Source organism: Scyliorhinus canicula, chromosome 21 (genome assembly GCF_902713615.1).
Source record: "Scyliorhinus canicula chromosome 21, sScyCan1.1, whole genome shotgun sequence".
NCBI classification, from domain to species: Eukaryota; Metazoa; Chordata; class Chondrichthyes; order Carcharhiniformes; family Scyliorhinidae; genus Scyliorhinus; species Scyliorhinus canicula.
Genome location: NC_052166.1, coordinates 63,758,748 through 64,912,180, shown reverse-complemented (window position 1 = coordinate 64,912,180; position 1,153,433 = coordinate 63,758,748). Strand labels below are relative to the sequence as shown.

At 49.6% G+C, this 1,153,433-nt stretch overlaps 6 protein-coding genes, 1 long non-coding RNA gene and 1 other non-coding gene across 18 annotated transcripts; 3 read left to right on the top strand and 5 right to left on the bottom strand.

Moving 5' to 3' along the window:
• The first annotated feature begins 3,855 nt into the window (after positions 1–3,855).
• Positions 3,856–3,929, top strand: trnat-ugu. Its single transcript has one exon. It is a non-coding gene; the product is annotated as a tRNA-Thr (tRNA).
• A 15,594-nt stretch (positions 3,930–19,523) lies between these two features.
• On the bottom strand, positions 19,524–43,207 carry dpm2 (dolichyl-phosphate mannosyltransferase subunit 2, regulatory). 2 transcript variants are annotated; one of them, XM_038782239.1, is made up of 4 exons: positions 43,116–43,207; positions 24,110–24,199; positions 22,400–22,502; positions 19,524–20,774 (listed from the first exon to the last, which is right to left on the bottom strand). In XM_038782239.1, the coding sequence occupies exons 1-4, from the start codon at positions 43,116–43,118 to the stop codon at positions 20,716–20,718; spliced, it is 255 nt and encodes an 84-aa protein (XP_038638167.1). In that variant the 5' UTR covers positions 43,119–43,207; the 3' UTR covers positions 19,524–20,715. The 2 variants fall into 2 exon arrangements, with proteins under 2 accessions (XP_038638167.1, XP_038638166.1); XM_038782238.1 differs by lacking the exon at positions 43,116–43,207 and adding an exon at positions 25,217–25,364.
• Positions 43,208–45,520: 2,313 nt separating this feature from the next.
• Positions 45,521–57,290, top strand: LOC119955395. 3 transcript variants are annotated; one of them, XM_038781458.1, is made up of 4 exons: positions 45,521–45,883; positions 46,318–46,484; positions 51,582–51,797; positions 56,569–57,290. In XM_038781458.1, the coding sequence occupies exons 1-4, from the start codon at positions 45,813–45,815 to the stop codon at positions 56,703–56,705; spliced, it is 591 nt and encodes a 196-aa protein (XP_038637386.1). In that variant the 5' UTR covers positions 45,521–45,812; the 3' UTR covers positions 56,706–57,290. The 3 variants fall into 3 exon arrangements, with proteins under 3 accessions (XP_038637386.1, XP_038637385.1, XP_038637387.1); XM_038781457.1 differs by lacking the exon at positions 45,521–45,883 and having other exon boundaries at positions 45,899–46,484; XM_038781459.1 differs by lacking the exons at positions 45,521–45,883; positions 51,582–51,797 and having other exon boundaries at positions 45,899–46,484.
• Positions 57,291–68,282: 10,992 nt separating this feature from the next.
• Positions 68,283–187,712, bottom strand: LOC119955416 (protein FAM102A-like). 3 transcript variants are annotated; one of them, XM_038781519.1, is made up of 11 exons: positions 187,048–187,712; positions 113,972–114,092; positions 110,098–110,127; positions 95,274–95,390; positions 93,944–93,990; positions 84,785–84,939; positions 81,125–81,229; positions 76,575–76,842; positions 74,517–74,638; positions 71,497–71,566; positions 68,283–70,419 (listed from the first exon to the last, which is right to left on the bottom strand). In XM_038781519.1, the coding sequence occupies exons 1-11, from the start codon at positions 187,191–187,193 to the stop codon at positions 70,374–70,376; spliced, it is 1,227 nt and encodes a 408-aa protein (XP_038637447.1). In that variant the 5' UTR covers positions 187,194–187,712; the 3' UTR covers positions 68,283–70,373. The 3 variants fall into 3 exon arrangements, with proteins under 3 accessions (XP_038637447.1, XP_038637449.1, XP_038637448.1); XM_038781521.1 differs by having other exon boundaries at positions 76,653–76,842; positions 187,048–187,711; XM_038781520.1 differs by lacking the exon at positions 187,048–187,712 and adding an exon at positions 168,962–169,070.
• Positions 187,713–253,771: 66,059 nt separating this feature from the next.
• slc25a25b (solute carrier family 25 member 25b) lies at positions 253,772–319,986 on the top strand. 5 transcript variants are annotated; one of them, XM_038781591.1, is made up of 11 exons: positions 253,772–254,124; positions 305,826–305,952; positions 306,666–306,753; positions 307,774–307,809; positions 308,166–308,277; positions 310,437–310,595; positions 313,833–313,985; positions 314,279–314,386; positions 314,498–314,665; positions 314,815–314,965; positions 316,272–319,986. In XM_038781591.1, the coding sequence occupies exons 1-11, from the start codon at positions 253,894–253,896 to the stop codon at positions 316,454–316,456; spliced, it is 1,518 nt and encodes a 505-aa protein (XP_038637519.1). In that variant the 5' UTR covers positions 253,772–253,893; the 3' UTR covers positions 316,457–319,986. The 5 variants fall into 5 exon arrangements, with proteins under 5 accessions (XP_038637519.1, XP_038637522.1, XP_038637521.1 ...); XM_038781593.1 differs by lacking the exon at positions 253,772–254,124 and adding an exon at positions 267,684–268,015; XM_038781595.1 differs by lacking the exon at positions 253,772–254,124 and adding an exon at positions 302,456–302,930.
• Positions 268,125–273,559, bottom strand: LOC119955437. The gene is made up of 2 exons (XR_005458470.1): positions 273,323–273,559; positions 268,125–268,728 (listed from the first exon to the last, which is right to left on the bottom strand). It is a non-coding gene; the product is annotated as an uncharacterized LOC119955437 (long non-coding RNA).
• Positions 319,987–360,602: 40,616 nt separating the features above from the next.
• On the bottom strand, positions 360,603–394,156 carry LOC119955677. Its single transcript, XM_038782117.1, has 6 exons — positions 393,693–394,156; positions 383,500–383,642; positions 372,527–372,597; positions 370,739–370,849; positions 368,191–368,294; positions 360,603–360,798 (listed from the first exon to the last, which is right to left on the bottom strand). Exons 1-6 carry the CDS (start codon positions 393,816–393,818, stop codon positions 360,751–360,753), a joined length of 603 nt encoding a protein of 200 aa, XP_038638045.1. The 5' UTR covers positions 393,819–394,156; the 3' UTR covers positions 360,603–360,750.
• An 8,050-nt stretch (positions 394,157–402,206) lies between these two features.
• Positions 402,207–1,008,045, bottom strand: LOC119955649 (collagen alpha-1(XXVII) chain B-like). 2 transcript variants are annotated; one of them, XM_038782071.1, is made up of 61 exons: positions 1,007,718–1,008,045; positions 972,029–972,099; positions 929,794–931,217; positions 899,569–899,622; positions 864,396–864,449; positions 846,076–846,129; positions 844,351–844,404; positions 829,715–829,759; positions 817,956–818,009; positions 808,726–808,770; positions 802,173–802,226; positions 792,086–792,130; positions 766,849–766,902; positions 741,485–741,529; positions 734,538–734,591; positions 728,473–728,517; positions 723,436–723,489; positions 709,244–709,297; positions 707,579–707,632; positions 682,404–682,457; positions 679,606–679,659; positions 674,768–674,812; positions 669,923–669,976; positions 661,888–661,932; positions 654,328–654,381; positions 649,893–649,946; positions 630,860–630,913; positions 622,942–622,995; positions 573,058–573,111; positions 572,307–572,351; positions 572,126–572,170; positions 560,615–560,668; positions 550,471–550,524; positions 548,194–548,247; positions 536,372–536,425; positions 531,703–531,756; positions 514,532–514,639; positions 494,038–494,091; positions 492,579–492,686; positions 491,199–491,252; positions 481,385–481,438; positions 473,633–473,689; positions 468,574–468,627; positions 463,883–463,936; positions 463,550–463,603; positions 459,420–459,473; positions 459,002–459,109; positions 455,609–455,716; positions 448,406–448,513; positions 447,522–447,575; positions 436,682–436,744; positions 435,256–435,309; positions 435,095–435,130; positions 433,909–433,926; positions 431,745–431,780; positions 431,553–431,579; positions 428,934–428,999; positions 428,624–428,792; positions 420,168–420,277; positions 406,136–406,354; positions 402,207–403,132 (listed from the first exon to the last, which is right to left on the bottom strand). In XM_038782071.1, exons 1-61 carry the CDS (start codon positions 1,007,768–1,007,770, stop codon positions 402,986–402,988), a joined length of 5,223 nt encoding a protein of 1,740 aa, XP_038637999.1. In that variant the 5' UTR covers positions 1,007,771–1,008,045; the 3' UTR covers positions 402,207–402,985. The 2 variants fall into 2 exon arrangements, with proteins under 2 accessions (XP_038637999.1, XP_038637998.1); XM_038782070.1 differs by lacking the exon at positions 1,007,718–1,008,045 and adding an exon at positions 1,004,579–1,004,681.
• Positions 1,008,046–1,153,433: the final 145,388 nt, after the last annotated feature.

Here is a 1,153,433-nt window from a genome sequence, read left to right as displayed (position 1 = left end):
CGTCAGACTCATCTGACTCAACTGCCGATCGGCTGCTACTCGCCTCCGTTACGCTCGGCCAGTCGCGTCCTCGCAAGCTGGCACCCTCTTCCACATCGGTGCTGGTCAACGGCCACGTGACCTCCTGCCTCATCGACTCCGGGAGCACCGAGAGCTTCGTCCACCCGGAAACGGATGTCTACATCCGGGGTGTCGCTCCCGACGTGGCTCACGACTCCGGGCCCAGTCCTTCTCCATAGGCATGTCCGGCACCACAAGGCGGAACCCCAGGTGGACAAAGTATGCCTTCTCCACGCCAACTCTCAGTATGCCTACGTGGAGTTCCCCGACGGCTGCCAGGACACAGTCTCGCTCTGGGACCTGGCTCCCTCAGGTGCCGATCCCATGCCCACGCCCCTTTTTCCCCCCTGCGCCACCCTCCTTTTCCCCGGCGCCCCCCTACTCATCCCCACCAGGTCCATCCCTCGCCCCCCTGCCCACACTGGAGGACACGGAAGATTTCGGCTCGCTCTCGGAGTCTTCCCGCCAGCAGCCAGCACCAACACCACCAGCACCTGCACCGACGTCGCCACCACAGCTACGCCGATCACAGCGGAACGTTCGACTGCCGGTTCGGCTCAACCTGTAACCTGCTAACCGGATGGACTCTTGGTTTTCTTTGTTTGAACCCTTTTGTAAATATATCATCCTTTGTATCATAATTACACGTCACCCCGCCGGACTCATTTTTACAGGGGGTGAATGTGGTGATAACCACTGTAGATATGCAGACTTGCAGTAGGGGGATGTATGCCTGTACCTGTAATACAGGTTCCTCCGGTAAGCCCCTGCTGGCTAGCTCCGCCCACAGGGAGCTTGTGTATAAATATGCGTGTGAGTCACTCAGACTTTACTCCACAGTTGCAGATGGAGGAATAGCATCGCACAGCAATAAAGCCTCTATTGTACTTGTCTCTCGTCTTTGAGTATAATTGTTAGCTCCACAATAATCATAAAGATCACTCTTCAGTCTTCTCCTCTACGAGCACATTTTTAATTCATTTACGGAATATGGGTGTTGGTTGCTCGGCCAGTATTTATTGCCCTTCAGAAGGTGGTGGTGAGCTGCCTTCCTGAGCTGCTGCAGTCAGTGTGGTGTAGGTGCACCCACTGTGCTGTTAGGGAGGGAGTTCCAGGATTTTGACCCAGCAACAGTGAAGGAACGGGGATATATTTCCAAGTCAGGATGGTGAGTGACTCAGAGGGGAACCTCCAGGTGGTGGGGTTCCCAGATATCTGCTGCCCTGGTCCTTCTAGATGGCAGTGGTCGTGGGTTTGGAAGGTGGAACTGAAGGAACCTTGGTGAGTTGCTGCAGTGCATTTTGTAGATGGTACACACAGCTGATATTGGTCGGTGGTGGAGGGTTTGAATGTTTGTGGAAGGGGTAGCAATCAAGTGGGCTGCTTTGTCCTGGATGGTGTCACACTTCTTGAGTGTAATTGGAGCTGCACTCTTCCAGGCTGTTTAGTCTTTCCTGATACATAGATCTTACTGCGCCTTCTCCAGAACCTCTATATTATTTTTATAATGTGGAGACCAAAACTGTGCACAGTACTTCCAGTGTGGTATAACAAAAGTTTGATACATATATACTAATGTATACTAATGCCTGGAATGGATGGGTTGTCTTATGGGGAAAGGGTGGATAGGCTAGGCTGGTATCGGTTGGCACAATGAGCTGATGGTTTTATTCATTCCGGAGATGCGGGTGTGCATGTACTGCCCATCCCTAACTGCCCTCAGCACAACTAGATCTCTTGCAGGAAAATTGCAAAGGACAGCACGGTGGCACAGTGGTTAGCACTGCTACCTCACAGCGTCAGGGACCCCGGTTCAATTCCAGCCTTGGGTGACTGTCTGTGCGGAGTCTGTACGTTCTCCCCGTGTCTGCATGGGTTTCCTCCGGGTGCTCTGGTTTCCTCCCACAGTCCAAAGATGTGCAGGTTAGGTGGATTGACCATGCTAAATTGCCCTTAGTGTCCAAAAGGTTAGATTGAGTTCCGGGGATAGGGTAAGGGCATGGGCCTAGGTAGGGTGCTCTTTCAGAGGGTGGGTGCAGACCCGATGGGCTGAAAGCCTGCTTCTGCACTGCAGGGATTCTATGATCTGCTGGAGTTTAGATTAAGAATCGACTTGATTGAAACATATCCACATTGAAACATATTGTGGGCAGCACGGTGGCACAGTAGCTTCACAGCTCCAGGGTCCCAGGTTTGATTCCCCGCTGGGTCACTGGCTGTGTGGAGTCTGCACATTCTCCCCGTGTGTGCGTGGGTTTCCTCCGGGTGCTCCGGTTTCCTCCCACAGTCCAAAGACGTGCAGGTTAGGTGGATTGACCATGCTAAATTGCCCTTAGTGTCCAAAAAAAGGTTAGGAGGGGTTATTGAGTTACGGAGATAGGGTGGAAGTGAGGGCTTAAGTGGGTCGGTGCAGACTCGATGGGCCAAATGGCCTCCTTCTGCACTGTATGTTCTATATAAGATCCTGAGGGGCATTGACCGGGTCGATGTGGAGAGGATGTTTCCTCTAGCGGCAGAACCTTAATTAGGTGTCACTGTTCCATTTAAAACAGAGCTGAGGCAAAATGTATCTCTCAGAACGTTGTGTGTCTTTGGAAGTCTCTTCCTGAAATGGTGGTAGAAATAAAGTCTCTGAATATTTTTAAGGCAGAGGCGGATAGATTCTTGGTAAGCAAGGGGGTGATAGGTTTTTGTGGGTATGAGGTTCTTGGGGGTATGCGGAGCAGATATGAGATTACTGTCAGATCACTCGTGATCTTATTGAATGGTGGAACAGGCTCGAGGGGCCAATTGGCCGACTCCTGCTCCTTGTTTGTATATTTTATACTATACAAAATCTACTTGAAGCAGTGTGGTACAGCTTTGTCAGTAGTCACAGACTCTGACCATAGACCCAGGAGCAGAAGTGGGCCATTCAGCCCATCCAGTCTGCTCCGCCATTCAGTGAGATCGCGACTGATCTGATGTGATAATCCTCAACTCCACTTTCCCCACTGATCCCCGTAACCCTCGATTCCCTGACTGATCAGAAATCTGTCTACCCCATCCTTGAACATACTTAATGACCCCCCCAGCCTTTCCAGCCCTCTGCGGTGTGGCGCTAACAATTGCACACAAAGACTCAATTCGATACAAGAGAGGCTTTATTACAGTGAGATGCTATTCCTTCGGCTGCAGCTGTAGAATGGCATCTCAGGGAAACTTATGAATATTTATACTGCTCCCTGTGGGCGGAGCTAGCCAGCAGGGTCTTACCGGAAAACCTGTAATACAAGTACTGTCATACATCCCCTAATGCAAGCACACCCATATATATACAGTGGTAGATCACCACGTGCGGTAAGAAATTCACTGCGCTCAGAGAAGAAATTCCTCCTCAGCTCTGTCTGATTCCTCCTCACCTCTGTCACTTAGCACATCATCCACAGAACCTGACAACAAACAATCATTCAGATGGAACAATAGAACCCTGGCTATAATTAACTAATGTTTCTAATTATAAATTTCCACAACATTCTATGCCAGACCACCTGTAGCATGCTTATAACTGAAGTAAATAAAACAGCTTCAACCACAACAGGTAGTAACACTTTCCACAATTACAGTAAACATGTAACACTCTTGCAATTCTTGCACATTCAGTTTCCAGAGAGAAAATACATTTTGGCTTCAAAATAAACAAATATTTTAAAATCTCACACCGGGAGCAGCTGAGATGCATAAACCAAGGTGTTCCCCAAATTCAATTCCCAGCCTGCCCTGGCTAAACTTAACTCCGCCAGGTTGGCAAAGATTGGCGCAGTGGCTTAGATGGTTAAAGCGCCTGTCGTGTAAACAGGAGATCCTGAGTTCAAACCTCAGCGGTGCCTTTGTACCTCGCGGTCAAAAGCAACTAGCTTGAGAAGAAATGCTCCCATTTCATGGTAGCACAGGGGTTAGCACTGTTGCTTCACAGCTCCAGGGTCCCGGGTTCAATTCCCGGCTTGGGTCACTGTCTGTGCGGAGTCTGCACGTTCTCCCCGTGTCTGCGTGGGTTTCCTTCCGGGTGCTCCGGTTTCCTCCCGCAAGCCCCCGAAAGATGTGCTGTTAGGTAATCTGGACATTCTGAATTTTCCCTTTGTGCACGACTAGGGGCTTTTCACAGTAACGTCATTGCAGTGTTAATGTAAGCCTGCTTGTGACACTAATAAAGATTATTATTGTATTGACGGTAAAGTAAAATGAGCCGCGTTTGCAGCCCAGACTGTATCCGACTGGGAATGGTCTTGCAGGTGGCAGGAATCATGGAGTTTCATTCCGGTGCACCCCCATGATTGTAAAATCAGAAATAGGAGAAGGCCATTCGGCCCATCAAGCCTGCTCTACCCTTGAACTGGACCTGACCGTGTCCTTGACTTCACTTTCCTGCCTGCCCCCATCATAAACCTCGACTCGCTTGTCCATCGAAAATCTGTCCCGACTCTGCCGAGAATGCATCCAGTGACCCAGCCTCCACTGCTCTCTGGGGTCGCAAGTTCCAAACACTAGCGACCCTCGGAAAGAAGAAATTCCTCATCTCCGTCTTCGGGTGGCTAACGTCACCCCTGTTTAAAAAGAGAGGCAGAGAGAAAACAGGGAATTATAGACCAGGAAGCTCGACGTCAGGGGTGGGGAAAATTCTAGAATCTATTATCAAAGATTTCATAGCAGAGCACTTAGAAAACAGTGGCAGGATCAGACGGAGCCAGCACGGATTTATAAAGGGGAAATCATGCTTGGAAAATCTACTGGAATTCTTCGAGGATCCAACTCGTAGAGTTGATGAGGGGGAGCCAGTGGACGTGGTTTATCTGGATCTTCAGAAGGCTTTCGACAAAAGTCCCTCATCAGAGATTAACATATAAAATTAAAGCACATGGGATTAGGGATAGTGTATGGAGATGGATAGAAAACTGGTTGGAAGACAGGAAACAAGAGTAGGAATAAACGGGTCTTTTTCCAAATGCAGGCAGTGACTAGTGGGGTACCGAAAGGGTGGTTGCTGGGACCCCCGCCATTCACAATATATATTAATGATTTAGATTGACAAATTAAGTTCTTTACCTGTTAGTCTGGTCTCAATAAAACTCGAGAGGGATCTGTAGGTATGGTATTATTTATTTTTAAACAACTTGCAAGGCTGACCCGCTCTATAGAGATTCAGAACATATACAGTCTCCTGAAGCTCCCAGAGCCAAGTGAGACCGAGGACAAAGCGATCTCTGTACATATCATTCAAATGGCATCAAGTTTCACATACAAGATTCCCATAGGTTATCCTATACACCTCCTGACCTGGCCATATATCCTGATTGGCTCACTTCGCATTCCTCAACCCTGGACCTTTTGTTACCCAGCATTCTTTTCACCATCCTCTGCACGAGGCTCTCCTCCCCCCCTTTCTGGCCATGCTTCGCTCAATTCCTTTGTTCATTGCCTGCTAACTCACTACCATCAGACCGGCTCTATCCTCTACATTATTCTAACTAATTATCCTATTTTATATCACATCCATTTGTTCAATTCCTCAAGGTGAGGGAGCTAAATGCAATACCTCCAGATTTGCAGATGACACAAAGCTGGGTGGATGAGCTGTGAGGAGGATGCAGAGATCCTTCAGTGTGATTTGGACAGGTTGAGTACGCAAATGAATGGCAGATGCAGAATAATTTGGATAAATCAGGTGTTGCCAGGTTTACCTGGTTATAAATATGGCGGTCAATATGGTTGCCTTCCTTAATCCTAATTATGTTTGCTCTAGAGTCGCCAGGTATCTTTCGATACCGCCACAAGGTTCAAACCCGAATACTGATCAAAGAGCCAATACACTAGTTAGTTAGTTCAAAGTCAATGCTATGTATTTACACTCACAGTAATATCTACTCATGCACAAATATCATAAACTAACGCTAATGCCTATACTTAAGTTCGGGTGCCACTCAGTCAGAGGAACAATGGTCGTTGTTTGGATCTGAGGTTGTTGGGTTCGAAGAGCTGTTCAGGAGAACAGCTAAGGTCGTCCATCTGATAGCGAGCGTTGACCTTGGACTTACTGCTTCTGGTGCGGCTGGTGGACGGGTCTCTCTGCTACGAGAGCCGAGTCCAAGAGAGCGATTCTCTCTCGGGGCCTTCTTTTTCTACCCAAAGGGGGCTTCGCACGCTTTTGGGCGGGCCTTGAACTTGGCCCCACTTAATTGGGCCGCATCTTGATCACGGGTATCGATCTTGACCAATAAAGGAGTGGGTGCCCTGATGGCTGGGCGTGTCCTAGGTGGCCATTGGCCTTGCTTTGTTTACGCTTTTGGTTTGGGGAACTGGTGCCGGGGTGTCTGGAGCTAGATCGGTTGCTTGAGTGTCTTTCCTTTGTTCCCGGAGATGGGCCATCAATATGTTAATTGACCGACAGTTTCAGTCTCGTCTGGGAGCTGCCTTCTCTTTTTTTTTATTTTTAATAATTTTTATTGAAATTTTTTGAAAAATGTATAGCAACAGAACAATAATAATAATAAACACCCCCCGGCACCCGTAACAACGCATATAACGAACCCCCCCCCCCCCCCCCCACTTTCCCCCCAAACCCAATAAACAACAAAATAAATTAACAATAATCAAATTAACTTAAACAATATCCCCCTGAAACCCCCCCCCCCCCTCCCCGGAGTTGCCTTCTCAATCCGCATACAGACTCTGTGCCTGCTTGCTTTCTTAACATTGTCCATATTTCCCTACAGTCATTGCGATCATCCATTTTGTATTCTGGAAGTGGCCATTCCAGATGCGAAGCGTGAAGGATCAAATTACTGCACCTTCTCCGTTATCCTCCTAAGTCGGGCACCCATAAGTAAGGACAGGCCCTACACTACTCTGTCCTATGAATTGGAACTTTTACCTAAATTACTTTATGTACATACATCATTATAAAATTCTACGGGGCGCTATGACATTCAGGCATGCATTACAAAATTTAAAAACCTGGAACCTCTAACTGTCCTTAACTAAACTATCCTTACTCAATCAAAATGAATTTACAACATTTTAAACTGTACAATAGCAGTAACACAGGTCTCTCTGGCTTGGCAGTCAAGCACAGAGTTTTACATTTCTTTTATTAGAACGAACAAACACACAAAAAAAACGGATGCACTTTAATTCACTTAAAGGGGTTGGGGGGTTTGTTGAAGTCCGAAAATAGGGGATCTGAATGTGTATATTGGAGTGCGGGAGGCTTTCCTACGCCATTTCCTGAGTCTTAGGGTCTGAACGACACTGCAGAGTATCGCAAGTACTAACAGTGCTTCCACAACGTTATGAACTTGTCACACCAGGTCGGTGTATCGGTTACTATCTCGGGATACACTGTATGGCAGGGTGGGAAACATTCACGGCCTGCTTGGTAGGTGTACGGGGGGTAGCGTCCGCACGCAACTGGAGGGATCCCACTAAGATCCAACTGTAGAGCACGATCATAGTTAATCATAGAATTTACAGTGCAGAAGGCCCATCGAGCCTGCACCGGCTCTTGGAAAGAGCACCCTACCCAAGGTCAACACCTCCACCCTATGAAATGAAATGAAATGAAAATGAAATGAAAATCGCTTATTGTCACGAGTATCCTTCAATGAAGTTACTGTGAAAAGCCCCTAGTCACCACATTCCGGCGCCTGTCCGGGGAGGCTGGTACAGGAATCGAACCGTGCTGCTGGCCTGCTTGGTCTGCTTTATAAGCCAGCGATTTAGCCTTGTGAGCTAAACCAGCCCCTAACCCAGTAACCCCACCCAACACTAAGGGCAATTTTGGACACTAAGGGCAATTTATCACGGCCAATCCACCTAACCTGCACATCTTTGGACTGTGGGAGGAAACCGGAGCACCCGGAGGAAACCCACGCACACACGGGGAGGATGTTCAGACTCTGCACAGACAGTGATCCAAGCCGGAATCGAACCTGGGACCCTGGAGCTGTGAAGCAATTGTGCTATCCACAATGCTACTGTGCTGCCCTCATGGTTGTCTTCATCTTTTCTTCTTTCTTTCTTCCTCTTGGGGCTTCTGTGATTCCGGAGTTCTATGGACACAAGCATAATTTCTGTTATTATCTTGTTTAAGATCTCGTATGTCACTCTGTCTGTCCTTTTATTGCCAATTACCCGTTATAATTGGTCACCATCTGTGACTCCCTCATTTTTGAAAAGAAAACAAATATTTGAGACAAGAGATCCGAGAAAAAACTGACACAGTGCGAGCCATCTCTCAGCCTGTGTGATCTACCATCCCAGTGTTTGAGGGTGTAAATAGCATTTGGAAGCAACCTAAGGGTCGCCATAAACAAACAGAAGAGTTTTGAACTAAAAGTGCCAAAATGGGGTGCGTATGGGCCGCGGCGGGTAAGAATGGTTGGAATCCCCGGGTAGGGCGGTGACCAGTGCCGTATGTGCTCTACCCAAGCATAGCTGACCAGGGGATCCTCAGGCAGGGCGGGGACCAGTGCCGTTACTCCACTGCCTGAGTGACCGGACAAGAACGGGTAAGAGTGTGTCATCGTGGGGGTTGCATTTATGCTATCTCCTGCCTTCGAAGCAGAAGAGCAGTTATGAACGGCTGTCTACAGACAAAATTGTTCCTTTAACTGCCAGTGGGCGTTAAAGGAGTGGTGGCGTGGGGCCATGAAAACATTAAGTGAACAAATAACATTCAACATTGACAGTAACAAACATTTAAAAATAACCAACTAACATAACAAGATCGTGCAGGTTCCATCAGAAAGGACACCGTAAATCTAATCGGTTCCTTTTTACCATCATCTGGACACCTCAGTGCTCTAAAGCGAACAGAGTCGCAAAGGGATTTGTTTTGGAGTCAGGCTGTAAGTCATCATCTTCTCCCGGTTGCCATACTCTTGACTGGAGTAGTCGTGCTAAAGCGGCTTGGGGCTAATTGGGGTCCATCTCATCATTCTGGATGAGCCTGAACGAATTGTCTCGGTGCCAGTATTTTGTATCGAGGTTGGAGGTGCTAGTTGGCAATCCGCAATCGTCGGGCGGTGGATCTGGATCAGGGGCTTCAAAGGGGTCGCTGGAATCATGTTCGGAGTCGCTGGGAGTGGGGCCTGGTGCAGGGGTGTAATCGTAGCGTGGTGTGCTGGGGCTGTCGATTGGGGGAAGGGAGAGGCGGAGTCGTGCCTCTGCGGGCGGAGTCTAAGTCGTGTGTGAGGATGGGCTGGCCAGGTTGGGGGGAGGGTAGGAAAAGGTTGTTAGTGGGCGGGGCGTGCTCATCTGCTGCTGCAAGCGATGTGGTGTGAATGGTTGTTCTGCGAGCCATAAGCCTTAAGCTGGTTTATGTGGAACCACGCAGACTTGCCATTGGGATAGGTGATTTTATATACGGACGGGCTGACTTTATCAGAAATGAAGTACGGTCCTGCAAATTTGGGGGAGAGGAATGAACTGGGGTTGCATCGGGCTAGCTAGCCTGACCTGCTGCCCTACTACAAATTCTGTGGCGTGTACTGTCTTATCAAAGTAAACTTTGCTTTGCTTCTTGCGTGTCCCAAGTCTAACAGCTGCGGCGAGCTGGGCTGCTTTTACATTTTCTATAATCTGCTGAACTGCTTTCTCATGGGTGAGGGGGGTGACTGCGGGGCCGGCCAAATCCAGTCCTAATAAATATTCTGTCCCTTTCATGGGGCGTCCGGTCATGAGGGTGTGGGGGGTGTATCCTGTGGACGAGGATACCGTGTTTTGTATGAACATTAAAGCAAATGGGAGAACTGTATCCCAGGTGCTGTTATGTTGTTGCACCATTTTTCTGAGGGTGGCTTTTAAAGTTCTGTTCATTCTTTCTACTATGCCGCTTGATTAGGGGTGGTATGCAATATGGAATTTTTGTTTTGTGCCAAAAATTGTAAGGACATTTTTCATCACTCGTCCTGTAAAATGGGAGCCTTGATCGGACTCTATGCTGCGGGGAAGTCCCCATCTTGTAAAGATGTGCTGAGTGAGGATTTTAGCTGTCGTTTTGGCTGTGTTTGTTCTGGATGGAAAAGCTTCCACCTGTTTTGTGAAGGTGTCGATGACCACCAACACATACTTGAAACCATTCCTGCAGGGGGGTAGGGGTCCTATATAATCGGTTTCCAAATTCGTCCAGGGGCCATTAATGGGGCGGGTGTGACTAAGCTGACCTTTCCTTGCCTATCTGTCCGGATTGATCTGGGCACAGATCAAGCAATTCTCAATATAATGTGTACATTAGTCTTTAAATCAGGCCACCAGCAGAGAGGTCTGAGGTGGGCTAGGGTTGCCTCTGTGCCTTGATGTCCATGGTTGTCATGGAACGGACAAATAATCTGATTCCTGTCCTGGCTGGGGACTACATAAATTCCGTCTTTTAAAATAACACCGTCGTGTGTTGTCAACGCGTTTTTATACTTATCATAAGGGGCTGGGAAGTTGCCTTTTAAAACATCCCTGAGCTTCTCATCTTCCTTTTGGGCCTGTGCTAGATCCTGAATGTTGGTCTGTGAGACCTGAACCGCGTGTACTGGGGCGCTCTCGGGGGGTTCCCAAAACTGACCGTATCCGGAACCTGCCTTTGCTAGGGCGTCTGCCTTAACATTACCGTGCCGGGGAGACAGTGGCGTAATGGTGTTGTCACTGGACTAGTTAACCAGAGACTGTGAGTAATACTCTGGGGACCCAGGTTCAAATCCCACCACGGCAGATGGTGAAACTGAATTCAATAAAAACCTGGAATTAAAAGTCTAATGATGACCATGGTACCATTGTCATAGAAACCCATCTGGTTCACTCATGTTCTTTAGGGAAGGAAATCTGCTGTCCTTACTTGGTCTGGCCTTCATGTGACTCCAGACCCACACCAATGTGTGGTTGACTTTTAGCTAATGGTAAGATTCTTGGTAGTGTGGATGAGCAGAGAGATCTCAGTGTCCATGTCCATAGATCCCTGAAAGTTGCCACCCAAGTTGAGAGGGTTGTTAAGAAGGCGTACGGTGTGTTACCTTTTATTGGTAGAGGAATTGAGTTTCGGAGCCATGAGGTCATGTTGCAGTTGTACAAAACTCTGGTGCGGCCGCATTTGGAGTATTGCATGCAGTTCTGGTCGCCACATTATAGGAAGGATGTGGAAGCATTGGAAAGTGTGCAGAGGAGATTTACCAGGATGTTGCCTGGCATGGAGGGAAGATCTTATGAGGAAAGGTTGAGGGACTTGAGGCTGTTTTCGTTAGAGAGAAGAAGGTTAAGAGGTGACTTAATTGAGGCATACAAGATGATCAGAGGATTAGATAGGGTGGACAGTGAGAGCCTTTTTCCTCGGATGGTGATGTCCAGCACGAGGGGACATAGCTTTAAATTGAGGGGAGATAGATATAGGACAGATGTCAGAGGTAGGTTCTTTACTCAGAGAGTAGTAAGGGCGTGGAATGCCCTGCCTGCAGCAGTAGTGGACTCGCTAACACTAAACGCATTCAAATGGTCATTGGATAGGCATATGGACGATAAGGGAATAGTGTAGATGGGCTTTAGAGGGGTTTCACAGGTCGGCGCTACATCGAGGGTTGAAGGGCCTGTACTGCGCTGTAATGTTCTATGTTACCGGGGGGGAAGAACGATGATGGCTACGGACTTTAATAATTCCATATTTTCTATCTTTGGCCGTTTTCAGAATATACCTGAGTAATGGGGCTGAGGACAGGGGCTTTCCGTCTGCGGAAACAAATCCTCTAGATTCCCACAGGGGTAGGAATTCTGTTAAACTGTTGCAGACGTATAAACTGTCAGAATATATGTCGGCTGGGGTCGGGATCGAGTCGGGGTGTACAATGTACGCTATGGCTGCCAGTTCTGCTGCCTGCGAGCCTAAATGTCCTGGCAATTTTAACGAAATCTTTTCTAACGCGCATCCCTGCACGTCCTCTGCATGAATACCGCAACCAGTAATCCTTTTTCCGTTCAAAACTGTGGAGGAGCCATCCACATAGATTCTAAGGGGTGCGCCTGTGTCTGTGGGCTGGGGTCTCTGGGCTGGGGCACCTGGTTTTGAGGGAGCTGAGTTTGGTACGAAGGGTCCTGTATTATGTTTTGTGGTTATTATTTCACACTCATATGGGGTACCTGCATAGTGTAAACTATCAGCGATGAAAGTGTGGGTCTTTGTCCTCTTAACTGTTATGTCCCATCCCTGTAAGAGAAGGGTCCAATGGGCTGCGTGGATTTGGCTGACTGTGCCATCCTTAAGTCTCCCATCAAGTAGGAGTTGTGTTGGGGTGCGTTCAGTTAAATGGTGATAGGGTTGAGTCCTGTAATGTAGGCGAAGTATTGTACTGCCCAAAAAACTGTGAGCAGGTGCCTTTCGCAGGCAGAAAATCCTTGTTCGACTGGATCTAATACGCGTGAGGCATATGTCATGGGGCCTAATCGATCATGTCGTTCTTGGAGGAGCACGGCCGAAAGGGTTCGGTCGGTGCTTGCAACTTCAATTGCATACGGGGAGGGTGGATCTGGGACCTGTAATGCGGGGGCTGTGCTGAGGGCTCTTTTTAATGCATCCACGGCATCCGTGTGCAGTGGAAGCCATTCCCAAGGTGCTTGCTTCTTGAGAAGGTCGGATAGGGCGCTGTCTTTGTGGCGAAACCATCGATGTGGTTCCTACAGTAGTCAACCAGTCCTAGAAATGACCGGAGGGCTGTGACGTTATGGGGTAGGGGTAATTTGACGATCGAGATGGTTCTTTTCTGCTCGATCTCACGTTTGCCATATGTGATTACTGTTCCTAAGTAAATCACCTTTTCCTGTAAAATCTGGACCTTCTTCGGGTTCACTTTACAGCCAATTTGTTGTAGGAGTCCTAATAGTTCTTTGAGAAGCAAAATGTGCTCTCCCTTTGTGTCTGTCTGTAAAAGTAAATCATCTACATATTGGACCAGACAATCGGGTCTGGAAGATTTTGCTAAACCATTTGCCAGCTGTCATTGGAAAATGGAGGCGGAGTTGTGGAAGCCTTGTGGAAGGCATGTCCACGTATATTGCTATCCCTGGAATGTGAATGCAAATTTGTATTGGCATGCTTTATCCAATGGAATGGAACAGAAGCCGTTGCTAATGTCCAAAACCGAATTTTATTTTGACTGTAGCCCCTGTTTGAGCATGGTCTCAGGACTCGTGGTTATGGTGGGGGCTGCTAGGATCCACCGGGTTTTCTGACAGGCCAAATTGGTGCATTATTCATGGAGGGTACTGATCGGAGTACGCCTTGATCAAGCAGACTCTGTATCACTTTTGAGATTTCTCCCTCTGCTTCTTGGGGAAAACCGTACTGCTTTTGGGGTCTGGGGTCGAGACCTTTAATTCACCAAGCCAGCGATCTTGCCACAGTCGTGTTTGTGCTGTGCAAATGCTGCTTTGTGTCGCTGCAGGACTTCCCTAACTTGTTTGTCCTGACTAATGGCTCGAGGGTTGAACCAGAAGTCTCCTACTGCGCTAATCCTATTTTCATAGTCTCCAACTGTGAGCGTGGCGGGGGCTCATGTGGTCTGTGCCATTCTCCACACACATTTATTTACCGGATCGAATGATAGATTGTGGGAGCTCATAAAATCAATGCCTAAAATGTGTTTGGCTGTCTGGGGTAGGTCGACCAGAACTACGGGGTGTTTAGTTTTAATGTTCCCTATCTGAATCGCTACAGGGGATGTGATGTGTCCCTGCTGTAAGTGCCCTGTAAAACCGCTGAGAGTAATGGTGTCCGTGGTGGGCCATGTGTCTCGCTGAAACATTGTGGAGGAATTTATCGTGGTACGGGATCCTCCTGTGTCCCAAAGAAATTCCACAGGGTGTCCCCAGACTGTGCCTGCCAGGGTGTCGCAGACCCAAGTTGGGGAGTCCGAACACCGTCAATCGGTGCCATTCATATCTGGAGTATCGGAACGGGCGCTAACACTGTGAATTGGCTTTGCCCTATTCCTATTTAGGGTGCCTGTCTGCTGGTTTCTCTGCTGCTTCTGGGGCGCTTGACATTCTTGTGCGAAGTGTCCTAATTGGCCGCAATTATAACACTCCTGGGATTTGGTCTGCTGTGGGCCGTTCCTTCCCTCATTTACCCATGTGGGGTTCTGGTGCGTCCTAACTGGATGCATGTCTGCCTGATCTTTCTCTGCTTTACCATACGCTGTTTTACCTTGGATGGACTGCTCCCAAGCGCGGGACAATCTTTTCAAAACCCATTTCTCGTTGTGGGCCTCGTCTGAGGGGTCGTAATTTGCGCAAGCTCTCTGTCCTGCCTCTGTCGCATGAGAGACTAGGATGCGGGTGCATTTGGCCATATTATCTGGGGACAAATGGGCGTGTGCTATATCTCCGAACACCGCAGTAAAATGTATCCACAAGCGTCCAGCAAACACTGTGGGGTGCTCCGTCTTCTTTTGCCTACACTTGTTTAGGCCTTCTACAGGGTTTACTTTGTTATAACCGATCACATTTAGGATCGCTGTGTGCATTTCTTTGAGTGTGCCTCCTACGTTTTGTGAGTCAGGAAGAGCTGCCACGATTGAGGGGTCGAGGCTTAAAACTGTGAGCTTCACTTGCTCCTTTTAATCCAGGCTGTACATGGTCGCTTGCTGTTTTACTCTTGCAAAGCAGGACACGATTGCCATCGGCTTGCAAGCTTTCCCTAAGCACTTCTTATGGATCTGTCAGGTTCTCCCACCAAGTATGCCCTATACTTCAGGGACCTGTTTCATCATTCGCGCAGAATTCACTCCAAAGGGGCCATCCTTTCCCTTTGAGGTACTTTCTGATTTCCTCTTCCCTTACGGGACACTGTCCTGCTCTACTGGTCGCTGCAACCTCGAATTCCTGGGGGTTCACAAGGCGTTCCATTGCCTTCATTGCCATTTTTCTCGCTATCTCTGCGTCTACTGAATTTGGAACAAGGGGTGATAAAATGGTGATGTAAACACGGGTACGGCTTATGCTATTTTCCGGCCTACAAAACTCCCGACAGTTTTACACAACAAAATCTCTCAGGTTTACCTTATATCCCTGTTAGTACGCATGCAAATAACACACTTCCGAATCTTGGAGGTTTGATCAGTATTTTTCTTACACTTGTGGTTTTTCTGTTTCCAATTGGAATCTAATTCAAATTTGGGTTCTTTTGGAGTGATTAGGCCACTTCTAGGTCAAGTCCCGGTGGAGTCGCCAGTAAATGTTGCTATATATATCTGGTTATAAATATGGCAGTCAATATGGTCGCCTTCCTTAATCCTAATTACGTTTGCTCTAAAGTCGCCAGGTATCTTTCGATACTGGCACAAGGTTCAAACCCGAATACTGATCAAAGAGCCAATACACCAGTTAGTTAGTTCAAAGTCAATACTATTTATTTCCACACGCAGTAATATCTACTCATGCACAAAATGCTACAAACTAAACTCTCTCTAACGCTAACGCCTATACTTAAATTCGGGTGCCCACTCAGTCAGAGGAATAATGGCCGTTGTTCGGATCTGAGATTGTTGGGTTCGAAGAGCTGTTCAGGAGAACAGCTAAGGTCGTCCGTCTGATAGCGAACATTGACCTTGGGCTTCTGGTGCAGCTGGTGGACGGGTCTCTCCACTTTGAGAGCCGAGTCCAAGACAGCTATTCTCTCTCAGGGCCGCCTTCTTATACCATCAGTATTTTGGGCGGGCCTTGAACTTGGCCCCACTTAATTGGGCCGCTGTGCCTGCTTGCTTTAACATTGTCCATATTTCCCTACAGTCATTGCGATCATCCATTTTGTATTCTGGAAGTGGCCATTCCAGATGGCTAGACAGGTTATCCACTTTGGTAGCAAAAACTGGAAGGCAGATTAATTGAATGGCCATAAATAAGGTGGGGGGGGGGGGGCACTGTGGCGCAATGGTTAGCACTACTGCATCACGGCACTGATGACCCAGGTTCGATCCCGGCTCTGGGTCACTGTCCGTGTGGAGATTGCACACAGCGTGGGTCTCACATCCACCACCCAAAAATGTGGAAGGTAGATGGATTGGCCACGCTAAATTGCGACTTAATTAGAAATTTAAACAAAAAAATAATAAATTAGGATAGGGGACTGTGCAGAGACCTGGGTGCCTCGTACACCAGTCACTGATGGCAAACATGCAGGTACAGCAAGCGGTAAAGAAGGCAAATGGCATGTTGGCCTTCACACTGAGAGGATTCGAGTAGAGAAGCAGGGATGTCTTGCTGCAATTATGCAGGCCCTCAGTGAGGCCTGGAATATCGTGTGCAGTTTTGGTCAGATCTGAAGGAGGATAGTCTTGCTCTAGGGAGAGTGCAGAGAAGGTTTACCAGACTGATTCCTGGGGTGGCAGGACTGACGTATGAGGAGATTGAGCGAGTTAGGATAGTATTCACTGGAGTTCAGAAGAATGAGGGGGGGGGGAATATCATAGAAACCTATAAAATTCTAACAGGGCGAGTCAGGGTAGATGCAAGAAGAATGTTCCCGATGGTGGGGGGTGTCCAGAACCAGGGGTCACAGTCTAACGATACAGGATAGATCATTTAGGACTGGGGTGAGGAGAAATCTCTTCACCCAGAGAGTGGCCAGCTTGCTGAATTCGTTACCACAGAAAGCAGTTGAGGCTAAAACACTATATGCCTTCAAGAAGCAGTTGGATATGGCACTTGGGGGAAAGAGGTTCAAAGAAGGTGGGGGGGGGGGGGGGGAAGAGGCAAGATCAGGCTATTGAGTTGGATGATCAGCCATGATTATAATGAATGGCAGAACAGGCTCGAAGGGCCGAATGGCCTCCTCCTGCTCCTATTTTCTGTGTAAATGGGAAATTCCTTTTGAAACTTTGCCCCCAGTTCTACATTCCCTCACAAGGGGAAACATCCTCTCCCTGCCGAGCCCTCAGAATCTCACCTTGCAATAAGAGTGCCAGATTCCTCTCAACTCCAACGAGCATCGGCCCAACCTACTCAACCTTTTCTCAGAAGACAACCGCTTAATCCCAGGAATCTAGGCCTAGTGAACCTTCTCAGAACTGTCTCCAAGGCAGATTAACTTTCTGACACTCAGTTAATGTCGGGAAATCAATGAACATTAGCTTTGGCAAAGAATCTCCAGGAAGAGAATCCTCATTTCAGAAGAAAACTTGGAGAAGGTGGGATGGGAAAAAAATGTTGAATTTTTAAAAAAATATTATATTTTGGGTTATTGGAGCTATTTAATTGACATCGGCTCATTGATACTGAGTGGGTATTATGGCATGCAGATGCCAAAAAGAATTCCTGTAACTCCATATGTTCCATTTTGAACCAAATAAATCAATATTCTAGGCATCAAACTCATAACAAAACCAAATCACAGTTTCTGAACAGAACATTTTCTTTTTTTTTTCCCCCTTATAAATTTAGAGTACCCAATTAATTTTTTCCAATTAAGGGGCAATTTAGCGTGGCCAATCCCGGCACATCTTTCGGGTTGTGGGGTGAGACCCACGCAGACACGGGGAGAATGTGCAAACTCCACACGGACAGTGACCCAGAGCCGGGATTCGAACCCGGGACCTCGGCGCCGTGAGGCAGCAATGCTAACCACTGCGCCACCGTGACGCCCTAACATTTTCTTGGTTAGTCCTGTTTCAGCGAGTCTTGATCATGTGAATGACGCTCAGGAAATTCTCATCTCTGACAGACAGCACATCCACTCCCCTCACTCTGGATAGATTTTATTGCTCGTTGCAAACAGACTTGTCAATCACATAGATCTATTTACAAGCCACGTCATCCTGTTTTACAATAAAACGTAACTGCAGGAATCCTCCGTCACACTGAACAGAAATTTATATATTGGAAATCACGGCGTAAATGGTGACCTGGTGTATAAGATGACTCCATTTTTCAGCCCTGAAAATCAGGTTTTGCATGTACTCTGTGCACAAGTTGACCCCCCCCCCCCTCCCAGTTTTGAGCCAGGATTTATTGTACTCGCATCGATAGTCAGCCTCAATTTCACACCCCACAATTGCACGCTTTACTTACCTTGGAACTGGGTGCAAGTAGACAATACGGGCGGTGTTGTGAAGATGAGAGGAGTTTAAGACGCGGCCATTTTTTTGCACCGGATACCGATAACATTTCAAAATGGCGACCATCTTACCCAAACCGTTGGTCTACTCCGTGCATAAATCAACCTCGTTTCTGGAGGGATTTTGCAAGTTTCCAAAGGTTGACTTATACACCAACTTCTACGGCTGCAACAGGGCTCCTTTGTGTCTGTTCACATCAGGTCAATTTATGATACAAAATGCGTTTTGCAATAAAAAAAAATGTACATACCAATTTGCAACTTCTTTCTCCCACAACTGAAGTTGTTTTTAAAAACATTGTACTGAGGAGCCAGTTATACTCCCACACACAAAGCAATTTCCACTTTCCAGTGATGCATGGATGATTTGCGTAACTGCAGAGTAAGGTCCCGATTGGACTGAGGAACACAGCAGGGAGTCACACAACCCAGGACAAAGCACTCTGCTTGATCAGCAGCCCTTCCAAATATCTACGCCCTCCACCACTATCCACAGGGCCCAATCGCTGCCTTTCCAGCAGCTCCCAAATTGTGACCTTTGCGGTCTAGATTCCAGGACAAGGTCAGCAGGCACATGGGAACGCCACCGTGGTAATGCCCCGACCAACACACCACCCCAACCTGAAAATATAATCACCACTGCTTCCTCATTGCTGATTCGAAACCCCTGGAACCAACTTAACAGCACAAGAATACCTTCACTGCATGGATTGCAGTAGCTCAAGCAGTTTCACTAGCGCCTTCTAAAGGCCAGCAACAATGGATGACAAATACTAGCCTTGCTAGTGACACTTTGCCCCCATACCGCCTCAGAATGAATCATTGAAAAAAAACAGCTCATTGCTGCACGAAATAAAACACTAGGTTTCAAGCAGAGCGCGAGTGACCATCCTGCCCCCCCCCCCCCCCCCCCCCCCCACAGATTCTTTATAAACAGTCTTTACAGGGGCCGGTTTAGCTCACTGAGCTAAATCGCTGGCTTTTAAAGCAGACCAAGCAGGCCAGCAGCAGGGTTCGATTCCCGTACCAGCCACCCCGGACAGGCGCCGGAATGTGGCGACTAGGGGCTTTTCACAGTAACTTCATTGAAGCCTACTCGTGACAATAAGCAATTTTTTTTTAATAATGCGGAGAGAACTGGACACTGCCAAAAACATTAAAACCTGGTCAGGCAGCCAAGCAGCTCTGCACTCCCGGAGCAGCTGAACACACCTTCTCACACTGAGGTTCGGGATATAAATTTCAGTCTGCACCTGCTGGACATACACCACTCATCTCCTGGCTGCCTCAACACCTACAGTACGTGACAACGGTGACATCATTCTTCGATACACTCGCCTACACATACAGGAAGTGGTGTTTATTGTACTGCAGACTAAATCGTGGTAAAGTTTCAACTTAGTTTCACAGAACATTCTTTTTATAAATTAGAAATTCTGACAAACGGCCTTTGGAATTGGTGAACACAGCACTCACTCGTGTTAAATTCTTTCCCCAATGCTTTCTCGAGCTCCACAATGGTTTCTAAAAACAAAATCATTCACGGAATAGGAGCATCGCTGCCTTGGCCAGCTTTTCTTGCTCATTGAGAAGGTGGTGGTGAGTTGCCTTTTGAACTGCTGTAGTCTATGTGGTGTAGGTACACCCACTGTGCTGTCAGAGAGGGAGTTCCAGGATTTTGTCCCAGCGACAGAGAAGGAACGGCCAATATATTTCCAAGTCAGGGTGGTGAGTGACTCGGAGGGGAACCTCCAGGCGGTGGGGTTCCCAGGTATCTGCTGCTCTTGTCCTTCTAGATGGTAGAGGTCACAGGTTTGGAAGGTGTTGTCCAAGGAGCCTTGGTGAGCTACTACAGTGCATCTTGAAGATGGTTCACACGGCTGCCACTGTGCGTCTGTGGTGGGTGGAGGAAGCGAATGCTTGTGGAAGAGATACCAGTCAAGCAAGGGCTGTTGGTCCTGGATGGTGTCAAGCCACAAGGTTCCTAGCCAGCGAGCTGCTCTTGGAGCCACTGTATTCCTATGAGTAGTCCAGTTCAGCTTCTGTTCAATGGTAACCCCAAGGTTGTTGGCAGTGGGGGGATTCAGCGATGGCAATGCCACCAAATGTCAAGACAGCTTAACCCTTTCCGATAAGAACCATATGTGTCAGCCTCTCCAATGTATAACAATTAAGTAATTCAGCCTCTCCTTTAAACAGGCATATCGCACTTTTACACAAGCATTTCAAGACGAGACTGATTTTTGTCATATATAGTGTTTCTCTGAGACGAAGCACAATGTTCAACTTGCACATTGGAATTACAGTACTGATAGGTTAACACAAGGTGGCACTGCGTCCAAACCTGACGCTCGTGGAATTCCACTACAGACTGGTGTACACTACATCAGACGGTCAAAAAACAACAATGTACAATAGCATCTCAAAGCAGGAAAGTTGGTTAATTCGCCGTCTGTAATTAAATCCTCGGTTTCCGCTGTTTTCTGACCGGGACGAGTTGACATTGGGGTAATCTGTAGTTCTCATTTGAAGCCTGCTTAATCTATTTTCTTCGCAGGTTTTCTGTTTCTCCACATAACTATAGCAATAAACGTTCCTGGGAGAAAAGAGAAGAGAATAGAACAGTGTCAGTCCAATTCTGCTCTTAAGCCACAGAATTTACAGCACGCAAACAGGCCAATGAGGCCCAAGTGGTTTAGAATCAGCACAGGCCTCCTCCCACCCTCACCATCAACATGCTCTTCAATTCCTTACACCCCACTGCGTTCCCCTTAAATGCATTGATGCTGTTCACCCCAACCACTCCTTCCGATTCCACATTGTCACCACTCCCTGGGTAAGGGTTGTCCCAAATTCTTTACTGCAAATAAAAGGCAACTATCTTAGAATGATGGTTCCTGTTCTGGCCTTCCCTACAGGTGGGGACAGTGAACATACAGTGCAGAAGGAGGCCATTTGGCCCATCGACTCTGCACCAACCCACTTAAGCCCTCACTGCCACCCTATCTCCATAACCCCTCCTAACCTTTTTGATCATTAAGGGCAATTTATCACGGCCAATCCACCTAACCCTGCACATTCAGTGCTTCATTTACCCAATTAGATCCCCATAGAATTTGAAAGAGCTCTATCATGGCACCCTCCACCTCTCAGCTTCCTCTTTTCTACAATAAAGAACCCCAACCTTTCCTGCTCAATCTTTCCTGATGAATTCAAACCTCTCATTTCTCGCTCAGCTGTCAAATGTATTTCATTTCCTCCTACAGCTTGTGTTCTTCTGCTGGTTACACATATCCAACGGGAAGCGGTTGCAAGCTCTACTCTCACTAGCTCCCAAGAGGCATTGAAATAAAAGGACTTGAATTTATAATCACATCTTCAGGATGTGCCGAAGTACTTTAGCTTCCATGAAGTTTCTGCGAAGCCTCGTCACCGCAGTTCATGTGGGAAACGCTGAATTGCACTCAGCAAGGCCTGACCATCACAGGATCCTGACAGTGCAGGAGGCCATTCGGCCGATCGGGTCTGCACCGATCCTTTGTAAGAGCACCCTACCTAGGCCCACACCGGCCCCATCCCCGTAACCCTCCCCACCCAGCACATCGTTTGGACAATGTGATTCATGACTGGGTAAACTGTTTTCCCAATGTTGGTTCAGGCGTAAATATTGCCAGGGAATCAGAGATAGCTCCTCTGCTTTGATATGAATAATGTCTCGAGATCTTTTACGCCAGTTGAAAAGCCAGACGGTTCGACATGCCATTCGAAAGACGCGACCCCCTCAAAGCAGGGCTGATTTGTCATGATTGCCTTTAACAACACAGGACCAATATAATAGTTTCTTTTAGACAGTGATGTTGGGAAAGATCACAAGCTCTTAAAATAAACAGAATTCCAGCACACCTCATAGCTCCGAGTTCAGGAACACCCCCCAGAATCCAGAGACATTGTGACTGGGAATTGAGAGAACAGATGGATTGAGATTAAACATCTTCCCTTTTTGCTGATCAGCATTAATCTGCCTTAAAGTAACGTTACGTAATGGCCAACTGGGACTCTGTGTGAAATAAGAACCTCCCTACCAGTTTCCTCCCCTACCACAGGGACCAATTTCCACCATTAATCATCCAACTTAAGGCAGTGGTATCTGGCCGGCTGAGAGCAGTTCGAGTGTTTTGAGGAAGCAGTTACTGGCCAACAAAGAGAAGTCAGTGCACTCACCAACTAATAAAACCAGGAGCAGACCTGCGACGGCGGGTAGGATCACTGCATACTCACGGGCCAGGAAATAGCTGTGAAGAACGTGGCTACTGTCCACAAATGGCTGCAACACAAGAATGGCTTTGGTCAGCACATTTATTCACAATTTTTCAGGTTGGATTCGGTGAAAAACCACTTTACTCCTGCAGGAGGCTGGAAGGTATCAGTGTCTGATATCGGGACTGTTTAGTGGTGATTATTGTGCACGGGAATGGGGGATTTTGACCACAACCCAGGCTGAAAAGGAGACAAATAATGGCACCTCAATACAGCCAAGGGATTGTTTGAGACATAAAGTATGACTGTATCGTGCTTTTTAAAATAATAATAATAATTTTTTTAAAAAAGATTTACTGAGGACCCGGGTTCGAATCCCGGCCCTGGGTCACTGTCCGTGTGGGGTTTGCACATTCTCCCCGTGTCTGCGTGGGTTTCGCCCCACAACCCAAAAGATGTGCAGGGTAGGTGGATTGGCCACGCTAAATTGCCCCTTAATTGAAAAAAATAATTGGGTACTCTAAATTTATTTTAAAAATGTAATTTTTTTTTTTTAAAAAGAGTACCCAATTATTTTTTTTCAAATGAAAGGGTTGTGGGTGTTAAACCTACACAGACGTGGAGAGAATGTAATAATAATAATCTTTATTATTGTCACAAGTAGGTTTACATTAACACTGCAATGCGTTACTATGAAAACCCCGAGTCGCCACATTCCGGTGCCTGTTCGGGTACACTGAGGGAGAATTCAGAATGTCCAATCCTCCAAACAAGCACGTCTTTGGGGATTTGTGGGAGGAAACCGGAGCACCTGGAGGAAACGCATGCAGACATGGGGAGAACGCGCAGACTCCGCACAGACAAGTGTCCCAAGCCGGGAATCGAACCTGGGACCCTGGCGCTGTGAAGCAACAGTGCTAACCACTGTGCTACCGGTGTGGCAATATGGTCAAACAGACACACGCACGGCAGTTTTTTCCCTACCGTGTATCAGAAATAAGCAGCACAGAGTGACCATTCGGCCCATTGCGCCTGTGACAGACCTTTTTGAAAGGACAATGCAGCTACCCTTTCCTCGTAGCTATATACCCAATGTCCATTTGAAGGAAGTCAATACTGAAGAGCTTTCCTCACCGTTTCAGGCAATGCCTTCCAGATCACGACAATTCACTCGCAGTCTCACCTCCCCCTGGTTTTCCTACCAACTATCGTAAATCTGTGACCTCTGGAACTGACCCTCCCCGGCCAGTGGAAATAGTTTAACATTTAAATATTATTTTAATGCAAACTTCTTTTCTTTTCAAATTTTTTTAATGCTCCTCCTTTGTCACATTTTCTTAATGCAAACTTCTGAACATTACATTACCTAGAATACATTGAAGACCCAGAGGGCTGTGAGTGCTCAGTGGACGAGTGTATTCAGGACTGAGATTGATGAGTTTTGGGTACAAAGGGAATTAATGGACCTGGGGAGCAGGCAGGCAAGTGGAAGGGAGGAGTGTAGATTAGCAGTGAGCATATTGATTGGTGGAACTGGATTGAGGGGCCAGAAAAGAGGGAGATCTAAAACAATGCTGGAAGTGAGTTCAAGGACTAAGCGTTTTCCTGACTGATGCAAGTATTTAAACTATTATCCGAATCTAGTATCACATCATTTATAAAAATCATGCTCACCAAGACGATCACCCAGATGGTGTAGTAGGTGAAAACGACCAGGCTGAAGCCCACCAGGCCCATTCCAACCACTTGGTCTGCTCCAGTAGCCTGGGAGAGAAAACAACGAGAGGAAGTTAAGCAATGAACATTGTAAAGCATGTTCTGCCTTCAGGACCTAGTGACACTCGTGTTACACAAGTACCAGGCAAGGACCACATCCAACAAGAATCAAGCCAACTCCCCATGATGTTCAATGACATTACCATCGCTGAATCCCTCCAACATCAACACTCTGGAGCTTATCATTGACTGAATCAGCTGTATCAATAATGTGGTTACAAGGACAGGAATGGTTGGGAATCCTGTGGTGAGTAACTCACCGCCTGACACCCTAAAGTATGTCCGCCATCTACAAGGAACAAGTCAGGGGTGTGATGGAATTCTTCCCCACTTGCCTGGATGAATGCAGCTCCAACAGCACTAGAACTTCAACGCGATCCAGGACAAAGCTTGGCATCTCAATCGCCATCTTAAACACTCTCTTCACCACCACTATGGCAGCCATGTGTACCATCTACGAGATGCACAGCAGCAACTCACCAAGGTTCCTTCAACAACACCGTCCAAATCCACCACCTCTACCACCTAGAAGACAAGGGCAGCGGAAACATGGGAACACCAGCACCTGCAAGTTCCCCTCCAAGCCACACATCATCCTGACTTGGAAATATATCGCCGTTCCTTCAAATATCACTGGGTCAGCATACTGGAACTGCCTTCCCTAACTACAATGTGGGTGTGCCTACACCAGATAGATTCAGAGGTTCAGGAACATGGCTCACCACCACCTTCTCAAGGGCAAAAGAAATAGACAACAATAGCTGTATTGCCAGTGACATTCACATTCCAAGAATGAACGAATTTTAAAAACGCAGAAAAATACTTTTCGCTGTACCTTGGTACACGTGACAATAAACAAAATCCAAATTCTGGTGGACTGGGTAACAGCCAAACCTCACATCGGCACATACCTATCAAAACCTCAACTCCTTACGGGTTCCACACAGCCCCTGAACAAACTAATCACAAACAAGAATGTGAATGGAGTGCGCGAGGAGAATCTACCTCCACCAAAGTCAGGTCCCTGGCAATCACAACCGGCTGTTTCATTGCTGAACGGAGCATTGATCAGATCTCAACTGGAGAGGAACCGCATTCAATTCTGGATCCAACCCTCAGGACGGATATGCTGGCCCTGGAGGAAGTTTACCAGAACATAACCGAGGCTGAAAGACGAGGACATAGAGATTAGCTGTGTGTAAACTTGGCTTGCATACCCTCGAGGTCTAAAATTAAGCGGGTGATCCAATCACGGTGGGTTAGATACCTCTGATGGGGAAAATCAAAAAGCGGACATAATCTTAGAATCAAGTCATTCAGGAGAAAAATCAGGAGGCAGAATGATCAGCAGGGTAGCATGGTGGGGCAGCAGGGTAGCATGGTGGGGCAGCAGGGTAGCATGGTGGTTAGCATAAATGCTTCACAGCTCCAGGGTCCCAGGTTCGATTCCCAGCTGGGTCACTGTCTGTGTGGAGTCTGCACATCCTCCCCCTGTGTCCGTGGGTTTCCTCCGGGTGCTCCGGTTTCCTCCCACAGTCCAAAGATGTGCGGGTTAGGTGGATTGGCCATGCTAAATTGCCCGTAGTGTCCTAATAAATGTAAGGTTAAGGGGGGGGGTTGTTGGGTTACGGGTATAGGGTGGATACGTGGGTTTGAGTAGGGTGATCATGGCTCGGCACAACATTGAGGGCCGAAGGGCCTGTTCTGTGCTGTACTGTTCTATGTTCTATGTTCTATTGCTACCTTTATTTATTCAGAGTGACACAAACGAGGGTTCTTCAGGAAATCAATATGAAGGAGCAGCGGAAAGCTACTTTACACCGAAAATAGTTTCCAGCAAGTCGATCGACCGAGAGCAATAGCCACCTTCAGGGTGGTAGTTTTCATGTACTACACAATCTGGGTCAGTGTCTTGGTGAGGCTAGGTTTTATAAATGATGTTATACTATATAGATTTGGAGTACTTCCATTAAACAGAAAGAAGCAAAGTATTTGGACTCATTTCCAGGATTGTCTTAAATTTCTCCACGTTCAGAAAATCATGGGAAATGCCTAAAAGCTGAAACATTGGAACTTGAGAAATGCTGATGCTACAAGGCTAAAATATAAAACGTCATGGGTTTTGTTCAAGTAAATTGGGAGGATATTGGATGGATAGTTTCAGATGGAAGGTTTTATTCGAGTAAATTGGGAGGATATTGGATGGATAGTTTCAGATGGAAGGTTTTATTCGAGTAAATTGGGAGGATATTGGATGGATAGTTTCAGATGGAAGGTATCAGCTCTGGAGAATATAGAAATGGGATGTAGAAAACTGTAAGCAAAGAGGCGGTCAAGATTTCAACGGTTATTGAAGTTGCTCTCATGCGATAACTTTACGAAATTGGAAACCGCATCATTCAACATCAACACTTGAACAGGAGGAGGCCATTCACCCTTCTGAACCTGCCCTACCATTCATTTAGATCATGCCTGATCTCTACCTGAACTGCAACCATTCGCCTTGGTTCCACCTTCCTGTCTGGCAAAAATCTACCAATCTCGGTTTTAAGACTGTTCAACAAAAACACCAACAGTGGTTTGTAGAGTCTGGGGATTTTCCGCAGCATAAGATCCTGGGTTCCTAAGGGTAGAAAGACATGAAACTACGATTCAATCAAAGGGAGAAGCAAAGAACAAGCCAGACAAAGCGTTCTATCGAAAGCACAGTTCAGTCGTAAAAGTGAAAGAAACATGATCATGAGTAGGCCATCAGGCCCCCCCTGATTGGTTCCATCACGGCTAATCTTCTACCTCAACTTCTCTTTCCTGTCTTATCCTCATATCCCTTTATTCCGTTAACATCCAACCATTTATCAATTGCAATCTACTCAACAACTGACAATCCACAGCCTCCCCGGATTGAGAATTCCAAAGATTTACAACACTGAGCGAAGGAATTTCTCATCTCTGTCCGAAATGGCTGGCCCCTTATCCTGGGACTGTGCCCACTAGTTCTAGACACTCCAGCCGGGGAAACAGCCGCACCACCGGCCGTGTCAAGCTAAAGCATTTTGTACGTTTCAATGAGATCACCTCTCGTTCTTCAAAATTCCAAAGAATCCTTGCCCCATTCTACCTGCACTCTGCACAGTGGCTAGCATTGTTGCTTCACAGCGCCAGGGACCCGGGTTCGACTCTCGGCTTGGGTCACTGTCTGTGCGGAGTCTGCACGTTCTCCCCGTGTCTGCGTGGGTTTCCTCCGGGCGCTCCAGTTTCCTCCCACGAGTCCCGAAAGACGTGCTTGTGAGGTGAATTGGACATTCTGAATTCTCCCTCCGTGTACCCGAACAGGCGTCGGAATGTGGTGACTAGGGGCTTTTCACAGTAATTTCATTGCAGTGTTAATGTAAGCCTACTTGTGACAATAACAAAGATTATTATAATAGGAAAGCCCTCTCACCTGGGAACCTATCCGGTTGAGAGAAATCTTTGGTGTAATTGTACACTCAGGTTGGTAAATACACAGAAAGGAGTGAATGACAATGAGAAATAAATGAAAACAATTCAGAGGGACAGACGCCAAAGATGTGCGGGTTGGGTGGATTGGTCATGCTAAATTGCCCTGTAGTGGGGTTGCTGGGTTACGGGGTAGGGTGGAGGTATGGGCTTTGGTAGGGTGCTCTTTCAGGGGCTGGTGTAGACTCGATGGGCTGAATGGCCTCCTTCTGCACTGTAAATTCTCTGATTCGATGATCACACTAACTCAGCTTTGCAGGAACATAAAGAGCAAACGAACGGAGACTGCAACTCAGCAAATGTAGAGAACAATCAAGAAATCAAAACAGAAAGTGTTGTAAAAACAGGTCTATGGAGAGAGAAAGAGTTGACGTTTCCAGTCCATAATGATTCTTCATTAGAACTGGTCTAGATCACGCCATATTCCAAAAGGCTAGAGTGAAAAGCAAGTTACTATGGAATACAGACAGAGAATAAAAGATATCTTTGAGGAATGTCGGCACAGCTTTAAAACAATTCCGGTTTCGGAAACTTGGTCGCAAAAAGGGAAAGAGGAAGCAGCACAAGGAATTCTCAGTGCAAGTGAAACGATCGAAAATGTAAAGGGTTAGATGATATTAAAATAACAAAGAAAAGTGTTGTGGGTGGTAGCGAACGCAGAAATACTGAAACTGAGTAGACAGCTCCATGGAAAAATCAAAGAACCTATCAGTAACAGGAGGAAAAATACAACAAGCGTTCGCACAGTAAACAGGAAAGTATTTTCCATAATAAAAACAGGAAATGCCGGATAATCTCAGCAGGTCCGGCAGCATCTGTGGAGAGAGAAACAGAGTTAATGTTTCGAGTCCGTTTGCCTCTTTCTTCAGAGCTGAAGATGGGTAGAAGTGTGATGGATTATAAAGTAGGAGATGGGTTGGAGGACGGGGAGCAGAATAGGTTGGAGCAAAGGAGAGATTGACGAAAGCGTTACGGACACATGAGAAAGGGATTGTTAATGGTGGCTTTAAGGACTAAAGATGGTGCTTATACTGTAGTGGCATAAAGGTAAGATAGCAGAATGTGTTAACAAAGGTCAGTGAAAGTAAAACTAATGAACGAGTGACAGATGGCCATTGGCAGGGGTTGGAGGGGCGCTGCTTTGGGATAAACAAAACAAAAAGTGGGGTAATGATGGAGGAGAAAGTTCACAGTCTAAAGTTCAATGTCGAGTCCAGAAGGCTGTAATGATGGACGTGAGAGCAAGATGGGGAGTTAACATGGCAAGCGAGAGAGAGGAAGGCTGGGGTCGTTCTTACAGATTGAGCAAAGGTGTTCCACAAAACGGTCACCCAGTCTGTGTTTAGTCTCGCCGGTGTAAAGGAGACCACGTTGGGAGTAGCAAACACAACAAACCAAATTGAAGGAGCTGTGAGTGAAATGCTGCTAAACCGAAAAGGAATGTTTGGTGCCTTGGATGCTGAGGAGGGAGGAGGTGAATGGGGCAGGTTTTGCACCTTCTGCAATTGCAGGGGAAGGCGGTGTGGGAAGGGGATGGGGAGTTGGGTGCAATGGAGAAGTGGACCAGGGTGTAACTGAGGGAACAGTCCCTGCAAAGTGCTGACTGGGGTGGGGGAGGGGGAAGAGCGAGAATGAGCGCGAGAGCGATGCGCTTCGTTGTGGTATCACGCTGGAGTTGCCAGAAAGCGTGGAGGACAATCCTTTGAATGCAGAGGTTGGTGGGGCAAGAGGGACCCTGTCATGGTTCTGTGTGGGATGCGATGGGGTGAGGACAGAGGTGCGGGAGATGGGTCGGACACAGGTGAAGCCCTGTCACCCACAGTGGGGTTTGAGGAAAAAGGCAGACAGGTCAGAAGTGCTGTTTTTGAAGGTGGCATCTTTGGAACAGATGCGTTGGAGGTGGAGAAACTGGGATGGAGGCCTTTTAGGAAGTGGGGTGTGAGGGGCTGTAGTCGAGGTAGCTGTGGGAGTCGGTGGGTTTATAATGAATATTGGTGATCATCAGAAATAGAGACAGAGAGCTCAAGAAAGGGAAGGGAAATGTCGGAGGTGGAGCGTGTGAAGGTGAGGGGAGGAAATTGAAAGAAAATATGGATACATTTTTTCCAGATCCATGCATACAACAGCACCTATATTGTCTTCGATGTAACAGAATAAGAGTTGTGGGAGAGGACCAGAGTAAGACTGGAGCAAGGAGTTTTCTAATTACCCCAGAAAAAGACAGGCATAACTGGGGCCCACGTGGGTACCTGGAGCCACACTTCGTATCTGCAGGAAGTGAGACTTTAAAAGAGAAACTGTTGAGTGAGAGAATGAGTTCAGTCAGGCGGAGGAGAATGGTGGTGGAAGGGGATTGTTCAGGCCTCTGCTCGAGGAGGAAGCAGAGAACACAAGGACCTCCTGGCGAAGAATGGAGGTGCAGAGGGATTGGATGTCCATAGTGAACAGGGCCAGGGAACTGGAAATTGTTGCTGTGACATGGGGCATCAGCGGAATCGCAAATGCAAGTGGGAAGGGGAGACACAACAGTCAAGATGGGAAGAAATGAGTTCAATGGCGCACAAACAGGCTGATAAAATATTTTCCAGGATGGATATCACTGAAGGATGAACAAAATATACTGAAAAACCTTCTTCTGACACAAGCCAAAGGCCTGTAATATAGCTGAGCTGGGACTCTGGAGGCAATTCCACAACTACATCAGGAGCTAAACATGCTATAAAACAGAGAGAGAGAGAGAGAGATCAGGTAGGCAGCAACCCAACAGATGCTGCAGGGTATGGGAGGAATGGTGCACAGGAAATAACCCAACTCTCAATCTACATCTCAGCTATTCTACCCATGGACTTCGACGGACATCTGTCTCCTACAAAAATAAACCTTCTACAACATGGGACAGTCTTTTGACTGTTGTCTGCATGTAACTTCTATGAAGGATTCTATGATAATAACATTCACAGAATTACACAGGACACACAAACTATTCAGTTCCACTGGTCCATCTCGGGGTTTATGCCTCAATTCTACTCCATAACATAAACAGGACTGGCAATTAAATGAAGACAGTTTGGTATTAAGATTAAAATAAAATTCCAAAGATGATTTTTAAGATGATCAGGGAGCACCTAGTCAACATTAACACCTCAACCAACACTCTGCAAAAACGTAATCCTGCCGTTATCACATTGCTATTTAGAGGCCGCTTCCGTGAACAATTTGGTTGTTGTGTTTCCTACATTACAACAGAGATTACACTTCAGAAAGTACTTCACTGGCTGCGAGGTATTATGGGATGCCCTGAAGGTGCGCAAAGCACCATAGAAATGTAAGTCTTCATTGTGTAGTCAGCGTAACCTGGAAACATTTGTTTGATTAAGATTCCTGCAGGTGTTTAGCTTCAATAAAGTGCAGAATAAATGCAGAGTGATGTCATTAATGCAGGAAGACAGCAGCAATTATCCACACAGCAAGACCCCACAAACAGATACTGAATGAGAATTTGAAATGTTTTCACAAAAGATGGCTCCTCTGGCAGTGCGGCACTCCCTCAGTACTGCCCCTCTGACAGTGCGGCACTCCCTCAGTACTGACCCTCTGACAGTGCGGCACTCCCTCAGTACTGACCCTCTGACAGTGCGGCACTCCCTCAGTACTGACCCTCTGACAGTGCGGCACTCCCTCAGTACTGACCCTCTCACAGTGCGGCACTCCCTCAGTACTGACCCTCTGACAGTGCAGCACTCCCTCAGTACTGACCCTCTGACAGTGCGGCGCTCCCTCAGTACTGACCCTCTGACAGTGCAGCACTCCCTCAGTACTGACCCTCTGACAGTGCGGCACTCCCTCAGTACTGACCCTCTGACAGTGTGGCACTCCCTCAGTACTGACCCTCTGACAGTGTGGCACTCCCTCAGTACTGACCCTCTGACAGTGCGGCACTCCCTCAGTACTGACCCTCTGACAGTGCAGCACTCCCTCAGTACTGACCCTCTGACAGTGCAGCACTCCCTCAGTACTGACCCTCTGACAGTGTGGCACTCCCTCAGTACTGACCCTCTGACAGTGTGGCACTCCCTCAGTACTGACCGTCTGACAGTGCGGCACTCCCTCAGCACTGACCTTCTGACAGTGCGGCACTCCCTCAGTACTGACCCTCTGACAGTGCAGCACTCCCTCAGTACTGACCCTCTGACAGTGCAGCACTCCCTCAGTACAGACCCTCTGACAGTGCAGCACTCCCTCAGTACAGACCCTCTGACAGTGCAGCACTCCCTCAGTACTGACCCTCTGACAGAGCAGCACTCCCTCAGTACAGACCCTCTGACAGTGCAGCACTCCCTCAGTACAGACCCTCTGACAGTGCAGCACTCCCTCAGTACTGACCCTCCGACAGTGCAGCACTCCCTCAGTACTGACCCTCTGACAGTGGGGCACTCCCTTAGCACTGACCCTCTGACAGTGCAGCACTCCCTCAGCACTGACCTTCTGACAGTGCAGCACTCCCTCAGTACTGACCGTCTGACAGTGCGGCACTCCCTCAGCACTGACCTTCTGACAGTGCAGCACTCCCTCAGTACTGACCCTCTGACAGTGCGGCACTCCCTCAGCACTGACCTTCTGACAGTGCGGCACTCCCTCAGTACTGACCCTCTGACAGTGCAGCAGTCACTCAGTACAGACACTGTGACTAGGAAGCACTCTTCTCACCCACTCACCCTCAGTACTGACCCTCACAGTGGTCACTCTCTCTCTCAGTACTGACCCTCAGTGGTCACTCTCTCTCCCAGTACTGACCCTCACAGTGGTCACTCTCTCTCTCAGTACTGACCCACACAGTGGTCACTCTCTCTCTCAGTGCTGACCCTCACAGTGGTCACACTCGCTCAGTACTGACCCTCAGTGGTCACTCTCTCTCCCAATACTGACCCACACAGTGGTCACTCTCTCTCAGTACTGGCCCTCACAGTGGTCACTCTCTCTCTCAGTACTGACCCTCACAGTGGTCACTCTCTCTCAGTACTGGCCCTCACAGTGGTCACTCTCTCTCAGTACTGACCCTCACTGTGGTCTCGCTCTCTCTCAGTACTGACCCACACAGTGGTCACTCTCTCTCAGTACTGGCCCTCACAGTGGTCACTCTCTCTCAGTACTGACCCTCACAGTGGTCACTCTCTCTCAGTACTGGCCCTCACAGTGGTCACTCTCTCTCAGTACTGACCCTCACAGTGGTCACTCTCTCTCAGTACTGACCCTCACAGTGGTCACTCTCTCTCTCTCTCAGTACTGACCCTCACAGTGGTCACTCTCTCTCAGTACTGGCCCTCACAGTGGTCACTCTCTCTCAGTACTGACCCTCACAGTGGTCACTCTCTCTCAGTACTGGCCCTCACAGTGGTCACTCTCTCTCTCAGTACTGACCCACACTGTGGTCACTCTCTCTCTCTCTCTCTCTCAGTGCTGACCCATACTGTGGTTACTCTCTCTCAGTACTGACCCTCACAGTGGTCACTCTCTCTCAGTACTGGCCCTCACAGTGGTCACTCTCTCTCAGTACTGACCCTCACAGTGGTCACTCTCTCTCAGTACTGACCCACACAGTGGTCACTCTCTCTCAGTGCTGACCCACACAGTGGTCACTCTCTCTCAGTACTGACCCCCAGTGGTCACTCTCTCTCAGTACTGACCCACACTGTGGTCACTCTCTCTCTCTCTCAGTACTGACCCACACTGTGGTCACTCTCTCTCTCTCTCAGTACTGACCCACACTGTGGTCACTCTCTCTCTCTCTCTCAGTACTGACCCTCACAGTGGTCACTCTCTCTCCCCCAGTACTGACCCTCACAGCACTAACTCTATCTCACCCAGTACTGACCCTCACAGTGGTCACTCTCTCTCTCAGTACTGACCCTCACAGTGGTCACTCTCTCCCCCAGTACTGACCCTCACAGTACTAACTCTATCTCACCCAGTACTGACCCTCACAGTGGTCACTCTCTCTCTCAGTACTGACCCTCACAGTGGTCACTCTCTCCCCCAGTACTGACCCTCACAGTGGTCACACTCTCGCTCAGTACTGACCCTCACAGTGGTCACTCTCTCAGTATTGACCCTCACAGCGGTCACACTCGCTCAGTACTGACCCACAGTGGTCACTCTCTCTCTCTCTCTCAGTACTGGCCCTCACAGTGGTCACTCTCTCTCCCAGTACTGACCCACACAGTGGTCACTCTCTCTCTCAGTACTGACCCTCACAGTGGTCACTCTCTCCCTCAGTACTGACCCACACAGTGGTCACTCTCTCTCTCTCAGTACTGACCCTCACTGTGGTCATTCTCTCTCTCTCTCAGTACTGACCCTCACTGTGGTCACTCTCTCAGTACTGACCCTCACAGTGGTCACTCTCTCTCTCTCAGTACTGACCCTCACTGTGGTCATTCTCTCTCTCTCTCAGTACTGACCCTCACTGTGGTCACTCTCTCAGTACTGACCCTCACAGTGGTCTATCTCTCTCTCTCACTCAGTACTGACCCTCACAGTGGTCACTCTCTCTCAGTGCTGACCCTCACAGTGGTCACTCTCTCTCCCAGTACTGACCCACACAGTGGTCACTCTCTCTCAGTGCTGACCCTCACAGTGGTCACTCTCTCTCTCAGTACTGACCCTCAGTGGTCACTCTCTCTCTCAGTGCTGACCCACACAGTGGTCACTCTCTCTCTCAGTACTGACCCTCAGTGGTCACTCTCTCTCTCTCAGTGCTGACCCTCACAGTGGTCACTCTCTCTCTCAGTACTGACCCTCAGTGGTCACTCTATCTCCCAGTACTGACCCACACAGTGGTCACTCTCTCTCCCAGTACTGACCCACACAGTGGTCACTCTCTCTTAGTACTGACCCTCACAGTGGTCACTCTCTCTCCCAGTACTGACCCTCAGTGGTCACTCTCTCTCCCAGTACTGACCCTCACAGTGGTCACTCTCTCTCAGTACTGACCCATACAGTGGTCTCTCTCTCTCAGTGCTGACCCACACAGTGGTCACTCTCTCTCCCAGTACTGACCCACACAGTGGTCACTCTCTCTTAGTACTGACCCTCACAGTGGTCACTCTCTCTCCCAGTACTGACCCTCACAGTGGTCACTCTCTCTCCCAGTACTGACCCTCACAGTGGTCACTCTCTCTCAGTACTGACCCACAGTGGTCACACTCTCTCTCAGTACTGACCCACACAGTGGTCATTCTGTCTCAGTACTGACCCACACAGTGGTCACTCTCTCTCTCTCAGTACTGACCCTCACACTGGTCACTCTCTCCCATTACTGACCCACACAGTGGTCACTCTCTCTCTCTCAGTACTGACCCTCACTGTGGTCATTCTCTCTCTCTCTCAGTACTGACCCTCACAGTGGTCACTCTCTCTCAGTACTGACCCACTGTGGTCACTCTCTCAGTACTGACCCACACTGTGGTCACTCTCTCTCTCTCTCTCAGTACTGACCCACACTGTGGTCACTCTCTCTCTCTCTCAGTACTGACCCTCACAGTGGTCACTCTCTCTCCCCCAGTACTGACCCTCACAGCACTAACTCTATCTCACCCAGTACTGACCCTCACAGTGGTCACTCTCTCTCAGTACTGACCCTCACAGTGGTCTATCTCTCTCAGTACTGACCCTCACTGTGGTCACTCTCTCAGTACTGACCCTCACAGTGGTCTATCTCTCTCTCTCTCTCTCTCTCTCTCAGTGCTGACCCTCACAGTGGTCACTCTCTCTCAGTGCTGACCCTCACAGTGGTCACTCTCTCTCTCAGTACTGACCCTCAGTGGTCATACTCTCTCTCAGTGCTGACCCTCACAGTGGTCACTCTCTCTCAGTGCTGACCCTCACAGTGGTCACTCTCTCTCTCTCTCTCAGTACTGACCCTCAGTGGTCACTCTATCTCCCAGTACTGACCCACACAGTGGTCACTCTCTCTCCCAGTACTGACCCACACAGTGGTCACTCTCTCTTAGTACTGACCCTCACAGTGGTCACTCTCTCTCCCAGTACTGACCCTCACAGTGGTCACTCTCTCTCTCAGTACTGACCCTCACAGTGGTCACTCTCTCAGTACTGACCCATACAGTGGTCTCTCTCTCTCTCAGTGCTGACCCTCACAGTGGTCACTCTCTCTCAGTGCTGACCCTCACAGTGGTCACTCTCTCTCTCGCAGTGCTGACCCACACAGTGGTCACTCTCTCTCCCAGTACTGACCCACACAGTGGTCACTCTCTCTTAGTACTGACCCTCACAGTGGTCACTCTCTCTCTCAGTACTGACCCTCAGTGGTCACTCTCTCTCTCTCAGTACTGACCCTCACAGTGGTCACTCTCTCCCAGTACTGACCCTCACAGTGGTCACTCTCTCTCAGTGCTGACCCTCACAGTGGTCACTCTCTCTCTCAGTACTGACCCTCACAGTGGTCACTCTATCTCCCAGTACTGACCCACACAGTGGTCACTCTCTCTCCCAGTACTGACCCACACAGTGGTCACTCTCTCTCAATACTGACCCACACAGTGGTCACTCTCTCTTAGTACTGACCCTCACAGTGGTCACTCTCTCTCCCAGTACTGACCCTCACAGTGGTCACTCTCTCTCCCAGTACTGACCCTCACAGTGGTCACTCTCTCTCTCAGTACTGACCCTCACAGTGGTCACTCTCTCAGTACTGACCCACACAGTGGTCACTCTCTCTCTCAGTACTGACCCTCAGTGGTCACTCTATCTCCCAGTACTGACCCACACAGTGGTCACTCTCTCTCCCAGTACTGACCCACACAGTGGTCACTCTCTCTTAGTACTGACCCTCACAGTGGTCACTCTCTCTCCCAGTACTGACCCTCACTGTGGTCACTCTCTCTCCCAGTACTGACCCTCACAGTGGTCACTCTCTCTCTCAGTACTGACCCTCACAGTGGTCACTCTCTCAGTACTGACCCATACAGTGGTCTCTCTCTCTCAGTGCTGACCCTCACTGTGGTCACTCTCTCTCTCTCTCTCTCTCAGTACTGACCCTCAGTGGTCACTCTCTCAGTACTGACCCACAGTGGTCACACTCTCTCTCAGTACTGACCCACACAGTGGTCACTCTCTCCCAGTACTGACCCACACAGTGGTCACTCTCTCTCTCTCAGTACTGACCCTCACTGTGGTCATTCTCTCTCTCTCAGTACTGACCCTCACTGTGGTCACTCTCTCTCTCAGTGCTGACACTCACAGTGGTCACTCTCTCTCAGTACTGACCCTCAGTGGTCACTCTCTCGCTCAGTACTGACCCACACAGTGGTCACTCTCTCCCAGTACTGACCCACACAGTGGTCACTCTCTCTCTCTCAGTACTGACCCTCACAGTGGTCACTCTCTCTCAGTACTGACCCTCACAGTGATCACTCTCTCTCCCAGTACTGACCCACACAGTGGTCACTCTCTCTCAGTACTGACCCTCACAGTGGTCACTCTCTCAGTACTGACCCTCAGTGGTCACTCTCTCTCCCAGTACTGACCCACACAGTGGTCACTCTCTCTCCCAGTACTGACCCTCAGTGGTCACTCTCTCAGTACTGACCCACACAGTGGTCACTCTCTCTCTCTCTCTCTCTCAGTACTGACCCTCACTGTGGTCATTCTCTCTCAGTACTGACCCTCACAGTGGTCACTCTCTCTCAGTGCTGACCCTCACAGTGGTCACTCTCTCTCAGTACTGACCCTCAGTGGTCACTCTCTCGCTCAGTACTGACCCACACAGTGGTCACTCTCCCAGTACTGACCCACACAGTGGTCACTCTCTCTCTCTCAGTACTGACCCTCACAGTGGTCACTCTCTCTCAGTAATGACCCTCACAGTGATCACTCTCTCTCCCAGTACTGACCCACACAGTGGTCACTCTCTCAGTACTGACCCTCACAGTGGTCACTCTCTCAGTACTGACCCTCAGTGGTCACTCTCTCTCCCAGTACTGACCCACACAGTGGTCACTCTCTCTCCCAGTACTGACCCTCACAGTGGCCACTCTCTCTCAGTACTGACCCTCACAGTGGTCACTCTCTCTCAGTACTGACCCTCACAGTGGTCACTCTCTCTCAGTACTGACCCACACAGTGGTCACTCTCTCTCTCAGTACTGACCCTCAGTGGTCACTCTCTCTCTCAGTACTGACCCTCACAGTGGTCACTCTCTCTCAGTACTGACCCTCAGTGGTCACTCTCTCTCCCAGTACTGACCCACACAGTGATCACTCTCTCTCCCAGTACTGACCCACACAGTGGTCACTCTCTCTCAGTGCTGACCCTCACAGTGGTCACTCTCTCAGTACTGACCCACACAGTGGTCACTCTCTCTCAGTACTGACCCTCACAGTGGTCACTCTCTCTCCCAGTACTGACCCACACAGTGGTCACTCTCTCTCCCCCAGTACTGACCCTCACAGCACTAACTCTATCTCACCCAGTACTGACCCTCAGTGGTCACTCTCTCTCAGTACTGACCCTCACAGTGGTCACTCTCTCTCTCAGTGCTGACCCTCACAGTGGTCACTCTCTCTCTCTCTCTCTCTCAGTACTGACCCTCACAGTGGTCACTCTCTCTCTCTCTCTCTCAGTGCTGACCCTCACAGTGGTCACTCTCTCTCTCAGTACTGACCCTCAGTGGTCACTCTCTCTCTCAGTACTGATCCTCACAGTGGCCACTCTCTCAGTACTGACCCTCACAGTGGCCACTCTCTCTCAGTACTGACCCTCACAGTGGTCACTCTCTCTCTCTCAGTACTGACCCTCACTGTGGTCATTCTCTCTCTCTCTCAGTACTGACCCTCAGTGGTCACTCTCTCTCCCAGTACTGACCCACACAGTGGTCACTCTCTCTCAGTGCTGACCCTCACAGTGGTCACTCTCTCTCTCAGTACTGACCCTCAGTGGTCACTCTCTCTCTCAGTGCTGACCCACACAGTGGTCACTCTCTCTCTCAGTACTGACCCTCAGTGGTCACTCTCTCTCTCTCAGTGCTGACCCTCACAGTGGTCACTCTCTCTCTCAGTACTGACCCTCAGTGGTCACTCTATCTCCCAGTACTGACCCACACAGTGGTCACTCTCTCTCCCAGTACTGACCCACACAGTGGTCACTCTCTCTCCCAGTACTGACCCACACAGTGGTCACTCTCTCTTAGTACTGACCCTCACAGTGGTCACTCTCTCTCCCAGTACTGACCCTCAGTGGTCACTCTCTCTCCCAGTACTGACCCTCACAGTGGTCACTCTCTCTCAGTACTGACCCATACAGTGGTCTCTCTCTCTCAGTGCTGACCCACACAGTGGTCACTCTCTCTCCCAGTACTGACCCACACAGTGGTCACTCTCTCTTAGTACTGACCCTCACAGTGGTCACTCTCTCTCCCAGTACTGACCCTCACAGTGGTCACTCTCTCTCCCAGTACTGACCCTCACAGTGGTCACTCTCTCTCAGTACTGACCCACAGTGGTCACACTCTCTCTCAGTACTGACCCACACAGTGGTCATTCTGTCTCAGTACTGACCCACACAGTGGTCACTCTCTCTCTCTCAGTACTGACCCTCACACTGGTCACTCTCTCCCATTACTGACCCACACAGTGGTCACTCTCTCTCTCTCAGTACTGACCCTCACTGTGGTCATTCTCTCTCTCTCTCAGTACTGACCCTCACAGTGGTCACTCTCTCTCAGTACTGACCCACTGTGGTCACTCTCTCAGTACTGACCCACACTGTGGTCACTCTCTCTCTCTCTCTCAGTACTGACCCACACTGTGGTCACTCTCTCTCTCTCTCAGTACTGACCCTCACAGTGGTCACTCTCTCTCCCCCAGTACTGACCCTCACAGCACTAACTCTATCTCACCCAGTACTGACCCTCACAGTGGTCACTCTCTCTCAGTACTGACCCTCACAGTGGTCTATCTCTCTCAGTACTGACCCTCACTGTGGTCACTCTCTCAGTACTGACCCTCACAGTGGTCTATCTCTCTCTCTCTCTCTCTCTCTCAGTGCTGACCCTCACAGTGGTCACTCTCTCTCAGTGCTGACCCTCACAGTGGTCACTCTCTCTCTCAGTACTGACCCTCAGTGGTCATACTCTCTCTCAGTGCTGACCCTCACAGTGGTCACTCTCTCTCAGTGCTGACCCTCACAGTGGTCACTCTCTCTCTCTCTCAGTACTGACCCTCAGTGGTCACTCTATCTCCCAGTACTGACCCACACAGTGGTCACTCTCTCTCCCAGTACTGACCCACACAGTGGTCACTCTCTCTTAGTACTGACCCTCACAGTGGTCACTCTCTCTCCCAGTACTGACCCTCACAGTGGTCACTCTCTCTCTCAGTACTGACCCTCACAGTGGTCACTCTCTCAGTACTGACCCATACAGTGGTCTCTCTCTCTCTCAGTGCTGACCCTCACAGTGGTCACTCTCTCTCAGTGCTGACCCTCTCAGTGGTCACTCTCTCTCTCGCAGTGCTGACCCACACAGTGGTCACTCTCTCTCCCAGTACTGACCCACACAGTGGTCACTCTCTCTTAGTACTGACCCTCACAGTGGTCACTCTCTCTCTCAGTACTGACCCTCAGTGGTCACTCTCTCTCTCTCAGTACTGACCCTCACAGTGGTCACTCTCTCCCAGTACTGACCCTCACAGTGGTCACTCTCTCTCAGTGCTGACCCTCACAGTGGTCACTCTCTCTCTCAGTACTGACCCTCACAGTGGTCACTCTATCTCCCAGTACTGACCCACACAGTGGTCACTCTCTCTCCCAGTACTGACCCACACAGTGGTCACTCTCTCTCAATACTGACCCACACAGTGGTCACTCTCTCTTAGTACTGACCCTCACAGTGGTCACTCTCTCTCCCAGTACTGACCCTCACAGTGGTCACTCTCTCTCCCAGTACTGACCCTCACAGTGGTCACTCTCTCTCTCAGTACTGACCCTCACAGTGGTCACTCTCTCAGTACTGACCCACACAGTGGTCACTCTCTCTCTCAGTACTGACCCTCAGTGGTCACTCTATCTCCCAGTACTGACCCACACAGTGGTCACTCTCTCTCCCAGTACTGACCCACACAGTGGTCACTCTCTCTTAGTACTGACCCTCACAGTGGTCACTCTCTCTCCCAGTACTGACCCTCACTGTGGTCACTCTCTCTCCCAGTACTGACCCTCACAGTGGTCACTCTCTCTCTCAGTACTGACCCTCACAGTGGTCACTCTCTCAGTACTGACCCATACAGTGGTCTCTCTCTCTCAGTGCTGACCCTCACAGTGGTCACTCTCTCTCTCAGTACTGACCCACACAGTGGTCACTCTCTCTCTCAGTACTGACCCTCACTGTGGTCACTCTCTCTCTCTCTCTCTCTCAGTACTGACCCTCAGTGGTCACTCTCTCAGTACTGACCCACAGTGGTCACACTCTCTCTCAGTACTGACCCACACAGTGGTCACTCTCTCCCAGTACTGACCCACACAGTGGTCACTCTCTCTCTCTCAGTACTGACCCTCACTGTGGTCATTCTCTCTCTCTCAGTACTGACCCTCACTGTGGTCACTCTCTCTCTCAGTGCTGACACTCACAGTGGTCACTCTCTCTCAGTACTGACCCTCAGTGGTCACTCTCTCGCTCAGTACTGACCCACACAGTGGTCACTCTCTCCCAGTACTGACCCACACAGTGGTCACTCTCTCTCTCTCAGTACTGACCCTCACAGTGGTCACTCTCTCTCAGTACTGACCCTCACAGTGATCACTCTCTCTCCCAGTACTGACCCACACAGTGGTCACTCTCTCTCAGTACTGACCCTCACAGTGGTCACTCTCTCAGTACTGACCCTCAGTGGTCACTCTCTCTCCCAGTACTGACCCACACAGTGGTCACTCTCTCTCCCAGTACTGACCCTCAGTGGTCACTCTCTCAGTACTGACCCACACAGTGGTCACTCTCTCTCTCTCTCTCTCTCTCAGTACTGACCCTCACTGTGGTCATTCTCTCTCAGTACTGACCCTCACAGTGGTCACTCTCTCTCAGTGCTGACCCTCACAGTGGTCACTCTCTCTCAGTACTGACCCTCAGTGGTCACTCTCTCGCTCAGTACTGACCCACACAGTGGTCACTCTCCCAGTACTGACCCACACAGTGGTCACTCTCTCTCTCTCAGTACTGACCCTCACAGTGGTCACTCTCTCTCAGTAATGACCCTCACAGTGATCACTCTCTCTCCCAGTACTGACCCACACAGTGGTCACTCTCTCAGTACTGACCCTCACAGTGGTCACTCTCTCAGTACTGACCCTCAGTGGTCACTCTCTCTCCCAGTACTGACCCACAGTGGTCACTCTCTCTCCCAGTACTGACCCTCACAGTGGCCACTCTCTCTCAGTACTGACCCTCACAGTGGTCACTCTCTCTCAGTACTGACCCTCACAGTGGTCACTCTCTCTCAGTACTGACCCACACAGTGGTCACTCTCTCTCTCAGTACTGACCCTCAGTGGTCACTCTCTCTCTCAGTACTGACCCTCACAGTGGTCACTCTCTCTCAGTACTGACCCTCAGTGGTCACTCTCTCTCCCAGTACTGACCCACACAGTGATCACTCTCTCTCCCAGTACTGACCCACACAGTGGTCACTCTCTCTCAGTGCTGACCCTCACAGTGGTCACTCTCTCAGTACTGACCCACACAGTGGTCACTCTCTCTCAGTACTGACCCTCACAGTGGTCACTCTCTCTCCCAGTACTGACCCACACAGTGGTCACTCTCTCTCCCCCAGTACTGACCCTCACAGCACTAACTCTATCTCACCCAGTACTGACCCTCAGTGGTCACTCTCTCTCAGTACTGACCCTCACAGTGGTCACTCTCTCTCTCTCAGTGCTGACCCTCACAGTGGTCACTCTCTCTCTCTCTCTCTCTCTCTCAGTACTGACCCTCAGTGGTCACTCTCTCTCTCAGTACTGATCCTCACAGTGGCCACTCTCTCTCAGTACTGACCCTCACAGTGGCCACTCTCTCTCAGTACTGACCCTCACAGTGGTCACTCTCTCTCAGTACTGGCCCTCACAGTGGTCACTCTCTCTCTCAGTACTGACCCTCACAGTGGTCACTCTCTCTCAGTACTGACCCTCACAGTGGTCACTCTCTCAGTACTGACCCTCACAGTGGTCACTCTCCCAGTACTGACCCTCACAGTGGTCACTCTCTCAGTACTGACCCTCACAGTGGTCACTCTCTCAGTACTGACCCACACAGTGGTCACTCTCTCTCTCTCTCTCTCTCTCTCAGTACTGACCCTCACAGTGGTCAGTGGTCACTCTCTCTCTCTCTCTCTCTTTGTATTTCTTACCATTTCCAGTCTGTGGAGCTTCCCGTCTACCACTTCCGGGGTTACGCGTGAAGGTCAGAGGGCTGTCCTATAGGCGCTTCCGTTTCCGGTCCCGTCCCCGCTGCCCCGCCCTCCCGTCCCCGCTGCCCCGCCCACTGGCTCCCCCCGGCTGCCACCCCCTCCCCTAACGGTGCTCCCGCCTCCCGGCCGCTCCGGGGTTTCCCTCTCTGGTTGCCGGGGTTTCTGTTTGATTTCCGCAGTGGGTTAGTTTTCCTATTCTCCTATTGGTCCGTCTCGCTGTCAGTCATCGCGCCCCGCCCCTTCTGACCTTGCGCGTGCGCTACAACTTACCGCGCCACAGCGCCACCTGGCTATGGGAGGCGGCAACTACCCAGCCCAGCTCAGCCCAGCTCAACCTAACCCAACCCAGCCTAGCCCAGCTCAACCTAACCCAACCCAGCCTAGCCCAGCCCAGCCCAGCTCAACCTAACCCAACCCAGCCTAGCCCAGCTCAACTTAACCCAACCCAGCCTAGCCTAGCCCAGCCGAGCTCAACCTAACCCAACCTAGCCCAGCTCAACCTAACCAAGCTGAACCCAGCCTAGCCCAGCTCAGCCCAGCCCAGCTCAACCTAACCCAGCCTAGCCCAGCCAAGCCCAGCTCAGCCCAGCTCAACCTAACCCAACCCAGCCTAGCCCAGCTCAACCCAACCCAGCCTAGCCCAGCTCAGCTCAACCTAACCCAACCCAACCTAACCCAGCCTAGCCCAGCCAAGCCCAGCTCAGCCCAGCTCAACCTAACCCAACCCAGCCTAGCCCAGCTCAACCCAACCCAGCCTAGCCCAGCTCAGCTCAACCTAACCCAACCCAACCTAACCCAGCCCAGCCCAGCTCAACCTAACCCAACCCAACCTAACCCAGCCTAGCCCAGCTCAACCCAACCCAGCCTAGCCCAGCTCAGCCCAGCCCAGCTCAATCTAACCCAACCCAGCCTAGCCCAGCTCAACCTAACCAAGCTGAACCCAGCCTAGCCCAGCTCAGCCCAGCCCAGCTCAACCTAACCCAGCCTAGTCCAGCTCAACCTAACCAAGCTGAACCCAGCCTAGCCCAGCTCAGCCCAGCCCAGCTCAACCTAACCCAGCCCAGCCAAGCCCAGCTCAGCCCAGCTCAATCTAACCCAACTCAGCCTAGCCCAGCTCAACCTAACCAAGCTGAACCCAGCCTAGCCCAGCTCAGCCCAGCCCAACTCAACCTAACCCAACCCAACCCAGCCCAGCTCAGCCCAGCTCAATCTAACCCAACCCAAGCCAGCCTAGCCCAGCTCAACCCAACCCAACTCAGCCAAGATCAACCTAACCTAACCCAACCCAAGCCAGCCTAGCCCAGCTCAACCCAACCTAGCCTAGCCCAGCTCAGCTCAGCCCAGCTCAACCTAACCCAACCCAGCCTAGCCCAGCTCAACCCAACCAAGCTGAACCCAGCCCATTCCAGCTAAACCCTGCCCATCTCAACTCAGCTCAGCACAGCTCAACTCAGCCCTGCTCAAGCAGCCAAATGCACCCCAGTTCAACTAAGCCCAGCCTGGGCAGCACGGTGGACAGTGATTAGCACTGCTGCCTCACAGCACTGAGAACCCGGGTTTGATCGCAGCCCTGGGTCACTGTCCATGCGGAGTTTGCACATTCTCCCCGTGTCTTCGTGTGCCTCACCCCACAACCCAAACAATGAGCAGAGTAGGTGGATTGGTCAAGCTAAATTGCCCCTTAAATGGAAAAATAATTGGGTACTCTTAGTTTATTGTAAAAAATTCAACCCAGCCCAACCCAGCTCAGCACAGATCAGCCCAGCCCAGCTAACCCAGCACATTCCAGCTCAACCCAGCCCAACTCAACCCAGCCCAGCTCAGCCTAGCCCAGCTCAGCCTAGCCCAACACAGCCCAGCTCAACCCAGCGCAGCTCAACCCAGCCTGCCCAACCCAGCTCAGCTCAGATCAGCCCAGCCCAGCTCAACCCAGCCAACACAACCCAACCCAACTCAACCCAGCCCAGCTCAGCCCAGCCCAACACAGTCCAGCTCAGCCTAGCCCAACCCAGCCCAGCACAACCTCAGCTCAACCCAGCCCAGCTAACCCAGCACATTCCAACTCAATCCAGCCGAGCTCAAACTCGCCCAGTTCAATTCAGCCCAGCCCAGTCCAACCCAGTTGAACAGAACCCAGCTCACCTCAGCCGAATCCTATCTAGTCCAGCCCAGCTCAACTCAACCCAGCCTAACCCAGCTCATCCCAGCCCAGTCCAGCTCAACCCAGCCTCAGCCACCAATGATGGAGTGATTAAAATCAGAGATGCTAAGAGGCCAGAATTGGAGGAAATCAGAGATCTCTGAAGATTGTAAGAACTTAAAAGATAGGAGCAGGAGTAGGTCATTCGGCCCTTCGAGTCTGCTCCACCATTCAAGCTGATCTTTAACTTCAACACTATTTTCCTGCGTGTCACTTGTCATTTTTAAAATGTAGAAATGTAATGATCTCTGTATTGAACATAATCAATGATTGAGCTTCCACAGCCTCTGGGGTAGAGAATTCCAAAGATTCAGCACCCTCTGAATGAAGAGATCCCTCCTCATCTCAGTCCTGAATGACTTGCCCCTGTGACTCCTGGTTCTAGAAACCCTCACAACCAGGGGGAAATGGTTTAAGAGACAGGGAGGGATTTGAAAATGAGGATGAGAACATTGAAAACGGACGCATTACCCAACCAGGAGTTATCGCACAAGAGAGAGAAGGGACAGTAACAGGATCTGTACCAATCAAACAAGGGAGCCTGTGCCCCCCTTCCCCAACTTAGCTGCTGGGACCCGAGTACCAATAGAAACCTGCAAACAGTTACTCCTCATTTGCAACCTTCAAGTACACCTCTCACCCTGATGGTACTTCAGCACCGAGTCAGTGTGAGGAATTCCTCTCCGAGATGCCGAATGTTGGGACTCACAGCTGGATGTGCCTGTTGATGATATTATGGCCTCCTGCCTCTGCCTCTCAGAAAACCGAGTGCATTAAACTGAACCCCTGCAAATGCATAATGGAGGATGGATCGGGGGTGATTAACCTGGCAGCAATGGGGGGCGCTGATGGGTTTCTGGAGAGGGATAAACCAGTAATCGCTTCAGGCAGGGAATCCGATCCTGATATCCTGTATTCATTTAGTCCTTGTCTCCCATTCAGTGAGCCTGTCGAGTTTGCCTCTGAGTGTTTGAACGTGGCAGTCTGTCTTGTTATCAGACACCAGACCCAGGGTGGCGAGGTTGTGGATTTTCTCAACTTCGGAATGCATGAGGACAACGAGTTCAGCTATGACAACAACTCGCAAACACTCACCGTCATCTACCCTGGTAAGAGCTCTTCTTTGTTTGAAACTTTTAAGTTGCTGGTCGGAGATGAAAGGGCTTGGAGAGGTGAAAAGCTGGAGGGGCTGAATGGTCTCTTCTTCCTAAATGACCATGTTCGAGTCACCTTTTAAAGAGCTACATGGTGAATTGGGGGAACTGAAGACACTTGGACGTTGAGAAAGGAAGATTTATTATGGGGAAGGTAAAGTCACCATAGTCCCAGATGACCATAGGCTAATTTCCCCTTTGAAAGGGGAGAGCTGACTGCTGGTGATTTAATCTGAGGGTCAACGCTAAGAAGCAAGTCAATGAGTAAAGATGTGGCAAGAGAGAAATGATTCGGAGGAATCAGAGAGAAAAGTGCCAGGAACTAGTGCCCAGAATATTATCTCTAAAGTACGACAAGGAAGATAGAAGAATGAGGATTAATCTCTGGACTCCCTGGTAGAAACCTAGGTTTAAAGGAAAAAATGGTTTAGAAGTAAAATGGTGTATTAAAGTCACACATTTTAAACATGACAATGAGAACTGCTGAACAGCTTGGCAATGATCAGATTAGAACAGGCCAGACAGAAGCAAGGACACATTTTGTTAGAATGAAAATCTGGGCAACGTTCCTGCTCCAGTTTTCATGGCAACTGATAAGGCTTGGGGGGGGGAAATCAATCACACCATATCAAAATTTGATGGACAGACATTCCAATCAAATTAAATGAACTCTGAACGTCTTTGGGTTGTGGGGGCAAAACCCACGCAGACACGGACAGTGACCCAGAGCTGGGATCGAACCTGGGACCTCGGCGCCGTGAGGCAGCAGTGCTAAACACTGCGCCACCGTGCTGCCCCAAATTTATTCATTGACTTTAAATTCCACCATCTTCCGTGTTGGGATTTGAACCCATTCCGTCAGGGCAATAGCCGGAGCCTCTGGATTACTAGTCCAGTGGCATTACCACCCTCTCCCCCACGTCAGGAAGACGGAAGACCCGTCTTCTCAGGGCAACCCGGGATTATCATAGAATTTACAGTGCAGAAGGAGGCCATTCGGCCCATCAAGTCTGCACCGGCTCTTGGAAAGAGCACCCTACCCAAGCCCACACCTCCACCCTATCCCCATAATCCAGTAACCCCACCCAACACGAGGGGCAATTTTGGACACTCTCTGGCCTTCCCACTGACCGTCACAACCACAAAATAAGTATTTTTTAATAAAGTTCTGTTTTGCAAATTTGAAAAATATATTGTGATCAAATTGGAACAGTTTGAAAGGCTTCATCTGTTGTCACGATCCCCTGGGCTACTGTGTGGTCAATTCCAGCCCCCCGGACTCGCAACAAGGGTGAAATTAGATTTTATTTAAATATCCGAGGTCCTTTGCTAAACCCAATTAACTACAGTCACCAGGTTTGTGACTTTAAAACACAACTAACCTTTTATTATGTACTGTATTATAATTAAATTGACATAAAATGTAACTGACAGGACGGCGCAGTGGGTTAGCACTGCAGTCTCACGGCGCCGAGGTCCCAGGTTCGATCCCAGCTCTGGGTCACTGCCCGTGTGGTGTTTGCACATTCTCCCCGTGTCTGCGTGGGTTTCACCCCCACAACCCAAAGATGTGCAGGGTGGGTGGATTGTCCACGCTAAAATTTCCCCTTAATTGGAAAAAATTAATTGGGTACTCTAAATTTATATATAAAAAAAATAAAAAATAAAAAAATAAAATAAAATGTAACTGACTATCTAATACCCCTTTCCCAACCCCCTCCTCCCCTTTCTAACTGCCTCCACAGACAATTAACACAGAGGGGAAGGGGTGGTTGAGAGGAAAAGAAAATATTAATAAAATAGATAAAGGTGTTTGATCACAAAATCATAGAATTTACAGTGCAGAAGGAGGCCATTCAGCCCTTCGAGTCCGCACCGGCCCTTGGAAAGAGTACCCCACTTAAGCCCACCTCATCCCCGTAACCCAGTAACCCCACTGAACCTTTTTGGACACTCAGGGCAATTTTTTTTTTTTTTTAAATAAATTTAAAGTATCCAATTAATTTTTTCCAATTAAGGGGCAATTTAGCGTGGCCAATCCACCTACCCAGCCCATCTTTTGGGTTGTTGGGGCGAAGCCCACGCAAACAAGGGGGGGAATGTGCAAGCTCCACACGGACAATGACTCAGAGCCAGGATCGAGCCTGGGACCTCGGCGCCGTGAGGCAACAGTGCTAACCACTGCGCCACCGTGCTGCCCTCACTAAGGGGCAACTTAGCATGGCCAATTCACCTAACCTGCTCATCTTTGGACTGTGGGGGGAAACCGGAGCACCCGGAGGAAACCCACTCAGAGAAGGGGAGAACGTACAGACTCCGCACGACGGTGACCCAAGCCGGGAATCGAACCTGGGACCCTGGGGCTGTGAATCATCTGTGCTAACCACTGTGCTACCGTGCTGCCCCCCCCTCCCCCAATGTGCTCTGATGACTTCCAGTTAATGTCTTTCTGAAATTCAGCCTTTCATTTGGTACGTCTAGGCTTGAGATGGTTTTCTCTGGAAAGGTTGTCTACTTTCTCTGTAGACTCAGTATCATATCTGTTTCAATAAAGGATGTGCCAGGCACTCGCTGGCTTCAGGACAAGAAAGCAAGCAGGAGAGAAAGAGAGAGTCCCTTTCACTTCCAAGGTCAAAACACTTCTGCCCAGCCCTCTCAGAAAGCGTGTTGCAGGATCCAATCGCTGACTGTTGTCAGGCAGAACACTGCCCCTGGCAAATCCATGTGTTGCCAGTTAACTAATCGAACTGAGTCCCTCCAAAGCTGGTTCCTAATATCCACTCTCTGCCGAAGAGTCTGGCTTCTCCGCTCCAAACTGCAAAACCTGGGAACACGTTGTCCTGAAAATCCGGCTGTTTCAGATTGAGTCCTCTGCTGACAGGCACATCCTGAGTATGGGCCCACGGATCAAAACAATAAAATAAAACAAATGGGAACAAAGGAAATACACAGGAAGGACTCTTACACGGTCCCTGCTGATTGTCGGAACTGATGGCCGTGGAGCCCTGAATCCTGCAGCCAGTTTGGAAGGGCAAGTGTGGACATAACTAATCTGGGTGCAGAGGGGGCAGGGGAGGGGTGTGAAGTGTTGGCGAGTGTAGACTTGAGAGATGAACAGACACTTCCAACACTGATGAAGATTCAACTCAATTTTATAAACTACTTCTAACTAACTAACACACGACGACTGTGGGTCTAAGTGATGCTAACTTAGACTAGAGACCTAAGCCTTGTCCGAACCAGTTGATTCTCTCAGCACGTGGTGTGAGTCTGTGCTGGGCTGAATAAGTTCCTGTTACACTGAGAGGCAGCACCCAGAATGAGCGGGAACCGTGGTGCCCTCTGCCTTTATAGTGTGTGTATTCTAACTAGTGATTGGCTGCGGTGTTTGTGCATGTTGATTGGTCCCTGTGTGTGTCCATCACTGCACCATGATATACTGGTGTATATTATGACAGGGTGGTGGTCAAGGGTGAATGCAGTCACTCTGGGTTAGGAGGGGAGAGGGGGAGGATTGAGGGTCAAGGATAAATGCAGCCACTCTGGGTGTGTGTGTGTGTGGGGGGGGGGGGGGGGGGGGGGGGGGGGGGGGTCAGGTTTAACGGGTACTTTGCCTGTTAATTCTGGGGCCTGGTTGAAAACTTTCAAACACATCATAGTCACAGGCAACAAACCAAGTAGGCGCGACACTTACTGAACATCTCCTGCTGCCTCCCAGCGTCAGTAGCACCGCACTCCCTCAATTGGGCAGCAAAGAAAATGTTCAGGTCTGCAGGTAGTGTTCATGTTTTAAAGTTCGATGACAGCACAGTGGTTAGCACTGCTGCCTCACGGCACCGAGGTCCCAGATTCAATCCCGGCTGTGGGATTTTGTGTGGAGTTTGTACATTCTCTCCATGTCTGCGTGGGTTTCACCCTCACAACCCAAAGGTGTGCAGGTTAGGTGGATTGGCCACGCTAAATCCACGGCAGCACAAGTGATTAGCACTGTGATTTCACAGCTCCAGGGTCCCAGGTTCGATTCCCGGCTCGGGTCACTGTCTGTGCGGAGTCTGCACGTCCTCCCCGTGTCTGCGTGGGTTTCCTCCGGGTGCTCCAGTTTCCTCCCACAGTCCAAAGATTTCATAGAAGTTACAGTGCAGAAGGAGGCCATTCGGCCCATCGAGTCTGCACCGGCTCTTACAAAGAGCACCCTACCCAAAGTCCACACTTCCACCCTATCCCCACAACCCAGTAACCCCACCCAACACTAAGGGAAATTTTGGAACTAAGGGTAACTTAGCATGGCCAATCCACCCAACCTGCACATCTTTGGACTGTGGGAGGAAACCGGAGCACCCGGAGGAAACCCACGCACACACGGGGAGAACGTGCAGACTCCGCACAATCAGTGACCCAAACCGGGAATCGAACCTGGGACCCTGGAGCTATGAAGCAATTGTGCTAACCACTGTGCTACCGGGCTGAAGATGTGCGGGTTCGGTGGATTGGCCATGATAAATTGCCCTTAGTGTCCAAAAAGGTTAGATGGGGTTGTTGGTTTATGGGGATAGGGTGGAAGTGAGGGCTTGGGTGGGTCAGTGCAGACTCAATGGGCTGAATGGCCTCCTTCTGCACTGCATGTTCCATGTTCTAAATTGCCCCTTAATTGGGAAAAATGAATTGGGTACACTAAATTTATTTTTAAAAACGTCAATCTCCTGCTTATCAGGCTATTCGATAATACAGTTGGCGCCGTTTTCTGTCACCTACCCTATTAACCCAGTGAAATGAAATGAATGAAAATCGCTTATTGTCACGAGTAGGCTTCAATGAAGTTACTGTGAAAAGCCCCTCGTCGCCACATTCCGGCGCCTGTCCGGGGAGGCTGGTATGGGAATCGAACCGTGCTGCTGGCCTGCCTTGGTCTGCTTTCAAAGCCAGCGATTTAGCCCAGTGAGCTAAACCAGGGATTCAGTGTTAAATGCAGGACTGTCTAAACACAAGCTGTCATTGTCGCTCCCTCCCCGGCCGTATACATTTTCATCCTTTTCTCTCTCTGCTATGTTGCAGCTTCACCCAGCAGCCCACTACGCACCGCCGTTCGTTTTAACTGCAGCTCCAGTTACTCGGTGGTCGTCTCCCGCGATGCAGCAAATCCCAGCCTGTTCCAGATATCCGTTGACAGCCCGTGTGCCTGTCCCAGTGGCTGCAAACCCCAGGATGTGGGTCCAGGAACCATCATCTCAATAGTGTTCAGCGTGACCGCCACAGCCTACTTTCTGATCGGTGGGTGAAACAACACTTGAACTTGCAGAGCTCAGAGTTCCTTGGCACGTCCATAGAGACTGTCAAAGCCATGAATGCTGATGGACACATCAGCCGGGGGGGTGTCCAGAAAGTCATAATATCCACTCATGTATATAATGAGGTGTAGACAGGCAGTGATTGACACACAGGATGACCAGTCAGCACACAACACAGTGCAGCCAATCACCAGACAGGACACGACCACTATAAAGCCAGAGGGTTTCCCGCTCCCTCGGGACCCAGCCACTGAGACAGTCAGAGTCCACGAGCCAGCAAGTGCAAACACCATGCGGTAGTAAGTCTGGTCAGGCTAGTACTAGGTCTCCAGTCAGTTCAGTATAGTGTCGACCCACAGCTGAATATGTACAGCAGTTCTATCGTTGAATAAAACAGTGTTGGATCTTCTCCAGTGTTAGACGTCAGTTTCTAGCTTCCCTGCATCGAGTGCAGTCCGCATCCAACCAACCTGCCTAACACATCACAGAAGGTTGGTCAAAATGGGTTCTAAGGATGTTCTTGCAGTGAGAAGAAGGAGAGGCTCAGGGAGGGGTTTGCAGAGAATGGGGCCCAGCTGGCTGAAGGTACGGCCGCCGATGGTGGGGTGAAGGAAGACAACTTGCCCAGCATTGAGGCGCTAGTCACTCAAAACCAGCTCCCCTCGGTGGAATGTGAGGTTCGTTTGTCTGACACCAGACTTCCAAAGCAGCAGCTCTAATTGGAACCCGGTAGCGGTAGGGGGCTTTCGGGAGGAAAACAGAAACACTTTAGGGGCGCCCTCAAATCACCATATCCCCAAAGGGATTAAACATCCCTGCTGAGTCGAGGGAGATCCTGGCTTGAGACTGACCAAAATGGAGAAGGCTCATTCGGGGAGGCACTGGACAACTCGAGAGGAAGGTCTGAGGTTCAGCACAGTAGCACAGTGGGTAGCACTGTTGCCTCACAGCTTCAGGGTCCCAGGTTCGATTCCCGGCTTGGGTCACTGTCTGTGCGGAGTCTGCACGTTCTCCCTGTGTCTGCGTGGGTTTCCTCCGGGTGCTCCGGTTTCATCCCACAATTCCCGAAAGACGTGCTTGTTAGGTGAATTGGACATTCTGAATTCTCCCTCTGTGTACCCAAACAGGCGCCGGAATGTGGCGACTAGGGGCTTTTCACGTGGAGTGTTAATGTAAGCCTACTTGTGGCAATAAAGATTATTATTAAATTAAGGCGAAGTTGAGACATTGTGGGGTGCGCAAACAACCCTCCTACCCAACCCGTCCAGCATGTGGCAGAGTCTGCAGATCACCCATTTGGCTTATCAGCCATTGAGCCAGAGTGGAAGCAAGTCATCCTCAATCCTGAGGGGCTGCCCAGAACAAAGGAGAAGGAAGGGCCGGGGGATTGTCAAGAGACCAGAGTTAGATGAATGGACAGTTTGGTGGGGTTTCTGGGGCTGGAGGGAGTTGGAGAGATAGGGAGGGGCAAGGCCCTGATGGGATTTGGGTGCCAGGGTGAGAATTCTAAATGAAATGTTCCAAAAATTAATGCAGGAAAGGAAGGGAAATGTGAAAAAGGTAAATGCAAAATACTGCGGATGCTGGAAGTTGGAAAAACTCAGCAAGTCTGGGAAGAGAAATGGAGTTAAGATTGAGTCCAATACATCTTTTCTTCGGAAAGGTGCAACAATGAAGTGTTAACTCGGATGATCGATCTGCCTTTGCCTCAGGGTCTGAGTTGCAAACCTTTGCTCCAGAGACTTGCACACATAACCCAGACTATCATTTCCATGCAGTGCTGAGCGAGTGCCACACTGGCAAGTGATGATATCTTTCAGTTGAGGGATTTGACAGAGGTACAGGTGGCACAGTGGTTAGCACTGCTGCCTCTCAGTGCCCGGGACCTGGGTTCAATTCTGACCTTGTATCTGTGTGGAGTTTGCACATTCTCCCTGTGTCTGCGTGAGTTTCCGCCCACAGTCATTCATAGAATCATAGAATTTACAGTGCAGAAGGAGGCTATTCGGCCCATCGAGTCTGCACCGGCCCTCGGAAAGAGCACCCTACTCAGGCCCACATCTCTACCCTACTCCCGTGACCCAGTAACCCCCATTTAACCTTTCTTTGGACACTAAGGGCAATTTATCATGGCCAATCCACCTAACCTGCACATCTTTGGACTGTGGGAGGAAACCGGAGCACCCGGAGGAAACCCACGCAGACACAGGGAGAAAGTGCAAACTCCACACAGACAGTGACCAAGCTGGGAATCGAACCTGGGACCCTGGAGCTGTGAAGCAACTGTGCTAACCACTATGCTACTGTGCTGCCATCATTAAAATGTGCAGGTTAGGTGGATTGGCAATTCCAAATTGGACCATAAGACATAGGAGCAGAATTAGGCCACTCGGCCCATTGAGTCTGCTCCACCATTCAATCATGGCTGATATTTTTCTCATCCCCATTCTCGTGCCTTCTCCCCATAACCCTTGATTCCCTTATTGATCAAAAAACGATCTATCTCTGTCTTAAAGACACTCAGAGATTTGGCCTCCACGGCCTTCTGCGGCAAAGAGTTCCACAGATTTCACAATTGCCCTTCGTGTCCAAAGATGGGCAGGTTAGGTTGGGAATAGACCTAGGTAGGGTGCTCTTTAGGAGGGCCTATGCAAACACGATGGGCCAAATGGCCTCCTTCTGCACCTTAGGTATTCTATAGATTGAAGATACTCCCTCAGCTGGGTGTATAAAGATCCCATGCCACTTTTTGAAGAAATGCAGGGGAGTTAACTCGGTGCCCTAGCCAATTCGTGTCCTTCAAACATCCCTTTATCAGGTAACATGCACTTGGAGTATAGTGTTCAATTCTGGTCGCCACACTACCAGAAGGATGTGGAGGCTTTAGAGAGGGTGCAGAAGAGGTTTACCAGGATGTTGCCTGGTATGGGAGGCATAAGCTATGAGGAGAGGCTGGATAAACTCGGTTTGTTCTCACTGGACGATGGAGGTTGAGGGATGACCTGATAGAAGTCTACAAGATTATAAGGGGCATGGACAGAGTGGATAGTCAGAAGTTTTTTCCCAGGGTGGAAGAGTCAATTACGAGAGGACATTGATTTAAAGTGGGAGGGGCAAAGTTTAGAGATGTGTGTGGAAAGTTTTTCACACAGAGGGTAGTGGGTGTCTGGAACTCGCTGCCAGAGGAGGTGGTGGAAGCAGGCACGATAGTGACGCATCAGGGGTGTCTTGACAAATACCTGAATAGGTTGGGAATAGAGGGATACGGACCCTGGAAGTGTGGCAGGTTTTAGGTTAGACGGGCAGCATGGTCGGCACAGGCTTGGAGGGCCGAAGGGCCTGATCCTGTGCTGCACTTTTCTTTGACTTCTATTTTTGATTTATGTTGCTTGGCCGGGTACTGAAGACGTTTGCTGTTGCCTTCTGTAGTATAGCTAACCAAGGAATTCTCCCACTCTTATCGCCTGTCATTAGGCACTTTGGAAGGATTTACAGGATTGATAATCAATCTGTTGGGCTTCAGACCCAGAGGCAGCAGAGATGATATCCGCTTCGTCACAAGGCCTTCCTCAGACAACACTTAAACCAAAACAGATTATCTGTTCATTATTGCAGGAGATCTTTCTGTGCAGAAATCTCTTGTCGCATTTCCCACAGGACAACAGGGACAGTATTTCAGTGGCTGTAAAATACCTCCCGTGCTTCTGAAAGACACAGGATAAATGCAAATCAGTATCTCTCTCCACATCAGAGTCAGTGAATTCTCAACATCAGGGCCAACATTCCTCCCTTAAAATCACAAACCAATGAGCTGGTCATTCGTCATTAACCTAGGACAAAAGTTCGGCACAACATCGTGGGCCGAAGGGCCTGCTCTGTGCTGTATTTCTCCATGTCTATGTCACATTGCTGTTTGTGGGACCCGGCTACGCTGAAATTGACTGCAGCCTTTTCTATATTGTAGCAGTGACTACACTTCAGAAGCACTTCATTGGTTAAGAACTCTGGTCAGTGACTCTCACGGTGGCACAGTGGCTAGCACTGTTGCTTCACAGCACCAGGGTCCCATTGGGTCACTATCTGTGCGGAGTCTGCATGGGGTTCCTCTGGGTGCTGCAGTTTCCACCCACAGTCCAAAGACGTGCAGGTTAGGTGGATTGGCTATTGATAAATTGCCCTTAGTGATCAAAAAGGTCAGGAGGGGTTATTGGGTTACGGCGATAGGGTGGAAGTGAGGGCTTAAGTGGGTCGGTGCAGACTTGATGGGCCGAATGGCCTCCTTCTACACTGTCTGTTCTATGTTCTAGCCTGCGTGGGTTCCCTCCTGGTGCTCCTGTTCCCTCCCACAAGTCCCGAAAGATATGCTTGTTAGGTGAATTGGACATTCTGAATTCTCCCTCTGCGTACCCAAACAGGCGCCGGAATGTGGCGACTAGGGGGCTTTTCACGGTAACTTCATTTCAGTGTTAATCTAAGCCTGCTTGTGACAATAAAGATTATTACAAGGAGAATGTGAACCCAGTTGGTCTATTTAAGATTAAATCCTGGTGAACAGGGTCGTTGGTACACCCCCACCAGCATCCCTGTGCACTGCCACGGTTTGCAATTTCCAGCACCCGCAGTATTTTGCTTTTGACATTTTTTGTTTCTTAAGAAGTTGCAAACGGAATCTGAAGCCCTCCCTCATTGAGCAAGTGTTTGTTAATGTGAACATTGGAGTGTGGAATCTGAAAACCCTCTGATTATTTTCTCAGGTTTATGCGCACTCGATCCAGTCAGGACGCCCAACGGCATTGAAATCATTCCCAAGGAAAATATATGGTGTAGTATGTGCTACGCCTGTGCAGAAAGGAAAAGAAGAAAGCAGAGGAAGTATCTGCAATACAAATGAACTGCAGTTCTACAGTGTGGATTTGCTGTAAAATGGTCAGATTTCATTTTTCCCACACTGTATTGAGGGACATTTGTCTACAAAACACAGTTTGTGTCCAAGTTTTATTCTGAGGTGGGGATATTTTCCAAATCTGCTTTTCAATTTCTGTCCTCAAAATATGAACCAAAGACAGTTCTCCATGGATTGAATGAAAGGAAAAGAACAGGAAATTCAGACATAGTACTTGGCAGCACAGGAGGCCGCCATTTGGCCCATCGAGGCTTTGCCAGCTCCCCTGCATAGCAATCCAGTTAGTCCACACCTCTCCGGCGACCAATGCCCACAACCGTTGAAATCATTGATCGTTTTTCTTCTGCAAGTCTCGTGAGCAGACAGGTCCAGGTCCGTGTTCAAAAGAAAGCCATTCCTCTCCATTTCCCCCTGCAGAAAATTCCACACTTTTGCCGCCGGCTAATGTGAAGTGTTTTTTCTTTGTCGACCTTATCTAAGCCTGCCCTATTCTGAACACCCCTTTTTTATTTTAAATTTAGCAGACCCAATTCATTTATTTTTCCCAATTAAGGGGCAATTTAGCGTGGTCAATCCACAAGTTGTGGGGGCGAAACCCTCGCAAACGCAGGGAGAATGTACAATCTCCACACGGACAGTGACACAGAACCGGGATCGAACCTGGGACCGTGAGGTAGCAGTGTTAACCACAGTGCTGCCTATTCTGAACACCTCTAATCAAATCTCCCCCTAATCACCTTTGCATGAACGAGCCTTTGCAGATTAACCTTGTAACTAAGATGCCTGTACCCGGCGACCATTAGATTAGTGCTTTGCAAACCTTTTTGATTGGAGAATCAAGGAAATAATGACACACTTTCCAGAGATTCCCAGTCTTGTCGCTGGAGATCGGGGTGGTCGACAGTAGTTATGGTGCTGAACTGAAAAGTTGGAGCGAGTTATGCTGGGTAGTACAGGATTTCAATACTGCTAAATAAAGAACATGTTGCCGAAACCTTTCACCTCGTGCTCATCAAATTTCAAACAATCACAATTTATACCAGTGGAGAAAAGGGTTGTGGTATTGATTAGTTGGCATGTTGGCTCTGATTGCCATGGAGACTTCATAGAATCTACAGGGCAAAGGAGGCCATTCGGCCCATCGAGTCTGCACCGGCCCTTGGAATGAGCACACACCTCCACCCAACCTTTTTGGACATGAAGGGAAATTTAGCATGGCCAATCCACTTAACCTGCACACTTATGGACTGTGGGAGGAAACCGGAGCACCTGGAAGAAACGCACACTCCGCACAGACAGTGAGTGACCCAAGCTGGGAATTGAACCTAGGACCCTGGAGCTGTGAAGCAACTGTGCTAACCACTGTGCTACCGTGCCCTCCCCCCACAATCAATATAAATCTTCCTTTGTAGCACGAATTACGATAGTTTGAAATTTGGCATTTTGGTGTTTGTGCTGTTGAGTGTGAGACAGAAAGCTTCAGCAATATCAAAGAGAATTCAAATCCCACTCTGGCACTTTAAGAATTTAAATTCAACTTTTTGTTTAGAGTATGATGTGACCAGTAATCCAAAGACTTGGATGCATATCCTTTAGAATTAGTTCAACAATGAGCGAATGCCTTCCTGTGCTGTCTCATTCTGCAAGACAGGATTATAAGACCATAAGACATAGGAGCAGAATTAGGCCACTCTGCCCAGCGTGTCTGCTCCGCCGTTCAATCATGGCTGATATTTTTCTCATCCCCATAACCCTGATAAAGGTGGATTGGCTATGCTAAATTGCGTGTAGTGTCCTAATAAAAGTAAGGTTAAGGGGGGGGGGGGGGTTGTTGGGTTACGGGTATAGGGTGGATACGTGGGTTTGAGTAGGGTGATCATGGCTCGGCACAACATTGAGGGCCGAAGGGCCTGTTCTGTGCTGTACTGTTCTATGTTCTATAAACCAAGAACCTATCTACCGGGCAGCATGGTGGCACAGTGGTTAGCCCTGCTGCCTCACGGCGCCGAGGGTCCAGGTTCGATCTCGGCTCTGGGTCACTGTCCGTGTGGAGTTTGCACATTCTCCCAGTGTCTGCGTGTGTTTCTCCTCCATAACCCAAAGATGTGCCTGGTAGGTGGACTGGCCACGCCAAATTGCCCCTTAATTGGAAAAAATGAATTGGGTACTCTAAATTTATTTTAAAAAAGAATCTATCTACCTGTCTTAAAGACAGTGATCTGGCTTCCACAGCCTTCTGCGGCAAAGAGTTGCACAGATTCACCACCCTCTGGCTGAAGAAATTCCTCATCTCTGTTTTGAAGGATCGCTGTTTAGTCTGAGATGGTGTCCTCTGGTTCTACTTTTTCCTACAAGTGGAAACATTCTCTCCACGTCCACTCTATCCAAGCCTTGCAGTGTCCTGTATGTTTCAGTAAGGATTGGAGGTTTGCTATGAAGATTCACAGGTAGCATAACCTGCTAACACGGATCAGGAGCTGCTAATTCCGCTGGGCCTGAAATGAGGCAATCTGCCGGGGCTCCCATGACAGGATACTAGCCAGAGAACCCAGCTCATAATCTAACCCTGAAAACTGGGAGATTATAGAATTTACAGTGCAGAAGGAGGCCATTCGGCCCATCGAATCTGCACGAGCTCTTGGAAAGAGCACCCTACCCAAAGTACACCTCCACCCTATCACCATAACCCCACCCAACACTAAGGGCAATTTTGGACACTAAGGGTAATTTATCATGGCCAATCCACCTAACCTGCACATCTTTGGACTGTGGGAGGAAACCCATGCAGACACGGGGAGGATGTGCAGACTCCACACAGACAGTGACCAAGCCGGAATCGAACCTGCAACCCTGGAGCTGTGAAGCAATTGCGCTATCCACAATGCTACCGTGCTGCCTAGTTAGAGATGATGCCTAGTTTGCCCTCCCAAAATGTAAGGGTTTAAAAATATGTATTTATTCAAAGTTTTTCAAAACGTTTTACAGAACACTCCAAAAAGAAAAATAATGCAAAGAGAAAAGGGCAACATGCCAACCAAACAGAACTTAACCCTCTAAACGATAAACAGTTTAACAAATTAACACCCAACTCAAAACAAAATAGGGCAAGCGCCCCTTTCAAAAAAAAGGAAATGAAATCAGCCCCCCCACCCGGGTTGCTGCTGCTGTTGACCTGCGCCTAACGTTCCGCAAGTCAAGGAACGGTTGCCACCGCCTGGAGAACCCCTGCAAGACCCTCACAAGGCAAACTTTATCTTCTCCAACCTAAGAAACCCCGCCATGTCATTGATCCAAGCCTCCACACTTGGGGGCTTTGCGTCCCTCCACAATAACAAGAGCCTTCTCCGGGCTACAAATGCCAGAACTCCGGCCTCTTTCGACTCCTGCACTCCCGGATCCTCCGATACCCCAAATAACGCTATCCCCCAACTCGGTTTTACCCGAGTGTCCAAGACCTTGGACATGACCTTTGCAAAGCCCTTCCAGAACTCCGCAAGCGCCGGGCACGCCCAGAACATATGGGCGTGGTTTGCTGGGCTCCTCGAACACCTCACAAATCTGTCCTCCACCCCAAAAACTTACTCATCCTCGCCCCTGTCATATGCGCGCCTGTGTAACACTTTAAACTGGATCAGGCTGAGCCTGGCGCAAGATGAGGAGGAATTGACCCTACCCAGGGCATCAAATGTAAGGGTTGTTATATTGCAGAGATAGAATATTACTCATTTGCCTTGCCAGGTTTTATTTAACTTGATGATAAGCAGTCAAAGTCTTCCAGTTGATGACAAATTATCTGAGTAACAAAATAATATACTCGAGTTCTTTTACTTTCATACTTTTGACTAGTAATAGAATTAACTAACATTAGATTAAAATTAACAATTAATAATACTACACTCTGAGCTGGTCACGTCTAACATCTAGCTGCAATTCCACACACACTAAGAGCAGGAAAGCCATCCAGTGATCATCTGACTGCACATTAACTAATCCTGTCTTAACATAGAGATCACTACAAGGGTATGCACAATAAACAGCAGGGGGGTAGATAAGCTGCTCAAGGCGACACTTACTTTCACAAAGTTATCCAGACTCAATACGTCAGCTCTCTTCTCTCTCTCCACAAATGCAGTCAGGCCTGCTGTCCGGTATTTTGTTTCAGATTCCAGCATCCGCAGTAATTTGCTTTTACACATATACTATGGGGCAGTACAGTGGCTTCACAGCTCCAAGGTCCCAGGTTCGATTCCCGGCTTGGGTCACTGTCTGTGCGGAGTCTGCACATTCTCCCTGTGGCGCCATGGGTTTCCTCCCACAAGTCCCGAAAGACGTGCTATTAGGTAATTTGGACATTCTGAATTCTCCCTCTGTGTACCCGAACAGGTGTCAGAATGTAGCGACTAGGGACTTTTCACAGTAACTTCATTGCGGTGTTAATGTAAGCCTACTTGTGACAATAAAGATTATATTATAAGGACAGTTGCCTTTATTAGCTGAGGCATAGAATATGAGGAGGGAGGTTATGACGGAGCTGTTTAATACACAGGTTAGGCCACAGCTAGAGTACTGGGTGCAGTTCTGGTCACCACAAGGATGTGATTGCACTAGGGTTCAGTGGAGAGTTATCAGGACGATTTCCTTCGAGCAGAGAAGGCCGAGGGGGGGACCTGACTGAGGAACATAGATGGGAAGAAACCTTTCCCTTTAATTGTCAATAACCAGACAGAGTTACAGGCCGGGGCAGGAGATTGAGAAAGGATTCCTTCCCCCTCCAAGCAAACAGAGGAGGGTGTGAATCCAGAAATCTTTGCCTGAAGGGGTAGCAGGAGCCTTAACCCTCAATATTTAAGAAGCATTTAGATAAATACTTGAAACACCATAGCATACAATGCTTTGGGCTGAGTGCAGGAAATTGGGATTAGAGTAGATAGGTGCTTGATAGCTGGCACAAACAAGATGGCCCAAAGGCTACTGTAAAGCTTTATTTTATTTTAATAAATTTAGTGTACCCAATTAATTAGCAATTTAGCATGGCCAATCCACCTACCCGGCACATCTTTGGGTTGTGGGGGGCGAAACCCACGCAGACACGGGGAGAATGTGCAAACTCCACCTGGACAGTGACCCAGATCGAACCTGGGACCTCGGCGCTGTGAGGCTGCAGGGCTAACCCACTGCTCTGCAGCTTGATGATGAGAATGCCAATGTTACACTGGCGACAGATTATCTATAGTGTCAATTTAAATCAATGATGTCAGATCACCCCCCCCCCCCCCCTCCCCCCCCACCCACACACACCATGTAAGGAATGAAAAATTTACAGGTGTGTCAGAAAGGTGCAAAAGTCTGAACCTCTCCCCGTGTCTGCGTGGGTTTCTCCCCCACAGCCCAAGGGTTGTGCAGGGCAGGTGGATTGGCCATGCTAAATTGCCCCTTAGTTGAAAAAACAAAATTGGGTACTCTAAATTTATAAGAAAAAAAGAGTAAAAGTCTAAACAATATTGAATGGGAAACGATCCTCAAAACCATTCATCTCCTGAGGGAGGTGAAAAACAGAAAAATCTAAAGTTTGTTTGAAATAAGACTCTTCACACTAAACACAAAATAACTGTTTTATTGTTAATAGAGGTACCCAATATCATTTATTTCCCAGAAAACAGTATTACATGATACTGCTCCTATAGTTACACTTGAAAATATGAAACAAATAACCTTAATACAAATATCTTTTTACCAATTACAGTACATTGTGCATTCTAAACATATCTAAATGTTATACAATATTCCAGCTGATAAACATTTCTATAAATTCCACATCCTCTGGGCATTTATTTTTAAGAAACCTGTACACCCACCTCCGTAGGATCACAAAAATAAGTGTCTAAATATATCATTCGGAATACATTCTGTAACACCTTTACTTTTAACAAAATCATAAAAATCTCTCGTCATCATTTAGCTTTAGTTCAGAGTTTGGTCACTTCATAAAATGTAGAATCCATTAAAAGGAGTGCCTAATCTCCCAATGCATAGCTTCAAATCCCTTTCAGAAATATACAGATTTACTTAAGGCAAATAGAGTGCCAGGGAGCCACACGTCATTTGCCCGAATACAGTTGGTTAAAGGAGTTGACTAAGATCATTAGTAATTGTTGTAATGAATGTGCTACCTGGTCAGGTTAACAGGTACGTTGCCACCTTCAGAGGTCCTATGTGGGTTTATGCTGCTGGCATTTAACAAGCTGCTGATTAAGGAAAAATACTAAAGAGTCAACATCAAATACCATCAAAATCAATCCAGATGAGGCGATGCTGCTCGTTAGTTGGAACATTGAGAGAATCTACAAGGTTCCTATAAGCTCCCATATAAAAAAAGTAGGGAAATCTCAAAAAATATTTCAAAAGGGAAATGCAACAATAATTCATCCAAGAGGCAATTCGATATTTAGTAATAAAAGCATCTCATTGGTAACAAGGTGCTGGGATAAACAAGGTGCTGTAGAGTTCACCCCTGTGTGAACCTATGTTACTCTTGTCAATGGGCCATGATCTGCAGCAAGTACTTTATGGAACGCACGGCGAATTTCAATTTTCCTCATTTCCTGCTTGTCAAAGTCGAGTGTCCAGCACCGTCACTGACATGGCTTTAGCAATATGCTTTTCCACAGGAAATGGGCTGTCTGACGGGGTTTAACTCAGCTCTTTTTGAATGATTTCCCCCCAACCCCTCCTCTCCTCCCATTTAAGGTTACTTCAATTTTTTCCATTCTAGTGAAGATCCAGAATCTCAACACAAAAATATCTGCTTCAGTTAAACCAGGACACCCAGAGGGGAGACACACGCTCACACGGACAGCGCCACACCCACACACGCTCGCAGACAGCGCCACACCCACACACGCTCGCAGACAGCGCCACACCCACACACGCTCGCAGACAGCGCCACACCCACACAGCTCCACACCCCCCCCACACACAGCGCGCCACACCCCCCCCCACACAGCGCGCCACACCCCCCCCACACACAGCTCGCCACACCCCCCCCACAGCGCGCCACACCCCCCCACACACAGCGCGCCACACCCCCCCACACACAGCGCGCCACACCCCCCCCACACACAGCGCGCCACACCCCCCCCCACACCCCCCCACACAGCGCGCCACACCCCCCCCCCACCCCCCCCCACACACCGCGCGCCACACCCCAGCGCGCCACACACACACACACCCACACAGGCAGGCACAACAGCGCCCCCCCCACGCACACAGCGCCCCCCCCACACACACAGCGCCCCCCCCCACACACAGCGCCCCCCCCACACACACAGCGCCCCTCCCACACACACAGCGCCCCCCCCACACACACAGCGCCCCCCCCACACACACAGCGCCCCCCCCCACACACACAGCGCCCCCCCCACACACACAGCGCCCCCCCCCACACACACACAGCGCCCCCCCCCACACACACACAGCGCCCCCCCCCACACACACACAGCGCCCCCCCCCACACACACACAGCGCCCCCCCCCCACACACAGCGCCCCCCCCACACACACAGCGCCCCCCCCACACACACAGCGCCCCCCCCACACACACAGCGCCCCCCCCCACACACACAGCGCCCCCCCCCACACACACAGCGCCCCCCCACACACACAGCGCCCCCCCCACACACACAGCGCCCCCCCCACACACACAGCGCCCCCCCCACACACACAGCGCCCCCCCCACACACACAGCGCCCCCCCCCACACACACAGCGCCCCCCCCACACACACAGCGCCCCCCCCCACACACACAGCGCCCCCCCCACACACACAGCGCCCCCCCCCCACACACACAGCGCCCCCCCCACACACACAGCGCCCCCCCCACACACAGCGCCACACACACACAGCGCCACACACACACAGCGCCACACACACACAGCGCCACACACACACAGCGCCACACACACACAGCGCCACACAGAGACACACACAGACAACATTCAGTTACTCCAGTTGTATGGATTAGTTTGAAACAGATGACAATCATAATAGATTTTTGGAATGTGTTGTCTTTGTGTCCGATTCCATGGCTGATTTTAGTTGTATTTAAAGGATACAAGCAAGGAATTCTGCAAATTCAGGACTTCCCATCAGACAGCGAGTAATCGCACCGGTCTGTTGTGCGATGGAAATGTATACTGAGCAGGCTCATTATAGCTGCCAATCATGGAAGTGGGAACAGGGAGAGATCTTACAAAAATTAAAGGAGCAAAGGGGTTACAGGCTTTAGGTTTGATTTGGTTTAAATATCATTTAAAGTTTATATTGTTTGACCTTCCCATCCATTCCCAGTCCAAACAGGGATATCTAACTAATGCAGCTTTGATCGATTCACGCATTATAGAATGAGCACACTGTGCTCTTCATATAACCGGTACAATTAGCTACAGGCACCACTCATTTATTTATTTTTTTAATATAAATTGAGAGTACCCAATTAATTTTTTCCAATTCAGGGGCAATTTAGTGTGGCCAATCCACCTAGCCTGCACATCTTTGGGTTGTGGGGGTGAAAGCCACGCAAACACGGGGAGAATGTGCAAACTCCACACAGTGAGCAGAGCCAGGATCGAATCTGGGACCTCGGCGCCGTGAGGCAGCAGGGCTAACCACTGCGCCACCATGCTGCCCTGGCACCACTCATTTTAACATTCCGGAGTGACTGCATTCAATTGCTGCTGTAAAACCCCAAATTCATGATCCAGAAAAACCTTGTTTTGCATCGGTTGTGGATATACCTTGCTAACTAAAGCAGGGGGGGGGGGGGGGGGGGGGTGCCTCGACATTTCACATTTCAACTAATGACCTTTAACCTAACTGGGCAGCGAGACTGCCTTCGTCAGTGTGGCCAGACGGCATTCCATCATGCAAATGTCTTTAATCAGAGGTTACAACAGTCCGATATAAACTCTCTTGCGCTAATACCAAAAAGAAAAAGCAGTCTCTTTAAAAAAAAAAAGAAAATTTAAACACGATCGACACCAACGTGTAATATTCTAAACACATTTTCTAACGTCACACCGGGGAAGATGCCCGTGCTTATGGGCCATCCTCCCACTGTCAAGAGCACAGCAAACAACCAGCCTGCTGGTTGTGAGCACAGCGATGCATGGCAAAAAATAATCAAGACAATTCAGAAACAGCTTTAAAAAAAAACACACACACACACAGCTCCTGCAACAGTGGTCAATTTTGGACAGCTTTACAAATAAAAGCAATCACCAAATATTATTCTCTTTTAAAAGCTGTGATCAATATTTGATTGGCAGAAAAAGGAATTGAATATGACTTGAGGGAATGGGGGGGGGGGGCGGCGGAAGAGGACGAAGCAGTGTACCTGAGCTCTTTTAATGGTTACTAAAGTATTTTTCTCATGTACTGAGTAAAGCAACCTTACAAACAATGTCCAAAGAGAGTGAGGTTCTTTCACCGTATTAGCGGTATTTCAGGAACTCCAGGTTCCTGGCGTGATGCAATCTCATTTCACAAGAAGGCTAACGTGTTGTTTTCTCATATTTAGAAAGCCCCGCCTTCCTTTCAAAGTTACTTGTTTCACAAGGCCGCGTGAGAAAGTGCAACCGTGAGGGTGCAGACCGCTTTGCAAGCCCGCTCTTGTCCCAATTCCCAGGCGGCAAGACCACTTAGAAAGGGACCTTATTAGTGACATGGTGGGTTGGCACTTGAATATTGCTACGCTATGGAGTGGCAGCAAGTGGGGGGAGGGGAGACCGGGGGGGACCAAAGGCAAGGGTACAAGCCTGGTGGTAGATCACCGACTATCTTTGCAAATAGGGAATGACATGAAAGTAGAAAATTAAGAGGGAAGAGTCATGGGGAATGGGGGGGATAAAAAGAAATGAAAAGACTACTGCTTCAAGTCTCAGTTACCAAGACTTTCTGCTTTGGTTGGGTAAAATTGGCTCTTTCAATGGCAACAGCAAGCCACAGGTAAGTGGAGCTGCAAGTTGGTGGCAATTTAGTTTGGAATCCCTGCATTTAAAGTTATGTACAAAGTGAAGCTTGGTCAGCAAGATCTGCAGTAACATGTGATCCTAACTCCTAAAACAGCAAGTAAAAACAGGAAAAACTGCTAGAAAAGTATCTCATTAGAAAACTGTTCATAGTGAATTCACTCTGAACTATGATTAACTGAACAACTTGATCATCAATCATCAAATGTTATTAAAACACAATAAAACTCATTCAATTTTAACACTTGATCTGCTGGTTTTGTGGGTGCTTAAAAACGTTGGCTTTTCAACAGTTCCTGAACATTAACTTCTTTTGATGAAAGAACCAATACAAGAAAGGGCTGTGGTACTGCGCACACACGCACATTAGAATGATACGTGCACAATCCTAGAATTTACTGTGCAAAAGGGAGTTATTCGGCCCATTGAGTCTGCACCGACCCTTGAAAAGAGCACCCTACTTAAGCCCACACCTCCACCCTATCCCCGTACTCAGTAACCCCACCTATCCTTTTGGACACTGAGGGGCAATTTATCATGGCCAATCCGTCTAACCTGCACGTCTTTGGACTGTGGGAGGAAGCAGGAGCACCCGGAGGAAACCCACGAGGACACGGGGAGAAAGTGCAAACTCCAGTCACCCGAGACCGGAATCGAACCCAGGTCCCTGGTGCTGTGAGGCAGCAGTGCTAACCGCAGTGCTAACCACTGTGCCACCCCTGATCTCTGATGTGCATGGAGCTCAGTCTGAGTAACGTTTTTCTATGGAAATTCCTGCAGACATACGGAGCTGCCTGTCTGCAATAAACGTGCCCCAATTCAATATTCAAAAGGCTGTCTATGTTGTCGAAAACAGACAGGGTGAGAAATCTCTCAGATCTATAGTCAGGTGCCAAATTAAACAGAACGGTGGTGAGATCAAATCAGAGCGTTGGGGTTCAGGAAGCTGTTTGTAATTTAGTCAACAGGCATTGAGCAGGAGGATTGAAGTTCAATGAGGTTGGTGCTTAGATTAAGCAGCTCTTGCCTCGTGCTCCACACATGTAACAATGTTATTACTTCAAAACAACGGAGAGCATGCAAACATCCCACTTCATTGTCCTGGGACTTTATTGAGCGCACTGTGGACAGGCACCCACTTTGGCAGACCAGCATGAAACAGAGATTGTGCCCTTACAGTAAAACATGAGTGTGGCGCCTTACACAGCATCCCAGTGCTGGTGTGGAGGAGTACAAAATCATTAACAGGGAAGACCTATAGAACTTGAATAAATGGGATTTAGTTCATTTCTTCAAGCAAGTTGCTCATCAAGTTGCTGAACAAATGCCCAGAAAGATTAAAAAAAAAACAAATATGCTGACTGTAAGAGCTTGAAGGAGGTGTGTTTAGTCCTTTGCGAACCAGTCTCTGTAACTGAACTCATACCCCAGCAGGTGAAGTGTTAATTTTGGCTCTGCATTCAAAAAAATAAGTTAAGCAAGAGTTTTCCTTACGCTAGCCGTCACAGAACAGTTATTAAAACAGTACAAAAGTCAGGAGATAAGATTCACCACAGCCTTTGTATTTTAGGCCTTAATATACCACAGATACAGATAGTGGACAAGTTAACCGTTCACATTACGTCAAACTGAGCCACAATATTCACGGGTGGCATGCAATAAGCAAGACGACAAGAATAGTGTAGGAAATGTACAAGTCTTCAAAGTGCATAGCTTACCAATGCCAGGATGTCTGACATGAACAGGAAATGACGTTAAAGAGCTACAGCTTCTAGGCTCCTTGGAGTCACTCGTTCCATCAGAGGTGACAGATGCTGCTCACAACATACAGGCTCAGGACTGAAAAGTCCCAAGATTTGGATATGCCCTCACAGCCCTACAGGCCAGCAACAAGCATGTAGAATGCTGCATTACTGAAACGTTCAATTCTCATCGCTGAGATAAGAATTGAGCGTTGGCACAGCACAATATCATTCAGAAAAAGAGTTGGCTGTTAATGCTGTGCAGCAGAAATCTGTGGCCACTTCCTTAACACATCACTCAAGAGAAATGGGACAGCAAATTCCGCTCCACTGTCCCAGAACCAATTCTGGAAAAATAACTCATTTTCAACGCTGACGGTTTACAGGAACCTTGTTTCAAAGCAGGAAGAGGCCTGTACTAAAGGCCACTTACCAATGGGTTTTGAGAAAAGTTCCAGTTTTAGAACCAGCTGCCTGCATTTGGAATATAATTCAGCTATAAGGAAAACATCAGAAATTTTGCAAAGGCAGGACTTGCCCACCCACGCTCTGAGCAGCTGGGTAACAATTTAATAGTCAAATAGTCATCCATTGCTTGGTTTAAGTGGTGCATCACTAGTCTCTGCAATTAGCCGATACAGCACTCAGAATGGATGTTTCTTCAGAGCAATTTCTGACGAGGTTTCTGTTATTACAACAGTACGCCACTCGGCTTGAAGGTTTTTCTCTGAGCATTTAAAGCCAGCCTTTTAGCAAGTGTTTGGATGGTACAGGGTAAAACACGTTAGATTTTTCTTCTTAAAGCACAGATTTTAAAGTGATTTATTTTTTTTAAATAAAGATGAGTGAATCTGCTCCCTGCCTATAAAGAAAAGTGCTCCGTAACATGCATTATTAAAGGAACATTTATGTGCATCAAACTGTCGAGTCCCTGACTTGTAGAGAAAGCATCAGAAAACATGAACAATGTCACAAGACTAAAAAGAAGAAAAATCATCCTATTACTTCATTTCAGGAGAAATCCAACACCCACAGGTACACCAATACTCTGTGCAAGACATCACTGTATCTGATGTGTCTACCTATGGCGTCATAGCTGATTCATTGATTTGGAATTGGGTTGATCACCATTTAAATTGGAATTTGATCTTGTTTTATTGTTAAAACATAATGACCCAACCTTTTCTTGAGGGCAATTATGCGATTGAAATGTTTTAAAATTAAATGAAAACCTAGTGCGCTTTTCTAATGACCAAAGCGGCGAATCAATTTTGGTTGCGTAAAACAAACTGATCTCGGCCCACACAGGGCAGCTCAAGCACTTGGGGCTAAACACAATAAAATCTTTAAAAGCATTTAAAAGTTATTTCTTTTGGTGCAATAGCCAAAAGATTCACAGGGTGACGTACAGTCTTTAGCCCTGGTTGGTAAATGGCTGAGGAACGGGGAGAAAAGTTTAGCAACACTGCCAAACAACACCTCGAGGAAAAACGGTCACCTTTTTTAAAAACGGACTAATTGCCAAATATTTTTGGTATTTAATTGCTGTGTTTTGAAAGGGTTCGGGAAACAACATTTCGAAGTCACAACAAAACTATTTCTCAAATTAAATCCCACTATCTGTACTGGTTCAGCATATTTTGTGACAGATAGGAATGGAGATCATTTTTTGTTTAGGGACTTGCGTCCCACTCAATTACTCCAACGTGGTCAGAATCAACGTCGGCCACTTCTTGGGATTGTTGGATAGGAATGGCCACCCTCCTCCTTCAGTCCAGCTGACGGGCTGGTGGGCAGCATGACCTGATGGATAAGACGAGATGTGCAGAAGGCAAGGAGCTCAAATGGAAAGTGGTTAAGTAGGTGCAGCAGAGTGGCTCAAAAGGCTCCTCAACGGCTCTCGATAACAACAGGCTCAAAGACACCTGCCGACACCCTGTGGAGAAAGGAAGAGGAGTGTTTGTTACTCACGTAACACCGTGCAAAGACCATGGCATTCCATTGCTTCAGCACTGACACGTTAATCACAAGAATCACAAACAACCCCACGATGCATGGAAAATTTCAGATTGATTTGCTTTTGCAGGGCTGGGGTGAAAATGGCAAACAACCTTGGTCCAGTGATTCTCAATTTTTATCTCAATATCTTCTGGACGCTGTGCAATATAAAGTATATGCCGTCACCGCACAGCTGTTTTAGGTGGGGGGGGGGGGGGTGTGTGTGTGTGTGTGTGTGTGTGTGTGTGTGTGTTATAAAATGCCATATTCTCCAAATAGATAGTTTTTTGAAGAATAAAGGGATTAAGGGTTATGGTGTTCTGGCCGGAAAGTGGAGCTGAGTCCACAAAAGATCAGCCATGATCTCATTGAATGGTGGAGCAGGCTCGAGGGGCCAGATGGCCTACTCCTGCTCCTAGTTCTTATGTTCTTAAACTGGACAGGAAAAGAGACAAACCCATTAAATGCGAATTAAAACTTGGTATCGCTGTAGGAGATTAGTTAGTTGAATCAACAATGACTTTGTAAAAAAAAAAAATAGTATTCATTTAGCACCTTTCAAACAGGAAAACATCCCAAGGCATTTTACAGGAGTATTATCTGGCAACTCATTGGATCTTGGAGTGGGGGAAGAATATCTACTATGTAAGGTCTTCAATGTTTTTATAAAGAGTGTATTTACAATTTTAGTACAGCTGGCACAGGGGCAATGCCTCCCTCAGGTGATGCTGTTCACGGAGATCCTGCTAAGCAGAAACCCCTCGATCAGAGGATTGCCTGGGTACAGACGTCACTACATTGTGTTAACACACATGGATTTAAAGGGTCAAAAATATTACTCTGGAGCATTCCTCTGTGCAGAGAGAGGAAAGACGAGCGGAAAGCACCCAACCGTAACAGGATAAACCTCAAAAAAGGTTTTAAAAACAAAATATTAGCACCGTAGCTTCATTTGGAAGAAAATCCCACATAAAAATACTCTGGGAGTCTAGGATAAACTATGCAATAAACCCACCTGTTTCCCAGCTGAATGCCACTGAGCGCCGTTGTTCCATCTCTGCTCACAAACAGCCGTAAGTTACTGTCTGGAAAGGAAGAGTACACATCACTGGAGTACACTGCAGCAAAGAAAGCAGCCACATTCCTGGCTCAAGAATCTACACCCTTGGTGACAGCTCATATTTTGAGAACATCGATTCAAAGACATGCATTCATATAATCACCTCAACGTGGTCTCTTGAGGAATGCCAAAGTACATTGAATTGCATTGCGCATCAGCTGCTGTTAGCCAGGTAACGGTGGCAGTATTTTGCAGTTCTCACAAGCAGCAAGAGGATAACAATGATAATCTTTATTAGTGTCACACGTAGGCTTGCATTAACACTGCAATTAAGTTACTGTGAAAATCCCCTAGTCGCCACACTCCGGCGCCTGTTTGGGTACACAGAGGGAGAATTCAGAATGTCCAATTCACCTAACAAGCACGTCTTTCGGGACTTGTGGGAGGAAACCGGAGCACCCGGAGGAAACCCACGCAGACACGGGGAGAATGTTAAGATTCCACACAGACAGTGACCCAAGCCAGGAATCGAACCTGGGACCCTGGCACTGTGAATTAACAGTGCTGACCACTGTGCTATCATGCTGCCCATAAATGGTCGGTTGATTAGTCTTTGATCGAACTTGCTGTGTTTTTCAGAACAGTGGGAGAATTCCTTGCTCTCCTTGAGGGATAATGGCCTGGGATCTTTGACATCCAGCTGAACCATGGGAATAAGCAGACAGAGCTTATTTACAGACTCATTGAAAAGTTGAGAATTCTGATAATTGTAATACTGCTGCACTTGCATCAACTATAGCTCCGAACTGAGAAACTGATCGAAATGCATAATTTCTCTGGCCATAGTTTGTCAGCGACTGTCCTTCCATAAAGGTCCAGATCAAGGAGTTTGAGACATAAATGTGCATCTCCTTGTGGTTGGTGCTGGGTGTGAAAGGAGAGAAACGAGAGGGGTGTTGTGTTATGTACTTGGGGATAACACAGGCTGCAACTGGATGCAGCTTTAACCAAAAGATACTCCAGACCTTGAAGTTAGTTCAATCTGATTTATTGAACCAGTAGCACAATTAGCACAGTTCTCTATGAGTTTGACTCCTTGCTAACCCAAGTGTGATTACTCTGTCTGACTGAACCAGACTAGCTCTTAGCCACGTGCTGGAGGTGTGATACTGTACATACACCCTGACTCACTCTGTAGATGTTAATCAGTGGAAAGAGGCGGAGTGTGAGTGCCTCGTGCCTTTTATAGTGAGATACCACCCCTGAGTGTCCTGCCTGCTCATTGGTCATGTCCTGTTCTCTGTGTTCATTAGCTGCCTGTCTGTATATCATTATCTGCATGTCTGCAAATGATAAGGGGAACCTAAAGAAAGACAAAATTTAGGAGTAGATGACCATGTGGCCTGTGGCGCCTGCTCCACATTCAATATGATTATGGCTGATCCTCGGTTTCAACTTCACTTTCCTGCCTGCTTCCCTTATCGTTTAATCCCCGTGACACCAAAAATCTGTCTGTCTCAGCTTTAAATACAGCAAACGATGGAGCATCCACAATCCTCTGGGGTGGCGATTTCCAGATTCATGAACCTCCGAGTGAAGAAATTTCTCCTCATCTCAATCGTAAACGATCAGCCGCTGGTCCTGAGACAGTGCAAACCACTCCCCGCCAGGGGACCAATCTAGTGAGCCTTCGCTGTACTGCCTCTAAACCATGTTATTTTAAACTATTAAGAGGAAAGGGCATTTTGGAGTTGAACAAATTCTTTCAGATAGACATTGTAAAATTTTCCAAAAGCTACTCTGCTCAATATAAATAAGGGGTTAAGTCTGTCCAATATTGCAAAAGGACATCTCTAAAAGGAACTTTGTTCAAAATAAGCTATGGGATAACCCATCTTAACTCTATCAGCAACACTCATTCCTATTTACATGATAACTGGGCAGTATGACTAACAAGTGTTTAGGTTTTAAAACCAATAAAAAGAGTGGAATCACTCACAATCGCTTGCATCATATAAGAGACTCTCCATCAATTTGGACTCCACATGCAAACCACCGGCTCAAAATGGCTTGAACCCCAGAATACTGAAGGGAGTGTGTGTGTGGGTGAGGGGAGTGTGGGGAGCAGAAACACCTAACCAGAATTTCCACCCCCCAAAATTTGGGAGTTGTGTCAAAGGAGTGGCAAATATTACACTCCTTTTTAAGAAGCCAGGAGTGGGCAAGGGAGCCTCCTGCTGATTACTACCTCCCTCATTATGCCATGTTGAGCCACTTGGGAGGAAGCATCGAAGTTAACAAGGGTGCTGTTGAGGAACTTCTCCCGTAAAATAATTCTCATCCTGCCTCTGGTTCTTTAGCCAATTACATTAAAGTCTGTGTGTTTGTTATGCAAACACTAAAAGGCTTTATTTCAGCTTTGCCCCATGTTGAGGCCAAGGCTGTAATGTGATTTAAAAGTGACTGGATAAATATTCAAAGAGCATAAAGGAACAGGGGGAAGGCAGGGAAGGTGATCAAATTAAATTGGAAGAGCTGAGTGACCTCTGTCCGTGCAATAATTTCCATAATACGTGTGCGCCCCAAGTGACAATAATGAATAAGATTTGACAACATATTTCCACAGTTGCTGCATCGCAGACCACACACCATTGTGGCTTCCCCTCCATGAGTAACAGAGGCTCGTGGCAAGTATTGACCCACAGCCAAATTCTCTACAGCAACATGAGTCACACTGGACATAGGTGGAGATCCCCATACAAATTTAGTCAACATTTTCCTTTTCTTATGAACTTTGAAGTCATACTAAACTCAATACATCAGCAAAATAAGCAGTATTTTGGAAAGCAGCAGTTCCCAATTTGGGTGCCAAGACCTTGGATAGCCCTGTTGGCCACTAAAGAGCAGGCACTTGAATAAGGCAACCGATGGCTGATGTGGGCCTGAGAATCACCCCCTGAATTAGGAGGGCTTACCTTCGGCATTACTGACATCTGTGAAATCTTGACTCTGTACGATTTTTTCCACAATGTCATCTGCATCGATTCTGGTGTCATCGACCCAAGTGGGTTGATTCTCCACAGTTTCCTTCTTCCGCCTAAGGGATGGAGAATCTGTTACAAACAACCAAACTACACGCTTAAAAACAGGAGAACAGCAGTCAAGTGCACAAGGACTTGGAAATCCATGAGTTGGCATTTACCTGACCATCCAATTCCCTCGTGGAATGCCAACCTTGACCAGCCTTTCCAAAGGAGTAATTCATATCATGTTGGTAGCTATAGTACGTTCCATCTTGTGAAGCAGCATGGTCAATCCACTCACTGCCCCCCCCCCCCCCCCCCCCCCCCCCCCTCCCAAAGGAGCATTTTCAGGAACATGAATTATGGCTAAATTGCCTCTTCTTAGCAAAGGGCCACAACTGTAGCACCCCACACAAAAGGATGAATGAAATAAGCACGGTACTGGGATAAACCCAGCACTTTCCTGATCTATGCAACAGAGAACCACACCATCCATTAGGGCAGTTGAACCTGTTGCCAATGATCCTGTATCAAACAGGAATTTGCAGTGTACTCTCTTTTGGGCAAATTGGTCATGTAACACGTTTGTGACTCAGACACAATGCACCTAGGTCACAGATCACTTAATGAACTAACAAAGTTGCTTTCTTTCAACTTCTACATTATCAACAGTATGCTGTTGACGTACTCCAGGTTTGATGTTTAGTTCTAAATTCCGTGCCCACTTTTTACATAGTTAGATACACTACAGGCAAGATAAAGATGTGTATTCTTCCCACATTACAACACCAATTCTTGGGTCTTTCTGAAGTGGGGGGGGGGGGGGGGGGGGGGGGCTGCACATTCAATACTAATCAGTAATGGATTAGTTAAGTCTCAAGGCACAGATGACCACCCAGTGAGTAAGATTTCCCATACTCATTCTTTACAGAACCGTGGATGCCAGAAGTGAGTTTGATGAAAGCAAACAACTGGGTCTGCTGGAAATCTAAAATACAGACAGAAAACGCTGGTAAAACAAAGCTAACGTTTCATGTCCGATATGGCTCCTCTTCCGTTCGAAGAGGAAGTGATATCGGACTCGAAACGTCAACTGCGTTCGTCTTTCCACAGAGGCTGAGTTTTTGCAGCGTGTTCTGTGAATTTCATCAAACCAGTCTGGGTTGAAACTGGGGCATGTACAGGTGGCCTCATCATCCTGCATTGGCTAATTTGGGCATGAGGCAATTGCAGACTGATACCTGGGATGGCAGGATCATTGTAGGAGGAGAGTTTGGGTTTACAGGCCTGTATTCACAGAAATTTTGACGGTCAAATCACTAATTCAAGAAGGAAATAGATGAGATTTCTAGATTCCAAAGGCATCAGAAAAATGTGGGGAGAGCGCTGGAGTATGGCGTTGAGATAGAGGACCAGCCATGTTGATTGGCAGAGCAGGCTCAAAGGGCCCATTTTCTAAGTGCACATTGCCTAGTAGCACCTTAACTCGGTGATCAGGCAGACATACAGTCAGAAGGCGTTTAGATATACGAATTCTGTTAGTGCAAATTGTTTTTCTTGCTCGAAAAAAGTGACATTATACACCGACACATAACTAAATTAAACAGCACAATTTCAATTTGAACAAACAGATGAATCAAATGAAGCAGAAATGAACAGAGCGGAATATTTTGAAAACCTAAAACATCTGGAGCTATAAAATATCCACCCCATTTTGTCTACCAGAAACGTTTATTTTAAATATTTCTAGTCCGAGACTGCGGGGTGCGAAGATGCACAGGCCATTTGCTGGCAGATTAGAAATTCTCGAATGGTACAAAGAATGCATTATCTATAGTTTTACTGGTTTTAAAACATTTGGGGCTACAGACAAACATTTTCTGATCTGGAACAGACAGATCTGAGGACAGTGTGGAGTTTGAAAGATGTAAAGACACAGAAAATGTCACAAACTGGCAACAGTAACACCCTTCAAAATCAAACTGTACGTACAATGTTCCGTGGTCTCACCTTCTATTGGTCCTGCTATCAGGATGTGCACTATCCAGAGATAGGGAACTACCTCTTTTAAACAGAACAGCTGTGTACCTGGATGGTCTGTCAGGCGGCATTGCTGGCCTTGGGGGCCGGGGTGGCTTCTCCACTTTGTGCTCCTTCTCCCCTTCTGCGCTCTCCACGGTTACACTGAGCCCTCCAGAGGCACTGCTGCTACTGGATGTGTTACGCCGGTGAGTGAGGTCCGAAAGACTAGAGGACCGGGAGTGCTCAGTGCTGTAACCTGAATTTTTTAAACAATATTGAATTTGCAATAAATAACGTTGCTTAACAAGTGTAGAATTTTCCCTGCAGATATAAACTAATTGCTCTTTTTGAGCTCAATTTTATTTGACAGCCATTTGCTAAAATTTGCTACCCAATTTGGACTAAGCCTACCTATGGCTATGTACAACATGACTAATCTAATGCGACAATTCAACTTAAACCCAGGCTTTCCACCTTGAGGGATGTGGGCATCCGACACTAGACTGCTCCCTCCTGTAAATCGTGCAACTCTATTCTTCTGCATTCCCATCACAATAGACTTTAATCCTGGCAGTAATTTTACTTCATCAGCATGATTTTCACATGAGATTACAGAGAACATTAAAAAAAACAGCAGGGAATGAGCAGAATTTGGCATCTAATCTGCCATGACATCATCCTAAGCACAAACAACAGCTGTAATATTCATACCAGATGTTTTAATATCCCATTGCCCATCATTACACATGAAATAATCAACGAGAGAGCTTTCTTTGCTTTAAAAAAGATTCCAAGTATTTCATTATTGTAGCCAGGTCTTCAAATTTCTCTTAAACTTCTTCCTGTAGTCTCGTGCTAATATCCCCAGCCGTGTAACCATTTCCTGTTTCTCGTGAGCATGCATACATTCTCTCCTGTGTGCACCTTTCCTTTTCCTTCCGTTACCCTTTGTCCGTCTCCCATTTAAATCCTGAGCATTTTCCCAGCTCTGACAGAGTTGCACCAGAAAGTTTAACTCGTCTGTTCCCTGCAAAGATGTCGATTTACTTGCTGAGTGCTCCCAAAGTTCTGTTTCTGTTCCACTCTTTAATGCAGGATTCAGCTCAAAGCCCCGCCCAAGAGATTATTAGCAAAATAATGGAATCAGGGGTAAATTTGTGGTATGGCCGTGTTAATTGACTGGGAGATAGCAGAGCAGGGGTAATGGGTTCGTTCTTGAATTTAAAAAAAATGAATAATTTAGAGTACCCAATTATTTTTTCCCCAATTAAGGGACAATTTAGCGTGGCCAATCCACCTAACCTGCACTTCTTTGGGGTGTGGGGGCAAAACCCACGCAGACACGGGGAGAATGTGCAAAGTCCACACAAACAGTGGCCCGGGGCCGGGATCGGACCCGGGTCCACAGCGCCGTGAGGCAGCAGTGCTAACCACTGTGCTGCCCTGGTTTGTTCTTGAATTATCAGGATATAACAAGCAGGAGTCTCTGCCAGGAGCTCAGCTTTGATGAAGGAAGAGAAAGTTATATATCCACTTTTGCAGACAATGCCAAGGTAAGTCATGTGGATAGGAACAGGAATTAGAAAAGGAACAGACAAGAGTGAGTGAGCTGACAAAACTGTGGCTGACTGAATTCCTGGTCAGTCCAATCTGGAGCAGTGTCCAGTTTTGAGTAGCGAACCTCAGACAAGATATAAATGACCTTGAACCAGGAGAGGAATAGAAAATGTTTCAGGTCAATGACCCTTCACCCGAATTGGAAAGGTTCTAACATTTTTTTCAGCAAGTACAATGACAGGGGACAGAGTGCAGGAAACAAAAGGGAAGGTCGGTGTTAGGAGGTCCATGCATGGCTGGTATTTGTTGTCCAAAGGCCAATTATGAAGACAGGTTGCATGAGCATCAACTTAGTCCACAATTCCTGGAGCTTGGAAGGTTCAGGGTGACCAACAGAGGCATCAATATGATAGCTTCAATAGGGTAAAGAGAGAGAAATGCTCTCCTCTGACAAGGGACTTCAGAACACGACACAAAAAACGCTGGCTTTGATCCGACAGCAATACAGAACTGGGCTGGCAAGCCCTCAACCCACTGCACACGTGCATTGAAGTAGAATAAATGTATTCTACAAGCACTGAGGCTACGAGGTTAACCTGGTGCCCCACTTATTATTGATCGATATGTAGAGGATATCTTAAGTATAGAATTTCCTTTCATTCCACTTAGTTTTTTGGCCTTTGTATTGCTGCATTAATGATACTCAAACACAACCCGACAGATTTTGATCCTGAGGGGGATCTTTGAACTGTTCTCATTCCACTGCACTCCTTCTAATGGGTATGCAGATTAAAAAAGATCAGCCGGATACGGTTAGGTGTTTCATGACCTTAATCCTAAACCGCTTTACTTCTTCATCGAGCTGAAGCTCCCTCAGGTCAAGCTGCTGCTTTCTCTTGCAATTTGCTTTGATTACAGTTAAAGGCTGTGATACTTCTGAAGGGTAGTTTAGAGATCCCAGAGCCAGCACTTAAAAGAATGTATATTATATTCCCCTCAAAAAGTATAAATTTGAATTAATTGCTGAATGATTAAGCCTCGAAAACTAAAATCAGATGGTTTAGGGATGAAAATAATCATTTTGGGATTGAAACAAAATTGAAATAAAAGCAAAATGCTGCAAATGCTGGAAATCTGAAATTAATCAAAGTGCTGGAAATACTCAACAGGTTGGGCAACATTAGCAGAGAAAAAAAACCGGATAATGTCACAAGTTGAATACGTCTCTTCTTCAGAATGGTTAAACGTTAACCCTGCCCCTCTCATGCTGCCAGATCGAATATTTTCAGCACTTTGTCATTGATTTGAGTGTTTTGCTGTGCGCAAGCAGACTTTCGTCTGTGGGGCAGCTTTTTAATTTTTCCACACGGGCCCACGCGTGTGCAGCTTAGCGGGAACACGGAAAGCGATCGATGTAAACAGGCGCCAACTTACTGGGCGCTGGACGACACAGCAACTAATCAACATATTGCCCCTTTCAAATGCTGGCACCCAAGCTGGAACCCAACCCAGACGGCAGCAAAGGAAGTCACGTCTCTCTGCCGAGTCCAATGGGAAAGAATGGTGGCCAGTCTCAACTCGAGATCCTACTGGGCGCACAGCAGAAAGCTCTAATCTGGGAACTAAAAATCTCAAACAGTGAACGACTGCTGTGAGAACGAGGAGAAAATAAAGACACAGCAACGCAGCAGGGAGTTAATTTTGGTGTTGGGAGTTGTGTAGATGAAAGGAGCTTTTGATCTGCAGTTGACAGTGTGAAAAATGCTTGACAAAAACAAAGTACTGAAATAAAGTGTTTCATTCTTCGGGGCTGACCTCTTTCTTACCTTACTGCCTTGCTGAGAGCAAAAAAAAAATTCTGTTTAAAGAAATAAATACAATAAATACAAAATATGGCAATCCAGGCCACCATATAGGACTTGGGGAGGTTACACAGGTACCTTGAAAATAAATTTTAAAGAAAAACAGCTGGATTTCACGCACCCCCCGCCCCTCCCAAATGAAAAATAGGGTTGAATTACACAAATGGGAAGAACAAAAGACTAGCGCAGTGAAATCTTTGGAAAGGTCACTGCAACAGAGAAAGCCATCAGGAATTTTCAAATGTCGTCAGTTCTATTCATTTGCTTCACCACAGACTGAACTATAGTCATTTCTTACATCCTGCTGTAGTTGCTAATGGTTTTATTTCAACCCTCTACCCACACCACGTTATTTTCTTTCATTACCAGAGCAGTACGTCATTTTTCTGAGTGAAGGACGCCGCTACCGGTGAGGACCCAGTCAACAAAAAAACATAGACTGTAAATTACAGGATTCTTTAAAAAAAGTGACTTGGAAACTGAAACTTCCAGTGGATAAAACAACACAAGGGTAACCAACACCGTTTGTACTGCCGTACATGGAGAGCTGAATTCATCTCATTCTGAACACAAAGCAACAAACTAGAACACTGATCAAAGGGGATGTGATTTGAAGTCTCCAATACCACTGTCCCTAAATTCCAGCATTAAGCATTCAGCTTCTGGTCACACCCAGGTTTATTTATTCTAAAAACTAGCCTCACTTCCCCCCCCCCCCAAACCAGAAATTTTGATTTGATTTATTGTCACATGTATTAGTATACAGTGAAAAGCATTGTTTCTTGCATGCTGTACAAACAATGCATACCGTACATAGGGAAGGAAGGAGAGACTGCAGAATATAATGTTACAGTCACAGCAAGGTGTAGAGAAAAGATCAACTTAATACGAGGTAGGTCCATTCAGAAGTCTGATGGCAGTAGGGAAGAAGCTGTTTTTGAGTTGGTTGGTATGTGACCTCAAACTTTGGTATCTGATGTCAGGACAGTAAACCCGACTGTCCTGGCATCAGATCCAGCACATTACACAATACTCTACAGTTTGGACTCTTCGGAATGCTTAGCTCCCCACCCTACAATATGCCTCCACAAGAGGAGACAGAAACACAGGAATATTTACCTGACACTTTAGAATGCTGACTGGCGTAGCTGGAATTCCGAGAATGGCCAGTTTGAAACACTTCATCTGGGCTGGACGGGGTCTGATCTGCATCTTCAGTCAGGCCTAGCAGAAACGGTACAAACACAGGCAGGATTGGGAAAAGATCCATTTTCTTTACAAAATCAGTTTAATGCACTCAGGACAACGGTAAACTGTAACACAGTTGGTATGGGAGTTTGGGTGTGGGAAGATGGGAGAGGTTGCGGCAGGGTAGAGGAACAAAATGTCCCACTGTGCAACCTAAAAATGGCCATCTCAGCTCAGCTAATGAAGCACAGATAGGGCGCTGGGTTACGCTCCTCCTTCTAGAGGAAAGATTTTTCATTGCGGTATGACAATGGAAGGGGGGGGGGAAACTGTGCTTCAACTTTACTTCAAAACAAAAACAATGACAGTGAGAATGAGAATCCCCAGCACCATCCAAAACACTTCTTGATGCTGGGCCTCAAGATACCAATCTCAACATTTAAAGTCCTTGAAAATAGTGTTGTTTGTGCCGGCATTTTAAAACAATATACACATTCTGTATATCTGTCAGGGAGGGCATGGCAGATGGCAAACTGGACAATTTAAGGTAATTGGCAAAAGTGCCAGAGGTGGGACGAGGAGAAATGTCTTTATACAACAAGTTATGATTTGGAATGCACTGCCTGAAAGGAAAGTGGGGTCTGACTCAACTGGCACTTTCCAAAGGGAATGGGACAAGTTGCTGAAGGCAGGAACTTTGCAGAGTTGTGGGGAAGGAGCAGTGGAGCGGAACTAACTGAACGGCTCTTTCCAAGAGTCGCGAATGGCTGAATAGCTTCATGTTCTAGGAGTCTCAATGTTCTAAAGGCAGTGGGTAATACAATCATGTGCACTCATGTATAACATGGAATTTACAGTGCAGGTGGTCATTCGGCCCTTCAAGTCTGCACCAGCCCTTGGAAAGAGCACCCTATTCAACCCCACGCCGTAACCCAGTAACCCCACTGAACCTTTTTTTTTTAACATTAAGGGCAGTTTAGCATGGCCAATCCACCGAACCTGCACGTCTTTGGACTATGGGAGGAAACCGGAGCACCTGGGAGGAAACCCACGCACACACAGGGAGAACGTGCTGACTCCACACAGACAGTGATCCAAGCCGGAATCAAACCTGAGACCCTGGAGCTGTGAAGCAACAGTGCTAACCACTATGCTACCGTGCTGCCCACATAACCAGCTGGCCCCTCAGAGGCACAAATCTCAAGCGCTGTAAATAGCTACATCCCAGCGTCAAATGTTGCTGATGGGGTAATACTTTCTCATTTAAATTGTAAAGTTTACATCCAGACTCTAATGTTAAATGGGGAACACAAGTACCTGGGCCTAAAGTGGTGTATGGCAGATGACCTTGCCACAACGCAAGGCCTGCAGGACCTTTAAAGAAGTAAAATGTCCCAAGCCGTTTCAAATGCCTCAATAAATCAGCAGTTCGCCGTTGCATGTTAACAGAAAATTGAACTTTCCAAACTACATCCGATTGTTCCTCAAGGTACGAATCAACTAATTGATATTCCCGCTGACCGGGTAATAGCAAGCCATTAGAAACACCAAAGAGATGCTATAAAGAGTTTGGCAAACAGTTTTAAAGTATTATCACTTAAACTGAAAGTCTGATTTGTAGGCCCAGAAAGCTGAGCGCAGCGATTGTGATGAACTCAATCAACAGCAGCACAGTGGGCAGGACCTGCTCAGATGACAGGACAGCCGTAAAGTCAACTGAAAGAATTAAAAAGTTACTTACACAGAAGGCAAGGCTTGCGGACTGCCTCAGATCAGCGGGATTACACAATGATAACTTCTAAACGCAAGGAACTTGAGAAATACAAGGAACTTGAGAGATGTAAACAGCCGAATCCACAGGGTAGGATTATGAAAGAGACTGAACAGTATAACTGCTGCCACCCTCATTGGGGAAGGAGGCCAGTTCTCCATCTAACAGCCAGAAAGGCCATGTTCTGAGCCATGGGGGCCTGTTCCATCGAGTATTTAGTCACATCAGATTACAGATATTCTCCTCTGAAAGACGCAGTTTGGTGTCTTTCCTGAACCAGGAAGAGGCGTTCCCCAGACTTGGTCACCCAAGCGGTGTTGTGTGGTAACTATTAGCTGGATTTGACCTATAAATTGGATGTTGCTTGGGAAAAGAGGCATCTCAAGTATGTTCAAGGAACATGGGTATATGAAATGAAATGAAAAATGAAAATCGCTTATTGTCACAAGTAGGCTTCAATGAAGTTACTGTGAAAAGCCCCTAGTCGCCACATTCCGGCACCTGTTCGGGGAGGCTGGTACGGGAATTGAACCGTGCTGCTGGCCTGCCTTGGTCTGCTTTAAAAGCTAGTGATTTAGCCCAGTGTGGTAAACCAGCCCCAGTATATTTTGGAAACAATAGGTAACTTCAGATAAAACCGTGTTCAGGTATTGATATACTTCAGTGTCACAGTGTATTTTAGTCTTTTGCTGTGATTTATTTTTTCTTTCACTTTAATAAATATTCTTTATTAATTGTTTACACAAATGACTGGACTGGTTGGACATTGTTCCTCACATTATTTCAAACAAAATGACACCAAGAACCAGTGGTTCCAGCTATCCTTTGGGGTTTTGAGACACTCGCAGGTAACATCAGCGGGGTTCTTAACAGAAAAGAACTCTCATCTCCCAAGGACTTCCAGTGCGAAAATCTTGTGTCGGATGTCGAACGGGGCAGCAAACTAAATCAAGACTATCCAGTACAGATGACGACATTTCAGAAATCCCCCAGATGAATGAGAGAGAAACAGTAATGTCTGCCCCGGCTAAATAAAGGAGATTTATGGCTCTGCTGCATGAGATCATCTTTAACCTTTTTAGTTAATGTAATGACTATGGGTAAGACTATATTTTCATTTGTATCAGATAGATGGACATGGCTACATTAGTAGCTTCATTTAACAATGTCCCCAAGGAACTTCACAGGAACATCATCAAACAAAGTGTGACACCGAGCCAAAAAAAAATATTCAGTCAAATGACCAAAGGTTTAGATAAAGAGGCAGCTTAAAAGGAGTGTCTTAAAGGAGGAAGAGAAAGAGGCAGGGGTGTATGGAAGGACTGCCAGAGCTTGGGGCTTATGCAGCTGAAGGAATGACCATCAATGGTGAAACAATGAAAAATTGATGACCCATGCCAGATCACATTTCAAGGGCAGATTAGCACAGAGGGTTGTGGCGTTGGATGAGATTAGAGAGGTAGGGAAGGGGAAGACCATGGTTGTGGGCAGGTGGAGAAAAGTGATTTGAAAACAGAGATGAGAATATTAAAATCAAGGCTCTGCTTGGCCGGGGCCACTGTAGGGCAGTGAGCACAGGAATGGGAAAATGGGACTTGGTGCGAGTTAAGGCACCGGCGGAAGTGTTTTGGATGACCTTAAGTTGATGGGAGGGTACAATTTGGGAGAGCAGCTGGAAGTGCTTTAGAATAGAAGGCAAAGAGGGTTAAAGTTAATTTAGTCAAAACACGTCATTTATTGTGTTAAGAAGCTGACGCTACCTAGGCCACATACACACACACAAAGAGATGACTCTTTCATACAACTGAAACCTCCATTACCTGAACTGAGTGGAGGCCGAGGTTTTGGCTGCCTCACTGAATGCAGGCCACCACCGGAGGCAACGTTATTGTCTGTGGTCCCATCTCCCTTACAGTCCAGCTGCAGGGAGCTATCTTGTCCTGGGATTGCGATAGACTTGGCAGTACACGCAGGCCTGTGGAAATCAACACAAGGAATCAGCTGCATAACTTTCGAAACTCGGCACTTTTGGCTGGAATATTTTGACAAGACGACACCATTTCTACAACCGGGCAAAGGACATGGTGTATCTAACATGATCTCTGGAACCCCAAGTTTCAATTCAGTTCAGATAGGGTCCAGGTCCCCTCATCTGAAACTCAAAGCAAATCTAGAAAGGTTCAATAAAGTCACTGTCTCTTTGATGAGCTGCAACATATTCCAACTGCACAGCTGAGTGTAAACTGGAGATAAGCCGGTCATTTGAGTTAGTTGTTGGCAGCACAGAATGACAGCTAGTGCTGCCCACATAATAGCTGTTGCAAATAAGTTCAGTGTGAAAAGTTCCCATAGTGAGATAATAAAAAAAAAACGCAAATATTTATTTCAAACAAATAAAATGTAGGAAAAAAAATCAAACAGGTCTGGCAGCATCTGTAGGGAGAGAAATCAGAGTTAATGTTTCAAGTCTGTTCGAATCATCAGAAGGGAGGGGAAAACTCCGAGATACGGTATTGTAGCTGGGAGAGATTTCAGTATACTACAATATAGTATTTAACAGATTTTCTATCTCGGAAAATGCTAATGTTTTCTCTCGCTTCCGATGCTGCCAGATCTGCTGAGCTTTTACAGTGGTGTTTGTTTCAGATTCTGGCATCTGCAGTATTTTGTTTACTTTAGCAAACATTTATTTTATTTCTTCACCCAGATTTGTGCAAAAGCAGGAGGAAGAGGAAGAAACAGAACAAATTCTCATAATTCCGCAGTTAAAGAAACGTTTGCATCTCAAACCAGCTATAAAATTCAGCCCCAAATTCTTTACTTCATCACTACGAATACAGGCATGCAATGCAGAAAGAAGCACGCAGTAAGTTTGGGTGCCAGAAGCACGCTGAAATCACATACAATAATACTGAGGATGGGTTGGTGAGGGGCTTCAATCAGAGCTCTAATCTGTTCCCGAGTCTGGGAATGCTCCATGCTCCCTTTGGATGCCAAGCAGTCAGTAAAGCATTGCACTTTTGGCAGCTACTTATCTTCAGTAAATGTTTTTTTTAAATAAACATTTTATTGAGGTATTTTTGGTATAGTAACATAGTAACAACAAAATAAACAATATACATGAACCACAAACATAGTGCAAAAGCCATTTACCTCTCGTACAGGTCCCACCCTCATTGACCCCCTACTCTAACCACCACCCCCCCCCCCCGGGTCGGCTGACGATTAATTTCACGCAAAGAAATCGGCAAACGGAAACTTGATTTTCTCCAAACAGAGAAAGCTAGCCATGTCTCCGACTTTGGGGGGCTTCGAGTCCCTCCAAGCTAATAGTATCCGTCTCCGGGCTACCAGGGAAGCAAAGGCCAGAACGTCGGCCTCTTTTTCTCCTCCTGGATCTTCTGATACCCCGAAAATTGCCACCTCTGGACTCAGCGCCACCCTTGTTTTTAACACCTTGGACATGGCCATCCTCTATCTCACCTCCCAGCTCCTCATAGAACAGTACAGCACAGAACAGGCCCTTCGGCCCTCGATGTTGTGCCGAGCAATGATCACCCTACTCAAACCCACGTATCCACCCTATACCCGTAACCCAACAACCCCCCCTTAACCTTACTTTTGAGGACAATTTACGGGCAATTTAGCACGGCCAATCCACCTAACCCGCACATCTTTGGACTGTGGGAGGAAACCGGAGCACCCGGAGGAAACCCACGCACACACGGGGAGGACGTGCAGACTCCACACAGACAGTGACCCAGCCGGGAATCGAACCTGGGACCCTGGAGCTGTGAAGCATTTATGCTAACCACCATGCTACCGTGCTGCCCTCCTCCCACTTGCGCTTCAGCTCCTCGGGCTGCGTCTCCTCCGACCCCATAAGCTCCTTATAAATGTCCGAGACACTCTCCTCCCCTACCCAATCCCCCTTAGCGGTAGGAGCAGGAAGGTTGACACCTGTTTACGTAGGAAGTCCCGCACCTGCAGATACCGGAATTTGTTTCCCCTCGCCAACCCAAACTTCTCCTCCAACACCCTCATACCCGGAAAGCTCCCCTCTATGAACATATCCCCCATCCTCTCAATCCCCGCTCTCCGCCATAACCGGAACCCCCTGTCCATGCTCCCTGGGGCAAACCGGCTTTTCTTTCTCCAAAATCCTTGGTTCTAAATTTCAAATTTTCCGTCCTCAATTTAATCATGAAAGATCCTGGAAGCTGGGGGCTGAAACGGGAGGGAAATTCACATTAACTGGAATGATGAGCCAAAGAGCTTTGTTTCATTCATTCATGAGATACGGGTGCCCACGTATTGCCCATCTCTAATTGCCACCAGCACAACTAAATTGCTTGCTGGACAATTTCAAAGGACAGCACGCTGGCACAGTGGTTAGCATTGTTCCCTCAGCACCAGGGACCCGTGTTCAATTCCAGCCTCGAGTGGCTGTGTGTGAAGTTTGCACATTCTCCCCGTGTCTGCGTGGGCTTCCTCCAGTTTCCTCCCAAAGATGTGCAGGTTAGGTGGATTGACCAATCTAAATTGCCCCTTAGTGTCCAAAAGGTTAGGTTGGATCACAGGGATAGGGTGGGGGCCTGACCCTAGGTAGGGTGCTCTTTCAGTGGGTTGGTGCATACTTAATGGGCCTAATGGCTTCCTTCTGCATTGTCGGAATTCTATGACAATGGAGTCGACCACACTGCTTTGGGCCTGGAATCACATGTAGGCCAGACAAAGTTAAGGACATCAGATTTCCTTCCTTAAAAGTGGATATTAGTGAACCACATGAGATTTTACAACAATCCAGTTGTTTCATGGTCACTGTGATGGATGGGTGAGTTTTTTAAAAAATCCCTAACTTACTTATTCATTGAAATTTAAGTTCCCTCTGCTGCCTTTGAACTCATACTCCCCAGGTCACTCGTTCATGCTTCTGGATTACTGGTCTGGTTGGTACTACAATCACCAAGCTACTGTAACTCTCCCGAACTTGGCTACCCTCATCTGTATCAATCAAATTACGAAGATGACGATATTCATAGAATCATGGAGTTGTTACAGCACAAGAGACGAGCATCCGGTCCATTGTATTGGTGCCAGCTCTGTGAAAGATTCTCTCAAATAGACCCACTCCTCTGCCTCTTCTCCAATACCTTGCAATTTTCTCTCTCTTCGGGCAATTAGCCAGTTCTCTTTTGAACGGCTTGACTGTATCAGTCTTCGCTACACACACTGACAGAGCATTCCCGATCCTAATCCTCTGTGTAAAAAGGGTATTTCCTCAGGTCGCCATTGCTTCCTTTGATTCGCGACTCTTCTGCCGCTGGGAATGGTTTCTCCTCATCTTCTCTGATCAGGTCACCCGTGATCTTGAGCACCTTGGTCAAATCTTGATGTTGAAAATAGCCCAGATAGCTACAGGCACCAGAGGGCAGCACACACACACTGTATTCTCACACACAATGCTGACACAGTGAAACAAAATGGAGATTTTCTAACTGCAAAAGTAATATTGCCCAGTGAGTGCAATGGAAACGTTTATAGCAAATTAACCTCAACAGCAGTCATGACTGAAAATGAAATGAAAATCGCTTGTCACAAGTAGGCTTCAAATGAAGTTACTGTGAAAAGCCCCTAGTCGCCACATTCCGCCCCCTGTTCGGGGAGGCTGGTACGGGAATTGAACCCGCACTGCTGGCCTTGTTCGGCTTTACAAGCCAGCTGTTTAGCCCACTGTGCTAAACCAGCCCCTGTGCTAAACCAGACTGCGCTGTGAAGCTAATAACATTTCACAGGAATGAAATGGGTAACATTTTTCAGAGGATCGTGAGCACAAAGCGGCAAGAAGCTGCTTGTTGTAAAGGTTGCCTTCGACACAGGTTGGCTGTCTGTTAGTATTTTGCCACGGCTGCGTACAAACACAGCCAATTTGGTCCAATTGGCAGTGTGGTCCGAACTGCTGCCAGCGTTGGTCTCAGTGGCAGCACTGAGCCCTTCAAACCAGATTATGGTTGAGAGTTCCCAGCCCCACTTCCAAGGGCACGAGCACACGATCATCCCAATGGCTCAGTCACTTTAAATCCAAACCAGCCGAGCCACACTCGCGAGGAACCCCACACCCACAGGTTCAAAGTGGACTAAAAAGATCCTGAAAAGTAGAGGCTTAATTGATGAGACAGAAAAAAAAAAAATAGTACAGCGAGAATGAGATTAATGACAATTGCAGGAGCTGAGCGTGGATTTCAGGTAAATCCAGGTGTGGTGGATTCAAAACAGTCTGCAGTCAATTGCTCTTAAAGGCTAGAAGTAGCAAGAGTCACATAGACAGGCTGTCATGCCCAAATAAGGTGTCAATACATCCAGGAAAAGAATAGCAAGATCTGTTACAGAACGTAATTGAGCCACTCTCTCCGCAATTTCAGTTTTCACCTCTTCTGAAATTATTAATGGGCCACAAAGTTCCACGGAGATGGCAATCCTCACCGCCACCCCAATTAGTTGCCCAAGAAGTTTTTAAAAAAAACATTGAAGCCTGCATTGGCCACCCATCACCCAGTCCTTATCCACATCCACACACATTCAGCATCAGAGCCAGGATTTTCTTGCTCTATATAGTTCGGCACCATACACAGCTAGTCAACAGGAACCCTAAACATTTTGATTGTGTACAAAATTCCAATGTTCGATGGGACAAGAAAATAAGGTTGAGCGAGATGCCAGAGGGCACTCTCACCATCTGCCGCTAGTACAGAGGTTTGAAATTTTCAACGTTGCTTTTTTTTTTTATAAAGCATTGCTCTCCATTTTGAAGCCTCCTTTAGGGTCAGGCATGAGCACAATCTCCAAACGGCTGGCCTTTCAAGAAAGGCCATTCTTTCTGCGGTTACAAAGTATTGTGAAGTTGGTGGCTTCTTCAATCTTTTTGCGATATTACACTGACTTTTCAGGTGGTTGCACAATAGATTTTCTTCAGTTTGTTACATACACAGATTGGAAAGAATAGTCTTCAGTCACCCTTCAGCAATGCAGTCTTGGCAATGCTTTGCATAACGTTTGGTGCTGTAAAACTTCTGACTGTTGCCACAGTTACGACCTCAACAAAGAACAATTGTTTTAGTTTAGTTTTGACTGCTGACGTTCAAAGCTCACCATAATTGGTGAATCATACATATTGGGCACTCATCTTCACGTCAACTCCCAACCTCAAAAACTTTGATCAACTGGGGCGTTGCAGGCACAAATGAATAGGGGGGTAGAGAGGGGGAGGGGGGTGAAGAGAAGAGAGGATAAATAAGGATGTTTCAACCTATTAGAAGCTCCTTACAACCAGCTCTGATGTTCACACATCAAAGTATAATGTCTCCTTTCTATCAGTCAAAGAATGGCGAGTGACTGAGTTCCAATAAGCAAGAGCAGAAATAGGGTGGTGATGGTACACGATGGGCCGAATGGTCTACTTATTCTCCTACATCTTATGAGAGAGAAAAACGGGTGGACAATCCCCAGTGATTCAGGAGGGAAATTAAGCTGTTCAATGTCTCACTGAACCAAACACAATGCCGCCTGGGGCAAAGTGGGATGGTCACCAAACCCACTGACTGCCCAGGCCGACAGGAAGAGTGGCCATTTAGACAAAGGCTTGTCCACCAATGGAACTGTATGCCAGCAAAATGCAGGAATTTTATGAGACCCAGCAAACTGAGACACTAATATTTTAAGCGGCGCCACGGTGTAAATTATGACGTTCCCTTTGCTACTTTACAACCTAACTTGAGCGTCGCACACTAAAATAATCAGTAAGGAATGGTCCAAGGAAACATGGCATATAACCTACCAAATGGAAGAAAATATGCAAATTATGACACGAGGGATATTTCCCTGACAGGTGTATAGCTTATTTAAAAAAAAAAGCGTATCCAATTCTTTTTTCCCAATTAAGGGAAAATTTAGCATGGCCAATCCACCTACCCTGCACATATTTGGTATTTGCAGGCATGGGGAGAATGTGCAAACTCCACACAGACAATGACCCAGGGCCAGGTTCGAACCCGGGTCCTTGGTGCCGTGAGGCAGCAGTGCTAACCACTGCGCCGCCCAAGCTCTCTTTTTTTTTAAAAATACAAGTGCCTCATAAATATTAACGGATGGAGAGGGTGAAATTCTTAAACCTCAAGATGCTAATCACATTAGGAACCAGCTTCCTTCGCAGTCCTCGTTCAATTACTTGCAGTTTACTGGCAGAAGTGAGGGTTTCGAATAATATATTTATTTGTGAGGCAAAAATAATCACAGAATTGAATCCGCTCTTCACAATCTCCATTAACTGAAGGAGCGCCAATAAGTCAAAAGTAACTTTTCCAAATGCTCCAGCGAGCAGACCAACCAGTATGTGCATAGTGCAACACGAAGCACATTTGATCCAGTTCAGCTGGTCCAACTCCATTGCATTTCACCGATATCACTATGCCAACAAGACAAATACTGAAGTGCATTTCTAGTATTTAGTTCATCATTTGAACAACTGATGTCCATACATATCCGAAAAATGTCACCCAACACCACTGGCTGGATGTCAACCAGCTATTGTCAAATTTATTGAGTGTGCATTTAAGGAGAGAGTGGTGTCAGAGGTTAATCTATCACGCAGCAGTAACAGATTCTTTGACTCTTGACAAACTTTGCTGGCAAAACCCCCACCAAGAAATGTTTGCCATCACGTTTGATTGCCTCGTTTCTCGGAAATCTATGTGCGGAACCATCCACTGTGCACCATCTCGTCAATATTCTCAGAAAAGATTTATGCAAGAAAAGCACAATTACTTGAAGGAGTTACTTAGCAAAGAATAGGAATCAATACAAAACAGATATGAAACCTTTGAAATGTCATCCAGGAGGTCAATGCTACTCTACAAAGACAGAGCAACCTGCTTTGCTCGTGGGATGTTGGCATCATTGTCAAGGCTGGTATTTATTGCCCATCCCCAAGTGTCCTCAAAAAGGTGGTGGGAGGGGCAGCACGGTGGCGCAGTGGTTAGCATTGTTGCCTACGGCGCTGAGGACCTGGGTTCCAATCCCGCCCCTGGGTCACTGTACGTGTGGAGTTTGCACATTCTCCCCGTGTTTGCGTGGGTTTCACCCCCACAACCCAAAAATGTGCAGGGTAGATGGATTGGCCACTCTAAATTGCCCCGTAATTGGAAAAAAAAATAATTGGGTATTCTAAATTAATTTTAAAAAAAGGCGGTGGGCTGCCTTTATGGCAATGGAGTCGCTTGTTGGGCCACTTCAGAGAGCAGTTGGGAATCGCCCACCTTGCTGAAACACAACAGTTACCTCCGATCTGCAATCAGCTCAATGCTTCAATAATATTCCGTCGAGAGGTTTGCCAAAGCTCAGGAGAAGCGGAGTTTAAGACTTCTCTTTAAAAAAGACAAGCTAAACTAGTTATGACATTGTAGGATGTCCACACTTGGTACGGAGAGTAACAATGTGCAGCTTCACTGACTTCATTGGTTATTTTTGGAAAGCAACTAACCCACACAGGAAGTTACCAAGTCGTAGGATTGTTTAAAACGTAGTCCTGTAGTTTGCAGAGCATGTTGCATTCCGAAAGCACCACCATTTCGGAATCTCTCGGCCCACACAAGGCAACGCCTTGGGTTACCCATAGAGTTCATCTACCGTGGACACACAAAAATCCTTGAAGAGTCAGATTTTACATCATCCTAATCCACCATTTCAAACGGCAACAAATCGGAGAATCTGATTCACAACCCATGATCCAGCCAGTCAAATCCACACGGGTTGGGAACTCTTATGAGCATTTCACTTGTACAGATTTTACGAAAAAAAAAATCTCCCCTTCGCCTTCTCCGCTGGAAAAAGCAACTGCTCCTGGCAAAAAGTTTTAAAACTGATAAACTGTTGCCGTTTAACGTATGCAGAGTCAAAATTCAACCTGGCATGAAATAAAGTTTTAATATGGATCCCAGAGGAAAAGGGCAGGCCATTTTTTAGAAACTCCCAACATGGAAATATTTCACACCAAATAAAATAATTACTTCACAGTTTCAATTGCTCAGCAACTAATACAAATTGAACCCATCCATAACACATTTGACTAGACTTGGGACGAATCACCACCAGGTACTGTTTCATTGCTTTGCCCTGACAAGTCTTCAGCAGTTTTAAGCGCTTATGTAAAATCATTTAAAAACTTTTAGTGCCATTTTACTGCCTCCTCACAGTTAACAGTTTACACAACATCACCCGATGCCGACATATTTTAGCAATTTTATCCCTTCAGATGTTTTATTTGGAGGGGAGTGGGCAGGGAATGAGATACACCGGCGAAGTCAAACTTTATTCATTCAGAATTCTTCACTGGACACATGTTGGGTATTTGTTTGAGTTCCTGTGAGAAGTCAAGAAAATACTCCTTTGAAGAGCCCTACCACCGTTAAACTGCATTATTAAGACTTTAAAAATTGTACAGTATAGGACTGATGCTCAAAGTTCCTATCTTCAAACTGTCAATGCTGTACTGGGGTGGAAAGGAGTAAATGTTTCTCTGCCATGTTCCCCTTCTGGGTTTTCCTGCATCCAGACAGGGACAAGAGACACAAGGCAGCTTCCTACAGACCTCCCAGCATGTCCTGTTTCATCTGACTGAATCAGGCTGACGACAAATCTCGTGTCAGTACCCGACGCCCGAGACAGTGGTAAACGCGAATCGAGGAAACGGACGCTCGGAATTGGATCGGCATGGAGCATTTACTCTGCTGGCAATCCAGCATCAATTTCCAAAGTACACCTAAACCCAAAACCTCAAAATAAAAGTTTGAGACAGAGCAATTAGTTGAATCACATCAACATCTCGAAAAATACAAGTCGTGCTGTTTTTATTATCTGTGTGTATCCAGCTGTAACCGTATTGAATTCATACGCAAAGCTAGGGTAATCATTGCTGAAACACTTACGTTTTGAAACAAGGATCTCCTGACAACAGTTGCATGCCTATGGTGACCTGCGAAGAGAAAAAGTTTCGTAAGAAACTGGACAAAACTTCTATTTAAAAAGGCTATTGTTACTTTTAAAGTAGCTTTCAGAATGCAAGGGTAATAGCATTTCAACAAAATTAAATAATGGCTAGTCAAATCATTAAAAGGCAGCAATATCATCCAGATTCAGGAGAAACTCAGACCAAAATATTAGAAGTCATCCGAGTCCCAAAGATATCTCAACTCTGTGCAATTACTCATGCTCCCCGTTATTTCGATAATATCTTTGCACGTTTGTCAGCACGTTGCTTGTATTTTGCTGGTGGCATGGAGCTGATCACAGTGCAGCATCCTTTCAGTGGGTCAGCAGTACACAGTCCGTACAGCAAGCCATCTGCAGCAAGTCATTAAAAAAAATAGCTCCAAAAATAGGTGGTGTTTCAGGAAAGTGTTGGTGCTTTCAAACAAAATGAAGCAACTTGTTGAGATATACTAGCGAATACTAGGTTTTGGCTAATTACCTGGAAAAGAAAGATCTGTATTTTTAAACCTAAAAAAAAAAGTTAGACCTGTCTTTCATAGCCAAAAAGGATATTTCATTTTTGAAGAGCAGTCACTCTTGTCGTGTTGCCAAATACACAGCAAGCAATCACCGGATCCCACTAACAACACGAGGACTGCTGTTTATCAACGCCACAGGTGGCACGGTGGTTAGCACTGTTGCCTCACAGCGCCAGGGTTTGATTTCAACCTTGGTTGACTGTGTGGAGTTTGCACATTCCTCCCCCGTCTGCGTGGGTTTCCTCCGGGTGCTCCAATCTCCTCCCACAGTCCAAAGATGTGCAGGTTTGGTGGATTGGCCGTGTTAAATTGCCCCTTGGTGTCCAATGGTTAATTGGGGTTGCAGAGTTATGGGAATAGAGTGGGGGAGTGGGCCTGGGTGGGGTGCTCTTTCAGGTCAGTGCAGACCTGATGGGCCGAATGGCCTCCTTTTGTACCGTAGGTATTCTGGGAGGTGGCCTTAACAGCTGTGGTTACCCTTTATTTCACTGAAGTTTAACCTGTGAGGAGGTGCCTCAAAACGGAGGAGGTCTCGTTCCCGTCCCCCAGCATTCTGTTTTATTAGTGAAATAAGGGACCTGTTTTTGCTGATGGGAGGAATATTAGCTAGACAAAAGAATTCTTCTACCCCCTGTTCGAATAATCCACAGGATTATAAGAACGTTTTAAACATCCACCCAAAGGTCTAGATATTTTGAATCCGATTTCAAAAAATTAACCTCAATTTTCCCTGCCTCCCCAACAGTACCTTAAGGATAGAGTTGTCCTGTCGAGTATTCTTTGTATCATACCCCTCCAGTAAACAGCAGCGTGCAGTGGAACCTGAACCTGCAAACTCCGCTAGGTTGAGGTCAGCGAACCCGAGCTGGTAGTGGGGAAAAACAAAATCAAATTTTTTAAAAAACTACCAGAGAAATTTAGGCCAGAGCCTGTGAAAACAGCACAACAGCTTTGATTGTCTTTCAATCTCACGTGCCCTCTTATTGATTCACTCGAGATCATCTTAAATCTTTCTAAATATGGGACTGGATATCACTCTTCCCCCCCCCCCCCCTCCCGAAATGGGCAACATAAGAAAACTGCATCAGCAGAGAAATCATGCTGGACAGATATCTACACATCACACAACATTCCCAGAAAGTACAGTGAGAGAGTGCTTATGTGGCAGTGGCTAAAAAAACAATGGAATAAACTGAACATACACGACTGGCGAAGCATGGCAACAGAGAAAGAGGACCTATAATCATTTCCAGCAGTTAAAATGTATGAACTAAACAACACAGTTGCACTTTGCCAAACATTTGGAACTGTAAATTTAAAGCTGCACCTGAAGTTTTCTACCATCAACCAAGCTGCCAGTACTCTGTACTGAACCACAAATGACCTGTCAGCTGTTAAAGTGAAACATTTGACTTCCAAAAACTGTCAGCTCAAGCAGGTTCCACATGAACGTTTCAGCCTGCCAGCTCTCTCTCACCACCACCTCTCTCACCCTAGATTGTCAGCTCTTGGCTGACATTGTCGAGTTTGTTGTAACAAACTAAAATCATGCCCATCTTTCCTGGAACTCCCATGTTTGAATCTGTCAAAATCAGGTTTCAGCCTTGGCCACAGATCCAAATAGGCTCTTATCAAAGTTATGCTGCTGCTATAGAAAAACCTCTGGTTAGACCCCACTTTGGAGTCACTGTGAGCAGGTTGGGGTACCATTGGGGGTATTTTGGCCCTGGAGTGAGAGCAACGTAACTTTACAAGAAAATCATACACACAATCCATACAGTGCAGTAGGCCATTTGGCCATTTGGCCCATCGCGTCTGCAACGACCCTCTGAAAAGGCCCCCAATCTATCCCCGTAACCCAGTACCACCACTTAATCGCTGGACACTTGAGGGGCAATTTTAGCATGGCCGATTCACCTAACTTGTAGATCTTTGGACTGTGGGAGGAAACCCACACAGACACGGGGAGAACATGCAGACTCCACACCGACAGTCATCCAAGACTGGAATTGAACCCAGGTCCTTGATGCTGTGAATCAACAGTGCTAACCACTGGGAACGTGCCACCCTAAACTACAGGGGTTAAGTTAGGAGGAGAGTTTACACCAAATTAGGCCTGTTTTTGCAAGAATTTGAACGGTTAAGGGTGTTCTGATCAAAGTCTGGGTAGCATGGTAGCATTGTGGATAGCACAATCGCTTCACAGCTCCAGGGTCCCAGGTTCGATTCCGACTTGGGTCCCTGTCTGTGCGGAGTCTGCACATCCTCCCCGTGTGTGCGTGGGTTTCCGCCGGGTGCTCCGGTTTCCTCCCACAGTCCAAAGATGTGCAAGTTAGGTGGATTGGACATGATAAATTGCCCTTAGTGTCCAAAATTGCCCTTAGTGTTGGGTGGGGTTACTGGGATAGGGTGGAGGTGTTAACCGTGGGTAGGGTGCTCTTTCCAGGAGCCGGTGCAGACTCGATGGGTCGAATGGCCTCCTTCTGCACTGCAAATTCTATGATCCAAGTATATTAATAGGGAAAGAAAGGGGAGATAAGGGGAGATAAAAGTAAACTACCTAAAAATAGAAGGCATAGTCTACAAATTAGGGCCAGACTAGGAAGCGCTTGTTCACTCAAAGGATGGTAGAGGTTCAAAACTGCCACAAATTGAGCCATCGAAGCTAGAACAGTTGTTAATTTTAAATCTGAGATAGATTTTTGTTTAGCAAAGATATTAAGGGATATGGGTCAATGGCAGGTATATGGAGTTAGGTCACAGATCAGCCATGATCTCATTGAATGGTTCCAGAGGTTGAATGGCCTCTTCCTGTTCCTACGTTCCCAAAGTCACAAAGGACATCCTGCATGACTGTGACAGAGGTGAACTACCCCCTCCTAGTCCTTTTCAACCTCACTCCAGCCTTTCTCACAGTTGACTAGACTATCCTCCTCCTAGCTGGGATTGTTCTCATGTGGTCCCACGGGCGGCATGGTAGCACAGTGGCTAGCACTGTTGCTTCACTGCGCCAGGATCCCAGGTTCGATACCCAGCTTGGGTCACTGTCAGTGCGTTCTCCCCGTGTCTGCGTAGGTTTCCCCCCCGAATAAAAGACCTGCCCCATCGACCCCTTGCGTAGCCTAGACCCGTAAATGGGTCTCTTGCAAAATCACAAGAATTCACTTTTATGAATTCAACCCAACAAGAAGTCATGTCTTGATAGAGCCTGATGGAGTGGCCTTCTCACTTAAAGTCATTGTGTTCCCTCACCCATCTCAAACCTCTCTCCTTTCCCCTAAAGCTGTGGAATCTCACTGTCACAACCCGGGGTGGATCTTCAGGATGAGGCCTCGGCCAGAGTACACTCAGGTGGGAATGTGAATCCAACCTAACCCACCATCTTCCTGAGCATGCCTGAGAAGTATTCCATGGGCATGGGACCTTCCATCCCCTCCGGCAGCCCCACAATTCGAATGTTTTGCTTCCTGGACCTATTTTCTTTTTTTGAAATAATTTTTATTGAAAAATTTTGATTTTATACAACATTGACACACCTTAGTAAAATACCGAAAATAACAATAATATTAACAATCATATACATTTGCCCCACCTCCATGAACAACACAGCATTTTAACAACGCAAATTAACACACTACAAAATTACAGAATAGACAGTACAACAGTGCACCCCCCCCCCCCCCCGGGGGTTGCTGCTGCTATTGACCAAGGTACCTATCTTTGAGCCAGGAAGTCCAGAAAAGGCTGCCATCGTTTATAGAACCCTTGTACTGATCCTCTCAGGGCAAATTTGACCTTTTCCAATTTTATAAATCCCGCCATGTCACTGATCCAGGTCTCCTCGCTTGGGGGCCTTGCATCCTTCCACTGTAACAGAATCCTTCGGCGGGCTACTAGGGACGCAAAGGCCAGGACACCGGCCTCTTTTGCCTCCTGCACTCCCGGCTCTACCGCAACTCCAAAGATCGCAAGTCCCCACCCTGGTTTGGCCCTGGATCCAACCACGCTCGACACCGTCTCCGCCACCCCCCTCCAGAATTCTTCCAGTGCTGGGAATGCCCAGAACATATGGGCGTGGTTCGCTGGACTCCCCAAACATCTGGTGCACCTATCCTCACCCCCAAAGAACTTACTCATCCTGGTCCCGGACATGTGGGCCCGGTGCAGCACCTTAAATTGGATGAGACTAAGCCTCGCACACGAGGAGGAAGAGTTGACTCTCTCCAAGGCATCCGCCCAAGTCCCGTCCTCTATCTGCTCCCCGAGTTCCTCCTCCCATTTAGCCTTCAGCTCCTCCACTGACGACTCCCCCACCTCCTGCATTACCTTATAGATGTCAGACACCTTCCCCTCTCCGACCCACACCCCCGAAAGCACTCTGTCCATCGTCCCCTGCGAAGGCAGCAAAGGAAATCCCTCTACCTGTCGCCTAGCAAACACCTTTACCTGCAGGTATCTGAACATGTTCCCTTGGGGAAGGCCAAATTTATCTTCCAGTTCCCCCAGGCCCGCAAACCTCCCGCCAATAAACAGGTCCCTCAATTTGCTGATGCCCGCCCTTTGCCACCCCCTAAATCCCCCATCCGTGTTCCCCGGGATGAACCGACGGTTACCACCCAGTGGAACCTCCATCGAGCCCCGTTTCCCCCCGATGCCGTCTCCACTGTCCCCAGATTCTTAGGGTCGCCGCCACCACCGGGCTCGTGGTAAACCTCTTAGGGGAGAGCGGCAACGGTGCCGTTGCCATGGCACCCAGGCTCGTACCTCTACATGACGCCATCTCCATTCTTTTCCACGCCGCCCCTCCCCCCTCCATCACCCATTTACGCACCATTGACACATTGGCTGCCCAATAGTACCCCAGAAGGTTGGGCAGCGCCAGCCCGCCTCTATCCCTTCCTCGCTCCAAGAACACCCTCTTCACTCTCGGAGTCCCATGTGCCCACACAAAGCTCAAAATACTGCTAGTCACTCTCCTAACGAAGGCCCTGGGGATAAATATGGGCAGGCACTGACAGAGGAACAAGAACCTCGGAAGCACCGTCATTTTGACGGATTGTACCCTCCCCGCCAACGACAATGGCAGCATGTCCCACCTCTTGAACTCCTCCTCCATCTGATCTACAAGTCTGGTGAAGTTATGCTTGTGAAGAATCCCCCAGTCCCTGGCACTGCACCCCCAGGTACCTAAAGCTCCCCCCTGCCCGCCTAAGTGGGAGCCTACCAATTCCTTCCTCCTGGTCTCCAGGGTGCACCACAAACACCTCGCTCTTGCCTAAATTTAGTTTATAGCCTGAAAAGGTCCCAAACTCAGCTAGCAACTCCATCACTCCCGGCATCCCTCCCACCGGGTCCGCCACATACAGTAACAGGTCGTCGGCATACAACGACACCCTATGTTCCTCTCCACCTCGCACCAAGCCTCTCCACCTCTCTGAATCTCTCAACACCATCGCCAGCGGCTCGATTGCCAGTGCAAACAACAAGGGGGACAGGGGGAAACCCTGCCTGGTCCCTCGGTAAAGCCGGAAGTACTCCGACCTCCTCCTATTCGTGGCCACGCACGCCATCAGGACCTCATATAGCAGCCTTACCCATCTAATGAACCCTTCACCAAATCCAAACCTCCCCAACACCTCCCATAGGTACCCCCACTCCACTCTATCGAAGGCCTTCTCCGCATCCAGCGCCACCACTATCTCTGCCTCCCCTTCAATCGCCGGCATCATGACGACATTCAGCAATCTCCGCACATTCGTGTTCAGCTGCCTTCCCTTCACAAAACCTGTCTGGTCCTCGTGCACAACCCCTGGCACACAGTCCTCTATCCTGGTGGCCAGGATTTTTGCCAGCACCTTAGCATCCACGTTGAGGAGAGATATGGGCCTGTATGAACCACACTGCTGGGGGTCCTTGTCCTTCTTTAAAATTAACGAGATCAGCGCCCGCGACATCGTCGGGGGCAAAGTCCCCCCTTCCCCCCGATGCCGTCTCCACTGTCCCCAGATTCTTAGGGTCGCCGCCACCACCGGGCTCGTGGTAAACCTCTTAGGGGAGAGCGGCAACGGTGCCGTTGCCATGGCACCCAGGCTCGTACCTCTACATGACGCCATCTCCATTCTTTTCCACGCCGCCCCTCCCCCCTCCATCACCCATTTACGCACCATTGACACATTGGCTGCCCAATAGTACCCCAGAAGGTTGGGCAGCGCCAGCCCGCCTCTATCCCTTCCTCGCTCCAAGAACACCCTCTTCACTCTCGGAGTCCCATGTGCCCACACAAAGCTCAAAATACTGCTAGTCACTCTCCTAACGAAGGCCCTGGGGATAAATATGGGCAGGCACTGACAGAGGAACAAGAACCTCGGAAGCACCGTCATTTTGACGGATTGTACCCTCCCCGCCAACGACAATGGCAGCATGTCCCACCTCTTGAACTCCTCCTCCATCTGATCTACAAGTCTGGTGAAGTTATGCTTGTGAAGAATCCCCCAGTCCCTGGCACTGCACCCCCAGGTACCTAAAGCTCCCCCCTGCCCGCCTAAGTGGGAGCCTACCAATTCCTTCCTCCTGGTCTCCAGGGTGCACCACAAACACCTCGCAGGGCAGATGGAAAGACCCGGCCCCCACTAGCGAGTTCAGCATTACAGCCACGTAGGCTGTCAGGTCCGACCCCTCTAGCCCCTCCGCAAGGCCCAGGATCCGCAGGTTTTTCCGCCTCATGCGGTGATCAAGCTCCTCGAAGCGTTCCTGCCACTTCTTGTGGAGTGCTTCGTGCCCCTCCACCTTACTCACGAGGACCACGGCCTCCTCCTCTCGTTCAGCGGCCTGCATCTGCAACTCCTTGATGGCAGCGCCCTGGGTGGACTGAATCTCTGACAGCCTTCTGTTCGTTTCCTGCAGAGAGCTCAGCACCTCATCCTTGAATTCTTTAAAGCAGCGCAGGAGATCAGTTTGTTGCTCCTGGGCCCACAGCCTCCAATCCTCTGGGGCTCCTCCGGCGGCCATCTTGGTTTCCTTCCCCCGTTTTTTCTGAGGAGCTGGTGCCGTTTTTTCCCCCTTTCCACTCCGAGTTCGAGGCATGGACTGCGGGGAAAGTTGTTCAGCATACCTTCCCCCACCGGGAGAAGTCGAAAAATTTCCGTTTTGGGCTCTCAAAAGAGCCGAAAAGTACTTTAAAACGGGAGCTCCCAAATGTGTGGCTTCCTACTCCATCACAGCCGCCGGAAGTCCCTGGACCTATTTTCTAGGTCTTACATCTTGGCCCTCAAGGATTTCTCCCCATGGTAGGCTGTTGGAGAAAGTGACATCTCATGGGGTCCAGAGTGTACTCGCTCGATGGATAAAGAACTGGCTGGGCAACAGGAGACAGTAGTAGTGGAAGGGAGTTTCTCAAAATGGAGAACTGTGACCAGTGGTGTTCCACAGGGATCTGTGCTGGGACCACTGTTGGTTGTGATATACATAAATGATCTGGAGGAAGGTATAGGTGGTCTGATTAGCAAGTTTGCAGATTAAAAATGGAACGAAATGAAATTGCTTATTGTCACGAGTAGGCTTCAATGAAGTTACTGTAAAAAGCCCCTAGTCGCCACATTCTGGCGCCTGTTCGGGTAGGCAGGTACAGGAATTGAACTGTGCTGCTGGCCTGCCTTGGACTTCTTTAAAAGCCAGCGATTTAGCCCAGCGTGCTAAACCAGCCCACTAAACCAGATGACACTAAGATTGGTGGAGTAGGGCAGCACGGTGGCACAGTGGTTAGCATTGCTGCCTACGGTGCCGAGGACCTGGGTTCGAATCCCGGCCCTGGGTCACTGTCTGTGTGGAGTTTGCACATTCTCCCCGTGTCTGCGTGGGTTTCACCCCCACAACCCAAAGATGTGTAGGATAGGTGAATTGGCCACTCTAAGTTGCCCCTTAATTGGAAAAAATAATTGGGTACTCTAAATTTTTTTGTTTTAAAGATTGGTGGAGTAGCAGATAGTGAAGGGGACTGTCAGAGAATACAGCAGAAGATACGTAGATTGGCGAGTTGGGCAGAGAGATGGCAGATGGAGTTCAATCCGGGCAAATGCGAGGTGATGCATTTTGGAAGATCCAATTCAAGACGAACTATACGGTAAATGAAAAAGCCCTGGGGAAAATTGATGTAGAGAGAGATCTGGGTGTTCCGGTCCATTGTACCCTGAAGGTCGCTGCACAGGTTGATAGAGTGGTCAAGGCGGCATACGGCATGCTTTCCTTCATTGGAAGGGGTATCGAGTACATGAGTTGGCAGGTTAAGTTACAGTTGTATAAGACTTTGGTTCAGCCACATTTGGAATACAGTTCTGGTCGCCACATTACCATTTCCACAGTCCAATTAGTTTTCCCCATGGTGGCTGGAATGGGGGCCAAGGGCTCGTTGATTGATTTCCTGAGATGTCTTCCGACACATGTCAGAGCTTTCTGAATTCCTTTGCCACGGTTCTAGAAAGAACCTTGGTCGTTAGTGGGGTGAATGGAGCACCACGAAACCATTTTACTTGATGAGTTCTGAGAGGCATCAGACTCCGTTGATGAGCTTCTGCTCTCAATCTTCCTTTCCTTGACTTTGTTGGGCATTTTAGTAGCACCTGATCTTCGTTACTTATTGTATACACTCCGCGGTGCTAAGAAAAGGGGCAAAATGTGCAGTGTTCTACCTCATGCACGTCTTTCCCCCAACACATTACGCCACCGGAGGTCCCTTTGATAGAACCTATTGTCCATCAGACATGTACTGCGTCAGCACATGTCCTGCACAGCTAGGTTTGAATCAAAATTAAAAGATTTGTTCTATTGTTTGCGCATGTGCAAAATCGTGAAACGTCGACTTTTATGGCTATGGAAGTGATCAAACAGTTACTAAAGTATCCACATCCAATTCCCCCTCCGCCCTCCCACCCCAAAAAGACAGGGATACACTAAATTCATTCGCACATATATTAGAAGATGTTGGTGAAAAGGCATCAACATCTAAAAGATAAAAATAAATGTGGTTTCACAAAATATTTTGAAAATCTGAATAAATAAGTGTTAAAAGAAAGGGGGCGAGTGAAGGTGACCATCCCATGGATGTAGCTGGTTAAAGTGGCGAGTGGCTCAGGCTGGCTGGTGTCTTGCTGTAAAGTATCTCAGCTAGACTTTAAGACAGAAGACCAGTTGTTGCCCTTTTAAAAAAAGAAACAAGGCTGCAGATTATGTACAGAGTCAGGAGGTGTCAACATTTTTGGGATGGAGGGGACTTTTCATGCAGTTTATCGATAAACACTGCTATTAAATTCATCTGCAGAGTGTTGAATAACACAAGCAGGCACGTCGTTTGGAGCAATCAATTCTTTTCTAGCTGCTAACTATCTACTGTTCGATCATTCTTCACCTCCCCCTCATTCCTCCCACACCCCATAACCCCACAACCACTAACTAAAATAGTATTGCAGAAAACTGCAGCGTGCATTATGGTGCTGCCAAGGAAACTGGATTATAAGGTCGGAAAATGAATAGTTTACTCAACCATTATGTCACCCAGATTGTTGGAGTCTCAGTAAGAGCCCTTCCCCCACACCCGCAAGGCCCCAATGAGCAGCTAAACTTCAGTGATCGTAATGGGAAATATTTTAAAAAATATAAATTTAGAGTACTCAATTATTTTTTCCCCCCAATTTAGCGTGACCAATTTACCTAACCTACACATCTTTGGGTTGTGGGGGTGAAAGCCATGCAGACACAGGGAGAATATGCAAACTCCCAGGGCCGGGATTCGAACCCGGGTCCTCAGCGCCGTAGTCCCAGTGCTAACCACTGCACCACGTGCCGCCCGGTTATGGGAAATATTAACAGCAAAGCTTCCAAAACTAATACACTTAGAAAGGAATGGTGGCATTTGCAAAGCTACGAGACCAACTTTGGATTCAGAGGTCTAGATGTTCAAGCCATCCAAAGTCAAGTGATTTTTCCTCAAGTGCACAGGTACAAATCCCACCATGCAGGTGGTGGAATTTAAATTCAATTAATAAATCTGGAATTAAAAATCTAGTCTCAGTAATGGCGATCATGAAACAAGTTAATTGCATAAAAACCCATCTTGGTTAAAATGTCCGACAGAGAAGGAAATCTGCCAGACTCAACTGGTCTGACCCTATGTGATCGCAGGCTCAGTGTGGCTGACTCTTAATGCTCCATTGAGCTGCTGAGTTCAAGGGCATGTTGGAGTGTGCAACAAGTGCTGGCCTTGCTAGTGGCACGTCCTTGCTAGTGGCACGTCCTTCCCAAGAAAGAATAAAGAGAAAAAAATATACCTGAACATTAATACAGCAAGGCAAAAGAATTCTGATTATCGAGAGTAATACACTTTAAAAAAATTATTCACACAGGAGATTCTGTTCTCATTATTTTTAAAAGACTCACCAAGTGCATAATGTCCTGAGGCTGCACATAAGAGTTATGGGTTATCCCAGTTCTATAAAAGCAGGGTATTTGCCATCAAACAGGTTTAATTGCATACCCTTGTTAACATTGCTGATTAAACGGACAAATTTAGACAATGCAACACTGTTTCGGAGGTTATTCCAGTCTGAAACAAGAGACTCATTGTCCCAGTCTCTTTTGAACACATTACGAGAGGGCACTAAACACTGCTTTAGAAAATCAAACTTCCTCTGAACTCACAACGTAAAGAACAATTCAAGCTTTCACAGATTTTCTCAAAGTAGTACAAGATGTTCGCATTTTCCTTGCCACTCGCGAAAGCATTGATTCATCAACTACAGAAAGGATAACACAAGTTTCATACTCCCGCTAATAGGTGCATGTTTAGTAATTAGAGTGGGACAGAAGCTGCTCAATACTGCAACGTCCAGACATTGGCCCAGGCCTCAGAAAGTCAAGTGACTTCTTGACATTTAAGTTTGTAAGGAGAGGGATGTATTAACCACAGGCTGCACTATTGTGTCCATCTTGGGTTAGAGACAGCTGGCGGTCACCAGTCATTGAAAAGAAACGAGCACAATCCAATGGAGAAAGATTCAACAACTGTTTGAACTTGGCATGCAAGTGTTGGGAGGAAACCTTGCAACATTTTGTCAGATTAGAGGTTGAAAGCAAAAATATGCCTAAGAACGTGGAATGTAACTATACAGTGGGTTCTATCTGTTCGTAATGAAGGTGTTGGGTGATCTTGTTCCTAACGTTGAATTGCAAAGACATAGAAACAACCTCCAACAGTGCTTCCCGTTAGCTAATCCAGGGAGCAGTATTGACAAGTGTGTAACTGCTCAACAAAATTAACACGAGGTAAGCAATTAGAATGTCGGAGTGAGGAACAATTTAAGATATTTGAGGGGAGAAAAGAAGGCGGTATGTTTTTAAATGATTTTGGTTTGGAGGAAAGAGATCTGGCTTTCTGCTTTTCGGTACATTCGATCTGGTACAATGCAGAATTACACCAAAGTCCTCTTTCATAGATTGACGGCGGCTTGAAAAACGGCCCATCAAGATTATCTTCACTGGAAAAATCCACACTTATAATAACTTTATTATTGTCACAAGTAGGTTTACATTAACACTGCAATGAAGTTACTGTGAAAGGCCCCTAGTCGCCACATTCCGGCACCTGTTTGGGTACACGGAGGGAGAATTCAGAATGTCCAATTCACCTAACAAGCACGTCTTTCGGGACTTGTGGGAGGAAACCGGAGCATCTGGAGGGAACCCCGCAGACACGGGGAGAACGTGCAGACTCCACACAGACAGTGACCCAAGCCGGGAATCGAACTTGGGACCCTGGTGCTACGCAGCAACAGTGGTAACCACTGTGCTACCACGCCGCAAATACACTTGTATTTCAGGCACCTGTGAAGCCTAACACCTCTTTCATTGACCAACATTTTGATCAGAGCTCAAATTGGTGTTCAACCACAGAAAAGTTACTGTGCAGAAAGTGGCCATTCGGCCCATCATATCTGCCCTGGCCAAAAAGAAAAGAAGAAAGTAGCCACTCATTTTAATCCAATTTTCCAGCACTTGGTCCAGGTCAAAATGTTGCTCTGGCATCATTCAATATCTTGTTCCAGATCCAAACCTTCAATGTTAATGAAAATAAAGCTGGCAAGAGCGTTGCACTGGCACAAAGAACTCAGGTACATAGCTTTACCACACAGATATATTTAATGGATATCTTAATCCTGATTTTGCCAACTTTTGAGTCAAAGTATCAGATCCAACACATTTCCTAATGCCCAGTGTCTGGGAGAAGTGAAGCTCATTCGGTCATTGCGTGAGTTGCAGCAGTCAATGTTCCAGACCAGCTGACCCTGAAAGTCAACACAGGAAGAACGGCGAGAGAGGATTTTGCATGTTTTTAAAAAGTTACAAGTGAGCGAAGGGAACATCGGAGAAGAAAAAAAACAAGATATCATAAAGATCTCAGATTAATAAAGACGCAGTCCAGAGTGGCACTTTAACCGTAGAACCTCTTAAAATATCAAAATTAAAATGATTGCTCAGGAGAGTGGATGCATTTTCGTGAATTCTGGCGCTACTAATCTTTTATTCCTTTTTTACAATCCTGATGCACATCCTATAAATTATTTGTTTCTGGTGTAGAAGTCTTACGCTATGTCTCTGGAAGACCCTAGCTATATTTTGGCGATGAGGAGCCAAGAAATCCTTGTTTGATTGAGATGGTCGGACGTGGCTCGGGTGGGGCCCAGCTTGAAGTGATGGTTTTGCTGGTGAGCGGGCTGACTCTCAACATCGGGATGATGCGGCCATGGCAAATGTTATGGGAGATGGTCTCGGTTCCTTGGTGCAGGTTGTGAGTGCTCACTTTGATGAAGTGCAAAATATCCTCGAGAGAACAGTTGGAGAAGAGAATCCTGTTGCCCGACAGGGCGGTGGTTGTCTCCTAAGTGGGGGCTCGCCTTCAGTCCGTGGAAATCTTGTTGCATGGTATGTTGATTATCCAGGTTGAGTCGGGGACATGGGACTGGACTGGGATGTTCGAGCACCTGGCCTCCTGAGGGGAGTGGGGGACGAATTCCTGTCTGAATTTGAGGGTTAGCTGACATGCTTTCACATTGACGATTTGAAGACTGGGTGTTCCGTGGTCGACGGAGCACATTGGCACATGATCTTAGGGGTCAGTTGGAGACCCTGACCACTGGTCTTACTTTGTCTTGTCCTCTATGTTCATCGAGAGGGGTTGGAGCTGGCTGGACACATCGGGTCACCGCCTCCCGCTGAGGCCTAGGTTTCTTTTTGCTTGGGGCAATGGCGTGGTAGAGGTGAAGGTACTTCAATGGAACTCTAGAGGGACGATCCCACTGTGACTGTACCGCTAATTCTATGTTATTGTCTTATTTCCTGACAAGGATGTACAATATACGAGCACAGAGGCAGTGGCTAATTGTTATCCTGGCATGGCAAAAACCATACTGAGTCAGTAGTATGACATCAGGTTTCTGTAGTATCTTAGTTTAGCCTTTTTTGTGTGCTGTAAACCTTGCACTTACAAAGCACGAGTACATTTTAGATACTCCTCACTGTTTATAGAGAGGCTGAGCAGCACCATGCAGGTGGTGGGTGGCATGGCTATTTAAATTCTCACTATGGGGAAGGAAAGCCCCCTGTTAGAACTACTGCTGTTGTATTTTACTTTTGCATTTTTGTTATTATGGATTCTGGGATTATGGAGTGAGTGCTCATCTTCCATGAAGGTCCAGGTCCTGACAGATCACGTATCCTCGAGCGGACTGGGTTCTTTGTGATTGATTCTGCTTTATGATTGGCATCTCTGGGGTTCTTAGAGTTGGAGAAATGTGTACGGGTGCACGCCTGGGTTAATCCTGGTTTGACTTGTCCTCTTCAATATTCTCTTGGCTGTGTGGGTAGTAGCCGTGGTTACCTGATTGGGTATGTTAGGGCAAGAGTAACAGTGTTTTCCTCGGTCAGGCAAAGGATCTATTGGGTGATGGGTTTCCCTTCCCAGAGTTGTCCCCTATCGGGTGGGGGGGGGCTCCTGATTTGCCTTCACTCTTTGAGTTGGGTTCCCCTGTGGAGGTAGTAGTCTGTGGGCTGCAGGGTTTGAGTGAGAGCCCGAGTGTTGTAGATTGGCGTTGTTTCGATTGAGCAGCTTTTTCCTTTTCTGCCTTGTGGTGAGGGGAGTGCGCCAGGAGATCACGTTCTCATGACTCCATCCTGGTACCCTGTTACCCTGAGATCCTCTGCTCTTGGTGGTATATTTTCATCCTGTCATTGTGTGGGAGACTTTGCGTGCAATAGGAACCCTTAACTCCTTTAAGCACAGTACAAAATGCTGCAATCAACGCGGCCCTTTATTTTAAAAGTTTAACTGACCTGTTAACACACTACAGCCTTTTAAAAATTATTTTTCCAAACATTTACAGACATGTCTGAAACTACTGCGTTGGAAGGGTCTCACCTAATGGTGAGTATTCACTATTTACAGCAATATGACCCTTAATTTGGTACATCTCCAATAACCAATTGAGGTCATACTGGAAGCAAAATACGTATTCAGATTGACTGCCACCTTGCAGCTTCACTATGGCAACAGCAACTGGCAACATATTGTTGACTCTTTAGGAAAAACTACGTCACTGTTGAAGACTAGATTGATCAGGGAACCATTCAATTTATTCCTTTCAAGGAGAATATTCAAACATCAATACTACTTTATTAGATCACCAATACACCCCATTATAAATACATTCAGATATCTCATATGTTGCAGTTGGCAAGAGGAGCAAAGTGCAAGGTGCCCCAATTCTGGGCATGAAGGCAGCATGTTCAATGTTCCTAATCCACTGCGTTTCTTAATTACACCCTGTCACGATGGTGAGGAAACAAAGAAGTATTTATAATGAAGCTTATTATTATTCTGAAAATACATCTCAAAAGCAATCCGCGCATGATTACTGTGAACGCAGATAAACTCGCAGAGTTATATCCCACAAACAGGAAGGGTATGAATGACCTAATCTGTTTGCTTTTTAACCAGTGGAGGAATTGAGCAATTGAGGAACTTTGGCCTGGAGAGCCAAAGAACTTTGGCCTGGAAAGATTATTGCCACAAATCTTTCATGTCCACCAGAACCAGTGGGGCATGCCGAGTTTTAACATTGTTCAAAGGACAGCGTCTGCGGGTACAGTGTTCACATATTAATCTCAACGGATATTACAATGTAGTGTGTTGGAGAGGGAAGACAGGAACTCATTAACATCTAACCAGAGGCAAGATTCTACCACCTGAATATGTTTGCTGAGAGTCGAGGGAGAGTTGCATTCTCCAATGAGGCAGTTGAGTTGGTAAAGGTGAATATCTGGACCGAAAAGACAGTTGACGGAAAGGGTGGAGTGTTGGCCCGGAGGATCGATCACAAAGTGCTGCCTGGCAGATGCTCATCGTGTTGCTCACGGATTTGAGTCACCTTTAACGCAAACATCCTGACTACAGGAAGCCTGTAACCCGACATCTCACATTCAGCCCATGTCATACTTGTCAGTGTCTATACGTAGATATGTGATCTTACCTTGGAGAACGTCTTTCCGCCTTTCAGTTCCTACAAAACAGGAAGGAGCAACAATTATAATTACAAACTCTATTCTTAGCATTTCGTGTGACTCTCAGATGGACATGTGAAAGTTTACTCTGGTGCACTGCCATCATGTGTGCGAAGGAGCTGCGCTTCTTACTGAAACGTAATTGTATGTGAAATACTTCAAACAGGGAAAGTATATATTTCATAACAATTTCAGTAATTCTCCTATCTGAAAACCTTTGACATGAAGAATAGGATTGCAGCAACTATAATATTGTTATATAGATTACAGAATGATCAATTAAGATACATCAGGGTTGAGAGTGGTTAAAGACATAAAATGTCTGCAATTCTTGAGTGACTAGGAATTATGTAATTATAGTACTTACGATCTGCAGTGAAATGCAAATGTTTCTAGGTCACTTCAAACATTTCAAGTGGGTAGAAACATCATGATATTTTTATTTACCTTCTATACAGTCAAGACTGTGGGCCAATGCATTTGCACCAAATCACCAAGGTGACCTCTGTAATTCAGCATTCGGTGCAGTTAGTATGGACTACTTGTATTACATGCACCACCAACAGAACATGACCTTGCATAGAGAAGCAAGGTCTATGGCAGCGTTTTGCAGACTATTTTCCCATTTTAATTCACTACCACATTCTAAAGGACAATTAGGGATGGGCTATAAATGCTTGCCTTGCCAGCAACACCCGCATCCCATTAACGAATATATTTTTAAAAACTCTTGAAAATTAACGAGAGTCCAGACACTAGCAACAAAACAACAATATCATGCCCCGCGCCCTCAGACTCCCCTAGGCCAGCCAAACCCTGTGGCTCCATTTATACAGCCAGCAGAGAGCACCCTTATGCTGCAACGAGTGACAGCAGCTGGATCCGAGCTGTCCTAAGGCTAAATGGCAGCTGCCTGGTTCCTAGTCCGAGTATAGTTACTGACGAGGGATTTTCCAGGCCGAGATCCTTTCCTCAGGTCTTTCGCCGCGTTGGATGCAGCAGTTGAGGGGAGGCGGAGGTTGTAAACAAAATAAATTATCCAAAAGTCTAAATTCTGCTCAACAGCAGAAATTTCTTCTCCCTGCATTTACGAACTGTCAGGAACAGAAGGACAACTTTCTTATTTTTTCTTATATAAATTTAGAGTGCCCAATTATTATTATTTTTTCAATTAAGGGGCCATTAACATAGCCAATCTACCAAACCTGCTCATCTTTGGGTGTGGGGGTGAAACTCGCGCAGACACAGGGAGAATGTGTAAACTCCACATAGACAGTGACCCGGGGTCAGGATCGAACCCGGGTGCTCAGCGCCATAGGCAGCAGTGCTAATCACTGCGCCACCTGAAGGACAAGTTTCTGAGCAGGGGGTTTTGAAAGGGCTAGAAGAATATGGTCAGAAACCTGAATGAGACATGAAAATCCCATGAATTCACATTCAACATTTGCCTCTGACCTCAACAATCCAAAATGCCCAACTCAGGTTTACCTATTTGTCCATTGACTAGGACATTTCTTTTGAACAAGGAATCAAATAAATTGAGAGAATTCAGCAGAAGTTCCCAATAGGAAATATATCTGGGGAAGCAGAGGAGGAGCAAGTTGTGTATTATATGTTAACTAACTGAAACAAAACAGGGCAAAACAGCAGTTAGAATATAATCCTTGGAGCTTGGAGGTTCTAAATCCATCCCGCACACTTAGAGAACACGGGATGACCCAAATTTTACTCTCAGCGACGAAGGAACAACTTTCTCCATTCATCTCATATACACTTGTCCAGAGACATTTCACCAGCTTGTCAGCAGAGATTTCTACCAACCTGCATCTGATCCAGTACGGCATTCTCTGCAGAGGATGTGTGATGTTAACAGGAAAGTCACCAGGAGGATCTACAATAACTAAGATTAAAGAATATCCCTTGGTTCCCAAGGCAAAACAGGAAGTGAAAAATAGGAAATACAAATTACTCTTTGTCGCGCAGGAGGGCAGCACGGTGGCGCAGTGGTTAGCGTTGCTGCCTCAGTGTCAAGGGCCCCCGGTTCGATCCTGGGTCGCTATCCGTGGGGAGTTTACACATTCTCCCTGTCTACATGGGTCTCACCCCCACAACACGGGGGCAGCACGGTAGCATTGTGGATAGCACAATTGCTTCACAGCTCCAGGGTCCCAGGTTTGATTCCGGCTTGGGTCACTGTCTGTGCGGAGTCTGTACATCCTCCCCGTGTGTGTGTGGGTTTCCTCCGGGTGCTCCGGTTTCCTCCCACAGTCCAAAGATATGCAGGTTAGGGGGATTGGCCATGATAAATTGCCCTTAGTGTCCAAAATCGCCCTTAGTGTTGGGAGGGGTTGACCTTGGATAGGGTGCTCTTTCCAAGAGACAGTGCAGACTCGAAGAGCCGAATGGCCTCCTTCTGCACTGTAAATTCTATGGTAACTCAAAAATGTGCATGGGAGGCAATTAGTCACAAAATTGCCCCTTAATTCATTTTTATTGCACAGGAGGCAAAATAAAGACTGGGGACCTAAAGGCTGGATTACGAGAGTGAGAGAAAGAGAAAAGAACTAAACGATTCCAAAAATACCCCCAACATTAATGAAGGAATGTGACTCCACGCTTGGAAAGTTTTAAAAAATGATTGGGGGGGGGGTTGTTGTTCAGCAGTAATCACGTATTACGCTGTTAAAGTAACATTCCACATCAACGTCCTTGCCCTAATTTTAGCCTCACTGTTGTTATTACAGCAAATTCTCGGCCCTTGCAAAATCAAGCTCCTCACCATAAGAACTAGGAGCAGGAGGCGGCCATCTGGCCCCTCGAGCCTGCTCCGCCATTCAATGAGATCATGGCTGATCTTTTGTGGACTCAGCTCCACTTTCCGGCCCGAACACCATAACCCTTAATCCCTTTATTCTTCAAAAAACTGTCTATCTTTACCTTAAAAACATTTAATGAAGGAGCCGCAACTGCTTCACTGGGCAAGGAATTCCATAAATTCACAACCCTTTGGGTGAAGACGTTCCTCCTAAGCTCGGTCCTAAATCTACTTCCCCTTATTTTGAGGCTATGCCCCCTAGTTCTGCTTTCACCCGCCTGTGGAAACAACCTGCCCTCATCTATCCTATCTATTCCCTTCATAATTTTATATGTTTCTATAAGATCCCCCCTCATCCTTCTAAATTCCAATGAGTACAGTCCCAGCCTACTCAACCTCTCCTCGTAATCCAACCCCTTCAGCTCTGGGAATAACCTAGTGAATCTCCTCTGCACATCCTCCAGCGCCAGTACGTCCGTTCTCAGTTAAGGAGACCAAAACTGAACACAATACTCCAGGTGTGGCCTCACTAATACCTTATACAATTGCAGCATAACCTCCCTAGTCTTAAACTCCATCACTCTAGCAATGAAGGACAAAACTCCATTTGCCTTCTTAATCACCTGTTGCACCTGTAAACCAACTTTTTGCGACTCATGCACTAGCACACCCAGATCTCTCTGCACAACATAAAACAGCATCAACAGAGGGCACAGCATAAAACTGTCCGTATTTCAATATCTCCTGAATAATCTTTCACCACGAGCACAGGTGCTCCAATAAGGTTTAGGATAAAATTGCATCTGGACAGAAATTTTCCCCCAAGAAAGCAATAAAATAAAAGTCTGTTCACGTAACAAATGTTTTCCTACATAGTCCATAATCACTGTCTGAAATTCATTTGTGTTGAACACTGTGCAATACATGAGGGTTGCACCATTTCACAAACCAGACATTCATAAAATTCAGAGTAAAACATGGTCTCCAAATAATTTTTAAAACGCAAGTCTGGAGATCCAAACACTCACCTTACGTACAGATACTCTGCAGATACAAGGATCCAGTACACCAGTTGCTGGATTTGCACTCATCTTGCAGATGAAACTAAATTTCTTCTTCCAACGAACACAATTCTCCTGAACTTCCTCTCTGCAAAAAGACGAGAAATTTGTTACTTGGTGCTTGCATTGCATTTTCATAAAAGTTACGGTGTTCAAAATTTCTTGCAAAAGCACCGAGCTATTTTTCTATTTGAAAATGGTTGGAATATTTGACAGACTCGTGTTGATGATCTATAGGAGTATCAGCGTTTAGGAGTTAAATTTCATTAATTCAACTCCTATTCTTTTGCCACTAGAGAGAGTGCTGCTATTTTTGTAGTTTACTATGGATCTCTAATGGCTAACACTATGGTTTTGCTCAGGGGCTGAAAAACGTTCTGGATCAGGAGATGTACAAAATAATTCTCTCTACCTGTTGCAAACAAGATAAATGTCTAATTTTTCCAAGGCAAATTACAGAAGTATGGATAACTTTCACAACGCTAAGCTCTCACCAGTTCTACAAAGGGCAATGGTCATATATCCCAGTGTGTACGTGTACACGTACACACACACAGGTTAAATGCTCCCAGATGAGTCCATCACTGGTATAAAAACAGAAAATGCTTGGGGGGGGTGGAGGGGCAGCGGCAGCAATGGTGGAGAAACAGCTAACATGTCCCGTCCGTATGACTGTCTACTTGCAGATTTATACATGATGCCAGAATGAATTCAACGAACAAAACAGCAGACTGTTGGGTTTTGTCCAATTGCAAAGTAATTATGGCTATGACCAAGCAGGTTACAGCCCGTAACAGCCTCCCCGAACATGGCAACTAGGGGCTTTTCACAGTAACTTCATTTGAAGCCTACTCGTGACAATAAGCGATTTTCATTTTCATTTCATTTTAAATTGCTTAGATTTGCTATAGCTAAAAGGAAGTCTTTGAAAAGCTAGGAGGTTTTCTCCGGGCTAAGTCAACCAACAGTCTGATTGGTGGGATCTGATCATCTCGGCTCTCTGCAAGCCTCTGCCATTGCTGGTTGTAAATGCTTTACAACTAGTGATTCATTTCCAATTTGAGCCTGCTAGAGTGGTATGGTGCACAGTGGTTAGCACTTGTGCTGCAGAGTGTCAGGGACCCGCGTTCAATTCCAGCCTTTGATGACGGTCTTTGTGGAGTTTGCACATTTTCCCAGTATCTGCGTGGGTTTTCTCTGGGTGCTCTGGTTTCCTCCCACAGTCCAAAGATGTGCAGGTTAGATGGGGCAGTGGGTTGGGGTGGCACAGTGGCTAACACTGCTGCTTCACAGCGCTGAGGACCCGGATGTGATCCTAGTCCCCTGTCCGTGTGGAGTTTGCATATTCTCCCCAGTTCTGCGCTTTGGTCTCACCCCCCCACAACCCAAAAAAGACGAACAGGGTAAGTAAATTGGCCATTCTAAAATGCCCCTCACTTGGAAAATAAATGGTGTATTCTAAATTTTTTTTTTTTAAAGATGGAGCTGTGCGGATAGGGCGGGGAGTGGGCCTAGGTAGAGTGCTCTTTCAGAGGGTCATTCAGGCTTGATGGGCCAAATGGCCTCCTTCTGGACTGTAGGAATTCTAGGGTTAATATTTCAGACCCCTAAGGGCTTATTCCAGAGGAACCGTCACCCATGTCAAAGGAAGCCTGCTAGAAATGACAACGGGACTTGGCCTCTGCAGCTCACCTCTCTTTAGTGGTCAGGTTGGACACTCAAGGGGCGGCACGTGGCACTGGGACTACAGCGCTGAGGACCCAGGTTCGAATCCCGGCCCTGGGTCACTGTCTGTGTGGGGTTTGCACATTCTCCCCATGTCTGCATGGGTCTTACCCCCCATAACCCAAAGATGTGCAGGTTAGGTGGATTGGCCACGCTAAATTGCCCATTAATTGGAAAAGAAAAATAATTGGCTACTCTAAATTTATTTTTAAATGGTTGGACACCGAATAATAATATTATTATTAAACAGAAAACTACTGGAACAATTTACATAACAAATTATGCTCATAAAAGGACACTTCAAAAGTGGGGCTTACACAATTGGAATGAAAAAAGTCATCCAATCCTCATGAATTTTGAAAACATTTGAAAGACACAACAGTGTATGTTTGTTTAGAGCAGCCATGGTACTGGGCTACACCAGCACAACAAGGCAGCTGTGGCTCAGGATGTTAACAGTGATGGTTATAGCACAGGATAGGTTGTGATCTTGGAGTATTTCCATGCAATAAATTACAGTCAAGAGTTAGCCAAAAACCATCAAGCATTGGAGCAGTCACAAAGGGCAGGGTGGCACAGTGCAAGGCTGGTCTTTCAGCTATAGCACCCTAGTTTTCAATTCAACTTAGCCTGGGTGAAATTAAATTACTCATCACCCAAGAGTAATAAGAGCAGGAGAGGATTGTAGCTATATCTCTGTTGGGAAGGTTGCAAAGTTAACACAAATGGAAAAACATACAAAACATCCTGCTTCACAGCATCAACACCTTTCTCCTCAAACAGCACAAAATCCACCTTCTGTTCTGAAAGAATTAAAGCATCCTGATGCACTGACTCATGGGCAACAACCTTAACAGAGCATAGTAACTGTGTACATTCTGTGCAGCAGGATTGAGGGAGGTGTTCACAGTCACTGATGTGATCCGGTTGAAACAAAGGAGTCTGAATTGCTCAGCGTCACAAACCTGATGTAATTCTGGTGTTGTACTAGAGCCGCGAGGCCCAAAGGACCAAAGTAAATTCAACCTCGAATAAATCAGCCAAGTTGCAGAGAGCAATATCCGGACCCAAGTATGGAGGGGAAGGAGAACTGGAGGGGTGCCGAGGGCTGACGAGTACCGACTCACAGCTAACTTGTCCCTTTAAATTGCACAAATATTAAAAACTTTGAATTTGGACCATTGAAATAACCGGCACGTGGGCGCAATAATATTATATTTCAACATTGGTTTTTGGCAGGAGTGAGCAAAATAGATGATTTTCAGCTCTTTATAAAAAATAAATTTAGAGTACCCAATTTTCCCCCCCCCAAATTAAGGAGCAATTCAGTGTGGCCAATTCAGCTACATTGCACATCTTTGGGTTCTGGGTGCGAGACCCACACAGACATGGGGAAAATGTGCAAACTCCACACGGACAGGGGGCTGGGATTGAACCTGGGTTCTCAGCACCATGAGGCAGCAGTGCTAACCACTGTCCCACTGTGCTACCCCTGATTTTCACCTCTTTGTACGAAATTACCCAGAAAATTAGTCTACAATTCTTTAACCAGTGGCCCCTGACAGAACACTTGTGACTTTACAATTTGAGATAGGACTGGTCTGTGCAAGAAAAAAAGTGGGTCTGCACCAGAATATGTCCTCCGACTGTTACATAGATGACTCAATCATCTTATTAGGCGGCATGAAGACTTAGAACTGTAGTACTGGTCTGCTTCACACCGAGACCACACAGCTGCAGAGGAAATGCAGCCTCAAATCCTCTGCATGAATGTTGCATTTGGTAATCAAAAACTTCATTAAATGTATTTTGTTTTCAAATTAACAAATCTGCGCCATGTCCCCAGCAGCCTCACGAATAGTTTGGGCACTGAAATCAGCTCTGAAGTTTGATTTATGAAAGGTTTGAAGGAATATAGGGATATTTGATATCGCGCACCCCCCCCCCCCCCTCCAAATCCCCGATTACGCATGTATGCAGCAAAGCCACTGGGAATCTAGAGGAATCAAGATATGCTTGGCTTCAACATTTTGCTCAGTAAAAGCAGTGTAAACATTTGTATCACATGTGTGCTCTACATTTGCCACGTCCACAGAGTTGTGGGAAAGAGTCTTGCAGCATTTGAACTGTATAGGTTTATGCTTGTTGGATAGAAATTCAGAGCAGATCTATTCAAGAACAGCATCCCTAAATTACAAAAGACATGTTGAAAACTAAGAATAGTTAGTGACCCATTAATGCCATTTATTTGGTGAGGGGGTGGGGGGAATGAAGTCTCCTGTATTTGGCTAAACGGACAGTCCTGATATTATAAACTGCATCTGCATCAAAAAATAATTTTGCTTCATATCCCCCAGTCTATCGAAGGCCAGGAACGGACGCTCTCTCTTACGTAATCAAAAAATAGGTGGAGCCTTTTGTCAAGGATACATCTGTGCGCAGTAGGTGTACAAGAGCAAGGACACTGAAAATTTTAGAGAAATTTTTTAAAGAATTGCTCTCTTCCGCCCCACCTCCAAAACAGAGAGCCGTGCCAAAAACCTTGGGGAAATGAAAGCATGCGTAACACTTTTGGTTCAGGGTCCCAAAAGCCACACTGGAAAGAAATAAACAAACCTATATATATCCCTTATATCACTTCTCGGCAACTTCTCTCCTTATAAATTCCCGTGCCTACATTTACAATGGAAACTGCCTATGTAAACTGGTCACGTTGTAATTACACCTCCCACAATGTGTCTCTGTAATCACACCCTTGTGCCTCCAACCTGCCAAATTTACATAGGTAATTTCAATTACACTCATGGAGGACTCCGGCATTTAGAGTGGAAATATATTTTTTTGAAACACAAACGTGGTTAAATTATTCCCAGACCTCTAATCCCACTTTATCCAAAGACAATACCTGATCTTGATTCATGTGTAACAATGTTAGAAGCTGATTGGTATATACCCAGTTCCCCTTTCTCTCTGGAGGAAAGCACCAAGACCAGTTATACCAAGTGTTCCCATTCCAGCCTCATACACTTGGCTCAACTCCAGATTGGTCCTTTACCAAACGCTATGCGCTAATACGAAAGTATTTTTCCTTTGTTTTAAAATATGTATTTCGATCTTCCCCCAAACATAGAACATAGAATATACAGTGCAGAAGGAGGCCATTCGACCCATTGAGTCTGCACTGACCCATTTAAGCCCTCACTTCCACCCTATCCCCGTAACCCAATAACCCCTCCTAACCTTTTTTGGACACTAAGGGCAATTTAGCATGGCCAATCCTCCTAACCTGCACGTCTTTGGACTGTGGGAGGAAACTGGAGCACCCGGAGTAAACCCACGCAGACACGGGAAGAACGTGCAGACTCCACACAGACAGTGACCCAGTGGGGAATCGAACCTGGGACCCTGGCGCTGTGAAGCCACACAGTGCTATCCACTTATGCTACCATGCTGCCCTAAACATAATTTTAAACATTTTCTATGTGCAAATAATGAAATGTTTTTCTTTGATTTTAAAATATGTATTTCAATCTTGCAAAATAAACTAGACGGCTTCATGACAGGCCGTTATTCACATATTTTATACAACTACCTCAAGGCCATAAACAGCCTGGTGCTTACAAGTCGCGACGATTCTATCTACTGAGACAGAACTGACCTAGCCCAACACTTTGGGGAAGGGGGGGGGGGCGGAAGAGATGGACAGATTTCACGTACTGTGGAATCACTGTGGTATCTAAATTTGTTATTCGCTTCAGACAGGAATAATTCAAAACGCATGCACTGCAAGAGAAATTGAGGAAATTCTGTTCAAACTTATTTGACACAAGCATTCTTTATACATAAGCCATTTCACTCAAGGTTATATAGCCCCTGAGCTAAGCAGTACTCTGGCAGAGGTTAAAAACTAGGAATGGAAAGCAGCCAAAAACGCAATCAGTAGACAAATATGCCGATGACTTTGCACATTAAAACGGTCAAATTTTCAAACATTCTACAGAAGCAATATAGGTTGTGCTATTTTTACTAGGGGCTTGATCACCTTGGAAGTTGAAAACTCCACAGGGTTAGATTGTGTTGATAGGTCAGTTAGGCCAAGTGTATCACACTGGTCCATACAACCCGAGAAAGACTACTCAGGTCTCTTATCTCTAGTCTGTTCCAAATTACAAGGGGTGCAGTCGTCAAGTTGACCTTGGGGTATGGAGAAAGAAAACAAAAACAACCCAACTTTTCATTTTCAACTGCTGAATAACCCAAAAGATCAATTGATACCAGGGTTGTGCTGGTTGGTGGCAAAGGCTACCTTAAACAGCCTGCCCATTCCTGCCAGTTGACAAATGAATAATGAGCACTGGGACACAGCTCGAAGATGCCACTACAGTCCCATGTGGAACCATCTTGCAAAGAAGTGGTAAAATCAGAGCAGAAAAAGTTGAAAGATCACAGTAGAGATCACAAATCGTTAGATTTGGAAGGTTAAACCTAATAATCACAAAATATTTAGTACACTGATAGATTTGCAAGGCTACACATAATCCAATGCTCCATTTATTTTTCAACTATGCTGTCAATTATGCTCCCAGCAGAAAGGTAGGAAACAAGGCAATGGACGCCACCAACTCTGGTGTACTACCAATGGCAATATTAACATTTGGCAGGAAGAAAGCATTGGTTTGTCTAAAGAATGATTCCTCCTTCCTTCTTACATCCTTCATTAGACCACATAAATGAAAAATCGATAGAACTCAAAAGCCAAAGATCTTCAACTCCAACATGAAGTCTGTTCTCCTTTATGGCTCTGTAACATGGAGGACTATCAAAACAATGTTGATCAAAATTCAATCCTTCATCAACAGATGCCTCAGAAATTATCCTTAGGATACACTGGTCAAAAACCAATATTATTAGGCTACGGAAAGAGACAAAACGTCCAAATGGTCCTCCAAATGAAATGGCGAAAGTGGAATTGGATCAGCCATAATTTGAGGAAGCCACAGAAAGTTACATGGTATGCTCTTGCATGGAACCAACAAGAAAAGGGATAGCAAGACAGATCAAGAAACAGAGGTGGGATTGCAGAAAAGGAGATGAGAGCCAAGGACTACACATGGCAACAACTGGAGAGTTTGGCCAAGACAGGATTAGATGGAGAGAATTTGTCTGTGGCCTACCCCCCGTCAAGGAGTGAAAAAGCCAAGAAGAAAGATGATATTGGTCATGGGGAGGTGGAAAAATGGTTCTTAGTTTAGGTTAAGTGTAGAGCAGTAGTTCCAAAACTGTGGGGCCCCTAAAACAGCGAATGGGGCTGCAAGCCTTCCTCCAAATCTTCACCCAACGCCACCAAGGTCCAGCTGGCATCCATCAGCACTGCCTTTGGTCGCTTCATTCAGTCTTCAGTCACTGGGGATTATGATGAGCGTGGCTGAAACCTCAGTGGCCAGTAACGGTCACAGCTTGCGCACTGTGCCTCTCCAAAAGCAGCCTTTTTCCTCAAAGCCTGGCCCCCAAACATGAACCTGGCAGAGATGCCTTCACTGCTGAGCAGGGTCCACCTGAGCCTAACCCTGTCACTGGGGAACAACCGGGGCCCCAACATCAGCTACCTCAAAACCCTCAGCTGCCCCCTGGACGGCTCAGGTAAATCAAGAGACAGCAGAGTACATAAAATAACATTCTTATAAAGTACTTTAAAAATAGAGTTTCATATTTATATGATGTTTTATGTGGATTTATAACACGCAAAGGGGTTGTCTGGGGCTGCATTGATTTTCAATGGGGTTGGATTGGAGAATTGTTTGGAAAGCGCCGTTGTAAAGGCTACAGAAAGGAGTCTAAAAATGTGGCAGGAATAACTTACAAAATTGGAGGGGGGAAGTAGGTAGGTAACTTTTTTCAGAACTGAATTTACAGCATAGAGTACATTGAAAGTTTGAGAGATTTATTTAGTTCACGAGTGGGGATATGACTTGTGCTCATCTGCTGCTGTGCTATTTGCAAGCAGGTTGCATAAAGAACACATTTAAGCCATGTCTTTCACATCCTCAGGATGTGTTAAAGTACTTTACTAACAGTTTCTGAAGTGCAGTCACTCATGTCATGTGGGCAAAATGTGAAAGCCAGATTGCTCACAGCTAAGCTAGAGTAATGAACAGACCTTCAACCCTGTGAGCTGTTGTTTATTAGTATCGTTCAACATAAAACTGTTATTGGTTATTTGAGTATGGCAGCTGCGTTCCCCCCACCCCCCACCCACCCACCCCCCCACTTCTGGGCCAATCCAAATAATTAACCGGAAGCACAATGGCATATATATATATATTTTTAAAGCACGGAAACCGTAGCCTGGAAGTACTGTGAATAAAACGATTTAATTAGCAAACAAAAATGTGACAGCAGTCCCTCAGGGAATATTTACGCAAGAAAATAATGGGAACTAAGAAAATAAAGGTTGAAGTGGTTTTAAACAAAATGCAGAAAGTACAAAAATTGAACTTAAGATTATAAAATGCAACATATGGAACTCGCAATCATTTCCTTCCTGCAAGCAGACATTGTATTACAACGACAAACACCCACCATTGGTTAAATTATTCAGTACTTAAGTTTGAGATCCGCTATACAGCTAATATTGGAATTGGTCATGGGTGGTGAGACCGTTACCCAATGTCATATGGTTTTGTTACAGCAACATCTTTTTTATCCTAATCACCTGCATTCACGTACATTTTTCAGAGAGTTTAAATGAAGGGGGTGGGGTGGGGTGGTGGGAGAAAGGGGATTTTAAGTAGCAAAACTCAAGTCTTGCGACATCACAGAGCAACATGGAGAATCTATAGCAAATAAACAGGCTATTCAGCCCAACTGATTCAGTGTTTCTACTCCACACAAATTGCCTTCCGCATTAATTACCTCTTCCCATATCCCTCTATTCCCTTACCCCTTGTGCCCATATCTGCTACAACCACTCCATGTGATGTCTAGTCATAACCCCACCACTATCTGTGTTAATCAGGTCCAAGCCAGTTGGTGAAGCTGGAACCAAGAGACAGAGCTTTTTTTTTAAATGGGAGTTTATTGACTGGTTCGGTATCAACTCCTCCAATAATACCCCAGTGTCCTAGCTACCTAGTTCATTCTCTTTAGAAAAACCAATGATCAATAAAATAAGTTAACAAATTGGAAGGATGACAGCCTCTGATGGAGTACTGACTTCAAAAGGAAACTTAATTAATTAAAGCAGTGCTCCCGGGGCTTACGATGTACTCAAACGTCCATGGTGCCCACCACTCACGGAATCTACTGTTTATGCTCTTTTGAACAGAACAAATAAGCAATAAAAACAAAATAAAGAGGTGACAGCACGTAACAAAAAAAAAAAATCAAAATCTCAGAAGCAAATTAACCAACTAAACCAAAATGACGTTTCAGGAGGGTGCTGCAACCCTACCGCCACACTTTCTCCACCCCCCCCCCCCCCCCTCCCTTCAGCTGTGGTTTGTCCGAGATTTCTATATAAATCTAATGCTTTTGTATTTGTGCTCTATGGAAAATGAACCCCGAGTGCTTTGTTTCCATTCAATGGCATTATAACTTGTTTCGGGTTATCCAAATGCCCTTTCGTGAACTCAATTGCTGACACCGGTAAGGGACAACTGAAATACAAGAGGCAACTAAACAGTCACAATGGAAGAAAGGATCCAATAGCACCGAGGTTATAAGATCTGGACACATGACCCAGGGACTGGGTGTTTTCATTTTGAATTCCCAGTTCTCGCTCCCTCATCATTTTTTCTCCCGATACCCATGACTTGCATCGTACATTTTTACCAGTGCTAGCTGCGTCCAGCATCTTGGCCCCAGATTGTCATGGTCATTCAGCTCACTGACACAGCCATTGGAACGGAGCCCAAGCCTATCCTCAACCAATATATTGTCACTATCAAGTCAGTTGATAGCCACCAGTAACGTGAACCAATGGTGAAGGCACCCTCACGTCAAGGTCTTTTTGACATGTATATCTCAGTGCTGCCCTGTGCAATGAAACTAACCACTCATTTTCTGTCCATTGATTGCAAATGGGTGAATTAGGGCCTTTTTATTGGGGGTGGGGGGGCATGAAAAACATGGAACCACGGCCATTAACAGGACGGAAGCTTTCTAGATTAGCAGGTAGCTTCAGCCAAATATTCTTGTGGGTCAATTAATTAGCAGACATGATTGAATTGAAACATGGCAGATAAAATTCACTTCTCCAATGAGAAGTATATTAATCAAGGACTTTGCCCTGCATGGATTAAAGCAAAGCCTAGAAAAATAGTTTCTAAAATCAATATGAAGCAAACTAATAGCTTTGCACCATTATTAATGGATGCTTTATCTGCACAGTATCACAACGTGACAAGCGCAATGTCAGCCTTAGAATCAGAGTGGTTACACCATCGAAGGTCATTCAGCCCATTTCGTCAATTTTGGCTCTCTGAAAGCACAATTCACCTATGCGACTCACCTAAAGAACCACAGAATGGATCAGGATACATTGTCAGGAGCAATTCAGCCACAGCAGCAAACTGCATTGGAAGATTTCTTTCAATGTCAGATAGAAGTTGAAATTGTAGAAACATAGTTTTGTTTATAAAACATGGATTATAATCTTTTACATAGGACACGAGACGGAAAGCAATCATACATTAGGGGATTTTGAAGCACATCTCAGTGCTTGAAGGTTACGAGGACAATCAGTTTGCTTTTAATTTGAAACCTGGCTGGGAGGGAACAGTTATCTAAGTGCAAGTAGCGTCGAGTGAACATTCGATCCTTGGGAACAGGTAAATCTCATTCCACTTCATATGGAGACGGGCACTATTTTCAGAATGTGACCTCATGTAAAACCGAGATGCCTACCCAAGTACACGGATGTTATTTCAGAAGATAACTACACAAAACAGTGTCAGCCTGGTTCATGCACACAGCTCCTGGTTTTATGGTCGAAACAAGACATTTTTGGAATAATGATCCATGTAGGTTTCTGAATCACGGAGCTGGAAGGATATTGAATCAGGAACGAGCAGAAACAAAGCTCAACAATTGCACATCATTTTCAAGAGTAATTCAAAATACATCACGACTACACCTAATCAAGGCAATTGTTACTAGCAGTAGTTGGACTGACAAAATCACCTTATTTTCACAGCATTCTGAGGCACAACATACAAATGAACACAGTGCTTTTTGGTACCTGCGATGAAAATTGAAGCAAACATACAACCTCAAACTTAACCGGCCAAGGTTTATTCCCTCACCTGAAATCCAGATAAATTTTCGAGAGTCCCCCCCCCCCCCCCCGCCCTGTTGCACGTTTTACTATGGGCGTAAAACGCGTTTATTGGAGTGTATTAACACGCCTCCGAGTTCGACGTGTGCTTAACACTGCTAGGCTCTGTTCTATGTAATTATTTAAGCTCTGGAGTCGCCAGCTGCCGTATAGGCAACGTCACAAGTATTCCAAGGTCAAATTCAAAGTAATAAAGACGATACACCGATTAGTCAAGTTCAAACGATCAATATTTATTATACAGTTAATAATAAATACTCATGCACACACACTAAGAGACTAAGCTACAACTAAACATAAGCAAACAGAATACTTATCTAACAGGAACAGGCAAGGTCAGAGAACGAGGCCTTCGTCCTGGTTTTGTCTGCAGCCTTCAGCAAGCGTTCTGGTACTTGGGAGTCTAGCGGGCTTGGATCGCGTAGCGGGCGTTGAACTTACGGTTTCGGCGGCTGGTGCTCAACGGCTGGAGTCAGGATACCAGGTGTCAGTCGGGGCCGGAGCACAGGTTTAACAGACCGGACAACACGAGGTCCCTATCTTTTATAGGGGTTCCGTTGTCCTTCCCTCTTCTCGGGCGGGCTCTACCTATTGGATCAATTTCTTATCGATACTGGATTAATTCCCCAATGCGAGGGGGTCTCCGTGATGGAGGGGGCGTTTCTTATGTCCTTTTGTTCGGAGGTTTCTGGTGCCTCGATGTCTGGGTCTTGATTGGAATGTGTCCATTCAGAACCAAATGTATCTATTGTGTGGGTGTTCAAGTCTGATGGCCTCATTAGCATGCAAAGCGTTTTGCCATTTGCACCTAGCTAAGGTCTTTCCACCTGAGCCCAAACTGGTTTCTGCTGCTGCAGAATGCAAACTGCTCTTTGCAGACTGCTGTTCTGGCTGAACTGTCTGTTTCTCAGCAGCCTTCCATTTTAGTTTGGCTCAGTGTCCATTTTGCGTGGCCAGCATGGCTACATTCCCTCCTTGTGATCCTCACAATCATACTATTGTGAAGGATCACCTATGTACTTTGCCTCCTTGTGTTCTGACCTCTTGCCAGTTCCTGTTCTACTCTGTTCTAAACTATGGGAAGAAGAGAAAAAAAAATTTAACTAACATTTCTACTTGGCCCTATGTCAAAGGGACATGCATTACTACAATTGGGAACCTCTACCTATCACTATTAACCTTAACCTTAAACATTTAATCACTCTAAACCTTAACCATTCACACCACAACATCACACTTCCCAACTCGGCAGTCGAGTATGGAACAATATAATACATGGCTGAATTTTATTTACAGAGTGTTGTAATCAGTGAGGGGTTGAGGGGTTTGGTGGAATCCGAAGATGGGGGATTGCACTCTATAGATGGGTGAGGTGCTGGAACGAGAGGTTCTCCTCTTCCATTTCCTCAACCTGAGGGTCTGCACTAGGATGGTGAGGATCGCAATCACCAACAGTGATTCGATTATGTAGGACATGGAGTACCACGTCATGAATTTAGTACACCAGGTCTGAACCTCGCTGATCAGAGCTGAGCACTGGGGGTTTGCTGTACTAACATTTACGGTGGGGGTTGTGGGGGAAACGTGTCTTGTTTCCACACACATACATATGACATTAAATAGTAATAAGTGGGCTTCCATCATTTTGCTGTTCTTCTTCTTTCTCTTCCTTCTTCCTCCGGTATTGACAATCCTGGCTTCGACCTCTGTCTCGTCCTTTGAAACCTTTGGGATCAAGCACAGTATCTGTCAATACACAGTTTAAGATCTTTACTTGTTAGTGCATCTGTCTTTCAAAACCCAATTGACCCTTTAAAATGACTGGCTAAGTCACACCCTGTGACTCCCCTCATTTTTTTTTCAAAAAGCGAATTTAAAGACCAGCATACACCTAACAATCCTTCCTTCTGCGAGCCGTCTCGCAGGCTTTGCTGATTTACCATCCGAATGTTTCCGGATGTAAATAGCATGTGGGATGGCGGCCGAAGGGCTACCTAACGTAAAATGAAAACAAAATTTGGAAAGAAACGTCCGAATGTTGCGTATGGGCCGCTACGGGTACGAGTTGGATGGGATCCCCGGGTAGGGCGTGCTGTGCCATACCCGAGCTTGGCTGACCAAGGGTTGGTTCTCAGACAGGGCGGGTCCTCAGTGCCGTTTGTCCACTGCCTGAGTAACCTGGAAAAACGGGTACGAATGTGTTTACCATGACTTGCAGCCTCTATTTCGCCGAATAGAGGGGCACCTAAAAAACCAAGGGAGCCAAGATGCTCCAACTGAGGACATCACTGAAGTTCTCAGAGATATCTGCAGATAAACTATTTGGCGTGTGGCCTTACAACTTTGGAAAAGATCTCCAATCAAACCGAAGTTCTCAGAAGTATCTGCGGACAAACTAACGTGCATGTGAGGTGGTCACAATCTTTTCAGCTGAAAAGAAGATGTCCATCCTCCAACTGAAACATTGTACAATCCTGAGACAAACAAACATAAAACGAAGACAAACATACGTGCAGGTTCCATCAGAAAGGACATCGTTTCCCTCAAACGATTCCTATCTTACATCATCTGGACACCTCACTTTGATTCTACCTCTGTGAACAGGGTCACAAAGGGGTTGCCGTGTCGGGAGTCAGACACCGTGTCGTCCTGCTCTCCCGGATCCCACACCCTTGTGTGGATCAGGCATGCTATTTTGGAGTTGTGTGACCGGGGGTCACTCTCGTCATTGCGGACAAGTCTGTAGGAATTGTCCCTGTGCCATTGTGTAGCGTCGAGTGTGTTGTCGGGGTAGTCGGGGTCGGGTGGTGGTTCGGGGTTTTTGAGGTAGGTGACTTCCATGGGGTCACTGGAGTCGGGGTCGTAGTTGGTGCAGTGTGGGCTGTATGGCTGTGTGGTGTCGCTGTCTTCAGAGTCAGTGTCTGTCCTACTGTCTCTGCTGTGGCAGCTTGTGGGCGTGTCGGGGCGTGGTCTGTAGTGGTCTGTGGGCGGAGTCGTGGGCGAGTCCGTGGATGAACTGGTCTGTGAGGGGGATGGTGGAAAAGTGTCTCTGGTGGGCGGGGTGGAGTGTTCTGCTGCATCCAGCAGGACATGGTGAGCATGGTTGGCCTGTGTTCCATATGCCTTCAACTGGTTTATATGGAACCACGCGGTCTTCCCATTAGGATACTTTATCCTGTAAACGGAGGGGCTAATTTTGTCCGAAATTGAGTAGGGACCGGAATATTTTGGAGCCAAAAAACTGCTGGGGTTATAAACAGATAACATTACCTGTTGCCCAACCTGGAATTCTGTGGTGTGTACGGTCTTATTGAAACAGGCAGTCCGTTGCTGTCGGCGTTCCCCTAGCTGGACTGCGGCTGCGAGCTGTGCAGACCTCACAGTCTCAACTAGTTCTTTAACTGCCTTTTCACGTGTGAGGGCCGTCACTTCGGGGCTTGTCATGTCCAGTCCTAAAAGGAATTCTGTACCTTTCATAGGGCGTCCGGTCATGAGTGTGTGTGGTGTGTATCCTGTCGATGTGGAGACAGTGTTCCTTATGAACATAAGTGCAAAGGGGAGCACTGAATCCCATGTGGAATTGTTCTGTTGAACCATTTTCCTAAGGGTAGTTTTTAGGGTCCGATTCATGCGCTCCACAATCCCGCTGGACTGTGGATGATACGCAATATGGAAGTTCTGTTTGATTCCGAATATTGTCAGGACGTTCCTCATGACCCGTCCTGTAAAGTGAGATCCCTGGTCCGAATCGATACTTCGGGGTAAACCCCATCTCGTGAAGATGTGGTGGGTCAGGATCTTTGCAGCTGTCTTAGCTGTGTTTGTTCGTGAGGGAAATGCCTCTACCCACTTGGTAAAGGTATCTATCACCACCAGAACGTATTTATAGCCATTCCGACAAGGGGGCAATGGACCTATAAAGTCGATCTGGAGGTTTGTCCAAGGGCCGTTAACTGGGCGAGTATGCCGAAGTTGTGCCTTCTTAGAATACCGCTCCGGGTTATTCTGAGCACAAATCAGGCAATTCTCTATGTAGTGCGTTACATCATTCCTGAGATTAGGCCACCAACAGAGTTGCCTGAGGTGCCTCGTTGTTGCATCAATTCCCTGATGCCCGTGTCCGTCATGGAACAAGGCAATCATCTGATTCCTGTCCTGCTGTGGGACCACATAAAGTCGGTCCTTAATGATCACACCCTCATGTGTGGTCAGTGCGTGTTTAAAGTGCTCGTAAGCAGGCACAAAGTTTCCCTTGAAAACCTCCCTGAGGTCTCCGTCCTGTTTTTGTGCTGCCACGAGATCTTTAATATCAGTCTGTGAGACTTGGACTGCGCTCACAGGGGCGCTAGCTGGTGCGCTAGCTGGGGGGGTCCATAAGTGTCCTCTCCTGGAACCTGCCTTAGCCAATGCGTCGGCCTTTACATTCCCAGGGGGTGATGACCTATGGTGGCTTCGAACTTTTATAATGCCGAAGGTCCTGTCCTTCGCTTTCTCTAGGATATGCTGGAGTAAAGGGGCTGATGGAAGGGGTTTTCCGTCTGCGGAGACAAAACCTCGTGTCCTCCACAGGGGTAGAAAATCGGTTAAACTGTTACAGACATATAAGCTGTCTGAATATATGTCTGCTGGGCTGGGGAAAGAATCGGGGTGGTCCACTATGTACGCTATGGCTGCTAGCTCTGCTGCCTGCGCGCCTAAGTGACCTGGTAACTTAAGAGCTATCTCTTCGAGAGCGCGCCCCTGCGCGTCCTCTACATAGATGCCGCATCCTGTGATACGCTCACCATTTAAAACTGTGGAGGAACCGTCTACATAAATCCTCAAGGGTCCACACGTGTCTGTGGGCTGGGGGCTTTGTTTCGGGTTCCCTATCTTCCTGGGGGGTGTTTTGGCTAAAAAGGGTCCTGTGTTATGCAGGGGAGCTACAATTTCACAGTCATGGGGCTGTCCGGGGTATTGGAGGTTGTCGGCTAAGTATGTGTGTGTGCGTGTCCGTTTCACTGTAATGTCCCGTCCTTGTAAAAGTAGGGTCCACCTAGCTGCCCTAATCTGGCTAACTGAACCGTCCTTCAGTCGACCGTCTAGTAGTAGCTGTGTGGGTGTATGTTCGGTTAGAATGGTGATGGGGTTGAGTCCGGTGATGTATGAGAAATACTGCACTGCCCAGAAGACAGCAAGGAGGTGCCTCTCACAGGCCGAAAATCCTTGTTCTACCGGGTCTAACAGTCGGGAGGCATAAGCCACTGGTCTTAGCTGCTCGTGCCGTTCCTGAAGCAACACGGCCGAGAGGGTCAGATCGGTGCTCGCTACCTCTATTGCGTACGGTGAAAGTTGGTCGGGGACTAGCAGCGCGGGTGCTGCACTAAGGGCTCGTTTCAACTCTTCCACAGCGCCTGTATGCTGCGGAAGCCATTCCCAGGGGGCTCCTTTCTTAAGGAGGTCTGAAAGTGGGGCGGCTTTTGTCGCGAATCCGTCGATGTGGTTCCGACAATAGCCAACCAGTCCTAAAAACGACCGGAGGGCTGAAACATTCTGGGGAAGGGGCAATTTGACAATCGAATCAATTCTTTTGAATTCGATCTCGCGTTTGCCGTGCGTGATGACTGATCCCAAATACATCACTTTACTTTCCAATATTTGGGCCTTTTTCGGGTTAACTTTACAGCCAATTTCAGTCAAGAGTTCCAGGAGTTCGGCCAGAAGCGAAATGTGCTCTGCCTTCGTGTCTGTCTGCAGTAGTAGGTCGTCTACATACTGTACCAGACATTCGGGTCGGGAAAATTTCTCTAATCCACTTGCCAGCTGTCGGTGGAAAATGGAGGGGGAATTGTGGAATCCTTGTGGGAGGCATGTCCACGTGTACTGCTGAGTTTTGAAAGTGAATGCGAATTTGTATTGGCACGCTTTTGCCAATGGTATTGACCAGAATCCATTACTGATGTCCAATACCGTGAAGTACTTGGCGTTGAGACCCTGCTTGAGCATGGTCTCGGGACTAGTAGCTACCGTTGGGGCTACTGCGGGGGTTACTTTGTTGAGTTCCCGATAATCGATGGTCAGACGCCATGATCCATCGGGCTTCCTCACTGGCCAAATAGGGGCATTGTTGGTGGAGGCTACCGTTCTCAGTACACCTTGTTCCAACAAGCTGCCTATAACTTTTTCTATTTCCACCTCTGCCTCGAGGGGAAATCTATACTGCTTTTGCGGTCGGGGGTCCTGTCCGGTAACATGAACTTGTCCAGTCATTCTGCCACAGTCATGACGGTGACTTGCAAATGCTGTCCTGTGTTTGTTTAGTAGGGCCTTAATTTGTCGGTCGGTGTGGAGTGTAGTCAGGTCGAATGAGTACTCTCCCACTGCGCTAATCCGATTAGCGTAGTCTCCTACTGTGAGGGTGGCTGGGGCTCTGTCTGATCTCGCCATTCGCCAGACACACTGGTTCACTGGGTCGAACGACAAGCTGTGGGCGTTCATGAAATCTATCCCCAGGATGTGCTCTGCTGTCCGGGGAAGATTTACTAAAACTACGGGGTGTCTTGTGCTAATGTTCCCTAGCTGGATCGCTACGGGTGCTGTGATATGTCCCTGCTGCGAGTGTCCGGTGAACCCGCTAAGTGTGATGGTGGAGGTGGTCGGCCACGTGTCTGCGTGTGCCGTGGTTGTGGAGTTAATGGTGGTGCGGGATCCTCCTGTGTCCCACAATAACTCTATGGGCTTCCCTTTTACTTTCGCCGTGACTACGGGCCTCCCTGATGAGTCCCATAGTGTGTCACAGACCCAAGTGGGGGAGCCCGAACACCGTCAGTTCGTCTCGTCCACATTGGTGGGTCCTGACTGTACTGCTACATTGTGGATGGGTTTTGCCTTGTTGCGGTTCAGAGTGCCTGTCTGCTGGCCTCTCTGAGATCGCTGGGGTGCATTACACTCTTTTGCCCAATGCCCTAACTGTCCACAGTTATAGCATTCCTGGCCTTTCTGTTGAGGGCTGCTCTTGCCTTCATTTACCCATGCGGGCTTCTGGTGCTCTCTGACTGCTTGGATATCTGCAGCAGCCTGAGCCTCTTCTGGGGATCTAACCTTTGCTTTTGCCTGAAGCGATTGCTCCCAAGCGCGGGACAATCTTTTGAGGACCCATTTTTCGTTATGGGCCTCTTCTGAGGGGTCGTAATTATTGCAAGCGCTCTGTCCTGCTTCTGTTGCGTGTGAGATAATTGTGCGCGTCCATTTAACCATGTTTTCGCGGGTTAAATGTGCTCTATCTAGCTGTCCGAAAACTGCGCTGAAGTGAATCCACAGCCTTCCGGCGAATGCTGTGGGGTGTTCAGATCTCTTCTGCCTGCACTTATTCAAGCCTTCTACGGGGTCACCTCTATTGTACCCGATGGCATCTAAAATGGCAGTGTGCATCTCCTCTAGGCTGCCTCCTGCCACGTTTTGTGGGTCGGGGAGGGCTGCCACTACACTCTGGTCTAAGCTCAACACGGTGAGCTTAACCTGCTCTCTCTCATCCAGGCCGTACATGGTAGCCTGCTGTTTTACTTTAGCGAAAAACTGGTGGGGGTCTGCGGTGGGGAGGAACGGAGTGATCTTTTCACAAGCGTCCCTTAGCTGGGTTACTGTTAAAGGGGTGGTGTAAGTTATGTCTGGGGCGCCTTCTGATTCGGCTTTCCTCTGTGTGGTTACGGGATTCATGGGTGCGGTTATGATCTGAGCTGTGGGGGGTTGGGGTGCCTGTCGTTTCTGCTGAGCTGCGGGCGCACATGTTCCCTGAACATAACGCTGCGCTGTCTCGCTTAATTCCTGCCAATCTGGGGCATTTTCCCCATCTAACTGAGCTCCAAAGGTGCTTTGGAAGCCATTCTGCACCGAAAGCAGAGATTGCAGTTCCGCAATCTGTTTTCTGCATTTCGCGTGGTCAACTGTGCTTTGTCTTTGTTCGGTCGTTGCAGCGTGGAGTGCTCTCAAAGCTGCTTTGAGATCCGAACATTGCCTCTGCAATGCCTCCACCTGCTTCTCCGATTCCTGTCTTATCAGAACGGCACGTTGCACGTCCTGATAGGCTTTCTCATACTGGGTCTGGGAACTGTTCAGATGAGCTAGACAAGACTGGTGAGCCCTCTTGGCATCATCCACCTCTCTACCCTTCTCTGCCAACTTCCCTTTAAGATCCAGGTTTTCTTTCTCGATGTCCCTGACATCGACCTTACTCATTCGGTTCCTTTCCTCTAAATCTGCCCGGAGCGTCCTGATGACCTCCTCTGCGCCTCGCAACTGTGCCAAGCAGGACACAATCGCCATCGGCTTGCGTGCTTTACTTAAACTCTTTTTGTGTATCTGAGAGAGGTTCTCCCACCAAGTATGACCTATACTTCCGGGACCTGTCTCCTCATTTGCACAAAACTCTTTCCAAAGGGGCCATCCCTTTCCTTGTAAATATTTGCGGAGTTCCAGCTCCCACGTGGGACACTGGCCTACTCTGCTACTGCTGCTGGTCGCTGCGACCACAAACTTTGCTGGATCCATCAGACGTTCCATTGCCTGCATGGCCATTTCCTCTGACTCTCTTTTTATAATTTGGAACAGGGGGTTGCTGGGGTGGTGTTTCGAAAAAGGGTACGGCTTACGCTATTTTCCGATTACAAAACTACCGAAAGTTTGTCGCAACAAAAAGCTTCCAGTTTTACCTTACAGCCCTGTTAGTACGCATGCACTAAAACACACTTCCGAATTTCGCTTATTATTTTGAACACCTTGAATACTTGTGATCTCTTTCTTTCTCTGCAATTTGGAGTTCTAATTCAAATTTCAGGGTCCTGGACACTGTGGTGTTTCCACTTGCAACAGGGTCCCACCAGAGTCGCCACTAAATGTTGCACGTTTTACTATGGGCGTAAAACGCGTTTATTGGAGTGTATTAACACGCCTCCGAGTTCGACGTGTGCTTAACACTGCTAGGCTCTGTTCTATGTAATTATTTAAGCTCTGGAGTCGCCAGCTGCCGTATAGGCAACGTCACAAGTATTCCAAGGTCAAATTCAAAGTAATAAAGACGATACACCGATTAGTCAAGTTCAAACGATCAATATTTATTATACAGTTAATAATAAATACTCATGCACACACACTAAGAGACTAAGCTACAACTAAACATAAGCAAACAGAATACTTATCTAACAGGAACAGGCAAGGTCAGAGAACGAGGCCTTCGTCCTGGTTTTGTCTGCAGCCTTCAGCAAGCGTTCTGGTACTTGGGAGTCTAGCGGGCTTGGATCGCGTAGCGGGCGTTGAACTTACGGTTTCGGCGGCTGGTGCTCAACGGCTGGAGTCAGGATACCAGGTGTCAGTCGGGGCCGGAGCACAGGTTTAACAGACCGGACAACACGAGGTCCCTATCTTTTATAGGGGTTCCGTTGTCCTTCCCTCTTCTCGGGCGGGCTCTACCTATTGGATCAATTTCTTATCGATACTGGATTAATTCCCCAATGCGAGGGGGTCTCCGTGATGGAGGGGGCGTTTCTTATGTCCTTTTGTTCGGAGGTTTCTGGTGCCTCGATGTCTGGGTCTTGATTGGAATGTGTCCATTCAGAACCAAATGTATCTATTGTGTGGGTGTTCAAGTCTGATGGCCTCATTAGCATGCAAAGCGTTTTGCCATTTGCACCTAGCTAAGGTCTTTCCACCTGAGCCCAAACTGGTTTCTGCTGCTGCAGAATGCAAACTGCTCTTTGCAGACTGCTGTTCTGGCTGAACTGTCTGTTTCTCAGCAGCCTTCCATTTTAGTTTGGCTCAGTGTCCATTTTGCGTGGCCAGCATGGCTACAGCCCCCACACACACAAACCATGTCTTCCTGGGCTACTATTCGGAAACTAATGAAGCTGTGGTGGAAAGCAAATTTTATTTGTCCCCCACTCCCTCTGCATTGGTTTTCCACACTGACTCTAAATTGATCTCGGTTCCAAATGAGGTAATAAAACATGGCTGAAGAAGTTTGAGATTGTATGTTTTTTTTTAAAATTTAGATGAATCAATTATTTTTCCAATTAAGGGGCAATTTAGCGTGGCCAATCCACCTAACCTGCACATTTTTGGGTTGTGAGGGCGAAACCCACGCAGACACGGGGAGAATGTGCAAACTCCACACAGACAGTGACCCAGAGCCGGGATCGAACCTGGGACCTCAGCGCCGTGAGGCTGCAGCGCTAACCACTAGGCCACCGCGCTGCCCTTTGAGATTGTATGTTTAGATGCTCCAATTGAGTTAGAAGTGATAATCAGCACCCCCACAACTCAAAGATGTGCAGGTTAGGCGAATTGGCCACTTGCCCCTTAATTGGAAAAAAATAATTGGGTACTCTAAAATTTGAAACAAAAAGAAGTGATATTCAGCCCAGGCAGGCAGCATTTGAAGGACTTTGATTGACACCAGCATCTTCTGGATTTACAACAGTCAGCCAGGGCTCCCACTTCTGATCACCAGATGAAAGTGCATGCAATGTTAATGCTGGACTTGGCGGTTCTCGCAGTGGAGACGCACTTCCTAGCTTCACACCTGTAATAGTGACCGCTCTGGAAGGCACTCCAGTGAGGAATACATGTCCTCAGGTGAGACAAGGATGAGACAATGTCGACAAGAAATCCACTAAAGGGAAGGAGAAGAAAAGTTTTGGATTCACAAGTCACCATATAAAACCAAACTAACTTTCACAATGCCTTAATGCCACCTTGTAGTGGTCAAAGAATACAAGAGGAGCAGCATTATGTTGAAGGGAGATCTGGGTAGGGGGAATAGAAATGGGTTATGTAAACAGGAGTTGGAGGACACAAGAAAGGAATGAGAAACATCCATGGAGGTTTTTGTGGGATGGGTCAAGAGGATTTTGGAGAAGCCAATTGAAAATTCAAATGTCCCCATTACTACACACTGGATTTTATAGTATATTTCCTTTGCCATAATTGCCTGGAACAACTCACTTCTTTTCTCTTCTAATAGCAGCAACACATTTGCTCATCAAGGTCCAGCTATGACTGAAAACCCAAGAATGGTACCAGCAACCCCAACACCCTGACAGTGCAGTGTCCACATGTAACAAGGCAAAGAGAAGATTTTGCGCAAGTTGAATTAAAGGAAAGAAAGACTTTCAAAGCTGCACAGGCAAATTGGCACTCTCATCTCAAACACGTATCTAAAATCATATTTCATGGAACATAAAAATGTCAAACATACCATTGCCAGTGCAGGAAAGTGAAAGATACAGTAACCCAAAATTAAGTCGCCAACAATCTATACACTATCGCCAACTATTCTAATCAACAGCCCTTTGTGTTAGCTTGAATAGGGCCATTTCAAAGCTCCAAAAACTGAAATTAAACCTGAAGGAGACACAATGGATATCTTACTGAGTCTGGAAAATGATAGACCAGGGCAGTACGGTGGTACAGTGGGTTAGGCCTGTTTCCTCACGACGCCGAGGTCCCAGGTTCGATCCTGGCTCTGGGTCACTGTCGGTGTGGAGTTTGCACATTCTCGCCATGTTTGTGTGGGTTTTTGCCCCCACAACCCAAAGATGTGCAGGGTAGGTGGATTGAACACACTAAATCGCCCCTCAATTGGAAAAAATGAACTGGGTACTCTAAATTTTAAAAATAGAGGCAGTAAGTGAAACCAGCACTGAAAATATAACCCTGGGATCGGGAATTTGGGAAAATGTCACAAGGCAAGCATGACACCAAAGAGAGGGAACATAAGAGAAGGCCAGTCAGCCCTCCGAGCCTAGTCCACCATTTAATATATCATGGCTGGTCTGAATTCACGGCTTCACAGATTCACTGCTATAACTTGACCACCTTTCTGACTGTATGACTTACTCCAGAGTCCAACATTCCAGCATTATGGTGACGCTTTTAGAGGCAGCACGGTAGCATTGTGGATAGCACAACTACTTCACAGCTCCAGGGTCCCAGGTTCGATTCCAGCTTGGGTCACTGTCTGTGCGGAGTTTGCACATCCTCCCCGTGTGTGCGTGGGTTTCCTCCGGGTGCTCCGGTTTCCTCCCACAGTCCAAAGATGTGCAGGTTAGGTGGATTGGCCATGATAAATTGCCCTTAGTGTCCAAAATTGCCCTTAGTGTTGGGTGGGGTTACTGGGTTATGGGGATATGTTGGAGGTGTTGACTTTGTAGGGTGCTCTTTCCAAGAGCCGGTGCAGACTCGATAGGCCGAATGGCCTCCTTCTGCACTGTAAATTCTATGAATTCTTCAATGTTAACTTCCTTGCTACACTATTGAAAACCAACTCTGCAACAAACCTTAGAAATAAAAAAAGCAAGGATTGAGCAGATTTTAAAATTTCAGTGCTAACACTGTTTATGTATTATATTAGTGGTTTTGTCACTCGAAGAAATAAAGGAGCTTCAAAGTAGCACAGCATAAGTAAGGTTTCTGATGTCAAATGCATTTGAACGCACATCTCCGATTAAGTGTGAATTAGATTAGGCACACCACAAAGTCCTTTCATCTGGTAAAAGGATCATGACTGATGACACAGAATGTGGTCCCAGAATACATCAAAAGCTTCTGTTCAGACGCAGGCAGATGGAGAAAGGACCCCACTAATGGCATATGATCCAATAAGAGCTCAATCCACATCAGCTGCCTGAGGTCCAAACAAGTTATCGAGGGTCAAATCACCCATCATCTTGTGCCAGCTGCAACTTTACTGCTATCTGGTTCCTATCCAAATGTATACAAAAACACAATATAGTATGCAGCAAACTACTTTACACAACGCAGGCTAGATCCAGAGGCTGGACTTGATGGCAAAACAGAAAAACTTTTATTTATACAGCTCCTTTCACAATCTCGCAATGTCCCAAATCAGTTTACATCTGTTTAGACGTAGAAAACAGAAATTTGAGTATAGCATCATTGATAAATAGCAATGTGATAGTGACCAGATAAACTGTTTTGATGATGTTGGTAGGGGGGGAATAAATATTATCCAAGATCTGGTGAAGCGCTGGTGCTATTCTTTAAGATATTGGCACATGGCCTTCTACGCCCACCCAGGAGGGCAGATGGGAGCTCCTTTTAGCATCTGATCTGCAAGTATAGACATTAGTTTCTGATAACTTTTTTTAGTGGTTCAAATTGATACCAGTTTATGTTTAACCATCATAAACAAACTGGCCCTGTTCAAATGGAAGTTGACTCGGCCAAGTCTGAATGACCATTTATTAGATCTATTAATTGCTGATGGTTTCTCTGAATATTCCCACGGCAGGGATGGGGGAGGGTCCGTAAACAGAGGACAGTGGTTTTTTTAAAAGTTACTTGTATAAAGAAGATCAGGAGATGTTCTTATACAGCGGGTTTCAATTAATGTGCTACCTGAAAAGATGATGCAAGCAGTTTAAAGAGCTCCCAAGAAAGGGAGCTAGATACATATGTATAGGGAAAGAACAGATGAGTAGGATGAACTGGATAGCTCTTTCAAAGATCTGGCACAAGTGTGACAGCTGAATGGCCTGCTTTTGTGCTGTTCATTCTATATGACAAGGACATTTTGATTAAAATCTGAACTTCAAGAGTTTTAAGGAGCTGCTCAAGACATTGAAAAGGAAAACCGAATACTCCAACAACAGGAATGAACGTTGGATGAATGGAACTGCCCAACACCTATTCTATCATTTTTAATATTTCCAGTCTGAAGAGCCAGCATTAACTAAATTAAATCAAAGTTCACCAGTGTTCAACATAAAATCTATCATACAATGAATGGACTGACAATGAACGGACTGACATCTTGCCAGCAACTCCAGGAATCCTCACCATCATAAATCTGCATTCTGTTGTAGTTGAGCATTGACACATTGGCACTGGCTTCATCATCAAAGATCTAGCCACTGGTCAGCAACGGGCACTTTCTACCTTTGACCATGGCCATGAAATCCTGGCCAATTCCATTTTCAAAAATCAGTCAAAGCTGAGCGATGCATCGCACTGGTTAAAATCAACATGTACCACGTCCCAAGGTCAACTTTGTGTTGGATCAGTAAGCAAAATAAGCATATGTTCAAATAGCTAACCATTACATGGAATGTGATTCTGCTGTACAAGGCATTGAAAATGCAAGCAAATTGTTTGGGGGAGGGGGGAGGGTGAGAGAGAGAGAGAGAGAGAGAGAGAGAGAGAGAGAGAGAGAAGAAGAGGATAAACAAAAGGAGCTTTGATAACACCCCGCATCAGGAACACAATGTGCAGGAGATTTAAAAATGTAATTTATATCACATCACTTTGCAGGAAAGGTCGACAGCAATGACATTTTTGCACAGTTTGCAATCAATCTGTGCTACATAAAAGATCACATTTCTCAAATAAAACCAGGGAATTTGGGAGGATTCCCATGCCCTGGACTGATGCATCTAAAGGACGTCTTTTTGGTCACCCTATATGCGGTATGCTAACAGGTTAAACGGCAACAGAGTATAGAGGAACTGAAAAGCTGACAGATGTTCAGCAGTTTTAGCGCTTAGATACATGGCAGTTGCACCTATGAAGTATCTTGCTCATAAAATAAGGCCTTTTATTTCAGACGAAGAAAAATTGCCATAAAGCTACTTGGAATGTGGTAAACAGGAAAATCAGAAAGGAGTGACACTTGTGGAAGGAAGCTCACTAACACTTTTGTCGGTTATTAAATAAGTACGTCAAGCTTTCAGCAAGCAAACAGGATGAGGCAAGAGCAACACGATATTTGTTTCCAAGCCAACTCCACGTCTAATCGCGTGCACAAGACTCCGGAGTCGGGTTTTGGCTGGGGGGGGGGGGGGGGGGGGGGGGAGAAGAGAGGAGGAAGGAAAATGCCTTCCCTTCATTCTGAAGAGTGGTGAGTCAAGTTATCAACCTGAAACATTCCAGTAGAAAAGGGTCAATTAAGTCAGCTCCAAACAAGTTCCTCCTCCTCATTTCTATTCAGATTACTGGACCAACCGTCAAAGCATCAAACTAACATTTATGAAGCAACTTTTGCAACCTCAGGGTGTCCCGGTGCATTTTGCAGCTAGTTAAGGACATTTTACAGTATATGCATTGTTATAATACAGCTAATGTGCACATGGTGCTGAAACAGCAACGTAACAATGACCAGGCCATCTGATATTTTTTAAAAGTCATCCTGGAGGACTAAACATTAGCCAGGACACCAGTTTGAAACAGCTGAATGCACTGGTTGGCGCAGAAACAACGGGCCCCAAAAACATTCCTCAATGTTACAGAATCCCTCCAAACGTCCACACTTATGCTGGAATAGCAGCAGTCAATTTGAGCATATTATCATGAATTCAACAGATGCAGATTGGTATTTCCCAATCTAAGTCGAAGAATACCATGGTAGCCCTATTTTGCCCCATCTGAAATCAGGCAACACCACACGGACTGGAATCTGGAGCTAAAGCCTCCTGTTCTGCGTGCCTAAGTAATGCGCGCAATGTGCAACTACCTCAACTGATGTGGCCTACTTTCGTGACTGGTGACAGACCACAGCGATTCTATCAGCGGTAGCTGTCTCGACTATTATCTTGATTTAGGAAATCAACATCTTTGCACAATGCTAAACAAACACGTTTGCTAATAAACACACATGCTAAACACGCATGTAAAAAAAAAAGAGAAAATCTTTGTCAACTGAAATTTCCGACCATTAGCAATCGCCAAAATGCAAGTCCACAAAATGGCAGAGTCTGGTTCACAGTTGGGTTGGTGGCAGACAAGTTAAACCTCACACTCGAGAGCCAGCTGAGGAAACAACTTGGCACCTTGAAAGCAAACCCCAAACCACAATCTAGACCATTGGGAAGATAGGCGACATTTGAAATAGACTAGTCCTAGTGGTGGGGATTTTGGAGTAAGGAAGCGATCAAAGAGTTTCCGGGTTGACCTAGATTCTAGAAAATTTAACTTGAACAATTGAGTCAAACAGCTAGTCAGCCCAACCTTACTCTTAAAATACAGTCCTTTTGACCACTGGAAATGCTTCATAAACTTTCACAAAGTACATGCCATTTATTTCTTTGAGGTTTTACTTTTAGAAATTGAACTGAAAATAGACTGTGACACAGCATATATTAAAGACTTGGACAAGCATACATATGCAAGTTTGCAGACAGCATTAAACTAAGAGGCACAGTTGGCTGTGTAGATGAGTGTAGAAAATTACTTAAAGATTAAGTGAGTGGGCAAAACTGATGTAGATGGGAATTCAACGAGGCAAGTGCGATGTCACCGTTTTGGACCCTATAAAGAAAAGTTGAATATTTTCTTAATGGCGAGATGCGAGGAGATGTTGAGTAAAGGGAATTTAGTTCAGTTACACAAAAGATGGCGTGCAACTATAGAAAGTAATTTAAAAAGCCAATGGAATGCTGGTTAGGCCTTAGCTGGAGTACAATCATGGGCAGAGCACTTTCGCACAGCTGTAAGGGTGGTGGTAATCTTTTGCACCCTCTCCAAGATGATCCGAGGGATGAGTGAATTGCCATGTGGAGAAAGAAACGAGAAGTGAAGTTTGGATTAATTCGCATGATGGGGAATATCCTGCGAGTGGGTCTAAACTGCACAACCCCTTGCAAGAGTAATCATAAGCATGATGGGCCAATCCACCGCTGCTCCTGTGCTGTAAGTGTCAATGTAACTCTGAATGATACCAGGTTTTAAAGGGTTAACTTGAAGCTACCTTGCTTCAAATTGGTTTTTATTGCTTTAATTTACATGGTTGAACTGTCTACACCGTTGCACATTTAGCAACAGCAAAACAACCGCTCTTGCGCAAGTGTTCAACAGTCATGTTTGTCTGTCGAATTGTGTCTTTGGAACCCCTGATGTCAGAGGAAGGTCAGGTAGACTAATATGCAAACTATGTTGCCATCCTGAGAGTAGAGTTCTCCAGCAACTAGAATAAAAGTATTTATCTCTGCCTCTGGCAATGTCTTCCTCCACAGGGCAGCACGGTGGCATAGTGGTTAGCACTGCTGCCTCGCAGCGCCAGGGATCCGGGTTCGATTTGTGTGGAGATTGCATGTTCTCACCGCGTCTGCGTGGGTTTCCTCCCACAGTTCAAAGATGCTCAGGTTATGTGGATTGGCCATGCTAAATTCCCCCTTACTGCTCAAAGGGTTAGGTGGGATTACAGGAGGGGGCGTGGGCCCAGGTGGGGTGCTGTTTCGGAGGGTCGGTGCAGAGGCAAAGAATGAACCACTTTGTGATATTCTCCACCATCATATTAATGAGGTACCAATGACCAATTTAACTGAACCACTGGTCCCAGCATTTGGGAGAAGGGATCAAGAGCAATATTTTGTCATAAAAGGCTCAGGGTGAAATCGAACATGACCAATTTATTTCAAGAAAAACACTGATAAAACAGCATTTCTTAAACAATTGCCCGATACTTTTCTTCTTTAATACAGAGGTTGAAACGATAGGTCAACAATGGAACCACTCAATTCAATGATCGGTGCTTTTTTAAAAATGAATTACTCATTTTAATGGATGCACCTTGTTAAATTGTTTGTGGCCCATCCATAATTGTAGCTACTGCAAAAATCTCTAACGGCTGACACTAAACAAGTGATATTAAGATTTAAACATTTTTGTTCTTGGAGAAACTATTTATTCCCATCACCCCAAGATGATAATGATAGCTCGTGCTCTTAGAAGCACTACAGACTATGTAAGACTGGTGTCTCCACAGAACTGTTAGATTGAGAATTCCAGGAGCTTGAGGAAATGGTGATTACAACTCCAGTTCAGGGTGGTTTATGAATTGGATGTAAAGGTGCTTCAAATGACGATGCTGCTCCTATATTTTTCCAGAGGTTAAGTTCTCGGAGCTGGCTGTTTTTGAAGTAGGTTCAGTGGATATACTGCAGTTGCAGTGCCCCTGAAGTGAAAAGGATTATAAGGAGACAAAAATACAAAATGCATCACATGCTTTGCAGGTAATCAAATAAAATCATGGTTTATTCAAACAATTGCTCTATGATGACTACAAGCTCAATATCTACTGCATTAAAGAAGAGTTTTTTTAACATCTCCAGAGTCATATTGTTGAAATACTGATTGAGGGAGAAGTGTGGCAGGCACAGGCTGTTGAAATTCCGAGCCAAAACACTGCACAGAATATTGCATCAACCAGTGCGCAGCATGTGAAAATGGCACAGGCAGGTAGCCTGTTAACTGGAGGGGTTAGAACATCTTCAAATACGTGTATAAAGGTCTGTGTGCAGACTTGCCAGTGAAAGTTCGAGATCGGATTATATATAAACTTGCCGTCTTGTCGATAGCGAGTTCATCAGGACAACATCGTTCACTGTTGGCCTATGTCCCAAGACAAAATGGGACGGGGGAAGCAGCGGACCACTTAATTATTGGCCCTTCGAGAAACGGCACAGGTATGGGTGCCAAGTAAGAGGAGGTTGAACCCGGCTGTGCCTTCCCTCACCCCCAATCCCTAAACAGCGTGTTCCACGCAGAGGCAGGAAAGCAGAGGAGAGCAGAGGACAACCTAAATATGTTCGGCTCTTTCAAAATTCAAACAGAACGGGCACAATTTATTACCCACACGGGACATTGATCGGAAGAGCGAGAGGCGTTGCCGGAAATCACTGCCAAATCGGTGCAGTTATGCAGTGAAGCTTTCAAATCACCTCAACATGAGGCTTCTGTTCTAAGTAAGGATATACATTCAAGTAACTGACTGGACAAAGCTGCAGAACCCGCTTGCACTTAATGGAAAACATTTTTAAAAATGAAGTTTTCTGGGAAGCACGGAGATATAGTGGCTAGCACTACTGCCTCACGGCACCAAGGTCCCAGATTTGATCCTGGCTCTGGGTCACTGTCCGTGTGGAGTTTACACATTCTCCCTGTGTTTGCGTGGGTTTCGTTCCCCACAACCCAAAGATGTGCAGGCTAGGTGGATTGGCCACGCTAAATTGCCCCTTAATTGGAAAAATAAATTGGGTACTCTAAAAAATGAAAGAAATAAAGTTTTCTTCGAAGAATTATTCACTGCTTGCTTCAGTTCAACTGAAAGCTAGATTAATTTCATCCTTTCCACATTTTAAATGAAGTCTTGAAACTCAAATCTCCACCAATTGCACAACTGTCTGGCATTAGCCACGTCAAATTCAACTGAGAGTCCAAGAGTTGTTGAAATCAACTCAGGAAGCAGGGCGATTCAACAACATACTATACAGATGGCATAGTTGCAAATTCCTCTCCATATAAACTTCCTTTTTCAACCAACTTTTAACTCTATTGACCCAGGTTAACTTGCTACGAAAAAAAAATCTTTTACACACAATCTTGAACTTGTATTTATTTTAGAAGTAGAATTTCTAAACACATTCTAACAAGCCACAGCTGGACCAGTAGAATGCAATAGGCCATTCCAAATTTGTTCATTGCTCTCAACCCAAAACTAGTCAGCTCTTAAACTATCAGATAGTAAGTATTTCATGCAGTCAACCATGCCACAGATAAGGTCAGAAATACTGACTTGCTACAACTTGTTTCCAGTATTTAAACGGTTAAATATATCCATATCAGGAGCCAGTCTTTCCATGTCTTCAACATTCCACTGAAGTGGCATGGATCCAAACTGGAAGTATTCAGGAAGACTCCTGGCTAATGTAAATTATTCCCAGAGCTTTCCAGTTACTTCTCTCTAGCCTACCTTCAGAATGCAGACAGTAGTTTTTTTGGAAATTTAGAAAGTATTCACAGGATGCGGGCCTTGCTGGCAAGGCCAACATTTATTGTCCATCCCCAATTGCCTTTCAGAAAGCTGCTTGCTTGAACCATTGCAGTCCATGTGCTGAAGATGCTCCTAAAGTTCTGGTATGAAGGAATTCCAGAATTCTGACCGAGCAACAACGAACGGTCAGCTTGTGACTTGGAAGTGATGGCGTTCCTATCCACCAGCTACCCTCGCCTTGCTAGGCGGCAGAGATCACATTTTGGACAATACTCCTAAACAATGCTTCGACAAGGATCTGCAGTGCATCTCGTATATGGTGCACAATGTTTAAGGTGACGGATGGTTGATTCAAGCATGTTGTTTTGTCCTGGGTGGCGATGAGCTTCTAGAGCGGTGTTCTTCAAACTTTTTTTCCAGGGACCCATTTTTACCAACCGGCCAACCTTCAGGAGCCGACCCGGCCGCCCTGCGCGACCCAACCCGGCCGCCCTGCGCGACCCAACCCGGCCGCCCTGCGCGACCCAACCCGGCCGTCCTGCGCGACCCAACCCGGCCGGCCCGCCCTTCGGGACCCAACCCGGCCGGCCCGCTCTTCGGGACCCAACCCGGCCCGCCCTTCGGGACCCAGGCCGGCCCGCCCTTCGGGACCCAGGCCGGCCCGCCCTTCGGGACCCAGGCCGGCCCGCCCTTCGGGACCCAGGCCGGCCCGCCCTTCGGGACCCAGGCCGGCCCGCCCTTCGGGACCCAGGCCGGCCCGCCCTTCGGGACCCAGGCCGGCCCGCCCTTCGGGACCCAGGCCGGCCCGCCCTTCGGGACCCAGGCCGGCCCGCCCTTCGGGACCCAGGCCGGCCCGCCCTTCGGGACCCAGGCCGGCCCGCCCTTCGGGACCCAGGCCGGCCCGCCCTTCGGGACCCAGGCCGGCCCGCCCTTCGGGACCCAGGCCGGCCCGCCCTTCGGGACCCAGGCCGGCCCGCCCTTCGGGACCCAGGCCGGCCCGCCCTTCGGGACCCAACCCGGCCCGCCCTTCGGGACCCAACCCGGTCCGCCCTTCGGGACCCAACCCGGCCCGCCCTTCGGGACCCAACCCGGCCGTCCTTCGGGACCCACCATTTTCTCTTGCCTTGTTTGCTGCTGATAAAAATGGAGGAAATGGTTTTGGGTCCCTTTGGCCCTCATACATGCTCCTCCAATGGAACCTGTTGGATGAAGGTGAAGCTTTCCGGTGTCGGAAAGTATGGAGTCTCCATCTGTCCAAAGTTCGGCATTTCTTCCGTAAAATTTTATTAAATAAACCTTCCCCCCCGCCCGAACTTGTAAAAAATAAAATAAAATGAATCAAATAAATGAATAAAAAACAGTTAGAGGAACAGTACACAGATGAGCATGGAAATACCAATGGTAATGCAAGAATGAGTATGGCTAATCATGATTTGCATTCCTTTTATTCTCATATAGATGGAGACAGGAACATTACACACAAACTACTTACTTCATTGCACCTTTTAAAATTACTCGAGGCAATCAAGGAACAATGAAGTGAAATGATAAATTGTGCATGCAGAAGTGAGCAATTAAGCTGCAACCGTTTAAAAAAATAGCGGCCGCACTGCGCATGCGCGCCGATTATCATGCACGCATGCACAATGCGGCCAAATTTTTAAAAATATGTCCGTGGCCATTTTAATGGTCGCTTGCAGCCGGTGTTATTAAAAGCCGGCTGTTGCGCGGGGATTTGCGCGATTGGGAGCGCCGTGAAAGACGGCTCCGCGACCCTCCCGCGACCCATCGCGGGTCACACACCCGAGTTTGAAGAACACTGTTCTACAGTGTTGTTGTAGCTGCACTCACCCAGGCAAGAAATGAAATGAAAATCGCTTATTGTCACGAGTAGGCTTCAATGAAGTTACTGTGAAAAGCCCCTAGTCGCCACATTCCGGCACCTGTTCGGGGAGGCTGTTACGGGAATCGAACTGTGCTGCTGGCCTGCTTGGTCTGCTTTCAAAGCCAGCGATTTAGCCCTGTGCTAAACAGAGTATCCCATCACAATCCTGTTGATGGTGGACAGGCAGAGGGAGTCAGGAGGAAATTCACATGTTGCAGAATATGTAGTCTTTGATGTGCCCTTGTAGCCACAGTATTTATGTTGCTGGTAAAGTTAGGTTTCTGGTGAACGGTGACCTTCAGGATGCTGAAGGCAAGATTTGACAATGGTTTGATAATGCTATTGAATGTCTAGGAGACAGGTTAGAGTCTCACATGTTGGAGCTGGTTACTGGCACAATGTCACCAGCCACTTCCCACCCCAAGCCCAAATGTTGCCCAGGTGTTGCTGTATGCAATTGCTTCATTATCTGAGAAATTACAAGACACGTCACTAATGTAATCAGTAAACATCCCCAATTTGCTTAATGCATTCAAGATATCCAACAGTTCAGAGAATGTACAAATGCAACATTTTCCTTCTTTCGATTAATCAAGCCATCTCCAATTAACCTTTCTATATTGCTTGTTCTTTCTGGACTACTTGTAATTATTGCATATTATTCTTATTCAATTAAATGATTAAGCGCATTAGCCTGTAACAAAACTATGAAGTCAATGCTTAGAAAGGTGGTCTTTGTTTTCACAAGCTCCAGGTCAAAATACAAACTATATTCATCCTTTTTAAAACTCACTAATCACAAGACACCACATTTGCCAGAGCTCTATTGCTCTGAAGCTATTGCTTAGATCTTTTTAGTCGACAACAAAATCAGCTCTGCAGCAAATCTCGACAAGAAACAATATTTTCCACAATGGTTTCATACATTCGATTTTATAATAGGGAGCAAAAAAATTGGTACACCAACTGTGATGCATGTTCTAGAACAGACGATCGAATGAAAATCAACTTGCACTGCAAAATGGTCAGACACGACAGCGCAGGACAAACTCCCCAACATTCGCATTCTTGTGACCGCCGAATGTTTCAACTATGTGCACCTACCACATGATTAAAATGATGATTAGGTAACTGGAGACATCAGCACTAGAGGAGTTAATTAGACAAGTTCTTGTGTACAAAGAAGTTTTTGTATTGAGAGTGTGAGTGGAATAAGAATAAGACTAATACTGGCTTTGCAGTGTTGGGGGATGCCTGGTGCCACATTAAGATAGGCACTTTTTTTATATTCACTCTCGTACTGTTTAAAAGCTGCTGTTGACTAGACAAGAGCAAGATTCTAAATTTTGGCTGAAACAATCGCCCTCATTGAAAACTGGACTGGCTCGTACAGCTGAATTTGGAGAAAAGTGCAGAACAAGCTTGCCAGGAAATTTTCTGCTTGGATCAGCATTTGTGCAGTCTGTTCCTTAACAGCAAATGTGTAATCATTGTACTGCAGTCCACTTAATCATGTGTGCTGCAATCAAACAACAATTCAAACAGTTACATAGCCCATATTTCATAGGGATGTGTGTGAACGACGCAGCATGTAGTGAAGTGATGGACTGAAGAGTCATTAAAAAAATAATTACATATCAGTTTGTGCCAGAATCAGGAATACGCATTTAAATCATTATGTCGGGACAGGGATTCTTTATAACAAGAGTGAATGCAACATTATTTTGTAGGGAAATTTACCACTTGAATTGGAAAAAGTGTCCCAAATCAGCTGCCTATTTATTCAAGAAAGACAAAAATTTGGTCTGCTGATTATGAAACTATCCTCCAAAGTTAAAACATTCTATTATTTTCACTGCACCCTGATGTACATCATTAGCTCAATAAAATGAGGTCAGTTAAAGATTTTATATTTCACCTAAAATTCAATAGGACTTCAATAACGGCAGCAGGACTGGGTATTATGATACCGGGACAGAACTCCCCATGATTGGTTTGGTGCATTTATCACAATGCAGTTCAATGTGCTGCACTCGTCAAATGTAGTTACATTATAAAATTGTTACATTATAATACAAGAGTATCAAACAATCAGAGAAGCTGTGAGCAAATGGCGCATTCACCTCCAAAAACCATCCTGCGACAAAAGGTAACCTTCAACTTCCTCCTTATATTAAAAAAAAACTTTACCCAGGTCCTCAAATGAGAACTGAATCAAAGGGTGTTCAAAATGCCATTACATCAGTGTTGAGTTAGAAACTCTCCGTATCTGGAAGCAAATCATCCAGTGAGAATCAATTCAGAAATAGGATACAATAATCTCGTTGTGTCAGCAGAGTTTGTAAATTAATCTAACTATGATTGTACAGAGCTTCGGCATGAAAGAATAAATCCTGCAAAGTCACTGGTAATGTTATCTCAAATGTACTGCAATGCACAGTAGTTAAAAGTATGGGCAACGCAATCTCTTCTGTCCAGTCAGCACAGTGCATGAGCAATTCACAGATCATCCATCACTGATGCCGAAGTTAAAATCATGCCTTGCTTCCACCTACTACAACATACAGATATTTGCATATAAACATCCCCTGCTGTAAATTCAGTGCACTCACTTCTCAATATTTTCAATAAGCATAAGTAGATAGCCATGATTGAGAGCAGTGATGGGCAACCTCAGCTAGCGAGCGGGCTGCATGAGTGGCTCTCCATCTCAGTGGGCCACAAAATTGAAATCAGGCTTCTTCTCTCACCATGACCCCATGAATAAGATTAAGTACATTAAACACACCAAAAATGTCATTGTGATTTATAGAAAGTGCTATTAATATAAAAGTAATTTAGCATTTTCAACTTAAATGGTAAAAGCAAAATTATGTACACTCTGGACACAGTGAGCGGTAGGTTCTCACAGTCAATGCTGTGAGTAATCAGCACGCACCTAACTTCACATATCCTTGCTTTACGTGTGGAAGACTTCAGTCAGTGGTATGAAAAATTTATGCGGACTAAAATCAGCAGAATGTGGCAACCGTGTGGGGGCAACGGTCAACAAAACATCTCGTGGGCTACATTCAGAACCCAGATGAGCCACATGTGATCTCCCCCCCCCCCCCCCAAAACCAGGTTGCCCACCACTATTTAAGAGCCATCGATAGAGTATGCAAAGTTAAAAGTAGTACTCCTCCAGAGAACAAAGATAAAAATCTTGCCAAGTGCATTGTAGTTTTCAAAGAAGCTTTTTAAAAACTCGGATGCCAGCTGCAAAAGCAACACAAATAGCAATTATCTAAATCAGTGCGTGGGAACCAATAATACAAGGTTCGCACTGGGAGTCTCATGCAAGCAACCCAAATCTGAAGTAGGTGCTTCTCTCATGTCAGTGTTCAAATCAGTTCATAGGCTAAAAGAGATGAATGATTATACATGAGAAGTTCAATGATCTGGTCAATGGATCTAAGACAAAAATAAATGAAAACCAATGAACAGCTCCTCGATTGAGGGCAGCATAGTGCCACAGTGGTTAGCACTGCTGCCTCACAGCACCGAGGTCCATGGTTCGATCCCGGTTCTGGGTCACTGTCCTTGTGGAGTTTGCACATTCTCCCAATGTTTGCATGGGTTTCGCCCTCACAACTCAAGATGTGCAGGGTTGGTGGATTGGCCACACTAAATTGCCCCTCAATTGGAAAAATGAATTGGACACTCCAATTTATTTTTAAAGAACAGCTCCTTGATTAAATGAGGATACTGACCAAGAGCGACCATTGAACTTTATCTTTCTGAAATATGTATAGAGTGTATACCTACTTAAATACTGTACAATAATGTAATGCGCTCTCAAATCACATGGTTAAAAAAACAACAGCTGATCCTGGAGCAAGCAATTCTGTCAATGGTTAGTGCACAGTGATGCCAGTTTCGCACCCAGAGTTGGAGGTGACTAAAACAGAAGCAAGTGGCTCCAATACAAGCTAACATAAACACTGACTACCCCCAGGTTTGGTTACAGCAACACTATTTAATACACATATTAACTCAAATAGAAAAAATTTACATATATTCGTCGCAATCTAGGTAAATGTACTTCACTTCCGAATGTAGCAGCCAAAGAGGGAACACACTCAAGGATTTAAAAAAACCTCATTTGGTTTCAAGTCTTACCACTATCAATAAACCCACAAATGTTAAAATACCCATGTATATGCCATGCCAATAGAGATCATATGATCAGGTGTCTATTAGTCAATTATTTCCTTATCAGAAATCTGGATTCTCAATTTGTTGCACGTGGCACATGCCCACGCAGTGAAGATAGAAGGGCATCTCAAAAATTACCAGGTTTGTTTTTATTCGTTCATGAGATGTGGGCACCGCTGGCATTTATTGCCCATCCCAGAGGGCATTTGACAGTCAACCACATTGTTGAGAGTCACGTGTAGGTAAAACCAGGTAAGGGCTGCAGATTTCCTTCCCTAAAGCACATTAGTCAACCGATGGGTTTCTGAATCGGGTTATTTTGACAACTGACAACGATTTCATGGTCATCGGCAGACTTTTAAATCCAGAATTTTACTGTATTCAAATGTCATCTGCCATGATTGGATTGGAACCCGGGACCCCAGAGCATTACCCCGAGTCTCTGAATTACTAGTCCAGTGACAATACTGCAATGCCACGGCCTCCCCTGGCAGGAGGAGCTGGATTAGCATAAAATTGTTTGGCCCTGGTTATAGATAAGTGGATGTTGCTCTCTGGAATGTCAATCTATCACTTGTATGATTTGAGATTTGTCTAACACATGATAGCATCCAGACCAGCATAGGGCCTAACCATGAAATAAGCCCCTGGAGCTCAGGGTCGACAAATGCATTTTATGTAATTTGCTCAGCACGGCTCCCCTGTTGTGAACACCACAAAGACGGTAAACAAAATTCTACTTATTTAAATTCTTGCTTGAACAGTTTTGTAATCCCGTGGAGTAAAAATGCAAATGAACTGCTGAAGAAAGGAAAACCATAGTTCATTCAACTAGGAAGGAGCAAGAGGCTGAGCTGATACATCACACAACCATATGTTCAGTGAGCCACAAATCTTGCAGCTCAAATGAAAATGGTGAAAAATATAAAGCAAATAGAGTACAACAGAATTTTTCAGAAGAGAGGGGAGCAGAGGAGATTTACTAGACTGGTTCTTGGAATTTGGGGGCGGGAGGGTTAATTACAAGATTAGGTTGAGACGGCTACTATCATTCTCCCTGGAGCAAAGGAGATTGAGGGGTGATTAGGTAGAGGTGTACAAGAGCATAACAGGGGAGAGAAGAAAATAGTCTCTGCCCATCAGCTGATGGTACAAGGGCTGGGGACGCAGATGTAGGACCTTTTTAATTTTATAACAGTGAGTGGTAATGACCTGGAACTTCTCATTATAATGACATTGTGTCATTTGAGGCAGGAGCACTCTTAGTGCACCAGGTAGTAATGCTGAAGGTGAGCTCATCACCGCCAAAAGAATTCCAAGAGCCAGCATTTTCCTGGATTTCAATTGTGCCCGAGGGCATGGGAATCTACCCCTCCTTTCTCGGTGACCTTCAAATAAAAAAAAGTGCAATCACCAGCACAATTTTGAGGAGGATACTGATGCCTGCCAGGTATTGGGTGTCTTTTTCAAAACCACATCTTGCAACTACAGTACTGTATATGAAAATTGGGCAGCATGGTAGCACAGTGGTTAGCACTGTTGCTTCACAGCTCGTCTTCGTTCTCCGGTTTCCTCCCACAAGTCCCAGGTTCGATTCCGGCTTGAGTCATTGTCTGTGCGGAGTCTGCACGTCCTCCCAGTGTCTGCGTGTGTTTGCTCCGGGTTCTCCGGTTTCCTCCCACAAGTCCCGAAAGACGTGCGGTTAGGTGAATTTGTCATTCTGAATTCTCCCTCTGTGTACCCGAACAGGTGCCGGGGGTGTGGCGACTCAGGGCTTTTCACAGTAACTTCGTGGCAGCATTAATGTAAGCCTGCTTTTGACAATAAAGATTATTATGACTTTAGATTCAGTTTCCAGTGCCATTTATTTTCACCTGATTTAGCCACTGGTAAATTAACCCCCTCGCCCCAAATTCCTGGAACCGGTCTAGTAAAAGTACCTTTGTACTTTCTTTGGAATTTCTGTACCTCAAAGGGAACAGATCAAAAGGATTCTTCTGCTGCAGCAAACGGCAGCAAAAGCAGGCTGGTTTTAAATTCAGAAAGTCTTTCTTCTTTTCCCCCTTAGGCAGGTACTTGCTTTGAAAATTCATCTTGCGGCATTTCCTGCAAGAAACACTTCAAATCACCTCTTAACCTTCTGTGTTTAAAGGAGAACCGCATCCAGTTTATACTGTAATCCTCCATCCCAGGAAACAGCATTTTGATTTGAGCATCTCATCAGCAATAAATTAGGTACATAAAATACCAGTTACTCGCAGACTCAACCATAGATCCAAAGAGGGATGTGGGGGCAGCACGGTGGCCTAGTAGTTAGCACAGCTGCCTCACGGCGCTGAGGTCCCAGGTTCGATCCCAGCTCTGGGTTACTGTCCGTGTGGAGTTTGCACAGTCTCCCCGTGTTTGCGTGGGTTTCGCCCCCATAACCCAAAAATGTGCAGAGTAGGTGGATTGGCCACGCTAAATTGACCCTTAATTGGAAAAAAAATTGGGTAATCAAAAAAAATTTTTAAAAAGAGGGATGTGGACTGCATTTTGCAGATGTAATGTATGCATGAGTTCAAAGATTTTACTGGACAAAATGAAAAATAACAGATTTAAAAGCAAATTAAATAAATTGTATTCGACAATCTCAATCTGCATGTTCTAAGGCAACAATTTAATATATAATAAACCATTAATCGAACAATGACCAACACCAGTGGTCCAGGATTTTCACTAGTGGATGAGTTTGACTTTGTACAGATATATTTTATATTTTTAAATAATTAAACTAAAAGCAGATACGATATCGTCTACATGTAGACAGAACACTGCTTTAGTAGATCATTCAAAGCTTCTATGCAGGGTTAATTATATTTGACACCTCATTACTCACTCCCATGCAGATCATCAAGAAACAGGTGAAAATGGAGTAAAAAATAAACTACCGCCCATCATCATCACCAGCTCGTACACTTTTCAGAGGTACTTGATTATCGTTCGGAATAGTACAGCACCGAAGGAAGTCAGTCAGCTCATCCAGTTTGGACTTTTGAAGAACAAACCTTTCGACTTCAAACAAAAGACGACAACTGGAAATTCACTTTGCCGAAGATGTGTGCGCATGCACAGGCGCGTGAATGGTGCAGTGTGACAGAAACTGGCCTTTCACTTCTGCAATCTGGATTCTACCTATCCCAAACTAATAATGGGACGTGAATTTCCTCAGTCACCTTGCTGTAAATGTTTATGAAACGTGCAAAATCAGTTTCGATCTAGTTCCTGGTGGACGTCTGTTTTAAGAAAAAACGGTCCCCAATTCTGCAGCAATTGGCAATCATCTACCAAACCACAACATCCTTCAACAGAACAAAATCTACAAATCAAATTGCTAAATTAGTGAAATATTGCTAACTCAACTGATAGCAAACTCAATGGTTTAATGAGCTGTGAATAGGACCACATTATGTCACATGCTATGGTACAAATTGCCACTAATACCTGTGTAAATCCCAAATTCTCCCAAAAGGTGGAATCCAATGCCACCCTGAATTCGGTCAGTTTAGGAATCCAACCTGCACTTCCAGCTTTGAAATCCTAGATACAAGGACTCGCCCAAACACAATATTGAAGGGTTCAACAAAAGTATTCAAAACATCATCTCCAAATGATTAAGAGTAAATGTAGTCACAGCGAACTTCAAAGCCAACAGTGTTCGAAGCTTTATTCTCAGGCTGCATCGTTCAGATAGCCGTGGGACAATGGTATGGATCTCCAAATTCTAATGCCAAAATCCATGGGCTTATTTCTGATCACTTATTGAGACCCCTAGTGAAAATAGGCATAAATGAAAACCAGCTGATGATTACCTAAAAAGCATCTGACGGAAGCTAGCAACCAGCCTCAATAGTGCACTAACTGCAAATTGAACTCTACAAACTGACAGCGCTCTGGCTTGTAATTGACAACAGATTTCACAATGCTATTCCGTTATATTAGTTGCTGGAGGCTCATAAAATGGCCTTTACAATGTGCCCGGGGGGGGGGGGGGGTATAATGAACATCACAGATGATAACCAGGCATGAAAGTTGCAGATTTAAAAAAATAAATTTTACTAAGGAACAAATTTATGTGCCATTGCTTGGATATAGAATGTCAGGAGAAATGTAGCTGTAGAGGTCAAATCATTATCGGTTATTTGCCGGTGGAGTTTACAATTATTTTAGTGAATTATATTAGTCTCATGTATGCATCTGTTGTGTGTGTGTTTTTTTAAAACTCTCAAAAGAGCCAAATACATCACAATAAGACTTACTGTAATCAGATAAAAAAAAAGCTCACATGCCTCGACAAGCAAATACTCAGGAGCATGTGAAGATTAATAATGTTACCTGCTCTCAAGACAAGCACTTCAGGTTAGGTTGCTTGTGATCAACCCAGAAACAGTATAAATCAGTCTAAATGCTGTAGAGATAGGTTTGACTCTAACTTGAGAAAACAATAATTCAACAAGTTGACAAATGTTTTTTTCCCTCTTTATTTGTTCATGGGACGTGGGCGTCAAAGGCTGTACCAGCATTTATTGCCTATCCCTAATTGCCCTTAAGGGGGCAGTTATGGTAGCTCAATGGTTGTTTCACAGCTCCAGGGTCCCAGGTTCGATTCCCGGCTTGGGTTACTGCCTGTGCGGAATTTGCTGCTCCGTGTGCCTGTGTGGGTTTCCTCCAGGTGTTCCGGCTTCCTCCCACAAGTCCCAAAAGACGTGCTTATTAGGTGAATTGGACATTCTGAATTCTCCCTCTGTGTACCGGAATGTGGCGACTGGGGGCACAGTAACTTCATTGAAGTGTTAATTTAAGCCTACTTGTGACAATAAAGATTATTCTTTTAAAAATCAAAGGGTCAACCACTTGGCTTGTGCTCTTGTGCATCTGACATAATTTCATCAACTTCTGCGACATTTACTGGAATGAGAAACAGCTCTCAGCAAATGCCATGGCTTTAACCATTCACACTCCCACTAGTGCATGTTGTAACTGATGAACATGTGGATTCTGAACTGCAACACAGTATTGTGAATGGCAGCAGGTGGTGTCATACTCAGGGGGTATATACAATAGGGTGAGATATTCAGCAATACAGACCAGGTAAGATCACAGCCTATGCAGAGCCCCTTTGTGGAGTTAGATGTTCTCAGCCTGGGGATGTGTTGTGGTTGCTGGTGGACCTCACGGTTCTGATTAAATGCCGAGAGGGTAAAATATACAGGGTACAGCAGAACTCGCGGCTAAATTCCTACTTGCAATTGTAGTCCAGTCTCTTCATGGATCTTTGCTTCTATAAATTTAAAAGTACCCAATCATTTTCTTTTCTCCAATTAAGGGGCAATTTAGCGTGGCCAATCCACCTAACCGGCACATCTTTGGGTTGTAGGGGGAGAGACCCACGCAGTCACGGGGAGAATGTGCAAACTCCACACGGACAGTGACCCAGGGCCAGGATCGAATCCGTGAGGCAGCAGTGCTAACCACTGCGCCGTCCCTCCATGGATCTTACCCAAGTCAGAAGGTTACAGCACACATCTGTACTTCAGTGTGGAAGTAACTCTGCATTTTTGAAAGATGCCAACTTTCTGATGTGACGTTAAGTCAAGGTCATGCCTACCTATTCAAGTGGGTACAAAAAAAATCCCAAAGAAAATGAGAACCCTCATTTATCAACAATCACCTAAAACAAATTAATTGGTCATTCATCTGTGTGCCGTTTTGTAAGCCAATTCGGAGTGCAAATCGCAAGGACTTGGCAGCAATGCCCACAGTCAAAAAGCCTGGATACCAACTGCCTTGTTTCATGTGCAAAGAGTGGCCACTCGGGGACTATGCAAGGGAACTGCCAACATATGTTGAACTGTGAGTCACTGCCTTCAGGGGAGGAGATCAGGAGACGAAGGAAAAGAATAAAAAAGGGGAGAGATTTTGGTACGCAGCAGCAAAACATACATAAAACAGATCCCACACTTGGGCTTTGATCTCTGGAGTTTAAAGCATTCTTTACTTCTACCAAAGCTTCCCCAACCTATTCAGCCACACAGTCAGCTGCAATCCATTATTTTTGTACCACAGCAACCACTGAACCAAACCACAAAAAAGTCAATGGTCCAGTTAGTGTCAGTGTTATGCATTGTGCTTTCCCCATAAAAGTCCTCTTTAGTGTAACCCTATCCAAGCAACCCATCCCCCATTCTAGACTGCACTTTAGTCTGACCCCCCAACTGGAGCACATTTTCTCCTTTTCCCATACATTCCAGTGTCAAACCCAAAACCACTTCCGTGCAGCTTTCATTACTTTTTGTTTTACACAGAATCAAAAACACAAGTGCTTTTTGCCTGTGGTTCCAAATAGAAAAAAAATCCAAAACTGCACGTCCAACATCTGGTATCGGAAGAGCATGCATCTTTGATGCAATTTTAACCTGGAACTTTATTGCAAAGTTTGCACAATCACTTCCGCACCATTTATCAGTCTTGCCTACAGTAACATCCTGAAGGCTACTTTACTGACTGACCATCAGATCCAACCACAAATTAATGCTTCAGGCTTAAGCTTTCATTAGGAAACCTCATGCCCCCAAACCCAAAAGGAGATTACAACAGGGACTGTTCAGGCTTGTTAACATTCGAGACAAACCACAATCTACAGATGGCTATATCAATACTGGAACCTTAAATGCTCACAAATGCATTCCACACAAAAATGGACCACAGCGCTTTTGTGACTTGGGGTATTGTAACAACGTCAAAATATATTAACAGTTAAATGTGACAACTGATGAGAAAATAAATCGCTTTTAATCCCAGCAGAGATTCAATTTTAATCTCACCATACTTCTGTTATGTAACTGCAGCATGCTAACTGGAAGGTAGAGATGACCTTGAAGGGGTTTTTAAACCAATCACTATGCATGATTGCCCTACCTTAAACCTAGATTAGATCATTTTCACTTCTTAAAAAATATGAGAATGGAAGAAAAATGCGATTCATAACACCAAAGTTATCTTAAAATATAGAATACTGCAAGCTTCTATTTAAAGAAACATCAAACCAAAGAAAATCAACCAAAGTGAGAAGTTAAAAAATAAACAAACTTTGATACCAAGTATCAGTGAGCAATAGTCAGAAAGTCACGAGTTCAAGATTTAACATAGAACATACATAGAACAGTACAGCACAGAACAGGCCCTTTGGCCGTCGATGTTGTGCCGAGCCTTGTCCGAAACCAAGATCAAGCTATCCCACTCCCTGTCATTCTGGTGTGCTCCATGTGCCTATCCAATAACCGCTTGAAAGTGTCTGACTCCACAATCACAGCCGGCAGTCCATTCCACACCCTAACCACTCTGAGTAAAGAACCTACCTCGGACATCCCTCCTATATCTCCCACCTTGAACCTTATAGTTATGCCCCCTTGTAACAGCTACATCCACCCGAGGAAATAGTCTCAGAATGTCCACTCTATCTATCCCCCTCATCATCTTATAAACCTCTACTAAGTCGCCTCTCATCCTCCTCCACTCCAAAGAGAAAAGCTCCCTCAACCTTTCCTCAAAAGATCAATCCTCCAAACCAGGCAGCATCCTGGTAAATGATCAATTGGGCACAGAATCTCAGCTGACACCACCTCCGTACTTTCAGACGAATCATTAAACCAAGGCCTTATCTGCCTGTATGAGGAGGGTGTAAAATATCCCATGACATCATTTAAAAGAGCAGAGGAGTGATCCCCGATGTCCTGGTCGATACTTGTGCTTCAAATCAACATCACAAGAAGCATCATCACATCACTGATGGTGGGAGCTTGCTGTGCATTAACTTGGCTGCCAACATTACAAATGGTAACTACAGTTCAAAGGTATTTCATGTGCTCCGAGGAGCTTTGAGTCATGCAGTGGCCATCGACGTGTGACATAAATTCAAGTCTTTCTTTCTAGTGAAACCTCTGAATCAAAACAAAATAAAGCTTTCTAAATCCATAGATAGACACCAATCTCCGGATCAAATACTGTATGGGTTAATCAGAGCTTCTCAGGCAAGATCTCCCAACAAGCATGTTCATAGAATTTACAGTGCAGAAGGAGGTCATTCAGCCCATCGAGTCTGCACCGGCTCTTGGAAAGAGCACCCTACCCAATGTTAACACCTCCACCCTATCCCCATAACCCAGTAACCCAACACTAAGGGCAATTTTGGACACTAAGGGCAATTTATCATGTCCAATCCACCTAACTTGCACATCTTTGGACTGTGGGAGGAAACCGGAGCACCCGGAGGAAACCCACGCACACACGGGGAGGATGTGCAGACTCCGCACAGACAGTGAGTCAAGCCGGAATCGAACCTGTGACCCTGGAGCTGTGAAGCGATTGTGCTATCCACAATGCTACCGTGCTGCCCTTTTGCAGAGGATTTGGATTTGTTTATTGTCACATGTACAGAGGTACAGCGAAAAATATTTTTCTGCGAGTAGCTCAAACAGATCATTTAGTACATGGTCAGAAAAGAAAATAAGAACGTTTTGCCTACACCAGTCATCTCCAGCTTTTTAGACACTCAGTTAAAACCACCTGTTTGGTTAAAAGAAAAACTGCCAGCAAAGGCAGTGTTTCCAATCAGTGTAATCTTAAACTGTTTACTCAATTATCCCATGGTCTGCAGCTCAGACCAACATTCAAAATTCACTGCATCACTGGCAACAGAAAAGACATTCTTTTCAAGACAGAAACACATGGGAGCCTTGTAAAAACAAAGAGGAACTGTATGCAATGTGATTGTGCATCATTTCTCCACCCTCCATTCAACAATAGACCAGTCTCAGCAGTCACACTGTACAAAGCACTGCAGAGCACCAACTTTCAGTCTAATTCCAGGGCAGGCAGGGTGATGTATCTGCGCTTTGTCTGGACTTTCAAAAGAGATTTTCCAGAGAAGGGCTCTACCATCAGCTGCCTGGTACATCTGAATTCTGAAAGATTTCCCTGCATCAGGATTGAATGCTGCTGAAGGGAACAGGACTGGGAATCAAGCGCATGCATGTACCCACGCGTTATTCCAAAACATCTTGCTGAACTGCAAGCATCTAACAGCGCCCGTAAGAACTCCAGCATCTGCTGGCACTTGCCACCTTTGAACTATGACCTGAAGCAACACCTGCTCACGATTAACAAAACAGCAGCAAAGACACAATGAAACATGCACAAAGCTCGGTTACAATGAATCTTGCTCGAGGCACTAACCAAGAAAGTCTCATCTGGGAAATCAGATTTTTTTGTTGGAGCACACCTATTAATAGTTGAATTTAAATCATTATGTTTGGAGATCTAGGACAACTTTCATTAGCAAAAGATCCTGCACAACTAATATCTCGCATTTTAAAAAGATTGTGCAGGAAACTGTACGCCAACACTCTAGGCTACAACTAAACTACATATTTATCCATTTGCAAAACAAATTTAAAATGTAGCTCAAGCGCAGAATATTTATGCGTGCTGCATCAGCTCACAGGACATTCACGCAATGTCCCCTCCCCAAGCACAGTGTGGGAGGACAATCTGAAAACAATGCTGAGTTTGAGATGCCAGAGCCTAGTGCTGCCTTTCAGCCATCCCATCTGGTTTTGGTCAGCGTGCAGACAGACATCGCTGAACAGAATGAGGCCGAGCTCGGAAACATCTGCCACTGTTGGTTTACAAATATAGGGCAGCAGCAAGGTCACATCACTGCCATTCTACGGAGTTCGTCAGCTCTGAAAAAAAGGCTGCCCCTCCCCAAAAACCCATGAGCAGGGATCCTAGGCGTTCAAGTTGCTCAAAGCAAATCACACTATTCAAGAGGTTTCAAATTAGCATGAATAGCTTTTTAGCTTGCAAGTCAAAGTGACCAAATTCCCAACTGAAGAGTTAACAGCAGAGTTGAGATGCCGCACATGTTTCACCCATGGGCACACCTGGCTTCTTTTGAATTTTGTTAAAGGAAAAGTGAAAAAACACATTGAATGAAGGTATAACAGCTTAAACACAATGCAATTTCCTCTAAATCACGTGCAGTTCTCGGCAACTGAACTTTTCCTGGTCAGTCACCAACATATTAAACAAAAACAGACTTTTAGAAACACATGACTGATCAGTCAGCATTGGTGGAGTAGACAGACACGAACATTTTGGGTGCAACCTCTCACCAGAATCGTTCTAACGAAGGCTCCCTACCAGAGCATCAACTTGTGCATTCTCTTCACAAATACTGACTGGCTAGCTGTGTGCTTCCAGCACTTTGTTTTAGGCTTCCAGCAATTGCAGCTTTTTATTCACTTAGATTTATTCCTGCTTTAAGAGGGAGTGAGACCATGCTGTACGAGGCCCCGATGGAGAGTGTAGCGACAAATGGGAGGAGGTCCGAGTACTTCAGGCTCCACTGTGGGACGAGGCAGGGGTGCCCCCTGTCCCCCTTGCTTTTTGCGTTGGCAATTGAGTCTCTTGCCATGGCTATCAGGGAGTCGGGGAGATGGAGGGGTCTGGTGCGGGGTGGGGAGGAGCACAGAGTGTCGCTGTACGCAGATGACTTGCTGCTGTATGTAGCAGACCCGGTGGGTGGAATGCCGGAGGTGATGGAGATTCTTGCTGAGTTTGGGAGTTTCTTGGGTTATAAATTGAACCTGGGCAAGAGTGAGCTGTTTGTCGTACACCCGGGAGATCAGGAGGGGGGGGGATTGGTAGGCTCCCGCTAAAGAGGGCAGGGAGGAGTTTTAGGTACCTGGGGGTTCAGGTGGCTAGGAGTTGGGGGACTCTACACAAGCTTAATTTTACTAGGTTGGTGGAGCAGATGGAGAAAGAGTTTAAACGGTGGGACATGCTGCCGTTGTCATTGGCGGGTAGAGTACAGTCCGTTAAAATGACGGTGTCCCGAGGTTTTGTTTTTGTTTCAGTGCCTCCCCATTTTCATTCCGAGGGCCTTTTTTAGGAGGGTGAACGGCAGCATTCTGGGATTTGTTTGGGCACACAGGACTCCGAGAGTAAGGAGGGTCTTTTTGGAGCGGGGCAGGGATAGAGGGGGGCTGGCGCTGCCCAACCTCTCTGGGTACTATTGGGCGGCTAACGTCTCGATGGTACGTAAGTGGGTAATGGATGGGGAGGGTGCAGCATGGAAACAGATGGAGATGGCGTCCTGAGGAGGCACGAGCTTGAAGGCACTGGTAACGGCGCCGTTGCCACTCCCTCCAACAAGGTACACTACGAGCCCGGTGGTGGCGGCTACCCTCAAAATTTGGGGGCAGTGGAGGCGATACAGAGGGGAAGTGGGGGGCTCGGTGGAGGCCCCGCTGCGGGGGAACCACCGGTTTGTCCCAGGGAACATGGATGGCGGGTTCATGGGGTGGCACAGGGCGGGCATTAGGACGTTGGGAGACCTGTTTATCGACGGGAGGTTCGCGAGCCTTGGTGAACTGGAGGAGAATTTTGAGCTCCCCCCGGGGAATATGTTCAGGTACCTTCAGGTCAAGGCGTTTGCTAGGCGACAGGTGGAGGGGTTCCCTTTGTTGCCCCCGCGGGGGGTAAGGGATAGGGTGCTTTCGGGGGTGTGGGTCGGGGATGGGAAGGTGTCTGACATCTAACAGGTGATGCAGGAGGTGGAGGAGGCGTCGGTAGAGGAGCTGAAGGCTATGTGGGAGGTGGAGCTGGGGGAGCGGATTGAGGAGGGGACATGGGCGGACGCCCTGGAGAGGGTGAACTCCTCCTCTTCATGTGCGAGGCTTAGCCTCATCCAGTTCAAGGTACTGCACAGGGCTCATATGTCCGGGACGAGGATGAGCAAGTTTTTTGGGGGCGAGGACAAGTGCATTAGGTGTTCGGGGAGCCCAGCGGACCATGCCATATGTTTTGGGCATGCCCGGCACTGGGGGAATTCTGGCAGGGGGTGGCGAGGACGGTGTCGAGGGTGGTAGGGTCCAGGGTCAAGCCAGGCTGGGGACTCGCGATATTTGGGGTTGGGGTGGAGCCGGAAGTGCAGGAGGCGAAAGAGGCCGATGTTTTGGCCTTTGCGTCCCTAGTAGCCCGGCGGAGGATCTTGCTGCAGTGGAAAGATGTGAGACCTCCGAGCGTGGAGACCTGGATCAATGACATGGCGGGATTCATTAAGCTGGAGGGTCAAATTCGCTCCGAGGGGGTCGGTACAAGGGTTCTTTAGGAGGTGGCAGCCTTTCCTCGACTTTCTGGCTCAACGGTACGGAACTAGGCCAGCAGCAGCAGGGGGGGGGGGGGGGGGTCTCAGGGGGTTATTGTTTAAGTTAATTTGCTTATTGTTAATTTATTATTTTGTTGTTTATTGGGTTTGGGGGGGGGGGGGGGGTTGTTACAGGTGCCGGGGGTTGTTTATTAGTATTATTATTATTGTTCTGTTGATATATATTTTTCAAAAAATTCCAATAAAAATTATTTTGCAAAAAAAGAGGGAGTGAGACCTCATTTTCCCCGACCAGCTCAGGAAATATGTATATTGAAATAAGCAAAAATAATTCGAACAATCACAATACTGCACTATTTTTTCAGAGAAATGGTAGAAGATGAAATAACTGTACGGAACATGCATCAAAATTGTTTCTCACTGTAAACTTTACATTTGCCAACTTTCATCCGATACTAGAAAAGGATTGCTTTCAAATTCTTTCAGATGTCTTTGGATGGAACAAAAGGGCTGTGGGAAAATAAAGTTTTACCCTCCTAAATTTGTGTGGCTCACTGCGTCAATGGAGCGAAATGGAAACATCTGTGCCTCAAACTCCCCATATTTATCTAAATGAAGGCCACGTTTCAAGCTACTTTTCACCCTCAAGTGTTCAGGATAGCTAATTACAACCAGAGTTTCAGCAGATTATATTGTCACATGACAAGAGGCCCCCAAGTAGCCAGGAGGTGGTTAGCTAATAGAATATTGTTCTGACAATAGCAAATAATATGCACATGATATTCAGTTTATAGCACCATTAAACTGGAGAATTAGAATCTGGAGTCAGGCTGACTTCATTGCAAAGTGGAGCTAGACTCTGCTTCAAGGAATTCCACTGCACTTCACTTTCAACTTTGAACTGTATGCATAAATATATAACTGGTACAAATTAAAATCTCAAACAGCATTTCCACCTCTCAGCCATTTAGCTACAGTATTTAAAAAGGCATTGCTCCACTTCAGCTTAAATATAATTCTTCAGTGTATTGCAACCCAGCCCACTGGCCTACATTGGCTCCTAGTCAAGCATGGTCTGGATTCTAAAATTCTCACCCTTGTTTTCACCCCCCTCCCATGGCCTCACCGCTCCCTAGCTCTAACCTCATCCAGTCCCACAAACCTCTAATGCTGGCCTCTCATGAATTTGAATTGTTCCACCATTGGCGGCCATGCCTTCAGTTGCCACAAGCTCTGGAAACCTCTTTCTAAACCTCGCCAACTCACTTTCCTCCTTTTAAGATACTCCCTAAAACCCACCTCCGACTAAACTTTTGATCTGATGTAATGTCTCATGTGACTCAATGTCATACTTTGTTTTATAATGCTCCTGTGAAGTGCCTTGGGACAGTTCATTACATTAAAGACGCTATATAAACGCACATTATAAATACATCTCCATTCTCTCTCTCTCACTCTTTTGAAATGAGCCCATGTTTTATTGACTTTTTAAAAAAGTGGCCCTATTAACCAGGTCACTACTTTGAGTAATATGCACACGAGTTAGAACTGTTCAAACTACAGGCATTTTGATTGTGTGAAGCAGCTTCACTGCTGCTAATTGGGAAGGAATTGCCTGCGTCTAAAGTGGTATCAATGGATGTGAGGGTGCGAGAAACCAATACCACGTTCTGGCCCAACTAGGAATGACTTTATGTAAATCTCAGACATCATGTGGAGACACCGACCAATGAAACAAAAATGGAAACAAAATCTGAAGAGGCAACTAGTAAACGGCTAAATAAGTAGCTTTGAATCTAAGGTGGGGATGAAGAGAGAGGGGGGGGGAAAAATCCAAGAATCTGGCAAACAAGTACATTTTCACAATGAAATTGTACGTCAAGGGCTCAGTGTTTCTAATGACCTTGAATTAGATTCATAACCCCAACACAAATTAGTCAAATTTAAAGATTATGCCAAACAAGGCAACAAATATTTGTCTTTTATAAAGTGTTTTAAATGTAATAAAACACCCAACGTGCTCAAGGCTCCACACGAACATTATACGGCAAAACATGACACTGATCACATGTAGTTCGGTCAGATGACTAAAACCTTGCTCAGAGGCAGGTTTTAAATTCTGATGGAAGGTCAGTAACCTGAAATGTTAACTCTGTTCTTCCTTGCTGCCTGACCTGATGTATCTCCAGCATCTTTTTGCTTTTCTTTCAGCTTACCAGCATCCTCAATACTATACTTGTGATGAGGATTGAAGGGGTATTAAAAAGGAGAACAGAGACAGAGAGCTGCAGGGAGGGTACAGGGCATAGGCGGCTGAAGAAACACAAGGAATTAAGATGAAATATGCAAATGCATAGAATAATGAGACACAATGCAAAGTACTGCACGCAGGCAGGAAAAATGACCGACTGTACTACATAAATGACCATAGAACATAGAACATAGAACGATACAGCGCAGTACAGGCCCTTCGGCCCTCGATGTTGCACCGACATGGAAAAAATCTAAAGGCCATCTAACCTACACTATGCCCTTATCATCCATATGCTTATCCAATAAACTTTTAAATGCCCTCAATGTTGGCGTGTTCACTACTGTTGCAGGTAGGGCATTCCACGGCCTCACCACTCTTTGCGTAAAAAACCCACCTCTGACCTCTGTCCTATATCTATTACCCCTCAATTTAAGGCTATGTCCCCTCGTGCTAGCCACCTCCATCCGCGGGAGAAGGCTCTTTCTGTCCACCCTATCTAACCCTCTGATCATTTTATATGCCTCTATTAAGTCACCTCTTAACCTTCTTCTCTCTAACGAAAACAACCTCAAGTCCATCAGCCTTTCCTCATAAGATTTTCCCTCCATACCAAGCAACATCCTGGTAAATCTCCTCTGCACCCGTTCCAAAGCTTCCACGTCCTTCCTATAATGAGGCGACCAGAACTGTACGCAATACTCCAAATGCGGCCGTACTAGAGTTTTGTACAACTGCAACATGACCTCATGGCTCCGGAACTCAATCCCTCTACCAATAAAGGCCAACACACCATAGGCCTTCTTCACAACCCTATCAACCTGGGTGGCAACTTTCAGGGATCTATGTACATGGACACCGAGATCCCTCTGCTCATCCACACTACCAAGAATTTTACCATTAGCCAAATATTCCGCATTTCTGTTATTCTTTCCAAAGTGAATCACCTCACACTTCTCCACATTAAACTCCATTTGCCACCTCTCAGCCCAGCTCTGCAGCTTATCTATGTCCCTCTGTAACCTGCAACATCCTTCCGCACTGTCTACAACTCCACCGACTTTAGTGTCGTCTGCAAATTTACTCGCCCATCCTTCTGCGCCCTCCTCTAGGTCATTTATAAAAATGACAAACAGCAACGGCCCCAGAACAGATCCTTGTGGTACGCCACTCGTAACTGAACTCCATTCTGAACATTTCCCATCAACTACCACTCTCTGTCTTCTTTCAACTAGCCAATTTCTGATCCACATCTCTAAATCACCCTCAATCCCCAGCCTCCGTATTTTCTGCAATAGCCGACCGTGGGGAACCTTATCAAACCATGAAACAGTAAAGCAGCAATTGGAACGAGACCTCGGAGTTTAGGTAGAATGATGGACTCTGATGTCTAACCAGTATCAAACAACAGCCAAGGAGACGAGATTTAAATTGTGAGGCCAATTTCAGTCAGTGGTACCAGGAGTAATAGCAAGCAGGATTAGGTTGGGCACAGAGTTTCGGATGAGCTGATGCTAATGGAGGGTAGCTAGGAATGCAAAGTCAAGCCTGGACGTAACTGGAGCATGAGTGAGAGTTTCAGTGACAGATGGTCTGCAGGTTGGGATAGAAATGGAAGACAGACTGGGAAAATTTGGATTCTTGAATTTTGAAAGGGAGGCGTGAGGTCGTTTTGGAGAAGTGTTTGTTAGCCTGGGCTACCTCCAAGGCAGAAGGTTCAAGCCCCACTCCAGGACTTGAGCACTTTCAGTGTCAAACTTAGTGACGGCTGTACTACTGACTAAACTATTAAACAGAGTCCCCATTTGCCCCCTCACGTGGTGGAACCCATTCCATACTATATTTCAAGGCGATGGGGAGGACTTCCCTTGATGATGATACTAACATTTGTCCTTCAATCAATATCACTAAAACAGATTATATGGTCTCTTATCTCATTTCTGATTGTAGGAGCTTGCTGTGAACTAATTAGCTGCTGTATTTTCCAGGACTATAAATGATAGAAATACTTCACTGGGTTTGAGAATTTCAGAACCTCCCAAGGATGTGGAAGAAATTCTTCCTTTCATTCTTGTATGGAGAAGTTAAAATCTGAAAGATTACTTTCAGCTGAATTGTCAGACATGGGAATAAGAGTTTAAACTAGTAAAGACAAAAAAAGTGATAAATATAATTGGGTTCCACTGGTACAAAAAAGTAAAAGTTTGTCAAACCCAACATGAAACTGAAAGATGAAAGCTGCCTCATTACAGGATTTTCAGTTCCAGCTATTAATCATAAGGCAAAGAAAGTAAATCTTCAAGACAAGCTCAAACAAATCTTGAACGTATTTAGATAACTGATCTGAAAGTGCTGCCCTACATTTAGTTGGTATGTCTGATCAGTGCAACTGATGGATGGAGTACATAAAACATTTATTCTGTGGGCAGCAAGGTGGCACAGTGGTTAGCACTGCTGCCTCACAGCGCCAGGCCTTGGGTGACTGTGTGGAGTTTGTACATTCTCCTCGTGTCTGCGTGGGTTTCCTCCGGGTGCTCCGGTTTCCTCCCACAGTCCAAAGATGTGCAGGTTAAGTGGATTGGTCATGCTAAATTGTTCTTTAAGGTTAGGTGGGGTTATGGGGACAGGGTGGGGAAGTGGGCCTGGGCGGGGTGCTCGATCAGAGGGTCGGTGCAGAGTTGATGGGCCGAATGGCCTCCTTCTGCGCTATAGGGATTCTATGACATACAGCGACAGGCGCAGCAATAGTATGTATACTTCCAGTTATGTTTTGGAAAAATATTAAACATTAAAGCTAGTTTGAGAGAGAAGACAGCATCCAATCTAACTTTAAAATTCCTACTTTCTAACTTTTAAGCAGGGTTAACCACCTTTAATTTCTCCTTTGGGTTTTTCCATGTTACATGGAGTCACAACAACACTGGTTCATCAGTCCTTCATTGGATTATAATTTTTGGATTTGGCAGGTAGTTTTACAACCAAATACCTTTCCTCACCAGCACGCTTAACCACTTGGACAGTAACTTAAACATATCAACAACTTTAGTTGCAAAACTTAAAGAATGGCTCAAGTTCAGATAAGGCAATCCATCAACACAATGCAGGTTGCAATGGTTACAGCATTCTTTAAACCCAGCTCTTAGCTGGGACAATAGGTTTTTGTGATATTATACTTCCAAGGATAAAACTAGATTTCCACCAAGACCCCATTGTCTATTCCTCATTAAAATAATAATCTTTATTGTCTCAAGTAGGCTTACAGTAACACTGCAATGAAGTTACTGTGAAAAGCCCCTAGTTGCCACATTGCGGCGTCTGTTCGGGTACACAGAGAATTCAGAATGTCCAATTCACCTCACAAGCACGTCTTTCAGGACTTGTGGGAGGAAGCCGGAGCACCCGGAGGAAACCCACGCAGACACAGGGAGAACGTGCAGACTGCGCACAGATCGTGACCCAAGCCAGGAATCAAACCTGGGACCCTGGTGCTGTGAAGCAACAGTGCTACCCACTGTGCTACCGTGAGAGTGGAGATGACACATAAAAAGTTGGAAAACAACCAAGTTTTAGAAACTCAAGAGTTAAAAAAAAGAATGACCTGAAATTCAATGCGTTGGTAAGTATAGTTGGTTGAAAACAAAACCAATTTCGAAAAACCTTTAAAAGAAAGCTGAGCAGTTCTGTCACCATTTCCCTCTGACACCTTATCTTTATTATGCACCTAACGTTTTGCAAGATTAGATAATCAATTCCGTGCACTGCGCAGCTTAAATATCAGTCTTTCTCTAATCCACTCATGGCCTATTAATAAGCACTCCTACAAAACTGAACTGAAAGACCAGTGAGCACTCTGCACTTTTCCAAACCATTTAAAAAGGATTTGACTTTCTTCAAAAGTCCAAACAAATCTGCTCATATGGAGTGATGCTACCAAACAGATAATTTAAATAAATATCTTGCATGCCATTGAAGCTACAGAAAATAAAACACCAAGTAACTAAATCTAACTAAAAGGTAAATAATAATGGCTATTTTTTGTCACGCTTTCTGATAACACAATGCTTTTGAGGGAGGCAAGAAAGAAACTACTGATAGCTTTTGTGCTAAAAGGGTGGCAAATCAGCGTGTAAAGTAGCAGAGTCCCAAGCATATAACGTAATTGCATAAGTCCTACTGTATAAGCATTCATAACACAAACATCCTTCAGCCTAAATCTCAATCCATTTGACCCAGTTGCAATCTAAAACCAACATTTCTGGCGAAAAATATGCACTCACCATAACAATGCTTAAATTCACCCCCCCCCCCCCCCCCCCCCACTCTTTGGCACATCTCCAATTCCAGCCATTCCAAAGGAAGGAAAGAGCAGCCTAAATGGAGACCAGAAGCCTCTCCTCCCCTCCCACCCACCCCCACCTCACATTCTCCTCGTCCTCTGCCCCTCCCCCTCATTTTCCCCGCTCCAGAAATAAGGAGAGAATCTCAGATTTCATAATAAGGCACAGGCACCCAGACCATTTCTAAAAATCTCCAATTAAGCAGCAGAAATATAGAAGAGGTATGGCACGCATAGAAAAAGACAACACAGAAAACCAGGAAGTAACAAAATATCTCACCTGGAATAAGACAGTCTCAGAATCAAGACATCTCAAACTTCACACCCCCCCACTCAAAAATCCCATGTGCATTGTTACTCGCATAGAACATACAGTGCAGAAGGAGTCTGCACCGACCCACTTAAGCCCTCACTTCCACCCTAAACCCGTAACCCAGTAACCCCTCCTAACTTTTTTTTTGGGACGCAAAGGGCAATTTATCGTGGCCAATCCACCTAACCTGCATGTCTTTGGACTGTGGGAGGAAACCGGAGCACCCGGAGGAAACCCACGCAGACACGGGGAGAACGTAGCGACTCCGCACAGACAATGACCCAGCAGGGAATCGAACCTGGGGCTCTGGTGCTGTGAAGCAACAGTGCTATCCACTTGTGCTGCCCATAAAAGCTGATTGATGGAAATGTCGAGGATTGAATATGGTCCAACCCACCCACCCAGGTATGCAATATCCTCATCACAGGCAGCTTAGACAGAGCACATTGAACTCTGCTACATTCTACCCAATCCCATTCCGTTTCTGGCACCTACCTTCAGATTAAGACTGCCAATTGGATACCAATTATTATTAAAGTTAAGTAAAGTTTTTTTTGTGAGGGCTCGCATTCATTGGGAGGTGAATTACAACTGCGAGCAAATTTCACCTAATACACAAGACACCTATCGGTCAGGAGATTTCTGTCCCATCATTTTGGGCAAAATTCTACGGTAAAGTTCAAGGTGAAAAGCAAATGTCTACCTCGCTGCACGACTTCCCTCCTCACCAGCATGAATACCAGGTAGGTTTAGGAGTTACACAATTGAAGCATATTTACAAAATGTGCACAGATTTTAGTGCTTAAAATTGATTACATTAAGCAGCTATTCCATGATTTAATCTTTTAAATCTGCATCTTTTGAGGCATTGGGGAAAGATTATACGCGCAATATTATTTCCACATTGGACAGGCGAGCTGCGTCACAACATTGCTCATGCTCCTGTTAGTAAAACACAGTTCCAGATCATAAATATAAAACAAAGAACATGAGATCTAATCTGATTTGAGCAGTTTTCGATGCATGGTCACACAGCACAACATTCAGATTGTAAACCTGGTTCCAGTTCAATTGAAAAAAAACCACTTCCCTTTTTTCGATTCAAACTCTCATCATAACCTGCACGTGCACCCCATTTAAATGATTTATGTTATTCAATTAAAAAGGCGATGAGCTTGTGTGACAGTCAAGTGAACACAATTTCAATAGTCCTTTTGACAAAATGGAATAACTTTTTTTTTAGGAATAGTGGATAATGTTTAGATTAAATTACAATATTCCTGAACTCAATCCAATAGAAATTTCAGAAAATTATATCGCCATTTTACTCACTGTTTCCCATTTCTGGACTTAACCTCAATTACTAAAATAAACATCCCGCTCCCGAGCACAGAAACTACACTGGTAGCCAGTTTGTCTCGGGGCCGGGGGTGTGAGGCGAAGCTGGGGTACTTTTTAAACACAGAAAAGTGCTTTTGATACAAGTTGCTAACCATGCAATCATCTGGGACTGACATTAAAGACAGCATAAATGTTGGATTCTGTCCAGAATCATTTTCCTGTTAACAGCATAAATTATTCCACTCCCATTGCAAACCTCTGAAAAACATCTCTGCTGGTTGGGTTCAATTATTCCACTGCTGACCAAGAGCTTTTTTTTTTGACAAACTACATATGGACATATTAAAATATCCAAACAGGCAGTAATCCCCAAAGAACCTTCAAGCACATAAGGTTTTTCCACGATTCTCTGAGCAATTAGACTAGGACAATCTAACAATTGTTGAGCACTGACTCGATTTCATTTAATTCCTTCAGCTACAAAAATACAAGTTAGACCTCGATTTGAAAATTTACTGTTACACCAGTGTTTACCAACATTACCAATTTCATTGTAACTGAACTGGCTAATGGTGGAGCAACACTGATGAAAGTTGAGGTGGTGTAAGTTACCCACATCATTTAACCATGATGTGGAGATGCCGGCGTTGGACTGGGGTGAGCACAGTAATAAGTCTTACAACACCGGGTTAAGGTCCAACAGGTTTGTTTCAAACACGAGCTTTCAGAGTACTGCTCCTTCCTCAGGTGAACCTGGTGTTGTTAAGACATCATTTAACAGAAGAGTGCAAAGAGATGACAACAGACACACACAGACAAGCGAACTTGATGAAATATAATAGACCCTAACCCCACCTGGCCTACTACCCCACGATTGAATCAAGGCAATAATAATCATAGCAAAGATCAAAATTAGATGATCTTCAAATGATGATTCTTCAGTATCGTTTCGGCCATAGCTGAGGTTATTGATGAGGAAGCCAACCCCGGAGTGAAGTCTGTCTTGCTGATCATATGCCTTCCATAAAATGGTGAAAACAAAGAGAAAAGATCTACTGACCTCAGAAGCACAGGACTCCAGTAACACCTTTAGAATTTTTAAAAATTAAAAAGATTTAAAAAAAATTAAGCACGCAAGGTACAAGTTACAATTAAAACAATCTCACAGGACAACCCTAAAAAAAACATGCTGAGTCAAAGTGCTCAACTAAACTACCTTTTGGTAACAAAATCTTGTAGATTTTAACCGTTAAAATCCAGTAAATGTTCCCCCAATTCAAGGAACCATTGTCGCTTCCATTCTGCTGTGGAATTTCAAAAGGAGGTTCAGAAACCAGCTGTTTCCGAAAACGAGGACTCTCCTGGCTTAATATTGAGTGGCTGTCTCAAATTCAAAACTTTCACACTTTATCAGCATCTTACACAAAGGAGCTGGTCTTCAAGGCCGCCCACCCCAGAGCAACTCAACTCAGTTTAACATCCTTTTCCTCAAATATCTTTCTCCCTTTCATCTCGGGTTCCTTTGTCCTCAAACACCTCTTTGAATTCGACTTCTCTGCATACAGAAATCCTCAACACTTCTGAACTCACTTTTGAAATTCAACAGTTATAAACAATCTCCCCACTTATCTCATAATGCAAATTTTAGATCCAAACTATTTACTTGAAACTCAAACCCACCATAACTTCTCACTACAAATGCACAAATCTAACACCTTTACACGTTCATCTCCCACCTCTAGTATCCTTCCCCATGTTTAATTAACCCCGTTTTCAGTTTTCTTTAACTGCAAAGAAAACCATCACAAAAATATACATCTCTCATTACAGTATTGAGTATTAATGTTCTATTTAAAAGGAAGCAGCCAGCATTCAGATACCCCACAATAAAATGCAAGCGGAGTATTATACTATCTAGCCTTTTCTATGGTACCACAATTAGATGTTAAGATACCATCTAAGGGCAGCACGGCGCAATGGTTAGCACTGCAGCCTCATGGCACCGAGGACCCAGGTTCGATCCCAGCCTCGGGTCACTGACTGTGTGGGGTTTGCACATTCTTCCTGTATCTGCATGAGTCTCACCCCCATACGCCGAAGATGAGCAGGGCAGATTTTGATGGATGAAATAATGGTGCATATTAAGATTATTTGGGTCCTTCATTATAATTCATTTGTGACCATGTAGAAAATACACAAATTCTAAGATTGAATCATGTACTGCATTTTTATGCAAAGTTGTGCAAGTAGGTCATCCAAATTAACACTGGTCAACATTTCAACAGATTGGAATGTTTGTGTGACAATCCACGAAAAGCCCAGAACCTAACACCATCTTTCCCATCATGGCTCATGGGCTCTGTGGTACAAAAATAACCTCAGTTTCTGCAGAACCAAGGGACATGTAATGATTGAGCACGTACATCCGATAACCAAATATTGTCAGACAATTATACATGAAAGTAAACCTCTCTGCGACAAAATAAACACCTTTATGCACCTCACTGGGTGCAAAGCACGGAAGTGATGAATGGTGCTATATAAATGCAAGTTCTTTCTCATGGTTTAGATGGGCGCGATTCAGCAGCCTCAAGTTAAAATTCACAGGATGGTGTGTTTAGCAGCATATTTCTCAGCGGCCGCAGTGCTATCCAATGGCACTTTTGCCAGTTTCCTTTCGACCTCGGGGAGATTCTCTCGGTCGAGACGGCACTGGGACTTGCCAGCAGGAAAAGCTCCTCACAAATTGGAGTGGCATTTTGTCTGGCAGCCCCAATCTTCCCCCAGCCCTGGGTGGTATTGCTAGGGTGCCAGAATTCTACCCTGTCCTGTCCCCGACCACATTGGCATCTCCTATGGCCCAGGTGCCGTTACTACTGGTCCACGTTTGCGTGATCAGTATTAAACAGCGCCCCGGTAACCTGTCGCAGATGCGGCCATTGAGTTCCAGGTGCCAGGTGAATCCAGCGTCAGGGTATTTAAAGGAATCTACAGCTCATTTAAATATACATACCTGGATATCGCCCAGTGAGGGCAAGCTCCAGATCGTGTTGGGCGACTTGCGATGGTCCCGATGTGAACCCGATTTAGGGTGAAACAGGGGCACTGAATCACACCAGAGAACTACTCCAAGAAATTGTTTGTACCTGTCTTGCAGAACTTATCTTTATCACAACACTGTGAAGATACTTCCAACTGTTTTCCACATCTTTGGGCTAGGGGCAAGAAACTAAATAGGTCTTGCCATGGTTTCAATACTGATGGCTATTCATTGCTTCCAACCTGAATGTGTCTATGTACACACGCACACTCCAACTAAGGATGGGCTCAGCTACTGCTCCCTCCTCCATCTTTCCTCCAGCCCAATTAAGTAGCCTGCCAGTGATCATACTCTAGTCTCATGTATGAAGGATAACAATTTGAACAAGGCGGTTTTTGGCTCCATTCACATGGGGACAACATCCTTGCAAGAGTTGTCACAGGGGAGAGAAAACAGAAAATAAAAATTGCAAGTTTCATAGCTTTGTTCTGCACGAATGGTTCAACAAGAGCATCTTGCTGTTGTGGACCAAACATGTTTGCCTGATTGGTATGCAGAGTCTAATGAAAAGCAAATTCATGTTTTTAATCCATATACCTTAGGGTAAATGCAAGGAACAGGAGATAGAAAACACAAAGATGGGGTATGATTTTGGAATGGGCTCCATTAGGATAAGTAAATTCTCCTTCCATTGAAACGGTGTCAGGCTTTGTCAGTCGGAGAGAGAGAAAGGACACCAGTAATAATCTTCCAACTCAAATGAAGCCTTGCTTCGGCGGAGCAGTGGTTAGCACTGCTGCATCAGAGTGCCGAAGACCAGAGTACGATCCCGGCTCCGGGTCACAATCCATGTGGAGTTTGCACATTCTCCACATGTCTACGTGGGTCTCACCCCCACAACCCAATGATGTGCAGGGTAGGTGGATTTGCTGCACTAAATTGCCCCTTAATTGGGAATTATTTTTTTTTTATATAAATGAAGCCTTGCTGCACAAACACGACTAGAAAACAAAGGATCTTCCTAACTGATATTTTAAACAGGCAATTTTTAGAAAATATGGGGGAAAATGAAAACATGTAACATGCAAACCCACAAGTCACTGCAGATCAGTAAATATCAAGAAACAGTATGTAACATTCACAAGGTCTGCGATCAACACAAAGCTGCTATTGAAAAAGGAATAAAATCAATAATAGATCAAGGGCATTTGATTACACGTCCAAACAAATTATACCAACTTTCCAAAGACCGCTGGTAAAGCCAGATCGCAGGCAGTGTGTGAAATTGGGCAACTCAAGAAAAGGTTTTTTTTTTTTTTAAATTGTCCTCGCTGACACTGACAAGGCCGCATTTATTGCCTCGTCCTAGTTGCCCTGGGATTGTAGTGGCGTTCCATCATGATTGTAAAACTAAGTGGTTCACTAGGTCATTTCTTAGGTAGAAAGGCTTTGAGCAAGGGTGGACTGAACTGAAGCCTGAACGGGCAGCAGGGTAGCATGGTGGTTAGCATAAATGCTTCACAGCTCCAGGGTCCCAGGTTCGATTCCCGGCTGGGTCACTGTCTGTGTGGAGTCTGCACGTCCTCCCCCTGTGTGCGTGGGTTTCCTCCGGGTGCTCCGGTTTCCTCCCACAGTCCAAAGATGTGCGGGTTAGGTGGATTGGCCATGCTAAATTGCCCGTAGTGTCCTTATAAAAGTAAGGTTAAGGGGGGGGTTGTTGGGTTACGGGTATAGGGTGGATACGTGGGTTTGAGTGGGGTGATCATGGCTCGGCACAACATTGAGGGCCGAAGGGCCTGTTCTGTGCTGTACTGTTCTATGTTCTATGGTTGTGGCTGACAGCGAACCTTCCTTGAAGGAAGCCGGCAAACACAGTCGGTGACAATGTGATAGTTCCCGTGGTAAGTTTCTTCTGACGCCATGGATTTGGACTCTGGATTTTCAGGTTTGAAAGTCCAGTACTGTGACAGCTACTGAGTGTCAAACAGGGTTCAAAATACAAACAAAATGAAGGGCATTGTAGCAGAATATTAAAAATCACAAAATTGTGCAAGTTAAACAGGCTGGGTACAGGACATGGGGTCAAATAACTCTGGGGATTACATAAAATATACTTGTGCTTATATAGTGTCTTTCACAACATCAAAATACTCTACAACTAAATAAGTACTAAAATGCAGTCACTGTTGTAACGTAGAGAACATTTAGAACAAATATTAACTCTGCTCATTGCAGAGAAATCAATTTATGGAACAGAATCCGAGCAAAGGCAAATTCTAAGAATAGGTAAACCAAGGGCAACTCCTCCACAAAGCCCAATAGTTCCTATACTGCTGGAGGCAAAGGGATGAGGAACTGGCCGTGTTTCTCTCTGGGAAAGGCGACAGTCGTCTAAAGTTAAACAGTAGAGTTGAAGGTAGATAGGTTTCCCAGAGTTTTGACCAATTGCCTTTGAGAATCAAGAAATATTTAAACAGACCATTTCCACAGGAGACTAAATATGTGTCAGAAGTGTCAGCGATAAGGAAATATATATCTTGGACAAACGGGTTTGGTAATCTGAATTTGTTTCTCACTATTGCATCTTAATGGTACATCTACGCATTGAAACACACAAATCACCACTATATATTGCTAGAATAAGTCAAAAATCAACACTGCTGGATGGCATGGTGGCACAATGGTTAGCACTGCTGCCTCAACGCTGAGGAACCGGGTTCGATCCCAGCCCCTGGTTATGGTCCGTGTGGAGTCTGCACATTCTCCCCATGTCTGCATGGGTTTCACCCCACAACCCAATGGTGTGCAAAGTAGTTGGATTGGCCACGCTAAATTTCCTCTTAAATTGGGAAAAAAATTGGGTACTCTTAAATATTTTTTTTAAATCAATACTGCTAGAACATATAGTCCTAGTCCAAAAACTAAGCACAATGTTATTTCATTGTAACTTATTTCAGATGATTTAATAGTGAATTTAGTGGGGCAAGGCTCATCACAAAATAACCAGATACAACGTATAGATCAGTTCTTCAACAGTTTCACAAAATCTGATGAGTATCAGAGTCTAACCAGTATTAAAATGCTCGATAGGATATCTTAAAAATATAAAAGCCCAAGATTGCCAAATCTCTCGCTTCCCTAATCTGTCCATTGATAAACTTTGCACATGCACTATACATACCAATAAAGTTCACACACTCGAACAGTGGTTCCCAATTTTGGGTCCATGACTCCCGGGCTCTGGAGAGACATTCCAACCAGTTTGCAAAATAATGTGCAAGGTAGGAGGAGAGCGTGCATGGGTAAGGAAAGATTGACACAAAAATAAAGACGTGTTTTTGTAAAACCACTATTAATAACGCATGCTTCTTGCATACACTCCAATTTAGATCAGTGGGCCAATGGTTATTAATCCATTTGAAGGGCCCTTAAATCAAAAATGTTTGAGAACCACCACTCTGAAGAACTGCCTCAGAGGCTGACAAATGTGAAGTCCAGCAGAATGAAGCAATGGGCAGTATTGCAGACAGCAACTATAACACCATGTGATTTATCCTGATAAACGCCATTTTATTACTGAGCAACCGTTACAAAAGCTGCCTTACGCGCCGAGGACCTGTGTTCGGATCCTGGCCTCGGGTCACAGCCCGTGTGCACATTCTCCCCGCGTCCGAGTGGGTCTCACCCAAAGACGTGCAGGGTAGGCGGACTGGCCACGTTAAATTGCCCCTTAATTGGAAAAACTAAAACAAAAAGGGGATGAAACTAACTGCAATTAAACTCAACCCATGACCCACAAAGAAGAAAAAAATTAAATCCACTTGGTGTTTGAAAAATGTTAAAGGGGCAATGTGTTCTACTAGCATGCTGTGGTAAGAGATGGATTACACGTTAACACAACTAATCCTGCTCTACCCAATCCCCAAGCAGCAAGTCCAGAGCCATTGGGTGAAAAGAAAAGAATTAAACTCTCAATGCCATCCACCCTCCTGCTCCCATCTGCCTCCAGTTGATTCACGAGCAAACTTCAGCAGAGGAAGCACCTACCCAGCAAGTCAAGCAAGAGAACATTTGAGAGATAATTGAATAGATTTACAAGTGATGGCGAGGGAGAAATAAAAAAAATGACAGCTCGAGTAAAAATAAATCTAAGGGACATAAATCCAGCAGAGTGCCCCTCAAGTCTCCTTTTATAGAACCATTTATCTGAAGTAAATGCAGGAGATCAGTGGGGAGAGTGATCTCACAAATAACCTGGCCCCCCACTCCACGTACGAAGGAAAGTAGACGTTTCATAAGACTGAAATTCTGTCTAAATCTGGCAAATGCAAGAGATTTGAATTCTGAATTTCTTGGTTCCACTGAATTTAGTCAAAGGAGAAATTGAATCACTTTAATGTAGCTGAGTGCAATGCTGCAAAAGCACTGCCCCAAGATATTAAACAGCCTCTCGATTCTCTTCGATGGGCAAAGATCCCATGGCACTATTTCAAAGAAGAGCACTGGAGATCTTCAAGGTGTGTTGGCCAATACTAATTCCTCAACCAAAATCACAAAAATAGATCATCTGGTCATGCTCACATTGCTGTTTGTGGGAGCTTGCTATGTATAACTTGCCTGCCACATTTTCTGCGTTATAACGGTGGCTACATTTCAAAAGCACTCCGCTGCCTCAGTTTATGCTGCCTTTTATAAACTCAAGTCGGGTCTTTACTTTTTAACCTTACAGAGCTCCAACTATTCCACAATGGTGTCCTCGCAAACTTACTTGATCTGATTGATGCAAAGGGCAAGAAATCCCTCAGGAAACCTTTCTGCAGGACTGAACATGTAATCCCACCGCTTCAATGCTTTAACTTGTTTGATTAATTTAAGGGTAATTGTTTTGTTTGTAATGGGTTTGGTCTACAAGTTGAAATTATACTGAGCAGCACCACTTCTCTGTTGCTATCTGTCAATGAAAACCACTTCATGTTCTATTTTTCCCATTTTGAAAACTTGCTTTGAAACTGCTCAAATTGGACCCAAAATCCATCCTGGGGCAGTCTGGGGGACTCCAATTTGGTCTGACATAAAAAACAAGCTAAATCTCACAGAGCTGCATCAAAACTGTCCATACAATTACATGTGCAATGCAACATCCGGAACAATTTTACATTGCATACTTTAGTGTTGAAAACAGTGAGACCCAAGTCTACAACCACAGCAAGAATGGAGAGCATGCAATGTTCTTAATATGTATGGTTGTATCTGTTCTGCAGCGGTTCACCGCTGTTGGTATCTTGCTGACATGTTGAATAGGAAGCAACACGTTTCTGATTCCTGCACCACATCCTTCATTACTGTTCTAACAGCATTCAATGAAAACCGATAATGCCAATACCGTTGACATGCAACTTTTTCCATTTGCTAGTTCATGGGGAAAAAGTACCACTCCATTTGCTGTAACCTATTTTATTCAGTTATCAAAAAGGACTACTTCTGGCCTGCAAAACATTCTTGTCAGATGGCACAGTGGCTAGTACAGCTGCCCCAACAGTGCCAGGGACCCACGCTCAATTTCAGCCTCAGGTCCTGTCTGTGTGGAGTTTGCATGTTCTCCCCGTGTCTGCAGGTTAGGTGGATTGGCTATATTGTCCCTCAGTGGGGCTAGGGTGGGGGACTGGGCCCAGGTAGTGTGCTCTTTCGGAAGCTCGGTGCAGGCTCGATGGGCCAAATGGCCTTCTTCGGCACCATAGGGATGCTATGAAACTGCAATGCAGCACACATTGCCATTTCAGCTGGCAAGGCATGTAAAGATGTAATTGAACCTTGGGCCCTTCTGGTTTGAGCGGCTCTGTGCCACAATAACATTTACCCTTTAGTCGGGGAAGCTCTGGGGGTGAAGCTGGACCAAGTACATTCTTATATCTTACTGCAAGCATTTTAGCACTTTCTATACAGATTGGACTAAGTGACGATTTCACCATTTGCAAACATTGTGCAGTTTTTAATGGAAGTTTTCAAATCCATGCTTATCGCCCCCATCTGTTTTATACACACTTCGTCCTTGAACCTGTTAATACTGGTTAAAGTCTGATCTTGTGTATTAGAGTTTGTCCTTAAATCCTTTTGAAATATGGTACATTGCTTTGAATATTTAAGAATTCAGAAATGGCCCGACTGAGTTATAGCTAATTTTTGTAGTTTGCAGTACAAGTCAGATTATGAGAGAGTATTATGTTCTGTTACTGTTCTAACAAAATCAGGTCTATATTGCATTCCCCTTGCGGTTGCCTGTGAAAGCTTTTTTTTTTATAAATGCTGTGCTCCAGAAAATGGAAGATTTTGACTAACTTGCTGAAATGTATTGGAAAGGAACTCGCCTTGCCAATGTTTTCTATCCAGATTAATGTCCAGGAATGAAGACCATAGAATTCCTGCATTGCAGAAAGTTGCAATTTTCCTCTCAACCCCACTCAACCGGCACACCGCTGGACACCAAGGGGCAATTTAGCATGGCCAATCCATCTAACCTGCATATCTTTGGGCGGTGGGAGGAAACTGGAGCACCCGGAGGAAACGCACGCAGACACGGGGAGAATTTGGGCAGCACGGTAGCACAAGCGGTTAGCACTGCGGCTTCACAGCGCCAGGGTCCCAGGTTCGATTCCCTGCTGGGTCATTGTCTGTGCGGAGTTGCACATTCTCCCAGTGTCTGCGTGGGTTTTCTCCGGGTGCTCTGGTTTCCTCCCACAGTCCAAAAACGTGCAGGTTAGGTGGATTGGCCATGATAAATTGCCCCTAGTGACCAAAAAGGTTAGATGGGGTTATTGGGTTATGGGGATAGGGTGGAATTGAGGGCTTAAGTGGGTGAGTGCAGACTCAATGGACCGAATGGCCTCCTGCACTATGTCCTAATTGGAAAAAAATGTGCAGACTCCGCACAGTCACCCGAGGTTGGAGTCGAATCCAGGTCTCTGGTGCTGTGAGGCAGCAGTGCTAACCATTGTGCTACCACGCCAACCCCTGGGGTGCACTGGGGATGCCCAAAAAATTGGACAGGGAAGTAAATCAGTTAGGATCACAGTGCACCGACCTGAGGGAGAGGACTGAGCTCTGCTGTGATGTGTTCATGGCCAAATATTGTCTAGACTGATGGATAAAGAATAGTCACTGAAAAGCTTCCTAGCAAATTGCGCATTGCCCGTTAATAAACTACCGTCCTCAAGGAACAAAGAGGGTGGAGGAGGGGTTATATCTATTCATGTCAAAAATAAATACAAAGGTGAGTTTTGGAAGCAGACCTCATGCCAGTTCACACCAATTACAGAATTGCAGTTGGACAAATGCGGGAAAAAAATATCTTGCATGTTTCCGACATCGCAACTTAGAGAACAGAAGCACCGCAAGAGGCAACTTGGCTCCTCTGGTCCATGCTGGTGTTTATGGTCCACCAAGCCTCCTTCCATCCTCTTCATTTAACCCGATTGGCATCACTTCCTATTATTCCTTTCTCCCATGTCCCTCAAGCGTACCTTTTAAAAAAAATAAATTTAAAGTACCCAATTATTTTTTCCAATTAAGGGGCAATTTAGAATGGCCAATCCACCTACCCTGCACATCTTTGGGTTGTGGGGGTCAGACCCACGCAGACACAGGGAGAATGTGGAAACTCCACACAGGCAGTGACCCAGGGCCGGGATTTGAACCTGGGACCTCGGCTCCATCGGCAGCAATGCTAACCACTGTGCCACCGTGCTGTCCCCCCCCCCCCCCACAGCTTACCCTTAAATGCACCTAAACCATTTACCTCAACTGCACCTTGTACTAAGAGAGTTGTTCCACATTCTAACCACACTCTGGATGAAGGTGGTTCTCCTGAATTCTCTATTGGATTTGTTAGTGGCCTCTTCTCAGAAGCAGAAACATCATCTCTGCGTCTACCGTATCAAACACTTTCCTAATCTCAAATCACCCCTCAACCTTCTCAACGGAAAGGTGACATTCTAACCACAAGGCGACATTCTAACCACACGTACTACAGATCACATGCCAAGGAAACTAAGGGTACAAAAGAATAATTCTGAAAATGAAAGTGATAATTAGACAAAGTCCTCTTCAGAGTACATAGAACATAAGTGTGCAGAAGGTCACCTAAGCTGGATCCACTGTCCGTGTGGAGTTTGCATGTCCTCCCCGTGTCTGCGTGGGGGTCTCACCCCCACAACCCAAAGATGTGCAAGGTAGGTGGATTGGCCACGCTAAATTGCCCCTTAATTGGAAAAAATAATTGGGTACTCTAAAAAAAATTTTTTATTTTTTTAAAGGGTACGCTTGAGAGACATGGGAGAGAGAAAGGAATAGGAAGTGATGCCAATTGGGTTAAATGAAGAGGATGGAAGGAGGCTTGTGTGGACCATAAACACCAGCACGGACCAGAGGAGCCAAGTTGCCTCTTGCTGTGGGAGGAAACCGGAGCACCCGGAGGAAACCCACGTAGACACGGGGAGAACGTGCAAACTCCGCACAGACAGTGACCCAGCGGGGAGTTTAGTATGTAGATAATAGAGGAAGGATGCACGAGTGACCGGGATAACCTTGTTGAATGTTCACTGCTTTGCCCTGGGGTATTAACCCATCAGTATTGCGACCCTCTCTGCCTATCCTGCTTAAATGTCTCCAATAGTGAGCAGTACCAAGCAGACCCAAAATAATCTGCCCAAAGCACAGCCAGTGTTAGCATTGCATTCTCCAGACTCGTGCAGTTTAGTGCAGAATTCAGTGTGCATTGCTGATTGCTGCCACACACTGAACCAACAGTATAGCTTCAAGGCCACAAATAAAATTACATTTTGAGAGAGAAAAAAACAACTCAACACTCTCCTCCGTGGCTACATCTTGTGATGAACCAACAGCCCCTTGCACATAATTTATCAAAACAAAATAATCCATTGCAAGAGAAACTGACTTTCTGGACTTGCACTAGTGTGTGGAGAGAGAGAGAGACACACACACAGAGTGACAGAGAGAGAGAGAGACAGAGAGAGAGACAGAGTGACAGATAATAGAAGAAGGATGCACGGGAGTGACCGGGATAATCTTGTTGAATGTTCAGATAATCCTCCCCGTGTGTGCGTGGGTTTCCTCCGGGTGCTCCGGTTTCCTCCCACAGTCCAAAGATGTGTAGGTTCGGTGGATTGGCCGTGATAAATTGCCCTTAGTGTCCAAAATTGCCCTTAGTGTTGGGTGGGGTTACTGGGTTATGGGGATAGGGTGGAGGTGTTGACCTTGGGTAGGGTGCTCTTTCCAAGAGCCGGTGCAGACTCGATGGGCCGAATGGCCTCCTTCTGCACTGTAAATTCTGTGATATAATACCAGTCATATGAACCACCAATCACAAACAGATTATCACAGTGTTGGATCTTGCCGTTCACAAAAATAACCAGTCCAACCATGATTATTCTTCAACACAGGCAGCGTTACATGGTAACAGTACAGCTTGCCGGGGTTGCAGAGCTTCCTCCCCCTGCGGATGCAGCCAGGGGGTGAGGGTGGGTGCTGAGGGTGGGGGGGGGGGGGGGGGGGGGGGGGGGAGGTGCTGGAGGGTGGGGGGGGGGGTCGAGGGGGTGGGGGGGGGGGGGCGTTGAGTGGTGGGGGGGGGGGGGGGGATGAGGGTGGGGGGGGGTTCGAGAGAGGGTGGGGGGGGCGATGAGGGTGGGGGGGGGGCGATGAGGGTGGGGGGGGGGCGAGGGAGGGTGGGGGGGGCGTTGAGGGTGGGGGGGGGGCGATGAGGGTGGGAGGGGGCGATGAGGTGGGGAGGGGGCGATGAGGGTGGGGATGGGGCGATGAGGGTGGGGAGGGGGCGATGAGGGTGGGGAGGGGGCGATGAGGGTGGGGAGGGGGCGATGAGGGTGGGGAGGGGGGCGATGAGGGTGGGGAGGGGGGCGATGAGGGTGGGGAGGGGGCGATGAGGGGGGGGAGGGGGCGGTGAGGGTGGGGAGGGGGGCGATGAGGGTGGGGAGGGGGGCGATGAGGGTGGGGAGGGGGCGATGAGGGTGGGGAGGGGGCGATGAGGGTGGGGAGGGGGCGATGAGGTGGGGAGGGGGGCGATGAGGGTGGGGAGGGGGGCGATGAGGGTGGGGAGGGGGCGATGAGGGTGGGGAGGGGGGCGAATGAGGGTGGGGAGGGGGCGATGAGGGTGGGGAGGGGGGCGATGAGGGTGGGGAGGGGGCGATGAGGGTGGGGAGGGGGCGATGAGGGTGGGGAGGGGGCGATGAGGGTGGGGAGGGGCGCGATGAGGGTGGGGGGGGCGATGAGGGTCGAGGGAGGGGCGATGAGGGTGGGGAGGGGGGCGATGAGGGTGGGGAGGGGGGCAGATGAGGGTGGGGAGGGGGCGGATGGAGGGTGGGGAGGGGGGCGATGAGGGTGGGGAGGGGGGCGATGAGGGTGGGGAGGGGGCGATGAGGGTGGGGAGGGGGGCGATGAGGGTGGGGAGGGGGCGATGAGGGTGGGGAGGGGGCGATGAGGGTGGGGAGGGGGCGATGAGGGTGGGGAGGGGGGCGATGAGGGTGGGGAGGGGGCGATGAGGGTGGGGAGGGGGCGATGAGGGTGGGGAGGGGGCGATGAGGGTGGGGAGGGGGCGATGAGGGTGGGGAGGGGGCGATGAGGGTGGGGAGGGGGCGATGAGGGTGGGGAGGGGGCGATGAGGGTGGGGAGGGGGGGCGATGAGGGTGGGGAGGGGCGATGAGGGTGGGGAGGGGGGCGATGAGGGTGGGGAGGGGGCGATGAGGGTGGGGAGGGGGCGATGAGGGTGGGGAGGGGGCGAGGAGGGTGGGGAGGGGGCGAGGAGGGTGGGGAGGGGGCGATGAGGGTGGGGAGGGGGCGATGAGGGTGGGGATGGGGGCGATGAGGGTGGGGAGGGGGCGATGAGGGTGGGGAGGGGGCGATGAGGGTGGGATGGGGGCGATGAGGGTGGGGTAGGGGGCGATGAGGGTGGGGAGGGGGCGATGAGGGTGGGGAGGGGGCGATGAGGGTGGGGAGGGGGCGATGAGGGTGGGGAGGGGGCGCATGAGGGTGGGGAGGGGGCGATGAGGGTGGGGAGGGGGGATGAGGGTGGGGATGGGGGGCGATCGGGTGGGGAGGGGGCGATGAGGGTGGGGACGGGGGGCGATGAGGGTGGGGAAGGGGGCGATGAGGGTGGGGAGGGGCGGCGATTGAGGGTGGGGAGGGGGCGATGAGGGTGGGGAGGGGCGAATGAGGGATGGGGACGGGGGCGATGAGGGTGGGGAGGGGGCGATGAGGGTGGGGAGGGGGCGATGAGGGTGGGGAGGGGGCGAATGAGGGTGGGGAGGGGGCGATGAGGGTGGGGAGGGGGCGATGAGGGTGGGGAGGGGGCGATGAGGGTGGGGAGGGGGCGATGAGGGTGGGGAGGGGGGCGATGAGGGTGGGGAGGGGGCGATGAGGGTGGGGAGGGGGCGATGAGGGGGGGGGAGGGGGCGATGAGGGTGGGGAGGGGGCGATGAGGGTGGGGAGGGGGCGATGAGGGCGGGAGGGGGGGCGATGAGGGTGGGGAGGGGGGCGATGAGGTGTGGGGAGGGGGGCGATGAGGGTGGGGAGGGGGGCGATGAGGGTGGGGAGGGGGGCGATGAGGGGTGGGGAGGGGGGCGATGAGGGTCGGGGAGGGGGGCGATGAGGGTGGGGAGGGGGGCGATGAGGGTGGGGAGGGGGGCGATGAGGGTGGGGAGGGGGGCGATGAGGGTGGGGAGGGGGGCGATGAGGGTGGGGAGGGGGGCGATGAGGGTGGGGAGGGGGGCGATGAGGGTGGGGAGGGGGGCGACTGAGGGTGGGGAGGGGGGCGATGAGGGTGGGAGGGGGGAGATGAGGGTGGGGAGGGGGCGATGAGGGTGGGGAGGGGGCGATGAGGGTGGGGAGGGGGCGATGAGGGTGGGGAGGGGGCGACGAGGGTGGGGAGGGGGCGACGAGGGTGGGGAGGGGGGCGACGAGGGTGGGGAGGGGGGCGACGAGGGTGGGGAGGGGGGCGACGAGGGTGGGGAGGGGGGCGACGAGGGGGGGGAGGGGGGGCGACGAGGGTGGGGAGGGGGGCGACGAGGGTGGGGAGGGGGGCGACGAGGGTGGGGAGGGGGGGCGACGAGGGTGGGGAGGGGGGCGACGAGGGTGGGGAGGGGGCGACGAGGGTGGGGAGGGGGGCGATGAGGGTGGGGAGGGGGCGATGAGGGTGGGGAGGGGGGCGATGAGGGTGGGAGGGGGCGATGAGGGTGGGGGAGGGGGGCGATGAGGGTGGGAGGGGGCGATGAGGGTGGGGAGGGGGCGATGAGGGTGGGAGGGGGCGATGAGGGTGGGGAGGGGGCGATGAGGGTGGGGAGGGGCGATGAGGGTGGGGAGGGGGCGATGAGGGTGGGGAGGGGGCGATGAGGGTGGGGAGGGGGCGATGAGGGTGGGGAGGGGGCGATGAGGTGGGGAGGGGGCGATGAGGGTGGGGAGGGGGCGATGAGGGTGGGGAGGGGGCGATGAGGGTGGGGAGGGGGCGATGAGGGTGGGGAGGGGGCGATGAGGGTGGGGAGGGGGCGATGAGGTGGGGAGGGGGCGATGAGGGTGGGGAGGGGGCGATGAGGGTGGGGAGGGGGCGCTGAGGGTGGGGAGGGCTGTGTTTACCTGGTTGAGAGTTGGGTGAAATCCCCGCCGTCCAGGAGGCGGATTTTACAGAAGAGCACCCCGTTGACGAAGGGGACGGCGGCCAGCTCCTCCAGGCTGAACAGCGTCTGGAACTTGAACTTCTTCTTCTTCATGATGAAAGCCATGGGCCGGCAGGGGGCCGGAGGTCCGGAGCGGGCTGAGGGCCGGAGCTGGGGGGCCGGAACTGAGGGGCCGGAGGTCCGGAGCTGGGAGGCCAGAGCCGAGGGGCCGGAGTTGCGGGTCCGGAGCTGAGGGCCGGGGGGGCCGGAGCTGGGGACGGGGGGCCGCCTCTATCCAACAGACAGCGGGCGGACGGGGTACCGAGAGAGGCGGGGAGTCAGCGGCCGGACGGGGCAAGCCCAGGGCGGCTGCAGGCCGGCGCCGAGCCGGGTGGGGAGTCAGGCCCGGGGACACAGGGCTCGGCGCTCGGGCCGCTTCCGTCGCGCTGGGGGCTGAGCATGGGCTCCGGGCCGGGCTGCCCCCTTCCTCATGGGCCGCGGTCGGCGACTCGGACACTTTCCCTCACCGAGGCCTCGCGCCGCCAAACCGCCCGCGGAGCCGATTGAAATGCTTGCCGTCCCGCTGGCTCCTCCCGGCGGACTCGCTGCTCCTGGCGGCTCAGTGCCAGGGCCGCGGCTCTGGCTCCTCCTCCGGGCGGGCGGGCTGGACGGACTCCCGCCCACTGGGGCTCCTGTCAGCGGCCACGCCTCTGATTGGCCGAGCCGCAATCAACAAAGCACGATGATGATTGGTCAGCGGCGCCGACGCCGGATGAAACAGGCCGTCTAATTGGACCATCTGCCTCGCGCAGATAAAACACCAGCGCCCATTGGCTACCTGAACCGCAAGCTCCGGATGTCTGATTGGTTAAATTTATTCTCGAATTTGATTGGTTAATGTATGTTCGAATCAGATTGGTTAGTTTGATTGCGTCGGAACCTGATTGGTTAGCTTGTGCTGGGATCTGATTGGCTACCTGAACCCGGTAGCTGATTGGCTGATTCTCGGTCCCCTGTCAGGTGGGTGTATCAATGCTGGTTGGCCAATGATTGAGCAGCCAGGATGTCCTTTGACCCTCCCAGCCAGGTGTATTTACCCATTCCAGATGTTTTGGTGCAGCTGATAGGCCAGTGGACCAAATTCACTGGCCTGAAATGCACATGTTGGTTTGCCATCAGCACCTCCTGTGAGGAGGAGAGTTCTCCAACAGGAGATTCAGCAGGTTGGCCGGTGAAAACCACCATTAAGATTCGGCGGGGTTAAAGGTGGAGGCATGGGCTTAAGTAAGGTGTTCTTTCCCAGGACTGGTGCAGACTCAATGGGCCGAATGGCCTCCTTCTACAGTGTAAATTCTATGATTCGACACGTGAGAACACCACCCGCCAGGTACATACTCGTGCGATTCGGCCATCGTTGTCTACCTCATACACTGCAGGAAAGGATGTCCCGTAGCGTGGTACATTGGCGAGACCATGCAGACGCCACAACAACGGATGAACGGACATCGCGCGGCAATCGCCAGGCAGGAATGTTCCCTTCCAGTCGGGGAACACTTCATCAGTCATGGGCATTCAGCCTCTGACCTTCAGGTAAGCGTTCTCCAAGGAAGCCTTCAGGACACTCGACAATGCAGAATCGCCGGCCAGAAACCTATAGCCAAGTTCTGGGACCTGAGATTCATGTCGCATTACATTCACCCCCCACCATCTGGCCTGGGCTTGCAAAATCCTACCAACTGCCTGGCTTGAGACAATTCACAACCCTTTAACCTGTTATTTTCCCTCTCTCCAGTTGCTCTGTCGGGACCTGTAAAGACGTAATTACCTGCAAAGACTCGCATTCAAAGTATCATCTTGATCTTCGACTTTGTCTAAATATATGTTTCTGGAACCTACCTCTTCATTCACCTGAGGAAGGAGAAGTGCTCCGAAAGCTAGTGATTCGAAACAAACCTGTTGGACTTTAACCTGGTGTTGTAAGACTTATTACTGTGCTTACCCCAGTCCAACGCCGGCATATCCACATCATGGTCATTCTGGTAGAGTTGGAAACAAGTAAGAATTAAACAGGCCTGAGGCTGTTCCTTTGAGTGAAGACCTCAAGCCTCTTTAAAGTTAAAGTGCCCCTCCAGAGGAAATCCTCGTGTCTTGGAGTATTGACTGAATGCTCCTGCCAGAAGATCATCAGTAACTATACACCGGTGGCTTCTATCCCGAAGCATCCTGGGAAGACAGTCTGCTGCAACAACTTCAACATCAGAAGCAAGGACACACATCTTTCATTTCATATTACCCCTTATTCTCTTCCCCCATGTGTGTGTCTGTCTTGTGTGTGTTTGGGCAGATGGTGGGACAGTAAAAGTGGGAAGTAGTGGATTAGCTGGCCGGTATTCCTTTGGAATTATTTCATATTTCAACTTTGTTTCTGTTATCAATAAACAATTATTGTGTTCAACTTACAGACCTGGTGGCTGTAACATATTAGCAGTCAAGGGGCGAAAGACTCTGGAAATGTAAAAATATGAATCTAGTGTACCCAATTTTTTTTCCCAATTAAGGGGCAATTTAGCATGGCCAATCCACCTAGCCTGCACATCTTTGGGATGTGGGGGTGAGACCCACGCAGACACGGGGAGAATGTGCAAACTGCACACGGAAAGTGACCCAGGGCTAGGATCCAACCCGGGTCCTTGGCGCCGTGAGGCAGCAGAGCTAACCACTGCGTCACCGTGCCGCCCATGTTTTAAACTAAAATAAATAATTGTAATTTGTGCTGAGTGCCAGTCAGAGGATCTGATTGTGTGCCGCGTCAATGGACTGGATTCTCAGTTTGGGACACTAAGTGTTCCCGCCGGAACTGAATACCATGTGATTGATGTTTCCGTTGGGGGCGCAATTTGTTCCGTAATTCAGGACATGCAAACAGGCCAGCACATTGCAGGCAAGAAGCAATTCCCAGCCCAGTGGGCAGTGTAACCAATGAGGCTGGAATTAGCACTGTTTTAAAGCCATTTTAAAGCTCTTTTTAAACACTCCACTCATCACATATTCATTGCAGCCACGAAGATGGCTCAGAGAAGACCTGCACCTCCCCTCCCCGATTTTGGAAGTCTGAGGTGGACCCACTGCTCAACAGCCTCTGTGTATCTGAAACACAGGTAACCAGACCTGATCGAAATCCCCGCTCATTTGCATTTTAATGGCCCATTTTCCCAGGACAATAGAACTCCAATCAAGCAACCGATACAGCCACAGACTGATCGGCGCCACTCCCTTTACTCAGAAAGCCCAACTGCCAAGGTCAATGACCGCTAAGGACCCGCCCAGCTACCAAGGCACCTGCCCCTTTATTGGCCAAAATCGAAGATAGTGATCAGAGCCCTGCCGAACTATGGGGTCCAAGGTTAAGGACCGCCCCAAAGGACCGCCCCAAAGAGGACACAGCCATGTGTTCTGTCTCTTTTGGATCCGGCCTGTGCAAACCCAATCGTAGCAGGAACAGCCAGCCAAGTTCAAGACCAATGATCGCTACCTGACGGAAGAGCCCAGCAGAGACAGAACCACTTTCTTCGAACCAGCCAAGTGAAATCCAGATAAAGGCCTAATCCATTTGCACAGTGCCGGTCGCCCTGAAGTTAAGTATAGGTTATTGTAGCTGATAGGTGTAGTTTAACTGGTAGTAGATATTGTGTTTGCATGTTGAGATAACTCTTGTGTATGTAAATAAACCATCTTTTGAACTAACTAACTGGTTGTGTGGTCATTTGATCGCTATAAGGGAAGGCTTGTGTTTCACCAACATTAGTTTTTTTTTCCATGTCGGTGCAACATCGAGGGCCGAAGGGCCTGTACTGCGCTGTATCGTTCTATGTTCTATGTTCTATTATTAATGGCAACAGAGGGACACCCTCTTCTCCAGGGTGGGGTGCAGACTCAAGCCCACACACCTGAACAGCACCTGGGAGCTATTGGCAGAGGCAGTTGATGCTGTCAGCCTTTCCAGGAGAAGATAGCTGGTGATCCTAAGGCAGTGGTGGGCAAACTTTTCCGTGCAAGGGCCACATTCAGAAATTCACAATTTTAAAGGGCCGCATAGTATATTAAGTAAAATAATTAATATTTTAAATAGCCAAAATAAAAGGTCTTTAAAGAAAAAAAAGCACATTTATTTGAAAAACAAAGTAACTTAGTAAGTAACAGAACAATGTCAATGAGAATGATGCATCTGACTGCAGTCATTTACCAGTTTGTTGAAATCAGGTGTCAAGTTGCTTGTGCTGATCCTTAACACTGACAGAAGCACAGCCAGGCCGAGTCAACGATAAAAACGCGCGTAGTGGGGTGGATGAGTGGGGCTGCCTTATTGGTCGGTTTAGTTGGGTGTGCGACCAATAGGAGTCCAGGTTACAAACAATAATAAGGCTTATCCTGAATAATATTAATTATTGAATAAGCGCATTTACTTCAGCGGCTTTTCCCCGGCGGCTTTTCAGAAATGCCGGTTATGATTCCGGGCACCTCATTGGCGGGCTGCATAAAAACCTTTGTCGGGCCGCATGCGGCCCACGGGCCTTAGTTTGCCCACCCCTGTCCTAAGGGGTGGGCGGGTCACTGCTGAGGGGGCAGAGAACCAGGCAGGTTTCCAAAGGCCAAGGTGCAGGTGTCCACTGGTCAGGGTGAGGTCTGCTATTCCCCTGCTTCCTCCACAGTGGGGCAAGCTTCTGAGGAGTACCAACAGCTGGGCCCCTGATTGAGCTTGGCCACTACCATCCCCTTGCTAATACCGGTGGGTTTTGAGGGTGTCCAGAGGGGAGGGGCAGGGTGGGGGCTCCCAGATGATCAGAGGCTCTCTGAACATTCACAGAACACAGTGAGCAGTCAGCAGTGTGAGCAGCCAGGAACCTGTAAGTAGCACCAAAGGGGTGCATGTAAATCCACACACTGCAGCAAAAGTGGTCTGATCCAGGCCACTCTGATCCCGAAGCGGGGACATCCCGAATCCACGAACTTGGCACCAAGACTCTCCCCGCTACTCCCCCGGCCTGTGCAGCCCCCCCCCCCCCCCCCCCCCCCCCCCCCCCCCACCCCACCCCCAGCAAGCCCGACAATGTTTGAAAGTTTTTGATAGTTTTTTTTAGCACCACTTTGTGCTCACGAGACCACCCCTGCTAATGATATTTAAATCCATGCAAATGGTGGTTTTGCATGGACCCAATGGTGCAGGGCGCAAACTTCGATAACGCAATGGACTGGAGCATGGCGACAGAATCGGTGCCGGGCGCAAATCATAATTTTCCATCTTCGCCCAATCTCAATTCTAGCTGCTGGCGGCAGGAAGCGGAGAATTCAGCCCAATCCAACAATATCGGGAGGTGTAGGAAACAGTGATCTGGAATTATGTGAACGCTCAATGTCAGCACAGTAAAGTCAGGAGCTCAAACAGTGAGTCAGTTCTGCATGTCAGATTCTGTGACATGTTCTCTCCACCCTCCAGAATTCTCCCCGTCTCATTTAACAGTAATGACTCACCCCTTGCTACTTTCCCAAGCAACTGCTCCAGACTGCTCTGCTCTGTGAAGACCGATAATAGATTTTTAATGGGTGTCCATGGATTGGAGCATGTCTGTGAGGTCGTCAGAATTTCAGTGTTCTACAACCTGCCTGTATTTTTTGGAGTGCTTGGATTGGATTAGGTTTGTTTATTGTCACCTGTACCGAGGTACAGTGAACTGTATTGTTCTGCTTCAGCCCAGACAGATCATTCTGTACATGAAAAAAAATATAGGGCGTACATAAATACACAATGTAAATCCACAGACACAGTCATCGGGTGAAGCATACAGGGATGTATCACTACTCAGTAGACAAGATATGTGAAGAGGTTAGTTCAGTCCATAAGAGGATTATTTAGGAATCTGGTAACAGTGGGGAAGAAGCTGTTTTTGAATCTGTTAGTGCATGCTCTCAGACTTTTGTACCTCCTGCCCGATGGAAGAAGTTGGAAGAGTGAGTAAGCCGGGTGGGTGGGGTCTTCGATTATGCTGCCCGCTTTCCCCAGGCAGCGGGAGGTGTAAACAGAGTCAATGGATGGGAGGCGGGTTCGTGTGATGGACTAGGCTGCGTTCAGGACTCTGTTGTTTCTTACGATCTTGGGCTGAGCAGTTGCCATACCAGGCTGTGATGCAGCCCGATAGGATGCTTTCTATGGTGCATCTGTAAAAATTGGTAAGAGTGAATGTGGACATGCCGAATTTCCTTAGTTTTCTGAGGAAGTATAGGCGCTGTTCTGCTTTCTTGGTCGTAGCGTCAACGTGGGTGGACCAGGACAGATTTTTGGAGATGTGCACACCTTGGAATTTGAAGCTGTCAAAAATCTCCACCTCGGCACCATTGATGCAGACAGGGGGATGGACGATACTTTGCTTCTTGAAGTCAATGACCAGCTCTTTAGTTTTGCTCAGTAAGAAGTCTTACAACACCTGGTTAAAATCCAACAGGTTTGTTTCAAACACTAGCTATCAGAGCACTGCTCCTTCCTCACCTGAGGGGGCTAAGTACGCAGCCTTGCAGGGCCCCGGTATTGAGGACTATTGTGGAGGAGGTACTGTTGTTTATTCTTACTGATTGTGGTCTGTGGGTCAGAAAGTAGAGGATCCAGTTGCAGAGGGAGGAGCCAAGGCCGAGGTTTTGGAGCTTTGATATGAGCTTGGCTGGGATTATGGTGTTGAAGATGGAGCTGTTGTCAATGAATAGGAGTCTGATGTAGGAGTCCTTGTTGTCGAGATGCTCCAGGGATGAGTGTAGAAGTGCAGCACCTTCCATGGACCGGTTGTGGCGGGATGCCGTTAATGTGTCTCATGACTAACCTCTTGAAGCACTTCATAATGATCGATGTCAAGGCCGCCGGACGGTAGGCGTTGAGTCGCTTTGGAGTTTCTGTGACATTGGCGCTCTTTCATTTTGGGTGGAAGCCATTGTGTTTCGGAAATTGGGGCACAAAGTGCTCGGTGTACGTTAATATTGTCAAGAGTTCAGCCACTGGAGAAGTTGGACATTCACTGGCGTCGATGAGGAAAAATCACTTTGATCTTCAATGCATCTGAAACAGGTATCACCAGATGGTGATCAGGAGCAGGGACCTGAGTTTATGCTGCCTCTTTGGGTCCAGGCACATTTGGAACACCGCATAGTCCAGCAAAAGGAACCTGAGAATGTCCTGTTTCACCCTGAATGAGAACAGCGAGAACTTACTTTCCTGCCCATAAATGGTCAAGATTCAGCGTGTGTGAGCGTGACTCAGTGGCTGGTACTCTCACTTCTGAGTCAGAAGGTTGTGGCTTCTGGACAGAGACTTGAATGCAAAACCCAGGCTGGCACAACCGGTTCCAGTTCTGAAGACATACTACACTGGGCAGCACGGTAGCATGGTGGTTAGCATAAATGCTTCACAGCTCCAGGGTCCCAGGTTCGGTTCCCGGCTGGGTCACTGTCTGTGCGGAGTCTGCACGTCCTCCCCGTGTGTGCGTGGGTTTCCTCCGGGTGCTCCGGTTTCCTCCCACAGTCCAAAGATGTGCTGGTTAGGTAGATTGGCCATGCTAAATTGCCCGTAGTGTCCTAAAAAGTAAGGTTTAAGAGGGGGGGGGGGGTTGTTGGGTTACGGGTATAGGGTGGATACGTGGGTTTGAGTAGGGCGATCATTGCTCGGCACAACATCGAGGGCCAGAGGGCCTGTTCTGTGCTGTACTGTTCTATGTTCTATGTTCTATGTACACTGTTTGAGGTGGTGTTTGGTGGATGAGAGGCAAAATTAATGTTCCATCTGCTAAACGTTAAATATAACAGGGCACCATTTTTAAGAAAAGCAATATAGCTGTCTCTGGTGCCCTGGGGCCAATAATCATCTCTCAATCAGCATCAGTATTGTTACAAAAATAAAGGTAGTTTTTAGGGATTTATATTTGCATTAGCTGGTTTAGCTCAGTTGGCTAGACAGCTGGTTTGTGATGCAAGACCAACAGCGTGGGTTCAATCCCTGTACCGGCTGAGGTAATTCATGAAGGCCCCGCCTTCTCAACCTTGCCCCTCCCCCTGAGATGTGGTGACCCTCAGGTTAAATCACCACCAGTCAGCTGTCACAGGGCAAAGCAGCCTGTGGTCATCTGGGAGTATGGCTACTTTACTTACTATTTGTATTTGTGAACATTAGAAATAAGCGTTTTATTTAATGTTTCTGTGCCTGGAAGAGTAAAATATAGTTAGATACAATGGTGTTTGTATGTTTGGAGGTTGGTTAAGTTCCAACTGTGTTTTTAATGTGCTCAGAGAGGGCTATGGGTGCGAAGAATTTTTTTAAAAAGGCATATCTATATGTGGGTGTTACTTAGCATCTAGGGCCTTGTAAGGTAAGAAAGCTTTTAAGTTTTAGTTCAGCTAATTTGATTGCAGTTGGAGACAGGACCTTGGGAATTGAACATCTCTGAACTCTGTAAGAAGAAAGACTGACCAGTACGGCAGCTTCGAAAAGGTGGGCTTCCTGAAGTACAAGTTACAGTCCAGATAACCAGGGAATTGGGATAGAGAGAAGATGACTGGAATTTAGTGAGCAGAGAACTAGGTATTATTCAGTAGAATTAAAGGAAGAGTAAACTTGTGTTTCAAGTTATAGTGACAATTACAGTAGCTGGATAGAAAAAATAGGACATCAGCCTTCAAAGGCAAATCAAAAGTCTGATTGCATTCAATTTTTTAAAAAAAATTATTTATTTATTTTTTCAATATAAATTTAGCGTACCCAATTCATTTTTTTCCAATTAAGGGGCAATTTATCGTGGCCAGTCCACCGAACCTGTACATCTTTGGGTTGTGGCGAGAATGTGCAAACTCCACACGGACAGTGACCCAGGTCTGCGATTGGAACCCGGGTCCTCAGTGCCATAGTCCCAGTGCCAACCATTGTGCCACATGTCGGCCTCTGATTGCATTTTAATACAGTCTTGGAATCGAGAGTTAAAGCAATTGTGAGCAGTTTGCACAGCAGTCAAGGGAAATAAATCCTAACTGGTTTGGTCTAAAATCTTGGACCAAATTTGCTGTTAAAACTGGAGCGGAAGGTTTGTTTAAAAGTGAGACTTGCAAAATGTGATCTGAATTACAGAATACAAACCACTAAATGAAAGGGGCCTCACGGTAGCATGGTGGTTAGCATCAATGCTTCACAGCTCCAGGGTCCCAGGTTCGATTCCCGGCTGGGTCACTGTCTGTGTGGAGTCTGCACGTCCTCCCCGTGTGTGCGTGGGTTTCCTCCGGGTGCTCCGGTTTCCTCCCACAGTCCAAAGATGTGCGGGTTAGGTGGATTGGCCATGCTAAATTGCCCGTAGTGTAAGGTTAATGGGGGGATTGTTGGGTTACGTGGGTTTAAGTAGGGTGATCATTGCTCGGCACAACATCGAGGGCCGAAGGGCCTGTTCTGTGCTGTACTGTTCTATGTTCTATGAAAGTATACTCAAGAGAGAAGGTTTTAAAGTGGATTTTTGGGACTGGAGTTTTGAAACAGTCATCTGGAGGGCTTATGAGGAGATAGCCACAAACATTCACTTGGGGTTCAAAGTGGAGAGTGTGTTTGACCACATTCATCTTGTATGCTTCAAGGGATTTTGTGTGTTAAATTGCAGATTTTTGGGAGGCATGGTGGCTCAGTGGTTAGCACTTCTGCCTCACGATGCCAAGGACCCGGTTCAACCCCAGCCCCGGGTCACTGTCTGTGTAGAGTTTGTAATTTCTCCCCGTGTTTACATGGGTCTCACCCTCACAACCCAAAAATGTGCAGGGTAGGTGGATTGGCCGCGCTAAATTGCCCCTCAATTGGGAAAAAAGGAATTGAGCACTTTTAAATTTAAAAATTGTAGATTGTAGATGAAGATGTACTTTGTACCAGATGGGGCTGGTTAGCACAGTGGGCTAAACAGCTGGCTTGTAATCCAGAACAAGACCAGTAGCGCGGGTTCAATTCCTCGAACAGGTGCCGGAATGTGGCAACTATGGGCTTTTTCACAGGAACTTCATTGAAGCCTACTTGTGACAATAAGCAATTATTATAATCCATGTTAATCCTTAAATTTGTGCGTAATTGATAAACTATAGGGGGAGTAAAGGAGTATTGCATCATAATCCAATTTTTTCATGTTTAATAAATGTTTTTTTCTTGTTGTTAAAACAAATTATAGGCCCTGTGACTCAGTTCATCCAAGTTTATACAAAAAATGCAAATGTTACAGTCTTTTGTAGCCAGAATTTCATTCCGGGGTCTTCCCTTCCGGTTGTAACATCGACTGGGGTTATGACAGTGTAAATAGATGATATAGTCATTATCATGTTTGCTTTGTGGGGGGTTTTGTGAGCAAATTGGTTACCAAGTTTTCTACATTACAACTGGCTACTTCTCGAAGGTACTTCATTGGCTGACAAGTACTTTAGGAGGCCCTGACTTTATAAAATTCACTTACGGGACGTGGACGTCGCTGGCTGGACCAGCATTTGTTACCCATCCCTAACTGCCCTCCACTTTAAAGGGCATTGCTGTGAGCCTGGAGACACATGTTGGCCAGATCGGGTAAGGACGGTGGTGGTGAGTTCCACACTTTCTGGGTAGCCAGGTTCATCCTGAATTCCCCATTTATGCTACCCAGTTCTGGTCTCCCCCACATTTTCTCTCTACCCTATCAAACCCTGCACCTTCCATAATTTAAAAAAAAATTAGATACCTAATTTATTTTTTTCCGATGAAGGGGCAATTTAGCATGGCCAATCCATCTACCCTGCACATCTTTGGGTTGTGGGGGTGAGACCCACGCAGACACGGGGAGAATGTGCAAACTCCACACGGACAGTGACCCGGGGCTGGGATCGAAATCGGGTCCTCGGCACCTTGAGGCAGCAGTGCTAACCACTGAGCTACCATGCCGCCCCGCACCTGTAATAATTTTAAAGATTTCTGTCAGGCCCGCCCCCCCCCCGGCAACCTTCAACTTTCACGGGAAAAGAGATCCAACTCCTCAATTCTGGGACTACCCTTGTGGGAAATAGAACAGTTGCCCCTTCTCCAGCGCCTCTATATTCTTCTCAGAAACCTGCATGGTGCTCGAAGCGTTAAACGATGTTTACTGTCACGATTGAGGCGAGGGAAGGAAGGTTGCGGTGAGTAAATGCAGCTGATGACATAGTGCTTTTGGGTTCAATCACTGGGCGGGTGCTGTGCTAGCTGACATGGTGCTGTAACATCCACAGGTGCTTCAGGCCAGGGAGGGGTTGAAGTACTCGGATCCCCAGCTGCTGATGCCAGCTAGAAAATGTATACATCTGGACGGTGGGCGAGGTGAGGATCAGGCTCCACTCTGATGGCACTCATGGCTGCTCAAGCTTGAGGGTGAAGAATGGCGGACTGGGAGCTGGTGAGGATTAGGGTCATCAAACATATTCAAGGCTGGATCGTTGAATGTATTCAAGGCTGTGCTCAAGATATTTGCTCAACAAGAGAGTGTCGGGTCGTGGGGGACAGGCAGCAAAGTGATGTTTTTTTAAAAATGTTTTTATTAAGGCATTTCTATACATATATATCAAACACGACCAAAACCAGAAACAGAACAAACAGGTAATTTTATAACAAATAAATAGCAACCCCGCCCCCACCCTCCCTCCCTGCAGTTTCCCTCCACCCACTTTGACTCCTTTTTTTTTTTTTAATATACAATTTTATTGAGGTAGTTTTTGGCTTTATAAACAGTTACAGACATCATCAGAAAGGAAGCAAAAAAGGCAAAAATGTGCAAACATCCACATTCTTTCAATACTTCCACCGTAACATATTGCACAAGCCCGCTCCCCTCCCATCGGTACTACCCGCCATATTTTCCCTCCTACTCTACTCTAACCCCCCCCCCCCCCCCCCCCCCCCCCCCCCCCCCCCCCTGCTGACGCTCCCTCTCCCGCAAAGAAGTCAATAAATGGTTGCCACCTCCGGGTGAACCCCTGCACAGAACCCCTCAAGGCGAACTTGATTTTTTCCATCCCCAGGAAACTCGACATGTCCGCTAGCCACCACTCCGTCTTCGGGGGCTTTGAGTCCCTCCACGCCAATAGTATTCGTCGCCGGGCTATCAGGGAAGCAAAGGCCAGCACATCGGCCTCTTTCTCCCCCTGGACGCCCGGGTCTTCCGAAACCCCAAAAATTGCCACCCCTGGGCTCATCACCACCCTTGTTTTTAGCACCTGGGACATGACCCCCGCAAATCCCTCCCAGTACCCCCTCAGCTCAGGGCATGCCCAAAACATGTGAACATGGTTCGCTGGTCCTCCCGCACACCTAGCGCATTTGTCCTCTATCCCGAAAAATTTGCTCATCCGAGCCACCGTCATGACTCCTTTTTTTTTAACCCCAAAGTCTCCCCCCAACTCCCTGCTGACTTTTTAAAAAATGAAATTTTAAAATAAATTTAGAGTACCCAATACATTTTTTCCAATTAGGGGGCAATTTAGCGTGGCCAATCCACCTACCCTACACATCTTTGGGTTGTGGGGGTCAGACCCACACAGACACGGGGAGAATGTGCAAACTCCAGACGGACAGTGACCCAGAGCCGGGATCGAACCTGGGACCTGGGCGCCGTGAGGCAGCAATGCTAACCACTGCGCCACCATGCTGCCCTAATTATCCTGGAGGAAATTGATAAACGGTTTCCATCTCCGGGCAAACCCCTCCAAGACCTTCTCAAGGTGAACTTGTTTTTTCCCTCTCTTGAGGAATTTTGCGGGGTCGCTCACTCACACCCTTGGATTCGGCGGCCCCCCAGTCCCTCCATCCCAACAAGATCCGTCTCCGGGCTACCAGAGAGGCAAAGGTCAAAAACGTCGGCCTCTCTCTCGCCCCCTGGGCTCCTGGATCTTCCGACACTCCAAAAATTGCCACTCGGCACCAACCTCACCCGCAGCACCTCAGACATCAGGTCAGCGATCCCCCTGCCAGAATCCGCACCTCCCCCCCCCCCCCCCCCTCCCCCCAGGGCGCACCACCCACACCTATCCTCCACCCCCTGAAAAAACCTGCTCATTCTGGCCACCGTCTCAAGTGCCCTGTAAACTATTTTAAGTTGAATGAGGCTAAACCTAGTGCACAAAGAGGATGCATTCACCCTTCACAGAGCCTCCTCCAGCCTCTCCAGCGCCCTCCTCAGCTCTTCCTGAGTGAATGGCCTACTCCTGTTCCTGATTCTTGAGCCTTTGTTACACATGGAATGAGTAGCCCAGCGTGAGTAATAGAGTCACCGAGGAGGCCATTCAGTCCACCAAGACCATGCTGGCTCTCTATAGCGCAATCAAATCAACTACATACCCTCGCTCTATGTTTCCCTGCAAGCTCATTTCCCTCAAGACCCCATCCAATCTCCCTTTGAAATCCTTGATCGCAACTGCTTCCAGCACCTCGTGGGCATTGAGTTCCAGGTCATCACTGCGGTGATCTTTCTGAGGGGTTTCCAGGTCGGAAGGTGCAGTGATCACAAAGACCCCTGAAGCTCCTGTTAAGAACTAAACTAATTTTATTTACACTACTAAATGGGAGTGCGACACTTATTACAAATTACAAATCGTAAACATATGTGTAAGAATTAAACTACACTCACTAACACTATCTTTATCTACTAACTATGACTATAATATCTTAACTAGCTCTGCAATACACATCTAACCTTGTCTTCTTCAGCTCTAAGCCACTCCCCCAGAAGACCAAGAGTCAGGGAATATATAGCCCTGTCCCTTAGCTCCCTCTAGTGGCTAAGCTTAACATAACATGAACTCTTCACATGCTGTAATAATAACAATAATCTTTATTGTCACAAGTAGGCTTACATTAACACTGCAATTAAGTTACTGTGAAAAGCCCCTAGTCATCACATTCCGGCTCCTGCTCTGGTACACGGAGGGAGAATTCAGAATGTCCAAATTACCTAACAGCACGTCTTTCGGGACTTGTGGTTGGAAACCGGAGCACCCGGAGGAAACCCACGCAGGCACGGGGAGAACGTGCAGACTCCACACAGACAGTGACCCAAGCCGGGAATCGAACCTGGGACCCTGGTGCTGTGAAGCACCAGTGCTAACCGCTGTGCTACCGTGTCGCCCGTGTACATTTGTATATGAAAATGAAAAATGAAAATCGCTTATTGTCACGAGTAGGCTTCAATGAAGTTACTGTGAAAAGCCCCTAGTCGCCACATTCCGGCGCCTGTTCGGGGAGGCCGGTACGGGAATTGAACCGTGCTGCTGGCCTGCCTTGGTCTGCTTTAAAAGCCAGCGATTTAGCCCAGTGTGCTAAACCAACCCCATATACTGTCACAATCGCCACTCACACTATAACAAGTTCTTCCTCACATTCCCCACAACTCCCCCCCCCCCCCCACCCCACGCCCAAAATATTAAATTTGTGACCCCTAGTTCTTGAACCATCAGCTAATGGGAACAGTTTGTCTTTGTCTTTGTCCACCTTGTCTAAACCTGGCCTAATCTTGTGCACTTCTGTCAAATCTCCCCTCAAGCTCCTGTTATACACTGCCTTTCGGATCGGAAAGGAGTCAATTGGGAATCAAAAATACCACTCGTCTCCACTTTCCCTCCCGGCCCCCACCCAAAATGAAGTGTTGGAAGCCCAAAAAGGGGCCTGTCACCCTTTAACGGGGACCCTTGGCGAGTGCCTATTCTGACAACGATTACACATTGATGTAAAACATCAAAGTGAGCAAGGTCGCCACCATCTGGTTGGCTTGAGTCGCGCGCATGACATCAGGAGAAAATAAATCCGGAAAATAAATGATTGATGTTAATTTTGCAACGGAGCCGTTGGAGTTCATTCCCAGAGGAATTAGGCAGAATGCAAAGTGCACCACGGTCCACGATCCCACTGTACCTCTGGAATGGGCATAGATAGGTCAAGTCAAGGCTGGCTCTGGCCTTCCTGATTTATTGCATCAGTTCCAGTGGGATGAATTTACTGAAACGTGTATTAATTCAATAACTGTGCAATCATCATGACCTCATTTGTTTAAAATAGATTCAGCAGAGGGGGAAATGATTTGATCAACATCTCACCAGCGCTCTCTGTAGGAAATCGGATGATATCAGAATATTTTACAGATTTGATAAATGCACTGATTGTAAAAAAAATTAGCAAATTTGCACATTCAATTTAAATGTTTAAAAAAAAACGAGCCTTTTTTAAAAATAAATTTAGAGTACCCAATTTTTTTTTCCAATTAAGGGGCAATTTAGTGTGGCCAATTCACCTACCCTGCACATCTTTTTGGGTTGTGGGGGGGGCGAAACCCACGCAGACACGGGGAGAATGTGCAAACTCCACACGGACAGTGACCCGGGGTCAGGATTCCAAAAAAAACAGAGCCATCTTTGGTGACAAATAGCTGTAAGTTTTCATCTTAAGATGAACCGTTCTTATTCAGAGAATCCCTCCAACACAGAAGCAGGCACATTGAAGTCTGCAAACTCCACGCAGACAGTCACCTGAGGCCGGGATGGAACCCGGCTGCCCGGCGCAGTGAGACAGCAGTGCTAACCACTGTGCCATGGTTGCCAATTGTTCAAGTAATTTGGAATGTTCTGTAACCTAAGAGAGGGAGAAGGACAGACAAACTCTCTGGGTCCCTCCTGTGGGACGTCCCTTGACTCACCCTCCATGGCCACTTGTGAGATATTTGTCCAAATGTCTCCGGATCTGAGAGAAAGCTGCAAAAAAACCAGCAGCCCCGAAGGGAGAAATAACTGAGTTAACCTTTCAAGTCCGCGTGACCCTTCATCAGGACTAAAGGGAGGGAAGAATGTGATTATATATAAGAAGGGGCGGAACATGGGCAGCACGGTGGCTCAGTGGTTAGCGCTGCTGCCTCACGGCAGGTTCGAATCCCGGCCCCGGGTCACTGTCCGTGTGGAGTTTGCACATTCTCCCTGTGTCTGCGTGGGTTTCACCCCCACAACCCAAAGATGTGCAGGGTAGGTGGATTGGCCAGGCTGAAATTGCCCCTTAATTGGAAAAAACCAATTGGGTACTCTAAATCTATATATAAAAAAAGAATAAGTGGAACAGCTGGAACAGTGATTCATGGGAGCTGGGAGATATTGCAACAAAGATGAAGCAAAACTTAAGAACCAGTGACAGTGGGGGCAGCACGGTGGCGCAGTGGGTTAGCACTGCTGCTTCCTGACGCCGAGGGACCCGGGTTTGAATCCCGGCTCTGGGTCACTGTCCGTGTGGAGTTTGCACATTCTCCCCGTTTGTGCGTGGGTCTCACCCCCACAACCCAAAAGATGCGCAGGCTAGGTGGGTTGGCCACACTAAATTGCCCCTTAATTGGGAAAAAAATAATTGGGTACTCTAAAATTTATTTTAATAAAGAACAAGTGGCAGATGGCCCGGTGGGGGAGGGAGGAAGTTTTGAATCATCTGACTCCGGCTGGAATTTTCCGGTCCTTTTGGCGGTGACTGGAAGATCCGGACAGTGGCCACAGGAAAGCGGCTGTGGGTGTTTGGAAAATCCCGGCCTTCGTGTCTGGAGCTCCTGCGAAACACCTTCAGACATTTCACAAGGTCAGAATGTGTGAAAGTGGCTGTTGACTTTCACGACCACAGGATATCCCAACGCACTTTACAACCAATGAAATATCTCTCAAGCGTAGACTTTTCTTATTATTCTTTCAGGACATGTTGCTGGCAAAACCTTCCAAAGGGCAATTAGAGATGGGCAGTAAGTGCTGGCCTAACCAGTGACTCCCACATCTCGTAAATGTATTTCTAAAAAATGTGCTGCAGCGATTAGACCTGAGAGCATTGCTCATCACTTACAGCCCCAGCAAATTGCTAATTCATTATTTGATTAAAAATACAGAATAAAGTTGCTGATCCATAATTGTCCTTAAGAAGGTGGTGGTGAGCCGCCTTAGAATCATTAGAATTTACAGTGCAGAAGGAGACCATTCTGCCCATCGAGTCTGCACCGGCCCTTGGAAAGAGCTCCCTACTTCGGCTCATGTCTCAATCCCTTTCCCCTGTAACCCAGTTACCCCACCTAACCTTTTGGATAGTAAGGGGCAATTTAGCATGGCCAATCCACCTAATCTGCACATCTTTGGACTGTGGGAGGAAACTGGAGCACCCGGAGGAAACCCACGCACACACGGGGTACAAACAGGAGTGCAAACTCCACACAGACTGTCACCCGAGGCCGGAATTGAAGCCGGGTCCCTGGATCTGTGAGGTAGTAGTGCTAACCACTGTGTCACCCCCTTCTTGAACCTCTGCAGTCCATATTGTGTCGGTACACCCACTGTGCTATTATGGAGGAGCTCCAGGTCTTTGACCCAGTGGCAGTGAAGGAATGGCTGATCTAGAACATAGAACATAGAACAGTACAGCACAGAACAGGCCCTTCGGCCCTCGATGTTGTGCCGAGCAATGACCACCCTACTCAAACCCACGTATCCACCCTATACCCGTAACCCAACAACCCCCCCCCCCCCCCCCCTTAACCTTACTTTTTAGGACACTACGGGCAATTTAGCATGGCCAATCCACCTAACCCGCACATCTTTGGACTGTGGGAGGAAACCGGAGCACCCGGAGGAAACCCACGCACACATGGGGAGGACGTGCAGACTCCGCACAGACAGTGACCCAGCCGGGAACCGAACCTGGGACCCTGGAGCTGTGAAGCATTTATGCTAACCACCATACTACCGTGCTTCCCTTTTTCCAAATCTATTTCCATTCTATTTCCAAATCAGAATGGGGAGGGTCTTGGAGGGGATTTTGCAGGTCTTGGTGTCCCTGTGTGTCTGCCGATCTTCTAACGCTCCTACATGACAGCCAAACAAATTCCCGGAGACAATGACCAGGCCTCTGTTTCTATTTTTAATGATGTCGGCTGAGGAATGACCATCGGCCACGGCTTTGGGGTGTCTCTTTTTCAGACAGCGCCCTGGGATCTCTTGCATCAACCTGAGAGGGCTGTCGAGGCCTCGGCTTAACACCTCATCCATTTTTCACAACCTCCTGACGTCCTGGCAGCACGTACCAGCCAATTAAGTACTTCTGCGGTGTAGGAATGGGTAGCTGGCTCGGCGCTGTGTGTCGTCGGCCGTTGCTGCTGTATCCTGAATGTCGGCTGGGATTCTGTACCCAAGCCTCTGCAATCAGGACACAAACTCACGACCTTCTGACTCACCAGCACCAGGGCCACCCATAGAGCCACGGTTGACAGTGTGGAGCGTAATGAATGTAATTACAGTACCTTGTGAAAACAGCAGCTGGTTGTCAGAGGGCAGAATCACAGCACGGTTTGAATTTGGAGTTGGAGAAAGGTGGCAGGTGCAGAGGCAAGCGAAAGAAAGTCGGAGCAGAAAACAACAGCAACCTGCATTTGCATAGCGCCTTCGACATAATTAAATATCAGAACGCGCTTCGGAGGAGCTTTATAAAACGAAGTATGTCATCGAGCCACACGAGGAGATATTAGATCTGATGAGCAAAAGCTGGGTAGGTTTTAAGATGTGTCTTAAAGGCAAACGATGAGCGAGTTGGGCAGGTTCAAGGAGAGAATTCCTCGGGCCCAGGCAACTGGAGGCACGGCCACCGATGGTGGGAACTGGGAATGCTCAAAAGGCCAGAGTTATTATTATTCTAAATTTAAAATGCCCAATTATTTTTTTCCAATTAAGAGGCAATTTAGCGTGGCCCATTCGCCCAGCCTGCACATTTTTTGGGGTTGTGGGGGTGAGACCCACGCAGACACGGGGTGATTGTGCAAACTCCACACGGAGAGTGATCCCGGGGCCGGGATCGAACCCGGGTCCCCGGCGGCGTGGGGCAGCAGCGCTAACCACTGTGTCGCCCTTAAAAGTTCAGTTAGAGAAACGCAGATACCTTGTTAGGTTGTGGGCCGGGGAGATTACAGAGGCGGGGAGGGGTATGGCCGCATGGAGGGATTTAAAAACAAGATGAGAATTTTGAAATCAGACGTTGCTTGACAGGGTAACGATGTAGGTCAGCGGCCTCCGATACAAGGGTAATAGGGGAATGGGACTTGGTGCAAATTAAAACACAGGCAACAGCGGTTGGATGCTGACAACAACTTTATGGAGGGTATAATGTGAGATCCAGACGGGAGGATTTACAGGTTGATAATCGACCTGCTGGATCATGTTATGAATTCCTTGACCACCAAGTCCTGAAGTGGGATTCGAACCCAGAGATTCTGGATTTGAATCCCGTGTGAAGTTTGCTCATTAATTCACTTGGGTGAGATACCGATGAGCTAATGTCACCAATGGGAATTGCACACAATAACAATCCCCCACCCTCCCCAGAAAGGAGCAGGGGAGCTGGACAGCACGGTAGCACAGTGGTTAGCACAGTTGCTTCACAGCTCCAGAGTCCTAGGTTCGATTCCCGGCTGGGTCACTGTCTGTGCGGAGTCTGCACGTCCTCCCTGTGTCTGCTGGGTTTCCTCCGGGCGCTCCGGTTTCCTCCCACAGTCCAAAGATGTGCGGGTTAGGTGGATTGGCCATGGTAAAATTGCCCTTAGTGTCCAAAAATGTTAAGTGGGGGTTACGGGGATAGGGTAGATATGTGGGCTTCAGTAGGGTGCTCTTTGTAAGGGCCGGTGCAGACTCAATGGGCCAGATGGCCTCTTTCTGCGCTGTAAATTCTATGATAATTCTATGATTCTATGAAAAATAACCCAGGTACCAATGACATTTATGCCCTCGAACAATGAGCATGCTACCATCTAGTGGTGGCAGGGAAAACCTTAGAACGAAAAAAAACATTACGGTACTGTACTGCGGGAGAAATCAAAAGAAAATGCTGGAAATACTCAGCAGATCTAGCAGCATCCATGTTACGGGAAACAGGATTAATGATTCACGTGACCATCAATTCACAAGACACATGATTGGAAGTGAACAGTGGTTTTAATAATCTTACAACGAGCCTGCCTGCAACGAGATGAACTGGCAGCAGGCTCACGACTGCAGAACTTTATACTTCTGGTTAGTGGGAGGCGCCAAGGGTGGAGCCCAGTACAAACTCCTCATCTCCCCCTATGGGCAGAGCCGCGCAACGGCTCGTATACAGAGCCCACAAGGACACAATACATATAATACAACACAGTGTGAATTACTAAGTTTATAATTCACCACATTCACCCCCTGTAAAAAAATCAAGTCCGGCGGGGGTGATGGGTCTACAAATTGAGCCGGTCCTGCGGCCGAGTCGTCCTTTGGGATTGGCGAAGCACCGGGGTTGCAGCCTCCTCGGGTGGCTGGGTGGTGACGGTCAGTGAGGGTACGATAATGGACTCCGGGCTGATTCGGTCCGAGCTTCGTACCCGACTGGTTTGACGGGCGACGGGGAGCGCAGGAAACCTATAGGCTCATCCATGACATTTCACCAGAACGGCTGTTTGCTCACAGGATTTGCCTGTTTTTTTAAAAAACTTTTCTTTGACGGACATTTTTTTTGCTGCCTGGGGCTGAGAGTCAGGAACAGGTCAAATACTGTTCACGTACAATCCATAGAATCCCTACAGTGCAGAAGGAGGCCATTCAGCCCATTGAGTCAGGGCAGCATGGTAGCATTGTGGATAGCATAATTGCTTCACAGCTCCAGGGTCCCAGGTTCGATTCCGGCTTGGGTCACTGTCTGTGCGGAGTCTGCACATCCTCCCCGTGTGTGCGTGGGTTTCCTCCGGGTGCTCCGGTTTCCTCCCACAGTCCAAAGATGTGCGGGTTAGGTGGATTGGCCAGGATAAATTGCCCTTAGTGTCCAAAATTGCCGTCAGTGTTGGGTGGGGTTACTGGGTTATGGGGATAGGGTGGAGGTGTTGACCTTGGGTAGGGTGCTCTTTCCAAGAGCCGGTGCAGACTCGATGGGCCGAGTGGCCTCCTTCTGTACTGTAAATTCTATGATGAGTCTGCACCGGCACTCCAAAAGTGCATCCCACCTCGGCCCACTCCCCCGCTCTATCCCCGGAACCCCACGCCTAACCTTTTGGACACTAAGGGGCAATTTAGCACGGCCAATCCACCGAACCTGCCCATGATACTCCAGGTGTGATCCGACCAGCGTATTGTAAAGCTGAAGTGTAACTTTCACCCCCTTCATGCACTCACTCAGTAGGTACTGATTGCCACCCAGTGACCCGGATTGAAAGGGCAGGTGTGGCATTAGCTCAGAGTAGCTGCAACATGGACGGAATTCTCCCCCAAGTGTGCTCTCCGCCGGGGAATGAGGTGTGATTCCCGTCGGGTGGCTGGGCCTGATCCATATCACAATCCACCCACACTTAGAAATTCTTATTTTTTTTGGTGGTGGGGGGGGGGGGGGGGGGGGGGGGGGCGCAGGGGGTGGGGGGGGCGTTGTACTGGCACTGAGGAGCGGGGCTTAAAATCGCTGGCAAAGAGGGTGCTCTGAATCTAAGTGACAGTCAAGGCCGTCCATCCCCACCAACTTGCTTCAGTGCCCCCCCCCCCCCCCCTCCCCCCCACCCTAATGATCGCTGGCATCAACCCACGGGACCCGCCAATGATTCTCCCATAATCTTCACCGGCATCAATCAACCCCCCCCCCCCCCCCCCCAAGGCAATGTCCTGATATCCAGGGGTTCCAATGTCCTCCAAGCACCCCCCCCCCCCCCCCCCCCCCCCCACTCCGGTTTGGCCATCACATCTGGTCTGCGGTGGTGGGGATCAGCAGTGGTTCCCGCCGGCCTCACACTGTGTCGGCGGGGTGGGGGTGGGGGGGGGAGCAATACCTGGAGTCGGGGGGGAATTTTGGAAGAAGAGTGGTGGAGTTCTCCCTGTGTTCAGACCAATATTGATGATTCAATCAGAATCACTTGAGAAACAGATGATCTCGTCGTGTTTGTTAGTGGGAGCTTTCTACGTGCAAATTGACTGCTCTGTATTCCTACATTGCAACAGTGACTGCGTTTCCAAGTTCTTAGTTTTCTGCAACACGTTTTAGTCACGGGAGGCGCTACGGAAATGCAAGTCTTTCACCCTTCCATTGCTGAGGTTTCCCGTCCCCTCCCCCAGTCGCACTTTGATGTTATGTCGCCTCCGACAGTCCTCTGATTGTGCCTGATCGAGAGTTTTGGTTCAGTAAATAGTCACCGCTGGAGTTGGTCAGGATTTGGAGAGGAATGGCGACCCGGTAGCACAGCGGTTAGCACTGTTGTTTCACAGCGCCAGTGTCCCAGGTTCGATTCCCGGCTTGGGTCACTGCCTGTGTGGAGTTTGCAAGTTCTCCCCGTGTCTGCGTGGGTTTCCTCCGGGTGCTCCGGTTTCCTCCCACAGCCCAATGATGTGCAGGTTAGGTGGGGTTATGGGGATAAAGTGGCGAAGTTGGCCTCGGTAGGGCGCTCTTTCAGAGGGTCAGTGCAGACTCAATGGGCTGAATGGCCTCCTTCTGCGCTGTAGGATACCATCTATGAGACCATCCTCCACACTGAGCACCTGCTGCTTCATGAGGTGGGGTTGCAGCCCCTCTGGCTGGCTTCCTTGCAACCTGCCGTGGGGAGGGGGTGGCATAGTGGTATAATCGCTGGACTAGTAATCCAGAGACCCAGGATAATCATCTGGTGACCCGAGTTCTAATCCCACCACCATAGCTGATGGAATTTAAAGTCAATAAAATATCTCAATTAAAAAGTTTAATGGTGAACATGAAACTGTTGTCGATTGTCGGAAAAACCCATCTGGTTCACTAATGTCCTTTAGGGAAGGAAATCTGCCGTCCTTACCTGGTCTGGCCTACATGTGACTCCAGACCCACAGCAACATGGTTGACTCTTAACTGCCCCCCCCCCCCCAAGGGCAATTAGGGATGGGCAATAAATGCTGGCACAGCCAGCGATACCCAAGTTCCATGAACGAAAAAAATAAAATAGATTGGGTTCCGGCCCTTGTCGCACTATCAGCGGCAGCTGGACGGTTTATTGTCTGTGGGTGACTAGGGTCATGGTGGTACCGATGATGTTCAATGGCTCCCCGGTATCCATTGCCAGCCGGGTCTTGGTATCTCACCAGCCCAATGCAGAGCCGACAGAAGGTTTGTTGATCGATGATGGAGGTGCCAGCCCCTGTGTCAGTTTCCATGACAAGGGGTGGACCTTAAACTTAACCTGATCTGAATCGGGCTGTGGTGCAATTCAGCTGCATCGGGTCGTCCTCGTCAGGTTGGGCAACATGCAAGGCCCTGGTTCGCAGTGACCCTGTCTTCTGGCCAGGGCGGTGGGCTCTCTGTTGATTCTGCCGGCCTTGGCGACCGCACGTTCTGCGGCCGCAAGTGTCACGCTGCCGGGGGTGCTCTGCATCATTCTCGGGGGGAGCGTCCCCTTGGTCTGCGATGGCCCTTGAGTCCAGTCCTGATGCCGTTGCTTTGGTGACGATCGGGTCACGGGAGTACTGTCCTTAGAGGATGGCGCACTTCTGTGTGGTGGCTGACCAACATTATGGACACTGTAATCAATGGAACCTCGATGTTCTGGGATCCCCTTCTCAGCATTCTCACGTTTTGGGGCCATTTCTTCTTTTTTTAAATTTAGAGTACCCAATCTTTTTTTTCCCAATTAAGGGGCAATTTAGCGTGACCAATTCACCTACCCCGCACATTTTTTTGGGTTGTGGGGGTGAAACCCATGCAAACACGGGGAGAATGTGCAAACTCCACACACGGACAGTGACCCAGGGCCGGGATTCAAACCTGGGTCCTCAGCGACGCAGTCCCTGTGCTAACCACTGCACCACATAACGCCCTGTGAGGCCATTTCAATGTGGAGTTGGTGGTGAATCGCTGCCCGAAACCGTCAGTGATAATGCAAAGGTATCAGTTTAACACATCTGCAGAGACTCCTGGCTCGTTTCAGGTCCAAAGCGGGCTCTGCTAATAGCTTCCTCAGGGTAGCCACTTTGTAGATCCTGCACACCAAACGGTCCCTAAGCATCATGGAGACGGATGGCCAAAACTCAGTGTTCTGCTGGCTTCCGGAGTCGCGTCAGGAATTCTGATACCCATTTGCCTGGAGTCTCTGCAGTTGTGTTAAACTGATACGTTTGCATTAACACTGACGGTTTTGGGCAGTGATTCACCACCAACTCCACAAGTTCATTGAAGGATTTCGAGTCCGGGGCTGTTAGGTGAATTAGACATTCTGAATTCTCCCTCTGTGTACCCACAGGCAGTCGGGAGCATTACCTTCCGCCAGTCCTCTCCACTGATACCCTTTGCCTGAAGGAAATGCTACATATGCACAGCACATTGGCCCAATTCTCTAGGCCTGCATCAATGGCATATCATTTCCCAAAAAGCGCCATTTTTGAAATTCCTCCAACCTCGTTCCTGTAAGGGAGTATTCTGGTGCAGCCAGGACATCCAGAGCCGCAGTCGCTTTCACCTTGTCGCCTGTATAAAGATCCAGGAGGCCGAGAAGGTGCGTTCACTTGGAGTTTGATTTTGGCTGAAGGAAACGGCTGCTAGGGCGGCAAACAACACGAGAGTAACGGTCCCAGTCTGGGCCGGCTTTTACAGTGTAAGGTAACGGGCCCCCGCTGGGCAGGCCTCCGTCCACTAGCGGGGAAGCTTGAATTCTATGAGTCCCATGGGCAGATCGATCAGTGTATCTCCGCGGGCCTCACAGGGGTTATTACAGAAGCGCACTTTAGGATAGAGGTGAGGAGGGGTTGAGGATTTTGGAACTGGGCCGAATGGCCTACTTCTGCTCCTAGTTCGTGTGCCCGTATTAAAATGTCTGTTGACTTCAAGCGGGACTGGAAGATCTCGCCAGTGGAGGGGCTGGAAAATTCCAGCCACATTCTTTTTTGTTAGTTTCTATTTCGGCACGGTAGCACAGTGGTTAGCACTGTTGCTTCACAGCGCCAGGGTCCCGGGTTCGATTCCCGGCTTGGAGGACCCGGAGGAAACCCACGCAGACACAGGAAGAACGTGCAGACTCCGCACAGACAGTGACCCAGCGGGGAATCGAGCCTGGGACCCTGGCGCTGTGAAGCCACAGTGCTATCCACTTGTGCTACCGTGCTGCCCACCCAGATGCTGGTGACTTCCAGCGTCTGCAGTACTTTGCCCTTTACTTTGCTGCTCTGTTAGCTGTTGGCTCACTCTCCTACGCCAGATGGTGCTGTTGCCTCCCTTGCTGAGTCTCATGCTGAGGGGTGACAGGGTGCTTTGGTGCAAAAGGAAAGTTTAGCCAGCTCGACGAAACACCGTCAGGCACAAAACAGGCTCGGTCTGTGACGAGCTGTGCTCATCCGTGCCAGGGTTAGTGCCCAATAAAATTGGATGCCTACTTTATGTGCAGCCCGGAGGAGCTTCCTCCAATGTTACTATGCTCCCCAGGCCCACCCAGCCTTCCAATCTCCATTCTCAAACTCCCCAAGGGAATGACGATCAAATTAAATGTTGACACTGAGCTTCATAAGGAGCTGTTAGGACAAGTGACCTCAGGATTGATCAATGATGTCGGCTATAAGGAGCGTCTTAATGTAGGCGAGAGTTAAATGGATGGAAATGTCACGGGAATTGTAGGGCTTAGAGCTGCGGCTATTGAAGTCATGGCCAACATTGGTAGACAATTGAAATTGGGGATATGCAAGAGGCCAGAATTGAAGGAGCTCAGACATCTCAGAGGTGTCTCTATGACTTATCATAGAATTTACAGAATTCTATGGCAGAAGGAGGCCATTCAGCCCATCGAGTCTGCACCAGTCCTTGGAAAGAGCACCCTACTTAACCCCACACTTCCACCCCATCCCGGTAGCCCGAGGTTTCAGAAATACTGTTATGGGCCAGGGTTTAGAGAACCCCAAAGTGTATCATGGAGTTCACCTGACCTACAACTTTGAATAGATTGTGGTATGGGGAGCACACGGCCCACTCTACAGGTATGACACAGCAGAAATGGAAAAGTATTTTTTAAAGCAAAACAATGTTTATTCTATGAACTCAAGTTAACCTTTTTAAAATATACAGTGAACATCTTAGCAACCATCAATTCAAATACAACCCCAAAGAATACAACACTAAGTAATGCTTAATAACTTCCCACCCAAACAATGCCCAGAAGACATTTAGGGCAGCACGGTAGCATTGTGGATAGCACAATCGCTTCACAGCTCCAGGGTCCCAGGTTCGATTCCGGCTTGGGTCACTGTCTGTGCGGAGTCTGCACATCCTCCTCGTGTGTGCGTGGGTTTCCTCCGGGTGCTCCGGTTTCCTCCTACAGTCACAAAGATGTGCAGGTTAGGTGGATTGGCCATGATAAATTGCCCTTAGTGTCCAAAATTGCCCTTAGTGTTGGGTGGGGTTACTGGGTTATGGGGATAGGGTGGAGGGGTTGACCTTGGGTAGGGTGCTCTTTCCAAGAGCCGGTGCAGACTCGATGGGCCGAATGGCCTCCTTCTGCACTGTAAAATTCTATGACTAAGACAAACGAAACACCTTTTAACAGAAGCACGTTAGGTTTACATTCACTACTGAGAACATTTATAATTCTGAATTCACCAAATGATCAAGAGATAGTCTTTTGATGGCAGAGAGAACAGCAGTGCACCTGCTTGGTCTGGCTTCAGCTCCAACACTGAAAACGAAACGAAAACACACCCTGCAGCCTAAAACGGAAGTAAAAAGCTGTCAGACAGCCCACCTCCATCCACACACTAACATCACTGGTAAACACCTATTTCTTAAAGGTACATTTCTTAAGCACCCATTTCTTAAAGGTACTCTCACATGACAGTAGGGAAGGCAGTATTTCTTTTTAAAAAAGCAAGCTAGAGGATTGCTCAACTGACGTGATGGTTTTCAGGATTCTGTACATTATGGCACAGGCTGTTGACTGTCAAGATGTCAGCCTCTCTGAAACTTTCATTCCACAACGGTGAAGCTGACGACAGCTGATAGAGCACACATGATTTGACATTTTCTATCCTTTTAAACTCACTTCTACCCTGAGGTATGTCACCAATTTGCCATACGGACTGCTTTTTGGTGCCTTAAAACATTCACAGGTTGTTCTGAAGTCAGGCGGCACGGTAGCACAGTGGTTAGCATTGTTGCTTCACAGCTCCAGTGTCCCAGGTTCGATTCCCGGCTTGGGTCACTGTCTGTGCGGAGTCTGCACGTCCTCCCCGTGTGTGCGTGGGTTTCCTTCGGGTGCTCCGGTTTCCTCCCAAAGTCCAAAGATGTGCAGATTAGGTGGATTGGCCATGATAAATTGCCCTTGGTGTCCAAAAAGGTTAGGTAGGGTTACGGGGATAGGGTGGAAGTGCAGGGTTAAGTAGGGTGCTCTTACCAAGGGCCGGTGCAGACTCGATGGGCCGAATGGCCTCCTTCTGCACTGTAAATTCTATGATTCTGTGATAAGTCAGCCTTCTATAATGGATTATTTATCAGCTGCCCCTTCATCTTCCCACCGCAATTGACTCACAAACCATCTCCCTGCTCCCAACCCCATCCTGCGCAGCCCCCACCCCACACCCTCCCAACCCCATCCTGCGCAGCCCCCACCCCACACCCTCCCAACCCCATCCTGCGCAGCCCCCACCCCACACCCTCCCAACACCACCACCGACACAAGAGTTTGAAATCCTGCAAACACTTCCCACAGTTACCAACGCCACCTTGAGTTTAATTAGTTGCTTTAATCGCTGAAAGGAAATCGTAGTCAAAAATAAGTTTAATATGCAAACTATTGCAGGACCCCAAGGCAGCTGCAGGCTCAAAAGACCAGTTATCCTCCCTTAGCTCATTGAGTCAGTAATGATCCAATCGCTGCACTCAAGTGATTCCAGGAATTTGCTCGAAATCCATTCAATGCAATCATCACTGCACGACAAACTAAATGTTCTAAATTCCCTAATCACCAATTACCACCCATGCTGCCTTATTCCATTCTCCTGGTTTAATTTGAAGTAATGTCTCAGAGCAGTGCTTCTGTACTTGAAGAAGAGCCATAGATTCATAGAATTTACAGTGCAGACGGAGGCCATTTGGCCCATCGGATTTCGCACCGGCCCTTGCAAAGAGCACCCTACTTAAGCCCACACCTCCACCTCATTCTTGTAACCCAGTAACCCCACCTAACCTTTTGCACACTAAGGGGCAATTTATCATGGCCAATCCACCTAGCCTACACATCTTTGGATTGTGGGAGGAAACTGGAGCACCCGGAGGAAACTCACGCAGACGCGGGGAGAAAGTCCAAACTCCACACAGACAGTCACCTGAGGCCGGAATTGAACCTGGGTCCCTGGCGCTGTGAGGCAGCGGTGCCAACCACTGTGCCACCGTGCTGCCCATATGGACATGAAACGCTAACTCAGTTTCTCCCTCTACAGATGCTGTCAGCACAGCATTTTCCGGTTTTATTTGTTCCTGTACTCTAACTATTTCACATTCCTCTGTAATGTTAGCTCTCTGTTAATCTAAATTTGGCTATGAAGGTAACCTACATCCCGAAAACCAGAACAAACATACATGGGTGCAATGGCCAGCGTTATGTTCCCATCTTGATGCCATTGACTTAGGTCCCTACTCCAAACTCCCTACCACCATCAATTCCGCGCTCCCTCTTGGTAAATGTCTGTAACTTACCAGACTGTTTTTTAAAACTTCATTTATGGGATGCGGGCACCACTGGTTAGGCCAGCATCTGTTGCCCATCCCTAGTTGCCCTTCAGAAGGTGGTGAGCTGCCTTCTTGAACCGCCGCAGTCCATGTGGTGTAGGTACACCCACTGTGCTGTTAGGGAGGAAGTTCCAGGATTTTGACACAGCCACAGTGAAGGAATGGCAATCTACTTCCAACTCAGGGTAGTGAGTGACTTGGAGGGGAGCCTCCAGGTGGTGGGGTTCCCAGGTATCTGCTGCTCTTGTCCTTCTAGATGGCAGTGGTCATGAGTTTGGAAGGTGTTGTCTGAGAAACCTTGGTGAGTTACTGCAGTGCATCTTGTAGATGGTACACACGGCTGTCACTGTGTGTCGGTGGTGGAGGGTTTGAATGTTTGTGAAAAGGGGGAGCAATCAAGCAAGGAGCTTTGTCCTGGGTAGTGTTGAGCTTCTTGAGTGTTGTTGGAGCTGCGCTCATCCAGGCAAGAAGAGAGTATTCCATCACACTCCTGACTTGTGCCTTGTAGATGGTGGACAGGCTTTGGGAGTCAGGAGGTGAGTTACTCAGGTGATTCCTAGCCTTTGAGCTGCCCCCTGGTAGCCACAGTATTATGGCTAGTTCAGTTCAATTTCTAATCAATGGTAACCCCCCAGGATTTTGTTTGTGGGGGATTCAGCGACGGTATTGTCATGATATGCAGACATGCACATAATGAGATACAGACAGGCAGCTAATGAACACAGAGAACAAGACATAACCAATCAGCAGGCAGAACACTTGGGGGTGTTTCCCACTATAAAAGGCACGAGGCACTCACACTCTGCCTCTTTCCACTGGGGACATCTACAGAGTGAGCCAGGGTGTATATATCACATAACACCTCCAGCACATGGCTAAGACCTAGTCTGGTTCAGTCAGACAGAGTAATCACACTTAGGTTAGCAGATAGTCGAACTCACAGAGAACTGTGCTAACTGTGTGACAGGTTCAATAAATCAGATTGAACTAACTTCAAGGTCTGGAGTATCTTTCAGTTAAAGCTGCATCCAGTTGCAGCCCGTGTTATCTCAGTGTGCTTAACATGACAGTAATGCCATTGAATGTCAAGGGGCGATGGTTAGATCCTCTCTTGTAGGGGATGGCCATTGCCTGGCACTTGTGTGGTGTGAATGTAACTTGCCACTTGTTAGCCCAGCCTGGATATTGTCCAGATCTTGCTGCATTTGGACATGAACTGTTTCAGTATCTGATGAGTCACGAACGGTGCTGAACATTGTGCACTCATCCACAAACATCCCCACTTCTGACCTTAACCAGATTGTTTGCAACCTTGGTGACATATTTGACTCAAGTTGAGTTTCCAAACATATATCTGTTGTGTTATGTACTCTGGGATAACACAGGCTGCAGCTTGATGCAGCTTTGACCAAAAGATACTCCAGACGTTGAAGTAAGTTCAGTGTGATTTATTGAACTATTAGCACAGTTCTCTGAGTTCGACTCTCCTGCTAATCTTGCTATAGTAACTCAGTCTAACTAACCAGTCTGCTCTAAGCCACGTGGTGGGTGTGATGCTTCCGATCTGCCCCTGTCCTACTCTCTAAGTGTCGCCTGTGGAAAGAGACAGCCTGTCCTTGTATATGGGTTCTGTAATGCCCCCTTGTGGTGTCTATGGGTGTCTTGACTGCCCATTGGTCGTGTCCTATTCTATGTGTTCATTAGCTGTATGTCTGTGTGTCATGACGTCTCTGGTGCTCCCTCTAGTGTTTACTTAGTTGTGGTGTATTTACATTAACCCCTTGTGTATTTACAGTGATGCATATCACCGCAATATCCATGGCATCACTAAAATTGCTGACTTTTCTGTAACATCATCTGTCTCCGCCTCTACCTCAGCTCACCTGCTACTGAAACCCTTGTCTGTGCCTTTGTTACTTCTAGACTTGTCTATCCCAACACACCCTGGTCATCCTCCCATCGTCCACTCTCCATAAAGTTGAACTCATGTAAAGCTCTGCTGCCGATATCCTAACTCCCACCAATACCCCTTCCCCTATCACCCCTCTGCTCGCACATCCAAATTGGATCCCTGTCCGATAACACTTTGATTTTCAAATTCTCATCCCTCCATGACCTCACTCCTCCCTATCTCTGTAACCTCCTCCAGCCCCTCAACCCTGCAAGATCTCCGAGCTACTCCGATTCTGACCTCTTGAGCATCTCTGAGGGGTCTTCACTCCACCATTGGCTGCACCTACAATTGCCTGGGTAAAAGCTCTGGCGTTTCAACCTTTAACCTCTAACTTTCCTTCCTCCTCCAAGATGTTCCTTAAAATCCTACCTCTTTGACCAAGCTTTCTGTCCTGATATTGCATGAAATATGTGACTTGATCATAGATTATCATAGAATTTACAGTGCAGAAGGAGGACATTCGGCCCATCGAGTCTGCACCGGCTCTTGGAAAGAGCACCCTACCCAAGGTCAACACCTCCACCCTATCCCCATAACCCAGTAACCCCACCCAACACTAAGGGCAATTTTGGACACTAAGGGCAATTTATTATGGCCAATCCACCTAACCTGCACATCTTTGGACTGTGGGAGGAAACCAGAGCACCCGGAGGAAACCCACGCACACACGGGGAGGACGTGCAGACTCCGCACAGACTGTGACCCAAGACAGAATCGAACCTGGGACCTGGAGCTGTGAAGCAATTGTGCTAACCACCATGCTACCGTGCTGCCCCAAACTTTGACGATGTCAAATTCTATTTAGTTACACTCCTGTGAAGTGACTTATGACAGTTTACAACACTAAATGTGCTATATAAATGGAATTTGTTGTTGATGAAAAAGAGCTCTTCTCTTTTCCAATGTCCTAACTTCATCCAATTTCAGAACCCATGTTCCTGTGGCTTGACATCAGCTGCCTCAGAGCTGAATCTGGGTCCAACTGGGTTGATTGACTGGGTACTACATGAAGCAACACATCTACTTTCTGGCCACTAGGGGAGCAATTAGACAAGCCCTCGAGTTTATGGTTTGCAATATCCTTTTCTGGAAGGAATATTCGACTAAGGTATAATACTGTGGTAATACCACTGTATATATATGTGTGTGTGCCTCTATTAGGGGATGTACAATAGTACCGGCTATTACAGGTTTGTCGGTAAGCCCCTGCATAGTTTGTCGGTAAGCCCCTGCCGGCTAGCTCCGCCCACAGGAGCAGTATAAATATCCATGAGGTCTCCTGAGCTGCCATTTTACAGCTCCACTTGAGGTACTAACATCTCACGGTAATAAAGCCTCTTTTGTACCGTTTCGTGTTTCTGTGTGCAATTGTTAGCGCAGCAATTAATTACCGTGAGATTTCCCAAATCATGGACATCAGAATCAAGCCTGATCGCCTGCAGCTGGATCCGCAATCACCGAACGCCAGGAAAGACTTTAACCACTGGCTGGCTGTCTTCGAAGCCTACATCTCCTCAGCGGACCCTGCACCATCGGAGGCTCAGAAGGTACAACTCCTTTACTCCAGACTGAGCTCCAGCGTGTTCCCGCTGATACAGGGCGCGCCGACCTACGCCCGGGCTATGGAACTGCTCAAAGAGAATTATGTCCAGTCGACGAACACTCTGTTTGCGAGGCATGTACTCGCCACTCGCATCCAGAAACCGGGTGAGTCGATTGAGGACTTCTGGCGGGCCCTTATCCCTCTAGTACGGGACTGCGAGTGCCAGGCCGTCTCGGCTATGGAACATTCCAATCTCCTCATGCGCGATGCATTTGTAACGGGTATTGCATCGGACCCCATCCGGCAATGACTGCTGGAAGGGGCCGCGCTCGATCTAGCAGCGACAAAGACTTTAGCGCTCTCTATGACGGCTGCTTCCCGTAATGTGCAATCCTACCCCGCCCACTCATCCTACCGCACGGCCCACCTATTCTACCCCTCGTGGACCCCGCTACTGACCCCCCCGACTGGGGCCGCTCCCGCGCAGTATGCCTGCGCTGCTCGCCATACCGTGCATCCTGGGGGTCCCCGCTGCTACTTCTGCGGCCAGCAGAAGCACCCCCGCCAGCGCTGCCCGGCCCGTGCCGCGACCTGCAAATCTTGTGGCAAGAAAGGCCACTTTGCAGCGGTGTGTCAGGCCCGCGCTGTTGCCTCTATCGCGCCCGACCTCTCCCCCTCTCCCCAGCCGATCGCTCAATGATCGCTGCATGGGCACCGCCATTTTCTTCCCCGCAGGTACTCCGGATGCCGCCATTTTGTCCTCCTCTTGGGACTGGATCACGGGACCCGGGTCGCTGCCGCTATGCATCGGAATCTTCGGACTCTTCAGACGATCGCCCGCTACTTGCCTCCATGATGCTCGACCAATCCCGTTCTCGCAACCTGGCCACCGCTTCAACGATGGTGCTCATCAACGGCCACGCGACCTACTGCCTACTTGACTCCGGGAGCACCGATAGCTTCATCCCTCCAGACACGGTAAGGCGCTGCTCCCTCGTGGTCCATCCCGCCAACCAGCGGATCTCCCTGGCCTCCGGATCCCACTCTGTCCCGATCCGGGGTTTCTGTCTGGTCAGACTCACCGTACAAGGCGTGGAATTCAGCCGTTTCCGCCTGTATGTTCTCCCCAACCTCTGTGCGACACTTTTACTGGGCCTGGATTTCCAATGTAACCTCCAGAGCCTCACCCTCAAATTCGACGGACCCCTACCCCCACTCACCATTTGCGGCCTCACGACCCTCAAGGTTGACCCTCCCTCCCTCTTTGCCAATCTGGCTGCAGATTGCAAACCTGTTGCCACCCGGAGCAAAAGGTACAGCACCCAGGACAAGACCTTCATCAGGTCCGAAGTCCAGCGGCTGCGTAGGGAGGGTATTATCGAGGTCAGCAATAGCCCCTGGAGAGCTCAAGTGGTAGTGGTTAAAACTGGGGCGAAACACAGGCTGGTCGTGGACTACAGCCAGACCATCAACCGGTACACGCAGCTCGACGCGTACCCCCTCCCTCGCATATCTGATATGGTCAGTCAGATTGCACAGTACCGGGTCGTCTCAACAATTGACCTGAAATCCGCCTACCACCAGCTCCCCATCCGTAAATCGGACCGTCCCTACACTGCCTTCGAGGCGGACGGTCGCCTCTATCAATTCCTAGGGTTCCCTTCGGCGTCACTAATGGGGTCTCGGTCTTTCAACGAGAAATGGACCGAATGGTTGATCGGTACGGACTGCGGGCCACGTTTCCGTACTTAGATAATGTCACCATCTGCGGCCACGACCAGCTGGACCATGACACCAACCTTGCCAAATTTCTCCACACCGCATCTTTCCTCAATCTAACTTATAACAAGGGGAAGTGCGTATTCAGCACAGACCGCTTAGCCATCCTCGGCTACGTAGTCCAAAACGGACTCCTGGGGACCGATCCCGACCGCATGCGCCCCCTCATGGAGCTTCCTCTTCCCCACTGCCCCAAGGCTCTCAAACGATGCCTGGGGTTCTTTTCTTACTACGCCCAGTGGGTCCCACAAGGCCCGCCCACTTATCCAGTCCACGCAATTTCCCCTCGCGGCCGAGGCACAACAGGCCTTCGCCCGTATTCGCTCAGACATAGCCAAGGCCGGGATGCACGCAGTAGACGAGACACTGCCCTTCCAAGTAGAGAGCGACGCTTCAGACGTCGCCCTTGCCGCCACTCTAAACCAGGCGGGCAGACCCGTGGCATTCTTTTCCCGCACCCTCCATGCCTCCGAAATTCGACATTCCTCAGTTGAAAAGGAGGCCCAGGCAATCGTTGAGGTGGTGCGGCACTGGAGGCATTACCTGGCCGGCAGGAGGTTCACCGTACTCACTGACCAACGGTCGGTTGCCTTCATGTTCAACAACACGCAACGGGGCAAGATCAAAAACGATAAAATCTTGCGGTGGAGAATCGAGCTCTCCACCTTTAACTACGAGATCTTGTATCGCCCCGGCAAGCTCAACGAGCCCCCAGATGCCCTCTCCCGAGGTACATGTGCCAGCGCACAAGTGAACCAGCTCCGTGCCTTGCACGAGAGCCTTTGCCATCCGGGGGTCACTCGGTTGTACCACCTTATCAAAGCCCGCAATCTGCCCTATTCCGTCGAGGAAGTACGGACAGTCACCAGAGACTGCCAGGTCTGTGCGGAGTGCAAGCCGCACTTCTGCCGGCCAGACCGCGTGCGCCTGGTGAAAGCCTCCCGCCCCTTTGAACGCCTCAGTGTGGATTTCAACGGGCCCCTCCCCTCCACCGACTGCAACACCTACATCCTTAGTGTGGTCGATGAATTCTCTAGGTTCCCCTTCGCCGTCCCATGCCCGGATATGACATCTGCCACCGTCATCAAGGCGCTCGATTCCATATTCGCCCTGTTCGGTTTCCTTGACTACATACACAGTGACAGGGGATCCTCTTTCATGAGCGATGAGCTGCGTCAGTTCCTGCTCAGCAGGGGTATCGCCTCCAGCAGGACGACCAGCTACAACCCCCAGGGAAACGGGCAGGTAGAAAGGGAGAACGGGACACTATGGAGGGCCGTCTAGCTGGCCCTACGGTCCAGGAACCTCCCAGCCTCTCGCTGGCAGCAGGTCCTCCCTGACGCGCTCCATTCCATTCGGTCACTGCTGAGCACCGCTACTAACAACACACCCCATGAACGTGTTTTTACCTTCCCTAGGAAGTCTACATCCGGGGTGTCGCTCCCGACGTGGCTCACAGCTCCAGGGCCGGTCCTACTGCGTAGGCATGTCAGGCACCACAAGGCGGACCCTCTGGTGGACAGGGTACGCCTGCTCCACGTAAATCCCCAGTATGCCTACGTGGAGTTCCCCGACGGCCGTCAGGATACAGTCTCGCTCAGGGACCTGGCTCCCTCGGGTGCCAATCCCACGCCCACACACCTCCCCACCCACGCACCACCCTCCTTTTCCCCGGCGCCCCCAACATCAGCCCCACCAGGTCCATCTCTCGTTCCCCTGCCAACACTAGAGGACATGGAAGATTTCGGCACGCTCCCGGAGTCGTCCAGCCACTGGCCAGCACCAACACTGCCACCACCGATGCCGTCGACGCCGACACCACCTGTGCAGACGTCGCCACCGCTGCTGCGTCGCTCTCAATGAACCGCCAGACCGCCGGTCAGACTCAACCTATTACGGGCACCGGGTTGCAAGATGGACACCTGATTTTTTTTCTCCCCCCCCCCCTCTGTAAATAAATCACTGCTTCTGTATTATAGTTTCACGTCACCCCGCCGGACTCATTCTTAACAGGGGGTGAATGTGGTAATACCACTGTATATATATGTGTGTGCCTCTATTAGGGGATGTACAATAGTACCGGCTATTACAGGTTTGTCGGTAAGCCCCTGCATAGTTTGTCGGTAAGCCCCTGCCGGCTAGCTCCGCTCACAGGAGCAGTATAAATATCCATGAGGTCTCCTGAGCTGCCATTTTACAGCTCCACTTGAGGTACTAACATCTCACGGTAATAAAGCCTCTTTTGTACCGTTTCGTGTTTCTGTGTGCAATTGTTAGCGCAACAAATACAATGAACGGTAAGAAGTACAGAGGACCAGAGGGGCATTGGGCTGCATGCCCATAGATCCCTGAAGGCAGCAGGTCAGGTGTTTAAGGTGGTTAAGAAGGCATATGGGATACTTGCTTTATTAGCCGAGGCACAGACTATAAGAGCAGGAAGGTTATGATGGAGCTGTGTAAAACGCTGATTAGACCACAGCTAGAGAACTGTGTGCCGTTCTGGTCACCACACTAGAACATAGAACATAGAACATAGAACGATACAGCGCAGTACAGGCCCTTCGGCCCACGATGTTGCACCGACATGGGAAGTCAAAATCTAAAGGCCATCTAACCTACACTATGCCATTATCATCCATATGCTTATCCAATAAACTTTTAAATGCCCTCAATGTTGGCGAGGTCACTACTGTTGCAGGTAGGGCATTCCACAGCCTCACCACTCTTTGCATAAAAACCTACCTCTGACGTCTGTCCTATATCGATTACCCCTCAATTTAAGGCTATGTCCCCTCGTGCTAGCCACCCCCATCCACGGGAGAAGGCTCTCACTGTCCACCCTATCTAACCCTCTGATCATTTTGTATGCCTCTATTAAGTCACCTCTTAACCTTCTTCTCTCTAACGAGAACAACCTCAGGTCCATCAGCCTTTCCTCATAAGATTTTCCCTCCATACCAGGCAACATCCTGGTAAATCTCCTCTGCACCCGTTCCAAAGCTTCCACGTCCTTCCTATAATGAGGCGACCAGAACTGTACGCAATACTCCAAATGCGGCCGTACCAGAGTTTTGTACAGCTGCAACATGACCTCATGGCTCCGGAACTCAATCCCTCTACCAATAAAGGCCAACACACCATAGGCCTTCTTCACAACCCTATCAACCTGGGTGGCAACTTTCAGGGATCTATGTACATGGACCCCGAGATCCCTCTGCTCATCCACACTGCCAAGAATTTTACCATTAGCCAAATATTCCGCATTCCTGTTTTTCTTTCCAAAGTGAATCACCTCACACTTCTCTACATTAAACTCCATTTGCCACCTCTCAGCCCAGCTCTGCAGCTTATCTATGTCCCTCTGTAACCTGCAACATCCTTCCACACTGTCTACAACTCCACCGACTTTAGTGTCGTCTGCAAATTTACTCACCCAACCTTCTGCGCCCTCCTCTAGGTCATTTATAAAAATGACAAACAGCAACGGCCCCAGAACAGATCCTTGTGGTACGCCACTCGTAACTGAACTCCATTCTGAACATTTCCCATCAACTACCACTCTCTGTCTTCTTTCAACTAGCCAATTTCTGATTCACATCTCTAAATCACCCTCAATCCCCAGCCTCTGTATTTTCTGCAATAGCCGACCGTGGGGAACCTTATCAAACGCTTTACTGAAATCCATATACACCACATCAACTGCTCTACCCTCGTCTACCTGTTCAGTCACCTTCTCAAAGAACTCGATAAGGTTTGTGAGGCATGACCTACCCTTCACAAAACCATGCTGACTATCCCTAATCATATTATTCCTATCTAGATGATTATAAATTGTATCTTTTATAATCCTCTCCAAGACTTTACCCACAACAGACGTGAGGCTCACCGGCCTATAGTTACCGGGGTTATCTCTACTCCCCTTCTTGAACAAAGAGACCACATTTGCTACCCTCCAATCCTCTGGCACTATTCCTGTAGCCAATGATGACATAAAAATCAAAGCCAAAGGCTCAGCAATCTCTTCCCTGGCTTCCCAGAGAATCCTAGGATAAATCCCATCAGGCCCCGGGGACTTATCTATTTTCACCTTGTCCAGAATTGCCAACACTTCTTCCCTACGCACCTCAATGCCGTCTATTCTAATAGCCTGGGTCTCAGCATTCTCCTCCACAACATTATCTTTTTCCTGAGTGAATACTGACGAAAAATATTCATTTAGTATCTCGCTTATCTCCTCAGCCTCCACACACAACTTCCCAGCACTGTCCTTGACTGGCCCGACTCTTACCCTAGTCATTCTTTTATTCCTGACATACCTATAGAAAGCTTTTGGGTTTTCCTTGATCCTACCTGCCAAAGACTTCTCATGTCCCCTCCTTGCTCGTCTTAGCTCTCTCTTTAGATCCTTCCTCGCTTCCTTGTAACTATCAAGCGCCCCAACTGAAACTTCACGCCTCATCTTCACATAGGCCTCCTTCTTCCTCTTATCAAGAGATTCCACTTCTTCGGTAAACCACGGTTCCCTCGCTCGGCCCCTTCCTCCCTGCCTGACTGGTACGTACTTATCAAGAACACGCAATAGCTGCTCCTTGAACAAGCTCCACATATCCAGTGTGCCCAACCCTTGCAGCCTACTTCTCCAACCTACACATCCTAAGTCATGTCTAATGGCATCATAATTGCCCTTCCCCCAGCTATAACTCTTGCCCTGCGGGGTATACTTATCCCTTTCCATCACTAATGTAAATGTCACCGAATTATGGTCACTGTTTCCAAAGTGCTCACCTACCTCCAGATCTAACACCTGGCCTGGTTCATTACCCAAAACCAAATCCAATGTGGCCTCGCCTCTTGTTGGCCTGTCAACATATTGTGTCAGGAAACCCTCCTGCACACATTGTACAAAGAACGACCCATCTAATGTACTCGAACTATATCTTTTCCAGTCAATATTTGGAAAGTTAAAGTCTCCCATAACAACTACCCTGTTACTTTCGCTCTTTTCCAGAATCATCTTCGCCATCCTTTCCTCTACATCCCTAGAACTATTAGAACTATTAGGCCTATAGAAAACTCCCAACAGGGTGACCTCTCCTTTCCTGTTTCTAACCTCAGCCCATACTACCTCGGAAGAAGAGTCTCCATCTAGCATCCTTTCCGCCACCGTAATACTGTCCTTGACTAGCAGCGCCACACCTCCCCCTCTTTTGCCCCCTTTTCTGAGCTTATTAAAACACCTAAACCCCGGAACCTGCAACAACCATTCCTGTCCCTGCTCTATCCATGTCTCTGAAATGGCCACAACATCGAAGTCCCAGGTACCAACCCATGCTGCCAGTTCCCCTACCTTATTTCGTATACTCCTGGCATTGAAGTAGACACACTTCAAACCACCTACCTGAACACTGGCTCCCTCCTGCAAAGTCAAATCTGTGCTCCTGACCTCTATACTCTCAATCTCCCGTACCCCAAAACTACAATCCAGGTTCCCATGCCCCTGCTGAATTAGTTTAAACCCCCCCAAAGAGCACTAACAAATCTCCCCCCCAGGATATTGGTGCCCCTCAGGTTCAGATGTAGACCATCCTGTCTATAGAGGTCCCACCTTCCCCAGAAAGAGCCCCAGTTATCCAGAAATCTGAATCCCTCCCGCCTGCACCATCCCTGTAGCCACGTGTTTAATTGCTCTCTCTCCCTATTCCTCGTCTCACTATCACGTGGCACGGGCAACAACCCAGAGATAACAACTCTTGTTTGTTCTCGCTCTGAGCTTCCATCCTAGCTCCCTAAAGGCCTGCCTGACATCCTTGTCCCCTTTCCTACCTATGTCGTTAGTGCCAATGTGGACTACGACTTGGGGCTGCTCCCCCTCAAGGACCCGTAAAACACGATCCGAGACACACGTACCCTTGCACCTGGGAGGCAACATACCAAACGTGAGTCTCTCTCGCTCCCACAAAATCTCCTATCTGTGCCCCTGACTATTGAGTCCCCAATTACTAATGTTCTACTCCTTTCCCCCCTTCCCTTCTGAGCAACAGGGACAGACTCCGTGCCAGAGGCCCGTACCCCATGGCTTACCCCTGGTAAGTCCCCCCCCCCACAAGTATCCAAAACGATATACTTGTTACTCAGGGGAACGACCGCAGGGGGTCCCTGCACTGACTGCTTCTTCCCAGTCCCTCTTACAGTTACTCATCTATCTCCAGTCTTTGGTGTAACTACTTCCCTGAAGCTCCTATCTATGACCACCTCTGCCTCCTGAATGATCCGAAGTTCATCCAGCTCAAGCTCCAGGTCCCTAACACGGTTTTTGAGGAGCTGGAGTTGGGTGCACTTCCCACAGATGAAATCAGCAGGGACACTGATGGTGTCCCTCACCTCAAACATTCTGCAGGAGGAGCATTGTACTGCCTTCCCTGACATCACCTCTAGATTTAAAAAAAAACAAGAAAAATAAAAGAAAAAGAAAGGAAGAGCTTACCTGATATTCCCTCAAACCCTGCTCCCGCTGAAAGGTAAGTAAATTTAAAGGCACTCACTCACCTTCACGACAGGCCCCTGCTCCCGCTTCCCAACAACCGTGGGTTTTTTTTTGGTTAGAGGAGGAGGTAGGGTGGGAAATTGTCACTAAACAACATCCCCTCCACAAACCACCTTCAAATTAGGCTGACCGCACTGCACGTCTGCAAATTTCCCCAGAACAGCTGATCAGTAGCTCTGCTCTGCTGCCCTCTGCTGGATGCTTGCCTTCACTCAAACTCCTCGGGTCTTCTTCGCAGGTACACCTTCAAATTAGGCTGACCGCACTGCACGTATGCAAATTTCCCCAGAACAGCTGATCAGTAGCTCTGCTCTGCTGCCCTCTGCTGGATGCTTGCCTTCACTCAAACTCCTCGGGTCTTCTTCGCAGGTACACCTTCAAATTAGGCTGACCGCACTGCACGTATGCAAATTTCCCCAGAACAGCTGATCAGTAGCTCTGCTCTGCTGCCCTCTGCTGGATCTTCTGCACTATAGGAAGGATGCCATTATATTAGAGATGGTGCAGAGGAGATTCACCAGGATGTGGCCCAGGCTGGAGCGTTTCAGCTATGAAGACAGGCTGGAGTTGTTTTCCTTAGAGCAGAGATGGGCGAGGGGGCCCTGATTGAGATGTACAAAATTATGAGGGAAATAGATAGGGTGGATAGGAAGGCATGAGAGGCGGTGGCGTAGTGGTATTGTCACGGGAGTAGTGATTCCGAGTAACCCTCTGGGGACCCAGGTTCAAATCCCACCACCACAGATGGTGAATTTTGAATTCAATAAAAATCATGAAAATATTGCTGATTGTCATAAAACTCCAGCTGATTCACTAATGTCATTTAGGGAAGGAAATTGGCAATCCTTACATGTGACTCCAGACCCACAGCAATGTGGTTGACTCTTAACTGCCCCCTCAAGGGCAATTCGGGATGGGCAATAAATGCTGGCACTGCCGGCGACACCCCATCAATGAATAGAAGAAAAGTTTTGTCTGAGTAGAGGGGTCAATAACAAGGGGGCATAGATTTACGGTGAGGGGCAGGAGATTTGAGGGAAATCCTGATCACCCAGAGGGAGCCGGGAACCCTCACAATATTTAAGAAGCATTTACATGAGCAGGTGAAATGGCTCAGCGCACAAGGCTGCGGGCAGACCACGTGCTGGAAAATGGGATTAGAGTAGCTAGGCGCTTGATGGCTGGCGCAGACACGATGGGCCAAAGGGCCAAGATGTGCAGGTTAGGTGGATTGGCCATGATAAATTGCTCTTAGTGTCCAAAATTGCCCTTAGTGTTGGGTGGGGTTACTGGGTTATGGGGATAGGGTGGAGGTGTTGACCTTGGGTAGGGGGCTCTTTCCAAGAGCCGGTGCAGACTCGATGGGCCGAATGGCCTCCTTCTGCACTGTAAATTCTATGTAAATTCTCTGCTGTAAATCTCTAGGTGTGACGTGGAATTACAGAGGGGCGATAGCACAGAAACAAGCCACGTGGCTCAACCCGGTCCGTGCCAGCATTTCTGCTTCAGGCAAGCCTCCTCCATCACATCCTTTCGATGTGCCCGTCTATTCCTATCTCCCTCATGTGTTTATCTACCTTCTCCTTAAATGCAGCCATGCTGTTCACCTCAACCACTGTATTGCCTGTCGTAATGCGCTCCACATTTCCACTGCTCTGCGGTAAAGAGATTTCGTCTGAATTCCCTATTGTGACCACCTTATATTTATGGCTCTTCAGTTTTGTTCTGACCTGTGAGTGGCAACATCTTTTTTTACACATCCAACCTCTTAAACCCTGTCAAAATCTTAAACCCCCCCCCCCCCCCCCCCCCCCCCCCTCCCCGATCAGGTCATTCGTCGGCTCTCCCGAGCTTGTTCAACCTTTTCTGGTGGGCACAGCGATGGTGTCATTCTGGTAGATCTGTGTACGTGGTCCTGGTGAGGCAGCTTAAAATTAATGAAGTGGCTGGTCCCAGCTCACCAGGCAAGGATAGTAAAAGCAACCGTGTTTCATGAGAATTGCACAGAGGCAAACACACACAGGAAAATTCCATGGCACCAAAACTTTTGACAGTGTTTGCATATTGCACACAGGGACATGATTTGCAAAACCTTGTTAGCAAAGACCAAAATATTTATAAACAAGCTGATTAGGACCAAGCCTGATAGTGCTGGAATGTAGCAAGACTTGGTGAATTGTTACATTCTGGAGGCAAAGGTCACAAAGTCACGCACAAAAAAACCCCCCCCACCAGGTCTAAATACTTGAACGGACGATGTTTTCTGCAGAGTCAGGTTGTTGAGAAGCCACAGGGATCAGCAGGGTTAGTTGTGGGGACAGGGAAGACTGGAAGGTGCACCTCTTTACGGAGGGACCCTTCAACCCCAATTAGTGTGCTTTCGAGGGCACAGTTCAAAGACAAACAGAGGCAGGTTTGCGCCCCCTTTAAAAGAATCTCAAGTCATGTGGAAGAAAGGGGCGGCAGGATGACGCAGTGGTTAGCACTGCTGCCTCACGGTGCCGAGGACCTCGGGTTCGATCCCGGCCCCGGCTCACTGTCTACGTGGAGTTTGCACATTCTCCCCGTGTCTGCGTGGGTTTCGCCCCCACAACCCAAAAGTTGTGCAGGGTAGGTGGATTGGCCAGGCTAAATTGCCCCTTAATTGGAAATTATTTTTTAAAATCACGCGAAAGAAAAAAACTCTGCATTGATCTGGCACCTTTCATGACCTCAGAATGAACCGGAGGACTTAACAGCCAATGAAGTATGGCCACTGTTGAAATGTAGGGAAAGTGGAAGCCAATTTACTCACAGGCAGCTCCTGTGACCAGCAGTATAATAACCAGATAACCCGCTTCAGTGATGTTGCTTCAAGGATAATTATTGGCCGGAACACCAGCGATTTCCCTCTGGCTCTTCTTAGTGTCACGGGATCTTCTACATCGTGAGGGCTGAGAGGACCTTGGTTTATCATAGAATTTAAAGTGCAGAAGGAGGCCATTTGGCCCATCGAGTCTGTACCGGCTCTTGGAAAGAGCACCCTACCCAAGGTCAACACCTCCACCTATCCCCATAACCCAGTAACCCCACCCAACACTAAGGGCAATTTTGGACACTAACGGCAATTTATCATGGCCAATCCACCTAACCTGCACATCTTTGGACTGTGGGAGGAAACCGGAGCACCCGGAGGAAACCCATGCACACACAGGGAGGATGTGCAGACTCCGCACAGACAGTGACCCAAGCTGGAATCGAACCTGGGACCCTGGAGCTGTGAAGCCATTGTGCTATCCACTATGCTACCGTGCTGCCCAAATACTTTGAACAATTCAGGTCTCCGTGTAATAAAGACACGAGGGCACGCGAGAGGGTGCAAAAAATGATTTACAAGTGTTGTATCGGAAGTCAGGGTTAGTAACTATCAGGAATAGAATGAAGAGGCTGAGATTCCCATCTCGAAAGACGAGAAGGCAGGGGGCTGACCGAATCAAATTATGCTGGGTTCAGCAGGGTAAATGTAGAGACGGTGTTTCCACTTGCAGAACGAGGGGCCATCACCTTTGAGACAGTCGCTAATCAATCCAATGGGGCTTTCAGGAGAAACCTCTTTACCCAGAGAGTGGTGAGAATCGTGCCCCTCTGCTCCTCTCTCCACAGACGCTGTCACACCTGCTGAGCATTTCCAACACTTTCCGTTCCTATTTCAGCATCCGCAGCATTTTGCTTTTATCTTGCGTTTAAGGAGAAGTTCGATAGACACACAAAGGAGAAAGAAATAGGCCGGACGATGGGATTAGATGAAGTAGGGTGGAGGATTAACGTTAGCATCACCTGGCTAAAGCTCTTTGGGGGGTTTGTGAAAGGTGCTGTAGGAATGGAAAGTCTTTCTTTCTTTTAGCTGAAACTTTTTTCCATCTGCATCCCAGGACATGATGGGTTTCGGTACATTTGTTTCCATATCTTCCGACTCTGGGCAATCTGTAAGAGTTTAGTTCCTGTTAGCCGCCTCTATCTTTGTTTCCCTATCAATGGTGAACTTGTATTTCTTCAAGGCAACTTATTTTCTCATTTGTGGTGTTATTGTTCATTGGGGGCAGAAGGGAGGGGAGGGGCGGAGGAGAAAGGCATCTGAGCAGCTTTTGGTCACCACTGTGCACTGGCTAATGAACTATTGACTAATTCAGTCCTGATGAAAGGCCATTGATCTGAAGCGTTAAAACTCTGTGCCTCTCTCCAAGGATGCTGCCAGACATGCGGAGTATTTTCTGTCTGCATTTTGACAGCGTAGGCAGCCTGAGACACAACTTCAGCAGCCAGCAAAGTGAAATAGGACACGCAGTGTCGACAAGAGGATTAACTATTTATGCCCATCTATTTTTGAACTAGTCCCAACCAAAGATATGTCACCAGGAATTTACTTCATCCTCGTGCAGATTAAGGGCACCAAATATGCAGCATTAGAGGGTATAATTGCAACATACAATTCAACCTGAAGAAGCTGCACATCGTTCCAGCCTGGCTAGCTTTATTGTGTCATTGGGAGCACGGGTTTGAAAGGTTATACTTCAAAGAAACCCCCATGCCAGTAAAATGGAGTACATAATGTTCCACTCGGGTCAGTTTGCAATAAGATGATTTATTGTTTATTTAAAATAATCTTATTAAGCTTTTGTCATTTTGTACAAAAAATACAAACATGTCAATTAAAAAATAATCCAGTCTACACAATCCCCACCTTCCGGAACAATCCCTCACACCTCCCCCCCCCACCTCCCCTTCTGTGCTCTCCCCCCCCCCCAACAGTGACCAATTCCTTAAAATACAATATGAACGGTTGCCATCCCCGGTAGAACCCTTCAATTGACCCCCTCATGGTTTCATTTGACCTTCTCGAGGTATAAAAGGTCCATTAAGACACTTAAGCCACATGGTGATGTCGCCAGCCTCCAACTCAACAGGACTCACCTCTGAATAACCAGCGAGGCAAAGGCAAGGACCTCGGCCCCCCCGCATCCGTCCGCATCTTCGGCAAGTCCGAAACCCTAAATATAGCCACTAAAGGTCAGGCGCCAGCTCAATGTTCAGGATCGCCAACAGGGTGCTGGAAAAAGGAGAGCCAAAACCCCACAATCTTGGGGCAGGACCAGAACATATGTGTGTGATTAACGGGCTTCCTCTAACAGCGCCCGTACCCATCTGCAACCCCTGCAAAGAAACAGCTCATTCTGGCTTTAGTAAGGCCTCCGAAACACTATCTTGAGCTGGATCAGGCTGAGCCTTGATGGAACCATCAATTCACCAGACACGTGCTTTCCGATATGAACAGTGGTTTTATTCTACTTACTACAGAGCCAGCCTGGTACCCGTTGATGAACTCTCGGTGAACAGCAGGCTGACTCTGGACAAGAGTATTTATACAGCAGCACAAGGGGGAGGAGTCATGGGCGGAGCCAAGGGTGGAGCCCTGTACAAACTCCTGAGCATTCCCAGAGCTGCTCCCCCTAGTGGTCGGATAACGCTACTGCGCTTATAAAGATACAGTGTGAATTACCAAGTTACATTCACCACATTCACCCCCTGCAAAAAAATCAAGTCCGGCGGGGGTGGTGGTCTACAAAGTCAGTCTGTCCGGTGGTCGAACTGCCCGCTGTGATTTGCGGAGCACCGGGGTTGCAGCCTCTTGCGGTGGCTGGATGGGTGTTGTGTGCTGGGGTACGATGGCGGACTCCGGGGAGGGTTGTATCCGAGCTTAATACTCTCCTGGTTCGACCGGGGACTGGGGGCTGGCCTGCGCGGGTGCGCGGAACTGGTGGAGCGAGCTCGTGGGCTCGGGAGCGCGAGGGGGCAGCAGCATGGGGTGTAGGGTGAGGGGTCCTTCTGTGGGGCTAGAGGGGGAGCTGGATCCAGCAGGTGCCAGATCCCGGAGGGATACAGTGTCCTGACGGCCGTCAGGGAACTCGACGAATGCGTACTGGGAGTTGGCATGGAGCAGGCGCACCTTCTCAACAAGGGGGCCGGTTTTGTGTGCTCTGACGTGTTTCCTCAGAAGTACGGGGCCCGGTGTCCTCAGCCATGCCGGAAGTGAGACCCCCGTGGTAGTGCCCCTGGTAAAAATGAAGAGCTTCTCGTGAGGGGTCTGATTGGTCGCTGTGCACAAAAGGGACCTAATAGCGTGAAGCGTGTCTGGGAGGACTTCCTGCCACTGGGAGACTGGGAGCTTTCTAGACCGGAGGGTCAGCAGGACGGTCTTCCAGACCGTCGCGTTCTCCCTCTCCACCTGCCCATCCCCCCTGGGGTTGTAGCTGGTAGTCCTGCTCGAGGCAATGCCCTTGTCGAGCAGGTACTGACACAGCTCGTCGCTCATGAAGGACGAACCCCGGTCGCTGTGTACGTAGCTGGGGAAACCAAACAGGGTGAAGATGCTATGCAGGGCCCTAATGACTGTGTGGGAGGTCATGTCGGGGCACGGGATAGCAAATGGGAAATGGGAGAACTCATCTACGATGTTTAGAAAGTAAACGTTCTTGTTAGTTGAGAGGAGTGGCCCTTTGAAATCAATCTCGAGGCTTTCAAAGGGCCTAGAAGCCTTGACCAGGTGGGCCCTGTCTGGTCTATAGAAGTGCGGTTTGCACTCCGCACAGATCGGGCAGTCCCTGGTGACCGCTTTTACCTCCTCGTTGGAGAAAGGCAGGTTTCGGGCCCTGATGTAGTGGGCGAGCCGGGTGACCCCCGGGTGGCAGAGGTCATTGTGGATGACTTTCAATCGGTCAATCTGCGCGCTGGCGCATGTCCCGCGGGATAGGGCATCCGGAGGTTTGTTGAGCTTCCCGGGTCGATACTTAATATCGTAATTGTAGGTGGAGAGTTCGATCCTCCACCTCAGAATTTTGTCGTTTTTAATTTTGCCCCTTTGCGAGTTGTCGAACATGAAGGCAGCCGATCTTTGGTCGGTGATGACGGTGAACCTCCTACCTGCGAGGTAGTGCCTCCGGTAACGAAAAGCCTCCACAATGGCTTGTGCTTCTTTCTCGACTGAGGAGTGTCGGAGTTCTGAAGCGGAGAGGGTACGGGAGAAAAATGCAACGGGTCTCCCTGCCTGATTTAAAGTGGCTGCTAGAGCTACCTCTGAGGCGTCGCTCTCTACCTGAAATGGAGTGGATTCATCCACCGCCCGCATGACCGCTTTGGCGATGTCCTCCTTGATGCAGTCGAAGGCCTGGCGTGCCTCGGCTGACAGGGGAAATCGTGTGGCCTTAAAGAGTGGGCGGGCTTTGTCTGCATATTGAGGGACCCACTGGGCGTAGTAGGAGAAGAAGCCCAAGCACGTTTGAGGGCCTTGGGGCAATGGGGGAGGGGGAGGTCTATGGTCCGGGTCTGGGCCCAGGACTCCGTTTCCCACGACATAGCCGAGGATGGCTAGTCTGGTTGTGCGGAAAACGCATTTCTCCTTGTTATACGTGAGATTCAGTTTCTGTGCCGTCTGGAGAAAACGGTGGAGGTTGGCGTCGTGGTCCTGCTGGTCATAGCCACAGATGGTGACATTGTCCAAGTACGGAAACGTGGCCCGCAGCCCGTACTGGTCCACCATTCGGTCCATTGCTCGTTGGAACACCGAGACCCCATTAGTGACGCCGAAAGGGACCCGGAGGAAATGGAAGAGGTGGCCATCAGCCTCGAATGCCGTGTAGTGGCGGTCCTCCGGGCAGATTGGGAGCTGGTGGTATGCAGAATTCAGATCCACCGTGGAAAAGAGCCGGTACTGGGGGATCTGGTTTACCATGTCTGCAATCCTGGGGAGGGGGATACGCGTCAAGGAGCGTAAATCTATTTATGGTCTGACTATAGTCGACCACCATGCGGAATTTTCCCCCGGTCTTAACGACCACCACCTGAGCTCTCCAGGGACTATTGCTGGCCTCTATAATCCCCTCACTGAGAAGCCTTCGGACCTCTGCTCTGACAAATACCCTATCCTACAGGCTATACCGCCTACTACGAGTGGCTACGGGTTTACAGTCCTTTGTGAGATTGACGAAGAGAGGAGAGGGGGGGGGATTCGCAGCGTAGCGAGGCTGCAGATAGTGAGTGGGGAGAGGGGCCCGCCAAAGCTGAGGGTGAGGCTCTTGAGGTTACATTGGAAGTCTAGGCCTAATAAGAGTGGCGCGCAGAGGTCGGGCAAAACATAGAGTTGGAATTTTGAGTAGCTAGCGCCTCGGATTGTGAGTGTCGCGGCGGTGCGCCCCTGGATCTGGACCGAATGGGAGCCTGAAGCGAGCGAGATAGTTTGCCGCACGGGGAAAACGGGGAGCGAACAGCGTCTTACCAGGTCTGGGTGTATAAAGCTTCAGTGCTCCCGGAGTCGAAGAGGCATGGCGATTTGTACCCGTTGATTTGGACCTCTGCCATCGAATTTCGTAGATGCTTCGGGGGTGATTGGTCCAGGGTGACTGCGCTGAGTTGCGGGTAGTCGGCGGCTTGATCAGCTGTGCTGGAGTGGCCCCGTGATGACTGCCCTCTGAGTTCGTAGTCGTACTCTTCCGATGAGTTGTCCGAGCGTGGAAATGCAGGTCGGGCCCGTGGATCGCACGTGGCGGGCGGCGAGGAAGATGGCGTCCAAGATGGCGGCCCCCATGAGTCGCATGTGGCCGGCCGCGTGGTGGAGGTTTGCCAAGATGCAGGCCCCCATGGATCGCACGTGGCGGGAGGGGGCGGAGTCGGGGCATAGGCCGCAGCGTTTCGGGCCCCGCGGGCCTGCGGGTGTGGGGAGCGATTACTTTGTGCCGCTGGGGAGTTGGAAGCTGGGGCCCTTTTTGCGAGGCACACTCTCGCGTAGTGGCCTTTCCGCCCGCAGCTGCTGCAGGTCACGTTGCGGGCCGGGCAGTGCTGCTGCGTGTGCTGGTTCTGGCCACAGAAATGGCAGGTTGGAGCAGCATAGTGGCTGGCTGGGGCAGCATGGTGGCTGGCTGGGGCAGCATGGTGGCTGGGCGGCCACGTAGCACAGGCCTGGGGGAGTCGCTGGTCGGGGGCCCATGATTGGGTCGCGGGGTCCGCGGGGAACGAGTTAAGGCTGCGGAAGGAGACCTCCATCGTGGTAGCAGCTTCCACAGTTGTTTCTAAGTCTTGGGCCCCCTTTTTCAGCAGTCGGTGCACATAATTAGACCTGAGGCCCGCTACAAAAACATCGCGTACAGCAAGTTCTCTGTGTTCAGCCACGGTAACCGCTTGATAGTTACAGTCATTGGACAAATTATTGAGTTCCCTTAAAAATTCGGCGAGTGATTCTGTAGGCCACTGGCGGCGAGTCATGAACACCTGGCGTGCGTAAACTTCGTTAATGGGCCTTACATATATCTTATCGAGTACTGCTAGCGCTGCAGTATATGAACCGGCCGAGTTTAGTTGTGTAGAGATTCTGTGGTGCACCCTCGCGTGCAGTAGACTTAACTTCTGTTCCTCTGTCGTTTTGGCTGTGCTCACTTCTGCCTTAAAGCACCGCCGCCAGTGGGAGAAGATTTCTTTTGCCTCTGCATCCTGCGGGTCGAGTTCCAGGCGTCCAGGCTTGAGGGCCGATTCCATGATCGATCTTGACTGTTCTTAAGTAGAATAAATTGATGGAACCATCAATTCACCAGACACGTGCTCTCTGATATGAACAGTGGTTTTATTCTACTTACTACAGAGCCAGCCTGTTGATGAACTCTCGGTGAACTGCAGGCTGACTCTGGACAAGGGTATTTATACAGCAGCACAAGGGGGAGGAGTCGTGGGCGGAGCCAAGGGTGGAGCCCTGTACAAGCTCCTGAGCATGCCCAGAGCTAGTGGTCGGATAACGCTACTGTGCTTACAAAGATTTTTAAAAAAAATAAATTTAGATTACCCAATTATTTTTTCCAATTAAGGGGCAATTTAGCGTGGCCAATCCACCTACCCTGCACATCTTTGGGTTGTGGGGGCGAAACCCACGCAGACACGGGGAGAATGTGCAAACTCCACACAGACAGTGACCCAGAGCCGGGATCGAACCTGGGACCTCAGTGCCGTGAGGCGGTTGTGCTAACCACTTGGCCACCGTGCTGCCCTTCGCTTACAAAGATACAGTGTGAATTACCAAGTTACATTCACCACAAGCCTCACACACGATGGCGTGGCATTCGCCCTGCAAAGGGGCTCACTCCACACCTCCTCCTCCTATTTGGCCTTCACCCCTTCCACCAAATCCGCCAGATCCTCCCCCAAAATCCGTCATAAATGCCAGGCGTACTCCGTCTTCTGACCGTCTTCTGAACAGGAAAGGATCCTCTCCAGCAAGGATGATGCCGGCGCCACTGGGAATGTCGGAGAATTCTGTCGAACAGAATTCCGTACCTAGAGGTACCTAAACGAGCCCAAGAGCCCGATTTTCTCTTTCAATGACTCCAGGCTGGCAAACTGCCCCTCCAGGGACAAATCACTCACTCTCTCCAGCCCCTTCCCCTGCCATCCATCCCCCCCCCCCCGCCAAAATGTGGCATCCAACTTTTCCGGCTCGAACAAGTGGTTCACACAAATGGGGGCCAGCCTTGACGCTGACCGCAGCTTGAAACCCTGCCGGTGTTGAAGTGGAGACAACAAGCTTTCAGGGGCAGCACGGTAGCATTGTGGATAGCAAAATTGCTTCACAGCCCCAGGGTCCCAGGTTCGATTCCGGCTTGGGTCACTGTCTGTGCGGAGTCTGCACATTCTCCCCGTGTGTGCTTGGGTTTCCTCTGGGTGCTCCGGTTTCCTCCCACAGTCCAAAGATGTGTAGGTTCGGTGGATTGGCCATGATCAATTGCCCTTCGTGTCCAAAATTGCCCTTAGTGTTGGGTGGGGATACTGGGTTATGGGGATTGGGTGGAGGTGTTGACCTTGGGTAGGGTGCTCTTTCCAAGAGCCGGTGCAGATTCGATGGGCTGAATGGCCTCCTTCTGCACTGTAAATTCTACGATAATCTATGATTAACAACCAGGTTTGACGAGTACATTGTGGGAGCAAATGGCAGAGACACCATCAGCAGTCCCCCAAAACTGGATCCTCTACACCACCCAGACTCCATCCGCACCCAGGTAGACCCCGGGGTCTTTACGCCACCCCAACACCTTCTCCACCTTGGCAGTTCAGTGATGAAATATCAGATTTGGCAGCGCAAGACCCCGCCCCACCCCGACTGTCTATCCCTTTGTAGAACACCGTTTAAATCCTGGAGAAGCCCGAGATAAGCCGCTCAACCCCCCGGAAAAATGACTTGGATTGAAATACTGGAAGACACTGAAATAGGAAACGGAATCTCGGCAAGATGTTCATCTTTATGGATTGAACCGGCCCACCAAGGACAATGGGAGGCTGTCCCACCTTTGCAGGTCAACTTTGACCCTACCTACTAGGCGGGTATAACGCAATTTATGAAGCTGCGCCCAACCCCGAGCCACCTGGACCCCCAAATACCGAAAGCTAGTCCCGGCCAGGTGGAAGGTCCCCAAGACCGGCTCCCCTTTCAGAAGTGTTGACCAACAATGACTTACTCTTCACATAACTGGCCCGATACCCTCATGTACAGCTGAAGATCATCCGCATACAAAACCATCCTGTATTCCACTCCTAACTATCCCTCTCCACTTGTTTGAGGCCCTCAGCCCAATTGCCAGTGGCTCAATCGCCAACACTAATAAAAGGGGTGACACAGGACACCCCTGCCTCGACCTCCTATCCAGCCGAAAAGACCTCGAGCTCCTGGTGTTGGTACAAACGCTGGCTGCAGGAACCTCGTGCAACAAATGCAGCCACGACACAAACCCAGGGCCGAACCCAAACATGTCCAAAACCACAAAGAGGTACCTCCACTCGACCCTATCGAACCCCTTTCCGGCATCCCAACGACTCATTTATCTCAAGTTCCAGACCAGCCGCTGGGATGAGAACCACATTTCCCTGTCGCCTCACATTAGATGACAAACTTTCAGCCCTTTACACATCCCGTCTGGTCCTCCTCAACTACCTCCGGAAGGCATGGCTCCAACCTCAATGCTGCAACTTTGGCCAATAGTTTTGCGTCTACATTAAGCAATTAAATCGGGTGATTGACCCCCATTCTGTGGGATCCTTATCCTTTTTCAGGAGGGCTGGTTGCCTGTCCAAGCATTTCAGGAAGGGAGCTTCATGCCAGAGATTCATTCAACATCCACATCAATAATGGAACCACCTGATCTGCAAACGTCTTGTAGAATTCCACCGGGAACCCATCCGGCCCCGGTGCCTTCACTGCCTGTGTCTGTCCCAACGCTGTTTGTACCTCCTCCAAACTCAGTGTTGCCTCCAGTTCTTTCCACAATTCCTTCCCCACCTTGGGGATCGCCAACCCTCTAAATCTCCTGCCATTCCCAGCTTGTCCACCAGCAGCTTCGACCTGTAAAGCCTCATAAAAGACTCAAAATGCCCCATTCACATTGTCCGGGGCAGAAACCATCCTCCCCTCCTCATCCCTAACTGGAATCCAAAGAGAAAATGCGGGAAAAGCAGGTCTGGCAGCATCTGTAGGGAGGGAAAAGAGCTAACGTTTCGAGTCCAGATGACCCTTTGTCAAAGCTATAAGACTTGGAAAGTGGGAAATATTTATACTGTAGAGTGAGAATAAAAGATGGCTTAGCCACGGAAATCCAGGGAAACGGGGCAGCACGGTAGCATTGTGGATAGCACAATCGCTTCACAGCTCCAGGGTCCCAGGTCCGATTCCAGCTTGGGTCACTGTCTGTGCGGAGTCTGCACATCCTCCCCGTGTGTGCGTGGGTTTCCTCCGGGTGCTCCGGTTTCCTCCCACGGTCCAAAGATGTGCAGGCTAGGTGGATTGGCCATGATAAATTGCCCTTAGTGTCCAAAACTGCCCTTAGTGTTGGGTGGGGTTACTGGGTTATGGGGATAGGGTGGAGGTGTTGACCTTGGGTAGGGTGCTCTTTCCAAGAGCTGGTGCAGGCTCGATGGGCCGAATGGCCTCCTTCTGCCTGTAAATTCTATGTAATCTGTGTAATCTATAATAGCCACAGACACCATGTGGAAAGAGTGTTAATGGCAGTCCCCAGAGAGAACAAAAGGTGTGGAAGGCCAAACAGCAGAGAAACTAACTGTGACAGATGTAGATGTGGGGGGTGGGGAAGGGGGAAGCAAAGGGGAGAAAAGGTAACAAAAGGTGGATAAGATGGAGGGGTGGTTAATTATATATAAAAGAAAGACAAGAAAGAAACAAACGGTAAAAGACAGTTAAAATGAAATGGGATGAAAACAAAGGGGTCGGAGTGGGGTAGAGCTGATCATCTGAAGTTGTTGAATTTGATGTTGAGACCGGAAGGCTGTAGCGAGCCTAACCGGAAGATGAGGTGTTGTTCCTCCAGTTTGCGTTGACAAACCTGAATGATCTCCTTAGCAGCCTCCTGCCGTCTTAGCAAGTGAGCCAAGAGAGGCTGGCCTTTTCCCCATTCGCCCCCCACCCCCCTCAACGTCTTAGGTGGTGTACTGTCCTATCCGTAGACAGCAGGCCAAACTACATTTGCAGTTTTTCCCTGCGTACCAATAGTTCCGGAGTTGGGTCAACTCGGATCCCTACGGTCCACTCCCAGGATCTCATCCACCAACTTCTGTCTCTCCTTCCTAGCCTCTACATCCATGTGTGCCTTATACGATATGATCTCCCCTCTAATCACTGCCTTCAATGCCTCCCACAGTGTAGTCATGATGTGGAGATGCCGGCGTTGGACTGGGGTGAGCACAGTAAGAAGTCTTACAACACCAGGTTAAAGTCCAACAGGTTTGTTTCAAACACTAGCTTTCGGAGCACTGCTCCTTTCACAGGTTCCTCACCTGAGGAAGGAGCAGTTCTCCGAAAGCTAGTGTTTGAAACAAACATGTTGGACTTTAACCTGGTGTTGTAAGACTTCTTTCTGGTCCCACAGTGTAGAGCAGAGACCATCTCATTCTCGTTGAACTCCACATATTCCCTTGTGGCTCTCGAAACCCTCACACAGAACCCAATGTCCGACAAAAGCCCTACATCCAACCTCCATCCCGTGCGTTGCATCTGGCCTGCCTCCACCACTAGATCTACCGAATGCGGAGCATGGTCAGAAATAACCACCACCGAATATTCCGCCTTCTTCACCCAGGGGAGAAAAGTCATACCCATGACACAGTAATCTATCCTCGAGGACACCTTGTGCAGGAACTCCTTACCCCCAGGGTGCATAAGCCGCCATGTGTCTGCACCTCCTGTCTCCTCCATGAATGCAGAAAGCATCTTTGCTATCCCCAGATACAGTCGATGAGTGTCTAGATCCGGTACTGAGGCCAACAGCCGCCTTATAAATATTACATCATCCCAATTCGGGGGGGGGGGGGCGTTCACGTTTACTAATACCACCGCTTTTCCCTCCAGTGTACCTGCGACCATCACGTACCGAACCCCCTGATCAGCCAGGACCTTCCCTGCCTGGAATCGATCCCTTTTACTAAACAAAACCGCCCCCCTCGGGCCCTGCTATCAAAGCCTGAGTGAAAAACCTGGCTCACCCAGGCCTTCCCCAGCTTAGTCTGGTCCCTCACCCGCAAGTGAATGTCCTGTAAAAACACCACATTGGCTCCCAAACTCTTTAAATGAGAAAAAAAACCCTTGCCTTTTTCATAGCAGCCCCCCCCCCCCCCCCCCCCCCCCCCAGGCCCCGCACATTCCAGGTGACTAGCCTTGTCAGGGTTCTCTCACCGCCTCTCTCCCCATCTTCGAGTCAGCCATCACCAATCATCCCTTCATTGCAAATTCCCAGGTCCCAGGCCCACCTAGGATGGCCGCTGGCCCCCTTCCCCAAGGATGAGACAATGAGAATCCCCTGGTCACTGTTAGCTCCCCCTCCCCCACCCCCACACCCAGTATCTCCTCTTTCCCCCACCCTGAGCTTGCAGACTACCTACCGCCTCGGTTAACCCCTTCCCCCCTACCAAACAAACAAATTAGACTCAAGTGTGCCTCGCCAAAACTGGCCCAATAAGTCGCAGCCCCTCCCACACCCACTCCCGTACATGAGCTATTCCTTTTTACTAGTGAGGTAGCCCCCACCCAGGGCACCCACACAAAAAGCCAACAAAAAACAGGAGCATAACGCCCCTGGCTTGTCCTCCCTACCCAAGTGCCCAAACCTCAGCGTCCTTAGTGTTCAACTCTTCCCCTCCAAATACCATATCAATCACTCCTCTTACAACCAAGAAAAAAGAAGAGACTTAACACAGAATACTACAACATCCTCAAAACCCAAGAGACAGCACGGTGGCACAGTGGTTAGCACTGCTGTCTCAAGGTGCCGAGGACCTGGACTCGATCCTGGCGCTGGATCACTGTCCATGTGGAGTTTGCACATTCTCTCCGTGTCTGCGTGGGTCTCACCCCCACAACCCAAAGGTGTGCAGGTTAGGTGAATTGGCCACGCTAAATTGCCCCTTCATTGCAAAAAAAAAAGAACTGGGTACTCCAATTTTAAAAACCTTCAACAAACCCATCCCGTCTCATGCATAAAAAGTCCCTATCAGCCCTCCTCAGACCAGTCCCAGTCCTTTCTCTTTAATGGAGACGTCTGTGTCTCATCATGACTCTCAGTTTCGCCACATACACAACTCCAAACCGCACACGTTTGTTGTATAACACCGCCTTCGTCTTATTAAAGGTCGCCCGCCTCTTTGCCAGCTCAGTCCAAATATCCTGGTAAATCCGCACTGTGCGCCCCTCCCAGTCAATATTGTGTTTTTCCTTGGCCCACTCCAGGATCCGCTCCTTCCTCTGGAAGCGAATAATCTCTGCCCGTGGCGGCCCATTCGGCTGTGGCTTCTGCCAGAGTGACCGATGGGCTCCATCCAACTCCCCTCTCACCAGCCGAGAGAACATCTCCAACAAGTACACGATTGGCCAAGAGTCCTCCACTCCCTCTGGCAACCCGGCCATCCTGTGATTCAATCGCCGCGACCTCTTCTCCAAGTCCTCAACTTTAGCCTCCAGGCCAATGTTGCTCTCCTGCCACGAGCAGTATCACTGCTTCCAGTGAGGCGAGCTGCCTCTCATGCCGTTCGCGAAAAGGCCCCCTCCACGCCCTTCAACGTCTTGCTTTGCTCCTTCGCAGCTTTTGAACTCTGGCCCAGCTGCTCTTGGAACGGGCCCGATGACCCCTCAATAGTAGCTTTGAAAGACTCCCTCATCTCTTTTCCTTGCCGATCTGTCCATCTGCTTCCTGAACTTCTCTAGCTCCTGCGCCCTTACCATAGATAGTGTGTCCACTGTGATGGGCGCGGCGACCTCCAGCATCTTCTCTCCTTCAGATTCCCTCTCCGGGCTACCAGTCGAGGGCTTTTTCGAAGAGACTTTCGACATAGCTGCGTCAACTAATCATTGCCTATTTTTGCCAGCTGGGTTGAAGCACAACCCCCCCCTCTCCTGCCCGAGAAAAAAGGGATCAAGAAACAAGGACCCTGGCGGGAGCCACCTTTCGTGCAACTTGCTCTTACATGACGTCACCGGAAGTCAATAAAATCATTTATAGCTCAACACTTTGTCAGCTTTGAATTTCACATCATCACCACTTCAGTGAGCTGAAGTTTACAATATAATACTAAACTAACAGTGTGTCCAAAAAGCTTGTGAGCAGCAAACACAGCCTCTAATGCAGAACAAACATCCTTGTTTTTTCTGAAATACTTTACTGACGGTACTGAGCGGGTTGCCAAAGGGAAAGGGGAAGAAATATCAACAGTGATAACAATTGCTGAGCTTTGGGGTTTTGGAGCTGATTTGCCTTTAGCTTAGCTTGCATTACAAAGTGCACAAAACAAAGATAATGTGCACTGGACGCCTAGGTGATCGTGAGGCAGAACCCCGATCGCTTTGTCAACCACTTTTTTGTTGCCTATTTCAAACGCAACTTTCCACGACTGTGCATGTATGGACTTGACACTAGGTTAGTGCTATTCAGTCTCGTGGTCTGGAAAACGTAGTGACCCCCTGCAAGGCGGGTCAGCACTCTTGCCTCCACACGTTCCCTTCCATCCATGGCCCAAGTAGCTAAAATACAGAAAGTCAAACAAAGATCAAACAAATCCCCAGCCAGTAAACACAGGGACTCTGGAGAAGGCCCTTCAAGCCTTCTCCGCCATCTGATCATGCCTGATCTGATTGGTCTCAACTCCATTTTCCAGTCTGCCCCCCATAACCTGTTGACTCGCTTGTTTCTCTGTCTCACTTGTCTTTGAATAAATTCCATGGCCCAGACGTCACTGCTCTCTGGGGAAGAGAACTTGGGGCAGCACGGTAGCATAGTGGTTAGCACAATTGCTTCACAGCTCCAGGGTCCCAGGTTTGATTCCGGCTTGGGTCACTGTCTGTGCGGAGTCTGCACATCCTCCCCGTGTGTGCGTGGGTTTCCTCCGGGTGCTCCGGTTTCCTCCCACAGTCCAAAGATGTGCAGGTTAGGTGGATTGGCCATGATAAATTGCCCGTAGTGTTGGGTGGGGTTACTGGGTTATGGGGATAAGGTGGAGGTGTTGACCTTGGGTAGGGTGCTCTTTCCAGGAGCCGGTGCAGACTCGATGGGCCAAATGGCCTTCTTCTGCACTGTAAATTCTATGATAAAAAACTCTCTGAGAGAAAAGGATTCTCCTGAGTATAAAGGGATACGGGACAAGGAAGTACTGAGGGTTTTGGCCAAGGTTAGTATCATGACCGGTACAGGCTTGGAGGGCTGAAGGGCCTGTTCCTGTGCTGTATTGCTCTTTGTTCTTATCTCCATCTTAACACCGGATGGCAGCTAGGTTCTCAAGGGAACTACGTTTAATTCATTTAACAGACCACCCGACATCGAACCAGGCACCGGAAACGACAACAGCAAACCCAACCCTGTCGACCGTGCAACGTCCTCCTTACTAACACCTGGAGCTTGTGCTGTCTCACAGACCGGTCAAGCAACAGCCTGACGTAGTCATACTCACGGAATCATACATTACGGATAATGTCCCAGACACCGCCATCACCTTTCCTGGATATGTCTTGTCCACCGGCAGGCCATAATCAGCAGAGGTGGCAGCACAGTGGTATACAGTCGGGAGGGAGTTGCCCTGGGAGTCCTCAACATTGACTCTGGACCCCACGATGTCTCAGGTCAAACATGGGCAAGGAAACCTGTTGATGACCACGTCTCGTTCCCCCATCAACTGATGAATCAGTTTTCCTCTGTGTTGAACCCTACTTGGGGGATGCACTGAAGGTGGCAAGGGCACAGAATGTACTCTGGGTGGGGGACTTCAATGTCTATCACCAAGAGCGGCTTGATAGGACCACTACTGACCGATTTGGCCAGGTGTGAAAGGACATAAGTGCTAGACTGGCACTGTGACAGGTGGTGAGGGAGCCAACAAGGATAAAATGTTCACTAACCTGCCTGCCATAGATGCATCTGCTCATAAATGTTCTGGTAGGAGTGACCACCGCACAGTCCTTGTGGAGACAAAGTCCCGTCATCGCGTTGAGGATACCCTCCATTGTGTTCTATGGCATTAGCACCGTGCTAAATGTGATAGACTTCAAACAGATCGAGCAATTCAAGACCAGATGTCAGTGAGGCACTGTGAACTAGAACATAGAACAGTACAGCACAGAACAGGCCCTTCGGCCCTCAATGTTGTGCCGAGCCATGATCACCCCTACTCAAACCCACGTTTCCACCCTATACCCGTAACCCAACAACCCACCCCCCCAACCTTACTTTTTAGGACACTACGGGCAATTTAGCATGGCCAATCCGCCTAACCCGCACATCTTTAGACTGTGGGAGGAAACCGGAGCACCCGGAGGAAACCCACGCACACACGGGGAGGGCGTGCAGACTCCGCACAGACAGTGACCCAGCCGGGAACCGAACCTGGGACCCTGAAGCTGTGAAGCATTTATGCTAACCACCATGCTACCGTGCTGCCCCAAACTGTACTCAACCACAATCTGGAACCTCATGGCCCAGCATATCCCCCACTCTACCATCACCACCAAGCCAGGGGATCAACCCTGGTTCAATGAAGGGTGTGGGAGGGCATGTCAGGAGGAAGACAAGGCATACCAAAAAATGAGGTGTCAACCTGGTGAAGCGACAACACAGGACTTCTTCTTTGGCGATCACTCGCTAACGAGTATCGTTGTCCACCAAGGAACTCCATGTTACTGGTCATGGACCCCTGTGGGTTCTTGTGTGGCTGAGGAGCACAATCCTAGAGCTGCATCTTCGACCACATACTTGCCAGTTGTTTCTGGGAGTTGGGACTGGTCCTTGGACTCTAGATCGCTGGTATTCCTTTCTCAGGCTCCTTTTCCTGGCCTCCTTATTCCATCGGGTGTCCTCGAAAAATTGTGTCCCCGCAAACAGGAGGTTCTGAGCAAGGGTCTTTCAGGGGTTGATGTCTATGTTGCATTTCTTGAGGTAACATTCAGCGCTTCCTTTGCCCTTGTCATGTTCGGGAACCTTCCTTGAGCTGGGTGAAGAAGATTTGATATGTCAGTCGGGACTCTGACATCCTAAGCATGTGGTAGGTGCAGCGGAATTGGTTTCAGATGATCATGACCTTGATGCTGGTCCTCTTGCCTTCTTCAATGACGACGATGTTAGTACGCCTGTCCTCCCAGCTGATGTGGAGAATATGTCTCAGACAGCGTTGAGGGTGCCTCTCCAGGGCCTTGAGGTGGTGCCTGTACGTAGTCCACGTTCCCGAGCCATATAGAGGAATTGGGAGGCTGACCGCATTGTAAACAACGATCTTGGTGTTTGCACCAATGTCGCGGTCATCAAAGACTCTTAGGCATCCGAAGGAGGTATTCAAGGATTGGATAGGATGTTGGATCTCCGCATCAATGTCAGCCTTAGAGGAGAGGTGGCTCCCCACGTATGGGAACTGTTTCACATTTGGAAGGGGCTCTCAGTTGATCTTGATGGGGGGAGAGACTGGGGGCGCAATTTAAAGCAAACATTTTGAAGTGTGATTGGTCAATTCCTCATGAGCAATAGCCTTCAGCTGTGAAGCTAGAGGCTGCTCACAGTCAAAGGGAGTTAAAATGACCGTCAGCATATAACCAAGAACAGGGCTCTATCCTGGACGTTTTTGGTCGGGCAGACAGGCAGAAGATGTAGTTGTCCCTGTTTTTGGTATCCACAATATCTAAAGATGGCTTGAAAGCCTCATGGCCCAGATGCTACCCCTGACCAGGAACACTTCACCATCCCCCCTCCCTCCCCCAGCCGACCAAGCCCAACCTCCTCTGAGGGGGTGATTCCACCCCCCTCACCCCCCCCCCCCCCCCCCAAACCACCTGGCAATGAGGCAGCAGCTCCTGTGCCCTTGAGCTGCATACTAACAAATGGAAATGGCTAATCACATCTTCAATTCGTCCGAGCAGCCATTGCGGCACCTTGACGTTTTTTGAAAGGAGTACTAAACGGCGCCCAGTTAATTCGGGGAGGCCGCTGCATTCGACTTCAATCTTGCTAATGCGATGGAACTTATTGCAAATTAGGGTTAATGGTTTGCTCGCCGTATTTGGGCGAGATCTTGAACTCGCCATCGGGAGTGGGCCGGTTAGATGGCAAACTGATTTGCGCCCGGCGATTTTGGGCTTTTCTCGTTCTTTAACCGGCTCGTCTGGATTCATACCGGGCGCAACGTGGTGGTTAAATCGCACCCCGGATCTTGCCCTGGTGGGTTAGTAAAGGACTTGGTCTTCTAGAGATTGAGGCTGAGACCGATTCTTTGGTATGCTTCCGCGAAGGTGTCAAGCATTGCTTGAAGATTCTCTTTCAAGAGAGTGTAGATGGCGTGCTGAAGTTCCACGCTCGATGTCAGTGTTTTCTTCTTGGATTTCAACTGGTTGAGTATTGAAAGGTTTTCTGTTCATCCTGTTGACGATGGAAACACAGATTCTACTTGTGTGCCAAACAGCACAAGAAGCAAGTAATAGACGGAGCCAAGCGATCCTAACATATCAGACCTAAGCACTGTAATCCTGCCACAACAGCTGTGAAAGGTGGAGGACAATTAAACAACTCACTGGAGGAGGAGTCTCCACAAATATCCCCATCCTCAATGATGGAGGAGGCCAGCACATCAGTGCACCAGGGAAGGCTGAAGCATTTGCAATGCAACAATCTTTAGCCAGAAGGGCCAAGTAGATGAGCCATCTCTGCCTCCTCCAGAGGTCCCCTCATCACCAATGTGTCTTTTTTTGAATAAATTTAGAGTACCCAATGAGAGCACAGTGGGCTAAACAGCTGGCTTGTAATGCAGAACAAGGCCAGCAGTGCGGGTTCAATTCCTGTACTGGGATCCCTTAACAGGCACCAGAATGTGGCAACTAGGGGTTTTCACAGTAAGTTCATTGAAGCCTACTTGTGACAACAAGTGATTATTATTACTACTTTTCCAATTAAGGGGCAATTTAGAGTGGCCAATCCACTTAGCCTGCACATCTTGGGGTTGTGGGGATGAAACCGATGCAGACATGGGGAGAATGTGCAAACTCTACACGGGACCGAGCCCGGGTCTTCAGCGCCGTAGGCAGCAGTGCTAACCAATGCACCACCAATGTCAGTATGAGCCAAATTGATATCAAGAAATACTGCAAATAATATAGGCCCTGACATTATTCCAGCAATAAAACTTACCTCGCCCTAAACAAGTTGTTCCAGTACAACTAAAACACTATAAGAAGTCTTACAACACCAGGTTAAAGTCCAACAGGTTTGTTTCAAACACGAGCTTTCGGAGCACGGCTCCTTCTTCAGGTGAATGGAAAGGCTTGTTCCAGAAATGTTTATATAGACACAGTCAGAGATGCCCCGGAATGCGAGCACCTGCAGGCAATCAAATCATCAAAGATGCAGAGAGAGAGGTAACTCCAGGTTAAAGAGGTGTGAATTGTCCCAAGCCAGTTCAGTCGGTAGGCCTCTGCAAGTCCAGGCTTGTTGGTGGGGGCCGAATGTAATGCGACATGAATCCCAGATCCCGGTTGAGTCCGCATTCATGCGTGCGGAACTTAGCTATAAGTTTTTGCTCAGCAATTTTGCGTTGTCGCGTCTCCTGAAGGCCTCCTTGTAGAATGCTGACCCGGAGATCAGAGGCTGAATGTCCTTGACTGCTGAAGTGTTCCCCAACTGGAAGGGAACAGTCCTGCCTGTTGATAGTCGCACGATGCCCGTTTATTCATTGTCGCAGTGTCTGCATGGTCTCGCCAATGTACCACGCTTCGGGACATCCTTTCCTGCAGCGTATGAGGTAGACTACATTGGTCGAGTCGCACGAGTATGCGCCGCGTACCTGGTGGGTGGTGTTTCCACGTGTAATGGTGGTGTCCATGTCGATGATCTGGCATGTCTTGCAGAGATTACCCTGGCAGGGTTTTGTGGTGTTGTGGTTGCTGTTCTGAAGGCTGGGTAATTTGCTGCAAACAATGGTTTGTTTGAGGTTGCGCGGTTGTTTGAAGGCCAGTAGTGGGGGTGTGGGGATGACCTTGGCAAGATGTCCATCCTCGCTGATGATGTGTTGGAGGCTGCGAAGAAGATGTCGTAGTTTCTCCGCCCCAGGAAAGTACTGGACGACGAAGGGTACTCTGTCAGTGGTGTCCCGTGTTTGTCTTCTGAGGAGGTCGGTGCGGTTTTTTGCTGTGGCGCGGTGGAACTGTCGATCATCGCCATCCGCACTCTCAAGACCAACCGCAACATCGTCATCAAACCAGCAGACAAAGGAGGGGCCACCGTCATACTGAACAGAACAGACTACTGCAAAGAAGTATACCGACAACTCGACAACCAGGAACACTACAGGCAGTTACCCGCAGATCCAACCAAGGAACACATCCGCCAACTCTGCAGACTGATCAAGACCTTAGATCCAGACCTTCAGAACACCCTACGTGCTCTCATCCCACGTAATCCCCGCATTGGAGATCTCTACTGCCTCCCGAAAATACACAAGGCCAACACACCAGGCCGTCCTATCGTTTCAGGCAATGGGACCCTGTGTGAGAACCTCTCTGGCCACATCGAGGGCATCTTGAAACCCATCGTACAAGGTACACCCAGCTTCTGTCGCGACACGACGGACTTCCTACAGAAACTCAGCACCCATGGACCAGTTGAACCAGGAACATTCCTCGTCACAATGGATGTCTCGGCACTCTACACCAGCATCCCCCATGACGACGGCATTGCTGCAACAGCCTCAGTCCTCAACACCGACAACTGCCAATCTCCAGACGCAATTCTGCAACTCATCCGTTTCATTCTAGACCACAACGTCTTCACCTTCGACAACAAATTCTTCATCCAGACGCACGGAACAGCCATGGGGACCAAATTTGCACCTCAATATGCCAACATCTTCATGCACAAGTTTGAACAGGACTTCCTCACCACACAGGACTTTCAACCGATGCTATACACCAGATACATCGATGACATTTTTTTCCTTTGGACCCACGGCGAGACATCACTGAAACGACTACACGATGACATCAATAAGTTCCATCCCACCATCAAACTCACCATGGACTATTCTCCAAATTCAGTTCCATTCTTGGACACAGTCGTCTCCATCAAGGACGGTCACCTCAGCACCTCGCTTTACCGCAAGCCCACAGATAATCTCACGATGCTCCACTTCTCCAGCTTTCACCCGAAACACATTAAAGAAGCCATCCCCTATGGACAAGCCCTCCGTATACACAGGATCTGCTCAGACAAGGAGGAGCGCAACAGACACCTACAGATGCTGAAAGATGCCCTCGTACGAACGGGATATGGCGTTCGACTCATTGATCGACAGTTCCACCGCGCCACAGCAAAAAACCGCACCGACCTCCTCAGAAGACAAACACGGGACACCACTGACAGAGTACCCTTCGTCGTCCAGTACTTTCCTGGGGCGGAGAAACTACGACATCTTCTTCGCAGCCTCCAACACATCATCAGCGAGGATGGACATCTTGCCAAGGTCATCCCCACACCCCCACTACTGGCCTTCAAACAACCGCGCAACCTCAAACAAACCATTGTTTGCAGCAAATTACCCAGCCTTCAGAACAGCAACCACAACACCACAAAACCCTGCCAGGGTAATCTCTGCAAGACATGCCAGATCATCGACATGGACACCACCATTACACGTGGAAACACCACCCACCAGGTACGCGGCGCATACTCGTGCGACTCGACCAATGTAGTCTACCTCATACGCTGCAGGAAAGGATGTCCCGAAGCGTGGTACATTGGCGAGACCATGCAGACACTGTGACAACGAATAAACGGGCATCGTGCGACTATCAACAGGCAGGACTGTTCCCTTCCAGTTGGGGAACACTTCAGCAGTCAAGGACATTCAGCCTCTGATCTCCGGGTCAGCATTCTACAAGGAGGCCTTCAGGAGACGCGACAACGCAAAATTGCTGAGCAAAAACTTATAGCTAAGTTCCGCACGCATGAATGCGGACTCAACCGGGATCTGGGATTCATGTCGCATTACATTCGGCCCCCACCAACAAGCCTGGACTTGCAGAGGCCTACCGACTGAACTGGCTTGGGACAATTCACACCTCTTTAACCTGGAGTTACCTCTCTCTCTGCATCTTTGATGATTTGATTGCCTGCAGGTGCTCGCATTCCGGGGCATCTCTGACTGTGTCTATATAAACATTTCTGGAACAAGCCTTTCCATTCACCTGAAGAAGGAGCCGTGCTCCGAAAGCTCGTGTTTGAAACAAACCTGTTGGACTTTAACCTGGTGTTGTAAGACTTCTTACTGTGTCTATATAAACATTTCTGGAACAAGCCTTTCCATTCACCTGAAGAAGGAGCCGTGCTCCGAAAGCTCGTGTTTGAAACAAACCTGTTGGACTTTAACCTGGTGTTGTAAGACTTCTTACTGTGCTCACCCCAGTCCAACGCCGGCATCTCCACATCATAACTAAAACACTGGCATCTACCTGTTTTTTTCCTCAGGGTGGTGTCTTCGGCCCAGCCATCTGGGTGGCTCATTACCACCTTCACAAGGGCAATGAGAGGTGGCCAATAGATTCTGGTCGAACCAGAATGCCCATAGAACTAGTGTTTCTACAGTGCAGAAGGAGGCCATTCGGCCCATTGTCTTCACCGACTCTCTGAAAGAGCACTCTACCTAGGCCCACTCCCCCGCTGTATTAGCACAGTGGACTAAATAGCTGGCTTGTAATGCAGGCCAAGACCAGCAGTGCGGGTTCAATTCCCGTACCAGCCTCCCCGAACAGGTGCCGGAGATGTGGCGACTAGGGGCTTTTCACAGTAACTTCATTGAAGTCTACTCGTGACAATAAGTTATTATTATTAAAGCCCCCTATCTGATCCCAGGATCAACCTGAAACTTGAATGGAAGAACCCAAGCTTCTCACTCACAGCCACTGGCCAAAGTTGATTGGATGACAGACATGTCAATCATTCTGAAAGACTTCCCTTCTCTATGCTTCGATTGGCTGATTTCTCTGACCAACCCCCTCCGGTACCTAACTTCAATTGGTGGATGCTGCTGTCAATCCCGTGTCCTCCTGCCGCGCTCCCACCCGATTGGCTGATCGCTTGCAGCCGCCCTCTCAGCCTCCCAATCCGATTGGCGCTCGGCGCTGTCACACTGAACCTCGCCCACTTTCCGGCCCGACCAGCCCACCCAGCGGGAGATACGATTGGTTGAGCTTGCGCGGCCCGCCCACCCAACCAGTTTGACGATCCTTGAGGTGACGTCGGCGGCAATGGCTGTCAATCTACATTAAACCCGCCCTCACCTGTCCACGGCCGAGATCGTATTGGCTGACACGGCGTATGGGGCGGTGTCCCCGCCGGGTTCTGCTGACTGATTGGTGACGCACTCTGTCAATCCTGGCGGCGTGGGACACGCCCTCTCCGGGGACCGCCCACTGCCGCTGCAAATGGCACAGCTGACGTCACGATCCCCGCCCAGCCCGCCGGGGTCTGGGATATTATTGGCCGACGTGGCGCGCGAGCCCCACAGTAATTCGCGGCCCGATTGGTGGATGGGGCTGTCAATCTGAGCTCCGTCCCGACCCCCCCCCAACGCTACCTCGCGTTGCCATCACCTCAGGATCGGACAGCCCGGCTCGAGCGCGCTTCCCGCCGGAACGACCCGGCTCCAGTTCGGTCTCCACCCTCCCCGGGCATGAAAGACCGGTCCGCCACCGCATCCCGCCGGTGCGAGTGCCAGCCGGTCGAGCCGCAGGACCAGCAGCCGCAGCAGCAGCAGCAGCAGGCGGCCCGGCTGGAGCAGGAGCAGCGGCATCACCTCCTCTTCCAGCAGCTGGACGTCAACCAGGACGGCGGGCTCTGCGTCGACGACCTGGCGGCCGGCCTGCAGCGGCTCGGCGTCTACCGGACCAGGTCCGAGCTGAGGGTGAGTGTCCCCCGGGGGCAGGCTTGGAAACGCCGGTATGGCTAGGCCGCTGCCCGGCAGGGCGGGGTGGAGCGGAGGGGCGGCCCGAGGGAAATCAACACCAGGCTGGAGGATGCAGAGGGGGAGGATTGAGGCTGGAGGATGCAGAGGGAGAGGATTGAGGCTGGAGGATGCAGAGGGGGAGGATTGAGGATGGAGGATGCAGAGGGGGAGGATTGAGGCTGGAGGATGCAGAGGGGGAGGATTGAGGCTGGAGGATGCAGAGGGAGGATTGAGGCTGGAGGATGCAGAGGGGGAGGATTGAGGCTGGAGGATGCAGAGGGGGAGGATTGAGGCTGGAGGATGCAGAGGGAGAGGATTGAGGCTGGAGGATGCAGAGGGGGAGGATTGAGGCTGGAGGATGCAGAGGGGGAGGATTGAGGCTGGAGGATGCAGAGGGGGAGGATTGAGGATGCAGAGGGTGGGATTGAGGCTGCAGGATGCAGAGGGGGAGGATTGAGGCTGGAGGATTGAGGCTGGAGGATGCAGAGGGGGAGGATTGAGGCTGGAGGACGCAGAGGGAGAGGATTGAGGATGGGGGGGGGGAGGATTGAGGCTGGAGGATGCAGAGGGGGAGGATTGAGGCTGGAGGATGCAGGGGGAGGATTGAGACTGGAGGATGCAGAGGGGGAGGATTGAGGCTGGAGAATGCAGAGGGGGAGGATTGAGGCTGGAGGATGCAGAGGGAGGATTGAGGCTGGAGAATGCAGAGGGGGAGGATTGAGGCTGGAGGATGCAGAGGGAGGATTGAGGCTGGAGGATGCAGAGGGGGGATTGAGGCTGGAGGATGCAGAGGGGGGATTGAGGCTGGAGGATGCAGAGGGGGAGGATTGACGATGCGGGGGGGGGGGGGTTGAGGCTGGAGGATGCAGAAGGAGAGGATTGAGGCTGGAGGCTGCAGGGGGGTTGAGGCTGGAGGATGCAGAGGGGGAGGATTGAGGATGGGGGTGGTTGAGACTTGAGGATGCAGAGGGAGAGGATTGAGGCTGGAGGATGCAGGGGGGGATTGAGGCTGGAGGATGCAGGGGGGGGATTGAGGCTGGAGGATGCAGGGGGGGGGATTGAGGCTAGAGGATGTAGGGTAGGAGGATGTAGGTAGGAGGATGCGGAGGGGGAGGATTGAGGCTGGAGGCTGCAGGGGGGGTTGTGGCTGGAGGATGCAGAAGGGGAGGATTGAGGCTGGAGGATGCAGAGGGGGAGGATTGAGGCTGGAGGATGCAGAGGGGAGGATGCAGAGGGGAGGATTGAGGCTGGAGGATGCAGAGGGGAGGATTGAGGCTGGAGGATGCAGAGGGGGAGGATTGAGGCTGGAGGATGCAGAGGGGGAGGATTGAGGCTGGAGGATGCAGAGGGGGAGGATTGAGGCTGGAGGATGCAGAGGGGGAGGATTGAGGCTGGAGGATGCAGAGGGGGAGGATTGAGGCTGGAGGATGCAGAGGGGGAGGATTGAGGCTGGAGGATGCAGAGGGGGAGGATTGAGGCTGGAGGATGCAGAGGGGGAGGATTGAGGCTGGAGGATGCAGAGGGGGAGGATTGAGGCTGGAGGATGCAGAGGGGGAGGATTGAGGCTGGAGGATGCAGAGGGGGAGGATTGAGGCTGGAGGATGCAGAGGGGGAGGATTGAGGCTGGAGGATGCAGAGGGGGAGGATTGAGGCTGGAGGATGCAGAGGGGGAGGATTGAGGCTGGAGGATGCAGAGGGGGAGGATTGAGGCTGGAGGATGCAGAGGGGGAGGATTGAGGCTGGAGGATGCAGAGGGGGAGGATTGAGGCTGGAGGATGCAGAGGGGGAGGATTGAGGCTGGAGGATGCAGAGGGGGAGGATTGAGGCTGGAGGATGCAGAGGGGGAGGATTGAGGCTGGAGGATGCAGAGGGGGAGGATTGAGGCTGGAGGATGCAGAGGGAGAGGATTGAGGCTGGAGGATGCAGAGGGGGAGGATTGAGGCTGGAGGATGCAGAGGGGGAGGATTGAGGCTGGAGGATGCAGAGGGGGAGGATTGAGGCTGGAGGATGCAGAGGGGGAGGATTGAGGCTGGAGGATGCAGAGGGGGAGGATTGAGGCTGGAGGATGCAGAGGGGGGATTGAGGCTGGAGGATGCAGAAGGGGAGGAGTGAGGATGCGGGGGGGGGGGGGGGGGGTTGAGGCTGGAGGATGCAGGGGGGGGGTTGAGGCTGGAGGATGTAGGGGGGGATTGAGGATGCAGGGGGGATTGAGGATGCAGGGGGGATTGAGGATGCAGGGGGGATTGAGGATGCAGGGGGGATTGAGGCTGGAGGATGTAGGGTAGGAGGATGTAGGGTAGGAGGATGTAGGGTAGGAGGATGTAGGGTAGGAGGATGTAGGGTAGGGGGATGTAGGGAAGGGGGATGTAGGGTAGGGGGATGTAGGGTAGGGGGAGGATTGAGGCTGGAAGATGCAGAGGGGGAGGATTGAGGCTGGAGGATGCAGAGGGGGAGGATTGAGGCTGGAGGATGCAGAGGGGGAGGATTGAGGCTGGAGGATGCAGAGGGGGAGGATTGAGGCTGGAGGATGCAGAGGGGGAGGATTGAGGATACAGGGGGGAGGATTGAGGGTGGAGGATGCAGAGGGGGAGGATTGAGGCTGGAGGATGCAGAGGGGGAGGATTGAGGCTGGAGGATGCAGAGGGGGAGGATTGAGGATACAGGGGGGAGGATTGAGGCTGGAGGATGCAGAGGGGGAGGATTGAGGCTGGAGGATGCAGAGGGGGAGGATTGAGGCTGGAGGATGCAGAGGGGGAGGATTGAGGATGCAGGGGGGAGGATTGAGGCTGGAGGATGCAGAGGGGGAGGATTGAGGCTGGAGGATGCAGAGGGGGAGGCTGGAGGATGCAGAGGGGGGGTTTGAAGCTGGAGGATGCAGAGGGGGAGGAATGAGGATGTAGAGGCTGGAGGATGCAGAGGGGTGAGGCTGGAGGATGAAGGGTGTAGCAATGTGGCTGGATGGTATTGGGGGGTGAATGAGGATGTGGAGTGGGTGATGATGGATTGGAGAAGTAGGGGCTGCTCTTCCTGGATAAGGTTGAAGGCAATTTTCTAGAGCTCTGGTCTGGACGGAGTAGATCAGGAGAAACCATTCCCATTGACGGGACGGCAAGAACCAGATTGAGAGGAAATTTGATGGAGGTTCCTGTATTCGTGCGATGTTTGACCTCGGTAGATGAAGCAAAACTATTCCCTATTTTAAAAATAAATTTAGCGTGCCCAATTATTTTTTCCAATTAAGGGGCAATTTAGTGTGGGCAATCCACCTATCCTGCACATCTTTTGTTTGTGGGGTTGAAACCCACGTGGACACGGTGAGAATTGTGCAAACCCCACACAGACAGTGACCCGGGGCTGAACCCGGGTCTTGAGTGCTGTAGGCAGCAGTGCTAACCACTGTACCACCTAAGAGACTCTATTCCCAATCGGTGGAACGGTGAAGTGCGAGAGGGCGTGGATTTTAAGTGACAATTGCAAGAAGTGGTGGTGAGATGAGGAAAAGATGTTTCCAAACAGTGAGTGGCCGGAACACGCTGCCTGATTTCGTGGTGGAGGCAGGTTCAATCGAGGCTTTCAAACAGGATCATTATCTGAAAAGGCAAGCTTTGATGAGCTATAGGGCAAAAGGCAGGGGAGTGGCACCAGGTGCGTTGCTCCATCCAGGGCACCAGCATGTATATGACATACTAAATGTCGTGCTCCTGTGTGCTGTAACCATTCTGTGATTCCTCCAATTATGACTGAGCCGCATAAGATGATAAGCCTGGTGACCAGAAACACTTCGCAAGTCAAATAGCATCTGTGGCAAGCGGGAGTTAACATAAATATGCTGAAGGGTTACGGACCTGAAATGTTAACCCTGTTTATCTCTCCACAGGTGTTGCCTGACCTGCTGACTCATTTCTGTGCTTTCTGTCTTTATTTCTGATTTCCAACATTGGCAATGTTTTGCTTTGTGTCAATATACCATTTTCTAAGATGTGGTGCCCTGAGCTCGAAAGTATTCCATGGTGTGCTGCATTGTCACTTTGACATCCTTTGAGCAAGATGTGATCACCCTGTCACGCTGCCCTGTTGGGCAGATACAAAAGGTCCTGATGCTCCACTACAGAAGAGCTGGGATGTTAGTGAGAATAGATTGCATTTATATGCCAGCACTTTTATTATGGGGAGAAGGCAGGAGAATGCGCATGAGAAAATATCCATGATTGAATGGCGGAGCAGACTCGATGGGCCGAGTGGCCTAATTCTGCTGAAGTCTTGTGGTCTTATTGTAGGGTGACGGGTAGCAACACTTTTTGCAGGAGAATTGTGAAAGAAAATTAGATACCGAGCCCCACACTGATATTGGATGGGTGAGCCAAAGTATGGCTAAAAGAGGGAGATTTAAAGGAGCATCTTAAAAAGAAAGGGAAAGATTGAGAGGAAATTCGGAACTGGAATTTCCTCCTAAATCACTTTTTATCTTTAAAGTGCTCCTTAAAATAAATCCTTTTGCCCACATTTTGTTGAATTTAAAATTAATTTGAAATGTTCTGAACATATTGTCCTAGATGATGGTGCTGATTTTTAAGCAGTTGTGGTGTTAATATTGTTTGCAGCGACATTGCCATGTAGCATTTTTAATGGATACTCAATGTACTGTTTATTTGAGATCAGCAGATAATCACTTGCATCTATTTTGTCTGCACTGGTCGAGTGGCATTGGGTACTCAATGCCGCAAAACAAACTACTAATTCCGAACAAGTACCCCTCCATTTTCCAGGGGGCCAGGTAAGCAAGTGACCATTCAGCATCTCAAGCCTGTTCCAATATTCAGGTAGATTGTGCCTCAACCTCGTTTACTTGCCTTTAATCAATACTAACAGAATTGTCACAGCAAAGTCGGAGGCCATTTAGCTCAGCGTAATTGTACCAGAATCCAAATGAGCAATTCGTTGGTGCTGTTGCCTGGCTTCTCCCTGTAACCATGACCATTGTTCCTTTTCAGATATGTCCTGCCAATGCAAGACGACCATTACGTGTGTCCGGGCATGCACAGAAAACCAATGGTGCCATTTGAACATTCACCCACTTTCTGAGCCCCGCAGTGGGTGGGCAGGCTCCCCCATTTTCCAGGGACGGAGGGAGGTCATCTGATTAAAACTTCCATGTCCCACATTTGCAGCTCTGGGGCTGCTTCCTGGTTACATGGCAAGGTTAAGGAGACTGGACTCCGGAACAACTGGGTGAGCGGAGGATCCAAATTAGATCCAGTAAGAGAAGCCTTGGAGCTGCAGATGCCAGATAGGAAAAAATGCCCAGTTGATGACTAATTTGCAATTGTAATGATTCGTACTCCCTACAGGCCGGCTTATTTGAACCACCCTCTAACTTGAAGTTTGCATCCAATAAGTACCTTTAAACAAAATACTTTTGCAAATTGTAAAATGTTATTAAAAAGAAACACAATTAAGCCATTTGAAATTTCCTCTGTCTGTAGACAAATATGCAAACACTTGAATTAGATCAGTAGTGAGCCTGGGTTAATGCACATGGGAGAAAATACTTGGGACAAGGGAATGAACACAGCAAATACAAATGGACACCAGAAATAAGATAGCAGATAGAAACTCCAGGCTGGTCTGAACATTGAAGCCATTTAAAATCTGCTGCATTGATTCTGGAGAGATGCCTTTTCTCCAAAGGAAAACAGTTCCAACTTCTCCAATCTATCTTCATAACTGAAGTTCCTCATTCCTGGAACCAATCTTCTGCCTTGATATCTTTATGTAAATAAATCTGTCACTCCTAGTCTTGGACTTTTTCGGTTGACCAAGGGAGAGAGTTCCAGATTGTACGTTGCGTGGAAAAGGTGCTCAATTTCACTCCGAATAGTTACTTTTAATTCCAAGACGTACCCCCTTGTTCTGGAATAGTTGTCTACACCCTATGTCACTCTGTGGGCCTGGCCTGGACAGAAATGGGGCTTGTTGTCGTGAAATACAAACGAATGACTGCGGATACTGGAATCTGAAACAAAAACGGAAAATGCTGCACCATCTCAGCAGGTCTGACCATCTGTGGAGAGAGAGGGTGCTAACGTTGAGTCTTTGCAGTAAATTTATTTTAGCTCAGACTTGTCATTTTTGCCTTTTCTTCGCTCTGAGTTGACATCAGCCCTACTTTATACTCGTACAAATAATATTTGTGCAGCACTTTGAAAGCACATCAAGATGTTTAATCTTCTCACTTAAAAGTCCCATATAGGCACATTTCAGTTGGGTGATGGGGCTCCATATTTAAATGAGTAACGACTGTTCGTTAGAATCAAAAGCAAAGCCTACATACCATGGGATCGATGGTATAATTTACAGTAAAGTGACTTAAAATGATTGTAAACGTGAAGCCTTGTAATGTTACCGTTATTCTTTTTCTTTTGAAACGGGTGTTGAGGCTACTGTAACCGTTTTTGTTTTCTACAGGTTATTAGATAGGAAATAGGAGCAGGCAATATAGTTCATACTCCCAAGTGTTTCATAGTTAATGCCATGATTTTATCCCAGATTTTGTTTCGCAAGCAGGTCTAATATGATTTTCTATTGTGATTGTGTTTTTTAAAGTTTTGACACTTTAGTTTTGGCAAGCAAGTTCCTAAAATGAAATACAACCCTCTTGGAATGAGACTGTTGGATATAATTTCAAGTATGTAATTTAATTCTAGGGTTCAAATGATGATTATGAAATGCTTCAGGTTTGTCCTGAACAATTGGATAAGATTACAGCCTTGAAGTCACTTGTAGCTGTCTGATTTCGGTAGTGACTTAGCTGGCATACCGATGGAGTTTTGTGTTGTTGTTGGTATATCAAAAGGCATTCAACTTTCTCAATCTGCGTACTGGAAAGAGGAGTCCTGTTGTCTGCAGGGATGAACAATGAGCAGAATTTTAATGGTTTGACTTGCAATCCACAAAGTCACGAGGCTTATTTAATTGTATGGTGTGAAAGGTTGCATGTAACCTTGTGTGCAACTCAGCTTATCACAGTATTGCTGCTAGCAGCATTACTACCAATACCCCACCCTGATATTCTGTCCAAATATAACTGAGGGTTTGTCCTTCCAAAATTATCATGGTATTGTTGGATTGAGTTGTTCAAGTAGGCGTAGAATGAAACTTCTGCATGGCCACATGGTACTCCTTGGAGAAATCTGAATTGTCCATGAACAGCAGTTGTGATAATAGATAGTTTTTACAGAATATTGGGAATATATGATTAAAAGTTTAAATGAATAAAGCTGCTCTCAAAATGAGTATTGAAGAAAAAAATAGTTGTGTGGCAGGACATAGTGGCTGGCTGGATTTCTTGTTGCTTCAGTCAGGTTGTTATATTACTTAATGATGAAAGGAGGCAATCGCTTAGCATAAATCTTAACAACACTGTCTTCCAGTGTTTTTAAGGCTTTATTTCCCCCTGGACCCACTTTTGCCAACCACCTGACCTACAGGATCCACTCCGGCTGACCTTGGCGACACAAGTCCCTTTTGCTCACCTTTAATCCGACAGGTGAGCCTACTTGTTCCTAATTAGGTTCGCAGGAAGAGGGGGAAAATGCAGATCAGGTGCAGACTTCATCCGGTTCTTGGTTCCGTATTCGCCTTTGTGACAATGGAAAATCCAACCTTGCACATGTAGGTAACAAAATGCTTGTTTAACTCTACACTGGATACTCCTTGGAGATGCTGCTCCAGAATGCTGACAACCTCGTGGACTTGTGATATGAAAGTTCAGTCTCCTCATTTGGAGTCAGCTGTAAGTTAATAATTGATGTCCGGGGGGGGGGGGGGGGTCTCAAACTCACCCACCTCTTTTCTTTCTCTTTCAAAATCTGAAACCTCTTCTCTGGAAAGTGGTGTCAGAAACTGTTGATCAGCACAGCCAGGTGCCACTGAATGAGGCTCGTCAGTCTATTGACAGTTTTCTTACAAACACTCTTAGAACATAGAACGATACAGCGCAGTACAGGCCCTTCGGCCCTCGATGTTGCACCGACATGGAAAAAACTAAAGGCCATCTAACCTACACTATGCCCTTATCATCCATATGCTTATCCAATAAACTTTTAAATGCCCTCAATGTTGGCGAGTTCACTACTGTTGCAGGTAGGGCATTCCACGGCCTCACCACTCTTTGCGTAAAAAACCCACCTCTGACCTCTGTCCTATATCTATTACCCCTCAATTTAAGGCTATGTCCCCTCGTGCTAGCCACCTCCATCCGCGGGAGAAGGCTCTCGCTGTCCACCCTATCTAACCCTCTGATCATTTTGTATGCCTCTATTAGGTCACCTCTTAACCTTCTTCTCTCTAATGAAAACAACCTCAAGTCCATCAGCCTTTCCTCATAAGATTTTCCCTCCATACCAGGCAACATCCTGGTAAATCTCCTCTGTTCCAAAGCTTCCACGTCCTTCCTATAATGAGGCGACCAGAACTGTACGCAATACTCCAAATGCGGCCGTACTAGAGTTTTGTACAACTGCAACATGACCTCATGGCTCCGGAACTCAATCCCACCACCAATAAAGGCCATTACACCATAGGCCTTCTTCACAACCCTATCAACCTGGGTGGCAACTTTCAGGGATCTATGTACATGGACACCGAGATCCCTCTGCTCATCCACACTACCAAGAATTTTACCATTAGCCAAATATTCCTCCTTCCTGTTATTCTTTCCAAAGTGAATCACCTCACACTTCTCCACATTAAACTCCGTTTGCCACCTCTCAGCCCAGCTCTGCAGCTTATCTATGTCCCTCTGTAACCTGCAACATCCTTCCGCACTGTCTACAACTCCACCGACTTTAGTGTCGTCTGCAAATTTACTCACCCATCCTTCTGCGCCCTCTAGGTCATTTATAAAAATGACAAACAGCAACGGCCCCAGAACAGATCCTTGCGGTATGCCACTCGTAACTGAACTCCATTCTGAACATTTCCCATCAACCACCACTCTCTGTCTTCTTTCAACTAGCCAATTTCTGATCCACATCTCTAAATCACCCTCAATTCCCAGCCTCCGTATTTTCTGCAATAGCCGACCGTGGGGAACCTTATCAAACGCTTTACTGAAATCCATATACACCACATCAACTGCTCTACCCTCATCTACCTGTTCAGTCACCTTCTCAAAGAACTCGATAAGGTTTGTGAGGCATGACCTACCCTTCACAAAACCATGCTGACTATCCCATATCATATTATTCCTATCTAGATGATTATAAATCGTATCTTTTATAATCCTCTCCAAGACTTTACCCACCACAGACGTTAGGCTCACCGGCCTATAGTTACCGGGGTTATCTCTACTCCCCTTCTTGAACAAAGGGACCACATTTGCTATCCTCCAGTCCTCTGGCACTATTCCTGTAGACAATGATGACCTAAAAATCAAAGCCAAAGGCTCAGCAATCTCTTCCCTGGCTTCCCAGAGAATCCTAGGATAAATCCCATCAGGCCCCGGGGACTTATCTATTTTCACCTTGTCCAGAATTGCCAACACTTCTTCCCTACGCACCTCAATGCCATCTATTCTAATAGCCTGGGTCTCAGCATTCTCCTCCATAATATTATCTTTTTCCTGAGTGAATATTGACGAAAAGTATTCATTTAGTATCTCGCTTATCTCCTCAGCCTCCACACACAACTTCCCACCACTGTCCTTGACTGGCCCTACTCTTACCCTAGTCATTCTTTTATTCCTGACATACCTATAGAAAGCTTTTGGGTTTTCCTTGATCCTACCTGCCAAAGACTTCTCATGTCCCCTCCTTGCTCGTCTTAGCTCTCTCTTTAGATCCTTCCTCGCTTCCTTGTAACTATCAAGCGCCCCAACTGAAACTTTCCTGTTTCTTCTTTGATGTGTCCTAGCTATATGGGGAACATTAGTAGTTTTGGCTTTGTACCTACACTTGCCAAACTTTCACCGACTTTTTGGAAGATTCTGTTTCTTCATAGCGTCGAAAGCAATCATCACTGTTTGCTTGCAATTTGAGGTTCAGTCCGTTTAGAATTGAAAAGATGTCTACAAGGTAAGACATGCCTAGCATTCAAGTTTTATCACCAAACAAAATCAGCCAGAAGGGGTGGTTTTTCAAGGAGGCAAATGTGGATTTCATACCTCAGTTCGTAAACCCTGCCAAGCACCCGGCCTCTTGACGGCCAGTATCTCTGTGTGGAACAATAAATGTGTGTTCTCGGCCCCCTCCCTATCGAAACACAGCCTCAAAAAGCCTGGTATTTGACTACATTACGTTTAATGACATTCTTTTCAACACCACTTCCAAGATCAGATGGAATTCCTTTCGATGCCAATGCCTCATGATGAATAAACCAATGATTGCAAACAATGTCCTGACCAGCTGCCTCCTTAATCCTTATTTGAACCGCGCTGTTTTTCCCACTCGTGTTGGCTGCTCATCGCTTGTGATTCCTCATGTAATGGACCCAGTTGAACCTGTACTTTCCAACCACATAACAAGTTAACACTTCAAAAATCATGTGCCAGTCATGCTGGTTGGTAATGTCAGGCAGCACAGGAAATCCTTAAACAAATTCATTGTGCCTAACTTAAACTAGCAAGGTTGCATAATCTGAAACGTCTGGACTTTCATTCTGTTCTGTGCTGACTTTAAACAAGAAATGAACATTGTCCAAATTTTGAGCAGTATCACAAACACGGCGAGCCACTGTGTTATCACTAAGTGGGATGCATTTCAGCTGACTTTTCATCTTGGACCGTGTTAGCTGATACTAGCATGGCTCTGTCCTGCCATGGACTCCTGAGCAGCTCTCGCCAGCAGATTCAATGTGAGGTACTGGCCAGTGCACTTCTATTTGTGTCTTTAGCTGTCCCTCCCTTGTAACAAAATGATACATCTTCAGAGTTCTTTTGCCTTGTTGGCTAGTGACTAGAAATGGAAGACGCTTGCCTCTGATTTTGTGCCAGAAGAGTGTCCGTATAGGGTGCTTGATGTCCGGTGTCTGCGGATGGTCCGTGACGTCTCACCGCTGCCTTTTGGGGCCGGAAGACCGCCAACAGTCTCATTTTAAAGCCAGGAGTGGTTGTTGGTCACTTTGCCTGTGATCGGGAATGCTACGCCCTACTGCTCCGCCACTCCTGAAACCCATCTGTGGGCCACAACCTGCACTTTGGGAAAAACCCTGTCCTAAATAACTTTCTGCAGGGGGCGACTTGATTTCTTCACTGAACTTGATGTGGTAAAACCTGAATGTGACTAGTTTTAAAGCAACTTGTGACTTGGCACTCGCAACCTACTGTCTCATGTGCTTCTTAGTATTAACTGCTGTACTTTTGTACGGTTAGCTGTTTTGGCGAAGGTGTAATTTCATTAATTAATATGGCTGTTTATCACTTTCACTTTGATTTGAACCAACAATGTTGATTTGTGCTATTTGTCCTTGGAGCTTCTTCTAGTCCCAAGGCTACTCTTATTTATACTTTCTGTGTATGTGAAATTGTTCTTATAAAAAAAGCTGAAGGGCAACTTCAAGAAATCAACCATAGGAGTTTTTGTTAATTCCTGTATGTAGACTTGCAAAAGTTATAAATCATTGTCTTACCTTGCAAATGCTTGCAGGTGACCGTAATATTTATAGATCGGTAAGATTGGTCCTAATGTAGACTAACATCCAGATTTTTGTCCTCTGTCACTAACTTTGGTGAGCACAATTTGTGCATGCCATGAATTCCTGCTGTACCTTCTTGCACCAGGACCAGCAGTTTCCATCCCCGTCCACTATACCAATTCTGACTACCCTCCAACATGTTTATCAAGGCAAGTCCTAGCTGGTGTTAGGATCCCGGATGAGAGCCCAGTTTGCCTTTCAAAACTTGAACAAATCAATCGTGTTGATGGCAGGGTTTTTTTTCTTAATCGGAAGTAAATTTTTGTAACACAGCTTGGGCAGGTGATCCTGTTCCTTGCATAGTTGTGCTTGCTTTGCAGTAATATTGTCAAAATGTAAAATTATACATTCCATGCTGAATTTTCCATTTCCCTGTGATGGAAAAAGATGAGTCTTAGTACAGGTTAGAAATGACAGTTTACTGGACATACGGTGCTGTAACATATTGTCCCACAGCAGTTTTTATTGGTTGAGTTTAGGATAGGTACTAATTCATTTAAATGAATCCAATAGTTATTCAAATAATAATGACAAAGGCCGCGTGTGCATGGCAACATCACCACCTCTAGTCATGCACTACTGTACCTTGGATTTAATTGCATATCATGTTTCACCATCAATACTAAGTCCTGGAACTCCCTACCTAACAGCATTATAGTCATGCCTTCCAATGTGGATTGCAAGTGTTCAAAAGGGTACCTCACCACTGGCACCTCGACATCAAAGAGATGTGTCGTAAAGTCTGGCTCTGTCAGTGATGCCCACATGACAATGATTTGACACTTCAACCATAATTAATCTCACCTAAAAGGTGTGTTTCAGTTTGTCATTTCTTTATTGAAATTTGTTCAGCCTTCTGGACAAATCCCAAAATACTTGGATTGGGAATCCGAATTTGACTTGCATTGCTCATTTTTCATTCATTCCATGCAAAAAAAAAAGTGCATTTTAATGCTGCTTTTACTAAGGTGAACTCTAGTCACCGATATAATATACCGATTATCTTGGATTTGATTTCAAAAATAAGTCTTAATCTGTCACAGTTTAAAGTAGTGAGTCAAAATTATTCAGAAGGAGACTTTTGTGATCATGTTTGTTTTATGTTGGGTCTTTGCAGACTGGTTGTCTAAATATTCAAAAGCAGCGGCGAATATATTTCTCTTGTAGTAAATCTAGGGCAAGGGGTGATACTAAGTTATGTGAAGTGCCTCTTCCCAGTTATCACCTTGGGACAGTCAATTCAATGGGTGGTACAGCGTTAGCGCTGCTGCCTCACAGTGGCAGGGACCCGGGTTCAATTCTGGCCTTGGGTGACTGTGGAGTGTGTCTGTTCTCCCTGTGTCTGCGTGGGTTTCCTCTTATAGTCCAAAGATGTGCCTGTTAGGTGGATTGCTCATGATAAATTGTCCCTTGGTGTCTAGGGATATGCAGTTTAGGTTGCTGGGATAGGAGGAGGTGGGCAAGGGTAGAGTGCTCATTAGAAGCGTCGGTGCAGACTTGATGGCCAAATTACCTTCTGCACTGTAGGGATGCTATGATTCTATGAATGAGCTTGGTCTATGTTTTAATGGATCTCATTAAAACAAATGGTTCACAATATCTTCAGTGTGTATGCAAAGCATAATGTTCTGGTGTGACATGAGAAATTGATGGATCGATATGAACTGCTCAGCAGCTTTTCATCAACAGTGACCTCAAAGGTGCCTCGGCATCAGGTTCTATAATGTGATTGGCTATAGAGTAGTACACGGATAAAGCATGTTAGTATCTTGTTCTGTGAGTGGTTAGGAAAATACTGCATTGAGTCTGCAGGCTTTGCGACACTGCAGGAAGAATGAGACTCCTCTGCATTACTTTCACATCGCTTTTTGACCTGTGGTTCAGTATGTGTAGCAGTGTGTAGGGTGCTGCTGCATCTCCCCAATAGCAGTCATACAAATTTCTAGTTTTGGACAGGATGCTGGAAGCTTTATATGAGTATCTATATAAAATATTCCTGAGAGCAGTGTGTCAGGATGCAGGTATGGGGAGGAAACAAACCAATTGCTTGGACAATGCAACTGAATCACAGGGGAAACCCAGTGACACAGAGGATGGGAGTGATGCTGACAGAAAGCGAGATGGGCAGAAAGAGAAATCTGTGCAAGAACCTGTGAAGGTAGTGTTATACATGCAGCATGACCAATGTTGTTTTAAAGTTTTGTTGAGATCAGTTTTAGTTCCTTTAGAAAATAGCGTTTTTATTGTGAAACAAAAGACAAAACTAATGTATTTTAAACATTTTAATGCAGGAGTTAAAATGAGGTTAAGAGTTTGTTCGACAGAATGATGTTCTTGTTATTAATCCATTACTGTATTCAAGCAGCAGTTTGTAAAATGAATGCCACCACTTTTCTATGGAAAATGTTTAATTGAGCATTTTTATTCGTAAATATCAAAAGATAATCTATGGAGCGAGTGGTTTACATAATGCGATTTGCCTTATTCCTTTCGGCATTATAATATTGTCTAATCAAATACATAAAGCCGGTTCATTTTTTTTGCTGTTCTTCAGTCGAGGTGAACAATGAATCTTATTCATTTGATTGGTCAGGTAATGCGATATGCTTGCTGGAGAACATTTTCCCTGGAACAGTGGACATAATGTACCTGAGCTTGTTCCAGTGCAGTGCTCATCTGTTAATGTCGCTATTCCCCACTGACTCGCAGTTTAAAACCTGCGTCATTTTGGAACAATTTTTGCATTGTAAGGTGTGATTTTCATTGTGTCAACTGTGCTCTTTGTTCAGGATGTACGGTTTGATGAGTTTTGCAGAGTAGATAATCAGATGACCAGTTTTCCAAGTTGAATGGAGGGTGCTCACATTGTTGCTGCAGTTAAAACAGCATCAAAAGATTCGTCACAGAACTAGAAAATACTTGGTTATCATCAATTCTAGCCTCCATGAAGTCCCATGGCACCAGGTCAAATCTTGCTGATTACCACATACCGTCCACCATCAGCTGATGAATCAGTACTCCTAGGTTGAGCACCACTTGGAGGAAGGACTGAGGGTGGCAAGGGCGCAGAATGTACTCTGGGTTTGGACCTTATTGTCCATCGCCAAGAATGTCTCAGTAGTACCACCACAGACCGAACTGGCCGTGTCCTAAAGGACAAAGCTGCTTGTCTGCAGGTGGTAAGTAACCAATAACAGGGAAAAACATACTTGACCTCATCCTCAACAGCCTGCCTGCCACAGATGTATCTGTCATGATTGTATTGGTAGGAGCGACCACAACGCAGTCCTTGTGTGGACAGTGTCCCATCTTCACATTGAGGATACCCCGCCGTGTTGTGTGGTACTACCACTGTAATAAATGGGATAGACTCGAACAAATCTAGCAACTCTAGACTGGGCATTCATGAGGTGCTGTGGGCTGTCAGCAGCAGCAGAATTGTATTCGACTATCTGTAACCCCATAGCCCAGTACATTCCCCATTCTATCATTACCATCAAGCTGGTTCAATGAAGAATGCAGGAGAGCATGCCAAGAACAACACCAGTCATACCTAAAAAGTGAGGTGTCAACCTTGTGGTGCTACAACAGAGGGCTACTTGTGTGCCTAACAACAAACAAAAAACAGAACTAAGCGATTTCACAACCATCAGATCGAAACTCGTCCAGCTGGAAACGGTGGTGGACAATTCAAGAACTCAATGGAGGAGGTCTTCACAAACCTCATCCTCAATGATGGGGGGAGTCCAGTACATCAGTGCAAAAGGCAAGGATATTAAGCATTGCAGATGGTGGATGATGCGTCTCTTGCTGCCTCCTGAGGTCCCCAGCATGACAGATGTCAGTCTTCAACCCGTTTGATTCACTCCATGTGATGTCAAGAAATGACTGAAGGCACTGGATACTGCAAAGGCATGGTCCCTGACAATACCCTAGCAATAGTACTGAAGACCTGTCTCCAGACCTCGCCGTGCCCCTGGCCAAGCTGTTCCAGTGCAGCTACCAGGCAATGTGGGAAATTGCCAGGGTATGTCTTGTACACAGGAAACAAGACCAATCCAACCTGGCCACTTACTATCAGTCTACTCTCAGTCATCAGCAAAATGATAGAAGGGGTCATCAACAGTGCTATCAAACGGCACTTACTCAGCAATAATTTTCTCATGGACACTCAGTTTGGGTTCCACCAGGGTCACTTGGCTCCTGACCTCATTACAGCCTTGGACAAAAGAGCTGAATGCCAGAAGTGAGGCGAGAGTGACTGCTTGAATTAATGCAACATTTGACCAAACATGGCATCAAGGAGGGCCAGCAAAACTGGAGTCAATGGGAATCGGAAGGAAAAACCTTCGCTGATTGAAGTCATACCTGGCACAAAGGAAGATGGTTGTGGTGGTTGGGGGTCAATCATCTCCGCTCCAGGACATAACTGTCTCCAACCACCTTCAGCTGCTTCATCATAAGATCAGAAGTTGGATGTTTACGGATGACTGCACAATGTTCACCATTCTCGACTCCTCAGACACTGAAGCAGTCCACATCCATATGCAGCAAGACTGGACAATATACAGGCTTGGGCTGAAGAGTAATATTCGTGCCACACAAGTGCCAGGCAATGGCCATTTCCAACAAGAGAGGATCTAACCATCACCCCTTGACATGCATTATCATTACTGAAGCCCTCACTATGAATGTCCTGGTGGTCACCATTGACCAGAAACTAAACTGGACCCCCCCCAAAACCACCAGCCAAAAGCCTGTCCACCATCTACCAAGGCACATGTCAGGAGTGTGATGCAATGCACTCCACTTGCCTAGATGAGTGCAGCTCCAACAACACAAACTCCACACCATCCAGGACGAAAACAGCTTGCTTGATTTCTACCTCTTCCATAAACTTTCAATCCCTACAGCACGACGAACAGTGGCAGCCATGTGTACCATTTACAAGATGCACTGCAGGAATTCGGCACGTGAATGCCATCTAGAAGAACAAGGGCAGCAGATAACTGGGAACACCACTACCTGGAGGTTCCCCTCCAAGCCCCACACCATCCTGACTTGGAAATATGTCACAGTTCCTTTCACTGTGACTGGGTCAAACTCCCTCCCTAACAGCACTGTACTTGCACCTCGGGCACTGTAGGGGCTCAAGAAGGTAGCTCACCAACATCTTCTGAAGGGCAACTAGGGCAATAAATTCTGGCTTAGGGACAAAAAAGTATAATTTGCTTAGCCTTTTCAGCAAAATCGGAAGCTACTGTGTTTAATGGAAAGTGAACGTCTTTCTCCATCCAGCTCTGGTTTTGCTCTGGAGGATTTTTGGAAGATGTGGAAATTGAGGTAACCAATCACACTGCTTCAGGGCAATTGGTTGCCTCAACTGCTGAATGGCTAATGAAACTGTATCTAAACGTCTTGATTGGTCTATTCTGTTTATGTTTAAGAGGAATGTGATGGCAATATTGAAAACTGGTTTGAAAGAACTGGTTTGAACACAGCAGTATATAGAGATATTTAACCAACTGGTTTAATCAAAGAAAATCAAACATTCTGAAAATGCAGCTGTTTCCACTGGTTTGACTAAAGTGTATGGGATTCCTGAAATTACCTTTTTAACCTTAATATTGCACTTTATAACGGTTCCATAATGTAAATGTAATTCACTTGTGCAGCGTTGTTATTGTCATTTGTGGCTGTTGCTGTTTACCTGCAGAATTCTCAAAGCTAGTGTTACAGAATGTTTTATATTTTCTTATCTAAATTTTAATGGGAATGGGTCTTTGTATCGTGTGCAATTAAAAACCCAAAGATGTGCAGGGTAGGTGGATTGGCCACGTTAATTTGCCCCTTAATTGGATAAAATGAATTGGGTACTCTAAATTTATAAAATAAAATGGACCACCCGGTCCTGCTCACTCTGAACCAATCCTGACGACATCCTCCAAGAGTCGCAGGCGGGCTCCACGCAGATAGAATACAATACAGTTGGCCGGACAAGGGACAGCCGGACACTCTCACTCTCACTCTCTCTCTCTCTCTCCCTCTCCCCCTCCCTCCCTCTCTCCCTCTCTCCCTCGCTCTCTCGCTCGCGCGCTCTCTCTCTCTCTCTCTCTCTCTCTTTCCCCCCCCCCAAGCGAAGGGGTGTTGTCAGGGCCTAACCTTAACAAGATAAACTGCGGCTGCGTACAGAAGTATGATCTGGGTGACAATACGTCCTGAACCAGAATGCTCACAGTTAGTGATCCACCCTGTCGAATGCCTTCTGGTATCGGTATGGGACAATTGGGCACGGCCGTTTGGACGCAGCCGTTTGGGCGCCATGGGACAATTTGGCGCGGCCGTTTGGGCGTAGACGACAGAATTTTTTTACAGTTTTTGTGGCTAGTAAATTGTTGCAAGTAAATTGTTGTAAGATTCAGTATCATTCGAAGGAAGGACTTAAAAGCAAGCTTAAAACTGTAAATTAAAAGATGAGCTTTAAAAAGTTTTTAAACTAACTTTATTGTAAATTAAAAACCTTAAATTAGTTCATTTAGTTAAAAACCTTAAATTAGTTCATTTAGTTTAGTTCATTTGGTAATTATGAGCAAGGCTCCTCAAGTACTCGATAGCATCCATGTTTTCAAATTTAAGAACCGTTTGATGTATTCTTTTATCTGCATCTCTATACTTTTTTAGTTTTTGTGGCGATTCATGGCCGGCTAGTAACCTTTCATAATATGCATCTCTACCTTTCTGTACTTTACGCTAATTTACAAATAAAGAAATGTTATTATGGCCAAAACGGCCGCGCCACAACGGCCGTGCCCAAATGGCTGCGCCAAAACGTATCTAACCCTTCTGGTATAACCACAGCCTTCCCATGCATTTTTGAGGCAGGAACAGTGACCAGGCGACCGACTACCTCAGCCATTGCCTGGACACTGCCTCAACCGACATGGTGGGTTGGCGTGTATCACTTCACCCTGAGTTTTTGTATCACCTATTTACAGGGTGACGGGCTTGTGGGAGCAGCGGAGGCCGAGGAAACTACCATTCTCATGTAGGTGGCCCTGGAGGCCCTGCCACTGGCTAAGATGTGTTGCTGCCGTTCAGGTGGTGCTACATCCATCCAAGTGATTGATGTTGAATTTAAGCCGAGTTGGCAGAGGCACTCTTTTTCCCCCACGTTGTGGAATCATCTTTTTGTTCAACAACAAAGAAATTAGTGTGGAGGGGGAGAGCGAGACGGAGGGAGGCACACAAGGGAGGCTGGAGTGTGGGGCATCAAAAAAGGTTGAACCGGTGCCCCAGGTTCGGTGGAGAGGCGGCAGGGTTGGCCTTTGCGGTCATCTTAGTCAGTGGGTGGAAGGACAGTGTCTTCAGCCCAGGGGGAGCCCAGCAAAAGTCCACGATGGCCGTTTGTTTCACCCCCCCACCTCTGTCCTGACACAGTTGATGACTAAGTAAATAAAGCACCAACCTTCCTCTCCTTGCAGTTGCTGTTGTTCTCCTCCTGCTCCTCCCTCTCCTGAGGGCTGAGGCACCTTCAGGCCTTGGGCCACTTCATTGTTGCTTAAATACACAGTCACAGCCTCTTACTCCTCCCTCTGATGAAGACTGCAGGTGTTATTTTGGAGGCAGCCTTCAACCCAGTTCCAGGGCCTCCCCTGTAGTCGGTGTATTCCCTCATCAGCAGTAACATGCTGATCCTGCCCAGACACCAGATCCCTTCACCTAGCAAAGGAGAGTCCAGACGCAGCTCCAGGAAGCAGTCACTCCCTTCGGTAGCTGCACTTCAACTATTTTGTTTGACACCAAGTTCAAGTAAACAAATTAAAGAAACAGTTCCTTAAAGGGAAACTGCCTTAAACAAAAAGTGGATCACAAATGAAAATTAAAACATTAAACTAAATTGTAATTAACGGGTTCAGTAAGGTGCCCCAGCCAGGAGCAGAAACAGCTGCTTTCATTGGCACTGATGTTTAGGACTTCAAATTTCAATGGCACAAGTGACTAGTCAATGAAGGGCGAGATAGCACATCAGGAAAATGACTGCCTCTTGGGACAGGGAAGCACAGCTGAGCTTGCAATTGGCATGACGAGCGCATACTGTTATGATCCCAGACCAGACCCCAACAGTGGCTAGAATACGGGACTTTTTAAGTCTGGGGAATGGATACGTTTCTCCAGGAGTGATTATGCAAAGAAATAGGGATATGGTATATTATTGAAACTTTTTTTTACTAACACAGTATTAAAATCATCTTCACACCTAGAAATAGCTTCCAATTACCTTTAAACAATACTACTCCGAGAATACTCCCTTGCTATATTTATTCCCACTTAAACAACAAAAAAATAGACTATTTCAGCTCTCAACTCCACCCTAAATGGCACAGAAGAATACTTTATGGAGTTATTCTTTGAGAAAGCTCTTAACACTGCTTTACAGAACAGATCTGATCCTGGTCCAAACCCTTGCAGAAACTCTGCCTGGATGTCTTCAAAAGCTGTTTTCAACTGATTTTTGTTTCGGCTCAGAGCAAAACTGTTTCACTGTGCACACCTTCAGCGAGATCAGATGAACTGAGAATGTTTACTCAAAGCCTCAACTCCACCCAGCAATGACATCATCTTACCAAGCTGGAAAGTAATTAACTCCACTGGGAATCCTCTTAATTAAAACAAAATTGCATTAGTCCAAGATTTTTACAATGCCTAATTGCACCTATGGCTCCCAACAGATTTGCTGTCTTTCAAACCCTGATTATTTTAAAAACATGACCGCAGCAGTCAAACACACCATAACCCAGGTTTTTAACCTTTACTTCACCAAATATTTATAATACAAGCTGTACAGTTGGACTTCCGCTGACAGCGGGCGTGAGGCAGCCGCGCTTTGGAGGGCTCCCGTTCAGGAATGGCATTTTCGGAGATTGACTCCCGGTCCTAGGGGCAGCGAAGGCGGTGGGACTTCCGGTGACGGCTGCATTGTTTACGGCTGAAGAAATAACTAAGGTGATGGCTGCGGAATTCGAAAGGCAGTTTACAAAATACATGGAGACAATGAGGGAGGAGATGAGGGAGGTTTTTAGTGTGCTGGTGGAGGAGGTGATTTTCCCCGGTGACGACGGTGGTGGCGAGCACAGTGGCAGAGGTGCAGAAGCAAGGGGAGGCACTGAAGGAAGTGGAGGAGACATTATTGCAGCACGGTGATCAACTTACCTCGATGGGGAAGGAGATGCAGAAGGTGATGGAGATTAACAAGGATCTGCAAGGAAAATTGGAAAACGGATCCAGGCGACAGAATTTGAGGTTTGTGGGGCTACCTGAAGGAGTTGAAGGGCCGAGGCCGACTGAGTATTTTGCTGCTATGCTGGTGAAACTATTGGGGGAGGGGGAGGATCCCTCCCAATATGAAGTGGATCAGGCTCATCGGTCGTGGAGGCCTGTACCAAAGGCGAGTGAGCCGCCAAGGGTAGTGACTCTGTGCTTCTGTAAGTACAGTGTGAAGGAGAAGGTCCTGTGCTGGGCCAAGTAGAAGCAGGTGGTGAGTGGGCTGGAGCTGGTATACGTGTATGCCTGGACTTTACGGTGGAGCTGGCGAGGAGGTGGGCTGCTTTCAACCGAGTGAAGAGGGCACTGTACATTAGCAAGGTGCAGTGCGGCATTGTGTATCCAGCGAAGCTCAGGCTGACTTACAAGCTCAAGGACTTTTATTTTGGAACTGAGGAGGCAGTGGAGGAGTTTGCAAAGGCAGAAGGACTGTGGCAGAGCTGAGAAATTGAGAAATGGCCATGTGCCAGTGTAACCATGTGACTGTATTTTCTTTCTTTTGTTTCACTGCGTGCGGGTATGTTTCACTGCATGCGGGTGTATGGGCTAAAGGAGCCAATGTTGCGTATATATTTGGACAAGGGAAGTGATGGGACTTTCACTTGAAGTGAGGGCTCTTTGGGGTGTAGGTGGATATGCGGGGTTTGTGTGCTAAAAGGGGGTTTCTGGGCTTTCGTAGGGCCGGGAAAGGGATCTGGGCGGGGGCCTCCACTCTGGCCAGTTTAAGCCGGCTGGTGATGGGAGTGAGGTGGGGGGGGGGGGGGGGGGGGGGCTGAGGCCATCGGAGCCTGGTAGAACAGGGTCCGAGTGGTCTAGCCGGGGTGGAAAGATGGGGGGAAGGAGCAGAGGTTGGGGGGAGGAGTTTTACAAGAGGCAGTGGACTGGAGGAGAGGGGGGGGGGGGGGGGGTGTTTACAACTCTTGGTATCATGTACGGTACTCTTTCAGAGGTTGGACAGTGTTGAGAGTGGGTGGGGGGGGGGGAACTCTATGGTAACCATGGGCGGTCCCGGACTCCTTTTTTCTTTTTCTTTTTTGTTTCCACCGTGGGAGGGTTTGTTTTATTGGATGCATATATTGACAGGTGGGCCGTTGTTTGGGGTGGTGGGAGGATGGGATCGTTGTTATTGTTAAGGGGATTGATTTTGTATTTGTTACCGTTTACTGTCTGTGGGTGGGGTGTAAATTTTGAAGGAAAATGTGAAAAACATTTATATAAAAAAAATACAAGCTGTACAAGTTACACTAGTAACTGCACAGGTTAACAATCTTTTAATATTTAAATGTTTTGTTCTTTGTTCTATATCTAAAATTTCTGCATTCATCACAATACCTAAAAGGCATCCTGTGAGTGCGTGCGTGTGCGCACGGACGAGGGTTAAAGTGGATAGCTGTCGATGCTGCTGAAGCCACCTCCCTGGATTTTCGTTGGATACAGGTTGGAAGTGTTTTTTCCCCTGTTACACCATGCATCTGATTGGACGTTTGGATGTTTATGATGCTGCACTGGAAAGTTGGAACCATTACGCACAAAGGATGCGTTACTATTTCTGGGCAAGCAACATCACCAAAAATGAGCGGCAGGTGGTCATTTTGCTCAACCGCCTATGGCCCGCATACGTTTGGGGTGATTAGGCGCCTTGCGTACCCAGCTGCGCCGGACACTAAGGCGTTTGATGAACTTGTGAACTTAGTGGGGCAACAATTTAACCCAACCCCGTCCACGATAGTCCAGCATTACCAGTTTAATACTGCTGAGAGTACCCAGGAGAATCCCTTGCAGAGTTTCTATCCAGGCTGCGCAGGATTACAGAGTACTGTGACCATGGTGAGACCTTGTCAGAAATGTTACGTGACCATTTGCTTTGCAGTATTAACAATGCGGCCACCCAGAGAAAGTTAGCTGAGCCAGCATTGACTTTTCAACAGGCCATTCAAATCGTGTTGTCCCGAGAGAGCGCAGAACGGGGAGTGCAGGAGCTACAAGGAATGGAATTGCACGCCTTCGGGTGCAACCCCTTCCATCCAAAAGTGTCTCCCTGCGGTACCTTGGGCGAGACGAAGTCCGGATCGACGCCAGTGGCCGTCGGATGCTCCTCCCCGATGGGAGTCTTTTCTAGAACCAATGGATGAGGAGCCATGTCCGTGTCGGACTTGTGGGCACTGACTCCTGTTGCGGACGCTGGTCCTGGGGCCGCCAGAAGTGCCGTCGTTCCGACAGAAACTGGGGCCAGACCAGGGGCTCTATCTTACATTTGGATGAACCTGCGGCGACTACTCCCAAGGACATGGAGACGGAGGACGACTGCTTGCAGCTGCATTGTGTGGTAGCTCCCTGTGTGACCCCCATTAAGGTGACAGTATGGGTCAATGGTCACCCGCTTGAGATTGAGTTGGACACTGGCGCAGCGGTATCCGTGATCGCCCAGAGGACATTCGACCGCATCAAGCAGGGTACACCGACCCTTGCATTAACCGACACACAGGTCAGGTTGGCCATCTACACAGGGGAACCATTGGACATTGCAGGAACTACGATCACCCCTGTTGCTTATGGATGCCAGGAGGGGCGTTTCCCACTTAGTGTGGTGCGCGGGCCCAGCCTGTTGAGTCGGGACTGGTTGTGCCATTTGTGGCTGCAGTAGCAGCACATCCTCCAAACAAGTTCTGGAGGGTTGACTGGGATGCTGCGACGGTACCCAGATGTATTCCAGCCCGGTTTGGAGAAAATAAAAGGGGCCGTAGCCCGTATCCAAGTTGAACCAGGAGCCACGCCGCGCTATTTCAGGGCCCGCCTGGTGCCTTACGCCTTGCTTGAAGGTAGAAGGAGAACTCACACGTTTGGAGACCTTGTGTATTATCAGGCCCATCCGTTTCGCTGACTGGGCAGCACCAATTATACCTGTAATGAAGCCAGATGCCACATTTTGCTTTTGCGGTGACTATAAACGTGCGGTGAATACGGCTTCCCGGCTCAACTGATATCCAATGCCTCGCATAGAGGATCTCTACGTGAAGCTTGCAGGCAGACTCTCGTTCACAAAATTAGATATGAGCCACGCCTACCTACAGTTGAACTCTGCCTCCTGGCCATATGTAACTATGAATACACACTGGGACCTGCATGAATAAACACAGTTGCCCTTTGAGGTATCCTCTGCCTGCGCTATTTTTCAACGCATCATGGATGGCATCTTGAGAGGTTTAACGTGTGTCGCTGTCTACTTAGACGACATTTTGATTACAGGGACGTCGGAGCAGGAACATTTGGAAAATTTGGAGGCTGTCCTGAGACGCTTTTCAGAGGCTGGAGTCCGTTTTTTTCACGCAAAGGAAGTAGTCTACCTGGGTTATCTGGTGTACCGCGAAGGTTTGCACGCCGTCGCAGAGAAGGTGCGCGCAATTCAATGGGCCCCCGCCCCGACTGACACTTCGCATCTTAGTCCTTTTCTCAGCCTCGTCAACTATTACGGGAAGTTCCTCCTCAATCTGACAACTACGCTGGCTCCGTTGCACCTTCTGCTAAAGAAGAATCGCACCTAGGTTTGGGGTCAGCCGCAAGAAACCGCTATCCCGCAGATAAAACAACAATTGACGTCGTCTGGGTTACTAACCCACTATGATCCTGGAAAGCCTTTGCTCATCACGTGTGATGCATCCCCGTATGGTATTGGGACCGTCCTGTCCTACAAGATGGAGAATGGGGCCGAGCGGCCGATAGCTTTTGCCTCCCGTTCATTGACTGCAGCGGAAAAGAAGTACCCGCAGATCGGTAAGGAAGGCCTGGCGGTGGTGTTAGCAGTGAAATGCTTCCACCAGTATGTGTCTGGCCGCCACTTCACTATCGTGACTGATCAAAAGCCTCTGCTGGGATTTTTCTGAGAGGATAAGCCAATACTGGCCATTGCTTCCGCATGGATCCAGCGCTGGCCTTTGTTGCTCACTGCATACGAGTATTCTCTGGAGCACAAACCAGGAACCCAGATAGGGAAGGCCGACGCACTGAGCCAATTGTCTTTATCGACCGGCCCTATGTCAACCCCCACGACTGGTGAGGTGGTTGCAACCCTAAATTTCATGGACTCTTTGCCTGTCACGGCATCACAGATCAATGAGTGGACCCAGATGGAGCCAATCCTGTTAAAGGTTTGGCACATAGTCTTGTATGGGGGCAGCATAGACAGCTCCCAGGCGAGTTGCGGGCATTTTCCTCCAAGCTGTCAGAATTTAGCGTGGAAGACGGTATCCTCTTGTAGAGGACGTGTGTGATGGTCCTGGAAAAAGGACAGGAGCTGATATTAAGGGACTTGCACAATGGGCATCCAGGTGTGAGCAAAATGAAAATGTTGGCCCGGAGTTATGTCTGGTGGCCAGGCCTTGACACCGATATTGAGTAGGTGGTCCAAACCTGCTCCATTTGCCAGGAGCATCAGAAGCTGCCGCCGGCCGCGCCCTACATCACTGGGAATGGCCAGGGCGGCCTTGGACGCGCTTGCACGTGGATTTTGCCGGCCCTTTTCAAGGTTCCATGTTCCTTCTATTAATTGATGCCCAGTCTAAATGGCTAGAGGTGCACAAGACGGTAGGCACAACGTCCTGCGCAACAATCGAAAAGATGCGTTTGTCTTTCAGTACGCATGGCCGCCCCGAGGTGCTGGTCACTGACAACTGCACTCTGTTCACAAGTGAGGAGTTTGTGAGGTTCATGAAGATGAACGGCATATCTGCACCGTTCCATACCACCCGGCTTCCAATGGGTTGGCGGAGCACGCAGTGCAGACATTCAAACGGGGCCGAAAGAAGCAGTCTTCCGGGTCTATGGACACGAGACTGCCTCGTTTTCTGTTTTCGTATAGGATCACTCATAGATTATCATAGAATTTACAGTGCAGATGCTCCACATGCGGTGACTGGGGTAGCTCCTGCGGAACTCCCAATGGGCCGGAGTCTTCGCACCCGCATTAGCATGGTTTTCCCGGACATTGGCGCAAAAGTACGGCGCATTCTAGAACGGCAGGGATATGGTTTTTCTTGATATCAGCCGATTCGGCAGTTTGCGCCCAGTGACCCAGTGTTTGTTTGAAAGTTTGCTGGTGGTGCCCAGTGGGTTCCTGGCGTTATCGTTCGCCGAACGGGCCCTATCTCTTACCAGGTGCAAGCCCAGGGTAATCTCCAGCGCAAGCACGTAGACCACGTTCGGTCCAGAAGACTATCCCTTCCAAAGATTCCCCGCCCCCGGAGCTCATTTCTACAGCCGCAGAGACCAGACACAGTGGAGAGTATTCCTCACAATCTTCCTCTGGTACTGCACTCAAATCCTGCGCAGGTCGTTGCAGAACCGCGTGGGGATAGAGACGCCAAGATGACGGAGGCAGCGGACTCTGACTCTGAGATTGAGACACAGGACGCCTCAGACGTGGAGTCCTCAGGCCCACGGGCCGTTAATGTTTAACCATTACGGCGTTCATCACTGAAGCGTCGTTCTCCGACTCGTTATCCGCTGCTCGATCCAGCGCCTCATGCAAATGGTGTCCGGCCTGCGGGCGAAATGAGTCCGATGCCCTCCATCAGAGTCTTCAGTGGATTCTTTGGACTTTGGGGGGGTGGGGGTGGGTGGAGGGGAGGAGGAGAGAAGGAGAGAGATGTTATAACCTGCCTGCTTACCATTAGCTGGGGACTGATGGCAATCCCACAATCCTTTTGGGAGTATGAGCTTTCCGAATGAGGGGGCGGAGAAATCATTAGCAGATTCCCTGCATAAATAAATATGGCCAGTTTGAAACCAGCTAGAGATTCGTGGCCCTCACTAAAGCACTCCACCCAAGAACCTCAGTCGCCCCCAGAACTGAACCTCTGTATTCACCTCCTCCCACAAAGGACGGGGACTCCCTCAGTGGCCCAGCAAGAAGGATACATGAAATGATCCCGCACGCCAGCTTCCAGACCCCCTTCAAGCCAGGATGCCTTGAAATGACCCTCCCCTTAGATCGAGAGACTGAAGCCCAGTCACGACCCCAATTTGAACTTATCTGTATCCCCTTGGCCTCTCCGGTACACCCTGACCATTGACGATCCTGGAGATTCATGGCTGTCTGAGCATTCGCCTCCGAATTCCCCCTCGGAGGTAAGTCCACGTGAACCTTTTCTAAACACTCCAGCGCTCGATGAATCTTCATTGAGAGGTGAAGGTACAGAGTAAGTACTCGCTAATGACATACAAATCTGCTAAAAGGAGGTTTCTGGGCTGATTCGCACTACTCCACAGCGATGAGGATGAAAATCACAAATCCTAATCATGCCGGAGAGAATCGCAGTTTATGATTCCCTCCAGATTTTGAGCCCATGCCATGTTTTTCACTGGTGGCAAGTGTGGGCTCAAAATCGCCCCCATAGTGATGAATCAGGGTGGTGTGGCTTGGCAGGGAGCTTGCAGGTGGTGGCATTCCTATGCATCTGCTGCCCTTCTCGGTGCTGGAGGTTGCTGGTTTGGCAGGTGCTGTCAGAGGAACTGTTGAGTTGCTCCAGTGCATTTTGTCAGTCTGAAGATTACTGTAACTGGCAATTCTTAGAATGGGGAAGTGTTCATTTTCTAACTTGTTGGACAACAACATTTTTGGGTTAGCACAGAGGTTTCATGGCGCCAGGACCTGGGTTCGATTCCTGGCTTGAGTCTGTACATGCTGTGTGGGTTTCCTCCCACAAGTCCTGAAAGACGTACTTGTTAGGTGAATTGGGCATCTGAATTCTCCCTCTGTACCTGAACTGGCGCTAGAGTGTGGAAAGGGGCTTTTCACAGTGACTTGTGACACTAATAATGTGTGTGTGTGTGTGCCTGCACTGATCATGGCCTGTCCACCTAACCTGCACACCTTTGGACTGTGGGAGGAAACCGGAGCACCCAGAGACATTGTGAGAACGTGCAAACTCCACATAGGCAGTCACCCAAGGCTGGAGTTGAATCCAGTCCCTGGTGCTGTGAAGCAGCAGTGCTGACCAATGTGCCAAACAAGTCATTCATATCTTTCAAGGAATAGTACATGACAACCTACTGGATCAGGTCTATATGTGATTTTGGTCCCATGGTGTGGTTGACTTTTAATGCCTTCCCAAGTAACCTACTAAAACGCTTCTAATCATCTTTTCAAGGCATTGAGAGTGGGCAATCCATGGTGCCTTGCCAGTTTTACACACATCTCATGACTAATTTATAAACTAAACCCCTATCGAAGAAGGAAGGATGCGGAACACAGACTTGGGGCAGCCGAGCGTGTCGAAATCCAGTAACTCAAATGATGCAACTGAAGTAAAATGTTTGTTTGCAGTATTTGCATCTTTCACAACTGCAGGATGTCTCAAAAGTGCTTTGCATTTCATTAAGTACTTCATGATGAGATGACTTTCCTGATTTCTGTTTTTGATGGTGGTTCACAGCTGACACCCAGTAGGTTTTCTGAAGGTTGCATGATTTGGTTGGTGGGAGTCTATTCAGGATTTGGTTGAAATGATCTTTCCATCTCCTGAGCTGATCCTTTGTATAAAAGTGAGTTTTTCATCAAGGTCCCGAATTTGTGTGTTTGTCTGTTTGAGTTTTCCTGATAGCTGTTTCAAATAGCCTTTTGAAATTATGTTGACCTCTCATCTGCTCTGATACTAGCTTTAACTTCTCTGTTAGCCTCTGCATATTCCCTTTGTGCACTTGCAGGCAAATAACATCAGACAGAAGAAATGGCATACAATGGGCCCTCACAGAACAGCTGGAAGATTTAGACTTTGCAGTTGACTTGGCTTTATTATCACACAACCACATACAGATGCAAAATAAAACCTACCATTTGCTGGAAATACCAGCCAGAATTGGCCTTAAGATCAGCATAGAGAAAACAGAGGGCATGCGAATTAAACCTGGGAAGAATAACTCCATTTAGATGAGGAACACCGAACTGGATGAAGTAACATCTTTTACCTATCTGGGTAGTATCGTAAGTACAAATGGTGGGACAGACGAGGATGTAAAGATCAGAATTGGGAAGCTAGAATGTCATTCACCACTCCAACATCTTGAAATTAAGAGAGATCTCCAAGGCCACAAAGCTAAAGATTTTAATCTCCAGTGTAAAGTCTGTTCTCCTTTATGGCTCTGAAACATGGAGGCCCATCAAAACCATGTTGACGAAAATCCAATCCCTCTTCAACAGAGGTGGGGTACAGAAAAGGAGATAAGAGCCAAGGTTATACATGGCAACAACTGGAGAGATTGGCCCAAGACGGGATTAGATGGAGAGAATTTGTGCGTGGCCTATGCCTTGCCAAGGAGTGAAAAGGCTAAGAAGAAGTACTCTTTGAACTGCAGTCGGTATGTTGTAACATGGGAAGTCCCACAAAGAACAATTGAATGAAAGACCAGTTAATCTGTTTATCGATGCTACATTGGCCAAAATTACCATTCAAAGAGCTCTCCCCTGCTGCTCTTGAAATGGGATCTTTTATGCCCATTGGAGAAGGGCTTTAGTCTACTTCTCAGTATGAAAAATGCTACCCCTGATCATGTAGCAATCTTTAGTAGGGCACTAGATTTTGTGCTGAAGTCTCTTGTTAGTCATTTGAATCAAGGGTGCTGGCCTGTGGATTTGGTCATAGTTTGAGATGCCTGAGTAAATTAAATATAATTTTCTTCCTTCGTCTACTTTCTTTGTGACACTCCTTAAAACCTGCCTCTTTGACCAAATCTTTGGTCATCCTCCTTTAGCCCAATGCCCTATTTTGATTTATCAAGCTCTTATGAACTGTCGTGGGACTTTATTTTATTTTTAAGGCATTATATAAATAAATTTTATTGCAGCGTTTCAATGAAATTGAAAATAACTTGGGAAAAGATTAATCTCTATAATGCCTTTTTGGTCAGGGAGATAGTGATTGCTCGATGAGTTATAGTCTGGTAGCTTCAGCAGTCCTTCAGGATAGAGAGAGGATAACTTGCCATCTCAGGACCAACTGAACTAGAGCTCGGTACGCGATCTGTAGGCTTGTGGGGCAGGTAGTGGTTTGTAGGTGTGTACACTCTTTCCAAGACATGGACTTCGCCTCTGCGTGTTCCTGGCAAAGTCCCTAGATGTGTTTGGTGTGTTGGTGAATGAAACAGCTCCAATTTGGTCCGTCACAAACCAGGGACGCCAGTGAGTTGGTGGGGATGTTTGACCTACTCTGATGCTTTGAGGATATCCCTAAAGAGCTTCTGCTGTCTTCCTGGGAGTCTCTTGTTGCAACCAAGTTCTCAGTAGAGCAGTTATTTTGAGACTGGAAGGTGTCAGGTTTACAAACGACGTCCTGTTGAGCAGAGCTTGTATTGAGCGGTTAACGCCTCAATGCTGGGCACGTTGGCTTGTGAGAGGACGCATTGCGAAACTGAGGAACGTAACAGAATAGATGAGTTCGGGGGGAGAGACCGAGGTGGTGTGGAACACAATTCTCTGGAAATGGAAATGCTTTGAAGTAGCTTCCCTTTCAGCCAACATGCCAAACATAAGATCCTTTTTGTAATTTGTTTCAGATGATTTTCACAAGAACTAAAGGGAACACAAATAATTAAAATGTCCTCATTAATTTTATAAGTTGTTGATTCATCGATTTTTAGCTGTTTAAAAAAAATAAAAAATTGGTGCTGTACAAGTGCCATTTCACAATCTCAGGATGTCCCAAAGCTCTTTACAACCATTGAAGTCTTTTTGATGAGTGGTCACTGTTGTAATGGTGGGAAGTGTTGCTCATTAGTAGTCATGATGGTGCGTCTCAGCAATTTACCAGTACAGACTGACAAAGGGAAAGTCGTGAATTCTACATCTTTAATCCATGTAAGTAGTACAGCAGAATATCTGGGTCACAGCTGAGTTATTTTAAACTGCTTGGGTCAACTCATTGCTTTCTTCCTGATTTATGTCTTCCATTGAAACCAAGGTAGAAAACGGCCTTTGTACAAAATTGGAATGCCTGCAGCTTATTTTGGAGTGAAAAAGAATTCTGTTCCTGGGATAGAATGCGTAATAGAATAGATGAGTTCGGGGGGGGGGGAGGAGAATCAGCAAAGTGAGTGATTTGTTAGCTGGTGCAGTCCTCTTCCCTTGGTGCATGACAAATTACAGAAGCATTTATGTCATTAATTGATCCTGTGTCCCAAAAGACTTCCCTGTGCTGCTCACTTCTCTTCCCCATCTTTTTGTAAACGTTCTCCCTGTGGAGCTTTGTGTTGATCGAGAACAAATATAATTTAGGCTTGAACTCCTTTTTCTTGCCTCCTTTAAGGCTTCTGCACCTTCTGTGCAGCAACGTATTGCACATTTGCCCAAAGTTGTACTTTAATACAAATATTCAGCTTGCTATGTGTAGATCGTTCCCAGCATAAAGTGAAGGATTCCATAATATTTCTATTGTAGCTCAGGAATAAACAGTTTATTTATTAAGTAATCTTTTATTCAATGTGAAGTTTGGGGTATTTGTTTTTCTTTGTCTTTTTAAAAAAGTTTTATTCTCCTTTTTCACATTTTCTCCCAAATTTACACCAACCAACAATAAACAATAAGCAGTAACAGATGTAATGTCAATTCCAATTTCAACAACAACAATCCCATCCTCCAACCAACCCCCAAACAACAGCCTGCATGTTAACATAAACAAATGACAAAAAGGAATAAGGAATCACCCATAGTCACCAATAACACCCCCCCCCCCATGTTTGATGTTATCCAATTCTTGGAAGTGCATAATGAATAACGCCCATGAATTGTAGAACCCCTCCATCCTTCCCCTCAGTTCAAATTTGACCTTCTCAAGAGTGAAGAATTCCAACAGGTCCTCTGCCAGGGCACAGGGTAGAGAGGTTTCCATCCCAACAGGCTCCACCTTCGGGCGATCAGCAAGGGTACAGATCTGCCTCCGCACTCCGTTTCCAACCCTAGCTGGTCCGACACCCTGAATATGGCTTCCCGAGAACCGGGCTTGTGGTTTCATATGCACCGCTTTAGAAATTACCCTAAAAACTTCCTTCCAGTAATCCTCCAGCTTTGGACAGGACCAAAACATAGGAATGTGATGTGTGGCACCTGTTGCGAGGAATGATGGCGGTGTCATTGGTAGCCAATCTTCATGGTCCCCGAACATCACTGTAACATTCCTCAGGGCATTGTCCTGGCACCAACTATCTTCAGTTGTTTAATTTTTATTTTTTTTTATTTTTTTAAAATAAATTTAGAGTACCCAATTATTTTTCCAATTAAGGGGCAATTTAGCGTGGCCAATCCACCTACGCTGCACATCTTTGGGGTTGTGGGGGTGAAACCCACGCAGACACGGGGAGAATGTGCAAACTCCTCACAGACAGTGACCCAGGGCCGGGATTCGAACCCGGGTTCTCAGCGCCGTGAGGCAGCAATGCTAACCACTGTGCCACCGTACTGCCCTTCAGTTGTTTAATTAATAGCCTTCCCTTCATCATAAGGCCTGAAAGTTGTGGATGATTGCAGTGCTAAGCTCAATTTGCAGTTCCTCAGATGGAGGGATCAGTTCATGCCTGCTTGAATAACATCAGGCTGATAAATGCCAGATAACATTCGCACCACACAAGTGCCAGATGATGACCATCTTCAGCAAAAGCATAACTATCTTCCCACGACATTAAATGGGGCTGTGCAATATCTTGGAAGTCAAAACTGAGCAGAAACTGAACTGCACCAGCCATCCAAATACTATAACTTGGTATTTTTTAATGAGTGGCTCATCTCCTCATTTCCCAAAGCTTCTCCACCACCTACAGTAAACATCAGAAGTATGATATAATGCATTCTGCTTGTCAGATGGGTGAACATCCAACAGTGCTCAAGAAAGCTCAACACCAGCAAGGGCAAAGTTGTTCACTCAATCAAAACCTCTGCTGCCTTGCACATCGTTCGCTCAACCAGCACCAAACCTATTTTTATACAATCATAAGATCTATCCAGCACGACCCAAGCCCATGACCGTCGCAGCCCAGAAGGATACGGTCAGCAGGTGCATGGAAATGCTCTCGAGTGCGTCAAAGATCCTGTGTTATATCACCATTCATTCATTCATTGTTATTGGGTCAGAATCCTGGAACTGCAGTGTTGGAGCATCTCCACCACATGAACTGCTGAAATTCATTAAAGACCCATCACCCCATCTAGGGGGCAACTAGGAATGGATAAAAACCGCCAACCTTGTCAGCATCCCATGAATCAGTTGGTTTTTAGAACTACAGTCTTCTTACCCATGACGGGAAACCATTTTGGGTTCTCATAATCACATTTTGCAATTTGTTCTGAAAAGTAAACTATAATGGTTAACTTTAACCTTTAAGCACGGTGGCGTAGTGGTTCGCTCTGCTGCCTCACGTCCCAGGTTCGATCCCGGCTCTGGGTCATTGTCCATGCGGTGTACGCACATTCTCCCCGTGTTTGCGTGGGTTTCGCCCCACAACCCAAAGACGTGCAGGGTAGGTGGATTGGCCATGCTAAATTGCCCCTTAATTGGACAAAAATAATTGGGTACTCTAAATTTAAAAAAAGAAAAAATACTTAACTTTTCATAACTTTTGACCGTACTTGACTTTTATAACCATGTTGAGGGTTTTCATGTTAGATAAAGGAGTTCTGTATTTATTTCATGTTTTGGTTTGTGTTACTCATTGTTGCAGTTGAACCGTTTGCACATGAGCGTAAAACTGAGATATTCAGTTACACCACGGAATTCTGGCTGGCTCATTTTGGGAACCACTTAATTACAGTGAGCAGTTGAGTAAAACAGCTGCTGCTGTCACTTTGGTGTATTGGAAAGCTTTCTGTTAGGTTAAAATGTTAACATCTATTAATGCAGCAAGACCTGGACAATATCCAGGCTTGGGCTGACAGTGGCAAGTTACTTAAGTGCCAGGCAATGACCATCTCCTACAAGAGAGGGTTTAATCATCACCTCTTGACATTCAATGGCTTTACCATCGCTGAATCTCACACAATCGACATCCTGGGGGTTACCATTGATCAGAAACTGAACTGGACTAGCCATATTAATACTGCGGCTACCAGGGTAGGTCAAAGGCTAGGAATCCTACAGCGTGAAACTCACTTCCTGCCTGAAAGCCTGTCCGCAAGTCAGGAATGTAAAGAAATACTCTCCGGTTCCGACTTCCTGCTCCTCCACCACGGGGTATACAGGGCAGGGTAGTTTCCAGAACATGGGTGGGAGAGAGAAATGGGTGGGAGAGGGAAATGTATCTATCGAGAACTTATGGAGTTGGAGGAAACTCCGATAGAGGATCTAAAGATCAAGTGGGAAGATGAGCTGGGGGAGAGGTGGCGGCAGGTCTGTGGGGCGGATGCTTTAAGCAGGGTTAACACCTCCTTATCATGTGCCAGGCTTAGCCTGATACAATTTACGTTAGCCCACCACGCACACATGACGATGGCCCGGATGAGCAAGTTCTTTGGGGTGGAGGACAGGTGTGCAGTGCGCGGGAGTTCGAGCAAATCATGTCCACATGTTTTGGGCATGCCCAAAGCTTTGATGGTTTTGGCAGGGTTTTGCTAAGACGATGCCCACGGTACTTAACACGGGTGGTGCCGAGTCCAGAGGTTTGGAGTGTCAGAAGAGCCGGGAGTTCAGGGGGCGAGAGGCGCTGACGTTTTGGCCTTTGCCTCCCTGGTAGCCTGGAGACGGATTCTGTTAATGTGGAGAGACTCTAAGCCCCCAAAATTAGAGACCTGGGTAAGTGACATGGCTGGGTTTCTCAGTCTCGAAAATAAAGTTTTAAGAGGGTCAATATTGGGATTAGTCCGGAGGTGGCAGCCGTTCGTCAACTTTCTCGGAGAAAATTAAAATGTCAGCAGAGGCATAAATCTAGAAGGGGGGGGTTAGGCTATTGTTTCATTGATTGGTGGTGCGAAGATCGTGATAGGGATGGAAATATTTTATGTTGCTGTTATTGTTATTATAAAAACTACAAATACCTAATATGTTTTTTAAAAGAAAAAAATAGATGATTTGGGGTGTCCTTGAATTTAAGCTGCGAGAAACATTGGACTTTGAACAAGTTGGACTTGGTGAGAAGAGATCTAACTGAACTAATTGTGTTCAAGGTTTTGGAGTTGCTCCTGTAGTAAAGTGCTTAAATTCAAGGGTCACAGATTCAGAGTGGTAGTCAAATGGATTTTCTTTCAGTTAGAATGGTCAGAGCTACTATGGAATAAGGTACTAGGGAAGACCATTTAAATTATAAAGTTCAAGAGTTTGGATGCATTTCTAAGTTGAAATTTGAGGATTGTAATGAGAAATTTATCACTTAAAATTGGCATGTCGGGCCTCTGCTCTTCCTTTCTCAAATTATTTCCCCTTCTTTGTGACTAGTTTGGTGTGGTATTACTAGTCAATGGGGATAGTGCTTAGAGACTCTATTCCACAGAGATCCTGACAGTTTCACTTGGATTGTGTTCTCCAAAACTGATCCCTACTGGAGTTTGCAGAGTTAGGAGGGAAGATACCTCATTTGTAACATTGTTACATAAGCTGCATCTTTTTGTGTCTGCCTTGTCCCATGACAACTGAAGTTCATTTATCTATGTACCATGCCCATCACTTGTTTTGCAAGGGCCAGACAGAAAATTCTGTCTGCTAAAGTCGCCAAGAAACTTATAGAAATGGCATAGGCTTGATGCAACTGCCTCTCCTCGATTTCTGGTAGTCTATTAAATCAGTGTTTTTCAAGCTTTTTTCCGGCGACCCAGTTTTACCAAATGGCGACTCTCGGGACCCACACCACGTTCACAATAGATTCTCTATTTTAAAAATGTCACACTCATTGTTGGCACTTCTGTTATTAAATGTAAAAATTATGAATTCAGGCTACTGTTTCGCCTGAAAGGACAGTTCTAACTTGACACCTTTCTAAAGGGTGTAACGCAAGATTATTTAATTATTTTATATCTTCACACCCATGATAAGCATTTGGAGAATTGCATTCAAGCGCTGGAAAGATTTAACATGCTCAATATAATATTACGCAGTTTGAACAACGTCATGTTCACTCGTTCAAAACCCAACATGACCTCGGATAGGAAATTAAACTTAAAATTTCCACTTCAGAAATGAGCCCTAACTGCTGAAGTAAAAACAGTCAGACAGAATGTCACTGGACATCCGTCAGTCCTGTTTCCCAGGTAAATGTGTAACAGACCGTAATCATGCTTTAACAAAAAACAATGCTGGGAACAACTCGGGTAACTAATATGTAAAATGTGCAGGCACATTCCATTCCATACACCTGTAACATTTTACTGGCTCATGTATACACGAGTGTTGCTTAGTCACCAGTTAATGTCACCCTTGGTGAACAATTGAAGTCCCAATAAATCTAGAATCAAAAGTCCTTGTGGCACAGAAATTAATTCAGCTGGTGGAGTCCATATAGCCACATGACCGATGGATGCTTGGGGACGAGTGCCTGGGAAGAGGGGGTGGATAGCAGCGAGGGAAGTGATTGGGGGAAAAAAAGGCACGTTCTTGAAGGACAACAGACCTGGTATGGAGAGAGAATTTGGAAGTGGAAGGAATGGACATAGAGGGGCAGAGGAGGCTGTATTGTCCGGTTTAACTGAGAGAATGATAAAGGATGCACGGAGTTCGTTAGTGACACACTGAACTCGAGAAATAATACAGATCCTGACACTGAATGCAGTAGCAGGAAATGCCACCCAAAGAGAATTTTTACAGGTCACTGGCTGCGAACTGCCCCAACTACACTGTGGCCTAGAGGCAAAGAAGGCAGCAGCTTCTACATCAGCCTCATGTGGTCATACAATGTGTACTGCAGCAAGAATTTACTTGGAGAGAAAACTGAAAAAATGGTCAGGCAATCTTTGGGATCATTTTTGGTGACCTTTTGGCCACTCATTCGTTACCATCCCGTGACCCATCCCCGTGTCGCGACCCCCACTTGAAAATCACTATTAAGTTATAACTTAAGACCAATAAGACCACCTTCAGGGCTATCATTTTGTTTTCCTTTTTTGATTTCCTCTGAAAGATGCCATCTGAAAGTTAGTGGATTGATCCAGGGTGCTGTCTTATGGGCATTGTTATCCCTCTGGTATTTCACTGTGGCAACCATTATTCTTGCGAGCTTAAGGTGACAGCTCAAAGCTGCTTTTAGATTGGATTCTGAGACTGAAGTTTATGAGTTAGCTCCTTGAATTCAGAATTTTGATTGCACTAGCAGCAGAATCATAGGTTATGTGTTTCAACTTTGGTTTTACTGTCAGGATGAAGGAACTGCATTAAACTCATTAAAACAATCAAGTCGAGGGAATATAGCTTATTAAGTTTTAAGGGAGTACGGCATGGCTGGTTGGCCTCTACCTTAATGCCAGGATTATTACAGGTAAAAGAGATGCATTAAGGGCATGGATGGACATGTGGAATTGTGATAAAGTAGCCATCATGGAGACGTGGTTGAGAGAGGGGCAAGGTCGGCAGCTCAGCATCCCGGGGTATAGAAACTTCAGGGGGTGGGTGTTGAAAGAGAAGGAGGCATTACATTATTAGTTAAGGAGTCAGTTACTGCAGTAAAGAGAGATGATATCCTAGAGGAGCATAAAGTTAAGTTTTGTGGATAGAACGTGGGTATAAAAAAGGGACAGTCACATTGCTAGGTGTTTATTATAGACGACCCCCCCCCCCCCCCCCCCCCCCAGATAGTCAGTGGGAAATTGAAGAGCAAATATGTGCGCAATTCGCAGACGTCTGTAAAAATAATACAGTACGGTAATTTTATTAGGTGATTTCAACTTTCCAACATTTAATTGGTATAGTCATAATGTTTCAGGGCTTAGATGGGGAGTTCAGGAGAACTTTTTAGCTTTCTGTAGAGAGTCCAACAAAGGACAGTACAGTGCTGAACCTAATTCTGGGGAATGAAGCCAGGCAGGTGGTTGAGATGTTGGTGGGGAGCGTTTTAGTGATAGAGATCGCAACTGGTACAATTTAAACTTTTTATAGATAAAGAAATAGACAAGTTGCAAAAAAAAAAAAAAAAAAATGGTTTGGATTGGGGGAGAGCGGATTTTAGTAAAATAAGGCAGGATCTGGCCAAGGTAGACTGGGATGAGTTACTTATGGGGAAATCTACAGAAGAGCAGTAGGAGGGCATTCAAAACAAAAATGCAGAGATTACAGGTTACAGAACTTACCTGTTCCTTCTCGGGTGATACGAAGGAGTAACAAGCCCAGAGAACCATGGATGGTCAGAAGTATTCGGGATAACGATGAGAAGGAAAAGAGTCTTTTAGCACGTACAAATCCGCAGAGGCATTAATGGAGTATAGAAAATGCAGCTTGGAGCTTAAGAAATAAATTAGAAGAGCAAAGAAGGGATATGAGAACTCTCTGGCTAGTAAAAGAAGGGAACATCCCAAGATATTCTTTATCACTGGCAAGAGGATAACCAGGGAAGAGTAGGGATCAGAGGAGCAATCCGTGGGTGCAGCCAGAGGACATTAGTTGAGTTTTGAACGAATACTTCACACTGTCTTCACCCAAGACAATGAGGAGGTAGGTATGAAACTTGGAGAGAGATTGAGAGGTCCTTGAACAAATTAACATGACGAATGACGAGGTGTTGGCAGGCATAAAAGTGGGCAAATCTCCAGGTCCAGATGAATTGTGTCCCAGGCATCCGTGGGAAGTGAGGGAGGAGATTGCAGTGGCTCTGACCCAAATTTTTTATTCTTCTCTGGCTGCGGGGAAGGTGCCAGAGGACTGGAGAACAGCTAATGTGGTTCCACTATTAATGAAGGGTTCTAGCGATAAGCCAGGGAATGAAAGGTTGTAGCGATAAGCCAGGGAACCTACAGAGCAGTGAGTTTCCCATCAGTGGTAGGGAAAATATTAGAGAAAATTCTGAGGAAGAGAATCTATCTCCACTTGGAGAGCCAAGGTTTAATCGGAGATCGTCAGCAGGGCTCTGTCAGAGGGAGGTCATGCCTAACAAATTTAATTGAACGTTTTGAAGAGGTGACCAGTGTGTAGATGAGGATAGTGCAGTTGATATGGATATGTAGCTTACATGGATTTCAGCAAAACCGTTTTACAAGGTCCCACATCAGACTGATAAAGAAGGGAAATGCACATGGGATACAGGGTAATTTGATAAGGTGAATTCAGAATTGACTTGGGAGACAGAGGATGATGACAATGGCTGCTTTAGTAACTAGAGGCCAGTGACCAGTGGCGCACCACGGGGATCTTTGCTGGGTACCTTTTGTGAGGGCCACGAAGAATCCAGCACAAGTTTTCAGGATACAAAGAAATAACATTTATTTACAATAACATATATACTCAACAGCAGCAGCAACTTCCTTTGCTGTTCACTCCTCTCTCTGCTGGTTACAAACTGGCCAGCTCTATTTATGCAGGGAGTCTGCTAATGATCCCCCCCCCCCCCCCCCCCCCCCCCCCCCCCCCAATTGGGGAAGCTCATACTCCCATAGGATAGTGGGATTGTCATTAGTCCCCAGCCAGTGGTAAGCAGGCAGGTTATAACATCCCTCCCCCAAGGAATCCACTGAAGACCCTGGCAAAGGAGGGCGGCGGACTCGTTTTGCCGCAGGCCGGACACCATTTGCACGAGGTGCTGGATCGGGCGGTGTGTAACGAGACGGAGACCGGCGCTTCCGTGATGAATGGCGTAACGGTTGTACATCCACGGCCCGTGGGCCCGAGGATTCCCCCTCTGAGGTGTCTTGTGTCTCCATCTCGGAGTCAGAGTCTGCTGCCTCCATCATCTCGGCGTCTTTCTCTCCACGCGGTTCTGTCACGACCTGCGCAGGTTTTGAGTGAGGCACCAGAGGAAGATTGTGTGGAATACTTTCCATTGTGTCTGGTCTCTATGGCTGTAAAAATGAGCTCCTGGGGCGGGGAATCTTTGGAAGGGATAGTCTTCTGGACCGAACATGGTCTACATGTTTGTGCTGGCGACGACCCTGGGCTTGCACCTGGTAAGAGATAGGGCCCGTTTGGCTCAAACTTATGCCAGGGACCCACTGGGCACCACCAGCAAAATTCCGAACGAACACTGGGTCACCGGGTGTAAACTGTCGAATCGGTCGATGCCGAGAAAAACCATGTCCCTGCCGTTCTTGTGTGTGGCGTACTTTTGCGCCAATGTCTGGGAAAACCATGCTAAGGCGGGTGCGAAGTCTCCGGCCCATTAAGAGTTCTGCGGGAGCTACCCCAGTCACCGCATGGGAGGTGGTCCTATATGAAAACAAGAAACAAGCCAATCTCGTGTCCATCGACCCGGAATACTGCTTCTTTAGACCTCGTTTGAATGTCTGCACTGCGCGCTCCGCCAACCCATTTGAAGCCGGGTGGTAAGGGGCAGTGCGGATATGGCATATGCCATTCATCTTCATGAACCTCGCAAACTCCTCACTTGTAAACGGAGTGCTGCTGGTTGTGACCAGCATCTCGGGGAGCCCATGCGTACTAAAAGACAAACGCATCTTTTCGATTGTTGCGCAGGACATTGTGCCTACCATCTTGTGCACCTCTAGCCATTTAGACTGGGCGTCGATTAATAGATGGAACATGGATCCTTGAAAAGTGCCGGTGAAATCCGCATGCAAGACCGCCCAGGCCATTCCCAGTGATGTCGGGGTGTGGCTGGCGGAAGCTTCTGATGCTCCTGGTAAATGGAGCAGTTTTGGGCCACCTTCTCAATGTCGGTGTCGAGGCCTGGCCACCAGACATAACTCCGGGCCAACATTTTCATTTTGCTCACACCTGGATGCCCATTGTGCAAGTCTCTCCGTATCAGCTCCTGTCCTTTTTCCGGGACAATCGCACGCGTCCCCCACAAAAGGATGCCGTCTTCTACGCTGAATTCGGACAGCTTGGAGGAAAATGCCTGCAACTTGCCTGGGAGCTGTCTATGCTGCCCACCATACAGGACTATGTGCCGAACCTTTGACAGGACTGGCTCCGTCCGAGTCCACTCACGGATCTGTGATGCCGTGACAGGCAAGGTGACCATAAAATTTAAGGTTGCAACCACCTCACTGGTCGTGGGGGTCGACATGGGGCTGGTCGATTAAGGCAATCGGCTCAATGCGTCGGCATTCCCTATCTGGGTTCCTGGTTTGTGCTCCAGAGAATACTCGTATGCAGTGAGCAACAAAGGCCAGCGCTGGATCCGTGCGGAAGCAATGGCCGGTATTGGCTTACAAGAACTAGGAGCAGGAGTTGGCCATCTGGCCCCTCGAGCCTGCTCCGCCATTCAGTGAGATCATGGCTGATCTTTTGTGGACTCCACTTTCCGGCCCGAACACCATAACCCTTAATCCCTTTATTCTTCAAAAAACTATCTATCTTTACCTTAAAAACATGTAATGAAGGAGCCTCAACTGCTTCACTGGGCAAGGAATTCCATAGATTCACAACCTTTTGGGTGAAGAAGTTCCTCTTAAACTCAGTCCTAAATCTACTTCCCCTTATTATGAGGCTATGTCCCCTAGTTCTGTTTTCACCCGCCAGTGGAAACAACCTGCCTGCATCTATCCTATCTATTCCCTTCATAATTTTAAATGTTTCTATAAGATCCCCCCCTCATCCTTCTAAATTCCAACGAGTACAGTCCCAGTCTACTCAACCTCTCCTCATAATCCAACCCCTTCAGCTCTGGGATTAACCTCGTGAATTTCCTCTGCACACCCTCCAGTGCCAGTACGTCCTTTCTCAAGTAAGAAGACCAAAACTGAACACACTACTCCAGGTGTGGTCTCACTAACACCGTATACAATTGCAACATAACCTCCCTAGTCTTAAACTCCATCCCTCTAGCAATGAAGGACAAAATTCCATTTGCCTTCTTAATCACCTGTTGCACCTGTAAACCAACCTTCTGTGACTCATGCACTAGCACACCCAGGTCTCTCTGCACAGCAGCATGCTTTAATATTTTATCGTTTAAATAATCCTGTTTGCTGTTATTCCTACCAAAATGGATAACCTCACATTTGTCAACATTATATTCCATCTGCCAGACCCTAGCCCATTCACTTAACCTATCCAAATCCCTCTGCAGACTTCCAGTATCCTCTGCACTTTTCGCTTTACCACTCATCTTAGTGTCATCTGCAAACTTGGACACATTGCCCTTGGTCCCCAACTCCAAATCATCTATGTAAATTGTGAACAATTGTGGGCCCAACACGGATCCCTGAGGGACACCACTACCTACTGATTGCCAACCAGAGAAACACCCATTAATCCCCACTCTTTGCTTTCTATTAATTAACCAATCCTCTATCCATGCTACTACTTTACCCTTAATGCCATACATCTTTATCTTATGCAGCAACCTTTTGTGTGGCACCTTGTCAAAGGTTTTCTGGAAATCCAGATACACCACATCCATTGGCTCCCCGTTATCTACTGCACTGGTAATGTCCTCAAAAAATTCCACTAAATTAGTTAGGCATGACCTGCCCTTTATGAACCCATGCTGCGTCTGCCCAATGGGACAATTTCTATCCAGATGCCTCGCTATTTCTTCCTTGATGATAGATTCCAGCATCTTCCCTACTACCGAAGTTAAGCTCACTGGCCTATAATTTCCTGCTTTCTGCCTACCTCCTTTTTTAAACAGTGGTGTCACGTTTGCTAATTTCCAATCCACCGGGACCACCCCAAAGTCTAGTGAATTTCGGTAAATTATCACTAGTGCATCTGCAATTTCCCTAGCCATCTCTTTTAGCACTCTGGGATGCATTCCATCAGGGCCAGGAGACTTGTCTACCTTTAGCCCCATTAGCTTGCCCATCACTACCTCCTTAGTGATAACAATCCTCTCAAGGTCCTCACCTGTCATAGCCTAATTTCTATCAGTCGCTGTCATGTTATTTGTGTCTTCCACTGTGAAGACCGACCCAAAAAACCTGTTCAGTTCCTCAGCCATTTCCTCATTTCCCATTATTAAAACTCCCTTCTCATCCTCTAAAGGACCAATATTTACCTTAGCCACTCTTTTTTGTTTTATATATTTGTAAAAAAATTTTACTGTCTGTTTTTATTTTCTGAGCAAGTTTACTCATACTCTTATCTTACTCTTCTTTATAGCTTTTTTAGTAGCTTTCTGTTGCCCCCTAAAGATTTCCCAGTCCTCTAATCTCCCACCAATCTTTGCCACTTTATATGCTTTTTCCTTCAATTTGATACTCTCCCTTATTTCCTTAGATATCCACGGTCGATTTTCCCTCTTTCTACCGTCCTTCCTTTTTGTTGGTATAAACCTTTGCTGAGCACTGTGAAAAATCGCTTGGAAGGCTCTCCACTGTTCCTCAACTGTTCCACCATAAAGTCTTTGCTCCCAGTCTACCTTAGCTAGTTCTTCTCTCATCCCCTTGTAATCTCCTTTGTTTAAACACAAAACACTAGTATTTGATTTTACTTTCTCACCCTCCATCTGTATTTTAAATTCCACCATATTGTGATCGCTCCTTCCGAGAGGATCCCTAACTATGAGATCATGAATCAATCCTGTCTCATTACACAGGACAAGATCTAGGACCTCTTGTTCCCTCGTTGGTTCCATTACATACTGTTCTAGGAAGCTATCGTGGATACATTCTATAAACTCCTCCTCAAGGTTGCCTTGACCGACCTGGTTAAACCAATCGACATGTAGATTAAAATCCCCCATGATAACTGCTGTACCATTTCTACATGCATCAGTTATTTCTTTGTTTATTGCCTGCCCCACCATAACGTTACTATTTGGTGGCCGATAGACTACTCCTATCAGTGACTTTTTCGCCTTACTATTCCTGATTTCCACCCAAATGGATTCAACCTTATCCTCCATAGCACCGATGTCATCCCTTACTATTGCCCGGATGTCATCCTTAAATAACAGAGCAACACCACCTCCCTTACCATCCACTCTGTCCTTCCGAATAGTTTGATACCCTCGGATATTTAACTCCCAGTCGTGACCATCCTTTAACCATGTTTCAGTAATGGCCACTAAATCATAGTCATTTACGATGATTTGTGCCATCAACTCATTAACTTTATTCCGAATACTACGAGCTTTCAGGTAAAGTACACTTATGTTGTTTTTTTTACCTCTGTTTTGAATCTTAACATATCCAGTTTTATTCCTTTTGTTATTACTGGGCCTAGTCACTGAGCTCCCCTCAGTCACTGTACCTTGTACTGTCGCCCTTTTAGATTTTTGACTATGTCTTCTCTGCCTTGCACTTTTCCCCTTACTTCCTTTTGCTTCTGTCCCTGTTTTACTACCTTCCAACTTCCTGCATCGGTTCCCATCCCCCTGCCACATTAGTTTAAACCCTCCCCAACAGCTCTAGAAAACACCTGCCCCAGGACATCAGTTCCAGTCCTGCCCAGGTGCAGACCGTCCGGTTTGTACTGGTCCCACCTCCCCCAGAACCGGTCCCAATGCCCCAGGAATTTGAATCCCTCCCTCTTGCACCATCTCTTAAGCCACGCATTCCTCCTATCTATCCTGACATTCCTACTCTGACTAGCTCGTGGCACTGGTAGCAATCCTGAGATTACTACCTTTGAGGTCCTACTTTTTAGTTTAACTCCTAACTACCTGAATTCCACTTGTAGGACCTCATCCCGTTTTTTACCTATATCGTTGGTGCCTATGTGCACCATGACAGCTGGCTGTTCACCCCCCCAAAAGAATGTCCTGCAGCCGCTCCGAGACATCTTGACCCTTGCACCAGGGAGGCAACATACCATCCTGGAGTCTCGATTGCGTCCACAGAACCGCCTGTCTATTCCCCTTACGATCGAGGCCCCTATCACTATAGCCCTGCCATTTTTCTTCCTGCCCTGCCGTGCAGCAGAGCCAGCCACGGTGCCATGAACCTGGCCTCTGCTGCCTTCCCCTGGTGAGCCATCTCCCTCAACAGTATCCAAAGTGGTATATCTGTTTTGCAGGGAGATGACCGCAGGGGACACCTGCACTGCCTTCCGACTCTTGCTCTTTCTTTTGGTCACCCATTTTCAATCTCCCTCATTAATTTTCACCTGCGGTGTGACCAACTCGCTAAACGTGCTATCCACGACCACCTCAGCATCGCGGATGCTCCAAAGCGAGTCCATCCACAGCTCCAGAGCCGTCAAGCGGTCTAACAGGAGCTGCAACTGAACACATTTCTTGCACGTGAAAGAGCCAGGGACAGTGGACGTGTCCCTGAGCTCCCACATCGCACACGATAAAGTCCCAGCAGAGGCTAATGATCAGTCACGATAGTGAAGTGGCGGTCATACACGTACTGGTGGAAACGTTTCGCCACACAGACCACTGCCAGGCCCCCCTCCTCGATCTGCGCGTACTTTTTTCCCGCTGCAGTCAATGTGCGGGAGGTGAAAGCTATCGGCCGCTCGGCCCCGTTCTCCATCTTGTGGGACAGGACAACCCCAATACCGTACGTGGATGCATCACGTGACGAGCAAAGGCTTTCCAGGATCATAGTGGGTTAGTAACTCAGACGACGACAATTGTTGTTTTACCTGCCGGAAAGCGGTTTCTTGCGGCTGACCCCAAACCCAGGTGCGATTCTTCTTTAGCAGAAAGTGCAACGGGGCCAGCGTAGTTGCCAGATTGGGGAGGAACTTTCCGTAATAGTTTACGAGGCCGAGAAACGAACGAAGATGCAAAGTATCAGTCGGGGCGGGAGCCTGTTGAATCGCGCGCACCTTCTCTGCGACGGGGTGCAAACCTTCGCGGTCCACCCGATAACCCAGGTAGACTACTTCCTTCGCCTGAAAGACGCACTTTGTGTGACGTAAATGGATTCCAGCCTCCGAAAAGCGTCTAAGGACAGCCTCCAAATTTTCCAAATGTTTCTGCTCCGACATCCCTGTGATCAAAACATCATCTAAGTAGACAGCAACACGCAGTAAACCTCTCAATTCCTTCCATAACGTGTTGAAAAATAGCGCAGCCAGAGGATACCCCAAAGGACAAACGTGTATATTCATACAGGCCCCGGTGTGTATTAATCGTTACATATGGCCGGGAGGCAGGGTCCAGCTTCAACTGTAGGTAGGCTTGACTCGTATCTAATTTTGTGAACGAGATTGCGTCTGCAAGCTTCACGTAGAGATCCTCTATGCGAGGCATTGGGTATCGGTCGAGTCAGGAAGCCGTATTCACTGTAAGTTTATAGTCTCCGCACAAGCGAACTGTGGCATCTGGTAGCTTATGATTGAAATTAAATCAGCACCCATGTAAAACCAGCTCAAAAGTTTTACGTGAGGGATCCCCGGATATACATTTAAGAGCAGGCATTTTGAATAGTTGATGAAAGTGAGCCCTGTCATTGTTTTACTTTTTCCTCCAGTGGTGATGAGCAACCTGGGCTCGTAAGTGGGTTGCATGTGTAGTCCTCCTTCAAGATAGAAATAAGGAATTTTCACGAAATGTGACCGCATAAATAAGATGAAATACATTTAACGCACACTGAATATTTTATAACGAATATAGAAAATGCTGTATCATTCATATATTAATAGAACTGTTATCAACTTCAAATGGTAAAAGCAAAATAAATATTTATGCTTTCTTTTTTATAAATTTAGAGTACCCAATTCATTTTCTCCAATTAAGGGGCAATTTATCATATTCAATTCACCTACCTTGCACATCTTTGGGTTGTGGGGGCTAAATCCACGCAAACATGGGGAGAATGTGCAAACTCCACACGGACAGTGACCCAGAGCTGGGATCGAACCTGGGACCTCAGCACCGTGAGACTGCAGTGCTACCACTGTGCCACCATGCTGCCCAATATTTATGCTTTTGGCACAGAGGGAGCACATGTCCTCAGTCATGTTATGTGTAATTAGCATGTACCTGGGAGGGGAGAGACGACGTGGATAGATACCAGCGGAATGTGGCAACCCTGCAAGTGGGCGACGGTCAACAAAATGTCTCGTGAACCCAGATGGGCCACATGTGGCCCCCGGCCGCAGGTTGCCCACCACTGCTCTACAGCTAAACACCCCTTATTTCACTAAAGCAAGGATTCAGATCCTGGTCTGTATGGCTGTTACAAATTTACTTCCAGTCACTGGGATTCTTCAGTTTTTGCTAACTTTTACAGTGATTGTTATTGTTACCATAGCCTTAATGGGCCCATTGGCCTTTTCTTGACTCTTCTCTGGCTTTCTTTAAGCCTCCCTCTTCCTTCAGTCCACATCTCCATGTTATCCACCCATCTGATTTTTCTTCCTCTCTGTTTTCAACTCTCAATTTATCTTTCCGTTGTTACCAGACAAGGTTGGCTGGTCTGCATTTCAAATGTTTTGTGATATAAATAGAAAATACATTTTCTGCCTTTCTAAAAGTGATGATGTTCTCGGAAGCTTTGCTACTGTGGAAGAATATGTGCAACTTTATCGAATGTTGAGATTTTAGACCCCTCATCTAACTGTTGTTTGTTAGTGGGAAGGAGTGAAATGAACATGCCTTCATTCGGCCCTCTCATCTGGTCGTAAATGTGTTTGCAACCTTGGGACAGTGTTGATCCATTTGGTTCCATAGCACAACAGTCACTGCTGCTGTGGGGATTATTCATCGAGGCTCCGTCTTCTCCGCCTGCGTTGTACCTCGTCCGCTTGGACGTCGCAAATTGGTTGCACCCTATTTCTAATTGAACCTGCCGGGAGGGAAGCCACGTACCCCCTGTCAGACAGCTCTGCCTTCTCAACCTTGCCCCTCGCCTGAGGTGTGCTGATCCTCAGGTTAAACTATCACCAGTCATCTCTTCCCCTCTTCAGGGTCCCATCTGGGACTATGATGCCTTTGCCTTTGCCTGGAGTGGCCTATTCTGTGCTACAACACACTGGTGTACACGGTGCAGAGTGCTATTACACAAACTAAAAGTTTGACCATGGAAATTAACTGGAGTTCAAGTGTACATTTTGAAATAGTGCACACATGCTTGGTTATAAGTTCATGGCAGCTTTATGTAGTATCTTGAACTATTTGTACTTTTAACAGCCCTTATTTGATGAACTTTATTCTTTTGCGTATGTATGAACGTCAATGTGCTCTGGAGAATTGCCAGACAATTAATGATCAATGTGCAATCAATACTTTATTAACCAGTGTATTTCACTGAATTAGGTATGTTCAATGCAATATAAAACACAGTACAAGTATTACAGTTTGCATTGACCAGCATGTTTTCAATATTTTTCTGAAAGTGAGTTGAGAATCCTAGGTTATTAATCTTCAGCAGAACTTGACTTAAGTATGTCAATCTATGCTTGCAACTGGCGAGAATGCAGGGTGTCATGAGACTGCGCCGACAGGAAGGGGCGAGGAAACTGATCTCTGCTATAAGAATGACGTAGATGCCTTCCAGTAATGTGATACTGAAGTCAGCCGGCATTTCAGCAGTGCCTCTGTAGTGGCTGCCTAAGAGAATTAATTTAACTTATTTAAGTTATTTATTTTATATATCTGAATCATACTTTTGACAAAAAAAAGTCAGAATGCTGTGCCTATGTTTAACCGTACCAGTACTGGATAGTTTAGAAAGGGAATTTGAATACTTTGAATCAGGGAGGCTGCCTGCTAAGCTGAAATCTTTGTTCAAGCTCAGCCTTTTCATCCCTTCTCAGGAGTTATCAACCTATCGTCAGTGGAGACAGGTAAGTCATGGTCATAATGCGGTCTGAAGTATTTCAGGTCTTCCGGTATCTTATAATTTCAGGATGATTTTCAACTTTGTGTCCTGTACCCTTTGATGCCTGCTCAGAAAATGCTTCCCAGTTTTTCTCCACATTCAACTTTTTGGCAATACTCATCCGGCTGCCTTCTGAATGACTCACCATGCACTAGCCCGTGGGAGTGGGATAGTCTCCCATTTACAAATTCCTGTTAATCTCACCAGTTCTATGCTGGTTACCGGTAAACTGACTGACGATATCTGAACAAAGACACTTCATTCTGGGTCACTTCCCCAAGTAACGACACTCCCAAAAAGAGAATTCTTGATTAGTTGTGTTTTTTTAAAATTTAGAGTACCCAAATTAGGGTTAGGGTAAGGGTTTTTTCCAATTAAGGGGCAATTTAGCGTGGCCAATCCACCTACCCTGCACATCTTTGGGTTGTGGGGGCGAAACCCACACAAACATGGGAAAATGTGCAAACTCCACACGGACAGTGACCCAGAGCCGGGATTGAACCTGGGACCTCGGCGCCATGTGGCTGCAGGGTTAACCGTGCTGCCCTTTGATTAGTTGGTTAACCTTGCCGCTTACAACGCACAGTATAGTGCATTATTCTGTCCTTGTCTTGTTTTTTCTTATGTGGCTGTAAGAGGGGCTGTTACTGTTAAAATGTTAACGTTGTAATATTACAAACTTGTTATTTTTTAAATTAAGGATTGCTTTTTGGCCAAGGTGGTGCTGAAAATTTGAAAAATATAAATTATTGAGAAGGCACAGCCAGTCTCCTACAGCAAGTTAACTTTGCGGCCGGACACTTGCCCCTGCAATAATGTCCGAGATGAAACTTTCAAAACTTAATTCATAACCAAGGATTTCTGTGTGGCCAAAACACGAGTATTAGGATTGGTCTTGCATTAAAGGGGTTCCTATTAGATTATTATTTTTAACCAGATTTCTTAATAGATTATTGGTATTTTAAATTTTTGCTTTGCTAAAGGAAGATGGATGCTTTCCAATGTGTTGTACCCCGGGCTTCTTACAACTTCACACATTGCTTCTTCAGAAGTCTAGCAGCAAAATAGCTTATTGAATCTTTGAGAATAAACCTGCTTTTACCATGTCAGTGGTACAGGTTGCAGGGCTCTATCTAGCACTGCTACGCGATATTGATGGCTGTTAATGCAAAACATGTTAGCGACACTGTCCTCTTTTTCTACAATGTCCCACGTGCTATCTCATGTGGTCCAATGTAATTCTTGGGAGGATTGTGCTCAGCACATTGCCTGAGTGGTTGAAATTTCAGTTTGCCGTTCAGAATGAAATGGAGAATTACTTCCATGAGGGTCGTCAATATACAATTTTGGAGTCCGGGTGACTTTGTACCTATACATTTGTTTTGAAACAAGGACTACAAAACCTTTAATTATAGTATATCTCCCATTAGCCATGCCTCAAGTTTGTGGAGCAAATGGATAGCTGCCTGGATTCCTGAGTGCTGCAGAGACAGTTCTGCTTACTATCGGCTGACATTGCTTTCAGCTTATTGAGGAACCTGATTCCTACATAGAAAATTTTTGTTGGAGCTTGACCTTTGGTATCAGGTGCAGTGTAATCACAATCCTAACTCTATTTAAAAGTCATGCTCCAAAGTACATCTTGATAAAATACATATTCAAGGGTGGGAGGAAATAAAGGGCAGGGTTCTAAGTTCCCAAGTCCTGAGTGTTGCCCATGGAGAATCGGGACTGGTCTCCGCTGGAAATGGTGCCCCGGTCTGATTCACAGGCCTTAGCCATGCAAGTTTGTGCATTGGCGGAGAACATGTCGGATTCCATTCAAATCCTGGTATTGGGCTGTCATTTTAAGTGGGCGCCCCGATCCCAGCATCCAGTGGCAGGTTCCCCCAACCCCTCATAAAGGAGGATCGTCATCTTTCTATACCCCCCCCCCCCCCCCCCCCCCCAAACCACCACCACAGGAATAGTGGGTTTCTTCATACACGCACACGTGACCCGACCCCTTCAACCACCCCATTATTAGTCCCCCAAGCCCTGGCATTACCAAAAGCGCACTGGCACCTGCACCCTAGCAGTGACACCCTAGCCTGGTGTACCGTGATACAGGAAGTGACTGTTACCTTGTGTTGTGTCAGCTGTGGGTGAACCATTTAAGTTAATCATGCTTTTTGTGACAAATATTGAGACAAAACCTCAAACTATCAATCCTACCCATTGCATTTCAGTGCCTTCTTTTTAATATATATTGCACTAGGTGCATGCATGAACGGTATGAGTATGAGGTGACCAAATTTCATTAATGGCGATCTTGGCTATGTTGGAAAAAGTCGGCTTGGTGTACTTTTTAACGAAAAAAAACTGTTGAGACAGGCTGCCAACTGGAAGTGTCTGCCACTCCTTCAATGCAGGCAGTTGTTCAGGAATGGAGACACAGAATATCTTAACGTCAATCTGTGCTTTATAGTCCGTATGATATACCAGTAGCTTAAATTTGGCTAAGCTGAAAAGGCAGTAATATCTGGTATTTGTGGATTAGCATTTTATTAATCTGCTCATACGAAAGGCAAATAGTTTGTTCTGCAGGACCTTGAAGCAAATCTGTAAAGTAGACATTGAACAAAATTTATCATCATAATAAAAATGATCGTACATATAAACCCTCGGTATCTGACTTTTTTTTAGTTACGAAATGCTCTAAAATGGCAGATGTACAGACTTTGATTTCCCCCCCTTTCAAGATTGCAATCCCCACACAAAATGCCTACACATGAAATGGGATTTTCTGGGGGGGAAAATGGTTTCGCGTCATCCCATTTTTCTATTGCCTAAAATGTTTCTTTTGTCTTTTTTAAAACAGAAAATTGTAAAAGCTGGTGACAAAGACTGTGATGGCCAGCTAGATTTTGAAGAATTTGTTCATTATTTAAAAGATCATGAGAAGAAACTCCGACTGGTTTTCAAAAGCCTGGATAAAAAAAATGATGGTAGGAGCTAAATTGCTGACTCTGCAACTTCATTGTAATTTTAAAAATGCACACGTTAAAGTAAATTGCAAATTCTACATTGCCATTTAAAGCATGGGGTATGACATAGATGTCTTTGTGGTCCTGTAAGAAATGAAGGGCGCGATCCAATGGCCACTTTGCGCCCGAAAAGCAGCTCGCCACGTCGCAACGTGGCTGATAAAAGTAGGGGAGACCCGTTCCCTGGATCTACCCGGCTCGCAAAACCTTGCGCAATCTAAAGTGATCTTGTGAGACCTAAATCTCTCCTATTGTGGGCAGGGTCACCGGGGCACTGCATGTTGGTACGTTGGCGGTGCCAAGCTGGCATTTTGTGTGCCGGTGATCTGGTCAGGGGGGTCGATTGGGGGGGGGGGGGGGGGGTTGAGATCAGGGGTTGCATTGGGAAGCTTCAGAGATCTGGATGCCATTTCAAAACGGTGTCCCGATCTCCTAAACTGAGGAGCTCCTTGGTGTAGAAAACGGGGCTATGTGCGGACTCAGCTGCAAGTTCCCTGCTGAGGTCCCCGATTTAATGTGGGTGGCGTTGTAGAGCTTTGTTGCGAGCGACGGGAAACACGCGGATAAATATGATTGATATGTGACTTTGTTCCCATTTAGCTGAATCGTGCCCATAATTGCCGATTTCATCCATGTTTAGCAGAGAGTGCAATAATTTTTTCTTCTTCTTCTAGGTAAGATTGATGTACAAGAAATCATGCAGTCTCTGTGTGACCTTGGAGTGCACATTTCGGAGCAACAGGCAGAAAAGATCCTGAAACGGTGAGTCATGTTACTTTGAAGAAAAAGTCACTTTTTTAAGTCACTCATTATAAATGTCCTGCACTATTATTACCAATTCACAAAGCTTTCCTTTGAAACTTCCTGTTACGGAATTTATATGCAATTATAGACTTTATTTCTTTCCTTTTCCTTTTCCACACTCTGGCTATACGCCTGCTCTTGCTTGGTTGGAGGTAGATGAAAATAGTCCCACAATAATATAGCCTCACTTTTTTTTTTACTCGTTTGGCATGTGGCCTTTGTCTCTCCATGCATTGAGACTAAAAATTGAACTTTATAGGATTAGAATCAACCTTGAATCCATCCACTCAGTCGCTGGTACTTGATGAAAAGTGCTACTGCGCAGCCTCCTACTGAATGTGTGTTCTAATATCTCCCACCTCTTACTGCTGGAAGCCTTTGGCAGTGTAATTATTCTGTGGCATACTAACATAAAGATGCTTATGTAGTATCTGGAAGTCATATGCTATGTGTATTTTAAAAGTAACAATAGAATTTCAAACCAAAACACATTCGTATTCTTGAATCCCATGATTGCCTCTTTTTTTAAAACACTTTTGACAGGATTGACCAACACGTCCGGTTGAATACTCTGAGCTCAATTTGGCATTCCCTTAATGTTGCTGAGCTGTAATTATGTCGTCTGGAATACTAATTCTTTTCCCCAAAGCAGAGAAAGCCACATTCACTTTTTCTGAGACTGTATCCTCTACAGGGTACTTATCTCTACAGTGACTTGTGAGAAGATGATCTAGTAACTCTGCAAATTACAAGTCGCTATTAATGGATGTGATATTGGGGGAGGTGGCAAAAATAACCTTTAAAACTAAACTTGTTTGTGTTTTAAAAAAAAAAAAATTAGGATAATAGCTTTGCCTCGGGTTTTGTAGTGACGAGGTTGAGGTGGTGCAGCAAAGTGTGTTTGTTCTTTGTCCTCTGTTAAATGTACAAAATGCTTTATCTGTGCTGTTTTCTGCATCTTTTGCTTTCTGTCTTCAGAATTTGGAGAGGGCACCTCTGGGGCCCTATTGTATAGTAAGTACCAGTGTATACCTGTCTACTTTTCCTATCTGCTCCCCTTCATAGAAATTAATAAATGCACATTTTATTTCCATCTTATGCAGCTTCACCCTTCCCTGATTTGTAAGATGGGCTTGAATAACTGTCCTTGCACAAACTCATGAGCCTATAATGCTAGTCAGTTTCATGCTGATAAACCTACCACTCCTATTCCCTCAACAATAGCTTATAACATTTTATTGTTTAAAATACTGGATTCTACCATACGTATGTGCAGATCATAACTGTTACATTAAACAGTAGAGTTCAAACATGTAGCAACCACAATTTAACTTTATGCTTTTGTTTCGCTCTGCTTTTTAAAAAAATAGCATGGACAAAAATGGAACAATGACAATTGACTGGAATGAGTGGCGAGATTATCACCTTCTACATCCAGCGGACAACATTCCTGAAATAATCCTGTACTGGAAGCACTCCACAGTAAGTCCAGCACATAAAGTGTTGAGAGTGACTACCAATGGTTAACAAGCTGTAGTTTAATGTTTTGCCAGCTCAAACACTACTGATCCAATGTCTTGATCTTAACCTCTGTGCGTGTGCTCAAAGTGAGCATGGCACAAGTCTGCAATAAAATCAGTATTGGTAGATGTGTCCATTAATGGTTTAGAACTAACACATTCTCCTTTATCAGTTGTCCTCTCGTATTAATTTGTGCCTTGTGAACTTCATATTTAAACTTGTAAGAATAATATTCCAGATTATATTTGGAATTAAACCTACATCAATCATTGATTAGGCCAAAGTGAGAACAGTTCACCTTTATTTTAGGAAGAATGTTGATGTGGAAAGGATGCAGAAGAGATTCACTGAGATGATCCTAAGGAAGAGACTGGGCTTTAGATATGAAGTGGGGTTAAAGAGAAACTGGGCTGAGCTCTCTTCATTGTCCGGGGGGGGGGGGGGGGAAGAGAGAGAAAGAAGAGAGAGAGAAATAGTTGAGATTTGATGGAGGGATTCAAAATTGAAATTATGAGCTGAATTGGAGGGAAATTATTTCCAGTGATCGGTAATTTGATAATTAGAAGGCGTAAATTGAAAAGCATCACCCAAGGAATGAAGGGAGAATTTAGGAGGTTATTTTTTATATACAGAAGATTGCTAGGAAAAGGAATGCTCCAGCAAATATGTTGGCGGAAACAAAATATTTAATAGTTTACAATGTGGGAATGGGTGATATTTGATTGAAAAAAGTTTAATATGTGGGCTATCGACAAGGGAATGAAACTAAGGGAAATGCTTTCAGATAGCCAGCACAGGTGCAATGGACAAAATGCCTGCTTGTGTGCTGTAACATTCTGTGATGGGTTTCATTTGCTTTTCCTATTCTGATTTTGTGCTCTTGCACAGCTTAATCTAGCCCAGTTGAGCTTTTTCCTCTTTCATTCCAACTTAAACAGCATAGGCAGACTGTTCTGGTTTTTCACTGGAATGAGCTGGTGACTCAATTGATTCGCATTCTTGGCATTGCCTTTTACATCACTTACATACATAGAATTTACAGTGCAGAAGGAGGCCATTCGGCCCATTGGGTCTGCACCGGCTCTTGGAAAGAGCACCCTACCCAAGGTCAACACCTCCACCCTATCCCCATAACCCAGTAACTTCACCCAACACTAAGGGCAATTTATCACCTAACCTGCACATCTTTGGACTGTGGAAGGAAACCGGAGCACCCGGAGGAAACCCACGCACACACGGGGAGGATGTGCAGACTCCGCACAGACAGTGACCCAAGCCGGGAATCGAACCTGGGACCCTGGAGCTGTGAAGCAATTGTGCTATCCACAATGCTACCGTGCTGCTCTCACTTGCTCCTTGGTGACATGTCAGTGTCAGATGTTACAATTTGGCATGTATATTTATTTGCAATAAGTTTGCTTAAAGTAACCCCATTATTGCCAGATAGAAGTCAAAAGGAAGGTAACTATTGGCACGTACAAATTGGCACCATAATTTCTCAATGTTTAAGGTTACATTGGAAAAATCTTTTCACATTTTTTCAATGAATGGGTCATGGGACCCAGTGCCTCATGCAGATTTAACATTGGGCGGTATCAAGCTTGCGTTTGATGGGATACGATAGGTACCCTTTTGTGAAAGATTCTAATTCTCTTTCCCCCAGCCTTTTGTGAAAGATACGTTTGGGGCTCGGTTTAATGCAAAAAAAACAGTCCAATTTTGGGGGCATAAAGAGGGGTGTTTCTTGGGCCTGCAGCGCTGGGAACGACCCCGCAACAGGATTCTGCTGTTTTTTCTGACCTTGGTCAGGAATGCCCCGCCGGGGCTGCATGAGCTCAGCTTGTCAGTACAGGAAGATGACTCACTGATTGGGGCCCCATTTTTAAATGCCTTGGATTGAGCAGCAGATCTCAGTTTAACGGATTTATAGTTTGCATTCAAATCTTTTTGAGAGTAGGAAACAATCTAAAAATCAGTGAAGTTTATTAGTTTGGGTGCTGCCGTCCTTCATTTCATTAACTGGAAAAGATTACTACGTCGATTGCTGTTGCATTTCTGCATTTTCTTTTTAAAGTGGCTAGCTGCAGGAAGTAAAAAGAAAACCTCAACTTGTGTTTCAGATCTTTGACGTAGGTGAGAGTTTGACGATTCCAGATGAGTTCACAGAGGAGGAAAAGAAAACCGGGATGTGGTGGCGACAATTGGTTGCGGGAGGAGGTGCGGGCGCTGTGTCCAGAACATGCACTGCTCCACTTGACAGGCTCAAGGTACTCATGCAGGTGAGTTTCCCCACTTGTTTCACTTTGTTGTAAATATCAGCTGCTTGATTCAACAACCCAGTGTTACAATGCCAGTAGGTGTTATAACTGGATGGGAAGATCCCAGACTGGACCCTGGCTCAAAAGACCACAACTTTTACTTTAAAAAAAAACTTATGAGGAACAGAGTCACAGAACGTTAATTAGTTTTAACAAGAAGAAAAAAACATTTATTAAACATGAAATATTGGATTTTAACACAATATTCCTATATTCTCCTTTAATTGAGCAGTTGCATGCAGGTTTTAAGATTGACACCGATTACAAGTACATCTTGAGCTAAGATTATTTCATTAACACACACACAGTCCCTTTTAAGTACACAAGATGACTGTGGAAAAAGACACTCCTCTCTGAACCCAAGGAAATGTCTGGATTTCTTCTCAAAATCCCAATCTTTTTCAACAATGATTTCCTCCCGCTGCTCCCATAAAGGTTTCACTTTCAGGTTATATACCTCTCCCATCATATTTATTTTGTTTTAAAGGCTTTTACACTAGCTTCGAAGTCCAGCCACAGATTTCCACAAGAATTTCAACCAACGCCTTCCAAATAGCACTGCTGTAGTTATCTTTCTGGCCTCTCCCAATTCAATACCTTTTTAACTCTGACTTTACTGAACCGCAATCTGTTCTGGTTCACCGTTTCCTCTGTTGGGTTAACTCCAAACATCTTGGAAACGTCTCTTCATTTATCTAACTTACTCAACTAGCTGGACTTTAGATTTCCAGCATCTGTTTTCTTTTTTAAAAATAAATTTAGAGTACCCCATTATTATTTTTTTATTTTCAATTAAGGGGCAATTTAGTGTGGCCAATCCACCCACCCTACACATCTTTGGGTTGTGGGGGTGAAACCCACGCAGACGCTGGGAGAATGTGCAAACTCCACACGGACAATGACCCAGAGCCAGGATTCGAACCCGGGTCCTCAGCGTCGTAGTCCCAGTTCTAACCACTGCGACACGTGCCACCCGGCATCTGTTTTCTTAATCATTGCTCCATAATATGGCTTTTCTTCTAGCAAGGCTGAAAGATGCGTCCTCTTTCGCCCTCTAAACCCAGCACAATTGAATCACAGTTGTGATTGAAACCAACCCCGAGACACACACATACCGTTGTCCAGCATGAATCTAACGATAGGTTTTACCCGTCTGGGCACAGAAACATTAATCCACTTAAAACTATCCTTTATTTCTAATGTTTACTAATACAAATGTAAATCCCTTAAAGCTACCTTTATTTTTCTAACACCAGGTCCACAGTGCATTGATAACTCACCAAATACTGGCTTGTTTTTTATTTTTGAGTTAATTAGTGTGTAATATTGACTGATTCAATTACCGACTGTGCAGTTGAGTTTACTCCAAAATTGGATAGTCAAAAGTTTCTAGTCTTCCATTACTTTTTTCTCTCTCCCTTCTTAGTGTATTTGATCCTATAGGGTTCCTGCCACCCAGGTGATTTTCACTTGTGAATCTTAACAGCAATTGTCAACAGGCTGTTCGATCACACGTTGGGGGGGGGGGGGGTTTTGCCTCCCCATGTCGCATGTACTTCCAGCAAAGGTCCCTAAATAGCAATCAGGAGAAGGAACCAGAGCTGAAGGTTTTTTTGCTCTCTTTCTCACTCATCGCCATCTGTGAAACAATGAAGTTATTTGCCACACCTGTGCCAAGCTACATGACATCCGCCAACTTAGCAAAAAACAAGCTGTTTGGAAGAGAAATTCGTAGTAACCGATTACCTGGGTTACCCTCTGTCCTATCAGTCAGATGTTGGAACAAACAATTTCGCAATGAGAAATATGGCTAAGCATGTAGGAAATTTATCATGTGAATATGTATAACTCTTTCGTGAGTTTGTAACTTACACATTTCGTACAGTGGATTCAATTAAAAGTTGATGGTTAATGGTATTCATCTATCACTTTTCTATCTTCAAACTAGTAGAGAACAATCAATGTAATGCAGAGCACTTTTATGCAGTTTAGACCATCTTAAGTAGCATGCTGAAGGTGTCCTTTTAAATGAATTGTTGGAATTTGTAAAGCAGAAATGCCATTTCAGATTGGTTTATTTGTGAATATGAGCAATTCGTCAGTCAAGTAGAAATCAATAGGTGAAATTGCTTTGCTTTTAGCTCAGTAGTGGTTTTTCTGGTTTAAGTGTTAAGAGGATGGAAGACTCTATAAACTGTACAAATGGCTTTCTTTAAATTCTGTGATGGAACAAAGACCGGAGTAACATGGTCTCATGTTTCATTTTTTAAAGTTGCTGTTGACTTGGTCATTCTTCTATCAGCTGTGGTTGACTTGGCATTCTTCCATCAACATTAAAGTAAATTTGACTTTATTGCCTAACCTGAAGAAGGGTTCTTGGAAGAAAGGATTGCCCAACTGATACATATGTTAATGAGTAGTCAGTTTTTTTGCAACAGTCCAAATCAGTTATGTGGCTTCTCCTTCAAAATCTGTTAGCAAATGATAGAAAGGATTGAACATTGGTATAAAATTAACTTTGTTCTTTTTTTAAAAATGCTTTTGAGGACAGGGCCTTATCCATAATAATCTTGTATTCCAAGCATTGATTTCTCTTGTAGGAAAAAGCAAATATAAAATACTCTTGACAAAGCACAGATTCTTTACAGAATCACTTAATTTCATTAAAATAGAAAGGAGCCGCAGAAGTGTGTTTTGCCAATAACTGATGCTTGGTGCATCTGTAAGATTCATCCAAGGGGTTTGAATTATTGGAGACTGAACATTCTTGATTCATGTCAGGAGGCCATTTGATTACTCTTGGCCTTATCTTGCTCATTACATATCCTTCCGACTGGGCATGTGATGGATACCAATTGGGACTCCAGGTTCTTTTGCCTGAAACCTGGGTGTCTAGGTTGAATTTAGCCCCGTCAAGTACCACATGTGGAAAACATTTAATTTGGCACGGGCTGGGGAGCAATCTTCACACCCTTTTGGTCTATGTGTCTCAGGTGACCACACTAGATAAAATTCCCTAGTGGAGGAGCAGTGTTGGAATGGAGTTGAAATTTAGATATTCCAAGATTAGCAATGTTAATTTGGTTATGGGGGTGAATTCAAATCTCTTATCCGTGTTTCCAATAACTGTACACACTGCTCATGTAGGGCATGATGGCTGGTAAATAAAGACGATGTTCATGTGTTCTTACTAAACAGGTTCATGCTTCCAAATCGAACAATATGTGCATTGCGGGAGGATTTAGCCACATGATTAAAGAAGGAGGATTCCGGTCTCTCTGGAGAGGAAATGGAATCAATGCAATCAAAATTGCACCGGAGTCGGCACTCAAATTCATGGCATACGAGCAGGTGAGAAAATGGAGTAGGTGGGAGCGATTAAGGTCATACATTGGAGTTTAGTCAAAAATGATATCAGTAGTTTTACTGACTCCAGGTTTTTGACTCTGCTGTATTAAATATAATCTTGCTAAAGGTTAATGATGAATCTCAGTCAGACTAAGAGAATTTTTAAAAAAAACGTTGAGGAGGACCCAACACTGCGGCTCTACTCCCCCACTATTTGTATTCCCTGTTGCTTTATTTGTCTCATATTCAAACGGTTCAATGTGGCTGTTACTTTAATTGTAAAAATTCTCTTGCAGATAAAGAGATTAATTGGTAGCGACCAGCAGCCTTTGGGAATTCAGGAGCGATTGATTGCAGGATCACTAGCTGGACTAATTGCACAGAGTACTATCTACCCAATGGAGGTAATGAGACTTAATTCGGAGTTATAATCTCCATAAAAATTTACACTTCCATACTTTAAAAGATTTTCTATTTGTGCTTCTGGCTATAATTCTGGGTATTGTTCGCCTTAGGTGTTGAAGACCAGATTGGCGTTACGGAAAACTGGACAGTATTCAGGAATGCTTGACTGCGCGAAGCACATATTTAAGAAGGAGGGTGTTACAGCGTTTTACAAAGGCTATGTTCCTAATATGCTGGGCATCATCCCTTATGCTGGAATAGACTTGGCTATTTATGAGGTGAGTTCCCCAACTTGCATTTTTTTTAACATTAAAAAAGAAAGCTGATTGCAGGACTTCATTTTGTCACTGCGTTTCCACTTGTTGCATTGCAGTTGAGGCTAATATATATGTTAAGTTGATCAGAAACGTTTTTTGTTTTTCTTTAGACTTTGAAGAATTCATGGTTGCAGCGCTACGCCACCGACAGCGTGGATCCCGGGGTCTTTGTTCTTTTGGCTTGTGGCACCGTTTCAAGCACGTGCGGGCAGTTAGCTAGTTACCCATTGGCACTTGTCAGGACCCGAATGCAGGCACAAGGTAACTGTCTGCAATGGCAAAATCCACTTTGATTTTCTTTTGGGGGGAGGGAGGGAGAGTGGAGAAGTAGAGGAGGAGCAGGAGAGAAGTTGGTAACGTACTTGTGAACTAATGGATTCGTCGGCGGAGGGGGAAAGTGACAGATTGGATAGAGTTCAATCCATGAAGTCAATAATAAAAGCAGAAAATACTGGAAAATCGCAGTATATCTGGCAGCATCTGCGGCGAGACCAAACCGAATTAATATCGAGTCCGTGTGACTCTTCAGAGCCTGTAACTGGTTTGTTGTTTGCAGCAAGTATTGGCAGAGCGTTTGTCCGATCTGTCCCCAAAGAGACTTCCACTGTGTATTCTGCATCAACTCCGATTGGCTGAATACTATTAGCATAGTGGTTAGCACTGTAACTTCACAACATCAGGGTCCCATGTTCGATTCCCTGCTGGGTCGCTGTCTGTGTGGATTCTGCATGTCCCCCCCCCCCATGTCTGTGCAGGTTTCCTCCGGGTGCTCTGGTTTCCTCCCACAAGTCCCAAAAGACATGCTGTTGGGTGAATTGGACATTCTGAATTCTCCCTTCGTGTACCCAAACAGGCGCGGAATGTGGCGACTAGGGGATTTTAACTGTAGCTTCATTGCAGTGTTAATGTAAGCCTACTTGTGGCAATAAAGATTATTATATTTATTATAAGTCACTGCAAATTTAACCAAACTCGGCACTCTTTTTGAAAAAACATTTCCCCCTTGACTTTCCTTGTGAAGATTTGTGCTGGGTTGTATTTTTTGATGATTGCGGCGGGCCTGTTACGCTCTCTCAAGTGGCAATTCACGTGGGAGCCTATAGAATGATTTTTTTAAAACCATAGGGTGATTCATTGCCAAGCCCGTCATATGCCTGTACACATTGTTACAGAGAAATAGCCAGCATTCACAGCTCTGATTGTTCGCATGTGATCTCTGAGCCAAAGGCTGATTGTAGCAATCTTAAACTATTGTCCCAGCTGACGTCAGCCAGTTCTGCTCAGAGCAGGATCTACACCTGGGACTCTACTGCCCTGTTGTTTAGTAGCTCATACTGCAGCATGTTTACCTAATCAGCAATTGGGGAAGATCTTGGGCAAATCTTTAATTAGTATTTCCAGTCACATGGCATTAATGGTAAGATATGTTTCACAGTATTAGATTTGAAATCCATCTTTTGGTCTGAAGCTACTTTCTGACCTATTGGGTTTGTGCTGCTTGAATTAATCTATAATTCAATATATATTTGCCTCAAATAAATAATATCCATTTATTTTCCCCTTTAAGCTACCACTGTCGGAGCACCTCAGCATACAATGCTTGGACTCTTCAGACACATTCTGAGCACGGAAGGAGCAATTGGACTGTACCGGGGTTTAGCACCAAATTTCATGAAGGTTATTCCTGCTGTGAGCATTAGCTACGTGGTGTATGAAAACCTGAAGATGACCCTCGGTGTCACATCACGATGAGACTTGGAAAAGTGACTCTAAGCTTTTTAATCTTGGGTGATCATCCTGGGGTTTTAACCACCTCATTCTGTGAATGTCATAAAACACTAGCTAAGTAAGGACGCAGTGGGGAAGAGGGTTAAAGGGACCATTCCCCCAACACGCCAGCAGATTTAATTTCTGATTAGCCTTTCATAATTTTTGTCAAAAGCTGTTGAGATGAAGTCCTGAGTCCTTGATTGGGCCATTTTGTGCAGAGTTGTCACCGTTTCACCTTATCAGTTGTATCATCAATCAGTCAATGGCCACTTTGGAGCTTCTTAATTGTTACATGACGTGATTGCAAATATCCATGTAGAAATTGCTGTTGGCAATAATTAGAGTGAATGCTTACAATGCAATATGGCGGTCTGTCTGCTGATTTAACAGTGGCACTGCCCTAATTTTCAAATAAGTGGGTTAATGCTCCTGTTAAAATCGCAAATAGAGGAATATTATGGGAGTGCTTTTAAGCATTCACTAGTATTGCAAACCGCCATTGGTGTCTTGGAATCGAGAAATCATTTTTGTTTTAATGAACAAGTTTGCATCTGAAGAATTCTAATTTCACAGTTATCAAATGTTAGTGTGCCCCTGTGTTTCCCTTTGATTTGTAACTGACATGCACAGCTGGAAAGCTCCAGAAAATATTCTGATCTTGTTAATTTTGGAGACAAAAGCAAACTCATTCTTTTGTCCCACTTGCACATTTCCTGATGTTAATTTTATTACAGAGTTTGGTTTTATCATGTGGTTCAGATGTAAACTGGGTATTTATGTTATTTATTGTTCACAAGTTTTCAAAAGGCTTATAATCTGTGATAGCGGAGGCTTAATCTCCTGGTGAAGGAACCAAATATTAGGTACATATAAGATTCTGTTAGACCATCATGAGTGAAGTCAAACCCAGTGATGGCCATTGAAGTTTGTAAGACATCTCCTTCACAATTTGTGGTTGGGGATGGTCAACTATTGTCTTAATAGAAACCTGAAATGATCATCTTACATTTAGAAAGGGATAAAATTATTTATTTTTATACACCTTGCAGTGCTAACCAGATATTTATTAATGAATGTGACCTAAATGAGGGCAGTGTGTGTGTGTGTGTGTTGCTGTCATTTGCACGTCCTATAAATTAACTCTTTGTTTTGTATGGGTTTCAAAGCTTTTCAAAGCCCTTTCTAATGTGTGGAGACAATGGTTAACTTTAGTCATTAGCCTTTTTATTTTAAATTCCAGACTTTTTTCTTTGGCTCAGATGGGGATTGAAAGGAATAAAAAGTACATGTACGGCACAGGCCAGCTTACTGCTTTGAGACATGGCATATCCCAATGTAGCAGACTTTTGGGTAAAGTAGTTGAAAGGTTGCAAGACACAAGGCCCTAACTTCAGTTCGATAATCACAAAGTTGAGCCACTTTATTAATATTGTTATTTATTTAAAATGAAAGCATTTAATATTCTGACTTTAAGGGCGGCACGGTGGCACAGTGGTTAACACTGCTGCCCACGGCGCTGAGTACCTGGGTTAAATCCCAGCCCCGGGCCTCTGTCAGTGTGGAGTTTGCACATTCTCCCCGTGTCTGCGTGGGTTTCACCCCCACAACCCAAAGATGGGCAGGGTAGGTGAATTGGCCACGTTAAATTGCCCCTTAACTGGGAAAAAATATATAATTGGGTACTCTAAATTCATGAAAAAAAACAGATCTTGTGAAGCGGAATTGCAAATGTACTCCTGCCTATCTGAAGATTTGTGAATCTTTAAAGGCAAGCATGAAAATTCCATGCTATGTTGTTAGGCCTGATCTGATCCAGTCTGCTTTGATGGAAAAGCATATTTTTTTAAAGGGGGAGGGGTTGAGAGAGTGTGTTGAGAGGAGGATGTTGGGACGGGTGGGATAGTGGCAGTGGGGGTGTGGGGGTGCCTGGGGAGTGGTAGAAGGCAAGGTGATTTGAAAGTGTTGAAGGATGTTGTGAACCTCGGGGGAGGGTATTGGGCTGGGTCTAGGCCTGTGGCTCCTGGTGAGTGGAGAGGTTTATGATGTTTCATGGTGAGGTGGACCTGCATGAATTGAGGTTGCATCTCTGTCCGGTGAAATGCAGATTACAGCAGTTGTCTTGAGCTTCTTTAGCAGGACTGGTCCTTGCTCATTTGTGCGTGCTGAGAACTGGGAAGTTGGGGAGTGTATGGCTTGTGCTGTACTTGAGCAAAAGTTCTGTACAGTTCAAACTGTTAAGTATTGTTTCGGCAGCAATGTAGTCTTTTCAACAGGTTGAAATCCTTGTGGTGATCCTGTTTTTAAAAAGGGGCAGTAACTTGCTCTTCACTTACTGAACAGAGTTATCATTTTAGAACTACAGACTGAAAATCTTCAAGTGTTTAGCGTTGGCTACTGTGTGCTGCAGGCTGAATTTTAAGGCGTCTTTCTCCCACCCCCTCCCCCACCCCTAATTTATGTATTTATTTTGGAAGTTTGTAAAAACTACGTTGTGTGTAACTTTAGTTGTAAATGTTTTTGTAATGACTAAACTAAAAAAAAAAAGAAAAAAATCTGACCTAGAGCATGGCCTGGTCTCTGCCTTGTGTAGTGTGTTTCCGTTCTGGCTGTTTATGCACCGAGGTTGATTGGGTGTGAAGCTGCTGCCCTAAAACGTTCTGGAGGGATGTGCAGGGCATTCGCCCCATTTATTTTTGTAAAAGAAAACCGCTTCCTACTGCACTCTGGAAGTGGGCTATGGATTGTCTGCATAAAACCTGCGGACAGTCTACCTAATCTGACACGCAACCCTGGAAGCTGCACTATTTACACTTTCTTGGAGGAAGGGAGCAAGTGAATTGACTGGCTTTCTGTTTTACACAATGGGTGATTTCCTCACAACCATGTAGTCAGATCGAATGAAATGTTATTTTACTGGGACCAGAAGGTGTCATTCTGTTGGAGGATTATTTTCATGTTGTCAATCAGTTGATCATGTGAATGCAGTTTATTTTAACGTGTGAATGCTTTGTTAAAAAAAAACAAAACTGTTTATTAAAAGCAAGACTTGGTGATTGATGGAGGTGGATTGAAAATACTCGCCCTGTGCCCCAGGGTCTGTGAACCGATTGTTGGTTTGTTTTCAAAGCCTTATAGCGTAAAGTGCCTCTGCAGATCCTGATGTATATGTTTTCCCTGTTTGGGGACTGTGCTGTGAGCCCTCTTCTGTTGGTGCGGTATCTCCAGAGGACAGGTCCAAATGTTCTGTAATGCTGCCGTTTAGCTCGAGCCTTTACTTCATAACTTAAATAAGGTTCCTGTTTATTTAGGGAATTTGCAGTGGAACCTGATTTGCCAAAGGCAGCCTGTAATTAGTTTATTAAATAATGAAATACAAGTTGTGCAGAATCAATGCAAGCAATGTTCTGTGTGTTCTTGTTTGTGTTGTAGAGCAAGACTGATGATCAACCCTTTATGTACTTGCGTTCGAATAGGGAACAGTCTTCTAATAAAGTTATTTCTATGCGAATAAACTTTGCTGGTGTCATTCATGCTGTGTTTGTATAAAGTGTCTACCAGAGCATGCTATAATGTGAAAAATGCACTGAGTTTATAGACTAGAGTGTCCCAGTCTTGGTGCCCAATCTGATGAGTTAGCTAAATTGCCTTTGATGCTTCTGCACCAGAATAGGGAGGAGTTAATAGTTGACCAGGATTTCTGCTTTTGGGGCAGTGGCGAAGGAGACCATTCAGCCCATCTACGAATGAGCAACTCTCATTGTGCCCTTTCTCCTCATCACTTTGCTTCTTTGACTAATTTCTTTAATTTCTGTGCCCTCTCATTCTTGATCCTTTCACAAGTGGGAGCAGCTTCTTCATATACTCTGTCCAGGCTCCTTATGATTTTGATTGCCTCTGTCAAATTTCCTCTCTGCCTCCTTTAATCTGAGGGAAACAATTCTAAGTTCTACGTTCTATCAATCTCCGTTCATAATGCTTTGGGGTTTTGGATCGTCTTCAAACTTTGAAATTGTGCCCTGTGTACTGAAGTCTAGGTCATTAATATATAAACCAGGCAAAGCAAGAGTCCCAAAACTGACCCTTGAGGAACTCCTCTAATAAAAAGAACAATGTTAAATAATGAAAGAAATATAATGTAAAAACATTGCAAAAGCTTTTAAAAGTACATTAAAAGGAAGAGCAGTTAAAGTCAATGATGGCCTATTGGAGGATGAGACGAGGGAGTTAATGGGGAACACACGAAAGCAGAGACGCTAAATCAATATTTTACATATAAAATAGGAGCAGGAGGAGGCCATTTGGCCTTTGAGCCTGCTCTCAAGCCATTCGCTATGATCACGGCTGATCACCCAACTCAATAGCCTAATCCTGCCCCACCCCACCCCCAATATCCTTTGATCCCCTTCGACCTAAGTGCTATATCTAACCACTTGAAAACATACAATGTTTTGGCCCAAACCACTTCCTGTGATAACAAATTCCATAGACCGACCATTCTGGGTGACAAAACTTATCCTGATCTTTGTCCTAAATGGTCAACCCTGTACCCTCCGACTGTGACCCCTGGTTCTGGACACACCCACCTTTGGGAGCATCCTTCCTGCATCTACCCTCTACCCTGTCTAGTCCTGTTAGAATTTTATAGGTTTCTATGAGATTCCCCTCTTTCCCCCCCCCCCCCCCCCCATCTGAACTCCAGTCCTAACCAAATCAATCTCTCCTCGTACGTCAGTCCCGCCATTGCTGAAATCAGTCTGGTAAACCTTCGCTGCACTCCCTGGAGAGCAACAGCATCCTCAGATAAGGAAATCAAAACTTATCGATCTCCTCTTCAAATTTGTTTACTGTTCCGGCGTCCATTACTCTTGGGGATAGGGAATGCCACAGATTCACGACCCTTTAAAGTAATTCCGCCTCTTTCTGTTTTTAAATTTCCCCCCCCCCCCCAGTCTAAAACTATGGCCTCTCGTCTTAATGTCCAAAAAGGGTAAACATCTGCTCTACATCCACCCCGTCAATCCCTTTTAGCATCTTGTATACCTCAATTAGATCTCCCCTCACTCTTCTGAACTCCAGCGAGTATAGGCCTAAACTGCTCAATATCTCTTAAGACAAGTCAGTCATCCCTGGAATCAATCTAGTGAACCTTCTCTGCACCACCTCCAACGCATTTACATCCTTTCTCAAAGTAAGGGGACCAAAACTGCACAGTACTCCAGATGCCTCCCTGCCTCTGCAATGGTGCTCTGCAGTTGACAGGATCAGGTTCAACTAAGTGGTTTGTAGAAACTGACTGAAGACTCTGTTGTGAAGAATGACTTGTGGGCAGCTACTGGAGGGTGGTCAACATCTGAAGACTTCACAGTGTCAGCTGTGGCTCAAGGGTTATCATGGACACCACTACTGAGGCTAGCTTTCAATTCCAGATTTCGCTAATAGCGTTTCAGCTCTACCAGTTCCCTTGGGGTTTGAAACCGTGGCCAGTGACATCATCGATCATAGCATTTACAGTGCAGAATGAGGCCATTTGGCCCATCGAGTCTGCACTGGCTCTTGGAAAGAGCACCCTACCCAAGCTCACACCTCCACCCTATCCCCGTAACCCAGTCACCCCACCTTTTTGCAATTTAGCATAGCCAATCCATATCCTGCACATCTTTGGAAGAGCCCTGGGGTTTCCCTGTGCTCCATGCTAACATTTATCCCGCTGCAGAGGTGGTGGTGGGGGTGGTGTGATCAGGTTTGGGGGGGGGGGGGGGGGGGGGGGGGGGTCCAAAGGTCTTAAAAGTTTTGGAAACAATAGGGTCAAATCCCAGAGCAGAGAGGCAGGTCTTTTGACCAGCCCCCTTCGGCACTCAGCAGCCCATGTGTCTGCGTCGAGCTGCGTTTTGGGGGGGAGGTGGCGGGATCTGCTCCATCCTGTATCCACCCCTGCCCACCCCAGAACAAAGGCTGGGCCTGGTGGTCACTTCCTCCCATGACTGATGTGTTGAGTTGAGAACCTTCCTACCTCAAGAGCAACACTCCTGCCACATGTATCAAGCTGCTTATGTGCCCCCTCCTCAAACGTTACGTTCTGAAATAAATTTCACCAGATCTGCTTTTGAAAGAATCACTGCTAATTGCTTTCCACCAAGTTCCTCAGGAGCTTCTTCCATAGATTATCCCCTGCCTCACTGCAACGATGGTCCTGCAAATTGATTTTAAAGATAACTTTCCCAACGTGGGGGCTGCGGCCCCAGCTTCTAAGTAAATATTCCAAATAAACATTTCTCGAGATTGGTAAACGGGTGAGAAGAGAATAGTGGTTCACATAACCATGGTGAGATTGCCAATCAGTGGAATAGGGACGTCATCTGAACCTTGCAGCCTGGGGAATTGGGATTTAGACAAAACACACGGGACTGTTTTCAAAAACAGAGCCCGTCGCAGCTATGTGCTGAGCCTGTCCGTGTGTGGGGAAAATAGGTTAATGCTTTGAAACCTTTTCCTTTGGAGGGAGGGGGTAAGCAATTCTGCCAGGTGTTTTCCTTCTGCTTTTCCTTCCCAGTACTACTTGTTTTGCATTTCGGCTCGAATCAAATTTCATCTGCGCAAAGAGAATTAAACTTGTGATCTTGAGCTCATTGGGAGTCTTTGGTATTTACTGCCAAGATAAGTCCAGCCGATGTTTTTCCACTTGGACGTTTTGTGAGATTGTCTTTTCTCCCAGTGAAAATTCGAGAGCTTGTCCATGTGATCATTCCATTAATCAGCCCAGGGTTTAGCTCCTTCTAGTCTGATGGACAGGGAGTGGGCAGATTTTGCCTACTCAATTATTTTTACATTGACCCAATTTTCAAATAAAGCTAAAGAATACATTTAAAAAAAATAATGCTCCAGAAATATTTGGGCAAAATGTGAGCATCGCAATACAGAAAGGAAGGCCACCCGGCCCATTGGGGTTCCTATCAGCTTTGTAAAAGATCTAGTTGATTATTTCCACTGCCCTCTTCCCATTAGCCCTGCAAATTTGCCCGTCAAGCATTTATCCGGCTCCCCTTTTAGAGAATCTGCTCCTGCCACCTATTCAGGTAGAGCATTCCAGATCATTGTAACTCGTGTTTAAAAAAAAAACAGGGCAGCAGGAGGGTTAGCACTGCTGCCTCACAGCGGCAGGGACCTGGGTTCAATTCCAACCTCGGGTGACTGTCCTTGTTGTCATGATATGCAAACATGAAACCAGTGAACACTCTGCCCATTGGTTGTGTCCTATTTAATCAGGACACTCGAGGTGGCACCACCACAAGGGGGCATGACATAAACACTATAAAAGGGATGAGGCACTCACACCCTGCCTCTTTCCACAGACAGACATCTCGAGAGTTAGACAGGGTTGATCAGCAGCATCACACCCCAGCATGTGGCTTAGAGCAGGCTGGTACAGATAGACTGAGTTACTACAGTTAGATTAGCAGAGAGTCGAACTCATTTGAGAACTGTGTTAATAGTTCAATAAATGCGTTGACCTCATTTCAGAGTCTGGAGCATCCTTTCGTTAAGACTGCATCAAGTAGCAGCCTGTGTTATCTGAAGCAGCAGAATACAACATGATGCCAGGAGTGACTGTTCAATCTATTTAGTTCAACTCAGCAAGATCTGTGACAACCAGCTACTGAATACAGGCACAATGGACAAGATTCAGGCTCCTCATCAGCTCAGGACCACCGGCAATCTTAGTGCCAATTGGCGATCATTCAAGCAGAAATTTCAACCATACATGGAAGTATCCGACCTCAATGGTGCGACCGATGCGCGGAAGATAGCTCTTCTACTCACTGCTGCAGGTGACCATGCGATAGAGATCTTCAACTCCTTTCACCTTTCCGAACGGCAGAACAAAGCGACATACCAAACCATCCTGGACAAATTAGACAGCCACTGCGAAGAGGACACAAACAAAATCTTTGAGCGCTAAATCTTCAAGCAGAGAATGCAAAGTAAAGACGAATCCTTCACCTCCTATCTCACTAACCTTAGACTGCTAGCCCGATCCTGCAACTTCGGTTATGTCACTGACGCCATGATCAGAGACCAAATCGTTTTTGGAGTCCACTCTAATCCTCTGCGAGACCATTTGTTGAAAATCAAGCACATGACCCTGCCAGTCGCGATTGAAATGTGTACTGTGCATGAGCACTAAATCGTTATTCACAGTACAATATGGCAGAAAGTGAAAAACAAGCCTCCCACGAGGTAGAGAGTGTTCAGGCCATCTCCTGGATGCAGCGCCTCCACGTTGACAAAAGCAGCCATTTTGTGCGCTCTTCCCGGGGCCCGACGCATGCGCAATGCCATTGGGAACACGAAGCGGCCAAAAACCGCACTGCGCAGGTGAAGACGCCCGAGAACCGCGCATGCGCAACGAAGCACTGAGCGTCATGACGCAGACGTCATGACGTGTGCGAACTGCGGCACCGCCCATTTTTAAAAACCTACCCTGCAAGAGGCAAACGCTGTTTAAACTGTGGGAAACCAAACCACTATGCAGCCCTGTGCAGATCTGCATCACCAGTCAGGAGCCAGAGCTCCCAATTCCGACAGCGGCGCCTCAGAAGTGTGCAGCACCGAATGCATGACTCTGATCCAGGCAGTGCGACGGATCCAGATGATGAATACCTGGACAACACTTACCGAGTGGGCATTATTACGAAGTACAAATACGCCACACCGGATTCATTGCAAGTCCAATCAATCCTGGCCGTGGATTCCGAGGACGAATGGCATGCAGTGATGAAGGTCAATCACTGCCCCATCCAGTTCAAACTGGACACGGGTGCCTCCGCCAACCTGATTTCGCAGGTGGACTTCAAGAGAATCAAGAAGCCCCCCACAATTCTTCCAGCTGCATGCAAACTCCTGGACTACAATAGAAATGCAATCAAGGCACTGGGGTCCTGCCATCTGCAGGTGTCCATCTGTCACACACAAGCAAGCTTACACTTCGAGATTGTTAAACCAGACAGGGCGTCCCTGCTGGATGTGCATGCCTGCAAACAACTGAACCTCATTTAAAGGGTCTACACCATGACGCCGTCCCATTCGGATCTTCAGGCCAGCATCGACGACATCCTAACCCAGTACCCAGATGTATTTATCGGGATGGGCACGCTGCCGTACAAGTAAAGATTCTACTGCGGCCTGATGCCAAGCCAGTGGCCCACGCACCACGACGAGTCCCTGCTCCACTGAGAGAGCGCCTGAAGGCAGAGCTCACGAGTCTACAACAAAAAGGCATCATCTCCAAGGTCACTGAACCAACCGACTGGGTCAGCTTGATGGTAGCATAAAGAAGCCTTCGGGGGACCTACGCATCTGCATTGACCCCAAGGATCTAAACAAAAACATTATGCGGGAACATTACCCCATCCCGAAGAGGGAAGAAATCACGAATGAGATGGCACACACGCGCTTCTTCACAAAATTGGACGCAGCCCAAGGATTTTGGCAAATCCAACTTGAAGAATCCAGCAGAAGGCTCTGCACCTTCAACACGCCTTTTGGCAGGTTCTGCTACAACCGAATGCCATTTGGCATCATCTCGGCATCAGAGAGTTTCCATCGCATCATGGAACAGATGATGGAGGGAATAGTAGGGGTTCGTGTCTACGTTGCGATATCATATTCTGGTCCACAACCCCAGAGGAACATGTGTCGCGACTCAAGAAATTATTCCGACGCATACATGAACATGGCCTCAAGCTAAACAGATCCAAGTGCTGTTTTGGGACATCCACGCTGAAATTCCTGGACGATCAGATTTTGCGGTGCGCGGACACAAACAAAATTAAAACCATCGAGGCAATGGAAGTCCCTGAGTACAAGAAGGCAGTACTGCGCTTCCTGGGAATGGTCAATTTCCTTGGCAAGTTCATCCCTAATTTGGCCACACACACCACAGCCCTACGCAACCTGGTGAAAAAAATCAACCGCCTTTGAGCGGAAGGCGGAGCACTGAACAGAGTGGCTGGAGCTGAAAGCCAAGCTCACCACTGCACCCATCCTTGCATTCTTTGACCCAGACCGAGAGACCAAGATATCCACAGATGCGAGTCAGGATGGCATTGGGGCGGTGTTGCTTCAAAGAGACGACATGTCATCCTGGGTACCAGTAGCCTACGTGTCGCGGGCAATGACACCCACTGAGATCAGATATGCGCAGATTGAGAAGGAGTGTTTTGATCTTCTCACCGGCATCCTCAAATTTCATGGTTATGTCTACGGCTTGCCAACATTTACTGTTGAGAGGGATCACAGGCCTCTGGTCCACATCATCCAAAAGGACCTGAACGACATGACGCCTTGTTTGCAGAGAATTCTGCTCAAACTCCGGAGGTATGATTTCAACTTGGTGTACACACCTGGCAAGGAGCTCATCATCGCCGATGCAGTGTCCCGCTCCGTCACCTCACCCAGTGAGCCGCTGGAGATCATCCAGCACATTGAATTGCAGGTACAAATGTGTGCAAGCACTCTCCCGGCAACAGATGAGAAGATCGTTCTCATCCGAGAAGAGCCAGCCAAAGACCCCCTGTTGCAGCGAGTCATCCACAACCTCAGCAATGGCTGGCAGAAAGGGCAATGCCCTCAATTCTACAATGCCAAGGATGACCTGACACTGATCGATGGCATCCTGCTCAAGCTGGACAGGATAGTCATCCCGCTACGTCTCCAGAGCATGGTGCTGCGGCAGATTCATGAGGGACACCTGGGCGTAGAAAAGTGCAGGCGCAGGGCCCGGCAAGCTGTCTACTGGTCCGGCATCAACCAGGACATCATGGTCATGGTCCTGAACTGCGAAACCTGTCAGAGGTTTCAACCAGCGCAGAGCAAGGAGACGCTCCAAGCACGTGACCTAGAGACCTCTCCGTGGTCCAAGGTTGGCATTGACGAATGGTCGCGCCTATATCTTAATCATCGATTATTTTTCGAACTATTCTGAGGTGCTGAAGCTGCCAGACCTCACCTCACAGACCGTCATCAAAGCGTGTAAAGAGACATTCTCACGGCATGGCATCCTGAACACCATCATGAGCGACAGTGACCCCGCGCTTCCACAGTCGGGAATGTCCACGTTTGCCAAGAGCTACAATTTCAGGCATGTCACCTCCAGTCCGCACTATCCGCAGTCCAATGGCAAAGTCGAAAAAGGGGTGCACATCGTTAAGCAACTTATTCGCAAGGCCTCGGACTCCGCTTCTGACATACACCTTGCATACACTACTTTTTTTTATTTTTTATTTTATTTTATTTTTTTTTAAAATCATTTTTATTGAGAAATTTTGATTTTATACAACATTGACGCACCTTAGTAAAATACCGAAAATAACAATAATATTAACAATCATATACATTCGCCCCATCCCCATGAACAACCCAGCATTTTAACAACAACGCATATTAACACACTATAAAGTTACAGAATAAACACTACAATAATGCACCCCCCCCCCGGGTTGCTGCTGCTATTGACCCAGTTACCTATCTCTGAGCCACGAAGTCCAAAAAAGGCTGCCATCGTTTATAGAACCCTTGTATTGATCCTCTCAGGGCAAATTTGACCTTTTCCAATTTTATAAATCCCGCCATGTCACTGATCCAGGTCTCCACACTTGGGGGCCTTGCATCCTTCCATTGTAACAGAATCCTTCGACAGGCTACTAGGGACGCAAAGGCCAGGACACCGGCCTCTTTCGCCTCCTGCACTCCTGGCTCTACCGCAACTCCAAAAATCGCGAGTCCCCACCCTGGTTTGACCCTGGATCCAACCACCCTCGACACCGTCCCTGCCACCCCCTTCCAGAATTCTTCCAGTGCTGGGCATGCCCAGAACATATGGGCGTGGTTCGCAGGACTCCCCGAATATCTGGTGCACCTGTCCTCACCCCCGAAGAACCTACTCATCCTAGTCCCGGACATGTGGGCCCGGTGCAGCACCTTAAATTGGATGAGACTAAGCCTCGCACATGAGGAGGAAGAGTTGACTCTGTCCAAGGCATCCGCCCAAGTCCCGTCCTCTATCTGCTCCCCGAGTTCCTCCTCCCATTTAGCCTTCAGCTCCTCCACTGACGACTCCTCCACCTCCTGCATTACCTTATAGATGTCAGACACCTTCCCCTCTCCTACCCACACCCCCGAAAGCACTCTGTCCATCGCCCCCTGCGAGGGCAGCAAAGGGAATCCCTCTACCTGTCGCCTAGCAAACGCTTTTACCTGCAGGTATCTGAACATGTTCCCCTGGGGAAGGCCAAATTTATCTTCCAGTTCCCCCAGGCCCGCAAACCTCCCGCCAATAAACAGGTCCCTCAATTTGCTGATGCCCGCCCTTTGCCACCCCCTGAATCCCCCATCCGTGTTCCCCGGGATGAACCGATGGTTGCCACCCAGTGGAGCCTCCATCGAGGCCCCTGTTTCCCCCCGATGCCGTCTCCATTGTTCCCAGATTCTTAGGGTCGCCGCCACCACCGGGCTGCCTTGCATACACTACTTGCGTACCGGGCGACTCCCCTGTCCACTGGCATGTCGCCAGCTCAACTCCTGATGAACAGGGATCTGTGGGCGACGCTTCCAGCCATACGCCTGCCCAATCCCTTGATCACCCCCCGGTGCTGCAGAAGATGCAGCAGCTTCGTGACAGCCAGAAGCAGGGCTATGACACACATGCCACCGACTGGACATGCTATCCCCGGCAGACACGGTCAGGATCAAGATACCGGATGGTGGGTGGTCTGCTCCGGCTGTCGTTGTTAGACAAGCCGTGCCCAGATCCTACGTCATACGTATGGCTGATGGCTCCATTGTGCGAAGGAATCGAAGGGCACTGCGAAAAGTTGCTTGCTCGCAACCACTTTCCCCTCCATTTCCACGTGTTGAATTGCCACCTCCAGACACCTCGAACCACAAGGCCACCAGTCGGGCCTCCCACTCACCTGTCAAGACACCGTCATCCCTGGGCGGCACGGTGGTTAGCATTGTTGCCTACGGCGCTGAGGACCCGGGTTTGAATCCCGGCCCTGGGTCACTGTCCGTGTGGAGTTTGCACATTCTCCCCGTGTCTGCATGGGTTTCGCCCCCACAACCCAAAAGATGTGCAGGATAGGTGGATTGGCCAGGCTAAATTGCCCCTAAAAAAAAAGACACCGTCATCCCCTCCACCACCTCTCTGGCGGTTGAGGATCAGCCGCAAGTCTCAGAGACTGGACTTATGAGCATTTGATTTGTTTGTTCTGTTCTGTATTCCTCAGTCCGTCACATTAGACGGACACATTCACATGTATATACATCTAAAAAAAAAGGGAGATGTCATGATATGCAAACATGCAACCAATGAACACTCAGAATAGGACACAACCAATGGACAGTCAGGACACTCAGAGGTGGCATCACCACAAGGGGGCATGACATAAACACTATAAAAGGGATGAGGCACTCACACCCGGCCTCTTTCCACAGACAGGCATCTCGAGAGTTAGACAGGGTTGATCAGCAACATCACACCCCAGCACGTGGCTTAAAGCAAGCTGGTACAGTTCGATTAAGTTACTACAGTTAGATTAGCAGAGAGTCGAACTCATTTGAGAACTGTGTTAACAGTTCAATAAACACGTTGAACTCATTTCAGAGTCTGGAGCATCCATTAGTGAAGACTGCATCAAGTAGCAGCCTGTGTTATCTGAAACGGCGTAACACAACACTTGTGGAGTTTGCACGTTCTCCCCGTGTGTGCGTGGGTTCCCTCCGGGTGCTCCGGTTTCCTCCCACAGTCCAAGGATGTGCAGGTTAGGTTGCTTGGCCATGCCAAACTGTCCCTTGGTGTCCAAAAGGTTTTGTAGGGTTGGGGGGGGGGGGGTCGGAGGGTGCAGACTCGATGGGTCAAATGGCTCCTTCAGCACTTATGGGATTCTTTGATTCTAACAATCTTCTAATTTCAATCAGTCCTCCAGACTGGAAACGTGAGCTCCCATCTCTCTCCACAGATGCTGTCAGACCCGCTGAGATTGTCCAGCAGTTCCTGGTTTTGTTTCAGGTTCCAGCATCCGCAGTAATTCACTATTATCTGTTCATTTCAACTTGGGTCCTTTGGATAATTAATTCGGTTTCTTCCAGTCACTGATCCTTCAGTGACCACAAACAGTTAATATCCCGTGATCTACGCTATCAGGACTCTTAATGATTTTGAATACTCACGGGGCTGTGACGCACATGCCACCCACCTGGACGTGCGATCCCCGGCAGACACGGCCAGGATCAAGATACCGGATGGTGGGTGGTCTGCTCCGGCTGTCGTTGTTCGACGGGCCGTACCCAGATCCTATGTCATACGTATGGCTGATGGCTCCATTGTGTGAAGGAATCGAAAGGCACTGCGAAAAGTTGCTTGCTCGCAACCACTTTCCCCTCCATTTCCCCATGTCCAATTGCCACCTCCAGACACCTTGAGCCACAATTTCTTTTTTTCCCTCTCAAGAGGGAGTCTCTGGAACTGCTCCTCAATAGTCACAAGTAGGCTCACATTAACACTGCAATGAAGTTACTGTGAAAATCCCCTAGTCACCACATTCCGGCACCTGTTCGGGTACACAGAGGGAGAATTCAGAATGTCCCAATTCACCTAACAAGCGCGTCTTTCGGGACTTTATGGGAGGAAACCGGAGCACCCGGAGGAAACCCACGCAGACACGGGGAGAACGTGCAGACCCCGCACAGACAGTGACCCAGCGGGGAATCGAACCTGGGACTCTGGTGCTGCAAAGTGACAGTGCTAACCACGGTGCTACATCGATAGATATTTGGTAAATAAGGGGGTTATCGGTGGAGGGAGGGGCGGGGGGCAGGATGTTACAATCGCATCAGCCATGTTCTTATTGAATGGCGGGGCAGGCTCGAAGGGCTGAGTGGCCTCCTCCTGCTCCTAATTCGTACACACGTATGTTTGTGTGCTCTATAAAGGACCCTAACTTTCCAATCTCTTCACAAAACCAAAGTCATGCATCCATGTTACTACTCTGAGCAATCTCTCCACCACCTCTAAGGCTGTTAGTATGAAATACATCTGAATAAAATGGAGAACAGCACGTTGTCTTATAAAGCACAGCCACGGTCAGCCTGTACCTGAAATTCATTCTGATCCTCCAGCTGAGTTGGGAGAAAAAAGAAGTCAGCCTCAAAATTGAACTTTAAAATAATGATAACGATGGAAATGTATCGAAGGTCACTTTAAATGTTTTGAGTTGTTGCTGTTTTCTGGAGCGTGGACTGACCCCAATTAGTGTAGCTGGGAGCTGCCGATCTGCCAGAGTAACACAATCTGTCTTCTGGATTTGCCGAGTTTAGATTTAAAAAAACAGTTTGCTGAAACGTGTCTTAAGAAGGTTGGGTTCTCAACCCCTGACCCCATGAACCCCCAAAAACAGATAAAATCCTTCAACCTTGGAACCCACACTAACTCTCCGACATAGCTCAACACTGCTGGAGTGTGGCTGACTCACAGAATCCATGATGTGGAGATGCCGGCGTTGGACTGGGGTGAGCACAGTAAGAAGTCTTGCAACACCAGGTTAAAGTCCAACAGGTTTGTTTCAAATCACTAACTTTCGGAGCACTGCTCCTTCCTCAGGTGAATGGAGAGGTAGGATCCGGACACATTTATATAGACAAATCAAAGATGCAGGAATCCTGCAAATGCTCGCATTCAAAGCATTGTCTGGCATCTTTGACTTTGTTTATTGAGATTTTACATTTTTAAACAAATTAGCGCAACAAAGTTACAAAATAAAACAACGCCCAAAGCAAGGAAGGGAAAAATCTGAACTGGCTTAACCCACATGAGCATAGCATGGGAAAGGGGAACAACATCACAACCGGCTTAATGCCATCATTAGACAAAACTAGAAACTCACATTGTCCCACCAGAGATTGAGGGAGAAACCGGATAAGGGCATGAGATTATGGCATAATTACAAAATGGTACACACCAACTCATCACGGGAGATCTGGGTAAACTCTCCCTTTGCCATGACTGTGGGGGGGGGGGGGCACGCAAACATACATCCCAATTCCAACAATGCCAACGGTATCAATGCCTCAACACAGCCCACTCTCTCTGGATTCCAGACCACCTGCACCCATGGAGGAGCCAGGAACGGATTTGTCATACCCAACCTTGGGACAACACGGCGGCGCAGTGGTTAGCACTGCTCCCTCATGCTGCCAGGGACCCGGGTTCGATTCCGACCTCGGGTGGCTGTCTGTGTGGGGTTTGCACTTACAACCATACGGACAGTCGAGACCAATAGAGTAGAGAGGAATTTAAGGGGAATTTGGATGAACACACGAGGGGAGAGGGTGACAAGGCTCAGTGGGGGCAGGTTCGGAAGCAAATAGAGCAGCCAGTTGGACTGAATAATGTGTTCTTATTGGTGGCCTCGACCACAGATGCATGGGCCTTAAACTCTGGGATTCCCTCCCTAAACCTCTCCGCCTCCCTTCCCTCCCTTTGGGATTCCCACCCTAAACCTCTCCGCCTCCCTTCCCTCCGTCTGGGATTCCCACCCTAAACCACCCCGTCTGCCTTCCCTCCCTCTGGGATTCCCTCCCTAAACCTCTCCGTCTGCCTTCCCTCCCTCTGGGATTCCCTCCCTAAACCACCCCGTCTGCCTTCCCTCCCTCTGGGATTCCCTCCCTAAACCACCCCGTCTGCCTTCCCTCCCTCTGGAATACCCTCCCTAAACCTCTCCGCCTCCCTTCCCTCCCTCTGGAATACCTCCCTAAACCACCCCGTCTGCCTTCTCTCCCTCTGGGATTCCCTCCCTAAACCACCCCGTCTCCATTCCCTACCTCTGGGATTCCCTCCCTAAACCTCTCCGCCTCCCTTCCCTACCTCTGGGATTCCCTCCCTAAACCTCTCCGTCTGCCTTCCCTCCCTCTGGAATACCTTCCCTAAACCACCCCGCCTGCCTTCCCTCCCTCTGGGATTCCCGCCCTAAACCTCTCCGCCTCCCTTTGGGATTCCCTCCCTAAACCTCTCCGCCTCCCTTCCCTCCCTCTGGGATTCCCTCCCTAAACCTCTCCGCCTCCCTTCCCTCCCTCTGGGATTCCCTCCCTGAACCTCTCCGCCTCCCTTCCCTCCCTCTGGGATTCCCTCCCTAAACCTCTCCGCCTCCCTTCCCTCCCTCTGGGATTCCCTCCCTAAACCACCCCGTCTGCCTTCCCTCCCTCTGGGATTCCCTCCCTAAACCTCTCCGTCTCCCTTCCCTCCCTCTGGGTTTAGAACATAGAACATAGAACATTACAGCGCAGTACGGGCCCTTCGGCCCTCGATGTTGCGCCGACCTGTGAAACCATCTGAAGCCTATCTGACCTACACTATTCCATTTTCATCCATATGTCTATACAGTGACCACTTAAATGCCCTTAAAGTTGGCGAGTCTACTACTGTTGCAGGCAGGGCGTTCCACACCCCTACTACTCTCTGAGTAAAGAAACTGCCTCTGACATCTGTCCTATATCTACCACCCCTCAATTTAAAGCTATGCCCCCTCGTGTTGGTCATCACCATCCAAGGAAAAAGACTCTCACTGTCCACCCTATCTAACCCTCTGACTATCTTATATGTCTCTATTAAGTCACCTCTCTGCCTTCTCCTCTCTAACGAAAACAACCTCAAGTCCCTGAGCCTTTCCTCGTAAGACCTTCCCTCCATACCAGGCAACATCCTAGTAAATCTCCTCTGAACCCTTTCCAAAGCTTCCACATCCTTCCTATAATGTGGTGACCAGAACTGCACGCAGTACTCCAGGTGCGGCCGCACCAGAGTTATATACAGCTGCAGCATGACCTTGTGGCTCCGAAACTCAATCCCCTTGCTTATAAAGGCTAGCACACCATAAGCCTTCTTAACAGCCCTATTAACCTGGGTGGCAACTTTCAGGGATTTATGTATCTGGATGCCAAGATCTCTCTGTTCATCTACACTACCAAGAATCTTGCCATTAGCCCAGTACTCTGCATTCCTGTTACTCCTTCCAAAGTGAACCACCTCACACTTTTCCGCATTAAACTCCATCTGCCACCTCTCAGCCCAGCTCTGCAGCTTATTGATGTCCCTCTGTAACCTATAACATCCTTCAGCACTATCCACAACTCCACCGACCTTCGTGTCATCTGCAAATTTACTAACCCATCCTTCTACACCCTCTTCCAGGTCATTTATAAAAATGACAAACAGAAGTGGCCCCAAAACAGATCCTTGCAGTACACCACTAGTAACTGAACTCAAGGATGAACATTTGCCATCAACCACCACCCTCTGTCTTCTTTCAGCTAGCCAATTACTGATCCAAACCGCTAAATCACCTTCAATTCCATACTTCCATATTTTCTGCAATAGCCTACCGTGGGGAACCTTATCAAACGCCTTACTGAAATCCATATAGACCACATCAACCGCTTTACCCTCATCCACCTGTTTGGTCACCTTCTCAAAAAACTCAATAAGGTTTGTGAGGCATGACCTACCCTTCACAAAACCGTGTTGACTATCGCTAATCAACTTGTTATTTTCAAGATGATTATAAACCCTATCTCTTATAACCTTTTCCAACATTTTACCCACAACCAAAGTAAGACTCACAGGTCTATAATTACCAGGGTTGTCTCTACTCCCCTTCTTGAACAAGGGGACAACATTTGCTATCCTCCAGTCTTCCAGCACTATTCCTGTCGACAAAGACGACATAAAGATCAAGGACAAAGGCTCTGCAATCTCCTCCCTGGCTTCCCAGAGAATCCTAGGATAAATTCCATCTGGCCCAGGGGACTTATCTATTTTTACACTTTCCAAAATTGCTAACACCTCCTCCTTGTTAACCTCAATCCCATCTAGCCTGGTCGACTGTACCTGAGTATTCTCCTCGACAACATTGTCTTTCTCCAGTGTAAACACTGACGAAAAATATCCATTTAACGCTTCCCCTATCTCCTCTGATTCCACACACAACTTTCCACTACTATCCTTGATTGGCCCTAATTTTACTCTAGTCATTCTTTTGATTCCTGATATACATATAGAAAGCCTTAGCGTTTTCCTTGATCCTATCCGCCAACGACTTTTCGTGTCCTCTCCTCGCTCTTCTTAACTCTCCCTTTAGGTCCTTCCTGGCTAACTTGTAACTCTCAAGTGCCCTAACTGAGCCTTCATGTCTCATGTCTCCCTACCTAAACCTCTCTGCCTCCCTTCCCTCCCTCTAGGATTCCCACCCTAAACCTCTCCGCCCCGCTCCCCGCTTTGAGATGCTCCTTGAACCTCGCCTCTTGAACAAACGTGACCACCTGCCCATATTTGTCCTGAAGTGTTTTTTTTGGGTAAATCAATTTTGTAACTCTCCCTTGGCCTTTGTTACACGGTGTTAAGGCGCCGTATCGATATGCTATTTCCGTTGTCTCTCTGGTGTCATTTACGTGCAATTTTATGTGTATTTGGACGATGAGAACATTAGGGGAAAAGGACCTACTTGGCCTGGGTTTATATGTGACTCCAGTCCCATATCAATGTGTACAGCTTTTAACTGCCTTCGAAGTGTCCCGTTGAGCCACTCGGTTGTACCAAACACAAAAGTGAAGAGGGGCCCTCGAGCACCACCTTTAAAAGGGCAGTTAGCGATGGGCAATAAATGCTGGTCTTGCTAACGAGAATAAGTTAAAGAAAATGAACATGTTGATCAAAACCTGGATCCTTGAAGGACGAAACAAGCACCTCAGTTCCCTCACTTGGTACATGGAGCACACCAGAATGACAGGGCGTGGGATAGCTTGTTCTTGGTTTCGGACAAGGCTCGGCACCACATCGAGGGCCGAAGGGCCTGTTCTGTGCTGTACTGTTCTATGTACTGTTCTGTGTGTTGGTTTTAAGCTCGAACGACAGCAGAATGACGTAATTGCCACTGGGCTGGTAATCCAGGGGTCCAGCCGAATGCTCTGGAGTCATGGGTTCAAATCCCAGCAAGGCAGCTGGTGGAAAGTTAAATCAATTGAAATAAGCTGGAATTCAACGCTAGTCTCAGTAATGGTGACTATGAAACTGCCATCGAGTGTTGTAAAAACCCATCTGGTTCACTAATGTCCTTTAGGGAAGGAAATCTGCCGTCCTTACCCGGTCTGGCCTACATGTGACTCCAGACCCACAGCAATGTGGTTGACTCTGAAATGGCCGAGCGAGACACTTATCAAGGATAATTAGGGATAGGCAATACATGCTGGACCCAGTCAGCGGTGCCCACATCCCGTGAAAGAATGAAAGAAAAATAAACAGAGCAGTGCGTCATTGCAGCGTCAAATCGACATACCACAGCACAAGTCAAGCACAATCTCGCCTTCAGATCTTAAAAACTTGTCCCCTCTTGCCCATTTGCGATATTGACTTGTCTGGATCAGGCTGATGTCAGTTTGCATTTCACAATAAAATGCTTAAAATGTCCATTCTTGGAATTGTGGAATGATGCAGTCAATTCGGCCCCTCGTGCTTGGTGCTAGCTCTTTGACTGAGCTAAAGGAAGCTAGTCCCATTCCACATGGCCCTCACTCTGTGAATAAGTGGGCTCCGCAATATGGGACCTGTATTTAAACCTTCACCTAGTATACACCGAGAGTTCTTCAATCATATTTTGAATGTTTCACCGAGTTATTGGATAATATTCTTTAACGTGATTTTTAATAACAAGTGTAGTGATTGGTGATGGGAGGCCAAACATGTAGCCAAGGGCGGCGTGGCGGTACGGTGGTTAGCACTGCTGCCTTACAGCGCCAGGACCTTGGTTCGATTCTGACTTCGGGTCACTGCCTGTGTGGAGTTTGCACTTTCTCCCCGTGTGTGCGTGGGTTTCCTCCGGGTGCTCCGGTTTCCTCCCACAGTCCAAAGATGCGCAGGTTAGGTGTTATTATGTTTCTGCCTTGTTCAATTACCTTTATCATTTATAATCACCTCATATTAAATGTTATGTTCTGCTGTTTCAGTCAGATACTTACAGAAGCTTGTAAAGTTTAATAAAACATTTATTAACAAAAAATATTTTATATATTTCAAAACTTTGAAAACAGTGAACATTTAATTTAGTGTTTAACTTTATAAGCTGAACAATGACAGGGTAGCAGGGTAGCATGGTGGTTAGCATAAATGCTTCACAGCTCCAGGGTCCCAGGTTCGATTCCCGGCTGGGTCACTGTCTGTGTGGAGTCTGCACGTCCTCCCCCTGTGTGCGTGGGTTTCCTCCCACAGTCCAAAGATGTGCGGGTTAGGTGGATTGGCCATGCTAAATTGCCCATAGTGTCCTAATAAAGGTAAGGTTAAGGGGGGGGGTTGTTGGGTTACGGGTATAGGGTGGATATGTGGGTTTGAGTAGGGTGATCATGGCTCGGCACAACATTGAGGGCCGAAGGGCCTGTTCTGTGCTGTACTGTTCTATGTTCTATGTTCTATGTTCTAATGACATTAAACTACCTCAACCTTTTTCTTGCAATAAAATATATTTTCTCACTTAAACGTTTTTTTTGTAAAGCGGAGGGGGGGGGGAGGGAGAGTGGAAAGAGAGAAGAGAGTGAAGGGTGAGTGGGAGGGGAAGCTGAGAGAGGGAAGAGGGAAGGGAAGGGGGAGGGAAGGCAGGAAGAGAGAGGGGAAGGGGACGGATGGAGGAAGGGGAGGGTTTTGACATTTCAATTGTTGATGTTACAAGCTGAACGTCTAAAAGCAACAGCTGCTGAAGAGCAGTGTCCTGGCACACATTTCCTCTGACATTATTCTGGAATGCCTGTACACACTTAGGGGATGGGCAATTGATTCACTTCCTCGGCCAGGCAGAGATGTAACCTGACTACAGGTTTTGAATCTGCACAGGATTCTGCAATACCTGTCAGGCAGATAGTTCACATTAGCTTACAGGAGGCGTGCATACATCAACTAAGGCATTAAACGTTGAAGTAAGGGCCGGTTTAGCTCTGTGGGCTAGACAGCTGGTTTGTAATGCAGAACAAGGCCAGCAGCACGGGTTGGTTCAATTCCCAGACCGGCTTACCCGAGCAGGGGCTGGAATGTGGCGACGAGGGGCTTTTCACAGTAACTTCATACTTGTGACAATAAAAGATTATTATTATTATTGTTATTAAGTAATCATTGGGGCTTGGAAAGATCAACATTACGTCAGGGAGGCTCTTAAACCACACAGCTTAAAATATATTGCAAAATCCAAATGTACTTTAGTTTTGAATCACCTGGGAGGACATGTGTGCTTAGCGTCCTTGATTAGTGTCCTTGAAGGTGTCAATTGCACCAGTGTCAAGGCCATGATCATCCAAAATCATATGCTCAGGACGTCAGAGTCTCGACTGCCAAAACAAATGTTCAGCTCAGGGAAGGATCCCAAACAAGAGGAGGACAAAGGAAGCTCTTCAAAGACATCATGAAGGCTTACCTCAAGAAATGGAACATGGAGGTCAATGCCTGGGAGATCTTTGCTCAGAAGAGACCTACTTGAAGGAACCTCCTGATTGAAGGGACATAATTTTCCGAGAACCCCTGATGGCAGGAGGAGGCCGGGAAAAGGAGCCTGAGAAAGGAATATCAGCGATCCACAGCCCAATCCCACCTTTTGGAAACACCTTCCAAGTGAGCCATGCAAGGTCCCACAGAACTCGGGACCAGTAACGTGGGGTATCTTTGATGGACAGTCATACTCGTCAGTGAGTGATCACCGTGTTCTATCCATTATAGTTCCTTTAACATCCTCGTGACAAACAAAATTTAAAAAGAAATCTTTCCTTCACTTTCTGTGACTCCAAATTCACTTTATATCGTAAAGTAGCCTTTTACTGGAATTAATATCCTCGTGACAAACAAAAGTTGAAAAAAATCTTCCTTTCACTTTATTTGCATTTTGAACACATTTATAAATGCTAAACACTAATAATGTAAAATATTAGCTGGTCAGGCAGAAGTCTCCCCATGTCGCCTGCCTCTGCTCCACCATCCTAGACCGAGCAACTAAAAAGGCGTAAAAAGGGTTCCGAACATGGGGGCAAGTCGGCCAAGTTGTCTCCGTGCCTGGATTTTACATTCAGCAGGAGTTCCAGCTGTCAAATAAAGCTGTCCGGGAGTTTGAATGCCACGTGCTTCCAGCGAGCGCCCGCACTTCCGGGTCATGGCGCCAGACACGTGCGGCGGTCCAGCGACTTAAGTCGGGAATCCTGCAGGAGGTTACCGGCCAATGTGTCTGCAGCTGTCATTCTTTTTCTGTATTCAATTAGCGTATCCAATTATTTTTGTTCCAATTAAGGGCCAATTTAGCATGGCCAATCCACCTGCACGTCTTTTTGGGTTGTGGGGGCGAAACCCACGCAGACACGCGGAGACTGTGCAAACTCCACACAGACAGTGACCCAGAGCCGGGATCGAACCCGGGGCCTCGGCGCCGTGAGGCAGCAGTGCTAATCACCACGCCACCGTGCTGCCCTAGCAACTGTAATTACCGACACAAGTTTCAGTTACAACCCAGGAAACGCCATTCACCAATGTCAACACATCGGATTAAATTCCGCGAATATTTGTGTCCTGATTTTGTAGAATCCCTGCAGTGCAGAAGGAGGCCATTCAGCCCATCGAGTCTGCACCGACCCTCTGAAAGAACACTGTACCTCGGCCCACTCACCCGTCCTATCCCTGTAACCCCCATCTAACCTGCACATCTTTGGGCAATAAGGGGCAATTTAGCACGGCCAATCCACCTAACTTTCACATCTTTGGACTGTGGGAGGAAACTGGAGCATCCGGAGGAAACCCACGCAGACACGGGGAGAACGTGCAGACTCCGCACAGACAGTCACCCAAGGCCGGAATTGAACTCGGGGCCCTGGCGTTGTGACGTAGCAGCGCCAACTACTGTATCACCGTGCCACCCAGTGCTAACCACTGTGCCACTGTGCTGCCCAGTGCTAACCACTGTGCCACCCAGTGCTAACCACTGTGCCACCGTGCCACCCAGTGCTAACCACTGTGCCACTGTGCCGCCCAGTGCTAGCCACTGTGCCACCCAGTGCCAACTACTGTATCACCGTGCCACCCAGTGCTAACCACTGTGTCACCGTGCCATCCAGTGCTAACCACTGTGCCACCCAGTGCTAACCACTGTGCCACCGTGCCACCCAGTGCTAACCACTGTGTCACCCAGTGCTAACCACTGTGTCACCCTGCCACCCAGTGCTAACCACTGTGCCACCATTTGACCCGTTGGAAACCTTGAGCACAAATTGTTTAATAAAAAAACCCCTCTGGCCTGATAGATTATTGTCAGCGAAAGATGGTGGCAAGTTGATAAGTGTCTGCAAACAAAGTGCTGGAGGCTCACCTTCCAGAGAACTTGAATATAAAAGCAGGGAGGTCACGTTAAATTTATATGGAAATCTCGACCAGACCGCACCTGGGAGTATTGTTTGGAATTGTGATCGCTGCAAGATAAGATCTTGAAAGAGCACGAAATATTTACAAGTAACTTCTCAGAAGTGAGAGGGTGTAACTATCGGTGAGGATTGTGGAAGCTGGAGGCTGCATTGTAGCTGTGGGGGTGGGACAAGACTGAGGGTGATCTGATGGAGTGCTAACCACTGCGCCACTGTGCTGCCCCATGTGAGATGGTTTTACTGGACAATTATGTCGATGCATTTAAGCTTGGTGCAGATATAAGATAAGAGAATAGCGGGGTGGTGGGGCGGGAAGAGGTAATGAGAGTAGGAGGAGATTTGTGTGAGATACATCCGAGTCAATGAGATTGGGCGAGCTGTTTCTGCGCTACAGAATCCAGAGGTTTGCAACGCTGCTTTACTGATCTTTGGGCACCCCCTGGTGGCAGCATTGTGGTATTGCAAACAGTTTGAAATCCAGTTCATTTTTGCGAAAAGAATTACTTGGATTTGTACAAACCTCTTTTCACGACCACCCACCTTTCAGCCAATGGAGTGACTGTGGTGATGTAGTAATTGGAAAAGCTAGTATGTGCACAGCAAGCTCCCACAAACAGCCATTTGACAATGATTGGATAACCTGTTTTTCTGGTTTAATGCGCCCCTCACCGCAAGAAACTCGCTGGTGGAGCTGGATGGTCCCACTAGGATGAACGGATGGCTGGAAAGTTCCGACCGGTTAATGCCACTGTTAATTTCATAGATTATCATAGAATTTACAGTGCAGAAGGAGGCCATTCGGCCCATCGAGTCTGCACCGGCTCTTGGAAAGAGCACCCTACCCAAGGTCAACACCTCCACCCTATCCCCATAACCCAGTAACCCCACCCAACGCTAAGGGCAATTTTGGACACTAATGGAAATTTAGCATGGCCAATCCACCTAACCCGCACATCTTTGTGACTGTGGGAGGAAACCGGAGCACCCGGAGGAAACCCACGCACACACGGGGAGGATGTGCAGACTCCGCACAGACAGTGACCCAAGCCGGAATCGAACCTGGGACCCTGGAGCTGTGAAGCGATTGTGCTATCCACAATGCTACCGTGCTGCCCCCCAAATGTCCCATCCTCCCATCCCTCTTCATCGCAGCTCATTGTCATAACCTTCTATTCCTTTATATCATGTGTGTTCACCTAACCTCGTCGATAGAGGTTGAATAAACTTGGTTTGTTCTCACTGGAAAGGCGGAGGTTGAGGGGCGACCTGATAGAGGTCTACAAAATCATGCGGGGCATAGAGAGAGTGGATAGTCAGAGACTTTTTCCCAGGCCGGAGGGGTCAATTACTAGGGGGCATAGGTTTAAGATGTGAGGGGTAAGGTTCAGAGGAGATGTACGAGGCAAGTTTTTTACACAGAGGGTAGTGGGTGCCTGGAACTTGTTGCCGAAGGAGGTGGTGGAAGCAGGGACAATAGTGATGATTAAGGGGCATCTTGACAAATATATGAATAGGATGGGAGGGATACGGACCCAGGAAGTGGAGAAGATTTTAGTTTAGATGGGCAGCATGGTCGGCGCAGGCTTGGAGGGCCGAAGGGCCTGTTTCTGTGCTGTACTTTTCTTTGTTCTTTGTTCTTTGATACTGCTGCAATCCATCCGTGTGGTAATGGGCTCCGTATTATAACCTCGATCGGAATGATTGCATTATCTTATATTACGGCCTCTAAGTGCGAATATCTCTGCATCTTTTCCGATCAAACCCTTCCATAATCCTGGAGACTTCCATCAGGTCACCGCCCGTTGGCCACTTCTTCTTCGAGAAACAGCCTATTCAATTTTTCCTGTGAGGTCTAACTTTTATATAAAATGGAGAGCGAAATTATTTGCACTCATTCCAGATGTGTCTTAAACTAGGCCCAAGGTTGTGACTTCTCTGCTTTTCAATTCAACCCCTCTCTCATGGATCCCAGTGCCTCCTTACAATTTTTTTGATGAGTCAGATATTGGAGTTTGACTCTGAAGAAGTGCTGGGCGCCAAGTGCTCAGTAGCCCTGTGGCTATTGTAACATTAGTAGCTAGAGAGCCCATGGTCAGGCTGCTCCCGAAGAACAGGAATATTATACAATGCATTCGCCAACTAAGTTGTAGATTTGCGTCTCCTTAAATCCGCAAAGCTAAGGTGAAAGGTAAGTTCTGGATGAATTCTGTCAAGTTTCTGTGGTCACTGAGGTTGAGGGTCAGAACCCAGTCTCTTGCTGTGGGGCAGCTGATGAAGAGACTGCAGACATTGTGGCTCTGGCACCTCCAGTTCCTGGGGTAATATCCTGTGTTGCACCTGGTCATCCATAGACCTTGACTTAAGTTTGATACAGCGATTGGTTGTCAGAATGCGGCATCAGTCATACCGCTGCCTCACGGCTCTGAGGACCCGGGTTCGATCCCAGCCCCGGGTCACTGCCCGTGTGGAGTTTGCACATTCTCCCCGTGTCTGCGTGGGTCTCACCCCCACAACCCAAAAAGATATGCAGGGCAGAAGAATTGGCCACGTTAAATTGCCCCTTAATTGGAAAAAGAAGAATTGTGTATTCTAAATTTATAAAGAAAAGAAATGGCAGTGACAGATCTGATTACCGCATTTGTAAAATACTGTGGCTGCTGGAATAGTCTGGAGGCCTAGCAGCATCTTTGGAGAGAAAGAGAGTTAACGTTTCGAGTCTAAAGAGTAATCCTGGAGGCAAGACTTTAACTCTGCTTCTCTCTCCACAGACGGTGCCAGGGCTGCGGAGTCTGTGTTAATAATAATAATCTTTATTGGTGTCACAAGTAGGCTTACATTAACACGGCGATGAAGTTACTGTGAAAAGCCCCTAGTCGCCACATTCCGGCGCCTGTTCGGGTACACAGAGGGAGAATTCAGAATGTCCAATTCACCTAACAAGCACGTCTTTCGGGACTTGTGGGAGGAAACCGGAGCACCCGGAGGAAACCCGCGCACACACGGGGAGAACGTGCAGACTCCACACAGACAGTGACCCGAGTCGGGAATCGAACCCGGGTCCCCGGCGCAGTGAAGCAACAGTGCTAGCCACTGTGCTACCTTCGCTGATGTCAGCAGCAGGAACAGAAAGAAACATCGATTGGTCCTCAGGAACTGATAATTGACAAAGATTGACCAATGAGAGAGTGTTGCTGTCAATGCACGTCCCGCGTTCACGGGAGTGATTTTTTTGAAAGGCTGAGACACTGGCCGAAGAAAATCTCCCCCCCCCCCCCCACCCCCCCATCACGCGGTGTAAATTGCTGTGCGTGAGATGGAACGTTTGATGGACCACCGACAGATGGGGGTTGGGGGAGGTTGGGGGGGGGGGGGGCACGTGGGGGTGGGGGGGGGGGGGAGATTTCCAGGGCCGCAGGTGGACAGGAAGAGTGGACCTCCACATGGAGAGTGGAACATGAGCAGGAGTTGATAAGGCAGCGCCTGTCGATAGATGATACCCATAACAGAAATGGCACTTGGGGTAGAATTTGGGGTTTTTGGGTTGGGGTCCCAACCTCGGGGTCCAAAGTGGGTCCCACCCAGCGCCGGGTCAGGAGCAGTCACCTGACTGAGATGTTGTCTGGGTTAGACAATGGATAGCCAGAGGGTGCATTTATTGGCCAATGACGGCTCACCAACTACGGCGAGCCGTTCAGGTAAGAGAGGGCGGGACGGCTCCACCTTGAGATGCTCTTTCAGCGCTTCTAACGCTTTTGAAGTAATAGCCACAGACACTGGCCCGCCATTGTGGAAGGAATAAAGCATTCCCTAGGCCGGCCTGTGGCAGGAGCTGTGTCCCAGGTCAGCCATGGTTTGGGGGGTTGGGGGGGATGGGGGCGGAAGGGGGGATTGGGCCAGGGGGAGGGCGTGGGGGGGGGGGGGGGGGGTGGTGTGTGGAAGAGGGGGCTGCGGCAGGGGGAGGGCAGGGGAATGCGGTCCTCAAAGTCCCCCTGGAGCGCTGACCACTCCCCCCCCCCCTCCCCGATGGGACACTCCCTCCATGCAATTGGTCGGTTCTCGAAGATTCTAGCTGACCTCTTTCCAATCAATGGGACGAATCGGCCTTTTATTAGCATAACCAGCAGCCAATCACTGTCTGCGCGGAAGTCGCCATTTTGCCCCGAACTGGCTTCCAGGTTAATGGTTCAGGGATGGGTTGGTGCCAACCAGGAAAACGCCCAGCGAAATGTTAGCCCTGTTTCTCTCTCCTCAGAGCCGGCTGTGTTCCCCCGGCACCTGTCCATTCCGGCCCCTGGAAGTCCTACCGTTGGCGATTAATGCGAAATATCGCGGAGTTTAACCCTTGCCTTTCCCCATCATGCTAGGGGGTCAAAGGTGGTGAGGTGGCCCTATCATTAGAATAGCAACCCAGAGGCCCAGGTTAATAATCCGGAGATGGGGGTTCAAATCCCAGCACAGCAGCTGGAGGGGTTTTTCTTCCTTAATATAAATTTAGAGTACCCAATTTTCTTTTCCCCAATTCAGGGGCAATTTCGCGTGGCCAATCCACCCAGCCTGCACGGTTTTTTTTGAGTTGTGGGGGGGGGGGAGACCCACGCAGACACGGGGAGAATGTGCAAGCTGGTGGAATTAAAATTCAATTAATTAAATCTGGAATTGAAGACTAGCCTCAGTAACAGTGACCATGGCAACAGTCTTTGACTGTCGCACAATCCCCCGAGGGGAGGAAATCTGCCGTCCTTACCCCGTCTGGCCTACACGTGACTCCAGGCCCACGGCAACGCGGTTGACTCTGAGCTGCCCCTCTGAAATGGCCGAGCGCGCCGGCCAGTGCGAGGGCAATTCGGGAAGGGCGACCAACAGCTGGTCTGGCCCCAGCGGCGTCCGCGTCCCGCGGAGGAATTTTAAAAAGAAAATCATTTTTCGGACGACGCCATTTTGCCTCCACGTTTAATATGTCGGGGCTTGGGCGAGGGCAGCTCAATGGGCCCCTCTGCCACCTGCCTGACCTCAGGCAGTCGAACAACAACTCAGAGGGAAAAATATTGTCTGCGATTACAAGGTTCTTACTCTGCGCCCAGCCAGATAAACACTGAATGTTTAAACAGCAGAGTATTTGTGACTGGGCTGTTGACGGGTGTGTGTGGCAGCAGATTGAGGTGACAGGTTGAGGTCATGTTGTGTTTTCTTTGTTTCTGGGGGAATATATTGCCGGGCCGTGTTCTCAGTAATCCCAATGTTTTCCTATTTGATTGTTGTCCTTTCTCTGTTCTGGGACGAGGTCAGTTCAGTTAATATTTGGACGTGTTGAGAGTGGGACTTCAGCCCAGGGGCCAGTTTCATCTTGTTTTGTTTTGTTTTTGAGTTGGAAAGAAAGTGGACTAAACCCGCCCCCAACCCCCCCCAAGGTCAGCCTTCCGACACCGAACCCTTTTATTTGCAGAATGTAGAAGGCCACCGGCTCGGTGGACAGCACACAGGGTCAAACCGGGGCTATACAGGATGGGGCCGAGGTTGAAGCAGCCATTGGGAAATTCAATAGGGGGAGTTCAAACTCCATGGAGCTCCATGGGGGGGGGGTTCCATTGATGATTCCCTTGCGTCCTTCCTGGCCGCCATAACATCCCCCCCCCCCCCCCCCCCCCGCCCCCTCGCTATAGTAACCTCGCTATGAGAAAGTCCCTTCCGTTGCTTGCCGATCGACCTGAAGACAGTCGAGGGTTGGGCTGGTGTGAACCGAATCAGGGACCTTCGCTTCCGGAGGGAGCGCCGAAGAGCTACTGATGAGGGTTCCTCTTCGGGTTCTGCTTCCATCTCAGAGTCCGTGTCCCCGTTATCCAGAGGGAGCGGGCGCTGGGCCAGCTTCCAGCTGTGTCCCGGTACTGGTGGCGGTCTCCATGGCTGCGAACGAAGTTTGCTCAGGACCGGACTCCCTGCTCTTGAGGTGTTCCAGATGTTTCTTTACGACCTTATCCTGGACTTCACTCTCTATGACACTGGCCCCATTTTCTCCATGATGATCCCAGGGACCCAGCTGGGACCATCGCCAGAGTTCCTCACGTAAAGCTGGCCGCCTGTTTCGAAGGCTCTTTCTGTTCTTGCAGAGTCGTCATTTATCTTCACGTTCTCCTGCTGGGACTCCATCCCCCCCGGGCCAGGTTTGCGACCAGCCGGCTGAGTCTCGTACTCGGCCACGGCCGATTAACGGTTGCGCTGGGATGATTCCTGTTGTTGTGTGAGGAGTGGTCCTATAGTCGAGCATAAATCATGCCAATCTGCTCTCCGTGGATTACGCAGATTGTTCTAGAAGTCTGCACCACCCATTCCGCCAGCCCATCTGACCACAGATGATAAGGTTCTGTTCTGATGTGTCTGATACCATTCGACAGCATGAAGATTTGGAACAAGCACCCTCAACCTTTCCTCGTAAGACCCACTCTCCATTCCAGGCAACATCCTGGTAAATCCCCTTTGCACCTTTTCAAAAGCTTCCACATCCTTCCTAAAATGAGGGGACCAGAACTGTACACAGTACTCCAAATGTGGCCTGACCAAGGTTTTGTACAGCTGCATCATCACCTCACGGCTCTTAAGTTCAATCCCTCTGCTAATGAACGCTAGCACACCATAGGCCTTCTTCACAGCTCTATCCACTTGAGTGGCAACTTTCAAAGATCTATGAACATAGACCCCAAGATCTCTCTGCTCCGCCACATTGCCAAGAACCCTACCGTTAACCCTGTATTCCGCATTCATATTTGTCCTTCCAAAATGGACAACCTCACACTTGTCCGGGTTAAACTCCATCTGCCACTTCTCAGCCCAGCTCTGCATCCTATCTATGTCTCTTTGCAGCCGACAACAGCCCTCCTCACTATCCACAACTCCACCAATCTTTGTATCGTCTGCAAATTTACTGACTCACCCTTCAACTCCCTCATCCAAGTCATTAATGAAAATCACAAACAGCAGAGGATCCAGAACTGATCCCTGCGGTACGCCACTGATAACTGGGCTCCAGGCTGAATATTTGCCATCCACCATCACTCTCTGACTTCTATCGGGTAGCCAGTTCGTTATCCAACTGGCCAAATTTCCCATAACCCCATGCCTCCTTACTTTCTGCATAAGCCTACCATGGGGAACCTTATCAAATGCCTTACTAAAATCCATGTATACTACATCCACTGCTTTACCTTCATCTACATGCTTGGTCACCTCCTCAAAGAAGTCAATAAGACTTGTAAGGCAAGACCTACCCCTCACAAATCCATGCTGACTATCCCTAATCAAGCAGTGTATTTCCAGATGCTCAGAAATCCTATTCCTCAGTACCCTTTCCATTACTTTGCCTACCACCGAAGTAAGACTAACTGGCCTGTAATTTCCAGGGTTATCCCTATTCCCTTTTTTGAACAGGGGCATGACATTCGCCACTCTCCAATCCCCTGGTACCACCCCTGTTGACAGTGAGGACAAAAAGATCATTGCCAACGGCTCTGCAATTTCATCTCTTGCTTCCCATGGAATCCTTGGATATATCCCGTCAGGCCTGGGGGACTTGTCTATCCTGAAGATTTTCAAAACGCTCAACACATCTTCCTTCCTAACAAGTATCTCCTCGAGCTTACCAGTTTGTTTCACACTGTCCTCTCCAATAATATGGCCCCTCTCGTTTGTAAATACTGAAGAAAAGTACTCGTTCAAGACCTCTCCTATATTTTCAGACTCAATACACAATCTCCCGCTACTGTCCTTAATCGGACCTACCCTCGCTCTAGTCATTCTCATATTTCTCACATATGTGTAAAAGGCCTTGGGGCTTTCCTTGATCCTACCCGCCAAAGATTTTTCATGCCCTCTCTTAGCTCTCCTAATCCCTTTGTTCAGTTCCCTCCTGGCTATCTTGTATCCCTCAAGCGCCCTGTCTGAACCTTGTTTCCTCTGCCTTACACAAGTCTCCTTCTTCCTCTTAACAAGACATTCAACCTCTCTTGTCAACTCACTCGACTATCTCTTCCCTGCCTGGCAGGGACATACATATCAAAGACACGCAGTACCTGTTCCTTGAACAAGTTCCATATTTCACTTTAGTCCTTCCCTGACAGCCTATGTTCCCAACTTATGCACTTCAGTTCTTGTCTGACAGCATTGTATTTACCCTTCCCCCAATTGTAAACCTTGCCCTGTTGCACGCTCCCATCCCTCTCCATTACTAAAGTGAAAGTCACAGAATTGTGGTCACTATCTCCAAAATGCTCCCCCACTAACAAATCAATCACTTACCCTGGTTCATTACCAAGTACTAAATCCAATATGGCCTCCCCTCTGGTCAGACAATCTACATACTGTGTTAGAAAAGCTTCCTGGACACACTGCACAAACACTACCCCATCCAAACTATTTGATCTAAAGAGTTTCCACTCAATGTTTGGGAAGTCTTGACGGCAAGTTCAGCTCCCCACTGCTGGGAAACGTTCAAAACCCGGGAGGAACTCTCCAAGGCCCTAAAAACAAGATGGTGTGAGAGTGAATACCGGTCTGGATCTCACCCAAAAGATTGACGGGAAACACCCGCCAAACCTGCCCAAAATGACAGTCATTTGTTGGTTGAATCGCACCCATCGGGAATAATATTGGCCTCAGGACCCTGGGGAGAACTCCCTTGTTCCTCCTCAAAATAATGCCGTGGGATCTTTAACACCCACCCGAGCAAGGAGGTGGGACCTCTGTTAAACGCCACAATGTTACACGTACATGTTGTGGTGACTCCAGGCAATATCAGGGTAGGCGGGAGTGTTTGATGGCAAATAACAAGGGTTGCTATGTATAGGCACAGAGTCTCTGTACAGGTGTTAATACTCTGGCTCCTGGTGTCACTCTGACCAGAATTGTCTGAATACCAGAATAATTCTGAGCCCAGAATTATGGGGCGGGCCCTGCACTTTTTCCTCATTGGTCGGGGTTCATGTGCTCCCACACGATAGACCACGAGCCAGTCACATGGTCCGTGATGACATGCCCCATAAAGGGGTTGCTTTACCACATCCCTCCCCCCCCTTAACGTCCCTCAATAACATATGTACAAACAAGCTTTAGAAATGAACTATCCACAATATAAGAGTGAGGAAACCAAAGGGAAGAGAATCCAAAACAATCTATCGCAACTTTGTTTTTATAGATTTCGAGTACTGTCACGTGAGAGTACCCTTTAAGAAATGGGTGTTTAAGAAATGTACCTTTAAGAAATGGAGCTGCTCCTGTTACTGGAGTGAAAGTCAGAGTGTGGGTGGAGCTGACCTCTACTTCCGTTTTTAGTTTCAGTTTGCGGAAAAGCTTGGGTGTGTCTGTGTTTTTCAGTGAGCTGCACCTGAAGTCTGCCATCCAAAGAGTTTCTATGGATCATTTGGTGAACCCAGAATTGTAAATGTTCTCAGTATTGAATGTAAACCCTGATGTGCTTCTGTTTAGAGGTTTGTTAAGTCTTTTGGATGTTAAAAGAACAGCATACAGATTACTTTGTGTTGTATTCTTTGGGAGGGTGTATTTGAATGAATGGTTGCTAAGATATTCACTGTTTGTTTTGGAAAGGTTAACTTGAGTTCATAGAATAAACATTGTTCTGTTTTAAAAACCACTGGTCCATTTTCTGCTGTACCACACCTGTAGAATGAGCCGTGTGCCCCCCATACCACAATCTATTAAAAGTTGTGGGTCAGGTGAACTCCATGATACACTTTGAGATTCTATAAACCCTGACCCATATCAGTACCCAATTGTTTTTTTTTCCAATTAAGGAGCAATTTAGCGTGGCCAATCCACCTACTCTGCACTCTTTGGGTTGTGGTGGCGAAATCCACGCAAACACGGGGAGAATGTGCAAACTCCACACGGACAGTGACCCAGAGCCGGGATCGAACCTGAGACCTCGGTGCCAGGAGGCAATAGTGCTAACCACTGCGCTACCGTGCTGTCCATCCATCACAGCTTTAACCTACTGGGAGAATCCCTGGGTCCTGAGGACCACCTTAATCCCCCAATGGCTGCACCAACTCGGAGGTGACGAAGCCGGCACCCTCAGTCGAGCCACCCCCAGCAGGGTTATTCCCTTCTGCTGCAAGTTTCTGAATCATCGATGGGACCTTCTCAAGACTCCTGGGCCCCCTATTTTCTGGCTCCGCCACCCGGGGGCAGTATTGCTTCATGCCGGCCCCAACTGATCCGAGATTGGGGGTGGGATTCCCCGGGTTCTCACCTGGTCAGTGTGTTTCGGTGCTGCCCAGCCGTTCAGATCCACAGCGTACGGGGCTGGGCTGGCTTGGACACGATTCGGCCCGGCGGCCACAGTGGGCCTGAGGCAAGGTTTCTGACCAGGACGAGGCCGCCACTCGGAACGAGCTGTCCCCGTTTTGCCAAATGTGCTGTTTCCTCCGGGAAGCCTGCCAAGGTGTCACCCCCCCCCCCCCCCTCCCCCGAGTCCGGAGATGTCAGCCCATCAGTAATTCTGCCAGAGTGACACCCCCGAGTGTCAAACAAGCAAACACCGGCCGCAAAGCCTCTGCTGTGGCCACCTTGGCCATCGGCCCCGACTCAAGGACCTCCAACCACTCTGAATGGGCGTCGTTCGAGACGGTGGAAATTCTGCCCAGGAAGGGACCAGCCAGGTCCACATGTACCTTTGTCCATGGGAGTCCAGGCCATTCCCAAGCTGTAGGGGATCAGTGCCGGCTGCGTCTGGCAAGACCACACCGGCGCACCATATTTCCGATGTCCTTGCCAATTCCAAGCTACCCGATGAGGGAACGGTTTTGTACGACCCGAATGGGCACTGTGTAATTTTTGCAACAAAGGCTCTCGGGATTGGGGTGGCAACGCCACCTGGGACCCCCAGACAACGACTCCGCCCTCAAATCTCAGTTCGTCCTTATGAGTGAGGTATGGTCTTAACCAATCAGATTTGTGATGGTGCCACCCCGTTAACATCACCTTGGGCAGGCCATGTCGGCGTGTGAACAAAGAGCAAGGAAAAATTACAGCACAGGAACAGGCCCTTCAGCCCTCCAAGCCTGCGCCGATCCAGATCCTCTATCTAAAACTGTCGCCTATTTTCTAAGGATCTGTATCCCTCTGCTCCCCGCCCATTCATGTATCTGTCTAGATACATCTTAAATGACGCTATCGTGCCCGCCTCTACCACCTCCGCCGGCAATGCGTTCCAGGCACCCACCACCCTCTGCGTAAAGAACTTTCCGCGCATATCTCCGTTAAACTTTTCCCCTCTCACCTTGAACTCGTGGCCCTTAGTAATTGAGTCCCCCGCTCTGGGAAAAAGCTTCTTGCTGTCCACTCTATCTATACCTCTCATGATTTTGTGGACCTCAATGAGGTTTCCCCCCTCAACCTCCGTCTTTCTAATGAAAATAATCCTAATCTGCTCAACCTCTCTTCACAGCTAGCGCCCTCCATGGCGGCCGGTTGGGTGGTATGGCGGAGGGTGGGGTACGAGGGTGGTGGCACCCACACAGCCGGTGTCACTCTGCAGGCCAAGGTGGGTGGTCAGTGGGGTGCACGGGCTGCTTTGCAGTACCGTCAATACCGACGGTCTCGCCTCTCCGTGTCCTCCCTCCTCTCCCCCCCCCCCCCCCCCCCCCCCCATCAGCCACAGCGCCTGTTTCTCGATTATTAAAAGGACAAGAGAGCTGCCCCGTTGGGATTTCACCCCGGTGAAGGCACAGAATCGCAGTGGCCCCAAAGAATACCGGGTCAGGCCCGCTAACGGTTTTTACTGTACGTGCGGAGTGCAACCCATTGACGCTGCTGTCAAGGCAACAGAGAATTGCGATTTGCCGTGAAACCAGCCCACCACGATTTCACCATAAAAACCCATTCTCCACCCAATCGCGTTTCCTGATTCTGGGATCGGTTGATGGAGAATCCTGCCCTGTGTGTTTCACTTTGGAAAAGACTGGAGCCCAATTATTTATGTGGCTGGATGAAACTGGCAGGGTGTCTGAAGAGTTCAATGCCAAGACGGTTACTGAAGGTACCGGCTGTCTTGTTATGCTCTTGGCGTAGCGTAAGCTGCTTCCTTGATGTGCATTCTGACAAAGGAAGGTTCAGATGTGGAGATAACTTCAACACGTTTATTAAACTATTTACAATTCTCCTACTCGGATTCGCCACTACTGTTAATCCTTCTGTAGCTACTCAGACTGACGAACCAGTCTGCTACAATCCACGTGGTGGGTGTGATGTTGAATCAACCCCGTGTCTGTACTCACTGAGTGTCTCCACTGGAAAGAGGCAGATCATGTGTGCTGTGTCCTTATATATGGGTTGGCGTAATGTCCCCCTGTGGTAGTGTCACCTCTGTGTGTATCGTGAATGCCCATTGGTCGTGTCCTATCTTACTGACCTATTGGTTGAGTGTCTGTGTGTCATGTCTCTGGTGCTCCGTCTAGCGTCTAGCTAGCCTACGTGTACTTACATTAACCCCTTGTATATCTACAATGATGCATATCACCACACCGGGCGGGTGACAGCTTCTTTGGAAGTGGCAGATAACTCTTTGCACCAGCATTCGAAACCCGTGTTCCTGGTCTACGCTGGAAAATGTAGTCATGGGCCACCAGCAACAAGGTCCAGCGTTGTACCCTGGCAGAGGCCGATGGCGGTATCGGCTTATCTTCGTGAAGGAGTCCCAGCAAGTGGTTGTGGTCTGTGATGAAACGTTGCCTGTAAACATACTGGTGACATTTCTTGACGCTGTAAATGACAAGCAAGGCCTTCCTTCTCAATCTGTGCATAGTTAAGCTCAGCGTTTTAGTGGCGAATGCAATCGGCCTCTCTGAGGCACCCCCCCCCCCATTGTTTGGGATGAGTTTCCCTAACCCGTAAGGTGAAGCAGCGAAGGTCAGAATGATGGTTCTTTGGCGTCTAAATGAACCAACAAGCTGAATAGAAGGCTGACTCCTGCGTTTCCTTCCACTGTCCACACTGGTGTTTTCTCAAGAGCAAGTGTCGTGGTGCCAATGATGTTGCTAAGTTGGGAATAAAAGAGCCGTAATCATTTACCATCCCTAAGAAGGGCATTCATTCTGCCACGTTCTCAGCTGCCGGGACATTGTCTATTGGCCGGGGTTCATGTGATCCCACACAATAGGCCCTGAGCCAGTCATGAGGATCGTGGGGTCACACCCCTGAAAGAGGCCACCTACCAGACATTTGTAACAACTTTGCATGTACATATGTCACAATGTTATATGTACATATGTCACGATGTTACAGGATGTGGAGATGCCGGCGTTGGACTGGGGTGAGCACAGTAAGAAGTCTTACAACACCAGGTTAAAGTCCAACAGGTTTGTTTCAAACACGAGCTTTCGGAGCAGTGCTCCGAAAGCTCGTGTTTGAAACAAACCTGTTGGACTTTAACCTGGTGTTGTAAGACTTCTTACAATGTACATTGTCACGATGTTACATGTACCTGTGTAACAATGGGAGAATCATAGAATTTACAGTGCAGCCCAGCGAGTCTTGGAAAGAGCACCCTACTCAAGCCCATGCCTCCACTATATCCCCATAACCCAGAAACCACCTTTGGACACTAAGGGGCAATTTAGCACGGCCAATCCACCGAACCTGCACATCTTTGGACTGTGGGAGGAAACTGGAGCACCCGGAGGAAACCCACGCACACACGGGGAGAACGTGCAGACTCCACACAGTCACCCGAGCCCGGAATTGAACCCGGGTCTCTGGAGCTGTGAGGCAGCAGTGCTGACCACTGTTCCACCGTGCCGCCCGATGTTACACATGTCTGTGGAACATGGGTGGCGTAGTGATATTGTTGCTCGACTTGGTAATCCAGTGACTCAGAGTCATGGACTGGGAACCCGGGTTCAAATGGACGGCACGGTGGCATAGAGGCTAGCACTGTTGCTTTGCAGCGCCAGGGTTCCAGGTTTAATTTGCGGCTTGGATCAGTGTCTGTATATTCTCCCCGTGTCCTCCGGGGGCTCTGGTTTCCTCCCACAAGTCCCAAAAGACGTGCTTGTTAGGTGAATTGGACATTCTGAATTCTCCCTCAGTGTACCTGAACAAGCACCGGAATGTGGCGACTAGGGGCTTTTCACAGTAACTTCATCGCAGTGTTAATGTAAGCCTACTTGTGACACTAATAAAGATTATTATTATCCCACCATGGTAGATATTGAAATTGGAATTCAATAAATATCTGGAATTAAAAAAGTCTAATGATAACCATAAACCATTGTCGAGTGTCGTAACAACCCATCAGGTTCATTGATGTCCTTTACGGAAGGAAATCTGCCGTCCTTACCCAGTCTGGCCGACATGTGACTCCGGACCCACAGCAATGTGGTTGACTCTTAACTGCCCCGTCAAGGTGCAATTCGGGATGGGTCATAAACGCTGGCACAGCCAGCAATGCCCAAGTTTCAGAAACGAATAAAATGTGTCACAATGTAGCACGCACATATGTCTTAATAGTACATACACATGTGTAACAATGTTCCATGTGCCAGTGTCATAATGTTACATGCACATGTGTCTGAATGTTATAAAAACACGTGTCACAATGTTACATGCACATGTGTAACCATGTTACAGGCACATGTATCTTTTGTAGACCACAAATGAGTCTGAACCAAGTTGGTAAAAAGGAATCTTGGTTCATTGCAAAGTAATTATATTTACAATATACATCAGATCCCAGCCAGATCTGCTGTGTCAGTTTCACATCTCGCCGACTTTATACCGAGCGTAACCATGGATGATTTAGGGGCCTCCTCGCTCCCTTGACGGGGCAGCTCGTATCTGGCGAGGCTCACGGGGAGACTGATCGCTCCAACCCCATAGGTCTCATGCGGGTTATAACAGTATCACAGTGTTACATGTACATTTGTCACAATGTTACATGTGTGACAATGTTACATGTGAATTTTGTACAATATTAAATGTATACGTGTAACAATGTTAAATGTACATGTGTCCAATGTTACGTGCCATATGTCTCAATGTTTCAAAAGCACGTGTCACAATGTTACATGTACCTGTGTATCAATGTTACAGGCCATATTTCTCAATTTTACCTACACATATGTAACAATGTTACATGTGCATTTGTCACAATGTTACCTGTACATGTGTGAGAATGTTACATGTACATGTGTCACAATGTCACATGCACATGTGTCGCAATGTAAAATGCACGTGTATAAAAGTTACAGGCATATGTGTCACATTGTTCCATATATATGTGTAACAATGTTACAGGCACATGTGTTACAATGCCACATATATATGTGTCACTATGTTACATGTAGATATGTCACAATGTTATATGCATGTCTCAATGTTACATACACATGTGTAACAAATGTTACATGTACACCTGTAACATTTCAAAAACATGTGTCACAATGTTAGATATACATGTGTAAAAATCTTAAACACGTTACAATGTCACTTGTACACGTGTCACAATGTTGTATGTACATGTGTCTCAATGGTACATACACATGTGTAACAATGTTACATGTACATGTGTAACAAGGTAACCTGCACATATCTCAGTAGTGCATACACATGTGCAAAAATGTTACATGCTAATTTTTACCAATGTTACATGTACATAGAACATACAGTGCAGAAGGAGGCCATTCGGCTCATCGAGTCTGCACCGACACACTTAAGCCCTCACTTCAACCCTATCCCCTTTAACCCAATAACCTTTTTGGATACTAAGGGCAATTTAGCATGGCCAATCCACCTAACCTGCACGTCTTTGGACTGTGGGAGGAAACCGGAGCACCTGGAGGAAACCCACGCAGGGACGGGGAGAGCGTGCAGATTCCGCATAGAAAGTGACCCAAGCCGCGAATCGAACCTGGGACCCTGGCGCTGTGAAGCAACTCTGCTAACCACTGTGCTACCGTGCAACTATATTACTGGTATGTGTAACTATATTACAGGTATGTGTCTCTGTTACAAAAGCACATGTCCCAATTTTACATATGCATGTGTAATCAATGTTACATGCACATGTAAAACAATGATACAGTACATGCATCACAATATTACATTTACAAGTGTAATTCTCACAACGATCAGGACTGGGTATCTCAGCCAAGTGTCACCATCACCCACCCTCCTCTCCTCCTTCTCATTCCCTCCCCTCAACAGAAATCCCCCTCCAGACCTTTAATTGCCAAGTGGGGCGGCATCTACCTTAACACTGGAATTGGGTTGGGACCGAGGAATCGTTCCTAGATCACGGTCCCGACCACCAATCCCTCCCCCCCTCTGGTGTATCAGTCGGTCATCTCGACATTATCCAATCCCTTTCAAACCCTTGATGCAGCAACCAAATCACCTCACAACTGCCTCTTCCCGTACCAGCCTCCCCGGACAGGCGCTGGAATGTGGCTACTAGGGGCTTTTCACAGTAACTTCACTGAAGCCTACTCGTGACAATAAGCGATTTACATTTTCTTGCCCATTGAGAACTTGTCCAATTTGCCGAATCGCCCTCAGAATTCAGTCCCCTCAATCGTTCTGTTTGCCCTGTTGTGTATCCTTTTCAATAACTGTGATATCCTCTCTACCGTGAGTCGACCAGAACCATTCTCAGTACGGCAGCTGTGGTCACAGCAGTGATTATAAAGTGGTGGGGTTACTGCACTGTGTTCACTCAATATTCACCTTTTGAATAGATCCGAGCACCTGATATCTATATATATATAAGAACTGGCAATGCAATGCTAACGGGGATGAAAGCTTTATTACAATGGCAAGATATTGACAGGCGTGAAATGGGATGGTGGATGTCATTGTGCTACATTGTAATCTGAAGGAGGTACAGAATTCAAAATAGAAAAGTCACCATGTGCAGAATTATATCGCCATGTGTCTCCTAAATTTTGTTAAGATTCGATCAGTGACTGTCAACAAATTGGATCAGTAGAAGAACATATAGCTTCAGATGGTTTCACGGGTCGGCGCAACATCGAGGGCCGAAGGGCCCGTACCGCGCTGTAATATTCTATGTTCTATATTTGCATCTGAATATCAGTTTCCCAACCGTACGCCGATTGCCTTGTGCGCTCAATGGCAGAAATGTTTCGGCATCGGTCATATCACTGGGTGTTACACTCTTTATTCAAATCTTACCCCCTCAAAATCTGTCGCTGGGTCAAAATCCTGGCTGTCCCTCCCTAACAGCACAGTGGGTGTACCTACAGCTCAGGGACTGCAGCGGTTCAAGAAGGCAGCTCACCACCACCTTCTCCAGGGTAGCAATGTTGACCCAGCCGACGACACCCACATACCATAAATGAACGAAAAAAAACCACCCAGCAGTGATCAGCTTCGTTACTGAGACAGGTGGAACGATCTTTCAAGGAATTCCTGGAGTTATTAGTTAAAGCTCTCTCTGGGCCCGTTCTTTACTTGTTCCCTCACCTCCTCCTCCGTTCGCTATCGCCTGCTCTCGTTATCCTATCTTTCTCTGCCCTCTTGCTTGCCACCACTAAGGGACAATTCACGCATTGAGTTGCTCAAACCCAGAGCCATAATCATAGAATCATCGCACAACACAGTAGGTAGCCACAGGGCCCACCGTTCCTGTGCTGACCCTCTGAAAGAGTCACCCATTTCGACCCAATCCTTCCTTTCCCCACTGCCCAGTCAATGTCCCTGTAATAATCCACGGGAGGCAGGAGTCCCGTCACCACACCACTATTTATTTCCAATCACTAGATACAAGAGCAGCTCCAAAACAGTGCTGCTAGCAGTCCAGTCAACTTAAGACTGGGGCACAAAGCCTACACAGGCTTATATGGGTCCCCTCAATGAGCTATCATTGAGGGAGCTCATACTCCAATTGGCCAACCAATAATGCTAATTGGAGGTCATTACAGTCCCCTTCTCAAATATTGATCCTGTTTCTTTTGAAAGTTCCTATTGAAACTGCTCCCATTGCTCTTTCACACAGCGCCTTCCAGGTCACAGCTTGCTGTGTCTTACAGCCCGCACCGGTCTTACGGGCAGGGTTGATTAAGTGGAGCTGGCCAGTAAGGTGGTGACTAGTGAAGACCCAGGAGGAAACTAAATGGTGATTGTAAAATAAAATAAATTTTTGTTTTGACCAACTTGGGGCGGAATCTTCGTTGCCCGTACAAAATTGTGTTAAAACATTCTCACCACCCCGTCCTGTACTCCCTTCAACCAAATATCTCTCACCGCACAGAAACCATCCCTGTCAGTAAAACTCTGTACACTTTGAACAGAATCACAGACTGGTGTCTGACATTCAGAACTATCACACATGCTCTCTTTACAAAACATTTCAAACAATGACGGTTAATTAAATATCTGTTGGGGTGGGAGGATAATTCTAACCTCGCTCTCTGTCCGGGAATGCTATAGGGTTAGGTGGAATGCTTCTTAACATTCCCACCCAGCATCTGTTGACGACGTGGTGTAAAATCAGACAGGCTGAAAATCAATGCTGCACCCAATACCATCGGTTCCATGACACATCAGCGATTATAGTGTTGGAATCATAGAATTCACAGTGCAGAAGGAGGCCTTTCGGCCCATCGAGTCTGCACCTGCCCTTGGAAAGAGCACCCTACTTAAGCCCACTCCATCCACGTAACCCCACCCAACCTTTTTGGACACTAAGGGCAATTTATCACGGCCAATCCACCTAGCCTGCACATCTTTGGACTGTGGGAGGAAACCGGAGCACCCGGAGGAAACCCACGCAGACACGGGGAGGACGTGCAGACTCCGCACAGTGACCCAAGCCAGAAATCGAACCTGGACCTTGGTGCTAACCGCTGTGCTACCGTGCTGCCCATTTGTAAATCAGTTGTGAGCCAGGATGGACCGATCCCATGTGTGTTCTGTTACAACACTTTTCACAGTATTCCGAGCTGTAACGTGTGTCGGTGACCCCGGGCCCCTCTGCCAGCTACTGACTCACAGCAGACTCAATGCTTTATCAACAAGGTTATCACGGGGTCAGGTCTGTTCAATTCCCACTGCTCCCGCTCTCAGACTGACCCTTCAGTCCACAGTCAACCGTCTACTTTATGCAGACACTACGTCGATCAAACTCCATTTTAATCTTCCTTTGAATTATTTCAGCACCACCGGCTAGATCGGCATTTGTTGCCCATCCCTAATTGCCCTTGGGAAGGTGGTGGTGAGCGGCATTCGTGAGTCACCACAATCCACGCGATGTAGGCACACCCACTCTGCTGTTAGGGAGGGAGTTCCAGGTATAGAGTGGATACGTTGGCTTGAGTAGGGTGATCATTGCTCGGCACAACATCGAGGGCCGAAGGGCTTGTTCTGTGCTGTACTGTTCTATGTTTCTAAGTCAGGGTGGTGAGTGACTTGGAGGGGAACCTCCAGGTGGTGGGGCTCCCAGGTATCTGCTGCCCTGGTCCTTCTAGATTGTAGAGGGTTTGGAAGGTGCTGTCGAAGGAGCCTTGGCGAGTTGCTGCAGTGAATACTGTCACAGACGGCTGACACTGTGAACAGATAGTGGAGGGAGTGTTCTATGGAACGCTGAAGTCAGTTATCCAGTCGGATTCTCAATGGGACATTCTGTGGATTGACTGTGAGAAAAGTTTTATTTTCTGCAAAGTGAAATGAGAATAAACATTGAAAATTGCCCCCAGCTCTTTGCTAAACTTGCTTCTGGAAATGCGTTGCTCGACACGGGTTTTGCAAAGCTCTTGCTGACGGGGGACTTGGTGCTTTTATTTCTGACTGGCGGTTTCCTCTGCATTTTGAAGGTCGCACTCCTCCTGCACAGAAGAAAAATAAATAATCAAACACTGGCAAAAATCCTGGGCGTGTTTTTCTACCCCGTCCGCGCGCGTGTGCGGCAACGGAGGGTGGTTCACCAGGGACCCCGCCGTCAGCCGTGGGGTATCCCGTTGAACGCACCCCTCGCCGGCAGGAAATCCATGGCGGGGTGTGTGCACCGTCAGCGGGACAGTAAGATCCCACCAGTGTTCACGGCTCGAAAGGCCCACCCCAAGTTTATTTCTGACTGGCGGTTTCCTCTGCATTTTGACGGTCGCACTCCTCCTGGGGCTGGTTTAGCTCACTGAGCTGAATCGCTGGCTTTTAAAGCAGACCAAGCAGGCCAGCAGCACGGTTCGATTCCCGTACCAGCCTCCCCGGACAGGCGCCGGAATGTGGCGACTAGGGGCTTTTCACAGTAACTTAATTGAAGCCTACTCGTGACAATAAGCCATTTTCATTTCATTCATTTCAAGTTTAATGACGATACAAACTTCTTTCATCCTGTGGTGATATGCATCACTGTAAATACACAAGGGGTTAATGTAAATACACATAGACTAGTTAAACACTAGAGGGAGCACCAGAGACATGACACACAGACATTCAACCGAAAGGTCAGTAAGATAGGACACGACCAATAGGCATTCACGATACACACACAGGTGACACTATTACAGGGGGGAATTACACCAACCCATATGTAAAGGACACAGCACACATGATCTTCCTCTTTCCGGTGGAGACACTCAGTGAGTACACAGGGTTGATTTGAAACACATCACACCCACCACGTGGATTGTAGCAGACTGGTTTGTCAGTCTGAGTAGCTATAGCAGGATTAACAGAGGTATTTTCCATGTTTCCCTGCAGTCTCTTGATATAAGTGGCATCAGGAGTGGCATGGGGGAACAGTGGGCAGCCTGGTGGCACAGTGGTTAGCACTGCTGCCTCACAGCGCCAGGGACCCCGGTTCGATTCCAGCCTCAGGTATCACCGCCTGTGTGGAGTTTGCACGTTCTCCCCGTCTCTGCGTGGGTTTCTTCCGGGCGCTCCGGTTTCCTCCCACAAGTCCCGAAAGATGTGCGGGTGAGGTGGGGCTAGGGGGCTGCAAGGATAGATTGGGAAACCGGAGGCAACTCACACAGACATGGGGAGAACGCGCACACTCCACACGGACAGTGACCCGAAGTTGGAGACAGCAGTGCTAACCACTACGCCACCGTGCTGCCTCCGACAGTACATGTCAGCCATTTTGGATCTTTCTTCCATTGGAATGCAAACATTTTTCAAAAGGAGAGAGGTGAGCCATAAATGTGTGAAGGGGGGGGGGGGGGGGGGGGGGGGGGGCGAGATATCTCTGAAATGCTGAGGGGGCTTCACCTGCCTAAAGGGAAGCTTCCAGCGAAGAGTGCGGGGGTGGTGGGGTGGGGTGAATACGGGGAGTTGGGCGGGGCGGTATCATCCGAAGATAGGAATTTTCCTGGACCCACAAATGGTGTGGGAGGAAATGCAAGCCCCTGAGCCGCCATTACTTGGTCAGAAGGAGCAGCAAGTAGCGCAGCCCACGACTGGATGGGCCGCATCAAAATGCAGTGGGTAACGGGAGCAGGAGAGCGACCAGAGATAGTCTGAGCCACGTACTGTAGATGTCGGAGTGACAGGGAAGACTGCGCCTCTCAAGGGAATCCGTCACGGAACTCTCCACGATGCTCCAGGCTGACCCGTGACCAATGGGTCTGGGTGGACATCTGATGCCAGTGCCATTGTAAATCACCACAATACTGAATTCCCCCCCCCAGCTCTTTCCAAGGAACCACGGGGATGCAGTGCAGGATACCCTGGAAAGGAACGCACCCACTGTGTTGGAGAAGTCACCATTGTTCTGTTCAAGTGAGCTGGATAGTTTGTGCAGTTCCACACTGACACTGACGACTAGGTCGGGAGGTCTGTTTGCTCCCGGGTGCAGGATGTAATCGACTGCATCCGTGTGGCCATCAAAGCTCCCAAGACTATCCTGCAGACTATCCTCCATCCCCAGGATGAGCTTCATGTGACCAATCTGCAGGTGTGTGCCTGTTCCCCAGGGTGGGGGGGGACCTCCTAATGCAATATATCCTCCAGCACTCCCAGCTGCCACCTTTGTTCGAGCCCCTCGCACGCTGTCACGGGTGGATCCTTGATGAGAGGGAAGACCCTGGCTACTGTCGCCAGTGGCAAACCCTCGTACTAAAGCTGAGCAGCAGGGCAATGCCTGGCACAGACCGGCCCAGGTCACGATCGCAGACAATAAACCTGCTCAAGATGCTGTTCTCACCCCGGGACAGTTTCAGGGCAGCTCTGCAACATGACCTAGTGAGGGTCTCCGGAATCTATCGCGCACTTCATAACCTTGTGCAGCAGAGGATTGAGGCATTACAACGAGAGGTCATGGAGGAGGAGGAGTCTCAATCCACATTTAACAAGGAGGGTATGGGGAGGATGCCGAGGAGACAGGACAACAATATCAACTGCCTGCACCAGAAGCCAGGCTCTTGGAGATAGTCCACTAGGAACATAAGAACATAAGAACTAGGAGCAGGAGTAGGCCACCTGGCCCCTCGAGCCTGCTCCGCCATTCAATGAGATCATGGCTGATCTTTTGTGGAGTCAGCTCCACTTTCCAGCCTGAACACCATAACCCTTAATCCCTTTATTCTTCAAAAAACTATCTATCTTTATCTTAAAAACATTTAATGAAGGAGCCTCAACTGCTTCACTGGATAAGGAATTCCATAGATTCACAACCCTTTGGGTGAAGAAGTTCCTCCTAAACTCAGTCCTAAATCTACTTCCCTTTATTTTGAGGCTATGCCCCCTAGTTCTGCTTTCACCCGCCAGTGGAAACAACCTGCCCGCATCTATCCTATCTATTCCCTTCATAATTTTAAATGTTTCTATAAGATCCCCCCTCATCCTTCTAAATTCCAACAGTCCCAGTCTACTCAATCTCTCCTCGGAGGGGAGGTGACAACCTCATTCACACCATTTCCAGCAAATCTCAGGTCCCTAACTGGCTGTAGACACCAACAGATCTCGTCTCCCCCACATCCCATCAGGCATATTACTCACCACTGTCCAATATCCAACCATCTCCAAATCCAACGCTCCATTCACAAAGATGGCCACAATCTGCTTTCACCCAAAACTAACAGGTCCAAGAGTTCGTATTGCCATTCCATAAACTCAATCCCCAAATACAGGATGTAGGAATGAATTCACAAACACCATTCAATGAAATATTAATCAATGGTTGACATCAAGGGTTTAAACACCAGTGCTCTTTCCAAAGCATTTCTTCTTGGGTGAGGTTTGACTCTGGCATCTGCAGGTGAGTTGGAGGTAGGATATCGGACATGATTCCCATGACCTGCGATGACCTTGGCGGGCGTCCTCTTGCTGCCTGAGCCGTGGAGGACCCCAGGATGTTGAGGGGCTCTTACACCAGTGCAGCTGCCTCCTCTGTGGCCACTTCCACTGGAGGCAGTGAGGTCACTGGAGGTAGTCGGGCTGAGGAGCGTTTACCCCCTCGGTACGTGTTGAGTATTCTCTATTTTGCTTCACCCGGATCGCTTGGATGCGTAGTGTTGAATAAAAAACACAAAGCTTAGTTAATAAATAAAACTATAAATATATTACACTACTAAGATTCGTTCACATTCCTAAAGTAGAAGGTTTTTATATTAAACTATGCTGTCTCTAATTGCAGAACTCTCAAGTACACAACTGCACTCTCTCTCAAGCCTCATCTATCTTTCTGTTTGAATGTTCTTCTATCTTCTCCTCTTCACCATCTTCTGACCCACGAGGCTTAGCCCCATCCCTTATATACTTATGGGATTAGCTCCCTCTAGTGGCTGCCTGTATACATTTCATTAACTCTTGCATTGCCTTCATTTATAATAATCCCACACCTCCAGATGTATCAGACCACAGCTGGGCCCCCTTCCCAGAGTGCAATAGGACCTCACTTCCTACCAGAGATGGAGGAGCGGCTGGAGGAGGCGGCAAGTGCCCAGTTCCTCTCTTTCCTGGCCACTCAAACTGATGGTATACGGGTCCGAGCGCATGTTCGGCAGCCCTGCCTGGTCTGCAGGAAGTGGCTCCCCATTATCTCGCCAAGGAGGAAGCCATTCTCTCGCACAGCTGAGACGTGACAGAATTTCATCGTTCACGCATGGCTCGACATAGCCTCTGGCTGCCTCTGCTTGACGCTGCCTTGTTCTGCGCTGAAACTCCAGCAGATTGAGAGTGGCTGATAATAGATGCGCGTCATCAGCCGGCGACTCAACATGGGCACCATCTCTAATGGTCCTCCGACCATCATGGTTCTTGGCTGCTCCTCAGTGAGGTTCTCACCAGCGTGTGACCCTAAACTGATTGACAGCCACATACCCACTGAGTGGAACCTCTCTGCCCTGGTGAAGGTTGTGGGGGAAGATGCACCATCACAGGTTTGGATACCCTCTCTCTCAGAGGTCTCTGTCGAGGCAGGAAACTGCCCCTTTCGAGTGTCGACTCCTGCGAATTCAGTTTGCCCCTTCCCATCAATGCCTGCCGCAGACTTCCTTTCTGCGCTGGCACGCTTGAGCTTTCAGGCCATTCACCCTCAGCGTCCGTCACTCAGATCTTTCCAGCAGGGCCGGGTTCCCCTTCTCCCTGGGCCGCATTGCGAACCTCCACTCCAGTGGCTCCCAGCTTCTCAGCTCTGCCACCCCTCCACCTGTTTCCATGGCGCCCTGGCGGGAGGGGAGAGTGAGCCTCGAGACGTTGATCAAAGATCCGTCTCCTCGCCCGGCATCCCTCAGGTCCACGAGGAGTCCTCCCGGGTGTCTCTCTTACACCTTCCTCGGACGCTGGCACCGAGAGACACTTCTCCGTCACCTCTATACCGCCACTCCTCCTGAGCTGGAGGGTATTGTTCATTTGGCCACTTGGGCAGTCCCTCTCCAGGTTGAGAGCCATTGCCTGTGACCCACCTGACAGCTACACCTCAATCATCATTCACTCACACTTCCCTTTGAGATGCTTCCAGCATTGAGTTCAGCTGTGTTGCTGGGTCCCACAGTTGTTGGAGGGTCTCCCCCCCCCCCCCCCCTCTCCATCCCCCCCCCCCCCCCCCCCCCACCTCCCTCTCAGTTGGGAACAAGACCCCCACCCACTGTTCTTGGCCCACCTTGAGGAAAGCCCACATGTCAGGGTTGCTGGGCCATCCCCTGTGGGCCCTGCCCCATTCCCCTGCTGTCAGCAGGTTGCAGACACTGAAGAGGTGATTATAGCCAATGATGGCTTGAGATCTTCTGCTCGATTCTTCCAGGCTCGCAGCTGAAGGCTGGTGGACTAACGATAACGTCCCAAAGCTGCAGAGACACAAGAAACTGAGCTCAGCTCAGCGACCTTCGAGTCGCTACAGACTGCTCTGGGTGTCGTTGCCAAATGGACATTTGTCTGTCACTGGAAGAGATTTCACACCCTCACAAACACAACGTGGAAACTGTGCGTCTGTGTGGAGTCTGCATGTTCGCCCCGTGTCTGTGTGGGTTTCCTCCGGTTTCCTCCCACTGAGTGGACCCCATCTGCTCTGGTGAAGGGCGCGGGGGAAGATGTCAAGCTGCACCCTTCTGAGGATTGGATAGCAAAGATGTGCCGATTCGGTGGATTGGCCAGGCTGATCTGTTCCCTGTCGGAACGCTATTCACAACGCCCTATGCTGCTCTTGCTCATGTATTTGCTTTGTTTGGCCCCTTGTTCCGCACTGTAACCAATCTCTGTTTGTCAATGTTCTCTGTTGATTATTCTTTTTGTCTACTATGTACATACTGTGTACGTTGCCTTGGTCACAGAAAAATACTTTTCACTGTACTTCGGTACCTGTGACAATAAATCAAATCAAATCAAATCTAATCAAGGATAAATTAGGGTGGCATGTGGCGTAGTGGTTAGCACTGGGACTGCGGCGCTGAGGGCCCGGGTTCGAATCCCGGCCATGGGTCACTGTCCGTGTGGAGTTTGCACATTCTCCCCGTGTCTGCGTGGGTCTCGCCCCCACAACCCAAAGGTCTGGCTGCAGGGTAGGTGGATTGGCCTGTGGACTGTGCCCCTTCATTGGAAAAAAAATAATGGGCGGAATTCTCCGACCCCCCCCCCCCCCCCCGCCGGGTTGGAGAATTGACGCGGCGCCACGTGAATCGCGCCACGCCGCCCGGGCACCACGCGTATTGCGCCACGCCATCCCGGGATGCAATTCTCCGCAATGTGTGGTCAGCGCTGCGCCAGCCGGGGTATGCGCCGATTCTCTGGCCCCGGCCGGCACACCGATTCTCCAGGCTGGATGGGCTGAGCGGGGTGAGGTCTTGGGGGGGGGGGGGGGGGGTTTGCGGGGGGAAGGGGTCCAACCCTGGGGGGGACCTCCGTAGTGGCCTGGCCAGCGATCGGGACCCACCAATCGGAGGGCCGGGCTCTCTGGCCTCCTTTTCTCCGCGCCGGCTCCTGCAGCCCTGCGCCATTTGGCGTCGGGGCTGCCGCAGGGAAGAAGGCCACCGCGCAGGCGCTAGTTGGCACGGATCCCGTTGCACCGGGTTCAGGCCGGGATCGGCAGCTGGGGCGGCTTGTGCCCGACATGTTTGGGAGTCTCAATTCTTGACACCAAGCCCACGTTCAAGTGGCATAAAGGGAGGCGAACAAAAGGTTGGGCAAAGAGCAAGGTCTGAGGAACATCTGAAAAGAGGAAACTGGGACAGCACGGTGGAGGGTTTGAGGAGGGACTCCAGATGTTTGGGTCTCGTCAGGTGACAGCACAGCCGCCAAGGATGGAGTGATTGAAGTTGAGGATGTGTGAGAGCGGGTTTTAGAGGAGTGCTGAGATCTCGGAGCACCGTAAGAAGTCTGACAACACCAGGTTAAAGTCCAACAGGTTTGTTTCAAACACGAGCTTTCGGAGCACGGCTCCTTCCTCGGGTGAGTTGTAAGACTTCTTACTGTGCCCACCCCAGTCCAACGCCGGCATCTCCACAACAGCGATCTCGGAGGGTTATGGGGACGGCGGAGATTATGGCGATAGGGAGGGACGAGGTCATGGAGGGGTTTGAAAGTAAGGATGAGAAATGGAGGTGTTGGATTTTGGTGCCAGTTTGGGATACTGAGTTCAGGGCTGGGGGGTGATGGGTAAACAGGATTTGGTATGAGTTTGGCGACAGGGAACCGAGTGCTGGATGAGCTCAAAATGGTGGAAGATACGAAGATAAGTATCGAGGTAACAAAGGGAGGAGATGAGGAGACTTTAAACCTTTGCGTTTGGACTTTTGGCAGCCAAAACTATGTTATGTGCATCGCTGAGAGAAACCAAAACTGACCTTCTTCCGAGGCAGGACCACGACTTTATCTTTCTTCATTCCTGCGCAGTGAAGCTGCTCTTCAAATATCTTCACCATCTTCTCCACCCGAGTTGCATTTCGACCTGTTTTCATTCAGAAATGAAACATTGGGACTGATTCCTGCTCCTGATCACTTTCTACGGCCTTTCTGTCAAATGTGCCGGGTCACGGGGAGAAGGGCGATCGGTGGATTGCTCATCCACTGAGCCAGTGCAAGCAGGATGGGCAGAATGGCCTCCCTTCTGCGAGGTTCCAATTCTACGATTCTTTCCTCGTCTAAACATCACGAGGGTTGAGCTGTGGCTACACGGTTTACCTCATCTGAAAGGCAGAGGATCTGAAAGGGCAGCACAAGCCTCGGCGTTACACGTGGAGTGTTGGCCTGGACTGGAGTCTCTGACATGAGACATCTTCTGAAAGATTTGCCAGTTGTGGCAAATCGAAACTCTCTCAACCTGGATCAGAGGATGCGCCCTTAACCGTGTTAAAGATTCTGCAGGAGTGCAGACTGCTGTTGTTCTTGTGGCCTTACAGAGCGGGAAAAAGGACCCCCCCCCCCCCCCCCAGAGCGGGAAAAAGGACCCCCCCCCAGAGACCCTCTCCCCCCCCCCTCCAGAGACCCTCTCCCCCCCCCCCCCCCAGAGACCCTCTTCCCCCCCCCCCCCCCCCCCCCCCCCCCCCCCCCCCCCAGAGACCCTCTCTCTCCAATAATGATCCCGACTGCTAACTTGGGCAAGGTCAGAAAATCTCTGAGGGAGCGGGAGCGAGGTAGAGGCTGGAGGAGGGAGTGATGGAAGCTGGGAAAGGGAGGGGGGGGGGGCAGGGAGAGTAGGGGGGAAGGTGGGGGAATGGTGTAGGGGGCAGGGAGAGAGAGGAGAGATGGGGAGGGGGGGGTATGTGGGGGAGTGATGTGGGGACAGGGAGAGAGTGAAGGGAGTGGGGGGTGGGGGTGGGGGAATGATGTAGGGGGCAGGGAGAGTGAAAGGAGTGGAGAGTAGGGGTGGGGGTGGGGGAATGATGTAGGGGGCAGGGAGAGTGAAGGGAGTGGAGAGTAGGGGTGGGGGTGGGGGAATGATGTAGGGGGCAGGGAGAGTGAAGGGAGTGGAGAGTAGGGGTGGGGGAATGATGTAGGGGGCAGGGAGAGAGAGGAGAGATGGGGAGAGGAGGGGGGAGGGGGGGAATGATGTAGGGGCAGGGAGAGAGGAGAGATGGGGAGAGGGGGAAAGTGGGAGAGTGAGGTAGGGGGCAGGGAGAGAGTGAAGGGAGTGGAGAGATGGGAAGAGTAGGGGGGAAGGTGGGGGAATGATATGGGGGCAGGGAGAGAGAGGAGAGATGGGGAGAGTCGGGGGAAGGTGGGGGAGTGATGTCGGGGGCAGGGAGAGAGAGGAGAGATAGGTGGAGGAGGGGGAGGTGGAAAGTGGGTAAACAGCGTGGAGACAGAAAAGGGGGAGGGGAAGAAGGTTGGGGGGGGGAGAGAGATGGGGAGACAACGGGGGGGAGGTGCAGGGTGCCCAATCAGAGTGAAGAGAAAGAGCAAGGAGGGGGAAGAAGGTTGGGCGGGGAGGGGAAAGAGAGATGGGGGGAGGAATGGAGGAGCCAGCAGAATAGGGAGGATAGGTTGGGCTGGTTTCACTGGCGTTTGGAAGAGTGAGGGCTGACTTGATTGACGTATAAAACTGGCCTTGACAAGGTGGACGTGGAAAGTCCTGAACCAGGGGGCACGGTTTTGGAACTAGGGGTCGCCATTTTAGGACAGAGGTGAGGAGAAAGTATTTTCTCTCAGAGGATCATGTGACTTTGGAACTGCCTTCCTCAGGAGGTGGTGGAGGGAGGAGTCACTGAACATCTTTAAGGCGGCGGTACATACATTCTTCAAGGGAATCAGTGATTATTGGAGGTAGGTGGGAATGGCGGAGCAGGCCGAATGGCCTTCTTCTGCTCCTATTTGGGATGTATATATGGTGAGGAGGAGGGATGGTATGGAGGGGGGTGGATAATGAGTAAGGAGGGTGAAGGGCGAAGAGAGAGGGTGGCTGGTGTGGTGAATGTATAATATAAATTCACACTGTGTATCACTGTGTCCCTGTGGGCTCCATCTGTGAGCCGTTGGGCGGCTCTGCCCACAGGGGGAGATGAGGAGCATGTACAGGGCTCCACCCATGTCTCCGCCCATGGCTCTGCCTATGGCTCCACCCACAACCGGAAGTATACAGTGCTGCAGTCTTGCGAGCCTGCCTTCAGTTCAGCTAGTCGCAGGCAGGCTCAGTTGTAAGTCGATTAAAGCCACAGTTTACTTGTACTCGTGTCCTTGAGTGAATTGATGGTTGCACCAGCTGGGAAGCAGCAGAGAGAGGGGGGGAGGGACTGGGGGCAAGCGGTAGGTTGAGGGGAATAGGAAAGGGGGGTGGTTGCGGGGGAAAAGCATGGGGTGGGTTAAAGTGGGTGAGGGGTGATGGGGTGGGAACAGAGAGCCCTGGGCCTACAAACTGTATCCAAAAGCTTGATTAGAAGGATTGACAGCACTCACTGTAGAGGGAGATGGTGTTGTACAGTTTCCCGTCCTTCTTCTCCTGGATGTGATACAGCAAGCAGCAATGGCTTTTTGAGTTGAGAATTCTTGTCACTGTGAAAGGCCTTGCTGTAAGTAAAAAAGAATGACTTCATCAAACGGCGAACCATACACAGGGAGAGGATTGACGTGCCCTTATTCAGGCCCCCTCCCACATGCCCTTACTCAGACCCCCTCACACATGCCCTTACTCAGACCCCCTCCCACATGCCCTTACTCAGACCCCCTCCCACATGCCCTTACTCAGACCCCCTCCCACATGCCCTTACTCAGACCCCCTCCCACATGCCCTTACTCAGACCCCCTCCCACATGCCCTTACTCAGACCCCCTCCCACATGCCCTTACTCAGACCCCCTCCCACATGCCCTTACTCAGACCCCCTCCCACACCTCTTCCTTCCGATCATTGCTGATTGTATCAGTGCTGCTCCCGGCTTTCCAAAGAAACCGGCAAAATTCATCAACTTTCCTTCCAATTTCCAAGTTCCAGTTGGTCTGGAAATGCGAACCCTGTTTCACTCAGTGACACCAGATGTTTCCAGATTTACTGAGATTTTCCTCACCTCTACTTGGCACCTTCTCCCTTCAGACACACCCCTCGGCCTCCCATCGCTCACCTCACGATTGTCCTATTCTCCATTTTGCATGAGACGCTCTCCTTTTCCTGCTCCCAGTCTGCCTCCCCCACCCCCACAAGCCTTCACAGTTCCCCAATCAAAGTGCTCGTTTCCATGTACACACTCGCTCATCTACCCCCAGTGGCTCCCCAGTGCAGTCTTCTCCAGCGCAGTGTTCATCCATGCCACCTCCTCCAGTGCAGCTTTCTCTAGTGCAGCCTCCTCCAGTGCGGCCTCCTCCAGTGCGGCCTCCTCCAGTGCTGCCTTCTCCAGTGCAGCCTCCTCCAGTGCAACTTTCTCCAGTGCAGCCTCCTCTAGTGAAGCCTCCTCCAGTGCTGCCTTCTCCAGTGCAGCTTTCTCCAGTGCTGCCTTCTCCAGTGCAGCTTTCTCCAGTGCAGCCTCCTCCAGTGCAGTCTCCTCCAGTGCAGCTTTCCCCAGTGCAGTCTCCTCCAGTGCTGCCTTCACCAGTGCAGCCTCCACCAGTGCAGCTTTCCACAGTGCCACCTCCTCCAGTGCAGCTTTCTCCAGTACAGCGTCCTCCAGTGCAGCCTCCTCCAGTGCAGGCTCCTCCAGCACAGCCTCCTCCAGTGCAGCTTTCTCCAGTGCAGCCTCCTCCAGTGCAGCCTCCTCCAGTGCTGCCTTCTCCAGTGCAGCTTTCTCCAGTGCAGCCTCCTCCAGTGCTGCTTTCTCCAGTGCAGCTTTCTCCAGTGCAGCCTCCTCCAGTGCAGTCTTCTCCAATGCAGCCTCCTCCAGTGCAGCTTTCTTCAGTGCAGCTTTCTCCAGTGCAGCCTCCTCCAGTGCAGTCTTCTCCAATGCAACCTCCTCCAGTGCTGCTTTCTCCAGTGCAGGCTCCTCCAGCACAGCCTCCTCCAGTGCAGTTTTCCCCAGTGCAGTCTCCTCCAGTGCAGTCTTCTCCAATGCAACCTCCTCCAGTGCAGCTTTCTCCAGTGCAGTCCCCTCCCGCACAGTCCCCTCAGTTTGAGAACTCTGACTTTATTCACATCCTCCCGTCCTCGCCACCACCTCCCTCCACTGCACAATCGTCAGAAAGCCGACCTGAGTAAGGGTTGTAAGTGCAGAAACATACATCAAGTTCCTTTTTGTTTAATCCTTGAATCCGGTACTTACTTTCACAGGTAAGTTCCAGTCCATTTTTTGATAAACGGTATGCCTCCATCTCCGAGATGCAGTTGTTCCCTCTGGGAGATGTGAAAGAAGAATTATTATCTCTGCAAATCTGGTGGTCCACTATCTCAACAGTGCTGATGGGCCGTTCATCATTAATGTCTTACACTCTGTCTCGGAGAATGGTTGCGTCATTTGACCCATTGGTGTCCATGTCAATTCTCTGCAAGAGCAATTGAGCTCGCCCAACTCCTCCACCCGTTCCCTGAATCCAAACAAATCCATCTCTTCAGACACCAACATGCCAAGGGGCTGGTTTAGCACAGGGCCAAATTGCTGGCTTTGAAAGCAGACCAAGGCAGGCCTGCGGCGTGGGTTCAATTCCCGAACAGGCGCCGGAATGTGGCGACCAGGGGCTTTTCACAGTAACTTCATTTGAAGCCGACTTGTGACAATAAGTGATTTTCATTAATTTCAATTATCCACTTTCCTTTTGAAAGCCTCGATTGAATCTGCTTCCGCCACACTGTCAGGAAGAGCACTTCAGATCCTAACTACTCATTCACCCCAAATTCTTCCTCATGAGGCCTTTGGATCAAGGGCGGCAGGGCGGCGCAGTGGTTAGCACTGCTGCCTCACGGCGCTGAGGACACGGCCACTGTCCGTGTGGAGTTTGCACATTCTCCCCGTGTCTGCGTGGGTTTCACCCCCACAACACAAAGATGTGCAGGGTGGGTGGATTGGCCATACTAAATTACCCCTTAAATGAAAAAAAATAATCGGGTACTCTAAATTTGTATTTTAAAACAATGGTGACTTTAGTTCAATTCACAATCACCTTAAATTGGTGACAAATAGCAGCACTTTCTCTCAATCCAGGGGCTGGTTTAGCACACTGGGCTAAATCGCTGGCTACCAAAGCAGGCCAGCAGCACGGTTCAATTCCCGTACCAGCCTCCCCGAACAGGCGCCGGAATGTGGCGACTAGGGGCTTTTCACAGTGACTTCATTTGAAGCCTATTTGTGACAATAAGCGATTTTCATTTCATTTCATTTTTCAGTCGATTGTGTCCAGACCCCTCCTGATTCAGAACACTTCTATCGAATCCCCTCTCTACCTACTCTTCTCTAATAATATAAAAATATAATAGCTTATTGTCACAAGTAGGCTTCAATGAAGTTACTGTGAAAAGTCCCTAGTCGCCACATTCCGGCGCCTGTTCGGGGAGGCCGGTACGGGAATTGAACCTGCGCTGCTGGAATTGTTCTGCATTACAAGCCAGCTGCTTAGCCCAACTAAACGGGACCGGCATCATAAATACTGTGGCTACAAGAGCAGATCAGAGACGGGGAATCCTGCAGCGAGTAACTACCCTCCTGACTTCCCAAAGTCTGTCCACCATCTACAAGGCACAAGTTAGGAGTGTGAGGGAATACTCTCCACTTGCCTGGATGAGCGCAGCTCCAACAACATTTAAGAAGCTCGACACCATCCAGGACAAAACAGCCCCGTTTGATTGGTACCCCATCCATCACCTTCAAGATTCACTCCCTCCACCACTAGCAAACAGTGACAGCCGTGTGTAACATCTAGAAGGTGCACTGCCGCAACTCACCCAGGCTTCTGCAACGGCAGCATGGATTGGAGATCTTGGAGTCAGTGTGGGGATCTCTGAGTCAGTGTGGGATCTCTGAGTCAGTGTGGGGATCTCTGAGTCAGTGTGGGGATCTCTGAGTCAGTGTGGGGATCTCTGAGTCAGTGTGGGGATCGGAGTCAGTGTGGGGATCTCTGAGTCAGTGTGGGGATCGGAGTCAGTGTGGGGATCTCTGAGTCAGTGTGGGGATCTCTGAGTCAGTGTGGGGATCTCTGAGTCAGTGTGGGGATCTCTGAGTCAGTGTGGGGATCTCTGAGTCAGTGTGGGGATCTCTGAGTCAGTGTGGGGATCTCTGAGTCAGTGTGGGGATCTCTGAGTCAGTGTGGGGATCTCTGAGTCAGTGTGGGGATCGGAGTCAGTGTGGGGATCTCTGAGTCAGTGTGGGGATCGGAGTCAGTGTGGGGATCGGAGTCAGTGTGGGGATCTCTGAGTCAGTGTGGGGATCGGAGTCAGTGTGGGGATCGGAGTCAGTGTGGGGATCTCTGAGTCAGTGTGGGGATCGGAGTCAGTGTGGGGATCTCTGAGTCAGTGTGGGGATCTCTGAGTCAGTGTGGGGATCGGAGTCAGTGTGGGGATCTCTGAGTCAGTGTGGGGATCTCTGAGTCAGTGTGGGGATCTCTGAGTCAGTGTGGGGATCTCTGAGTCAGTGTGGGGATCTCTGAGTCAGTGTGGGGATCGGAGTCAGTGTGGGGATCGGAGTCAGTGTGGGGATCGGAGTCAGTGTGGGGATCGGAGTCAGTGTGGGGATCTCTGAGTCAGTGTGGGGATCGGTGTCAGTGTGGGGATCTCTGAGTCAGTGTGGGGATCTCTGAGTCAGTGTGGGGATCGGAGTCAGTGTGGGGATCTCTGAGTCAGTGTGGGGATCGGAGTCAGTGTGGGGATCGGAGTCAGTGTGGGGATCGGAGTCAGTGTGGGGATCGGAGTCAGTGTGGGGATCGGAGTCAGTGTGGGGATCGGAGTCAGTGTGGGGATCTCTGAGTCAGTGTGGGGATCGGAGTCAGTGTGGGGATCTCTGAGTCAGTGTGGGGATCTCTGAGTCAGTGTGGGGATCTCTGAGTCAGTGTGGGGATCTCTGAGTCAGTGTGGGGATCGGAGTCAGTGTGGGGATCCCTGAGTCAGTGTGGGGATCTCTGAGTCAGTGTGGGGATCGGAGTCAGTGTGGGGATCGGAGTCAGTGTGGGGATCTCTGAGTCAGTGTGGGGATCGGAGTCAGTGTGGGGATCTCTGAGTCAGTGTGGGGATCTCTGAGTCAGTGTGGGGATCTCTGAGTCAGTGTGGGGATCTCTGAGTCAGTGTGGGGATCTCTGAGTCAGTGTGGGGATCGGAGTCAGTGTGGGGATCTCTGAGTCAGTGTGGGGATCGGAGTCAGTGTGGGGATCGGAGTCAGTGTGGGGATCTCTGAGTCAGTGTGGGGATCTCTGAGTCAGTGTGGGGATCTCTGAGTCAGTGTGGGGATCGGAGTCAGTGTGGGGATCTCTGAGTCAGTGTGGGGATCGGAGTCAGTGTGGGGATCGGAGTCAGTGTGGGGATCTCTGAGTCAGTGTGGGGATCTCTGAGTCAGTGTGGGGATCGGAGTCAGTGTGGGGATCGGAGTCAGTGTGGGGATCACTGAGTCAGTGTGGGGATCTCTGAGTCAGTGTGGGGATCTCTGAGTCAGTGTGGGGATCTCTGAGTCAGTGTGGGGATCGGAGTCAGTGTGGGGATCGGAGTCAGTGTGGGGATCGGAGTCAGTGTGGGGATCGGAGTCAGTGTGGGGATCGGAGTCAGTGTGGGGATCGGAGTCAGTGTGGGGATCTCTGAGTCAGTGTGGGGATCGGAGTCAGTGTGGGGATCGGAGTCAGTGTGGGGATCGGAGTCAGAGTGGGGATCGGAGTCAGTGTGGGGATCGGAGTCAGAGTGGGGATCTCTGAGTCAGTGTGGGGATCAGAGTCAGTGTGGGGATCTCTGAGTCAGTGTGGGGATCGGAGTCAGTGTGGGGATCGGAGTCAGTGTGGGGATCTCTGAGTCAGTGTGGGGATCGGAGTCAGTGTGGGGATCTCTGAGTCAGTGTGGGGATCGGAGTCAGTGTGGGGATCGGAGTCAGTGTGGGGATCGGAGTCAGTGTGGGGATCGGAGTCAGTGTGGGGATCGGAGTCAGTGTGGGGATCGGAGTCAGTGTGGGGATCGGAGTCAGTGTGGGGATCTCTGAGTCAGTGTGGGGATCTCTGAGTCAGTGTGGGGATCTCTGAGTCAGTGTGGGGATCTCTGAGTCAGTGTGGGGATCTCTGAGTCAGTGTGGGAATCGGAGTCAGTGTGGGGATCGGAGTCAGTGTGGGGATCGGAGTCAGTGTGGGGATCGGAGTCAGTGTGGGGATCGGAGTCAGTGTGGGGATCTCTGAGTCAGTGTGGGGATCGGAGTCAGTGTGGGGATCGGAGTCAGTGTGGGGATCGGAGTCAGTGTGGGGATCTCTGAGTCAGTGTGGGGATCGGAGTCAGTGTGGGGATCGGAGTCAGTGTGGGGATCTCTGAGTCAGTGTGGGGATCTCTGAGTCAGTGTGGGGATCCCTGAGTCAGTGTGGGGATCTCTGAGTCAGTGTGGGGATCTCTGAGTCAGTGTGGGGATCTCTGAGTCAGTGTGGGGATCTCTGAGTCAGTGTGGGGATCGGAGTCAGTGTGGGGATCTCTGAGTCAGTGTGGGGATCGGAGTCAGTGTGGGGATCGGAGTTCAGTGTGGGGATCTCTGAGTCAGTGTGGGGATCGGAGGTCAGTGTGGGTATCGGAGTCAGTGTGGGGATCGGAGTCAGTGTGGGGATCGGAGTCAGTGTGGGGATCGGAGTCAGTGTGGGGATCTCTGAGTCAGTGTGGGGATCTCTGAGTCAGTGTGGGGATCTCTGAGTCAGTGTGGGGATCTCTGAGTCAGTGTGGGGATCTCTGAGTCAGTGTGGGGATCTCTGAGTCAGTGTGGGGATCGGAGTCAGTGTGGGGATCGGAGTCAGTGTGGGGATCTCTGAGTCAGTGTGGGGATCTCTGAGTCAGTGTGGGGATCGGAGTCAGTGTGGGGATCTCTGAGTCAGTGTGGGGATCGGAGTCAGTGTGGGGATCTCTGAGTCAGTGTGGGGATCTCTGAGTCAGTGTGGGGATCTCTGAGTCAGTGTGGGATCTCTGAGTCAGTGTGGGGATCGGAGTTCAGTGTGGGGATCGGAGTCAGTGTGGGGATCGGAGTCAGTGTGGGGATCTCTGAGTCCAGTGTGGGGATCTCTGAGTCAGTGTGGGGATCTCTGAGTCAGTGTGGGATCTCTGAGTCAGTGTGGGGATCTCTGAGTCAGTGTGGGGACTCTGAGTCAGTGTGGGGGATCTGAGTCAGTGTGGGGATCGGAGTCAGTGTGGGGATCGGAGTCAGTGTGGGGATCGGAGTCAGTGTGGGGACTCGGAGTCAGTGTGGGACTCTCGAAGTCAGTGTGGGGATCGCGGAGTCAGTGTGGGGGAGCTCTGAGTCCAGTGTGGGGGATCGCGAGTCATGTGGGGATTCGGAGTCAGTGTGGGGATCGAGTCAGTTGTGGGGATATCGGAGTCCAGTGTGGGGATATCGGAGTCAGTGATGGGGATCTCGGAGTCAGTGTGGGTGATCGGAGTCAGTGTGGGATCCGGAGTCAGGGTGGGGAATCTCTGAGGTCAGTGTGGGGATCGGGGAGTCAGTGTGGGGATTCGGAGTCGAGTGTGGGGGATCTCTGAGTCAGTGTGGGGAGCGGAGTCAGTGTGGGAATCTCGGAGTCAGTGGGGGGATCTCTGTAAGTCAGTGTGGGGAGCTCTGAGTCCAGTGTGGGGATCTCTGAGTCAGTGTGGGGATCGGAGTCAGTGTGGGGATCGGTAGTCAGTGTGGGGATCGGAGTCAGTGTGGGGATCTCTGAGTCAGTGTGGGGATCTCTGAGTCAGTGTGGGGATCTCTGAGTCAGTGTGGGATCTCTGAGTCAGTGTGGGGATCGGAGTCAGTGTGGGGATCTCTGAGTCAGTGTGGGGATCGGAGTCAGTGTGGGGATCTGAGTCAGTGTGGGGATCGGAGTCAGTGTGGGGATCGGAGTCAGTGTGGGGATCGGAGTCAGTGTGGGGATCGGAGTCAGTGTGGGGATCTCTGAGTCAGTGTGGGGGATCGGAGTCAGTGTGGGGATCGGAAGTCAGTGTGGGGATCTCTGAGTCAGTGTGGGGCTCGGAGTCAGTGTGGGGATCGGAGTCAGTGTGGGGATCTATGAGTCAGTGTGGGGATCTCTGAGTCAGTGTGGGGATCTCTGAGTCAGTGTGGGGATCTCTGAGTCAGTGTGGGGATCGGAGTCAGTGTGGGGATCTCTGAGTCAGTGTGGGGATCTCTGAGTCAGTGTGGGGATCTCTGAGTCAGTGTGGGGATCTCTGAGTCAGTGTGGGGATCGGAGTCAGTGTGGGGATCTCTGAGTCAGTGTGGGGATCGGAGTCCGTGTGGGGATCTCTGAGTCAGTGTGGGGATCTCTGAGTCAGTGTGGGGATCTCTGAGTCAGTGTGGGGATCTCTGAGTCAGAGTGGGGATCGGAGTCAGTGTGGGGATCGGAGTCAGTGTGGGGATCTGAGTCAGTGTGGGGATCTCTGAGTCAGTGTGGGGATCTCTGAGTCAGTGTGGGGATCTCTGAGTCAGTGTGGTGATCGGAGTCAGTGTGGGATCGGAGTCAGTGTGGGGATCGGAGTCAGTGTGGGGATCTCTGAGTCAGTGTGGGGATCGGAGTCAGTGTGGGGATCTCTGAGTCAGTGTGGGGATCTCTGAGTCAGTGTGGGGATCGGAGTCAGTGTGGGGATCGGAGTCAGTGTGGGGATCGGAGTCAGTGTGGGGATCTCTGAGTCAGTGTGGGGATCGGAGTCAGTGTGGGGATCTCTGAGTCAGTGTGGGGATCGGAGTCAGTGTGGGGATCTCTGAGTCAGTGTGGGGATCGGAGTCAGTGTGGGGATCGGAGTCAGTGTGGGGATCTCTGAGTCAGTGTGGGGATCTCTGAGTCAGTGTGGGGTCTCTGAGTCAGTGTGGGGATCTCTGAGTCAGTGTGGGGATCTCTGAGTCAGTGTGGGTCTCTGAGTCAGTGTGGGGATCTCTGAGTCAGTGTGGGGATCGGAGTCAGTGTGGGGATCTCTGAGTCAGTGTGGGGATCTCTGAGTCAGTGTGGGGATCGGAGTCAGTGTGGGGATCTCTGAGTCAGTGTGGGGATCGGAGTCAGTGTGGGGATCGGAGTCAGTGTGGGGATCGGAGTCAGTGTGGGGATCTCTGAGTCAGTGTGGGGATCGGAGTCAGTGTGGGGATCTCTGAGTCAGTGTGGGGATCTCTGAGTCAGTGTGGGGATCGGAGTCAGTGTGGGGATCGGAGTCAGTGTGGGGATCTCTGAGTCAGTGTGGGGATCTCTGAGTCAGTGTGGGGATCGGAGTCAGTGTGGGGATCTCTGAGTCAGTGTGGGGATCGGAGTCAGTGTGGGGATCTCTGAGTCAGTGTGGGGATCTCTGAGTCAGTGTGGGGATCTCTGAGTCAGTGTGGGGATCGGAGTCAGTGTGGGGATCGGAGTCAGTGTGGGGATCGGAGTCAGTGTGGGGATCGGAGTCAGTGTGGGGATCTCTGAGTCAGTGTGGGGATCTCTGAGTCAGTGTGGGGATCGGAGTCAGTGTGGGGATCTCTGAGTCAGTGTGGGGATCGGAGTCAGTGTGGGGATCTCTGAGTCAGTGTGGGGATCGGAGTCAGTGTGGGGATCTCTGAGTCAGTGTGGGGGATCTCTGAGTCAGTGTGGGGATCTCTGAGTCAGTGTGGGGATCTCTGAGTCAGTGTGGGGATCTCTGAGTCAGTGTGGGGATCTCTGAGTCAGTGTGGGGATCTCTGAGTCAGTGTGGGGATCGGAGTCAGTGTGGGGATCGGAGTCAGTGTGGGGATCGGAGTCAGTGTGGGGATCTCTGAGTCAGTGTGGGGATCTCTGAGTCAGTGTGGGGATCGGAGTCAGTGTGGGGATCGGAGTCAGTGTGGGGATCTCTGAGTCAGTGTGGGGATCGGAGTCAGTGTGGGGATCGGAGTCAGTGTGGGGATCGGAGTCAGTGTGGGGATCTCTGAGTCAGTGTGGGGATCTCTGAGTCAGTGTGGGGATCTCTGAGTCAGTGTGGGGATCGGAGTCAGTGTGGGGATCGGAGTCAGTGTGGGGATCGGAGTCAGTGTGGGGATCGGAGTCAGTGTGGGGATCGGAGTCAGTGTGGGGATCTCTGAGTCAGTGTGGGGATCTCTGAGTCAGTGTGGGGATCTCTGAGTCAGTGTGGGGATCTCTGAGTCAGTGTGGGGATCTCTGAGTCAGTGTGGGGATCTCTGAGTCAGTGTGGGGATCTCTGAGTCAGTGTGGGGATCGGAGTCAGTGTGGGGATCTCTGAGTCAGTGTGGGGATCTCTGAGTCAGTGTGGGGATCGGAGTCAGTGTGGGGATCGGAGTCAGTGTGGGGATCGGAGTCAGTGTGGGGATCGGAGTCAGTGTGGGGATCTCTGAGTCAGTGTGGGGATCGGAGTCAGTGTGGGGATCGGAGTCAGTGTGGGGATCTCTGAGTCAGTGTGGGGATCTCTGAGTCAGTGTGGGGATCGGAGTCAGTGTGGGGATCGGAGTCAGTGTGGGGATCTCTGAGTCAGTGTGGGGATCTCTGAGTCAGTGTGGGGATCTCTGAGTCAGTGTGGGGATCGGAGTCAGTGTGGGGATCGGAGTCAGTGTGGGGATCTCTGAGTCAGTGTGGGGATCGGAGTCAGTGTGGGGATCGGAGTCAGTGTGGGGATCTCTGAGTCAGTGTGGGGATCTCTGAGTCAGTGTGGGGATCTCTGAGTCAGTGTGGGGATCGGAGTCAGTGTGGGGATCGGAGTCAGTGTGGGGATCGGAGTCAGTGTGGGGATCTCTGAGTCAGTGTGGGGATCTCTGAGTCAGTGTGGGGATCTCTGAGTCAGTGTGGGGATCGGAGTCAGTGTGGGGATCGGAGTCAGTGTGGGGATCTCTGAGTCAGTGTGGGGATCTCTGAGTCAGTGTGGGGATCTCTGAGTCAGTGTGGGGATCACTGAGTCAGTGTGGGGATCGGAGTCAGTGTGGGGATCTCTGAGTCAGTGTGGGGATCGGAGTCAGTGTGGGGATCTCTGAGTCAGTGTGGGGATCGGAGTCAGTGTGGGGATCGGAGTCAGTGTGGGGATCTCTGAGTCAGTGTGGGGATCGGAGTCAGTGTGGGGATCTCTGAGTCAGTGTGGGGATCGGAGTCAGTGTGGGGATCGGAGTCAGTGTGGGGATCGGAGTCAGTGTGGGAATCTCTGAGTCAGTGTGGGGATCTCTGAGTCAGTGTGGGGATCTCTGAGTCAGTGTGGGGATCTCTGAGTCAGTGTGGGGATCGGAGTCAGTGTGGGGATCTCTGAGTCAGTGTGGGGATCGGAGTCAGTGTGGGGATCTCTGAGTCAGTGTGGGGATCGGAGTCAGTGTGGGTATCGGAGTCAGTGTGGGGATCGGAGTCAGTGTGGGGATCGGAGTCAGTGTGGGGATCGGAGTCAGTGTGGGGATCGGAGTCAGTGTGGGGATCTCTGAGTCAGTGTGGGGATCGGAGTCAGTGTGGGGATCGGAGTCAGTGTGGGGATCTCTGAGTCAGTGTGGGGATCGGAGTCAGTGTGGGGATCGGAGTCAGTGTGGGGATCTCTGAGTCAGTGTGGGGATCTCTGAGTCAGTGTGGGGATCAGAGTCAGTGTGGGGATCGGAGTCAGTGTGGGGATCTCTGAGTCAGTGTGGGGATCTCTGAGTCAGTGTGGGGATCTCTGAGTCAGTGTGGGGATCTCTGAGTCAGTGTGGGGATCTCTGAGTCAGTGTGGGGATCTCTGAGTCAGTGTGGGGATCGGAGTCAGTGTGGGGATCGGAGTCAGTGTGGGGATCGGAGTCAGTGTGGGGATCTCTGAGTCAGTGTGGGGATCGGAGTCAGTGTGGGGATCTCTGAGTCAGTGTGGGGATCGGAGTCAGTGTGGGGATCTCTGAGTCAGTGTGGGGATCTCTGAGTCAGTGTGGGGATCGGAGTCAGTGTGGGGATCTCTGAGTCAGTGTGGGGATCTCTGAGTCAGTGTGGGGATCTCTGAGTCAGTGTGGGGATCTCTGAGTCAGTGTGGGGATCGGAGTCAGTGTGGGGATCGGAGTCAGTGTGGGGATCGGAGTCAGTGTGGGGATCGGAGTCAGTGTGGGGATCTCTGAGTCAGTGTGGGGATCGGAGTCAGTGTGGGGATCTCTGAGTCAGTGTGGGGACCGGAGTCAGTGCGGTTTGGAGATGTTTAGTACGTTTTTTTTTACACTCCCAGTGCACAATAGTTTACCAGAAGCCCCCACCCCACACACCACCGCCTTCTCCATGACACACCCGGCACTGCCTCTAACCCTGCCCCCTGACAATTGCCCCTGGCACTGTCCGTACATAATGCTCGGGTAAGGCCCAGTCCCTCCTGTGTGATTCACCGTCCCGAGCTCACACGGGCTGATACTTTGGTAGCCACGTTCGGGAGACCAATAGAATGGATTTTCTTACCCGGGGGTGGGGTGGGGGTCAAGGTGGGGGTATCCTTCTGGTGTAGTGGCCTGATAATGATCCGCTAATGTATGGGGCATGATATCCCTGACATTGGATATTGAGAACTGTTCACCATGTCTGGGTTTGGGAGGGAGGGGACACATTGCATCCCGCGTTTATGTGGGGGTGTGAAACGCGACTTGGACATCTCGGAGGATTTTGTGCCCCCAACTCCAAACCCTCCCGAGAAAAACGAGTGCGGCAAATCCTGGCCAGGGTAATTTGAAATGTCTCACTCCTGGTTTAGCAACATGAGCAGTAAAGTGTTGAAGGAGGCCTGTGAAATGGTGAACTGTCTCATTGAGCAGGAGGACCAGCATTGCTGAGGACCAACATTGCTGTCGGCTATCTCTCTGTCTGATGGCTCTAACTCTCTCACTGCTGTAGTCCAGGTTCAGTACTCAGTCTGGTAAATACCTTTAACCTCACACAAAGGGTTGCGGAAATCTGGAACCTTCTCCCGCAAAAGGTCAGTTAAAAACACCAAAATCTGAGATTGACAGATTTTTCTTTGACAGAGGGGGTTAAGGATTACAGAACAATGGCGGATAAATGGGGCTAAACTGCAGATTGGCCATGGCGACGTGGGCTTGGCGGAACAGGTTCGAGGGGCTGAATGGCCTCCTCCTGCTTCCTCTGTAGTTTGAGGTCTTGTTTGCCTCCGCCGGCCTGACAACACCAAAACAGCATAACAGTAAACAAAGTGTAATACACGATGGCCCACTGACAGAGTTGGACTTACGCGCGCATGTAGGCCTTTATCAATGTCGTGTTCGTTTGGAGAACGGGAATGTGGACAATGAATGCATTGTCCAACTGGCTGAACTGCCTTCGGTACGGCTCATACTGTGTTGTCCAACGCAGCAAGTACCACTTACCAATGAACTGTGAGGGACAAAGAAGATGAGAAACAGTCATTACAAATGGATTGTTGAGGGTCATAGAGTCATACAGTACAGAAGAGGCCCTTCGGCCCCTCGAGTCTGCGCAGACAAAGCACCACTAAATCTGCACCAATCCCACTTCCCAGCACTTGGCCTACAGCCTTGAATGTTCTGATATTTCAAGGGCTCATTCAGGTACTTTTTAACGGTTGTGAGGTTTCCTGTCTCGACTACCCTCCCGGGCAAAGTGTGTTCCAGATTCCCACCACCCTCTGGCTGAAAAACATCTTTCCTCACAGCCCCTCTAAATCTCCTGTCCGTCACCTTAAACTTATGCCCCCCCCAGTATTTGACCCTTCAACTCAGGGGAACAGGTGCTTCCTATCCACCCTGTTCATACCCCTCATAATCTTATCCACCTCAATCAGGTCCCCTCTCAGCCTTCTCTGCTCAGAAGAAAACGACCCAAGCTTATCCAGCCTGTCTTCATAGCTCAAATGAAGGGATAGGTTAAGTGGATAGGTTAAGTGAATGGGCTAGGGTCTGGCAGATGGAATACAATGTTGACAAATGTGAGGTTATCCATTTTGGTAGGAATAACAGCAAACGGGATTATTATTTAAACAATAAAATATTAAAGCATGCCGCTGTGCAGAGAGACCTGGGTGTGCTCGTGCATGAGTCGCAAAAAGTTGTTTTACAGGTGCAACAGGTGATTAAGAAGGCAAATGGAATTTTGTCCTTCATTGCTGGAGGGATGGAGTTTAAGACTAGGGAGGTTATGCTGCAATTGTATAAGGTGTTAGTGAGGCCACACCTGGAGTATTGTCTTCAGTTTTAGTCTCCTTACCTGAGAAAGGACATACTGGTGCTGGAGGATGTGTAGAGGAGATTCACTAGGTTAATCCCGGAGCTGAAGGGGTTGGATTACGAGGAGAGGTTGAGTAGACTGGGACTGTACTTGTTGGAATTTAGAAGGATGAGGGGAGGATCTTATAGAAACATAGAAAATTATGAAGGGAATAGATAGGATAGATGCGGGCAGGTTGTTTCCACTGGCGGGTGAAAGCAGAACTAGGGGGCATAGCCCCAAAATAAGGGGAAGTAGATTTAGGACTGAGTTTAGGAGGAACTTCTTCACCCAAAGGGTTGTGAATCTATGGAATTCCTTGCCCAGTGAAGCAGTTGAGGCTCCTTCATTAAATGTTTTAAAATAAAGATAGATAGTTTTTTGAAGAATAAAGGAATTAAGGGTTATGGTGTTCAGGCCGGAAAGTGGAGCTGAGTCCACAAAAGATCAGCCATGATCTCATTGAATGGCGGAGCAGGCTCGAGGGGCCAGATGGCCGACTCCTGCTCCTAGTTCTTATGTTCTTATGAATGTTCCATCCCAGGCAACATCCTGGTAAATCTCCTCTGCACCTTCTCCAGTGCAATCACATCCTTCGTATAGTGCGGTAACCAGAACTGTGGCCGCACCAAAGTCCTTGACAGTTCCAACATGACCTCACTGCTCGTATAATCTGTGCCACAACTGATAAAGGCGAATGTCCCATTTGCCTTCTTAGCTACCCTAATTCACATTCTTCAGTGATCCATGGACGAGCACCCCACAATCCCTCTGCTCCTCTGAGTTTCCTAGTGTCCTGCATTCATTGAGTGCTCTCTTGTCTTGTTAATCCTTCCAGAGTGCATCACCTTGGATTGGATTGGAGGCACAGTGAAAAGCATTTTTCTGCGAGCAGCTCAACAGATCATTAAGTACATGGGAAGAAAAGGGAATAAAAGAAAATACATAATAGGGCAACACAAGATATACAATGTAACTTCATAAGCACCGGCATCGGATGAAGCATACAGGGTGTAGTGTTAATGAGGTCAGTCCATAAGAGGGTAATTTAGGAGTCTGGTAACAGCGGGGAAGAAGCTGTTTTTGACTCTGTGCGTGTTCTCAGACTTCTGTATCTCCTGCCCGATGGAAGAAGTTGGAAGAGTGAGTAAGCCGGGTGGGAGGGGTCTTTGATTATGCTGCCCGCTTTCCCCCGGCAGGGGGAGGTGTAGATGGAATCAATGGATGGGAGGCGGGTTCGTGTGATGGACTGGGTATTCACGACTCTCTGAAGTTTCTTGCGGTCCTGGGCCGAGCAGTTGCCATACCAGGCTGTGCTGCAGCCCGATAGGGTGCTTTCTATGGTGCATCTGTAAAAGTTGGTCAGGGTTAATGTGGACATGCCGAATTTCCTTAGTTTCCTGAGGAAGTATAGGCGCTGTTGTGCACTTTTCAGGGTTAAATTCCACCTGACACTGACCAATCTGCTGATATGACCTGTCACCTAAGACTTTCTTCCTCACTTGTACTCACCTGGCCAATCTTCATGTCATCCACCAACTTGCATATCATCCCCTCATCAATACATCACAAATGACAAGGGACCCCTGGTGATCCCTGTGGAACGCCACTGGACACCAGCCCCCAGTCACACAAACAACCTTCCACCACCACCACCCTCTACCCCCTATCACTGAGCCAGTTTTCAGAGAATTTACAATGCAGAAGGAGGCAATTCGTCGAGTCTGCACCGGCCTTGGAAAGAGCAGCCGACTCAAGCCCACGCCTCCACCCTATCCCCATGACCCAGTAACCCCACCTCATCTGTTGCACTCTAAAGGCCAATTTATTATGGCCAATCCACCTAACCTGTACATCTTTGGACTGTGGGAGGAAACCGGAGCACCCGGAGGAAACCCACGCACACACGGGGAGGATGTGCAGACTCCGCACAGACAGTGACCCAGCCGGGAATCGAACCTGGGATCCGGGCGCTGTGAAGCAGCAGTGCCGAGTTACAGTGCCACACAGACTTCCGAATTACTTGCTGTACCTGCATGCGGACACTTGCAACACAAGGGCAGCAGGGTGGCACAGTGGTTAGCACTGTTGCTTCACAGCGCCCGGATCCCAGGTTTGATTCCCGGCTGGGTCACTGTCTGTGCGGAGTCGGCACGTTCTCCCCATGTCTGCGTGGGTTTCCTCCGGGTGCTCCGGTTTCCTCCCACAGTCCAAAGATGTGCACGTTGGATGGGTTGGCCATGATAAATTGCCCTTCGTGACCAAAGGTTAGGTGGGATTATGGGTTACAGGATTAGGATGGGGGACTGGGGCTAGCCAGGGTGGTCTTTCGGAGGGTAGCTGTAGCTTGCGCTGAATTCTCCGGTCCCCAGCCGGGTGCTTTCAGCAACACTCCGTTCCTTATTGGCGGCATTCTCTGCTCCCGCTGCTTAGCGATGGGATTTCCCATTGAAAACGCCCCACACCCCCGAGAAACCCTCAGGTAGGGGCACTGCCGGAAGGAAAAGAGGATCAGTACTGAGGGAGCCCCGCACTGTCAGAGGGTTAGTACTGAGGGAGTGCTGCACTGTCAGAGGGTCAGTACTGAGGGAGTGCCGCACTGTCAGAGGGTCAGTACTGAGGGAGTGCCGCACTGTCAGAGGGTCAGTACTGAGGGAGTGCTGCACTGTCAGAGGGTCAGTACAGGGGGAGTGCTGCACTGTCGGAGGGTCAGTAATGAGGGAGTGCCGCACTGTCAGAGGGTCAGTACTGAGGGAGTGCTGCACTGTCAGAGGGTTAGTACTGAGGGAGTGCTGCACTGTCAGAGGGTCAGTACTGAGGGAGCCCCGCACTGTCAGAGGGTTAGTACTGAGGGAGTGCCGCACTGTCAGAGGGTCAGTACTGAGGGAGCCCCGCACTGTCAGAGGGTCAGTACTGAGGGAGTGCTGCACTGTCAGAGGGTCAGTACTGAGGGAGCCCCGCACTGTCAGAGGGTCAGTACTGAGGGAGTGCTGCACTGTCAGAGGGTCAGTACTGAGGGAGCCCCGCACTGTCAGAGGGTCAGTACTGAGGGAGTGCCGCACTGTCAGAGGGTCAGTACTGAGGGAGTGCCGCACTGTCAGAGGGTCAGTACTGAGGGAGCCCCGCACTGTCAGAGGGTCAGTGCTGAGGGAGTGCTGCACTGTCAGAGGGTCAGTACTGAGGGAGCCCCGCACTGTCAGAGGGTCAGTACTGAGGGAGTGCTGCACTGTCAGAGGGTCAGTACTGAGGGAGTGCTGCACTGTCAGAGGGTCAGTACTGAGGGAGTGCCGCACTGTCAGGGGGTCAGTACTGAGGGAGTGCCGCACTGTCAGAGGGTCAGTACTGAGGAAGTGCTGCACTGTCAGAGGGTCAGTACTGAGGGAGTGCTGCACTGTCAGAGGGTCAGTACTGAGGGAGCGCCGCACTGTCAGAGGGTCAGTACTGAGGGAGTGCTGCACTGTCAGAGGGTCAGTGCTGAGGGAGTGCAACACTGTCAGAGGGTCAGTACTGAGGGGGTGCTGCACTGTCAGAGGGTCAGTGCTGAAGGAGTGCAACACTGTCAGAGGGTCAGTACTGAGGGGGTGCTGCACTGTCAGAGGGTCAGTGCTGAGGGAGTGCAACACTGTCAGAGGGTCAATACTGAGGGAGTGCTGCACTGTCAGAGGGTCAGTACTGAGGGAGTGCTGCACTGTCAGAGGGTCAGTACTGAGGGAGTGCCGCACTGTCAGAGGGTCAGTACTGAGGGAGTGCTGCACTGTCAGAGGGTCAGTACGGAGCGAATGCCGCACTGTCAGAGGGTCAGTACTGAGGGGGCCCCGCACTGTCAGAGGGTCAGTACTGAGGGAGCCCCGCACTGTCAGAGGGTCAGTACTGAGGGAGTGCCGCACTGTCAGAGGGTCAGTACTGAGGGAGTGCCGCACTGTCAGAGGGTCAGTACTGAGGGAGTGCTGCACTGTCAGAGGGTCAGTACTGAGGGAGTGCTGCACTGTCAGAGGATCAGTACTGAGGGAGTGCCGCACTGTCAGAGGATCAGTACTGAGGGAGTGCCGCACTGTCAGAGGGTCAGTACTGAGGGAGCCCCGCACTGTCAGAGGGTCAGTACTGAGGGAGAGCTGTACTGTCAGAGGGTCAGTACTGAGGGAGCCCCGCACTGTCAGAGAGTCAGTACTGAGGGAGTGCCGCACCGTCAGAGACTCAGTATTGAGGGAGTTCCGCACTGTCAGAGGGTCAGTACTGAGGGAGTGCAGCACTGTCAGAGGGTCAGTACTGAGAGAGTGCTGCACTGTCAGAGGGTCAGTACTGAGGGAGTGCCGCACTGTCAGAGGGTCAGTACTGAGGGAGTGCTGCGCTGTCAGAGGGTCAGTACTGAGGGAGTGCTGCACTGTCAGAGGGTCAGTACTGAGGGAGTGCCGCACTGTCAGAGGGTCAGTACTGAGGGAGTGCTGCACTGTCAGAGGGTCAGTACTGTGGGAGCGCCGCACTATCAGAGGGTCAGTACTGAGGGAGTGCCGCACTGTCAGAGGGTCAGTACTGAGGGAGCCCTGCACTGTCAGAGGGTCAGTACTGAGGGAGTGTTGCACTGTCAGAGGGTCAGTACTGAGGGAGCCCTGCACTGTCAGAGGGTCAGTACTGAGGGAGTGCTGCACTGTCAGAGGGTCAGTACTGAGGGAGTGCTGCACTGTCAGAGGGTCAGTACTGAGGGAGCCCCGCACTGTCAGAGAGTCAGTACTGAGGGTGTGCTGCACAGTCAGAGACTCAGTATTGAGGGAGTGCAGCACTGTCAGAGGGTCAGTACTGAGGGAGTGCTGCACTGTCAGAGGGTCAGTACTGAGGGGGTGCTGCACTGTCAGAGGGTCAGTACTGTGGGAGCGCCGCACTGTCAGAGGGTCAGTACTGAGGGAGTGCCGCACTGTCAGAGGGTCAGTACTGAGGGAGTGCTGCACTGTCAGATGGTCAGTACTGAGGGAGTGCCGCACCGTCAGAGGGTCAGTACTGAGGGAGTGCTGCACTGTCAGAGGGTCAGTACTGAGGGGGTGCTGCACTGTCAGAGGGTCAGTACTGTGGGAGCGCCGCACTGTCAGAGGGTCAGTACTGAGGGATTGCTGCACTGTCAGAGGGTCAGTACTGAGGGAGTGCTGCACTGTCAGAGGGTCAGTACTGAGGGAGTGCTGCACTGTCAGAGGGTCAGTACTGAGGGGGTGCTGCACTGTCAGACGGTCAGTACTGAGGGAGTGCCGCACCGTCAGAGGGTCAGTACTGAGGGAGTGCTGCACTGTCAGAGGGTCAGTACTGAGGGGGTGCTGCACTGTCAGAGGGTCAGTACTGTGGGAGCGCCGCACTGTCAGAGGGTCAGTACTGAGGGATTGCTGCACTGTCAGAGGGTCAGTACTGAGGGAGTGCTGCACTGTCAGAGGGTCAGTACTGAGGGAGTGCTGCACTGTCAGAGGGTCAGTACTGAGGGAGTGCCGCACTGTCAGAGGGTCAGTACTGAGTCAGTGCCGCACTGTCAGAGGGTCAGTACTGAAGGAGTGTTGCAGTGTCAGACGGTCAGTACTGAGGGAGTGCTGCACTGTCATAGGGTCAGTACTGAGGGAGTGCTGCACTGTCAGAGGGTCAGTACTGAGTCAGTGCCGCACTGTCAGAGGGTCAGTACTGAGGGAGCCCCACACTGTCAGAGAGTCAGTACTGAGGGAGTGCCGCACCGTCAGAGACTCAGTATTGAGGGAGTTCCGCACTGTCAGAGGGTCAGTACTGAGGGAGTGCAGCACTGTCAGAGGGTCAGTACTGAGAGAGTGCTGCACTGTCAGAGGGTCAGTACTGAGGGAGTGCCGCACTGTCAGAGGGTCAGTACTGAGGGAGTGCTGCGCTGTCAGAGGGTCAGTACTGAGGGAGTGCTGCACTGTCAGAGGGTCAGTACTGAGGGAGTGCCGCACTGTCAGAGGGTCAGTACTGAGGGAGTGCTGCACTGTCAGAGGGTCAGTACTGAGGGGGTGCTGCACTGTCAGAGGGTCAGTACTGTGGGAGCGCCGCACTGTCAGAGGGTCATACTGAGGGAGTGCCGCACTGTCAGAGGGTCAGTACTGAGGGAGCCCTGCACTGTCAGAGGGTCAGTACTGAGGGAGTGCTGCACTGTCAGAGGGTCAGTACTGAGGGAGCCCCGCACTGTCAGAGAGTCAGTACTGAGGGAGTGCCGCACTGTCAGAGACTCAGTATTGAGGGAGTGCAGCACTGTCAGAGGGTCAGTACTGTGGGAGTGCTGCACTGTCAGAGGGTCAGTACTGAGGGGGTGCTGCACTGTCAGAGGGTCAGTACTGAGGGAGTGCCGCACTGTCAGAGGGTCAGTACTGAGGGACTGCTGCACTGTCAGAGGGTCAGTACTGAGGGAGTGCTGCACTGTCAGAGGGTCAGTACTGAGGGAGTGCCGCACTGTCAGAGGGTCAGTACTGAGGGAGTGCCGCACTGTCAGAGGGTCAGTACTGAGGGACTGCTGCACTGTCAGAGGGTCAGTACTGAGGGAGTGCTGCACTGTCAGAGGGTCAGTACTGAGGGAGTGCCGCACTATCAGAGGGTCAGTACTGAGGGAGTGCCGCACTGTCAGAGGGTCAGTACTGAGGGGCTGCTGCACTGTCAGAGAGTCAGTACTGTGGGAGCGCCGCACTGTCAGAGGGTCAGTACTGAGGGAGTGCCGCACTGTCAGAGGGTCAGTACTGAGGGAGTGCTGCACTGTCAGAGGGTCAGTACTGAGGGAGTGCCGCACTGTCAGAGGGTCAGTACTGAGTCAGTGCCGCACTGTCAGAGGGTCAGTACTGAGGGAGTGTTGCACTGTCAGAGGGTCAGTACTGATGGAGACCCGCACTGTCAGAGAGTCAGTACTGAGGGAGTGCCGCACTGTCAGAGACTCAGTATTGAGGGAGCGCCGCACTGTCAGGGGGTCAGTACTGAGGGAGTGCTGCGCTGTCAGAGGGTCAGTACTGAGGGAGTGCAGCACTGTCAGAGGGTCAGTACTGAGGGAGTGCTGCACTGTCAGAGGGTCAGTGCTGAGGGAGTGCTGCACTGTCAGAGGGTCAGTACTGAGGGAGTGCCGCACTGTCAGAGGGTCAGTACTGAGGGAGAGCTGCACTGTCAGAGGGTCAGTACTGAGGGAGTGCTGCACTGTCAGTGGGTCAGTACTGAGGGAGTGCTGCACTGTCAGATGGTCAGTGCTGAGGGAGTGCTGCACTGTCAGAGGGTCAGAACTGAGGGAGTGCTGCACTGTCAGAGGGTCAGTACTGAGGGAGTGCTGCACTTTCAGAGGGTCAGGACTGAGGGAATGCTGCACTGTCAGAGGGTCGGTACTGAGGGAGTGCTGCACTGTCAGAGGGTCAGTACTGAGGGAGTGCCGCACTGTCAGAGGGTCAGTACTGAGGGAGTGCTGCACTGTCAGAGGGTCAGTACTGAGGGAGTGCTGCACTGTCAGAGGGTCAGTACTGAGGGAGTGCTGCACTGTTAGAGGGTCAGTACTGAGGGAGTGCTGCACTGTCAGAGGGTCAGTACTGAGGCAGTGCTGCACTGTCAGAGGGTCAGTGCTGAGGGTGTGCTGCACTGTCAGAGGGTGAGTACTGAGGGAGTGCTGCACTGTCAGAGGGTCAGTACTGAGGGAGAGCTGCACTGTCAGAGGGCCAGTACTGAGAGAGTGCTGCACTGTCAGTGGGTCAGTACTGAGGGAGTGCTGCACTGTCAGATGGTGAGTGCTGAGGGAGTGCTGCACTGTCAGAGGGTCAGTACTGAGGGAGTGCTGCTCTGTCAGAGGGTCAGTACTGAGGGAGTGCTGCACTGTCAGAGGGTCAGTACTGAGGGAATGCTGCACTGTCAGAGGGTCAGTACAGAGGGAGTGCTGCACTGTCAGAGGGTCAGTACTGAGGGAGTGCCGCACTGTCAGAGGGTCAGTGCTGAGGGAGTGCTGCACTGTCAGAGGGTCAGTACTGAGGGAGTGCTGCACTGTCAGAGGGTCAGTACTGAGGGAGTGCTGCACTGTCAGAGGGTCAGTACTGAGGGAGTGTCGCACTGTCAGAGGGTCAGTACTGAGGGAGTGCTGCACTGTCAGAGGGTCAGTACTGAGGGAGTGCTGCACTGTCAGAGGGTCAGTACTGAGGGAGTGCGGCACTGTCAGAGGGTCAGTACTGAGGGAGTGCCGCACTGTCAGAGGGTCAGTACTGAGGGAGTGCCGCACTGTCAGAGGGTCAGTACTGAGGGAGTGCCGCACTGTCAGAGGGTCAGTACTGAGGAAGTGCAGCACTGTCAGAGGGTCAGTACTGAGGGAGTGCCGCACTGTCAGAGGGTCAGTACTGAGGGAGTGCTGCACTGTCAGAGGGTCAGTACTGAGGGAGTGCTGCACTGTCAGAGGGTCAGTACTGAGGGAGTGCCGCACTGTCAGAGGGTCAGTGCTGAGGGAGTGCCGCACTGTCAGAGGGTCAGTACTGAGGGAGTGCTGCACTGTCAGAGGGTCAGTACTGAGGGAGTGCTGCACTGTCAGAGGGTCAGTACTGAGGGAGTGCTGCACTGTCAGAAGGTCAGTACTGAGGGAGTGCCGCACTGTCAGAGGGTCAGTACTGAGGGAGCGCCGCACTGTCAGAGGGTCAGTCCTGAGGGAGTGCCGCACTGTCAGAGGGTCAGTCCTGAGGGAGTGCCGCACTGTCAGAGGGTCAGTACTGAGGGAGTGCTGCACTGTCAGAGGGTCAGTACTGAGGGAATGCCGCACTGTCAGAGGGTCAGTACTGAGGGAGTGCTGCACTGTCAGAGGGTCAGTACTGAGGGAATGCTGCACTGTCAGAGGGTCAGTACTGAGGGAATGCTGCACTGTCAGAGGGTCAGTACTGAGGGAGTGCCGCACTGTCAGAGGGTCAGTACTGAGGGAGTGCTGCACTGTCAGAGGGTCAGTACTGAGGGAGCCGCACTGTCAGAGGGTCAGTACTGAGGGAATGCCGCACTGTCAGAGGGTCAGTACTGAGGGAGTGCCGCACTGTCAGTGGGTCAGTACTGAGGGAGTGCCGCACTGTCAGAGGGTCAGTACTGAGGGAGTGCTGCACTGTCAGAGGGTCAGTACTGAGGGTGTGCTACCTGTTGGCAGCCGTGTTTCCTACATCTCAACAGTGACTACCCTCCAAAAAAGGCTTCAAACACGTCGGCATGTCCCGAAGCCCATCAGTTTTGCCCTGGCGTTACCTCGGGACTCGTGGTGTTAATCTTTCTCGGTCCGAGCATCTTGCAGGCCCGTGGTGGGATGCTGAGTGATCCAATCAGATTCGCTGTGATGAAGATGAGGACAGTCAGGACGGCCATTGCTCCCATTGCTGTGCCGGGTGCTGCTGCAGTGAACGGTGCTGGGCCAGTGGGAGGGATATTTATAGCTGCTCCTGGTCTGTTCCAGCTGAAGTACTGACTGTTCCTTCGCCCAATGACACAGCAAGTCTTTCCTGTCAAATCATGTTGAAATGTCTTCTTGAAATTGCGCCATGAGCAATTTCTTCATTCGGGAAAAAACACACAGCAATAGCAGAGTGTCCAAAAAGACCAGCCTTGCCCTGAGCACTGACATAGAACAGCACAGCACAGTACAGGCCCTTCGGCCCACTATGTTGTGCCGACCAGTTATCCTAATCAAAGGTAGTGTCTGAGGGTCGGATGCTCCAGCCCTTTCTGGCAGCGGGGTCTCTGCATTGAAATGTTAAAAGTGGAGGGAGGGGGCAGTCGCCCTCTCCGGGGGGAGGGGTTAAAACCACCCTGGGGGCAACTATTTCAAAGAAGGCAGGAGGGGAGCTATCCTCAAGAGGCGGGTCCAGTATTCATCCCTTAACCCATATCACAGAAACAGAGGATGCGGGCATCCGGCCTTGTTGCTCCCTGTGGGAGTTCGCTGTGCACAGATTGGCTGGTGGGTTTGCTACATTGCGAACGGTGACCATGCTTCAAGGTTCTTTCATTGGCTGTGAGACACTCTGAGGGTGTGGAAGGCACTATTGAAGTAACAGGTCACAATGCCGGGGGTTGTGGAGGGTGAGTGGTGTGATGGGGGGGGGGGACATGATGACGAACGGGGTGGAGAATGAGATGGTGTAAATGGGGCAGGCGGGAGAATGTTTAGGAAGCCCAGCGAGATCCCACAGACAGCAAAGTGATAATGACCGGCTCACCTCTTTTGTTAGCGACATTGGTTGAGGGATCAATATTGTCCCAAGACAATCGCTTCTCGGCCTTTTGGCTAAGATGAGCGTGAGGTCAGGTTTAATGCCTGGATCTGGTATATCTCTCTCTTGTGGGGACCAAGAATTGGATTCAATTTGAATTGTTTTTTGGAGCAGGCGAGGAACTGGATAAGGGGTTTGCCCCTGTCCGCACTCTGAGCTCTGTTGTCCCAGGGCACTGGGGAGAACAGCCCAGCTCCCTCCTGGGATATTTTACCTCCACCTGTGAGAGCAGGAAGGGCCTCGATGCAGCACCTCACCCTAAAAGTGGCATGTCCGGCAGCCATGCACTCCTTCAAAAGGAAATGCCTCCCAAGACTTGAAGTTCAGAGATCTGCCGTGGGCCATGAACCCACAGGTTGTTACTCACTGAAGCAACTCCATGTCGGAGGCATTAATGTGGCAATCTCAGATTTCCCAAACGTCCTGCCAATTGTGTCATGACTCTGATTTCCGTGAAGTCTCTGTGTTTTATGTGAACAGCCTGTGATGATGTTTCAGGCAGGTCGTTCAAATGCTTACGGCTAAAGAATTCCCTAACTGGAACATGTTGGCAAACTAATTGTTATGACATGGGACTGGTGGTGAGGTTGGAAGTTTAAATCCCTCCCCCCGTATGATAAATAGTGACACTGAATTCAAGGGCAGCATGGTAGCACAGTGGTTAGAACCGTCGCTTCACAGCTCCAGGGTCCCGGGTTCGATTCCTCGCTGTGTCACTGTCTGTGCGGAGTCTGCACGTTCTCCCCGTGTCTGCGTGGGTTTCCTCCGGGTGTTCCGGTTTCCTCCCACCAGTCCTGAAAGCGTCTCCCTCTCTACTCTATCCAGACCCCCCTCACCTAAACACCTCTTTCAAATCTCTTCTCAACCTTCTCCGTTCTAATCCCCGGATTCTCCAGTCTCTCCACGTCGATGGAGTCCCCTCGTCCCTGGAACCATTCCTGTAAACGGCCCTGAGCCCCTCGAGGACCCCATCGGCCTTTTCATCCACGGTCCAAATTCTCCGGCCACCTGCTGGTGGCGGGAGTCTCTGGTTCCGCTGGCAGCGTAACCCCCCCCCTCCCCCCTGCCCGTGGGTTTCCCGGTGGGGTGGTGTCAGTGGCGGGAGACGGGAATCCCGCCGCCGGCAAACACCGTGCGGCCTCTCTCTGGTGAGAAACAACGCTGCTGGGAGGCTGGGGGAACCGCGCCCCGCACTTTCATTTTGAAGTGTTTAGCCTTAGAATCATAGAATTTACAGTGCAGAAGGAGGCCATTCGGCCCATCGAGTCTGCAGCGGCTCTTGGAAAGAGCACCCTACCCAAGCCCACACCCCCCAACCCTATCCCCATAACCCAGTAAGCCCACCCAACACTAAGGGCGATTTTGGACACTAAGGACCAATCCACCTAACCTGCACATCTTTGGACTGTGGGAGGAAACCGGAGCACCCGGAGGAAACCCACGCAGACACGGGGAGAACATGCAGACTCCGCACAGACAGTGACCCAGCGCGGAATCGAACCTGGGACCCTGGAGCCGTGAAGCAATTGTGCTAACCACTATGCTACCGTGCTGCCCGAAGTTATTGATGCGCTGTCTGAAGATACCTGTACGCTTAACCAATTTGAGAGTTGAGATAAAAAAGTGGATGTGAGATGGCGGCTGCAGACACTTAAAGCTGAGAAATGCACGAGCAATGGTTAATCAATGTTATCAGTGTGATTCTAAGTATCGTTATGTAATATGTTACCCACAGAAATAAACAAGATTTTGAAATAACGCATGAAACATAATTCTGAGGCTAAAAATGATTGCAACAACCATGAAGGAATTGTGTTGGTCATTGAGAGTTTAATCCAGTATTTTGATGGCATTCATTTAACTGTGCAGTTTTGGTTAGCGGTTACACTTCTACAGTGTGCGGAGTGGACTGGCTTAACTGCTACCTGGAGTTTCTTAACAAGGTGGATCGACAGAAGGTCCAGGCGTATGAAAGCTCTATGCGCTTCACCTTTCATAGAATTTACAGTGCAGAAGGAGGCCATTCGGCCCATCAAGTCTGCACCGGCTCTTGGAAAGAGCACCCTACCCAAGGTCAACTCCTCCACCTTATCCCCATAACCCAGTAACCCCACCCAACACTAAGGGTAATTTTGAACACTAAGGACAATTTAGCATGGCCAATCCACCTAACCTGCACATCTTTGGACTGTGGGAGGAAACCGGAGCACCCGGAGGAAACCCACGCACACACGGGGAGGACGTGCAGACTCCACACAGACAGTGACCCCTGAACTGTCCTTTGCTGAGGAGAACACGCATGACCTTTCAACTAATTCACACAGTCTGGGTGACGTTGGCAAAGTTGTATTTCGTACCGGCCCAGAGAAACCATTAGACCCCTGGCATAACAACTGTTTGTGCCACTGGGTGTCTCTCTGTGTCAAGGTAGCTTGAGGTGGTGTGAAGGGGGTGACCATGTATCTGAGGGTCTGCCCACCTTCACCATAATGTCCGAGAGGGTGACGCATGGAACATAAAGAAACCTACCTGGGCTCAATTCACGTGTGCGCTCTGTCAACTAATCCCAGTTGGAGCAGGTTCTCTGCACCCGCAGAACCCGCCAAGTCCACGATATTCTTTATAACACCACACGGACAGTGACCCGGGGTCTGGATTGAACCCAGCTCCTCGGCGCCGCAGTCCCAGTGCTAACCACTGTGCCACCTCGCCGCCCTTTCCATCAATCTTATCATCCTTAATTTGAAATGTGACTCCTAAAACATCAGAAATATGTTCAGCTCTCTCAAAGTTTAACGTGCGCTAAAGAGCGATGTGGATGTCTGTTCGTCATGTTAGCTGTTGGAGAGGTAACTGTGTCACACTTTGGGCTCAATCTGGCACAGTTGTGTAATGGGACAATTGACTGGATGAATGTGGGAGTGAACCGTGAGAGGGGATCAAATTGTTCCTTCCTTACACTTTGTGTCTTCACTCTCCACGACTTTATCCGTATTTTGAGACAAATGCTTGAACTGACACGGAGCCAGCCCTGCCTGGCATCCCCGCGTGCTCGCCGACCTACACCCCCCCCCCCCCCCCCCCCCCCCCCCCCCCAAGCAAGGCGAGGGAGGAGCGGGTGGGCCTGAGGATCTGGTGCGTTGACCTCAGGACCGATATCTGAAGACTTCCTGCCTCTGCTTGAAGTAAGTTCAGGAAGGCCCCGCCCCCGCTCGAGTCCCTCGAGCGGCCAACGAACAATCACTTAAGGGCCTCTTCCCACTTCCGCTGCGATATTCCCAGCTCCCTCCAGATGGGCCTGCCGACATGCAGCCTGCACACCTGGTAAAATCCCGCTGGTGCATTATTGAGGGGATCATAGATCATAGAATTTACAGTGCAGAAGGAGGCCATTCAGCCCATCGAGTCTGCACCGGCTCTTGGAAAGAGCACCCTACCTAACGTCAACACCTCCACCCTATCCCCATAACCCCCAGCAGGGTCGGAGAATCGCCTGGGGCCGCCGAAAATCCCGCCCCCGCCGTGGCAGAGATTCTCCGCCACCCGGGAAGTGGCGGCGGCAGGAATCTCGCCACTCCGATCGGCGAGGCCCCTGCGGCGATTCGCCGGCCCGCGATGGGCCGATGTCCCGCCGCTGGGAGGCCTCTCCCGCCGCCGATGTTTGAACCACCTCTGGTGGCGGCGGAATCAGCGCCGCGACCAGGCCCCCGGGGTTCTGGGGGGGGGGGGCGCGGGGGGGGCGATCGGACCCTGGGGGGTGCCCCCACGGTGGCCAGGCCCGCGATCGGGGCCCCCCGCTCAGACTCCGGGCCAGTGCCCTGGGTGCACTATTTCTCCTCCGCGGCCACCATGGCGGAAGCGGAAGAGAAACCCACATCGCGCATGCGCCGACCGGCGAAAGCCTTTCGGCCAGCCCCGCTGCCGGGGGCGCCGGTTTTTTGCGCCAGTCTTCTGGTGCCAACCGCTCCGGCGCGGGGCTGGCCCCCAAAGGTGCGGAGAATTCCCCACCTTTGGGGAGGCCCGACCCCGGAGTGGTTGGCGCCACTCTCCTACGCCGGGACCCCCCGTCACGCCGGGTAGGGGAGAATCCCGCCCTATATTCCTGGAAAAACATGTTCCCTTCAAATATTTACCTGATTCCATTTCAAAAGCTAACTCTGTTTAATGTTCCCTTCCAGGCAGCGCATTACAAATCCAAACCACTCGTTGAGTAAAAAAGGTTTCCCCCATGTCGCCTCGAACTCTTGTGCGAAATGACTGTCTTTATTCTTTTATAATAATTACTTAGAATCATAGAATTTACAGTGCAGGAGGCCATTCGTCCCATCGAGTTTGCACCAGCTCTTGGAAAGAGCACCCTACCCAGGTCCACACCTCCACCCTATCCCCGTAACCCAGTATCCCCACCTAACCTTTTTGGACACTAAGGGGCAATTTTAGCCTGACCAATCCACCTAACGGCAGATTTCATTCCCAAAAGGACATCAGTTAACCAGATGGGTTTTTACGACAATCGGCTATAGTTGCCACAGTCCCCAATTACTTAGGCTAGTTTTTACGTTCCAGATTTTATTAATTGGACTTACAACCCTGGCGGGATTTGAACCTGTGCCCCCCAGAGCATTAGTCTGAGCCTCTGGATTACTCTCCGGGAAGGTGGCCTGCTGGCTGGAGGTTCAAAGTTGCAGGACCTGTCCGCCAATGTGCTTAGACCATAAGACATAGAATCAGAATTAGGTCACTTGGCCCATCAAGTCTGCTCCTTCATTCAACCATGGTCGCTATTTTTCTCATCCCCATTCTCCTGCCTTCTCCCCATAACCCCTGATCCCCTTATTAATCAAGAACCTATCTATCTCTGTCTGAAAGACACTCAGTGATTTGGCCTCCACAGCCTTCTGCAGCAAAGAGGTCCACAGATTCACCACCCTCTGGCTGAAGAAATCACTCCTGATCTCTGTTTTAAAGGATCGGCCCTTTAGTCTGAGATTGTGTCCTCTGCTTCTAGTTTTATGCCCAATTGGGGCATAAACATTCAGCTCCAAGTATGAGAAAAACATGGATGTCATGTGGGGCAGATAGGAAATAGAAATGCCTCACCTCATGAACTGTTTCAGAAGCCTCTTGGTGATATGAATGTGGCTAAGAATATTGCTGTTGTGTAATGCAGAAGTTGCTTTAATTTGGAATGCAACAACCTCGTGATGAGGTTAAAATGGATAGATTTGACCTGCTCCATTTCTCCATTCTCCTATCTTCCATTTCTCCAACAGACTTACAACCTGGGGATGACTAGCTTGTTCCCAAGGGAGGTGCGAGAGAGAATTAGAATTTCTCCCAAAGGAGGTGCGGGAAGAGAATTGGAATATCTGTGACCCCTCGTTCTAGATTGCCCCACAAGGGGGAACATTTGCTCTGGGTTTACTTTCTCAACTCTTTTTAGTATTTTATGCATCTCCTCTCATCCTTCTAAACTCCAGCGAGTATGTGCCCAAACTATTTTCATCTTTCCCCCTACGTCAACTCCTTCATCCCCGGAATCAATCTGGTGAAGAATTGGAATTTCTCCCAGAGGAGATGCGGGGGAGAGAAATGGAGAATGGGAATTTCTCCCGGAGGAGATGCGGGGCAGAGAAATGGAGAATGGGAATTTCTCCCGGAGGAGATGCGGGGGAGAGAAATGGAGAATGGGAATTTCTCCCGGAGGAGATGCGGGGGAGAGAAATGGAGAATGGGAATTTCTCCCGGAGGAGATGCGGGGGAGAGAAATGGAGAATGGGAATTTCTCCCGGAGGAGATGCGGGGGAGAGAAATGGAGAATGGGAATTTCTCCCGGAGGAGATGCGGGGGAGAGAAATGGAGAATGGGAATTTCTCCCGGAGGAGATGCGGGGCAGAGAAATGGAATGGGAATTTCTCCCGGAGGAGATGCGGGGGAGAGAAATGGAGAATGGGAATTTCTCCCGGAAGGAGATGCGGGGGAGAGAAATGGAATGGGAATTTCTCCCGGAGGAGATGCGGGGGAGAGAAATGGAATGGGAATTTCTCCTGGAGGAGATGCGGGGGAGAGAAATGGAGAATGGGAATTTCTCCCGGAAAAGGTGCACAAAACAGCCCAGCCAGGTTTCCTTGCTTCAGTTTGAAATATTTATTTCATTAAAGTTTCAGAAACTTTTAACTTCAAACAATGGAAGGGTCTAAGCGCCATCGAGACTAGCAAAGGCTGAATAAGGTAATATACAGCTAAATAGCAAACTCTCGCACAGGACGTTCAAACACCTGCGACAAAGACAATAACGATACTGACATCTGCGGATGACCATTTTATGGTGACTCTGTTTCTATAGCAACAGACACACACAGAAAAGCGAATGGAATAGGCGGAAAAAAAACAACCCCAAAAAACGAAGTAAAAAAAAAACCCAAGAAATTAAAAAGAGAAAAATAAAAATAAACAAAGCTGGAGTGTGCTCAGAATGGTACCGAAATGTATCTGAGGTATTCTGATGGCTGCCTTTACAACTGTATTATCAGATTCTTGTTTTACAAAAAAGATGCAATAAATTTAAAATAATGTATTAGAATTCTGGATTCTTCACATATTTCCTTGAAAGTAAAAAAAAAACTTCAGGAATTAAAAAGCGCTTAAAGCATTTTCCTATACAGTACATTTAAACTCTGCATAATATCTTATAGATTTGAAACACTGAAATATTCTTTTCTTCAAAGCACCAAATTTACACATTAGACAGGAAAAACAAGAAGTACTCTACACAATACTCCAAGACCAGTTGGGCGCTGAAGCAACATCTTTACAACTACTCCTACTACAAAAAAAAAAGACAGTCTAATTCAAAACATAGACATCTGTGACAGGGACAAGGCATTTGGTATTTACTTTCAACCATAGTTTTAAAACATTTAAATAACATTAAATAGCAGATCTTTAAAAATATTTGATCCAATGCGTACAACATGGCTCGGAGAGACACTGTACACAATCTGATGGGAAGATGGAAAATCGATCATTGTTTCAGGAAAGATCCGGATTCCTTTATTTGTTTTGTTTTCAATTAATAAAGCTTCTCTAAATATTAATTACAGCTTTCGGGGCACCTTTGTACAAACAGAAGCAATGTTCACGATGAAGAACTTCAGTACGGGTTTCAAAAAAAAAAAACAACTATCAGCAACTTCCCCAACTCCCTTTCAAACAAAAAAACACATTGGTCACACAACCAGGAACAGTAGGGAGCTCAAAACTCTGCAAAGCACAATTAAAATAATCCCTTCAAATATTAAAGGCACTTTAGAAATCATTAAGTTAACAATTATTGTTGCGATTTGCTTTTTTTTTTTGGCTATTGGTGGGAGGGGGGGTGGGGCCTGGGGTGTGGGGGTCACGTCACCCCCACTCTCTCTCCAAGTGTAGCCTCCACCCCCCCCCCCCTCAACTCTACCCAACTCTGCCCCCACCTCCCCGACACCCCCTGTGGTAACTACATAGCACCGTTGGTTCAAAAAAAAAATTACATATGAATGAAAACAAAACATTGAGCACGTGAGCACCTATACCAGAGGTAGATGTATCACCCCGCTAAGCTGGTTCTGTTAGCACCCTCATAATCGCGAGGAACCTGGGCGCTGCAAACGCACCTCCTCGTTCCTTGATTTCCCCCTCGCCCGAACCCAATCAATCAGCTCCGGTGTTTGGCGGCTGGAACTGTTCACACGTTTAACAAAGTGTCACGGATTTAGAGAATCTCAACAACTCTTACCGTTCCCCCTTTACTATTGCACATTGGAGATGCTGGGCAGGCCAGTGCAGCCACCAGCGCTATCTACTACATATAGTCGCTCCTCTGAGTATTCTAACCAGGGACTGCTGAAAATAATGCTGGTTAAAGTTTCACAGCCACTAGAAATCAATTTGTTTTCTCCTTTCTTTAAAATGGATCTTCTGCAACCCGGCTTGAGCCATTCCCGTTCCTCGCACCGCAACGGTTAACAGAATCTTTGGCTACAGGTGGAGATCTTCAATTCTAGTCGTTTTAGCTAAACATTCTCCCACACACAAGTCCTCTTAACAATTCCTCACAGTTTTTTTTGATTTTTTTTGTTTTTGCTTTGAGAAGGCCCGGTGACTGCCCTCTCTGGCGGCGTCGTGCGAATGTTCTCGCGCATCACGTCAGCGATTCCTCGAGTCTTATTGAACGCACAGTACAGAATAACTACACTCTTGACGTGGGTTGAGGATGATTCATTCAGGAGCTCAGAGGAAGCAGACAGGCCCAACCTCGAGGTGGTAATGGAGTCCAGGCTTTGGTTGTGGCAAATTATAAATACCAACGATGGGCAGTTGATTGGGATCCTGTGTGTGGAACAAGAAGTGGGTCTGGTGCCACCGGCCGTCCTTTATCTGAAAGGCAACAACATGGAATTCAAAATGGTCATCGCATTTTGATTACACCTGTGCCGACAGCAGCTGAAGCTGTGGGCTTGTGCAAAACACAAAGCTCTTCCCCCGTCTCCGCCTTTTAAGACAGGCCTTAGAACCTCATTGACCGAGCTTTTGGCCACCTGATCTCACACCTCACTATGTGGCTCAGCGTCAAATCCTGTTTGATAGTCACTCCCTGTGAGGCACCTTGGGGCATTTAACTACACGTAAAGGCGCTATATAAATGTACCTTATTGCTGTGTTTTTCTGTCAAACTTGCTGTCAAATTGCTGTCAAACTTTCTGACAGTTATCGTAGTTATTATAAAATTTACAGTGCAGAAGGAGGCCATTCGGCCCATCAAGTCTACACCGGCCCTTGAAAGATACTTAAGCCCACGCCTCCACCCTGTCTTCGTAACCCGGTAACCCCCAACTAACCTTTGGACACTATGGGGTAATTTACCGTGGCCAATCCGCCTAACCTGCACATCTTTGGATTTGTGGAAGGAAACTGGAGCACCCGGAGGGAAACCCACGCAGACACGGGGAGAACGTGCAGATTCTGCACAGATAGTGACCCAAGCCAGGAATCGAACCCGGGTCCCTGGCGCCTTGAAGGAACTGTGCTACCCACCGTGCCTCTCCATGTTGAAGTGGGTTCGCACATTGGACTTCCACCCCTAGTCCCTGGGTTTGAATCCCCCTCTCTGGCGAAGGGGTCGAAATGAAATCCATTGGCAGCCTGGGCCTCAACCTCTGGAATTCAGTTCTTAAACCTCCCCCCCTCACTCTCCTCCTTTAAGATTCTCTTTAAAGCCTATTTCCTTGACTAAACCTTCGACCTCCTACTCCCAACACCTCTCGACGTGATGCGGTGCCACATTTTGTTTGATTGATGCTCTTATGAAGCATCTGGGGACGTTTTGGTGTTTCAAGGGTGCTATCTAAATGCAAGGGCAGGGTTTTTCTGACGAGGGCGGGGTTTCCTGTCCTGCCACCAGACGACTCAGTGGGGAATGCAGCCAATCACAGCAGCCCCGCAGCCATTTGAGGCACTCCGAGGAATGCAAATTGGTTGGAGGCAGGAATTCCGTACCTCGCTTGGGCGCAAGTCCCGCCTCAAGAGAGCTGTCGGCCGTATAGTCCCAGCGATGCCAACGGCGGCAATGGCCAGGGCTGGGACTACAAGAGGTTCTCAGATTCTAAGTCCTGGAGTCCAGGACCAGGTAGGTGGAGGTGGACTCACACTGGGGAGGAGAGGTGGGGAGAGAAGGGTAGGTGACTTGATGGGGAGGCCACGGGAAGAAGGGAGTAGCTGCAGAGGGAGCTGACTTGGTGGGGGGGGGGGGGGTAGGTGCCTGATGTGTAAAACGTGCCCTGAGGGGAGGCACCCCCACTCCGCCACCCACTCACCAGCCTCCGTACTCAACAGAGCATCCTCCCTCATTTCCACAACCTCCAGCGTGATGTCACCACCGTACACATCTTCCCCGTCCAGCATTCCGGAGAGACCGTTACTACCGTGACGGTCTAGCCCACTCCTCCATTACTTCATAACCCTTTGCTGGGGTATCTTTCTATCCAAGTGCAGGAGATGCAACATCTGCTCTTTCACCTCCTCCCTTCCCTCCATCCAGGACGTCTTATGGATGAAACTTGTGCACGTCAGTATTTGCCTTTAACAAATGCAGTCTCCTCTGTGACAGTGTAGAAATTTTCAGTGTACAAAGAGTTAATGTCACGTTACAGTTAACCAGTAGATGGAGCTAGATGCAGGACTATATAAAGCACTGACTCTCAGGCTTCTGGGAGAGAGAGAGAAGGCTGGAGTAGAGTGCATAAGAGAGATCTAGAGAGGATAGAGTACAGTTAGTGTGTAGGGACTAGTGTTAGTAGAGTGTAGATTACGATAATTATTGTTTACTATGGGAATAAGGGGTTGAGCTTAATTTAAGTAGTGTAATAAAAGTTAGCTTCGTTAATTAACTTAGCTTCTGTGGTCTTCGTGAACACTACGACATCCATCCTGAAAACAGCGTGACAAAGAAAACCACATCCTCTCTGTTGCAGAGAAAAACTCAGTCTCGGCGACTGCCTTGTGGAACACCTCTGCTCAATCTGCCACCGCGACCCCAAACTGCTGAACTCCAGCTTGCCTTTTGAATTCCCATCTTGCTCTCAGTCTGACCTGCTGCCGGGTTTCAATGAAGCTCAAAGCAATCTCGAAGAACCAGCACCTCATCTTTCCATGAGTCACTTCACACCCTTCAGGACTCAACACTGAGTTCAACAACTTCAATTCCTAATCACTGCTCCCATTTATCAGATAGAAACTACTGACGATTCGGCTTTTCCCGTTTTTACACCTGCTAAACACATCTTTTGTTTCTTTATTTGTCACATTGGCGTCTCCTTTTGCCATTGGGCTTCATCATTATCGTAGACCTTCCCCTTCATTCCCGTAACAGCCTCCCCGAACAGGCGCCGGAATGTGGTGACTAGGGGCTTTTCACAGTAACTTCATTGAAGCCTACTCGTGACAATAAGCGATTTTCATTTCATTCATTTTATTCCTTCTCCCTGCCTATCTTTCTCTGCCTCCGTACTTGCTTAAAGCCTGTTGCATCTCCTGACTTCCTCCAGTCCTGACAAAGGGTCATTGACCGGAAACATTAACACTGATACTCTCTCCACAGATGCTGCTAGAACTGCTGAGAATTTCCTGTGTGGAAGATGAACAAAATATGCTTCGATATCTTTCGGTGATTCGCACCGAGAAACGTTGAGGCATTTGCGGCACAGAAGGGCGCCATTTGGCCCACAGGGACCGTGCAGGCGCTCCGTGAAGCAATTCAGTCAGTCCCAATCCTCAAAGCCCTGAACGTTCATTCCCTCCAATGGCCCATCTAATTTCCTTTCGAAAGCAGTGATTGTCTCCGCAGCCAACACCCTGGTAGTTAGCGGGGTTCCAGATCAGTACCTGACAGTCGTCCAACACCACCTTGGGCACCAACTGCCCCCCTGCCTCCATCATCAGGCCATTCCAGGACTTGAACTTCACGGCTTGCTTGAAGGGTTTGTCCGCACTTCCATCTGCCCACACCGGCACGTTCAGGCAATGAATGGTGATGTGCTGAACCGCCTCCGAGCTGAGCAAGTGTAAGAAGTTCATCTGGACCCGTCCCACAGAAAACTCCAACTGAAATCGAAGCAAAGAATTATTAAGGCTGGTCACATCGGGACTAGAAAAGTAAAGCAAAACAACCAGACGCACAGAGGGGAAATACTGCCATTAGGAGAAATTTTGGGGAAGAAAAACATGAAAAACTCTGCTTCATTTTGGCTCTTTGTCCTTGCCTCCTTTGCTCTCTATTTCTTTTGCTCTTTGTCTGTTCTCCTCTTTATCTGTTTGGATCTTTATTGTCCCCCCCCCCCCCCCCACTGGCGTCGGACTCAAAGTTTGTTATCCAGCGCCAGCGGGAGGACGTGAATGGGTCATTAACACCCATTGGCACCATCTCACTGGGCCATATTTTCTAGGCCGGGAATCATGTATGCAAGAATTACTGCGGGTCCTGACAAACGCGGCCCTGACGCGGTGGGCCTCAGGTTGGGCCAAGGGGGGTAATCCTTTAAGGGAGTTACCCCGAAACCCATTGGAGGGGCCCCCCTTTCTCCCCCCCCCCCCCCGCCAACACAATGCTGGACCTGCAAATGGTCCCTGTGGGGTCTCCTTATTTAGTGAGTCTCTGTTGGGGGGCATGGGTCAGGCGTCACCCCTGTACTGGGGGGGGGAAACCAGAAAATCCAGGTGGAGGGGGGGGGGGGGGCTTGCATTTTGATGCGGGTTGGGGGGTACGTAGTTTGTCCAGCCGCAGGACATCGGTATCAGGCCACCTGCCCAAAATGGCAGCTCAATAACGGGACTCCCTTGGGAATCCCTCGCAATACCCGGCATGCAAACATTTGCACGTCCAAGGTTTGGGAATCGCTTCCTGATTTACACTCCCTCAGTTCTAGAACATAGAACAGTACAGCACAGAACAGGCCCTTCGGCCCTCAATGTTGTGCCGAGCCATGATCACCCTACTCAAACCCACGTATCCACCCTATACCCGTAACCCAACAACCCCCCCCTTAACCTTACTTTAATTAGGACACTACGGGCAATTTATCACGGCCAATCCACCTAACCCGCACATCTTTGGACTGTGGGAGGAAACCGGAGCACCCGGAGGAAACCCACGCACACACGGGGAGGATGTGCAGACTCCGCACAGACAGTGACCCAGCCGGGAATCGAACCTGGGACCCTGGAGCTGTGAAGCATTTATGCTAACCACCATGCTACCCTGCTGCCCCCATGCTACCCTGCTGCCCCTATGCTACCCTGGTGCCCCCATGCTACCCTGGTGCCCCCATGCTACCCTGGTGCCCCCATGCTACCCTGGTGCCCCCATGCTACCCTGGTGCCCCCATGCTACCGTGCTGCCCCCATGCTACCGTGCTGCCCTGCTGCCGTTGTTCTGGCAGGAGAACATACAGCAGAATTCTCCATTCCTGAGACTAAGGGCGGGATTCTCCACTTGCCGACGGCGGAATTGCATTTGCCGATCGGGCAGAGGATCCATTTTTATGATGGAATCGGAGGTGGTGACTGTTTTACAGGCTCCGCCCCCTCCGAAACGGCACCATCGCAGCGCTCGCCGCACGCCGTTGGGATGGCCTCAGGATGTCACCTTTCCCCGATGCTCCGCCCCCCCCCCCCCCGATGGGCCGGGTTCACCACGGCGCGGTGGACGTGTGGTTCCTGCCCTGAGGGAACCCCGCGTGGCGGTTGCGGACTGTGTCCAGCGCGGCCACAGTCAGGCCGAGCCGTGTTGCTGGCCTGAGGGGGGGGGGGGGGGGGGGGGGGGCTTCCGCCAGGGCTGGTGGGACTGGTGGGGGGAGTCCAGGGGGGGTGATTATCTAGCAGGTCGGGTCCACGCACGACTGGCGCCATGTTTTACGGCGAGACTGCTGCCGGTCGTTGCCGTGCGCATACGCGGCTACGGACCCGGCAATTCTCCGGCCGTTTATTTAGTGGAGGCCGAGCGGCACCGGTTTATTCCACGCAAAGCGACCCGGTTCCTCCACACCTAGCCTCAGAATCGGAGAATCTGGCCCCGAGTGTCGACACCGGCGCAAGATTCGTGGAGTTCCACGACAGTAAAAGTGGCGCCACATCTGGGCCGATTCAGCGAGTGTTAAGGGGCTAGCACCATGTGGAACACACTCGATTCCAATCAGATACGGTGTCTGATTCGCCAGGTCTGAGATTGACACTCTGGAGGATGACAAGCTGCAGCCGCACATACATATGGCACCCCCCCCCCCCAACCCCCCACACACCATCCCAGCCCCCCCCCCCACACACACACCATCCCAGCCCCCCCCCCACACACACCATCCCAGCCCCCCCCCCACACACACACCATCCCAGCCCCCCCCCCCCCTCCCCCCCCCCACACACACCATCCCAGCCAACAAGATGGCAGTGAGGACAGCGGCCCCCGTTTCATGGACGGCGAGCTGGAGACCCTCTGGACCGGCCAGCAGTGCTGGAAGAAACTGCACGACCTCCTCAGGTAGGCCAGGGTGGGAGGGCAACACTGTGCCCCCGGCACTGACCCCACATCCCACAGGCCCATGGTGAAGGCTGCTCAGAACCGCCGGGAGTGGGAGAAAGCTGGAGGGAGGCGGCTGGACCTGCAGCCCCCCACCGTGGTTGAATAGAGGGCCCTGGATGTGGTCGGTGACCCGGAGGAAAGGGAGCTCCCCCGGGGTGACGGTCGGCCACAGGAGACAAAGTCAGACCCAACTGAGTTGTGGTTCTCCGTGATACGCAACACACCCCAACACACCCCCCCCAACACCTTCCTGACATTCACCCCCAGACCACCCTCAGCAGGGATCCCTTTGTGGAGTTCCCCTACTGCAGGGGTCTCTGGGGAGGTTTCCTTTTTACAGGGGTCCCCTGGGGAGGTCTCTCTTTTTCAGGAGTCCATGGGGGAGGTCTCCCTATTACAGGGGTCTCTGGGGAGGCCTCCCTATTACAGGGGTCCCTGGGGAGGCCTCCCTATTACAGGGGTCCCTGGGGGAAGTCTCCTTTTTACAAGGGTCCCTGGGGGAGGTCTCTCTTTTTCAGGGGTCCATGGGGGAGGCCTCCCTATTACAGGGGTCCCTGGGGGGTGACATGGTTGCGGGGTCTGCTAGAGGAGGTGTGGACATTGTTTGGTGGGGGGGGGGGGGGGGGCGGGTGGACCTTGGATAGTCTGGATGGTTTTTATTGACGTGGCTCTTGCATGGGTGACCTTGCAGTGGGCCACAAAGTCAACCATTGCCCGCTTGGCCCACCGGGAGATCCACCACATCAGGTTCCCGATTGTTGAGACGACAAGTGATCTGCGCTCGCGCGATCCCTGGCCGCGGGGACCGGAGAAGCATGGGAGGCCGGAGGCGTAGGGCAGCGGGCTGGCAAATATGTCATTCAAACGCATTTGCATTTAATTACCCCCCCCACTACCCTTGCTGGCGTGCATTGTGGATCTCATTCACGTCGCCAGCGAGGGGGGGGGGGAGGGGGTTGGAGCATCATGTTCGGGCGCTGATCCCAACTTTCCCCCGATGTCCGATTCTCCGTCCCATTGGGAAACGCATCCCGGGATTCCTGGATTTTGAATCCTACCCCCAATGTCTCCCACCTTCCACCAGAAGCATCAGTTGAGGGAACTTTCCAGCACTGGTCATACCCTGTGTGGGTCAAACAGCTCCGATAGTTAACACGTGGCGTTAGTGACATTGGCGTTTTGGGGTTTACTCTTTGCAATGGCCAGCTCCTCTGCCCCAAAAGCAGTCAATACATTTCCTGCCGATGATTCCTTTTTGCATTGTGGGACGTACGTGGGTGTCGCTGGAAAGGCCAACATGTGTTACCCATCCTTAATTGCCCGTGGACTGAGTGGCTAGCTGGGGGGGGGGAAGGTCAGAGGGTAGTTAAGAGTCACTCGCATTGCTGTGATTCAGGGTCACAGGTAGGCCAGACCAGGTAAGGGTGGCAGATTTCCATCCCAAATGACAGTATGTGAACCAGATAGATATTTTCTAGTTAGATAATTTGGCCATTTTTTTTTTCTTTTATAAATTTAGAGTATCTAATTCATTTTTTCCAATTATGGGGCAATTTAGCATGGCCAATCTACCTAGCCTGCACATCTTTGTGTTGTGGGGGCGAAACCCACGCAGACACGGGGAGAACGTGCAAACTCCACACGGACAGTGACCCAGAGCCGGGATCGAACCTGGGACCTCAGCGCCGTGAGGCAGCAGTGCTAACCACTACGCCACCGTGCTGCCTATAATTTGGCCATTCTGAATTTTCCCGCTGTGCACCTGAACAGGCGCCGGAATGTGGCGACTAGGGGCTTTTCACAGTAACCTGATTGCAGTGTCACTGTAAGCCTACTTGTGACAATAATAAGGATTATCATTATTAATAGCTTCAATTCCTGATTTAAGGAATTGAGTTTAAACTCCGACAGTCACAATGGTGGGGATTTAAACTCATGGCCCCCCCCAGAGCATTAACCCAGGTCTCTGGATTACTGTGCCAGTGACATCACCACTATGCTATGTTTCTGAGCTAGCAACCCCAAACTACTGGAGACGTGAGTTCAAATCCCGGCATGTCAGCCGAGATTCAATTACTTGAATAAATCTGTAATCAAAAGCTAGTGTACGTAAGGACTAAACTACTGTTTTGTCAGAATCCACTAACGTTCTTTAGGGAAGGAAATCTGCCATCCTTACCCGGCCTGGCCTACATGTGACTCCAGACCCACAGCAATGTGGTTGACCGTAACTGTCCTCTGAAATGGCCCAGCAAACCACTCGGCTGTATTCAAGAAGGTAACTTGCCCCGTTCTAAGGTTTATGTATAAATGTTTCACAACGAATACAACAAGTGTTGCTTTAACTGTAGCCTTGTTTATTCATTATGGGAGACTCTGAAAAGCACGTAGGTTCATGGTTACGCACTAGTTCCAGAGTTTTCTCTTTCACCCTTCAACCAAGGCTACAAGATGTTGTAGCATTTGGTACAACTGTAACTATATGGGACACCGAAACATCAGCAAGGCCAAAGTGACACATCGCATTTCATCACAGAAATAATGTAACACAGACGGAGGCCATTCGGCCCACCGTTCTGTGCTGGCTCTTTGAAAGAGCTCTCCTGCTTTCCAGACATTCCCCCATAACCCAGCAAATTCCAATGCCAACAACAACTTGTACTCTTTGTTGTCTCGGTAACCCAGTAAAACACCCCTCGGGCCCGTCACATGACATGTGCCAACAGGATTTGACACTGAGGTACCTCTCTGACCAAGCTTCTGGTCGCCTGTCCGAGGCGGATGGTCAAAATCCTGGTCAGAGAGTTAGCTTCTTAAGGGCTGTCAAAAAAGGAGGGAAGAGAATAAGAGAGGTAGGGTGAGTAGAAGGATGGGTGAGTAAATTTTGGATGACACTAAAGTCGGTGGAGTTGTGGACAGTGCAGAAGGATATTGCAGGTTACAGAGGGACATAGGTAAGCTGCAGAGCTGGGCTGAGAAGTGGCAAATGGAGTTTAATGCAGAAAAGTGTGAGGTGATTCATTTTGGAAGGAGTAACAGGAAGACAGAGTACTGGGCTAATGGTAAGATTCTTGGTAGTGTGGATGAGCAGAGAGATCTCAGTGTCCATGTAGGTAGATCCCTGAAAGTTGCCACCCAGGTTGATAGGGTTGTTAAGAAGGCGTACGGTGTGTTAGCTTTTATTGGTAGAGGTATTGAGTTTCGGAGCCATGAGGTCATGTTGCAGCTGTACAAAACTCTGGTGCGGCCGCATTTGGAGTATTGCGTGCAGTTCTGGTCGTCGCATTATAGGAAGGATGTGGAAGCATTGGAAAGGGTGCAGAGGAGATTTACCAGGATGTTGCCTGGTATGGAGGGAAGATCTTATGAGGAAAGGATGAGGGACTTAAGCTGTTTTCATCAGAGAGAAGAAGGTTAAGAGGTGACTTAATAGAGGCAGAGAATTAGATAGGGTGGACAGTGAGAGCCTTGTTCCTCGGATGGTGATGTCCAGCACGAGGGGACACAGCATTAAATTGAGGGGGGATAGATATAGGACAGATGTCAGAGGTAGGCTCTTTACTCAGAGAGTAGTAAGGGTGTGGAATGCCCTGCCTGCAACAGTAGTGGACTCACCAACATTAAAGGAATTTAAATGGTCATTGGATAAACATATGGGTGATGATGGAATAGTGTAGATGGGCTTTAGAGGGGTTGCACAGGTCGGCGCAACATCGAGGGCTGAAGGGCCTGTACTGCGCTGTAATGTTCTATGTTCTAGGTGTCGAGGTTTAGTGAGGAAATTCCTGAGTTTAGAGTCTTGGTATCTGATGGTTCAGCCAACTGGACTGGAATCAATAAAATGAGGGATGCTCAACAGGCCAGGATTGGAGGGACGCAGAGATCGTGGAGGGTTGTGGGTTGGGAGGATGCAGAGGGGGAGGCGATGGTGAGATCTGGGAACAAGAATGAGGAGTTTAAAATCAAGGAGTTGCTTTACCGGGAGCTGATAGGTCAGCGAGCACAGCGGGGGTCAGCGAGCACAGCGGAGGTCAGCGAGCACAGCGGGGGTCAGCGAGCACAGCGGAGGTCAGCGAGCACAGCGGGGGGGGGGGGGGGGGGGGGGGGGCGGTCAGGGAACAAGGGTTGCTGCGAGTTCGTGTACAACCAGCACGGTTTAGGGTGACCCCCAGCTTTACAGGAGGTAGAATGTGAGAGACCAGCCAGGAGGGGTGGAGTCGGTAGCTAGGGATCGAAGCTCGTGACAATATTCTGTTGGAGGACATTTCCTCCCATCCGGCCAGACTGGAAGTTGAGACAATTGAACAACAGCGTTGGCTGGTTGAGAGAGGTGGCGACGAGGTCGGGCTGCGTGCCGTCAGTCTACACGGGAAAACTAACGCCGTTCCTTTGGCTGCTTTGATCGAAGGTCAGCATATAGTTTGAGAAATGGGGGCGGGGGAAGGGGGGGCAAGGATAGATCCTTCAGGGGTCAGAGAGGTAATGATGCAGGATCAGGAAGAGAAGCCACTGCAGCAATACTCCTGGGGTTTAGCTCAGGGGCTAGACAACTGGATTGTGATGCAGAACAAGGTCAGCAGCGCGGGTTCAATTCCCATATCCGAACAGGCGGTGGAATGTGGCGACTCGGGGCTTTTCACAGTAACTTCGTACTATTGTCAATAAAAGACTATTATTATTATTAATGCGCATTGGGCAGCACGGTAGCACAGTGGTTAGCACTGTTGCTTCACAGCGCCAGGGTCCCAGGTTCGATTCCCAGCTTGGGTCACTGTCTGTGGGGAGTCTGCACGTTCTCCCCGTGTCTGCGTGGGTTTCCTCCGGGTGCTCCGGTTTCCTCCCACAAATCCGAAAGACGTGCTGTTAGGTGAATTAGACATTCTGAATTCTCCCTCCGTGTACCCGAACAGGTGCCGAAATGTGGCGACTGGGGGCTTTTCACAGTAACTTCATTGCAGTGTCAATGTAAGCCTACTTGTGACAATAAAGATTATTATTATTATTATTGTACGTTGAGGCCATACACTTTAATTTAATAATCTTTATTTCGGGACTTGTGGGGGGAAAGTGGAGCACCCGGAGGAAACCCACACAGACATGGGGAGAACGTGCAGACTCCGCACAGACAGTGACCCAATCCAGAAATCAAACCCGGGTCCCTGGCGGTGTGAAGCAACAGTGCTAACCACTGTGCTAACACGCCGCCCAATAGCTTACGCAGCTCTGCACTGACGCCAACGCTAAAGTGACAGCTCTAATATTTGTTGTGTAAATGTGAGTGGTACAGAATGAACTCATATTTAAGGTGATAGCTACAGTGTTTATTTTTACAACTTTATATAGTTACAGGTTGAGATCCAGGTTAAAGTAACAAAGTATTTGTTGTGCAACTCCTAACTATATGAAGTGATATATTTGTTGCAGAATTACACAGGGCTGTTTACCATTCTGGATAAGGTTAAAGTGATTGTCACAGGATTTGTACTGTAACTATATGCAGTCACTATTTATTCGGCAGCGTGAATAGCAACAGTCTTTTACTGTTTGGTACATTGGAACAAGAGCTGCTTATTCAGTCCGTTAAACCTGCTCTGCCATTCAATAACTCAGGGCTGACCTGTATGCCAACTGCACTCACTCGCGCCTTGACTCTCTTCCCATTCCCTCCTTCCCGAGCAAGAATTTATCCATCTCAGTCTTTCCTGAGGTGTGGGTCGGAATTCTCCGTCAGTCCGCTGACGGCGGGCGTCCCGGGTCCCCGTCGGCAGCGCACGCACGCCCGCGGGTTTCCCGGAGGTGTGGGGTGGCTTCAACGGTTCAATAGGGTGGCACAATGGTCAGCACTGCTGCCCCACGGCGCCAGGGACCCGGGTCTGATTCCGGCCTCGGGTCACTGTCTGTGCGGAGTCTGCACGTTCTCCCCGTGTCTGCGTGGGTTTCCTACGGGTGCTCCGGTTTCCTCTCACAGGCCAAAGATGTGCGGGTTAGGTGGGTTGGCCGTACTAAATTGCACGTTAGTGTCCAAAGGTTAGGTGGGATCTATGGGATTACAGGGCTGGAGGTGGGCGTGGACCTTGGAGGGTCGGTGCAGACTCGATGGGCCAAATGGCCTGCTTCTGCACTGTAGGGATTCCATAGTAAATCCCGCTGACAAGCGGGGGAATTGGGAATCCCCACTGAACAGTGCGGGCTCGCAACGGAGAATCCCAGCCGTGGAGTTCAGAACAGAACAGTTTCTCCAGATAGGGTCTGACTAGGGTTCTGCATAATGGAAGCATCACTTGCTCATTTCTCGAGGTAAAGACCAACATCAGTTTTGTGACGACTTCTGTAACCAGACACTGGCTTTTAATGATTAGACAAATGCAAGACCTGTTGATATTATCAACAGGAAACTGCTGTACCTAAAGCTGATAGCTTACTACAGGCCCAGAGTGTCCAGTCTAGGCGTGGAGTCACATATACACTTTAAAATGCTGGGAACAAGTGCAGAAAATAATCAGAAAGGCTAATGGAATTCTGGCCTTGGTATGTAGAGAGCTGGAGCATAAGGACATCAAAGTTATGCTGCAGCTTTACAAAACCCTGGTTAGACTCCCACTTGGAGTCACTGTGACAGTTCTGGGCAACACATCTTAGGAAGGATATTTTGGCCTGGGAGGGAGTGCAATGAAGGTTTACAAAAATGACACCTGGACCACAGGGGTCAAGCTATGAGGAGAGATTACACAACTTAGGTCTGTGTTCGCTAGAGTTTTTCGCGAGAGTTTAGAAAGTGATCTGATTGAAGAATTCAAGATGTTGCACTCTCTCCCCGTGTCTGCGTGGGTTTCCTCCGGGTTACTGGGTTATGGTAGGGTGCTCTTTCCAAGGGATAGTGCAGACGCCATGGGCCGAACGGCCTCCTTCTGCACTGTAAATTCTATGATTCTATGCTTAACAGGGAAAGACAGGGTCGATAAAGACAAACTATTCCCACTGGTTGGAAATTCTAAAACTAGGGGGCATTGTCTAAAAATTAGGGCCAGACCGTTCAAGGGGAGATGTTGGGAAGAACTTCTTCGCTTACAGGGTAGTCGAGATTTGGAAGAAACAGCAGTCGAAGCTGGAACAGTTGTTAATTTTAAATCTGAGATAGATTTTTGTTAAGCAATGTATTAAGCGATAACTGCTCCTACAAATTAATAGGTACTTTATGGATGCGAGTGAGGATCTTGTAATGGGAACCTAATCAGCCCACAAGCGCAGAGAGCAGCCCTTCTGTTTTTAAAAATAAGCTTTGTGGTCTTTTCAAGTTAACATTAATACCGGCAAACATTATACTTCAGCAACGTATCTTGGAGACGTTTGCAAACAGCTGCAGTAACAGCATGCACCTGGCGGTGGCGCTGCTGTTATTCTCAGCACTGCCACCTGGTGTTGCTGACTGGTACTGAATTCTAAATGGTAATCGCTGGATTCCTTAATTTGTTCGGCCGCATTTTGAAAGTGTGAAATACGGTAAGTTCTGGACACTGCTGCCTGTGGTGGCCACAGAATCTTCTGGTGAGCCAGCGCCCGTACGAGAATATTGCTGAAAGGGGAGGCATGCTGCCGAAGCACTTTGTCTCACACCCTTCAGGAAAAATGCGAGAATGCCAAATTTCAAACAATCACAACAATCTATACTCCAGGAGAAAAGGGAAGCTGATTGGGAAGCTGATTGGCCAATCAGAGTCATCTTGCCAACCAATCAGTACCCTTTTCCCCTGTAGGAAAAATTGTTGCGATTCTTTGAAATTTGGCGTTCAAGGGTTTGACCAGGGGCGGCATTCTCCCCTACCCGGCTTGACGGAGGGTCCTGGTGTAGGGGAGTGGCGCCAACCTATCAGGGGTCGCGCCTCCCCAAAGGTGGGAAATTCTCCCCACCTTTGGGGGCCAGCCCGCGCCGGAGCAGTTTGCACCAGAATACCGGCAGCGGGGCTGGCCGAAAGGCTTTCGCCGGTCCGCGCATGCGCCGGCAGTGACGTCAGCGGCAGCTGGCAGATGGGGAGATGGGGATGGGGAGAAACCAGATGGGGAGAAACCAGCTGTCCTCTAGCTCACCAGTTGAGGCGGCAGGCGGCTTCCCGAGAGGTTATATGAGTTAGAAACTCGGGCAGCAGTTTGATTTCCACTCTGAATGAAGTCAATGCGTCTGAGGCCATTACAGACACCTCGGCAGGTCAGCGCCCCCAGAGAATAATGACATGAAATGAAATGAAAAATGAAATGAAAATCGCTTATTGTCACGAGTAGGCTTCAATGAAGTTACTGTGAAAAGCCCCTAGTTGCCACATTCCGGCGCCTGTCCGTGGAGGCTGGTACGGGAATCGAACCGTGCTGCTGGCCTGCTTGGTCTGCTTTCAAAGCCAGCGATTTAGCCCACTGTGCTAAACAGAATAAATCGATCAAGTGGGCATTTTTAGAAACTGATCCTTTCTGATGGTGGCGACAGAAAGACGGGAGGAGCCGAGGCCCCGTAGGGCCCAGAGGACGTACTGACGGGCAATGGATTGATGCAGTCGGGTCAGACCCCTGGCCTTCACGGGTTTCCCGTTGAATTTTACAAGATGTTTACGCGCCAATAAACACCATTGATCGTCGGCATGGATAAATGATTCCTTGTCACGGGGTCCTTGCCCCCTACACTCTCCCAGGCCTTTATATCCCTCATTATAAAGAAAGATAAAAACCCCACAGAGTGTGGTCCGCACAGACCCATTTCTCTCCTCGGGTCCAACACCAAATTGACAGCTAACGCGTTGGCGCTGCGTTTGGAGTCACGTGTTTCAGAGGAGATAGCGGACGACCAGCCAGGTTTCATGACAGGTTGCCAATTGTCGGCTAATGTGCGGCGATTGTTGAATGTCGTCCTTCACCCCCCCCCCCTCTCCAGTCTCTGAACCAGAAGCGATTGTGTCTCTGGACACGGAGCAGGCGCTTGTCAGGGTCGAGCGGGAGAACCTTCTCGAGGCACTGGGGAGGTTTGGCCTTGGGCAGAAGTTCATTTTCTGGGTCCGGCTGCCGTATTGGGCCTCTACGGCCGGTATACGCACCAACGCTTTCAGCCCAGGGCCGTCCCCGTTGAGTGGGGAGGGGTGTCCTTTGTCACCACTCCTGTTTGCGCTGGCGATTGAGCTGTTAGCGATGGCGCTGAGATCCATGGAGGGGGGGATAGAGCGGGGTGGGTGGGGGACAGCAACCTCGGGTGTCCCTATATGCCAATGACCTGCTTCTATATATTAGAAACCCAGTCTCCTCTATGGATGGAATAATGAAGCTACTCAGGAGTTTTGCCTCCTTTTCGGGATCCAAACAGAACCTGGAGAAGAGGGAATGTTTCCCCGTGGACCCCATGGAGAGCGGAGGAGATCTGCCAGTATGACTGTTTTGTCTTGCCAGAGGTAGTTTCTGATATCTGGGCATTAGGTGGCACGTGACTGCCCATTGCTAACACTTGTCTGGAGCCCAGAGTGAGGTCGGCTTGGGTTAACTTAATAATTAAAAAAAAATATAGTCTTTATTGTCACAAGTAGGCTTACATTAACACCGCAATGCAGTTACTGTGAAAATCCCCTCGTCGCCACATTCCGGCGCCTGTTCGGGTACACGGAGGGAGAATTCAGAATGTCCAAATTACCCAACAGCACGTCTTTCGGGACTTGTGGGAGGAAACCGGAGCACCCGTAGGAAACCCACGCAGGCACGGGGAGAACGTGCAGACTCCACACAGACAGTGACCTAAGTCGGGAATCGAATCTAGGAGAGTAGCAGGGGCGTGGAATGCCCTGCCTGCAACAGTAGTGGACTCGCCAACACTAAACGCATTCAAATGGTCATTGGATAGGCATATGGATGATAAGGGAATCGTGTAGATGGGCTTTAGAGGGGTTTCACAGGTCGGCACAACATCGAGGGCCGAAGGGCCTGTATAACGCTGTAATGTTCTATGTACTGGAGCTGTGAAGCAACAGTGCTAACTAACGTGCTACCGCGCCGCCCTTGGATGGAAGGATCCAGATTATAAAACTGTATATTATCTTGGTGTTTTTATTTCTTTTTCTCCTAATTGTTCTCCCAAATCCTTTTTTGCGAAGATTAATAAATTTGTGGCCCGTTTTATCTGGGCGGCTCAGACCCTGAGTCTGTCTTCAGAAGGGCCGGCAATCAGGGGGTCTGGCGTTACCCAACTTGCTCGTTTATCATTGGGCGGCCAACAGTGAGAAGGTATTGGGATGGTGTTGGATGCCGGGTCCCATGTGGGACAGATGGATACAAGCTACTGTCGGGGCTCTAGTCAAAGGGCTTTGGCAACAGCGTGGCTTCCCTTCTGTCCGCCGAGGTGCTCCTCGAGCCCGGTGGTGGTGTCCTCTCTTACAATATGGCGGCAATTTAGACAGCATTACCGATTGGGATCCATGTTGTTGCTGGCCCCACTCTGCGGCAGCCACCTATTTGCCCTGTTGGGTTCAGCAGCGATATTTAAGCCATGGGAGGGGAAGGGCCTTGAGGTTTTTTAGGGATCTATTTGTTGTGGGACAGTTTGCTAGTTTGGAGGTATTGTCGACAAGGTATCAATTCCCGGGGAAGAACTTGTTCCATTACCTCAGGTACGGGATTTTGTTCGAAAGATTTTTTTTCCCCACGTTACCCTCGGCTCGGCAATCGTCCTTGCTGGAGTCGGATCCTGTCACTGGGAGGGTCTGGTGGGGGGAAGCATTTACAACATCTACGGGCAAATCTTGTCAATGGGGGTGGCCCCGCTAGACGAGGTACGGGCAAAATGGGAAGGGAGAAATGGGACCTATTTTAGGTGAAGACGTGTGGCGTGAGGCGGTTGGACGGACGGACGGACGGACGGGGGGGGGGAGGTGAAGGCAGATGTTCTCGCCTTTGCCTCGTTGATAGCCCGGAGGCGAGTTCTGATGGGATGAAGATCGGCAGCCCCGCCCAGTGTCCTTGTCCGGTTGGTTGACTGTATGGAATTCGCACATCTAGAGATGGTCAACAACACCATCGGGGGCGGGGTGGGAGGGGGGAGGGGGAGTCAGTCGAGGGCTTCCAGCTAAGGTGGGCCATTAATTTGTTCCTCTCAAGAAGAAATCGCCCTCAGTGGCTGGGGCGGGGGGGGTGGGGGGGGGGGGGGAGGGGGGGGTGAGGGTGGGGGGGGGGGGGGTGAGGGTGGGGGGAGGGGGTGGCGGTTGGTTCTTAGTTCTCATTGTCGGGGGAAGGTTGCTTCTTTCATAATAAATGGTCTTTGGGTTCTGGGAGGAAGCGAGGCAGGTGGTTGGAATATTAGAAAACCCAACATTGCAGTTTTACCTTGGAGACAGTAATGGGTTTAAGGCAGGTGTATCCACCATTAGTGAAGTTACAGATCACTTCAACAGTGTCAGAGGTGCAGCCCAGGTTAGGATCGATCCAATAGGTGCCTGAAAAACAAAGCAAAGGAAAATATCAGCTCCGGTCACCAAACAACTGGAGGGAGTTGAGGGGAACAACAGCTTCCACAACAGTGATATAGCACGGTCAGAGCTGGGGTCTAACTACAGCCTGCCGAACAAAACCAGTCTGGGAATGATTATGATCAAAAGGGTGCACCATGTAAACTGCCCGCTGTATATCAGTCTGAGCGACCCGATACTGCGGACCGGTCTGAGAGACCGGACACTATGGACCGGTCTGAGAGACTGGACACTATGGACCGGTCTGAGAGACTGGATACTGCGGACCGGTCAGAGAGACTGGACACTATGGACCGGTCAGAGAGACCGGACACTATGGACCGGTCAGAGAGACCGGACACTATGGACCGGTCTGAGGGACTGGACACTATGGACCGGTCAGAGAGACCGGACACTATGGACCGGTCAGAGAGACTGGATACTGCGGACCGGTCAGAGAGACCGGACACTATGGACCGGTCAGAGAGACCGGACACTATGGACCGGTCAGAGAGACTGGACACTATGGACCGGTCAGAGAGACCGGACACTGCGGACCGGTCTGAGAGACCCGACACTGTGGACCGGTCTGAGAGACTGGACACTGGGGACCGGTCAGAGAGACCGGACACTATGGACCGGTCTGAGGGACTGGACACTGCGGACCGGTCTGAGAGACTGGTCACTGGGGACCGGTCAGAGAGACTGGACACTGGGGACAGGTCTGAGGGACTGGACACTATGGACCAGTCTGAGAGACCGGACACTATGGACCGGTCTGAGAGACCAGACACTATGGACCGGCCTGAGAGACTGGATACTGCGGACCGGTCAGAGAGACCGGACACTATGGACCGGTCAGAGAGACTGGACACTATGGACCGGTCTGAGTGACTGGACACTATGGACAGGTCTGAGCGACCCGACACTGCGGACCAGTCAGAGAGACTGGACACTATGGACCGGTCAGAGAGACTGGACACTATGGACCGGTCTGAGAGACTGGACACTATGGACCGGTCTGAGAGACTGGACACTGCGGACCGGTCTGAGAGACTGGACACTATGGACCGGTCTGAGGACTGGACACTATGGACCGGTCAGAGAGACTGGACACTATGGACCGGTCTGAGAGACCGGACACTATGGACCGGTCTGAGGGACTGGACACTATGGACCGGTCTGAGAGACCAGACACTATGGACCGGTCTGAGAGACTGGACACTGGGGACCGGTCTGAGAGACTGGACACTATGGACCGGTCTGAGAGACTGGACACTATGGACCGGTCTGAGGGACTGGACACTATGGACCGGTCAGAGAGACCGGACACTGCGGACCGGTCTGAGAGACCCGACACTGTGGACCGGTCTGAGAGACTGGACACTGGGGACCGGTCAGAGAGACCGGACACTATGGACCGGTCTGAGGGACTGGACACTGCGGACCAGTCTGAGAGACTGGTCACTGGGGACCGGTCAGAGAGACTGGACACTGGGGACAGGTCTGAGGGACTGGACACTATGGACCAGTCTGAGAGACCGGACACTATGGACCGGTCTGAGAGACCAGACACTATGGACCGGCCTGAGAGACTGGATACTGCGGACCGGTCAGAGAGACCGGACACTATGGACCGGTCAGAGAGACTGGACACTATGGACCGGTCTGAGTGACTGGACACTATGGACAGGTCTGAGCGACCCGACACTGCGGACCAGTCAGAGAGACTGGACACTATGGACCGGTCAGAGAGACTGGACACTATGGACCGGTCTGAGAGACTGGACACTATGGACCGGTCTGAGAGACTGGACACTGCGGACCGGTCTGAGAGACTGGACACTATGGACCGGTCTGAGGGACTGGACACTATGGACCGGTCAGAGAGACTGGACACTATGGACCGGTCTGAGAGACCGGACACTATGGACCGGTCTGAGGGACTGGACACTATGGACCGGTCTGAGAGACCAGACACTATGGACCGGTCTGAGAGACTGGACACTGGGGACCGGTCTGAGAGACTGGACACTATGGACCGGTCTGAGAGACTGGACACTATGGACCGGTCTGAGGGACTGGACACTGCGGACCGGTCTGAGCGACCCGACACTATGGACCGGTCAGAGGGACTGGACACTGGGGACCGGTCTGAGGGACTGGACACTATGGACCGGTCAGAGAGACTGGACACTATGGACCGGTCTGAGAGACTGGACACTATGGACCGGTCTGAGGGACTGGACACTATGGACCGGTCAGAGAGACTGGACACTATGGACCGGTCTGAGAGACTGGACACTATGGACCAGTCAGAGAGACTGGACACTATGGACCGGTCTGAGAGACCGGACACTATGGACCGGTCTGAGAGACTGGACACTATGGACCGGTCTGAGAGACTGGACACTATGGACCGGTCTGAGAGACCGGACCCTATGGACCGGTCTGAGAGACTGGACACTATGGACCGGTCTGAGAGACTGGACACTGCGGACCGGTCTGAGAGACCGGACACTATGGACCGGTCAGAGGGACTGGACACTGGGGACCGGTCTGAGGGACTGGACACTGGGGACCGGTCTGAGAGACTGGACACTATGGACCGGTCTGAGAGACTGGACACTATGGACCGGTCTGAGGGACTGGACACTATGGACCGGTCTGAGAGACCGGACACTATGGACCGGTCTGAGAGACTGGACACTATGGACCGGTCTGAGGGACTGGACACTATGGACCGGTCTGAGAGGCTGGACACTGGGGACCGGTCTGAGGGACTGGACACTATGGACCGGTCTGAGAGGCTGGACACTGGGGACCGGTCTGAGAGACTGGACACTATGGACCGGTCTGAGGGACTGGACACTATGGACCGGTCTGAGGGACTGGACACTATGGACCGGTCTGAGAGACTGGACACTATGGACCGGTCTGAGGGACTGGACACTATGGACCGGTCTGAGGGACTGGACACTATAGACCGGTCTGAGAGACTGGACACTGGGGACCGGTCTGAGGGACTGGACACTATGGACCGGTCAGAGAGGCTGGACACTATGGACCGGTCAGAGAGGCTGGACACTATGGACCGGTCTGAGAGACTGGACACTATGGACCGGTCTGAGAGACCGGACACTATGGGCCAGTCTGAGGGACTGGACACTATGGACCAGTCAGAGAGACTGGACACTGGGGACCGGTCTGAGGGACTGGACACTATGGGCCGGTCTGAGAGACTGGACACTATGGACCGGTCAGAGAGACTGGACACTATGGGCCGGTCTGAGAGATTCGACACTATGGGCCGGTCTGAGAGACTGGACACTATGGACCGGTCAGAGAGACTGGACACTATGGGCCGGTCTGAGGGACTGGACACTATGGACCGGTCTGAGAGACCGGACACTATGGGCCAGTCTGAGGTACTGGACACTATGGGCCAGTCTAAGGGACTGGACACTGGGGACCGGTCTGAGAGACTGGACACTGGGGACCGGTCTGAGAGACTGGACACTATGGGCCAGTCTGAGGGACTGGACACTATGGACCGGTCTGAGGGACTGGACACTATGGGCCGGTCTGAGGGACTGGACACTATGGACCGGTCTGAGAGACCGGACACTATGGGCCAGTCTGAGGTACTGGACACTATGGGCCAGTCTAAGGGACTGGACACTGGGGACCGGTCTGAGAGACTGGACACTATGGGCCAGTCTGAGAGACCGGACACTGGGGACCGGTCTGAGAGACTGGACACTGTGGACCAGACTGAGGAACCGGACATTATGGACAAGTTGGACACTGGGCTAATCTGGTAATGGAGAAGGAATTGAAGAATAACCTGTTGCTAAGTAACAGGATGTTGTACTGTCCCGATGTTGGGATCCAAACTCCGTATTATTGGTAGATGTACCTGACGGTTGGTACAGACACTGTGATAGGAAATCTCAGGGAGAAATAGACTGTTTCAGTCTTGTAATATTACTGGGTGGTTTAACCAATTATAGAAAGTGAATACAATTGTGTCGTTGGCAACTTGATGCGTTTTGTTACTGGATTCCAGCCTGTTTGTACAGAGTGAGATTGGGAGCTCCCCTGATTTGTGCTGACAGTAACGAAGAAAGATTTAGGGAGGAAGGTCGGGAGACACTGGAACACAAATAAGAACCTTGGCAGAATCTTCATTTTGACCGTCGGTACTCACCTCGCTAAGGAAAGCCCCTGGGAAGGGTATCCTACCTCTTCAAATTCCCCTTCACCCCCTCCAGCAGACTGACCATTTTCAGTTTATGCAGCAAGGCCCAGTCAGTAGACACCTGAATCCCTAAATCGCTAAACCGCACCCTGGCCAGCCTAAACGGCAGGCTCCGGAAATCCGTCTCCCTCCCCAAGGAATTCACCGCAAAGATCTCGCTCACATTCAATTTGTGCCGTGGGAAGGACCCAAATCTCCTCAACAGCTCCACTATCCTCCCCACACTAGAGAGAGGATCGGAAACATATAACAGCAGGTTGTCCGCGAAAGGGGGCACCCTATGCTCCTTACCCACACCCCCCTCTATCCCCCTCCACCCACCTGATGATCTCAGCGCGATGGCCAATGGCTCAATCGCCAACGCAAACAACGACAGGTACATGGACATCCCTGCCTTGTGCCCCTATACAACCAGAAGTCCCCTGAACTCACCACCTTGGTCCAGACACTCGCTGTGGGGGCACTATACAACATCTCACCCAGGAGATCGATGTAGGTCCAAACACAAATCGCCCCAAAGTCTCGAAGGGATACCTCCACTCCACCCGATCAAAGGCCTTCTCCCTACCCTTGGAGCTGATTACCTCTGGAACCTTGGGCAAGAAGGGCGAGAGGACCACATTTAAAAGTCTCCTGATGTTGGTCAACAACTTTTTGTTTTGGAAAATATTTTATTGAAGCACTTGTAATTTTCACAGTTTAACACATTAATATTTCTTAAACAACACCGCGGACCGACACACGCAAAGCACCTAAACGAACAAAAAACAGAAAACAACATCCCCTACTACCCCCGCTCTATTCCCTAATTACCCTGATACTAATTTCCCTGTCCTTATTTAACATTGCCATGCCTCCTGTTTTCCTCCCCACCTTTCCCCCCCCCCACTCCCCCCCCCCCCCCCCCTTACTGCTGACGTTCAATTTTCCTTGAAGAAGTCGATGAATGGCTGCCATCTCTGGGCGAACCCCTGAGTTGATCCTCTCAAGGCAAACTTGATTTTCTCCAGACTGAGAAACCCCGCCATATCGCTGACCCACACTCCCGACTTCGGGGGCTTTGAGTCCCTCCATCCCAGCAAAATCCGTCTCCGGGCCACCAGGGAGGAGAAGGCCAGGACATCGGCTCCCCCCCCCCCCCCCCCCCCCCCCCCCCTCCCACACCGGCCCCCGGATCTTCCGACATCCCAAATATTGCCAATTCTGGACTCGGAGTTATCCTACCTTCTGACATAACGTCCGCAAATCCCTGCCAGACTCCCCTCAACTTCAGACATGCCCAAAACATATGCACATGGTTCGCCGGGCTACCCCACACCGCCCTCATCTATCCTCCACCTCCTCAAAGAACCTGCTCATCCGGGCAACCCGTCACGTGGGCCCTGTGGACCACCTTGAACTGGATCAGGCAAAGTCTGGCACACAATGAGGATGCATTAACTCTCTTCAAAGCTTCTTCCCACAGTTCAATTTCCAACTCTCCTCCCAGCTCCTCTTCCCACTTCCTCTTCACCTCTCTGATAGGGGCCCCTTCCCATTCCATCAACTTTTGTATATCTCCGAAACCCTCCCACCTCCAACCCCTGTTTTTGACATCACCTTGTCCTGTAGGCCCTCAGGGGGAGGTGAGGAAAACTTGGAACCTGCCTCCGTACAAAGTCCCGCACCTGAAGGTCCTGGAACCCATTCCCACCCGGCAACTCAAACCCCTCCTCTCGTGCCTCCAAGGTCGGAAAGCCCTCCTGGATGAATAGGTCCCCAAATCTCTCAATCCCTGCCCGCCGCCATCTCGTCAAGCGATGTTGGTCAACAACTGTCGGACCGTGACAACCTGTCGAGTCCTCCGAGATCTCCTCTGTAAGCCCCCGTCCAGATCCGTCGCCAGCACCTTAGCTCATATCTTTGAGCCAGCATTCGACAGTGAGATAGGCCTGTAACACCCACACTCCACATCATCCTTGGCCTTCTTCCGGTACAAAGGGATCGATGTTTGCGCCAACGTGGCCAGCAGCACCCCCGAGACAGAGAGTCAGTAAACATCCCCAATGTGTCAACAAGGCCGCAAACTGTAGAATTCCACCGGGAAGCCATCCGGCCCCTTCCCCAACAGCATCGAACCAAAACAGTCCATAATCTTCTCCAACCCCAGTGGTACCTCCACCCCTCCTCTCCAAGGAGGTCCACCCCATCCTGCTCCATCCCCAAGTCAACCTCCGGAGGCTCAGATTTGTACAGCCCCCGGGAAAAAGCCTCAAATGCCCCATTAATCTTACCTGGAGCCATAACCAATGCTCCCGCCTCATCCTTAACCTGTGCTCTCTCCTGCGCAGCCGCTTGCCGTCTCAACTGGTGAGCCAATAATTGGCTGACCTTCTCACCGGACATCGTAAAGTGTCCCTCGGGAGCGGCAAAGTTGGCCTCACCTCCTTCCCGATCGATTCCAGCTGGAACACCACCTGCAGCCTCTTTTTCTTCGCTAACAACCCCCGCCGTCGTGGCTGTTACGTATTGCCGATCCACCTCCGGAATGGAGTCAACCAACCTTTGCTTTTCCGCCCTTCCAACCTTATCCCCATGGGCCTTATACAAAATGATCTCCCCCCTGACCAACGTCTTCCAGAAGGTGGAGGGTGAAAACTCCCCATTCTTGTTAAAACCTACATCGTCCCCAATGGCCGAGGCTACCTGTCTACAAAACCCCTTATCTGCGAGGCGCACTGTGTCTAACCTTCACGGGGGGGGGCACTGGGCTGCAAATCCACATGGTGTGGGGCACGGTCTGATATTACAATCGCCGTGTCCCCCGGCTCCTTCCACACCCAGGAGGAACAATTTCCCCACCACAAATAAAATCTATTCGGGGGTAGACACGGAGCACGTGCGAGAAGATGGAAAACTCCCTCTCCCTCGGGAATCTAAACCTCCATGGATCCGACTCCCCAATCCCATCTGCTTCAAGAACGCTGCCAACTCCTTCGCCGTCCCCAAAGTTAAAAACGACTTGAGGCTCGACCTTTCCATCCTTGGGTCTAATACACAATTGAAATCTCTCCCCCCCCCCCGATCAATTGATGTGAATCTAGCTCGGGGATGGCCGTCAACACCGTCTTAATAAAGTCCGCGTCGTCCCGATTCGGTGCATATATATGTTCACTAAAACCACTGGTGCGCCCACCAACACCCCATTCACCATAACCTACCAGTCCCCTCCAGGGTCTGACACAATACTGGCTGCTGAAAAGGCCATTCGCCTGTTAATCAACACCGTCGCACCTCCCTTATCCTCACATCAAAATTCGGATGGAAGACCTGCCCCACCCATCGCTTCCTCAGCTTCATCTGAACCCTAACCCTCAAATGTGTCTCCTGCAGAAAGACTGCCTTCAAACTCTTCAAATGGTCAAACACCCGGGACCTTTTAACTGGACCGTTTAACCCCTTCACGTTCCACGTAACCATCCTAACTGAGGGGGGTTGTCTCTGGACAAATATCTATATTTTTTAGGTGGAGAGTTGCGTGATCTGGAAGATGCTGCCTGAAAGGGCAGTGGAAACAGATTCAACTTTCCAAAGAGAATTAGACAAATACTTGATGGAAACAGAACCGCAGGGGAATGGGGAATGGAGCAGTGGGGCGAGAAAGAGCCAGCACAGACGCAAAGGGGCTGAACGGCCTCCTCCCGTGCTGGTACCATTTTTTTAATGACTTGTGACGAACAAATGGTCAAAACGGGGAGGGGTTGCGAAGGCACGGCGAGCGGCTGTGTCACGGGGAAGGATTGGCCGCAGGCGATGCGAAGGCACGGCGGGCGGCTGTGCCACGGGGAAGGATTGGCCGCAGGCGTTGCGAAGGCACGGCGGGCGGCTGTGTCACGGGGAAGGATTGGCCGCAGGCGTTGCGAAGGCGCGGCGAGCGGCTGTGTCACGGGGAAGGATTGGCCGCAGGCGTTGCGAAGGCACGGCGGGCGGCTGTGTCACGGGGAAGGATTGGCCGCAGGCGATGCGAAGGCGCGGCGGGCGGCTGTGTCACGGGGAAGGATTGGCCGCAGAACACTTCACGCGTTTGGACTCACCGTCATTCATTCGCTGCTCACAGTTCATAAGGTCACGGCAGACACGAGCTGGATTGTCGCGGGTACCCAGGGGGTTCTTAATGCTGTGGATAAGATTACTGAGGTAGTGTAGCGTCTTAAAGATCTCCGCTCCCTGGTCTATCAAAGGTAGGTCTGAATTCTGATAATTCTGCATGAGGGAAAGAAAGATCGGTCCTGATGATTGTAGTTGAACGTTGATTCGGTGAATCATTTTACAATGAGATATAATCCGGGGCTTATCGAAAATAAGGGTTTAAATGATCAGAGCATCAACAGAGTATTTTGTTACCTCGGTCCTGAGTGTAGTTTTCGATTCGATATAAGCTTGTAAAGCAGCACCTAGCTCCTCATGTTTCTGAAAGTATAAATGGCACAAAATAAGAACAGAGATTGTTTCCATCTCAAACCAAAGGGGATGGGGCCGCGTGGAGAGCTCTTTCGGAGGGCCAGCCCAGAAGCAACGGGCCGAACAGCCACCCCCACGCTGTAAATTGTCACGGCTCTTTTTGCTTGCTGTGGCCTTTACCTGCTGGAGCTATTTCCCCCCCCTGGCTGGAGAGTCTAGAACGATGGGGGGGGGGGGGGGAGCAGAAATTGACAAGCGGCGGGAAGAGAGAATCACGTCGCCAGCGAATGGCGCACCTCCAGGAAACACGCGGCCGGGGTACACAGGGCAGCACGGTAGCATTGTGGATCGCACAATTGCTTCTCAGCTCCAGGGTCCCAGGTTCGATTCCCGGCTTGGGTCACTGTCTGTGCGGAGTCTGCACGTTCTCCCCGTCTCTGCGTGGGTTTCCTCCGGGTGCTCCGGTTTCCTCCCACAGTCCAAAGATGTGCAGGTTAGGTGGATTGGCCATGATAAATTGCCCTTAGTGTCCAAAATTGCCCTTAGTGTTGGGTGGGGTTACTGGGTTATGGGGATAGGGCGGGGGTGTGGGTTTGGGTAGGGTGCTCTTTCCAAGGGTCGGTGCAGACTCGATGGGCTGAATGGCCATCTTTCTGCACTGTAAATTCTGTGAAACCAGTTCGATATATTTAACCCATTTTAACGTTATTGTGCGAAATGTAGGAAGGTCACTGCTTAACACTGGCTGTTAAATCAGCCAATTTATTTAGTTCCAAAGTTGCGAGTCGATTATTAATTAATCTGACAGAGTATGCACCCAAAGTTCAGAGTCTGTGTTCCCAGCAAACTGCCAACAGTTCAATACGTTGATGCCTTTGACTTCAACAGTTAGAGATTCCATCCAAGTTGGACGATCAATGATGTTGGGATTTTGTTTAAAGAAGGAAGCTGTTTGGTTGGTGAGGTGGTGGGGTTCGAACTCATAACTCCAGATGGGGATTGAGGCTTACTATCCCAATGGCACATGCACTACTCTACTGCACTTCATATGTTTTCCAATTCCTATCAGTAGAAGAGGTAATAACACCTTTTGTTGACAAACAGTGCTAATGAACAAAGGGCTCTTGACAGAGGGTGGAATTGGAGAGGGTGTTTCCTCTTGTCGGAGAATCTGGAACTACTGTTCGACAGAGATGAGGTGGACTTTGTCTAACCCAGAGGATGGGGAGTCTCTGCAGCTTTCTTCCTCAAAAGATTGAAGAGGGAGTAGAATTATTATCTGAAATGTGATGGCTGGGATGTTAATGTCATTGTTCATGCATTGAGTAAAGGATAAATCTGGAGCTTAAAGCCACAGGCACCAGCTCCCCTCCACCACCTTAACATTGGTGTAAACCAGTTCTTATATATACTTGAGAAGAATTCCCTCATCTTTCCCCAATTAGTAACACCTGCTCTCACTTACAAACTGAAGCATACTCTTCACAGGACAGCACGGTAGCACAGTGGTTAGTGTCATAATATCCATTCATGTATATAATGAGATGCAGACAGGCAGTGATTTACACATAGGATGACCAATGAACACACAACACAGAACAACCAATCACCAGACAGGATACCACTACTATAAAGCTCACGGGGCATTAAGACTCCCGCTCTTTTCGGGACCCAGACACTGAGACAGTCAGAGTGCACAAGTCAGTGGACATTATCACCATGTGGTAGCTAGTAAGTCTGGTCGAGCCAGTAAGAGGTCGTCAGTCGGATTAGTAGAGTGTCAACTGACAGCTGAACATGTACAGCCGTTCATAGTTTAAATAAAACTGTATTGGATCATCTCCGGTGTTCGATGTTTGTTTCTAGCTTCCCTGCATCCAGTTGCAGTCAACGTCAAACCAACCCGCCTAACACATCAGTTAGCACAGTTCCAGGGTCCCAGGTTCGATTCCCGGCTTGGGTCACTGTCTGTGCGGAGTCTGCACCTTCTCCCCGTGTCTGCGTGGGTTTCCTCCGGGTGCTCCGGTTTCCTCCCACAGTCAATAGGTTAGGTCAGTAAGAAGTCTGACAACACCAGGTTAAAGTCCAACAGGTTTGATTCAAACACGAGCTTTCGGAGCGCAGCTCCTTCCTCAGGTGAACTGGCCTGGTTCCTAGGTTAGGTGGACTGGCCATGCTAAATTGCCCTTAGTGTCCAAAACGTTGGGGTGGGGTTACTGGGTTAGGGGATAGGGTGAGGGTGGAGGTGTGGGCTTGGGTAGGGCGCCCTTTCCAAGGGCCGGGCAGACTCGATGGGCCCAATGGCCTCCTTCTGCACTGTAAATTCTACGGTTCACTGTAACAGAATTCCACCCTTAAGGTTAATAGCGTCTAGGCAGTGGCCACGCAGACATGATGGGGCCAATGGCCTCTGTCGTTCTGTGATTGTGTGACGGGTGGGCACACAAAGGAACTTTGTCATAATTTAACTTTCCATGAAAGGTGGAGCTGGAAAGCTGCCCACCTTAATCAATAATTGGCTGAAAAACAGACGCAGAGATTATATAAAAAAAAACAACTTACAAATGCGACTTGAATTCCAGGAGGACCCTGTTCAAAAGATCAGAGGTTAACTCACCAACAGGCAGATGCTGAGGTTTGTGCAGATCAATGTGACTTTCTCTACCGCGTCCATTGATCGCAAAGTTACAAAACATTAAATCGTGCCGCTGCAATGAAAATAATTTTACAAAAAACGCAATGGAAGGAACTTACCGGTGGGCCGGGGAGGCCTCGAGGGCCAGCTGGTCCCTAAAAAAAATAAAAATAAAGTATCTCATCACTTTCGGTTAAAAAAGAGAAGTTGTATGTGGGCAAGTTCCTATCTACTGATCAATACTTTGGTGTCTTCAACCTCAACACTATTCCTGTTGGTAGCTCAATGATGCTTTCCTTTTTTAGAAAAAAGTAGTCTGGTAATGAGATGGGGATGTGGTGGGATTTGAACTTGTGACAAGATCCGGACGAGCACAGCGATATACTCACTACAGTATGGTCCCCTACAGCGTTCCATTAAAAATTCCTAGATAATGGAAGAGGCGTTAACAGTTTGTTGTCAAGCTGTTCCAATGAAACAACGCCTCGATCTAAAAGTTCTCAACCTCGTTTTCAAATCCACTCCAAGGCCTCGCCTCTGCCTATCTCTGCAACCTCCTCCAGCCCCACAACTCTCCAGGTTCTCTCGCTGCTCCTTGACATCAATGTTCCCAACACCGGAGGAGATTTGTGTGCACACAGTGCTGGATGATTGATGCTGCAACAGTGGGGGGGGGGGGGGGGAAATCGAGAGAGGTGGTGGTGAGGTGGAGCCGGGCGTCGCCTTCCTTCGTGTGAAATTGACACACTTGGCGTGATTTTCCGCGGCCTTCCCAGAGGCGCGTCCACGGCCGACGGCGGGATTCTCCAGATCCACCGCTGTCAACGGGTTTTCCCATTGTCCGCATACTCCGCCGCCGTTGGGACTGGAAGATCCCGCTAGGCGGGAACAGCTGGAAAATTCCGGCCTGTGGCTTTGAATGATGTTATTGAGGGACATCACATGGATGAGAAATAGGAGGGGGGGGGGGGGGGCAACGGCAGGTGCTTGGAGGAGGGGGGGTAATGATCCAGGAGCAGAAAGAGAAGCTGTTGCAAGTGGGACTCTGGCCACGGTTAGATAGATAAGAGTGGACCCAGGTGAGAGCTGTCCCACCCAGCTGGCCCACAATGGAGAGGGGTTGCAGGAGGCTGCTGCGGCCAAACCCTGTCAAAGGCTGGAGGCAGGTTGAGAAGTCCGAGGAGAGGGAGGGCATGGTGGCGCAGTGGTTAGCACTGCCGTCTCACGGCGCCGAGGACCCGGGTTCGATCCCGGCCCCGAGTCACTGTCCGTGCGGAGTTTGCACATTCTCCCGGTGTCTGTGTGGGTCTCACCCCCACAACCCAAAGATGTGCAGGGTAGGTGGATTGGCCGCGCTAAGTTGCCCCTTAATTGGGAAAATTAAAGAAGAGAGAATACCGAGGAGGGAAAGTTTAACCTTCGACACAGTCACACCACAGGATGCCATTTGTGACTTCGGTGAACCATTTTAGGCCCAAAAGCCTGACTGAAGGGATTCAAACATGGAGCTTCAGGAAAGATAGACACACATTTGGGGACTGAGGGCATGTTCGAGGTGTTTGCAGAGGAATGGAGAGTTGGAGGTGGGGCAGCCGTTTGCGAGGGTGAAAGGGTCAGGACTTGATTTTTTTTGAGGAGTGAGTGATGAGGCCGAATAGAAGGACAGGGGGATAGTAACTGAGGAAAGGGAACCTTTAACAGCACCAGTGACGTGGGAGCCAGGAGGAGACTCCCGGGGCGGCACGGCAGCATAGTGATTAGCACAATTGCTTCACAGCTCCAGGGTCCCAGGTTCGATTCCCGGCTTGGGTCACTGTGCGGAGTCTGCACGTTCTCCCCGTGTCTGCGTGGGTTTCCTCCGGGTGCTCCGGTTTCCTCCCACAGTCCAAAGATGCGCAGGTTGGGTGGATCGGCCATGCTAAATTGCCCTTAGTGTCCACAATTGCCCTTAGTGTTGGGTGGGGTTGCTGGGTTATGGGGATAGGGTGGAGGTGTGCGGCTGGGGAGGGTCCTCTTTCCAAGAGCCGGTGCAGACTCGATGGGCCGAATGGCCTCCTCTGCACTGTAAATTCTATGAATTCAATGAGACGCTGGGTGTTGAACAATTTAGTGTGGCTCGGGTCAAAGGAGCTGGAAATGGGATGCACAGAAACACATGAACATTAAATAATTGCCTCCTACTCTCTGTCCCCAGCTAGGACCACATTTGCCGTACCTCGCAAAATAGTGACCCGAGTCAATGTTTACTTTAGTTTGAAGAATGAAGTAAAAGGGAAGCCTCACCGTTGGTCCTTGTGGCCCCTGACATCCAATCATAGGAAAAGGAAGGAAACAAAATGGATAATTATTAGAAAAGACAGTTCCATTCAGATTTTCAGAAATGTTTAATTAGTAACTGTAATATTCCGCAGGCGAGTTACGGGGTGGGAACGATTATCTTTCCCGTGGCCCTCGCGGAGTACGGACTCTCCCCCCCCCCCCGCTGAGGGGTGATGGAACGCTATCAACCGTCGTATAGAAGGTCGGGCAGTAAGGCACCAAGCAGAGAAGGAACCCGGGAGGGATCTACCGGGTGGTGTAGAATCCCCACAGTGCAGAAGGAGGCCATTCTGCCCATCGAGTCTGCACCGGCCCTTCGAAAGAACGCACTTCCCATGTCCACTCCCCCGTTCAACCCTTCCATATCCCCGTTACCTCATCTAACCTGCACATCCCTGGACACGAAAGGACAATTGATCATGGCCAATCCACCTAACCTGTACATCTTTGGACTGTGGGAGGAAACCGGGGCACCCGGAGGAAACCCACACAGACATGGGGAGAAAATGTGCCGGACCTTCAAGCTCACTTTGAGATCGGGTTATCCTTTTGTGGTAGTATGACTAGGGGTATTACGGTACCTGGGAGAGTGATCTGCCATTGGTGCAGAGGGCTCGCTGCCCATTGGCCCAAGTATCGTGTCCTCTGTATTCTCATTGGTCGAGAGGAAAGTAGCTCCGCCTACGAGGCGGGGTATAAGAACCCGTGTTCCCCAGCAGCCAGGCCATTTCTGTACTCCTGCTGCTGGGCACACTTCTTGCTGATTAAAGCCTTTCGTTTCGGGCTACACCTACGTTTCGTGTCCATTGATTATGCATCACCTTTCAAAACTGATATCTGAGGAGCTGGTCTGGCCGGTCAGTTTAGTTCCCCACTGTAGGAAAAAATGTGGGGTTGAATTCTTCAGCCCCGCCCGCCACAGGTTCGCCACACGGACAGGGCGGAATGGGGACCATGTAAAGGTCCGTTGACCACGGGCAGGAAATTCCGGTCTGCGGGCGGACGCGGCCAAATAATCCCGCCCTTTGTTTACTGGTAAGAAACTCCCCAAGGCCCAAAAGCGAAAGCGAATACAGGTCTGGTAGATAAACTAATTCATTCACAAAGCGGAGAGTTGGACATGTAATTCTTTCACATCAGTCGATCTTACCGTGTCACCTTGACTTCCTTTGTACCCTTTTGGACCCTACAGAAAACAAAGAATCATGGGATTTGTGCTTAAATTAGGATATTCCGAAATTGTAAACAACAGCAATTACTTTTGACATTTGTCTATTTCAACTTGACAACGGCAAAATGTAGATTACTCACAGGATGCCCAGTGGGACCCGTCATGCCAAATGGACCCATAATGCCTTCTTTGCCCTGAATCAGAAATAATGTTTATTCTCAGAGACCGCACAGCTTTCGAACACATTGCCGAGTTACGGGTAAAGCTGTTTTTACACTGGGTTTGGTGAGACCCCAGCTTGCCAGGTTTGCAAAGGCCGAAAGCTGGACGGGCGAAACCAAAAGGCCGTTCGCAGCAGCCACTGAACCCAACGTCACAAAGAATCACTCAATTTGCCAAATCGCATCCCTGCTTTTACACTCAAACTCCGAATGCAAGCATGCAGTGATTGTACATTATCTTCCAATAGTTCACAATGAAGCACAGTGGTTAGCACTGCTGCCTCATAGCGCCAGTTCAATTCCAGCCTCGGACGACTGGTTGCGTGGAGTCTGCAAGTCTTTCCCGTGTTTGCGTGGGTTTCCTCCGGGTGCTCCGGTTTCCTCCCACAGTCCAAAGATGTGTAGGTTACGTGGGGTTATGGGGTTACGGGAAAAGGGCGGGGGATCGAGGCGAGGTGGGGAACTCTTTCAGAGGATCGGCACAGACTCGATGGGCTGAATGGCCTCCTTCGGCACTGCAGGGATTCTATGGGAGGAGGGACGCTGGGCAGTAGTCCGTGATAGCTGCACAGGTATATTAGTGCCTTCGAGTGACTCACAGCTTTACACTGACTCCATTTGACAAAGTGACAGTTGTCGGAAATTTGCTTGCAGAATTTTAGATTTCTTATAATTTCAGTAAATAGTTTGACGCATTGTTTATTAAACAATGCTGCATTGCTCATGTAAATGACCAAGTGTTGCTCAATTATAGACATACGCTTTGCGCAGAAATACTTTTTTATTGTTCGTTTAAAGGATCCGGTTTTGCTTATTTGTTAAGTGGAGTCGGCTGGGGAAAATTGCAGGCACAGGTTCAAAGTGTTTTGGACTTAATTGCATTGCAATTAGTGACGAGATCCAAAGTGGTCCATCACCTCCTTTATACAAATGTGCGCCGTTACATATTATGTAAAGCAATTGAAATAAGAAATCAATTATGTTTTGTAAATTCCCCGCTGCACAGTAGCACAAGTGGATAGCACTGTGTGGCTTCACAGCGCCAGGGTCCCAGGTTCGATTCCCCGCTGGGTCACTGTCTGTGCGGAGTCTGCACGTCCTCCCCGTGTCTGTGTGGGTTTCCTCCGGGTGCTCCGGTTTCCTCCCACAGTCCGAAGATGTGCAGGTTAGGTGGATTGGCCATGATAAATTGCCCTTAGTGACCAAAAAAGGTTAGGAGGGGTTATTGGGTTATGGGGATAGGGTGGAAGTGAGGGCTTAAGTGGGTCGGAGCAGACTCGATGGGCCGAATGGCCTCCTTCTGCACTTTATTTTCTATGTATGTTGTTCTTAAATGATTGCTCACCATTAATCCTGGTGGTCCTTTGGGACCCTGGATCCCAGTAAAGCCAACATCACCGGGGTGACCCTAAAAGAAAAGGAGGAGAAAACAGAAGATGTTCAGCAATCTGATTGGATCCACATCAATAAAGATCGATCGCGTGACCAACGCTGGCAAGATACACACAATCTCAATGGAGAAAATAATTAACAGTCATTGTGCCTTTGACAGGGCCTTTCCATTCCTACAGTCCTCTTGGTCAGGGTTTCCAGCCGCTAATTCGAATCGGCAAAAGGTAACGAGCTGGCAAGCATCAAGTCTCAGATGTTACTAATTGGTGTCCTCTCAAAAGGCTCTGGAGAGTCCAGAACGGAGCTCTGAGGAATCATCACAAGGAACTGTAACTGCTCACAGGATTGTTGCTACTCAGAAGATTGAGCGTTGAAGTACAAGAGTTGCTGACTGTTGGAATGTGTGCGGTAGTTTATACAATTGCAATAACAATAACTTGCATTTATGTAGCACCTTTAACATAGTAACATATCCCAAGGTGCTTCACAGCACGGTCGCACAGTGGTTAGCACTGTTGCTTCACAGCGCCAGGGTCCCAGGTTCGATGCCCTGCTGGGTCACTATCTGTGTGGAGTCTGCACGTTCTCCCCGTGTCTGCGTGGGTTTCCTCCGGGTGCTCCAGTTTTCTCCCACCGTCCAAAGATGTGCATCGACTCTCACATACTTCTACAGATGTGCGATAGAGAGCATCCTATCCGGCTGCATCACAGCCTGGTATGGCAACTGCTCGGCCCAAGATCGCAAGAAACTGCAGAGTGGGGTGAACGCAGCCCAACGCATCACACAAGCTTGCCACCCCCACATTGATTCTGTCTACACCTCCCGCTGACTCAGGAAGGCAGACAGCATTATCAGTGACCCCTCCCACCCAGGCATTGCCTTCTTCCAGACCCTTCCATCAGGCAGAAGGTACAGAAGTCTGAAGATCCGCACATCCAGACATAGGAACAGCTTCTTCCCCAGAGCTGCAGGACTCCTCAACGACTCCCCCTCGGACTGATCTGTTCCCTGTAAGAAGACTATTCACGACGCCCTATGCTGCTCTTGTTCATGTATTTGCTTTGTTTGGCCCCTTGTTCCGCACTGTAACCAATCTCTGTTTGTCGATGTACCATTTGTCAATGTTCCCTGTTGATTATTCTTGTGTCTACTATGTACATACTGTGTACGTTCCTCGGCCGCAGAAAAATACTTTGCACTGTACTTCGGTACATGTGACGATAAATAAATCAAATCAGGTTAGGTGGATTGGCCGTATTAAAATGCCCCTTAGCATCCAAAGATGTGTAGGTTAGATGGGTTTACAGTGATGGGGCGGGGGGTGGGTCCAGGTAGGGCGCTCTCTCAGAGGGTTGGCGTGGACTCGATCGGCCGAATGGCCTCCTTCTGCACTGTAGGGATTCAATCATTCACTGTTAGGGGAAATAGGTTCCTAGAACAGAACCCACATTAATTACCTCCTCGCTGCAAACTAAATAAATGACTTTAGTTCGCTGTGTGTTCAGTTATATTTTTTATTGAGTGTCGATGGCGACATTGGTTTATGAGTAATGGATAATGTTAGTTTTGGATACAGCCTAATCGCCGCAATAGTGAGACAAATAACTCCAATCTACCCAAGGGCAACACACAAAGTATTTAAATATTTGCTTAAAAATTAATACATGAAAATTAAACATTTCAATGTGGCTCCGTGGACATGAACATGCGGACATAATGAGGCTGTTTACAGGAAGATGTCAATGTTGATTACACCGCCAACCAGTTTAAATCAGATTTAATCTGCTTATACGGGTCTCAACAAATGTCCATTTGTCGATACATATCAACGAGTTTACGAGCAATGAATCAAAATTATCCCTGTACATCTAACGTTGGCCATGGGCAAAATCAGAGGGTTTTCCAGATGACGAATGCACCATTGTCAAGGAATCATTTCTTTCGACAAATTCACCAGGATTGATGGTGAAATGTTGAATTAAATCCGCACCGTCTTACTTAATCATTCATTAAAATCAAAGGCGTTAAAATCAAACAAGCTTGTCAGCAACGAGCTGCCAGTGGCTTACAGCAAACGCGCTTGAGTTCACCGAATCCTGTGAGATTCGAAACAGCTCATGGAAAATACACCTGGAGACATCACATTATCCTGTTCAAGTCTTTTGAGTGCATGGCTAAGCTTGGAATGCTGCGCTTTGGAGAGGTCAGTAACACAATTAGTTTAAATAATCAGTGCCGCACGCTTGAGGTTGCGTATTTACACACGCCCTTTTTCTTTTGGAAAGTCATAAGAATCGCAGACTGATTGTCAACCTGCTCCACCGCCATACGTGTGCTCCTCCCATGACCCCCCTGTCCTGGAGGGGGCTCGAAACCTGCGTTTTCTGGGTCAGTGGGGGGTGCGCTACCCAATGACTCCTCCAACATGACGGTGAAACCCTCGATTGCACAAATGCTGTTGAATTTTACAACACAAGTGACTTGACCTGCCCCAGATCGATCTGATCATTTGCTGTCTGCAAATGCCCTTTTCTTGTCCAGGTGAAATCTCCAATGTGGAGTTCCAGATCACTTTTATTTTTATTCGTTCATGAGCCAGCGTTTATTGCCCATCCCTAATTGCCCCTTGAGGGGACAGTTAAGAGCCAACCACATTTCTATGGCTCTAGAGTCACATGTAGGCCAGACCGGGTAAGGACGGCAGATTTCCTCAGTGAACCAGATGGGTTTTTATGACCATCAGCAATGGCTTCATGGTCTTCATGAAATGAAATGAAAATCGCTTATTGTCACGAGTAGGCTTCAATGAAGTTACTGTGAAAAGCCCCTAGTCGCCACATTCCGGCGCCTGTCCGGTAGATTAATAATTCAAATTTCACCATTTGCAGTGGCGAGATTTGTACCTGGGCTCCCAGAGCATTACCCTGGGTTTCTGGTTCACTGTTCTAGCGACAATACCGCTTTGCCCCCGCCTCCCCTTCACGGCATTCTCAAATCTGATGCATCGCAGATAGCTGAGAAGGATACAACTGGAGCCTAATCTTTACACAGTGACACAATGACAAACTTTTCTTTCCAGAGCCACAATCACAAACCCAGCCAACACATGGAGGTCAGACAGGGTCAGGAAGGGCAGATCCCTTCCCATCAGTGAACCGGCATGGTTCTTGCGACAATCGCATCCTGACTTTATTTGTTTGAATTTAAAATTCCACCAGTTGCCGTGGCGGGATTTGTCCCCAGAACACTTACGCGTTCAGGAGAACTTTTAAGGAGTTGAAAGCAATTGGGAGGTTTCAAAGATATGGAGTAATAGGCGTTGAGAAGTAGCCGGGCAAGGACAGAGTGGGAGAGGGGGGCGTGCCAGAGCCACGCACGAGAGGGTCTCGAAGCCATGGAGAAGATGCTGCAATTTGGAAGACAAGAAACTGAGGAGTCTTGGAGCCATGGGTAAGTTGACGATCACAAAGGGTAGGATCTTGGAGATATGAAGAAGGTGGAGGATCGTGGAGAGGGCAAGGAGGGTTCTTGTGCTTGATACGACACATCAAACTGATTCGGCTCCACCGCTCTTCAAACATGCCTGTTTTCCTAAACTCACCATTATCCTTTGTGAGAGGGCAATAGAGCTCATTTCCATTTTCACTGCTTTCGATAAATTATTCAAGCTTTGATACAAAAGCAATTTAAACAAAACTTTGAGTGACCTCTTCAGGAACGGTTTTCCCAACTGTGCGGTAGCTTTATGGAGTGCATTGAATTTTAAAGAGAGATCCTTTCAAATGAAAGAAGCTTTTGTGTACGCCCAGGAATCAGTGTCTTCATTCAGGGAATGTAATTAAAAGCATCTGGTCACCTCTGGACAGCTACTGGCTATAAATGGCTATAGCAGAGGGAGACGTGAGACTGCAACACTGTCTCATTGAGCTACTGACTGTAAATGTTTGCATGACTTATAAAACGTAACTTTGTGCAGTTCATAAAGTGAGTGCGCTCTCCAATAAATCACATTGCTTCCCAAATTTGAAAGGCAGTGTCCGACAGCTGCATCAGTCTACAGTTTTCCCAAGTTAATTATTTTTGCCCAATATTCTCTGGCTTATGAACTGTCCACACGAGCGCTGGTGGACTATGCGACTGTGGAGCGGGGGCAGTGTTACCTTGATGCTGCCTGCGTGCGGGGTCATGCAGCTAACTTTAACTTTAATAATCTTTATTGTCACAAGTAGGCTTACATTAACACTGCAATGAAGTTACTGTGAAAAGCCCCTAGTCGCCACATTCCGGCACCTGTTCGGGTACACGGAGGGAGAATTCAGAATGTCCAATTCACCTAACAAGCACGTCTTTCGGGACTTGTGGGAGGAAACCGGAGCACCCGGAGGAAACCCACGCAGACACGGGGAGAACGTGCAGACTCCGCACAGACAGTGACCCAAGCCGGGAATTGAACCTGGGACCCTGGCGCTGTGAAGCAACAGTGCTAACTGCTGTGCTACCGTGCCGCCCTGGAACTGGAAAATAGCGTGAAGTGTAGGAAGCCGCAAGCAGTATGTGTGGGCCGGCTGTGGCTCCCTCAGTAGTAACTGTGTCTCTCAGTCACGAGGTTCTGGGTTCAGTCCCTCTTCAAAACCTGAGCACTCAAGTTATGGCTGATACACACAGTGCAGTACTGAGGGAGCGCTAGCCGAGGGGATCGACAGTGTATACAGGAGGTGGAGGGAAGTGGGGCTGGTCAAGGTTAGGGATCTATATTTGGAGGAAGGTTTCGCTAAACTGGAGGAGCTAAGGGAGAGGGTAGAGCTGCCGAGGGGGAGTGAGTTCAGGTATCTGCAGGTTAGGGACTTTGCGTGAAAGGACTGGAAGGGGTTCCCTAGGTTGCCGGGATACACCAAGCTGGAGCGACTGCTGCCTCCGGATGTGGAAGGGGAGGGAAGAATTGGGGATATATACACAAGTTGCTGGGGGGGGGGGGGGGGGCAGGGAGGCGAGCAGGTGGTGAAGATCAAGGAGAAATGGGAAGTGGAGTTGGGAGGGAAGATCAATTGGGGTGCATCGAGTGAGGCACTGCATCGGGTAAATGGGACCTGCTCCTGTGCAAGGATTAGCCTGAGACAGTTTAAGGTGGTGCACAGGGTGCACATTACATAGAATTTACAGTGCAGAAGGAGGCCATTCAGCCCATCGAGTCTGCACCGGCTCTTGGAAAGAGCACCCTAACCAAGCCCATACCTCCACCCTACCCAATAACCCCGCGTAACCCCAGTGACTCGGGCGAGAATGAGTGGGTTCTTTCAGGGGTTAGCAGATGAGTGCGAGAGGTGTGGGCGGGGCCAGCGAATCATGTGCACATGTTTTGGGGTTGGGAAAAATTGGGAAGATTCTGGGCGAGAGTGCTCTCGGTCTTAGCCAGGGTAGTGGAGGAGGAGGAGGACCCGGACCCTTTGGTGGCGATATTTGGGGTGTCAGAGAAGCCGGAGCTCACGGAGAGGAGGAAGGCCGATGTCATGGCCGTCGCCTCTCTGATTGCACGGCGGCGAATTTGACTGGAGTGGCGGTCGGCATCGCCACCGGGGCTAGCGGCTTGGTTGGGTGAGCTGTACAACTTCCTGCGGTTGAAGAAGATAAAGTATGAGTTAAGGGGCTTCTCAAGGGGTTTGAGGAAAGCTGGGTGATGTTTGTGACCGTGTTTGAGGGGCTGTTCATCGCAGGGGAGGGGTGGTGATGAGAAAGAGGAAAACCCTGTACAGACTGTATAGTTGATTGTTGAGAAGCATGTTTCCCGGGCTGTTTGTTCGCTGTAACCTGTTTTGATACATGTTTGTAATAAAATACATTTTAAAAACAAGTACTGAGGGAGCGCTGCACAGTTGGAGGCCCTGCCTTTTGGATAAGGTGCCCTGTCTGCCCTCTTCGTTGGATGGGATTTTCCGTCCCTCTCTGCTGGCAGGATCTCCGGTCCTGGAGGCGGCCCCCGGTGGCAGGTTACCGAACGGCGGGGTGGGTGAGCCAGGCAAATGCAGTGGACATCAGTGGCTAATGACGAGCTGGAAAACCCCACCCCCTATGACATTACTTCAAAGAAGAGCAGATTTATTGCCCTACTGGGCAGTATTTATCCCTCAATCTGCTCCACAAAGACAGATTCCCTGGCAATTATCACACCGTTGTGTGTGAGATCTTGCTGTACGCAAATTGGCTGCCCTGCTTCATACACTGCGACAGCGACTAGACTTCGAAAGCACTTCATTGGCTGCAAGCAGCTATGGGACGCCACGCGCCTGTGACAAGCACTTTCTATCCGCGCATCTCTCTTCGAAAGAAAAAGTTGGCAAATGTTATTGCATCGAGTGTAGAAAAGGAGGTGAAGTATCTTAGCGGTAAGTAAGTAGGACTTTACTCCAAGTGAAACAGGGCGTGACAGCTACACAGACATTTAGAGGTGGGGCCACGAGGCGGAAAGGGCATTTATGTAAAAGGCTTCTCGATGTGGGAGGCAGGAGGACGGAAGTGAAGGTACACCTGTCTGAGGCCGGGGTTTCCGTGCCCCGTTACGACAGGCCCCAGCGTGGGATATTCAGCAGGACCAAGGCTTTAGTTAGGTTGCAGCTGTAGTTGGGTTTATCGTCGCAGTGAGCTATCACAGCGCTGTGGGGTAGAGTCACTCGGTTACCAGCAGGGATGATTAAGAATGGAAAAGGACTCTAAACGGCCAGAAACTGGAGCTGGAAAAGAATGGGTGACCTGCAGGAAAGCTGACGGGTAATGGGCACAGTGTTATTTATGACAGAACACAAATGTAGGAAAACACCGGATGAATCAAAGAGGGGAGAGGACAAAATTATTAACACGGAGATTGGGCAGAATTTGCAATCTTTGGCGGCAGGAATTGATTTTTGCTTTTAAAAGTGAATGGTTAAGAGAGGAATATTAGACGCGTTGGAGATTGAGTGGGAAATGGGAGCACAACACGGTAGCACAGTGGTTAGCACTGTTGCTTCACAGCGCCAGGTTCAATTCCCGGCTTGGGTCACTGTCTGTGCGGAGTCTGCACGTTCTCCCTGTGTCTGCGTGGGTTTCCTCCGGGTGCTCCGGTTTCCTCCCACAAGTCCCGAAAGACGTGCTTGTTAGGTGAATTGGACATTCTGAATTCTCCCTCTGTTTACCCGAACAGGCGCCCGGAATGTGGCGACGAGGGGAGTTTCAGAGTAACTTCATTGCAGTGTTAATGTAAGCCTACTTCTGACAATAAAGATTATCATCATTAATTATTATTAACCGTGTGTGTCCAGTGGCTGATTGTATATTATGTTAGCAGAGCCATGTACTCACATTCACCCATTTGAATGGGTGCCCAGATCCAGGGTGGAGATAATGAGCGGGATTCTCCCGCAATCGGCGGGATGGACCGACGCCGGCGCCATGACTGGCTTCGGGCCACCCGGAAGTTGCGGAACCCTCCGCCCTTCCGTTGGCAAGGCCGGCGCCGGAGGGGTTGGCGCCGTCACAACCAGTGGCGAAGGGCCGCCGTATTCCTGCGCATGCGCAGTGCGTTTCTTCTCCGCGCCGGCCATGGCGGAGCCCTACAGAGGCCGGCGCGGAAGGAAGGAGTGCCCCCACGGCACAGGCCCGCCCGCAGATCAGTGGGCCCCCGATCGCAGGCCAGGGTACCGTGGGAGCCCCACCCGGGGCCGGATCCTCCCCCTCCCCCCCCCACCCGAGGACTCCAGCAGACGGCCTACCAGACAGGTCCCGCCGTGTGGGACCATGCCCATTTCACACCGGTGGGACAGGCTGGAAACGGGTGGCCGCTCGGCCCATCGGGGCCCGGAGGATTGCCTGGGGGGGGCCACTGGCAACAGCCTCCAGCCGGCGCTGCGCGATCTCTGAAAATCGGCGGCGGAGAATTCGACAGCCGGCGTCGGGGCAGCGGGGCTGGATTCACGCCGCCCCCCGCCGATTCTCCGATCCGGCGGATTGGGGGGGGTTCGGAGGATCCCACCCTATGTGTTTTCCAAAATGAAATAAACCCTTCTGTGTACAAATTCCCTAATCATGAATACAGAAAATCCTCGTCTTCTACTCAAATGACAGGTGGCAAACGGAAGCGTCCCCTGATTTATATAACCGCACTGAGAACAACAGGCTTCAAACAACTTTGAAACTTGCTGTGAGGAAAATGCATTTGTATTTCCCGAGAAACATGGGGAGATGGTGTGGGGTAATGCCACTGGATTAGCAACCCAGGGGCCCCAGGCTAACGCTCTGGGGGACAGGGGCTCAAATTCCATCACGGCAGCTGGTGGAGTTTAAATAAAATCCAGAATATAAAGCTAGTCGTTAGGGTTGGACTTGATAGCGACACCTATTCAGTCAGGTGGAGAGCGGTATTCTACAAAGGACCACGGTTATTCAGAAGTAAAATTAATGATTTCATAGAATCGTAGAATCCCTACAGTGCAGAAGGCGGCCATTCGGCCCAATGGGCCGAATGGCCACCTTCTGCACTGTAGGGATTCTACGATTTCAGGTGCCCTCTGAAACAGCACCCTACCTGGGCCCACCCCCTCGCCCCGTAACCCAACCCACACATCTTTTGGAGGCCGAGAGGCACTTTTTATCATGGCCAATCCACCTAATCGGCACGTCTTTGGACTTGTGGGAGGAAACCGGAGCACCCGGAGGAAACCCATGCCGACACGGGGGGAACGTGCAAACGTCAGTCAGTCACCCATGAGCGGAATCGAACACGGGTCCCTGCCGCTGTGAGGCAGCAGTGCTAACCACCGTGCCGCCTCTAGAACATAGAACAGTACAGCACAGAACAGGCCCTTCGGCCCTCGATGTTGTGCCGAGCCATGATCACCCTACTCAAACCCACGTAACCACCCTATACCCGTAACCCAATAACCCCCCCTTAACCTTACTTTTTAGAACACTACGGGCAATTTAGCATGGCCAATTCACCTAACCCACACATCTTTGGACTGTGGGAGGAAACCGGAGCACCCGGAGGAAACCCACGCACACACAGGGAGGACGTGCAGACTCCGCACAGACAGTGACCCAGCCGGGAATCGAACCTGGGACCCTGGAGCTGTGAAGCATTTATGCTAACCACCATGCTACCGTGCTGCCCTGTCTGTTTGACTCTATATCAATATCAAAATTTGTAGACGGTTAAGGATAACAACCACAGGTGAAACATGTTTGGTGCGTGTTGCGTTTTCGTGACTCTGTGCAGCTCGACATTATTGAATAGACAGGTGAAATCGAGAAGATTTGAGACCTTTTCAAGATTGCACCTGCCCAGGTGTTGGACTTGCACATTGGGGACTGATTGTTTGATAATGTTTATAAAATGGATTTAGAAAAAGGTTTCATTGAGATTGGGAACATTATAATTTCAACTCTCCGAGAAACTCATAACACAGGAGACCATTCAGCCCATCACGTATGTGTTGGCCCATTGAAAGAGCTTTCCAATTAGACCCACTCTCCTGCTCTTTCCGTATAGCTTGCAAATCTTTCCTTTCCAAGTATTTATCCAATTCCCTTTTGAAAGTTATTGAATCTGCTACCATAAAACAAAGAACAAAGAAAAGTACAGGACAGGAACAGGCCCTTCGGCCCTCCAAGCCCGTGCCGACCATGCTGCCCGATGAAACTACAATCTTCTACACTTCCGGGGTTCGTATCCCTCTATTCCCATCCTATTCATGTATTTGTCCAGATGCCCCTTAAACGTCACTATCGTCCCTGCTTCCACCACCTCCTCCGGCAGCGAGTTCCAGGCACCCACAGGGCCGGCTCAAGGCACTGGCAACTCGGGCAGTCGCCCGGGGCGCCATGTGCTCGGGGGCGCCAGAGACTCGGGTCCCGCGCATGCGCAGTTGGGCCGGTGCCAACCAGCGCATGCGCGGTGGCCGCCCGCCCCCAGGGTGGCCCCCCGGCTCGGTCCGCCCCCCCGCTCAGCCCCCCCCCCGCCCCCCCCCTTCCGTCGTTCCAGTGAGAACAAACCAAGTTTATTCAACCGCTCCTCATAGCTAATGCCCTCCATACCAGGCAACATCCTGGTAAATCTCTTCTGCACCCTCTCTAAAGCCTCTACATCCTTCTGGTAGTGTGGCGAGCAGAATTGAACACTATACTCCAAGTGTGGCCTAACTAAGGTTCTATACAGCTACAACATGACTTGCCAATTTTTATACTCAATGCCCCGGCCAATGAAGGCAAGCATGCCGTATGCCTTCTTGACTACCTTCTCCACCTGTGTTGCCCCTTTCAGTGACCTGTGGACCTGTACACCTAGATCTCTCTGACTTTCAATACTCTTTAGAGTTCTACCATTCACTGTATATTCCCTACCTGCATTAGACCTTCATCTGCCATCTCTCCGCCCAAGTCTCCAAACGATCTAAATCTTGCTGTATCCTCTGACAGTCCTCATCGCTATCCGCAATTCCACCAACCTTTGTGTCGTCTGCAAACTTACTAATCAGACCAGTTACATTTTCCACCCTCAAGCTATCCGCTGTAAATTGAGAATGGGCTTCCTCATTAGTCAACCTCCTGTCATTAAAACGCCCAATTCATTGCACACACAGTGGCCGCAAAAGACAGCTGCAAAATTAGTTGGAGAATATCAGTAAACTACTGAGTCCTTGCTGTCCTGGCCCTGAATGCTCAGCCTCCCTGGTTGCAGTGGAATCGGAGGCAAGGAGGTGCCCCAAAAAGCGACAGCAAATAGAGAACGATTGTAATGCCCACAAAACGTTCTGAGATACATTACCTTTGGTCCAAATACTCCCATCAGCCCAGGGAATCCAGATTCTCCAGGATCCCCCTAAAAACAAGAAGAAAACTTTGGTCAGTGATGAAGGGAAGTATTATGTAACACCCAGCCTAATCACAGCTCGGGGATTTAGCCGTGATTTGAGCTCGGTGCTCAGTTTGCTTCTCTGCCAACTTGGGCCACTGCGACGCAACTGTAAGCAGCAGAGTAGAGACATTTCATAGAATTTCATAGAATTTTACAGTGCAGAAGGAGGCCATTCGGCCCATCGAGTCTGCACCGGCTCTTGGAAAGAGCACCCTACCCAAGGTCAACACCTCGTCGATGACCGATCATCGGGCCGGTGTCTCAAAGGGACGCACTCTTTCCCCTCCGCCGCCCCGCAAGATCAAGCCGCCACGTCTTGCGGGGCAGCGGAGGGGAAGACGGCAACCGCGCATGCGCGGCTGACATCATTAGGCGCCGCCGCCGCGTCATTCTCAGCGCGCCGGGCCTTGACGCCAGCGACAAGGCCCGGCGGCCGAGGATAACGGAGCGCCGCTCCTAGCCCCCCCGAGTGGGGGTGAATAAGGTGAGAGGAGCGGCCTCCTCCAATTTATCGCGGGAGCGGAGAATTCCGCCTAGAATTTTGGTATCTCAGGGGAGCATGGGGGAAAATGCCAAAGATCGTATTGAATGGTAGAGCAGGCTCAACACATTATAGGCCCACCTAGGATAATCCAGCTCCTGTTTCTCATGGTCTGATCCGTTCCCACGCTGATCACAAATCCACTGTCAACTCGGTGATGACATTTCCCATAATACTCAGCTGAACATGGCTGACTGAAACAGCTGACATCACCTCACTGGAACACAGCTGAGGGAAATATAGCCTCACTCACCGGCTGGCCTTTGGATCCTGGGTCCCCTCTCTTCCCGGGCAAGCCTGTCCCGCCTTCCATTCCTTTGATTCCTGGAGGTCCTGCCTGGCCTCGCAAACCTCTCTCCCCCTGCGGCAATGACAATGGGGGGAAGAAACACAGATTTTACTGAAGCTGGTGACAGACTCCACAGGATCGACTCCTTTACAATGAAGCATCATGATTCGTCACAGGGTCGGACACTTGCCCTGCACCTCCGGCCGGGGGTCCGCGCATGCGCGCCGCGGATCGGCAGCAAAAAGATAGGCACCCCGAGATTGCGTGCGCCCGCGGATCAGCGACCCCCGATCGATGGCCTGGCTGCCTGTGAATCATCCCTGGTGAAGGATCCCCCCCCCCCCCCACCCGCCCCCGCCCAGGGTGGCCGCGGACTCAGTCCGCTGCCGCCACGCCGAGCTCCCGATGGGAGAACCACGGCGTCGGGAACTCGGCCAGTTACACTTGGAGAATTGCCGCGGGGGCCTCTGTCGCTGGCCCCCTACCCGCGCCGCATAGACCGCGCGTGCGCGATTCTCCTCGGCACTATTCTTTGACAAAGAGCAGGGGAGTCATCCCTGGTCCTGGTCAATATTTGTTCCTTAATAAACATCACAAAAAACAGATGAATGCAAAAGCAAAATGCTGCAGGTGCTGGAAATCTGAAATTAAAACAGAAAATTCTGGATAAACTCGGCAGGTCTGGCAGCGTCTGTGGAGAGAAACGGAAGTTAACGTTTCGAGTCCTTGTGACACTTCTTCAGAGATTTTTATCCCCAACAATAGATTATCATTGTCAGGTTAGCAATTGTGGAAACTTGCTGTGGGCAATTTGGTTGCTGCGTTTCCCACATTGCACAGTGATTACACTTCAAAAGTACTTGATTGTCTGGAAGGAGCTTGGAGATGTCTGGTGGTGAGGAAAAGCACTATATACATGTATGATTTTCTGATTTATGGCTCGCGACACTCCATGGGCGGAATTCTCCTCCCCCCCCACGCCAGGTGGGAGAATCGTCGGGCGCCGAGCGAGTTCCACCACGCTGCCCCGGCAACCGCACGCGATTCTCCCACCCCCCCCCCCCCAAACCGGCGCTGCGAGATTCACGACTGGCCTCTGGGAGAATCGCCGCTCGCCATTTGTAACGGGAGAGCGGTGATTCTCCGGCCCGGATGAGCCGAGCAGCCTGCCCAACACGACAGGTTCCCGCCGGCGCCGTCTACACCTGGTCGCTGCCGGCGGGAACAGCGTGGGAACGATGGGGAGGGTGGCCTGTGGTGGGGGGGTTCTTGCACCGGGGGGGGGGGGCCTCAAAAGGTGTCTGGCCCACCATCGGTGCCTACCGATCAGCGGGCCGGCCTCTCTGAAGGAGGACCTCCTTTCCTCCGCCGCCCCGCAAGATCCATCCAACATCTTCTTGCGGGGCGGCCACGGGGAGGACGGCAACCGCGTATGCGGTTTAACGTTTTAAACTTTTAAAATTAAAAAAAAAATTTATAACGGTTTAAAATTTAACGTTGACGGTGAAAACATCGTCGATTGTCGTAAAAACCCACCTGTTTCACAAATATCCTTTTGGGGAGGAAATCTGCCGCCCTTACCCGGTCTGGCCTACATGCCCAGACCCACAGCAATGCGGTTGACTCTGAACTGCCCCTTTGAATGTGGAAGGGCAATTAGGGATTTACATAGAATTTACAGTGCAGAGGGAGGCCATTCGGCCCATCGAGTCTGCACCGGCTCCTGGAAAGAGCGCCCTACCCAAGGTCAACACCTCCACCCTATCCCCATAACCCAGTAACCCCACCCAACACTAAGGGCGATTTTGGACACCAAGGGCAATTTTGCATGACCAATCCACCTAACCTGCACATCTTTGTGACTGTGGGAGGAAACCGGAGCACCCGGAGGAAACCCACGCAGACACGGGGAGGATGTGCAGACTCCGCACAGACAGTGACCCAAACCGGGAATCGAACCTGGGACCCTGGAGCTGTGAAGCCATTGTGCTATCCACTATGCTACCGTGCTGGATGGGCAATAAATGCTGGCCCAGCCAGCGACGCCCACGTCCCGTGAATATTTTTTTGTCAAAAATCACTTACGAGGCTGAGCTCACCAAAGAAGCAAAAGAGATATTTGATATCGTCGGCCTGTTTTAACTTTTGATCATCTTTTTTCCTTAGCTCCCAGCCAAAGGGTCATGCAGGCTTCAGGATTAGAACATTTGCTGTCCTTAAGGCAGCTCAGTGAGCAATTGCTCGCAACTCTCGTTAAAACAAAAACATCACTTGACCACAGGGTACGTGGCATAAAGATAAAATAAAATGTGAATCATGGAGACTCTGGGAATTTGTTTGTTATCAGTCTGTGGTGCTTAACAGATGGAGAGAAATGAGTGGTTTTTATTTCATTTGTTGCGAAATGACCACATCAGACGGACTGTGGAGTTTGTGGCAAACAGAATAATATTGGGGTCGTTTCCATTGAAATACACAGCAGGAAGTGATTAGAATTCTACTTAGTATATATTATTCCTCTTCTTAGACCGTCCCTCAGGATCAAGGATGACTCTCTTCCAGTTTGGGGAGAAGGCCTGAGAATGGGGATGAGAAAATATCAGCCATGATTGAATGGCGGAGCGGACTCGATGGGCCGAGTGGCCTAATTCTGCTCCTATGTCTTTTGGTCTCATGGGTTTGTTGGGTTCTGAGGTGGCTGCTGACCCCAATGTACGACCTGAGGACTCTGCCACATGCAGGGCAGGTGGTCCTTGAAGGGTCGATTGGATGGGTTGTTTGGAGGTTTGTGTGCTCTCTCCAACGTCTCGGCTTCACCTCCGCACTCTTGACAAAGTCTTGCCATGTGTTCGCCGCCTTGCTCCATTTCACAAGCCAGAATCTCCCGTGAATCGGCGGGGATGTTTACCCTCGTCAGGGACACCCTCCAACCTGTTCTCCTGGGTGTCTTCCTGCCACGACCACTTTCCTGGGCAGTGCGGTTGTTTTGGGAGTCTGGTGTCAGGCGGCAAAAGACATGTCCTGCCCAGGAGAGCTGGTTTTGAGTGACAACATAGAAACACAGAAAATAGAAGCAGGAGGAGGCCATTCGGCCCTTCGAGTCCGCTCCGCCATTCATGGCTGACCGTCTAACTCAATACCCTAATTCCGCCTCCCCTCCATATCCTTTGACCCCCTTCGCCCCAAGTGCTATATCTAACTGCTTCTTTAAAAACATACTTGTTTCAGCCGCTCCTACTTTCTGTGGTAACGAGTTCCACAGACCGACCACTCTCTGGGTGAAGAAATCTCTCCTCATCCCTGTCCTAAATTAGCGCCTTGATTCTGGGCAAGTTGGCTTGGGAGAGCTGCTGTTGGGATTCTTCACTCGTTAAATTGTTCTCCTCAGGGTATTGGCCTCCTTTGTGTTAAAATGACTCGAATTCACAAAGGTGTTTTAACAATTCTTTCGCAGTTTGAGATGTCAGGATAATTATCGTCTGCTCCTTCAGATTTTATTTGACAGGTTTGCGTGAGGATAAAGAATTTCATGAAACGATTGAAAACTGGTGGAGGAAGTCTTGTATAAATACATAAAGGGGCAGCTCGGTGGCGCAGTGGGTTAGCACTGCAGTCTCACGGGGCGAGGACCCGGGTTCGATCCCGGCTCTGGGTCACTGTCCGTGTGGAGTTTGCACATTCTCCCCGTGTCTGCCTGGGTTTTGCCCCCACAATCCAAAGATGTGCAGGGTAGGTGGCCACGCTAAATTGCCCCTTAATTGGAAAAAATGAATTGAGCACTCTAAATTTATTTTTAAAATACATAAATTTTTTTCACTACAACACATTAATTAAGATAAAATGTCTGTCATTTCTTTGTACAGATTAGTTGAGAACGTGTCTGACTTTTTAGGTAACATTTCTGATCGGGGGATATCGTGATAGGGTTACTGAATTATGCAGTAAATTGATTCCAAATTTTGAAGTTGTTTTTTAAGTTAAATTTTGTCTGCGAGACAGTGTGAATTAGATATGGTCGGGCGATTTACAGGTGCGAATTGAAGATGATCAGATACATTAACAGGAGGAACGCTAACTATTAACACGCAAAGGGTTCCAATTATCTTTGCTCGAAAACCTCCACTAACCTCATTAAACCATCCATTTTATTAATCTGACTGTAATGGGACCTGAAGGAGTGGTTAAGCAATGAGCCAGTTAATACAATGTGAAGTATGAATGCTGACAGGAGACTAAAACGGCTCAGCCCAAAGAAACTTGTCAATATTAAAGAGACTAAACCAATCTCATAACTTTCTAATGGGAGAGTTGTATTGACCCTGCCAACAACAGCGACCTGCATTTATATAACACCGTTAAAGTAAAATGGTTTTAACGTCTCAATTTTAAAATTTTCATCTTTGTGTTTTCAAATCCCTCCATAGCCTTCCTATCTCGAGCTTCACAATCCTCCAAATCTTGGTGTTCCTCTAATCCTGGTCTCTCTGATGCTTTATTTCCAAGTCAGGATGGTGAGTGGCTTGGAGGGGAACTTCCAAGTGGTGGTGTTCCCATGTCTCTGCTGCCCTTGTCCATTTGGATGGGTCGGGGTTCTGGGTTTTGAAGGCCCTGTCTAAGGAACCTTTGTGAGATCTGGCAATGCACCTTGTAGATGGCACACACAGCGCTGATAGAGGGTGTGAAAGTTGAAGGTGGTGATGGAGTGCCAATTAAGCGGGGCTGCTTTGTCCAGGATGGTGTCGAGCTTCTTGAGTGTTGTTGGAGCTGCACTCATCCGGGAAAGTGGAGAGTATTCCATCACACTCCTGACTTGTGCCTTGTAGATGGTGGACCGGCTTTGGGGAGTTAGGAGGTGAGTTACTTGCCACAGGAAGCCGAGTTTTGGACCTGCTCTTGTAGCCACAGCATTTATATGGCTACCTTGAAGAATGAAGAAATTCCTCCTTATTGGCAGTGGAGCCGGGAGTGCAGGAGGCGATAGAGGCCGGGGTCCTGGCCTTTGCGTCCCTAGTAGCCCGGCGGAGGATCTTGCTCCAATGGAAGGATGCGAGGCCGCCAAGCGTGGAGGCCTGGATCTCGGATATGGCAGCGTTCATTAAATTGGAGAGGGTGAAATTTGCCCTGAGGGGATCAGTACAAGGGTTTTTCAGGCGGTGGCAGCCCTTTCTGGACTTCCTGGCGGAACGGTAGGGAAATAGGCCGACAGCAGCAGCAACCGGGGGGTGGGGGGAGGGGGGGGGGAAGGATGGGGGGGGAGGGAGAACTGTGCACATGGGTTTGTGGAGGGTGCTATCTCCATCTTGTTTGTTTTTTTTCTTCTTTTTTTTTCTTTGTTGTTGTTTTTTCTTTTTGTTTGAAGTTGCTATTGAAGCTGGGGGGGGTATTGTTCATGGGGTGTTACCGCGGTTGTATGTTAATAGAGCTAAGATGTTAATATTTTGTATTTTATTTTGTAAAAATTTCAATAAAAATTATTTAAAAAAAAAAGAAATTCCTCCTCATCTCTGTCTGCAATGATCCAGTCAGGGGAAGTAACTTCTCAGAATCATTCTACCCTGTCAAGCCCCCGAAGAATCTGTTATTCAATTTGTTGTAAAATCTTTACTACCTCTTGCTAAGTGAAAGAGACTGATATTTACATAGAACTTTGTGACATCCAAAGACATTTCACAGCTACAGGTTGAGTATCCCTCATCCGGAATGCTTGGGCTGAGCATGTATCGGATTTGGGAATCCTTGGATTTCGGAATATAATGTGCATCTGCGGCGTGTTGGGAACTGTGCACGTGTGGCACGCCTTGGGACTGCGCATGTGCGGCACGTTGGGGACTGTGCATGTATAGCACATTGGGACCTGCGCATGTGCGGCACGTTGGGGACTGTGCATGTGTAGTGCATTGGGACCTGCGCATGTGCGGCACGTTGGGGACTGTGCATGTGTAGTGCATTGGGACCTGTGTATGTGCGGCGCATTTGGACCTGTGGATGTGCTGTGCATTGGGACCCACGCATGTGTAGCGCATTGCGACCTGTGGATGTGCGGTGCGTTGGGACCTGCGCATGTGCGGTGCGTTGGGACCTGCGCATGTGCAGCGTGTTGTGAACTGTGCATGTGTGGCACGTTGGGACCTGTGTATCGCACGGGATCTCGGGATGTCACGTCGGTGCTCGAAAGAAAATGCGGATTTTGGAACTTTTTGGTTTTCGGAATTTCGGATAAGGGATCCTAAACCTGGACTGGGGTGTGTTTGTAACGCCTGTTGTGATCCAAGCAAATGTTGCAATTATTATGTGCACAGCAAGGTCCAATCACCAACCCTGTTTAAACATTTCATCAATGCAGCATGTTCTGCGCTGTGGAATCAGCCGAGTTATTTCACACAGTCAGACTTGAACCAATAATCTTTCTCTTCAGAGACAGCACGGCCACTGTGCCCAGATGAGACATAAAACGGTATAAAATGTCAACGGCTTTCAAAGAAAACATCACTGATAATGTGCAGCAAATGGTTACATTCTCCCAATAGAGTGAGAATCCCCTCCCGAGTTTTTCCACTTGAATCGCGGGCCAGTTTATCGGTTCGCAATGCCGTTCTTCACCTCATTGAAGACCCCCTTCTCTTCTCTTCCCAGGTGGTCCCTCAGGGTCGAGGATGACTTGCTACCCTTCCAGTTCGATGAGTTCTGAGACGGCTGATAAATCCAACCTGTAATCTGCAGATGTTGCCACATGCTGGGCAGGCGGTCCTTCGTGTGTTGGGTAAGTGGGGGGGGGGGTTTGGAGGCTTTTTGGCGCTCTCCATCTCGACTCTGCTCATTCCCGACAAAGTTTCCCGATGTGTTTGGTGCCTTCCCAACTGAGCCTCCCCCCTATTTAGCTCAGTGGGGTAGACAGATGGTTTGCGATGCAGAACAAGGCCAGCAGCGCGGGTTCAATCCCCGTACCAGCTTACCCGAACAGGCGCTGGAATGTGGCGACGAGGGGCTTTTCACAGTAACTTCATACTTGTGACAATAAAAGGTTATTATAGGTCAGTCGCGAACCAGGGTTCCCCAGCAGTCGAGGGGCATGCTTTGACCACACCTCGAATGTGTTTCTGCTGTCAGGATGATCTAACACGTGTTAGGGTACTGAGCTGAGAGCCAGGGGGTCCTCGCACCTCTTACCTTAAAGCCAGGAGGTCCCTGAGATCCAGGTAATCCCGGGACACCAAAACGTCCACGCCCACCGGGTTTACCAAACAATCCGACACTCGCGTCGTCTCCCTGTTCTCCCTAAGGGGTGAGGGAAAGAGGCATCTTAGCAAACCTCAGGAGGTACAAACTATCGCCAGTTAATTGCAGGAACAGCTGCAGTCATTCTAGTGACAATAAAATGAGGCCAACAAATGTCATTCACAGGGAGAGAGGGTGCAGTTATTTGTGATTCATAATTCAGGGGAGGCAATGGCATCGTGTCACTGGATTGGGAATCGAGAGACCCAGAGTTGCGGTCAAAGGAACTGGGTTCGAATCTCACCACGGTAGACGGTGCAACTTGAATTCAATAAAAAATTCAATGAAAACTCTAAAGATGTTGGGCGGAATTCTCCGCTCCCGGGAAAAATCGGGAAGGACGTCGTGAACTCGGCCGAGTTTCACGACGGCCTCGGAGGCCGCTCGACGCCCCCTATTCTCCCCTCCCGGCGGGGTGAGGAGCGGCGCTCTGTAACTCTCGGCCGCGGGGGCGTCGCGCCGAGAGTGACGCGACGGCGGCGCCTATGTCATGTCAGCCGCGCATGCGCAAGTTGGCCGGCTCCAACCCGCGCATGCGCGGCTGACGTCACGACTGCTGACACCTCGAACCCGCGCATGCGCGGTGGCCGTCTTTCCCCTCAGCCGCCCCGCAAGACGTGGCGGCTTGATCTTGCGGGGCGGCGGAGGGGAAATAGTGCGTCCGATTGAGACGCCGGCCCGATGATCGGTGGGCACCGTTCACGGGCCTGTCCCCTCCCGAGCACAGTCGTGGTGCTCATTCCCCACCAGGCCCCCTACAAGCCCCAAAATGGGCAACTCACGGCGATTTCACGACGGCAGCGACTAGGTGTGGTTGCCGCCGTCGTGAAACGGTCGCGAACGGCAGGCCGCTCGGCCCATCCGGGTCGGAGAATCGCCGGTCGCCGTGAAAAACGGCAAGTGGCGATTCTTCCAAGCAGGGTGTGGGAGAATCGCGGGGGGCGCCAGGTGGTTGTGAAATTAGTCGGGGGGCCCTCTCGCGATTCTCCCACCCGGCGTGGGGAGCGGAGAATCGCGCCCGTTGATTGTCGTAAAAACCCATCTGGTTCACCAATGTCCTTTAGGGAAGGAAATCTGCCGTCCTTACCCGGTCTGGCCTACATGTGACTCCAGACCCACAGCGATGTGGTCGACTCTTAACTGACCGCAGTGAAATGGTCTAGCAAGCCGCTAAGTTCAAGGGCAATGAGGGATGGGCAGGATATGACGGTCCAGCCAGCGATGGCCACACCCCGTGAACAAACAAAAAAAATGAAGCCCTCTAAGAGGTCCCCTTTTCTCTAGATTATCATTACCAAATCCAGTCTTCACAAATCTCTTCTGCACCCACTCCTGGGCCTGGAGATCTTTTCCATAGCATGATTAAAACCTCAGCAACCAATCTGCTTCTTATTTGGACAGCTTTTTAATGATATACCCTTTCATATAGCCAGGAGAACAGGTAGCCATGTTTTCGGAAAGGGAGTACTGCAGGTTGAAAATCCCTTATCCAAAACCTTTGGGACCGAGTGTGCATTGGATTTCGGAATTCATCGGATATCGGAATATACTGTGCAGGTGCGGCGTGCATTGGGAACTGCGCATGTGCGGAACATTGGGAACTGCGCATGTGCACTGCACCTTGAGAGTTGCTCATGGAACATAGAACATAGTGCAAAAGGAGGCCATTCGGCCCATCGAGTCTGCACCGACCCACTTAAGCCCTCACTTCCACCCTATCCCCGTAACCCAATAACCCCTCCTAACCTTTTTGGTCACTAAGGGCAATTTAGCATGGCCAATCCACCTAAACCTGCACGTCTTTGGACTGTGGGAGGAAACTGGAGCACCCGGAGGAAACCCACGCAGACAGGGGGAGAGCATGCAGACTCCACACAGACAGTGACTCAGCGGGGAATTGAACCTGGGACCCTGGCGTTGTGAAGCCACAGTGCAAACCACTGTGCCACAATGCTGCCCACATTCATGTATGGAATGTTGGGACCTACGCATGTCCAGCATGCATTGGGGACTGCGCATGTGTGGAATGTTGGGAACTGTATATGTGCGCCGTGCCTTGGGAACTGCGCATGTGTGGAATGTTGGGACCTGCGCATGTCCGGCATGCATTGGGGACTGCGCATGTGTGGAATGTTGGGAACTGCGCATGTGTGGAATATTGGGAACTACGTTTGTGCACCGTGCCTGGAGAACTGCGCATGTGCGGAATGTTGGGAACTGCACATGTGCAGCATGTTGGGAACAGCGCATGTGCGGAATCTTGGGAACTGCGCATGTGCAGCATGTTGGGAACTGCGCATGTGCAGCATGTTGGGAACTGCGCATGTGCAGCATGTTGGGAACTGCGCATGTGCGGAATCTTGGGAACTGCGCATGTGCGGACGCTAAAAAAAGTGGGATTTTGGAATCTTTTGTTTTTCGGAATTTCGGATTCGGGATGCTCAACCTGTGGTTATGGTGAAGATGCCTTAATACTGGGATCGCATGTTGTATTTTTCAGTTCATGCCACTTTGACACAAAGATGTATCATGTGTGAGAAGAGTCTCCACATGCTGTTTAGCATTCTGTCTTTGTGTATTATTTTATTTGTAAACAAATCCAGCGGCTGTTTACATCCTGCACATGTCCCAGTCATCAGTTAACCACAAAGAAGGACAAGGGCAGCAGACACATGGGAACAGCACTGCCTGCAACATCCCCTCCAAGCCACACACCGCCCTGACTTGGAAATACATCGGCCGTTCCTTCACTGTCACTGGGTCAAAGTCCTGGAACTCCCTCTCCGACAGCACGGTGGGTGTACCTACACCGGACGGAGCGGTTCACGTGGGTGGCCCACCACCACCTTCCCAAGGGAAATTAGGGATGGGCAATAAATGTTGGCCCGGCCGGCGATGGCCACAACTCATGAACAAATGTTAAAAAAAATTAGGGTTAACCGTTTGATCCACATTAAATCAACCGAAATACAGAGAAGACTACGGTTCCTGGACCACTGTTTACGGACAGTGACATTGGCAGGGTTATAATTACTGGATTATTGGGAACTGCACTTTAAATTGGGGAAAGAAATTAATTAATGAACAGCAATGCATCAAATTGCAATGATTTGAGGCAAGACTGTGTATTTGGCTGTTTAGTATGGAAAGGACACCATACGTGTGGTATTTTTATTTCTACTCTTGTGCAACATTACTGCGGGGCACTTCGATTCAGTTAGCGAGGATTACTTAGATGAGGCCCACACAGTTGTCTTTCTCCCATTACCAGGAGCAAAATCTGACCTGGATTCCTGGTTTGCCATTGATTCCGGGAAGTCCGTCCAACCCCGGAGCCCCCTCTTGACCTTGTCGACCGACAACACCTCTGGGACCCGGGGGCCCGATGGGACCCTGTGCAGCAAGCACAAAAAAATGGCATCAGTTAAACTTTACAATGTTCTGAATTGCAACAGTGTTGGAATGCATTGTGCGTAATATTCATCTTTGTTCCGGTCGACCATACAATATGGTCCAGCGGGATATTATGGTCCTGCCAAAATAAAAGGCAATTTAAATGACCCACCACGTCCGACTGGGGGATGGGGTGAAGAGGGGGGGGGGGGCATTCCGCGTCGGGGACCGAAAGACTCGGCCGTGCTGCAGTTGCTGTATTGATGAATGAATGTATTGATGCAGATTTACATTTACAGTCAACACTTACCGGTGGACCTGGGCTGCCTTGCATCCCGTGGGAACCGGTTTTGCCTTGTCGCCCCTAAACCAAAAAAAGGAAGGGGTTAAAGGAAGGAGAGGCTTGCGTTTGTATAGCACCTTTTCTAATTCTGTCCTGATGAGTGCGAGACTAAAAACTTTGACAGCATGGCTCTTTTTTCAGCAACACTCAAGCTTGGTACTACCGAAGGACTAATCGGAATACTCCAGACATAGGCATCAAATGGAAAATGTGAACTTGGAAATTGTGGCCAACTGATTTAAACTCCAGAGTGAGAACGCATTCAAGATCTACATTTTCTAATAGACAGAAGTTCAGGGGAGTCGTGCTGAACCTTTATAAAATCTCTGGTACGGTCACAACTAGAGTACTGCGTTCAATTGTGGTCACCATAGTTTAAGAAGGATTTGGGGGTCCTTGAGAAGGTGCAGAGGAAATTTACCCGAATGGTCCCCGGGGTGAGGGGTTTTAGCAACAAGGTGCGGTTGAGAATCCGGGGATGTTGTCTTTGGAGCGAAGGAGATTGAGGTTTAGATAAAGGAGACAAAGAAAAGCTGTTCCCATTAGCTGATGGTACAAGAATTTGGGGAACAAAGAACAAAGAAAAGTACAGCACAGGAACAGGCCCTTCGGCCCTCCAAGCCCGTGCCGACCATGCTGCCCGTCTAAACTAAAATCTTCTACACTTCCGGGGTCCGTATCCCTCTATTTCCATCCTATGCATGTATTTGTCAAGATGCCCCTTAAATGTCACTATCGTCCCTGCTTCCACCACCTCCTCCGGCAGCGAGTTCCAGGCACCCACTACCCTCTGTGTAAAAAAACTTGCCTCGTACATCTCCTCTAAACCTTGCCCCTCGCACCTTAAACCTATGCCCCCTGGTAATTGACCCCTCCACCCTTGGGAAAAAGTCTCTGACCATCTGGGTACACAGATTGAAATCTTTGGGCAGGAGATGCAGGTGGGAATAGGGGGAAGAATGTCTTTAAGCAGCGAGCAGCGATGACCTGGAACTCGCTGCCCACGAGGACGGGGAGTGGAAGCAGAGAGAAAGAAAGATTTCAAAAGCAAATTGGGTGGAGGGCCGTATTCCTGCAGGACTATTGGTATGGAGCGGGAGAATGGGACTGACTGGATTGAACTGTTGAGAGCTGGCATGGAGTTGGTGGGCCAAATGGCCACATCCTGTGCTGTAATTGATGTGTTGTGTCGGGTGGGTCTGGATGGGCTGCGCTTGATGCAGTGTAGCGAGAGACAGGCTTCCAACACTCGATGAGATGCAATACGATTTTATTAAACAGCTAACTATTTACATATCTGACTGTGGGTTGACACTATACTGACTTTTTTTTCTTTAAAAATTTTTTTTTTAGATTACCCAATTATTTTTTCCAATTAAGGGCCAATTTAGCGTGGTCAATCCACCTACTCTGCACATTTTTGGGTTGTGGGGGTGAAACCCACGCAGACACGGGGAGAATGTGCAAACTCCACACGGACAGTGACCCAGAGCCGGGATCGAACCTGGGACCTCAGCGCAGTGAGGCAGCTGTGCTAACCACTAGGCCACCATGCTGCCCTCCACTATGCTGACTTGACTGGAGACCTGAGGCTAGCCTGACCAGACTACCACATGGTGTGTGCCTTGACTAATGTTCACGAGCTCTGACTATCCCAGGGGCTGGATCCCGAGAGAGCGGGAAAGCTGGTGCCCTCTGGCTTTATAGTGGCCGTGTCCTGGCTGGTGATTGGCTGCTGTGTTCTGTGTGTTTACTGGTCATCCTGTGTGTCAATCACTGGCTGTCTCCACTCCATCATATACAGGGATGTAGATTACGACAGTAATAACTCTGTAAATGCTGCAGGATGCTGCAGTAGGAGATTGCACACACAGCGTGGTAAGGCACTTTGCCCACCTGGGGCGACATTCCCTGGTCTCCGACATCGTGTTCGGCCATCGGCCGGAAAATCCCCGTTTGCTACAAAATCGGGGGTGTCGCCGCTTTCGCGATGCTCCGCCCCTTTCAAAGCGCCGTACTCTAGGAGTACGCCGCACGTCATATTGACGGTCTGAGGACGGTACCTGAGGTCCATTCCCCGCCCGATTCTCCGCCCCTTCCCGGCCGCGTTCCCGACGGCCTGGATCTCTCACGCTATTTTCTTTCGTGAACTGGGCATTGGGGCTGCGGACGCAGCTCAGCGCCACCACAGTCGGGGGAGAGCCGATCCCGCGGGCAGGGGGGGGTGCTTTGGCAGGGGGCACTGGTGGGGGATGGTCCGGGGGGTGGCAAGCCTGACCAAAGGAGGGGCAGTATTTGGCAGGCCGGGTCCACGAGCGGCCGGCGCCATGTTGCACGGTGCGGCCGCTGCAGGCCGCCGCTATGCGCATGCGCGGCCACGGACCCGGCAATTCTCCAGGGTCAGATCGGCAGCTGGAGCCAAATCGGAGAACCTTCCTCCAACCTCTCTGCCTCCCAAATGTCTCAGATCAAGGAGAGAATCACTTCAAAATAATAAACAAAAGAGGGAAGGATAACCTCAAGCCTTGATTCAGTGGAGTTTGGATGCCACACAAACTAAAATTTAATGTGCAACAGGATTATTGTTCCCCCCCCCAGACAGGAATTCTTTCCACTGATAAACTGGGAATGTTTCTGCCAAGCCGACATGATGCGTTTTGCTTTGGCTCTGCCCCATGTCTTATCCATGACTTATCGTTCAATAAACTGCTGACTGTTGTTGCAATGACCTTACACAATATTACTCCAATGCCAATCGCCGTCTGACCTGCCAAACATACCCCCTTTGGTCATGTCTATTGGAATGCCATTCGCAGTATTCTGTAGCAAAGGAAAAGCTGATTGCTTCTTCTGTAAAAGCTTCGCTCTTGTCAGCTGACCCCTTCTCTCATGTCAGCTGACCCCTTCTATCATGTCAGCTGACCCCTTCTATCATGTCAGCTGACCCCTTCTCTCATGTCAGCTGACCCCTTCTCTCATGTCAGCTGACCCCTTCTCTCATGTCAGCTGACCCCTTCTATCATGTCAGCTGACCCCTTCTCTCATGTCGGTATCACGTCATGTGACATGGGGCTGGATTTTGCGGAAGCAACACCGCCCACGCCAAATTGCCGCCTTCGGGACCTGCGCCGTGCGCAGCTGTAACGCCATTGGCTCATCATCAGCGATGATCACCCGCGATGCTCCCCTTTCGATGGGCGGAGTTCCCGATGGTGCGGGCCACGTGTGGTCCCAGCGGTCTGCGGACAGTGCCCAGCGCCGCTTACACTCGGACGGGATCCGTGCCGCTGACCAGGGGGCTTCTGCTAGGGCTGGAGGGAGGGGGGGGGGGGGGGAGTGGTGGGGGGGGCGGCCAGGAGGTGGGCTGTGGGGTTGGGGGGTGGGCGAGTATTCGGTCCAGCATGGCCGGCGCCATGTTTTCCGGCACGACCGGTGGGGGCGTAGCCGTGCGCAGCTGCAGCTTGTCAGCCCTGCGCACGTGCGGCCCGGGACCTGCAGATTCCCCAGCCGTTTTCCACGGGTGTTCCACACGGTGCCGGCGCTCGCTCCTCCCCGTTACCGGAATCGGTGAGGGTTTCGCGTCGATTTTCCCGTCGTGGAACACCGCGGATTCTCCGTTGGTCCTGGCACTTTGCCTCAGAAACGGAGGACCCTGCCCTATATCTCGGACGGTGCAGCACTCCTTCAATACTGCACTGAAGTGTCAACCTGGATCCCTGGGGCGTTGGGTGTGTGGGCGGGCCCTACTCAATGCCTAATCTCTGAAAAACTTTGAAAGAAAAATGGGTGAAAACTTGCCAGTCATATCAGCCAAGGAGGTGGAGCGGCGTTACCAGAATTGTTACCAGAAGGGCAAACGTGGGAATTAATTAAAGCTATTAGAGAATGGAATGCTTTGTCACAAGTGGTTATTGAGGCCGCACGTAAGAAACCACTTGAATGTTGACATGAAAAGGCTGAGCATGAATCTATATTGGGCCGAAGCAGAGAAACAAGAACAAGTGCAATATTCCAAATCTCTCCCTTTTGGAAGTTCATTTTCAGGATTAGGAGATGTACGAAACAACAGGGCAGAAGGTTGGTCGGCCGTCACCTACCTCTTGACCCTTGGAACCCTTGGCACCGGGTTTACCTGGGCGTCCAGGGTTACCCTAGAAGTTCAAAACAAACAATTAAAGGAAATATCCGTAAGGCTGCATCCAGCGCGAGTCAGCATTTTTACGACATGAAATGTGGAGTCAATTACCGTAACGCTTCCCATCCAGACAGATTCTCCTCCCACTGCACAATCGCAGGAGTAATTCAAAACTTGTGGTTTGCACAGCAGGATGAAGAAATGCCAATTTTCTAATAAAATGGGTTTTTCTTTAAGATCAGGGAACGTTTACGTCACGCTCGTGGACTTTTATGAAGTTTTAATCTGCACTTACTGGTAAACCTTGCTGGCCATGTTTTCCTCTCCCGCCGTCCAGTCCTTGCTGACCCTGTAATTGAACATATGCCTGTGAATGCTAACGTGCCAAATCTTACTGAGTTTGCAATACATTGGGCGTTTTAAATTCTAACCCCCAAATAGCACCATGCCTGTTTATCGTGCACTGCCTACTGTGCTCGTTATAGCACCGTGCCTATTTATCGTGCACTGCCTACTGTGCTCGTTATAGCGCCATGCCTGTTTATCGTGCACTGCCTACTGTGCCGTTATAGCACCGTGCCTATTTATCGTGCACTGCCTACTGTGCTCGTTATAGCGCCATGCCTGTTTATCGTGCACTGCCTACTGTGCCGTTATAGCACCGTGCCTATTTATCGTGCACTGCCTACTGTGCTCGTTATAGCGCCATGCCTGTTTATCGTGCACTGCCTACTGTGCTCGTTATAGCGCCATGCCTGTTTATCGTGCACTGCCTACTGTGCTCATTATAGCGCCATGCCTGTTTATCGTGCACTGCCTACTGTGCTCGTTATAGCGCCATGCCTGTTTATCGTGCACTGCCTACTGTGCTCGTTATAGCGCCATGCCTGTTTATCGTGCACTGCCTACTGTGCTCGTTATAGCGCCATGCCTGTTTATCGTGCACTGCTTACTGTGCTCGTTAAACTCAGGCATAAATTTAAAAAAAAATTGAGATGGTACAGCGTAGTTTCTCTAATTGCGTGGCCTCTTGCAATAATCCTTCGGTTCTCAGTGACTGCTAACTAAATCAGGGGCATTGATGCATCTATTGCTTTGAGGCAGTAAGCTGCGATTGGCCCGTAGTGCTTGCCCCAGGTTTGCTCTCTCTCATAACCCCGATAAGTGGCCAACTCTTGCACATGCCGACCCAACATCGACAAATTGTGTTCGGAGGAGATCACAGGTTTAGGGGAGGGCCAGGTGGCAGAGGGCTTTGAAAACAGGGATGAGGAATTTTAAAATGGAGGGGTTGCCTCTCCAGGACCAAGTGCAGGTCACCTGACACGGAGGTGGGAGGGTGAGCGGGGCCTGGGGCGAGTCAGGGTGCGGGCTGTTGAGCTTTGGACTAGCTTATGTTTTCAGAGAGAGAGGGGTTGGGGGGGGGGGGGGGGGGGGGGGGAGGCGGGACCTCAGCCAAAGGGAGCATTGGAATAGCCCGGACACAACAAAGGAAAACGGGTGAGGGTTTCAGCAGTGGATGAGCTGAGGTACGGGAAGAGTGGTCTGAAAGCTGCAGCTGGAGATATCGAGAATGAATTGAAACTGGACATTTGGAGGAGAGCAGGAGGGGGAATGTTTAAACAGTTGCACACATGAAGGTTGCAGATGCATCTGTGGACATCCCGCACAGAGAACATAATTGCCACTTCAACTATCTAAAAGGTTATCTGTGACACACAGGGGAGATTCTCTGCCGTCTGCTGCCGGTAGCTGTGTTCCCAATGTGGTAGGGAATCTCGTGTCGGGCAGCAAACGGGATCTGTGTCCGGCAATGCTCCGGTCTCCTGAGAGCATCGTCATCGAGGTTCATACCCTGCGCTAATGGGGGGGGGGATGAGGATCATTTCAACCCATTTGCATCCTATTATCGAGCTGGACACTGGAATTTCTATGTTCCCGTGATTCCATGACCCTCTTGGCCAGGATTCACTTGAGCGTGCATCGCACAAGTACTTGCCAACACGGCCCTGACATTGTGCACCTATCGGTGGGCCAACGGGGTAATTACTTAACGTAGGTGCCCTCAAAATCCATTGGAGGACCCCCTCCCCACACAACACAAAAAACAACTAGCTATGATTGAGAGATCTTAACCACATTAAAAGTAGTTAAGTGCTTTCTGCTGGGAAAAAGAGATAGAAAGATACTTGACATGCTTTCAAGTATGAAAGGAAATAAAAATAAACAATCCAGACACCTGGCTGCCTGGAAGCTATTACCCTGTCAATTACAGCCTACTAAAAGTTATTTCTCTTTGAAAAGGTACAGAAGCTTTGCATATCAAAGGATTTGAGGGAGTTTAAAGCCTTTTGATGTGGCTTTATATGAAATAACAGCTGCTGCTTTCTACACCTCTGTCTGAGGCAGCAAGTTTAAGAGACAGATGAGTGAAAAAGCAGTGATTTTTCAATGCCTCTGCCTGGACGACTCTTTAGATTCCAGGCAGGGGTGACTGATGGGGGTGAGGGGGGGTTCTGACACGGGGATGTCTCTGATAAGGGGGAGTCTGATGGGGAGGGTCTGATGAAGGTCTCTGGTGGGTGTCTCTGGTGGGGGGGGGGGTCAGTGGGGGGGGATGCTGGTCACTTTCATGGGTGCATGCTGCGGGGGTGGGGAGGGTGGTGTTCCATCAATTATTGTGGGGGGAGGGAGGATGCCCCTACTTGTTAGCAGAATGGGTGGAGGGGGGCGCAGAGCAGCAGAATTTGAATTGTGGGAGGGGGGGGGGGGGGGGCAGGTGCCGGATCTCAGTATCGGGCTGCCTGCTCAAAATGCCGGCCTGATAGCGGGATTCGGAACGGAATTTCTCGCGTCCCTCCCCATGCACAAAGTTTCATGGCAAGAGAGCGGGCATTGCACCTGGGCGCAAAGATATTCAGTGTGGTGGGAGTACACACCCTCCCAGATGGAGAATCCGGCCCATACACTCATTTCGAGATTGCTATTTTATCGATTCACTATGTGCCTTGTGGTCGAGTCCCTATTCACTGCCAGTTTCCCCAATCATCAAACCCCGAGGTTCCGTCCATGTGACTGCATTAGCTCATTTATCCATTTATCAGAGCACGGTGGCACAGCGGTTAGCACAGTTGCTTCACAGCGCCAGGGTCCTGGGGGTCGATTCCCGGCTTGGGTCACTGTCTGTGCGGAGTCTGCACGTTCTCCCCGTGTCTGCGTGGGTTTCCTCCGGGTGCTCCGGTTTCCTCCCACAAGTCCCGGAAGACGTGCTTGTTAGGTGAATTGGACATACTGAATTCTCCCTCTGTGTACCCGAACAGGCGGCGGAATGTGGCGACTAGGGGCTTTTCACAGTAACTTTATTGCAGTGTTAATGTAAGCCTACTTGTGACAATAATAAAGATTATTATTATAAAGGATTTGTCTCTAAAATTGTGTCAACCAGCAGAATGTAGCCAGGCGGCTAAGTTCAAACACCCGAATAGTGTTACGTCTGTTTATTATGCACTGCCTACTGCTCTCATTAAATGCACAGGTAACTTTAAAATAAAACTGAGATAGGAAATCAATTTAATGCAGGTGTCTCCTGACAGACTGCGAGGAGTCAGCACGACTGACTCAAGCACAGATCCCCGGGTTAATTCAGCAGTCGGCTTACCTATTCTTCCACACGGCCTTCAATGTATTGCTAGCTTTCTCTCTCCCATTTTAATCATTTCAGCATGAACAGCCAGGCCTGCAGCTGCCAAGACCTAAAGCTCTGCAACTCCCTCCTTCAACATCTCCCTCCCCCACCTCCATTAAGGCCCTTCTTGAAGCTTACCTCTTTGACCAAGTCTATGGCCAGCTATCCAAATATCTCCTTCTGTGGTTGGGTAACAAATTCTGTTTGATAACCCCATTGTTCCACATTAAATACAAGTTGTTGCTGTCTGCCCCTGACTTTGCCATCAGCATTTTCACAGCCAAATGCAAAGCTCTTATCAACCCACCGTGGCCCTTATAAGCGAAAGTAACCTCTGTGATCAACATCCTTTGCTCTATCGCCCGTGAATTGATGAGTGTAGAATTTTGCAACTCAGTAATTAGGGAGCTCAGGGACAAATTCTGCCCCTGTAAAAGCTTCACTGGCTATTTAACTGTAAAAGCTTCACTGGCTATTTAACTGTACAAGCTTCACTGGCTATTTAACTGTAAAAGCTTCACTGGCTATTTAACTGTAAAAGCTTCACTGGCTATTTAACTGTAAAAGCTTCACTGGCTATTTAACTGTAAAAGCTTCACTGGCTATTTAACTGTAAAAGCTTCACTGGCTATTTAACTGTAAAAGCTTCACTGGCTATTTAACTGTAAAAGCTTCGCTGGCTATTTAACTGTAGAAGCTTCACTGGCTATTTAACTGTAAAAGCTTCGCTGGCTATTTAACTGTAAAAGCTTCGCTGGCTATTTAACTGTAGAAGCTTCACTGGCTATTTAACTGTAAAAGCTTCGCTGGCTATTTAACTGTAAAAGCTTCGCTGGCTATTTAACTGTAAAAGCTTCACTGGCTATTTAACTGTAAAAGCTTCACTGGCTATTTAACTGTAAAAGCTTCACTGGCTATTTAACTGTAAAAGTTTCACTGGCTATTTAACTGTAAAAGCTTCACTGGCTATTTAACTGTAAAAGTTTCACTGGCTATTTAACTGTAAAAGCTTCACTGGCTATTTAACTGTAAAAGCTTCACTGGCTATTTAACTGTAAAAGCTTCACTGGCTATTTAACTGTAAAAGCTTCATTGGCTATTTCACTGTAAAAGCTTTACTGGCTATTTAACTGTAAAAGCTTCACTGGCTATTTAACTGTAAAAGCTTCACTGGCTATTTAAGTCATGGAAAACTGTGCCTTGAGTGACAGCCGTTTGCTGGCGCAAGATGCAGGTAGGAGTGGCCACTTGAACAGGAGGGTGGGACAGGACGATACTGAGAGGAATGGTTGATAACGTACAATATAACCAGGGTCTCCAGGCTCGCCTCTGTCTCCTCGATCCCCAACAGGGCCCTGCAAAAATAAGACAAGCGGACTTTTGGTTAGTTGAGTTTTCGTTCTCCTCTTTCACAACTAGCAATATGCTCAGGAACCGAGAAGAATGTGAGGTGATGCATTTTGAAACACAGGAGCTTGACAGGGTAGATGCTGAGGAATTGTTCCCCCTGGCTGGTGAATCTAAAACACGGATCACAGTCCCAGAACACAGATTTCCTGTTTAGAACTGAGAATAGGGGAAATTTCTTCATTCCGAGGGATGGAACTATTTGAAATTGCTACCCGGGGATGTTCAGTTTTTTAGATTCCAGGCAGATGTTAATAGATTTTTGGGTACTGAGGGATTAAGGATACGGGAATAGTGTTGGAGAGGAACGTTGAGGCAGATGGCCCACCTTGAATGATGGAGCAGGCTCGAAGGGTCAAATGGCCTATCCCAGCTCTTGTTCCTTGAGTCTGAAAATCCGTATTGATGCGCGGAGTTTGGAATTTCATGTTGTTTTTTAAAATAAATTTAGGAGTATCCAATTCTAATTTTTCTAATTAAGGGCCAATTTAGCCTGACCAATCCACCTACCATACATATTTTGGGGGTGGGGGTGAGGCCCACGCAGACATGGGGAGGATGTGCAAACTCTACACGGACAGTGACCCAGAGCCGGGATCGAACCCGGGTCCTCAGCGCCGTGAGGCAGCAGGGCTAACCACTGCGTCACTGTGCCGCCCAAGATTTTTTTGTTTTAACTTTACTTCTGTCGGGGTGTCAGTTCTGGATTGGTTGGTGGCACTCATGTCTCTGAGCCAGAAGATTCTGAGTTCAATTCCACTCCAGGACTTGAGCACAAAGGGCTAGGCCGGGGCTCCGGGGCAGTGCTGAGGGAGTGCTGCCCTGCCTTTCCAGTGGGCGTGGAGAGGATGTTTCCACTTGTAGGAATAACTAGAACCAGAGGACACAATCTCAGACTAAAGGGACGATCCTTTAAAACAGAGATGAGGAGGGATTTCTTCAGCCAGAGGGGGGGTGAATCTGTGGAACTCTTTGCCGCAGAAGGCTGTGGAGGCCAATTCACTGTCTCTAAGACATAGATAGGTTCTGGATTAATAAGGGGATCAGGGGTTATGGGGAGAAGGCAGGAGAATGGGGATGAGAAAAATATCAGCCATGATTGAATAGCAGAGCAGACTCGATGGGCCGAGTGGCCTAATTCTGCTCCTATGTCTTATGGTCTGAAGGTCAATATTTATCCCTCAATGAACATCCTAAAAACAGATTATCTGATCATTTTCAAATTTGCTGTTTGGTGGATGTTGCTGTGCCCAAATTGGCTGCCACGTTTCCAACATAACAACAGCGGCACACTTCAAAGGTACTTCAGTAACCATTTATTGCTTTGAGACATCAAAGTATAAATGCGAGTCTTTTTCCCCCCGCTGCGTGTGGAATCTTACTGTGCGCAAATGGGCTGCTGTGTTTTCCGCCTCCCAACAGTGATTGCTCCCCATTGGCTGGAAAGCACGTTGAGCCCAGTGGATTGTGAAAGGTGCTACCTAAATGCAAGTCTTTATATGTCCTGCTTCTTGCTATGTTTTCCGACGGTCAGTTTGCAGACATTGCAGTGAATGTCTATTCCGCTAACGGCTGGGGTCCTGATCCAGAGTGGCTGAGTACATAGATAACTGTCAAGTCCAGCACAAGATGGCAAGAGTTAAGTACATTATTCATAGTTTGCGATTAATGAGAACCTTGGCTAGAAGTCATCTAAAGCGCATCTGTTGAGAGTTGGACGTGCGCTGGCCCCGGGCGTTCTGGTAACAATTTCACAATTGGAAAGTGAGCTGCCTCTGTGATTCACCGCTGATGTTACCCAACAGGCTGAATGCAGCTCGGATTAGTTTGCATCAATTCACTGAATGAAGATCAGATTTAGGGCATGACTTTGGGGATATGACCGGCGATATACAGAAGCTAGCAGAAGGGTCTAGATTCCTCTCAATCCTCGTGGAGATGATGCCCAATCTAGTCTCGGTCAACTTTGCCACTTCAGTTATTAAAGGTTTGATCATATAACTGTACATGTGCCAATCAAGTGCTGCACCACGGGGGGCCGGGGGGGGGGGGGGGGGGGGGGGGGGGGGGGGGGGGGAGATAAGGCCCTCCTGCATTTGGTACGCTCCCGGCTGAGATAGACATTGTAACCCACGTTCCTTCAGTGCACTTCCACTATACCCCCTGCAGGAGTACCGAGGAAGACTTGTGCATATTCCGGCTGTCATCTGCACCTCCCAAGCAACAGCCCAGTCAGCGTGGGTTTCCTCTGGGTGCTCCGGTTTTCTCCCACTGTCCAAAGATGGGCAGGTTAGGTGGATTGGCCATGATAAATTGCCCAAAAAGGGTTAGGTGGGGTTACTGCTTTAGTGTAGTGTAGGCTTAAGTAGGATGCTCTTTCCAGGGGCCGGTGCAGACTCGATGGGCCGAATGGAATGTAAGGGCGTGGAATGCCCTGCCTGCAACAGTAGTGGACTCGCCAACATTAAGGGCATTTAAATGGTCATTGGATAAACACATGGATAAGGGAATAGTGTAGATGGGCTTAGATTGGTTTCACAGGTCAGCGCAACATCGAGGGCCGAAGGGCCTGTACTGCGCTGTAATGTTCTATGTTCTGCATTGTAAATTCTGTGAAAATCGTTTCAGATTTGTTTGGCTGTTTAAATTGGCTTTAGATCTGTTCTGAATCTCAGAAGTTTCACTGACACAGAAACAAAGGCAATCCTACTTTAATATTTGATGGATATCATTCTTTAACCTCTTTTTGAAAACACTGGATTGGCAGCACCTGAAGGTTAATATCGGCAATTTTTTTATTAATCGGGGTGTTTTTGGTCAGGAATTTATGCCAAATTGTATGCTTTCTTCTTACAATAAATTTGTGTTTACTTCAAACTTTAAATTTGTCTCGTTTAGACTTCCGCATCAAAGACTGACCGACCTGAGTCCTGTTCCTTTATGGTGTGGGAGTATTCATTGTGGAACTTCAGTGGACTCATATAATCGTCAGGAAAATTACAAACTAGATAACACCCGTTGTAAGTAATTGTGCCAGGAATAATTGTGCCAGAAATAATTGTGCCAGGCCAATTCTTTGTCACTCAAGTGGATAGAGCCGTGAATAAGGCCTATAGTGTGTTTGCGTTTATTAACAGTGGGCTTGAGTTTAAGAGCCGCGGGGTTATGCTGCAACTATACATGACCCTGGTGAGACCACATTTGGAGTATTGTGTGCAGTTCTGGTCACCTCACTACAGGAGGGATGTGGAAGCATTGGAAAGGGTGCAAAGGAGATTTACCAGGATGCTGCCTGGATTGGAGGGTAGGTCTTATGAGGAAAGGTTGAGAGAGTTAAGGCTTTTCTCTTTGGAGCGGAGGAGGGTGAGAGGCGACTTATTAGAGGTGTATAAGATGATGAGGGGGATAGATAGAGTGGACGTTCAGAGACTATTTCCTCGGGTGGATGTAGCTGTTACAAGGGGGCATAACTATAAGGTTCAAGGTGGGAGATATAGGAGGGATGTCCGAGGTAGGTTCTTTACTCAGAGAGTGGTTAGGGTGTGGAATGGACTGCCTGCTGTGATAGTGGAGTCGGACACTTTAGGAACTTTCAAGCGGTTATTGGATAGGCACGTGGAGCACACCAGAATGACGGGGCGTGGGATAGCTTGATCTCGGTTTCGGACAAGTCTCGGCAGAACATCGAGGGCCGAAGGGCCTGTTCTGTGCTGTACTGTTCTATATTCTATGAATAAGGCTGGTTTCATTCTCTTAGCTGAGGTTTGAGTGGGACTCAGCAAGCAAAGGATGTGACTGTATTGCAGAGGGGGCAGAAGAGATTCGCCAGGATGCTGTCAGTGGGCTGGAGTGTTTCTGCTATCAAGAGAGGCTGGTTAGGCTGGGGGCTGTTTTCCTTCGGACAGACCAGGCTGCGGTGGGGGGGGGGGGGAATGATTCGAAGTGTATGAGATTATGAAGGGGAGGGTATGATCGGTGTATGAGATTATGAGGGGCGTAAGGTATGGTCGATAGGAAGGAACTTTCCCCCTTAGCAGAGGGGTCAATAACCAGGAAGCTTAGATTTAAAGTAAGGAGCAGGAAGTTTAGAGGGGATTTGAGGAAAGGGCGGTGGAGGCGGGAACCCTCACAACATTGAGGAAGCATTTAGATGAGCGATTGAAATGTCACAGCGTGCAAGGATATGGACAAAGTGGCTGGAAAATGGGATTAGACTAGAAAGGTGCCTGATAGCCAGAGCAGACACCAAGGGCCTCTTTCCAGTCTGTAAAATCTCTATGGCTTTATGACTCGAAAATCCATTTACGTGTCTTTGAGTCTGACTCCCTCTAGCTGGAGTTGAAGGGAATTAATCAGAAGGTAATTAATTGGGGGGGGGGGGGGGGGGGGGGTTCCTGCCCCAGGATTGCTGATCCCAGGACTCAATTGCCCCATTCTTCGCCACTGAATTCCATGGGCATTTCCAAAAAGATGTCCATGGGCCCTCACCGGCAGCTCAGCCAGCAGCCGACACTCCTATCACCTCCAATAAACACTGGCCATGAGCCCAGTTTCTCTCCCCACAGATGCTGCCCGAGCGGCTGAGTATTTCCAGCATTTTCTGTTTTTAATCGCAGATTTCCAGTGTTTTGCTTACGTAGGAAAAATTGCAGGAAGACAGAGATAGGGTAGCAGGGTGGGGAGATAAGGGGCAGATGCAATTCAATGCAAAGGAACGGAAAGTAACATACTTTGGAAATAATACAAATGTTAAATGCAACGATGGATCAGATGGGTCTGGTGTGTAGATACATAAGTTATTAAAGAAGATAGCAATGTAGATAAGGCCATGAAAAAGGATGATCACCGCCTTGTTTTGAGAGTCATTGAATGTAAAATTAAAGGGAGAATATTGAACGCGTTTAATTAATTATATTTAACAAAGATTTTTTTTTTTTTCAAAATGACACTTACCCTGTCTCCGGTTGGACCAGCAGGACCTTCGACCTTCCCATCATCCCCTTGTTCACCCTGGGACAGAAGACTAATTTGATTAGTAACATACCCAATATTCTGTGGAAAAAGAATGGCACTACTCCTGGTCGTGGTAATTTCCACAAAAATTTATTTATGGCGGCACATTTCACAGAAATGATCTTTAAATGGAAGCAGAAAGCTAAAATGTTTCTGTCCCCAGCCAGGTCACTGTATAGCGTCTACAAAAACTGAGAGAGATCAGGATAAGAGGTAACATTACTGAGTGCGGAGATAGGTGTGAGCTACTTAAAGATGGTCAACGTGAACTTGTTAAAGGTATGTTCTGCTTGATTCAGTTGGGTGAAGAGATCATTGGGTGGACAGGCTAAGGGAATATAGTTGAAGATTATTTGGGCATTCAATAAGCATTTGAAAGAGTGCCAGATTAGAGAGCTGTGAAGATTGAAGCCAATGGTTTTAAAATAAAGGGCCCGATTTAACGCACAAAAAACAGAGTGCCGTTTTGAGCTGGGTTTTTTTCAGGCCTTGGTCAGGAATGCCGCCCCAGTCCTTTGACTCCCCCTCAGGGATTCCATCGTCTCCGGACCCCCCCCCCCCCCCCCCCCCCAACCTACATCTTAGGGGGTCCTTAAGCCTCACCTCTTAGGCGCAATGCGCCCCGAGCCCGATCGCTAACACCGGCACCCTTGACACTGCCGGCCTGGCACTCTGGCAGTGCCCCGGCACCCTGGCAGTACCACCCAGGCACCGGGTGGCACTGCCAAGGTGCCCGGGTGACATCAGGAGTGCCAGGGTCCCACCCTGCCCAGTGGCAGGAGAATCAGGTGCTAACATATTCAAATGAGCATCATGGCTCACTGAAATATTTTACACTGGCTCTCACCCTCGCTGGGCGAGATCCAGATTGCAACGGCTCGCGAGACCGCGTTAGAGATGAGGCCACTCGATCGTGCCCAAGGTGATGCCGTGGATAGAGGGTGTCGGGGCCTGAGATATTTGACTTGAGGACTCCAGACGCAGCAGCGCAGTACTGAAGGAGTGCTGTAGACACTGACTCTGCATCATCACAACTTAGAGAAGACATTGCCCCGAATCCTCAAAGCCTGTCATAGAACATTACAGCGCAGTACAGGCCCTCCGACCCTCGATGTTGCGCTGACCTGTGAAACCCCTCTAAAGTCGCTCTACACTATTCCCTTATCGTCCATATGTCTATCCAATGACCATTTGAATGCGTTTAGTGTTGGCGAGTCCACTACTGTTGCAGGCAGGGCATTCCACGCCCTTACTACTCTCTGAGTAAAGAACCTACCTCTGACATCTGTCCTATATCTATCTCCCCTCAATTTAAAGCTATGTCCCCTCGTGCTCGACATCACCATCCGAGGAAAAAGGCTCTCAATGTCCACCCTATCTAATCCTCTGATCATCTTGTATGCCTCAATTAAGCCACCTCTTAACCTTCTTCTCTCTAATGAAAACAGCCTCAAGTCTTTCAGCCTTTCCTCATAAGATCTTCCCTCCATACCAGGCAACATCCTGGTAAATCTCCTCTGCACCCTTTCCAAAGCTTCCACATCCTCCCTATAATGCGGCGACCAGAACTGCACGAAATACTCCAAATGCGGCCGCACCAGAGTTTTGTACAACTGCAACGTGACCTCATGGCTCCGAAACCCAATTCCTCGACCAATAAAAGCTAACACACCGTACACCTTCTTAACAACCCTCTCAACCTGTGTGGCAACTTTCAGGGATCTATGGACATGGACACCAAGATCTCTCTGCTCGTCCACACTACCAAGAATCTTACCATTAGCCCAGTACTCCTGTTATTCCTTCCAAAATGAATCACCTCACACGTTTCTGCATTACACTCCATTTGCCACCTGTCAGCCCAGCTCTGCAGCTTATCTATGTCCCTCTGTAACTTGTAACATCCTTCTGCACTGTCCACAACTCCACCGACTTTAGTGTCATCTGCAAATTTACTCACCCATCCTTCTACGCCCTCCTCCAGGTCATTTATAAAAATGACAAACAGCAGCGGCCCCAAAACAGATCCTTGTGGTACACCACTAGTAACTGGACACCAGTCAGAACATTTCCTATCAACCACCACCCTTTGTCTTCTTTCAGCTAGCCAATTTCTGATCCAAACTGCTAAATCACCCTGAATCCCATGCCTCTGTATTTCTGCAATAGCCTACCATGGGGAACCTTATCAAATGCTTTACTGAAATCCAAATACACCACATCAACTGCTTTACCCTCATCCACCTGTTTGGTCACCTTCTTGAAGAACTCAATGAGGTTTGTGAGGCACGACCTACCCTTCACAAAACCATGTTGACTATCTCTAATCAAATTATTCCTTTCCAGATGATTATACATCCTATCTCTTATAAACCTTTCCAAGACTTTTCCCACAACAGAAGTAAGGCTCACTGGTCTATAGTTACCGGGGTTATCTCTACTCCCCTTCTTGAACAAGGGGACAACATTTGCTATCCTCCAGTCTTCTGGCACTATTCCTGTAGACAAAGATGACTTAAAGATAACCACCATCTATAAGGCGTAAATCAAGAGTGTGATGGACGACAATCCCATTCCCCTGGATGAGTGCAGCTCCGACAAAACTCGAGGTGCTCGACACCATCCAGGACAAAGGAGCCCCGCTTGATTGGCATCCCCTCCACCACCTTCAACATTCACTCCCCCCACCACTGACGTACAGTGGCAGCCGTGTGTACCGTCTACAAGATGCACTGCAGCAAATCACCAATGTTTCTTAACCGGCTCCTTCCAAACTTCCATCACCTCGAAGGACAAGGGCAGCAGGCACAGGGGAACACTGCTATCTGCAGGTTCCCCTGAAGCCACTCACCATCCTACTTGGAAATATATCGGCCATTCCTTAACTGTGGCTGGGCCTCCCGCCCTAACAGCACTGTGGGTGTACATACATCTCCGAGACTGCAGCAGTTCAAGAAGATAAGTCGCCGCCACCTTCAGAAGGGCAGCTGGGGCTGGGCAATAAGTGCTGGCCAAGCCAGCGTTGCCCGCACCCCATGAATGAATAAAAATCAAAATCAACTTGCGGGGCTAAGGGGAAAGGACTGGGGAATGCCGCTAATTGGGTGGCCCTTTCAAAGAGCTAGCACAGGCCCCGTGGGCCGAATGGCCTCCTTCTGTGGTGCATCATTCTGCGATCCTACTAGTCTTTTCAAAAAGAAACACGTGGTGGCAAACGAGCCTCCGGGTTTTACTGAAAAGACGGCGCTGGTCCTCGTGAGTCAGAACTCCAGACAGTTCTGAAGCAATTTTCTTTCCTAATCTCCCCGGTGAAATGGGATCTCTCTCTCCGGCTCGTGTGCAGACAGCAATTTAATTCTGACTGTCAGGATTTGGCAGTTGCTCCCACCTTCAGGATTGTTAGAGAATCATGGGGACTTTGTTTCCCCTGGGTTGAATCCAGCTGGATCGGAGTCTGTTTTTAATCGTAGATAATGTAGAGGTGAGTCAGCAATGAACCGCAGGACTGAGTTCCTTTCCGCCAAGTCTGGAGAACTCATTCAGTTTTAAAACAAGGAAACTCCAAACAGCAGAACAATTGGAAAACGGCAGTAATTATACCCAAAGCTAGTTTGTTTAAGGGATAGATTTTTTCCATTTCCTTTCCTTCTGATGAACCCAATAACTTCTTTAAAGAAGGACAATTGCTATATTTGGTAACTCCCAGCTGGCTGCTCCTGTCTCCCATTTCATTGTTGAATTTGATCAAAAACTGCCGACAAAATGAATGTTACTTGAAGCCAAAAGCAAATCATTGGCTTTCCAAATGTGATAACGGCCTTCGTCATCCACTTCTGTAATATGATTCTATTTTCTGGAAGGGGAATGAACAGGCTCATATCAAGGGGCAGCACGGTAGCATTGTGGATAGCACAATCGCTTCACAGCTCCAGGGTCCCAGGTTCGATTCCCGGCTTGGGTCACTGTCTGTGCGGAGTCTGCACGTCCTCCCCGTGTCTGCGTGGGTTTCCTCCGGGTGCTCCGGTTTCCTCCCACAGTCCAAAGATGTGCAGGTTAGGTGGATTGGCCGTGCTAAATTGCCCTTAGTGTCCAAAATTGCCCTTAGTGTTGGGTGGGGTTACTGGGTTATGGGGACAGGGTGGAGGTGTTGACCTTGGGTAGGGTGCTCTTTCCAGACTCGATGGGCCGAATGGCCTCCTTGTGCACTGTAAATTCTATGATAATCTATGATATCATGGCTCCTGACAGGACTGCAGGTGTGTCTCAGTGCATTTTCATGTTTTCATGGTGATATCGGTCTGTTTAAATTAAACGCTTCTGCAAATTGATTGTAGCCCAGGACAAAAGCCATGGTGGTTGCAGCTGTACTCTGTGGTGTTCTTTGTGTTGCTTAATTCAGGACGGTTGGCGCACAAAGACCATAAAATAGCTCGAACTTAAACAAAGCTATAAATTTATTAACACTACTAACTTGGATTCGGCACTTACTCCGAGATAATATACAGTTCATAATAAGCATATAATCTACACTCGTCTACTACTAATCTCTACACTATACATTAACTATGATCTGCTCTCACTCACACTATCTTTCCTTCAGTCTGTTCTCCAGCAATCTCCTTCCCTTCTCTCCCCCAGAAGGCTTCGCATCAATGGCTCACATACTTGTACATCTACCTCCCTCTAGTGGATGAGTTAGATATTTCATTAACCCTTGCAGTTCTTACATTTATGATAATGTCACATACTCCACAGAGCAGAAAAGGGCGAGAGGAGATTTAGCGGAGGTGTTAAACCTGTTGCTCGGAGCTGATAGAACAAGGAGTGGGGAACACAGAGTTAGGGTTCTAGGCGAGAAATGGGGGTGGGGGTGGGATGTGAGGCAGAACATTTTTACTCAGCGAGTGCTAATGACCTGGAACCTGTTGCTCGCATGGGTAGTGGGGGTGGAGACGGTGGGCGGGATTCTCCCAGCCCCGCGCCAGGCCGGAGAATCCCCCCAACCGTGCCAGGCCGGAGAATCCCCGTAACCGTGCCAGGCCGGAGAATCCCCCCAACCGTGCCAGGCCGGAGAATCCCAGCCCCGCGCCAGGCCGGAGAATCCCCCCAACCACACCAGGCCGGAGAATCCCCCCAACCGTGCCAGGCCGGAGAATCCCCCCAACCGTGCCAGGCCGGAGAATCCCAGCCCCGCGCCAGGCCGGAGAATCCCCCCAACCGCGCCAGGCCGGTGCGCGATTCTCCACAGGGGGGAGAATCGCCGCCATTGGCGCCGGTCGCGAGCCGCTCTATGCGGCCGGGCCACCGATTCTCCGGCCCGTGGCTGCTCTAAAAAGGCGCCGTCCACACCTGGTCGCAGCCGACGGAAACTCTGCGGAGGCGGGTTGGGGGGGGGGGGTGAAGGATCCCTGGCACCATTTAAAAAAAATAATAATCCCTGGTGTCCTGGGTCAATGTTAATCCCTCAGTCAACATCACAGAGCCAGATTATCTGGTCATTATCACATTGTTGTTGTGGGATCTTGCTGTGCATTTCCTACGGAAATACGAGCTACGGATTATCGAGGCACAATGGGCAGAATTCTCCGGCTGTTCTTTCTGGTGGGATTTTCCGGAGCAGCCGGTGGCTGCGGGTTTCCCAGCGGCGGGGGGTGGGGGTGGGAAGTACTGTAGACACGCGGTGTGACCAGAGGATCCTGCCTCTGGCCAATGGCGGGCTGCCTTTGCCACCTTGAAACACGCGGTGGGTTACATGGAGGAAGGAAGCATTAGAGAGGGAAGGTGAAGCATTGCTTGGGGTGGGGGTGGAGGGGGTGAGGGGTGGGGTGGGGGCCAAGGGGGGCTGGAATCTGTCCATTCAGTTGTTGGATTCGCTGCCGGAAATCTGACCCAACCTCTCAACCAGCAGGGCCCCGCGGCTTAGGGAGGCCATGTATGCAAAGTGGAGATTGTGGGGAGAAAGATTTGCCCAGGAGGATCGAGGGTGAAGACTCAATAATCCAACTCATCGACTTTCAAGGTTCCTGAACAATCACAGAGAGCTACGACAGACCCAAGAGGCTGTGAGGTCTCCTTCTGTGCTGTAGCCATTCAACCATTCGAATAATATAATAATTACTTATTGTCACGAGTAGGCTTCAATGAAGTTACTGTGAAAAGCCCCTAGTCGCCACATTCCGGCACCTGTCCGGGGAGGCTGGTACGGGAATCGAACCAGTGCTGCTGGTCTTAATTATTTTGACAAATCGGGGCGAAATACTCCGACCCCCATGCAGGGTCAGAGAATCGCCCGGGGCCGGCGAAAATCCCACCCCCGCCGTGGCAGAAATTCTCCGCCACCCGGGAATTGGCGGGGGCGGGAATCACGGCCCACCAATTGGCGGGCCCCCCGCAGCGATTCTCCAGCCCGCGATGGGCCGAAGTCCTGCCGCTGAGAGGCCTCTCCCGCCGCCGTGGTTTCAACCACCTCTGGTGGCGGCGCGAGCGGGCCGCCGGGATCCTGGGAGGGGGCGCCATGCGATCGGACCCCGGGGGGGGGGGAGTGCACCCGCGGTGGCCAGGCCCGCGATCAGGGCCCACTGATCGGCGGGTGGGCCAGTTTCCGTGGGGGCACTCTTTTTCTTCCGCCGCCGCCACGGCCTCCACCATGGCGGAGTCGGAAGAGAATCCCTCAGCGCGCATGCGCCGGTGGTGACGTCAGCGGTAGCTGACGCACCGGCGCATTTGCGAACCGGCGAAGGCCTTTCGGCCGTGCAGGGCGGCGGGCATCAAAGGCCGCTGGCGCCGGTTTTGCCGCCAGTCGGCGTGGCGCCAACCACTCCGACGCGTGCCTAGCCCCTAAAGGTGCGGAGAATTCTTCACCTTTGGGGAGGCCCGACGCCGGAGTGGTTGGCGCCACTCCGCTACGCCAGGACCCCCCGCACCGCTGGGTAGGGGAGTATCCCGGCCCAGATCTGGCCAGACCAACCATTTTCCGAATGGCCGCTTCTTGGAGGCCACAATTCAGAGCACAAATAATAAAGAAAATGTAAATTCCCAGTGAACGTGGACAGATGTTGGACATGGCCACATCTGAGCATATTTCAGGAACACAGTATCACAGGTGCAAAAACATCTCGCTCCACAGGCAACTACACATTTACATGAATGAAATTCAAGTGAAAATAAATTAAAATGTTTGCCTTCGCCCCCCCCCCCCCCCTCGAGGGAGGTGGAAGGGAATCGCTGAGCACTGGAGATTTGGAGGCCTTTACAGGCCTGTAGAAAATATAAAACAACGATCGACCATCCTCTGGACAGAAAGACTGTTTCATCTTTCATTCGGCTCTGCCTTCACTGCTCGAACTCATTTCCAGATGTGTGCGGCTGCAGGCAGTCCCGTCGGTGCGTACAGAATGAGACGCTGGCGGAGTTAGCAAAGGGTTTTGTTTAATGATTTAATTGGCTGGCTGAAAGAGATGGGGGGGGGGGGGGGGCCCAGGCATGTGTCATTGAGATGACCGATACACACAGGTCATTGAATGCAATCGAGTTGTATAAACTGAATCGGCTCGGGCGACAGCTGAGGGTTGCCGAGCCTGGTGTACAATTCACTCCCCAGTCTTTCCCTTGCTGCCAATAGCACAATTTAACTCGATGGAGACTTCGCCGCAGCGTCATTAAGAGCTGGCTTTAATAATGAGGCGATTTTACCTTTTCACCTTTGGGGCCAGGTGGTCCTTTCGGTCCTGGGGGTCCTTTATGTCCCTGTAAAAGATGCAAAATTACTTTTAGATGTTCTGCCAGCGACCAGGTTAAAGTGAAGGAACACAGGCAGTTAGACCAGCACTTTAACAGCATCATATTATTCGGCGCAAAAGGGAAGACGGCAAGGTGCTTTTTATCAATTTGTAACAAGGCGGGTGCAATCTCAGTAGAATAATGGAATGTTTCTATTGTAAATGTGTCACTGTAATAAACCCAGCTGACTACCAACTTCATCACTGGAACATCTCATAGATGTAGCAAATCTATATTTAACCTTCATGGAAGACACTAGTAAAAAAGTAAAGTCGCTATTGTGAGGGCCAAGTAGAATCAAACACAAGTTTGTGGAGTCAAACAGAAAGTAACTTTATTTACAATAATATGTGCACAGTACCAGCAGCTCACTACTGATTCAGTCTCTAGCCGGTAGCACACTGGCCTGTTCTATTTATACAGCTGCACTGTTAATGATTGCCCCACCACCCGTCCCTCATTGGGGGAGCTCGCATTCCTCGAGGATCTTGGGGTAACCAATTGTCCCCAGCCAATAGGATCCAGGCAGGTTCTAACAGTCGCCATAGTCCCAGATGACCACAGGCTGCTTTTCCCTTTCAGAGGGGGAGCTGACTGGTGGTGGTTTAACCTGAGGGTCACCACACCTCAGGCGAGGGGCAAGCTTGAGAAGGCGGGGCCTTCATGAATAACCTCAGCCGCAATTGAACCCACGCTGTTGGACTCGTACTGCATCACCAACCAACCATCTAGCCAACTGATCTAAACCGGCCCTGAGACACACTAGCCTGTTAAACAGTCACGTTCCATTATGTTACAATCCCAGCTGCTGTTACTACTGGACAGCTATATCACAGGGTGTATCCCTGGCTCAATAGGTCGTAACTGTTATTTTTTTGTTCAGAGACGTGGATGAACTGAGTCACAGAACTGCTGATTAACTTTGAACAAAATAATAAAACATTTACTGAATGAGAAAAGATTAACAACTCCACGGCACTCCTTTACTCCCACTACACCTACACACAGATCTATAAGGATTGCACAAGTTACAAAATATCTTATACTTTAATATTCTCTGTGAGGGGGCAGCATGGTGGCAACGGGTTAGCCCTGCTGCCTCACGGCGCCGAGGTCCCAGGTTCGATCCCGGCTCTAGGTCACTGTCCGTGAGGAGTTTGCACATTCTCCCCGTGTCTGTGTGGGTTTCGCCCCCACAGCTCCCCCTCTGAAAGGGAAAAGCAGTCTGTGGCCAAGCACGGTAGCATGGTGGTTAGCATCAATGCTTCACAGCTCCAGGGTCCCAGGTTCGATTCCCGGCTGGATCACTGTCTGTGCGGAGTCTGCACGTCCTCCCCCTGTGTGCGTGGGTTTCCTCCGGGTGCTCCGGTTTCCTCCCACAGTCCAAAGATGTGCGGGTTAGGTGGATTGGCCAGTCTAAATTGCCCTTAGTGTCCTAAGAAAAAAATAATGTTAATGGGGGTTGTTGGGTTACTGGTATAGGGTGGATACGTGGGCTTGAGTAGGGTGATCATTGCTCGGCACAACATTGAGGGCCGAAGGGCCTGTTCTGTGCTGTACTGTTCTAATTCTAATTCTAACCCTAAAATGTGCAGGTTAGGTGGATTGGCCATGCTAAATTGCCCCTTGATTGGAAAACATGAATTGGGTACTCTAAATTTATATTAAAAAAATATTCTCAGTGAGCACACAGTCCATGTAAACCACTAGACGAGATGTGGTCAGACACACCACACTCTTCAACCAAGTCACCAATGCCACCCAATTCAACTTCAATAGATTTCCCATCAAATTTCGAGAGATATTTGTCACACTGTAAACCAACTGGTCTCCCTGGAACCCTGACCTCCACACAAGTGTTTCCAAACTCCACCCTCAAAAGAACACGCCGTGCAATTTTCTCCCATTCAAATCTTTTCTCTCAGCTGCCTTCACCAAGGACCCACATCCAGGATTATGACCTCTCCTTTCAGTATTCCTCTGTCTTGGGTCACCACGTGCATTCAAGCTACCGCACAATCTCTCAGGTACCCAGCCATGCCAACAGAACACCATTGCTTCACAGGCTCTATTAAGGTGTCACCGTAGGATTACTTCAGATACCTGGCTTCTCACGAGCCAACTTCTCCAGGTCTGCACCTTTCAGCTCCTTCTTTAACTGGGATCCTCTTTCTCTGCCGCATTCTCCAATTTCAGTGAACAGTACCTTCTTCATACTCCAGTTTTTTGTTCCTTTGACCTCAATCTTCCTGGGACTTTTCTTTTCATCCCCCTGGTTTCTCGAGCTGTTTGTTCTTTAGCTTCTGGAATTTGCTTTCTGCCACTTACTCCATTGACCTGCTTTCTTCTCAACTGAATCCAAATGCTTCTCTTCAGTGTGGGTCCTGGTTGCTAAGCAACAGCTTAGTTTTTAACCTCTATAATTGCTTTTATGGCGCAAACATTCAATTACAATGCAGGCACAGTTTAAAGTGAAACCAAAATCCACAGACATTCAAGCACTTTTGTTTACCATCAGCTAACTAGACATTTAACCCCTTATTAGCACACAGGTGCAGAAACACAAATTAAACATAAACTTATACTTTACTTTGAATATCCACAATATAAATACAAATTGTTTAAACCAGCTCTTTTCCTTATTTTCTTATGATAAGAGACTGGAAAGTAACACCAGGTTGGCTGTAAAATAGCAGCAGATCCCATCCCATGAGGCATTTGGTTTCAATTTTAAATGACTCCCTATTGAATGTCGGATGCCAATTTGATTTTCAATGACCTTGGGACCAGACTTAATAGATAACGCAATGGATCAGCACAATGCGATAATAAACATTCCATCAGAATTACAGAATTGTTACATCGCAGAAGGAGGCCATTCAGTCCATCGTATCTGTACCGGCTCTCCAAGTGAGCAAGTAACTTAGTCCCATTCCTTTGCCTTCTCCCCATAACCCTGCACATTCTTCCTTATTCCTTTTCACATAACAATCCAATTCTCTCTTGAATGTCTCGATCGAACCTCTCGATTGAACCCACCCCCACCACACTCTCAGGCAGCACCTTCCAGTTCTCAACCACTCGCTGCGTGCAAAGGTTTCTCCTCCTGTCTCCATTGCCCCATTTGCCAATTACCCTCCCATTCTCCAACCTTTCACCAATGGGAACAGTTTCTCCCAATCGACCCTGCCCAGACCCCTTATGATTTCGAAAACCTCGATCAAAACTCCTCCCAACCTTCTCGTCTCCAAAGAGAACATTTCAACATTTCCGATTTATCAACGTGACTGAATCAGACTGTAACCAATGTTACAATATGACAAATATCACCCCGATATAATGAGTTGGTGCTTAATCGCTTTAATCCAGCATCCGATACAGTATTTGTCTTGTCCTGGGGGTTCGCTTTTCTCTTTCTTTGGACATGCATCGAATGTTGCGCAGCAAATCTTTGCACGTGACTGAATATGAGCGAAAGGTGTGTATTCCGCTGGTGCTATGTCTTTTCGTCCGACGTCATTTCGTCCAACGACACTTCGTCCACGTCTTTTGGTCCAACGTCTTTTTGTCCGCCCGTCTTTTGGTCCAACGTCACTTCGTCCAATTATCCAATTACAAATAGTTTAATTTAGTTTTTCAATGTTACTGCTCAAGGATCCTCTCCACCTATTTCGCCTCTTGAGGTTGAGTTCTGCATTTGTGCTGCTTGATCTCCAGACATTATTAAGATAAGCTGCAGGATATTCACCCATGTATTCTCCAGCGTGATGAGAGCCATTGTATCTGATGGAATATTTGATCATTTCAGACCTGTAATGTCAGAACCCACTGCCAACCAGAGGTTTTAATCACTCGACGAAAATCGAGTTTAAATCTGCTTCTTTCAGAACTGCACTCATTGTCTAAATCCAATTAGACTCCCACTTATATCTGTGTCTGTCGGAATTGTAGAATATCAAATCATCTTGTCCTCTCCCCATTATTCTCTCTCGGGTACAGTTCTGGAAATCTAACTTTTAGGGAATTTTGGGAATTTACAATTTACATCAATTTTAAGTAATTTCGGGATATTCTACAATATATCCGAAGAGCTTTAAACCTGAAAAAGACTAGGCATCAGATAAACAAAGAATGGAGACATTTCGAGAATGTGGGGCATACATTGCAGGTATTATTAACTTTTAGGGAATTTCGGGAATTTACAATTTACATCAATTTTAAGTAATTTCGGGAATTTTAAGTAATTAGTAAACTTTTAGATTTTTTAACTGCATTTTTAGATTTTTTAACTTTTTAACTGCATTTTTCAACTTGCATTTTACTTGCATTTTATCAATTACTTGCATTTTAGCAATTAAATTCACTTGCTGTATTGTACTTGCATTTTATCAATTAAATGGTTTTATACGGAGTTAATTTGTAATTGGATAATTGGACGAAGTGACGTTGGACCAAAAGACGGGCGGACAAAAAGACGTTGGACCAAAAGACGTGGACGAAGTGTCGTTGGACGAAGTGACGTCGGACGAAAAGACGTGACACGTATTCCGCTCTCTCTTGGCCATTTAACCTGAAGCAATTGACCGGTCACCTCCATCAAGCCAGATTCCACCCCATCCCTGCCTACTCAGTGGATGAAAGGTAACGGACGGAATAAATTCCAGTGTCCTCAGTAAGCGCCATAGCCGTGGGTCGAAGCACTTCATCAATCTGAGGCTGCCATGGACTGTGTCAATTGGGAAATCCCCATTCAGGTTGCGATGAGGCTGAGGGAACCCGGGTTTCCATGGGCCTTGCTTCATTACCCCAGGGCCTCAGGGGGAAATTTTCAAGTTGTTCTCCCCCCCACATTTGCCAAATGACCTTTCCTTAGTCTTCCCCTGCCTCTTGGAAGATGCTGCCTCTTTCAGGGAGAGTCGCCTGGTCTGTGATTGGAGTCGGAAGTTGACTGGATTGGACCCAGTGCTGAGGGACCCAATCACTTTATTTGGTCAAATTTCTCACTCTATAACTATTTAAACGTTTGGATTAAAAATCCTCTTTTTCTGTGCATTGGTTGAAAATGGAAGTGGTTTGCGTAAAGGGTTGCTCTTTCAAATTGATGTGGAGATGCCGGCGTTGGACTGGGGTGAGCACAGTAAGAAGTCCTACACCACCAGGTTAAAGTCCAACAGGTTTGTTTCAAACACGAGCTTTCGGAGCGCAGCTCCTTCCTCAGGTGAGGTGCTTTCAAATTGAGGCATTAGATATTATCCACTGGAGGCTCTTCAGCTCTTCAAATCATTTGAAGATTTAAAATAAGTCAAAGTTCATGGCTTTAGAGTCAAAGCCATAAGAGTCATTCCCGCACAGAAGGAGGCCAATCGGCCCACTGAGTCCATGCAGTCTTTCTTCGGGACAATCCAGTCAGTCCCACTCCCCACCCACTTTGCCCCTGCAGGTTTGCTTTCCTCTAGTGCCCATCCATCCAATTTCCGTTTGAAATCATTCACCGTCTCCGCTTTCACCAATCGTATCGCCAGTGAGTTTCAGATCTTTACCATTCGCTACATGAAGAAGCTCTTCCTCATATCCTCCTACATCTCTGGCCTAAAACCTTAAACCTCTGTCCCTTAGCCTTTGTACCATCAGCTCCTGGGAACAGCTTTGCTTTGTCCACCTTATCTGCACCATTGGCAGTCTTGTACTCCTCTTTCAAATCTCTCAAATGTTCTCGTCCCGCCGACGTCAGCGGCTCTTTTCGTGGCTCACGCCCCCAAGTTCCGATGAATCCGCGGCTGGAGGCCACTATCAGCGGAATCAGAAGATCCCACAGCGGGAGGGGCCGGAACATTTTCTGTAAATGTATCAGCGGCTATGTAACACTGCAGTGAACGTCACAACAGTCAGATAACTGATCCACCTAGAGCAGGGGTGGGCAAACTTTTCCGTGCAAGGGCCACATTCAGAAATTCACAATTCACAAAGGGCCGCATAGTATATTAAGTAAAATAATTACTTCACCCGGTTATGATTCTGGGCGCCTCATATAGAACATAGAACAGTACAGCACAGAACAGGCCCTTCGGCCCTCGACGTTGTGCCGAGCAATGATCACCCTACTCAAGTCAACGTATCCACCCTATACCAGTAAGTAACCCAACAGCCCCCCCCCCCATTAACCTTAAAAAAAAAAATAAATAAATAAAAAAATAAATAATTTTTTTTTTAATGACTTGGTGGGCCGCAGAAATACCTTTGGCGGGCCGTAGTTTTCCCACCCCTGACCTAGAGGCAGATCACTTGTAAAAAAGAGTCCCAATGATGCCAACAGAGAGAAAACCGGCGGACAAGGTTTAACTTTTTAAAGCTGTGACTGGAACAACCCAACTAAAACCACCAAAACTCAAACCTTAATTAACAGGCAAAGGATACTTGAAATCAAGAGGTAAATTTCACTTTAAATAGTTGATACAAGTCTCATGCAGTTACTCCCTACACACACACGCGACCCTGTGGCAAAATTCAGCTCCAACTCCATCTGCATGTTTGCTGATTACACGACCGTAGCGGGTCGGATCTCAAACAACGTCAAGTCAGAGTACAGGAGGGGGAATAGAGAACCCAGTGGCGTGGTGTAACGACAACAATCTCCCCCTCAATGCCAGCAAAACTAAAGAGCTGGTCATTGACTTCAGGAATCAAAGTATCGCACACACCCCTGTCTGCATCAACGGGGCCGAGGTGGAGATGGTTGACAGCTTCAAATTCCTGGGTATGCACATCATCAACAATCTGTCCTGGTCCACCCACATCAATGCTACGACCAGGAAAGTACAACAGCGCCTGTACTTCCTTAAGAAACGAAGGAAATTCGGCATGTCCACATTGACTCTTACCGATTTTTTTACAGACGCACCATGGAAAGCATCCTATCTGGCTGCATCACAGCCTGGTATGGCAGCTGCTCGGCCCAAGACTGTAGGAAACTACAGAGAGTCGTGAACACAGCCCAATCCATCACACGATCCTCCCTCCAATCCACTGACTCTGTCTATACCTCCTGCTGCCTTGGGAAAGTGGGCAGCATGATCAAAGACCCCTCCCACCCGGGTTATTCTTTCTTCCAACTTCTTCCATCAGGCAGGAGATACAAAAGTCTGGGAAATCGCACTAACAGATTCAAAAACAGCTTCTTCCCCACTGTTGCCAGATTCCTGAATGGCCCTCTGATGGACTGAACTGATCTCCTCCTCTCCTGAGTAGTGCTACATTCCGTAATGCCATGCCCATGTATTTACATTGTGCATTTATGTATGTCCATGTTTTTCATGTATGGAATGCTCTGTCTGGACTGTTCTTTTCACTGTACCTCGGTACACGTGACAATAAACTCAAACCCAAATCCAGGGAGCTCAATGAGCCGGCCACTGGGGAACCTGAGTGTAGGCCCGAACCAGTGGAGGTGACAGCTTCCCATCCGTGAAGGAAAGTTGTTATTTCTGGTGTCGAGCCTGAGTGTAGGCCCGAACCAGTGGAGGTGACAGCTTCCCTTCATAGAATTTTTCATAGAATTTACAGTGCAGAAGGAGGCCATTCGGTCCATCGAGTCTGCACTGACTCTTGAAAAGAGCACCCTATCCAAGGTCAACACGTCCACCCCATCCCCATAACCCAGTAACCCCACCCAACACTAAGGGCAATTTTGGGCACTAAGGGCAATTTATCATGGCCAATCCACCTAACCTGCACATCTTTGGACTGTGGGAGGAAACCGGAGCACCCGGAGGAAACCCAGGCACACACGGGGAGGATGTGCAGACTCCGCACAGACAGTGACCCAAGCCGGAATCGAACCTGGGACCCTGGAGCTGTGAAGCAATTGTGCTATCCACAGTGCTACCGTGCTGCCTGAAAGAAAGTTTTTATTTCTGGTGTCGAGCCAGAAATGATCAGATTTATTATAGTTATAGAATGGCTGTCGCACAGAAAGAGGCCATTCAGCCCTTCGTTTCCATGCCATGTCTTCCTGCGCTGTAAGAGCAACTCAGCCAGTCCTGCTCCCCTGCCCTTTCCCGGTAGCTCTGCGATTTACTTCTTGTTCAGGTAGCTATCTAGTTCCCTTTGAAAAGCCACAATTGGATCTGCCTGCACCACACCCTCAGGCCGAGCACCCAGTGCACGCTGGGTAAAGAAGTCTCTCATTATGGCGTCGCTGGGTCTTTTGCCGATCACATTAATTAAACCCCCGGCCCTCTCTGATTCTCGACACTTCTACCAACAGTTTCTGCCTGAACTGTTCTTGTTTAATCCCTGCCTCTCCAAATGCAGATTCATTCTGTCTCTCAGAATTGCTTCCAATAATTTCCCCACCACTGAGGTTAGACTGACTGGCCTGTAGATTTCTGATTTACCCCTTCCTCCCTTCTTGAATAATGGAACCACATTGACTATCCTCCAATCCTCCGCCACCCCTCCTGTGGCCAGAGAGGAGATAAAAATTATTGCCAGTGCCCCTGATATTTTCTCCCTTGCCTCACTCAGCAGCCTGGGACACATTTCACCTGACCCTGGAACTTGTCTACTTTTCAGCTTGCCAGACCACTCAGAACCTCCTCTCTGTTGATTTGATCACAATCCTTCTCCTTGATTTCCACACCCCCACTGTCAACTTGACAAGGACGTACAAGAATTAGAGACAGGAGGAGGCCACTCAGCCCCTCGAGCCTGTCCCGCCCTTCGATTAATCCATGGATGATCCGCCTGTGGCCTCGACTCCACTGTTCTGTTCCCCGGATGAGACCCTGCACTCCCCTGTCAATCAAAAATCCAACTTAGCCTTCAATTTATTCAAAGACCCAGCGACCACTGCTCCCGGTGTGCGGTGGTATGACTAGGAGCGCTGCCATTGGTGCAGAGCACCGGTTTCCCATTGGCTCTGGCTGGTCATGTGCCTCTCGGCTGATTGGCTGAGACTAGCCATGTGACTGCTCGCCAATTGGTGCAGAGCACCGGTTTCCCATTGGCTCTGGCTGGTCATGTGCCTCTCGGCTGATTGGCTGAGACTAGTCATGTGACTGCTCGCCAATTGGTCGAGAGGCACGTAGACCCCGCCTCCAAGGCGGGATATAAGTACCCAGAGGTCCCGGCGGTCGGCCTTTCACTGTAGTCGACCACCGGGCTAACATCTAGCTAATTAAAGCCTAAGTTTGGACCTTCACCGTGCCTCGCGTCCAATTGATGGTACATCACGGTGGAAGTGAATTCAACAGATCAGGAGTGTCAGAAAGAACAAAAAACATTGCCTCATTTCAGACAAACTGGGCGGTTTGCTCGTCCATTCAAGAGTGACAGTTAAGAGTCAACCACATTACTGTGGGTCTGCTGTAGGCCAGATCGGGTAAAGATAGCAGATTTCCTTCCCTTAAAGAACGTTAGTGAACCGGATGGGATTTTACAGCAGTTCTGTGATTAATAATGGGAGTAGCAGTCCATTCCAACATGGTGAGATTTTAACTCGTACCGTCTGCAGGATTAATCCAGGCCTCTGGGTAACTAGTCTATTACATTTCCATCGTGCTACCTTCTGAAGGGCAGTCAGGGCTGGGCAATAAATGCCAGCGACATCCAGATCCCAAGAACGAACAGCAAACAAAATCCGTGCGAAGCAATGTTTCATTTTCAGACTTGTGTTGTTACCTGGCGCACTGTGGAGTAAAGCAGAATCTGTCGAGTAAATCGCCCTTACCTCATACCCTGCGATTCCGGGTTCACCTTGAACACCCATGCGGCCAGGAGCACCCTACCAAAGAGGGACAGATAGATCCATCAGCCAGCAAAATCAGAGCAAGCCACCCAGAGATAACAATGTGTTTGTAAATTTGAAATCATATTACTCTATGCATTCATTAGAAAATAAGTTAAAGACATTTCTAAGCTTCTGTTTTTGCAGTGCCCACTCGGTCTAATGTATTTGAATGTGCAAAGTTGAAAGTGGAACTTCTAACCACAGATCCTGCAGGCTGAGAAAGACAAAACAAACACTCGTATCTTTCTGCACAAATTAGCTTTCTCCAAAAATAGCACCTCTATACAGTGCAATTTTAACCCATCAGTTTGGAGAAATATAAATGAGCATATTAACTAGGTTATTTTTTTTGAAAATGTACTGGGCAATAAACAGATGTTTCTATACCGATTCCAGTGTCTCGTGCTGTGATGCTGCAGTTTATCTTCTTTATCTGCTGTGCTGTATCGAATTCACAATGTGGATCATTTACATGCAGTGTCAGTGTACATAACCTGCGTGCAACGCTCTGCCCATTGCCCAGTTTCCACATGCAATTCTGTTTGGTGTACAAAGCCTCTGCGTGGTAATTCATATACAAAATGCTCAACGTACAATGTCAATAAAATTGTCCGTTTACAGACCCTTACTTTCATTTCATACCCCATCACTGAAAAAAAAAAGAACCTCTTTGTCAAAGCTTTTCGTCTGGCACTCAGCACGTCAATTCGCTAGAGTGCCAATGTTAGGGGAAGCAGCAGGTTTACACTGTGCTGATTGGACTGGCAAGTGGAGTCTGATTGGTCAACTGTTAGTCACCAGCGGCTTGTGCATTCTCCACGGCAACGTCACGACCAATCAGAGTCCACTTGTCAACCAATCGGCATGCTCTTCTCATCCAGTATAAATGCGTTGTTTCCCCCTCACATTTTGTATTCTTGTCAATCATCCTGTTGAGTGGAAGGCAAAAAGCTTCGACAAAATGCCTCTGTTTAAGTCGCACTCAGGTTCTGCATTACCAAATGACTATTAATATCCCAGCCTTAGGTGTCTGTATTATATTATCGACGAGCTAAGGTTGCTTTCCCCTTTGAGGGGGAGAATTGACCTGTGATGATTTAACCTGAGGGTCACCACCACCTCAGGCGAGGGGGTAAGAAGAGAAAGCGGGGCCTTCATGAATAACCTCAGCCGGTACGGGAATTGTTGACCTTGCTCTGCATCACAAAGCAGATGAACAGCCTGCCAGTACTTTTATGGGTTGAGAAATAACTTTCGGCTCTTTCCGGCGATAACAGATTGACGGTGGGTTGAACGGTGCTGCAATTACAAAGTGAGTACCATGGCTCCTCGTGTTCCTCGAGATCCCTTGGGCCCCTGGGTTCCCTCGGGTCCTTGTTCTCCTGGGGGTCCAGTCTCTCCCAGATGTCCCAAGTGACCTTTGCTACCCTGCAACGCACAAGGCCCGAAGGCGTTAAAAAGGGTTTCGTCCCCGGCAATAGCTCGTTGCGATTCCAGCACCTCGGGCGAAGGGGAAAGGTAGGTGCTGCGGGATTAAATCGCAAAACAACATGCACAATGCAACAAACAGGTGCCTTGAACTCATCAAAGAATCTGACTTCAGATGGGGCAGGGGCAGGAAGGGAAGCAGCCGGCTTTCCTGACCCCGAGGAGCAGTCATTGTACAAATGGATGATGGGTCTTGGGTGTGCAAGTGACTTGAGAAAGGACGTGGCCTCCTTTAGACGGATACAAGCTGTCTTTCAGCGAGAGAGGCCTCCCCTCCGTACAGCATTGCTATTGGCTGTGGCAGACTACTTTCATTCATACGAAAATGAAGCAAAATCCCAAAGAATTCTCCCCGCAGCTGATTTGATCCATCTCTCGAATCTTCAGCTTTCAGTTTAATGATGTGTGAATAAATAATTTGAGCAGAAAATCCATCTACCAAAGAAATATGATGGAGGGGGGGGGGGATGGAAGAGGGAAGAATGCGTCTAGGGACTGAATAGTTTGACAGTTTGCCAATGGATCTTGTCCAAGGTCACAGAGAAAATTACATATCCTTGTAAGTTTCGCATTGTTTTGATACGAGATCTGGACGTGTCACGGACATTCAAAGATACTCCGGAGATATATCTTTGTGACGCTTTTATGTCAGCAGGTCTGCGTGGTACTTGACTGGATATAACTCATGGATGTCAGGGCATCCAATGTAGAAGGCCGGACGAGGCAGTGTACCGAATTCAGAGAGAATGGTGGAGAAAGACCAGAGTACGGAGCGGTCAATAGCCACGGTCTGCTTTTGAAAACAGATAGATAGATCGGGGGGGTTAGCATTTGACAAATACTGTACATACTCATGTAAAAGTCCATCTCATGTGGAAGCTGACCCCACGATTTTAGGCCTTAAACCCCTCCCCCCTCCCCCCCCTTGTCATTTTCCATACGCCCCACGTAGAAGCCGCCCCCCCCCCCCCATTTTTTGGGGATCGAAGCCCCAGCCTTTCACAACCAATGTGTAATGCTGAAGACGTTAATGACTCCATATTCAGAACTGCCAATGAAAATTAATATCGGTCAGCAATAACCATGACATAATTATGATGAATTCTTGAGTGTCGTCGGTTTTTATTTTCTTTTGGATTTGACTTGGGCCCAAAGCAGGCATGTTGACCCTCCAAAAACATTACTGTGTAAAAGAGTAATGCGGTCTTAAAAATGTGACTTTTACAGGAGTATACACGGTAGATGTATCCTTTTTTCATTCAACTTTACAAAAAATGCAGGCACAACTAACCTTTCTGCCAGGTTTTCCCCTCTCCCCAGCTTTTCCTGGTTTTCCTTCAGGTCCCTGGGTGGGAAATAACAACATTGATGAAGGAGATTTTGCACAGCTTGTATAGTAATCACTGGTTAATCCTGGAGGTATGCTGGTCTGGGTCTCTGGGTTTTCTGTAACGCTGCTCGTTGACTGGGTTACTGGAGGAATAATTCACACAGGCCCCCTCCCTCTCACCCATTCCTTGGCTATAAGGTACCTCAGTATTGTACAATTATAGAATGGCTACAGTGCAAAAGGAGACCATTCGGCCCATCGAGTCAGCACCGACCCTCCGAAAGAGCGCCCTACCGAGGCCTGCTCCCCTGCCCGTAACCTCACCTAACCGTTGGACACCAAGGGGCAATTTAGCACGGCCTATCCACCCAACCTGCACATAATAATAATCGCTTATTGTCACACGTAGGCTTCAATGAAGTTACTGTGAAAAGCCCCTAGTCGCCACATTCCGGCGTTTGTTCGGGGATGCCAGTACGGGAGTTGAACCCGCGCTGCTGGCCTTGTTCTGCATTACAAGCCAGCTGTTTAGCCCACTGTGCTAAACCAGCCCAAGACATCTTTGGAATGTCCATGTTCTGTCCATTAACGTTGTGCAGAACAGGAGGGCGAATGAAATGGTGCCTGCATCACTTTTACTTATATCGGTGGGGAAATTCAGGCGGGGATTCTCCGTCTGTTCACAGCAGCCAGTCCTGCTGCAGTGAATGGGTATTTGGCTGGGCGCCAAGGGGGCAGACTCGTAACGGAGAATCCCGGCCAAGAAAATCACAACGGAGCCACATGTCAGAGTTACTCCACGCGACTTGCTGAGCTCTCAATGGGGTAATCTCGCCTTATTATGTTGCCAGTTTAAGTCAAACAGTACAAACCCTGCTCAGCAGGTCTGGCAGCATCTGTGGAGAGAGAAAGAAACCTTACGTCTCGAGTTGAACACGACTCTTAATCGGAGTTTCAAATAATCAGTGGGCTAGACAGCTGGTTTGTGATGCAGAACAAGGCCAGCAGCGTGGGTTCAATTCCCGTACCAGCTGAGAATTCTGAATTCTGGGCTCAGAACTACCCAGCGAGACTCCCCCCCACCCCCTCACCCCCCCCAGGCGTCATCACGGCTGGTTCACAACTTGGGCAGCACAGTAGTACAGTGGTTAGCAGTGCCACTTCACAGCGCCAGGGTCCCAGGTTCGATTCCCGGCTTGGGTCACTGTCTGTACGGAGTCTGTACGTTCTCCCCGTGTCTGCGTGGGTTTCCTCCGGGTGCTCCGGTTTCCTCCCACAAGTCCCGAAAGACATGCTGTTCGGTAATTTGGACATTCTGAATTCTCCCTCAGTGTACCCGAACAGGCGCCGGAATGTGGCAACTAGGGGCCTGTCACAGTAACTTCTTTATAATGTTAACGAAAGCCTACTTGTGACAATAAAAAGATTATTATTATAAATATTTACGGACAATATTCCATCTATTGGAACAGGAGTTTAGCCATTCAAGAGTATAAACAGAAAATGTTGGATTAACTCAACAAATCTGGCAGCATCTGTGGAGAGAGAAACAGAGGTTTCATTTTAAGGGATAATTTAGCAAGGCCACTCCACCTGCCCTGCACATGTTTTTTGGGTTTTGGGGTGAGACCCACACAGACACGGGGAGAATGTACAAACTCCACGCGACCAGTGACCCGGGGCCAGGATCAGACCCAGGTCCTTGGCGTCACGAGGCAGCAGTGCTAACCATTGCGCCACCATGCTGCCAGAGAATCAGAGTTCACGTTTCAAGTCTATATGACTTGTACGGAACTGTTTAGATACTTGAAATGAAATGAAAATCGCTTATTGTCACGAGTAGGCTTCAAATGAAGTTACTGTGAAAAGCCCCTAGTCGCCACATTCCGGCGTCTGTTCGGGGGGGGGCTGTTCCGGGAATCGAACCGTGCTGCTGGCGTGCTTTCAAAGCCAACGATTTAGCCCTGTGCTAAACAGCCTCTTCAACGGGATTACAGCTGCTCTGCAACTTGCCATGTGACGTACCTCTGACATTTTGTTTGTTGTGATTTTCTTCTGTCCAATAAAGGCAAAGCTCCCCCAACTCCGAATGAACACAAGTAAAAGTTATGCAGACACCATTTCATCCCCCCCCCCCCCCCTCCTGCACTTCACAAACGTAATTAAGAAAGGATTTTTCCATTTCTTCAGGAATGAACGGGGCAGTCTATTTTCATAAATCATTGAGGAAATTAGGGAACCACTTCGTGGTCTTCATGTGAAGTTTTTCACTCGTCTGATTTTTGTTTCTTCAGGGATTTGTCGTGCTTTCCTTTCAGAGTGGTTATCTTATATTTATACCTCCTTTCCCCCCCTATTTCTCTTCATTCATCCATTGGAATTCTTCCAAATTGGAACGGTCTCTATGAAGCAACCTTGGAGTCTCCTCTATTCCAGAGAGAGGAGAGGAACTCCAATCCTGCTCAATTTTTCCTCTCGATCCCGGTGAGATGGCTATAAATCTTTCCCGCACTTTCTCCATATCCTTTTTATATTATGGGGAAATACTATGTAGTCACTGAGCTCTTCATTTTACACCTCGTAGAGTTTGAGCAATGGAGATCGTTTTGGTGCCAATTCTCAGTCACTGCTAACTCACAAGAAATTTTCAAACCTGTGCAGAGGAATAGTACAGCCATGGAAACAAGAGAAAGCCGTTGTGCTGATGCTTGTAATGGGTGGGACAGATAATTCAGCAGAGACCTGGGGACTCGAGGTAGAAATTAGTTGCCCCTGACTGTCGTGGAAAAGTGGATTTCAGCAGGAAGTTTTCATTGAATCCCTGCACATCTTTGGACACTAAGGGACAATTGACCATGGCCAATCCACCTAACCTGCACATCGTTGGACACTAAGGGGCAATTGATCATGGCCAATCCACCTAACCTGCATATCTTTGGACACTAAGGGGCAATTGATCATGGCCAATCCACCTAGCCTGCATATCTTTGGACACTAAGGGGCAATTGATCATGATCAATCCACCTAACCTGTATATCTTTGGGAGGATACCGGAGGACCTGGAGGAAACCCACGCAGACACGGGGAGAAAGTGCAAACGCCACACAGACAGTCAACCCGAGGCCAGTATTGAATCCGGGCCCTTGGCGGTGTGAGGCAGCAGTGCTAACCACTGTGCCACTGTGTCGTAGAGTTATCGGAGAAGGAAATTTATCCTCAGAGTATGGAGACAAAGACGGAGGTAGAATATGAAGGGGATGGAAACGTAGGGAATTTACAGCACAGAAGGAGGCCCTTTGGCCCATCGTGTCTGTGTTGCTGAAAAAGAACTGTCCAGCCTCGCCCCACTTTCCAGCTCTTGGCCCATGGTCATGTAGGTTACATCTTCAACAGCATATCCAGGTGTTTTACAAAATGCAGTCAATTTACACACATCAAGCTCCCATAGACAGCAATATGATAGAGGCCAGAATCTTCCAGAGCTGAAGAGGAGTTTCTTCAGCCAGAGGATGGTGGAACTCTTTGCCGCAGAAGGCTGCGGAGGCCAAATCACTGAGTGGCTTTAAGACAGAGATAGATAGGTTCTTGATTAATAAGGGGATCAGGGGTTATGGGGAAAAGGCAGGAAAACGGGGATGAGAAAAATATCAGTCATGATTGAATGGCGGAGCAGACTCGATGGGCTGAGTGGCCTAATTCTGCTCCCATATCTTATGGAGATCTCCCGGTTCCGCCAACGGTGAGACCCCACTCCAGGTTTCCTGGTGGGGGGGGGAGTACAAACAATAGGAAACCCTGTTCAACAGTGGTGGGGCGAGAAGATCCCACCGCTGGCCATGGCAGGCCACCTCTGTCACCACGAAACAGGCCGTAGAAAATCCGGCCCGGTGCCTCACCAATACTCCAATCACAGCATCTCCTGAGCCTCTCACCTCCACCGCCAGGAAAGACAAGGGTAAGCGGGCACATGGGAGCGCCAACATCTCCACAGAATCACGGGATGGTTAAACACAAAAGGAGGCCACTCGGCCTGTCGGGTCCATGCATGCCCTCTGCAAGAACAACTTAGCGAGTTCCACTTTCCCTGCCCTTTCCCCGTAGCCCTGAAAATATTTTCCTGTTCACATTTATCCAATGTACCAGCTTTCGTCCGGTACAATTTTTCCCCCTAATTCAACAACGCTGAAACTTAGCATTCTATACAACCTATAGTAAGCTTTGATCTGATCCAGAATTTGTATTTGACTGCATCCAGCATGATGCATCCAAATGAGAAACAATGAACAGTAAAATGGTTGAACCCCCCTACACCACACTCTTATTCACACGCCTACATCTGTCATGTGAGAGTACCTTTAAGAAATGGATGTTTAAGCAATGTACCTTTAAGAAATGAAGCAGCTCATATTACTGAAGTGATGTCAGAGGGTGGGGGGGAGCTGAGCTCACTTCTGCTTTTAGTTTCAGTTTGAGAGAGAGCAGCTGAAAAGTGCCTGGCTGGTTTGCTGTGAGCTGTTTGAAAGGAAAAGCCAGTTTTGAGGAAAAGAGCTTGGGTATGTTTTTGTTATGCAGGGAGCTGGATCTGCTGTGATCTCTGCCATGAAAGACTATCACTGAATCATTTGGGTGATTTAAACTCATAATAGTAATGTCTTTAACCTGATGTGTTTCTGTTGTTAAAGGTGAAGTATTTTGGAGGTTTGAAGGAACATTTTGAAGGATTATTTAGTGTTGTATTATTTTCGGGGTTATCTTTGAAGTAAGGGGTGTTGAGTGATCCAATGTTTATTTAAAAGGTTAAGTTGAATTCATGGAATAAACATTGTTTTGTGTTTAAAACCCCACGTGTCCATAATTGTAATACCACAATTGGAGAATAGACCGTGTGCTTCAAAAGCAACAATCCATTAAAGGGGGAGGTTGTTTGACCTCCATGATACATTTTGGGGTTCTGTAAACACCGCTCCCATAACACATCACACGGATGAACGGACATCGCACGACAATCGTCAGGCAGGAATGTTCCTTTCCTGCAGGAACACTTCAGCAGCCGAGGGCATTCAGCCTCTGATCTCCGGGTAAGCGTTCTCCAAGGCGGCCTTCAGGATGCGCGACAACGCAAAATCGGCGAGCTGAAACTTATAGCTAAGTTCCGCACACTTGAGTACGGCCACAACCAGGACCTGGGATTCATGACGCTTTACATTCACCACCCACCATCTGGCCTGGGCTTGCGAAATCCTACCAACTGTCCTGGCTTGAGACAATTCACACCTCTTGAACCTGGGGTTACCCCTATCTCTGGATCTGTAAAGACTTAATTACATGCAAATGATCACATTCAAAGCATTGTCTTGCATTATTGACTTTGTCTATATATATGTTTCTGGAACATACGTCTTCATTCACCTGAGGATGGAGCAGTGCTCCGAAAGCTAGTGATTTGAAACAAACCTGTTGGACTTTAACCTGGCGTTGTAAGACTTCTTACTGTGACCACACTCTTAGGCATTGCCTTCCAGAACTGAGCCACTCCCTACATAAAATAGTTTCCCCTCATATCGCCTTTGCTTCTTTTGCTAATCACCTTCAATCTATATCCTTGGGCGCTCCAGACTTCTGCCAGTGTGAATATGTTCTCTCTACCCACTCTGTATAGACCCCTCATGATTATGAGAATCTCTTTCACTCTCCTTGGAAATATGTCGGCCGTTCCTTCACTGTTGCTGGGTCAGAAAACCTGGAACCCCCTCCCTAACAGCACTGTGGGTGTACCTGCACCAGAGGGTTCAAGAAGGCAGCTCACCATCACCTTCTCGAGGCCAATTAGGGTTGGGCAATAAATACCGGCCCAGCCAGCGAGGGCCACAGCCCAAGAAAGAATAAATAAAACCTAAGGCCCCCAGGTCAGCATAAATATTGTTGTGAATATCTAGTTTATGTGTTTTAGAGTATAGCTTTTGATTTGGGGAATTAAAGTCTTAAACTCTCGAAAATGGGGTCAATGCAATTAGAGCAAGCTTGGAGTCTATTACATTAAAAAATTTAGGACCATGTTGTCTGAAGAGTTAAGTTAGAGATAAATGCTAGAAGGATAGGATAATTAAAATGTTGGTTTTAGAGATTTTCAGAACACCTCAGGAAATGGACTTTGCAAGCTGATCCATGTTTGTTTAATAGAGTCAGAGTGGAGGTGATAGAGCTATAAAACACCAGGTTAGCTTACTTACAGATGGAGATGTGTGCGGGATTGGCCAGCCCCCAGCCCCGTGTTTTGCGACGGCGCGGCGTTCGCTGGCGGCAGGATTCCCTCTTCCCGCCGCTTGTCAGCGGGATTTTCCATTGAAGACACTCTGCGCTGCCGGGAAACCCACGGGTAAGGGTGCGCTGCCAAGCGGGAAAAGAGAATCGCAACGATCGAGGATTCCAGCCGTGTCGTCGGCAAAGCTCGCGAGGACAATGGCGGCGCTGAGCGATTTATTTTTTGGGAGGTACATTAGGTCAAATTAGTTTGAAAGCGTTCAGGAAACCCCATGAGGTTACAAAACCCATTTACTTAATCAGATCATAAAATAAGTGGTAAATGAGGCATAATTAACTGAAAGGTCAGCTTGAGGACAGTCCAGAGCAAGGTATGTCATCAGCCTGGCAATACCACCCGGGCACCCTGGCAGTGTCTGGGTGGCAGTGCAAAGGTGCCCAGGTGCCACCAGGGGGAGTGCCAGGGTATAACTGTGGCCAGTGCCCAACCACCAGAGTGGGGGGTGGGGCTCAACGACCCAGCGAGACTCCCCCCTTCCCCCCCAGGCGTCATCACGGCTGGCTCACAACTTGGGAAGCACGGTAGCACAGTGGTTAGCACTGCCGCTTCACAGCGCCTGGGTCCCAGGTTCGATTCCCGCTTGGGTCACTGTCTGTGCGGAGTCTGCATGTTCTCCCCGTGTCTGCTCCGGCCGCTCCGGTTTCCTCCCACAAGTCCCACAGTTAGGTAATTTGGACATTCTGAATTCTCCCTCCATGTACCCGAACAGGCGCCAGAGTGTGGCGACTAGGGGATTTTCACAGTAGCTTTATTGCAGTGTTAATGTGAGCCTACTTGTGACAATAATAATGATTATTACTTTGTGAACCGGTAGCAAACGATACCCGGTGCGGCCTCGTCCCGGGCCCCGGTGATTAGGGGAACGTATATTTAAATGAACCCAATGTCTCACTTAAATGTGCCCACCTGGATCTTGCCCAGCGAGAGTGAGATCCAGATCGCGACACCTGGCGAGTTTCAACGGCCCCGTCCCGACACCAATTCGGAAATGAAGAGGCCGCTGAATCACACTTTCAGATTCCCTGGGCTGGATTCTCTGCTTCTGAGATTATGTTCCCCCACGCCGGCGTTTAATTACAGACAAGATGGCGTGAAACGGCCACCCATTCCCCGTTTTGCTGGGGGCCGGCGTGCCGGTGGAGCTCTAGCTGCCGATACGGTCCGGACAATCGCCGGGTCCGTGGCTGCGCATGCGCGTGGCGCTGGCCAACACGGCGGCGGCCGCTCGCGGGGGAAATAGTCCCCCCCCCCCTCGGCTGGCTCGCACGCCCTGGACCCCCCCCCCACAATGCCCCCAGCCCCTGACAATGTCTCCCGTGCCTGCGGATTGGCTCCCCCCCGACAGTGGCGGCGCTGGGCTGAGTCAGCAGCCGCCGCCATGCCGGGTTCCCGACGGGGGAGGCTACACGCGAGAGACGCCCTCGGGAACTTGGCCGGTCGGGGTCGGAGCATCGGAGGGCAGGCCTCAGGTGTACTCGGAGGGGGCGGAGCCTCGTGAAAGCGGCGCCGCCCCCGATTCGGTTGGGATCTATGATTCTCCGACCGATCGCCCAACGCGATTTCGGCGTTGGCGACGGGAGTATCCAGCCCTTTGTTTTAGAACATAGAACATAGAACAGTACAGCACAGAACAGGTCCTTCGGCCCTCGATGTTGTGTCGAGCCATGATCACCCTACTCAAACCCACGTATTCACCCTATACCCGTAACCCAACAACCCCCCCCTTAACCTTACTTTTTAGGACACTACGGGCAATTTAGCATGGCCAATCCACCTAACCTGCACATCTTTGGACTGTGGGAGGAAACCGGAGCACCCGGAGGAAACCCACGCACACACGGGGAGAACGTGCAGACTCCGCACAGACAGTGACCCAGCCGGGAATCGAACCTGGGACCCTGGAGCTGTGAAGCATTTATGCTAACCACCATGCTACCCAGCTGCCCGCCCCCTTTTGTTAAAAGAAAAGTGAAATCTTGAGGCATATTTCTATTGGTTAAAAGAAGGTATTGGAATTTATTTTTCCATGTGGCTGATCCCTTCCTGGATGGTAACAGTTGTTGGATTTACACTGCGATCTCTCTTTCAGTCCAGTAAACCTGTGAGGACGGCCATAAACAAAGGAAGCTTAAAAAAGGAGAGGAGTCTCAAACTAAATAAAGTTATTGTTCCAAACAGTAAAAAGCCAGCAAGTAGAATTTCACAGTCACTGGGTTTTAGTGCTGTAGCGAAGCCCAATCTAAAAAGCCATGCTCATAAAATGTTTGTTGCAGGTCTGTATTTAAAAGCTGTGTTTGTCTCAATAGGGACGAGTAAATGTGGTCAGTTAAATCTTCAAGCCGTTTCAGTGTCACGATGCAGGTTTGAATAGGTTTTAGTGTAATGCTTGTGGGATGCTGCTTGGAAAAACCTTGGGCGGGATTCTCCGGTCGCCGATGCCGAAATCGCGTTCGGCGATCGGTCGGAGAATCCCTGTCTGCGGAATCAGTCAATCCTCGGGCACGGGGGCTTCGGCGGGGGCTGGGGGAACTGGTGGGGGGGGTGGTCTGGGGGTGCCAGGCTGATTACAGTGGGGGCAGGTTTTGGCAGGCTGGGTCCGCAGGTAAAGCCGGGGGGGGGGGGGGGGGGGGCTTTACGCTGCGTGTCAGCTAGCCCCCCCCCGCCCACCAGACAGAGGATCGGTGCAGCTTTTGCACCGTTTTTCCAGGAGTAAAACACCACTGAAATGAAAAATGAAATGAAAATCGCTTATTGTCACGAGTAGGCTTCACATGAAGTTACTGTGAAAAGCCCCTAGTCGCCACATTCCGGCGCCTGTTTGGGGAGGCCGGTACGCGAATTGAACCGTGCTGCTGGCCTGCCTTGGTCTGCTTTCAAAGCCAGCGATTTAGCCCTGTGCTAAACAGCCCACGCAGTCAGCACTTAGTTTGCGAATAGTGGAGAATACGATTTCTTGCTTTAAAAACATCTCCCGGTTTTGCCATCGTACATAAGGCTTTAATAAGTTTTAAATGTACTGAATAAGTGGTTCAGGAAAGGATGACATCACTTCTATTTCACTGGTTATTTCGGAAACTGTCAGGTGAACCGGGATGATTTGACAAAGGGCTGTTAGCTGGGAATTCGCCAAGTCGGCCCAGGTAATAACCCTGCTGCACCTTAATAAACGTTTGTCAAACAGCTTTCTTGCATCTGTGTTATCGTGCGATAACAAAGATTGTCTGTTACTGAACCTCCGCAGTACAGCACGGCATATAGTGAATGGAGGCTTTACATTTCCCTTCAGGACCACAAGATTCTCCCCATCTGGTTTCCAGCTGAACTTCAATAAACTCGCCACTGGGACCAATCGAGTCCAACGCAGTTGAGGCTGGAATTTGGCCGTGGGTCCTCCGAGAAGTCCAAGGCTTTAACCACGAGACATCAGGTTACCAGAAATGTTCTCTTTCTTTACGTTAGTTAGTCACAAACAACATGCTTCGTTTGCAGACGGCAGCGGTTCGTCAATCAGGCCCCAGGCTTCCTGGATCCTTCCAGTTTCTTTCGCTGCTGACTCAGAACGAGGCCGTGCAGTCCCTACCTCTGTACCCTCAGAGTTACAGAATCGTTACAGCGCGCGGAAGGAGACCGCTCTGACCTCCGTGTCTGCACCGGCTCGCCGAGTGAGTAATCGCGTACCTTTCCCCGGCCGTGGCCAATTCCACACTCCTGCCTCAGGAGTATGCCGCTACTGGGTATGCAGCATAAAGAAAGGAACTGACTTGATGCTTCTGCTTTTTAATGTGAAGACCGGATGTTGCTCGGCATTGAAGGAAATGACGCCAGAATTCCTCCCATTGCCCCATCTCTCTCCCTCTCTTCCTTTAAGACATTCCTGAAAACCTAGGTCCTTGAGCAAGTTTCTGGCTATCCGACCTAATTTTTCTTATGCTGCTCAGCATCGCACTCTGTTTTATAACGTTTTTGTGAAGCACCTTGGGATGTTTTGTTACGGTGCTGTATGAATGCAAGTTGTTGTTGGCGGTAGCCATTTGCAGTGTTGATTAACGGAATCAATGCTGCTCGCGTGGCTTGAAAGGTCATTCGATTGACTTTAAGGCCCAGCGGTTTGTGACCCACTGTCTTTGTGCTCTGCCTGAGAAGGCCAATGATGTACCATCAATTGAACGCGAGACGAGTTGCTGGACAAAAGTATGGCTTTAATCAGCTAGATGTTAGCCCTGCGGTCGATTACAGTGTAAGAACGACCACCGGGAGTACTAGAACATAGAACATAGAACATAGAACAGTACAGCACAGAACAGGCCCTTCGGCCCTCAATGTTGTGCCGAGCAATGATCACCCTACTTAAACCCACGTAACCCGTACACCCGTAACCCAACAATCCCCCCATTAACCTTACACTAAGGGCAATTTAGCATGGCCAATCCACCTAACCCGCACATCTTTGGACTGTGGGAGGAAACCGGAGCACCCGGAGGAAACCCACGCACACACGGGGAGGACGTGCAGATTCCACACAGACAGTGACCCAGCTGGGAATCGAACCTGGGACCCTGGAGCTGTGAAGCATTGATGCTAACCACCATGCTACCGTGAGGCGGGGTTAACTCAGCCTCTCGACCAATCGGGGCGCCGTCACGTGACTGGTCTCAACCAACCGGTCAAGAGGCACATGACCGACCAGGGCCAATGGTAAGCCGGTGTTCTGCACCAATGGCAGGCAGCTATGCTAATCATACCACCACAGCCAAGTACCTCAGCCAAGGCAGCACTCCCTCCGTACGACACTGGAGTGTCAGCCTCGAGTTTTCTGCTTTGGAGTGGGGACTTGAACCCGCAATCTTTTGACTCAGGAGGTGAGGGAGTTATCAGCTGAGGGTGGCGACGCTTTGAAGCAGAAGAGAAACATAGTGGGTGACAAAGCGATAATGCAAGTTTGGCACCAGGAAATATGGGGAGAGGGAGCCGTGGCGATAATGCCACTCGACTAAGCTCAGATGGCTGGGCGGCTGGATAGTGACGCGGAGCGACCCCGACAGCGCGGGATCCCGTGACGGATGAGGTCATTCTTGAAGGCCCCTCGCCTGAGGTGTGGTGACCTTCAGGTTCAACCACCACCAGTCAGCTCTCACTCGCTCTCTCTCAAAGAGTAGAGCAACCTATGGTTACCTGGGGCTGTGGCCACATTCACGCTTTATTATCCAGAGGCCCAGGTTCCTGTTCTGGTGACATGGGTTCAAATCCCACCACGGCTGCAGTTTTAAATGAGAAATGAACGAATAAGTCTGGAATATAAAGCTAGTAGAGTCCTTGACCAACATGTGGGACATCCTGGTGTGGTAAGAATGAAGGAACCGACACGCAGTTATTTTTGGCGGCCTGGGTTAGATGCTCAAATTGAAGAGAAAGTTGTTCAATACCAATATTGTGCAAAAGTAAGGAAAACTCCACCATGACAACCATTACATCTGTGGGAATGACCAACTCAGCCATGGCAGAGAATACACTGTGGTGGTATGGTTATGAGCACTGCCATTGGTGCAGAGCACTGGCTTCCCATTGGCTCTGGCTGGTCATGTGCTTCACGTCCGATTGGTTGGGACTAGTTAAGTGACTACTCTCCAATTGGTTGAGAGGCAAGTAGGCCCTGCCTCCGAGGCAGGGTATAAGTACCCAGAGTTCCTGGCAGTCGGTCATTCTCTGTAGTCGACCACCGGGCTAACAACTAGCTGATTAAAGCCACAGTTTGGATCCTAATTGTGTCTTGAGTCGAATTGATGGTACATCATACACATCGATTCTGCTGGTCCACTGGATGGACACAAGTTCTTAGTGATTGTGGACACGCAGTCTCGAAATGGCCAGAAGTCACCATAATGAAGTCAACAATGACAGAGCAGACCATTGAGAAACAAGAGAAAGTATTCGCAAGGTTTGGTACACCGGAGCAGATTGTCAGTGATAATGGTACGCAGTTTATTTCAAAGGAGTTTGAGGATTACTTGAAAGGGAAACAGTACACGCGATATCAAGTCAGCTTCATATCATCCAGCAACAAATGGATTGGCCGAAAGTTTGTGCAAACATTAAAGCACGCTCTCAAAGCATTGAAGGACCAGGCAACACACCCTCAAGAAGAGTAAAGACATTTCTAATATCGTACTGCACCTGCTACCACGCAAAGTTCACTGGAAATGCTGTTGTTTAAGAAGAAACTACGGACAGCGTTTGATTTGCTAGCTCCACTTGGTACTTCAGAGATTGTCAAATGACAAACAACAAGCACAGATTGCGCGGAGGGAGAAAATCTCTAACAGGTGAGCATTCAACCAGGGAGAGAGAGTGTCATCTCGGAGTTACACCACCAATGAGAGCTGGATTCCAGCTATAATCCCAGCAAAAATAGGTGCAATATCGTACACCACACAGACGGGTGATGAAAGCATCCCGTACCAGCCTCCCCGAACAGGCCCCGGAATGTGGCGACTAGGGGCTTTTCACAGTAACTTCATTTGAAGCCTACTTCTGACAATAAGCGATTTTCATTTCATTTTCATCAGTTACTTGCTGCACAAAGTGAGTTTACAGCAACCGCTCAAGTGGTTCTAGCGTTAGAAGGTCGAGAGAGCAATACTGTGGGACGGAGATCAGAGACAGTGACAATTTCATATCCTGCGTCTGAGGACTTTTCGATGCCTATAGTGACAGACACGGAAATAACTACTCAAGAAGCACCATCTACAGAAAGGAACAAGGTCACCTGAGGTCACAAGTAGCCGAGTTCAGGAACATTGAATTCTACCAAAAAGGAGCAGACGTTCACCACAGAGACTGTCTCATTGAATTGTATATATGTATAGAGATAACATAGCAGGGGATCTGTTGGACAAATGTTAATTGTTGTTGTTGCACTGATGAAGTAAAGAGGGAGGGATGTTTATGTATCTGGGAATACATTCCTGCGGGTTCTGCATTACGCGATGTGTAGTGATGTCAGCAGAGTGCTTGTGCGGGCTTTGAGCAGATCACCACCTTAACTGTACGGGCAACACCCTTGATAAACTTCTCATTGTGTTTTACAAGAATCCAGAGTGTTCTTTTCATCCATAACTTTTCTCTTTGCGGCAACAAAGAAATACAACACAGACGCCCCCACATGATGTTCTGTGATGGCTGCACACAAACCGCCTGCTCAGAATGTGGAGCCCATGGGTTCCAGTACACCTCCCTGTGACTGTGAGGCAGCCGCAGATACACGTGCGTACAGGCAATTGCTCCCTGCACCATGGGAAATCCTGCTAGCCTGGCAAAGATATGTGCTTGTTCCTTCTGGGAGTGGAGGGGGAAGTCCCCTCTGCCTAGGTGCAGTGCCTCTGTAACCTCCCTGATGCAGTGATTCACACCAATCTGTTACATGTTGGCACCTGTTCGTGTTGGTGTCGAGGTTGAGGTCATGCCATTGGCAGCATTTTCCTCGCCCTTGTTGAGTGGATGTAGGTTCATTTGTGGGAAAGGCCACAGTTCAGGGACTGCCTCTTTGGTGAACTGCAAGCATCTTGGACACTGCTCTTTGCTGAGGTGAAGGTACAACAAATGCTCTTGAAAGACCCCGGGGGGGGGGGGGGGGGGGGGGGGGGGGAATGGCTTCCTATTGGGAACTTTCTCCACTTCCTCTCACTGTGCACAGCTTTTCCTCTCTGCTCCTATAATCCAGCGCCTAGTCATTCTGCAGCCCAAGCCTCATTGCAAATCTCGCCCCCATTGCTGAGAGCAAGCTTTCTGCACATGGGGTTCAAACTCCTCCGACCTTCTTGTCCAGGTCCAGCAGTCGCCAGAATCCTGCAGATTTTCCAAGCTCCAACAACATGACAGTCATTCCACTCAACTGCTGCAGCAAGAGGCGGTCAAAGCGCCTCACTTGGCAGTTCCCATGGTGATGCTCGTGAAGGGCACCAGTGGGAGGTTCCTCATGCGGCTGAACACATGTTCAGGTGTGAGAATCCAGGAGAGCGCCTTAACAAGTTTCGCGAGGGCCAAAATGGTAGGCTGCGCCCCAGGCAATCACCAGACACAGAGTGAAGCCATGGTCTGTCGACTCTCTAAGCCTCCGGCACACACGCAAGACTCTAGCCTCACTAGCCGCAAGCCTCACTAGTGACTTATAATCCGAGCATGTCAGGTGACCCTGGCTGGAGATGGCCGAAAGTCATTTGGATGTCATTTCATAAGCCCTGGGTATCCACCGGTGGTCTTAATAGTTGAATATGGCCAGCAGGTTAGACAGCATACCCAACACAAGCAAAAATAAAACTCACAACTAGTTTTGGAAGATTAACCATTGATGCCATCACTAGTATGCCTCATTCAAATTGGGTGGATTGCTGTTGGAACCTTCAAGTCTCGAGTACTACTGGTGAATGTAACAGCAGGCATGCAGCTATGCTCTGCAATGCTGTAATAACGTCCTGCAAAAACCTCCAGACGTTAAGACTGAGCGGGTGCGCTTCTGTTGCAGGATGAGGCTCTGGCTATTAAAGAGACCTGGAAGAGTCACGAGGAGATTTCCTGCTCTTCGCCATCCGCAGGGAAGACCGAATGCCAAAACCTGGAGTGATTTATGCAACCTGAGGCCAACTTGAACTCGCGCTAAGGACAAACTCGTTCCAGATTTTATTGGCCTGGGTCCCACCTTCCGAAACTTCATGGAAACAGTCAATCTAACCGGGTCCATCAAGACTGAACAAACTCAACAGTGGAAATGAATCGAAGCAGGGGAATTCGAAGTGAGTATTTGCAGCAGGAGCCCGTTTAACCCTTTGCCACCTTCATCCACCAGATCTGTGTGGAAGCTGCAAGCACTTTCCTCACTTAATTTGTTCAAAGCCAAAAGAGTTCTCAGACTGCAAGGGTGGGATTCTCCCATCCGGCGGCAGAGTGTCCACGCCTTCGGCAACGCCGTCACATTTCGCAACGGGGCGCTGGGAGTACCGATTCTGGCCCCTACAGGGGGCCAGCACGGTGCTGGAGCGGAGCATCCAGCCCGGATATCAGCTGCAGTGAGGGCTTTGTAAAACGATACTCGTCATAAAAGAATTAACTTTTTTTCCACAGAATTGAAACATCGAGTTTCAGATTCGGGTTTTCATTAAAAAGGTCACGAGGCGTGCAATGTTTAGACTTTTGCGGCTGGCTGTATTTTTGTAATGTTAGAATGCTGTCCCTGGGTAAGGCCATGTGACTGGCTTGGAGAGAGCCTCCGGGTGCAAGTTCACACGGGCTGGCAAAAAGATAAAACAAAAAAAAATAGCTTTGCTCGTCCGAATCCCTGAAGAAACAAACAAAGGCGACGGCCGATTTGAGTGGCAACCTGACTGGCTGGCGTCCATATCATTTACAATGAAAGACAACCAGGTTTCGAAAGGGGTTCCCTGCAGCCCATAATCAACACATAGCCTGTGCTTGCAAACACTCGATTGTCTTTTAAGTGGCTGGTTCTGTATTTCTGAAACGTTTTTGGAAACGGTTTCAGCTCCAGAACATAGAGGTTTGGCCCGATTTCCCCTGCTTGTCTGGCGCCTGTTCCCTCTGTTCCCTCACTAGCCTGACTGTACAATGCCATAAAGTGTCAGATTCAAATAGTCTCCAGATGTTGGGCACCTGGTCCTTGAAGTCGCTCCTCAACAACTTCCTCAATCTACAAACGTGAGACAGGATTGAGATCGAGGGGGAAAATGCAGCTCTTGTTTGTCGTTGACTGCAGCATCTAAAAATAGCCTCTAAAAGATACACAATATTCTCTTTTGAATAAGTCATTCTTTTCAACAGAGGGTTTACAGTGTTCCTGAGTAGTTTCAGAAGAGTTTGAAACCGCAGATAAGGATGGCAGTGAGCCACAGCTCCCACACTCATCCCCCTTTGAGAATATTAATTGAGATTACAGGAAAGAGTTTACAGAGACATTAGCTTGGTCCATTGCTGTAAACGAAACCACCAGAACTATCATTCAGTGAGAAACAAGCAGCAGAGTCAAACACCACTGCACTTTGACACAAGAAAAGAATATTTAAAAAAATATAGATTTAGAGTACCCAATCATTAATTTATCTATTTTCCAATTAAGGGGCAATTTAGCGTGGCCAATCCACCTAACCTGCACATCTTTTTGGGTTGTGGGGGGTGAGACCCACGCAGACACGGGGAGAATGTACAAACTCCACACGGACAGTGACCCAGGGCCGGGATTCGAACCCGGGACCTCAGCGCCTCAGTCCCAGTGCTAACCACTGTGCCACATGCCGCCCTGAAAGGAATATTTTTAATGTGACTGGAAATTCCTTTCCAAACGTTTGGCCGTTCCCTAAATTTTCCAGTCCCGTCCGTGATGATTCCCATGTTGGCGAGTGTGGAAAATCTCGACCATGGGGGTAGCTGTTCAGTTCCCTGATTGTAAAAGAAGCCGGGATTGAAAAACACAATGCAAAGTCCACTTATTCAACTTTTGTACATGTGAATTAGGAGCAGGAATAGGCCACTTGGCCCGACAAACCCTCTCCGTCATTCAATAGGATCATGGCTGATCTGATTGTAACATCAGCTTCACATTCCTCCCTATCCTGAGAAGCTATCATCCCCTCGCTTTCAGGAATCTAACTACATCTTTCTTGGGCGAAATTCTCCCCTACCCGGCGGGGCGGGGGGTCCCGGCGTAGCGGAGTGGCGCCAACTACTCTGGCGTCGGGGCTCCGCACGCCGGGGCTGGCCGAAAGGCCTTCGCTGGTTCGCGCATGCGCCGGTGGTGACATCCGTGGATTCTCTTCCGCCTCCGCCATGGTGGAGGCCGTGGCGGCGGCGGAAGAAAAAGAGTGCCCCCACGGCACTGGCCCGCCGGCCGATCGGTGGGCCCCGATCGCGGGCCTGGCCACCGTGGGGGCACCCCCCGGGGTCCGATCGGCCGGCGGCCCCCCCAGGACCCCGGGGGCCCGCTCGCGCCGCCGATCCCGCCGACACAGAGGTGGTTCAAACCACGGCGGCGGGAGAGGCCTCTCAGCGGCGGGACTTCGGCCCATCCGGGCCGGAGAATAACGGCAGCACAGAAACCCGCAGCCTCCCGCCGGCCCCCGCCATTCTCCGAGGCGGGCGGCGGGATTGGCGGCACGCTGACTTTTTGCGGGTGGGAGAATTCTGGACATGGCGGGGGCGGGATTTTCGGCAGCCCCGGGCGATTCTCCGACCCTGCTGGGGATCGGAGAATATCGCCCCATAAATATATTCAAAAAGATTTCACTTCCACCACCTTTTCAGGAAGAGAGCTCTCGGCATTCACTCTGGGAGAAATAATTTATCTTCACCTTTGTCTTAAATGGGTGTCCGTCTATTTTTACACAGTGACCCCTCATTCTAGGTTCTCCCACATCCTCCCCACATCCCCCCCTGTCAAGGCCCCTCTCAGGATCTTATATGTGTCAATCAAAGTCGCCTCTTACTCTTCTGAACTGCAACAGATAAAAGCCTAACCTGTCCAAACTTTCCTCATTGGACAACCCACCCATTCCAGGTATTAGTCTAGTAAACCTTCCCTGAACTGCTTCCAACACATTTACATCCTTCCTTAAATAAGGAGATCAATACTGTACACAGTGCTCCAGATGTGGACTAACCAATGCCCTGTATAACTGAGGCATGACCTCCCTACTTTTACATTGAATTGCCCCCACAATTAACAATAACATTCTATCAGCTTGCCTAATTACTTGCTGTACCTGCACACTCGCCTTTTGTGATTCTCACACTAGGACATCCAGATCTCTCTGCATCTTAGAGCTCTGAAATCTCTCACCATTTCGAGGATATGCTTTTTAAAAATTTGTCCTGCCAAATGGACACTTTCTCACATTACACTCCATTTGCCAGGTCTTTGTCCACTCACTTAGCCTCTGTATATCCCATGATAACCTGCCTGTGTCCACTTCACATATTATTATCCTACCTATCTTTGTGTCACCAGCAAATTTAGCAACAAAACCTTTGATCCCTTCATCCAAGTCATTTAAATAAATTGTAAACAGTCGGCATAGGAACGTAGCAATTAGAAGCAGAAGTAGGGAAATCAACCCCTCGAGCCTGCTCCGCCATTCAATCAGACCAGGGCTGATCTCAATCTGGTCTCAAATCCACCTCCCCACCTGTTGCCGATATCCCTTGAACCTGTTTCTTTATCAGAAATATATCTATCTCCTTCTTGAAACCATTTAATGACTCAGATTCCACCGCACTGTGGGGCAGCGAGTTCCACAAATTCACCACCCTCTGCGAGAATTAGTTCCTCCTCATCTCAGTTCTAGATTTACCACCTCTCAACCTATATTCATGGCCGCTCGTTCTAGATTGCCCCACAAGGGGCAACATTTGGTCTCCGTTTACTTTATCAATCCCATTTAGTATTTTATACACCTTGTTTTGATCCCCTCTCATCCTTCTAAACTCCAGTGAGTATAAGCCCAAACTGTTTAATTTCTCCTCATATGCCAACCCTTTCATCCCCGGAATCGATCTGGTGAATCTCCTCTGAAGCTGCCTCCATTGCCACCACATCCTTCCTCAAATAACGAAACCAACACTGGACACAGAACTCCAGATGTGGTCTCGCTAACACCCTATACAATTGCAACAACACTTCTCTACTTTTATACTCCAGTCATTTTGCAATAAATGTGAACATTCCATTTGCGTTTTTTAATTAAAAGCCCCAGCACTGATTCTGCCAACCAGGAAAAGACCCATTCTTAACTACGCTGTTTTGTTAGCAGGCCAATATTCTGTCCATGCCAATATGTTAGCCCGACCCCATAAACTTTTCGCTTTTGCAATAATCTTTGATAGGGCATCTTAACAAATCCTTCTGGAAATCTACGTACAGTACATCCACTGGTTGCCCTTTATCCACAGCATACGTTCGCTACTTCTTCAAAGAATTCCAATAATAATAATAGAACATAGAACATAGAACAGTACAGCACAGAACAGGCCCTTCGGCCCTCGATGTTGTGCCGAGCAATGATCACCCTACTCAAACCCACGTATCCACCCTTTACCCGTAACCCAACAACCCCCCCCTTAACCTTAACATTTTAGGACACTACGGGCAATTTTAGCATGGCCAATCCACCTAACTCTTTATTAGTGTCACAAATAGGCTTACATTAACACTGCAATGAAGTTACTGTGAAAAGCCTCTAGTCGCCACATTCCGGCACCTGTTCGTGTACACTGAGGGAGAATTCAGAATGTCCAAATTACCGAACAAGCACGTCTTTTGGGACTTGTGGTAGGAAACCGGAGCACCCGGAGGAAACCCACGCCGACACGGGGAGAACGTGCAGACTTTGCACAGGCAGTGACCCAAGCAGGAATCGAACCAGGGACCCCGGCGCTGAGAAGCCACAGTGCTATCCATTTTGCTGTAACACATACAGAGGCCCAGGTTACTGCTCTGGGGGCACTGGGTTCAAATCCCACCACGGCGATTAATGAAAACCTGGAATTGAAAGCCAGTCTCAGTAACGGTGACAAATGCCCGTTAGGGAAGGAAATCTGCCATCCTTACTTGGTCTGGCCGACACGTGGCTCACAGCAGTGTGGCTGATTGTTAACTGCCCTCTGAAATGGCCTGGCGAGCCAGCTCAAGGGCAATTGGGCATGGCCAACAAATGCTTCCCCGTGAGAGAATCAAGAAAAAAACTTGGGGGTTGGAACGTTGCAAAATTACCGCTATCCTGTGGCTGCTCCATAAATGATCGATGAGCGATCTTGGGGAACAAATATCATCGCGTCATAGAAGCGCAGAAGGAGGCCATTCGGCCCATCGAGTCTACACCGACCTTATGAAAGAACATCCGACCTGAGCCCACTCCCCCACCCTATCCTTGTAACCCCATAATCCTGCCTAACATTTGGACAGTAAGGGACAATTTAGAATGGCAAATCCACCTCTCCCGCGCATCTTTGGACTTGAGTATTGAGGGATTTAAACATCCTCATGGACGGTGTGACATCCTTTGTCTGTGATTGCCGACAACCTGTATCCACTTGCTCCATATTCACCATTTCTGTGGAAATAGAAAGACTGCTTACTTGAACTCCTGTGATTCCCGGTACACCTGGTGGTCCTTCCGTTCCTTTCAATCCTTCTGGCCCTTTGTTTCCTTTGTCTCCTTCTGCCCCTCGGTCCCCCTTGTCGCCCTGATTTGCGGAAAAGAAAAGAGGTCCGTCAGCGAGATCAACGAGGAACAAAAAAGATCAGTGAAACCAGAAGCTCCAGGCTAGCTGTGCCCTGCCGATCCTGACCTCCTAAACATCCCCGATTTTAGTGTCCGTATCTTCAGCTGCCAAGGCCCCAAGTTCCGTAATTCCTTCCCTCAATTCCTCTCTCGACTCTCCACGTCTCCATCCTCCTACAAGGTGCCCATTGAAAGCTTACCTATCGAACCAAGATTTAGGTCACCAATCCTAATATTTCCTCACGTGGGTCCGTGTAAACCTTTATTTGGTCATCGCTCCTGTGACAAGCCACTGTTTATGTCAAAGGCACTATATCAATGCTGGTTGTTATGGCTGTGAAGCACTTTGGGAAGTCCTGAGGTTGGGAAAGGCACTAAAGAATGCAAGTCTTTCTTTCCGGAAGAGGTTGATCTGTACGTAGTGTTAGGAAAAAGAGATAGTTTAAACGTTTTATATTTGTGTTACGGGCACGTGGCGAATGGAGAATGTTAGGAATATTGGATTCTCCACATTTGGCCATTGAAGGGTTGAAAGCGTGGGGTTTGGAGTGTGTTTGACCGCAGTGGTCATGTTTTTTTTTTAAAGAAAAAGAACCCCGTTTTGCAGGGCTTGGGAGCTTTTAGGAGCCAGAAGGTGAAATTGTCAGTCTGGGCTAATGCACTGTGGTTTGACTGGGGAAGTCCCTGGGGAGTTAATGGGTTTTCAGGTTGGAGCGTTCATTTGTTTTTCAGCTAGGGGAGATCAAGTCATTGCTGGGTGGGCTTCAGAGAAATTTTGAGAAGGTTTTGGAGAGGAATTGAAGTCGGATCTGTCTGATACCCAGTCCACAATTCTCTCCTGGTAGGGTAGTCATAAAAGAGTAACAATATTTAAATCTGAGCAGTTTTGTATGAGGGCGGGGTGGAAGTTGAAACATGCCAGATGAGCCAGCTTTTTGAAGACATCCAGACAGAGTATGCAGGGTTCTAACAGGAGTCCAAATCTGTTGTTTGCAAAGCAAGTATTACTGTATGACCTGCTGATTTGAAGCTGGATTGAGGGCTGTATGTTCCTTTTCTTGTTGTTTAATGGGGAATTGAGTCGTAGCGCTTAAGGGGTAATTTTAAGCTATTCTTTTTGGGTCTGAAGTTGAAGAGTTTCATATTGTTTTCACAATAAAGTTTTGTTTTAAAAATACCAAATCCCAATTGTTTTCATGTAATCGCTCCTGGAGTGAATCATTCTTTCTGTACAGACTTACAAATAATAATTTGGGTCTCGGTCCAATATTCCAGCCATTGTTGTGGTCTGCTCTGGGATCATAATAGGTGTTAGAAATAAGGAGCGGAATTGTCCATTTGGGAGGCTATGGAGCTGAGGCGCTGGCATAAGGGGGGGGGGGGGGGTGCCCTGAAGAGATTCCCTCTCCCTTGCTATGCAGGTTTATGCACATCGGGGAGCGTAAGGGATTGAGTTTCGAATCCCGCTATCAGGGCCATTTTGAGCGGGCTGTCCAATAGAGAGGTCCACTGGCTGGCCCCCCCTCCCCCCGTACAATGCAAATTCTGACCCCTGACTGGCAAGGGGCATTCGCCCATTCCCCCTGCCATGAGAATTTCTGGTTCACCCTGCCGTCCCCACAGAGCATGCACGCTTGATATTGACCCAAACTTAACCCCCCCCCCAATTGGCTCCCAACCGACCCCCATCAGGGACCCCCTTCAGAGACTCCCATTAGACCCCACCAGCAGACCCCCAACCACAGACTCTGACCAGACACCTCTACCAGAAACCCCCATCAGACACCCCCCCCAACGGAGACCCCACCAGACTCCCACCGAAGTACACGACTTGAACCTAACCTCAATGTTTAAAAACATCTTGCATTTAACTCCTATATGTTTATAAACATTGAGGTTAGGTTCCAAGCAAGGTACTTGAGATGCATTCAAGCATGAAGGGAAATTAAAATCAACAATCCCGACACTTGGCTGTCCGAAAGCTATTACCCAGTTAATTGCAGCCTACTAAAAGCTTTTTCTTTCTCTTTGGAAGTGAATTGAAGACATGCAAAACAAAGGATCTGAGGCGGTTTGAAGTCTTGTGATGTGGTTTTAGCTTTCAATGAAGTAACGGTTTACGTTTTCTCCACATTTGTTTGAGGCAGCAGGCGTAAGGGGCAGGTGAGTGAAAAGGCAGTGATTTTTCACTGTCTCTGACTGGACTACTCTTTAGCTTAGGTAGGGGTGACTAATGGGGGGGGGGGGAAGCTCTGCGATTATTGGGTGGGGTTCTATGGGAGGGTCATTGATATGTGTGATATCTGATGGGGAGTCTCTGATATGGGGGTCTCTGATGGGGGTCTCCAGTGGGGGAATCTGATGGGGGGGTCTGATGGGGTCTCTAGTGGGGATTTCTAGTGAGGGTCTCTGGTGGGGGCTGCTCTGATTTGGGGGGGTTTATGAGAGATTGATGGAGGTCTCTGGTAATGAGGGGTTGATGGGGGCAATTGTGATTTGCATCGTGGGGGCACGGGGCCCGTCTGATGGACTTTGGCGGAATCTATGTTAAATACTTACCCTAGTGAACCTATAGGAGGAACTTCTTCACCCAAAGGGTTGTGAATCTAAGGAATTCCTTGCCCAGTGAAGCAGTTGAGGCTCCTTCATTACATGTTTTTAAGGTAAAGATAGATAGTTTTTTGAAGAATAAAGGGATTAAGGGTTATGGTGTTTGGGCCAGAAAGTGGAGCTGAGTCCACAAAAGATCAGCCATGATGTCATTGAATGGTGGAGCAGGCTCGAGGGGCCAGATGGCCTACACCTGCTCCTAGTTCTTATATTCTTATGTTCTATTGGCCCACCAAGAGGTCCACTGTACCATGGTCATAGTGACAAGTACTTGGGGCAGCACGGTAGCATTGTGGTTAGCACAATTGTTTCACAGCTCCAGGGTCCCAGGTTCGATTCCCGGTTTGGGTCACTGTCTGTGCGGAGTCTGCACATTCTCCCCGTGTGTGTGTGGGTTTCCTCCGGGTGCTCCGGTTTCCTCCCACAGTCCAAAGATGTGCAGGTTAAATGGATTGGCCATGCTAAATTGCCCTTAGTGTCCAAAATTGCCCTTAGTGTTGGGTGGGGTTGCTGGGTTATGGGGATAGGGTGGAGGTGTTGACCTTGGGTAGGGTGCTCTTTCCAAGAGCCGGTGCAGACTCGATGGGCCGAATGGCCTCCGTCTGTACTGTCAATTCTATGATTCTATTCTTCTTCCACACTCTGTCCAATGGCAGGGCCCACAGCGGCATGACCTCAACCAGGTGTGGGGATAGGAGGCAGGCCCTAACTCCACCCCAGCAGGAATGGGCGATCGAACCCTTGTGTTGTTGGCGCCAATCGTATCCACGTTGGTCAACTGAGCCCATCGTCCCCATGACCCCCATGTAACCCGGTTTGCAACGACAATGTAGACCGTTACATACTGGGGTACTGGGTTATGGGGATACGGTGGAGGTGTTGACCTTGGGTAGGGTGCTCTTTCCAAGAGCCGGTGCAGACTCGATGGGCCGAATGGCCTCCTTCTGCACTGTAAATTCTATGATACATATTGCAGCCCAGATCTATGAACAGGGTGCAGCAGTTGCTCCAATTTTCTTTCTGTTGCGTGGAAGAGGAGCTTCCAGCTTAGAGGCCGGAATACAACCCACTGCCCGACAAGATGGTGCATTTAATGATTAAAGTAAAGCTGCAAGATTATAGGGAGTTCGGACACAAAGATGCTGGCCTGGCTTCTCCCGTTCCTGAGGCTAAGTGCCGTCGCCAGCAGAGAATCCGTGGTATTCCACGACGGGAACATCGCCGCTAAACTCTCACCCTCATACTGGTGAGGGGCTAGTAATGATGCCACGTGGAACACCCGGGGATCACACAGAGAACAGCCGGAGAATCGGTGGTTCGTGGGCCGCACATGCGCAGGGCTAACAAGCTGCAGCCGCGCACGCCTACAACCCCCACCGGTCGCGCCGGGAAACATGGCACCGGCCGTGTTGGACGGTGTACCCACCCCCCCCCCCCAACCCCACAGCCCATGCCCCGGTCACCCCCCACCAGTACCCCCAGCCCTAGCAGAAGCCCCCCCGGCCAGCGGCATGGATCCCGGCCAAGTGTCGCGACGCTGGACACTGTCCGCAGCCGGCACGCCGGGTTCCCGACCGCTGGGACCTCACGTGGCCCATGCCGTCGGGAACTCAGCCCATCGGGCCTGGAGCGTCGCGGGTGGGCCGGCTGATGATGCGCCAATGGCGTTGTGACTACGCGCACGTCCCGATAATGAGAATTTGGAGGGGGCGGAACATCGCAAACCAGCGTCAAACCCCCGCCTGGGACGGGAGCCATTCTCCGCCCAATCGCCGTTCCCGATTTCTGCGTCGGGCTACGGAAAATCCCGGCAGCTAACGTTTATGTTCTCCCATGGGCTCTGACAAGTAATTAGCCTCAGTTGACCTCAGAAATTGATCTCGGCCTCACATCTCTTGTGTTTGGTGGTGGTGTTCAGTGTGGGTTTGACAATCCTCCCCGACCTATGTAAACACCGAGTGACAAAACATATTCTCCCCTCAAATCGATACGGATTCATTTTGGATGTTTCACGGAGTAGTGACCTGGGTTATTTTGGGACTTACATGGTGATCCACGGACAGGTTCAGAGAGTGGACGTCTTTTCTTTGAGGAAAGAACATTGAGACTGGCCATATCTGATCTTTGAAACGCTGCAGAAAGCATTGGGCAATGTTTGGGCAACTTCAGCAAGGTTTATACCACCTCAGCCATAATCACGGAACTAAAGGACGAGAGTATGTTTCAACAAGCCACAGGAGAGACCTCACTTTTCGAAAATAGATTTCTCCAGCAAAGTACTTCTTGGAAGAACAGGCAAGACAGGTTAATTCCTTATTTAAAATAGGTAGAGAAATGAGTGATTCAGCCTGTAAGCATAAGTTCTATTAAAAACAGGACAATGATCTACAGAAGAGTGTGGATGGGTGAAATGAAGCTGGTTGGTTATCAAATGTTGATATAATATATGAAAAATTCCATGTTTTCGCTTGCTTCCCAGCAACGTTTTCCATTATAAATTCCTTTGCAACAGAATCTGCCTGTGTCAGCTTGTCATACTTCAATTACACATCCCCCAGCTTCCATTATCAATGTGGACGTTGGAATTTATGAAGGAAATATAAAAATAAAGAACTGATGCAAGACTTAAAAATGGGACAGAATTACATGGGCGCGATTCTCCGACCCCCCCCACGCCGGGTGGGAGAATCGCGGGAGGGCCGGGCGATTCACGTCACTCCCCCCTGGCGCCACCCGCGATTCTCCCCCCCTCCCCACCCCCGCTCGGCAGGATCGCCGCGCGCCGTTTTTCACGGCGACCGGTGACTCTCCGACCCGGATAGGCCGAGCGGCCTGCCGTTCCCGACCGGTTCACGGCAGCGGCAACCACACCTGGTCGCTGCCGTCGTGAACATGGCGCCAAAAGCTGGATTGAAGCTTGTGGGGGGCGGAGAGGGGAGTGAGCACCACGGCCGTGCTAGGGATGGGACTGACCCGCGATCGGTGCCCACCGATCGTCGGGCCGGCGTCTCAAAGGGACGCACTCTTTCCCCTCCGCCACCCGCAAGATCAAGCCGCTACGTCTTGCGGGGCAGCGGAGGGGAAGACGGCAACCGCGCATGCGCGGGTTGGAGCCCGTCAGCCGTCGTGACGTTAGCCGCGCATGCGCGGGTTAGAGCCGGCCAGCCTGCGCATGCGCGGCTGACCTCACATAGGCGCCGCCGTCGCGTCATTCTCGGCGCGCTGCCTTGACGCAAGCCTCAAGGCCCGGCGGCCGAGAGTTACGGAGCGCCACTCCTAGCCCCCCGGGTGGGGGTGAATTAGGGGCGAGGAGCGGCCTCCGAGGCCGTCGTGAAACTCGGCCGAGTTCACGACGGCCTTCCCGATTTATCGCGGGAGCGGAGAATTTCGCCCCATATTTTTTTTCACGGGATGTGGACATCACTGGCTGGCCCACCATTTAATGCCCATCCCTGGTCGCCCCTGGAGAAGGTGGTGGTGAGCTGCCTTCTTGAATCACTGAATGGGGTGTAGGTACACCCACAGTGCTGTTAGGGAGGAGATTGCATGATTTTTGACTCAGCGACAGTGAAGGAACAGCGATATATTTCCCAAGTTAGGATGGCGAGAGACCTGGAGGAGAATTTGCAGATTTTGATGTTCCCATGTATCTGCTGCTGCCCTTGTGCTCCTTGGTGGTAGAGTTCACAGGTTTGGAAGGTGCTGTCGTGGGAACCCTGTTACTTTCTACAGTACTTCGTGTAGGGAGACATGGTGGTTAGCACGGCTGTTTCACAGCGCCAGGGACCTGGATTCAATTCTGACCTTGGGTGACCGTGTGGAGTTTGCACGATCTCCCCGTGTCTGCGTGGACTTCCTCCGGGTGCTCCGGTTTCCTCCCACAGTCCAAACATGTTCGGGTTAGGTGGATTGGCCCCGCTAAATTACCCCTTAGTGTCCAAAAGGGTGAGGCGGGGTTACGTCGGGGAGTGTGGGCCTAGGTGGGGTGCTCCTTCGGAGGGTCGGTGCAGACCAGACGGGCCGAATGGCCTCCTTCTTCACCATGGGGAATCTATGGTTCTATGGAAGAATATGCCACTGTGTGTCGGTGGCAAGGGAATAAATGCTGAAGGTGGTGGGTGAGGTGCCAATCAAGCGGGCTGCTTTGTCCTGGATGGTGTCGTTGAAGCTGCACTCACCCATGCAGAGAGTTCTCTATCACACTATTGACTTGTGCCTTGTAGATGGTGGACATGCATTGGGGAGGCAGGAGGTGAGTATTTCAGCAGGAGATTCCCAGTCTCTGACCTGATCGTCACTCTATTTGTTTGGCTGGTCCAGTTTAGTTTCTGGTCAATGGTAAGCCCCGGGATGTTGATAGCGAGTCCCATTTGGTCAAATTATACTGCACCCTCGAACACCACTTCACCTGAAGACTTGCCCACACTCTCCCTGTGTGACAGTACAGGAGCTGAAATAGTAGCTTATTCAAATTTACATCTGTGAACACTTCTTTTACACACTTCTGTGTCCACATTCAGAGGGAAAATAGTCCACGTGAACTTGTCTTGTTATAGTTGTGTTGAGTGTGGAGTAAGGTGTTAAGGAATATGGGACAAAGGTGAATAACTGGAGTTAGGAACTAGGTTGGCCATGAATAGTGGAACAGGCTCAACGGGCTAAATGGCCTCCTACTGTTCCCAAGTTCCTGTCTTCCTATGTGCCGCAATTTAATAGTCCCAGCAGTAAAGAAATGGCAATACTCCAACAGTTCCAATTCTCTGCTTACAAATGAAGACACTTTGCTATTTAACCATCTATAATTTATTTTAAAAAAACCTTGTTAGCGTACATTTCTTGTCAATGTTTTTCCGATATAAATTCCACATTTATAAGGGAAAATGTCTATGGGCAGAATTTTACGGCCCTGTGGGGCCGGGGCTGTAAAACGTGGCGAGACGTTCAAACGTACACTGACTTTGGCGGGACGGTAACGTCCCACTGGTGTAACAGCCAGTAAAGTCTCCTGACCACCACCACACCGCCTCCGCCACCCCGACCCCCCAGTGGTGCTACGCCGACACTGCAAGGAGGGCGTAATTCCAGCGAGCAAGTCCTTTAAAATGGAGACATATGTGGTGGATTCGGTCTGCAGGTCATGGAGGTTCAACCCAAACCTGGAGCTTTATTTAGAAGATGTTAACGCTCCAGGCTGCGATGTCGGACTGCCCGCTCGACTGCGCAAAAGGCCTGACCATGACGTCATGCAATCGTTTCCTCAGCTACAGGGCAGCTTGTGAGGAAACACGAGAAACACCGTGAACACACAACACGCCCTTCCCCTTTAAATCAAGAGTCCCTGACAAAATAAACAGGGTAGCATTAACAATTAATTGGCAACGTGAACAATCAATCAGCGACAATAGTCAACACACCAGGCGTTCGTTTAGACAATGAAACTTGTTCTCTCGTTACCTTTAACTAATGTTTCATCGTCAGTCCAAAGTCCAGTTCGCCAGCCCATTTGTGGCAGGGTGATAAAGAGTGAACCGAGTGTAGGGGGCGGCACGGTAGCACAGTGGTTAGCACTGCTGCTCACAGCGCTACCCTGGTTCGATTCCCGGCTTGGGTCACTGTCTGTGCGGAGTCTGCACGTTCTCCCAGTGTCTGCGTGGGTTTCCTCCGGGCGCTCCGGTTTCCTCCCACAAGTCCCGAAAGACCTGCTTGTTGGGTGAATTGGACATTCTGAATTCTCCCTCTGTGACCCGAACAGGCGGCGGAATGTGGCGACGAGGGGCCTTTCACAGTAACTTCATTGCAGTGTTAAGGCAAACCTACTTGTGACAATAGCAAAGATTATTATATTGAATTCCCTTCTCCGTCAAATAGTTTATAAACTCTTGGGATATAAACCGCTGTCCATTATCGCTCACTAGTTGTTCAGGGTAACAGGATCTGCTGAAGATTTCACTCAATCTCTCTCAATTGTTTACTCCGATGAAATTGACTTCCTGATGGCAACTTCAGGCCATTTCGAGTGAGCATCGACTAGAATGAGACACACGCACCCTTCAAACGGTCCGGCGTAATCAACATGTAGCAGTTGCCAGGCCTCTTCTGGCCACTTCCACGGGTGTATTGGAGCGAATGGTGGCAGGTTCTGCACTTTTGCACAAGATGAACACTTTCCCACCTTCTCCTCGATTTCAGCTCTAGTCCTGGCCACCTAAAATAGCTCCTAGCCATCTCCTTCATCCTTACAAAACCACAGTTTGGTTTAATACACATTTTCTTAATGATGGTGACTCAGGTTCCCCAAAGGAGACAATCTGCTTGTACAGATAACTCTGTGCAATATGGAATTTGAGTTTTTCTTGCTCTGAAGCGCCATGTCCATAACCTCTGACAGTACTGGATCACTTATGCGGTGCTTCTTCACCTGTTCTTCAGTTACGGGAGTCTTATCTCTTTGCTCAAAGTAGAAAATGTTTCCACACGGACTTCTTATCGCCAAACTATTTGTTAAGGACAGTCGGGAAAGTCCATCTACGTTCCCATGAAGGTGTGCTGACAAGAGCAATGACAATCTCTGCATTCTGCTCGCTGCCAGTGAATCAATCCCGGCATGGTGTCCAAAAATCATTGTTAATGGGCGATATCCCGTCAATAAAGTGAATTTCCTCCTTTACAGGAATTGGTAGAACCGTTTTCTTCCAAGAACGATTCCTAGGGCTTCTTTCTCTATCCGTGCATTATTGCTAGTGGCTTTATTCAAGGTCCCCGATGTGAAGGTTATTGATCTCTTGTCACATGTGGGCATCATGGGGAAATCTAGCACCCGACCCTATAATGTGATGTGTCACATGCCAATTGCAGGGGTAAATTTGGATCAAAAACGTGTCAGGACTTCAGACTGGAGTAGCACCTCCTTGACTTGCATGAATGCTCTCTCACATTGATTCCCCCCCATTTCCACTTTCTATTTCGACACAGTAAATTGTGCAAGGGTTTTAGAATAGTTTCCAGGTTCGGGACAAGCCTTCTGTAGTAATTTAGCAAGCCTAAGAAAGATTGAAGTTGGTCGAGATTTTGAGGTGCGGGTGCTTTGGTAATGACCCCTCAATGGAACCACTTCTCCAGTGTAGGTTTTTAACACTATCTTTGAGGTTTGCAGGACAATATGTCAGAGCTTTTCTGGGATGAGCAGTCACTGGCACCAGTAAGTCAGCTGTCCCAGTGCATCTTCACCAACTGACCATCCAGTAGTGTGGTGACCCAACATTGGTTTGATGCACCAGCAATAGCTGGTACATTTAATGACAGTTCATGCCCAGATGTGATCACATTCCTTCTCCTGTCCTCTTTTTACTACGTGGACACTTTTCCCTTGACTCCGCCTGCCATTTGTTTTACTTGATTCTTACTTCCTGCAACTTTTGCCTGAAGCTCGTTTCTTTTTCCAACAAGTGTCTGCAATGTGGCCGTTTCTGCCACAATTCCTGCACATGACGTCTTTGCACCAACAATCTGCTGCTGAGTGCCCTGTTTTTGCACACCTATGGCAGGCGCGAATCTGTGCTTGTGTTTGAATTTTCGGCCGACATCTTGCGAATTCTTGTGCTTGGAGTCAATTGTTGAGCTCCTTTGGCTGCTAATTTCATGGGCACAGCAACTTCCAAAGTTTCCTTTAAGGTCAGGTTGCTTTCGGTTAACAACCGCTTTTGAATAGCTTCGCTCCTTAAACCACAGACTAATCTATCTCTGATGGTGTCGTTTAACGCATCCCCGAATTGGCAGTGTTCAGCCAGTCTTCACCTTCTTCTTGGTTGCGTTTATGAAACCTAAGCCTATCTGCGATGTCGAAAGGTTTTGGTGAATTGTGGTCTTGCAAAATATTTTTCTTTGCGCTTTCTTGTGCTTGGTTTTCCAGGCTAACACCCCTAAGGAGATTAAAAGTCCCCCCCCCCCCCCCCACCCATTATATTCAGGGATGTTGGGACTTTTATATCTGCTGCTATCTTAGTTGAACAAAATAGTTGAATAGGGCAGCACGGTAGCATGGTGGTTAGCATAAATGCTTCACAGCTCCAGGGTCCCAGGTTCGATTCCCGGCTGGGTCACTGTCTGTGTGGAGTCTGCACGCCCTCCCCGTGTGTGCCTGGGTTTCCTCCGGGTGCTCCGGTTTCCTCCCACAGTCCAAAGATGTGCGGGTTAGGTGGATTGGCCATGCTAAAATTGCCCGTAGTGTCCTAATAAAAGTAAGGTTAAGGGGGGGGGTTGTTGGGTTACGGGTATAGGGTGGATACGTGGGTTTGAGTAGGGTGATCATCGAGGGCCGAAGGGCCTGTTCTGTGCTGTACTGTTCTATGTTCTATGTTCTATGTTCTGGATACGAGCTCCATCGTTCTGTATTCTCATTAAACGCCCCATGGTGCCAAAAACTCTCACTATTTTTCCCTATTGAAGGACATGTGTGTGCACAATGTGCCATGGATGTTTAGGACTACCTTGCTTCTTTTCTCCCCAAGACAAGGCACAACCTGAGCTGACCCGGTTTCCCTTCGTGTTTCCCAACACTGCCCCAGCTCTCAATTTACCGTTGCAGGGTACTTGCTACGCACGGCTGCCGAGTTCATGTCGGGCTGAGCACGTGGCGGGATTCTCTCCGAGGTTGTCTCCTTCGGATTTTTTGGTTCCTCAGGTGACGGCAACCATTGTTTCCCCCCCGCCCCCGTCGCCAACTTTCACGTGGCGACGACTTCAATTGTTTATTATTTCTTTGGGTGCCAACAAACACTGTTCGCCTACCTCGTCGCCAGTTCTTATGAGCTGGATTCAAGATTGAGTCTGCAGACCGAGGTGGTTCAACCGGAGCACGGAGCTTTATTTAGAAGATGTTGACATGACAGGCTGTGAGGTTAGACTGCCCATTTGATGTCATCTCCAATCATCATGCAACCGTTCTCTTAAAGTGCCCCTAGTCAGTTACAAGGCAGCTTGTGAGGAAACACTAGGTAAAAGGTGAAGTTGCCATAGTCCCAGATGACCATAGGCTTCTTTCCCCTTTGATGTGGTAATGCCGGCGTTGGACTGGGGTGAGCACAGTAAGAAGTCTAACAACACCAGGTTAAAGTCCAACAGGTTTGTTTGGAATCACTAGCTTTCGGAGCACTGCTCCATCCTCAGGTGAATGAAGAGCTGGGCTCCAGAAACATATATAGAGACAAAGTCAAAGATGCAAGACGATATTTGAATGCGAGTCTTTGCAGGTAATTAAGTCTTTACAGGTCCAGACGGAGCAACTGGAGAGAGGGCTAATCACAGGTTAAAGAGGTGTGAATTGTCTCAAGCCAGGACAGTTGGTAGGGTTTTGCAAGCCCAGGCCAGATGGTGGGGGGTGAATGTAATGCGACATGAATCCCAGGTCCCGGTTGAGGCCGTACTCATGTGTGCGGAACTTGGCTATAAGTTTCGGCTCAGCGATTCTGCGTTGTCGCGCGTCCTGAAGGCCGGCTTGGAGAACGGTTACCCGGAGATCAGAGGCTGAATGCCCTTGACTGCTGAAGTGTTTGCCCTTTGAGTAGGGGGGAGCGGGGGAGAGCTGACTGGTGGTGATTTAACTGAGGGTCACCTCAGGCGAAGGGGCAAGGTTGAGAAGGCAGGGCCTTCATGGATATCCTTAACTGGTACGGGAATTGAACCCACGCTGCTGGCCTCGCTCTGCATCACGAACCAGCTGTCGAGCCAAGTGAGCTGAACAGGCCTCCAGCAGGAAGCACTAAAACACGAGGAACACACAACATATTTACTCTGTGTGCCCCACTCGCCAATCACAATTCGACTGAGGGTTTTCACTCTGATTGTGCAATTGTACGGGGGGTGAACTGGTAATAACCAGATTCTCCGTTCTCACTGCAGTAAACGGAGCTCTGGCCGAGTGCCAAATCCTCCATTCTCACTGGGAGTGGAGGTGGGGTGAATCCGGATCGGAGGTCAACTCAACCTTTTCCATGGGGTTAAATAAATTGGTTTGGGGGAAAGAAAATTGCTGATAATCTCACATCAGAGATTGAGCGAATGAGTTGAGCTCCTGGAGAAAACAGTCAGCGAGTTTAGAGTTGGTATTTGTGGTCCATTTATACTGTTTTTTAGGCATTGGGCAATTCAAATTGTGCCTGGAAAAGCTCTGAACACCATTTGGATTATGGGATCCTAACTGTGCTGATAGAATAGAGTTTACAGTGCAGAAGGAGGCCATTCGGCCCATCGAGTCTGCACCAGGCCTCGGAGAGAGCACCTTACTTAAGCCCACTGTGACCTCCCACCAGCAGGTGGCCATGTATGCAGCAGTGTGACCTCCCACCAGCAGGTGGCATCTATGCAGCAGTGTGACCTCCCACCAGCAGGTGGCTATGTATGCAGCAGTGTGACCTCCCACCAGCAGGTGGCCATGTATGCAGCAGTGTGACCTCCCACCAGCAGGTGGCCATGTATGCAGCAGTGTGACCTCCCACCAGCAGGTGGCTATGTATGCAGCAGTGTGACCTCCCACCAGCAGGTGGCTATGTATGCAGCAGTGTGACCTCCCACCAGCAGGTGGCCATGTATGCAGCAGTGTGACCTCCCACCAGCAGGTGGCCATGTATGCAGCAGTGTGACCTCCCACCAGCAGGTGGCCATGTATGCAGCAGTGTGACCTCCCACCAGCAGGTGGCCATGTATGCAGCAGTGAGACCTCCCACCAGCAGGTGGCCATGTATGCAGCAGTGTGACCTCCCACCAGCAGGTGGCTATGTATGCAGCAGTGTGACCTCCCACCAGCAGGTGGCCATGCATGCAGCAGTGTGACCTGCCACCAGCAGGTGGCCATGTATGCAGCAGTGTGACCTCCCACCAGCAGGTGGCCATGTATGCAGCAGTGTGACCTCCCACCAGCAGGTGGCATCATCAAGTCAGGGCACACCTGGCTAGCCTCAGAATGTACATGAGGACAATCGTGCACAGGGGTCGTTCCAGGGGAGTCTAAAGAAACTCTCTGATAACTTGCGCTGTATCTAAACATCACCTTACCACGCGCACATGAATAAAAATCCTGGTTTGGCCAAGTCTCCAGCAGTTCTGTCGATTCCTTGCTGGACAACAAACGCGGAACACAACCTGTTCCTGACGCCTTTCCAGTCAGCAGGTGGCAGAAACATTGGTGGAGTCTGAAACTCTGAATCTACCTTCTGTAAAGGCTTTTTAAAAGAGGTTTTGGGCAATGATTTGACAGTTGGGAAGGCTTCATGGAGCCTGTTTCTACGCAGCATGACTAGCTCACTCGGTAGTTAATGGGACTCTTAACCCCAGGGTCGCAGTTTCAAGTCCTACGTTGGGTGATGATTGTTTTATTTAGCATGTTATTTAAGAAGGCAATAAATTGTACTCAATTAATTGAGAAACAAACATTTGGACCAAACAATTTGGGAAGAATGCTTTGGCAGATAAGGTTGGTTGCATCATGAGGTTTCTCTGACACATGAGTTGGACGGAAGGCATCTGGATTCATACAATCCCCACATTGCACAAGGAGGTCATTTAGCCCATTGAGTCTGCACCAACCATCCGAAAGAGCGTTCTAACCTCGGCCCACTCCCTCGCCCGACCCATGTAACCTCACCTAACCGTTGGACACTAAGGGGCAATTTATCACGGTCAATCCACCTAACCTGCACATCCCTGGACTGTGGGAGGAAACCGGAGCAGCCGGAGGAGACTCACGCAGACAAGGAGAGAACTGCACTGTATTGACAGTCACCTGAGGTCGGAATCAAACCCGGGCCTTGGTGCTGTGAGGCATCAGTGCTAACCACTGTGCCACCGTGCCGAGGGAACCACGTGTTGTTGACATTGTTGCTACTTTCTCATCGCCATTTTCCTCTCTTCGGCCATGCTAAAATTTCCCTTGAGTGTGCAAGGTTACAGGGATAGAGCGGGGGAGTGCCCCATGGTGGGATGCTCTTTCAGAGGGTCAGTGCAGACTCGATGGGCCGAATGGCCTCCTTTTGCACTGTTGGGATTCTATGATACTCTGCAATGATTTTGCCAGCCTGGCCATTATTTTCAGGCATACATTTCGGGATGGAGCATGCAGTAGTTGCAACGCTAACTCCCATCCGCTGTAACTGCGTGTGCAGAGAGAGCTCCCTCTAGTGTTGCGGCATAATACTTGGCACGTTAGCACAGTGGTTAGCACTGTTACTTCACAGAGTCAGGGACCTGGCTTCGCTACTCGGTTTGGGTCACTGTCTGCGCGGACTCTGCACGTTCTCCCCGTGTCTGCGCGGGTTTCCTCCGGGTGCTCCGGTTTCCTCCCACAAGTCCCAAAAGACGTACTGTTCGGTGAATTGGACATTCTGAATTCTCCCTCTGTGTACCCTCTGGGGCTCCGATGGGGTCTGGCTTGCGATCGGGGCCCACCGATCGGCGGACCGGCCTCCCCCCCCCCCCCCCCCCCCCCCCCCCCCTGGGGCATCGTGGGACCTTTTCAGTCCACCCGAGAGGGCAGAGAGGGCCTCAAAGTTGAAAGTTGCATTTGAAAGTCGGTACCTCTGACAGTGCAGCACTCCCTCAGTACTGACCCTCTGACAGTGCAGCACTCCCTCAGCACTGACCCTCTGACAGTGCAGCTCTCCCTCAGCACTGACCTTCTGACAGTGCGGCACTCCCTCAGTACTGACCCTCTGACAGTGCAGCACTCCCTCAGTACTGACCCTCTGACAGTGCGGCACTCCCTCAGTACTGACCCTCTGACAGTGCAGCACTCCCTCAGTACTGACCCTCCGACAGTGCAGCTCTCCCTCAGTACTGACCCTCCGACAGTGCAGCACTCCCTCAGTACTGACCCTCTGACAGTGCGGCACTCCCTCAGTACTGACCCTCTGACAGTGCTGCACTCCCTCAGTACTGACCCTCTGACAGTGCAGCGCTCCCTCAGTACTGACCCTCTGACAGAGCAGCACTCCCTCAGTACTGACCCTCTGACAGTGCAGCACTCCCTCAGTACTGACCCTCTGACAGTGCGGCACTCCCTCAGTACTGACCCTCTGACAGTGCAGCACTCCCTCAGCACTGACCCTCTGACAGTGCAGCACTCCCTCAGTACTGACCCCCTGACAGTGCGGCACACCCTCAGTACTGACTCTCTGACAGTGCAGCCCTCCCTCAGTACTGACCCTCTGACAGAGCAGCACTCCCTCAGTACTGACCCTCTGACAGTGCGGCACTCCCTCAGTACTGACCCTCTGACAGTGCGGCACTCCCTCAGTACTGACCCTCTGACAGTGCAGCACTCCCTCAGTACTGACCCTCTGACAGAGCAGCACTCCCTCAGTACTGACCCTCTGACAGTGCAGCACTCCCTCAGTACTGACCCTCTGACAGTGCAGCACTCCCTCAGTACTGACCCTCTGACAGTGCGGCACTCCCTCAGTACTGACCCTCTGACAGTGCGGCACTCCCTCAGTACTGACCCTCTGACAGTGCGGCACTCCCTCAGTACTGACCCTCTGACAGTGCAGCACTCCCTCAGTACTGACCCTCTGACAGTGCGGCACTCCCTCAGTACTGACCCTCTGACAGTGCGGCACTCCCTCAGTACTGACCCTCTGACAGTGCGGCACTCCCTCAGTACTGACCCTCTGACAGTGCAGCACACCCTCAATACTGACCCTCTGACAGTGCGGCACTCGCTCAGTACTGACCCTCTGACAGTGCAGCACTCCCTCAGTACTGACCTTCTGACAGTGCAGCACTCCCTCAGTACTGACCCTCTGACAGTGCGGCACTCCCTCAGTACTGACCCTCTGACAGTGCGGCTCTCCCTCAGTACTGACCCTCTGACAGTGCAGCACTCCCTCAGTACTGACCCTCTGACAGTGTGGCACTCCCTCAGTACTGACCCTCTGACAGTGCAGCACTCCCTCAGTACTGACCCTCTGACAGTGCAGCTCCCTCAGTACTGACCCTCTGACAGTGCGGCACTCCCTCAGTACTGACCCTCTGACAGTGCAGCACTCCCTCAGTATTGCCTGGGATTATGGGGCTCAAATAAACAACATGAATGGAATAAAGGAGTAGAAAAAAAAGATATTCAGAAGCAGATTAGCTTGGAGAAATAAAACTCAACACAAAGTCTTCATTAATTTTGCTGTTGTCCTCGAGGTACCTCCTTGATTTAAATATACCAGAACAATGAAATCTAATTCAATGGTTGTATTTTGTTTAAATACGATACAGATAATAAGAATTCCAGCCTCTGCCGTATATGTTTAGTAGCTGAAACCCAGTATGTAACAAGCTCCAAAATCCGACATGGCCCCGTTCGCGAGGTTGCTGGATTCGCTGCCCCTATATTGTAGCTTACAGTCCAAGCAGATTCATCAGTAAAATTCTTACCTTGAGCCCATCGATGCCAACTGGCCCATCATCTCCCACCAGACCAGGCTCTCCCTTGAGAAAATAGAAAGGGAAAGAGTGATTTTAGTCGGAATCAGATGCATCTCAGAGAATCCCAACAGTGCAGAAGGAGGCCATTCAGCCCATTGAGTCTGCACCGATCCTACCTGGACAAAATTCACCACCCTATCCCCTAACTCCACCTCGGAACATTGGCGTGGCCAATCCACCTACCCTAATCTTTGGACTGTGGGAGGAAACCGGAGCACCCGGAGGAAACTCACGCAGTTGGGGGAGAACGTGCAGACTCCACACTGGCAGTCCCCGAGGTCCCTGGCGCTGTGAGGCAGCAGTGCTAACCACTGTGCCGCTCACGATATACTGCTACGTAAGCGGAGGAACATAGGAAACTGTAGAATCGCTGCATTGCGGAAGAAGGTTGCTCAGCTCATCGAGTCTGCATCGACCCTCCGAAAGGGCACCACACTCTTGGCCCCCCCCCCCATCCCCAGCACCTCGTAACCCAGCCTACACGTCTTGCGCACTAAGGAGCGGCTTAGCCCGGCCAATCCACATAACCTAATTTACTCTCTCGAAATCGTTCCTGAATTTGACCACGTCTCCAGTTTCTCTGCTCCGAGGAAAACAATCCCGGCCTCTCCGGTCTCCACCTCACCCCGAACCGCATTCACAAAACTCTTCAGCACAGTCTCTAAGTTTGTCCTATTCTTCTGTAAAGGCGCAGGGGTTCGCCATTCAGCCCGTCCAGCCTGCTCCCCCATTCAAACAGACGCTGGCTAATTTGTATGCATGTGCAGAACTGAGTTGACAGTCTACATCGTCAGAGGATTTGAGGTGAACCATATGGCGAGCGAGATGCTGTGATCACAGCATTGCGAGTAGCAGAAAGTTAGAGCAACAGCTCAAAAAATGTCTTCAATTTTTGACCTATGAAGGCCAAAGTCTGATAGGTTAGAACTGGAAATTCTCATAAATTACAAGAAAACTGACCCTGTGGAATATATCATAGATCATAGAATTCACAGTGCAGAAGGAGGCCATTCGGCCCATCGAGTCTGCTCCGGCTCTTGGAAAGAGCACCCTACCCAAGGTCAACACCTCCACCCTATCCCCATAACCCAGTAACCCCACCCAACACTATGGGCAATTTTGGACACTAAGGGCAATTTAGCACGGCCAATCCACCTAACCTGCACATCTTTGGACTGTGGGAGGAAACCGGAGCACCCGGAGGAAACCCACGCACACACGGGGAGGATGTGCAGACGCCGCACAGACAGTGACCCAAGCCGGAATCGAACCTGGGACCCTGAAGCTGTGAAGTGATTGTGCTATCCACAATGCTACCGTGCTGCCCTCAAATACACATTCCAATGCTGTCCTTCTGGTCTGCAGTGTGAGAGTTTGGGCAAGGCATTTGAGTAAACATGACGCACCTTTCTCTACGAAAAATCACCCGGAGTAACCAGTGTCAGTGAGTGAAAGAAGGATTTGCATTTATGTAGCAATCTTCACCACCATCGGAAGTCTCAAAGTGCTTTGTAGCTAATAAGGTGCTTTCTGAATTGCAGTCATTGTTGTAAAGTAGGAAACGCAGCCAGGGGTGTTAACTGGCCTCCGAAACGTTGGCCCAACCAGTGACGCTAACATCCGGCAAACCCCCCCCCCCCCCCCCACCCCCCCAGGGCCGGGACACATACGAGGGGCTAGAATTAGTCCCACCAGCCAAAGTGTTGATTTCTCAGCTCCTGGACCACCTGGTGGCTAATGTCGGTCTGTTTGGGAGGCAGCAGGGTTACCTCCCCAGACGCAGGAGCCTATCAGGCTCATTAGGAGCATAATTGGAGCCAATTAAAGGAGGTCAACTGTAAGTTTCTGTGGGTCTCCATGTTCAGGAAGGCGGTGGGGGGGGAGGGGGGAAGGCGGTGGGGGGGGGGGGGGGGGGGAGGCGGTGGGGGGGAGGGGGGAAGGCGGCGGGGGGGGAGGGGGGAAGGCGGTGGGGGGGAAGGCGGGGGGGGGGGGGGGGGGGGGGGGGGAGGGGGGAAGGCGGGTGGGGGGGGAGGGGGGAAGGCGGGTGGGGGGGAAGGCGGTGGTGGTGGGGAAGGCGGTGGGGGGGAAGGCGGTGGGGGGGGGGGGGGAGGCGGTGGGGGGGGGAGGGGGGAAGGCGGTGGGGGGGGGTGGGGGAAGGCGGTGGGGGGGAGGGGGGAAGGCGGTGGGGGGGAGGGGGGAAGGCGGTGGGGGGGGAAGGCGGTGGTGGGGGGGGGAGGGGGGAAGGCGGTGGTGGGGGGGAAGGCGGTGGGGGGGAAGGCGGTGGGGGGGAAGGCGGTGGGGGGGAGGGGGGAAGGCGGTGGGGGGGAGGGGGGAAGGCGGTGGGGGGGAAGGCGGTGGTGGGGGGGAAGGCGGTGGGGGGGGGTGGGGGGGGGAGGGGGGAAGGCGGGTGGGGGGGAGGGGGGAAGGCGGTGGGGGGGAAGGCGGTGGTGGGGGGGGAAGGCAGTGGGGGGGAGGGGGGAAGGCGGTGGGGGGGAAGGCAGTGGGGGGGAGGGAGGGAAGGCAGTGGGAGGGAGGGAGGGAAGGCAGTGGGAGGGAGGGGGGAAGGCGGTGGGGGGGAAGGCGGGTGGTGGGGGGGAAGGCGGTGGGGGGGAAGGCGGTGGGGGGGGGGGGAGGCGGTGGGGGGGGGAGGGGGGAAGGCGGTGGGGGGGGGGGGAGGCGGTGGGGGGGGGAGGGGGGAAGGCGGTGGGGGGGGGGGGGGGAGGGCGGTGGGGGGGAGGGGGGAAGGCGGTGGGGGGGAGGGGGGAAGGCGGGTGGGGGGGAGGGGGGAAGGCGGTGGGGGGGAAGGCGGTGGTGGGGGGGAAGGCGGTGGGGGGGAAGGCGGTGGGGGGGAAGGCGGTGGGGGGGAAGGCGGTGGGGGGGAAGGCGGTGGGGGAAGTGGAGTGGGTGGGAGGGGCGATGGGGGTAGTAGGGGAGGGGGTAGTGGGGGGGTTGGTGGGAGGGTAGGGGGAAGGGGGAGAAGTGGGGGGAGGGGGGTAGTGGGGGGAGAAGTGGGGGGAGGGGGGTAGTGGGGGAGGGGTGGTGGTTGGGGGGAGGGGAGGGCGGGTGGTGGGGGGAGCGGTGGTGGTGGGGAGGGGTGGGGAGAGAGGGGTGGGGGAAGGGGTGAGGGGGGGAGGGGGAGGGGAGGGGGGTGGGGGGAGGGGAGGGGGGTGGGGGGAGGGGAGGGGGGTGGCAGGGGGAGGGGAGGGGGCGGGGAGGGGATGGCGGGTGGTGGGTGGGAGCAGTGGTGATGGAGAGGGGTGGTGGAGAGGGGTGGGTGGGTGGGGGGAGGGGTGGCGGGTGGTGGGGGGGAGCAGTGGTGGTGGAGAGGGGTGGCGGGGAGGGGTGGGGGGGTGGGGGGAGGGGAGGGAGGGGGTGGGGGGAGGGGAGGGAGGGGGTGGGGGGAGGGGAGGGGGATGGCGGGGGAGGGGAGGGGGATGGCGGGGGAGGGGAGGGGGGTGGGGGAGGGGATGGCGGGTGGTGAGAGGGATGCGGTGGTGGTGGAGAGGGGTGGCGGGGAGGGGTGGGGGGGTGGGGGGAGGGGAGGGAGGGGGGTGGGGGGAGGGAGGGGGTGGGGGGAGGGGAGGGGGGGTGGGGGAGGGGATGGCGGGTGGTGGGTGGGAGCAGTGGTGATGGAGAGGGGTGGTGGGGAGGGGTGGGGGGAGAGGGGCGGGGGAGAGGGGTGGGGGAGGGGAGGTGGGGGGAAGGGAGGGGGTGGCGGGGGGAGGGGAGGGGGTGGTGGGTGGAAGCGGTGGTGGTGGAGAGGGGTCGTGGGGCGGGGTGGGAGGGGTGGGGGGAGGGGAGGGGGATGGCAGGGGAGGGGAGGTGGGGGTGGGGGGAGGGGATGGCGGGTGGTGGGGGGGAGCGGTGGTGGTGGAGAGGGGTGGTGGGGAGGGGAGGGGTGGTGGGGAGGGGTGGGGGGGGGTTGGGGGCATCAGTTTAGGAACCTGGAGGTAGGCACCCGGCATGCGAACGGTAGACAATGTTCCAGGAAGCAGTAGAGACCCCGATCCCCGGCTGCCAGAGCAGCCACAGGTCGCTCTGCAGAGGGATAACCTCCTACGTCCCCTCCGCACCGGCAGCCTGACTGCTGAAACTGGTTCTTCAATTAAAGATTTTAAAATATTGGACGAGAGGCCGCCTCCACCTGGAAGCACCCTCTCACTCTCTTACACACCTTTCACTGCCGCCTGCTGCACCCCTCAAGCTGCAAGGACATCAACCGTTTGCCCGAGGGATAATTGCAGTTCAGTGATTGGGGTCAGGACCTGGTAACAGCCCCGATCTCCGTGTCTATGTCAATGTTGCTCAAAAATAGAAAACAGCAACCACTCCCCAAAAGGCCGTGATATTTTCTGGGACTGCTTCCACTTTGTTACCATTATCCCAGCGAGCTCATTAAAGGGAGAGCCTGGTGCAAAGTAAAACGTTAACCTGAGGTTTGAGAATCAAAGAGGAATTTAGATCTTGGCATAGTGGGATAATAATCTCAACGCTACATGAGCTGTGAGATCCTTTTCCCCAATGACCTCCTCCTGATTCTCCACTGGAACATTTTTGCTGTAATGTTTTCTATTGGGAGCACAAGGTTATGTTGCTATGCAATGTATTAGTCACTTACCCTTTGACCCATGAGTCCTTGTTCACCTCTGACCCCTGGTGGTCCAATTTCACCCTGAAGATCAGAGTATAGGGGAAAATTACAAAATGAAAATATTCATTCATTACATCTAAATCACAAATTCTTTTGCATCATTCAATTTAGGACAAATCATGGCTCTGTCATTCACTCCTCAGATACTGAAGCTGTCCATGCCCAAATACAGCAAGACCTGGACAATATCCAGGCTTGAGCTGACAAGTAACATTTGTGCCACACAAGTGCCAGGCAATGACCATCTCCAATAAGAGAGAATCAAACCATCGCCCCTTGACATTCAATGGCATGACCATCATTGCATCTCCCACTATCAACATGCTAGGGGTTACCATTGACCAGAAACTGAACTGGACCAGCTGTATAAGCATAGGGCTACAAGAGGTCAAAGACTAGGAATACTGCGGTGAGTAACTCACCTCCTTACTCTCCCAAACCTGACCACCACCACCTACAAGGCACAAGTCAGGAGTGCGATGGAATACTCCCCACTTGCCTGGATGAGTGCAGCTCCAACAATACCCGAGAAGCTCGACACCATCCAAGACAAAGCAGCCCGCTTGATCGGTACCCCTTCAACAAACATTCACTCCCTCCACTGACGAACATTGGCAACCGTGTGTACCATCTACAAGATGCACTGCAGCAACTCACCAAGGCTCCTTAGGCAGCACCTTCCAAACCCCATGACCACTACCAACTTGAAGGACAAGAGCAGCAGACACCTGCGGACACCATCACCTGGAGGTTCCCCTCCGAGTCACTCACCATCCTGACTTGGAAATATTCCGCCGCTCCTTCACTGTCGCTGGGCCAGAATCCTGGAGCTCTCTCCCTAACAGCACTGTGGGTGTACCTACACCACACGGGCTGCAGCGGTTCAAGAAGGCAGCTCACCACCAGTTTCTCAAGGGCAATTAGGGATGGGCAACAGATGCTGGGCTAGCCAACGATGCCCACATCCCGTGAAAATGAATTAAAAAAAAGATTGTGGATTTTGCAACACAAAAATGTATTAGAAAATGTTGTTTCTTCGAAAATGTTTGTTATCAATGTAGCAGCCGGGGCTGGTTTAGCACAGGGCTAAATTGCTGGCTTTGAAAGCAGATCAAGGCAGGGCAGCAGCGCAGGTTCAATTCCCATACCAGCCTCCCCGAACAGGCGGCGGAATGTGGCGACTAGGGGATTTTCACAGTAACTTCATTTGAAGCCTACTTGTGTCAATAAGCGATTTTCATTTCATTTCATTATGAAATTACATTGTCCACAGGAGCGTCTTGGAGGATAGAGTAAAACAATGCGACTGATTGGATGGTTTGCCATACAGCGTTATGACACGGCAGATAGTAAGTGCCCAGATGCCCAAGTTCCGAAGGCAATCTTGAAACAAGCTGCCACAATGGTTTACAATTTCTATATTATGAGGGGTTATCTGAAGTCAAGATAAGTAAATTCCAGACCACTTGTGATGATTTTAAATATTACATTTAAACATTTATTAAAAATAAAGAAAAAAAGAAAATGGAATTTCATGACACAGGAACACCTTGACACAGTTAGCAGTACTTTCCAACCATTTCCGAAAATATATTTTGGATTAAACAGACTCAGAGCTCGAAATCCCTTTTCATGGCAATAGTCCTCATAGATTTTCTAATCGAGAAGATTTCCAGTAATACAGCGATGAGGACTGTCAGAGGATACAGCAGGATTTAGATCGTTTGGAGACTTGGGCAGAGAGATGGCAGATGGAGTTTAATCCGGACAAATGTGAGGTAATGCATTTTGGAAGGTCCAATGCAGGTTGGGAATATACAGTGAATGGTAGAACCCTCAAGAGTATTGACAGTCAGAGAGATCTAGGTGTACAGGTCCACAGGTCACTGAAAGGGGCAACAGAGGTGGAGAAGGTAGTCAAGAAGGCATACGGCATGCTTGCTTTCATTGGCCGGGGCATTGAGTATAAGAATTGGCAAGTCATGTTGCAGCTGTATAGAACCTTAGGCCACACTTGGAGTATAGTGTTCAATTATGGACGCCACATTACCAGAAGGATGTGGAGGCTTTAGAGCGGGTGCAGAAGAGATTTACCAGTATGTTGCCTGGTATGGAGGGTATTAGCTATGAGGAGAGGTTGGAGAAAATCGGTTTGTTCTCACTGGAACGATGGAAGTTGAGGGGCGACCTGATAGAGGTCTACGAAATTATGACGGGCGTAGACAGAGTGGATAGTCAGAGGCTTTTTCCCAGGGTAGAGGGGCCAATTACTAGGGGGCATAGGTTTAAGGTGTGAGGGGCAAGGTTTAAAGGAGATGTACGAGGCAAGTTTTTTTTACACAGAGGGTAGTGGGTGCCTAGAACTCGCTGCCGGAGGAGGTGGTGGAAGCAGGAACGATAGTGACATTTAAGGGGCATCTTGACAAATACACGAATAGGATGGGAATAGAGGGATACAGACCCAGGAAGCATAGGCGATTTTAGTTTAGAGGGGCAGCATGGTCGGCACGGGCTTGGAGGGCCGAAGGGCCTGTTCCTGTGCTGTACTTTTCTTTATTCTTTGTTCTTTATTACCTCACAATGCCCTGTTGCTCCAGATGAAATCTGACACAGACTCTCCTCCATGGGGTTTACAAGAATGTTGCCAAGGCTGGAAAGGTGTGGCTACGAAGTGAGTTTGGATAAATTGGGATTATTTTCCTTGGAACAAAGAAGGCCGAGGGATGGCTTAATTGAGGAGTACACAATTTAGGGGAAGAGATAAAGTGGACAGGGTAAAATTGTTTCCTTTGGTGGAGAATTCTAGAACCAGGGTCATAGATTCGAGATAAGTGGCAGAAGGTGTGGAGGGGACATGAGGAAGAACTTAGTTACACAGAGGGTAGTGGGATTTGCTGCCGAGTTAGTGGTGGAGGCAGGGACTCTAAACTCTTTTAAAAGGTACCTGGAACGGCACCTTGAATGCTCGAAGCTACAGGGCTATGGACCAGGTACAGGAAGGTGGGATTCGGGTGGGCGTCTTCGGGTTGGCATGGACAAGATGGGCCAAATGGCCTTCTTAATTTTTATATGATTCTATGGTGGCAGCAATGTTCTCCCAACTGTGTATGTTTCCTCTGAAATTCGGCAGTCAACTTTAAAATCACTTCTTTGAGTTTCCTAATCATAGAATCATAGAATTTACAGTGCAGAAGGAAGCCATTCACAGCTCCAGGGTCCCAGGTTCGATTCCCGGGTTGGGTCACTGTCTGTGCGGAGTCTGCACGTCCTCCCCGTGTGTGCGTGGGTTTCCTCCGGGTGCTCCGGTTTCCTCCCACAGTCCAAAGATGTGCAGGTTAGTGGATTGGCCATGCTAAATTGCCCGTAGTGTCCAAAAAAGGTTGGGTGGGATTACCGGGTTACGGGGATAGTCAACTTTAAAATCACTTCTTTGAATTTCCTAATCATAGATTCAGAGAATTTACAGTGCTGAAGGAAGCCATTCGGCCCAACGAGTCTGCACCGACCCTTAGCAAGAGCACCCTACCTAAGGTCACACCTCCATCCTATTCCCGTAACCCCACCTAACATTTTTGGACACTAAGGGCAATTTAGCACGGCCAATCCACCTAACCCGCACATCTTTGGACTGTGGGAGGAAACCGGAGCACCCGGAGGAAACCCACGCACACACGGGGAGGACGTGCAGACTCCGCACAGACAGCGACCCAAGCTTCCTGATTCCGTATCCCTCTATTCCCATCCTATTCATGTTTAGGGGTTGGGTGCTCTTTCCAAGGGCTGGTGCAGACTCGATGGGCCGAATGGCCTCCTTCTGCACTGTACATTCTATGCTTCTATGAGGTAATACGCAGCAAGGCAACGTGTGGGAGGCACCGGCTCTTATACATTTAAAATCTAAAATGTCAGGTGGTGTGTACTGTAGACACCATCAGACACCCTCTTCATTGGAAAAGTATGTAACAGGAACCACAATCTCACTAGAAAGAAACATAATGAGCGTGTTTCAGCGACCCCATTGCACCCGGCACCGATCCGGGCACAATGGGCAAATCGGGCAAGAGCCCCAAATCAGGCACCGCGGCAGGGAACCGACTCACTCCGCCCAGCGCGATCTGGATCTTGCCCTCGCTGGGCGAGATTCACACCTGCATATATGAATGAGCCTAATGGCCGCGCCCGCGTGACCTCGCCAGGGCGCCATTTAGTACTGGTTCACCCAAACGCAAACCAGGGGTGTCGCAGGGCATTAGAGACACCTGGGTGGTTGGGGACAGGGCACCGTGATGCCCTGGGGTTCCCCCCTGGCAACTAGGCACCTTGGCACTGCCAGGGTGCCAGGCTGGCAGCGTCAGGGTGCCCAGGTGCTAGGGTGGCACTGCCAGGGCCGGGGGGGAGGGGCTACCCACTTGGAAGAAGGTGAGGGCGGATTGGTTTCGAGGGTCCTCCCCAAGGTTGGAGAGGTGAGGGGGGGGCAATAAAGCGGAGGGGGGGGGGGGCTGAAAGTGCGGGAGGGGGTGGAGATAGGGACTGCCGGGTAAGATGGCCCCCCCGATCTGCGCACAGCCGCTTTTGCTGACGAGGAAATCTCTTCCAGGTGCGGCCTCGGCAGGGTGAAACTCCCCAAGCCCAAAGCAATCAGCAAAGTGCAGTTGGATAGTGGGCGCTGTAGCCGCTCCCAGAAACACCTTGCCAAACAAAAACGTGCCTCAAAGCGGTCTTGCCCGTTTTGAAGTCTGCTGAACCCCGCCCAACATTTTGGTGACTTTCCGATGACTTTCTTCCTGATACTTTCACGGGATGGGGGCCTCTCTGGCTGGGCCCAACGTTTGTGGCCCATCCCTAATTGCCCTGGAACCGAGTGCCTCGCTCGGCCATCTCGGAGGGCAGCCCTGGAACCGAGTGCCTCGCTCGGCCATCTCAGAGGGCAGCCCTGGAACTGAGTGCCTCACTCGGCCATCTCGGAGGGCAGCCCTGGAACCGAGTGCCTCGCTCGGCCATCTCGGAGGGAAGCCCTGGAACCGAGTGCCTCGCTCGGCCATCTCGGAGGGAAGCCCTGGAACCGAGTGCCTCGCTCGGCCATCTCAGAGGGCAGTTATGCCGTGGGCCTGGGCCTGGGCCAGTTGGCAGATTTCATTCCCTGAGGGACATCAGTGAAGCAGATGTTTTTTTTTTAAAACGACAATTACTATATTCCAAATTTTATTCACTAAATTAAATTCCACCAGCTGCTGTACTGAGATTTGAACCCCTGCCTCCAGTCCAGTACTGGGCCTCCAGTGATATTACCACCAGGCCACCATCTCCCCTAAGCCGTGCAATGATGGAACAGTCCAGCCTACAGCAGGACGCTCAAACATTTACTAACATGCGTGCTCCAGACGTGCAAAGCAGCATTCTTATGTGCCAAATGTGAATGTAAATAAACATTTGTGGATCACCAAGGTCAGACTCAGAATTATTTCCACAAAGTTAAAAATAGATTGACTTTACTGTCCTTCCTTGCTATCGCCAGAGTGGGTTCCCGATGTTTAACTGATTACAAACAAGGCCTTTCTCTATCGCAATGAGAGGTGATCTCATTGAGACCCACAAGATTCTGAAGGGGCTTGACAGGGTCGATTCTGAGAGTTGCTCCTATTGGCTGACAGGGTCGATTCTGAGAGAATTGGATTCAAGACACGATTAGGATCCGAACTGTGGCTTTAATCAGCTAGTTGTTAGCCCGGTGGTCGACTACAGAGTAAGGCCGACCGCCGGGAACTCTGGGTACTTATACCCCGCCTCGGAGGCGGGGTCTACTTGCCTCTCGACCAATTGGTGAGCAGTCACATGACTAGCCCCAGACAATCGGGCGAGAGGCACATGACCAGCCAGAGCCAATGGGAAACCTATGCTCTGCACCAATGGCAGTGCTCACATTCATACCACCACACTCCTATTGGTTGGAGAATGTAGGCCAGGGAAACTCAGTCCCAGGACACGAGGTCAAACTATTCAGGCTGAGGTGAGGAGAGATTTCTTCACTCCGAGGGTTGTGAATCTTTGGAGTTTTCCACTCCAGGGCGTTGTGGCTTCTCCATAATTGAATAAGGCTGCCGGTGAGAAGATTGCCGATTGCTCATCGATGGAGGTGGGGAACAGGCGGGGAAACGGAGCTGAGGAAGATGATCAGACCCGACCTTTGCTGAATGACGGCGGAACAGGCCCGAGAGGCTGGATAGTCAGTCTACCTCTGCTCCTGGTTCTCATGTTTACATGTTCGCAGCAGGTACTCATTGGGAGCTGTGGGGAATGTTGTACCAAAAAAGGTTTACACCTCTTGGCTCAAATCCAAACCAAACAGAAGAGACGAAGGAACTGGACGGGACAGTGTGAGAACCTCCACTCAACTTCCGTGCCAATTTGGAGCGAAACTCATCTGCCAGAATCTATACGCAGTGCAGGACAGGAGGCTTCTCCCCAGTAAGGCCGCCTGCTGCTGTGACGTGGGGAGAATTCACAAAAACCTTCCCCGCCATGTGAACACAGGGATCACCTTCCGAGTGCGTCTCTTGCTGCTGCTGACTGTGAACTGGATCGCGAGCAGGCCAACTGATATTAAGAAAACTACGTTTTAAGTATAAAGTAACGAGGGAAAATGTTTGAATGATTTTCCTCTTGCTCTTTGCAGCCAGGTGCTTCCTATGGTTTCAGTCTTTTGGGATGGATTTAAGTTCGGACCAGATGAGCTTTAAGGTTTGCCGGCTTGTTAGAAAACTTGCCCCAAGATTAATGTGGAATCTTAGAAAGTTGCGACACAGAAAGATGCCGATCGCGCCTGCGCCAGCCAATGTATATAAAGTAAAATACTAGCTGCCCATTCCAATCCCACCCACCTTCCAGCACCTGGTCCATACACTTGCTGGTTACAGCGGTTCAGGTGCAGATCCAGGTACCTTTTAAATGAGTTGAGGCTTTCTGTCTCAGCCACCAAACCCGACAGGAAAATTCCAAACACCCGCCACCCTTTGGGAAAAGGAGCTTTTCCTCATGACCCCTCCTTCTACCAATCATAGAATCACTACAGTGCAGAAGGGGGCCATTTAGCCCATCAAGTCTGCACCAAGCCTCCGAAAGAGCACCCTACCTAGGCCAACACCCCCCCCCCCCCTATCCCCGTAACCCAGTCACCCTCACCTAACCTTTTGGACACTAGTGGGGGCAATTCATCATGGCCAATCCACCTAACCTGCACATCTTTGGATTGTGAGAGGAAACCGGAGCACCCGGAAGAAACCCACACAGACACGGGGAGGACGCGCAAATTCCACACAGTCACCCAAAGTCGGAATTGAACTTGGGTCCCTGGCACTGTGTGGCAGCAGTGCTAACTACCATGCCGCCACCACCTTCTCTCAGTGTCCTCTGGTAACTGACTCTCTACTATGTTATCTAAAATAAAAATGCATTTAACATTTTACTTGGACGAACAAATAAAACTGACAGTGAGTAAAAGGTCTGGTGGACCATCCATTCAGAACCACTTATACGGGAATGTCAGCAATTCTGGGGTGAGAAACCTGACGTGATTAACATAAAATCAATTCGTAAGAATACCAGATTGTAAAGAGGACAACAATTTACACTGCATTATACTCTCATGCAGTATGTTCTCTTTACAATTTAATGTTCTTGCGAATTTTCCTGATGAGTGCAAGGCGATAAGCTTTGACAGCATGTGTCTTTTTGGGGTAATACTCAAGTTCTGTAGTACTAAACGACTATAAAAAAAATTACTACAGAGCTTGTGTATTACCCCAGAAAGACAAATGCTGTGAAGCTTATGATGCCGTGCAGGACTTACATTAAAATCTTTTAATCTCAACTAAGATCCAATCCTTAAACAATGGAAGCACAAGTTCACGTATAATGTGCTCAGCCTTGGGCAGCGCTACCCTCATGTATACCCATATTTTCCGATATGTGAAATAAACAACAACAAGGGACTCTTCCAAAATAGTTGTAGTTTACTGGCAGAATAACTTTATTTTTGGGCATGGAGTACTTTAAAGAAGTGTTAACATCCTTATAAATTTGATAAAAAGATTTTGGGAGCAATGTAACGGCTTCATTGAGGGCAACACGGAACGCGACGTGGCCGGTAAATCACACAAGATGCCTCTCGTGAGATTTACGAAGCTCGTTATGCCCTCAGTGGGCGAGATCCAGGTTTGCATATTTAAATGTGCAGTAAAACTCCTTAAATATGTTCGCGCTGGAGTTACCCACGGTCAGGGATCGAACGGCTTCGTCTCGAGATCCTGAGTAGGTGCCAGTTAGCACTAGTTCCACAAACCTGGACCAGGTGTACCGACACTTTGGTGGGGCTTTGCCAAGCCATCAGGGGCCCCTGGGTGGTCGGGCTCTGGGCAGGATGGTACCCTGGCACTCCCAATGCCACCTTTGCACAACAGCATTGCCACCCTAGCCGTGCCACCCAGGCACTCTGGCAGTGCCATTTGGGTGCCACCCTGGCAAAGCTAGGGTGCCCATGTGGCACTGCCAGGCTGGCAGGGGTAGTGCCAGGGTCTCAGGCTAGCAGTTCCAAGATGTCCAGGCTGGAGATCGGGCCTGGGGGGGGGGGGGGGGTGCCTTAATGAGGTTAGGTGCTAGGGGCTCGAGAACCCCCTAATTGGTAAGTTGGGGAATTGGGGAGGGGAGGTGTCCAGATGCCATGGTGGGGGGGGTCCCGAGATCAGGGTGCCATTTAAAGATGCTGACCCAACCTCTTCCTGCACTGGCGAGCTGAGCTTGTTAGTGCAGGAAGTGAAGCTACGCTCGGCCTGGGCGAGGATCAGAAATGAAGCAGGCACCTGTTTAATATCAGGGTCATTCTCGACGCTGCTAAACACACCCGAAGCGGGACTCTGTTTAACTTCCATTAAACCGTGTCCTTTGTGTTTTACAGGAAAGCAAATAACTCAGTCAAACTGATCCACTTGTGTGATTCAGACAGATTAAGATGTTACAGACAGGCAACGCCAAAACTGAGGAATGAAACTGAATTTCCCCAAATTACCATTGTGAATTTCGCAGGAAAGAATCCTGCAATCTCCACAAAATCCAAACCATTTTCATTATTCTGAATCAATTGCTAGCACACTGGATAGGGGGGAGGTAGAAGTTTAAGAACATAGAGTGCAGAAGGAGGCCATTCGACCCATCGAGTCTGCACCGACTCACTTAAGCCCTCACTTCCACCCTATCCCCGTAACCCAATAACCCCTCCTAACCTTTTGGTCACTATGGGCAATTTATCATGGCCAATCCACCTAACCAGCACATCTTTGGACTGTGGGAGGAAACTAGAGCACCCGGAGGAAACCCACGCAGGCACGGGGAGAACGTGCAGACTCCGCACAGACCGTGACCCAGCGGGGAATCGAACCTGGGACCCTGGCGCTGTGAAGCCACAGTGCTATCCACTTGTGCTACCGTGCTGCCTTTATGGACTTCCAGATAGCATTTGGTAAGATTCCGCCAAAGAGATTGTCAGGAAAAATAAGAGGGTATGAAATTGGAGGCGGCCATGTGACATGGATCTACACTGGGGTCGCAACTTTGCGGTGTACATGTTAATGCCTTGGATAAAGGAATTCCAACTCTCTTCCCGCACCCAGCGATGCACCAAGGCAGACTTCCATCCGTTTCCACAGCTAGTAATTCCCGGAAAAGGTTGCCAACCCGTTGACAGGGGCTTACAGCTCGAGGGGGCGTCACTTGACATCAAGGATGGCTCACCAGGAGCCTCTCCAGCTCTTACCGCCCACCATTGGCAGGTTGGAAAGGTTTGGCAGGTTGATACACAAGGGGACTGGAATTCAAGGGAAAGGAAGCGACATTTCCATTGTAATCCTGACCCGACCACATCAGAAATTTTGCATTCAGTCCTGGCCGACGCACCTCGGGAAATTATAGCGAGGCATCGGAAAGGGTGGGGTGCTGATTCCCCGGAATTATACCAGGGCTTAACAGGTTAAAATTCTGACTTCAGGTTGGGTAAACTTGGCCGACATTCCATGGAGTTTAGAAAGTGGAGCGTAATCTAATAACGGTGTTCGGAATGATAAATGTTAAACAGAACAAGCCATTTCCTCTATTGGGAAAATCCAGTACAAGAGTTTGTGTTCTTAAACTCGGAGCCAGGACATTTGAGGTGAAATTAGGAAACATTTTATTGCAATGTCTAGAATTCTTTTTCCAAAGGTTGTGGATGTTGGAATTTCCAGGATGCAATTGATAGATTCTTACTGAGCACGGCCATCAAGTAATAGGTGGGTTGGGCAGCACGGTGGCACAGTGGGTTAGCCCTGCTGCCTCACGGCGCCGAGGTCCCAGGTTCGATCCTGGCTCTGGGTCACTGTCCGTGTGGAGTTTGCACATTCTCCCCGTGTTTGCGTGGGTTTCGCCCCCACACCCCAAAGGGCAGCACGGTAGCATAGTGGAGGGCAGCACGGTACATAGTGGTTAGCACAATTGCTTCACCACTCCAGGGTCCCAGGTTCGATTCCCGGCTTGGGTCACTGTCTGTGCAGAGTCTGCACGTTCTCCCCGTGTCTGCGTGGGTTTCCTCCGGGTGCTCCGGTTTCCTCCCACAGTCCAAAGATGTGCAGGTTAGGTGGATTGGCCATGATAAATTGCCCTGAGTGTCCAAAATTGCCCTTAGTGTTGGGTAGGGTTACTGGGTTATGGGGATAGGGTGGAGGTGTGGGCTTGGGTAGGGTGCTCTTTCAAAGAGCCGGTGCAGACTCGATGGGCCGAATGGCCTCCTTCTGCACTGTAAATTCTATCTATGTGCAATGTAGGTGAATTGGCCACGCTAAATTGCCCCGTAATTGGAAAAAAATGAATTGGGTACACTAAATTTTTAAAAAAGTAATAGGTGAGTATATGGAGTCGAGGTGGGGGGGGGGGGGGGGGGCCCTAATCCAGGCGGAACAGCCTCAAAGAACTGGACGGACCTCCGAAATTCCAATGCTAATCCCAGGCTCCGAATTTAACCCACAAAGGCCTCGGTTTTCCGATGCTGCCGACGGTGGCGCCCTGCCCGGCGGCGGGGAGGGGGGGGGGGGCATCGACGGGACTGGAAAATCCTGCTGGGGGGGGGGGGGAGAGGGGGGAGCAGCAGACCCTACCCCGAGCCTTTGAAGAGCACAGCGTTGACAGGAGCAGGAAGATCAATGTTTCCCCACAGGCGAACACTGGCATTACTTGCCGGGGGCCCATCACCATGGATACATTTGTTGCAAACCCATCTCAATGTATATTTGAAAGTAGCTATCCAGAAATTTACGCTGCTGCGGATTTCACATCTGCTGCCATGTAAACTTTGCTGGAAGTCAGTATTCCGTCTGTGGAAAGGGAAACTTGGGAGCTGGAAAATTCTTTCTGCCTGATAGCTCCTGCTTCAGCACATCCCCGGTCGGAAGGGGGCCGGCACTCTGTATATTTCTCTAATTTTGCTTCCCATCATTCAGAGCTCGACACTTCCTGCAAATCAGTTCCTATCTGATAGAAAACAGGTGCATATTTCAGTGGCTGCGGAGAGAATTCAGTGCGCACAGAGAGTTACTGTGAGCAACGCTCTGCCCGACTTTTTCCAGGAAGAATGGAGCCTGTTGTAGGGACTCCGGCTTATTCTGTCCGACTGCCCAGTTGGACTGGGTTGGAATGAGAGAGCCAGGCTTCAAAACAAAAGCCCCCATTTATCCACAGAAAATCAGTCGGGGATGATTAGAAAATCATACCTTCTCTCCTGGTTCACCTGCCAGTCCAGGCTCACCGATAGGACCAGGAATCCCCTGGAAAAGAGAGGAAACAAAAAAAATCAGAAACAGCCTTCAGTGAAAACATCCATTATTATGACTCGAATGTAAATGGGGTCGGTGGCAACTGGACTGGGATTAGTTGTCAGAGGAAGAACTGAGGAGGACTGATACAAAAAGTCTGCCGTAGCTGAAGCCAAGGTTGGGACGAGTTAGTATAAGACGTCAAAACGCGTCGCGCTCTGCGTTGCTTGCTACCAGGGGCCGGTTTAGCTCACTGGGCTAAATCGCTGGCTTTTAAAGCAGACCAAGGCAGGCCAGCAGCACGGTTCGATTCCCGTACCAGCCTCCCCAGACAGGCGCCGGAATGGGGTGACTAGGGGCTTTTCACAGTAACTTCACTGAAGCCTCCTCGTGACAATAAAGCGATTTTTCATTTTCATATCAGGGTGCCGAGAGCACCTTGTGACTGCCAACGCCTTCACGGAATCACAGAATTGCTTATTGCATTAGAGGAGGCCATTCAGCCCTTGGTGTCTGTGCCAGCTCTCCAAACGGGCAATGTGCCTTGTCCCATTCCCCCCCCCCCCAACCTTCTCCCCATGACGCTATCTTCCGAGCAGCTGGTCGCAGTTTGGGGTGGGGAATGGAAGTGAACTTTCCAGGTTTTTAGCTCAGGTGTTCCGAATAACACAAATTGGGAAGCGTCGATTGGCTTTCCACTTGGTCGGCCGGTGGAGTTGAGGCCACAATCAGCCCATGATTATATTGAACGGTGGGGCCAGTCTCGAAGGACCGAATGGCCCACACCTGCTTCTAACTACCCCGTTCTTGCCGAACCCTGCACATTCTTCCTTTTCAGACAGTAATCCAATTCCCTCTAAAATACCTCGATCCAGCCCATCCCCACCACCCTCTTGGGCAGCGTATTCCAGATCTTCAACATTCGCTGCATGAAGAGATTTTCGCCTCATGCCTCCAGGACCTGTTTTGGATCTATGCCTTTTATCATCGGGAACAGTTTCTTCCTACTTTGTCCAGGCCTTTCATGATTTTAAATGCTTCCACAAATCTCCACTCAACTTCCTCTTCTCAAAGGAAACAACCCCCCCCCCCCCCCCCCCCCCCCCCCCCCCCACCCCCGCACCCCCAAATCACATATCAGGCAGGTCTAAAATGGGTCCCCAATTCTCTTCCCACACGGCGGTAGATTTTTGTCTGTTTCCATAGCTGGAACAGGTCACTAGTCTGTCGCCAGTGGCTGATAGCATCAGGGGCGCCACTCCACATCAAGAATGGCTGAACAGGAGTCTCTCCCAATCTTACCGCCAGCCATGGGCAGCACGGTAGCACAAGTGGATAGCGATGTGGCTTCACAGCGCCAGGGTCCCAGGTTTGATTCCCCGCTGGGTCACTGACTGTGCAGAGTCTGCATGTTTTCCCAGTATCTGCGTGGGTTTCCTCCGGGTGCCCCGGTTCCCTCCCACAGTCCAAAGACGTGCAGGTTAGGTGGATTGGCCATGATAAATTGCCCTTAGTGACCAAAAAGGTTAGGAGGGGTTGTTGGGTTACAGGGATAGGGTGGAAGTGAGGGCTTAAATGGGTCAGTGCAGGCTCGATGGGCTGAATGGTCCCCTTCTGCACTGTATGTTCTATGTTCTATTAGTGTGTTTGGAAGGTTTTGCAGGTTGACACTCAACCTGTTTGGTCACGTTGTGAACGCACTTTCCTTGGCCATCAAGTCCTGGTGTGGGGCACCAACCCCGAACTGCTGGCTACCCACTGTGCTGCCAGACCTCCCTATAAATGGGTACCTCATACATAATTCCATGGAATCCCAACAGTCGGAAAGAAACCCATCGGCCCATCGAGTCGCACCGACCCTCCAAAAGAATACCCACTCCCCCGCCCTACCCCCGTAACCTAGCGCAATGATCATGGCCAATCTACCTGACCTGCACTTCGGTAGACTGTGGGAGGAAACCGGATCAACCGGAGGAAACCCACGCAGACACGGGGAGAACGTGCAGACTCCGCACAGACAGTGACCCAAACCAGGAATCGAACCTGGGACCCTGGCTGCGACGCAGCAGTGCTAACCACTGTACCACCATGTCATCAACCGACACATCTGACCATTAATACATTGAACATTTCCTTTGATGTCCAGTGTCGGTACAATGTCACAGCGATCCCACATACATCAGAACAAGTATTTTAAAAGCGGTTTATTTATTTTAAAAATTGGTATCATTTTACCTTCAGTCCCAACTCCCCCAGCACCCCAATTATTCCCTCCGCTCCAGGTGGTCCCTGGAAAAGTAAACAAAGGAGTTAAAAGATTTAACAATTTAAACTTTCGCCTGTTTATGAACCAATTTGAAGTGGGTATGAACCTTCAGAGATAACTGCCCACATCATTAAGTTGGCAATTTTACTCAGATTTCAGGGAAAGTAGAAACTGCTGAAGCATGGGCTTCAGAAGATGCATCACATCTCAACAAATGAAGCAGAATTATTTGCAGACAAGTTGGGATAATAAATGCACAATGGGTGAGGATGCTGTATTGTTTTCCACCGAGAAAATCATATGAATACCTCTGGCTGCAAAGGTTGATAATAATGACCACGATCGCGTCTCCATTATTTTGGGAATGACAAGCGCTTGGATTTATTGAGCATTAATAGGAGGGGAAAGATATAGATGGACAGAGAGATGTCATGGCGGATAGGTTAAGGAGAGACCAGAAGCCTGGCTGTTGTCAACGGCAACTTGCATTTAATAGCGTCTTTCACATTAAAAGAAAGCCAAGGAAGGATTGATAAAGAGGGCCAACCAAAAGATTGGAAGATGAAGACAAGGAGGGGTTTGGTGAGGGGCTTCCAGAGAATGGAATCAAGTGGGTTAAAGACGTGAAACAGGATGGAGGGATGCACAAGATCCAGGGGCAGAGGAATTTTCATTTTGTGGAAGGGTTGGCGGGGGGAGGGTGGGAGGGGCTGTGTTCGTAGAGGGCACTAGAGGGCTTGAGGTCCCGGAGATAGGAAGAGATGAGGCTATTGAGGATTTGAACTCAAGGATGAGAAGATCAGATTTGAAGATGCGCAGGAGAGATGTCGACAACAGCCAGCGAGGGTGGATATGATGAGTGGGTGTCACGGTGCAGAATGCAAAACGGGCAGAAGAGTCACAAATGAGTCAAAGTTTTTTTTTTTTATAAATGTTTTTATTCAGTTTTCATATTTTATATTGAACAAATTACAAATTGTTAGGAGAGAAAAAGAACAAAAAAAAAAAAAAAAAGAAAAAAAAACAACAAACAAACACGCAAAAATTAACATACATATTTACAGGTAAGCATCTTCGTAGTAGTAACTGCGCCCGCCCCCCCCCCCCCCCCCCAACATGTTTATTTAGTTTGGTTTTGGGCCTTAGCTAGCCATCGAACCCCCGTACCGAACCTGTAGCCCCTCCCGCTACCTTCCCCCGACTATTCTTCCTCTTGTACATTGGCCACAAATAGGTCCCGGAACAGTTGCATGAATGGCTCCCACGTTCTGTGGAAGCCGTCGTCCGACCCTCGGATGGCAAATTTGATTTTCTCCATTTGGAGAGATTCCGAGAGGTCGGACAGCCAATCCGCAGCTCTGGGCGGTGCTGCTGACCGCCAGCCAAACAGGATTCTACGGCGGGCGATCAGGGAGGCAAAGGCAAGGGCGTCCGCCCTCCTCCCCAGGAATAGATCTGGCTGTTCTGAAACCCCGAAGACCGCCACTATCGGGCATGGCTCCACCCTCACTCCCACCACTTTGGACATAACCTCGAAGAAGGCTGTCCAGTACTCCACGAGTCTGGGGCAAGACCAGAACATGTGGGCGTGGTTGGCCGGGCCTCTTTGGCACCGTTCACATCTGTCTTCCACCTCCGGGAAGAACCTACTCATACGGGTTCTTGTTAAGTGGGCTCTATGTACCACTTTTAGTTGCGTCAGGCTGAGCCTTGCGCACGTGGAGGTGGAGTTGACCCTATGCAGTGCTTCGCTCCAGAGTCCCCACCCTATCTCCATCCCCAGGTCGTCCTCCCATTTCCTTCTTGTTGCGTCCAGTACGGTGTCGTCCCTATCTACCAGTCGGTCATACATGTCACTACAGTTCCCTTTCTCTAGGATACTTGCGTCCAGTAGGTCTTCCAGTAGTGTCTGTCGTGGCGGTTGTGGGTACGTCCTTGTCTCCTTTCGTAGGAAGTTTTTGAGCTGCAGGTACCGTAGCTCGTTCCCCCCAGCTAGCTGAAACTTCTCTGTCAGTTCGTCCAGTGTTGCGATCCTGTCGTCCGTGTATAGGTCCCTGACTGTCAGTGTCCCCCCGTCCTGCCTCCACCTTTTGAAGGTGGCGTCAGTCAGTGCTGGTGTGAACCTATGGTTGTTGCAGATGGGAGCCCTGTTCGACATTTTGGTCAGGCCAAGTTGCTGCCGCAGTTGGTTCCAGGATTGGAGGGTGGCTGTCACCACTGGGCTGCTGGAGTGTTTTTTGGGTGGGGATGGGAGTGCTGCCGTGGCGAGGGCCCGGAGGGAGGTTCCCATGCAGGAGGCCTCCTCCGCACGCACCCACTCAGCCTCTGGCTCCTGGATCCATCCCCTTACTCGCTCGGCTGTTGCTGCCCAGTGGTAGAATTGTAGATTCGGGAGGGCTAGCCCTCCCCTGGTTTTTGTTTTTTGTAAGACCTTCTTTGGGATCCTAGCATTTTTACCCCCCCATACGAACGCCATGATGAGTTTGTCCAGCGCTTTGAAAAAGGCCTTGGGGATGTAGATCGGAATGGATCTAAACAGGAAGAGGAACCTGGGCAGTACGTTCATTTTGATCGTCTGAACTCTCCCCGCGAGGGAGAGCGGGAGTGTGTTCCATCTTTGCAGGTACTTTTTAACTTCCTCCGTCAGGCTGGTGAGGTTCCATTTGTGGATCCCTTTCCAGTCATGGGCTATTTGGATCCCCAGGTAGCGGAATTTATGTCGGGCTTGATTGAACGGCAGCCCCTTTAGTGCTGCCCCCCCCCCCCCCTTGCGGGTGTACTGGGAAGATCTCACTTTTGCTCATGTTGAGTTTGTAGCCCGAGAAGGCTCCAAACTCTTTCAGGATCGCGATGATTCCGTCCATGCTGCTTTGTGGGTCCGAGATATAGAGGAGCAGATCATCCGCATAGAGTGAGACTCTGTGCTCTCTACCTCCCCTTCGGATCCCCCTCCAATTTTTTGCTGCCCTGAGCGCGATTGCTAGCGGTTCAATTGCTAGTGCGAACAGCAGCGGGGACAGTGGGCATCCTTGTCTGGTGCCCCTGTGCAGCTGGAAGTATTGGGAGTTGGTATTGTTGGTCTGTACACTCGCCATGGGTGCGTTGTACAGGAGCTTTACCCAAGCGGTGAACCCTGTTCCAAGCCCGAACCGCTCCAGTACCTCTATGAGGTATTTCCACTCGACTCTGTCGAAGGCCTTTTCTGCGTCCAGGGAGACGATCACCTCTTGTGTTCTCTCCCCGGAGGGGGTCATTATCACGTTCAGCAGGCGCCTGATGTTCGCGGTAAGCTGTCTACCTTTGACAAAGCCCGTCTGGTCCTCTGTGACCACCTCAGGTACACAGTCTTCTAGCCTCTTGGCTAGGATTTTGGCCAGTATTTTGGCGTCTGCATTCAGCAGAGATATGGGTCTGTATGACCCACATTCCGTTGGGTCTTTGTCTTTCTTAGGTATCAGCGAGATTGAGGCCTGTGCTAACGTGGGTGGCAATGTGCCCCTAGCTAGCGAGTCTGTGAACATCTCCCGCAGGTGCGGGGCCAGCGCTGTCGCAAATTTTTTGTAGAAGTCCGCCGGGAATCCGTCCGGTCCCGGCGCCTTCCCCGCCTGCATGGAGCTAATGCTGTCCATGATCTCTCCCAGTGCTAGTGGTGCTTCCAGATCCCGTTTTCTGCCCTCTCCCACAACTGGTATGTCCAGTCCGTCAAGAAACCGGTTCATCCCAGCCTTCCCCGTTGGGGGCTCTGAGGTGTACAGCTCTTGGTAGAAGGCCTTGAAGGTTTTGTTAATCCTCTCTGGTTCTGTTTCCAACGTGCCTCTGGTATCTCTGATTTGCGCAATTTCTCTGCTGGCTGCCTGCTTTCTCAGCTGGTGGGCCAACAGGCGGCTGGCTTTGTCTCCGTGTTCGTATAGGGCCCCGCGTGCCTGGCGGAGTTGGTGTACTGCTTTCCTGGTGGAGAGCAGGTCAAAGTTCCTTTGTAATTCTTTCCTCTCCGCCAGGAGTTCTACGGTCGGGGCCTCGGAGTATTTATGGTCTACCTCCAGTATGGAGTCGACCAGCTTCTGCCTAGCCACCCTTTCCTCCCTATCTCTTTGCGCTTTGTAGGCTATGATTTCCCCTCTTAGTACGGCCTTAAGCGCTTCCCAGAACGTGGAGGGTGAGACCTCCCCGTTTTGGTTGATCTCAGTGTACTCCGCTATGGCCCGCGCTATCCTTTCGCTGAAGGCCTTGTCAGCTAGTAAGGCACCGTCCAACCTCCATTTGGGGCGCTGGGCCCTTCCCGTCTCTAGCCGCACATCCATGTAGTGTGGGGCGTGGTCTGATATCACAATTGCGGAGTATTCCACCTTGTCTATCTCTGGAAGCACCGTTTTCCCCACCACAAAGAAGTCAATTCTGGTGTACACGTTGTGTACTGGGGAGAAGAAAGAGAATTCTTTCTCCCCCGGGTGGGCGAATCTCCAGGGGTCTACTGCTCCCATCTGCTCCATATAGTGACTGAGTTCCCTTGCCATGTTTGAGGTTTTCCCCGTTCTGGGGTTTGATCTGTCCGTCGTTGGGTCCTGTACACAGTTGAAGTCCCCCCCCATGATTAGTCGGTGCGTCGCTATGTCCGGGATTTCTGCCATGGTCTTTTGGATGAAGCTCGTGTCGTCCCAGTTGGGCGCATACACGTTAACTAGGACTACCGGCGCCCCATCCAGGGCCCCGCTGACCATGACATACCGTCCCCCTGGGTCCGTAACCGTCTTTGTCGCCCTAAACATTGTCCTCTTGCCAATCAGGATCGCCACCCCCCTGGCCCTTGCCCCATAACAGGAATGATAGGTTTGTCCCACCCAGCCCTTTCTTACCCGCAGTTGGTCCTGCTCCCTCAAGTGCGTCTCTTGGAGGAAGACTATGTCGGCCCTCATGTTTCTAAGGTGGGTGAGGACTCTAGATCTCTTCACTGGGCCATTAAGTCCCCTTACGTTCCAGGTGACTATTCTGGTGGGGGGCTTCTGCCCCCTTGCTCCTGTGGGGTTAACCATATTTGTCCGGTGGACGCGCCCCTGCCCTCTGGGGTTTCCCTTTGTTAGGGGGCCGTCCAGGATGTCCACTATCACTGCTCTCCCCATGCGGTCGGGTCCCTGCGCTCCGGGGTTCCCCCTTGTCCCGGGGACACCCGCCATGGCCGTCCACTGTGTGTCCGCCACGCGGGTAGCCCCCTGCACTCCGGGGGGCCCCTTCACCCACAGACCGTACTGGGTGGGTGTTTGCAGCAGTTCCCTGTTTCGAGCCCTTGTCTGTGGCACTTTGTGGCCCTATTCCCTTTCTGGCCTCTTTTGTCCCTTCGTCCCTGCATTTCCCCTCCCTGGTCTCTCGCCCCCCGAGTGCCCCCCCCCCCCGCTCTATCCCTTTCGGGGATACCCCTGTGTACCCCTCCATTGCCCCTCTCTCCCCCATTCCTGTCCCCATTTGCTCTCCCACCTTTGATGGGTGATCCCCCCCCTCCCCTGCCTGGCGCCTTCCCCCCTGTTGGGGGTGCGCTGCGGCCCTGCTCTGTTGCGCGCCCCCTTCGCTAGCTTTCCTGCTAGCACGGTGGCTCCCCGCTCGGAGGTTGCTGTCCCCCTTCCCCTCTCCCCTCTCCAGTACTCCCGTTCCCTCGTGCCGGGGCCTGGCCTCCCACCTGGAGCGGGCCCTTGGGCATTGGGTTGTTTTTCCTGGGTGCTCCTGCCAGGGGGGAGGGGGCTGGCTTTGCCTCGCCCCTCCCCACCCCCCCGTCGGCATGACGTATCTCCTTGCCATGGGCCCCTCGTCCCTACTTCCCATGGCGTTTTTCCAGCCCGTGCTCCTCAACGAATCTATTCGCCTCGGCAGGGGCTGTAAAGAAATATTCCTTGTGTTGGTATGTGACCCAGAGTTTTGCTGGGTACAGCATACCAAAACGTACTTTGTTCTTATAGAGAGCTGCTTTCGCTCTGTTGAACTCCGCCCGTCTCTTAGCTATGTCCGCTCCAAAATCCTCGTAGATTCTGATGGCGTGCCCGTCCCAATTGCAGGCTCTATTCTCCTTGGCCCAGCGCAGGATTGTCTCCCTATCCCGGTACCGGTGCAGTCTGGCTATAACTGCTCTCGGTTTTTCCCCTTCCTTGGGCTTCGGGCGCAGTGACCGATGAGCTCTGTCCATTTCCGGTGGGGTGGGAAAAGTTTCCCGCCCCACTAAGGAGCCCAGCATCGCAGCCACGAATGTTGTGGGATTTCTACCCTCTATCCCCTCTGGCAGGCCCACTATCTTAATGTTTTGCCTTCTCGAGCTGATCTCCTGGTCGTCTACCCTGCCCTTCAGGCTCCCCTGTGTTGCACTCAGTTTCGCCATTTCCCTCTCCAGGGACATGACCCGGTCGCTCACGTCAGTCGCTGCCTTCTCCAGCTCTTTAATGGTTGCCCCGTGGGCTTCCAGTATCTTCCCTTGGGCTTCCAGTATCTTCCCTTGGGCATCCACTTTCTCCTCCATTCTGGTCAGAGCCTGCTGCACCCCTGACATGGCCCTGGTCATTGCTGCCTGTGCTGCGGCCTCTGTGTCTGCTTTTAACTCTGCCTTGATTGCCTGCAGCTGCTCCCTCACCACCTCTGCAATGGCTTCCTTCCAATTCACGCCCCCCTCTAACCCCAGGGGAGAGGTTGCCCGCCCGTCCAGCCCTTTTGGATGCGGCGATACATTCTTCCCGCTGCTTCGCGTGTTGACTCGTTCGCCCAAGCTGGTTTGCCCTTTGCCCCGTCCACCTCCGGTGCCCCCTTTCTCTTGGGTCCCTTCTGGCATTTTTTTCTCCCCCTTCCCCTTCATCGTTTCTTCTCTCCTTGTTCTTCTTTTCCCCCTTTTCCGCACCCTATTTTACTTTTATTTATATATATATAAAAATATATGTATATATTTTTTTTTTTTTTAAATGAAAAATTTATTTCCCCCCTTCTTTCCTTTACCCCTTTATTTCACCCCTTTTCTCTTTACCAGTTTTCTTTTGGGTTTTTATTTTAAAAAAAGAACAGAAATATAAGTCTCTTTTTTCTTTTGTTTTCTCTCTCCACTCGCCCAGGAGAGAGAGAGAGAGAGTCCCCCTTTGTCCTTGCCACGTGGTGGTCACTGCAGTTGGGGGGAGGGGGAGGGGCGAGTGGGGCTGCTGGTTGGGGGGGTGGGGGGGGGGGGTTTGTGTCCCCGCTGCTGGTTGGGGGGGGGGGGGGGGTTGGTGTCCTCGCTGCTGGTTGGGGGGGGGGGGGGGTTGGTGTCCTCGCTGCTGGTTGGGGGGGGGGGGGGAGTTGGTGTCCCCGCTGCTGATTGGGGGGGGGAAGGTGGTGTCCCGCTGCTGGTTTGGGGGGGGAAGAGGGCCCGCCGCTACCGCACCGTTCCCGGCCCGCGTCGTGGGGGGGGGGGGGGGGGGGGGGGAGAGAGGGGTTGGACCTGCCGCTGCTGGGCCTCCCTGTCGCCGTCGCTCCTCGCCTCCGCCTTCCGCCGCCGCCCGCTCCTCCTCAGCTGCCGCCCGCTCCTCCTCCGCTTCTCCTCCGCTTCTCCTCCGCTGCCGCCCGCCGCTGCCGCCCGCCGCTCCTCCGTTGTCGCCCGCTCCTCCGCCGTTGCCGCCCGCTCCTCCTCCGCCGTTGCCGCCCGCTCCTCCTCCGCCGTCCGGCCTGTCGGGGGGGTTCCTTCCTGGCGCTTGCGGGAGCCCCTCTCCCTGCGACCTCCTCGCTCGCCGCCCGGAAGTCGAGTCGAATGAGTCAAAGTTGATGGAAAGTGGGGAATGGGAGGCCGGTCTGGAATAATGAAGTCGAGAGGCAGCAGGGCCATGGATGAGGGTTCCAGTGGCAAATGGACTAAGGTGGGGATGGAGGTCGCGATATTACAGAGGTAGAAGTACGTGACCCTTGCATTAGAGAGGATACAAGGTCAAATGGAAAGACAAGGTTGCCAACTGTCTGGGTTACTGGGAGACAACAGCATCTGCCTTCATCATCTGAAATTCCTGTATTCTGTGAAGTCAATATCAATTCATAGATTCAATATTGTAACATAGGAACATAGACAAAATAGGAGCAGGAGGAGGCCATTCAGCCCTTCAAGCCTGCTCCGCCATTAATTATGATCATGGCCGATCATCCAACTCAATAGCTCAATTCCGCTTTGCTCCCTTTGATCCCCTTCGCTCTAAGTGCTATATCTAACTGCTTCTTGAAACCATTCAATATTTTGGACTCAACTACTTTTTGTGGTAACGAATTCCACAGGCTCACCACTCTTTGTGTGAAGAAATGTTTCCTCATCTCTGTACTAAATGGTCTACCCCGTGACCTCAGACTGTGACCCCTGGCTCTGGACACACCCACCATCGGGAACATCCTTCCTGCATCTACCCTGTCCAGTCCTGTTAGAATTTTATAGGTTTCTATGAGATTCCCCCTCATTCATCTGAACTCCAGTGAATACAAGCCTAACCGATTCGATCTCTTCTCGTACTTAAGTCCTGCTATCACAGGAATCAGGCCGGAAAACCTTTGCTGCACTCCCTCTAGAGCAAGAACATCCTTCCTCATATGTGGAGACCAAAACTGCACACAATATTCCAGGTGTGGCCTCACCAAGGCCCTGTATAAGTGCAGCAAGACCTCCCTACTCCTACTCGAATCCTCTCGCAATGAAGGCCAGCACACCATTTGCCTTCTTTACCACCTGCTGAACCTGCAGGCTTACCTTCAGTGACCGGTGTACGAGGACACCCAGGTCTTGTTGCACGTTCCCCTCTCCTGCTTTATGGCCATTCTTGTTTTTGCTACCAAAATGGATAACCTCGCATTTATCCACATTTTACTGCGTCTGCCATTCATTGCCCACTCACTCAACCTGTCCAAATCACACTGAAGGATCTCTGCATCCTCTTCACAACCATGGGAGGTGTCATGGTTTGTTAGGTTACAGAGGAAGCCCATTTTTCTCCTGTGGACTAAATATGGTGCAGAGTCACACACCAGTAGACACGATATGTTAATCAATGCCCAAGTACACTTTCCACCATGTAAGTGAGACAGCCAGCTGTCAGTCTTGCATAAGGCTGACAATCAAAGCAATAGAACCAGTATCTCCAGTCAGATTCCAGAGTTCATGACAGGCACACAATGAGCATCTACTGCCACAACTTAACACACTTCATTAATCTCAAATGCCTGGCCTTACCAACGACGAACCTTCCCGTATCACTCCTCCTGTGGGTGATCTTTTAGCCCGTTCCTGTTGTCTGAAGGTTAAGCCCTTGTATGAATATGCTCAAATGCAAAGCAAGTTAACTTTGATAAGCCGGGGTTTGCGGAATATGGATTTGGTTACAGAAACTATAACCTACTCTCAGACATTATAGCACTGTCTCTCCAAACTCCCTGGGCAGGATTCTCTGATCCTGAGGCTAAGTGTTGATGCCGTTGATGCTGTTGTAAACGGCACACGTTTCACGACGGTGTCAACAGGCGCTCAGCAGCAGTGATTCCGGGCCCCTCAGTAGGCCAGCACGGCACCGGAGTGACCCACGCCGCTCCAGGTGCCGATACCGGCATCAAATGGGCGCCGGCAGTCTGAGCATGCGCAGTGGCTCCCTTCTCCGCGCCGGCCTCGACGCAACATGGCGTAGGGCTACAGAGGCCGGCGCGGAGCAAAAGAGGCCCCCAGCCCGAGAGGCTGGCCTGCCGATCGGTACGCCCCGATCGCGGGCCAGTCCACGCCGGAGGCCCCCCCCTGGGGTCGGACCTCCCCCCTCCCCACCCACCAGGCCGCCCCCCGGATGGCTGCACGCCAAGGTCCCGCCGGGTAAAACCACGCGTGGACGGCGCTGGCGAGACGCGGATTTTCTTGGCGGCCGCTCGGCCCATCCCAGGCGGAGAATCGCCGGGGGGGGGGGGGGGGGGGGGGGGACCGTGTAGAGCGTCGGGGCGGCATCGCGCGATTGGCACCAGGCCCGGCGATTCTCCGGCCCGGCGTGGGGGTGAGAGAATCCCGCCCCCTATCTGTAGTTTTTAAATACAATATGGAATGTCTCTCTCCCTATCAAATTCTCCCATGCAGCTGGGGTCCCATTAAGCAAAGATAAAGGGACTTACCGGCTCTCCTCGGACTCCTTTTGCACCTGGAGGACCGGAAGGGCCCGGAATACCCTACAACGACAGATTGGGTTACGTTCATTCACACGAGTCGAAAGTTTGGTGAACAGTTAAAACAATGAAACCGCGACCAGGTCGAGAAACGTAATGTTATTGTTTGGATTCAAAGAAACACGGTTTAGTTTTTGCCCTATCCAGGTTTAAAGGTCACGGGTTTGGAAGGAGCTGTTGATGGAGCTTTGGTGAGTTGCTGCAGTGCATCATGTAGATGGCACACAACGTACGGCCATGGTGGAGACAGTGATTGCTGAAGGTGGTGGATGGGGTGCCGATCAAGCGGGGCTGCTTTGTCCTAGTCAATGTTAGGTTTCTTGTGATGCGCCATCAATAACTACTGAAACGAAGGAGTAGTCCGAATTGAAGGCTTTAATCAACAAGATGTTTCCCCAGCAGCTCGAGTACAGAAAGAAGGATGGCTGCTGGGGAACACGGGTTCTTATACCCCGCCTCATTGGGCGGAGCTACCTTACGTCCTGACCAATGAAATGCAAACACTTGGGCCAATGAGCAGCGAGCCTTCTCCACCAATGGTAGCTCACACTCCTAGGTACCGTAGTACCTCTAGTCATACTACCACATCTCGAGTGTTGTTGGAGCTGCGCTCCGCCAGGCAAGTGGAGAGTATTCCATCACACTCCTGACTTGTGCCTTGTAGATGGTGAGCACAGTAAGAAGTCTTACAACACCAGGTTAAAGTCCAACAGGTTTGTTTCAAACACGAGCTTTCGGAGCACGGCTCCTTCTTCAGGTGAATGGAAAGGCTTGTTCCAGAAATGTTTATATAGACACAGTCAGAGATGCCCCGGAATGCGAGCACCTGCAGGCAATCAAATCATCAAAGATGCAGAGAGAGAGGTAACTCCAGGTTAAAGAGGTGTGAATTGTCCCAAGCCAGTTCAGTCGGTAGGCCTCTGCAAGTCCAGGCTTGTTGGTGGGGGCCGAATGTAATGCGACATGAATCCCAGATCCCGGTTGAGTCCGCATTCATGCGTGCGGAACTTAGCTATAAGTTTTTGCTCAGCAATTTTGCGTTGTCGCGTCTCCTGAAGGCCTCCTTGTAGAATGCTGACCCGGAGATCAGAGGCTGAATGTCCTTGACTGCTGAAGTGTTCCCCAACTGGAAGGGAACAGTCCTGCCTGTTGATAGTCGCACGATGCCCGTTTATTCGTTGTGCGACTATCAACAGGCAGGACTGTTCCCTTCCAGTTGGGGAACACTTCAGCAGTCAAGGACATTCAGCCTCTGATCTCCGGGTCAGCATTCTACAAGGAGGCCTTCAGGAGACGCGACAACGCAAAATTGCTGAGCAAAAACTTATAGCTAAGTTCCGCACGCATGAATGCGGACTCAACCGGGATCTGGGATTCATGTCGCATTACATTCGGCCCCCACCAACAAGCCTGGACTTGCAGAGGCCTACCGACTGAACTGGCTTGGGACAATTCACACCTCTTTAACCTGGAGTTACCTCTCTCTCTGCATCTTTGATGATTTGATTGCCTGCAGGTGCTCGCATTCCGGGGCATCTCTGACTGTGTCTATATAAACATTTCTGGAACAAGCCTTTCCATTCACCTGAAGAAGGAGCCGTGCTCCGAAAGCTCGTGTTTGAAACAAACCTGTTGGACTTTAACCTGGTGTTGTAAGACTTCTTACTGTGCTCACCCCAGTCCAACGCCGGCATCTCCACATCATGGCTACCATTGTAGATGGTGGACAGGCTTTGGCGAGTCAGGAGGTTTGCAATAGAACTACACGGCTGTACCGTCACCGTCCCAACATTTTAAGATTAAGACTGTGAATGAAAGAAACGACAAACCACGCTTCTGAATAAAGATTGTGAACAATTTACTTCTGCTTCCTTTATTTTACCGTTTAGCCCCCATTCTCTCTGAGACTTTTGTGACCCATTTGCATCATTTTAACTTTCTTCTTCTTTTCTAATGGAACCTATTCCACCAATCTGACCTGCCGATCCTAACTTTTGTTTTCAAGTTTGAAGTGGTACATTTTTGCTGATAGCGGATGGTGAACTTACCTCCTTACGGCAAAAAGGTTGAGGGGCAATTTGGTGGAGATGTTCAAAATTATTTGGGGTTTAAACAAGCAGGTCGTGAGAAACTATCTCCACTGGCAGAAGGATTATTATTCAGAGGAGACAAGGGTTAAGATAATTGGCAAAAAAAAAAAATCAAGGTGTTGGGGGATTGGTGGGATAGGAGGGGTAGGTTTTTTTTTTACGCAATGAGACGCTATGATCTGGAAGGTTCTGCGTGTAAGGGCAGTGGAAGTAGATACAATAGGGACTTTCAAAGGGAAATTTGCCAGGTTATGGGGAGAGAGCAGAGGGAGTGAGAATAATTGGTTAGCTCTTGAAAAGAACGGACACAGACGCGACTTAACGCAAACATTCCCAAGTGTCATTTCTGGGCGCGATTGGCAGGCTGTTTCGCGACCACCGCTCTGGCAAAATCTCGGCCCGTATTTAACGGCACTTTAGTGCCCCACGGGCTTCTCGCCATTGCTGGCTGTCTCGCTGTTTGACTCGCCTGAATCACGCCTCAGCGTCTCGTTGCTAACAAGGTGGCGGCGCTACTTTAAGAATCCTCTGGTGCTGATGCAGTCAACAGGGTTTCTTGTTGTTAGCACCCCTTCGCCATCGGGGAACTTGCGGTGGTGGTGGGGGACCCACAGCGACGGGAATGGAAGGCCCCACCAGCGAAAATCCCGCCCTAGGACTCTCAGGTCAGACTGACGGACAGGGCAGCTGTCAATGCAATGCATTAGAGCAGGGGGACAGAGGTCAATGCAATGCATTAGAGCAGGGGGACAGAGGTCAATGCAATGCATTAGAGCAGGGGGACAGAGGTCAATGCAATGCATTAGAGCAGGGGGACAGAGGTCAATGCAATGCATTAGAGCAGGGGGACAGAGGTCAATGCAATGCATTAGAGCAGGGGACAGAGGTCAATGCAATGCATTAGAGCAGGGGGACAGAGGTCAATGCAATGCATTAGACCAGGGGGACAGAGGTCAATGCAATGCATTAGAGCAGGGGGACAGAGGTCAATGCAATGCATTAGAGCAGGGGGACAGAGGTCAATGCAATGCATTAGAGCAGGGGGACAGAGGTCAATGCAATGCATTAGAGCAGGGGACAGAGGTCAATGCAATGCATTAGAGCAGGGGGACAGAGGTCAATGCAATGCATTAGAGCAGGGGGACAGAGGTCAATGCAATGCATTAGAGCAGGGGGACAGAGGTCAATGCAATGCATTAGAGCAGGGGGACAGAGGTCAATGCAATGCATTAGAGCAGGGGGACAGAGGTCAATGCAATGCATTAGAGCAGGGGGACAGAGGTCAATGCAATGCATTAGAGCAGGGGGACAGAGGTGGGTCTCCTGTGTGGCAATGCTTCTCTTCCCAGTTAAAGTAGTATCCTGAGAAGCTGCACGATTCAAAACAAGCACTCTTGCAACGTTGTCAGTGGGTTGTTAACTAAAATCAAACACATACGTACAACTCGGTCATATAATAAATTTGTGCCCATGTGTTTAGGCAGCAAAACGTTTTCACTTATGTAGCGGCCAATTCCATCCTTAACTCGTATTATGAATTCTCAGGATGTGAGTGTTGTTGATAGTGTGACTTACATAAAACATACAGTGCAGAAGGAGGCAATTGGGGCCTTTGAGTCTGCACCAACCTATTTAAGCCCTCACTTCCACCCTAACCCAGCAACCCCTCCTAACCTTTTTGGACACTAAGGGCAATTTAGCCTGGCCAATTTCACCTCCTAACCTGCACGTCTTTGGACTGTGGGAGGAAACCGGAGCACCCGGAGGAAACCCACGCAGACACTGGGAGAACGTGCAGATTCCGCACAGACAGAGACCCAGCGGGGAATTGAACCTGGGACCCTGGCGCTGTGAAGCCACAGTGCTAACCACTGCTACCGTGCCGCCCACTCGGTTATGAGAGGAGAACATAAGCTTGGCTGACTGCTTGGTCTGAACTACTGCAGTCAGCGCGTTAAAGTTGAAAGTGTCCTCACAAAGCATTTAGGATGCAAATTCCTGCACCGCGACCCAGTGATGATGAAGGAACAGCGACATATGTTCGGGTCAGGATGATGTGCAACTTGCACGGGGACGTGGAGGCGTTGGAGCTCCCAAGCTCCTGCTACTCTGACCCTTGAAGGGGGTGGGATATGAGGGGTTTGGGAAGTGCCGCCCAAGAAGCTTTGGAAACCCAGGAGGCGAGTCACTCCGGTTGAATATCCGACATCTGAACTGGTCTCGTGGCTATGACATCCAGGTCAGCAAAGCTAGGGTGGTGAACACTCTGTGATGATGATATCAGAGAAAGTCAAGTGACGGTGGTTTGGCTCTTTCTCCTTGGGGATGGTCATTAACTTCCAATTGCGTGGCGTAAGTGTTATTTTCCACTGATCAGCCTACGCCTGGATGTTGTCCAGCTCACATTGCATGCAGGGACGGACTGCTTCAATTTTGTGAGCAATTGCAGAAATCAGTGAATTAACCATAGAATCCCGACAGTGCCATTCGGTCCATCAAGTCAGCACCAACTCTCCGAAACAGCCTTTCCCCGTAATCCCACCCAACCTTTGGACACCAAGGGGAAATTTAACACGGCCAGCCCACCCAACCTGGGTGGGAAAGAGTGGCACCCCCAGGGTGAATCGTTCCTTCAGAGAGCCGGCAACAAAACGACTGGGCCAAATGGGCTCCTTCTGTGCTGGAACCAGTCTGTGATTCCACGCAACGCAATTGGTCGGTTTTGGTTGAGGCTCAAACATTAACAAGATACCAATAGACTCCCTGCCCTTAATTGAGATGTGGGCGGAATCTTCAGCTGTCGAAGGTGCAGTTGGAAGTTGTTTTAAAGGTGAAAAGGAAAATAATTGGGAAGGAAACCAAACACATTCACAGGTTTAAGCTGCGGGGGTTTTAAAACTCCCACTGCATGGAATCGCTCATCAATCAGGCCATTTAAAGGTGTCGCTTTGATTGACGCGCAGAACCCCTGCACACCAAACCACTTCACCGTGACCCCTGCTGTGCACAATTCACAATCCAAGCAAAATATTAAAAATGGTGATACAAGGATGTAATTCCAATGTGCTAAGCCCCTTTTAATTCACTCCTCTTGGATATGGTACCAGGTCCAAGTATAACAGCTTAAAGCTAAACCCTGATCTAAGCACAGAATGCTCCCGAGTTATCCCGATTTAGTCATCAAGATCTCTGAAATGGCCGGTTAATTAGTGACGTTAAATTGGGGACGACAGATCATTTGAGATTCTTCTATAACTTCCGCATAAAATGCCTGATTTGAATCAGGTTTTATTCATTTGGTTTGGGTGGAATACCCTTGAACCGAATGAGATAATGAATTTGACCATCAGGATACTTTAATCGTATTTTAAATAGTTTGTAAAAATCCATACCTTAAGTCATATGTGATGGAAAGTCTTTCATGATTGGATGCAAGTTTTAATATTAATTAATAGTTTGATAGGGCATTTAAAAAATATTTATGGAGGGCAGCACGGTGGTGCTGTGGTTAGCACTGGTCCCAGGTTCGATCCCGGCTCTGGGTCACTGTTCGTGTGGAGTTTGCACATTCTCCCCATGTTAGCGTGGGTTTGAAAGAGCAAAGAACAAAGAAAAATTACAGCACAGGAACAGGCCCTTCAGCCCTCCAAGCCTGCGTCGATCCAGATCCTCTATCTAAAACTGTCGCCTATTTTCTAAGGATGTGTATCTCTCTGCTCCCTGCCCATTCATGTATCCATCTAGATACATCTTAAATGACGCTATCGTGCCCGCCTCTACCACCTCCGTTGGCAATGCGTTCCAGGCACCCACCACCCTCTGCGTAAAGAACTTTCCACGCATATCTCCGTTAAACTTTTCCCCTCTCACCTTGAACTCGTGACCCCCAGTAATTGAGTCCCCCACTCTGGGAAAAAGCTTCTTGCTATCCACCCTGTCTATACCTCTCATGATTTTGTAGACCTCAATGAGGTTTCCCCCTCAACCTCTGTCTTTCTAATGAAAATAATCCTAATCTACTCAACCTCTCTTTCGTCCCCACGACCCAAAGATGCGCAGGTTAGGTGGATTGGCCAGGCTAAATTGCCCCTTATTTGAAAAAATGAATTGGGTACACTAAATTTATAAAGAAAAATAATGTTCTAACTGATGAAAATGTTATTCAGATGTAGGGACGTGTGCCAGAGCTGGGGCTTCTTTGGTCGCTCATCCAACAAGCAATTTTTTGTTCATTCGTGAGATGAGGGTGGGCATCAGTGGCTAGGAATTTACTGCCCATGCCTTATTACACTTGAGTAGGCCTTCTTAAACCGTTGCAGTCGAGATAGGGGTGGTGCCCTAGAGTGCTGCGAGGGAGGGGTTTCCAGAATTTTAACCCAGCAACCATAAAGAAACTGTGATAAAATTCCAAGTCAAGGTGGTGTGCGACTTTGAGGGGAACCTTGCAGGCGGCGGTGTTCCCCATACACCTGGTGCCCTTGTTCTTTGAGATGGTATAAGTCACGGGTTTGGAAAATGCTGCCCAAAGGGCCTGGGTGAGTTGCTGCCACCTGCTCCAGAATACCCAGATTCTGCCCTACTCCTGTAGCCACATCTGGCTGGTCCACCTGAGATAGGTAGAGTGGTGAGAACATAGTTCAAGTTGGTTTTTCCCCTTATGTTGATGCTCTCACCACCTGTCCCAAGACCAGTTTTTTCAGGATTGACTAGGCAGGGTGCGGCTCCGAATCCTGAGCCTAGGTCAGTGCCAGGTCGTCCGTCCTAGAATCATAGAATTTACAGTGCAGAAGGAGGCCATTCGACCCATTGAGTCTGCACTGGCCTTTGGAAAGAGCACCCCAATCAAGCCCACGTCTCTACCCTATCCCTGTAACCCCACTTAACTTTTTTGGGCACCAAGGGCAATTTCAGCATTGGCCAATCCACCTCACAGGCACATCTTTGGACTGTGGGAGGAAACCGGAGCACCCGGAGGAAACCCACGCAGAGACGGGGAGAACGTGCAGACTCCGCACAGACAGTGACCCAAGCCGGGAATCGAACCTGGGGCCCTGGAGCTGTGAAGCAACAGTGCTAAACACTACGCTACCGCGCTGCCCGTTTCATTCTTATTGTATTTTGGGGTAGCCATTCGTACGACTGAGTGGTTCACTAGGGCCACTTTCAGAGGCCAGTCAACCACATTTATGTGGGTTACATATGGGCCAGACTGGGTAAGAACACAGTGGGCTGGATTCTCCGCTGTCAGGGTTCTCCGTTATGCCGGCAGTGTACCCTCGCCCGGGCATTTCCCGACGGCGTGGGGCTACCCACAATGGGAAACCCCATTGGCTGGTTGGCGTGACAGAGAATCCCACCGCCAGGCGGGGGCGCGCTGCACCGGAAAACTGGTGTGGCGGGTCGGAGAATCTCACCTCAGGTTTCCTTTTCTAAAAGGTATTAGTGAACCAGATGGGTTTTTACAATAAACCGGTGATTGCATGCTCATTTCACTAATACTAATGTTTCATTCCAGATTTATTGAATCAACTGAATTCCCCAGCCACGCTGATGGAATCTGAGCTGCGTCTCCGGATCATTAGTCCATTCCCTCGACTTACTGGTCCATTAGCATAACATTGTTGCTGCCATACCCCGGGGCAGACTTTACTGGTAAAGCAATCAATGACAAAATCTAGGCTTGATTTCTTTCCTGCTCTATTTTCAGAGGTGCAGAGGCCAATTATAGCTCATGGTGTGCCGGCTGGGCGGGAATTGGTAAGCTCTGAACAGGCCAATGGTTGAATGCAGCGTCCCTGTGGCTTATTGCCATGCTAGGTGGTAGCTTTCCCCAATGAACGGTACGGGATTAACAAAGGAGCATGGCAGAATAGGCAGGATATTGAAATTTACTACCCCTTTCCTCAACGGCCAAGCTTCCAACAAGGTGTTTTGAGCAGTTGTCAGGGGTGCGAGTGTGGGGGATGGGAGGTTTGGAGAAGGGGGTGTGGGGTGTGGGGGGGGGAGCAGGGAGTATGGGGCCTTGAGGAAAGCAATCGCTCAATGTTTGCACTTCACAGTTCCAGGTGGAGGCCATATATCATGCTGGACGTCTTGATTTGCTTCTAATTGGCCATTTGTTTTTAATCAAGTATTCGTGCGCCAGAGGATGAAATTCCGAAGATAGATTCTTCAGTCAGGGTCACGTCGATGCGGAGGTACGCAAAATAAATAGCAACAAAGAGACGTGAATTAAACTAAGGCCTAGGAATTGAATCAGCCCAAGGTCGCCACCTGACATGGCTTCGAGCCGCAAGGATCCAGGGTTTCATCACTGGCTTGTTTGGAACTTAATGATTTCAGCCCATTATGAGACTCTGCAATGGCCTCTGAACCTCGGCAATGGGGCAAAAAAAGAAACATCAGCTGCAGATTCTGTTGTCTATTGCTACACCGGCAAAGCATGGTGTGGCGTGTGACAGTATCACGGTTATGTTACTGGGCGTGGCGTGTGACAGCATCACGGTTATGTTACTGGGCGTGGCGTGTGACAGCATCACGGTTATGTTACTGGACGTGGCGTGTGACAGTATCACGGTTATGTTACTGGGTGTGGCGTGTGACAGTATCACGGTTATGTTACTGGACGTGGCGTGTGACAGCATCACGGTTATGTTACTGGACGTGGCGTGTGACAGTATCACGGTTATGTTACTGGACGTGGCGTGTGACAGTATCACGGTTATGTTATTGGACGTGGCGTGTGACAGCATCACGGTTATGTTACTGGACGTGGCGTGTGACAGTATCACGGTTATGTTACTGGACGTGGCGTGTGACAGCATCACGGTTATGTTACTGGACGTGGCGTGTGACAGCATCACGGTTATTTTGCTGGACGTGGCGTGTGACAGCATCACGGTTATGTTACTGGACGTGGCGTGTGACAGTATCACGGTTATGTTGCTGGACGTGGTGTGTGACAGTATCACGGTTATGTTACTGGACGTGGCGTGTGACAGCATCACGGTTATGTTACTGGACGTGGCGTGTGACAGTATCACAGTTATGTTACTGGACGTGGCGTGTGACAGCATCACGGTTATGTTACTGGACGTGGCGTGTGACAGTATCACGGTTATGTTACTGGACGTGGGGTGTGACAGTATCACGGTTATGTTATTGGACGTGGCGTGTGACAGTATCACGGTTATGTTGCTGGACGTGGCGTGTGACAGCATCACGGTTATGTTGCTGGACGTGGCGTGTGACAGCATCACGGTTATGTTGCTGGACGTGGCGTGTGACGGTATCACGGTTATGTTGCTGGACGTGGCGTGTGACAGCATCACGGTTATGTTACTGGACCAGGAAGCCAGAAGTCTGGACTGGTGACCCAGAGATGCTCAGATTGCAGGGCTGCAGATTAGATTCGAGATGCAGCTAACGGGGCCAGCAGCAAAACCGGCAAAGTTGATCGGCCGGCTTTAATTCTTTGCTTGTTGCCGGAGAGACGCTGCTGGGCAGCACCGGCCCCAGAGAAAGCTTGGGAGTGGTGAGGGACGGTGAGATCAGCCAGCTGGGACTCCACCAGACGAGTGTTTGCAGGCAGATCGCAGTTTCACCACGAAGCCAGGAAATAAGTCAGAATTTGCATTCACACCCCCTCAGTGTGTACCAAGCAATTCACTGTTGTATTGTCGGAAATGCAGCATAAAATAACAACTTCCCCAGACAACCTGTTTTAATGATGTTGGCTGAGAGATTTTTAAAAATTCCTTCATGGGACGTGGGTGTCGCTGGGTGGGCCGGCATTTGTTGGCCATCCCTAATTTCCCTTTGAACTGAGCGGCTTGCTGGGGGTCAGAGGTCAGCTAAGAGTCAACCGCATTGCTGCGGGTCTGGAGTCACCTGTCGGCCAGACCAGGTAAGGGCGGCAGATTTCCTTCCCTAAAGGGACTGAGTGAACCAGATGGATTTTTGTGACAATGGATGACAGTTGTCATGGTCACCATGACCGATTTATTTCAGATTTATTGATTGAATTTAAATTGCGCCAACAGTCATCACTGGAACATGGAGGAGCAATCACCTGTTCTTCTTCGAATTAATGCCATGGTATGATTTTGAAGACAGCGCCCCTGATAGTGCAGCAGGCCCTCGCTACCGCACTGGAGTCAACCAGGTCCTTTATAAATCGCTGTAGTGGGACTTGAACCCATGACCTTATGACAAAAGGGCTACTTTGAACCAAGACTTGGACTTCAGGAGGCTCTTTCTGGCCTCTCACGCAGGTAGATCTAAAACTGTTCCCTAATTAGTGGCAGTCTCCAGTGATCCCTTTAAGGAAACCACCTTTGGTTTTCTGGCTCTGCCTTGGAGAAAGGTGAATGAAATATGGGCAGCGTGATCCCATTTGGCAAAGGGCCTGAAATAGGAGGTTAGCCCCTGATTTGTTCCTACAGTGAAGTAAAGTCACCACAGTCCCCGATGAGCACAGGCTGCTTTCCCTTTTGAAGGGGGGTGGGGGGGGGGGGGGGGTGGGAGAGCTGACTGGTGGTGATTTAACCTGAGGGTCACCAAACCTCAGGCGAGGGGTAAGGTCGAGAAGGCATGTATGACCTCAGCCGGTACGGGGATTGAACCTGCGCTGTTGGCCTTGCTCCGCATCACAAACCAGCCGCCCAGCCAACTGAGCAAAACCTGCCCCCCATGCATGTATGGTGAGCTGGAAGTAACTGGAGTGTTCTAATCTCTATGACAGGTAGCACATGCTTGGTATGAAAAAAGTATACATGCGTCATATTGGGACCTGCTTCTCACCTGGGAAACAAGGGTAACTTGACTAGTCAGTCAGGCTCACTTACTCTTGCTCGAAGCTACATACATTCATAGGCAGGGTCCTGTCCTCTGCAGGCAAAAGGAACGTGTCCAGGCATTGCACCTTTTTTGAATAAACTAAGGCATGGGAGACTGTACCTCCCTGGTCCATTTGCCATGGCAACCTCTCGACCAATCAGAGCCGACTTGCCAACCAATAAGCATCCCTTTTCCTATGCAGTATAAATTGTTGCTCCCTTTGAAATTCGGCATTCCTGCATCTGTCCTGAAGATGAAAAGCTTCGACCACATGCCTCGGGTTCTGTTCGACAATTAGTCATCTTATTGCTCTTCAAACAGCTTACTCGGCGGTTTCGTTTTGTTAGAGGAAGAACTTTTGTTCTACGTTTCAGGGTGATTGCTGAGGACAGTTAAAGCTTCGGGAAATATTGTCACGGAAGTTAGCTTGCTTCAAAACACGTTACTCAGAAGCATTCCAACATTTCAAACATTTGGCATTGACTCAATGGACTGAATGGCTTCCTGGTGCCATAATGACTTTGTGACTTACTGGAAATCCTGATGATCCTGTGCCTCCTGGTTCCCCTCTTTTACCCTGTGAATAAAGTGGAAGAGTTTAATGGTCGCGTTGTCAGAAATATGACTCGTGTTCAAGTGCATGCCAGAAAAACACCACATAATTTGGAAAAATAAAAATGATAATATTGGACCATCTCTTTGGTTTCACATACCCTTTGTCCATCTGGTCCAGTCCGACCTTGATCCCCTGGAGACCCCTGTTGGGAAAAAGGGACAATATTTAAAAACTTTAAATCATTAGTTGGGGCATAAATAGCTCATCCACGTGGGGACGAGTGGCCTATTCATCCGATAACCCTACCATTGGGCAGAATAGAAAATGTCTTTATTTAGGTTAATCCTCATTAGGAAAGCACTGTTGCTTCATCGTCAGGGTCACGGGTTCGATTCCCGGCTTGGGTCACTGCCTCTGCGGAGTCTGCACGTTCTCCCCGTGTCTGCGCGGGTTTCCTCCGGGTGCTCCGGTTTCTTCCCACAAGTCCCGAAAGACGTGCTTGTTGGGTGAATTGGACATTCTGAATTCTCCCTCCGTGCACCTGAACAGGCGCCGGAATGTGGCGACTAGGGGTTTTCACAGTAACTTCGTTGCCGTGTTAATGTGGGATTATTATTATTATACCAGCATTCATGTTTCCATAAAATGTGCAGAACATACTGAAACGTGGAAATTAAATATTAATTTCAATAAATGTAATCAGCTATTTGAAAAACTGTGAAGAAAGGCAATAGTGAAATTCTGTTGATAGCTTATGAAACCTTTCCACAGAAGCAACATGGCTAACAACGTAATTCGGTGAGTCCCCTTGCTTCATAGCTTTCATTTACCACTTGCTTTTAAGAGCAAGTTCCCTGTTACCTGGAAATTAGCCTCCCGCCTTCACGGCTCGACCCCCGGTTACGTACCTTGATACCTGATGAACCTGGCTCTCCTGTAGGACCGTCAGAGCCTCTGGCACCCTGAAAGACAGAACAGATGATTTGAACAGCAGGTGTCTCTCTCGTACTTCTCCCAACTTTGAGCCTCAGCGCAGAGTTGATGCTGTGCCGGAATTTTCCTTTCTAATCTTCCCTGTATCCCTTTTCCTATCATGCTCTGCTGGCCTGTTCACTCTCTAATTCTGTTTCCTGTTTTGTTTCCTGATGTCCTCTTTTCTTTGCCACCTGCGTCGCGCCCCCCCCCCCCCCCCCCCCCCCCAACCCCCTCACCACAACCCACACTCTTTCATTGATACCAGAAAGTACAACATTATCGGCTGTCAGGATAACCGTTTTTTAAAAATTTCTGTGGCTTGTCTGAATGGTTAATCCCTTTAAAGACATTCAGTAAAGATCCAAGTTAGAGCTAGAAATACACTTTTGGAAAAAGTGTGTAAACGACGACTCTCGTGATTGAAGACTTTTTTCTCGTCTGTAAAGTACATTCAGGGACTGTCAATTACAAAAAAAATATATATTTTGATAATTCCGTGGACAAAAGAAAATGCATATTTTGCATCTAGTGCACGGAAAGTTCAAACGATTGCACACACTTCCATTAAACAGGCACAGGGTCATCGACAGTTCAGGGGCGGGATTCTCCCATCCCGCGGCAGAGTGTCCACGCCGCGTTTTACGACGGCGTAAACGGGCCGCCGCCAGGAATAATTCTGGCCCCTACACGCTGCACCAGCTGCTGATCCCGGCGCGGACTGTGCGCTGCGGGATCTGCGCATGCGCAGTGGCCTCCTTCAACTCGCCAGCCCCTACACAACATTGCACAGGGCTACAGGGGCCGGCATGTAGTAAAGGAAGCTCCCAGCCAGAGAGGCCGGCCCGCCGATCATTGGGCCCCGATCGCGGGCCAGGCCACATCGGAGCCCCACCCCGGGGTCGGTCCACCCCTCATCCCCCACAGGCCACCACCCGATCCTTCAACACCGAGGTCCAGCCGGCCTGGAGCAGGTTAGAACGGCGGCGGTGGGATTTGGTTTTTCTCTTATGGCCGCTCGGTTCATTCGGGCCGGAGAATCGGCGGGTCGGCCGCGTAGAGCGGCCCGCGACTGCCGCCGCGCCAATCACGTCGGCGCCGATGACGCCGATTCTCCGGAGAATCGCGTGCCGGCATGGCGCGATTCGTGGGGCCTGCCGGCGATTCTCCGAGCCGGCGCGGGGTCGGAGAATCCTGCTCCATGTGTCTCCTGGCTCTGCAGCAGGTGTTTTGTATTGTTTTTGTCACATAGAATGAAAGGCACAGTTTTTTATTCCTCGAATGTTGCTGAAAAGGGAGACATGGCTGGCGGCCGACAATCTCTCGTCTCACACTCTTCAGGACAACTGCAAGAATCCCACTTTGTCGGTGACCAGAACTATTTACACTGTGGGAGGAAAGGGGTGTTTGATTGGTTGGCAAGTCGATTCTGATTGGCTGATGCCTCACCATGGGGAAAACAATGGGAAGGTACAGGCTCCACAAACTCCCAGGCAATTCATAAAAAGGTGCGAAGCTTGACCGGGTTCCTTTTGTTTGCAGAAAACAGATGAATCCACATGGATGTATGTTGCTTATAGCAAGTGTAAATGGGCCATGTTACAAACACGACTGATTTACCCAATGGGAAAGAAACGGTTCGAATCAGTATTCTTAAAGGGGCAAAATTCTCCGACCCCCCGCAGGTTCGGAGAATCGCCCAGGGCCGCCGAAAATCCAGCCCCCGCCGTGGCAGAAATTCTCCGCCACCCAGGAATTGGCGGGGGCGGTAAACACCACCCGCCGATCGGCGAGCCCCCTGCAGCGATTCTCCGGCCCGCGATGGGCCGAAGTCCCGCCGCTGGGAGGCCTCTCCCGCCGCCGTGGTTTGAACAACCTCTGGTGGCGGCGGGATTGGCGGCGCGAGCGGGCCCCCGGGGTACTGGGGGGGGCGCGGGGCGATCGGACCCCGGGGGGATGCGCCCACGATGGCCAGGCCCGCGATCGGGGCCCACCCATCGGCCGGCAGGCCAGTGCCATGGGGGCACTCCTTTTCTTCCATCGCCGCCAAGGCCTCCACCATGGCGGAGGCGGAAGAGAATCCCCCAGCGCGCATGCACCGGTGGTGACGTCAGCGGCAGCTGACGCACCGCGCATGCGCGAACCGGCGAAGGCCTTTCGGCCAGCCCCGGCGCCGGGCGTCAATTGCCGCTGGAGCCGGTTTTGGCGCCAGTCGGTGTGGTGCCAACCGCTCCGGCGCGGGCCTAGCCCCTCAATGTGAGGGCTTGGCCCCTAAAGGTGCGGAGAATTCCGCACCTTTGGGGAGGCCCGACGCCGGAGTGGTTGGCACCACTCTGCTACGCCGGGACCCCCCGCACCGCCGGGTAGGGGAGAATCCCGCCCCAGATCTCAGTTTTTACTGATGTTCCATTTTAAGGTTTAAAGACTAGTTTGGGCCAGGATTCTTATACCCCCGTTGTTACTGTCTTTCCCCCTGTTGTTACTGTCTTTCCCCCCGTTGTTACTGTCTTTCCCCCTGTTGTTACTGTCTTTCCCCCCATTCTGGGCATCTTAATTAGCTTGTTCGTGTAGCTATTGACACATTCAGGATTGTTCAAGTGGTGCCCAATCAAGGAATCACATCCACCAGGAAACATTTTGTTTAGGTTTTGCAAGCGCTGCTGGTTGAGTTATTTTAACCTTGAACAGACCACGGGCCAGATTCTCTGATTCTGAGGCCAAGTCTGGAGGATCTGTGGCATTTCACGATGAAAAAAATCGGCGGTGCCGATGCTGCGACCGGTGAGGGGCTAGCAGCCGTGCCAAGTAAAATGGCTGACCTCCACGAAGTAAACGGCCGGAGAATAGCCGGGTCTGTAGCCGCACATACGCACGCCGACGACCTGCAGCGGTTGCGTCGCGCACGGACCCGACCTGCCAGATAGTGCCCCCCCCCGGACACCCCCTCACCACCCCTACCAGTCCCCCCGAGCCCTCTCGGAAGCCCCCCCCCTCTGACCACCAGCACGGCTCCCGTCTGGCAGCGCCGGACTCAGTCCGCAGCCGCCAAGCCGACTTCCCGCACGGCTGGCGCCATCGTGAACTCAGCCCATCGGGGGGGCGGAGCATCAGGGGAGGGCCTTCCGCTGACGTCCGGAGGCCGTCCCAACGGCTTGCGGCGCGTGCCGTGATGGTGCCGTTTTGGAGGGGCTGGAGCATGCGAAACCTGCGTAAAATAGACACTGCCCCCGATTCCATCGCCAAACGGGATTCTACGCTCGATCAGCAATTACAAAATCGCCGTCGGGAAACGAAGAAACGAAAATGGTATTTTCTGCATCTGTTAAAGGTTCTAATTTGTATCTTCTTAAAAACACAGTTTGGACCACAGAGCCAAGATCCAGCTGCTAAAACTTTATGGGATGGTTAATATGCAGAGGAAGGTCCAGTCTTCCATTCCACCTGGAGCTCTGTCCCGGGTCACCACTGCCTTCCTGTCCCTCCTTCTGGGAAAGGCAGTCCACTCAACTCCAGAGCCAAACAAACGTGGTACTTGATAATGGAGTATTATGCTTAAGTAGATAGAGATTAAAAAGCAAAATATCGTTGGAATGTTCTGCACAAGAGGGTTATGGGATGTGCCATTGTTGCATATGTTTAAGGCTGGGATAGACAGACCGTTGGTCTTTCAGGGAACCCATGGATATGGAAAGTGGGCGGGAGAGTGGAGTTCAAGCCCAAGATCGGCCACAAGGTTATTGAATGACAGAACCAGGGTGGCTGGGTGGTGATGTACCATCAATTGAACGCGAGACAAGTTGCTGAACAAAAGTATGGCTTTAATCTACTAGATGTCTGCACGTCCTCCCCGTGTGTGCGTGGGTTTCCTCCGGGTGCTCCGGTTTCCTCCCACAGTCCAAAGATGTGCGGGTTAGGTGGATTGGCCATGCTAAATTGCCCGTAGTGTAAGGTTAATGGGGGGATTGTTGGGTTATGGGTATGCGGGTTACGTGGGTTTAAGTAGGGTGATCATTGTTCGGCACAACATCGAGGGCCGAAGGGCCTGTTCTGTGCTGTACTGTTCTATGTTCTATGTTAGACCTGCGGTCGATTACAGTAGAAGGACGACCGCCGGGAGTACTGGGTATTTATACCCCACCCTGGAGGCGGGGTTAACTCAGCCTCTCGACCAATCGGGGAGCCGTCACATGACTGGTCTCAACCAACCGGTAGAGAGGCACATGACCGACCAGGGTCAATGGTAAGCTGGTGTTCGGCACCAATGGCAGGCAGCTATGCTAATCATACCACCACAGGTGGCACTGCCAATGTGCCCGGGTGGCAGCGAGAGTGCTAGGGTACCACTCTGCCCAGATCCCACAGTCCAAAGATGTACAGGTTAGGTATATTGGCCGCGCTAAATTGCCCTATGTGTCCAAAAAGGTTAAGTGGGGTTACTGGGTTACGGCGATAGGGTGGAGGTGTGGGCTAAGTAGGGTGCTCTTTGCAAGGGCCGGTGCAGACTCGATGGGCCGAATGTCCTACTTCTGTACTGTAAATTCTAAGATTTGTTATCCATAAAAGAGATAGAGCTGGGATATTCTCGCCCCTGCTCTGCAAACCATCGTACACAGCAGATGTGAAAAGAGGTAAGAAAGATTCTGCGAAAGCCTTTAAAACACTGAGATAGGAATCATAACCGCTTGATGCTGTAAAAACCAAATTGTTTCTGATGTTTCCATAATCTCCTATAAAACAATCAGGTTGCCCTTGGGGCACTTGAACATTTCCAATCTGGGACAGATTAACAGGCAAAGATTTACAGGAGAAGTCCGACCCCGGAACAGAAAGTTAACTGTCGATGAGGGGTTCACATATTCTAAAATGCATTCTTCCTGAACACAGGAACACGGGACCGGTCAGGAGAAACAAACAGAGCGCCGCAAAGACACAACGCAATGAATCTGAACGTGGAAGGGGCGCCGTAACTTCCTAAATTGAGTTGTAAACAGGGGAGTTCATACAGAGGTCACCTTGTGGGCTCCGAGGGACAGGTTCTGGTGACCCTGGCGCCGAAACGCAAGATCACTTTCGCCAAAGTCTTCGGACGTGGCGCCTGGAACTCAGCCGACCCGGGACTGGTACCCGCCAGCTTTCGTTTTGGTTGGAATGTGAGACACGGAGGGGAACAGGCATGAATGGAGTGAAGAACAATGTTATGCGCCTGGCCCTCAACGTGATTACGGTGGGCAGTCACGGTAGAACCACATCTTGACATAAAATGGGCGGCACGGTAGCACAGTGGTTAGCACTGTTGCTTCACAGCTCCAGGGACCCTGGTTCGATTCCCAGCTTGGGTCACTGTCTGTGCGGTCCTCGTCTCTGCGTGGGTTTCCTCCGGGTGCTCCGGTTTCCTCCCACAAGTCCCGGAAGACGTGCTGTTGGGTAATTTGGACATTCTGAATTCTCCCTCTCTGTATCCGAACAGGTGCCGGAATGTGGCGACTAGGGGCTTTCCACAGTAACTTCATTGCAGTGTTAATGTGACAATAATAAAGATTATTGTTATTATTATGTATAAATCTGAACGGTTCTGCTTTGCTTTATTCGGTGTCAGCTCAATTGTTGCACATTCTGTATGGATTGTACGAAAATAATTAAATGGACAAACTCAATGGAAAAGAAGCTGCCAGATTTACAGATCAAACCATGCGAGGAAAAAGAAACCATCTCTGTATTCTTGGCAAGCTGACTGTGCGATACAGCCAGAAATAGAGACAAACATAGGCAACATATCTGCCCAATGAAACAAGGCCAACTCAGTCACAAACTCCTTCTTTATAATACTGCGTATGTGATAACTGCTGGTTTCAAAATCAAGGCATATGGAAGGCAGGATGGATTAAAAATAATATAAAACAACTGCAAGATTGTCGATGCTGACAGTGAAAACTGAGGTAGCTTCAATCTTTACTCCCCCTGCCTCAACCCGCACCAAATCCCGGGCGAAATTCTCCCAAAGGGAAACAAACAGCCGACGCCGGAGTGAAACCCGGAGTGTTTCACTCCGGCGTCGGAGGCCGCTCCTCGCCCCCTATTCTCCCCCCCCCCCCAGGGGGGGGCTAGGAGCGGCGGCACGTGAATTTCGAGCGCCCGGCCTTGACGCTTGGCCTTGACATGGCGGCTTGATCTTGCGGGGCGGCGGAGGGATGCCTTTTAGAGACGCCTTCCCACCGATCGGGGGGCACCGATCACGGGCCAGACACCCCCTGAGCACGCCCATAGTGCTCGATCCTCCCTCCGCCCCCCCGCAGGCCCCACACGCAGAGGTCGCGCGATGTTCACGCCGGCAGCGACCAGGTGTGGTTGGCGCCGGCGTGAACCGGTCGGGCTCGGCAGGCCACTCGGCCCATCCGGGCCGGAGAATCGCCGGTCGCCGTTAGAAACGGCGAGCGCCGATTCTCCGAGCGGCCTGTCACAAAACGCAACACACCATTTTAGGGGGGGGGGGTGGGAGAATCGCGGGGTGCGCCAGGGCGGCTTGGCGTGATTCGCCCGGCCCTCCTGCGATTCTCCCACCCGGCGTGGGGGTCGGAGATTCGCGTCCCCCATTTCCTATCACCCCAGCGCCCATTAACCGACATCGGGTTGAGGCAACCTTTTGATTTAAAAATCCACGGCCTTCTTTTCAAGTCCCTCCTACTATCTCTGTAATCTCCTCCACTTCCACAACCCTCAGGGCTATCTGGACTTATCTCATTCTGGCTTCAGTTTAATTCACTTCAATATTGTGAGCTTTCCAAGGGACGGTGCAGACTGGATGGGCCGAATGGCCTTCCTCTGCACTGTAGATTCTATGATTCATTGAATATTGGTGGCCGTGCCTTCAGTTCCCTCAGCCCCAAGCTCTGGAATTCCCTCCCTACACCTCTCTGCCTCCCTCCCCCTTCCAGACATTCCTTAAAACCAAGTGCGGAATTCTCCGCTGGTGACCAAAATCGTGGAGGCCGTTGTGAACTCGGCCGAGGTTCACGATGGCCTCGGGGCCCGCTCCCCGCACCTAATTCACCCCCACCCGGGGGGCTAGGAGCGGGCCCCCGTCGTTCCTGGCCGCGACCTCGGCCGCAGGAAATGAAGCCCGAATGGCGCTTCGCGGATGTCATCCGGCATGCACAGGAACCCGCGCATGCGAGGATGACATCAGCGCGCAGACGACGAACCCGCGGTGCCATCTTTCTTCACCGCCGCCCGGCAAGACGTGGCGGCTTGATCTTGCCGGGCGGCGGAGGGGAAAGAGTGCGTCCGTTTTGGACGCAGGCCCGATGATCGGTGGGCACCGACCGCGGGCCAGTCCCCTCCGGAGCACAGTCGCGGTGCTCCCGTCCCAATCGGGCTCCTGGATGCCCCAAACGGGCATCCGCCGCCCATTTCACAAATGCAGCGACCAGGTGTGGTTGCTGCCGTGGTGAAACGGGCGTGAAGGGCCGGCCGCTCGGCCCATCGGGCTCGGAGAATAGCCATTTGCCGTGAAAAACGAGGGCTGCGCTGGGAGTGAGATGCTGCATTACGTAGGCTATTGTAAATATATAAATACATCCATCTTCGCTAGCGACAGCTTTCCTCCAAGTTATTATTGGTTTGGTTCTGCATTTAAGGTCATGTACCCTTTGACCCAGACTCTTGAAGCAATGGGTAAAAATGCTTCTCTCTATCTAAACTTAATTTCCTTTCAAAGTCCTGCAGACTACCCTTAAATCGCCCTTTAACACCAGCATGAAGCAGTCTGAGGTCAGTCGCGCACAGCGTGATAAAGGTATCACAGCAAAGGACAATTCTCACAGAATGTCTACGAATTGACCAACTGGTGGCTTTTTTCACTCTCTCTCTCTCTCTCTCTCTCTTTCTCACTCTCACTCTCTATCTCTCTCTCTCTGTCCCACTCTCACTCTCTCACACTCTCTCACTCTCTCACTCTCTCTCTCTCTCTCTCTCCCCAACAGGCCATTTGCAAACTCACCAAAGAAAAACTCTCTGCCGATTCAATAAAAATAGCAAAAGCTACATATTTCTGCCGGAGTGTAAAATTTGTGAACGAGTCCGCGATGCCTTTACCAATCAAATTATACAGTAGTGCCTTTCCCATCCCCGTCCTCCTTACAGACTGTCTGACATGAGGCAGCTTAATTGGTATCAATCGGTGTCTCAATATGAGTAGTTGCGGGCAGTGAATTTGCAGACACGGGTGATTTGGGGCAGACTAGCAGAGCTCACATTACTTAAAACCCTGAATGGATATCAGAAAGATCATTTTTATCCATTAGTCTGTGGAAAAAATACAAAATTCATCATATTTGGAGGTTTGATACACTGGAGGAGATGAAGCAGCAACTGAACCAGTTCTAAAGCACACCCATGTTCAATTCCAATGAAATGATAATCGAAACTTCAAAGCCAAGTTCGAGTCATTGCCCTGACTGCCATTGGCACCTGGAATTACCCGGGGCTATTGACTCGGCAACAAAAGAACTGCCGACGAGCCACTGGAACAGCTGGAATGCTTGTTCACCCTCTGAGTCTGAAGGTTGTGGGTTTAAATCTGACTCCAGGGGGGCGATTCTTCGAAATGGAGACCGGGTGTTCGTGCCAGAGTGAACACCGTTGTGTTTCACAACGGGGCGAAACGGGCGCGGGCAGTAGCGATTCTGGCCCCAGCCTCTCTTCCCTGCGCCAAATGGATGCCGCGCCAACCCGCGAATGTGCGGGGGACAAAATTGCGTGGGGTTCAGGGGCCGGCCGAGTAATAAAATAGGGCCGGGGCTGAAGAGGCCGGCCCGCCGATCAGTGGACCCCGATCGCGGGCCAGACCCCATTGGAGGCCCCCCCCCCCCCCCCTCTCCGGTGAAGGAGCCCCTTTTCCCCGCCCCACAGGCCGCCACCCCCCCGACCCTACGAGCAGAGTTCCCGCCGGCTGCGAGCAGGGGTGAACGGCGCCGGCGGGACTCTGCTGTTTCCACGTGGCCGCTCGGCCCATCAAGGCCGGAGAATCGGCGGCCCGGCCCTGGACAGTGGCCTGCGACTGGCGCCGCACTGATCGCGCCGGCGCAAATGGCGCCAATTCGCCGCTCCTCGGAGAATCGCCTGTTGGCGTCGGAACGGCGCCGTGGGAACAAAATGGCGTGAGTGGCGATTCTCCCATACGGCGCGGCATGGGAGAATCGCGCCTCAGAGACTAGGGCTGGGAAATCTTCCGGATCCGCCCGCCACGGGAATCCCCACGGGTGGGACGGATAATTCGACGGACTGAGCTCAAAGTCCCTTGACGTCGGGAGGGAATTTCCATTCCCAGGGTGGGCGTGCCTGGAACATCTCGCCCCATTGAGTGCAAAGATCCAGGCTGACGCTCCAACGTGACACTGAGAGAGTGCAGCATTGTCAGAGCTGCTGATCTCTGGATGCGGCATTGAACTGAGGTCTGCCCTCTCGGGCGAACGTAAAGGATCCCGGGGGCCCCCATTCTGAAGGTGAACAGGGGATTCCTGGCAACCTGAGCAGCAGTCATCCCTCATCAAGTTCACAAAAACAGTTTATCCGGTCGTTATCACGTTTCCGTTTGTGGAATCTTGCTGTGTGTCAATAGGCTGTCTTATTTCCTTCATTACCAGAGTGTCAATACTTCAGAAGAAGCACTTAACTGACCACAAAGCCCCTTCGGACGTCCTGGAGTCCTGCAAGCCGCTACATTGCAACATTTCCGACGATAATACCTTAATAGCAGCCACAGAGAAAAGATCAATTCAGTTTCAATGCCTGGAAATTCAGTCCGAGAGAAAAGAAGCAGGTTTATACTGCAGTGGGATGACCCTCAAACACATGAAAGACACATCAAGTCACTGAGAGTCTAACATCTTGCCAAGTAATTGCAAGAGATGGCAAGAGATCTAAAAGAAGTTGCAAATCTTAGAGAGCAGTACGAGGATAATGCATGAATGTTACTGAAAAGGAGCTGCACAGGATATATCTGGACATGAAAGCAAGTTATTTCTTTGTAATGGAGTGGGACATAGTTGGACATGGTGGGGGGGGGGGGAAGTATTGGTCGTGAAAGAACATGCAGAACCCCCCCCCCCCCCCCCCCACCGGTGATGTTTCATAGAGATTTCATAGAATTTACAGTACAGAAGGAGGCCATTCGGCCCATCGAGTCTGCACCGGCTCTTGGAAAGAGCACCCTACCAAGGTTAACACCTCCACCCTATCCCCATAACCCAGTAACCCCACTCAACACTAAGGGCAATTTAGGACACTAAGGGCAATTTAGCACAGCCAATCCACCTAACCTGCACATCTTCGGACTGTGGGAGGAATCCGGAGCACCCGGAGGAAACCCACACACACACGGGGAGGATGTGCAGACTCCACACAGACGGTGACCCAAGCCGGAATCGAACCTGGGACCCTGGAGCTGTGAAGCAATTGTGCTATCCACAATGCTACCGTGCTGCGGTTGATACAAATGAATGGCATGTTTGACCAGCAGTGGCGAACAGCTGAGGAGTTAGGCTTGTTGGTGGGTGAGGGCTGACCTGGTGAGGATGGCAAGTCAGAGGTTGATTGATTTTTGGGTATTAAGGGAACTCAACTGCCGGATACGGGACTCTTTCTAGGAGCCGGTACAGACCGGATACGGGGACAGTGAGGGGAGGTGCAGCTGTGATAGATGATGGACCATGAAACTGTTGATTTACAGAGCAGACTCAAATGTCCATGTAGCCTGATCCAGCTTCTATTTCTTGTGGCCTTAGGTTGAAGGCAAATCTGTCCATTCCAGCACTAATTATGGGCGGCAGAGTGGTTAGCACTGTTGCTTCACAGCGTCAGGGTCTCGGGTTCGATTCCCGGTTTGGGTCAATGTCTGTGCGGAGTCTGCACGTTCTCCACGTGTCTGCGTGGGTTTCCTCCAGGTGCTCCGGTTTCCTCCCACAAGTCCCGAAAGACGTGCTGTTCGATAATTTGAACATTCTGAATTCTCCCTCCGCGTATCCGAACAAGCGCCGGAACGTGGCGACGAGCGGATTTTCACAGTAACTTCACTGCAGTGTTAATGTAAGCCCACTTGCGACAGTAAATATTATTAAAGATTATTAAATTGAGCAGGGTGGGTGGGCATGTCCACGGCCAGAATCAGAGGAATGGAAAGATTGGGGAGTGGACTGACAGGTTTGGAGGAGATTAGAGATTGAGGGAGTGTGAGCCTGTTTGGGTCTGTGAGGTGCTGGGCGAATGGGATGGGCAATGGGTGGCAGAGTATCGAGGTACAACATGGGTGTTTGGCCATCCCCTCGGCCTGTCTTAGGCAGCCTGACACAAACCACTGCACCTTCTGTGGTCCCTATGTTCTCTAGTGCACACTGCAACCCCCCTCCCCTCCTGCTACACTGCAAGATAAGATCATTAATTCCAGATCTGGTTTGGATAAAAATAATGACTTTTCAATTATCCACCACAGCTGTCCTCTTCTGCAAATGTTTGTTTTCATTGTAAAATCTTTTTCAACACTGTAACAAGAAAAATGGACTTTTGTGTCCTCATTTGTTCCGAATGTTTGCAAAACCCCTTTGAGGAGGATTAACTTTTTTTGGAGTTGTGCAATGGACAAGCAACTAGCCTGTTCGAGCTTTCTCCCAATATCTTCTTCATGTCTACCCTTTGTTTCTAGCAATGTTCCAAAAGAGGAGAAGATGTTTGTTTCCCAGTGGTTGGAAAAGGGAGGCATCAATTTGCACAGGGCAGGCAATGGTGTCGTGGGCACTGGACTGGTCATCCAGAGATCCAGGTAATGTTCTGGGGACCCGGCTTCGAATCCCAACTTGCCAGACGGAGGAATTTAAACTCAATAAAAACCTGAAATTAAAAGTCTAATGGTGACCTTTAAACCATTGTCGACTGTTGTAGGAACCCATCTGGTTCACTAACGTCCTCCAGGGAAGGACATCTGCCGTTCTTACCCGGTCTGGCCTACATGTGACTCCAGACCCACAGCGATGTGGTTCACTCTTAACTCCTCCCTGAAACGGCCACTCAGTTGAAGGGCAATTAGGGCTTTAAATTGAGGGGTGGTTGATATAGGACAGATGTTAGAGGCAGTTTCTTTACTCAGAGAGTAGTAGGGGTGTGGAACGCCCTGCCTGCAACAGTAGTAGACTCGCCAACTTTAAGGGCATTTAAGTGGTCACTGGATAGACATATGGATGAAAATGGAATAGTGTAGGTCAGGATAGGCTTCAGATGGTTTCACAGGTCGGCGCAACATCGAGGGCCGAAGGGCCCGTACTGCGCTGTAGTGTTCTATGTTCTAAATGCTGGCCTTGTCAGTGATGTTTACATCCCGTGAATGAACAAAAACGTTTTTTTTTAACGAATAGCCCGTTATAAATATATTTCACGATGACGTTAATGGGGCAGCTGCAGAAAACTCGGCATTCACCTTTCAGGGCTGAGAGCTTCCAATCAGCAATCACTTTGCTCTCTCTCTCCCTCAGCCTCAGCGCGGATCAGGAGAATCCCGATCCCGATCCCGAAGCTCCGTGTTTCCTGGTGCCACGCCGATCGCTGGCGGGGGGGGGGGGGAATTCCCTGCTCCCGCCGCTTGTCAATGGGATTTCTCATTGGCCGGATAATTCCAGTCAGAGGAAATACGAGCAGGAGGAGGCCATTCGGCCCTTCAAACCTCTCCCGCCGTTCATTATGAACACGGCTGATCATCCAACTCAATAGCCTAATCCCGCTTTCCCCCCATACCCTTTGATCCCCTTCCCCCCCCCCCCCCCCCCCCCCCCCCGAAGTGCAATATCTAACTGCATGTAAACATACAGAGCGTGTTAGCGGTTTTGTTGCGCCTGGCCTGGTGTCGGGTTGAACCTTGCGAGATTTGCGACGCTCAAAACGCCTCGCGTGATTTAATGAAATCTCGCGAGATATCGCAATCCAGATCTCAGCCGACTGGCTCATTTAAATATTCGTTTGCAGAATTCACCTGGCCACTCGGGACCTTTGAGCCGTGACTGGCTGACCTCGGGGTGAAGAAATCTCTCCTCTTCTCTTTCCTGAATGGTCTCCCTGTATTCCCAGACTGTGACTCCTGATTCTGGACACTCTCACCATGGGAAACATCCTTCCTGCATCTACCCGGCCTAGTCCTGATGAAATTTTACAGGTTTCGATGAGATCCACTCTGAACTCCAGCGAGTACAATTCTAACCAACTCAATCTCTCCTCAGACATCAATCCCGCCATCCCTGGGATCAGTCTGATCAACCTCTGCATTTCATCGAGAGTAAGAACATCCTTCCTCAGATAAGGATACCAAAACTGCACACGATATTCCAGGTGTGGCCTCACTAAGGCCCTGTATAATAGCAGCAAGACCTCTCTGCTCCTGTACTCGGATCCTCTCGCTATGAAGGTCAGCACACCATTTACCTTCTTTACTGCCTGCTGTACCCGCATGCTTACCTTCAGTGACTGGTGTACGAGGCACCCAGGTCTCGGTGCACATTCCCCTCTCCTAATTTCTGGCACAGTAGGAAGCCTTAAAACACCAGGTTAAAGTCCAACATGCTTGTTTCAAACACTAGCTTTCGGAGCGCTGCTCCTTCCTCAGGTCACCTGTCCCGCGCCAGGATTTTCCTTAAGAAAGTCCTGAGCGATTCTTCAATTTGCCGGGGACAAGCAGGGCCCCGGAGTGCTCCTTGCAGCTCTGCCCGCCGATACGGGGCCCCCGCACTTCCGGTCGGGAGACCACGCGTGCGCCTGGGGCGGCCGCGCCGTACGGCATGGCGGATCCGGACCACGGAACGACACCTGTAGGCCCCCCTGAGATCGCGCACGCCCGCGGGTCCGTGCTGCCCGATCACTCCCCTGGCCGACTATGAGGCACCCCCCCCCCCCAACCCCGGTGATTGATTCCCCCGCCCCCCCACCAGGCCGGCCGCGGACTGAGTCCGCAGCCACCACTCCGAGGTTCCCGACAGCCGATATGTGGGTAGAACCGCGCCGTCGGGAACTCGGCCAGTTTTGCCTGGAGAATCACGGGGCTGAGGCCTCTGTTAATGGCCCCCCCCAGCCGCGCCCCGTAGATCGCACCCGAGCGACTCCCAAGCGATTCTCCGGGTCCGGAAAACCGCCTCCGCGGCGCCGGGCCCGATTTCAGGGTAAACAGCCATTCTCCAGCCCTGCGCCAACGCGATTTTGGCACGGAGACTAGGAGAATCCAGCCCCATATGCTCTTGAGCCTGCCCTGCCACTCAACCCAATCTTTGGCCGCCAGTCCACTTTCCCTCCTGTTGCCCCTGATTTCCTGAAAGACTCACCATCCGTCCAACTCAATCTTGAATATTCTCAATGATGGAACGTCCACAACGTGTGTGACTGAAAATTCCGAAGGTTGACAATCCTTTGAGTTATATAAGTGCCATCAGCCTCAGCCCTAAACAATCAACCCCCCCTCATCCCAACGCTGTGTCCCCCGTGCCCTAGATTCCCCAAGCAGGCAAAACAATCTCTCAATGTCGACCGTGTTAAACCCCTTAGATGTTTCAATGAGGCCGCCTCACATTCCTCTGACTCCAGAGAGTATACGTTTGCTCAGCCTCGCCTCATAGGACAATCCTGTCATCTCCAGGACCCATCCACTCAGCCTTCAACGTACTGCCTCCAATTCAAGTATATCCTTCCTCGTCAATCACTGTGATCAAAACAATGCAAAAAACAAGAATATTGAAGCCAGATCAAACCACGCAAAGCCAGCCCTTAAGGGATTCACGCTTCGCTCCGGGAATTACTCAGAAATAAAGGAGCTGATTTGAGATCTGTGAGGGTGACCCGAGGTAAACCGATGGCCTACTGGAATGGCCGGGAGTCTCCAGGAATCGGAATTCATCTCCCGGCGGCCAAAGGAATCCTTGCCGGGGATGATAAACCACAAGGGCAGTGGCGAAGGGAGCAGGTGTGCAGGCCAGACCGTGCTTGTTGGGTCTGCACCATCTTTAACGGGGGTAGCTGACACCGAGTGCGCGCCTGTGCGGGACCTGTGACTGTGCTTGACAAACATGCCGACGGCCCAACTCGCTGCTGGTCGGACAGGGCCTCTTCGCTTCCCAAAGTGCATCCCAAAACCAGGGCGGGGGGGGCTTACCGTCAGGACAACTTGCTCTTCTCCTGTTAACGTCTGTGGGCAGGGTAACATTCCGGGCAGAGATGATCCTCCGGGAATGAGTTGCCATTTTCAACCGTTCCCAGATCTGCTCCAGTCACACCGCCGGCTTTCCGTGACATCACTGCCGCCGCCGTCTCCTGGAATCTCGAGTCCATCTCGAGTTGCCAACCCTACCTGCACAATGGCAGCTTGAAGCCGTGCTGATTTTAATCCTCCCTCAATGTCTTCATTCTATACTGACAAATACATTTCACAAAAGGAGGCCTGGGACGTGAAATCGGCGGTTTGAAACATTGTCGCAGAATGTTTATAGAATTACATTAATGATGTAATGATAGCGTTAGTGCCTGTATTACTCAATTCTTACTGTCGCCCGTGGTTTAGTTGAAAGGGCGCTCACCTCTGTGTCAAACGTTTCTGGGATCAATTCCTACTCCACAACTTGAGCACTAAATCTAGGCGGATGCTCTAGTGGGGTACTGAGGGAGTGCTGTACTGTTGGAGGTGCTGACAGGGGGCGGCACGGTGCCGCAGTGGTTGGCAATGCTGCCTCACAGCATCAGGGACCCAGGTTCGATTCCCACCTTGGGTGACTATCTTGTGGCGTTTGCGCGCTCTCCCCGTCTCTGCTTCCGGGTGCTCCGGTTTCCTCCCACAGTCCAAAGACGAGCAGGTTTGGAGGATTGGCCGTGCTCCAAACAGCCTCTTAGTGTCCAAAGATTAGGCAGGATTATGGGGAGTGGGCCTAGGTTGGGTGTTCCTTTGGTGGGTTGGTGCAGACTCAATGGGCCGAACGGCCTGCTTCGGCACTGGAGGGATTCTATGACTTCCTATTTTGGATCATATATTAAACTGAGGCCCCATAGCTTGCTCAGGAAAATATAAAAGATCCCATCGCACTTGGATAGAGATAGACTGGTATGGTCTGGTTGGGTGAGCTATTTCTCTGCTGCGTATCTATGTATTTCGCCGACAAGGTAACTTGACTGATATTTATCCCACCATCGACGTGACAAAACAGATTATCTGGTCAGTGGAAGCTTGCGAAGCACAAATTGAACATCTTTCCTACATTGCAAGTCTGACTAAACTTCAAAAAGAACTTCATTGGCAGTAAAGTCTTTTGTTACATCTGGTAGTTGTGGAAAAAGCTACATGAATGTGAGTCTTTCTTTAAAATGATTAATCTATGGTCAGACATTGCACCAACAGAGACCAATAATCTCTTGTAATTAAGTATCCCTGAGGGGGGGGGAAAGCAGCTCCAACGTGCTGAGTGAGTGAGGGATACAATCACAGCTGACTGATAGCAACTGCGAGAAACAGAACTGTGGAGTTTAAACTGCAGTTTGGAATGCTTACTTTTACAAAGCAGAGTGGATCAAACCCCAGACGGTGCTAGGCTCACAGCCTGCTCTAGTCCTTCCCCCCGTCCTTGTTGGCCGTCCGTTGATGACCATCAACGTAGATGGTCTGGATTATCAGTTCCAGAGTAAGCTGCCGCTTGCCTCTCCTTGCATTTGATGCACTTTATGGGCCGGTTAACAGGAAACGTCGGAGTTGTCGGTGTAACGCTTCACCCCATGTCTGTAATAACTTCATTAATAAGGGGATTAATAAGGGGACCAGGGGTTTTGGGGAGAAGGCAGGAGAATGGGGATGAGAAAAATATCAGCCATGATTGAATGGCGGAGCAGACTCGATGGGCCGAGTGGCCTAATTCTGCTTCTCTGTCTTATGGTCTTACAACCAAAGTATGACAACATGAAGCTCTTAAAGATTGTCCCCAAAACTGTGCCGAGCAAACAGGAGCAGAGATTACTAACCAGGGTTGGAATGCAGCAGGCAGGAACAAACCGAAGCGCAGCATATGTTGCTGTCCATGTGTTAGTTACGTTTTACATTCTACAAGGAGCTGTTACTGAATTCTTCATCCAATCTATTTGCTCAGTGCTGGAAGTGTCTGGTGGTATTGCTAACTCTCACCCAGATAAGACACACGTTTGGGGGCTGGCATTGATTTTTAGGTGCATCACTGAATCATGGTCACAGCGTGGTACCGTTGCCAGTGACTGAATGAGAAGGTTTTGCCATTTGCAGCCACCGGACAAATTCCCTCTCGGAAAAAAAGGATGCACCTTTCAATCCTCATGCTCATGATCTTGCTGCGGTTAACAGGAGAAATCTCCCCCCCCCCCCCCCCCCCCCCCCCCCCCCCCTGCCTATTACTGCATTAATAGAGAGAGGAACGTAATAAAAACTTTTATTCACCTGCCTAATACCAACAAGACCTCCCAGGTCGTGAGGATTTTAAAAAAAAAGCTGTTGCCAAAGTTGCTGAGTCGGTGAGTTGAAGTTAGGGGCTGGTTTAGCACAGTATAGGGGCTGGTTTAGCACAGTGGGCTAAATCGCTGGCTTTGAAAGCAGACCCAGCAGCACGGTTCGATTCCCGTACCAGCCTCCCCGAACAGGCGCCGGAATGTGGCGACTAGGGGCTTTTCACAGTAACTTCATTTGAAGCCTACTCGTGACAATAAGCGATTTTCATTTTTCATTTCATTTCAAGCTCAGTCGGTGGTCAGGATTTCACTGGCGGGGGAGGGGTGAACTCCGATGTTGGGGCCGAGCCCAGCTGGGAAGGGATTGCTGGCCTGAAAGCGGGAGGGGGTGGGGGGGGGGGGGGTGGTTGCCAGGGGGCAACAAGCTTGGGAGGGGGGTGTTTCCCCCCCTGGGACTCGTGCATTCATACCGACATAACGGAGCTGCAGGGATTTCAAGCCTAAAGCAGTGGGAAGGATAAAGGTAAAGTCTGATTAAAAAAAACATGAATCAGTTATGGAGATCGGTGTTTCTAATTAGAGACCCTCAATGCCACTCTCTTGGACAGTGGCTGTATTCACATGAACAAAAAAAAGCCTCTTTCCCAAATCAGGAAGGAATAAAGTAAAGAGTATTAATTCTGGCGGATGACTTTTAAAAATTACATTTGCGTGCTAAACCGCGTTACATTGTTGGCAGAGGTGTTTGATGTAGCAATTCGAAATTAGAATTAGAACAGTACAGCACATAACAGGCCCTTCGGCCCTCGATGTTGTGCCAAGCAATGATCACCCCACTCAAGCCCACGTATCCACCCTATACCAGGAACCCAACAACCCCCATTAACATTATTTTTTAGGACACTAAGGGCAATTTAGCCTGGCCAATCCACCTAACCCGCACATCTTTGGACTGTGGGAGGAAACCGGAGCACCCGGAGGAAACCCACGCACACACGGGGAGGACATGCAGACTCCACACAGACAGTGACCCAGCCGGGAATTGAACCTGGGACCCTGGAGCTGTGAAGCATTGATGCTAACCACCATGCTACCGTGCTGCCCCTGTAGTATCTTATCAAGCTGCTGACCCTCTCTCCCCCTGCACTCAAGCTAAAATCTGTTTAATGAGCTCTGGCAAGGAGGATTAGAACGAAAGTGGTGTTTGCACGCGTCCGCGTGTCTGTGCAATTTATAATCAAAGTGAGACATCTCTTACTCCCCTAGCTACTGAAAGCAGCCTTGCTTCAGTGCTGAAGTGAAACCTTTGCGTCTTTCCAGGTTAACAGATAATTCCGCAGACGAACACTGTCTCAGGAGGGAAGGGATTTTCTACATCCGGCAGCTGTGTTGGTGTTGGCCAATTTGCGAGAAAAATCGCCAAATAATCCTTGGCCTCCCAAACGGTTTGCTTCAATAATCAGAAAATGATTTGACTCAGTCATTTATCAGTTACACTCCAGTGTTATCTTTCACTGACTGCCTCCTTGACTTGGGTTTTCCTTCTCATGCCTGAATATCCATGAAGATTGCCCAGCTCCATCCATTCTTATTAATCTTGAGAAGCTAGTCATAGAGTAGCCATGAGAGGAGACTGTTATATTTTAAATAATGACTTATCTAAAATATATATATTACTCTTGAATCCACCGGGATGATAAAATGACCAATAGTCTTCTTGTTGAAAGATGAACTATTTAATGAGTAATAAAATAGCAAACTGTGAGTCCTTTTACTCAATACTAAACTAACAATAAATAATTAAAGTACGATACAGATAACTATATAACTATACACTATTATAACAAACTAGTTCTAACTTCTCTCACTCGTGCTATTCTATGTCTTGATTGTTCACTGTTCTGAATCACATCATCATGTCATCTGACTTAGAAAAGGCGGGAACAGTTCTTATAGTAGCTGACTGTGAGCCATCTGGTGTTGAAATGACTGTACTGCATTTACATACATTGATCATGTATATCGATATCTGAATATCACTACAGAGGCCTTTTGGCCCATCGAGTCTGCACCGATGCGACTCCTTCACCTCACAATTGAGAAACTTGAGTTCCAATCAAATCCTTGCCCGACACTTCGATTTTCTGTCTGATTTTTGGATGGCAAGAAGAGAAAACAAGAAGAAAAATACTATGGGAGAGAGGGGGGACCCCCCACACCCCCCATGTGGGTGTTTTTCGACAGCGGAGGTGCCTTGCTATTGGCCAATGACAGAATCTTCTGGTCAACAGGTTCCTCCATTGTTTGCATTCTCCGCTGTCGGGGAACTTGTGGCGGGGGGGGGGGGGGGGGGGGGATTGGGAGTGGGGTGGGGGGCCTGGGTAGCTGTTGGCAGGAACGACTAGGAAATGTCGACCTTTGTGTGTCAGCCGTAGCTAAGCTTCTGGCGCTCTGATCTTTGATCAGCAAGATGGGAGTTCAAGTTCCACTCCAGGGCTTAAGCACAAAAATCAAGGTGGACACTCCAGTGTAGGACTGAGGGAGTGCTGCACTGTCAGAGGTGCTGTCTTGCAGATGAGACCTTAAGCCGAGGCCCCATCTATCTGCTTGGGTACTATTTTGAAGAAGAGTAAGGGAGTTCTCCCTAATGCCCTGGTCAATAGTTGTCCCTCAGTCAGTATCACAAAAATAGATTAACTGGTCATTATTGCCTTGCTGTCTGTGGGAGCTTGCTGTGCCTCAATTGGCTCCATCACAACAGTGACTACACTTTGAAAGCTCTTCATCAGCTGGAGGATACATTGAGACGTCCAGTGTCATGAAAGACAGAATAGAAATGCTCATCTTTCTTTATTTCAGACTGCAGGTTGCCATATTGTGCCGTACAGTCACGACATTGCAGTGAGTGGTGGAAAAGACCTTCCCAACAGGACATAACCAATCAAGGCACAGCAAGCACCCACAAACAGCTGAACTACGATGGGTGGGGGTGGGGGGTAGCCCGAGAGTGGAATTCCCTTGGGAATCACTCGCAATCCCTGCCATGTATGAATTTGCATGGCGCAGGATTGGGAATTGCTTCCTGCTTTGTGCTCCGGGAGCGCAAATCGGGGGCAATTCAGCTCCGGCAGGGGAATCTGGGGCTGGTTTGCCGTTGCCAAAATCGCATTTGCCGATTGGCCGGAGAATCCCTTTTGGTGGCAAAATCGTGGGCGGTCCTGTGTTTGGATGCTCCGCCCCCTCCAAATCATCGTCATCGGTGAGTACGCCGCACGCCGTTGGGACGGCTTCAAGACATCACCTGAAGGCCCTCCCCCGATGGGCCGACTTACCGATGGCGTGGATCACTTGTGGTCTGAGATTTCCTCGATATCGGGTGGCGGCTGCTGACTGTCTAATGTCACCACAGTCGGAGGGTGTGGGCAGCTCTACTGGCTGGGACGGCTTCGGCGGGAGCTGGGGAGGACTGGTGGGGGCGTGGTCCGGGGTGGCGAGGGGGGTTACTGGGGGGGCACTATCTGGCAGGCTGGGCCCGCGCGCAGCCGGCGCTTTGTTGTACGCGCACATGCGCGGCCACAGACCCACCAATTCTCCGTCTGTATCTACAGGCAAAGCCGGGGGGGTTTACTTGGCATGGCTGCCCCCCCCCCCCCCCCCCCCCCCCCGCCTACCGGGCAAAGCATTGGTGCGGGGGGGGCGACGCCGACCTTTTGGTCGTAATTCTAGACACTTGGTCCGGACATAGCCTCAAAATCAGAGAATCCAGCCCTTCGACTGCCAAACGGAGAATGTCGCCTAGCATGCCCAACATGGCATCATGCCCTCAGTACTGAACTGCAGGTCAACCTTCACCACTGTGCTCAAGTCCTGGAGTGGGACTTCAACCCACAAACTGCCAATTCGGAAGCACGAGCCAGAGCTGACAATGCAAGTATCCCCAACTGGAATAAGAAGCTAGTTGTCAGTGATGCCGAGAATTAAACTCATGGATTAATGCTACAAAACCCCATTGAGTTCACTACTGTCCTTGAGGGAAGGATATTCGCTGCTCTCCTACCCGGTGGGGCCCATATGTTAAGCCAGACCCACAGCAATGTGATTAACTCGGAAAAGCCCTCTGCAATGGCTCAGCAACTCAGTCAGCTGCTGGGGCTGGACAATAAAGGATGGTTTTGTCAGTGACATGTGCAGCCCATGCCTTTCACAGCTTTTGTTCTCTCTGGGGACTGCAATTCGCACTCCGTTCCCGTGGTTTCATTAGCACCCGGTTTCCCTGTGTTTCTGTGGCTATGACTCATCTTTCATTCTCACTCCACAGTATAAATATTTCCCACTTTCTCTGTCTGTTAGCTTTGACAAAGGGTCATCTGGACTCGAAACGCTAGCTCTTTTCCCTCCCTACAGATGCTGCCAGACCTGCTGAGATTTTCCAGCATTTTCTTTTTGGTGACATAACTCTCCCTTTGCCCAGCGAGACCTTCTCACAGAGTAACTTGATATTCAGAGCCACCTCACCAGTGAGCTTCATGTTAACACCCCATATCCTGTAGTGGGAGGGTTAACATAGAACAGTACAGCACAGAACAGGCCCTTCAGCCCTCGATGTTGTGCCGAGCCATGATCACCCTGCTCAAACCCACGTATCCACCCTATACCCGTAACCCAACAACCCCCCCCTTAACCTTACTTTTTAGGACACTACGGGCAATTTAGCATGGCCAATCCACCTAACCCGCACATCTTTGGACTGTGGGAGGAAACCGGAGCACCCGGAGGAAACCCACGCAGACACGGGGAGGACGTGCAGACTCCACACAGACAGTGACCCAGCCGGGAATCGAACCTGGGACCCTGGAGCTGTGGAGCATTTATGCTAACCACAATGCTACTGTGTTGCCCTTATCTGTCCTATGATGAGAGGCTGAGTATTATGTTAACGGTATATTAATGGCATTATTGAGATTATGGAGCAACAGGTGAAGGGCACTGATTAAGTGTTTTGAGAAGATGAAGAGAAAGACTTGTGTGACACTGGGTGTTAGTAGGCAGCCAGCAGACGTATGTAATGCTGCATTCTGTAAATAAGCCAACTTTCGGGATTTGCATTTCATAGAATTTACAGTGCAGAAGGAGGCCACTCGGCCCATCAAGCCTGCACCGGCTCCCGGAAAGAGCATCCCACCCGAGGTCAACACCTCCACCCTATCCCCATAACCCAGTAACCCCACCCAACACTAAGGGCAATTTTGGACACTAAGGGCAATTTATCATGGCCAATCCACCTAACCCGCACATCTTTGGACTGTGGGAGGAAACCCACGCACACACGGGGAGGATGTGCAGACTCTGCACAGACAGTGACCCAAGCCGGAATCGAACCTGGGACCCTGGAGCTGTGAAGCAACTGTGCTAACGAACTATGCTACCATGCTGCCCCATGTGACTTGGCATAAAGGTAACATTATATGCTCTAGAGTTAGAAGGATGAGATGTGATCTCATTGAACCAGACAAGAATTTTGAGGGGCTTGATAGGATGGACATTGTTTCCCCGGGCTGGGGAATCTCGAATAGTTCTCTGGATAGGATATTGATTGATCAGGACTGAGGGCCATGAATCTTTAGAATTCTCCAGTCCAGAGGGTTCTAATGTTTACCACAATGGGTTGCCCGAAATGAAGATTAAAAGTTACATTCGCGACTGCCCCTTCACAAGCTCCTAAAGGGGGTTAATGGCCCAGTTTATACCCGTGTGCAAGCTTCCCGTTCCCTGCCTCTCACCAGCCCTTTGAAAACGGGAAACAGTCCCGGGGGAGGCGGGATACAGTGCCGCCCTCCGGGAACGCCATTTACAAACCGTGCCCGCACTCATTCCTGTCCTCATTGACGACTGAAAATCCATCAAATGTCTCACTGAGCTGCGAAGCAACAGCATCACAATTGGGCGATGGTTCTTAAACACGAAGACTATGGAACACACTATGTAACACAGCTGCTTTTTAAACAACAGACAGTCTTCTATTCTGCACTTTTTTTTCCTCCAATATCTTCGCCAAGTTCTGCTCTTCAGGTTTGTGTTTCCTGCAGCTGCTGCTCCCCGTGACCCAACGACTCAGCGTGCTGTCACAGATGAAAGGATGCCGAGACAGGGTTATTTTGAATAGTCCCCCTACCAGAACGCAAGAACGAGGAGCAGGAGGAAGACCGAACATCCCGAGGAGCCCGCTGCGCTCTTCAATACGATCAGCGCTGACCTTGCCCTCAACTTTCCTTTCCATTCCTCATGTCCCTTGATTCTTTGAGAGCCCGAGAATCCGTCTATCACATCTGGGACGCTGCGATAGAGAATTCCAAAGATTCACAACTCCTTGAGTGAAGAAATCACCTCATTCCTAAATGATTGGCCCCTTATCCAGTGACCCCGTTGTTCTAGATGCCCCAGCCAGGGGGAAACCATCTCTCAGAGGCTACTCTCGGAAGCCTGTTCAGAATCTTGCCCTTTTCAATGAGATCACCTCTCACTCCACTGAACTCCAGAGCCTATCGACCCAATTTACTCAGCCTTTCATTGTCAGATAAACCCCTTCATCCCAGGGACCAAGTTAGGGAACCTTCACCTCCGTGCAAGTATCTCTCTCTCAACCTTGGGATTAGTTTGAGGGAGGAAACTGTAAAATTACACTGCGTAAAATAAGAGTGGCAAAAATTCAGTGCCAGCGGGAACAACAAATAAACTCCTGCGTTGAAAATATTTTTGACGTAGTTGCTTTCTTAAGAACATACAGCTTTAACAAACTGCAAAAATAACATTATGTGCGCGATTCAACGGAAACATTTCTAAGTGTGATTTGGGTGCGTTTGGCGGAGTGGTTCTCGACGGCCATATTGGCGAGATCGGGGCCCATATTCAAAGGCTCGGAAATCAGCCCCGACGTGAATCTCGCCATCACTGGCTGTCTCGGTGTCTGATTCGCCAGTCTCGCTCCTCGCTGCCTCGTCGCTAACAAGGGGGAGCTGCTTTCAATGGCTCCCTCATCACTCACTCCAGTCAATGCACAGGAATGGCAGTGCAGAGGCCTGCTCCTCGCTTTGGGGATGCCGGACCAGGCCAGGCTTCTCAACTCCGTCAATGCGAGATGGGACATATGGGCGGGATTCTGCGGGGCGGGCAACTCCGGCGCAAAGGAGTGGCATGGACCACTCCGGCATTGGGCCGCCCCAATGGTGTGGAATCCTCCGCACCTTCAGGGGCTAGGCCGGCGGCGGAGTGGTTTGCCTCGCGCCGGAATGCAGGGAAGGGGCTTGGCGCCACGCCAACAGGCGCCGAAGGTCCTCCCCTGGCTGCCACGAGTTGACAAATGCGCGGGAGCGCCAGCGTGTGCTGACGTCATCTCAGCGCATGCGCAGTTGGTGTTCATCTCTCCGTCGGCCATCGCTGAGGACCATAGTGGCCGAAAGGGAAGAAGAGGATCTCCAAGCCACAGGCCCGCCCGGGGATCGGTGGGCCCCGATCATGGGCCAGGCCACCGTGGGGGCACCTCCCGGGGCCAGATCCGCCCAGCGGCCCCACGAGGACTCGGCGGGGGAGGTCGGAGAATCCCGCCCCCTGATCCCCCCAAGGGAGTCAGAGACCCAGCAGCAGGGTCACCAATGCCACCTGGGAGGCAGTGGCAGCGGAGGTCAGTGCGGGCAGCATTGACCAGGAGGACCGCCATGAGATATTGGAAGAAGACCAACGAGCTGCAAGGGTAAGTTACCACCTCTCGCCTGGCGTCAGTTCCGCTAGCCCCCCTCAAATTCCCAAACCCCCCCCAATGATCAGTGGCTGACACCTTGCACCCTCCCCACATTGATCTTCGTGCTTGCTCCTCAATACCCACTGGCACAACCCCTTCATGCCCAGGTGCGGTGCCCACACGCCACCTGTCAGCATTGACCCATCAAGCGTGGCTCACAATGCCCTCTCTTTGTCCTTGCAGGAGAAGATAGCCCATAATAAGTGGGAAAGGGCCAAAACAGGGGTGGGATGCCTGAGATTCGATTCTTCATCCCCGATGAGGAATGGGCCTTGGAGATTGTGGGGTTGCCCGAGGAGACCGACAGCGAGGTTGGTCTGCGCTACAGAGGCGAGGGTCCACTGCCCCTTCACCCAGATGACCGGTTTCATGTCAGACAAGATGGTCGCTCTCTCTCACTGAACACATGTCCATTGGCTCACAGCATGTGGCTCTGACGGAGCCAGGCCATCCGGTGCCGATGCCCCTCCCTCCCCCCCGCCACCCAAGTGACCACCTCGGAGGAGAGCTCCGAGGAGACCACCGGTACGGCGTCACAGCGATCGCCCCCACCTTCCACCAGCGCAGAGACGCGCACCTCGGTGGGCGACAGTTGTGGACAGGCGTCTGGGACACAATCTGGTGAGCATCAAACAGTTGCTGATGCGCAGCAGTTCCCCTCAGTAGCTCCAGTTTCCACGTTTTTAGAAAGGAGTACTAAATGACCCCCACGTGGGGGGCGATTTTCCCAAATGGAGCCCGAGTGTTCGCGCCGTCGTGAACTCCGTCAACATTCACGATGGTGCGTAACGGGCACGGGGACGACCGATTCTGTCCCCCACAGGGGGCCAGCACGGCGCTGGAGCGGTTCACACCGCTCCGGCCTCCCTCCCCGGCGCCAAATGGGCGACGCGCCAACCTCGCATGCGCGGGGGACTTCTTCTGCGCGTCGGCCCCGACTTAACATGGCATCGGTGTTCAGGGGCCGGCCGAACAGGAAAGTAGGCCCAGGGGGAGGGAGGGGGGGGGGGGGGGGGGGGGGGGGGGGGGGGGAAAGAGGCCGGCTCGTCGATCGGTGAGCCCCGATCGCGGGCCAGACCCCATCGGACGTCCCCCCTCCCACCCCCTCCCGTTCCCGCCGGCAGTGACCAGGGGTGAACGGAGCCGACGGGACTCTGTCGTATCGGCATGGCCGCTTGGCCCATCCAGGCCGGAGATTCCAGCAGCTCGCGGCCACGCCCCGTCAAACGCGTCGGCGCAAATGGCGCCGATTCCCGCACCTCAGTAAATCGCGCGCCAGCGTCGGGGGCGTCGTGGCGCAGTTGCGGCGATTCTCCGGCCTGGCGCGGGGCTCGGAGAATCATCCCCGTGGTTTCTCGCTGGCGAGTCGGGTAATTTCCCGAAGGCCGCTGCGTTTGACTTCAATCTCGCTAATGAGATTGAAATGAATGCAAATGAGGGCTAATGATATTCTTGCCATCGGGAATGGGAGGAGTGAATGTGTAAATCTCAATTTTAGCTTTTCCCGCTGTACCTGGTGTGGCCAGATCCACGCTGAGTGCATCGCGGAAGTTGAATCGTTCCCATACGTAACTATGGGTTGGAGAAAATACAGTGGGTAGCTGTTCCAGCACTGATACTCCATATGGCTGACTATTTGAGGTCACCTGCATCCCAGAGTGCTAAAAGAGATGGCTAGGGAAATTGCAGATGCACGAGTGATGATTTACCAAAATTCACTAGACTCTGGGGTGGTCCCGGTGGATTGGAAATTAGCAAACGTGACACCACTGTTTAAAAAAGGAGGTAGGCAGAGAGCAGGAAATTATAGGACAGTGGGCTTAATGTCGGCAGTAGGGAAGATGCTGGAATCTATCATCAAGGAAGAAATTGCGAGGCATCTGGATAGAAATTGTCCCATTGGGCAGACGCAGCATGGGTTCATAAAGGGCAGGTCGTGCCTAACTAATTTAGTGGAATTTTTTGAGGACATTACCAGTGCAGTAGATAACGGGGAGCCAATGGATGTGGTATATCTGGATTTCCAGAAAGCTTTTGACAAGGTGCCACACAAAAGGCTGCTGCCAGGGCCAGCTCAAGGTACCGGCAACTCGGGCAGTCGCCCGGGGCGGCATGTGCTAGGGGCGCCGCGTAAAAGACTCGGGTCCCGCGCATGCGCAGTTGGGCCGGTGCCAACCAGCGCATGCGCGGTGGCCGCCCTCCCTCAGGCCGCCCCGCACAAACATGGTGGATGGATCCAGGCTCGCCGGTGGTCACTCCGTCCCCCCCCCCCTCGGGCTCACTCCGGCCTCCCCCCCTCGGGCCCCCTCCCCTCCGGCCCCCCCCCTCCAGCCCCCCCCTCCAGCCCCCCCCCCCCCCCCCCCCCCCCCGAAGGGCGCCGAAGTTCAGCTTGCCCGGGGAGCCAGCAACCCTAGGGCCGGCGCTGGCTGCTGCATAAGATAAAGATGCATGGTTTTAAGGGTAAAGTAGTAGCATGATAGAGGATTGGTTAATCAATAGAAAGCAAAGAGTGGGGATTAATGGGTGTTTCTCTGGTTGGCGATCAGTAGCTAGTGGTGTCCCTCAGGGATCCATGTTGGGCCCACAATTGTTCACAATCTACATAGATGATTTAGAGTTGGGGACCAAGGGCAATGTGTCCAAGTTTGCAGATGACACTAAGATGAGTGGTAAAGCGAAAAGTGCAGAGGATACTGGAAGTCTGCAGAGGGATTTGGATAGGTTAAGTGAATGGGCTAGGGTCTGGCAGATGGAATACAATGTTGACAAATGTGAGGTTATCCATTTTGGTAGGAATAACAGCAAACGGGATTATTATTTAAACAATAAAATATTAAAGCATGCTGCTGTGCAGAGGGACCTGGGTGTGCTAGTGCATGAGTCACAGAAGGTTGGTTTACAGGTGCAACAGGTGATTAAGAAGGCAAATGGAATTTTGTCCTTCATTGCTCGAGGGATGGAGTTTAAGACTAGGGAGGTTATGCTGCAATTATATACGGTGTTAGTGAGGCCACACCTGGAGTATTGTGTTCAGTTTTGGTCTCCTTACTTGAGAAAGGACGTACTGGCACTGGAGGGTGTGCAGAGGAGATTCACGAGGTTAATCCCAGAGCTGAAGGGGTTGGATTATGAGGAGAGGTTGAGTAGACTGGGACTGTACTCGTTGGAATTTAGAAGGATGAGGGGGTATCTTATAGAAACATTTAAAATTATGAAGGGAATAGATAGGATAGATGCGGGCAGGTTGTTTCCACTGGCGGGTGAAAGCAGAACTAGGGGGCATAGCCTCAAAATAAGGGGAAGTAGATTTAGGACTGGGTTTAGGAGGAACTTCTTCACCCAAAGGGTTGTGAATCCATGGAATTCCTTGCCCAGTGAAGCAGTTGAGGTTCCTTCATTAAATGTTTTTAAGGTAAAGATAGATAGTTTTTTAAAGAAAAAAGGGATTAAGGGTTATGGTGTTCGGGCCGGAAAGTGGAGCTGAGTCCACAAAAGATCAGCCATGATCTAATTGAATGGCGGAGCAGGCTCGAGGGGCCAGATGGCCTACTCCTGCTCCTAGTTCTTATGTACCTCCCACTGCCTGGGGAAAGCGGGCAGCACAATCAAAGATCCCTCCCACCCGGCTTACTCACTCTTCCAACTTCTTCCATCGGGCAGGAGAACACGCACGAACAGGCTCAAAAACAGTTTCTTCTCCACTGTTACCAGACTCCTAAATGACCCTCTTATGGACTGAACTGATCTCTTCAAACATCTTCTCTACTGAGCAGTACGACACTCCGTAAGCTTCACCCGATGCCTGTGTCTATGTATTTACATTGTGTATTTATGTATGCGATATGTTTTTTTTCATGTATAGAGTGATCTGTCTGGACTGGATGCAGAACAATATTTTTCACTGTACCTCGGTACGGGTGACAATCGCAGTCCTACTGGGATTGACGTAGGTCTCAACATTCCCCAAAAGTTCCGGGAAACTTCTTTATTTAATTCAGAAAATCTCACCTATCTTTGTTAGAAGGGTCACAGCTTTCACAATGTCCATTAGCCACCCTGCTCCTCAAAGGAGATTAAGCATAAATGGGAGGGGGTGTTGGGTGGAGGGGTGCAGGGCCGGGACGGTGGGCTGAGGCCTTGAGGAGGGTGAACGCGTCCTCGTCGTGCGCGAGGTTAAGCCTCATCCAGTTTAAAGTGGTGCATCAGGCCCACATGACGGTGGCGGGGATGAGCCGGTTCTTTGCGGGGGGTGGAGGATTGGTGTGGGTGGTGTGCGCCGGGGTGGGGGGGGGGGGTAAGTGGCCTGGCAAATTCCTGAGGTTGGAGAAGGTGATTTCTTCAAGGTGAATTAAGGGATCAGTGAGGGAGGGGAAAGGGGGAAAATTTAGGGAGGCGGGGCGGGTTGGGATGCTGGTATCGGGGAATGTTGGGAGCCGGTGGTTTCCGTTCATGTTGATATTTGGTCTTCTGATATTTTCATGTATGTATGCCTTTAATAAAAATATTTAAAAAAAAAAGAAAAATTACCACGAAATCTGGCACCGTTTCATTTTTTAAAAAAGTATTCTGTGGAAAGTTATGCAGCGGCTGTGATGCTGTAAAGTTGCTACTGCTCTCAGAGCGGATTTATAAAGACACTTTAGGGAGGGCTTGACTTTTCAAGGCCTTGGACTCCCAACCTAAATATGTCATACAAAAGGAATCGGTATGCATTTAAATTCACTTTTTATCCAGCTCCCCAACATTGGAATTACCATAAATTTACTGAACATCAGACACTGTCTTACAAAAAGCTGCATGATTCCAAACAGTGAAATAAATCAAAGGTCGCCTGTGAAAAAAACGTTGATGTTTCATTTATACAAGTGCAGATCGTTATCTTTGCTTCATCAGTTCCAAGGTTGTACTTGTCCAGCCGACATGTAAAAGCTCTCCTTTGTCTGCATGAGCGTCGGTACTGCCACTGTGCTTAACCTTGGTTTCCTTACCCAAAGAAGGACATCTCTGCCCCAGACAGAAGGCAATGAAGGTTCAGTGGACAGTACGGCTCATTGAACTACCCAGATCGTGCTGGGCGGAGCCAGACGGGTGTTTTGCAATCAGAAGGCGTTGAGCCCGATTTTGGGATTGCGTGCAATTCATCCCGGCGCGACGGGGTCGCTGAATTGCGCCTGTGACATTATAGAAATGTACAGCATGTGAAGAGTTAATGTTATGTTAAAACTAACCACTAGAGAGAGCTAAGGGACAGTGCTATAAATTGCACTGACTCTTAGATTACTGGGAGATACGAGAGAGTGCACTGGAGGGAGTCCAGGAGAGTAGTAGAAGATTATCATAGAATTTACAGTGCAGAAGGAGGCCATTCGGCCCATCGAGTCTGCACCAGCTCTTGGAAAGAGCACCCTACCCAAGGTCAACACCTCCACCCTATCCCCATAACCCAGTAACCCCACCCAACACTAAGGGCGATTTTGGACACTAAGGGTAATTTATCATGGCCAATCCACCTAACCTGCACATCTTTGGACCGTGGGAGGAAACCGGAGCACCCGGAGAAAACCCACGCACACACGGGGAGGATGTGCAGACTCCGCACAGACAGTGACCCAAGCCGGAATCGAACCTGGGACCCTGGAGCTGTGAAGCAATTGTGCTAACCACAATGCTACCGTGCTGCCCATTTGGTTCAGCGTAGGAGACATCAGTCGTATATTTGAGAGTTCTGTAGTTAGAGATAGCATAGTTTAATATAGTAACTTTATACTTTAGGAATACGTGCAAATCTTATTTAGTAGTGTTAATAAATGAGTTTTGTTCGTTAACAAAGCTTGTTGTTCTTTGTTCAACACTAGGCAACCATGTCATCCAGGCAAAGCAGTGAACAACACAGCGGCCAACGTATCAGGTGAAGGAACTTTCCTCAGAACCCGAGTTCTGACAAAAGGCCCTGGAAAGGTTCATGCTCCTTCTCTGGCCACAGATGATCTCAGGCCTGCTGGTATTTCCAACATCTATTTTGTTTTTATTTCAGATTTCCAGTTACGACAGTTGACTTCATGCTTCCAGCCTGAGGAACGTTATGTTGAATTTCAAAGCCCCACCAATCACTGTTTTAAGAAGTCTTGATTGGGAAGGGTTTCAGTGCCAGGATATCCAGCTCGTCAACACTGGTTACGGTGAGGGTTATGACAGGTTTACCGCAGGGACGGAATTGGGAGGTGCGAGTGTGAAGACGAGGGTTTTAGACTGCAGTAAGAGGGTGAGAGTTACGTGTGAGGAGAGACGCAAGTCCTGAGTGCCGTGAGCGAGGGGCGAGTGTTGTGAATGTTGCTTTGAGAGTGTGCGATGTGTGGAGGTGCCAGGGGTGGGGGGAGGTGGGGTAAAGGGCTAACGTGGTCACATGCAACCCTTGCCTGCTCTCGTGAACGTTAGGACTTCTGGGGCAGAATTCTCCGAACCCCCCGCAGGGTCGGGGAATCGCCCAGGGCCGGCGTAACCCCCGTCCCCGCCGTGGCCGGAATTCTCCGCCACCCGGGAATCGGCGGGAGCGGGAATCACGCCCCGCCGATCGACGTGTCCCCACGCCGATCGGTGTGCCCCCCGCGGCGATTCTCCGGCCCGCGATGGGCCGAAGTCCAGCCGCTGACAGGCCAATCCCGCCGACGTGGTTTAAACCACCTCTGTGCCGCCGGGATTGGCGGCGCGAACGGGACCCCGGAGTCCTGGGGGGGTGCGGGGCGATCGGACCCCGGCGGGGTGCCCCCATGGTGGCCTGGCCCGCGATCAGGGCCCACCGATCGGCGGGCGGGCCTGTGCCGTGGGGGCACTCTTTTTCTTCCGCCGCCGCCCCGGCCTCCACCTTGGCGGAGGAGCAAGAGACCCCCCCCACCGCGCATGCGCCGGTGGTGACGTCAGTGGCGGCTGACGCTCCAGCGCATGCGCGGACCGTCGAAGGCCTTTCGGCCACCCCCGATGCCGGGCGGCGTAGTGCCAAAGGCCGTTGGCGGCAGTTTTGTCGCGGAGAATTCCGCACCTTTGGGGAGGCCCGACGCCAGAGTGGTTGGCGCCACTCCGCTACGCCGGGACCCCCCGCCCGCCGGTTAGGGGAGAATTTCTCCTCTGAAATCTCAGAAAGGTTACAGCGCAATGGGAGGCCACTCAGCCCATCTTGCCTGGTCGGGCTCACTGCAATAGTAGCTCAGCTAATTCCATTCAACCCACCCTTTTCCTATTGCCCTGCAAGTATCTTCTCTCCAGGTAGTAATCCAATTCTCTTTGGAGAGCCTCTCAGTCTGACTCACATTCCAGATTGTAGCCACTCGCTATGTAAACATGTTTTCCCTCATGTTGGCTTTGCTGCCTTGGCAACGCACAATCATTGTCCTCTGGTTCTTGACCCTCCCCCCCCCCCCTCACCCCCCCCCCCCTCCCCCCCCCCCCCCCCCTCCGCCAACAGGAGCAGTTTCTCCTTACCTACCCTGTCCAGATCCTTCATGATATTGAGCACTTCCATCAAATCGCCTCTTAATCCACCCCCCCCCCCCCACTCTCGGAGGATTGCTTATGGGTCCTTTGTCAGCGAAGCCTGTTCTTCTTCTTCTGCCTGCTGTCCGACGTCAGTGTTCAGCGGGCACGTTAAGTAGCAACCCTGCCTGGCCTGGAGGGACTCAAAACCCCCGAAGACCGAGCTATGGCTTTCGGACATGTCAAGTTTTCTGGGTATGGAAAAAATCAAGTTCGCCTTGAGGGGATCTGTACTGGGGTTGGTCCGAAGGTGGCAACCATTCAATCAACTTCTTCGCGGGAGAGTGAACGCCAGCGGGGGGGGGGGGGGGGGGGGGGGGGGGGGATTAGAGTAGAGTAGGAGGGATAAATAGGCGGGTAGTGTCGATGGGCGAGGAGCGGGCTTGTGCAGTATGGTTCGATTGAAGTATTGATTTTATGTTGATGTTTGCACATTTTTGCCTTTTTTGGTTTTTTTTGTTGTTATCTGTAACTGTTTACAATGCCGAAAAATACCTCAATAAAATTGTTTTATAAAAAAAAATAGACATCCTGGGCGGAATTCTCCGCTCCCCACGTGGCGTGGGAGAACCTCCCGACATTTTTCACGCCCCCCAGGCGCCCCCAGCGATTCTCCCCCCCCCCGGCTCGGAAAAATCGCCGCTCACCGTTTTTCACGCCGAACGGCGATTCTCCGAGCCCGACGGGCCGAGCGGCCGGCCCTTCACGCCCGTTTCAAGACGCCAGCAACCATACCGGGTCGCTGCATTCGTGAAATGGGCGCCAGCTGCCCATTTGGGGCATCTAGGGGCCCGATTGGCACGGGAGCACCACGACTGTGCTCGGGAGGGGACAGGCCCGCGATCGGTGCCCACTGATCGTCGGGCCAGCATCCAAAACAGACGCACTGTTTCCCCTCCGCCGCCCGGCAAGATCAAGACGCCACATTTTGCCGGGCGGCTGAGGAGAAAGACGGCCACCGCGCATGCGAGGTTCACGCCGTCTGTGCGATGAAGTCATCCGCGCATGCGCGGATGACCTCACAAATGCGGCGTTTTGCGCGTCATTTCCGGCGCGACGAGGTCGCGGCCGGGAAAGATGGAGGCCCGCTCCTAGCTCCCCGGGTGGGGGTGAATTAGGTGCGGGGAGCGGGCCCCGAGGCCGTCGTGAACCTCGGCCGATTTCACGACGGCCATCCTGATTTTTATCGGGAGTGGAGAATACCGCCCGCTGCCTTCGATCTAGATTGATGCTATGGACGAGAGATGGCATCAAATGATTTGGTGGAAATTGGCAGCGAAAGTACTTATCAGTTGTGATGTGACCATCAATTCACTAGAGACACGATTGGAAGTAAACTGTGGTTTTAATAGTCTTACAACTGAGCCAGCCTGCGACCAGAGGAACTGAGAGCAGGGCTGACAGCTGCAGCACTTTATACTTCCGGTAGTGGGAGGGGCCATGGGCGGAGCCAAGGGTGGAGTCCTGTACAAGCTCCTCATCTCCCCCTCTGGGCAGAGCCGCGCAATGGCTCACATACAGAGCCCACAAGGACATAATACAACGCAATGCAATACAGCGTGAATTACAATGCAGTATAATTCACCACAAGTTGCTCATCCAGCTGTGAGATGGAGTGCGCCTTGTGATGGGTGTCAGTCGAGTGATTTTAAAGAGTTACCCCATTATTCCACAGAGGTTTCCTGGGGTCGGTTGCAATTTACATCGTTTCGATGCGCACCAGTTCTACGCCAAAAATACTTCAGTTAACCGAAGTTGAGTTTGGGAATGCCACAGCCTCCGATGGTAAACGTCCTGCACAGCCCTGTGACTTCCATGCCAGTGATTGAAACGGGAACTACACCTCCCTAAACCTGTGGCTGGATTTTTCCGATTCTGGGGCTATGACCCCACACCGTCGTGGGAATGGTGGCATTTTACGACAGAAGCAATGGCATCAAACGGCTACCGATCATCCATTTGGCTGGGGGAGAGCAGCAAAGGCAGCGTAGAGCACCCGGCCCCAGCTGCCGATACGGCCTGGAGAATTGCCGGGTCTGTGGCCGGCCATGCTAACAGCGGCGGCCTGCAGCGTCCGCGCCGTGCAACATGGCGCTGGCCATTGGCGGATCCGGCCTGCCAAATAGTGCCCCCCCCCCCACCCTTTGGCTGGCTTGCGCACCCCGGACCACTCCCCAACAGTGCCCCAGCCCTTGGCAAAGGCCCCAATGCAACGTCCTGAGGCCGTCGATCCTTTGCTTTGGAGGGGGCGGAGCATCGCAAAAGCGGCGCCGCCCCCGATCCCGTCGTAAACGGGGATTCTGCGGCCAATCGCCGAATTCAGCATCGGCGACCGGGGAATCCAGCCCCTGTTCTTTCAAGCAGGTTGACTAATCTTTGACACCTTTGTGGAAGTCAAGACTCATTTGCATTTTTATTTGAAAGGCGAGAAGTTTTATTTTGATAGATTGAACTGTTTTGAAACACGCAGATGTCGGGAATGTGTTTTTTCAAATTAATGTCTGGCACTTGGGCATCACTGGCTCGGCCAGCATTTATTGCCATGTTTCAGAACTACCACCAGGACAGCGAGGATGGGGTTAACACACAGATCAACCTGGAGCTCAATCCCCGCAATCTTTACCTCTCCATGAACTATGACTTTGGCCGGGGGGGGGGGGGGGGGGATGTTGCTGAGTTCTTCAAGGGGCAGTCACACGAGGAATGGAAACGCACCGAGAAACCGATAAATGTCACAGACGTCTTCCAACACCAGGTTAAAGTCCAACAGGTTTATTTGGAATTATGTGTGCTGAACTTGGCTATCAGTTTCTGCTCGGCGATTCTGCGTCTGTCGCGCATCCTGAAGGCCGCCTCGGAGAACGCTTACCCAAAGATCGGAGGGTGAATTCCATCGACTGCTGAAGTGTTCCCCGATTGGAAGGGAACATTCCTGCCTGGCGATTGTCGCGCGATGTCCGTTCATCCGTTGTCGCAGCGTCTGCATGGTCTCGCCAATGTACCACGCTTCGGGAAATCCCTTCCTGCAGCGTAAGAGGTAGGCAACGTCAGCATCCCCACATCACAGATAGTGTGGCACGGAAAGAGCTTGATTGCAGATAGAGTGCATCTCTCGATGGCCAGCGGTGGGAGTGCCACCCAGGGGGCAGGGCTGGCGAGGGCTCGAGGGCAGTTGGGTCAGCAGTGGACAGGAGGGGCAAGCCAGCACTGCCACTGGCTGAGGGCGCGTACCAATGACATCAGAGCTTGGGAGGAATCGCACATGCACTGGTGGACGCAGTGCCAGTTGGCAGGCAACTCCCCTTGGCGCCTTGCCCAGGGCATCAGGAATTATAGTGTAACCTATACCAGGAGACCTGTGTGTAACGCCGCCTGCTGGAGTAACGTATGGTGCAAGAATGGCACAACTGACCACAGAGATTCTAAACAATCATTTCTCTTCCGGCTACAACAAAAAACTGCAACTCTTTCCTGAAACGTGAAGAATCGCAGCTTATTTGAATGGACTGGTACCTCAGCCTTACGAATGCAAACCAGCAAACAGTACACAAAGATATTTCATGTAAATCTGAGCAATGTAATCAGTTCCATTCTCCCGCTCCATCCCCCATCCCTGCAAATGTATTTCCCTCACGTGACCATCCAATGTTACTTTGATGTTACTCATTGTCTCCCCTTGCATCACCCTGTAGACATCAAAGGGGGCGATTCTCCAAAATTCGAGACAAAGTGTTTGCGCCGTCGTGAACGCCGTCGCGTTTCAACGATGGCGCAAAATGGGCACGGGGCCGACCAATTCTGCACGGCGCTGGAGCGGTTCACGCAACTCCAGCTTCCCTTCCTGGTGCCAAATGGGCGCCGTGCCAACCCGCGCATGCACGGGAAACCTCTTCAGCGTGCTGGCCCCGACTCAACATGGCATCGGATATCAGGGGCCGGCCGCGCAACAAAGTAGGCCGGCGGGGGAAGAGGCCGGCCCACCGACTGGGGGGCCCCGATCACGGATCAGACCCCATTGGAGCCCCCCCCCCCCCCCCCCGCGGATCAGACCCCATTGGAGCCCCACCCCCCCCCCGCGGACCAGACCCCATTGGACCCCCCCCCCCGGTGAAGGAGCGCTTGTCGCCGCCCCACAGTCCTCCCCCGACTGTTTGCGCAGAGTTCCCGCCGGCAGTGACCAGGGGTCAATGGCGCCATTGGGACTCTGTCGTATCTGCGTGGCTGCTTGGCCCATCCGGGCCGGAGAATCGGCGGCTCCGATTCTCCGCACCTTGGAGAATCGCGCGCAGGCGTCGGGGTGTCGTGGCACGGGTGCGGCGATTCTCCGGCCCGGCGCGGGACGCGGAGCTTCGCCCCCCCACTCCCCCAAAAGTTCCAGGTCAATATCATTGTGAAAAACGGTTCTTCCCCACATCATCACACTCCTGGATCTTTCACTCCAGGTCTTAAATCGGCGCCCCCAGTACGTTTACCATCAAGTAATGGAAACAGTTAATCCTTGCCTACCTTCTCTAAACCTGTCATTATCCTGTACACCTCAACCAGGTCTCCTTCTACCTCCTTTGTTTTGTTATTTATTCATTCACGGGATGTGGGTGTCGCTGGCTCGGCCAGCATTTGTTGCCTATCCCTGATTCCTCTTGAGAAGGTGATGGCGAGCTGCCTTCTTGAACAACTGCAGTACACGTGATGTAGGTACACCCACAGTGCTGTTAGGGAGGGAGTTCAAAGATTTTTACCCAGCGAGAGTGAAGGGACGGTGATATATTTCCAAGTCAGGATTGCGCGTGGCTTGGAGGGGAGCCTCCAGGTGGTGGGGTTCCCAGGTGCCTGCTGCCCTTGTCCTTCTAGATGGTGGTGGTCGTGGGTTTGGAAGGTGTTATCTAAAAGGAGCCTTGGTGAGTTCCTGCAGGACGTCTTGGAGATGACACACCTTGTTGCCACTCAGCATCGGCAGTGAAGGAAGTGAATGTTTGTGGATGGGGTGCCAATCAAGCGGGGCTGCTTTGTCATGGATGGTGCCGAGCATTTTGAGTGTGGTTGGAGCGGCACTCATCCAGGCAACTGGAGAGTATTTCATCGCACTCCTGACTTGTGCCTTGTTGATGGTGGACAGGCTTTGGGCAGTCAGGAGGTGGGTTACCTGCTGCAGGATACCCAGGTCTCTGACCAGCTTGTAGCCACAGTATTAATATGGCTAGTCCAGTTCAGTTTCTGGTCAATAGTAACCCCTCAGAACATTCAAAGTGAGGCCTTCAGCATTGGTAATGCCATTGGAGGTCGAGGGGCGATGGTTAGATTCTATCTCGTTGGTGATCTTTATTGCCTGGCACTAGTGTGGCACAAATGTTACTTTCCCCTCAGCAGCCTGGCCCCAAGTTCTCCAGCCAAATCCTGTGGCTAAAATCCTCCAGCCCCTAGAACAATCATGACCACTCTGCACCCTCTCAAGGACCCTCCCTAAAGAGTCAGCATGGACTTGACGGGCAGAATGGCCTTAATTTGTGCTGTCATGACTCCATGATTCTAGGGCTACATGGCAACACCGTGGCACAGTGGTTAGCACAGTTGATTCACAGCTCCAGGATCCCAGGTTCCATTCCCGGCTTGGGTCAGTCTGTGCGGAGTCTGCACGTTCTCCCCGTGTGTGCGTGGGTTTCCTCCCACGGTCCACAGGTGTGCGGGTTAGGTGGGTTGGCCATGAGAAATTGCCCTTAGTGTTCACAAAGGTGAGGTGGGGTTACTGGGTTACGGGGATAGAGTGGAGGAGTGGGCATAAGTGGGGTGCTGTCTCCAAGGACCAGACTCGATGGGCCGAATGTCCTCCTTCTGCACTGTAAATTTGATGATTCTATGGAGTTGGCTGTAGGTTTTTGCACATAAGTGATTTGCTCACCCACAGGATTTGCTGTAATCAACTCCCAGCCCACGTACCCAGTGTAAGATTTCCGGCAATAGATTGGGATGGGCCTAGTTAGCCAAAGTGGAAATAAAATAGGGTTTTGTCTTTGCGATTAGAAAGATTAGAACCAATAATTTCTGCTCATGGTGTTAGCACCTTGATGCACCATCGATTGCACGTGAGGCGAGTGATTTACCAATGTCAGGCTTTAATTAACTAGAACACAGCCTGGCGATCGTCTACAGTGGAAAGGGACGATCGTCAGGCTTCTGAGCATTTATACCTCGTTGATAGAGGCGTGGTTAACTCAGCCTCTCGGCCAATCGGTCGAGAGGCACATGACCGACCAGGGCCAATGGTAAGCCGACGTTCTGGCCCAATGGCAGACGAGTATGCAGATCATATCATCACACACCTTAAACATTTGATATTTTCTTTTTCCGTCTCTCTGCTCCTCTAACAATGGCCCAATAAAGAAGCAGATTAATCTCGGCATTGAAACCGAAGCAAATATAATATCATGTGAACAGGTTAAGTGTTCACGCGCTAATTCCTATGGATTCACAGCTAAAAACATGAGGCGATAAATGATAGAAACAGTGGAACCTCACGGCTTTGAGCAGGGCTTCACGAGTCAAGCATTTCAGTTCTGAATTACCACATAATGACGAGTAGCCTGTACTTTTTCTACGTTGCATTCGCAAGGTCTCCACACTCAGTCCTCCATATTTAACGTGCAATAAATCTGTTGCGGACTCGGCTATTTCTGGAAAAGCTCTGTGCCAGTGTTTATGGCACATTAAAGGCGGAATCTTACCAGCATTTGGCAAAGTGTCAGGCGCAGACTGAAAAGCTGCCGTGCAGCTTTCCAGTTGCACAGACTGGTTTTCTCTCAAGATATTGAGCCTCTTTAAAGAAAGACAATGAGTGGGCGTGGCTTCCACCATCACTCTGCCAGGACGGGACCTGTGAGAGCCGGCAACCGGTTCCCCAGGGATCAGGGCGCAATCTTTAAAGGGCTCCCCAATCAGCACTGAGAAATAAAGACACCCAGCACCCACCGACGGAATCGGGGGGCTTCCAACCCCCCCCCCCCCTCGCCCCCAACAGCCAAACATCGGCAGCATCCCCCTCCCCTCGAAAATAATCGTCAGCAATCCCCACCCCCACAGTGCCTGCGCTACCACCCCCCCCCCCCCCCCACCCACCACATGTAAATGAACCACCTCCCTGTGGGACACCCACTAGGGCTCTGCCCTGGCACTGCCCCCCTGGCATAGGTTGGCGCTGCAAGGTTGGCGCTGCCAGATTGGTGCTGGCGCTGTCAACCGGCAGTGCCAACGCCGTGTAAACCACTCCCGGGGCGATACCCACCTCACCGCTACCCCCAGAGGGATCCCCGGTTGGCTGAACCCGTTGTAAGCCTTGAAGATGTCTGAATATTTTGTGAGGGGGGGAAAAGCATGTGGCGGGGGTCCCGTTAATAAAATTTCTATTTGTGGGCGTGAAGGCCGTGAAGCGGCCGGCGAGGGGCAGGGAAAATCAGGAAACGCGATCTCACCGGAGATCCCCTTTCCCGATTCTCCCCAGATTTTCCACCTGCGTTGCCGATCACGCGCACGGCTAAATGCACGCTGAAAATCGAACCAGTAAGTGCGGAAAGTATTAAAGTACATCATTTTTCCTATTCACTGACCACCTCAACACCCGCCCCCTGCCCTCACCAATGTAAGACGGGTGCTGAATTTCCTGCTTCCATCTAAAGACTGTAGCTCACCAGCTAAGGGCAGCACGGTAGCATTGTGGATAGCACAATTGCTTCACAGCTCCAGGGTCCCAAGTTCGATTCCGGCTTGGGTCACTGTCTGTGCGGAGTCTGCACATCCTCCCCGTGTCTGTGTGGGTTTCCTACGGGTGCTCCGGTTTCCTCCCACAGTCCAAAGATGTGCAGGTTGGGTGGATTGGCCATGAAAAATTGTCCAAAATTCTATGATGAATGAAAATGGCTTATTGTCACGAGTAGGCTTCAATGAAGTTACTGTGAAAAGCCCCTAGTCGCCACATTCCGGCGCCTGTCCGGAGAGGCTGGTACGGAAATTAACCTAGGACAAAAGTTCGGCGCCACATCGTGGGCCGAAGGGCCTGTTCTGTGCTGTATTTCTCTATCTCTCACCAGCTTCATTCACCACAAAACGGTTACATCTGCATTAATGAAAAGAAATCCAACCACGATAAATTGCTGCAAACGTTTCCTGTTTCCCTCGTAAAATAAATCGTTCGCACTTATTTTACCGTCATCTCAGGTTCGGCCAGTCAAACTGTAACTTTCTTTTAGGACATAGAGTAGAGGAGACAGAGGGTTTTTCCAAGGCCGTCAGCCTAGAATAGAAGGTGTGATTATTGTGTGAAACGATATTTTCACAGAGTCACAGAATTGTTCTGGTGCAGAATGAGGCCCATCGTGCCTGCGCCAGCTCTCCCCACCGGCTCTCCAAACGAGCATCATGTCTTCGTGCCTTTTCCCTCATACTCCCTGCACATTCTTTCTATTCAAGTAATCCTCTAATGCCCTCCTAAACGCCTCGATTGAACCAGCCTCCACCACACTTCCAGACAGTGGATTCCAGACCCCAACCACACGCTGTGAGATAACGTTTTTTCTCACATTTGTATCTGCTACTTTTGCAAATCACTTTAAATCTGTGTCCCTCTCGTTCTTGACCCCTTAACAAGCGGGAACAGTTTCTCCCTGTGTACTCTGTCAAGCCCCCTCATGATTTTGCACATCTCTATCAAATCTCCTCTTAGCCTTCTTCTCTCCAACAGTCCCAACCTCTCCAATCTTTCCTCACAACTGATAGTTAGAACATAGAACATTACAGCGCAGTACGGGCCCTTCGGCCCTCGATGTTGCACCGCACCGACTTCTCATCTCCAGAACCAGAACCATTCTTGTAAACCTCTTCTGCTCTCTCTCCAATGTGTTCACATCCTTCCTATAGTGTGGAACCCAGGATTGTACACAATATCCCAGCTGAGGTCTAACTGGAATAAAAATGGAATACGCTGTATAAACTCAGCAATGATGGAAGCATCTGTGGAGATGGACAGATTTAATGTTTCAAATCTAAATGATCCTTCTATACAGGACGTTCTGAAGAACTTAACAGCCAAGGGTATGGCTGTTAAGGATATACTTTTTTAGTTGTTGACTTTTTCCAATTAAGGGGCAATTTAGCATGGTCAATTCACCTACCCTGCACATCTTAGAGATGTTGGGGGGGGGGGGGGTGAGACCCACACAGACACGGGGAGAATGTACAAACTCCACATGGACAGTGACCCGCGGCCAGGATTGAACCCAGGTCCTCAGCCCCGTGAGGCGGCAGTGTTAACCACTACGCCACCGTGCCGCCCCCTGATGTACTTTCGAATCACTGTGGTAATGTAGGAAAGGAGTGAATAAATGCAAGAAGATTGGAAATGGGGTATTCCCACCTTTATCCTTTTAGGATATGTGCGCAACTGAGGAGAGCAGGTTTCCATAAGACCATAAGACCATAAGACATAGGAGTGGAAGTAAGGCCATTCGGCCCATCGAGTCCACTCCGCCATTCAATCATGGCTGATGGGCATTTCAACTCCACCTACCAGCATTCTCCCCGTAGCCCTTAATTCCTCGCGACATCAAGAATTTATCTATCTCTGCCTTGAAGCCATTTAGCGTCCCGGCCTCCACTGCACTCCGCGGCAATGAATTCCACAGGCCCACCACTCTCTGGCTGAAGAAATGTCTCCGCATTTCTGTTCTGAATTTACCCCCTCTAATTCTAAGGCTGTGCCCACGGGTCCTCGTCTCCTCGCCTAACGGAAACAGTTTCTTTGCGTCCACCCTTTCTAAGCCATGTATTATCTTGTAAGTTTCTATTAGATCTCCCCTTAACCTTCTAAACTCCAATGAATACAATCCCAGGATCCTCAGCCGTTCATCATATGTTAGACCCGCCATTCCAGGGATCATCCGTGTGAATCTCCGCTGGACACACTCCAGTGCCAGTATGTCCTTCCTGAGATGTGGGGCCCAAAACTGGACACAGTACTCCAAATGGGGCCTAACCAGAGCCTTATAAAGGCTCAGTAGCACATCGCTGCTTTTATATTCCAACCCTCTTGAGATAAATGACAACATTGCATTCGCTTTCTTAATCACAGATTCCCTTTCCCTTTTACTCCATGAATACCTACAGTGCAGAAGGAGGCCATTTGGCCCATTGAATCTGCACCAAACCTCTGAAAGAACACTTCACGCAAGCCCACTCCCCCGCCCTATCCCTGAATCCTGTAACCTCATCTAACCTTTTGGACACGAAGGGGCAATTCAGCACGGCCAATCCACCTAACCTGCACATCTTTGGACTGTGGGAGGAAACCGGAGCACCCGGAGGAAACCCACACACACACGGGGAGAACGTGCAGACTGTGCACAGACAGTGACCCAGCAGGGAATCGAACCTGGGACCCTGGAGCTGTGAAGCAACAGCGCTGTTTGCCAGTAACTCGCTCTGCCGTTACCTCCGGGTATAACTCTGCTCTGTTGCAGGATGCACCTCTGTTACAGGGCTCACAGTTAACTCTTCCTCCCATTCCATTTTTCTCCTAGTGAATCAAGATTTTCCCAGGCTTCGGCTTTATAAGTTCACCCTGGTCTGAGATCCTGCTGTTGTGTCCTGGCCCCAAACTCTGCTGCTTACAAGCCTCGCTTGTCCTTCCCTGAAAGCTTCCATGTCTCCTGCATCCCCCAAATGGACTGAGACGTCAAACAACCACCACCTGGCTTGAACCCATCCAGCACCGGTGTGTGTTTAGACCCGAGGGTTACCCTGTCTTCAACCTTGGCTACAGACTCTAGGCTTTATAGAAGTTAAGCATTAAGTAAAATCAGATGTCTCAGAGCTTTATGGAGGAAGGGCAGACCGAACCAAAGTGGGAAAGAGAGAGTCGTAGATAGTTTATGGATAAGAATACTGGACAGTGTGTGATGTACCATCAATTGAACGCGAGACGAGTTGCTGTACAAAAGTATGGCTTTAATCAGCTAGATGTTAGCCCTGCGGTCGATTACAGTATAAGGACGACCGCCGGGAGTACTGGGTATTTATACCCCGCCCTGGAGGCGGGGTTAACTCAGCCTCTCGACCAATCGGGGACCGTCACACGACTGGTCTCAACCAATCGGTCGAGAGGCACATGACCGACCAGGCCAATGGTAAGCCGGTGTTCTGCACCAATGGCAGGCAACTATGCTAATCATACCACCACAGTGTGCAAGGTTGTGCAGGGACATGCGGAGGATGTTTCCACTAATAGGAAAAACTAGAACCAGAGGACACAATCTCAGGCTAAAGGGACGATCCTTTAAAACAGAGATGAGAAGGAATTTCTTCAGCCAGAGGGTGGTGAATCTGTGGAACTCTTTGCCGCAGAAGGCTGTGGGGGCCAAATCACTGAGTCACTTTAAGACAGAGATAGATAGGTTCTTGATTAATACGGGGATCAGGGGTTTTGGGGAGAAGGCAGGAGAATGGGACTGAGAAAAATATCAGCCATGATTGAATGGCGGAGCTGACCCGATGGGCCGAATGGCCTAATTCTGCTCCTGTGTCGTATGGTCTTATCGAGAGAGAAAATAAACCAGCAAACCTCCAGCTTAACCCCTTTCTTGATATCTAAAATATCCTATCCAAAAACCGTCCTTCCCCCTCCCCCACTGGGCTGTGTGTCACTTGTTCTTGGGTTTTGCTACATTTTTGTTGCAGTCTCGCCCATCTCCCAATAATCACTGTTCCACCCACTCTTACACAGTATATAATCCAAATACATTCTTCCCTCTATTTAATTCTGAAGAAGGGCCATGCGGACTCAGAACGTTGACTCTGTTTTGGCTCCCTGCGGATGTTGCCAGGCCGCCTGAGCTTTTCCGCCTTTCTCTGGTTTCGTTTCAGATTCCAGCATCCGCAGTATTTTGCTTTTACTGAAAATGAGTCTGTTGGGTGCGAGAATGCACATTGTACAAACATCAAGGGCGCAATTCTCCGCAAGGCCCGACGCTGTTGTGAAACCTGGAGAGGTTCACGACGGCGTCGGGAGCCTCTCCCGGCCCCCTATTCTCCCCTACCCGGGGGGGATAGGCGGGCCGTACCGGGAAACTCGGCGGCCGGGCCTTGTCCCCGGCTTCAAGGCCCAGCGCACCAAGAATGACGCGGCGGCGGCGCCTAATGACGTCAGCCGCGCATGCGCGGGTTGGACAGCTCAAACAGCGCGGTGGCCGTCTTTCCCCTCAGCCGCCCCGCAAGACGTGGCGGCTTGATCTTGCGGGGCGGCGGAGGGGAAAGAGTGCGTCCACTTGAGACGCCGGCCCGACGATCGGTGGGCACCAATCGCGGGCCAGTCCCCTCCCGAGCACGGTCGTGGTGCTTGATCCCCGATCCGCCCCACCCCCCCTAGGCCCCACACATACCTGGCGCGCCATGTTCACGACCGCAGCGACCAGGTGTGGTTGCCGCCATCGTGAACAGGTCGGGAACGGCAGGCCGCTCGGCCCATCCGGGTCTGAGAATCACGGGCTGCCGTGAAAAATGGCGGCCCGCGTTTCTCTGAGCGGCGTGTCGGAAAACCGGACACGCCATTTTGGGAGGGGGGGGGTGAGAATAGCGGGAGGTGCGGGGGCGGATCTCCCGCTATTCTCTCACCCGTCGTGGTTGCGGAGAATCGCGGCCCAAATACTAGCAGATGTTTCAATACAGAAGTTCTCAGATCTTAGGGGAATGTGTTTGGCACTTTAAACTGCCGGTGGCTTTGGGTGCTGATCTAAATTCCTTTAATTGGGCATCAGAGTGGTTAGCACTGCTGCTCACCGGGCCAGGGACCCGGGTTCAATTCTGGCCTCGGGTGTCTGTCTGCAAGTCCTCACCGTGTCTGCGTGGGTTTCTTCCGGGTGCTCCGGTTTCCTCTCACAGTTTAAAGATGTGGAAGGTTAGGTGTATTGGCCATGCTAAAATTGCCCCTTAGTGTCCAAAACGTTAGGTGGAGGTTACAGGGATAGGGCTGGGCTGGGGGCGCCTAGGGAGGATGCTGTTTCGGAGGGTTGTTGCAGACTCGATGGGCCAAATGGCCTCCATCTGTACTATAGGGATTCTGCTGCTTAATAGAAGAATCGACCTGATTTAATTAATTAACAAATGTCCTTGAGCAAGTAGCAGAGAAAGGAAATTCAGATAACGCACTATTATCATTCACTCACTGCTTTTCCTATAGCCTAACCCTGGGCTCAGAGACAAACTGGGAGACAAACGTTAACAGGCAGTGGCCGATGAGTGAGGGCTGGAGGCTCACAAGAGATGCAGCATTTTTGACAATCACTTTTAGAAATCTGTTTCCATTTATAAGGTGGTGACATCTTGAATTTGTTCCCCTCTTTACTTCCTTGAGCTGTTTCAACAGAAGAACGATTAAAGGATTTTGATTGCCTTAAGTGCTTCCCATTAATAAAAAAAAGATAACGTCAGTGATGTCCCAAGCAGAAATGAAGTCACCCGAATAATTTCCTTTCCACCCACGCAATCATTGGATTGGATAATTTGGCGTAATTGCTTTCTATTGAGAATGTCACCACCATCATTTTTCTATGTATTTTTTTACTGTGGAACATGCTGTGAATTTAATTTACCATGTGGAACTCACAGACAGTTTAATTTAACACATTGCTGGTTACGTTATAGTGTCACTGCCATTGCAATCCTGTCCTCACGAGCAATGCCCTGGGGGAACAGAAAGACTTCTCTGTAAAAATTGGGTGCTAATTTCTTTTTAGATGAAAGAAGGGACGGGATTCTCCGTGAAGGGCCCGAACACGGCGGCAAAAACGGCGCGAATGACTCCGGCGTCGGAACCCCCCCCGGAACGTCACAAATTCTCCGGCCGGGAATGGGCTAGCAGCGGCGTGACGCCATTCGCGACGGCGTCACCCGTCACGGGCACGTACAGCGTCGCATCACTAAAGACGCCCCCCCCCACCCCGCCGGATACCCAGCAAAATGGCCGCCTGCCCCGCAGCACCGCGGTTCCAGGAGCGGGACATCGAGGCGCCCCTGGATGCAGTGGAGCAGAGGAGGGAGGCCCTGTTGGGCACTTCAGCGATGAGGTATCTGGGACACTAACTGGTGCGCACAACACAGGTCGTCTCAGTACAGCAGGTGGAGGCAGGAGCAGCCAAGGGGCCGGGCGGTCGGAGGGCAGCCCAGCTCAGGCAACTATCTGCCGCCCAGACGGGTCCCGGGTTCCCATCATTACCACACCCACCCATAGACCCGATGCAGTCACGGACCAAGGGGCGTCCGAAGTGGCTGATGGCCGGCTTGCGGCAGCTGCAGACGCAGGGGGGCACACTCCCCTGAGGCCGACGTTCTACCACCCCTCACACACCCACTGGCGCTCACCTCACACCACACCCCTGGATCGCATGCTCCCCAAATCCCCCCTCTCCTCCCCGGCACGCACCCTCTCCATCACATACCCTCCCCAACACCCACCCTCTCCCCCCTAAACCACCCCCCCTTCCCCGCCCGGGGGGGGGGGTCGGAGAATCCCGCCCAAGATTTTGACTTCAGAAGATTAATTTTTTTTAAAACGATTTCACAGGACGTGGGTGTGTCTCACTGGTAAGTTCAGCACTTTTATTACCTGCGCCTAATTGCCCTTCAATAAGAATTATATTCCTCCTCCTTTAAATATTTAAATACATCACCCTCGTTCGTCGTCTGTTCACTTTGAAGATTAGAAATTTTATGGACCATTCTGCTCAAGACCGCGAGGTTTATGGAGAACAGGCTGTACTTTCCAAATTGCTGAGACTCAGAGACCACGGTCCTGACACTTATCAATGTTGAAAGCTCAGAAAAACATCACAGGAAAGGACAAAGGTCTTTAAAATGCAGGAGGGTTGCATCAAGCGATACTGTACCCGTGAATCGTGGAGCAAGACCCCCAACCTACCGACAGTTTCCTGCTGGAATGGTCTAGCCAAAGGTGAGTCTGATGTAATTCAAGGTGCACTCAGGTACACTGGTGGACTGGTGAATATCGAAACAGGCGGCCACCTCAGTGTAGGTTTTACTGAAGCATTTTTCCATTCCAGCTCAGACATAGTTTTTTTTTTATTCGTTCATGGGACGCCAACGCCAGCATTTATTGCCCATCCCTAATTGCCCTTGAGGGGGGCAGTTAAGAGTCAACCACATTGCTGTGGGTCTGGAGTCACATGTAGGCCAGACCGGGTAAGGACGGCAGATTTCCTTCCCTAAAGGACATTAATGAACCAGATGGGTTTTTTTGGTTTCTGACAATCATTTAATTGATCATCGTTAATTCCAGGTTTTTATTGAATTCAAATTTCACCATCTGCTGTGGCAGGATTCGAACCCGGGACCCCAGCGTATTACCCTGGGTTTCTGCTTGACCAGACCAGCCGCAATGCCACTACACCACCCCTCCCCTGTGTCAGACATGAGTGTAAGACAAGGGTTCGGGTTCAGCTGGAGTACTGCGTCCAGTTCAGAGGGCCACACTTTCGGGAGGGCACTGGAGAGAGAGCAGGAGAGATTCATGAGAATGGCGCCAGGGATGGTGGACTTCAGTTACGGAGATAGATTGGAGAAGCTGGCACTGGTTCTCTTGGAGAAAAGGAGGCTGAGAGGAGATTTGATAGAGGTGTTCAGAATCATGAGGGGCCTGGACAGAGTGGTGTGAAGGGAAATTTACATTAGCGGTTATTCATTTATTCATTACGAATCTCTCTATTTTTCAAGCCAGGCTGGGGACTGGCGATATTTGGGGTTGGGGTGGAGCCGGGAGTGCAGGAGGCGAAAGAGGCCGGTGTCCTGGCCTTTGCATCCCTAGTAGCCCGGCGGAGGATCTTGTTGCAATGGAAAGATGTGAGGCCCCCAAGCGTGGAGACCTGGATCAATAACATGGTGGGATTCATTAAGCTGGAGAGGGTCAAATTCGCCCTGAGGGGGTCGGTACAAGGGTTCTTTAGGCGGTGGCAGCCTTTCCTCGACTTTCTGGCTCAAAGATAGGGAACTAGGTCAGCGGCAGCAGCAACCCAGGGGGGGGGGAGGGGGGGAAAAGTGGGGGGGGGAGGGTTTCAGGGGGGGCATTGTTTATGTTAATTTAATTTATTGTTAATTTATTTTGTTGTTTATAGGGTTTGGGGGGGGGGGGGTGGGGGGGGGGGTGGGTTCGTTATATATGCGTTGTTATGGGTGCCGGGGGGGTGTTTATTATTGTTATTATTATTATTGTTCTGTTGTTATACATTTTTCAAAAATCTTAATAAAAATTATTTTAAAAAAAACATTCTCTCTATTTTATCATGTTTCATTATTAGCTTATGCAGTGGATGCACAAACATTATGGATGCTGCTGGATATACCTCCTCCAGACATATGGCCACCGTGCCTTATTAATACAATCATTATTGTTCAGGTACAAGAAGGGGATTCAAAGTTCCCAACAAACACAAGTACAAAATAAGTTGAAGCAGAATTTTAGCACCAGGTTAAAATTCCAGCTCCAAAACATGATTTAAAATTTTTTTTTTTTTTTTTTAAAGTGCCCAATTATTATCCTTTTCCAATTACAGGGCAATTTAGCGTGGCCAATCCATCTAACCTGCACATCTTTGGGTTGTGGGGACGAGACCCACGCAGACACGGGGAGAATGTGCAAACTCCACACGGACAGTGACCCGGGGCCGGGATTCGAACCTGGGACCTCGGTGCCGTGAGGCGGCAGTGCTAACCACTGCGCCGCCGTGCCGCCCCCCAGCTCCAAAACACGTCTAAAAGACCAATTCCAAATGTTTAAAAAACACCATGAATCTTACCTTGATGCATGCTGCACAGCGATAATTCTTTATCATTGATTTGGTTTATTAGCAACACACAATTGTTACAATGATAGGCCAGAATGTGCTAAGAATTCACTCCTTCTGCACTGATATGCTCGATCCGATGAGGAGCTCTCTTTGGTATTTGTTCCTATTGGTTTTTGGAAGTGTTTGCTTACCCTGCGGCCTTTGGTTCCTCTCATCCCTGGGGATCCGCAAACTCCTTTGGCACCCTGAAATCAATACAAAAGCAAGTCATTCTGATTGCCAGGATCACCTGGATGTTAATGGCTGGAGAAAATGAAAGACGTGCGTTTCTATAACATCATTCGTCATGTCAGGAGATCCCAATGTGCTTCGCAGCCAGTGAAGTACATTTGAAGGGCAGTCGCTGTTGCCATTTAGCCGTGGCCAATCCACCTAACCGGCACATCTTTGGACTGTGGGAGTAAGCCAGAACACCCGGAGGAAACCCACGCAGGCACGGGGAGAACGTGCAAACTCTATACAGTCACCCGAGGTTGGAATGGAACCCGGGCTCCTGGTGCTGTGAGGCAACAGAGCTAACCACTGTGCCACCATGCCACCTTGCACTCAAGTATCAGCCTGTGAGGGTGGCATATGGTGCAGTGGATAGCACTGGGACTGCGGCGCTGAGGACCCGGGTTCAAATCCCAGCCCTGGGTCACTGTCCGTGAGGAGTTTGCACATTCTCCCAGGGCGAGATTTTCCACAAATGCGGAGAATCGTAAAGGCTGCCATAGGACAGGCCGTGACCCACGGCAGCCTTCACGCCCACTTCCGGGGCCGATTCTCCCCCCCCCGGGCGGGGCTAGGAGCGTGGCACCATGCATCACGGCCTTGACGACCGTCGACAAGGCCGCACGTCAAGCGTCACGCCGGCTGACGTGGCCGATGACGTCAACCGCGCATGCGCAGTTGGCGTCTTTTCCCTCAGCCGCCCCGCAAGACGTGGCGGAGGAAAAAGAGTGCGTCCATTACGGATGCACGGCCCACGATCGGTGGGCACCGATCGCGGGCCTATGCCCCCCTTGGCACGGCCGTGGTACTGCCATGCCAATCGGGCCCCCAGATGCCCCAAACGGGCATCTGGCGCCCATTTCACGATGGCAGGTGTGTTTGCTGCCGTGTTGAAACGGGCGTGAAAGCCCGGCCGCTCGACCCATCGGCCTCGGAGAATCGCCGCTCGCCGTATTCATGGCGTGGGTCGGGCGTGGGGGTGGGGGGAGAATAGCGGGAGGGCGTGAAAAATGTCGGGAGGCCCTCCCGCTATTCTCCCACCCGGCGTGGGGAGGCGGAGAATCGCGCCCCCAGTGTCTGTGTGGGTTTCACCCCCACAACCCAAAGATGTACAGGGTAGGTGGACTGGCCACGCTAAATTGCCCCTTAATTGGAAAAAAATAATAATTGGGCACTCTAAATTTATTTTTAAAAGTATCAGCCTGTCCTTCCATCCTCAAAACCATAAGTGGTACTTGAACCTTGCGTCTCAGAGGCCAGAGTGTTGCCAACAAAGTCACGGTTTACTCTATGTGGGGAAGTTACAGTGAGAGGACAGACATGAAGCAGAAGATTACTGAAGAGGTTACTCAATCCAGAAGGATTAGTGGCGGAGATTAACTAGCGAGTGCGGGGTATAGAGAAAACACAGCGGGGGGATAGTCAAGGAGCTTGGCCCTACCGAAACAAGAAGCTGAAAGGCAGGGATCGGTATCTGGGCTCTTTACATTTACTGCTGCATGAACACATGTCTTAGAATTGATTTTTGGACCATTAAAGCTGAAGGAAGCCAGTGTTTGGGAACAAAAACATGATTCTACTTTTGGTCATTAGTATCAATGCTAAATACCACCAGCCTCGTCAAATCTTTAACCAACCTCATCAGATCAGCCGTATCCAAAACCACATCCAAAACTGGTGTCAATAGTTTAAGATGTTATTTTGCTGAACACCACCGAAAATATCTATTTTCTCACCTTGTTGCCATATTTACCTGCAGATCAGGAGTGAAACAGTTTGGAATATCCAGAGGATGGGAAAGGTTTTACATAAATGCAAGCTTGCGCTTTCTCTTACCAACCCACGTCACACCACCCCCCTGTCCCCCCCATACACCTTCCTCATCACACCACCCCCTGACCCCTCGTCATGCCCCCCCCAGTCCCTCATCACATCTCCCCCCCATCCCCCCGCCGCACCTCACACCATCCCCGCCACCCCTCCCCCATCTTCGCTGCCACCCCCCCCGCCTTCCATGCCACATCTCCCCCCCGTCTCCCCTGCCACTTCTTCCCCTGACCCCATGCCACACCTGGCCTGCCCTCCTGCCACGCCCTCACCCATGCCTCACCGTGCCCCCCCCCCCCCCCCGCTACACCTCGCCACCCCCCCTCCCCTGCCCTTCAAACCACTGCTCAGAATTCGCTGCGCCCCTGCTTGTTTAGTCTCCGACCTCAGCAAGCCTTATGCTGCAGCATGTGATGTTTAGTTTCGGGCAAGGATTAGTTCCAAGGAATAGAAAAGGCAGATAAGAGAGACGAGGAATTTAGAGAAGCAAAAGATAAACAACCGGAGATACGATCAGAGCAACAGTGGGAACTAAGAACTGGAGAAAGGGCAAAAAACATTGGGCGGAATTCTCCGCTGGCGGCCACAATCGTGGAGGCCGTCGTGAACTCGGCCGAGGTTCACGACGGCCTTGGGGCCCGCTCCCCGCACCTAATTCACCCCCACCCGGGGGGCTAGGAGCCCGCTCCCCGCACCTAATTCACCCCCACCCGGGGGGCTAGGAGCGGGCCTCCGTCTTTCCCGGCCGCGACCTTGTCACGCCGTAAATGATGCGCAAAACGGCGCATTTGTGAGGTCATCCGCGCATACGCAGTTGACTTCATCGCGCAAATGGCGCGAACCGCGCATGCGCGGTAGCCGTCTTTCTCCTCAGCCGCCCGGCAAGACGTGGCAGCTTGATCTTGCCGGGCGGCGGAGGGGAAAGAGTGCGTCCGTTTTGGACGCTGGCCCGACGATCGGTGGGCACCGATCGCGGGCCTGTCCCCTCCCGAGCACAGTCGTGGTGCTCCCATGCCAATCGGGCCCCTAGATGCCCCAAACGGGCATCTGGCGCCCGTTTCACGAATGCAGCGACCATGTGTGGTTGCTGCCGTGGTGAAACGGGCGTGAAGGGCCGGCCGCTCGGCCCATCGGGCTCAGGGAATTGCCGTTCGCCGTGAAAAACGGCGTGCGTCGATTTTTCCGAGCCGGTGGGGGGGTGGAATCGCTGGGGGCGCCAGGGGGGCGTGAATAATAGAATAGAATAGAATAGAATAGAACAGTACAGCACAGAACAGGCCCTTCGGCCCTCGATGTTGTGCCAAGCAATGATCACCCTACTTAAACCCACGTAACCCGTATACCCGTAACCCAACAATCCCCCCATTAACCTTACACTACGGGCAATTTAGCATGGCCAATCCACCTAACCCGCACATCTTTGGACTGTGGGAGGAAACCGGAGCACCCGGAGGAAACCCACGCACACACGGGGAGGACATGCAGACTCCACACAGACAGTGACCCAGCCGGGAATCGAACCTGGGACCCTGGAGCTGTGAAGCATTGATGCTAACCACCATGCTACCGTGAGGCCCTCCTGCGATTCTCCCACGCCGCTTTGGGGAGTGGAGAATTCCGCCCACTGAAGAGAAAGAAACAGAAAGGAAATTGCCAAACTCAGGAACAGAAAACAGCGGCACAACGCACCGAGACGAAGGAGCAAAGAATCGAGAGAGCAGGACTTTCAATTTCAATATTGTTTAAAAAGAAATCACACTTTTGCACTCATTTGGCAAACAGGAATAGTGGGGAAAATTAAAATAATGTGACGTACGAGAAAACCAGAACTTTGTATGAGAATGCTAAATATTATTTTGTTGAGACAAAACATCATGTTGGTTGCATTTGATTGAGAAACTGTTCAGCACCATAATTCTCGTACGTATAATTTGTTAGCGAGTGTGCGCGTACAGAGATGATATTGTGCATTTTGAGGGGAGCGAGGGTTCTGGTTTATTAGCACACCCATGATAACTGGAGCATATGTGAGCTCGAAGTCAATCTTGGAACAAATTAAAATAGTTTGACGTTATTGAAGACGCTTTACAGAAGCTGCCCGCAGAGTTTAAAAATGTGATTAGGAAGGGTATGGAAATTCCATCTCGGGGGCTGACTGTTTATTCTGTCCTGGAGATGGTCTCCAGATCAAAGGGTGGCGATCGGGGCGGTGTTTTCCTGCGATATTTCACATTCCCTTACCTTAAGGCGAAGGGGAAATGTTGTTTTTAACAGTAGGTGCACAATGTTCGAACATTTTTTTAAAATCCCTCTCCAAGCAACTGGAGAACAAGAGTTTAATGGAAATAAAGGGCCTTTGTGCTGTGGGATAGTGGTGTTGGTGCTGGCCTCGAATGCCTTGCAAAAAACTGCATTGGTTACATCCACAAAAAGTCATTAAAGAGTCTCTGGAGGCATCCACACACCATGATACTTTGGGAGCCTTGAACAGCCAGTAGGAGGTACTCACACCCTGTTCAAGGACATGCTGCATAATCCTTGCAAATGCACATGCACAACACATAAGCACACACATATCACAAATGCATGTAGGTAAATAAACACACATGTATGTTCACACACCTCCACACTCTTACACATACATTCAACACAGGCAGACTTTGAGGGCGGCAGGGTAGCACAGTGGTTAGCTCTGTTGCTTCACAGCGCCAGGGTCCCAGGTTCGATTCCCGACTTGGGTCACTGCCTGTGCGGGGTCTGCACGTTCTCCCCTTGTCTGCGTGGGTTTCCTCCGGGCGCTCCGGTTTCCTCCCACAAGTCCCGAAAGCCGTGCTCGTTAGGTGAATTGGACATTCTGAATTCTCCCTCTGTGTACCCAAACAGGCGCCGGAATGTGGCGACTAGGGGCTTTTCACAGCAACTTCATCGCAGTGTTAATGTAAGCCTCCTTGTGACACTAATAAAGATTATTATTATTTAATTTTCTTCAACCCTGATGCAACCCACAGCTTTTGGAAGAATTGTCCTCTATTTATGCTTAGCCAGTCTCCGCACAGACTGAAATATATTTAAAGTTAATGTTCCATAGTGGGCTGCTAAACACAGTAAGAAGTCTTACAACACCAGGTTAAAGTCCAACAGGTTTGTTTCAAACACGAGCTTTCGGAGCGCAGCTCGTGTTTGAAACAAACCTGTTGGACTTTAACCTGGTGTTGTAAGACTTCTTACTGTGCTCACCCCAGTCCAACGCCGGCATCTCCACATCAGGGCTGCTAAACAGACAGACGAGAACTGGGTTGTTACTTCAGAGAAACTCTGCACCCACTAGATATTTAACACGATTGTAGAAATGCTCCTAAATCGCAGAGGGTTCAGTTGGGCACGGTTTGCAAAGTTTGATGTTGTCACACAGTCAACCTGAGCATGATAAAAAAAAATCACTTATTTAGGAAGCACAAAGGTTCCACATGAGACCTAACTGACGCGTGAACAATGGTGAGGGGTCCAAATACAGTAGATTGGAAGGCCCTATTCTCCCTTGGCTGACAGGGTCATAACCAGGGGGTATCAATTCAGGGTAAAAGGTACGCGGGTTACAGGGGAGTTGAGAGGAAATATTTTTACCCAGAGGGCGTTGGGGATCTGGGGCTCACTGACTGAAAGGATGAGAGAGGCAGAGACCTTTATAAAGTTGTAATGCCATAGCCTCAAAGGCTATGGACCAAGAGCTGAAACATGGGATTAGACTGGATGGCTACTTGTTAGTCGTCACAGAAGAGCTGTGCTGAATGACATCCTTCTGCGCTGTAAATGTCTATGAGTCTATAAAGTCTTATGTCAGGGTAAATCTGAGGGCAAGGCCTGAATTACTAGCAGGCTTCCCGAAAGAACATGGAATGAAATGAAAATGGAAATCGCTTATTGTCACGAGTAGGCTTCAAATGAAGTTACTGTGAAAAGCCCCTAGTCGCCACATTCCGGCGCCTGTCCGGGGAGGCCGGTACGGGAATCGAACCGTGCTGCTGGCCTGCTTTAAAAGCCAGCGATTTAGCGGAGTGAGCTAAACCAGCCCCTACATGGATTCATGGTAAGTGGGAATGGTGGCCAGCAGAGTGATCACACACACACACGTACGTGCTTACACACATACGCACGTACGTGCACCCACACACATATGTGCACAGACACACGTACATGCATCCACACGCACAAACACACAGGATGGTGGACAGAGAGGGAGCCAGAGAGAGCGGGATAGATGTAGAGGGGCGAACACTGTTGGGTTGGGGGGGGGGGGGGGGGGGGGGGGGGGGGGTAGAGAGAGAGAAAGAGAAAGATTGTGACTTCCACAAAACGATCATACATTCATGTTTTGGGTACTGTGCTGGGCGGTTGCATTGTATCTAATGTAGTAAAGAGTTTTCGGGCCATTAATTTAAATTCTCATAAAATTGCTGACCACACAGATTTAATTAGATAACTGGACATACAGGATTCCCGTGGTCCTGGCAACATTTCTCCGTTTGATAGTTGTCGAGAAGGCAGTCGACCCGAACAACGAGGACCGAAAGGCTGGTTGAAAAGGCACATTTGGGTTTGGTGTTTCCCTTTGCGCTCGTCACCCTCCAAAAATGGTTGAATGAGCATTAGAGAGAAAAGACCGACGAGCTATTTGGTAACATGGGCATAAACGGCTCCAATGAAGTGATCTTGAGTAAAAGGAAAAGAGCAGTTGCTTTTTGTAACTAAAGGAGAATGTGTGTGGCGATGATGTTCTGGCACAGTGGTTAGCACGGCTGTCTCACAGCTCCGGGGACCCGGGTTCAATTCCGTCCTCGGGTGACTGTCTGTGTGGAGTTTGCACTTCCTCCCCGTGTCTGCATGGGTTTGCTCCGGTTTCCTCCCACACTCCTAACTGCCGGTGGGGGCGCGCAGCATCGGAAAATCCAGCTGGCGGACGGAGAATCCCGCCCCCTATGTCTTCTTCACAACATACTTTCCTACCTATCTTCGTGTTGTCTGCAAATTTAGCTACCATCCCTTTGCTCCCCTCATGTAAGTAATTGATGTAAATTGTAAAAGGTTGAGGTCAGCACACTCTCCACCAGTCACATCCTGCCAAAGAGACACAGATCCATTTATGCATGCTCTGTACTTTCTGCCAGCCAGCCAATCTTCAACCCAGGCTAATATGTTACCCCTACAACATGGGCTTTTATTATTCCCGATAACCTTTGATGTGGCACCTTCCCAAATGCTTTGTGGAAACCCAAGTGCAGTCGGCACGGTAGCATAGTGGTTAGCACAATTGCTTCACAGCTCCGGGGTCCCAGGTTCGATTCCGGCTTGGGTCACTGTCTGTGCGGAGTCTGCACATCCTCCCCGTGTTTCCTCCTGCGTGGGTTTCCTCCGGGTCTCCCACAGTCCAAAGATGTGCAGGTTAGGTGGATTGGCCATGATAAATTGCCCTTGGTGTCCAAAATTGGCCTTAGTGTTGGGTGGGGTTATTGGGTTATGGGGATAGGGTGGAGGTGTTGACCTTGGGTAGGGCGCTCTTTCCAGGAGCCGGTGCAGACTCAATGGGCCGAATGGCCTCCTTCTGCACTGTAAATTCTATGAAAAATTCTATGATAATCTATGAATCCACAAGATGTGATTCCCTGCCCTTTGCCAGAACTGGTAATGGCACGGAATAAAAATTCCCCAGGTAGCTATTTTACAGGAAAGTACAGGAATGATAATTTTGCTAATCCACAAAATCTCTGTGAACTGGGGAGAAATTTTGAATATAGGGCCGGATACAGGATTACATCTGACATCCCTGTACATTGGTAGCTAACAGTGTCTCCGAGAAGCTAATACTTCAACATTGTTCAAAGAATAAATAGAAGCAATGAAAGACAATTTGAAGGAAATTAGTTAATTTGTGCCTGTGGGCACTGAAGCTGCTGGCCAGGTTTCCTAACTCCACGAGAGTTAATGTTATCCAAAAAACTGTTGGGTACTTACGGGTGGTCCAACTGGTCCCAGGGGGCCGAGCTGTCCAGGAGGTCCGGGATGCCCCTGAAAGTCAAAAGAAGATAAAACCAGCATGACTGGATTGTACTGACGTAGAACATGGCTGAAAGTGTAAACACATTGCTGAAGCTTTACACTGTGCATCCATCAGGACAAACACAAGAATACCAAATTTCAAACAGCCACAAATGTTTATGCTGCTGTAGAAAAGGGTTGCTGGCTGGTTGGCAAATCGACTTTGAATGGCCGAGGCGTCATCTTAGTGCCTTCCAAGCACCCGGGTAGAAAAGGATTAAGTTCAAGCCCTGCGCCTTTTTTGAATTATCGGGGAGTTTGGGGAGCCAGTTGCTTTCGCCGTGGCAATACCTCAGCCAACCAGAGTTGACTTCCTAACCGATCAGCACCTGCTTCTCCTGCAGTATAAGTTGTTGCCATCGTCTGAAATTTGACATTTTGGGGGGGGGGGGTTTCCCTTCTGACGGCAGAGTGTCGACGCTGTCGTAAAAACCGGAGAGTTTAACGACGGCGTCATCGGACCGCTGTGTGTAGCGATCCTCTGACGGACAGGGGGCCAGCACGGCAGTGGGGCGACTCACGCCGCTCCAGCTGCCGATACCGACGTCAAACGGGCACCGTGGGTCTGCGCATGCACGAATGCGCGCATGCACGCTGTGACCGGCGCCGATGGCGCAGGGCTACAGGGGCCGGCGCGGAGTAAAAGACGCTCCCACCGGGAGAGGCCGGCCCGCCAATCGGTAGGCCCCGATCGCGGGCCAGGCCACGATGGAGGCCACCCCGCCAGGGTCGGAATCCCCCCCCCACCAGGCCACCCCCCCCCCCCCCACAGGATGGACGCCGAGGTCCTGCCAGGTAAGACCACATGAGTACGGCGCCAGCGGGGCTCGGGCGGCCACTTGACCCATCCCGCGTGCAGAATCACCGGGCGGGGGGGGGCACACAGAGCGGCTTCTGACTGGCGCCGTGCCTCCGATCACCGGTGAATCGGCGTCGGGGGTGGCGTCGCATGAATCGTGCCCGGCCCGGCGATTCTCCGGCTCGGCCCCGGGGTCAGAGAATCCCACCCCTTCCCTTTCTCCTCATGACTGAGAGGTGAACTGATTCAGCCACATATCTCTCTCTCTCTCTCTAAAGCAATTAGAAAAGTGAGTTCGATGAGGAAGATAGCACAGAGTTGTGATGTTCCTATAATTAGAGATGGATAGAAATAGTTACAAGAGCACTGTGTGATTTGAAGAGTTAATACAGGCCAGTTAATCTATTTTTTGTGGTCTTAATTGAGGGATAAATATTAACAAGTAAAATAAGGAAGTCACATATAACTTGGAAATAAGGATCTACATGGGGTAGAGGGCCAGAGGGATCAAGGAGTACAAATACACACATGACAGAGGTTATGGTGCAGGTAGGGGCCATAACAAAGGCAAACTAAGCTTTATTTCCAGAGGGATAGAGTTGAAAACAGGGAAGCTATGGTCAACCTGTGCTGAACGATGGTTAGACTACACCTGGAATACTCAAATTAAAACAGAAATGGCTGGGAAAACTCAGCAAGTATCTGCGGAGGGAGAAACAGTTGACGTTTCGAGTGCGTAGAACCACAGAATCTGTACAGTGCGGAAAGAGGCCATCGACTCTGCACTGATCCTCTGAAAGGTCACCTTGCTTAGGGCCGTGCCCCCCCACCCTATCCCCGTGACCCCATCTCACAAGCACATTTTTGGACTCTAAGGGGCAATTTATCGTGGCACATCTTCAGACTGTGGGAGGAAACCCACGCAGACACGGGGAGAGTGTGCAGACTCCGCACAGTCACCCCAAGGCCGGAATTGAACCCGGGAGACAGAGGCACTGGGAGGCAGCAGTGCTAACCACTGTGCTGCAGTGCTGGCCAATATGACTTTGCTGTGGTACCTGCAGCACTCTGCCCTGCTCCAATTGCCAATGATACAGAGGCAGTGAAGTAAGTGCGAATGCAAGACAATTCTTTAAGAGTGGAAAAGAAAGTGAATCGATTCCTGAAGCCGCCACTGCCCAGTTACTTACCTGTAGATGCTCCATTTCTTCATGCCCTGGGAAGCCTGTCTGCACGGTTATTGCTTTATCTGCCCCCACACCTTGCATTTGCAAAGGGCAACCATGACAACATACAGTGCCTGTAAACTCTCCCAAGGCACCTCAAAGGATCGTTATGGAACAGAATTAGACTTTCAGCTGCGTTCGTTTGGCAGAAGACCCACAGCCTGATGTCGGAGGTAAGGGATTCCGAGAAGGTGGTAAGGAAGGGATTCCTGAACCTGGAGCGGAGGCAGCTGAAGACACGACTGCGGATGGTGCGGCAATAAATCGGGGGTTAGTCAAGGAGGTCAGAATTAGATGAGCACAGATATTTCAGAGGGGCTGGAGGAGAATACAGAGATAAGGAGGGACAGGGCCATGGCAGCATTTCAAACCAGGGGCGCGATGTTATGGCCACGCTACGTCCGAAAAGCAGCTTGCCACGGCGCAACATGGTCGGGATCCCGGGATCTACCTGGCTCGCAACGCCTCCCGGGTGTCATAATATACACACCAGTATATCATGGTGCAGACACACACTGATTGACACACAGCAAGACCAATCAACACACACAACACCGCAGCCAATCACCAGTTGGAGCACACTCACTATAAAGACAGAGGGCATCAGTTTTCCCGCTCAATCGGGATGCAGCCTCTCAGAAGGACAGAGCTCACAGCTTTCAGCACAGATCTTCACCATGTGCTGATAGTCTGGACTGGTTAGGATAGGTATAGGTCTTCAGTTTAATCTAACATAGTGCCGACCCACAGTGAAAGTATATTCAACAGTTTCCAGCTTAATAAAATAGTCTTGTACTATTTCAAGTGTTGGTAGCCTGTATGTGTTACTGCTGAGGTAAACGCAGTCTCCACGGATCCAGAGTACCCAACACATCACCGGGATCTAATGTGATCTTGTGAGGCATTGCGCTGTAAATCCTGCCCATTGTGGGCGGGATCACTTTTAGCAAATCTGCATATTAAAGCGAGGCATCTAGTCTCACTTTAATGTGCAGATTCCCGAGTTACTCGAGGCAGTGGGATCTGTCCCCTTTGTCTCGGAGACCTCGGGTGAGCTCTGTTTGGTACTGGTCTAAGCACCAAAGGTCTGGAGAGAGATGCAGTGGTATTTGTCACAGTTCATCCCGAGCAGCTCTGTGACACAGGACTCTGTGCTCTACGGACTGTTTCCAGGGGACACACACCGAGACAAACATCGACTGCTGCTGGAAGGTCATCAACTCGGTGAAAGACGCTCTTTGGTCTGCCCGAAACTTGCTGATCTTCCAGTGCAAAGAACTGTCCTCGACCGAATGTTGCAGACTGGCACATTCCAAGGTCCAAGACTACGTGCTGAGGGACGCACTCAAGCTTGGGGCAGCTGCCGCCAAGGCGCAATGGGGAAAGACCACTGTGTAAGGTCTGACCAGCAAATGTACACCGAGGGGCTGGTAACAGTGTAAAACCCCTCGGTCTGGGTTATTAACACTCCAATGTACAAAAGAAACATGACTATGTAAATATTTCAGAAAGAATTGTGATGGAAAGAGGGATATATGTGTAATGTCATCCCAATTGAATGGAAGAAAGACAAGTGAATGTGTAACTTTGATGGAAATGTACAGTCATGACAATTCGAAATGTTCTGTAATGTTTATTAGAGATTTTATGAATAAAGTATATTTTTTGAAAAACAAAAACCGGTCTAAGCACTGGGGACCAGCCGGAACGGCACTGGTGGGGGCTTCCCAGGGAATCGGAGGCTACCATGTGCCTGCCCTTTGGGCAGGGTGGTACTATGGCACAGCTGGTGCACCTGGGCACTCTGACACTGCCAGCCCTGCACTGCCAGCTGAGCACCCTGGCAGTGCCACCTGGTTGCCAGATGGCATTTTCTGTGCACTGGCGATTGGGTCGGGGGTGCCTTGCGTGGGTGTTGGGTGGGGTGGGTGGGGTGGGAGCTTGGGGGATCCTCCTACAGTGCGTTGGGGGTTAGGAAGATCGGGGAGATCTCCCACTACACTGAGGAGTTCCTACGATCAGAGCTCCTCAGTGAGCAAAGCGGGGGATGTGTCCGGTCTCGGCTATGCGTTCCCCGCTGAGGCCCCTTACCAAACGCGAGTGGCGTTTTATAGGCTTGCGTTTCTTGGCGGTGTGAGCAAGAGAAACAGGTGGCTAAATGCGCTCACTATGGAACGTTGTTCCCATTTAGTAAAATCACGCCCAAGGATTAAAATTTTTACGTTTAGGCATTACTGAGTCAGGACCAGTAAAGGTCAGCGAGCACAAGGGGTGACGGATGAACAGGACTTGCTACGAGTATGGACATTAGAACATTATAGCGCAGTACAGGCCCTTCGACCCTCGATGTAGCGCCGACCTGTGAAACCCCTCTAAAGCCCATCTACGCTATTCCCTTATCGTCCATATGCCTATCCAATGACCATTTGAATGCCCTTAGTGTTGGCGAGTCCACTACTGTTGCAGACAGGGCATTCCACGCCCTTACTACTCTCTGAGTAAAGAAGCTACCTCTGACATCTGTCCAATATCTATCTCCCCTCAATTTAAAGCTATGTCCCCTCGTGCTAGACATCACCATCCGAGGAAAAAGGCTCTCACTGTCCACCCTATCTAATCCTCTGATCATCTGGTATGCCTCAATTAAGTCACCTCAACCTTCTTCTCTCTAACGAAAACAGCCTCAAGTCCCTCAGCCTTTGGAGAGTAATTGGAGAGTAGAATTCTGTGGGAACCCAGTTGTGATTAATTGGCTAACGGTTTAGAATTGATCACCTGAATGATCCTATGGAGCAGATATCACTCACACTGCGAGAAACAGCCACTGGAATATTGCAAACAGGCTGTGACGGCACCAGGAAAATACTGTGTGCCAACTATTTAAAACCCGACAATCAGAAAGTCACAGAAACTTCCCGTTACCGCAAACTAAAATTAAAGTTCACCAAATGTTTCAAAACAGGAATGCATTCATTTTCGGACAGGTCGGACGAACTGACTAAACAGAACAAGAAGGATAATCTGTTTCACACAGGAAGGCGGGCATGTTTAATGACATTAAATGAGAGACGGTGGAGGTTTTGGCATTTTTAGTTGGAAAAAGTTCTTCAGCACAAGCGTTCATTCATCTGCATTTTCTGAAAACAGGAACTTTAATCACAATTTGTGGGAAATGCGAAATGGTGCCCCTGTGTTTAACCTTTAACGCTTATGGGTTGTCCATTCATGCTACCTCTGTTTGGCTGCCATTTCCTGGATGCTTTCTGTGTGAAGGGAGCTGCTTTCAATGTATGCTTCTGCCTTTTTAACTTTTCCAAGTTCTCTTAGATTCAGATGTGCCAAACCACTACTCGCCCAACCACACCGCCCCCACTCACCACCCCCCCCCCCCCCCCCCCCCCCCCCCCACCCCCAACCCCTCGCCACCCTCTGTCTCTGGCAAGTGAAGACTGAAGCATCAATGTTCCACCTCTCTGACTGTATTGGCCAGGAACACACACAAAATACACAGAATATGTGTCCTGGCTCCACTGTGGGGGAAAGTCCACACTCTCTCAGCAATTATCAACACGGTGAAAAGATATCAGGTAAACAGACTGTTGCTCCAAAAATAGTTACTGGTCTTCAAACTCTTTCTTCCGCCTTTCTGGGTGGGTAGCTAAGCCGGTGTTTGCGATCGATTGGCCAGCCAGGAAGCCAAAAGTTTATTGACACTCAACTCTGAAGGTGCTGCAGTCAGACGGACCTCCGTCAGCAGTCTGTGGGTTAGTGCAAGTTTGGCAGCTTTCAGAGCTTCAGAAAAGACATGAATTAAAAAAGGGAATCCACACCCGGTATCATCATCTTGAACTTGCGCCAATTGGTGGAAATGATCTATCGGCAAAAAGCCTGATGTACACACCATATGTTGTCATCACATTGACGCATAAATCTTCCGGCTGACTTCACCCAGAAAGTCTGCAAGATTGCACAGCTTTTACAGCCATTTCTTCGCTTCGCTGCAGGAGATAAAAATAGTAAGGTCGGCAGTTTCTGACCCAATTCCATCCCCATAGCAGTAATCTTTTATTATTGTCACAAGTAGGCTTACATTAACGCTGCAATGAAGTTACTGTGAAAAGACCCTAGTCCCCACATTCTGGCGCCTGTTCGGGTACACAGAGGGCGAATTCAGAATGTCCAATTCACCTAACAAGTACGTCTTTCGGGATTTGTGGAGCACCCGGAGGAAACCCACGCAGACACGGGGAGAACGTGCAGACTCCGCACAGACAGTGACCCAAGCCGGGAATCAACAGTGCTAACCACTGTGATGGAAATAAAAATCTGAATGCAGCCTACAAGGAGATAATGAGACTGAAGTTGGAAATGAAACCCTTGGTCCTCAGCGCCACTATATAGTAAACCAACACCTTGCAACGAGGAACTGGAGTGGATCTGTATCAACGCGATTGCGATGAAACGGATATTCTAAATTGCTCAACCACACATAAAAAAGATACACCAAAAACTGATTTTTATAAAACATCCTCTCGCTATCTGTAGCTATTACAAATCGTTATGTTATAGCCCATAATTATTTCAGCTCCCAGCACAAGCCATAGTGTAAATATTAACCATTCAGAATTTACTCTAGTCAACCAGAGTAAACAGGAAGACCACTGAAATGACACCAACCGATCGGATCATTTGCAAAATAGCAAAACAATAAGCAGATTGGGGAGAATGTTTGCTGTGTGGACGGACCTACGAGACTGCTTCTAGGTCCCAGACCCACTCCTGGGGATGGGGGAGGTGGGGAAGGGGGATGGGACCAGTAATCTTTGGAATTGTTAGCATCTTGAGCCATGCTGTTAGTTAGATTTCTTTGCGCGCAACTATAGAACCATAGAATCCCCACAGTGTAGAAGGAGGCCAGTCGACCCATTGAGTCTGCACCAACCTTCCGAAAAAGCACCTCAACCAGGCTCCCGCCCTATTCCTGCAACCCCACCTGACCCACACATCTCCGGACACTAAGGGGCAATTTAGCATGGACAATCATGTTTACATACTTCTTTTTGCCCAGAAAGTTGCAGATTGTGTGAGCTGATAATAGCATCAGGAGGGCAACAAGCCTGCCGGGGCCTAATAACATCTCCCTTCGCAAGGGACTTTGAAGTAGTCAGCTGTGAAACTAACAGTAATGTTGATAAACATCAGGCTCTGATCGACAGCTCCTGGACCACACCAAAGAGAGTTACGTGCTTTCTGTTAGTTTCACAGCTGACTGTTCAGAAAGAGGGAGAAGGAAAGATTGGAAAGAGAGGGTGACAGCAAGAAAAGTGATAAAGGGAAAGTTAGAAAAATGATTTGGAATTTAAATGACATTTTTCAAATTCCCAACAACAATTCAAAGCCTGAAGGAGACTCCACACAGATACACTTCTGAGTCAGGGAGGTTGTTTACTCAACTTGACTTCCTGTGGCGGGTTCAATGGGCAATTCATGTCCAAATCTAACAAGTTGATAAAACTCACCAAGTGGCCGCCTTGGGCCCTGGAACACCACAGCAGTAGGGGCATCCATCAGGTGGATCATCAGAGTCTTCGAGGAGATCCATCATCTTCCTCCACTGGTGGATCAGTGATGACGGGCGCCTTTTGAATACGGCACCAGGTACGATGGCAGGATGTGCGCCATCACACCTGCCCCGCCACAGAAGATAGCGAAATACCACCCCCTCCCCCCCGCCCCTCCCCACAGGCTTAATTAATTCGGCCAGGGATGAAAGATATGGGGTGGTTTCTCCGCAGTTCCCCGCCGAAATCACGTTTGGGGCGGGGGCGGAGAATCCACTTTTACGCCCGAATCGGGCCTGGCGCTGCTCCCCTGATTTACGCGGTGGGGTGGGGCCATTGCCAGAGGTCCTCCCAGCGATGCTCCGGTCCTGACCGGCCAAATTCCCGACCGCGTGGTTCTAACCGGGATTCAGTCTGTGGCTGCACTGGTGGGGGGCGGGGAGGGGGGGGTCAGGTATCGGAGAGCGGGAGGGGCCATGGGTGGCCGGGGCGGCAGTCGGGCGGGTTAGATGGAGCGGCGTGGGGCAGAACATTGGGACATTCTTTGTTGGTCCGCCGGCTCAGTCCGCCACCGCGTTCGGCATGGCCCCTAGAGCAGGAGTTGGCAAACTACGGCCCGCGGGCCGCATGTCTTTATGCGGCCCACCAAGTCATTAAAAAAAAAAATTTGTTTAAAATTTTTTTATTTTTACAATTTTTAAAAATTATTCTTTTTTAAGGTTAATGGGGGGGGGGGGGCTGTTGGGTTACTTACTGGTATAGGGTGGATACGTTGACTTGAGTAGGGTGATCATTGCTCGGCACAACGCCGAGGGCCGAAGGGCCTGTTCTGTGCTGTACTGTTCTATGTTCTATATGAGGCGCCCAGAATCATAACCGGGTGAAGTAATTATTTTACTTAATATACTATGCGGCCCTTTAAAATTGTGAATTTCAGAATGTGGCCCTTGCACGGAAAAGTTTGCCCACCCCTGCCCTAGAGGCTGCCGCCGTGCGCATATGCAGACTCAGAACCAGAAGTGCGGGGGCCCGTATCCACAGCTAGAGCTGCGAGAAGCACTCCGCCCCCTGCAGGTAGGTGAATAGGTCTTAATTATTTTCTGGAAAGTCTGGCATGAAACGCCAGCGTTTTTACATCGGCGTAGGGACATAGCCCCATTTGTGGAGAATCCGGCCCCTGTCAGCCAGAACAGCAGGAAACACTGCCCCATCCCTGCCCCCCATCACAGTCTTTAGTCCCAAATGGGAGAATTCCGCCCAGAGTGGGACTTGAACCCGGAGCTTTCTGGCTCAGTGATTTAATGGGCCAAATGACCCACTCCAAGAGTTGTGATCAGGCTCTCTGTAAATATCAATCTTTCGAGCATAAACGATTTCAACAGAATTATAGAAAAGAAACAGCACAAGAAAGCTTTGTCGGCAGCTCTTCCTGTCTGTTTGTTTTTTTGCGCACCTGTACTTGACACTTCCAAAGTGTGGTCGGGAGTGCCAAAATGACGCTCAAACTGTAAATGCTTACAGCTATAATCTTCAAGCTGTACGGCGTAGACAATGGGAGGGAGCCGGTGTCCAGGGCTGCAGTCAACTTGATTTAATCTAAATACAGGGGCGGTTTTCCATTTCTCTGCTTCTCACGTAAACTGGTGGTGCTTAACAGAACATTCTGCAACCCCAGCCCTGGACTTTCTGTCCATTTAAACCAGAGAACAGAAGGTCATTGTTCACAGCATGAAACCTCGGGTATGTGCTCCATGCGTGCACTGGGAGTATCCAATTCTTCCATTACATCGGTGGTAAAGAGCCCTGCTCCAATGGGACTTGTTGGTATGTGAGATTTTCAATGAAGCTTGACCATTTTAATACGGGGTTTTAAAGCTATACAAAAATAAAATTAAATAAGAAATACTGTCATGTTTTCAAGAGATCTCATGTCGAGGCCAGGTTTGTGCATTTGTGATTTCTTAATTTACAATTTAAGAAACAAGGCAGTTGAGTATATTTAATCTGTTGCCAGCTCTTTAGTTTTGCTGGCATTGAGGGAGAGATTGTTGTCGTTACACCACTCCACTAGGTTCTCTATCTCCCTCCTGTATTCTGACTCGTCGTTATTCGAGATCCGGCCCACTGTGGTCGTATCGTCAGCAAACTTATAGATGGAGTTGGAACCAAGTTTTGCCACGCAGTCATGTGTGTACAGGGAGTAGAGTAGGGGGCTAAGTACGCAGCCTTGCGGGGCACCGGTATTGAGGACTATTGTGGAGGAGGTGTTGGTGTTCATTCTTACTGATTGTGGTCTGTTGGTCAGAAAATTGAGGATCCAGTTGCAGAGTGGAGAGCCAAGTCCTAGGTTTTGGAGGTTTGATATGAGCTTGGCTGGGATTATGGTGTTGAAGGCGGAGCTGTAGTCAATAAATAGGAGTCTGATGTACGAGTCCTTGTTGTTGAGCTGCTGTGGGGATGAGTGTAGGGCCAGGGAAATGGTGTCTGCTGTGGACTGGTTTTGACAGTATGCGAATTGCAGAGGATCAAGGCGTTCCGGGAGTATGGAGGTGATGCGCTTCATGATCAGCCTCTCGAAGCACTTCATTACAACTGGAGTCAGAGCCACCGGGCGGTAGTCATTGAGGCATGTTGCCTGGTTCTTCTTTGGTACCGGTATGATGGTGGTCTTCTTGAAGCAGGTGGGGACCTCAGAGTGGAGTAGGGACAGGTTAAAGATGTCTGTGAATACCTCTGCCAGCTGGTATGCGCAGGCTCTGACTGCACAACCAGGGATCCCGTCCGGGCCCGTCGCCTTCCATGGGTTCACTTTCAGGGAGGCCAACCTGACTTCGGAAACTGTGATGGTGGGTATGGGTGAGTTATGGGCTGCTGGGGCACTCGACAGCGGATTGTTGGTTACCTGCTCGAACCAAGCATAGAATGCATTGAGTTCATCGGGGAGGGGTGCGCTGCTGCCGGAGATACAGCTCGGCTTCGCTTTGTAGCCCGTTATGTTGTTTAGTCCTTGCCACAACCGCCGAGAGTCTGTCTGTGACTCTAGCTTGGCTAAACAGGGGCTGTTTAGCACAGGGCTAATTCGCTGGCTTTGAAAGCAGACGAAGCAGGCCAGCAGCACGGTTCGATTCCCGTAACAGCCTCCCCAAACAGGCGCCGGAATGTGGCGACTAGGGGCTTTTCACAGTAACTTCATTTGAAGCCTACTCGTGACAATAAGCGATTTTCATTTCATTTCATTTCATTTAATATTCTCTCTTGGCATCTCGGATGGCTTTGCGGAGGTCGTACCTGGATTTCTTGTATAGGTCAGGGTTTTCTGACTTGAACGCCTCAGATCTGCCCTTCAGTAGAGAGTCAATCTTGCGATTGAGCCATGGTTTCCGGTTGGAGTCTGCATGTTCTCCCCGTGTCTGCGTGGGTTTCCTCCAGGTTCTCCCGAAAGACATGCTTGTTAGATGAATTGGACATTCTGAATTCACCCTCTGTGTACCCGAACAGGTGCCGGAATGTGGCGGCTAGGGGCTTTTCACAGTAACTTCATTGCATTGTTAACGTAAGCCTACTTGTGACACTAATAAAGATCATTATCTCTTCGGGCACATTTATGTTTTCACACTTCTTTTTTGCCTAGAAAGTTACAGATTTGTGGGCTAACAATAGCATTGCGAGGGAAGCAAACTAGTCAGGGCCTAATAACAGGACAGATGACACATGGCCACAACCAAAGGGGATGAAGGATTGAAATATCAACAGAATAAGGACTGGGAAAAAGGGTGAATTAGATTCAAATCATGCCCAGAAAAGAGAAATAGAGAGAAAGAATGATTGGATCGAGGGAGGGAGAGAGGAAAGTGACAGAAAGGAAAAGAAAGAAATTTCTGAATTTAAATGGCGTTTTTCGAATCTCCGACAACAATTCAGAACCTGAAGAAGTGATACTCCGCGCTCATAATTGTTAATTTTCTGGGCCAGAGAAGTTGTTCAACCGTCATTAACAATTGCCATGTTCTCAAAAGGACACTTATGTTAATTCTGAGATTTAACTTTCTGTGGCCAGTTTAATAGGCCATTTATGTGCGAATCTAGAAAGTTCATGAAATTCATGGGGTGATTATCTGCAATATGCCAATTATTTGCTGACATCAGAATGGCGAAAATCAGAGAGCAATGTGTGGTAGTCCATGATACACTGGACCTCTTCCCCATCACAAGTCATTGATCCATTTGTATGCACATATGGCAATACAATTGACATCGAAGAAACAAAAGATGATCACTATCACTTTCAGAGACATCTGAACCGCAATAATTCTCCCTTCTAATCCTGCTGCCAAAAGAGGCCACCAATGTTCCCCTTTCATTCTATATTCCTTTCTTAAATGCTATTTTGTTGACTATTTTTGATGTCCCCAAGTCAGGAATCATTGGTGGGGGAACAGAATAAATGTGTGCTTCTATAAACAGCTACAAGGATGAATGTGCACGTGTGTGTGTGCGTGCGCGAGCAATTTCAGATAGGAATCTCACTAATTCACCCCCTCCCAACACCGTGGAGTCACTGGAAAACGCTGGTCTTCACTTGGCAAGTACCTCTAACAGCAGAAACAAAATCAGCAAATTGTTACCCGGTGAATCATACGAGTGCAAACCCAAAGCCACCATTCTGTTGCACAGCATTATGAGGACTAGACCACACTCATGACTTTATTTCAATTGTAACTGTACGGGGCTAACCATATGTGAATTGTGAAATTTCAGCAAATATTATGCAGCCTCTGTCTTTCATTGGCGGCAAAGTGTCTTTTCCTTTTAATGCCCGTAGCATCAGTTTTGAGATCTAGATGTTGGTTTTGCTGAAACTGTTCTAGCTTTTGGCAGGCGCACACTGAATTCTGAAAGAATTTCATTTCTAAACTCTTGTTATCTTAGCTCTTCCTGTTGGATAAGCAGGGACCCGACGCAACTATCCAAACAAACGACGTGACCCAGCAGTTAACCATTTCCTTGCTGAATAAACAGGGATTCTATACACAGACTGCGGCTCACCGCTACCTTCTCTAGTGCAGTTAGGGATGGGCGATAAATGAACTGCGGAACTTTCCTGACCAATACTTAGCCTCAATTGAAACAAATGATCAGATTGTTATCACATTGCTGTCTGTGTGAGCTTGCTGTGCACATTTTGGCTGCTGTGTTTCCTACATTAGTGGCTGCCGGTGCGATTTACCGGCTGGAATTGGGACGGGATGTGGCCGGTAGGTCCCGTGAGATGCATGTTCTGAGTCGTTACGCCCCATGATGGGCGGCATCCAGACCTGCATGGTTAAGTGAGCTTAATTGCTCACTTAACTCTGCCGATGCCAGGTCTAACCGGGTCCCGGGATCTACCAGCCTTGCCAAGGAGACCCCCAGCTGGGCGTTGTTTAGTGCTGGTCCCCACAGACGGAATGGTACTTGGGGGAGTCTTCCCCGGGTGGTTGGAATCTGTGCAGAGTGGCACCCTGGCACTTCTGATGTCACCTGGGTGGCACTGCCAGCCTGGCACCCCGGCAGTGCCACCTGGTCACCCTGGCAGTGCCACCTGGGTGTCACCCTGGCAATGCAGGGGTGCCTGGTTGGCACTGCTAGGGTGACAGGGCACTGCTAGTGTTCCAAGCTGGCAGTGCCAAGCTGCCCAGGTGGCATTTTCTTGCGCGCCGGGGATCGGGCCGAGGGATGCCCTTCCTGTAAGAGGTGGGGTGCAGGAGGGGGAGGGGGGGGGGAACGTTTCCCACTGCGGCCCGAAAAATAAGAGAGTGCCATTTGATAGCGGGGCCGTTCCCACCTCCACAGGCGCCAGGAACAATCCCACTAATCCCATCCAGACGGGGACCTTACATTAGATCGCGCCTGACATTTCAAAAAGCGCTCCTCTGCCCGTGAAGTGCTTTGGGCCACTCAGAGGGTCTGAAAGGGGGGCCACAGAAATGCAAGTTTTCTTTTTTGGTTTGAAGGAGAGACTCGAATTTCTCAGATTACAGATCAGTCATACAGATGGAATGGGGTCTGCACAGCCCTGTGTTTCTGCACAGCCCTGCGTCTCCGCACAGCCCTGCGTTTCTGCACAGCCCTGTGTTTCTGCACAGCCCTGCGTCTCCGCACAGCCCTGCGTTTCTGCACAGCCCTGCGTTTCTGCACAGCCCTGAGTCTCCGCACAGCCTTGCGTTTCTGCACAGCCCTGCGTCTCCGCACAGCCGAGTCTCCGCACAGCCTTGCGTTTCTGCACAGCCCAGCGTCTCTGCACAGCCCTGCGTTTCTGCACAGCCCTGCGTCTCCGCACAGCCTTGCGTTTCTGCACAGCCCTGTGTCTCTGCACAGCCCTGCGTTTCTGCACAGCCCTGCGTTTCTGCACAGCCCTGCGTCTCCGCACAGCCCTGCGTATCCGCACAGCACTGCATTTCTGCACAGCCCTGTGTCTCCGCACAGCCCTGTGTCTCCGCACAGCCCTGCGTTTCTGCACAGCCCTGCGTCTCTCCACAGCCCTGCGTCTCAGCACAGCCCTGCGTTTCTGCACAGCCCTGCGTTTCTGCACAGCCCTGCGTTTCTGCACAGCCCTGTGTCTCCGCACAGCCCTGCGTTTCTGCACAGCCCTGCGTCGCTGCACAGCCCTGCGTTTCTGCACAGCCCTGCGTTTCCGCACAGCCCTGCGTTTCCGCACAGCCCTGCGTTTCTGCACAGCCCTGCGTTTCCGCACAGCCCTGCGTTTCTGCACAGCCCTGTGTCTCCGCACAGCCCTGCGTTTCTGCACAGCCCTGTGTCTCCGCACAGCCCTGCGTTTCTGCACAGCCCTGCGTCGCTGCACAGCCCTGCGTTTCTGCACAGCCCTGCGTTTCCGCACAGCCCTGCGTTTCCGCACAGCCCTGCGTTTCTGCACAGCCCTGCGTCTCTCCACAGCCCTGCGTCTCAGCACAGCCCTGCGTCTCCGCACAGCCCTGCGTTTCCGCACAGCCCTGCTTTTCTGCAAAGCCCTGCGTCTCTCCACAGCCCTGCGTTTCTGCACAGCCCTGCGTTTCTGCACAGCCCTGTGTCTCCGCACAGCCCTGCGTTTCTGCACAGCCCTGCGTCGCTGCACAGCCCTGCGTTTCTGCACAGCCCTGCGTTTCCGCACAGCCCTGCGTTTCCGCACAGCCCTGCGTTTCTGCACAGCCCTGCGTTTCCGCAAAGCCCTGCGTTTCTGCACAGCCCTGTGTCTCCGCACAGCCCTGCGTTTCTGCACAGCCCTGTGTCTCCGCACAGCCCTGCGTTTCTGCACAGCCCTGCGTCTCCGCACAGCCCTGCGTCTCCGCACAGCCCTGCGTCTCAGCACAGCCCTGCGTCTCCGCACAGCCCTGCGTTTCCGCACAGCCCTGCGTTTCTGCACAGCCCTGCGTCGCTGCACAGCCCTGCGTTTCTGCACAGCCCTGCGTTTCCGCACAGCCCTGCGTCTCAGCACAGCCCTGCGTTTCTGCACAGCCCTGCGTTTCCGCACAGCCCTGCGTCTCAGCACAGCCCTGCGTTTCTGCACAGCCCTGCGTTTCCGCACAGCCCTGCGTCTCAGCACAGTCCTGCGTCTGAATTAAACCTGGTCCAAAGAGAGACACCGAATGGATTTATTTAACGGCAAATTGTTCCTCAACATTGTGACAAAGCTGCAAAAGTTTACTGTTTAATTGCTTGAGATCATTTCAAGTCCAATGATGCGCCGGTTAGGTGGGGTTACGGGGATATAGTGGGCGTAGGTCGGGGCCTCTTGCTAGGGCCGGTGCAAACTGGATGGGCCGAATGGCCTCCTTCTGCACTGTAGGGATTCTACAGATTTTATGGATATGGAATTCTGGTGAAACCAGACCAGACTACATTAGGTTGAGAGAACATTGAACTGTCTGCCAGATACTCTGAGCGAGATTTCAACTCATTCAAATCCCATTCACTGGCACGGAATTAAAATCGAGCCCAGTCCAAATTCAAATCCCAGGTTAACACACGGTTTAGGCCCAGCCGGTCTCAATGGGAATATTGATGATGTCGACTTGCTTTGGCCACCAGATGGAGCACCGGGATGCAGTGAAAGTCACGACAAAACCTGGAAAAGTCTGGCCAAAGTCTGCTTTGGGAAATGCTTCTTGTATTGCAGCAAGTTGTTTGAAACACCGATAGTAAAGAGTGAGACTCCACCTTGAACATTAATCTCTTTCAAACACTGATGGACCCGGCATTTACTCCAGTTATACACGACTGCAATAGAATCGGAGAATGATAGAGTACAGGCAGCCATTCGGCCCATTGAGTCTCTGCCAGCTCCTTGGTGGAGTAATTGAATTGACCCCAAGCTTTTTCTCTTTCCGTATAGTTCTGTAAATTTTTATCTCTTCGACAATTCATCCAATTCGCTTTTAAAAGTTACTCCCGAAGCCACATGTGCAAGCAGAATGCTCCAGAACACAAGAACTCGCTGCTTTTATTTCCTCATGTCACCTCTGTTTCTTTTGTCAATCACCTCAAATCTGCGTAACCTGCTGACCAACCCGTCTGCCAGCTTTTCCTTATTTGTGAGAGGTCTTCAAAATGTGCGAAACGGGATAGACTTCGAACAGATCCAGCGACTCAAGAGCGGGCATCCACGAGACGCTGTGGACCATCAACGGCTTCACAATTGCACTCAGCCAGAATCTGTAACCTCATGGCCCAGCTTATCCCTCCCCCCCCCCCCACTCTACCGCCAAGCCAGGGGATCAAACCCCCGCTCAACCAGCAGCAACACCAGGCATACCGAAAACTGAGGTGTCAACCTGGCGAAGCGACCTGTGTGCCAAACAGCATAAGCAGCGAAACGTTCTCACAACCATGGATCATATCTAAGCTCCGCAGTCCTGCCACATCCAGCCCTGAATGGTGGTGGACAATTAAACAACTCACTGGAGGAGGAGGCTCCACAAATGTCCCCATCCTCAATGGTGGAGTAATAGTACTGACGATTTGTCCTCCACAACCTGCTGTGTACCTAGTCAAGCTGCTCCAGTACAGCTACAACACTGGCATCTACTCAGCAATGTGGAAAATTACCCAGGTGTACCATGCACACAAGGAACAGGACAAATCCAACCCAGCCAATTACCGCCCTATCAGTCTGCTCTCAATCATCAGAAAAGTGGTAGAAGGAGTCATCAACAGTGTTATCAAGTGACACTTACTCCGCCAGGGTCACTCAGCTCCTGACCTCATTACAGCCTTGGTTCAAATAAGGACAATGTGCAGAATGCCAACGTTGAGGTGAGATGACTGCCCTTGACATCAAGGCAGCATTTGACAGAGTGTGGCATCAAGGAGCCCGAGCTAAACTGGAGTCAATGGGAATCAGAGGAAAACTCATTGATCAGAAACTGAACTGGACGAGCTATTTTTAAAAAATTATTTATGGGATGTGGGCTTCACTGGCGAGGCCAGTATTTATTGCCCATCCTTAGTTGCCCTTCAGAAGGACAATTATAAATACTATGTCTACCAGAGTAGGTCAAAGGCTAGGAATCCTACAGCAAGGAACTGACCTTCTGACTTCCCTAAACCTGTCTACTATCTACAAGGCACAAGTCAGGAGTGTGATGGAAAACTCTCCACCTGCCTGGATGAGCGCAGCTCCAGCAACACTCTAGAAACTTAACACCATCCAGGACAAAGCAGCCCCCCTTGATTGTTCCCCCATCAACAAATATTCAAACCCTCCATCACCGACGGACAGTGGCAGCCGAGTGCAGTTACTCATCAAGGTTCCTAACGCAGCACGTTCCAAACCCACGACCGCTACCATCTAGAAGGACAAGAGCAGCAGATACCTGGGAACCCCACCACCTGGGGGTTCCCCACTAAGTCACCATCCTGACTTGGAAATATAACGCCGCTCCTTCACTGTCGTTGGGTCAAAATCCTGGAACACTATCCCTAACAGCACAGTGGTTGTACCTACACCTCAGGGGCTGCAGCGGTTCAAAAGGGCAGCTCGCCACCACCTTCTGAAGGGCAACTAGGGATGGGCAAGAAACGCTGGCCTAGCCAGCGACTCATTCCAGGTTGTGACCCATGCCCTGACCAGTCAGCTTGCCCAACTGGGAGATCTTCGCGGAGGAGGCTGATGAAGAGAGTGGCTCCAGGTCCACCATTCGATTCAGGTTGTGGAGGGTCAATCAGAGGGGGAGGGTTTGTGCCTCAGTAAAAGAAGCAGTGGTCACGGCTGGGAGGCCACGTGGGCCGACACCGGGTCTGCTGCCGGCGCTTGTCGGGCTTGGGGGGGATGTCAGTGGGGAGGGAGGGGGGGGGGTTCTCAGTGGGGAGGGGGGGGGTTCTCAGTGGGGAGGGGGGGGGTTCTCAGTGGGGAGGGGAGGGGGGGGTTCTCAGTGGGGAGGGGGGGTTCTCAGTGGGGAGGGAGGGGGGGGGTTCTCAGTGGGGAGGGAGGGGGGGGTTCTCAGTGGGGAGGGAGGGGGGGGGACTGGCAATAAAATGAAACAGATCGCCGACCTGACCTTTTTGGCTGAGTAGCCAGTCTCCACCTGCCACAGGGCGATCTTGCCAGGGGTCAATTCCCTGACCTGACCTCGGCCCTCTCAGGCCTGCCTCGGCGGGTCTGAAACGATTCCGCCCGTCCGCACGGTTTCTGTCTGCACAGTTGCGGCCGTAGAGCTGCCGAGCGTTTGCAGCGCTCCCCGTTTTTACGTCAGATTAGATCAGAACAAAGCTCGCCGGCCCCAAACGTTAACTCTGATTTCCCAATCACGCGTCGTTCAAAATGGCGTCACGGTGACAGGGCAGGGAAAATAAAAATAACAAGAACGTGGCCCCCAGTCGCTCGAAACCCTATTCAGTGGCCTGAATATGAAAGGTGGAACTCAGATTGTACATTGGTCAGAGTTTAGGCCGAGATTCTGGGGCAGTGCTGCCCCCACCATCATGCATCAACGTTGACAGTAGCGGGACTGGTAGAACCCGCAAAGCGGGGGGGGGGGATGTGGAAAATCTTGCCGAAGGTGTGTAACGTAGCCTATCGCGGATATATAGCCATCTAGTCTACTGTGCAACCTGTGATGCTGATCATCTGTCACAGCAGAGAAGCTTTACCACGGAGAAAATTTGTCCGCAGAAGGCGAGGGGCGAGGAGAGAGAGAAAGAGATAAAGGAAGGGAGGAGAGGGGAGGGGAAACAGTGTGAGGAGGGGAGAAAAAAGGTGAGGGAAAGAGTAAAGGGAGGGGAGCAGACAGTAGCGGAGGTAAATAGCGGGGAAGGAAAGGAAGAGGGAGGAGGAGGGAGAGGGGGGGGAAGAAAAGGAGAGAGCAAGCGAGAACAGACTTACTCCTTACCATCGATCCTTTAACACCTGGAGGCCCTGGAGGACCCGTTTCGCCACGATCACCCTGTGGAAACAAGAGGAGATGCCATTCAGTGGAATTCCACAATACCGACAGCATACCTTCTCCAAGAACAGGTTAGATGGGCCAAGCTCTCTAGGTTGCAACGTGTACCTTCGTTGATTCAGCACAGCATGATGATGTTTCGTAACTGCGCTTTTACCTCGAGTGAAATGTACTGTTCCAATGCAATCCCGCTCTGGGTCTGTGGGGACAGAGGGACCTGGGCGATCATGTGCATAGACCTTTGAAGGTGGCATAGGGGGAGGCGGTGGTCTAGTGGTATTGTCACTGGACTCGTTCGGACACCCAGATTAATGGCTGGGGACCTGGGTTCAAATCCCACCCCGGCAGGTGAAAGATATCTGGAATGATATGGGGCTGGATTCTCCGATTTGAAGCCAGTGGTAAAGCCCCTGGCGGATATGGCCGGAGAATGGCTGGGTCTGTGGCCGTGCGTGCCTACGGCGCCAGCCTGAAGCGGCCGTGCCGTGCAACATGCGTGGCGCGCATGCGTGGCGCACGCGGACCCGGCCTGCCACATACCGTCCCCCGGACCACCCCCATAGGTGCCCCCAGCCCTCCTTGCCCGGGGAGCGGCTCTCACCCGACAGCGGCGGCGCTGGGCTCAGTCCGCAGCCACCACGTTGCTTTCACGGAAATGGCGTGAGTGACCCACGCCGCCGGGAACTCAGCCCATCGGGGGGTGGGGGGGGGGGGGGCAGAACATCAGGGGAGGGCCTCAGGTGACGTCCTGAGGCCGTCCATGCGGCGGGGACCGTACCGTTTTGGAGTGGGCGGAGAATCGCAAAAGCGGCGTCGCCCCCGATTTCAGCGAAAACGGGGATTCTCCGGCCGATGGCGAACGCGATTTCGGTGTCGGAGACCCGAGAATCCAGCCCAAAAAGTCTAATGATGACCATGAAGCCATCGTCAGTTTTCGTAAAAACCCACCTGGTTCACAAATGTTCCAGAACCACAGCAGTGTGAATGACTCTTCACTGAAACAAGCCACTTAGTTAAAGGGCAATTAGGGATGGGAAATGCTGGTCCAACCAGCGATGCCCACATCCCTTGAACCAACAAAAGAAAATATATTGATAGACATATTGAGAAAGTGATCAGCAAAGTTATGCAACCTTGAGCTTCATAAATAGAGGCTTCGTGGGCAGAATCAGGAGATGTTACGCTGAACTTTTCTAAAGCTCTGGTTGGACCACAGCAAGAGGATTGAGTCCAATTCTGGTCACCGCACTCCCGGAATAACGTGAAACTCTTTGAGACAATGTGGGGGCGATTTACCTGAATGCTTCCGTTCAGGTAAATGAGGGATTTTAGCTACAAGGTGTGGTTGGAGAAGCCGGAGTTGTTCTCCTGGGAGCGAAGGACATTGGGGGGGGGTGATCTAGAGGTGCACAAGATGATGACAGGTTTAGATAAGGTAGACAAAGAAAAGATGTTCCCATTGGCTGATGATAGCAGGGATTTGACGGGCTGAATGGCTTCCTGCCATGCCATAATGACTGTGAAACTCAACCAATACGATACTGGCTGGGGAGCATTGGGCCAGTGGTTGTGAAAGGCTACATTATTGCATGTTTCTCTTGCAATTTGGATTCGAGATACCGATTGCAGTAAATGCAACATTAGGAATGCTCGTGCCTGGCTCGAAACCGTACTGCAGGGTTCAGGAAACACACAAAGCCAAGAATGGCGCTGGGATGCTTTTGGGGTTTTGGGTTGATCGTTACGACACTCTTTCGCACTGGGAGGTGGTCGCTGCTGAGGCTGGCAGGAGACCTCGAGAGCTCAGACAGATCGGTTTAAAAACTATATGAAAACTCAGGTGGCCACGGAAGGAAGGGGGAAACTCCACTGAGGTGAGGCAATGGATGGGGCTGCTGGCACTGCCTTTCCTGCTTTGCACTTCTCCAGCTACAGTGACCCTCACCCTGGGGCTGGTGTGTGGGGACCGCCTCCGTGAATCAGATCCCTTCCCTATGTGGCGGAGGGGTGGGGGGAGGGGGGCACATCAGCAAAATGCTGGGAGCTCTGTTAAATGGCCCTGAATTGGTAAGTTCATCCGCGTTCCCCGATAATTATCATAGAATTTACAGTGCAGAAGGAGGCCATTCGGCCCACCCAGTCTGCACGGCCCTCGTAAAGAGCACCCTACTTAAGCCCACACCTCCACCCTATCCGATAACCCAGTAACCCCATTGTTGCGACCATCAATTCACTCGAGACAAGAGTAGAGGTAAACCGTGGCTTTAATCAACTTAGAACAGTGCCTGCCTGCGACTGATCCAATCCTGAGAACCGCCTACAGGTCGACTGCTCTTTATACCTCCCTTCAAGGGGGAGGAGCCATGGTCGGAGCCCATACATGCCTCAACATGTTCCCCTATGGATATTGCCATACAATGGCCCATAGGAGAAGCCCACAAGGGCAACAGCACAGATACAAATACACAGGTGGATTATTGGCATAATACATTCAACACACCCACCTATCCTTTTTTCTTTGGACACCAAGGGCAATTTAGCACGGCCAGTCCACCTAACCTGCACATCTTTGGACTGTGGGAGGAAACCGGAGCACCCGGAGGAAACCCACGCACACACGGGGAGAACGTGCAGACTCCGCACAGACAGTGACCCGAGCTGGGAATCAAACCTGGGACCCCGCCGCTGTGAAGCATCAGGGCTAACCACTGTGATAGAACATAGAACATAGAACATAGAACACTACAGCGCAGTACGGGCCCTTCGACCTGTGAAACCATCTGAAGCCTATCTGACCTACACTATTCCATTTTCATCCATATGTCTATCCAGTGACCACTCAAATGCCCTTAAAGTTGGCGAGTCTACTACTGTTGCAGGCAGGGCGTTCCACACCCCTACTACTCTCTGAGTAAAGAAACTGCCTCTGACATCTGTCCTATATCTATCACCCCTCAATTTAAAGCTATGTCCCCTCGTGTTGGTCATCACCATCCGAGGAAAAAGACTCTCACTGTCCACCCTATCTAACCCTCTGACTATCTTCTATGTCTCTATCAAGTCACCTCTCAGCCTTCTCCTCTCTAACGAAAACAACCTCAATTCCCTGAGCCTTTCCTCGTAAGACCTTCCCTCCATACCAGGCAACATCCTAATAAATCTCCTCTGAACCCTTTCCAAAGCTTCCACATCCTTCCTATAATGTGGTGACCAGAACTGCACGCAGTACTCCAGGTGCGGCCGCACCAGAGTTATGTACAGCTGAAGCATGACCTTGTGGCTCCGAATCTCAATCCCCCTGCTTATAAAGGCTAGCACACCATATGCCTTCTTAACAGCCCTATTAACCTGGGTGGCAACTTTCAGGGATTTATGTACCTGGATGCCGAGATCTCTCTGTTCATCTACACTACCAAGAATCTTGCCATTAGCCCAGTACTCTGCATTCCTGTTACTCCTTCCAAAGTGAACCACCTCACACTTTTCCGCATTAAACTCCATCTGCCACCTCTCAGCCCAGCTCTGCAGCTTATCTATGATACTGTGCTAACCCTGAGGAAGGGAAAGAGCCCTTCCTCATGGGCCTGGTCTGCGTGCGACTCCCGTCCCACGGTGCATGGTCGATCAAAACGTTCGCCGGGGGAACTCCGGATTGGTGTCTGACCAGTAAGCACCGTGGGGAGTGCAGCACTCCCTCCATACTGCGCTGCAGGGCCAGCTTCCATCTTGGAGCTCAGATCTCTGGGAGTTGAACACACAGCCCCTGACTCAAGAAGCCAGAGCCCGCTGAGTTACAGCTGACACCGTTAGAAGAGGCCATGATCCCAAATAAAAACTGGATTAGGGAGACCTTTCCTTCCAAAAGTGGGGGCTTTGAAAAGCACTTGAAGGAGAAAGGAATGGAAGGATATAAGTAGAAGGATATATTGATGGAGGTCTGTGAAGAAGGATGGAAGGAGATTCATGTGGAGCAAAATCTCTGGCACGGACCAGTCGGATTAAATGCCTGTTTCTGTGTCCAATTACTATCGGATAACACTATACAACACTGGGCAGCACAGTAGCACAGTGGTTAGCACTGTTGCTTCACAGTGCCATGAACTCTGGAACATTGGTCTGACTGGGCTATTAGCTCAGTCACATTACCACTAGGCCGCAGGTGGAGGAGGCAGGGAGCTATCTTGCTGGTAAAGCTGGCGAACACGACTGGCATTAGCCTTTTGAACTCCAGTGTGTCGCCAGGTTTAGACGCCACTGTATTCCCATCACTTCTGTTCAAATGACCCTTACGAACACGCTGATATTCAAGTGTCATTTAAATGCTTCCTGCATTCCAATAGCTCACTTCGATCGCAAATTATTGGCTGTGCGTTTATTGTACCTTTTCTCCAACTTTCCCGAGTTCTCCTATTGGTCCCATGAATCCTGGCTCTCCCTGGTAAAGGAAAACAAGTGGAAAAGTTATTTTGTTACACAGAGGAAAATCAAGGTTTGCAGCACATTCAGTCCCCGACCATTTCACCCCTCTTTCCAGCGATCCAGTCAAAACAATGATTGCACATTGGAAGCAAAGGGTGCGCTTCCGAACAGCTTTGAAGCACGTTAGAACATAAGAGATAGGAGCAAGAGTAGGCCACTCGGCCCTTTGACTCTGCTCCCCTGTTCAATAAAATGATCGCGGCTCCTTTATCACCTTCCTGCACTATCCCCATTTTCCTTCATTTTCTTTGCATCAACAAACCTATCAACCTCTCCTTTGAATAGGCTCAATAGCTGAGCATGACTCTTATAGAACGTAGAACATACAGTGCAGAAGGAGGCCATTCGGCCCATTGAGTGTGCATCGACCCATTTAAGCCCTCACCTAATTGCGTAACCCAATAACCCCTCCTAACCTTTTTGGACACTGCGGGCAATTTATCTTGGCCAATCCACCTAACCTGCACGTCTTTGGACTGTGGGAGGAAACTGGAGCACCCGGAGGAAGCCGACGCAGACACGGGGAGGACGTGCAGACTCCGCAAAGACAGTGACACAGCGGGGAATCGAACCTGGGACCCTGGCGCTGTGAAGCCATAGTGCTAGACACTTGTGCTACCGTGCTGCCCTTGGTAGTACCGTGCTCTCTCGGTAGCAGAGAATGTAGAAGACTCCCGGTAGGAGAAGAAACTTCTCCTCACCTCAGTTATAAATGGCCCACACCAGGGGCAGAATTCTCCCCCCCCCCCATGCCGGGTGGGAGAATTGCCAGGGCACCGAGCGAGTCCCGCCACGCCGCCCCAGCACCCTCACGCGATTCTCCCCCCCCCCCCCCCCCCCAAACCGGCGCGGCGAGATTCACGGCTGGCCGCTGGGAGAATCGCCGCTCGCCGTTTGTAACGGGCGAGCGGCGATTCTCTGTCCCGGCTGGGCCGAGCGGCCTGCCCAACACGACAGGTTCCTGCCGGCGCCGTCCACACCTGGTCGCTGCCGGCGGGAACAGCGCGGGAACGATGGGGGAGCGGCCTGTGGGGGGGGGGGGGGGGGTGAGAGGGGGGCCTCAAAAGGGGTCTGGCCCGCGATCGGTGCCCACTGATCGGCGGGCCAGCCTCTCTGAAGGAGGAACTCCTTTCCTTCGCCGCCCCGCAAGATCCATCTGACATCTTCTTGCGGGGCGGCCGTGGGGAGAACGGCAACCGCGCATGCGCGGGTGACGTCATTTACGCGGCGCCGGCCGCGTCGTTTACGTGGCCCCGCTTTTATGTGGCGCCAAGGCCCAGCGCACGCAAATGACGCGGTGCCGCTCCTAGCCCCTCGGGGGCGGGAGAATAGGGGGCTGGGAGCAACCTCCGACCCCGGAGTGAAACACTCCGGTTTCCACTCCGGCGTCGGGACTTAGTCTCCCGATGGGAGAATCCCGCCCCTTATTCTGAGACTGTGGCCGAATGCTCGAGATTTCCCAGCCAAGGAAACATTTTCTCAGCATCTAACCTGTCACCTCCCCTAAAGGTTTGTGTACATTTTAGTGAGATCACCTCTCATTCTTCCAAATTCAAGGAATTAAAGGCCTGCACTATTCAATCTCGTCTCACAGGACAATCTCCGTCCCCGATTCCAGGGATGAATCCCTCTTTTGCGAAGGGTTCAGATGTGTTTTCTCCTTTACAGATCGATCAGTGGGACGGCTGCAGTTCACGTTGGGGGGGGGGGGACTGTCATTGCCTTAAAATATGTGCCGCACCCTCAAAGTAGACAGGTGGAGAATGTAAAAAGCCAAATATGGTGGAAAGATCTGAAGCAAACTAACCGGCGGGAATGCTGTGAGACTGGGTGGAATTCTAGATTTACATCCCAATTTTTCCAATCGTTCATAGGATGTGGGCATCGCTGGCTAGGCCTTGCATTTATTGTCCATCTTTAATTGCTCTTGAGAAGGTGGTGGGGAGCTGCTACCTTGAACCGCTGCAGCCCCTGAGATGTAGGTACGTCCACTGTGCTGCTAGGAAGAGAATTCCAGGATTTTGATCCAGCAAGTGAAGGAACGGTCGATATATTTCCAAGTCAGGGTGGTGTGCGGCCTGGACAGGACCTTGTAAGTGGTGATGTTCCCACATGTCTTCTGCCCTTGTTCCTCCAGGTGGTAGAGTTCATGTATTTGGGAGGTCTGTCAATGGAGTCTTGCTGAGTTCCTGCAGTGCATCTTGTAGATGGCGCACACGGCTGTCGCTGTGCACCAGTGGCAGAGGGGGTGGACGTTGAAGGCGGTGGATGAAGTGCCGATCAAGCGGGGGCTGCTTTGTCCTGGATGGTGTCGAGCTTCTCGAGTGTTGTTGGAGCTGCGCTCATCCAGGCAAGTGGAGAGTGTTCCATCACACTCCTGGCCTGTGTCTTGTAGACCAGGGGTGGGCAAACTACGGCCCGCGGGCCGCATGCGGCCCGCCAAAGGTATTTCTTCGGCCCACCAAGTCATTAAAAAAAAAAGAATTTTTTTTTTTAATTTTTTTTTTTTTTTTTTTAATTTTTTTTTAAGGTTAATGGGGGGGGGGGCTGTTGGGTTACTTACTGGTATAGGGTGGATACGTTGACTTGAGTAGGGTGATCATTGCTCGGCACAACGTCGAGGGCCGAAGGGCCTGTTCTGTGCTGTACTGTTCTATGTTCTATATGAGGCGCCCAGAATCATAACCGGGTGAAGTAATTATTTTACTTAATATACTATGCGGCCCTTTGTGAATTGTGAATTTCTGAATGTGGCCCTTGCACGGAAAAGTTTGCCCACCCCTGTTGTAGACAGACGGTGGTCAGGCTTTGGGGAGTCAGGTGAGCTCCTAACCTCTGACCTGTTTGTGTCCAGCTGGTCCAGTTAAATTGAGAGGGTAACCCTGAGGGTATTGATGATGCTGCATCGCTTTCCGCAAGAGACTAAAATCGAGCAGAGTGGAAAAGCAGATTAGCACCGAATCCAGTCAGGTTAGATTAAAATTGCCCCATTGTGTCATCTCTGGCTAGTCAACTCCAAAGTGGCAGGAGACTAAGATTCATGAGTTGTCAAGCAACCAGGCCCTTGCATAAATGGATTGTAAAGATAATTTTAAAATATTTCCATGGCTGCCGGGGTACGAGCTGCAAAATGCAAAATTTTCACGGGACATTATCAAAAGATCAGAAGGCCAAAGGCTTGGCCATAATGGTTAAACTCGACCCCAACAGTTGTGATGACAACTCTTTCCTTGCTCCATCCACACACTAGTCTGATTATCACCCATGGTGGATGTAATGAATCTCAGAATAGATGACAGATTGTTTTGAAAGTCAGGTAGTTATTCACACATCGTTAACTCTGCTAATCAATAGGACATTCATCCTCACTTTACTGCACGGGTTTTTTTTTTAGAAGCAAGAACGGACAGCCCTTGCCCTTCGTAAGGGATTAAGGGTTATGGTGTTCGGGCCGGAAAGTGGAGCTGAGTCCACAAAAGATCAGCCATGATCTCATTGAATGGCGGAGCAGGCTCGAGGGGCCAGATGGCCGACTCCTGCTCCTAGTTCTTATGTTCTTATGTTCACCCGGGAAATGAGGACTGCTGGGGTTCCGGAGAATATTACTCGTGAAAGCGCACAGGAAAATCATTCCCTTTACTTCCCGAGTACTGACACTGCACAGATGTTTCTCTTTAGAGGATTCAGAATTCTGGAACACAAGAATTTCTTCCGTGTTGTTGCCCATTTCAATGGTAATTCAGTTGGGACGGCAACAGCCCATTGGATCAGAACTGAAATTCCTCCTGGACTCCCAAATCTCAGCCGCATCATTTTCCATTCGTCTGTCCAACATCTGCAAGGCACAAGTCAGGAGTGTGGTGGAATACTCTCCACTAGCCTGGATGAGCGCAGCTCCAACAACACTCAAGAAGCTTGACACCATCCAGGACAAAGCAGCCCCGCTTGATTGGCAGCCCATCCACCACCTTCAACATTCACTCTCTCCACCACAGAGGAACAGTGGCAGCCGTGTGTACCACCTACAAGATGCACCGCAGCAACTCGCCAAGACCCCTTTGAAAGCACCTTCCAAACCCGTGACCACTGCCACCTAAAAGGACAAGGGCAGCGGATACCTGGGAGCGCCAACACCTGGAAGTTCCCCTCCAGGTCACTGCCCATCCTGATCTGGAATCGGCCGTTCCTTCACTTTCTCGGGATCAAAATCCTGGAACTCCCTCCCTAACAGCACTGGGGGTGTACCTACGCCACTTGGCTGCAGCGGTTCAAGGCGTCGGCTCATTGACACCTTCCCGGGAGCAGCGAGGGATGAGCAGTAAATGCTAGGCCCAGCCAGCAGTACCCACACCCCTTGAATGAATAAAAAGAGGTGACTTGGTCCATTGCGTCTGTGCTGGCTGTTTCATAGAGGAACTCAGTTAGTCCCACCCCTTTTACTCCTATATACCCCTGCAATTGCTTTTTCCTTAGAAACAAGGAAACAACCTATTGTTTACATCCCAGTGCGTCACCAGACTGGACCATTCTCCTGTATTTCAGACCTCTGGGCAGCCGAAATTGCCGACTCAACACCGATTCAGAAATTATCCATTCTTCTTTTTTTAAATATAAATTTAAGAGTATCCAATTCTATTTTTTCCAAATTAAGGGGCAATTTAACGTGGCCAATCCACCTACCCGGCTTTTCTTTTTGGGTTGTGTGGGTGAGACCCACGCAGACACGGGGAGAATGTGCAAACTCCACTCAGACAGGGACCCGGGGCCGGGATCGACCCCGGATCTTCGGCGGCGTAAGGCAGAAGAGTTAACCACTGCCCCACCGTGCCGCCCTATCCAGGGGCTGGTTTAGCTCACTGGGCTAAATCGCTGACTTTTAAAGCAGACCAAGCAGGCCAGCAGCACGGTTCGATTCCCGTACCAGCCTCCCCGGACAGGCGTCGGAATGTGGCGACTAGGGGCTTTTCACAGTAACTTCATTGAAGCCTACTCGTGACAATAAGCGATTTTCATTTCATTTCATTTCTTCTTTAAATGCTTGAACCACGATTGTTGTTCCTCAAATGTTATAGTAATTTTACAGATCCGAGCTTTAGTTGGTGAGGTTGTCCTGTCACACTTCAGCTGAGAAACTCAAGCTACCAAAAGTATGTGGTTTAGACAGTGAGCAGGCCAATGGTTTCCCGCTATTTGCCAATGTAGGATCACTTGTAGGGGAGGTGGGACGCGGTGACGTAATGGTGTTTTCACTGGACTAGTAACCCCGAGAACCAGGGCAGCACGGTAGCATTGTGGATAGCACAATTGCTTCACAGCTCCAGGGTCCCAGGTTCGATTCTGGCTTGGGTCACTGTCTGTGTGGAGTCTGCATGTTCTCCCCGTGTCTGCGTGGGTTTCCTCCGGGTGCTCCGATTTCCTCCCACAGTCCAAAGATGTGCAGGTTAGGTGGATTGGCCGTGATAAATTGCCCTTAGTGTTGGGTGGGGTTACTGGGTTATGGGGATAAGGTGGCGGTGTTGACCTTGGGTAGGGTGCTCTTTCCAAGAGCCGGTGCAGACTCGATGGGCCGAATGGCCTCCTTCTGCACTGTAAATTCTATGATAATTCTATGAACCAGGGCAATGTTCGAATTCGACCGGGGCAGATGGTGGAAATTGATTTCAATAAATAGAAATCTGGAATTAAAAGTCTAATGATGACCATGAAACCATTGCCGATTGTCATAAAAACCCATCTGGATCACTCATGCATTTTAGGGAAGGAAATCTGCCGCCCTTACCTGGTCTGGCCTACATGTGACTCCAGGCCCACAGCGATGCGATTGACTCTTAAGTAGCCTCTGAAATGGCCGAGCGAGACGCTCAGCTCAAGGGCAATTAGGGATGGGCAATAAATGCTAACCCAGCCAGCGACACCATCATCCGATGAATGAATGAAATAAAAACATTATAATTGAATAGGGATGGGGCGGCATGGTGGCACAGTGGTTAGCACTGCTGCCTCACGGTGCCGAGGTCCCAGGTTTGATCCCGGCTCTGGGTCACCGTCCGTGTGGAGTTTGCACATTCTCCCCGTGTTTGCGTGGGTTATGCCCCCACAACCCAAAGATGTGTTGGGTAGGTGGATTGGTCACGCTAAATTGCCCCTAAATTGGAAAAAAATCAATTGGACACTCTAAAACGTAAAGAAAAATAAATAATTGAAGAGGGAATTGAATCTCTCCTTTGCAAAGTGCATCTCCTTGCTATGCTGACGCACGTTAATACACCCACGTGTTACAGCAACATACCCACAGAATAACTCAGCTTACAATTCATAGCCAGAGGATTTGAGTATAGGAATAGGGATGTTTTACTGAAATTGTACGTGGCGTTGGTGCGGCCACATCTGGAGTATTGTGCGCAGTTTTGGCGTCCTTATCTGAGGAAGGATGTTCTTGCTATGGAGAGAGTGCAGCGAAGGTTTACCAGACTGATTCCTGGGATGGCCGGACTGTCATATGAGGAGAGACTAAGTCGGTTAGGATTATATTCATTGGGGTTTAGAAGAGTGAGAGCCGGTCTCATAGAAACTTATAAAATTCTAACAGAGTAGATTCAGAAAGAATGTTCCCGATGGGAGAGTCCAGAACCAGGGGTCATTGTTGTGGATAAGGCCTTTTAGGACTGAGGTGAGGAGTAATTTCTTCACCCAGAGAGCGGGGAATCTGTGGAATTCACTACCACAGAAAATAGTTGAGGCCAAAACATTGTGTAATTTCAGGAAGGAATTAGATACAGCTCTTGGGGCTAAAGGGGGTCACAGGATATGGGGGGGGATTAGGGTATCGAACTTGATGATCAGCCAGGATCATAATGAGTGGCGGAGCAGGCTCGAAGGGCCAAATGGCCTCCTCCTGCTTCTATTTTCTCTGTTTCTATGTCATCATTGGTTGCAGTCCTATTCTGCTGGTTACCTCTGAAATATATTTCATAAACTTGTTTAAAGAAATACGACAGTGAAAAAACAAACAAAAGGCGCATAACGATTAGGATGCTTGTGAAAACTTATCAGACGCAAGTTGATCTGGAAATAAGACATTCTACTGAGCTTGACTAACAACGGCCAATTTAACCAACTATGCCGTAACGTTGACTCTGAATTGAACTGTAATTTTCAGAGTATTCCAATGTACCAAACCATGTACCTGTCTGTCTCATTAGAATGGACTTGTAGTTCAAGCATACTACTCAACCCCTATTTGAAATATCCCCCAACAGTCTGTATTTTCACTGGTCAGGGCATTTAAATGTTGCCACTTCACTGCAATTTAACCATGTTCCATGTACTGAGACTGATAAAAGTTAATTTCCAATCAGGTCAAAATGGTTAACTTTCAGGTCCAAGCTCGCTACAGATTAACCAGCGATCAGCACGGTATAAAACAATTCTGCTTCTGCGATGAGAATGAGACGGCACCTACCTGTTCCCCGACCTTCCCCACCTTCCCAGACTCGCCAGGTTCACCCTAGGGTTAAGAGAACAAAGAGAATCTCAGCATGTGCATTTTCAGAGTAAAAGCATCTTTCGAGAGCTTGAAAGTTCTTTCCAAACGTTGTTTAATTTCCCCAGGCTTTCTGTAGCAGGGGAAAATCTGTTCCTTTGCAATCTATAGATAGGAAGACACAGAGTCAAGGGGAGGGGGAGGGGGCTGAATAAATCTTTTCTAGAGTTTAAAAAAAATAAATTTAGAGTGCCCAATTCATTTTTATTTTCCAATTAAAGGGCAATTTAGCGTGGTCAATCCACCTACCCTGCACATCTTTGGGTTATGGGGGCGAAGCCACGCAAACACGGGGAGAAAGTGCAAACTCCACACAGACAGATCACCGACAGTCTTCAGGGAGGATTTCTTGTCCGTCCATTAAGAAAGGAGCAGTAGTGGGTGTTGATTTTGATTTGATGTGACTTATTGTCACATGTACCGAAGTACAGTGAAAAGTATTTTTCTGTGGCTGAGGGAACGTACATAATAGACAAGAAGAATAATCAACAGAGAACATTGACAAATGGTACATCGACAAACAGAGATTGGTTACAGTGCGGAACAAGGGGCCAAACAAAGCAAATACATAAGCAAGAGCAGCATAGGGCGTCGTGAATAGTGTTCTTACAGGGAACAGATCAGTCCGAGGGGGAGTCGTTGAGGAGTCTGGTAGCTGTGGGGAAGAAGCTGTTCCTATGTCTGGATGTGCGGGTCTTCAGACTTCTGTACCTTCTGCCTGATGGAAGGGTCTGGAAGAAGGCAATGCCTGGGTGGGAGGGGTCTCTGACAATGCTGTCTGCCTTCCTGAGGCAGTGGGAGGTGTAGACAGAATCAATGGGAGGGTGGCAAGCTTGTGTGATGCGTTGGGCTGCGTTCACTGCACTCTGCAGTTTCTTGCGATCTTGGGCCGAGCAGTTGCCATACCGAGCTGTGATGCAGCCGGATAGAATGCTCTCTATCGCACATCTGCAGAAGTTTGAGAGAGTTGATGCATACATGCCAAATTTCTTTAGCTTCCGTAGGAAGTAGAGACGTAGTTGGGCTTTCTTGACTGTTGCATCATCGTGAGTGGACCAGGACAGACTGTTGGTGATGGTGACCCCTCAGGAACTTAAAGCTATCGACCATCTCCACTTTGGAGCCATTGATGCAGATGGGAGTGTGTATCGTGCTGCGCTTCCTGAAGTCAATGATCAGTTCCTTGGTCTTTCTGACATTTAGAGAGACTTTGATTTATTGTTTTTACAATTGCGTTAACTTTGTTTTTACTAAGTAAATGTTTGTGGAACTTTGCAGGATCAAAGCAGGGGAAGGATGGCGCTGCCAATGGCTGTGGAGGTGACTGAATGTCTTTGTGTAAGGATCCTTCCCGACTGGAGCAGGAGATATCTCCGACAACTCCAAGTTCACCATCCACTGCTCCAGAATGGGGGGAGCCGATTGCTGTTCATGTCAGGACATTGTTTTCTCTCTGAGCAGAGAAAAGCAGGTGAAGTGTGCACATGGTTTTGCCAGTATATCAGGCATTCCGATGCCATGGACTGCACCCACATGGCTTTGTCGGTGCCACATCTAAATGCGATGGATTCCACCCACTGAGCATGCAGCTGGCGTACGACCACATCATGCAGGTCAATGCCCAAAATCCTGGCAACAGTCGTGACGCTTTCATTCTGAGCCAATCCGTTGAACCCTCAGTGCTTGAGTCACCACGATAAATCTGAGGGTGGCTGCAGGGTGACCAGAGCTATGCACTGACCGCTTGGCACAAAGTGCGGCCAGCATGCACACAAGGAGAGTCAGGCTGCTATAGGGCGAGGGCTCTGCATCCTGCACCACTCGCAAGTAGCCCTGCAGAATCTACCGGAATGTGCGGCACGATTTATTATGGTCGCTGCACCATGGCCCATTTCGCCATCACGAGGGCATGACCCTTGCCACCATGGATACGGTGAGCAGCTGAGGAGGGAGATAGAAGGGGAGCGCCGTATCCTCTTGGAATGGGCCAACGGGTCAGACCACGCTTCTAGCAAATGCAACCCCAAACCAGCATTCTACTCACCTTGCTTTCCACCCCTCACTGACTATCACAGCGTCACCGAGCTACAAGGTGACAATAAAAGCCACCACAAAATGGTGGATTGACAGAGACGGGGGAATGAATGATCCTGAAAGAGGACGAGCCCCACAAAGCCACAGCCGCTCCCCTGGCGCCTCAGAAATGCGCGGAGGACAGATTGCTGGATTTCTCTGATATCCTCAAGCCCCTCGGACCACCACAGCCATGGCGGCAGCCTGCTGAGATTACACAACGTCAGTCCGTGCTGCCAGTGCAGCATTCAGAGCCTGGGTGGCTTCTGCTGCAGTGGAAGCTGAGATATCGCCCACCCTGATCTTGCCCCATGTTTGGGTCCACAAGAGATGAGTGACCCACCCTGGAATGCATGGCTCCAAGCTCTGCATAAAACCCTGTGCCAAGTTGCTGTCAGAGTCCATAATGTTTCTCCACGGCGACAGCAGGATTTTGACTAATGCTTCAAGCATGTAATAGGTTTTTCAAACGTTTTTTCTCAGGACACACTTGTGCCAACAGTCCAACCTACGGGACCCACGCCGGCCGACCTTCGTGACCCAGGCCATGTTCGCTTAACTGCAATGTGAAAGGGGAGCCTGCTTGGCCTTCACGGTCTCACTTGAATCAAGTTCAAAGGAGCAGAGGACAATACACATACCATGTGTAGACTTCAGCCAGTTCCTTTGTGCCGTCTTCATCTTTATGGAAACGGAAAGTCCAACCTCGCACATGTAGGTCATTGTCAAGGGCAATAGCAACAGAATGCTTGTTTTACTCAGCACTGGATACTTCTGGGAGGTGCTACACCAGAATGCTGACAGCCCCATGGGACTTCGGTGTGTTTTTAATGTGCGATCACAGGTCAGCTACAGCAGTGTAGTCTTTTCATTTGGTGTCAGCTGTAAGTTAATAACTGACTCTGGGGCCTCAACCTCAAAGGAATTTTTTACCCACCACTTTCAAAATCTGAAACTTCTCCTCTCATTTGCCAGTACTCCCCTGCATTTGACACGGGCTTTACATCGTTATTTGCATTGGCACATACCTCAAGATATTATCTTTACTTTGCTTTGTTCCCGAGTTAAGTTTCTTCTTTGTAGGCTGTGAACCGGAGGCCGTGGAGCTCTGCACAGTGCTAACACTAGCACTGCTCTGTCCTGCCCTGGACTCTCCTGCGCAGCTCTCTCCAGCAGATTCTGTTGTGAAATCCTGTCCAGTACGTTTACTGCCTATTTGAGTCTCTGGCCGACTCTTACTTTTAAGAAAACGGTCCACTTGCTTTGCTTTCCAGCAGCTAGAAGAAGCTCTCCTCTGTAATTTGGCGGCAAAAGCACGTACATAGAGGATGCTTGATGTCAGGCATACGTGCAGGACACGTGACCTGCTCCCTGCTGCCACTTCTGGCCGGAAGCCTCCACACTGTCTCATTTATTTTCGGTGAAAAGGCAGCAGCGACGGCCATTTTCAATGTAGAAGCAGGTAAGCGGCCATTGGCCGTTTCTTCCGCAATTGGGAACACCATGGAAATGCCGCGACCAATCGCTCTGCCACCCTCCCAACACACGCCTGCGACCCACCCATGGGCTGTAACCCACACTTTCACCATTTGTTTGAATCCCACTCCACTGAGGTCCTCATCTCGAACCTCTGCTCGTGAGACCTCACCCTCCGGACAACCTCACCCTCCCTCGCGTCAACACCAAGCACAAAGCAAGTCAAAGGGAGCTCCGAGCAAAGCTCCATGGCGACCAGAGTTTAGCGTTGCTCAGGCAACCTCTCGGGAAACGGGTCAGCTGCAGGGTTAAAGGTCGAGAAAATGATGACCACCCTCCCTCGACAGGTTCCAGTTTACCCTGTGCGGGAAATTCCCTCACTATGGAATTCTCAGTGGGGCAGGGTTTCCAAGGTCAGGAACAGAGGCTGGCCGGGCAGCTGTTTGTCCCACTCCGTTTGCGGTGTCAGCCACTGTGGTCAAGTCGGGTTCCAGATCAGCGGCCTCACAAGCTGCCAGGCGGACCGACACAGGCTCAGCAAGGGCCTCCTTAAAGGTAACGTTGAGGAAGGAGGCCGAATGGGATTTTCTAGTTTCATAAGAGCATAATAAGTCCATAGGAGCAAAATTAGGCCACTCGGCCCATCGAGTCTGCTCTGCCATTCAATCATGGCTGATATTTTTCTCATCCCCGTTCTCCTGCCTTCTCCCCATAACCCATGATCTCCTTATTAATCAAGAACCTGTCTGTGGTAGTATGGCTAGAGAGATCCTATTACCGGAGAACCAAGCGGCCATTGGTACAGCAGCCTCGCTGCCCATTGGCCCAGGCAAGTCATGTGCCTCTCTGCCAATTGGTTGTGGCTGGTCATGTGACTCCCCGCCGCTTGGCTGAGAGGTCGGTAGCTCCACCTACAAGGCGGGGTATAAGAGCTCGTGTTGGCTGGCAGTCGGCCTTTCTCTGTATGACCACTGCCGGGCTCACTCTAGTGTATTAAAGCCTGTTGTTTGGAACTTCACTACGACTCGAGTCCAATTGATGGTGCATCACTGTCTATCTCTGTCTTAAAGACACCCAGTGAATTGGCCTCCACAACCTTCTGCGGCAAAGAGTTCCGCAGATTCAACACCCTCTGGCTGAAGAAATCCCTCCTCATCTCTGTTTTAAAGGATCGTCCCTTTAGTCTGAGATTGTGTCCTCCGGTTCTAGTTTTTCCTACAAGTGGAAACATCCTCTCCACGCCCACTCTATCCATGGGGGTGGCTTAACTGCTTCGAGGCAGGTACCCAGCAGCAGGTCAGCGGGTCCAGCATTCTTCTGGCCTACTGCCTCTGCCCTCCCTCCCCTCCCCACCTGCCAGGGAGTGAATGCAGCCAAAGGCTACCTCATAGAGGGATTCTCACCCCGTCCCCTCAACAGCATGGGGTGAGCAGCTTTCTCTACTTTTAAATTAAATGGATGATGAAGAAGTTTCTGCAGAAGTTTTGAAGTGCCCTCTCATTTACTTACCTTGTACAGCTCCTCTCAAACTGGAAGGTCTCTGATTGGCCCTGCAGCTTTCAGAGACCGCCCACTGCCCTAAATTGAGCAGGGAACCCATCGCCATAACAACCCCGGTAAGCGACTGCTCCCCCCCCCCCTCCCCTGCCAACAAGGGGTGGGCCTGGGACCAGGAATCACTCTCAGCCCCTGTTTCCCATCACCAAAGTTGAAAATTCAGCCCACTTTCTGCCGATTAAATTGCGTGTTCCACACTGAAATGATTATACGGGGCTCTGATTCGCAGCTGCAAATTTAATGGTCAGTCTGATTACAGGTTTGGAGGAGTGTTAAGTGCATAACTGTCGAAAGATTGAACACACATTACTGCACAGGGAATGGGTGTAGCAAAAGAATAAAGCTAAAGTTGGTTCCAGTTCACAGAACATGTAATGCTCAAAAATGCATGAAATTGCTTTGCTCAGACAAGCTTGCTAACTCCATTGGGTAGTGGCCCATAATGCCTCATCGTTTCTTTTTGCCACCCTCATGGAGCCTTCTGCGCGTTTCTAGTGCTTTTAAATAAGCAAATTGGGCTGCGTGACTAAGACAAGGGCCTGATTGCAAAACGTGATTTGAGAGCTGGGTGGTGGGCAAGCGCGATGCAATTGTCTGCCAGCTGGTTAGATTCTAACTCCACCCTGGATGCCCACCACAGTTCCAGGGCATCATCCGAGCTTTGACAGGAAACCAATGTTTAATTAAAGCGAGTTCAACACTTGCTGCTTTACATTCACTTTAACCTCCGCCAGGGAACAGTGAACACCCAGGCAGCGCTGGTTCCCCGTGGCCCAATCTGATCCAGCTCTGCTTAAACCAAATCCAGGCTCACTTCAGAAGTTTGAGGAAAGGGTTGGATTTTCATCCCAATTCCCCGATCTCTGTACCAGTTGTCTGCCGCAGGATGTACAAGTTGCATTCAGTACTTCTTGCATGGGTCACTAGACAACAGTGACAAAATGCAAAAGCGTGTGCACGGACAGACAGACCTGGGGGGGGGGGGGGGGGGGGGGGGGGGGGTCCAAGACCATCAAATTTGAAGGTGACAGGATAATAGCGAGCAAAGCATGTGGGTTCCTGAGCTTTATTTGTAAAGGTATCGGCTACAAATCCATGGAGGCTTTGATGAAACTTGTAACGCACTAGTTCGACCACCACTAGGGTATTGCGTCCAGTTCTGATCACCGTACTTCAGGAAGGATGTGAGGGCCCCTGAGAATTTTACCAGAAGAGTTCCACGGATAAGGGAACTTAGCTACAAGGTTAGATTAGAGAAGCTGGGCGTGTTCTCTTTGTAGAAAAGGAAATCAAGGGGAGACTTGATAGATGATGTGCCGGATTATGAGAAGTTCAAATAAAGTAGACGGGGAGAAAATGTTCACATTATTTTCTGCTACAAATGGCGTGATCGCTGCACCTGTAAAGCAGCTCGCTGCCGCGGCGCAGCGTGGCTGATAGATACCCTGCTCCCGGGATCAACCCCGGACACAGCGCCTTGCAAGATCTAACGCCGTCTCGCGAGTAGCTGCAATGTAAATCCTGCCCACTGTGGGCAGCATCACTTTCAGGCAAATCGGCAGATTAAAGCGAGGAGGCTAGTCCCACTTTACTGTGTAGTTTCCCAAGGTGTGGGATCCACCTCCTTTCGCCATGGAGACCTCGGGCGAGCGCGGTTCAGTACTGGTCTCCACAAACGGGGACCAGACGGAACAGCACCCGTGGGGGTTTCCCAGGGGATCAGAGGCTCCCAGGTGCATGCCCTTTGGGTAGGGTGGCAGCCTGGTATTGCTGGTGCCACCCTGATAGTGGCAACCTGACACCCTGGCAGTGCCACCTGGTGCATGCCCTTTGGGTAGGGTGGCAGCCTGGCACTGCTAGTGCCACCCTGATAGTGGCAACCTGACACCCTGGCAGTGCCACCTGGTGCCCAGGTGCCTGCCCTTTGGGGAGGGTGGCACTCTGGCACTGCTGGTGCCACCCTGATAGTGGCAACCTGACACCCTGGCAGTGCCACCTGGTGCCCAGGTGCACGCCCTTTGGGGAGGGTGGCAGCCTGGCACTGCCCAGGTGGCACTGCCAAGGTGCCAGGTTGGTACTTTTTGCGCAGTGGTGATCGAGCCAGGGGTGCCCTGTGTGGGAGTGGGGAGACCCTCCCATAGTGAATTGGGGCTTGGAGGAGGGGGGGGGGGGGGGGGGGGTCGGGATCAGGACACAAGTTAAAAATGGCGTCCGGATCGCTTGCTCCTGAGGGGTTCTGCCGAGTAAAGCACCTTAGTGCACAAACGGGGCTGCACGTTACCCGCTGAGGTACCCTATCCAATCCGAGTGACGTTTGATCGCGTTGTGTTTCTTGCCGCTGCGAGCACTAGGAAACACGCAGCTGAGCACGCTCACGATGCAACTTTGTTCTCATTTAGTGAAATCCCGCCCACAGACTGGGGGACACGGATTTTGGGCAAGAGGTGCAGGGCGGATGTGAGGAAGAGCATCCTTACACAGCGAGTGGTCATGGCCTGGAACTCACTCCCTCCTAAGGGTGGTGGAAGCAAAGATGACAAATGATTCCAAAACAAAATTGGAAGGGGATTGGAGGGAACTAAATGTTCAGGGTCACTGGGAGCCAGCATGAATTGATGAGTCAAATAGCCTCTTGCTGTCACACAATGACTATGTCTAGTTTCGGAAGTCAGATCGGTACCTTGACAAAGCTTTACAGTGATCTTTGGACAGATGTGAACATCGCTCGTTTGAGGAAACAAATTGTGACATGCAGATTTAGCATTTTACTATTTCGCTGTAACTGGAGTTAAATGTACCTGAAGCATCCAAAATCCAATCCAGATTGTTACATCTACCTAACGCTTACCTTAGGACCATCAGGTCCTGGTTTTCCTGGAAATCCTTTCCTCCCAGGACGTCCCTGGAATGATACATAGAAATGGAACAAAATTAATTCCACATGTTGGAACGAACAAATTAATTCCAAAACCCATTCAGAAGAGTAGGAAATAGCAGGCGCGATGCAGGCACCGTGTTGTGTCCGGCACAGAACGGGGGCGTGATCCAGATCGTGCTGGGCTCCGCGGGTCAGGTGATTTGCGATGAGCTCGGCTTCCGGTGTGAAGCCTGATTTGAGCCTTGCCCGTGATTCTCCCGTAGCACCCAGGTCTGCGCTGGGCACATCGTGGTGGCTGAATCGTGCCTGAAATCTTTGTAAGTTGCAAATGTTCATTACTCGTCATTAAAATGTTGGCCTTTATAGCTAAAGGGATAGGGTATAAAGGTAGAGAAGTGTTGCTGCAACTGTACAAGGCGTTGGTGAGATCGCACCTGGAGTATCGTGCACAGTATTAGTCCCCTTATTTGAGGAGGGATGTAGTTGCATTCGAGCCAGTTCAGAGGAGGTTCACTGGATTGATTCCAGAGATGAGGGATTTATTTTATGAAGAAAGATTGAGCAGTTTAGGCTGAGACTTGGCTGAAAAGCCAAGTCCCTATCTATCTCCTAATGCAAATGTTTAAAAATCCTAACTAATGTTCTTTTGAATCCACTTCACTACGACCTCTTATTACCAATGTATGCATTCAGCACCTTTACCTCTTTTATCTCTCAACTCTCCCAGACAAGTTGTCTCTATTAACCTTTCCTCAGCTTATCTAAATTATACACATTCCAAAATAGCACAATATTTCGCAAAACATATTTTTTTAAATTGGCTGTCATAGAACAAAACTAAGCAGATTTAGGACGTGGTAGATAATAAGGTTCCAGGACCCATTTTGAGTTACTGAGGCACATCGCTGATGGGCAGAAAACTTGGTAGAAATGCTTCAGTTACCCTCGTGGCAGAAACTGCGGCATTCACACACATCAACTTTACCGTCGGCGATCAGAATTGGGAAGCCTGGCTAATTATTTTTTTCAATGCTTTCTAGTCGAGTGATTTGCAGGCAAATTGTAGGCATCCAATGTCAACACAACTGTGATCAGTAAATGTTAGCAGTGATGGCTGGTGTCAGGCAGGAGATGGGCACCCCCCAGGAGATGGGCACCCCCCCCCATAAAAATGGTCTTAACCCCTTTAACCAGCTTGCCAAACCCCTCATTCCCCTCGCTGAGGCCTGCCAGCTAGGCCCCACCAACACCTACTTTCAGTCTTCAGTCCAACCTCTATTGGCTTCTCTTGTTTGGAGATTGGCTGCAGTCCCACCAGTGGCCACCGCTCAAACCTGGCGCTGCTGGGACTCCGCAGCTGCCGGCCAATCACCGCAAATGGGCTCAGAAGTCCCTCCCTGAGCTAATTCACCGTCCCCGCCAAACATTAAGTGGCTGTGGAGCAGCCGGGTGGGGAGACGGGAAACCCCAGCGTCTGGGAAATCCTGCCCAGGGGTTTGAATGCCGTCCACAATGCTGGGATGAAAGTCCTTTCGCTCTTATTACTCTGCAGGTCCTCTGTGAAATAAATCTGTTCAGCCTCAAGCCAGATGTTAGCAAGCACAGGCTTCGCTCCCCAAAACTGGCCAAAGTTCAACACAAACTGGCACAGGGACACAGCACAAGAATGGTTGATGTGGGAAATGGGAAAGTTCACACAGTAGAGGGTGTTGTTCTGAGTTCTGCCAAAGTCCTATCGAGAGCAGCACAGGAGGAGCTTTCCTATGAATCTCACCGTGCTGCCCAAACTGTTATGCTGATGTTGGGTGTCGAACATCAAAGAATATTCATTTATGGCACGGGCGGCACGGTAGCACAGTGGTTAGCACAGTGCCAGGGTCCCAGGTTCGATTCCCGGCTTGGGTCACTGTCTGTGCGGAGTCTGCACGTTCTCCCCGTGTCTGCGTGGGTTTCCTCCGGGCGCTCCGGTTTCCTCCCACAAGTCCAGAAAGACGTGCTTGTTAGGTGAATTGGACATTCTGAATTCTCCCTCTGTGTACCCGAACAGGCGCCGGAATGTGGCGACTAGGGGCTTTTCACAGTAACTTCATTGCAGTGTTAATGTAAGCCTCCTTGTGACAATAAAGATTATTATTATTTCTCAGCGGGAAGGCTGCTCCCTTCACTCAGCCCAAAAGGATTGACGCCGATGGCGGAGTTTCACCTGCATTTCGGCGGAGTGCGGCAGTGGGCAGGAAGAGTGGCGTTGAAGTCGTCGGCACCAACAGCAGCTATCTCCACCGTATCGTTGGCAATGCAAAACATTCATGAAAGGGGCAGGTCCCCCGACATCACGGCGGCGGATGCTGCCCCACCAGAAACCTGAGTCTTTTAAAGATCGAGGCGCCATTTTTAAAAGCCACTCCGGTGTATAAACGCTCACCGGGACCCGCCCCCACCCCCACACTCCCATCACTGCCCAACCCCCCCCCCCCCTACCCCTGAGCGATGATGTGGAGATGCCAGCGTTGGACTGGGGTGGGCACAGTAAGAATTCCTACAGCATCAGGTTAAAGTCCAACAGGTTTGTTTGGAATCTCTAGCTTTCGGAGCGCAGCTCCTTCCACAGGTTAGTGATGAAGGGACTCACCCGAGGAAGGAGCTACGCTCCGAAAGCTAGTGATTCCAAACAAACCTGTTGGACTTTAACCTGGTGCTGTAAGACGCTGCTGAGCCACCTGTGCTGCTCCGGACGCTCTGCCCACTGGCTGCTCCCTGGCGGGGAGTCAATGGCTGAGACAATCGCGGTCACGCGTTTACGTCGCTGGGTAACGCGATCTGGGTCTCTCGGGAGATTTTCCGCTCCCAATGCCAAACCCGCCCGGAAACAAAATGGGACAGGAAAATCCCGACCCTCTGCCTTCAGCCTGATGGTCGGGCGTCAGTCTGTCGCTTCAAGTGGAAAACTAGGCGTGAGCTCTCCATGGTTATTCGCTCAAATGGAAAATTGGGCATGGATCAACTCTAATCCCAGTTTCAATTCCAATCAGTGGCCCAGGAGAGTAAATGGACGAACTGGATCGTCACGTGGCTCCTAAAATATCTCAGTCCAGGCGTCACTTTCATTGGTATTATGGTCTGTCCCAAATTGAGGTTCAGTTCCAAGATCTCTACGCTCATCTAATCCTGGCCTCTTGACCATTCCCCGATTCTAATCGCTCCACCACGAGCAGTCCAACCTTCAGCTGACTAGCCCCTGAACTCGGCAATTCTCCCCCGAAAACTCTCTGCTTCGTTTTTTCTACTGAAAATAGCCTCTTTGGTCAAGCTTTACGATACCAGTCCTAATATCTCCTCTGGTGGCCCACTGTCAAACTTTGTTTTATAATACTCCTGCGATTAACCTTGGGTCATTTACTACATTAAGGGTGCTATAGAAATGCAAGCCACTGTTCCTATTCAGGTTCCCCCCCCCCCCCCTTCTCAAACACATTGGACACTTACTCAATACCCAACTGGACAGTACATTATTTTCAGTTGCATTTCGTTTCCCAATCAGAGCCAGTTAGCTTTGCAAAAGTGAGTTATATGGTCACAAGCTCAATCATCCTGAACAATCAGTCCAAAAATAATTTAACACTGATTTATAAGTCCTGGTTCAGCAACCCATTCCAAATCACACTCGGCAAAGGCTTTCCTGCAATTCAACAAGAGCTTTCTCTCCAAAAGCTTGCTCATTGTCTCCTTTACCAAAAAATTTTCTCCCTCCAAATCTTACTTCCCCAAAGCCCCAGACCCCACCAACACCACCTCAACCTCTTACCCGGTGTCCTCCTACCGAGACAGATCTCCCAAAGCTTCTCCCGTTAACATGCAAAATAACGCTCCGTCATAAATAGCGCAGCGTCTCCTCGCCACGTTTTGTGCAATGTTTCTGCTGTGGCATCTTACTCAAGTACACACTCCCCTTCGACTTGTTCAGCAATGGTTTCCTCCAAACACATGCACCTTCTTTATTTAAGCCTGGTTACCTGTAACATGCGGCTTGTTCCTTCCTTGGGGACTGAGAACTGAGAACATCACCAACCATCAATCCATGTTCTCCCACCTCAATCGCGTCACCACAACACTGAGGGGTTAGCAGTTTAAACGTTATCCTAGTTTGGGCAGCACGGTAGCATTGTGGACAGCACAATGGCTTCACAGCTCCAGGGTCCCAGGTTCGATTCCGGCTTGGGTCACTGTCTGTGCGGAGTCTGCACGTTCTCCCTGTGTCTGCGTGGGTTTCCTCCGGGTGCTCCGGTTTCCTCCCACAGTCCAAAGATGTGCAGGTTAGGTGGATTGGCCATGATAAATTGCCCCTTAGTGTCCAAAATTGCCCTTAGTTTTGGGTGGGGTTACTGGGTTATTGGGATAGGGTGGAGGTGTTGACCTTGGGTAGGGTGCTCTTTCCAACAGCAGGTGCAGACTCGATGGGCCGAATGGCCTCCTTCTGCACTGTAAATTCTAGGATCTATTTAAGGTGAACGTGTGTTGAAATTATTAATTTATCTGCTTTAATATCGTACACTCCTTTGCTTCAAAAATATTTATACATGATATATAATTAGACAAAGATGTGCAGGTCAGCGGGGGTTATGGGAACAGGGCGGGGGCCTAGTTAGGGTGCTCTTTCGAAGGGTCGGTGCAGACTCGATGGGCCGAATGGCCTCTTTCTGCACTGCAGGGCTTCTCTGCATTCTATGGATTCATCTGATTACTTAAGGTTCCAGATGTTTATTTTGATCTGTGGAGGAACATTGCAAGGAATGAATAATAATGGGAAACAAAACACACCTCAGGCCCTGGATCTCCGAGTGGTCCTATCCGTCCTTCATCGCCCTGCGATAAACCACATACAAAGCATCCGTAAGTGAATAATATGCATTACTCATTAGAATACACTTCACCATTCTTGGGTCAAAGCCTTGTCATAGAGCAAGTTGCCTGGGCCCATCTTTTCAAGAGGAGGAGCCTCGCCATCCTGCCATTTGCACAGTCACTGCCGATTGGCACGATGAGAGTACAAGTTGATACCTCTAGGTGGCGCAACCATCCTCATTTGCTTGAGTTGTACAATTTTTATGAGCTGCCATCCAACAATGGTTGGATGGGCACCACGGTAGCACAGTGGGTTAGCACGGTTGCTTCACAGCGCCAGGGTCCCAGGTTCGATTCCCGGCTTGGGTCACTGTCTGTGCGGAGTCTGCACAGCCTCCCCGTGTCTGCGTGATCTATGATTTTTTGATTGCGTCATATTGATTCCGGATGTAGATGATCGTTTGGGACCTTGGGTGAGATTTTATCCCGCTGGTGGGGTTTGACAACACTGAGACAGCTATGTACAGATCTGGCATCAATAGAGGCTCTTGTTCTCCCAACCTTAGTCTTCTTTGTCTTCTTAAAGAAATTAAAAAAAAAACTAGACTGGTAATGTCAGTGCATGTGCGCGTGCTGCAATTTAAGACATCACCTCACGACTTTTAAAGTGGCATTAAGATGCTTGGAGTAACCGTATGAGTAGGTTCTTCCCGGAGGTGGAGGACAGATGTGAACGGTGCCAAAGAGGCCCGGCCAACCACGCCCACATGTTCTGGTCTTGCCCCAGACTTGTGGAGTACTGGACAGCCTTCTTCGAGGCTATGTCCAAAGTGGTGGGGGTGAGGGTGGAGCCATGCCCGATAGTGGCGGTCTTCGGGGTTTCAGACCAGCCAGATCTATTCCTGGGGAGGAGGGTGGACGCCCTTGCCTTTGCCTCCCTGATCGCCCGCCGTAGAATCCTATTTGGCTGGCGGTCAACAGCACCGCCCAGAGCTGCAGACTGGCTGTCCGACCTCTCGGATTCTCTCCAAATGGAGGAAATCAAATTCGCCATCCGAGGGTCGGACGACGGCTTCCACAGAACGTGGGAGCCATTCATGCAACTGTTCCAGGACCTGTTTGTGGCCAACGTACAAGAGGAAGAATAGTCGGGGGAAGGTAGCCGGCGGGGGGGGGGGGGGGGGGGGGGGGGGGGGGGGGGGGCTACGGGCTCGTTACGGGGGTTTGATGGCTAGCTAAGGCCCAAAACCAAACTAAATAAATGCCAATAAACATGTTGGGGAATGTAAAATATGTATGCCGGCGAAGAGGGGGAGGCCACAGTTATTACTACGAAGATGCTCACCTGTAAGTATATATGTTAATTTTTGCGTGTTTTTTTTTCTCTCTCTAACAATTTGTAATTTGTTCAATATAAAACATGAAAACTGAATAAAAAACATTTATAAAAAAAAGATGCTTGGAGTACCAACAACAAATTAAACCTGCGTCCATTTATATAGCGTCTTTCATGGAATAAAACATCCCAAGCTGCTACATAGGGCCGATTATCAAACAGCATTTAACCCTGAACACATAGGGAGATATTAAGGCGGGGTGGTGAACAGCTTGGTCAAAGAGTTAGGTTTTACGGAGCGTCTTACAGCAGGAACATGAGGCGGAGAGGAATAGGGAAGGAATTCTGGAGCTTAAGGATGAGGCCAATGAAAAGGAATTTAGGGATAAGGTCGCCAATGGTGGAGCAATTAAAACCCAGGAGGTCATATTCGGGGTGTTGGACCAGCCGGTGTTGGAAATTGACGCGGAGGCAGATGTTGATCGCCCGAAGGTGGATCTTGTTAGGATGGAGATCAACCTCTCCACTCTGTGCCCTGGCGTGGCTGGGGGACCTGTTGGAATTCTTAACGCTTGAAAAGGTCAAATCTGAACTGAGGGGAGGATGGAGGGGTTCTACAGTTCATGGGCGTTATTCATTATGCACTTTCGAGAATTGGATCACATCGAACATTAGGGGGGTTGGGGGCTGGGAGGGTTGGGGGGGGAGGGGGACCGTATGTGTTAATGGTGACTCTGGGCGATTCCTGATTCCTGTTTGTCATTTGTTTATGTCAACATGCGGGCCAATGTCTGGGGTTTGGTGGGAGGATGGGATCGTTGTTATTGATATGGGGATTGACATTGCATTCCTTAGTGATTATTGTTTATTGTTGGGTGTAAATTTGGGAGAAAATGTGAAAAAGGAGGAGAAAAAAATATATTTTAAAAGAAACAGAGAGAGGTGAGGCCACGAAGCGATGTGAAAACGGGGACAAGAAGGGCCCGATATAAATGCTACCCTTATTTTTTTGCTCAGAACCAACATTAGAGAATGATTATATTTGTGCTAAATCTAATTTACTTGGAGCCTGGTATTTTCCTTTCAGTTAGTCCATGAACGATGGAAAAATATATTTTTTGCTTTTATACATTAAAGTTGAAAAATAACTCAATGTCTGCATGTGGTTTTTCTCACATCTATTGAAACGGCTGCTGATCCAAACTGGAATCATTTATCTCTGATCTGTGCAGGATGTTGTACTGAATAAACCAAATGTATTTTAAAAGGAAGTTTTTCCATTAATTTTCCTATTCTTCCTTTTGCAAACTCTCTGATCCCATTCCCGAGCTCACATCAGATACAGCTGTTGGCTCTGACAGACATCAATACAGAGTCACCCTGAGTTGTGATGTGGGCTGTTTTAACCCTATGTTGCGCTGGATTAAAGAAAAACCTCCACTTTGATTCGGGGCGGCGCAGTGGTTAGCACAGCTGCCTCACAGCGCTAGGGATCCCGGTTAAATTCCGGCCCCGGCTGACTGTCTGTGTGGTGTTTGCACATTTTCCCCGTGTGTGGTGGGTTTCCTCCGGGTGCTCCGGTTTCCACCCACAGTCCAAAGATGTGCAGGTTAGATGGGTTGGCCATGATCAGTGCGCGAGGTCATGGGGATAGGGCGGGTGAGTGGGCCGAGGTAGAGTGCTCTTTCGAAGGGCCGGTTCAGATGCGATGGGCCAAATGGCTTCCTTCTGCACTGTGGGGATTCCATGGATATGGATTCTGCAGCAAAATCCAACGGCCACGCTGGGCTCGGAAAGCAGCTCGCCGCAGAGCAGTGTGGCTGAGAAACCCATTCCTGGGGTCTACCCCAGCTCACCGCAGTGTGGCCGACAGACCCCATTCCTGGGGTCTACCCCAGCTCGCCGCAGAGCAGTGTGACCGACAGACCCCATTCCTGGGGTCTACCCCAGCTCGCCGCAGAGCAGTGTGACCGACAGACCCCATTCCTGGGGTCTACCCCAGCTCGCCGCAGAGCAGTGTGGCTGAGAGAAGACGGGAGACCCCATTCCTGGGGTCTACCCCAGCTCGCCGCAGAGCAGTGTGGCTGGGAGACCCCATTCCTGGGGTCTACCCCAGCTCGCCGCAGAGCAGTGTAGCCGGGAGACCCCATTCCTGGGGTCTACCCCAGCTTGCCGCAGAGCAGTGTGGCCGACAGACCCCATTCCTGGGGTCTACCCCAGCTCGCCGCAGAGCAGTGTGGCTGGGAGACCCCATTCCTGGGGTCTACCCCAGCTCGCCGCAGAGCAGTGTAGCCGGGAGACCCCATTCCTGGGGTCTACCCCAGCTCGCCGCAGAGCAGTGTAGCCGGGAGACCCCATTCCTGGGGTCTACCCCAGCTCGCCGCAGAGCAGTGTGACCGACAGACCCCATTCCTGGGGTCTACCCCAGCTCGCCGCAGAGCAGTGTGACCGACAGACCCCATTCTTGGGGTCTACCCCAGCTCGCCGCAGAGCAGTGTGACCGAGAGACCCCATTCCTGGGGTCGACCCCGGCTCGCCACGCTCCGCAGGACGTTGCAATGCAATCGCAGTCTGACTCTAAGGTGCACATTCCCGAGCTTCCCAAGGCTTTGCGGTTCGTCCCCTTTGCCTCACAGACCTCAGGCCAGCACAGTGCAGCACTCTCTCTCTCCCATACACAGTGTCCCCAATAAAATGTGCTCAGATTGAATAATGTCCTTCACTAGTGTGGCTCAACAACATAATAAACATACTATTAACAAGGCAACTCGAAGGGGGGGATTTTCCATGCTATATATTAAAAATCCTGCATTTCTATAGCACCTTTCAGGATCTCAGGATGTCTCAAAGTGATTAACGGCCAATGAAATACTTCATAGAATCATAGAATTTACAGTGCAGAAGGAGACCATTCGGCCCATTGAGTCTGAACCGGCCCTTGGAAAGCGCGCCCCACCCAAGACGACCCTATCCCAGTAACCCCACCCAACCTCTTTTTTGCACACTAAGGGGCAATTTATCATGGCCAATCCACCTAACCTGCACATCTTTGGACTGTGGGAGGAAACCGGAGCACCCGGAGGAAACCCACGCACACACGGGGAGAACGTGCAGACTCCGCACAGACAGTGACCCAAGCCGGGAATCGAACCTGGGACCCTGGCGCTGTGATACTTCTCAAAGTTAGTCACTGGTGTAATGTGGGAAAATAAAGCAGTCAATTAGCAAACAGCAAGCTCTGATAAACAGAAATGTGATAAATGACCAGATAATGTATTATGATGTTGATTGAGGGATAAATATTGACTCCAGGACATGAGGGAACACTCCCCCGCTCTCCAAAGTAGTGGCCACGATATCTATTAACCTGACTGGGTTGATGGAGCTTGCGTTTAATGCTTAATCCGAAAGTAAAGCTAATGCCCCGTTGGCTACAAGGTAATAACATGGTAGATGTAAATTTTCTCTCTGTACTTACCTCTTGACCGGGTAGGCCCTGTGGCCCAGGTAACCCTCTTGCTCCTGGCTTTCCCTGGGAAAGATTTCAAAAAGAAAATATTAAACGCCTCAAATCTCTCGCAAACTCGCTGAAGCCCAAAATACTGTCGCCGCCACAGCTGGTCGGACCTCCAATGTGCTGCTGCCTGGGAAGACTTTTTGCGGTCACTGTCCCTTTAAGAGCGGCACAGCAGAGGAAGTGTCGTCTGGCCTGGGTGTCTGATTGGAACTCAGTATAGGGAAACACCCCGGGGGGGGGGGGGGGGGGGGGGAAGAGGGGGGGAGGGGGGGGAGGAGGGGGGGAGAGGGGGGGATGGGGAGAGAGGGGGGGAGGGGGGAAGAGGAGGGGGGAGAGGGGGTGGGGAGAGGGGGGGAGGGGGGAGGGGGAGGAGGGAGAGGGGAGAGGGGGGAGGGGGGAGAGGGGGAGAGGGGGGAGGGGGAGAGGGGAGAGGGGGAGGGGGGAGAGGGGGGGAGGGGGAGTGGGGGGGAGGGGGGGAGGGGGGAGAGGGGGAGAGGGGAGGGGGGAGAGAGGGGGAGGGGGGAGAGGGGGGAGAGGGGGAGAGGGGGGAGGGGGAGGAGGGAGGGGGAGGAGAGGGGGTAGAGGGGGGAGGGGGAGGAGGAGGGGGGTAGAGGGGGGAGGGGAGGAGGGAGGGGGAGGGGGGAGGGGGAGGGGGAGGGGGAGGGGGAGGGGGGAAGGGGAGGGGGAGGGGGGAAGGGGAGGGGGAGGGGGAGGGGGGAGGGAGGGGGGAGGGAGGGGGGAGGGAGGAGGGAGGGAGGGGGGAGGGAGGAGGGAGGGGAGGGGGAGGGGGGATGGGAGGGGGGGAGGGGGGAGGGGGGGGAGGGGGGAGGGGGGAGGGGAGGGGAGGGGGAGGGGGGAGGGGAGGGGGGAGGGGAGGGGAGGGGAGGGGAGGGGGAGGGAGGGGAGAGGGAGAGGGGGAGGGGAGAGGGGGGGGGAGGGGAGAGGGGGGGAGGGGGGAGAGGGGGTGGGGAGAGGGGGGAGAGGGGGGAGGGGGAGGAGGGAGGGGGGAGAGGGGGAGTGGGGGGGAGGGGGGAGAGGGGGGAGAGGGGAGGGGGGAGAGGGGGGAGAGGGGAGGGGGGAGGGGGAGGGGGAGGAGGAGGGAGGGAGGGGGGAGGGGGGAGGGGGGAAGGGGGAGGGGGAGGGGGAGGGGGGAGGGAGGGGGGAGGGAGGAGGGAGGGGAGGGGGAGGGGGGATGGGAGGGGGGGAGGGGGGAGGGGGGGAGGGGGGAGGGGGGGGAGGGGGGAGGGGGAGGGGGAGGGGAGGGGGAGGGGAGGGGAGGGGAGGGGGGAGGGGAGGGGAGGGGGAGGGAGGGGGAGGGAGGGGAGAGGGAGAGGGGGAGGGGAGAGGGGGGGGGGAGGGGAGAGGGGGGGGGAGGGGAGAGGGGGGGGAGGGGGGAGAGGGGGTGGGGAGAGGGGGGAGAGGGGGGAGGGGGAGGAGGGAGGGGGGAGAGGGGGAGTGGGGGGGAGGGGGGAGAGGGGGGAGAGGGGAGGGGGGAGAGGGGAGGGGGGAGGGGGAGGGGGAGGAGGGAGGGAGGGGGGAGGGGGGAGGGGGAGAGAGGAGGGAGGGGGAGGGGGGAGAGAGGGGGGAGGGGGAGAGGGGGGAGGGGGGAGGGGGGGGAGGGGGGAGGGGGGGAGGGGGGAGGGGGGAGGAGGGGGGAGGGGGGGAGAGGGGGGAGGGGGAGGGGGGAGGGGGGAGAGGGGGAAGGGGGAGAGGGGGGAGAGGGGGGAGGAGGGGGGAGAGGGGGGGAGAGGGGGGAGGGGGGAGGGGTGGGGAGAGGGGGTGGGGAGAGGGGGGGTAGAGGGGGGAGGGGGAGGAGGGAGGGGGAGGAGAGGGGGGTAGAGGGGGGAGGGGGAGGAGGGAGGGGGAGGGGGAGGGGAAGGGGGGAGGGAGGGGGTGAGGGGGAGGGGGTGAGGGGGAGGGGGAGGGGGGAGGGAGGGGGGAGGGGAGGGGGGAGGGGAGGGGGACGGGAGGGGGGGGAGGGGGAGAGGGGAGAGGGGGGAGGGGGAGAGGGGGGAGGGGAGGGGGAGGGGGAGAGGGGGGGGGGGGGGAATTCTCTTCGGCTGGAGGCTTTCCAGAACTAGCAGCAGACATGCTGCTGAACCTGCAGACCCTGGTAAATAAATCCTTTGTTATGCACTAATTAAGTGCACTTTCCATCCACGATATTTAAGTCGGTCGGAGCAATACCAACTAAAGCATTACTGGTTGGTCAATTTTTTGGAAAGACAGCCTTATAGTTTATTTATTTAGTGAATGCAAACCCCCCAAAGCTAAGCAAGAGCCTTCTCATTTGCTGAGGTTAAGGTGATCAGGCGCCCACTCAGCGTGTAGGTAGGTCTTTCCGCAAGGGCACGAGGGGTTTGTACTGAGGCGCCAGCAGTGGAGGTTCGCTGCACGGGGGCCCTGGCCTGTCCTGAACCTATTTGGCAAGGACCGCCATCGCCATGGCAGCTCAATGCCTGCCGTTTGTTACAAGGAGCCTGTTAGCAACTTCCCATATTTCCCATTCCTGGATCTGAAGGCTGCCGGTTGGCGGACCCTGTTTGGGGAGGGTGTTCCGTACGGGGATGCCGGGATGGAGGGGGTTGGTGGGTGGGTTGGACGGGTCACCGTGGAGTGAGGTCCAGGGCGGACAGTTTCGCCCAGTTTTGTAGGATTTGAAATGAAAATTTTAAACATGCAAGTCTTTCAGCCTGTTCATGAACTGCTTTAGTCAGCTAATCTCCCGCCTGATTGGTCAGCCATTTAACTGTACTTACCTTTAGGCCTTCTGGACCATTTTTCCCTGGATGTCCGATATCTCCTGGAAAACCCTAAATGGAATTTATAAGATAAAAGATGATGGATAGTAAGTGACGCGACATATATACACATGATGTATCATTGACAGTCTGGAGTCTTTGAAATTACAAACTGATACTCTAGTTAATACAGGACAAAGCAGCCCCGCTTGATTGCTCCCCCTTCCGCAAACATTCAAACCCCCCACCGCCGACCAACATTAGCAGCCGTGTGCACCATCTACAAGGTGCACTGCAGCAGCTCACCAAGGCTCCCAAGGCAGCACCTTCCAAACCCACGGCCACTACCACCTAGACGGACAAGAGCAGCAGATACCTGGGAACCCCACCACCTGGAGGTTCCCCTCCAAGTCACTCACCACCTTGACTTGGAAATATATCGCCGTTCCTTCACTGTGGCTGGGGCAACTCCCCCTCTAACAGCACAGTGGGTGCACCTACACCTCAAGGACTGCAGTGGTCCAAGAAGGCAGCTCACCACCACCTTCTGAAGAGCAACTAGGGACGGGCAATAAATGCTGGCCCAGCCAGCGACGCCCACATCCCGTAAAAAAAATTTTTTTTAAAAGTCCTTGCATCTTACAGTAGAGATAGACGAGCATATCCAATCTGGGAGTGATTTTGCGTAAGAGCCACTTCACAGCTAAACCTATGCTCAGGAATTTGCTCACAGTGGAGGGAGGGTGCATGTTTCAGTCCCTGGTCTCTGGTCCGCGTTTGTAGAACTGCAGGGATAAGGAGGCTCCGCGACGTCTGGTAATTTGGCAGCTAGAGCGGATAATCTGGAGAGGGTGTTTCTCTGCCTTCTTCCCTTTGCTGCAGCCCGCACTGTGCTGTGCTGTGCCACATCTGGTGAATGTATTAAATAATAAACACCCTCATGCCGCGATGGACTTATCACAGAATTTACAGTGCAGAAGGAGGCCATTCAGCCCATCGAGTCGGCACCGGCTCTTGGAAAGAGCACCCAACCCAATCCCACACTCCCACTCTATCCCCATAACCCAGCAACCCCACCCAACACTAAGGGCAATTTTGGACACCAAGGGAAATTTAGCATGGCCAATCCACCTAACCCGCACATCTTTGGACTGTGGGAGGAAACCGGAGCACCCGGAGGAAACCCACGCACACACGGGGAGAACGTGCAGACTCCGCACAGACAGTGACCCAAGCCGGGAATCGAACCCGGGACCCTGGAGCTGTGAAGCAATTGTGCTGACCACTTTGCTACCGTGTTGCATCTGTCCCTCCTCTGTGGTGTAAAGATTAACAGGCTTCATCTCAAACGGCCGATGGTGGTGTGGTGGTAAAGTCACTGCGTTGGTCATCCTGAGGCCTGGGCTAATGGTTTGGGGCCTTGGCTTCGAACTCCACCGTGGGAGCAGCTGGTGCAATTCAAATTCATCGATTAACAATGAAAACTAGTCTCAGTCACGGTGACCCTGATGATTATCACTGATTGTTGTAAAAACCCAACTTGCTCACTAGCGCCCTGAAGGGAAGGAAATCTGCCGTGCTTATCAGGTCTGGCCTACATGTGATTCCCGACCCTCGGCAATGAGCCCCCCGCCCCCTCCACCCCCTCACCCGAAGTGACCGAGCAAGACACTCAGTTCATGGTAATAAGGGAGGGGAACAAATGCTGGCCTTTCCATCAAACCTCCATTCTGTGAGAGAATAAATGTTACAAAACAGAGTTGTAACTTATACTTGGCTAGAAGGTGGAAGTGGAGAGACTGAGATCTGGACAGGACCAGCCTCCCCAGGACCCATCCGCGAAAGGAGATGAGAGTTACCGCAGATCGAACCCATCATTTTACAATATCGGAGAATCAACGCCAAAACGTGTTCGATAGATTTCAAAGTTTGCATGAGCGGAAGTAAAAGTTAAGGATCAGGTGCTTCAGCCTCGCCAAAACTCCAACTCACCCAATCTAATATTCACCTGTACTTTCATTTTAAAAATTAAACCCCAAGACTCACCAGAGATTGTTTCACGCATTTGACAGCTTTTGACAAAATCATTTTGTCCGCTAGCGTTTCAAATCGCCATTGGCTAAATCTATCGGCCTGGCGCCCCACAAGCAAGCATTCTGGATTCACGTTACCTGTATCATTTTAATACTTTATATTTCTTTGCCAAGGTCTTCCATTAATGGCTTTTTAGTTTGGCTTGTAAGGCACGGTTTTAACTCATACCTCAGCACCTTAACGCTAAAGTTCCTCTTTGTTACATTTCTCTGCACACATACGTTATTCGGGCAAATGGAATCACACATAGTCTGACCAGCAAATGACCACAGTAATTTGATATTTCTTTGCTCCTGCTTTGAATTCTAACATTATATTTAGTGTCTAATTGCTTTTTAACATTGCCTTAACATTGAAAATGATTAGTTTAGTACCCGCAACGTTCTTTAAAAGTCGCTTTCTGCTAATTCCATACATGTGTCGGCTGTGGTTCAAAGGACAGCATTCTTTCAGCTGTGTGAGAAGGTCGTGGGTTCAACTCCTGCCAGTGTGGTACCAAAGCCCTGTCTGCCCTCTCGCGATGTTTAAAAACTCCATGTCACTCTTTCGAAGAACAGCAAGTGAGTTATCTTTAGGGTCCTGGGCCAAGTGCAGGGCCGGCTCAAGGCACCGGCAACTCGGGCAGTCGCCCGGGGCGCCATGTGCTAGGGGGCGCCAGAGACTCGGGTCCCGCGCATGCGCAGTTGGGCCGGTGCCAACCAGCGCATGTGCGGTGGCCGCCCGCCCCCAGGGCGGCCCCCCCGGCTCGGTCCGCCCCCCCCCTGCTCAGTCCCCCCCCGCCCCCCACGGGTCCGCCCCCCCCGCCCCGCCCTCGGGTCCGCCCCCCCTTCGGGTCCGCCCCCCCTCGGGTCCGCCCCCCCCCCGCTCCCCCCTCGGGTCCGCCCCCCCGCCCCGCCCCCCCTTCGGGCCCGGCCCGCGTGCGACCAGCACCATGTTGCACAGCGTGGCCACCACAGGCTGCTGCCGTGCGTATGTGCGGCCACGGACCTGGCCATTCTGCGGCCATATCCGCCGGTTAAAGCGGGCTTTACACTGCGCGGCTGCTGCCCCCCCCCCCCCCCCCCCCATTGGCCGGAGCATCAGCGCAGGGGAGCCCCCGACTTTTTATTTGTAAGACCAGACGGATCCTGCGGATGTGGCTGCAAGATCGGAGAATCCAGCCCCACATCTCCAATGCTGTGTGCAGTTTTAGTCTCCGTATTGAAGGAAAGATGTAAATGGAGGTGGTTCAGAGGAGGATTACAAGGAGGCGATACTCGGAATGCGCGGTTTGTCGTATGAAGAGAGGTTGGACAGACTGGGCTTGTTCCCTCTGGAGTTTAAAAGAACGAGGGGTGACTTGATTGAAGTTTAAAAGATCCCGAATGGTCTCGACAAGGTGGACATGGAAAGGATGTTTCCTCTTGCGAGGATGTTACCTCCAGATCCACGGGGCATGATTTTAAAAATAGGGGTCGTTCTATAGGACAGAGATGAGGAGTACCATCCACAAGATGCTTTGCAGCAACTCACCAAAGCTCCGCGCACAGCACCTTCCAAACCTGTGACCGCTACCATCTAGAAGGTCAAAGGCAGCAGACACTTGGGAACCCCACCACATGAAAGTTCTCCTCCAAGTCTCGCACCAACTACATCACTGTAGCTTCACTGTCGCTGGCCAAGAACCTCAAAATCTCTAACTCCCTATGTGGTGTACCTACACCACATAGACAGTAGTGGTTCACCTTCATGTTCTACCTTCGCAATAGGGGCAGCATGGTAGCATTGTGGATAGCACAATCGCTTCACAGCTCCAGGGTCCCAGGTTCGATTCCGGCTTGGGTCATTGTCTGTGCGGAGTCTGCACATCCTCCCCGTGTGTGCGTGGGTTTCCTCCGGGTGCTCCGGTTTCCTCCCACAGTCCAAAGATGTGCAGGTTATAAGACCATAAGACATAGGAGCGGAAGTAAGGCCATTCGGCCCATCGAGTCCACTCCACCATTCAATCATGGTTGATTTCAACTCCATTTACCCGCTCTCTCCCCATAGCCCTTAATTCTTCGAGAAATCAAGAATTTATCAATTTCTGTCTTAAAGACACTCAACGTCCCGGCCTCCACCGCCCTCTGTGGCAATGAATTCCACAGACCTACCACTCTCTGGCTGAAGAAATTTCTCCTCATCTCTGTTCTAAAGTGACTCCCTTTTATTCTAAGGCTGTGCCCCCGCATCCTAGTCTCCCCTGCTAATGGAAACAACTTCCCTACGTCCATCCTATCTAAGCCATTCATTATCTTGTAAGTTTCTATTAGATCTCCCCTCAACCTTCTAAACTCCAATGAATATAATCCCACGATCCTCAGACATTCATCGTATGTTAGGCCTACCATGGTTAGGTGGATTGGCCATGATAAATTGCCCTTAGTGTCCAAAATTGCCCTTGGTGTTGGGTGGGGTTACTGGGTTATGGGGATAGGGTGGAGGTGTTGACCTTGGATGGGGTGTTCTTTCCAAGAGCCGGTGCAGACTCGATGGGCCGAATGGCCTCCTTCTGCACTTTAAATGCTATGAATAATAATAATCATCTTTATTGTCACAATTAGACTCACATTAACACAGGCACCGGAATGTGGCGACTAGAGGCTTTTCACAGTAACTTAATTGAAGCCTACTCGTGACAATAAGCGATTATTCTATTATTATTACAATGAGGTTACTGTGAAAAGCCCCTAGTTGCCACACTCCGGCGCCTGTTTGGGAGAATTCAGAATGTCTGATTCACCTGACAATACGATAACTTGGTGGGGTTGACAGAGAGAAACTATTTCTTCTGGTGACAGTGGACATCGATGGAACATAAATCTCGGAAATCGAGTGAGACCCAGCAGGGTCGAACTAAGGAAGCACTTGCAGACAAAAGGGAGATGGAAATCTGGAACTTAATCAGCCAAAACGCTGTGCATGATGGGGGTCAATTGCCACATTCAAGGCTGAGATTGTTAGATTTTTGTCCAGCTAGGCGAAGAAGGGTTAAAAATCAAATGGAGTCATGGATTGGATGCTGGAACAGAATCAAGGGGGTGAATATTAAATGCTCACATGCTAGATGGCACACAGGCGACACAATGAGCCTTTATGGTAAACACTCTCCTAACCCTGACACCCCCCCGCTGAACAAACACAGAGACAGTGTCAGCCTGAGGAAAGGTGGGGGCCGGGGGGGGGGGGGGGGGGGGTGATAGAGAATGGGTGCAGGACAGGGAGGAGGTCGACAGAATCTGACGTTTACTCCCCCCATCCTTGCCCCAGAATGACCATGTCAGAATCCACCAGGAGACGGCAGCTCCAGCCCGGAGTCCTGGAATGAGCACGCTCAAGAAGGAATTGTCCACATGGGGGCTGTAGACATGGCGGCGGCACTCAGATCTGCCCCTTGCTGGCAATCCTCGTTGAATACTCCAGGAGGGCGTTGTGAATGTCCTTGGCACAGATCAGCCACCTGATGGTGCTCAGGTACCGAGTGCACAACTGGCTCTCTGTCTGCACTGTGTCTGGCTTGGTTGCTGTGGGAACAAAGTTAGGCGCGTGTTTGGAAATGTCGATGCTCTGGGAAAGGCATTGAAACGCCAACCTCGGGCACAGCTCCACCTGGGTAATTAAGGATGGGCAATAAATGCTGGCCGAACCAGCGATAACCCAGCTATAGCTACTCTCAGTGACTCCAAGGCAGTAATCCAAATGACTTCTTCCTAAAATGTCATAAACTGTGACAATAAAACACCAAGGATTCGATTGCAGCTTATAATCACTCCTTGGCATCTGCAAACTCATACAAAAGACAGTTTGAATACCAGATGGTTGCTTTTTTTTTGGCAACTCCAAAGGCAGCCCTTGTTGCCTTGTGATGTCCAACTGAATGATTAGCAATGATGACATAACTATTCAGCATTTCATGAAAATTATTTTGCAGTTTATTACTGGGAAACAGATTACTTGGAAAATGCTTTGTGCTTCTAAATGCATAGTTACTGAAAATCCACTGAAGCTAGAAAATGTTTTGGACTATTGTCCTGTGTCATATTATCAGTTCTGTCTCCTACTGCACCAATAGTTCGGAATACTAACTAACAAACTAACTCACACAGTGAGTGAGAAAACTACCTTCTCATGTCTGGGATTCTGTCCAAACATTTCCAACTAAAGTGTCCATCGATTAGGTATGAAATTGTCATGTGAGAGTACCTTTAAGAAATGGGTGTTTATAAATGGGTGTGTATATAAATATCTGTAGTGAGAGTACCTTTAAGAAATGGGTGTTTATTACTGCAGTGATGTCAGAGAGTGGGTGGAGCTGGGCTGTCTGTCCGCTTTTTACTTTCGTTTTTGAGCAGGGTGTGTTTTAGTTTCGTTTTCAGTGTTGGAGCTGAAGCCAGACCAAGCAGGTGTACTGTTGATCTCTCTGCCATCAAAAGACTATCTCTTGATCATTTGGTGAATTCAGAATTATAAATGTTTTCAGTAGTGACTTTAACCTGATGTGCTTCTGATAAAGGTTTTGTTTTTAAGTCGTTATGGATGTTAACAAGGAAAGCTTAAAGGTTTACTTGGTGTTGTAGTCTTTGGGGTTGTATTTGAATTGATGGTTGCTGAGATGTTCACTGTTTGTTTTAAAAAGGTTGACTTGAGTTCATAGAATAAACATTGTTTTGCTCTAAAAAAATACTTTTCCATTTCTGATGTACCACACCGGTAGAGTGGGTCGTGTGCTCCCCACACCACAATCTAGTAAAAGTTGTGGGTCAGGTGAACTCCATGATACACTTTGGGGTTCTCTAACAAAATTAACGGGTTGGCTTCAATCTGATCGCCAGTGGACGTGAAATAATCTGTCATTAACGCGGAGAGCTCACTCGGAAGTGCCGGACTGGTAGTGGCTGCTTTTAGGGGCTGGTTTAGCACACTGGGCTAAATCACTGGCTTTTGAAGCAGACCAAGGCAGGCCAGCAGCACGGTTCGATTCCTGTACCAGCCTCCCCGAACAGGCGCCGGAATGTGGCGACTAGGGGCTTTTCACAGTAACTTCATTGAAGCCTACTCGTGACAATAAGCGATTTTCATTTCATTTCATTTTACACTGGGGGACTGATGCCGCGGAATAGTTTTAATTTTTTTGAGGCAGAATGCAGCCAGCTTTACTGAGCCACAGACTGTGCTGCACAATACCGGAGTGCGTTTGATGATGACAACAGGTGCCAAAGTACAGAAGGTTTTCATCCTGACGGGAGTGAGCTGGAATGTATAGGGGCGGCGGAGAGAGAGAGTGAGTGGCATAACAATGGGTGGGATGGCATGGACAACTCATTAAACACAAAATTTGTTCCCTCCAGATGGAACATAAGGGACCAAACATTTGCCCCCTCTGGAGTGTGAAAATGGAGGTGCATGCTAAACGTTGTCCGACTGACTGGCATGCCGGTTCCCCGGTACCATTCCCACCCCCACTTCCGTGCTCGGTGGGCACCGAAGGGGTTGGATTGCTTCATCCACCCCAGTTTTCACATTTTGATTTAGTGTTTTTAAGTTTCCGTTCCTCTTTGTTCTGTTTGGGCTGTGCTCTGTTTGTCCTTTTTAGGAACAGCCCCTTTTAATTTACCCCTCAGTTAATTTCCGTTCTTCCATTTAGTTGATTGACTCCAAAACACATCATTCCCGCCTGGCACCATTTTTCAGAGGTGGGAACGCAAGTGGCTGGGCTTTTTGCTTTTTTTTTTAAACAAATATTTTATTAAGACATTTATGGTTTGATAACAACAAATGATACAAATGTAAATATAATTCAGTCCGTAACACCCCCCCCCCCAATCAACAACCACACCCAGCCAACATCCCTCCAACCCTAAGGGGATCAAGGGTTTTGGGGAGAAGGCCGGGGAATGGGGATGAGAAAATATCAGCCATGATTGAATGGCGGAGCAGACTCGATGGGCCGAGTGGCCTGATTCTGCTCCTATGTCTTATGGTCCTATCCCCTCTCGCTGTTCCCGCCTGAACTAAACTAACTCCCCTACCCCCTCCTTTCCTAACCCCCCCCCTTATTGAACCTGCTAACAGTTTAGTTTTCCCTGAAGAAGTTGATAAACAGCTGCCACCTCCGGGCGAACCCTAACACTGATCTCCTCAGGGCGAACTAAATTTTCTCAAGCCTGAGAAACCCAGCCATGTCACAAACCCAAACCTCCGATTGTGGGGGCTCCGAGTCCCTCCACGCTAATAAGATCCGTCTCCGGGCTACCAAGGAGGCAAAGGCCAAAACGTCAGCCTCTCTCGCCCCCTGGACTCCCGGGTCTTCCGACACTCCAAAAATCGCCACCTCTGGACTCGGTTCCACCCTTGTCTTTAAAACCGTGGACATGACATCTGCAAATCCCTGACAGAATCCCCTTAGCTTTGGACATGCCCAAAGCATGTGGGCATGGTTACCGGGCCCACCTGCACACCTCACACATCTGTCCTGTGCCCCAAAAACCTGCTCATCTGGGTCACCATCATGTGTGCCCGGTGAACCACCTTACATCGTATCAGGCTGAGCCTGGCACATGATGAGGACGTATTGACTCCACTCAGAGCATCCTCCCACAGACCCCCCTCTAACTCCTGAATACCTGCCCAACCACCCCTTCCTCAGCCTGGTCTGGTCCACCACCCTCAGGGGTGTCTCCTGTAGCATTGCCACATCCACCTTCAAACTCTTCAAATGCCCGAACACGTGAGCCCTCTTGACTGGCCCATTCAACCCTCCCGTTTTCCCTGTGATCAGCCTGGTCGGGGGGCACCCCCCCTCCCCCATCCACCAACCAATCAACCGTAACCCTTCTTCGGCCAGCCTCCAGCCTGCGTCTCCTCAGGCCCGCCCTCGTGCACCCACTGTCATCGACCCCCAATTTGTCTCCAAGTGCAAGTCCCGCCCCTGTCAGCAGATCAATACCCCCCCCACCCGCCTCCCCATAACAAAATAACAATCCCAACCTCCCTCAACAAACTGATCACCTGCTCACCCCCCACTGTGCTTCCGTGAGCTAGCTAGCCCGCCCAGCTAGCCTGGTAGCCCCCGCCCATTGCGCCAAGCATCCTACCGCCCACCAATCTCCCCCCCCCCCCCCCCCCCCCCCCCCATCCCCGCTCGAACATACATCACATTCCCTGCCACCTTTAATTGCCCAGCCAGTTCACCCTCTGGCCACTAATCAGCCAACTCAGAGGAAATTATCATCGGGTGACTGCTCCTCACACAGTGAGGGGTCGGCACCCGCATTGGACTCCCAAATCAATAAGCAAAATCCTGCCTGAAATGTCCCAAGCGTACAATTTTTCGATTATATTGGGGATATAATTCTGTCGGGTTTTGTATCTGCCGCTGCTCCTCCTGGACCGTCAAGCTGCAAACATCGCGATTAGATTGAACCTTTCATTCGGATGAACAATCTGGATCTGTGCAGTCTTGCTTTGGATCCAACTAAAGTTTTGCTTTGACTGAAGAAAGGGATTGCTGAATTGGCCCCAAGTCACTGAAGTTAGAGCTGAGCTCCAGTTCTAAATTAAATTCACTCATCTGGCACAGCTTGATTGTTCCTGGAACATCTTGCCTTCCACATGGATTAAGCTAACACTGACTGGAGCAATGCAACCGACGGTGCAGATAAACCGCATGTGGGCTACAACTACATTCTTCACTGCGCTATGATATAGAATGGGTTGTCCAAATGAAAAGGACTTTTCAGCCACAACAGCGAAGCTACAAGTCTAATACAGTTGCTTAGTCATATGTAATGCGAAAGCCAGTGTAGGCTTGATTCCAGCTATTATTTTGCCAGTTCGTCAAATATGAACCGGAACCTGTTACACATATGGATGCACTTGGTGTACTTAAAATTGGCAAACGTCAACTCAAGGTCCTGCAGCATCACACAACATGACGTGGGAGTCTGCAATGATTAAATGTCCAATTTCTAGGAATAGTCTGCGACGGACACGGAAATCAAGACAAACAATTTAGCTACATTAAACCGTTCTGGTTCTAGGACGGGAAAACGGACACGCTGGTAATCAATGTTCAGCGTGTTAAGAGGTTTCCGTTGGAGAACTCAATATTACCCAGCTTGTGCAAATGATCACTTTGTTGGGATCTGGGCATATCATTTCCCTAGATACCCATGACATGCACGTTGGAATGTAAGGAACAGGAGCAGGAATTAGGCCATTTCGGCCCCTCCAGCTTGCTCCGCCATTCAATAAGATCACGGCTGATCATATAATGGCCGGAACTCCACTTTCCTGCCCTCTCCCCCACCACCCTTGACTCCCTTGGCCGATCGAAAGTCTGTCTAACTGTTGTCTCTTGGCTCTCAAACCTGCTTTGCTTAATGCAATCATAAAACATGTTCCTTCAGTATTTTGCCTTCAGTGAGATGATATACCAGTTTTAAAATGCACCCATGCGTCAAGAGTTAAACATCTACGAACGCTGGGGAGTTGGAGAAGGCAGGCAGAGCTTCAAACAATGTGCTTACAAAACCATTTAATTACTTTTATGTCAGCTTGTCAAACCATATCTGTAGAACATTTTTATTAAAACCTATCGAGAACTTCGTTTTTCTCCTGCACTCATGGGAATATTGTCATCTTGTATTAATTTTTATTTAAACGTTGGTTCTGAATGGAATGGAGGGAACTATATCATTGCTAACCGAATCAGTGCCTTATTAAATCACATTATTCGCAGAACAAGAGGCATGCAGGAACAGCTGCTACTAGTTCGAATCCAACATAAACATCAAACGGAATAAGACAGACCAAAAACTGACCTAATTTTTATTTTGAGTACAGAAATGTCAGCCCTTTGTTATTCTATTATTATTCTACATTGGCTCCCAGTCGGCAGTGTCTCGATTTTAAAATTCTTATCCATGGTCTTGTTCTTCCCCATCTGGGTAGCCTCCTGCAGCCTTACAGCCCTCTGAGATCTCTGCACTCCCTCAGCTCTGGCCTCCTCCGCATCCCTTGTTTGCGTCTCTCCACCATGGGCGGGTGTGCCATCGGCAAGCTCTGGATTTTCCTCCCCGCACCGGTCCACCGCCACCACTTTCCTCGAAGTCACTCCTTAAAACCTATGTCGCTGACCGCACTCCTGGTCATCTGTGTGGTGATGTGTGCCTGTGGGCTAGACCGTAGTTGGATGATGTGCAACCTCCAGCCAGCAGGTGGTGGCGGTACAGACACACACCAGGCGGTCTCCAGAGCAAGGTCATGTGACCTGGGACCCAGCTATAAAGGCAGACATTATGGGGGGTGGGGGTGTAATGTCTTAGGCCAGGCCCTTGAGATTGGCCAATTGGCCCAATTCTCTGTATATAACAGGGAGTGTTCGGCTGTTGGTTTTGTAAATAAAAGGAATTCTGGTGAAGGGACTTTGCCTCCGTGGGCTTATTACAGGAAGGAAGGCCATTAATGAAGCAGCTGAAGATGGTTGGGCCTCAGATACTACCCTGAGGGCTCCTGCAGTGATGTACTGGAGCTGAGATGATTGGCCTCCAACAACCAGAAAGACAGCCACAAGAATCATAAATCATAGAATTTACTGTGCAGAAGGAGGCCATTCGGCCCGTCGAGTCTGCACCAGCCCTTGGAAAGAGTACCCCATTTAAGCCTACACTTCAAACCTATCCCCATAACCCAGTAACCTCACCTTCCCTTTTTGGACACCGAGGGCAATTTAGCGCGGCCAATCCACCTAACCCGCACATCTTTGGACTGTGGGAGGAAACCGGAGCACCCGGTGGAAACCCACGCAGACACGGGGAGAAAGTGCAGACTCCACACAGACAGTCACCCAACCTGGGAATCGAACCTGGGACCCTGGAGCTGTGAAGCAGCAGTGCTAACCACTGTGCTACCGTGCTGCCTTTGGATGGGATGCAATTTCCTTTTACGTCTCATTTGATAAAGTAAGGACTGAAGAACATCTGTGACAGACGAAAGGTTGATTTTGAAGAAGTTTGAGCAACTTGAAGAGCTCCCTGTGCAGGAGCACAGCGAGACAGCATGCTACGCAATTGGAAAAAAATGCACTGAGGGTATACTCGAGGGACAATGAGGATATTCAACCCTAGCAAAGAGGGCTGGTATAATTATGAACTAAAGTTAGACATTTGGCTGAAACTAAAGTGAATAAAAAGACGATATGGATGAAGTAAATATTTTCCTCACCATGGTGCGTACAGGTACTTTTAAGATGGTAAGTAACCAGTGTTGCCTGCAAGACCCCAGTACTATGAACTATTCTGAGATTAATTAGATTCCAGGCACATAGAATCATAGAATTTACAGTGCAGAAGGAGGACATTCAGCCCATCGAGTCTGCACTGGCTCTTGGAAAGAGCACCCTACCCAAGGTCAACAACTCCACCCTATCCCTATAACCCAATAACCCCACCCAACACTAAGGGTAATTTATCATGGCCAATCCATCTAACCTGCACATCTTTGGACTGTGGGAGGAAACCGGAGCACCCGGAGGAAACCCACGCACACACGGGGAGAACGTGCAGACTCCACACAGACAGTGACCCAAGCCGGGAATCGAACCTGGGACCCTGGAGCTGTGAACCGATTGTGCTATCCACAATGCTACCGTGCTGCCCTTATTGTGGCATGGCTAAGAATGAGATTGCACTGAGTGTTTCATTCCATCAAAGGAACCAGTTGCCAAGTGGGACTGTTGCCGATTATGTTCCCCAATTAAAGAAACTCTCTCGAAGACGTGGGTAGGCGGTCTAAAGAACAATAAAACGCAGGCCGAGCTTTCGAGCAAAGGTGATCAGTTGACATGGAAGGAGGCCTGCGAAGTGGCTACAGCAATGCAAGTGGCAGGACGGGGCAGCTGTAAATTGCAAGGCAGCTGTTTCCCAGAACTGACATGTGAGGTCCACCACAGTCCAAAGATGCGGCCGGCTGTGCGGAGTTTGCACGTTCTCCCCGTGCTTGCGTGGGTTTGCTCCGGGTGCTCCGGTTTCCTCCCACAGTCCAAAGATGTGCAGGTTAGGTGGATTGGCCATGCTAAATTGCCCGCAGTGTCCAAAAAGATTAGTGTGGTTACTGGATCACAGAGATAGGTTGGAATTCTGGGTTGAAATAGGGTGCTCTTTCCAAGGGCTGGTGCAGACTCGATGGGCCGAATGGCCTCCTTCAGCGAGATCCAGGCCATGGCAGCCGGGTGTTCAGTCTCAGAATCATAAATTTAGATCGCGGTTATAGCCAGCAGCCATCTAAATGTTCCCATTTCCAGTCAAAGTGCTGTTTCCAGTAGGAAATCTGGACATAGTCAGACAATAAGCAGGCGCAGAGGGGAGAGTCAGGCTTCTGGTCACAGCCATGCACCAGGCTGAGGTCAAGGTAGATCTGAGGCTCGTTCAGGAACCTGGAAATCCTTAAATTCACACACCAGAGATGTCGGAACAGAAGCTGATTTTATCGAACTGGAGGATGAGGAATTGTACTCCGTCTGAGGAGCATGAAGGGTAGTGGGGCTGAAAATATCATTCCAATGCCAATGGTAAAAATGAAAGTTGGAAATTCACAATTTACTTTAAACATTCGATGCAGCCGCAGTAGCATCTGATCTCCAAGAATCAATCCCCAAGTCACACTCCCTACGGAAAGCTGGTGTGAAACTAGTTATTCCAATAACAATGGGTGGGATTCTCTGGACCCCCCCCTCTCCCCCGCTCGCCCGCAGGGCCGGAGAATCAGAGGGGGAGCAGCGTGAATCCCACTCCCGCTGGCTGCCGAATTCTCCGTCGCCAGGGTTTTGGCGGGGGTAGGAATCGCACTGCGCCGGTCGGCGGCCACTAGCATTGCCCCCCCCCCCCCCGGCGATTCTCCGGCCCGCGATGGGCCGAGCGGCCGCCCGTTTTAGGCTGCTCCCGCCGGCGTAAATTAGACCTGGTACTTACCAACGGGACCTGGCTCTGCGGGTGGCCTCCGGGGTCCTCGGGGAGGGGGGGGGGGGGTCCTCGGGGAGGGGGGGGGGGCTGCGGGAGGATCTGGCCCCGGGGGGGCGCCCCCCCTGGTTGCCTGGCCCACCATTGGGGCTTACTGATCCGCGGGTGGGCCTGTGCCGTGGGGGTACTCTTTCCCTCCGCACTGGCTGCTGTGGACCTCCGCCATGGCCGAGCCCCCCTGGCACTCCCACGCATGTGCCAACTTGCGCTGGCCAGCGGAGGCCCATCGGCGCCGGTTGGCGCAGCGCCAGGACCCTTCTGCGCCGATTGGCGTGGCGCAATCCCTTCCGGCGCCAGCCTAGCCCCTGAAGGTACGGAGGATTCCACACCATCCGGGCGGCCTGACGCCAGAGTGGTTCACGCCACTCCTCGGCACCAGGGCCGTCTGCCCCGCCGGGTAGGGGAGAATCCCGCCCAGTATTCCACTGTTACGTCAAGTTAGTGTTCGAGTGGAATATGATGGGCTGGATTCTCCGGACCACCAGTCGCGGTATCCTTGACGGCGCTCCCCCTCCGGCAGCGGGATTCCTGTTCCCGCCACGTGCCAATGGGTTTTCCCATTGTGGCCACCCCGCGCTGCCAGGAAACCCGCCGGCGCGGGTGTTCCGTCTGTGGAAGGGAGAATCGCACCTGCGGAAAATCCCGCTGACGGTGCTGCATCCTGTCACCATTGGTTGTTGCTCAACAAAATAAAGTCTCCCTGGTGGGCAGAAGTTGGCTCAAGGAAATATGGTTAAACTGGGCTGAGTTATTCACAGCAGCGATCAGTACAAGTGCGTCTGCCATTGAGGACGTTTTTAAAAAAAATTTGTTCATGGGACGTGGGCTTTGCTGGCTGTGCCAGCATTTATTGCCCATTTCGGAGAGCAGCTAAGAGTCACTCACATTGCTGTGGGTCTGGAGTCACATGTAGGCCAGACCAGGTAAGGACGGCAGATTTCCTTCCCTGAAGGACATTAGTGAACCAGATGGGTTTTTGTGACAATAGTCGAACACAAAGCAGTCTTTGAGAAAAGAAGACCAAATGGTCAACGTAGGCCGAGATAAAGAACCATGTGCCCTTGACATTTTGAAAGGCTGGGCCTCATGTCCAGTTAGAAGCAGTAATTAAAGAGCTGAATAGATTTGAAAGAACAGGGGCAGTTAAGGGGGTAAAGAGCTGCGAATGGGCCTCGGCCATCAGGGCTGCACAGAAAGGTCTGTTCGGATTTGTGAAGATTGTAAACAAACAGCAAATAAGCTGATCGAAAATGATACTTGCCCACTGCCGACCAGTGAAGATTCGTTTTCTAATTTAGCCATGGGAGAGTCTTCAGTGAGGTAGATTATGCAAATGCATATTTCCAATTAGAATTAACCGACAAGAGCTAGGAACTGCTAACCATTCCTGCCCACAAACACAAAAGTTACTGTTTGGGGTGTCCACTGTGCCAGTGTGTTCCAGAATGTCATGCATCAGTATCTAAGTGGGACGAAAGGAGACTGCTGCTCCTTTGATAATATTCTAAAGAGCAGTAAGACAGAGGAAACACCCCATTGAAGGTTAAATGAAGTCCTGAATCGACTTCAAGAGAATGAAATCAAAGCTGAAAGACTTTGCTTCATGGTGTCAAATGTAACATATCTACGTCTACGAATAAACGGTGAAGTGGGGGTGGGGGAGGAACTCAGGAAAATGACATCACCAGAGACATGGTACTTAGCAAATGTCGGATTAGGCAAATACGCCAGAGAACAGACAATCCCATTGAGAAAACTAGCTAGAAATATAAAAACGGAAAGCAAGAGTTTCTATTGATAATTAAATAATAAAAGAGTTAACAAATTGAGCAGTGGTCCGATAGAAATTGAGGAATGAATAATGGAAAGTAAGGAGGAAGCAGATGAATTGAACAGGTATTTTCATCAGTCTTCACTATAGAGGAGACAAGTAACATCCCAGAAATAGCAGTAAATCAGGAAATGGAAGGGAGGAACTCAGGAAAATTGCAATCACCAGGGAAGTGGTACTGAGCAAATTGTTGAAGCTACAGACTGACAAATCTCTGGGTCCTAATGAAATACATCCTCGGGCATAAAATAAATGGCAAGTGAGATAGTTGATGCATTGGGTTTAATGTTCCAAAATTCTCTAGATTTGGGGAAGGATCCATTCGATTGGAAAATGGTGAATGTAATTATATTGAGACAGAAAGCATGATATTACAAGCCAACTAGCTTAACATCTGTCGTAGGGGAAATGTCAGAAGCTCCTATTAAAGATGTTATAGAAGGACACCTAAAAATACTGAAGACAAGCAGGTTTTGTGAGGGGGCAATTGTTTTTAACCAATTTATTGAAGAATTCACATGCGCTGTGGATAAAGGGGAACTGGTGGATGCACTGTACTTTGATGTTGCAGCTTATCAAATGCCTTCTGGAATTCTAAGGTTACTGTGGAAAATAAAAGACAAATGCCAGGTCTTATGAGGAAAGGTTGGACTGGCTAAGGTTGTATCCATTGGAGTTCAGAAGAGTAAGAGGTGACCTTATTGAAACCTGCAGGATCCTGAGGGGTCATGACGGGGTGGGTGTGGAGCGGATGTTCACGACGGCGCGACCACTCTGTCTCCATTTTGGAGAATCGCGCCCGTGTCTTTGAGTATTTTTAAGGCAGAGCGAGATAGATTCTTGATCAGCAAGGGGGTGAAAGGTCATTGGCGGGAGGTTACAATCAGATCAGCCCCGATCTTACTGAATGGCAGAGCAGGCTTGAGGGGCCAAGTGGTTTATAGAACATAGAACAGTACAGCACAGAACAGGCCCTTCGGCCCTCGATGTTGTGCCGAGCAATGATCACCCCACTCAAACCCACGTCTCCACCCTATACCCGTAACCCAAACAACCCCCCCTTAACCTTACTTTTTAGGACATTACGGGCAATTTAGCATGGCCAATCCACCTAACCCGCACATCTTTGGACTGTGGGAGGAAACCGGAGCACCCGGAGGAAACCCACGCACACACAGGGAGGACGTGCAGACTCCGCACAGACAGTGACCCAGCCAGGAACCGAACCTGGGACCCTGGAGCTGTGAAGCATTTATGCTAACCACCATGCTACCGTGCTGCTCCTGTTCCTAATTTATTTGTTCCTCTGTAATGTTCTACGTTCATCCCTCATTTTTTTTTAGGAAACATTTTATTGAGGCATTTATAATTTTAACACATTAACATACTAAATACCAGAACGGTCTGACACAAGCAGAACCCCACATTAACATACCCAAATTCCCCCCGACCTAATTCCTAGCTACCCATATCTTAGATTGCCTAACCTTATTCTCCACTTCCATTCCTCCCCTTCACCCCCCCCCCCTCCGCTCCCCCCGCACCATTCCCCCTAGCCTTCTGCTGATGGTCAATTTTCCTTAAACAAGTTGATGACCGACTGCCACCTCCGAGCGAACCCCTGTATTGAACTCCTCAAGACAAACTTAATCTTCTCTAGCCTGCGAAACCCTGCCATGTCACTGACCCACACCGTCGACTGTGGAGGCTCCGAGTCCCTCCAATCCACCAAAATCCGTCTCCGGGCCACCAGGGAGGCAAAGGCCAAAACGTCGACCTTTCTCCCCCCCCCCTGAGCTCCCAGATCTCCCGACACTCCAAATATTGCCACCTCTGGACTCGGGAGTCACCCTCCCTTCCAGAACCTCTGACATGACTTCTGAGAATCCTTGCCAAAATCCTCAGTTGCGGACAACCACAAAACATATGTACATGTTTCACAAGACTTCCCCTGCCCCTGTCCTCCACCTCCTCAAAAAACCTACTCATCCGGGCCACAGTCATATGAGCCCTGTGGACCGCCTTGAACTGGATCAGGCTAAGCCTGGCACACAACGAGGATGCATTGATTGTTCATCCCTCATTTAGCCAATTCATTCGCTCCACTGCTCAACAATGGGCACAGTAAGAAGTCTTACAACACCAGGTTAAAGTCTAACAGGTTTGTTTCAAACACGAGCTTTCGGAGCACAGATCCTTCCTCAGGTGAATGGAGAGGTATGTTCCAGAAACATCTATATAGACAAAGTCAGAGATGCCAGACAATGCTTGGAATGTGAGCATTTGCGGGTAATCAAATCATTACAGATCCAGAGATAGGGGGTGATCCCAGGTTAAAGAGTTGTCTCAAGCCAGGACAGTTGGTAGGATTTTGCAAGTCCAGGCCAGATGGTGGGGGGGGGGGGTGAATGTAATGCGACATGAATCCAAGATTACCCCCTATCTCTGGATCTGTAATGATTTGATTACCCGCAAATGCTCGCATTCCAAGCATTGTCTGGCATCTCTGACTTTGTCTATATAAATGTTTCTGGAACATACCTCTCCATTCACCTGAGGAAGGAGCAGCGCTCCGAAAGCTCGTGTTTGAAACAAACCTGTTGGACTTTAACCTGGTGTTGCAAGATTTCTTAATGTGCTCACCCCAGTCCAATGCCGGCATCTCCACAACAAATGGGCAGATTGGGGCTGGTCTGGGGAGTGTCAGGAAGCATTTGAAGAATGGGAGAAAGCACCGACTCATGATCCTGTCTTGACCATAACTTCCGATGCCTCACTGCGGATGTTAGGTGTGGTGTTGACTCACATAATGGGAAACAGTGTGGAGGAGCCTGTGGCATTTGCTCCTTGTACTTTAATAGAATGGATGATTTGGCTTGTCCCTCCAAACCCAAAGCTCATTGTTTTCACAGTGTGGTGGTATGATTAACATAGCTGCCGGCCATTGGTGCAGAACACCGGCTTACCATTGGCCCTGGTCGGTCATGTGCCTCTCGACCGATTGGTTGAGACCAGTCATGTGACGGCTCCCCGATTGGTCGAGAGGCTGAGCTAACCCCGCCTCCAGGGCGAGGTATAAATACCCAGTACGCCCGGCGGTCGTCCATTTACTGCAGTCGACTGCAGGGCTAACATCTAGCTTATTAAATTGATGAACCACAAATCGAACGCGAGACGCGTTGCTGTACAAAAGTTAGGCTGAGGTCGTCTTTCTCCAGCATCCGCTAGCGGATAGCGGCAGACGGCATCCCAGCCACGTAAGCATCTCTAATCAGAAGTTCAATGTGCTCCGTGGAGAAGGTCCATGTGCTCCGTGGCTGAAACTGCCTCCAAGTTTCAGCCACGGAGCACATGGAACTTCTGATTAGAGATGCTTACGTGGCTGGGGTGCAGTCTGCCGCTGTCCGCCAGCGGATGCTGGAGAAAGACGACCTCAGCCTAACTTTTGTACAGCAACTCGTCTCGCGTTCGATTGATGGTTCATCACACAGACAGTGCCACATTTTGTCAACGAGCGGCTGGAGGCGGTGAGCCACTGATGTTTGTTTGTTAGGGGTTCCGGCCGAGTAGCTCCCTCCCACTGGCCTGTACAAGCTTTTGCCAGTCTGCCATAAACAATCACTTTGAAACAATTACCGCAGGAAGCATTGTACAACATCAATAGGTTGCCACTACTGTGGAAATAACTGCACAACGTAAACACGGCCGTTTCTACAGCAACTGAAGTTGGAGGTATTCAGGAAACAATTATCCAATTTAAACACAGCCCGAGATTTCAAATCTTTCGCTCAGGGGTCAGGTCCAGCCCCTCCCTCTCCCACTGTCCAGTTGAATTATAACATAATGAAGGATGCACACAACAAAGAGAGTTGGCATGATGGATGTTAAAATTACTTCGAGACAAGCTTATTACATCTGTTTTACATTCCACCCCTCCACTGCAAACGATGCTGTATCCTCTATTCCAGTTAACCCTATCACCGGATCAGCTGTACTTTCCAAACATAACCCCTTGCATTGAGGTGTTTGCAGCTTTTGTTTTGTGTGCACTTCACAAAATTGCACACATTTTAAGTATATTGATCTGAAGATTTAAAGCTGTATCTCATGCGGTGCGGTGCGATGTGCTATTAGTTGAGACTAATCGTGTGCGTGTGGCTATTCTGGTCTCCCCCGGCTCACCATCCCGTTGTTGCTCAACACTGCGCTGTGGATTTGTGCGGGGTATCCGCGGGTGTCTGTACATTTATTGCTGTTTATCACTGCACAGTGTACTTGTGAGTTCTCTATTGTTTGCAATGGCAGGATGACAGGTCTGCTGTGGTCACAATTATTTACTTGGCTATCAACTACCTGTGAGCACTCCTTTAATTCTATGTTGATTTCCTTTTATAACTACAATTGGCCCGGTTAACCTCTCTCCGAGGAAAACTGGTGCCCTTAAAAAACATCCAGTCGGTTGGTGATTGGCAACTAAAATGGAGTGGAAATGGCAGTGCATCTGCCGACTTTAGCGAAGCTCCTTACGCAGAAAAGTGGATTTTAAAAGTTATATTTAAAAGTTATATTTAAATAACTACACCATAGAATCATTGAATTTACAGTGTAGAAGGAGGCCATTCAGCCCATCAAGTCTGCACCGGCTCTTGGGAAGAGCACCCTACAGCATGCTTGCCTTCATCAGACGGGGTATTGAGTACAAGAATCGGTAAGTCATGTTACAGTTGTATAGGACTTTGGTTAGGCCACATTTGGAATACTGCGTGCAGTTCTGGTCGCCACATTACCAGAAGGATGTGGATGCTTTGGAGAGGGTGCAGAGGAGGTTCACCAGGATGTTGCCTGGTATGGAGGGTGCTAGCTATGAAGAAAGGTTGAGTAGATTAGGATTGTTTTCGTTGGAAAGACGGAGGTTGAGGGGGCACCTGATTGAGGTCTACAAAATTATGAGAGGTATGGACAGGGTGGATAGCAACAAGCTTTTCCCAAGAGTGGGGGTGTCAGTTACAAGGGGTCACGATTTCAAGGTGAGAGGGGGAAAGTTTAAGGGAGATGTGCGTGGAAAGTTTATTACGCAGAGGGTGGTGGGTGCCTGGAATGCTTTGCCAGCGGAGGTGGTAGAGGCGGGCACGATAGCATCATTTAAGAGGCATCTAGTCAGGTATATGAACGGGCGGGAAGAGAGGGAAGTAGACCTTGGAAAATAGTAGACAGGTTTAGATAAAGGATCTGGATCGGCGCGGGCTGGGAGGGCCGAAGGGCCTGTTCCTGTGCTGTAATTTTCTTTGTTCTTTGTTCTTTGTACTTAAGCCTACACTCCCACCCTATCCTAGTAACCCCAACAAACCTTTTGGACACTAAGGGCAATTTAGCAGGGCCAATCCACCTAACCTGCACGCTTTTGGGCTGTGGGAGGAAACCGGAGCACCCGGAAGAAATCCACGCAGACACGGGGAGAACGTGCAGACTTCGCACAGTCACCCGAGGCCGGAATTGAACCCTGGACTCTGGAGCTGTGAGGCAGCAGTGCTAACGACTGTGCCACTGTTCCGCCATAGCACGTGACCTGCTTCTATTTCCAGGAAATATGGGAAATGTTCAATATCCAACTGATCAAAATGGGACAGGAAAGACTTGCATTTGTATAGCGCCTTTCACGACTACCGGGCGTCTCAAAAGGCTTCACAGCCAATGAGCTGTAGTCAGTGTGGTAATGTAAAAAAAAACAAGGCAGCCAATAAGCGAGCAGAAAGCTCCCACAAACTTGATAATGACGAGACAATGTACTTTTGTGACGGTGATGGAGGGTTAAATATTGGCCAAGACACCAGGGATAGATCCCCTGCTCTTCTTTGGAAGAGTGCCTTGGGATTTTTTTTTAAGCGTCAACTCGACTAGGCAGATGGGGGTCTTGGTTTAACATCTCGCCTGAGAGGTAGCGCCTCTGACAGGGCAGGGCTCCGTTGGTACTGCACTGGAGTATCAGCATTGTTTTTTGTGCTCAGGCCCTGGAGTGGGACTTGAATCTGGATGTTTGGGATTCAGAGGCCATTGTGCTGCCAACTAAGCGACAGCTGACTCTGTAACTTTGTTCTTTGGCGTGCTGAGGGTTTTGGCCAAGGTTGGTATCATGACCAGTACAGGCTTGGAGGGCCAAAGGGCCTGTTCCTGTGCTGTATTGTTCTTTGTTGTGCTTGTCACAATTAGAACATGATTGGATTGGAAAGGGAGGAAGTGATACCTGAGCTGTTTAGAGGCATGGTCAGATCCCATCTGGATTTCCGCTCTGGGCATCTCAGGAATGGGGGTGCTGCTTTTGGAGAAATGCAAATTTACCAGCACCTCGGGGGTTAAATTATGTCGGGTGGGATTGCATGAATCTGGCTCTTTGACAAGCCGAACTTGGCTTTCATTCTCTTGAAGATAGAAGGTCGAGTGTTGACCTCGTCGAGGTGTCCGAAATGATGCAAAGGTTAAATCGGGATAATGAAGGGAATCTGTTTGCTCTGCTGGGGGCAAATAAAGAACCAGTAGCAGCAGATCCCTGGCAACCCCACCACCTGGAGCTTCCCCTCCAAGTCACTCACCACCCTGACTTGGAAATATATCGGCCGTTTCTTCACTGTCGCTGGGTTGAAATCCTGGAACTCCCTCCCTAACAGCACAGTGGGTGTACCTACACCACATGGACTGCAGCGGTTCAAGAAGGCAGCTCACCACCACCTTCTCAGGGGCAATTAGGGATGGGCACTAAACACTGGGCTTAGCCAGCGAAGCCCGCATCCCATAAGGAATTTAAAAAAAACAATATTCTCCACTTGTTAGAGATGCCCAGATCCTGGGAAGGAATAAAAAAAGGTTGAGCAAAAGACCAATTTCCTTGCACAGTCATAGAAAGCTGATTTGGGCAGCTTGGTAGCACAGTGGTTAGCACTGCTGCTTCAAAGCTCCAGGGTCCCAGGTTCAATTCCCGGCTTGGGGCACTGTCTGTGCGCAGTCTGCACGTTCTCCCCGTGTCTGCGTGGGTTTCCTCCGGGTGCTCCGGTTTCCTCCCACAAGTCCCAAAAGACGTGCTGTTAGGTGAATTGGACATTCTGAATTCTCCCCCAGTGTACCCGAACAGGCGCCGGAATATGGCGACTAGGGGCTTTTCACAGTGACGTCATTGCAGTGTTAATGTGACGCTAATAAAGATTATTATTATTAGGGCAACAAATTGGCCTCTGCCAAGAGCAGCTGATGAGATCAGAAAGGTGGTTCATTAACTGAACACTTTGAAGGTGAAGTTCAACCTGGGATGCAAGGGCAGCCAATATTGCACCCATCAATGGGACGGTGTATTGCGTGAGACACATGACAAATAACAGGCCTGACTCCACTTGGTTTGCATTCTCACGATGAATTGCACTTCCTATGACTAATAGACACAAATATAAAAATTTTGCAAGAGTGTTAAGGTACAGCGACAGTCGTGATGGAGTTAATTTGCTCACGTCAGCATCCCACAAACGCCAATGCGGTCAATAACCATTGCTGACGCTGTTTGTGCGCTGGCCTTAGCCCAGGAGAGCCTCCGTTTAACGTCCGCATCTCTGATGGTGCAGCACTTCCTCGGTCCCGCACTGAAATATCCACCGACACGATGTGCTGTAATCGCTGGAGTGGAACTCAACAGATGAGTGTGCTACAGTACGTTAGTAAGTGAAGTCGACATAGTTCCGGATGGCCAGAGGCTGCTTTGAGGGGGCGGGAGGGCTGACTGGTGGTGGTCACCACATCTCAGGTGAGGGGCAAGGTTGAGAAGGCAGGGTCTCCATGGATAACCTCAGCCAGTGTGGGGGATTGAACCCCTGCTACAACGATCCGTTTGAATGATCAAAGACAGCTTCTGGTAGTCGCCAATGTTGTATGTAGCCACCTGGGGTGGCCACGTCCCGATTCCAAAATGGACACTCGCAAGGAATGCAGGGAAAAACGGACAACACTAGAGAAAACAAGCAGGTACAAGGTTTCCTGTGTATTAAGATTTGCAGAACCCAGACAGAACTGAAACCAACAGCCATTAGCATAGTAATGAGCTATCTCCAGGGACAAAAAGAAACATTGAAACAATCGAGACCAGGACAGACTCCCCGGCGCCAGTGGGAGCTAAAACAAAGGCAGGCAAACGGTTACATAGAGCCCGCCCAACGATCAGGGAACACCTCCGGTATTGGAGAAAATCAATAGGAACGATTGGGACATGGTCCCATTAATTGGGACCAAGTCCGGGGTCTGCCCAGAAGGGCGCAAAACCCTTTGGGGTATAAAACAGAGTCCCCAAGGTCAGTTCGCTCTCTTGGCCTTGGCTCTCAGCGAGGAGAGACCTGGCTAGCAGCTGCACCAGAACAAGTAAGTCTAAGGTCAACACACGCTACGAGATAGACGCTCCTAGCTACTATTCCAGCTCGAAGCCAGCAGTATCAGAACCAGACAACGGCCATTGTTCCTCTGACTGGGTGGGCCACTCGAAGCTAAGTATAGGCTTTTAGTAGTAGTTGTAGTTTAGCGAATAGAGTTTGTGCATGAGTAATAATTGACTGTGTGTGTAAATAAATGTGTATTGGTTTCAAACTTACTAACTGGTGTATCGAGTTATTGATCAGTATTCGGTTTTGAACCCTGTGGTGGTATCAGAAAGATACCTGGCGACTCTTGAGCAAAGGTAATTAAAACAGAGCAAATTAAGGGAAAGCATAACGAGCAACATGTATTATATACTGCACGCGAGGGTATTACGGTAAGTCCCCTGTACTACAGGTACGGGGGTAGATCCCTGCCTGCTGGCTCCGGCCAGTAGGCGGAGTATAAATGTGTGGGCTCACCGAGCTGCAGCCATTTCAGTAACAGCTGCGGGAGGCTACACATCTCTGTGTAATAAAGCCTCGATTACACTCTACTCTCGTCTCGTCGTAATTGATAGTGCATCACAGCCTTGGATATGCACATTTGCCTTCAGTTTTTCCCATTTCAGCTCAAAGATTATTTCACTGATATTGACAATTATTTTATACTTTTTAATATTGCATATTTAATGTTCATACTATAGGAGTAAAAGGCTGATCAGCTCTAACATGCCGAAGGAAACATTTCCCGAGGAGAATGTTGAAAAAAAACCCAAAAATAAAGATCTGACTGCTGCTTGACATTCCGTGTTCAAACCTCAATGGTTAATGAGATAACGTCACACTCACCTCAAGGCCAGGACGTCCTGGTATTCCAATTGGACCTTTTTCGCCAATTTTCCCCTAAAAAACAACAGCACAAGTAACATATCAAGAAGCGTTGCAGTACGTTATACTCTAGCTGAGGCGTAACCAAGCATGTATGAAGGTGTGGCATAACTTGCTTGCTCTTGAACTTTTATGCTTTTATTTAGGAAGTCAGGCAACCCAGATGCTTCTTGAACAGTTTTATCAACATAAGCCTCGAGGGAGATAGGAACAGAAGCAGGCCATTCAGCCCCTCGAGCCTGTCAGTGATATCATGGCCCATCTGTGACCTAATTCCATGTACCTGCCTTCGGTCCCGTACCTTTGCTTCACAAACCTTTGTCTATATCAGATTTAAAATTAACAACTGGTCGAGCATCAATTGCCATTCAAGGGCAGTTAAGGATGGGCAGCAAATGCTGGGCTTGCCAATGGCAGCTTCATTGCATGAAAGAATACAGCCAATGGAAAAGGTTACTAATAATTCACCCACAATGCATGAGTTTTTGTACAAATTTAGGAAAACTTCAAATTGAAAGGTATTTCCTCAGAGTCAAACAAATACAGATGTTTGGATGCTGTGCTGTGCTATTTTTTAAGGATCCACCGATAAGAGGTAAAATCGATTGTAAGAACAGGCTTGTCCAAACCACATGTCAGAATCCGGCCCATCATGCCTCACTCTCCAGCACTCTCATGGCCCATCATGCCTCACTCGGAGGCAGCTTTTAAAAATACAAGCAAGTCAAGTGGAAGATTGCGCCATGCGCTCTTCCTCCAATAACGAGTCTATCAGCTGTGAATGCAGGAGAAGGACAGTCTCTAATTGGAGGAACAGCGGTCGGTGTGAAGGTGAGTGGCTTCATTCAGCCTGAGGCCTAGACACTGACAGCGGCAGAGCTGGGGAGGGCAGGAGAGAACTTTCAGGGAGGGAAAAGAGGGGAAGAGAGACTGACTGCCAGGGAGGGAGGGGAGAGACTGGCTGCTTGGCGATGGGTGGGGTGAGGAGGGAAGCGAGAGTGAGGGACTGGTTGCTAGGTGGTGTGGAGAGAAACAGATGGAGAGAGAGAGTCATTGGCTGCTGCCCCCTACATTGGTCAAGGTAGTGGAGCGGCTGCGGCAGCAACAGTGGGACCTGGGACAGCTGGAGTTTGAGACAGGGCGGGGAGAAACGGGTTCATCCAAAACTCTCCTCGGCGTTTTAATCTCCGAACCATCTGGGCCCGGTGGGCGTGAATGAGTGTGAGTGAGCGTGTGTTATAAGTGAGGGAGTAGGTGTGAAGCATCATGTGCGTAAGTGTCAAATGTGTGCGTGTGTGAGAGGGTTTGTGAGACTGGGAGTGAGCCGGACACACACACACGCACACACACACTCACCCTTTCGCACTTTAATGCTCATCTTTATGAATGACCTGTTTTTATCAATTTATTACTTTGACGTTGCTTTTTCTTTTGCTCAGCAAGTTTTATTTTTTACTTCATACCTCAACTTTTCTTTTGAAATTCGTTAATTAATTTGTGGCAAATCTTTTATCTTTGTAAAATTTCCTCATCAGCTGCTTGAGTGAGAAAATAATTGAAACGTGGCTCCTCTCGAGAAAAGGTTGGACAAGCCTGTGTAGGAACGAGAAATATTTGGATACTCACAGCTATCCCGGGCTTCCCCCTCATTCCAGGCATTCCCTGCAACCCTGGATTGCCCTGTGGTGACATAACAACACTTTTAAGCCAAGACAACAGCAAAATCCGCTAATATTGAGCAATATAATTAACATTAATTACTCACGCTATCAATCATAGCACTCCGCTCAATGGTCATTATATTCACAAATCAATTCGCAAGAGACAAGTGTGAACTTATGGCTGCCGTTTGCAAGCAGAAAGGATTTTGACTCAAATAATTTTATCTGAAAAGCGATCAGAGAACTGGAGGGCATATTTTTACAAAGACACAATCCTCAAACAAGGTTCAACGTTAGAAGCAGCGTCTTACCCAAAGACGAATGGGTATAGGGAGCAGGCTGGTATAAGGACCATTTCTGAGTCAGTGATACCTTTGGAAAGGAACCAGGATAACTGAGAATTATTCCATGGTTAATAAATTGGCTGAATTCACATAGCGGGGGAGGGGAGATATATTCATGGGTAGGTGGGGAGAGAGGGGGGGGTGAGTTTGCAGGGAAATGTCCATGAAAGTAGCGATTCATGAACACAGGATGGATCACGAAGGCACGATTGGCTAAATGGCCCTTTATTCCATTTACTGATGTGGAGCCAATTTAACCAGTTTCACCTGGGCCCCTGAATTCAAACAACCTTTGAACTACGACAGTACCAAAGCAAAATGCCGGGCATGCTGAAAATCTGAAATAAAACCAGAACGAAAAGCGCTGGAAGTGCTCAGCGTCGGTGGGGGAGAAGCAGAGGGCGGGATTTTCTGCCCGTTCACACTCGCCGATGGCATTCCCCTGCCACGCGGGGGTTCCGTGGCAGCGAGGGGTGCGCTAGCAGGGCCAGAATATCTGGCCAGAACCCCTGGCTAGCTGCCTCTTGCCGCTGCGGGAAACGCCGCAGTGGGAGGAAAATCACAGCCCTGGTAAAATGCAGTGAGCCATTCAAATGTAACTTAATAATAATCTAATAATCTTTATTGTTGTCACAAGTCGGCTCACATTAACACTGCAATGACGTTATTGTGAAAATCCCCCCGTCGCCACATTCCGAGTATATGGAGGGAGAATTTAGAATGTCCAATTCACCTAACAAGCACGTCTTTCGGGACGTATGGGTGGAAACCCACGCACACACGGGGAGCACGTGCAGACTCCACACAGACAGCGGCCCAAGCCGGGAATTGAACCTGGGACCCTGGCGCTGTGAAACAACAGCACTAACCACCGTGCTATCGTGCTGCCGCCCTTAGGTGGGGCTGGAAGGTTCCGCTGGTGGGAGGGATGGAGGGGGGATGGGGTGAGAGGGGGCCAATGGGGTAAAGTTTCCCCCCCCACCCCCAACCTCTCGGGTGGAGGTGACCGTTGTGCAGGACTGACGATCAGAACCCTGCTCGAAACTCCGCACATACAGCCTGAGCTGCTGAGCACTTCCAGCATTTCCAGTCCCCGCAAACACAGACACATCTCAACAGCATATTCTATTTGAGTTCTCTGGGAACATCTGTCCCCTACTCTTTGGAAATACAGCATGAGCTGTACTCGTGGAAACGCAAAAGTCAATGTGGAATTCTTCAGTTATGAAGTGACAGCAATATGGCAGTAACAGATTCCTTTAAGTAAACGGAGACTAGGCATACCATCACTTCATTATCTGGTGTTTACTGCAGCTGTATCTCACTTTAAACTAAACTGAATATATCCTGGTCCTGCAGAACACAAACATAATATGGTCAAGAGGTTCAGGGACTGCAACTGACACACTATCAATTCAGTAAAGTCGCCACCATCCCTGTTACCACACCTCAGGCTAGGGGCAAGGTTGAGAAGGCGGGGCCTTCATTAATAACCTCGGCCGGAAGCGGGAATTGAACCCACGCTGCTGGTCGCATTCTGCATCACAAACCAGCTGTCCAGCCAACTGAGCTAAACCAGCAACATGCAAAGGACTAAGTGTATCTGGCTGTTCAGGAGGAATTTCGGGGGTAGATCACCTGCCTCCCCTCTGAACCAGTGGCAAATTGACAGCTCCAGGGTCCCGGGTTCGATTCCCCACTGGGTCACTGTCTGTGCTGAGTTTGCACGTTCTCCCCGTGTCTGCGTGGGTTTCCTCCGGGTGCCCCGGTTTCCTCCCACAGTCCCGAAAATTCGGACATTCTGAATTCTCCGTGTACCCGAACAGGCGGCGGAATGTGGCGGCTAGGGGCTTGTCACAGTAACTTCATTGCCGGGTTAATGTAAGCCTACCTGTGACAATAAAGATTATTGTTATTTTAAACTTCAGCACTTCTGCAGAATTTCCCACACCAGGGATGTGTTTGGGATCTCCGGGTATGTCCCCTCCATCAACTTCTGTCCTTTAGCTGCATACAATCCCTTGGAACAGTGAGGTTAAAATGTGCCGTGAATGTCTTCTGCTAGCCCCCAGGAATGTCCCCCCCCCCCCAATGGACACCCATTCATTTTTATCCTATAATGCTTGCTTTCATAGGTTCATAGAATTTACAGTGCAGAAGGAGGCCATTCGGCCCATCGAGTCTGCACTAGCCCTTATAAAGAGCACCCTACTCAAGCCCACGTATCTACCCTATCCCTGTAACCCAGTAACCCCCACTTAATCTTTTTGGTCACTAAGGGCAATTTAGCATGGCCAATCCACCTAACCTGCAAATCTTTGGACTGTGGGAGGAAACCGGAGCACCCGGAGGAAACCCACGCAGACACGGGGCGGACATGCAGACTCCGCACAGACAGTGACCCAGCGGGATAATCGAACCTGGGACCCTGGCGCTGTGAAGCAACAGTGCTAACCGCTATGCTACCGTGCTTTACCTTGATGGAACACCCCTTGTATCATTTTAACATGAATCCCTCCTAAAACTGAACTTATCAGCTTCTTGCGACTTACTACTGTAATTAAAGACCAGCATGAAATTAAGCCACCTGTCATGATATGCAAACATGCAGCTAATCGACACATAGAATAGGACCCGACCAATAAGCAGTCAGGACACTCAGGGGTGGTATCTCACTATCAAAGGGATGAGGCTCTCAGACCCCACCTCTTTCCACAGACCAACATCTACAGAGTGAGACAGGGTGTATCCTCAGCATCACACCCCAGCACGTGGCTTAGAGCAAGGCTGGTTCAGTTAGACTGAGTTACTACATTTAGATTAGCAGAGAGTCGAACTCATTGAGAACTGTGCTAATAGTTCAATAAAACACATTGAACTCACTTCAAAGTCCGGAGCATCTTTTACTCAAAACTGCATCAAGTGGCAGCTTGCGTTATTCCAAATTACATCACACAACACCCACCGGTAAAGCACCGGTGGTAAATCCATCCAGGAAAAAGAAAAATGACAGCATATTTATAGCAAAATAGTTCATCTTGAAGAAATAATTTCCCCTCTGAGATCGGTTATGTCCACCGAATGCTTTAATATTTCCTGTGCCATCACATAATGCGAAGGAAACAATCCCTCACCAAATGACAACAGTCGAGGCTGATTTTTAGCTTTCTGGGAGCCAGGCACTGCTCGAAATCCCAATCTTTCCCCCCCAGCCGCACCGTGTGCATCTCGGGAACTGGCTGCCCAGACTAAGATCCAAATGCCAATCGACTCTCAGCTTGGATTCTGGAGCGGACTGGCTGGGGGCTGAAAGAGTTAGAACATAGAACATAGAACAGTACAGCACAGAACAGGCCCTTCGGCCCTCAATGTTGTGCCGAGCAATGATCACCCTACTCAAGCCCACGTATCCACCCTATACCAGTAACCCAACAACCCCCATTAACATTATTTTTTAGGACACTAAGGGCAATTTAGCCTGGCCAATCCACCTAACCCACACATCTTTGGACTGTGGGAGGAAACCGGAGCACCCGGAGGAAACCCACGCACACAGGGGGAGGACGTGCAGACTCCACACAGACAGTGACCCAAGCCGGGAATCGAACCTGGGACCCTGGAGCTGTGAAGCATTTATGCTAACCACCATCCTACCCTGCTGCCCGACAGGAGCACCCCTGTGACAAATGGATGATTCATGGAAACACGTCTGGCTTGCCAACGTTTTGCATCTCTTTTGAGTGCGAGCTGTGAGCCGAGCCTGACCTGACAACGTCGGGCTTTCTTGAAAAGAATAGAATTCATAGAATAATAATCCTGTAGCACTTGGATTGCACCCAAGTGTTCTGCAACTCAAATACTGGCCTGTCTGGCATTTATTCATGAGAATGGCTCTGTTAATGATAAATCTTGATGGGGGTTTTTTTTTTAATTCGAAGGTGTGAGTTACAACCATTAATGGGCGGTATTTTCCCCCAAATTGGCAAAATGACTTTTTTGGCGTGAGAATCGGCGTGATTCCCGCCAACCCCGGCAGCGTGATCTGGATCACGATCTTCCGGCACTTTGATGATTTTTCTTTGCCGGTGTGAAAAAATGTCGCCCCTGAGACGCAAAGAATCTGATTCACCCGCTGCACTTAAATGGCGCCACAGCACTTTATCTGATTCAAGTCAGGAGGCCGGCAGCCAGGAAACCAGCTCCTAGATTTACGGTGCGGGCCCCTCAGTAAATCTTGCCGGATGCCGTGGAGGAGAGGCGGGCTGCAATATACCCTCGTCCTGGCAGGTGGCCCTCCGGGTAGGTGACCGATCCCGCCTGGGAGACGGTGACAGCGCTGGCCAGTGCCAGCAGACTGACCAAGAGAATTGGGGCGCAATGCCGGAAAAAGAAGATGAATGACGGACTCCGATCAGCCAGGGTAAGTGCTCCCGGTCTCCTCTTGGAACGTCACCTCCCCCCCCCCCCCCCCCCCCCCCCCCCCCCCCACCCACTGAATGTCACTGGGAACCCAGATCCCACCACTTTGCAGGTCCCCCGCGCCCAATCTCTCGGCAGCATTCCCGCCCGGCACTCCCCATCCAAACCCCTCCTTGCCTAGACGCGGTGCCCACACATGCCAGTTGCCGGCGACCTCTGACCTGCCAGGTCAGAGTGTCCCCCATTTGCGTCCCTGTCGGAGAAGCTCGCCCACAACCTCTGAGAGGGAGAAGATGGGTGGTGGGATGCCCGAACTGAGGGTCCTGACTCCACACGAGGAGAGGACCATGGAGCTCGGAGGGGTGGGGGAAGGGGAGGGGGGGGGGGGGGGCAGGTACGGGCCCGAGCTGAGAACAAGGTGGACCTGCAAGAATAAAGTGAGGATCCATTGCACCTTCATCCAGATGATCAGTCTCAATAGAGTTCTGTGTCGTCCAATCGCTTGACCAGGCCATGAGGTGAAAGCATGACCCTTGCTTTGCAGGAACATCAACCGAAGGGCCTGGGCCGTCTACCACTGCCTCCCCTGAACAGCACCTCGGAGGAGGAAGCAGATGAAGCTATTACCTGCACCATCTAGAGACACACACCTCGGTGGATGAACGAAGCAGACAGGCTGGTCTGGGTCGCTATCTGGTGAACATCACACTGCTTCTGGTGCACATCAGGTGGAGGCAGGAAATTCCCAGGGTTTAGACATTCTGAAGTCTGCTGGACCCCAGGACTCAGCTGTGCCCCAGCCAGGCTCCGTGCCTCTGGGCACATTCATTCCTCAGCTGCCTGGCAGAGCTGGGAACACCAGGAGGGGTCGTCAGTGACATTGGGCAGCACGGTAGCATTGTGGGTAGCACAATTGCTTCACAGCTCCAGGGTCCCAGGTTCGATTCCCGGCTTGGGTCACTGTCTGTGCGGAGTCTGCACATCCTCCCCGTGTCTGCGTGGGTTTCCTCCGGGTGCTCCGGTTTCCTCCCACAGTCCAAAGATGTGCGGGTTAGGTGGATTGGCCATGCTAAATTGTCCTTAGTGACCAAAAATGCCCTTAGTGTTGGGTGGGGTTACTGGGTTAAGGGGATAGGGTGAAGGTGTTGACCTTGGGTAGGGTGCTCTTTCCAAGAGCCGGTGCAGACCCGATGGGCCGAATGGCCTCCTTCTGCACTGTAAATTCTATGATTCTATGAATTCTATGATTGCCTCTACTCCGAGGTCAAATGGAGATGTTGCCGGTGATGTTGGCATCCAGGCCAACGCCGCAAGGGTGGTGTTCGCAGTGGAAAGCCTGGTGCAAGACGCCAGATCCATGACTGGAGAACTCTGAGGCATGGCTCAGTCCCCGAGGACCATGGCTGACAGGTTCGACACCATGGTGCAGGCAATGCCGGCCTCCAGGACTGACAACGTCAGGTGTTGCTGAGCTTACTCCAGCTGCCCCTCCGTCCCATGGAGTAACCCAGAGACCCACGAGCACCCGGAGGGAGGAGGAAGCGAGGGAGCACATCTTGGTGCCTGCCACCCAGGAGACCCTGGAAGTGACCAGCCAATTGAATCGCTCCTTCCTGATACAGCGCAACTCAGAGGCAGTGGGCAGAACAGAGTGGCACCAGTGCCACCCAAATGTGGGCCAGGGGCCCTCCAGATCCTGGCCCGCCAAGGGCACCTCCGGCAACGGGGCAAGGAAGGCAGCAGGCTATCTCCACTTCTGGCCTGCATTCCGGGAGTACACCTAGATGGAGTGGGAGGTTTCACAAGGAATTGTCGAGGAACAGAGTGAGCACAGCTGCTTGTTGAGCTGTTGGACAACCTGCTGGTCCTATAGCGTGAAGTGGGAAATGATGAGGCAGCCCTGGTCCTCCGGCCCATTCAAAACCCTCACCCCCACCTGGCCTCCATCCTCCAGCTCCTCCCTCCTCCCCAACTCCGGTGGTCTCCAACCTGTTGAAGCACAACAGCACTTTAACATCTAAATGCAGCGCGAGATCTGCTCATAAAAATCTGACGTTACGAAAACTCCAAAAATGTGGGCTCTTCATAACACTCACCTATTCTTCGTGTTCCACCTATGCTTGCACACTATCTGTGAGTGCTGCACACTATCTGTGAGTGCTGCACACTATCTGTGAGTGCTTGCACACTATCTGTGAGTGCTGCACACTATCTGTGAGTGCTGCACACTATCTGTGAGTGCTGCACACTATCTGTGAGTGCTGCACACTATCTGTGAGTGCTGCACACTATCTGTGAGTGCTGCACACTATCTGTGAGTGCTTGCACACTATCTGTGAGTGCTGCACACTATCTGTGAGTGCTGCACACTGTCTGTGAGTGCTGCACACTGTCTGTGAGTGCTGCACACTGTCTGTGAGTGCTGCACACTGTCTGTGAGTGCTGCACACTATCTGTGAGTGCTGCACACTGTCTGTGAGTGCTGCACGCTATCTGTGAGTGCTGCACACTATCTGTGAGTGCTGCACACTGTCTGTGAGTGCTGCACGCTATCTGTGAGTGCTGCACGCTATCTGTGAGTGCTGCACACTATCTGTGAGTGCTGCACACTATCTGTGAGTGCTGCACACTGTCTGTGAGTGCTGCACACTGTCTGTGAGTGCTGCACACTGTCTGTGAGTGCTGCACGCTATCTGTGAGTGCTGCACGCTATCTGTGAGTGCTGCACACTATCTGTGAGTGCTGCACACTATCTGTGAGTGCTGCACACTATCTGTGAGTGCTGCACACTATCTGTGAGTGCTGCACGCTATCTGTGAGTGCTGCACACTGTGAGTGCTGCACACTATCTGTGAGTGCTGCACACTGTCTGTGAGTGCTGCACACTGTCTGTGAGTGCTGCACACTATCTGTGAGTGCTGCACACTATCTGTGAGTGCTGCACACTATCTGTGAGTGCTGCACACTGTCTGTGAGTGCTGCACACTATCTGTGAGTGCTGCACACTGTCTGTGAGTGCTGCACACTATCTGTGAGTGCTGTGACGTTTGGGTTGTGGTTTGAAATGGCCAGTTTCACACAGTCCCATCAGATGGGTATCTGTGAGACGGGTGCAATACTTTGACTTGATGATTGTCATCTGAGAAAAAGCCGTCTCACAGAGGCCTGTGGAACCAGAGTGGGCCTTCACCTTGAGCATGCAGGATATCAGAAGATATCAGCCTCTGTTTCCAAGTTCCCAGAAGTCTTTATCCCTTGACCTCAGTTCTGTTAGTTTGCATGGTGGTGATTTCTCTGTCAAGTCCACTGCTTTGTTCAAACTCCTGCTGAAACTGGGCTGTCGGTTCTCCAAAGTCCGCTTGAAGAAAAGGATTTGCGATAAGTGTGGTGAATGTAACTTAGTAATTCACACTGTATTTACCAATACCATTGTAAGCGCAGTGGCGTTATCCGACCACTAGGGGGAGTAGCTCTGGGAATGCTCAGGAGTTTGTACAGGGCTCCACCCTTGGCTCCGCCCATGACTCCTCCCCCTAGACTGTTGTATAAATAACCGTGTCCAGAGCCAGCCTGCAGTTTATCGAGAGTTCAACGGGTAACAGGCTGGCTCTGTAGTAAGTAGATTAAAACCACTGTTCATATCTTAAAGCACGTGTCTCGTGAATTGATGGTTCCATCATTAAGCATGGTGCTTTTTTCCACCTCACCCAACTCCTGAAATCGCCTGTTGAACTCCTGTTCCAATTTATTCAGGTGGTCACAGAATTCGTTTGGATGGAACCCTTTGACCTGTGGTTGGATTTTCTCCAGATTTGGGAAGCGCTCAGTAATTCTGTTCTTTAACTGGGGGGACACATTCACTGCGCTGATCGTGTGTGACAAGTATCTGATCCTCCTTTGCAGTTTGCGATTTAACGCGGTTCCCCGGGAAGGGGGAGGGGGGCTCTGTCCCCCCGGTGGGGTGGGGGGGGGGGGGGGGGGGGGGGGGGGGGGGGGGGTGGGGGGGGGGGGTGCCTCTGATGGGGTTTGGCCCGCGATCGGGGCCCACCAATCGACGGGCCGGCATCTCCCCCACCCTACTTTTTGCGCGGTCGACTTCTGAACCCCCACCCCATGTTGTGTTGGGGCCGGCGCGCTGAAGAAGTCCCCTGCGCATGCGCAGGTTGGCGTGGCGCCCATTTGGTGCCAGGAAGGGAAGCTGGAGCGGCGTGAACCACTCCAGCGCCGTGCTGGCCCCTGTGGGGGCCAGAATCGGTTGTCCCCCTGCCCGTTTCCCGCCGTCGAGAAACGCGATGGCGTTCACGACGGCGCGAACACTTAGTCTCCATTTTGGAGAATCGCGCCCCATATCCGTCTTGTCTGCTGATTGATCAAACTGCAGCGTGAAACATTCACATCCTGACATGTCTTGGGGTATTTGCTGAGACAGGTCCTCGGACAATAATTCCACCCTTCTGGCTCCTGTTAAAGGGCTAAGTGGCAATCTCTAGACGCCTCTTTGTCCCCCCCCCCCCCCCCCCCCCCCCCCCCCCCGCCTTTAGTCACCTGTTTTGAAAAGAGTGACTGCTGAGCTCTCAAAATTCCCTTTAACTCCACAACTTTCCACGTACAAATCACACTGGGACATTTTGTTGACATTTGTGCGTGCATTGTCTGGTGATGCTGTCCCAAGTTACCTTTTTTACTCGAGGCTACAATCTGCTGACAAATGAGACAAATGGTCTTGCTTTGACATTCCTAAAAATAAATTAGTTTTCCCATTCCTGGTGGAAATGGTGGGATTTTGCCCCCTTGGAGGTCCCTGGCTCCAACCAGCTTAGTCCACGTTTTGGCACCTGTGAGAATTTCACTGCCCGAGTCCCGCGGGTTTTTGGCGTTGTTCGGCAGGCAATGAGCTGATTGGCTCACCATTACCAGCATCCCGAGTCTCGTGCAGTTTGATGTGATTCGGCAGACATTGACAATCGATTGTTCGAGACCCGAGGATCAACCTGTCGATCTCAATCAGCTATTGGGAGAACTTTCCTCCCTCCTGGACTTCCTCCTCATTCGTGGAGACATTCCGCTCCTTCAGGTCTTCCGTAAGGTCATTGCCCCGCTACAGAACCAGGTTATGTCAGGCACAGTAGACCACCATGATGTGAGAGACTCCCTGGCGACTGTATTGGGCAGCACGGTAGCACAAGTGGTTAGCACTGTGGCTTCAAAGCGCCAGGGTCCCAGGTTCGATTCCTGGCTTGGGTCACTGTCTGTGTGGAGTCTGCACGTTCTCCCCGTGTGTGCGTGGGTTTCCTCCGGGTGCTCCGGTTTCCTCCCACAGTCCAAAGATGTGCAGGTTAGGTGGATTGGCCGTGCTAAATTGCCCTTAGTGTCCAAAAAGGTTAGGAGGAGTTATTGGATTACGGGGATAGGGTGGAAGTGAGGGCTTAAGTGGGTCAGTGCAGACTCGATGGGCCGAATGGCCTCCTTCTGCATTGTATGTTCTATGTGTTGGAGGGCCCCACCGAACCTGTCAAGGAAGCAGAAACGTATCTCCCCTACCCGGCGGGGCGGGGGGTCCCGGCGGGATGGAGTGGCGTGAACCACTCCGGCGTCGGACCGCCCCAAAGGTGCGGAATTCTCCACACCATTAGGGGCCAAGCCCTCACATTGAGGGGCGAGGCCCGTGCTGGAGTGGTTCCCACTCCACCGGCTGGCGGGAACGGCCTTTGGCGCCACGCCAGCCGGGGCCGAAAGGACTTCGCCTGCGGCGTAAGTCCGTGCATGCGCCGGAGCGTCAGCGGCTGCTGACGTCATACCGGCGCATGCGCAGGGGAGGGGGTCTCTTCTGCCTCGGTGAGGGCCATGGTAAAGGCGGAAGGAAGAGTGCCCCCATGGCACAGGCCCGCCCGCCGATCGGTGGGCCCCGATCCCGGGCCAGGCCACCATGGGGGCACCCCCCCGGGGTCAGATGGCCCCGCGCCCCCCCCCAGGGACCCCGGAGCCCACCCACGCCACCAATCCCACCGGTCAGGTAGGTGGTTTAATCTACGCCGCCGGGAGATGCCTGTCAGCGGCGGGACTTTGGCCCATCGCGGGCTGGAGAATCGCCGCGGGGGGCCCGCTGACCGGTGTGGGGGACCCGCCGACCAGCGCGGCGCAATTCCTGCCCCCACCGAATCTCGGGGGGTGGAGAATTCGGGACCCGGCGGGGGCGGGATTGACACCAGCCCCTGGCGATTCTCCGACCCTCCCCCGGGGGTCAGAGAATCCCGCCCCAGGTGGCATTCTGAGCCTCATTGTCGGCTTCGGTCTCAGGCCTTCGCACTGACGTCATCAGCCAAGACGTTAGCTAATAACCTTTATCTCCAACAAGCCGTCCCTGCAGCCTGGAGTGAACCTTGAAAATTCCAAGAATATGCGATTGCCCAAGGATGAAGCTGTCATGCACACTCCCTGGAAAACATGCACAAATGTACATTAACCTCATTGGTGGCCATACATCTGGACATTGAGGGAGTGGAACCCCTTCCTGATCTTGAAGGGGACTCTCTGATGCCACGCGTGCGTAGAGTGACATGGGTGCAGCCGATCGACCCTTGAACCTGTGGTAGACCAGGTGCTGAATCCCGCAGCCCTCTCATCCTGCTGGGCCTGGTCCAGGTTGAAATGAATTAAGTCCGATGCCCTTGCATTGAGTGCATCCATCATGGATACATTGATGGGCGGATAACTGCGAAATGCCACAGAGGCCAGCTGTGGAGCGCTGGAACGAACCCATCGCCTAGACGTTGAGGGCTACCATGACGTTCACTGCCACAGGGAGCAGGCGTCCTCCACCTCCACGTGGCACCAAGTTGAAAAGAATGCGGCACAGGTACCGCACCATCTCCCTGGTGAGGCAGGGCCTCTGGTCTCCCGCCTGGTTGTCTCCTGCCTTGTTCTCTACATCACTGGTGGTTCTGACAGGAGGTTTCTACAGTCGCCCATCCCTCATGGGCAGGGTCAACTGGACAGTGATGCCCTTGGGGGCTAATGGATCGTCTATGGCAGGTGTTGGAGTTTGTGTCACTGAAGTGTCAGATACTGACCATCGCAAACCAGAGGAAGCCATTGCCATGTTGTTCACCATGAGCATCTTGGCTGTTGGCATTGAGCTGAAATTGAACTGGTTCAGTCATATCAACCTTGCGGCTACAAGATCAAGCTGTGGTTTTGTACTCCACACCGAGTTACTCACCTCCCGACTCACCCCAAAAGCTTTTCCACCATCTACAAGGCCCAAGTCAGGAGTGTGACGGAATAGTCATCTCTTGTTTGGATGTTTTCTCGACACTAGACTTACAATCATTCCACTACTGGCGCACTGGGGCTGCAGCATGTGCAATCTACAGAGGATGCAGCACTGCAGCTCAGCACGGTTCCTTGGCTCTAACCTCCCCTCCTTTGCAACCTCAAATAGAGCAAGAGCAGGAACATTGTGACAATGCCACTCCCCAGTTTTCCAGATACCACCTTACGTTGGACATAAATCATCGCTCCTTCATCGCCACTGGCCTAATTTCCAGGAATTCGCTACCCAACATTGCCATGGGGAGTACTGACATCACAAACACTTCCAGTTCAAAGGGTCACCTCCAGCATTTCAGGATGGCTTGGGGATGGGCCGAACCGGATACCTGCATTTCAAGAACACTTTCAAACGTAACTTGAGGTAGACCTTGGATTAAACGAGCCACAATGACTCGGCAATCCACTTGAAAGGTAAAATGGCCGGCCGATTGACTCTTAGCTATTTCACACCAGAGCCAAGACGCACTCCCTTGATTCCGAATTTCTGCCATTGATCACCTTGTCTATTTGAACTTCCTGGTGGTCGGCACCTTTTGCGTAACTAAGATGTTCAGCATTAAAGAGTGAGATTACACAAACTAGGGTTGTATTGCCTGGAATTCAGGTGGTTAAAGAGCGATTTGATTGGCAATTAAGTTTTCGAGATATTTAATGGAACAAGGCAGTGAGATCAGGAGAAAGTATTTCCGCTGGTTTGGGCGGGGGGGGGGGGGGGGTGTGTGTGTGTGTGTGTGTGTGTGTGTGTGTGTGTGTGTGTGGAGAGTCTGGGGCGAGAAGCCACAGTCTAAAAATTAGAACTGGGCCAAACACTCCTCCACACAAAGAGTGGTAGAAGTTTGAAACATTCTTCCACAAACAGGAATTGTCTCTCAATCAATTGTTAGTTGTAATTAATGTTGAAGGATTTTAGCGAAAGATGTTAAGGGATTTGGGAAAAAGTAGATAGGCGGAGTTTAAAAAAATATTTGAAGTACCCAATTATTTTTTTTCCAATTAAGGGGCAATTTAGCGCGGCCAATCCACCTAACCTGCACATCTTTGGGTTGTGGGGGTGAGACCCGTGCAGACACGGGGAGAATGTGCAAACTCCACACTGACAGTGACCCCTGGCCGGGATCGAACTCGGTTCCCCAGCGCCATAGGCCGCAGTGCTATCCACTGCGCCGCCGTGCCACCGTAGACATGCGGAGTTCCGTCACAGATCCACCCGGGCCTAGTGAATGGCGGAACAGTCTGGAAGGACTAAATATCCTCCTCCTGCTCCTCCGTCTTATTTTCCTTTCATCTCCCAATCATGAAGACCTTGCCCGATAGCGGCCTTGACTGTGCATGGCTCCTGAGAGATGACCATTGCCTTTCTAATGATGGAGGGAAGCTCGCCATTTTCCCCCCAATGCACAGTGCGGTGTTGCTCCACCTTCACCTCGACTCAAATGTTTTTACCGGAAGATAAAAGTAACATTTCAGATTCGAAAGATCAAAAACTGGCAGAAACAAAACATATCCCGGCTGTAATTTTGGTACATGTGTCAAGGTCAGAACTAACTGTTAAAGGAAAGAAAGTCAGACACTGTGGGCATTAAGTGGCCGTATAAACGAGGAACAAACACTTGCTCGGCCTTTTCTTTCTCGCGCTTTAGATGAATTATTCCGACGTAACAAGAAAATGGCACCAGGATTTATTTGTATGGGAAAGAAATGTGCTGAAAAGGTGATCAGAAATAAGCCAGGTTTCACACCATTAAAAACCTTTACAGGTAGAGTAGAGTAGGAGGGAAAATATGGCGGGTAGTACGGGTGGGAGGGGAGCGGGCTTGTGCAATACGGTATGATGGAAGTATTGAAAGTACGTGGATGTTTGCACATTTTTGCCTTTTTTGCTTCCTTTCTGATGATGTCTGTAACTGTTTATAAAGCCAAAAACTACCTCAATAAAATTGTTTATTAAAAAAAAACCTTTACTGAAATCACCATGTGCTATTTAACACCGGGTTAAAAGTTGGAAATTAAATCGGCTGAATTGTTAAAAGTTCAAACTTGTGAGACTGTCAAAAAAACTCACCTTATCGCCAGGGAAACCCGGTTCTCCTGGTATTCCCGGTATGCCTTCGTCACCCTAAACTCACAGTACAAGACAGCAGAGTGTTAGAACATTATCTCATCCCTCTTAACACACAGTAAAACAGCACAGACGCCTAGCATTCCCTCAACAATCTCAATATAATGGCCAGAACAGCCCCAGCTGGACGTAACGTGCCATCCTGTGCACACTGAACAGGCCAACGGTGGCGTAGTGGTATTGTCGCTGGACTCGTAACTAAGAGACCCAGGGTAATGCTCTGTGGGAGCTGGGTTCAAATCCCACCACGCCAGACGGTGAGATTCGAATTTGGTTTTGAAAATCTGGAATGAAAAGCCTAACGATGAAACCATTATCGTTAAAAACCCATTTGCCGTCCTTACCTGGTCTGGCTTACATGTGACTCCGGGGCGGGTGACCCGGAAGGGATGGGGTGGGCAATAAATGCTGGCCCAGCCAGCGACGCCCACACCCCGTGAATAAAGAAAAGAAAAACATATTGCTGTAATAGTCCAAACTGTTGGGACTCACTTTAGCCCACTGTTCCGGGACTCTAAGCAAAATGTAACAGTGCAGCATTTGGTACAGTCCAATACTGCAGACCCACTGTAAACCACCAGTGTTAGAGTATTGTTTCTAACTGTGACAAGACCGAATTAGAGCATTGCCTCATCGCTATTGACACAGCAAAGTACTGAAGAGTCACGACTCAATACGGCAATGAAATCACAACAGTGCCTCATGCTCTTCTACATCACTTGGTATTGTGCAGAGATGTAGTCAGAAAAAAAAGCATTACAATTAATAAAACACTCTCTGAAATTAATTATGCTTAAAACATATTACGTGTTTTACCTTACCTGCAACATACAAGGCAACCAAAATAAAAATGTTATTTCACAAATGTTTTGGACCATTTTGAGGAGCAATTATAGGCGCTCGACTTTTTCTACAGGCTTCCCCTAAATAGATTCTTCACCTCACCAATCTTGCTGACAAACTGGATAAAACCGAGCGGATCTATTCATCTTAATCAACAATGAGACTGTGTTGCAAATATTTACTCACCTTCCCAAGTGTGAGCCCCCCCCCCCCCCCACTATTCCAAATGAACAGAACTGGCGGGGAACTGATGGATTTGAGATCTGTGCTTACATTATATTACCACACGATCGGCCATCGCGTCTTCAGGCTGATAGCTGAAGAAGGCCGTTGAACAGGAGTACATCTCGTGATGGGCCTTGACCTGAAAGTGAATGGCTCTTTTGTCTTCTACAAGTTTTGAAAATTGAGCCTAACTGTTCTGATAATCCTTTCGTGCACGAACATTTTAAAAAGGTTCACTAAATTGGCTTTGCGAGTTGGCCTTTCACTGTCAGGGAGGGATGGATTTTCAGTGAAAATTGGGCCGTTTCTATAATAAATGGGAATCTATGGGAAACATAGATATGACTGAGATCTATTACTTCATTTAAGCTTCGGGAACAGGCAGGTCACTAATAAACACCATCAGAAAAGCTGGGCAAAGAATTGCTCTGATTGCCATGTGAGGAAATACGTTCTCTGAAATTGCAATTGTGTCAAACTTCGGTGACACGAAATTCCAGTCATGTCGTAGTCACCAACCATTCCCGCAAATCCCACAGGACCAGCCTCCCCGGACAGGCGCCGGAATGTGGCGACTAGGGGCTTTTCACAGTAACTTCATTGAAGCCTACTCGTGACAATAAGCGATTTTCATTTCATTTCATTTTCATTCAACAAGCAGATTATTTAGATTCTGGTTGAAATGTTGAACAGGAGAAATCTCCATGAACGTGCTCAGACGAGGCTGACCAGGACAATTTGTAAGCTCATTATTAGCTCAGTATCAGTCATACAAAATGACTTTCCTTAAAATAAGAAGTTAATCATGGTTGTTTAATAAAAAAAACACAGAATAATTTTGCTAAATATAGACTAATAAATGTTGCAAAATTCAAAGATATTGCATCAATACAACAAGAGTAACTTATTACCAATAATAATTTATTTTACAAGCTCGAGAAAGGAACTGCTGTGGCCATTAAAGCTGTGTGAGAGCGGTGCAAATATTTTCCGCTGCTCTGTGAAGCATTAATACATACTTGCTGTGCCAAGCACAGCACGGGGAGGTCTTGTGACGCAGTGGGTAACGGCTCAGTCTCTGAGATGAAGGTCCGGGTTCAATTCCCACCCTAGGAATCGATGGCCAAGGAAGGTGACTACATAGCGCAGTCAAGCAGGTTGAGTGTGTCAAATCCTTCCAACACGCCAATGGCTGGCGGTAAGGGCGGGAGAAACGCCTGGTCAACCGAGCTTGATGTGGAGTGGCGTCCCTCTAGCAAGAAGCCCTTGGCGACGGACTAGCGCCCTGTTCCGGGAATTACTAGCTATGGAAACAGACAGTAGTCGGCCTTCGTGTATTTCCAGGTGTGGGAAGAGGCTTGCAATTGGGAAAATTAGCCTGTCTTCACCTACTGAGCTGGTGCGAGAATTGAATTCCTTTTTTACAGAATAAAAACAAATATGTTTTCAGCGCACAAAATATTGATGAAAAACATCTGTTTACGGCGGAAGACAGTGAACTATTTTTAGAATAACATGTGTGAAAAATATTTCTTTAACAACTATATTGTTTAAATAGGCTGCAAATATGCAATCCTAGTGACATTTTGCATGATATCTCAGTGGCAAAATAAATGTGGTTATTTATATATCAGCAGTCCCAGGGTGTGCAACGTGACACAGATTCCTTCAATAAAAATTGCAGTGCTAATTCCTTTGCCCAAGAAGAAATTAATGCCGAGGTACATGCTTATCTTGTAAAAGAATAGTAAAGAAGTAGCATCAACAATCATATTATTGAAACAAGAAATGAAACAAGTGTGAGGATGAACAATTGTGAGGGTGGGCCATGATTAAAGCCACCTATTTAGTGATATCTGAATACATATGTATATATACACATTTGCATATATTTAAGGTTATTTCAGATTTGTGCCAATAACAAGGATACTTTGACAGCTTAAACCCTGATACAAAACACTGATCCTGCTGTGCCACAGAAGAGTAGTTTGCAATTTTATTTCACTTAATTTCCTACACGTTGAGTTTCAAAGTTTGGCCGTGCAGTCAGGCTCATTCCAGAGGCTCCCCCAGTGAGAGAAAGGGCAGGGAATGTTTAAAAATAGTTAACACATTGGGAGCCACTACCACGCACCTTGGGAGCGTTGGGGCGAGTTGCAGCTCCAGCCACATCAGCGGGGTGTGAACAAGCTGAACAACCTCGAGATAAGGAGACCAGCTCCAAAATAAGCAGGAGCTCCCTGATGATTAAGTAGCTGTAGGCTGCAGTGTCACGGTGCCGAGGGAGTTGCCTCAACATCGTTCAAAACCCCCAGAAACCTATTTACAGCACCCTGTTGCTAATGTTGCAATCCTGTCACAGTGAAGCCATAAGACCATGAAATATTGGAGCAGAAGTAGGCCACTCGGCCCATCGGGTCTGCTCCACCATTCAACGAGATCATGACGGATCTGAAATGCTAATCCTCAATGCCACTTCCCCGCCTTATCCCCAAAATCTTTGATTCCCGGACTGATTAAAAAACCGGCTATCTCAACCTTGAACATACCTAACGACCCAGCCTCTCCAGCTCTCTGCAGTAAAGAATTCCACAGATTCAATACCCTCTGAGAGAAGAAATCCTCCTCATCCCTGTTTTAAACAGGCGCCCCCTTATTGTGAGATTATGCCCTTTAATCCTGGACTCTCAGACAAGGGGAAACAACCTCTCAGCATCTATTTTGACAAAGGGTCACTTGGTCTCGAAACGTTAGCTCTTTTCTCTCCCTACAGATGCTGCCAGACCTGCTGAGATTTTGCAGCATTTTCTCTTCGAGCTCAGCATCTGTGAAGCCTCCTGAGAATCCGATATGTCTCAATAAAGTCGCCTCTCATTCTTCTAAACTCCAATGAGTACAGGCCCAACCTACTCAACCTCTCCTCATAACAAAATCCTTCCATACCCGGGATCTACCCAGTGAACCTTCTCTGGACTGACTCCAATTCCAGCATATGCTTCCTCAGATCAGGGGATAAAACCTGTTCACAGTATTCCGGGTGTGAGGTGCTCTTGTTGTAAGAGCTGTTACTAACTGGGAAAAGTTCAGGGCATTATTCTTAAGTGTGTATAAGGATTGGTTTCCACCTGGGTGGGTGGAGAAGGGAAGGGGAGTCTGTGCCTGCGTTATCTGGGCTTTGTGAATTAACCTGTGGTGAGGGAACACTGGCTCCAGATTCCTCTGTCACTCAGTCAATGAGCAGCAAATTATAACGTGAAGGAAAGGATACAGCATGACCCTGTTCCCATTGATACAGCCGTTTCCTGGCTACCGCACCCGGACACTGCCCTGCCTACAAAGCATAGTGTTTGCTGTGCAATAGGCTCCTCACTCGGGACACCACATACAGGCTGTTTTATGAATGGCACAAGTAGAGTGGGATCGGCAAACTCCGAGTGAGGCTCATTTGGGGTCGCGGTGTGGCAAAATATACTTAAGCAGGAGTAATACGAGTGATGAAAATATGAACCATGGGCTACTACGGAGGAATAATTCATCCGGACAAATGTTAGAGCTACACTACAATGCAAAAAAGGAGCATTAAATAGTGTTTTGTAAAAAAGTTATGAAACTCAGTGCTTAAAAGTTATTCAAGTTAAATCACAGATATTGATGAAGGATTAAACTCCATGCTCCAGTGAGAATTAATATTAAGCCAATGGTGTGGTGTCTCTAGTTTAGTGCAACATACTCTGTTATAAGGAAGTGCTTTACTAATACAGTACAGTGAGAGAGATTTACTAGACAGCAATAGACACAGTGCTTTGAAAAGATTAATATAATGTCACAGTGCAAAAAGGGAATATTAAACTAAAGTGCTAGAAGGAAGTATTAATATCACATCACAATGCAATAAGGAGGTATTCAGATCACCTTATCACCTTTCAGTCCTGGTTCTCCACGGTTCCCAATCAGCCCCTAGGAATACAAGCAGATAGATTACCAAACATATACACATTGGAGGCATGTAGATGGCAGGTTCCTGAATACGATCATTGTTAAAGGTGCAAAGAGGTAAAATATAAAATAAAGTACCATATGATGAGATTGAATTTCCTGATGGCCTACCCGAATTTTTTATTTAGTTCATTCACGGGATGTGAACATCATTGGCCAACATTTGTTGCCCGTCCTGAATTGCCCCTTGAGAAGGTGGTGGAGAACCGCCATCTTGAACCACTACAATCCATGTGGTGTAGGTGCACCTACCGTGCTGTAAGGGAGGGATTTCCTGGAATCTGGCCCAATGAAGGAATGGGTTGTTATATTTCCAAGCGAGGTGGCGTTTGGCTTGGAGGGGGCCATACAGGCGATGGTGTTCCCAGACTGCCCTTCGAAGTGGTGGAGTAATGGGAACTCTGGGTAACTCTCTGCGGTGCATCTTGTAAATGGTGCACTCTGCTGCCACTGTGCAGGGAGCAGATCATTAACATTGGTGTGGCAAACACGGGTGGATGGCCCGTTTTGCCCTGGATGATGTTAAGGTTCCTGAGTGTTGTTGGATCTACACTCACTCAGGCAAGTCAAGAATATCCCACTATATTCCTGACTTGAGCTTTCTAGATGGCAGACCGGCTTTGGGGAGTCAGCAGGTGAGTTACACACCTCAAACCTCCCAGCCTCTGATCCCTCAAGTCTGCAGAAAGTTCAAGAGAAAGAGGGTTCATGGTGTTTACCGAATTCCCTGTGGGCCTCCTGTTGAAGCTACTGTGTATGATGCGTGCAGGAATTCAACCCTCACATCTCCCATGCAACAGATATTTGCAGATGGCATTGAGCTACGTGGTGGGGATGGTTAGAAAACAATGAGGAGGGCAGCACGGTGGCGCAGTGGGTTAGCACTGCTGCCTCACTGCGCCGAGGTCTCAGGTTCGATCCCTGCCCCGGGTCACTGTCCGTGTGGAGTTTGCACATTCTCCCCGTGTCTGCGTGGGTTTCGCCCCCACAACTCAAAGATGTGCTGGTCAGGTAGATTGGCCATGCTAAATTGCCCCTTAATTGGAAAAAAATGAATTGGATACTCTAAATTTATTTTTTTTTAGAAGAAAGCAATGAGGCATCTGAAGAAAAGCACTGGACGAGGATGGTTTGAGGATCTAATGTATGGAGTGTCAGTTTGAGTCTAAGGAAGAGGATCAGAAATAAGGTGGTAAGATTATGGGTGAAGACTTGGAAAAAGTGAGGACGGTTTGAGGATCTAATGTATGGAGTGTCAGTTTGAGCCTGGGGAAGAGGATCAGAAATAAGATGGAAAGATTATGGGTGAGGACTTGGAAAAAGTGAGTGTTTTCAAGATCAGCAACGGCAGAAGACGGAAGCATGGAAATGGAGTTCACAGAGCTGATAATCTCTGGTTGGAGTAACAGGAAGACGTGCAGTGGAGTGTTACTTGATAGGAAGGTGTTACTGAAGCTGAAAGGAAGAATTTACAAGGCGGTTCTGAGACTAGCCTTGTTATAAATTGCGGAAACCTGGACAACATCAAGACCAGGAGAACAATGACTGGATTAGTGAGTTGCAGGGGGCTGAGGTGGCCGTGTGGAGTAATAAAAAAAGGACAAAATCAGGAACCTGCACATCAGGGAGGTCGGTGAAGATTGTGGGAGCATCGAAGGATGTAGCTGAGGAGAGATTGAAATGGTATGGTCATCTGTGGTGTAAAGAGAGAGAGAGGGAATGTGGTGAGGTCGGTGATGGAGATGGGAGCGGCAGGAAGAAGGAGAAGAGGAAGGACTAAGGCCAGATGGAAAGATGCGGTGGCGTGAGAATTAAACACAGCGGGACTGGAAGAGGAGGGGGTGACAGGAGGAACTGGAGATCCACCAGCATTGTGGCAACCCAAAGTCAAAGTAGCCGGCGGCACAGTGTTTAGCACTGCTGCCTCACAGTGCTAGGGACCTGGGTTCCATTCCGACCTTGAGTGACGATGTGCGTGGAGTTTGCACGTTCTCCCCGTGTCTGCGTGGGTTTCCTCCGGGTGCTCCGGATTGGCCACGATAAATTGTGTTCAGGGATATGCAAATTAGGGTTACGATGATAGGACTGGGTGGGCGGGGATTGGTGGACCAGGGTAGGGTGCTCTTTCGTTGGGTCGGTGTGACACGATGGCCCGAATAACCATCGTCTGCACTGTGTGGATTCTATTTGATGAAGAAGAATAATTTCATCCAACAAAGGTTTAAATGGTAACAGTTAATAAATACTGATACGTTCAGGCAAATGCACACGGGTCTGTGAATGCTGAAAATCTGAAATTAAAAAGAAAATGCGGAAAATACCAGGCAGGTATGGCAGCGTCTGTGGAGAGAGAAACAAGAGTAAACGTTTCAGAACGACGCCACCTCATCAGAGCTGATCGACCCGAAACATTAATCCTGTTTGTCTCGTCTCAGCCACTGCCGGACCTGCCAAGCGACCCCAGGATTTTTGCTGCACGTAGTTCCTTCACGGTTTACCGAAGTTGTATCAGACACACTGAGCAACTGAGCTGCTTTCTCCTCTGTGCTTTTTCATCATCTCTATGCACCTCATAAAAAAATGTTTATTATCCCGGAGGAACCGGCCTCCACGTTGTTGGAGGAGGTGCTGGCGGCAAGTGGACTGGAGAAGGGGGCAGTGTCAGCGGTATACGGAGCTATTTTGGACGAGGATAAGGCACCACTGGAGGGGATCAAAGCGAAGTGGGAGGAAGAATTGGGAGAGGTTATAGAGGAGGGGGTCTGGTGTGAGGTGCTCCGGAGAGTGAATGCCTCCACCTTGTGCGCGAGGTTGGGGCTGATACAGCTGAAGGTGATGTACAGGGCACACCTCACGAGGGCAAGGCTGATCCGGTTCTTTGAAGGGGTAGAAGATGTGTGTGAACATTGCAGGGGGGGGGGGGGGCGCTAATCACGTTCATATGTTTTGGTCCTGTCCAAAGCTTGGGGATTACTGAAAGGAGGTGTTTAGGGTAATTTCCAAGGTGGTGCATGTGAAGCTGGACCCGGGTCCCCGGAACGCCATATTCGGGGTGTCGGATCAGCCGGGGTTGGAAACGGGTGCGGAGGCAGATATCATAGCCTTCGCCTGGTTGATCACCCGAAGGTGGATCCTGCTGGGATGGAGAGCGGCCTCTCCACCCTGTGCCCTGGCGTGGCGAGGGGGACCTGTTGGAATACTTGACCCTTGAGAAGGTTAAGTTCGAACTGAGGGGAAGCCCGGAGGGGTTCTACAAGTCATGGGCACTATTTATTATGCACTTTCAAGAACTGGATAACATCGAACATTAGTTGGGGGGGAGGGGGGGAGGGTGGGTTGGGTGGGGTGCGGGGGAGGGGGGGCTATGTATGTTGAAGATGGCTATGGGTAATCCCTGATTCCTTTTTTTTCTCTTTGTCATTTGTTTATGTTAACATGCGGGCTGATGTCTGGGGCAGGGTGGGAGGATGGGATCATTGTTACTGTTATGGGGTTTGAGATATTTGTTGTTGGTTATTGATTGTTGTTGGGTGTAAATTCAGGAGAAAAATTGTGAAAAAGGAGGAGAATAAAAATATTTTTAAAAATATGTTTATTGAACCTTAGTGCGGAGGATCGCCGGGGGGGGGGCTGCCAACGACCCCCGACCGGCGCGACGCGATTCCCGCTCCCGCTGAAAAACCGGCGCCGGCGGATCCGGCAGTCGGCATCGGGGCGGGATTCACACCCCCCCCCCCCCCCCCCCCCAAGCAATTCTCCGGCCCGGCGGCGGGTGTCGGAGAATCCCGCCCAATTTGTGAATTATTTAGGAGTTTGATTTGGCTGCTTCCTGAACATGGGCACGAGCTTCGGGTTATGAATGGCTCTTGGCTGAAAAAGAACAGCAATGTCTACACAAAACTACCAGCGGCATGTATACTCAGGGCGGTCAGCAGTTCGAAAATCTTTGGAGGAGTGAGTGGTTATTTTTAACAGTGGTTTTCCTGAAAAAGACTTCACAATTTCAAACCACTTGAATGGCTGTACTGTTGTTAACCCCAAGATAAGACAATTGGGTGGTTGTGTTAAAATTGCACAATGCCGATTCTTGGTTGTGATTAGCATCAGTTTATGTTCTACGAACAATGTATTGTGCTTTACACCAAATAGCAATGTACACCCATCGGTTATATGGTTGATGCACCAGTGTATTTTCAGCCCTTCAGCTTCAATGTGTATCTTCCCAACAGTGAGTAACAAATAATTAAACCGTGGCAAAAACATCCAACAGAGAAGCTTGGTCAGTGTGCCAATATGTATCTTTAGCACATTTTCCCAAACTTTGGATATGTATTTTGTCGTAAGGTTTTCAAACAACCCGAGTTAGTTTTGGCAACACACCTTAAATATATATACATCGTAGATTATAGAGGAAATGTGACAAAATGCAAGTAATAAATATGTGTCTTTAGCTTTCATATTACACAATTTGTATTGTTCAACATCTGTGTATATAATTTTCTATGTATTTATTCTGCTAAATATTGAAACAGTAATTTAAAAAATGCTCATGAACATAATTTCTAGAATTCTCAGCGCAATCAAACTCAAACAATAGCAGCAACTATTACCCTCGTCTTTCCTGAGTTATATTTCCTGACAAACCTGGGGCCGGTTTAACTCACTTTAGGCTGGAGAGCTGGTTCGTGATGCGGGGCGAGGCCAGCAACACGGGTTCAATTCCCGTGCCGGCTGAGGTTATTCATGAAGACCCCGCCTTCTCAACTTTGCCCCTCGCCTGAACTGTGGGTTACCCTCAGGTTAAACCACCACCAGTCAGCTCTCCCTCCTCAAAGAGGCACACAGCCTCTGCTCATCGGGGACTGAGGCGACGTTACCGGGTTTTAACATTCCCATCCTCGTTTTGAAATCTCTCCATGGCCTTGTCCCCTCCCTCTCTCTGTAATCTCTTCCAGCCCCACAACTCTCACATCAACGTATCCACGCTCATCTAACTCTTCCATCCAGTAGCTCTGGAATCCCTCCCTGAACAACTCTTTCTTCCTTTAAGACGCTGTTTAAAACCTGCCCCTTTAATCAAGTTTTTGGCCACCTGTCCTAATATCACATTATGTGGCTTGATGTCTGACTCTGCTTTAACAGGCCCCTATGAAGTGCCCTAGGGTGTTTGATTATATTATAGGTGCTATATAAAAACAAGTTGTTATTGTAACAGCGTAATCAATGTTTTAAATTTTCAAATTTATTCTTAATATTTGAATTGAAAGATTCACCAGCACTTCAAACCCCACACTTTATTCCCAGAGATTATATTTTGGCTTTAATCTATTAATATTGCTGAAAGGAGACGTGTTGCTGAAGATTTTCCTACTGCACTCATCAGAACAAATGCAAGAGCACAAAATTTTAAACGATCACAACAATTTATACAAAAGGATAAAAGGGTGCTGATTTGTTGGCAAATCAACTCTGTTTGGCTGGCACGTTGCCATGGAGAAAGCAATGGGAAATCATCGGTTCCCCAAGCTCCCGGGTCATTCTAAAAACACACCAGGTTTGAACATATTCCTTTTGTTTGCAGAGGGCATGTATGAATGTAAGTCGCTTCCAGAAACGTCAATGAGCCATGCTACAAACTCGACTGATTATCTTAAATTGGTTATCAGAGTATCCACTAGCACACTCAGAATTGTTCAAAAAGTGCTGCCTGATTGCGGAATCACATCTTACAGTCGACGTTTTATTTCTGGTCTTGGTCTGGCTGACTGGTTAAGTACGGTCGGTGTTCTGCCTGTTCTGACCAACCCGAGGAACATGCCGTCTGATTCGAGCTACTAATGTGTGACTAGCTTTACAGACAAAATTGCCAAAATAATTGACGGAGGAAATTTCAGCCATTGGCCGGTAACATAATCCAACAGATAACTGATCAGCTGGGCTCGGATTAATAGCAATGGAAGAGTTGGAATAATCCGCCTCACCTTCGGTCCTCGCTGTCCAAGCAAGCCCATCTTCCCCTGACGCCCCATGTCACCCTGCCAACAACAAGAAAAAGTCAATTAAATTCTACGGCTGAAACTGGCATTTGCCAACAAAATAAAGCATTTTATGTGAACAATTCCTTAGTTCCCTTGGGAGTTCCTACACATTCTAAGCAGTGCGTGGCATCAGTGATCCCACTGCAGGGCAGCGTCAACTCAAAGCTTTAAAACTGAAGGATAATCGGTACATTTAACTTCCTGTTTTGCTGACTGTTGGAATACTTCAGTGCGATAGTAGACTGCCGGCACTGCTTGATGACATCATTGCTGCTGGATACCCGGAGAGCCCCTTGACTTGCGAACAGATTCAAACCAACGGCAGGAAATGGCAAGCCCGTACCACTGGAGTGCTAGATCTTTGTCGGCAGCTGTCTTCGCCATTTTATGAAATGCACGCAAAAATTTCTAATGAACAACCACACAATCCAAATGTTGTATTTTCCCCCAAATGATTCACAGAACATTTCAAAGTTACCCTTCCGATCAGCAATCTGCAACATTTTTGCAGAAGAATTACTTGTTTCAGAGGATGAACGCAACATACAGAACTGCCAATTCCTGTTTTACTGGATTGAAAAGGGTTTCCCCATCTAATGAAAGGATTGATCAAGTCAAAATTGTTATTTTATTAATTGGCCACGTACCTGCAAACACAGTCCACTGTGGGCATCAAGCGAGAATGTTAGTCAAGCCAGTCATCCAAACGTTATTTTTTCTCGATGTTATAACCTACCCGGATCCTATTGGCTGGGGACAATTGGTTACCCCATGCACCTTGGGGCATTTGAGCGCCCCTAATTAAGGGGGGGGGGGGGGTGCAATCGTTAACCTGTCAGCTGTATAAATAGAGCAGACCAGTGTAGTACCGGTTGGAGAGAGAGGAGCAGTAGTGAGCTACTGATGCTGCGTAAATAGTGTGGTCAATAATAGTTACTTTCTGTTTGACTCCACAAACTCATGCTGGATTCTTCACGGCCTCACTAAACTCACCACGTGCCGAATCTAATATCTTGCATCTGCAAGTGGGAGAAATACTAGTAGTTACATGAAAGGTAGAGGGATTTGAGTTCCGCTTGCAGTTGCAATAATTGAATGGTGGTTGTAAGGAAGATTAAAATAAATGAATATTGCAGCTAGTGATTTACAGACCGCGGCTGTGCAGAAGAACCTGGGGAGGGGGACTGTTGGAGGAAGCGTGCAAAACTCGATACACCAAGGGACAAAATGATACCCGAGACCAGGGCATCATTGTTTGTTTGAGATGGCAGAACGAGGTTCCGATTGGAGTTGAAGCAGAGGTTGAAGAATGTGCATTTGTGGGAGAGAGAAGAAACTCTGGAATACAGATAATATCCGGACAGGAACGTTATTGAGATGGAGGATCACTGATTGTAGCTGAAATCAAAGGAAACTGTTGATTGTACTTGGGACAGAGAGAACGTTTTGAGTTGGTAGTGTGAAGACTGACCTTGTTAGGGTTTTACGGTCAGGATTAGTGTGCTAGGATTACTACATTAGGGTTGGGCTGGTGCATTACGGTTTGAGTTAGGATTATTGAGGTTATGGTTAGGGCATTAGGGGTAGGATTAGTGTACCAGGATTAGTGTTAGGATTAGAGTTGGTGCATTGGGGTAAGAGCTGGAATTGGGTTCAGGGTAAGAGTATTTCAATGTGGATTGTCAAGATATCATTGGAACCAACCTCCCTGCGATGGGTCAGTGGACCTTGATGATAATTTAGGTGTACATTGGCATTAGGGTTGGGGTGCAGTGTGGGATATACAAAGCCTAACAGAGTTGATCCATCAATGGCCAGATTTGAGCTTCATTAACATTGGGCTGGCCAGTTGCCGGGGCCTGTAAGACACTTCTTACAGGACATTCACTGATGGGGTGGGAAGGCATCCAATGGGATTCATTTCGATGGACCACCAGCATCAGTTTGTACAGGAGGTGGTGAAGTGTGGGAGAAAGAAGGACCTGTAGTTTATTATAACAGGGAAAATATTTGCATCACCGACAGTGACAAATATTTGGAAGCCTTAAAAGGTCCAAAGCACACAAGAAACCACAGGCTAAACGTGCGCCAGAACTGCTCCCAGCCTCTCTCACCACAGACAATGATCCCTTCCAATATCGCCAGCAGCGGCCACATCCTACATGTCCCACCCATGGTTTGTGGGCCGGTAAATGAAATGAGAAGGGCAACACGGGTAGAGACCGAAATAGCGTTGGCTCTGAACCAACGTTCTCTGTAAAGTTCTCCTGCTGTTCTCAGCCAGTTGTTTTTGCCAATGTGCGAGATCTTTACGTTTTTACGCTCGGCATTGAACTTGAACCAGGCCTGCAAGGTGCCTTCCAGGCAAATATGAAGCAGGGCGTTTAACAGGGAGATTGGTCTTCGTTGCATCAAGTGACCCAAATTTGTAGATATTTAGCCAAGTTCCATCTGAACTTGGCGATAATTCTGGCTGCCGAAATAGCTGAGAGTCAGACCAGACGTTAACCCTCCCGTGTGATTTTGGTCCTGTTATCTTCCTCATTTTAGACGAAACTGCCTCGATTCATTCCAGAAAGGTTCAAGTAGGGCTTCCCCCTTCCTTCACAATATGCTGCAGTTAGACATCTGTTTGGTGGGATTCTCTGAGCCCCCGCCAGGTCGGAGAATCGCCGAGGGGGGGAGGGGGGCATGAATCCCGCAACGCCGCCCCAACGCCAGCTGCCGAATTCTCTGGCGCCGGGGTTTTGGCGGGGGTGGGAATCGTGCCGCGGCGGCCCCCCTTGGCGATTCTCCGGCCCTCAATGGGAGATTTTAAACTAACGTGGCAGGGGGATGGGAACCAGGTTAGGAAGTTAGAGGTCAGTAAAGAGGCAGCAACTAAAGCCAGTAAGGTACGAGACAATAAACTCAATGTGTCGAAGGGGAAGAGTAGACAGGGACGAGATGATGAACGCAAAGTGACAGGTGGTCTGAGGTGCACTTGTTTTAATGCGAGAAGTGTAGCAGGTAAGGCAGATGAATTTAGGGCTTGGATTAGTACCTGGGAAAATGATGTTATTGGTATTACTGAGACTTGGTTGAGGGAAGGGCAAGACTGGCAACTGAATATCCCAGGGTATAGATGCTTCAGGAGGGATAGAGAGGGAGGTAAAAGGGGTGGAGGAGTTGCATTACTGGTCAGAGATGATATCACAGCTGTGATTAAGGAAAGCACGATGGAGGATTCGAGCACTGAGGCAATATGGGTAGAGCTAAGAAATAGGAAGGGTGCAGTAACATTGTTGGGACTTTACTACAGGCCTCCCAAAAGCGAGCGTGAAGTAGAGGTGCAATGTAGGAGCAATAGGGTGGCTGTGATGGGAGATTTTAACTTTGCCAACATTGATTGGGACTCATGTAGTGTTGGAGGCGTAGATGGAGCAGAATTTGTAAGGAGCATCCAGGAGAGTTTTTTAGAGCAGTATGTCACTTTCACACCTACAGAAGCTGCCTCTGTGCTCTGTCCGATGCGTGCGGGGGTGTGGTGTGAGGTGAGTGCCAGTGTGTGTGGGGGGGTGATAGAACGTTGGCCTCAGGTGAGTGTGCCCCCCCTCCCCCGGGGCAGCCTCGCCATCCCCCCGGGCAGAGGACGGGACCGTGTGCTGCAGTGTCACAGCCGCATGCAGGGATGGTCCGGATGGAGGGTGGTACTGTGGCCGTGTGTCAGACATTGTCCAACGATGTAGAGCCTGGAGCTCATTGCAGAGCGGGCTGTCATCATCCTCCATGGTCTGCAATAGACCCGCTTCCACTGGCGACCGTGTGATCCCTGCCCGTTGTGCCACAGGTGGATGTGCAATGGAGGGGTGGTGTGCATGCGGGTGGGGTAAGAGCGGTTGGTATTGGGTGGGTGGGGTGAGGGTGGTTGGCGGTGGATGGATGGGGTGAGGGTGGTAGGCTGGTGCCGTAGGTTGCAGTCTGTGCCCATACTCGACGATTCCCTTCCTCTCCAGTCCCTTGCAAGGGCTTATGTAATCAAAGTTAAACTGCAATACTTTGAAAACAACTGCTGCACTCTTGTTAATCTGGGGGTAAAAATCGCCCAGTATACAGTAGTTTATTTATTCAGGTCCAAAAAGGTAATTATATGCATTCGAGTGAGCAGTGTTGACTGTAATTATATATTTTTGAAGTGCTTTGAAAAGAGCTACCTGGAGATGTTTAAAAGAAATCAGATAATTACCCCTTGTTTTATCAACATTCTGCCCCTGCACGATTAAGGGGACTAAGCAGGGCTGATATAACATTTCAAAACCTTCGAAAATTCTAGGTTCTGAGTTTGAGTAGCCTAAGATTTAGGAGAGAGACATTATGAATGCTCACAGTGCTATTTTCCAATTAGTTGGAAAAACTCTTGGATACGTGTAAGAAACTATCATCTCTTTTGAGCTTATTCAGCCCAGGACTAGAAGGACATTTCCAAAATACTTCAATTCACCTTTCACAGATGGACTTCTGACGACTGGCCATTAGCAAAACGATTCTCAGATGACAATCACCAACTGTTTTATTGATAACAATTTAAGACCCTGATTTAACCGTCGCAATACACTTATCCATCATTACTCTTGGGCAGCACGGTAGCATAGTGGTTAGCATAATTGCTTCACAGCTCCAGGGTCCCAGGTTCGATTCCCGGCTTGGGTCACTGTCTGTGCGGAGTCTGCACGTTCTCCCCGTGTGTGCGTGGGTTTCCTCCGGGCGCTCCGGTTTCCTCCCACAGTCCAAAGATGTGCAGGTTAGGTGGATTGGCCATGCTAAATTGCCCTTAGTGTCCAAAATTGCCCTTAGTGTTGGGTGGGGTTACTGGGTTATGGGGATAGGGTGGAGGTGTGGGCTTGGGTAGGGTGCTCTTTCCAAGAGCCGGTGCAGACTCGATGGGCCAAATGGCCTCTTTCTGCACTGTAAATTCTATAATTCTATAATCTATAATCCATGGGCAATTAAACATGGAAATCCATATGTTGCTGTCAGTGATTCCATGCTCCTCCACAATGTGGACTGTTGAAGTCCTTGCAGATGGAAATCAATTAGAAATCACTGAAATGATGTGAACTTCCACATTTTGTCAAAACCCTTGAAAAAGTTAAGCCTCAATTAATTAGGTGTTACTGGAGTAGTGTGAGCAGTTTTGGGCCCCGTGTCTAAGGAAAGATGTGCTGGGCCTTGGAAAGGGTCCAGGAGGTTCACAAGAATGATCCCCGGAATGTAGAGCTTGTCGAATGAGGAGCGGTTGAGGACTCTGGGTCTGTATTCATTGGAGTTTAGAAGGATGAGGGGGAATCTTATTGAAACTTACAGGATACTGCGAGGCCTGGATAGAGTGGACGTGGAGAGGATGTTTCCACTTGTAGGAAAAACTAGAACCAGAGGACACCATCTCAGACTAAAGGGCCGATTCTTTAAAACAGAGATGAGGAGGAATTTCTTCAGCCAGAGGGTGTTGAATCTGCGGAACTCTTTGCCACAGAAGGCTGTGGAGGCCAAATCACTGAGTGTCTTTAAGACAGAGATAGATAAGTTCTTGACTAATTTTTAAAAAATATTTAGAGTACCCAATTCATTTTTTCCAATGAAGGGGCAATTTAGCATGGCCAATCCACCTACCCTGCACATCTTTGGGTTGTGGGGGTGAAACCCTCGCAGACACGGGGAGAATGTGCAAACTCCACACGGACAGTGACCCAGATGGGAGTGCTACCAACTGAGTCGCAACTCCCCAGGACAGTGACCCAGAGCCGGGATCGAACCTGGGATCTCGGCGCCCTAAGGCAGCAGTACTAACCACTGCACTACCAGGTTAGAGAAGGGAAGCAGGTGGTTAGCACTGCTGCCCTCACAGCGCCAGAGACCCGGGTTCAATTCCGGCTTTGGGTAACTGGATTGTGGAGTTTGCACATTCTCCCCGTGTGTGCGTGGGTTTCCTCTGGCTGCTCCGGTTTCCTCCTACAGTCCAAAGACGTGTAGGTTAGGTGGATTGGCCGTGATTTTAAAAATTGGCCTTTAGTGTCCAGGGATGTGCAGGTTAGGTGGGGTTACGGGGATGAGGGGTGGGGGGGGGGGGGGGGGGGGGGGGAGGGGGGGGGGGGGGGGGGGGGGGGGGGGGGGGGGGGGGGGGGGTGGTCCGAGGTGGGATGCTCTTTCAGAAAGTTGGTGCAGACTCGATGGGCCGATCGGCTTCCTTCTGAGTCGTTACAATTCTGAAATCACCGGGAGAAACAGGCTAAGGGACTAAAGGCTTTGAGACGAAAGCATCATTAGACTTTAGGGAGTCAGGAGATCTGAGAATTTAAGGACTGTGTTAATGATTTTGCATAAGTTTCTGTCGGACACTAATGAATAAAAGCAAATGAGTGCGGGCGTTGGAATCGGAAACAAAAACAGGGAATGCTGGACAATCTCAGCAGGTCTGACAGCATCCGTGGAGGGAGTTGACGTTTGGCACGTGGATAACTGTCACCTCTCGCTGACCCTCCACCCAGGCCGACTGCTCCACATCCACGCCCCCTACAACAGCATGAATCTGACCCTCTTTCCAGTTCTCTCTAGCTGTGACAAAGAGTCATTCAGGCCCCAAACATTCGCTCCCTTCTCTCTCCATTAATTAATAAATATTGGCGGGATGGGGGGGGGGGGGGTGGGGGGGGTTTACACGAGGGTTTTAATGTTCTGTGTTTTGAAAGCGGGCATGGTATAACATTCATGCAATTTTTCTCAATGAATATTCTCCAAGTCTGTAATATTTCCACGGATACTTTCAAATAATACGGGGCTGAGTGCCGAGCCACGCACCCCGCCCAATGCGGCCAACCTGACATTGAAGCAGCAGAGGAACGTTTGATACTCACAACCAATCCGCGAACTCCAGGCGGTCCCGGGGCTCCCAAATCTCCCTGGAAGCAAAGATCAGATGGTTATTGGCTCTTTCCGAAACAAATCAGCGTTTGAAAGTGGCGTGCTCTATGAAAGCGCAGTCTCCCCGGCGGAAGACCTAGTTTCCTCCCTGGGCCTGCGTAATCTGCAGCTCTCATCTACAGAAGGCCTGCAGAGTGAATGAAGCTCAGCCACGTTCGCTCAGCGTTCAAACAGAGAGCTGCTTGTTGTCAGGCATCAATGGCCGACAGGCCTGGGCAAACCTGATTTCCTCCACTCTACCAGCAGGGCTGCAGGGACACTTCAGTGAAAGAGATAACTGTAACCCCCCCCACCGGCAGTCAGCCCTGCTTAGGAATCGGGCGGATAGGTGGCAAACTGGAGGCAAAAAAAAAATCCCGAGTAAAAGAATGAACTTGTGTCCCACGGATGTTTCTGTTAGCAGAATCGCTGCGAGGTTTAATCCTGTGAATAAAGGTCTGAATGACATCGATCTCAATACAAACAAACCTCAAACATTTGCTGAATTACAGCCTTTGTATGTGTGTTATTGTACCAACACAGGCGGAATCACAGCCCCTGCTGTGCTGCCATTCATAGCATTGCCATCTCTAAATTATTTTTCTACGCTATTGAAATTCCTCAATGAATCATAATCTCAATAAAGTATCTTGCTCTTCCATCGCACTAATACTGATGTAACTGATCTCTAATGAAATATCGAACATTCATTAACATCGCTTAAGTATATACACAGTGGCACAACGGTTAGCACTGCTGCCTCACAGCGCCAGGGTCCCGGGTTCGACTCCGGCCTCGGGCCACTGTCTGTGCGGAGTCAGCACGTTCTCCCCGTGTCTGCGTGGGGTTTCCTCCGGGTGCTCCGGTTTCCTCCCACAGTCCAAAAGATGTGCGGGTTAGGTAGGGGTTATGGGGATAAGGCGCAGGGGGTGGGGCTGGGCAGAGTGCGCTTTTGCCAGGTCGGCGTAGACTCGATGGTCCGAATGGCCTCCTTGTGTACTGTAGGGATTCCCGGGCGGGATTCTCCGGGCGGGATTCTCTGTCGCTAGCCCACCTCCCTACCGCTGCCAGCGAGGTCGGTGAGCTTGGTGCGCAGCCAAATGTCCATTCACACAACGGGGAATCCTGCAGGCGGGAAGGATCAGGGAATCCCGCCGGAGCGATCGGAGAATTCCGCCGGAGTGAAGGGTCGGAGAATCCCGCCGGAGTGAAGGATCGGAGAATCCGGCCCAGGGTGAAGGATCGGAGAATCCCGCCGGAATGAAGGATCGGAGAATCCCTCCGGAGCGAAGGATGGGAGAATCCCGCCGGAGTGAAGGATGGGAGAATCCTGCCGGAGTGAAGGATGGGAGAATCCTGCCGGAGTGAAGGATCGGAGAATCCCGCTGGAGTGAAGGATCGGAGAATCCCGCTGGAGTGAAGGATCGGAGAATCCCACCAGGGTGAAGGATCGGAGAATCCCGCTGGAGTGAAGGATCGGAGAATCCCGCTGGAGTGAAGGATCGGAGAATCCTGCTGGAGTGAAGGATCGGAGAATCCCGCCGGAGTGAAGGATGGGAGAATCCTGCCGGAGTGAAGGATCGGAGAATCCCGCCGGAGTGAAGGATCGGAGAATCCCGCTGGAGTGAAGGATCGGAGAATCCTGCCGGAGTGAAGGATGGGAGAATCCCACCGGAGTGAAGGATGGGAGAATCCCGGCCTGGGTGAAGGACCCGTGAACAGGGGGGGGGCTTTGGCGGGGACTGGGGCACTAGTGGGTGGTGGTCCGGGGGTGGCGAGGGGGGGGTGACTGGTGGACAGTACGTTGCAGGCCGGGTTCACAAGCGGCCAGCGCCATGTTGCACGGCACAGACCCGGCAATTCTCCGGCCGTATCCGCAGGTAAAGCTGGGGGGCTCTACGCTGCGTCCACGCTGGGCCCTCCCACCAGACGGAGGATCGGTGCAGCTTTCGCGCTGTTTTTGCTGGCGTAAAACCCCACTGTTCCCACGCCGGCGTCAGCACTTAGTCTGCAAATCAGAGAATCCAGCCCAACGTGCGCGATGGGAATTAAAGATGCAATTGGAGCTCAATCTACAAGAAAACATCAATCGTATGAACTTTAAAAAATGTTGATTCACAAATGTTCCCACTGTTCGAGGACCACCGTCATAAAATTTACAGTTCTGGAACCGTGAAAATATAAACCTAAGAGATTTTGATGGTGCCAGATGTAGTTGTCACGTCAGACAATATATACCTAATTTCCCTTTTGTATAATCGTTGCTATACCGCTCATTGGACCAAAAGAGTGAGGATAGACCAGGAGTGGATGCTGGAGGTATGGAGGGAGAGAGTCGGAGGAGTGACTGAATGTTTGCTGGACGAAGAAGGTTTCTGGATGTGGAGAGGGTTCCCGGAAGTTGGACAAGAGGAGGCTGAACAATTTCTTCATCAGTGATGGGGACATAAAGGAAAGAATCAAAGGACTGGCATATCGGGGGGGGGGGGGGGGAGAGGCTTAATAAAGTATTAATGCAGGGCCCCGGAGTGTGCGACACAGCGGACCTACATATCGGGCCGGCGCCGAAGACGTAGGCCCACCTCTCCGCCCAGATCTCGCGTGCCCGCCGATCGGTGGCCCCCGATCGTGGATCTGGCCGTCGTGCAGGCCTCCCCTTGACGGATCCGCCCCCCCCCCCACCAGGACGGCCACCGCAGCTGCGACCCCGAGCTCCCGCTGGATGGAACCGTACGTGAACCACGCCGGCGGGAACTCGACCAGTCGTCCGTGGAAAATCGCCGCGGGGGCCTCTTTCAACGGCCCCAGACCGGCGCCGCATCAACCGCGCGCGCGGGTCCGGCGCTCCATTCCCCGCCCCCGCGCTGGCCGCGATTGCGGCGCGAAGGCTCGGAGAATCCCGGCCAATGTGTGTAGAGGAATCAGAAGAGACAGACTGGGCGCGATTCCCCGCAAATGCGGAGAGTAGTGAAGGCTGCCGTGAAACCGGCCGTGTTTCACGGCAGCCTCTGCGCCCCCTCCCGGGACCCGATTCTGCTCCCCGGTCGGGGCTAGCGAAATTCGGTAAGCCCGCGCGCCAAAGTTAACGGCGGCTGACGCGCACGATGACGTCAGCTGCGCATGCGCGGATTGGTCGGCTCCAACCCGCGCATGCACGGATGACGTCATCGCGCATATGCGTGAAACCCGCGCATGCGCGGGCCGGTATGCCCCTCAGCCGCCCCGCGGACTGATCCAGCGGGGCGGCGGAGGAACAAAGAGTGTGCGGGGTTCGGACCCGCTACACCGATCGCGGGCCCATGGTTCCCCAGAACGGCACTTTGCGGCCGTTTTCACGAACGGTGAGAGCAGGTGTGTTGCCGTTCGTGAAAACGGCCGTAAAGGCCTGGGAAATCGTCCCATCGGCTAGGGGAGAATCGCTGCTCGCCGTAAAAAAACGGCGAGCAGCGATTCGTGTCGGGGGGCGGGCGTGGGGGGGGGGGGGAGAATAGCGGGAGGTCGGGAAAAATGTCGGGAAGGCCCTCCCGCTATTCTCCGACCCGTCGTGGGGGGCGGAGAATCGCGCCCACTGGGTTTAAGTCCAAGAACAAGAATGGCTCGGAATTAATGTGGGTGAGCGGCGGCCCGCTGGGGGGTCAGGTCTCTTTCTTTCAAGCAGTCTCAAAAGTTCTCTCTATCTCAAAGTGGAGTATCTAAGACATCTCTTTGCAGTAAGTGTTCCTGAGTGCTAACTGTATTTAAAAGTGGATTGAGACCTGAGATGGTTCTGTTGTTTGAGTGGGAATAAAGATAGCAGTTTAGGGTTATTGTGTCATTGTGTTGATTAGCATTGTTTAAGGGGGAAAAGTGATCCATTTTCTTATGTGATGTTAAATATATTTTAATACTGAGTTAGTAATAAAGTTTGTTTTAATAAACCAGATCCCTATTTCTTTGTGAAATCACTCCTGGAGTGAAATATTCTTTGCTCACAGTCTTACAAATTTAAAATAGATTTAGGACTGAGTTTAGGAGGAACTTCTTCACCCAAAGGGTTGTGAATCCATGGAATTCCTTGTCCAGTGAAGCAGTTGAGGCTCCTTCATTAAATGTTTTTAAGTTAAAGATAGATAGTTTTTTTGAAGAATAAAGGGATTAAGGGTTATGGTGTTCGGGTCGGAAAGTGGAGCTGAGTCCACAAAAGATCAGCCATGATCTTATTGAATGGCGGAGCAGGCTCGAGGGGCCAGATGGCCGACTCCTGCCCTTAGTTCTTATGTTCTTATGTAAATTTTATTCAGTTGTATGTAATTTTATTCAGTTAGAAACTAACAAAAATAATCATCATAGAATGTGCACCAAAAACAACAAAAGTTTGGTGAACATTGGATCAGAAATACTGTTTCAATTTATTAATTCAGCTTTAAATTAATTACAGTGAAAAATTATTTGGATAGTTTTGTTTGCTTATGCCATCGCTCCTGATTGTTTCTGCCTCTGTGTAATATTTATATAATTCTGGCTAGGAACTCAGCTTGGACAAGGAAGCGGGCTGGATTGGATTCAAGACAAACCGAAGGAAACATCAGGGTCCAAAACATTCTAAAATGAAAACATTTTGATAGTAATCTTTTCAAACAGCTCTTTGTTAGGTCCATACATTTACATTTCACATGCATCCCCAGCAACCAAATCAAGCATCATTTGGTCAAGTCTATGCTGCTGATTCACACATGGCGAGCTTAGCTGCCATGGTCCGTTGTCTCTTTCAACACTTCTCGCTGACTCTCGGTTCCCTCTGACATTTCTCTGCGTCTTTTGGTCCATTTTGATCTCTGCGTCACATGTTGCCTTTTTGTGTGTCGCAGTGATCTTTATTTTTGCTCCCAATTTCTCATAATTCATGGACTTTTTATCGACTGGATACAGCGCAGAAAGAGATCATTTTGCCCATAGTTTCTGTGTGGTTCTCTGCAGAAGTATCTCGGCTAGTCCATCCCCCCCCCCCCCCCCCCCCCCCCCCACTCCCACCTCGCCTTCCCCCCAGAACTCCGAACTTTTTATCTTTTCAGAAAGTTAGCCAATTCCCTTTCGAAAGCCACGATTGAATTTGCCTCCATGGGCAGCACGGTAGCACAGCGGGTTAGCACGGTGGCTTCACGGCGGGAAAACCGGCACCAACGACTCCGGCGTCAACGGCCCCCCGAGGTGAGGAATTCTCACCTTTCTAGGGGGCGAGATTGCGACCGGAGTCGTCCCCGTTGCCGAAGGGCCGGCGCAAGTTCGCGTGATACGGCGTGATCTCGCGTATGCGTGGACCAGCCAGCGTATTTCCGCGTATACACGGGGTTTCTCTTCTCTGCACCGGTCCCCGGGCAATATGGCGGAGCCTGACAGGGGCCGGGCGCAGAGGAAAGCAGTCCCCCCACAGAACAAGCCCGCCCGCAGATCAGTAATCCCCGATCACGGTAGGGCCACCGTGGGGGCCCCCACCCCGGGGTCAGATCCCCCCGCACCCCCTTCCCCCCCCCCCCACCCGAGGACCGCCCTCGCCGACTTACCTGCCAGGTCCCGCCGTGCGTGAGGTGAGTAATTCACGCCGGTGAGACTGGCCAAAACTGGACGGCCGCTCGGCCCATCGGCGCCAGGAGAATCGCTGGGGAGGCCGTCTGAAAAATGGCGCCGGAGAATAGGGCAGCCGGTGTCGGGGCGGGATTCGCGCCTCCCCCCACGATTCTCCGACCCGGCGGTGGGTCGGGGAATCCCAGCCAGGGAATCCCAAAGACCGGAGAATTCTGGCCATTAAGACAGGCGACTAAAAGCCGGATCAAAGAAGTAGGTTTTAAGGAGCTCCCTAAAGGAGGAGAGAGAGGTGGAAATGTCGGGAGGTTTAGGGAAGGAATCCCTGAGCATCGGCCCAAACAGTAGGAGGCACCTAAGCCAATGGTGGCACAATTAAAATTGGGGAAGCGTGGGAGGCCAGAATTAGGGGTGCACAAAGATCTTGAAAGTTGTTGTAACCTGCGCACGTCTTCCATGATGGGTACAAATAGCTACCCCGTGGATCTCCATGATAGGTACAATTAGCTACCCCGTGGATCTCGCAGAATATGAGCTCCCTCAAAAAGGAGGGGAAATTGTTAACTGTTTGCTTTTGTATAAATAGAGTCAGCCAGTAAGGTACCGGCTAGAGAGATGACCAAGTAGCGAAGTACTTTAAGACAGAGGTAGACAGGTTCTTGATTAATAAGGGGATCAGGGGTTATGGGGAGCCCAGAATGATTCTCCGAGCTGGAGGGGGCTAGCGGGGCCCCGGAGTGCTCCTCTCAGCTCCGGCTGCCGTTACGATGCCCCGGAGTGCTCCTCTCAGCTCCGGGTGCTCCTCTCAGCTCCGGCTGCCGATACAGGGCCCCGGAGTGCTCCTCTCAGCTCCGGCTGCCGTTACGATGCCCCGGAGTGCTCCTCTCAGCTCCGGGTGCTCCTCTCAGCTCCGGCTGCCGGTACGATGCCCCGGAGTGCTCCTCTCAGCTCCGGGTGCTCCTCTCAGCTCCGTCTGCCGATACGGGGCCCCGGAGTGCTCCTCTCAGCTCCGTCTGCCGATACGGGGCCCCGGAGTGCTCCTCTCAGCTCCGGGTGCTCCTCTCAGCTCCGGCTGCCGGTACGATGCCCCGGAGTGCTCCTCTCAGCTCCGGCTGCCGTTACGATGCCCCGGAGTGCTCCTCTCAGCTCCGGCTGCCGGTACGATGCCCCGGAGTGCTCCTCTCAGCTCCGTCTGCCGATACGGGGCCCCGGAGTGCTCCTCTCAGCTCCGTCTGCCGATACGGGGCCCCGGAGTGCTCCTCTCAGCTCCGGCTGCCGTTACGATGCCCCGGAGTGCTCCTCTCAGCTCCGGGTGCTCCTCTCAGCTCCGGCTGCCGTTACGGGGCCCCGGAGTGCTCCTCTCAGCTCCGGCTGCCGTTACGGGGCCCCGGAGTGCTCCTCTCAGCTCCGGCTGCCGTTACGGGGCCCCGGAGTGCTCCTCTCAGCTCCGGCTGCCGTTACGGGGCCCCGGAGTGCTCCTCTCAGCTCCGGCTGCCGTTACGGGGCCCCGGAGTGCTCCTCTCAGCTCCGGCTGCCGTTACGGGGCCCCGGAGTGCTCCTCTCAGCTCTGTCTGCCGTTACGGGGCCCCGGAGTGCTCCTCTCAGCTCCGGCTGCCGTTACGATGCCCCGGAGTGCTCCTCTCAGCTCTGTCTGCCGTTACGGGGCCCCGGAGTGCTCCTCTCAGCTCCGGCTGCCGTTACGGGGCCCCGGAGTGCTCCTCTCAGCTCCGGCTGCCGATACGGGGCCCCGGAGTGCTCCTCTCAGCTCCGGGTGCTCCTCTCAGCTCCGGCTGCCGTTACGGGGCCCCGGAGTGCTCCTCTCAGCTCCGGCTGCCGGGACGGGGCCCCGGAGTGCTCCTCTCAGCTCCGGGTGCTCCTCTCAGCTCCGGCTGCCGGTACGATGCCCCGGAGTGCTCCTCTCAGCTCCGGCTGCCGGTACGATGCCCCGGAGTGCTCCTCTCAGCTCCGGCTGCCGATATGGGGCCCCGGAGTGCTCCTCTCAGCTCCGGCTGCCGATACGATGCCCCGGAGTGCTCCTCTCAGCTCCGGCTGCCGTTACGGGGCCCCGGAGTGCTCCTCTCAGCTCCGGCTGCCGTTACGGTGCCCCGGAGTGCTCCTCTCAGCTCCGGGCTGCCGATACGATGCCCCGGAGTGCTCCTCTCAGCTCCGGGCTGCCGATACGATGCCCCGGAGTGCTCCTCTCAGCTCCGGCTGCCGTTACGGGGCCCTGCACGTCTGACTCGGCGTCGTCCGCCCCGCGCGACATGGCGGACCACACCGCGGACCGGCACCAAAAAGATAGCCAACCCCTTCCCCCCCCCGCCAAGATCATGCGCGCCCGCGGATCGGTGGCCCCCGATCGATAGCCTGACTGTCTGTGAGGCCCTCCCCCCCCACCGTGAAGTGACCCCCCCACCGGGACTCAGTCCGCGGCCGGCACGCCGAGTTCCTGATGAGTGGGTCCATGAGAGAGCCACGCCGTTGGGAAGTCAGCCAGCTGCACTCGGCGAATCGCGGGGGGGGGGGGGAAGCGTCTGTCAATGGCCCCCTACCCACGCCGCGTAAACCACACGCACGATTCCGGGAGCGGCATTGCGCCGGATTTCGGCGTTGAACGCCCATTCTCCGCCCCCGTGCCGATTGCAATTTCGGAGCGGAGGCTCGGAGAATCTCGCCGGTTATCTTGTCGGAGGTGATCCAATAGATATTCCCTTTAAGGAGCTCGTGTTATGCTAGACTTAAACATTAATCATCGAATCATACAGTACAGAACAGGTCCTTCGGCCCAACAATCCTGCACCAACCAAAAACACAACTCTAACCTACACTAATCTCACTTCCCACCACTTGGCCCATAATCTTGAATGTTCTGACATTTCAAGTCCTCACGCAAGAACTGGGGCTGGTTTAGCACATTGGGCTAAATAGCTGGCTTTTAAAGCAGGCCGAGGCAGGCCAGCAGCGCGGGTTCAATACCCGTACCAGCCTCCCCGAACAGGCGCCGGAATGTGGCGACCAGGGGCTTTTTCGTGACAATAAGCAATTTTCATTTCATTTCAAGTACTTTTGAAAGGTTGTGAGGTTTCTGCCTCTACTACCCCTACCCCCCCCCCCCCCCCCCCCCCCCCCTACCCCCCCCCCAATGCATTCCAGATTCCCACCACCCTCTGGGTGAAAACAATGTCCTTAAATCCCCTGGAAACCTGCCCCTCATCTTAAAATTATGCCCCCTTGTTATTGACCCTTCAACAAAGGGGGAACAGCTGTTTTCTATCCACTATGCCCATGCCTGTCATACATCCTCTACACCTCAATCAGGTCCCCCCTCAGCATATTCTGCTGCAAAGGAAACAACCGGAGCTTATCCATAGGTCACAAGGCAAAATCCTGGCGAAACTCCTCTGCACCCTCTCCAGCGCAATCGCAGCCTTCCACTAGTGCGGTGACCAGAACTGCACACAGCACTCCAGCTGTGGCCTAACCAAAGTCCTTGACAGCTCCGACATAACCTCACTGCTCTTATGAGCTATGCCACGACTGATAACGGCAAGTGTTCCGTACGCCGTCCTATCGACCCTAATTCACATGTTCTGCCGCCTTTGGGGAACTGTGGACAACGCCCCAAGTACCCACTGCTCCTCTGAGCTTCCTCGTGTCCTGCATCCATTGAGTGCTCCCATGACTTGTTACTCCTCCTGAAGTGCACCATCTCTTTTCAGGGTTAAATTCCATTTGCCACTGATCTGCCCAATATGTCCACATCCTGCTGTAACACAAGACCTTCTTCCTCACTCTCAACTACCTTGCCAATCTTCGTGTCATCCACAAGCTTCTTATCATCCCCCCCCCCCCCCCCCCCCCCCCCCCAGCCGCCACATTCTCATCTACATCATTTATATATTTCAAGTGCTTTGGGATGTCCAGAAGGCACAATCGGGAATGATATAAACACAAATCTTCCTTACGTAGATTCAGGGAAATTCTTTCCTTTATTGCTTGTAAACTTTGCTAATATTCAGATGTCAAACTGCAGTTGCTCCAATAAACATCAGCATTACACCAATAAAGCCACTCAGACATGGTCTTGCCTGAATGTTAAACAAATTACAGGAGTCAAGTTTCTGTTTCTCCTCTTTCGGCTCTCTCATCTCCTTAATTCTCACCGTCGTTGTATTTCATAGATCATAGAATTTACAGTGCAGAAGGAGGCCATTCGGCCCATCGAGTCTGCACAGGCTCTTGGAAAGAGCACCCTACCCAAGGTCAACACCTCCACCCTATCCCCATAACCCAGTAACCCCAACCAACACTAAGGGCAATTTTGGACACTAAGAGCAATTTATCACGTCCAATCCACCTAACCTGCACATCTTTGGACTGTGGGAGGAAACCGGAGCACCCGGAGGAAACCCACGCACACACGGGGAGGATGTGCAGACTCCGCACAGACAGTGACCCAAGCCGGGAATCGAACCCGGGACCCTGGAGCTGTGAAGCCATTGTGCTAACCACTATGCTACCGTGCCTGGTCTCCAACAATCCTGAAATGGAAGCAACTTCAAAAACAAAACCCCTGCCCTGCCCATAAACCGTCCACAAGGCGTCCTGCAAAGTTTGACTTGGTTTACTCACACTGGAAATGGCGACTGACACGTGTGTGAACTGATTGACGGCAATGGATTGGGAGGGGGGGGGGGGGATTGAGCGTGGCCAGGCTCCCCGTTACTAATATGGTCGCTAAACATTTGAAGCCCCAGATTCAGAAAACGTGCGTAAGTTCCTCGATTACTGACGCTGCCGTTGACAATGTGTGCTTCCTTCCCATCATCCGAAGGGGATATCATATTGTAATATCATCAGTAAGAGCTACTGTGATATCTTTGTTTACCAGTTATTCAGAGAGATTTTGCTTTCCCACTATGATTAGGCACAAAAATACCGCTACCTCAATCTGGAGACCATTACAGTGAGCGCACAGTTCAATGACAGTCAGTAAACCACCACTGGCTAAATTCTCCAGTGAGTTCAAAGTGCTCTTTGATGAAAAATCACAAAACAGTGACTAACACAATCCGCGTAAATAATTTCAACATGGATCTAAAGTTCCGATCCAATCGTTTCTGCAGTTGCTGAATAAATAGAGACGCCAGTTACAGGCTAGAGAGAAAGGAATCACTTTGAAACTGCAGACTAGATTGATTAAATCATTTCCCGACATGACGATGTTTGTTTCATTGTGGCTGCTTCGGTGAAGGTGTCGTCTCGCGCCGTAGCCGCACATGGAAATACTGAGTTACAGAAGAGAGAATTAAACTATTTGTCAAATAGAAACATCAGAGCATGAGCAAAGTTTTCTGATCTAACAAGGGACGCAAAGTGACTTCAACCATCTCAGTTTTCTTTATAAAGTATTGCACTGCTCCCGACAAAATCCCAATTCCTGCGGTTGGCTGGCAAGTGGAGGCAGGTGAAGCAGCTTGCCCAAAACCTTCAACTCCCCCCCCCCCCCCCCCCCCACCCAGCAAACACCCAGCACTAACTCATCCACCATCCCACTGACCTTTGTGACCTTTTAAGGGTTGATGCAAATACAAAATTGTAGTTTTGTTTCCCCAATGCCAAATGCACTCAGTGACAAATCAACCCAAAGATATGATGGATAAGCAATGCTTTATCTTTCTTTTGGCAATATTGGCAATCTCTCTTTTGTTCAACCGCTGGCAATAGTTACTGGCGACCGAAAGATATAGGGCAGGATTCTCTGATCCTGAGGCTAAGTGTTGATGCTGCCGTAAACGCCGTCGCGTTTCCCGACGGCGTCAACATGGCCTCAGGATCAGCAATTCTGGCCCCTACAGGGGGCCAGCACGGCACTGGAGCGGCCCACGCCTCTCCAGCTGCTGATCCAGGCGTCAACTGGGCGCCGTGGGGTCCGCGCGCATGCGCAGTGGTACCGGCGCCAAGGCGCACATGCGAAGTGGTACCGGTGCCAAGGCACGCATGCGAAGTGGTACCGGCGCCAAGGCGCACATGCACAGTGGTACCGGCGCCAAGGCGCACATGCACAGTGGTACCGGCGCCAAGGCGCACATGCACAGTGGTACCGGCGCCAAGGCGCACATGCACAGTGGCTTCCTTCTACGCGCCGACCCCGACCCCGACGCAACATGGCGCCGGGCTAAAGGGGCAGGAAGAAAGGAGGCCCCTAGCCAAAGAGGCCGGCCCACCGATCGGTGGGCTCCGATCGCAGGCCAGGCCACAATGGAGGCCATCCCCGAAGTTGGACCCCCCCCCCCCACCCCCCCCCCCCCCACGCCGCCCCCGGACCCTTCCACGCCGAGGTCCCACCGGCTAAGAGCAGGTTAGAACGGTGATGGCGGGACTCGGGATTTTAGTTACGGCCGCTCGACACATCCCGGGCCGAGAATCGCCGCGGGGGGGCCCCGTAGAGTAGCCCCCGACTGGCACCCCGCGACTGCGCCGGCGCAAATGGCACCGATTCTCCTCTCTGCGGAGAATGGCGTCCCGGCGCCAGGGCGGCGTGGCACGATTCACGCCATTGCAGTGATTCTCCGGTCCGGCCCAGGGCTGAGAGAATCCCGCCCATAAACCTTGACCGAGACTTGGAAGGATTCATTACGGAGCTTTCTTGCTCCAAGAGGAAGATCGATTTTAATGTCCTTCAGTGTCCCCCCCTTCCCACCTCTTGAAATTGGCTCAATAGTCCAAACTAGGCCGAGATACCCCTGGTCCAGGCTCTCCTAGTACCATTCAACTTCCAGCCGAAACATTTAAAGAATAAAGGAAACAAACAATTAAGTTATGGAATTCCGCTGCTCTGTGGGCTGAATTAAAATTCCTGCTTGGACAAAGGGGTGAAGGTTTCATTGGCATTTCCGACCTTGGGTGTTGTGAGGGCCCCAATGCTGAATATAATTCAGGCTGAGAGACAGATGTACGATCTCAGGGAACCGAGGAAAATCGGGAGTGCGGACAGGAAAGTGAAGTTGAGGCTGAAGGTCAGGCATAGAGTTTTACAGCAGCAAGGTGGCACTGCTGCCTCACAGCGCCAGGGTCCCAGGTTCGATTCCGGCCTCGGGTGACCGTCTGTGCGGAGTCTGCACGTTCTCCCCGTGTCTGCGTGGGTTTCCTCCGGGAGCTCCGGTTTAACTCCCACAGTCCAAAGATGTGCAGGTTAGGTGGCGTCATGGGGATAAGGGAGGGGACTGGGTCTACGTGGGGCACTCTTTCAGAGGGTCGGTGCAGACCCGATTGGCTCCTCTATTAAGGGGGAGTGGGTCTAGGTAGAGGGTTGCTTTGGAGGGTCGGTATAGACCAGATTGGCTGAATGGCCTCTTTCTGCACTGTATGGATTCTATGGCTCTATGGAACTCTCCCCTTGGCCTTCTCTGCTCCATGGAGAACAATACCAGCCTAAACAGTCTCTCTTCATAGCTGAAATGCTCCAATCCAGACAATATCTTAGTGAATCTTCTCTGCACAGCAATCAAATCCTTCCTATAGTGTAGCAACCAGAACTGCTTGCAGTACTCTAGCTGTGGCTCAAAAAGCCTCCAAAAGAGAACTCGACCTTGGCCCACCTCCCTGCCCTATCCCCATAGCCCCATCCCTATAACCCCGTGCATTGATCATAGCCAATCCACCTGATTGACGTATACAAAAGTATGAGGGCCGTAGGTAGGAAGAAACGTTTCCCTTGGTCGGAGGGGGGGGTCAATAACTGAGGGCGTACAACTGCAGCATAACCTCCCTGCTTTTGTATTCCATGTCTGTGCTGATAAAGGCAAGAATCCTAGATGCCTTCTTAACCACCTTACCTACCTGCCCTCGGCCTTCACAACCCCCAGGTGGCATGTTCCTTCGTAACGTCCCAGCCTCCTACTGTTCATCGTGCATTCCCTGGTCCTCCCAAAATGCCTCGCCTCTCACTGTTCAGCGTTAAATTCCATTTTTGCCACAATTGTATAGCATGGCAGCACAGGCTTGAGGGGCCATGTGGTCGACTCTTTCTTAAGTTCCCATAAGACTGATAAAGGCATCCATGCCAGTGGAAATGCGATATCAGAATTGGCGATTTGCCAACACATGACGCAATAATGTTTTACTCAACTCCATTATGCCGCACAAGCGCCATGGCAAAACAAAACACCACTTCAGACACTGTGGCAAGGTAAGATGCAAACTTAGTAATGCCAGTTGGCCTAAAATGGGGAGATGTTGGCAGTGTGGCCCAGTAATCTAGAGGTCCAATCTAACCTCACAATAGTAGCTAGTGTACTGTGCTTAACTTTAAATTTTAGTGGAATTTAAATCCCATAAAACAAAATCTGGAATTGAAATCTCAGTCATGGTGACCATGAAAGCCTCATTAAATGTCGTCAGAAAACCATCTGGTTCACTGCAATGTCCTGTAGGGAAGGAAATCTTCCATCCTCACCTGGACTGGGTTACGTATGACTCCAGAAATGTGGTCAACTTTTAACTGCTCTCAAAGGCAGCACAGTGGCGAGCACTGTCACTTCATCCTGGGTTCGATCCCAGCCCCGGGTCACTGTCTGTGTGGGGTTTGCACATTCTCCCCGTGTCTGCGTGCGTCTCACCCCCACAACCCAAAGACGTGCAGGGTAGGTGGATTGGCCACGCTAAATTGCCCCTTAACTGGGAAAAAAAATAATTGGGTAATCTAAATTTACAAAAATACAACTCTGAACAGGCTGAACAAGCCAATCAGTTCAAGGGCAATTAGGGATGGACAACAAATACTGGCTTAGCCAACGATGCCAACATCGCATGAAATAATTTTTAAAAGAACAAGAAAGACTTGATATGTTCAGTCCTATGACTAATCTAACACAGATATCAATCTGCTGTGTTTAAGAGACTGAAGCGATTATCTCTGCACAATAGACGTTTTAATTTTCTTTCCTAATGTAGCAACAGGACATGTTTAAGAGCCTAAATTGAAATCAAATCCGATTTTTAAAAAAAAATTGTCCTTTTAATGAACATGGGGCGGTATGTTCCCAGGCCGGGGCCCAGCTGGAGAATCTCCGTGACCAGCGCGAATGAGGCCACGCCGCCCTGAGGCCGGGACGCGGAGAATCGGCATCATTGGCGCCGGCGTGGTCGGCACAGTGCCGGCTGGGGGGGTGGCCGCTGTACTGGGCCACCCCCCCAGCAATTCTCGGCCCGGGATGGGCCGAACGGCCGTGTCAAGAAACCCGAGTCCCGCCGGCGCCGTTCACACCTGCTCTCAGTCGGCGGGAACTCGGCGGGGAAGGGTCGGGGGGGGGGGGGGGCGGGCGGCATGTTGGGGGGGGGGGTCCGACCCTGGGGGGGGGGGGGAGGGGGTTCCGACGTGGCCTGGTCCGCGATCGGGGCCCACCAATCGGCAGGCCGGCGTCTCCCCCTGTAGCCCTACGCCATCTCGCATCGGGGCCGGCGCGGAGAAGGGAGACACCGCGCATGCGCGCGTTGGCGCCGACCCCGCTGCGCATGCGTGGACCCCGCGGCGCCCAGTTCATGCCTGGATCAGCAGCTGGAGAGGCGTGAACCGCTCCAATGCCGTGCTGGCCCCCTGCAGGGGCCAGAATTGCTGATCCTGAGGCCGCGTCGACGCCGTCGAGAAACGCGACGGGGTTTACGCTGGCGTCAACACTTAGCCTCAGGATTGAGAATCCCGCCCATGAATCCAAAGGCCAAAGTTAGTTAATAAACTGGAAATAAAACACTGGTAAGATGAAGTGTTACTAATGAAGTGTTCCAGGGTGGCACGGTAGCGCTGTGGTTAGCACTGTGGCCTCATGGTGCTGAGATACGATCCCAGCCCCAGATCACTGTCCGTCCGCGTGGAGTTTGTACGTTCACCCCGTGTTGGCGTGGGTCTCACCCCCACACAACCCAAAGATGTGGATTGGCCAGGCTAAATTGCCCCTTAAGCGGAAAAAAATTGGGTACTCTAAATTTTTCAAAAATGTAATGAAGTGTTCCGAAAAGAAGATTGTCGAAGGGACCACAAAGCACCAGTTTGCCTATCACTGAGCAGCTTATTATTACTTTCATTCAATCTTCGTTCACACTTTCTTGAGCAAACACACTAAAATCGACCCAATGCCTCATTACTGTTGGAACCCCAGCAGCAATATTTGTGGCTTGGCACATGCGTCTAAAGAACAGAACAAATGGCTATTGCCATCCAGATCACTGCATGTACAGCATTGCTGTAAGAGCAGCTGGTGCAAATTGCTGATCATTGCCACATTGAATATTTGTTGCTGAGTTTGAATGAGTTTCATTAAGCGCTGCAGTCTATTTTTGAGCAAAGAGTTGATCCCTATGTTGTATTATTAGTCAACAACGGTCGTTGTTTAGGTGTGGGGGTGAGGAAAGGATCCAAAGTGGCACATTTACAAAATGTCCAATGCACGTGAAATCCTGATTGGCTCGAATATCACATTCATTGGGATGCAACATTATGGTCCCATTCCAAGCCATAAGACACAGATGGAGCCAGAGAACACTGCACAGTGGGAGCTTGTGCAGAGTAATGGAGCCAGAGAACACTGCACAGTGGGAGCTTGTGCAGAGTAATGGAGCCAGGGGACACTGCACAGTGTGAGAGTGGGGCACAGCGGAGCACTGGATCCTCGGGGAGCAAAACCAGAATGAGCTATTTCATGCCTGGTCCATGTACTGTCATGGGAATGTCCCTTTAAGAAATGTTTGTCTTCTCAAATGGCTGCAGTGATGTTATTGTGTGGGTGGAGCTGGGCTGTGGCTCCGGTTTTTACTTTTGTTTAGAGCTGGAAGCTGTTTGTGGCTCTGTGTTTTACTTTCGGTTTAGACAGTTGGAAGCTGTATTCAGGCGACAAGGATCTGGGAGTCTCTCTCTCTCTCTGCATGTTAACAAGGTCATGGCTGGGATTCTCCGCTATCCAGTGGGGCGGGTCATACCGGAGCCGAGGAGTGGCGTGAACCACTCGGGCGTTGGGCCGCCTGGGAGGTTTAGCACTGAGTTAAATCGCTGGCTTTTAAAGCAGACCAAGGCAGGCCAGCAGCACGGTTCAATTCCCGTACCAGCCTCCCCGAACAGGCGCCAGAATGTGGCGACTAGGGGCTTTTCACAGTAACTTCATTTGAAGCCTACTCGTGACAATAAGCCATTTTCATTTCATTTTTGTTTTATTTCATTTTCAGGTGCGGAATCCTTCTTTCAGGGGCTAGGCCGGCGCCGGTGGGGTTGAGCACCATGCCAACCGGTGCCAAAGGGCCTCTGCCAGCCGGCGCGAGTTGGCGCATGCGCATGGGGGGGTTCTTCTCCACGTAGGCCATGGCGGACTGTTACAGCGGCCGGTGGGGAGGGAAAGAGTGCCCCCGTCGCACAAGCGCGCCCATAAATTGGTGGGCCCCAATCGCGGGCCAGGCCACCGTGGGGGCACCCCCCCAGAGCCAGATTCCTCCCCCCCCCCGAGGACTCCGCAGGCCGCCCGGTCCCTCCGCCGCCCCCCCCCCCCCCCCCCCCCCCCCCCGCGAGGACTCCGCAGGCCGCCCGCAGAGCCAGGTCCCGCCGGTAAGGACCCTGTTTGATTTACGCCGGCGGGACTGCCAAACACAGGTGGCCACTCGGCCCATTGCGGAGTTGAGAATCGCCGGGGGAGGTGGGGGAGGAGGGGGCACTGCCAATGGCCCCCGACCTGCGCGGCGTGATTCCTGCCCGCCGAAAAACCGGTGTCGGGGCGGGACTCATGCCACGTCCCGGCGATTCTCCGGCCCGGCGTGGTGTTGGAGAATCCCGCCCCATGTCTCCAGATCACTTGATAACTTCAAAGTAATGCCTGTTGTCTGTGAGGAATTCAAACCTTGTGGGCGGGATTCCCTCAGCCCGGGGCCGGGCCGGAGAATCCCTGCGACCGCTTCGAAATGCGCCATGCTGCCCCGATGCAGAGCGGAGAATCGCCGCCATTGGCGCCGGCGTGGTCGGCGCAGCAACAGGTGGGGAGTGCCCCCCCCCCCACCGATTCTCAGCCCGGGATGGGCCGAGCGGCCATCGTAAAAAAACAGAGTCCCGCCGGCACCGTCCACACCTGCTCTGAGCCGGCGGGACCTCAGCGTTGAGGGGTCCGGGGCGGCCTGTGGGGGGGGGAGGGGGTGGGGGAGGTCCAACCCCGGGGGGAGCCTCCGATGTGGCCTGGCCCGCGATCGGGGCCCATCGATCAGCGGACCGGCCTCTCTGGCTGGCGGCCTCTTTTCGTCCGCGCCAGCCCCTGTAGCCCCTGCGCCATGTCGCAATGGGGCCGGCGTGGAGAAGGGAGACACTGCGCAAGCGCACGTTGGCACCAATGCCACTGCGCATGCGCGGTACCCACAGCGCTCAATTCACGCCAGGATCAGCAGCTGGAGCGGCGTGGGGCACACCAGTGCCGTGCTGGCCCCCTGTCGGGGCCAGAATTGCTGATCCTGAGGCCATATTGATGCTGTCGAGAAATGCGATGGCGTTTCTGACGGTGTTAACAGTTAGCCTCAGGATCACAGAATCCTGCCCACTGATTTGTGAAAAAAGGTTGTTTTGTTTTATGGATGTTATTACCTGATTGAAACAGTAAAGGGAAGTTATTCAGGGTTATATATAGAGTACTGTAGCTGTGTGGGGTATTTATGTTTGTAGTTGATAAAATGCTTACTGTGTGTGTATATAAAATGTTAACTGAATATGTAGAATAAACTTTGTTTTTGATTTAAAGTGCCTTGTTGGATAATTCCTGAAAGGTAGGCCCTTATGCTCCTCATAAGCAAAATCCATAAACAGTTGTAGGTCAGGTGAACTCTATGATATACTTTGGAGTTTTCTAAACCCTGGCCCAAAACAGGACCCATTTGCTTATCAAGCTATCGATATTAACCTGTTTCCAGGAAAGTGTCCTTTGCCGGTTTCCCTATCTGACATCCAGATTGGTTTGTGTTTATTTTTTTAAATCAACACAGTGTTAACTGAACAACATTGGTTGCCTCAAGTACGTCTGACCTGATTTACTGGCAGGAATGATATCAATGCGAATGTGAAAGGAACCAGCAATGAACATAATGCCAATCGGTGGGATGCGCCCTCAGTGCGTTGAGCAGCCTCCAATGCTTCATTCGACATTTCCCATGTCGAATTAAGAGTGTATGCCTCTGTGCTGATCGCAATATTCTACATTGCGTTATACAAAGTATACGCAGGAACACATATCTATTATGATCTGGACGGCACGGTTAGCACGATGACAGAGTGGTTAGCACTGCTACCTCACAGCACCAGTGACCCGGGTTCAATCTTGCCCCGGGTCACTGTCTGTGTGGAGTTTGCACGTTAACCCCGTGTCTGGGTGGGTTTCCTCCGGGTGCTCCGGTTTCCTCCCACAGTCCAAAATGTGCAGGATTGGCCTTACTAAAATTGCCCCTTAGTACCCAAAAGGTTAGGTGGGGTTACGGGGATAGGGCGGGGGATTGGGCCTGGGTGGAGTGTTCTTTCGGAGGGAGGGTGCAGACTTGATGGGCCAAATGGCCTCCTTCTGCACTGTAGGGATTCTATGATTGTAAGATTCAAAGATTCGAAAACAAGCTGAGTCTCCAGTTTCCCATATTGTCTCTTGCCTCACATTATCTGGATCCCTCCTCACCTATCTTTCTATTTCACTTTTTCCTTCTGCTTCATGACTTTCGTGTTTTTTTTCCCCCTTTGTGTCTTTCAAACTCGTTCTCTTTCTTTTCTGCCTTTTCAGAAACGGACGGAAGTAGAGGGCAATCCCACAAGGGAATGTGTGTCAGAGACCCAGTAGGTTTTAAAGCAATGCGCAGGGGGAGGAATTTGGCCCATCGGTCTGTGCCAGCCCTTTGAGAGGACAATCCAGTTAGTTCAACTCCTCTCTTCTTCCCCATAGCTCTGAAGTCAGGGAGGCAAAGACTCGGGATCTTGATGATAAAATAGTCACTGATAAATTAAGCAAGGAAAACCTCTGTTTACCCGGAGCAGTCAGAATGTGGAACTCTCTATCACAGGAACGGTTTAGGCCAATAGCGTAGACGGTGGTGTGGTGGTAATATCACTGGACTAGCAATACAGATACCCAGGCTCTCATGCTCGAGCGACTCTGGTTCAAATCCCACCAATTAATCTGCAATACAGTCTTAATAAGGCCACTGTGATAGCGGATGTTGTAAAAGTCCAACTGGTTTACTGATGTCCTTTAGGGAAGGAAATCGGAATTGGTATGATGCAGAACAAGGCCAATTGGCCCATCGTATCTGTGCTGGTCCTTCAAATGAGTATTACAACTTGGTGCTCCCCCACCCCCGCACATTCTTTTGATTCAAATAAACATCTGATGGCCTCTTGAATGCCTCGACTGAACCTGCCTCCACCAGACTGCCGGGCAGCGCACTCCAGGCCCCAAACAGCCACTGGGTGAACAAGCTTTTTCTCACACCACATTTCGTTCCTTTGCCAATGACCTTAAATCTGCGCCCTCTCAATCCCGATCTCAGGTATTGGGTTATGAAAATGACACGATAATTATTCAGGTGGGAAAGAGAACATGGGGTTTCCAGGAAGAGATTTCAGTCGGTCAGACCACTATCTCCAGTTAAATGCTAAACTTGCGTCAGGTCTTACATCACTTATTGCGCGCATTTAGTCTAGGGTTAAACTGTAGACAATGTGGAGATTCACACATAACAGCAGGGTCAAATTGTTAGCGTTGCTCACCAAGGCTCCTTAGGCAGCACCTTCCAAACCCATGGCCACTACCATCTAGACCAGTGGTTCTCAACCGGGGTCCATATGGACCCTGGGGGTCCATGTAACATTACTGGGGGTCCACAGAAACAAAATACCGAATTGGGGGTCCATGGTGATATTTTAGTGGTCCATAGAGCAATTCTACTTCAGAACAATTGTTATTACTGAGAATTAAGTAGAAGAAAAAAATGTTTGTTTTCATGATGAATATTCACCTTTCTCTCTCTCTCTCTCTCTCCCTCGCACTGACAAAGGTCAAAGAGAGATTATAATCTATCTAATTTACCTTGAGGTAAATACCCACGGTTGACCTGACGCTTATGCCACGTTTCTCCTTGACAAGTTTAATGAATGATTTAACACAGTAATCACTAGAAACTGTATATTTGATATGAATTGGTTATTTTTAGAGTAATTTAATTCAATTTTCTCAGTAAAAAGTTTTTTCATTACTTTTCATATTAGAATAAGTTTGGCAACGTACGAAAATACCGCTAATCCGTTTCCAACCCTCACGGTAAGGTAGATGGACTTTAGGATTAGTTTACCACGCATATAAGAAGCTTTTTTTTTCTGTGGAATGGCTGTGGGGGTACACAAAAAAAAATTAAGAGGAAAAGGGGTCCATGGGTTAAAAAAGGTTGAGAACTCCTGATCTAGCCGGACAAGAGCAGCAGATAGCTGGGAACCCCACCAGCTGGAGGTTCCCCTCCGAGCCCCCCACCATCCCGAGTTGGAAATATATCGCCGTTCCTTCAGTGTCGCCGGGTCAAAATCCTGTGACTCTCTCCCTAACAGCACGGTGGATGGACCAACACCATAGGGATTGCAGTGGGTCAAGAAGGCGGCTCACCCACCACCTTCTCAAAGGCAATTAGGGATGGGCAATAAATGCTGGCCTAACCAGCGAAGCTGACATCCCGTAAAAAATGAATTAAAATAAAAGAAATGCAGCCAAGTAAGGGCCCTGGAAATGCAGACGCGACAGTCAGTCAACAAGTGAAGGAGAAACTGAGGTTAAAAATAGAAGAATAGCAGAAGAAAAATCAGATGGAGGGTTAACACCGAGACGTGGAGTAAGGGAAACGTGGAGAAAGGGAGACGTGGAGAAAGGGAGACGTGGAGAAAGGGAGACGTGGAGTGAGGGAGACGTGGAGAAAGGGAGACGTGGAGTGAGGGAGACGTGGAGAAAGGGAGACGTGGAGAAAGGGAGACGTGGAGAAAGGGAGACGTGGAGAAAGGGAGACGTGGAGTGAGGGAGACGTGGAGTAAGGGAGACGTGGAGTAAGGGAAACGTGGAGAAAGGGAGACGTGGAGAAAGGGAGACGTGGAGAAAGGGAGACGTGGAGTGAGGGAGACGTGGAGTAAGGGAGACGTGGAGTAAGGCAGACGTGGAGTAAGGGAGACATGGAGTAAGGGAGACATGGAGTAAGGGAGACATGGAGTAAGGGAGACATGGAGTAAGGGAGACGTGGAGTAAGGGAGACATGGAGAAAGGGAGACGTGGAGTGAGAGAGACGTGGAGTAAGAGAGACGTGGAGTAAGGGAAACGTGGAGAAAGGGAGACGTGGAATGAGGGAGACGTGGAGTAAGGGAGACGTGGAGTAAGAGAGACGTGGAGTAAGGGAGACGTGGAGTAAGGGAGACGTGGAGTAAGGGAGACGTGGAGTAAGGGAGACGTGGAGTAAGAGAGACGTGGAGTAAGAGAGACGTGGAGTAAGAGAGACGTGGAGTAAGAGAGACGTGGAGTAAGGGAGACATGTAGTAAGAGAGACGTGGAGTAAGGGAGACATGGAGTAAGGGAGACGTGGAGTAAGGGAGACGTGCAGTAAAGGAGACGTGCAGTAAGGGAGACGTGCAGTAAGGGAGACGTGCAGTAAGGGAGACATGTAGTAAGAGAGACGTGGAGTAAGGGAGACGTGGAGTAAGGGAGACGTGGAGTAAGGGAGACGTGCAGTAAAGGAGACGTGCAGTAAGGGAGACGTGCAGTAAGGGAGACGTGGCATAACACCGAGACGTGGAGTAAGGGAGACGTGGCGTAAGGGAGACGTGGAGTAAGGGAGACGTGGAGTAAGGGAGCGTGGAGTAAGGGAGACGTGGAGTAAGGGAGACGTGGAGTAAGGGAGACGTGGAGTAAGGGAGACGTGGAGTAAGGGAGACGTGGAGTAAGGGAGATGTGGAGTAAGGGAGACGTGGAGTAAGGGGGGACGTGGAGTAAGGGGGGATTGATCAAAAAGCAGAAGAGGGCAGGACAATGTCGACAGTCCCAATAAGGCTCTGGTGAAGACAAATTAATTAATAAATGCACATTCGGAACGAGGATGGTCAGACTATTTCCTACTAACATTACAAAATTGTCAAATATGGGTCACTGCCAATAATACTGAAGGAACTGTATTTCAGCATTAAGGAAAATCTCATTAAAATAAATTAAGCGATGTTACTGGCTGGACAGTGTCAAGGGGATATTACATTTCATTCATTTTCCACGCTTGGCAAATTCTTGTGTTTATTTACAGATACTCACAGCGATATAAATGTCAGAGTTTTTTCGGAAATCCTGGCTGGAAATGTAACCGTGCAGAAATAACAGCAGCATGGTGGCACAGTGGTTAGCACCGTGGCTTCACAACGCCAGGGTCCCAGGTTCGATTCCCGGCTTGGGTCACTGTCTGTGCGGAGTCTGCACGTTTCTCCCCGTGTCTGCGTGGGTTTCCTCCGGGTGCTCCGGTTTCCTCCCACAAGTCCCGAAAGACGTGCTGTTAGGTAATTTAGACATTCTGAATTCTCCCTCAGTGTACCCAAACAGGTGCCGGAATGTGGCGACTCGGGGATTTTCACAGTAACTTTATTGCAGTGTCAATGTAAGCCTGCTTGTGACACTAATAAAGATTATTATAACCAGTGCCTCATTTCCAGTTAGATAGATAGATAGAACAGTACAGCACAGAACAGGCCCTTCGGCCCTCGATGTAGTGCCGAGCAATGATCACCCCACTTAAACCCACATACCCGTAACCCAACAATCCCCCCATTAACCTTACACTACGGGCAATTTAGCATGGCCAATCCACCTAACTCGCACATCTTTGGACTGTGGGAGGAAACCAGAGCACCCGGAGGAAACCCACGCACACACGGGGAGGACGTGCAGACTCCACACAGACAGTGACCCAGCCGGGAATCGAACCTGGGACCCTGGAGCTGTGAAGCATTGATGCTAACCACCATGCTACCGTTGACCCAGTGTAACAAACGGTGGTATGTCCTCAATGTTGCTCTAAAATTTAAATTTCACAACAAGACCGTTGGCTGCTATTTGTGATGAATGCAGCGAGTGGTTAGGATCTGGGATGCACGGCCCGAGAGTGAGGCGGGGGCCAGATTCAATCAACGTTTTCAGATGAGAATTGGAGACAAATTGCAGGGTCACGGGGAAAAGGTGGCATAGTGGGGGCTGGCTGAGCTGCTCTCGCAAAGACAGCACCAACATGACCAAGGCTGAAAGATCCCCTCTTGTGCTGTAACCTTTCTATGATTGTGTGTACAGGGACAGGCAGGTATATGGGAAGCATTCAGAACACAGAAGATCGGTCTATCCATCTCTCCCTTAGGCACAACAGCTTTACTATGGTGCCCTGCATAGCCTGCGTCAGTGATGCACCTCTTACATCATTAAATGAAAGCAAATATCTGCAAATATTCAAACAATATTTGATTGACAAACATACAAAATTATATTGGAGAGTGCATTTGACCCCAGCAGGAGTCAAATGGAAGGACAGATGCTACTCTTAAAACAAATGTCAAATTAATATTGAGCGCAATTTAGCTGGCTCAGGTCTGATCGATTGGCTCTGCAATTGCTTAGTTCTATTCATCACATGCTGATTCTGCTGTTACACAAGTAGTTCTGTGTTGTCGTGTCACCAGGTTGACTTCTCATTTGTAGGTATGCGTGGTGCTGTTTCTGACATCCGGATCAATCCCCTGACTCGGTGATAACGGTAGAGTGGGGGATATGCCGGGCCAGATTGTGGTTGAGTACAACTCTGCTGCTGCAGAGGGCCCAAAGCGCCTCATGGATACCCAGTCTAGAGTTGCTAGATCTGTTTATAGTCTATCCTATTTAGCACGTCGGTAGTGTCACACAACACGATGGTGAATATCCTCAATGTGAAGATGGGACTTTGTCCCCATAAGGAAACTCCAGACAGTATAGGCCCAATTTACTCAGTTTCTCATAGTAGGACAACTCTCTCAACTCAGAAGCCAATCTGCTGAACCTTTGCTGCCCCATCACCTATGCAAGTATATCCTTCCTTTAATATGGAGACCAAAACTGCACCCAGGAATTCAGGTGTGGTTTCATCAGAGCCCAGTACAATTGTGGTAAGACCTCTGATGCGCGATCAATAACTACTGAAACGAGGATGTAGTCCGAATTGAAGGCTTTCATCGACAAGATGTTTCCCCAGCAGCTCGAGTACAGAAAAGGCAGGCTGCCGGGAAACACGGGTTCTTATACCCGCCTCACTGGGCAGAGCTACCTTACACTCTGGCCAATGAAATACAAACCATTGGGCCAATGAGCAGCGAGCCGTCTCCACCAATGGTGGCTCAGCACTCCCAGGTACCGTAGTACCTCTAGTCATACTACCACAACCTCCTTATATCTATACTCGTTCCTTACATTTCCACTTCAATCCCCTTACAATATGAGCCACCATTGGTGGAGATGGCTCGCTGCTCCTTAACTGTGCCTGCAAGCTAACGTTCCTTGTACAACTCTACCCAAGTCCCTCTGAACACCAACATTTCTTTGAGTGAAGAAATGTTTCCTCGTCTCCGTCTTTAAAGATCCTAAAAACAATTATGGGCAGATAGTAAAGAGGAATCATTGGAGCAGGAAAGGTAGGCAAACTATTCTGCCGACATATTAAAGCACACGTGTCCACTTACTGGGCTTCCGTCCACGCCTGGCGATCCCCTCTCCCCAAAATTTCCTGGAAATCCCTGCGGCGAAGCAGAAACACATTATCAGCACACACAAAAAAAAGAGAAAACCCGCTTTGCAAGAATAAAGAAACTTCGATTTTAGCTGAAAAAGTAACAGTGATTTTCCAAACATTTCAGTCCAGCCGCCTGGAGCATCATTCTCACAGTTAGCTAACTGCAAAGCAACAGCTTTCCGATCTGGTTCTAAAAATAATTTCACCAATCTTTTTTTTAAATATAAATTTAGATTACCCAATTATTTTTTCCAATTAAGGGGCAATTTAGCGTGGCCAATCCGCCTACCCTGCACATCTTTGGGTTGTGGGGGCGAAACCCACGCAGTCACGGGGAGAATGTGCAAACTCCATACGGACAGTGACCCAGAGCTGGGATCGAACCTGGGACCTCGGCGCCGTGAGGCAGCAGGGCTAACCCACTGTGCCACAGTGCTGTTTCACCAATCCTGTGGTACCACAAGGCAGATGCACCATTTTCCTTGGCGGACAGGGGTGATGACCCAGTTCAAAAGTCCTCCGATCTCGGAGGATCCGGCCTGGCCAGCGAGTTCAGCTGCCCAGTGATGAAAATAATTCTCAGTGTGGGCCTGACCGTGGAGAAACCCCCAGGGCCCCCAAAAAATGTCTATGGTTGGATCCAGCAAGACCCACCACAGATGACACTTCGAGCTTTTCCGTTCGATCGCGCCCAATATCCTTTCAGTAACTGGGTGATCAGAGATACACAAATGGAAAGTTCTGACAACCCTTATAGCTGAGGTGATGTACAGGAGACCGATTGAAATGTTTTGCTTTTGACAAACAAGCAGTTTTGATCAATAGAACATCTTTCCACAGAGTGCACAGGACGACAGTTCAAATGCTTCTTGGGAGACTTCTCGTTTCCTAGTCTCCCGGTCATTTTTTATTTGGCAGGGAATGATAAATCCTTGACAATATTTTCCAAAGCAGTGTAACATTGGCTGCCTATTCACGATGAGCCCCATAGCGGGCTGCTGCCTTCGACAAAACTTTCACCCTCTCCCCCCCCCCCCCCCCCATTGTGCTTTACTCAACTCGCTGGGGGTCGTGTTGACTTTGGGTGCCATCTCAAAATGGCCGACGTCAGCACAGCCGCCATTTTTATGGGTCTCACCATTTTCATTTCACTGACTTCCCAAGTAGATTTTTGGAGGGGTGATCAATCGCTTGAACGAAGATACGGAATTTAAGAAGGTGGGGCGAGAGGTGGGGAGGTTTCGGAGGGGCTTTCCAGTGTTTGGGGTCTGGGCAGCTGAAGGCGCGACGGCCAAGGGTGCGACAAAGGGAGGGGGGGCGATGCACAAGCGGGCAGAGTCAAGGTCCCCCAGGACTGCAGCTCACCCTTCATATTTTTGTGACACCTGGGGCGGGATTTTCTCAGCCCACGCCGCGTCGGAGAATCGCCGGGCGAATCGTGTGACGCCGGTCCGCCAATTCTCTGCTCACCGGAGAATCAGCACCATTGGCGCCAGCGTGGTCGGCGCAGCGCAAGTCGGGGGCCGTTCTACTCGCCCCCCCCCCCGGCGATTCTCCGCCAAGGATGGGCCGAGTGGCCGCAAAAAGATCCAAGTCCCACCAACGGCGTCCACTTGTGGTCATACCCGGCGGGACCTCGGGGTGCATCCTTACAGGGGGCAGCCTGGTGGGGTAGGAGGGGGGGGGGGGGTCCGACCCAGGAGGGGGCCTTCGCTGTGGCCTGGCCCGCGATCAGGGCCTACCAATCAGCGGGCCGGCCTCTCCTGATGGGGGCATCTTTTGTTCCGCGCCAGCCCCTGTAGCCCTCCACCATGTTGCATCGGGGCCAGCGCGGAGAAGGAAGCCACCGCGCATGCTCGCGACCGCGCCAGTCGCAGCGTGCATGCGTAGACCCGCGGCGCCCATTTGACACCGGTATCGGCAGTTGGAGCGGCGTGGGTCGCTCCAGTGCCGTGCTGGCCCCCTGTAGGGCTCAGAATCGCTGCTCCTGAGAGCCTGTTGACGCCGTTGTGAAACGCGACGGCTTTTACAATGGCGTCAGCACTTAACCTCAGGATCAGAGAATCCCACCCCTGATGTTGCCTTCGCTCATCTAGGCCCCCTGACCAGCGCCGCGCCGACCGCGCCGGTGCCAATGGCGCCGCTTCTCCGGTGAGCGGAGGATCGGCGGACCGGCGTGCGATTTGCGCCCGGCCCCGCGGTTCTCCGACCCGGAGTGGGCTGAGAGAATCCCGCCCAGATTGCCGCTCAGCACTGGGAAATAATAAGGCACCTGAAATGCCAGCCTAGAGCTCAATCCACCAGACCCTGACATGGAAGTGCATCGCTATTTTCCCAGCATGCACTGTAACCGGGTTATAGAACATAGAACAGTACAGTACAGAACAGGCCCTTCGGCCCTCGATGTTGTGCCGAGCAATGATCACCCCACTCAAACCCACGTATCCACCCTATACCCGTAACCCAACAACCCCCCACCTTAACCTTACTTTTTAGGACACTACGGGCAATTTAGCATGGCCAATCCACCTAACCCGCACATCTTTGGACTGTGGGAGGAAACCGGAGCACCCGGAGGAAACCCACGCACACACGGGGAGGACGTGCAGACTCCACACAGACAGTGACCCAGCCGGGAATCGAACCTGGGACCCTGGAGCTGTGAAGCATTTATGCTAACCACCATGCTACCGTGCTGCCTCAAATCTTGCCTGTCGCCAACACACATCGGAAAATAGCAACCCTCGCAGATTTCCATCGATTACAATTCTCTGCTGCGCACACAAAAAACCATCCAACATGTGTTGGCACCGGGTACAGTACCCAGCTGCCAAAACCATACTTGGAAAATTACACTCAATTTGGAAAAACTACTCTGATGTTGCAGTCCGACCTATTTAATGAAAGCTATCAAAGATTTAAGGGCATGTGATTGAACCTTTACACATGTTAATCAGTCGAGGATCAGAGTCGTACACATGCCTGATCAAAACTTAGGTTGAACCAAGTGTCAGGGTCCGACGTTTAGAGACACGGCCAGGAAGGGAAGCACACAAGGAACAAATTTGGCAGTTCCACCAATCTCATGGAGTCAGAGTTCTACAGCACAAAAACAGGCCCTGCGGCCATCAACCACCTATCTATTCTAATCCAATTACCCAACACTTGTTCCCGAGCCTTGCATCTCATATATACCCATTACTTTGAGGCATTACTTGAAGTCATTAAAATGTTAACCTTTTTCTATCTTCTGATCCACAGCACAATGGCCTCTGCTGTCCGTGGGGGGATTGCACAGTATTGGGTCAGATCTCCTGCCCAGTTGCAGTCAATATGCATTATCCCTGATGGACCATAAGAACTGAGGTAAATTCAGAGATCACCGGAAAGAAACGTATCCCGCGTCAGTGCCCAGTGCCCAATAAGCAGCGGAGTCGGAAGGTGCACCTTAAAGCGCGAGCCCAGCCCAGTTCATCTCCAGCGCCTTCTCGCTGGCAAGGTGGAGAAGACTGGAGAACCACTCCCGGTCCGCTGCCTCTCCCCGACGTTGTGTGCTGGCTTCTCCTGCAGAGAGATCTCTGGCAGTGAGCTGCGTTGTGGAGATGGAAGGACAGCATTTTGTGAGGAGTTTGTGCAACATGGCAATAAGATGAGGATACATGTGATCGGTGACTGGTCAGATAGGAATGCCTCAACAGAGAGGGATGGGGGCACCTGCAGGATGTGCTGGAATGGGCAGTGATGTTCAGAAGAATGTTGGAAAAGGCAGAGTGAGGGGCGTCTTTGAATATGTAGCGCCACCTCCCTTTCCTGCCCTGACCGGGTCATTAAACCTCTTGCGGCACAATATTTAGGAGCAAGGCACCGCCCTCCTCTGCCACAGCCCAGCTATGCCTGCTCGCTTTCAGTAGCTACCGCCATTGACAGGAATGCGCCTGGGTGCACTGACACCCCGCAGCACCCCCTCCAGGGACACGTGGCTGAAACGCGGTGCTACCTTGCCAAGTGCAGCTTCCTGCTGGACCGGTTATGTTGCCAAAACCCCCACCGTCCTGATCTTCACAGCATTCCTTTAAATGATTGCGCCGTCACATCCGCCTGCTCCGATTGGTTGGGAAACACCAAAATCAGGTGAGTGGCTGGTTTGAAAAGCCAGGGAACCCGCCGTGGGGGTGGGGGGGGTTTGCCTTTGGCCCGGCTGGAAGACCCTGCCGACGGTAAGGGCTGGGAAATCTCACCTGAGGCGCGTGATTCTCCTGCCCCGTCCGTCGCGGGACACAAGGCCAACGGGAAATTTGGCGCTCCAGCCGAAATTCTGTTCAATTTCAGCGGAAAATCCCAGCCGCGGGCGAGGACGGGAGATTTCGGCCTGTAACTCCTCCGACCATCCCAGCTGCCGGCGAGGATGGGAGATTTCGGCCTATAACTCCTCCGACCATCCCAGCCGCGGGCGAGGATGGGAGATTTCGGCCTGTAACTCCTCCGACCATCCCAACCGCTGGCGAGGATGGGAGATTTCGGCCTGTAACTCCGATCATCCCAGCCGCGGGCGAGGCCGGGAGATTTCGGCCTGTAACTCCGATCATCCCAGCCGCGGGCGAGGCCGGGAGATTTCGGCCTGTAACTCCGATCATCCCAGCCGCGGGCGAGGCCGGGAGATTTCGGCCTGTAACTCCGATCATCCCAGCCGCGGGCGAGGCCGGGAGATTTCGGCCTGTAACTCCGATCATCCCAACCGCGGGCGAGGATGGGAGATTTCGGCCTGTAACTCCGACCATCCCAGCCGTGGGCGAGGCCGGGAGATTTCGGCCTGTAACTCCTCCGACCATCCCAGCCGCGGGCGAGGATGGGAGATTTCGGCCTGTAACTCCGATCATCCCAGCCACGGAAAGTTCAACAAACAATCAGCTGCTGTAAAAAAAAAGCTCGGAATTGCGAATCACTGACGGTTCAGCACCGAGGACCTTTGGTCCATTGTTCCCAAGCTCATGCCAGCTGCACACCTGGCCTATTTTCTCTGATTCCCTTATCCTTTCCTATATTATTGTTTACTTTTCAATGTGCAATTATATTTCTATGAATGAATAGTGTGATGAATGTAAGAATTGCAGCTATATTGGGCGCGATTATAAAGAAACAAAGGGCGGGGTTCCCGACCCCCCTGTCGGGCCGGAGAATCGCCGGGGGGGGGGGGGGGGGGGGGGGGGAGGGGGGGCGTGAATCCCATCCCGCTGCCCTGACGCCAGCTGCCGGATTCTCCCGCTGCCGTTTTTCAGCGGGGGCGGGAATTGCGTCACGCTGGCAGGAGCTGTTGGCGGTGGCCTCTCTCCCCCCCCGGCGATTCTCCGCTCCGCGATGGGCCGAGTGGCCGCCCATTTCCGGCCAGCGTAAACAAACAAGGTCCTTACCAGCGGGACCTGGCTCTGCAGGCGGCCTGCGGAGTCCTCGGGGGCGGGGTGGGGGGTGGGGGTGCTGTGGGGGGGGGGGATCTGGCTCCGGGGGGGGCCCAACCTGGCCCACGATCAGGGCCCACCGATCTGCGGGCGGGCCTGTGCTGTGGGGGCACTCTTTCCCTCCGCGCCGGCCACGGTGGACCGTTACACCTGGAGGAAACCCCGCTGCGCATGCGCTGGGACCACGCCAGAACATGCTGGCACTCCCGCGCATGCGCCAACCTGTGCCGGCCGTCGGAGGCCTTTCGGCGCCGGCCTAGCCCCTGAAGGTGCAGGGGATTCCACACCTTCCGGGCGGCCTGACGCCGGAGTGGTTCACGCCCCGCCAGGCAGCGGAGAATCCCGGCCAAAGAGTCGCGTTTTGGGTGCGTTTAGCGGGGTGTTGCTTGGCACCTGCAGCATCGGGAACGATCCCACTGTGAAACGGCGACTCTTTGTTTTTGGCCTCGGTGAGGAATGCCAAGGCTGCACTTATCTTCATTTCCCGCACTGACAAAGAGGAAGTGATGCTGCCCCGATCTCCGGACCTCCTCCCATTGCCCCAACTTACCTGTGAGGGATCCTCGAGCCCCCCCCCATTAGGTTAGGTCGCCCCAGTGTCCAATCCCTGACAGTGCCAACCTGGCACCCAAGCTCCTTGGGACTGCAAGCCTGGCATCCTGGCAATGCCAAGGTGCCCAAGTGGCAGCAGCAGGAGTGCCAGGGTCCCACCCTGCCCACAGCCTGACCACCCGGGGCCTGGGAGATCCCCCCCCCCCCCCAGGTGCCATTAAGCCTGGTGCATGCTTGTGTGGACTAGTACTAAACGGTGCCATAGCGAGGTCTCCAAGGCGTGGCCGTTCGGTCCCTGGTCTTGGGAGAATGTGGCACAGATAACTTTTAAGTGAACCTTACTGCTCAGTTAATTACGCAAACCCGGACCCCACCCAGTGAAGGCAAGTTCCAGAGCGCGACATCTCACGAGATCTCGTTAGATCACGTGAAGCATCCTGAGCATCACAAATCTTGCAAGAGGCCTCTTGCGAGATTTAATGGCTTCATTGCTCCCGGGTCATGCGCGATGAGGCCGTTCGATCGGGCCCATTGTAGTATAGGCATTTGATGTAGTAAGGGTCAGCAGTTTGGGTTAGTGTGTGTGACTGCTGCAGTCATGTTTTTTTAAATTAAAAATTCCAATTAAGAGGCAATATAGTGTGTCCATTCTACCTACCTTGCACATCTTAGGGTTGTGGGGGTGAGACCCACGCAGGCACGGGGAGAATGTGCAAATTCCACACGGACAGTGACCCAGGGCCGGAATCGAACCCGGGTCCTTGGCATCGTGAGTACAGTCATGTTTTAAAAGAATCTTAGTTTGAAAGGTTGGGAGCCGGGATGCAATTGAAGCATCGTAAAAAGCTTGGGCCAATTGAATTTGGTTTTGAGTAAGGGTATTCCCTGTGGAGTTACTTAGGATTCAGCTTGGTCAGGTGATGGAATTTCTGGGTGGAGTTAAGGCATCAGGCATTTTGAGAAAGCTGTTCAGTTCTGATCTGAATGAAGCTGTGTCCAGAAGTGAAGCAGTTTTGCTGTCATTGCAGTTCAGTTAAAAGAGATTAACAGTGTTTGAAGCGGTGGAGACATGTCAGAACAAGAGGGAGCTGAAACAAGCTGAGAAACAGCTTCTGAAAACATACAGCCAGAGTTTCTGCATGGGTCTGACAGGAGTCTGATCTTTTCTTTAAGCAGTGTCAAAAGATCACTCTTTCTCAAAGAATATCTGTAAAACAAGTATTGCTATGTGGTAGTTAAAGTGGATTGATAGCTGAGATGGTTTTGTTTCTTGTTGAATAAAGATTAAGAGTATTATATTCACTGTACTGAGTAGCATTGTTTAGGGGGTAATTGTATGTTATTTTCTCAGGTGATGTGAAAGATATTTTAATACTCTGTTAGTAATAAAGTTTGTTGTAATATTCCATATCCCTATTTGTGTGAAATCACTCCTGGATCGAAGTATCTTTCCTCAGTCTTACAAAAAGAAAACAAAATATTGGTGTTTCTGTCCAGTATTCCTACCACTGTTGGGGTCAGTCTGGGATCATAATAACAGTTGGTTGAATAAATTTCCAATCATACCCATTGGGTCGATTTTCTTGTCTCCATCAGGCAGGTGAAGTGAGTGTGACGCACGCTCGAGGAAAGTGACCTTAGGTCTAGGTTACGTTTGCAAATCATTTTGGCGGCTCCAGCTCGGAGCTGAGCTGGGCAGGTAGGTGGTCCTGGGGTGGGGTTATGGATGACCAGGCAAGCCCTGGGGTTCGGCATCAATTTCTTGGCTGAAATATTCCGGTCGTTCCCGACGGCGACTCTCTCCCCCCCCCCCCCCCCCCCCCCCCCCCCCCCCCACCAGTTCCCCTGCCAGCAGAGGGCGCTAACAATGGGAAAGCCTATTGGTGGCTGAGAACCCGCCGCTGGCCAATAGTGGGCTTCACCTGCTGCTGCAAAACACACTGGGTTGGGTTGGGGGGGGGTTACGTGGAAAATCGAGCCCCTTAGCTGTGGCTGAGTGGATAGGTCTCCCGCCTTTGGGTCAAAAGGTTGTGGGTTCAAGCCTCCACTCCAAAGACTGACAGCCCAGCTCAGTGCTGGGGAAGTACTGCCCTGTCACAGGTGCTGTCTCGTGGGTGAGATGTTAAATTCGGACCCCGAGCGCACTCTCAGGCAGATGTAGAACATCCCAAAATTCTGGGCACGCTTTTACCGAAATCCTGGCCAAGTGTTGACGTTTGCATCAAAACCGGCGTGAGCGGCGCCGGAGTCAACGGGCCTTCAGGCCCAGTCATTCTCCCCTTCCTCTGGGGCTAGAACGGTGGCGGAGTGCTGTACACTGCTCTGGCGCTGAAAGCCTGCCCTACACAGCCGGCGCGGGTCCGCGCATGCGCGCCATGGCCCTCTCCGCGCCGGCCCCCGGGCAACATGGCGGAGCCCTGCAGGTGCCCGGCGTGGAGGAACATAGCAACCCTCCCCCCTCCCCCCGAATGAGCGGGCCCACCGATCGATAGCCCCCGATCGCGGGCCTGGCACCCCTGGAGTCGGCTCCCCCACCAGGATGGCCCCCGCAGCCAGAACACCGAGGTCCCGCCGGTTAGCACCATACGGGAACAATGCCGGTGGCCACTCGGCCCGTCGAGGGCAGAGGATAGCTGCGGGGGCCGCATTCAATGGCCCCCGACCGGCGGCGCAGCGAACGCGCCGGCGCGATTGGCCCTGCCTTGGAGCGGCATGATGGGATACGCGGGCCCCACGGGCGATTCTCCGACCCAGCATGGGCTCGGAGAATCCCGCCCGCTCTGTCCGGTTTTGGCTGCGTTTATCCATCCTGAAACACATGGCTGTTTTTCAAAATAAATTTAGAGTACCCAATCATTTATTTTTTTCCAATTAAGGGGCAATTTAGCGTGGCCAATCCACCTACTCTGCACATCTTTGGGTTGTGGGGGCGAAACCCACGCAGACACGGGGAGAATGTGCAAACTCCACACGGACAGTGACCCAGAATCGAACCTGGGACCTCGGCGGTGTGAGGCAGCAATGCTAACCACTGTGCCACCGTGCCGCCCCACTTTTCCGTTTCTTTGGGCCTTGGGGAGCTTCTCTCGGCCGAGGCCGCGCTGAGAGGGATTTCTTGCTGGGGTGCTCGAAAACGGGGTTCCAAATCATTTCCATCGATGTTATTTTCATCGTGCTCTTCCTCCACCCCCTGATGAACACAACAGCATCGAATAAATCATTTTGCTCGTAAATGTTCTCCCGTTGTTAACACACTCTCCCGCACGGTGTCACTTTCTCAACCCCAAAACTCGACCCAGCCTCCGCTTCTCGAGAAATGTTTGATGAAGGCGACATGAGGAAAAACATTTGTTTTGCGCAGCGAGTGGTTAGGATTTGGAATGCAATGCCTGAAAGGGTGAGAACACACAAGAATCTAAGAATTGCATTCTTGCCGTGGGCGGCTCGGTAGCACAGTGGTTAGCACTGTTGCTTCACAGCTCCAGGGTCCCAGGTTCGATTCCCGGTTTGGGTCACTGTCTGTGCAGAGTCTGCACGTTCTCCCCGTGTCTGTGTGGGTTTCCTCCGGGTGCTCCGGTTTCCTCCCACAAGTCCCGAAAGACGTGCTGTTAGGTAATTTGGACATTCTGAATTCTCCCTCTGTGTACCCGAACAGGCGCCGGAATGTGGCGACTAAGGGCTTTTCACAGTAACTTCATTGCCGTGCGAATGTCAGCCTACTTGTGACACTAATAAAGATTATTAAAAACTAGGAGCAGGATTCGGCCATTCGCCCCCTCGAGCCTGCTCCACCGCTCCATGGCTGATCCGATTGAACCTCGACTCCACTTTCGTGCCTTCCCCCACCGCCCCCATAACCCTCGACCCCCCCCCTCGTCTATCTCACTGAACCCTGAATAAATTCAATGACACGGACGCCACTGCTCTCTTGAAAAGAGGGTTCCACAGAAAACTATCCTCTGAGAGAAAAACATTCTCCTCATCTCCATCTAAACTGGCAGACCCCAGGGGCGGAAGCTGCTCATTTTGTTTTCCAGTGTCAACTGGGGAAGGGAAAGTGGTGAGTAGTCCGTTGGGTTTTCCCGCCACATTTTTGAACACTTTGGGGAAAAAACAAATCATAGCGGTGGACCCCACCGCGTCACGCTGGCAGGGTGGGCTACGGCAACATCAGCTTTCAAAAGAGCGCCCTGATGTAACAATTTAATTGGAAAAAACACCTGCTCCATGGAAATGGAACCATCGATGTCACTGAACCCCCCCATCAACCACTAGGGAACCCCTCCCCGCTCACCGCCATGGAATCCCCCCCCCCCCCCCCCCGCCCCCGTGCACAGCGCCCACCAGCAGCACAGAATCCGCAACCTCCCACCACGGACACCAAAATCCCAGCACCTCCCCCACGGTAAGGGACTTTCCTGCGCGGGGCGAACGTTGTCTCCTCGGATTACTCATTCCACGGCTCGGGACTTTCCACTCCCATTCGGGGTCAGGCAGACTTAGAACGGAGAATCCGAGGCCATTCGGCCCATTGAGTCGGCGCTGACCCTCTGAAAGAGCACCCGGCCGAGGCCCACTCCCCTGTCTTAGCCCCGGAACCCCACCTAACCCACACGCCTATGGACTGTGGGAGGAAACCGGAGCAGCCGGAGGAAACCCACACAGTCACCCGAAGCCAGAATTAAACCTGGGTCCCTGGCGCTGAAAAGCAGCAGCGCTAACCGCCGTGCCGCCTCGTGGAGCCGGGAGTGGAAAATATTGTGAGGAGGCCAAGTTTGGGTTTCATTTGGACGTGACGGCAGGATGTGATTGTCCCCCCCCCCCCCCCGTCAGTGGCAGGCCCGGAGTCCTGTGTCCAACATTGGGATCCTCATTGTAATAAATCAGCATCTCATTATCGGGCCCATACCCCATGTCAAATAATAGATCCATAGCGGGGTGATGTCAGAATGGCGGGAAGCACGACTGGTCTCAGAAGACCATAAGTCATAGGAGCAGAATTAGGCCACTCGGCCCATCGAGTCTGCTCCGGCATTCAATCATGGCTGATATTTTTCTCATCCCCATTCTCCTGCCTTCTCCCCATAACCCCTGATCCCCTTATCAATGAATAACCTAACTACCTCTAGGTGCACACCTGGCGAGCAGAAATCTCGGAGGGGGGGGGGGGGGGGGGGGCGCGGAATTGAGCGCAGTGCCCACAGGGGCGGAGGGTCATGCCAGGGTAATGTCAGAGAGGTGCCAGTTCAATGCCAGGGTGGTACCAAGGGGTGCACCTGGATGAAGAATGTTTCCTGCTGCGCTCGCTGCGAGCTGGGGAGAACTTTCAAACAGCACCCGGATCATCGAATCGCTGGGTTGATGGCGGGGTGGGCGAATCAGAGGTAACCCACCAGTGATGCATCGTGGAACCCCCCCCCCCCCCCCATCTGCCTTCAAACTCCTGCTCTAAATGGTGGATAATACCGCCTCTGTGCAGCCTCAACGCCGCTCTTCCCACCCGACATCGACCGCTGCCGATATCGGAGAAAGTCCCATGCGGTGAAAATGATGGGAAGTGATTACGTTTGACTAAATAGGAAATAAAGGGTAATCAGCGCCGAGGAAAACAGGGAAGGATCATGAAGCTGACTGCATGATGCTGAACTCTGAGTGAGAACGAGTTCTCCAAGGGAAGAATAGCCAGAGATTAGCTCCCATTCCCCACCCCGTGAAGTTGGGACACCTCACTGGGCACGCAGATTTACTAGGGAGGCTTGGGAAATATTTGCGTTTACATATCAGGCAAGGATCTGAATGAAAATGAAATGAAAATCGCCTGTTCGGGGAGGCTGGTATGGGAATTGAACCCGCGCTGCTGGCCTGCCTTGCTCTGCTTTCAAAGCCAGCGATTTAGCCCAGTGTGCTAAACCAGCCCCTGTGGGTTGCTGGGTCGCTTCTCCCTTCTGAAAAAAGGCTGAGGGGTGACCTAAAATTCTGAAAGGTTTTCAAAGAGTGGATAGAGAGAGAATGTTTCCTCTGTGGAGAAGAGAATAACGAGAGACGGTGGCACGGCGGTTAGCACTGCTGCCTCACAGCTCCAGGGTTCCGGGTTCAATTCCGGCCTCGGGTGACTGTCTGTGCGGAGTCTGCACGTTTTCCCCGTGTCTGCCTGGGTTTCCTCCGGGTGCTCCGGTTTCCTCCCACAATCTAAAACTGTGTAGCTTAGGTGGATTGGCCATGCTAAATTGCCCCTCAGTGTCTAAAGGTTAGGTGGGGTTCGGGGATATGGTGGAGGCGTGGGCTTGAGACCAGAACTGTAGCTCAGCACCCTGGGTTTGTGAGGGTTGCCACCCCTCCAGGATTGGCCTGGAGTCTCCAGGAATTGAAGCTGTTGGGAACCCTGGAGAAAAGTCACGGGGACATGAAAAAAAAAATTTTTTTTTGTCATTTTGTTTGAACATTCCTGTTCACCAGATATAAATCATGAAAATGAGGGGGAAACGGCTGTTTGTCTGACAGTAAATCATCATCCATTTGGGTAATGAGTCTTTTTAATTTGTCGTAGGGAAGCTGTGGGCCACAAGGCCGGACGTGTTGACCAGCTGGTGGGGGCACGTCATGTGCTGAAACCTGCAGGATTATACGAATACAGTTGGCAACCCGACTCACCAAAACTCTGCATAATTGTCCGATTCCTTTATTCATACACTCCATGGGTTAGCCCTGTTGCCTCATGGCGCCGAGGTCCCAGGTTCGAATCCCGGCTCTGGGTCACTGCCTGTGTGGAGTTTGCACATTCTCCCGTGTCTGCGTGGGTTTCGCCCCCACAACCCAAAGATGTGCAGAGTAGGTGGATTGGCCACGCTAAATTGCCCCTTAATTGGAAAAATGAATTGGGTATTCTAAATTTATAAAAAAAAATAAAAAAAATTCATACACTCCAATCCCTTTATTAAAAAAAGCTAGCGGATCATTTGGCTTCTGAACTCCCTGTACTTGCATTTCACCTCTCTGTGATTGCTGTGCAAAGAACACTCAGCTTCTTCGGAGTGAAACAGTTCCCAGGCAGCATCACATCCATGGGGCTGTCTTTTTCCTTCAAGTATTCGTGAAATTAAAAGTTTCAAATGTTTATTTCCCGTCTTTAGTACTTGTAGTTTTTCGGCATCCTCCCGTGTGCTGCTATCAGCTGACACCCGCCTAAATCGAACCTCCCCACGTCACATACGGATGAGTAACAAGAGTATGTCATCCAGTCCCTCGATCCAGCTCCGCTATTCAATAGGGTTATAGAATCATAGAATTTACAGTGCAGAAAGAGGCCACTCGGCCCATCGAGTATGCCCCGGCCCCTGGAAAGAGCAGGTCACTGCTGACGCGATTATGGCCTCAACTCCTCATGCTGCCACCTATCCCCAAACAAGGCACAAAGGAGGTTTCCTGCTCAAAAATATAAAACATCAGACTAAAGGAGAACTGGCAAGTGATACCTGGCCCAGCGATTCAGCGTCTTTCAGGGGGCCAGCACGGTGCCAGAGTGCTGCACACTGCTCCGGCGCCGATAGCCGGCCCTGCACTGCTCGCCGTGCCGTGCAACATGGCGGAGCCCCTACAGCGGGCACACGCGGAAGGAGGTAGCCCGCCTCCAGATCGCGGGCACCTGGCGATCGGTAGTCCCCGATCGCGGACCCCGACGCTGTGGAGGCCCCACCGGAGTCTGATCCCCCGCTCCCCCCACCAGGACGGCCACCGCGGGCGCAGGTCCGAGCACCCGCCGGGTGGTACCAGGTTGGAATCACGGCGGTGGAACTCGGCGGGAATTCGGCAGGTCGACCGCGGAGAATCGTTCAGTGGTTCCCGACCGGCGCTGCACCGACCGATTCTCTGGTCGCCGGAGAATCACGCCCCTCCGTCGGAGCTGTGTGGCGGGAATTTCCCACGTCACCGCCGATTCTCCGACCCGGTGCGGGCTCGGTGAATCCCGGCCCTGTCGGGAACAATGTGAGCTTTTTTGCTCCCCTTTATTTAAGGGAAGATATTATTTCATTGGAGGGGATTCAGAGGGATGATCCCCGATTTGGAGGGATTGCCTTATGAGCAAAAGTTAAACAAGTTGGGACTCTACTTATTGGAATTTGGAAGAATGAGGGGCGATCTCATTGAATCATACGGGGCCGGATTCTCCAAGCCCATGCTGGGTTGGAGAATTGCCGGGGGGGCAGCATTAATTCCGCCCGGGCCGGCTGCCGAATTCTCCGGCGCCGGGGATTTGGTGGGGGTGGGAATCACGCGGCACCAGTCGGCGGCCGCTGGCATCGACCCACCCCCCCACCCCCGGCGGTTCTCCAGCCCGCGATGGGCCAAGTGGCCGCCCGTTTCTGGCTGCGCGGGCGGCCTCCGGGGTCCTCGGGCGGGCGCAGAGAGATCTGGCCCCGGGAGGTGCCCCCCACGGTGGCCTGGCCAACGATCGGGGCCCACCGATCCGCGGGCGGGCCTGTTCACTGGGGGCACTCTATTCTTCCGTGTCGGCTGCTCTGGTCCTCCACGATCGCCGACGCGGAGATGAACCCCCCCCTGCGCATGCGCTGGGGTGACGGCGGGGCGGGCAACTCCGGCCGGCGGAGGACCTTCGGCGCCTGTTGGCGTGCCGCCAAGCCCCTTCCCCGTTAGCCGGCGGGGCGCAAACCACGCTGTTGCCGGCCAAGCCCCTGAAGGTGTGGAGGATTCCGTACCTTTGGGGCGGCCCTTTGCCGGAGTGGTTCACGCCACTCCTTCGAGACGGAGTTGCCCACCCCGCCGATTCCCGCAGAATCCCACCCATGGAATTCTTAAGGGGTTTGACAGGATAAATTCTGAGAGGCTGTTTCCCCTCGTGGGAGAGTCTGGGACCAGAGAGGCAGAGTCTCAGAATAAAGGGGGGCCAATTTGAAACTGAGATGAGGAGGAATTTCTTCTCTCAGTGGGATGCGAGTCTGTGAGAGCTGTGGGGACAGAGTCCTCGTGGACATTTAACGCTGAGCCAGATAGAGTCTCAATCAGGAAGAGAAACAAGGGTTTTGGGGAAAGGGCTGGAAAGTTGATGTGGGAAATGTTGGATCAGCCATGATCTCATTGAATGGAGGAGCAGGTTCGAGGGGCTGAATGGCCTACTTCTGTTCCTATTTCCTATGTTCTTGTTATTCCAATTCACTCCATTTCCATCTCCTGACTCTCAAACATTATTGCGTGAAAATTAAATATTCCAATTACTCCAGTTTTATTTCTTTTATGCTATTCACGCGCTCACTTTTAATATTATTCTCTTTTATTTCAGTCCTTTCCCTGTTCCTTCTCTACCTCTTTCCCTTTCGTATTAATTTCCCTGTGGCACATGCCGATTGGAGTAAAGAGTAACACTCGACTGCCAAGAATAGAGTCCAGGAAATCCTGGCATTATTCCACCTCTGTGCTATTTTCATCTGAAAATAGGATTGAATTCTCTCTGGCTGAGGACCAGATTTTTGAACAAATTCAAGGACTGTTTGAAAATGCTCGTCGTGCACTTAAAACAAAAGTATTTTTGCCAATATTCTACTTGAGGTGAAACCGCCTGCCTAGTGTCGCGCTTCAGGGGCGCACGACGGACAAAGGAAGTATTGTTCCTCGTGGCGCAGTACGGGTGTCTCGAATCCGGCTGCCCAGAAACCAGAGTTGGCTGAAAACCGGACGTATATCGAGTGCGCCATGCGTCCAATTCAATTGAGCGAAACGAGGAAATAACGAGCACACCTGGACAATTCGGCCAAGCACCTCATCGGCCCGGTGAGGCGGCCGACAAGTTACCCGCTTCACCGCTTGTGGGCCGCTCTATTCCTGAGCTCCGAGCGACCCTTGACCACCCGCGTAAATAGCTTCGCCCAAACCGCCCGACCTGAAATGCAGGCGCCATCCAAATTCTGGCACAGCCTCTGTCCCTGGGTTGCCTGTTTTGTGACACTGCGCTCGCCCCTCTCTCGCTGCACAAAAGACCCCAAAGAACCATTGGTCCGACCCCAGCCTGACTTTGCCTCCCGTCTTACAGCAAGCTCAAAGATTCGGGCAGCAAGCTTTTTCACTGAAGGTGCGACATGGTCAAACAGGTGTTGTCTCTGAGCTTCAAGCCCGACAGCCACCTGGCCTGGTTCTGACTCACGCAGCTCAGGAATGTGACAGATTTGCTCCTTGTCCCAGACTGATTAATAATGAATGGAAATGAAAATCGCTTATTGTCACGAGTAGGCTTCAATGAAGTTACTGTGAAAAGCCCCTAGTCGCCACATTCCGGCGCCTGTTCGGGGGGGCTGTTACGGGAATCGAACCGTGCTGCTGGCCTGCCTTGGTCTGCTTTAAAAGCCAGCGATTTAGCCCAGTGTGCTAAACAGCCCCTGTGTCCTACAACACCCCAAAGGTGTTGCCATTGGCAACTGGGAAGGCAAAGCCGCAGTAAAGCCCTTTTCTTGACCAACCCAAGGAAAAGTATTTATTGAGCAAGCGGAGTGGGTATAAAAGATCCCAAGGCACTATTTTGAAGAAGAACAGTTATCCCCTGTTTCCTGGCCAACATTCACCCCTCAGCCAACATCACGAAAATAGATCATCTACTCATCGTCACTTTGTTGCCTGTGGGGAGTTTGTCGTGTTCAAACAGGCTACTGTATTCCCCACATTTCAACAGCAACTACATTTCAATGGTTCCGTGGTGGCTGTAAAACACTTTGGGACATCTTGGGGCTACGAAAGGCGCTGTTGAAATGCCAGCCTTTCTTTTCCCTTTCTCGTTCCCCTCAGAGCTAAACACTGAGTTGCTACTTGCCGTTCATGATTACAGAGAAGCACAATCCCAAACAGGGGGCTTGCCAGAATCTGACAATATCTGGCCTACATAATTACCCATGCTTTGAAACAATCAGATTTTTTTTTTTAATGCCAATTTACTTAACTTGGAATGCTTTTAGTGATGAATGGATTATTTCTGGAGTGTAGAGACATCTCCAATTGTGCTGCCGTGAGTGGCTACATTCATCACCCTTTCAATAACATGCAATATTGTAATCCGCAGCATCTTAACATGATGTCAGTGGAATATTGAGGCACTCAGACTGTACAGCTACAATAACAGTTAAGCAGTGAATCATCGCTTTTGCTGGTGGCCTAGGTATTCGGGCAGCGTGAAGCATAACAGAGCAAGCGTCTTATATTCCAGCTGTAGTTCTTTTCAGTTAGTGAGACAGGGGCTGGAACCCCCACAACCGGCCTCTACCTTCCTTGGATGAACAATCAAGAAGAGTTCATTTCAGCGGGACACCGAGACGGCGGGCACCTGCCACATTGAACCCCCGCCTGGGTAGCGGGCAAAAAAAAAACACAAAGGGGCAAAATTAGCAGCTCAGCAAGAAGGTGGCAAAATGTTTTCTTCCACAAGTCGCAAAGTGACAATTTTGCGGTCGGGGCTGATCGCAAATTGATTTCGATGACGCAAAGAAGCAAGTGAGCCAAGCTTTGGTGCGCAAATCAGATGTGGGTTGTGGAGTGGGCACTGACGATAATATTTGGGCACACTCGTGTGCTCACCCCAGTCCAACGCCGGCATCTCCACATCACGGATAATATTTGGAATAGGGTTCAGCTCACGAAAGGGACTCACTGATAAGTTGGAATCGGAAAAGGGGACAAACTGGCTAAACGCGCAACCCGTATGAACAAGGAAATAGGGCAAGTGGGTGGGAATGATCAGGGATGGGATTGCACCAAATCACAGTAACAACCTGGCAATAGTAACCATTGAAAGACTCTGATGAGGGGAGAAGAGAGTGGCAAGATTTTTTCACGGTAACTTCATGGCAGTGTTAATGTAATCCTAATTGTGACAATAAAGATTATTATTATATTATTATTCAGCCTGGCACATTTGGAAGGCGCACCGAAAATTGAGAGATCACCGTGGACACTGGTAATAACTTTTGCCTTATGGAAAATATTCCGGAAGTTTGGATCCAGAAATAGCACAGTTAAGAGAATTTATTTTTGGAATTTACAGTGCAGAAGGAGGCCATTCTGCACCAGCTCCTGGAAAGAGCACCCTACCCAGGTCCACACCTCCACCCTATCCCCATAGCCCAGCAACCCCACCCAACACTAAGGGAAATTTGCATGGCCAATCCACCTAACCTGCACATCTTTGGACTGTGGGAGGAAACCGGAGCACCCGGAGGAAACCCACGCAGACACGGGGAGAACGTGCAGACTCCGCACAGACAGTGACCCAAGCCGGGAATCGAACCTGGGACCCTGGAGCTGTGAAGCAATTGTGCTATCCACAATGCTACCGTGCTGCCCCTTAACTGGGAACTGAAATCAACAGTCAGTTGGACAAGCCAGTTGTGGGTGGCAGGAATGGTTTGGTGTGTTGTACTGACAATTTGCTGCGGTGTACCTTGTAGATGGCCCTCAGCACTGTCACTGTGCACCAGTGGCAGAGGGAGTGAATGCTGAATGAGGTGGATGGGTTGCTGATAAAACGCGTTGTTTTTTCCTGAGTGGTGTCAAGCATCTTGAGGGTTATTGAAGTTGTACTTATTCAGATAAGTGGAGATGACTCTATCCCATTCCTGGTAGATGGTGAACAGGCTTTGGGGAGTCAGGAGGTGAGTCTGTCACCACCGAATTCCCTGCCTCTGTATTACACTTGTAGTCACAGTATTTATATGGCTGGCCCAGTTGTCCAATCATCAGTGAACATCCACACTCCTAATAATCTTTTATTAGTGACACAAGTAGGCTTATATTGACACTGCAATGAAGTTACTGTGAAAAGCCCCTAGTCGCCACACTCTGGCGCCTGTTCGGGTACACAGAGGGAGAATTCAGAATGTCCAATTCACCTAACAAGCACGTCATTCGGGATTTGTGGGAGGAAACCGGAGCGCCCGGAGGAAACCCACTCACACGCGGGGAGAACGTGCAGACTCCGCACAGACAGTGACCCAAGCCGGGAATCGAACCTGGGACCCTGCTGCTGTGAAGCTACAGTGCTAACCACTGTGCTTTCTTAGGATGGAAGGAAGGTCATTGAAGAAGCAGCTGAAGATGGTTGGGCCTACGACACCACCCTGAGGGACTCCTGCAGCAATGTCCTGGGGCTGAGATGATTGGCTTCCATCAATCACAACCATCTTTCTTTGTGCTCAGTGTGGCCACAGTCTATCAGGAAGAAAATGAAGTCCATTTTGATGGTTGCAATGGAGCCATAGCCAATGTTAGTGCATCAAGAACACAGGCAGGCAGGAAATTAATTCAAATGGATGATCTCATTGAGGCACTTTACATATGTTAATATATGAAAATTAATACGACCTGGGTGGCGAATATACAACATGGGAGCCCAGAAAGAGAGAGGTTTGGACAGATTCTGTCAACCGAATTGTTTACCTTTGTTAAGTAGCCTGGCAAATCTCAAAGTGTCTTGTTAATTGGAATGCTTGAAGGAAGACCACAGAGTCTGTCACAAAAGAAAATAGATTTGCAAAACTTCAGATAGTCCAACAGATAGATTGAGGAAATTGGGACAATTTTCCTCAGAGATGAGGAAGTTGAGAAGGAAGTCTTCAAAGTCATGAGGGATCTGGACAGAGTAGATAAGGTGAGAGTGATGGCATTGGCGGAAGCATCCAACGCAGATTTATTGAGGTTATTGGCAAAAGGAGAACCAGTGACAGTGAGGAGAATCTTTTCAATACAGCGAGTGTTTAGGATCTGATACACACTTCTTGAAAATGTGGTGAAGGCAGGTTCAGTTAAGGCCGTCAAAAGGCCTACCTGAGAGCCAGCACGGTGGTTCAGTGGTTAGCACTGCTGTCTCAGGGCGCTGAGGTCCCAGCTTCGATCCCGGCTCTGGGTCACTGTCCGTGTGGAGTTTGCACATTCTCCCCGTGTCTGCGTGGGTTTCGCCCCCACAACCCAAAAAGATGTGCAGGGTAGGTGGATTTAGCGGTTGCGAAATTGCCCCTGAATTGGAAAAAAAAAGGATTGGGTTCTCCAAACTTATTAAAAAATGGCTATCTGAAGAGAAAATGTATGCACTACAGGGAAAAGGTGGGGATGGGGAATGGGGAGAGTCGGAATTGCTGAGTTGCTCTTGCAGAGAGCCAGCATGGGCAGATGGGCTGAATGGCCTCTCACTGTGCTGTAACCATGAGAAGATTCGATGGCAGGTCTGTCAAAACAAATCAGCGACCTGAAGACTTACAGAAAAAAGATTAGATTTGAACGCACAGCTGTCAAAGGGTGTCACAACATAATGCCACGGAAGAAAACTGCAATTTGATGGGAGTGCAAAATCTTCAAAATAATGCCAGAGGTCAAAATCTCTACCCAATAGTGCGGTTTATATTAAACCTTCATCTTCCATACAAGGTCTGAGGATAGTAAAGGTAGTTTGAAAAATACTCTATAAATGGTCATTAAAAGATTGCATCAAAAAAGCCACAGAATGATTCAATGTCTGTGCAGAACATCCTTTATACAATGGTGCACAGTTGGACATCACCTGCAAATGTAAACTTCTTCCAAAATAGTATCTCCAGCTGTCTTTGTGCAGTTCCACTGACATCTGCTTATATGCAATAGTTTGTGAATTGTTTCCTTGTTATCTCCTGAGCTAAGGCACCAGTTAATGCAGTGGTAATAACCACTTCCATCAGTGGCAATGCGGAGGCGAGAGGGTCTCAGAGGAAAGGGCTCGCCTGCAACCACTGACCAGCATCCACCCAAGACGGAAATTCCCAAATGGCCGCCAAGTGGGGGAGAGCGACTGGCCTATCCCACAGGAAGACTCTCCATGGGGTTTGTCTGGACATGACTTGGGAAGCCCATCAAAGGGGTTTGTCTGAAGGAAGAGGCAGAGCTTTGTAGATGTGGGTACGCACCTACGAAACGTGAACAGTCACCATGCCAACCCGATCTGAGGCACTCGTACATAGATTGCCATGGTTTGCCAGCCCAACGTTACACAGTTGGCAGAGCAGGGCCTTTACCCAAGCTCTTTGCACAAATTCACCGTTACTTCTTTATTCCATTACTCCACAAACACATAAGATGGTATTGGCCTTTTTTTAAAGCAGGATTATTGACCCGAGCTCATTTCAGAGAACTGTGGCCTTTAATCTGCTGTGTCATGAATTTAAAACAAGTCAGAGTTTGACGTGCAGGGGTAGAATGTTACATCTGTTGCCCGGGCCCCACCCAGAAGCACATTAAATAATGCGTGACTACATCATCACGCATTCGCTAAGGGGAGACAGTGGCACAGTGGTAATCCACACACCCAGAGTACTGCAGATGGCAAAATCTGAAGTCAATAATAATAATAACCGTTTTTAGTGTCGCAAGTAGGCTTACGTTAACACTGCAATGAAGTTACTGCGAAAAGCCCCTCGTCGCCACACTCCGTCGCCTGCTCGGATACACAGAGGGAGAATTCAGAATGTCCAATTCACCCAACCGGGACTTGTGGGAGGAAACCGGAGCCCCCGGAGGAAACCCACGCGGACACGGGGGAGAAGGTGCAGACTCCGCGCAGACGGTGACCCAAGCCGGGAATCGAACCCGGGTCCCTGGCGCTGTGAGGCCACGGTGCTACCCACTGTGCGAGCGTGCCTCCCGGAAATTAAATTAATCTGGGATTGAAAGTCTAATGATGACCATTGCCGTAAATCCCCACCTGGTTCAGCAATGTCCTTTACAGAAGGAAATCTGCCATCCTTACTCAGCGCCGGCCCTAGGGTTGCTGGCGCCCCGGGCAAGCTGAACTTTGGTGCCCTTTGTGGGGGCGGGGCGGGGCCGAGGGGGGGGGGGGGGCCGAGGGGGGGCCGGGCCGGGGGGAGGCGGGGCCGAGGGGGGCGGGGGCGGGGCCGAGGGGGCGGGGGCGGGGGCGGGGGGGGCGGACCCGAGGGTGGGGCGGGGGGGGCGGACCCGAGGGGGGTGGGCGGGGGGAGCGGACCGAGCCGGGGGGGGCGGACCGAGGGGGAGGGCGGCCACCGCGCATGCGCTGGTTGGCACCGGCCCAACTGCGCATGCGCGGGACCCGTGTCTGTGGCGCCCCCTAGCACATGGCGCCCCGGGCGACTGCCCGTGTTGCCGGTGCCTTGAGCCGGCCCTGTCCTTACTCAGCCTGGCCTACACATGACTCTAGGTCCACAGCAATGTGGTTGACTCCTAACTACCCTGCAAGGGCAAATAGGAATGGGCAATAAATGCTGCCCAGTCAGCGATGCCCACATGCCATGTACCCATATTTTAAAAAAACTAACGTGATATTTCTGTCGGAGAGTGCAGGTGCAGATCGGAAACGTGCCCACTGACCATGGTGCATGGGCAGGCAGACCAACCTTGTTTTTTTTACTTTTTGGAGTCAAGGGAGGGATAAAAGGGGAATGGAACAAATGTTGGGTGCGGAGGTAGGAGTTGCAGGGGGGTGAGTTGAGGCGATGCTTGGGGAGTTTTGAGGGAGTGCTTTCTGTATTGGGCTCAGCACAGTGTGGAGTTCCCAGAGCATCGGGACACCCCTCCCGCCTGTCGGGTCGCCCAGCGCTGACCATTCTGCAGGCAGTGATGCCCCTGCACGCCACCATTAAACATTGCGGCAGGCCGCCGCTGGACACGTCACCCGCTGCGAGCCCGTCACCAGTCGACCCCGCTCGCGCAACGTGGCCACGATTAACGCTGGCTGTCATCGTCACATCAATCCAGCATTAGCCAACTGGCCAGGAGTCAACTCAAGCCACAGGTCTGACCTGCTGTGCCAGAAATCGTCAATAAGTTAAAAAAAGTTGTTTAGCATTTGAGAATCGACAGCCCATTTTACACTCTTTGGATTTCTTTGGAGCACTATGTTTTGAGTTTTTCTATGTCCCAGGACATACGTTTTTGCACGAAGTACATGTATTGACAATTGCTTTAATGCATGGCCATAAAATGAGCAGCAGGGTAGCATGGTGGTTAGCATAAATGCTTCACAGCTCCAGGGTCCCAGGTTTGATTCCCGGCTGGGTCACTGTCTGTGTGGAGTCTGCACGTCCTCCCCCTGTGTGCGTGGGTTTCCTCCGGGTGCTCCGGTTTCCTCCCACAGTCCAAAGATGTGCGGGTTAGGGGGATTGGCCATGCTAAATTGCCCGTAGTGTCCTAATAAAAGTAAGGTTAAGGGGGGGGTTGTTGGGTTACGGGTATAGGGTGGATACGTGGGTTTGAGTAGGGTGATCATGGCTCGGCACAACATTGAGGGCCGAAGGGCCTGTTCTGTGCTGTACTGTTCTATGTTCTATGTTCTATGAATGAGTCGATCATACTGCATTGAAATCACAGTGGACCTGGTAGCATTTCTATCTGGGAGAATTCCAACCCCTATAATTCACAAACAAGAGATGTTCAATCACCATTATCATCGTTAAAGACTGTTGTCTTTTTGTATGTTTGAATCGACATGAACAAAACACAAAATCTTCCAACTTTTACTTTCCATTCACTCTCTCCAAAGCTCCAAGCACAGATGTAAAACATTTCAATTCCTACTATGCAAAAAGCCTGATCCATTCACTGCATTCCAAGTGCTGAATTCCCATTCTCCCCTAATCCCATCCAAGAAAAACATTTATTTGCAAATGCAAGTGTGTCTTTGCAAAGCTTTACTGTTGGAACTCATAAAAATGTCTCGGTTTCTTATTGGGACTCTTATTCTTACAAAGGCTGCACTGTAAAATATTTTATATGTACACTAATGTTTTATATCAGCCTATCTCCAGCCTCTGTGGTTTTGTTTATGAAGGATTGGAGCCACCGATTTTCGAATGTGAAAATTGTGAGTCATTCAAGCCTCACACTCAATGTCAACACATGCCTAGGTTGTAATTAACTTGGTACTGTAACTACATCATCTCCTGAGGCTCATGAATTTGTCTGAGAATTGCAAAGTGGGCAGTTATTGATAGGCAACTTGTAAAGAGTGGAAGTCAGAAGTGTGGTGGCATACTCTCCAATTGGCTGGATGGGTCCACCTCCAGCAACACTGCGAGAAGGGAGCTTACCACCATCCAGGACAAAACAGCCCAACTTGCTCAGCAACCCATTCACCGCCATAAACATCTGCTCTCTGCCCCTTGGGGAACAATCTCCAAGAGGCACTGCAGCAACTCAGTGAGGCTCCTTCGACAGCACCTTCCAAACCTGCCACCTCTCCCACGCGGAAGGACAAAGGCAGCAGACGCAAGGGAAAGCCACCACTTGCAAGTTCCCCACCAGGCCACACAACCATCCTGACTTGCAGCTGTATCGCCGTTCCTTCACTGCCGCTGGGTGAATATCCTGGGACTCCCTCCCTAACAGCACAGTGGGTGTACCTACAACACATGGACTGCAGCGGGTTCAAGAAGGTGGTTCATCTCCCCACCCCACCCCCATCTCCCTTCCCCTCCCCACCGCCCCCATCTCTCAAGGGCAACTGGGGTAGGCAGTGAATGCTGGCCTTGTCATAGATTATCACAGAATCTACAGTGCAGAAGGAGGCCATTCGGCCCATCGACTGCACCGGCTCTTGGAAAGAGCACCCTACCCAAGGTCAACACCTCCACCCTATCCCCATAACCCAGTAACCCCACCCAACGCTAAGGGCAATTTTTGGACACTATGGGCAATTTATCATGGCCAATCCACCTAACCTGCACATCTTTGGACTGGTGGGAGGAAACCGGAGCACCCGGAGGAAACCCACGCAGACACAGGGAGGACGTGCAGACTCCGCACAGACAGTGACCCAAGCCAGGAATCGAACCTGGGACCCTGGAGCTGTGAAGCAATTGTGCTGTCCACAATGCTACCGTGCTGCCCTCACTGTCAGCAACACTCATGTCCCATGGAGCTCTCTCCATATTTTTCTTTCAATATGATGTCAATTTACAAGGTGCAAAACAATCACGGAGCAGTTAGAAATTATGGTCTGAATTCTCCGGCTATTCCGCCACCGGGAAAGCGGAGGACCGGAGAATCCAGCTCTCGATATGATGTGCAAGCTGTGTGCTTCTCACTGCATTTCCGCAATCTCTATCGCAAGTTACGCTTTAAATTTGCATTTCTGACCCTCACTGACTCGCACTTTCAGATAAAACAGCTAAGAAAAATGGAGAAAATCTTTACCGGCCTACCCATCTTGCCCCTCTTCCCAGCTTCTCCTGGCTTGCCCTGCAAAACAAAGGGGGAAAAACACACACACACGTTAGACTGTTGCAACACGGAAAACCTCACTCAGCTGAATGTTCAACTTCACAATGCAAACGATTTGTTATCGCACGGTGACGTATCATAAAACAGGCTTGACGTTTCCCTGGAAAGATGTGAAGGCAGTGCTGTACATGGCAGGCAGAGTGCGCTGTGTGATTATATTCTTTGATCCGGCTCTGTAACAATCGGGAGCATCAGCCTTCTCTTCAAACAGATATTAGGGATGCGATTTCACAGCCACGCCGCACCCGAATAGCAGCTCGGCCAGGCGCAGCGTGGCCGATAGAAGCCGGGGAATCCAACTCCCGGGATCTATCCAGGGTCGCAATGCCTCACGAGATCTAACGCGACCTTGCCAGACTGCTGCCATGTAAATCCCGCCCAATGTGCGGTTTCCCCGAGGTACACTCGAGGCAGGTTGTGATCTATCCCCTTCGCCTGGGAGTCCTCAGGCGAGTGCCGTTCAGTACCCGTCTAAACAAACAGGGACCAGCTGGGGCGGCACTCGTAGGGGTGGGGGGGAGGGGGGTGGGGGAGGGGTGGGGGGGGAGGTCCCGGGGGGGGGGGGGGGGGGGGGGGGGGGAGTCCCCCAGGGGATCGGAGGCCATTTGGGCAGGCTGGTACCCTGGCACTGTGAGCCTGGCACCTGGGCAGTGCCACCTGGGTGCCAGCTTAGCAGTGCCAAGTGCCCAGATGGCATTTTTTTGCATGGTGGCGATTGGGCTGGGGGGAGCCTTGTCCAGGTACTGGGGGGCATGCGGTGGGGGGGGGGGGGGACACACTCCCAGAGTGCTTTGGGGCTTGGGTCGGGTCGGGACCACTTCGCCACTTCCAGTGTGGCGTCCCGATCTCTCGCTACACTGCGGAGTTTCCCGACGGGTGCCAGGAAAGACGCGAGTAAACCCGCTCCCTCTGGGACTAAGTTCCCATTTAGTTAAATTGCGCCCTATATATCCACTATTGTCCGAACCTTCAACCGTAAAACACTTGGAACAACAACTTGTACTGAAACAGTAATAGGCCGGATTCCACCTGCCTCGATTGCGGCCCGCATTTTCAGGTGCCGCTGGGAGTGAGCGGAGTTCTGGCTGGAAATGTTCCGTTCTCACTTGGAAACGGGTCCCAGCACGGACAAGATCATAGAAACACGCCCATCGGCTTTTACAGCACAGAGAGAGGCCCTTCGGCCCATTTAATGGAATGAAAATTCCCACGTGCTTTACAGGCGCCATTATAGGATCGGAAAATATGACACTGCGCTACGAAGGGTATATCAAGGAAGATAACCAAAAGGGTCGGGTTTAAGATGCTTCTTAAAGGAGAAAGAAAATGTCGGGAGGCTAAAGAGGTGAGAAGAGGGCTTGGGAACGAGTCACCTGAAGGTGTGGTCTTCAGTAGCGAAGCAATTACAAATATGGGATGCACGAGGGACCAGGGTTAGAGGAGCGCAGATACCCAGGGAAACAATCCTGCTTTGTAAAATATGTTAATCAAATGCTCGGTGACAATTTAGTCATATTGATCTGCACTGGATGAAATGAAAATCGCTTATTGTCACGAGTAGGCTTCAATGAAGTTACTGTGAAAAGCCCCTAGTCGCCACATTCCGGCGCCTGTTCGGGGAGGCTGGTACGGGTATTGAACCCGTGCTGCTGGCCTGCCTCGGTCTGCTTTAAAAGCCAGCGATTTAGCCCAGTGTGCTAAACCAGCCCCAGATGTCGTATTGAAGCCCATTTCAACAGTTTGGTAAATTACCTTGCCTGGTCTGAGTACGTTGCTGTGCTGTATGGGCGGTTAGGAAGCACGGAGTCACAAATATTAACCCATTTGCATCACAGTTTGTGTGACTGTCATAGAATTTACAGTGCAGAAGAAGGCCACTCGGCCCATCGAGTCTGCACCGGCCCTCAGAAAGAGCACCCTACTTAAGCCCATCCCTCCACCCTATCCCCGTAACCCAGTAACCCCGCCTGACCTTTTAGAAACGATGGGGCAATTTAGCACGGCCAATCCACCTAATAAAGGGTATAGACTGCTGCCAGTTAATGTCAATAACACCACATTAATAATGTATAAATGGTGAGTTAACTAACAAACTTACGCTTCAATGAGAAATACATTGCTGTAAATCATGGGCTCTGGGTAAAATTTTATAGAGTGCTAGTAATAACACCAGTAATGTATTAGTATCATATTTCAGAACCTTCCCCCATCCAAAATAATTCCTTCGTTTATCTTTCCAGCAAACTCCCAGAATGTTGAATATAACAGTCGCCAGACGCACACTCCTTAAGAACAATAAAGACAAATTATGTTTCCACGAGGAATTTGGGACAAGATCTTGGAAACAGCCCAAAGTGCGCCTGTCTACTTGAACCTCTTGGTACACTAATTAGCATCCACTGAAACGACTTCACTGACACGCACATTTCTGTAACTCGAAGCAGTCCTTTGAAGTGAACCATCTCAGAGGTCGTTTGCACGTTTTGGAGGGTGTGTGTTTGTCGGAACAGCCCTTGATCCTAGTCAGCGCTGTGCCTGATTTGTGACCGAACTCTATACTGGGACTACTGCTGATGACCATTTGCGTTCATGATTTATACTTGGTATTCACTTGTAACATTTCTAAATTTGTGGATGACGAAATTGGCGGGGATTATCCATGCAGAGGAAGACCGAGCCAAATAGCAGGAAGATATCAATAAACTTGCCGAGTGGGCAGATACTTGGCAAATAAAGTTCAAAACAAAGTGGCAGGCAAAGTAGCGAGGTCAAATTTCATGCAAGGTGCAGGTCTCGGTGGGGAAGAGGAACAGAGGGATCTTGGAATACAATTGGAGCGGTTGTGCCATAGGTTAGCAAGGCCATAAGAAAGGCAAACCAAGAACTAGGCTTTGTGACTGCTGGAATAGAATTGAAAAGTGGAGAAGTTATGCTAAATTTGCATTAAGCCATGGTTAGGGCACACTAAGAATACGGTGTACAGTTCTGCTCACATTGTTATGAAAAGGACAAAAGGACTGCGATGTCGAGATTGAGACCGCTATTCAACAGCACTTGGACGTTTTTCTGGGACTTGGAGAGTTTCTCCCAGTCGAGGCCACACTTTGAAAGTATTCCTGCAGTGGGAAGCTGAACTCGCCGGCAGTACCAGCTCCTCACAGAGTGAGGCGCAATTTTGAAAAGCTGCCCCAATCTCTGCACCTCCCTTTCAGGACTCCCCGTTTCCAGGACCTCCCCCTCACCCCCCAAACTTTCTGAGGCCCTCTCAAACCACCCCCCCCCCCCCACTCCCCCTTTCATGGGCATAGCCCCCACCACCCCACCCCAATCCTTGGCAGTGGCATCCTGCCACCAAGGCACCTTATGAAATGAAAAAAATGAAAATCACTTATTGTCACGAGTAGGCTTCAAATGAAGTTACTGTGAAAAGGCCCTAGTCGCCACATTCCGGCGCCTGTTCGGGGAGGTTGTTACGGGAATCGAACCGTGCTGCTGGCCTGCTTGGTCTGCCTTCAAAGCCAGCGATTTAGCCCTGTGCTAAACAGCCCTGCCTAGCACCCTGGCAGTGCTAACTAGGCACTGTTTGCCACAGTCAGGGTGCCAAGCTGGCAGTACCAAGGTGCATGGGTGCCGGGGGGGTGTCAGGGTACAACCCTGTCCTGTCCCGGACCACCCGGGGGACTCTAATGGGCCCCCAAGACCCCCCTCCCCAAGGTGCCATCACGCCTGGTCCACGAAAGTGGAAACCAGTACCAATCGGCGTCTGGTTGAGACCACGCAGGCACGGACGTTCACTCCTGAGCGCCGGGTGAACACGGCTTCGGGATATATAAATGAGCGTAATGGCGGAGCACCCGGCATTGTCCCGGGAGGGAGGCAGGTTGGTTTCTATTCTCAAAGTGTCAAGGGAGAGTGGTACCTTGGCAGGAAGGTTTAACGCTGTTGAGATACTGGATCACGGGGGATTAGGGTGGGATCAGGGATCTTAGCAATGGAAAATTAAGGGCAGCACGGTGGCGCAGTGGGTTAGCCCTGTTTCCTCACGGCGCCGAGGTCCCAGGTTCGATCCCGGCTCTGGGTCACTGTCCGTGTGCAGTTTGCACATTTGCCCCGTGTTGGCGTGGGTTTCAGCCCCACAACCCAAAGATGAGCAGGGTAGGTGGATTGGCCATGCTAAATTGCCCCTTCATTGGAAAAAATGAATTGGGCACTCTCAATTAAAAAAAAAGGAATGGAAAATTGGAGGTTGGGTAGAGGTTGGGAGTGGGAGTTTCTGGGGAGGGGTTCGAGTGACTGGGTGCAGTGGCATTCAGAATGGAACGCTCCTGCTCCCAGCCGCCGGGTGAACAATTTAACTTCATGCCCATTGTCATAGGGACGGGTTGCCTCAAAAAACAACACGACTGGGCAGTGGGGACTTCGAGCAGGAATTTGGCCGAACATTTCAGGCTTGGACAAAGGACGTGTCCAATCATCAGTCAACACGGTGGGTAACGCAAGTCCGGTTGACTCAAGCGACATCCCACCAAAGCTAATGGACTCGTTGCCCACAGTTACATGACAGATCCCAATGACATCCCAGAAGCTGGCTGTGAAGAGGTTCTTCAGGGCCAGGACTGGTCAGCTTTCAAAATTTGACTTTTAAAATGCTGGAGCAGTGATCCCGGCAGGCCGCGGAACACCCAAGGCCTCATTTGCCATGGAGTCGCTCCCCTTCCCAGTGGGCGGGCTCCGGCCTTTGCCTGCATTTTGGGATTTTTGGCTCCGTTTCCTGGGAGTCAACACAACAGTAGGTCGGTCTGGTTTGTGGAGCTGGAGGGGGTGAGCTGGTAACTTACACAACTACTCACCCACAAAGGTTTACCTGTCGTATGAACCCCAGCCGCGGAGAAAGCAATGGCCAACACGGTAGCACAGTGGTTAGCACTGTGGCTTCACAGCACCAGGGTCCCAGGTCTGATTCCCCGCTGAGTCACCGTCTGTGTGGAGTCTGTACATTCTCCCCGTGTCTGCTTGGGTTTCCTCCGGGTGCTCCGGTTTCCTCCCACGTGCAGGTTAGGTGGAATGGCCATGATAAATTGCCCTTAGTGACCAAAAGGGTTAGGTGGGGGTTACTGGATTACGGGGAATGGGTGGAAGTGAGAGCTTAAGTGGGTCGGTGCAGACTCGATGGGCTGAATGGCCTCCTTCTGCACTGTATGTTCTATGATTATGATGTGGCAGTGTTAGGGATTCAGTGCCTAAGTCTTTAATAATTTCCATTACTGTGCAAGCGACACTCAGTAAGAATCAATGTTGTATATCGTGTGTGTGCAAAAGCTTCATTCACATGAGCTGAGTAGATTATATTTAGTTGGGAGTCACGGTGACCCTGGTGTGTATGTGATCATCCCACCTCCACCACTTAGACTTTTATTAAAGGGCCTCAAGTCAGTTTTTGCTCCAGCAGACGTGAATCAAATTGCTTACCTATGTGAAAGACATGCTGACGTTTCATATCCATTTCCCCTCAGTCGGGGATTGATACATCAAACGTGACGGGAATTTTCTGCTTTAACTTTAAGGCAATGGGATTTTTTTTTTTGAACGCTGAATTGGAAGCTGAGTAAAATACCTCGGCTTAGTTTATACTTCCCCATAAATGTGACTGCGCTGAAACATTTATAGGGCAAGGAAAACGAGAGCAGTATGTCTCAAAGACAAAGCCCCGATGCTGCACTTACCGGTTCAAAAATGTATCCTATCAGCCCTGCCCCCGCGACTTTGTAGATCAGCACCTGGAGTGGATACGGGGGGGGGGAGGACTTTTAGCCACCGATGGGAGTGGGAACAGAGGGATGGAAATATTCAAGCTGTGTGCAGTCAGTGAATCGGTTTGGCCGCATAATTCCAGATGCATGATGGGAGGGGGGAGGGGAGGGGCTGTTAAATAAGTTAAACGCCCATGGTGTTCAGGGTAAGATCCTGGCATGGATAGAGGATTGGCTGACTGGCAAAAGGCAGGGAGTGGGGAGACAGGGGTCTTTTTCAGGATGGCAGCCGGTGACTAGTGGTGTGTCTCAGGGGTCTGTGCTGGGACCACAACTTTTCACAATACACATCAATGATCTGGAAGAAGGAACTGAAGGCACTGTTGCTACGTTTGCAGATGATACACAGATCTGTCGAGGGACAGGTAGTATTGAGGAAGCAAGTGGGGGGGGCTGCGGAAGGACTTGGACAGACCAGGAGAGAGGGCAATGAAGTGGCAAATGAAATACAATGTGGAATAGTGTGAGGTTACGCACTTTGGAAGGAGGAATTTAGGCATAGACTATTTTCTAAATGGGGAAATGCTTCGCAAATCAGAAGCACAAAGGGACTTGGGAGGCCTTGTTCACGATTCTCTTAAGGTTAATGTGCAGGTTCAGTCGGCAGTTAGGAAGGCGAATGCAATGTCAGCATTCATGTCAAAAGGGCTAGAATACAAGACCAGGGATGTACTTCTGAGGCTGTATAAGGTGACTAGTGGTCAGACCCCATTTGGAGTTTTGTGAGCAGTTTTGGGCCCCGTATCTAAGGAAGGGTGTGCCGGCCTTGGAAAGGGTCCAGAGGAGGTTCACAAGAATGACCCCTGGAATGAACTTGTCGTATGAGGAACGTTTGAGGACTCTGGGTCTGTACTCGCTGGAGTTTAGAAGGATGAGGGGCAGGATCCTATTGAAATACTTCACGGCCTGGATAGAGTGGACATGGAGAGGATGTTTCCAATTGTAGGCAAAACTAGAACCAGAAGACACCATCTCAGACTAAAGGGACGATCCTTTAAACCTGATATGAGGAGGAATTTTTTCAGCCAGAGGGTGGGTGAATCTATGGACCTTTTTGCCGCAGAAGGCTGTGGAGGCCAATTCACTGAGTGTCTTTAAGGCAGAGATAGATAGGTTCTTGATTAATAAGGGGATCAGGGGTTATGGGGAGAGGACAGGAGAATGGGGACGGAGGGGGGGGGGGTGGTACAACAGGCGATACCTCTGCTACTAGCAGCAGGTAGCCAAGACTTGGTGAATGGCCACTTAAAGCCATTTGTTGGAGGCTAAGTAGTATTTTCTGGTCAGCTTCCGAGTCCCCAGAGGTGATAGCTGCCTGGCTGTAACCTCCTGAATACAGGTCCGGGCTGGGAGGTGGGTGGGGTGCGGGGTGGGTCGCAGCGCGCCAGGCAGGCCGAGAACCCCTTCCTGCCTGGATTAATCTGCAGACCCAAGCCGCTCTGTTCCCCCCACCCCCACCCCCCACCTCCCCCTCCCTGACGCAACCAAAACTGGATGCCCGCTTGCTGAGGGCTTTTTTTATGTTTTAAAAGTTGGAGAGAGAGTGCCTCCATCTTGGACCGCGCTCTCCCCAACTTACCCGAGAAGGCAGCCCGCTGGTGCTTCTGAGCTGAAGTCATCCAACTGGCTCTCCAGGGTGCCATGGGGCCTGGCTGGCATCGCGGGTGGCATCCTGCCCAGAGCCCAACCACCCAGGATCCCCCGACGTCCTGCGAGACCGACCCCCCCCCCCCCACAAAGTGCCAGTACATTGGTGGAGACCCCAGTGCGAAACCGAGCTCGCTCTGGATCTCCCAGGCGAGGGGGGTTAGATCCCGTGCCCCAACTCCAGATTGCGACGGCTCGCCAGATCCCGTTAAATATCGCGAGGTGTAACGAGCTGGGTAAATCTCACGCGAGGCTTCTGGCCGGATTTACTGGGCTCGCCGCATCCCGAGTCGGGCGCCGTGCAGCCGTTCGCTCGGGCCCAAGGTTCGTGAAGAAAACTTCACCTGAAGGTGGAGCCGGGGGAGCGACAGTTGGAAATTGCACCGGATTTATGAAGTAAGCCCCGTGTCTCAATGAGGCATTTTGCAATCGATGCCATCTTATTCCCCAGCCTCACTCAACAACAAACTGTATTTATGACGCACCGTTAACATAATCAAACATCCTAAGATTCTTCACAGGGGCATTATGAAAAAGAAATGACACTGATCCACGTAGGGAGATATTGGTTCAGATAATCAAATGGTTGGTCGGAGGTTGGTCTTAAAGGAGGAGAGAGAGGGATTTAGGCCAGAAATCCAAGAGCTTCGGGCCTTGCCTGCTGAAGGCAGGTCACCAATGAAGGAGCAATTCAAATCGGGGATGTTCAAGGAGCCAGAATTGGTTGAGTTTCAGATTTCTCAGTGGGCTGGGGGGCTGGAGGAAATTACATGGGGGGGGGGGGGGGGGGAGACATGGAGAGATTTAAAAACAAGGATGAGGATTTCAAATTTGAAGCACGGTTTAACTGGGAACCAATATTGGTCAGGGGTGATTGGGGAATAAGGTTTGATGAAAGTTTGGACATTGGCAGCAGAGTTTTAGATGAAGTCAAGCTTATAAAGTAGAATGTGGGAGACCAGCCATAGGTCGTGTGGCGGCACAGTGGTTAGCACTGCTACCTCACAGCACCAGGGACCCGGGTTCAATTCCGGCCTCGGGTGACTGTGCGGAGTCTGCACGTTCTCCCCGTGTCTGCCTGGGTTTCCTCCGGGTGCTCCGGATTCCTCCAACGATGGGCAGGTTAGGTGGATCGGCCTTGCTAAATAGCTCTCTAGTGTTCAGAGATGTGCGGGTTGGGGCGGGATTCTCCCCTACCCGGTGGGGCGGGGGGCCCCGGCGGGACAGAGTGGCGGGAACCACTCCGGCGTCGGGCCGCCCCAAAGGTGTGGAATCCTCCGTACCTTCAGGGGCTAGGCCGGCGCCGGAGTGTTTGGCGCCCCGCCGGCCGAGGCCGAAGGGACTCCGCCGGCCGGCGCGGGTCCGCCCATGAGCGGGCGCATCAGGTGCTGCTGACGTCATCCCCGCGCATGGGCAGGGGGCGTTCACCAATGCGTCGGCCATCACTGAGACTTACACGGCCGCCGCATAGGAATAGAGTGCCCCCCACGGCACAGGCCTGCTCGCGGATCAACGTGGGGGCACCCCCCCCCAAGGCCAGATCGCCCCGTGCCCTGACATAGCATGCCAAAGTGAAAATCCAAATTATAGAACCGGAAGCTGGTAAATTTTATAATAATCTTTATTGTCACAAGTAGGCTTACATTAACACCGCAATGAAGTTACTGTGAAAAGCCCCTAGTCGCCACATACCAGCGCCTGTTCAGGTACACAGAGGGAGAATTCAGAATGTCCAAATTACCTAACAGCACAGGCGGAATTCACCGCTCCCGCGATAAATCGGGAAGGCCGTCGTGAACTCGGCCGTCTTCCCCTCCGCTGCCCCGCAAGACCTGGCGGCTTGATCTTGCGGGGCGGCGGAGGGGAAAGAGTGCGTCGCTTTGAGACGCCGGCCCGACGATCGGTGGGCACCGATCGCGGGCCAGTCCCCTCCCGAGCACGGCCGTGGTGCTCACTCCCCTCTCTGCCCCCCACAAGCCTCAAACCAGCTTTTGGCGCCATGTTCACGACGGCAGCGACCAGGTGTGGTTGCCGCTGTCGTGAACCAGTCGGGGACGGCAGGCCGCTCGGCCAATCCGGGCCGGAGAATCGCTGGTCGCCGTGAAAAACGGCGAACGGCGATTCTTCCGAGCGGGGGGTGGGAGAATCGCGGGGGGCGCCAGGGGGGCGTGTCGTGAGTCGCCCGGCCCTCCCGCGATTCTCCCACCCGGCGTGGGGAGCGGAGAATTCCGCCCCACGTCTTTAGGATTTGTGAGAGGAAAGCTGAGCACCTGGAGGAAGACACGGAGAGAACCTGCAGACTTCGCCCAGATAGTGACCCAAGCCAGGAATCGAACCTGGGACCCTGGCGCTGTGAAGCAACAGTGCTAACCACTGTGCAACACTGCCGCCCTAAACCAGCAAAATATTCCAGGGCAGTTTCTCTTCAGAAAACGCTCAGACAAAGGTTGTTCAACATTAACACTGCATCGTACCTTCTTTGTTCAGAGAGGGAGTGTTATATATAAATATATATATATATATACAGAGGAATAAAGACTTACTTGCTTTCCGTCTCCTCCAGGAAGACCCAGTAACCCTCGTGGGCCTATGAAGCCCTGCAGAAAGAGAAGAGAAGTGCCATCAGTAGATCTTGGAGAGGTTCAGGGATGTCAACGCGTTATCTGGCTCCGTTGATGCAGCGAAGTGGTGCAAGTGATGAACAAAGCCTTGAGGCAAGTGTATATGCCCATGGACTGCATGGTGCTGGCTTCCACGATGTAGTCCAAGGGCACATACCCTCACACCAGGGATCGAGCTGCGTCGGCCGCACTCTGCCACTAGAAACAAAGATAACATGAAAAGCCCACCTTGCGTTCCATGCTACAGGGAGCAACAACTGGATTAATAATCATAGACACATATCCTTGACATTTCCATTTCAAGTAAAGCGGTACATTCCAACAGCGGGAGTGTAGCAAGCCACCTTGTCATCCTTCTCTTGGCTCCAAGACCTAAACTTCATCTGGGTCACTGTTCATTCTCTCGCAACACAACGAGAATGTCAATCTGCCGGACCTGCCCGTAACATGCATCAAAATGTAGACAGAGTTATTTTATAATTAGTTTTCCTCAATTATTTATTGCAATTCCAGCTAATGGTTTCTCAATTGCAATTCATAGGCCTAATAACCTCCCTCAGCTAAGTATTCATGTTAGCCATGGCGTAAGCAAATCGGAGTATGATTTTGGGGTTGTCTTCATTAAAAAAAAGGAGATTTAATAAGGGGATCGGGAGAGAGCAGGAGAATGGGAATGAGAAAAATGTCAGCCATGATTGAATGGCGGAGTAGACTCAATGGGCCGAATGGCCTAATTCTGCTCCTGTGTCTTACGGTCTTACAGATATTGCAGAAGATAAACACCTCGACAGACTAAATTGGGCCAAACAGCTTGTTTCTATCAAGTAATTTCTGTGCAATTTTAAGCAATTGTCTGCTAACAATGACTCTTTAGCCTAGAATTTTAAGTATTCTAACATTACCCTGAGCAATGCCAACCAATGTGGCTGTAATGATTCAGCTCAGTATGTTCACCTGCTGAGACCAACATTACCCTGCACATTCTACTCGCGAAGTCAACCATCTCATTCACCCACAATTCATTCCAAATAGTCCAGTTCTCAAAATGCAAATCAGATCCCAAACAGGAGCATGTTTGAGGTGCGGAATTGTATTCTCGATCGCCCCCCCCCCGCTGACAATGCCAACAATTCACTCCACAGGTGACCCAACATTTCCAGACATCGGAGGAGCTTCATTTAAACAGCGGTGCTCAGTGTAAAATGGGAATTCAGAGCAGAGGAAATAATCGACCTCTGCAAACTGGCAAAGAGTCGCTGACGGATTCAGGATTGGAAATATTTTGAAAATTTGCATATACAGTGAATCATCTTCTTTAACCTGCAATGCATTCTTGACCTGCTGTCGTTTGATCTGCTGTAGATTTAAAGGTTAGTTTGCATTGTTTTCTGTTCCTGGACCTCCGGGGGTCAAAAGTGAACTCAAATTAAGTTGCCTAATTTTGAGCTTCGGTCCTACAATTGACATGGAACAAATCATTGCAATTCATTTGCCTATCCTAAAGATAAAAAAAAACACCCTACAAACTTCTGAAATCCTAAATTAGTGGATTAAGTTTCAGACCAATGATGAATGAAGATCACTTGGTGAATAGTTTGCATTGTTTTGAGGGTGAAGGTTAATAGTTTGGTCTGTTTTACAGTTGAAAGGCATCTCTCTTCTGGCTAAGTAAGCCATTCCGCTTTCCGACGCTCTTCCCCGGTGTCTATCGGCCTTTCTTTTGACAGCTGTGGGATCCATTCCCAGATTCCTCAATCCCTGGTCGATTTGACGGGCGAGAGCTTTTCAGGAGCACAGTTTCCCATTTGACCAGTTCACTGGCCAGAGCCTCGTCCACTTCAAAGCACAGTAAGAAGTCCTACAACACCAGGTTTATTTGGAATCACTGGCTTTCGGAGTGTAGCTCCTTCGTCAGGCTCCTTCGCCCGAGGAAGGAGCTGCGCTCCGAAAGCTAGCGATTCGAAACAAACCTGTTGGACTTTAACCTGATGTTGTTAGACTTCTTACTGTGCTCGCCCCAGTCCAACGCTGGCATCTCCACACATGGCTCTTCAAAGCAAACCTGTTAAATCCCTTTTTCTGGAATTTCTCCATCCTGCCTCCCAATGCAGATTCAGTTTCGGAGAGATGGGACCAAACCCTTTCCCTGGAAATCCTGCAGCCAACAGCTGGAAACTGACAGTTGACTAAAAAGGTCTTTAGTTTGACAATTGGAAATATTTCTTTACACCTTAACTACCGCCGAGTCAGTTTACCAACTGTAAAATTGTAAAATGACCCGTCATAATTTTTGGATTAGATGAACCTTTGTCTGAGAGTCACAGTTGCTTCCTCAAAGAGTAAGTCACTGGACGCTATTTTGGATGGAGGTAAACCGATTTATATTAATTGTTTGCATGGAAGATGTGTTTGTTGCTGACAGCAGTGGAGAGTTAAGTGTACTTCTTTTGACTACTGAACTATTCGGAATAGGTTGGCATATCAAACCAACACATGGCTACTTCCTCACAGAGCAAATTCCCAATCCTCATCAGGGCAGTTAGCAATAAGAACGTTCCTGCTCATTCTGTATTTCGGACGTGTAAATTACATTGAGCTTTTTAATTCATACTCAATTCATTTCTGATTTCCCCCCCCACCCCCCCCTCCCAATGAACAATGCACTCCATTCTACAGGTCAGAAAGCAAGCACGTGCTCCATTTCCAAGCTCTTTTCCGATTCTACTATTAGGAATTGAGAGTGGACAGACCATAGTGCGCTGCTCTTTCATTTTTCTTCACATTGATTTAAAGCCCAGATCAGCGGAGTGTCTCTTGGCAGTGAAAGGGATATCGGAAATCTGCCAAGTGCGGAAACAAATATTGCAGACGGGAACCTGTGTCCCTAAGCTCTTTACCTCCATGACAATAGTAATTGCACATCAAAGTAATTCACTGACAATGAAGAGTGTTTGGGACGTCCCCTAGAGAGACACGATAGGCACGTTATAAATGTAACTTTCGTTCCCCTTTCATCCCAATGACCCAGTATGCTGGAGCATCAGTACAGTGAACCATTGTACCAACTATATTTTTAAATGATGGAATGAAACTAATAGCTTTGAAGGAGTGAATGCAAATTCACATCTAGATTGAACAATGTCTCCCAGTTACAGAGCACAATCCTTTTAAAATGTCGAAACAGTGACGAAATTCCACTTTGCAGTTCAACTTCGAGGCTCTCAATAAGCTTTGGAATTTTTTTTTGAGGGAAGAAGCAATGAGACCCTGAAGACTTAAAGCTTACTCTCCAATTGCTTGTTCTGTTTTTCCTGATCTTCACCCCTGATGACCTGAATTTAACCCAAGCCCCCAGTAATGCAAAATGTCTCTGACTAGCAGCGAAAGGAAGGCCACACGTGAAATTACTTAAAAGGCAGAACCCAATGAAACATTATAGAACAACTGCTGATGAACGGTATAAAACAGATCACAGCCCTGAGACATTTGACATATTATTGTCCGTCTCTGAAAATTACCGTCGAGCATTTAGTTCATTAACCCTGTGCTCTCACTTATCCAAAAATCACTTATTTATTGGTCAAGTTTCAAATTTTCGGATCGTACTGTGCGTTTTCAACGTCTAAAATATTCATCCTTTTCAGATTAACAACATCTGAAAGCAACTTTTATGCTGTGTGAGTTCGACTGAATAATTCAGGACGTGTTTTGAAAAAAAATCCTGATTGTCCCTTGCGGTGGGTTGGTTCATTGTTAACAGGTATCAATGGAAAAATCTGTTTGTGGTTAATGTCAGCAATCAGTGGGCCGCCTTGCCTCAGCAACACGTGTGCCACCGCACCTGGTACGAGTATGGATGGAATTCTGTTTCTGCTAAAGTGAGGAGATCTAACCTTTATCCGCAGCGTCACGAGAAACCATCAGTCATCTGGGCGAGGGACAATCAGTGGATTAGCGCCACTACTACTTTTGGATACTGTAGGTCTGGAGTCAAATTACATCTGGGATAATATTGTCCCAGGTATTAGCAGAAAAAACATCATTCCCAGTTTATTGGGTCGGTGATTTTCTCTCAAGTCACACTTTCTCTGATGTTTCCACTTTGCTGATTCACTGCTCTTGCTCAGTAGGATGGGGGACAGTGTGGACTTGCTCAGTAGGATGGGGGACAGTGTGGACTTGCTCAGTAGGATGGAGGACAGTGTGGACTATGACTACTTCCAAAGGTACAATCAGTGCTGGATGAGAGAACTGGGAAGTGAAAGGGAATGGAACCTTCCACTGTTTGTTTCAACCAGATCTATGGTAAGGAAACGTGTTACCCAGGGATAAACCTGGGATTCAAGCTCAGATCTCCCAACTCAGATCTGCTTCCTACCACTGGACCTAGCACGTCACCCCAAGTCTCGTCTTCAGGTGCATTAAAGAGTAGCCAACATTCAAGAAGATTTACTCCGTAGAAGACTGAGCTGCAAGTTAAAAGGCAGTTAGTGAATCACATTTACAAACCTATTGAAAACCGACAATAATAGCCCAGGAAAACAATGGCAATGAATTGAGCAATGAGCTGAATGTCTCCATCTGTTCACGATCTTGATTTTCAAAACAAAATGTGTCACCTGGAACATAGCAACTATTTCTATACAGAACAATTCATTCTATACACATCATTTTAAAACCTCTACGCCATTTATTTTCTTCCTCAGGTGAAAATTGTAAACATTCCTAAATTATTGCATGACCACTTAATTTCTTATCTTCCTTTCACCGTTCCTCAGTGCTGTTGGCTAGGTGGGATTCACAAGCAACAATCTTCCATCAAGGCATTTTGATTCTGTGATGTACAGTGTCTGAAACATAACTCCCAAGTGCCTTCCATTGCTCTTGTTTCCATAGCAAGCAGTTCCCGAAATAGGCGAATAGTCTATCGCCAGAGGCTTATAGCTTGAGGACTAGCACTCCACATTAAGTATGGCTGGCCAGGAGTCTCTCCCACTCCTACCGCCAGCCATTGGTGTGACGGAAGGATTTGCAGGCTCTCAACCTGTTTGACCGTGTTATGAACGTACCTTCCTTGGCCATCAAGTCCTGGGGTGGGACTCGAACCCAAAGCTTCTGGCTCAGAGGCAAGGATGCTACCCACTATGCCACAAGGCCTCCTATCACTTCAATGTAGACTGTCTTGCAGTATGGTCTGCAATCAATGGTACCGATACACCATTTAGACTGGAAGCAACAGAGTTTTAAGTATTCTAAACTGAAAAGGACTTTAATTTGTTTGGACAATGATACTTTCTGCGCCAGAACTTTATCTTCTGGGAAGTTTTTATTGATGTTCGGATAGATAAGGTTGTGTTATTGATGTGAAAGGGGCCTCTCTTTAAGTATGAACCTGGACAGGAATTATTAGACCATTTAATCCTCGACCCGTCTTTAACCATACACTTTCTAGCATGGGTCACCAGGGAGCATTCAACAGCAGAGCCCTGATCGCGGGCCAGACCCTATCGAAGCCCCCTCCCCCCCAACTCTTATTCCAAGAGTTGGAATAAACAAATCTTTTCCCAAATGGCGGACAGTGACTAATGGGGTACCGCAGGGGTCAGTGTTGGGACCCCAGCTATTCACAATATATATAAAGTATATATTAATGATTTTGACGAGCAGTAAGCTCTGATCCAATGCACAGGGTTGGTGATCAACTGGGACAACTGAACCATTTGCAAAATAGGCTCGACTGTAAGGACTTTCTGAAAAGCCTCATAATGGGACGTATACATCTGGCCATCATCAGAATGGTACAGGGGTGTTCTACTGTTCTAGCTATATTCTAGCATGTTGTCATGTCGTCTTAAAGAGGCCTCATTCCTGTACCTATTCCTCTGAATTGAGGCATAACTGTTATTCTATGAACGCATTGAAGGTGACAAAAATGAAGAAACATTTACTCAATCACCTTTGGAGATGATCTCGATGAAGGGTTTAATATTCAAGTTTGTCTACCCTGAGATTGCCCCACGATAACGAGCTTTTACCCTGTCTACCATAAGGAAATAAATGAAAGAAGTGGGAACAATATGGTATTGAGTCTATTGTGCCTGGATCATGTACAATGAGGGAACTGGAGCAAAGTAGCTCCTCTTGTTCCATTTACTAAAAGGCAAAAAAACACAAGTTAAAATGCCGCCAATTCATGATGTTTGGTCCCATCTCTTTTTTAGACAGGGTTCGGTGCCTGAAAATAATTTATTGTTAGAGATTAGATTTTCCTTTTACATTAATAAACATGTTAGGAATCTCGGTTAGCAGCAAGCACAACCCTCTGGTCACATCAAAGAACTGATCTAAATCAATGTGATTTTTTTACATGCCCCTCAGTAACAGAACAAAGACGTGACAATCACTGCGACAACTTTAACACACATTTAACCAAACCGCATAGGAAGCAAGAGACGGCTTCAGCCTGACCACTTACCCGATATCCTTTCGGTCCCTGTTTTCCCATTGGACCTGGTAAACCCTGGAAAAGAAACAACAGATTCAAAAGAGGACCTTTCAGAAGCCACGGCCCTGACCTTAGCGCACGGCAGGATCAGCGGGTGTGGGAGGGGTTGTTTGCTTGGCCAGAAGGCATGTGACAAGGACACTATGCTAAGGTCCGAAGGACACTATAGCCTCCAGGGTATTGCTTCCGCTTGCAAGGTCAGAACTGTCAGGAATGACTGTTTGGCTGGGGGAGGGGGTGGAATTTCATGGGAGAGTTTGGGAGGGGGGAGCAGGGGTTGGTCACAGGAGAGTTTGGGAGGGGGGAGCAGGGGTTGGTCACAGGTACCTGCAAGAATGGCCTTGGAATTGGGATGTTCTTTGCTTTGTGGATGAGGATGGCTTTGAAGTGCAGTGTCTTACAAAGAACATCAAGCTGCATCTCGCTAGATTCGTACTTCTTACTAAGATATAAATATTACAAAATACACTAAGACTAATTCTATCTGCAGAACTTCTGAAGACACACAACTACACTCTATCCGGCCTAATCACCTACTCCCCGAATCAAGGGTATCACGTGATTCACGTGTATGCTCTTGATCACCATCTAGTGGTTGGAAGCATTCACGTTAAATTGTTAACCCTTCATTTACTATCCGATATACGTATTGAAATGAAATGAAAATGAAAATCACTCATCGTCACAAGTAGGCTTCAAACGAAGTTACTGCGAAAAGCCCCCTAGTCGCCACATTCCGCCGCCTGTTCGGGGAGGCTGGTACGGGAATTGAACCCGTGCTGCTGGCCTGCCTTGGTCTGCTTTAAAAGCCAGCGATTTAGCCCGGTGAGCTAAACCAGCCTCTTTGTCACAGGAATACGGGCGAGAGGCGGATATCCTGGCTAGTGTGGGGGAAGGCTGATCTGGGTGACGAAGGGGGAGTCAGGCGATCACACCCCTCCCCCTCCTGCACTCACAGAGAAAGTTATTATATTTTTTAACTCACCTTGGTGGGCCAACACTGGCCGTAATTGCTGCTCCTGGCAGGTTTGGCCTGGTGGGGGCGCCACCATTGCTCCCAGGTTACAATTGCAGACTGGATCCTGGAGGCATCACCTCTATCAAATCTGCATATTTAAAGGTCACTTCACCAGCTTGGGGAAGTATCCTTGCCACCAGCAAGGGAGAGGGCTGGAAAGGAGTGGCTAGGTTGCCCCGATTTATTTTAACAGCTCTCACCTGGCCAACAGGTGGGATAGAGTTAAAATCTGGACCATATATTTCTCATTGTATTTATTCTTACACCGACATGAAATGAAATGAAAATCGCTTATTGTCACGAGTAGGCTTCAATGAAGTTACTGTGAAAAGCCCCTAGTCGCCACATTCCGGCGCCTGTCCGGGGAGGCCGTTACGGGAATCGAACCCGCACTGCTGGCCTCTCTGGGTCTGCTTTAAAAGCCAGCGATTAAGCCCAGTGAGCTAAACCAGCCCCATTTCATGCTGTTTCATAAACACAAATGCTTAAGGGGGAGGGGGGTGGGGGGTGGGGGGGGGGGGGGGTGATTTTCTGACCCGTGTTTTCCGCTGGTGGAGATAGCTTGCCATTGGCTGACGCTGGGACCTTCCAGTCCTGCCGATGTCCACGCCGTTTTGTGTCGCTCACCCGCTCCGCCATCAGGGCTCCCGCCGTGAGGGGGGGGGTCGCCTTCAGGAGGACCGGAAGATCCCATCGTGGGATGGGCTGGAAAATCCCCGCCCTAACTTTATTTACAAATTTACGCCCCGCCCTAACTTTATTTACATTTTGCCGTGGTTACGACCGAACACAAACCAGTCTTTTGCGATGCTGCCGTCAGGAAGTTAAGCTAACATCTCAAAACCAACAAACGATAGTGGGATTTTCAGATAGATGGGCCCTTTTGAAAGGCGTGGAACCTAAATATTAATGTTCGGAGGCTTGTGTGCGTTCGTACAAGGAAAACAGAGGATGGGATTCTCCATCCGCTCCCACCAGCTTGTCAAACATCCAGCTAACCAAAGCAAACATCTGCTCCCGTGGAATGTCAAACACCTACAGTTCTTTCAAGCAATCCTTCCGGAGAATTTCTTGCTGGGTGAAACTCTCTTTTTTTTTTGAAAGTACAGTTGAAGGTAAAAGTATGTAACTTCCAACATACTTCAATGTACCATTAGGGGCGACCTGATACAGGTCTACAAAATTATGAGGGGCATAGACACAGTGGATAGTCAGAGGCTTTTTCCCAGGGTAGGGGGTCAATTACCAGGGGGCATAGGTTTAAGGTGCGAGGGGCAAGGTTTAGAGGCAAGTCTTTTACACAGAGGATAGTGGGTGCCTGGAACTCGCTGCCGGAGGAGGTGGTGGAAGCAGGGACGATAGTGACGTTTAAGGGGCATCTTGACAATGAACAGGATGGGATTAGAGGGATATGGACCCCGGAAGTGTAGAAGATTGTAGTTTAGACGGGCAGCATGGTCGGCGCAGGCTTGGAGGGCCGAAGGGCCTGTTCCTGTGCTGTACTTTTCTTTGTTCTTTGTGCTTTGCTCAAGCTGCATTGGTCATTTCAAGGGCTCTAGAACTGAGCAGGTATTCCACTGGTATAAAGAGAGCAATTGACAAAGTTTGGGAGAAATCTGGAAATATCAGGGGCTGCGTTTTGTTCTTCTCCACTTGCCAGGCTGTGATTTCCCACCCATTAGCGTAATAAGCGTGAAGTCTCGGGCTGACAAGCAGAGAAGCGGAAAATCCCAATCCAGATGTGACTGGAGACAGAAGCACCAGGAATTGCTTCAAACTAAAAACCAACAGTGGCAAAAGAATTTTGTTCAACAGAGGCTGGCCTTTATGTAGTTACATGTTATTCGCCAATTTATATGCACAGAAAAATGTAAATAAACCCAAGTAAACTATCTCCCTGGAGTTCTGCATGACCAAATTCCAGATGGGCACATTCTCTACTTGATTTTTTTTTAAAATCCAGTATGATGGGTTAAAAATTCTGGCTCGCAGGAGGCATGCCCACCAAATTTCATGTCGCTATTTAGTGTCGTCCGGAATTCACTTGATTTATTCAATTCTGTTGTTCAGCCATGGGGGGTGGAGACAGTTGGATGCGATGCATTTCTCCCCTTGTAAGGACCAGAGCGGATCACTGATTGATTTTCCAGGAGCTTCACAGAATTCGGGTTCCCGCGGCTCGACAGCGAGACCTTTAACCGTGGCTCCCAGACCCGGACCTGCAGCCCTGGGCCGAGACGTTTTGTTTGTTGTGTCTCGGGACCGGCTTCACTTATAGTTTAAAATAAACCAGTTTGGCATTTCACCCCGCAAATTATTACACTGGTGACAAAGGGAGGATCAATAATGCCACGGTATGGAAAAATAAAGTTGGCAGAACCCACCCTAGACCTCAAAAGGGCTATGGAGTTAGCTCTCTCCTTGAAGAATGCCAAGAAAGGGGATCAAGAACCTCAAGGGAAGGTGAGAAGTCGCGTTCACAGGCTGGGGTGGGTGGTAGGGAGGATCGTCATACCAGAAAAGCCAGCATCCCCGGTGAAGGCCCCCATGTGCCTCACCCACCACCAACTCAACATTCAGCCAGGACCTTCTCAGAAGATGGCCGGATTAGCCTAGAAGTGCCAGGGAGCCTTCCAGGAGGACCACAGGAGTCAGCTGCCGGAAGTGTGGCCAAAGGACACGGTCCAGGCAAGGCTGCCGGGGTCAGCAGTACACTGCCGCCCAGACCACCCAGGAAGCCAAAGCCATCCCAGGCTGGGGCCTTGCAAGTCTATCAGCCCATCGAGGACAGAACGACGCAGCTAAACTGCATCACCACCCTTAAGGCTGCCCCGATAAGAATAACAATCTTCGTCAGCGGTCATTCCTGAGAAATGGAGGTGGATATGGGAGCTACTCTCTCCAGCGTTGGAGTACAGACCTTCCGGCATCTCCGGATGGGTATCTTGTCCTTGAGCCTGCGTGAAACCAGGACCAGGTTGACCACATGTACAGGGGAACGTTTGAAGATTAAGGGGACCACTGTAACCCTGGTTACCTCAGGGAAGCTGATGGCCCAACTCACGCTCATTGTTGTACGAGCGCCAGAACCCAACCTCTCGGGCGTGGACTGGCTCCAAAGAACCAATCTGGACTGGTTACCATTTTCTAAAATATGAACTGGTGGACCGTACAAGGTCATTGGCAAATACCCCAAAGTAGAGCAAAGGGAGCAATGGCAAAGGTTTATGTGGACCCCCACACCCTACCCAAATATTTCAGGGCATGGCCAGTCCCATACGCCTTACTTACCAAAGTAGAGATCGAACTCAAGTGGTTAGAAAGCCTCAGGATAATATGACCAGTACAGTTTGCAGAGTGGGCTACACCAATAGCCCCATTCTCAAGCCTGACAAGTCTTTGCTGGGGCTATAAAATCACGGTTAATAAAGTTTCATATTTAGATCGGTAGCCCATGCCATGCATAGAAGTCGTAGAAGAAATAGCGAGGCATTTGGATGGAAATTGTCCCATTGGGCAGACGCAGCATGGGTTCATAAAAGGCAGGTCGTGCCTAACTAATTTAGTGGAATTTTTTGAGGACATTACCAGTGCAGTAGATAACGGGGAGCCAATGGATGTGGTATATCTGGATTTCCAAAAAGCTTTTGACAAGGTGCCACACAAAAGGTTGCTGCATAAGATAAAGATGCATGGCATTAAGGATAAAGTAGTAGCATGGATAGAGGATTGGTTAATTAATAGAAAGCAAAGAGTGGGGATTAATGGGTGTTTCTCTGGTTGGCAATCAGTAGCTAGTGGTGTCCCTCAGGGATCCATGTTGGGCCCACAATTGTTCACAAATTACATAGATGATTTGGAGTTGGGGACCAAGGGCAATGTGTCCAAGTTTGCAGATGACACTAAGATGAGTGGTAAAGCAAAAAGTGCAGAGGATACGGAAGTCTGCAGAGGGATTTGGATAGGTTAAGTGAATGGGCTAGGGTCTGGCAGATGGAATACAATGTTGACAAATGTGAGATTATCTATTTTGGTAGGAATAACAGCAAAAGGGATTATTATTTAAATTATAAAATATTAAAACATCCTGCTCTACAGAGAGACCTGGGTGTGCTAGTGCGTGAGTCGCAAAACGTTGGTTTACAGGTGCAACAGGTGATTAAGAAAGTGAATGGCATTTTGTCCTTCATTGCTAGAGGGATGGAGTTTAAGACTAGGGAGGTTATGTTGCAACTGTATAAGGTGCTAATGAGGCCACACCTGGAGTATTGTTTTCAGTTTTGGTCTCCTTACCTGAGAAGGACTTACTGGCGCTGGAGGGTGTGCAGAGGAGATTCACTAGGTTAACCCCAGAGTAGAAGGGATTGGATTACGAGGAGAGGTTGAGTAGACTGGGACTGTACTCGTTGGAATTTAGAAGGATGCGGGGCGGGGGGGGGGGGGGGGGGGGGAATCTTATCAAAACATAAAATTATGAAGGGAATAGATAGGATAGATGCGGGCAGGTTGTTTCCACTGGCGGGTGAAAGCAGAACTAGGGGGCATAGCCTCAAAATAAGGAGAAGTAGATTTAGGACTGAGTTTAGGAGGAACTTCTTCATCCAAAGGGTTGTGAATCTATGGAATTCCCTGCCCAATGAAGCAGTTGAGGCTCCTTCATTAAATACATTTAAGGTAAAGATAGATAGTTTTTTGAAGAATAAAGGGATTAAGGGTTATGGTGTTCGGGCCGGAAAGTGGAGCTGAGTCCACAAAAGATCAGCCATGATCTCATTGAATGGCGGAGCAGGCTCGAGGGGCCAGATGGCCGACTCCTGCTCCTAGTTCTTATGTGCAACACTGGCAAACTTTCACCAAACTAGATTCGAGCCATGCCTCCCTCCAGCTGGAATTAGGCGATTTACCCAGGAAGTATGTGATGATTAACACCCATTAGAGATTATACCGATATACCACCTGCCCTTGGGAGTCTCATCGGTGTGTGCAATTGTTTAACGCATGATGGAAAACATTCTCCAAGGGTTAGCTAAGGTAGCAGTACACTCAGACAATAAACACAGGAGCAATGGAAAAGGGCATCCAGCAAACCTGGAGGAGGTTTTGAGTTGATTGTCTGATGCAGGTGTCCATCTCAAATGAGAAAAGTGTGTGTTGCAGGCAGGTGAAGTGATCTTCTCAGGGACCGAATGGATAAAAAAGGTCTACACCCTTGTGGAGGATAAAGTCAAGGTGGTCAAGGTGGCACAGACCCCGTGAAATATGACAGAATTAAAATCTTTCCTTGGCATCGTAAACTGTTTTGGGAAATTTATCCCAAACCTGGCCACTGTCTTGTCACCTCTGCACAAACTGTTAAAAAAACACCAGGAGTGGTCGTGGCAGGCGCCGCAGAATTAAGTCTTTGCGAAGGTGAAGCCGTAGTTACTGTCACCAAGCATCCGGGCTCATTACCATCCCAAGAAAGAACTGGTATTAACACGTGATGCCTCTCCATGTGGAGTAGGGGTAGTCCTTTCCCATCAATGGGACGAATGCAGAGAGAGACCCACAGCATCTGTATCCAGAACCTTGCGGGATGCGGAGCAGCATTATTCCATCGAAAAGGATGGATTAGCTGTTGTTTCAGGGTGAAAAAATTCTACCTGTATGCCTATGGCCAACATTTCACAATCGTAACAGACCAGAAACCCCTGTTGGACCTTTTCAAAGAGGCTGAAATGATTTCTCCCATCGCCTCGACTCAAATCCAACGTTGGCCATTATTGTTCTTGGCTACAAATACTCACTGCCCAGGAACACATGTTGCCGAAGTGGATGCCCTGAGTCGCCTCCCACTGCCCACAAGCTTGGTTCCTCCATTGGCATTGGAAGAAATCATCGTGACCTTGAACTTCCAGCATCCGCGAAGCAGATTCGAGAGTGGATCCAGAAGGACAGCGCACTGGCAAAATTGCGCCATATGATCCTCAGTGGCGGAATCCGAGGACATCCCACGGATGACAGGAAGCGCTTCCTCAGTAAACCACAAGAGTTGAGGGTAGAAGATGACATCATGCTGTGGGGAGCCTGAGTAGTCGTTTGCTGCCCAGGTCAGTGCCCAATCCTGATGGACTTTCACCATGGACACCCCAGCGTATCCAAGATGAAAACGCTCACAAGGAGCTGCGTCTGGTGGCCCGGGCTTGATACAATCATCGCAAATCTGGTGCACAACAAGGAAGCAACGCCCCCCCACCTCCCCCCAATCCGGCTCCACCTCCCACCGTCTTGAGGCCTTGGGCTGAGTGACAAAAGAGGCCTCATCGCAGTGGGAGTGAGGGGTGAGGGATAGGACCACAGGGGGTGGCGGGGGACTTGCTGATGGATCTCCCCATGGACTTCGTAGAAGACGAGTCCCCGACCCAGATATCGCCCAGTCCTGGAGCAGCGGTTCCTGACAGTCCTGGGCGGGAACGTTTGTTTTGTGAGCCGTGGTAACGGCTTTATTTTCAATTTAAAATAAACCAGTTTGGACTTTCACTCTGGCGCTTCCTGGAATTATTACACCTTCCCAGGAGGAAACAGAATAAAAAGCAGATCTGGGGCAGAACGAGGATAGGATTAGTGGATTTTCCAGTATGCTTAAAATTTTGGAGAGGAAAAAAAAATCAATCGTTCACAGCAATGTGATTTGCATCCAGTTGTCAAAATAGCACCAAAACCTCTTTCTTGCCAAATATCTAGAAATTGAATAAGGAGTCACTTTGTTCTCAATAGCTGTACCTTAGAACCATAGAATACCGACAGTGCAGAAAGAGGCCATTCAGCCCACCGAGTCTGCCCTGACCCTTAGAAAGAGCACCCTACCTAGGTCCACTCCCCCGCTATAATCCTGTAACCCCTACCTAACCTTTGGACAATGAGGAGGAATTTATCATGACCAATCCACCTAACCTGCACATCTTTGGACTGTGGGAGGAAACCGGAGCACCCGGAGGAAACCCACGCACACACGGGGAGGACGTGCAGACTCCGCAGAGACAGTGACCCGAGGGCGGAATTGAACCCGGGTCCCTGGCGCTGTGAGGCAGCAGTGCTAACCGCTGTCCACCATGCCAGATCAGTCATTAGCTTTTTCAAAATTATGTCTCAGGTTCTAGAATCTAGAGTTACTGATTGCATTTGTCCGAATTTCCTTTCTCTCTTATCTTAAAAGGGAAAACAAAACAATGTCGTATGCAAACCGAAATCCTGAGCTATTAAGTTACTTGATGATCAGAGAGGTGGATCGTCCATCATACACAAATCATACACAAGCTCGTCAGAAAGTCAAGTCCTTTCGTTTCTTAGACTAGATAGAAATACATAATTTATATTTCAGTTTCAATGCTGAATAATTCCACAGGATTAATCTCCCGGTATACAATTATTGAAATACTGTTGGATAATACATACAAGGTGGCACGGTGGTTAGCACTGCTGCCTCACAGCGCCAGGAACCCGGGTTCAATTCCGGCCTCGGGTCACTGTCTGTGCGGAGTCTGCACGTTCTCCCCGTATCTGCCTGGGTTTCCTCCGGCTGCTCCGGTTTCCTCCCACAGTCCAAAGATGTGCAGGTTAGGTGAGTTGACCATGATAAATTGCCCCTCAGTGTCCAAACATGTGTAGGTTAGGTGGGGGTTGCAGGGATAAGGTGGGGGGGAGTGGGACGGGGTAGAGTGCTCTTTCGGAGGGCCAGTGCAGACCCGATGGGCCGAATGGCCTCCTTCTGCAATGTAGGGATTCTATGCATAGTGCTGACTAAATTAATCTAATTAATGCCTTAAAAATATGGAAAAAGCCACAATTAGCACTGCTGCCTCGCGGCGCTGAGGACCCGGGGGTTCGATCCTGGCCACGGCGCCGAGGTCCCAGGTTCGATCCCGGCTCTGGGTCACTGTCCGAGTGGAGTTTGCACATTCTCCCCGTGTTTGCATGGGTTTTGCCCCCACAACCCAAAGATGTGGAGGGTAGGTGGATTGGCCACGTCAAATTGCCCCTCAATTGGAAAAACTGAATTGGGTACTCTAAAAGATTTTTTTAAATCACTAGAATGTGCCTTTCGTGTTGTTTTACTAGCATCTCGATTAAACGTGTTTTTGTTTGCAAACATGTCAACATTTTCTCTGTGTTAAACTGCACGGCACGAGAAGATTTACTGCACCTGCCTGCCAGGATAACCTTTGGCACCTTGACTTCCATCTGGTCCACGCTCCCCCTGGTTAAAAAAAAAGAAACGGACAATGTTACTTTCCTTTTCAGCCACTTCTTTGCTTGCAACAACCGGAGTTTCGACCTTTTGAAAGCATTGTCAATAGTCCTTTCCATTTCATTGTAGCGCAAGGTCTCAGTTGGGATTACAGTGTTAAACGCACTCCAGCACATGTCTTTGCAAACGATTCTCCAGATGTGTTGCTTACACAGTATTCAGGCATGCACACAATTAGAGAGCTCCTCTGCCAAGTATAGCATGATTCAGTGTAAAAGTCTGGCGTTAACGTCTAGGACGTCCCCTGTTCCAAGGAATTTCATGTTTTAGTTCAACCCCTGGGGCAAGATTCCACAGCGCAGAACCATTCTTAATTCAGCAGACTCAGGTTCGTCCAAGTCATCTGGAATTTTGTTTTAAATTTACACGGACATAATTTTGATCTATAATGGTGGTGTTTTCAAACCATCCGGGGGGGGGTTGGGGGTGGGGAGGGAGGTTTCCGCATCAGCAATGAACTGAGCTAGCCTCGATCTGTCTGAAATTGGTCAGCTTACAATGTTCCAGATTAGTTGCGCCTTTCCCTAATGCTGAAGCTTTGGTTCCTAATCCAGGTTGGGCTTGGCGCAGGTTTAGCTCACGGTTAAAGCTGCACTTAGCTGTCACAGGAAAGACGGAGTTCAAAGTCTGTCTGGTTTGGCGCCAATCCCATGAGGGATCGCCTTACAATTTCTGTTGATTGCACTAACCGGCGGAGGCTGAATGTATTTGTGTGATATCCCTCTGTCTGCCATCTTAATCTAGGCATTATGGGCGGCACGGTAGCACAGTGGTCAACACTGTTGCTTCACAGCACCGGTTCGATTCCCGGCTTGGGTCACTGTCTGTGCTGAGTCTGCACGTTCTCCCCGTGTCTGCGTGGGTTTCCTCCGGGTGCACCGGTTTCCTCCCCACAGCCCAAAGATGTGCAGGTTGGGTGGATTGGCCATGCTAAATTACCCTTAGTGTCCAAAAAGGCTAGCTTGGGTGGGGTTACTGGGTTCATATAGAATTTACAGTGCAGAAGGAGGCCATTCGGCCCATCGAGTCTGCACCGGCTCTTGGAAAGAGCACCCTACCCAAGCCCACACCTCCACCCTATCCCCATAACCCAGTAACCCCACCCAACACTAAGGGCAATTTTGGACACTAAGGGCAATTTATCATGGCCAATCCACCTAACCTGCACATCTTTGGACTGTGGGAGGAAACCGGAGCACCCGGAGGAAACCCACGCAGACATGGGGAGAACGTGCAGACTCCGCACAGGCAGTGACCCAAGCCGGGAATTGAACCTGGGACCCTGGAGCTGTGAAGCAATTGTGCTAACCACTATGCTACCGTGCTGCCCGGGGGTTACGGGGGTGTTACGGGGATAGGGTGGATGCGTGGGATTAAGTGGGGTGTCCTTTCCAAGCACCAGTGCAGACTCGATGGGCCGAATGGCCTCCTTCTGCACTGTAAATTCTATGATTCTATGATTAACCAAATTAAATGCGGACAACCCGTTCAGAGGAACATCACACAAACGTGTTACCCATTTGCAGACGGAAATACCCAATGGGCGTCTCATGGCTTCGTGATGAGGTTTGCTCTTCACGAGCGCACACGGTTAAATCTTGTGGCACAGCGGGAGCAGGTTGCCTCTGAGCCAGGCGTTCTGGGTTTAAGCCCCATTCCAGGACTCGTTGGCCAGGGAACGCTCGACCATAACATGGTAAAACAGGTTGAGCATCAACCTGCAAATTCCCTCCAACACCCTGCAGTTTTACCTGGAAGAGATTTTTACTGAGCCAAGTGATGGGGAGAACATTCCCATGGGAACCTCTGCCATCATCTAGCTCCAGACTACAACAGGACATGTTGGCACTGTAACTCGGGCACACCAAGTGATCTGTAACACACTACCACCGGTACAAACTCCCAGTCACCTCCACCAGGAACTTCGGTCGTGATTTTAAGAAAGTTCACACGGAGAGTTCAATATAACCCGGAAACCATTTAACAGCTCGCAGGAGACAGTAGCATAGAACAGTACAGGCCCCTTGGCCCACGATGTTATACCAACCATTTAACCCAATCGAAGATCAACCAACTTTTACTGAATCGAGACAATGAGGATGGCTTCTTCACCATCAAGGCCTGGCAACAGAAACACTAACAAGGTATTAGTGATGGCCTCACTGTATCCAGATGGCTTAAATTGATGCAGATATGTTACATGGGACTGAAATTCATCTATCTGAGTGAAGAGACAAGAGAGACTCCAGCCTCTGACAGAAAATCCCTTCCGCAGACACACTGAGAATAAAAAAATTTAAATAGGCTTTCAGCGAAGGTGGGCTGATAAACTGTGGTGAATAGTGCAACGCTCAGAGTCAGGCATTTGGAAGCAAGCTGACTCCAATATGGGCATCATCGAACTTCCAAAGCAAACTATCTCTTCCTAACTCATCTGGCAGGCACGTGTTAACGGTTTGGCTCCATTAAAAGTGAGCAGAGGACTTGTGTCTCCCATGACGGCATTTCAGACACTGAGGTTCCTCAGATTCTCAATGATGATGCTACAAAGGGGCGGGTCTCTCTGATCCTGAGGCTAAGTGTTGACGCCATTGTAAACGCCATCGCGTTTCTCGACGGCGTCGACATAGCCTCAGGAGCAGCGATTCTGACCCCTACACGGAGCCAGCACGGCACTGGAGCGACCCACGCCACTCCAGCGGCCGATACTGGCGTCAGATGGGCATCGCATAGAGCGGCCCCCGAACGACGCCGTGCTGACCGCGCCGGCGCCAATGGCGCTGATTCTCCGCTCTCCAGAGAATCAGCAGACGGCGTCGCGCGATTTGCGCCCGTCACGGCGAGTCTCCGGCCCAGCCTGGGCTGTGAGAATCCCGTCTAAAGTCTTTCAGAATTTCATTCCTGTTTCATCCTGAGTATTTTCCTGTGCCACCTATACAGCTGTGGAAACAAAGAGGACTGGCACTCATACAGCACCAGAATGGGATTCTCCATCTTGTCAGGCGGATGTACCTTTAAGAAATGGGTGTTTATCAAATAGCTGCAGTGGATGTACCTTTACGAAATGGGTGTTTATCAAATAGCTGCAGTGATGTCAGAGTGTGGGTGGAGCTGGGCTGTCTGTCTGCTTTTACTTTTGTTTTGATCTTAAAAGCTGCTTTGTGGCTCTTTGTGGTTTCGTTTTCAGAGTTGGAGAGCTGTATTCAAAGCAAGCAGATGTGTAAAATGATCTCTCTTTCGAAAAGCTAAAGAAGGTCTTCAGCTCATTGATGATGTCAAAGTAGCACCTGTTTCTGTAGAGAACTTAAACCTGCTGTCTTTGTTAAAAATAAAAAGGGTTTAACTTATGGATGTTGCTAGGAAAGGTATGAAGGGTTACCTATAGAGTATTGCATCTGTGGGGTTATGTGTGTTGGTAGTTGATAAGACGTTTACTGCGTGTTTATAAAATGTTAACTGGGTTCATAAAATAAACATTGTTTTGTTTTAAAATTACTTAAGGTCTCTGTTGCATCACACCTGGAGAGTGGACCCTTGTTCTCCCCCTATCCAAAATCTATTAAAAGTCATGGGTCAGATATACTTTGGAGTTTTCCAAACCCTGGCCCATAAAAATCTCGTCAGCTGGCCAATGGAGCTGGGCAGCCCCACACCGTCGGGAAATCCCCGGGCGTAGGTGCGCAGCACCTCCAACAGTGCAGCACTTCCCATCTGCACTGCACTGGGAATGTCAGCCTGGGTTTTTTGGGATCAAGTCTCCGGTGTTGAACTTGAACCCACAACCTCCTGGCCCACAGCAGACAGCGCTGGAGAGGTTTAAATCGGCTAAACCACTATTGAAAAAAAAGTAGCACCGAGCGAAAGGAAGCTTTATAAACTGTACAATATGCTCATTTATTTTGCCTTCCTCTCTCATTCTGCCAGGTTTTTTTGATCTTCTTGCTGGAATCCCTGATATTTTCTATCTCAGTTTCCTCACACAGTCACAAATACATCCAAGATTCTCCATCCATCTCTCAAGTTTTAGTTTGTTTTCATTTTTGGCCGACTCCTGAAGCAACTGTTGTGGTTATGACAATTGCGCCCTCTTGGAATCCTGGTAACTTTGACTTGGATTGTCTCTCCACTGCCTGTGTTTTCCAGCTGTTTTATCAACACCAATCTTTCAATTAATAATCTTTATTGTCAGTAGGCTTACATTAACACTGCAATGAAGTTACTGCGAAAAGCCCTTAGTCGCCACATTCCGGGGCCTGTTCGGGTACACGGAGGGAGAATTCAGAATGTCCAATTCACCTAACAAGCACGTCTTTCGGGACTTGTGGGAGGAAACCGGAGCGCCCGGAGGAAACCCACGCAGACACGGGGAGAACGTGCAGACTGCGCACAGACAGTGACCCAAGCCGAGAATCGAACCCAGGCGCTGTGAAGCAACAGTGCTAACCACTGTGATACAGTGTTGCCCCCGAAGCGAAGAAGATACCTCCCGGTGAGGAGTTCAATGGTGGTGGTGTTGAGTGCCTGTCGTCTTACTCATGCAGTGGAATACTCTCAGCGGTGGAGAATGGCCTGACTGCCCAGGGAGTCAATTGAGGCCCTGAAAGTGGCCGATTAAGGGTTTCTTCCCACTGCCTCTGGCACCTTACCAGCTGTGGGGAGGGGCTCTACCACTTGGGGTGACCATGCAGTAAAACCGTTGTGGCCCACTGAGGGTGCCCCTGGCCCCACCCACCCACCCTTCAGTGACAAGGGCCAACATCCTCTTTGGAAATACACCCTCACCGACCACCACCACCCCTCCCTATTGGCCTCCCAGCCAATCCCAAGGGCCCCATTAAAGTGGATTTTAACGGAGGTTGCTGCATTTGCTCTGCAATCGACAGCCATTGGCCTGGGAAGGAGAGCAGTTAACCAGTTTCCCACTTTGTTAAACACTTTGCAGAAAGTGCGTGTGAGTGTGTGTGTGAGTGTATGTGAGTGTGAGTGTGTGTGTGAGTGTATGTGAGTGTGTGTGAGTGTATGTGAGTGTGTGTGCGTGTGTATGAGTGTGTGTGAGTGTATGTGAGTGTGTGTGAGTGTGTGTGTGCATTTGAGTGTGTGTGAGACTGCATGTGTGCATGTGAGTGTGTGTGTGTGAGTGTGTGTAAGTGTATGTGAGTGTGTGTGAGTGTATGTGAGTGTGTGTGAGTGTGTATGAGTGTGTGTGTGTGTGTGAGTGTGTGTGTGTGTGTGAGTGTGTGTGTGAGTGTGTGTGTGAGTGTGTGTGTGAGAGTCTGCGTGTGTGTGTGTGTGAGTGTGTGTGCATGTTTGTGTGTGTGCATGTGAGTGTGTGTGAGTGTGTGAGTGAGAGTCTGCGTGTGTGTGCGTGTGAGTGTGTGTGCATTTGAGTGTGTGTGTGTGAGTCTGCGTGTGTGCATGTTAGTGTGTGTGTGTGAGTCTGCGTGTGTGTGCATGTGAGTGTGTGTGTGTGTGTGAGTCTGCGTGTGTGCATGTGAGTGTGTGTGTGTATGTGAGTCTGCGTGTGTGTGCATGTGAGTGTGTGTGTGTGTGTGAGTCTGCGTGTGTGCATGTGAGTGTGTGAGTCTGCGTGTGTGTGCATGTGAGTTTGTGTGTGTGCATTTGAGTGTGTGTGTGAGTGTGCATGTGTGTGAGAGTCTGCGTTGTGAGTGTGTGAGTGTGTGTGTGAGTGTGTGTGTGTGTGTGTGTGCATTTGAGTGTGTGTGTGTGCATTTGAGTGTGTGTGTGTGAGTCTGCGTGTGAGTGTGTGAGTGTGTGTGTGACTGTGTGTGTGAGTCTGCGTGTGTGCATGTGAGTGTGTGTGTGTGTGCACGTGTGTGAGTGTGTGACTGTGTGTGTGAGTCTGCGTGTGTGCATGTGAGTGTGTGTGTGTGTGAGTGTGCATGTGTGTGAGTGTGTGTGTGTGAGAGTCTGCGTGTGTGTGCATGTGAGTGTGTGTGTGTGAGTGTGTGTGTGAGTGTGTGTGTGTGTGTGTGTGTGCATTTGAGTGTGTGTGTGTGAGTCTGCGTGTGTGCGTGTGAGTGTGTGTGTGTGTGAGTGTGTGTGTGTGTGTGTGAGTGTGCATGTGTGTGAGTGTGTGTGTGAGAGTCTGCGTGTGTGTGCATGTGAGTGTGTGTGTGCGAGTGTGTGTGCGTGTGTGGTGAGATAAAAATGGGAGCATTATTGACTCTGATGCATCCATAGTTTTTGAGGCTGACAATCCCTCACTGCCGAGACTCTCAGATAAAGCATTCACTGAGGAGTGCGACTGACACTTTTGAAGCCGCAACACAATTTCTGGTCAGCCTTTTCCACTTTTTTCCATTGGAAGAGAATGGACGGGTAAATCATGGCCTAGTAAATACGGAAGATAAAACCCCTCAACTATTGTCTTCAGTGGTGTCGGAGAGAAACCAAACGGCAATTCTGGGCACAGATAACTTGACCCATGATGGCACATTAAACAACACAACTGGGACCCGCCTGACTATCCACAGCAACCCAAATCCCACTCTCTCAGGTTCAAAACCACCACTCACCATGCCCGTCCAGGCCGGGCGCAGTCCCAGTATTGTCACCATTCCCAGTGGCACTACCGACACTCAGAGCTGCTGGCTCTTCGACTGGCCGGGGCCTCTGGGAAGGGCCAATTGTAGCTGGGTTGCCCCCCAGCTTTCAGGCATCACCGTCAGACCACCGGTGCCCTGGTAAAATTCAGCCCTGCGTAGCTACAGGAACTCACCACGGCTCCTTCGATGGCACCTTCCAAACCTGCGACCACTACCACCCAGAAGGACAGGGGCAGCAGGTACCCGGGAACCCCACCACCTGGGGGGGGTACCCCTCCAGGTCACTCACCACCCTGACTTGGGGATATATCGGCCGTTCCTTCACTGCCGCTGGGTCAAAATCCTGGAACTCCCTCCCTAACAGCACTGTGGATGTACCTACACATGGACTGCAGCGCTTCAAGAAGGCAGCTCACCACCATCTCCTCAAGGGCAATTAAGAATGGGCAATAAATGCTGGCCTAGCCAACGATGCCACCTTCCCATGAACCATTATTTTTTTTAATGCTATAGAATGGTACCTGTGGTTGGTACGGCCTGTCCTGGTCTGTTTATTAATGACGATACTCTGCTCTGCAAGTTGGTGAAAAGTATGAGATCAAAATAAAATGTTGCCCTTCACAGGGAAATCTGGGGTCTCAGTAAGCAGAGCAACCGAACGGCTTGAAGGGTTTGAAATAATCATAGAAGAATCATAGAATTCCCCAGAGGGAGGCCATTCCTCCCATTGTGTCTGCACCAGCCCTTCGAAAGGCCACCCTACCTAGGCACAAACCCCATCCTATTCATGCAACTGCATCCTGAGGGGCAATTTAGCACGGCCAATCCACCTAACCTGCACATTTTTGGATTGTGGGAGGAAACCGGAGCACCCGGAGGAAACCCACGCAGACGCGGGTGATGTGTTAGGCGGGTTGGTTTGACGTTGACTGCAACTGGATGCAGGGAAGCTAGAAACAAACGTCGAACACCAGAGATGATCCAACACGGTTTTATTTAAACTAAGAGCGGCTGTACATGTTCAGCTGTGGGTTGACACTCTACTAATCCGACTGACGACCTCTTACTGGCTCGACCAGACTTACTAGCTACCACATGGTGATAGTGTCCACTGACTTGTGCACTCTGACTGTTTCAGTGTCTGGGTCCCGAGCGGGAGTCTTAATGCCCTGTGAGCGTTATAGTAGTGGTGTCCTGTCTGGTGATTGGTTGTTCTGTGTTGTGTGTTCATTGGTCATCCTATGTGTCAATCACTGCCTGTCTGCATCTCATTATATACATGAGTGGATATTATGACAGCGGGGTGAACGTGCAGACGCTACACAGTCACCCAAGGCCGGAATTGAACCCGGGACCCTGGCGCTGTGTGGCAGTGGTGCTAACCACCGTGCCGTTTTATTCTTGCTGTGGTTGTTATGGACAGGGAAAAAGTTGGATTCAGCTCAAGAAGAATGTAGTCATTTTCACTTCAGATGCAATTTTCTGTTCTTTACCTCCATCACATGAGGTAGAACACCAGCTTGGTAACCTACGTCAGGACTGAGTGCTCGGGCCAATAAAATAAGACGCAGTTAAGTGCGCCACTCCATAAAACATCTCAACACCTGATGGGTTCAAAAGTAAATACCAGCTCAACGTTACAGTTCTAAAATGACGTAGCTTCAAACTTTCTTATTCACCTTCGGGTGGAGACACTTCATGTCCAAGAAAGCTGCTCATCATTTTTATTTCTTGGAATACCATTATTACTTTTTGTTGAAGCTGGATAAGTGTAATAAACTGACATTTAAAAAAAAAAAGGAATACATTTAAAAAGCAGCTGGATCTGTTTATCAAGACAAAGCCATGCCAGAGACTCTTGGAAGCGCACATGTATTTGAACGCTACCTGCTCTGCATTTACAGCAGACTCATTCATACTTATGTGGTCCCCTGCACCTCAAATCCACATGGAAGGAATTTTAAAAACCTTCTTTCTAATAAAATCGTGGCAAGGCTCTCTGAGGTTTGCTAGTCAGCATAAATACATAGGTATAATTTTCAACTGTCTTTACAGCAGCACGGTAGCATTGTGGATAGCAGAATCGCTTCACAGCTCCAGGGTCCCAGGTTCGATTCCGGCTTGGGTCACTGTCTGTGCAGAGTCTGCACATCCTCCCCGTGTGTGCGTGGGTTTCCTCCGGGTGCTCCGGTTTCCTCCCACAGTCCAAAGATGTGGGGGTTAGGTGGATTGGCCATGATAAATTGCCCTTGGTGTCCAAAATTGCCCTTAGTGTTGGGTGGGGTTACTCAGTATGGGGATAGGGTGTTGATCTTGGGTAGGGTGCTCTTTCCAAGAGCCGGTGCAGACTTGATGGGCCGAATGGCCTCCTTCTGCACTGTAAATTCTATGTAATCTATGTATGGTGGGCGGTGTGTTACCCTTCACTCGGGGTTCCTGGGGCAATGCACACTTTTTTAGATGCATGTTGTTAGTCTGGAGCTATGGTAGAGAATCCAACGTTCCTTCCATTACTTGGCTGAGTAGGAATCTCTTACCGCCTGCCGTTGGCCTGTGCTGGAAGGATTTGCGGGTTGATTCTTGACCTGTCTGGCGGTGTTATGAACACACCTTCCTTGGCCATCAAGTCCGGGGACAGGACTCGAACGCAGACGTCTGTCCCAGAGACAGAGCCGCTACCCGCGGTATCACTAAACCTCCCCATCTGCAGTCCAGTGGAGCGTTACCATGTGTTAGGTGTGCTGATTCAAGAAAGAGCGAGGATCAAAGTCAATTCTGCAGGCAATTCCTATGTTACAGAAAATCGAATTCCCTTTTGAAAGCCACAGTCGAATCCACCCTTGTGGACTAGCTTTTCAATTCCTGATTTATTAATTGAATTTAAGTTCCACCATCTGCCGTGGTGGGATTTGAACCCACGTCCCCAATCCCGTCCCGTGACATTACCACTATGCCATCATAGAACATAGAACAGTACAGCACAAAACTGGCCCTTCGGCCCTCGATGTTGTGCCGAGCCATGATCACCCTACTCAAACCCACGTATCCACCCTATACTCGTAACCCAACAACCCCCCCCCCCCCCCCACCAACCTTACTATTAGGACACTACGGGCAATTTATCATGGCCAATCTACCTAACCCGCACATCTTTGGACTGTGGGAGGAAACCGGAGCACACGGAGGAAACCCACGCACACACGGGGAGGACGTGCAAACTCCGTACAGACAGTGACCCAGCCGGGAACTGAACCTGGGACCCTGGAGCTGTGAAGCATTTATGCTAACCACCATGCTACCGTGCTGCCCCTAATGGGGCAGCATGGCCCGCTGATGTCACGTAAACACTGTGACGAACATAACAAGGGATGGAGAACGTGAAAAACAATCAAATAGGAACTAGAAAATGAGACAAAACACCAAAACGCCAAAGCTGAAAGATCAAGAGAATGAATGATTTTCTCGGACGTGAGAAGAACCGTTTTTACGCAGCACGTGGTTGCAATCTGGAAAGCATTGTTGGAAATACTGGTGGAGGCAGATTCAATCGCGGCTTTCAAAAGAGAATTCGATAAGCACCTGGTGGGAAAACATCTGCTGACCAATGGGAAAGGGGCGGAGAATGGGACTAGCTAAATGGTTCTTACACTGAGCTAGCATGGGCCCCAAGGACACAATAGCCTCTTTCTGTGTTCTACCAATCTGTGATTTGATAAGACATTGAATGCCCCATAGGAAACACTGGCAGCATAATTGATTCATAGAAACGTAGAAAATAGGAGCAGGATTAGTCCACTCGGCCCTTCGAGCCTGCTCTGCCATTCAAAAGGAGATAGATAGAGCGCTAGGGGCTAAAGGGATCAAAGGATATGGGGGTAATGCAAGAACAGTTGACTTGGATGATCAGCCATGATCAGAATGATCATGGCTGATCATCCAAGTCAACTGTTCTTGCATTACCCCCATATCCTTTGATCCCTTTAGCCCCTAGCGCTCTATCTATCTCCTTTTGAACACATACAATGTATTGGCCTCAAATGCTTCCTGTGGGAATGAATTCCACAGGCTCACCACTCTCTGGGTGAAGAAATTTCACCTCATCTCTGTCCTATTGTTAGACTGTGACCCCTGGTTCTGGACACACCCACCATCAGGAACATCCTTCCTCCATCTACCCTGTCTTGCCCTGTTAGAATTTTATAGGTTTCTATGAGATTCCCCCTCATTCTTCTGAACTCCAGCGAATACAATCCTAACCGACTCAATCTCCTCATACGTCGGTTCCTCCATCCCAGGAATCAGTCTGGTAAACCTTCGCAGGTGCAGCGAAGAACATCCTTCCTCAGATAAGGAGACCAAAGCTGCACACAATATTCCAGGTGTGGCCTCACCAAGGCCCTGTATAACTGCAGCCAGACCTCCCTGCTCCTGTACTCGAATACCCTCGCAATGAAGGACAGTATACCATTTGCTTCTTAACCACCTGTTGTACCTGCAATGTTGACCTTCAGCGAGTGGTGTACGAGGCCACCCAGGTCTCGTTGCACATTCCCCTCTCCTAATTTATAACCATTCAGATAATAATCTGTCTTCCTGCTTTTGCTGCTAAAGTGGATACCCTCGCATTTATCCACATTTTGCTGCGTCTGCCATCAATTTGCCCACTCGCTCAACTTGTCCAAGTCACACTGAAGCATCTTTGCATCCTCCTCACAGCTCACCCTCCCACCCAGCTGCTCAACTCAATACATTACATGATTAAAATATTTTTCCATGTTCTTTTTCACCTCCCTCAGGAGGTTACATGGCTCCGGGTGGGTGGGAGTGTTTGCGTTGTGATGCATTGTAAATATATGGACCGGTTGGACTTTTCCTGTTTGTCAATTTTATATGTTCCCACAATTGCCAGACCACTTTGCTTTACACACTAAATGTTAAAGTAGTGAATCAGCCTGAATAGGATTGCAGACTGAGAGATGGACAATGTGGGTGGTGAGAAGTAGAAGTTATTTTTCGCACCGAATGGGATTTGATAATGAAATCCATGTAAGTTCTCTGACTTGAATATGAAGCAAAGTGAACACTCACTGATTTTCCAGGATGGCCAGGCGGACCCGGGTATCCTTTCAGTCCCTAAATAGAAGGAAAAAAACATGCACATTACTCCATTCGAAAAAGAATAAGAATAACAAGCATTTGTGCAATTGAAAATCGGAAAACATGCTTCAAAGCAAATGAATGAAAGGTTAGAAAAAACACAACCTCAGCAAAATGTGCAAATACAGTGCACCTTCACATACAGTGCACCTTCACATACAGTGCACCTTCGCATACAGTGCACCGTGACATACAGTGCACCTTCACATACAGTGCACCTTCACATACAGTGCACCGTGACATACAGTGCACCTTCACATACAGTGCACCTTCGCATACAGTGCACCTTCAAATACAGTGCACCTTCACATACAGTGCACCTTCGCATACAGTGCACCTTCGCATACAGTGCACCTTCAAATACAGTGCACCTTCACATACAGTGCACCTTCGCATACAGTGCACCTTCATATACAGTGCACCTTCACATACAGTGCACCTTCACATACAGTGCACCTTCACAAACAGGGCACCTTCACATACAGTGCACCTTCATATACAGTGCACCTTCATATACAGTGCACCTTCAAATACAGTGCACCTTCATATACAGTGCACCTTCACATACAGTGCACCTTCACATACAGTGCACCTTTGCATACAGTGCACCTTCAAATACAGTGCACCTTCACATACAGTGCACCTTCGCATACAGTGCACCTTCAAATACAGTGCACCTTCATATACAGTGCACCTTCACATACAGGGCACCTTCACATACAGTGCACCTTCATATACAGTGCACCTTCACATACAGTGCACCTTCACATACAGTGCATCTTCATATACAGTGCACCTTCAAATACAGTGCACCTTCACATACAGTGCACCTTCAAATACAGTGAACCTTCAAATACAGTGCACCTTCACATACAGTGCACCTTGACATACAGTGCACCTTCACGTACAGTGCACCGTGACATACAGTGCACCTTTGCATACAGTGCACCTTCAAATATAGTGCACCTTCATATACAGTGCACCTTCACATACAGTGCACCTTCACATACAGTGCACTTTCACATACAGTGCACCGTGACATACAGTGCACCTTCACATACAGTGCACCTTCACATACAGTGCACCTTCACATACAGTGCACCTTCAAATACAGTGCACCTTCACATACAGTGCACCTTCACATACAGTGCACCTTCAAATACAGTGCACCTTCACATACAGTGCACCTTCAAATACAGTGCACCTTCACATACAGTGCACCTTCACATACAGTGCACCTTCAAATACAGTGCACCTTTAAATACAGTGCACCTTTGCATACAGTGCACCTTCACATACAGTGAACCTTCAAATACAGTGCACCTTCACATACAGTGCACCTTCATATACAGTGAACCTTCAAATACAGTGCACCTTCACATACAGTGCACCTTCATATACAGTGAACCTTCAAATACAGTGCACCTTCACATACAGTGAACCTTCAAATACAGTGCACCTTCACATACAGTGAACCTTCAAATACAGTGCACCTTCATATACAGTGCACCTTCACATACAGTGCACCTTCGCATACAGTGCACCTTCAAATACAGTGCACCTTCACATACAGTGCACCTTCACATACAGTACACCTTCAAATACAGCGCACCTTCAAATACAGTGCACCTTCAAATACATGCACCTTCACATCCAGTGCACAAATACACCTTCGTCTACAATGCATTCAAATATTGTGCACCTTTATATACAATATACAGTGCACCTTCAAATGCAGTGCACCTTCAGATACAGTGGACCTTCAGATACATAGAATTTACAGTGCAGAAGGAGGCCATTTGGCCCATCGAGTCTGCATCGGCTCTTGGAAAGAGCACCCTACCCAAGGTCAACACCTCCACCCGATCCCCATAACCCAGTAACCCCACCCAACACTAAGGGCAATTTTGGACACTAAGGGCAATTTATGATGACCAATCCACCTAAACTGCACATCTTTGGACTCTGGGAGGAAACTGGAGCACCCGGAGGAAACCTACGCACACACGGGGAGGATGTGCAGACTCCGCACAGACAGTGACCCAAGCCGGAATCGAACCTGGGACCCTGGAGCTGTGAAGCAATTGTGCTATCCACAATGCTACCGTGCTGCTCGCAAAGTGCACTTTCATATACAGTGCACCTTCAGATACAGTGCACCTTCAAATATAATGCACCTTCATGTACAGTGCATCTTCATATACAGAGCACCTTCATGTACAGTGCACCTTCAAATACAGTGCACCATCCATATACAGTGCACCTTCAAATACAGTGCACCCTCCATATACAGTGCACCTTCAACTACAGTGCACCTCCAAATACAGTGCACCCTCCAAATACAGTGCACCCTCCAAATACAGTGCACCTCCAAATACAGTGCACCTTCATATACAGTGCACCCTCCATATACAGTGCACCTTCAACTACAGTGCACCTCCAAATACAGTGCACCCTCCAAATACAGTGCACCCTGCATATACAGTGCACCTCCAAATACAGTGCACCCTGCATATACAGTGCACCCTCCAAATACAGTGCACCCTGCATATACAGTGCACCTCCAAATACAGTGCACCTTCATATACAGTGCACCCTCCATATACAGTGCACCTTCAACTACAGTGCACCTCCAAATACAGTGCACCCTCCAAATACAGTGCACCCTCCAAATACAGTGCACCCTCCATATACAGTGCACCTCCAAATACAGTGCACCTCCAAATACAATGCACCCTCCATATACAGTGCACCTTCATATACAGTGCACCTCCAAATACAGTGCACCTCCAAATACAGTGCACCCTCCATATACAGTGCACCTTCATATACAGTGCACCTCCAAATACAGTGCACCTTCACATACAGTGCACCTTCATATACAGTGCACCCTCCATATACAGTGCACCTCCAAATACAGTGCACCTTCAAATACAGTGCACCTCCAAATACAGTGCACCTCCAAATACAGTGCGCCTTCATATACAGTGCACCTCCAAATACAGTGCACCTCCAAATACAGTGCACCTCCAAATACAGTGCGCCTTCATATACAGTGCACCTCCAAATACAGTGCACCTCCAAATACAGTGCACCTTCACATACAGTGCACCTCCAAATACAGTGCACCTCCAAATACAGTGCGCCTTCATATACAGTGCACCTTCATATATAGTGCACCCTCCATACACAGTGCACCTCCAAATACAGTGCACCCTCCATATACAGTGCACCTTCAACTACAGTGCACCTCCAAATACAGTGCACCTCCAAATACAGTGCACCCTCCAAATACAGTGCACCTCCAAACACAGTGCACCTCCAAATACAGTGCACCTCCAAATACAGTGCACCCTCCATATACAGTGCACCCTCCAAATACAGTGCACCTCCAAACACAGTGCACCCTCCATATACAGTGCACCTCCAAATACAGTGCACCTCCAAATAGTGCACCCTCCATATACAGTGCACCCTCCATATACAGTGCACCTTCGTATACAGTGCACCCTCCATATACAGTGCACCTTCATATACAGTGCACCCTCCATATACAGTGCACCTTCATATACAGTGCACCCTCCATATACAGTGCACCCTCCATATACAGTGCACCCTCCATAAACAGTGCACCTCCAAATACAGTGCACCCTCCATACACAGTGCACCTGCAAATACAGTGCACCTCCAAATACAGTGCACCCTCCAAATACAGTGCACCTCCAAATACAGTGCACCCTCCATATACAGTGCACCTCCAAATACAGTGCACCCTCTATATACAGTGCACCTTCATATACAGAGCACCTTCATATACAGTGCACCAAATACAGTGCACCCTCTATATACAGTGCACCTTCATATACAGTGCACCTTCATATACAGTGCACCAAATACAGTGCACCCTCCATATACAGTGCACCTCCAAATACAGTGCACCCTCTATATACAGTGCACCTTCATATACAGAGCACCTTCATATACAGTGCACCCTTCATATACAGTGTACCTTCAACTACAATGCACCTTCATATACAGTGCACCCTCCATATACAGTGCACCTTCATATACAGAGCACCTTCATATACAGTGCACCCTTCATATACAGTGTACCTTCAACTACAATGCACCTTCATATACAGTGCACCCTCCATATACAGTGCACCTCCAAATACAGTGCACCTTCATATACAGTGCACCCTCCATACACAGTGCACCTCCAAATACAGTGCACCTTCATATACAGTGCACCCTCCATATACAGTGCACCTCCAAATACAGTGCACCTTCATATACAGTGCACCCTCCATATACAGTGCACCTTCAACTACAGTGCAGCTTCAAATACTGTGCACCTTCAAATACAATGCACCTTTCATGTACAGTGCACCTTCATATACAATGCACCTTCATATACAATATACAGTGCACGTTCGGATACAGTACACCTTTGTGTACAGTGCACCTTTCATATACAGTGCACCTTCGTGTACTGTGCACCTTAGTGTACAGTGCACCTTCATGTACAGTGCACCTTCATGTACAATGCACCTTCATGTACAGTGCACCTTCATGTACAGTGCACCCTCATGTACAGTGCACCTTCATGTACAGTGCACCTTCATATACAATGTACCTTCATGTACAGTGCACCTTTGTGTACAGTGCACCTTTCGTGTACAATGCACCTTTCGTGTACAGTGCACCTTCGTGTACAGTGCACCTTTCGTGTACTGTGCACCTTCATATACAACGATTGGCCGGCAGCTCTCATTGGGCGGGATTTGCGGCCCCGTGGTCCTTGATCCCGGGGAAGGCCTGCTGCTGGTCAATCGAGTACCTGAGAGGCACCACCTGAGACCATGAAGTTGTACCCCCGGGTCACCGGGTAGGTGAGACCCCTGACACCTCCATAAAATCCCCCCCCCCCCCCCCCCCCCGCCCCGGCAACGGCAACGTATGGGTCTCATTTAAGGTCTATAAGGGAATGGGTTGAGAATGAGTTGAAATCTTGACTTTAGCACCAATCTGATTCAAACTTCACCAGTGACACAGCGTAGAAATAAACCATGCAGGTCCGATCGGCTACCATTCCTCAGTCGCTGCTGCGTTAGCTGGGTGTGGGCTGGTGGCATTGGGCAGTCGGGAGAACAGAGAAATAAATCAGTCAGCCTTTGGCCTACTGAATACCGCTCACTGACCCCTGCCGGAAAGTGTGTGCGTTTAGGCGGTCAGCTGAAGAAAGGATTAGGACTCTGTGGTGATGCCTTCCACGGATTAGCAGGTTGGTGAGGTGGCCGGGCATTGCCTGTATACTACAGACCATCAGGGGAGAGGGGGAGAAATAAGAATAAAGAGTGTTTTGACATCTGAATTGATTTCAGAGGTTTGGTTAAATTTTCTCTGATCACCGCAGTCGCGAACAAGTTAAAATTGCCTAAAAATAAAATCAATGAAGCTCTGTGTAGGAATGGAACAATTTAAAAACGTATCTTTTCATATGAGTTCAGCAAATGTATTTATGGATGTGCAGTGAGTTCTTGTGAAGGCTCTAAATACCACAACAAGGTGACAAACACAACAATCGCCCGGGGCCGGCGTCAATCCCGCCCCCACCGTGTCCCGAATTTTCCGGCTCCCGAGATTTGGCGGGGGCAGGAATTGCGCTCCGCCGGTCGGCGGGCCCCCCGCGGCGATTCTCCGGCCCATGATGGGCCGACGTCCTGCCCCTGACAGGCCTCTCCCACCGGCGTGGTTTAAACCACCTACCTGACCGGCGGGAGCAGGCGACATGGGCGGGCTCCGGGGTCCTGGGGGCGATCTGGCCCCGGGGGGTGCCCCCACGGTGGCCTGGCCTGCAATCGGGGCCCACCGATTGGTGGGCGGGCCTGTGCCGTGGGGCACTCTTTTTCTTCCGCCTTCGCCATGGTTTTCACCGGAAGAGACCCTCCCCTGCACATGGGCCGGTATGACATCAGCAGCCGCTGACGCTCCGACGCATACGCGGTCTTACGCTGGCCGGCGAAGTCCTTTCGGCCCCGGCTGGCGTGGCGCCAAAGGCCGTTCACGCCAGCTGGCGGAGTGGAAACCACTCCGGTGCGGGCCTAGCCCCTCAATGTGAGGGCTTGGCCCCTAATGGTGTGGAGAATTCCGTACCTTTGGGGCGGCCCGACGCCGGAGTGGTTCACGCCACTCAGACATGCAAGGACCCCCCGCCCCGCCGGGTAGGGGAGAATCCCGGCCAGGGTGACAAACACAAGGTGACAAACACAACAAGGTGACAAACAGAACATGGTGTAGAGAAGTCCGTCCATCTGATTTGTGAGGTGATTGTGCCGACACTCCAACGCACAGACTTCAACACAGCGAGGGTGGCAGCTGCCTTGGCAACCGAGGTCCAAGACGTCTGTCCTGTACTGCTGCAGGACATGCACTGATTGGTGCAAGGCATGCATCCCCGGGGTAGCACATGCACTCCCTGATGCAGGACATGCACTGATTGGTGCAAGGCATGCATCCCCGGGGTAGCACATGCACTCCCTGATGCAGGACATGCACACCATGGTGTAGGACATATTCGCCATGTTACAGGTGTTTGCTGGTATCCATCAGTGCCAACCTCACTCCAGCTACACCTCTATCTCAAGGAGAAGGCCAGGGGGCACCCTTGGGCACCCTAAGGAGGAGGTTCAGCAGGTGCACATTCCAGTGCCATCCACCCAGGTGAATGTACCACCCTCGGAATCCCCTCTCCCTTTGACCACATCAGCTCCAGCTCCAGAGGGCGAGGAGGGTGGCACTTTCTCAGCAGGACCCCAGAAGCAGGCGAAAGCCAAGCCCCCAACCCCGGCCTCCCAGGTCTTGGCACTCCAGGTGACGCACGACAAGGTCATCACAGACAACGAGGCGTGGCAGACAGCAGGCTGCCTCCACCTCGCTTTGGATGTTGGGGGTGCACTAAGACATAGCGGCAGGATTAGGAAAGTTAAAGAGATCTAGTTGCACAGCTTGGGCATGAGTATTAAGCACTTGGACATAACGGGCGCGATTCTCCGCTCCCCACGCCAGGTGGGAGAATCGTGGGAGGGCCCCCCGACTAATTTCATGACCCCCTGGCGCCCCCCGCGATTCTCCCACCCCCCGCTCGGAAGAATCGCCGTTTTTCACGGTGACCGGCGATTCTCCGGCCCGGATGGGCCGAGCGGCCTGCCGTTCGCGACCGGTCCACGATGACGGCAACCACACCTGGTCGCTGCCGTCGTGAAATCGCCGTGAGATGCCCATTTGGGGCTTGTAGGGGGCCTGGTGGGGAATGAGCACCACGACTGTGCTCGGGAGGGGACAGGCCCGCGATCGGTGCCCACCGATCGTAGGGCTGGCGTCTCAAAGGGACGCACTATTTCCCCTCCGCCGCCCCGCAAGATCAAGCCGCCACGTCTTGCGGGGCGGCTGAGGGGGAGACGGCCACCGCGCATGCGCGGGTTCGAGCTGTCAGCCGTCGTGACGTCAGCCGCGCATGCGCGGGTTGGAGCCGGCCAACCTGCGCATGCGCGGCTGACGTCACATAGGCGCCGCCGTCGCGTTACTCTTGGCGCGCCGCTCGGCGGCCGAGAGTCACGGAGCGCCGCTCCTAGCCCCACCGGGAGGGGAGAATAGGGGGCGAGGAGCGGCCTCCGAGGCCGTCGTGAAACTCGGCCGAGTTCACGACGGCCCTCCCGATTTTTCGCGGGAGCGGAGAATCGCGCCCAACACCTCTGCAAATTAACCCACTAATTGCAACCTTTCTATGGCTCCTTGTTCTGATGAGCTGTGTTCCTGTAATTCGGTAGTGAAATCTTTGCACCAGGGCAGTGTTCGAAGTCCCGGGCTTCCTCCCTGGGATTTGTGCAAGGTTCCCAGCACATTGATGACGTCCCTTCACAATGATTGACCTCATCAGTCATTCCCGTATCTCGTAGGGAATGAGGACTTCTCCCACAATATACAGGACTAGCATCACCCATTCCAGTCATTCTCAGTGTGTGCTCTCTGCATCTTTGAGCTGTACCTGGCCCCTCCCATTCCATCTACCTCAGCCTCCGGTGACACAGAACCTCAAGGATACAACTCACAAAGGTTGCCGGAGGACCAGGAGAGGTGAAACATTCGCCTCTGTATCGCCATGATATGATCCGAGTCTTTGAGAATAAGTGAGCTGCTATCAGCCAGACAGGAGACATTCACAGAAGCTCTGTGAGGGTCTATGTCCTGTCCCCATCGCAAGTCATCATCACCCTCCTGGGACGCAAGGACTATGGGCGTCCCCATGACAGGAGAGTGATGACTGTGGGTGTGCCCTGCCGTTGGTCAGATGTGAGAGCAATGCTCACAGATTCCATGTGGAGATAGTGAGATCTCCTCACTGAATGTCCTCATCATCCTCCATAAATCTAGTGACAGTTAGCACGTCCCAGGCTCGTCTGCCTCATCTGGACATCGCCATTGCCTCATGGTTGACATCCTCTCCCTCGAGGAAATCCTCAGCTTCATCCCCTTTGATGTCCTCCTCATCGGAGAAAAAGTGCCACTCCTCTATCTCCTTCTCAGGTACTTCCAGATTAAACCTTCCCGATTTGGTATCCTGGCGGCAGTCCATCTTCTAGCCTCATAATATTCCGGGAGATCCATCTACGTTCTCAGGAGGCCCATCCTCCTCCGCTCTCAGAGCGCCCCAGGAGATCCAGCATCATTTTCAGGAGGTCCACCTTCTGTCTTCAATGGTGGGTCAGCGATGTTGGGCGCCTTTTCAATGCGGCACCTGGACATGACGGTGGACTGAGCATCATCCAGGCCTGTCCCGCCACTGAATACGGCGAGAAAGACCCCGGGTTCATAATCAATGAAGTCGGTGCCAGAAGGTTTGGCGTGTTTCCCAATCAGCTGTCACAGCGGAAATCGCTCCACATTCCCACCCCTGCCACAGCTCCCAGTCTTAAAATGGGAGAATTCCGCCTTTTGAGATGTTTTCGTTAGAGAGAAGAAGGTTAAGAGGTGACTTAATTGAGGCATACAAGATGAGCAGAGGATTAGATAGGGTGGACATTGAGAGCCTATTTCCTCGGATGGTGATGTCCAGCACGAGGGGACATAGCTTTAAATTGAGGGGAGATAGATATAGGACAGATGTCAGAGGTAGGTTCTTTACTCAGAGTAGTAAGGGCGTGGAATGCCCTGCCTGCAACAATAGTGGATCGCCAACACTAAGGGCATTCAAATGGTCATTGGATAGGCGTATGGACGATAAGGGAATAGTGTAGATGGGCTTTAGAGGGGTTTCACAGGACGGCGCAACATCGAGGGCCGAAGGGCCTGTACTGCGCTGTAATGTTCTATGTTCTATGGTGGCTGTGAAAGCTGCTATATTAATGCAGGAACTTTCTCATCAGTAATTGATTCAATTGGAAAATTTTTAGTCCAACTGACAGAAACTGAAAGAGTGTTAAACCCGAGTTGGAAAATATGACTGACATCAATGGCACAGTTGCACATTGACGGAAACATGCCGTTTTTCAACAGATGTCAAGTTGCCAGACAAATGACTGGCCCTGTACAAATACTCCCTCAAATATGGATGGCTGCTGCTCAGAAACATGTGAGGGGATGGAACTGTCACGTAATTGATTGGAACGAGTTAGCTCAAGGGCTGACAGGAAAATGTAACAATCACAAAGTAATGGGCTCGGATTTATTTCAACTCTCCATTTCCATGATCAGAAACAGTTTTTTTTTGAATGAAGGTTCCATCATTCTTCACATTCGAAGGTTGCAGGCAGCGCTCCAGCGAAAGGTCTGGCTCACAACGCCTCTCATAACTTAATATTCAAAAATCTCAGCCCGCCTGCGGATGTAGTCAATGAACAGTTCGCTAATCCCCAAAATGAATTAGCAGGTAATCCAAGATTCTCAATAATAATAAATAGACTTGCTCCCACTTTACAACATCAGGAACCTGGAACAGCCGGCTGGTTCATTCAGCAGTCGTTCCATATTAGTGTCGGCAGCAATCTTGAGGTTTTACTTTCATATTTTAGAGAACAATAAGCTCTGGAGACAATAGTAAAAACATACCTCGATAAAATAACGGTGGATTTATTTGCTGTGCACATATTATGCGTTAAATAAAAACGATTTTTCCTTCTTTTGTGGGACACCCGTAGGGTGCCACCTTTTATAAGGAGAATAGGTTAATCAAGTAACAAATATCCATGCCACACGAGTGCCAGGCAATGACCACTAGCAGCATCCTGGAGGTTACCATTGACCAGAAGCTGAACAGGACTAGCCGTATAAAGACTGCGGCTGCATGAGCAGGTCAAAGGCTAGGAATCCTACGATGAGTAACTCACCTCCTGGGGTGGGATTCTCCAACCCCCCCCCCCCAACCGGGTCGGAGAATCGCCCGGGGCCGACGTCAAGCCCGCCCCCACTGTGTCCTGAATTCTCCGCCCCCCGAGATTCGGCAGGGGTGGGAATCGCGCCGCGCCGGTCGGCGGCCCCCCCGCGGCGATTCTCCGGCCCGCGATGGGCCGAAGTCCCGCTGCTGACCAGCCTCTCCCGCCGGCGTGGATTACACCACCTCTCTTACCGGCGGGATTGGCGGCGCAGGCGGGCGCCGGGGTCCTGGTGGGGGGGGGGTGGGCCAATCTGGCACCGGGGAGTGCCCCCACGGTGGCCTGGCCCGCGATCGGGGCCCACCAATTGGCGGGCGGGCCTGTGCCGTGGGGGAACTCTTTTTCTTCCACCTTCGCCATGGTCTTCACCATGGCAGAGGCGGAAGAGACCCTCTCCTTTGCGCACGCGCCGGTATGACGTCAGCAGCCGCTGACGCTCCGGCGCATGCGCGGACTTACGCCGGCCGGCGAAGTACTTTTGGCCCCGGCTGGCGTGGCGCCAAAGGCCGTTCACGCCAGCCAGCGGAGTGGGAACCAATCGGCGCGGGCTTAGCTCCTCAATGTGAGGGGCTTGGACCCTAAAGTTGCGGAGGGGGTGGTCCGACGCTGGAGTGGTTCACACCACTCCAACACGCCGGGACCCCTGCCCCGCCAGGTAGGGGAGAATCCCGGCCCTGTTTCCCCAAAGCCTGTCCAACATCGACAAGGCCCAAATCAGGAGTGTGAGGGAATACTCTCCACTTGCCTGGATGAGCGCAGCTCCAACAACACTCAGAAACTCAACACCATCCAGGACAAAGCAGCCCCGCTTGATTGGCAAATACACTGTGGTAACTTAGTAAAGCATCCATCCCAAGCAGACTGATCTTCTGTTTGACAGCATGGAGGCTGAGAGCTGGTTTTTCGCGTGCAATAGGCAGAGGTCAGTACTCAAGGTGGGAGCAAAGAAAGATGCACTTGATCAATGGGAGGCTGCTGATCATTACGGACAATCTTTATTGTCACAAGTAGGCTTACATTAACACTGCAATGAAGTTACTGTGAAAATCTAACAGTCACCACACCCCAGCACCTGTTCGGGTAAACAGAGGGAGAATTCAGAATGTCCAATTCACCTAACAGCACGTCTTTCAGGACTTGTGGGAGGAAACCGGAGCACCCGGAGGAAACCCGCGCAGACACGGGGAGAACGTGTAGACTCCGCACAGACAGTGACCCAAGCCGAGAATCGAACCCGGGTCACTGGAGCTGTGAAGCAACAGTGCTAACCATTATGCTACCGTATTTGTTGTCATTCTACACAGCCTGGGTTATACCCCCTTGGTGATTTGTGAAATTTCATGAGTGTTTCATGACACTCAACTATTCAATCCCAGCAAGGCGGGCAGCACGGTAGCATTGTGGATAGCACAAATGCTTCACAGCTCCAGGGTCGCAGGTTCGAATCCCGGCTTGGGTCGCTGTCTGTGCGGAGTCTGCACGTTCCCCCCGTGTGTGCGTGGGTTTCCTTCGGGTGCTCCGGTTTCCTCCCACAGTCCAAAGATGTGCAGGTTAGGTGAATTGGCCAGGCTAAATTGCCCTCAGAGTCCAAATTGCCCTTCGTGTTAGGTGGGGTCACTGTGAAGCAAGAGTGCTAACCACTGTGCCACCGTGAAGCAAATAGTGTAAATGCAATTGAAAGGGTACTAAAGAAGCAGATGAGGGAGGGGAATGGGACAGAACTGATGCAGTGAGAGGGGAAAAGATGGGAGGAGGCCCGAGCGGAACATATACATCAGCATAAACTAGTTGGGCTGAATGGCCTGTTTGTGTGTTCTATACCCTATGTAAAAGTAAATTAAAATTGACTGTTCTATTCACGCCTCAAATTCTGTTGTCGACTCCTAGAGTAGCTTCGATCATGTAAATCAAACACGGAAGGGCATATTGTCCACCGCTCCACAACCTGCATTCCCTGCTGGCAGAAGGGAGGACGATGAAGCAAAATGCGTCACATCGGGCGGGTAGGGGAGATACTGCCATATCCCAAGCTCCCCCAGCTCACCTGCCAGGGCATGGCCTAGCTGGGTGCTCCACGGGAGGGGTCCCTGTCAAGAGCTGGCAGCAAGAACCCACATAACCTTAAGGAAATCTGTAGGCTTGAAGTGGTTTTAATGTGGCTCCCGGATCCCAAACCAAGTCCACGCGACTGATCTCAGGAGTTGACAAGCTTTTAAACGTGTACCAAGCGAGTACATCTCCGATATCCTTCAGCCCTCTTGGATGATTGCCACGAGGACCAGCAGATTTGAAGAACTGAAGAGCTTTAGCCAAGACCACTTTCACATCGAGTTTCCAGGATTCAATATTGAAGCCTCACCGTCTGTCACCAACAGCAGCATAGAGCCGTTTATTTAGCAATGGAAACAGATGCATTAATCATGCTGCAGTTGTACCTTTTCTCGCTGAATAGCTACTGAACGTCCCAAAGGCAAGAGCTGGACTGCCTTCAGGCAGGAAATTTCTTCTGTAAGAAATGTACACACTTGACTGAGCCAACCACAAGGTAATCCCACTGCCAACGACAGCTACATAGCTCAAAGCGGGGTGAAGGTGACGGCTTCAACAGTATCACAAGGAAGTCAGTGAGGGGGTGGTCAATCATCAACAAAACACTGATGATCATAGAATTTACAGTGCAGAAGGAGGCCATTCAGCCCATCGAGTCTGCACCAGTCCTTGGAAAGAACACCCTACTTAAGCTCACTCCTCCACCCTATCCCCGTAACCCAGTAACTCTACCTAACTAATTTGGACACTAAGGCAATCTAGCATGGCCAATCCGCCTAACATGCACATCTTTGGACTGTGGGAGGAAACCGGAGCTCCCGGAGGAAACCCACGCAGGCACGGGGACAGCGTGCAGACTCCACACAGACAGTGACCCAAGCCGGGAATCGAACCTGGGACCTTGGAGCTGTGATTCAACAGTGCTAACTGCTGTGCTACCGTGGGCCGCCCTATGCTGTGGGATGTGACCATCACTGGCTGGGTCAGCAGTTACTGCTGATCCAAAATGGCATCGAGAAGCATCGTGAGCTGCCTTCTTGAATTGCTGCAGTCTTGTGTGGTGTAGATATGCACAGTTCTGTGAGAGAGGGAGTTCCAGGATTTTGACCCCGAGACAGTGATGGAGCAGCAATGCTGTTCAAAGTCAGGATGGCGAGTGACCACGGAGGGCCTTGTCATACACCTTCTGTCCTCTACGTGATAGAGGTCATGGCATGGTGCTGGCGGAGGAGGCTTGGCATGGTGCTGGCAGAGGAGGCTTGGCATGGTGCTGGCAGAGGAGGCTTGGCATGGTGCTGGCAGAGGAGGCTTGGCATGATGCTGGCAGAGGAGGCTTGGCATGGTGCTGGCAGAGGAGGCTTGGCATGGTGCTGGCGGAGGAGGCTTGGCATGGTGCTGGCAGAGGAGGCTTGGCATGGTGCTGGCAGAGGAGGCTTGGCATGGTGCTGGCAGAGGAGGTTGGCATGGTGCTGGCAGAGGAGGCTTGGCATGGTGCTGGCAGAGGAGGCTTGGCATGTTACTGCAGTGCTGGCACACAGTCAATGTTTAACGTGGCGGTCGAGGAATTGATCGAGCGGGCTGTTTGTCTTGGATATCAGGTAGCTTGGGTGCTGCTGTGGTTGCATTCAGACCAGTGCCCATTGGTAGAAATTGTTATTCGGGCACAGTCACTAATACAGTCACTGCATCTTAAAACACACAATACAGACTCAAATTAAACTCCTGCACAATGATTTTCCATGATGTGGAGATGCCGGCATTGGACTGGGGTGAGCACAGTGAGAAGTCTGACAACACCAGGTTAAAGTCCAACAGGTTTGTTTCAAACACTAGCTTTCGGAGCACTGCTCCTTCCTCGGGTGAAATTCCTCAGGTGAATCTGAGGATTCACCCGAGGAAGGATCAGCGCTCCGAAAGCTAGTGTTTGAAACAAACATGTTGGACTTTGACCTGGTGTTGTAAGACTTCTTGCAATGATTTTCCAATCAGGGCTTCCCCCTCTCCTAAAATTCATCCTTCAACCTGAAAGCAATACAAATATTAGCCGCCGTCCAGTTTTTGCCGTGAGTAACAATCTCTGTTGCCTACCTTTCGGCCTGATGGCCCTCGCAGCCCTTCAGAACCAGGTCGGCCGATGTCACCCTGTCAATAATAAAACAGCATGTCAGAAATACTTTTGTCATTCAACCTTCTGCCAATTCCACTGTTCAAATCGCGTAAGGTAAGGTGGCCCAACATTGCGATCAATGCTGGCTTTAAATATTCAAAGCAATATACACCAACGTGAACACAGAGCCAATCAGAAGCCTTCTAGCTCAGCAGAATGCAATTTGTTTATGCTCCACTCAGTCCAGTGTCGTCTCCTCGCGTCCTGCCACGCACAGCACCGCTTTGACAAAGAGTCATCGGACTCGAAACGTTAGCTCTTTTCTCTCCCTACAGATGCTGCCAGACCTGCTGAGATTTTCTCTTTCGTTTCAGATTCCAGCATCCGCAGTAATTTGCTTGTTTTCCACAGTACCGAGCAAGATTAACCCCACTCAAAACACATTCACCTAGACTGCTAAAATCCGGCCACTAATGTTTCAGATGGACAATATTCTTTGTCGTAAAATAGTCTTATTCCATATATTTTCCAACATATACATATATTTCATTCGTTATAAAAAGAGCAAAGAACAGAGAGATCTCCACCACGAAATTAAGGAGATTACAGATAGCAAATACAGAATTCCACAGGTTTTGGTCATGTTCTGCATTAAATGTTTCCGATATTGCTGGTACTTTGGCCCATTTCCTCTCTTTAAACATGAGATTGTTGGGGATTCTCCGTCTCGCGTCCGTCCCACTCCCCCTGCCTGCAAGGACTGAGAACTCGGCGCACCATTCGATTGCGTTGGAATTGTCTACTCCTGCCGCTTGTTAATGGGAATTCCCACTGAAACCACCCCACACCGCCGGGCAATCCGCAAGGGGGGTAGGGGGTTTGCGCTGCTAACAGCTTTTTAATAATAATAATCTTTATTGTCACAATAGGCTTGCATTAACACCCATGGGCTGGATTCCTAGCACGGGCAACCTGTCTCTTGGGCATCCTAGCACTGCCAGCGTGGCACCCTAGCAATGCCCCTGCCAATCTAGCAGTGGCACCCAGGCACTGCCAGGATGCCTGGGTGGTAGTGCCACGGTGATAGGCTGGCAGTGACAAGGTGTCCGGGTGCCAGTGGAAGTGCCAGGGTACCACCTTGCCCAGCGTCCGACCACCCGGGGGTCTCCAATGGCCTGGGCGACCCCCCAGCTGTTGTTACACCTGGTCAAGGTTTGTGTGGACCGGTGGTAACCAGCCAGGCCAGGTCTCACTGGCCTGGACGTTATTTCCCAGTCTTCGTGAGAATCGGATGCAGACATATTTAAATGAGAATAATGGTGCATTTCAATAAATTAATCTGGACCTTGCCCAGCGAAGGCGAGTTCCAGGTCGCAAGGAGGCCTCTGGCCAGATCTCGTCGTGTCACCAAGTCGGGGGTGACGAGGCCATTCGATCACGCCAAGTATCTTTGCGTGAGACCCAGGAAGCCGAGTGGTAAGGGGAACGTTGGTTTAATCGAGGTGACAAAACGTCTACCCGTGACAGCGAACTATTTACACACTGCAGTCCCGTTGGGACAACCAACATGCTCTTGTTAAGCATCCATAACGGTGTCAGCATCTTTTTTGCCATTAACTATTCCCTCCACGAAGCACCTTACAATGTGTTTCTATGCTCTTATAAATAAAACTGTTGTTGGTGTAGTGGTCAAACTCCATTCTAACCTTTTGTCCATTGTGTGCTTTCCCTGGGGAGATGCCTGATTCACCTTTATGTCCCTGAAAGATAAAAGAGATAACAGTTAACAGATGTCAAGCTTGCTCTCCCACCTTGAGACTCATGAATAATTCCTCTAGCTGTTCCTTAAACTCAACTCCATTCGCTAAATTGATCCCCCGAGTACTGTCTTCATTAAGAGTACAGAGAGTTCACATGGATACCTTAAACTAGCTGCAAGCATTTGTGGGCAGCACGGTAGCATTGTGGTTAGCACAATTGCTTCACAGCTCCAGGGTCCCAGGTTCGATTCCCGGCTTGGGTCACTGTCTGTGCGGAGTCTGCACATCCTCCCCGTGTGTGCGTGGGTTTCCTCCGGGCGCTCCGGTTTCCTCCCACAGTCCAAAGATGTGCAGGTTAGGTGGATTGGCCATGATAAATTGCCCATAGTGTCCAAAATTGCCCTTAGTGTTGGGTGGGGTTACTGGGTTATGGGGATGGGGTGGAGGTGTGGACCTTGGGTCGAGTGCTCTTTCCAAGAGCCGGTGCAGACTCGATGGGCCGAATGGCCTCCTTCTGCACTGTAAATTCTATGAGAGTGAGTAATTTGAGGACAACTTCGAAAACATTCTTACTAAGAGCAGGAGAAACTTATCATGGTTAACCATATACCTGCACGCAGGAATGTGAATCCTGGATATAGTTCAGTCGCTCATTTTGACTGTCAAGCAACCAGACATTTGTATTTGCGTTAATGTCACTGAACCGCTATTGACCTGCGGAGTTTCCTGTTGGAAGCACACCGTGCTACCAGGAAACCCGTGGCGGGGTTGCGCTGTCAGAGGGAGAGGAAGATCCCGCCAGCCATGAACACCCAGAACGTTCTGGCCAACGTAACCAATCGATACCAAGAGAACTGGTGAGAAATGGAGCTGGATTCTATCTGTGGGTTTCTGAACCCTGCCGCCAAGACCCAAATGGGGGGTCAGCGACCCGCAGTCTGGAGCAAGGCCACTCGATATGATTTTCTAAGGGCGTGGCCTGATGGCAAGCTCACCATCTAATTGTAGCAATACGGTGGCAGAGTGGTAATGCCACGAGAGCAGTAACCCAGCACTGGGGACACAGGTTCAAATCCCACCCTGGTAACTAGTGGAATTTAAATTCAATTTATGATTTAAGAATTGAGAGCCAGTTTCAGTCACAGGGTAGAGGACAACTATCATCAATCGTCGTAAAAACCCATCTGATTCACGGACGTCCTTTAGGGAAGGAAATCTGCCATCCTCACCCGGTCTGGCCCACATGTGACTGCAGACCCACAGCAATTGCTTGACTCTTAACTGCCTCTCCGATTTGGGCCTAGCGAGCCACTCAGTTCAGGGGCAATTAGGCTTGGGCAACAAGTGCTGGCCCAGCCAGCGAATCCCATGTCCCATGAAAGTGAAATATAATTAAGGATGACGGATGTGCTCTTGGAGCTGGAGGACCAATCAGAGGCCTACCAACTTAAAAGTAGCAACAGGGTGCCACGGCAGGTTTTTTTAAAGAGGCAGAGGGCGCCCCAAGATGGTGCCACTTTCTCTCTCCGACATTTTCAAAATTTAAATTAGAAAGGGCCTTTGCAACCAAGCCAGCAGTGTAGCAGCTGGCGTGGAAGGATGGTGATGAGGTGGCGCGGGTTTAAACACTTGAGAGACACAAATGGTCGGAAATTCAGCCAGAGACATTTAGAATTAGAACTGCTCAAACTACTAGGCATGGAACATTCATTATCTCTTCCGAGCAGACTCCCTCTGCTGGTACATGTGTGTATGGGGGTCTCCAGTGGAAAAGATGAAAATACAGGGCGCGATTCTCCCAAAACGGGCGGGTTTGACGCCAGCCCCCCCCTTCCCGACCGGGAACCGATTCTGGTCCCCGGTCAGGGCTAGCAGCCCGACGCCGTAAGCTCCGGCATCACGGGCTTAACGTTAAGCCCGCTTGCCGGAGTTAGCGCCGGCTGACGCGTCATATGACGTCAGCCGCGCATGCGCGGATTGGAAGACTCCAACCCGCGCATGCGCGGATGACGTCATCGCGCATTTGCGCGAAACCCGCGCATGCGCGGGCCGGGGTGCCGCTCAGCCGCCCCGCGTATGGATACTGCGGGGCGGCGGAAGGAGAAATAGTGCGCGGGCATCGGGCCCGCTGCCCGCGATCGGTGCCCACCAATCGCGGGCCCATGGCACCCTTGGCACGGCCGTGGTACTGCCGTGCCAATCGGTGCCATGGTTATAAAATGCGAGTGTTTACGGCCGTTTTTACGAACGGCCAGACCAGGTGTGTTTGCCGTTCGTAAAAACAGCCGTAAAGGGCTGGGAACTCGGCCCATCTATCAGCTGTGAATCGCTGCCGGCCGTAAAAAAACGGCGGCAGCGATTCGTGTCGGGAGTTGGGCGTGGGGGGAGGGAGAATAGCGGGAGGGCGTCGGAACAGCGTGGCCGTAAAATTTTACGAGCCACGCTATTCTCCGCACCGTCGGGAGTGCGGAGAATCTCGCCCACAGTCCCTTCTTAGGGTGGCCTGTAGCTGCTTCTGAACCCAGACAGGCAATGCAGGGGGCCTATAACCTCCACTCAGTTAAACTGTTCCTAACTGCTATCTGAAACCCAGAAGCTGAGTGGAAAATCCCAGGCCTTAAATTGGCCTTAAATGACCGTTGATTAGTTTAATTGTGGCCCTCCAGGGCTCGCCTGCAGGAAGATGACCTGCAGATGACATGAAGCAGAGGAACCGTCATGCTCGACCAGCGACACTATACTTCCCGCCCACCGACAATCCCAGTCGCAAAATCCAACCCTCTCAAACCTAGCCTGTGGTTCTTTATCCAGATTTCTTAATTTATTTGACAGCTCATAGCAGATCACTTTTCAAGCGAGGCATCCTAACCGCTCCTCTGCCAGATTGTTACTTGAAAGCAGCATTGCAAGGATTGTAATTGAGTGAGAAATATTACCACACGGGGTGAAAATGCCCAAACTTCCTACAGTCCGTGTGATCTTCTGAACCGTTTGTGAAACAGAGTTCAATTTGAACAGATTTTTTTTTAACTGAAGGCTCACCATGCATGGAGTCAGTGATGTCATGTTATCAGCTACTTCCTGTATGGTTTGCAATCCTGGCCGCAGTTCAAATAGCTTGAATTGCATTTGGAAATGAACAGAATTTAGTGTTACAATCAATTTCCTGAGCACGCATAACAGACCCCGGAAAAGAATCGGATCTGTCGACTGAGTGCTGCGTCTAGTTTTAAATTAAGTTAGTAGGGAAAGAAAAGCAGGAGGACAAACTGTACGATAATAAATAAGAATAATCTGACATTGCACACAACACAGAGGACGAAATAATTCACTGAAAAGCATCGAAGAATATCAGTAAAAATGGCTCAGTCCGTTCAAGAACTTGGCTCATTATTCACTAGAGTAAACCTTGGCTCAGTTCAAACTTCCAATCAAGTCTGTGACGAACCTCCACTGTTATTTGAGTGCCAGGAGTTTTTTTTTTTCCCCCCTTACGGCTTACTGTCAAACTGGAACAAAGCGAGGAAAAATTACCGCGACCAGCTGGGAGAAGAAATTCCGATCTGGTCGGATCCACAATCTGGACTACCTCATCAGAATCCAATTGACTCGAAAAGAAAGATGAGCAGGACCAGATGAATCTAAACAGTCAAATTCTTAAGGCGCTTTAGCACAGATCCCTTCACTCTCTTGAGCTATTGCATTTATCAGAGGACGCTTGCAGTGACGAAGCTGGGGCAGACAGCGGCGTGACGTCCACTGGACGAGTAATCCAGAGGCCCAAGCTAATGCTCCAGGGATGTGGGTTCAAATCCCCATTCAGTTCACAATTGCAGCTGCCGGAATTTGAATTTAATAACTAAATCCGGAGTTGAAAACTCGTCTCTGTAATGGTGAATGTGCCAACCAGAGTCAATTGTTGCGAAAAAAAAACATCTCGTCCACTCGTGTCTTTAAGGGGAGGGAAGTCTGTCATCCTGACTCGGTCTGGCCTGGACGTGACTCCGGACCCACGGTTGACACTTAGCTGCCCTCTGAAATAGCCCGTGGGGCAATTAAGGATAGGCAACAAACGCTGTTCTTCCCGGTGACACTTGCGTCCCATGGAAGAATAAAGACAAAGAGGTCTGCTGTGTCTGTGCCAACAAGAGCAGCTCACCCACGTCCCACTCCCCTGCCTTTCTCCTCAGAGCAGGGGCTGGTTTAGCACACTGGGCTAAATCGCTGGCTTTTAAAGCAGGCCAGCAGCACGGTTCGATTCCCGTACCAGTCTCCCCGAACAGGCGCCGGAATGTGGCGACTAGGGGCTTTTCACAGTAACTTCATTGAAGCCTACTCGTGACAATAATTTCATTTCATTTCAAATATCCCCTCTTCTTCATTTGATCATAAAAATCGCCACAATTGAATCTGCTTCCACCACAACATTCTCAGGCAGTGCATTCCAGATCCTAACCACACGCTGCGTAAAAATGTTTTCTAGTGCATCTGTTTCATTGAGAGGAGTGATCCTCCCTGCCTGCCACACAGGGTGGGCTGAAGGCCCAAAGTCATTTCAATATAACCAACCAACCATCAGCTGGATGGCAACTCACTGATCGCAGGATTGGGATGGGGGGAGGGGGAGCCAAGATGGGCAGAATGGCCTCCTTCTGCGTTGTAACTTTCAACAGTTCTATGAACTGACAATCTGATTTGAAATTGTATCGAGTGTTGGTGCGATCACATCTGGAGTATTATGTCCAGTTTTGGTCTCTTCATTTGAGGAAGGATGTGGTGGCAATGGAGCAGGTTCCAGAGGAGGTTCACCAGTTTGATTCCAGGGATGAAAGGGTTGACGCACGAGGCGAGATTAAACTGTTTGGGTTTATACTCGCTGAAGTTTAGAAGGATGAGAGGGGATCTGATCGAGGTGTGTAAAATACTAAAAGGGATTGATAAAGTCAACGGAGACCAAATGTTGCGCCTGGCGGGACAAACTAGAACGAGAGGCCCAGATATAGGTTGAGAGGTGGTAAACTTAAAACTGAGATGAGGAGGAACTCCTTCTCGCAGAGGGTGGTGAATTTGTGGAACTCGCTGCCCCATTGTGCTGAATCATGAAATGGTTTCAAGAAGGAGATAGATATATTTCTGAGAAAAAACAAATGTGTTAAAGGGATATGTGGGGGTGGAGGGGGGGGGGGGGGGAGCTGGATTTGAAACCTGGAAGAGATCAGCCATGATCTGATTGAATGGTGGAGCAGTCTCGAGGAGCTGAATTGTCTATTTAGGCTCCTAATTCCTATGTTCCTATGAAATCACTGCAACAAATAAGCAAGGTTTTACTTTTAGCCAGTTACTTAAATATCCCCTTGGTTGTTTCCCTCCTCTTCCTGCTCTTCCACTCAGATCTGGCATGATAAGTTGTTGATTTTTTAAAAATTCATTTAAGGGATGTGGGCTTTGCTGGTTAGGCCAGCATTGATTGTCCATCCCGAGTTGCCCTTCAGAAGGTGGTGGTGAGCTGCCTTCTTGAACCGCTGCAGTCCTTGTGGTGTAGGTACACCCACTGTGCTGTTAGGGAGGGAATTCCAGGATGTTGCCCCAACGACAGTGAACAAACAACGATATATTTCCCAGTCGGGGTGGTGAGTGACTTGGAGTGGAACCTCCAGGGGGTGGGGATCCCAGATATCTGCTGCTCTTGTCCGTCTAGGTGGTGGTGGTGGTGGGTTTGGAAGGTGCTGTCTAAGGAACCTTGGCGAGTTCCTGCAGTGCATCTTGTAGATGGTACACACGGCTGCCACTGTGCGTCGGTGGTGAAGGGTTTGAATGTTTGTGGAAGGAAGAGCAATCAAGCGGGGCTGCTTTGTCCTGGATGGTGTTGAGTTTCAGAGTGTTGTTGGAGCTGCTCTCATCCAGGCCAGTGGAGAGTATTCCATCACACTCCTGACTTGTGCATTTGCTGGACAGGCTTTGGGGGGTTACTCGCCATAGAATTCCTCGCCTTTGACCTACCCTGGCAGCCGCAGTATTAACATGGCTAGTCCAGTTCAATTTCTGATCAATCGTAACCCCCAGAATTTTGATTGTGGGGGGATTCAGCGATGGTAATGCCATTGAATATCAAGGGGCGGTGGTTAGATCCCCTCTTGTAGGAGATGGTCATTGCCTGGCACTTGTGTGGCGCGAATGTAACTTGCCACTTGTCAGCTCAGGCCTGGCTATTGTCCAGGTCTTGCTGCATTTGGACATGAACTGCTTCATTATCTGAGGAGCCGTGAATGGTGCTGAACATTGTGCAATCATAGAATTTACAGTGCAGAAGGAAGCCATTCAGCCCATTGAGTCATCTGCAAACATCCCCAAAAATCCCAACTTATGATGGAAGGCGGGTCATTGATGAAGCAGCTGAAGATGTTTGGGCCTGGACACTACCCTGAGGAACTCCTGCAGTGATGTCCTGGAGCGGAGATGATTGACCTCCAACCACCACAACCATCTCCCTTGGTTGTGACTCCAGGTATGACTCCAACCAGCGGAGAGTTTTCCCCCTGATTCCCATTGTGGACAGCACAATTGCTTCACAGCTCCAGGGTCCCAGGTTCGATTCCCGGCTTGGTTCATTGTCTGTGCGGAGTCTGCACATTCTCCCCGTGTGTGCGTGGATTTCTTTTGGGCGCTCCGGTTTCCTCCCACAGTCCAAAGATGTGCAGGTTAGGTGGATTGGCCATGATAAATTGCCTTTAGTATCCAACCTTGCCCTTAGTGTTGGGTAGGGTGGGTGGGTGGGTGTGTGGGTTTGGATAGGGTGTTCTTTCCAAGAGCCGGTGCAGACCCGATGGGCCGAATGGCCTCCTTCTGCACTGTAAATTCTATGAGATGACTCCAGCTTAGCTCGGGCTCCTATTCAGTCAAATGTTGGCTTGATTACAAGGGCAGTCACTCTCACCTTACCGCTGCAATTCAGCTCTTTTGTCCACGTTTGAACCAAGGCTGTAATGAGGTCAGGAGCTGAGTGACCCTGGGCGGAACCCAAACTGAGCGTCCGTGAGCAGGTTATCACGCAGTAAGTGGGCAGCACGGTCGCACAGTGGGTAGCACTGTTGCTTCACAGCTCCAGGGTCCCAGGTTCAATTCCCGGCTTGGGTCACTGTTTATGTGGGGTCTGCACGTTCTCCCCGTGCGCGGGTTTCCTCCGGGTGCTCCGGTTTCCTCCCACAGGTCCCGAAAGACGTGCTATTAGGTAATTTGGACATTCTGAAGTCTCCCTCTGTGTACCCAAATTGGTGCCGGAATGTGGCGACGAGGGGATTTTCATTGCAGTGTTAATGTAAGTCTACTTGTGACAATAAAGATTTTTTTTTTTTTAAGTGCCATTTGATAACACTGTTGATGAATCCTTCTGTCACTTTGCTGATGGTGGAGAGTATACTGATAGGACGGTGATTGGCTGGGCTGGATTTGTGCTGTTTGTGTACAGGACACACCTGGGCAATTTTTCACATTGGCCGTTTCTCTCCTCTTCCTGTAGTTCCTCTCAGATTTAGCATTATAAATTGCTGAATCCAATTGTTAATTACACCGTTTCATTATTGACAAGATGAAACCCGTGATGTCACTGCTGTAGTTTAGAAAATGTCATTGGATTGTAGAATAAAATGCCACACTTGACACAGTGTCCAGTTGGTATACTAAGTACCCAAACACCAGTCAGAAACACGTCAGCAAACATTCACATCCAACACATTTGGCCCGAAACCATGAAACTGAGTCCTTTTCAATTTGTCATTCCCTTCACTAAAAACAAAGGGCGGGATTCTCCCATGCCGCGCCGTATGGGAGAATCGCCATTCTTTCCCGCGGCACTGGTCCGATGCCGGCAGCCGATTCTCCGAGGAGCGGAGAATCGCCGCCATTTGCGCCGGTGCGTTTGGCGCGGCGCACGTCACGGGCCGCTGTCCGAGGCCGGGCTGCCGATTCTCTGGCCTTGATGGGCCGAGCGGCCACCCGGAAACGGCAGAGTCCCGCCGGCGCCGTTCACCCCTGCTCGCAGCCGGCGGGAACTCTGTGCGTAGGGTCGGTGGTGGGGGGGGGGGGGGGGGGGGGGGGGGCGGCCTGTGGGGCGGGGAAAAAGCGCTCCTTCACCAGGGTGGGGGGGTGGGGGGGGGGGGGGGGGGTGCCTCCGGGGGGGTCTGGCCCACGATTGGGGCCCACCGATCAGCAGGCCAGCCTCTCCAGCCCCGGCCTATTTTATTACATGGCCGGCCCCTGAACACCCACGCCATGTTGCGCCGGGGCCGGTGCGCTGAGGAAGTCCCCCGCGCGGGTTGGCGCTGCGCCATTTGGCACCGGGGAGGGAGGCTGGAGTGGCGTGAACGGCTCCAGCTCTGTGCTACTGCCCCACGCTACTGCCCGCGCCCGTCTCGTGCCGTCGTGAAACGCAATGGCGCGAACGCTCTGTCTCCATTTCGGAGAATCGCGCCCAGAATGTCTATGAGGACAAAACGTGCACGGATTCACACTCATCCCAAAACTCTTTACAGCCAATGAAATACTTCTGAAGCGCAGTCACTGTTGTAATGTATGAAAATCAGCAAGCTGTTTGTGCACAGCAAGCTGCCGGTAATATAATCGGTGGACAAGAATACCAAATTTCAAAACAATCACACTTTGTAATCCCCTGGCTGCCCAATATGTGTTCAAGGAACTCCATCCACCACCTTAGACAATCACTGCTTCCACCACCGACACACAGTGGCAGCCGTGTGTACAAGATGCACTGCATCAACTCGCCAAGGCTCCTGCGACAGAAACCTTCCAAACCCACAGCCTCCTACACTCAGGAGGACAAGGGCAGCAGGGACATGGGAACAGCATCACTAGGAAGTTCCTCTCAAAGCCACTCACCGTATCGGCTTGGAACCATTCGTTCACTGTCTCTGGGTCAAAACTGTGGGATTTCCTCCCTAATTTCCTCCTTGCCCCTACACTACAGGAACTGCAGCGGTTCGGAGGAGGGAGCTGACCGCCACCTTCTCAAGGCGCAATTAGGGATGGGGAATAAATGTTGGCCGGCAAGCGATGAACAAGTACGGCATCGGTAAACAAAGCCCTTTCATTGTCAGGCCACTAGTCCAGTCAATAAATAGAAGTTATATCATATTTCTCATACAAAGCTGTCCCTATCCCTCCATCAGAACCTGGAATCAATTGTCTTTCTCTGCAGATAAAAAACACGGGGAAATAGGTTTACTGCGAATGTTTCATTCTGCAAATCTAACTGTTGCAATCTGGAATCGGTGCGTGCCAACAAATCTCAATTGTGCAAAAATAACCCAAAGTTCAAATAATGGGATTCTGACTGTTAAATGTAAGGCTAGTAAATCATTTAGAAACGTCTCCTACAGTTTCTATGATTGTTTATGAAGGGATATGGGGTCTCGAAGAGAGAACCACGTGCACATCCATAACTATTCTCTGAACAAGGCTTTCCCAGTCTGGCTGGAAGCTGCCGCTCTGAGTTGACATTACTTGCAGTTTTGCCAAGTAAGAGGAGCAGAGCATTCAGCCCCTGACATAGAAACATAGAAAATAGGAGCAGACGTAGGCCATTCGGCCCTTCGAACCTATTCTGCCATTCAGTATGAGCATGGCTGATCATCTAACTCAATAGCCTAACCCTGCTTTCCCCCCATATCAATTGATCCCCATTGTCCCGAGTGTTGTACCTAAATCCTCCTTAAATACAATGTTTTGGCTGCGCTCTTTTCCTTTGGTAACGAGTTCCAGACTCACCATTCTCCGGGTGAAGACATTTCTCCTCATCGCAGTCCTAAAAGGTTTACGTCGTATTGTTAGGCTAAGACCCCCGGTTCTGGACTCACCCTCCATCGGGAACATCCTTCATCCATCTACTCTGCCTGGTCCTGAATTTAATAGGTTTCTATGATGTTCCTCTCACATTCTTCCGAACTCCAGCAAATGCAATCCTAACCGACTCAATATCGGGGCAGCAGGGTAGCATGGTGGTTAGCATAAATACTTCACAGCTCCAGGGTCCCAGGTTCGATTCCCGGCTGGGTCACTGTCTGTGTGGAGTCTGCACGTCCTCCCCCTGTGTGCGTGGGTTTCCTCCGGGTGCTCCGGTTTCCTCCCACAGTCCAAAGATGTGCGGGTTAGGTGGATTGGCCATGCTAAATTGCCCGTAGTGTCCTAATAAATGTAAGGTTAAGGGGGGGGGTTGTTGGGTTACGGGTATAGGGTGGATACGTGGGTTTGAGTAGGGTGATCATGGCTCGGCACAACATTGAGGGCCGAAGGGCCTGTTCTGTGCTGTACTGTTCTATGTTCTATGTTCTATCTCCTCATACATCAGTCCCGCCATCCCAGGAATCAGTCTGGTAAACCTTTCCTGCACCCTCTCTAGAGCAAGAACATCCATCCTTAGATAAGGAGACCAAAACTGTACACAATGTCCCAAGTGTGGCCTCACCAAGGCCCTGTATAATTGCAGCAAGACATCCCTGCTCCTGTACTCTAATCCTCTCGGTGTGAAGGCCAACATATCTGTTGCCTTCTTTACCGCTTGCTGTGCCTGCACGCTTACCTTCAGCGACTGGTATGCGAGGACACCCAGGTCTCGTCGCACATTCACCTCTCCTAACTTATAGCCATTGAGTCTGATCTGCCATGAATTGGACCACGGTTGATCTGTACCTCAATTCCAAATACCAGTGCTACACTATCGATGGTGCCGTCCCTTCAACTGAACTTCCACCTTACTGCTTAGGGTGGTGTAAAATAGCCACGGCACCATTTCTAAGAGCAGGCGAGTTATCCCCCAGTGTCCTGATCAATATTGATCCTTCACATCATCATCACACTCAAAAGAAAAAGATTATCTGAGCATGATCAGATTTTTGTTTGCTGTGCGCCAATTGGCCGACGTGTTTCCTACGTTACAACAGTGACAAAACATTTGATTGGCTGTGAGGTGCGTTGACTCATCCAGGGGTTGCGAACAGCACTGTGGAAATACAAGTCCTTTAACTCACTGCTATTCTTAAAAAGCTCCAGTACCTCCTTGTGCAATCAGGTCCTCATCATAATAGCAGTCATTACGGCAGCAAATCACAGTGCTGCTGACAGTCCGATCATTATTCCTGGAGCAATCACTCCTCACGTTGAAAGGAAGTCAGTCAGCTTAAAGCCGAGAGGGATACTCCGGCCTGACAATGACAATGTTTATCTGCCACCCGAGTTGTTGCACAGCAAGCTTTAATGAGATAATGAGCATATTTCAGCCCTCATAAATAACCCCCTGTTCTGAGAAGCTGCTGGGTCGGTTTGTGTTTGGAGTAATAGTGCCTGAGGTCACTGCTGTACAATTGATTCTGTTGGAGAAACCTCAGCACCGGCCTGTACGAGCGGTCAGAAGGAAACAGCGGCCTGTGTCACTGTGGTCAATGTTCACAATGTCGCCAAGGGCAAGGCTGCCTTTGAAGGGGGCCCGGCAAAAAGAAAACGGCTGCGTTTTCTGAGCCCCTGGAATCACTGCTGTTGCTACGACCACCTTTTTTAAAAAAAATAATTTTTATTGAAAAATGTTGTATTTATATAACAACAACGAACCGCAATAAAATACCAACAATAACAATAATGATAACAGTCATACACATTCGCCCATCCTCAATGAACAACAAAACATATTAACAACTTAAATGAACACAATATTAAGTTAAATAACCATAGAAAAAATAGTAACAATAATAAAGAACACCCTCCTTCCCCCCACCGTTTATAGAACCCTTGTACTGATCCTCTCAGGGCAAATTTGACCCTCTCCAATTTTATAAATCCCGCCATGTTACTGATCCAGGTCTCCACACTTGGGGGCCTCGCATCTTTCCACTGCATCAAGATCCTCCGCCGGGCTACTAGGGACGCAAAGGCCAGGACACCGGCCTCTTTCGCCTCCTGCACTCCCGGCTCCACCCCAACCCCAAAAATCGCGAGTCCCCAACTTGGTTTGCTACGACCACCTTTAATACCTGCACACAGGTTGGGGTTGTTATTAACAGCGACGCTATTGCTCTTTTCCAAGGCCGGAATTTTAGGTTTCTGGGGCAGGCACGCGGCCAACCTTATCGTGCAGTCGGTGAGTGGGCGCGTGTGCGAGAGACAGACCAACGCATGCCGACAATCAAGCAGGCAACTTAGCCCATTAAGGTGCCAATCGGAAGCAATTTTAATTTTTATAATCTTTATTGTCACAAGTAGGCTTACATTAACACTGCAATGAAGTTACGGTGAAAAGCTCCTCGTCGCCACATTCTGGCGCCTGTTCGGGTACACAGAGAGAGAATTCAGAATGTCCAGTTCACCCAACAAGCACGTCTGTCGGGATTTGTGGGAGGAAACCGGAGCACCCGGGAGGAAACCCACGCAGACACGAGGAGAACGTGCAGACTCCACGCAGACAGTGACCCAAACCGGGAATCGAACCCGGGACCCTGGCGCTGTGAAGCAACAGTGCTAACCACTGTGCCTCTGTGCCACATCTCTGCCTTTGCACTTGACAGGTGGGCTGATTTGTCTGGCGACCTCGATCCTGGACTGGATGAACAGTCCCGGCTGGGGTAAAATGTTAAAAGGTGCCTGGTGACTAAGGCCTGTGCTTGGGTATGCTGCCCAGGTACTCTTTGCAACGGTTTGCCAGGGGAATGTATTGTGTACACATCTGTGGTTGTCTGAGACCGCTCGGTAGTGGCCGTCCCCCTGCTCACTCTGATCTTCTCTTCCTTTCAGTTTATGATTCGGGAGAATCACGGAGCCAGTTGAGCTGGCAATTTTCTTGATTGCAATCAGGCGGCAGCGACACCGTGGCCAGGAGGAGTGCCCTGTGGAGGCGGGGGAGGCAGGATTTACATTGATTTACGGGAATCAGGGCCACCGATGATGGAGATTCAGAGAAGCTACTACCGGCTACGGGTATTCCACTGTCAAATTTCCTACCTCCAGATGTCAGAGGTCCAGTGCCGGAGAAGACAGCGTCTGTTCCGGGGGACGTGGACAACCTGTGCCAGGTGATGCAAGAGTTGGCACCACATGGACTGGGAAGTCACCCGTTGCCTGTGGCCCTGCTGGTCTGTTCAGCATCTCGCAGTCAACCGTGCACACGAGCATAAGAGAGGTCACAGATATACTATTTGCAAGGCCGATGGGGGGTAGAGGATGTCACGCCTCCGCTCCACACCATCTAGAAGTTTGGTGTGGGCTCCCTCCATGAACTGTGGTGCTGTCTTCCTGGTGGCCACTCCCCCGACTGGACCCGGATCAAGTGCCGGGGAGGCGTTCAAAAGGAATGCCCCACTGATTACAGATTCTCCCTGGTTTTCTCACCGGGACCGACACTTTGAAAGAATATGGGAAATTTTCTACCTCTTATCTGTCTTCTGAAGTGGAGATTAAAGACCACATGGCAATATTTTGGTCGAGAGAGGGAGTTATCCTTGGTGATCCCTGATCCATATTTTTTCCTTCCATCAAAATCACAAAAACAGATTCTCTGGTCATTGTCACATTGCTCTGTGTGTGAGCTTTCTCTGCGCAAATTGTCTTCCATGTTTCCTACATTGCAACAGTGATGACACTACAGTGACTGTAAGGTGCCTTGGGATGTCCTGGGGTTGTGACAGTGGCAGCAGCAAGTCTATTTTTTTATTGCCGTTGCTCGTTCCCCTCCCTCTGACCCATGCAATAAAAAAGTCAAGATAGACCATAGTCACACTCCCTCGGATTTGACTTTAGACGATGCTTAAGTCATGTCTATATTTGTACAATATGTTTTCTTTTGAATGATGGGTTTAAGCATGGAATTGGTGATTCTGTGATATTCTCTGGCATTGTGATGTTGTTGACAAATCGCCACACAGCACAAATGTGGACCTTACATGAAAAAGGTGATCCATTTTCATCTGGCTCCCAAAGTACGAAAATGTGACAATACATCGACAGACTGCCGACAACAGCACGGTAGCATTGTGGATAGCACAATCGCTTCACAGCTCCAGGGTCCCAGGTTCAATTCCGGCTTGGGTCACTGTCTGTGCGGAGTCTGCACATCCTCCCCGTGTGTGCGTGGGTTTCCTCCGGGTGCTCCGGTTTCCTCCCACAGTCCAAAGATATGCAGGTTAGGTGAATTGGCCATGATAGATTGCCCTTAGAGTCCCTTAGTGTTGGGTGGGGTTACTGGGTTATGGGGATAGGGTGGAGGTGTTAACCTTGGGTAGGGTGCTCTTTCCAGGAGCCGGTGCAGACTCGATGGGCCGAATGGCCTCCTTCTGTACTGTAAATCCTATGAACAGGGCTCGTAAAGGACAAGAAAGATTCGGCGTCATTCAATGTTTGAAACCAATAAGGCCAATTTTACTCAAGCAACTTGGGACAAAACTTTGTCAGCACTAAACCTGAATCCAGCCCTGTCACGCAGACAAGAGGTGCCAACATATTTTGAGAGGATTTTCACGAGCTGGAAAGGAATGTTTCCACCAGTAGGATAGAAACAAAATGGCGTTTCTCAAGCTGGTTTAAATGGAATAAAAATGGGGACTATTAAGATAACATTACAACAGTACCTGACACAATAGGCAGAATTCCACTGCCCCCCCCAACTGAAGGGGGGAGTGGGGGGGGGGGGGGGGGGGGAGGGAGAGAGATCATGGGGGGGGTGGGGGAAGGGAGTGGGGTGGCTTGTAAGATGGTGGGGAGTCATGTCAGGACACCCTCTCAACACAGTTCAGGTGGGGGGCTGAGGGGGATATTGAAAGGTTCTATTAAGGGGCTGTGGTGAATGTATAATATAGATTCACACTGTATAGAGTTGTGTCCCTGTGGGCTCCATCTGTGAGCCGCTGCGCGGCTCTGCCCACAGGGGGAGATGAGGAGCATGTATAGGGCTCTGTCCTTGGCTCCGCCCATGGGTCCGCCCATGGCTCCTCCCACAACCGGAAGTACAAAGTGCTGCGGTCTTGCGAGCCTGCCTTCAGTTCAGCTGGTGGCAGGCAGGCTCAGTTGTAAGTCGATTAAAGCCACAGTTTACTTCTACTCGTGTCCTTGAGTGAATTGATGGTCGCATCAGGGGCTCCCTCAGCTGTTTGGTGAAGGCCGCTGGCTTCAGGGAGGAGGCCTCCCTGCCTCAATACAGTGAGGGGGGAGGTGGGAAACAGAGGGTTGATATCAGAGCTGGAGTACGAATGGCTCAAAGGGGAGGGAAGGCAACCCAATGATCCCTTTGGAGAAGGTTCTCCTTTGTCCCACAAGGAATCTCCTGCTGTCAGTCCCCCCTAAATGGGCGACTTTATTTCAACGCATCCCACCTATCCCAGCAGCGGCCACCTCTCCACGTGGTGTCAGAGCGGCCGGCCATTTGATCGACCCGGCAACAACAGGGGTCATTCACAATTGGACGGCAGGCCTGCGAGCAGCCAATCAGGAGGCCGGCTCCAGCGAAATCACCAAGGCAGCCGTGCAGTCGGGACCCACGTGTCATCCAGACAGCGGGGGTCTCGAGCCCATTGTAAAATCCAGCCCGATAAATCAAACCTAACTAAAACAACTTTCACTGCAACTTCAATATCAAGAAATAAATACTACCCGTGTGGAAATAAAAATGTTAATTTTGATGCTTTTTCCTTGCATAAAATAGTCCGAGACAATTTTTCCTGTTTTCTCTGCCAAGTACCCGGTTCTGGCAGAGGGGAGACAAGTGATTTATTTCCAGGTTTCAGTCAAGGCTGGCCCCTGACCAAGCATAACTAGCAACCCGCCATATATCAATTTCCAATGCTTCCTACCTCCCTGTGAGGCAATGGATCATTATGAATATGACACCTCTGTTAAATTCATCTTCTCTCTTCGTGAGGGTTTACAAGTTAATATCAGAAATGGCGGGGCAGCACTGTGGCCTAGTGGTTAGCACAACCGCCTCACGGCGCTGAGGTCCCAGGTTCGATCCCGGCTCTGGGTCACTGTCCGTGTGGAGTTTGCACGTTCTCCCCGTGTCTGCGTGGGTTTCGCCCCCACAACCCAAAAATGTGCAGAGTAGGTGGATTGGCCACGCTAAATTGCCCCTTAATTGGAAAAAATAATTGGCTAATCTAAAAATTTAAAAAAAAAAAGAAATGGCGGCAGCACGGTGGCGCAGTGGTTAGAATTGCTGCCTCACGGCGCCGAGGTCCCAGGTTCGATCCTGGCTCTGGGTCACTGTCCATGTGGAGTTTGCACATTCTCCCCGTGTTTGCGTGGGTTTCGCCCCCACAACACAAAGATGTGCAGGGTAGGTGGATCGGCCACGCTAAATTGCCCCTTAACTGGAAAAAATGAATTGGGTACTCTAAATTTATAATTTAAAAAAATATCACAAACGGTTAGGTTTTGGGATGTCCTGAACTTACTACATTGATGTTTGATGTTCATCCTTTGAGCTTCTGTTAGCTCGGAGATCCTCTGGGAACATCAGGAATCACAGCTGGATTTGGCCACTCTCCTCATCCAACAGGATCATGGCTGATCTGTTGACTGATCCCTACTTCAAAAATCCTTCAGGCTGGACCTCCACGAGCCTCGGGAGTAGAAAATTGCAAAGATTCGCAATCCCCCCCCCCCCCCCCGAGTGAAGAACATTCTCTTCACCCCGTTCCTAAATTGTCGACCACTTATTCTGAAATGGTGTCACCCCCCGCCATGTTGTAGATTCCCCGGCCATCGACTCTGTCAGGAATCTTCAGGATCTCATCTGTTTTACTGGGATCATATCTTCCTTCGAAACTCCTTATGATTTGGACCTCGCCTCATGGCAACCTCTCCGTACAGGACAATTTCCTCATCCCCGGAAGACTGGCTGGGATTTTCCGCTCCTGTTCACGGCGGGCGGGTTCGGCGACGGGAACGGGAGACGTCACGATAGGTGCAAAGTCGCAGTCTTATGGCGGCGCGAAGGCACGATGGGATTGTCCCGTTCCCCCATTTGTGACAGGCCGTGTTTCCAAACATCCAATATTCTTCAGCTTGATGCTCGGGGGCCGGGGTGGGGGGGGGAGCAGCAGGCTAGGGGTGGGGGAGGGAGTTGTTCTGGGACGAGAGGCAGGCTGGGGGGAGGGTTGTTCCGAGGGGGGGGTGGGGGGGAATCACCTTTAATAATAGCACCCTGGATCGTCGAGTATCTGATTGATGGTGGGACAGGAGAATCAGAGGTCACCCCGCCAGCGATACGCCCTGGGACCTGTGACCCAAAGCGCTGCCCGATATGGTGGAGAAAGTCACTATTGCCACTGACGGCTTCAAAGCTGCTTTCCCCGCATCTTGGCCACTGCGTACAGTACTTCTTTACAGATTCCACTTACTCCCCATATTACAGGTTGGTGTTGATTGCTATGAATGTAAATCAGTGAAACTGTTACCATTGCCACCGATCCAATGCTGTAGTATTTATTGTCGTTCGCGCTACCGACCAGCGGGAGACTGACCCGCCGTTAACCCACCGTTAAACCGCCATTAACCAGCCACTGACCCTCCGTTAACCGGCCATTAACCCGCCGTTTACCCACCACTGGGAGAATCGTAATGCCATTTTGTACCGCCGGGTTTCTGGCTTTCTGGCTCCGCCCACCCGGCATCAAACCTGCCACGGACGGGTTGGGAAAATTCCGCCCTTAATCCCGGGAATCCTCCTGCATTTCTTCAGCTGCCCGCTGCAGTGCGGCGGAGAGCCGCCAGCCAATCAGACTGGTGGGCAGCTCTGTAAGGCAGGACTTCCTCCGAAGCTGGGGGGGGGGGGGCAGGCAGAATTCCCGCACTCAGCCAATCATCCGAGTGCAACAATGACTGCCCGGAATGGGTGGGGATGTGTTTCCGGCTGACTCTTCGGATGTCAGGAAGCCAGACTCCGCCATCCAGGCCATTGAGTAAATTTGAAGCCCAGAAACAGAACAAGAACAAACAAAGAACAAAGAAAAGTCCAGCACAGGAACAGGCCCTTCGGCCCTCCAAGCCCGTGCCGACCATGCTGCCCGACTAAACTACAATCTTCTACAATACAGAATGATTTAATGCTTACTGCAAAGCTTTGCAATAGTTCGTTTTCGAGGTGACAAGATGCAATTCATAAAATTGGGGAGAAGTGAGGAATATTTATACTAATCAATACCTTTGTTGTTGGGTAGAGAATGATTACAAAGCATAACATAAGAATTAAAGGCAATATTTGTTAACAAAGCACCAACCTTCACACCAGGAGGACCAGGCCGACCCGGGTTTCCATGTGGTCCTTGGCGTCCCTAATGAACAAAAACACACAGAACCAAAGAGATCAGACAATGATTCTCATTTCAACAGCTTGCAAAGTATCAGATTAAACACATTTCAGAATTCTAATCGTAAGTACATTTGCCAATGTGGAGTCCGTGTGGTTTCTTACCCCCTGAAGACAGGAATGTGAGAATTAGGAGGGGAAGTGTGCCATTCGGCCCTTCCAGCCTGCTCTCCTATTCAGCAACATCATGACTGATCGCCTACCTCTGCCCCATCTCCCTGCACTCCCCCATATCCCTTCATTGCCTATCAGCCTCTGGTTGGAATAGACTCCAGGACTGAGCATCCACAACTTTCTCAGGTCGGGAATTCCAAAGATTCACAGTAAACAAACGTCTCAGTCGGAATCGTCCGGACTTTGGGATTTACTCTTCCCGCGGGAAGCGTACCCCCGCCCGTGGGTTTCCCGGCCGCGTGGGATGGCTTCAATGGGAAATCCATTGACAAGTGGCGGGACTTGGGAATGCCGCCACTAGTGAACAGCGCGCCGCCGAGAAACACGTGGGCGGGAGACAGGAAAATCCCGCCCCTCATCTCTTTTACGAAATTGACAACCCCTTGGTGACCCGATGTTCCCCTACCAGGTGGAACATTTTCTTGGTATCTACTTCGAAACGTGCCTTAAAATGTTATGGGTGCGACCCAGTGGCCAGGCTGCGCCAGAAATGTAGCCCGCCGCACGCAGCGTGGTCGATAAAAGCCAGGAGAACCCTCTCCCGGGATCTTCCTGGCTCACCACGCCTCGCAAAATCCAAAGAACAAAGAAAAGTACAGCACAGGAACAGGCCCTTCGGCCCTCCAAGCCTGTGCCGACCATGCTGCCTGTCCAAACTAATATTGTCTACACTTCCGGGGTCCGTATCCTTCTATTCCCATCCTATTCACGTATTTTGTCATGTGAAATGGGTGTTTATAAATGGGTGTGTAAATGGGTGTGGATATAAGTATCTGTAGTGAGAGTACCTTTAAGAAATGTGAGTTTATTACTGCAGTGATGTCTGTCTGTCTGTCAGCTTTCTACTTTCGTTTTACTGCCGGGTGTGTTTTAGTTTCGTTTTCAGAGCTGGATAGCTGCAGTCACAGCCAGAAGGTGTATGAATCTCTCTCTGTAATCTAAAGACTGTAAATCGATCCTGGTGATTTAAAACTAATAACAGTAGTGACTTTAACCTGATGGGCTTCTGGTAAAAGGTGTTTTAAGTCTTATGGATGTTATAAGGAAAGCTTAAAGGATTACTTAGTGTTGTATTCTTTGGGGGTTGTATTTGAATTGATGGTTGCTAAGATGTTCACTGTATGTTTTAAAAAGGTTAACTTGAGTTCATAGAATAAACATTGTTTTGCTTTAAAAAATACTTTTCCATTTCTGTTCTACCACACCTGTAGAGTGGGCCGTGTTCTCCCCATACCCCAATCTATTAAAAGTTGTGGGTCAGGTGAACTCGATGATACACTTTGTGGTTCTCTAAACCCTGGCCCATAACGAGTTGTCAAGATGCCCTTAAATGTCACTATCGTCCCTGCTTCCACCACCTCCTCCGGCAGCGAGTTCCAGGCACCCACTACCCTCTGTGTAAAAAACTTGTCTCGTACATCTCCTCTAAACCTTGCCCCTTGCACCTTAAAACTATGCCCCCTGGTAATTGACCCCTCTACCCTGGGAAAAAGCCTCTGACTATCCACTCTGTCTATGCTCCTCATAATTTTGTAGACCTCTATCAGGTCGCCCCTCAACTTCCATCGTTCCAGTGAGAACAAACCGATTTTCTCCAACCTCTCCTCATAGCTAATGCCCTCCATACCAGGCAATATCCTGGTAAATCTCTTCTGCACCCTCTCTGAAGCCTCCATATCCTTCTGGAAGTGTGGTGACCAGAATTGAACACTATACTCCAAGTGTGGCCTAACTAAGGTTCTATACAGCTGCAACATGACTTGCCAATTTTTATACTCAATGCCCCGGCCAATGAAGGCAAGCATGCCCTACGCCTTCTTGACTACCTTCTCCACCCGTGTTGCCCCTTTTCAGTGACCTGTGGACCTGTACACCTAGATCTCTCTGACTGTCAATACTCTTGAGGGTTCTACCATTCGCTGTATGAAAGATCCAGCGCGACCTTGCGGGACGTTGCAATGTAAATCCCTCCGAGAGTCCGCAATCCTCCCTCAGGGGACAATCCCCTCATTTCAGGAACCAGTCAAGTGAATCTTCATTGCACTCTGCTAAGGGAAAGTATGGCCTTCCTTAAGTAAGGAGGCCAACAGTACTCCAGCTGTGGTCTCTCATCAAAACTCACTTTGGAAACAACAAATTATGTTATTGGTAATTTTGCCACTATAAAATTGCAGTGTTCCTCTTTGCTTTTTTGGGCTTTGCCAAGTATGTGTATGAGGTAATGCAGGCTATACATCCGTTACTGGAGCTCAGAGGCTGTATAACACGGCCATGTTTTCAATAAACCTTTATTTTGGCTAGTTAAAATCTTCAAGTATTTTTCGGCATGGTTCAATATGAAGACTAAGATGTTAATGCGGCAGCGAGCGTATTCGCTGTTGTGATTGATGGAGTGCATTCCATTGAATACACTCAGCAACGTCCAGCGAATGTTACATAACCAACTATTCTCATTAACTCAACTTGAGCAAAGGCATATTTTTCAATGTTGCTCCACCGTGGATCCCATTGACAGATTAAAAGTTATTTCAGGTCGTCGTCCCCCGCCTCCCCCACCCTGACGCCCCTCTCCCCGGCCCCAAACAGTGCGCCGTGTCTCAGACTCCACCGGTAAGCTGATGAAATCCATAGTTCAATGATGCAGCTGGTGAAAACAGACGTGTGGTTTGTCTGTGGTCAGGTTTAAGCAACCGTTCAGTCAAACTTGAGACGCATCTCACTTCAGGACGTGTAACATCTGGCTCTGAAGAAGAACGTTAGGCTGACAGTGGAATATCTTCCCAAGTTGGCGGTATGCTAGCGAGAGAATTCTTTCCTCTGTTCAAGTGAAGCGATGAATCGGCGTCCATTTTTCACTGGAAGTTTCGCAACACATTCTTGATCGTATCAAGTTTAAAAATGTGAACGGGCGATTCATCTTCCCGCACGCAATGAGAATGGGCTTGCTGTGGTGTGCCGGGCGGGTTAAGGGCAGAGGCGGAACATGAGGGTTAAAGGTGCAGAAATGGCGGTGGGGATGGAGAATCGAGGGGGGGTGTCCCAAAGCGGTTTTCCCCACTCGATTATTCCCACCCCCTCACCAATGACATAACGTGGTTCCCGCCATGAAAGGTCAGGAAGCCCTTAACCATAGATTTAAATATCATTAGCAGGCTTCTGCACTGTAATATCCCCCCTCCATTAGGATTTCTCCCACCACCCCCGCCAGGGTGAAGTCACATCGGAAGGGTTCACATCAGATTTTGACACATGGAGACCCAGTGAACAGTCCGGCCAGAGCTCACAGTTAAGCTCAGCCCCCAGGGGGGATATGGTCAATCCTTTGGGGGTGGGGGGGCTCTGCTGGAGCATCCCACCTGGCTTGTGAACAATGCGTCCTGCCCGCCAATGACATGCAAAATAGCTCCAATGAGCTACACGCATTGTCCCGCGGGTTGGGCGGGAAGCTCGCCTGGCCCGTCGGGATATCCGCTATGGCCGGCAGGGTGGAGGGGGGGCACAGAAACTCATGGCCAGTTTTCCGCCCGGTGCCAATCCCGATTTTGCCCCGCCGTTGGGATCCTCCGCCTGATCGGGATTCCTGACTTAGTGTCGGGGAACGAGGGAGCCCGGACAGAGTGGAAAAATGAAAGTTCTCATCAATTCAGTGATTTCTAATTGCTTGCGGCCCACAAGGACTTCAATTGCGCACCCTTTAGAGAATTACTGACACAAACTGCTGAATTTCTACGTTTAACTGTGCAAAGCTGAGGTCAGTTTCAGGGGTTTAATAATGCTGGACGCTGACAGCTTAATCGTCCTTAATACCGCAAGATTTGAGCCATCACTTGGGAACCACATCATCTCCAGGTGCTTTAAGGATACTTACAAAAACAGATTTCTTACCAACGTATATGTTACACCTTCTTCACAACAATTTACTCCACGAGGGAATATACCAGCATCTGAAAATGACTACTCACATTTCAATTTGACTGTATAGCTACGAAATGCAGCCAGAATGTTTCACCTTAACAATTTTGATAAGGGCTGAAGAAGCATAATCAAAAGGGGTGGCACGGTGGCGCAGTGGTTAGCGCTGCTGCCTCACGGCGCCGAGGACCCGGGTTCGATCCCGGCCCCGGGTCACTGTCCGTGTGGAGTTTGCACATTCTCCCCGTGTCTATGTGGGTCTCACCCCCACAACCCAAAAAGAGGGGCAGGGTAGGTGGATTGGCCACGCTCATTTGCCCCTTAATTGGAACAAAAATTGGGTACTCTAAATTTATTTTGTTTAAAAGAAGCATACTCAACATTTTTTTTGAATTTTTGCTTATTCATCTAATTTTGGAGTAGTGATTCTGATGTTAAAGCGCAGTCAAACATTTTCCCACCCGTTCCTCACCAGTTTCTTTGTCAACTTTAGAGAAACACTTAACCATTTTTTAAATTTTACTTGTGCATTGCTGGAAAAAAAGACACATGCTATCAAAGCTTTTTGTCCTGCACGCATCAGGAAGGTTTGCAAGAAATTACCAACAGTTATGGGGGAACAACAATAAATTTAATAATAATCTTTCTTAGTGTCACAAGTAGGCTTACATTAACACTGCCATGAAGTTACTGTGAAAAGCCCCTAGTTGTCACATTCCGGCGCCTGTTTGGGTACACAGAGGGAGAATTCAGAATGTCCAATTCACCTAACAAACGCGTCTTTCGGGATTTGCGGGAGGAAACCGGAGCACCCGGAGGAAACCCACGCAGGCACAGGGAGGACGTGCAGGCTCCGCACAGACAGTGACCCAAGCCAGGAATCGAACCTGGGACCCAGGCGCTGTGAAGCCACAGTGCTATCCACTGTGCTACCATGCTGCCCATATGTGGAGAGTGCTGATTCGTCGGTGGAGGCGTTGTCGTGAAGAATACGGCCTGCACAGCATCCCTGCATGCTCTCTCTCTATGTTCATTGCTCACTTGGATGAAGAAAAGAGAGATATTCCACAATGAAACGTTTTACCTGGCTCTCAAAAATGGTGTCACCAAAATTCGTCAGTCTCGCATAGAATGGGGTAGTGCAAGAAATATTTCCTTTGGTGCGCAAATCAATTTCAAAACACACCTTTATTTAACTGCCTGGTCCTTTGAATGGCGTTGAATTTAACTAGAGCGCCTCCCGATGGTGAGGCGGAGGTTTATCTCTCCGTAAATGCTGCAAAGAACAAAGACCGATACAGCACAGGAACAGGCCCTTCAGCCCTCTAAGCCTGTACCGGTCATGATACCAACCTTGGCCTAAACCCTCAACACTTCCTTGTGCCGTATCCCTCAGGGGCTGGTTTAGCACAGTGGGCCAAACAGCTGGCTTGTAATGCAGAACGAGGCCAGCAGCGCGGGTTCCATTCACGTACCAGCCTCCCTGAACAGGCGCCGGAATGTGGCGACTAGGGGCTTTTCACAGTAACTTCAGTGAAGCCTACTTGTGGCAATAAGCGATTATTATTATTACTTTTATAGCCATCCTATTCATGTATTTGTCGAGATGCCTTTTGAACGCCGTTAATGTATCTGCTTCCACAACCTCCTCTGGCAACGCGTTCCAGGCACTCACCACCCTCTGTGTAAAAAACCTGCCTCGCACATCTCCTCTAAACTTAGCCCCACAGACCTTAAACCTATGCCCCCTGGTGACTGAACCCTCCACCCTGGGAAAGAGTGCCTGCCCATCCACTCTATCCATGCCCCTCATAATCTTGTAGAGCTCCATCAGGTCACCCCTCAACCTCCGTCTTTCTAATGAAAAGAGTCCGACTCTATTCAGCCTCTCCACAAAGCTAACACCCTCCAGACCAGGCAACATCCTGGTAAACCTCCTCCGCACCTTCTCCAAAGCCTCCACAGGCTTCTGGTAGTGTGGCGACCAGAATTGTGTTGAAATGATAACTCCCTCTTTATTTTAAAACGATTATGAGTTCCTACCACTTGCCTGCTGCAACAGAAACATGGACACAGCATGTTAACCGGAGCAGATACCTATTGGCACTTAGGTCTGTCCATTTTTCCAATTTGTTAGCCTTGTTCTGTTTGAATGTGGCAGAGATTAAAATCTATCTGCAGCTGTAGGCCTTCTGTCCCAACAATTGATTGTTTGAATCAAACAACATGTTCCTTCAATCGTTCACTCGATTGTATCAAACACTAAGGTCGGGCATCAGATCGAGCCCAAGATGAGGTGCGATCCCTCTTGTTGTCAGCTTGGATCTCGTATGTCTCTCTTGTGGAGACTATCTGCTGGATTCAATTTGAATTTGAATTTTTCTTTGGAGCACAGACCATACTGAACCAGTTTGCACTTGCAAGGCCCATTGTTAGATGTGATTCCACGGTCGCATATGCTGCAACTGAACACTCCTGAGTGCGCTTAAAACGACACCGACAACGAATTTGCGATAATCCGCTGTGCTCGGAGTCTGGTTCATTTCTGTTTGCTCGAAGCAACAGGCATTTATTAGCAGGGGCCTGCTTTGTGCAAACAAAAGGAAGATGTTCAAGCCTTGCACCTTTTCTGAATTATCCAGGAGCCTGTAGTTCCCTGTTGCTTTCTCCATGGCCACAACTCTGCCAATCAGAGTCGACTTGCCAACCAACAGCACCCTTTTCTCTTGTACGGTTATTGCCGTGATTGTTTGAAATTTGGCATTTTTGCATTTGTCCTGTTGTTTATAAATTGAAAGGCTCCAACAATATGTCTCCCTTCTCAGCAATATCCAAGCTTTGCAACACCAAACGACTGTGAGTTAGCCATCAAATGCTACAGGAGACTCTGCGCATTGGAGCATGTTCAGTTAGACCAGCTGTACCAAACGTTTACAGTCAAACTGACAGATGTTCTGGTATTAAAGTGGTTACATGTATTCTTCCCAGTCCAAAGCGAAATGAGCCAAGAAAGGAATATAACCCAATCGATGTCCGCCAATTTTCAACAAGTAATTGTGATTCACAGTTAGCTGCTTGCAATCAGCTGAAATAACTGCTGCGTCCTTTACTTCTGAATAGATCCCAGCAATGCCCAAGTAGTGAGTAATTCTACAGTTTACATCTTCTGAAGGGTTGAGATATGGCCAATGGCATCCCAAAGAGGTCATTAAGAGGAGCATTATTAGATACTTCTGGCTCCCAAGCTAGGAATGCAATATAAAGAACTATTTGAATATTATTTAAGCCAGCTGCAATGTTACAGATAATTTTGAACAGCTCAAATCATGAGTATCGAAGTGTAATAAACAATTCAATTCAAACAGGCCAGTTCATTCAAATCCTGGTGTGAACAACTTGATGTACTGCAGCTGGAATAAACAACCTGATTTAAGTTGAATTCATGCGAGGCAATATTGCAGAGGGCCATAATTAGTTTCTTGTGAAAGGCTTCCCACACACATGCACTTGCGTTCGACCCATATACAAACATATACAAACATATCAGTGTTACAGTGTGAGCGTTTACATTATCAAACTCCAAGTTCTCCCTCCAGTTATAACACAAATGTTATCCACTTGCTCGGTGTCAGTTACATTCCTGGCAGGTTTGCAATCTGCTGTACAAAAGAATGGAAAATTCACCCACACGTGTATTTCTGTGCAAACTAACGGGCAGGATTCTCCGACCCCCCCCCCCCCTCCGGCCCGCGAACAAGGCCCACCGATCCGCGGGCGGGCCTGTGCTGCGGGGGGGCACTCTTTCCCTCCGGTGTAACGGTCCGCCATGGCCTGCGTAGCGAAGAACCCCCCCCTGCGCAGGCGCTGGGATGACGCCAGAACACGCTGGCACTCCCGTGCATGCGCCAACTCACGCCGGCCAGCAGAGGCCCTTCGGCGCCGGTTGGCACCCCGCCAATCCCGCCGCCACCAGCCTAGCCCCTGAAGGTGCGGAGGATTCCGCACCGTCCGGGCAGCACGACGCCGGAGTGGTTCACGCCACTCCTCGCCGCTGGTACGGCCCACCCCGCTGAATAGAGGAGAATCCCGCCCAACATCTGCCTCCAATAGCATTGAACAACTCGCTTTGACTGAGAAAACCTGTAGTTAATGGGCCAGAATTTGTTGTCGACGTGGCAGTGAGGTTAATGGGCTCGCCTTCACAGATGTCTGAATGGTACAGGGTGGCACGGTGGTTAGCTCTGCTGCCTCGCAGCGCCAGGGTCCCAGGTTCGATTCCCGGCTTGGGTCACTGTCTGTGCGGAGTCTGCACGTTCTCCCCGTGTCTGCGTGGGTTTCCTCCGGGTGCTCCGGTTTCCTCCCACAGTCCAAAGATGTGCAGGTTAGGTGGATTGGCCAATGCTAAATTGTTGGATGGGGTTACTGGGTAACAGCGATAGGTTGGGGGCGTGGGCCTAAGTAGGGCGCTCTTTCAGAGAATCATGCAAACTCGATGGGCTGAATGACCTCCTTTTGCACTGTAGGAATTCCTTGTTCCAGTCTATGAATTACTCCGCGCGGCTGGGGGGGCCATGCCCAACGATCCTCCGCTCCCTACCGGCCGAGTTCCCGATGCCGTGGAAGTAACGTGCTATGGCCGTTCGGGACTCTCGCCTGGCGGCTGCGGACTCAGTCCGCGGTCGCCCTGGTGGGAGGCGGGAGGGGATCCGGCACCGGGATCTGACGCCTTATGGGCGGCCGGGAGAGAGATCGGTGCGCGGCTCATTGGGGAGGGGGGGGGGCTACATATTCCAGGTGCCTCCGCAGTCCGAGTTCGCCATGATGCTCAGCGCGGCCGCTGGAGGCCGTACGCAGGCGTAGACTCGGAACCGGACGTGCGGGGGGCCTGTATCCGTAACCAAAACTGCGTGAAGCTCCCCGGGTCACTGCTAGCCCCCTGAAGCGAAGTGAATCGGCTTGTATTATATTCAGGAAACCCGGGAGTGCAACACCTGTGTTTTTACCCCATTTTGGGAGAATCCAGCCCAGGATAACCCTAACCCTAATATTATTTTTAATAACTTTTCCATTCTGTATCTTCTTCCCATTTTTTGATCCAATTTTTTTTCTTTCCCTTTATCCCTCTTTCGGTCCCCTAGAATCCACCCGCTCGAATTTACAATGCCTTCTGCATGTTTCACAATCCTTTCGTTGGATTGGTTGAAACGATACACAGTTGTTTGCTCTGCTTTCCAGATCGCCAGCTGTTGCTCCCACTGTGATGAAAGCAACTCCCACTTCCAGAAACCTGCCACGCAAAAAAAACCTTAATGCCAAAAAATGGACAGGCAAGTCTAAATAATAGCAGATGTCCATTAGATGCCACAGCAAGATCCGGAGGGGGAAATTCCTAGTTCTCAATGTGCAAGTGTAAATCAGGTGGGACTGGATTTTTGGGGCAGCACGGTAGCATTGTGGTCAGCACAATTGCTTCACAGCTCCAGGGTCCCAGGTTCGATTCCCGGCTTGGGTCACAGTCTGTGCGGAGTCTGCACATTCTCCCTGTGTGTGCGTGGGTTTCCTTCGGGTGCTCCGGTTTCCTCCCACAGTCCAAAGATGTGCAGGTTAGGTGGATTGGCCATGATAAATTGCCCTTTGTGTCCAAATTTGCCCTTAGTGTTGGGTGGGGTTACTGGGTTATGGGGATAGGGTGGAGGTGTTGACCTTGGGTAGGGTGCTCTTTCCAAGAGCCGGTGCAGACTCGATGGGCCAAATGGCCTCCTTCTGCACTGTAAATTCTATGATTCTATGGAAGAGGTCAGTGACGGACTTCAAGAGGATACGGAGAGGCTGGTAGAATGGGCGAGCACGTGGCAGGCGAAATTGAATGTGGAGAAGAGCGAGGTGATACATTTTGTTAGAAAGAATGGGGAAAGACAAGATTATAATAACGGGCAGAATCCCAAAGTGGATGCACATTAACAAGTCTTACAACACCAGGTTAAAGTCCAACAAGTGACTCACCTGAGGAAGGAGCTGCGCTCCGAAAGCTCGTGTTTGAAACAAACCTGTTGGACTTTAACCTGGTGCAGTAAGACTTTCTACTGTGCCCACCCCAGTCCAACGCCGGCATCTCCACATCATAGAATATAGGAACAGGAAAAGAGGAACAGCTGGGATATATACGCTGGTGGCGGGGCAGGTTGAGAAAGTGGTGAATGAGACACAGGCAAATAGAGGCCTAGAGTTGAAGAGCAAGGAAGTTATGGTGAATCTTTCTCAAACACTGGTTTGGCCTCAAGTCCAGTATCTGGGCAGTACAGTCTAAGAATGATTTGAAGGGTGTAGAAAGGATTGACGAGACTAATCCCAGGGGTGGAAGAGTTCAGTTCCAGGAAAAGATTGGCAAAACTGAGCCTGCTCTTGGAGAAGAAAAGGTTGAGGAGGAGATTGAAAATATAGCAGGGGATGTTCCGGCCAGTATCCTGGCCAACATTTATTCCTCAGTCAACATTACAATATTCAGATCATCTCGTCATTATTGCATTGAGGATTATAGAAACGTGTTGCTGAAGCTTTTCAGCGTGCACTCACCAGAATAAATACAGGAATGTCAAATTTCAAACTATCACAACAATTTATACTACCACAGAAATGGGTGTTGATTGGTTGGCAAGTCAGACATGGTCGGCATGTGAATGAAATGAAAATGAAAATCGCTTATTGTCCCGAGTAGGCTTCAATGAAGTTACTGTGAAAAGCCCCTAGTCGCCACATTCCGGCGCCTGTCCGGGGAGGCTGGTACGGGAATCGAACCGTGCTGCTGGCCTGCTCGGTCTGCTTTAAAAGCCAGCGATTTACCCCAGTGGGCTAAACCATGTCCGTAGTTCTGAGAGATGTTATATAAATGCAAATATTTCTTAGGATTATATCCATTGGAGTTTAGAAGAGTGAGAGGGGATCTCACAGAAACTTAGATATAGGTTCTTGATTAATAAGGGGATCAGGAATTATGGGGAGAAGGCAGGAGAATGGGGATGAGAAAAATATCAGCCATGATTGAATGGCGGAGCAGACTCGATGGGCCGAGTGGCCTAATTCTGCTCCTATGTCTTATGGTCTTATGATACAGGATTAGACAGGGTAGGTTCAGAAAGAATGTTCCCGATGGTGGGGGAGTCCAGAACCAGAGGTCATAGTTTGAGGATATGGGGTGAAGTTTAAAAAAAAAATTTAAGAGTACCCAATTCATTGTTCCAATTAAGGGGCAATTTAGCATGGGCAATCCACCTACCCTACACATCTTTTGGGTTGTGGGGGCGAAACCCACGTAAGCACGGTGAGAATGTGCAAACTCCACACGGACAGTGACCCAGAGCCGGGATCGAACCTGGGACCTCGGCGCCGTGAGGCAGCAGTGCTCACCCACTGTGCCACCGTGCTGCCCAGGGGTGAACTTTTCAGGACTGAGGTGAGGAGAAATTTCTTCACCCAGTGAATGGTGAATCTGTGGAATTCACCACCACAGAGAGTAGTTGCGGTAAAACCATTGTGTGATTTCAAGAAAGAGTTAGACCTAGCTTTTGGGGCTAATGGGATTAAGCGATATGGCGGGAGAAGGCGGGATCAGGGTGTTGAATTTGATGATCAACCATGATCATAGTAAGGGCAGCACGGTGGCCTAGTGGTTAGCACAACTGCCTCACGGCGCTGAGGTCCCAGGTTCGATCCCGGCTCTGGGTCACTGTCCGTGTGGAGTTTGCACATTCTCCCCGTGTTTGCGTGGGTTTCGCCCCCACAACACAAAAATGTGCAGAGTAGGTGGATTGGCCACGCTAAATTGCCCCTTAATTGGAAAAAATAATTGGGTAATCTAAATTTATAAAAAAACCATGATCATAGTGAATGGCGGAGCAGGCTCGAAGGGCCAAATGGCCTCCTCCTGCTTCTATATTCTATGTTTCTATGTCTGTTTCTACATACTATGCAGCATCTTAGTAACGCCACACTGTACCCCAACATCCTTCCTGTTGTGTGTGGTTATAGAGATGCACACAAAACTACAACTGTGGTCTTCCGAAGATTTTTTTCATAGATTCATCATTAAACCTTGACTTTGACATTCTGAAGTGAATCAAATCAAATGATTTGGTCGCTCACACCGTTCCAGTGGCTTTGAGCCATTTCAAGTCAAGAATTGGTGCTGGTCTGAACAATGAGAGAAATCAGATCCTGTTTGGAACTTGGTTTACAGGAGGATCCAACATTATCTCCGTCTTTTCATTAAGGAAATGCCTTACAGTCATAAACCTGCAGCAATGCCTTTGGTCCCAAACTAAACGGGTGGTGTGTGCATCACCAGCCAGTGTCCCGACCACGTTAACAAGATGTTTAGGAATGGTGGCACTTTGGACAATGAAAACTTATAGAATTTACAATATTGTTTGCAACTAAATGAGAATTCTTTAACTTCCACGTGAGAAGGTATTGGCTGATGATCATGCCCGTTGTCTAAAAGCTATACACGAATTTGATCCATGTTCGCGTATACAATCTGCTTCCAATTAGGCTGCTGTACACGGTTTTCTTTGACTCAGACTGATGTGAATAATTTGAATCAGGTTAGAATGAGCAATGGGGATTCAAATGAGGTTGTCACAAATCAGGTCGATGAGGGAGCCTACAAATTTAGGGAGAAAATCCCGATTCCAGTACAATAGGGGCTGGTTTAGCACAGTGGGCTTGTAGATGCAGAACAAGACCAGCAGCGCGGGTTCAATTCCTGTACCAGCCTCCCCGAACAGGCACCGGAATGTGGCGACTAGGGGCTTTTCACAGTAACTTCATTGAAGCCGACTTGTGACAATCAGCGATTATTATTATCGATTGACCGTGTCCACCTTGAGCAGCTTATAAACAAAAGTGCTGAAAGGGACCTCCCCCCTGATTGCCCGCTGGACAGATGCCATTTTTCCTTCTGGTCGAACCCTGCCACTGTACAGAGTGGGGATTGGTATTTTATCAGTAAAATCCCAGCAATATTCCACAGCAATGTAATTCCTCCAGAAACGCTGATTATTCCTTCATCTCGGCTGTGATATTTTCGGCAGTCAAGTTTAAAAAGGTAGAGCGGGATTCTCCGGTTTCGTCCTGGGTGGGAGCCGTTGCGAGCGAGAACGGACAATTTGGCGTTCCAGCCAAAACTCCATTCACTCTCAGCGATGCCGGAAAAATCCCAGCCGCGCACGAGGATGGAAAACCTTGGCGGTATTGTTAAGCAGTGTTACAATCCCCGTGGAGGAACCGGGAACCGGAACGGCCAAAAGTGATAAACCAGCTTCAAATTAAAATTATCAACAAGGTTTCACGCTTTGTCGCTTTCACTTTAAAATGGATCAAAACCAACGCAAATTACACATGAATAGTCGTGCAAACGATACCTTAAATAAAAAGGCGAATTTCACTTTAAATTGTCGATACAACAAAGATGCTTACGCAATCACAAACGCCTGCACCGTCCCCCACAGAAATGTAACACTACACTGCTGCCCAATTCCACAATACACTGCTCTATAATCATGCAGGAGACATCACGTGTGCTAATGCCCAATGGCTTTCATCTCCGAGTTTCACTGGTATGACTATCACCAAGACAGTCTTACAAACACACTTCCCCTTGAATCATGACAGTTCTGATAGTGTAACCTCCCAGGATTGCTTTTCAAATAACTTACCAATGACAACCGGATTCACGGTTTAGCCATGTCCAGGTAAAGCATTCAGCTCGTTAACACCTCCGAGCTACTCGCACAGATTTCCAGGTTTTAGACCTTTTTAGCCAGTTCACAGAGTACCTCCAAAAGCTCCTCTTTCCTTTTCTGCCAAACAGAAATCCTGATAGTGATTTGCTTCTTCTCCCCTCATCTTCCCGACTCTGCTGTCTCTTTGTGTCTGCATCTGTGTGCTAATCACCTTCACCTTCAGCTCGTCTGTTTTGCGATTTCCTTCCTGTTGGTACTGCTTCGGGTTAGGCTGAACAGTTGGTTCATGATGCAGAGGGAGGCCAACAGCACAGGTCAAATTCCCGTACCAGCTGAGGTTATTCATGAAAGCCGCTCCTTCGCAACCTGAGGGTGTGGTGACCCTCAGGTTAAATCACCACCAGTCAGCTCTCCCCCTCTAAGGGCAATGCAGCCTATGGTCCTCTGGGACTATGGTAACTTTATTGCATCCAGGTCAAGGGTTGCCAGGTCACATGGGCCAGTATTTCTTGGTATCCAAGAAAATTACAATTGATCCCTTTACAATTGTTGCAAACTCTGAAAAGTCTTTTTCAACCATTCTTAGAAACAAGTTCAGATTTTGCACACTTTTTAAAGAAATTAGAAATTAACTGTACTGCTTCTCAGTCAAAGGACATCGCAAAAGAAACTAAGGAGCTAACATTTTGCGGCATCTTAGCACATCCACCGGATATCACGATCGCACAGTGGTTAGCACTGTTGCTTCGCAAAGCTAGGGTCCCGGTTTCGATTCTCGGCTTGGGTCACTGTCTGTGCGGAGTCTGCACGATCACCCTGTGTCTGCGCGGGTTTCCTCCGGGTGCTCCGGATTCCTCCCACAAAGACGTGGTGCTGTTAGGTGAACTGGACATTCTGAATTCTCCCTCTGTGTACCTGAACAGGTGCCGGAGTGTGACGACTAGGGGATTTTCACAGGAACTTCATTGCAGTGTTAATGTAAGCCTACTTGTGACAATAAAGATTATTATTATCCTAAAATGCTTCTATGTAAAAAATCTTTAAATGCAACCACATTGTTATGTAGGCAGATACAAAACCAAATGGCAAAGCCCAGTTAACTGGAGGAACCATTGATGGTTGAGGGAGGAATGTCCTGATACTGGGGAACTCCCCGTTAATCTTCAAATAAGTTGCAAATGCCAGGGATTTTCTACATCCAGACAGGCAATTAGAATAGATACATTTAATGTCTCCTCCAATAGCACCTCCAAAAATGCAGAAATGCCAGTCTGGATTATGTTCTCAAATCCTTGAGTGGGATTTGAACTCTCTGATCCAGTCAAAAGCAATACCGACTGAGTAAAAGAGGCTTTTATACAATTTTTCATTTTTGCTGGTTGAAATGGAACCAGTGAGAGTTAACAAAGGGTTACTGTCCATTTAACACTAACGCTTTTCAAATTTTACTCTATTCCCACTTGCCGATTGGGCATATTCAACAGAAGACAAGAAACATTTTCATTCACTATTTTCTTTGGTAAAAAATGTTTAAATGTTTGACAAATAGCCAAGCCAACTCCTTTAAATATTTATGCATTAGAAACTGCTAACCCAGCCCCAATTTTCCCTCAGACTGGGGCGTTATTTGTGCATTGGGAAAGGCTATCATACAACCAATCCTTTATTTTCTAAACGAAAGCTTCAAGTCTTTCGAAACAAAATTTCAAAATAGCGATCAAGGCTGTAATCACGTCAAACTCTCCCTTCGACCAGAGGCAGATTTACAGTTTGTGGGGCCCCACGTGCTCACTTTCATTTCATCCCCCAGCCCCCAGCCCACAAACTCACGCCCCTCCCGACCTCAGACACCCTCATCCGAAGGCGGAATGCGAAGGCAGAAGCCGCAAAAATACACAAATTGATCACTGCAAAAATGAATGATTGTTTCCCGTTACTGGGGTTAGGGAATAATTTGCAAACGTGTCAGTCGACTGCGTTAGCGGTTTCCAAAAAAAAAAAAATCAACCAATTTCTAATTTTTGTCACCCCGTTTGTCTTTGCTCTTGGAAATTGGGACTTATGAAGACTTCTAACCTGCGTTCAACCTCCACCCTCAAACCCTTTTCTCTAATTTTCCACATTAACGATGTTTTCTGGTTCATTCAGGATGAAATAGTCTATCAAACCCAGTGGAACAGATTTTGCCCAGAAGGCAATGTCTTCAGGGTAGGTTTCCTCCCTTGCTTCAACAAAAGAATCAGCAATATCTTGTAGTTCCGTTGTCATTTCAGAGTCCACTTCTTGTTCAACTTTTTCAGGCGATGGGACACCTCTGGAAATCGACAAGTCTAAGTCACCAGATAATTCAGCAATACTTTTAGACGAGGATGAATGTGCAGGTTGAGAACTGTTCAATATTTCAAACCGTTTAAAGTAAAATGACAAACTGCCTTATTGCCGAACTGCGTCCTCTTGCCCCACCTTCACGTTTCTGAGTTTTTCATTGATGGTGTCGCTTCATGTTGCTCAAGAAACTGATCCTGATTTTATGCAGCAGATAAAGTGTCTGATAGAGCAGGCGTCAATCCCACGTTTTTATCCGGTTCAAACTCGGATTCATCTTTTGACTATGAAGCTGTGATTCCGATCATGGATTTCAAATAGGACTCACTCTGCTCTCCTCTGACCCATTCCCCTCAGAAACACCCCCCCCCCATCCCCCCGGTGAACCCCATCCCCATGGACTCCAACCCCATCACAAACTCCCCCTCCTCATGGACTCCAACCTCATCACAAACTCCCCCTCCCCATGGACTCCAACCCCATCACAAACTCCCCCTCCCCATGGACTCCAACCCCATCACAAACTCTCCCTCCCCATGGACTCCAACCCCATCACAAACTCTCCCTCCCCATGGACTCCAACCCCATCACAAACTCCCCCTCCCTATGGACTCCAACCCCATCACAAACTCCCCCTCCCCATGGACCCCAATCCCATCACAAACTGTCCCTCCCCATGGACTCCAACCCCATCACAAACTCTCCCTCCCCATGGACCCCAACCCCATCACAAACTGTCCCTCCTCATGGACCCCAGCCCCATTACAAATCCTCCCTCCCCATGGACCCCAACCCCATCACAAACTGTCCCTCCTCATGGACCCCAGCCCCATCACAAACTCTCCCTCCCCATGGACCCCAACCCCATCACAAACTGTCCCTCCTCATGGACCCCAGCCCCATCACAAACTCTCCCTCCCCGTGGACCCCAACCCCATCACAAACTGTCCCTCCTCATGGACCCCAGCCCCATTACAAATCCTCCCTCCCCATGGACCCCAACCCCATCACAAACTCCCCCTCCCCAGCCCCATTACAAACTCTCCCTCCCCATGGACTCCAGCCCCATTACAAACTCTCCCTCCCCATGCACTCCAGCCCCATTACAAACTCTCCCTCCCCATGGACTCCAACCCCATCACAAACTCTCCCTCCCCATGGACCCCCATCCCCATTACAAATCCTCCCTCCTCATGGACTCCGAACCCCATCACAAACTCTCCCTCCCTCCATAATGGAAGCCGGCCCTCACACACCCTCCCTCCTTGCACGTCTGCAACCCAAAGCCTTCACACAATGCCCACCCCACACCCTCCCCCCACAGCAACTCACAGTCTCCTCCACCTCCCTCCCCACTTCCCACACTCTCCCATTCTCAGAATCTCCCTCCACCTCGCTCTCCTGGGGACTTCAAAGCAGCCTGCCTCACTCGGGTCATCATCACGCGCCTGTTCTGTTGGGTGTGGGTCAGATCGTTGGCTCCTCGTGGCTTGATTCGGGGCATTGCGCCTTGTGCGCCTGTTACTGTTGCTGCCCAGAGTCCGTGAATGCCAATACCCGACGCAAACCTGCTCAGCCCGCTTGGCTTCTCGTGGCTTGGTTCACAAACCCCTCACCTCTCAACGTGGTCTTGAGCGCGGCGGCGCCTCAAGTGAACCGTTCATTACCAGTTCTCACGTCCTTTCAGACTCACCAATCAGTGTCTGACTTTGCTCTGCCTTTGCTGCTGATAGGCTCATTTGATAACCTCTGATTGGGTGCCCAATGCACATTGGTTGGGGCCATGTGCCTAGGCACGGTGTGGCTCATTGTAAATCATCATCTGCAGTGAAAATAAATGAATCTTTTCCCTCTTGGTGTTAATTACAACTTCCACATCTGTTATAATATGAATCAGACCCAATCCAATTTACATCAATGTCAGCACAACTTCACTTATTACACAATTGCGACTTTGGTCTCTCAGGGTGACCATCTTGGTAGACCTCTGCCATGTGGCAACGTTGACTTTTTAAAAAGTCCTCATAGCTAAAATCCCAGATTCTTTCAATCAGCATTATTCGGAAAGGCACCACAGATGTTTCAACATTGGCAGATTCACTGTATTTACTGGGATTTACAGACAGCCTTTAAGAAGAGGAAACAGAGGCCCCAATAATGGATGGGCCTTGTTTGTGTATCTTTTCAATAGAACAAATTAAATCAATGCGATCCAGCTCGAGCTTAATGGCTTAATGCTGTTTAATAAAACCTGGGGCCAACAATTCCCGTGACGTCCCATCGCAATGGCATTCCGCCTGAAGCATGCGGGAATGCTGCATCTCAGAGCTGTTTGCAAGGCTAAACCAAGTTCTCTTCACACCTCAGTAAGTGGTAATTCCGGAAAGGATCTGATTGTAACAGGGACCCGCAGCTCTTTAATCCTCCAGCTGAGTGGCTTGTCTTTACTTGCAAGTCTCACAGAGAATGGCCAAAAGATGTGCAGAGAATCACAGCCTTGCCAATCATGCTCACCGTTGTTCAGTTTGGGTTCCACCATTGCCACTGGCTAGCTGACCTCAATACAGCCTTGATTCCTAGCATGGACAAAGGGGCTGAATGCCAGAGGTGAGGTGAGAGTGACTGCCCTTGACATCGAGGCAGTATTTGACAGAGTTTGGCATCAAGGAGCCCCGGCAAAACTGGAGTCAATGGGAGTCAGGAAGAAAACTCTCCGCTGATTGGAATCATTCCTCGCTCAAAGGAAGATGGTTCTGGATGTTGGAGGTCAATCATCTCAGTCCCAGGATAACCTGCAGCAGTTCGTTCCGGTGGTGACCTAGGCCCAACCATCTTCAGCTGCTTCATCAATGACCTTCCCTCCATCATTAGGTCAGAGGTGGGGATTGTCACTGATGGTTGTACAATGTTCAGCATGATTCGCCATTCAGATACTGGAGCAGTCTGCGTCTATATGCAGCAACAACTGGACAATATTAGTGGGCAGCACGGTAGCATTGTGGATAGCACAATCACAGCTCCAGGGTGCCAGGTTCGATTCCAGCTTGGGTCACTGTCTGTGCGGAGTCTGCACATCCTCCCCGTGTGTGCGTGGGTTTCCTCCGGGTGCTCCGGTTTCCTCCCACAGTCCAAAGATGTGCAGGTTAGGTGGATTGGACATGATAAATTGCCCTTCGTGTCCACAATTGCTCTTAATGTTGGGTGGGGTTACTGGGTTATGGGGATAGGGTGGAGGTGTTGACCTTGGGTAGGGTGCTCTTTCCAAGAGCTGGTGCAGACTCGATGGGCTGAATGGCCTCCTTCTGCACTGTAAATTCTATCTATCTATATTCAGGCTTGGGGTGATAATTGGCAAATAACATTCATGCCACGCAAGTGCCAGGCAATGATCATCTCCAGCGAGAGAGAATCTAACCATCTCCCTTTGATATTCAATAGCATTACCATCGCTGAACCCCCACTATTAACATCCTAGAGGTTACCACTGAAACTAAACTGGACCAGCAATATAAATACTGTGGCTACCGGAGCAGCTTAGATGCTGGGAATTCTGAGGCGCGCCATTCAACTTCTGGCTCCCCAAAGCCCACATGGCTCAAGTCAGGAGTGTGATGGAATACTCTCCGCTTGCCTGGATGAGCGCAGCTCCAACAACACTCAAGAAGCTCAACACCATCCAGGACAAAGCAGCCCCGCTTGATTGGCAGCCCATCCACCAACTTAAATATTCAGTCCCTCTACCACCGACGCACAGTGACCACAGTATATATTATATACAAGATGCACTGCAGCAACTCACCAAGGTCCTTCGACAGCACCTTCCAAACCCACAACCTCTACCATCTAGAAGGACAAGCACAGCAGATACACGGGAACACCACCACCAACAAGTCCACCTCCAAGTCACTAACCATCCTAGTTTGAAAATGTATCGCCTTCTTCACTGTTGCTGGGTTAAAGTCCTGGGACTAGATCCAGCACTGTGGGTGTATCTGGGCCACAGCCGTTCAAGAAGGCAACTCACCAACACCCTCTCAGGGTAATTAGGGATGCCAGCATTGCCAGCAACACCCATATCCCATTTAATATACTTATTAAATGACTTGCCATGAAGTAGTCAGACACCAGTCCACTCTCGCAGTTCCTCACACGGCAATGTCTTTAGTTAAATTGCCAGCAGAAAGGACATGAGTAAGTTGCTTTCCAATTGAGAGAAAAATGGGCAAACAAATGTTCCCACCAATTTCATGCAGCTTTTAACAACAATTTAGACTGGTAATGACAGAGACCTGGGGAAATCCAGAAATTAAAAGAGAAACACAAATTCTCTGTGCAACTGTGATTTGGAAATCTGTCCATCTCAGTAAAGGGTCACATTTTATTGTTATGTTTCAGCTTGTGGTCACTGGCCATCCAACTCCTCAAATTCCGAGGGTCATTAGGACGCAGGAGGAAGCCATTCAAACCATTGAGACCATGCCAGCTCTCTGTCGAGCAGTCCAATCACTCTTATTCCCCCACCCTATTTCTGTGGCCCCACAAGTTTATTTCCCTCAAATGCCCTTTCATTGTCTCCACTTCCACCAGCCGCGTAGGCAGCGAATTCCCAGAGGTTACCGCTTGCTGCGTCAAATAATTTGGGCGGGATTCGCCGTAGCCCGACACCGAAATCGGGATCGGCGATCGGGCGGAGAACGGATCCCGACGCTGGAATCGGGGGCCGCCGGAGGTTCGCCGTGCTCCGCCCCCTTCAAACAAACCAACGTTATCGCGCCGCTGCAAAGTAGTTGGAGCGTCATTGGCTGGCCCACCTGCAATGCTCCACCCCCGATGGGCTGAGTTCCCGACGGCGCGGGCCACATGTGGTCCCAACGGTTGGGAATCCGGCGTGCCGGCTGCGGACAGTGTCCAGCGCTGCCACACTCATCCGGGATTCATGCCACTGGCCCGGGGGGGGGGGGGCTTCTGCTAGTGCTGGGGGGGGGGGGGGGTTGGCCGGTGGGGGGGTGGCCAGGGGGTGGGCTGTGGGTCACGGTTGGCAGGTTAGGGTTCCAGCTCGGCCGGCGCCATGTTTTCCGGCGCAGCCGATGCAGGTCGTCAGGCCTGCGCATGCGCAGCGCGAGACCCGGCCATTCCCCGGCCATTTTCAATGCGTTATGTGGGCGTTTCACGTGCTGCCGGTGTTAGCCCCCCCCCGCCCCCCCCCCCCCCCCCCCCCCACCGGTACCAGAATCGGTGAGGGGTTCGCTCCGCTTGTCCTGTCGTGAAACTCCCACGAATTCTCCGTTCGAGCCGGCACTTAGCCTCAGGAACGGATAATCCAGCCCATTACCTCTCGCATTCCCCCCTATCTCTCGCCCAATTCCTTAAACATTAGTCCCTGTACGATCGGAGCGGCGTTTCTTTGACATATCTTCTCTGAACCTGTCATGGATTCTGAGATCAGCTGACATTTCCCAGCAACTCATCACTTTCGCGACTGACATCGTCCAATTCGTTGGCCTCCCAATGCCACCTCTGATTTCGATTCCAACAATCAAATGTCCTTTGTCCTGCCCTCGCCACCCCCATATTCCACAAATATCAGTCAACCCAAAACTCTGGAACCAATTCCTCTCCTTTCACATGTTCTGGAGAGCTATCGCCCCCATGATTGAGGTCCACTAGATCCCTGTACCCAAAAATATCAAACGTCGCCCTTCTATTCAAATCTCTTCACTATTTCATTCCATTTGGCTCATCTCCGATGTGCCAGCTCAGTTGACCTGGTTCTCTTGTCCAATGTTGGGTCGCTGATTGTTGTACACTCTTGCGTTTGGTCCTTTTGCGAAGATGACTTGGCCATTCAACATTTATTGCTCTTAAATTTCTGTCCTGTTCAGCTCGATTGCTGTCTCCTGACACTTCGATCCCTTGACTTCATCAAAATTACAGTGCAAAAGGAGGCCATTCGGGCCATCAGGTCTGCACCGGCCTTTGGAAAGAGCACCCTACTTAAGCCCACACCTCCACCCTATCCCCGTAACCCAGTAACCCCACCTAACCTTTTGGACACTAAGGGCAATTTAGCATTGGCCAATCCACCTAACCTGCACATCTTTGGACTGTGGGAGGAAACCGGAGCACCCGGAGGAAACCCACGCAGACAGGGGGAGAACGTGCAGACTCCGCACAGACAGTGACCCAAGCCGGAATCGAACCTGGAGCTGTGAAGCAACTGTGCTAACCACTGTGCTACCTTGCCGCCCATGACCTCCTGTCTACCTAACCCCTATATCCTCCTAATGAGAGGTATAGATGTGTGCATTGATGCGGTCAATCTTTCAAAATGTAATTCAACAGTAATGCCTGGAAAATTACCTGGAAAAACTGCGGCCGTCTATTTAGTTTGTAAATTCAGAATGGAAAGATTGGGTAATCACAAAAACACATGCCCAATTGTTTCCAGTAAAGAACTGTAATACTTATTTCCCACTCGTACCGTAGTGCGAGAAATTAGGCAGCATCAAATCAGCTGAGAAGTGATTTCCAAAGCGGTGCTCCCCGGATGAACTCATGTCAAACTGCGGCAAGCTGGACGAACAAAGTCACTGGGGTACTGAGCTTGTGCCAGCCGTGGCTCAGATGTCTTCCCGCAGTCAGAATCTTCTGGGTTCAAATCCCACTCCCGGGCTTGGAGGCAGAAATCAAGGCTGACACCCCAGTGCATTGAGGGACTGTGACACTGTCTTTCAAACCGGGGGCGGGATTCTCCGACCCCCCCGCCGGGGCGGAGAATCGCAGGGGGTGGGGGGGGGGGGCGTGAATCCCGCCCGGGCCGGCTGCCGAATTCTCCGGCGCCGGGGATTTGGCGGGGGTGGGAATCGTGCCGTGCCGGTTGGCGCCCGATGGCAGCGGCCCTAGCGGTGAATCTGTGGCCCGCGGTGGGCCGAGTGGCCGCCCGTTTACGGCCGGTGCCGCCGGCGTAAATTACAACAGGTACTTACCGGCGGGACCTGGCTGCGCGGGCGGCCTCCTGTGTCCTCGGGGAGTCGCAGGGGGATCTGGCCCCGGGAGGTGCCCCCCACGGTGGTCTGGCCCGCGATCGGAGCCCACCGATCCGTGGGCGGGCCTGTGCCGTGGGGGCACTCTATCCCTCCGCGTCGGCGGCTGTACCAGTCCGTGGTGGCCGATGCTGAGATGAACCCTCCCCTGCGCTTGTGCTGGGATGACACTAGCACACGCTGGCGCTCCCGCGCATGTGCCAACTCGCTCCGGCCGGCGGAGACACTTTGGCGACAGTTGGCATGGCGCCAAGCCCCTTCCGTGCCGGCCGGCGCGGCGCAAACCACTCCGGTGCCGGCCGAGCCCCTGAAGGTGCGGAGGATTCTGCACATTTGGTGCGGCCCGACGCTGGAGTGGTTCACGCCACTCCTTCGCACCGGAGTTTCCCGCTCCCGCCGGTTCGCGGAGAATCCCGCCCGAGGTGTTAAACCAATGCCAGTATGGCTGGGTGCCAAACATCCGATGGCAATATTCCAAAGAGGAATAAGGGAGTGTTCCCTTATATCCTGGCCAATATTTATACCTCAATTAACATCGCGTAGACACAATGGGCAGGATTCTCTCAGCCCGCGCCGGTTCGGAGAATCACCGGGCCGGGTGCTAATCGCGTGATGCCGCCCCGGCGCCGGTCCGCCGATTCCCCGGTCACCGGAGAATCGGCGCCATTGGCGCTGGCGCGGTCGGCACAGCGCCAGTCAGGGGCCGCGCCCTGGTGATTCTCCGCCCGGGATGGGACGAGTTTCCGCCCAAAAAAGCCCGAGTCTCGCCTGTGCCCTTCACATCTGGTCTTACCCAGCGGGACCTCGGCGTCCATCCTGTCGGGGGACCGACCCCGGGGGGGGGGGGGGGGGCCTCCACCGTAGCCTGGCCAGTGATCGGGGCCTACCAATCGGTGGGGGCCCCTTTTGCTCCGTGCCGGCCCCTGTAGCCATGTTGCGTCGGGGCCGGTGCGGAGAAGGAAGCTACTGCTCATGCGCGGATTCTCGCCGGTCGCAGCGTGCATGCGCAGACCCGCGCCGCCCATGTGACGCCGGTATCGGCAGCTGGAGTGGCGTGGGTCGCTCCAGTGCCGTGCTGGCCTCCTCTAGGGCAGAGGATCGCTTCACTTAGCGGTCCAATGACGCCATCGTTAAACTCTCCAGTTTTCACGACGACATCAACACTCTGCCGTCAGGTGGGAGAATCCCGCCCATTACCTGATCATTCTCACATTATCGTTTGTGGGATCTTGCTCTGCGCAAATTGACTGCAGTGTTTCCTACAATACAAAAGTGACTACAGTTCAAAAGAACTACTTTGCCTGTGAAGTGCTTTGAGCTATCCAGTGGTCATGAACACACAGCTGGATTACAATGTCCTCTTCTCCTGCCTATTCTTCTTTTCTTACTTTTGCTTTCTGTCGCTCTTACCTTCCTCCCTCAATCCACTCCCCGTTTCTCTTCCTGCATCTTATTTCACTTTAATTGTGTTCCCTGCCCTCTAATTTCAGGGGTCATGGAGATACCCTCACAAGACAGAGGGACTTTCCAGCATCTCCACACAGCGTGCTTTCCATTGGCGGAGTGGGGCTCGCATTGACCGCTGGCAAGGTCTTGTACGGTCGCGCCGAGGCCGACGGTATGGCTCTCCCGTCCCACCCCCGGGAACTCACTCGGCGGGTCCGGAACATCCCGCTGCGGGGAAGGGCCGGAAGTCCTGCCCTCGGTCTTCAGGAAGTCTCAGATGTGCCACGTTGACATTGATCAATTTCAATTCATTGCCCATTTTGAAAAGATTTGGGGTACATTGCTCGTTTGTTAATAAAATATGTATTATTTTTTTTAATTTAAATTTAGAGTACCCAATTATTTTTATCCAATTAAGGGGCAATTTAGCACGGCCAATCCACCTACCTTGCACATTTTTGGGTTGTGGGGGCGAAACCCACGCAGACACGGGGAGAATGTGCAAACTCCACACGGACAGTGACCCAGAGCCGGGATCGAACCTGGGACCTCGGCGCCGTGAGGCAGCAGTGCTAACCACTGCGTCACCGTGCCGCCCTATAAAATATGTATTATAAGTTAATCCCACGCACTAAAACAATCAGTCAGTGAGTCCCACCCTGTACATATCCTCATCCGTACATCAAACTCCTGCTTTTATACAGCAGGCCGCAACTCAATTCAGGAACTGACTTGTTCTACGTCTGAGGAATCGTGGTCTTTTCCCTCAGCACATCCAGCAGTAAAACTGAGTCTGGGGGGGGGGGGGGGGGGGGGGGGGGGGGGGTGATTCTCATCCTTCACAATCCTTCACAATGCTCGTTACTTTTGCCAAACCTCTTCAAGAGCAGATTTTGTCTACTTAATCTCTGCTCACGGGGATAATCCCCTCATCCCAGTAACCAGCCGAATTAACATTTGGTGCAGTGTCTCGAGGGAAAGTATCTTCTTCCTTAGGTAAGGAGTTCAAAATTGCACACAGCTCTCCAGGTACGGGCGCACCGATGCCCTGAACAGTGCAGCTTGGGTCATTCCTGAGCCGTTGAGTTTTGTCACTCATGGTGTACAAATGAATAAAGTCGCCATAGTCTCGGGTGCCCATTGGCTGCTTTCCCCTTTGAGGGAGGGGGGAGGGCAAAGAGTTGGCGGTGGTTTAGCCTGAGGGTCACCATACCTCAGGGGAGGGGCAAGGGGGGGGGGGGTGGCTTTCATGAATAACCTCAGTCGGTGCAGGAATTGAACCTGTGCTATTCTTTGTGTTGCTAATCTAAGGATGGTTGGTGTAGTGTTCACAAAGACCAAAAATAGCTTTTAACTTGAATGAAGCTATGAATTTATTAACATTACTTAATTGGATTTGGCACTTACTCCTATATAATACACAGTTGATACTAAACATATAGGGCGGGATTCTCTAATAATGGGGCTATGTCCCCACGCTGGTTTGAAAAGTGACGCCAACCACTGCGGCATCAACGGTCCCCGAAGGTGAGGAATTCTCCCCTTCCTAGGGGGCTAGGTTGGCACCGGAGTGGTCCCTGCAGCTCCAGCTGGCATGGAACGGCCTGAGCGAGACCACGCATGTGCTGAACGGCCGACGTGACTCCGCACATGCGCGGGGGTTCCATTCTCCACGCCGCCCCCCAGGCAATATGAAGGAGCCCGACAGGGGCCCAGCGCGGAGTAAAATAGGCCCCCACGGAACTAGCGCTCCCGCCGATCAGTAGGCCCCAATCGCGAACCAGGCCACCGTGGGGGCTCCCCCTCGGGGTCGGATCCCCCCCCCCCGCCCCACTGGGTGGCCCCGCGCACTCACCTTCCAGTTCCCACCGTGTGGGACCTGAGTAACCCACGGCGACGGGACTCGGCCAAACTCGTCGGCCACTCAACCCATCGGAGCCCGGAGAATCGCCGGGGGAGGGGGGGGGGCGCTGTCACCGGCGCGGCGGGAATCCCGCGGGTGCCCGAGAATCGGTGCCGAAGAATGGGGAAGGCGCCGGGTTGGAGAATCGCGGCCCTAATCTACACTCATCTACAACTAATCTCCACACTATTACATTAACTATGATCTGCTCTCACTCACACTATGTTCCCTCATGTCTGTCCTCTAGCTTTCTCCTCAACCTCTCACCCACAAGGCTCAGCATCGATGCCTTGATTTGGACATTAAATTAACCCTTTCAGTTCTTTACATTTGTGATAATGTCACAGAACCCACGCTGCTGGCCTCCGCTCCGCACCTTTACTATACAAATAAATACAGGAAGAAGCAATGAGAAGCACATGTATAATCTGTGAACATAAATGTAGCTCAATAAAAAAATGTAACGTGTAAAATGCAAAGATCACCTTTGCGAGGATAGTGGCCGTGAAGAGTGCTGAATTGTTACAGCTTTGACTGTTCAATTGTTTCCTATCGTGTCCCTCTCAAAACCAAGAGCTAAGCCAAAGTTCTAAATCCTTTAATAGAACTTTAAAGAATCCCCAAATGAGAAGTGCAATGGACCATTAAGCAGCCATCTGAGGCACAATGCAGCTTCCAATTGCCAAAAAAGTTTGGAAACTCCAGCTATGACTTTCCAAAGCTATCGGAAAGCCAGCAATTAATGGGAGATTGAGCACATCCAAATATATCCAGCTACACTGCAGCTTTTCTATATTTAAATAGTCTGCATATATATATATATATATGTGTGCGTCATTCCAGAGTAAGTTCTAAATTTCACACTGTGCTGAAAAAATATTGGTGCTGGATGAGGATGGTTATGGAGTCAAATGGAGGTGGATAGAGTTAGGATGGTGAACCGCCATGGTCTCACTGGGCTGAAAAAGCTCAAGGTGCTGAATGGACTCTTCCTATCTTGTTTTTTTCCCCAAGGGATGTGGGCTTTGCTGGCTAGGCCAGCGTGCATTTTCAATCCCTAATTGCCCTCGAGAAGGTGGTGGTGGGCTGCCTTCTTGAATTGCCGCAGTGTAGGTCCACCCAGAGTGCTGTTAGGGAGGGAGCGCCAGCACTTTGACCCGGCGACAGGGAAGGAACGGCCGATATATTTCCAAGTTAGGACGGTGAGCCGCTTGGAGGGCAACGTCCAGGTGGTGGTGTTGCCAGGTGTCGGCTGCCTGAAGTGCGGGCAGGAGTGCCAAAAATCATTGCTCCTGATTTACTTGTCATGAGTGACATGTCAAGGGCACTCAAACGTCGAAACACTCGAGTGGTTTTCAAGAGCTCGATATCTTGGGTATCTAAATAACACGTCCCGTTTAACCTTGGCTGCTTTTGACGATGGGCGCCCTGAATTTTACCGCAACACCAGGAAAGCAGAGACCCGAATAAGGGAGCTTAACCTTAAAATTAGAGTTAAGGACGATCAGAGGTGATGTCAGGAAACAATCGTTCACACAAAGGGTGGAGGAAATCCGGAAGTCTTTCCCACAAAAAGCAGTTGAGGTTAGGATTCAATTGGGCAGCCCGGTAGCATGGCGATTAGCACAATTGCTTCACAGCTCCAGGGTCCCAGGTTCGATTCCCGGCTTGGGTCACTGTCTGTGAGGAGTCTGCACGTTCTCCCCGTGTGTGCGTGGGTTTCCTCCAGGTGCTCCGGTTTCCTCCCACAGTCCAAAGATGTGCAGGTTAGGTGGATTGGCCATGCTAAATTACCCTTGGTGTCCAAAATTTCCCTTAGTGTTGGGTGGGGTTACTGGGTTATGGGGATAGGGTTGAGGTGTGGGCTTGGGTAGGGTGCTCTTTCCAGGGGCCGGTGCAGACTCGATGGGCGAAATGGCCTCCTTCTGCACTGTAAATTCTATGATTCTATGAAACATTTCAAAACTGAGATTTCGTTATTGAATTGGAACAGTTAAGGGGGAGCTCATTAAGGGTTATAAATAGATTACTGTAGCTGTGTGGGGTATTTATGTTTGGAATTGATAAAAATTCTTGCTGTGTGTGATTATACAAATGTTAACTAAATTCTTAGAATAAAGTTTGTTTTTGTTTATTAAAAACGCCTAAGAAGTCCATTGAATAAAACCGGAAAGGCAGGCTCTTGTGCTCATCCTAGCCAAAGTCAACAAAAAGTTACAGGTCAGGTGAACTCCATAATATACTTTGGAGTTTTTAAACCCTGGCCCATATCAAGTAATTGCACAAAGGTAAATTCATTGGGTGGGATCTTCTTGTCTGTCGAATTCTGCATCCCGTGGCGGGCAGGACCAGAGGATTTAGCCCACCGTTTCCTAATTTTATTTATCATTGCAAGTGTGCTAACTTTTCTGTGATGTTCCATTGGATCTTCTTTTTCTGGTGTGGTATTTGTTTATGTGATAACAGCTGCAAACTCAATATGGGAAGCAAAGTATAAAATCATCATGGGAGTTAATGGGTAGAACGCATGATTTAGTGTTCCTGGCAGGGTGCAATACTTTTAAAATGCACTTAAAAGATTGTGTGGGTTGTGCACTGCTCCCTGTGTAAAACTTCCCACATGCGCACATGCCCCATGAGGTTCTGCGCTGCGAGCCCTAACTGATAATAACGCGCCCCCGAAAACTGACCTTCCCACTGAAAAAGGCCCACCTCCCAGTCTCTCGAGTTCAGCAGCTAGGGAAAGTTTACATATTTCAACAAAGCCAGTCCGTCCCTCACATTATCCGAAGTCCGCTGGGTATCATTTCAATCCAACATCTCTCTATACAAGCTGCATGACAATTGTGCAAGAAAATTGTAAAGGATCGGTCAATTACGCTGCCCTTTAATCACTGACTCCTATTTACGCCAGCTGAACAAATATACAAACCATTACAGCAGATAAATGATTCACTCTCACAAGAGTTCAGTAAAGGCTCAGTACTCGCTTTGCTGAAAGTAAGCAGATTGCACATCGGCCCTTAAAATCAGTCATTTTCTTTCAGAAAAGTGGACGAAAGTGCAGAAAAGAACATGTTTAAAATGTGCCCGACTTCAGAATGTGATTGTTAGTAATATTTTAAAAAGGTAGGTGATCACGATGAGCCTTTTATCATTTCTCAAGCAGCCAGTGAGCTTGTTATGCTGTAAAGGGGAGGCAGTGGCCTCGTGGTGTTGTCACTGGAGTAGAAATCGAGAGACTCCGGGTAATGCTCTGCGGACCTGGGTTCGAATCCCACCACAGCAGATAGTGAAACTTGAATTTAATAAAAATCTGGAATTATGGGCGGGATGTACTGACCAACCCAATCTGTGTTTTTCTTGCCAGTTTGGATCCCATGGGCTGGATTCTGCGGTTGCCGACGGCGATATCGCATTCAGCAATCGGCCGGAGAATCAAAGTTCCCGACCAAATTGGGGGCGGCGTTGCTTTCGCGATGCTCCGCCATCTCCAAAGGTACGCTCCGAGTACGCCGCACCACACATCGACGGCCTCAGGACATTGCCTGAGGCCCGCCCCCCCTCCCCCAGATGCTCCGCCCCCGACTGGCCGAGTTCCCGGCGGCGTCGGTTGCTTGTGGTCTCATAGATTAATTCATAGAATTTACAGTGCAGAAGGAGGCCATTCGGCCCATCGAGTCTGCACCGGCTCTTGGAAAGAGCACCCTACCCAAGGTCAACACCTCCACCCTATCCCCATAACCCAGTAACCCCACCCAACACTAAGGGCAATTTTGGACACTACGGGCAATTTATCACGGCCAATCCACCTAACCTGCACATCTTTGGACCGTGGGAGGAAACCGGAGCACCCGGAGGAAACCCACGCACACACGGGGAGGATGTGCAGACTCCGCCCAGACAGTGACCCAAGCCGGAATCGAACCTGGGACCCTGGAGCTGTGAAGCCATTGTGCTATCCACAAGGCTACCGTGCTGCCCACTCGGCGCGCCGGCTGCAGACCCAGTCCAGCGCCGCCACAGTCCGGGGAGGGCCGATCCGCGGGCGGGGTGGGGGGGGGACTTTATTAGGGGCTGAGGCACTGCCGGCCGGCCGTAGGGGGGGGGACAATTTCACGGGCTGGATCCGCAAGCGGTCGGCGCCATGCAGCCACGGACCCGCCAATTCTCCGGGCCACATCGGCAACTTGAGCCGGGTGCTGTACACTGCTGGCATGCTAGCCCCCAGCAAAACGGGGAATGGCCGGCCATTTTATGCCATTTGTTCTGGCGTAAAATGCCACCATTCCAACGCCAGCGTGCGGACATAGCCCCAGAATCGGAGAATCCAGCCCCCCATGTGTCTCATTTGCAGGGACCATGAATTGGATTCAATTTGAATTGTTTTTTTGGAGCAAGCAATGAGATGGATCAAGGGCTTGCCCTGTCCACTCTGCACGTTGGCTTCGTAACTTTAAGATTGGAATAAACATTTTTTTAAAAATCTGTGCTTATGAAAAAGAAACCCCATCGGGTTCACTAATGTCTTTTAGGGAAGGAAATCTGCCGTTGTGACCCGGTCTGGTCTAAATGTGACTCCAGACCCACAGCAATGTGGTTGACTCTGAAATACCATCTGGAATAGCCAAGGGGACCAATCAGTTTCAGGGCAAGGGCAATTGGGGCAATAAATGCCAGCGAATGCTGAAGCAATAAAAACCAGCAAGGGGACTTGCCAATCCAGATACGGAATAAGATACGTTAGAAAATTACATCTGCTCACATTTTATCAGCGAGATCATGGCCGACTATTCTATTGAGAGCGATCAGGAGAATAAATATGTGAAAGAGGAGACATAGGGCACAGGAAGAGGAGGAGCCCATTGCGCCCCTCAAACGTGTTCCATTATTAAAAGAGATCATGGCTGATTTGTGACCAAACCCCATTTATCCACTAAAATAAAAGCAAATTACTGCAGATGCTGGAGGTCTGAAATAAAAATGGTAAAGGACAGAAAAACTCAGCAGGTCTGGCAGCGTCTGTGGAGAGGGAATTTGAGTCCGTATTAACTCTGTTTCTCGACTGACTATCCGGCCTTTCCTGTTTTTATTCCATTTAGCCCCCTTTGCTCCACTTTAATACCTTTAGATAACAGGAAGTTATCAATCTTAAATTAAAAATTGACAATTAATCTTGCAACAGTGGCCGTTTGCGGAAGACTTTTACTCCTCTTTGGCCGCGATTTGAGCTGTGCCGACCGGAATCGGGGTGGGATGCGGTTGATAGATCCCAAGAGAGGCCTCTTCTAGGATTCCCGATGGTCGTTGCGCCTCGTGAGGTCTAATGAGATTGCGCGAGACATCGCAATCTGGATCCCACCCACGCGGAGTCACTAATCCCCCACCCACAGTGGGCTGGACCCAGACTTGCAGAGGTTAACTTAATTCTCCCGACGCCAGATCGAACCGGCCACCGGGACCTACTGGCCTCTCCGAGGAGACCCCAGCTGGGGTGCTTAGGCACTGGTCCGCACAAACGGGGACCATCTGGAACAGCGATCGGAGGCCCTCCGGATGGCCCTCCATCTGGGCAGGGTGGCACCCTGGCCCTGCTGATGCCACCCTGGCACCTTGACACTGCTGGCCTGGTACCCAGGTGACATTTTGCCTGCACCGGGGATCGGGCCTAAGGGTGCCCTGCCCGAATGAGGTGGGGTGCGGGAGGCTTGAGGACTCCCTAGCAGGTGAGTTGGGGCCTTGGGGGGGGGGGATCCGGGGGTCGCCTGGGGGGGGGTTCGAGAGATCGCACCTCAGTGCAGGAAATGCACTGAGCCTCGGCGAGACTTTCCCAGCTGAGGCCTGAAAAAACCCAGAGTGCTATTAGATTATTAGATAGTGGGGTCGTTCGCGGAGTCACTAATCCCCCCCCCTCCCCCCCCCCCCAGAAGGTTTCAGGTTAGACTGCACCCTTTGTGCTTAGAAGTGTTCCCAAGTTAATTCCTGAAAGAACTGGCTTTTAAATTTGGACTATGTCCTGTGGTGATATGAGTGGGAGCACTGCCATAGGTGCAGAGCATCGGTTTCCCATTGACTCTGGCTGGTCATGTGCCTCTCGTCTGATTGGCTGGGACTAGTCACGTGACTGCTCACCAATTGGTCGAGAGGCTAGTAGACCCCGCCTCCGAAGCGGGGTATAAGTACCCAGGTTTCCCGGCGGTCGGCCTTTCTCTGTAGTCGACCGCCGGGCTAACAACTAGCTGATTAAAGCCACAGTTTGGATCTTCATCGTGACTCGCGTCCATCATGGTACATCATGTCCCCCTTGTCCTAGATTTCCCAAGCAGCAGAAGCAGATTTTCTCCAGCCAGCCTATTTATTCCCCTTAATAAAATTTCGATGAACTTTTGAAAAATTATTTCAACAGGATACAAGTGTTGCTGATTCGGCCAGCAATTGTTGCAACATGCAACCTCGGCACAGACAGTCACCCAAGGCCGGAATTGAACCCGGATCCGTGGCGTGGTGAGGCAGCAGTGCTAACCACTGTGCCAACGCGCCGATAGATAATTAGGGATGGGCACCAATGGCCGCACCCTATGAGAGAAATTTATTTTTAAATGTTTGAAAGCGATATATTTTTGGTCGAGAAAGAAGTCACATCTGTGCTTGGGTTCAGTGTTAGCGTCTGGGCGCATAATGGAGGCAGATCCATTCGTGGTTTCCATTGGTGGGGGGCTTGGAACAGGACCTGAAAATGAAAAAGATTGCGGCGCTCTGGGGAAAAAGAGGGAAGTGGAACTGGCTGAGCCGCTCTTGCAGAGGAGCGCTGGCCTGTAAACAATGGACCCAACTGAGCTCCTTCTGCACTGCAACCAGTCAATGATCCTCGACACGGAGAGATTAGAAGTGAGAAGGCTTTGTACCCAGTTTGATTTAGTTCAGTAATTAACTGATAATTTGCTCGTGTTTTCTTATGTCTGCTTAGATTAATACTCCACGTTGGACAATTGCCCAGCTCTCACTTGTATTTATCTAAGCGTTACACATTGCAATAAGTACACATTTTCCCTCAGTTACTTATGATGCTATTTTCGCAATTTTATGTACACCTCACTATTACATCAGTTTCGATAAAACGTACAGTTCATTTACAAATCACAGTGCCTGTCCTGGCAAGATAGAGGGTAAACATTTGAGTTTAGACCACATGCAGATATAATGGGCTTAATTTATGTTCCAACGCCTGTACCATGTTATTTCTTTGCATGGCTTGCAAGAACAAATAGCTTTCTGTGTAAGATGTGGCACTGGATATTTAAGCAAGCATTGTACTCAGCAAAAATTCTTTGGCAAGCCTGCAAATTTGTCTGCTCGCTAATTGGGGCAAAGGATCTGGTTATTTCTGTCACGTTACGTTACACACAAAAGATCCTATTTTCTTCTCGTGTGAAGTCAAGGACCAGTCGTGTGCACAGAGTCCTCGCTAAAAAGACCCGCTGGGATAGACAAAAAGGGGACTTCGTTGCACCTGTTTTGCAGGCATGAAATGGGCGAACCGAGGACAGTTGCCAACTGTGATGCCATGGATTCCTGGAGGTTTCATCACATGACTCGCCCTCGCAATCTTCCCATTGGTCGGCCAATACAACCACCCCCGCGACGCACTGTCGTCGATATTTGAGATGCGTTTAGCACGATTCCTAAGGGGTGCAATTGCCCGACTGAAATCTTTTGATTTGCCTTTGTATTGACAGACGATTGGAAAAGTAAATTGGCATCATGCTCAAGTGGAAAACGAGGACAATAAAAGAATTTGCCGGGAAAGCAAGTTGTAGATGGCGCCTGTAGAATTAATCATTTTATTCAATGTCTGTTCATTCGTAGAGTCATAGATGTTTACAGCATGGAAACAGGCCCTTCGGCCCAGCTTGTCCATGCCGTCCAGTTTCTATCACTAACCTAGCCCCACTTGCCTGCATTTGGCCCATATCCCTCTATACCCACCCTGACCATGTGATTGTCTAACTATTTTTTAAAGGAAAAAATCATACCTGCCTCTACCACTTCCTCTGACAGCCCGTTACAGATGTTCACCACCCTCTGTGTGAAGAAATTTCCCCTCTATCTCTCCCCCCTCACCTTAAACCTATGCCCTCTAGTTCTAGACTCCTCTACCTTTGGGAAATTCTGTCGACTAGCTACCTTATCGATGCCCCTCATTATTTTATAGACCGCTATAAGCTCACCCCTAAGCCTCCTACGCTCCAGGGAAGAAAAGTCCCAGCCAATCCAGCCTCGCCTTATGAAATTCAATCTGTCAACGTGATTTTTTTCTTTTTCGAGCATTCTGCCATCAGAACAATCACGGATATGAACATTGAAGCAGGATTAAGTACATTTTAACTGCCAGGTAAAGTGATGGCACAGAGGCTGCTATTACGACATTGATGCTAACTGTAAATGGTTGTTCCCGCTGTTTCATGCTCTTGGAAGTGGCCGATGCTCAAACCAGTACTTTCAAGGAGTTAAACTTTCGAACAAAGAATTTCAGGCACTTACCCGAGGTCCTCTTTTCCCAGTTGAGCCTGGTAGTCCTGGAGGGCCAGGGGGACCCTGCACAGAAATAATTAATATACATTAACAATATTATATAGTCATTATTCTACCTTTCAGTACAGCAATTACTGACTAATCCTACTCGAGGTGAGGGAGTTCATGGATTATTTGCCAGAATATCAGTAATATTTTCCATAGAGAATTCAGAATTTTCAGAAAAATGACACAGACTTGACAAGGGCACCTCCTAATGAGCCTTAATTGTGACACAGTAATCTCCATGCTGAGCAAAAAGATTTCGAAGGCACAGTGATGATTTGGCTCTTTTTGCAAGTCACCATTGCAGATTGATCCTGAGCAGGTTTACCCTTAGTAAACCTTGGTCAACGTACTTTGGTGCAAATCCATTGCGAGCTGATTTTTCACGGGGCAACGTTGGCGAGATCTTGTTCGTGGTCCGCTCACATCACAGCACACCACCTGCCTCTTATTTTTTAACAGTGACCCCCTAGTTCTAGATTCTCCAACAAGAGGAAACATCCACATCCACCCTGCCACCAACAATCTGTCCTGGTCCACCCACGGCGACCCTACGACTAAGGAAGCACGACAGCGCCTATACTTCCTCAGGAAACTAAGGAAATTCGGCATGTCCACATTGACTCTTACCAACTTTTACAGGTGCACCACAGAGAGCATCCTATCTGGCTGCATCACAGCCTGGTATGGCAACTGCTCGGCCCAAGACCGTGAGAAACTACAGAGAGTCGCGAACACAGCCCAGTCCATCGCATGAACCCGCCTCCCATCCATTAACTCTGTCTACACCTCCCGCTGCTTTGAGAAAGCAGGCAGCATAATCAAAGACCTCTCACACCCGGCTTACTCACTCTTCCAACTTCTTCCATCGGGCAGGAGATACAAGAGCCTGAGAACACGCACTAACAGATTCAAAAACAGCTACTTCCCCGCTGTTAACAGACTCCCAAACTTATGGACTGAACTGATCTCTTCACACATCTTCTCTACTGAGTAGTACTACACTCCTGTATGCTTCACCCGATGCCTATGTATTTACATTGTGTATTTATGTACATCCTATATTTTTTTCATGTATGGAACAATCTATCTGGACTGTGCGCAGAACAATATTTTTCACGGTACCTCGGTACACGTGACAATAAATCAAATCCAATCCAATAAATGCTCCTCAGGATCCTAAAGGTTTCGATCAAGTCGCCTCTTACTCTTCGAAACCCAAGTGGATACAAACCTAACGGGTGGGATTCTCCGACCCCCCCTCCGGGCCGGAGAATCGCCGGGGGGGCGCCGTGAATCCTGGCACGCCGCCCCGACGCCGGCTGCCGGATTCTCCGGTTTTTCGGCGGGGGTGGGAATCGCACCGCGCCGGTCGGGGGCCGTTGGCAGCGGCTCCCCCCCGGAGATTCTCCGGCCTGCAATGGGCCGGGTGGCCGCCCGTTCTTGGCCGGTTCTGTTGGCGTGAAATGCACCAGGTCTGTACCGGTGGGACCTGGCTCTGCGGGCGGCCTGCGGAGTCCTCGGGGGGGGGGGGTATCTGACCCCGGGGGGAGGGGCCCACGGTGGCCTGGCTGGTGATCGGGTCCACCGATCGGCAGGCAGGCCTGAGCCATGGGGGCACTCTTTCCCACCACACCGGCCGATGTAATGGTCCGCCATGGCCAGCGCGGAGAAGAACCCTCCTGCGCATGCGCTGGGGTGACGCCAGCACACGCTGGTGCTCCCACGCATGCTCCAACTCGCGGCAGCTGGCGGAGGCTCTTTGCCGTCGGTTGGCACGGCACCAAACCCTTCCGCGCTGGCTGGCACGGCACCAACTAGCCACTGAGGGTACGGAGAATTCCGCACCTTCCGGGCGGCCCGACGCCAGAGTGGTTCACGCCTCTCCTCGGTGCCGGTACAGCCCGCCCCGTCCGGTAGGAGAGAATCCCGCCCAACCTCTCCAACCTTTCATGATAAGGCACCCCATCCATTCTCTGAACCACCTCTGAACTGCATCTAACCCATTTACATCTTTCCTTCGATCAAGACACCGGTACTGTACAATGAATGTCAATGTCACAATTAATTTATATAAAAGCCTAATAAAACCATAACTAGCAGCTCCGGCCTCCACAACTTAAGAGAGGATGTTGCGGCAAGAGAGAGGTTATATCGCAGATCCATTGGAATGAGGGAAGACAAATCTGAAAGAAGATGCGTAAAATTGAGGCTGGGTCTGTTGGGGTCGCTGCTGAAAGAGCTGATTAAAATGATGAAGGGATGGTACATACTAGACGGGAGCAGACCATTCTAAATGGTTGAGGGAGGGCTGGAGAAAACCATTCATATCAGATTAAATGCAAGATAATTAGAATAGAGAGCAGCTCAGAGAGATTTTTTGCATTGTGGGTTTTGATGATGTGGAGGTTTAAGAATAGGTTTGACGGTTTGAAGGGAAGGGAATTTGGAAACGGGGGGGCCATGCGATTAGCAGCATTGTTCATGTCGAGAGTAAACACCAACGCAGACAGCTTGGATGGAAGGAGATGATTCAATATTGTTATTTCTACATAATAAGAGCTGGCTTCTCTGATTTTGAGGCCATTTCCAGGGGAAGTGTCTAGTTTTACAATGAAAACGTCGGTGGCACCCCGCCCCCAAGCTCCGCCCGGTGGGGGGGCTAGCAGCTGTGCCACGTAAAACCCCCGGCGTTCCCGACGGAAACAGCCGGAGGATTGCCTGGTCCGTGGCCGCGCACGTGCACGGCGACGACATGCAGCGGTCAAGCCACACAACATACAGGTAAAACATTTTAGTTTAGACGGGCAGCATGGTCGGCGCAGGCTTGGAGGGCCGAAGGGCCTGTTCCTCTGCTGTACTTTTCTTTGTTCTTTGGCACCGGCTGCTCACGGACCTGGCTTGCCAGGTAGTGCCCGCCTGTAACCCTTCTCGCCACCCCCGGACGCGCCCCACCAGTCCCCTCAGCCCCCGCCGATGCCCCTCCCGGTCAGCCGAACGGCTCCCTGCCCGACTAATGTGAGGTAATGCATTTTTGAAGGTCTTCCGGACAAATGTGAGGTAATGCATTTTGGAAGGTCTCATACAGGTAGGGAATATACAGAGTATTGAAAGTCAGAGAGATCAAGGTGTACAGGTCCACAGGTCACTGAAAGGGGCAGCACAGGTGGAGAAGGTAGTCAAGAAGGCATACGACATGCTTGCCTTCATTGGCCGGGGCATTGAGTATAAGAATTGGCAAGTCATGTTGCAGCTGTATAGAAGCTTAGTTAGGCCACACTTGGAGTACAGTGTTCAATTCTGGTCGCCACACTATCAGAAGGATGTGGAGGCTTCAGAGAGGGTGCAGAAGAGATTTACCAGGATGTTGCCTGGTATGGAGGGCATTAGCTATGAGGAGCGGTTGAATAAACTCGGTTTGTTCTCACTGGAACGACGGAGGTTGAGGGGCGACCTGATAGAGGTCTACAAAATTATGAGGGGCATAGACAGAGTGGATAGTCAGAGGCTTTTCCCCAGGGTAGAGGGGTCAATTACTAGGGGGCATGGGTTTAAGGTGCGAGGGGCAAGGTTTAGAGGAGATGTACGAGGCAGGTTTTTTACACAGAGGGTAGTGGGTACCTGGAACTCGCTGCCGGAGGAGGTGGTGGAAGCAGGGACGATAGTGACATTTAAGGGGCATCTTGGCAAATACATGAATAGGATGGGAATAGAGGGATACGGACCCAGGAAGTATAGAAGATTGTAGTTTAGTCGGGCACCATGGTCAGCACGGGCTTGGAGGGCCGAAGGGCCTGTTCCTGTGCTGTACCTTTCTTTGTTCTTTGTTCTTTGACTGTGGCGGCACTGGACACGGTGCAGAGCCTCCATGCGAGGTTGACGAAAACTCAGAGCACACGTGTCCCACGCCGTGGGGAATTCGGCCCATCGGGGGGCCGAGCATTGGGGGAGGACCTTCAGGTGACGTCCTGACGGCGTGCGGCGTACTCACCGGTGACGCTGTTTTTGGGTGGGGTGGGGGGGGAGCATCCGAAAACAGGCGCTGCCCCCAATGTCGGCGCCAAAACGGATTCTCCGCCCGATCGACGAATACGATTTCGCCGTCGGAAAGCGGAGAATCCCGCCCTAAGTGTCGAAAGAAACGTAGGATGAGATTTGTAAGAAGTGTTCAAAATCATCAGGAGTATGGACGGGGTGGAGAGAATGAAACTGCTCCCAGTGGTGAGAGTGCCAAGAATTAGAGGACATCGATTCAAGGCAAAAGAAGCAACAATGACATTTTGCCCAGCGAATGGTTAGGCTATGAAATACTCTGTCTGAGAATGTGACGCAGATAAATATAATCAAGCCTTCAAAGGGGTTTGGATAATTGTCAGAAGAGGAAAGGTGGGGAAGGGGTGGGTGGGGGAGGGAGTGTGGGGTGGCGGGTTGGACTTGTTGCGTGAGATGCTCTTGGGCTGAATGGATTCCTTTCGGACCATAAGCATTTCAATGCCGCTGGCTAACATGGTGACAAAATAAAACAAGTTTTGTTTTCGATCAATATTGGGCGAGACAAGGAAATCGATTTTCAAGGGTGGAGTACAGGATCTTCTGCGTGATAACACTAAACAACGGTCAGTGTGGATTCAGAAGGCAAGGGTCTTTCATGAACAAACTGTGCGGCCTTTTTGAGGAAATCCTCCAGCTTGATTTCCAAAATCATCTGACAACGTTCAGCACAGTTCACTGCTACTTAAGCTTAAAGCGATGGGAATCAAGATAAACCCAGCATTGAGTAATTGGCTGAATGGTGGGAAACAGTCTGTATTAGTAACAAGAGTAGACAGTCCCAGGATCAGAGTTAGGACCCCCACTAATTCGAGTTTTTATTGAACGATCATATTCTGAACTTCAATGCAAACTGGTCACGATTGCAGAAGGCCACCAAACCCGAAGGGCCAGATCACCTTCAGGGACCAGGCTGAGAACTAAAAAGTGCCCAGGCCAAGAGACACGGCTGCTCCATAAATGGTACTGCACCAGCTTTTGAGAATGAGATGGGAAGTTAGCGTTTTCCGAATGGACCTTTCATTAATACTGAAAAATGAGTATTATGGATGGGATTTCCCAGCCCCTCCGAGGGGTTTTCCCGGAGCGGAGGCGGCTCGCCATTGGACGCCAGCCGGATCTTCCAGTTTCGCCGAAGTCTACGGTGTTTTTGCGTGACTCGCCCGTCCCGCCGTGGGTTCTGGGTCGACAAGGGGTTGTTGTGGTAATATGCAGTTCCGTGTGTAGCCTGGGGCTACGGAGAGCGCTGGTTGGGGGCTCCAATTTTTCATAGAATTTACAGTGCAAGCCTGGATCATGGCCAGGAACCCTCAAAGAAAAAGTGTTTCAAATGTTACATTTTTAAAAAACAATTGGTCACATCTTGAAGTGGATCGTGGGGACATTTATACGCAGATAGGGGGGACATTTATATGCAGATGGGGGGACATTTATATACAGATGGGGGGACATTTATACGCAGACTGGGGGACATTTATACTCAGATGGGGGGACATTTATACGCAGATAGGGGGACATTTATACGCAGACTGGGGGACATTTATACGCAGATGGGGGGACATTTATACACAGATAGGGGGGGACATTTATACACAGATAGGGGGGACATTTATACGCAGACTGGGGGACATTTATACACAGATAGGGAGGACATTTATACGCAGACTGGGGGACATTTATACGCAGACTGGGGGACATTTATACGCAGATAGGGGGGACATTTATACGCAGACTGGGGGACATTTAAACGCAGATAGGGAGGGACATTTATTCTTTCTGGGAGGGAGGCGAGAGTGAGCAAACAGTCAAAGTGATCATGTGGAAGCCTAGATTCATCGCCAAGTATTGCAGGCACCTCCCACTGCTGTGCAATGTGGTAGTCACCACTGATGTATATATTGTATATAGAGGATGTCAGTGTAGGTGTTTTGTGGTAAGACCCTGTACTACAGGTACGGGGGGAGTTCCCTGCCTGCTGGCTCCGCCCAGTAGGCGGAGTATAAATATGTGTGCTCCCAGTACAGCAGCCACTTCACCAGCTGCTGTAGGAGGCCACACATCTTAGTGTAATAAAGCCTCGATTGCATTCAACGCTCATCTTTGTGTAATTGATCGTGCATCAATTTATTACACTAAGTTTTCAGAAGATGGACCTCCGCATCAAGCCAGATCGCCTGCAGCTGGATCCCTGCAAAATTTACCTGCAAAATACTGCCCCGCAGGACAACCCCTGCCCCCCCCCCCCCCCCCCCTGGCCACCTCCCACCAGTCCCCCCCAATCCCTTGCAGGAGCTCCCACAGCCAGCAGCACGGCGCTGGACACAGACCGCAACCGCGCTCAACCGCACGGGCAGGAACGCGGCTCATCGGGGGCGAGGCATAAGGGTTGGGCCGTCCAATGATGCAACGCCGTTCCAATGGCGTGCGGCGCGCAACTCGATGTTGCCCTTTTGGGGCGGGGGGGGGGGTGGGAGAGACGGGAAAACCGGCGTCAAACCGCACCCCCTACTTGGGCCTCGGAAGGGATTCTCCAACCAATCGCCGATTACGATATTGCCATCGGGCAACAGAGAATCCCACCCAAGATGCTGCTGCTGCTGCTGCTCAGTTTTCTGCTGGTTACTTGCTCCTCATTAACACTTTCATTTGTTCACGTTTAGACGTGCGGACATTTGCTTGGGTGACGTCGATTCTGCTCCTTGCAATTCCTTGTCCTGAGGAAATATGATACGTTTGGAAATGTGACACTTTTAAGTTGTGATGCCACTGAGAGCGGGTTACCAGGTGCAGTACGACAGATTCGTGATGGATGCAAACTTTTAATTATAGGTACAATGGGAGCAGGTGCAAAACACGATAATCATTTGAAGTTTCATATTTTATAATCCTACAATGGCTAAATCTCATTTCCCTTCGGGATTCCTTTCATACTCAAATGTATCAACTTTGATGTAGTTTCAAAGCACGTCAAATTGTTTATTTTTCTACCTCTAATTTTTCTCCCTTTACCGCTTCTCTCCTCAAGGCTTTGGGAAGATAAAAGTGCAAGTCTTCCTTTCTCAAACTTCACTTTCAGGAACGTCTGTAACACTCCGGCAATGGCCGCTGGTGGATTTCAACCAATCATGGAGAGCAAAGTTATACTTGTTAGTGTCTGTGTCCAGGTGTAAATAACTATGGGGGCGCCACATTGGCACAGTGGTTAGCACTGTTGTTTCACAGCGCCCGGGTCCTGGATTCGATCCCGGCTTGGGTCACTGTCTGTGCGGAGTCTGCACATTCTCCCCATGTCTGGGTGGGTTTCCTCCGGGTGCTCCGGTTTCCTCCCACAGTCCAAAGATGTGCGGGTTTGGTGGATTGGTCATGCTAAGTAGCCCCTTAGTGTCCAAATGTTAGGTAGGGTTGCTGGGTTACGGGTTAGGGTGGAGGTTTGGGCTTAGGTAGGGTGGTCTTTCAGGGGCTGGTGTAGACTCGATGGGCCGAATGGCCTCCTTATGCACTGTAAATTCTATGGTCATCAGAGTCACATCTGATGTGTTGTATTTTCCCCAGCTCAGGGCTAAAGTTAACTGTTGCATGATCGAGGACAGCTGGCTCTGTGCTCAGTTAGCTCAACACACAGCAGGTATTGAACCTGGCAACGCCCTGATACATATCACTCATTCTATTGTGAGGCATTAAGGCAGCTAGATTGAGTTTGTTTTCAGCCAGTTTTATCAATTCTACAAATCCCACTGATTCAGCTCAGTCTTTCTCGGTAGAATTACAGCATCGATGGTTCCTCTTATCTCTGTGCACCACAGGACCCTGTGACCCCAATTTACACAGGGAGGGGCGAGAGAGGCTAAAAACTACCAAAACGCCTGGCAGGGCCAAGTATGGGGAGATCCCCTAATAATACCATAAGACATAGGAGCAGAATTAGGCCACTCGGCCCATCGATTCTGCTCCGCCATTCAATCATGGCTGATATTTTTCATCTCCATTCTACTGCCTTCGCCCCATAACCCCTGATCCCTTTATTAATCTATCTCTGGTTTAAAGACACAGTAACTTGGCCTCCAAAGCCTTCTGCGGCAAGGAGTTCCACAGACTAATCACCCTCTGGCTGAAGAAATTCCTCCTCATCTCTGTTTGGAAGGATCGACCCTCTAGTCTGAGATGGTGTCCCCTGGTTCCAGTTTTCCCTACTCGTGGCAACATCCTCTCCACGTCCACTCTATCCAGGCCTCGCAGTATCCTGTAAGTTTCAATAAGATCCCCCCCTCATCCTTCTAAACTCCAACGAGTACAGACCCAGAGTCCTCAACCGTTCCTCATACGACAAGCTCTTCGTTCCAGCGATCATTCTTGTGAACCTCCTCTGGACCCTTTCCAATCACAACCTCAGCCACAAAGAAGGCCAAGGGCAGAAGATTCCTGGGAACACTCCCACCTGAACGTTCCCCTCCGGCATCCCTTCCAGCATCCTGACTTGGAAGTTTAATCGCTGCTCCTTCACTGTCGCTGGGTCACAATCCTGGAACTCTACCCCAACAGCACAGTGGGTGCCCCGACTGCAATAGTTTAAGAAGACAGCTTACCATCTTCCCAAGGGCAATTATGGAGGGGTAGCTAATGCCAGCTGATTCTGTGGTGCCCGCATCCCAAGAAAGATTTCCCCCCCCCCCCCTTAATCCTGGCAACCTTAAAGGCACAGTCTTTTTTCATCAATTTTGAAGTGTTGGATGGTGTAGACTTGCGAGATGAACATATACCACCAAGGCTGAGGAAGGTTCAACTCTATTTTATTAACTAACTATTAACTAATCGACACATGACAACTGCGGGTTTAAACGATGCTAGTTTAAACTAGGGACCTAAGCCTTGTCTGAACCAGTTGATTCTCTCAGCACGTGGTGTGGGTCCGTGCTGGGCTGGATGAGTTCTTGTTCCACTGAGAGGCAGCACCCAGAATGAGCGGGAACCGTGGTGCCCTCTGCCTTTACCGTGTGTGTATTCTAACTGGTGATTGGCTGCAGTGTTTGTGCATGTTGATTGGTCCCGGTGTATGTCCATCAGTGTGTGTCTGCGCCATGATATACTGGTGTAATTTCTCCTATTTCTTGTCCAGTGGCTGTCGACATTGACAACTCGCAACTGGGCTGCAAAACCAGCAGCTGAAAGGCCATAGCCGGGAAGATCTAGGAGAGAGTCCCCAGCAACTGTGAACGGAAAGGTCAACAACGGGGGTTGGGGTGGGGTTGGTCAGTGATCGGGAGGGTTGGGGGTGATTGGGCTCAGCAACAAGTGGCCGAGGTCCGCCCACAGTCCAAAGATGTGCAGGTTAGGTGGATTGGCCATGATAAATTGCCCTTAGTGTCCAAAATTGCCACTTGTGTTGGGTGGGGGTTACTGGGTTATGGGGATAGGGTGGAGGTGTTGATCTTGGGTAGGGTGCTCTTTCCAAGAGCCGGTGCAGACTCGATGGGCCGAATGGCCTCCTTCTGCACTGTAAATTCTATGTTAAAAAAAAAGTCTATGTAAAGATGAGGGTGGGGGAGTTGGAGGGGAGGGGGATTATAGTGAACACCCCTGCTCCTCCTGGCCCACAAGGGATGCTGGAAGGACACTTGCCTGGTGTGGCCAAAATCTCCCGCCTCCCTTTCACTGCCAGGCGACTTCCCTTTAACTGGCGACTTCATTCGCCAAGGCAAAGACTAAATAGGGCTGCTAACTTCACAGCCATTCCCCGCTGTTTCATTTGTAACCGTGACCCTCTCTCACCCATCCCCCAGGTGGGGTGGGAGGGATAGTGCTGGTGGTCGTTAATATGAAGGCTAAAGAGGTGATTAAATGCCTATGAACAGCAAACATAGCGGTCTACGATCACTTCAATAGCAGTAACATGAATTTCAAAAGGAAATAATAAAAAGTAAATGACGCAAGCACTATCACTAAACGGGCAACCGGTTAGACACCAACAGCTCCCTCGTAACCCTGCCACGTCCTCATCATATTGCTACCCGCTTCCTCAAGTATTAGGGCAGCCGTATTCCTAATTTACTTTTCTTAATTGGTGTGCTACTTTTTATTTTAAGTCTCAGCTGTCACCAAACAATAGTGGTTTGGCTTGATGTTGATGCAATCTGAATAGGCCCCTTCACTGTACTTGGCTCAGGAACGCTCAAAGGATTAAAGACACAGAGAATTGTTGGGTCACTTTTCAACCCTGTTCTCTGATGTTTCGATCACTCCAATTTAGCACCTCAACAATCCAGACACTTAACATTTCTCTTGTAAGTTCTAATTAAGAAATGATTGTCATTGCAGTTTCTGAGAATCTCTGCTTTGATGCTGTGTGTCTCGGAGGATTGGTTCTTATCACTCGCCCTACATTTGTCTCGAGTTTTGGACACATAATATTCAACAGAATATTTCAGGGGCTCCATGCTCCGCGCCAGCTCACCCTGCATTGCATTGGGGCAGAATGTGTCTCCCACTGGGTAATCAACTCACTCCCCAAAGCCTGTTATAGAATCATAGAATCCCTACAGTGCAGAAGGAGGCCATTCAGCCCATCAGGTCTTCACTGACCCGCTGAAGGAGCACCCTACCTAGGCCCACTCCCCCGCCCCATCCCCGTAACCCCCAGCTAACCTTTGTTCACTAAGGGGCAATTTATCATGGCCAATCCACCTAGCCTGGACATCTTTGGACTGTGGGAGGAAACCGGAGCACCCGGAGGAAACCCACGCAGACACGGGGAGAACGTGCAGACTCCGCACAGACAGTGACCGGAGGCCGGAATTGAACACGAGACCCTGGCGCTGTGAGGCAGCAGTGCTAACCGCTGTGCCACCCTGCCGAAGGAGCAAGGCAGCCCAGAGCCAGGCAAGCCTGGGGGTCTTGGGCAGGGAGGGGGTTTGGTCAATTTAGGGAAGGGGGTGGGGCGATGCATTTAGTGGAGCAAGCAGGTAGGAGGAAAGGGGGAACTATCTTAGGATCAGGGCTACGATTGGACGCCGATATGAAAGAGTCCGAGGACAGTACAGCCCCTTCTGTCCCACCCTTTGAAAAAGTTTCTGTTTAAAAAGTAGCCTGCATGCACAATGCAGCCTGCACTGTTTGCGCCATGGTTCCTGCTAACAGATGCTGCCATTCCCTCGGGGATCTGGCTCCACACCCACATCTGGACAACCAACTTTCACGTTGAAACTCTCGGCCCACGGCAGCGGAGACCCGACACGAATCTGAGTGGGTCAGCGCGTCGCTCGGCCAAATGGAAGAAAATCAGCTTCTGGCTCGAACAGACCCGAACAAATCCGTGCAGATCAAATCCAGCGCAAAGACGTCGCAATTCGATGGAGAAACTGACCCAGATAAATACAGCACCCAGAGCCTTCCACCCCAAAGAGAGAGAAACAGATGGTGTTTTATATCTCTGGCAATGTTTATTTCCCTTTTTTCCTCCCGTGCAATGATTAAAAACCCAAATTCCTTTATCCTTCAATGTTTCTGAAATAGAAACTGTTCGAAAGTGCACCAGTAAATTTATGACTGTTCTTTGAATTTTGAGAGTCAATTGGAAAGAGCAGACAAGTTCCCAGGTGGAGTACAAAAACAATCAGAAACTAGAACTGCCCAAGGCAACAGAGGCAGATCGGAAGACAGAAAACGCACTCGGAGCCAAAGAAGGAGATATTAGCCGGAGTGTCCGAAAACCCTGGTCAAGCGGATGGGTTTACAGGAGGGGCGTAACGCAGGAATTGTCGGAATACTGTTCACTGTATACTAATACATGTGACAAGATGTGCAGGTTAGGTGGATTGGCCATGATCAGAGATGATCAGAGGGTTAGATAGGGTGGACAGTGAGAGCCTTTTTCCTCGGGTGGTGATGCAGAGCACGAGGGGACGTAGCTTTAAATTGAGGGGAGATAGATATAGGACAGATGTCAGAGGTAGGTTTTTTACTCCGAGAGAGTAGTAGGGGCGTGGAATGCCCTGCCTGCAACAGTAGTTGACTCGCCAACACTAAGGGCATTCAAATGGTCATTGGATAAACATATGGATGATAAGGGAATAGTGTAGATGGGCTTTCGAGTGGTTTCACAGGTCGGTGCAACATTGAGGGCCGAAGGGCCTGTACTGCGCTGTAATGTTCTATGATAATAAATCAAATCAACTCGTGCCCCTCCCCCATCTGTTCCCCATTTCCCTGCCAATCTTTCCGCTCGTGACCCAATTGTTCCTTTTCTATTGAACCTGTCTCCGTCACGCTCCCAGGCAGTGCTGTGACGAAAGGCTCTTCCTCGTCTCGCCCTTGCTCCTTTCGCCAGCTGTCTTAAATCTGTGTCATCTGATTCTCAATTCTGCCATCACCGGGTCAGATTCTCTCTATCTAACCTGCCTAGACCCCATGTGATTTTGAAAACCTCTGCCAAATCTGCTCTCAGTACAGAACAGTCCTAACCTCTCCAATCTGTCGCCGCAATTGAAGTTGCTCATTCCTGGAGCCATTCTTGTGAATCCTTTTTGCACTGTCTTGAATGTCTTCACATCATTTCTAAAGTGCGGTGCTCAGAACTGGCTATAATACTCCGGTTTAACATAACTTCCTTACTTTTGTGCTCCATGCCCCCATTGTTGAAGCCCAGGATGCTTTATTAACCCCTCTCAATCTATCCTACTACCTTCAATGATTTAGACACAAATATCCCCAGGTCCACCTGCTCCTGCATCCCCTCTAGAATTGTAGCCTTTCTTTTATATTGTTTCTCTGCATTCGTCCTTCCAAAACGAATCACTTCACTTTTATCTGCATTAAATTACATCTGCCACTTGTCCACCCATTCCACCAATCCGTCTATGTCTTTTTAAGGTTCTGAACTATCCCCCCTCATGGTTCACAATCCTTCCAAATATTAGATTATGTGCCAACTTTGAAAATTATAGCCTGTGCACCAAGGTCTAGGTCATTAATATACGTTGGAGAGAGATAGGGGTCCGAACAGTAATCTCTGGGGAAACTTCACTACAAATCATCCTCCAACCCGGCACATAACCATTCACTATTACTCTTTGTTTCCTGCCATTCAGCCAATTTTGTAATTGTGTTCCTACTACCCCAATTATTCCACAAGCTCTAACATTTCTCACAAGTCTGTTGTGCGCCACTTTAACCACATGCCTTTTGGAGGTCTCAGTATACCACATTGCCAACATTACCCTCATCAACCCTCTCTCTATTACCAAAAAACATGAGTTGCAAATCCTTAACAAATCCATGCCGGCTTTTCTTAATTAACCCACCTTTGCCCAAGTAAGTGACTGGTAATCTTTTCCCAAATTATGAGAAACGCTTCCTCACTTTCAAGGTTAGAATAGCTGGTCTGTAGTTGCTGGGCTTAACGTTAGACCCTTTTTTTGAACACTAATGTTACATTTGCAATTCTCCCCTCCTCTGGCATCAGCCGGGTCTAAGGAATATTAGAAAATAGTGGCCAGTGCTTCTGCAGTTCCTCTCTCCTTTCCTTTAGTATCCTTGGATGTATCTACCTGCCGCTTTATCAATTTTAAGTACACACAGCCTATCCAGTTCCTCCTCCTTATCAATTTCAAATTTTGTTAAGCAAACAAAGGCAGCTTTAAGGGATTTATATTTGTGTTGCAAAACTTTCAGAATTGTTTTAGGTGTGTTTAATTTAACGTTTCCATGGCTGGATGGGCTGAATTTATAGTTAGATTCATGCTGGACAAAGGTGTTTGCATGTGCGGGGGTTGGTTAAGTACCAATTGGGTTTCTATTGTGCTTAGAGAGGGTTACAGTGTGAAAAATAAATAAAAGGCACAAGCATGTAGGTGTTGCTTAGCCACTGGAGGTCTTTGTAAGGTAAAAAGATTTGAAGTTTTAGTTTAGGTCATTTGAAAGCAGTCGGAGCCAGGTCACTGAGGAGTGAGCAACTCTCAACCCTGCGAGGAGAAGCTGGACAGGATTGCAAAGGTGCAAGCTTCCTGAAGTCCACGTTACAGCCCAGGTAACCAGCGAATTGGGACAGATAGAGGGCGCAATTCTCCCATCAGGAGACTAAGTCCCGACGCCGGAGTGAAAACCGGAGTGTTTCCCTCCGTCATCGGAGGCCTCTCCCAGCTCCCTATTCACCCGCCCCCGGGGGACTAGAAACGCTGGCGCGTCATTTACACACGCCGGGCCTTGGCACCACGAAAAAGCGGTGCCGCGTAAATAACGGGGCCGGTGCCGCATAAATGACGTCACCCACGCACGCGCAGGTTGGCCGGCGCCAACCCGCGCATGCGCGGTTGCCGTCCTCCCCGCGGCCGCCCCGCAAGAAGATGTCGGATGGATCTTGCGGGGCGGCGGAGGAAAGGAGGTCCTCCTTCAGAGAGGCTGGCCCGCCGATCAGAGGGCACCGATCGCGGGCCAGACCCCTTTTGAGGCCCCCCTCCCCCTCCCACAAGCCGCCCCCCACCCCCCAGCATTCCTGTGCTGTTCCCGCCGGCAGCGACCAGGTGTGGACGGCGCCGGCGGAAACCTGTCGTGTTGGGCAGGCCGCTCGGCCCATCCGGGCCGGAGAATTGCCGCTTGCCCGTTACAAACGGCGAGCAGCGATTCTCCCAGCGGCCAGCCGTGAATCTCGCCGTGCCGGTTTAGGGGGGGTGGCCGGAGCGGCGTGGCGGGACTCGCTCTGCGCCCTGCCGATTCTCCCACCCGGCGTGGGGGGGGGGGAAGAATTCCGCCCAGAATGTCTATGAAGTCTGGAGTTAAGTGAACAAAGACCAAGGTATTGCTCAGAAGAATTCAAGGAAGAGTAAACAAGACATCCTGCGTTAAAAAGACAATCACAGGAACTATAATTAAAGTGGGACAGCAAGCTTCAGAGGTTATTGGAATGCTTGATATAATTTTAATACTGTCTGGGAATTGAAAGAAATTGTGAGCAGTTTGCACACCTGTTAAAACAAAGAAATCCCGGACTGGATCCACTTTTGAAATTGGAGTGGAAGTGTTGTTTGTCATTTGTAAAACCTGGACTGGATTTCAGAATGCAAATCGCCAAGGGAAAATATTATTGTGAAAGAAGATTTTAAAGCATATTTTTGGGAGCGGAGTTTGAAAACTCCCATGTGACGACCAGGGAATAAAGGCGTGTGGCATCATAATCCAATTTTTCAAGTTTAATAAATACTTTTTCTTGTTCTTAAAACTAATTAGTGGTTCTGTGACTGCTCCTCCACGTTTTTAGAAAGAAAAGGAAAAGTTATAGGGCGGGATTCTCCATCCTGCCAGCACGGTTTCTCTGGAGCGGTGCGCTCCTCCCCCGCCAGCACCGGGATTGTCCATTCGCACTGCCGGCCAACGGGGTTTCTCATTGTGGCCACCCCCATGCCGTCGGGAAACCCGCGGGCGTGGGTGCGCTCCGGCGAAGTGGAGGATCCCGCTGACGGTCTTCTGAGGATTCCGTTCTGGGATCTACCCGTCCAGTTACAACATCAACTGGGACCGTAACTCAAATGCCTGAACTACCTTCTCTTTCACCCACACCTCGGCAGCATCTTCCTCCAAGGTAACAACCAGGTGGAAAGCCTCTCCATTGTGGCGAAAATTCCAGAAACGCCGGAAAATTCTATGTCCTGCCCCGATCCCAGCATTTCCCATCATTGAGGGGGCAAGACCGGAGTTTAGCTGGGGTTCACGCATGCATGATTTCATGAGGCAGCTGTATAGTTAAATGACCAGCTGCCCAGTGAAGTGGGATTTTGGAAGAACAGGATGTGGAATCTGGAGCATGCAGATTAGAACAGGTGACAGGAGGTCTGAACTTAGTGGGTGCATTTGGAGAGCTAAGGTACCCCTTTGCAGAGGTAAAGTACCCCTTTGAATAGGGACCTGGATGCCTTGGGAGAGGCAAGGCACCCTTTAGGATTGTTAAACGTGAACACGATTATGCCCCTTTTACAGTCAAGCTGCCAACGAGCTGTCTAGCTTTCATACCTATCCAGGAAGTGACAAAGCTGTCAAACCTGTCAAAGCTATCCAGGGAATGTCAAAGCTGTCAAGGAACTGTCCACTGCATGGAGGGGATAAGGATTGGCATGGGTTGACGCTAATTTGGCATCTCGGTATGGGCCAATGGGGTAGGTAGAGGGGAATTAAGTTGGCATAGGGGCTAGGAGGGCCATGGGGGGATGGGTGGGGGCACGAATTGGCTTAGAGTGGCACAGATCAATATGGATAGGGCACAGGAAGGGTTGAGGGGCTGGAGAGATTTAAAAATATATATTTGTGATCATTCCGCCTCCTCAGCCGCCACATTAATTCTGGGGTCACCCGACCCAACTCCCGAATCAAAGTTACTGAAATAACACCTTCTGTGATGGGTCTGCCGATGCTGAGAGCTGTTACTGATCTTGGAGAACTTTGCAATGTAGCATGGTGTTGACCAGTGGATGTTTCTATGTTAAGTTTGGAGTTTGTTTAGCTCAGTTGGCTGGACGACTGGTTAATGATACGAAGCTGGGGCCGGCAGCATGGGTTCAAACCCCGTGCCAGCTGAGGTTATTCATGAAGACCCCATCTTCTCAAACTTGCCCTTTGCCTGAAGTGTGGTGACCCCCGAGTTAAATCACCACCAGTCAGCTCACCACGTAAAAGGGGAAAGCAGCCTATGGCTATCTGGGACTATGGTAACGTTATCTTCAGCTCAATGGGCTAGACAGCTGGTTTGTAATGCAGAACAAGGCCAGCAGCGCAGGTTCAATTACCCGAACAGACGCCGGAATGTGGCGACTAGGGGCTTTTCACAGGAACTTCATATTTGTGACAATGAAAGATTATTATTATTATTATTATTATTATTAAGTGGGGCAGCATGGTGGCCTAGTGGTTAGCACAACCGCCTCACGGCGCTGAGGTCCCAGGTTCGATCCCGGCTCTGGGTCACTGTCCGTGTGGAGTTTGCACATTCTCCCCGTGTCTGCGTGGGTTTCGCCCCCACAACCCAAAAATGTGCAGAGTAGGTGGATTGGCCACGCTAAATTGCCCCTTAATTGGAAAAAATAATTGGGTAATCTAAATTTAAAAAAAAAAAAAAAAAAAATTATTATTAAGTAATATTCGTTGCGGATTTGGTTAAATCCTGGTAGCTCACCTTTTAAAAAAATGTTTTTGTAAATCAGGTTAGTATCTTGTGTGAGGGAAAACTCCAAGTAACTTGTTTCAAAGTTTTGTGCTGGTGCCATTTAACATCAGATCCATTTCAGCATTATTATTATTAGTATTATTATTCAAACCGCTTCTTTTCTGCCAGGAGCAAAATTTTCCGCAAGTTTTTATTGTTCCTGCCACAATATAACTTCTGAATGTTATGTAAAACAAAAAAAAGCTGCAAACTAATTCCTTGCAGGCCCTGTAAATCCGCCTTGTGTCTTTCTTCCGTGATGGGTTTGAACTTTATGGATATGAAATTCCGTGCATGTGGAGTGGGGGAATCAGAAGAAAAGATGCTGGGCAGAATTAACCGCTGATAGTCACAAGATCCTGAGTGAGCCAAAGTGGTAGAGCGTCACTTTAACCAATCATTGAATGTTTAAGGTCGCTGTGGATGGGACGGTGGATGAAAAGTTAAATGGTTGCCTTGTCCTGGATGGCGTTGAGCACGAGTGCCGTTGGAACTGCACTCCGATCATGCAGCAAGTATTGCATCGCATTCCCTGACTTGTGTGGGCGGGGAGGTGAGTTACTGTCCACATGGTTCCCAGCCTCTGACCTGCATCTATAGCCACAGTATGGCTGGCCCAGCTCCTACAAATAAAATGGCATATAAATGTATCGGCCGTCCCTTCACCGTCACTGGGTCAAGAGCCTGGAACCCCCTCCCTAACAGCACTGTGGGTGTACCTACACCACCCGGACTGCAGCGGGTTCAACAAGGCAGCTCACCACCACCTGCTCAAAGGCAATCGTGGACGGGCAATTAATTCTGGTCTGGCCACCCTATCTCCATGAATGAAGAAATAATGGAAGAAACTCAAGTGCGGCGGCACGGCGGCCCAGTGGCTAGCACTGCTGCCTCACAGCGCTAGGGACCCGGGTTCAATTCCGGCCTCGGGTGACTGTCCGTGTGGAGTCTGCACGTTCTCCCCATGTCTGCGTGGGTTTCCTCCGGGTGCTCCGGTTTCCTCCCACAGTCCAAAGATGTGCCGGTTAGGTGGATTGGCCATGATGAACTGCCCCTTAGTGTCCAGGGGCATGCAGGCTGCCAGGATAGATAGGGTGGGCTGGGTAGTTGACCTGGATAGAGTGCTCCGTCGGTGAGTTGGTGAAGACTCAAATGGGCCGAATGGCCTCCTTCTGCACTGGAGGAATTCTATGGATCTATGAGGTGGTTGTTGTCACATTCGCTGCTTACTTACCTGGATACAGTTTGAGCTATATGTCAAATTGGATGGTAAATAAATGGTAACGGTAATGGTAGCTGTAGGGGTAAATGAGATGGAGAGGAGCAAAACTAAACATTTTAAGGACTGATTTGCGGCATTAAATAACCAATTAACCATTTGAAACCGTGAAGTGAAGGTATTGCCTGGCGCACAATTAGCTTTGACTTAAAGAAATCCAGAGAAGTTAGTCATTTGAGAGTTGAAATGGGAAAGAGAAACGAGCCATCGCTCAATTGATTTGGGGATAAAATGTGACAGACTGCACCCAGGAGGACACCTGGAGGCTTGTGAGAGCGATTCTAATAGATACTGAGAGCCATTAAACTAAACGGGGACACTACAGAGCCCGTGTAGAAATACAGGAGTCAATAGTCGGGTCCCCTCAGCTGAAGCGACACTTTGCGAGTAGGACGGGCAAGTGAAATGAAATGAAAAATGAAAATCGCTTATTGTCACGAGTAGGCTTCAAATGAAGTTACTGTGGAAAGCCCCTAGTCGCCACATTCCGGCGCCTGTTCGGGGAAGCTGGTACGGGAAAGGTCCATTGACCTTCGGGTGGGAATGTCCGGTCCCAGAGCCGAGTCTTCAATGAGGAATGGTGGAATGAGCAGATCAGATCATAAGGACGAGCATCCAGTAAGATAGGGAAATGATTCTGAATTTGTTCGCGGGGAATAAATTCAACCTGTGCCGTCTTACAATGCAAATGCGAACCCAGCCCAACGCATCACACAAGTTCGCCACCCTCCCATTGATTCTGTCGGCACCTCCCGCTGACTCGGGAAAGCAGACAGCATTGTCAGAGACCCCTCCCACCCAGGCTTTGCCCTCTTCCAGATCCTTCCATTAGGCAGAAGATAATGAAGTCTAAAGACTCGCACAGCCAGACATAGTAACAGCCTTGTTCCCCACAGCTACTAGACTCCTCAACGACTCCCCCTCGGACTGATCTGTTCCCTGTAAGACACTATTCACGATGCCCTATGCTGCTCTTGCTCATGTATTTGCTTTGTTTGGCCCTTGCTCCGCACTGTAACCAATTGCTTATTTGTCGATGTACTTTGTTGATTATTCTTTTTGTCTACTGTGTACGTACTGTGTACATTCCCTCGGCCGCAGAAAAATACCTTTCTCCGTACTTCGGCACATGTGATAATAAATCAATGAATCAATCCAAATGTGAATGGAAGACATGCCCAAGATGGCAGGCCTGGAGTTGATCTGCACTGTAGGGATTCAATGATCTATGACTGAGATTGGTCCCCCAGGCATCATTCAGCATTAGATCAGCTGTCTGTGGACAACCTTCATGTTCTCAGAACATCCCAAAAGGTGTTTGCGGTCAATTAATTGTTTACATAATGTAGTCACTGTTGTTTTTAAGCAAATGCAACAGCCAACTTACATACAGAAAAGGTCGCCAAAAACAGTGAGAGATTTTTGGCTGTGGGCTGAGTGTTGGCCAGTATACCGGGGGGAACCTACCCTCTTTTTCTTCAACTGCTACCATCTAACACTCATCAGCCGATAGTCCCGGAGCTTAACATCTCATCTGCGGGACACACGTTAGACAAGTCCCTCCATGCTGCCATAAAGTTTTTACCCAGAATTATGCGGCAGGTTGAACCTGTAACCTTCTTCCTCAGAGACATGGAGCCACACTCTCCGATTCTCAGGCGGATGGTCCGTGGCTTTTTACGTGGGAAATATTGGCGCCGCCGCCTCATCGATGCTGCGACCGGTGAGAGGCCAGCAGCTGCACCGTGCAGAACGCCCGGTCTCCACAAAATAAACGGCTGGAGAACGGCCGGGTCCATGGCCGCGCATGCGCACGGCGGTGACCTGCAGCAGTCGAGCCTAAAACATGGCGCCGGCCAAGTGCGGTCCCGACCTGCCAGATAGTGCCTCTCTGACCACCCCCTCCCCGAGCAGTCCCCCCCAGCCCTCGCAAAAGCCCCCCCCCCCCCCCCCCCCCGGCTAGCAGGACGCCTCCCGCCCGATTGCGGCGGCGCTGGACGCAGTCCGCAGCCGCCACACTGGTTTCCCGCACGGCTGGGACCACACGTCCAACGCACCGTCGTGAACCTGGCCCATCGGGGGCGGAGCAACGGGGGAGGGTCTTCTGGTGACGCGTTGAGGCCGTCCCAACGGTGTGCGCCGCGATGCTTCCATTTCGGAGGGGGCGGAGCATGCGAAACCTGTGTAATACAGGCGCCACCCCCGATTCCGTCCTAAAAAGGGATTCTCCGCCCGATCGGCGATTGCGAAACCGCTTTCTCACACTGGCAGACGAGCCACGTGGGTGGGTGGCTACGACACAACATTATTCAATGTGAACGCCTCAGATGGAATCAGGGCGAAGAAAAGGCTGAGCTTCGGAACATTAGCCAAGGATGCGCCTGGTGTAGAAATCAGCCATCCTTCACGAAAACGACGTGGGGCTGAAGCAGAGCCAGGAAATGCCCCAGGAATTGAGCAGAGGGAAAACTAAACGGCTGATTCATAGAAAAATATTTGAAAAGCCGGTTGGAGGGGGTAGTAAATATTGGGCTCGGCACAAGATAATTCAGAAGCAAGCTTTGAAAAAAAAAAAAGAGGGGATGGGATGCCAAGGAAAGCTGGAAAGCGATACAGCAGTGAAACGCGCCAGAGAAATTCTTTCAATACTCAAACCAACAGAAGAGCAGAGTAAAATTTTAAACCCGAAGTGACACATGAGGATGAACTGAGAAAATATTTGCAATGCCGCATGACTTTTTCTTAAAGCTATTTAACTGGAAAAGGCACTTAAAAATAGACCATTGACCAAGACAAAAATGTGGCGCACTTTGACAAGAGTGTAGCACACTGTCTAGTTAGACCGAAAATCAGAGACTCACAAGATAATCCTTTTGAAGGAACCTTTCGAATGCAGAGGACGTTCAAACAGATGGAGGAATTGGCAAATGTAATTCCCACATTTAAGTATGTTGGCCCAATTACACCTGGCAATGACAGACCCACCAGTAATAATAATCATAATCTTTATTAGTGTCGCAAGTGGGCTTACATTAACACTGCAATGAAGTTACTGTGAAAAGCCCCTAGTCGCCACATTCCGGCGCCTGTTCGGGTACACAGAGGGAGAATTCAGAATGTCCAATTCACCTAACAAGCACGTCTTTCGGGACTTGTGGGAGGAAACCGGAGCACCCGGAGGAAATCCACGCGTGGAGAACTCCGCACAGACACTGACCCAAGCCGGGAATCGAATCTTGGACCCTGGGGCTGCGAAGCAACAGTGCTAACCACCGTGCTACCGTGCAGAATGTCAAGGCCTTGGAGAGGGTGCAGAGGAGACTTGCGAGGATGGTGCCAGGGATGAGGAATGTAGTCACGCCGGGAGACTGATGAAGGTGCGACTGCTCTCCTCGAGAGCAGAATGTTGCTGGGCAGCAAAAACAAAAAAATACTGGAAAACCTCTGCAGGCCAGGCAGCATGTGTGGCGAGAAGCAGCGTTAACGTTTCAGGTCGATAACCTTCACCTCTTCAAGGTAGGCAGTCTTGGAAGAGAGCACAGTACACCGGGCCATAGGGCTCAGGAACACAAACAGGCCAATTTGCCTCTTTCAGCTTCCTCCGCCATTCAAGAAGATCTTGGCCAATTGGGCTGTGGCCTCAACTCCACTTACCTCTCTGCCCCCATAACCTTTGACTTCCTTGTCTATCAAACAACTGTCAAACTCAGCCTTGAATATATTCAATTATCCAGGCACCACTGCTCTCTCTCTCACAACTGCCTAAAATAGCCTAGCAAACCACTCAGTTCAAGGGCGATTAGGGATGGTCAATAAATGCTGGCCCAGCCAGCGACGCTCAGATCTACTGAACGAATCAATAAAAACCCGAGGGGGTGCTGCATTGATGGACATCCTGGGGTCACAATAATTTTTTATAATGTGATGTGTTGTGATATGCATGTACACATCAATGCACATAGATGTCTATCAGTCCACATAGTTATCGGAACAACCTCCGACCAGCAGGTGGCGTCAGAGATCTAACACGTGACTCAAGACACCCGCCAATTGGTAGTAAGTCGGACAAGGAGATAGTCGCACCGAGAGTAGTTCCAGGAGAATTCACTGAATTCATTAAGTAGCCATCGTCTGTGTTATAGTTCGTTGTTTATCGTTTCCACGTGTGTTAAAACCACTATGTGTTCTGTGCACATCCCTACAACGGTTACATGACAGAAGACGACAGGATGGAGAAAAGAAACCATTGGCATTACTTGCGATATTTTAACAACTGCGTGCCCGGTGGGATTACAATGTTCAAAGGCTCCAGGAGCTCACTTTCACTGCATTGGAGAACGAGAGAGGAATTCACTAGAGTGAATTTTTGGAGCACAGCTCCCTCATCAGGTGAGTCGCCTGATGAAGGAGCTACGCTCCGAAGGCTAGTGATTCGAAACAAATCTGTTGGACTTTAACCTGGTGTGATAAGACCTCTTACTCTGCTCACCCCAGTCCAACGCCAGCATCTCCACATCATGGTGGATGTAGCCAACTGAGATCATACCTATTGCAGAGGTGGAACAGCTGCTTTTGGGCAAGTGTATACAGCCCTATGATGAGTCAATCTGTGGTTTATCTTTAAGACTGTTCTCACCCACCTCAGACAGGCCACTTCTATTATTATTCTGCATCGTGATCATGCATTATGTCATTTAATAGAGGTCAAATTCGGAACAATTTCAGTTCAAATACAGCAGTTCCGAAACTGTGGCGCGTGATCCTCGACGGGGTCACAGGGATAGCTTTTGGTTTTGCGAGCTGCCCCTCCTTCGGCAGTAATGGGGAGAACATTACCCAGTGAGAGGCTCTGGTGGGGTAGCTCGGGATCCACTAAATCAATGCTGCTAAACTGCAATTGGCAGTGAGCCCACGGAGCTCTTTCATATCAAAGCATAGCTGGGCCCGGGGTGTATACGTCCAGTCAGAGGGCGGCAACTGTTACGCAGTAACTGACATGTCAGGCGTGCAGGGGGAACAAAAACAGACAGTCATGAGGCTGACCCAGGAGGGTGAGTGGTGGCTTCAAACCTTGCTGTGTTTTGACTTATGTTTGCATGTTGTATCGCTTATTTACCCCAGGCCAGCGACTCTGCTACACAGGCATTGTGCACTGGACCAAAAGTGGGGGCAAATGAGGGGCAGGGGAAGAGGAGTTGAATAGAGAATGTGCCTGTGTTTGCACATGTGTATATATGGTTTAGCTCATTAGGGGATGGTTTAGCTCACTGGGCTAAATCGCTGGCTTTTAAAGCAGACCAAGCAGGCCAGCAGCACGGTTCAATTCCCGTACCAGCCTCCCCGGACAGGCGCTGGAATGTGGCGACTAGGGGCTTTTCACAGTAACTTCATTGAAGCCTACTTGTGACAATAAGCGATTTTCATTTCATTTCATATATGTGTGTGTGTCTGTGTGCTCGCACATGTGTGTGTGAGTATGTGTGTGCGGGCAGATGTGTGTATGTAGGTGTGCGCGTGTGCATAGATGTTTGTGCGTGTGGGTGTGCAAGTCATAGTGTAATGAACTCGAATTGGCTTTATTGGTTGGCCAATTGGAGTATGAGCTCCCTCAAAGATAGCTCATTGAGGAGGCCCATATACTCACCTGTGTAGGCTTTGTGAGCCAGTCTTGAGTTGACTGGACTGCTAGCAGCACTGTTTGTAGCTGCTCCTGTAATATCGATATTGTAAATAAATATTGGTGTGGTGACGGAACTCCTGCCTCCCGTGGATTACTACACAGAGCATCATAAGATTTACAGTGCAGGAGGCCATTCGGCCCATCGGGTTTGCACCGGCCTTGGAAAGGGTAACCTACCTAAGCCCACGTCTCCACCCTATCGCTGTAACCCAGTAACCCCGCCTAACCTTTTTGGACACTAAGGGGCAATTTAACACGGTCAATCCACCTAACCTGCACATCTTTGGACCGTGGGAGGAAACCGGAGCACCGGGAGGAAACCCACGCAGACATGGTGTGAACGTGGAGACTCCACATAGACATATGTGTGTGCATGCATGTGCGTATGGCTGCGTGTGCACATGTGTGTGGATGAGTGTGTGTGTGTGCACATGTGCGTGAGTGTGTGTTTAGATGTGCATGTGTGTGGATGTGCATGTGTGTGCGGATCTGTGTGTGTGTGCGCGCCTGTGTGTGAGTGTGTGCTTAGATGCGTATGTGTGTTGATGTGCGGGTGTGTGCATGTGTGTGTGTGTTTAGATGTGTGTGTGTGGATGTGCATGTGTGCGCACGTGTGTGAGCGTGTGTTTAGATGCATGTGTGTGTGACAGGGAGAACTCACGGAGTTCTTCACTGAGTCTTCTGTCACTTGGCTGAAACCTTTATTATACATAAACTAACATTTACAGAAAGCACTTTAAAAAGGCAGATTTTCATTTTTATACGATGTATTAGATGTTGGCCTGGAATATGCAAACTTTAATAATTCTGGACTGAATTTTACCATGCTGCTTTATTGCTAAGTTGTTTTTGCTAGCATCTGGGGTCATGTTAATTTTTATGTGTTAAAATGAGGTCACTTTGGAAAAGAGTTTGTGAAACATTGCTTCAGTATAAATATTCTGCAATTCTGCTTGCAAGAAAATGAATTAGAACAGCACCCGCTCATCACGTTTCAGAATCAACTGGGTGGGTAAAAACTGCTTTTGGCAACAGGTTGCTGAGCGAAGAAAGAAATTTGCATTTATATAGCAACTGTCACACCCACTGGACGTCTCAAAGTGTTTTTTAGCCACTGAAGTGCTGTTACTGTTGTAATATAGGGAACAAGACAGTTAATTTGTGCACAGAAACCTCCCACGAACAGCAACGTGACAATGGCCAACTAATCCATTTTAGCGATGTTATTGGGGGTAAGTAGTGGTCAGGGCACTAGGGAGACCTCCCCAGCTCGTCCTCAGTGAAACAGCGCAAGGAATCTTTTTTCCTTTGTACATTCATGGGATACTGGTTGGAGCAGCATTTATTGCCCCTGGACGGAGTGGCTTGCTCAGACATTTCAGGGGGCTTTTTTTAGGAGTCAGCCACGAGCGGCACGGTAGCACAGTGGTTAGCACTGTCGCTTCACAGCTCCAGGGTCCCAGGTTCAATTCCCAGCTTGGGTCACTGTCTGTGCGCACCCTTTATAAGCCCACGTCTCCACCCCACCCCCGTAACCCCGCCATTTTGGACACTTAAGGGCAATTTATCACGGCTAATCCACCTAACCTGCACATCTTTGGACTGTGGGAGGAAACCGGAGCACCCGGAGGAAATCCACGCAGACACAGGGAGAGCGTGCAGACTCCGCACAGTCACCCGAAGCCGGAATCAAACCTGGGATCCTGGAGTTGTGAGGCACCAGTGCTAACCACCGTGCCACCCCTAAAGCTAGTCTCAGTAGTGATGACATAGAACCTACAGTGCAGAAGGAGGCCATTCGGCCCATCGACTCTGCACCGACCCACTTAAGCCCTCACTTCCACCCTATCCCCGTAACCCAATAACCCCTCCTATCCTTTTTTTTGGGGCACTAAGGGCAATTTATCATGGCCAATCCACCTAACCCGCACGTCTTTGGAATGTGGGAGGAAAGCGGAGCACCCGGAGGAAACCCAGGCAGGCACAGGGAGAACGTGCAGACTCCGCACAGACAGTGACCCAGCGGGGAATCGAACCTGGGACCCTGGTACTGTGAAGCCACAGTGCTATCCACTTGTGCTACCGTGCTGCCCAATGGCAATTATCATCAATTGTCGTTAAAACCCATCATTAGGGAAGGAAATCTGCCGCCCTTACCCGGTCTGACCTAAGTGTGACTCCAGACCCACGGCATTGTGGTTAATTCTTGACTGCCTCAGTTCAAGCGCGAGGCAAAGACTCGGGTCTTGCCAGTGATATCAATACCGCCCCGTGAAAGTAGAAAGAAAACCTTGGCACGGACTTGCCACGGAAATATAGGGCGAGATCTTCCGCCTGTTCACGCCTTCCAGTCACAGTGAGGGCGGGCCCCCGCTGCAGAATGCTCGGCGATGCGGGGTGGATTCAATGGGAAATTCCACGGAAAGCGCGGGGCGGGGAGGGGTGTGCAGAAGACCCTGCCGCTGACCAACCGCTGTCGCCTCCCACCTCCCATCGCTGCGAAACACGCCACGGGGAGGCCAGACAATCTCAACCATAAATACAATTACGGCCGCCTCGTGCCAGTTCATTCTTCTCATATTATGTACTGCGGAACAACTGATTACATTTATACGGCATCGCAGTTTACAGCTGAGTCCTATTCGGCAGTTGAAATAACATGGGACAACACAGATAAGATCAAACAGTGCCGTAAACTTCCACAATTTAATCCCAAGTCACAGGTTCGAAGACAGATCTACGAAGGCCGGGAACAGTCACATGCACCTAACCGGATTGGTAACCCTTGGAGAGGTTAAGAAGTCTGCACTGGGGTTAAGTGGCTGGGAGCTAGTGACCCTGCCCAAGTATCATCAGAGGAAACAATTACACCGAGTGTATTTTCAGCTGACAGAATGGCATCTCTGGCAATCCAATAAATTCGAACGCGAGGCTTCTCCGAAAGGCAGACCAAAAAAGTTCCACATGTTCCAAACTCGGAAAATGCTACTGTACCGTCAAGGCAGGCAAGTCCAATTCAGCTCTTGTAAAGTTAGACTTTTCTTTAACATGAAATGAAAATCGCTTATTGTCACGAGTAGGATTCAGTGAAGTTACTGCGAAAAGCCCCTAGTCGCCACATTCCGGCGCCTGTCCGGGGAGGCTGGCGTGACACGTTTATCGTTGTTGATGCTTTGTCAGTTAGATTGTTGAGGTTTAGAGTTCCTCCAGTGCAGAAGGAGGCCATTCGGCCCATTGCTTCTGCAGCTCTGAAAGAGCACCCTGATCTAGGCCCACTACTCCGCCCTATCCCCGTGACCCCACCCAATCTACACATCCTGGGACGCCATGGGGCAGTTTGGCACGGCCAATCCACCTAACCGGCACATCTTTGGACTGTGGGAGGAAACCGGAGCACCTGGAGGAAACCCCACGCGGACACGGGGAGAAAGGGCAAACTCCGCACAGACAGTGACCCAAGGTCAGAATTGAACCCGGGTCCTTGGTGCTGTGAGGCAGCCGTGCTAACCACTGTGCCACCCGTGTTAATGCCATGTCAATTATATTAAAGTTCAGAGTAACAGGTGATGGACATTAATTGTTGTTGAGCACCTGTAAATAGGGGAAGTTAAGTAACCTTTGAAACTTCGATTTATTTTGTCATGGTTCCCCGCACCCTCTGTTTTTAATGATTTCTTGTTTAATTTATTGATTTTTTTGCTTCATTAAAGGAGTATGAATGGGGCTCTCCTTTGATGTTTTAAATCTTGTTACAGTGCCTCACCAGGGGCTGTCCAGACGGCCCTGTGGCATAGTGATGGTGCTCTGACCACTGGGCAAGGAGCTCCGGGTTCACGTCCAATTCCTGGACGTGTTGGCCATGACAGACGGGTTCAAAGCGGTTCAATGGGCTGATAATCAGCTCGGAAATCCTTCCACCGCTTCCCCAATGGGTAAAAACCACTCTGGGTGCGAAGGATAAGCTAACAACAGCCAGGGTGTGTCACCCCTTCATTGGCTCTATTGTCTTACTGATCATTTGTTCTGTTTATTGTTCTTCAAAAGAGCATATAAATAGGGGGAGCCATCGACAGGTCCAGGCAATGGGTGGCCAAAGGGACCATCTGACCCGACTGACTGCCCTCTCCCCTGGGCTGGTGAGCAGGGAGAGGGAGCGCACAGTATCCGCCTGTGTGCTTGATGCCTTCTGTGGTGGGCACTGCGGGAGCTGGAGTTGAGGACTCTGGGTCTCTACTCGCTGGAGTTTAGAAGGATGAGGGGGGATCTTATTGCAAGGCCTGGATGGAGAGGATGTTTCCACTTGTAAGAAAAACCAGAACCAGAGGGCACAATCTCGGACTATAAAGGGATGGTCCTTTAAAACAGAGTGGAAGAGGAATCTCTTCAGCCAGAGGGTGGTGAATCTGTGGAACTCTTTGCCGCAGAAGGCTGTGGAGGCCAAATCACTGTGTGTCTTTAAAGCAGAGATGGATAGGTTCTTGGTTAATAAGGGGATCGGGGGTTCTGGGGAGAAGGCAGGAGAATGGGAATCAGAAAAATATCAGCCATGATTGAATGGTGGAGCAGACTCGATGGGCCGAGTGGCCTAATACTGCTTCCATCTCGTAAGGTCTTATGGGTACCACGTCACCCCCAGAAATGATGCTTCGATTTGATTTTGTAAGTTTATTTTCAAAATGTTGATTTTCTCTTGTTCCAGTGCCCCACCAAGGGCTGTCAACCCCCATCGTTGGTTCATTTTTGATTATTGATTTTAATTCAAAAGAGAACACGAATCAGGGATTCATGGGACTGAATACAGAGAACATACAGTGCAGAAGGAGGCCATTCGGCCCATCGACTCTGCACCGAACCACTTAAGCCCTCACTTCCATCCTATCCCGTAACCCAATAACCCGCTCCTAACCTTTTTGGTCACTAAGGGCAATTTAACACGGCCAATCCACCTAACCTGCACATCTTTGGACTGTGTGAGGAAACCGGAGCACCCGGAAGGAAACCCACGCAGACACGGGGGGAACGTGCAGACTCCGCACAGACAGTGACCCAAGCCGGGAATCGAACCTGGGACCCTGGTGCTGTGAAGCCACAGTGCTGTCCACTTGTGCTACTGTGCTGCCCACAAATAGTCAAATGACACCATCGGCTCAGGTGGGAACTGAACCGGGGGACACCAGAGCAGTACAGTAGGTCTTTGGAGGATTAGTTCAGTGACAGTACCACGACACAACCATCTCCTTATGGGAGGAGAGCTGCAAAGAAACGCTCTGTGGCTGAGTTTTGGCTTCAACAACCAGCTTGGATCTGATTAACAACTTTTGATGGCATGTTTTCAGCTGGTCAGAGGAAACGGGTCTCCAACTGAAAAGATTCTCAAAAAAACAGTTATAAGTTTTGGTTTAATTTAGCTTCTTATTAATGACCTGCTGGCTGTCTATTTTGGTTTTACACTTGGTAGTTGTATTTCCAGCTGCAGGCTGGCACATTGCCTACGTGTTCAGTTGTAATTTATGTTTTGTGAGTCAAGATCATAGAATTTACAGTGCAGAAGGAGGCCATTCAGCCCATCGAGTCTGCCCCGGCTCTTGGAAAGAGCACCCTACCCAAGGTCAACACCTCCACCCTATCCCCATAACCCAGTAACCCCACCCGAACACTAAGGGCAATTTTGGACACTAAGGGCAATTTATCCTGGCCAATCCACCTAACCTGCACATCTTTGGACTGTGGGAGGAAACCGGAGCACCCGGAGGAAACCCACGCACACGGGGATGATGTGCAGACTCCGCACAGACAGTGACCCAAGCTGGAATCGAACCTGGGACCCTGGAGCTGTGAAGCGATTGTGCTATCCACAATGCTACCGTGCTGCCCCTGTCAAATAAGAGTGTGACAGATGCTTGGTGTATGATGCTCGAGGAGAGATGCAGGTTGTTCAGAAGACAACAACGTACGCGAGACTTACGCTCCATAAATACAGTGCAGATAAAAGAGTCTTACCCTGGGTCCCGGGTCCCCTTTGATGCCGAGATGTCCTTGAAGCATTGGATCAATGGTAAAACTTTCCATCCCAAAGGTCTGGTATCCATCTGTGGCGGCCGGTGTTACAGATATAACGCTGTAGGTATGTCTGGAGTACGATGGGGTTGGTGTTGGCTTGGGCTCAGATTCCTTTGCTGCTGGCTGTTTGGTCTGCCCTTGCGGCAGCTTTCCCCCAATTTGGGCGGAGGTTGGTTTCTGGGTCACGGGCCGACTCTTGGTGGGTTGGGCATCCAGTTTCTTTCTCGCTGGCTTGGTCGACGTTGGGCTTGCTGTCACAGTTCCAGTTGCTTTAGTTTGCTTCTGGCTGGTGGGCTGTGTCGTGTTGCCCGCAGGGCCTTGGCTGATCTGTCCTCGCTGTCTGGATAACTTTGAGCCACCCTTTTCCACGGACTGAGCCGGAGCCGTGTGAGGGAGCGCCGTAGGAAGGGCTGCGGCCGGGAGTTTGACATGCGGAGGGAGCTGGAGGAATTCAGTGCTTGGGATTAGTGTTGAAGTTGCCAGCTTTAGGTGGGGGGTGGCAGCTCTCTGGTGATGTATTGGCAGCACGGTGGGCAGAGTCGAGGTACCAAAAGGCGAGCGTCTATTGGTCTGGGTGTTGGGGTTTGGCATCGTTTGAGCCACTATGCCCATTAAAGCTGCACTGGCTTTGTAGTTGGCGTCCTGCCAGGCCCTCCTATGCAATGTAAATGGGGAAGGAGAGATGGTAGAGGAATTGGGAGAAGGTGGTAAGAGAGGAAGAAGTGGGAGCAGGTTCGGCCTGTAGATATCTGCCAGCCGACACTGTTTTTTAATGTATTTGCAATAATTGTGAGCTGCCTTTGCAGATGGATAAATATCAAATTGACAGATGGCTCCTTCAAACTGTACGGAGTGTTGGTCCAATTTTCCCAAGAGGAAGATGCCTTCGGGGTCTAAGGAATCTTCTTTCTTGAAATGCAAATTTACATTAGTGCGATTCTTCCCACAAGAAGTATATAGGGTAACCTTTCGGCTCCTGATGTTGATGGCCATGTGGTGCCATTGTCCATCGTGGACATCGTAATCAAAATATACAGACTGCTTGTGTCCGAGGTACACAATGATTTTGCCTGGTATAAACTGCACGCCGAGCTGCAGCTTTTTCCTCTTACTTCGAACAGTGAATAAAAAAGCATTGTTAATGCGATGTGAGCAGAGGCTCAGAACTATGGCGAGGTTGGTGCCGTACGAGGCAGGAATGAGGGCTGCCACGGGCGTCTTGATGCGAGCTCTCTGTGTGAGGATGACGCCCGATTTAAATGGGATGACCCCCTGAGGAACCGAGTGGGTCGTGGCGGAAGATGGCGAAGACAGTGTTTGTGCTTTTTTTCCAATAAGGCCCAGCCTTTGGAGAATGTCCACATCTGAAAGATAAAAGGAGTGAATTTAAGCATCAAATCTATGCAGCTTTTTTCCCCCTCCCCACCGCTTAATCCTGCAGGTCATTATTCCGCAGACTGGTTAAGCTCAGATGATGTCACATTTCTCTGCAAATCAACTCTCTCATTGGCAATTCTTTTGCTGATCTTATCAGACTGTAGAGTTCATAAAGTAGCCAGAACATTGCTATATTAAGCACCAAGCGCCAATAATAGTTTTCAGTACAAATTGGTTGAAATAACCGTTTCCCCAAGGAACGTCGCTCACTTAATTTTGGTTAAATTGTTCCTTCCAAGGTCGAGTATTCTCTGCCCAGATTTGCTTTTGAGGCGTCCGGCGGTCATGAAAAATATGAGGCAAACTATTGGGGTGGCATGGTAGCACAGTGGTTAGCACTCTTGCGTCACAGCGGCTGGGTCCCAGGTTCGATTCCCGGCTTGGGTCACTGTCTGTGCGGCGTCTGCACGTTCTCCCCGTGTCTGCGTGGGTTTCCTCCGGGTGTTCCGGTTTCCTCCCACTAGTCCCGAAAGACGTGCTTGTTAGGTGAATTGGACATTCTGAATTCTCCCTCTGTGTACCCGAACAGGTGCCGGAATGTGGCGACTAGGGGCTTTTCACAGTAAATTCATTGCAGTGTTAATGTTAGCCCACTTGTGACACTAATAAAGATTATTATTATTATAAACGCAAGCCTCATTCTTTTTTTGCTTATATATGATGGATCTCTGGGGTCTAATCTTAAATCTTGGCAGGGCCTGCCTCAAACCTAACCCTGGAACAGCCTCATAACTCACTGTTTGTGTGTGTCTGTGTGTGTGCATGAAGATGTTTCTCCTGCTCTCTCATGTAAATCTCTCACCTTTAATCATGTGCTTCTGGCTCCCCTTCAAAGATCCCTTGTCTAAATAACAAAGAAGCTAAAGAGATTCCCCGTTCTATTCAGATTTCTTTTGAAAAATTCAGACAACTTGTCATGGCCACAAGAGCAAAGAAACAGCGCAGGAACAGGCCCTTCGGCCCTCCAAACCCGTGCCGACCATGCTGTCCGTCTAAACTAAAATCTTCTATACTTTCTGGGTCTGTATCCCTCTATTCCCATCCTATTCATGTATTTGTCAAGATGCCCCTTAAATGTCACTATCGTCCCTGCTTCCACCGCCTCCTCCGGCAGCGAGTTCCAGGCACCCACTACCCTCTGTGTAAAATACCTGCTCCATACATCTCCTCTAAACCTTTCCCCTCGCACCTTAAACCTATGCCCCCTAGTAATTGACCCCTCTACCCTGGGAAAAAGCCTCTGACTATCCACTCTGTCTATGCCCCTCATAATTTTGTAGACCTCTATCAGGTCGCCCCTCAACCTCTGTCGTTCCAGTGAGAACAAACCGAGTTTATTCAACCGCTCCTCATAGCTAATGCCCTCTATACCAGGCAGCATCCTGGTAAATCTCTTCTGCACCCTCTCTGAAGCCTCCACATCAACTGAGTGTATTCAACCGCTCCTCATAGCTAAAGGTCCTGTGACGCTGAGGAAATCCGTACCTTCGTTGGTGTTGTCCGCTTTTTAAACAAACAATAATGATCAAGTTTCACCTCCTATTTCGTTTTCCTATTTATTTTGGCCGTTTAAAAAAATAAAGGTGGAATGTGAGGAAAAGTTGCTTTGGGCTGGAGCATCAGAGACAGCTGATTAGTTTGAAACACTGTTGGAAGTTAACCATTCCTCGAGGTAAATGGTGTAATGGAGCCGAAAGAATGAGCTACAGGAGGGAAATAAAACCCTGGCTGTGCTGCACATTAAACATTGAATCCATTCCAGACTGGCTTTGATCCAATGCGCGCAACGGGGGGGGGGGGGGGGAGACCTGCCCCAGAATCTTCGTTGCTGGATCAACCCTTGGTTGAGCCGTGATTTTCCTCGAGCACCGATTTACGACGGTTCAGTGGATTCGTCGCTCACGTAGAATAGAATCCCAACAGTGCAGAAGGAGGCCATTCGGCCCATCAAGTCTGCACCGACCGTCTGAAAGAGCACCCTAAACCTAGGCCCAATCCCCCACCCTATCCTTGTAACCTCACCTAGGGGCAATTTAGCACATCCAATGCACCTAACCCGCGCATCTTTGGACTGTGGGAGGAATCCCATGCAGACGCGGGGAGAATGTGTGGACTCAGCACAGGCAGCCGCCCGAGGTGGGAATCAAACTCATGTCCCTGGCGCTGTGAGGCAGCGGTGCTAACCGCTGTGCAACCTTGCTGACCCTCCTTTTCCTTCGTTGAAAACGGCGCCGGGTTTCGGTATGATGGAGCTGAATACCCGTGTAAAATAAACTCTTAACCTGAATCAGCGGGTCACCATTGTTATGAATCGTTTCAGCCCAGAGTGGCTTTGCTTACCAAAGCCAAGCTGGTGTTACTTCCCATGTGGAACTATCTCCCTCGAATACTGTTTCCATCCTTGCCTGCTGCCCTGGCAGGTTTCCATCAAGTACTTAATTCTGTCTTGAATGCACGATTCACTCAGCTTTGCATCTCCTCTGTAATCTTTCCGTGCTAATCCTAAATCCATGCTCCCGGATTCAGGGAGGAGTAGGAATAATTTTCCACACTTCAGTCATAAATCCAGTCACAATTTTCAACACTTCAAATAAATTGCCCCTTAATCCTATCAGCTCCAACATATACACCCTTCACTGTCAGGTTTTAGAATAAGAACATAGAATTCATAGAATTTACAGTGCAGAAGGAGGCCATTCAGCCCATCGAGTCTGCACCGGCCCTTGGAAAGAGCACCCTACTTAAGTCCCACGCCTCCACCCCATCCCGTTTATCCCCATAACCCAACCCATATTTTTTGGACACTAAGGGCAATTTATCATGGCCAACTCATCTAACCTGCACGTCTTTGGACTTGTGGGAGGAAACCGGAGCACCCGGAGGAAACCCACACAGACATGGGGAGAACGCGCAGACTCCGCAGAGACAGTGACCCAAGCCGGGAACCGAACCTGGGACCCTGGAATGTGAAGCAACAGAGCTGACCACTGCGCTACCGTGCTGCCCTTGAGAGACATAAGAGACAGGAGCAGTCGACCATTCTGCCTGCGAGACTGGTAAACAGGACAATTACGGCTGAACTCCACGCCCCATATCCTTTCATTCCCCGACAGCCCAAACCTCTGTCCATCTCAGCCTTACGTAGATTCAACAATCGCACCGCCACATCCTCCTGGGGCAGAGAAAAGATTTGAAACCCTCCGCGGGAAGAAATCTCCCCTTTCGGTCCTAAATGATCATCCCCTCACCTTGAACCTATGCCCCTTTGTTCTAAATTGCCCAACCAGGGGAAACAACCGGGCGATTCTCCAATGTGGAGCCCAGGTGTTTGCGCTGTTATGAACACCGTCGCGTTTCATGACGTCACGAAACGGGCACGGGGACGGCCGATTCCGGACCTCACTGGGTGCCAGCAACGGCGCTGGAGCGGTTCACGCCGCTCCAGCCTCCTTTCCCGGCGCCGCACCAACCCGCGCATGCGCAGTCGGGCCGCGCCATCCTGTGCATGCGCGGGGGACTTCTTTAGCACGCCGGCCCCGACTCAACATGGCGTCGGTGTTCAGGGGCCGGCCGCGCATGAGAGCAGGCTCGGGGGGGGGGGGAGGGGAGAGGCTGGCCCGCCGATCGGTGGACCCCGATCGTGGGCCAGACCCCATCGGAGGCCCCCCCTGGTAAAGGAGCCCCCTCTCCACAGGCCCGACCGTTCGCGCAGAGTTCCTGCCGGCAGCGACCAGACTCTGTTGTATCCGCGTGGTCGCCCAGCCCAACCGGGCCGGAGAATCGGCGGCTCTGCCGATTCCAGCAGCCCGCGTTCGGTGCCGCGCCAAACGCGCCAGCGCAAATGGCGCCGATTCTCCGCACCCCGGAGAATCGCGCGCCGACGTCGGGGCGCCGTGGCACTGTTCCGCCGATTCTCCGACCCGGCGCAGGGCTCGGAGAATCGCCCCCACCATCTCAGTATCTACCCAGTCGAGCACCTTGAATGTGATCACCTTTCATTTTTCTGAAAGGGAGTGTCACAGAATCGTTGCGGGGGCAGAAGGAGGCCATTCGGCCCATCGCCTCTGCACCAGCTCTCCAAATGAGCATCGTGGCTCCCTGCCACCCCCACTTCCTTCTCCCCGTACCACTGCACATTTGTTTCTGTTCAAATAATCATCAACGCCCTCTTGAATGCCTCGATTGAACCTGCCTCCACCACATGTCTTTTCTCACATCACATTTACTTCTTTTGAAAATCTCCTTCAATCTGTGCCCCCTCGTCCTTGACCCTTTCTCAGCGGACACAGTTTATTCCCCATCTATGAAGCCTCCTTCCGATCTTGGACACCTCCAGCAAATCTCACCCTTAGCCTTCTTCTCTCCAAGGAGAACAGTCCCAAACTCTCCAATCCATCCTCGTGACTGATTCCATGGAAACATTCTGCTGCTCTCTCTCCAATGCATTCACATCCTTCCAATAGTGTGGCGCTCAGAACTCTACTCAACTTTCTGGCTGAGGTCTGGCTGAGGCTGACGACCCTGCGCGCAGAGTTCTCGCCGGCTGCGAGCAGGTGTGAACGGCGCCTGCGGGACTCTGCCGTTTCCGCGCGGCCACTCAGCCCATCAAGGCTGGAGAATCGGCGGCCCGGCCGCGGACAGCGGCCCACGACCGGCGCCGCGACAAACCCGGCGGCTCATCGGAGAATCGGCTGGCGGAGCCGTGGGAAAAAATGGTGCGAACGGCGATTCTCCCACACGGCGCGGCATGGGAGAATCGCGCCCGATGTCTGCTGGTTCTAGAAACAGTTTGGGTGGGATTCCCCGTTGCTCGATGCCGATATCGTAATCGGCAATCAGGTGGAGAATCCCTTCCGATGCCCAAACCGGGGGCGGCGCCTATTTGCCGACGGTTTTCGATTCTCCGCTGCCTCCAAAATGGTGTTGTATCGTCGCGCGCCGCACGTTGTTGGAACAGCGTTGGCGTGTCACCAGAAGGCCCTCCCCCTATGCTCCACCCCCGATGGGCTGAGTTCCCGACTGTGTCCAGTGCCACCAGGTGGCTGGGAAGCCGTGCTGTTGGCTGGGGGGTGGGGGTGGGGGGGGGGGGGGGGGGGGGGGGGAGCTGGTCGCTGTGCACATGCGCGGCCACTAGCCCGGCCATTCTACGGCAGATTTTGGCGCGGGAGCCGGGGGTTTTACCCAGCGCTGCTGCTAGCCCCTCACCGGTCCCAGGAACGGTGAAGGTTCGGGCCACTTTACGAGTTGTAAAACGCCACAGTTCCCATGCCAGCGCCAGCGCTTAACCGCAAAACCGGAGACTCCGACCCTTTATCGTTATCTACCCTATCCTTTCCTGTTAATATTTTGAAGATTTTAATCAATCACCGCTTAAACTTCTAAATTCTAGAGAAAACAGGCCTAATTGGGATGATCTCTCTTCACAACTCAACCCCTGAAGTCCGGTATCATTTTTGGTCAATGGTAAACCGAGGTAGCCATTCCCTCCACAGCCAAACCTGAGCTGTGGTCACAGTGACTCCAAGTGGGGTCGAACCAGGGTTTTATAAAGCTGCAGCATAACTTCGGCATCCTTATAAACAAACCCTTTTGATATAAAGGCCAGCATTCCATTCGCCTTCTTGATTACTTTCTGCACTTGTTTGTAGCATTTTAAAGATCTATGTCCCTGAACCCCAGGTTTCTTGGGACGTCCAATGAATTTAGCTTCATACCAGCAACCCGATCTATTCCTTTTTGGTTAATGTTGAAATCCATCTACCACAGTTCTTCCCATTCGCCTAGTCTATTTATATCCCTTTGTAATTTTTGCTGTCATCTACACTGTCTACAAAGATCTAACTTTGTGTTTTCAGCAGATTTGGAGGTGCTGGTGGGGTTGGGGGGTGGAAGCTAGACCCATAGATTTTTAGTACAGTGCAGAAAGAGGCCATTCGCCCCATCGAGTTTGTACCGACCCTCTGAAAGAGCACCCTATATAGACCCCCGTCCCCGCCCTCTGCCCGTTACCCCACCCAACCAGCACATCTTTGGACAGTGGGAGGAAACAGGAACACCCGGAGGAAACCCACCCAGACACGGGGAGAAGGTGCAAACTCCACGCAGGAAGTCACCCAAGGCCGGAATTGAACCCGTGTCCCTGGTGCTGTGCAGCAGCAGTGCTAACCACTGTGCTACTGTGCTGCCCCCAGGTCAGGTCAGCAGGATGGGGGGGGGGGGGGGGGGGGGGGGTCAAGGAGGGGCCAGTTGTACTTACCCAGGAGTTACCCCAATTTATTTCTGTAATGTTCCCTCGGTAACTATTCAGGTACGTGAGTCGGAACATCGCAAAGTCCCCGGGCGGGATTTTCCTAGTCCCGCGCCAGGCCGGCGAATCCGTGCGAAAGGGCCATGCCGCCCCCCGCCGGCACGATGCTGGTCGCGTGCCGCTCTACCCGGCCGGCCCACCGATTCTCCAGCCCGGATGATTCTCCAGCCCGCCGCCGCTGTTCTAACCGGCTCTGGGTCGGCAGGGCCTTGGCGTGTAAGGGTCGGGTGGCGGCCTGTGGGGGGGGTGGTGGGGGAGCCTCCGATGTGGCCTGGCCCGCAATCAGGGCCCACCGATCGGCGGGCCGGTGTCTGTGGTTGGGGGCCTCCCTTTCTGCGCACTGGCCCCTGGAGCCCTGCGCCGTGTTGCGTCACTGCGCATGCGTGGATCCCGCGGCACCCAGTTTGCACCGGGATCTGAAGCTGTCGCCGTGCTGGCCCCCTCTAGGGGCCAGAATTAGACGTGGGAGCGGCCCATTCACGCCGTCGTAAAACGCGACGGCATGTACGACGACGTGGGCATTCTGCCGCGGGATGGGAGGATCCGACCCCCCCCCAACTCTTAACTCAAGAGGTGGAAACCTTTTTGGACAGTACGAGGGAGTAGGGGCATTTCAAACTTCTTCGGGCAACTTGCATGAAGTCAGTGCCTCGGCACGTCCGAGGGGTCCCAAGGCTGAGAGGATCACAAACCTAAATTAATGTGTCCAGTCAGCATTACTCCCTGGGTAAGAAAAACACAACTCTGTACAAGTGTGCTTTCCAACGCTGCTCACAGGACAGTTAAACTGATGTAACTAATTCAGGCATTTGGCTCTCTGCTGACATTAGAAAGATTAAAAATGTAGATGTGAAGGTAGCACAATGGCTACAAAGTAAACTGCACACAGTTTGCGTTGATGGTGAAACTGAGGGAAAACTATACCAGAACTGACCCACTGACATCTTCATCCGTGCCCTTCTTCATTCTGATACTATACATTGTACATTTCAAACCGCGGCATGCCAAGTGCAGTTTACAAAGATCAAGGGCAGCATTCCCCGGTATGGCGGGCGGGCCCTGGCGGCACCAAAGAGTGGCATGAACCACTCCGGCGTCGGGCTGCCCGGAAGGTGTGGAATCCACCGCACCTTCGGGGGCTAGGCCGGCACTGGAGTGATTGGCGCTGCGCCAACCGGCGCCGAAGGGCCCCCAGCCGGCCGGAGCGAGTTGGCGCATGCGTGTTCCCAGAACCGCTGCCGTGATTCCTGCGCATGCGCAGGGGGGTTTCTTCTCCACGCCGGTCATGCCGGAGCTTTACACAGGCCGGCGCGGAGGGAAAGAGTGCCCCCACGGCACAGGCCTGCCCGCAGATCGGTGGGCCCCAATCGCAGATTCCTCCCCCCATCTCAGATGGCCACCTGCAAAGGACCATGGGAATTATGGCTAACCCAGGACTCAGACAGACTCAGAGCTTGTGTGTATTTGCAACCCAGATAGCTAGACGCGATTGAAATCGAAATCCCCACTCGTTTGCATTCTAATGTCCCATTTCCCCAAAACAAAAGAACTGTCCTCAGGTAACCGATACAGATACTAATCGGCACCACTTCCTTTACTCAGGGAGCCCAAACAGCCAAGATCAATGACCACTAAGGGCACGCCCAGCCATCAAGGCACCCACCTCTTTATTGGCCAAAATCAAAGGCAGTGATCGAAGACTATCGAATTATTGGGTCCAAGTTAAGGACCAAGTTAAGGACCAAGTTAAGGACCAAGTTAAGGACCCAAAGAGCGCAAAATCCCAGAGGGATAAGAAGAGACACAGCCATGTGCTCGGTCTCTCTTGGATCCGGCCTATGCCAACCCAAGTGCAGCATAACGACCAGGCAGACAAGTTCAAGACCAACGATCCCTACCAGACGGATGAGCCCAGCAGAAACAGACCCACTTCTTCCACCCAGCCACGCAAGATCCGGACAAAGGCCTTGTCCATCTGCAAAGAGCCGGTTGCCCCGAAGTTAAGTACAGGTTATTGTAGTTGTTAGGTGTAGTTTACCTTGTAGTGTTTTGTGTTGCATGTCGAAGTAATCCTTGTGTGTAAATAAACTATCTTTGAACTTGAACTGACTAACTGGTTGTGTGGTCCTTTGATCGATATCCGGTTAAGCTTTGTTGTGGTATTATTTGATACCTGGCGACTCTAAAGAGCATCATTATTAATTGGCAACATTACTCCGGAACCGATTGGCAACAGCGCCACGCCCCCCCCCCCCCCCCCCCCCCCCCCTCCCCGAGGACTCTGCAGGCCACCCTCAGAGCCAGGTCTCGCCGGTACAAACCTTGTGTAATTCACGCTGGAGGAACTGGCCGAAAATAGGCAGCCACTCGCCCCATGGGGGACCGAAGAATCGCTGGGGGGTGGGGTGCTACTGCCAACGGCCCCCCGACCAGCGCGACGTGATTCCTGCCCCCACCAAAAAACCGGCGCCGGAGAATTCGGCAGCCGGGTTCGGAGCGACGGGGCGGGATTCAGGCCGCCCCCCCCCCCCCCCCCCCCCCCGGCGATTCTCCGACCCGGCTGGGAGGGGGGGGGGGGGTTCAGAAAATCCCGCCCCAAAACTTTGAGCAGAAAGAGAAAAAGTTGCGTAAGCCTTTTACTTGGAGAAGAGACTACATGTAGTAGAACCACCAAGCTCATGCATCAACGTATCAGCAAATGGTAGAGCAAGTCATGTGGGTATTGCTACATATGGACAGAATTAAAGTCGGCTACCCCACAGAATTCTGTTTGCATCAATGTTCCAAACAAAACATTTTAATTACAATTGCACTCTCCCAACAGACCACATCCTTCTTTAATCATAACACAATCTGGGTTTAATACAAAAATAGCATGTTATCTGCCCCAGAAAATAATGGCACATATCATTACTATAACAGGCCCAAAGCTTCCATTGAGCACCAAGCTCGTTATTGCAATTAATTAAATACAAATTGAAATGCAAATTTTAACCTGTTATTTTTTTCTAATGTGGAACGCCTGAAATTGAGATACAACACGACGAATCAGGCTAAATATTTAATGGTTAAGCAATTTGATTACTTTTCTTTTCCAATCTGTTTCCCCTCCTTATTCCCCTTACCGGGCCCCACTTTATTCTCCCTCCCTCGTTCGCTCCACACTTCCACCTTCTGGCAGGATGGTGGGCCCTCTTGGCTGTGGACGTCTCCACATGGTGGTGGATGCCAAGAATCTGGATGGATTTACTAATTCCCCTTTATTAAAAAATAAAGGAGAAAACGAGGTAGAATCGGTGCAAAGAATGATTCTTGCAACAATCAAGAAATTCAGGGACTGCACTCAAACTATTTCCCCCTCCTGTTCCAGAGGCGTTGACTCATACAGCAGCAAAGTTCCTTCTTGGCAAGCCACTATCACTTCAGCCTGAGACCCAACTTGATGCACAGGCCCTCACAGCAAGTGCTGCCAGCTCATTTGACTTTTGAGCGGTTTCTCGACTGAACCCAATCCTGCTTGCATATGGAATTATTTAGCAATCAGAAGTGCGAGCAGCGGCTGATCTGCTTACCAGCCCCCACCCCCACCCCACCAAGCCTGAAACACTAAAGCAAACTGTAGCACCTTACCCCTGCCTTTGGCCGTCCAGAGGTTTGAGGAGGAAATGACGACACCAATTTTGGAAGGAAAAATAAAAGACGGGGTGGTGCGTGGAAGAGGCAGGAATCGTGTCAACCAGGAGAGAGAGAGAGTCGAGCAGTCGGAAATCGCGACGGAGCAGAGTGCGAGTCGCGCGGGAGAGACGGCCTTGGGAGTACGGGAGACTGGTGGGGAATGATGAACGATGGGAAATGGTGTGCCGGATGTGTGGGGGGGGGGACTGAGGAGCGAATGGCCACGGGGGCAGAGTTGGGAAGATACTTCAAGGTTATCGAGTGACAAATTTATTCCTTAAAATCCAAAAAATCGAACTCAAGTGCACGGAACCGTTGTACAATTCTAAAAAAAATTAAGAAATCATTGTCGTGCATAATTGCCCTTAATGTAAGTATTGTAGCGTTTTCATGTCTGTATTTTAAGAAAAAATTATGTATTATGCAACTCACAGTATTTCTCAGTATTCATCACTAATAGGTTCTGTGTACTGGCGCTGCCTGCATCATTGCAAACAATATTGCGTTCACTGAAAACATGCTGCATTGTGATGGGACAGGTGCTTGACACACATAGGAAGCTCCACTTACTGAGAAACCTGTTTGGAATTATTGCAACCAGAATGGATTAAACACTTGTGCTCATTTCTTAACCATAACCTAGAAATGACTGCAATTACTCCCATCTGCTGTCTGAACACAGAGGTTAATATACATCTAAACGGCATTCATGAATTCATCAAAGTAGCAGACAATTAAGTGCAGTAAATACCGGAGTGTGAATCTTTCACAAATACAGACACAAGTGAACTCCGGGCTTACATTGTCATCATTTTACTATAATAATAATGTTCATTAGTGTCACGTCGGCTTACATTAACACTGCAATGAAGTTACTGTGAAAATCTCCTAGTCGTCACACTCCAGCACCTGTTCGGGTACAGAGGGAGAATTCAGAATGTCCAATTCACCTAACAAGCACGTCTTTCGGGACTTGTGGGAGGAAACCCACGCAGACACGGGGAGAACGTGCAGCCTCCGCACAGACAGTGACCCAAGCCGGGAATCGAACCCGGGACCCTGCCGCTGTGAAGCAACAGTGCTAGCCACTGTGCTACCGTGCCGCCTATACCGTGCTATGTGTAGGGTACTCCGGCCTCCCAGCCGCGTGTTTCTTGGCGCCGTGCCGTTCGCTGGTGGCGGGATTCTCTGCTCCTGCCGTTAGTCAATGGGATTTCCCGTTGAAGCCGCCCCACGTCGCAGGGAAACCCGCGGTGGGAGGGGTTCAGGGAGGGGCGCGAATGGCAGGGACCACAGAATCCCGGTGCTCGCGAACGTCCGGAGAATTCAGGCTATTATAAAACGAGCAATAATTAATTTTGGGGGTTAGTCATGATAGAACATAGAACAGTACAGCACAGAACAGGCCCTTCGGCCCTCAATGTTGTGCCGAGCCATGATCACCCTTCTCAAACCCACATATCCACCCTACACCCGTAACCCAACAAGCCCCCCCTTAACCTTACTTTTATTAGGACACTACGGGCAATTTAGCATGGCCAATCCACCTAACCCGCACATCTTTGGACTGTGGGAGGAAACCGGAGCACCCGGAGGAAACCCACGCACACAGGGGGAGGACGTGCAGACTCCACACAGACAGTGACCCAGCCGGGAATCGAACCTGGGACCCTGGAGCTGTGAAGCATTTATGCTAACCACCATGCTACCCTGCTGCCCCTTATGCAAAGAGATGATGCAATCTCTTTGATAAGAGCACCTCTATCCAATCTTAATGCCAATTTACCACTGAAACCAAGATTTGCTAGATGAAGAAAGACTGAGATCTACCAGATTCACCTTGATACACCAAGAATGAAATTATTGACTAATTGTAGCAATTCATCTGCAGCAGCCCCCGAGATTGTACGTAGAAAACTCAAGTGTGAACAGCTGGAATCTATCTGTCCAGCTTCACCTGTTCCTCCCCAGGCAGCTACATTCACCAGATGATGGATTTCAGATCACTAATTTCTTTCAGAAAATAACTTATCTAATTTGCATCTGGATGAATCAATGAATCAATATTAACTGTTTTCACCTTCCCCCACGGCAACAGGTTCCACAGATTGATCGCACACTCCACCAAAACATCAGAGGAAATGTTAACTGTTCTTGCTGTCGCTTGGCAGTACAGAACTTGAATATCGTTGGAAAGAGAGACATATCACTGAAGCTTTTCAGCTTGCACTCATCAGGACAAACACAACAATACCAAATTTCAAGCAAACCATCTCAACAGTTTATACTGCAGGGGAAGCAGGTGCTGATCGGTTGGCATGTCGACTCTGATTGGCTGAGGCATTGCCATAAAGAAAGCAGTGGGGAACGAATGGCTCCCCCAAGCTCCCGGGTAATTCAAAAAAAGGATCAAGGCTTGAACGTATTCTTTTTGCTTGCAGAGAACAGGTCTCTGTGCATGAGTGCATGTCGCTTCCAGCAAGCGTAAATGAGCCACGTTACAAGTGTGGCCGCTGCCTCACACAAGTGAGCAAGAGCAGCTGATGAAGACAGAGGTAGCAGTGGTGAGTGCCACTTGGAGGGTGCAGGACTACCTGGGAGCTCTGCTCAGTTGTATGCAGCTATTAAACCTTGGGGGCCGAGGGTAGCTCTAGAGTATCTATAAACAATGCTCAAGGTACGGCCATCTTTCCAGCAGCAATGTGTACAATCGGCTTGAGACAAAAAGAAGGCTTTCTCAAGCATGCATTGTAATCTGTTGCAGGCCTTTGTGATGATGTCTTCATCCATGCGAAGCGTAGCCAATTGCAAGGCGCATCAAACGCAACAATCAAAAGAGTGAATGCTGGCCACCAGCAGTGGCTGGCACATTCCAAACTTCACCTCCAGCAAGATTGGTCAAAGCCTAGCTTTGCGGGGGAGGGGGGGGGGGGGGGGGGGGCTAAGCATAGGGCTTTGCTATATGTGGATGATTTGTCTCGGACCTGGTTGGGCAGCATTGGAGGGACTATGGAGATTTTGGGGGAATTTAGCTGTTGTTCAGGTTATAAGTTGCACATGGGAAAGAGCGAGGTGTTCCCGATCAATGCTCGAGGGCAGGAGAGGAGTCGCCGTTCAGGGTGGTGGGGGGCAAGCATTGGGTATTTCAGAATTCAGGTGACACAGAGCTGGGCCCATCTACACAGATTGAACTTGGCACGATCGGTGGAGGGAATGATGGTGGATTTTAAGAGGTGGGGTGTGTTGCCCCTGTCACTGGCTGGGAGCGTGCAGACAGTGAAAATGCCGAGGCTTCCCAGGTTTCTGTTTGTGTTCCAGAACCTTCTTATCTTTGTCCCCAAGCCCATTTTCCAGGAAGGTTAACGGGATCATTCCAAGGTTTGTGTGGGCAGAGAGGACCCCGCAGGTGAGGCCGTTGTGGGCACCGATATATACATAGAACATAGAACATACAGTGCAGAAGGAGGCCATTCGGCCCATCGAGTCTGGACTGACCCACTTAAGCTCTCACTTCCACCCCATCCCCGTAACCCAATAACCCCTCCTAATCTTTTTGGACACTAAGGGCAATTTATCATGGCCAATCCACCTAACCCGCACATCTATGGACTGTGGGAGGAAACCGGAGAACCCGGAGGAAACCCAACCACACACGGGGAGAACATGCAGACTCTGCACAGTGACCCGGCGGGGAATCGAACCTGGGACCGGGGCGCCGTGAAGGCACAGTGCTATCCACTTGTGCTACCGTGCTGCCCAAACAATATGTGACAATCATTGGTTTGTTCCGGTGGGGCTGGATGCGAGGTTCCAGGAGTGGCGACGGGGGGGGGGGGGGGGGGGGGGGGGGATCGAGTATTTTAGGGGCTTGTTTATAGGGGGCAAATTCACGGGGCTGGAAGAATTGGAGGAATTCTGTGAGTTGCCCAAGGGAAATGGTTTTAGGTAGCTTCAGGTTCACGATTTGGTGAGACAAATTGCTGTCGGAGGACGAAATAGCGGAGGGGGGGATGTCGGGTACTTACAAGGAATTGATGGAGAGTGAGGGTGCCCCGGTGGAGGAGATCGAGAGCAAGTGGGAGGAAGAGCTGCGGGGGGAAGGTGGGCCGGGACAGTGGGCGGAGACCTTGAGGAGGGTGAACGCGTCCTCGTTGTGCGCGAGGTTAAGCCTCATCCAGTTTAAAGTGGTGTATAGAGCCCACGTGACAGTGGCGAGGATGAGCCGGTTCTTTGCGCGGGGGGGGGGGGGGGGGGGGGGGGGGTGGATAGGTGTGGGCGATGTGCGGGGGGGGGGGCACGCATTCTGGGCACGTCCATATCTGAGGGGACTCCGGCAGAGAATCTCAGATGTTATGTCCGGGATTCTGGGTGTGGGGGTGGCCTCGAGTCCGGAGGTGGTGATGTTTGGGGTGTCGGTAGATCGGGGAGTCCAGGTGGGGAGAGAAAGGCTAACGTAGCGGCCTTTGGCTCCCTGACAGCTCGGAGGGCAGGCCTCGGAGCTCCCGGAGGCGGGGCTGTGGGTGAATGACCTGGAAGAATTCCTGAGGTTGGAGGAGGTCAAATTCCTTGGCAGGGGGTCAGTTGAGGGGTTAACCCGGAGGTTCATTGATTTCTTCAAGGAGGAGTGAGGGGTTTGCAAGGGGAGGGTAGAAGGGGGTAAAAATTGGGAAGGTGGGATGTGGGGGGGTGTAGTTATCAGGAGAGTTTGGGAATTTGCGGTTGCTTGTTTAGGTTGGATATGTTGTTCTGATGTTTTATGTAAAAAGGGATGAAAAAAAATATTTTTTAAAAAGCCTGCCTGTGGTCTGTCAGCACTGGTGTGCAGCAAAGTGCTTTCCAGATCGTTCTTGCTGAGGAAAGTGCAGCGGATCCCCGACAGGGAAGATGGACAAAGAGAACGTGGAAGTGGGGACTTTGTTCAACATGGTTCCATTTCCTGTCCTTTGTGCTCCCTCTCTTCGATCTGGGGCCCAGCAACTGCCTCGTGTGGCGCTGGCCCACCTCTGCCTCAGGGCAGGTGGGGAAGGCTTTGCCAGTGCCCTGATGGACCACCAAAACCTGGAGGATCTCAGCCAAGGGCATTTCAGCTGTGGGAACTGGGATCAGAACAACTTGCGTCCAACTCTGTTGGAGCCACAGGGGTTTAACCAGGTAGGAAGAACGGAAAAGAAAGAGCACAGGCCTATCACTGCACACACTGCACAGGCCTGTCACTGCACAGGCCTATCACTGCACATACTGCACAGGCCTATCACTGCACAGGCCTATCACTGCACAGGCCTGTCACTGCACAGGCCTGTCACTGAACAGGCCTATCACTGCACACACTGCACAGGCCTATCACTGCACAGGCCTGTCACTGCTCAGGCCTGTCACTGCACAGGACTGTCACTGCACAGGACTGTCACTGCACAGGCCTATCACTGCACACACTGCACAGGCCTGTCACTTCACACACTGCACAGGACTGTCACTGCACACACTGCACAGGACTGTGATTGCACAGGCCTCTCACTGCACACACTGCACAGGCCTATCACTGCACAGGCCTGTCACTGCACAGGCCTGTCACCGCACAGGCCTGTCACTGCTCAGGCCTATCACCGCACACACTGCACAGGCCTGTCACTGCACAGGCCTGTCACCGCACACACTGCACAGGCCTGTCACTGCACACACTACACAGGCCTGTCACTGCACAGGCCTGTCACTGCACACACTGCACAGGCCTGTCACTGCACACACTACACAGGCCTGTCACTGCACAGGCCTGTCACTGCTCAGGCCTGTCACTACTCAGGCCTGTCACTGCACACACTGCACAGGACTGTCACTGCACAGGCCTGTCACCGCACACACTGCTCAGGCCTGTCACTGCACACACTGCACAGGCCTGTCACCGCACACACTGCTCAGGCCTGTCACTGCACACACTGCACAGGACTGTCACCGCACAGGCCTGTCACTGCACACACTGCACAGGACTGTCACTGCACAGGACTGTCACTGCACACACTGCACAGGACTGTCACTGCACAGGCCTGTCACTGCACAGGCCTGTCACTGCACAGGACTGTCACTGCACAGGCCTGTCACTGCACAGGCCTGTCACTGCACAGGACTGTCACTGCACACACTGCACAGGCCTGTCGCTGCACAGGACTGTCGCTGCACAGGACTGTCACTACTCAGGCCTGTCACTGCACACACTGCACAGGCCTGTCGCTGCACAGGACTGTCACTGCACAGGCCTGTCACTGCACAGGCCTGTCACTGCACACACTGCACAGGCCTATCACTGCACACACTGCACAGGCCTGTCACTTCTCAGGCCTGTCACCGCACAGGCCTGTCACTGCACACACTGCACAGGCCTGTCACTGCACACACTGCACAGGCCTGTCACTGCACAGGCCTGTCACTGCACACACTGCTCAGGCCTGTCACTGCACAGGCCTGTCACTGCACAGGCCTATCACCGCACACACTGCTCAGGCCTGTCACTGCACAGGCCTGTCACTGCACACACTGCACAGGCCTGTCACTGCACAGGCCTGTCACTGCACAGGCCTGTCACTGCACACACTGCACAGGCCTGTCACTGCACAGGCCTGTCACTGCACACACTGCACAGGCCTGTCACTGCACAGGCCTGTCACTGCACAGGCCTGTCACCGCACACACTGCACAGGCCTATCACTGCACAGGCCTGTCACTGCTCAGGCCTCTCACTGCACAGGACTGTCACTGCACACACTGCACAGGCCTGTCGCTGCACAGGCCTGTCACTGCACACACTGCACAGGCCTGTCACTGCACAGGCCTGTCACTGCTCAGGCCTGTCACTGCTCAGGCCTGTCACTGCACACACTGCACAGGCCTATCACTGCACAGGCCTGTCACTGCTCAGGCCTGTCACTGCTCAGACCTGTCACTGCACAGACCTGTCACTGCACAGGACTGTCACTGCACAGGCCTCTCACTGCACAGGCCTGTCACTGCACAGGCCTGTCACTGCACACACTGCACAGGCCTGTCACTGCACAGGCCTGTCACTGCACAGGCCTGTCACTGCACACACTGCTCAGGCCTGTCACTGCACACACTGCACAGGCCTGTCACTGCACAGGCCTGTCACTGCACACACTGCTCAGGCCTGTCACTGCACAGGCCTGTCACTGCACACACTGCACAGGCCTGTCACTGCACAGGCCTGTCACTGCACAGGCCTGTCACTGCACACACTGCACAGGCCTGTCACTGCACAGGCCTGTCACTGCACACACTGCACAGGCCTGTCACTGCACAGGCCTGTCACTGCACAGGCCTGTCACCGCACACACTGCACAGGCCTATCACTGCACAGGCCTGTCACTGCTCAGGCCTCTCACTGCACAGGACTGTCACTGCACACACTGCACAGGCCTGTCGCTGCACAGGCCTGTCACTGCACACACTGCACAGGCCTGTCACTGCACAGGCCTGTCACTGCTCAGGCCTGTCACTGCTCAGGCCTGTCACTGCACACACTGCACAGGCCTATCACTGCACAGGCCTGTCACTGCTCAGGCCTGTCACTGCTCAGACCTGTCACTGCACAGGCCTGTCACTGCACAGGCCTGTCACCGCACACACTGCACAGGCCTATCACTGCACAGGCCTGTCACTGCTCAGGCCTCTCACTGCACAGGACTGTCACTGCACACACTGCACAGGCCTGTCGCTGCACAGGCCTGTCACTGCACACACTGCACAGGCCTGTCACTGCACAGGCCTGTCACTGCTCAGGCCTGTCACTGCTCAGGCCTGTCACTGCACACACTGCACAGGCCTATCACTGCACAGGCCTGTCACTGCTCAGGCCTGTCACTGCTCAGACCTGTCACTGCACAGACCTGTCACTGCACAGGACTGTCACTGCACAGGCCTCTCACTGCACAGGCCTGTCACTGCACAGGCCTGTCACTGCACACACTGCACAGGCCTGTCACTGCACAGGCCTGTCACTGCACAGGCCTGTCACTGCACACACTGCTCAGGCCTGTCACTGCACACACTGCACAGGCCTGTCACTGCACAGGCCTGTCACTGCACACACTGCTCAGGCCTGTCACTGCACAGGCCTGTCACTGCACACACTGCACAGGCCTGTCACTGCACAGGCCTGTCACTGCACAGGCCTGTCACTGCACACACTGCACAGGCCTGTCACTGCACAGGCCTGTCACTGCACACACTGCACAGGCCTATCACTGCACAGGCCTGTCACTGCTCAGGCCTCTCACTGCACAGGACTGTCACTGCACACACTGCACAGGCCTGTCGCTGCACAGGCCTGTCACTGCACACACTGCACAGGCCTGTCACTGCACAGGCCTGTCACTGCTCAGGCCTGTCACTGCTCAGGCCTGTCACTGCACACACTGCACAGGCCTATCACTGCACAGGCCTGTCACTGCTCAGGCCTGTCACTGCTCAGACCTGTCACTGCACAGGCCTGTCACTGCACAGGACTGTCACTGCACAGGCCTCTCACTGCACAGGCCTGTCACTGCACAGGCCTGTCACTGCACACACTGCACAGGCCTGTCACTGCACAGGCCTGTCACTGCTCAGGCCTGTCACTGCTCAGACCTGTCACTGCACAGACCTGTCACTGCACAGGACTGTCACTGCACAGGCCTCTCACTGCACAGGCCTGTCACTGCACAGGCCTGTCACTGCACACACTGCACAGGCCTATCACTGCACACGCTGCACAGGCCTATCACTGCACACACTGCACAGGCCTGTCAGTGCACAGGCCTGTCACTGCACACACTGCACAGGCCTATCACTGCACACGCTGCACAGGCCTATCACTGCACACACTGCACAGGCCTATCGCTGCACAGGACTGTCACTGCACACACTGCACAGGCCTATCACTGCACACGCTGCACAGGCCTATCACTGCACACACTGCACAGGCCTATCGCTGCACAGGACTGTCACTGCACACACTGCACAGGCCTGTCACTGCACAGGCCTGTCACTGCACACACTGCACAGGCCTGTCACTGCACAGGCCTGTCACCGCACAGGCCTGTCATTGCACACACTGCACAGGCCTGTCACTGCACAGGACTGTCACTGCACAGGCCTGTCACTGCACACACTGCACAGGACTGTCACTGCACACACTGCACAGGCCTGTCACTGCACACACGGCACAGGCTTCTGTATGTGGATGTGTTACACAACGTTAGATTGTTAAGTTCTGTTTAATTTTGAGACAGCTAAATGGTATTTCCTTCCACCACTTTCCCGTGTTTATCTGTTGCCTGGAAAGTGGCCCTTTCACGTGTGATGAATGGTAGGACAGGACTTAAAGCTGTGTAATGGGGGTCTGTGAAAGGGATGCTTTGTTGCTGGCAGGGCTGCCTTGTGTAGGGGAGGGAGGGATGGTTCAGCATGTGGCTCCCAGATGCAAACCCAGCTAAAACTGAGGCTGCAGTGTTTGTGATGCTGCTGCTGATGCCATGGCCGTGTCAGGTTTCTTCCCCTGCAAAGAGGCACGGCAATCTGTTCCTGGCTCCCCCTCACTTCCATACCTGACTCCTGCATTATACGGTACAGAGCACAGCACACCACAATCAATCATTCTCAAGACGCTGTGTATTACAGGGCCTCTCCAGTCCAGTCCGGGCACCTGAAATACATCCTCAGCATCAAGGCAGCTTTCTCACCGCCGTGCGGTTTCAGCTGCAGGGCCCTTGGGCCTCATTAGTTGGGCTCCTCGGGAGTGACATCAATCAGGTTTTAAGTGCGTAGCGGGCAAGTCTGTTGTGATGTGCAAGGAGCTCAGGGAGGGTGGACTGAGGCAGGACAGAAGCATCGTTGCAGCTCCTGGTAAACACACCCGCATGAATAGGGCGGCACGGCAGCACAGCGGTTAGCACGGTTGCTTCACAGCTGCAGGGTCGCAGGTTCGATTCCCGGCTGGGTCACTGTCTGTGCGGAGTCTGCACATCCTCCCCGTGTCTGCGTGGGTTTCCTCCGGGTGCTCCGGTTTCCTCCCAGAGTCCAAAGATGTGCAGGTTAGGTGGACTGGCCACGCTAAATTGCCCTTAGGGTCCAAAAGAAAAGATGAGGTGGGGTTACTGGGTTACAGGGATAGGGTGGAGGTGCGGGCTTAAGTAGGGGGCTCTTTCCAAGGGCCTCAACTGCCATCTGTAGAGATTTTTTGTTATAAATTTAGAGTACCCAATTCATTTTTTCCAATTAAGGGGTAATTTAGTGTGGCCAATCCACCTACCCGGCACATCTTTGGGTTGTGGGGGCGAAACCCACGCAAACACGGGGAGAATGTGCAACCTCCACATGGACAGTGACCCAGAGCCAGGATTGAACCTGGGACCTCGGCGCCGTGAGGTAGCAGTGCTAACCATTGCGCCACCGTGCCGTCCCCTGCCACGTGGAGAGTTGATGCTCCCCTCCACCCAGTGGAACGGCAGCCAGGGTCCCCAAACCCTCATCTTCGAAACCAGAGTGCCTGCCCACTCTGACTGGCATCATGAGTGAGAAGGAAATGCATAGTTGCCAAAGCTGGCAAGCATGGCATTGATCACCTGTGTGAGGAGGGGCTGGCTACAAAACCCTCCCGAGTCCCGGGTTTGGGGGAGCGCTGTCGTAAGGAGCAGCTTTTTTCCCCAGCAGACAGCAGTATCCTGAAACAGCCTGATGCGTCTTCAGAGGCTGGTGTTCAGACATGGTGTTCAGAAGCTGATCCGCTATTGCAGGAATCGCCTCCTGTGAGCGGGAACCCGGAGCTCAGTTCCCCAGCCCAGGGCTTGTGTCAGGGGAGGAGAAGGCGAGTGCCACTCAAGCTGCTGGTGCTGTTTTTGCCACTGCACCCATGGGGGCTATGGTGGTGCGGTGGTAATGTCATTGGACTAGTAACACAAAGACCCGGGCTAATACTCTGGGACATGGATTCACAACCCACCATGGAAGCTGGTAGAACTTAAATTCAGTCGATAAACATGTGGGCCGGGATTCTCCAATCCCGCGGCCAAGTTCTGACGCCGGCGTGAAAAGCAGCGCGGGCCACTCCGGCGTCAACAGGCCTCAAGTGGCAGATATCCACCCCTTCCTCGGGGGCTAGTAAGGTGCTGGAGTGGTGTCCGCAGCTCTGACGCCCGAACACCGGCACGCCTCAGCCGGCACAGGTTCACGCATCCGCGTGGGTTCCCATCTCCGCGCCGGACCCCGGTCAATATGGCGGAGCCCTACAGGGGCCCAGAGCGGAGGAACATAGGCCCCCACGGAACTTGCCCGCCCGCCGATCAGTAGGCCCCGATCGTGGGCCGGGCCACCGTGGAGGCCCCCGCCCAGGGTCGGATCTCCCCCCCCCCCCCCACCCCCCCCCCCCCGCCCTCCCGCCAGGACAGCCCCCGCAGACAGAACTCCGAGGTCCCGGCATGTGGGACCGTACGTAACCCACGCCGACGGGACTCTGCCGAACTCGGCGGGCCTTGGCCCGTCGAAGCCCAGAGAATCGCCGGGGGGGGGGGGGGGGGGTTGGGGCGCTTTCAACGGCCCCCGACCGGTGCGGCGGCAATCCTGTGGGCGCCCGAAAATCAGCCCCGGAGAATCAGCGAGCCGGTGTCGGGGGCGGCGTGACAGGATTCTCGCACCCCTCCCCGGCAATTCTACGACCCGGCGCGGGGTCGGAGAATCCCAGCCATGGAATTGAAAGCTAGTCTCAGTAATGGTGACCATGAAACTATTGATTGTTGTAAAAACCCACCTGGTTCATTAATGTCCTTAAGGGAAGGAAATCTGCCGTCCTTACCTGGTCTGGCCTACATGTGACTCCAGACGCACAGCGATGTGGACGACTCTTAAACTACCCCCTGAAATGGCCGAGTGACGCACTCAGTTCAAGGGAAATTAGGGGTAGCCAACAATTGTTGGTCTTTACAGTGATGCCCTCATCTATGAGAGAGTAAAGAAAGAAAAAACCCATGCTGGACTGGTATGTAACACATGGAAACCAGGGATCAGATGCACACACTTCCAATATAACCTCCAAAGTAGTGAAAGAAAACTCTCAAAACAAGTGCTGTTATCAAAAATCTTTCACTTAGGCAAGGAAGCGGGTGTGAACCCTCAATACTTGTAGAATTTTTTGGCGCGCATTTCTAAAATTGCCACTTCCACTGGCAAGATCTGGAATATCGAAAAAACCTGTGCACCGACAATTCTTATTGGAAATCCCTGTTTATAAGAGCTCTTAATTACCTTATTATCCGTAAACATATTTACATTGGCAACCTGCCTTTCCCAAGTTTGGGGGGGGGGGGGGGGTGGTCATGCCGTTGGTATTTCGCTCCCAGGAATTGGGAGATCAGGACCCCCCCCCCCCCCCCCCCCCCCCCCCCTCCCCACCGTGTGGTCTGGACATCATGTCCCACAATCCAAGGGAAGATCGCGCGCCGTATGAGCACAATCATTGTTATTGAAGGAACATGCACAATCAGGCACACACTATTCACCTGAATAGCGTGCAGAATCCAGGTCAATTATTATCCCAAATTCACATTCAGCATACGCGAGACAAATAGGATTGCACACGGACCAGCCACCCATTTAGGTTCCAAATCTTTTTGGTTGCAATCCAGCTCATGATGTAACTATTTATATATGCCTTAAGTTTTACAGCGCAGCGCTCCACTAAATTTAGAATTAATTTAGCTGCACCACTTCTGTATTCGACCCTGCTCCGTGTAACGTCCTGGCTTCAATGAAGAAAATAATAAGAAACACGCTACGCTCAGAATCTGTTTCAGATACATCTGTCAGGTGTCAGGCCTTGGCAGTGATGGTGCAATATCTGCTGAGGAAATCCCTCATTCACATCATCCAGATACAAATAGAGCTTGAAACAAAGTAGAGGTTCTTCAATTAGACGCGAACGGCTGATTCAATGATTGATGCAACGTCGAACTTTGTGAGCACCACCTCCATGTGGTCTATCAAGGGGACCCAGGCTGCACATTCTGCTTACGGTGCAGAATAACAAACTCATTTTCAGAAACTCTGTGATCTTTGCCATTTCAGACATCTGTGGACTAGTCTCCCTACAAGTTTCCTTCCATATTGGCTGACAAAATAGCAACAGATATTCACTTTCTGCAATGCAGCAATTTTTCACCTTGAATTACTCCCCGTGTTAGTTGTCGTACCTCTACTGTCAGTACAGTACTAAAGTGGGCCTTAATGCTTTCACTGCTGTCGTCGATTGTGTTTTTGGATGGTGCCTGGCATTATTAGAGTGTTACTTTTTTACACGCAGACTGATCTTGCTGATTTTTGCAAAACAATGTATCATTAAACAGAGTATAAAAGTTGTAAGTTTGACACCTCTGCTTCCTTTACCACAATTCCGCTATCAAGCACATCTTTCCCTCTCCTTCCTTTCAGTGTTCCAAAGTGACTACTCCCACCACAACACCATAAAACCATAAGACATAGGAGCAGAATTAGGCCCATCGAGTCTGCTCTGCCATTCAATCACGGCTGATGTTTCCCGTCCCCATTCTCCTGCCTTTTCCCCATAACCCCTGATCCCCTTATTAATCAAGAACCTGTCTATCTCTGTCTTAAAGACACTCAGTGATTTGGCCTCCACAGCCTTCTGCGGCAAAGAGTTCCACAGATTCACCACCCTCTGGCTGAAGAAATTCCTCCTAATCTCTGTTTTAAAGGATCGTCCCTTTAGTCTGAGATTGTGTCCTCTGTTTCTAGTTTTTCCCGGAAGTGGAAACATCCTCTCCACGTCTACTCCATCCAGGCCGTGCAGTATCCTGTAGGTTTCAATGAGATCCCCCCTCATCCTTCTAAACTCCAACGAGTGCAGACCCAGAGTCCTCAACTGTTCCTCATATGACAAGCTCTTCATTCCAGGGGTTATTCTTGTGAACCTCCTCTGGACCCTTTCCAAGGCCTACATTAGATATGGGGCCAACCTTCGGGCTGGCACAGAGGCTGTGGGCCGAAGGAACTCTTTCTCTGCTGTAAAACCCCGCGACTCTATGAAAGTAGAGAGTTATTCAAAGTGCAGAGGAGAGCCAAGAGGTTGATGTCAATGTTTGGATTATGGAAAAAAAACACGATTTGCATTTTGCTGACACCGCCCCAACTACACGAGAGCAATGCAGTTGGCAGCCAATGAAGTACAATCATTGCTGTAATGCCAATTTATGCACAGCAAGCTCCCACAAACAGCAACATGATAAAGGCCAGGTAATTTGTTTCTTTGTGTGATGTTGATTGAGGGATAAATGTTAGTTAGAACATCAGGGATAACTGCCTGCTCCGATTCAATCTAGTCCCATGGAATCCTTTATATCCACATGAGAGGCAGAGCCTCCATTTCTAGCTGCAGAAAGAGTATAAAAGTAGGAAGGTGTTGCTGCAACTATACAAGGCATTGGTGAGACCGCACCTGGAGTACTGAGTACAGTTTGGGTCCCCATATTTGAGGGGAGATGCATTGGGGGCAGTTCAGAAGAGGTTCACGAGATTGAGGCCAGAGATGAGGGGGGCGATTCTCCCAAATGGAGCCCGAGTGTTCGCGCTGTCGTGAATGCCATCGCGTTTCACGACAGCGCGAAACGGGCACGGGGACAACCGATTCTGTCCCCCACAGGGGGCCAGAATGGTGCTGGAGCAGTTCACGCTGCTCCAGCCTCCTTTCCCGGCGCCAAATGAGCGCCGCGCCAACCCACGCATGTGCAGTTGGGCTGCATCAACCTGCGGATGCTCGGGGGACTTCTTCAGCGCGCCGGCCCCGACTCAACATGGCGTCGGTATTCAGGGGCCGGCCGCGCAGGAATATAGGCCCGGGGGGGGGAGAGAGGCCGGCACGCCGATTGGTGGGCCACGATCGTGGGCCAGACCCCTTCGGAGCCCCCCTCCCCCCCCCCCCACAGGCCGCCCCTCGACTGGTCACGCAGTTCCCGCCGGCAGCGACCAGGGGTGAATGGCGCCGGCGGGATTCTGTCGTATCCGCGCGGCCACTCGGCCCATCCGGGCCGTTAGAATCGTGGCGCGGTTGCGGCGATTCTCCGGCCCGGCGCGGGGCTCGGAGAATCGCCCCCGTAGGGTTTGTCTAATGCAGAGACATTGAGCAGTTTCGGCCAATAGTCTCTCGGGTTTGGAAGAATGTGAGGGAATCTAATTGAGGTATATCAGATCATGAAAGATATTGACAAAACAGACGGAGAGCAGGCCCTTCCTCTGGTGGGGCAATCTAGAACAGGAGGTCATAGTTTTCAGGAAGGGGGGCAGATTTAGAACAGAGTTGAGGAGAAACTGCTTCTCTCAAATGGCCGTGAATCTGTGGAATTTGCTACCCCTGGATGCTGGGATATTGAGTAAATTTAAGGAGGAGATAGACAGATTTTGAATTAGTAATGGGCTGAAGGGTGATGGAGAACGGGCAGGAAAGTGGAACTGAGGCCGAGAGGAGATCAGCCTAATAGTATCGAATGGCGGAGCGGACTCGAGGGGCTGAATGGTCTACTCCTGCTCCTAGGTCTCATGAGGGAAACGGAGTTCACATTTCAGTTCGATTACCTATCATCAGTAATTTTGTCGCGAGGCCACTGGGATTAAAATACCGGGATCGATTGTGCAACCCAACCCCGATTCCCGACCACTTCAAACTTTACAAACACTAATCAAGCCATTCATGAGGCTTGGTGAGGAACATGGGCAATAACAAAGTTGCAAGACTTTAGAGATGAAAGGACAAAGAGAGTTTTTTCACCCGACAGCGAAGTCAAGCAAATGTAAACTCAGTTGGTGACGAAGTTTGTAAGTGTGTTGTCAGCCAAAAAACAGGCTGAAAGTGATTATTACTAAAACTATCTGAACCATGTGGGAACAGGCAACTTGATGTGAACAATTCATATCTGCAGTGAATAATGGTCTCTGAGGGTCAGGCCAGGTTTATAATCAAACATCACAACTTCCAGATCGGATAATCGGGCAAGGAAGATCATGTAAAATACATGTTCTGGCACACCTCATCGTGCCACGCTTGATGTTCTTGGCAGCATCACACACACCAAGGTGCTCAAACATCATATTCATAAATCAGAAACAAATCGCTGAAGACCCACTGGACTTGATATTTGTAGTCTTTCGGTTGAGCATTAAACAGAGATTCTGCTTGCCCTCTCCGGCAGATATGGATCCCAGGGCATCGAGTATAAAAACTGGCAAGTCATGTTACATTTGTATAGAATCTTGGTAAGGCCGCACTTGGAATATTGCGCACAATTCTGGTCACCACACTACCAGAAGGACGTGGAGGCTTTGGAGAAGGTGCGGAGGAGGTTTACCAGGATGTTGCCTGGTCTGGAGGGTGTTAGCTATGTGGAGAGGCTGAATAGACTCGGACTGTTTTCATTAGAAAGACGGAAGTTGAGGGGTGATCTGATAGAGGTCTACAAGATTATGAGGGACATGGATAGAGTGGATGGGCAGGCACTCTTTCCCAGGGTGGAGTAGGCAGTCACAAGGGGGCATAGGTTTAAGGTCCATGGGGCTAAGTTTAGAGGAGATGTGCGAGGCAGGTGTTTTTACGCAGAAGGTGGTGAGTGCCTGGAATGCGTTGCTCGGGGAGGTTGTGGAAGCAGATACATTAACGGCGTTGAAAAGGCATCTTGACAAACACATGGATAGGATGGGTATAGAGGGATACGGCACAAGGAAGTGCTGAGGGTTTGGCCAAGGTTGGTATCATGACCAGTACAGGCTTGGAGGGCCGAAGGGCCTGTTTCTGTGGCACGGTAGCATCGAGGTAATATTACTGGTTATTTCAAAGAAGAACAGTTGGAGTTTTCCCTGGTGCCCAGGCCAGGATTCATCCCTCCATCAACCACCATGAAACAGAATCTGGGGTGGGATTCTCCGACCCCCCCCCCCCCGCCGGGTCAGAGAATCGCCGGGGGCCGGCGTCAATCCCGGCCACGCCGTGTCCCGAATTCTCCGGCACCGAGATTCGGTGGGGGCGGGAATCGCTCCGCGCCGGTCGGCGTACCCCACTCCGGTGATTCTCCGGCCCGCGATGGGCCGAAGTCCCGCCGCTGTCAAGCTTCTCCCGCCGGCGTGGATCAAACCACCTACCTTACCGGCGGGAGCAGGCGGGCTCCGGGGTCCTGGGGGAGGGGGGCGGGGTTGCGGGGCGATCTGACCCCGGGGGGTGCCCCAACGGTGGCCTGGCCTGTGATCGGGGCCCACCGATCGGCGGGCGGGCCTGTGCCGTGGGGGCACTCTTTTCCTTCCGCCTTCACCATAGTCTTCACCATGGCGGAGGCGGAAGTGACCCCCTCCCTTGCGCATGCGTGGGGATGACATCAGCAGCCGCTGACGCTCCGCGCATGCGCGGACTCCCGCCGGCTGGCAAAGTCCCTTCGGCCCCGGCTGGCGTGGCGCCAAAGGCCTTCCCCGCCAGACGGCGGAGCGTCAACCACCGGCGCGGGCCTAGCCCCTCAATGTTAGGGCTTGGCCCCTGAAGGTGCGGAGACTTTTGGGGCGGCCCGACGCCGGAGTGGTTCACGCAATTCTGCCAGGACCCCCCGCCCTGCCGGGTAGGGGAGAATCCCGGCCCAGGTCTTTGTCATTTCGCCATGAGTGGGAGCTTACTGTGCACGGTTTGGCTGCCATGTTTCCTACATGACGACAGTGACTACACTTCAAAAGCACTTCATTGGCCGTAAAATGCTTTGAGACTTCGAGGCCGTGAAAGCAGCTATATAAATGCACGTCTATCTTTTTCTTTCTCGAAAGGACAGGGAAGCAGTTACTTGCGAGTGGCCTTTTTCAAACCGTAATAATCTCATTCCTTCTCAAAGCGAGTAGTAAGGGACTGCTAAATTTAGGAAAACTTCCATCAAGGACAATGAGTAGCCCCTAATAGCCCCTGGGTGTGTCTATTTAGACTCCATTCTCCAACAGGGAATACCGAAGCTGTGGCCTGAAGCAGCCAAGCGTTGAAACTGTGTACCAGCCGACCTCTGAGCAACACCACGATGGGTTTGCTTGTTTAAGCAAGGATAAAATGAGTCGCACTCTGCTTGGAGAAAATAAACAACATTCTGCAATTCGACTGCCACCAAAGTGGATCTCACAAAATTAAAATTGCATAGAGCGATATTGCCAAACTCAGAAATATTGAAATTTAGTTGGAGTCATTATGCAGCGTTGGAAGGTGAGGAGGTTGGGGTACACCTTGCAGAGGTGAAGATACTGCACGACAGCCTAGGTATGCAGTGTGCAACTGCACAGCAGCAGCACCATGCTCACAAGCAGCACCTTTAAAGTGGCCAACCATCCCTCGCCACATCTGTTTGGCAATTAGTGAGCCACATGAGGAGATATCAGCAGAGGCAATGAGGGGCAGGATTTAAGCAGCCCCTTGCGGGAGTGGACAACTGGGCGAAAGATTTGAGAGAAGGTTCCAAAGCTTCCGAGCCACAAGTGTTGAAGACCGAGCCATGAATAGCGCAGTAAAGAAAATGAGAAAAATAAGAGACAAGAACTGAAGGAGTGCAGAGATCTCGGAGGGTCGGGACTTTATGGAGATAGGGAGGTGAAGCCATGGAGGGTGCAGAGGATCATAGAATCCTTATATAGAAGGAGGCCATTCGACCCATCGAGCTCTGCACCGATCTTTCAGAAAACCACCCAATCTAGGTCCAAACCCCTCCCTATTCCTGCACCCTACCCTAAGGCGCAATTTGTTTTTTAAGCAATCCACCTAACCTGCACATCTTCGGAATGTGGGAGGAAATCGGAGCACCCGGAGGGAACCCACGCAGACAACAGGGAGAATGTGCAAACTGCACACAGTCACCAGAGGTCGGAATCAAACCCAGGTCCCCGGCACTGTGAGGCAGCAGTGCTAGCCACTGTGCCACTGTGCCGCCTTCTGGTTCCACTCCACCATGAAATGGATTAACGTAATCACTTTAGCTCCGCCAATAATAAGATACAACAGACTTTCTCCTTCAACATGCCTTCGCTGCTCCTGTGTTAACATAACAGTTTGAGCAACGGTTCATGAGCTGTGCACTGCAGTTCCTACGCAACAGATACTCTTTGCTGTCCATGGTACTGAGGTCAATGCATTCCACCCTATCAAGCTGTCACACCGTATATCTTCAATGTGCTGACAACATCGTATTGACAAGCGAACAAACTCTAGTAACGGTAGCATAGAGGTAATATTACTGGACTAGTAAAGCAGAGGCCTGAACTAATGCTCTGGAGACATGGGGAATTAAAATCCCACCACGGCAGTTCTAATGGATCGAATTCACTTAATAAAGCCTGGAATAGGGGTACTGTCTCATTATTTATAATCATTGTTCTTTAAATACCCGTCACAAATACCCATTTGGTTCACTATTGACGTTCAGAATAAAATATTCTCATTTATGAGTGTATAGAACATAGAACATAGAACAGTACAGCACAGAACAGGCCCTTCGGCCCTCGATGTTGTGCCGAGCAATGGTCACCCTACTCAAACCCACGTATCCACCCTATACCCGTAACCCAACAACCGCCCCTTAACCTTACTTTTTAGGACACTACGGGCAATTTATCATGGCCAATCCACCTAACCCGCACATCTTTGGACTGTGGGAGGAAACCGGAGCACCCGGAGGAAACCCACGCACACACGGGGAGGACGTGCAGACTCCACACAGACAGTGACCCAGCCGGGAATCGAACCTGGGACCCTGGAGCTGTGAAGCATTTATGCTAACCACCATGCTACCATGCTGCCCCTTTTTAAAAATAAATTTAGAGTATCCAATTCATTTTTTCCAATTAAGGGGCAATTTTAACGCAGCCAATCCACCTACCCTGCACATCTTTGGGTTGTGGGGGCGAAACCCACGCAAACATGGGGAGAATGTGCAAACTCCACATGGACAGTGACCCAGAGCCGGGATCAAACCTGGGACCTCGGCGCCGTGAGACAGAAGTGCTACTCACTGTGCCACCATGCTGCCACCTATGCGGAAGACAGTTTGACCAAAGTGTAAAAGGAGAATAAACTGGGAAAGGAATGTGGCCAAATACTGGGGAAGGGGATCGCCAGAATTTTAAAGAGGGGCTGGAACAGGTCACTTGGTCGAACAGGAAAAAAGAGGTGTGACAGAAATTGGGGTGGAAACTCAAAGTCATGGCAACACAAGGTATAATGGAGTCCTCCGGCTTCGCTGTGCAAAACTTACTTACAGACTAAGTAGATTGATCAGCGGTCACCATTTATCTGCCGCATATAACAATTTGTAGCTTTAGAACGTGTGCTACTTTGGGAGAAGAGTTCTCTTCCTCTGTTCTATCCAGCCACTGAGCCTTTTTTGCCAAAGGATCACTTTGCATAGAATCAAAGAATTTACAGTGCAGAAGGAGGCCATTCGGCCCATCGAGTCTGCACAGGCCCTTGGAAAGAGCCGCCCTACCTATGCCCACATCTCCACCTATTCCCGTAACCCAGTAACCCCACCAAAGCTTTTTGGACGCTAAGGGCAATTTAGCATGACCAATCCACCTAATCTGCATATCTTTGGACTTGTGGGAGGAAACCGGAGAAAACCCACACGGACACGGGGAGAACGTGCAGACTCCGCGCAGACGGTGACCCAAGCCGGGAATCGAACCTTGGACCCTGGCGCTGTGAAGGCACTGTGCTTCTGTGCTGCCCTTCTACCAAGCTCCCCGTCTGGGAATTGAACCCCGGTCTCCCTCGTGACAGGCGGGGATAGGAACCACTATACTAACGAGGAACAGGTCATTTGTTCAAACAAAAAAAAGAGGCGATAGAAATTGGTGTTGAAACCCAACGCCAATGGCAGCCATGGCAACACAAGGTGTAATGGAACATTGAAGTAACTAGGTTGCAAGTTGCAAATACTTCCCACAATGAAGAACAAATACAAGAAAAGAATACAGGATCCCAGAATTGATGTTGGTTTAGATCCTGGCATGGTACTTGTGTCTGCTGACCTGTTTATATGATACATATGTATAATATATATACAGTATAATGTATATAATGGATGCCTGACAGTTCTTTCAATTACCAACCTACTCCCTGAGCTACTGTTTTAACAAAGGTTAAACTGGGCCTGGGCTATTTTCGCACAAGTCTGTGACTGCCAACAAAATTGACTGAAAATAGCACTTCTGGATCTCACAACTTGTACAGTTATACTTGAGTCATGGAAACAATAGCAAAGGATTTGTGGCAAAATCTTACGCTGGTGTTGAAATTTGGCAGGGCCAACGAAATCTAATCAGACACGCCAGTGAGATATCACTGACTGTGCAATGTCTGAAATATTTCACAGTGCAATTAATCCGAAATGTTTCGCACCGATCAAAAAACATCACATCACCTAAGTGGAATTGGATTGGTAGATGCAAACTCCTCAGAAGCAAAAGGAAGCAATTGTCAATTCAAAATTTTCACTCTCCAGACATTATTTCAAAGCAAAAAGAATGTCTTTTGAGGATGGAAATTGGCCTTCCTTACCTGGTCTGGCCCACAGCAATGTGGGTGATTAATAATAATAATCTTTATTAGTGTCACAAGTCGGCTTACATTAACATGGCAATAAAGTTACTGCGAAAAGCCCCTAGTCGCCACACTCCGGCGTCTGTTCAGGTATACAGAGGGAGAATTCAGAATGTCCAATTCACCTAACAAGCACGTCTTTCAGGACTTGTGGGAGGAAACCGGAGCACCCGGAGGAAACCCACGCACACGCGGGGAGAACGTGCAGACTCCACACAGACAGTGACCCAAGCCGGAATTGAACCTGGGACCCTGGCGCTGCGAAGAAACTGTGCTAACCACTGTGCCACCGTGCTGCCCAATTCTTAACTGTCCTCTGGCCCAGCAAGCCACTCAGATCAAGACCAATTAGGGATGGGCAACAAATGCTGGCCTTGCCAGCGGCGCCCACAATTCAGTGCCATCATGACTTAACTTTGGCTTCATCTCCACCTTTCTGCCCACTCCACATATTGTCCTCCTTGTCCTGAGAAATCAATAATCTGCCAATCTCAGTTGATGATGGAGCAAGCACATCCTTCTGGGTTGACAATTCCAAAGATTCACAACCCTCAAGAAATTTCTCCTCGACTCAGCCCTCGATGATTAACACCTCATCCCGAGCTGGGTCCCCCAGTTCCAGAGTCCCCAGCCAGCAGAAACAAACTCTCAGTGTCTACCCTGTCAAGACCCTCTAGAAACCAGTACATGTTTCCATGTGATCACCTCTCATCCTTCTAAGGCCCAGAGAATATAAGCCCAATTTACTCAGCCTTTCATCATAGGACAACTCTGTCATCCCAGGCATCACTCTGGGTCACTCCCCAAAGCCCACCATTGACCAGCATGCCATTCATTCCAGGCAAAAGAGAGTGAAGGAGATCTTGAAACCCTGGTGACAATCCTGAAATGCTAAGTAATAAAATAGGATTTAACTTCATGTGTGTGGGACCCATGCATCTACCTCCCTTGATGACTGCCTTCCTCCCCTCCTCCTCTTCCACCTCCAGAAAGCTTTGTAAAACCCACTTTAACCCTATTTTTACATGTATGACATCCCAATGCTTCTAGATGATGCACAAAGTCAAATTGTTGTGTGATGCACAGATTGAATGTCAAGACCCTTTGGTCAAGGTTTGGTGTCAGAATTGGTGTGTGATTGGTGGGGTGCTATGTCTTTTCGTCCGACGTCATTTCGTCCAACGACACTTCGTCCACGTCTTTTGGTCCAACGTCTTTTTGTCCGCCCGTCTTTTGGTCCAACGTCACTTCGTCCAATTATCCAATTACAAATTAACTCCGTATAAAACCATTCAATTGATAAAATGCAAGTACAATACAGCAAGTGAATTTAGTTGCTAAAATGCAAGTAATTGATAAAATGCAAGTAAAATGCAAGTAGAAAAATGCAGTTTAAAAATCTAAAAATGCAGTTAAAAAATCAAAAAGTTTACTAATAATTTTTTTTGTCTAAGACTTTTTGTAACTTGACTTTTTGTAACTTGTAGCACTCTACTCCACTCCCCACATTAACTTTTTATGCAATAAAGGTTTTTATTATCGGTCTCTTTCCTTTAACGAGCCTCGTTAAAGGATAGTTATTATCGTTCTCTTTCGCATCAGAAAGTGCTCTTCAGGATTTAGCATCATATCGTCATTGGGCATGCGATGGGACATTCAAGATTGTGCCACAACAGTGGTTTCAACTGTTCTGCATTCATTTACAAGTTAAAGGAAGCCGTTTTCCACGGGTCTTTGCATTACTGCCGAATAAAAAAAGCAGACATACGAATTATTCTTTGACCAATTGAAAATTATGCAACCTAATGCAGATCCGATTGATATCATGGCAGATTTCGAAGTTGCAGTTCACAAGGCAATTAATTCATCATTCCTTAATTCATCTGTCGTGGCATGTTTGTTTCATTTGAGCCAATCTGTGTTTCGAAAAATTACCGATTTAGGCCTCAAAGAAAAATACAATACAGACTCTGAATTCTGTCTTAAAATTCGATGTTTTTCAGCATTAGCTTTCCTCCCCTTTGAAGATGTCGAAGAGGCTTATAAAGATTTGATAGACGATGACGAAATACCTGCTGAATTCATCGTTTACTTCGACTGGACTTACATAGGCATTGTGAGAGGACGTGGTGCCAGACGAAGGAGTGAAACACCTACATTCCCGACAGCTGTATGGAATGTTAATCAGCGTGTTCTACAAGATCTACCGAGAACAAATAATGCTGCTGAGGGGTTTCATTCTGCCATAAAGCGTTCGGTGGGTGGAGCTCATTTGAATATCTGGAGGTTAATCAAAACTCTGAAGGAAGAGGAAGGGTTCATAATAGGCAAAAAGGCTCAAATTCTTCGGGGAGATCAGTCGACTTCATGTACGCGATATAAGAAAATAACTGAACGCCTCAAAAGATTGGTCGTTGAATATGATTCTACAACAAAAAATGGTTTCTTGAGGAATGTTGCTTACAATTTACATCAATTTTAAGTAATTTCGGGAATTTGAAGTAATTAGTAAACTTTTATATTTTTTAACTGCATTTTTAGATTTTTAAACTGCATTTTGCAACTTGCATTTTACTTGCATTTTATCAATTACTTGCATTTTAGCAACTAAATTCACTTGCTGTATTGTACTTGCATTTTATCAATTAAATGGTTTTATACGGAGTTAATTTGTAATTGGATAATTGGACGAAGTGACGTTGGACCAAAAGACGGGCGGACAAAAAGACGTTGGACCAAAAGACGTGGACGAAGTGTCGTTGGACGAAGTGACGTCGGACGAAAAGACGCGACACGGATTGGTGGAGCACTGAGAATGGATTACAAAGAACAAAGAAAATTACAGCACAGGAACAGACCCTTCGGCCCTCCCAGCCTGCGTCGATCCAGATCCTTTATCTAAACCTGTTGCCTATTTTCCAAGGTCTACTTCTCCCTGTTCCCCACCCGTTCATATATCTGTCCAGATGCACTTTAATGATGCTATTGTGCCCGCCTCTACCACCTCCGCTGGCAAAGCATTCCAGGCACCCACCACCCTCTGCGTAAAAAACTTTCCACGCACATCTCCCTTAAACTTTCCCCCTCTCACCTTGAAATCGTGACCCTTGTAACTGACACCCCCACTCTTGGAAAAAGCTTGTTGCTATCCATCCTGTCCATACTTCTCATAATTTTGTTGACCTCAATCAGGTCTCCCCTCAACCTCCGTCTTTTCAATGAAAACAATCCTAATCTACTCGACCTTTCTTCGTAGCTAGCACCCTCCATACCAGGCAACATCCTGGTGAACTTCCTCTACACCCTCTCCAAAGCATCCACATCCTTCTGGTAATGTGGCGACCAGAACTGCACGCAGTATTCCAAATGTGGTCTAACCAAAGTCCCCTACAACTGTAACATGACCTGCTGACTCTTGTACTCAATACCCCGTCCGATGAAGGCAAGCATGCTGTATGCCTTCTTGACCACTCTATCGACCTGCGTTGCCACCTTCAGGGTACAATGGACCTGAACTCCCAGATCTTCTGTACATCAATTTTCCCCAGGACTCTTCCATTGACCATATAGTCCTCTCTTGAGTTAGATCTTCCAAAATGGATCACCTCGCATTTGCCTGGATTGAACTCCATCTGCCATTTCTCTGCCCAACTCTCCAATCTATCTATATTTTGCTGTATTCTCTGACAGTCCGCCTCGCTATCTGCAACTCCACCAATCTTAGTATCATCTGCAAACTTGCTCATCAGACCACTTATACCTTCGTCCAGATCATTTATGTATATCACAAACAGTGGTCCGAACTCGGATCCCTGTGGAACACCACTAGTCACCTTTCTCCATTTTGAGATACTCCCTTCCACCACTACTCTCTATCTCCTGTTGCCCAGTCAGTTCTTTATCCATCTAGCTAGTACACTCTGAACCCCATACGATTTCACTTTTTCCATCAACCTGCCATGGGAAACTTTATCAAATGCTTTACTGAAGTCCATGTATATGACATCTACAGCCCTTCCCTCATCAATTAACTTTGTCACTTCCTCAAAGAATTCTATTAGGTTTGTAAGACATGACCTTCCCTGCACAAAACCATGCTGCCTATCACTGATAAGTCTATTTTCTTCCAAATGTGAATAGGTCCTATCCCTCAGTATCTTCTCCAACAGTTTGCCTACCACTGACGTCAAGCTCACAGGTCTATAATTCCCTGGATTATCCCTGCTACCCTTCTTAAACAAAGGGACAACATTAGCAATTCTCCAGTCCTCCGGGACCTCACCCGTGCTCAAGGATGCTGCAAAGATATCTGTTAAGGCCCCAGCTATTTCGTCCCTCGCTTCCCTCTGTAACCTGGGATAGATCCCATCAGGTCCTGGGGACTTGTCCACCGTAATGCCTTTTAGAATACCCAAAAGCTCCCCCTTCCTTATGCCGACATGACCTAGAGTATTTAAACATCCATCCCTAGCCTCAACATCCATCATGTCCCTCTCCTTGGTGAATACCGATGCAAAGTACTCATTAAGAAGCTCACTCATTTCCTCTGACTCCACGCATAAATTCCCTCTTTTGTCTTTTGAGTGGGCCAATCCTTTCTCTAGTTACCCTCTTGCTCCTTATATACAAATAAAAGGCTTTGGGATTTTCCTTAACCCTGTTAGCCAAAGATATTTCATGACCCCTTTTAGCCCTCTTTATTGCGCGTTTGAGATTTGTCCTACTTTCCCGATATTCCTCCAAAGCCTCATCAGTTTTGAGTCGCCTCGATCCTATGTATGCTTCCTTTTTCATCTTAGCTAGTCTCACAATTCCACCCGTCATCCATGGTTCTCTAATCTTGCCATTTCTATCTCTCATTTTCACAGGAACATGTCTGTCCTGCACTCTAATCAACCTTTCCTTAAAAGACTCCCACATTTCAAATGTGGATTTACCCTTAAACAGCTGCTCCCAATCCACATTCCCGAGCTCCTGCCGAATTTTGGATTGCCCCTGATCACTTTTGTTTCTGGCCAAGAATTACCGTCCAGTCCATTACAACCTAAAACGTTAATCCACACCTACTGCGAGATGTTTTAATCAGAAGGCCCGAAGCTGCTTCCAAATTGCCCCCAGTAGGGCCCAGAATTAGACTTGGGAGTGGCCTGTTCACGCCGTCGTAAAACGCGACGGCGTTTGCGACGCCGTGGACACTCTGCCCGCATTTCGGAGAATCCCGCCGTCAGTGCCTACATTGGCTAGGTTTAATATGGATATACCATACGTTGTGTTGTGAGACGCAACCACCGTACTAAATGGGAGAGATTCGGAACAGATCTAGCAACTCAAACCCAGGAATCTGTGAGGTGTCATCAGCAGCAACAGAATTGTACTCAACCACAGTCTGTAAACCCATGGCCCAGCATATCCCCCACTTTACCATTACCATCAAGCTGAGGGATCCAGCCAAGTTCAATGATGAGTACAGGTCTCACCGGGAGCAGCACCAGGCATTCTGACAAATGAAGAGTCAACCTGGTGAAGCTACAACACAGGTACATGTCAAACAGGGGAAGCGGCAAGTGATAGACAGAGCTAAGCAATCCCAGAACCAATGGATCAGACCTAAGCTCTGCCGTGCTGCCACATCCAGTCATAAGAAAGAACATAAGAACTAGGAGCAGGAATAGGCCATCTGGCCCCTCGAGCCGGCTCCGCCATTCAATGAGATCATGGCTGATCTTTTGTGGACTCAGCTCCACTTTCCGGCCCAAACACCATAACCCTTAATCCCTTTATTCTTCAAAAAACTATCTATCTTTATCTTAAAAACATTTAATGAAGGAGCCTCAACTGCTTCACTGGATAAGGAATTCCATAGATTCACAACCCTTTGGGTGAAGAAGTTCCTCCTAAACTCAGTCCTAAATCTACTTCCCCTTATTTTGAGGCTATGCCCCCTAGTTCTGCTGTCACCCGCCAGTGGAAACAACCTGCCCGCATCTATCCTATCTATTCCCTCCATAATTTTAAATGTTTCTATAAGATCCCCCCTCATCCTTCTAAATTCCAAAGAGTACAGTCCCAGTCTACTCAACCTCTCCTCATAATCCAACCCCTTCAGCTCTGGGATTAACCTAGTGAATCTCCTCTTCACACCCTCCAGTGCCAGTACGTCCTTTCTCAAGTAAGGAGCCCAAAACTGAACACAATAGTCCAGGTGTGGCCTCACTAACACCTTATACAATTGCAACATAACCTCCCTAGTCTTAAACTCCATCCCTCTAGCAATGGAGGACAAAATTCCATTTGCCTTCTTAATCACCTGTTGCACCTGAAAACCAACTTTTTGCGACTCATGCACTAGCACACACAGGTCTCTCTGCACGGCAGCATGCATTAATATTTTATCATTTGAATAATAATCCCGTTTGCTGTTATTCCTACCAAAATGGATAACCTCACATTTGTCAACATTGTATTCCATCTGCCAGACCCTAGCCCATTCACTTAACCTATCCAAATCCCTCTGCAGACTTTCAGTATCATCTGCACTTTTCGCTTTACCACTCATCTTAGTGTCATCTGCAAACTTGGACACATTGCCCTTGGTCCCCAACTCCAAATCATCTATGTAAATTGTGAACAATTGTGGGCCCAACACTGATCCCTGAGGGATACCACTAGCTACTGATTGCCAACCAGAGAAACACCCATTAATCCCCACTCTTTGCTTTCTATTAATTAACCAATCCTGTATCCATGCTACTACTTTACCCTTAATGCCATGCATCTTTATCTTACACAGCAACCATGAAGGGTGATACGTCCTGCTCACAAAAAGCAGGACAAATCCAACCTGATCAATTACCATGCCATCAAGTTCACTCTCGATGGTGATGGAAGGGGTCATCAACAGAGCTATCAAGCGGTTCTTGCTTATCAATAACCTGCTCACAGACACTCAGTTTGGGTTCTGCCAAGATCACTCAGCCTTGACCTCATTACAGTCTTGGTTGAAACATGAACAAAAGTGCTGAATTCCAGAGATGAGGTGAGAGTGGCAGCCCTTGACCTCACGGCAGCATTGACCAAGTGTGGTATCAAGGGGAGACCAGCAAAACTGAAGTCAATGGGAATTGGGAAAAACATGCCACCCTGGAACTCCTGGAACTCCCTCCCTAACAGCTGTACATACGCCACGTCGACTGCAGCGGTTCAAGAAGGTGGCTCACCACCACCTGCTCCAGGGTAATTGGGGACAACGGTAATTGGGCAGCATGGTAGCAGAGTGGTTAGCACTGTTGCTTCACAGCTCCAGGGTCCCAGGTTCGATTCCCGGCTTGGGTCACTGTCTGTGCGGAGTCTGCACGTTCTCCCCGTGTCTGCGTGGGTTTCCTCCGGGTGCTCCGGTTTCCTCCCACAGTCCAAAGATGTGCAGGTGGATTGGCCATGCTAAATTGCCCTTCCTTAGTGTCTAAAAAGTTTTGGTGGGGTTACTGGATTACGGGAATAGAGTTGAGGGTGCTCTTTCCAAGGGCCGGTGCAGACTCGATGGGCCAAATGGCCTCCTTCTGCACTGTAAACTCTATGATTCTCTGAATTAGGGATTGGCAATAAAATCTGGCCTAGCCAGTGATGCTCATATCCTGTGAAAGATTTTTTTCTTAACTCAAACTACCTCAAAATCATCTGAAAAACATTCCTTGCTGCTATCACCCTCTTGTTTTACTTAAAGCAGTGTACTAGTAGGCAAAAACTAGTGAATACATATTTACAGCAGACTTTCATTTCAATTTGCTAGGGGAGGCAGTAACGTAGTGATATTCTTGCTGGACTAGAAATCCAGAGACCCAGGGTGACGCTCTGGGGATCCATGTTTCAGTCTCACCATGAAGGATGGTGAAATTTGAATTCAATTAAAAAAACTGGTGTTAAAAGTCCAATGATGACCATGAAACCATTGTCGTAAAAACCCATCTGGTTCACTAAAGTCCTTTCGGAAAGGAAATCTGTTTTCCTTACCTGGTCTGGCCTACATGTGACTCCGGATCCATAGTAATGTGGTTGACTGTTAAATGCCCCTCAAGGGTTGGGTAACCAATGCTGGCCAAGCCAACGACGCCCCTATCCCATGATCAAAAAAGCAAATCCTAAAGAAGGAGGCCATTCAAAACATCCAGTCTGTGCCAGCTCTATAAAAGAACTATTCAATTAGCCCCATTCACCTGCTCCTGCCCCATAGCCCTGGAAATACCTCCTTTCCAAATATATACCCCTTTGAAAGGCCGGTAGGGTGGCACAGTGGTTAGCACTGCCGCCTCACAGCGCTAGGCGCCCAGGTTCGATTCCGGCCTTGGGTGACTGTCCGTGTGGAGTTTGCACCTCTCCCCGTGTCTGAGTGGGTTCCCTCCGGGTGCTCCGGTTTCCTCCCACAGTCCAAAGGTGTACAAGTGAGGTATATTGGCCAATGCTAACGGTTGGGTGGGGTTGCAGGAATAGGGCGGGGGAGTGAGCCTCGGGTGAGTGCTCTTTCGGAGGGTCGGTGCAGACTTGATGGGCCAAATGGCCTCCTTCTGCACTGCAGGGATTCTATGAAGGTTACTCTTGAATCTGATTGCATTGCCCTTTTAGACAGTGCATTCTACATCATAACAGCTCACCGCGTAATCATTTCCCTCTGCGATTTTTGCCAATTATCTACAATCTGTCTCCTCAATTTGATGGAAATGTTGCTAACTTCTTTCTTTCCCTCCGTCCTAATCCAAATTAGTGGCTCCCCTCAGGTCTCCTGTACTGTCCAGCCCACTGCTGAGATCAGAAGATTAATGGAGCAGAGCATTCTTGACCTGCCTGATCTGGATGATTCAGTACAGCACCACATAGGGCATTTCCTCACTGGAGCATTATAACTACCAAACTCATTTAATTTATTACGGCCAATCTTCATATTAATGGCAGTATCCCCGGCCATGCATAAAATTGTTTGAGAAAATAAATTATGAGCATCTAAATTTCAGACAATAACTTTCTCCAATGCTCTGCAGAATGGTAAGAAATTACATTTGTGCTCACACGTCTTCATTGTTCTATTGATAAATAGTTGCTAATTAAATTAATCTTACCTTCAGGCAGTACTTGTGCAAGTCCCAAGTAACAAGTACAGTACAATACAGCGCAGAGGATTAGGGCTCGCCTAGAGAAATAATAAACCCAGGTTAGAATTAAATGAAAAGTACACCTCTTGTCAACATGTGCCATGTGTCAATATCAACCTTGTTGTGTTCAACGCTGTTTCTTTTTCTCATTTTAACAAGATAGATACAAATGAGGAAGGTCTCCCATTTTAAACCATTCAACCAGGGTGAAAAAAATTAAAGCTTCTTTGGGCTCCCAAGATGTTCTTAAATGATTCCTGCCCCCTTACCATCATCGAGATATGCAGTCCAGAAATTAAGAATTCATGACATTACTCCTGATTTGCCTGAAGTTTGTTCGAATGTATTACTGATTGGGTACGTGGTCATGTTGTGCACCGTCTTGTTTTACTGTCAGCCCTGGTCCAGTGGGCCGCACTCAATTACTTCCGAGTTCAAAGGTTGTGGGTTCGGGTCACCACTCAAGTGCAAGAAAATTAAGGCTGAGACCCAGAACAGCACTGAGGGAGTGTGGAAACCTAACATGACCGCCTGAAGCATCATGGGATACTTGACATAAAGTCTTAAAGTATCTCAGTGTAAATTGCTTTAGCTATGTCATTAATTCAGTCAAGCAGATGGCTCCCTGTAAATTGATTACATTGTCTGGAGTTTAATCGGTTTCTTCATGGGATCAACCCATTTTGTGCTGTGACACACACACACCATTTATCTATAACAGTATCATCGAGACCACTGATGTCAGTCGATTAGCGCGGCCTTTGTATTGCTAATGTACATTCACCTCTGTGGGATTACTGCAGTAGAGCTTGATGTCACCTGATCACCCCTCCTTTGTATCAGAATTGTACCTTTGTCTCTGTGTAAGGCAACAGAGAGACTCAGCAATTATCAATGTATCACCTGTGTGGGGGGGATGAGATTCTTTTGTGTATAAGTATCTTTACTTCCCTCATGTTTGTCAGAGTGGGCCTGGCTGTGAACTTTGTTCGTGCAGGTCTCGCTCTCCTTGTTCAAGTAAAATTTGCTAACGCATTAACTGTGTTGTTATCTGCTGCACTCTTTTAGTCAAAATGTCTTACTCGGATGTTAAAGATTTCAAAGTCCTGCACTATCGGAGGTACCAATTTTCAGATGAAACGCTGAAGCAAAGCCCTATCTGCCCCCTCAGATAGGCATAACAAAATCGCATGGCACTATTCCAAACAAGAGCAGGACAGTTATTCCCGACACCCTGATCAGTATTTATCTCTCAGCCGATATCACAGAAATATCACAACAGCTCAAAACTACCTGCTGCGTTTCCTACATTACAGCAGTGACCACAAAAGGACTTCATTGGCTGGAAAGTGTTTCGGGTTGTCCTGAGCTTATACGTCTTTACCGTTTACTGTCTGGTATCCCTCTTTGAGATACCTCTCAGCTGTTCCCTCTCAAATCCAAGTTTCTCCAGCCTTTCCCCATAACTCAGGGGCTGGATTCTCTGTTCTGGAGACTAAGTCCACATGCCGGTGTGAAAACGGTGTGGCAGCACGGTAGCATTGTGGATAGCACAATCGCTTCACAGCTCCAGGGTCCCAGGTTCGATTCCGGCTTGGGTCACTGTCTGTGCGGAGTCTGCACATCCTCCCCGTGTTTGCGTGGGTTTCCTCCGGGTGCTCCGGTTTCCTCCCACAGTCGAAAGATGTGCGGGTTAGGTGGATTGGCCATGATAAATTGCCCTTAGTGTCCAAAATTTCCCATAGTGTTGGGTGGGGTTACTGGGTTATGGGGATAGGGTGCAGTTGTTCACCTTGGGTAGGCTGCTCTTTCCAAGAGTCGGTGCAGACTCGATGGGCTGAATGGCCTCCTTCTGCACCGTAAATTCTATGATTCTATGAATTCTATGAAAACTGCCACAAAATGGCCACCGATTCCTTGTTCCGGCAGCGTAAAGCTCCGAGCTCTAGCTGCCGATATGGCCTGGAGAGTTGGCGGGTCCGTTGCCGCTCATGGTGGATGCCGCTCGCGGACCCGGCTCCCGAAATGATCCCCCCTTTGGCCGGCTCGCCCGCCCCGGACCACCCCACCACAGTGCCCCAGCCCTGAATATGCCCCCGCCCGCAGATCGGCCGTCCCCCGACTGTGGCGACGCTAGACTGCGTCCGCAGCCACTACACTGAGTTCCCGATGGATGGGACCATGAGGGACCCACGCCGTCGGGAACTCGGCCGGTGGGGGTCGGAGCATCGCAGGACAGGCCTCAGCCAGCGATCGGAGGCCGTGGATAAGCCGCTTTTCAGGGGTGGTACCGCCCCCAATTCAGGAGTGGCACCGCCCCCAATTTCGGCATCATCGGGGATTCGCCGCCCTGTCGCCGAACGCGATTTCCCACCTTCGGGTTCAGTCAGTTGACTCTTCCCGGAGCTGATTTCACGGATGGAACACCTCCTGGTGGCTGGAGCTACATGTGACATTCAAGGTGTGATATGAACAGGACACCATTCAATTGTAATATGACATTTTTGGACTTGTAAGCCTATTACCTTGGCCACAGTCTACTTCTGTCAATTCAAATCCCTTTGTAAACTCCACAAGAAAAAATGTTTCAGATTAAGCAATTGTGTTAAAAATGAACAGGAGGTTTTGTCCACAGCCAGAGAAATAAATCATTCAACTATGTGCATTAAGACGGGTAAAATGTTTAGTGTTCAGCATTCTACTTGCTGAGGGACCAGTTATGTTGCTTGGTGAGGTGGTTAGTGCGTGGATTAGATCAACAGCGCAGGTTTTGATCCCAGATGGTAAGATGTGGTGGCGACAGACTTAAAACACAGCGGGATTGGAAGAGGAATGGGTGACTGAGACAGGAGGAGTGGAATTCACCGCTCCCGCGATAAATCGGGAAGGCCGTCGTGAACTCGGACGAGTTTCACGATGGCCTCGGAGGCCGCTCCTCGCACCTAATTCACCCCCACCCTGGGGGCTAGGAGCGGCACTCCGTAAATCTCGGCCGCCGGGCCTTGACGCGACGGCGGCGCCTATGTGACGTCAGCAGCGCATGCGCAGGTTGGCCGGCTCCAACCCGCGCATGTGTGGCTGACGTCACGACGGCTGACGGCTCCAACCCGCGCATGCGCTGTTGCCGTCTTCCCCTCCGCTGCCCCGCAAGACGTGGCGGCTTGATCTTCCGGGGCAGCGGAGGGGAAAGAGTGCGTCGCTTTGAGACGCCGGCCCGACGATCGGTGGGCACCGATCGTGGGCCAGTCCCCTCCCGAGCACGGCCGTGGTGCTCACTCCCCTCTCCATCCCCCACAAGCTTCAAACGAGCATTTTGCACCCATGTTCACGACGGCAGCGACCAGGTGTGGTTGCCGCCATCGTGAATCGGTCGGGAACGGCAGGTCGCTCGGCCCATCCGGGCCGGAGAATCGCCAGTCGCTAGGAAAAATGGCAAGCGGCGATTTTTCCGAGCGGGGGGCGGGAGAATTGCGGGGGGCGCCAGGGGGGTGCGTCGTGAGTCGCCCGGCCCTCCCGCGATTGTCCCACCCAGCGTGGGGAGCGGAGAATTCCGCCCGAGGTGATGGAGAAGGGTGATCAACCAGCATAATAATAATAATCTTTATTGGTGTCACAAGTAGGCTTAGATTACCACTGCAATGAAGTTACTGTGAAAATCCCCTCGTCGCCACATTCCGGCGCCTGTTCAGGTACGCGGAGGGAGAATTCAGAATGTTCAATTCACCTAACCTGCACATCTTTCAGGTCTTGTGGGAGGAAACCGGAGCACCCGGAGGAAACCCACGCGGACATGGGGAGAACGTGCAGACTCCGCACAGACAGTGTCCCAAGCCGGGAATCGAACCTGGGACCATGGCGCGGTGACGCAACAGTGCTAACCATTATGCTACCGTGCTGGTGGCAACCCCAAGTAAACTGGGAGATGCTGAAAGAAAAAGATTATTCCTTGGTGGGGGGGAATTCCAGGGGAATACCGGAACCTGGAACACCCCCTCCCAGTAACTGGGAGGCCAACCCCAGACAGTTTTTGCTGCCGACACCTCTGACCATATTTCCCAATCAGCCTCTGATACTCAACCTTAAAACCTTACCTCACTTTGATCCCTGTCTCGTGTGAGCTGGTAGCCCTTCCTGCGCCAATCCCACCTCCGAGAAAATAGCTCGGGGGCAGAATGGTGCCCGCAAACCTCTGCACCAGCTGGCGGCTCAGAATTACAAAGCCGCCCGCCTCTATTCTCACCGCCCTATTGGGTCGGAAATCCTGCCCTTGGTGTCTGTAATAAGGTTGTTGCCCTTGGCAAAGTGGGTATCAGTGACCTATTTGATGGAGGGGCAGCTGAACTCACTCAGGTCTTGAATATTGACTGGTCTAGTAAAGAAGTTAAAGGAGAAATAAAGCCAGATTTCTGGTATGGTGCCGTTTGGGCAGCACGGTAGCATGGTGGTTAGCATAAATGCTTCACAGCTCCAGGGTCCCAGGTTCGATTCCCGGCTGGGTCACTGTCTGTGCGGAGTCTGCACGTCCTCCCCCTGTGTGCGTGGGTTTCCTCCGGGTGCTCCGGTTTCCTCCCACAGTCCAAAAATGTGCGGGTTAGGTGGATTGGCCATGCTCAATTGCCCGTAGTGTCCTAAAAAGTAAGGTTAAGGGGGGGTTGTTGGGTTACGGGTATAGGGTGGATACGTGGGTTTGAGTAGGGTGATCATTGTTCGGCACAACATCGAGGGCCGAAGGGCCTGTTCTGTGCTGTACTGTTCTATGTTCTATGTTCTATTTCATTGGGAAGTTCCCAAGCAATGTAGTACTTTTAAAATGTAGTCATTATTGTAATGTAGGGAAACGATTCAAGTTGCCACAATTATTTAAAATTCATTTATAGGAAGTGGGCGTTGCTGGCTGGGTCAACATTTGCCACCCATCCCTAATTGCACTTGGACTGAAGGCCTCACTCGGCCACTTCAGAGGGTATTTAAGTGTCAGCCACTTTGCTGTGGATCTGGAGTCACATGTAGGCCAGACCAGGTAAGGACAGGAGATTTCCTTCCCTAAAAGGTATGTCCGTGAAGCTATCGTCTTTAAAACAATCGCCAATGGTTTCATGGTCATCTTTAGATTCCAGGTTCTTTTTCTTTTACATAAATTTAGAGTGCCCAGTTATTTTTTTTTTCCAATTAAGGGGCAATTTAGCCTGGCCAATCCACCTACCCTGCACATCTTTGGGTTGTGGGGGTCAGACCCACGCAGACACGGGGAGAATGTGCAAACTCCACACGGACAGTCACCCGGGACCGGGATCGAACCCAGATCCTCAGAGCCGTGAGATAGCAGTGCTAGCCACTGCGCCGCCCTCAATCCAGGTTCTTAAACAAATTCAAAACACGTCATCTGTCGTGGTGGGATTCGAACCCTAACCCCCAGAGTATTATACTGGATTACTAGTCCCGTGACAATCCCACTACACCAGTGATTCCTTAGCCTGAACAGCGACATCGATCTTTTACATACAGCTGAACAGACAGTTTATAATTTCTCCTTACTTGACTGAAGTATGAGACCGGATTATATCCTCAGGTCTGTGAACCAGAGTTCAGAGGCACCACAATCTCCTGATTCAATAAAAATGCCATTAGTCAGCCAAGAATATTGAACTTAATAAAGAAACCAAGCAGTCACTCACTATAAGCTCATTCAGACAGTAGGACATACGTTCCCTTGGCTGCAGAAAAAGACTTTTCACTGTACTTCGGGGCTGGTTTAGCTCACCAGGCTAAATCGCTGGCTTTTAAAGCAGGCCAGCAGCACGGTTCGATTCCCGTACCAGCCTCCCCGGACAGGCGCCGGAATGTGGCGACTAGGGGCTTTTCACAGTAACTTCATTGAAGCCTACTCGTGACAATAAGCGATTTTCATTTTCATTTCATTTCATGTGACAATAAATCAATCAATCAAATCAATCGGCTGAACTCCTACATTAATATATCGATAATATATTAAAAGTTCTTCCTATACGTGTTCCACTTCATTCCAGCAGCATTTCCGGATGTCATTTTCTTAACGTCCCTACTGTTATTGTAGACGTATGCTCCAACCTCCCAGGAATAATGCTTCAGGAAATCGACTGGGAATATAAAAAGCGTTTCGTCTGCCGTTCTTTTTGCAGAACTTATTCCTGCTTTCCCATTAACATGTGTTGGTAACATTGCTACAAAATAGCATAATCCCCAACTCAGCATGATCACGGGGATCACTGAGGCCCAGGCAAGTGCTTTCTCTTCAGCGGCCGGCGTTAAAATCAAACATGACGTAGAACCAGAGGAAATGGGAAGTTTTCAGGACAGCACGAAAGACAGGCTATTGACATTTTGGGAAGGTGCCAGATGAGTCCAGTTGGACCTTTTGGAGATTTTCCTCCTTCAGTACATCCTGAAGTTGGTCCCACTTGGTCAGGGTAAAGAGAAGCGCAGGCAGACGTTTCAACGGCACATTTAACAGAGACAATAGAAAGAGCGATGACGAAAGAGAAAATGCCGGAAAATCTCAGCAGGTCATGGCAGCATCTGGAGGGAGAGAAAAGAGCTAACGTTTCGGGTCCGATGACCCTTTGTCAAAGCTTATAGATGCTGCCAGACCTGCTGAGATTTTCCAGCATTTTCTCTTTCGTTTCAGATTCCAGCATCCGTAGTAATTTGCTTTTATATAGAAAGAGCGATGATGGCCATCTATCCTGGGGGATGCACAGGATATTTCAATCAAATTATGATTGAAACTATCACGCAAATTGGCTTTTTAAAAATTTAGTTTTGGAAATGATGAGCATTGGAGATGAAGATTTCCTCATTGTTTTGAAGGTGGGGCAGCACGGTGGTTAGCACTACAGCCTCACGGTGCCAGGGACCCGGATTCGATTCTGACCTTGGGTGATTGTGTGGAGTTTGCCTTCTCCCCGTATCTGCAAGGTTTTTCGCCGACTGCTCCGATTTCCTCCCATAGTCCAAAGGTGGTGGATTGGCTATGCTAAATTGCTCCTTCGCGTCCAAAAGGTTAGGTGGTGTGACTGGGATAGGGTGGAGGGCATGGGCCTAGGTAGGGTGCTCTTTCGTAGGGTCAGTGCAGGCTCGTCGGGCCAAATGGCCTCCTTCTGAACTGTAAGGTAAGGTCAATTCCCAGATCACCAGTGGCTGTTTTTCCCTTTGAGGGGGAGAGCTGACTGGCGGTGGTTTAACCTGAGGGTCACCACACTTCAGGCTAGGGGCAAGGTTGAGAAGACAGGGGTTTCATGAATAACCTCAGCCGGTACAGGAATTGAACCCATGCTGCTGGCCTTGCTCTGCATCACGACGCAGCTGTCCAGCCAACTGAGCTAAACCAGCCCCCACTGTAGTTATTCTATGAATCTATGAAGATAACATAGAACATAGAGAACATAGAGAAATACAGCGCAGAACAGGCCCTTCGGCCCACGATGTTGTGCCAAACTTTTGCCCTAAGGGCAATTTATCATGGCCAATCCACCCAACCTGCACATCTTTGGACTGTGGGAGGAAACCGGAGCACACGGAGGAAACCCACGCACATATGGGGAGGATGTGCAGACTCCACACAGACAGTGACCCAAGCCGAAATCGAACCTGGGACCCTGGAGCTGTGAAGCAATTGTGCTCTCCACAATGCTACCGTGCTGCCCTTAAGTACAAATTAATCTACACACCATTATTCTACCCTAATCCATGTACCTATCCAATAGCCGCTTGAAGGTCCCTAACGTTTCCGACTCACTACTTCCACAGGCAGTGCATTTCATGCCCCCACTACTCTCTGAGTAAAGAACCTGCCTCTGACATCCCCTCTATATCTTCCACCATTCACCTTAAATTTATGTCCCCTTGTAATGGTTTGTTCCACCCGGGGAAAAAGTATCTGACTGTCTACTCTATCTATTCCCCTGATCATCTTATAAACCTCTATCATGTCGCCCCCTCATCCTTCTCCGTTCTAATGAGAAAAGGCCTAGCACCCTCAACCTATCCTCGTATGACCTACTCTCCATTCCAGGCAACATCCTGGTAAATCTCATTTGCACCTTTTCCAAAGCTTCCACATCCTTCCTAAAATGAGGTGACCAGAACTGCACACAGTACTCCAAATGTGGCCTTATCAAGGTTTTGTACAGCTGCATCATCACCTCACGGCTCTTAAATTCAATCCCTCTGCTAATGAACGCTAGCACACCACAGGCCTTCTTCACAGCTCTATCCACTTGGGTGGCAACTTTCAAGGACCTATGAACATAGACCCCAAGATCTCTCTGCTCCTCCACATTGCCAAGAACCCTACCGTCCACCCTGTATTCCGCATTCATATTTGTCCTTCCAAAATGGACAACCTCACACTTGTCAGGGAACAAAATGGATTCAACTCTTTCTCCCCTGTGACAAAAGCTGAAGAAGATAATTTGACACGTCAATGTTAAAAATGGGGCCATAAACAAACTCTGGGTGGAATGAATGATGTGAATGCCAAATGTTTCCTCTGGTATTGGGGGTTACTCAAGGGTGTAGGGAGTGAGGGAAAGGGTAATAAATGCTGGCATTATTGATGACGATGTTCACATGTCTTAAATGAACAAAGAAAACCGTACCCCTGGCTCCATTCTCAGAAATGACCTTTTCCAAGTGATTTTCGAAGAATATTCTGTCTAATCAGAATGCCCAATATTACAGAAGAAGGCGTTTCTGTCCCATAGTCAACTCCAGTAAACAAGGGGGTTTGCTAAGTGCGTCCAGGTTATTAAAGGCTTAGAGAAATGGAAAGCCAGGATTTGCTGCTTGTATTTATAAACCATTCCATGGGTTTGGTCTAATAGAGACAGAGTGGAGAAGCCCGGGAGTCACACTAAACCGACAACAGCTAACACGAGTTCAGTCCCACCTGGAGCACTGTGTCCAATTCTGGACACCACGCTCTGGGAAGGGCGTGAAGCATTTGGAGAGGGGGGGCGGAAGAGATTTACTTGGAACAGTTCTGAAAATGAGGGATTACAAGATTGAGGCTAGACTGAAAAAGGCGGGATTGTTCTCCTTCGAGCAGAGAAGGCAAAGAGGAGAATCGATAAAATTATGGAGCGTTTTGACAAAGGAATCGAAAAAAGAGAAACTGTACCCAGTGGCTTAAGGACCCATAACAGGAAAAGCACAGATGTAGAGTAATTGGCAAAAGAAGTAGCAATAACACGAGGAAAAGCTTTGAGGCAATGAGTGTGGCGAATGTAATATATGTGTATATATGATAATTCACACTGTCTTTGCAAAGCGCTGTGGCGCTATCCTACCACGAGGGGGAGTAGCTCTGGGACTCGACTCCTCCCCCTAGTGCCGCTGTATAAATACCCTTGTCCAGAGTCAGCCTGAGTTCACTACGAGTTCATCAACGGGTAACAGGCTGGCTCTGAAGTAAGTCGATTAAAGCCTAGATTCATATCGGAAACACGTGTCTGGTGAATTGATGGTTCCATCAATGAGTGGTTAGGATTTGGAATGCATTGTCTGCTGGGGTAGTGGATACGGTTTCGATAGGGAATTGGGTAAGTAATCGAAGGAGAAAACACTGCAGGGATGTGGGGGGAAAACCTAGTGCAGGTGACTGGATGTGGGTGAACACAGCCTCAATGGACTGAGGTGTTCCCTGTGCTGGGCTATCAGAGGAAATATGAGCTCAGAACAAATTGATGGAAAGTAAAATGTCAAATGCAAGAATTACTTTCTGTTTTTATCATTCCTGCCCTTTTTATACCGAGAGAGCGAATAGTGAACGTGAATACTACTTTTGGAAATGCAATTCTCCTGGTATAAGTGGCCGTCCATTAACACAGAGACATAGGAATTAGGAGCAGGAATTAGGAGTAGGAATAGGCAATTCATTCCCTCAAACCAGCTCCGCCATTTAATCAGATCATGGCTGATTTCTCCCTGGTTCCAGATCCAACTCCCAGCCTGTTCTCCCTATCCCGTTACCCCGTTTATCTAAATCAGAAGGATGTCTATCTCCTTCTTGAATGTGTGTGTCTGACGGGGGCAACTTCCCTGCCGACAGGGAACCGGGTACCGTGTTCAACTTTATCAATGCAACCAACCTTCTCAACTTCGGCCTTCAAACTTCTTGTTTGAATATTTGCTATGACCTCCATACCGACGTTCTGCGATTCATGAACAATGACACCCAGATCCCTCTGCCCAGACGCATTTTGAATCTGCTTACCATTTAGATCATAATCTGCCCTTCCCAATGTTTCAGCCAAAATTGAAGACATTTGTTTAATATTTCATCCGAAAGACAGAACCTCTGACTGTGCAGCACACCCTCAGTACTGACCCTCTGACAGTGCAGCACTCCCTCAGTACTGACCCTCTGACAGTGCGGCACTCCCTCAGTACTGACCCTTTGACAGTGCAGCACTCCCTCAGTACTGACCCTCTGACAGTGCAGCACACCCTCAGTACTGACCCTCTGACAGTGCAGCACTCCCTCAGCACTGACCCTCTGACAGTGCGGCACTCCCTCAGTACTGACCCTCTGACAGTGCGGCACTCCCTCAGTACTGACTTTCTGACAGTGCGGCACTCCCTCAGTACTGACCCTCTGACAGTGCGGCACTCCCTCAGTACTGACCTTCTGACAGTGCGGCGCTCCCTCAGTACTGACCCTCTGACAGTGCAACACTCCCTCAGTACTGACCCTCTGACAGTGCAGCACTCCCTCAGTACTGACCCTCTTGACAGTGCGGCACTCCCTCAGTACTGACCCTCTGACAGTGCGGCACTCCCTCAGTACTGACCCTCTGACAGTGCAGCACTCCCTCAGTACTGACCCTCTGACAGTGCAGCACTCCCTCAGTACTGACCCTCTGACAGTGCAGCACACCCTCAGTACTGACCCTCTGACAGCGCTGCACTCCCTCAGTAGTGACCCTCTGACAGTGCGGCACTCCCTCAGTACTGACCCTCTGACAGTGCGGCACTCCCACAGTACTGACCCTCCCACAGTGCTGCACTCCCTCAGTACTGACCCTCTGACAGTGCGGCACTCCCTCAGTACTGACCCTCTGACAGTGCAGCACTCCCTCAGTACTGACCCTCTGACAGTGCAGCACTCCCTCAGTACTGACCCTCTGACAGTGCAGTACTCCCTCAGTACTGACCCACTGACAGTGCGGCACTCCCTCAGTACTGACCCTCTGACAGTGCAGCACTCCCTCAGTACTGACCCTCTGACAGTGCGGCTCTCCCTCAGTACTGACCCTCTGACAGTGCGGCACTCCCTCAGTACTGACCCTCTGACAGTGCAGCACTCCCTCAGTACTGACCCTCTGACAGTGCGGCACTCCCTCAGTACTGACCCACTGACAGTGCAGCACACCCTCAGTACTGACCCTCTGACAGCGCTGCACTCCCTCAGTACTGACCCACTGACAGTGCGGCACTCCCTCAGTACTGACCCTCTGACAGTGCAGCACTCCCTCAGTACTGACCCTCTGACAGTGCGGCACTCCCTCAGTACTGACTTTCTGACAGTGCGGCACTCCCTCAGTCCTGACCCTCTGACAGTGCGGCACTCCCTCAGTCCTGACCCTCTGACAGTGCAGCACTCCCTCAGTACCGCACTGGAGTGTCAGCCTTGACTTTTGTGCTCAAGTCCTGGAGAGGGACTCGAAGTTAGACCTGACTTAAGAGTTAAGAATACTGCTAACTGAGCCATGGCTGCCACAGGTTGGTTATTCTCCTCGCGATAGGAGAGTCAAACGTAAGTATAGCCATCCTGAGATTCTGTTAATCAGGGATAATGTTGGTAGAGGTTCAGCAACAGGATGTCCTCTCTATCGTAGCTCCTATCCAGCACAAGGAGTTCAGCAAAGGAGTGAAGAAATACGGCAGATAAAATTTGCCCAAGCTTACAGCTAGTGGAGGGTAAATTGACGACAGTTCGTGGATGATTTCTTGCAAAGCAAACAAAGCTTGCAGCACGAATTTGATCAGAACAACGCGAGGTGCCATCGATATGAAACACAGGGGAGCACCTTCCACTTGGCAATATTAAAAAGCTGCACCATACAAACCAATTGGCTGGCAAACAGACACAACAGCTTGCGTTTAGGAATACAAAAATGTTGTTGCAGACACAAGAATAGAATTGGATCCCCAGACATTTTCGGAGCAAGCCTATCTCCTGAAACTAATTAAACAGAGTTAACCGTGACGGACTGCGCCTAATGTAGATCATCCTGACCTATGCGTTTGAGAGTGCAAACAGACTATAAGAGTCGTACCATGGGAAAGAGGTCTGTGTTAGTTCCAGTATTTGGCACCCTCGAAAAAAAGTCCAGATAATTGCTTTAAGTGCACTGAGAATATTTATTTTTAGTTGAACACGCCTCTTGAAGACATAATGAATTGAAGCCACTATTGTGGATTTTCACCCCCTACATTCAGATCTATTTGTTTAAAATAGCAGAATTGTACATGAAAAGCAACACTGCGAACTATCATCAGACACTTACTGAACAATGCAGGGGGCAATGTTAAGTGCCAGAAATAAATAGTATCGCACTGTGAGAACTGCTGAACAAAAGTTACTAAGCCAGATCATTCATTAGAATGATACGATATGATATGATATATGATGTAACAGGGCGGCAGGGTGGCACAGTGGTTAACACTGCTGCCTCACAGCTCCAGGGACCCGGGTTCGATTCCCGGCCTTGGGTCACTGTCTGTGCGGAGTCAACACGTTCTCCCCATGTTTGCGTGGGTTTCCTCCGGGTGCTCCGGTTTCCTCCCACAGTCCAAAGATGTGCAGGTTAGGTGGATTGGCCATGATAAATTGCCCTTAGTGTCCAGATGGGGTTACTGGGTTATGCGGATAGTGAGGCCTGGGCCGAGGTAGGGTGCTCTTTCCAGGGGCCAGTGCAGACTCGATGGGCTGAATGGCCTTCTTCTGCACTGTAGGGATTCTATGATCCTATTCTGTGATATGCCAACTTGAATCCGACTCTCATAAATAGAAAGGCAACACTCTCACTCCTTCAGGACTATGGCTGCAGTGTACATCTGTGGCTCTGTGTTTTGTTTTTGCCTCTGAGTCACAAGATTCCAGGTTCATGCCCGCTCCAGGACCAGATTCAAGGCTGACACTCCGGTGGAAGCGGGTGGGATGGACAAGTGGTGAGTCAGCTGGGTCTGTGTGTCCTGCTGTACTGTCAGAGGTGTCACCTTTTGGATGCGACATTACGCTGAGGCCATATCCACGTCTCAGGCGGACGTAAAAGGCCCCCATGGCTACTATTTCAAAGAAGAACAGGGGAGTTCTCCCTCGTGTCCTGGTCAATATTCAGCCCTCAATCAATATCGCAAAAAATGAAAACAAAATGCAGCGCACAAACCAGTAGCCGTGCTTCTGAGATTACAACATTGACTACTCTTAGAGTACTTCATTGGCCATGAAACACTTTGAGACATCCAGCAATCATGAAAAGCGCTATATAAATGCACATATTTATTTTTCAATAATTATAATTAAATAAATAAAGGCGGTAGCAATTAGCAGAAACTGAAATACTGGATAGAGAACAGATTGCTTGCTAAAAAAGGCAGCAAGCATGTTGCAACTGTACCATTCAATGACAGTGAACACACTTGTACATTTCTACATTTCTACATTTGCCCCTTTAGAGTTCTGATCCAACAGAGAAACCATATCGCTTTCTGTAGCGATTATCATAGAATCACTACAGTAGAGAAAGAGGCCATTTGGCCCATCGAGCCAGCCTTGAATCTTGTCCTAGAGCGGGCATGTTGTGTTCGTGTTGTGGCCACAGTACAGATCCACACAGAACATTTAGTTCTTTGACTAGTAGAATTGACAAGCATGTGGAAAGATAACTAACAAACTGTAATACAGACAGTAACGAATAAATGAATTCAGTGACTTCTCCGGGAGCTACTCCAAGTGTGACTACCCTGTTGTATGTCTTACTACCAACTGGCGGATGTCTTGAATCGCATGATAGATCTCTATCGCCACAGCTGGTTGGAGGTCGCATTGCTAACTATATACAGAACTGTGCACAGGCATATCACCACAAAGAAATGGCACAGAGCACCAATTCCCCTGTGTGTACAGACCTCTTTGCATTGACACCGTCCTGATATCAAGCAGCCCAGATGACTTTTGTGAAGCCAAGATACCAAATTTGGACCAGGCAGCATCTTCAAGGCTGCGGTGGGTTGGAGATGTCTCGTGAAGGTGCATTATACTTCTTGTGGTGCTGCCATCAAATCCTCAGGTCCAAATGCCAGGAACTGGCCTCCCTGGCCAATTGCTCCCATTGCCATCTGAGAGCGGTTCTTGAGGGCTTACTGACACACCACAGAACCATGGTGTCTCTTCTCCTGCCCACCTTCACTGGCGATGCCACCAGTGTCACATCTACGAACCCTGTAACCCTCTCTCCCTACCCTGGTGTTTATTTTGCCATTGATTAAGGCTGCAGCAACATTCTTTGGTGCAACCTCCCTTTAAGAGGAACAGCCTGCCTTTAAGAGGAACAGCCTGCCTTTAAGAGGAACAGCCTCCGTTTAAGCGGAACAGCCTGCCTTTAAGAGGAACAGCCTGCCTTTAAGAGGAACAGCCTGCCTTTAAGAGGAACAGCCTGCCTTTAAGAGGAACAGCCTGCCTTTAAGATGAGCAGACAGCCTGCGCCATGTGGCATCTAGAATTAGAGAATGATATAGTACAGAAGAGGCCCTTCGGCCCATCAAGGCTGCACCAACGAAAAAAGAAACTACTCCACTCGACACTGATCCCACTTCCCAGCACTTGACCTGTAGCCTTGAACGTTATGACATTGAACGTTATGAGATTGAACTTTATGACACTTCAAGGGCTCAATTTCTTGCCTCTACTATGTTCCCAGGCAACGCATTCTGGATTCCTGTCACCCTCTGGGTGAAAGCCGTTTTCTCAAACCCCTCTCCAGAGCTCCTGCCTCTCACCACAAGGTTACGAGCATGGAGGCAACAGGCAAAATTGAGAAGAGCGCATTGATTGTAGCATCAGGGAAAGCAGGTGCCACACTCAGATGAGATGAACTGCCCACCACATTTGCTTGTTACACACGTTGATCTGACGTAGGGTGGGCTGATCGTGAACTGCAACAGTGACTCCCAAAAATAGGGGGGGGCGAGCAACAGAATTCCTTGCCCAAGGTCACAAAAGGGATTTGAAAAGAAAGAGTTCAGCAAGCAAACTAAATCCCAAAAATCTTTCTGCATTTCTACATTTGCCCCTTTAGAGTTCTGATCCAACAGAGAAACCATATCGCTTTCTGTAGCGATTATCATAGAATCCCTACAGTAGAGAAAGAGGCCATTTGGCCCATCGAGCCTGCACCAAACCCATTGAAAGGCCTTTGTAGGCCCTAACCCCCACCCTGGAACTTCACCCTAAGAGGCAATTTTAGCATGTCCAATCCACCAAACCTGCCCACCTTTGGACTGTGGGAGGAAACTGGAGGACCCGGAGGAAACCCACGCAGATACGTGGGGAGAACGTGCAGACTCTGCACAGACAGTGACCCAAGGTGGGAATCGAACCCGGGTCCCTGGTGCTGTGAGGTAGCAGTGCTAACCGCTGCGCCCCACCATGCCGCCACCATGACCTGCGAATGATGGATGTCACTGCGTGCTTTATCATCACATTTTCTGCACTGATTTGCTGAGAGTGTGGGACTCCTTGCCATGCCTATCTCTCAATTTAACCTTCAAGGGAAAATAACTATTCAGCAATACCACAAATATTTAATGATGAACGTGTATCATTGAGGTTACACACTTTTTGAAAGTCAGCATTTGGCAAACCCAAACCTTCGGGACAGAAAAAGCGATTTAATCTAAACACGACAGCAACCATTGTCTCCTATATTAAAAATGATTATCTGTGTAATACTCCCAATCTCAGTAATGTGTTGTCAGCAGAATCATTAAGGATTTGAACACAAAAGTGATAGTATTCTCATTTTTATCCTCAGATATATACCCAGGATTTACTCCCTTTGGAATAAACACTAGTAATGGAATTAAAAGTGCCTGGGAATGTACAATTTTATTTAAGATAGTAGCACAACAGTAAACAACTCAAAAGGAATCAGATTATTTTGTGTCATGCCCAGTAATGGGCTGGCATACTGTGAGCTTTCAGTCAATACTTTCTAAATTGGACAGAAGCAAGCTGTTAAGGTGGCTGCTGAAAATCATGTGAACGTTTGACATTTGAACTACAGACAGCATCAAGTGTCTGTCAAACATTAAATTAAATATGGACATAGGTGAGGATATCTCATCGCCGTTTGTGGAATTCGCACATCTTGTTTTCTAAGGATGGGCCAACACCTAAAGACTATGTAGTTTCCACTTTGCCTGTCTCCATCTTTCATATTTCACAGATGGAAATGAAAGTCAAAACTCGCAGGCCACTATAAACTTCCCACTGTATCATGATGGCCTGCACCATTCAAACTCCAATGATCACGTGACTAAAACTGGTTTCAGGGACTGCACCCTCATTATCCCAGGACCCAGCAGAGCTATCAAAACCATCAGCCAGCCCGACACACCAGACTCTGAGACTAGCTCCAGCAGCCCAAGCTTTTGAACTGTTCCAGTTTCAAAACTCACCCAAGAACCAAGCTGCTGGATATTCAACAAACCTCACAACCTGCTGTGAACATTTTGCATTCCAAGGCACTCACTTAAATGTTAAATCAACACGTCCATACAAGGGCGGCACGGTTGCGCAGGGGCTAGCTCGAGGACACGGTGTCGATCACGGCCCCGGGTCACTTTCTATGTGGAGTTCGCACATTCTCCCAGTGTCTGCATGGGTATCACCCCCGTAACCCGCAGATATGCATGGTAGGTGGATTGGCCACGCTAAATTGCCCATTAATTGGATAAAAAAATATCGGGTACTCTAAATTTATTTTAAACCAAATCCATACAAGAAACCGCAGTCCTTTCCACGTGGCAGACTAGAAATCAGAATGAAGTAACTATAATCTGCAAAGATACACTAAGGGGAAGTAGTGGTGTGGTGGTATGTGTGGGAACTAGGTGTTAGTTTGATTCTAACAACTGGAGCATTGTTTTAACAATTTGAGAACATTGTACTGTAACCAAGCTTTATTAGGAACTTCCCTTTTACAAATGGCCAGAGCATGTGTGCGTGTAAGCTTGGAGTGATTGACACTGACTTTATATTTTAATTTAAAATGCTTTTACTCTGTTGAGATACATTCTACATTTAAAAAATTGAGCCTCTTTTCTGTACACTCTTTGATGGACCACAATCGAAGCTCACAACAATTCTGCTAATTCCTGTCTTCTTAACTACTTAATGCGCATCAGCTACCTGATGCTGAAAAGATGTTTGCCATTAGGGGACAGACTAGAACTGGGGGTAAAAATAAGGAGCCTCCCATTTAAGCTGGGGATGAGGAGACGTTCTTTCTCTCTGGGGATCGTTAATCTGTAGAATTCCCTTTCTCAAAAAGCCGTGGAGGTGGGGGGGGCGTGTCATCGAGTAGTTTTAAGCTTTATCGATTCTTGATTGACATGGGCAGCACGGTAGCACAGTGGTTAGCACTGTTGCTTCACAGCCCCAGTGTCCCAGGTTCAATTCCCGGCTTGGGTCACTGTCTGTTTGGAGTCTGCATATTCTCCCAGTGTCTGCTTGGGTTTCCTCCGGGTGCTCCGGTTTCCTCCCACAAGTCCCAAAAGATGTGCTTGTTAGGTGAATTGGACATTCTTAATTCTCCCTCTGTGTACCCGAACAGGCGCCGGAATGTGGCGACGAGGGGCTTTTCACAGTAACTTCATTGCAGGGTGGCAATAAAGATTATTTTTTAAAAATTCAAACAAGGGGGTCAAAGTTGGGGGGGATTTCAATACCTCTGATTAACAAAAATATATCAACCTCACTTTGAAAATTAACAACTGACCGAGCATCAATTTCCATTTTCAAATCTGACTCCTGAAAGGTCTGGCTTTTATACCATACACCGATAAAGACCCAGGAAGCCAAACAGGAGGGTGAACGCTGGTTTATTCATGGTCATACGAAATCTGCCCTCAGCCGTAACTATACACACAGAGCAAATCCCGTTGGGACAACCACCATGACGGTCGCTGTCCAGGCCGGCCGTTACACTTTGTTACTATGTGGCCCAGCTGGGTGGGCCGTCCCCCACTAGTGGAGAAACGCCTATTCCCCCGAGTCCCTCTGGGAGATCAATCAGGGTGTCCCTGTGGGCCCCATGTGAGTTCTTACCACCCCCTACTCCGAGAGTCCCCGACCTAGAAATAGTTTCTCCCTATCGACCCGAGCTGTTCCCTTAACTCTGCTCCATTCTGGAGATGCAAAAATAGTATTGGGTGAAGTCGGGTTAAGAAATTGCGACACTAATTCATTCTGTAAAAATTAAAGGCATGGATCTGGACTCACCCACATTTCCTGAGGTCAATTTTTTTGTTATTAATTATTTCAAAAAACAAAGCCTTTGAAAGACAGAGAACTAAAACTGGGTTGGTCGGTTTAAAATCGCTGAGGTTAAATATGTAATTTTTATCTAAGTCCAGTAAATCCACTCTTCTGGAATCTCTTTCAATTCCTTTATTGCAGTTATTCATTGCTGCAAGCCAGTTCCTGGGATATCTTCAGAAGCAATTACAGACACTCATTGCTTTTATTATAGTTAGTCATTGTTAAATCATAAACATCACGATGTTTCCTGTAGCTGACCAGGGTGATTTTTATTTTTGTGGTGCATTAGAATGTCCATGTGACTTGCTGTCAGGGTGGAAGAGATTTAATAGTTTTCCTTGTAGAGTTGTTTTTTTATAAATTTAGAGTACCCAATTAATTTTTTCCAATTAAGGGGAAATTTAGCGTGTTCAGTCCACCTACCCTGCACATCTTTGGGTTGTGGGGGCGAAACCCACGCAAACACGGGGAGAATGTGGGCAGCACGGTAGCATGGTGGTTAGCATAAATGCTTCACAGCTCCAGGGTCCCAGGTTCGATTCCCGGCTGGGTCACTGTCTGTGCGGAGTCTGCACGTCCTCCCCGTGTGTGCGTGGGTTTCCTCCGGGTGCTCCGGTTTCCTCCCACAGTCCAAAGATGTGCGGGTTAGGTGGATTGGCCATGCTAAATTGCCCGTAGTGTCCTAATAGTAAGGTTAAGGGGGGAGTTGTTGGGTTACGGGTATGGGGTGGATACGTGGGTTTGAGAAGGGTGATCATTGCTCGGCACAACATCGTGAGCCGAGGGGCCTGTTCTGTGCTGTACTGTTCTAATGTGTAAACTCCACACAGACAGTGACCCAGAGCCGGGATTGAACCTGGGACCTCGGCGCCGTGAGACTGAAGTGCTACCACTGCGCCACCGTGCTGCCCGTTCCTTGTAGAGTTAAATGGTTCAATTAATCCTTCTGTATCCTGTAAGGATCGAAGCAAAGCTCTGTCCAGGTTTGGGTAGGGGCGCAAGGGGAATGGTTTTGCACAGTGCTGAGAACTTCCCACATTTACACCAGCCCACTTTAGAGAGACGCATAAAGTTAATGGCCTGAGCATTGTGATAGAAATAAGAGTGATGCCTTAAGCACTTACCTTTATTATGCAGTGAATCAAGGTACAACTCTTGGCATCAGCACATGCACTAACCAATTGCCCTTGCCATCCCATATATTTCTCTACAACAGATATCTAGCTGATCAATAAAACATATGAAGGGTGTAAATTTGCAGTGATTATTCTTGAGCAACCCACTAAACAAGTTAGAAAACCCCAGGCCTCGTGTATTCAGTTTTAAGTGGTTTTCTAATGGTGGAATAAGTCTTAATTCTCAACCAAACAGTCTCTTTGAAATTTTAATTTTACAAGTGTGGAGTCTCGTTCCTTCAGAAATGACTAATTGTCGGAGAGGTCTCAAAAAGTATTGTAACTTTTTATTTCTGTCTATTTTATCTCTCTCCCTTAGTTTATTTTGTTTACCTTTCTTTATTTTGTTTTCTGGGCACAATTTTACATTAAATTAAATATTCTTCATTCATCCTTCCTGGTTCATGTCTTCATGGCTCAATGAAGATTCTTTAATCTGAGTGGGTGAAGAGACGCAATGTCGCTTGTCCTGTTCAATCATGATACAGACCTGAAGAGGATGCCACACTTAAAAGTTTCCCTCAAAACTGTAAATTGTCGCTCAAAAAGCCTTGAAGAGTCCCTGGGCAGTTCTAAGCCTAATGAGCGCCATTGCTTTACAAAATCCCGTACCAGCCTCCCCGAACAGGCGCCGGAATGTGGCGACTAGGGGCTTTTCACAGTAACTTCATTTGAAGCCTACTTGTGACAATAAGCCATTTTCATTTCAAATCCAGCCCAAAGGATTTTGACGAACATTTTGTTTTGGAAATACTTTTGCATTGCTTGAAGCATTAAATACTAATTAACACACGTGTATACAACACACCGTCACACAGTGGCTTCAGCAGAACATATATAAAATGGTATTTGCTGATTTTATAGATCAAGTATTTTGACAAAGTGGACCCGAATTACAGGAAAGCACACAAAGAAAATGTGATTGATACAGGACTACCCATCCAAAGATTGTGGAGATGTTGGCGTTGGACTGGGGTGAGCAGAGTAAGAAGTCTTACAACACCAGGTTAAAGTCCAACAGGTTTGTTTTGAATCACTAGCTTTCGGAGTACAGCTCCTTCCTCAGCTGACGGAGCTGCGCTCCGAAAGGTAGTGATTCAAAATGAAATGAAATGAAAATGAAAATCACTTATTGTCACGAGTAGGCTTCAAATGAAGTTACTGTGAAAAGCCCCTAGTCGCCACATTCCAGCGCCTGTTCGGGAAGGCTATTACAGGAATCGAACCATGCTGCTGGCCTGCTTGGTCTGCTTTCAAAGCCAGCGATTTAGCCCTGTGCTAAACAAACCTGTTGGACTTTAACCTAGTGGTTCTAAGACTTCTTACTATGCCCATCTAAAGATTGATAAGGAGAATAAATCGTCGATTCTCTGATAACACTCTGTTCTCTCATGTCTTTACCTTGATTGACTTCTGTCAGGCATTCAGCACATGTTTTTGTTTCCTTTCTCTCTCTGTGCCATTCCAGATTTTGAAGCTTTTATTAATTTCCAGTTAATTTCCCCTTTCATAGAGGCAGTACTGTACAATTCTAGTTTCTGTTTTCAATTTGCCCAGGTTCTGCTGGGTGGATTTGAGATGAATTGAAAACAGAAAATACCCTATGGGTGATTGTGATCATTATTGCACATTTTTTAATTTCTTTGGAAATCTTGCTATTTGTCATTGACTGGGACAGGCGGCTTGAGTGAAGGTAACTAAAGACAGCTGAACAGAGGGCAAAGTGAACACGAGACATCTGGGGAGTTAGTCACAATGGAACCGATATGGGGAGGTTCTAGACCTGACAAGCCACTACATTGCTCTGCAGTGTCCAGGAATTGAAGATTAATCTCCCAGACGCTGCTAGAAGCAACCCAAGAGGAATGGCATCAGTGTCTTCAGAGTCTTGTTTATTGTAAAAATGTTGAAGTTGGAAATGGAAAGGCTGTTTGACTGACAATCAGGAATCATCCGATTAGGTGATTTATTTCCCATCGGTTTGCTTTCCCATTTGCCGTGGGAATGAGTCGCACCATGAAGATAAATCGTAACAGCACGGAAAGAGGCTATTCGACCCATCAGGTCCATGCCAGCCCTCTGCACAGCAATTCAGTCAGTCTCGTTCCTCAGTTTTATCCTTGCGGTTCTGCCCATTCATTTCCCACGAATACCCATCCAATTCTCTTTGGAAACCATCAATCGCAATCATCTCCAGTGCCTTTGTGAGCACAAATTGCAGTTCAGTAGCACTCGCTATGTTGAAATGTTGTTCTTCACATTCCTAACTCGCCACCCTGGCATTTCTTGTTCAAAGCCTTAAATCTGTGTCCTCCAGTCCTGGTGAAATTAGCTAATACAAACAATATTTATTTGTTTGCTTTATCTAAGCCTGGCATAATTTTGTACTCCTCTATTCAAATCTCCCTTCAATCTCTCTCACTCCAAGAAGAACAACCTCAGCTTCTCCAGCCTAGGTTTGTGGCTAAAATCCCTCATTCCTGGTGAACCGTTCCGGTAAATCTCCTCTGCACCTTCCCAACACCTTCCCAAAGTGCAGTGACCATTACTGGATGATATAGGGGCTGTTTAGCACAGGGCTAAATCGCTGGCTTTGAAAGCAGACCAAGGCAGGCCAGCAGCACAGTTCAATTCCCGCACCAGCCGCCCCGAACAGGTGCCAGAATGTGGCGACTAGGGGCTTTTCACAGTAACTTCATTTGAAGCCTACTTGTGACAATAAGCGATTTTCATTTTCATACGCCATTGTACCCTAACTTTATAAAGATCAGGATAAAACTTTCCTATTTTGCACTCAATATCTTCAGTTACAAAGCCCGTGTGCTTTGATAATTACTCTCTCGATATGCTCTATTGCCTTCAATGATCTGTGCACGAGAAACCCCATCACTCTCTCCGTGCATGTGTATAACCAGTGGATTGGAGGGGCAGGGCAGTTGGAGATAGGAGTTCAAGCAATGAAGCCTGTCACAGAACCCCGTCAGTGAAGAAGGAGGCCATTTGGCCCATCGAGTCTGCACCGGCCCTCCTAAAGAACAGATTCTGTTGGTGAGATTCTGCAGCTGGCAGGCATCGTAAGCTAATAGCCCACTAAATCTGATTGTCATTACTGCCAAGAAATCTGTTACTATAACATATCTGTATTGTTTTGAATGGTGTGAAGAAGAGACAGGAGCAGACAGCCTGGTGACAAAATGAAAATAAAAAGTTTGCAATCTTCCAGTGACGTAAACTTTCACACCAAACAAAATCCTACAGCTATGAAAGTATACGATAGGCATAATGCCCCAGGAGAATTTTGAACGCAGCAAAATACCCATTGGGCAGCGGAGTCTTGTTCCCAGGCTGGGAGCGGCACAGTGGTTAGCACTGCTGCCTCACAGCTCCAGGGTTCAATTCCAGCCTCGGGTGACTGTCTGTGTGGAGTTTGCACTTTCTCCCCGTGTCTGCGTGGGTTTCCTCCGGCTGCTCCGGTTTCCTCCCACAGTCCAAAGATGTGCAGGTTAGGTGGATTGGCCATGATAAATTGCCCCTCAGTGTCCAAAAAGGTTCGGTGGGGTTACCGGGCTATGGGAATAGGGTGGAGGCATGGGCTTAATTAGGGTGCGCTTTCCAAGGGCCGGTGCAGACCCGATGGGCCGAATGGCCTCCTTCTGCACTGTGAATTCTATGATATGAGCTGGGGAACATAGAGAGAATAAAATCGGAAATGGACTGCAATTCCAGTCATAAAATATATTAATTGTTAGTGACTCAGTACTGGCAGTTGAACAACGGCAGACAGACTTGCAAAATCAGAAGGCAATATTTCCAGTGAAATATACAAGTTTGAATTCTAACTGCCAAGTGAAGCAACAATTGGAACATGTCCCCCTTGATTGGACATCTTGATAAAAGAAGATGATAGCTGTCCAAACCATTCCAACGCCAAAGCTACTTTATCCTCTCTCCTCTGCTAACAACCTGAATTTTTGCTCCTCCATGTCAAATATCCCCTTCAAACCAGTGAAGCATATCATCCCTCTGATGAAACTGGTCATGCTTAATCTTCCATGTAAGTTTGCAGAACTAATGGTCTCTGTGGTTGGATAATCTGAATGTAAATTGCCTTGACAGCAATAAACTCAAGCACGAAATGGGGGCAGCACGGTAGCATTGTGGATAGCACAATCGCTTCACAGCTCCAGGGTCCCAGGTTCAATTCCGGCTTAGGTCACTGTCTGTGTGGAGTCCTCCCTGTGTGTGCGTGGGTTTCCTCCGGGTGCTCCGGTTTCCTCCCACAGTCCAAAGATGTGCAGGTTAGGTGGATTGGCCATGATAAATTGCCCTTAGTGTCCAAAATTGCCCTTAGTGTTGTATGGGGTTACTGGGTTATGGGGATAAGGTGGAGGTGCTGACCTCGGGTAGGGTGCTCTTTCCAAGAGCCGGTGCAGACTTGATGGGCCGAATGGCCTCCTTCTGCACTGTAAAATCAATGAAATCAACTCAAGATTAGAGTGCAATCTGTCGCTGAAAGTGCTACCTTAACGGTATCGAGTGGGTACCTCCAGTTCATCTTGGAACATTTCCAAATGCCAGCGCAGAGATGCAAAATCATTCTACTAAATTGGAAGACATTTTCTTATGTTGTAGGCGTCACCCTATTTTACAACAAAATATTATATGCAAAGGATTTTAAATTGATGTATTCCAGAACAAATCTTATTTATTGACACCTTTACTAAAGGGAAAAGTTCCTTCCCATCTACCTCCCTCATAATTTTGTACAGCACCTCCTCCTTGATTAACAGACAGATTAAAAATTCCCATTCACGACAGTGACCAATCCTCCCTCTCATTCTGTACGAAGCTGTAAACCTGAATCAATATTCAATAGAGATACCGACCCTCCTTCCTGTTCACCATGTAACTGTCAACTCACACTTCATTTTAAAATCACCGCTAACTTCTGTTTCTTCGTCGTCATCAAACTTTAAGCTTTTCTTAACTCGCGTGCATCCTCTCGGGTCTGAGCCCACTACCTCGGACCCAAAGGCAATGCTGCCGTGGCGCGCATGCCAAACTCGCGCTGGCTTTGCTGGCGCCCGTATCGCCAGCTAGAGCTGCGTGAGGCGCTCCAGTGCCATGCTGGTTCCCTGTGCGGCGCAGGATCGCTGCTCCAAGGGGCCAGATGACACCATCGTAAAACACTCCGCCATTTACGATGGCGTCCACACTTAGCCCCACGATCTGCGAATTCCGCCCCTTACTTTTGTAATAAACTCCCCTCACAGTAAATGATTACATTCTAATAGCTTTCATAATTACTTGTTGTACCTGTATACTAGCATTTGTGATTCATGCACGAGGACACCCAGATCCCTCCGCACCTGCGCCTCAGAGCTCCGCAATCTCTCACCATTGGGTAGTAAGTTTCTTTTCTATTATTCCAGCCAAATTGGGCAATTTCACATTTTCCCACATTATACTCCATTTGCCAGATTTTTGTCCACTCACTTAACCTTCTCTGTCTCTGTATAGCCTCCGTACGTCCTCTTCACAGTTTCTTTCCTACCTATCTTTGTGCCACCATCAAATTTGGCAACCACACCCTCAGTCCCATCATCTAAGCCATTTATATAAATTGTAAAAAAGTTGAGGTCCCAGCATTGAACCCTGTGGCACACCACACGTCACATCCGGCCAACCAGATAAAGACATATTTATGCCAACTCTCTGTTTGCAGTTAGCTAACCAATCTTCGGCCATTTAAGAGGGTAATTCATGACCCTCAGCAAAGATATATCCCAGTGAGGAGGAAAGATTCTAAGAGAGGGATAAACCAACCGTGGCTAACCAAGGAAGTTAAGAAGAGTATTAAGTTGGGACAGAAAGAAAATAAGGAAGCAAAAGTCAGTGATTGCCCCAGAGACGAGGATGAATTCAGAATCCAACAAAGGTGGACTAAAAAGATAATAATGAGAGAGAAAATAAACTACGAGGGCAAGCTAGTGAGGGATATAAAAAGTGACGATAAGAGCTTCTTTAAATATATAAAAAGGAAGAGCGAGATCAAAGTGAACTTCGGCTTCTTCGGAAATGAATCTGGGGAGATAGTTATGGGGAACAAGGAAATGGCAGAAGAGTTAAACAGATATTTTACGTCAGTGGAAGATACTTCAAACACCCCATTAATATTAAATAATCTGGGGGAGGAATTAAATAACATCGGTAGAGAAGTAATATCAGACAAACTATTGGGCCGAAAGGCAGATACGTCCCCTGGCCCTGATGACTTGCACCCCAGGGTCCAAACAGAAGTAGCTACAGATATGGTGGATGCATTGGTTGTAATTGGCCAAAAATTCTTGGATCCTGGAGAATTACCGGAGGATAGGAAAACTACCAATGTGACATCCCTATTCAAAAAGGGAGGGAGGCAAAAGGCAAGTAACTATAGACTGATTCACCAAACATCTATTGCTGTAAAAATGCTGGAATCAGTTGCTAAGGACGTAATAGCAGCACATATAGAAAATCATAATCTAATCAAGCAGAGTCCGCATAGCTTCATGAAAGGGAAATTGTGTCTCGCTAATGTAATAAGAGTTTTTCGACAAAATCTCAACCAGAATGGATAGAGGAGAACCAAGAGATTGGACTTCCATAAGGTTTTCGATAAGGCACTTCACAATAGGTTAAGTCATAGCAAAAGAGCCCATGGTGTTGGACTCCTTCTGCACTGTAAATTCTATGAAAAGAAAGGAATCTACTTGATGTGTTGGGTATGCTGGGTCTACGTGGACTGCGTTTGATGCAGTGTAGAGAGAGACAGGCTTCCAAGACAGACTTGAAGAAATGCAACACGATTTTATTGATCAACTAACTATATTACATGCTTAACTGTGGGTTGACACTATGCTGACTTGACTGGAGACCTGAGGCTAACCTGACCAGACTAACTGACTGCCACATGGTGTTTGTACTAGCAGCTGCTCACGAGCTCTGACTGTCTCAGAGGCTGGATCCCGAGCGACCGGGAAAACTGGTACCCTCTGGCTTTATAGTGGTCGTGTCCTGTCTGGTGATTGGCTGCTGTGTTCTGTGTGCTTACTGGTCATCCTGTGTGTCAATCACTGCCTGTCTGCACTCCCTCATATACATGGATGTATATTATGACACTACTATTACTCAAATGGGATTAAATTTGGGAAGATGTGGGATACCAAGAGTAGGGACAAGGCAAAACAGGTAGGTACTAATATGGGAAATGATAAACAGACAGTGACAGGAAGAGACAGAGAGTACAAATCTAAGCAGATAAGGTTAGATGCTACAAAAATAATAAAAGGAACTAGCATTGGAAACAAAACAGATGAACCGATAATGCAAATAGAAATTAACAAATATAATCTGATAGCTATTACAGAACATGGCTACAGGAGAATAGAGATTGGGACCTGAACATTCATAGAATCGTAGAATGTACAATGCAGCAGGAGGCCATTCAGCCCATCGGGTCTGTACTGACCTTTGGAAAGAGCACCCTGCACCTCCACCCTATCCCCGTAACCCCACCTGACCCTTTTTGACACTGAGGGGCAATTTAGCATGGCCAATCCACCTAACCTGCACATCTTTGGCCTGTGGGAGGAAACCGGAGCACCCGGAGAAAATCCATGTAGAAAGGGGAAGAAAGTGCAAACTGCACACACACAGTCACCCGAGGCCGGAACTGAACCTGGGACCCAGGAGATCTGAGGCAGCAGTGCTAACCACTGTGCCACCGTGTCGCAGGTAGGTAAAGAGTTTTAAGGCATATCTACTTAAGTGTCTTTAACTAACTTGGTAATATTTATAAAGGTACTATCGCTCATCAGAAAACCATTTCAACACACTTACAGCTTATGTAATTTTACTTCATGATTTAAATTGGGCAGCACGGTAGCATTGTGGGGGCAGCACGGTAGCGTTGTGGATAGCACAATTGCTTCACAGCGCCAGGGTCCCAGGTTCGATTCCGGCTTGGGTCACTGTCTGTGCGGAGTCTGCACATCCTCCCCGTGTGTGCGTGGGTTTCTTCCGGGAGCTCCGGTTTCCTCCCACAGTCCAAAGATGTGCAGGTTAGGTGGATTGGCCATGATAAATTGCCCATAGTGTCCAAAATTGCCCTTAGTGTTGGGTGGGGTTACTGGGTTATGGGGATAGGGTGGAGGTGTTGACCTTGGGTAGGGTGCTCTTTCCAGGAGCTGGTGCAGACTCGATGGGCCGAATGGCCTCCTTCTGCACTGTAAATTCTATGATAATCTATGAAATTAGAATGCAAACTATATTTTAAAAGTTCACACTTTCAGCTGGCAAAATATAACAATTAATGGCAAAAATTATTTGCCACTAATTGTTGCGTAATAGTTACAGGTTGGCACAGGGTGTATAGTCTGTTTGGGAAATTTCTATAAATAGGCACTCATTAAGGGGGAGGGGTGTGCTGCCAAACCAGTGATTTCCCCAAGTGTCCCAGTTCCAGACTGCTCGCAAACAGATGTCAAGTGCATGATAGGCAGTCCTCCACTGGGGGAATGCTAATACACCCCCCAGTGGTTGGCTGAACTGTAGCACTGGCAGAATGAGCTGATTGTAGCTTGTCACCCCTGCCACAAACCTCCACATGGCATGCTGGAAGCTGCAGGAGGGGAGACTGGGGAGAAAAATGAGTAAACCAGCAAATCAAGGTTTTGTGTATTGAGCACACATTTTACAGAGAAAAATAATGCTTCACTGATGCGGGCAGCAGGGTAGCACAATTGCTTCACAGCTCCAGGGTCCCAGGTTCGATTCCCAGCTTGGGTCACTGTGCGGAGTCTGCACGTTCTCCCCGTGTCTGCGTGGGTTTCCTCCGGGTGCTCCGGTTTCCTCCCACAGTCCAAAGATGTGCAGGTTAGGTGGATTGGCCGTACTAAATTGCCCTTAGTGTTGGGTGGGGTTACTGGGTTATGGGGATAGGGTGGAGGTGTGGTCTTGGGTAGGGATAGGTGCAGACTTGATGGGCGAATGGCCTCCTTCTGCACTGTAAATTCTATGATAATCACACCCCCTGCAAAAAATAGATGTTAACATATATTTCACAGCCACTCGCACAAATTAAAATTCCAACCACACTTCTTGTATAACACATTAAGTGTTACCGGGAGCAGGTTTAGCATAATTGGCTGGCCAGCCGGTTCGTGATGTGGAGCGAGGCCAGCAGCGTGGGTTCAATTCCCGCACCGGCTGAGGTTATTCATGAAGGCCTCACCTTCTCAACCTTGCCCCTCGCCTGAGGTGTGGTGACCGTCAGGTTAAATCACCACCAGTCAGCTCTCAACCTCAATGGGGAAAGTAGCCTAAGGTCACCTGGGACTATGGTAACTTTACACAGTACTACTCTTGTATTTTTATTAGAAAATAAAGATGTCCATAGAATCTTGACAGGGCAGAAAGAGGACATTCAGCCCATCGAGCACCCTACCTTTGCCCACCCTCCCACCCTATCCCCGTAACCCCATCTAATCGGCACACCCTTGAACACTAAGGGGAAACTTATCATGGTCAATTCACCTAATGTACACATCTTTAGACTGTCAGAGGAAAACAGAGCACCCATTCAGACACGGGGAGAAAGTGCAAACTCCACACAGACAGTCATCCAAGGCCAGAATTGAATTCAGGTCCCTGGTGCTGTGAGGCAGCAGTGTTAAGCACTGTGCCACCGTATCCTCTAGGGTCTGTGAGCAACGCCACAGCAAATAGCCGTAAGGACTCGTGACATTAACATTAACTCTCTTTCTTGCTCCACAGATGCTGCCAGACCCGCTGAGTTTGTCCAGCATTTTCTGTTTTCATTTCAGATTTGCAGCATCTGCAGTGTTTTGCTTTTATCCACCATAGCAAATCTACTCGGCAACTTATCACCGTTATCCTGCTGCTCCCACTGCATATGTCTTCGGTATGGCTGGCATACCGCAATGGTTAGCACTGTTGCTTCACACCGCCAGGGTCCCAGGTTCCATTCCCGGTTTGGGTCACTGTCTGTGTGGAGTCTGCACGTTCTCCCCGTGTCTGCGTGGGTTTCCTCCGGGTGCTCCGGTTTCCTCCTACAAGTCCCGAAAGACGTGCTTGTTAGGTGAATTGGACATTCTGAATTCTCCCTCTGTGTACCCGAACAGGCGCCGGAGTGTGGCGACTAGGGGATTTTCACAGTAACTTCATTGCAGTGTTAATGTAAGCCTACTTGTGACACTAATAAAGATGATTATTATAACACTAGTGGAACATTGCATTTAAGATGTTCAAAGTATTCAACTAAGTGATGATTTTGCAAACTGCCTGAGCAAAAGCCCAAAATTGTAAAACTGACACAACGTTTGTTCCGGATCAGATCTTCTGCTCACTGGTGCTGAACAAGCAGAAAATCTAACCCAAATACAATCTTGAGTTTTCATTTTTCCAGTGAGTGATACATCATTTGTGGCACATCATTCATGGTAACAATCACTGCAGATCAGGTAAAGCAGCTAAAAACAAAACGCTCGCAGATGTATGGAATCCCATGACTCATATTAACGAGTTATCACCAGCCTGTTTTCTGGTAGAACATGATGCAATATAATTTATCTCCACTGCAGAAGAACCTTCTCTGTGAAAAGGCGCAGGACTATCAACAGAGGTTAAGCAGTACACTCCAGGAGAAATCACTGTGGATTTGAGTCACAGTCTCCACTACACAGAAATATTCACAATGCTAACTACAAACTGGCTGTGATCCAGGAGTACAGTACAGAGAGACCTCTATGGATTGAAGTTATGGCGTAGTCATTGTGTGCTTCTAAGGTCTTCAGTAACTGAACACAACATCTTGTGAGTATCGTCAAGATTTCCTTCATGTATTTCAATCTAAAAATCAATGGCTCATACCTACATTAAAAATCTAGATTCCCCTTAACTATTATTCAGCATCTGGAACCTCCTTATGAAAGTAACAATGATAATCGATGCCATGATTTAAAAACTTGGAATAATTAGTATTCAATGCACTTTTAAACTACTTACAATGTCGACATTGCTGCTGACAACTGGATTAAACTGACAACCTCGGTGGCAGTTCGAATACAGGGCATTTTTCTGAATCATAAACAGAAAAGGAGGTGTTGTGCTGTGCTGGTGGACAGAGCAAGGGTACAGCATTGCATTGTGTAAAATATCTGCCTGAATCTGCCCGGGGATTCTTAAATCAGCTGCAAACCAGTCACCTATTCCCAACTAATTGAAGTCAGAGAAGATGTCTTGAAAGGAAAATTAGCCATTCACTCCCAATTCGAGATGGTTCGTGTCAAGCCGGCCAGAGTGGCGTTAATTCTTGCTCTGCACCCACCCCCTCTTCGGCTCAACCCTGCCGGGAGTTGTGCAGCTGTCAGCCTTGCAGAGAGAGGACTCAGGGCTCTGTACAGGAACTCTCTCCTCTCCTCTCTCTCTCTGTCTCACCTGAAATCACTCCGGGTTGTAAACTGCAAAAAATTCGAGCCGGCAAGAAAGGGAACCAACAGAAAGAGAGAGAGTGTGTGTGCGGAAATTAATTCTGCCTGATTCAGTCCTGGAAGGAAAGTCCTTTTTTTTTTTACCGCCCTGATAAATTTGGAAATGCTGCCGAGAACAGTGCAGTGCAGCATTCGGAGCCCAGGCACCGTCTCTAAACCGCTGAGCAATCATTCCCAACACTTGAAGACACAAAAAACGTTATGTCTGGGCGAATTTCGAGTGCTGAATACACTCAATAATATTCTGTGCATCAGCCACGTGAAGGTTTGGCCTGAGTTTGCTGAAACAGTGCATCACCCTCAAGACTTTTGTAACACTTTTGACTAGTTTCCTCCCCCGACACACGAGGCTTCAGCGTTGCTGGGTTAAAAGGGGAGATGAATGGGTAGGCTGGCGAAACACTTTAGCACAAGATACATGCTCAATTCTGATTCCTGATCGCATCGGTCAGTAAAATTGAGCTTGGCTGCACACACACACACACACACACACACAAATGCCAAACAAACGCTACTTTGCAGCAGTTCCCTAACTGGAAACTGACAGATGTGAAACTTGTCTGTCTCTCCCAGACATGAAATTGACACACATCTCGCAGCTAATCCACACTTACTGCTCCAGCCCGGCGCAACCTAATGTCCTCTTAGCAAAGGAAGGGCTCAAATTCTTGATTTACACCGTGAACCTTCATTCACAGCCCGTTGTCGTCAAATCAAAAGCCGAGGGAATGCAGGTCAGTATTTTCCAAAGTGATTGAGATAACACAGCCCGATGATAAGCACAATGTTTGAACCAACCCTTTGCGGGGTATCAAAGGGGGGTGGGGGGGGGGGGGGAGACCTCCTTCCTCCTCAATGTGTCACTTTGGGATGTTTGAGTGAGACACTAATCCTTTTCCTGATCCTCTTTAAGAGAAACTTTTTTTTTCCTGTGGACACACACACAACCCCCCCCCCCCCCCCCCCAATCATTTCCTGTCCACCCGGAGCCGCTGAAGTGCCGGGGGGGGGGGGGGGGGGGGGGGGTTGGTGAAAAGTTTGTTTTTCCTCTCAAACTTTTGAGTCGGCGGAGACTAGCTCACTCACCCCCCCCCCCCGGGTGCTCACCCCCCCCCCTCCCCCGGGCTCACTCACCCCCCCCCCCCCGGGTGCTTACTCCCCCCCCCCTCTCCGGGCTCACTCACCCCGCCGGGTGCTCACTCACCCCCCGGGTGCAGCTGCCTTGCTGTTGGAGTCCGGGGCTGCCGCCGCCTCCATTCTGTTACTCCATTCTCCTCCTGATTCCCATTGAAGGGGGGGAAAGAGGCGCATCTGTCAGCATCTGCCCCCGCTGCTCACTCCATTCAGCTGGAAACTTTGAAAGTGGAAACAAAATGGCTTGGAGGGGGTGGGGGTGGAGGGGGGGGGGGGTGGTGGTGGTGGTGGGAGGGAAGGCAAGTCAACTTTTGCAGCCTGCTTAACTCTTGAGCATCGAGCTGAGCTAGCCTCTCCTTGTGTCAACCCATTGAAGTGCCAGAGAATGTTAAGCAGGGGGAGGAGGGTGGGGAGGGGGGTGGGCTGGGGTTGAGGGGGGTGGGACGCACACACAGACACACACACACAGAGACACACACAGACAGACACACACAGGCTGCAGATTTCTGTGCGGAAACAAACCTTTCGAGAGAAAGGGGGAGCTTCAGAGAGTTTTAAATCCCAGCAGAGAGGCATTGAGGGATAGCAGGAGGGGAGGAGGAGGAAGGGTCTGAAACCCGGTCCCACCTCCACCAGAGCTACCCCGAGGCTCTCCACATAGCCCAGCCGGGCAGAGTGGGACTGCAGAGGGCTCCTGGAAGCGGCTGGGAGAGAGCAGAAGGAGAATTTGAGAGCCAGGCAAAGAGGTTTTGTGTGTGTGTGTGTTGTTGAATAAATAGCCCCGCCTCTACTGCCGCCTCACGGCATGGAATGCAATCTGCAACCCGACACAGAAAACCCAGGTCCTGACTGACAAAACTTTCACAGAGTTGCAGATTATTACAGCAACAACAACACATCTAATTGCAAACAACGTGACTATTCTGGGGTGGTGGTGAGGTGTGTGTGTGGGAGAGGGGGGGGGGGGGGGACTACAAGAGGTTGCAAACCTCAGAGATTCCAATCTATTCGTTTCAGTTGGGAGCAGCGCAGACGACAATAATTCCTTAAATGTCCCGGTGCTGCACGAAAATAAAGAGCACCCTCAGATTGGACATTGCACGGAGAGGTGTGGGCAAGTTTCAGACCATGCGATTGTTTCTCAAAGTGCACTTTGAAATGCACTGTGCCACATTGAGTCCGGAGTGGAATTAGATTATTGTATGAATAAATCCTCTCCCTCAGCCACTATCTGTGTTGGAAACTGGTCAGACCTGCACACTACAGAACTGTGCAGATCCCATGTCCTCTTTGTGCTCCGTTGCTTCCTGATGAACTGCTGCCTCATTTTACTCCCAAATATTGGTTTACACAACGTTTTAAGTGTGGTGTAAGTGATGGACTGGGACTTGAGGGAAGGCTTGAGTAATTTACAATGTAATCACAGTTTAGGAAATAAAATCATTGTCCTTTGTTAATGATTTAATGATGTTTGATGGATGCATGTACAATATGATTGCCAAGCACCGTGTCCTCTGTAGTTTGTAAGTACAAGGTTGTGAGACCCACGGATATACCATTGCTGATTGCATTACGGAGGAGCCTATATATGTGTACGGTAGCGTTCTAACTGTAGGTGTGCTGGAGAATGAGTGAAAATCATTAACCCAGCCAGTGTGTGGCACTGTGCGGTGGGCAGAGATGCCTCTGTGTTTGTTATTGAAGAGGTTGACTGAGCTTGCTTGTAAATGAAGAACTTAGAGATTCCCTGTGTTAAATCATCGAGGGAAGATTCCTTTTGCGCGTTTAGCAGAGGGGCTGGGTACAGGCATTGTTGAAAGCTTTTGAGTCTAATGAAGATGCCGGGTGCATTGGAGTGACTCTCGTCCCTGCCTCAACCGAGTTACATGTTCTTGAATGTTGGCAAAACTCCACAGGGGCAGAAAGACTCCACATTTTGAGAGCTTCCCTCATGACCTCCGAATACCTCAAAGCGCTTTAGAGGCGGTGAATTACTTTGGGAGCGTCGCCCTTGCTGCAATGTTGGAAACCCAATTTTCTCACAGCAAGCTTGCCCCCAAAGCAGCAGCCCCCCCCCCTCCCCCACCCCCAGCAGAGCAGCACTCCCTCGGTACTGCAGTGCCAGTATTTTGCCATCCAACTCTGCATCGGGGAATCCAACCCACAGTGAGTGTGGCATCAACTGAGCTACAACTAGCACTTATAAAGGGAGCTTGTAGCCAGGTTGTACATGTGTGTGTGTGTGTGTGAGATGGTAAGTTTGTGAATACTGTATCTGTGTCAATGTAGTAAATGTGTGTCAGTGGAGACTAGGTCTGATCTTAGAGGTGTGTGCCAGGGGAGGTTAATGTAGATCTCTGCTCCCCAATGTGGGCAGTACCTGCATTCATGTGACGGGTGTTGGCATGGGTGAATGGGAGTGGAGGGGGTGCTATCTGTATATACAGGAACTGTCCAAACAGCCATGTTCTTCAACACCGTTTAAACAGGGATCACCTGCAGCAACTGTCAGGAGCCACTGACCAGGGACTCAGAGCTTTTCCGGGTAAAATGTGAGGTTGGTCCATCAGGAAGCCATCGACAAAGCGAACCCTTAAAACAGCAGACACTCCGGAGGCGCAAGGAAAACTGGCAGCAAGGGGCATGTTCAGATTGTTCCGGAGAATGGATGTGTTTCTCAGGACAGTACTTCCATTAACATGCTCAGCTCTCCCTCTCCCCTCTTCATTCCTCCCCCGTTCCTGAGCGCAGGCACTTTCTGACAGTCAGCAGTTTGGAATGGAAACTCCCCTTGCATGTGGCTCTGCTGAATCACAGCTCCAGAGAAACGCACACAAAGGAAGACACCCGAGATAATAAACTCTGCAATAAAAAAGAACTCCCAAACCTCCAGGCAAAGCTTCCAGCGACAGGGTGCCAAAGGCCTCTTACCAACTCTCCAAAGTTGGCCAATCGGCCAGTAGCAGTGATACTGTACATGTTGCTCCCAAGATCTTGAGCATATTGCTAATATTGCTACACTTACCGCTCCAGGATCACCCCCCTGGCATTGCAGAGGACATACTGTAACTAGCAGCTACTCTTGGGAACTGTGGGGAGCTCGTTTAGAGGGCTGCTGAGTAAAATGAAGCAATCTCAATTGTCACATACTCCCCCCCCCACCACCCCCCAATTTAAACCCGGGGCGGGGGTAAAAACAAAAGACTTACTTTCTTGCGGGTGTAGAGCGTGTGCAATCTCTCCTTCGAGTCGCCAAATACATTTGTATGCATTTGTCCCAGTAACTAAATCCAGGGTTTAATCAGAACTTGAGTCCGGGAGCTGGTCCACAGAATGGAGCCCCTGCATTCATTCGGGGAGGTGCAAGAGGAGCCGGCACAGACAGCAGGAAAATCCAGACACTTCCCTCACCCCGTCCAGGGGCCGGACAGCAGTGTGCTCGCTGCCCTGGGGGCGCCTCCACAGACCCACAAGTAACTCTCCTTCTGCTCCTGGCGATGATTCATTGAGGACAATCCAGTTGTGTGGGGGTGGGGTGGGGTGGGGGGGAGGCTCTGCTACCCGGTGGGGGCTGCAGGGAGAGACAGAGAGGGACAGACACACACACACACACACACAGAGGGAGACTCGATCCGCGATCCAGTTGACTCCACACTGGCTGTGAATGGAGGATGATTCATTCCCCGTTTAAATAGCCATTTGCTACTGACTGGGGGTTTTGGCTCCAGTTCCTGGGAGTGTCCGGTTTCACCACATTCGACTTTAATGAGCCGAGATCCTGCTTCAGGCTGTGGCACTGGCTGGAAAAGCCACCCCTCTCTCAGATGGAGCTAAGTCCAGTAACTCTCTCTTCGCTGAAATGTCACCAGCTACAAAAAAAAAACCCCACACAACAATGCTTTGTCGAAACGCCCCCTCTGTCTAATACTTCCCAGAAGTTAGAAACTTCAGTGCACTTAACTGATCCATCACACTTTCAAAGTCACGGCCCCTCTCCCAGCCCTCCTTACTTTCTTTAACTCTTCACTTGCTATCTCGCAGCAGAGATTCGCCAACCCACCTCTCAGGAGGGGGTTGGGTGGGTGGGGGGGGGGGGGGGGGGGGAGACAGTTAAACTGTAACTTCTGAGTGAGACATTACATGGAAGTGGAAATCTCACTTGCTTTGGAAAGAGGAGGCGACACTGGGGGAGGGTAGCGTGGGGTTAAATGGACTTTAAACTGTATCCAATCGCCCCCAAATTAACTTTGAAGTGTGTGCAAGTGCCTCCCCCCCCCCCCCCCCCACCCCCCACCCCCAGGCACCATAATCGTTTAAAATTCCGCTGCTGATAGGAACTCTCCACACACACACACACACATGCTCATCATCAGACAGGAGTCAAGATTCCTCCTGAACAAGAGTACTTCCAGTCGGGTAGTATACACAGGGAACACAGCCGGAAAGTCTTAGCACATAGACAGCAGCAGATCAGTTAACGGTTCATGTCCCCCCCCCCCCCCCCCCCCCTCCCCCCTCCCCCACTTCTCCTGGTGAAGAGTTCACCCCTGAAGATATCAACTTGTCCATTCTCTCCACCTCTTCTTGGCAGACGCCTGGGTGTTTCCAGCCTCTTCTGACTTTGTTTCAGGTTCCAGTATTTTGCATTTTGGGGGGGGGGGGGGGGGGAGAGTATAAACAGGCTCAGCTGGAACTAATACTACTCTGTAACTGCCCTGTGGCTCAGCTGTGAACTGCGCGCCAAGGCTAGAATGCCTGACTCCCCTGTGTCCTGTGGAGCACAACTGGGCTCTGTAATCAAGTCAAAGTCTGAGCAGAGAACCTTTCACTGTCTGAGCAGAAGCTCCTCAGCAGAACTTCCTCTGAGTTCCACCGCCCAGGCTACACAGTTCAGCCTGAAACCTGCTGCTTTTGTTGACTGCTGCTCTGGGCCGTGTTGTGTGTCAGGTCCAGTCGAATCCCTGAACCACTTTCAGATTTGCCAGCGTTTGCGAAATTCATGTGTTACTGCCCTGTGTTATGGGCCAGGGTTTAGAGAACCCCAAAGTGTATCCTGGAGTTCACCTGACCCACAACTTTTAATATATTGTGGTGTGGGGAGCACACGACCCACTCTACCGGTGTGGTACAGCAGAAATGGAAAAGTAATTTTTAAAGCAAAACAATGTTTATTCTATGAACTCAAGTTAACCTTTTTGAAACATACAGTGAACATCTTAGCAACCATCAATTCAAATACAACCCCCAAAGAATACAACACTAAGAGGCTGGTTTAGCTCACTCGGCTAAATCGCTGGCTTTTAAAGCAGACCAAGCAGGCCAGCAGCACGGTTCAATTCCCGTACCAGCCTCCCCGGACAGGCGCTGGAATGTGGCGACTAGGGGCTTTTCACAGTAACTTCACTGAAGCCTACTCGTGACAATAAGCGATTTTCATTTCAGTCCCTAATAACTTCCCAAACAACATCCAGAAGACAGAAGAAACACCTTTTACCAGAAGCACATTAGGTTTACATTCACTACTGAGAACATTTATAATTCTAAATTCACCAAATGATCAGGAGATATTCTTTTCATGGCAGAGAGAACAGCAGTGCGCCTGCTTTGTCTGGCTTCAGCTCCAACACTGAAAACGAAACTAAAACACATCCTGCCATAAACAGCCTAAAACAAAAGTAAAAAGCTGACAGACAGCCCAGCTCCACCCACACTCTGACATCACTGATAAACACCCATTTCTTAAAGGTTCTCTCACATGACACCTGCTATTGTGCTGTCAGGCTGCCCCTGGATGTGAGCTGGAATTTCCTACAGTTCAATATTGGGAAGATTAAAAAACTCACCACCTTTACGAGAAACTCTGATCCATCAATTCCATCTCTCTCCCTGGGCACGGTCTTGAATGGAATCAGCTTGTTCACACACTTGGCCTATTTGATCCTGAACTGAGTTACAGAGCCCTATCCATTGCAAAGACCACCTACTTCCACCTTTGTCACATCATCCTCCCCCACCTTTGCCTCAGCCCATCGTCCATTGCAACCCTCCTCCAAGCTTCACCCAACACATTCGCTGCCCACATCCTAAGTTGCACCAATCTTGGCTCACTGGCCGCCTGTGTTTGCTGACAAACATTGGCTCCCCATCCATCGCCAACTTGATTTTAAAATTCTCATCATCCTCCTGTTCAAATTCCTCCGTGTGATCTTGTCCTTCCCTATCCCTGTAACCTTCTCCAGCTCTACACCCTTCAAGAACATCCGACGAGCCTCTTGCAACTCCTCACGGCCTTTACATCAGCACTGGTAATATCGCCCTACTTAGCCCAAGTTCTGGAATTTCCTCCCGAAATCTCTCAGCTGCTCCACCTCACCCTTTTCTTGTCAGATGATTCTTAAAGCTGATCTTTTTGGTCTATTTGTCCTATTATCTCCTCCTTTGGCTCTCAAGTTGCTGTCAGACTAATGTCCCATGGTGCACTTCGGGTCATTTTATTACATTACTGGCACTATATAAATGCAAGTTGGTGATTTATTCTTCTTCCTGTGTTTTACTCTTTCACTTTTGTCCAGCTCAATTTGTATTTGCTGAGCTACCTCCTCGGAACAAACTGTTCTTTATTACGTGATACGATCTGAAAATTTAAACAATTTTTCGGTCCAAGTGTTTCATGTAAATAAATAGAGTGATGACCAACCCTTCCTAATCGCCTATCAATCTCACTCAGCAGTTATACACAGTCAATGGCAGGACACTGAGAAGTGTAGAGAAAGAGAGGGACAGGACAGGTAAAGAAGATGGATTAAAAAGGCCGACAGGGTGTTGGACTACTCATCCCGATGTCCAGTCTATTGCTGTGGGTCAAATCTCAGACTGACAGCTGGAGGAATATAAATTTAGTGAATAACTCTGGAGTATAAAGCTTATCTCTCCATTGGTTGTAAAAATCCCATCTGGTTCACTAATGTCCTACAGGGAAGGAAATTTGCCCTCCTTACCCGGTCTGGCCTACATGTGACTCAATGTGGTTGACTCTTAACTGGCCTCTAAAACGGTCGAGCCAGTCACTTCAAGGGCAATTAGCCAAGTGTTGACCACACCCTGTGAAAGAGTATTTTTAAAATCTGTAACATAAAACACTATTTAGACTGCAGTTAGATTATTGCATACAGTTCTGGTCACCACATTACAGGAAAGATGAAATCGCACCATTGAGCGGGCACCAGAAGATGGCACGGTGGCACAGTGGCTAGCACTGTTTCTTCACAGCACCAGGAAACGGGGTTCGATTCCCGGCTTGGGTCATTGTCTGTGCAGAGTCTTCACGTTCTCCCCGTGTCTGCGTGGGTTTCCTCCGGGTGCTCCAGTTTCCTCCCACAAATCCCGAAAGACGTGCTCGTCAGGTGAATTGGACACTCTGATTTCATCCTCTGTGTACCCGCCATGGCAGATGGTGAAATTGAATTCAATAAAAATCTGCAAATGAAGAGTCTAATGATGACCATGAAACCATTTTTAATGGTCGGGAAAACCCACCTGATTCACTAATGTCCTTTAGGGAAGGAAATCTGCCGTCCTTACCTGGTCTGGCCTACATGTGACCCCCAAACCCACAGCAACGTGGTTGACTCTTAACTAGCCCTCAAGGGCAATTAGGGATGGGCAATAAATGCTGGCCCAGCCTGCGACACCCACACATCCTATGAACGAATAAAAAAAAGAACAGGCGGCGGAATGTGGCGACTAGGGGCTTTTCACAGTAACTTCATTGCAGTATTAATGTAAGCCTACTTGTGTCAATAATAAAGATTATTATTATTACAGGATAAGGATGTTGCCAGGACTGGAGAATGTTAGGTACGAGCAAAAATCTGATAGACTGGAGTTGTTTTGTTTGGAATAGATGAGGTTGAGGATGGATTTAATTGCGATGTCTGAAATTATGAGGGGTCATTAGAGTGGATAGGAAGAAAGCTATTCCCCCTGGGAGAGAGAGAGATCAATAACCAGGGGGAAGAGATTTGAAGTAATCTGCAGAAGCATTAGAGTGAAACTCAGGAGAAATCTATTCATCCAGCATCTGGAACTCCTTGCTGGAAAGGATGTTAGAGGCAGAAACCTTATAAGATTTTGGACTGGGATCACAGATTGCCCAAAAGGATGGTCAAAGTCATACTTGATTTTAAAGCAGTTGGTCAAGAAGCAACAGCTTAGATATGATACAAAGGCTACATCAGTAGAAAAGATACAACTTGTAACAGGTGAGAATGGTTGACTGATCCCAAATCGGACATACGTATGGATGAAGCTGACCACCATAGTTCCATGTGGAAGTCTCTTCTATTCTATGTCTTCTTGAGTTAACCAGGGCAGAGCCAGCTTGGATCACTTTGAAAAACTTCCCTCTCTCCGAAGACTTCTTGAGGTAACCAAGCTCTTTCCCGCCTGAAACAATTGTCCCATCTCCACAGTCTGTTTATGGGCCTTATTTCTGTGGGTCTGATATCAATCACTTATTCATTAGCATGGGAAAGATGTTCAACGTAATTCTTCCTATACCTGTTGGAAGCCCACAAAGCCATCTTTTTCTCGGACATTCTGTTTAATCTTTAAGCATGGTTAACTCTTTTTTCATCCGGAACAAACAAAATGGGCCAAATGGTTTCTTCTGCACTGTAATGTCCAATGGTTCTGTGCTTCTAGCAAACTCCTGACTGACATAATCACTCTAACTAGCATCTCTGATTTTTCTCTTTTCAGCTAATTTCTTAATCACTCTTAATGTTATACTGAATCTTCACTACTTGAATTTATCTAGAAGCCTTTCGTGTGGAACTTTGTAAAAATGCTTTTTGGAAATCTGGGTCAACCATGTTGTAAGTATGTTGCTTCCTCCAAAACAGTCAAGCAAGTGCTTAACATCCACATGTCATCGCTTTGCAGGCTGTGGCAAGTGGTGTCAATTCCATCTTCCAGTTTATACCAGGAGGAACATCCATGTGAAGAACATAGAACAGGACAGCACAGAATTGGCCCTTCAACCCTTGATGTTGTGCCCAGCCTTGTCCGAAACCAAGATCAAGCTACCCCACTCCCTGTCATTCTGGTGCGCTCCATGTGCCTATCCAACAACCGCTTGAAAGTTCCTAAACTGTCCGACCACTATCACAGCAGGCAGTCCATTCCACACTCTAACCACTCTCCGAGTAAAGAACCTACCTCGGACATCCCTCCTATAATCTCCCACCCCAAACCTTATAGTTATGCCCCCTTGTAACAGCTACATCCACCCGAGGAAATAGTCTCTGAACGTCCACTCTATCTATCCCCCACATCATCTTATAAACCTCTATTAAGTTGCCTCTCATCCTCCTTCACTCCAATGAGAAAAACCCTAGCTCCCTCAACCTTTCCTCATAAAACCTACCCTCTAATCCAGGCAGCATCCTGTTATTTTCAGAGCGCAGAGAGCAAACTAGGACAAGCGAGAACGAGACTTTGTAGGGTTACCCGGGATGTAAGATGACACAGGTTGTATTCACATCAGCGTACATGCTCCTCATCACCAAAGTGGCATCTTTTGCAACAGAAATGGCCTCTTATTACCTGAATGTCCAGCTTTCTTGTTGCCAGAGACAGAATATCACATAGGTCTGTTCCCAGTTTCCTAACAACAATCATGCTTCAATCATTGTGTGCCAGCCCACTGTGCTGGCTTTAATCGAACCAGGCCATTAGGTCACAAGCTTGTTGCTGGACAATAGGGGCATTAACTCCAGATCATGAACCCAGACTGGGACCCGTGAACATCTGCACAGTCAGCATGCAAGAGCCACATGTCACCAGAAATATAGTCGCGCAGACCATCAAAGTACTGGACCATTTGACAGCCATTAAGCAGCGCAAATAGCACTGGTTGGATGCCGGAGTCTTGAGAATAGACACCCTGCCCATATTTCACTTGCCTACATGAACAAGCATGTGCTGTGCACACCGTCCCTGGTACACCCAGCTTTTGACATGATCAAAGCTCTTTGCCCGCGTGTTTTGAATATTACTGTTCCCCGTTGCCCCCTTTCTCTCTAATTATTCATTTCCAAGGCATCTTCCTTCAACAGCCAGGAAATGAAAAAGTAAGACAGTCGTTCCCATATTATCCAACTCCAGCTTTGACAGAATAGATTGGCTGTTAAATACTGAAGCCAATCAAATGTTGCGGAAACGTCTGTGGCTTGTTCATGTTAATTATCTTGTTAAGGCACACTGGTGAAGGGCATTGTTTTATTAAATATCGAGAGCACTTATAAGCAGAGACCGCTGGGAGTTGAGGGGAGTGGTTTGCAAGAAGCAGATATATTACATGTTTCATTCTGTAAATAATCCTATTGTCAAGAAACGCATTAGTGTTTAGTTTAATGCTTCACCAACTGGTTTGGGATTGATTTAACAGCCCAACTGCTGTTAGGAGAATCCAATTAGCATGTGGAAATTTAATGAAGAGCAGAAAATTGGAAGAAGAATTAAATGACCAGCCACACAGTTTGAATAATAATAATCTTTATTATTGTCACAAGTAGGCTTACATTAACACTGTAATTATGTTATTTTGAAAAGCTCCTAATCGCCACCCTCTGGTGCCTGTTCGGGTACACAGAGGGAGAATTCAGAATGTCCAATTCACCCACCAAACACGTCTTTCGGGACTTGCAGGATGAAACCGGAGCGCCCGCCCGGAGGAAACCCACGCAGACACAGGGAGAACGTGCAGACTCCGCACAGGCGGTGACCCAAGTGGGAATCGAACCGGGGACCCTGGTGCTGTGAAGCAACAGCGCTAACAACGTTGCTGAATACAAGAGGTTGGGTAACAAAGGGGGGGATCCTCCAGTTTTCCAGCCCCATGTTTCTGAGCAGCTGGAGGCGGGAATGTATCTTCCCGCTGCTTGTCAATGGGATTTCCCATTGTGACCCCTGCGCCGCCGGGGACTCCATGGGCGTGGATGCGCCGCCAACGGGAATAGTTAATGGTCGGATAATTCTGGATAATATACTTTTGCATAAATAACCACCCTTCTAGGAAACTGACTTTGCAACATGCCCTTGTGGCATCACAATCTTTCGAACATGTTCGTAATGACATCAACCCATACAGATCTGAAGCAATGAGCCACAAGGCGATTACATCATCATGAATTAAAATAAACATTTTGAGATGGGATCTTATAAACATATGGGAAGTAATGACAGCCGACCTCTCAATATCTGAACTAAGCAGTTCAGGATAGGATATAGCCTACAAATATTCAAAACAAATGATTATTAGAGACACCAAGTTCTGCTCACCTCTCTGCTTGCTGACCTACTTCTAGAACAGTACAGCACAGAACAGGCCCTTCGGCCCTCAATGTTGTGCCGAGCCATGATCACCCTACTCAAACCCACGTATCCACCCTATACCCGTAACCCAACAACACCCCCCTTAACCTTACTTTTATTAGGACACTACGGGCAATTTAGCATGGCCAATCCACCTAACCCGCACATCTTTGGACTGTGGGAGGAAACCGGAGCACCCGGAGGAAACCCACGCACACACGGGGAGGACGTGCAGACTCCACACAGACAGTGACCCAGCCGGGAATCGAACCTGGGACCCTGGAGCTGTGAAGCATTTATGCTAACCACCATGCTACCCTGCTCCTGATTAAACATTGTTTCGGGTTTTGAAGTTCTAATTTCTATTTTCAATTTATCCATGGCCTTACTACCACCGCTCCCCCCCCCCCCCCCCCTCCCCCCACCGGATAATCTCCAGCTTCATAACGTCTGAGAGGGGACGCAGTCGTGTACTGGTACAGCCACTGGGCTAACAATCCAGAGAACCTAGGAACGTGGGTTCAAAACCCACCACTGCAGTTGGTGAAATTTGAATTCAATAAAAATCTAATCATGACCATGAAACATTGTCGATTGTCGTAAAAAAACCCATCTGGTTCACTGATGACCTTCGGGGAAAGAAATCTGCTGCCCATACCCGGCCAGGTCGACACGTGACCCCAGATCCACAGCAATGTGATTGATTCTTAAGTGCTCTCGCTAAATGGCCAAGCATTAAATTTATGTTGCATTTCTTGCTGTTTTACGGCAGACATTTGGTGTCTGTGAGCATGTCCTGGGCTCTCATTCCACATTAATAAAAGTTGGCAGTAATTATAGTTCTTCATTCCCATCACCATGATCACTGTGCTCAAAAGTAACCTATTGCCTAATGCATTTTCAGTTGTTGCAAATTGGCAATGCAAGCTTTAATAAAGTTGATTCACTGTGTGTTGAATAGTTGCAACACAATAAGTACTTCTGATAATGTCAGAAAATAAAATATTAATCGTACTCTCTGCAGGCTTACTCCATTCTTAAATGCATTTAAGACTTTTTAATGTGTTCAATATTTGGATTGCTAAAATTAATTTCACTTCACATTGCCATGTATTCTTTATGAATCACTTTAGTCAATGATGCCCACATCCTATGACAAAATACGGTATATTATCAACTTTATGATCTAAAAAGTGTTTGTTTTTCCTGATGGAATAAATGGCTATTCACTACCCTCACGTAACTGCATCACAATATGCTTTTTAAGAGGCTCTACTTTATCTCCCACTGTTAACTTTTCTAGCATGGCACCCATCTTCCACATGGCGTCTATCTTCCACATGGTGCCCATCTTCCACATGGTGCCCATCTTCCACATGGAGCCCATCTTCCACATGGAGCCCATCTTCCACATGGCGTCGATCTTCCACATGGCGCCCATCTCCCACATGGAGCCCATCTTCCACATGGTACCCATCTTCCACATGGCGCCCATCTTCCACATGGCACCCATCTTCCACATGGTGCCCATCTTCCACATGGCGCCTATCTTCCACATGGTGCCCATCTTCCACATGGCACCCATCTTCCACATGGTGTCCATCTTCCACATGGCGCCCATCTTCCACATGGCGCCCATCTTCCACATGGTACCCATCTTCCACATGGTACCCATCTTCCACATGGTGCCCATCTTCCACATGGTACCCATCTTCCACATGGCGCCCATCTTCCACATGGAGCCCATCTTCCACATGGTGCCCATCTTCCACATGGCGCCCATCTTCCACATGGCGCCCATCTTCCACATGGAGCCCATCTTCCACATGGCACCCATCTTCCACATGGTGCCCATCTTCCACATGGCGCCCATCTTCCACATGGAGCCCATCTTCCACATGGCGCCCATCTTCCACATGGTGCCCATCTTCCACATGGTGCCCATCTTCCACATGGTGCCCATCTTCCACATGGCGCCCATCTCCCACATGGTGCCCATCTTCCACATGGAGCCCATCTTCCACATGGTGCCCATCTTCCACATGGTGCCTATCGTCCACATGGTGCCCATCTTCCACATGGTGCCCATCTCCCACATGGTGCCCATCTTCCACATGGTGCCCATCTCCCACATGGTGCCCATCTTCCACATGGTGCCCATCTTCCACATGGTGCCCATCTTCCACATGGTGCCCATCTCCCACATGGAGCCCATCTCCCACATGGTGCCCATCTTCCACATGGCGCCTATCGTCCACATGGTGCCCATCTTCCACATGGCACCCATCTTCCACATGGCGTCTATCTCCCACATGGTGCCTATCGTCCACATGGAGCCCATCTTCCACATGGTGCCCATCTTCCACATGGTGCCCATCTTCCACATGGCGTCTATCTTCCACATGGCGTCTATCTTCCACATGGTGCCCATCTCCCACATGGTGCCTATCGTCCACATGGTGCCCATCTTCCACATGGTGCCCATCTTCCACATGGTGCCCATCTCCCACATGGCGTCTATCTTCCACATGGTGCCCATCTCCCACATGGTGCCTATCGTCCACATGGCACCCATCTTCCACATGGCGTCTATCTTCCACATGGCGTCTATCTTCCACATGGTGCCCATCTCCCACATGGTGCCTATCGTCCACATGGTGCCCATCTTCCACATGGTGCCCATCTTCCACATGGTGCCCATCTCCCACATGGTGCCTATCGTCCACATGGTGCCCATCTTCCACATGGCGTCTATCTTCCACATGGTGCCCATCTCCCACATGGTGCCTATCGTCCACATGGAGCCCATCTTCCACATGGCACCCATCTTCCACATGGTGCCCATCTCCCACATGGAGCCCATCTTCCACATGGCGCCCATCTTCCACATGGCGCCCATCTTCCACATGGTACCCATCTTCCACATGGAGCCCATCTTCCACATGGAGCCCATCTTCCACATGGTGCCTATCTTCCACATGGCACCCATCTTCCACATGGCACCCATCTTCCACATGGCGCCTATCGTCCACATGGCGCCCATCTTCCACATGGAGCCCATCTTCCACATGGTGCCCATCGTCCACATGGCGCCCATCTTCCACATGGAGCCCATCTTCCACATGGTGCCCATCTTCCACATGGTGCCCATCTTCCACATGGAGCCCATCTCCCACATGGCGCCCATCTTCCACATGGCGCCCATCTTCCACATGGTGCCCATCTTCCACATGGAGCCCATCTTCCACATGGCGCCCATCTTCCACATGGTGCCCATCTTCTACATGGAGCCCATCTTCCACATGGTGCCCATCTTCCACATGGTGCCCATCTTCCACATGGCGCCCATCTTCCACATGGAGCCCATCTTCCACATGGTGCCCATCTTCCACATGGTGCCCATCTTCCACATGGAGCCCATCTCCCACATGGCGCCTATCTTCTATCGCTCCAACCTTTGGTTAATTAGTATAACCATTTACCCCTGGGGCCATTTCCAGTTCCTAAAACTGAGGTGCACAAAAAAATCATCTTTCCCTCTGATCACCGAGTTACTTGGCTTGTGACGCAGAAAAAGGTCATTTGGACCAACCAGCCCATCTTCCACTCAAGCCTCTTTCCTTATCTAACTCTTTCATCATATTCATCTATTCCCTTCCCACTCATATGCTCATAGAACATAGAACAATACAGCGCAGTACAGGCCCTTCGGCCCTCGATGTTGCACCGACATGGAAAAAAACTAAAGGCCATCTAACCTACACTATACCCTTATCATCCATATGCTTATCCAATAAATTTTTTAATGCCCTCAATGTTGGCGTGTTCACTACTGTTGCAGGTAGGGCATTCCACAGCCTCACCACTCTTTGCGTAAAAAACCCACCTCTGACCTCTGTCCTATATCTATTACCCCTCAATTTAAGGCTATGTCCCCTCGTGCTAGCCACCTCCATCTGCGGGAGAAGGCTCTCGCTGTCCACCCTATCTAACCCTCTGATCATTTTATATGCCTCTATTAAGTCACCTCTTAACCTTCTTCTCTCTAACGAAAACAACCTCAAGTCCATCAGCCTTTCCTCATAAGATTTTCCCTCCATACCAGGCAACATCCTGGTAAATCTCCTCTGCACCCGTTCCAAAGCTTCCACGTCCTTCCTATAATGAGGCGACCAGAACTGTACGCAATACTCCAAATGCGGCCGTACTAGAGTTTTGTACAACTGCAACATGACCTCATGGCTCCGGAACTCAATCCCTCTACCAATAAAGGCCAACACACCATAGGCCTTCTTCACAACCCTATCAACCTGGGTGGCAACTTTCAGGGATCTATGTACATGGACACCGAGATCCCTCTGCTCATCCACACTACCAAGAATTTTACCATTAGCCAAATATTCCGCATTTCTGTTATTCTTTCCAAAGTGAATCACCTCACACTTCTCCACATTAAACTCCATTTGCCACCTCCCAGCCCAGCTCTGCAGCTTATCTATGTCCCTCTGTAACCTGCAACATCCTTCCGCACTGTCTACAACTCCACCGACTTTAGTGTCGTCTGCAAATTTACTCACCCATCCTTCTGCGCCCTCCTCTAGGTCATTTATAAAAATGACAAACAGCAACGGCCCCAGAACAGATCCTTGTGGTACGCCACTCGTAACTGAACTCCATTCTGAACATTTCCCATCAACTACCACTCTCTGTCTTCTTTCAACTAGCCAATTTTTGATCCACATCTCTAAATCACCCTCAATCCCCAGCCTCCGTATTTTCTGCAATAGCCGACCGTGGGGAACCTTATCAAACGCTTTACTGAAATCCATATACACCACATCAACTGCTCTACCCTCGTCTACCTGTTCAGTCACCTTCTCAAAGAACTCGATAAGGTTTGTGAGGCATGACCTACCCTTCACAAAACCATGCTGACTGTCCCTAATCATATTATTCCTATCTAGATGATTATAAATCGTATCTTTTATAATCCTCTCCAAGACTTTACCCACCACAGACGTTAGGCTCACCAGCCTATAGTTACCGGGGTTATCTCTACTCCCCTTCTTGAACAAAGGGACTTATGCTCATGCGGCTTAATTTGGAACATGTCATGGAACATTCCAAACTAAAAGGTTTTATCGTTCACGTCAGGATGAATGGGTCTTTCCCCATCTTAGTGAATTATCTTGAATGACTTTGTCATTCGCAATCTCAGACTGAAGGGACGATCCTTTAAAACAGAGATGAGGAGGAATTTCTTCAGCCAGAGGGTGGTTTGCCGCAGAAGGTTGTGGAGGCCAAATCACTGAGTGTCTCTAAGACAGAGATAGACAGGTTCTTGATCAATAAGGGGATCAGGGGTTATGGGGAGAAGGCAGGAGAATGGGGATGAGAAAAATATCAGCCGTGACTGAACGGCGGAGCAGACTTGATGGCTAATTCTGCTCCTATGTCTTCTGGTCTTATGGTCGTACCACATCTTGGAGATATGGGGCGGGATTCTCCATTGCCCGACGCAGATATTGTAATCACCGATCGGGCGGAGAATCTCTTCCGCCGTCCAAATCGGGGATTGTGCCGGTTTGATGCCGGTTTTCTATTCACCGCCCCCTCCGAAATGGTGTCATTGTGTCGCGCGCCGTTGGAACGGCATTGGGGGGGGGGTACCTGAAGGCCGTCCCCTGATGCTCCGCCCCCAAGGTCGAGTTCCCGACCGCCTGGTTAACGTGTGGTCTGAGCAGTAGGGAGCCCGGCGTGGCAGCCATGGACTGTGTCGGGAGCCGTGCTGCTGGCCAGGGGCTTCCTCGTGGGCTGTGGGGACTGGTGGGGGGTGGCCAGGGGTGCAGTATTTTGCAGGTCGGGACCGGATCCGGGCTCGTGCCCGGCCGGTGAAATATTTTATGGCGTAACCATTGCAGGTCATCGCCGTGCACATGCGCGGCCACAGACCCGGCCATTCTCCAACCGTTTTTGTCGTGTGAGCCGGGAGTTTTACCCAGCGCAGCTGCTCGTCCCTCACCGTTCCCAGGATCGGTGAGGGGTTAGTGCTGATTTTGGCGTTGTAAAACACCACAGTTCCCATGCCGGCGTCGGTACTTAGCCCCAAAATCAGAGAATCCAGCCCATTATCATTTCACAACTCCCCGTGAATCATCCACTAGGGGGAGATTGGAAACAGTGCAAGTTGACTCTTCCTCTGAATTTCTCCATTTCCAAGGTGAGGGAGCCGAGACCATTTTACAAACGTTACAGAATAAGTTGACATTCCACAAACGGTACCAACTCTACCTCGAATTGTCTCTCCCTCGCTTTCACCAAACCGATAATCAGTGCTTTAATAACTCAACCAAACAATAGAATAGATTTACAAAAACACACCTCAGAATGAATTGCACGTCATAATGTGGATCTTGTAATGTACTATGTTTATCTAATAACTACTAAATAGTGGAATTTCAATTAAATTCTCGTGAAAACATAAATGTGCAATTTGGCGCTCGGTTTTACAGCTATCCATAGAGACCAGGAAGGGTCTCGGCCATCTCAGGGTAGTATTGGGTGAGAAGGATCCTACTTGTGATTGATATGGTGCAAGGCTGTTGGAAAACGCATGTGTGGATGTCATGTGCAAAGAGAATTGGGCTTGCTGTTTTTTTTCACTTCTATAGACAAATAGCTTGGTAACACTCAACTTTCTGTGCCCGACATACTTATTCATAATCAGTTCTCATATAAGAATAAATGTTCTGATGTTTAATTTAATAATTAAATATTCATTATAATGCTGAGATACATCTATCCCAAGGTATTTTCTTCTGTAGAACTTCTCCAATACACCTCAAAGAACAAGGGCATTAGCCACATCGGAACACCACCACTTACAAGTTCCCCTCCAAGTCACACACAATGGCAATATATCACCATCCTCAATTGTTGCTGGGTCCAAATCCTGGAACTTCCAGCGAATAGCACTATTGGGGGTACTTTCCCACAAGGCCTGCAGTGGTTTAAGAAGGCAGCTCAGCGTCATCTTCTCAAGGGCAATCAATGCCGAACTAGAGGGCGATATGCACATCCCACGAACACATTTTTTACAAGTTAATGATGGACAACGGCTCAAAAATTCGTTTGATGATTTCCATGTGAAATCTTCACTCAAATCAGTTGGGGTTCTGTGTCTTGAGTTTAAACTTATAAATTGCCTGCCTCAACTTTCAGAATGCCCCCATGGAGCAACGGAAGGTGTTCTCTGAACTAGCTCAAAGTAATAGGATTGTGAAAGGCCTTCACAGCAGCCTATGGACACAGACGGAAGCAGCGTTTCACTTGCATCTCTTCCAATCTCGTCTACTGCATTCGCTGCTCCCAATGTGGTCTCCTCTATATCGGAGAGACCAAACGCAGACTGGGTGATCCCTTTGCTGAGCATCTTCGGTCTGTGCGCATTCAGGACCCTGACCTTCCCGTTGCTTGCCATTTTAACACAAGACCCTGCTCCCATGCCCACATGTCTGTCCTCGGCCTGCTGCAATGTTCCAGTGAAGCTCAACACAAACTGGAGGAACAACATCTCATCTTCCGGTTAGGCTCGCTACAGCCTTCCGGTCTCAACATCGAATTCAACAACTTCAGATGATCAGCTCTACCCCACTCCGACCCCTTTGTTTTCATCCCATTTCATTTTAACTGTTATTTATCATTTCTTTCTCTCGTCTTTCTTTATATATATTCACCCCCCCATCCTATCCACCTTTCCTTCCCCTTTCTCCCCTTTGCTTCCCCCTTCCCCACCCCCACATCTACATCTGTCACAGTTTACCCTCTGTTGTTAGATTCTCTGCTGTTTGGCCTTTCACACCTTTTGTTCTCTCTGGGGACTGCCATTAACACTCTTTCCCCTTGGTATCTGTGGCTATTAGAACCCCGTTTCCCTGTGTTTCTGTGGCTGTGACTCATCTTTCATTCTCACTCCACAGTATAAATATTTCCCACTTTCTCTGTCTTTAGCTTTGACAAAGGGTCATCTGGACTCGAAACGTCAGCTCTTTTCCCTCCCTACAGATGCTGCCGGACCTGCTGAGATTTTCCAGCATTTTCTTTTTGGTTTCAGATTCCAGCATCCGCAGTAATTTTCTTTTATTTAAACAGAAGCTAGATTGTGTAGTGGATCAATAAGATGCTACAGACGAATAAATATACTGATATCTAATTGCATATTTAAATACTCAATTTAAATCCTAATTAAATCCTGAAAAGTGCCAGTTGAGGTAAGTGAGGTAAGAGGAAATGTAATGGAAGCGTTGCTGTCTACAAACCGGTTGCCATGACAGATTGCCCGAGGAAGGAGCAGTGCTCCGAAAGCTAGTGTTTGAAACAAACCTGTTGGACTTTAACCTGGTGTTGTAAGACTTCTTACTATGATAAGTAACGGCAAAGTCGCCCAGATGACCATCGGCTGCTTACCCCTTCGAGGGGGAGAGCTGACTGGTGGCAATTTAATCTGAGGGTCACCAGGCCTCAGGCAAAGGGCAAGGTTGAGAAGGCGGGGCCTTCATGTACAACCTTAGCCGGTACGGGAATTGAACCCACGCTGCTGGCCAAGCCAGCTGTCCAGCCTAGTGAGCTAAACCGATACCACATAATAATAGACTGCATTGCTGAAGTAATCCTGTGTCTGTAAAGTACATTGAAATGTTCTGCGCAAGTCAAAGGTGCTATAGATATGCAAACTTTTATTTCTTCAAGCTCAATTTTAATGTACTTAATGAAGTTATGTTCATTCAAACATATCTGAAAATTAAGTCTGGTTGGCGAATGGGTGGCCCAGTGGTTAGCAAGTCTGCCTCACATCGCCAGGGACCCGGGTTCAATTCCGGCCTCAGGTGACTCTTGTGTGTGGAGTTTGCACGTTCTCCCCGTGTCTGTGTCGGTTTCCTCCGGGTGCTCCGGTTTCCTCCTACATTCCAAAGACGTGCAGGTTAGGTGGATTGGCCATGCTAAATTGCCCCTCAGTGGTCAAAGGTTAGGTGGGGTTACTGGGTCGTCTCTTTCGGAAGGCCAGTGCAGACTCGATGGGCTGAATGGCCTCCTCCTGTATGGTAGGGATTCTATGGAGCAGTTCATTGTCAGTGTCACGGTGCTTCATGCAGTCAACGCAGGCCGGGAGATGTGAGGATGGCTGGCCAGGAGAGTCTGGAGGTAACAGAAACATGGATAAGAGGTGAAGCAGGGGCAGAATGGGAGATTATTCGGGAAGAGTAAGTAGGTGGGCTTCCTGAGACAATATGGGGTCGGAAGCTCAATCAGTTCTTTATTATCAAGTGAATTTTTGAAGGTAATGGAGCTAGTGGCAGCGACCCACCCAAGACAATGGGCTTCCCAATGTGTGATAAGAGAATTTGTCTGCTCATCCAATCATTGAGCAAGACATTTGACTTAATCACAGGCAGTCAACCAATAACGAGCTTTTGGCTGATGCTGCTGATAGGCAACAGGCAGGGGCAGCACGATAGCACAGTGGTTAGCACTGTGGCTTCACAGCTCCAGGGTCCCAGGTTCGATTCCCCTCTGGGTGACTGTCTGTGCAGAGTCTGCACGTTCTCCCCGTGTCTGCGTGGGTTTCCTCCGGGTGCTCCGGTTTCCTCCCGCAGTCCAAAGACGTGCAGGTTAGGTTGATTGGACACGCTAAATTGCCCTTAAAAAAAAAAGGTAGATGAGAATTAGGGCGTTCATGGAGAGATTGGGGTCTAAATTCCATTATAAGAGTCCAAAATGTATGAATTGATGAGGCCAGACCAGGTAAAGACAGGAGATTTCCTTCCCTAAAAGGTATGTCCGTGAAGCTATTGTCTTTAAAACAATCGCCAATGGTTTCATGGTCATCTTTGGATTCCAGGTACTTTTTTTTAAACATAAATTTAGAGTGCCCAGTTATTTTCTTTCCCCAATTAAGTGGCAATTTAGCGTGGCCAATCCACCTACCCTGCACATCTTTGGGTTGTGGGGGTCAGACCCATGCAGACACGGGGAGAATGTGCAAACTCCACACGGACAGTCACCCGGGTCCGGGATCAAACCCAGATCCTCAGAGCCGTGAGATAGCAGTGCTAACCACTGCGCCGCCCTCAATTCAAGGTTCTTAAACAAATTCAAATCACATGATCTGTCGTGATGGGATTCAAACCCTTGGCCCAGAGTTATACTGGATTACTAGTCCAGTGACAATCTGGAGTCACATGTTGTCCAGGCCGGATGTGGGAGGTATCCTCGCTCTCCCTTGCCCGCATCAGCATTCTGCTGCACTTGGTGTGGGAGGGCCTCCTATTGGCCCCCCCCCAGTGTCGAGGCCCTGCCCACCATCCTTAAGGTCGCGGCGAACCAGCCCTCTGGCCATTAACTGGCCTTTTCTCCGAAAACTGCGTTGAGGCTTTACTTCCGACAGTGATGTTGGATTCTCCCAACATCAGGTTCCGAGCTCCGGAAGGGAAATCCAGCCCCTACCATTGAGAGCTGAAGGGTGTCTGTTGCTGTAACTGTGTTGGTGTAGGACACTGTTGTTCGCAATGGTGAACTTATAATAAAAGCATTGAAGTACATATTCACTCGTCCAGAAAAATCACTGGTGACTGTGCTGTAACACCCGTAGAAAGGTTACAGCGCAGAATGAGGCCATTCAGCCCATCGTATCTGCGCCGGTGACTCACCTGATGAAGGAGCTGCGCTCTGAAAGCTAATGATTCAAAACAAGCCTGTTGGACTCAAAGCTGGTGTTGTAAGACTTCTTACTGTTCACAATGCCCTATGCTGCTCTTGCTCATGTATTTGGGGCAGCACGGTAGCATTGTGGAAAGCACAATTGCTTTCCAGCTCCAGGGTCCCAGGTTCGATTCCCAGCTGGGTCACTGTCTGTGTGGAGTCTGCACGTTCTCCCCGTGTCTGCGTGGGCTTCCTCCGGGTGCTCCGGTTTCCTCCCACAGTCCAAAGATGTGCAGGTTAGGTGGATTGGCCATGATCAATTGCCCTTAGTGTCCAAAATTGCCCTTAGTGTTGGGTGGGGTTACTGGGTTATGGGGATAGGGTGGAGGTGTTGACCTTGGGTAGGGTGCTCTTTCCAAGAGCCGGTGCAGACTCGCTGGGCCGAATGGCTTCCTTCTGCACTGTAAATTCTATGATAATTCTATGATTTGCTTTGTTTGGCCCTTGTTCCGCACTGGAACCAATTACTATTTGTCGATGTACCATTGTCAATGTTCTCTGTCGATTATTCTCTTGTCTACTATGTATGTACTGTGTACGTTCCCTTGGACACAGAAAAATACTTTTCACTGTATTTCGGTACATGTGGCAATAAATCAAATCAATCAATCAAATGGTGCTGAAGCATCTCCAATGTTGAAAACTGAAGTCTGCTCAGATCAGCTGTTCTAGAAACAACGCCGGAGGGGGGTATCTCTGCTCTTGGCAATCCTTTAGAGAAAGTACTGAAGAATGAATGTTCCTGCTGTTGGCAGACACACCAATGTGGAAACAGAGATAAAAAAACCATCTTCATTTTTGGCAGCTGCATTCTTCCAGCAACAGCTGAAAGATCCTTGCTGTTGGCAGTTGTATTGTTCTGGAAACACAGCTGGAGGGTGTCTCTGCTGTTGGCACAATGTTCTTCTAGAAACACAGACCTATGTAGCTGACACTGGCATCTGCATAAAAGGATGTTTTTGCCATTGGCAGACGCATAAAAAGATGCATTTGCCATTACCAGGTTGAGTAAAGGACATCACTGCACCTGGCAGCTGAACCACGGGATGTATCAGCTGGGAGCAGCTCCACTGAAGAATGGTTCTGCGTTTTGCCATCTGCATTAAATATGGCCATCGCATTTCAGGATGTCTCTGCTCCTGATAGATCTGCTGAAGGGTACTTGTTCCCCTCTTAATCTTGCTTTGATCAAATAATTTTTATTGCAGTGCTGTTCGATGGGGACACTCGGGATGGAAAGAATCCAGGTTTGAACACATCACGTTAATCTTAAGGATGTAGAATAAGCATCATAGACAAGGTAAGCATCTCTCAATAATTCAATTCAGAGTGTTTAACCTTGCTGTGGACAGGATAGCTCAGGGGTCGGCAACCTGAGACTCCAGAGTTGTACGTAGCTCCATAAGGGGCAGCACGGTAGCATTGTGGATAGCACAATTGCTTCACAGCTCCAGGTTCGATTCCGGCTTGGGTCACTGTCTGTGTGGAGTCTGCACATCCTTCCCGTGTGTACGTGCGTTTCCTCCGGGTGCTCCTGTTTCCCCCCACAGTCCAAAGATGTGCAGGTTAGGTGGATTGGCCATGATAAATTGCCCTTAGTGTCCAAAATTGCCCTTAGTGTTGAGTGGGGTTACTGGGTTATGGGGTGGAGGTGTTGACCTTGGGTAGGGTGCTCTTTCCAAGAGCCGGTGCAGACTCGATGGGCCGAATGGCCTCCTTCTGCACTGTAAATTCTATGATCTATAAAGACTTGTGAGAATCGCTCATGATCTTGGTCAATCAAACCCATTTTGGCGTTTTGATTTGGCTTCTGAACGTTTATTAACATTGCTCTTTTGAGAAAGTTGCATTCAGTTAATAACATTTTTGGTAGGATCTTTAAAGTGTTATTGAACACGCACCACTAGATTCAAAAACAGCTCCTTCCCAGCTGTTACCAGACTCCTGAATGGCCCTCTTATGGACTGAACTGATCTCTCTCGGCATCTTCTCTACTGTGTAGCACTACACTTCAAATGCTTCACCCAATGTCTATGTATTTACATTGTGTATTTATCGTACATTCTGCGTTTCCGTGTTTGGAACAATCTGTCTGGGCTACACGGAGAACACTTTTCACTGTACCTCAGTGAACGTGACAATAAATCAAAACTTAAATAAAAATCTCTGCCTGTTTTTCATTATTAATGGTGTTTGAATAATAGCATTTAAATGAAAATGGCTTATTGTCACGAGTAGGCTTCAATGAAGTTACTGTGAAAAGCCCCTAGTCGCCACATTCCGGCGCCTGTTCGGGGAGGGCTGGTACGGGAATTGAACCGTGCTGCTGGCCTGCCTTGGTCTGCTTGGTCAAAGCCAGCGATTTAGCCCAGTGAGCTAAACAGCCCCTTAAGCAGTTCTTAAGATAGTAAATCTTGGCCTAAATGTTCTGGTCACACCCGCCACGGGAGTCATCACTGGCGGGATGGATAATCGGAGGGAACAACAAAAGGTCTGTTGACCTCGGGAGGGAATTTCCACTCCTGGGGCGGGCGGGATTGGAAAATCCCACCCATTGACTAAACTTTCAACATAGCTTTTCTTGTTGTTGAGTTTGACAGACCCTGGTCTAGCCTGTAGCTCCTTTTCTCTCACATTCACCTATCTTGTTCCTTGAATTAGCAGCAGGAAGTGCGAATAGTCAAGATCATATCCGTTTCCACAAACATTGTCAATATTCAACTAACCTCGGGCTACAAACTGTCACAAATGATTTGATATTGGGCAAGCATTTCGGCGGAGATTCTCAAATGGACGTTCAGTACTTATAGAGGCTGGTTTAGCTCAGTGGGCTAGGCAGCTGGTTTGTAATGCAGAACACAGCCAGCAGCGCGGGTTCAATTCCCGTACCAGCTTACCCAAACAGGTGCCAGAATGTGGCGACAAGGGGCTTTTCACAGTAACTTCATTCTTCTGACAATAAAAGATTATTATTATGACTGTTATCAGACCACTCTCTAGTTCAACTTTAAGGATGTTATTTTGTGAATAACACCAGGGTCCCACGTTCGATTCCCACTTGGGTCACTGTCTGTGCGGATTCTATACGTTCTCTCCCTGTGTCTGCGTGGGTTTCCTTCAGGTGCTCCGGTTTCCTCCCACAAGTCCTGAAAGACATGCTTGATAGGCAATTTGGACATTCTGAATTCTCCCTCAGTGAACCTGAACAGGTGCCAGAGTGTGGCAACTAGGGGATTTTCACAGTACCGTCATTGCAGTGTTAATGTTGCTAGTTGCCCCTTAAGAAACCTGCATAGGATAGAATATAATTCAGTAGCTTCAATATATTCAATAAAAGCTATTCCAGTATGCAGAGAAATTAATAACGCACTAATAGCACCTGGGAATAGAATGATTGAGGCAGCATTAGACCAGAAGACATAGGAGCAGAATTAGGCCATTTGGCCCATCGAGTCTGCTCCACCATTCAATCATGGCTGATATTTTTCTCACGCCCATTCTCCTGCCTTCTCCCCATAACCCCAGAGCCCTTCTTTAACATGACATGAAATGCGATGTTTTCGCAAATACGGCAACAATAGATTAATGAGCAAATGGAACGCATTAATCTTCAATTGACACCTATTTTGACAACAGTTCACAAATCATCTGCAAATGCCCACAAATCCATCCTCGGTCTGCTGCAAGGCTCCAGTGAAGCCCAACGCAAGCTGGAGGAGCAGCGTTTGATTTTCCGATTGGACAAGTCACGGCCATTGGGACTCAACATGGAGATCGGCAGCTTTAGGTTTTGACCTTTCTTCCCCATCTTAAACCCTCCTTTTTGTTCAATAGCCAGTACATATATCGCCTCAATGAACCCGCTCCCCACTCCTTCTCACACCAGGTCATCTGCTGTTTCTTCTTAAAGTTGGTACTTTTTGTTGCTGTTTCCACAGCTCTAACATTCCCCCTGCTCTCAGTTCTATTGAGGAGTCGAAGAACTCAAAACGTTAAATCTGTTTCTCGACCGATAGATGCTGCCAGACCTGCTGTGTTTCCAGCATCCTCTGTCCTTGCTTCAGATTCCAGGGTCCGCACTATTTCATTTATTTTGCCCTGCTCACCACTTTTGGTGTTGAGCAAGGCTGAGTTTATATATCTTAATTCTATTACGAGGCAGTCTGACCTTGCCCTAAAACCACTTATCCTCTAACTCTGCCATCCAGCGCAGCAGTGAGAAATTGCCTTACAATCAGAGTGAAGGTGGAATGTTAGTTCGGATCATGGGGGGGGGGGGGGGGGGGGGGGGCGGCACGGTAGCACAGTGGCTAGCACTGTTGCTTCACAGCACCAGGGTCCCAGGTTCGATTCCCGGCTTGGGTCACTGTCTGTGCGGAGTCTCTCCGTGTCTGCGTGGGTTTCTTCCGGGCGCTCCGGTTTCCTCATACAAGCCCCGAAAGACGTGCTGTTAGGCGAATTGGTCATCCTGAATTCTCCCTCTGTGTACCCGAACAGGCGCCGGAATGTGGCGACCAGGGGCTTTTCACAGTAATTGCATTGCAGTGTTAATGTAAGCCTACTTGTGACAATAATAAAGATTATTATTATTAGGTCAAACCTATGACCATGACTGAAGCACTCTCCTGGTCGAAGAACCTTTGAAGAATGGATCCTTTTCCTGCCCATCCCATCTGGATCAAGAATCCTTCTTTTGAACAACTTTTTAAACCTCAAAGACTTCTGATGCAGTTTAGTTATATCTCTAAAGGGTGGTTATGTTGTCATCATAGTTGAAACCAGTACAGCTCCTTCCCCATAGTGACTGCTTTCAGCCTTCCACACAATTACACTTCATAGGCCAAGGAATTAAATTTGAAGAGTCTGGAGCAGGAAGAAACACTCTTATTTTAGACACCAAACGTAACACAACATAAAGGCAAGTTAGTACTGTTACTAAACATATATTTTTTAAAATCAGGCCTCAGGCAGAAAGGCACGGAATAACAAACATATTTGGGCTGTAAAAGGAGTACAGCATCTCTGCCTCCTCCAAATAAGAATGTCTTAGAAGTTAATCTATTGACGTTTGTAGTCTAATTGTGTGGAATACTTATCTTTGTCGCTCCAAAGAAGGAGTTATACTGGATCTGCAAACTGTAGCTCTGGAATCGCAAATAGCTCAATAAGGAGTCAAGTGTGGCTGCCAACGTTGATCGTTGAAATGTATTTTGATGGTAGTTTAATCATTGAATCATAGAATTTACAGTGCAGACGGAGGCCATTTGGCCCATCGAGTCTGCACTGGCTCTTGGAAAGAGCACCCTACCCAAGCCCACACCTCCACCCTATCCCTGTAACCCAGTAACCCCACCTAACATTTTTCTTTGGACACCAAGGGCAATTTAGCGTGGCCAATCGACCTAACCTGCATATCTTTACACTGTGGGAGGAAACCGGAGCATCCGGAGGAAACCCACGCAGACACAGGGAGAACGTGCACACTCCGCACAGACAGTGAGCTGGAAATCGAACCTGGGACCCTGGAGTTGTGAAGCAACCACTGCATGCTAAATTGCCCAACCACTATTCGGGGACATACTGAATACTATATTGAAGTTAGATGCATACGGAAGGTTCACAAATTATGGATCTCCAAAGAAATAGAGCACAACTCCATATATTCTAGCATTGGAAGGAATAGCAAATTATCTTCTATATGTACATTGAGCTTTGAGACTGCTGCAGTTGGGTAGATTTAGGTTTTTGCATAACCCAGAATGGAAAGGCATTAAGAAAGAGTGGATATCAGCTCTTTTCTCAAACCAGAATGCTTCCAAATTTCTTTGGTGCTGACAATCAGTTCACAGAGCTCGCACAGTAGCGCACAGCAGCTGTATCTCCCAAGGCCATCATCACTAATTCTCTCCATGTGTGCTGCCCGTCGCGAGATTAGATTCCACCTCAACCTGCCTCGACTTCCAACTCCAGCTCAGTGCCAGGAAACTCCCATCAGCGTTCTCCAGTTGGCAGAGAGTATCTGACCATCCCTGTGCAGGCCGAAAATGGCAATGAACCAATGTGTGGCAACTCTGTTCCACCTCATTAATGACCATGTCTCCGTTTTTATTTGATGTTTTTCTTAACCACATCTATTCATCTTGGCCCAAGAAGTGCAAAGGGAGTTTGCGCAGCAAAGTATGGAATGTCAGTGGACAAAAATAAAACGGAAAGATTTTCAACAGTAGTGTCACTTGTGTATTGTTCTTAGCTTTCAAGTGAACTGAACTGTACGAGCTATAAGAAACGTCCTTTCATTCAAAACATTACACCTCAATTTTTACTTTCTTACAGTGAAATGAACCGGAATAGGAACATGTTTACATCAATGCTAAATGGCTTTTAATCCACTGCCTGCTTACACCTTGGATTTTAAACAAAGAGATTGTGGGCGGGATTCTCCGTCTGCGGGATTCTCCGTCTGCGGGATTCTCCGTCTGCGGGATTCTCCGTCTGTGGGATTCTCCGTCTGCGGGATTCTCAGTCTGCGGGATTCTCAGTCTGCGGGATTCTCCGTCTGCGGGATTCTCCGTCTGCGGGATTCTCAGTCTGCGGGATTCTCAGTCTGCGGGATTCTCCGTCTGCGGGATTCTCCGTCTGCGGGATTCTCCGTCTGAGGGTTTCTCCGTCTGAGGGTTTCTCCGTCTGAGGGATTCTCCGTCTGAGGGATTCTCCGTCTGAGGGTTTCTCCGTCTGAGGGTTTCTCCGTCTGCGGGATTCTCAGTCTGCGGGATTCTCCGTCTGCGGGATTCTCCGTCTGCGGGATTCTCCGTCTGAGGGATTCTCCGTCTGAGGGTTTCTCCGTCTGCGGGATTCTCCGTCTGCGGGATTCTCCGTCTGCGGGATTCTCCGTCTGCGGGATTCTCCGTTTCGCCGGCAGCGCACTAAGCGCCTGCGGATTTTCCGACAGCGTGGGTGTGGCCACAATGGGAAACCCCATTGGTAAGCTGCCGGACGGAGGATCCCGCAGCTGGCGGGGGCACGCCACGGGTGCGTAGGACGCAGTAGGTCCAAACGTACAATCATTTTGGATCTATTCCAGATTTGCCAAAATGGCAAATTTCATAAACAAATAGACTGATCTCCAGATTTTCTTTCTTTTTTAATGATTTATTCTTTTGCAGGACGTGGGCGTCGCTGGCTCAGCCAACATTTATTGCCCATCCCTAAATGCCTCGAGATGGTGGTGGCGAGATGCCTTCTGCAGACCCTGTGGTGTAGGTACACCAACGATGCTGTTAGGGAGGGAGTTCCAGGATTTTGACCCAGCGACAGCGATATATTCCCAAGTCAGGATGGTGTGTGACTTGGAAATGCCATCTGCAGAGAAGATTTTATTAAGTTGACGTGATTTGATGCCGCAGATTTACATCTTAGTTGAACACAAATCACCAATTCAAGGATGACCCCCCTTATTTCTGACACTTGGGAATGCAAGGGACAATCATAACATGGGACAGCACGGTAGCATTGTGGATAGCATAATTGCTTCACAGCTCCAGGGTCCCATGTTTGATTCTGGCTTGGGTCACTGTCTGTGCGGAGTCTGCACATCCTCCCCGTGTGTGCGTGGGTTTCCTTCGGGTGCTCCGGTTTCCTCCCACAGTCCAAAGATGTGCAGGTTAGGTGGATTGGCCATGATAAATTGTCCTTAGTATCCAAAATTGCCCTTAGTGTTGGGTGGGGTTACTGGGTTATGGGGATAGGGTGGAGGTGTTGACCTCGGTTAGGGTGCTCTTTCCAAGAGCCGGTGCAGACTCGATGGGCCGAATGGCCTCCTTCTGCACTGTAAATTCTATGATATGATATAAAGTGCCCCACAAATATGGTTGTGAGTCAGAAAGGTGATGCAAACTAATATATTCTCCACAGTCACAATTAGGATTGAAAAGAACCTCAAGCCCAAAATCTGTCCTTCTAAATCCTTAACTTTCATGGTGGCACCATTGTAAAAGATTAGAGAAATTCATGCACTGTGTATTCAATCTGCATTAACAAAAGAAATGGCCCCAGTAAATGCAAGGCCTCTTGGACACCATCTCCTCTAGTCAGAGTGGAACAGGCATGCAATGGATATCACACAGATTAACCTGACCCTCAGGTATACCATATTTCCACCCGTGCTTCTTTGTTTTGTGGAACCGTGTCTGGGCAGGAACTTTAGTCCAGCCCAACCATGTTCAGAGTGGGTGTGGCTGGGGGAAGAACACTCTAAAGGCAGCCTCTTCCTTGGTCCCAGTCTGGGATTCGCAGGATGTATAACAATCTAGTGGAAATTAATCTGCCAAGGAGGCCAGGAAGTGTAGAAGATTGCAGTTTAGTCAGGCAACATGGCTGGCACGGGCTTGGAGGGCCGAAGGGCCTGATCCTGTGCTGTATTGTTCTTTGTTCTTTGTTGTTTTGCTGCACGTTTAAAACGATCGCAGAAGAGGGTGGCAGCCAGTTTCAAAAGTGGGGGAAATAAAAAAGAAACTCACTGATGAAAATCCCCAAAGAAATGAACATAAAATAGTAAGAACACACCGCGGATCTCAAAGGCTTAATGTGTTCACGGCAGACTCTTGTTGGAATGAGTGATGGTAAAATTTGTTAAGGACATGTGAGGAGTATGAGGTTTGATTGCTTTCGTTCACACTCTCATCGTGTGCGTTGGGCTGGTTAAGTCTTTGCTGAACACTGGAGTTCACAGAGACAAGCCAGTAATGTTGACAGGATCTGCCAGGTAAGCCTTTATAATAACTCGGAGGAAAGCTGTTGTAAGCGAAGGTGGATTTATTTACATATTTACAATAGCCTGCGTAATGCGGTATCTCACTCCCAGTGCAACCCTCACTGGGAGGACCTGTCTCACCAGGCCCTGAGTTGAGCCTGCTTTTATACCTCGTTTATAACGAGCCCCAGGCGGTTGGCCCCCTCCCCCTACCTGGGGAGCCTGTGGTCCTCGTCGGGGGTTATGACAGTCTTCAATTGTGAACACGTTTTACCAGAAACATCAAAGCAAATAGAGAATGCAATCCCCTCGATTTGAAATACAACGTCGAGGAAATGAATTCCTCACATTAAGATGCTTTCCTAGCAGGCAGCATCCCCTCATCAGATCTAGCGCAGTAAACAGTCAACACATCCCTACTGGGGCGGCACGGTGGCGCAGTGGTTAGCACTGCTGCCTCACGGCGCCGAGGTCCCAGGTTCGATCCCAGCCCTGGGTCACTGTCGGTGCGGAGTTTACACATTCTCCCCGTGTTTGCGTGGGTTTCACCCCCACAACCCAAAGATGTGCAGAGCAGGTGGATTGGCCCACGCTAAATTGCCCCTTAATTGGAAAAAATGAATTGGGTACTGTACATTTATTTAAAAAAACAACATCCCTACTTCCTATGGAAGCTAAGGAAATTCAGCATGTCTGCATCGACTCTCACACACTTCTACAGATGAGCGATAGAGAGCAGCCTATCCGGCTGCATCACAGCCTGGTATGGCAACTGCTCGGTCCAAGAGCACAAGAAACTGCAGAGTGTGGTGAACTCAGCCCAACACATCACACAAGCTTGCCACCCCCACATTGATTCTGTCCACACCTCCCACTGCCTCAGTAAGGCAGACAGCATTATCAGAGACCCCTCCCACCCAGGCATTGCCTTCTTCCAGACCCTTCCATCGGGCAGAAGATATGGAAGTTTGAAGACCCGCACATCCAGACTTAGGAACAGCTTCTTCCCCACAGCTACAAGGCTCCTCAACAACTCCCCCTCGGACTGATCATCTCCCTGTAAGAACACTAATCACGACGCCCTATTCTACTCTTGTTCATGTATTTGCTCTGTTTGGAACCTTGTTTGGCACTGTAACCAAGCACTATTTGTCGATGTACTTTGTCGATTATTCTTTTTGTCTCCTATGTACGTACTGTGAATGTTCCCTTGGTCGCAGAAAAATACTTTTCACTGTACTTCGGTGCATGTGACAATAAATCAATCGAACCCCGAAACGTCTTCAAGACGAATCTTAATGTGTTTACATCTACAAGAATGTAAGCAGAATGATAGAAAATAATATAAATGGAAAGTGAGTAGAATGCAAGATTTTGCCATTTGCAAAGGAATTCATGATAACCCTCAGGGGCATCACTAATCGATCTCCCTGTGGAGCTCGTAGAGAACGGGTGCCCGTGGTAGCAGAGGGAGACCAACCCAGCGGGGCATCGTCAATGAGCCCTTCAAATGTTGTTCCCAGAGCCGGACCGGGAATTCTGATCATCCCGGGCTGGGACGTTTGTGTTGTACGCCGCAGTAGTGGTTTTATCTTCTGAGTTTAAATAACCTATTTGGCCTTCTTCCTATTTAGTCTCTGGGGTTACTACTTCCTGCCCCTTACCTTAAAATCGATGCCCCCTGGTTATTGACCCCTCTGCTAAGGGCAAAAGTTCCTTCCTATCCCTATCTATGCCCCTCATAATTTTACACACCTCAGCTTTCTCTGCCCTCCCTCAGATCAACCCCAGCCTAACCAGCATCTCTTCACAGCCCAGCCCATGGTGAATCCCATCTTCACCCTTTCTCGTGCCATCACATCCTTCCTCGAGTGTGGTGGGACGGCACAGTAGCATAGCGGTTAGCACTGTTGCTTCACAGCACCAGGGACCCGGGTTTGATTCCTGGCTTGGGTCACTGTGCAAAGTCTGCAAGTTCTCCCCGTGTCTGCGTGGCTTTCCACCGGGTGCTTTGCTTTCCTCCCACAAGTCCTGAAAGACGCGCTGTTAGGTAATTTGGACATTCTGAATTCTCCCTCTGTGTACCCGAACAGGCTCCGGAATGTGGCGACTAGGGGATTTTCACAGTAACTTCATTGCAGTTTTAATGTAAGGGGTATGATGGAACCATCAATTCACCAGACACGTGTTTCCGATATGAATCTAGGCTTTAATCGACTTACTACAGAGCCAGCCTGTTATCCGTTGATGAACTCTCAGTGAACTGCAGGCTGACTCTGGACAAGGGTATTTATACAGCAGCACTAGGGGGAGGAGTCATGGACGGAGCCAAGAATGGAGCATGGTACAATCTCCTGAGCTTTCCCAGAGCTACTCCCCCTAGTGGTCGGATAACGCTACTGCGCTTACAAAGACATAGTGTGAATTATCATATTACATTCACCACATTCAACCCCTGCAAAAAAAATCAAGTCCGGCGGTGGTGGTGGTCTACAACGTCAGTCTGTCCGGTGGTCGAACTGTCCGCTGTGATCTGCAGAGCACCGGGGTTGCAGCCTCTTGCGGTGGCTGGATGGGTGTTGTGTGCTGGGGTATGATGGCGGACTCCAGGGAGGGTTGTATCCGAGCTTCATACTCTCCTGGTTCGACTGGGAGCGCTGGAGGATGGCCGGCGCGAGTGCGCGGAACTGATGGAGCGAGCACGCGGGCTCGGGAGCGCGAGGGGGCAGCAGCATGGGGTGTAGGGTGAGGGGTCCTTCTGTGGGGTTAGAGGGGGAGCTGGATCCGGCGGGTGCCAGATCCCGGAGGGATACCGTGTCCTGACGGCCGTCAGGGAACTCGACGAATGCGTACTGGGAGTTGGAGTGGAGCAGGCGCACCTTCTCAACAAGGGGGTCGGTTTTGTGCGCTCTGACGTGTTTCCTCAGAAGTACGGGGCCCGGTGTCCTCAGCCATGCCGGAAGTGAGACCTCCGTGGTAGTGCCCCTGGAAAAAATGAAGAGCCTGTCGTGAGGGGTCTGATTGGTCGCTGTGCACAAAAGGGACCTAATAGCGTGGAGCACGTCTGGGAGGACTTCCTGCCACTGGGAAACTTGGAGCTTTCTAGACCGGAGGGTCAGTAGGACGGTCTTCCAGACCGTCGCATTCTCCCTCTCCACCTGCCCATTCCCCCTGGAGTTGTAGCTGGTAGTCCTGCTCGAGGCAATGCCCTTGTCGAGCAGGTACTGATGCAGCTCGTCGCTCATGAAGGACGAACCCCGGTCGCTGTGTACGTAGCTGGGGAAACCAAATAGGGTGAAGATGCTATGCAGGGCCCTAATGACTGTGTGGGAGGTCATATCGGGGCACGGGATAGCGAATGGGAAACGGGAGAACTCGTCTACGATGTTTAAAAAGTAAACGTTCTTGTTAGTTGAGGGGAGTGGCCCTTTGAAATCAATCGCGAGGTGTTCAAAGGGCCTAGAAGCCTTGACCAGGTGGGTCCTATCTGGTCTATAGAAGTGCGGTTTGCACTCCGCACAGATCGGGCAGTCCCTGGTGCCCGCTTTTAACTCCTCGTTGGAGAAAGGCAGGTTTCGGGCCCTGATGTAGTGGGCGAGCCGGGTGACCCCAGGTGGCAGAGGTCATTGTGGATGACATTCAATCGGTCAATCTGCGCGCTGGCGCATGTCCCACGGGATAGGGCATCCGGAGGCTCGTTGAGCTTCCCGGGTCGATACTTAATGTCGTAATTGTTTTTTTTTGTTTTTTTAAAAAATAAATTTAGAGTACCCAATTATTTTTTCCAATTAAGGGGCAATTTAACGTGGCCAATCCACCTATCTTGCACATTTTTGGGTTGTGGGGGTGAAACTCACGCAGACACGGGGAGAATGTGCAAACTCCTCATGGACTGTGACCCAGGGCCGGGATTCGAACCCAGGTCCTCAGCGCCGTAGGCAACAATGCTAACCACTGTGCCACCGTGCTGCCCAAATGTCGTAATTGTAGGTGGAGAGTTCGATCCTCCACCTCAGAATTTTGTCGTTTTTAATTTTGCCCCTTTGCGAGTTGTCGAACATGAGGGCAACCGATCTTTGGTCGGTGATGACGGTGGACCTCCTACCTGCGAGGTAGTGCCTCCAGTAACGGATAGCCTCCACAATGGCTTGTGCTTCTTTCTCGACTGAGGAGTGTCGGAGTTCTGAAGCGGAGAGGGTACGGGAGAAAAATGCAATGGGTCTCCCTGCCTGATTTAGTGTGGCTGCTAGAGCTACCTCTGAGGCATCGCTCTCTACCTGGAATGGAGTGGATTCATCCACCGCCCGCATGGCCGCTTTGGCGATGTCCTCCTTGATGCCGAAGGCCTGGCGTACCTCGGCTGACAGAGGAAATCGTGTGGCCCTAAAGAGTGGGCGGGCTTTGTCCGCATATTGAGGGACCCACTGGGCGTAGTAGGAAAACAAACCCAAGCACCGTTTGAGGGCCTTGGGGCAATGGGGGAGGGGGAGTTCTAAGAGCGCATGTGATCCGGGTCTGGGCCCAGGATTCCGTTTTCCACGACATAGCCGAGGATGGCTAGTCTGGTTGTGCGGAAAACGCATTTCTCCTTGTTATGCGTAAGATTCAGTTTCTGTGCCGTCTGGAGAAAACGGTGGAGGTTGGCGTCGTGGTCCTGCTGGTCATAGCCGCAGATGGCGACATTGTCCAAGTACGGAAACGTGGCCCGCAGCCCGTACTGGTCCAGCATTCGGTCCATTGCTCGTTGGAACACCGAGACCCCATTAGTGACGCCGAAAGGGACCCGGAGGAAATGGAAAAGGCGGCCATCAGCCTCGAATGCCGTGTAGTGGCGGTCCTCCGGGCGGATTGGGAGCTGGTGGTATGCAGACTTCAGATCCACCGTGGAAAAGAGCCGGTACTGGCCGATCTGGTTTACCATGTCTGCAATCCTGGGGAGGAGATACGCGTCGAAGAGCGTAAATCTATTTATGGTCTGACTATAGTCGACCACCATGCGGAATTTTTCCCCTTAACGACCACCACCTGAGCTCTCCAGGGACTATTGCTGGCCTCTATAACCCCCTCACTGAGAAGCCTTCGGACCTCTGCTCTGATAAATACCCTATCCTACAGGCTATACCGCCTGCTACGAGTGGCTACGGGTTTACAGTCCTTTGTGAGATTGGCGAAGAGAGGAGGGGGGGATTCGCAGCGTAGCGAGGCTGCAGATAGTGAGTGGGGGCAGGGGCCCGCCGAAGCGGAGGGTGAGGCTCTTGAGGTTACATTGAAAGTCTAGGCCTAATAAGAGTGGCGCGCAGAGTTCGGGCAAAACGTAGAGTTTGAATTTTGAGTAGCTAGCGCCTCGGATTGTGAGTGTCGCGGCGGTGCGCCCCTGGATCTGGACCGAATGGGAGCCTGAAGCGAGTGAGATAGTTTGCTGCACGGGGAAAACGGGGAGCGAACAGCGTCTTACCAGGTCTGGGTGTATGAAGCTCTCAATGCTCCCGGAGTCGAAGAGGCATGGCGTTTTGTACCTGTTGTTTTGAACCTCTGCCATCGAATTTCGCAGATGCTTTGGGCGTGATTGGTCCAGGGTGACTGCGCTGAGTTGCAGGTAGTCGGTGGCTCGATCAGCTGTGCTGGAGTGGCCCCGTGATGACTGCCCTCTGAGCTCATAGTCTTATTCTTCCGGTGAGTTGTCTGAGCGCGGAGATGCAGGTCAGGCCCGTGGATCGCACGTGGCGGGCGGCGAGAAAGATGGCGTCCAAGATGGCGGCCCCCATGAGTCGCATGTGGCTGGCCGCGTGGTGGAGGTTTGCCAAGATGGCGGCCCCCATGGATCGCACGTGGCTGGAGGGGGCGGAGTCGGGGCATAGGCCACAGCGTTTCGGACCCCGCGGGCCTGCAGGTGAGGGGAGCGATTACTTTGTGCCGCTGGGGAGCTGGAAGCTGGGGCCCTTTTAGCGAGGCACACTCTTGCATAATGGCCTTTCCGCCCGCAGCTGCTGCAGGTCGTGTTGCGGGCCGGGCAGTGCTGCCGCGGGTGCTGATTCTGGCCGCTGAAATGGCCGGCTGGAGCAGCATAGTGGCTGGGGCAGCATAGTGGCTGGCTGCAGCAGCGTAGTGGCTGGCTGGGGCAGCATGGTGGCTGGGCGGCCGCGTAGCACAGGCCTGGGGGAGTCGCTGGTCAGGGGCCCATGATTGGGTCGCGGGGTCCGCGGGGAACGAGTTAAGGCTGCGGAAGGAGACCTCCATCGTGGTAGCAGCTTCCACAGTTGTTTCTAAGTCTTGGGCCCCCTTTTCCAGCAATCGTTGGCGCACATAATTAGACTTGAGGCCCGCTACAAAAACATCGCGTACAGAAAGTTCTCGGTGTTCAGCCGCGGTAACCGCTTGATAATTACAGTCATTGGACAAATAATTGAGTTCCCTTAGAAATTTGGCGAGTGATTCTGTAGGCCGCTGGCGGCGAGTCGTTAACACATGGCATGCTAAACTTCGTTAATGGGCCTCACATATATCTTATCAAGTACTGCTAGCGCCGCAGTATATTAATCGGCTGAGTTTAGTTGTGTAGAGATTCTGCGGCTCACCCTCGCGTGCAGTAGACTCAACTTCTGTTCCTCTGTCGTTTCGGCTGTGCTTGCTTCTGCCAGGTAGGCCTTGAAGCACTGCAGCCAGTGGGAGAAGATTTCTTTAGCCTCTGCGTCCTGCGGGTCGAGTTCCAGGCGTCCAGGCTTGAGGGCTGATTCCATGATCGATCTTGCTGTTCTTAAGTTGATTAAATTGATGGAACCATCAATTCACCAGACACGTGTTTCCGATATGAATATAGGCTTTCATCGACTTACTACAGAGCCAGCCTGTTACCCGTTGATGAACTCTCAGTGAACTGCAGGATGACTCTGGACAAGGGTATTTATACAGCAGCACTCGGGGGAGGAGTCGTGGGCGGAGCCAAGGGTGGAGCCCTTTACAATCTCCTGAGCATTCCCAGAGCTACTCCCCCTAGTGGTCCGATAACGCTACTGCACTTACAAAGACATAGTGTGAATTATCATATTACATTCACCACAGCCTACTTGTGACAATAATAAAGATCATATTATGACCAGAACTGCACTCAGTATTCCAGCTGTGGCCTAACCAGCATTATACAGCTCCATCATAAACTCCCTGCTCTTATATTTTATGCATCGGCTAATAAAATCAAGTCTCCCATATGCCTTCTTAACCACCTTATCTACCTGTTCTGCTGCCTCTGCTACACCATTAGTCTATTCTTGACATCAGAAGGGGAAGGGGATTTTCACAGTAACTTCATTGCAGTGTTAATGTAAGCCTACTTTTGACAATAATAAAGATTATTATTATAATACTTTGTAAACCTAAGTTGCCTTTAGGGCAGCACGATGATGCATTGATTAGCACTGCTGCCTCACTGTGCCGAGGACCTGGGTGTGGTAGTATGACTAGAGGTACTACGGTACCTGGGAGTGTGAGCTGCCATTGGTGGAGAAGGCTCGCTGCTCATTGGCCCAAGTGTTGCCTTTTCATTGGTCAAGACGTAAGGTAGCTCCGCCCAATGAGGCGGGGTATAAGAACCCGTGTTTCCCAGCAGCCATCCTTCTTTCTGTACTCGAGCTGCTGGGGAAACATCTTGTAGATTAAAGCCTTCAATTCGGACTACTCCTTCGTTTCAGTGGTTATTGATCGCGCATCACCGGGTTCGATTCAGGTTCCGGGTCAATGTCCGTGTAGAGTTTGCACAATCTCCATGTCTGCGTGGGTTTCACCCCTACAACCTAAAGATGTGCCTAGTAGGTGGATTGAATACGCTAAATTGCCCCTTAATTGGGAAAATTAAAAAAATTTAATAACCTAATTCGCTGCTGTTAGTGACCAGTTGCTTTGTTACAATTGGAATTGCAACATATTGCTTTGACAAATACAGGTGAACATTTGCCTGTGTGTCCCAGTGAAGGAATAAAGCAATAAAAATTGAAAGTACATTAAAGCCAAAATGTTAAACAATAATTCACACTGCAAAGGAAATACCTCTCAGGTTAAATAGAGATAAACATGAACTGCCTCCAATCCATGGGACTAACAAATTAATCCAAGAATTCAACTCAATTTCCCTTCCTTCTTGCAACATTCAGACTTCCCCGTCATCTAACATCATTTTGCAATTCCTTCCTGTTCCTCAGCATTGCAAAACAGACCTAGGCAAATATTCAGAGCGACCTGATTTTAATAAGCTTATGAAATATTAAGATATAGAACTATTCCAGTCTAATATTTAATACAGATGTAGCAATTCTATTTTGAACACAAAGATTGTCTGCCATGTATAGAAGTTATACTGAAACAGAACTAGACATTAATTAAACACTAGTTGAGACCTGCAAAACGTTTGCAGTGAATGTAGAGTCTTTATTGCAACAGTACCTCTTTAAAACCTCTTTTCCATGATATTCCATCCTTCCCATGCCATCCCTATCGTCCCTCTCCTATTGTTCCTATCCCATTCCCCATCCTACCCCATCCAATGCCATCTCTATCCTCCATTCCATCTGTCCTATGTCATCCCAATCCCGTCCTCCATTTCCATAACTCCCATGCAGTTTCTCTCCCCTCGCATGCCGTTCCCGCCCTCACTCCCCGAACCCCTTCCTGCCAGTGTGGCGTGATTGCTGGGCTCCCCTTACCTTCCGCTGTTCTTTTTCCCCATCGACTCCCGTCGCCCTGCTGATGCCACTGATGCCCTCGACCGTTGGCAGCTGTACGCATATCACCCGCTCCAGCCCTCCGCCCGCCTCAGGTACCTCCGTGTGCACCAGTCTCTGCCCAGCGAATCAAACCCCCGACCAATCAGAATGAAATGAAAATCGCTTATTGTCACGAGTAGGCTTCAATGAAGTTACTGTGACAAGCCCCTAGTCGCCACATTCCGGCGCCTGTTCGGGAAGGCTGTTACGGGAATGGTGCGTGCTGATAAGGAAACTGGCATGACTAGAATTGACTTTTTATTGCCTCTCTTCGTCACAACCTCCCCAAAATAAATTCTCTTTTTTGATGTTTACAGCATGGAAACAGGCCCTTCGGCCCAGCTTGTCCATGCCGTCCAGTTTCACTACACGAGTCCCACTTGCCCGCATTTGGCCCATATCTCTCTCTCCCCCCACCCTGCCCATGTAATAATAATAATAACAATAATTGCTTATTGTCACAAGTAGGCTTCAATGAAGTTACTGTAACTGTCTATCTGCTTTTTAATGGTGCAGTGGTGCCCGAGGGCTGTTCTATACAGGTGGTTTCATACATACAACCCACTGCTGCACACCTCTTCAATCAGTACCCAATAAAACTCAACTTGTCTTGCCTGACTTTACTCATGGACCCAAGGCCTTCCACAGAACCCCCATTCACGGCGATCCTTTCAAAGGATTCTCTCTTTTCACCTGCACACTGGCTGGTAGTCTTTGAAAAGCTCTTATTTCCTCACAAAAACAGGGAGCTGTGGCACCAAATATAACATCAAAATGATGTCAATTCACTTCTTGTTTTAAAGTGTCTTAAACGCCGGCAGCTGTCTTCAATTTAAATTCCTGCCGAAAGTGCGTAAGAATGGGCCTGTTTGTAAGCTGTAAGAAACGGGGCTTTTCTTTCAATGAACTAACCTGGAACAAAATTCAGCTGCTCCGTTTACTGATTAAGTTACGGTTTCATTCCTCAGGACGCGGGGCCAGGAAATTTGATTAGCTTCCAGGCACTGAAGTGAGATCCTGCTCAATAGGATTGAGCAGCGCTGCCCTGTGATAAGGCTGCTTCTTAACACCTAGTCAGGCGAAGTCCTGCGTCTAAACTCTCCCACGGCGTTCAAAGTGGGAAGGACATCTACCGGTCCTGGTGCTACGGGAACAGATTGGCAGTATCGCAAGCTCAACTGGTTTCCGATTCGGCCATCTCCTGGGATTTTCTGGGGTCAGTCCAAGTTTGTTATGCATACTGACTGACTTCCCATCAAGAAAATCGGGGCCGACACTGGGATCTTGCTAAAAGTGACGGGGAGGGCCGCAGGAAACTGCACATTAGCTCGAACTTAAAGAGATTGGCAGCTGGAAAGAAAGTGACTGAATATTAGCAGTCGCTTGGTAATGCGGAACTGGAATGCTGCAGCACAGGGACAATGCTGCTGAAGTTTTTCATCCAGCACTCAACGGGGCAAATGCAAGAATGCCAAATTTCGAACGATCGCGACAGTTTTGCGCCGACCGATGAGCACTCTCTTCTCCCGGGGTATAAATTGTTGCGAGTGGTTGAAATTTGTTATTCTTTCGCCTGTCCTGGTGAGTGGGCGATGAGAAACTTCAGCAACCTGCCTGAAAGTTGTCACCGTGGTTCAGTGCTGACCCTTGCACTTACGGGTCAGAAGGTTCAAGTCGTAATCAAGGTCACAAGCTTTTAATTTAGGCTGAACTTTCAGTGCAGTTCTGAGAGAGTGCCACCCTGCCAAAGGCTCCAGTTTTCCGCTTAGCTCATGAACTCAGGCCCCCCCACCCCCCGGCCAGGTGAAGAAGAAAAAGACACAAAAGCATTCGAGGAAGACCAAATGAATTCTCCCAGTGTCATAGAACATAGAACAGTACAGCACAGAACAGGCCCTTCGGCCCTCGATGTTGTGCCGAGCAATGATCACCCTACTCAAACCCATGTACCCACCCTATTCCCGTAACCCAACAACCCCCCCCCCCTTAACCTTACTTATTAAGGACACTACGGGCAATTTATCACGGCCAATCCACCTAACCCGCACATCTTTGGACTGTGGGAGGAAACCGGAGCACCCGGAGGAAACCCACGCACACACGGGGAGGACGTGCAGACTCCGCACAGACAGTGACCCAGCCGGGAACCGAACCTGGGACCCTGGAGCTGTGAAGCATTGATGCTAACCACCATGCTACCCTGCTGCCCCAATATGTCCTTAATGTTCATTCCTCAAAAAACATTGGCAAACCACGTTGGGCGATTAATGAAGCCAGGTTTGTGGGCACCGGAATCGTGACTTGCTACCTGCTCACCACCATGATTGAGATGCACAGCCAAGCCAGGGAGGGGCATCGATACAATGGCGCACGTACCTGCTGTCCTCTTCCAGCAGGGTATTATTCCAGCCCCCACAGCGACCACTCTGCGGGTGGCCCCTGCTGATGCCGCTTAGACAGCCAGCCCAGACTCCAACCGCACAAGCTGAGGGTCTGCAGTTCAGAATCGGGCCCACGAGTCCGCCAGTTGACCAAGGATGCTCTGTCAGGCCATCCGCAGTCTCCAGCCGCCCCTGCAGGCACTGAGCTAGTGCCGCAAAGGTATATTTGGATAGGTAAGACCAAAGTGCAAGGATGAATAGTCCAATTCTGCATTTATTTATTTATTTATTTTTAAATTTAGATTACTCAATTATTTTTTCTATTAAGGGGCAATTTAGCATGGCCAATCCACCTACTCTGCACATTTTTGGGTTGTGGGGGCGAAACCCAAGCAGACACGGGGAGATGTGCAAACTCCACACGGACAGTGACCCAGAGCCGGGATCGAACCTGGGACCTCAGCGCCGTGAGGCGGTTGTGCTAACCACTAGGCCACCGTGCTGCCCTAATTCTGCATTTATTATTCAAAGTGTTGCAGGCTAAAGTTGCTGTGGAACTTCTTTTGTGCTGCCTTTTATTTCGGGGATGGTGGATGAGAGAGCAGTGTGATGGATTGTACCGTGCGGTTAAAATCATGCTGTTTGGATTCGGGGGAATGGGCAAATCATTGCGCGGCCAATTGATAGAGGAGTAGAGCTGGTTGTAAACCTGGTTCATTATTATGAGCTGGTTAAACCAATTCCACAGGGGCACAGGGACCCCCATCCCTTGCGCAGTTTTCAGCCAGGAGTGAGCTTGGCTTATTTTAAGCGACGAATCGACAACAAAACATTCTGCTCCCTCTTTCCTTTAGCAGAAATATTAAAACTCTTCCGCCCAATTAAATTTAAATGCTGAGACCGTACAGCTCAGCTTGCGGATTTACCTGATTTTGACCTAAAGGCCACTCTGTTCTGAACGGTTAAAGAGTAGCGGTTATTATCTGATTACCTGGCAGCTGTTCAGTATTTGTGGGTGGAAAATATTTGTTCTTGTCTGTTTTCAATCAGAGGTAGCTGAACAAAGGGCTCCGCCACTTCCAATTATTGGAGCTACCTGTTGGCCTGCCTTGCTACCTACCTGAATTTTTAATAGGATCATAGATTGGTTACAGCACATATGATGCCATTCAGCCCATCAAGCTCAGGGCAGCCCCCTGCAAGAACAATCTAACTAGTCCTGCACCTCCGCCCTTTCTCCCATAACCCTGCAAATTTCTTACGCTATTCCAATTCCCTTTTGACTGAATCTGCCTCCACTACCCTTCCCGGCAGCGTATTCCAGATCTACTGCCCAAACCTAAATACATCACACTCAGTTCAGAACTGGTTAGTATTAGGATAGAATTTCCTCGTCGCTGTAGAACTACTGTAACAGAAAGTGTTTTTCTGACCGAACCATCTCCCTTTGGTTTTCAACGGCATTGCTGTCACCCAGATCCCACACTATCAACATCCTGGGGACTACCGTGGGCCAGGAATTGAACTGGACCCACCGTGTAAATGCTGCTGGGTTCCTATGACGCAGAAAAAAACCAACCGCTACATATTAAAAAACTTTGGGGGCGATTCTCCAGCCCCGCTTGCGCAGGTGAAAATCATGTTATGGCCGGAGACTCTCGTGAGAGGGCCATAACACTACATGCGCCGGGGAGAAGACATTTTGAGATTCTCCCCATTCCCCAGCCAATGACGTATTTGTCTTGTTATGCTCTAGGTGTAGCATAAGCGGCTTCCTTGTGGTGCACTCGACAAAGGAAGGATCAGACGTGGAGATAGCTTCAACACGTTTATTAAACTATTTACACTTCTATAACTCGGGTTTGACACTACTGTTAATCCTACTATAGCTACTCAGACTGACTAACCAGACTGCTACAATCCACGTGGTGGGAGTGATATCAAATCAACCCTGTGTCTCTACTCACTGACTGTCTCCACTGGAAAGAGGCAGATCATGTGTCCTGTGTCCTTTATATATGGGTCGGTGTAATGCCCCCCTGTGGTCGTGTCACCTCTGTGTGTATCGTGAATGCCCATTGGTCGTGTCCTATCTAACTGATCTATTGGTTGAGTGTGTGTGTGTGATGTCTCTGGTGCTCCCTCTAGTGTCTAGCTAGCCGACATGTATTTACATTAACCCCTTGTGTATTTACAGTGATGCATATCACCACAGTATTCAAACGCCACTGTGCTTTTGGACAGATGATGAGAGGAATTCAGTGCAATTTAAACTGTTTCCCCTCTCCGTAACAATACTGCGGCTACAAGAACGAGGTCAAAGGTTGCGAATCCTGCGGCAAGTAACTCACCTCGGAGTTCCCAAATTCTATCCAACATCTACAAGGCACAAGTCAGGAGTGTGATGGAACGCTCCCCACTTGCAGCTCAACACCATCCAGCCCCACTTGATTGGCATCCCGTCCACCAACTTCAACATTCACTCCCTCCACCACCGGCGCACAGCGACAGCCGTGTGTACCACTTACAAGGTGCACTGCAGGAACTCACTAAGACTCCTTCAACAGCATCTTCCAAACATGTGACCTCTACCGTCTAGAAGGACAAGGGCAGCAACTGCTGGGGAACAACACCATGTCCAAGTCCCTCTCCAAGCTGCACACCATCCTGACTTGGAACTATATCACCGTCACTTCACTGTCGCAGGAGCAAAACCCTGGAACTCCCTCCCTAACAGCACTGTGCATGCACCTACACCATAGGTTATGGTTGTCCAAAGATAGGTGGATTGGCCATGATAAATTGCCTTTCGTGTCCAAAAAGTTTAGGTGGGGTTACTGGGTTACGGGGATAGAATGGAGGCGTAGACTTAGGTAGGGTGCTCTTTCCAAGGGCCGGTGCAGACTCGATGGGCCAAATGGCCTCCTTCTGCACTGTATATTCCATGATTCTATGGCTCAAGAAGGCAGCTCCCCACCAGCTTCTCAAGGGCAATTAGGGATTGATAATCAATGTGGCTCTCGGCAGCAATACCCACGTCCCATAAAAGAGTCAAAAATAAATTCTGGTTAGTGTTGTAGATACAAAGATGGTTAATCCACCAAATCGTTCCTTGTTGTATTCATCGATCTTCCAGTTAACCAATAGCCGGACATTGGGAGGAGTTCACAAAAAATGCCAATGCTGAAGTCATTTTCAGTGAGAAAATCGGTATGATTCCCATTGGCCTCAATGGCACCATCCAGACCTCAATTTTCCGGCACTTTGAGAGAAAGAAGTTTCTTTATGTGAAAAATGCCGTGCATGAGGCACCAAGTGTCTGATTCGGCCAGAGCACTTCAATGAAGGGGACGCTGCATTTAAACAACACCACAGCACGTTCTCACGTTCAAGCCAGGGGGATGGCAGCGAGGGAACCAGTTCCTAGATTTGCGGAGAGTGCTCTCAGCCCTTTGCTGGATGCCGTGGAGGAGAGGAGGGCTGCAATGTAGAGAGGCGGGGCTGGTTTAGCACACTGGGCTAGATCGCTGGCTTTTAAAGCAGACCCAGGCAGGCCAGCAGCACGGTTCAATTCCCGTACCAGCCTCCCCGAACAGGCGCCGGAATGTGGTGACTAGGGGCTTTTCACAGTAACTTCATTTGAAGCCTACTTGTGACAATACGCGATTTTCATTTCATTTTAATATACCTTCGGGCTGGCAGGTGACCCTCCAGCAAGGTAACACAGAGAAGGAATAATGGGAAATTAGTCTAATTGGCAGGAGGTGGCGAGTGGAGTATCACAGGTATTGGGGCCTCCATTACTCACATTATTTATTAATGACTTGGATGATAACATAGAAAGTCATATATCCAAATTTGCTGATGAGACAAAGTTAGGTAGCATTGCAGAGAGCAAGATGATAGCATTAAATTGACAGGACATATTGACAGACCCGGTGAAAGGGCAAAATTGTGGCAGATGGAATTCAATGTAAACAAGTGTGACGTTATCCATTGTGGACCAAAAAAGGATCGATCAGGGTACATCCTTTTTTTTAAAAATAAATATTTTATTGAGGTATTTTTGGTATTATAACTACAACAAAATAAACATTGTACATGAAACTATAAACATAGTGCAAAAGCCGTCTCCCTCCCTTACAGGTCCCACCTTTATTAACCCCCTACTCTAATCGTCTGCTGACGATTAATTTTCCGCGAAGAAGTCGCCAAACGGTTGCCACCTCAAGGCGAAGTTGATTTTCTCCAAACAGAGAAAGCTAGGCATGTCCGATAGCCAGGTCTCCACCTTCGGGGCTTTGAGTCCCTCCAAGCTAATAGTATCCGTCTCCAGGCTTCCAGGGCAGCAAAGGCCAGAATGTCTGCCTTTCTCCTCCTGGATTCCTGGGTGTTCCGACACCCTGAAAATCGCCACCTCTGGACTCAGTGCCACCCTTGTTTTTAACACCGTGGACATGACACCTGCAAACCCCTGCCAAAATCCCCTAAGCTTCGGACATGCCCAGAACATGTGGACATGGTTCACTGGCCCTCCTGCACACTTTGCACACCTATCTTCCACCCCAAAGAATCTGCTCATCCGGGCCACTGTCATGTCAGCCCGATGAACGACCTTAAATTGTATCAGGCTGAGCCTGGCACATGTTGCGGACGTGTTGACTCTAATCAACGCGTCCACCCATAGACCATCCTCTATCTCTCCTCCGAACTCCTCTTCCCACTTGCGCTTCAGCTCCTCAGTCTGCGTCTCTTCTGACCGCACAAGTTCCTTGTAAATGGCAGAGACCCTCCCTTCGCCCACCCACCCTCTGTAAACTACCCTGTCCTGAATCCCCCTTAGTGTTAGGAGCGGAAAGGTTGACACCTGTTTACGAAGGAAGTCCCACACCAGCAGATACCTGAATTAATTTCCCCTTGCCAACCCAAACTTCTCCTCCAGTGCCCTCATACTCAGAAAGCTCCCCTCTATAAACATATCCCCCATCCTCTCAATCACTGCTCTCCGCCATATCCGGAACCCGCCATCCATACTTCCCAGGGCAAACCGGTGATTATTACAGATTGGGGACCAGACCGATGCTCCCTCTGCTCCCACATGTCTCCTCCATTGCCCCCAGACTCTCAGGACCACCACCACCACGGGGCTGGTGGAGTACCGCGCTGGCGGGAACGGCAGAGGCGCAGTTACCAACGCCCCCAGACATGAACGCCCCCTTGCATGAAACCGCCTCCATATGCTCCCATGCCGACCCCTCCCCCACCACCCACTTCCTGATCATTGCTATATTCGCCGCCCAGTAATAGTTACTAAAATTTGGCAGCGCCAGCCCGCCCTCTCCCCGACTCCGCTCAAGCATTACCTTCCTTACTCGCGGGGTCTTGCCCGCCCAGAACAAACCAGTGATCACTTGGTTGACCCGCTTAAAAAAGGACCGCGGAATAAAGATGGGGAGACATTGAAACACGAACAGGAATCTCGGAAGGACCGTCATCTTCACCGTCTGCACCCTCCCAGCCAGTGACAATGGAAGCGCGTCCCATCTCCGAAAATCATCCTTCATTTGGTCTACTAGTCAGACCAGATTTAATTTATGCAGCCGGTCCCATTCCCGCTCCACTTGAATTCCTAGGTACCTAAAGCTTCCCCCAACTAATCTAAACGGCAGTTCCCCCAATCGCCTCTCCTGTCCCCTCACCTGGACCGCAGACATCTCACTTTTCCCCATACTTAGCTTATACCCCGAAACCAGCCAAATTTCCCTAGAATCAGTGAAATTGTGGCCTGTGACATCGTCGGGGGCAGCACCCCTCTTTCGCTTGCTTCATTGAACATCCTCAACAACACCGGCCCCAATATCCCCGAGAATGTTTTATAAAACTCCACTGGGTACCCGTCCGGCCCCGGGGCTTTACCCAACTGCATGGCCTTCAGACCCTCCACTATCTCTTACAACCCGATCGGGGGCCCCAGCCCTTCTACCAGCTCACCTTTGGGAAATTCAACCCCCCCAAGAAGTGCCTCATCCCCTCCGGTCCTGTAGGGAGTTCCAACCTATACAGCCTACTGTAGAAATCCCTAAACACCTTATTCACCCCTGCTGAATCTCCAACCAGGTTCCTATCTCTGTCACTTACTTTCCCTATCTCCCTGGCTGCCTCCCTCTTTCGAAGCTGCTGTGCAAGCATTCTGCTGGCCTTCTCTCCATGTTCATAGATCGCCCCCCCCCTCGCCTTCCTCAGCTGCTCCACTGCCCTCCCTGTGGTTAACAAGCCGAACTCCGGCTGTAGTCTCCGCCGTTCCCTTAAAAGTCCTGCCTCTGGGGTCTCCGCATACCTCCTATCGATCTGTAGTATCTCCTTTACCAGTCGGTCCGTCTCTGTCCTGTCTACCTTCTCCCTATGGGCCCGTACCGAGATCAGCTCCCCTCTGACCACCGCCTTCAGTGCTTCTCAGACCACCCATGCTGAAATTTCCCCCGTGTCGTTGACCTGCAGGTAGTTCTGAATACATTTCCTCAGCCGCTCACACACCCCTGTGCGAGTCCAGATCCGGTATCTTCCCCAGCATCCTCTTTATAAACTCCACATCATCCCAATTTGGCGCAGACACATTTACTAATAACACCCCCTCCAGTTTCCCACTGACCACCGACCTCCCACATCCGAGACTACTCTACCCGCCTCAAACACCACCCGCTTATTGATCAGGATCGCGACCCCTCTAGTTTTTGAATCCGTTCCCGAGTGAAAGATCTGATTGACCCAGCCTTCCCTCAATCTAATCTGGTCAGTTACTCTAAGGAGATCAGGGTACTTGGGAAGAGGTTAGGCACAGTGGATGTCCAACCAGACTTGGGGGTTCAGGGCATCCTTAAAATGCCACAAACAAGTGCAGAAAATAATGCAAAGGGCTAATGGAATGCGAGCCTTTTGGAATATGACGACGTGGGGGTTACGCTGCAGCTGTGCAAAGCCCTGGTTAGACCCACTTGGAGCCACTGGGAGCAGATCTGGACACCACGGGCGCGATTCCCCGACCCCCACGCTGGGTGGGAGAATTGCGGGAGTGCCGGGCGATTCACGCCACGCCGCCCTGGCACCCGCACGCGATTCTCCCACCCCTCCCCAAAACGGCGTGTCGCGTTTTGCGACCGGTTCACACCGGCACCAACCACACCTGGTCGTTGCCGGCGTGAATAGCGTGCGACCGCTGCATGTGGGGCCTGTGGGGGGCGGAGGGAGGATCGAGCACCGGGGGGGGGGGGGTGCTCAGGAGGGGTCTGGCCCACGATCGGTGCCCACCGATCGTCGGGGCGGCGTCTCTGAAAGACGCACTCTTTTCCCTCGGCCGCCCCGCAGGATCAATCCTCCATGTCTTGCGGGACGGCGGAGGGGAGGACGGCAACCGCGAATGTGGGGGTGACGTCATTTATGCGCCGCTGGCCGCGTCATTCAAGCGGCGCCGTTTTGACGCGAGATTGACGCGCCGCCACCCCCTGGGGGTGGGAGAATAGGGGGCGAGGAGCGGCCTCCGACGCCGGAGTGAAACACTCCGGTTTTCACTCCGGCGTCGGCACTTTGTCTCCCTTTGGGAGAATCGCGCCCCACACCACAAGAAGGATATTTTGGCCTTGGAGGGAGTGAAACGTAGGTTTACAAAAATGATACCTGGTCTTCGAGGGTTAAATTACGAGGAGAGATTATACAAATTACGGCCTGTTTTTGCTAGAATGTAGAAGATAAGATGGTGATCTGATCGAAGTATTTAAGATATTAACAAGGAAACACAGGGTAGATTGAAATAACCTAACCAAAACTAGGGGGCATTGTCTAAAAATTAGGGCCAGACCATTCAGGAGAGATGTTAGGAAGAACGTCTTCACACAAAGGGTGGTAGAGATTTGGCCCTCACTCCCACACACAGCAGTTGAAGCTGGAACAGTTGTTAATTTTAAATCTGAGATAGATTTTTGTTGAGCAAAGATATTCAGGGATACGGGCCAAAGGCAGGTATATGGAGCTAGGCCACAGATCAGCCATGATCTCATGAAATGGCGGGACGGGCTTGAGGGGCTGAATGGCCTCCTCCTGTTCCTATGTTCCGATTCCTATGTTCCTATGACCAGTCTCAGGCTCCTGACCAGACCATGTACTAAAAACATGTCCCTTGCCTTGCAGAAACATCAACCAAAGAGCCTGGTCTGTCTATCAGCTGAGTCGCACCATCTACCCTTGGATTAACCTCAGAGGAGATTTTGGAGGCGGACATGGATGGGGTGTCCCAGCTTTCACCCGCACCATCCACCTCGGTGGGAGAAGGTAGCAGGCAAGCTTCCGGGTCACTTTCTGAGGAGCATTGCACAGCTTCTGGTGCATTTCAGATGGAGGCAGGATCGGACAGTCGGAGGTCTGCTGGATCCCAGGAATCAGCTGTGCCCCAGGCAGGGGCCGTGCCTGTAGAAACGCTCATCCCTCAGCAACTGGAAGTGCAAAAGCAGAGCTGGGAATGTCAGTACGGGTTGCCAGTGAGGCGCCTGTGACTGCAAGGCCGAATGGAGGAGTCCCAAAAGCTACTGTCTCAGGAGATATTGCCGCCGATGCCCAGGGCAATGCTGCAAGAGTGGCGTCTGCAGTGGAAAGCCGGGAGCAAAACGCCAGATCCATGACGGGGAGGGGGAGAGGGGGGGGTTCTTCATCATGGTTCAGTCCCTGAAGCCTGTGGCTGAGAGGTTCAACACCATGGTGCAGACAATTGTGGCAGCGCCAGATGACATTGACGTTGCAGAACAGGGTGACACGGCAACACCAGCGCCACCCAAAAATAGGCCAGGGCCTTCCAGTTCCCGGCCTCCCAGAGGATATCCGTCAAGGGGCATCTCAGGAAACAGGGCGTGGAAGGCAACATGCCATCTCCTGGACATAGAAGGATAAGGTACACAAGTGTCAGGAATTGTTGGGGCACAGTTTGGGCCCGGGTGATGTTAGGCACAGACAGTTGGGGTCTTTATCACTTGCAACATCTGCACATGTCATTGTATTAAATTCAATTGGTCTTCACAACCTTAAGGCCTCACTTTTGTTAACTCGCCTCCCAGTGGCATAGCGCTTCTCCCTACCTGGGAAAACACCTTCTCACAGGCCCTCAGTATCAGGCACTCTCATAGTGGATATTTAATTAATTAATAATAAAATAATCTTTATTATTGTCACGTGTAGGCTTACATTAGCTCTGCAATGAAGTTACTGTGAAAATCCCCTAGTCACCACATTCCGGCGCCTGTTGGGGTACACAGAGGGAGAATTCAGAATGTTCAATTCACCGAGCAAGCACGTCTTTCGGGACTTGTGGGAGGAAACCGGAGCACCCGGAGGAAACCCACGCAGACACGGGGAGAACGCGCAGACTCCGCACAGACAGTGACCCAAGCCGGGAATCGAACGTGGGACCCTGGCGCTGTGAAGCAACCGTGCTATCCACTGTTAATTGTGAAAGGACTCAGGCATGTATCAGTGAACCTAGACTTGCGCTCCAATTCTCCTCTAGAGCCAAGGGACAAAGGAATCTCGGACTGAACCTCACTCGCTCATGAGCCACGGAGACAGCATGCTGGCAACAGACAGACAGGAATCAGACAGAAGCAATAGCTGAGGAGGAATCAGACAGAAGCAATAGCTGAGGAGCATCACTGACCATTCCTCACTGCGACGCATCATCACCCTCCTGCATTTACTGGGCAATAGGCCTAATGACGAAGGTTTCCGCAACCCTCATCCTGTGGTCGCGGAAGGGTCACAATGTTCTGGGCGGGGGCTGGGGGGGGGGGGGGGGGGGGCTTGTTGAGCTGTTTGACAACTTGCTGGTCCTACACCTGTGACAGAGCAGCCCTCTAGTCTTGCTGGGCCTGATCCAGATCGAAATAAGTGAAGTACAAAGCCCTTACATGGAGTGCATGTGTGACCTCACGGATGAACTTCTGGGTGGCTGTCTGTAAAATGCCCTGGAACGACCCTATTACATAGAGGTTGAGGGTTGCCATGACCTTCACAGCCACAGGGAGCTGATGTCCTCAGCCTCCATGGGGCGCCCAATTGGGAAGACTGTGGCACAGGTAGGCACCCTGGTGAGGCGGAGTCTCCCACGGCACATGTTGTCCATCAGCTCCATGATGGACACTCGAGTTCTGTACTCGCTCGGTCTCCTCCTTCACCTTTGTACCCCCTGTTTGACTGGTGCGACCTCCAGCCCCCTGGCCTCCTGCCATTGGGGCTTCTCTGGGTCGCTGTTGGAGGCTGCATGGCTACCACTCTGATAAGGAGAATAACCTCCAACCCGATATCGCTGCGATTGATGAGGGAGAGATAATGTTGACATCACAGCCGCAGAACATCAGTACCTCCCCTGACCCATTGGCCCCTCAGACCTGGAAGCTGCCAGTCCCACACCCTATCCAGTGGCTACCTCTCACTCACAGCTCAGGTGCCCTCCCATTTCCATTGCATGACAGGCCCTGGCCTATACCCTCACTCAGTCAGAGTCACCTTTGACCCACCGTCTGGTTCTCCCCTCCCTTAGCCTCTATCTCAATGGGGTTCTGACAGAAGCTTTATATGGTCGCCCATGGGTAGTGTCAACTGGACAGTGATACCCGCCTTGGGGGCTAATGGATCCTCACTGGCAGGCATTGGGGTCAAGCATATAAGCATGTACCCAAGGCTGCATCATTCCGAGATCTCATTGCTGCCATGCCTCTTCACTTAGGACCCCTGGACAGCCACTGCAGAGTTTTGGCCATGCTGCCCAGCCCCAGGCTGAGCACCATGTTACCTTCTCTTTCAGGGTCTCATCCGCCCAGTTGATAGGGCCCACCTCCTTGACTCTTCTCACATCCAACCCCCACCTCATGTGGCCTGCGGCTGCCCCATATCCCCATGCCACGACATCAGACTAACTCGTCCTCTAAGAACTTGTAAACACAGGCAGCAGACTTCAGGACTACCCACATCAGCCCAAGCCCAGAAACCCCCGGCCACCTGCCTCACCCTCCCGGACACTCCCTACCTCCGGAGCTGGCCAGTGGGCTCTGCCCACTTGGTGCTCAGTAGAGACAGTATTGCTCATCTCCTCCCCTCCTCTCGGAGGTCATGACGCCTAGTTCCCATTTTTAAAAAGCAGTAGTATTTCGCGCCAGCGTGACATCACGCTTTGGGCAGCACGGTAGCACAGTGGTTAGCACTGTGGCTTCACAGCGCCAGGCTCCCAAGTTCGATTCCCTGCTGAGTCACTGTCTGTGCGGAGTCTGCAAGTTCTCCCCGTGTCTGCGTGGGTTTCCTCCGGGTGCTCCGGTTTCCTCCCACAGTCCAAAGACGTGCAGGTTAGGTGGATTGGCCGTGCTAAATTGCCCATAGTGTCCAAAAAGGTTAGGAGGGGTTATTGGGATAGTGTGGAAGTGAGGGTTTAAGTGGGTCGGTGCAGACTCGATGGGCCGAATGGCCTCCTTCTGCACTGTATGTTCTATGTTCATGGGTGGCAGGAATTTATGAGGGCTGAAGATGTGACTTTTACCACTCTAAATATATTATAATGATTCAAATTCATGAAAATCTGGTTTGCTCCCTTCTTGGTCATGAACCTGATCATGTTATTGTCATGTTCTGTAGACTGGCCAAAGTGAATGATAAACTACAGAACATCTAGTTTAAATAATTTATTATTAAATAATTGCTTGATAAAGGTAACTCGGATAAATAAAATAAAATAATAAACTACTAACACTAATTAACTATTGTAGAGTTACTGCAAAATACGCCTAACCTCCAACACGACCTACTCCCAACTCCCCAGCCACAGGGTCACGTGGTGGGTTTACACTGCCACACAGTGGTCGGAGGTTGCGTATAACACTAGGTACGGAATTCCTTTATGCATATCATCGGGAAAAGCTCGGGAAGATCGCGTTCCGAAATCTCACCGGCAGAAATCCAGTTTTTGGCGTACCGCGAGATTAAGCGGTCATTATTGGATTTGCGCCCACAGCTAACACGGTCGTTAGATCCCACCCATTCATTTTGAATGGTCAATGCCCAAATGACACTCAAGATTCTAAATCCCTATTATCGATAGACCACAGACAATCGAGCTCCCGTGAGATACAGCCCACGAAACGATCATCCTTCTTAGCAATAGCTTCGAATCGACTGGATATTTTCAGTGCACCAGTTGGGTGAATCTTTCTCCTCCTTCATTCACTCTGCACCTTTCTGTATTTTGCAGGCTCTCCTTCACTCTCTATTTGTGCACTGCTCCGTTCACTGTGTTTTTAGATTGACCCTGGGACTCGCTAGGAACACACTCTAATTAAATAAAATAAGCAAAGCGCTTCAACACTGCCCCCCATTGTTCCTGCCCCCCCCCCCCCCCCCCCTCCTCAGCAACAGTATATTAACAAGTCCACCTTTCAGAATGGCTATGAACTAAAACATGAGAAGTTCAGAAACCTTTCCAGGTTCCTCGTTGTTGCAATGATTGTAATTAAATGTAAAATCTAATATAAAGTAAGGCAGTGTATCAAGTTTATTGAAAGGATGAGATTGAACAAGCTCCGTGACTTGCTCAATTTTTGTTGATAATCTTGAGCAGGGTTTTGGTACCATGAATAAAATAGATGCCCCTTTTAAAACAAAATACTGGATGTGGGGTGATGTGTTGGGTCCTCTGGATCCGTGGAAACTGCATTTACCTCAGCAGTAACACATACAGGTTACCAACACTTGAAATAGTACAACACTATTTTATTAAGCTGGAAACTGTTGAACATACTTTCACTGTGGGTCGACACTATGTTAGATTAAACTGAAGACCTATGCCTATCCTAACCCAGTCTATACTCTCAACACATGGTGAAGATCTGTGCTACAAGCTGCGAGCTCTGTCCTTCTTAGAGGCTGCATCCCGAATGAGCGGGAAAACCGATGCCCTCTGTCTTTATAGTGAGTGCGATTGGCTGCGGTGTTTTGTGTGTTGATTGGTCTTGCTGTTAGTCAATCAGGCTGTGTGTGTGCACCATGATATACTGGTGTATATTATGACATGGGGGAGGCCGTGGTGTAGCGGCGTTGCTGCTGGATTACTAATCAGAGATTCAGGATAATGCTCTGGGTTCGAATCCTGCCATGGCAGATGGTGAAATTTGATTTCAATAAAAATCTGGAATTAAAAGTCTAAAGGTGACCATGGAACGATTGTCATAAACACCCACCTGGTTCACTGGGAAGGAAATCTGTCGCCTTTACCTGGTCTGGCCTACATGTGACTCCAAATCCACAGCAATGTGGTTCACTCTTAAGTACCCTCAGGGATGGACAATGAATGCTGACCCAGCCAGTGACACCCACGTCCCATGGTTTGGGATCAGGACTCTGGAATCAAATTTAGTCCTGGACCACCAGTGTCTTGCAAACCAGTTAAGGATGGCGGGTGGGCTCTGGAAGATAGGAAGACCAATAGCAGGACCTCACGTTAAAGAAGCGGGAACCTGCTGATGGAGGTAAGAGAGGGAGAGGGTGGCTCAATATGAAGGCATCCTGGCAGCACTCTTTTAAGAAACTTTTAATAGCCGCAGCTGTCGCCATGCAATTATGATGGTTGCGCAGGGGTTCCTCAAATTGATCCTGGAGCGTTGCCTCCCTCCCCTGCCCACTCTACATCGAGAGCTGCCTCCAAGCCCCTGTGGACCATTGATGGAAAATTCCATCCATTCTCCGGTCATTGCTCTTAATAAGCCTTTTAATCACGGAAATAAGCCGCCCACCATTTGTGACCGGGTGGCAGCCATTCTGCTTGCCCGCGGCCAGCTTAAACAATGACCCAGAGATGGCAAGGTTCTGGCCAAATAGCATGTTAGCTGGGGTGAGGACGTTCGGTGCCCGCCTGACTCCGTACCCGCCTCCGAAACCTTCCGCTCTCCAACTCAGAGTTCTGAAAGGTAATGAGAATTTACAAACTGCCCGTTCCTTCAGTTGATCGTAATGGGCAGAATACGGATCACACTCAGCGAGCTTCAGCTTGCCAAATTTGAAGCAAAAATCTATTTTTTTTTAAAAATAATTTTTATTAAAGAGATTTTTTACATGAAAATATTTACCCCCCCTAACCATAGACTATTACACAATATTCCCTCTTAACAGATATCCCCCCCCGCCCGACCCCCCGCGCGCGCTGTCCCTCCCCCCCCCCCAAAAAACAAACAAAGCAACAATTAACATCAAACATGAACTGCGAACAAATTTGTCCGCATTACAACCTTAAATAACCCACCACACCCGTTGTTGCCACCCCCCCCCCCCCTCCCCCCCCCCCCCCGGGTTGCTGCTGCTGCGACCTCTGCACCCTATCTTTGAGCCAAAAAGTCGAGGAAAGGCTGCCACCGCCTGAAGAACCCTTGTACCGACCCTCTCAGGGCGAATTTGACCCTTTCCAACTGGATAAAGCTTGCCATGTCATTAATCCAAGTTTCCACGCTTGGAGGCCTCGCGTCCTTCCACTGTATCAGTATCCTTCTTCGCGCAACTAGGGACGCAAAGGCCAGTACTCCGGCCTCTCTCGCCTCCTGCACTCCCGGCTCCACCCCAACCCCAAAGATCGCTAGTCCCCATCCTGGTTTGACCCTGGATCCCACCACCCTCGACACCGTCCTTGCCACCCCCTTCCAGAACTCCTCCAGTGCCGGACATGCCAAAAACATATGGACATGGTTCGCTGGACTTCCCGAACACCTGACACATCTGTCCTCACCCCCAAAGAACCGACTCATCCTTGTCCCCGTCATATGGGCTCTATGTAGCACCTTAAATTGAATGAGGCTAAGCCTCGCACACGAGGAGGAAGAATTAACCCTCTCCAGGGCATCAGCCCATGTCCCATCCTCTATCTGCTCTCCCAGCTCCCCCTCCCACTTGGCTTTCAGCTCCTCTACTGATGCCTCCTCAGCCTCCTGCATTACTTTGTATATGTCCGATATCCTCCCCCCTCCGACCCAGACCCCCGAGAGCACCCTATCGCTCGCCCCCCTGCTGGGGAGCAAGGGGAACCCTTCCACCTGGCGGCTAGCAAATGCCTTCACCTGCAAATGTCGAAACACGTTTCCCGGGGGGAGCCCGAATTTCTCCTCCAGCTCTCTCAGGCTCGCAAACCTCCCATCTACAAACAGATCCTTCAGCTGCCTGATGCCCACCCTGTGCCAGCTCTGAAATCCCCCGTCCATGTTCCCCGGGATGAATCTATGGTTCCCTCTTAACGGTGCCTCCATCAGACCTCCAACTTCCCCCCTGTGTCGCCTCCACTGCCCCCAGATCTTGAGGGTGGCCGCCACCACCGGGCTCGTGGTGTACTTCGTGGGAGGGAGCGGCCATGGCGCCGTTACTAGGGCCCCCAGGCTTATGTTGCCACAGGACGCCCTCTCCATTCGTTTCCAAGCTGCCCCCTCCCCTTCCATCATCCACTTGCGCACCATCGACACATTAGCCGCCCAGTAATACCCCGAAAGGTTGGGTAATGCCAGCCCTCCACTCTCCCTACTCCGCTCCAAGAAGACCCTCCTCACCCTTGGGGTGCCGTGCGCCCACACGTAGCTCATGATGCTGCTCGTCACCTTTTTGAAGAAGGCCCTAGGGAGGAAGATGGGCAAGCACTGAAATAAAAACAAAAACCTTGGGAGGACCGTCATTTTAACGGACTGCACTCTGCCCGCCAGCGACAGCGGCACCATGTCCCACCTTTTAAATTCCTCCTCCATCTGTTCCACTAGCCTAGAGAAGTTCAACTTGTGGAGAGTCCCCCAGTTCCTTGCCACCTGCACCCCTAAATATCTAAAACTCTTTCCTGCTCTCTTCAACGGGAGTCTCCCGATTCCCTCTTCCTGGTCCCCTGGGTGTATCACAAATACCTCACTCTTACCCAAGTTTAGCTTGTACCCCGAAAAGTCCCCGAATTCTGCTAGCAGTTCCATCACCTCCGGCATTCCCCGAAGCAAAAATCTATTGTTAGATGCGAGTCTACGATGGGGCAGCGCCCGCTGAACAATCCTGAGTGTGTTAATGGCTGCACTAACACAGAATTAAAAATATCCAGGGTGCCTGGCTGGCGGTGCAAAGGTGCCCGAGTACCAAAGGGAGATCCCAAGGTGCCACCCTGCCCTGTCCCAGACCACCCCGGGGGGTCTCTAATGGACTGGGAGACCCTCTCCCCCCCCCACCCCCCCGGGCACCAATCCAACTGGTCCACCTTTGTGGAAACCAGTGGGAAACAGCGCCCTGGCGAGGTCTCCCAGGTGCGCCGTTAGGTCCCGGGTGGTGGGAGAATTCCGTGAACGCATATTTGAATTAGCCTAATGGCAGTGAGGGCAAGATCTCGATCACGCGTTCCCGTGAGATTTCGTTAAATCTGGCACGGCATTTTGAGAGTCAGGAATCTCGCTGGGGGGTGGGGAGGTGGCACCACGGGGAGTGGGGTCTTGTACAGCACATTGAACTCCTTTTTCCACAACCATTACGATAACTCTGTCGCCTCCTTCCGCAAATGAACCGACCTATCTCCAGGCATCAACCCCCTCCCCCTGGCGCTCACCCACCCTCCGGCCGTTGGAACGTCTCCGGAGCTGCGTCTCATCGACTGTGTGTTCAGACGTTGCGTGTGTGGTGTTGCCTCCCGCATTGTTCAAGCACAGTGTCCAGGCATCACATGAATGGGATGCTAGGCAACGACTCCCACATTCTACATGGCCCGCCCACCCATGGGAATCCACTTGGCATTTGTGAGAAGTGCTCACTTAACCCCGATTGCTTATTCCCGATTGACAATAGCCTTCAGCCGCAAGGCCAGAGACCTCAGCAGTTGACGGGGGATATGGGTCGTCGGTTCGGCAGACGGGCACGGACAAGGGTAGCCCCAGGAATAGGTACACACAATCCAGGGGTTGGCATCAGGGTGCTGCGAGCCCACAGGAGGGTTCCCCGCCACCAGCCGAGATCATCCCCTCCTCCCCGCCGAACACTGGGGTGGCAATCCCAGCATCCCCGGGCTCTTTGCCTGTGAGCAAAGATGGCTACCCACTTCCTCGGCTCCCCCTTCCGCCAGGTTGACGTTTTTCAAAAGGAGTACTAATCGGCGCCAGTGTGTCCACTTGCTGGGGAGGCCACTGAATGACAGGAAGCTGTTAGATATGGGGTAGCTCTCATTGATTGTGCAGAAATGGGGCTTAAGTGGAGATCATTGGTTTCCCGGCACGCTACCACGAGATCCAGATATCGCAACCTGTTTGCCGCCCGGCGGGCATCTCGTTTTTGGCCTCTCCTGCTATTCATTGGCTTGTTACGCTTGAGCGAGAGCACAATGAGGCCGCGGAATCGCGCCCAATATTGATTAAGCAGCACGGTAGCCTTGTGGACAGCACAATTGCTTCACAGCTCCAGGCTCCCAGGTTCGATTCCCGGCTGGGTCACTGTCTGTGTCGAGTCTGCACATCCTCCCCATGTTTGCGTGGGTTTCCTCCGGGTGCTCCGGTTTCCTCCCACAGTCCAAAGATGTGCAGGTTAGGTAGATTGGCCATGCTAAATTGCCCTTAGTGTTGGGTGGGGTTGCTGGGTTATGGGGATTAGGTGGAGGTGTTGACCTTGGGTAGAGCGCTCTTTCCAAGAGCCGGTGCAGACTCGATGGGCCGAATGGCCTCCTTCTGCACTGTAAATTCTATGATACATGCACATATATCATAGCCCCCAGCCGGGTCTACTGTCCGCCCCTCTCTGGACCGACGTTTGTGTCAGAGTCCATGACTCTGTAATAGGTCCACACATCTGATCGGGGAAGCTCGCATTCCAGGAGGCCACGGGAAAGCCACTCGGCCCATCCCCGTGGGTCTCGCGCGGGTTATCACACTTTCAATTTCCAAATCTGTGAGCTTGGAACAGAAGTGATCGAATGAGTCTAAGGCATCAAAGAGTTTCCAAAACGAACATTCTCCATCCATCTCACGGCTTCAAAAAATGTGTTTATAGGAAAATATTAGTTCAGCAAATACACATCAACGGCAACTGATCGTGGAACTAATAATAATTTCTCAACATTTCAACGCTGCCATACCATTACATACCATTCACTATTCCCTGTAGATTGCCCCATCCTGGCTAAGGGCAATTTGTTAATAACTATATTGCAATTTTGTGCTCTTGCTAATTAGCCGTTCAAATACATTTTCTGCTTTTCAAATATATTAATTTGCAGTTGACAGGCTATCGCGCTTTTAATGATGATGTGCATTTTTCAACCAGTCATTCATGAGCTACTCGTGTTAAAGGATCCAGGAGGAGGATTAAGAGCAGAAAGTCAAAAACTCATTGCTCAGGAGGTGAATCTCCACCTTTCAGTCCATTTAAAATCCACCGATAGAGAAGCCTGCACAGTGTTGATTGAGCATTCTCACCTCGCAGGACTTCTTAAAAAATAAATTTAGAGCACCCAATTCTTTTTTTTCCCCAATGAAGGGGCAATTTAGCACGGCCAATCTACCTAGCCTGCACATCTTTGGGTTGTGGGGGTGAGACCCACGCAGACACGGGGAGAATGTGCAAACCCCACACAAACAGTGACCCGGGGCTGGGATCGAACCCGGGACCTCGGCGCCGTGAGGCAGCAGTGCTAACCACTGCGTTGCCGTGCCGCCCGAACGTTGCGGACTGACACGATATCATAGAATTTACAGCGCAGAAGGAGGCCATTCGGCCCATCGAGTCTGCACCGGCTCTTGGAAACAGCACCCTACCCAAGCCCACACCTCCACCCTATCCCTGTAACCCAGTAACCCCACCCAACACTAAGGGCAATTTATCATGGCCAATCCACCTAACCTGCACATCTTTGGACTGTGGGAGGAAACCGGAGCACCCGGAGGAAATCCACGCAGACACGGGGAGAACGGGCAGACTCCGCACAGTGACCCAAGCCGGGAATACAAACTTGGGACTCTGGAGCTGTGAAGCAATTGTGCTAATCACTATGCTACCGTGCTGCCCAAATTATATCAGGAAACATGAAGCCAGCTAATCGCTGTGGTTGTACCGACAAGCCACCTGTTCAATAATACGGCTCGCCGCCACCATCTAAAGGGAAAATAGGGATGGACAATAAATGCTGGCATTGCCAGTGGTACAAACATCCCCAGGAACAGTGTTAAAGACTTTGTGATGTACCTATCTCAGTTACCCCTCCATTTCTAATGCCTGCATTCTTTCTTCTGAGAAAAGTGGATCTCAAGGTGTGTGGCATTTCATTTCAACCCTGGAACCCTAGAATATGCAGAACGTGGGTGGCATGGTAGCACAGTGGTTAGCACAGTTGCTTCACAGCGCCAGGGTCCCAGGTTCGATACCCGGCTTGGGGTCACTGTCTGTGCGGAGTCTGCACATTCTCCCCGTGTCTGCGTGGGTTTCCTCCCGGGTGCTCCGGTTTCCTCCCACAAGTCCCGAAAGCTGTTCGGTGGATTGTACGTTCTGAATTCTCCCTCCGTGTACCCGAACAGGCGCAGGAGTGTGGCGGCTAGGGGATTTTCACAGTAACTTCACTGCAGTGTTAATGTAAGCCTACTTGTGACAATAATAATAAAGATTATTATTATTAGAATCCACCAACCTGCCGCGATAAGATTATTTAGAACACTAATACAAAAGTAAAATGCTCCACATGCTGGAAATGGTCAGCAGGTCATGCAGCATCTAGGAGGAGCGAAACAGAGGGCCCAATTTTAACCCTGTCTAATTGAATGGGTTGTAAATGAGTTTAAATCAGGCCTGAAGATGCTACCTCAGGTTGGTGGCCTCTTGTGTTCCTTCATGCTTCCCATTCTAATGAATGGTCAATGGCCTGAAACTCTGGTCTGGGTTTTTTCCGAATGGTTCATGATTCCCGACGTTGGCCTCAGTTACCAATCGGGAACGTGCGTTGATCGTGGTGGGGTATCGGTCACGGTCTTCCCTGAGGCAGCCAATTGGGAAGCTGCCTCCCCGGTGCCCTGCACGATGGCGCAAAGCAAGAGGCCCACTCGGAGGCCCCAAAGCGATGCCAGGCCAGCAGCCCCATCAGCAGAGTCTTGCTCGGCCATTTCGGTGGGCAGCTCAGAGTTAACCACACTATTGTGGCTCTAGAGTTGCATAAGGCCAGACCAATGACGGCAGGTTCCCTTCTCCAAATAGCTTTAATGAACAGGTTCGGCTTTTACAACAATCCAGTAGTTTTCTGCTGACCACCAACACCACCCCTCCCCACCCCCATTACTGATGATAGTTTGGAATTCCAAGTTTATTTAATTAATTGAATTTGAATTCCCCCAGATGTTATTTAAATGCCAGTTTCCAGACCTCGAGATTACTTGCCCAATCACATAACCATTATTCCACTACGGTCAAAAAGTACTTTTTGCCATCTAGCCTGCCTTGCTCGGGCCAGCCACAGAGAGGCCAAGCATACAATATACCCAACCTGGAAATTAATCACACGGAAAAAGCAGAAAATGAATTTCTACACTAAGTGTTGTTGGAATCTTGGCAAATTTTGGAATCACTTCTCTTTGGCCTTTCGCCAACAAATTGCAAAGGTTGGTCAGGCAGAAATTGAATATTGCTGACAGGAGAGGCATGCTGCCGAAGCTTTCCGTTTCGCACTCATCAGGACGAATGAAGGTGGCACGGTAGCACAGTGGCTAGCACTGTTGCTTCACAGCGCCGCTGACATCCCGCGCGTGCACGGACCCGCGCCGGTCGGCGGAGTCCTACGCCCCGGCTGGCGCGCGCCAAAGGCCTTCCCTGCTGGCCGGCGGGGCGCCAACCGCTCTGGGGCGGGCCCAGCTCCTGAAGGTAATGCGACATGAATCCCCCCACTATCTGGCCTGGGCTTGAGAAATCCTACCAACTATCCTGGCTTGAGACAACTCACACCTCTTTAACCGGAGCACCCGGAAGGAAACCCACGCAGACACGGGGACAAGGTGCAGACTCCGCACAGGCAGTGACCCAAGCCGGGAATCGAACCTGGGACCCCGGCGCTGTGAAGCAACGGTGCTAACCACTGTGCTACCGTGCCGCCCGCAGTCACACACAGGACACCCGTTCTCTGCAAATAAAAGGAACATGTTCAAGTCTTGCGCCTTTTTTGAATTATCAGGCGACTGGGGAGCCTGTTATACCTCGTTGCCTTTCTCCAATGGCAACACCTCAGCCAATCAGAATCAACTTACTTTTCTCCAGCGGGAGAAGTTGCTGTGATTGCTTGAAATTTGTCAATTTTGCAATCGTTCTGATGAGTGCGAGACAAAAAGATTCAGCGACAGGTGTCTCTTTTCACCAATGTTCAAGCCGTAAAAGAAAGAGCCAGTTTGTCTAACTGAACGTAACCTCAAATGCCCCATCAGAAATCCAGTTATTAAAAAAAAAACGGTTTTCACAAGCATTCTGTCCAATTTTGCTGTTCCTCCTGTTTTTATGCAATTTGTTGTCACGAGAACTCCGGTAGCCGGCAGCCGTGCTATTAATTCTCTGCCCAACCCTTGTACCCCAGAGAGGAAAGCTTGAAAATAACTCTGGCAATGGTAGCCAGCCTGCAGCTCAACTGCAGTCCCTGGAGGAGCTGATATTTTCACTTCTCCATCCTGAATGGAACCATTATAGACCCTTCATTAATATTTCTGAAGAGTTTTACTGATATGCCTGCTCTGAGTTTCCTGTTGAAATCCAAACACAGAAAGACTTTTTAAACATTGCATATTTACTTCCCAATAAACAGCTCACCTATTACCAGGGAGTTTGCACACTGCCGAGAATTGATTCCCGTGCAGCCTTCGTACACTAAACGCTTTTTCTGCTCCTTGAAAGAATTTGACCACCGTTTGCCACTTGGAGCTTAATCTCACAATAAAGGATGCTTTATTATCGAGGAAGGAAAACAAAATAAAAATTTAAGGGAATTTATGGTCGGCAGGGTAGCGCGGTGGTTAGCACTGCTGCTTCACAGCGTCAGGGTCCCAGGTTCGATTCCCGGCTTGGAGTCTGTGTGGAGTCAGCACGCTCTCCCCGTGTCTGCGTGGGTTTCTTCCGGGTGCTCCGGTTTCCTCCCACAATTCCCCCCCAAAAACGTGCTGTTAGGTGAATTGGACATTCTGAATTCTCCCCCTGTGTACCCGAACAGGCGCCGGAGTGCGGCGACGAGGGGATTTGCGCAGTTACCTCATTGCAGTGTTAATGTCAGCCTACTTGTGACAATAATAAAGATTATTTCTGGTCAGCTGGGCTGATGAATCCCACCCTGAGGCTCCAGAAACTGGGTGGGTGGGCAGTTAAAAATCACCCAGGTTCCTCCCCCAAACTGGTGATGCCAGGAGGTGCCCGTTTGACCCCGCCCGACTCGAGTCACAAGACCAGGTGCTGTGGGACGTTCATAGAACATAGAACAGTACAGCACAGAACAGGCCCTTCGGCCCTCAATGTTGTGCCGAGCCATGATCACCCTACTCAAACCCACGTATCCACCCTATACCCGTAACCCAACAACCCCCCCCTAAACTTACTTTTATAAGGACACTACGGGCAATTTTGCATGGCCAATCCACCTAACCCGCACATCTTTGGACTGTGGGAGGAAACCGGAGCATCCGGAGGAAACCCACGCACACAGGGGGAGGACATGCAGACTCCACACAGACAGTGACCCAGCCGGGAATCGAACCTGGGACCCTGGAGCTGTGAAGCATTTATGCTAACCACCATGTAAATCCAGGTAAACTTTATCCAACATAAATGGGCGGCATTTTGCCGGCTTCATGTAAGAACAAGGGAAGGAGCAATTTCCGGAGACCCCTATATGGGAGGCAGGAGGGCCGGAGGCAGAGCCAAGGGTTCTGGCCGAGTGGCAGGAGAGGCGGGTACTGCCATTGTAGGTGGAAGACCATAAGGGCATCTCAAGATGGAGACGCCGTTAAAAAAAAAAGCTCCAAATAAACTGTGGCCATGGCTGCCGGGGTCTCACTGTGGAGGGCAGCCCTCCACGGGATAGCATGTGGCCGTAGCTATGTGGCCCACTATTACCCAACCCATGGTTCTGGGGTTGAGAAGTGGATGGTTGTGGTGGGGAGGGGGTGGGTGGGAGGGGGCGAGCATTGTGAATTAGAGAAGTCCTCCCGAACTCCTGGGCCTGTCACCAGGAGACCACCCACAGGCGTCTGCCTCAATGCAGAGTCCAAATTCAGGAAGATCCTCGTGACATCACCAAATGGCTCCAGCTGTTCCTAATTAGTTACACGCTGCCGCGGCTGGGGAGTGGAGGTTTAGCCTATCTCACCCCAACTTCGTTTGGAGCCAGCGACGCCTCAGGGAGCCCAAAACAAAAACCCCACCCTCCCCACAAACTCACCTCCACCCGGCTGATAAAATTCCACCAATGACAGCTGCCTGCCGACCGGTGCTAAAACAAGCTGCTGATTGGTTGCCCACCTCAGCAGGGATCCCATGTCCCTGCAGGGCTATTACCGCATAAAGCCGGCCTTCACCTCTTGGCTGGGAGCTGCTTCTGGCTGCGACAGGTGCTCAATGTGGTTGGGAAAAAGGTGGTGGGGTGGGGGACAGGAAGAAGAGTGAAAATGGCACGGCAACAGGGTAGAGAGTGAACTCTGATGTAGCACCGGAGGGCCTGGTGCCTCCAGTGGACAGGAGGAGAGAGATCATCTATCCGCAGGTGGCCTGGAGGTCCTCTAGCCAGGCAATGAGGAGGCAGTGGGAGCAGATGACCATTGCTGTCAATGCCAGGATCGTAGTCCTGAGAAGCTAGACGCGGTGCAGGAAGAAGCTTAATGATCGCACCCAAGTCTTCACAGAATCATAGAATTTACAGTGCAGAAGGAGGCCATTCGGCCCATCGATCTGCACCGGCCCTTCGAAAGGGCACCCCACTTAAGCCCACGCTGCCACCCCATCCCTGTAATCCAGTAACCCCACCCAACCTTTATGGACACTAAGGGGCAACTTATCATGGCCAACCCACCCACGCTGCACATCTTTGGATTGTGGGAGGAAACCGGAGCACCCGGAGGAAACCCACGCAGACATGGGGAAACCGTGCACACTCCGCACAGACAGTGACCCAAGCTGGAATTGAACCTGGGACCCTGGATCTGTGAAGCAGCAGTGCTAACCCACTGTGCCACCGTGCTGCTGTTCGTGTTCAGTAAATGCATCTTCAAAAGCCACACCGTAAACTTAAACCAGTAGCCTCGCACACTGCTTCATTCACCACCCCCCACTTCACTTGGGGGGCCGGTTTAGCTCAAGGGGTTGGGCAGCTGGTTTGTGACATGGAGCGAGACCAGCAGCGTGGGTTCAATTCCTGAGGATATACATGAAGTCCCCGCCTTCTCGACCTTGCCCCTCGCCTGAGGTGTGGTGACCCTCAGGTTAAATCACCACCAGTCAGCTCTCCCCCCCTCAAAGGGGAAAGCAGCCTATGGTCATCTGGGACTGTGCCGACTTTCATTGTTTTTACTTCGCTCACACATCAGCATTCTCCATTAATCACGATGCATAGCTAACAGTCACTGTCCCACCTCACCCTCACACACTGAACACTGCTACAGGTCTCACACCCACATCTCACAGCTGGCGTACACTGCCAGCTACTCAACATTGACAGGGACATCATCCGAACATATTTCACCGCACTCAGTGACTCACCACCCGCCCACTCCCACCGTGCAGAACAAGGCGACACATAACTGGAGGAAGCAACATCTAATTGGTGGGGGAGGTGGTGCAGGGCTCCGATGTCCTCATTCCCAATGAGGAGACGGTGCTGGCCGGCGATGAAGCAACCATGACGTAGGCCGTGGTGTGTGACAGGGCTAAAACCGTAGAGGAGAAGCAAGAGCTGTGCAATTGGCTCACATCGAGCCCAAGTGGAATGGAAGAGGAAAGGCATAACCGATAAAGTTAGTGGGGAAATAAGAACGATCGCAACAGCAGGGGGAGAGAAATTGGCTCGACCGCAATCAAGGACATAAAAGATGACCCTGCTTTTAAGAGACTCCCCCATGGATTTCAGCGTTAGTTACGTCTCGGAAGGACTGAGGCTTTACGAAGAGTTAGAACCATAGAACCATACAGAAGTTACAGCACGGAAGGTGGCCATTCAGCCCATCTTTTCCATGCCAGCCCGAGGACACCCAGGTGTCCTCTCTAATCCCACCTTCCTGAACCCAATCCATAGCCCTGCAGTTTACAGCACTTAAGATGCAGATCCACGTACTTTTTAAAAAGAGTTTAGGGTCTCTGCCTCCACCACCAACTCGGGCAGCGAATTCCCGACTCCCACAACCCTCTGCGGAAAAAATAAATTCTTTCTCATGTCCCCTCTAGAACTTCTGCCACTTGTCTTGAACCTATGCCCCCTGGTTCTAGAGTTCTCCACCAAGGGAGACAATTTTACCCTATCCACTCTATCTCTTCCTCTCATACTTTTGTACCTCAATTAAGTCACCGCTCAGCCTTCTTTGTTCCAAGGAAAATGACTCCAACCTCTCCAATCTCTCCTCGTAGCCACACTTTTCCAGCCCTGGCAACATTCTTGTAAACCTCTTGTGGTGGTTTGATTAACATAGCTGCCTGCCATTGGTGCAGAACACCGGCTTACCATTGGCCCTGGTCGGTCATGTGCCTCTCGACCGATTGGTTGAGACCAGTCATGTGACGGCTCCCCGATTGGTCGAGAGGCTGAGTTAACCCCGCCTCCAGGGCGAGGTATAAATACCCAGTACGCCCGGCGGTCGTCCATTTACTGTAGTCGACCGCAGGGCTAACATCTAGCTTATTAAAGCCTTACTTTTGTACAGCAACTCGTCTCGCGTTCAATTGATGGTTCATCACCTCTTCTACACTCTCTCCGGAGTATTTACTGAGAAAAATAATTGCCTAAAAATAGGGGACCAGGGTCAAGGATGTTGACAGATGAAGGATGATTGTGACCGGTTCGTAGCCAGCAACCAATAGAGCAGGGCGGGGGCGAAGGGGGGGGGGGGGGGGGGAAGGGGGGGTGATGCGGATGAGTCACAGGAACATAAAGGAAAAGGGGGGAAGGGAAGGGGGTGGCGGGGGGTGGGGGGGGAAGGGAGGATGAAAGCTCACAAAAAAAAGACAGCGAGGTACAAGGGACAGAGCCGTAGAAGATGGGCCCGAGGGCAAGCGGAAAACCAGAGAGAACAACACAAAAAAAACCACGCTCGGGCCACACTGGGGAGTTCAGCTGAGGTAGCTCAGCCAAATGGGAACCACGGCCAGTTGGGGAGGGGGGGGGACACGTGCGTAGAAATATATATAGTGATCTTTGCTTGTTTCTGTTTTCTTTTCCGCTCGTTTGTTCATCTCTTTTGCAATTTAATTTTTCCTTGGTTGTTCTGCTTTGTACGCGGTTTTGAAACTTGTAAGTGAGCTTCTGAACTGAAATGTGAAACATAAAATGTCAATACCAATAAAAATATTTTTTAATAAAAAGGATGATTGTGAGGTGGACACCCAGCTGTTGGGATTGGAAGTAACTACATGTGAAAATGTGCCCAGATCATGACACGCCTTGCTAGCGCGGTGTCATACTCAATAGTGACCCCAAATATATTAATAATAATACAACATCGAACATGTGTGAAGGATACCATAGCAACAAACTCATAAATACTGAAACTGGACCTCGTCATGGTTGCTTCAAATGACAGTGGAAAAATATTTAAATGGCTATTATCAGAGAATGTGTCATGGGAGCGAGAGCAGGGAGTTTAGAATGTAACGTTCTCCCAGTGCATGTGTTTCCAAAATTACAGAAGGTTAAATGGTCAGAAGTGGCATTTTGAATTGATGATGTAATGCAACGCGTTTGGTAATTTATTCAATGAGAACCTTCCCCTCTAAATGAAATGTGGCATTTCACTAATGGACATAATAGCAGCCTTGTGAAAATCACACACTAAAGGGCATTTATTATCCATATTAATAAAATACAAAGTTCAACAAAATTCAATCTGGAAAGAATCAAACAATCCCAAGTCATTGGTCAAAAATTAAATTGGGAATTTTTGACAATAACAAGTGAAAGGTCGCGATTACTGGGGGACAGATATTGACCCAGGAACCCGTTGTTCCTGGCTTGAAGCAGACACGGGCCTGTTGTTGGACCTCAGGACTTACCTGCATCAAATCGATACTTGCTGAGCATCATCAGGCAGCTCCCCAGTGAAGAACATCTGCAATTGACACCGCTGTGTTGCAGTAGTTCAGGTAGAGATGCGAAGGGTAATAGTGGGGCGGGGAGAGGTGGGAAGGAAGCTGGGGCGGGGAAGTGGGACAAGGCCTGTAGATGGGGGAGGTGCAACTGGGGGTTCGAAAGAAGAGAGTGCAACCTGGAAGGGAGAGGGTGGTCAATGTGATCTGGTGAAGGATATTGAGGCAGAAATCAGGAAGGGTAGAGAGAAGGAGAGAGAGAGACAGACAGAAACAGTCTGTGTTTTAAAAAAAATAAATTTAGATTACCCAATTATTTTTTCCAATTAAGGGACAATTTAGCGTGGCCAATCCACCTACTCTGCACATTTTTGGGTTGTGGGGGCGAAACCCACGCAAACACGGGGAGAATGTGCAAACTCCACACGGACAGTGACCCAGAGCCGGGATCGAACCTGGGACCTCAGCGCCGTGAGGCAGCAGTGCTAACCACTAGGCCACAGTGCTGCCCTAACAGTCCGTGTTTTTAATGTGGAGATGGGGGCAGCCAGCCTTACCCTCCTATTTCCACATTCAGGTTTTTTAAAAAAACATTCTTTCCTGGTGGACTGTTAGTTAGACCTGACGTAGACCTCATTTTTTGGAATGCACTTGGTCAGAAACTGACCATGTTCACGGCAAACCAGTTTGTCAAAGGAGGGGATTCACAATTGGATCAAAACATAGAAGGATTAGTGGCACAGAGGAGGCTATTTGGTCCATTGTGTCCTTGAAAGTCAAGAAGAGCTATAGGGTGCGATTTAATGGCCTCGTCGCGCCCAACCCGATGCTCGAAAAGTCGCGTGAGATTTAACTGAATCCAGCGAGATCCAGGTTGCGACATCTTGGGAGGTTCTGTTAAATCTGGTGAGACGTTTTGAGCATTGTGAATCTCACGAGAGACCTCTCGCGAGAATAAATGGCCTTGATGCATCACCAAGTCGGACGCGACGAGGACATTAAATCGCACCCTCTAGCCCTTTTTTGGCTTTCAAGGACGTGATCAATGGATCAAATGGCCTCCACCGTGCCATTAATCTGTCTATATTTCTATCCAATTAAGCCGCCTCCCGCGATGGAGCAGTGACATTTGCTGGATCTTCTGTGGCCAGAGAGGGATAGAGGGCATCACGACAGACCTTCGAAAGGCATCCCAGTGATGAGTCACTGAACTCTATTTGGCCTTTCGGGACCAAGTCTTCACTGGAGCAGTCCTGGCCTGCAAACACTGAGAGCTGTGTGCAGGGCTTCAGTCTAGGCACAGCACCTGGAGCGAGGAACGGTGCGATAACGGCACGGTGGGCGACTCAGTGGGCGCCCACTAGCGATTCCTGTGCCTGCAGAATTAATGAGGCAGGAAGCAGCTGATATGGCCCAGAAACCCGGCCTTGCGGCGAGCGGGGAAATTGTCTTTTCACGTGCCCGCTACCGCACTTTGTGGAATTCAAGAAAAACTCCGGCTGAGGCTCATAAAAGGCCGAGCATCCTTTGAGACGCAGGCTCTGAGGGCCTCTTTTGATACCTTATACAAACAAGAAAGGTGGTACGCTTTCGGCGCAGAACATGACGGCACCTGCCGCTCGACATATTGAGACACTTTGGCACCCGTTTTAAGCTGAGCTCACGCCACAGGTCACCAACTGAAACCTGGCCCAGGGTTAAAATTAAGCCTTGCTTTCGAAATATGAGAATATATGAAAAAATAAATTGCCTTTAACAGGCTGCAGATTAGATAACCATGTTCTGAAAAGTATGAGGATTCTTCCAAATGTCAACTCGATTAGGGCAGCACGGTAGCACAGTGGTTAGCACAATTGCTTCACAGCTCCAGGGTCCCAGGTTCGATTCCGGCTTGGGTCACTGTCTGTGCTGAGTCTGCACATCCTCCCCGTTTGTGCGTGGGTTTCCTCCGGGTGCTCCGGTTTCCTCCCACAGTCCAAAGATGTGCAGGTTAGGTGGATTGGCCATGATCAATTGCCCTTAGTGTCCAAAATTGCCCTTAGTGTTGGGTGGGGTTACTGGGTAATGGGGATAGGGTGGAGGTGTTGACCTTGGGTAGGGTGCTCTTTTCAAGAGCCGGTGCAGACTCGATGGGCCAAATGGCCTCCTTCTGCTCTGTAAATTCTATGATCTATGATCTATTCACTCAACTTAGGGCTGCCCACAAAAAGGACTTTGGAGTGAGTCAAATGTTACCTTTTCTTCATAGTGTCCAGCAAACTGTGCCAAATCAACAGTATCATTCTCTCGGCAATCTGTGGTTTGTGCAACATAGTTTCAAAAGTTTGCGTTTTGGAGGGTCGAAACAATTTGTATTCAAATGAGAAACCAGCGTGATTGAGAAGATGAAAAAGGCTACAGTTAATCAGAGGGCAATGGACCGGAAATTGGCCAATCTTGGGGTTTTAAGAGCTTTAAAAATTAAAGAGCAAGAGAAGACTGAGGGCGGTAAAGAATCGTCCAGTCTGGAGAAGGAGCAAATGTGATTCTGCAATGAAGATTTCAACCAAGTGGGAATTAGAGAGGAAGAACATGTGAGACGGCTGAAAAGAAATGGGAGAAAGCAGTAGCATCAGTAAATGAGAAGAAGGCAAGAAAGTGTGAGCGAGAACGAGCTAGAACGAGAGGTCGCGGATATAGGTTGAGAGGCTGAGATGAGGAGGAACTACTTCTCGCAGAGGGTGCAAATCTGTGGACCTCGCTGCCCCATAGTGCAGTGGAGCCTGAATCATTAAAGAAGGAGATAGATACATTTCTGATTTTAAAAATGTGCTAAAGGGATATGGGGAACAGGCAGGGACCAGGAAGAGATCAGCCATGATCTGATTGAATGGCGGAGCAGGCTCAAAGGGCTAGATTGCCGACTTCTGCTCCTAATCCCTATGTTCCTATGAGCAGGTCAGTGGGTGATTGGACCTGAGAGCTCAGCAATCAAACAAGAAGCACCTACACCAGACCGACTGCAACGGTTCAAGAATTCAGCTCACCGCCACATCTCTGTTGGTTTTAGGCTTCGCTTTATAGAAGTTACATTTTGTTTTATTCGTTGATGGGACATGGGCACCACAGGCTGGGCCAACATTGTTTGCCCATCCCTAATTGCCCTTGAACTGAGTGGCAATTTTCAGAGTCAAGCACATGAAAATGAAATGAAATGAAAATCGCTTGTTGTCACGAGTAGGCTTCAATGAAGTTACTGTGAAAAGCCCCTGGTCGCCACATTCCGGCGCCTGTTCGGGGGGGGGGGCTGGTACGGGAATTGAACCCGTGCTGCTGGCCTGCCTTGGTCTGCTTTCAAAGCCAGCGATTTAGCCCAGTGTGCTAAACCAGCCCCATTGCTGTGGGTCTGACGTTACATATAGGCTCGATTAGGTAAGGATGACAGACGTCCTTGCCTTACGACAATTGTCATTAGACTTGTAATTCCAGATTTTTATTGAATTCAAGTTTCACCATCTGCGCTGGTGGGATTTGAACCCGGGTCCCCAGCGCATTAACCTGGGTTTCTGGGTAACTAGTCCAGTGACAATACCACTATGCTACCGCCTCCCCATTAAGTGTTAACGAGGAGAAAAAGGAGTATTTGTCACTGTTACAATTGTGAGGTTACAAGATTGTTACATTTTTGGGGACTGTGTCTTTAATTTCAGGTAAAATGTAGGGGGTCATGTGGCCGACGCTGAGGTTTGCCGTGACAGCAAGTCTTGGTGGTTCAATTATTAGAGATGAAAGGGGAGTCAGATTGATTCACTGGAAATGAGGTCTGGGCGTGATTCTCCGCAAATGCGGCGAGTCGTAAAGGCTGCCGTGAAACTGGCCGTGTTTCACGCCAGCCTCAGCGCCCCCTCCCAGGACCCGATTCTCCCCCCCCCCCGGGCGGGGCTAGCAGCGCGGCCCTCTGAAGCACGGCATCGTGGGCTTAGCGACGGTCGCTAAGTCCGTGCGCCAAGCGTCACGGCGGCTGACGCGCACGATGATGTCAGCCGCGCATGCGCGGGTTGGACGGCTCGAACCCGCGCATGCGCGGATGACGTCATTACGCAGATGCGTCAAACCTGCGTTTGCGCGGGCCGTCATGCCCCTCAGCCGCCCCGCAGACTGATCCTGCGGGGCGGTAGAAGAACAAATAGTGCGCGGGTATCGGACCCGCTGCCCGCGATCGGTGCCCACCGATCGCAAGCCCATGCCACCTTTGGCGCGGCCGTGCCAATCGGTGCCATGGTTGTCCGGGATGGCACTTTGCGGCCGTTTTCACGAATGGTGAGAGCAGGTGTGATTGCGTTCGTGAAAACGGCCGTAAAGGCCTGGGAACTCGGCCCATCGGCCTGGGGAGAATCGCTGCTCGCCGTAAAAAACGGCGAGCAGCGATTCGTGTCGTGGGGCGGCCGTTGGGGGGGGGGGGGGGGGGGTGGGAGAATAGCGGGAGGGCGGGGAAAATGTCGGGAAGGCCCTCACGCTATTCTCCGACCCGTCGTGGGCAGCGGAGAATCGCGCCCAAGGTGTTTACACTTGGAGGCAATGGCAGCAGCCTGTGTGCTAACAGTAGATTGACTGAGAGTCCCCAAAGTCCAAGAAAAGTTTTTTTGTCATTCGTTCTTGGGATGGGGGCATGGTTGGCTAGGCCAGCATTTATTGACCACCCCTGATTGTCCTCAAGGAGGTGGCGGTGAGCTGAATTCTTGAACCGCTGCAGTCCGTCTGGTGTAGGTGCACTCACAGTGCTTAGGAAAGGAGTTACAGGATTTTGACCCAATGACAGTGAAGGAACACTGATATATTTCCAAGTAGGGATGTTGTGTGGCTTGAATACAAACTTGTTGGTGGTGGTATTCCCATGTCTGGTCTGCCCTTGTCCTTCCCAGTGATAGAATCCTGGGTTTAGGAGGTGCTGCCAAAGGGAACTTTGGTGAATTGCTGCAGAACGTCTTGTAGATGGTACATACGGCTGCCACTATGTATCATTGGTGGAGGGAGTGAATGTTTAAAGTGGTGGATGGTGTTGAGCATCTTGAGTGTTCCTTGGAGCTGCACTTCTCCAGGCAAGTGGAGAGTATTCCATCGCACTCCTGACTTGTGCCTTGCAGCTGGTGGACAGGCTTTGGGGAGTCAGGAGGTGAGTAACTCACCGTAGTTCCGAGTCTCTGACTTGCTCTTGTAGCCACAGTCTTTATATGGCTCGTCCAGCTCAGTGTTTTGTCAATGTAACTCCCAGGATGTTGACAGTGGGAGATTCAGCAATGGTAATGCCATTGAATGTCAAAGGGTGATGGCTAGATCCTCTCTTGTAGGAGATGGTCATTGCCTGGCACCTGTGTGGCCCCAATGTTAGTTGCCACTTTGTCAGCTCAAGACTGAAAATTGAGCAGGTCTTGCTGCACTTACACATGGACTGCTTCGGTATGTGAGGAGTTGCTAATAGTGCTGAAGATTGTGCAATCATCAGCGAACATCCCCATTTCTGAACTTACATTGGAGGGATGGTCATTGATGAAGCAGCTGAAGATGGTTGGGGTCGAGGACACTATCCTGAGGGACCCCTGCAATGCTGTCCTGGAGCTGAGATGATTGACCTCCAACAACCACAACCAAATTCCTTTGTGTCAGGTCTGACTCCAACCAGTGGAGTGTTTCCCCTGTTTCCCATTGGTTTCAGTTTGGCTGGGACTCCTTGCTGCAACACCTGGTCAAATGCTGCCTTGAGGTCAAAGGGCAGTCACTCTCACCTCAGCTCTGGAATTCAGCTTTGAGTTCCCAACCTAGGAACAATTTGGAACTGATTCTGGGAGAATCAAGGGCGGGATTCACCGTAATCGGCGAATTGGCCGGACGCCGGCGTCAAGAACGGCGCAAACCGCTCCGGTGTCGGGCCAGCTGGAAGTTGCGGAATTCTCCGCACTTCCGGGAGCTAGGCCGGCTCCGGAGGGACTGCGCGAGTTAGCGCATGCGCAGACCAGCCGGTGTATTCTGGCGCATGCGTCTTCTCCGCGCCGGCCATGGCGCAGCCCTACAGAGACTGGCGGGGAAGGAAGGAGTGCCCCCACGGCACAGGCCTGCTCGTTGATCAGTGGACCCCGATCGCGGGCCAGGCCACCGTGGGGGGCCCCCCTCCGGGACCAGATCCATCTGTGCACCCCCCTCCCCCCACCCAGGACCACACCAGCTGGCCTCCCAGCCAGGTCCTGCCGTGTGGGACCATGTCCAATCCACGCCGGCGGGACGTGCCAGAAACCAACGGCTGCTCAGCCCATCGGGGCCCGGAGAATTGCCGGGGGGTGGGCGCTGCCAACAGCCGCCGACCAGCGTGGCGTCATCCCCCCCCCCCACCCCAGGGATTCTCCGACCCGGCAGGCGTCAGAGAATCCCGCCCCAAATGTCTAACTGGGCTGGATTCTTCGGCTATGTACGATGTAAAGGTCCATTGACCTCGGGCGTGAATTCCTGGTCACTGGGTGGGGCGGGCATGGCTAGAGAATCCTGTCCAGTCCATATGGTGGCGGTACACCCTCAGTGCTGTTAGGGATGGCGTTATATGTATTGAATTCCTGGGAAATGTGTTTCTTTGTTTGTGTTAAAAGTAAAAAGGCAATGGTTCCATCCTGTGGTTTAAAGTATAAATTGCCGACAATTAGTTTAGTCAATCGTGCTTTTAGTCTTATATTACAGTAAAATTCTTAAAACGCTAATTCTTGGGTGTGATTCTCCGGCCATACTGCACCCCGCAGAAATCCCACTTCGTGGGGAAAATTCCGGGTCAGGCCCAAGAACGGGGTTTATGCCAGGCGCCAGTTTCCGATGCTCTTGCCCACTCCAACTGGCGTGACCTGGTGTACACCCTCGCTGAATCAGATTAGCATATTTCAACCTTTATTTAATTATGCAGCATCTTTTTCAAGCTGATTCTCCTAGCTCCTGCAATTCTTCCATCCGCTGGCGCAACGTGAAGCTGCTGTGAAGCACGACTGTCCTCAAACGGAAACCGGATGTGATGACCATGCCAGGAGTCTCGGAGGCCAGTGTAGCCCCCCGGGTGGTTGCGGACGTGGCAGGGCAGTGCCCTGGTTCTGCCCCCTGGCAACTCTGTCTTTTTATCCTTGTGCACAATTGTTTCTTGTCGTTTCTTGGTTTCCTGTGCCCTGAGAATTGTTTGGGTTGGTGTCGCTGTATGATGGAGCCAGGTTAGACGGTTTAAATCCTTGTATGTCTGTGGCGGCTGGAAGGGGTTGGGGTGGGGACCTGCCGACAGTGGCACAGTTGCTTTTGAGCGGGTTCCCACCCTGGTGGTGCGGTGTGCATCGACGGATGATGGCTGCCAACGATTACGATGCTGCTCTGGCTGAAGATCTCAGCTCTGAGGAACAGGTCATGAAGGCCCAATTCCAAGAGTTTTTATGGAGGTGATGGAGTTGCACAAGGAGATTAGTACTTTAGAGAGAGTCAATAGAGTGTATCTAATCCTGTGTTCGAGGCCTGGAGTTAGTGTGGCGTCCTGGCCACCAATCCTACGTTGTCTTGTTCCAGATGTCAAGACGGTCAAGTAATCCCCGCTGCCTGGAGCCTAGATTGTTGACCATCTAGGTTCTGGTGAGACGGTATGGTGGAAGTAAAGGGGCTGGATTCTCCGATTCTCAGGCTATGTCCTCATGCCGGTGTGGGAACGGTGGAGTTTTACACCAGACCAAATGGCGCAAAACGACCACCGTTCTCCCGTTTTGCTGGGGGCTAGCAGGACGGCAGCGAAGGGCACCCGGCTGCTGATACACCCCAGAGAATTGCCAGGCCTGTGGCCGCGCATGCGCATGGCGGCGGCCTCCAGCAGCCGCGCCGTGCTACATGTCGGTAGCCGCTTGTGGACCCGGCGTGTTTCTTGTTGTCTACCCCGTGGCTTTTTTGGAAGGAGGATGAGTGGAGTGGGGTGAGGGGTGGAGGGTTGGTAGGGTTGGTTTGTCCTCGCTGTGATCGAGGAACGTCCCCCCAGTTCGAGCCAACCAGTTTCGGGTTTTTCTTCTTACATTTTTCTTTTAATTTAGATCGGAGCATCTGTGCTTTTTGTCTTTTACGTAGCCCTGGCCCTGCTTCCTGAGTGGTCCTGGTTGTCGGGGTGGGTTCCCTGGTGCTCGGGGGGTGGGGGGGGGCAGTTGGGATGTTCCCCCTTTGGGGGGGTTGCCCTGATGGCTCTCCCTCTTCTTTGGTACAGGGTTCCCCCCCCCCCCCCCCTTTCCGGCTGGGATCTGATGATATCCTTACCCTTGGGCCTATTGCATTGTGGGTATCCGTGTAACTCCCCCTTAGCTCTGGGGTTCTCGGGTTTGATATTCCTCTGTTTGGTTAAAGTTAAGGGGATGATGTAACTCTGTTGTTGACTATCCTGCTTTGGTGCAAATGGATCCTGTATCCGCGGAGGTAACACATGGGGGATGTTGTCCCCGAATCACCCCGTCTTATTCGTTCCTACGCTTGCAATGACTTCATAGAATCATACAATTTACAGTGCAGAAGGAGGCCATTTGGCCCATCGAATCCACACCAGCCCTTGGAAAGAGCACCCTACTTATCTCCACACTTCCACCCTATCCCCATAATCCAGTCATCCCACCGAACCTTTTTGGACACTTAGGGGCAATTTAGCACGGCCAATCCACCTAACCTGCACATCTTTGGGCTGTGGGAGGAAACCGGAGCACCGGGAGGAAACCCACGCAGACACGGGGAGAACGTGCAGACTCCGCACAGACAGTCATCCGAAGCCGGAATTGGACCTGGGTCCCTGGTGCTGTGAGGCAGCTGTGCTAACCATCTAACATCATTATTGCATGTTAACCTTTCACCCTACATCAATTACGCCTGCAACGTTTCTGTTAGTCACTTGAAATATCAATTTCTTCTGAGGGATTTGTATACTGAACATCAATACAGTTTGTGCATCTGACCAATCTCCTGAAATCCATGAACGTGGTGAGATCATATCATTAATTTGTTAAGCTCCAGCTTTCACATGATATAAATATCGATATTTTTTTGGCAAGTGACAATAACGTAAATTCTCATCATATTCTCCTATCACTCCCGGGCTCGCTCATCTACAGCGATGCCTGGTCAAGCAACATCTTGATTTTAAATCCACTTCCTTCTTTTCAAAATCCCCCTCCCCCCCCCCCCCCCCCCCCCCCCCCCCCCCAATCTCTGTGATGACCTCCAACCTCACAACTCTCCAAGGTAACTGTGCCCCTCCAATTCCGGCCTTTTCTGCAATCCCCGTGATAATTGCTCCGCCATTGGTGCCTCGGCCCGAGCTTTGGAAGTTCTTCTCCCCCACCCCCTCCCCACCACCACCACCCTGCCCGCTTTCCCCCTATATATTCCTAAAACATACCTCTTTTACCAAGCTTTTGGTCATCTGGTCTAATATTTCCTTACGTGGCTTGGTGCTGTTGGTTTTCTAATGCCCCTATGAAATGCCTTAGGGTGTTTCATTATGCCAACTTATATAAATACCAGTTGTTGTTGTTGTAAATTACCAAGAAGACCGAAGAAAGGTTCATGCGAGTGTGCAGACATTGGCCAGAATCTTCCACACAGTCTCCACACATTTTTCTGCGGCGATTCTGCGGGGCAGGGTCGGGAAGGGCACCGGGAGGGTTACCTGCCAGCCCCTTGCTTATCTCCACTGCCTGGAGGATCTCCTGCCATGTGTAGAGGGCGGGTAAAGTTCATCCACCCGTCCATGAGCAAATGCATCATTACAGAATGCAAATGAAAGAGCTACATCGCATGGCGATCTTCACTTTTGTGATGATATGCGTAAGCAATCATGTCAATATTGACCTCCAACCAGCAGGTGGTGTAGCTATCTGGGATGGCCACTTCCAGATTACAGAATGGATGTTTGCAAAGACTATAGGGAAACATGGACAATGCTAAGAAAGCAGGCAGGTACAGAGCTTGGATGCGTATTGAGAATGCAACTCCCAGACGAGACTGAAACTGTAGGTCAATTAGCATATTGATGGCCCATCTCCGGGAACAAAGGAATAACATTCAAGTAACTGATACTATAGCAGACACCCCAGCGCCAGAAAGACACAAACAAAGCCAGGCCAATGGCCACCTAAGGCACGTCCAGCCATCAGGGCACCCACCCCTTTATTGGTCAAGATCGACACCGATGATCAAGATACGGTCCAACTAATTGTGGCCAAGTTCAAGGCCCGCCCAAAAGCGAGCGAAGCCCCTTTGGGTATAAGAAGAAGCCCCCGAGAGAGAATCGCTCTCTTGGACTCGGCTCTCGAAGCAGAGACCCGTCCACCAGCTGCACCAGCAGCAAGTAAGTCCAAGGTCAACGCTCGCTATCAGACGGACGACCTTAGCTGTTTTCCTGTTACCTCTTCGAACCCAACAATCTCAGATCCAAACAACGGCCATTGTTCCTCTGACTGAGTGGGCACCCAAAGCTAAGTATAGGCGTTAGCGTTTGAGATAGTTTCGTTTATGGTATTTGTGCATAAGTAGAGATTACTGTGAGTGTAAATAAATAGCATTGACTTTGAACTAACTAACTGGTGCATTGGTTCTTTGACCAGTATTTGGGTTTGAACCTTGTGGCGGTATCGAAAGATACCTGGCGACTTTAGAGCAAAACATAATTAGGATTAAGGAAGGCGGCCATATTTAGAGCCAGATAAACAGAGCAACAGTGGCAGTGAAGAATACCCACGTGAAACTGTTACCTCAGGGATTCTGGATATAGTCGTCATAGTGGATAGTCACAGTAGCTCTTAGATAATTTAATAATAGTAATATAGTAGTTCGTAGATTTTGATAGTTTTCTCATTATTATCTGACCCATGTAAACATTCAACTAGTCACGAACTAAATGTTCTCCAGGGCACTAATTCCATTCGGCCAAGCACCAGAACGTAACAACCTTCTCCATGTCAACATTCGACGCAGGCGATATCTGCCTGATGTCCCAAGGTTGTTCCGGAAGGTACAATCTAAAACTTAAATGTGTCAAATGGCTGCGCAGTCAATAATTGATTTTTTTCTTTTACAGGTTTTTGTGTCATGTTCCAAAAGGTTCCTTTGGTTTGGAAAGTGTGGCAGTGATGATGTATTCAGCAACTAAATGCTGGACTGTCTCCTCTTTGCACTCTCTCCAAGGAAATTTCCTGGCCTGTGCTCGGGATTCCAACACCGTTCTGTAAATGATACAGATGTGAGCCAGAGTCTAACTCATCTTCTTTTGGCAGGTGGAGGGTTGAAGTTTTTTTCCCTGTAAAGTGACGTCTGAGCTGTTACTCTTTTCCTTGCTGGTGGTATGGCCACACAGTCACTTGTGCCCATTACACATTGGGTTATCTTATGGAGACGTGCAAGAGATCCTGTGGTCCAATGGGTAGTTCGCTGCTTCGGAGTCAGAGTCCAGGACCTGATGGCCAAGGAGAGAGTGTCCACAAGGTGGCTAGCAGGTTGAGTACGAACCCGCTAATCCTTCCAGCACACACCAGTGGCAGGCGGTAAAAGCGAGCAAAATTCCATGTCAGCCATGCTCTGGAGCGTCTTCCGTCTATCCATAGGCACAGCCGTGGAAACACATGTTACAGTAGCAACTCGGACTCTGTGAATGAGCTGCAACACATCACCACCACCACAGAGACATACATGAATATTCCAAGGATTCTCAACAACGAAGAATTCTAAACTCTCCTGTGTTTTCAAAATTATGTAAAAAATTTCGCGTCTGCCCCTCCTTTCTCTCCAAAACAGGTTGATCAGGAGGCGGGTCCAGCACAGTGCTTTTTCTGTGTGGCGCTTGTCCACTGGTGTTTCATGTGGAGAAGGAGCAGAAACGTTGGCTCGTTCCAGCTCCCCTTGACTGAATAATACGCCAGGACTGTAACTTGGGGGAATTCAGGAATGGAGATGGGTCATTTTTACAAAAAGAATTTGTTAACTTATATTTATGTTACATTGAAGAGAAGCCAAGGAGCAGCAGAAATGACACACTGAAGCTACAGTAGCCAGTCAGGAAGAAATAATGGGCCAGGGGTCTGAGCGATTTCTGCAAACTTTTCTTTCTAAAGGTATTGTAATTGCCTTGAGATAATGTGAGAAGATCATCGAAGCCCCCCCCCCCCCTCCCCCCACCCCCCGCAGCGCCACCACCACTGTCAGCCTGGCGCTACCAATGTGCCCAAGTGGCACTATCAGCTGGGAGGGGCACTGCCCGGGTGTCAAGCAGCCATTCTTTGCATGGTGCTGATCGGGCTGGGGGTGCCCTGTGTGGGTGTTGGAGGGGGGTGGGGGGGGGGGGGGGGGGATGCAGGTACTCTGCCATAGTGCGTGGAGCTTGGGGAGGTGGGGGGGGTGGGGGGGACGGGGATTGATTTGGGGGCTCCAGGGGCACCATTTAAAAATGGCTTACTGATCTCTCGCTACACTGAGGAGTTCCAGCGAGTGGAGCTCCACAGTACACAAAACGTTACTGTGTGCGGTATCAGCCGCGAGTATCCCACTGAGGCCCCCTCTCTAACGCGAGTGCCGTTTTATAGAGTTCTACGAAGAAACACATGATTAAACACGCTCGATATGGGACTTTGTCGCTATTTAGTTACATTGTGCCCTAAGTGTAATTTCAGGCAGGTTTGGCTGGGGTTTTCCCCTGCCTCTGTCAGCGAGCTCCCCACTGCTATCTAACCACACTTCAGTCATTGTTTTGGGGGCCGGGCAGTTTCCCTCCGGGGCCGCACACACTCAGAATTTTGTACATCACTGGAGAGTTTAACTCGCGGCCAGGCCGGCTCCTCGGAGATCGGGCCGCCATTTTGAAAGGATGCCCCAATCTCTAAGTGAGCTTGGGGGTTCCCCACACCTCTACACCCATGGACAATGTCACCCCCCACACACAGGGGCACTACCCCCCCCCCCCCCCAAGTGAGGACACCCCACTATGGGTCACTCAGGACCCCCTTTGCCAAGCCTTCCAACTCCCCCTCAGTCCACCCTCCTTTCATAACCCCCACCCTTCACCTCCCCCAAACCTTCACCCCGCTCCCCATCCTTCCTACCCCCCTCATCTCTCCTTTCGTGAGCATGCCCCCCCCCCCATGCCCTGACCCTTGGTAGTGCCACCCTGGCACCTTGGCAGTACTTCCAACAGTGTGGGAGTGCCAATGTGCCAGCCTGGAAGTTTCAAGGTGCCCTAGTGCCAGAGGGTGAACAAGGCTGCCACCATGCCGCATCCCTGATCACCCAGATCCCTGCAATGGCCTTGGAGACTCCCCCCCCCCCCTCCCTCACCAGGTGTCATTCCACCAGGTCGACATTTGTGTGGACCAGTGATAAAAGGTGCTCGGCTGGTTTCCCCTTCGACAGGCCGAGAATCAGGTAGATCCTCCAACAGCACGATTAAGTGGGTTCTTAAACATCTCGCGAGATCTGGTTAGGTCTCACAATCTGTGACGGCCATTGAGAACCAGATGGATGCCTCTCTCTGCATTTACCGCCTGCATTCCCACTCCGATTCCGGTGAGACGCTGCCAGTAGATCGCTCTCTGGGTTTTTAACAATAGTTCTAGAATATGAAAGCCCAGATATTTTTTTTTTTAATTTAAAAAAAAAAAAATTTTTTTTTAAATTTAGATTAGCGAATCATTTTTTCCAATTAAGGGGCAATTTAGCGTGGCCAATCCACCTACTCTGCACAATTTTGGGTTGTGGGGGCGAAACCCACGCAATCACGGGGAGAATGTGCAAACTCCACACGGACAGTGACCCAGAGCCGGGATCGAACCTGGGACCTCAGCGCCGTGAGGCGGTTGTGCTAACTACTAGGCCACCGTGCTGCCCTGAAAGCCCAGATATAAAGATTATTCTAAATAAAGCCTTAATAAGCGTGTTGTTGGAGTACTGTGTGCAGTTTTGGGCTCCATTTTCTGGGAGGCATTTTGCGGCAGTGCAGAAGTTAAAGTGCAGGGTCTCTAAGGAGCTGAATGGTGTGAGGAAACACAAGTATGAATAAAGTTATGAACAGAGGAAACATGAGATGATTTGATAGTCAATTTGATAAAATTATGAAAACTTTTGTCAACTTGGGCTGGATTCTCTCGCACCCCGGGGCACACGGAGAATCCATGTTCCCGCACGAAATTGGGACAGGTGCCGGTTCCCCGATTCTGCGGGCCAGGAAGAGCGGCGTACTCGGGGAGTGCCTGGGACCTACCTGGGGCCATTGCCAAAAGCCCGCTCCGCCATTCTCCGCCCCCCACAGCCAAAAGTCCTGACGGCGTGGAACTAATGTGCTCCAGCCAGTCGGGATACTCGTGTGGCGGCTGCAGACTCAACCCGCGGCCGACCTGGTCGGTCCGATTGGAGGGGGGGGGGGGGGGGGGGTGCTTATACGAGGCCAAAAAATGCTTGTGCGCGAGCTGGGGGTCGGGCGCGCAGCCGATCGGGGGGTTTGAGTTTCGGGTCCAGTTCCGCGGTCCAAGTCCGCCATGGAGCATGGCCGCTGGAGGCCACCACCATGCGCATGCGGGGGCCCATATCTGTAGCAAAAGCTGCAAGATCTACTCCAGGTCCCTGCTCGCCCCCTGCAGGGCTAAGAATCCATGTCCCTTTGATGCCAGTAGGGTCTGGTTTAGCACACTGGGCTAAATTGCTGGCTTTTAAAGCAGGCCAGCAGCACGGTTCAGTTCCCGTACCAGCCTCCCCAAACAGGCGCTGGAATGTGGCGACTAGGGGCTTTTCACAGTAACTTTATTGAAGCCTACCTGTGACAATAAGCGATTTTCATTTCATTTTTTCTGGTGTGAAACGCTACCGTTAGACGCCGGCGTGGGGACATAGTCCCCAATAATGGTGAATCCAGCCCAAGGTGTTCAGAACGAGAGGACCTAGATTTAAAATTAAACGTCCTTTATTTAAGGCCGAAAGCAGGAGAAATGTTTTACCAGAGGAGATTTGAGGATGCGCAATGCAACAGGGAGAACGATTAAAGCAGAAACGATTCCAAGTTTAACAACTGAATAGTTACGTGTTTGAACGAAAAGCAAATGAAGAATTTTTAATGGGGGGGGGGGTTTTCTCCCAATTATTGTGGTTCAGATCTTCCCAGCAGTGCCAATGAGTATTGGACTGCCACAGCTTCCAGGCATTCTCCTGACTGGACGCTACTGTGCATTTCTTGCCGGGTCATCTTGGCCCGGCTCTGACAGACAGGACACGCCCCCTTTTTATACAGCTGCTCCACAGTGAGTTCTTGAATACGAGTGAGTGGATGAGTGAGAGGGTGAGTGGATGAACGAGTGAACGAGTGAATTGATAGGGCGGTAGGAAGGGTAAGGTGGGCAAGGTGGGTGAGGTGTGTGAGTGTGTAACTGAGCAAATGGGGAGGGAGTAGGTGGGTGAGTGAGATGACTGAGTAGGCGAGCGAGGTGAGTAAGCGGGTAGGGGCCAGATGGGCGAGTGGGTAGTCAGGTCGGGAGGGTAGTTGGTTGGTCTGATTAGTAGTTAGGTCAGGAGGATAGTCTAGTTGCCGGGAAAGTAGTTTCACAGGTCGCAGGGTCAGATCCGGTCAGGCGGGGTCACGATTGTAGTTGGGTGGGGTTGGGAGTATTTGCCTGGGTAAGGAGGGTGGCCAGATGGTTGTGGTGATAGACTGGCATTTGGAGGGTAGTCAAGGCAGGAGGGTAGTTGAATCATGGGTTGGCCAGTGGTGTTGTCGAGGGTTCAAGGGGGTAATCGGATCGGGTTAGGAAGAGTGGATTTGGTGCATCGTCAAATCGGGGGGTAGTTGGGGCGGGTTGACTGGTTGGATTGGGAGTGTTGACAGTGGGTAGCTGGGTGGGTGACTAGGGGGCCAGTTATTTAGTTACCCAGGAGTTGAAGCAGGCTTTAATTTGTCTAACATTTCTTGGTAAACTATCCAATTCGATACATTAAAACTGTCCAAAGTCTTCAACTCTAACTCCGTGTCAGACTCCGCCAAGGGTCCCAAGCCGTTGAAACTTTCTGGGCAATGGCCACGTGGAGCCACCCATCAGGACTGCCACAGGATCCCAATGCACATCTGAGCCACACATCCGGTCACCAATGGTCAGGACACTGGAGGATTTGTCCCACTGGGATCTCCTTAATCTTGGCCAATCGCCTTTGAGGTGAGAACAGAATTGCCCGGTGCCTTTCCATGACATCATGAACACAACTGAAAACCAAGTCTTGTTTTCTAAAGAATGGATTATTAAAACTTTTGTGTAGTTTCAATATTTGCAACAAATTTAAAAGCAAGGCCTTTGAATTCACCTGTTTTCCTCAGCAGAACTATTGGGTCCAGTGGCTTTGATGGCAGACAGCTGACAATGGGAACTACAATGAGGCTACATCCACAGACACGCAACACCAACAGTGCCAATAACAGACCCATTTTCAGAAGTGGGCTCGAAATTGGGATTTCACAACTGAAGTTCTAAACATTGTATTATGATGCATCCAATGTTCCCTGAAAAATACATTTAGAGTGGGGCACCCAGCATCTATAGCAATCGTCACACAATTATTTTTTTAATATTCATTCTTGGGATGTGTGTCATAGCGAAGTCCAACATTTATTGCCCGTCTCTAATTGTCCTTGAGAAGGTGGCTGTGAGCCACCTTCCTGATCCACTGAAGTCCATGTGGTGTAGGTATACCCACATTGCTGTTAGGGACACCCACAGTGCAGTGGAGTTGACCCAGCGACAGTGAAGGAATGACGTCCAGGTCGGGACGGTGTGATACTTGAAGGGAAAACTGCAGGTGGTAGTGATCCCGTGCGTCCCATTGGGCAGACGCAGCATGGGTTCATAAAGGGCAGGTCGTGCCTAACTAATTTAGTGGAATTTTTTGAGGACATTACCAGTGCGGTAGATAACGGGGAACCAATGGATGTGGTATATCTAGATTTCCAGGTGCCACACACAAAATTGCTGCATAAGATAAAGATGCATGGCATTAAGGGTAAAGTAGCAGCATGGATAGAGGATTGGTTAATTAATAGAAAGCAAAGAGTGGGGATTAATGGGTGTTTCTCTGGTTGGAAATCAGTAGCTAGTGGTGTCCCACAGGGATCAGTGTTGGCCCACAATTGTTCACAATTTACATAGATGATTTGGAGTTGGGGACCAAGGGCAATGTGTTCAAGTTTGCAGATGGCACTAAGATGAGTGGTAAAGTAAAAAGTGCAGAGGACACCGGATGTCTGCAGAGGGATTTGGATAGGTTAAGTGAATGGGCTAGGGTCTGGCAGATGGAATACAATGTTGACAAATGTGAGGTTATCCATTTTGGTAGGAATAACAGCAAAAGGGATTATTATTCAAATGATAAAATATTAAAACATGCTGCTGTGCAGAGAGACCTGGGTGTGCTAGTGCATGAGTCGCAAAAAGTTGGTTTACAGGTGCAACAGATGATTAAGAAGGCAAATGGAGTTTTGTCCTTCATTGCTAGAGGGATGGAGTTTAAGACTAGGGAGGTTATGCTGCAATTGTATAAGGTGTTAGTGAGGCCACACCTGGATTATTGTGTTCAGTTTTGGTCTCCATACCTGAGAAAGGACGCACTGGCGCTGGAGGGTGTGCAGAGGAGATTCACTAGGTTAATCCCAGAGTTGAAGGGGTTGGATTACAAGGAGAGGTTGAGTAGACTGGGACTGTACTCGTTGGAATTTAGAAGGATGAGGGGGGATCTTATAGAAACATATAAAATTATGAAGGGAATAGATGCGGGCAGGTTGTTTCCACTGGTGGGTGAAAGCAGAACTAGGGGACACAGCCTCAAAATAAGGGGAAGTAGATTTAGGACTGAGCTTAGGAGGAACTTCTTCACCCAAAGGGTTGTGAATCTATGGAATTCCTTGCCCAGTGAAACAGTTGAGGCTCCTTCATTAAATGCTTTAAAGATAGAGATAGATAGTTTTTTGAAGAATAAAGGAATTAAGGGTTATGGTGTTCGTGCCGGAAAGTGGAGCTGAGTCCACAAAAGATCAGCCATGATCTCATTGAATGGTGGAGCAGGCTCGAGGGGCCAGATGGCCTACTCCTGCTCCTAGTTCTTATGTTCTTATGTCTGTTTCCCTTCTCCTTCCAGCTGGTGGAGGTCGTGGATTTGGAAACTGTTGTTGAAGGAGCCTTGGCGATTTCTTGCAGTACATCTTATATGTTGCCTGGTCTAGAGGGTCTTAGCTACGAGTGGAGGTTGGATAAACTCATATTCTTTTCACTGAAAGGACTGAGATCCGATAGAAGTATAGAAAATTATGAGGGGCATGGACAGAATGGTTAGTCAGTTTATTCCCAGGGTGGAAGAGTTCATTACTAGGGGACATAGGTTTAAGGCGTGAGGGACAAAGTTTAGAGGAGATGTGCGAGGGAGTTTTTTACACAGAGGGTAGTGGGTGCCTGAAACTCTCTGCCGGAGGAGGTGGTGGAAGCAGGGATGACAGTGATGTTTAAGAGGCATCTTGACAAATACATGAATATGATGGGGATACGGACCCCGGAAGTGTAGAAGATTTTACTTTCGACGGGCAGCATGGTCGGCGCAGGCTTAGAGGGCCGAAGGGCCTGTTACTGTGCTGTACTGTTCTTTGTTTTTTGTCTCCCCAAAACTGAGGGCTGGTATGATCATACTTTATGATACAATATATTGTCTTGTGAGAATTGTTAGAGATCTTGCAGGTGGCATTCTAGAATATGTTCCCAGCCTAGGGTTGGTGAATTGGAAGATGCTAACAACACCCAGCTCTAAACCTCAGTCCACCTCTACAGGAGCAGGTATTTCTGGGGTTTAGATCACCAGTTTTACTCACGACTACCGGGGGGAATCACACAGCAAAAATGATGTGGTGAATAATAGGAACATGATGCAGAGGGGCCAGCTCGTAGTCTCCCTCAACTGCAAACGAACCGAATTCGGACCTCACAAAACACGCACAGAAACAGTGGCCGAAGTGAGCACACTCTTCTCGGGATACCTGTGACTTTGCAAGTCCCGCAGAAGGGAAACTGCATCTGTACAGCCATATGAGATAGTTTGTCAGAGTTGGGGGTCCATCAGCAAACTCACACGGCACCCGATAAGTTTCTGTGAACTTTGCTCGGGCATCAGGGGCTCCCTGCGATAAAAGCGAGTCACGGCGGGCGCTGGAGCCTGAAACAAAAGCAGAAAATGCTGGACAATCTCAGCAGGTCCGGCAGCATCTGTGGGGAGAGAACGGCTCTTTGTCAACTCGAAACGTGAGCTCCCTTCTCTCCCCACAGACGCTGCCAGACCTGCTGAGACTGTCCGCCATTTTCTGCTTTCGTTTCCGATTCCCTGCTTAGCTGCAACTCTCAATCTGAGACCAAAAAGGCGAAGCACTTCTACATTCATGGTGCAGCCATCGGGCAGCAGGCTCGTACCTGCCACCACAACCCTGCCTGTCCTCAAGAGTACCCAGTGCGCTCGACTGAACCATGCACACACCTGGGTGTCTCAGTGTTATGGTAATTTCACTACTGTGAGAACTGCAAGGGTCAATGTAATGTCTGGAGTAGCCACTTGAGGGAGCTACAGGTACAAGTATATAAGGCATTGATGCTAAGTCTTGTGGGTGAGAGTAATCCAGGAGTTAGCTGGAGACGGTCAGGAGTATTATTAGTGTGAGTTAGAGCATATCATAGTTTATACCAGTATTAAGATTAGTTGTAGATGAATGTAGTTTATATGTTGACAATCAACTGTGTATTATTTAGAAATATGTGTCGAATCCAAGTTAGTAGTATGGGCAGCACGGTAGCATGGTGGTTAGCATAAATGCTTCACAGCTCCAGGGTCCCAGGTTCGGTTCCCGGCTGGGTCGCTGTCTGTGCGGAGTCTGCACGTCCTCCCCGTGTGTGCGTGGGTTTCCTCCGGGTGCTCCGGTTTCCTCCCACAGGCCAAAGATGTGCGGGTTAGGTGGATTGGCCATGCTAAATTGCCCGTAGTGTCCTAAAAAGTAAAGTTAAGAGGGGGGGGGGGGGTTGTTGGGTTGCGGGTATAGGGTGCATACGTGGGTTTGAGTAGGGTGATCATTGCTCGGCACAACATCGAGGGCCGAAGGGCCTGTTCTGTGCTGTACTGTTCTATGTTCTAGTAGTGTTAATAAACTTATAGTTTTGTTTAAGTTTGAGCTATTTTGTGGTCTTTGTGAACCCGACGCCAACCATCCTGAATTAAGCAACACAAAGAACACAACAAATGCTGCAGCAATTCAATCTAACGCTCCAATTCTGAGATATAATAATAATAATCTTTATTAGTGTCACAAGTAGGCTTACATTAACACCGCAATGAAGTTACTGTGAAAAGCCCCTAGTCGCCACTTTCCAACGCCTGTTTGGTTACAGCGAGGGAGAATTCAGAATGTCCAATTCACCTAGCATTCGGGGCATGTGGGAGGAAACCGGAGCACCCGGAGGAAACCCCCGCAGACACGGGGAGAACGTGCAGACTCTGCACAGACAGTGACCCAAGCCGGGAATCGAACCCAGGTCCCTGGCGCTGTGAAGCCGCAGTGCTAACCACTGTGCCGCCGTGCTGCGACCGAGGGATCGGCTTGTACTCACAGTGAAACAAACCCACCGTCTACCCACTCCTTCACCCGCCGACACCCACTCCTTCACCCGCCGACACAAGAGAGAGGCTACAGACGGCAGAAAAATGAATAATACGAAGCACTCTCTTACCTCAGCACCCCCATTTCCTCAGAAAGGTTATGAACAACGTCGTGATTCCTCGAAGGACAATTAAGCCCAAAATTTGTAGTCAATCACATGCTGCCTTCAGAAACGAGAAACTATCAACCGAGCAGGAGCATTGAGAAAACATTAAAGAGCCACCTTGGGAGGAAGGTTTCAGCTCAACAGATTTTTTTTAACTGACTTTATGGCACACCCTCAGACTGGGGGAACATAAAGGAAAAACAGCATCCTGGCATGAACATTTGATAAACAGCGAGACTGCACACCCTGGACCACCCGAGACCAACCCACCGCCCTTCATGACAAAGAAATCCTTCATTTTTATTCCCGGAGGCCCGAAGCTCCCACTCCCACTCTCTAAATTCGACTTCCACTTGACATCCCTTCCTGCCTCTGGTTCACCTTCCTTTCCCACTCAATGTTCTAATTCTGCTCTTGCTCCAGTTTGGGATTATGCTCCTTGTCAAGATCCAGCTCAGAAATGGTGCGTGCTGCTCCAGAAATAACACCACAGGCGCCAACAGTTCAATGCATTATATTTACTCAATCTGCTACTGATATTTAAGGGCAGAACAAAACACATTGCTCTATCCTTTGCCTTCAACGTGCAGCGCTTGATAGACTTGTTTAAGCTTCCACTAGATGGTCAGGCGAATGGCTGGATGGAACACTGTAGCAGCTTTGAGGGAGGCAGCCAGCAAAATCATTGAAGTTGGCAGCGAGAACCGTTTCCATGAACAACGGGAGCACTTTAAGAGAGGCTGGCACCGTCTTTATGGACACACTAGGAGCAGCAGAGAGGGTGCTTATAACCTCGGTGGTCTCTGAGGAAGTGAATAGATCTTTCAAACTCTGTTGTGACACACCCTTGGCCTCCACGGCAAAAACTGCAGCCTCGCGCCAACATTTGTAGAAGGGCAACTTGCCAAAATTCTCATCCTCAGATTCCACAAAGAAGGAAGAACCTTGAAATGTGTCGAATTCTGAGAGGGTTGGACAAGGTCGAGGCTGAGGGTCAGTTTCTCCCCCCCCCCCCCCTCCCCCCCCTTGCCGGAGAGTCTGGAAGCAGAGGTCACCGGCTCAGCTTGAGGGGTCCCGCCACTTAGGACTGAGTTGAGGAGACATTTCTTCACACAGAGGGCCGGTGTATCTTTCTGATTCTCTATCCCAGAGGGCTCTGCGTGCTCAGTCATTGAGTATATTCAAGTTTAAGGTTGATGTAGTTTCTGGGAGATAAGGGGAGTGGAGTTAGATTAAAAGTGATCTTACTGAATGCTCGAGAGGTTGTGGGGAGGGGCTACCTTAGTGGCATTGTCGCTGGACGAGTAATCCATCCAGTAGTGCGCTGGGAGCCAGGGTTCAAATCCCACCACAATTTGGAGTGGAATTTGAATTTAACACAAAAAAAAAATCTGGATGAAAAGTCTAATGGTGACTATAAACTGATGATCGTAAAAATACATTTGCTTCCCGAATGTCCCTCTCGGGAAGGAAATCTGCTGGTCTGGACTACCCGTGACTCTAGATCCACAGAAATGTGCTTGACCCTTACCTGCCCCTCCTAAATGGCCAATCAAACCAGTCAGTCATATCAAACCGCTAAAAAGTCTCAACGGAATGATACTGAACTGACCATCACCATCCCCGGCTATGTCCTCTCCCACAAGCTGGGCAGACCCAGTGGTGTACACCCGGGAGGGAGTTACCCTCGGAGTCCTGAACATCAACTCTAGGCCCAATGAAGTCTCACTGGCACCAGGTCAAACATGGGCAAAGACATCTCCTCCTGATCACTACAACCCCACCACCCCACTCCACACCCTTCAGCTGATGAATCAGTGCCTCCTCCACGTTAGCCATGATGTGGAGTTGCCGGCGTTGGACTGGGGTGAGCACAGTAAGAAGTCTGACAACACCAGGTTAAAGTCCAACAGGTTTGTTTCAAACATGAGCTTTAGGAGCACTGCTCCTTCCTCAGGTGAATCCTCATTCACCTGAGGAAGGAGCAGCGCTCCGAAAGCTCATGTTTGAAACAAACCTGTTGGACTTCAACCTGGTGCTGTAAGACTTAGATAGAACATAGAACATAGAACAGTACAGCACAGAACAGGCCCTTCGGCCCTCGATGTTGTGCCGAGCAATGATCACCCTACTCAAACCCACGTATCCACCCTATACCCGTAACCCAACCCCCCCTTAACCTTACTTTTTTTTAGGACACTACGGGCAATTTATCATGGCCAATCCACCTAACCCGCACATCTTTGGACTGTGGGAGGAAACCGGAGCACCCGGAGGAAACCCACGCACACACGGGGAGGACATGCAGACTCTGCACAGACGGTGACCCAGCCGGGAACCGAACATGGGACCCTGGAGCTGTGAAGCATTTATGCTAACCACCATGCTACCGTGCTGCCCCAACTGTCCTCCATGTTAAACATGGCTTGGAAGAAGCACTGAGGGTGACAAGGATGAAAAATGTACTGTGGGTGGGGGACACCAATGTCCACTCCTCGGGCGAACACCATTTGGTACTAGTCCCAACAAACTGGAACCAAACAGAACGGCACTCGTGGGGGCCACCAAGGGGGTTGGAGGCCCCCAGCTGCAAGCCCTTTGGGCAGGGTGGTGCCCTGACGCTGTGGGTACTGGAGGGGGTGTGTGTGGGGGGGGGGAGGGGGGGGGGGCTGGTGGACCCTGCCACGTTGTGTTTGGGCTGGGGGGGGAGATTGGGTATTTTTTTCCGAGGGCCTCGGATATTGGGACGCAAGTTAAAAATGTCGTCCCGATCTCTCGCTACAAAAAAAGAAGAAAAAGGGGCAGCACGGTAGCACAGTGGTTAGCTCCAGGGTCCCAGGTTCAATTTCGGACTGGGGTGACTGTATGGAGTTTGCACGTTCTCCCCGTGTCTGGGTGGGTTTCCTCCGGGTGCTCCTGTTTCCTCCCACAGTTCAAAGATGTGCAGGTTAGGTGGATTGGCCATAATTATTTGGCCCTTAGTGTCCAAAAGGTTTAGGTGGGGGTTACCCCTTCCTAATGTCTGCCCTGAATGGTCAAGCTCGTTTAAACTCGTGAAGAATTTGTCAACTCGTTAATGTTGGTGTTTTGATAACAATTCCCCCTTGGCGATTGTACTCTCTAACAGGAGAGCAGCACGGTAGCATAGTGGTTAGCACTGTGGCTTCACAGCTCCAGAGTCCCAGGTTCGATTCCCGGCTTGGGTCACTGTCTGTGCGGAGTCTTCCCGTGTCTGTGTGGGTTTCCTCCGGGTGCTCTGGTTTCCTCCCACAGTCCAAAGATGTGCAGGTTAGGTGGATTGGCCGTGCTAAATTGCCCTTAGTGTCCAAAAGGGTTGGGTAGGGTGGCTGGGTTACGGGGATAGGGTGGAGGTGTGGGCTTGGGTAGGGTGCTCTTCCCAAGGGCCGGTGCAGACTCAATGGGCTGAATGGCCTCCTTCTGCACTGTAAATTCTATGATTCTATGTCCATCACCAAGTGTGGTCCGAGTTGGCCAGGTTGTGAAGGACATAACTGATGGACTGGGACTTGATCTGAACCTCATCAATCTTCCCGCTGCAGATGCATTTGCCCATGACAGAATCGGCAGGAGTGAACCCTGCACAATCCTTGTGGTGACAAAGTCCATCGTGCTAAATGGGACAGATCTCAAAGAGATCTGGAAACTCAACAGGTGAGGCGCTGTGGGCAGCAGCAGAATTGTATTCAACCACAATTTGTAACCTCATGGCTCGGCATATTCCCCCACTCTACCATGACCACTAAGCCAGGGGGTCAACCCTGGTTGAATGAAGAGTGCAGGAGAGCATGCCAGGAGCAACACCAGGCATACCTAACAATGAGGTGTCAGCCTGGTGAAGCCACAACACAGGACTATGTGCGTGCCAAACAGCACAAGCAGCAAACGTTCTACAGAGCTAAGTGATTCCTCAATAAATGGATCAGATCGAAGCTCCGCAGTCCTGCCACCTCCAGCCGTGAATGGTGGGGAACAATCAAACAACTTACTGGAGGGGGACGTTCCACAAACTTCCCTATCCTCAATGCTGGAAGAGTCCTGCACATTTCTGCGACGCACCACCCGGATTTGGAAATATATCGGCCGTTCCTTCACTGTCGCTGGGTCAAAATCCGGGAACTCCCTCCCGAACAGCACAGTGGGTGTACCTACACCACATAGGCTGCAACGGTTCAAGAAGGCAGCTCACCACCACCTTCTTGAAGGTACTTAGTAATGGGCTGTAAATGCTGGCCTAGCCAGCAGCACCGACATCCTATGAATGAATTTGTAAAACTATGGCCTATTCCTGATCCTATTTCTTATATTCTTAATGGACTACTGGGAACTGTTCCAGTCTCCATGTAAGAAAAAGGATACGGAGACACTGGAGAAGGTGCAAGCAAGTTTTTCCAGAATGCTGCCAGAACTAAGGGGGTTATTCATAAAACATATTGGGAAGAGCTGAACAGGCCAGCACTCTTTTCTTTGGAAAAGAGGATTGACCTGATTGAGGAGAATGGTGAAAAGGTTTGATAGGGTAGACGTTAGACGATAGTCTTCCCGTTGACAACACCCCTCGCTGCCCGGAAACCCGAGGCGGGGGGATGTGCCGTCGGAGTGACCGGAATATTCCGCCGGCGTGAACAGCCGGTAAGTTCCACCCGATGTTTCCACTTGATGCCGACCAGAAATAGCGGGTCAAAATAAAAGATGGTCGCTAATAAATCCATTGAGGAATTCAGGAAAAACATCTCTAGCCAGAGAGTGGTCAGAATGTGAAATTCACACGGAGTGGTTAAAGTGAAGAGCAAGATGTAAATCAGGATAAGCTCGATGAATATATGAGGAAGAACTTTTTCAAAATCTTTTTATTCACCATATTTTCAACATTTTCACCGTACAAATGGGCAAAAAAGCAGAGAAACAACAACAAAACAACCACACCTATCTGCCAGCTAAAACACCGACTCACAAGTTAAAAACAAAAACAAACAGGGCGGCAAGTGGCGCAGTGGTTAGAACTGGGACTGCGGCGATGAGGTCCCAGGTTCGATCCCGGCCCTGGGTCACTGTCCGTGTGGAGTTTGCACATTCTCCCCGTGTCTGCGTGGGTTTCGCCCCCACAACCCAAAGATGTGCAGGGTCGGTGGATTGGCCACGCTAAATTGCCCCTTAATTGGAGAAACAAATAACTGGGTACTCTAAATTTATTTTAAGAAAGGAAACTAAAAAAAACCCCAAAACAAACAAAAAGCAAGCCCCCCCTCCCTCCCTCCCCCATCCTTAATGCTTAACGGCACCCAACCCCCAAAAGTGCATGATAAACAAACCCCTTGAATTCCCCACCTTCCCCCCTCCGCCCCCTTAACTCAAACTTCACTTTCTCCAGAGTAATAAATTCCAGCAGGTCCCCCCCCCCCCCCCCCAGCCAGGCCGAGGCATGGGGCAGAGAAGCTGACCTCCACCCCAACAGGACCCGCCTATGAGCAATCAGCGAGACGGAGGGGAAAACGTTTTCCCCCGTGCCCGCCTGCAACCTGGGCCAATCCAACACCCTGAATATGGGGCGGGATTCTCCGATCCCCCGCCAGGTCGGAGAATCGCCAGGGGGGGCGGCGTGAATCCCGCCCCCGCCAGCTGCCAAATTCTCCGGCACCAGGGATTTGGCCGGGGCTGGAATCGCACTGCGCCGGTTGGGGGCCATTGGCAGCGGGCCCCCCCAGCTATTCTCCGGCCCGCAATGGGCCGAGTGGCCACCCGTTTACGGTCGGTCCTGCCGGCATAAATTACAACAGCTACTTACCGGCGGGACCTGGCAGCGCGGGCAGCCTCCGGGGTCCTCGGGGGATCTGGCCACGGGAGGTGCCCCCACGGTGGCCTGGCCCGCGATCGGGGCCCATTGATTCATGAGCGGGCCTGTGCCGTAGGGGCACTCTATTCCTCCGCGTTGGCTTCTGTAACAGTCCGCGATGGCTGACGCGGAGGTGAACCCCCCTGCGCATGCGCTGGGATGATGCCAGGACACGGTGGCACTTCCGCGCATTCACCAATTTGCACCGACCGGCGGAGGCCCTTCGGCGCCGGTTGGCATGGCGCCAACCTGGGTGCCTGGAATGCTTTGCCAGCGGAAGTGGTAGAGGTGGGCACGATAGCATCATTTAAGATGCATCTGGACAGATATATGAACGGGTGGGGAACAGAGAGAAGTAGACCTTGGAAAATAGGAGACAGGTTTAGATAAAGGATCTGGATCGGCACAAGCTGGGAGGGCCGAAGGGCCTGTTCCTGTGCTGTAATTTTCTTTGTTCAAGAAGTTGACGCCACTCCTTCGTGCCGGAGTTGCCCGCCCAGCCGGATCGCGGGGAATCCTGCCCATGGCATCTCAGGGTCCCGGCTCCAAGTCCATATGCAGCCCCCCCCTCCCGAGATTGTGCTAAATACCTCTCTCCAATATCATCCCAGCTTCGGGCAGGACCAAAACATATGCACATGGTTTGCGGGGCCCCTCCCACACCGCTCACAGACATCCTCCACCCACTCAAAGACCCGGCTCATCCTGGCCTTTGTGAGGTGCGGCCTGTACACGACTCTCAATTCTATCAGCCCCAACCTCGTGCATGAGGTTGAGGTGTTCACCCTTCGCAGCACCTCACACCACAGACCCGCTTCCATCGCACCCCCTCTCCCCCCCCCCCCCCCCCCCCCCCCAGCTCTTCCTCCCATTTCACCTTAATCCCCTCCATGGACAACCTATCCTCCTCCAGAATACTCCCATAGATCGTCGACGCCCCCCCCCTTCTCCAACCGTCCTGCCGACAATACCGCCTCCAACAGCGAGGGGGCAGCACTATTGGGAAGGTCGGGAAATCCTTCCGAGCAGAATCTCGGACCTGTAGGTGCATAAACCCTATCCTCCTGCGCCGGCCTGTACCATATGAAGAAGAAATGAACAGAATGATGTATTGATAGGGTTCGAACAAGTAGGATGGGAGGAGGGTTCTGTGGAGAGTGAACACCATCTTGGAGTTGATGGGCAGAATGGCCTATTTCTGTTCTGTAGATTCGAGGGAAAATAGGTTAGCTAAGAACCAACATTATATGAATACTAAGGAGCTGTGAAGACTGAAACCCCACAATCCACCATGACAAAGATATCCTTAATTTTCTCTCAGATGATCAAACTGCCCCTCCCATTCTAAGAGGGGAATAGAAACACAGCGGGATGTGGGGGTCTAGGTGCGAGTGTTCAATCCGAGGGCTTCATTTTCCGGGAGCAGGATCTTCCGCCCCCTCCGGGGATTCCCGAGCGGCATGGCGGGCGTGCCAAGCCACACGGCATTGACATCGGTGTGACTGGAAGATCCTGCTGCCACCTGAGGACAGAGCAAAGGGCACGGCTCCATCCTTCACACTCAACACACTGCTGGTGTCGCGAATATTTAGCTTGTAATTCATTTGTTTTAGAATATGACTATAAGGCTTACGGATTCAAGTTTGAACTGGAGACAGCAGTTCAAAGAAGCTAATTACAGTTAAAAGCTGACCTATGTTTATCTTCAGGGTTCGAGGTTAAAGTGCAAACACTGAGCAACAGATGACCCATCTCCGAATTTCCTGGTCGAGCCAGGGTTTTCTATTGTTATCTCCGTAGAAGAAAGTAGAAGATGGCTATTCTGGGAAAGGGAGTCATAAAGCTCCAGTAGAGATAAAAAGAAATGTTGAGTTACGTTGAAGGTAAATTCATTTTTTGGATTTCTGGCTGATTCATCCCAAAGCATGTCACATTGCGATAGATAGAGTGGTTCAGGGTGGTGCTTTGATTAGAAGGTTCTTTTGTTTCGTTAATGTGGGTGTGTTTGCTGACAGAAGCAAGCAGTTCAGTTTGGGAACAGATAGAGGCAGTCGTAGCTGCGTCTCGGAAGATCGAGAGAGCCAACACGAGGTGAACGTCTGTGAGGGCCTGCATTTCAAGGTGAGAAAGTACGAACTTCATCATTCAGTGCATGGAACGTGGGCGGGGCTCCACCTTAGCTTGGATTTCATGAGGGAAAAGCAGCTGGAAGACTTGCACGAGCACGCAGCTAGTGGAATAAATCTACAGTGGTCCTTGCAGAGTCTTGTGGCAGAAATCAGTCAGCAGAATTGGCCTGGGAAGTTGTGGGAAGCCAGTTGGATGCCTGCCGGCGAGTTAAAGAGGGAGCTGAGACATCTACAGTCATGAGGTCTTTAAAGGTTTAGATGAAGAGTCGCATAACCAAAAGGATAATGTGAGGACCCCCATAGAATCTTACCTTGGAAGAATAACAGGGAAGTTGAGAATAAATAAAGTAAATTCTGGAGGGCTGTGGCATACCTTTAAGTTGATTGCAGGAAAAGTGAATGAACTTTCAAGATTTCATAAGAATATGGGAAATCTTGGGGAGGACGTAAAAGGTAGAGCCGAATTTATAATATACGTCTTGACAAGCTATAGTGTTAAGTTAATAGTGCTTACCTGGCTCAATTCATTTTGATACACAATTAAGTTCGCTTTTGTTTAAAAAGGTGAAACCTTCGGTTAATTCCTGGGTGTCCGGCTTTGTTCTTTAAACGTTAACGGTCCCCCAACAGGATCGTAACAAAGGACTGCTTACTTTAAACTTCCACCGGTGGATTAGTCGAATGGCTGGATGGAACACTGTGGCAGCTTTGAGGGAGGCAGCCAGCAGAATCATTGAAACTGGCAGTGAGAACCGATTCCATGAACAACGGGAGCACTTTATTAGAGGCTGGCAGCGTCCTTGCGGGCACACTGGAAGCAGCAGAGCGGGCGCTCCTATTCTCAGCCATCTCGGAGAAGGTGAATAGACCCTCAGTCACTGACAGGCATCCTCAAGGTCATTGGCACCAGCTCTGTTGAGGTTGTTGACATTTTCGTGGAATTTTGCAGAATAGAAGCATTTCAGTGTATTTTCATTTTGTCCACCACGCTGGCACCCACCCATTCAAACATTAAATGCTCATTTGTTCACGTTGAAATAACTTCGATTCCAGATGAAACTACTAAAAAGTTATTTTTCTCACCGAGTTATTTTTGCGAATGATACCGCAGATTGGTGACTATCAGCTGCTGCAAATAACTTTAATATCTGGGGATCAAACAACGAGGAACTGGACAATAAATTTTATAAATTGCAGTTGCTACCAGTAGGAAAAGTTCCATTCCTCTGCTGAGTTAGGTTTTAACCAATATTGCAGACACTAAAGGAAACTTTTAAACATTCTGCCTTAGCTAAGTCACTGAGAAAGTTAGGGTCCACATGATCAGGAAGGATCGCAGAGGGTTGTAAGCCATTTTCTGCTGTTCAAACTGGCATTTAGAGTCGCAAGGTAGTGGTTAACTATATTGAGGTTCATTTAGAGGATACATTTTTGCTCTTTGCAGCCAGCACTTCAGCCTCTGTGCACCTTTTGTGCCAATGCTTCTACATTTTCTCTGTCTTAGTCATACAGGGTCAAGAGAGCTGAATGCCAGAGGTGAGGTGAGAGTGGCTGCCCTTGACATCAAGGCAGCATTTGACCGAGTGTGGCATTAAGGAGCCCTAACTAAACTGGAGTCAATGGGAATCAGGGGGGAAACTCTCCGCTGGTTGGAGTCAAACCCAGCACAAAGGAAGATGGCTGTGGTGGTTGGAGGTCAATCATCTCAGCCCCAGGACATCATTTCAGGAGTTCCTCAGGGTAGTGTCCCAGGCCCAACCATCTTCAGCTGCTTCATCAACGATCTCCCGTCCATCATAAGGTCAGAAGTGGGGATGTTTGCAGATGACGGCACAATGTTCAGCATCATTCGCGACTTCTCAGATAATGAAGCAGTCCATGTCCAAATGCAGCAAGACCTGGACAATATCCAGGCTTGAGCTGGCAAGTAGCAAGTTACATTCGTGCCACATAAGTGCCAGGCAATGATCATCTCCTGCTAGAGGGGATCTAACCATCGGCCTTTGACATTCAATACATTACCATTGCTGAATCCCCCGCAATCAACATCCTGGGGGGTTACCATAGATCAGAAACTGAACTGGACCCAGCCATATTAATGCTAAGGCTACCAGAGCAGGTCAAAGTTTAGGAATCATATAGTGAGTAACTCACCTCCTGACCCCCCAAAGCCATCTACAGGGCACAAGTCTGGAGTGTGATGGAATACTCTCCACTTGCCTGGATGAGTGCAGCTCCAACAACACTCAAGAAGCTCGACACCATCCAGGACAAAGCAGCCCCGATTGATTGCTCCCCCTTCCACAAACATTCAAACCCCACTCCCCACCACTGACGAAGTGGCAGCCGTGTGTACCATCTACACGATGCACTGCAGTAACTCGCCAAGGTTGCATGGGCAGCACCTTCCAGACCCACAACCACTAGCACCTGGAAGGACAAAAGCAGCAGATCATGGGAACCCCATCATCTGGAGGTTCCCCTCCGAGTCACTCACCACCCTGACTGGGAAATATATCGGCCGCTCCTTCACTGTCGCTGGGGCACAATCCTGAACTCCCTCCCTAACAGCACAGTGGGTGTACCTACGCCCCAGGGACTGCAGTGGTTCTGGAAGGCAACTCACCACCACCTTCTGAAGGTCAACTAGGGATGGACAATCAATGCTGGCCTAACCAGCGAGGCCCACATCCCGTAACCTAATTTTAGGAAAAGATGACCATAGGCTGCAATAAAAACACAAAAATGCTGGATTAACTCAGCAGGTCTGGCAGCATCTGTGGAGAGAGAAACAGAGTTAACCTTTCAAGTGCAATATGACTCTTCAAGAAATGGATGAAGGTGTTGGATAGGTGTTGCAAAGGCCAAATATTCCGGCAATAAGCTGAAAACGTGTGCTCCAGAACTTGCCGCACCCCTAGCCAAGCTGTTCCAGTACAGTTACAACACTGGCATCAATGTGGAAAATTGCCCGGGTGTACCCTGTACTCAAGAAACGGGATAAATCCAACCCGGCCATTACCACCCTACCAGCCTACTCTCCATCATCAGCAAAGTGATGGAAAGAGTCATCAACAGTGTCACCAAGCGACGCTTACTCAGCAATAACCTGCACATGGACGCTCAGTTTGTGTTCTGCCAGGGTCACTCAGTTCCTGACCTCAATACAGCCTTGGTTCAAACATGGACTAAAAGCTGAATTCCAGAGATGAGGTAAGAGTGACTGTGGGTGGCATGGTAGCATAGTGGTTAGCATAGTTGCTTCACAGCTCCAGGGTCCCAGGTTCTATTCCCGGCTTCCTCCCACAGTCCAAAGATGTGCAGGTTAGGTGGATTGGCCATGCTAAATTGCCCCTTAGTGTCCAAAAAGATTAGGAAGGGTTATTGGGTTACGTGGATAGGGTGGAAGTAGGGGCTTAATGTGGGTCGGTGCAGACTCGATGGGCCGAATGCCTCCTTCTGCACCGTATGTCCTGTGTGAAATGCAAAAGGCTGGGCTTTAATCTTCTGCGTTAGTGGCAGCACGGTAGCATTGTGGACAGCACAATCGCTTCACAGCTCCAGGGTCCCAGGTTCGATTCCGGCTTGGGTCACTGTCTGTGTGGAGTCTGCACATCCTCCCCGTGTGTGCGTGCGTTTTTCCGGGTGCTCCGGTTTCCTCCCACAGTCCAAAGATGGATTGGCCATGGTAAATTGACCTTAGTGTCCAAAATTGCCCTTAGTGTTGGGTGGGGTTACTGGGTTATGGGGATAGGGTGGAGGCGTTAACCTTGGGTAGGGTGCGCTTTCCAGGAGCTGGTGCAGACTCGATGGGCCGAATGGCCTCTTTCTGCACTGTAAATTCTATGAAGAGACTGCCCTTGACCGAGTATAGCATCAAGGAACCCAAGCAAAACTGGAGTCAATGGGAATCAGGGACAATCTCTACGCTGGTTGGAGTCATACCTGGCGCAAAGTAAATTAGTTGTGTTTGTTGTAGGTCAGTCATTTCAGCTCCAGGACATTACTGCAGTAGTTCCTCATGGGAGTGTTCTTGGGCCTCCACCCTTCCATCATAAGGTCATAAATGGGTATGTTTGGTGATGATTGAACCATGTCCAACACCATTTGCAACTTCAATGATACTGAAGCAGTCCATGTCCAAATGCAGCAAGACCTCCACAATATCCAAACTTGGGCTGACAAGTGGCAAGTTATATTTGTGCCACACAAGTGCCAGGAAATGACTATCAACAACAAGAGAGAAACTAACCATCGTCCCATGACATTCAATGTCCTTACCATTGCTGAATTCCCCACATGGTTCTGGGGTTGCAATTGACCAGGAGCTGAACTGGACATGCCATATAAATCCTGTGGATACAAGGCAAGACAAGGAATCCTACAGCAAGTAACTGATCTGCTGACTCCCCAAAGCTTGTCCACAATCTACAAGGCACCAATCTGGATTCATAGATATCATAGAATTGCAGTGCAGAAGGAGGCCATTCGGCCCATCGAGTCTGCACCGGCTCTTGGAAAGAGCACCCTACCCAAGATCAACACCTCCACCCTATCCCCATAACCCAGTAACCCTACCCAACATTCAGGGCAATTTTGGACACTAAGGGCAATTGATCATGGCCAATCCACCTAACCTACGCATCTTTGGACTGTGGGAGGAAACCGGAGCACCCGGAGGAAACCCACGCACACACGGGGAGGATGTGCAGACTCTGCACAGACAGTGACCCAAGCTGGAATCGAACCTGGGATCCTGGAGCTGTGAAGCAATTGTGCTTTCCACAATGCTACCTTGCTGATGGAATATTCCCCATTTGCCAGGTAAAGCTCCAACAACACTCAAGCAGCTCAACGCCATCCAGTAAAAAGGTGCCTTGCTTGATTGGCATTCCATCCACAAACATTCACGCCCTCCACCACCGATGCACAGTGGCAGCCGTGTGTACCATCGACAAGATGCACTACAGGCACTCGCCAGCCTCCTTAGGCAGCACCTTCCAAACTCAAGACCACTTACACCCAGAAGGGCAACAGGCACATGGGAACGCCACCACCCAGAAGGTACCCTCCAAGTCACTCAGCATCTTGACTTGGAAATGTAATAATAAAAATAATCTTTATTGTCACAAGTGGGTTTACATTAACACTGCAATGAAGTTACTGTGTATCGCCGTTCCTTCACTGTCGCTGGGTCAAAATCCTGCAACTCCTTCCCTAGCTGCACTGTGGGTGTACCTACACCACATGGACGCATCGCCCACCTTCTGACGAGCGACTAGGCACGGGCAATAAATGCCAGTCTAACCAAAGAAGCTCATTTCGCTTGAACAAAATTTTAAAAATGCAAATTGGGGTAGCTATCTTTGATTACGAGCGCAAGTCCTTTTAATCTCTGTGTTCAAAATAGCTCTGTTTTAAAAAGTTCAATTCAGATTTCCAGCTGCCGGATTAAAATTATTATTTGACACAAAACACATTTTCATGACATTGGATTCAGGCTGTGTTGAAAGTGTGATTTCAGCGTTAGTGTGAAGGGAATTTATTCTCTAAAATCCTCTATCTCGCTTTCGTCCTTTGAGACTCCTTGAAACCTACGTCACTGACCAACCGCACACAACCTGCAGTGTAAATGCACTCTGACCCTCTCTGCAGGTTGTAGGTCCTATAACCCGAAATATCTTGGCTTTCCAAAAATCTATCTAGCTCCTGATTTAAAATTAACAACTGTTCCAGCTTCAACTGCTGTGTGTGGGAAGAGATCCAAACCTCTACCACGCTTTGAGTTCCAAATCTCTACCACCCTTTGAGTTCCAAAGCTCTATCACCCTTCTTCCTAACGTCGGCCCTGAATGGTCGAGCTCGTTGAAACTCTTGAAGAATTTGTCAACTCGTTAATGTTGGTGTTTTGATAACAATTCCCCCTTGGCGATTGTACTCTCTAACAGGAGAGCAGCACGGTACCATAGTGGTTAGCACTGTGGCTTCACAGCTCCAGGGTCCCAGGTTCGATTCCCGGCTTGGGTCACTGTCTGTGAGGAGTCTGCACGTTCTCCCCGTGTTTGCGTGGGTTTCCTCCGGGTGCTCCGGTTTCCTCCCACAGTCCAAAGACGTGCAGGTTAGGTGAATTGGCCATGATCAATTGCTCCTTAGTGTCCAAAACAGTTAGGGGGGGGGGGGGTTATTGGGTTACGTGGAAGTGAGGGCTTAAGTGGGTTGGTGCAGACTCGATGGGCCGAATGGCCTCCTTCTGCACTGTATGTTCTATGTTCCAGGAACAAACTAAGTGGAAGCCAAACAGAGAGAGTGATCATCAAGAAGCAAATTATTCGCCATCCCTCTTGTGAGTGTCCTTCTGGCTCAAGAACCTCATTGGGAGAACAGCGTTTGTTCAGCCTCTTAGCTGATATAATTCGCAGGGAAAGCAATGATGTGAAGGCGAGTATTCAAATAGACGCAAGCAAAATATATACTATTGACAGGGATGGGAAGGTAACCTGAATGACAGAAAGATCGCAGTGTCCATTGTACAGTAGAGCTAATAACAGGATTAATATTTGCACTTCCTCACAGTTTGGTCTCTGTTGAGTCCTTGCTGATTGCAGGTTTGGCTTGGTTCTGAATAATTTTGCTTAGAGTATTATAATGGAGGCGATTAGTACATTAACTCTCAAACTAATCAATGTGCATGGGCAGATCGGGGAAGTTGAAATCTGTGCTCCCTGGAAAAGTGAAGGTTGGGAGGTGATTTGGTAGAGGTGTTCTATGAGGGGTCTGGACAGAGTAGATCAAGAACCAGAGGACACAAATTTAAGGTGATTGATAAAACAACCAATGGTGACACGAGGGAAGGTTTTGATGCAGTGAGTGGTTCCAATATGGAACGCACTGTCTGAGAGTGTGGTGGAGGCAGACTGTTTAATAAGATCACTGGGAGGCCACACCGAATAAAAATAAGAACAAAGTTTTATTGACAAACAACATATATTCGCTTCCTGATGGACCCCTCTCAGGTTCCTGCATGGTTGGTGCCGACCTTATATACACTGGGTAATTGAGACATCCCACCCCTAGAGGGGGAACTCGTACTCCGCAAGGAGCACGGGATATTGCTGATTCAATTGCAGCTGTTAAAAGGGGATCGAATACGCATCTGATGGGAGCAAATCTGCAGGGTTACGGGGAAAAGGTGGGGGAGTGAGACTGGGTAAACCGCTCTTGCAGAGAGCTGGCATGGAACCGACAGGCTAAATGGCCCCCTTCTGTGCTGTAACCATTCCATGATTCCAAGAATCCGTCCAACAGCAACTTTGGATTATTTTTGTACCTATGGTTTACATTATTTTTTTTAAATTTTACTGGAAACAAATATAAGTGAAAACATCCTCGGCGTCTTTTTTTTTCTTCCCAAGGCAGTGAATTTATTCTGCAGGATCCAGTTGCGATCTTATTTGACTTTGCACGCAGCTTTGTGAGTTAACTGATGGAAGGAGTGGGGGACAATGAAAAGAAGTAAAGTTGCAATTGAACATTCTCATCACCAATTAAAACACTATTTAATTGCTTTGACTTCCCTGGAGATGGTACCAGCCAGCAATTTTAGGACCAAATGAAGTCAATCTCTGTTTCGTACAGTGCAGAAGGAGGCAGTTCGGCCCATTGAGTCTGCACTGGCCCTCAGAAAGAGCACCCTACTTAAGCCCACACCTCCACCCCCCCTTCCCCGTAACCCCACCTAACCTATTTGGAGACTAATGGCAATTTAGCATCGCCAATCCACCTAACGCGCACACCTTTGGACTGGAGGAGGAAACCGGAGCACCCGGAGGAAACCCAGGCAGACACGGGGAGGAAGTGCAGACTCCGCACAGGCAGTGACCCAAGCCGGGAATCGAACCTGGAATGTTGGAGCTGTGAAGCAACCGTGCTAACCACTGTGCTACCGTGCTGCCCAATACTGTTTCAATGCTGGAATTCCACAAACTCTTATTAACTTCAGAAGCCAGTTAAAGAGTTAGAGCTAAATGGAATTATGGATCATCACCGCATCTAGAAGGTTCAGTTGGCATACATTACTACTCCAGCACACTGCAGTTTGGAAGGTATTTCATCTGCAATGTCCATGTCATAGAGAAAGGTAAATTGATCAATTTATGTGCCAAAACTTTGCCACAAATTGAATCCAGGTGTTGGTAAATGAAAAATGAAATGAAAATGAAAATCGCTTATAGTCACGAGTCGGCTTCAAATGAAGTTGCTGTGAAAGGCCCCTAGTCGCCACATTCTGGCTCCTGTTCGGGGAGGCTGGTACGGGAATTGAACCGTGCTGCTGGACTGCCCTGGTCCGCTTTAAAAGCCAGCTCTTTAGCCCTGTGCTAATCCAGCCCCAAAAGTGTGAAGAACACCGGAGGCTCGAAGGACAGTTGTTTGCATCTGCCAGAATTTTCATTTTCTGAAACTCGATCTGTCCATGGTGAAAATCAGATGTTTTCAATCAGCCCTTATATTAATATACTGCAATTATTTCTATAAATATTACCTAATAGAACTTTTAAGTTTGTGCCTCAGGCATTTCAATGCTTTTCCAGCATTTACTCTTCATGACATTACAGTTAGTTGGCTTTCAACCTCTACTCTGGAATATCGGAGCGTAGGAACAGGAGGAGACCATTTAATCCTCGAGCCTGTTCCACTATTCAGTGAGATCATGGCTCACCTACAACTTAACTCCACATGCTCACCTTTCCCCATAACATTTGATACCTTTGGACAACAAAATATTATTAACCTCAGCTTTACGACTTACTATTGAACTAGCATCAATTGCCATTTGTGATCTATTATCACTTCTGAGAGGTCTGGCTCTAATTGTTAGTAATTGAGCACAATTCAGCGACCTCGTGACACCCAACTTGGGGTCAGGCTGAGGCCGTTGAATTTTGCGGGAGTCGCGACGCTCGGAACGTAACCTAGTGAACGTAATCTATCTTATTAAGTTTCCCATGTTTATCTGCCTTCTTTCTAATTCTCCCATGTGGGACCATGTCAAGGGCTTTGCTGGAATCCATGTAAACTACATCAACTGCACTACCCTCATCTGCACACCTGGTCACATGCTCAAAAATCTCAATCAAATTTGTTAGGCATGACCTCCCTCTGACAGAACCCTGATCGAACCTTGCCTCTCCAACTGGAGATAGATTCTCTCCTTCAGAACTTTCTCCCATGGTTTCCCTAAAACTGACATGAGACTCACTGGTCCGTAGTTCCTTGGCTTGTCTCTACAACCTTTATTCAACAGAGGGATCACATTAGCTGTCCTCCAGTCTTTTGGCGGCTCCCGTGGCCAGAGTGGAATTAAAAATTTGGTTCAGAGCCCCTACAAGCTCCTCCCTCACCTTCCACAGCAGCCTTGGGCACAATTCATCCAGGCCTGGAGATCTGTCCAATTTCAAAGCTGCCAACATCTGCAGTACCTTGTCACTCCCTATGCCAATTTGCACAAGAACGTCTCAGTCTCTCCCTGAGTTCCATATCTACCTCCCTATTCTCCTGGGTGAAGACAGATGCCAGGAACCTTCTAAAAATTCCAAGCATATCTTTATAAGGGTTATTCTCCAGGTATCGATGAAATCTCTGTTGATTTTTTGTCAGAGAATGCATTGGCCTTTGACAACTTCCTAGCTGATTCCGAATGAAATCCGCCATCAACTTCAAATGGTAAAAACAAAATGAATATTTACGCTTGATTGGAAGCGGAGGGAGCGCACGGTTCTCGCAGTCAATGTTGTGAGCAATCAGCACTCACCTCACTTCACTTTCCCTGGCTTTACGTGTAAATCAATTCATTCCTAACGATAGGAAAAAAGCTATGAGGGATGGAAAACAGAGGAATGTGGCGACCCTGCACGTGGCTAACGGTCAACAACATGTTTCGTGGGGTCGCGCTCGGAACTCTGATGACTTCTGGGCCGCAGGTTGTCCACTGCTGTTTGAAACACTCTCTGGGTATCAACACCTCTCCTGAAACACTTATTGGATTCACTAGTGACTATCTTCGATATACAGTGACCATGCTACACGCATGTTCATCGGTTAATTCAAGCCGGTGTGACAATAGCAAAACAAGGGTCATTATGTGAGCTGAAGCCATAAATTATTCAATTAGCCCAGGATGGTTGGAATGCCAAACATAGGTGATCTTGCAATGTTTAAAAGAAACATTGATGGGAGAGCAGAACAACAAGTGGTAATATATCACTTTAATGAGCACTTGATACGTCGCAACATTCAAGGCTCTGGGCCAAGTGCTGGCAAATGGGATTGGGTAGGTCGGTAGATCAGGTGTTTTTCATGTATCGGCGCAGACTTGATGGGCCGAAGGGCTTCTACTGCCCATCTGTGCTTCCATGATGACCTTTTCATTCCAAATTCAAATTAAGTGAAAGTATCTTTACTGAAAACTGACAAAAATCAAAGTAAGTCACATACACCAGATAACCTTTAGCCTGCTTCAGCCTGCTGTAGGAAACATTTTCCGTGTACTTTAAAACATTGTACAGCATGCTGCCATGGTTCAATCCACAGTGCAAAGTCACTCTATGACTTCTGAGGTTGTGTTCCTTCTGCATGTACTGGAGTTGAGAAGAGGGAAATGGCATAGGTGGTCCTCTTTTCGTTGGTTGAATGTACAGCCACTGGCTGGCCAGAGAATATGTTCTCACATACTCTTGGGTTGAGACGATTCTTCCAGACACAACAGGATCCTTACAATACTCTGCTCTTCATCCAAAATCACAGTAACATCGTCCTTTAACCTTGGAGACATGGAAATGACAAGAGAATAGAAGTGTCAACCATAGATCAACGGGTGGCAGTCTCTCCTCTGTGTCAGAGGGTTTAAGTCCGACTTGGAGAGTCTTGAGCACAACATTCCAGGCTGACGCTCCAGAGCAGGAATGAGGGAATGCAGCACTGTCTTTTAGGTGAAACATAGATGGGAGCGGCTGAGAAAGTCAGCAGGGACCTTGTTGTGTTATGTACTCTGGGATAACACAGGCTGCAACTCGATACAGCTTTGACCAAAAGATACTCCAGACTTTGAAGTAAGTTCAATGTGATTCATTGAACCATTAGCACAATTCTCTATGAGTTCACTCTCCTGCTAATCTTGCTATAGTAACTCAGTCTAACTACCCAGTCTGCTCTAAACCACGTGGTGGGTGTGATGCTTCTGATCTGCCCCTGCCCTACTCTCTAAGTGTCGCCTGTGGAAAGAGACAGAGCATGTGTGCCCTGTCCTTCTATATGTGTTGTGTAATGCCCCCTTGTGGTAGTGTCAACTCTGGGTGTCTTGACTGCCCATTGGTCGTGTCCTATTCTGTGTGTTCATTAGCTGTATGTCTGCATGCCATGATGTCTCTGGGGCTCCCTCTAGTGTTTACTCAGTCGTAGTGTATTCACATGAACGCCTTGTGTATTTACAGTGATGCATATCACCACAGACCTGGAAACGGTGTGCTAAAAGGGTTAAACAGCAAGTTTGAATTAAGGGAATTTCATGGACAATCTTCCTCAACGATTCCCTTGCTGATTACCGGAAAAAAACATATTACAACTTATTCCCTTCTGTCTTGAGCATTTGAACAATCAGGCTGCTAACAAGATATTTCAAAATGATATCAAGATCTATCTGCAGCTACCAATTCATTAATAAATATGAAAAGAAACCAGAGCAGAAATGAGCATGTTTTGGGATTTGGATTTGTTTATTGTCACGTGTACTGAGGTACAGTGAAAAGTATTTTTCTGTGTGCAGCTCAAACAGTTCATTTAGCACATGAGAGGGCGGGCAGCGCCGTGGCGCAGTGGTTAGCACTGCTGCCTCACGGCGCCGAGGTCCCAGGTTCGATCCTGGCTCTGGGTCACTGTCCGTGTGGAGTTTGCACATTCTCCCCGTGTTTGCGTGGGTTTCACCCCCACAACCCAAAGATGTGCAGGCTAGATGGATTAGCCATGCTAAATTGCCCTTTAATTGGAAAAAAAATTAATTGGGTACTCTAAATTTGTAAAAAAAAAACAATTTAGCATATGAAAGGAAAAGAAAATACATAATAGGGCAACACAAGGTACACAATGTAAATACCCCTCGAGCCTGGTCCACCTTTCAATAAGATCATGCCCGAAAGTCTACATCAACCCTTCATGCTCAAAAGTATATAATCTGAGCACGGTGGCGCAGTGGTAGCACTGCAGTCTCATGGTGCTGAGGTCCCAGGTTCGATCCCAGCTCTGGGTCACTGTCCATGTGAAGTTTGCACATTCTCCCCGTGTTTGCGTGGGTCTCACCCCCACAACCCACAGATGTGGAGGGTAGGTGGATTAGCCATGCTAAATTGACCCTAAATTGGAAAAATGAATTGGGTACTCTAAATTATTTTTTAAAAAGTACATAATCTTGGGATTATACGTGTTTTGGTTTTGTGTTCACGCAGACACTCTGTGGAGGTAGGGGTAACGCTGTGTCTGTCTGCGCCCAGGGTTAATGAAAGGAGAAGTAGTTGGGATCAGATAATTTGTGGAGGCTAAGGGATGAAAGAGTTAAGGTGTTATCTCTTTGCATTTTATAAAGAGGCCTTGAGCCTGGCGTGATTTTCCAATAAACAGCGTAGATTTGAAATTTGCATTTGGGGCTAAGTGTTGAAATTGATTTGTAGCAATTGCATTTCTGAGGAGTTTCATAGGTGCCAAAGATTGTTGGCATTTTACAGCAAGTTTGTGAGTATATAGGAGCAGGTGTTTTAAACATTTTATTGACCCATAAATAGCGACGAAGCAGAGACCTGAAAGCTTTTAATATTTGGGAAAATGAGTTTTCAGAGAGATATTTGAAGACAACGGAGAACTAAGAGGAAAGGGGTGAAAGGGGAATTTATGACAAGAGGGTTTTGGCTGTGGTGAGTGGCTTTGGGAGAAATCCTGCTGTATGCTCTCGGAGTGCGCTGAAAAAGCTGTGAAAGAACATAGAACATAGAACATAGAACAGTACAGCATAGAACAGGCCCTTCGGCCCTCAATGTTGTGCCGAGCAATGATCACCCTACTTAAACCCACGTAACCCGTATACCCGTAACCCAACAATCCCCCCATTAACCTTACACTACGGGCAATTTAGCATGGCCAATCCACCTAACCCGCACATCTTTGGACTGTGGGAGGAAACCGGAGCACCCGGAGGAAACCCACGCACACACGGGGAGGAAGTGCAGACTCCACACAGACAGTGACCCAGCCGGGAATCGAACCTGGGACCCTGGAGCTGTGAAGCATTGATGCTGAATACCATGCTACCGTGAGGCCCCATGGGTTTTTTAAATTGAAAAAACAAGCCGGACATTTGTGCGGCGCGAATGTAACTTGGCACTTGTCAGCCCAAGCTTGGATATTGTCCAGATCTTGCTGCATTTGGACATATAAGAACATAAGAATGAGGAGCAGGAATAGGATCCTCGAGCCTCCTCCGCCATTCAATGAGATCATGGCTGATCTTTTGTGGATTCAGCTCCACTTTCCCCGCCCGAACACCATAACCCTTTATTCCTTATCTGAGGAGTCGCATATGGTGCTGAACATTGTGCAGTCATCAGTAAACATCCCCACTTCTGACCTTATGATGGAAGGGAGATCGTTGATGAAGCTGCTTAAGGTGGTTCCATCGAGGACACTACCCTGAGGAACTCCTGCAATGGTGTCCTGGAGCTGAAATGATTGACCTCCAACCACCACAACCATCTTCCTTTGTGCCGGGTGTGACTCCAACCAGCGGAGAGTTTCCCCCCCTGATTCCCATTGACTCCAGTTTTGCTTGGGCTCTATGATGCTATACTTGGCCAAATGCTGCCTTGATGTCAAGGGCAGTCACACTTGCCTCCGCTCTTTTGTTCATGTTAATGTTAAGGGGCAGCACGGTAGCATGGTGGTTAGCATAAATGCTTCACAGCTCCAGGGTCCCAGGTTCGATTCCAGCTTGGGTCACTGTCTGTGCGGAGTCTGCACGTCCTCCCTGTGTGTGCGTGGGTTTCCTCCGGGTGCTCCGGTTTCCTCCCACAGTCCAAAGATGTGCGGGTTAGGTGGATTGGCCATGCTAAATTGCCCGTAGTGTCCTAAAAAGTAAGGTTAAGGGGGGGGGGTTGTTGGGTTACGGGTATAGGGTGGATACGTGGGTTTGAGTAGGGTGATCATGGCTCGGCACAACATTGAGGGCCGAAGGGCCTGTTCTGTGCTGTACTGTTCTATGTTCTATGTTCTAATAGGGCTGTTAAGAAGGCATATGGTGTGCTAGCCTTTATCAGTAGGGGGATTGAGTTTCGGAGCCACGAGGTCATGCTGCAGCTGTACAAAACTCTGGTGCGGCCGCACCTGGAGTACTGCGTGCAGTTCTGGTCACCACATTATAGGAAGGATATGGAAGCTTTGGAAAGGGTTCAGAGGAGATTTACTAGGATGTTGCCTGGTATGGAGGGAAGGTCTTACGAGGAAAGGCTCAGGGACTTGAGGTTGTTTTCGTTAGAGGAGAAGGCTGAGAGGTGACTTAATAGACACATATATGATAGTCAGAGGGTTAGATAGGGTGGACAGTGAGAGTCTTTTTCCTCGGATGGTGATGACCAACACGAGGGGACATAGCTTTAAATTGAGGGGTGGTAGATATAGGACAGATGTCAGAGGCAGTTTCTTTACTCAGAGTAGTAGTAGTAGAACGCCCTGCCTACAACAGTCATAGGCTCGCCAAATTTAAGGGCATTTAAGTGGTCGCTGGATAGACATATGGATGAAAATGGAATAGTGTAGGTCAGATAGGCTTCAGATGGTTTCACAGGTCGGCGCAACATCGAGGGCCGAAGGGCCCGTACTGCGCTGTAATTTTCTATGTTCTATGTTTGAACCAAGGATGCAATGAGGTCAGGAGATGAATAGCCGTGGGGATCTCAAACTGAGCGTTAATGAGTGGGTTATAGCTGAGTAAATGCCGTTTGACAGCACTATTGATGACCCCTTCAATCACTTTGCAGAAGATCGAGAAATGCTTAATGTGGTGTTAATTGGCTCAGTTGGATTTGTCCTGTTTCTTGTGTACAGGATATCCGTGGCAATTTTCCACATTGCTGAGTAGATGCCAGTGTTGTAGCTGTACTGGAGCAGCTTGGCTAGGGGTTGCGGCAAGTTCTGGAGCACAAGCCTTCAGTACTATTGCCGGAATAGTGTCAGGGCCCAGAGCCTTTGCAGTCTCCAGTGATATCACGTGGAGTAAATCGTATTGGCTGAAGATGCTGTGATGCTGGGGACCTCTGGAGGAGAATGAGATGGATCATCCACTCGGCACCTCTGGCTGAAGATTGTTGCGAATGCTTCAACCTTGTCTTTTGCACAGATGTGCCAGGCTCCTCCATCATTGAGGATGGGAATATTTGTGGAGCCTCCTTCTCCAGTGAGTTGTTTAATTGTCCAGCACCATTCAGGGCTGGATGTGGCAGGACTACAGAGCTTAGATCTGATCCATTGCTGTGGGATCACTTAGCTCTGTCTATTATTTGCCATTTAAGTTGTTTGGCACACAAGCAGTCCTGTGTTGTGGCTTCACCAGGTTGACACCTCATTTTTCGGTATGCCTGGTGTTGCTCCTGGCATGCTCTCCTGCACTCTTCATTCAACCAGGGCTAAGCCCCTGGCTGGAGTTTTGAGTTGGTAGATCTGTCCGAAGTCTATCCCATTTAGCACAGTGGGAGTGCCACACAACACAACTGAGGGTGTCCTCAGTGCGAAGATGGGACTTTATTTCCACAATGACTGTGTGGTGGTCACTTCGACCGGCACTGTCATGGAAAGATACACCTACAGCACTGAGGTTGATGAGGATTTGTCAAGGATGTTTTGCCCTGTTGTTGGTTGCCGTGCCACCTGCCACAGCGCCAGAACAGCAGCTATGTCCTTTAGGACCTGGCCAGCTCGGTCTGTGGTGGTACTACGGAGCCAATTTTGGCGATGGACATTGAAGTCCCCCAACCAGAGTACATTCTGCACCCTTGCCACTCTCAGTGCTTCCCCCAAGTGGTGTTCAACAAGGAGGAGTACTGGTTCATCAGTTGAGGGGCACAATACGTGTTAATCGGCAGGAGGTTTCCTTGCTCATGTTTGACCTGGTGCCATGAGACTTCATGGAATCCAGAGCCGATGTTGAGGACTCCCAGGGCAACTCCCTCCCGACTGTATACCACTGCGCTGTACCATCTCTGCTGGGTCTATCCTGCCAGTGGGAGGCAGCACGGTGGTTAGCGCTGATGCCTCATAGCGCTAGGGACCCAGGTTCGATTTCAACCCTGGGTGACTGTGTGGAGTTTGCGCGTTCTCCTCGTGTCTGCGTGGGTTTCCTCCAGGTGCTCTGGTTTTCTCCCACACAGATGTGCAAGTGAGGGGGATTGGCCATGCTAAAATTGCCCCTTGGTGTCCAAAGATCTGCACGTTAGATGGGGTTACGGGGATAGGGTTGAGGATTGTGCCTATGCGTTCTTTCGTAAGGTCGGTGCAGAAGACTTAATGGGCCGAACGGTCTTCTATTCTGCACTATAGGGATTCTATAGATTCTATGGAATAGTGATGGTGGTGTCTGGGACATTATCTGTAAGGTGTGATTCCGTGAGTATGACTTTGTCAGGCTATTGCTTGACTGGTTTGAGACAGATCTCCCAACTTTGGCACAAGCCCCCAGATGTTAGTAAGGAGGACATTGTACGGTCGCCCGGGTTGGGCTTGGGTTTGCCGTTGTCATTTACCGGTGTCTAGATCAATGCCGGTTGGTCTGTCTGGTTCCATTCCATTGTAACGGTTGAACGCGACTCAGTGCCTTGCTCGGCCATTTAAGAGTCAATCACATCGCTGCTGTCAGTCTGAAGTCACGTGCAGCCCAGACCAGGTCAGGATGGCAGATTTCCTTTCCGAAAGGAGATTAGCGAACCAGATGGGTTTTTGCAACAGTCAACAATGGTTTCAAGGTCATCATTGGACTTTTAATTCCAGATGTTCAGGGCTGCACGGTAGCATTGTGGATAGCATAATTGCTTCACAGCTCCAGGGTCCCAGGTTCGATTCCCGGCTTGGGTCACTGTCTGTGCGGAGTCTGCACATCCTCCCCGTGTGTGCGTGGGTTTCCTCCGGGTGCTCCGGTTTCCTCCCACAGTCCAAAGATGTGCAGGTTAGGTGGATTGGCCATGGTAAATTGCCCTTAGTGTTGGGTGGGGTTACTGGGTTATGGGGATAGGGTGGAGGTGTTGACCTTGGGTAGGGTGCCCTTTCCAAGAGCCGGTGCAGACTCGATGGGCCGAATGGCCTCCTTCTGCACTGTAAATTCTATGAATTCTATGATGTTCTATTGAGTTCAAGTTCCACCATCTGCCGTGGTGGGATTTGAACTCAGGTCCCCAGAGGATTAGCCTGGGTCTCTGGATTGCTAGTCCAGCGATAATACCACCACAGCCAATAGCGCTGCACCACCGTTGAACAGACCCGCAGTTGCGCACCAGTCTCCCAGATGTCCGGTTTCCTCTGGGCCAGCCTGTTACCAACCCAAACTTTCAGCAACTTGCCATTCCAAAAATAAATCGGCTGGGGCAAACAGCTAAGGGCGAGTCTAGTAAACGGCAAAGTCTGCTAATTGCCCAGCAATAGCACGTTACAACCCGCTGCGCTGTTGTCATTCAGGAACTGGGTGAACATCACTGAATCAATTTTAACAACTCCGCTACAGAAATATTGAATTCTTATTTTCCAAACATTGTCTCGTTCGAGGGAACGAGCAAAATAAAAACGAAAACGATCTGTCCCGGCATTGCTGTAAGGGGTTAGTTGGGATGATTATGTAAATTGCATATTAATAATATAAACCCTGCATTTTAGAGGCAGCTGTGAGTGCAGATGTTTCCAAAAGGCATTTTTTTTTAAAAAAAAGAAAAGTCCCAGAGGAAATTGGAAATCTCCCCGAGGCCACATTCAAACAGGCACATTTGGAACTCTTCACTAAAGAGGTCCTGAAAATAAAATGAGATAGCTCCTTTTGGCTGAGGCAGGCCAAATCCACAGCTTGGAGCAAGAAATGAAACCCAGATTACTGGAGCCTAACATACATCACTGCAGCGCTCACTGCCTATCAAGACGTGGGCACAAAGGAATGAGAGTAGGCCATTCAGCCCACCATGTTCATCTGTCAATAACCTCAGGAGGTCCCTGTAATAGCCCCCATGGCTCAGGGGGCTACCCTGATTGATTTCCTTCTGGGACTTGTGGAGCATGAGCTTCCCCGCTAGTGGGCAGAGACCCACCCAACTGGGGCTCATAAGAATACAGTACAAAGGCCGGCCCTGCCAGGGACTGTCACGGTGGCCATCCCAACGGGACTGTATTTGCTGCCGTGGGCAGACTCTTTGCGACCATAAATAAACTGGCATTCACCTTGTCGCATCCTGGGTCCCAAAGCATATTGCAGACATGAAATGAAATGAAAATGAAAATCGCTTATTGTCACGAGTAGGCTTCAATGAAGCCTAGGGGAAAAGCCCCTAGTCGCCATATTCCAGCGCCTGTTCAGGGAGGCTGGTACGGGAATTGAACCGTGCTGCTGGCTTGCCTTGGTCTGCTTTCAAAGCCAGCGATTTAGCCCAGTGAGCTAAACCAGCCCCTAAGCCCCTAAGCACCACATTGAGGTGCTTGGGGCAGTGTACTCACTGGGAAAGGTGAAGTCCACGCTTGTGCAATAATATCTCCATCACCTTCTCTCGCCAGCTGCTCAGGAATAGGAAGAGAAGACTATTCAGCCCCACGAGGCTGTGCCTTCATCCTGTGTGATCCTGGCTGATCTGTACTTTAATCACCATCCAGGGCCTTAAGGTCGATAAAACTCCATCGGTCTCAACTTTTAAATCATTCATTGAGTCTGCTGCAAACATGCAATTCCCAACACTTTTTGTTTCTTTGGTGGGATCACTGGCTGTGCCAGCATTTGTTGCCCATCCCCAATTGCCCTTGAGGGGGCAGTTAAGAGTCGACCACATTGCTGCGGGCCCGAAGTCACTTGGAGGCCAGGCCGGGCAAAGACGGCAGATTTCCTTCTCGAAAGGGAATTAGTGAACTAGGTGGGATTTTAAGAGAATCGATGATAGTTTCATGGACACCGAAGCAGGCTTTCAATCCCAGATTTTTATTGACTGAATTGCCATGGTGGGATTTGAACCTGTGTCCGCACAGCATTCGTCTGGGCCTCTGCATTACCAGCTTCACGGCATTCCCATGACATTACTCTATCCTCGGAATAACCCGCTCTTGAATTGAACAAGGAGATGAAGTGCCAAACAACTATCTCCGGGCAATCGAAGCTACACTGATGGAGGAGGGAGGGATCACAGAATCAAACAGCACAGAGGAGGCCCTCCAGCCCATTTTGCCCATGCTAGTCCCCATTCTATGGCGCTGTAAATGATTGTTTTAATCATCGGCGTCCAATATCTTTGGGAAGTTACTGCAGAATGTGTTTCCAACCAATGGTCCTGAGGAGCAAGTGTTCCCATTAACGAGAAATGGAGCGACCCTCTTGGAAAGTGTGGATGAGCCCCTCATCAGCATCTCAACAGTACACACTTTCTAAAGGTATCCTTTCAACATCGATAGCAAAGATATGAGCTTCACAGGGGCGATTCTGAGACTCCAACAGCCGTGCTCGAGATTGGCAGCATGGCTGGAAAATCCCACAAGAATCGGGATTCTCGCTGGAGAGATCGAATTTCCCAATTGACACCACCCCTCGCCAACAGCATTACAAGGTTCAAGCCCACAGGCGTGAACCTCTGGCAGGATTCTCCCCTACCCGGCGGGGCGGGGGGGGGGGGGTCCCAGCGGGACAGAGTGGTGGAGTGGCGTGAACCTCTCTGGCCTCGGGCCGCCCCAAAGGTGCGGAATCCTCCGCCGGACCCCGCCATTCTCCGAGGCGGGCAGCGCGACTCAAGCTGGGCCGATTTTTGGGGGCCCGGAGAATTTGGAGGACGGCGGGGGGCGGGGTTCACGCCGGCCCCCGGCGATTCTCTGACCCGGCAGGTGGGGGAGGGGGTCGGTAAAATCCTGCCCCTCATTTGAATAGATTTCCATGTATTTAAATATTATTAGCGGTCCCCACCGCATGATCCCTCCTCACTAAATATTCATACCTCGCCGACGTGATGTGGTGTCGGCAAGGTTTGCAACAGGTTCGGCCAGATGAGAAGCAGTAGAGGGGTTCCCTCTGGGTGGGTGGGTGAGGGTGGGGGGGGGGGTCCGTTTAGCTCCCGCGTGGAGGGGAATGTTAGAAAGACAAGCCCAGAGCACTGCCCCCTGGCACAAGTTGGCGCTGTCATATTGGCAACGGCAGCTTCCAACTTGGCCAGTGCCAACCTTGCAGTGCCAACACGTGCGAGGGGGAAGTGCCGGGGGGTGAGCCCTAGTGGGTGCTCCGTGGGGGTGGGTGCGGTGGGGGGATAGAGAGCAGACACTGTGGGGGGGGGGAGGATTGGGGGGTGGTGGACGGTGGTGTTGCTGGGGGGAGACAATGCTGCCGATGAATGTCAGGGAGGGGAGGGAAGGTGGAATGCCGGCAACGATTGTCGGGAGTGGCGGGGGAGACCCCCGATACCGCCGTGATTGGGGCTGGGGGCTGTTAGGCTATTACTCTTTGTGGTAGTATGACTAGAGGTACTACGGTACTGGGAGTGTGAGCTGCTATTGGTGTAGAAGGCTCGCTGCCCATTGGCCCAAGTGTATTCTTCTCATTGGTCGAGAGGAAGGTAGCTCCGCCTACGAGGCAGAGTATAAGAACCCGTGTTTCCCAGCAGCCATCGTTCTTTCTGTACTCCTGCTGCTGGGCACACTTCTTGTAGATTAAAGCCTTCGATTCGGACTACTCCTTCGTTTCTGTGTTCATTGATCGCGCACCACCCTTTAAAGATGGCGCCCCGATCTTTGTGTAGCCTGTTACCGGCTCTATTAGGCCCCTCCTCACCAGAGTGACCGTGTAAACCACAGCCACTCATTTATTTCCTCTATGAGGCTCAATATTTGGAGAGAAAATATGTCTGTGCAACTGGAGAGTTACACAACAGCTTTCTCCCAGAGCCTGACACTTTCCCAAATTCTGGTAAGATTCCACCCATAGCATTTTACAGCCCACGGAGCGAGTCCCTTCAGCCCATCCTCTCTGCGCCTGCCATTTTAATCCCATGCCTCAATTTTGCATTTCATTGTTTGAGAGTAGTGTGGAGGAGCCCTTTTAACCAGCATGCTTTAAACAAACCTTTTTTGAGATGTGCGTAGCGCTGGCAAGACCAGTTTTAGTTGCCTATTTGTTCTTGGCCAGCTACATCTTTCAATATAACTGAATGTCTCGTTAGGCCATTTCATACGGGATAGTTAAGATTCAACCATATTGCTGGGTGAAAGACAAACAGACCCTGCTCCCACGCCCACATGTCTGTCCTTGGCCTGCTGCAATGTTCCAGTGAAGCACAACGCAAACTGGAGGAACAGCACCTCATCTTCCGGTTAGACATGCTACAGCCTTCCGGCCTCAACATCGAATTCAACAACTTCAGATGATCAGCTCTACCCCACCTCCACCCATTTATTCTCATTCCATTTCATTTTAACTGTCTTTTACTTTTTTATTTCTTTCTTGTCTTTCTTTATATATATTTCCCCCCCTATCTTTGCCCCCTTTGCTTCCCCCTTTCCCCCACTTTTTCTCATTTTACCTCTCTCCCACCCATGTCCCCCCTCCCCCACATCTACATCTGTCACAGGTTACCCTCTGATTTTAGTTCCCCTGCTGTTTGGCCTTTCACACCTTTTATTCTTTCTGGGGACGGCCATTAGCACTCGTTCCCCTTGGTTTCTGTGGCTGTGACTCATCTTTCATTCCCTCGCCCCACAGTATAAATATCTCCCACTTTCTGATGCATTATTCCTTTCTTCATCATTAAATGATGCTGAATCAGAAAAGTTCTATAAAAATTGGATGAATAGCAAAGATTCTGATGCAGAAGGCAGTCAGGGCTGGAGTGATCTCCAGATCGGAGAATCCCGCCCTTACTCTCTTTTCCCATGACTTTCAGATTGAATCCTAGAATGGTTTCTGTAGAGTAAAGGGTTAACATCAGCAGCTTACGTAATTCTGTTGTTATATAGATTAATTTTTTTAATGTATTTTATTACAAACATGTATCAAAACAGGTTACAGCAAATAACCCCCCCCCCAGGAAACATACTTCCCAACAATCAACTATACAGTCCGTACAGGTTTTTCCCCTTTTTCACCCTCCCCACTCCCCCCACCCGTGACGAACAGCTCCTCAAACACGGTCACAAACATCCCCCACCTTTCTCAACCTCCCACCCCCCCTGCAGAGCCCCTTAACTCATACTTTATCTTCTCTAACCGCAGGAAGTCGTACAGGTCACCCAACCAAGTCGCTACCCCCCCCGGTGACGATGCCGACGGCCCCTCCAGTAAAATTCGCCGCCGTGCAATAAGAGAGGCGACAGCCATGACATCGACCTTCCTCCTCTCCGTGAGCTCCGGCTTCTCTGACACCCCAAATATCGCCACCAAAGGGTCCGGGTCTACTCCCTCCTCCACTACCCTGGCTAACACCGCGAACACTCCGGCACTGAATCTTCCCAATTTTTCCCAACCCCAAAACATGGGTGCATGATTCGCTGGCCCCGCCCACACCTCTCACACTCATCTGCTACCCCCTGAAAGAACCCACTCATTCTCGCCCGAGTCATATGCACCCTGTGCACCATCTTAAACTGTATCAGGCTCATCCTTGCACAAGAGCAGGTCCCATTTACCCTTCGCAGTGCCTCACCCCATACTCCCCAATTGATCTTCCCTTCCAACTCCACTTCCCATTTCTCCTTGATCTTCAGCACCTGCTCGCCTCCCTGCCCCCCCCCCCCCCCCCCCCAGCAACTTGTATACAGAGTGCGTGGAAAACTCTAAGACTCAGCCATACATTGGGGGTGACAGCGATTTCCCAGAAAATAAATTTCAAATCTTGGCAGAGCCGTTCGGTAGAGCTGGGAGAAAGATGCGACATACAATTCTACTTGAACTGAAGTCATTCATCAAGTCACTTATCTAACGCTTCCAAGTGGGTAGTTTAACTCAGCATTGTCAGATGGTTGGGAACACTTTGCTTGGCTACTTTGTCATCTTCCATGGAGCCCCTTTCATATCGTCCGGACACCTCACAGCCACTTGTATATATCCCCAAGTCTTCCCTCCCCTTCCACATCCGGAAGCAGCAGTCGCTCCAGCAGGGTGTATCCCAACAACCGAGGGAACCCCCTCCAGACCTTTCACACAAAGTCCCTAACCTGCAGATACCTGAACTCACTCCCCCTCGGCAGCTCTACCCTCTCCCTTAGCTCCTCCAGACTGGCGAACCCTTCCTCCAAATATAGATCACTCACCTTGACCAGCCCCACTTCCTTCCATCTCCTGTATACATTATCCATCCCCCCGGCTCAAATCCATGATTCTTGCACAGCGGCATTAGCACCAACATCCCTTCCACCCTAAAATGCCTCCTCAGCTGATTCCATATCTTCACCGTGGACTGCACCAGCGGTCTCCCTGAATACCTACTTGGAGCTGCTGGCAACACTGCCACCACCAGGGACCTCCAACTAGACCCCCTTACAAGATTCCTCTTCCATCCTAACCCAGTCTACCCCTTCTCCTTCCCACCACCTCCGCATCTTGTCCACATTCGCCGCTGAATAATAATGAAGCTAGTTTGGCAACACCAATCCCCCTGCTGCCTCTGCCTCGGTAGCAGGGTCCTCCCCACCCTCGGCACCTTCCCCGTCCATACAAAATCCATAATGGTTGTGTCACTTTCTGAAAAAAGGCCTTTGGTATAGAAATCGGGAGAGCCTGAAAGATAAACAAGAACCTCGGCAGAATATTCACTTTCACCACTTGGACCCTCCCCGCCAACGTTAAGTGCAGTGATCCCACCTCTTAACATCCTCCCTGGCCTCCTCCACCAGCTTCGATAAGTTCCACTTATGGAGTTCCGTCCATTCCCTCGCTACCTGAATCCCCAACTCCCTAAACCTATCCCTCGCTACCAGAAATGGCATCTCCCCTAAATTAGCCCGCTGTGCCAGCTCATTCACCGGGAATACCTTGCTTTTCCATTGTTATATTGATGTCAGATCACATGTCTGAGAAATAAGAGAGTTCTGTGAGGAGAGAAGAGCTTCAACCTCGTGTCGAAGTCGATGCAACTGAAGAGCAAGGGTTTTGAGAAACCATGGACTCGAGCAGCATACTTTGGAAGAATAGACAATCCTCAAAATCCTGCGTCTGGATCCTGACCACACAACGTGGTGGTCACTGGTGATATGTCTGTGCACAGTTTTGTATGTAGTTATCTATCAATGTATATAGTTATCGATATGACCAGCAACCAGCAGGTGGCAATAGAGATCTACCATGTGACTCAAGATATCCGCCAGTTGGTAGTAAATCGTAGAAGAGGTTAGTCGCACTAACTCCAGGAGAATTCACTGAATTTATTTATTGATTACCGTTTGTATCACAGTTCGTTAGTTATCATTACATGTGTTCATCTTGTTAATAAATTATCATACTAGTCAAAGAACTAGATGTCCTGTGTTGATCTTCACCACGGCCATAACACAGAACCTAACAGTCATAACGCAGAAGGAGATTCTTTGGTCCAGCTATCTGAGGGGCACAGCGAGCCCAGCCCCTCCCCTGCCTTTCCCTTGTAACCCTGCAAATGCCTTCACAAAGTTATCCGAATCTCTTCTGCCTCCACCGCACTCACAGGCAGTGCAGCCCACCCCTCAAATGATGGCCCCGCAAGAAATCCTTTCCACGTGTCGCCTCTTGGTTTTCCTCCTCATCGCTTTGAACCCGTATCCGCTGTTTCTCGGCCCTTCCGCCAATGGGAACTGCTTCTCCCGATCTGCTCTGTCCATTCACCCTGGAGATTTTGAACGCCTCTATCAAATCTCTTCTCAACCTTCCCTGTCCTAAGGAGAACAATCCCAACTTCTCCAATCTTTTCACAGAGCTGGAGCCACGCATCCTCTTCTGCATCCTCTCTAAAGCCATCGCATCAGTGTCTGGAATGGAACACAATAATCCAGCTGAGGTCAAACCAGTGTGTTTTAGACGGCTTCCCCTGATTTTGTACTATGTGTCTCCACGATGAGGTCCAGGGTCCCTTACGTCATTTCAACCACTTTCCCCCACTGCCCTACCACTTTCAATGATTTGCCCACTTGTACCCCCAGGTCTCCCCTCTCGTGCACCTCTTTTAGCAACATATGTGTTATGTCTCCTCCTTCTTCCTGGCAAAATGATATTTTAATTGGTGTTTGGAGTAAGGTGCCTCCCATTATCTGCCATTCAATGCTCCGGTGAGTGGACATGATTTAGATAGTGAAACCTCTCGGCTGGTGTTGGGGTGGGGATAAGGAGAGCCTGGAGCCCAGCTGCCATCGAGGTATGGTGAACTCAGAGCTCTAGATTTTACCCCCGTGCCAATGTGGCTGCCAGTGCGACAAGGGGCTGTTTAGCTCACTGGGCTAAATCGCTGGCTTTGAAAGCAAACCAAGGCAAGCCAGCAGCACGGTTCGATTCCCGTAACAGCCTCCCCGAACAGGCGCCGGAATGTGGCGACTAGGGGCTTTTCACAGTAACTTCATTTGAAGCCTACTTGTGACAATAAGCGATTTTCATTTCATTTTCATGTGTTAACCGCTGACTTGCATTTATCCCAAATTAGAAGTTTTGCCAAGGTTTCCTGCTGTGACTCGAGAGGATTTGATGGATGTAAAGACAATTATCTCTGATGTTCACTCAGTGTTACTGGGCATGCTCAGTGCTGACACCATTTTGATTGGCCATTGTTTGGGCAAAGATTTCCTTGCACTCAAGTTCATACACAACATGGTCATTGGCCAATCTATCGTGTTCCCACATTCCTCAGGGTTGCCCCACAAGCGGGCACTTAAGAGTTTGATGGCAGATTACCTCAACCATAGCGTCCCAGTCAATGTTGACTGCTCCGATACGGGGCGTGCATGTATGGAGCTCATGATGTGGAAACTGAAGCACGATGCAAAAGGCAGGAAGTTGTGAGACCACTTGGAAAGGCCCTCAGAAGAATGGTCCAAATCTTTTCAACGTACAACACCAGGCAGAGGTCGAGTAAAGGCCCCGTACCAGATAGAGCAGTCCTGCGTGGCGAAGCGGGAGGAAACATGGCGGAGCTCTCCGCGTCATCAACACCCTCCCAATGGCCAACAGAGAAATCGGTGGAATTCCTAAAGGGGGAATTCCAGAAACAAAGGCAGTTGTTGGCAGAACATTGCTCCAGGGCGATTGACGTGGCGGTTACCCCATCGAGTAACTTTGGAGACGGAGGGCATGACGGCCCGGGACATAGAGGAGGCGGTCTCGGACCACAGTGACCAGATTGACCCATTGGAAGCTGGGATAGCGTTGATGGTGGAGGCCCGAAAAGTTTTGATGGCCAAGGTGGAGGATCAGGAGAACCGGCCCAGGCACCAGAACCTGAAGAGTGTTGGGGCTAGCAGCGGTCAGTGAAGGTACAAGTACCACAGAATATAGACCAAGGCAGGCCAGCAGCACAGTTCAATTCCCGTACCAGCCTCCCCGAACAGGTGCCGGAATGTGGCGACTAGGGGCTTTTCACAGTAACTTCATTTGAAGACTATTGTGACGATAAAGCGATTTTCATTTTCATATGTGGCCATTGCTGTGAACTCAGGGTATTTCTGGTTATGGGATGACTGCTGTCTCCATTGTTCACGCTAGCAATTGAAACGTTGGCCATTCGGCTCAGATCGTCAGGGAGTGGGGAGGTATTGATGTAGGGTGGGGGGGAAGGGGCGAGGATCACAGGGTGTCCCTCTATGCGGACAATTTGTCGTTGTGTGTTTCTCATCCTCTGGGTAGTGTGGGAGGGAGAATGGAGATGTTGAGGAAGTTTGGACCCTTCTGAGGGTACAAACTGAATGTGAGCGAGAGGGAAAGTTTCCCGGTAAATCCTCTGGGGAAGGGGGCAGATTTAGGGAGGCTGCCGTTTAAGCTGGCCAAGACAAAGTTTAGATACTTAGGGATTCAGATGGTGCATGACACGGGTTCATTTACACAAACTGAACCTGGCCAGTCTGGTAGAGGGGTGGGTGAAGGGGGCCTTGAAGAGGTGGGATGCCCTCCCTCTTTCCTTGGCACGTCGAGTGCAGACGGTCAAAATGAACATTCTGCCGAGGTTCTTCGTTGTCCCCCGATCTTCCTCCCTAAATCTTTTTTTGGTTAGGGTTGATAAGTTAACCTCAGCCTTTGTTTGGGCGAGTAAGTCTCCCAGAGTGTGAAGTGCCTTCCTGCAAACAGGGCGACAGTCGGGTGGGCTGGCGCTACCTAATGTTCTATTACTGGGCGGCGAGAATCGGGGAATTGTGAGGGTGGTTTGAGGATGGGGGGCGGGGCCGGTCGGGCCAAGGGTGTTGCTGGAGGTTTCCGGCTTGCTGCTTTTAATTGCCAAATTGTTTAAATTATTTAAATGCCTTTGCATGTGAGAATTTGGCAATGTTTGGAATACAAATATATTTTAAAAAGAACAAAAGTTTGGCCTGACACTCCAGTGCAGTACTGAGGGAGTGCTGCACTGACAGCGTTGCTGGGCTGAATGTTACGGCCCCGTCACAGAGGGGGCGGGGCTGGAAAAAAGGCAGTGGGTCATTCACAAGTCCATTGACTTTGACGGAAGTGGAAAAACCTCACTGATGGAAAATTCCACCCGGTGTCTTTCAGACGAGATGTTCAGCTGAGTTTCTCAGGCAGAGCCACAGCGTAATGCTCTTGTCGAATGGCCTGCTTTATATTACAAGAACACTTGTAGCTAAAGCTATTTTATTAACATTAACCGTGACTCAACTATATACAAAACAACAGATGAATAACAGTATGAACATGCACAAGCAACCTCTCTCTTCCAGTTCGCCAGTCAGTCTGAGGTCACCTGACTCTAACATTCACTTATACTAATGAGACTCCTAGTGGTCAGTCAGTGAATTACAACACAACCATGACATCACTATGATGTGCAGGGGCCGGCGTTGGACTGGGGTGGGCACGTTAGGAAATCTTACAACACCAGATTAAAGTCCAACAGGTTTATTTCGAATCACTAGCTTTTGGAGCACAGCTCCGTCCTCAGGTGAATGAAGAGGTGGGTTCCATAACCACATATATAGACAAAGTCAATGATGCAAGATGATGGTTTGAATGCGAGTCTATGCAGGTAATTAAGTATATACAGGTCCTAACGGTAATTAAGTATTTACAGGACCACTGTCTGGAGTAGTTTGGGGGTTATGGGGGAAAATGGGTTTGTGTAGGCTCCAAGGAGCACAGGCTCCAAGGAGATGGTCTCCCAACGTGCCATCTGCCAGCGCACAATAAGAACCACAGTTCAAATTCATAAAATAAGCTTGAGGTCAATTGGCTGACCCCCTTCTCAACTTTGCCCCTTGCCTGAGATGTGGTGATCCTCAGGTTCAATCACCACCAGTCGGCGAGGGGATTTTCACAGTGACTTCATTGCAGTGTTAATGTGAGCCTCCTTGTGACAATACTAAAGATTATTATTATTACCTCCCACCCCTCAAAGGGAAAAGCAGCCTATGGCCATCTGTGACTATGGTGATTTTACTTACAATTCCAAAGTATTTCATTAGCTGTGAAATGCTGTGGGATCTCCAGAGGTGAGAAAAGGTGCTATTACAATGCAGGCCTTTCTTTCACTTTTCCACAGGAGCAGCTTGGGCGACCGCTTCTTCAATTCACCAGAATGGTCCCAATAACACGGGGACCACCTGCAGGCGGTGAGCAGGAATGTCGCCCCCTCGTCGCTCCACTACGGCAGTCACCATGGAGTGAAACAAGATGTGCTTCAATCTCGCCAATATTTTATGTCATGAATCTTTAAAAGCCTTTGCCCCCTGGGCGGAGGCACTGATTAAACACAGTCACCGCTACATTCTGCTGTCTGCCCTGCCGAGGGACAATTAGAGCTCCGTGTCTCAGTAGATCCACACCTATGCAAACTTGTCTTTTCCTTTTCCAACTCTCCTGGTCTTTTTCTCATCTCCATAAATGATCTCACATTGCAAATGGAATGTGACGGAACAGGGCCCGGGGGTCTTGGCCCTAGCTAAGAATTATTCATTGGTCGCACTTTATATAACAAGTAAATAGCATACATGGGAGCAGATGGTGACATTCAGATCGCCATATGATTGTTTTTAATGAAATGTTTGGATCCAATTACGATCGAGTCCTGCTTTCCATTTCAACCGGGGGGGGTTAAAACATGAAAGCTCCATATGTGATGCAAACTCACTATTGCTCCTGGCACATCTAGATTTAAGAATGGTTAAACCATACTCTGGAAATGAAATGAAAATCGCTTATTGTCACGAGTAGGCTTCAATGAAGTTACTGTGAAAAGCCCCTAGTCGCCACATTCCGGCGCCTGTCCGGGGAGGCTGGTACGGGAATCGAACCGTGCTGCTGGCCTGCTTGGTCTGATGCATGCCAGTTACCAAAATCCCTTCCAATACAAAACTATTCCATCATTCTCAAAATGTGGAGATGCCGGCGTTGGACTGGGGTGGGCACAGTAAGAAGTCTTGCAACACCAGGTTAAAGTCCAACAGGTTTGTTTCGAATCACTAGCTTTCAGAGCACTGCTCCTTCCTCAGGTGAACCTGCTCCTTCCTTTGGTTTCACCTGAGGAAGGAGCTGTGCTCCGAAAGCCAGTGTTTGAAACAAACTTGTTGGACTTTAACCTGGTGTTGTAAGACTGTACATCATTCTCAAAGTTTGATGACCCTATCACGTATCATCCTGACTTGGAACAGATTCCTTCATCATCGCTGGGTCAAAATTGTGGAACTCTTTCCCTATCAGCGCTGCGGGTGTACCTACGCCACACAGACTGTCAAGTTGAAAGAGGGCGAATCACCGCTGCCCTCTAGGACAATTGTGGGATGAAGAATGAATGCTGCTCTTGACAGCGATGCCGGCATACCACGAGTGAATAGTTACAACCAAATTATGTTAAATCCAACAAGAGGTGATGATGGCTGAAAAGTTGAGAACGGCTCAGAGTTGCCAAGATTCTTTAGCTCCTGACCAGGTCAGAGTTCACGTCAGTCTAGCACAGAGTCTTGTAGCTTCTATTGGCAGATATACTCAGACTGGAGCCTAAGGTCAGTAGAGCCCAGAGCAAAGTCAAGTGGGTAAGCACGTCCTACTCAGGGTTAGATTCCACATTCTGCATTACATTTTAGGAATTCACACTCCCGTATCACAAAGGGAAAACAAAGAACAAAGAACAAAGAAAATTACAGCACAGGAACAGGCCCTTCAGCCCTCCCAACCTGCGCCGATCCAGATCCTTTATCTAAACCCGTTGCCTATTTCCCAAGGATCTACTTCCCTCTGTTCCCCGCCCGTTCATATATCTGTCCACATGCATCTTAAATGATGCTATCATGCCCTCCTCTACCACCTCCGCTGGCAAAGCGTTCCAGGCACCCACAACCCTCTGCGTAAAAAACTTTCCACGTACATCTCCCTTAAACTTTCCCCCTCTCACCTTGAAATCGTGACCCCTTGTAATTGACACCCCCATTCTTGGAAAAAGCTTGTTGCTATCCATCCTGTCCATACCTCTCATAATTTTGTAGACCTCAATCAGGTCCCCCCTCAACCTCCGTCTTTCCAATGAAAACAATTCTAATCTACTCAACCTTTCTTCATAGCTAGCACCCTCCATACCAGGCAACATCCTGGTGAACCTCCTCTGCACCCTCTCCAAAGCATCCACATCCTTCTGGTAATGTGGCGAGCAGAACTGCACGCAGTATTCCAAATGTGGCCCAACCAAAGTCCTATACAACTGTAACATGACTTACCGATTCTTGTACTCAATACCCCGTCTGATGAAGGCAAGCATGCTGTATGCCTTCTTGACCACTCTATCGACCTGCGTTGCCACCTTCAGGGTACAATGGACCTGAACTCCCAGATCTCTCTGTACATCAATTTTCCCCAGGACTCCTCCATTGACCATATAGTCCGCTCTTGAGTTAGATCTTCCAAAATACATCACCTCACATTTGCCTGGATTGAACTCCATCTGCCATTTCTCTGCCCAACTCTCCAATCTATCTATATTTTGCTGTATTCTCTGACAGTCCTCCTCGCTATGTGCAACTCCAAAAGATAAATAGTGAGACAAACCGGCAAAAAGGAACATAGCTTTCATAGAATTTACAGTGCAGAAGGAGGCCATTCGGCCCATCGAGTCTGCAGCAGCCCTTGGAAAGAGCACCCCACTTAAGCCCACACCTCCACCCTATCCCCGTAACCTAATAACTCCACCTGTCCTTTTTGGACACTAAGGGCTAAATGTTTGTGTAAATCCCAAGATATCTGTGTAGAATACTGGAATATCCAAACAGGGGTGCCTGATTTCACCGACCTGCAGCCCCACACCACATTGCACAGGATCAGCACACCCTGAAAAGAGGTTCAATTTGCGAGGGGCACCAAACTTTATGCAGTTTCTCCAACCAGACCCGCAGCCTGCAATTACAACCATGTCTCTAGTATCCCCAACCTTGCAATGGTGTGTGCTTTCCCATGGTCGTAAAGTGCACCTTTGTAACCCTAATCGGGTACTTTGGTTTCCCCTCCCTGGCAGGGTTGTCTGAAGTGGATGTCTGAGGTGTGTTAGAAGTAGTTTGCTTTGGTCCTTTCTCCATGGCCAGGCCTCTTCCCACAGCTTCCGGAGCAACCGGCCCACTGTATCTTTGGAAATGTGTAAAGGCACTAGAGGAGGATAGCGGGAGAATTCAGATGGCTGGCTTCCTGAGATACGCCAAGCTTGCCCAGTCCAGCCATGCCACCAACACACTGCCCGAGGATCTGTGTGAAAGCCGACTCCTCTCTGAATTGATTCCCAATCCAATTAACGCAGCAGCTCTTTAAGTGCTGCCGGGTTGCCCAAAATCCCACTGGTGTGTGTTCTACACTCTCTATCCCTGAGCCAAAGTTCGCAGGGATTGCAAGTGTCATGGAAGTGTCCCTTTAAGAAATGTTTTGTACTATCAAATGGCTTCAGTGATGTCATTGTGTGGGTGGAGCTGGGCTGTGGCTCTGGGTTTTTCGTTTCGTTTTTGACCTGGGAGCTGGCTGTGGCTCTGAGTTTTACTTTCGTTTACACATTTGGAAGCTGGATTCAGTCAGAGAAGTGTGTCCTGTCTCTCTCTCTCTCTGCGTGTTAAAAGGTATCGCCAGATTACTTGATAATGAAATGAAATGAAAATCGCTTATTGTCACGAGTAGACTTCAATGAAGTTACTGCAAAAAGTCCCTAGTCGCCACATTCCGGCGCCTGTTCGGGGAGGCTGTTACGGGAATCGAACCGTGCTGCTGGCCTGCTTTCAAAGCCAGCGAGTTAGCCCAGTGAGCTAAACCAGCCCCTGTTCAACAGTGATAACTGTTTTCTGGAAGGAATGCACACCTACTGTTTTGATAAAAGGGTTTTCTGGTTTATGGATGTTGTTACTTCATTGAAACAGTTAAGGGAAGTTATTAAGGGTTAAATATAGAGTACTGTAGCTGTGTGGGGTATTTATGTTTGTAGTTGATAAAATGCTTACTGAGTGTGTTTATAAAATGTGAACTGAATTCATAGAATAAACTTTGTTTTTGATTTAAAGTGCTTAAGGCCTTGTTGGATAACACCTGAAAGGCAGGTTCTTGTGCTCATCATAACCAAACTCAATAAACAATTGTAGCTCAGATGAACTCTATGATATTCTTTGGAGTTTTCTAAACCCTGGCCCATAACACAAGCAATGCACTTAAATGAGCTGTTGACACAAACATAATCAACATCAACTCTTTGACTGTAAGACTGCCATGTCGCTGTCAATTCTACTTTGTCATGGAAGCACGGTAGCATTGTGGATAGCACAAATGCTTCACAGCTCCAGGGTCCCAGGTTCGATTCTGGCTTGGGTCACTGTCTGCGCGGAGTCTGCACATCCTCCCCGTGTGTGCGTGGGTTTCCTCCGGGTGCTCCGGTTTCCTCCCACAGTCCAAAGATGTGCAGGTTAGGTGGATTGGCCATGATAAATTGCCCTTAGTGTCCAAAATTGCCCTTAGTGTTCGGGTGGGGTTACTGGGTTATGGGGATAGGGTGGAGGTGTTGACCTTGGGTAGGGTGCTCTTTCCAAGAGCCGGTGCGGACTCAATGGGCCGAATGGCCTCCTTCTGCACTGTGAATTCTATGAAATCAACCAGAGTTGGAACGAGTCCTTAAGGGACAGAATTAGGCCATTTGTCCCAGCGACTTGCCCTGAGGAGCCGCTCCCTGAAGATGAAATGAAGCACATGTATTCTGTATCATCTTCCTCTTTCTGTGTTGCACCCTCATGCATTTCAAACTGAGCAGTGCTTTCCGTAAACTAACTCCCAGCTTGCTGATGCGGTCTGTTTGTTATAACACTTAAAAGTGCTGTGTCGGGCACAGGGGCTGCTCATTTTCACAAAGCAAATTCCAAAAGAATTTAGAAAACAAAAATGCAAGGGGAAACAGATGAAGAATGATGAATGGCCAATGGGAGCCTCTTTCTAAACATAAACATTCTTGTGTGCGTTGGGAAACAGTGTCCAAGGACATGGGCTAGTCTAATTCGTCAGCAACTACAGCAGCGTTTCCAGACAGGAGGAATCATTTTTCTTTGAGAGTTCTACACTATGCGAGAGATCCTTTGGCTACAAATTTTCTTCAATGACAGACTCAATGACAACGCCACGACTAAACTCAAAACAGCTCCACGTGCGCAACCCATCTGTTTGGTTGTCAGACGTTTTCAGTTGGGGCATTTTCCTTCCTTTGGCTCCCTCGCGCTATGTACACGACCTGGCTCAGAGCGAGTGAACGATTTCGCAGCTCAAAGGAGTTGTCTCGAATTTGTCCACTTCAGAAAAAGAAAAACTTGACTTTATATAATGCCTTTCACAAAATCGCCTTACAGCCAATGAAGTACTTTTGGTGTGTAGTCTTTGGTGTAAGGTAGGAAAAGCAGCACCGGGTTTGTACACAGTATGATCCCACAAACAGGAATGTGATCATGACTAGCTCGTCTGTTTTTTGCAACGTTGGTCAGAGATAAATACTGGCCAGCAGGACAGGGCTGGTTTAGCACACAGTTAAATCACTGGCTTTGAAAGCAGACCAAGGCAGGCCAGCAGCACGGTTCAATTCCCATACAAGCCTCCCCAAACAGGCGCCGGAATGTGGCGACTGGGGGCTTTTTACAGTAACTTCATTTGAAGCCTACTTGTGACAATACGCGATTTTCATTTCATAACTCCTCTACTCTTCTTCGAAATACAGCACCATGGTATCTTTTACATCCACTTGAGACAGCGGACAGGGCCTAGGATTAGCATATCACCCAAAAGACAGCTGAGAGTTCAGCACTGGAGTTTCAGTGTTTGACTTATGCATTCAAGTCCTGGGCCATAAAACCATTGATGATAAGGTCTAGGAGCAGAAGTAGGCCATTCGGTCCATCAAGTCTTCTCCGTCATCAGTGAGATCATGACTGATCTGATAATCCTCAACCCCACTTTCCCAGTGGCTCAGTGGTTAGCACTGCTGCTTCTCAGTGGCAGAGACCTGGGTTCCATTCTGGCCTTGGGTAACAGTCTGTGTGGATTTTTCACTTTCTCCCTGTGTCTGTGTGGGTTTCCGCCGCATGTCCACATTTCCTCCCACAGTCCAAAGACATGTAGATTAGGTGGATTGGCCACGATAAATGCCTGGGGTTCCGGGGATAGCACGGGGAGTGGGCCTAGGTAGAGTGCTCTTCCGGAGGGTCAATGCAGACTTGATGGGCCAAATGGTCTCCTTCTGCACTGTAGGGATTCTATGGTTATCCCCATTACCCTTGATTGACCTACTGGTTAAAAATCTGTCTACCTCAGTCTTGAACATATTTAACGACCCAACCTCTCCAGCTCTCTGCGGTAAAGAATTCCACAGATTCACTACCCTCTGAGAGAAGAAATTCCTCCTCATCGCAGTCTTAAATGGATGACCTCTTATGCTGAGATGATGCCCTCTGGTCCTGCAACTCTCCCACAAGAGGAAACAACCTCTCAGCATCGACCCGGTCAAGCCCCCTGAGAATCCGATATGTCTCAATAAGGTCGCCTCTCATTCTTCTAAACTCCAATGAGCACAGGCCCGGCCTACTCAACCTCCCCTCATAAGAAAATCGCTCCATGCCCGGGATCAACCTAGTGAACCTTCGCTGGAATGCCTCCAATGCCGGTATATCTTTCCTTCGGTAAGGAGACCAAAACTGTTTGCGGTATTCCAGGCGTGGGACTTGAACCTTCAACTTGGTAGCTCAAGAGCGTGACCCACAGCTGACACCCATGCAACAAAGAAATAAAAGGTGCAAGCTAAAATGGCTTTTGGCTCTAACTCCATATACATGTATGTGGGGCGGGGGGTGGGGGAGTGGGGGGTTGGGGGCGGGGGGGTGGGGGGGGTGGGGGGGTGGGAGGGGTGGGGGGGGGTGGGGGGGGGTGGGGGGGGGTGGGGGGGTGGCGGGGGGTGGGGGGTGGCGGGGGGGTGTGGGGGGGGTGGGGGGGTGGCGGGGGGGGGGGGGGGGGGGGGGGTTGGGGGCAGTGAGCGGGGTGAAAAGACACCCGGAACAACACGGGTGAATTTGGAACTCCGCTGGCCTAAGCTGTACACATAGAGCACAGAACATACATCAATCATTCCACTCGACAACATGGAGGACCGTTCTTTACTGGCTCCACCTTCAGTCTGAAAGTCATTTTCCACTTCCTCTAATAAATTCCTCCACGTGACACACCACTGCACATGAAAGGGAGCGGGAGGGATTGCTCTCAAGGTTCTCTGCTGATACAACTTTGAAACCAAAAGCCAGGAGGTGAAAGGTCGACTTGCTTTTGCCATTCCCCACGCTGCATTTCCTTAATTACCGTTGAATCCACTCCAGGCCTCCGTAAGTAAAACTGCTTTCGAGATTCTCTCCATTAATGACCAGGGCTGCCTTCACTGATGGATCACACCAAGTAGCTGTGTCATTCGAAGCATAACGGGCCTTACACAGTGGGTGACAAAGACATGGAGCTTGTTGCCTGTGAGGGGAATCAGAGACAATCATGAGACTGTTTAACAGTCACACAGCTACGGCAGGCACTAAGAAGTCAGCGCAGGTCCAATTATCACGTATTGCTGCCAATTAGTGGCAAGGGAGGGTTGTAGACCTTCATTCCGCCCGATGAGTGCTGGAAGGTGGGGTGTCTGTTCTCAGAGACTGCATGCCGTGACCCGAAACATGGTCACAAGCAGCACTTCAAGGGGTCCACGGCGTGACATTATACAAATGATCAGCATGTGAAGAGTTAATGTTATGTTAAGCTTAGCCACTAGAGGGAGCTAAGGGACAGGGCTATATATTTCCTGACTCTTGGTCTTCTGGGGGAGTGGCTTAGAGCTGAAGAAGACAAGATTAGATGTGTATTGCAGAGCTAGTTAAGATATTATAGTCATAGTTAATAGATAAAGATAGTGTTAGTGAGTGTAGTTTAATTCTTATACATATGTTTACTATTTGTAATAAGTGTCGAACTCCAATTTAGTAGTGTAAATAAAATTAGTTTAGTTCTTAACAGGAGCTTCAAGTGTCTTTGTGATCACTGCACCTTCCGACCTGGAAACCCCTCACAAAGATAAGATCACCATACCCGACACGGACAACTGACAGGTGACCCAACAGATCATCAATTCAGTGGAATAACTATACAGAGGGAAGGTTTGTACATTCTCCAGTCTGGCCAGGTAGGTGCATTTAAATTGTAGCCAATCTCTGCAAGCCATGCCAATCTTCATAGGCGGCAGAAATGTTAGAAATCAGCAAGACCTTTGGCATTGAGGGGTTGTGCGTTTGTTACATAATTCCAAACAGAGATGTCGGGGGCGATTCTCCGAGCCCCGCGCCGGGCCGGAGAATCATCGCAAGCACGCCACGACGCCCTGACGCCTGCGCGCGATTCTCCGAGGTGCGGAGAATCGGCGCCATTTGCGCCGGCGCGCTTGGCCGCTGGAATCAGCGGGGCCGCCAATTCTCCAGTCCGGATGAGCCGAGCGGTTGCGCCGATACGACAGAATCCCGCCGGCGCCGTTCACCCCTGGTCGCTGCCAGTGGGAACTCTGCGGGAATGGTCGGGGGGGGGGTGCAGGTTGGCGCGGCCCAACTGCGCATGCGCGGGTTGGCGCAGCGCCCATTTGGCACCGCTAAAGGAGGCTGGAGTGGCGTGAACCACTCCAGCTCCGTGCTGGCCCCCTGTGGGAGGGTGAGGGAGTGAGGGGGGAGGTGTGAGGAGAGAGAGGGGGGAGGTGTGAGGAGAGAGAGGGGGGAGGTGTGAGGAGAGAGAGGGGGAGGTGTGAGGAGAGAGAGGGGGGAGGTGTGAGGGGGATGAGGGGGGAGGTGTGAGGGGGATGATGGGGGAGGTGTACTCGGAGGGCCCCGACCAGGATGGATATGTGGAACATAAGGGGGTTGAATGGACCAGTTAAAGGTTCTCGGGCGTTCGCCCAACTAAAATGTTTGAAGGCGGATGTTGTATTTGTTGTATTCTTGCAGGAGACACAATTAAGAGTTTGGGACCAGCCAAGACTGAGGAAGGGGGGGGGGGTGGTTTGGACATGTGTTCCATTCCAGTTTTGCTGCGAAGACGAGGGGGGCTGCGGGAGTGATTGATAGGAGGGTGGCTGCTTCGGTGGGTAAGATAGTGGTGGATTCAGGGGGGAGATATGCGATGGTGAGAGGGGCGTTGGCGGGGGCTCCGGTGCTATTGGTGAATGTACACGCGCCAAATTGGGAGGATACGGATACGGACTTTATCAAGAGGCCGGTGGCGGCCAACCCTGACTTGGATTAACATATTGTGGGGGGCGGACTTTAAGTGTGTGCTTGATCCCAAACTAGATAGGTTGTGCCCCAAATCCTTTCGGACATTGGGGGTGGTGAAGGAACTCCTAGAGTTTACGGAGCAGATGGAGGGAGAGGACCCCATGGAGATTCAAGTACCCGAGGGAGACGGAGTTCTCCATCCTTACACATGTGCGTCGGATCTACTCCCGTATTGACTTCTTTGTAGTGGGTACGTCGTTGCTCCCTGGGCTGGTAGGGTCGAGCATTCGGCCATTGTTATATCTGACCACATTCTGCACCATGTGGATTCATGCCTGAAGAGGGGCTGCGCTCAGCGACCCCCCTGGTGGCTGGATACGGCATTGCTGGCAGATAACAGGGCCTGTGAGAGGATAGCTGCTGCTATCCCCGAACAGGCGCCGGAATGTGGCGACTAGGGGCTTTTCACAGTAACTTCATTTGAAGCCTACTCGTGACAATAAGCGATTTTCATTTCATTTTCATTTCATTTCTATTGATGCCTAGGTGGAATTTAATAAGAATGAAGAGGACTCACCCTCCACGTTCTGGGAGGCATTAAAGGCGGTTATGAGGGGGGGGAGATAATTACAATTAAGTCTCACAGGGACAAGTGGGAGAGGGTGGCAAGGCAGAGATTGATGGAGTCTACTCGGGCGGTGGACCATCAATGTTCTGCTACCCCAGCGGGAGAATTGTTGGCAGAGAGGGAGAAGCTGCAGATGGAGTTTGAGTTGGTGTCAATGGGGATAGTGGTTGGCAGCGTCGCCCTGCGAGGGGGATGTTTTATGAGTGTGGGGAATAGACCAGCTACGGAGGCAGGCGGCCTTTGAGGAGATGGCTCAGGTTAGGAGTTCGGGGGCAGAGGACTGGTCTCTGATCCAGAAAAGGTGAGCAGGGTATTTGAAACTTTTCATCCGGAGTTGTATAGGTCCGAGCCTCCGGAGGAAGACTCGACTCTGGCATGGTTCTTGGATGGATTGGAATTTCCGGTGGTGGAGAGGGAAAGGATGGAGGGGCGGGAGGCTCCGCTTTGGCGGGAGGAAGTTATGAAAGTGTCCGCTCTATGAAATCTGGGAAGGCGCCAGGGCTGCACGGACTCCAAGTGGAATTTTACAAAGAATGCGCGACGGAGCTGGGGCCAGATCTGTTGGACACGTTCAACGATTCACTGTCCCGGCTACATTGGCGCCAACGCCCATTTTCTTAATAGAGATCCCATGGAGTGTGGGTCATATCGGCCCATCGCCCTGTTGAATGCCGATGCAAAGCTGTTGGGAAGGTTTTGGCAACTCACCTGGAGGGGTGCTTGCTGGGGGTGATTTCTGAGGATCAGATAAGATTTGTGAAGGGCTGGAAATTGTCAGCTAACATTAGTCGTCTCCTGAATGTGATGATGTCCTCCTGGTCATGGGGCAAGTCGGAGGTAATCATCTCCCTCAGAAAGCAGAGAAAGTGTTCAATTGGGTTGAGTGGGGGGGTACCACTTTGAGCACGGGGGCGGTTTGGCTTTGGACCGAGGTGCATCCCATGGATTAGACTGTTGTACAGGGTCGCAGCTGTGAGTGTTCACACAAATGCATTAAGCTCGGGGGTACTTTTGGTTGTATAGGGGAACAAGGCAGGGGTGTCCACTGTCCCCGTTACGTTTTGCATTGGCGATTGAGCCGTGGCTATCACACCCAGGTCGTCAACCGGGTGGAAGGGCATAGAAAGGGGAGATGGGACCTTTGGGTGTCCCTTTATGCGGAGGACTTGCTGTTGTATGTCATGAGCCCTCTCTCTAACGTGGGACAGATAATGGAGGCACTTAGAGAATTTGGTTCATTTCAGGATGCAGATTGAAGGTGGGTAAGAGTGAGGTTTTTTTCCTGGGGAATGGAGCTGGTCTGGAGAGATTGCCCTATCGACCGGCCAGGATTAGTTTTAAATACCTGGATGTACGGGTGGCCCATGATTGGGCCTTGCTGCACAAGTTGAACCTGACCAGTCTGGTAGGGGGTGGTGGTGAAAGCAGATTTGAAAAGATGGGATTGCCCCCCATCATCATTGGTTGGAAGGGTCCAGAAGGTAAAAATGAACGTCCTTCCAAGGTTCTTGTTTGTAGTTCAGAGTCTCTCAATCTTTCTGCCGAAGTTGTTTTTTGGTAGGATTAACAGGCTGATCTCGGCCTTTGTTTCGGCGAGTAAGAGCCCCCTCCCCCACCGGTTCGTAGGGTGTTCCAGCAGAGAGATAGGCAGTCGGGGGAGGGGGCTTGACTCTGCCTAATTTGATTAACTACTATGCGGGGGGCCGGGGGGGGGGGGGGGGGGGGGGGCGAACAGTGAGAAGATGCAGGGATACGTGTGGAGGTGGGCTCGGTTTGGGGGTGGATGGAGGCGGCTTCTTGTAGGGGATGGGGTTTGAGGGCATTCATGACTGCCCCCTTCCACTCTCACCCGCCAGGTACCCCATGGCCCCAGTCGTAACAGCTTCCATGAGAATACGGGTCCAAGTTAAACAGCACTTTAAGCTGGCAGCGCTGTTTTTAATGATGCCGATTTGTGGGAACAATTGATTTATTCCAGCGGGAATGGACGTGTGGAGTAGGTTCTGGGAGAGGGTCAGACCCATGAACAACATCGATGCCAGCTTAAAGTGCTGTTTAAATTGGTTCCATATTCCCCCTGCTTTCTTCAAAATAACAACATGGAATCTGGTACGTCCACCTCAGCGAGCATTCGGCGCTTTGGTTCATGTCACATCTGAAAGATTGACGACAGCTCCCACAATTCGCCACTTCCTCAGTACTCCTCTGAGTGTCGCCCTAGATTCTGTGCTCAAGTCTCGAACAGGGAGCAACTTTCAGTGCCGGTCCTCTTGGCTGAATGCAGCACGTGGAGACTCTAAGGAGAAGAGAAGGACAGTAATCCAAATGCAAGCATGTACAATATAGTTGGAGATAGCTTACCCTTCCGTTCAAAGTGCGTTTTGTTCAAGAAAAGGTTCATTTTCCTCATGCATCAAGCTATTAGCTGGGGTGATTGGGCTCTATAAGTAAAGCACTTCGTATATCAACTTGTTTGTTTTTTAATTCCACAAAAAAAACCCATAAGCAAACAGGAAAAAAGAGTAGGCAAAATAAAGAAAAAATGCTCAACGGATGCCAATGCCAGTGTGGTTCCTGCAGGTACGCCAAGCGGTAGCTCAATCTGTGCCATGGCTTATCACCTTTCTTTTGGCACGGTGAGGCCAAATGCTTCTCGGTTCCCTCCCAAGAAAGCCACACAGAGTGAGAAAGATCGCGCAGGGACATTAAAACCACATGTCGCAGACCAACATCACTGAAGTGGGTTCCCGACCGACGTGCCTGAAGGACGTTTAGGATTCCAAGGATGCCTATCCCGAGACTCCTGGAAGACCAGCCAGAGCTTAACATTAACAGACAGGAGGCATCCAACACGTGGCGGCCTGCGGCCAATCTGTACGGCCTTCTAGGAGATAAAGGTTTACCCTGTTCAGCATCTTGCTCTGCCTCTATCTAGGCTGGTTTACAAGCGAGAAGTATTATGGGCCAGGGTTTAGAGAACACCAAAGTATATCATGGAGTTCACCTGACCCACAACTTTGAATAGATTTTGGTTACGGGCAGCACAAGGGCCCCCTTTACAGGTATGATGCCACAGAGGTCTAAAAGTATTTTAAAACAAAAACAATGTTTACTCTATGAACCCAGTTAACCTTTTATAAACACACAGTAAACATCTTACCAACTACCAACACTGATAACCTCTCAAAAAGATACCGTACTCTATAGGTAACCCTTAGTAACTGTCCTAACAACATCCATCAGCCTTTTAACAAGGACAGTAGGTTTTAATTCTCCACAGAGAAAAGTTATCACTCTTAAATTATCAAGTGATCTAAACACCTTGTTTAACATACAGAGAGATAGACCAGTATACATCTTGGTTTGAATGCAGCTCTCTAACTGAAAGAGAAACTAAAACGCAGAGCCAAAAGGGTTTCCGGCTCAAAATGAAAGTAAAAAGCAGAATCACATTCCAGCTCCACCCACACAATGACATCACTACAGCCATTTGCTAAAACACACTTTTCTTAAAGGGACATTCGCATGACAGAAGGTTCACCCAGTTTGACGATCTTGCGGTCACCCCAACCCCTCATCACCCCCGAGAGGGTCCATCAGCAGGTCCTCAGTTGTCAACAGGCAGTCGTCAGTGCCACTGCGTGCTGGTGGGGTCTTGAAGGATTGTCCCTGGAGAAGGATAGATTTCCCCCTTGACGTGGCTTTCAACAACCTGAGCTGTTATCAAAGCACCTGAAATACATGGGAGCTTTCCTGGGAACCCTAAAATAATTGGCAAGTACTGGGCAAGTATTGCCACGTTAGGTTGGCACCAAGAAAACTCAATTAACTCAGAACACAAACTTCAGCAGGAGATGGGCTTCACAGAGGAGAGAGAATTGTCCAAATTCAGAAGAATTAGTGGAAAAGAGGCAATGGCTCAGGGTTGGAGAACAAAACAAACTTTGAAGCTGAATGCAACTCAGGCCAAATAACATAATCTGAATATTCATATTAACTGTGGTTCACTATTGCCCGAAGGCACCAGAAACCAATTATTTATGGTCCATTTCTATCTGCAGACATGGTGAATGGATCCAAGTGTGTAGGTCCAAGCGCCCACTAATGTTCAAGAACCAATCCTGTTCTTTTTGCTCATCAGGCCCATAGAAGTAAAGGTGTGATATTTATGGACCGACAGTGATATCCTATTGGGTAATAGATGTATGTTCAATGAAGATTGCGAAATATACCAGCTGTTGTGATACTTCCAACACCCCATTCTCTTCGGAGATTAATGCCATTGCGAATATCATTTTCTGGGCGTCATGATTCCCTTCCGTTGAAGAAAAGCATTTGGTAAAATCTTCATTTGGAAAGTCTGGATTGAGGGTTCCTCCTGCTGTCTCAACCTGCACTGCCATTCAATTCAAGTTAAGTTGCAGATCGAACATGATCTATATTCCCATCTTGAGTCTTAATACTTACCAATTCTTGACATCCTTACTCAAAATCCATCAGTCTCGGTTTTAAAAGGTTTAATTGACAAACTCCACCCCCACCCCCACCCCCCGCTGCTTGTCAACCCGCCTCAGCATTTTGGGAGTTCCTGGTGACCAATCCTTCTTTACATGAAGGAATTATTGAACGTTCCTGAATGGCCTTGTGTCATGGGAACGTCACTTTAAGAAATGTTTGTCTGCTCGAGTGACTGCAGTGATGCCAGAGTGTGGGTGGAGCTGAGCTCTGGCTCTGCTTTTTAGTTTCACTTTGAGGAAAAGCTTGGGTGTGTCTGTGTTTTTTGGGTTTGTTTTAGTGTTGGAGCTGAAGCCAGCCAAAGAAGGGCAATTTCGATCTCTCTGCCGTCCAAAGACTATCTCTAGATTATTTGGTGAATTCGGAGTGATAACTGCTCTCAGTAGAGAATTTAAACCTGATGTGCTTCTGTTAAAAGGGTTTTTGTCTTATGGATGTTAAAAGGAAAGTCTAAGGATTACTTAGAGTGTTATATTCTTTGGGGGGGGGGGGGTGTATTTGAATTGATGGTTGCTAAGATGTTCACTGTATGTTTTAAAAAGGTTAACTGAGTTCATAGAATAAACATTGTTTTGCTTTAAAAATTACTTTGAAATTTCTGCTGCACCACACCTATAGAGTGGGCCGTGTGCTCCCCATACCACAATTTATTAAACGCCGTGGGTCAGGTGAACTCCATGATACACTTTGGGGTTCTCTAAACCCTGGTCCATAACACGCTCTAATTTCAAGGTCAGGTCCCCTGTTGTGGGACTCCCGCTTCACATGATGTTGAAGACGGCCAAGGTTGAAGCAATGCATGATGCAGATGGAGCAAGAGAGTTTTAAAGAGCTCTGATCTGTCTTTGTTTTCTGCTCATCAACACCATGTGTTACCTCACTTGTGTGAGCACAAGAATTAGGAGCAGGAGCAGGCCGCTCGGCCCATCGAGCCTGCTCCACCATCCAGTATGATCGTGGCTGGCGTGGTAGTATGACTTGAGGTACTACGGTACCTGGGAGTGTGAGCTGCTATTGGTGGAGAAGGTTCGCTGCCCATTGGCCCAAGTGTTGCTTTCCCATTGGTCAAGATGAAGTTAGCTCCGCCCACGAGGCGGAGTATAAGAACCCGTGTTTCCCAGCAGCCATCGTTCTTTCTGTACTCAAGCTGCTGGGCACACTTCTTCTGGATTAAAGCCTTCGATTCGGACTACTCCTTTGTTTCTGTGCTTATTGATCGCGCATCAGTTGGTTTGGGGCTTCAACTTAATTTTCCCGCCTGCTCTCCATATTCCTTAATTCCCTGGGCGACCAAAAATCTGCCTATCCCAGCTTTAGATATATTCAGCGATAGAGCACCCACAATGCTCTGAAGTGGAGAATTCCAAAGAGCCACCACCCTTCGAGTGAAGTAATTTCACCTCATCTCGGTCCTGTGTGTTTAACAAAACCATTTATATTATGTGGCATATTAATGTAATAAAATGGCCCGAGACACTTTACAGGAGATTTATAATGTAAAGCATGATGCCACGTAAGAAAATATTGGGTCAAATGATCAAATGTTGAGTCAAAGAGGTAGGTTTTAAGGGCCGTGTTAGAGGAAGAACGCGAGGTAGAGGGGCAGCGCATTTTAGGGACCATATTCTAGAGCTTAGGATCGAGGCAACTAATGGTGCAGTCATCAAAGGTAGAGGTAAGAATTAGAGGAGCGCAAGGTTGTGGAGCTGGAGGAAATTAGAGATAGGGAGGGGTGAGGCCTTCAGAAGGAGTTGAAAACAACTTTGAAACCAGGTGGTGCCTGAGCTGGAGCTAATGTAGGGTCAGCAAGCACAGGGGTGAAAGGGCAATGGGACTTGCTGAGAGTTAAGACACAGGCAGCAGAGTTTTGGATGACCTCAGCTTTACAGAGAGGAGAATATGGGAATAGCCAGTTGGAATAGTTGGGTCTAGCGGTAATGATGACTTGAATTAGGGGGAAATAACACGTTTATTCTAATGGCCTACTGAATAAAGGCACTGACATGGTGTAGTCTTGTCCCGAACAAAACAGACCAACCAACTTTCAGATCTCAGTCAGTTCCAAATCAACTGATCTCAGTCAGGGCAGCAGTAAACACTCCATCAGGTGACTTCAGCACAACTGGGCTAGAGAACCGGCCAATCAAAAACCAACCTAGGTTCCCACCAAGATTTGGGTTTGCTTTGATGGCCTCCGCAGTCTGTCAATATTCCCAGTTTAAGGCTCTAACGTCAGCAACGTGACAATCCGAAGGCTGTCGGGTCCAGTTGAACATTATATGTCAGAGGCATCAGCACTTTGGGAAAAGGAGGGGGGGAGAAAATTATTACTAAAAGAATCGAGGGGGTAAAATGCTTCTTTGCGCCATGTATGGCTGCAATAAATGAAAGTGCTACCTCCCTCATCCGGCTGGTGCCCGAGTCTCGACAATCCCCATTTCACACTTGATGGTCTAGGGCGGCACGGTAGCACAGTGGTTAGCACAGTTGCTTCACAGTGTCAGGGTTCCGGGTGCGATTCAGTGTACCGGAATGTGGCGACTAGGGGCTTTTCACAGTAACTTGATGCAGTGTTAGTGTAAGCCGACTTGTGACAATAATCAAGATTATTATTATCACAGGGAGTAACGTGGGCAGCCAATCGGTGTCTTGCACACTGGAGGTTGGCCACAAACATTTGTGTTGTCGAATGGAGTATGCTTTCAATTAGCCTCCTGGGTCTGCTGCAGCAGTCTTGTCGAAAGAGATGATTTGCGGCAGATAGTCCCAGTTGTGGTTGGTGGGGGGGGGAGGATGGGGATGGGTGTGGGGGGTGGGGGTGGGGGGGGGGGGGGGGCGGTGCAGTGGGGGGTGGGGGCGGGGTGGCGAACTGGCATTCTTGTGCAGCTCGCCCACCAACACATGGCCGGCCACCGAGGCACCTCACAAAGAAAGGAAAGCACCCAGGTGGAATTCATTCTCTTTTAGATCCCTAATTTCCCCACAGGAAACATTGCGGCTGGCGTTTCGCACGCCACGGTTTTTGCTGCTGCTGATGTCGGAATAATTACAAGAGGAGGTCAACGAACATAGGATCGAGACAAATTAAACAGGGTGCGCGCTGGTAAGCTGAGAGTAAGGGTCCAGATTGGGTTGTCACGATCGAGTCAGGAACCAGGTCGCTTTATGTTGTGATAAAACGACTGACTTTCAGAGGGAAAAAGCAGCAAAAAGAAAATTAATTTAAAGCTATCAGGGGCTTAAAGGGAAATTGCTGTCCACAGTAACATCAGCAGAATTATATAAAGCGAGGTAGTAATAATTACAATCGTTTTTTTTTGTCACAATTAGACTTATATTTACACTGCAATGAAGTTACTGTGAAAATCCCTGAGTCGCCACATTCCGGCGCCGGTTCAGGCACACGGAGGGAGAATTCCGAATGTCCAATTCACCTAACAAGCACGTCCTTCGGGGCTTGTGGGAGGAATCCGGAGCACCCGGAGGAAACCCACGCAGACGCGGGGAGAACGTGCAGTGTCCGCACAGACAGTGGCCCAAGCCAGGAATCGATCGAAGCCGGGACCCTGGTGCTGTGAAGCAACAGTTCTAACCACTGTGCCACCATGTTGTCCCGTACAGAAGCTAGGGAGCAGTCCGCCTCTTCCAGTTCACCGACTCTCCTTCACAAGCAAAGAAACGACAAGAAGTAGAAGGAGTAGGAGGCCGTTCAGCCCTTCGAATCAGCTCTTCCATCCAACAAGATCATGAACCAGCTTCACCTGTGTGGTGAATGTAATATGATAATTCACACTATGTCTTTGTAAGCGCAGTAGCGTTATCCGACCACTAGGGGGAGTAGCTCTGGGAATGCTCAGGAGCTTGTACAGGGCTCCACCCTTGGCTCCGCCCACAACTCCTCCCCCTATTGCTGCTGTATAAATACCCTTGTCCAGAGTCAGCCTGCAGCTCACTGAGAGTTCATCAACGGGTAACAGGCTGGCTCTGTAGTAAGTCGATTAAAGCCTAAATTCATATCGGAAACACGTGTCTGGTGAATTGATGGTTCCATCAATTTAATCGACTTAAGAACAGTCAAGATCGATCATGGAATCGGCCCTCAAGCCTGGACGCCTGGAACTCGACCCGCAGGATGCAGAGGCTAAAGAAATCTTCCCCCACTGGCTGCAGTGCTTCAAGGCCTACCTGGCAGAAGCGAGCACAGCCGAAACCACAGAGGAACAGAAGTTGAGTCTACTGCACACAAGGGTGAGCCACAGAATCTCTACACAACTAAACTCGGCCGGTTCATATACTACAGAGCCAGCCGACGATATGTGCGCCGACGATTGCTGGAAAAGGGGGCCGAAGACTTAGAAATGACTGTGGAAGCTGCTACCACGATGAAGGTCTCCTTCCGCAGCTTTAACTTGTTCCCCGTGGACCCCGCGGCCCAATCATGGGCCCCCGACCAGCGACTCCCCCAGGCCTGTGCTATGCAGCTGCCCAGCTACCATGCTGCCCCAGCCAGCCACTCTGCTGCCCCAGCCAGCCACTACGCTGCTCCAGCCTGCCATTTCTGCGGCCAGAATCAGCACCCGCGACCCCAGCCCGCAACACGACCTGCAGCAGCTGCGGGCGGAAAGGCCATTATGCAAGAGTGTGCCTCGCTAAAAGGGCCCCTGCTCCCAGCTCCCCAGCTGCACGAAGTAATCGCTCCCCACACCCGCAGGCCCGCGAGGCCCGAAACGCTGCGGCCTATGCCCCGACTCTGCCCCCTCCAGCCACGTGCGATCCATGGGGGCCGCCATCTTGGCAAACCTCCACCCCACGGCCGGCCATGTGCGACTCATGGGGGCCGCCATCTTGGACGCCATCTTCCTCGCCGCCCGCCACGTACGATCCACGGGCCAGACCTGCATCTCCGCGCTCAGACAACTCATCGGAAGAATACGACTATGAGCTCAGAGGGCAGTCATCACGGGGCCACTCCAGCACAGCTGATCGAGCGCCGACTACCTGCAACTCAGCGCAGTCACTCTGGACCAATCTGCGAAATTCGATGGCCGAGGTCCATATAAACGGGTACAAAACGCCATGCCTCTTTGACTCCGGGAGCACTGAGAGCTTCATACACCCAGACCTGTGAAGCAACAGTTCTAACCACTGTGCCACTGTGTTGTCCCGTACAGAAGCTAGGGAGCAGTCCGCCTCTTCCAGTTCACCGACTCTCCTTCACAAGCGAAGAAACGACAAGAAGTAGAAGGAGTAGGAGGCCGTTCAGCCCTTCGAATCAGCTCTTCCATCCAACAAGATCATGACCCAGCTTCACCTGTGTGGTGAATGTAATATGATAATTCACACTATGTCTTTGTAAGCGCAGTAGCGTTATCCGACCACTAGGGGGAGTAGCTCTGGGAATGCTCAGGAGCTTGTACAGGGCTCCACCCTTGGCTCCGCCCACGACTCCTCCCCCTAGTGCTGCTGTATAAATACCCTTGTCCAGAGTCAGCCTGCCGTTCACTGAGAGTTCATCAACGGGTAACAGGCTGGCTCTGTAGTAAGTCGATTAAAGCCTGGATTCATATCGGAAACACGTGTCTGGTGAATTGATGGTTCCATCAACCTGCTACCACATTATTCCTGTATCCCTTAATTCCCTTCAGCGCCCAAAATACCTGTGGACCTCTGTCTGAAGCATACTCAATGACCGGGCATCCCGGGGACCCTGGGGAAGATAGTTCTAAAATTCACAACCGCCTGGGTGAAGTAATTTCTCCTCATCTCAGTCCGGAATGGCCAACCCCTTAGTCTTAAGGCTGTGACCCCCATCGTGCTAGACATCTCCAGCCAAGGGAAACATTTTCACGACATCTACCTGGTCAAGGCGCTTAAGAATTTCACACGTTTGACTTCGATCACTCAGGAACTCCAGGGGGTATAGTTCAGTAAGAACTAAGAATTGACTCATCGAAAGTCAAGGAGGGTTTGTGGTTTGGAAGACAAGATACACCCACAAACCTAGACCTCAGTGTAGTGATTACAGGTACATTTGCCAACTGAAATATCTGGAGGTTTTTGGTTGATTGCTTTTACTGTTCAATTAACGAGCAGCATCTGGAATTAACTGCGAACTGGCAAGTCATGTTGGAGGGAACGAATCAGAAGATGGGATCAAAATTGCTCTCCTTCCAAATCTGTGTGAAGGAAATGGTAAAATAATACTGTCTGCAATATGTGGGTTTATCAGAGCAATATCACTGCCAAGCTTAAGTGACAATAACATTTTAATCTCCAGCTGTCTCAAAGCATTTTCCGTTCGCTGACACTAGCAAATAGATAGGAGCCAACAGTGCAGCATAATGTCTGATAGAGGAGACAGAGGCCGGGATTCTCCGACCCCCCGCCGGGCCGGAGAATCCCCGGAGGGGGGAGGCACAAATCCCGCCCCGACGCCGGCTGCCCTATTCTCCGGTGCCATTTTTCGGGGGCCGGCGGGATTCCCGCCACTCCGCCAGTCGGGGACCATTGACAGCCCCCAGCCCCCCCCCCCCCCCCCCCCCCCCTCCCCCCCCGCTGCCCGGCGATTCTCCAGTCCCCGGTGGGCCGAGTGGCCGTCCAATTTTGGCCAGTCCCACCGGCGTGAATTACTCACCTCTCGCACGGTGGGAGCTGGCAGGTAAGTGTGCGGGGGGGGCACGAGATCACGCTGGCTGTTCCGCGCATGCGCCATCTCGCGCCGGCCCTTCGGCGCCGGCTGGAGCGGCGTCGAGAACTCCGGCGGCAACCTAGCCCCCAGAAAATTTAGAGAATCCCTCACTTTCGGGGGCTGTTGACGCCGGAGTGGATGCCGCCGGTTTTCCCGCCGGTGTGGGGACATACTCCACGGAAGGGAGAATCCCGGCCATAACCTTTACTAGTGTCACAAGTCGGCTTACATTAACACTACGATAACGTTACTGTGACAATCCCCTCGTCGCCACATTCTGGCGCCTGTTTGGGTACACAGAGGGCGAATTCAGAATGTCCAATTCACCTCACAGCACGTCTTCCGGGTTCTTTCTTGATTTTTGTCTTGGGATGCAAGAGTTGTTGGCTAAGCCGGCATTTGTTGCCCATGAGGAGCTGATGAGTGAGTGAGTCACCTTCTCAAACCGCTGCAATCCATGTCGCGCAGGTCCTTGCACAGTGCTATTACAGAGGGAGTTGCAGGATTTTAACCCAGTGATTTGGGCAGCACGGTAGCATGGTGGTTAGCATAAATGCTTCACAGCTCCAGGGTCCCAGGTTCGATTCCCGGCTGGGTCACTGTCTGTGTGGAGTCTGCACGTCCTCCCCGTGTGTGCGTGGGTTTCCTCCGGGTGCTCCGGTTTCCTCCCACAGTCCAAAGATGTGCGGGTTAGGTGGATTGGCCATGCTAAATTGCCCGTAGTGTCCTAAAAAAAAGTCAGGACGCTGAGCCACTTGCAGGGGAACTTGCAGGTGGTGGTGTTCCCATGTAACTGCTGC

Excerpts from the sequence above, each read along its gene's own strand:
- dpm2 (XM_038782238.1), bottom strand. The coding sequence starts at position 25,276 with ATGCTCCGTTCAGCAATGAAACAGCCGGTTGTGATTGCCAGGGACCTG. Across the intron at positions 22,503-24,109 it reads CCATCTGGGTGATCGTCTTG|CCATTTGTGGACAGTAGCCA; the intron begins GTGAGCATGATT and ends CTTGTGTTGCAG. Across the intron at positions 20,775-22,399 it reads GCTCCTGGTTTTATTAGTTG|GAACGTTTATTGCTATAGTT; the intron begins GTGAGTGCACTG and ends CTTTTCTCCCAG.
- LOC119955395 (XM_038781457.1), top strand. The coding sequence starts at position 46,064 with ATGCCGAATGTTGGGACTCACAGCTGGATGTGCCTGTTGATGATATTA. Across the intron at positions 46,485-51,581 it reads ACTCACCGTCATCTACCCTG|CTTCACCCAGCAGCCCACTA; the intron begins GTAAGAGCTCTT and ends GCTATGTTGCAG. Across the intron at positions 51,798-56,568 it reads CACAGCCTACTTTCTGATCG|GTTTATGCGCACTCGATCCA; the intron begins GTGGGTGAAACA and ends TTATTTTCTCAG.
- LOC119955416 (XM_038781519.1), bottom strand. The coding sequence starts at position 187,193 with ATGGCTTTCATCATGAAGAAGAAGAAGTTCAAGTTCCAGACGCTGTTC. Across the intron at positions 114,093-187,047 it reads TTCACCCAACTCTCAACCAG|AGAGGAAGTTCAGGAGAATT; the intron begins GTAAACACAGCC and ends GTCTTTTTGCAG. Across the intron at positions 76,843-81,124 it reads TCAGCATTCTAAAGTGTCAG|GTTACAGCACTGAGCACTCC; the intron begins GTAAATATTCCT and ends TAAAAAATTCAG.
- slc25a25b (XM_038781591.1), top strand. The coding sequence starts at position 253,894 with ATGAAAGACCGGTCCGCCACCGCATCCCGCCGGTGCGAGTGCCAGCCG. Across the intron at positions 254,125-305,825 it reads GGACCAGGTCCGAGCTGAGG|AAAATTGTAAAAGCTGGTGA; the intron begins GTGAGTGTCCCC and ends TTTTTAAAACAG. Across the intron at positions 314,966-316,271 it reads GACCCGAATGCAGGCACAAG|CTACCACTGTCGGAGCACCT; the intron begins GTAACTGTCTGC and ends TTCCCCTTTAAG.
- LOC119955677 (XM_038782117.1), bottom strand. The coding sequence starts at position 393,818 with ATGGGAGCAATGGCCGTCCTGACTGTCCTCATCTTCATCACAGCGAAT. Across the intron at positions 383,643-393,692 it reads TTAACACCACGAGTCCCGAG|TTCATTGGTAAGTGGTACTT; the intron begins GTAACGCCAGGG and ends TGTCCCTCACAG. Across the intron at positions 370,850-372,526 it reads ACTGGAACTTACCTGTGAAA|CAAGGCCTTTCACAGTGACA; the intron begins GTAAGTACCGGA and ends TTTTACTTACAG.
- LOC119955649 (XM_038782071.1), bottom strand. The coding sequence starts at position 1,007,770 with ATGTATTTGGCGACTCGAAGGAGAGATTGCACACGCTCTACACCCGCA. Across the intron at positions 846,130-864,395 it reads CTGGTCCTCCTGGTGTGAAG|GGACATAAAGGTGAATCAGG; the intron begins GTTGGTGCTTTG and ends TTTATCTTTCAG. Across the intron at positions 573,112-622,941 it reads GAGGAACCAAAGGCCGCAGG|GGTGCCAGAGGCTCTGACGG; the intron begins GTAAGCAAACAC and ends TCTGTCTTTCAG.